This window comes from Sceloporus occidentalis, unplaced genomic scaffold (genome assembly GCF_023333645.1).
Source record: "Sceloporus occidentalis isolate IW3139 unplaced genomic scaffold, rSceOcc1.0.p SCAF_3, whole genome shotgun sequence".
NCBI lineage: Eukaryota > Metazoa > Chordata > Lepidosauria > Squamata > Phrynosomatidae > Sceloporus > Sceloporus occidentalis.
Genome location: NW_028316983.1, coordinates 13,338,470 through 14,151,652, shown reverse-complemented (window position 1 = coordinate 14,151,652; position 813,183 = coordinate 13,338,470). Strand labels below are relative to the sequence as shown.

Here is an 813,183-nt window from a genome sequence, read left to right as displayed (position 1 = left end):
CCAGCTGTGTGTGGCCCAAAAGCCTTCAGTACCTCTATACAGCTGAGGACTTTGTTCTGTCTTTTCCTCATAAGTGTGCATCTTTTATTGAAGTTGTCTAAAACATTAATCCAAGTGTCTGTGCCTTCCAACATTCATTGCTTAATGGGCAGAAAAAAGTCTTTTTTGTACACCCTCTTTGTAATATTATCTGAAGATAGCATTGTGTTGCCATGATATTACTGTATCAGGCAAATGTTTTTTTGTTTTTTGGCAGTGTGTTGGAAGCAGGAATGACTTTATTATTATTGTGATGATCATACTGTATGGTTACTGTGCTGTTGCTGTTAGTGCTGTGCTATAGGTTTTTTATTATTATCATCTTGTACAGTATGGCATTTTTATTGTTTCATGAGCTGCCCTGAGCATTGTCGGAAGGCAAATACATAAATTGAGCAACCGCCAAAAATAAATTTCTTAGGCTGGTGTAGGAGTCATGTAAAAAAAAAATATGTAACTCTTTAAAACAAATGGATACCGAATGTATTGCAATTGCTCAAATGCAGAAATGTTAATCGGCAAAGCAGCCATTGCTTGGTGTGTAATATAATTATCAATAAAAGGTGAATTGGTGGTTACCATAGCAACTGACTTCCTTCTGAGAAGTTTGACACTCAGGGGACAGCTCTCCCCAAAGGAATAAGGAATTTATTACTTTCATTGTTCCAGAACTCCATAAAAGTTAGAGGTCCCTGGAAACCAGCTAGGAGACAGCACCTAAGATTCTGGGGTGACTTACTAGAACATTAGCCTTGATTAACAAAATATTTGTGAAATGAGAAACAGATTGAGAATGGGTGTACTTATGTAATATTGCAATATTCTGTAATATTTTAGCCTATATAGCCCTATTCAGATGTTATGCGGTTCAAATAAACATGTGAGGAGGGGAGTAAAGTATGCCATAGGTATAGCTGTGGGAGGAAGGAAATGAGAGCATTGCACCCTGAAATAAAAATTCTGCCCTCTAATGAAGTTGTTCCCTCTGTCCTTAGATTTCTAGCACTGCAGTAACAACACTTCAGTTGAGCATTTAGAAATGCAGTTTAGGCATCAAAAGGAAAGGGACAGGGAACGTTATCAATTCAATGTGAACACAGCAAAGATACCAGTTTTAAGTATGAATGGTTTTCAGTTCCTTCAGTACAGTGTTCAATTTGGGGGGGCTAGGGTGCCTTCAAATATATCTCAACTTATGGTGACCCTAAGGTGAACCTAGCATGGGGTTTTCTTGGCAAGATTTGTTCAAAGGAGGTCTGCCATTGCCTTCCCCAGAAGCTGAGAGCATGTGACTTGCCCAAGGTGATCTGGCCAGTTTCGTGGCAGAGCAGGAATTGCACCCTAATCTCCAGAGTCATAGTTCAACACTCAAACTACTACACCATGCAAATTCCGTATGGGGGCAGAATTGCTATTTGGAGGGCAGTGCCCTCATATTGTCCCCAGTCCGTAACAACATCCTTACTTGCTACACTTCTTTTGCATATATGGATAGGAGCAGCTTGAAGGGAAGGGCACTTTGTGCAGAGGTTTTTCACACAAATGGGAACATTACATGAACAATCCCTTCTGTATAGTGGTACCTGACCTCTCCAGACCATCACACATGATGTCAGCAGAACCACAGCAGATGGATTCAGTGCTATCATGCCCCGTTCCTTTCCATGTGCACTGAAACTGTATAAGATAAAGCTTAGATATGGCTCCTCTGTCTGAGAAATGTCCCTGTGTGAGAACAACTGCAACAATAACAAAAAAACTTGTTATTGTTACTATTGTGAAAAGCAGTAACAGTGAAGCTTTGCTTTTGCATTTTTTGTTGGTTTTGTGATCAAACCTTCAAAATATTGGCAAAAAAAAGTTCTAAAATGTGGAGGGAAATGAAAAACAAGTACAAACATTTGTGTAATATCCCCTAGCCTTTCTGACTGACTGACTGTCCATCCATCCATCCATCCATTTATCAATCTTTGTTTTCATGTACAAAAATGAAATCGGGGATGATTTGCTTCCCTGCCCCAGACTCCATAGCTTACAAGCTAGTCAAAGTTGTGAATGTCCATGCTTTCAAACCCCATCCCCCTTTCCACAAACTATTCCCTGCTATTGTGGAATTACAGTTGTTCATGATAGAAACATTGTTCACCTTTAGTGTTCAGATTTTTAAACATTCTTGTGCATCAACACAGCTACCTTCCTTTTTGAATGCCTTTAGGTTCCTGCAGTTGCATGAGTTCCCAAGAGCTATTCAAGTGCCCTCCAGGTTCTCTTTATTATAACATCTACACTGCCAGTAGCTAAGTCAGCAACCTTAACAGCTTTGGCAGCACCCCATTAGTACCAGAATTAAGTGACTTCCAAATGATTGCATTGACATTTGGCTGCACAGTTAGAGTATTAAACAAACAAGCTATTCAGTTAAAAGCTTCTTTTTTTCCTTCCTTTCCTCCTTCCATGGCCCACAACGGTCCCCTAGTCTATTATGTCCCTGAATTTTCGTGAAGTGAGGTATATCAGTGGGGTCTGTCAAAGAAGAAAGGAAAAGTTAGCAGGAGAGAACATTTGACCCTTTCAAGTTGTTTGATACAGTAGTTCTTTAATGGTGAGTTATTCAGGTAGTTTCAAGGTGTAAAGATTTTAAAAGAAGAGTTGGGCTGCTGGACATGACTGTCAGTCTATATAGGAAGAGATAATCATGAAGCCTTTTGTGCCTTTTTGCACTCATGTATTTATGTGCAGAATAATTTCACAAAACATTGTGGCACATGTGAACACAGCATGAAAACTGCACAAAACTGGGACCTTTCTCTTACTCTTCCCAACCAGTTTTCCCAAGTGTTGGAAAACCTATTATTCAGCATAGAAATGAAGAATGGGGGCAGGGGAAATCCAATTCCAATAGAAGACATTTTAATTCTACAAAAAAGGCATATGTTGAATTCAGAAGACTGAATTAATATATATTAAAATTTGATATAAATTAAAATTTGAGAAATTAGATCTCTGCAAATGCTGGTGCAAATTGACTGGATCTGCTTTTATTTCGCATATAATTATCCACCAACTTTTGCACATCTAAAATGTTCTAACACAGTTCTTGGCTCAAGACACATATCAAAATACATTTAGAAATGTGAATTTAAAGTGAAAAGGTGTTATAAATCCATGTTTTCAAAGAAAACTGATTAAGAAATGAACATATTGATGCAGATTGCCAAGCAGACTTTTTAAAATGATTTAGATGTGACAAGAGGATAGAAAAGTTTTGGTGTGAACATATGAGAAAATTGACATGAACAAAAATAGATTTTTCTCATCTTTCATTTGTACAAATAAGTGGATATATGATTGACAGTATTGAAAAGTGACATTTTGGACAACATATAAAATTCTCCACATATATGCTGGCTGGGAGGGGAAGTACTGGAAATTGAAGTCCAAAAATTAACTTTTTTTCCTAATCCTATTATTTGTAGGGTTTTCAACAATGTTTTTATTGACAAATAATCCACTTCTTAGCTAACATGCTGAAAAACTGATTAAATATAAAAGTTCTTTTTTTAAAAAAAAATGATATATAATCTTTTAATGCATTTTAATATTTTTACGGTTTAATGTTTTCTAAATTGTTTAATTTTTTAAAGTCTTATATTTATACACTGGGTGCTTGGTGTCCAAAAGAGTGTGGTTCCTGGACCACCCGTGGATACTAAAATCAGTGGACGTTCAAGTCCCATTATAAACAGTGGCATAGTACAGTAAAATAATGTCCCTTGTATAAAATGGCAAAATCTTGGTTTGCTTTGGGGATTTATTTATTTATTTATTTGGAATATTTTCAAGCCTTGGATCTTGGAATCTATAGATGCAGAATCTGCAAGGACCGGGTGTACTTTTGTTAATGCTTTTGTATTGTTTTGAATTTGTAGTAGCAGTCTTGAGGCCCATTATCAGCAGAAATGAAGGATAAAATGAATAAAATTATAAATAAATAAATAAATAAATTTATTTGCTTATTGGCAAAACCTTATTGTTTGATTTTTTTAAAAAATGTATACATTTATTTGTTTATGGTAAAGCAGACCCCTATTTTAGAAGTCTCTTTTACCATAGCTATTCTGGTGGTATTAGCTCACATATGTTGGCTTGAAAAACAACTGCAGGTACATGAACTTAAGAACTCAGGTACATGAACTGGTGACCCCTGACTACACAAAAGGCACCTGATGTGTATATCCAGTTGATTAAAAAAAACAAACCCTGAAGGCATGAAGACATCAGAAAATGACTGTCACATTAGGGCTTTTATTAGCCATCCCAGGTTTTCAGGTGAAGGAGATTTATGCTTTGGGGTTCATTTAACCCCTCATTTTATTACCCTGAACATACATGGGTAATTAATGATGTGCACATATAATCCAAAATCAGTCCTGACCCCAAAATTCATGAACAGCATTCACCCTCCTAAACTGGATATTTCTCAAGTTTTCAATTTTAACATTTACAATTAAAGGCCTGGTTCCACTGGCTGGATCCAAATAGAACAAATCCATGGAATCATCTACCATAAGTGTTGACTTCCCATTTAGCAATTGATTCAGTGGGACTACTCTAGTTCCGACCAGTTATTGCTTCAAAGTGAGAATTTCAAGCTGAATACCAGTGACAGCTGAGAGCCTCCATGTCAATAGGACATGGAATACAGTGCAGTGCTTTGGGCACTGGACTATGGCTCTGGAGACCAAGGTTTGAATATCTGCTCAGCCACAGAAATCCACTGAGTGGCCATGGCCAAGTCACATTCTTTCACCTTCAGAGGAAGGTGAAGGCAAAGCTCCTCTCAACAAATCTTGCCAAGAATGATAACTTTGCCTTGAGATAAGTTCACCTTAAGCAGGAAACGACTTGAAGGCAAACAACAACAACCCTCCTGTCCCTAATGGATATCTCTTATAAATATCAGATTAAACCCTGGAGTTGATTCCCTGTTCCATTGATTAGTCACTGATAGTGAACACCATGGCAATTTCTTTTCTGTCAGGTGCCTATTGATGAGACATGATCTGGGCATGCTAACACAAGTGAACCACCTTTGAGTTGCTAAACCTCCTTTTCTAGTTAACAACAACTTGTCTTTGATGTGAGAGATGATTAGTTTAATTTCATCAGCCTTGCTTCCTCTTCCCTTTAATTTCACAGCACTAATATGTTACCCTTCTGACACTGAGCACAGCGGCATTTCTCATTCCATTTAATTTTAGCAATAGGAATAAATCCCGGAAATAGATAGCAGCACATGTGTGATTTGTTGGTGCTAACCCAAACAGTTTAGATATTTATTTTAAATAATTGCAAGCAGAATGATTTATTTATATCGTTGGTGTAAAACTGCCTTCAAATAAAACTGTCTTTAAAACTGGAACCTTCTGAAAGTCTTTTGATTACAAGTAAGCCTGAAAGTAAAAATGCCCCTTTTGAAATGTTTGCTTCATTTAGCTCATTTTACAAAGGTAGCTTCTTTTATTCTTCTTTCACCAGTTATACCACATTTATCTTTATTTTTTAAACTTCTCTTTCTACTAGTTGCTCCAATGCAGAGTTCAAGTTCTTATTAATTGTGAGACTCAATTGTTACCTCCCCCCCCCCAAAAAAAAAGCATCATAATTATACCACGGATATAATTTTCACAAAGGCCTTATCTGCATTGCAGATGTAATTCATTTTCACACTACTTTAACTGCCATAGTTCAGTGCTATGGAATTCTGGAATTTATAGTTCTGTGAGATATTTAGCCATCTCTGACAGAGAGTGCTGGTGCCACAGCAAACTACAAGTCCCAGGATTCCCATAGCATGAAACCATGACAATTAAAGCAGTGTCAAACTGCAATATTTCTGCAGTGTAGGTAAGACCTATGTTTCTTCATGAAGGAAGCTGCAAGAAATTCTAGCAACATTCTTCCCAGTGCAAGAAAGTCTTTGAAAACTGTATAGTTTTTCAATTATATTCACAAATCTAGACAAGTTCTGAGCAAAATTTGCATGTGGCTGTTTTGTACAGAAAACAGCATTTTCTGCAAAAGAAATATGTGCAGAATTTTGCAAAGAATAAGCCCCAAACTGCAGCATTTTCTCCACAGAAAACAACTTTTTCTCCACAGGAAGTGATATTCCTGTAGAGAAATATCACTTCCTATGCAGATAATGCTGTTTTCTTAAAAATAAAATGTTGTTTTCTGCACAAAACAACGTGTAAATTTTTTCTTACCAGTTTAGGATTCTTCACATTGGGATTTCTTGACACTCAGAAACATGCATTTTGACATCCCCCCCAAATATTTTTTGAATATTAAAATGCACATACTCATATAAATACAAAACACACACATACATGTTGGGTTTGGTTCAGACTAACTGGCACTGACACTAGACCAGGGGTCGGCAACCTCCGGCCCGCGGGCCGGATGCGGCCTGCAGAGGCCTGGTGACCGGCCCCTGGCTGCTGTTGCTGCCGCCACAGTGGCCGCCCGTCACGGCTTTTCGCTGCTCTGGGCACTGCCATTTTGGGCGGCAAAATGGCAGCGCCCATAGCCCCAGAGGCCGCTATGGGCGCCGCCATTTTGCCGCCCAAAATGGCGGTGCCCAGAGCGGCGAAAAGCCACGATGGGCGGCTGTGGCAGCAGCGGCGGTGGCGGCGGTGGGCCTCTAGGAGGCCCGCTGCCGTCTCCAGAGCACTCCAGGAGGGCAGGGCTCCGAGGGCAGCAGGGGGCCTCTGGGGACTCCGCTGTCGTCTCCGGGGCCCTCCAGGAGGGCTCCGAGGGTGGCAGGGGGCCTCTGGGAGGTCCGCTGCCGTCTCCAGGGCCCTCCAGGAGGGCTCCAAGGGTGGCAGGGGGCCTCTGGGGGGCCCGCTGCTGTCTCCGGGGCCCTCCAGGAGGGCTCCGAGGGTGGCAGGGGGCCTCTGGGGGGCCCTTTGCCGTCTCCGGGGCCCTCCAGGAGGGCTCCGAGGGTGGCAGGGGGCCTCTGGGGGGCCCTTTGCCGTCTCCGGGGCCCTCCAGGAGGGCTCCGAGGGTGGCAGGGGGCCTTTGGGGGGCCTGGTACCATCGCTGGGGCCCTCCAGGGGGCCCTCCAGCGCTGGCGCCCCTCCAGCTTTTTTGCCGGTCTCTGACGGGGCCTGGGGCCCCGTCAGGGGCCAGCAAAGATGGGGAGGCCTCGCCCCCAGAGGGTGGAAGCTCCGCCCCCGGCATGCGGCCCTGCCCCTGGAGGGTGGAAGCTCCACCCCCCGGCACATGGCCCCACCCCGGAGGGTGGAAGCTCCACCCCCGGCATGCGGCCCCGCCCCGGAGGGTGGAAGCTCCACCCCCGGCAGGTGGCCCCGCCCCAGAGGGTTGAACCTCCACCCCTGGCTTCGGCCCCCCAGTCGCCTGAGGGACAGCAACCCGGCCCCCGGCTCAAAAAGGTTGCCTACCCCTGCACTAGACCCATTTTAATCTGTAATGCATAATTATGACAAATATAATCATGTTAATAAATGTATGCAACATATGAGGAACTCTGACTCTAATTGAAGGAATGGATATATGGATGGATGGATGGAGAGAGAGAGAAAGAGAGAGAGAGATTTTACGATTTGTTTTCACTTGCTGATTGTATCTATGTGTGTATAGTATTGAAAAATGTATCCAAACACCATCATGATAAACTAATTATTCTGGAAGCATAGTATTTAAATAAGCATAGTATTTTAGTATAACCAAGCTTATGTATATGTACCAAGTTTATTTGCTTGTAGTTGTTTGTAGTTGTATGAATGTATGTATACATGTTTGCTTTTTGTATAGTTTTTTATTTCTAATAAAACGTTTAAATAAATAAATACTAACTGATCAACATTATAAACAGTAATATTTGACTATGGATGTAAATAGTCACTTATTTCATTCTTGAATCCAAAACCAAAGGATTTCAAAGGGTTTTTCCCCCCTCCTAGGCATGTTTTTGAGGTTCTATGCATTTTTTCAATAGGTTTTTAACTTCATTGGTGTAGAACTGTAAGCAGACATAGGAGCTTATTGCTCAGCATTTTAAATTGGATCCAGTCTCCCAGGCGGGAGCCAGGATGTGGGATGAAGGTGGGGATTATTGCACATTAAATCACTGCCAAACCGCCGGCTACCATCAGCTTGGGTCCAAGCCATGCTCCACTTCAAGTTTTCTAGCTTCTAAAAAGTGCTGGTGGAGTGCAGCTGGGACCTGGCTTGGACCCAGGCTGATGGTGGCCGGCAGTTTGGCGGTGATTTAGTGTGCAATTATCCCCACCTCCATCCTCACCTCAATCCTGTGTTCTGGCTCCAGCCTGGGAGGCTGGAAGTAGTTTTAAAAGCTAAGCTAAGCTTCATACAGCTTGGCACATAAAGGATATATTTTGTGCAAAAAATACCATTCTTTGTGGGAAATGGTTTTTCAACAGAAAACATTTTGTTAAAGGGAATAAATTGTGCCATCCAATTTAATCTTTATGAGAATGTAAGCAGATTTGTGCTCTTACAACCTTTGGGATTCACCTTTAGAGTTGTTAACGACCAAAGGTGACTTCTCCAAACCAACCTCTTAAACCACACAGTGCCCCATCTGAAACATTTCTAAGGCACTGAAGATTAGGGTGCTGAGATATGACCACTGGAGCACTGCCCTGCTTGCAAGGTGCATTAAGAGATTCAGTTGTGGCAGACCATGAGAGCTTTCTCTAGCTGCCCATCTCATTGACCCTGTGACTGAGTGACTGTTGCAGTCACCATTCTCCTTCTCCCTGGTCAGTGCCTTAGAAATCCTTCAGTTGTGGTGCATTGTCAAAAGTACCTATGATGAAGCTCTGTCTTCATAACTACCTCTGATGATGCAGGATGTAAGCAGATAGATAATCATTATTGTTATTCTTGTGTGCCTTCATGTTGTTTCCAACTTATGCCAACCCTATGGCAAGCCTTTCCCACAGCTATTTTTGGTTTTCTTGGTAAGATTTGTTCAGAGAGAGTTTTGCTAGTGCCTCCCTCTGAGGCTAAGAGAATGTGACTTGCCTAAGGTCACCCAGTGGGTTTTCATGTCTGAGCAGAGTTTCAAACCTTGGTTTCAGAGTCATAATCTAGTGCTCAAATCACTATACTACACTAGCTCTAAATCATGCAGTACATTTTTCTTGACAGGGTGTCTTAGTGTGTTGAGATACCCTTTTTCATCAGGAGTGAGGTGGGGAACCTGCAAGTATTCTTTACATCTTTACATTTACCTAACAGTACATTGTATTCAATTTTTAGATAGCTACAGCGAAATGAATCATTGGTTATCCTCAGAACACTGAATTTTTCTTGTCCAGATAGATATTTTTTATATTTTTGGAAATGAATGACAAACAATTTTTTTCCTGTAAAGGAAATTTGGAGAGTATTAATGAAGGATGACTGACTCCTTGTTCTTGAGAAACATATGTAGAATCAAGCTTTCAATCTTTGCAAGAACCATGTTGCAATTAAAGGGATAAAAGTCTCTGTGTTGGGTCCTAATGACATTAGAGAAGCATGCAAAGAAATTGGAAGAATTTACTGTGATTATGGCATTCTTGCTATGTCTTCTGCCTTCTTTTAAGTTGTTTCCAAAAACCTATGGCAATAAAGGTTTTTTCCCCTTTCCCACAGCTATTTTTATGGTATTCTTTGATGTCATAGATAAAAGCAAATAGCAGTGCTTTAAATTAAAATTTATGTAGATACCTAATGTGCACAGAATGCATCAGGTGTTGTATGTTAATGAAATGCAAATGCATTAACATTAAACAATAATTATTAAGCTTCTTTAATCAGTTTAATGACTTATGGAAAGGAAACTTACCTAATTATATGAATTTGCTCCGAACTGTAAGACAAAAGCTAGCTTTAGCACCTTGTGACTGATGTTAGCTCAGCGAATTCAAAGTTTGATGAATTTCTTCCGTTTGACAAATTCAACAAGGAAAGTGGAAGGGATGATTGTCTATCTAGTCCACTTTGGTTTTAGAGGCTGGAATACTTCTGGAGTGTTATGCCACTGTAATAATCCAGTATTCTAGCATCTTCACTTGCGCAGGGAAGGGAAGGAAGTTGGAGCTGGTGTTGCCTGATATTAGAGCCTATCCTCGAGTCTCTGGTTTTTATGGATCATCTAATGCTAGAAGACAAGAGCAGAAATGCTCCAGTTCTAAGGAGCTCAGCTCTAAGCAAGTGCTGAATGCAAGTACCCTAGCAATTTGCTACAGTTTGCAATTTGTTACTGAAACTTGCAAACACTCTCCAGGGGACCTGTGTATTTGCTTAGCTACCTTCCTCTGTCCCTCCCAGTTATTGCGGTGACATGGATCACCCTCCACTCTGCATCCATCATCTGCTGTAATCCAGAAGGCTGGATTAAATGTTCCTTATCCTGTCTGCCTAAAACAGTGGGGTACTATAATCTCTGCATTTTATCTTGATCTCGGAGCAGCCTCTGTAGCTAAGATTTCTGTCCTCATTTCCAAACAAGAATTTATGCTGTGTGGGTGTATTTAAATGACAACCTGTGAATAACTGTGGTTGGTACCTAACACATAATGCTTAATGATGTCATCAAGTCCACCCCTAGATATCAGGTTTTGCCCCAGAAATCTTATTTATTTCATTTCACTTCTATGCTGCCTTTCTACTAGTATGGGACCCAAGACAGCTCACAGATCAAATTGTTTTTAAAAAAATAAAAACAAAAATAAATACATTGCAATAAAAAAATAACAATTAAACTTGCCTAGTTAAAAACAGTATAAAACCTTAAGGCCTGGGATGATCCTGAACTGGCAACCCTAGTCCCTGTTTGCATGGGCCAAATAAAATGGCCTCCCCACATCCTCTCAGAAGGGAGACTGGATGGCACACAGCTCCCAAACCTCAGTTCTGGTGTGAACAGATGTCCCGAGGTAGCCCCCTCTTAACATGCATTAAAATACTTCCCTCCATTCTGGTGCCAGGTGCCTGTATGAAATGCATCCCGCTGATCTACCTGACACATCTGCTGCTGCTGCTGCTGCCAGTCACTAGTTCTGAGATACAAGCAAGGCACCCAGCCATGTGATCATTGACTCATTCTGAGAATGAAGTGGCCAGTGGTGATGGTAGATGCACTAGGTGACTCAGCAGGATGCATGGGTGAACAGCCACCCAGCATCACTATGGAGGGCCTTTGTAACTGGGGAGGGTTGGGGATGCTCTAGGACCAGGACACTCCAGGCTACCCAGGGGCATCCTGGGCAGTGCAAATATGACCCTAGTTATGGCAGTCATGGGAGGAAGCAGCTGCAAACTGTGAGCAGGTTGAGCAGTGGCTGGTTTCAGAGGAGTTCTTAGAGCCAAAGGTGGGCTGAGGAGAGTGGCTTAGAAAACATGTTCCATGCCATATGTGATCTTCTTGGTCACTTGTCCCAGAAACCTAACTCCAAGGAAGCCAGATGTTTGCAAACAGATCATTGAAAGCTCATAGATGTCTCATACTATGGCTGCTGCTGAATTTTTTTTTCTTCCATTACTTCAGTGCCCACAGGCTTTCCCATTGTGTCACCAACTTGTGTAGTTTTTCTGACAAAGGAACTAAATAATGGAAGAGCAACTGTTAGTGGAACCAAGCAAATGCCATATGTATTTGAACTGAATTGATGAAAGAGCCAGACAAAAATGTTTGGGATTCTTGAGGTAAAGGACAAGACACCATCACATTAGGTATTTAAATCTGTAGATGTTTCAGTCTTCTGTGCAAGAAAAATGCAATTCTTCCCATTAGCAAGATTGCAAGGGTTTTAATTCTTAAATCAACACATTTGAAATGTGGTGCTGGAGAAAAATTCTGTGGATACGGTGGACTGTTAAAAAGACAGATAAATAAGTCCAATAGGAAATCAAACCTCAACTCTCCTTAGAAGCCAAGATGACTAAACTGAGGCTGTTGAACTTTGGCCATATCATGAGAAGACATGACTCACTAGAAAAGACAATAATGCTTGGCAAGATAGAAGGCAGTAGGAAAATAGGAAGGCTATATTCCAGATGGATAGACTCAATCCAGAAATCCACAGCCCAGAGTCTGCAAGACCTGAGGGAAGCTCTTGATAGTAAGGTGACATGGAGGACTCTCATTCTTGGAGCCGCTATAAATTGAAGTTGACTTGATGGCAGTTAACAGCAACAACAAGAGCTGTAATGTATTTTTCACACACACACACACCCCACACACACATTTTGAGGTTTTTGGTGAAGAATTAGCAGAAGATGTTTTGTAGAGTTTTTTTGTTTGTTTTGTTTTTGACCTACATGTATTTTGAACAAAATACATTTTTTTGCACATTTTGTTGTTTCAGTTTTGGCTGTTGCTGCTGCAAAATAGTATTTGCCTATTGTGCCCCCTACAGACCACAACTACCCTTCAGTGTAAGAAAGATTTTTTTAAAAAAAACGTGGATGGTGGTAGGGGACTTTGCACAAATCTGAAATACAATATGACAACTCTATCCATGGGTCCAGTAACAATGGCTTACCTATGTCTGGGGGGAAAGGTCTTTCTAGGTATCTGGAAGTCCTCCAGTACATCTCTATGGTGAACCTCCAGCAGAAATGTAGGGTTTGCCATTATTCACAATTTTCACTAACCACGGCAAGTGTGGGAACGTATTCTGCAGTGATACGGGGGTCTTACTATAAATGCATTAAGGGATATATGGTGGAATGCTTAAAACCATCATGTAACATAATCCCAGTGTACTTCTTACAGTCTGCTGTGACTATGAAACATAGAATTTATGCAACAAATATATGAGGAAGCATGATTGTCTAATGGCCTGGATCATCCAAGACAGGAATCCATTGTGGTTTAAGTGCTTGCTTCAGATTCTTGAGAGACCAAGGCTTGAATCACCACTGGGTGACATTGAGGAAGTCACTCTCCATTAGCCTCAGAAGAACCCGGTATAAATCCTGCCATGAAAACCCAGTGATAGGATTGGCATAAGTCAGAGTTGCCTAGAAAGGGCATACCAAAGCCATCATCAAAGACAGTGAGTAGGTTCAGATGTTTTCTTTCCATCTCTCCCTCCCTCCTGTGATGTCCTCAGGTTCATACACCTAACATGGGTGAATTGCTGCTATTCACGGCTGTGGGCAAGAGCAGTCCTGCATTTGAGTACACAGTTCATGATAGCCATCACTAACAAGAGTCCCAAAGACCATCTGTGCTTACCACTATGCACAGAGGTGTGCTAACATGTACATTATTCACAATATATTTGCAGTATACCAGTTCTCCACCCACATATACTCCCTCGGCCATAATGTATTTTTTGTTCTCTGAGAATTGCTTCTAGTCCCTTACTTAATCTTGCCTCTTCCCACAATTGTTCCAACAGGAAGTCAGAGGAGAAAACAAATTTGTTTTTGTTGTTTTTTATAGTGAGATGGCTTGTTAAAGGGGTTGGAGAAGGAGAAACAAAGATATATACAGTGAAGAAAATTACACTTGTCACATGCTGGATCAATACTTTCATCAAGCTGTAATCAAGGGTACACACCACTACTTAGAAAGTATAATTAATTCAGCACCAACCAGCAGTTGAGTGTGTGCTATGCTTTAAACTGTTTGACTCCATTAACATTTAAATACCCTATTGTGTGCTCTGCTATTTCTTCCCTTTATTATAAAACTGAATTCTCCATCGTTTGCACTGATTAATTTATATTTTTTTAAAAACCCAGCATACAATAAAAAGATTTAACAATTCCTTGTGTTCAATAATTATGCAGTAGCCTAACTTATTATTTCATATAAGTGATTGGCTTTCATTTTATCCAATATTAGGTCAATCATTCATAATAACCATGAAATATGCAATAAAAGGTTTCCTGCTCTCTTTCACTTTTTCAGAATGTTGCGTAAAAGCCTCCACTGAAGAAGCATGTTTAAAATACACATTGCATGCCACTGTTAGTTTTAGGTTGAAGGGTACTGAAATAATGATAGTTGCAAAAATAATGCCTTAATGAGGATGTGGTATTCCTTGGCATTTCTTTACACATGAAAAGAGAGTTCTGTCCTAGTAACTTGTTTTAAACTCAACTGACACTTCCTTTGCTTTATGCCAGGCACAGTCAGCTACTTTGCTCACAGGCCAGATCAGGTTCAGTTTGATCTGTTTTGATCTGGCCCTGTTGACTGAGGAATTGAGATGTGGTGAATTGTTTGCTTCAAGCTTATTCTCTTAGTTGAGAACCATGCTAGTAGAGACCCTTCCATCTTCAGTTCTGTCTCTTCCTTCCTGTGGAGAGCAATGAATCAGAAAAGGAGAGTTTCAAATGTTGCATGGAATATCCCCAAGTAAGAACCCTAAAAAATCATGCTCCGCAAGCTCAGAGAAAACCTCCACATATAAGGGAAGCTAGTATACTGAGACTTGACTATTCTCATGTGAGGAGACCTACAAGAGATGGAAGGGTTAGATCAAGTGCAGTCGTCCCTCCGTTTTCATGGGGGATCTGTTCTGCCCCCCCCCCCCCATGAAAATTGAGACTCACCAATATTGAAACCCTGTAGGCTTGAACGGGGTGCATGCCCATGAGCACATGCCCCATTGAAATTAATGGAGGTCTTCCCTCTGTGAATATTCAAGACGCATATCTGAAGTCCGCAAGAATGGAGGGCCGACTATACACTCTCTTCTTTGTGTATTGAATGAACACACTCCTGAACAAATGGATAAGATTTTAGTCTCAGCTTAATTTTAAGGCCTCATTCCCACTACAAAATAAATCAAAATAAATCGATGACGCAGTTTAGCGCTGAATAGTCATTCACATATTTGAGCCTTTGATTTACCTACCCTTTTCAATTTAATCCACTTCGCGTTCACATTTAGCGATAGAGCAATTTAACATGGAGTTGCCTCATAGGGATGACCACTTCACGGGAACCAATTCCGACCCACAGTCTGTCCACACTAGCACTGAATCAATTTATCACAAAAGATGTGGGGAATTTAGCAGATCCGGAAGAAGTGCTTTAAATGGGTCTAGCACTGACTCCCCCTCGACAAACCATGCAGGGATTCGGGGCAAGTACGACCAAGGGTCCTTTAAACCACTTCAAACTGGTTTGCAAACTGATTTATTATGTAGTGGGAATGGGGCCTAAGAAATAACAATTTAACAATTTATTGTGGAACTTGAGTGTATGTGTTGGTATTTTCTTACAATGTTCATCATAACCAATCAATGATCAAAACGCCACCAGCTAGTCTAAACAGAAATGATTGGAGCATGGTGCTTGGTACCTGAAGGAGAAACAATATGGATTTCAGAAATAAGAAAATGAAAGGTAACTTTCTAAAATAACTCCTGGACATTCTTGGATTGTGCTAGGGCCCCATCTTAATCAGTATGTGACAAGCCATTATCTAGGCCTTTTTGCAAATAATAGGAGTGGATTGTAAAATCTGCTCCAGTTTTCGAGTTGCATGCCATAGGCCCGGTCCAGATGAGCGCGATAGGACGCCCTCGTCATGTGCGAGGGGCGGCGCTTCTAGATACCCCTCGCCCCTTGCACGTGACGAGGGCATCAAAATGGCAGCTCCCTGTACAGATGGGCACTGCCATCATTACATGACAGAAGCCTAGCATCCGCACGTCACGGTGCCATTATGATGTCGTGAGTGCGCCATTGGTACACTGCGGCATCATAATCGTGCCGCAAGAATAACCCGCTTTCTGCAGGTTCTTTTTGGTCTGCAGGGAAGTCTCGCAGTCTGGAAACTGCGCTTCCCCGTGGACCAAACTAGGCGCCGGGAGACTGTCCTTTTTGGATGGTCTGTCCCACACCATAGTTTTATTAAAATAGAATGAATCTATTCCCTTCTCCAGAAAAAACTTGCCAGTAAGAGACAAACTAGATTACCGCACTACACTCTTATAGGGCTGCTATTCCACTTAAACTGCCCTGGCTGCTTCTTGTTGCATTCTGGGATTTGCAGTTTAAGTGGGGGGGGGGGATTTACAATTCTCAGCCAAAGAGCTCTTAGGTCTCACTGAACTACAAACCCCAGAATGCAACAGGAGGCAGTCAGAGCAGTAAAAGTGGAATAGCAACACTATAAGAATGTAGTATAGTAATCTCCAAGAGTTGTTGAACGTGGGAGAGCGACAAGCACCTGACAACAAAGATTAAAAGGAGAAGGACATGTTGATACTGCAAAATATTGCATAACATGTGCTGGAACAAGAATACATTGTTTCTTATGACTTCCATTTTTCAGATTTTTTTTTTTTTAAAAAAAAACTCCGTCCAGCCTGGAGGGAGTGAGAGGGTGGGTCCAACACCATCGGGACTACCCTGAAGGGACAGAGCCCTCCCTCCACGGCCAACTGTCATCGTCCAGCCTGGAGGGAGTGAGAGGGCGGGTCCAACACCATCGGGACTACCCTGAAGGGACAGAGCCCTCCCTCCACGGCCAACTGTCATCGTCCAGCCTGGAGGGAGTGAGAGGGCGGGTCCAACACCATCGGGACTACCCTGAAGGGACAGAGCCCTCCCTCCACGGCCAACTGTCATCGTCCAGCCTGGAGGGAGTGAGAGGGCGGGTCCAACACCATCGGGACTGCCCTGAAGGGACAGAGCCCTCCCTCCACGGCCAACTGTCATCGTCCAGCCTGGAGGGAGTGAGAGGGCGGGTCCAACACCATCGGGACTGCCCTGAAGGGACAGAGCCCTCCCTCCACGGCCAACTGTCATCGTCCAGCCTGGAGGGAGTGAGAGGGCGGGTCCAACACCATCGGGACTGCCCTGAAGGGCCAGAGCCCTCCCTCCACGGCCAACTGTCATCGTCCAGCCTGGAGGGAGTGAGGGGGTGGGTAGGGGCTAATTTTGTACTGCAATTTTTATTGTACACCGCTATGATCATTGCGGAATAGCGGTCTATAAATAAAACATATTATATTATTAAAAAAGAAAACATCTTGGTCTCAGTTTTTAGTCTGTAGCAATAGCATTCTGGACTTAGATTTACCCCAATTTAATTGGTTGACTTGTATGTCAACTAAAAATTCATTTAATCTTAGCACCCTCTCCTTCTTCCTTGCTTCCTCTCTCTTTCTCTTGTGTGCAGTCTCCCCCCCCCCACCACCACCACCACCACTCTGTTATAAAGCAAAGTATGAGTTCGAGCCTCTTCACATGGCATGGAACATATACAGCAAGGTGAGTATACATTGTTTGTTTGTTTACAGACAAAGCTACCTATAACAATCAACATAACATTTTAAAAATTATTAATAAAAATAAGCATGAAACTACAATGTTAAGAGCTACAGAAAGGGAGGAAAGTTCTGAAAGCCAAAACTATTAAAAGGCATATGAAAATAAGGCCAAAAGGCCAACTCATCCACATCTATAGTCACCTGCAGAACCTAACATAGTGAGAGCACTTGAAGGCAGAATACAGGATCATAGAGTTAGAAGGGGTTGCAAGCTCCATTTAGATTTTAGACCAACTCCTTGGCATGCAGGAGTCTACTGCTAAAGCTCTCCAAGAGAATACCATCCAGCATCTGTTTAAAATCCAAAAGGAAGAAGACACTAATGTCTAATGTAGTCTATCACACTGTTGAGCTTTTCTTACTATCAAGGCATTCTTCCTAATGTCAGGCAGAATTTCTAGTCTCATAGTCTGAATGCATTGGCTTGTATCCTAGTCTCTAGGGGGTGCAGGGGGTATGACCCATACTAGGTGACACCCAAGAGTTAAAACTAGTGTGCCAGCTGCACCCTTTCCTTAAGAAGTTGGATCTGGCTATGCTGACACATGCTTTAGTTACATCCCATTTTGGACTATTATAATGTGCTCTACATGGGGCTGCCCTTGGAAACTGTTCCGAAACTGCAGCTGGTCCAAAATGCTGTGACCAGGCTGTTGACTGGGGCTGGCTACAGGGATCATGTCAGCCTCCTGCTGATACAGCAGCACTGGCTACTGTTCCATTTCTGGGCAGAATTCAAGGTGCTGGTTTTGACCTTTAAAGCCCTAAACGGCTTGGGTCCAGACTATCTGAAGGTCCATATCTCCCTATACAAGTCAGCCCAAGCACTAAGATCAGCAGGAGAGGGCTTTTTCTAAGTTCCACCACTTTTGCAAGCACAGTTGGTGAGGACTCAGGAGAGAGCCTTCTCTGTGGCTGCTCCCAGATTATGGAACTCCCTGCCATGGGAGGTCAGGTCAGCCCCCTCCCTGCTGTCTTTCCACCGGCAACTAAAGACATTTTTATTTAGGCAGGTGGGTGAATTTTCTTTTAATAATATGGTGTGCTGGTTTACTGTTTTAATGGTTTTGCTGTTTTAACTATGTTGTTTTTAACCTATGTTTTTAAGCTTGGTATTATTGAATTATTTTTTAACTTTGTAATCAATGTTTTAGTGTTGTCTTTTTTAAAATATTGTAACCTGCCTTCAATCCCATTGTAGAGAAAGGTGGGATATAAATCCTGGAAATAAACAAATAAAATAAATAAAGGGGGGTGTCACCCAGGGGGACTAGCACAGCTACTCGGGGAGTTAGAAAGGGTGTTTTTCTGCTCACCCAACAGCCACACTGGAACCTAAATGGGTCCTCTAGAGGCTGCAGTACCATCCCTGGAAGTAGCAGCTGCTACTGGGGAAGCGGTGCGTTCAGAGTCTGGTGTGGCTACTCTCGAAGCAGCTGAGGCGGATCCTGAAGGCCTTTCTGGGGGGGACAATCTGCCTTTAAGGCCCAGAGTGACCCTGAATGGGTGCTCTGGAGGCTACAGCACTGTCCCACTCAGTGGCAATCTGGGTTGGTGGCCGGCCAGGGGGAGAGCAAGCCAGTTCACCCCACCCCCATGCATCAGGTGACACCAATCTCCGAAGCAGAATAAAGCCATCTATCAGCAAAAAAGATTTTAAGATCTAGAATGAAAAAATATAGCAATAGCAAGTACATTTCTATACTACCTATCAGTGAACTAGCACTCCCTGAGTAGTTTACAGTGTGTAAGCCAATTGTTCCCAACAGGCTGGGTACTCATTGTATGAATCTACAAGAGGATGGAAGGCTGAGTGGACCTTGGAGCCCTCCTCTAGGATCGAACTTACAATGTTGTGGCTGCAGTACCGGCATTTAATCATTGCGCCACCAGGAGTCCTGTTGGAAGGGAGACTGGGTTGTGTCTGCCCCTAAGAAAGAAGCCTTGATATCTAAGGAGGGGAGAAAACTCTTGCTGCACAAAGGAGCCTTGGGGACATCTGGGGAACCATGATAAACTGCCTGCTGTCCTTCATAACACATTGGAAATATATCTCAACCCATTCTAGCTCCCTGCAGCTGGGCTTTGCTACCATCTACCATCGCTCTCTTAGCTAGCATCAGCTCCATTTAATTAAAGTTTGTAAAAGTGTAACAGACCACTAATATTTAGTTCTAAATAAAAGTCTCAAATATTGCAGCTAATGAAAAAATACTCCTCATAACAGTACTAGACTGGAGAATTATTTCTGCTTCTGCTGTAGAAGTCAGTATTGCATTGTCAAAATTACCACATTAGCATGTCACAATTAGTATTATTCTAGCAGATTTCCCAAAGAATTAATAATGTCTTACTGCTAATTCTAAACTCTCACCTCAGGTCCTTTGCATCTCAGGCATAAAAACAACAGCAGTGTCTATGACTATTGGGTCAAGAACTTTTTTTTTCTTTTCATTAAGACAATAGCGGCTGTATCAGTACTGGAAACCTTGTTCAACAAAGACCTGTTCTTGTACATGGGTGACAAAGCAAGGGAGACAACATTAATAATTACAGCAACTAGAAGTGATAGTACTAGGAGCACTGAGAAGGAGTCAGAAAATCTGTATATTGCCAGTGTATATGAAGTTACCCAAAGCCACCTAAGAACCCTGCTTTGTTTTTTTTTCAAAGAAGCCAAACCAGATTGTGCTTCATACTGGTGGTGGTGAACTTCCCCTGCTTCCAACTCTTTTGGACCATACCCTCCTATAATAGCATGCTCACAGGGAGTTGGAGTTGATATCCAAAACATCTGCTAGGATGTTTTCAGGATCCTAAAAACTTTTCAGTGGAGATATTCCTATACTCTGTGCCAACCAGCTTCCAAGGATGACCTTGATACTGAACATGGGGATACCACAGAAAATTCAATTTCTGTGCTGAAACCTTCCCTTCCATGATATAATCATAGGATCATAGGAGTTTATCGCACAGGCCCTGGAATGGGTCTGACGCGTTACAAAAGGGGGTGGAAGGGGAACAGAAGGTGGCATAAGATGAAGTTTGCCGCACAGGAGAACGCTGCTGCTGCCACCAGAAGTTCGAGATGCATGCCCCAGGAGGCAATTTTCAGGAACGCTTCTAAACAGTTCCTGAAAATCACCTCCTGGGGGACACATACGGAACGGAATGGGAACTTTTGGCAATGGCAGCAGCAGCATTCTCCTGTGTGGTAAACTGCATCCTATGCCACCTTCCGTTCCCATCCTGCCCCCTTTTGTAACGTGCCAGGCCCGTTCCAGGAGCCTGTGCAATAAACTATATAGAAACATCGAATCACAGAGTTGGAAACAACCACAAGGGCCATTCAGTCCAACCCTCTTCCATGCAGGAACTCTCAATCAAGGCATCCCTGACAGATGGCCATCCAGCCTCTGTTTAAAGACCTCAAAGGAAGGAGACTTCACTACACTCCGAGGGAGTGTGCTCCACTGTCGAACAGCCCTTCCTCTCAGGAAGTTTCTAATCTTCCTAATATGTAGGAATATCCACTCATAATGGTATTGTCATGCTTTGAGATTCCCTTTCTGTATTCCTGATCATATACTGCATAGAGGATCTAAATGTTGTTCCTGCACACTCTTAATTGTTATATCAGAGCATGAGCAGCCTGTTTTCCAAGCACAGGGGACACCGTATCCGACCACTGAAGGATAATATATCCTTCCCTAGTGTAGACCACAGGATACCAGTACATCAGGGATGTTCTGTATATACAGGGATTCTGTTTTTCAGTCTTCCATTTACCTTTGCACCTGCTGTATGCCCACCCACTCCTACTTCTTCTGCAGTTTCAGCTCACAGAGTACTTTCACAACAGATGAGAGTATTCAAAAAGTTCAGATGCCATCAAATATAATCTGTAGTATAGTTGCTTTCCACAAACACAGATTTGCATGAGTTAGGGGTACAGTTTCCTCCTGCTGCAAAACATAAAAACCTCAGATGTACACAAATATAAATGAATATTGGGAATGCTATTTAAAGAAAAACTGAGAGAACACTTCTCTAGGAATCTATATCATCCAGAGCAACTCTGTGATCAACCTCTGGCAGACATTGACAATAGGATCCAGCTGGAGGACCTAGAAATTCCTAATGAAGTGTTAGCTCCCTAGGAACCTCTAGGTCCTCCAGCACAACCCTGTTGTCTACTTCCAGTGTACGCTGACCATAGAATCACTCTAGAGGACTTAGAGATTCCTAGAGAGAACATATTAATAAAATCTGTGTATCATCAAATCTGTGAAAGGGAAACAAGCTGGGGCAGGGGAGGGACAAATGTAGATACTGCCTGAGAGCCTCCAAATTCCAGAGCCAGCACTGACTTCTTTCAACTGTGGTGCCAAGAAGTGGGAATATTTGCCTAAATATGACTTTACCAGTTCTTCCACAGTGATGGGCTGTGGGAACCACTCACTTGGCTCTGTTCCTACCACACAAGCTGTGTTCCTTTTACAGAATTGTCATAATCTGTCTTTTCTCAGAGCTGCCAATAGTTGCTATTGCTATCTTAGAACACACAGAGAAACACACCAAATCATAGAAATACAACACACAGCTCCCGAGATGTTCTTCTGATGAAAATACATATTAGGTGATAAAGGGCTGAAGAAACTAATTTGCCATTTCCTCTACTTTAAATATCTCAGAAAACTGCCATACCCATGAAGCTGCCATGGTAGTTAATCCAGTCTGGCAGGGGATTAACTTGCAGGGTATTTATATAAAAAGAGATTTTTTGAAGAAAGCTTCCCCCCTCCCCACCACCCAGCAGCTTCCTCCTGTCAGTTTTGGCCTTCCTTGAATTTGCAGGCAAGCTAAGGAGACTTGTTGACATCGAGTCTCTAGTTCCTTTACAGGTCTCTTCTTGAAACCATGGAACAAAGAATGAATAGGCTTCTGTGCCCTGGCCAAATTCCTTATGAATAGGTTACTCTGGTTGGAAGCCAGCATCCATGGATTTATGTTGTATGGGAAGGCTCAGGATTGTTTTACAATGAATACAGCTCCAAATCATTGTCTCTTGAATTGCAGGAGGTGACTGTACTACAGATATTAATCCTTAGTTTTAAGATTAGCTCTTGTCCTAAGGAAAAGCAGTTCTGTATTCTTAACAGATGGCAAATGTTTTCATCTCTTTTTTCTTCTCCTTCTTCAACACTGAGTAGATATTATCCCATAGACAAATAAAATAACTCCCCCACACACTGTAAACAAATTATTTATAAAGCTTCCACTATTTTCTCTGCTCTCCAATCAGTATTTTTTCTTTTTTTAAAAAAGTAATTTATTTGTCTGTCTTATTTATTCCCAATTGATGAAAGGGGGATGTCACGGGGATTGCATTATGTGTCCATCTGAATATTGCAGTAGCAGCTTAATGTTGAGAGCTTAAAGTATCTTTACAATCTATGGTTAGAAAGGGAAATCTTCTGTGGGTTATTCCTGTCAGTGGTGAGGAGGAAAGAGGGGGTAAGATGGTGTGCAGTGGTGGTCAAAACGTTTATCAGTAATGGTCCACCAAGGACCAAAGCTGTTATGGTTTACTTTGAGCCACAAAGAATAAAATGCAAATTTATAGTGCAGGAAACAGCTGGCGAGAAAATAAAGGGTGTGTATGAATATACAGGTGTAAACATATGTATGAAATCTTTCCCATTTAAAAAGAAGCAAACTGGTTGGGTAACATTTTATTGTAATTCAAACCTTTTTTGGCAGAAAAACATTCTGTCTAATAATGAATGATCAAACAGACTTCATTATTGGCTATGTGTAAAAACTGCAAGCTCAGAATATTCAATTAAGCTCTCCAAAGTGTAATATTTTATCTGGCTAGGACCAGGGTGAGGCAGCATTAATAATGTCTGTGTCTTGTTCCCTTTTCATTCAGGTGAATTGTAGTGTAAGTACAGTTTCTCCAGACTTCTCATACCTATTTAATAAGAAACAGAAACAGTTATGTGCCAGAGGCACAAATCCAAATGGGGTCCCTCCCTCCACCTGGTGGTAAAAAAAAAGATAGCACAGTATATAGCTTTTTCTATATCCTTCTGTCATGCTGGTTGTTGTTGTTGTTGTTGTTTTTGTCGTTATTGTTGTTGTTGTCTTTGTTGTTGTGTTCCTCCAAGTCATTTTTGACTTATGACAACCCTAAGGTAAACTATCAGAGAGTTTTCTTGGCAGGTTTCTTTAGTGGGGGTTTGTTGTACCATGTCCAATTTACATAGAAATCTATGTAAATAAAGGAACAGACCTTAGATGAGAGGTTTCAGCATGACGTTATAAATGCCTGGTGTCACTGTAACACGAGGCATCATTGTGCACCACTCCAATGAATGGTACCTCCCTTATAACAGAATAATTTTCATTTCAAATTCTAAGGGGCTCCCACCGGCATCCCCCCCCCCCCCAAGTGAAATTCAGTGTATAGGATTTATTTATTTAACTGAGAGCCAGCATGGTGTAGTGCTTTGAGTGTTGGACTATGACTCTGGAGACCAGAGTTTGATTCCTGTTCAGCTATGAAACTCACTTGGTGACCTTGAGAAAGTGCTCACAGCCTCAGGGGAAGCCAATGACAAACTTCATCTGAACAAATCTTGCCAAGAAAGCCCCATGAGAAGTTTGCCTCACGGCCACCATAAGTTGGGAGCAACTTGAAGGCACACAACAACAAACTATTCTACAGAAAGGTGTCATCCACCTTTGCTGCTTGTTAGTCTAGACCTCACTGACAGAGATTCTGCAGATTAATATATATATCCATATGCTCACTTTGCATATGATGAGAACTTTTTGCAGGATGAAAGCCTTTCTCTTCATGTACACCTTACTTGTAAATACAAATACCATACACAAGAAGGATTTTGTATGCACCTTGCCTGTCATACTCAGCATTTAACAAGCTAATGTCTTCAACCCGCAGCTGTCTTAAAAGTTCCTCGGAATGTATCAGCTTTCCCTCTGTTTCAACATGACTACTCTACTCTCAAGCCAAACACCATTGCATGGCCCACTGGTGGGAATGGAGCAAGGCCAGTGGGGGTTGATAGCTTCAATCTAAGTGAGGTGGTGAATCCACTCAGGGTAGTGAATGTTCTCTAGATTTGGGTTACCATTAAAGGATTGATCCAAGATGTTCAGCATATTTTTTCATGAGATTGATTCAACAGTGGAGCCTGAACTAAATCATGGAGTAGATTGACAGCCCACTGACACGGGAGCCATCAGCTGTCATGATCCTCTGATATTTTAAAGTGTAACTGAGATACAGTCCACCACTTTGGACTAAAATCTGGACAGTTTCACCACCCCATTGGCATGAAAGTCGTAAGGGACTAGTGAGCAAGGGCAAAATACTTTGGTATCCAGCTGGGATCAAATCCAGTCCTGTTTTATGGACACCTTCCCCACTTTCAGGCATAGATTTGTTCCTAGTCTGCCTTCCTGTGTTTGGAGAGGGTGTAATCATTGCTTTTTCAACATGTGGAGGTTCACAATGATAAAGTTTGTTTCTGCCCAGTCTGTTCAAAGAAATGCCTCTTCTCTAACTAAAAAGCTGCTGCAATATTTGCCATTGTCTGGGCCCAGTGAAAAAAGATGTCCCTTTTATAATGAGAACAGTCTTTTAAAAAAATTGTGACGATGCCATAGCAGGGCCAGAAGAGCATAGGGGCTTGAGTGTAGGACTACAACTCTGGAGACCAGGGTTCAGTGCCTGCTTGGCCATGAATCCTACTAGGTGACCTTGGGCCCATCACATTCTCTCAGCATCAGGGGGAGCCAATGGCAAACCTCTGAACATATCTTCTGCAAGAAAACAGCATGATAGGTCGGTCACCTTACGGTTGCCATTAGTTAGAGGCAACACAAGAACAACAACCTCATAGCAGCTCTGTTAGTGTGTGTGTGTGTGGGGGGGGGGGGGGGTCAGATGCACTTTACCAAATAATCTATACTATTTTTAAATGAAGATTACTGTAAGTCTCTGTGTTGAAAGGTGTTTAACATGCTATAGCAGTGACAGCTTCATTCTCTTCTGCCTTCCCTATAGCAATGGGCTGTAAAGACAGATTATACCTTTAAAGTATTATAAAAAGACAATGCAGATATTCAGAGGTCTAGTCTTGATCCCCTTCTTGTTCCCTTTCAATAAAAAACAAGCTTATAGCTGCTATTGTATTGAACTCTCCTGCCTCAAGCTTTATTAGTAATGATAATGGGGCTTAATCGTGCTACTTAACATCAGAACTAGTGGTTTTTTCCTTACTAAGTGTGGAATAAATTCACTGAAAACCCTGCCCAGTAGGTCAGTATCAATAGGTGGAACTTTTTGCTTTGTTTTTAATTGAGTTCCCTCTCCTCTCTTCCTCCACCTCTTCTTTGTCCTCCCTTTCCTTTTCCTCCTCTTCCTCTTCTTCTCTTTTGGGTAAGAACAGGTATTTGAAAGTATGAGGAATTTTGTTTTGCTTGTATGGACCTGAGCTAGAAAATATTAGCTATACCTGAATGAACATCCCCATTTATTTTATTTTATTTTATTTTATTTTATTTTATTTTATTTTATTTTATTTTATTTTGTGGGATCAGGGACATCACTTGATTTTCAGTGTGCATCTATGAGATGAGTTTGCAAAAGATCCCTTTTCAGGACTACTAGTCTCTTAATCCTCCAGCCACAATGGCCCAAACAGCCATTGAGCAGGAGCTGGCATGGATCCCAAAGAAGTTGCTTGGTGTCAAAGCTGTCTCAAATGTCCAAATCAGCATTCCAGATAGGACAAGAATGTGCAACTGTGTAAGGTGGATAGGAGAGACTTTCAGCATCTCTACCTTTAATGACCTGCATAGATGTATTTTTAGTCTATTTCAGGTTTAGGATTTGGTTTTGGTTTTGCTTTCAGAGTAGTTTTGCTCAGGAGGTTTGGGTGTTTAGAGTATCATGGGAGGAGCAGAACCACCACATTTGAGGCTAGTTTATGCCATTTCCAGAATTTTTCAGGGAATTCTCTCCCTTTTTTTAATTGGAACCCAAGAGCTGGTTGGGGGGGGGGGGACTGGGAGAGCTTTAGGCAATTGTAAAAATGGGTTGACCAGCCCTGACGTAGGTATTTTCCTACTTTGCTTCTTCTCCTCTGCTGGAATAATTAACAATAAAATTAGCCCTCTACATTTGTAGCTTTGACTTTTCCAGCTTTGATTGTTTGTGAAATTGATTAATATAATAATAATAATAATAATAATAATAATATAGTTTAAGCCCTCCCTTCAGCCACCATCTTGAGGGGAGAGAGGCAGGCTAGCTCCAACTGCCTGCCTGAACGAAGAAAAAGCCCTCCTTCTGACCACCATCTTGGGGGGAGAGAGGCAGGCTAGCTCCAACTGCCTGCCTGAAGAAGAAAAGCCCTCCCTTCAGCCACCATCTTGAGGGGAGAGAGGCAGGCGAGCTCCAACTGCCTGCCTGTAAGAAGAAAAGCCCTCCCTTCAGCCACCATATTGAGGGGAGAGAGGCAGGCTAGCTCCAACTGCCTGCCTGTAAGAAGAAAAGCCCTCCCTTCAGCCACCATCTTGGGGGGAGAGAGGCAGGCTAGCTCCAACTGCCTGCCTGTAAGAAGAAAAGCCCTCCCTTCAGCCACCATCTTGGGGGGAGAGAGGCAGGCTAGCTCCAACTGCCTGCCTGTAAGAAGAAAAGCCCTCCCTTCAGCCACCATCTTGGAGGGAGAGAGGCAGGCTAGCTCCAACTGCCTGCCAGTAAGAAGACAAGCCCTCCTTCAGCCACCATCTTGGAGGGAGAGAGGCAGGCTAGCTCCAACTGCCTGCCTGTAAGAAGAAAAGCCCTCCCTTCAGCCACCATCTTGGGGGGAGAGAGGCAGGCTAGCTCCAACTGCCTGCCTGTAAGAAGAAAAGCCCTCCCTTCAGCCACCATCTTGGGGGGAGAGAGGCAGGCTAGCTCCAACTGCCTGCCTGAAGAAGTGAAGCCCTCCCTTCAGCCACCATCTTGAGGGGAGAGAGGCAGGCTAGCTCCAACTGCCTGCCTGTAAGAAGAAAAGCCCTCCCTTCAGCCACCATCTTGAGGGGAGAGAGGCAGGCTAGCTCCAACTGCCTGCCTGTAAGAAGAAAAGCCCTCCCTTCAGCCACCATCTTGGGGGGAGAGAGGCAGGCTAGCTCCAACTGCCTGCCTGAAGAAGAAAAGCCCTCCCTTCAGCCACCATCTTGAGGGGAGAGAGGCAGGCTAGCTCCAACTGCCTGCCTGAAGAAGAAAAGCCCACCCTTCAGCCACCATCTTGGAGGGAGAGAGGCAGGCTAGCTCCAACTGCCTGCCTGTAAGAAGAAAAGCCCTCCTTTCAGCCACCATCTCGGGGGGAGAGAGGCAGGCTAGCTCCAACTGCCTGCCTGTAAGAAGAAAAGCCCTCCCTTCAGCCACCATCTTGGGGGGAGAGAGGCAGGCTAGCTCCAACTGCCTGCCTGAAGAAGAAAACCCCTCCCTTCAGCCACCATCTTGAGGGGAGAGAGGCAGGCAAGCTCCAACTGCCTGCCAGTAAGAAGACAAGCCCTCCTTCAGCCACCATCTTGGGGGGAGAGAGGCAGGCTAGCTCCAACTGCCTGCCTGTAAGAAGAAAAAGCCCTCCCTTCAGCCACCATCTTGGGGGGAGAGAGGCAGGCTAGCTCCAACTGCCTGCCTGTAAGAAGAAAAGTCCTCCCTTCAGCCACCATCTTGGGGGGAGAGAGGCAGGCTAGCTCCAACTGCCTGCCTGAAGAAGAAAAGCCCTCCCTTCAGCCACCATCTTGAGGGGAGAGAGGCAGGCAAGCTCCAACTGCCTGCCAGTAAGAAGACAAGCCCTCCTTCAGCCACCATCTTGAGGGGAGAGAGGCAGGCTAGCTCCAACTGCCTGCCTGAACGAAGAAAAAGCCCTCCTTCCGACCACCATCTTGAGGGGGAGAGAGGCCTTTTATGTTTTATTTTGACTTTGTATTGTACTTCCTGTTGTACACCGCTTTGATCTAATTTGGAAAAGCGGTATATAAATAAACATTATTATTATTATTATTATTATTATTATTATTTATACCTCCTGCCTCTCTCATGGATCGAGGCGGGATTACAACCTTAAAAGACACTTAGTACAATTTACAATCAATACAAGAATAAAATACTAACACTGAATTTACCAAGAATTCCTATTAGTTCTCTAAAAATTACAATTCGTCCATTAGCCAACAATCAGAGTCAAGGAAGAGCAATCATCTTAACCTTTTTATATGGAATTCAGTGGATAAGCCCGCCAGAAGAGATCTGTTTTGAATGCCTTCTTAAAGGCCTGTAAGGTAGTAATGAGGTGGATCTCTTCCGGTAGGTCATTCCATAATCTTGGGGCCGTGCCAGTGAATGACTTATGTGAAGTTGTCATTAACCTGGTAGTATAATATTCTAGTAAGAACTTCCCAGATGTTCTGAGAGTGCGGGGTGGATTATGTAGGGAGAAGCGCTCCTGCACGTAACTTGGGCTTGAGCCATGTAGGGCTTTAAAGGTAATAACCAACACCTTGTATTGCACCTGGAAGCTAATTGGCAGCCAGTGAAGAGATTTCAGTACTGATGTTATATGGTCAAACCTAGATGTTCTGGTGACCAATCTGGCTGCTACATTTTGAACCAATTGAAGCTTCCAAATTTGGTACAAGGGTAGCCCCAAGTAGAGCCCATTGCAGAAATCTAACCGAGAGATTACCAGTGCAAGTACTACTGCGTCAAGGTCCTTTCGGTCCAGGTAGGGACACAGTTGGCGTATCAGTTTAGATGGTACCAAGCACTCTTGGCCGTCACATCTATTTGGGATGTCATTTGTAAAGACGGATCCAGAAGTACTCCCAAACTGTGAACCTCGTCCTTTAGGGGAAGTGTGACCCCATCCAGGACTGAGTGACAAAACTCCATCCCTAGATTTGGGGTGCCTATCGTGAGTACCTCCATTTTCTCTGGGTTCAGTCTGAGTTTGTTTTCCCTCATCCAGCCTATTACCGATCCAAGACAGGCATCCAGAGGAGAGATGCCATCCCTAGTCACTGCAATAGTCAGGGACATAGAGAAATAAATTTGGGTGTCACCAGCATACTGATTACACCCGCCCCATGTCTCTGGGTGATCTCTCCCAGTGGCTTCATGTAAAGGTTGAAAAGCATTCGGGACAGAAAGGCGCCCTGAGGGACACCAGATGTCAGCTCTCTCTTGGAAGAGCAGCTGTCCCCCATCATCACCATCTGGAATCTGCCTGGAGGTAGGAATGAAACCACTGGAGCGCAGTGCCCCTAATACTTAACTCCCTCAGGTGTTCCAGAAGGATACCATGGTCTCTCTAGGAACCCGTAGGTCTTCCCGTGTACCTGGCAGAAGTTGACTATAGAGACACATTGGAGGATCTAAATATTTCTAGAGAAAACACTTCTCTAGGCATTTGTTGGTCCTCCAGTGAAATTCTGTGGTCAACCTCTCCCAGATGTTGGCTATAGAATTGCACTGGAGGACCTAGAGATTTCTAGAGAGGTATTCTTTCAGGTAAAAAAAAGTTTTTTTTTCTTAATTTGTGGTTTCCCCCCACTTTCATGGGGATACTATGCCCCTAACCCCAGTGAATGTGGAGGACACACTATAGTCACTCTTAAATGCCAAACTAACAAAATGGTTTGAACTATATTTGTCCCTCAGCAGTGTACCTATGAAGGACATGTATACTCTCTTTGATTTTCTTTCATAAATAATGTTTCTCAGTCATAAAATCATAGAATCATAGAGTTGGAAGAGTCCACAAGGGCCATCCAGTCCAAGGATGCTGAGAAACTGGAGTGTGTCCAAAGGAAGGCAACTAAAATGGTGAATGGTCTGGAAACCATGCCCTATGAGGAACGACTTAGGGAGCAGTGGATGTTTAGCCTGGAGAAGAGAAGGTTAAGAGGTGATATGATAGCCCTGTTTAAATATTTGAAGGGATGTCATATTGAGGAAGGAGCTAGCTTGTTTTTTGCTGCTCCAGAGACTAGGAGCTGGAGCAATGGATACACGCTACAGGAAAAGAGATTGTACCTTAACATTAGGAGGAACTTCCTGAGAGTAAAGGCTGTTCGACAGTGGAACACACTCCCTTGGAGTGTAGTGGTCTTTAAACAGAAGCTGGATGGCCAGCTGTCATGGATGCTTTGATTTCTAAAGGGTTGGAAGAACCAAAGTGTGTTTTTGCAAACCCATGTTTGTCTGCTTTAGGTTTAACACAGCACCATCATAAAAACTATAAAGTATCAGTTCCAGTAAGGAAGAAGACTGAAATCAGGACGTGCAGAGAAAGGCAATTTATTTGAAAACAGAATGTTGGAGGGAGAGGGGAAATTTTATTGTGTGTTTCAGGCTTGCAAGACTTTTCTGACATCTATACATACAATTTCTTTGCCTCTCCTCACCCCATCCTGCCTTTGCAATCTGTCCAGAATTCTCTCCTGGGTGATTCCATGCCAACAATGGCCTTGTAGTAGCAACTAGTGATTGTAGTCAGTGGAAGAACTGCAGGACTGTAAATTATAGATGAAGGAAGCCCTTAGCTGTGCCCCTTGAGAACCCAAGATGTGAACAGCAACACCGAAGCATGAGTCACCTGTCTATAACCAGACAACAAAGCACCCTCCCAGAAGTGGACAAACAACACACAGCTTTCAGATGAGTTTGCTTGGCAACAAGCTGACCTCAGCTTTCAACACTAATATCTGATCAGAAACCATCTGTTGGATAATACACTACTGATCACCTTTTTTTCCCTTGTTTGTGTTTGCTGGCTATTTTCCTTCTTGATGATTTGGGTTGCATCTGTACTGCAGAAATAGTTCAGTTTGATCCTGCTTTAACTGCCACGGTTCAAAGGTACTGAGAACTGTAGTTTACTTTGCCACCAAAGCTCTTTGACAAGCCTAAATGTCTCACAAAACTACCAATCCCAGAATTCCATAGCATTGAGCTGTGACAGTAAAAGTGGTTTCAAACTGGATTATTTCTGTAGTGCAGATACAGCCCATATCTTAATAGAATTTGAATGCAGCAAAATGCATTCCTTTCTGCACTCTTCCTTTAGGAGTACAAGAACTTGAGTTTATATCGGGATGGTTGAGATGAGGAGGAGGAGGAGGATTTTTCTTTGTTTCTGGTAAGGCTGTTAAATGCACAAGTGCCTCCATATTTGAGATTGAAAGAAGATTCAGCAGGGTGAAAACTGTATTTTTCATACTTGCCTGTCTTTTTACAAATATTAGTCATTCTTGTATTTTTCATTCTTTTCGAGTGAAATTAATGAAACATCCCATCCTTAATTTGAGGGACAGGAGATAAAATCCTAACTAAAGGATTGTTCTGTGGAAGTAATATGTATGAGCCTTGCCTGTTATCATCAGGCCATGGGGCACATATTCCAACATTCTTATGAGGAAGACAGTGTAGGAACTAATGCTTGAAGCAGCTTTGAGTGTGTTGAAAAAACATCACACCTATATGCCTTTGCTGTTTTCTTCCTTTCATTCATTCATTTTGCAAAATTATAACTAAAAGACTTTTCTACATAGGTAGTTTATAACCTCATGTATGTATCTTATCAAGAAAATGTGTATTACACCACTGTGATGAGTAAGGCACTGAGTTTATTGTGAAAAGAACCCTACCTTTATGCCTTTGGTGTTTTCCCTCCTGTTGTTCATTTATTCTGACTGCTTTAATGACTGGTAGAGTGTTTGCTACATCCAGCTTTTGAATTGCCAAAATGAGGCAATGACCTTTGTACTGCTGGGGAGGTGGGGTGGGAGTGAAAGAGAGACATGGTATAGTCGTTTTCAGGCATCACACACTATCTTAGTGGCATCACTTCAAAAACCTTGAAAAGCTAAATTAAAATATGGCTCTCCCTCCTCCCTACTCAACATCGATCGATGTACACAATTTCCCAAACATCTGTTCAGCTACTACACTATTAAATCTCACTTACCACCAATGTGGGTGCATTAAAAGATGGATATACATTTAAAATACTCTAATTGAGTTTAAGCATTGTTTCATTGCTCAGATCATAGGATGAACAACAAGAGGAGTAATTGTTTGTAGAAAACCCCAAGCCAAATTCCAAACAGATTGTTTATATTTTGTGTAAACTCCCATTGGCTCTCTTGTTGATGGAATATCATAAGCTGCTCAGGTACAGCAAAATGACAGGATTAGGATAATTGCAAGTGTTGGTGATTATCACTGATAATAAAGTACATTTTAATAATCTCAGGATGTGAGACTGCATTGGGAATAAGCCATAGTGCATTCTGTGGGGTTTACTGCTGAATAAACATTCATATTATCAGGTTGCATGTTGGAAATTATTTTTGTTTTGATTTGGAAATGCATGTGGAAATTCAGTCTGTTTTTTTTTTAGTATTATTAATAGGTTTTTGTAAATATGCCATTAGCCACAGAAAAGGCACAATAAATATTGCAATCATTGATGGTAGTAAGTCCACTGACACCTTTTGTAGTAGAAGCTAAAAATCGAAGCCATGTTTTCACTGCCTATACACCTCTGATTGGCACATGTGTGAAGCATGCTACATGGCACAAATATTTTTATCTTTTCCTGCTCATGAGCTCACAGTGCTATAGTGGGTGGACAGTTCTTCCAACTCAAGAACATTCTTAATCAAAAGTTCCTTAGCAGTCTAAGACAAATGCTCTGTTCAAGCAGTGGCTACCATGTTGTCCTCAATATCTAGAAGACTTTTTCATAATGCAGTCCTCTTCCTCAGTCTTACAAGTGAAGCTAATGGGATATTCCCTGTAAACACAGAGACTGGCATGCACATCAGAGTATCAGAGAATCTGAGACTTGGAAAGGAGCACAAGGACCATCTAATTCAACCTGATACCATACAGCAGTGTACAACCACAGGACTCCAGAAACATGCTCATCCAACTTCTGTTTAATGACCTTCAAAGGAGAATCCACTACTCTCCTAGGAAGTCTATTCTACTGCCAAAAAGCTCTTACAATACAGAAGTTCTACCTAATGTTTAATTAGGAACTCTTTTCTTGTAATTTGAATCCATCGGTTTTTGTTGCAGTCTCTAGAGCAGCAGAAAATAAGATGCCTCCATGTTCCATATGCCCTCCCCTCAGATTATTTAAAGATGTGATTTCTCAGTCTTCCCTTCTCTAAGCTAAACACACGCAACTCCCTATACCTTTCCTCATAAGGCTTGACCAGCCTTCTCTGAAAGTCTTCCAGCTTGATCATCTTGGTCAGCTTCTCTTGATTTGTCCATCTTAGAATCATAGACTTGGAAGATACCTCAAAGATCATCAAGTCCAACCTCCTGCCATACAGTAATACACAATCAAAGCTGATTAAAACAACTGGTCAGTTAAAAAAAATCACTCTCCATTTGTCCAAACATTTCAATGAGGTGTGTGTGCATGTAATAGCTTACTTAATATATTATATTTCATGTGCAGCCAGCACCATATCACAAATTTCAAAATCTGCATTTGCTTATGAAAATGGAACTGCAATGGAGTGACAATCTCTCTCAACAATACTCACTTCTTTTTTCTTTTCTTTTCTGATGAAATTTTCTTTTCTGAATACTGTGTGGCCCAAGTGTTGGTTTTGTTTGCAGATGTTCAGGTGTATGCTCTTTCTTAATCATCTGAACAGCATCCATCCAAACACCCAGTTCATGATGGAAAAAGAAAAGGAAGGAACATTGCCATTCTTGGATGTCCTGGTCATCCAAAGTGAATCAATGTTTGGACCACACAGTATACAGAAAATCTACATACACTGACAGATACCTATACAAGAACTCCAGCCATCACCTAGGACAAAAAAGAACCACAATAAAAACACTGGTAGAGCAGGCAAAAAGGATATGTGAACCCTACTTCCTGGAAGATGAATTGAATCACCTAGACTTGTCTCTACAGGCTAATGGTTACTCCAGTTCAGACATCAGAAGGGCTGCCAGACCCAGAAAAACCCAGAGGAGTGAAGACAAACAACCACTCAAAGGGATTTTTTTTTTTTTTTTTTACCATACATCAAAGGAGTCACAGACAGAATAGGGAAACCGATGAGGAAACACAAACATCAAGTGATCTACAGACTGACCATGAAAATCCAACAAATGCTGCGCTCAGCGAAGGACAGGAGAGACCCTCTCATGGCTGCAGGAGTCCACAGCATACCATGCAGCTGTGGACAGGTTTACATAGGGACCACTATACACAGTGTTCAAACACAAATCAAGGAACACAAGAGACACTGTAGAAAAATCAACAGTACCAGAACACATCATAAACCAACCTGGCCATAAAATGCTATTTGAAAAAAACTGAAATTCTGGATCATGCCAGCTACTACTAGGTCAGAATGCACAAGGAAGCCATTGAAATCCACAAACACCTGGACAACTTCAACAGGAAAGGAGAAACCCTGAAAGTAAACAAAATTTGGCTACCAGTCCTGAAAAACACCAAAATCAAGACTCAGCACATGCAAATGAACATTACCCGGGGTCATGGAGTTTCCCAGCGCACAATAGATCACTGATTAGACACAAATCCTCCTTGCATATTCTCCCACCCTGTAGGCCTTGCCATTCAACAACAGACCAACACGCAGATTAACATGCAAATCACTTCCTCTCAACCAACAATATATACCCCACTCACTTCCATGCCAGCATTTTCTGAAGATGCCAGTCACAGATGCTGGTGATGCATCAAGAACAAACGCTTCCAGAACATGGCCACATAGCCCAAAAAGCCCACAAAAAACTATGGATACCGGCCGTGAAAATCTTCGACCTCATATAAGTCCCAGTGTGTTTAGATGAGCCTAAGCAGTGTTACCTTGACCGTTTTCTAACTATTGCTACTCTTGCATGATTATATGAGGTTATTTTTTAAAATCCCAAAGTGCATATTAGAAGGAGAATGAGACTGCTATTAAAAATTGCAGCCCCAGATCAAGTTTATTGATTTTCTCAGCATTTACTTATATAGTTCCATCATTGGGAGAGAACTTAGAATGGCACCTTTAGGGACTATGTGTGTTCATTGTTGTTGGATTTTACCAGTTTAGTTTTTCTCCCATTCCAGTGAAATAATAATGAAAACTGGGAAGCTTTGAACTCTGCTTTTTAATGTGTATATTGACCTCAACTGTGTCTTACTTGGAAAGGCATGCAGCTTCTTATGAATATAGGTCTGTTTGTGTTCTCTCTAGTAACATTATTCAGCTGTCTATATAATAACAGGTATGTTTAGTTACAAAGTGGCTGTGACTTTTGTGAAGGCTAGACTGATATGTATATGTTTGTTTATTCGCCACATTTGATCGCTCTTAAAGAAGCTGTAAACTCTTTAGAAAGATCTCAAGTCCCTCAGAAGGATGTAGAAGAGAATTACAAAAATGGAAGGTGTAAAGCTACAAATGAAGGCATTATCCTCCGATAAACATTCTGCCCCTTCCTTGAAAGTTTCCTTCAGTCCCCAAATTTCTAGCATTATTGTAACTAGAAATATAGTTTAGACACTCAAAGAGAAGGATCAGACATGGTTACCAAGGGAATGTGAACACAACAGGTATTCATATTCTAGATGTGAGTAATTTTCCATGGCTCAGTGTCTGAAATGCTAGATATTTAGAGACTGCAAGAAAATTTCATTGTGGGCCCAGAATTCTTTGGTGCAATGCTTTCATTCAGCACTGTGAAAGAGCCACAACAAGCCTATAACTCACTTTACTATTCAACCCAACACAGGTGAATAACTTTATTTATATGCTGAATATACTAATATATGGTTGGTTTATTTAGCATATATACAGAGCCATTCACCTGTGTTGGGTTGTATAGCAATGATTTCATTGCCCACCTGACATCTGTAATTACACATTTGAAATGTGAGCCAATGTATATGAACAAACTGGAAAGATTAACATAAGACAAAGACATATCAAGGGGTAGTCATGTTGACCATATAGCAAAGTACAGTACCATCCAAAATCCACAAAAGAGTGATAACTTTATTGGGCCAACCAAAATGCATACTATACAAGTTGCAAGGTTTCAGAACACTACTGGCTTCTTCATCTGACAAAGGTGTTAAAATGATACAAGAGATAGAAAGAAAAAAAATGAATTGGACTGTAACAGTAAGACCATGGGTACATTTGCAAGGGCCAAATGGAATGAATTCACCTGGTTCTCACAGTGAGCAGTCCAAGCAGTGTACAAGATGACTGGAGCCAATACTAGGCCTTTTAATTGTCTTGGGGCTTTAATCTGGAGGGGGAGAGTGGAGATTTATCTCAGTTTTGAGCAGAAAATCCAAATTTTCATGTGTGTGTTTGGACTGCATGCCATAGCAACATCAGTATGTAGCTTGGGAGAGGAATTCAGAAATATCTACATCTGCATGCATGGATTGAGGAGAAAAACCCAGAGCACCAGAGCTGTGTGGCTTTACATACTGTGATTTATCATATCAGGATGAGTTTGAAAGAGAGAACTGTGTGTAGACAGTTGTCCTGGATGTACCTTAGTGTGTGTAGACAAGCTGTGGTCATTGTGGATCAGGATAACCCAATGGTAAGCTGGGTTTTCCTGTCTGTAGATGTGCCCTATGATACAACAAAAGTCAAACATTACATTTAGGATGAATAAATTGAGACAGATAGGTCATTAGAAAGGTGAGGTTGCAGTGAAATAGAGAAGCACTGAGATTATAATAAGACATAGAGGATGTGTGTGCTATGCCTGGAACAAGATTTTGGGGCAGTGTAGAAGTCTAACACCCATTGCCATGCAGAAAAAATAGCCTTGGCAAGCTATTCTGTCTCAGTTCCAGCAATCCTTCTATAAAATGGTGATATTTGTTATCATTCTTTATCATGTTCTTGTAAAGATGGCTTTGGTTAGTTTTCTGGAGTAATTTGAGCAAAGTAACAGTAACTGATGTGACTTTCACTGGTAGTAATAACATAGTGATCTCTAAGTTGTAGTAGAAAGAACATTCCATAGAAAATGATATGATTTTGAAATGGAAGAAAAAGTGGGTTTTTATCCATTCTTTAGAAGGGTATGGCCATATCATAAAAGTATAGAGTGGACCCTTGTTATCTGCTGGGGTTTGGTTCCAGGACTCCCCATGGATATCAAAATCTGTGGATGCCCAAGACTCGTTATATACACTGGTATAGTGAAATGATCCCTTATATAAAATGGCAAAATCAAGGTTTGCTTTTTTTTAAATTTTCTAAAAATATTTTAAACCTGTGGATGGTTGAATCCATGGACACGGAGGGTCAATTGTATAACCAACATGTGCTTTATTTATTTTCATATATTTTTCACCCTGTACTGACCAGCTCCCACACTGCTATGGTGGTAATTTTTCAAATAGTGATGAATCAAAAAAGGATTCTGCATGCATTTATTAAACAGTCCTCATAGGGATATTTAATATGAATCAAGGATGCTACAAACTATCTGGAAGTGAGGCACCCCAAAATACAAATGTTTTCTGACTGTAGCATGGTAAATGAAACCTGGGAACTTCATTGAAACAAGAAAGAGAAGGACCAGATCTGGCTAAACTAGAAACAGAGCCAGGAAATGTTGTTATATCGGATTACTTCTACAATTCTGGGAGTCATAGACCAAAAGGATCAGTTTTCTGAGTTCTGCCTGGAACCATGCAATTAATGTTGATTAGATATATACAAACAGGATTTACTCTGCCACTTTCTAGTCTGATCTCCCTGTCCTCAGTTTATGGGAGTTTTGAAACATTATGTATGGTGCAGTCTTGTTCTTATTAAATCAATGGCAAATCTCCCATTGATTTTAATGGAGTCAGATTTCCAGCCTTAGATGACTAAATGAGATGTATTGATTGTGGCGAGTCACATACTGTGAAGCCATGCACTTACTATGCTCTGAATAGTTCTAATAGTGGATGTATTGCACATATAATTGCAACTTGTAATGCCAATGAAGGAAGCTTTGGCTTAAACCGTGTCTGGCATGTTTCCATCATTTGGAAGTGGACAGAAGGAAGCTATGGACATGATCATACAATGTTTGATTTTATTCCACAGAACTTGCAGTGCTTCTGGTAGTGAAATAGGAACTCTAGCCTGGTAAAGATCTAAATTTTGTTTGCTGTACTCCTACCACTTTGTGATTCAGCAAGATATTTTATCCTCATCCTGCTGTGAAGCTGAAATGGTCAAGCTCCTACTCACACACACTGTATTAGCTCAGATAATAAGCTGTGCTATTTCTCGAACGCATGGAAATGACTCAGTCTGAGTCATATGATGACCCAGGGGGCATCCACACTGTAGAAATAATGCAGTTTGAACATCACTATAACTGTCATGGCTCCATTCTACAGAATCCCAGGATTTGTAGTTTCTGAGGCACCAGCATTCTTTGGCAGAGAAAGCTAAACGTCTTGTAAAACTACAAATCCCAGGATTCCATAGGATGGATCTACAAATCTTAAAGTAATGCAGTGGAGCTACAGCACTCTACAGTGTAGATGCAACCCCAGTCTGCCATCTGTAAATCACCCCATGCACATTTACCTGCCCCATCAGTCTCTCCCTGATCCATCAAGGAAACATCTGTTTTCTCTGTTGTCACAACTTCCCTGTTGTCAGCAGCTGTGGATTAGTCCTCCAGTTTGAAGAAGAGGGAAAACAGTAGATCTGATCTCTCCTTCTCCCATTCCTTCCCTTCTTTGGCATATGGATAATTATTGCCAAGAGGATAAGCCCTGGTGAACTCTGAGAAGTATATTCCTCCCAAGGAGTACTGGCATTGCATAGTCCTCTCACACACCAGAATGGACCTGGACTCGGTTGTACTATGTGTACAACAGATGTGGGCAAATTTCAAGCTGTGGGCCATATGTAGCAGCCAGGGCCATTTTTGTTAACTCCATGGAATCCCAGGGGTCATTTTTTTGGGGGGAAGGAGATGTTTATTTTATATTATAATACCTCCAAATGACCTCTAGAGAGTGTGTGGGGGGGATTTTATCACATTTCTGTCACCTGGACAAGTTTAGATCTAGGAAAGCCCTTTTACAGAAAACCAGGAAATGAAAGGAAATAACTTCTGGTCATTTTATATTGTTAAAAAGCACATCTCCAGGTCCTAAACTGGAAGGTCAAAACATTTCAGTAATGCCACTCATGTCCTCTTGAAGGTGTTTGGGGCATTTGGGGAGAAAATTTCTTAATGGGGGGGGGGGGGGGTCTGCCATGGAGGTTGCACCTTCCAAAGTCTACACAATAAAGGAAGGGAGCAAGATCTACAGTGAATGTTTGAAACAATTGCAGCATGTCTTGGCCTTGGTGGAGGTCTAGTGGTGGGCAGTCTGTGGATTGTTGAATTGCTCTGGGTTTTAATCCAAATTTTAAAGACACTATTCAAAGTGTTGACATAATACAGTCATAGCATACAGCCAAATTTTAGTACATATCAGAAGAAACTGAGATACTTGGGTGAACAGTAAGCCAATGCTGGCTGCGGGGTTATGGTTGCTGTAAACCAAAATAGTAATATTTCAACCTGTGGAAGCAGCACATGAGGGTTTGAAATAACAGGAAGAAATGCTGTGAGAGACAAGGAAAAAGAGGCAAATGGTGAAATCAACTTGTCCAATTTTGAACCAGTAAGGAAAAAAAAGATAGACTAAGGATCAGATTAAACAATTTAACAAGTTAAAAGAAGGCAGTTGAAAGCCAATTTAAACAGTTTAAAAGATTCAGAATGATCCACATGTGTAGATTACAATAAAATCAATTAGGCTACAGATGCTTAAGGAAAATGTCTTGTTTTTACTTGGTCCAGAATGGCAACAGCATTGCTGCCAATCAAGCCTCTATTAGGGAAAGGATTCCATATTTTTTATTGCTATTGTCTTCTGAAGAAAAATCTGCACCCTTTGATCCCTCAGGCCAAATGTTTATATAGGCTTTACAACTCTAGTTTACAGGTGGTATTGATTCATTCTCAGCTCGGCTATGAAACCCACTGGGTGACATTGGGTTAGTTACGTGCTCTCAGCTTCAGGGGAAGGCAATGGCAAACCTCCTGTGAACAAATCATGCCAAGAAAATCCCATGATAGATTCACCTTAGGGTCACCATAAGTCGGAAATGACCTGAAGGTACACAGTAACAACTGATTCATTATTCTGCCTCTTTTCCTCTGAAGGGTTTGGGTAACCATGGACATGCACCTAATTAGTCCTGCATATGAGAAAATCCTCTCTATACTCGATACTCCATACGTTCCATACCACTTTCCAGCTTCTGGCTGCCTGTTGTGTACATGAAAAGGTGACACCCAATGTGCTTTGACTTAATTGCCCTGTTGATCCAGGCCTTCAATCCAAGACCTGTTGTTGTTGTTGTTGTTGTTGTTGTTGTTGTTGTTGTTGTTAACTTCAAGTCATTTCTGACTTGTGGAGACCCTAAGGCAAATCTGTCACAGGGTTTTCGTGTTCAGAAGGAGCTTGCCTTTACCTTTCTCTGAGGCTTAAAGACTGTAACTTGCCCAGGGTCACACAGTGGGGTTCCATGACTGAGTAACAATTCAAACCCTGGTCTCCCAGAGTCCTAGTTCAACACTCATACCACTACGCTGCACTACATTGGCTCTACATAACAATTGTTCAGAAGGGCGGGGTGGCCTTTGCCTTTTTCTGAGGCTGAAAAAGTGTGACCTGCCCTAGGTCACCCAGTGAAGTCTCCATGGCTAAGTAGGGATTGAAACTGTGGACACCTGGAGTATTTCTGGTTGAATATTCAAACCACTGCTAGCTTGCACCAAGCTGGCTCAACACACCTTACTCAACCAATATTAGCATTTCCAAAGTCAAGCATTCAGAGCATACTTAAAATAGTAGCAAGAATATACTCTTCAGTAACAGGGGCATTTTTTAGATGTGGTTAAAAATATTTTCAAAACTACCTGGACTACCTTGCCAAGGTGTCCTTCAACTCTCTACCTAGTATTGAAGTATCTGTTATTCTATAAAAAGATGATCAAGTCCACCCCGCTCCTAGGAAACAAACAAACAGACAAACAAACAAACCCAATGAAATATTATGTAGTAAACATATTGGGAGGATTTGGGGCAGAATGCATGTTTCAGAACTGAGTCTTTACAAACTTCCTTCGATTTGACTTGACATTTACATGTATAGGCAGTCAAGTGAGTGTTGTCCCAGTTGGCACAAATGAGACATGGAGAGGCTTGCCCAGAGCTATGCAGTGCGTAGTCATCCATGGCCTAGCTAACCACAAAGGAGTTCCTTGGCTCAGACTTCCTTCCACACTCGACTGACCAATTAGTTTGACCATGCATGTGGTTTGCATAGGAACTTCCTCATCTAGAAAATCTCATCTATCCCTCTCCAAAGGGGAAATCAGAAACTCCCATCCTTTTGTCCATCAAATCCTCTAGTGTGTGTTGGATTTACTAATTTTGAATGTTCTTTCATCATTTATGTTCTGTTTTTATTTTCAGGATCAGCTAGTTGGTCACGCAGCTCAGTTGGTCATTCATGCGGCACCTGTAAAGCCCATTGGTATGGAACAGATCGTGGTCTTTGGATGTTATTTCAGAGACTCTTGTGCATTGTTCCATTAATATAAGACTAGGGTTGGCTTGGAGGCATCTGTTGATACACATAACTCCCCCTGCCAATAAATAGATGATTTAGATGGAGCAGGTGAGCATGTCCATATGTTTGATCAAGCAGGAAGAATCTCAGGATATTCTTCAAAGGCTGTTAATGCTAAAACAAAATGGGGACAGAAAGGGTTTAGCTTTTTATCAAAGCATCGAAAAACATCTCTTTTTGGGCAAGCTGACTGGGGACGCTAAGAGCTATGCAAAAATAACTTTTGCAAGCTCTGCTTTATATCAGTGAATGATCCTAACTTTCCTCAAGCATTAGGCTACCTGTATGTATTTTGTATCAGACCTCAAACTGGCCACATTTGTTTTCTGGAACAATTTGCTGGTATTTGGATTGGTATTGTTGGTACTGAAGTTCTATGAAGTCCTACTTTTGCTAGGACAGTCTCCTCCATTAGCATGCATGTATGTGCATCAATCGTCCTTAAATACAGTGGATTATTAATAGGTTTGCTTTTCTGTGGATCACGGTGTTTTCTCACATCATAGACACTTGTATAAAATTTTATCACCTTCTGTTCCAATATTAAACAGGAAAGCATAGCTGAGTAGAAATTGCTGAGCTTCTGAGCAGCTGGTCACACTGAGAAGTTAGAAATTGAAATATGTCACTTTTGCATATTCATTGCAGAAACACCAGAAAACAAAAGGAGTTCGAGTTCAGTGGTTCCTTACTATTTACTCAGGGAAAGAGCCTTTTCTACACTCCTCTATTATTATTTTTAATAATGGGCTCATGTACATCTGAAAGAACAGTGTATGTCACTGATGCTTCCCAACCACTGTTTGATCATTCCTGGACTGAGCAGTGCCTAACATGGTGATTTTAATTTGCTTTTATTAAGTTATTTTAATCCAGTCTCCCTTGATCTGGGTCTTTCCAGATGTATTGTTTTCCCCCCTTGATTCCCTCCAGATATATGGGGTTATAACTTCCACCAATCTGTCAATATGCTCCTAATAGAGAGTGAGCCTTACCCCTGAATGGCAGACTGAGGCATGTTCCTATTGAGAATATGAGTTACCATTGATTCTATGGTACATTGAAGAAGAGTGAGAAGTGGGCCAAAGTTGAAAATGTACATGTATATTTCACAGCAGTTGCATACAAAAACATTTGGAGGGACCCAGATTGAGATAAAATAGTGCACAATTTGTTCAGGGAAGCTGGCCTACAGTTAATTTGCATTTTTCTTGACCATTGTCCATACTGATGTGATTTTATAGAGGAAACATCAGGAGGGAGACTCATGGTTTGATTAATTACAAATCTGTTTCAAGGAGACATAAGTTGGGCAGATCCTGAAGTAACGACTGGACACTATTGGCTATAACAGTGAGGCTGTCTGAATCTCAAAGTAGTAGTAGTAATAATAATAATAATAATAATAATAATAATAATAATAATTTATTTATACCCGGTTCTTCAGCCAAGGCTATCAGAGCGGCTTACAATTTGTTAATCAGACATTTCTCTGCCCTCAGGCTTACAATCTAAAAAAGACAGACACAAAAGGAGAAGGGAATGGCAACAGGGAAGGGGAAAAGTCCAGCCTCGGAGGCCTGTTGGAGCTGGCTTGCCTCTCTCTCCCCAAGATGGTGGCTGAAGGACAAAGGACAGAGTTCCAAGTTTGAGTGCAGCTGCTAAAAAAAGTGCTTTCTCCCATCCCTACCAAACAGACTATGATTGTGGAGAGGACACAGAAAAATCTTGGGGGATGAATATGGTAGAGGAGGAGAGGATTCTCTGTAAACTTTTTATCCAACTACTTTTATTTGGTCACTGTATTTGAGTTTTCCAAATCCAGGAAGCTGTATATACATATTGTGCAAATTACTGAACCTACTTATGTACACAGAATTTTGCTGCCATTCTAACAACAACAAATTCTTGACTCACTTGCAGATGTAGCACAATTTTTCAAAATTCATACTTCTTTTCATGTGTATAATTTTATTTTGTATTTCTTAATATTTCTCATTTCTTGGTTAATGTGTAAAGGTAGCATTTTTATCTCTGGTATTATGATATTCCCTGTCTTTAAAAAAATCTCCCAAGCTTTATCCCAACACCTTCTATAATATAAATTATTGCTGTTCCATGAAGACTATGGATGGGGAACATTTGGCCACTCTCAGGATATTAGACTACCTAGCCAGCACACCAACAGTAACGAATAATGACAGTATCAGTCAAAGAATATCTGCAAACTGTGTGTTGCCAATCCATACTATAGGTTGGACTTTATGGTTGAGGATTAGGAATGTTGTGAGGGGAATTAAACTAGGATTAGGAGTGGGGAGGAGAGTGAGATTGAAAACAAAAAGAAGATGGAAAGTATGAAAATGTACTTTTGTCTGGAAAGCCAAAATGGCCAGTGACAGAAAAATAAAATAGAGAATGCCTGAGGGGTTCATGGGAATGCACAGACTGATTCTGTTCCTTGATGTTGGCACATGCACTGACCAAACTCACTGCCATGATGGGACTGTGATCAAGCAGGAAATGAGCCTCAACCCAAAATGGCAGACGGAGGCACACCCTTTATCAGTCACCATTGATGCCATATATACATTCAAGAAGAGTGGAGATGGTTCACAATTGGAAACGTACATGCATCTACATGCAATTCTTTGTCCTGTAGGCTCTTGGTAATCCAAGATGAATCAGATCTATTGAATCAAGGGGATTAGCATAAGTAGTAACTCAATAATGCACAATTGATTCAATTGATATACTTCATTTGGAACTACTAATAGATCTCAGGCTAAAGAGCCCCACTGAAATAAGTGAGGCACATAAAATACAGATTCTGGTTGGTTGATGTTATCATCTGAGCCAAGTCATTTTTATCACATGTCATAAATTTCTATCACATGTGTGTGTTCTCATTACTGTAAAATATACTGATTTTTCTTTCTAATGATAAAGTAAGTGACTCTTCAGTTGCCCGTTGTAGATCATGTAGAAGTCTTTAGTGACTAAGAAATGAAGATTCAGATGGAATAAAATAGTATATCAAAGCACCAGCAGAAACAAGCATTTCTTGACATTCAGTAAAGCTTAATTAAAGCATTTGTCCCCTTAATTTTCCAGACTTTGTTATTCTGTACTTTTAGCCTCCTGCTGCTCTCACAATATGAAATGTCAATACAAAGATGCACTGCTTACACATTTTCTAACTCAGCTGGAAAACAAAAATGCCAGTTAGGGGTGAGAAGGCCTTGACCAAAAAAACAAAAACAAAAACAAAAAAAACCCTCCTGACAACAAAGAAGCCACTTAAGTTGTAATTTTTGCACCCACTGACCGACTTTAGGAATGATTCTGATGGTTACATACTTGTGAAAACATAGGGCCCATGTGGGTCATCATGCAAGTTCCTGAAAGACACAGCTGCAAATTGGCTTTGCTTCCTGGATTGGCCATTTTCATCTTCAACTGATAGGATTGTCTTTGATCCAATTGTGCAGACAGCCCATCAAAATGAAATGTTGTCATTTACTGAAACTCTCTGTAAAACTATCCTGCAGATACAAAATGAATCTAACATTGGATGTGTCTCCCAGTACATTACCTTCAGCACTCAATAATTTTTGTTATCACTTGGAAGGTTGAACATGTGAAACTTTTACCAACTAAAACAAATGGCCATGGGGGACTTCTACATTTGTTTCCAAAATTTGATTGAAGTATAATTTAGTGAGAACTCAGTTGCCAGATTCCTGCTATGATCAAAACATATCTAGATTTACATTCATCTTTGCAAGCTGTTGACTATGTTTATGTGAATGCTAAACAGGAGATGGGTATTTTAAGAGGAAATTATGGGCCTCAACAGATTGGCACTAAGCACTGGCATTGGGGAGGAGTGGGGGTGTGGTGTCCATACAACACATGATCCGATTCCTCCCTGATGCCGGCATCATGCCCGTGCACCTGACTACATGGTAGCTGGCATCATGGCACTCCTTTGGCATGGCATCCAGATAATGCATGCCAAAAGGAGTGCCGGAAAGTGCCACCATGGTGACAAAGGTGCCTTTTTGTGGCATTCTTTTTAGGGCTGGAAAAATGTTGGATTGGGGCCATGACATGTAGTTGCCACAGCCCAGCTCCAGCAAGGAATGAGGTAGCAGTAGGCTGCTCCAAAGGGGCGGTCTGTTTAGCCTCTATCTCATTCTCATTAAATATTTCAATGAGGGATAGAGATACAAAATCAGATAGGATGGTAAAACACTTTATGAAGCTACCTTGTAAATAACCCAAACTGTTGGTCCATCTAGCCTGGATCCATCTACAATGAATTAAAGCACATCAGTTCAAGTGTTATTAAAATGCTATAGTTATTATGTGTGGATACACACAAAGACTTCCAAGATCTACCAGCCTCCCAAAAAAGGATGCTTTTTTTACTCATCAGTATAGAAACTTTTATGAGTAAACAGGATGCTTAATGTGTAGGAGACCAAAGGATTTATTTCTCCTTTCTTCTTTGCCAGTTTACAGAAAAATAATATTTCACAGAATCATAAAACCATAGAATTGGAAGTGACCATAAGGGCCATCCAGTCCAACCCCTGCCGTGCAGGAACACACTATCAAAGCTCTGACTATCAGGAAGTTCCTCCTAATGTTTAGGTGGAATCTCTTTTTTCTTGTAGCGTTCAAGGCATGACATCATTCAGGAGCAAGTCAGGACCTAAGCACCAAGAGTCTTTGGGATCAGAGAACAAAAGAGAGCACAGTGCATTAGAACAAGGTCAGAGATGCAAGACACAACAAGAACTAGGTATTGTTTGAGCAAAATTGTATGAGGCTGCAAGCCATCTCATACAACTTCCAGCATAACAGGATCTAGTAGTCTGCCTGTGTAGACTCATCCCAGATGGTAATGGTACAGTATGCTACTTTGAACAGTTCCTGAGAGCACTAGTTCAAGTCCATGACTTGATTTCCTGCAGTTGGAAATGCCAGTGAATGAATCTGGAACCTTCTCCATGCAAACTGTGTCCTTTGCTCTTAAGCTATGGGCTCTTCTCTTCCCTACCCTTTAAAACCAAGTGTAGGCACCCAGCCTATAAACCAGTTATGTTCTCAGTAAATATGACTTGGATTGGCCATAATCTGCATGCAAGCTATTATTTCCACAGGAAAAAAAATCATTCCACAACTAGACAATTCCAGCAGCTTTAACACATTTTACAGATGAAGGAGTCTCTCTGAGATTTATGTTTCTTAATTAAGGGCTGTAACGTTTTAATTAAAAAAATCATGTCTCTACATTATTCCTTAAAGATAAAAAAATGTGTGCTTTACTTACTTATTAAATACAAACTGGAACTGGCACAAAATAATAGTCTTGCTTGTTTGTCATGTTTGTATCATGTTTTGCCAAGATTTCTGGGTGGTATACATGAAATAATCCCTTTTTCATCCTTACAACAGCTCTGTCAAATACTTGTGAAAGATCACCATCTAGATAATTTATGTCTGGGTAGTTATGCTGAGGGAGAGCCAGCATGATGTAGTGGTTTGAGTGTTGGACTACGATACTCAGAGGCCAGGTCTTGGAAACCCACTGGGTGACCTTGGGCAAGTCTCACTCTGCCTCAGAGGAATACAGAGGGAAACCCCCTATGAACAAATTCTGCCAAGAAACCCCCATGGTTTTCTGCCACCATAAATCAGAAATGACTAAAAGACACATAACAAGAACATGGATCCATTTTACACTATACAATTAGAGCACTATTATTTCAGTTTAACTGTTTATTTCATTCTAACTGTCATGGACACATTCTATGACGTCCTGGGGTATGTGGTTTTGTAAGGCATTAGAGTGTGCTGGCTGAGAATGAAAAAAGTCCCTCTCTAAACTGCCTATTACTTGATTCTATATGATGGGAAGATGGCAGTTAAAGTAAGATAACAGCACTCTAATTGTGTGGTGTGAATCGGCCCTACATTTTACTAATCCAATCTATCAACTAGTTGAACATGGGCAGATGTTGGGTTGTGGGAAGGGCTGTGGCTAAGTTATAAGACACATCCGTTGCCTTGTTTAATCCCCAGCATCTCCAGTGAAGGCTGAAAACACCCTGTCTGAAACCCTAGAAAACAACTGCAATGCATTAGTTAGACCAGTGTTCTGACATTCTATAAGGCAGCTCCCTATATGTTTAATTGATATATCACTGAGTAATTACTGTTGCAATGTCTAGCACCTTCTGGTTGCTGAGAGTCTTGGAAATAACTTTTAAGTTTGCCATAGGTTGGAAACAATTTGAAGACACACATGATAGACAGACAGACACAGAGAGACAGAGACAGAAAGAGAGAGAGAGAGAGAGAGAGAGAGAGAGATTGAGAGAGAGAGAGAGTGGTTCCCTGTGTATTGCCTCTTTCCAATCCTCTGTCCACATTAGTATCCACCAACTGATTTACTCACCTCTTAGCAATGCTTGTCTGTTTTCTGGCACTCTAAAGTCAAGGAGGAACCAGGTGCTTCTGAGTGGTGGAGGATAATTTATTGCATTTCACTTCATTTGTGGAACCTGGGATCTTTGGGAATTTGAAATATTATTTTGATACTGAGGGTTCAGGTGTTACTATGTTATCAACTAGTAACCATTCAGATGTGCCTAGAGAATAAGCAAACATTGTTGTCCACAGATTTCTGTTTTATTTTCTTGATACTTTAATATCATCCCATGAATTCCCATTTATTGATTTATCGGAGCTGCTAGGTTATTGCTGCTTCTCTGAGATTCATGTTGCAGTTTTGTCTTCCTTATATGGATACCAGTCTGAGTTGCTTGTTAGGTGGTGTAGAATGAATTCCAGGCTTTGCATATGTTGAATTGCTTAGGTGGCACTTAGCAGTGTATGGTTCCCCATCTGCTACCACCATTTGGCACTTTGTGTGTGGATGATTTAACTCTAAAATGTTGATACTGATTTTCTGCATTTTGAGTGCCAGGTGGATTTAAGCCATTCCTCAAAATATGGGCATACACTATGGTAGAATCACTGAACAACCCAGAATAGGTTGAGATTTTTATTTTTAGGAACTTGGTATTCATCAGGCAGTTATGGAGAGATATTTATGCCTTGGAAAATTGTTCTTGGTCTTTATGAACGCTGTATGACTATGCTCCTGTCACTCTGATAAACAGAACACTTATGTTATACTTGATTTATATTATACTTTTTTTACATTTTTCTGACTGTACTATTTATCCCAAGGCTATCTGTCTCTGTTTCTGTAGGACACTACCTGCAGCCTTCCAGATGTTTTTAGACTACAAGCTTTAGCAGCCTTAGCCAGGATAATCAACACTGAGGAAGGTTGGGAGTTGCAGTCTAACAACATCTGGCAGCCTCTATATATCTCCCACTTATGCTGTAAATCAACCTTTAAGTTTCAGCATCCATTCATTTTCCCTTTTGTTCGGTATGCATTCTGTTCTCCCCATAAAGCTTAGAGCTGTCACCCACATTCAAATCTCTTATTTCATGAAATACTTGTAGTCATTGAGTTCCTCCTTGCTTCACTTAGGGGAAGTACTTTAAAACAAGTCAAACCCCCCCCCACCACCACCACCACCAGCCTGTCTAAAACATGGTGGATCTTCATCAACTATATGTGTATCAATATTTTTATTCTATATTTGTTTGAGATGCATTTAGCCCCAATGTTGTAGTAGATGTTTTTTTTTTCTATGCTAGGTTCTGTTCCAGAATTAAGGAGTTGGTGGCCCTCAGGATATTGTTGGACTGCAACTCCCATAAGTTATGGTCTGAGAATTGCAATGCAACATCATTTGAAATGGCATAGCCTCTCCATTGCTGCTTTATTTCTCCTATTTTTAAGCTGCTGAAACAGGGCAGTTTATTTGTATTGTTTGCACTGACACATTTATTGAGTATGGATTTATTGGCACTATGTTTTTTCTTCTATTGTTGTAACTGTTGCCTGCTCCTCATCCCTCACATGCTGAAAACTGATTTTGAAAAGTGACATACAAATCTTGTAGAAGAATGACATAAAGATAAACAGAGGAAAGGAATGAGAGGAGGAGCTCAATTCAATGATTATCAGATTGCTAAAGGGTGACACTAAGGCGGGATACACACCGCCATATAGTACGTATTGTATACGTACTAGGGTTAGGAAGGGGCGGTGCTTCCGCACCCCCCTAACCCTAGTACGTATACAATACGTACAAGATGGCGGCGCCCCTTCCACATGGGCGCCGCCATCTTTACGTACTGGACGCATAGCATCCAGACGTGTCGCGGCACCTATGACGTCGCGAATGCGCCAGCGGCGCTTCGCGACGTCATCAGTGCGCCGCAAGAAGAAGCTCCGAAATGGAGCTTCTTTTTTGCTCCGCGCGGGAGCCGCGCGGTTTGGCTGCTGCAGCTCCCGCGCGGAGCAAATGGCGCCGGCGGGGAAGCACTGCAAAGCGGCGGTTTGTATCCCGCCTAAGCTTCTACCTGGTCCTAGAAAGCTTCAGGCTGCACCTGCTTTCTCTGCATAAGCAGCTCATTGATTCAGCAAAGATCGCATTGCTGTCAGCCTCTAGAGAATAACATAACTTTAACAAATAGAACTGGAAACCACAGAAGTCCAGATCTTCAGGAATTCTGCAGCTCTTAATGTACCTGAACTTGGTTTTGGCATTATGCAGCCTGTTCCTCTTCCCCAAATCACAGAATTAGAATGACTTATGAAGATCAGACAAATTATGCATGCTTAGATCTCTCCCCCCCCCACACACACACACATACAATTTTATATACTATATCTATCATCTATTGACATAGATAGATAGATAGATAGATAGATAGATAGATAGATAGATAGATGCTGCAGGAATAACTTTCCTCCTCTGGTATAGAATTACATTGTTATTTTAGCATATTGCATTGACAGCCTTGAACTTACACTTATTTTAAATTAATCTACTGCATTCCCATGGATACTCTGTCATTCTGCACTGCCTTTGAAGTGTATCACTAAAAGTATTAGTTGTCAGTGTAGCAAAAACACTTCTGTTTCTTTCTTTCTTGATATGTTACCTGGATGATGTAGCTCAACCTAGGGACGGAAAGAATATTCAAAACTCTTTTTGAAATAGTGAAAAATATATTTTTCAACCCTAATAAGGAGACTCCTGGGTTGAAAAGAATCTTCACAGTTCATGACTTATTCTGCACAAAATTTGCATGTGACTGTTTTGCATAGAAAACAACATTTCTGTATAGGGAACAACATTTCATATGTGGAAAACAATACTTCAATGCAAATATAATAATTGCTGCACAGAAAAGGTTGTTTTATGCACAGAAAAAAAGCTGTAATTGGAGATTTGTTCTGTTTAAATTTTGCATATGATTGATATGTGTAAAAATAGCATTTTTCCACATAGAAAATAGCTTTTTCTGAGCAGGAATTAATATTTGTGTATTGAAATATTATTTTCCACACAGAAAATGCTGTTGAATGCAGAGAAAATGCTGCTTTCTGGGCAAAACATCCATATGTGATTTTCTTCAGAATAATTCCCCCTTTGCAAATAACCATCAAAAGTTATGTAGTTTTTGAAGACTCTCTTGCAGTGGGAAAAAAATGACTAAAATTGCTCATTGCTGCCATTGAGAAAAAAAATAGTGAAGAATTACATCCCTAGACAAACCTGGGATTTCCCCTATAAACTGTCTAATGCTTATGCACACTGCAGAAATAATCCAGTTTGAGACCACTTTAACTGGACTGGCTCAGTGGTATGGAATTCTGGAAATTGTGGGTTTTTGTGGCATCAAAGCACTTTGACAGAGAAGGCTAAATGTTTCACAAAACTACAGTTCCCAGAATTCCCTAGCACTGAGCCAGGATTATTTCTGCAATGTGTTTTGGACCTAAACCTCGCATGCTACATGGGCTTGTGGAAGAGACTTTAAATAGTGAAAAGGATTTAGATGGCAATCCAAGATCCAAAAAGACCACTGACAAGAGTGTAAAAATGGATAAAGGCTGTTCCTTTAACTGGTCCAAAACACACTGCAGAAATAATCCAGTTTGAGACCACTTTAACTGCCCTGGCTAAGTGAATCCTGGCTGAGTGAATCCCAGCTGAGTGAATCCTAGGGAATCCTGGAAATTGTAGTTTTGTGAGACATTTAGCTTTTTCTATCAGAGAGCTCTGATGCCACAATAAACTACAACTCCCAGGATTCCCTAGCACCAAGGCAGGGTAGTTAAGGAGTCTCAAACCAGATTATTTCTGGAGTGTGTTTTGGACATAAAACATCAACAGGGTTCTGGCCTATGACAGCTATAGTGGTCTAAATGCAATTGCAGTGCATTAAATACAGAGGTCCCAAGAAGAGTAGACCCAATGGATGAATGGCATTTGACTTGTCATTCTAAAGTTGATTTGATGGGTCTACTAGTTGGGACATAATAGACATAGACTAGTTGGGACATAGATAAAGTGCATCCCTCCAGAAGAGTTGAGCTGGAACCCCCAATATTGTTCACCATTGGCTATCTGTACCACCTCACATTTTGCTCCTCTCTTGTGACATGGAGAGTAGCTAGTGTGCCATTTAGAGACTCCCTTTTGGAATCTTTCTCAGGGCTGACTGCTCACTCAACCTTTGTCTATATATGGGTTGCCTTTAAATTCCAGCTTCTAATTTATTTTTTCCAGTCCTGGAAAAAGCGAAGTGTTGCTGGAAAAATAGTGAGCAAGCGGGAATGGCACAGTGAAGTTGCTGGTGTCTGCATATTCACCTTCCTTCCTTGCAATGTGCAAATAGTTGCCCTACTCTGAAGTCCCTTTTTAAGGTTGAATAACAATGCAGAAATGGATTTCTAAACATAAATAAAATACTTCCTCTTGAATGGAACAGGAGATTTAATAATCTATATTCAAACAAGTAATTATTTAATGATTTAAAATGTTAATATGTGCTCTTAGAAGTTCATGAGGGCTGATCCATAAAAGTGCCATATGAGCAAGGGGTTCTATGAACACCATGCCCACTTTTACTCCAGTTTCTGGTCAGATCCAGCTTTTGGACTGAATGTATATTGGCGACAAAGAGAAAGATAGAAGATGCCAAAACAAAATATACCAAAGCAGGTTTACAATGGCAGCTGTTACCTTGTGTCAGAAGGGAATTTGTTTTGGAAAGCAACACTACTGTCTGTTAGGGAGACAACATGACATTTTATTTGTTTTGGATGATGCTGGGATTGCTCATAGGCCTTGTTTCTGAAATTAAATATATTGTCTAAAGATAACCTTCTGCTGAGAATATACACAATCTCTGTTCTCACAGTGGACTCATCATGGTGAAACCATTAGTCCCTTCCAAATCCTCTTGTGGATGCTTTCAGTGACATTTAAAACCAGTAGGAAGAAGAGGAAGTGGAAGTGAACTTAGCTTGGAAACCATTAGTTGTTTGGACTACATCTCTCAGAATTCTCTACATAGTTTGGGAACTGAGAGATGCAGTCCAAACGGATTTTTTTCAAGCTCAGGAGAGGTTATGAATGATTGCAGGGGAAATGGCAAGAGAGCTAGTGGTTTCATACTCATAGTAATTTCAATAGTTTCATGCTCTTCCTTCACTCGGTTGAGATAATCTTATATCTACTTCCTTTCTTTGAATAAGCCAGTGATGTGTCTTAATTGCAACCTCCTTATGTATGAGAGATAGCTTGGGCTCATGATTGATTGGGTCTTCCACCAAGAGCCAAAATGAATGTAGGATTGTCAGCAGGCTTCAGCGCAGGCCAATTAGTTCCCACCACTATTTGCACTGGAAGGGGAAATCCATTTTTTATCAGCTAGACTGCAGCCTGCATCAGTAGGCCCCCATTTCCTATAAGCAGATCATTGACTTTAAAAATAAAACTTAAAAAAAAAACACCTCCTTCCCCACTCTCTTGGTAGCTTCGGAATCTTCTCTCCTTCCTTCCTTCTTCTAGTCTAGTGTGTTTACTAAATCCTGAAGGGCATATCACAAGCTGTCACAGTGCCAAAGCTAATATGTTCATTCATAACATTGTGCTAAGTGTCAGCAGAAACAGCGAGTGCATTTTTATTGGCATATTTCAGCATTGTGGGATTGCTCCTACGAATCTATTATTTTCCAGGCAGGTGTCTCTTTCTGCTTCAGATGAAGGCTCCATCTAGCCCAGTGCTGCCAGCCCTTAGCAAAAGAGGCATGCAGGGATCTCAGCAGCCTAGCCCCACAGACAGAGACCAGTTACAGATAGGCCACAGATGGAACCTGAACTTCCTTCATATGTATGAAGAAGTCTAGATTTAGAATGCATTTATACTATGCAGTCATAACCACTTTAATTGTCTTGGCTCCATCCAATATAATTCTGGACTGAACCATAACCAGTTTAAGGCAAGTAATAGTGCCATTCTGTTCTGCTTTGCTCAGACCTTACCTGGAGTACTTGGCCCAGTTCTGGATCTGGAAGCCATGCCCTATGAAGAGTGCCTTAGGGAGATGGGTATGTTTAGCCTGGAGAAGATAAGGTTAAGGGGTGACGTGGCAATCATGTTCAAATATTTGAAGGGTTGCCATATTGAGGATGGAACAAGCTGATTTTCTGCTGATCCACATATTAGGCCCTTGAGCAATGGATTCAAACTACAGGAAAAGAGATTCCACCTAAACTTTAGGAAGTATTTCTTGACCGTAGAGCTGTTTGACAGTGAAACACACTCCCTTGGAGTGTGGTAGAGTTTCCTTTGGAGGTTTTTAAACAGAGGCTGGATGGCCATTTGTCAAAAATGTTTTGATGGTGTGTTCTTGCATGGCAGGAGGTTGGACTGGATGACCGTTGTGGTCTCTTCCAACTGTGATTTTGATTCTACAGCATGATTCTATAATTCTACAAGAAGGATATTGACAAACTGGAATATGTTCAGATGAGAATGATCAAGATGGTAAAAGGTTTGAAAAGCATGCTCTGTAAGGAACTGGTAATGTTTGAAGAAAAGAAGATTGAGAGGTGTCATGATAGCCATCTTTAAGGATGCCATATAGGAAATGGACCAAGCTGTTAGTTTGAAGAAAAGAAGATTGAGAGATGTCATGATAGCCATCTTTAAGGATGTCATATAGGAGATGCAGCAAGTCTTCCCCCTGCCCCCACCCCCACTATTCTGGAGACTAGGACACAAACCAATTGATGCATATTGCAAGAAAAGATATTCTAGCTAAGCATTGGGATTAATAATAATAATAATAATAATAATAATTATTATTATTATTATTATTATTTGTATACCGCCCTCTGGCAAACCAATCCGGGCGGTTAACAACAGTAAAATATAAAATATGACAATTAAAAACCCTTTATCCCTCCCCCCCTTAAGACAGTATTAAATAGTATAACATATTAAAAACACAATATCAAGCATAAAAACAGCAATTAAAACTAAAAACCCTGATATCCCTCTGTTGATCCTCAACCATCACTAAGATGGGGCCACGGGAGGAATGAGGGAATCAGGGAACCTGGGAACCTGGGCCGGGATGGTTAATCTGGAAAGGCCTGCCGGAAGAGATCCGTCTTGACCGCTTTTTTAAAGCTGTCTAATGATGTTATCTGACAGATCTCATCCGGCAGGTCGTTCCAGAGTTTGGGGGCGACAGCAGAGGACGCCCTCTGGGAGGTCGCTGCAAGCCTAGATTTTAGAGGCTGCAGTAAGTTCCTCCCAGAGGACCGGAGAGCGCGGGGAGGATTGTACGGGAGGAGGCGGTCCCTAAGATAGCTTGGACCCAAGCCATTTAGGGCTTTAAAGGTGATAACCAACACCTTGTACTGGGCCCGGAAGCTGATAGGCAGCCAGTGGAGGGACCTCAAAACCGGAATAATGTGGTCCCTCCTAGATGTACCTGACAGTAAGAGCTGTTAGAAAAAGGAAAGGGCTGTCTGTGTGGGTGGTGAATGAACTCGTTTTCAGTGGAGGCTTTTAAACAAAAGTTGTGTGGCCATCTCTCAGGAGTGCCTCAGCTGCATGTTCCTGCATGACAGGGGAGCTGAACTAAATAGCCCTTTGGGGTGCCTTCCAACTCTCTGGTTCAATGGGATTCTGGAATTTGTATTTTGACAATCTAGAATTCTCTGCTATGGTACTGCTGTTCTACACCTGGGTTGTGTATGAGAGTCAACAATGGTATCAAACTGTTGTAAGTGATATTTAGAGGAGACCCACTGAAATCAACAGAACTTAATAAAAACACATACACCATTTGTTTTAATGGATCTCAATATAACCAAGTGTATCTGCACTCCATTTTAACAGTCATTCTGTGGTAGAAGTTTTTTTTAAAAAAAACTCTCTATAATAGGATCTTAAGGGTCTATAAGATGAAACCATTGCAATTAAAATGAAAACTACTGTGCCTATGCAGTGCAGAATGATACTTCTTAAATCTGGATCCATGTGTCCCCTAACAGAGCAAATCAGACAATACTCAATCGTAGGCTTCAATCAAAAGAGTTGCTTAACCTCAGAGGTTTATTTGTGTGTGTGGTTGGGATTGCTCCCAAAACCCTCTAGACAGCATGACCACTGATGGATTCTGAGGGCATGACAGGTTCTGGGAGATATAGTCCAAATAACTATTTCTTTCCCCCTAGTTCTTCTTAGGCTCATGGGAAAAGGCTTGTGATAGCTAAGTCAAAGGTTGCTCCTCCTTCCAAAGAGCTTCCCACTCTATGCCAAAACTCAAAAACCAATTTGCTAAGCAGCTACTGTAAGTAGAATGAATCTTTGATTCTTTCAACCCTGACCAATTGGGGACACATTTAATGATTTTGGCTGGATAAAAGTAAACTTATTTATTAAAACAGATTGTCCCTGTTCTTTGTGAAAGAATTTGAAAAACAGCCAATCCTCTCATTATATTTTTGTACTTGGCTGCTGACTCTTAAGCTAAGTGTAAAGCTAAGTGTTGAAGCTTTAGCACACATTCCTTTAATACAAGAAATATGTGGTCCACCTCCCCTCAGCCCCAATCAGCACAACTGATGGGAGGGGATTATGGGATCTGTAGTCATGATCCAACAGGAATATCTTATCTGTACATGTCTGCACACAATTTCATTGGATTTGCAAATTTAGTATGCTAAGAATCTAATATATACCAGGGCAATGGAGAAAGAAGTGAAAAGATAAAGAAGGAGAAAGAGTTTATAGTATTGGGAATAGGAGAAAAAAGAGGCTGAGAAATAACAGAGAAGGCATCTGTTACCAGGACTGGGGAGCAGGGACAAGAGAAAGCAAACAAATGATGTGGGGACTTGCGAAGGAAAGAGAAGATGTACAACTGGAAGATGTGTGGGAGGAGGGAGACAGAGTAAGGTCCGATCCACACTGCAAAAATAATGCAGTTTGACCCTAATCCTAGAATTTCATATCATTGAGCCATGACAGTTAAAGCAGTGTCAAACTGCATTAATTCTGTATTGCAGAAAGAGAGGCAAAAGTGAGAGTAGTTCTGGAGGAGGGAGAGAAAATGGAACAGAAGGTGAGAGAACTGAAATCAAGAATAGAAGAAAGAAGGAGACTAGTGGCTAAGTAGATCTGAAGATGAAATATGTTTTCACTGCACTTTATGCTAACAATGATACAACTCACATGTGTCTCAGAAAAAGAAAGTTTCACCAGCTTTATGCATTTATGGTAAAGAAGATGGAAAGAGGACTGGGGAAATTAACAGCCAGATAGGAAAAGCAGCAGAGTAGCAATACTGTACTAATGTATTCAGCAACTCCTGACATGGCAAATACAGAAGCAGACTAGTATTTCCCCACGCAGATCACGGCCCAGCATGATTTGTGAAGATACAAGAGGAGGAGGAGGAGGAGGAGGAGGAGGAAGAGGTAGACAGGAGAGTCTGTAGCATCTGCTGTGAAGTATTCTGCAGCAACCAGATGTCCTCCTTTTCCAGGACATGTCCTACACTTCAACATTTTGTCCAGGAGGAATTCGAAAATGTCATCCATTTTGAGCTTAACAAAGAAGCATGAATCTACAGGAGAGCCTTCCCTTATGTGTGGGATCCATTCTTGACCACCCCCTCGTGTAAGGGAAAAAACATGTATGCTCACACACCATTGAAAATAAAGGGGTGCGAGCCCATGCACCATTATTCCCCCCCCCCCCCCCAGGGCTTCCATGTTGGCTGGAAGCTGTGGATGACATGCCCATGTATGGCACAGGTGCACTGTATATTTATAATACTGGTTTTAGCTTTTATTTTGTAACATCCTATGTTTTTCTTGAATGTCCAATATTTTTCCATGCCTCCTTTGTGGTTATGACATCTATTCAGCCTGGAATATGTTCCCCTCCTTCATCCTTTCCTCATATGTTTTGTTTTCCATAGTCCTTACCATTCTTGTTGCCCTTCTCAGAACCTGCTCCAATTAGTCTATATCCTTCTTAAACTGACATACCCAGAACTAAACACAGTACTCTAGGGGTGGTCTGACTAGTGCAGAATACAGTGGGACTATTACTTCTCCTGTCTTGGAAATGATGGTTCTATTAATAAAGTCTAAACTATTACTTGTCTTCTTTGCAACAGCATCTCTTAGGGTCAGCTTGGGTACTTGTATGGGTATGGGTGTGTGCGGGTGTGTACACACACACACACACACACACACACACACACATTTAATTGTAAGTTTGAAAGTATTTGATGCACTATGCTCCTTCCTTAGTATCTCCTCTCTCCCAATGCCACCAACTCCCACCCTCACCCTCCGGCCGATACAACTCCAAATGCAGGAACCATGCATGATCTAATTGCTAGCACCAGTATGCTCATTTGTAAACTAAAACAGCTAATGAAATCAAATTAAGTTTCTAAATGTAAAAAGAAAAGGCAACTGTAAAATAAACAGCTGCACATTTAATGTTTATCCAGCCCCTTCTGTACACATTGGCTCTTTCTGTTTGAGCTAGAGCATTAGTTCACTTCTGTTTACCCTTTAGGGTTCCTGCATGATTTAGGAGTATACATTTTTGTTATGAGAAGGGGTCCAAAGGCCACCTGTTCCACCCCTATGCTGCATTATCTTCATTATTAAAATTATCTGAGCATTAACTGAACATTGACATCTCTCGCTATTTTGAGCACTAACAAAGAAAAAGGGGAGATGGAAAGAGAGATGTATAGAATATGTGAATGGCTCATCAAAGAATGTGTTATCAAATGGCAACATCAACATGGCAAGAAGCTAAGATCATATCTACTTGAGTCCAGAAATTCCCCATGTTTCTCCACATGAACACATGCACACTAACAAAGCAGGAGGTTCTGAACCCCTCTTAGAACAATGCTATCCACAACAGTGGATTACAGACAAGTGTTAGTCTTTACTGAACTATCAGGAAACTATGTGAATATGGTAACAATATGGTGTAAATCTGGTCCCAGTCACATAGGAGACTATCACACGGAGGAGGCAAGTGTCCTCCTCTCATGATTAAATCACCATTAAATCCTGTTAATAGCACAAATGGGGAGAAGATTATCATACATCTCCATGCTTCTCCCATTCTTGTCCTGTTTGTAAAGAGTTATGGAGGCATCATTTGGTATTAACGGGAGTTTCCATTAATACCAAATGACGCCTCCATTACTGTTTACAAACAGAACAAGTACAAGAGAAGTGCACAGGGGTGTGATAATCTTCCCCCCGATCACACTATTAACAGGATTTAACGGTGATTTAATCATGGGAGGAGGACGCTTGACTCCCATGTGATAAAGTCTGTTATTGAGGGAACATACTAGTCAACCACATCATATATTTGAGAAATACTGCTTTAAAAGACAATGGAAATAAATGGATCTTGCAGCACCTTTGAAACTAACTGTGTGAAAGAACTTATAGCATAAAGTTTCATAGACTTGATCTATTTCTTTAGGTCATCTTCAGTAGATCAAGTCAGCGAAAGCTCAGCTACAACTTCCTTTGCACAATTAGTCTCAAAGGTGATGCAAAATCCCTCTGCATACTGATATTCTGGACTTACACAGCTAAGTCTCTGAATTGAAACAAATAAAATATTATTTTCATTCAGTGATAACTGAATGTTCAGAAGGAAGTTTCAGGCAGGGAAGAGGAAAGTGCTTTTTCCCCCCATTACAAATTGTACCTTATTTCAGCTCCAAAGAACATCCACTTTGGAATATAGCTATGCATAGAAATGGGCAGATCTGGGGATGGTAGTGTTGTATGGAGAATTCCTGAACTTTTACTTTAGTATTGCAGTATAATGCCACATAATGTGTGCAAATAGCCCCAGGGAAGATTCTGCTTTGCTGGTTTCTTATTTGTCCTTTCTGGATTCTATAGAATCCTCACATTTCAGTAGCAAACATGGCAGTTAAAGTTTTTTGCAGCTATACTGATAAAACCTTCTTCTGTTATTAATTTATTCAAAGACATGTAGCATCCCTGTGTTGAAGACATTACATCTGGGAACTGTGGGGTCAGTATTCATGCATCCTTTCCAGTCCACTGTTAGAATACCATTACTGTTGGTCATTGATGTCTGTCCAGTCGGGCAACCAGAAATTGACTTTTATGCTGGCATGAATGCATTTGGTCATAAAAAGAAATATTTTTCTCCCTCTTCCATCAGAGTAATTGTCCTTTTCTTCTTATAATGGCTAGGTGGCCCCAGTGTCAAACTAGGTATTAAGGGAATAATAGATCAAACACACTGGACTTGTGTTGGGAGGAAAAAAAATCAAAAGAAGAGATAGATGCTGATTTTCCTGCCATTTCACACAGTGACAAGCTAGAATGAATGTATTTGTCACTGTGTTAGTCCTAATAAGAGTGTCTAGTTGAAGAGCTGAAAGTAGTTCACAAAAATGGGGATCGGCAGTGAAATTACCATAATTTTTTCAAGTTTTCATTACACAACATTGTGTGAGAAAGGAGTTTTAGAAGTGCCATGGGGGATCAAACTTTTTTTTTTTTTTTTTGGCTAAAATTGATAGTTCTTTTCTTACTTTTTTCAAAGGCAAGCTGTGATTTAATGGTTAGTCTTGCAAAGTGTTCTTGCATGCCAGAGCTAATGCATTCACTGGAAAAGAAAGACTTGGATTTAGATTAATGAAAATACCCAAGCCAACCCTAGAGTTTTACATTGTGTTTCCTTAGGAGAAACCTCTGATCATTAGCTGTATGTGCTTTGGAGAGCTTTGCAGAGGAAACAAATTTCCTAGTCTCTAAACTTGAAATTCGGAAGGTGTGTTTCCATTCATTTCCCAGCACAAGTAGATCTCTTATTGCTATATACAGATTTGAAATAGCAACTTCTAGAAATCTATCTGTGAATAAGATTAACCCTTGTCCCTGCAAAAAAACAAGAACAAAAACTTTCAGTGGAGTGAAAAGTTATGTGCCTGTTGTGAACTTTTCACAATATGTAGATTTCACAGACAAACTGAGCCTCTCAAAAATACATGGATTCTTTCTTTTATTATTTAGTAGTGAGATTTGTTGTTAACTGCTGTCTTTGATGTATGGAACCCTATGAATAATAGATCTCCAACTCACCCTGTCACCAACAGCCCTGCTCAAGTCTTGCAGACTCAGGGCTGTGGCTTTCTTGATTGACTTGAACCATCTGTAATGCAGTCTTCTTTGTTTCTTATTACCTTCTACCTTGTGAAGCATTATTGTCTTTTCTAATGAATCATGTCTTCTCATGATATGGCCAAAGTACAACAGTCTCAGTGTCACACTGCCAGGGGGGCAAGGGAGCTGCAGGGTGTGTGTCCAAAATGGTATGCTCAGCCCTCTCCTGTTCTGCTGCAGAGCCAGCATCCTCATGAGGAGACCAATGTTACCAAAGTGAAGGCAGGAAAGGAACACCTAACCCTCTCCTTTGCTGCTGTAGCTCCAACCTTCCCATAAGGAGACTGGCATCAGTGCAGCAATGGCAGGAGAGGGCCACTTTGCTCTCCTCACATTGCATCAGGAAGAGAGCCCAACTATTTCTCACTCTTGGGGTGTCACCAGGTGTGGACCATACCTCCTTTACTCCCCCAGTGACACCACTACAAATTTGGGCAACACTGCTGAATTATCCCAAACTGCTATTGATCTGTAAAGTTTAATTAATCTTCTATTAATCTGTAAATAAAACTGTCCAGTTTTTGAAATTTCTCATTACTTCTTTTTAGAATGAAACTCGTGGAGAATTGCACCTACAAAATAGGAACAATCAAACTCATCATATTTAGGGTTGCCTACAATCAGCCCTCAATTTTTGCAGGTTTGATTATTCATGAGTTTGTAGCTGCCTCCACCACTGGTCTCCATCTTTACCCTTCCCTGCCTCCTAAGATGATGGCACTGCTGCAAAAATCTCCTGCAGTGTTGCTGTCTTCCTCCTCCACCACCACTATATCTCCTTTCCTGCAAATAGCCCTGTCCATCCTGTGGTGTAAGCAGTATGTGACTGAGATGGCTTCTGCCCACTGCTCACCTGCCTGCTCCCTCGTCCCTCTGCTCACTTTCCCTCTCACTGGCTGGCTTGCTTTGTTTGCCTTGCTCAGTTCATGCAAAAAGAAAACAAGCTTCATTTATATACCGCTTCATACCGCCTAAGCAGTGTCTAAGCCAGTGATGGCAAACCCACTGCACGCGTGCTGGAAGTGGCACTTTGGGCCAATTTCTCGGGCACGGGGCAAGGGAGAAGCCGGAAGAGGCACGCGCGTGCCCGTTCCTCCCCCTCCCTGCCTTTTCCTGGCCTCCCTCTGTCTCTCGGAGACAGCTGGAAGCCAGAAAAGGGCGCTACAGAGAAGGAGCCAGAGGAGTGCACCTCTGGCTCCTCCTTGAAGCCTTCTCCCGGCTCCCAGCTGCCTCTTCAAGAGAGCTAGAGGCTGGGAAAAGGGCGGGGAGAGGAGGAGCGACCGGCGCGTGCCAGTGCCACCTCCTCAGGGAGCTTTGCCTGCCTAAAGCTGTCTGCAGAGACAGCTGGAAGCAGGGAAAGCTCCGTGGAGAGGGAGGCAGGGGCCCTCCCCATCTCCCTCCTCCCCCACTTACCTTTCTCTGCCCTCCAAGGGCCCCAAACGAGGCTCCTAGAGGGCAGGGAAAGGTCCATGGGGAGGAAGGAAGGGGCCCTCCCCATCTCCCCACTTACCTTTTCCTGCCTTCCAAGTGCCCCAAACGGGGCTCCTAGAGGGCAGGGAAAGGTCCGTGAGGAGGGAGGCAGGGGCCCTCCCCATCTCCCCACTTACGTTTCCCTGCCTTCCAAGGGCCCCAAATGGGGCTCCTAGAGGGCAGGGAAAGGTCCATGGGAAGGGAGGAAGGGGCCCTGCCATTCCTCTTCTTCCTCTTTTGCCTTTCCTCGCCCCCAAAGGGCTTTAGAGAGCCCTTTGGGGTGAAGAATGGTCCAGGAAGAGGAGGACTGGGGCCGTGCCCATGGCTCCGCCCCCTCACGGACCTTTGCTGACCCCCAGCTGTCTCTGAGAGACAGCTGGGGGCCGGAAAAAAGGCAGGGGAGAAGCCCCGCCCAGAGGGTGGAAGCTCCGCCCACAGAGGGTGGAAGCCACACCCCCTGGGCCAGAAGCCCCAACACGCAGCCCCATCCCAGGGGGCATAAGCCCCGCCCCCTGGCACGCGAACCTAAAAAGGTTCGCCATCACTGGTCTAAGCGGTTTATAACTGTAAGCTAATTTGCCCCCAACAATCTGGGTACTCATTTTGGCGACCTCGGAAAGATGCAAGCCTGAGTCGAGCTTGAACCCTTTTGCTGGTCTTGAACTCGCAAACCTTGTGGTTTTGAGTGAGTGGCTGCAGTACAGGCATTTAATCACTGCGCCACCAGGCTGCACCAGCAGATGCCACCATCACCACCACTTATGCCCTCTGAGGCCTGCAGTGGCAATGTTAAGCTGATGCCTGCTAGAGTGAGAGGGGCAGAGGAAAGCAGGGAAGACAGGGAAAGGTCTCTGGATGTTTCTGCTTCTGCAAATGACTTATTTGGGCAGGGAGGAACAGGGATTGAGGCCAAAGCATGGTGGATGTGCTACTTCTGCAATTAGCAATAGCAGTAGCACTTACATTTCTATAGCACTTTATAGTGCTAAGCACTCTCTAAGCAGTTTACAATGTGTTAGCCAGTTGCTAACTCATTTTACTCATTTTACTGACCTACAAAAAGGTGGAAGGCTAAGTCAATCTGGAGCCCTGCAGGTTCAAACTCACAATATTTTGGCTGCAGTACCAGCATTTAACCATTGCACCATCAGGGCTCCCTTAACTTAACTAAATGTCTTTCACTACTCCCTTGCTGCCACTCTCACTCTAGCTGAGAGGACAGAGGCAGCAGGGGGCAGGGGACAGATGCACCCAGCGACTGGCAGGGGATGGAAAGGTTGCCAAAGCAATGCACAGGATGGGTGAGACAAAAAGAGTGAGCCAGCAGAGGGAAACCTTACCCTCTTGCCGTTGGCCTTGCCCAGCCATTGCTGCTGTAAAAATCTCCTTTAGTGTCATGATCTTTCTCTTCTTTCTCCTCAAGAGACAGAGGATGACACTGAAAGAGATTTCTGCAATAGTATTGTTGATCTAAAAGGCAGAGGGAGGAAGATTTGGAGACTTGTGATGGAGATGACGGAGGCAGGACAGGTGCAGTGGGAGCAATGTAATGGGCTCTACATAGAACTGCCTTTGAAAAGTGTTCGGAAAATTCAACTGGTTCAAAGAGCTGCTGCCAGGCTGTTAACAGGCGCCGATTACAGAGCCCATACAACTCCCCTGTTGAAACAGCTTCATTGGCTGCCAGTTCGTTCCCGGGCACAATTCAAGGTACTGATTATATCCTACAAAGCCCTACATGGCTCAGGTCCACATTATTTGGCAGACCGTTTCTCCTGGTATGAACCTGCCCAGACTCTGAGATCCTCTGGAGAAGCCCTTCTCTCCATCCCAACACCTTCACAAATACGTTTGGTGGAGACGCGAGAGAGGGCCTTCTCGGTGGCTGCCCCTAGACTCTGGAACTCCCTGCCCAGGGAGATAAGAACGGCTCCCTCCTTGATGGCTTTCCGACGGCAGGTGAAGACCTACCTGTTCAAACAGGCATTTAAGGAATCACTATAAGAACAGGCAGGAATGTTGGACTAGTTTAATCATTCTGTTTAATGCATGCCATTTATCTATTTATTTTTAAAATGTTTTAATTGTACTTTTTGTTTGTTTGTTTGTTTTTTAATTGCTGTGAAGCCGCTCTGAGTCTCAGTCCTGGGAAAAGAGCAGGAAATAAATAAATAAATAAATAAATAAATAAATAAATAAATAAATAAAATAAGGCAGAGACTTGCAGCAGCAAAGTTTGTATCATGCCTTTTAGGGGTGGGAGCTTAAAATGTTCATAGCTTTTCCACTTTCATGCTGACCTGTGTCCCTACTCTTAGCCCCCACCCCCCACCCCCCACCCCCACACAAGACAGTTTAGGGCCAACTGTATAAGGATTTCTTAGTTAATATAGGAAAACTGTTTGGCATGTTCAGAACACAGAGCATTACTATTTGGGACTACAGCTCACAGCATCCCGCAGCCAGCTGTAGTTAAGAGATAAATGGATTGTTCTACATTTTTAAATCTCTAAGACAAAATAAATAAATAAAGAGTAAATCACATCTGGGACTTCATTGGCTAAACACACTGAAAGGATTGCTTCTTGTAAAACAATTGGGAAGAATAGTGACTTCAGCTTTTATCTCATTTCTAAATGTCTCTAAATTATAAAAGAAATTCAAGGAAGTTTATCACACCGGGGTTAAAACGTCCCCCAGTGTGTTCTAACGTGCCCGCGCGCAGGCGCGCACAGAACATGATGGGAATGCGATGGGGCCAAGAACCCCATTTTACTGCACACTGGAACACCGCCTTTGCCGCCTGGTGTTCCAATCGCGTTCCCGTTGAGTTCCAGAGGGCGCCATTTCTGAGAACACTTTAAAACAGTTCTTAGAAATGGTGCCCTCTGGAACTCAACAGGAACGCAATTGGAACGCCCGGTGGCAAAGGCGGTGTTCCAGTGTGCAGTAAAATGGGGTTCTTGGCCCCATCACGTTCCCATCACGTTCCGTTTGCGCCCGGGTGCGGGCATGTTAGAACGCTCTGGGGAACATTTTAACCCTGGTGCGATAAACCTCAAGGTGTGCCTAAATACCCCAAAGGATCCCATCTGTTCTTGGAAGTTAAGCAAGGTCTCAGCAATGAGACGGGCCAATAAATTTTAATGCACATATTTACTCAGAAGTTCAGTGTGACTTATTCCTATGTAAATGTGCACAGGACTGTAGCCTGAAAGCATTCTTAGAGTCCATTGGAATGCACATATTTCTTTATGAAAATCATGATGTTTCCAACTACAGTCACCCTCACACCCACATTAGCCTGCTAGATGACAGATATTATTATTATTATTATTATTATTATTATTATTATTATTATTATTATTTTACCAGAGAGGTATCTGTAGGTCCTCCAGTGCAGCTCCCTGGCCAATTTCTGACAGCAGTGGTTAACCATAGAATTGCACTGGAAGACTAATAGATGCATAGAAAAAACATATGTCTGAGGAAGTAGACTAAGGCTACAAAAGCTTATGCTACAACCTCTTTCACTTATTATCAAAGGGGCTACACAATCCCATTGTATCCTGAATATTTAAACACAGTGAAACAAAACCCCAACCAGAACAGGTACAGTGTTCACAAAATCCCAAGGCTTTTTGCCAGTCTGGATGAGCCCTGAATCTTGTTAAACTAAGTCCTTGTATAGCTCCTAGTTTTTCTTTTTCTTTTGTTTTTGTGATTAAAGTTGTATTCATTAAATACCTAACATATCCACCTTTGAATCATTTCAAACCTCATCATTATTATTTTTTTGTTTTGTTTTTACTGTCTAAAATGAGTTTCCCTAGAGCTTATAGATTTTAGAGTGATATAAAATAAAAAAGAAATAAAATAAAAAAGAAACAGCAACAGCACAATAAAAATAATTAAGAGAAGTAGGGAGTAGTACAGACATTAGAAAGAGGGTGGAGAATAACAGAGATAAAACTACTTAAAAATAGAGCAAAGCAGCAGAAATAGAGGGTCAGAAGGTGGATACATGTCAGGGCTACTGCAAAAGAAACTTGCTCCCAAGTAGATGAACTGGTATCATCCTCTCCCCTCCCCATTGTCCAGGTGAGCAGGGGCTGATGTGAACTAGAGTCCATCAAGTAATGTTTCCCACCTCTGCTCTAAATTGACCTCATATGCTGAGGAATGTCAGATGGCTACTCAGGAGAAGGCTTTTTCAGCAACATGGTGTTTTAGGAAACGTGGAGGCTGTGCAGACCGCCCCTAAGCAGCAGCCAGCAGCAACCTCCAGATGTGCTGGATCGGGCTGCAGCAACCACATGCCACAGTCCTGATCTAGCCTTTCCAGGGTGCGAAAACTAGCTGCAAAAAGCGGCTCCTTTTGTACCCTGGCAAGGGTGTAATAGCTACGGCGCCACAGCTTTAAGGTGCTCCTTTGGTGCTGTGTTGTGTAAATGCAGTGTCAGATGAGTGTTGCAATGCCGTGTGCCATGTGGAGTGGTGCGTGGCATCACACCGCCATGAGGGCGGAGTCAGGAATTGCCCCTATTAGGTCTTAATGGCCGGTCTGCACAGCACCTTCATTTCTAAATGAAATCTTGTCAAGGCTGTTTCGATGTTTGTAGACTGACATTCAAGGAGAAATGGGGGAGTTAGGGCTTAGGGGTTTATCACACAGGTGGGATCCCATGCAAAAACAGGATTTAAACTGGAAAAAAACCTGCAAAAGTGGGTTGATTTTTCAGACGATTTCTGACATTAAACTAGACAGAAAAAACTTGCAGGTTGTTAGACAACATAAGGGTTAAGACAACATCAGAAAATTCCAAAAGTAAAAAAATGGCATGTTTTGTCTACTTTCCGTCTGGATTAATATTGCGTTAGTGCTCATTAACCCTGATGTGTCTGAAAAACAACTCTCTTTTGTGGGTATTTTTTTCTGGATTTTAAATCCTGTCTCTTCATGGGATTTGGGCAGTTTGCCTCCATGTGATAAACTCCTTAGGTAAGTTTAAGTGTGGCCATCAGTATCTTCACAATTAGTGTTTAGGAAGTGACTAAGCTGCTGGGGCATCTTGAGTATTGTGGTTGAAAAAAGTAACTTTTCCAAGCTGTACTCCCAAAGGGCTGTCAACAGGGAGCCTTACTGGCAGATTGGAATGAAACAGCCGGGAACACATTCACAATTTAAAACAATTTCTCAGTTATTCTCACTCTCATGAAACCAACAGAGTACCCGATAACTCTTGTCTAATGCTTCCTCCCCCATACCACCAACACAATAAAATAATCTTGTCTGTCTGTATCCATTTGCTTTTTTCTTTTATCAGTTCTACTTGTGGAGAAAAGAGGGGGGGGGGGTCTTAAAGAATTTTAGTTCTCTTCCCTTGACAATTAAAACTAGTCATCAAAGCAGTGTTTCACCCTGGTTTCTCTTGACAATCCCTTATGATTAAAAGACTCAAATAAATACCTGCAGCTTATCACACATTTACAAAAGTAATGAAAACATGCAATTTTAGCAGTATGCCCAATTATTTCTATTTTCTACTTTATAGTGTGTATTTTGTTCTGACTTTGTGCAATTTCCTCCTCCTACTTCGCAGTAGTTTTTATATCATGATTTCTCCTGCCTGCAACACAAATTGCTTGTTTAGAGTGAGCACTGCTGATTGGCAGACATTCAGCCTTAATTACCTTATTTGTCTCATTGTTTCTTTGTGCTGCCCCCTGCCACTCTTGGCCACTAGTTTAGAAAGCCTTTAGGTGGCCAGATTCTCAGGTGATGAGAAAGATTTTCATGCAGAAGGATGGAAACGGGCACAAATCTTTCCTTGAGGAAAGATCCCATGTGAATGGAAAGCAATTTTATCTCTCCATCCCACATTTTTTAAAGTTTCTTTTTTTAGAATCACAGAACTACCTTATCCCATGTAACCACGGGAAGTGGTGGGGATACTAGAAGCCAAACTACAAAGAAGTAACTTTTCAAAGTTCTACCTTCATCCAAGTTGTAACTTCTGCAAAAATAATAACAATAATAACATTATGCCAAGGGATCTTGTCGTACCTTTGAGACTAACTGAAAGAAAGACGCTGATAGCATTAACTTTTGTAGACTTGAGTCTACTTCCTCAGATTCAGGCAGGCTCAAGACATAGGCTCAGGTGTACAAAATCAGCACTCTCTAAGTGGTTTACAATGTGTTTACAATTTCCCACAACAAGCTGGGTTTTAATTTTACTGACCTACAGCAGGATTGAAGGCTGAGTCAACATAATAATAATAATAATAATAATAATAATAATAATAATAATAATAGGTTTTATTTATATACCGCCCAATCACTGGGAATCCGAGAGGTTTACAATAGAGGGGATAATAGACAGTTCCCTACCCTTAGGCTTACAATCTAAAAGACACGACACAAAAGGAGAAGGGAATGGTGAGGGGGGAGAGGATCAGGTCCAGCATTCTTCTCTCCCTCTGAGGCCTGGACCAAGGCAGATAGACTGGAGGGAGGAGCCTCTTTCTTCAGGCTAGCCCCTGTTGGAACTGGGCCAGCCTACTCTCCCCCTCAGAGGCCAAAAGATGACAGTTATGGACAGAGGAGAGCCCTGGGATCGAACTCACAACCATCTAGCTGTAGTACTGGCATTTAACCACTGCACCACAAGGCCTCATTATTAACACAGTATGTCTTTGAATAATAGTACTAATTTATCACTATATATTAAGAATGGGGAGGGTGGCTATGGCACGTTACAGGCGCACGTAAAGTACGTGCTCGGCACGTACTAGGGTTAGGAAAGGGCGCTGCCATTGGTATGTCACGACCGTGCCGCCTCCAAACCGAGTGGTGCGGAAGTGATGTACTGGTGCTGTGCGAGGGCGCCTGGGGCGTCCTTTCCACAGTGCTGGAAGGAACTCCATTTTGGAGCTCCTTCCAGCTTTGCGTCGCTGGGCACAGCCTTTAGACGGCTGCGCCAGCAACGCAAAGGAGAAAGGGGCTGAGAGGCCCCTTTCTGTTTGTCCCCGCCGCCTTCGGGTGTCCTTGGGGCATGAAGCCTCAAGGAAACCCCTTTCCAGGCTGCGGGGAAGCAGCCTTTTGCCATTTCCCCACAGCCTGGAAAGTGGCAGATCGGGTGGTCTGTAACGCGCCTATGAAAGAACTAGAAAAGCTCCTAAAATGCAAAGATATACAACTGAGCACAAAGTTAGAATTATACAAGCCACTGTATTCCCTATTACCATGTATGGATGTGAAAGCTGGACCGTTAAGAAAGTAGACAAGAAGAAGATCCATTCATTTGAGATGTGGTGCTGAGGATCCCATGGACAGCCAATAGGACAAACAAATGGGTCCTGGAGCAGATCAAGTCGGAAACCTCCCTGGGAGCCAAGATGACCAAACTCAGGCTGTCCTACTTCGGACACATCATGAGAAGAAAGGACTCATTGGAAAAAACAATAATGCTGGGAAAGGTGGAAGGAAGTAGGAAGAGAGGAAGGCCACATGCTAGATGGATGGACTCTATTATGAAGGCCACAGGTATGGGGTTGCAGGAATTAAGCAGAGCAGTGAAGGACAGAGGTTCTTGGAGATGTCTTATCCATAGGATCACCATGAGTCGAGATCGACTCTAGGGCAGTTAACAACAATAAATAGATCAAGGCAGGAAACAATGAATTAGATGCACAACACCAATTGAAAGAGCATATAGAGTGAATAGGTATTTTAAAGACCCCATTGGCCCGTTACAAACAGGCACCCTAGCACGGACTCAGTCCATACTAGGGTTAGAAAGGGGCATCTCTTCCAGATGCCCCTAACCCTAGTATGGACTGAGTCCATACGAAATGGCGGCGGCCGTTCCACACGGCCGCTGCCATCTTGATGTAGCGGATGCACTGCGTCCGCATGTCGCACCCCGGAAATGACGCCGCGAGTGCATGCTTCGGCACTTGCAGCGTCTCTGCCGGGGAGCAGGAAGGAGCGCAATTTTCATGCCCCTTCTTTGCAGCGTCCAGGAACCACGCCATTTGGCTGCTGCGGTTCCCGGATGCTGCAACCGACAGCAGCAGCAGACTGCTGCTTTTCGGCGGTCTGTAACCTGCCATACTTTATTTAAAAACATCTGAGTAGGTCTGCCAGAAGAGACTGGTCTTTAGTGTTGTTTTAAATTCAGAGAGTATATCCAACTGTCAAATCTCTTACAGTAAGTCATTCCACACTCTGGGTGTGGCTGAAGAAAAAGTATTTTGGATGACAGATGTCAGCCTAATGCTTGCTGACTGAAGTATATACCTCCCAGAAGACATGAGTGTATGGAGTGTATGAAAAGGGAGAAGACAATCCCATAGGTAGCCTGCACCCAAAATGTGTAGGGCTTTAAAAGTAACAACCCTCACTTTGTACTTTATCTGGAATGTAATTGGCAGCCAGTGGTGTGATTTTAATGTTGGTGCAATGTGATTAGGTGTAGCACTAATTAATCTACCTTTTGAATTAATGTTCAAATTAATGTTTTCAATTAATTTTGGTTTCTGAACTTAGTACAGAGGTAGACCAGTGTACAGCACATTGCAGAAATCTAGCCTGGAGGATACCAACATGTGCACTAGCATCCTTGCGTCTTTTCCAGAGCTGGAAACAACTTCTGTCCATTTCCAGTTTTGGAGGGGGAAATCGTCATGGAATCATAGACTTGGAAAAGAGCACAAGGGTCATCTAGTTCATTTAGTCCCTGACATGCAGAAATGTGCAGGAATTAATATTTCTGCATTGAAATATTATTCTCCACACAAAAAAGTCTGTTTGCTATGCAGAAATTGTTAATTTCTGCACAAAACAACCACATGTTGTTGTTTTTCTCAGAATAAGCCCCAAATTGCAAAAAGCCTTAGAAACATGCATGGTTTTTGAAGATTTTCCTGTGATTGCTGTAATTACTCATTGTTGCTTTCAAGAAGGAACTCAACGAAGAAGTACATCCCTACTGCACTAACAAGTTAAATGATTTGTTGATTGATCACATTTGGTCACTCAAAGGTCTGGTTACACTATTCCATCTCCAACCTTGGATCCTGCACAGGGAGAAAGATGGGATTAAAATAGAGTAAAATAAAATAAATTCTCCCCTCATGAAGAAAAAGGGGTCATTCTACTCAGAAATAAATTTCTCTCTTTTTCCTTTCTTTCTTACATTCGAGTTGGAAGTAGGGATACAAATTTTCCCCAAATTTCATTCTTGCAGTTTTTCCATTTTTCTTACACTGAAACAGTCTTCAGAAACTCTAGGCTATTCTCAATCTGAAGATTATTCTGTGCAAAGGGGGGCATTTTTCATGCAAAGTAAGTCTCAAACTGTGAAGATGCCCAGTTTCTCAACACTGAAGATACTTGGTTTTTGTCATATATTTTCTCCATCCCTAGTTGGAACTAACTTCAGTTGTGTTTCTCTTGTACATTCATGTATGTGAAAGAGAGAGTTTAAAATCTCTTGTTTATGAACAGCTGAATGCCCTTAGAGTAGTTGAAGGCAACATTTTGTACAAGAAAAGACATTAACACCCCCATACATTGGCCAAATGGCAGCATGGGTAATTACATTTCGCTTTTCCTAAATTTCCCTTGTTGTTTCAGCAGGGGAACAACAGTGTTCTCTGATTTCTGCCCCTAAACTGTTGTTCAGCCATAGTAGCTGCTATCAAACAGCTGCTGCTTGGACATTTTTGAAGTACTTTGAGATCCTCTGGGATGAAAAGCAACATAAATATACAATTGTATTATTAGCATGTTGAAAATGAGATGTTTTGGCATTAATTGCCCATCATAATTAACGTGACAGAAACATGCATCCTTTACTTTTTGGAAAAAAAATGAAAAATAAACTACTACGCCTGCTGCATTTGCTGTGTTTGCTATACAATGGGAAGAGGAGATAGAGAATTGGTCTTTTTTGGTTATGTCCATTGGAAAAAGAAGAAATTAGGAAACGAAGCAGATGATGGAGTAGGGGTAATGCAGCACAAAATAAGTAAAGAGGTAGTACAGGAATACCTGGCTACTCTTAATGAATTCAAGTATCCAGGGCCAGATGAACTACATCCAAGGGCATTAAAAGAACTGGCAGTGGTAATCTTAGTACCTTTGGCAATAACCTTTGATATTTCCTGGAGTGCAGGAGAAATGTCAGCTGACTGGAGGAGGACAAATGTTGTCCTCATCTTTTAAAAAAGTGGGAGGAAGAAGACCCAAACAAGTCCCACCGTCTCAGCTTGACATCAATGCCATGAAAGATTCTAGAGCAGATCATTAAACAGAAGTCTGTATGCGCTTAGAAAAGAATGCCATAATCACTAAAAGTCAACATGAATTTTTCAAAAACAAGTCATGCCAGACTCCTCTTTTATGGAGTGTTACAGTCTTGGTAGATGATGGGAATGGTGTGGATGTAGCATATCTTGATTGGGGTATCAGGGAAGGAGAACTGCAGAACCAGTCAGGCCAGATTAAGTCCAATAGCTTGGGATTCTTCTCCCATCATGTTTTACATAGTACTTCTGCGATGTATGCAATAATTTAATGGGATACTAAAACTGCACAAATGGTGTCAGTGGTGGGTACAGATCCCATGCTGTGGCATATATCTTCATACAATCAATGCCTCTCTCTTTGATCTGGTTTGTGAATCTGCTGGAGACCATACACCCATCCATAAGTCATTGCATGTGTTTTTTGCTGTTATTTCAACCAGGAATAGGAAATTCCATGGTGATTATTTTTGGATGGATAGTAGTTGTGGAATATTATTTTTGCATTACGTTGATGTAGCTCTGATGCTCTCATTACATTAACTCAACTGCTTCTGTAAGCAGAGCTGGGAGAAGAGAATTCTTCACTTCTGCCATTTTTTCCTATGTGTTTTTACAATTCAGAGTATACTCTGGATGGCTGGAATTTCTATGTGGCACCAGAAACTTACAGTGTTAAGGGGTAGAGAGAGCATGCAACTCTGGATTTCTATGTATTTATTTCTATCCTACCCAAAGCAGCATTGCTCATACTGGTATTCTCCTGATACTTTGGGGTACAACCCTCATCATCCACATTCCTTGGCCATGCTGGCTCAAACTGATGGAATTTTTAGTCAAAATATATGGGAGACAAGAGGTTTTGTAAGGCTAGCCTAAAAAAGCCCATTCTTCGGTTGAAACCTTAGTTCCAATGGGGAAAAAATGAATGCTCTTTCTTTCTTCTTTGCCATCCACCTTTGTTTTTTCTTCATGAAGAATCAGGCCATAGCAATGTTAAATAAGAGATCAGGTCTAGGGTCTAATCTGTACTGCAGAACTAATGCATTTTGATAGCACTTTAACTGCCATGGCTCAGTTATATGAAATTATGGAATTTATAGCTTGTTGTGGCACCAAAGCTTTCTGACAGAGAAGGCTAAATAACTCATAAAGCTACAAATCCCAGAATTCCATAGCACTGAGCCATGACATTTAAAGCAGCATTATTTCTACAGTACAAATTAGACCTAGGAGATTCATAAAAATATGTGCAAGTGTGAATACCTGTATGCAGAACATTAATCTGTCATGCAGAACTGTCTTCTTCAGCTAGCCACAGAAGCTCAAAGTCTTGTGCAAGGATCTTTCCTACCCTTGGCATGTGACAGTCAACATATATGTTACAATAAATGAGAAGCATGTAGCTTTATGTGTGCTTTGCTTGATTTAAAACATAGCATGTGGTGGCCCACACTGATTCAGAGTCAAAGTTTGGAAAAGTTAACTGGCTGGGACTGGAATTGGAAGAGGGGATTCAACAATCCTCTGCCACAATCCTGGCAAATATTGTGTCAGTATCAGGATTGTGGGAGAAAATATTTGCTTTAGTACCAAAAGATGAGCTCTAAATTCCCCTTCTATATTTGATAGTAAATCAATCTACAAAAAGCAGAGTTGTCCTTGGACTTTGGGGAAATTTGTTCCATGCTTAATAGCAATCATCCCACTTTTTTGCAGAAATTAAACAAGGCACTCCATTTGTATGCAACTGCACACAGCTTCCAATGTCAGTGATAGAATCTCTCTGTACTCAAGAACAGCGCTCAACTTCAAGAGAGCCGAGAAATGCATTGTTTGCTTTCAAATTTGTTTGCTATTAAGACTGTATTGAGGCTGACAATTTCTGCTTCCAACTCTGAACCAAGAGCAAACGTTGCCAGCTATGAGGTTTAAAAATAGGAGTGGGCCAGTGCTGGAAAAATGCACTGTAGTAATGTGAATGCTAATGCCATAATCAAATTATAGTAAAGGAGCAATTCACTGAATGCTGATGCCATAATCAAATTATAGTAGAAGGGTAATTAAAAACATCTGACTCTTCTGAGAGTCCCATATAAGGAAATAACTGAAAAACTGGCTAAAAGTCTCCTTGCTTATACCCATGTGTGTGAGCTCCTGGAGAGATGCAGAGAGAGTGTCATCTGGTAGAAGGTTGAAGGAGTCTTTTGAGGTCATTGTGTCAGATCTCCAACATGGCAGAATCCCATGACTTAATGATGACCCAAGCTTATTTTGTTTAGTTTGCCACAAACAACGTGATCTAACACTAGATAAAAGATTATAAGGCTGATTGATTATTTGGCGTCTTATCCTGCTCCATCTTGACTGCATGGAGCAGATAAAAAGAGCTAATGCTCTTGGCAAAGGACCACTAATTCATCACAACCATTTGAAGGATCAAATATTGTATACTTAAGCAGAGTATATCAGCTTATTGCTATGCACAGAAAAGTAGTAGGAGGTTCAGAGATCTCTGTTGAAGACATGGAAAGGATATCAAGATTTTGGGTAAATTATTGTATAAGTTCCATAACTGTTCAGTTATAAAATTTGTGCTCACTTCACACTCAGGTACACAGCAGCTTTGCAGAAGCCATTTGCATATGGTCTCCAAGTGCAGATGAAATAATGGGAAATTTAGTGCTGCCAAAGGCTTCATGAAAGGACCGGAGAGGGTGAATGCCTGAACATGTGTGTGTCTAATGAGTATCTATTATATGCATACTCTTCAACTGCTCCAAATTGGCAAGGGCAGTTCCAATTAAATCTCTATTGTCCCACTTTTTCAACTACTTTTAAAATATGCCAGTGTCTCTCCCCTTCTCTCAATTTTCCCCCATAGTTCTCAGCTTACCATGATTTCTGCAAACTAAGCTCAAAATGGAAAAAAAAAATAGTTTGTATTCAATTAACTCAACAGGAATAGGTGAGGAGGGAGATGATTCTTGCCCCTTCCCAGTAGGCTCAGGCAAAAGAAAGAAAGAAAAGAACTGCTGCAGCCTTTTCTAACTTTTGATTCTTCCTCATTAATAACTTTTGTCATCTTCACCACACTCTGATTTTGCTTGGTCACACATCTCTCACTTTTCATCTGTGAAATGTTGGAGAGCATCCACGTACAGGGTACTATGTACAGATTTTCTGTGCAGTGGTCACCTTTAACTGACCAAAGATACAGAAAAGCTGTCAAAAATACAGATAAAAAGTTGTCCTTGGAATCTCTGATCCCATCTGGGAAAGGTCTCCAGGGGTTATCATGGAACTTCACGTATGTTTATCCTATGGAAAACCATCAGTTATTGACCCAGGCTCTAATTTACTTTCCATAAATAAACTTCATATCTAGATGAGGCCACAACCAGATGAGATATTGAAAGAGGAGAGACCCATTTCTGACCCTTGCGTCAAGTAAGAAGGTGCCTCACTTGGAGATAGTGACCAATTTTAGTAATTATAGGTAAGAATACAGATGTTGGAAAGTTTGCCTTCTTAGATTACAACTCCCAGAATGATGATCCATGCTAGAGTCTCCAAAATTATTCCATGAGCAAAAATAGCAGAGAGTCTAAAGTGAAAGTCGAACCTTAGGGAAGTCAGAACCAATATGCAACTCGTTGATGGTCCAGGGAAATCAAGTATACAGGGGCTGACAACAAAACTATTTCAATTAGTATTTCGGCTTTACTGATATAACTTCTCATTTGGGTCAGTTCCCAGTTTTATGAGATCTCAAAAGTGGACAGCTAATCTATTTTGTAAATCTTGCTGTCTGACTCACTGAACAGCTTCTTTGGTTTGCTGGTAAGCTGTACTGGGCCCAACCAAACTACAAAATTATAGTGCTGTTATTTCACTTTAACTGTCAGGATTTCATTGTGTGCAGTCTTGGGGTTTGTACTTTGGTGAGGTGCCATAGTGCTCTGGTGAGTGTTCTGAGTGCCCCTCACTAAATTGTCAATCCTAGGATTTCATAGGGAAGAACCATGGCAATTGAAGTGGAATAAGAGTGCTATATAAGAGTGAGCCAGCTTGGTGTAGTGGTCTGAACATTGGACTATGACTCTGGAGACCAGGGTTCAAATCCAGACTTGGCCATGGAAACCCACTGGGTGACTGTAGGCAAGTCACAGTCTCTCAGCTTCAGAGGATGGCAATGGCAAACCCCTTCTGAAGATACCGCCAAGAAAACCCCATGAAAGATTCGTCTTAGGGTCCCCATACGGCAGAAACTGCTTGAAGGCACACAATAAAAACAACAAATAGTGTTATGATTGTACATTATTTCTAAGAACATTGTTGCACAGGCAAAATCGGGTGAAATTGGGGGTTTAAATAGTAATTATCCAGCACATAGCATGATGTCACAATTAAGATTTTCACACAAAGTCGCTATTAAATAGGCAATAAACAGACAATAAACAGGCAAAAAAGGGGGACAATAAACAGCATAAAATCAGTTTTGGGATTCCCCCGGAAATTATCCAGCATAAAACATGATGTCACTATTTTCACACAATGTCACTATTAAAAAGGCAATAAAGAGGCAGCAAAAAAAAGGGCAATAAACAGCAACAAATCATTTCCAGAGGAATCCCAAAACTGATTTGTTGCTGTTTTTTGCCTGTTTAATAGCGATGTGTATGAAAATCTTAATTGTGAGATCATGTTTTACACTGGATAATCACTGTTTAAACCCCCAGTCCCCCCCCCCCCAATTTTCTCTGTGTGATAAGGTCCTAAGGTGGGGGAAAAACATAAATGGAATAAGGTGTCACCTATGACAGGATGCAGGGATGGTGTTCTTCCTTTGCATAAAGGAAGGAGTATCAGAAAGACAGTGTTACTGGCAAAAGAAAAAGGAAAAGTATTATGATTAAAAAAGAGTCAAATTTCAAGTACTTTATAATAGGAAAGTGTTTTAAAGGGGTCATGAAGTACATTTGTGTGTGTATGTGTGTGTAGGGGGGGAGAGAAAGTACAATTTATTTATAAGCCTTGAGCAGGTTGACAGGTTGTTCTGTAGTTGTGCGTTGGAAATACTGGCAATAAATTTACCAAGGAGCTTGAACTGAATGAAGGATTTCAAGGAGTTACTTTTCTTTTTAAAGTATGTGTATACTGTATAAAGTTATCACCAAAGCAAAAGCCTACAATAATTAAACTGTGACAGTTACTTGTCAAATTTCCTTCTGTTTATATATACAGGAGAAACTTGAACCCAACATCATGGTGTGGGAAGCTTTGAACAATTAATTCATTCAAAGCCTCTGTATTTGAAATCTTTAAAACGGCATGATGTGCAAACTTTGTTGCTCTGCAAAGAAAAGAAAACCCAAGCGCTCTCTGTGTTCAAATAGTGAGAGTATTTCCATGTTTTCTTATACTGTAAGAGAAGAGAGCTCCAAAAGGCTGGTGTTATATCTTTGAAATAAAAATGAGGAAGGAAACCTGGGAAATCTTTCTGGGGAAATTTACACTGAAAACTCTGTTTCATCCATAGTTCTCCCACATCCCACCCCCATTCCCTAACCCACACACATACACTTCAACATAACAAAATTAAAACATGCAAATATCCCAAACTGCAAAGATTTATTCTTAGACAAGAATAACTCTCACCAGAGTTTCCCAACACTTGAGAAATATTTTTCCCTACCATTTTTCCAAGTATTTTCACATATTCATTCCATCCCTACCAAGCAGCAGCTGCTCTAAATGGAGTGAAGAACTTCAGGCCCTAGAGCCCAATCCACAGCCCTCATGTGGTCCCAAACAGGGTCACTAGGGCGGGTTATAGACCGCCCATTTGGGGCAGGCTGCACCCGCCCCTTTCCCCGGTGTATCGGGGCCTCAGCTGCTAGAACGGCAGCCGCTGAGGCCCCGATCTGCCGCTTTTCAGGCTGCGGGGAAGCAGCAAAATGCCACTTCCCCGCAGCCTGAAAAGGGGTGTCCCTGGGGCTTCAAGCCCCAAGGACACCCTGCGGCAGCGGGGAGAAGGAGAAAGGGGCCGCTTGACCCCTTTCTCCATTGCTTTGCTGGGCGCAGCTGTCTGAAGGCTGTGCCCAGCGAAGCAAAGCGCCGTCGCAAACCAGGAAGGAGCTCCGAAACGTGTAGAGGCGGCGCGGTCGTGACGTCGTCATAGCGGCCCCCTTGTGGAAGGGGAGCCGCCATTTTGTACGGACTCAGTCCGTACTAGGGTTAGGGGGGTGCGGAAGCACCGCACCTTCCTAACCCTAGTACGGACTGAGTCCGAACTTTAATGGCGGTTTGTAACCCGCCTAGGTTTCTCCAGAAGGCCATGCCTTCCTCCCATTCCCAATGACAGTGGCATACCCAACTCTGAGTAGCTGAAGTGCCTCTAAGACCTAAGGGCTTAGTAAGTGGCACTAAGAACTTTCAATTAGGATATATTGGCATTTATGGTCACATACTTTTCCCTGTGTCTCTCCCCACCACTGGAATGTGACCCCCAAGGTTCTCTCTGAAAATGAATTCAACCCTCATAGTGAATGAGGGTCTTTTGCACCACATCAAACTGGATTATGTATGCCATGGCCATTTCAATTCATCTTCCTTTGCAGCTCTTTGAATCATCTTCATATCCCACGCCCACCTGTAGCTTTGCTAAGTGCTTGAACCTCAACAACACAGCTTGTCCCTGCTTTAATTATCACAGTGAGCTGGGAAAGGAATGTAGTTACAAACCACTGAATTTCTCTGGCCCCTGTGTCATGTCCATCCAAGCAGCTTCATTGATGTGCTCCAACACCTGTTTCAATTAACCTGCTTTTAAGTGCAGGAAACCTCATTCCTGAAATGAACAGGGAGAATTTGACACAGAAAGCTGATATATAATGCATGGTTTCATGAGCCCAGGTAACAAAAGTAATTGATTCACTCAGTCAATAAGCCATCTGCCTATTTTTCCTGGTTTTATAGCTAAGCCTTGACAAGACCAAATGTGATGTTCCTGAAGCACTCACAGGTTGAGATGGATACCTATTTTAGGGCTGTCAGCTGTTGGAAACACCTGCTGATCTAATTGGGACAGCCCTGAACTGCTTGTGCCCTATTGTGGGGAAAATGCAGCCTTCCAGCCATCTATTGTGATACTGCATGTGCCTGGAACCCCTGTTTTATTGTAGTTCAAGAAAAGAAGGAGCAACACTCTGCTGCCCATGAGATTCTTCAGGAACATACAGCTGGGACATTCAAAGTCATTTGAACAAACACAACATTGCCTCTGTTCACGTCCCATAAAATTTGCTAGTTTTTGACCAATCTACATGTTCAAAAGTCCCATCTGGAACTATAAAGTCTATAATAACTATACAGTTTGAGAGCCAGCACAGTATAGTGTTTCGAATGGTTAGTCCTCAGAATGTTAGACTAGGGGCTCATTCATACTACATAATTATAGAGCTATTATTCCTTTTTAACTATATGGTTTCATCCTATCAGATCCTTGGATTCACAGTTTGGGGAGGGATATTTAGAATTCTCAGCCAGTAAGCTCCAGTGCCTCACCAGACTACACAGTTTTTGAGGATACAGTTAAAGAGGAATAATAATTGTGTAGTGTGAATGGGCCCTAGGATTCAGCATATCTTGTTTCAAATCATTCATGAAGCAAACTTGAATGACCTTGGGCACTCACTGTCTTTCAGCCTAAACTACCTATCAGGGTCACTGTTAGTATAAACTGGGGGAGGACCCTTACCTTTAGCTGCCAAACAGTGGAAGTAACCAATTACCACTTGATCTGCCATTACATACAGTAAGTGTGGATTTACCATTCACCATTCAGTAGGTCTTCTTTAGTTGGGATTAGCAACTGGATGTAAGCAAATGCATGCCCCTTGAGTTCCTTGGAGGAAAGCAGTATATAAATGTTGATAACTAAGGTAAAATAAATAAATAACAAGGGTAGCTTGATGAGGTGCCGAATAAGAAGAGTTCTGACTGGGGAATCTAAGAGCCGCAGTTCAAAAAGTTGTTTCCTGAGCTCTAAATTCAGATGGATGTAAGGTCCATGCTTCAGAGGTGATGGGGCTGTACTGACTTTCTTTGGCTCCTGCCTCTAACATGATGATGATGATGATGATGATGATGATGATGATGATGATGATGATATATTTCCCGCCTCCCTGTGGATCGAGGTGGGATTACAACAAAAATCAACAAAACAAAATACAAGATACAATTTTATCTAAACATATAAGCGATAAAATGGACAGCAGTACTGCTACCAATCATTAAAATGACCAAATCGTCTTCTGTTTTCCATGTATGCTGGGGTAAGCTGACTGTACCCCTGATGTCCATCTGTTGAATCAGGATGTCTGCACTGAAGTGTATATGAGTTCGGTAGACATCCCTTTGCTAACATCCATGCACAATATGTGGGTGGTGGGTAATGGGAGACAGGACAGGCCAATGATGCTTTGCTTGTTTTTAAGCTTTTGGAATTTTATATGCTGCACTGTGCATGTGCTCACTCTGTATATACACATGTCCACATTTCTGAGAATTTATTATGTTCGTGTTAACTGCCATCACGTCAACTTCAACTTATGGTGACCCTGTAAATGAGAGACCTCCAAGACATCCTATCATCAACAGCCCTGCTCAAGTCTTTTGGCGTCCTCTATTTCAGTCTTCCTCTTTTCCTACTGCCTTCTACCTTACCAAGCTTTGTTGTCTTTTCTAGTGAGTCACATTTTCTCATGATATGTCCAAAGTACAACATTTTCAGTTTAGTCATCTTGTCTTCTAGGGAAAGTTCAAGCTTGATTTCCTCTAGGACCCATTTATTTTTAGCAGTCCTCAGTATTTGTAGAACTCTTCTCCTGCACCTCATTTCAAATGAGTGTATTTTCTTCCTACCGGTTTTCTTCACTGTCCAGCTTTCACAGCCATGCATAGAAATCAGAACTATGATGTCATATACCATCTTAACCTTACTATTAATAATATATCTTTACACCTCAGCATCTTGTTTAGTTCCTTTATAATTGTTCTTTAATTTCTATCCTTCTGATATCTTGACTACAACCTCTTTTCTCATTAATGACTCAGCCAAGGTATGGAAAATCTTCAACTATTTCAATGTCTTTGTCATCTACTTCAAAGTTATGTAAATCATCTGTGATCATTAATTTTGTTTTCTTAAGGTTCTGCTGTAAACCAGCATTTGCATTTTCTTTGTTTACTTTCTTCAGTAGTCCTTCCAAGTTTATGCTCTTTTCTGCAAGTAGTATGGTGTCATCTGCATATCTTAAATAATTGCTGCTCCTTCCTCCAGTTCTCACAACTCCTTCCTCTGAGTCTATTCCTGGTTTACATAAAATATGTTCAGCATACAAGTTAAAGAGATAGGGTGATAAAATGCAGCCATGCTTTTGAAGCTGCATGTGATAAAGTCCATATATATATATATATATATATATATATATGCCAGAAATGGGGAAAAGCTGCTTAACTTTGGTCATGGTGTTATTGTATGCCTTCAAGTCTATTCTCACTTACAGTGAACCTATTATAGGGTTTTCTTGCAAAGATTTATTCAGACTTAGTGCTGGTCTGTGGCCGAAAGTAGGGGTTTGAAGAGTGGAGCGTCTGCACTCTCCTGAACCCTACCGCATGCTGCAGGTACCATCATGGGACACTGTCATTTACACAGGGTGCACAATGATGACATCCACCATGTGCAGCACCCAAACACCATGGCACACAAGGGGCATCATAATGGCATGCAAGTGCGTTGCCCATTCTGCACCTGTTCTGCAGCGCAAAAAGAAGACCCTTTTGGGGGCTTCTTTTTCTGCTGTGCACGGGCTGCGTTGTGTGATTGCCGAGGCCTGCTTCCAGGACAGAAAGGGGCGGCATCTCACTGCCCCTTTCTGTCTGTCTGTCGAGAACCAAAGTTTCCTATAGCTTTTCTCTTACTGTAGCCGATAGCATCTGGTATTCCCTGCCTGTCTCTAGTCCAAGTACTAATCAGGCCTGTTCCTACTTAGCATCTGAGATCAGACAGGATCTGATGTCTTCAGATTATTTTGGTACTGCAACTAAGGTAAATCATCTAAATAGATCCATACATTAGGGGAAAATGTTTTTAAAAATAAAAATTTCAGTGTAGGGGAGAATACTAAATCTCCCAGCATGATAGGAAACACAGGCAGGAAGAAAATAAAGGAAGAATTTGGAGAAACTCAACAAAAAATAATAAAAATGAGAAATGTTCACATTTCTAGCGACAGTTTCATAGCATACCTTTCTCCCTTTTGTGTCCTATAAACAAGGACTATTTTATTTTGGGGAAGCCTTCATATATGTAATCACAGTCAACATCCAGCAAGTTGAACTCGATTGCTTTGGCAGGACCTATCAGCACCAAACCTATTCTGGCTCACATGTACTGGACTACTAATATCTGGAGCACCTGGCAGTGTTGCTCTGAGGTATTGTGGGAAATTGTCTGCTTGTAGCCACCATCTGCTGCTGGTAGATAAGCCTGGAGCTGGCAATGCATACCAAAGCAGGAAGGTCCCTCAAACCTTAAGCCAGCCTAGTGAAGTCCCTGCCTGAATTCTAAATATCATGAGTCTGGCCACTATCCAGGCCACAAGGCATGGTTGACAGGCTGGGTTTGGCATAGTGAGTTAGAAGTTATGAGTGTCTTCTTGTAAGAGATGCACATGATTCATTCTAATGTAGAAAGGGCTTGACAGTTTTGTTTCTCTTTACAGCAAGTTTGTAAATACCATTTTGCAAGTGGTTCCCTGATGCCCCGGGTCCCAAACTAGCCTGTGTGTATGAAATGAAATGTTTACAAAGTATATAAAGTGAAGACTTCAATCTCTCACCCTAGGACTTAAACCCATAGGTCTACTCCAGGTGGCAGTCCCAACTAGAGTTGAGCCAGTGGGATTTACGCTAGTGTTCAGCAATTGCTTCAATGAGTCTACTCAGAATGGGACTAGCATTTGGAATTAGGCCATCCTGTCCAATTATTCCTACCATTCCCACCTGGAAGAATATCTCATGCCACAACTGTCTGGCAATTACATATCATTTTCAAATTGTTGTTGTAGTTAGATCCAACACAGAATGACTCATCCTATAAGTATGCTCACATTGCACACAATCGGTGTGTCTATGTGCCCCCCTGGCTGCTGTGTTTGAGAGAGAGAGCAAGCCATTTTATGCATTCTGCTTAGATGCAAACCCGCTCAGTGTATCTCCATAAATGAGGTACACCTAGTCCAAGCGCTCTGATAAGTGTTACCTGCATTATATGTGTGCTTTAACACATTCAGGCTTTACTTTTTAATTGCACCATTTAGAAGCATTATCTTGTTGTGCCTGCCAGCAAATAGATGGATAGGATCCAAAGAACCAGATGTGCTTTTGTTCTGAGGTCCCTCTTTACTCATTTAATGTATTAATTTAAAAATGCCGATGAGGAAGAGAACAGGTTTCTGCTGCAAGCTGCATACAATCTCAGAGATGACATAAGGAAGGAAGCCAAAAGATGCAACAAGGGGGATAACGGAGGTAGATTAAACACAGGTTCAGAAAATATAATTATTACACTATTTTAGTTGTGGTCAGTCACAATATAAGGAATCGGTCAGAGATGAACTAGAAAAGAGTTTATGCAACACAACATATAAGACCAACATGAGATAATAAATAACCAAAAATTAACCAGACACCTTTTAAAAAAAAGTAGCCTGATGAATAACAATTGCTGAGAACCAGTTTGGTGCAGTGGTTTGGGCACTGGAGTGTGACTCTGGAGTTCAGGGTTTGAATCCCTGCTCAGCCATGTAAACTCAATGGGGGGGCTGTGTAGACTGGCAGAAAAGGCCAGTCTGGGGTCAGAGTGGGTGTGTGGCATCCATATGACTCACACCCCAACTCTGCCCACAGGCCAGTGTGACATGGCATCACGGCATTCCTGTGGGCTGTGTCTAGATGACACAGCACCAAAGGAACACTGTAAAGCCATGGCATTGGCAGCTACAGCACTCTTTCCAGGGCACAAAAAAGAGCTCCTTTTTGCACTGAGGAAAGGACAGATCGGGACCATGATGTGTGATTGCCACTGCCCCAATCTGGTAAAGATGGAGGCAGCTGTAGACTGCCCCTGGGGCAGGTCACATGCTTTCAGCCATAGACGAAGACAGTCACAATCCTTCTTTGAATAAATCTTGCCAAGAAAAAACTAGAATAGGGCTACCATAAATCAGAGGCTGCATCTACACTGTAGAATTAATGCAGTTGGACACCACTTTAATTGACATAGCTCAGTGCTATGGTATTCTGGGATTTTTAGCTTTGTGAGTCATATAGATTTGCAAGTGTGTCAAAGAGCTCGGCTGCCATAGCAAACCACAAATCCCAGAATTCCATAGGATGGATCCATCACCTTTGAGGCAGTGTCAAACTGCATTAATTCTGCAGTGTGGCAGCAGTCAGATTCAAATTGAAAGAGGAAGAGGACTATCCATATTTGAGAAGTTCAGAGCCTGTTGACTCTGAAAGTACTGTTGGATGACTGAGATTTTATATTCCCTCTTAGGATGACCAGTTGTCAGAGATGATAGTATTTAGGAGGCTACATGTTTGTTTTTTTCTTCTCATTATCTCTCTCTGTGTGTGTGTGTGTGTGTGTGTGTGTGTGTGTGTGTGTGTGTGTAGGTATTAACCTGCTTTCTGTGTTCAGTAGTGGAAGTTGTATAAGTCTACTTTGGGAAAGAGTTACAGATGCTGCATGCTACTGATGCGGATTCCCTGATCTTTTTGGTTACATCACCATAACTTACTGTCAGGGATGATGGGAGTTGTAGCTCTTCACCTCTGGCTCTAACTCACCACCTTGTTATGCAGCAGCGCTGACCAGCTTTGGCCAGTGGTTAATGCTTTGCTCCAAAGCAGCAGAATTTCAGAGAATAGGCTGAAGACCCTGACAAACTCTCCAAGCCTTCTCATTCTTCTTCAACAGAAGTCTTCACACTTCTCCAGGATCCTGCTGGCTCTTGTATCTTCACTCAAGACACCAGACAACTCAGTAGTCTTGTATAAAAGATCTACTTTATTCTACTATATACAAATGCTAATGCCCTCACAAATCACAATCTCTACAATCTCCAAACTACTCACAAAACTCCACAACTACCCAACAACTACCCACAAAATACATTGGCAATCATAGCAATTATTATAGCCATTGTAAAACACCACCCACTTAGTCAGTTTCCACCCAGTGGGCGTGTACATCCATTTTGATTGGTTCTCATAGTTCAACCCATAATTAATGATTTCATCATTTCACCTTGTCCACTTAATGATTCTCAGGTGTTTTCAATTATACACTCTACATTTCTGTCCTTGGCATTTAGGACTTCTAAATTACATTAGCTTTAACACCTGTGTGGCTTCTTAATTGCTTTTGCTTAGTCATAGTGACTCCCACATACATGTTTTATTTCTATCACTGTATAGCCCATGTTGCATTTTCCTTAACACTTACAGCAGTGGTTCTCTGATAGGACTTCATCTGCTTCAAGCTCCATCTAGCATGGTCACTTCCAAGGGATTCTACGAGTTGATGTTTACAAACACTCTCTGACAGAGTTTTGCAGGTAAATGAAGTATAACTTCTGAACTCTGAGAGCTGGTATGTATTCACACTGCACAGTATAATTTGATACCATTGTAATTGCCATGCCCCCATCCTGTGGAATCCTGGGAATCTCTAGGAGAGAACATTCTAAGTACTTCACTCTACAATTCCTAGGATTCCATAGGATGGTACTAAACTTTTATAATTGCAATATGGATACCAAATATCCAAAGGACACCACATTCCATATGATCATGGAAGCTAAGTAGGGTCAGTCCTGGTTAATACTTGGATGGGAGACTACTAATGAATGCCATGTGCTGTAGACAACCGTATATTTCAGAGGAAGGAACTGGCAAAACCATCTCTGAATATTCCTTGCCTTAAAACCCCTATGAAATTTATGGGCTGACAGGAGTGCGTGTGCGCATGCGTGCGCGCGCGCGCGCACACACACACACACAGAGCTATTTATATATGTACCTTCAAGTTGTCTGTTGACTTATGGTGACCTCATTAATTTAACAGGGGTTTCTTAGTCAAGGAACACTCAGAGGTGGTTTTACTAGTCACTTCTCTGAAATATAGCCTACAGCACCTGATATTCAAGTACTAACAGATATAGGATGGGTGATACCTGGCTGAACGAGACTACGTGTGAAAAGGATCTGGGAGTCCAAGTAGATCCAAATTGAACATGAGTCAACAGTGCAATGTGGCAGCTAACAAGGCCAACGCAATTTTAGGCTGCATCAATAGTAGTATAGTGTCTAGATCAAGGGAAGTAATAGTCCCACTCTATTCTGCTCTGGTCAGGCCCCACCTGGAATATTGTGTCCAGTTCTGGGCACCACAATTTAAAAAGGATGTTGAGAAACTGGAACATGTCCAAAGGAGGGTGACCAAAATGGTGAAGGGTCTGGTAACCATGTCCTATGAGGAACGACTTAGGGAGCTGGGGATGTTTAGCCTGGAGAAGAGAAGGTTAAGAGGTGATATGATAGCCCTGTTTAAATACTTGAAGGGATGTCATATTGAGGAGGGAGCTAGCTTGTTTTCTGCTGCTTCAGAGATCTGGACCCGGAACAATGGATGCAAGCTACAGGAAAAGAGATTCCACCTCAACATTAGGAGGAACGTCCAGACAGTAAGGGCTGTTCAACAGTGGAACACACTCTCTAAGAGTGTAGTGGAGTCTCCTTCCTTAGAGGCCTTCAAACAGAGGCTGGATGGCCATCTGTTGGGGATGCTTTCAGTGAGAGTTCCTGCATGGCAGGGGGTTGGGCTGGATGACCCTTGTGGTCTCTTCCAAGTCTGTGATTCTATGATTCTATGACCTGGCTTAGTTTTAAAGATCAGAACATTTTCTTGTCTAAATTGCCTGACTTCCCCAAACAACAAAAACAGGTTTACAGGTTTACAGTCTGAACCATCCTTTCTCAACACAGTGGTCTCCACATGTATTAGATTGCAACATCCACCAGCCTCCTGAAGAAAGTCAGATTTAAGGAATAATAACAGGTAATCTTTGGTGATGTAGGAATAGAAACCTCCTCACTTATCAAAACAGCCCCTGTGAAAAACCAGTCCTGGAGGTCCAATACACTTTAAGAACAGCTTCTTATGGAAGTTTGTAGGACAAAAGGAAACAAAATAGGAAAATTCCAGTGCAAACAGAGGCAGCTGCAGAAAGCTTAAGCATGTGCCATGAGCCTGTGGAACCCTTTTGGATTTTAGCCTAGGCATGTGAGAAAATTTCTGTACAATCCTTGTGAACTAATTCAGACCATTTTGATCCACAAAATGTCAACTCAGTCCCAAGGGGCTTCTACAATTTGGCTCTAAAATCAGCTGATTGGAGGGTAAATATTAGATGCTTTGTGATGCATAAGATTCATTGACCTTTTTTTTTTAAGACTCCTTTAAACTTTAACAATTATTCCTGGATCTATTAACACCCCAGGACATTAATAGCTTAAAGATTTTAAAAGATCTGCAAGGGTTTAAGACCATCCATTACACAGTACATCAGTTAACACCTTGTTTTGATGTTTTGAATTTTTTTAAGGAACATTTCCAATCCATGTGTGACAAGCTTCGGGCTATTCAAAGCCCTGGTCCTTGGAGGGAAAAAGTGGCAACATTAGGCTTAAATATTTTATTATGAAAGAAGCAAACTGTTTACAAGCAGTGCGGCAAAAGGCTGTGTGCCATTTTATCACAGCACCAGTTTTTCACCCAAGATTAAGTTCTTGTTTGTATACAACTGGAAGGCAAAATTATTCCTCCATAAAATCGCAAATGAATGGCATGCTGCACCCTTTCAGCAAAATAAAAGATATTTTTCTCCCATTGTCATGTCTTGTGTTTTTAAATTGCCAAATAAGCAGTAAAAAAAAAAAAAATCAAGTTGATTGGAAGTAGCAAATATTCTTAAAGAATGAGAGGACAGAAAGCATTCTGTTCTTAAAAAAATATGCAAAGTTTCATACCATACAGAAATTATTTTTTTAATTTCCTTTGATATTGCTATGCAAAATCTTAATTCCTGATGGTCAGTGTGAACAGACTAGTGCCTAAATGCTCTGAAGACATCAGATTCCCAAATGATCTTGAAAGCTAAGCAGGGTCAGCCCTGGCTAGTACTTTGATGGGGGACTGCCAAAGAATATCAGGTGCTGTAGGCTAAATCTCAGAGAAAAAGTATAGTAAATCATCTCTGAGTATTCCTTGGCGATGAAAACCCTGTGTAATTCATGGGGTCACCATAAGTTGACAGGTGATTTGAAGGCAGACACACATAGCTAAGGTGACAACCTTCTGTATCAGAGTATGGATAGTTAATGTTTGTCCATGCAAAAAGGTTGAAATAGGCTACGGATATGCAAAACCAGATGTCAAAGAAAATGTTTCCTCTGATGAGTTAGTTGTCATTGTGGAACAATTTGTACTTTTGTTGAAGAACATTCAGTTACATGAGCTGTAACCTAGGATATGTTAATATGGACTCAGAGAAACTAGCAAAACCACCTCTGACTATTCCTTGCCTAAGAAAACCCTATGAAATTCACAGGGGTCACCATAAGTCAACAGGCAACTTCAAGGCACACAGACAGAGACACAAAAGCTCTTGATAAAAATAATTCAGTGAGCTGAAAATATGCTGCTAGATTTCCAATCGTTTCCTTGTCAGTTAATGGACAATCACTGCCATTTAGCTTTGACCTAAATAAGCCAGTAGTCTGACTTTGAATAGGGTAGATTCTTGTATACCTGCTACTGCTTTTCACCCTAGTTCTCAAAGCTTTTCTTTGCCTCCACACACAGATGGGATAGGGATGGGATTGCTCCCCAGTCATCCTGTCCATGACAGCAGTTGTGCAAAAGCCTTTTGTAACATAGAGTTGATCCTGTTGTTATCCTGTCATTGAAGTGGCATTACCTTAACACAAATTCCCATTAATGCAAAATGCTAGGGAATGCATTTTCAGTGATGGGACAATGACAGGAGCAGAACAACATCATATGAAAGTTGATCACGTGATCATGTGATCACTGTCACTCATGCTTTCCAGATTGAATAATGTCCAGATAAGCACAATGTCATCTGAAAGTCCTTCCCACAATTGTGCGGGAAAGACAGGACATGGATGAGACAATAACATCTCGTCCCCCATGTGATAATCTCTTGAGAAGATTATCACATTGACAAATGCTGCTGCAATAGATTTGGGACTGTAAAGACAAAACTATGGCCTGTTACAGACAGCCAAAATAAAGCTGCTTCGAGTCACAGTGGAGGTATGGTATTTGAATGATGCATACGTCCTAAGAGTCCAGAAGCCCCACCAAAGCCACGCTCCAGTCCTTAGGGCTGGAGCGTGGCTTTGGTGCGACTTCTGGACTCTTAGGACGCATGCATCATTCAAATACCATACCTCCACTGTGACTCGAAGCAGCTTTATTTTGGCTGTCTGTAACAGGCCAATATTTTATTACACGCACGGGCAGCTGGGCAAGTGCAACCTGTGTGCATCCAGGACCTCAATCCTGCAGCTTTTCAATAACTGGAGTCTTCCATTTTTTAAAAAAGCCACAAGATAAGTGTGGCTGAGGTCTGTGATGCAGGCGGGTTGCACTCGCCCAGCCACTGGCATGTGCAATAAAACCCGGTTTTGTCTTTACAGTCCTGAGTCTATCACAGCAGCGTTTGTCAATGCGATAATCTCCTCAAGAGATTATCACATGGGGGGCGAGATGTTCTTCCTTCATTGGAAGGTTTTAAATAGAGGTGGTCACTTCTCATGCATGCTTTAGCTGTGGATTCCTCCACTGGCATGAGTTGAACTAGATGGTTCTTGGGTAGGCTTGCCATATCCCGCCTTGGGGCGGGACTTTCCCGGTTTGGGGTGGGTCTGCACAGTCCCTCCCCGGTTTGCCCCCGCCCCCGGGCTGAGGGGAGGATTCCCTCTCCACTTGGGCTCCGCCCCCGCCGCCATCGTGGGGAGGCCGGGGACCAGGCCAGGAGGGAAATCCTCCCTGAGGGGAGGATTCCCTTGCCGCTTGGGCTTTGCCTCCGCCACCATCGCGGTGAGGCCGGGGGCCCAGGCCAGGAGGGAAAGCCTCCCTGAGGGGAGGATTCCCTCCCCGCTTGGGCTCCGCCGCCGTCGCGGTGAGGCCGGGGGCCCAGGCCGGGAGGGAAAGCCTCCCTGAGGGGAGGATTCCCTCCCCACTTGGGCTCCGCCCCTGCCACCGTCGCGGCGAGGCCAGGGCCCAGGCCGGGAGGGAAACCCTCCCTGAGGGGAGGATTCCCTCCCCGCTTGGGCTCCGCCCCCGAGGCCGGGGGCCCAGGCAGGGAGGGAAAGCCTACCCTCAGCGTGGCTCCTATTCAAATGTAGGACACACAAAATTTGAAAATTTTGTCCTACATTTTTCCCGGTTTGGAGGTCCTGATGAATGGCAACCCTATTCTTGGGGCATCTTATGACTGTGTGGCTCCACTATTCTATTGTTTGATCTTTGCTTTCAAATATTTTTAGAATTCTGAATCTTGGAAAACCTAGATCATCCTCTTCTCCCCTTTAAAGATATGACCTGCAGGAACTACCATGGACAAAACTAGTTTTTCTGGTCATTATTAAAACTTCCTTTATGCCCATGTATCCCTCTACCACCAAGCAGATGGCTGTCATCTTGTTTGCATCATGATCAAACATTAACAGATGTTCACTGGCATAGAAAGGGTTATTCTTCTTATTACTGTATTTACTAGGCCCTGCTCAATAGTTTTGCTTTAGGTTGAAAGTTGAAGGGTCAGAACAGAACAGATCAGAAAAATGAACATTTCTTTTAGCCACTTACTTGTACTGTTCTCATAGATTTTGAGATAGGTCACACTTTCAGATTTCAGCTGGCATTGTTTACTTCTGTATTGGACAACCTTTTGGACTCCATCTTCCACAGGCCTCTTTGTCAGAGACACTGTGGTTCAGAGACTTCATTAGCCATCTACAGGGAACTGGGATGTCAACCATGAGATTCTCTGAGTAAAATTTGTTGGTTTGTTCTACCACTAGTTGCAAGGAGATCCTGGACCTGTCAGCTTAAGGACTGAAATGCTTTCACTGCTATAAACCGCCACCTGCATCATTAACCACCAATAATGTGTGTCTTACAACAGTAATGTCTTTTTTGGTACCAAAATCTTGGACAGGCTCAGAATTACAACCAACTCCTATTCAGAATAATAACCTATAGACAGTTTTGGCATCACATTAATTTTTTCCCTTTTGTTTTGATTTATTAAAAATAACACATATCCCATTATATTAACATCACCTTCACATCAAATGACAACACCTAATCACACAACATAAAAGAATACAACATATATTACACACTACAAAAAAGACTCACAACAAATACAAAATATACCCAAACAAAAATATGACTTCCTGAACTCCAAATAAGTCATTTTTGTGATTAAAGCTCATAATCATTCCAACCCCGTCTCTAATTTTTGGAATTTCTAAATTAGTATCTGCCTATATACAAAAAGCTTACATTCACCTAACCTTATTTCCATATCTGTGACTCATCTGACAATAACAATTTTTATTTCTTAATCTGATTAGCTTACAAAATATAACCAAGTTTCTTTGTCCTTGAGCATGACATTATTTTGGCATATCTGGCAGCAGATATTTAATATTGTTTTGAACCCATGTGTGTTGCACCTGCTATGGAAAAACTTGCATTTCACGATACAGTTTTGTCTTTATTGGATTTTTGTTGTGGGCTTCACAAAAATAATAGCAAAGTCCACATACACCACTAAAGTGTGCCAGATGCATAATTTAAATCTCTTCCCAGAAATGTCATTCTGATACATTTTTACAACTTTCACATCCATTTTTCATGCACTGTTTTCTGTTACATACCTTCAAATGTACCTACTGTATTTCCCAGAGAGCAAATTTTATTTTAAACACTGCTAGCACTTTCTCACACTGTTCTGTTTTCTGCCTAGGATATTATATTTTCTTTTTCTTTTTCCTTTTTCACCTAATGACTTGCTAGAATTCTCACACCGATTACTAGTATTTATAAGGAGCAAAATGGAAAGGTCTGGGTGTATAAACATGAGTGTACATGTTTACATGGGGAGTGCTATTCCTTGCCCTGGTCTGATTGTGACCACTGGAAATGGAAGCACATTACAGCACAATCCCATACCAATCTTCTCAGAAGTACAGCATTCAAAAGGGCACACTCTCACATTAGTGTGGACGATGATGAAAACTGCAACCACATTTTTTAACTTAAGGGTATCAGATGGCAATTTTGGTTTTATTTTGCCCTCTCCTGGCTGCTTTCTTTTTCACCCAGGAAAAATAATGGATGTTAAGCCCGATGGAGCTCTCTGTGAGAAACATTTCTCTGTGTCCCACTATGTTCTCAGGCTCATTTGGTGGAAACAAGGAAGAGGGCCTTCTTGGTGGCTCTTTCCAGACTATGGGCCTCCTTCTCTAGGTAAAATATGGTCGATTTCTTGCTCTTCTTTATACTAGCAAGAAAAACATTCCTATGCTTTCATACATTTAGAAAATGACTGGGATGAGTTTCTGTTTTGTTGTTGTTTTTTTTTAAAAAAAATGTATTTTAATGAATTTTAAACCATTTCAATTCTACAGATGATTTAACTGTCCTTTAAACGATGTTTGCATTTATATTTTATTGATGTTTTGTATAGTTATTAATCTCTGCTGCTTTTAGTAATTTATGAGCCATTATTTGGTAAAATATGGGAGAAAAATGAATCTCATTATTGAAGGAAAGGTAAGATATAAGTGAACAGAAGGAGGGGAGTATTAATACTTTTTGGTTGAAAAAGGGTCTCTCCTAGGCTTTAAAAAGCTGATAGGGGGCAAGAATGGTGAAAATCACCATTCCCTTCAGGAGGTCATTTCGCTGAAGGAAATCACCCCCATCTCCACAGAGTAAACAAAAGTGACAGGCTCTGGTAGAGGAATATGACCTTCCATGGATGGCCAATATTGCTCACTAGCCCCTGGCTTCACTAGCCTTAATGACAACATGGTATGTACCTTGTATGTACCTTGATATCTTTTAGGGTTTAGTTCCAGGACTCCCATGGATACCAAAACCTATGGATACTAATGTCCCATTAAACACAGTTAAGCAAAGTGAAATGGTGTTCCATATATTAAATGGCCAAAACAAGGTTTGCTTTTGGAATTTATAATATTTTTGAATATTTCCAAGCTGTAGATAGCTGAATCTGTGGCTCAAAATATCTGTGGATACAGAGGGCCGACGTTATGTTCATATGTTAAGAGTAGGTTTGTCAGATAAAACTGAGCTCCTGTACCTTTAATGATTATGTAGAATAAGGAATGACACTCTTGAAATTTCTTCTTCTACCAAACCATTAAAAGTACCAAATTGTGATAACAAATGAACTAGAATGGCATCTTCATCCACTCCTACTGTCATTTTAACACAGGCTCTTTCATCTATTTGGCCTTCAGTGTGACTAGAGTTGCCAACTTATATAAAGGGCAAGGCTCCTGTACATTTAATAGATATGTAAAGCAGAAATTTCAGCAGGTGTTTGTTATATGACAAGCAACACCTGCTGAAAGTCTCTCTTCTGCACAATCATCTGGAAACCCCAGTTAACAGCCTTATGGTCTGTGCATATTTACCAGTCCCACTGAATTCAACTCCTAGTTAATGCCTTTAGGATTGCACTCCTGTTTGAATAACCTATGTCCACTTGAAGGTATGCTCATTTTTTTCTCCTTGTCATGAGTAAGATCTTTACCAATGAACAGACTATCATTTGTAAGTAGCATCAGCTCATCATCAATGGAGCTAATTTGAATTGGAGCATCAGATGGATATTACCTAAGCCAGTGGTGGCTGGTGGCTTTCATGTCAATGAGTTAAAACTGTTCCAAATTTTATTTCAGACGTTATAGGAACTGACAGATAGGGTCATAGAATCCAAAGTAGATTCAATACCTGAAATAGCTCTGTTAAAATTGGAGGCAGAGGCCAGAATAAGTTCTCCCCTACATGTGACATGGAAGCCACCCTATAATGTCCTTCATGGCTGCCTTAGAAGTCCATCCCTCCTTCTGTAGCTGTAGTCCTCCAGGTATTCACATGTTTGCTTTCAGTGTTTCCCTAATATCTCACTGTTGTCAAGATCTATTTGGAATTCTCAAATATTTCCTCAAAGAACAGCTTGTCTCCTTTCTTGACATAGAACATGCCTGGAATGAAAGTTCATTAGTCTATTGAAATGTTTCAGTTAATTGCTGAGCTAGTACCGAAGACTGTCAGGTTCATATTTCCATCTGTGCCGGAGCCTAGTAATAAAGAATGGTTGCGGACAGGTTAATTTGCCTGAACACTGCATAGTCAATCAGAGCAACAATGTTGTTGAAGGGAGCATCTGTCAAACAGTGGCTTTCCTCAGAGCTCTCCCTTCTCTGCTAAGCTAACACCTCTGGCTTCCCTGAGATGGCAGTGGGGGAGTAAGGAAAATGGCTAACATTAACAGCAGCTGCACTCAGAATAATGTTATTCAGCCGCCAAGCCCCAAACAGCGGGAGGAAGGTTGGCTTGGACACAAAGTGTCAAACCAGAAGACCCTTCCTAAGCTAAAAATTTGCTCACCCAGGTACAGCACGGATCCCCCACTGCCCCAATTTAGGAGCTCCTCACATGACACTGTTAAATATAATTTCACTGCATGGGTGTTATCTTTGCCCAGAGCTTATCACATGATATTGTGGCTCTCCTGGTGCTATACTGCTGTTGGGTTGTTTGGAAATGTGTCTTTCCCCCCCTTAAATAATCCATTACACTGAGTCCTCTATATTCACTGGGATTAAGGGTGCAGGACCTCTGTAAAAGTGGGGAAACCAGGAAAATACTTCCTGAGGGCATACCTCTCTAGAAACCTCTAGGGCAGGGGTAGGTAATCTTTTTGAACCGGGAGCTGGGTTGGTGTCCCCCCGACAATGGGGCGGGGGGGAGCCAAAAAATAAATAATTAAATAATTAAATAATATAGGACAACATTTTCAAATGTAGGGCACATTTTTTAAAATGGAGGACATGCCAAAAATTCGAGGATTTTTAAAAAATGTTAATATAAATGCATGTTTCTTAGGCATGATCAAAATGGAGGACATTTGGCCATTATTCCTAGACAGATGGCAGAAATGTACTTCCCTTTCTGGCCAACCCCCTCCCCCATTCCAAACAGCACATTTGGGCAATGAACAGGGCTTTACTTAAGATGGCCTCATGCATATTTCAGAGGATTATTGCATAGCCAAACTCTTTGGGTTTCACACTGAACATGGGTTCACATGGCTATGCATATTGAACATGTCAAGGTGGTTTCACAGTTCTTGCACCAAGTGTACTTCTCAGAAGTGTGTACTTGGTCAAGGGACTTTGGTTTTTCTTCACTGCGCATGAGTTTGTAAAAATCACAGCAATTTACATTGACCATGCCTCAGAGGCTTTCTGATATCAATATCACCATTAAAGAACCGAAAACACACAGAAAAGGCACTTTGGAAAGTCACACTCTCTTGGCTTCAGAAACAGTGCCTGCATGCCTCTCAAGCTGACTCATATCATCATCATCATCATCATCATCATCATCATCATCATCATCATCACAATCATCACACTATCACTGTCAAAACAAGGGAGACTTGTTAGCATTAAAAGCACTCAAAATAAAATTTTAAAAAACTTTGAGGCCTCTGGCCACTCACCACCTCTTCCTTCCTCCTCTTCCTCCTCCTCCTTCTGCTCCCCCCTCCTCCTCTTCCTCCTCCTCCTTCTGCTCCCCCTCCTCCTCTTCCTCCTCCTCCTTCTGCTCCCCCTCCTCCTCTTCCTCCTCTTCCTCCTCCTCCTTCTGCTCCCCCTTCCTCCTCTTCCTCCTTTTCCTCCTCCTCCTTCTGCTCCCCCTCCTCCTCCTCCTGCTCCCCCTCCTCCTCTTCCTCCTCTTCCTCCTCCTGCTCCCCCTCCTCCTCTTCCTTCTGCTCCCCCTCCCCCTCCTCCTCTTCCTCCTCTTCTTTCTTCTTCTCCTCCCCCTCCTCCTCTTCCTCCTCGCCCCTCCTCCATGCGCCGCGCAGCCTGGGGGCGGGGCAGAGGAGGCAGAGGAGAAGGAGGTGGGCGGCGCGGGGAGGCAGGGAGGGCGGCGCAGGCCCGTGCGGGGAGGCGGGGAGGGCGGCGTGGGGGTTCCCCCTTTGCCTCCACTGCCCCAGGCCACGTGGCCCTCCTCTTCCTCCTCCGCATGGTGGAGGAGGAGGAGGGCAGCGCAGTCATGCGGCCCAGGTGGTGGAGGAGGAGGAGGCGGTGGCGGCGGCGGCAGGACCGGGCTGGGGCTGGTCCTGCCACCTCTGCGGGCTGCATGCAGCCCACGGGCCAGGGGTTGCCAACCTCTGCTCTAGGGCCTCCAGCACAACTCTGTGGCCGACATCTGGTAGATATTGGTTTGTCAAAATAAGTTTATCAGATATGGCAGATGATGAGCATAGAATTGCACTGGAGGACCTAGAGATTCCTAGAGAGAACTTGATCCCCTTCCCCACTGCCATTCCCTTCTCCTTTTGTGTCATGTCTTTTTAGATTGTTAACCTGAGGTCAGGGAACTGTCTAATTAATAATTTTTAAGCCACTCTGAGAGCCTTTTTGTCCAAAGATCAGGGTATAAATACTCCAAAATAATTGAATGAATGAATAAACATATTAATTAAATTTGTGAACCATCATATCCTTAAAACTCAAAGCCACAAATGGGAGGGGGCTACTGTAATGACCCCCTGTCCCAGTATAGTTTAGTAACCACTTTATTTATATTTGTTTTGTTGCTATGTTTGAGGCATAATGTGCACAATGTGGGTGTGGTTTCATTGCTCTTCTCTTCAGTGACATAGGCCTGATACACATGGGTGGAAAAATGCTGTCCCTCTTTGCTAGGCAGCTGTGCAGCAGCATTCAAATGTGGCTGCACAGATGCACATTAAAAAAGGAGCTCTAGGCGGCTCCTTTTTCGCGCCGTCATAAGGGCTGCAATGCAACCCTATGATGCTGCTTCTGCTGACAGACATCTGTATGCAGTACCACCTGTGACGTCACTAGGGCTGGGCACGTCTGGACGCCCAGTCCTATCGAGCTCTTATATCACTACAACATGCTCGTCTGCTAGCATATTTGATACCAAGTGCAAATCATTTTTTAACAACACACCACCCCTCCCAACAAAAGAGACTGCTGACCCCCAAAGAGATGGACTTTCAGGAGTGGATGCAGGTGCAGTTTACTCCATCTTTTTGTCGCTGGCACTGTTCATGGCTATTGCCCCTCTCTTTGTGTCCCCCTAAGAGATGAACTATCAGCAGTGGGTGGCAGTGTACTGTCTGTGTGTTCCTGCTGCCACCCTACTGCTACTGCCCATCTCTTTGGCACTTGAGAGATACCTTAGTAATCAAGATGGAAGAACACCAGGATTTTCAAGAGATACATTTGTTCTCCAGTAATATCCTAGTAAGGAGTAATGCTATTGAACTAGATCGTTCAGGAAAAGTTTATACAATAATAGGTAATAAGTAAGATGTAAATAGAGTTTGCCCTCCACATCCTTGGATTCTGCACAATAGTTTCAATCACCCACAGCTTGAACACATTCCCAAAATAATTTTCAAAAAGCCAACTTTGGTTTTGCCATTTTATATAGGGACACAAGTTTACTACACCACTGTGCATAATGTGACTTGAGCTTCCTTAGATTTTGGTATCCATGTGGGGTCCTATTACCAAACCCCAGGGCCCACTGTATAAAAAGTTTAAAGAGTAATATGCCAAAGCAAAACCAGGAAGGGGGTAGTTTGCATGGGAAAACACAATTAAAAAACAAATACAAAAACTCTTTAGGAAATAGCTTGGTATGTTTTTGTCAGGATCTGAGTCCCTCTGAGTTTCTGCCACGTCTGTTTGTCATTTATGCTGTGCCTACTTTGCCTTGTATGGTGATGGTATTGCTGGGCAAAAAAAGGTTGTTATCTGGAGGTTGGTAACATACAGATGTAAAAGGGAGGTACTGGAAACTGCCAAGTTCAGTTCTGTGGGAATGTTGGTTATGATGAGACTACCCAGGGCTGTCCCTGGAAGAAGAATGTTTTGGTTTAAGAAGAATGAGGTTTTGGCAGACAAAAAAGTTGGAATTGCTTTGTGCTTTTCATATACTATGTAAATGAAATTGCTTTAGTCCTAACTACATTGTCATGCTGTTAACTACTTTTGTTTCTGAATAAACCTTACAGTCTTTGCACTGAAGTTTAGATTTCTGAACTAATAATACATGGCAGTATTCATCTGGGTAGGGAGTAGGAGTGGTTCCATAATAGCTTGATTTAAAAAAATAAATAAATCATGGAACAAACAGGATGTTGTTAATAGTCTTGTTGTACTTAATGTGTGAGAAAGCAAACATAGGAATTAGCAGCACTGAAGTGCAATTGCAGTAATGGCACAATAGAGTGCATTGCCATTCTGCTTTCCAGTTGCTGGGAAGATTTAGGAAAATGACTGTTTCTGTGTCCTGTTTGCAGGTTTTCCTTCTGGTTGACCACTGTCATAAAAGAGTTACAGGATTGGACTTTTGGTCTGATCCATCAGGTCTACTCTTATGTTATTATATGCTCCTTTTAGAGTCTTGTTCATACAATTTTTTTAAAAAAAATCCTTTTAAAACAAGAAGCATTTTCTCTCAGAAATTAGAACTAGCGAAGGTGAAGTAAAAAGTGAAGGAATTGCTTACCTATGTGCAAGTAATATTTACAAAAGTAAAGGATGCTTTAATGAGCTGAAAGCAGTCCTTTCTGCACACAAAAGCCTGATTAAATTTGGTTAAGCGCCACTGGGGAATGTCGCATTTCAAAATTCTGACCTGTGATTTTCAAGTAATAAAACTCCCAGGCTAAGTGCTAATGGCTTTGCTTCGTAAGTCACAGTTCAGCATGCCCAGGTACCTATTCTTAGATCAGAGATGTCAACCACAGTAAAGATGATGACTCAGTATTGAAATGGGTTCAGAGATTAATTGAACATTGTAGTTCATAGACAGATTTATGGAGAATTGCGGTTTGAAGCCATGGACTCCAATGAATTCTCCTTTTTGCCCATGATGGAATAGTTTTATTGAATTTGTAATGAGATTACACATCCTTCTTCTCCAATGGCTTATGAGGTGACCTCAAAGATTAATCCCCAGGCAGCAGCAATATGTACTTTTTTTATTTCCCTGTTAATGATTTGAGTGCTACAGTTGAGAAAGGAAATTAGGAAACTGATGCATTGCTGTACTTATCCTCTTTATTTAAGGGCTGGAGTTGTTTGGGGTTTTTGTTTTGTTTTGTTTTAGTTTTCCTTGATTTCCATGAATTTATGCCAAGCTGAAAAGGATTTCAATTGAATTGGACTCCTTCTGCTGCACCCATTTCATAGAAGGTGCTTGGTGGCTTTGCAATCATCACCCAGAAATGACATCACTGTGGCATAAAGATCTGCTAAAAGAATAAACTAGCACTGATCTTCTTACAGTAAGGTAATCCTTCCAAACTAATTAAACAGGCCCAGCCATCTTTATACTAAGTCAGTTAGAAATGAACACAGTTGTCCCAGCTAATGAAATTTCCATCAGTTACCCTTAATGTGGCAAATCTTTCACCCTCTTTGATTTCAGACCTTTTACCAGGGCTGTGAATCATATGGACCTCCAGGTGTTGTTGGACTGCATTCTGTGTCATTGCCTGTGCTGAATAGGACTGCTGGGACTTAGAGTTCAACAAATCATTGAATTGAAATGGTCCATCATGGCCAACCCTTTGCTCAGTGCAGGATGTCCAGCTATAGCATCCCCAGGAGGTAGCTGATCAGCCTTTTTTTGAAGACATCCCGCAAAGGAGACCTGGTCACCTCTCTAGACAATTAGTTCCATTGCAGAAACAATCTCACTGTCAAGAGATTCCTTCTAATGTTCAATCAAAGTCAACCCTCCTGTAACTTGAAACCATTAGACCGAGTTTTGCCCTTTGAGGCAGCAGAGAACAATCCTTTCCCCTCTTCCGTGTGGCAATCCTTGATGTATTTAAAGAATTCAAACATGTCGTCGCACAGGCTCCAGGCACAGGATGAAAACGGGACAAAAGGGGCCTGGAAGGGAACGGAACAAGTGGAGGATGCATTTTACTGCACACAAGGAATTCTCTCACTCGTTCCATTCCCTGCCCTTCCATTCCCTGTCTGTCCCAGAGGAGGAGATTTTTGAGAACTGTTTTGAACACTTCTCAAAAATCTTCTCTGGGACGGATGGGGAATGGAACGGAACAAGTGAGGGACTTCTGCGTGCAGTAAAATGCATCCCCCACTCATTCCACACTCATTTCTGGCCCCTTCCATTCCATTCTCATCCCATGCCTCCCTCTGTGGTGCAATAAAGTCCCTTCTCTTCACCAAGCTTAACCTGCCCAGCTCCTTCAACATCTTCTCATATGTAAAGTCTAAGGCTTTCATGGCCGGCATCCATAGTTTTTTGTGGGTTTTTCGGGCTATGTGGCCATGTTCTAGCAGAGTGTCTTTCTGACATTTCACCAGCATCTGTGGCTGGCATCTTCAGAGAATGCTTTGCATGGAAAAAATTGAGTGTATATATACTGTGTGAGCCTGGGAATGCAGGAGTGATTTACATGTGTATTGTTCTGTGTTGATGGCTGGCCTCAGGCTGGGAGGCTAATGCAAAAGAGGATTAATGTCTGCTAATTGGTTTGAAAACACCGAAGTTCTGGATCATGCCAACCACTACCATGTCAGGATGCACAGGGAAGCCATTGAAATCCACAAACACCTGGACAATTTCAACCGGAAAGAAGAAACCCTTAAAGTGAACAAAATTTGGCTACCAGTCCTGAAGAATAGCAAAATAAGGACTCAGCAAATGCAAATGGGAAACCATTCAGAGTCAGGGGCTTTCCCAGCAGATAAAGATCACCAATTAGCAGACATTAATTCTCTTTTGCATTAGCCTCCCAGCCTGAGTTCTGCCATCAGCATAGAACAATACACCTACAAATCACTCCTGCATTCCCAGGCTCATACAGTGTGTGTGTGTGTGTGCGTGCGTGTGTGTGTGTGTATACACACACACACACACACACACACACACACATATCTCCAAACTTTTTCCAGGCAAAGCATTCTCTGAAGATGCCAGCCACAGATGCTGGCGAAACATCAGAAAGACAATCTGCTAGAACATGGCCATATTGCCTGAAAAACCCACAAAAAACTATCTTCTCATATGTTTTGTTCTCCATGCCTCTTATCATCCTCATTGCCTATCTATGGTCCAACCTGTCTATGGTCCAAAACACACTACAGAAGTAATCCAGTTTGAGACCACCTTAACAGTTCAGTGCTAGGGGATCTCAGGAACTGTAGTTTTGTGAGACATATAGGCACGTTACAGACGTGCCGAAGGAGCGTGCCAGCGTTAGGAAGGGGTGTGTTAGGACCGTACAAAATGGTGGCGCCCGTCCACATGGGGGCCGCCATTTTGACATCGCAGACGCTTAGCGTTTGGACATCATGTGGTAGAAGTGACACTGTGAGTGCGTGACTAGCGCCTCGCCGCGCCACTTCCGGGGCCCAGAAAGAAGCATGATTTTGGCGCTTCTTTCTGGCTGCACCCAGGAACCACGTGGTTTGGCCGCTGCGATTTCCGGATGCAGCAACCAGCGGCGGCCTTCTTGGTGAGAGAACTCTGGTGCCACAATTAACTACAATTCCCAAGATTCCCTTGCACTGAGTCAGGGCAGTTAAAGCAGCCTCAAACTGGGTTATTTCTGTAGTATGTCTTGGCCCTATATCTCTCTTAAAATGAGGCACCCATAACCGAAACCAATATTCCAGATGAGGCCTGACCAGTGTAGAATATAGGGGGACTATCACTTCTCTCTGCTTGGAAACTATGCTTCTATAAATGCAAGCTAAGGTAATGTTTGCCTTCTTTGCTGCAGCATCACACTGCTGGTTCATGTTCAACTTACATTCAACAATAATACCAAAGTCCTTTTCACAGGTAGTACTATTGAGTCAAATATCTCAAATTCTATACCTTTGCATTTGTTTTTCTGTTGTTGTTGTTGTTTTGTATAGCTTAAATGTAGAATTTTGCATTTGTCTCTGCTAAATTTCATTTTATTAATTTCAGCCTAGGTTTTTTGTTTAAAATTAATAAAATGAAATTCAACAAAGACAAAAGCAAAACTTTGCATTTAAGGTACAAAAAACAAATAAAACAGAAATAGGATGAGCGATATTTGTCTCAGTGGTACTACAGTGGGTCCTTGTTATGCGCTGGGGTTTGGTTCCAGGATCCCCCATGGATAACAAAATCTGTGGATGCTCAAGTACCATTAAATATAATGACACAACAAAATGATGTCCCTTATATAAAATGGAAAATTTAGGTTTGTTATCAGGAATGTATACTTTTTAAAAATATTTTCAAATGGTAGATACTTGAATCCATGGATAAAAAAAATCTGTGGATAAAGAGGGTTGACTGTACTTATTTTTTGCCCTACAAAGGTCTTCAATTGGGGGGGGGGGAGTACAGTCAACCCTCATCCATGGATTTTATATCCATCGATTCAAGCATCCACCATTTGAAAATATTTTCTGAGGAAGGGCCACTTTTCATTCATTCTCAAAATTATACTGATCAATAAATAATAATAATAATAATTTTATTTCTATACCGCCCTTCCGTTGATCAGGGCGGTGTACAACATATTACAAAACACATACAATAAGCACAAATACAATATTAAAATACAATATTAAAAACAAATTAAAAACCTAGTCAGCCAGCCATCTTGCCGGGAAAAAGAGGGAGGAAGCCATCAGGGGCTTTATTCGGGGAATGCCGCTCGAAATAAGAAGGTCTTCAAATCCCTTCTAAACTGAGCCAGAGAGGTGGCTGAGCGGAGCTCTGTGGGCAGCGTGTTCCAAAGGGCCGGGGCAGCGATGGAATACGTCCTCCTCGACTTAGAGGTAAGTCTAGCCCCTGGAACCCTAAGTAATTGCTGCCCAGAAGTTCTGAGGGTGCGGGGCGGAATGTATGGGGAGAGGTGGTCCTTCAGGTATCCTGGGCCCAAGCCATGTAGGGCTTTATAGGTCATCACCAACACCTTGTACTGTGCCCGGAAGCGAATTGGCAGCCAGTGCAAGTTTTTAAGCACAGGTGTAATATGGCTGGCCCTGGAAGTACCAGTGACCAGCCGGGCTGCCATATTCTGGACCAACTGTAGCTTCCGAGTATGGTATAAGGGTTGCCCCATGTAGAGCGCATTGCAGAAATCCAATCTAGAGGTTACCAGAGCGTGTACCACTGTTTCAAGATCCCTCTGGGCCAGGTATGGGCGCAGCTGGCGAATAAGCCGAAGCTGATAACAGGTGCTCTTGACCGTCGCATTCACCTGAGATGTAAGGTGAAGCGACGAATCAAGAAGCACCCGCAGACTGCGCACGGAGTCCTTCACAGGAAGCGTGATCCTGTTCAGGACAGGTGGAACCACCGCCATTCCTGGACCAGGGGAACCTATCACAAGTACCTCCGTTTTCTCTGGATTCAGACTGAGTCGGTTTTCCCTCATCCACCCATTACTGACTCCAGACAGGCCACGAGAGGAGAGACGCCATCCTCAGTCACTGCATCAGTCGGAGACATAGAGAAGACTATTTGGGTGTCATCAGCGTACTGATAACCCCGCGCCCCATGTCTCCGGATGATCTCTCCCAGCGGTTTCATGTAAATGTTAAATAGCATGGGAGACAGAATGGCTCCTTGAGGGACCCCAGTTGTGAGGGCCCTCCGATCGGAGCACACGTCTCCCAGCTGCACCATCTGGAACCTCCCAGAGAGGTAGGACCGGAACCACTGGAGCGCAGTGCCCCCGATTCCCACCTCTACCAGGCGCTCCAGAAGGATACCATGGTCTATGGTATCGAAAGCCGCTGAGATGTCCAAGAGCACCAACAGGGACACGCTTCCCCTGTCGATGCCCAGACGGAGTTCATCGACCAAGGCGACCATGGCCGTCTCAACCCCGTAACCCGCCCGAAAGCCGGTTTGAAATGGGTCCAGATAATCCGTTTCATCCAAGACCGACTGAAGCTGTGCTTCCTCCTTTCACCTCAGTCACTATATCCTTTTTGTGAAGTACTCACTTTCTAGTTTTTTTTTAAAAAAAGTATGGTGGTCATGGCTTGTTTAGAAAATGAGTTGGGGAAGGTAGACACTGCAGAAGCTACTTAAGTGTCTTTGTCTTTCTCTCTCTCTCTCTCTCTCGTTCTCTCTCTCTCTTGCTCTCTCTCTCAAAAAAAGCAAAATATAGCTGAAAGAATCCTTTAGCTGAAAGGATAAAGCATATTGCCTACACGTTGCTAGTCTACATACCTCCCTTCCAAAAATCTATCTCTACTTATTTTTTTTAATGCAAACCTTCTTTACTTTGTAGCAATATAGATAACATTATATGGGAGTGATAGCTTTATTTGCTTTTTATTGTCCAGTGTGGAAATAGTATGAGTTTAGCTGTAAATTAATCTTTATTGTGTTTAAAATTTCCTAAGATTGGTTGACAGAGTTTGCTATCTCGGACTTAGCTGTGTCGACTACAATCAATTTATTATTCATAAATTCTCTGTTTTGACAGCAGTAGGCTGAATTCAATTACTACCAAAAAGGCCCAGTTATACTAGGCTACATTGGTAGAAAATGAGTTGTTCAGTGATGCGGTCTGCCTTAGCATGCCATATGCTTTCTTTGATAATTATTTATACATACATACAGAGAGCAAAAACAAAAAAGTTTCTGGAGACACTTTTGTGCCCAGCAGCATTGTGAGAAGCAAAGAGGAAGTTAAACAGGAAATGGGAATGGGAGACTTGAATTGAAATGGTCTTCTTTTTATGGATGTTATCTTGTGGGGCATAAATTTAAGCCTATAGTTGTTAATCCTCCTTAATAGGGATGTTAATATGTGAGTATTTTGTCCTTGCACATGAGGAGAAATAATTTGAAAAGTTTCCCATTGTAGAGAAAACAAATATTTCTCTGCAGTTCATGCCCATTTTTTACACATTCTGAAGTGTTTTGGGAAATTATTCTGTACAAAAATACACATTTTTTTCTGCAGGAGAATTGTGTGGCTTTGAACATACAGGAAAAAATCACACACAGTTTCCAGAGAGCTATGTGTGTGAGGGCAGGGGACTGGGGCAACCAGTGCAAGATTGTAGTTTTACTGAAATCTTTAAAAACCCAAATCTTATTCAATGAAAATTTTACACACACAAATCTTACACAAGAATGTTGCACAAACAAAAGCAATCTTACACAGCAAAACCACGTGGCTGTACAAGATAGTCACGAGAAGTTGTACAGGATTTTTCTTGCAAAAAATTGCTGGCTTTTGTGCAAAAAAAAAACAAAACAAAACAGCAGTTTTGCAACAAATAAAATGCACATGAGTGCCTGGAAAGAGTGCATAACCCTCCACAATCATGCCAATCTGCTGAGTAATTACTTGAAACACTTTGGGATGTGCAAATACCAAAGAAAAGCTGCAAAAAATTCCCACTTTTGTGTTGTTATCATTCCTGACTGGCTTTCCTGAAAGTCAGGAAGTCAATGTTTTGATCAGGAAATACATAATAGTAAACATTATTTCCTTCTCTGCCCATGAATCTCTCTTCAAAAATCAGTTGTGAAAATTTAGCACAAGACCTTTTCCAAAAGGAAACTGAAGAGTAATCCCTAGATCAAAACGCATTTGTGGTGAGAAGGGCTTTAATGTTATGGAACCACACTTTTTATGCAAGATTTATCCTTGTCACATGTGATAAGTTGTCAAATGAGTCACAATCAGTCATGTGTATAAGCTGATGCCATATTTCCTGCTACATTTTTCAGAGGGGAAAAAAAAAGATTGATGTTGTGATGGACACACAGAGCAGATTTATGAAGAATTTTGCTTGGAAGCTGTGGACTTTGTTGAATTCTCTTCTTATCCCCTCCACCCCATGATGAGATTTAGTAATCCCAATTTTCCAACAAAACATTGATTATTTTATTGCATGTGCCTCAGCTTCTGTGCTCATAACAGAGGAGATACACCATGGCAGGTCCTCCTTGCTCCCCAGTGAGTCTTGTATATTTTAAGATCCAGACTTAGACAATAGCTTGGGTAGATTTTGTTGAACAGTTCAGAGAAACGTTAGATCTGGATTCTGACAGCCCGACAACAGTAACCAGAGCCCTTCAGGATACAGAGCCCTTGAACCTCAAACTCCTGAGGAAGTCTAGATTCTGAGCTGGACTTGAGCAAGAAATCATCAGTCCTTGTCTCAAAGGCTTTGCATGCCAAATCTGCTCACTACTGTGGGTAGCATGGATGGAGAGATCACATAGGACCTGTACAGACTGGCGCTTTGCGCCGGTCTGGGGCCAAAATTAGGGCTCGGTAGGGCTGGATGTTCACACACGCCCAGCCTTACTTTCAGTGCCCGTGCACCATATTGCTGCACCATTATGATGCCCCTAAAAAGAAGCTGCCTAGAGCGGTTCCCTTTTAGGGAGCGCATTGGTGTCATGCCATGCGGCTGGCACAGCACCAACAAGGGGCAAAAAATGGGCAGCATGTAGGTGCCTGTCTGTATCCCCTCATAGTTCCTATCTTTTTAAGGTTGAGGGGAACAGCTTATGACCTCCCTGATATTTTTGGATTGCAACTCTCACTGCTCACTACTCCTCTCATCCCTTACCACTAGTCATACTAGATAAAGTCCAGCAGTTTATAGGAGTTTGCAGGTTGCTCTCTTCTGCTTGGATGATTATGCTCCAACAAGGCTGCAGAGCCTGGGGTGAGGCTATCAGGCTCCAGGGTGGCACAAGAATTCAATCAGCAAACAGTCTTTTTTGGAATAAAATATCTTCACTGGGAGTTGACCAGGATACTGAACAACAAGTCTCTGATAAGAAGGCTTTTTTCCTGCTGGTCTTTTTACCTGGCTGTCTGTTCCAAAAATCTGATTGCCAAGTTTCCTCCAGATTCCATCATGTGGTTATCTGTGACAGAGCTAGATAACATCTCTTATGCAACCTTTTGTCCCTAATACGTTTAGCAAAAGCATTTTCATAATATTTTGTGCGTCATTTTCCTCTTATGTTTAAACAGCAGAGATTTAAAGAGCAATAGCTGGGGACTGGAACAGTGTCTAGAAGAGACATTCAGGGCATACATTTGTCACTTACATGTACCAGGCATGCCATTTTGGATACTGATCATGATCCTTGATGTAGTTCTTTCCTTTGATCAGCAATGTTCATGTAGATGATTTCCTCAATTTTTTAATATATGGTATACTTAAAGGTTCCCTTTTGAATATGGAACTCTATTGATAACCAAGAAATTCCTCAGAAATATTGATGGTGCTGTCTCCTCAGTTGAAATGAACAGAGAAATTTACATAGCCTGGAATTTCCTGTGTTCCTTGCAGTTCATGCAGTTATTTGGATCAGGTTGAAGGAGCTCTAGATTGTAACAGTCACTATTCTGTCCTAATTATTTCTGTTTATTCACAATAAATTATAAGGGACAATGTTTCACCTGCCTCTGCATGGTATAGATCAACAACTATTTTATTAAGAATTTATCAAGAACTATTTTAACACTAGGTCCAGTCAGGTCTGATTGGTTTAAATCAGATGACTATTTTAAAAAAAGCACCCCTGTTATTTTTTTTAATTGATTATTCAGATAAATGTAGAGATTGAGGTAGAGATACAGACAGACAGATAGATTGTCTGGCTATTGTTACTATTTTCCAGCTCTCTTACTGGCAGAACAATGTCTGTTTGAATTTTAAAATTTTAACTTTAAAAGTTTATTAGCAGTTGTTCATTGTTAGACCAGCATACAGTGCTGGCTGCTTCTTTTTAATCACTTTATTTTATAGTGCAAGGATTGCCATTCAGAAACAAATCCTTCAGTTAACAGAAGTTCAACCAAAAACCTTGCTTTAAAAAAAGCACTTTTTAAAGAACAATAATTATTTCAACTAGTGGCCATAAAATCTGAACTGCATTTTGCTACTTCATTTTCTGGATTCAGTCTTATATTGGCATGGTCTGCGTCATTCCTATATATAGGCTACCAACTTGTTAATAGAATTCCCAAAATTATGTTGCAAGATATAAATCATATCAAAGCCTAATAACCTTATATTCCTAATATTAAAAAGCATTAAAGCATGGTTGATCAAGTACAAATGCATGTTTCATAGTATTAATATAATATGCAGGATTCCTTTTTTTTAATTAAAACATTACTACAAAAAACTGGTTCAGACAAAAACTTGTTTAAACAAAAAAATACACAAGTAGCCAAGTAGATAGCTCACAACCACACTGAGGCCAAGCAGTTTAAACACCAGTTTAAATGTATCAATTATTCACCCCAAAAAGGGCTGCAAAGCTGGAAATGATCCCCATCACCTTCATGGGGTCTGTAAACATTTATAAGTTACTTTTCTTTATTAAAACAATATTAGAGTTTGGTAAAATGTGTCAAGATTTCAAAGAAATGGTGGATTAATTAATAGACATACTTATATCAGATCTGAAAACATCGCTGTTCATGATCGTAAGAAAGGTAAGTATACCCAACTTGGGACAGAGCCACTGATTTAGAGAACCCAGGGAATACCCAAGATCTACATAGAGAGTGGGTAAATTATACTAATCTGGGAGAATAGAGAAAGAAAATTGGTACAAATACAGAACGTGTTACAATAAAGCAGCTTTATACAGTGCACCCGCGTTATATGCAGGCGCATTTTATGTGGCTTCCAGCATAAACTGGAAGCCACACCGGAAAGAAGGGAGTCGTGCACTGGACGAAAACAATGGCGCGCACTCCCGTGGTGTGTGCCCAACATGCTGCCGCCGTGCCACTCCGGGCACAAGCGAATGAGGCTTGAGCATCCATGTTTTTTCCCTTATGAGGGGTGAGGGGTCCGAAATGGGTCCCCCGCATAAGGGAAGGGATGACTGTAAATCACAAAGCAATCTGGTGGCATTACTGGAATCAAACATCTTTTGAGAAGAAAAAAAAAAAACTGGACCTTATTGTATTTCAAATGTGTAATTGTTTGGAAATATGGAATCAGGGTGTTCTTTGTCAAGGACTATATTCATAACCCTTTTAGAAAAACCCTCTCCCGTCACTATTTCATGACACTCTGTTCAACAGTTGTATAGTCAATTTGTGATTTATTCCACCACCACCCCATCTTTCTGTCTCTCACTCACTCTCTAGGAATGAGAAAAATAAAGAATGAAATCAATGGGAAAGAAACAAGGTGGTATAAATGTAAAATATCACAAGCTTAGGAGTGAGTCTAGCAAACAGGTGTAAGGGCAGAAAGCCCCAAGAAACAGAAGGTTCATTGAAATGTTTTCAGCAGAAGATTGGAGGAGTTATTTATTCATATTCTAGGAACAGGTGCTAAACTGTATAAAGAGAATCACTGGGAACAATATATTTTTACAATTATCTGTGAGTTTTTCAATGATAAGTGTCTCCCAGGCTCTATCACCCCCGTTGCTATTGATTGAAGGCGAGTCTTCCTCCCTCCCCATTGTTTGATCAAGGAGCATTTCTCAGAAACTAACAGTGACACAATTTAATCTGCTGTTCTTAACCATATTACTGCATCTTGTTTTTCACTGGGTTGGATATTTCATTATTATGGAGCTTTTCCTTTATCTCCACTGAGTTCTTTTACTGCCTGGCCTTTTCATGAAATCTCATAGCTAGGATGCACCCTATCTGTAAAAAGGTCAATGTATAGGTCATGCAGTGCCAGTCCAAACCTGCAGATCTAAACCTAACAACCTATTAGGTAGTTATATAATCTTAAAATTACTTAAAATCACATAACGGTTCCATGATGCTCGTATTGTCAAGAGGGGAGTGAAGATGTAGCTAAGGACTTTATCAGACTGGTAAAAAAGATGGGAGCATAGCAGTATGCTCTTGTCAATATCATGCAATAACGCAAAGATTATCACATGACATTGCACGACGTCACAATTATCATGTTGTTATCCCATGAATAAAGAGGCATTCTAACACTGCTTTTTATTCATGGGGTTTTCCCGTAAATGAAAAGTGGTGCTAGAACGCCTCTTTATTCAAGGGTTTATTGCAGGATAATAGCAGTATCACACAATGTCATGTGATAATCTTTGTGTTATTGCACTATATTGACAGGAGCATACCACTATGCTCCCATCTTTTTTGCCAGTCTGATAAAGTCCTAGGTCTCTGGGATGATTGCAAAAATAGAGGTGGCAGCATAACCATTGCACTACATGTTCTGATGCACAACTTGTGCAATGGGAGCTTCCATTAGAGAAGGGGACATTTTGCTCTGTGTCCCACTGTGCACTGCTACAATTCACTAACATTGTTTTGCACCATGTCAACAACTTAGTTCTATCATTGTAAAATGCATCTTAGCTTCTGAGGCAGGATCCCACCCCTATTTTTTTTTTTAAAAAACAGATTTACAGACTTAACTGTGACTAATATTTCCTGTTTAAAAGAGTTGCCATCTATAACCGGTATAACCTAGCTCAAATAATATTTCAAATTGGTCATAACACTTATGCACAGCATTGAATATGTAATTCCTTCTTTGGGAAAAGAAACTCAGATGCAAGCATCATCCCAGATGCTCGTCTATTCATGGTATCTTTACTGCTGATTAAAATGACTGAAAAAGCTTCACTGGGCACTAAGCATTATATAAGAGGGAAACATTAAACCTATACCTGTATTGACTACAAAAACTCTGCATTGTGTCTAATGACTTCTCCCAGTGCTCTCTATTGGTAGTTGTTCCAAGCACTCCAAAGGGCTGCTTCACACATTGCATAATAAGTTTATGGAATTCACTTCCACAGGATATGATGATAACCGCTAGCTGGTGTGGATTTTCAGCAAGATTAGACAAATACAAGAGGCCTGGTTCTGTCAATAACTGTATGAGAGCCAGCGGGATGTAGTGGTTTGACTGTTGGATTATGCCTCTGAATCCTTGCTTGGCCATTGAAACCCACTGGGTGACCTTGGAAGAGTGACGCTCTCTGCAAGGACTATATTATTGAAAGCCTTCTCTAGTACTAATCCATTAACTAAGAAGCCGGTAGGTTTGAACAGCTGATCTCTCACATTTATTTCTGACTTAATTCACTATTTAATGTTTCCTCTGTTGCTCTCATTTCTGATTTTAGTGTTCTCATAATGCTTTAAATAAATATAAATAGGATGTTCCAACACTGTTGGGGGAGGGGTGTTATCTGAAGATAAAAAGGCATTTCAAATTTTCTGGGCATTTTTTTGGCCTTTCACTAAATTGGTTATCCATGAATTTCAGGTGATGAGTTCTTTAAGCAACACAATGAACTGCTGGAGATGCTACAATGGAGTATGATGTGGAATTAACATTGTGTTTAAAGAAACAAAGGGAGGGGTTGGGTAAGACATTGCCTCTACAAATTTCTTAATTTTTTAAAAAAGTATCCAGTGTGGAAGAACTGGAATAAAGAACTGTGCTTTTGACAGCAAAAATATTATGATGTGTTTGTTCTGAAGTTCCAAACAGGTGCAGAATATGGGTTTTAGAAATCTGTTTTCATTTTCAGAATACATTAGGAGCAATGAAGGCACATGAGCCAGTGTGTTATAGTGATTTGAGCCTATGACTGTGACTCTAGACAGCAGGATTCAAATCCCTGCTCAGCCATGAAAACCCACTGAGTGATCTTGGGCAAGTCACACACTCTCAGCCTCAAAGGATGCCAATAGCAAACCCCTCTGAAGAAACCTGCCAAGAAAATCCTATGATAGGTTCATGTTAGGGTTGTCATAAGTCAGAAATTATTTGAAGGCCAACAACACACATACACAAGGAAGACTATCATCCCTCCTTAGTGATAAGCACAGTTCTGTAGATTCACACCAAAGAAAGAAATTTGGGTTTATTCTCGCTGACTCCACAAAATGAGGCCCCCAAATATTCCTTGAGTGAAAGGGTTACAACTTCTTAAATAATACCAAGGAGCTGCAGTAAACAGCCACTTCCTAAGCTGTGGAAAGAGCTTTCAGGCAGTCTGAAAATCAAGCAGACAGTTGGAACATGCTGCCTGGGTCTTTGCTTGAACAAAACTACCTTTCCTAAAAGGTCATATGAAGCAGGATATTGTTCTGCCTTTCATAGGCTGTTCAACAAAGGCACGCCAAGTTTGCTCTTTTCTGCTGCATCTCATCTTGCCTGATCAGCTGTGGGTCAGCAAAAGACCCACAGACCCAATGTCTATGACATCATTAGCATTGCTTCCCTGAAAATCAGGGCAAAACTGAAAAGTGGGAAGAAGACTGTATTTTGTCTATGTAACTAGAAAGCTCATCTGGCCAGTGCTTAAGAGTGGATTAACATTTGCAAGTATGAAATATACCAACACAGTGCTTTTCCAAGTAGTTCCTGCCCTGTGTGTAAAAATTGGCAACTGTCCTTGGAGTTAATCAAAAGCAGTGAATTGAATATGCCTAGAATGACATTAAATTATAATACCACTTGCTGACCCCCCCACCCCCCCGTGCCAATGTGGCAATCAATAAAATTATAGTACAGTCTAGAAAATCTCTAGAATATATAACAAGCACCACATTGTATTCAGACACAAGCAGAAGCAATTACTCAACAGGCTATTGATGATAATAACCCTGGCTATATATACCAGTATAATTTAACATCTTATGTCTCATTGAATTAATTGATTTTTTTTTGTTCCAGCTGTTATTTTCTTTGTATCATGATGAGAAGTTTGCTTCCTTGTGCTTTTTCGTATACCTGGCTTTTTTTTTTAAAGCAACCCATTAGAGTAATGGACATATAAACTTATGGACAAAATCGGAATAACATTATGTTGTAGTTGGCTATAGTGCACTCTCTGAAGAGGTGGTGGTTAGAAATGTATTTTAATTCCTAAGTGAAGATTGTCTCTTCAGGCCTTACTTGGCTTAAAGCAGCATTATGACTTCCAGTGGAAATGTATGCCACTCCTCTGAGACTGGACCCAATGTCCATAAGCCAACAGAACTGGAAACAAAACAGGGCAACTGAGAAATAATAAGGAGGACAGCTCTGTAAATTACAGAAATATATAAAATATATTTTATATATTTGTTTTCTGTATGTTCTCTATGTTTTATATATAGGCCCATTCCGCACGGGCGTAAAGTACATCCCCAGGACGTACTAGGGTTAGGAATGGGCATGCTTTATGCACGCCCCTAACCCTAGTATGTCCTGGGGACATACAAAATGGAGGTGCCTGTTCTACACGGGTGCCGCCATCTTGACGTAGCGGGCGCTTAGCGTCTCCACATCACATGGCGCTAATGACGCTGTGTGTGCGCCATTGGCTCCTTGCAGCATCATTAGCGCACCGCAACAAGAAGCGCCATTTTGGCACTTCTTTTTTGCTGTGCTGGGGAGCCTGGCGGTTTGGCCACTGGGACTCCTCGGTGCCGCTAATGACAGTTGCGGCAGACTGCCGCTTTCAGCCGGTCTGTAATGCACCATAGATCCAGTGCTAGTTCCAGTTAGAGTGGAGCAGTTAAAATCAATAGGACTTTCATAAAGAGAGACTATAAAGGCCTATCCATTTCAACTATCTTGCTCTTGTTGGAATCAGCTTTGGATTTTAAAACAGCAATGACAACAGCAGCAACAACAGGACTTCTACCCCACCCCCACCCACAAAATATCAACAGTACAACATTATCATTGAACTTTAATAAATTATAGCATGGTGGCAATGGTGCTGGAGGTTTCTTGAAGTTATCGTCCAAAAACCAACTTTTTCAAAGTTCTGGACTTTGATTTAGGCTTAAATCCAATTGCTAGTCCAAACTAGACCAGCTGTGTTGAATCTATGACATTTCTGTATACATTGGTTTATCATTCAGAAGTTGTTTCAGTGAGACTATTCTAGTTTGAACTAGTGATTGGATTTAGTCTTTAATCCGTGAATTAGAATAGAGTTGTCACACTCAACTGGGATGACATTTACTATGAAGTCTTCTTCATTTCGTTTGCCATGCTCAAAATGTGACTAAATCTGGATCTAACACATTATATCAGTTGGGGGACAAAAGAAGAAAGTGGAGTGGATGGACTTGTTTGAACCTTAATATATTGCATAATCCTTGAGGAAAGCAAAGGGTGATAACTGTCATCCTGGGCCACTTTCACATTACACCACTTCAACTGGTGTCCTGAGATTTGCAGTTTAGGGAGGGGTATTTACAACTCTCCAGTAGAGAATTCAAATGCCTCACCAGAATATAAAACCCAGGATTCAATTGAATATTGCAATGGAAGTTAAACTGGAATCATAGAGTGAAAGGACCCATAGACAGACAAGCAAGAATATATTACAAGATATTATTCGGGGTCCTATTTGTATGTATAAAGTATGCTTGCAGATGTGTATCTTTGCATGTGAGCATTCACGAACATATCGATGTATTCATATGGTTATGTGTGTGTTGAATGATATGTAAATATATTACAGTAGTTACAAAAATCTGATGAATATTGAAATTTACTATTAAGTTTGTTATCAGGCTGAGCAGGAGTATATATGAAAATTCTGGCACATAACAGTAAATGTTCACCAAGTGGAAGCATTTTGTAACTATTCCAATGTTTGTTTTATTTTCATTGTGGCATTTATCATATCAGGGTGCTAAGTGTCAAAACTGCTACTGGCAAAAAGATTTCTGATATTTCACAATGGCAGTTGATTTTCTTAACTGACTGTTGTGTGCACACACATGCCTACATTTACACTTGTGTATTTATTTCATGGAACATCAGTGGCATGCAATGAGTGTTTAGGTAGTGCACTGAACATTTGTGAAAATAATGGATCTTTGTGATAAGAAGAGGTCCCTGAATGGTGGAAGGCACATTACTTTCCAATCAATGTATTCCCCAAAATCATTATTGCAATCAACTGACTGTAGTTGTTGAAATTAGTTGTTATAACCAACCAAATCCAATGTTGTTGTCCAAAGTAACTTTTTTTGCATTTAACAACTGATTTCTCAAATTAATATCACAAATCATCCATTAATTGAAAGAAAGAGGGAAAAGATTTGAATTATGCTTCATATAATCTCTTTCCTAGATATTCTACTCTACTGTTCACCTGTTCTTGAATTTTACAATTTATTTCATTGATTAATAATCCTTTCTTATTTGATTGATTAATATCCCAACCTTTCTCACAAAGTGGCTGTTAAGACACAGATCCAAATATTATGAACCTGTCCGTGGCAGATTTAACTGAAATAATAAACTGCATGAAAGCTAGAGGGTAGGAGAAGAGCACTCTTGTGAATGAAACACAAAGGCCCAAATCCAATTGCTAGTCCAGATGAAAGATTTGTTAAATCGGTTGCTGAAAGGTAAGACAACACTTTTGTAAATTCAGTTGAATCAGTTGTTCTGTTTGAGACTAGCAAATGAATTAGACCTAACTGTGCAATTGTATGCATGTAGGGTTGCCAAATAAAATAAGAGACAGGACACCTGTATCTTTTATCGTTGTGAAATAGAGGGGGTGCAGGTGTTGCTTTTTATGCAAGCAACACATGGTGAAATCCTTCTTTTGCACAACTATTAAATATACATTAGACCTTATTTCAACTATTTCTGCATATATAGGCCCCATCCCCCTGACCATTAACCAGAGGATTAAATCAGTGCCATGTCAGGATATGGATCCGAGTGGATCTGGCCTATTTCCAACCCCAAAAGCCCCCAATCCATTCTATAAAGACCAGCTGTTTGCAGCAGAGTTTCTCTGAAACTCCACCATGACAGACAGCAGACCTTACTAGTTGCCACTAGCACAACTTCTCTGTAAACCCAGCCATAACCTGTGATTTCTGAAGAGAGTGTTTGACCCCTTGCGTGTAGCCATGTGCCCCTTTCCATGTTTACAAGCCATGACAGGGGCCTTCAGGATGGATGTGGCAGTGGTAACAGGTAAGGGGCATGCATCAGTGGCATATCCATAGTGTTGTAGCGGGCAGGTGAACATCCATCACTGCACCAGCCCAAGAAATGACCCAAGTGGAAACTGCAGTCAGGATACCATGGGGCTGTGGTATCTTGCCCCGTCTCTTTAGGTCCATGGTCAGAAGTAAGTCCTACCCAGTTCATTACTTTCCAAGTGCATCTGTAAAGGACTGGAAGCAAAGAGGTGATTGTACAGAATCGTGTTCTAAAAGTAAAGCTTTTGACCAATACATTGATAATAACTTGGACACATTTTCATTGCTGCAGTGAAAGAGAGAATTCTGTCAGTGTTCAAAGAAGTGAAAAATGCTAGGAAGCCGCTTTAAATGTCAGAATCAGGTTCTGGTCAGAAGGGTCTGTATTAGTTGCTATCATGAAGATAACCTTTCTCTCACTTTAGCTGTTAGGTCAGTTGGTTCACCTCAGCCAAGTTAATTCTATTTTGAGGTAATTACCTTTCTAAAGGCACACACAAAGCTTTATCACATTGGATAGGGCACCAGGGAGAGGTGGTTGGGAAAAGGAGCTGTTAATCTCAGTTTCACAATAAAACCCAGTCTCGACTCTTTAAGACTTTTTACTAGTTGCTGACCATTGTTAATAGCTCTGTACCTTATCCATAACAATTAAGGAAAGAGACTGCCCAGTCTGGAGGCACACAGACTGTTGTGTTCAAAAGGCCAACGACTGAGCCTAGCCATCCATTAGCTGCTTAAAGCAGTTCAATCCTGCCACCCAGAGATCTCCTAAAGGGCACCTCACAATAAAAGATGCCCTGACACACATGTGTGTCTTTTAGCTAAGCATGCTAATTTGGATTGTCTCCAGTGTGGCACTGTTCCTTTCCATTGTTCTGCAAAAGCCCTGCTAGATCAAGCCAAAAGTTCATTCAGTCCTGTGTTCTATTATAAACAGTGAATAGTTCAGGGGAAAACACAACAACAACCCAGTGTGAAGCTGCCATGAAAAAGACAAATCTTACATTAGGGATTATTAGAAAATGAATAAACCACCAAAGTTGCAAAGCCCTGATCCAAATCTTTGGTGCAACCAGACTTGGACTACTGTAGTCAGAATCTGTGCCCTTTGAAAGAGATATTGTGGAGCTGGCAATGCTGAAGAAATGGGGAGAAAATGATTAAGAGGCTGGAGCAATTCTGTTATGAGGAAGAATTCGCCAACATTTAAGCTGTTGTAACTTAGGCTGCTGCTACACTGAAGAACCAATGCAGTTTGACAGCACTTTAGCTGTCATAGCTCCATCCTATGGAATACTGGGACTTGCCATTTGTTATGGCACCATATCTCTCTGACAGAGAAGGCTAAATATCTGACAAAATGACCAATCCCAGAATTCCATAGCATTCAGCTATGGCATTTAAAGTAGTGTTAAACTGCATTATTTCTGCAGTGCAGATGCAACCTCAGTCAAAAGGAAAATAGGATGCTGGATAGGGCTAATGGGATCTGCAATCCAACAGGACCTGGAGGGCTACAGGACTCCTACCCCAGCCTTAAAGAAATTCCTGCAGATTACACTGCCAATAGCTTCTAGTCATTTATTGTCTCCAGGATCATTGGCAGTATGTCATTCAGTACCAGTTGCTAGGAAACATGAGTAAGGAAGATGCATATTCCATGCATACTGCACTATAGGCTTTCTGTAAACATCTGTTTGGCCACTGTGGGAACATAATGCTGGTCTATATAGGCTTCAATCTGATCTAGTGTAGACATGCATGTAATGATGTGCTTCTGCCACCAGAGTAGATACTGCAAAAGGTCTAGATTCATCCTGTTCTCTGCAGCGTCCCAGATACCTCACAGATCTGAGATCCTCCAAAACAGATCTGGGGGGCATATAAGGAACTGCAGGGACAGGAACAAGGAAAAGGGAGATTGCATTGGATTTATCCTTTTGTTCTTATGTATACAAATTGGACTCAATGAAACTAAAACAAATGAAAGTAAACAGCTGACTGCTAAGCAATTAAACTTGGGTACATTTTATCCAGCCACATTTTATAGTGAGCTGCATAGCATAACTATATCTAGGATTATATCCAGGATTAGTAATTAAATATAATTTCTGCTGGCAAACCAGGACTATATGAGCACAAACCAAATATCTTTATGAAGTTGAACACTTTCATGGTCAGCATACATAGTTTTCTGGTGTTTTTTTTTTTGGGGGGGGGGCTAGGAGGCCATATTCTAGAAGAGTTTCTTGCTGACATTTTGCCAGCAGTTGTGGCTGGCATCTTCAGAGAATGCTGGCATGGAAGAGAATGATATATATATATATATATACACACACACACACACATACTCTGGTGGTTGAGAGGAAGTGATTTACATGTCAATCTGTGTATTGTTCTGTTGTTGAATGGTGAGTGGGGTTTCCCAGCAGACAATGGATCATTAATTAAATAGGCACCCTGAAGCCTTGCCATTCAAGTTAGATGCCCTAACTGAAGAAGTCAGAGATTTAACCTGGAACCTTTTGAGTACAATGCATGTGCTTGATCACTGAGTTACAGTCTTTGCTCAAGAGTAAGCTATAGGTTCAATTTCTGTATGCTATTAACTGAAGAACACAGTTACCACGAGCAGAAGAATTTTGTTGGGGACATATCCATATTTAAGTGTCCCTTACATATGCCAGTATTCTTTTTCAGGTGCTGTAGGGACTGATTCTCCCTTCCTTTCTCTACAATACCCAAAGCCCTTCTCCAATTTACTGTAAACCCCCACAGCCACCCCTCATGGTCATTTCATGCTTTGTGGCAAGCAGGAAGAATCAGAGAACCATCTGGCTGTCTCCAATAACAGAGTCAAACACTTTTCTGATGATGTTGTAAGCTGCCCTGATCTTTTTGGAGAGGAGGGATAGAAATAAATTATTATTATTATTATTATTATTATTATTATTATTATTATGTCTGATCACTGTGAAGCATGGAATGGGCATGCAGGGCAGCTTAAGTCAAGGGTAGGGTATATTGCCCAGTGTATATGCATATATTTATTCTATGCTGAAGGGATGTTGAATTGAGGCCAAGGCACTATAAGAACAGGCAAGTAACTGTCTCCCTGCTGCCATGTTCATAAGCAATAAGGTCCACAAACAGTAGCTTAAAAATAAAACCAGCCCAGAAGCAAGATTGCTTTTATGAGCTGAGGTCTCCAAATCCTATACACTCAGTCCCTAGCAGTTTAAGTGAAATAATCCCTTACAGTGTGTATGCCTTCCTAAAGTTGCTAGTTAACTGACTTCAAAATAATATAGATACACAGTTTCATCTCTAAAACAGAAAGCTAACAGAGGAGGAGAGAGCCAGAGGACAAATCCCTGGAAATATATGAGATAGATACTATTTCACTTCTGAAAGCTCAATTCTCACCCGATAGGCTTATGATGATCTATTAACTTTCCTAGTCTTAAGGAAAATGTGTTTCCTTGTCCCTTGAGAAATAATAGCTTAGTTGTTTGGGAAAGGTTGACAAAAACCTGCACTGCCCTCTCTAGATGTGTACAAACTAGTTGAGGATGATGAAACAAAAATAGGACCAGCTGAAAAAGTGAGGGGACAGAAGATAAATCAGGATTGCTCCTGCCATATCAGGACAGTTGAAGGGTATGCGCTTGTTCACTTAGTCTCCCAACCTTACTGTGATGAGGAGGGAGGTCTGAAAAGAGGTGGGCTTCTATTCTTGTTTGCTTGAAAACAAATACAAATCTCCTCATGACCTGGAATAAAATAATTTTTATTATTGATCCAACAGAAATTTCTACTTGCATTCATGCAAACAGCCTCCTTAAATCTTCTCAGTCTGCCCTAGAAGGTCAGGGACTGTAGGACAGGGACATTATGGGTAGAATTCCAGTGTCTTTTATGTCCCCTCCAATTTTTTAGTGGGTGGGCTGAATGTTTAAATTTGTGTTGTGTTCTCATGCTCTGTAGCATTTAGATGTTATTTAGATGTTCAGCTCGTGGCATCAAGTCTTTTGTTATCCCTAGAGGGATCATGCTAGATGCAGGGAATGTAATGTTCTTCCATATATCATTGTAATTAGACACAAGGAAGGAAATAGAGCCACAAACAAGCATTTTGCACATAGAAAAACAAGATTCCAGAGAAAGCTTTAGTTTTGTCTGCTAATATGCTAGTTTTGTTTAAGCAGTAGGGTTGTCAGTGTCAAGGCTGCAGAGAGCCTTGAACCTTTAATGATTGGCTAGAAGACCTGGTTGCTACCACAACCAGGCAACAAGCAACACTTGCTGAAAGACCCACTTCTACACAATCATTAAAGGTATTGGAGTGCTCTCCAGTTTTCACTGTGGCAACTCTAGTAAGCAGGAGATTGCCCTGTTCCCATTAATACACTTTAATTATATGGATCCACTAGTATTCCGTCTACAGTGGTGCAGTCAGGGAGAATTTTACCACCTCCAGCATTTTTTTTCCTGTGAAGAAGAAAAAATGTTCTAATTACAACCAAAGTGTATTTGTAACTCCTGTTTGCAATAAAGATGAGTGCATTTTACTTTCTAGAATGTTCAAAGTTTTTCATGCATAATTTTTCATTCCATCCTGATCAGTTTGTAATTTTTTTTAAAGTCCTCAGGGAAGTATGTTATACTCATTTTCATATCCCTGAGAATTTTGGGGGGTGGGTGGGTATGGATTTTCCACTAATATACACTGTTGTACTCAGCTTTTTTGTAATGTATACATTCTGTGTGCATTCTTTAAACAGAGATCTGAGTTACAAAATTTGGAAAAGTAAAAAACAAAAGAATACTTGCATTCTGATATTTCTGTGCTAGAATCAATTTATTTATGTTTGTTCAGAAAGTAAGAATTAAGCTGATCCTTATCAAAAGATGAATTAGATTTCTTGCCCAACCATTGTTCCCAACTAAATCTTGATATATGCTATATTTTTTCCATGGAATAACATCAATACTAGTAGCCTTTCCTCTTTGGCAGAAAGAGAAAAAGAAGAGAAACATAGAAATAATTCTGCAAGCTTCTGACCATTAAAAAAATAATCAGTTATTTCCCTCTGCTTAGTAGGGAATCATTAGAATGAATCCTACAATGAACAGAATTTTCATATTCTTCCTCCCCTCCCACAATTCAAAGAAATCCCACTTTCATCACCAAGTGAACTTGGTGCTAATTATTTATATATGAACTATTGATTAATGTATGAAGAGCTGTAAAGCTTTGGCTACAACATAGCTCTATTTTCAGAGACTTTCTTTTCTATATTTTTAACTAATCAGTCTTCAATATTTCATAGTTTGGCTGTAAATTAGAAGAAATAAACAAGCATTCTAGAAAGGATGAAAGGCACACTGCCACCAGTGGCAGTATTGCTGTGCTGTAAAATAAGAGAGCATCACCTTCAGTTTGGTTTCCAAGTAATTAATTTGGGTCTGTAGTGGATGTTAGGACATTTACAGTCAAAACAGATGCAGTTAAACAAAAACATATATTTTTGATGCATGGATTTCTTAATAACTTCACCACAGTTATTGTATTGTTTTTTAAGTATGTTTTTATGTTTTTAATTCTACACTGTTTAATTGTATTTTAAGGGGGGTGGGTTGAGGGTTTGGACTGTATATTTTAACTTCATAAGCTGCCCCGATTGCTTTTGTAGAGAGGTGGGATATAAATAAATTTTATTATTATTATTATTATTATTATTATTATTATTATTTCATGTCTCTTCAATGAATGTTCTTGCCTTGTAAATCCTCTTAATACCTTCCATTATGATTAGGAGGATCTTGTTTGTTTGGGTCCATTTGCTCTTGTTTCTGTTACTCGGATGAAATAATTTATTCATCCGTCCATTCATGAGTTTAGCAGGACTGTTAGTGGTTGTAGAGGTGGAGGCAGAGATGATGATGATATGATGCCTCAGTGCTTTCAGCAACCATGAGTTTGATCATTATTCAGTTTTGTCTCATTCACAAGTGGGACCTACAACAAAATGTTGCAGCGTGAAGGGTTCAGTGTTCCAACCTCTTCTTGAATTCTCTGTTTCCTTCCCCTAGATTTTCCTGCCCTCCCATTTGAACAGTCATTTGATTTGCATTTTAAAAGACAGAAAACAACCAAACAAGAACAAGTGTTTCGTATGTATCAGCGATTTAAAATTTTAAGATCAGAGAGCTTTTTCCTGTGCAACAGGTTGTACGTGACCAGCTCTACCAGATTGTATTAGCCACCCTAAACAAACAGAGAAACAGCTGCAGGTTCTAAAGGGCACCCAGAATGTATCTAATACACCAGTTTTTGTTTGTTTGTTTTCAACTGTGTTTTGTCAGTGCCCTTTAGCACACAAACATGACCATTTTACCAACAGGGCAGCATTGGACGCACATTATGCCGATGGACATTTGCAAAGCTTCAGTCTCAGTGTAGAATTTGGAATGCAAATTGTACAGGTCTGAGCTCTCTACCTCTTTGCAAGTATATCATTGTTTCTGGGGTTTTTTCATGGACACACTTTTTTTTCCTTTTTAACCTTGACCTTTAACAATTGCATGTAAATGCATCTAAGATGCAGAAATGAACTCATACCAATCCAAGCATTCTCTGTGTTTGTCATTCAGTGTGAGCAATGTCCATGGCTTTTTACACCCAAATTAACTTTCGTCAGTTTACCACATATGAGTATTCCATGTCCCCATCTTAAATGTCTTTCCTCATTCCTCATCTCTCATTTCTGCTCCCCCCTCTCCAAATCACACCTTTTCTTCTCATTTGGATTTTTTGCAGACTGACTGGCACTAGTCTAATGCTCAAGGAGTTGAGTTTGCATATTATTCTAAGATTTAAACCTGTGAAGGGTGTCTAGAATTCACTGTGCATATTGGACTTCTTCATTGTGTGAAAAAAAAATAATACCTACAAAACTTGGATTTGATTGATGATACAAAGGAATATTTCAAGTTATGAACTGATTCTCCTAGTGGGATGAACAGCTTCATTGTGACGGAGCACATGGATGGACCACTTTGTCTTCAACCACTATTCACTCTGAGTATATTTTTGGGACAGAATGGCCACCACCTGCTTTATACACAGGAAGCTATTTTTCTTCCCTGGCATGAATCTATCTTGTGAGAAGAACAGAAATACAAAACAATAATTTGAATAGTGATCCTGTCCCCTCCCCTTCATGTTTTCAAATGGGCTTGCCACTTATAAATATGCATTTTGTCCTGTAGTATTAGAGCCAGCATGGTGTAGTGGTTTGAGTGTTAAACTGTGACTCTGGAGACCAGGGTTGTAGCCAAACCCCACTCAGCCTAAGGATACTAAAAATTACTTAGGACTACTCTCACTATAGTGTACTGCACAAGCCTCTTATGTTGACAGCAGCACTACATGATGTTGAGTTTTGGACTATGACTCTGGAGATTGGGGTTTGGTTACCTGCTCTACCATGGAAATCCCACTGGGTAACTTTGGGCAAGGCACACACTTTCAGCCCCAGAAAACCTCACGATAGAGTCGTCTTAGGGTCACCAGAAATTGGAAGAGACTTGAAGGCACACAGCAAGAACTACAACTACCTTTACTTTGGCCTACAATTGTGCTGCTATCCCTTGGACTGGATAAACCTAGGGTCATGTATAATCTGCCTGCTCCCTCATTCTGCCCTTTTCACCTGTTGTGACATCTTGGCCAGAAGACCAGCTCTACCAGCAGATTGCTCTATTAGCAGATCTCTGCTATCAGCCAGCAGGAGGGGATTTCTGCAGACAGAAGGGGATTTCTGTCAACAGAAGAGGCTTGTGCATAATCTTAACCCCAACAGCTGGTGCATCTTTGAATACTGTTACTCTCCAAAACAAATAAATGTAACCAAAGGTGGTAGAGTGGACTGATGTTTAACTATCAAGTTCAAGTGCTGTGGTTTCAGTATTTTTAAATAAAGTCTCTCTGGTTCATGCTGAGAAAACATTAATGGAAATTCCAGTGGTTGAAAAGTTGTAAAAGCTTGTCAGGGCATAGAGTATAGATGTCACTGTAGGCAGTCCTGGTCAGCTGTTAGACTGTATGTGAACACTGGGTACATTTCAAGCATTGTGAGTTCTCTCTCGCTCGCTCTCTCTCTTTCTCTGTGTGTGTGTGTGTGTGTGTGTGTATATATGAATGTTCTATGTGCTTAGGATGTGTGTACACACACGCACACACTAGAGATATTTGAAGAATTCAGTCTTTATAAATACTGATCTGATTCCCCCCCCCCCCAGTTGACTAACATTGCAATGCAATTATCCTTCAACTTTCCCTCTTCCCGAGAGCTTTTTCACATTTCTCAATCCAAATGACACTTCCAGAGATATTTTATACAGGCACTGAATGAAACGGAATAACTTATGTGAAAATGACATGAAGGAGAAACAGACTGATTCCGCCTTTCCCTAGTGTGTGTATTTGACCTTGTGTGTGTCCAACTGACAGACTAGATGAAGACTATTACTGATATAGAGGAGGCATCACACAAACAAACACAGATATGGAGGTCATTGTGGTAGGATAGGGCAACACATAATGATGGCTATAGGAAACACTGGCATTAGTCCAGTTCGTATGTATGTGCAGATTTTAACCACAGTGTATGTGTGTCTGCTGTTGTTTAAGTATACTTTTGAACTGTATTCTTAGCCTTCAACCAGAAAGAACAAGCCAGTATTTATTTCACACAGTAATTTAAATGGATTTACCTTCCCATATCTGCCTATCAGCCTGTGTGGCTCTTCCGTCACATTTCTGACCCTTTTCCTACCACCTCTTGCATCTCTGCATCTTTTTGCTAGCTACTGCTGAGACTTCAGGGCAAAATGTTCTTCTAAGGACTCTCCAGTGTGTTCCATCCCAATGTAATTGCTCTCGCTAAATGTTTCCTTTTCATTTGCCTTCTTTCTGAGCTGCAGAAGGGCAACCTGTTTTCCTCTCGCCTTCTTGGCTGAGGTGACTCATGCTCCTGTATTGAAGTTGCTTAGGAACAGGAGTGCTTTATGGAAATTGAAGATGAGTCTGAACAGCGATGGGATATGCAGGTGTTCCTGAAATACAGAAAAGATCCTGTATAAGATCATTTTTCTCAAATGTGAAATGTTGCTCTGTTTTCACATTTATGTGTGTGTTTGTGGAGAGGCAGGGGGTAGGATTACAAGTCTCATCACAATAACATCCTGCATTGAAGGGACATTACTAGAACCTTCCTGTGTTCTCATCTTCAGGGGAAGAGTTTTTTCAAGGATGAACGTGCTACCATCAACTTTGTAAGGAGGATATTATTACATGTAAGGACCCTGGGACAAGGGAGGCAGAGGAGGCTAGAGCCCCCTAAGATTAGTTGGTGATTGAACCTCCTCCACCAAAACATTATTAATCAAAAATGGGTGCTTGCATCAATGCTGCCATGTGCACAAGAAATTATTGGATTGGGATATGGTAGTTTGTCCATTACAGTTCTTTCCCATGTTTCCTCCAAGTAAAAGAGGAATCAAAGTCTGTCCCAAAAATCTGTTAATTATTGGTTTTTTGAAAATGGATAACATCACGCTCTCTGTTTAACCCACTAACTTCAGGTGTACAGCAGAATTAAATCAGTTTCATACTACTGAGAGCTGTGGGTGCCCTCACCAGACTAGAAATCCCAGGATCCTGTAGCATAGAATCATGACAATTAAAGTGGTGTCAAGCTGCTTTAATTCTAGAGTGTGGCTACATTCTCCATCACCGATGTATGTCCCAAACACCCATTTTTTCATCAGCTCCTCATCCATTTATTTGGAAAAGATAAACATTTTTGCACATGCAGAGAACTGGAATTAATGGGGAAAACCCAGTCATATTGAAGTGTCACACATACATTAGATCATGGATTGTTACCAGAACTTGCAATTTACTGTTTGCATTTCATCCATGCAGGAAAAATAAGTAAGTTTTTTTTCTTCAATATCGGGTGCTTAGTGTGAACTGGTAATGTTTTGGGACACATGTCCTGCTTGTGGATTTTTTATAGGTACCTAGTTGGTCACAATAGGAACAGATTGATAGACTAACGGCCCAAACAGACAGGCCAAAATAAAGCTGCTGCGGGTCACTGCATGTGTCCTAAGAGTCCAAAAGCTGCACCAAAGCCACACTCCAGGGTTAAGGACTGGAGCACAGCTTTGATGCAGCTTCTGGCCTTTTAAGATGCACACGTCATTTAAACAGCATACCTCCAAAGTGACCTGAACCAGCTTTATTTTGGCCTGCCTGTTGGGGTCCTAGATACATTTTTGGACTGATCCACTAGTAATATTGTTCTTATTATTTTCTTTGTCCTGAAAAGATGGGTTGGGGAGAAGGTTGCCATACAGGTGAGTAACAGATGATAAAGCATATGCATTTAATTTTTTTATGGTTTAACAGTATGGTGAATAGTTTTGTTGGTGAATAGCTGCTTGTGTATTTTGAAAGACTTTCTACAAAGCTTCACTGTGATTGATGTTTACAATAAAAGATCTTCAGTCTTCAAATCAACTATCCCCCTTTTGCAGTGATATATGGTAAAGTGATGCCTTAATGTTGGAGTCTGTGTTGTATTTGGGGGTGTTCAAAAGAAAACCATTAGACATGATTTAAAGCGGGGAAGATCCCTTCTGCTAAAAAAAAAAAAGATGAGTAGGAAATAATTAGTAAAATAGGCACTTCCAGATTTTTATGAGCTAATTTAGGACTGAGAAGTTCATAAAATGATTATGGAGTTCATAAAACTGAAAATTCACCAAGTGGGTCGTCTGCAAATTATAGTCCTACAAAGGTATTCAGGTAGAACAAAAGGCAATTAAGGACTTGTTTGCAAAACCCAGCAATACCTACATTATTAATTTAGTGGATGTTATCCCATGTCAACATCCCTCTCTTGTAAAGAGCCAGCTAATAGAACAAGCCAATATACATTTACTTAGAACTATGTTCCTCTTTAGATTCAGTGCTGCTTCCTCTCTAATAAGTGTGAAGAGGAATGCAACCATGGTATTTCTGAGGCCACTCTCTGTGCTGAACACCTGGCTGTTGCCTATGGGATGAAATGATCTGTAAGGAGAAAATAAATGGGGAAGGATTGCTTAACCCTTCCCTGGACAGATGCTTTCACCCCTGCAAGCCCAATACACATCTACTTGATAACTGACTAATTTTAATGCATTTTTGATAGCCTGGGATTATTATTATTATTATTATTATTTATGGTATTTATACCCCACCTTTCAGCCCTAAAGACTAACAGAGTGGCTTACAATTATTATTTTTAATTAGACAGTTCCCTGCCCTCAGGCTTACAATCTAAAATACACAACACAAAAGGAGAAGGGAATGGTGGTGGGATGCTAATGTTAATGCTCCATAAAGGAAAACACTCAGCTACTAAGGTTTGAATTTGCATGCATCCCTGACTTTTAAAGCCATTACTCTGGGTCCCCTTTTTCTGATGGTACAAGGGTTGATGGAAGGCAGCGGGTGGCGCAGTGGTTAAATGCCTGAACTACAGCCACTCACTCACAAACCACAAGGTTATGAGTTCAATACCAGCCAGGGGCTCAGGGTTGACTCAGCCTGACATCCTTCTGAGGTCACTAAAATGAGTACTCAGCTTGTTGGATACACATTGTAAACTCCTTGGGGAGTGCTTAAGTGCACTGATAAGCGGTATAGAAATGTACTTGCTATTGCTATTGTTGTAATTTCCCATGATGTTGCAGGAAATGAGAAAAGGACGGAACATCCAACACTCATCAGAGGACTACACTTTGTAAAGTCGAAGGCTTTCATGGCCAGTATCCATAGTTTTTTGTGGGTTTTTTGGGCTATGTGGCCATGTTCCAGAAAAGTTTCTTCCTGATGTTTCTCTGTGGCTGGCATCTTCAGAGAATTGGCTAGTAAATAGTAGATCCTATGTATTTTAAAACCCTATACGCTGCAAGCTACTTTATTTTTCTCATGGTGGTAGTGAGGGAAATGAGAGAGTGAGTTTCTCTGACTTTTTGTTCTGCCTCCTAAGTGCCAAACTCAGTGTCTGTACTGAACTGCAACATCCAAAGAACCTTGTGATTCTTCAACTTGCCAATACTTCAAAATCAAAAATACAATGGCAACACAAAATGTGTCCAGCACTTTGCAGGTAACAGTCTTTTGTCCTGCCATCATGCAAAGTGTGCTAATGTGGGACGGCTGACCCAATGCTATGAGTGATAATTTTTTTTTTCTTTTGTTAGAGGGTTTCACTGTGTGCCGTGGTTTCAATTTTAATGGCATTCTAGTCTGTTTTCACTGTTGGATGCAAATGAAACTAATGCATAACACATATGGTGCTTTGCATAGGCAAAACATTGTGGGAATATTTACATTAATTCCTTCCACGTATTTATGGAGAATGTAAATACAGTGACTGGCAATTGGGATAAAGAGGAGGGTGGTGATTAGCCTCCTCTTGTGGTAGGGATGCTTGATTTTTAAGCAAACTGACCTTCACACATCTCAGACCAATACCATGATCAGAATACTGTTTTCCTGCTCAATTTTGCAGTACATTTCCTAGTTTGAAAATGTTCTGTAGTGTGTTCATTGGGGGGGGGGGGGGGTTTGAAATGCAAATTTCCATGCCTTAAAGTGCAGATTGATGTGGACATGGAATGGAATTGACTTCTAAATCAGCACTCAGAGAATGGACATGGCCAGGAAACAGACTGATGTCCCCATCCCTGCTTATAGCTAGAGCAAAGCAAACTGCAGAGAGCAGTCTCCTTCTGTGAGTCTCCATAGCAATTCCAGAACATACCCATCATGTCAATGTGGATCTTAAATTCTCAGTTTCACTTTTTGAGTGGTTAGTTGTCTGTCAGTTCATTTCCTATCAGACTGAGATCTTATATGACAGGGATATGGGGTGAGGAATGAGGAGTGAGTGGTCCATAGCCAACAAGAATATATCTCGAAACAGCAGGTTTTCCAACTACAAATAAACTGGACTCAAGGAGTATCATCTGCCCTGTTCTGGATAAAACCTGGATGGTGTCTTTTGCTTGTGTGGTTGATCTAGAGATTGGAGGGGGGGGGCAATACTACTAGATGTTGCATAGAAATTATAGTAATCAAACCAAACCAATGCTTGATTGATTGATTGATTGATTGATTGGATTTATACCATGCCTTTCTCCCAAAATGGAATTCAGGGCACCTTATGATAATATAAAAAGATAAAACTAAAACATTAATTACAAAGATTAAAACAATAATTACATAATACTAACATTAAAATGTAAGATAAAAACAGCATAGTTAAAACCATTTTAAAAATAAAAACCATCAAAACAGCTTTATGTTTTGAAATTACTTTTCCAAACTCTGGGTTAAGTCTTACATTTGCTCCTTTATCCAAAGCTCGGTACTGACACTATAATGTTTATCACACTATACTCTTAAAGTGCTAGTATTCCACTTTGACTCCTCTAGCTGCCTCCTGTTGCATTCTGGGATTGGCAGTTTTAAGGAGGGGTATTTAGAATTCTCAGGCAGAATTCTAAATACTCCTCCTTAAAACTGCCAATCCCAGAATGCAACAGGAGGCAACTAGAGGAGTCAAAGTGGAATAGTAGCACTTTAAGAATATAGTGTGATAAACATCACAGACTCGGTGCCCATCTTTTGGCTCTCAGAGCCCCCAATCTAGACCAGAGAGGACAGAAGTGAACAAGATGGTCCAGGCAGGACAGCAAGTGAGATTCAGGAGCAAGAAACCCAGGGCGTGAGTAGAGGGCAAAGACCTACCCAGAGAGACTGGTTCTTTCGTTTGAAGACAAAAACCAAGTACAACCAATATAAAATAATAAAAATAAAACTTTAATTTATATCCCGCTTTTTGTTTCCACAATCAAAGCGGCATACAACCTTTCAAAAATACAAGTCCTCAGGAGGTCGCCATCCATCTGGTCTTTGTGGACTGCAACAAATTCCTCCCAGAGGATCAGAGGGTGTGGGGCGGATTATACGGAAGGAGACGATCCCTTAAATAGGTTGGGCCCAAGCCATGGAGGGCTTTAAAGGTAATGACCAACACCTTGTATTGTGCCCGGAACCGAATAGGCAGCCAGTGGAGTGATTTCAATATAGGTGTAATATGGTCACTCGTAGTTGTTCCTGTAATCAATCTGGCTGCCATATAGCAAAAACAATATATAGTACAAAAGGGTTCTTTTAAAAAAACAACAAAAAGCATTAAACAACCAAACCTGTTGCTGAATTTGTTACTGAAATAATTTGTGAAAAGCCTGTCTTTTTATTTAAAAAACAGATCTCTTCATGTTTTATACATGCTATTTCATTCTCTTTCTTTTCTCAGCAATTTTAGGGAAATATTTTGCAGGAGCTCAAAATCAAATACAAATTTGTCGTGCAGCAAGCATAACAAGAGTCCTGTGTTTAATATTTTTGTACATTTTTCCTATCTTCTTATGTTGCAGTTCTCTCTGTCTGTCTGTCTGTCTGTCTGTCTGTCTGTCTGTCTGTCTGTCTCTGTCTCTCTCATACACACACACACAAACTGTTGGAAGAAGCCAAAAAGTGTATCGGAAGTTATTGCATAAATACGGACAGAAATAAAAGCAGATACTCGTCTGTTTTTCCTTTCAGATTTCAGCTCTTTCAGGAGGATTTCTCATTAAAGCCACAGTTGACATTCCAAATATGACAAGCATATTATGATGAGAACCCCATGTGTTATGTACCCAGTAAACATCAGCTATTGACAAAGGCTGCAATCCAGTTAACAGTTACACACACTTAAGCCCCATTTAAATAAGTGGGGCTTAAGCATGTTTAGCAGCAGGTTGGATTGCTGCCAAGGACTCTTTTGCAAGCAGGTCTAAAGATGCCCACTGATCCTCTGCTCATTGTATTCTGAATTAAATGTTGCTTTAATAATGAATTCCTTATGTAAATTGTGGCAGGGAGGTGGGAAGGCACTCATATAAAATTGCATAGGCCTGTCATGGTGAAAATATCAGATTTCACAGCTCGCTGTAGATTAATGACAGAGTTGGGTCTTAATGTTACTTAAATTGTTTGCAGCTTCTAAATAATTGAAGATTATGAAGTTCTAAGAGGTACAAAACAAAGAAAACCACCTCAGAACAGACCATTCTCTATGCATGGCATTTCTTCACTTCGTTTAATGACAAATGTTGAGAGATGGACCTGAGACCTTTTTACAATCCATAATTATTACAATATGATTCTGCTTTAACTGTCATGACTGTGTTCTATGAAATCTTGGGGTCTGTAGTTTGGTGAAACATTAGAGCTCTCTAGCCGAGAATTCTAAGTGCCCTTCTTTAAACTAGAAATCTGTAGTTCTATACAGCGAAAGCATAGCAGTTAAAGAGGAATCAAAGCACCACACAGTAATCATATAAAGTGAAAAGGCCTCAGAAAAAGGAATGGTGTTTAAAACAACAACAACAACCCAGTGTCTGTACTAGCTGGATTTCCAAAAATAAGTGGAAATTTGTTTTCTCTTTTCTCAAACTGATGGAGTTACTTTTAGTTACTTTACAAGTAACCACCACCACTGTAGTGATGTATTTTCTCCTCAGCCAAGTTATTATTGACTTAACAACAAGAGAGCTGAAAGCACAACATAATCAGGACTTCATGCCACATTCCTCCTGCACCATTTAGTCGGGCCACACCCTCTTTACTATAAGTAGTTAAACATTACACATTACACAACAAAAGGAGTAACATTACATAAGATCTGTAAGAAATCTTATGACTCTGCCATTGGTACTAGAAAAAAAAAAAAGAACGGATAGCAATTCATGGGCTATTTGTGGCTTTCAAGCTATTACCTAAATGCACCTTCACATAACCCACCTCCCCTTTTTTATAGTCATAATATTACAACTTAACCTCTATTATCTCCAGTGCCAAGTTTCTAGCATTGCAGTAACTAAAAACTTCAGTGGAACATTTAGAAATTAAGTTTAGGCATCCAAACCAAAGGGGCAGACAACATTGCCATGGAAATGTGAACATACAACAAACATGAAAGCTGTTGGCCTGAATGGTTTTCAGTGTCTCCCTCTCTTCAAGGGTAGATGTTTGAGCAATGCAGAAAAAAAAATCATTGAGGAACGATAATTCTTTATTGGGGAGCCAATGTCCTCATCCCCACCCCCAGAGATACACCCCTGGTGTGAAGGTGGATCTACTTATGGCTTCCAGACTGCTTTTGTCCTGCAATCTTACTCTCCTGACATGTTTCCAGACCTCCCCACCACCCCTTAAAGTCCCTGATGCCTTCTTGATCGAGGGGATGAATAATTTTTTGCCTATTTCCCCGTCAGGCTGTTTAAAGTCCAAGTGACTACAGTCACCCCTCCGTTTTCACAGACTTGAGATCTGCAGTTTTGATTATTCACAGCGGGGCGATCTCCATTAAAGTTAATGGTGCCCTTGGCTGTGACACATTCACATGCCGCACGTGGAAGCATGTGGCCATTCAAAGCTATGGGGCTTGAATATATTCAAATTTCCAAATTCACGGGGTGGTCTGGAATGCATCCCCCATGAATTCGGAGGGAGGACTATATTTTCCCCTACCAAACTATAAATGAGCAGAAGTCATGTCCAGCTCTGAAAAAGACCCAAGGACCTCTATGGTACATAAGCTTACATGTCTGTGTAGATGGTGTGGCGGGGGGGGGGGGGGGACTGTGAAAGGCTAGGCAGCTGCATTAGCCCTACAGTGGTTCCCAAACTTTGGTTTTCCAGATGTTTTGGACTTTCGGTCCCAGAATTCTTGACTTTTGACCAAGCTTGCTGGAGGTTCTGGGAGCTGAAGTCCCAAATACCTGGAGGACCAAAGTTTGGGAATCACTCCCTTGGAGTCTTCACATACCAGTGTACCTGACCACCCCCCACCCCAAAACTTTATGTGCCCTCAAATGCTCCCAAACACCCTTTAGCAGACACAGGCACATTCTCACCTTGTTTTGGAGCTTTCCTGGGCCTCTTGGTGGCAATTTGGTGTGAAATTTGGGGGAATTTGATGTGATTTTTTTTAGGCCTACAAATATGGTGCAAATGCCTTCCACACACTCTATAAGTCATTTAGGGGATATGTCATGGGGCCAAATGTGCCCCCTGGCTTACGTTTTCTGCACTCCTGGTAAAGATCACTTAATCCTTCAGTGCAGAGTGGCAACATATGTACCCTACTATTGATGGCAAGCTTCCTCTGATGTTTCATTTGGAAGGGATAGATAGAGAAGAAAAATAAGCACATTATAGCAGCTATTTATCTCTAGAATTCAGTCTAGAAGTCTTGATGTTTTTGTTTTTGTTTTGGCTTCCTCTCAGAAATGTAGAGGGATAATCTACAAAGAATTCAGCATGAGATCTGCAGCGCTTGCTGGGTGACACATGTACATTTGTTTCTGATGGTTGTTTGTTTGCTTGCTTGTTTGTTTGCTTGCTTTATGTTTCACATAATGTTGCTCATGGAAGGAAAATAAAGAGTTTCAAGCAAGAACACCGGTGACTTGTGCCAAGTGTTACAACACTGAAATGGGACTTGAATGACCTTAAACAACCCATTGTATTCTAGGCACTGTTGTTTCTCTCTTTCGGTTTCTGTATTGTTCCTTGAATGTAAAGTATACCTGTATAGATCATAAGTCCTTTGGGATATGTTCTGGAAGAACAGCTGTGTTGGTCTATAAAAGGAGAAAGAGCTGTGACAGTTGAAAGACCAAGGCTGCTCCAAATGTTTCTGTTTTTGGAACTGAGATTAATTTCTCTGTATACAGTCAGCTCTCCATATCCATGGGGTTTTTTATCCATAAATTCAAGTATCCATGTCTTGAATTTTTAAAAAAAAATACATTCTAAAAAGCAATTTTTCCCATTTTATATAAGGCACAGCATTTTATTATGCCATTGTATATAATAGGACTTCAACATCCATGGATTTTGGTAGCCATGGGGGGGCCTGGAACCAAACCCCAGGGTTAATAGTCTGTAACCCCACTTCGATCCACTGGGAGAGGCGGGGAAACACAAATAAATTTTATTATTATTTTTATTATATACCATGAGCCCACTATTTTTAGATGTGCCACCAGGACTTTGAACTTGACGTGGTGTGGGTGGGACAGATCACACATACTTGTTGTGCCATACATCAGTATTATTCTAGATTAATCTTAGACTAAGAATTTGCAGTATATATAAAGTCCCTGACAGCTAATTTTGAAGGATGATCAGGTATCTCCTGTTCCACTCTAATACTGACCCTTGAGTTTGCATTGTCCTACAGTCCAATCCTTATACTTATTGATTGAACATGGAGTATTTCAGAACTGATGCTTATTCAATTTGTAGCCCAAGTTAGTGTTTTGTTGTTTTTCTTACTGATTGCTGATGTATACCAACATAGTTGTACAATATATTCCCCAAATCAGAAAATGTGAATTCACAATTATACAATTGCATCAAGATTTTTTTTTTCCTGTGATGGCAGACCAGTTTCCATATGTGATAATTACCTATGAAAAAATGACAAGCAAATGGCATATAAATGCAGTCTGAACAAAGCCGAGATCTCTGATGCTTTATTACTACTCTATAAAATAAAAACAGGTGAATTAAGAATCCCATATTCATGGAAAATGTAGGAGTGAGAGGATTTGCTAGGAATCACTTCAAATGACTGCGTTGTATTCGCCTTAGCAAGATGTCCACTAAGTAATAAAAACATTTGTGAAAAAATGGCCATAAATTATGGTTCCAACTGACTAGTTCGGTCCTATCCTCCAACTGTATATACTGTGCGCCTGCGTTATACACGGACACACTATATGTGGACTTGAGCATACGCACTTAAGCCACGGGGAGCGCGTGGGGTGCAAAGGGCAGCACATCCCATTCAAATGAATGGGGTGTGCACCTGTGGTGCCCTGCATACTCCTGCGCCACCACACCGCTGCGCACACAAGCATACACGCAATTAGCTTTACGCGCGGGGGTCCACAATGGATCCCCGCATGAGGCAAGGGTCCACTGTATATCAACTATATATCAGGAAAGAGTTGTGTAAAACTATTTATTTTATTATTTAATTAATTAAAATATTTATATCCCACCTCTTATTCAAAGATCTCATAGTGGCTTACAATAAAATTTGGTTAGAAGAATAAATAATTACAATTTTATTTTTTAAAAAACCTAAAAATATACATTAAGTAGTTTGTCAGTTAAAAATGGACAATTTAAAACTGGTTGAAGCAATCTTGAATAATATAAACATAAATCATGTGCAGCCTGAATAAAATTAGTTTGACCCAAAGGCTTTAATTAAAATGCAAGTTTTAACTTGGTGCTGAAATACACCCAACCTCGGTGGCCTTTGGGCCTTCACGGGATGGCAGTTCCACAACTGGGGTGACAGCACAACACTAGTCAAATTGTAAAATTAAATAAACAAATTAGGGGAAAATATGCAAAAATGTTCCAGTTTCACTGTTGAGGGAAACACAAAAGTGTCATAACCTAAGGCAAAAAATATGTAAGGTGCTTCACGTGTAATTCTTAGAGTGTTTTTTTTTTTAAATCAAAACAAATATTTTCACATATCTATTCCTCCTGATATGCACCTGGCTGTTCAGAAAGGTCCCACCTTTCAGCTTTTCAAAGCAGATTCTGAAGGCATGTACAGGTGAGGCAGAGTTCTCTTCATCCAGAATCTGTAAGGAGCAGATGATGCATATATGTGCTGGACTACCCAGATCCCCCCCGGGGGTGGTGGACCTATTAGGATGGTCCACCCTCGAAGGCTGATGGAACCCAAAAGGTTCCAGGAAGCCTTAGAGGGGCACATGGTTGGAAGTGACGGCGATTCTGTTGATGCCCTGACTGGTATTTGGAATACCGGCCTCTCTAGGGCTATACACAGTATCGCTCCCAAGCGCCCTCTCAGGCCCGCTTCCAAACGTAAGCCTTGGTATATGGAAGATCTCCGGGCGAGGAAGCGGGTCCTGCGTCGGCTAGAGCACCGCTGGCGGAAACACCTACGCTTAGCCGACAAGGCTCTCCTAGACCGCCTTTTGGAGGACTACGGAGAGGCGATACGAGCAGCTAAGAATTCATTCTATGGTGCTCGTGTCGCGTCCGCGGAGTCGCGTCCAGCAGAGTTGTTCAGGGTGGTTAGGGAGCTAACTCAGCTCCCTCCCACCCTGAACCAGATCCTTGAACCTTCTAAGGCCTGCTGTGACCAATTTAACAACTTCTTCGCGGATAAAACCTCTTGGATAAGCGAAGGTCTTAACGCCGGCATTAGGGCAGAACCAAGGGTAGAGGCATCCAGAGCCTCTGTGGACTCCATTAAACTGGATCAGTTTGAGTCGGTCAGTACCGATGATGTGGACAAGATCCTTGGAAGCGTTCGGAAGACAACCTGCTCTCTCGATCCCTGTCCCTCATGGCTAGCGGCTCAGGGGGGACCGGTGGTAGCCTCGCTGTTACACCGGATTATTAACACATCTCTGAGGGATGGGCAATTTCCATCCAGCTTGAAATTGGCCACTATAAAACCGCTGTTAAAAAAGCCCTCCCTCGACCCCCTGATATATAGTAACTATCGGCCAGTCTCGCTGCTGCCATTTCTGGGGAAGGTGATCGAGAGGGCGGTTGCGATCCAGCTTCAATCGATCTTGGATGAAACGGATTATCTGGACCCATTTCAAACTGGCTTTTGGGCGGGTTACGGGGTTGAGACGGCCATGGTCGCCTTGGTCGATGATCTCCGTCTGGGCATCGACAGGGGAAGCGTGTCCCTGTTGGTGCTCTTGGACATCTCAGCGGCTTTCGATACCATAGACCATGGTATCCTTCTGGAGCGCCTGACAGAGGTGGGAATCGGGGGCACTGCGCTCCAGTGGTTCCGGTCCTACCTCTCCGGGAGGTTCCAGATGGTGCAGCTGGGAGACGTGTGCTCCGACAAGAGGGCCCTTACATCTGGGGTCCCTCAAGGAGCCATTCTGTCTCCCATGCTTTTTAACATTTACATGAAACCACTGGGAGAGATCATCCGGAGACATGGGGCGCGGGGTTATCAGTACGCTGATGACACCCAAATAGTCTTCTCTATGTCTCCGACTGATGCAGTGACTGAGGATGGAGTCTCTCCTCTCGTGACCTGTCTGGAGTCGGTAATGGGCTGGATGAGGGAAAACCGACTCAGTCTGAATCCAGAGAAAACGGAGGTACTCGTGATAGGTTCCCCTGGCCCGGGAATGACAGTGGTTCCACCTGTCCTGAATGGGATCACGCTTCCTGTGAAGGACTCTGTGCGCAGTCTGGGGGTGCTTCTTGACTCGTCGCTTCACCTTACAGCTCAGGTGAACGCGACGGTCAAGAACACCTGTTATCAGCTACGGCTTATTCGCCAGCTGCGCTCATACCTGGCCCAGAGGGACCTTGAAACGGTAGTACATGCTCTGGTAACCTCTCGATTGGATTTCTGCAATGCACTCTACATGGGGCAAGCCTTGTACCACACCCGGAAGCTACAGATGGTACAGAACATGGCAGCCAGACTGGTCACTGGCACTTCCAGGACCAGTCATATTACACCTGTACTCAAAGACCTGCACTGGCTGCCCATTCGCTTCCGGGCACAATACAAGGTGTTGGTTATAACCTATAAAGCCCTACATGGCTTGGGCCCAGGCTACCTTGAGGACCGTCTCTCCCCATATATTCCGCCCCGTACCCTCAGAACATCTGGGCAGCAACTACTGAGGGTCCCAGCGGCTAGACTAGTCTCCACAACAAGGAGATCATATTCCATCGTCGCCCCCACCCTCTGGAATACGCTGCCCATTGAGCTCCGCTCGGCCACCTCCCTGGCCCAGTTCAGGAGGGAGTTGAAAACCTTCCTGTTTCGATCAGCATTCCCCAATATAAGTTCCAGCTAGTCTCCCCCCTCTGACAGCAAGGCTGATGGGGTTTTTAATATTGATTTTAATAGTTTATTGTATTTGTATTGTTGTCTTCTGCTGATGTATGTACTGTATTGTTTCGATTTGTTGTTCACCGCCCTGATCGTGGGAAGGGCGGTATACAAATAAAAATTTTATTATTATTTATTATTATTATCTTCTCCCAAATAAACAACATTTAAATGAAGGATTGGTGTCATCCCAGTGTGGTAACCTCCATACTGTCTGGCAGATGCCACACACACGGGTCAGTAGATCAGACCATTGTGGAAGAGAAAGGCTCTGGTCTCCTTGCTGCCGATGGCTGGTGGACTGGTGCACCCAAAGGGACATCCATGTCCCAGGTTGTTTCCATCTACCCATCTTGTTTGCAACTCCCAAAGGAGTCCAGGCACTATTGAGAGAAGGGAGTGGCCTCCATATTTTTTCTGTGGTGTACTAACAGCATCCTAGCTGTCTTCCTTGCTGCCTGCAGGCAGGTAGACCAAGTCATCCCCAGGTTCTTCAGTCTCCAGAAGTCCTGGTATACCAATTGAGAGATGCAACATTACACACCTGAAGGCAGCCCTTTCCCACAAGTACCCAAGGATACAATGCCCTCCAAGGTGGATCAGTCTAGGATAAGTCAGAAATTCCTGTTAATTTCCTTTCTTACTGCTGCTGCTTTTACTTCCTTGCCCATTTTTGCCAATAATTATTTTTGCCCATTTATTGTGAATCTTTTTTTAAAGCCCTGACTTGGAACTTTGGTGTTCACTGAGTCCTTTGCTAATAAAATAGTTCAAATAATTCCTGTAAACTAAAGTCTGTGCTTCTGTATCCATGGCAGGTGGTAGTAGATGATGCTGTGTACAGTGAATTCTATAGCTGGTTATATAAAGCTCCCAAGAATTTGTTACTGGCTGAAATGCTGAACAGGATTGCTGTTGGGAGGAAGATTTTGAAGGAAAAAAGGTCTTTGGTTTTTGATTTGCTTTGTTTAAATAAGTGTTCAGAATGAAATCCTACTATAGAAGCTCTATAGAAGGACTTGTATTACTGATCTATCCAGGACTGGATAAATCACTCTGGCCAGGGTCCTGTTGGTATACTCTTCCAGTGTAAATTACAATGACATGAATGGTGGGAGCATTAAATGGCCATAAAGAAAGGCACTGAAGAAATTTACTCCTTAGAGTTGGGAGATCAGGGCTGCTGCCACACGGTGGAATTAATTCAGTTTGACACACTTTTAAATGCCATGGCTCCATCCTATGGAATCTAGGGATTTCCAGTTTGTTATGGAACCTGAGTTCTCTAACAGAGAAGGCTAAATATCTTGCAAAACTGTGAAATCCCAGAATTCCATAGCATTGAGCAATGGCAGTGTCAAGCTGCATTAAATCTACCTTGTAAATACAGCCTGGGTCTGCTTTTCCTTGTCATCACTGTGTAAAAGCAGAAGGATCTAGAAATATCCAATAAATCTATTATTTAAATAGACAGTTTTGGGAAATGTGAAAGAGGATATAGTTTCTCAAATTAGCCCAGTGCATTTCTACCTGGAACTATTTCTATGGCCTTCCATGACATTTAAAGCAGTGTAAAAGTGTGGAAGAAGCCCAAATTTCCCAGCTCTAAGGAGTGAATTTCTTCAGTATTAAAAGGAAGACAATGCAGATTCAGTTATTATAGGCAAGGCATAGTCTAAAGAATTACACAAACATAAATTTATGTGCACATATTTCTTGTTATTGGTCCTCAAGTCAATTTCAGCTTATGGTGACTCTATGGGTGCTCCAAAAATGGTCAAAAACCATGTTTTTCCAATGCCAAGAAACTCTCACAATAAGAATACTGATGAGAATCTTCACAATTTGGCACTCAATCTGAACAAAATTTGAACATGGTTGCTTGGCTCAGAAAATAGCATTTTTTCTGAACAAGAAATATCTGTTTCTGCACAGATAATGATATTTCTGCACAGAAGTATTAATTCTTGCACAGAAAATGCTGTTTCCAATGCAAAAAATGCTGTAATTGGGGACTTATTCTGTGCAAAACAACCATGTGCAAATTTTGTGCAAAATAGGTCTTGAGTTGTGAATAGGATTTAGAAACTTTTCACAGATTTTCTCATGCTGGGAATAAAACTGCTGAAATTACTCGTTTTGTACTCTAAGGAGAAACATGGTGAAGAATTACATCCCTATGAGAGATCTTGGTCATCAGCAGCCTTGCTCAGATTTTGTAAATTTGGGGACATGGTTTCAGTCCCATCTGTAATGTGGTTTTCCTCTTTTCCTACTGCCTCAAATTGTGTGTGTGTGTGTGTGTGTGTGTGTGTGTGTGATATCAAACTGCATATAAAATACATCACTTTGAGAACCATCAATTGCCAGAGATAAGCTGTGAAGACCACCTTCCATCAAATTCTTTCAGGTTGATTTTCAAATTGTTTTGAAATTTTTTTGTATGTATATGAATGAATGAATGAATGAATGAATGAATGAAACTTTATTTTTATACCGCCGTTCCTGCGATCACGGCGGTTTACAACATATGATAAAATACAAAATACATCGCATAAAATCCCCCATATTAAAAACAATACAAACATCATTAAAATCCATCATTCATTCCTAGTAATTAAAACCAATTAAAAAAATCAATAAAACAATCCAAAATACGATCACATAGTATACACACAGTATACAGGAGAGAATGGCAGTCAGGACATGTGGGGGAAGGCTTGGCGAAATAGGTGAGTCTTAAGATTTTTCTTGAAATATAATTCTATTTAATATACAGTTTCTTAATTTCATATTTCTCAGTATAAGCATAGTCTTATTTAAAATTGCATATAAGTAAGTACAACCATTAAGGACCCAGACTTTCATTCTATCTACCAACAAACTTCTGAATGCAGCGGATCAATGACAGAAGCTACGGGCCATGGAACATTCATGTCGAGTCTAATCACAGTATTGGTAATTAATAAGCCAGTTCATAATCATAACAGATGTTGGCAGTCAGATAGACTCGGTCCCGCTTGGCACTTCCCTCCCCAAGTTGAAGATGATTAATTTTATGTTTTTTCTTTCCTATAAACACACACAGAAGTGGGTAGGCACACACACTCACACACTCACATTGTTGTTATTTTAGGGTTTTGGAGCGAGAAATATATTCTAAAAATTGGAATAGTTTATCATTTATTTTCTTTAATTAAACCCACAATGTAATGGTTGTTTGACAGCTCTCAGGAGAAGCAGTAGCCTCATTGTAGGGTGTATATTTCTGTGGTTAGTTTTAACAACTATGAAGTTTAGAGAGGTCTTTTTTCTTTCACCCAACCCTAAACTTTCCTTTAAACAGAGTAAAGAATAAGTGAAGTTAAGTGGGCCTCTTTGTTGGCGTTCTTACGTTGGCAGGCAAATAACTTTTTATTCCGGCTGGCCTTTGGCCAGTAAGCTGACTGCTGTAGCAGGATTTTTAACTGAGTAGGTACATCTCTATCTTTTATTGATTCCTCTTGTGTTTTTCAATCTGTTTTACATTTTAATTGTGTAGGCTTTGTTTGATTTTAACATTGATAGGCATTTTGAGAGCCATTTTGGGGAAGAAGGGAGGTATTCAATCAATCCAGAATATATGCACATACATTATTATTACTACTACTACTACTACTATTATTATTATATTCATGTTTTGCTTTTCTCCAAAAATTGTGACCCAAAGGTGCTTACAATTTAAAAGCACAGTACAGTTAAAACATACATGTAAATAGGTTCTGTTCTATTCATTGTCTTGGTATAAAAGGCTGTAGCTATGGGGTGAAATTAGATAATTGGCCCTGTGAAATAAGAATGCGTCCCCCCATGAAAATTTCCTTTATTGTCCAAACTTCTAGCATTGCAAAAGGAGAGACATCAAAAATTATTCACACCTGTTATGGTGTGTATTCAAGTTATTTCTGACCTATGATGACCCTAAGGCAAAACTATCATGGGTTTTCTTGACAAGTTTCTTCAGAGGAGGTTTGCCATTGCAACAAAGAAGAGAAGAGAAACAATGATGGCTTGCTTACCATCACTGCTTCTATAACTGTATCAGTCCACAATTCAAAAAGGATGTTGAAAAGCTGGAGCGTGTCCAAAGGAGGGTGACTAAAATGGTGAAGGGTCTGGAAACCATGTCCTATGAAGAACAACTTAGGGAGCTGGGGATGTTTAGTCTGGAGAAGAGAAGGTTAAGAGGTGATATGATAGCCCTGTTTAAATATTTGAGAGGATGTCATATTGAGGAGGGAACAAACTTGTTTTCTGCTGCTCCAGAGAACATGACCCAGAGCAATGGATGCAAGCTACAGGAAAAGAGATTCCACCTCAACATTAGGAGGAACTTCCAGACAGTAAGAGCTGTTCAACAATGGAACACTCTTCCTCGGAGTGTAGTAGAGTCTCCTTCTTTAGAGGTCTTTAAACAGAGTCTGGATGGCCATCTGCCAGGTATGCTTTGATTGAGAGCTCCTGCATGGCAAGGGATTGAACTGGATGGTCCTTGCGGTCTCTTCCAACTCTATGATTCCTTGATTCTATGTAATTAATGGGTATGGATATAAATTACGTTTATTTGATTTTCCCATACAAGAACAAAGGATTTCAAAAGTTTTCTCCCTCCTTGTGTTAGATGGTGAAGATAGCTTTCATGCATGTTTGTTTTTCTTTTCATTTTGGGACTTTTTTTGGGGGGTTGCATTGAAAACAGTGTCTTTTGTGCATGTGCATGCACACACATGACTTCTTTTAAACTTCACACACACACATAAACAAATAAAAAAGTCCTGAAATGCAAACAAAACAAAATAAAATAAAGCAAAGAAGCTTTACAGCAATTTTATCAGTGTTGTTCATCGATGTGTCACAACCACCCTTTCTTGCTGAGAATAAGGGAATGTGTGTTCTTTTTTACATCCAGGGCCAAGGATTCTTCTCCAGTTTGGGTTGCAATCCAAGCAGGAGACATAGAATCATAGAATCATAGAATCGTAGAGTTGGAAGAGACCACTAGGGCCATCCAGTCCAACCCCCTGCCATGCAGGAAATCCAATTCAAAGCATCCCTGACAGATGGCCATCCAGCCATCCGAGGGAATGCATTCCACTGTCGAACAGCCCTTACAGTCAGGAAGTTCCTCCTAATGTTGAGGTGGAATCTCTTTTCCTGTAGCTTGCATCCATTGCTCCGGGTCCTGTTCTCTGGAGCAGCAGAAAACAAGCTTGCTCCCTCTTCAATATGACATCCTTTCAAATATTTAAACAGGGCTATCATATCACCTCTTAACCTTCTTTTCTCCAGGCTAAACATCCCCAGCTCCCTAAGTCGTTCCTCATAGGGCATGGTTTCCAGACCCTTCACCATTTTTGTCGCCCTCCTTTGGACATGCTCCAGTTTCTCATTGTCCTTTCTGAATTGTGGTGCCCAGAACTGCACACAATATTCCAGGTGGGCCCTGACCAGAGCAGAATACAGTGGCACTATTACTTCTCTTGATCTAGACACTATACTTCTATTGATGCAGCCTAAAATAGCATTGGCCTTTTTAGCTGCCGCATCACACTGTTGACTCATGTTCAACTTGTGGTCTACTTGGACTCCTAGATCCCTTTCACACGTAGTTTCATTCAGCCAGGTGTCACCCATCCTATATCTGTGCATTTTATTTTTCCGCCCTAAGTGCAATACCTTACATTTCTCTGTGTTGAATTTCATTTTGTTAGCTTTGGCCCAGCTTTCTAGTCTATTCAGGTCATTTTGAATCTTGATCCTGTCCTCTGGGGTATTAGCTATTCCCCCTTATTTGGTGTCATCCGCAAATTTGATAAGTATGCTCCCAATTCTGTCATCCAGGTCATTGATAAAGATGTTGAATAGCACTGGGCCCAGGACAGAGCCCTGTGGGACCCCACTGGTCACTTCTCTCCAGGATGAAAAGGAGCCATTGTTGAGCACCCTTTGGGTTCGGCCGGTCAACCAATTACAGATCCATTTAACAGTTTCTTTGTCTAGCCCACATTTTACAAGCTTGTTTGCAAGAATGTCATGGGAAACCTTGTCAAAGGCCTTACTGAAATCAAGATATACTATATCCACAGCATTCCCTTCATCTACCAAGCTGGTAATTTTATCAAAGAAAGAGATTAGGTTTGTCTGGCATGACTTGTTTCTCTGAAACCCATGTTGACTTTTTGTGATTATGGCATTGCCTTCTAGATGTTCACAGACTCTCTGTTTAATGATCTGCTCCAGAATCTTTCCTGGTATTGATGTCAGACTAACTGGACGATAATTGTTGGGATCCTCTTTTTTCCCCTTTTTGAAGATGGGGACAACGTTTGCCCTCCTCCAGTCGGCTGGGATCTCTCCTGTTCTCCAGGAGTTTTCAAAGATTATTGCCAATGGCTCCGATATTACATTTGCCAGTTCTTTTAATACCCTTGGATGGAGTTCATCTGGTCCCTGAGACTTAAATTCATTTAGCTTAATAAGGTGTTCCTCTACTATCTCTTTACTTATTCTGTGCTGAAATTCCCCTATTCTGTCCTCTGCTCCATTATCCTCAGGTTGAACACCCTTTGCCTTTTCTGAGAAGACTGAGGCAAAGAAGGTGTTGAGTAATTCTGCCTTTTCTCTGTCTTCTGTTAGTATTTTGCCATCTTCTCCACGCAGTGACCCTACTGTTTCCTTCTTCTTCCTTTTGCTGCGGACATATCCAAAAAAGCCCTTTTTATTGTTCTTAACCTCTCTAGCAAGCCTGAGTTCATTCTGCGCTTTAGCTTTTCTGACTTTACCCCTACACATGCCTGCTATTTCTTTGAATTCCTTTTTTGTGATTTCCCCCTTTTTCCATTTCTTATACATGTTCCGTTTCAAACTTAGCTCAGTTGAAAGTTCCTTAGTCATCCATCCTGGTTTCTTGAGACACCTCCCGTTTTTCTTTCTCACTGGAACTGTTTGAAATTGTGCCTAGAAATTGTTCAGGATCCATAGGTCTACTTTCCTCTACTTCCATCAAAATCAGTAATGCCACCCCACTCACTTCTGTAGCCTAAAGACCTTCAAATCCCTGCTCAGCCATGGAAACCCAGATACTCAAATCACTGTGCCACACTGCCTCTCATTTGATTATAGTAGGCCCCATAGAGCCCAGAAAGTGATACACAACTATGGAGTATTTACCAATATTGCTAGACCAAATTAGTATCATTCAGTGTCATATCTTTCTCTGATAATCTAACATCCCATCATCTACTGCCCAAACACTAATGAACAATATCTTTAGTACTTTCTAGTTGTTGTTATGACAGTAACTTGTGTGGCTTCCATTAATAAAGCAGAGTTTATTTCATTATATTCACTTTCAGCTGGAGAATGCTGATCAGTTTTCTCTCTATTTTTCTTGACCCTGTCTTTGCAATTTATACTGCAGAGTCCCCCCCCCCCCCCACATATGATAATCACTTTCCAATAGTAAAAGGAATTAGAAGACAAACAAAGAGCAGAAATATAATATTTTCTTCCATGGTAATACCAGGACTCAAATTAATGTGGGTAAACATAAATGCTTTCCCCCTCTCTGTATAGTGTGTTAGAAAAGATTATCACAAATACCTAGCTTGCTTTCAGTGGAGATGGAATGCTTTTGGATGTTTGAATTATATGTGCATTGTGCATTGGAGAGAGAAGATTCAAGGTAAATCAAAAGTTTGTATTGATTTCTGCAAAGGGAAGAGAGGAGAACTAAATATAGATATTTATTTATTTTTTTGAATCACTTCTGTTTTATGATCTTCACCAGTAGAAAATTACAGTGGATAATATCAAGTGTTCTACTGTGTGTGATAAATTTACTGGTTTATTTCTTTCTTTCACAGTGTTCTGTTTTATTGCTAAAAAAGAGAGAGAAAGAGAGGTGATATTCAGAAGACACTCAGTGTGTCATATGAATGCCTTTGATATGTCAGTTACATTATTTTTAAATAAATAAATAAATGTATGCCTTATTTCAAGCACTCTTGAATACCAGTTTGCGAAACCCAACAAATGCCTGTTGTTCCCCAGAGAAAATGACCTTGCACATAATACAGATGCAGCAGGGACATGCACATACCTGTAGTACAGATAAAGTTACTGAGATGTAACGTTCAGTGCCTAAAATGTTTTGCTTTAGTTCATTAACTGAAGGTGGAAAAATGTATCAGACAGAGTCTTATTTTATATGACAGAATCACATGCAAATGTGAATTGGAATGTTATAATGCAGCCATATTGCAGTCAGATGTACCATTAATATTGTATTGGGATGTAAAGAACATTCACAAATTTTCTCATCCTTAATAAGAAAAGAGTCTCTCAATGTTTTGAGACATCCTATGTCATTGGATAAAAGTGTAAAGATGTACAACTGAGCACCAAAGTTAGAATTGTCCAAGCTATTATATTCCCCATCACCATGCATGGATGCGAGTAATGGACAAATGAAGAAAGCCAACAGAAAGAAAGGCCCATTACAGACGGGCGTAAAGTATGTCCCCAGGATGTACTAGGGTTAGGAAAGGGCATGCTTTATGCACGCCCCTAACCCTAGTACGTACTGGGTACGTACAAAATGGTGGTGCCCGTTCCACACGGGCACCGCCATTTTGATGTAGCAAATGCATAGCATCTGCACATCACACAGCGGCAGTGACACCACGAGTGCGCCATTGGGCACTTGTGGCGCCACTTCCGGGGCTCAGAAAGAAGCGCCATTTTCGGGCTTTTTTTGCTCAGTGAGGGAGCCGCGCGGTACGGAAACTGTGGCTCCCTCGTGGAGCAACTGGTGGCGCCAAAATAAACTTATTTGAGATGTAGTCCTGGAGAAGAGTGCAGAGGATACCATGGATAACCAAAAAGACCCCCCCCCCAAAAAAAGTGGATCCTAGAATAGATTAAGCCTGAACTTTCCCTGGAAGCCAAGATGATGAGACTGAGGCTGTCATATTTTGACCACATCATGAGAAGGCATGACTCACTAGAAAAGACAATGTTAGGGAAGGTGGAAGGTAGTAGAAAAAGAGGAAGACCACACACCAGATGGCTAGACTCAATCAGGGAGATCACAGGCCTGAGTCTGCAGAATCTAAGCAGAGTAGTTGAGCATAGGGGGAATTGGAAATGTCTCATCCACAGGGGCACAAGGGATAGAGTTGGGGGCACGTAACAAGAATAACAATCCTATTGGACAGGCATATGCTGCTTACCTTGTTGTTGTCAATGAGAAGGCCATTCAAGGAAAAGGGATGGCTGGATGACGTTACTCCCCCTGAAATCTCAAGTTAGTAGCATATTGTTGCACTCAGCTCTGACCCTAGAAGCCCATGTTTGATGGTGGCCAGGAGTGTGTTTGCACAATTAAAACTAGTGTGGCAGCTATGCCCATTCCTTGAGATATCAGATCTGGCCATGATAGCACATACCATGATTACATCTTGTTTAGATTGCCTTCTATGTGGGGCTGCCTTTGGAAATTGTTAGTAAACTTCAGCAGTCTCTGCTGAATACTGCAACTAGGCTGCTGACTGGAATTTGTTATAGGGAGCTTATAACTCCTTTGCTGAATCAGCTTCAAAAGCTACCACTCTGTTTCCCTACGGAGTACATTTGTATACAACAGCAGTGAGGCTGGGAATGAAATGAATTTACTGGAACAGAAGAAATTGACCAGCAGTGAAGGAAGTTTCTTTTTCCTCCCTCTCTATCTGAGGCCAAGTGAATCCCAAGCAAAGAGAACTTTGCTGCTAGGAAAACTAGCTGGGGAAGGAAGGAAAAGGATAACCTTCTCTGTGCTGGAAATTACATTTGTTTGGCTTTTCTCTCCACACTTTCAGCCACCACTTTGCTGCTTGCTTTCTGGCCATCATACACAACATCCCTGTCCTTTCCTTCTGCTCTGGGAGGAGAGAATTCAACCATGCTATCAGTGTTTAACATGGACTTAGACAAATAAGGTTATGAAAGACAATGTATGATGTTATTCTGTTGTTTAATCAAATGCACATGTAAAACTGAAACCCAGGCTTCTGGCAAAGGTAGATGCAGCAGGTATCCACAGAAATGTCCAAATTTCATTTCATTTCTATGTTGTACGTCTATTAAACTTCAACATGAAGCTCTACCAACAAAAGGATCATTTGATTCCTTTGTCCAGCTGTTGGCTATTGTGTAGAATGCAGTTTTTTAAACAGAAGCAACCTTTGAATGGAGTAACTCCTGAAGAGCATTTGTTCTCCTTTCATCACAGCTAAGGGATGGTGGTATGGAGGGATCAATCCTCCCAGAATCTGATCCTGAAATGAAATAACTTTCAAATATTGTAGGTCAACAGAGAGAAACAGAAGGAGGAGGAAGGGGTAGCAGTAGTAGCAGCATAACTCCTCTTTCTGGGAAGGGTAGAGTTCATTGGAAGAGACTCATTGAAGAGCTCTTCCCGAAGGATCTATAAAAGCCTGATTTAAATGGCATTTTGAAGGTACTAGATAATTTGCTGATAATAGATCTATCAGAAACTATTTTCAGAGCTAGTTCAAGAGATTTTGCTATATACCAAATCAAGGTATGTAGGGCCAAAAAAATAATCAATAAGACAGACTACACCATACATGCTTCTCCCTAAACTTAAAAGTATTAATACAGTAACGTCAATACTATTGATACCTACAGGATCACCTTCTCCCATACAATCTGCCATGTATGCTCAGGGAAAATGTTTGCTCCAACCAGCCAGGATTAGTTGTCAGCTGTTTCACAAATGACTTTTTTTGTCTGCTGCCCCCAGACTGTGGAATACCCTGCCAGAAGAGATACGGCAGCTGAAAATGCCGACAGCATTTAAAACAACATTAAAAATATATCCCTTTCAGCAGGCCTATCCAGCCAATTTTAAATCATGATTTTTAAATCTGTATATGAACTCTTTTAAATGTATTTTAATGACTTTATAGTGTTGTATTTTAACTGTAGGTTTATGTGTTTTTAAGTGTGTTTTGTATTTTAACATGTTGTACTCCATCTTAAAGAGAAGTGGGAAAGAAATAAAAATTTATTATCATTATCATTGTCATTATCATCATTGGAGAGTGTTTTGGTACAAATAGAGCCAGCAGGGATCTTGTAACGTTGCTCTTCTAATGAAATCTCAGAACAGTGATATGGCCAGCAAATACAGAAAGAAATGTGGACCAATTGGTTGCACAAGCAGTAACATAATAGACAGAAAGAGTTACAGTGTCGCAGTGAAAGGTCTTTATTTTATGAGTGCCATTACACACACTAAAATAATGGACTGGTACTCTGACTTCATGCATCTTCATGCTGGTTTGTGAGGGACTCTGTCACTCTACCAGCTGACTGCCTTCATTAGCAAGTTGGAGTCTTACCTGCAAGAAGGTAGTGAGATTTAGTTATTTCTTTATTTATTTGGACTAGTGATTCTCAGTAGAGAAATAGGAAAACATGACAGGACTGAAGACGACAATCAAAAGCCCTATATTGTCCTTCCATAATTCTGAAGAATAACCTCGCCTGCCCTGGATGAGACAAGAAGAGTCCTAAAGAGAAGGAAATGTAGCGACAGCAGCAAAATTAAAATGAAAGAGAGAAAGAAACCCAAAGCCCTCCAGACATGTTGCTACAAAGACAAACTGTGAGAGGAGAAAGAGAAGAGGGGAGAAAGGGAGAGTGTGCACAGTGGTAGTAAGACACCAAAAGAAGAAACGGGGACTCAGCAACAGATGAGCTCTTCCCCACTGAGAGAGGAACCTGGAGAAATGTGACAGAATGTATAGCTAAATTCACACCGAAGGAAAGCATGACAAGAGAGTTTCAGAAGAAACTCACAAAATAATTGGTATGGTGGCAGAAAGCAGGAGTCTGTAGCAAAGGAACTCCAATTGTATGGGTGTTGGCATCATAAGTGTGTGTACGTATGTATGTGTGTGTATGTTGTAAGGAGCTTCTTCTAGGCCCAATGTATTCCACTGGTTTTTATTTAGTCTGTCTGAGGAGTTTGGGGAACTCACAGAGCTACAGAGGTGAGAAGAAAAAGGTCCATGCATTTAGTTAATTGGTAACAGGCTAAAATAATAATGATAATTCAATTGCATTTACCTCAGAAAGGAAGAAATTGATTACATTGATTCTCTGCTGCTCCAGAGAACAGGACCCGGAACAATGGATGCAAGCTACAGGAAAAGAGATTCCACCTCAACATTAGGAGGAACTTCCTGACAGTAAGGGCTGTTTGGCAGTGGAATGCACTTCCTCAGAAGGTGATAGAGTCTCCTTCCTTGGAGGTCTTTAAACAGAGGCTGGATGGCCATCTGTCAGGGATGCTTTGATTTGGATTTCCTGCATGGCAGGGGGTTGGACTGGATGGCCCTAGTGGTCTCTTCCAACTCTGCGATTCTATGATTCTATGATTCTATGATTCTACATTAATTTGCCTTTTAAATCTAATTTAAATCAGTGCAGAAAACACCTTATCAGAATGAAGCTTAAAAATGCATCTCTGATCTTATTCTTGTCCACCTCTCACCCCCTTGTCTTGGGTTTTTTGTTTTTTGTTTTTTTTTGTTTTGTTTTGTTTTGTTTTGTTTTTGGAAATAAAGAAATAGATGCATTAATTTTTGAAAATCCCATTTCTCATCCACCTAGCAGTACAAAACAAAAATCCAAAATCTTCTCCTTCCCTTAGAAATAGATTTATTTTACCCCTGTTTTATATGATTTAATGCATGGGTGTCATGCCTCCAGAGCATCTTTGATGCTCTTGAGACATATATTTAGTTGAGATTATATTAGACTTTCTATGTATTAGTTTAGGAAGGAAAATAGAGTTCTACAGCTTTAAGAAAGACAAGGATTGTGGGAAATCCCAGGGTCTTATACTGTCTCCCTCTAGCTAGTTTCAGTTGTGTAGTAAGATTTCAGCCAAGTCAGACCTGGAGAGAGTATTTTCCTTTGACAAAGATAAGTCCACAAAAGAAGAAAGATAGTCCTCAGAAGAAGAAAGATAGAATCCACCAAGAAGAGAGAGCAAAGTATTTAGGAAGGACTATTAAAAAAAAAAGGAGATCAGTTTCATGTTTTGTGTTTATGACCAGTAAAGTTTTTGAAACTTAAGAAATTTGTGGACAAGTCTTTTGTTCAGGCTGTGTTCCTAGGAGCCAGAGGCCTTACTACACCCAAAGTACATAGCATCGCTCTTGGGACAAAACAATGGGTCCCAACATTAACATAGATTGCAACAAAAATCTTAACAAAACAAAAGGTTAAAAGCTTCAAAATTCAGTTTCCTGATGTTTTTATGTTCCCCAAGACCAGTTAAAGTCAGAAAATTGCCCCAAATGTCCTCAAGGGGAGCTCTCTAGGGGATGTAGGGGCAATTTCACCATATTGTTGGGCCTCACATACACAGGTCTGGCGAATAGATTTGTATTTTTGAGGGGCAAGGCTGGCATTAAGCATGAATCTCATTTTTGACAGTTGCATCATCACATTCTCAAACATTTTAAATAAATGTATTTTGCACTCTCACAGTTCAGACCCTATGGAATGGGTTTCCTTCAAGTGTTGCTTGTATACCAAGGATCATACAGAGAGGACTTTTATTTTTGTATTTTTTGTATTTTTTTGTAATGGTTGAAAATAAGTCTTTGTAAAGGAGAGCCTGAGAGATCTTTTACTATTCTGTTTTGTTTGCAAGAAATCAGCTATTTTGTTCTAGTGACTATTATGGTTATGATTAATGATGTCAGAAAATTAGGGCTGTATAATGCACAAACCACATACATACCTTGTTGTTGTTTCAGTTTTGTCTTGGGGCAGCAAGATAGGAGGGAAAGTTGTTAAGCAGTAACAAACAAGACAACAATGTAATGGCTGGTAAAAAGTATTCAATTTGAAATGTAACCAGTTACATAAAGGTGCATCTTTATGAGCCATTTTGAATTCATTTCCTTTCAGGATCAGTGCAAATGATCTAGGGAGAACAACCTCTGTGGAGTTGGAAGCCAATGTTTAGGTTAAGCAAGTGCTGAAGGACCACATAATTCAGGAGAAAGGGAAGAGTTTAGCAGACTTTAAAATACCATTTTATTTTTAATTTCATATTTAAATTCCATTACTAACAGTTTTTTCCCTCACAGTATGATCTGCAGAGATGATATTGTGAATGTGATGATATTGTGAATGTGATGATGATCTCATTGTCCATCAGAATATATGATACCTAGGGCTCGATCTTCACTGCAGAATTAATGCAGCTTGGCACTGCTTTAGCTGCCATGGCTCAATGCTATGGAATTCTAAGATTTGAAGTTTTGTGAGATACGTAGCCTTCTCTCTCAGAATGCTCTGAAGCCACAATAAACTATAAATTCCAGGGTTCCATAGCATTGAGCCATGGCAGTTAAAGCAGTGTCAAACTGCATTATTTCTGCAGTGAAGATACAGCCAGTTTCTATCATAAGGTGATATGGCTTCTGGCTCTCCATCACAACTTGGGATGTCAAGCTCTGTCCTTAGCCTCTATTTGGAGAGAGAGAGAGAAGGAAGTGATCCCTTTCAGAACTGTAGGACTGGACTGGTGTTTCAATGTCTGTCACAGTGTGGGAGAGACAAAACCTTTATCTTGATCCTCCACCAGAATGCAGATGAAGATACCCTTTGGGCTGAGCATCTGATCATGTCTCCCATGAAAAGCAGCCCAATACAGTTAGACATCATCCACGTTTGGTTGCTGTTGAAAATATGGATGTTATACATCTACACTGAATTACAGTTTGGTGAATATCTTCATCCACCTGCTGCTGAATATGAAGTCTGAGCTGATTCCTAATTAGAAAGAAGATGCATTAGATGATCCCATTGGGGAGCTGAGTCTACAACCTTCAAAGTCTTGACAGAGAAGGCCATGCTTCTTCCTGTTACCAGCTGAAGGTCTTTGTCAGTGAACGTTTAGAGACATCACTTCCCTTGAATCTTAACATAGTTGAAATACTAATTGTGAATGAGGTAGTTATGTAGCTATGTCTGATGGTATTCGATGAAGCCATCTAAACAGAGTGTTGCCAACTAAGATTGACAATTACATACCCTCCAACTGTCCCAGTTTAGCAGGGACAGTCCCAATTAACCTTCAGTCATTCCACTTTTTCAGTGGCTACCAATTCATTCTACAATACAGAATGAATTCAGTTTGATACTGCTTTAACTGCCATGGCTTGATACAATGGAATTCTTTCAGAGTTTTGTGAGATATTTAGCTTTCTCTCTCAGAAAGCTGTGGTGCCACAACAAACTACAAATCACAGGATTCAAACACATTGAGCCATGCCAGCTAAAATCAACGTGAAACTGCATTAATTTTGCAGTGTGGCCGCAGCCCTGGTTTGCCTTTCATCTTTCCACCCCCCACCCCCCGTCCCAATCTTACTTCAGTTGCTTTAAGTGCAGTTCACAATGCAAAAAATAGTTTGAACTGAACTCACTAAGGCAGAGAGGAGAAGAAGGGGGCAGAATTCTGCTCTTCCCACTAGACTAAGGCAAACTGCTGCAGCCTGTTCTAGCTTGTTTGTTGTTCATCATTACTCACTATTTCTTTCTTCATCACACACTAATGTGTTTGGCCATAGGATTCATCAGTGAAATGTTAAAAAGAATGTAAATGAATAGAATAAATAAATTGGGCAGGGCTTATGTCATGAACAGCAATTTGATCTGCAAACATCTTTGGTGGAAAATTAGACAATTTTTGTTTTCACTTGCATTCACTTTTCTTAGATGTCAAGTTCTGTTCTGCTAGGTTGGCAGAAGCTGAGACTATTGATGGGAGTTCACGCCATCATTTGGCGCCTGGGTTTCGAACTGCCAATCTGCTGACCTTGTGGTCATCAGAATCAGCATCTTAACTCTAAGCCACCTCATCTCCAAATTTTGGTACATCTATAAAAAAAATGAGCTGATAAGAAATTATAAGAAATCCCACATGCAATTTATTTTTCATCTCAAGTTCTTTCCATGAAGGTTTTTTTTAAAAAATTTGGTAAATCTTGGCATTTGTTTTAATTTGCAAATTGCCTTGAGTCCCAACATAAAGAAAACAAAAATTATGACCACAGAAGAGATACAGATATTCAGTCTAGAAATTGAAATAGTTAAAGAATCTCCATACCTAGTATTAAATATAGACAGGGATGGTGACTGCAGTCAAGAAATAAGAAGAAAACTGGGAATGAGAGGGAGAGCTATGACAGAACAAGAAAAATTATGGTAGAGTGAAGTCATACAACTGAGCACAAAAGTTAGAATTGTCCAAACCATTGTATTCCTTATTGCTATGTATGGATATGAGGGAGAACAGTAAAAGAAACAGACAGAATAAAAATCAATTCATTTCAGAAGTGGTGCTGGAGAAGAGTGCTTAGGATACCATGGACAGCCAAAAAGACAGATCAAGCCACAGATCTCCTTAGAAGCCAAGATGATAAAATTGAGACTGATATTATATCAGGCATGGATCACTGGAAAAGACAATAATGCTGGGAAAGGTAGAGGACAGAATAAGGAGAGGAAGAATGCATACCAGATGGATTGAGTGATTGAAGATCAGTAATATAGTTAGCTGCTGTTGAAGATCTCTTTCACATTGCCAAATTACAACACTTTTCTACAACGTTCAACTACCATGTTTGTCTCCTGTGGAATCCTGGGGTTAGTAGTTTGGTCAAACACTAGAGCTGTATGGCAAAGAATTCTGCATACCTCACAAAACTACAAATCCCAGGATTCCAGAGAATGGAACCAGAGCAGTTAAAGTGGTACAGATTATTGTAGTTTTTTTGTGTAATATGCAAGAGACCAAATAGAGAGGAACAGGAACCAAAGTAAATTAGTCACTCCAGGGCCATGGTCTTTTCTGAGACAAATAATTCTCCTTAGTCCTCTATGGTAGCTGGTTTCCACTTCTCCACCCAGTTCTTGTTGAGATAGCTTTAAAGGGCTCTCACTCTGACATCAGCCATGATTTACCCTGCATGCCCAAATCACTGGAGCTATATCTGCTACTTCGCTTGGAGCTGCAGCTTCTCTCTTGGAGCAACATGCTGTTGATTTACTGTGGTTGTACCAAGTAATTCCCATCAGCAGGTGATTGAAAATGTCCAGGTTTTGCTTTTCAATTAATTATGAAACAATCTGTTGTCAACATTCCCTGCAGATAGGGAGACTTTGCCATTCAGAGCCAAAGTGATGAATGTAGACCTACAAAGACAGTGAGAAAGAAAGGCTGTAATGAAATGCAGACTGAACTGAACTGGAGAGAAAGGGCAGAGGGAAAAATGGGAGGGTGTGAAAGAATGAACACATTCAGATTGTGGATGAATAAAAGAGGCTTGATGAATCATTTAATTTAAGTCAGCAAGCTGGCTATTGAACTCCAAGGGATTTGGCACTGGAAGGGAATAATGTAGCATCCTAAAGTACTAACCTCCATAAATTAGTTGAATTGTGAATGATAGGAGGACATTGCTGGCTGAATACTAGAAGCTGTCTTTTAAATGTGTGCAAACATGAGTGTGTTGGTCTATGATATAAAATGTATTTGTACATGATAAAGCCAATTCTCTGGGTTCTGTTTGTTCATTTGTCTGTTTCTCCACTCTTTGTCTTTTTTGCTGTCGGTATGTTTAATACTTTTCATGGGAGAAGACAACAATCTTTCAACAATTTTATGGTTTAAAATTCAACATGGAAAATAACAGAGAAAAAGGTTTGACAGAGGCAGAAAAAGACAGGGAAACTCAGGTATTAAGGTTTTTGAGATCCAGTCATTTCAACCACATCTTTATATGATTTTTCATAAAAGTTTCTACATAGTTTCACTTTCTAAACTGTTTAATAAATCTTCAAGTCTGTTCTGAGGAATATTTCTATAGAGAGCCAGAATGGTGTAACGGTTTCAGCATTGGATTATGACTCTGGAGAAGAGGGTTCAAATCTTAGCTCAGACATGTAAACCCACTGGTTACTTTGGGCAAGACACACTCTCTCATCCTCAGAAGATGGCATGGCAAACCCCTTCTGAAGAAACTTGCCAAGAAAACTCCATGATAAGTTTGTTTTAGGGTCGCCATAAGTCAGAACTGACTGGAAGGCACACCAGCAACATACTTGTATTTGGGCTATGATACTTTAAAAAGCCAACATGACCAAATTACTGTCAGTCCAAAGACTTCCTGGATTACTGGATGATATGAACAGTGGGCCTGAACAGACAAGCCAAAATAAAGCTGTTTCAGATCACTTTGGAGGTATGCTGTTTAAATGCTGCATGCGTCCTAAGAGTCCAGAAGCTGCGCCAAAGCCACACTCCAGTCCTAAGAACTGGAGCACAGCTTTGGCGCAGCTTCTGGACTCTTAGGATGCATGCAGCATTTAAACAGCATACCTCCAAAGTGATCTGAAGCAGCTTTATTTTGGCCTGTCTGTTCAGTCCCAAAGTCATATAAATAAAGCTTAATAATAATAATAATAATAATAATAATAATAATAATAAAGCTTCTCTATCCCTCTTTTCTTGATTTGGGACTTTCTATTAAGGGAATTGTTTGCATGACCACAGTCATTCATGGGACTCTCTACCTCCATGGTGGTGCAATGTAGATTAAGGTGGCCGCCTTCGCGTAAGCAAGAAAGATTTGCATAATATCTGTATATGTTAATGAATATGGACAGATGCATATCGAGAAAATATTCCTATTGTTACCTTTATATGCCTTCAAGTTGACTCCAACTTTTGGTGACCTATCATTTGGTTTTCTTGTCTTCCTCTAAGGCTGCAAGACTTTCCCATGTTCACCCAGTGGCTTGTAGATCTTACCAGTGAGTAAGTCTCCTAAGAGGAACCTTTTTCCAAGCCTAGACACATATAAAAAGAAGGCCTATAGATTGTTGTTGTGTGTCTTCAAGTCAATTTGACTTAAACCAAACCCATCATGAGTTTTCTTGGCAAGGTTTGTTCAAAGTGGGTTGCCATTGCCTTTCTCTGAAAAAGAATGACTCACCCAACATCACCCAGCGGGTTTCCATAGCGGAGCAGGGATTGAAATCTAACCTCCCAGAGTTCTAATCCAATGCTTCAACTGCTACACCCCACTGGCACTTCAGTCTATGAATCAATTATTTGGCATGGATCCTTCCATTCTTGTGAAGTGAAATTGTATTGGGGAAGACTGTTCAGACATTGAAGGTAACTAGTTTTCTAATTATGAAGGCTTAAATATAATACCCTATGGTTGTAACTCTGTGTCTAGTGATCCAGCCAGCAAGTGTCTCAGGGATTAGGTGATTAGAATGCAAAAGGTGTTGAGTAGTTAGTTCAAATCAGGTCAGTCACAGGGTATCCAACAAGATGAAAGAAGAAGCAAGAGAGTGGCTATCAGTTAGTCAGTCCAGGAGTCATTCAGCAAGTCCAGATAAATAAAGCCAGCAAAATTTAAACCAGAGTCCTCAAAGTGTAGCCAGACCAAGGTCAAGAAAATATGGATGCCAAGAGTACTGTCAGTCATCCAGATCAGATGGTTCTGATAAACTGCTGGGAAATTTTTAGGCAGCTGATCCCAAAACACCAGGTGCCTAATTAGGTCAGTGTCTTTAACAAATGCTGGGAACAACACAATCTCTCCTTATCTCTTCATTGTTCCATGAATATTGTCATTGGGTCTTCAGTGTCTGCGATTTCCTACTGGTTAATAGGATCCTCAACCCCTGACTCAGAAAGACCCTCGTTATTAGCAGCTGCAAATTTGTGGTAATCTGTCTTCTCCTCTCCAGCTGAATCTTCCAACTCCAGAGGGTGAGTTATAGCACTCAGTAAGGAATAACATCACTTTTTCCACTTAGCAACTGTAACATTTCATTGCTTTTACATTTATAGGAATATGACCTCAGAGAATGTTGGAGGAAAAATATCACGTGGTTCAGTCTTGGCTTGTGATGTGCCTTTCACTGCCTTGTGTTCTCTTTGGGGTCATGAAGCAATGATGCAGTGGGTGGAAGAAGAATATACTTTCTATCACAGACCACTCAGATTCAAGAGACCATTGATTTCAAACATGCATATGCTTTAAATAACTAAACTTAACTTTTCTCTTGGAAAATTAAACAATAAGCATGGAGTCAAGCCCAATCTCCTGAGTCAGAGTCCTGCTTTCAAAGTAGAATACCAAACAGGTTCCTTATAATATCCATGTATTTGTCACCATCTACACTGTAGAAATAATGCAGTTTGACACCACTTTAACTGCCATGCCTCCATCCTACAGAATCCTGAGATTTGTAGTTTTGTAAGGCATTGAGCATGTTCTAGCAGAGAAGGCTAAAAACTTTGTAAAGCAACAAATACCAGGATTCCACAGGATGGAGCTACAACACTTAAAGTGGTGTCAAACTGCATTATTTCTACAGTGTAGACACACCCATTTGTGCATGCGTATGTGCCTTCAAGCTGCCTGTCAACACACAGAGGACTCATGAATTTCAAAGGAGGGTAGTAAGGCCCACTTCACCAGAGTGAGGATTAAAGACAATAACCAAGTAGCCTATGCAATGTTCAGTGGATATCTGTGCACTGTGTTGGTGGTCAAGTTCAAGGCTGACCCTTCTATATCTTTAAACTTGACTTTGTCCAAATGAGTGGTCACTGGTGGTTCCATGTCAATAGTGTGGTGATCCGTCAACAAATTTTAAATTGGTTTAAAAATGGGCTTAGCCTTCTGAAACCTGATAAGGGATGTGTTCAGTTCCCAGGGAGCTGCCTGCCCATGGTTAAGGCCAGTGCTTAAAATAGCCACATAAATGTAATACACATAAGATGACTGGGCATTTTAATTAACATTTATAAATGAAATAATGTTGGAACAAAAAAGATCTAATTGTGTAACAGAGGCATAATAATTACAATTAATTCGCTGAAGCTGCCAGCCTTCTTGCTGTGACTGTTTGCTCATGCATCAATATTACTGCTCACTGGAACCATTTATGATCCTGGACAAACAATCCTTTCATAATCAACAGCAATGAATATATATATATAGTGCAAAGCAACTCCCAAATTATAAATCTCTCCCACTCAGCACTCTTTAAAGAGAAAAAAAGAGAGGTATAATTTGTGTGCAGAGCAGGAAAAGATACAAGAGGGTTGGACAAACCTGACACTTCTTGGTCTGTGTCACTTTTCCTTTCAGTCTAGGGCATATACCTAAAGGAAATCATAGAATCATAGAGTTGGAAGAGACCGCAAGGGCCATCCAGTCCAACCCCCTGCCATGTAGGAACTCTCAGTCAAAGCATCCCCAACAGATGGCCATCCAGCCTCTGCTTAAAGACCTCCAAGGAAGGAGACTCCACTATACTCCAAGGGAGTTTGTTCCACTGTCGAATAGCCCTTACTGTCAGGAAGTTCTTCCTAATATTGAGGTGGAATCTCTTTTCCTGTAACTTGCATCCATTGTCCTGTGTCCTATTCTCTGGAGCAGCAGAGAATCCACAATAAATTACCCCTTCACCTCTTAACCATCTAGTCTCCAGGCTAAACATACCCAGCTCCCTAAGTTGCTCCTCATAGGGAGTGGTTTCCAGACCATTCACAATTTTGGTCTCCCTCCTTTGGACACTCCCCAGATTGTCACCTTTCTTTTTGAATTGAGGTGCCCAGAACTGGACACAGTATTCCAGGTGAGGCCTGACCAAACCAGAACAGAGTGGCAGTATTACTTCTCTTGATCTAGATACCATATTTCTGTTGATGCAACCTAGAATCACATTGGCTTTTTTAGCTTCTGCATCACACTTTTGACTCATGTTCAACTCATTTTGAAATGTCACCTAAAATATCTCTTCCCTTTGACAAATTCTCTCTCCTCCCCTCTCATCCTGGATATGAGACCCACCTATCCACGGGGCCTACCTTTGTCAAGGATGTCATCTAGCCCACTACTATGTTTGGCAGCAGCCTATCCTGACTCAGCCTCTCCTGATGACAAGGAGAAATAAATGTTTTACAGCATAGATTGAAGTATATCTATTGTCAGAGAGTGTAGCATTGATAGCTTCTCTTTTCATGTGTTTGAAAGGACCCAAAATACTTCACTAGAAACAGTGAAAGCATAGCCATTGCAATAAAAACATAATATTACAATACACCAATGCATACCTTAACAGTTCCCCAAACTCTCATTCACTCTGCCTGTACCTGGCAAGAACAGAGGAGACCTAGCAATTTTCACCATAGAAGAGAAGTCAGATCTAATAGTCCACATGAATGTCTGCATCTTGGTTAAAATCTCCTTATAAGGAAAACATGTGGACAAACTCCAAGGCGATTCTATTTTTAATACTTGTCTATCAGTTTCTATCCCAACCCACTTTCTATGGACTCAAGGAAGAGTCAGAGAGAGTCTGAAAGGACAGGGCAGTTACTTCATTACTTTGATTCAATATGTCTCTTGTTGTCAGTGCTTTCAAAGAGACATTGTGAAATAAATTCACAATGTGTTATGAAGATGCCCACCGAGAAAATAACATGAGGAGGAGATTACCCCAATGTAGAGGGAGAAATCAAAATCATATATCAGCTTTTCACACGCACACACACACACACACACACAGAAAGAGAGAGAGAGAGAGAGAGAGAGAGCCCTTAGCAACAAGGAATGAGAGAGGGAGCAGTAAACCCTGCCACTTATAAATTTTGCCTTGAAACCAGCAGGATCTTCTTAAAATTATACTTATTAAAAGATTACATATGCAAAGAAACAAGTTTACTGGGCTAAACATGTTAGAGATGAAATTGAGACCTTGGAAGTGTTGGGTATTCTTTTTTAAGGAAAAGATGAATCTTCTTGAGGAATAAATATATACATACATCTTACCTGCTGTTTTTTAATTAACTTTTAAACTCTCCCAGACACCAGATTGGTGAACTTGTGAATATGCTAAACTGTACGAATGCTGCAGTTATCATCCGCTTCACAGATGGAGTGCTTTAAGCCATATTAAACCTCAGGATATACCAGTGTGTGTCCAATGCCACGTCGGGTACATGTGCCGGGACTGTAAAATGCTTAAGGGCTTTTGGGCAGGAGACTGAATGTGGTTCTCCAAACATGTGCATGTTGGGAATCTAAGTTTCTAAGGATCTTGTCCTATAATGGTCTAGGAATTAATGCTTGTGTGACAAAATTAGATATGGAGAGTGAGAGTTACAGCCAGATATCTATATGTTTGCTTGTCAATTGAGGACTGCATTATTAAGTGGTATGTGAATTGAGTCTTCATGAATTTAATGCCCCCAAATGTCATCTTGATGTCATGTCAATGTCATTACTTTTCAGTGGAACTGAGTTAACACATTCCATGCTCTAAGTATATAGTAGTGGTGGTGATGGTAGCGGTGTTTGTAGCACATTCTTCAGTGTTAATCTCTTTTCTTATTAATGAAAAATTTGTTACTTATGAAGACCATTTATACTCCCTTTAATAAAAAAAAATCTGAATGCCATGTGCTGAGGCCCCAAAATCAGAAAGGGCTTTCATTCCCATGACCTGTTCATGGGATTCTCAGAAGCTGGCAACTGAGAGAACAAGAGTAGAATGGAATCCTTATTGCTAAAAGCTATAAGCTGTCAAAATTCAAAATCATTAAAATAAATAAAATACCAACAACTTGCAGAACTAAACAAATCTTCTGTCTGATCCAGCAGAGATTATCTTTTTTTTTAAATGGGAGAGAGATTGGACAACCACAGCTAGATCTAATAAATCTAGGAAAATATATTAATAACAACAACAAAAAGGATATGCCTGTCAGTATCTACTAATAAAGCACCATCAGTTGCAGAAGGAAAACAGCAAGAATAGGCACATGTATAAAATTCACATCAACTGAAAACTTCCTTTCCCATCTGTATGTTAAGGATGTAAAGAGTATTCACACGTTTTCTCATCCTCAGCGAGAAAGTATCTTGATGCATCAAGCCATCCCATTCAGAAAATGACCAAGCTTTGTACTTTGGTGATGCACATGCAGGTATCTACTAGAGAGGTTTTGTATTCTCCTTGAATGATCACAGAGAATTCTAAGTTACTCAGCAAGCAGCTATCTTAGCTATCCATCCTCCCATCAGATTTATTTTCTTATTGTTTCCCTTTACCTTCCCCCCCCCCCCCCCCCGGAGAAAAACAAGAAGAAACTGTTGTTCTTGCTGCCATACTTTGTATTTTACCATCCATTGCAAGGTAGGAGATATAATTTAATACAAATTACTTTCAAATTGTATACAGTCTGGCTAAGTTTCTCTTCAGAATATTTAATACAACTTCTCCTCTTTCCCCTCCCCCCTTCAGTCAAAACCATAATGTGAAATCTCATTGAAAGGCTGAGATGAAGTGTGATTTCTAAAAATAAGGTAAATTGCTGTGCAGGTGACAAAGAAGGGTTAGGCAATTGCTGATTTTCCACAAATGTTACTCTCGTACACCATCCCTTTCTGTCTCCCACCCCCTTTGTATAAAGTGAATTATTTACTTCAAAAGATACTGTCCCTGAGGGATAGGGAGGGTAACAGGTAACAAATATGCTATCTTGCAAATCCATAAATGCCTCTTGTACACGAAAACACTTTATATATTTCACTTTCTGGCCAGTAATATCTGAGTGTAGTCATTATTTTTAAAAGGTATGTCTTACCCTCTGATATTTACAGCAGCACATTACCTGAGCTATTATACCTCTTCATGAATACATAGTAGCCATCGTCAAAAAGCTACTCCTTATCCTAATGCTCCGCAGGAACAACCAAATCCATTAAAATTGCGAAAATGATTACATTAGACAATGTAGGCCATTCTTTATGTTAACATTCTGGAGAGGCGGGGTAGTGGAGATGGAAACAGGAAGGGGGTTTACTAGAAACAAAATATCTTCATGTTATCCCGAAGTGAGTACCAGGTTTCCAGTCCTTGTTCAGCTGCCTATAATTTGAACCTATTTCTTTAAGCCCTACATTCCAGCGCTGGCAAAACCGAGGCCCGTTACAGACAGGCACCCTAGGACGGACTCAGTCCATGCTACGGTTAGAAAGGGGCGTTTCTTCCAGACGCCCCTAACTCTAGCACGGACTGAGTCCGTACAAAATGGCGGCGGCCGTTCCACACGGCCGCTGCCATTATGACGTCACGACTGCACCACCTCCAAACGTGGCATGGACGTGACGTCTTTGCGCTGCGCGAGGGCGCCTAGAGCACCCTTTCTGTGGCGTAAGAAGGAGCTCCGAAATGGAACTCCTTCTGGGGTTTGCGTCGCTGGGCGCAGCCTTTACATGGCTGAGCCCAGCGCCTCCCCGCCATCGCCGGGTGTCCTTGGGGCTTGAAGCCCCAAAGACACCCCTTTCCAGGCCGCAGGGAAGCAGCCTTTTGCCGCTTCCCCACGGCCTGAGAAGCGGTGGATCGGGGCCTTGGAGGCTGCCGGTCTGGCAGCTGAGGCCCCGATACAGCGGGGAAAGGGGCGGGTGCAGGCCACCCCAAATGGGCGGTCTGTAACCTGCCCAAGCATGCTGTATCATCTTGCACCACTGACTTTTAAGGTGTCTGATGTTGGGGGCTGGCAAGGGTTTTCCACCAAGGTGCCAAGATCTGGCACTATATTCATGCCCATTGGCTACAACTGTTTCCACAGACTGCCATTTGGATAGCACCGATCTACATGAAACCCCTTTAGCAAAACCAGCAGCAAAAACACTTCTTATCCATGGACTTATTTTGTGTTTGATGATATGTTGCTTCAAGTTGACTCCAATGTACCACAATACTACATTAGGATTTTCTTGGCAAGATTTGCCATTACCTTCTTCTAAGACTGAGAGGGTGTGACTTGCCCAAATTTAGCCACTGGGTTTCCAAGGCTGAGTGAGAATTTGAACCTTGGTCTTTAGGAGTCCTAGTCCAGTACTCAAACCATTATACCATACCTGCTGTCTATTTTAAAATAAATAAATAACACATGTATGGACCATACTAGAAATGAGATCCCATCTTGTTCTTGTTTTCCCACATACCAATTGCCAAACAAGAAATATACCAGCAAAACAGGGTATTAATAGATATAAAAATTATATATGATAATTATGTGATTTAGAAATAACTGTCATTATAATTGAAAAACACAATATCTTAGCAGTATTGGGAATGCAAGACTTGGTCAGGTGAGCTGTGCTTCTGCTAGAAATGATAATCTTCACTTATTTTATTCTTGCACACATGAATAAATTATTTTGGATGTTTTCTCCACTCTGGGCAAGGCTGGAACAGTTTCTGCACATTTTTATTGATGTTTGCACATCTTGGGACTTTGTCTCAAAAACTGTTGGCACAAAAGCCATGGGCTAGTGTTCTATATCAGCTGCTTAGTTAGGTATACTTAACATAAATAATCTTTTCTGGCCTGATCTCCCCCCCCCCCCCAAAAAAAAAAACACCCCTAATGGTAATATCAATCATGGTAGAACAGATTTCCTTCTCCCCCTGGAGCTGTAAAGTAGTTTGGGGAAAGTTAAGACTGTGACAATTGTGTCAATAGTGTCACAAGCTTGACCTAAATTGCAATCGTGAAGCGGGGATAGTTACCTGGATTTATGCACCTGTAACTGTTGCCTATCCACTTGATGCTTAGTCACAATTGTGATACTCTTGTATCAATTGTAATTCCTCCCTACCCCCCCCCCCAGTTGTTGTTATGTGCCTTCACGTCATTTCCAGCTTATAGAGACCCTAAGGAGAACCTACCACAGGGGTTTCTTGGCAAGATTTGTTCAGGGGTGGTTTGCCTTTGCCTTCTTCTAAGGCTGTGACTTGCCCAAAGACACCCAGTGAGTTTCCATGGCTGAGCAGAGATTCAAACTCTGTTCTTCAGAGCTGTAGTCCAATGCTCAAACCACTGCACCATGTTGGCTCCCTTTTACTTTGTGCTAAACTAGCTAAAATAGCTATTCCCAGCTTAGACTCTTGCATGGCTTGGTAGTGTTTTGAAGAGTAATTCAATATCATTACTCTTTGCAGTATTTTAAAAAACAAAACATTGTTGTTTACATCATCATCATCATCTTCATCATCATCATCTTACTTTAAAGGGAGAAGAGAAGATTAATATTGGAATGGCATGAAACTTGATAAATGATGTAAAAATTGTCTCTAAATGACTCTAAAAATCCCTACAGTTGTTCTTAAAAAGTTAACTTTTTAAAGTAACTGGAAAACACTATTCCACTGGAGTAATGTTGTTTGCATTCATTATATTACTTCTGAAATGTTGTGGGGGGTTTCTATCATTGTCATCACACACACATACACCCCAAAGTGATAGTACAAGAAGTGGTGGCTGGTCTGTCCATGGTTAGTGGGGTAATGCATCCCCCCCCCCCCCCCAAATTTACATACAAACTTTGAAGGAACTTTCCAAAGTGATGAACTTCTTTTTGGGAGTAAAATTCAGGACCTTGGACAGAATATGTCTGAAGTAAAACCTTAAGCAGATTCATCAACCCATTGAGACTGAAGGCATCAGCTTCCATCAATTGCAGATAATAGTTTTTGTGGGGTTTTGGGCTACATGGCCATGTTCTAGAAGAGTTTCTTCCTGACGTTTCTTTCAGATGTTCTTCGTCAAGAAGAAACACTTCTAGAACATGGCTGCATAGCCCAAAACCCCCACAAAAATCTATGGATGCTGGCCATGAAAGCTTTTGACTCCAAATTCCAGATAACTTTGTTATTTGTAACTCGTTGCTTCTAATCTCTGTGCAGTAGACTAGAGGCATTCCTGGCCTACTCTGGCTGTAAAGCGTTCAAAAATGGATTGCATGTGGTTGCCCTGTGGGCATCTCTCTTGGCAGATTCAAGAACAAGACTGCTTAGTTTTCCCAGTGAAATTCCAGCAAGAGTCTGCATGCCAGTCTATAACCACTTTGTTTTGTTTTTAAAGTAAATTGTTTCTAACCACTTATGATGGAAGGAATCCTAATCAAATTTGATGGGAAAATTCTGAATTGTTGTTCACAACCTGAGAGATTCATGCTTACCACATAGTTTTAAAACCTTTTTTTTAAACCATGATTTTCATTTGGGTCACTTTGTCTTCCTGGGTTTCCATTTTAAGCCCAGAACAACAATCAACATATATCAATCAATACCTGATGATCTTAAGTTTAAACTGTTGAAATGTTCATGTTCATGTAATGAAATGATGAAATAAACAGTACTTGGAGAAACTTCATGTGGATTCTGTGTATTTGTTTTAAATGTGCTAGAGTAGGATGCCAGAGATTGGAAAATACAGCTAGTATTAATTGATCCAAATGAGTATCTGAACTTTTCTTCCATTGTCTGTAAGTTGAGTAGACATTGGAAGAATTCCTATGTTTGAAAACATCTCAAAATCCCTAAGCCAGCCAATGGCTAGGCTAGGTGGAAGAGTTTGTGAATTACAGTCTAAGACAGGAACTTTTCCAACTGTTTAAAATAGAATGGGCAATCCCTATTCACAAGTTTTGCTGTGAGACTGAGTGGAATGACAAAATGCTGTTAGAAATACCAAACCCTTATGTTATGCAAAGGGCAGGCCTGTGTACCTCCAATATGTCTACTCAGAATCAAATCCCATTAAGTCCAATGAGGCATAGATCTAAGTACAACTATTTGAGAGTAAACTTCAGTGAAGTCAGCCTGACTTTCCCATGAAATAAATAGGCATTCAGTTGTACTGTGAATCCATTAAACCCAAAGCTGATGGGTTCTAAAATAATAGTAAGATGGAACATACACACATCAAAAACCTTTTGAAATCATAAAAGAAATTGTCACATAAGAAAGCACTGTCAGTTGCTGTTTGACTCTCCATTCTCTTCATCATTCTGTTTAACTATCGTTCCCTCTGTATATGTTTTTGCACCATGTGTATTTTAATTTTTCAGTGGCTATCATTTAGGAGATGCTTTCTTTTAATCCTGTACTCTGACTGTCAGTTGTGACTGAGTGCTGATAAATACACAAAGGGATTTTTGTAAGTTTCAATGTCTTCCTTAAGGAATTTTCAAAATATTTCTTTCTCCCCAAGAATATGATTGAGGTGAAATGCTGTTAACTGCACTGAGCCTTAAGGACAGGGTGGGCTATGCATAAATATTTCATGAATGTGTAACTGGATTTAGTGAGCATAATCGCTAAAGGGTAGAAATATATTTGCTGTGATTTGTGATTGTGTACCTCCTTCGTATCTGAAGCCAGAATCCTCTGAAAACAATCACTGAAACATGGCCAAAAAAGAGAGGTTCACTGCTAAATAAGAGGATAAAAGAAGGCACAATTTATACATAATATAAATTGCATATGCTCCTTAATATTTATAGATAAGCCAGCATGGCATAGTGGTTTGACTCTGGACTATGACTCTGGAGACCAGGGTTGAATTCACTGCTCAACCATGAAATCCACTGGAAGACTGTGGGCAAACCACACTTTCTCAGCTTCAGAGAGAGGTACTGGCAAACCTCTTCTGAAAAACGCCATGATAGTTGGAAGCATCTTGAAGGCACACAACAACAACAAACACAAGCGGAAATAACACTGTAACATAGTGATACTACTGTAAAAAAGTATATAATTTAAATTTAAAAATCAGCATGAGAGCTTCAGTTAATTCAGGGGTAGGGAATTATGTCACTTGACTGTAACGCCTAGCATTTCTTGCCATTGGGGCTGCTGCGACATGCAATTCAAAGAGTCTGGAAGACTGCTGCAAATTAATTAGTTGCAAATAAAGTTACATGGAATGAATTCCTTTTTCAAAATAGTATAGGTACATTATTAATTAACCAGGAATAACATATATATTTTCATGGTATAACTAACATTTTTGTTACCTTTACATTTCTTATTTAACCAATAGGCTCAATTGACTTCAGTAGGATTTATTTCCCATCTCTGAAACGGTTCTAACTTGCCTAGATCCTTTCTTAAATGAGGCACCCAGAACTGAACTCGGTGCTCCAAAGTACCAAAAAAGTATCCTTTTCTTTCTGAATTCTCATGACACTGCACTGTGTTCTAAGTGATGACAATGAACCAGGGTTATAAAGGTGTGTAGGGGGGTGTTTAGAGGATACATGTCACTTTTGGGTTAACTTCCCCTGAAACAGACAGAATTGGGACAGATTAATAAAATATTCCTTAAACAAAGGAAGACAGAATCATAGAGCTGGAGGAGACCTCAATGGTAATCAAATCCCTGCCTTGCAGGAATACACAATGAAAGTACTCCCAACAGATGACCATCCAGGCTCTGAAAAGAAGACTTAAGGTCTTCCTAATGTCTAGGTGGAATCTCTTTTCCTGTAGTTTGAATCTATTGCTCCGGGTCCTATTCTCTGGAGCTGCAGAAAACAAACTTGTTTTATCTTCAGTATGATGTTCTTTCAAATATTTAAACAGGGCTATCATAGCACCTCTTAACCTTCTCTTCTCCAGGCTAAACATACCCAGCTCCCTTATAGGGCATGGTTTCCAGACCTTTCACCATTTTAGTTGCCCTCTTCTGACATGCTTCAGCTTACCGACATCCTTTTAGTTTTCATAGAGATAATTCTGTCTGCTCAGTTGGTGTCTGTGTTGTTACAGAAATGAATCCTAGCCAGAGCTGTACCTGCTTCTCATTTGAGAGCCCGCTCCTGTTTGAAACTCACCAATATGTTTTCTTTTTCCCCATCCTACCCCCTCTTTGTTGAAAGGTTCCTCTGCTAAGCCTGAGTTCTGACTGATTACACATCTCTCAATGGCTTGCCAGAAGGGATTTACGTCGAGATGACTCCCCCATCTCAATCTCTCTCTCTTTCACACTCTCTCTTTGTTTGAAGCCATATGAAACTTGTCAGTTATGGCTGAGCTCTGTGTTTTGCTTTTGGACTTGTCCCAAAACGGTGAGGCTGTAAAGCGCCATGAAGCAATCTCCTCCCTTGGCAAAACTGATGAAACTCAGCAGTGAACAAAATTTCCATGTTCACTATGCTGTGTGCATTCTGCCAGTCCTTCAGGCACTGCACACTTCACCCCTCCCAGACCCTCCTCCTGCCCTTCTTCACTAAATTTTTTACAGTACATCACACCTTCCTGCTAGGTTATGCTGCACTGCCACTCTGCAGTCCCTGTCTAATTGCATGTGATATTAGCAATGATGCTGCGGAAGATAAAGAGCAATTAGGTTTGCTGAGAAATTTCACACATTTCCAGTCTTCCGAAGGCAGGAACAGGTGCCTTGTCTAGGGACTGAAGACTAGGTTGGTCAACCGGGAACTCACCCATCAGAGAGCAGAAATGCCCTACTTCTCTTCATTGCTTAACCATCTTGCCATTCTGACAGGTACAATCTTTCCTTCTTTTGTCTCTCCACTCCCACCTCTTTGGGAGTTCAGACAGAAAGCTGGAGCAGCCGTGCTAAGGTGAATTCTTCAAATGGTTCTACACATGAAGCAGCTGTTGCACCAGGCCATATGTGGCTCCAAGAATGTATTTGGGTCCCCTAGATCCTGCCAGTGCTTTTAGGAAATGGGGGTTATGGAGCAGTATGGCTGCAGCCCTCATAATCTCCAATGGATCAGTCTGCCTCCTTACCTTCAGCAGTTGTCCAAGCACATTACAGCAAGATTGAACCATTTCCAATATATTCTGATATTCTGACATAATATCAGAATCCCCCCTCTCTCACACAAACATACATATGCACACATACACCTCTTTGTCTTGGCCTTCCCTTTCTCCATAATTAAATCAGCTGGCCCTTGTGATGTTAAATTGTTATTTCCATGGGTTTTCAGAAGTTTGTGCCATCTTCAATCAGAAAGTTATTGTTTATTTAAAGTGCAAAATCAACATGCATAGAACCTTAGAGACTAATTATCAAAAGGGGAACAAAACAACAGAAACCCCAAAGACATGTTAGTTTAACATTTTGGCAGAGGAATGCATGACCTAAAAGGAGAGGCAAAACAGTGGGGAACAGGTATGAATAAATGTAATTATATACACATGGTTTAAAATTCCATTGCAGGAAGTAATTGCAGATAGTACAAGCCTACATTAGTTTGAAGGATGGTTTTCAGTACTGGCTTAAAGTGAGGGATGGAGGGGAAATTTGTTTCATTTCATTTTAATATGAACCAACCTAATTTGTACTTCTCCAACTAATTTGTGAACCAGAATGTAATTAACCTTTAGTTTTCCTTATTATCAAAAAATTAAGATGTGGTGCCTTGGTTGCGGGGGGATGTGCACAAGACTGCACACATTTCAGGAAAAATGAATGTGCATGGACATTTATACACATTTCAGTACGAACTTAACAAAAATCAAATAGTGAGGCAGAATGGGACGGAAGAAAGTTATGCTTGGGGGGGGGGTGTAATACAAAGTGAAACAGATTGCCACATCCCTACTTAAAGCATGCTCTTTCTGGTAAGAAAGAGGTTGTGTATGTTGGTGTTTTGGCAGATCAGGAATTAAGAAAATATTTTACTTTGTGTGTATAGTGGAAGGTGTACTCTTGAATTCAAAGCTGTCACTTAGCAGTCCAAGTAGTCCCAGGTTGAGAGGCATAACTTTGACTAGTTTGCTAGCTTCCAAGTTTCTTGAACTGAGATAGTATGCTCTCATCCACTTATTCGCAAATGATATCCCAAATAGACTACTACAATGTAATCTATATGGGGATAGCCTTTAAGATACTCAAAATGTTGCAGCTAGTGCAGAATTCTGTAGTCTGGGTGTTGGGGGAGCTGCAAGCCCAGAAAATATTAAGCCTGACTTGTGTGTGTGTGTGTTTGTATTACAAGTGGGCTCTTGGTATCCACTGGGCTTTGGTTTCAGGACACAAACACACAGCCCATGGATACCAAAGTCTGTGGATGCTCGAATCCCTTTAAACACTATGGTGTAATCAGATTGCATCCCATGTGTAAAATGGTAAAATCAAGGTTTACTTTTTGGAATTTATATATTTCTAAAACATTTTCTTGCTGTGGAATCCATGGATATGGAGGGCCATCTGTATTGTGATTTTGAAGGTGTTTGTATGGTTTTACTTTACATAAATTACTTTATGATTGTTTCAGTGTTTTGTGTTCTTTTAGCTTACCTCTGTTCCAGCATAGGAGAATGAGATGCAAGACCTTTTGAATCAATGAGCTTTACAGACATACTGACTCACCATTCTGTAATTGATTCTACTGTACTCTGCTCTACTCTATTCTACTCTAGTACCACTATGAATCAGGCTACAGACTCACAGCATCTCTCTCTCTTTCTGTGGACCACGTAACTTAGACCTTTCCACTTAAGCCTGTCTGCAGCTCTTCTAATACACCAGTTAAAAAAATATCCTTTCTATAAAAGTTATTTCTTCACTTCGTCTGACAAAGGAGAGCACCTCTGTTTCCCCCAGTGCCCTGCTCCCCATATATTAGTATTTTTATGGAAAGGGGATATTTTCTTTTCATTACAGTGTAACTTAAAGATATGTCTGTATTGTAAGGGCTGAGTAATGCCTACATGACTGGCATGAGACCAACATCAGTAGGATTGGGGAACTTCTCTTCTATTGAGGACTGAATTCTCTCAACAACAGTGGGTGAGACTACAATTATTGTCAGAGTCAGAAACAAAAGTAGATAGGGATGTCCCTTTCCTTTTTGCCACTCCCCCCCCCCAACACTACCAGACAATAGATCACTTTTACCAAAGTACTGATCCAATTGCTTGCTGGAAAATTGTGACGTTAGGCCAAGGACTGCAGATTGCCCACCCCAGGGTTATGGTTTCCAGTTAATGGCAGATGGTGTCATCAGTTTTAGTGGAGATTTTATAGGGGCTATCCAAGGTACTAAACAGTACCTTCCAAATAGGTTCATAAACTCGAATAATTCTTTTAAAGTTAATACTAAATCCAATGATAGATTTACTGTTTTTCTGACATTGGAGCCACTAGCCACCATTGCTTCCACTGAAAAATTTCTCCCCACTGCTATTTTTGCTCTCAGATTCATGTGTCTGGCTAGGAGCTGAAGCAAAAGCATTTGCTAGGATCTTTGGTTGTTGTCATCAAGTCACCTTTGATTTATGGCAGATCTATAAATGAAGGACCTCCCAAGAGTTCCAGCCATCAACTGACCAGTCTGAGTCTTGCAAAGTTAGGGTCATTGCTTCCTTGACAGAGTCTGTTCACCTGCAATGTGGTCTTTTTCTTACTGCCTTCCACCTTACCAAGGATTTTTTTTCAGTGAGTCATGTCATCTCATGTTATGTCCAACATCTCATGTTATGTCCAAAGTATGGCAGCCTCAGTATAGTCAATTTGACTTCTAGGGAGAGTTCAGTCCTGATTTACTTTAGGACCCTTTATTTGCATTTTTAGCGGTCCTTGGTCTCTGTAGAAATCTCCTCCAGATCTACATAGTCAATTATCTTCCTGTCACCTTTCTTCAGTGTCAAGTTTTCACACCAGTACATAGAAATCAGAAATGTGATGACATGGATGATCCTGACTTTGCTATATAATGATAGATCTTTACTATTGAGGATCTTATCTAATGTTTTTATAGCTGCTCTTCTCCTAGTCACCTTATAATTTCTGGAGTGTCCATTTTGTGTGCACATACAATGTCCATTTTGATGACCGAGTCAAGATATGGAAAACCTTTAACCATGTTGACATCTTTATTGCTCACTTGGAAGATACGTAAATCATCTGTGGTCATTCTTGTTTTCTCGATATTGAACTGTAACTCTGCTTTTGCATTTTTCTTCTTTCACTTTCCTCAATAGTTTCATCAATAGAAACTTTGGTACCATTGTTCTTTCCTTCTACCCATCCTAAAATCCTCAATAGGATGTGGATATATAGCAAGAGTGAAGCTAAAGAGACTGTTTCCAGAGTTAAAAGAAAGGATACTGAAGTTCTGGCAAAAATGTGTACACCTATCCCTAATGGATGTCAGAAGCAGTGGGAGGGAAAGGGGGGGAAATAGCAGTGTTGTCATCCATAACTTTCTGCTCTCAGCATAGAAAAGAAAACAGTACAGAATGCTTTAAAAATATATAGGCAGAAAAAAGCAAAGTCAAAGATCCCTTTTAGCAACATTATTCATGCAAGAGCTAAGAAAATTACTACAAACAGAAAAAGTAAATGCAAAAAAGCAACTTACGGATATGCATTTTTACAGAGGCAGAAATTCAAGGATAGTTTCATTATTATGCCTTTAAAAAAAAGAAAGAAAAGTAAATCCATACTGATGAGACCAAAGCAAGGTCATTTCACACCAGGATAGGTGTTCAATATATGTTTTGAAGAGAGTCCTGATGAACTTTCCTATTTCTCATTTATATCAGAGGTGGAATATGGGAAAAATCCCTGTCCACCCAGGATTTCTTGGGATTTAAAGGGCCTTTGCCTATCTTTAACACATATGTTGACCCATTAATGAAGAAAAGATGGGAAGACCCACATTACACATGCCCCTGTTGCTGCTGCTGCTGTTGTTGTTGTTGTTAAAAACTTGGAAAACCAAGCACGGTCCATGGACTGCAGGTGACCTCAAGTTCATTTTTCTCCCTCTGAAAGTACTCCTACCATTTTATTCATCAATAATGAAATCAATATTTCCAAATAATAATTATTCAGGTTCAAGGTGGGAATTATGTTTCTTAATAAAGACTGGAGGGAAATGAAACAATGAAATTGAAATATTTATTCTGGATGCATACATATGTGCACATGCATGTAGGGGGAACATAGTCTATTAATGTCACCTAAATTGAATTGAATTGAATATTATTTTATTTTCATTTAACACAAGTATGTTCCTTGGAAGTGCAGCCTTCATGCGTTCTGCTAATCTGAAAACTGATCCACTAAATTTGCCCACCTCCTGCTATGAACAAATGTGCATTTATAATGCATTGCTACTGTGTGTGTGTGTGGGGGGGGGAATAAAACAGTAAATATAAAATTGGTGTTATTCCATTATTATTATTATTATTATTATTATTATTATTAAATCCCTTGAAGACTTTTCTCTCCCAATTTCCATTTCATTAATTGCTGCCTTAAGGAATTTCAGAAGTGGTCTTTTGAGAGGTATTTTCCGATGCTCTCAAAATTGGGATTTTATGGTATACTGTGATATTGCATTATTTATATTGCTGTGTTCCATTTATTGTTTATACACCCCCTTGGAAGGACTTTGTGTCTTGAAATGTAGATTGGAAATAAATCAACCGATGAATAAACCTTCCCTCAAATATATTAAAGAAAATGTATACACAGAAATATGGAATGAGCACCAAATCCTTTGTTGATGTAATTTCCAAATGTTATTTTTCCTAACAAGACAGGAATGGGCAATTGGAAATATGGGACAGGCTCTGAGGTGAATTCCTGATCACTAGTCATCTCTGTGGGGGGCTGTAGCCCCTGTTACTCATCATTCATATGAAAGGGCCATCATGAGTAATGGTTTGGCATGTAAACATTCTCTCTCACTGTTTCTTCAAAAAAATGTTGAGAAACTGGAGCATGTCCAGAGGAAAGCAACCAAAATGGGGAAGGGTCTGGAAACCATGCCGTATGGTGTAGGGAGCTGGGTATGTTTAGCCTGGAGAAGAGAAGGTTAAGAGGTGATATAATATCCCTGTTTAAATATTTGAAGAGGTGTCATATTGAGAATGGAGCAAGCTGATTTGCTGCAGAGAAGAATATAGTTTCACAACTCAGTGTGAAGTAAATACCATAAGAAAATGAAGGTGACATTTGTAGGTACTTGTCAGAATTGAAACTGAGGGATTTCTGCATCCCTATCCTCCACAGCAAGGGTTCCCAACCTGGGGTGCCTGCACCCACAGGGGGTGTGAGATAGAATCTCAGGGGATTCAGTTCTCTTTTGTCAGTCAAGACAAAATCTAAAAAGCTCTGGGACAGCTATGCAACACATTAACCTCAAATAACAGTGACATGTCTTAAATATTCCAGTTACTGAAAACAGAATCAGATTTAATGTTTCCATATCATGTCAAAAATCTATATGGGACTGAAGCAATAACCAGAATACTTTCTTTAGTATGTGTTCATGCAGTTATAGATTCATCTGTTCTGAAAATATCTGAAAAAAAATTAAAATATCCCCATTTTAAAAGAAATATTTTTCTTAAAAAAATCATGAAATTGATTAAGTAGAAGTCCTCTTCCTGACCCTCATAGAGTTTGCTATAGAAGTCCAAGAAGTCAAGAGATAATAATTAGATAGTACTAACTCAGTGAACCAGAACTTTTGTAAAGAGGTGAGCATAGGACAAAATGTACAGGGATCTCAATTCATTCAGCTTTAGGTAACACCATAGCTTATTTCAAAAGTCAGCTCTCGTCTTCCAAGGCATCATCCCATCCAAGTGAAATCATAATAACTTTATGACGGGAGATCCCAAGGGTACTCTTGCCTTTCCCCATCAGTAGCTAGCCATATCACTACAGGTGAGATGAGGTCAACTGCTTGCAAAGTGTTATCCCAAGTCTGGCTGATTATGGGGCCTTTTAGCCCTGCGTTGTTACCGCAACCACCAAATGGCACAGCTACAATGCGCTCCCTCCCATGAGCAAAAAGAAGCTGCCCAAAGCAGCTTCATGATTGGCGCATGTGCACACCCCAATCATGTCACTTCCTGCCAGCACCGTTTGGGCGCTATGTGACACTCGTGCCATCATGGTGCCGCATGTGTGGAGGGTGGCAAGCCATGATGGTAGAATCCTCATGGACTAAGACTGCTGGGCATCTAAATGCCCAGCCTCATCTAGCCCTTGTTCTCTGTGAGGACGCCTCAAACTTCCCGTCTGTACTGGGCCTATATCTCTGCTAAAATTCAGATAATTCAATCTAAATGTACATCTATACATATATTTTATCATGTGCAAATTGAATCTGTACTTTCTTTTTCCCTCCTTTTTGTGCTTCATATGTTTCTTCATTGTTGTTGGTTTGAAATTGATAAATGTACACCCTAGCATAGTCACAGCAACTAAAAAGTAAAAACATCATCTTTGTGATCAGATTCCTGAGAAAGGGGTTAACTTTTGGCAGGGTTAAAGACAGGGATAGAATACCTGTTAAGAATTATATCTGGACAGCAGTCTTGAAACCCTTTTGATTTTATTTACCATTTTATAATTTATGAATACAGACTTTCAGACTCCACAGAGGACTTTCCCCCTCCCCACTGCTTCTCCCAAGTGGAAATAGACTGCTGTGGCCTGAGTCTGCAACTTCACACTTTTTTCCCCAGCCAAAAACCAGACAGGCTTGCCAACTTGTTCTCAAAGAATACACTTCCTCCCCTCTTTCTTCTTTTTTTTTTGCCTCAGCTTCAAAATTTCTGTAGATCTACAAACTGTTCATAAATTTATTGACAGTTGGCAGGCCTGCTGTGAAAGCTCTAGTGTTATATAGCATCCTTCTTCACATCTGTTTTGTTCAGCAGTGAGGCATCTAGTGAAAGTAGCTTAAGGTTTCAATAAGGCTTACATGTGTCTGTAAATAAAAATAAAAGGAGAGGGGGAACAAAGAAACCCTCCCCACCTGTCTCTATCTTTCCTTCCCCCTCTCTCTTTACTCTTCCTTGAAATATTTCTGCATACATTTTAATCAGATCCTTAAGTTCTTGATGGATAAATACAAAGATGAGGTATATATTCCAAAGAAATCTAGAATGGGCAGATAAAATATAAATCCCTGGATTTCTGCTATCAGAGTAAACTGCAAGCATTTAACTGAAATGAATATAGCAGATTAACCCAATCAGCATAAAGCTAGTTACCTTGTACAAGGTCAACTTGTTATAACCAAACACAATTCTCACAAAGAAAAATTTGATTAACATACAAATACGTCTGCACATGTTTCTAAATCACAGAGAGGCTTATTGGCCTGCATGCTCACATATCAGTGTGAGTAATTTCTGGTCTTTTGATTTGGTAGATTGCCATGACCCAAAATTGAGCTGAGGTCATGTCAGTGGCACCTCAACTGTATTTCAGAGAACAAGGAAGAACCGGGGGGGGGGGGGGGGACTGACTAGGAATGAAGAAGATAGGTTAGTGAGGTTGCCAAAACTCTTAATGACTTGGTTCAAAGTATGAATTTGTCTCATAATGATTTGGAGGCAATGCAGTTTCAATTTCTTTCAAAGTTTCTGCTCCCCTTCAGAATATAAAATGCAAAAGCTGGTTCCTAATTTTTAGTGTTAATAATTGGTTTGCGTCCTGGACCTTGGTCAGTGCTTAAACAAAGGTAGGCTAACATCCTTAAGTCAAAGATCCTAGTTGACCCTGGAAGAATGTAAAGGTCTTTCTACCTACTTATACTGCAACTCTGGGAGAGTGAAGGTTGTTCCTTTTCCCCCAGATGTGCAACAGCAGTGGACTTGAATCCCAATACTCCATCATCGTTAATAGAAATCAGTTATGTACCTGGATTTTGTCTGGATACCACTACTCAGTTGAAGAAAAAGAATTGTGCAAGAAGGTACTTGTGCAATGTCTGAGAATGTAACCAGGCTGGCACAACCACATTGTCATCCCCCAAGAACTGTGCATTGTATGAGGATCAAGACTTACCTTGCCAGCAGGACAGGGAAGAGACCAAGATGACACCTGCTCAGACAGCTAAAGACCACAACCCAATCCCCTCTTTGTTAGGGAAGCTAATTTGGGGTCTGAATGGGAAGAGAAACTGCCAACTAGCTCCTGAGAAAGGCATAATCAGAAGCAGCTAGGCCAAATTCTCTTGCTTATATGCAGAATCTGGCTATTGTCAAGGTCTTCTTGGGAGGAGCTCAACTGAGAATGCCATAACAAAAGCTGGGGAGGGCTGATTTACATAGTAGCCATACCATAGCTCTGACCAAGTGGTGCAAACCCATCCTGGTGACTCTCTGTTTCAATGCTTCTATCGTTGTTTGGAACTCTTTTGTTTTACAAATCTCAGACTGTTTCATGGGTCTTTCTACAACTGAATCATTGCATCTTGATGTTGTTTGACAACCAGGCTCTCAACCTTGAACAGTTATTGGCTCATGGTTCCCTCTTTTTTTCCTAACAGCCTTTCCAGCCTCCCAGGAATTGACATGGCTTTCCTTGATCATGGCTGACACACCCCCAGACTCCAACCAGCTGGTCCCCCAATATACTGGGAAACTGCTTAAAATCAGAACAGAACACAAAGGCTATGCTAGTATAAGTCACCAAGAGGATTCCAGCCTACATCTTTAAGGTTTTGTAGAAAGTCCCAATTATGCTCCAGAATATTAAGAAGAAATAAAGAAAATTTTAAAAATAATAAAAATAAAATAAAATCTGCACTTCCGTTGGCATCTGTTGTTGTTGTTGTTAGCTGACTTCAACTCATGACAACCCTATGAATGAGACATCTCCAAGTCTCCCTGTCCTCCACTGCTCTGCTCATTTTCTGCAGACTATGCCTGTGTCCTCTCTAATTGAGTCTAGCCATCTTGTTTGTGGTCTGTGTCTCCTACCCTCAACCTTTCCCAACATAATTGTCTTTTCCAATGACTCATACCTTCACATGATATGGCCAAAGCATGACAGCCTCAATTTAATCATCTTGGCCTCCAGGGGTATTTCTGGCCAGATTCACTCAAGGATCCATTTGTTTGTCTGTCCACAGTATCATCAGCACTCTTCTCCAACACCACATCTCAAATTAGTTGATTTTTTTATCTGCTTTTTTCACAGTCCAGCTCTCACATCCATACATAATGGCTTGGAATACTATGGCCTGGATAATTCTAAGTTTGGTGATCAGTTGTATATACATCATCAAAACTAGAAGTGAGTCCCTTGTTGCAGCTTGGGGGCTGTAATTGTTGCCATAGCCCTCTTCTGCTTAAGCTGGACATATTGTACTGCCTCCTATCTTCTCCTCCTATCCACACTCACTACTTCACTACTCCTACAAAGTCAACATTAAATTTTAAAACTGATGTACAGCTCTGTAGTGCACAACTTGATTTAAAACAGTTTCAGCACCTAGGACAGCTCATTTGATGGATGGACTTCTAAGCAATGAGACTCATGGGATGACACCATCAGGCCAAGAGCCTTCTCATCCCATTGCAAGCAGAAGGCAAAGAAGCCATGCAGAAGTGGAAGAGCCTGGTGACATCATGCCATTAAATTATTATTATTTTTTTAAATCTAAACACATTCTGCATCATAGGTAGTTTGGTTCTCAGACAGCATCAAGAAAAAGGAAAGGTTTCCTGTATGATGTTTGACTCACTTTGATCATTGTTGGCGGCATGAAAAATGACAGAATTAGCAAGATGTTTTTAATTTGGGCAAATGGAGCCCTCAGTCAGATTTCTGCTTCCTGTAGCCAGTGGATAAATAATGTGCCAGGAAGTTGCTGATGCAGGTGATAGTTTTAAAACCCATTTTAATTTTACAAAATGAGTCTAAGAAGTATTTTTAGGGGGAAGCTTTAAAGTACAAAGGAGAACTTTGTTTAAAAATAGAGTTGACAACGTAAAATAGGTTAGCGCTTCCCTTTGAGGCAAACAAACAACCCACTTAAGAATTAAAAATTTCCAAGCAAATGATTTAGAAACCCTCCCTCCTCAAACCACCCCCTTCAAGTGCGATCAAAGGGAAAACTTTGACAGGTAGCATTTATCACAGATAGTACCTTCTCAGTGATACAAAAGTGAGGGGTGATAATAAGGCACAGTTCACAACTCTGTTGCTAACTACTGACTTTAGAGAAGAAAGCGGTATCTCTGAGAGGGGAGTCTTAAGACTTGGGTTGCAATCCTATATGGCTCAGCATAGCTTTGCAGACCTCATGTTGGACCTATGCCACAGTACCACTCAAACTTATTGAACAGCCTCAGAAGCTCCCCACATGGCTATTCCATGCTTCATGGGAAGCAGGCAGGACTCCAGAACATATGGCTATTTTCCTGTAGGCAGATGCAAACTAATTAAAACAGTGGTAACACTCTGGAGGATCCAGACAGATACCAGTGCTAATGTCATCATTTCACATCAAGCTATGAGGACATAGCCAGAAGCTTTTGTAATCTTGCCTGCTCCACACAAAGCAAGAAATGGTTGTGTGGATGGGTTCAGAGGCTGTTCAGTAAGTCAGTGATGGGCTTTGGGTGCTGCAGAGGGAGGAAGGGAATACCAAAAAGAAAAAGGAAAAAGGATATGTAGGGGAACACATTTGATTTGATAGAAAAACTCAGTATAGGATTTTCTTTTTGTTTTAGGCAGTGGTGGACAACTGGTAGGGCTTAGAGGGCCAAGCTAGCCCACCAAGAAACTTTGGGAGACTCACCTCCACTGCACTCCATAAAAAATAGGATCACACTGATGTCTCTTAGTGTCCCCTATTGGGCACAGAAGAAATTTCACCACTTTTGAGGCCACTTTTGTCCCAGGAGAGGGTTCCCCCCCCCAGCAGCAAATGATTCAGAAGATGACATGCAACCCCTAAGCTCCACTTTACCCACATTTAATTTAAAGGAAGGCTAATGGAACATTTGTATTCAAAATATAATTTTGTATTTTGAAATACAGTCATGTTAGCTAACACATATTTTCATATGTCAGAGGTTTTTCTTAAAATCTGTAATATCAGTGTGTGTGTGTGTGTGTGTGTGTGTGTGTGTGTCCGTCCGTCCGTTTGTGTGTGTATGTATTTAGTATAGCTCTAAGACTGTGAAACCTAGACACCTGTATCATGCCATAAATATTAAGGGCACCCTGGGGGTGTGCAGCTTGGGGTTATTATTATTATTATTATTATTATTTAGAAAATAATTTAAATCATTCTGTTGCCTACAGTGTCAGTCAAACAGACCCTAGCCACAACACAGCTATTATTCAGGCTCCTATTAAACAAAGTGATTCATCTGAGACTATAGCTCAGCAAAAAGAGCAGGAATATCTGATTCTGAGTTGCTGGGGGTCCAGGGCAGAAACATGCAAGACAGGATGCAGAGTAGCAATGTCACATGAAACCACCACTGGAGGAGAAAAGAAAACTTTGCATTGCCCAACAACTATTTTCTATTTTTGTTCCGATCATTTATTACACTTGGCTCAATGTCAGTTTCTTATACCCACCATCATACAATTAGATGGGAAATAGAAGTTCCATGGAGGGATTGCTGCAATGGCAAGATCCATCTCCTCTGGAGAATACATTGCAGCATGAATAAGGGAAAGTGAATTTTAATTTATTAACATAACTGATTAATACGTTAAATATTGCACTGCAAGCTGAAAAAGACCTCTATGGTGGCAATGCAAACATTGCATTTTAAAGAATAGTGAACCAGAGCTATCTAGAAGATGAGTTACAAATTCTTCCATACCTAAAAAATACCTATCTGATCATGGAAATTAAGCATGGTCAGCTCTACTTAGTATTCAGATGGAAGGTTGCCAATAAATACTAGGTCCTATGGACTATATTTCAGAGGAAAGAATTGGCAAACTACCTCTGAGTATTCCTTGCCCAAGAAAATCCTATGAAAGTCAAGGGGGGTTGATGACACATACGTGCACAAAAATGTGATGTTTAGACTGGCACAGTGTGGGTAATTTGGGAGTCATGGCACAGTGTTCAATTATGCAATTAAATTTATAGCAAATGTACCTGACATTAGAGTAGCCGTTATATGTAATCTAATATATGATATGTAAAAGACCACAAACAATGTTCAGGTTGCTTCCAACTTAGGGCAATCCTAGACAAACCTATCATGGGGCTATCTTGGCAAGATTCATTCAGAGAGGTTTTGACTGTGCCTTCCTCTGAGCTGCTGACCACCCAGCAGGGATTTGAACCCTGGTTGCCAGAGTCAGAGTTCCAGCCACTACACCATATTGGCTCTCCAGACAGCTTTACAGATCTATCAAAGCTGGACATATTTTGTGTCCCTGGCCATGGATTTTGAGACCCAGAGACACAGCTTTTGCTTTCTTGTCACCTTCATGCCTCCCGGTGATATTTTTGGAGTGGTCTAAAATGATGTTATGTCATTTCTGGATTTGGTTTTGGGATAAAAATGGCTGCTTTCTTATACTTTTTTTTTTTTTTTTAGAATTGGGGACATTGTGGAAGGAAACGGGGGGTGGGTATGATCAAAAGTGCATAATTTGTGGCAGTAACAGTGATTTTCAGTCATTTGGAAACAAATATTGCCTGGGTTTCTATTGTAAAAGGGGAGTCTTTGTGGATGTCCTGGAAGGCTTGGAGACTGGAATAAGTGGTTTGGGCCATATTGCCTCTTCCAAAACCTTGTAAAATTTCTTCCATATTTTTTCTATTTAATCCCTCATGCCTGGGAGAGGCTTTGAATGCAAAGTCACCATATTGTTGCCATGTTTGGGCCATTTTAGGTAGGTGCAGAAAATTTTAAAAAAGTCTTTTTCTAAGCAGGAACTCAACTGAAAGTTGATGCATATTTTACTTACTGGTCAAAAAAAGACCAGTTGAGCTTAAGGTTGCCAATCTGCAGAATTAATGCAGTTTCACACTGCCAGGGCTCCATTCCATGGAATCCTGGGATTTATAGTTTGCTGTGGCACCAGAAACGTACAGTGTTGAGGAACAGAGAGGACATGGAACACTGGATTTAACCTATTGCAATAATCTGAAACACTGTGGGCTGTTATTTCTATACTACCCCAAACAGTGTTGTTCCACTTGGTATTCTGCAGATACTTTGGGGCACAACTCTTATCATCCACAATCCTTGGCCATACTGGCTGGGAATGAGAGAATTTATACTTAAAATAGTTGGAAGGCAAGAGGTTTTGTAAGGCTGATCTATAAAAGCCCATTCTCCTGCTGAAACCCTATTTCGAATGGGGAAAATGAATTCCTTCTTCTTTGCCATTCACCTTTGTTGTGTTTTATTCATGGAGAATCAGATTAAAATGCCCCTTCAGGCCAAATTGGTGGTAAATAAAAGGTCAGGTCTGGGGTCTAATATGCACTGCAGAACTAATGCATTTTGACACCACTTTAACTGCCATGGCTCATTTCTACAGGATTCTGGAATTTATAGTTTGTTATGGCACCAGAGCTCTCTGACAGAGGAGGGTAAATATCTTGCAAAACTACAAAACCCAAAATTCCATAGGATGGGCCATGGCAGTTAGAGCAGTGTCAAACTGCATTACTTCTGCAGTTCAGATGCAGTCTAGAATGGCTGGGGGCATGTGGTGATGGCTAGGGGATGTGGTCCTGGGACCAACAAAAGTAGTCATGCCTCCCCAGGCCTGCAAACAGGTAAACACATTCTAATGGTCATAATGCAAAAAAAACAAAAAAGGTTTCAAAGATCTCTGTGTATACTTCAAAAGCTCACTTTGTATTGAAAATGCATTGATGCCAAACATCAGCAAAAATTAATGTCACTGTTATATCATGAAATCCTTCCTTTGCTGGATTCTTTAAATCAAGATTTTTTAAAATGCAAAACAAATTATTATTCCCATTTCCATGTGGTCAGTTGGCAACCTTATTCCAGAATGTAGATTCTAGGTCTTTGAGGTGGCGTTATTAAGGCTGTCTACCTTAATCTTCTCTCTCCCCTTTGGCACATTCTTTTTTAACCCTCCTTTTAGACATGTCACCATGCTTTTGAAGGAAGGTGCATTTTCCATGAATTGCATCTCTTTTCTAACACAGCCAAGCTGTGCTGTAACTCATGCTTAGGGGCACTTCAAGATTAAGAAATGTTAGCAATCTGTAGTTATTGCAGTGGGTCATAAAATATAGACACAGTGTAGAGAAGGAATCAAAAAGACATTCCTGCTGTTCAGATATACCAATAGAGACTAATGGTTGTTTCTCTCCATGCATGAAGGACAAGGTCTGATTATTATGGTCTTTCTCTTTCTTCCTGGCTGAGAAGAGATATCCCTCTGCATTTCAGGAAGCCCAGTGGAGTTTTAACGTCTGTTCTCAATTTACTCTGGAGTAGTCCCAATAAAGATTATTTTTAAAGCATATGGCTCATAAAATTGGAAATAAGAGTATTGCAAGAAATTGTAATTTTGAGTTGAGGCAGGATGTACATTCATCTGGCAGCAATATCACATGTGTAAGCCAACTATCATTGATCCAATATCACAATTAGCAATGGCCTAAATCTAATTGCTAATCCCAAATAGAGTAGACCCATTGAATCAATGGGATTTACACAAGCAGTTGTTTCAGCGTGACTATTTTAGGGTGCAGCTACACTGTAGAAATTATGCAATTTGACACCACAGCCATAGCTAGAGTCCTAGTTTGTGAGGCACCAACACTTTTTGCAGGAAAGGCTAAAAGCCCTTATAAAGCTACAAATCCCAGGATTCCACTTCCAGGATGGTGTTACAGCACATCAAGAGATGTCAAACTGCATAATTTTATAGTGCAGATGTGCCCTTTATTCAGACTAGCAATGGAGTTTAGCCCAGGGATGGGCAACTAGAGATTCTTCAGATGCCATGGTCGCTTTAACTGATGACCTTTGTCTAGCCATTGACAGAGGGAGTGTGACCCTGTTGGTGTTGCTGGACCTCTCAGCGGCATTTGATACAGTAGATCACAATATCCTTCTGGAATACCTGAGAGAGTTGGGAATTGGAGGCACTGCATTGCAGTGGTTCTGCTCCTTCTTCTCGGGCAGGTTCCAGAGGGTGATGCTCGGGGACAATCGCTCTTCAAAAACAGAGCTTAATTGTGGTGTCCCTCAAGGCGCCATCCTGTCCCCGATGCTATTTAACATCTATATGAAGCCGCTGGGAGAAATCATCCATGGATATGGGGCCGGGTGTTATCAATATGCTGATGACACCCAAATATATTTCCCCATTTCAGCGACAACGACAGATGGCATCTCTCCCCTCAACCAGTGTCTTCAGGCAGTAATGGATTGGATGAGGGAAAACAAGCTCAAGTTGAATCCAGACAAAACGGAGGTACTTATGGAAGGGGCCCCCAAACCAGGGATTGGGCTGCAACCTCCAGTCCTAGAGGGGCTCACGCTCCCCTCAAAGGACTGTGTTCGCAGTCTGGGGGTGCTTCTTGACCCGTTGCTTCAGATGAGGAATCAGGTGAATGCGACGGTCAAGAGCGCCTGCTATCAGCTTCAGCTGATACGCCAGCTGCGCCCTTTCCTGGAAGAGGGTGACTTCGAAACTGTAATACATGCACTGGTAACCTCAAGACTTGATTTTTGCAATGCGCTCTACATGGGGCTACCCTTGTGCCTAGTCCGGAAACTCCAGTTGGTACAGAATATGGCAGCCAGGTTGGTCACAGGAACAGCAAGGAGTGACCATATAACACTAATATTGAAGTTACTCCACTGGCTGCCTATCAGTTTCCGGGCACAGTACAAGGTGTTGGTTATCACCTTTAAAGCCCTACATGGCTTGGGCCCAACCTATCTAAGGGATCTCCTGCTTCCATATAATCCGCCCCGTACACTCAGGTCCTCTGGGAGGAATTTACTACAGCCCTTAAAGACCAGGTTGACGGCAACCTCCCGGAGGAGATTTTCTGCAGCCGCTCCCAATTTATGGAATGGCCTGCCAGACGAGATCCATCAAATTACCAATCTAGAGAACTTTAAAAAGGCCATTAAGACGGATCTCTTCCGGCAAGCCTTCCCAGAATAAAATGCTCAGCCACAAATAAGACTTCCCATCCAGTGAACTCTGCCCATGATGATTTTTATTTAGCTTAGTCGGTTTTAATATGTAGTTTTTAATCTTATATTGTTTAATCTTGTTTTAAGGGGGGGGGGTATTATGTGTATATGGATGTATTTTAACCTGTTGTACGCCGCTTTGATTGCCTGGCAAAAAGCGGGATAGAAATATTATTATTATTATTATTATTATTATTATTATTATTTTATTTATTATTATTCAGATGCTTTTTGTTGCCAGTCTCATAATCAATCACTATTGACTATGCCTGCAAAAACTGATCAGAGTTGAAATCCAGCAACATTGGCACAGCCAAATTTTGCCCAGTTTTGATTTAAGCCAGTCCATTTCAAGAGACTCCATTCATACATTAACTGCCATCTATCCATACATGTATCATCCAGTTGCCATCCATCAAGTATATGATATGTATCAAAATAGGAAAAGTGATCACAGCTAGTGATGTGATAAAGTCAGGTGATAATTTTGTGATCACAGATAGAGATCTGATGAAGTGGGAGAAAAATTTGTTAGTCACATGTTTTAAAATATTATTTCTTAATTATTGAATTTAAATGTATGGTAATGTGAAGCATAAGAGAACATTTCATTTTTTGTACCTCTTCAGTCGTTGCTTCACGTTTTATTATTAATGCTTGTGCATTCTCCTCCTTTTTCTTTTAAGTTCTCCTACAGAAAACCATGCAAATATTTTATTACCAAATTGGATGGCGTTCATTTGTAAAATGCAACCATATATATATATATATGGAGCCTTCATCTCTGTTTCACATCAGATTTTATTGAATGTTTTAGTTCCTTCTGCTTTTGTGGAATTAGGGTTGTCACTTATTGTTTTTCTTCGCAGGCTCCTTTAAGAGTGTCATGGCAGGTACACACAGCATATGCTACACCATGCTGTGAATAGTTGTACCCATTGAATATGGCCAGTTTGGGTTCTTAAGAGAGAGGGGTGTATGGGTATGAGTGTGTGTGTTCAGTTAATTTTTTTAAAGTGAGAAAATTTCCATCTTTCCCCCACAATATAATGGAATGAAATGGAGATATTGATGATATTGTTAATGAAAGCAAAACTAACAGATTTGTCCAACTTTTTTTCTATATGGGAGTCCAACTCCTCACATCACTTCAAAGTAATGTTTTTCAGAATGACTCATTTCACATTTATTTTTAAAAAGAAGCTTTTTAAAAATATTGAACTTATATCCCACCTTGCTCCCAGTGTCGGACACGTTCAGCTGCCTACCCACCAGTGAAGGGTTGTTTTGATCTCCTTAACCTGTTCATAATTGGTCGATTAGATTAAATTAGATTTTAATGTATTTAAATGATTTCCATTGTTTTCAACAGTTTTAAAGTTGTTTTAAACCTTTTAACAGTTTCAATCTGCTGGTATTGATTTTATGTGTACGCCACCCTGTGACCTTGTGACGTAGGGCAGGATATAAATATTGACTATAAGTACAAATATAAATATAAAATGTATTATTTGTATAAAGTTACTATATGTCTTCCGCTGAAAAGGGGTATGATGAAGTTAGATAAATTATTAATAAGATATTCCATATTACGGATACTGGGTACTAATTCACTTGGTTATAGCCATCGGAAGGGGAGGAGGGTGGGGAGAGGGGGTGAAAATATAGGATGTAAGAATGATAATGTGTGCCTCTGAGCTTCTAGAAGCTGTGTAAGGGGAAAAGTTAAGGCAAAATTGTTACTATTTAAATACATTGAAGGTTAGGAATTCTTCTCATAGCAAATATCACCGTTTCTATAATAGGAATATTTTAAAGTGAGAGTCATACCAATCAGTGGTTTGAAGTGATCAGTTGGCAAATGTGTCCTCTTCTTCACTTTCCAAAATATGTGTAACCCTAAGTTATGTTGAAATATATTCATATTTGGGATTTATATTTATTATTTTTATATAAATACATTTTTACTTATCCTTAAATTTTATATTTATATGAAAAACTTATATCCTGCCATAGATCACAAGATCTCTTAGTATAGTGTGTGTGTATGTGTGTGTGTGTGTGCATGCGTGTGTGTGTGCGCGCCTTCCAGTTGCCTTTTGACTTGTGGAGATCCCATGAATTTTATAGGGTTTTCTTAGGCAAGGAATTCTCAGAGGTCATTTTGCCTCTGGAATATAGCCTAGCACCTGGTATTTGTTGGGAGTTTCTAGTCCAAGAACTAGCCAGAGCTAGACTTGCTTAGATTCCACGATCTGATGGCATCTGATGACTTCAAGGTATTTAGGCCATCAGGATGTCATAGAAGTAAATAAATATATAAATCAATAAGCAAAGTGGTGTGCACATATCTGAGTCATTAGTATGGTCATGTCATCAACTTGAAACATCAATATGGATATTTATTTAATTAATACCAGCACCTCCCTTAATACTTTTAAGAAGGATCTGAAGACCTTCTTATTCCGCCCGGCTTTTCCCTCGTGAGCCTTGTTTGTTATTCTTCTCCCCTTGGCGATGTTTACGATGTATTCCACTCTACACAGCCATTTGCTTGGGGTGCTGTTGGATTTTTATTGTTGTTGACTGCTAATTGTTCTTAACTGTTGTAATTCTGCTGGGGGGCGGGTTGGGGCTCGTGTTGTTTTAACTGTTTTATCTTTTATTGTTCACCGCTGTGATCCTTGGAATAGCGGTATATAAATATTTTTTTTAATATTTATTATATAATAAATAAATAATTGACATGCACTAGTCATCTTCTCCTATGGCCAAGCATGATTAAGTGCATGAGTGAATTTCTTGCCTTTTTTAAAAGGACCAACTCTAAATGAGCAAAATAGTATTTCCCCCCTCTCCATAAACTCTCATTCTTGTCACTAGAAAACGCTCTGTCAGTTGCCGATATTATTAGGAAACAAATCTCTGAAGATGGCAAATGGCAGCCGTCTTCCTTATCTTTGTGGAGATGGATCAAAGTCATACGGGATGAGTGTAACCCCTGGAGTTATGTACCTGATGGGCATTTTGCCTTCTCAAGCAACTGCCATCTTATTTAGTGGCTTGAATAAATCCACAATAGACTTTATCAGGAACACACAAAACAACCTCATTTCTTTGACAAAAATCTGCAGCAAGTGCCCGTCATTCTAGGAATATAGGATTCCCAGATTTATACTTATACTATCTGGCACTTCATCTCCAACCTATTATGAGCTGGTGCTCATTTTATGATGTGATTACATTCCTTCATGGTCCATGATAAAGAAGGATTTAGCTGTTTGCACCAGTGCTTTAAAAAATAGTAATAAAGACCTAGGGAAAAATACACACCCTGGCTCTTAACTCCTTTCAATCTCCTGCTTTTGTGGAGGAGAATCTTTTTACCAAACAAGACAATCTACTACATCCATCCTTCAGTAGCCTTTGTCCATCCCTTGTTTGGAGAAATAAATTGTGAATTTAGAGAAAGAAATATATTGGCCAACTATACATAAGCATTTATCTATCTATCTATTGGATGTATATCCTGCCTTTCTCCCAAAAAGGGATTCAAGATGGCATTAAAATAAGTTTTTAAAACCACCCTTCATTCTTATAGATACCAGGGCAGTCGATTGATCCATTAAACCAGTAAAATATAACATGCACAGTTAAAACTCTGAAATGTGTCATCAAATCAAAGAAGAGCATCACAGGAATTTAAAAGAGGGATTCAGCTGATTAAAATACTTTTCTAGGGGGCTCGACAAACCGCTCCCAAAAAATGGTCTCGAGCCATCTGTTTTAGCTCCCAAGGGAGCCCGCAGCAGCCAAACCGAAAAAACTGGGTTATTTTTGGCGTGTGCGGGTGCTGCCATCATTACACCATTAGCACACTGTGGCACGTCAATGACGCAAACACAGTGCCCTGAGGTATGGACACGGCACCACACTTGCGTCATCAGGGAGGCCCCCATGTGGACAGGAGGCTGCTATAATAGCGGCATCTGTACGGACTATGGTTTGGGAGCATGTGGTTGGTGCGTACTCCCAATCCCTAGAATCAGCTCCGCCATGCCACTTCCTGCCCATCTGTCTCGGGCCTAGGAAAAGCATTTTGAGCCACAACCCACTGCTGGTGTCACCAGGAGTGTCTAGTATCTTCTCAGTCACTTGGGTAGTGAAGCCAATTCAGGCTTTAGCTGAATGCTAAAACCTGACGCATTATGGAAGAAGGCTTCAAGGGGGTCTCTGGAAGATTCAAAATGTTTTGGTTTACTTATGCAAATCTTACCTGACGTGGTTGTCTGTTTTCACCTGTACATGTTGTTGGTTTGCTGAAATATGTTGACCTACTCTTCTTTTATGTGTTGTAGGAATATTTCCCTATTCTTTCCATGTTATTTCTGCCTGTGGTACCAAATTTTCTGTTAAAGAAATTTGTCATACCCAGGGGCACATCTGCTTCACTAGCTGCATTCTCTGCCAGAGAACTCTAGGGCTGTAGTTCAAGGGATTGTACTACAGGGATGACACTTAAGTCCCTCCCCAAACTACAAATCCCAAGATTCCATAGAGTGCAGCCATGACAGTTAATGTGGTATCAAATTACTATCATTGAACAGTATGAACAAAGCCATTGTGTACTCAAGTAGTTGGAGAACATCTGATGATCTCAAGTCATGAGTAAACTGATATCTCTTCCAGATAACTCAAGCTGTTTAAAAAGGGTGAGCAAGATATATGTCCTACTTTTTACTGGCTCCCATCATTGCCAGATTTGATGGTGTGGTAGTAGCTGTTTAAATGAAAATGTCTTTTTAAACCATCAGTATGGTGGGTGTGTTTTAAATGTGAGGGTTTTGTATTTTGTTTTGTTTTTACATACACCACTGATTAGGAAGGGGGGACTGCACCTTTGAGAAGTGTCTGAAGGCTGAAATTAGTTTGTAGACACACCAAAGTTTGTTTGACTGTTTTATAGACCACCTTGCTCCCAAAATAGGACCCAAGGAGGATATATATATATATATATATATATATATATATATATTGTTCACCCCTTTAATTGTGTTAGTGTTTAACAATAGGTCACAGCACAAATTTGGCTCAATTTATTTTTGCAGGGGGAATGCAAACACTGAAGGAGAGGAATGGAATGAGTATCTATAAAAAGGGGGGGGGGGGGGCTTTGTTGAATGGTTGCAAAACTGACCACACACAGTATGTATGTATGTATGTATGTATGTATTTATTTATTTATTTTTGCAATCAAAAGCTACCTAGGCTGGAAGAACTTAGGAAATTGTCTTCTTGGACCACAGTTCCCCAAATCCCATGGTCAGACTTGTGTAACTGGTTCTCATGTTAAAAGAACAACAGACCAAAAGGAGTCTTAAAATCTCATCAGAGAAAAAAGAGTAAAGGAGCTAAAAGCTCCTTCCACAGCAGCAAGTGAGTTTCTAAAAAACCAGCAGGAATAAAGTGGCCTTCCCCTTCTAGCAGGAGGACATTAGGGAGGAACGGAGGACAGGCTACCCTTGCTTCACCTATTTGAGAGTCATTTACAGAGCCTTGAACTAGGCACCATGATGGAGATGGCTGAGGGTGCTGGGTGCTATAATCTTAAAAAGCAATTATTTTTAGCTCTGAATAGTATCTTAGCTTTGGGTCATCATAATATCTTGTGCGACCAAATTCTGTATATTAATTATGCACCCTGAAACTAATGGTTTGGAGACTCTTTTTTCTTTCTTTCTGTTATTGCTTACCAAGAAGAGAAGATCCATGTCTTATCAATAAATAACACCAAGCGTGTTGTCAGCTCATACCAGTTTGATGGGGCTTAATTGGCCAAGTTTGCACAGGCATACATAGTTGCTCATTAGATGTTTCTATCTCGCATGTATCAAACTCACAAAGCTTCCTGCAATTAACACAGTATGAAAGATGAAGATAATGAAGCCATGCTAGGTTTTTTTTTTTCCAGTTAGAGACCCCCTCTTGACATTTTCGGCACCAGAGAGTACCTGGTGGATCTCATTTCAGCTTCATATTAAGAGCTCACAAACACAGGTTTAGAGCAAAGCCCTTTTGGTCATGTCTGCTTGTTTGTGGCTGTTCAGGTTGTTGGAATTATTCATACCAGAGGTTAATTACTGTAATAGAATGATCCTAATTGATTCCACTGCATATGTGGGCCTTTGACCACAGCGGGTTTTGTTTAAAACTATCATAGACACATCCATAATATTGTATTTTTTTTAAAAAAAAAATCAAGACTCTCGGACCAACAGGGCCTGAAGGAAATGTATAACAGATGAAAATATTTCACACATTAAATATACAGATTAAAACATTGGGGGGGGGTGGGGGGGGCAGGCTATGCAGAGGGCAGAAAACTTTTTAAAAATAGTTTTAGAACCACAGATAGTTAAAGCATACAGTGCAGCCATCCTGGGTTTTAAGGACTGAAGGCTGAGCAAAATAATACACTCTTAGCTGGTCACTGGAAGTTCAAACTAGAATGGAGGTAGCCTACTTTTCCTTCAGAGGAGGTTCTATAGCAGGGGTAGGCAACCTTTTTGAGCCGGGGGCCGGGTTGCTGTCCCTCAGACAACTGGGGGGGGGGGCGAAGCCGGGGGGGGGGTGGAGCTTCCACCCTCTGGGGTGGAGCCGCATGCCAGGGCGGAGCTTCCACTATCCAGGGGCGGAGCCATATGTCAGGGGCGGAGTTTCCACCCTCCAGGGGCGGAGCCACATAATAATAACAATATTTACAAGAAGCTACTAGGCAATGCCATAACACAGGAAAAATGCATGGACACTGTCTCAACCCAGAAAAGAGCAAGCAAGTCCATGTAGGGGGGATTTTGCAAAGAGAATACCAAAGGATAACAACAATAATAATAGCAATATTTGCAAGAATGGAAGCGACTAGGCAAGGCCACAAAACAGCAAAAAAATGCATGCCACTGTCTCAACCCAGAAAAGAGCAAGCAAGTCCATGTGGGGGGGATTTTGCAAAGAGAATACCAAATGATAACAACAATAATAATAGCAATATTTGTAAGAATGGAAGCTACTAGGCAAGGCCACAAAACAACAAAAAAACGCATGCCACTGTCTCAAACCACTTTCTTTCTCTCCCTTCCTCCCTCCCTCCCTCTCACCCCCACCCTCCCACCCTCTCTCTCTCTCTCTCTCTCTTCTCCCCTCCCTCCCTCCCTCTCTCTCCTCTCCCTCCCACCCTTTCTCTCTCTCTCTCTCCTCTCCCTCCCACCCTCCCACCCTTTCTCTCTCTCTCTCTCTCTCTCTCTCTCTCCTCCCCTCCCCTCCCTCTCTTTTCTCTCCCTCCCACCCTCCCACCCTTTTTCTCTCTCTCTCTCTCCCCTCCCTCCCTCTCTTTCCTCTCTCTCCCACCCTCTCACCCTTTTTCTCTCTCTCTCTCCTCCCCTCCCTCCCTCCCTCTCTCTCCTCTCCCTCCCACCCTCCACCCTTTCTCTCTCTCTCTCTCTCTCTCCCCTCCCCCCCTCCCTCTCTTTCCTCTCCCTCCCACCCTTTCTCTCTCTCTCTCTCTCTGTCCTCCCCTCCCTCCCTCTCTCTCCTCTCCCTCCCACCCTCTCTCTCTCTCCTCCCCCCTCCCTCCCTCTCTCTCTCTCTCTGCCTCCTCCTCCTTCTCCCCCGCCCCTCCATTTATAGGAGGGAGGAGGGAGGGTGGAGCCAGGAGGGAGGTGGGAGGTGGGCGGCACCCATTGGAAGGCCCGGTGCGGCTGCTGGAGGCCCGTTTCAGGGCTGCGGCTGCTGCATCGGGCCTCCCAGAGGCCCGGTGCGGCTCCTGGAGCCCGATTCAGGGCTGCGGCTGCCGGATCGGGGCCCTCCCAGAGGCCCGGTGCGGCTCCTGGAGCCCCGATTCAGGGCTCCGGAGGGCCGCAGTGGGGCCTCCTAATGGGCGCCGCCATTTTGCCCTTCAAAATGGCGGCGAAGTCTCGCGCAACCTTTATGGTTGTGCGAGACTTTGCCGCCATTTTGAAGGGCAAAATGGCGACCGGAGCGGCCAAAATCGGCGGCGATTTCAGTGGCAGGAGGGACCGGGGGCCGGTGGAAAGGCGCCCATGGGCCGGAGGTTGCTGACCCCTGTTCTATAGTATCATTGCCACAACAGATAAAGCCCTGTGTTGTGTATATAACTTGGGCGGTTTACAGACCCACCTCTTTGGGGCAGCTTGTTCCCAACCCTTTCCCCACCAGATCGGGGCCTCAGCTGCCACAGCGGCAGCCTCTGAGGCCTCGATCCACCGCTTTCCAGGCCGTGGGGAAGCCACAAAAGGCCAATTCCCCGCCGCCTGGAAAGGGGTGTCCTTGGGGCTTCATGTCCCAAGGACACCCAACGGCGGCAGGGACAAAAAAGAAAGGGGCCGCTTGGCCCCTTTCTGCTTTGCGTCGCTGGCACAGCCATCTAAAGGCTGCGCTCAGCGATGCAAAGCTTGGAAGAGGTTCCATTTCAGAGCTCCTTCCAGCGCCACAGAAAAGGGCACCCCAGACGCCCTCGCGCAGCGCCAGCATGTCACTTCTGCGTCGCTCTATTTGGAGGCGGCACGGTCATAATGGCCCAATGGCGGCACCCATGTAGAATGGGCGCCGCCATTTTGTACATACTAGGTACATACTAGGGTTAGGGCGTCCGGAAAAGACGCCCTTTACTAACCCTAGTACGTACTTTGCGAGTGTCTGAAACGCGCCATAGCTTCATGGACTGATGGGGGCACACAGCAGAGCTCCATTGAGGATTTCAGATTTGGAGCACATTTGTATAGAGTAATGATGAGAACAGAGAACAAGGCCATAGAACTAGTGAATGGAATCAAGTTATAGTAACTGATTTATTTTTGAGGAAAGAGGGAGATGGTGTCATCATGTATCCCAGAACATGGTACTTCCAGTATGGCAGCTCAGGGTCACAATTTTGCTTTGGGTTTTAAAAAAAGAGTAGGAAGGCACAGGGCTGTGGAGTCCTGTTAACACTGAGAAGACTAGCAGATGTATTTTAGCACGAGCTTTGGTATATTACCATCCACTTCTTAAAATGTAAAGCATGTTCAGATTTATTGATGGTGTACAATATTCAAGCCTCAGATACATCTTCACAGTTACATAATTGTTCAGAAGGGTTCAGAATGAAATAGGAGAAAGAAAAAGACACCTGTGAGAAAACTGATCATAAAGCTTCAAAGAGCTGGTTTAGCATACATAGACATTCTGGCCTTCAGTCATATCCAAATAGACCATAGAATTGGAAGGGGAACAACAAAGTGGTCCTACCATTTATGCCACACACAAACCCCCAAAAGCAGGACCTACCTTTTACATTGCTTTGGTTATATGGGACTCACTATGGATACATTATAGAATCATAGATTTGGAAGGGGTTTAATGGGGCATCAAGTCCATCACCCTGCTCAATGCAGTATTTCCATATAAAGAGGCCTGTCACCGTGACAGACCAGAATCCAAAAGAATGGGAACCTTGAGTCCTTATATACTAATTTGATTATGTATTCATGCATGGCAGCGGGTTGGTTTGGATGGCCCTTGAGGTCTATGATTCTAATATAGTATGCCGAGGTTACCAAGTCACCATTATTATTATTATTATTATTATTATTATTATTATTATTATTATTTTACATAGTGCTGTAGATTTGCACAGCACTGTACATAAAAACAATAAATATATAAGAGTAAACCTGCCTATGGCGTACAATCTAAGAAATATTGCAGAGTGTATGCACTGGGAAAATTCTATGAAGCTAACAAACATGATAAAAGTCATAACTAGGTTTCTAGGCATCTGTTGGTCATACATAGCATTCTTTAAGAAAAACAAAATATGCTATGTAACCTTGATGGTGTCAGCTTGTTCTATCACCAGGATACACAAATAACAGAGATAAAGCACTTTGGGGATTAGTGCATGGAAAGCTATGTTTGTTCCCCCTTCATTTTTGTTACTTCTCCTGTTTCGGTCTCTCCTGAAGAAGCGGCATTGAAGGGGAAATACTGTTTGCCTCTCCATGTGCCTTGTGCGAGGTGATGCTGTTGACATGTGTCCTCGGTTGCTGTTCCCATTTCAGAGGGACTGGAACATAGGTTGAAAAATAACATCATTGTGTCTCTGTTTCATGGCACTTTAAAGAGAGGAGCCTTGGAATGGTTGGCAGCATAAGCAGCTTTCCCCTAAGCATGTTGGTTCTGCTTCACTGACGGTGGCTTAGGCAGAGATAAAGCAAAGCTTCATAGTCTGACGTGACAGATTAGGAACCTGTTTGTTTTGTGTTGTGCAGCCAAATTGTCCATGGCCAATTTAGATACATCCCAGTTGATTCCTTCCCTGGTTTTTTTTTTAATTCTAATGATATTTTGTTTTGTCTTTAAAAAAAAAAAATCAAAATAAAGCAGGGCTTTTCTCTTAATTGCTGTGCTCTCCATGCCACAGGGTTTTATTTTGAACTTTACAAGGCTGCAGTAACATGAGAGGAGCTCCTTTCAATGTCCACTCAGCACCCTGTGACATCCACCTATATACCTCCTTAAATTGCTTTTATAGATATCTCCCACATAAGCTGGCATTAGATCAAGGGAGTGAAATGGTTTGGTACTACAAGCTGTCTTACTTCTCTACTCAGGTACAATCTGGATGCCACCACTGGAAAGCAGATCCTACTTCAAGTCCCTTTTTTGATACTATCTAGCATAATGGTTCCTAAACTTTGGTCAACCAGGTGTTTGGGATTGTAACTCACCGAAGACCCAAGCAGCTTGGCCAACAGTTAGGAATTCTGGCAGCCAAAGTTTAAAATTTACTTATATTCTGCCTTTTCTGGTGGCTTACAAAGAACAAAAATGACAATAACACTTACAGTAAAACCACATAGGTCAGTAATACCTTCATGACAATTCATACAACAAATTAATTTTAGAATAAAAAGGGGCCAGCCCATGGAGGGCTTTAAACATCGACAGCAGGAGCTTATACTGAATACAGAAAGGGAGGGGGAGCCAGTGAAGGGATGCCAACAAAGGAGAGATATGGTCAAAGCAGTGGGCGGGTGTGATAATGCGTGCAGCTGAATGCTGGACAGAAATTAAAGGACGGAGGTGAGAAAGAGGAAGCCCGGCCAGGAGGATGTTACAGTAATCAAGTCGTGATACCACTAGGGCATGGACCAGGATCTTGGCAGTAGAGGCAGAGAGATATGAATGATTATGTTTGTATAATTGTATTACTTGTTTTTATCAATTTTTATGAAATGTTTGTAATAGTTTGTAATAGTCTGTAAACCGTTTTGATCTAGGGAAAAACGGTATACAAATAACATTTATTATTATTATTATTATTATTATTATTAGGTTGGATTTTGGCAATGTTATATAAGAAGAATCTACAAGCCTTGGCTGTGGTCTAGATCTGAGGGATACACAACAGAGAAGAATCAAAGATAAAACCAAGACTGCAGGCTTGCTGGACTGGTTGAATAGAAATGTTGTCCACAGAGACAGAAAAGGAGTGTTGAAGGGTGGACTTAGGAGGAAAGACAACAAGCGCCGTCTTGGACATGTTGAGCTTCAGACACCGATGGTGCATCCACTGCGAGACAGCTGCGAGACAAGATGAAACTTGTTGTTCAAGTCTTGGAGAAAGGTTCGGGGTGGAAAGATACAACTGGGTGCCATCGGCATACAGATGGTAGGAAATAAAATAAACAATAAAATAACATAATTAAAGACCAGGAAGGAATAAAAAGATGATGGATGCAATACAAGAGACAACAACATGAAGGATACATGGAACGAAGAGCCATATGAAGATGAACCCCAAATTCTAAAAGCTGAGGTGGAAGCTGCAATAAAGGAAATGACAAAAAACAAGACTCCAGGAACAGATGATATTCCAATAGAACTGTTGAAGTCCACATTGACAGAGTCAATTCTAGTGCTAACCAGCATATGTCAACAGATATGGAAAACAAAACGATGGCGAACAGATTGGAAGCAATCAATATGCATCTCCATCCACAAAAAAGGAGACACGGGAGACTATAGCAGCTATAGAACTTAGCACTAATTTCCCATGCAAGCAAAATCATGCTCAAAATTTTGCAACATAGGTTCCAACCATACATGGAGCGATAAATCCCAGAGTTCCAAGCAGGGTTCAGGAAAGGAAGAGGCACCAGGGATCACATCATAAATATACAATAGCTAATGGAACATAGCAGGGAATTCCAAAAGAAAATCGGCGTATAATTTATAGGCTATAGCAAAGCTTTTGACTGCATAGATCATGAGAAGCTATGGAACGTCCTTAAAGACATGGAGTGCCAACACATCTGATAGCCCTGATGAGGAATCTGTACTCTGGACAAGAGGCTACTCTCAGAACAGTACACAGAGAAATAGAATGGTTCCCAATTGGCAAATGAGTCAGACAAGGCTGCATCTTATCACCCTATCTATTCAATTTATATGCAGAATATATTGTAAGGAAAGCAGGCTTGGACATGGAAGAGGGAGGAGGAAGAAATATCAACAATCTGAGATATACTGATGACACTATAATACTGGACAGAAAACCTTACAGACCTGGAACAACTGCTAAGGAAGATCAAAGAAGAAAGTACAAAGTGCAAAGGCAGGCTTACTGTTGAACATAAAGAAAACAAAAATAATGACTACGGAGAACTTACACACATTCAAACCAGACAATGAGGAAATAGAAACAGTAAAAGAGTTCTCATATCTGGGATAAAGCATTAATTGGAATGGGGAGTGCAGCTAGGAAATCAGAAGAAGATTAAAAATGGGGAGAGCGGCTATTAAAGAACTAGAAAAGATCCTAAAATGCAAAGACATACAACTCAGCACAAAAGACAGAATCATACAAGCCATCGTATTCCCTATTACCATGTATGGATGTGAGAGCTGGACAGTCAAGAAAGAAGATAGGAGGAAAATCAACTAATTTGATATGTGGTATTGGAAAAGAGTGCTGAGGATTCCATGGACAGCCAAAAGGACAAACAAATGGGTCCTAGAGCAGATCAAGCCAGAAATATCCCCAGAAGCCAAGATGACAAGACTTAGACTTTCATACTTTGGACACATGATGAGAAGATATAAGTTGTTGGAAAAGACAATAATGTTAGGAAAGGGAGAAAGAGAGGAAGGCCATATGTGAGATGGATGGACTTTATTAAAGAGACCATGAATATGAGTGTGCCAGAGCTGGGCAGATCAGTAGAGGACAGGGAGACCTGGAGATATCTCATACATGGGGTCGCCATGGGTCAAGATGGATGCGAAGGCAGTTAACAACAACAAAGTCTTCCAGAAGCCACTTCTGAATGTGTCTGGAATGTTTTACTTGAGAGAATGGTACAAAGGATTGTGGTGCCATGCTGGTATTGATCTTATGAAAGCCAGGTTTCATAAGGCTGTAGTATGCAGAACAAAGTGTTATGTCATGCTGGCAGTGCATATGCTGAACTGTGGTATGGCTTCAAGCAGGTCAGCAAAATGTGTGAGAAAAACAAGGCACCACAAAGCAATAGTAGGACTTCATGGGTCATCACAGATGCTCCATCACCTTAAACTGCAAAAACATTTGTAGGAAGCCTATCCGGTAGCTGTTTGCATGCCAACACCTAAGGGCTTCAGATACAGCTTCTCAGGGAAAGATAAAACCCTTAGGAACAACAGAAAAATGGGGGATCCTCGGAAAAAGCAGGTGTCTCTGTTCCAGGCCAAGATGTTTTTCTACAGCAGCCCTAATCCCAGGCAGAGAAGCCTAGCCAAGGAGGGAGTTGGGATGATTGGAATGACAGCAGCCAGGACAAAGTCAGGAATGGCCCACCTTCTTGCTGCAACTGAGAAAAGTCAGTTCTGCCACACCTCCTCCAATCTGGGCCTCAGGTCTTTCAACCACTGATCAGTCTTGGCGGGGGGGGGGGGGCACTAATCCAGGAAACCCAAGGCAACTGCACCACCAACATGACTATGGCCCTGCAACTTGCTGCATTTAGAAGCTGGACCTGAGAACTGCAGATGGAAAGCACAGAGGGCTCCAGAGTCAGCTCCAGTCCAAGGGCCAGATCCCGAACAACTTTACCTTCTCTTGGTGCCCAATCCTGCTGACAGCAAACTTCAGCTCCAGCAGCATCTCAGTTGGTAAGGGTGTGGAACTTCATCTGGAAGGGGTGTAGCTCTGGCTAAACAGATGGAAGTCAAGGATGCTTCAGGGAGGCAAACCTGGATACTTATATAAAGTATAATGAAGAAGTTGGCAGCCACATGATAGTCAGACTGGTTCATGCTGAGGCTAAATTACAGTGGACACATCTTTGAGGAGATATGGTCTTGTTGATAACAGCTCTCTCGGTATTTGTTGGGCACCATTTCCTATCAACCCTAGCCAGTCTGACCAACAGTGTGAGATTATGAGATTTTTAATTCTGCACAATCTGAAGAGCTGAATGTTCTCAACCTCTGGCTTAAAGTCTACAAAGCAGAGACTTAACAAAACACCTTGTTCTCATGTTCTTCCTTTTTAAGAACACTATTGTGCTCCAGTGGCTCAGTGCACAGGCCTGGAGCTTAAATATAAGTCAAAGGAATATTTTCTAGCTTTGGCTAAAAAGTTCAGCCTTTCTCCTCCAAAGCAAAAGATTAATGAACATTTTATCCAGTGCATATGAGCTGCCGATCAAGAATATTTTCAGCAGTACACCCGTGATATGCAGCAGATAGTGCTGACAGAAGCTAAAGTGAAATGTCATACTTTTCAGATCTGATGCTCTGTGGAGTTGGAATCGGGCCTGCAATGCCTTCAGAGGCTGACAGCTAAATCCTTCACTTGCTTGGCTTCCAACATATGGCACGAGGCAGGGTGTGAAAGATAAATTTCTTTGGATAGGTGCAGAAAATATGGTCAGGGTTTTTTTTTATTGCTTGGCTTCACAGAAAGATCAAAAATGGGCCCATGTTGTCTAGGAGCAAAATAAGAATTCATTGAAATCCTAGCAGCAGATTGTCAAAGTTAATGATATGCGGCTGAGACTGGCTTGGAGTGATTAGCAGTCTAGGATGCAAGCATAACTGTAGCTGCCTAGGATAAAAGAGGGTTAGGTCATTCTGGCTTGTTTTAAAGGCTGGTTCTTCTCACATTCAAAAGGGACATTGGGAAGCATTTCAAGTGGCAATGGCTGAAATCCTGTTGATGTATTGTTGTTGTGTGCCTTCAAGTTATTTCCAGCTTATAGTGACCCTAAGCCGAACCTATTATGGGGTTTTCGTGGCAAGATTTAATCAGAGAGGGTTTGCCATTGCTTTCCTCTAAGCCTGAATGTCACTTGCCCCAAGTCACACAGTGAGTTTCTATGGCTGAGTGGGGATTTGAATCCTGATCTTTCAGACCTCTCATCCAGCACTCAAAAGCCACTTCACTATGCATTATATTAGTGTGCATGCATGTGTCTTCATGTTGCCTGTCAATTTATGGCAATCCCATTAATTCCAAAGGGGTTTCTTAGGCAAGGAATACCATGAGATGGTTTTGACTGTTTCTTTCCCTGCAACATAGCCTATAGCACCTGGTATTTGTTGGTGGTCTCCCATCCTTGTACTATTAAATTTATTTATTATATTAAAATATTTATACCCTACTCTATAGAGAGAGATCTCAGTGGACTTCATAAATAGCATTAAAACCGGTTAAAAATAGGAAAATAATTTAAATAAGCTAAAACATTTTTAAAATATGAGTTAAAAACAGACTTAAGCAGCTAAAACTTTTTAAAACTATATACAGGATGATTAAAAAGAATGTTAAAGCTGTTAATTGCAAACACATTTTTCATACAACTAGAGAAAAGGTTATACACAGACATCACCAGATGGCCAACACACACACACACACACACACAAATAGATTAAATAGTTGGAGATAAAAACGGCAAAACTGCATACTGGTGGACAAGACTAGACTAAGTCCTGATTGTGGCACGATCATGAACTACTCATATCAAAATAAAAGTAAAACTCAAGAACACCCCTCCCCCCCAAAAAAAAAAATCTGGACTTACTGGGTAGCAGCTATGGGGAGAAAACTGTTCTCCTGTTGATCAGGACATGGCTGACTGACGTTTCCATCTCCTTCTGCAAGTGATCTCCAATGCAAGAGGGAATTATGACAGAGGTCCTCCTTCTGATTCTTGCACCAAAGGTTACCAGCAGGAGGTGAATGGAAACATCAGTCAGCTGTATCCCACACAACAGGAGAACAGATAATTGTTGCTCAAAGCAGCTATTGCCCATTAAGCCCACATGGGAGGGTGTCTGGCTGGCAGACATAACTTAGCTATGTAGCAAAGTAGCTGATCTAGAATTGTGGCTGTAAGTTTGGGGGGGGGGGGGAGAGACAACAATGTAGTCTACAGAAAAAAATAGATCCAAACAATTTACATGCTTTATTTTGCCTAAAAATAACCCTTCGCCCACCATTCTCTTCCTTCACCCACATTCCCATTACTTCAGTGGTACTACTAAAATGTTTCTTTCATTAGTGCCAACCCTGGGTTGAATTTTCCCTCCAGTTTCACAAAACACATTTGAATTTAAATGCAGCATGTGCTATCATCAGATTGTAGCATTTCCCTGTAACCCCCTCCTCATTGTATTATGCACCACAGATACATGTGTAAAGTTTTTAACAGGTGCTGTATTTCTTTTAAACTGTACTGCTTTAAAACAGCTTTCTTCTTATTTTTAATATATATTGTAAATTGTGTTTAATGATATTGATTGTTTAATTACATGTTCATTATTTTAGTCCCTCTTCTCTCTCTCTCTCTCTCTCTCTCTCTCTCTCTCTCTCACACACACACACACACACACACACAGAATGTTAGCTATATTGTATCTATTTTAATTTGTAAGATGCCTTGACTCCTGGTCCCACAGGAAGAAGGACAGGATATAAATCAAATGAAAAGGAATGGTGTCAACTGTGGTGTTAACTTTATTGCATGTTATGGGAGAGAGGAGAGTGAATGCCACAAGGATAACTGCTGTAGGGAATAGCTTGGTTTTGTTTGCAGTGAATATGATGAATGGAAGGAATGGAACTGTCCATGGTACCTAGGAAGGCTTTTGTCTGGCTCTTGTTAATGACTTATACAGCATAACTAAATTATTCCTGCAAATGTCTTATGCTTTTGTTTTTTGTTTTGTTTCTTAAATGATTGCAGAGGTCAGACTTTTCTTTTGCTGTCAGACACATGACTAAAACTTCCCCCAAAAGCTTCCTTTTGCATGCTATGCACCTGTAGTGCTACCAGACAGATGGGTTTTGGGATTCTTTATATCATTGCTCCAAGCTATCTAGCATCATGGCTAAAAGCTATCCAGTGATGTGAAAGAGTTAACTTTTACTACTGACCTTATTGGATACTTTTTTGGCAGTTTATGTGCCATTTGTGGCTGGGAAAAGGTATGAAGGCCAGGAATGGACTGTGGGTATGTTTTTGTTTTTCTCTGTTGCTAAGCTGCTTGGACAGTTTTCATAGCTGGCAGAGGATGTAATTGGGTCATACTTGTGCATTTTCTTTGCTTCTGCAATAGATAACTTATGGGAGTCCATTTTCCATTGGTCTCATCTTGGAGGGTGCACCTCAACCCAAGGACTCCCCATATTTCCAGCAATGTAGACTGAATTTGATCATTGGCTGAGAGTTAATCTAGGTAAAATTTGTTTGGGGGCAGTTTGACTATTGTTCTTGAAGGACTGCTGAACTTTGTCAGCAAAAGGGCTGTAATGATTCTCAGCTGTGTACCATCTACTGCATTGTCTACCACCAATAAAGTTTATGCTATAGCAGTAACATGGTGCTGGAAGAATCCTTGGAGAGGCCCAGAACTGCACCCATTTATGGAACAAGACCCCCCCCCCCTCATATAGTTATTTAAAGGTCAGTGGAAAGAAAAGGGTATGGTAACATAAAAATGCACAGCTATGTGTCTGTATCCGGATGCACAACAATGAGGCATTGTCTGAAACCTCTCAGGGTTACCTGATGGTCCTGGAGTAACATATTGCTCTGCACCCAGCTAGAGGCACATAGCTGAACTTTTGTCCACCAGTACCTTCCTCCCATCTCTCTGCTGACCAGTAAATGGCATGTTTGGGGGCTCATCGTGTACAAATTAGGTTTGGGGGGTTGAGAAAGGACTTGGGTTGTAGTTCCACTTTGGCAGAAGTCTAATCACTATCTCCTGATGCAGGATCTAGCCCCCCACCCCCTATTTTTTCTATTTTTTTAAATATCTATCAGAACAGAATTTCTGGAATATTTAGACCTTGCCAAAAGAGTAAGGAAAAGACTATGCATGCCTCTTCAAATATTTAACACTGTTTTACATCTAAAAGGATTGTTCTAACTGATTGGATCATCTGATTACTTATCAGATTGGCTGTTTGGATTTTCCCCAGCTGTTTGAATAACAGGAGTTATGTTCTTTAGCCAAAGTAATATAGATAATTAAAAGACTTCTCATGAGCTCTTTCCATCTCCCTGTCTCTTGGCTTTCTTGGTGCATGCAAATGAGCTGTTTGCCCTACTGTTGTGGAATGCAACTCTGATGATATTGGTTGGGGCAGTTTTGACAAGAAACAGTTCTGTTCATTTAAAATGAAGTTTCAAAATAAATAGATAAATAAGCAGGACTTGCTGTTGTAATGTATAAAGACTGTACAGCTGCTCCTTTTGTCCTTTGGAAACAGTCAGTATGATGGTCAAAGAAATTAGCCCTGCTCAGAAATGACCATTATGGAAAACAAGGGATTCACCCTGTGCTGGATGGGGTTACACTTCCCCTGAAATCTCCATTCTGCAGCTTGAGCGTGCTTTTGGACTCAGATCTAAGCCTGACTGTTCAGGTCTCAGCAATGGCCAGGTGTACATTTGCACAGTTAGAATTAGTCCACCACCAGCACTTAGATAATTCAGATCTGGCTGTGGTGTCACATGCCTTGATTGCATCCCAACTGAACTACTGTAATGCACTCTACCTGGGGCTATCTTTGGAAACTGGAAATTCCAGCAGCCAGGCTGTTGACCAGGTCTGGGTACAAGGACTGTGTGACCCTCTTATTGAAACAGCAGCATTGGCTACTCGTCTATTTCCGGGCAGAATTCAAAATACTGTTTTTGATCTTTAAAGCCCTGCATGACTTGGGTCCAGATTATCTAAAAGACTGTATCTCCTTATAAAAGCCAGGAGTTCTTGTAGCACCTTTGAGACTAACTAAAGAAAGTAGTTGGCAGCCTGAGCTTTCATATATTTATGAAAGCTCATGCTACCAACTTCTTTCTTTAGTGCTACAAGATCTCTCTACATACTGATTCTACAGGCTAACATGTCTATATCTTGAATTCTATAAAAGCCAGGGTGTGCATTAGGTGTGCAGGGGAGGGCTTTCTCACAGTCCCACCACCATTGCAGGCACAGTTGTTGAGGATTTGTAAGAGAACCATCTCTGTGGCTGTTCACAGACTGTGGAATGCAGGAAGCAGCTCCTTTTTGCTCCAGGGAATGGGCGCCCTTTCACCGTCACTGTGGCTCTTCTCCACTGTCACAGCATGCAGCATTTGGTCGCTGCACTGCAGGAAAATTCCAGTGCTGCCCTACATCTGGGTGGGTGGCACGAGACCAGATTGGGGGCACAGTCGGGGCATAAGGCATGCAGTTGCCATGTCCCCATGCCACCCCCAAGCAAGCTCTTATTGCTGGTCTGTTTTGCCCCGATATTGTATACTTGTTTTAAGTGTTTCGACTTTTTTAATCATGCTTTTAATAATGGCATTTCTGACTTACACTGACCCTATGGTGAACGTATCACGGGGTTTTCTTGGCAAGATTTGTTCAGCTGAGAGAGTGTGACTTGCCCAAGGTTTCCCCAGTGCGTTTCATGGCTGAGCTGGGAATTGAACCCTGGTCTCCAGAGTCATTGTCTAACAATAATACTGATGTTTCATTCTCTTTTAATTTTATAATCAATGTTTTAAATGTGCTTGAGTTTTTTTAAAACTATTGTAAGCTGCCTTCGATGCCACTTTGGGAGAAAGGCACAATATAACTGCAATAAATAAATAATAAACTATGGAGACAACTTTGTTAGAAGCAATCTTGGAGTTGATGTCCCAGAATCCCTTTGCTTTCCTTCGTCTTGGAACATGGTAATTCTGGAGGAGGTGGATGAAAATGAGACATAAAAGAATTCCCGGTAAGACATGATGAACTCTACAAAAATTTAAAGTTAGAAGGCAGGTTGGATCAGAGGTGTAACTATGGAGTTTGGAGAGAGAGAGGAAAGCATTTCCTCAAAATAAGAATTCTATCTTCCCAATGAAATTTTCCTTCAGTCCCCACATTTCTAATTTTGCAGCAATTCAAAAATTCAATCAGATATTTAGAAATACAGTTTAGACATCCAAAGATATAGGGCAGGCAAAGTTCCCAAACGACTGTGAATTCAGCAAAGGTAAGAGTTTTAGCTGTGGATTATTTTTAGTGCCTAACTCTCTGCAATGCTAGAGATTTGGAGACTGAAGGACTGGGGGGGGGGGATTGTTCTTTGGAAAGGCAATGCTATCCTTCCCCCCACCCCCACCCCCACATAACTACACCCTTGTGTTGGGCTCTGGTCATTCCAAATGAGAATGGTTGTTTCTGAAACTCTCCTTCCATTACTGATGAGAACCAGTGGCTCCTACAGCCACCAGAGATGTCTGATTCCTTGTGAGTTTGCTGCATAAGCATAGCCTCTGACTTGAGTTGAAAAGGGCAAAAAAGTATAAACATCTCAAAGGAAAACTGAAAGCAACATATGTACGATTGTCAAACATGCTAGCTTAAAAACTGAAAGGAAAAAAATACAGTGGACCCTTGTTACACGCTGGGGTTTGGTTTCAAGATCCCCCGTGGATAACAAAATCCGTGTATGCTCAAGTCCCATTAAATATAATGACATAGCAAAAAAGTGTTCCTTATAAAAAATGGAAAATCAAGGTTTGATATTTGAAATTATATATATATATATATATATATATATATATATACACACACACATACACACACACACACACACACACACACACATTTTCAAACCATAGATGCTTGAATCCATGTATAAAAAATCCATGTATAAGAAGGGCCAACTGTACTTTGGGAGCAATGATGGTAAAGAGATTTTTGGAGTTGTAGTGAAGAAAAGTAACTTGTCCATCCTCTGTTCTGAACATTCACCTTCACATAATTGCTTTCTGAACTGGAAGTCCATATGTGCTCTTCAGAGATCCATTTTTTTCTTTAAGCATCCACTATCATTTTTCATTAAAATATTAACTTGTCAGCCCTGCCAGTTCACAAATCATATGCCCATAAAATACGCTTCTGTTTCCTGTTCTGTGCTACCCAAAGAGGAACTTGCCAAAGGGGGTAAGACATCAACATATAAAATGGAAACCAACAGCCACAGAAAGCAACTGCTAAGGGAAAGCAGTTTATGTAGGAGGTTTTTTAATGTAAAGTGTGAAACCCCATGCCTTCTGAGTGTGCAATTGTTTGTCACAGACATATATTTTTAGTGCTTCCAATTTGAGATCACCATATGGAGGAACCATAAAAGCTGTTAAGGTTGCCAGGGCATAATCCACCAATAATGCTGCAATGTACAGATGTCCTGGGAGTAAGTCCTATTCAATGCAGTAGGATTTACTTCTGAGTCAGTATGTATAGGACTGCACTGCAAATTATTCTACATAATCTCTTTTGAGAGGAATAGGTTTATATAATCCCTCTTTATTTCTATGACATTAATCCAGGAAAAAGATTTTGTATATCAAGCCCACGTGCCAGTTTATGGACATTTGGGAGCTTAGTGGTGGTGATCCAGCAGATTGGGACTAAATGGGGCACATGGGGCTTCCCTGTTGTCTGGTATAGACAGAAAAGGAGTCACTTGTATTCATAAAGAGAAAAGAACCAATGGGAAAATGGGTCATGGTCAAATATGTATGTTTATTTTAAACATACTGAACCATCAATATTCATAACAATTTACATACTTGTATTTATTTATTTAATTTATATGCCACTCTTCAGCCACAAAGATTCTTAGAGCAGTTTACAGATTGCTAATTTTACACTTCCCTATCCTCAGGTTTACAATCTAAAAAGACATGACACAAAAGGAGAAGGAAATGGCAGTGGGGAAGGGGATCAAGTCCAGTGAATACTGCTGGTTCTTCTCTCCCTCCAAGGCCAGGATAGTGGCAGATGGAATAGAGGAAGGGCCTTTCATCTGCCTCTGGGACTAGGCATGGTGGAGCTATGCCTGCTTCTTCTTTTCCCCCTCTCCATACTTCTAAAGGCCAAACAAGAGAAGTCCCTTTCCTTTATGGTCCTTTATGTCTAAACAAATAATATTCAAGATCTGCTTTCATACATCCCTTTCTGTTTTGAAATGATACAGGCACATGGAACACTGACCTTTTCTCAGGTCAGAGTATTTGTCCATTTAGCCCAGAGGTGACAATCATATGGTCATTCAGATGTTGCTAAACTGTAATCCTAGCCAATATAATCAATGATGAAGAATATTGGGAGTTACAATCCAATAACATCCTGAGGGACACATGATTCCCAACGGTAATCTGGTTGATCATTTACTGTGGGTTTGCTTAAAACCTGAGAGTAGGATTTTACTTCGCACTTGATCCTTTTAGCTAAAGATGCTGATGGTCCAATCTGGGACCTCCTTAATGCCAAATGTGTCCTCTTCCACTGAATTCTGGTTACTCCTCCAGCAAATGCACTTCCATATCTGGTTATTTTAGCCAAGACATCCCTGCACATAGTGAGAAGAAACTGAGACATGCAGTAGGAGACATTCTCAGCTTACATTCCACTTTAGCTGGGCTCTGTAAGTATTTATTAATAATGTACAAAAAGCATGGAGGGCAGCTGTGTGACTGAGGATCAATAAAATAACTTCCAAGAGAATCCACAACTCTAAGGAACTGGAGGTAGCTGAGCAGCAGGCTGTTTGACATTAAAATGAGCTGTCACCCCCTTTCTGCATTGAAACCATCAAGGTGGAGATCTACATGTTTGACTGGCTTTCAAAAGGGGCCCAGTTCCTCCTGTAAATTTCTTCCTTACCCATTTAACTCACACTTCCTACTGTCTCTTCCCTATCAATTCCAGAGGAAGATAGAGGTGGTGGTGGTGATTGCCATCTTCTTTTGCCTAACTGGCTGGCTGGTAAACTTCAGCTTCAGCATGGCCAATGTACATCCTGCCATATATTGTTGAACGACAATTCCCACAATCCCTCACCACTGGTTGCAGTGGCTAAGGATAATGCAGGCTGCAGTTCAACAATGCCTAGGATTCATCTGCCCCATGCCACTGTTTTAGATTTTGCTTTGTGAAAGCAGCTTGCATGTTAGCAGTACTAGGCTAACAGACTGACCTAAACAGCGTACTTTGCTTTGGTTTCCTTTCATTAAGTTTGCTTAGAACTGATGAAATACAAAACTTAAAAGATGAAAGTCTGCATTCCAGAAAAAGAGTGCCATTTACTTATTAATTATATTGGTATCTTTTCTTCCAATTAGTTCAGTTGGTTCTCTCCCTCCACAATTTATTCTTACAAACAATCCTGTGAGATGAGGTCAGGCCCAGAGAGAATGAGCAGCCAAAGTTCACCCAATGAGTTTTATGACTCAGTAAGGACTGGATCCTGGATCTTCCAAGTCTTAATCCAGTTCTCTAACCACTCCCCTTCTTCCAGTCATGAGAGAGAGAGGTTCTATTTACTTTTCATGCTCTTTTGTTTCTTCTCAGTACTGTATATGCTCGGGTATATGGATGGTCTACAGTGTGAGTGTGAAATGCTGCACAAGAGCCTCTTCCCCAGCTTTGTCAGTCATCTGTATTTTAATGGACTAACCAATAGATTTCATTCATAAAACAAGTTACATTGCCTATAAACAGAAATAAACAGCCTTCATCCCAAGCTAGGGATGCCATATCCCGGCAGCTCCAGGGACAGTCCCGTTTTTGGAGGAACCGGGCCCGTCCCAGCCCGGTTCCCCCCAAATCCTGGCTTTGGGCCTGGCCTCTGGGCCGGGCCCACTCATGCGGCCATTGCCACAGCCGCTAATGCGGCTGGCCGGCCACCCACCTCCTCCTCCTCCTCGGCAACCGTCTGATTCCACCTCTATACTCCATGATAACAGGGATAGAGTAGTTGGATCCTCCTCTCCTTTTTCTAAGCAGGTCTCATTCATTTCTGCTTCCAATTTGTTCCTTCCACTACTTCCATGTATCGGTAATGTTAGGAGTGATGAAAGGTCATTTCATCTTTGTTGTCTACTTATATAGTTATGCATGTACAAGACCAATAGTTTATCCATTCAAGTAATGTTTCACAGCAACTTTGTGGGGGTCAAGCAAATATTTCCCAGCTGTGCTAACAGAAAATATTTAATTAGAGAAGTTGTGGGTTGTTGCTTTTCTACTTATGGTGACCCCATGAATTTCTTAGGGCTTTCTTGGGCAAGGAATACTCAGAGGTGGTTTTGTCAGTTTCTTCCTCTGAAAAACAGCCCACACCACCTGGTATTCATTGGCAATCTCCCATCCAAGTACTAACCAGAGCTGCCCCTGCTTAGCTTCCAGGATCAGATAGGATCTGGTTTCCTTAGGGTATTTAGGCCCTCCTAATCTATGACGCAGGACAGATCGTCCAAAACGGACGATCTCCCGGCACCTAGTTTTCATCCGCGGGGAAGCCACAGCCTCCAAACCGCAGGACTTTCCAGCGGATCAAAAAGAACCCACAAAAAGCGGGTTCTTCTTGCAACACCATTATGACGTCGCAGTGCACCAATGGCGCACTCGCGATGTGCGGATGCTATGCATCTGGCACGTAACAATGGTGGTGCCCATCTGTACAGGGTGCTGGCATTTTGACGCCCTCGTCACATGTGAGGGGCGAGGGGCGTCTAGATGCGCCACCCCTCGCACGTGACGAGGGCGCCCTATCCCGTCCATCTGGACCAGGCCCTATATTAATCAGAAGCACCCATTTTTGAAAATTTGGAACCACTAATTAAATACTATTTTTGTGGGTCATCACAATTTAGAGTACTCTGAAAGCTATTGAGACATGTCTGCTCTAAAATCTGATGACTGTGTTTTAATATGACCTTTTAATGACACTTGGGCCCATTACAGATGGGCACCCTAGGACGGACTCAGTCCGTGATAGGGTTAGAAAGTGGCATCTCTTCCAGACGCCCCTAACCCTAGCACGGACTGAGTCCGTATGAAATGGCGGCGGCCGTTCCACATGGCCGCCGCCAGCTTGACGTAGCGGACGCTTTGCATCCACACATTGTGCGCCAAATATGATGCTGCGAGTGTGTGACTAGCGCCTTGCGGCGTCACATCCGGGGCCCAGGAAGGAGCGCGATTTTCGTGCTTCTTCTTTGCAGCGTCCAGGAACCGTGCCGTTTGGCTGCTGCGGTTCCCGGATGTTGCAACTGGCGGCGGCAGCAGACCGCTGCTTTTCGGCGGTCTATAATCCACCATAGAATCTGAATTGCTTTGATGCCTTTTGTTTATGGCTCTAGGTGAAATCATAGGTGTTATGATGTTAATTTGAAAAAAATAGGAATAATTATTCTTTTCTTAAAGGATGCAGTTATGTGTAATATGATGTAACTATTAATTTTTTGAATGTTTCTTTTACAGTGTTTCAGCTGTTTTTAATGTTACAGTCTTTAAATACATTGATAGTTATCCACTAAAAACTGTTTGCTAAGTCCATTGCCATCTTAAGCAAAACCAGAACAAGAAATGGCTTTTTGCAGCTGTGTCTTGTGCAACTGAATTGCAAATGGATTAGGAATGTATGTTGTTGCCATTGTTAAAAATGATCAATCTCTTCAGTGTCAGGAGAGACGTAGTAGCTCCTATCTCATAGAGGTGACTATTTTGCAGCCTTAAGAATAGGCCAGGAAGGGACTTTTGCATGCACATAACAAAACAGGGTTTTAATAATTCATCTCTGAATGCTAGCAGAATACATTTCACTGATCATCTTCCTGAGATTGCATAGGCAAGCTCTCTTAGCAAGATGATTTCTTCATTTGCTGAGAAATTTGAGGAAAGCCAGAACAATATGTTTATGCCAAAGGTCAGGTGCCTCAAGTTCATGAGAACATTTAACATTTCTCTATTGCTCTTACTAAAGGAAATGACAAATATAAGAGACATGTGAATTTAGCTGCAGTCAGACTAATGGTCAAAACCCAATGCAGGGTCCTTCATCAAAAAAATTAACTCCCAAGCTGGATTCATGAATGGAGTACTCAAATATGCAGCAGAATTTTGTTGGGTAATAGAAGGATTCTCTTCCTTTCTTGTAAGTCCTGAGTTCATTCAGCTTATTGTGATTTAATTCTGGCTTGGGCAAATGAAGAGGGTCTATAAACCACAGTTCCTATTTTCCAGCTCTCAGATTTTTTGCAGGCCACACCCACACATTTTCCTGAAATGGGTAGACCCAAACAAGAGCCGTCTCTCAAAAACAGTCTTTAAAAATGAGGTTGTTTCATGAAAGCTTCTGGGGTGTGATTCTCCATTTGATAAGGAAGATCTTTCCTCCAATAACGGGGTCTTCAAGTGTGCATTGTGGGCATTGGTGAGCTGCATGATATCCATGGGCCATACATTTCTCACCTGTAACATCCTTGTCAATGATTGTCTCATTGTTTTGGTTCAAATGGGTTTGCCCAAAATAAGCTAATTTGGCCAATTCAGATTTCCTTATTTTCTTATTGCTTTAAAAAGCCCAATGATTAAGTTATATGACTATCTGGAGACTGATATGTTAACCTATCTGATAAAGAAGAAGTGCTTGGATGACTTTTAAAAAGAATGGGAACCATTGATAACATCAAGAAGAACAGCAAGAATGGCAACCAAGGATTGTGATAGGTTTGGAATAGATGAACTTCTAAATATATAAAAGAGGTATGGATACAGTTTTGAAAAACAATGTGATTCAATGATATAAACAAAACAGTGATAGGTATATAAATATAATGGGAATCTAAAAATATGTGTTTCTGAAATAAGAAATAATATAATAAAGAATAACAAGGAAGTCTTGTTTGTTTTGTTTGTTTTGGTAATTGTTGGTGCATGGGAGGCGGTGTTATGTATGACTGTGTGTTTTTATGTGTCTGTTAATAGTTTTAATAAATACAATTTTTTTTAAAAAAAAAGCCCAACGTCTCTCATTAATAATTAAGCAATAATTGAATAATTGAAATTGAAGGCTTTCATGGCCAGCATCCATAGTTTTCATGTGTTTTTCAAGCTATGTGGCCATCTTCTAGAAGAGTTTATTCTTGACATTTCTCCAGCATCTTCAGAGATGCCAGCCACAGATACTGGTGAAACATCAGGAATAAACTCTTCTAGAACATGGCACATAGCTCAAAAAACCCACAAAAAACTAATAATGACAAAGCTTGGAGGCCTCCCCAGTCCCATCCCTCTTCTGATACCACATTAGTTTACTCTCAAAGGGAACAGAGATGGGGAAGCACATATGCACACATGACACCTAATTATGGATTTTTCTGAGTCTTTAATAGATGCTTCTTCTTTTTCATCTTTCACTAGCATGTGCTTCTAGTTGGATAGAGGTGCTTTTAAAAGGCCCACTTGCCCTAGCAAATTGCAATTCCTAAGGTATCTCTGTGTTGGGAATGTCCTGTTGGTCAGGTTTTAAGCTTAACATAAATATCTTCTTCTTTGGGCCCTCCCAAATCTAGCCAGAAGTTGCTGTAAAAGTTTTAATGAAAGGGAAATACATGCTGCAAGGGTTAAGAATCTTACATGAATGGCAATGGGATACTATCTTCTAACACAGTGCTACTCAAAGTGATGGCACATGGACAACTGCCAATCCATGACCAGTCAGCTGCCAGTCTACAACAGGTTTCCAGAAAAGTCAGTGAATATTATAATAATATGGGGAAAACATGATAATGGTGCCTTGTGCATGGGGTGTGTGTGCCATTTTGCTACATCTGAATTGTTCTACTGCACACCTGAGGTAACAGGTTATGCTGCAGAGACACGAACAAGATATGTACATATGTAACATTGTCCTCCCATAGTTGGAACAGTTTAGTAGTTCTTCGATGGAACAATTCAGTTCATATATTGCCTGAAATGGTCACCAATCTGGTTGTTGGAGATGAGAGCATGGGTAGCGAAGGGTTTGCACCTATCAGTTGCTCCTCCACAGAGGTGTGGGGGGGGAGGGATAGGTCTCAACATTTTGTGCATTGTTGAAACAACACCAAAACCAAGATTAAACTTCAATAACATTTAAAGGTTAGAACTCCCAAAATAAGGCCAATCTGTTTATCCTCTTGCAGACACTGAAAGACCACAGTAAATCCTGCCCTCCCAGGAATGACCATTTGGCGAGGTCTTGCTTCAAAACAGTCTAAATTTAGAATTAAATGCAGAAGTACAACATCCCACCTCATTTCCTATTTCCTTTTGTCATGCAGAGCTGTGTTCGAAACATAATCATTTCTTCTGGTGGAGCTTTAATTATATGATTTACAGTTCTAAAATTAAATATGCATATGCCAGTAATAATAAGAGGAAAAAAGGAAGGGGGAAAACTTGTTTAGCTAATTCTAAATTAATCCAGCTATCATGATGATTGGTGTAGGGGGCAGTTGTGGAGGGGGGTTGCAAGCGACACATAAAGGCAGTTTAAGACAATACAAACAAAAGATTGCTAACTGTAATTTTCCTCTTTAGAAAATCAGTTTTGTGTGTGTGTGTGTGTGTGTGTGTGTGTAGACAGCTTTTTTGGTTAATACACAGTAACTTGTAATCCCATAATTGTGCTTTTACTGACTAATACAAACATATTTACTAAAGCATATTATTTCCAACTTGAAATTGACATAGAAAATGGGGGAAAATAGCAGCATTTCTCTTACTTACTAGAGAATGCACCATTCTGTGTAAGGTCTGTAAAGATGGAAGGACATCTCAAAGGACTGGAGTCTGAACTCTTCTCAGCAGATACAGAACAGGGTGCAGAGCTTGGAAAAATTTGTTGGATCCCCAGAATCCCCAAACCAGCATTGCCATGAAATATACTGTCTTGGGGATTTTGGGAACTGTACTCTTAAAAAAAAAGTAGGTGTTCCATGCTCTGATGGGGTATGAATCCCAGATGGAATGTCTGTTCAAGTATAGTTTGTAACTATTTAAAAATATCAGGACTGGTTGGATTACTTTGTAGGAAAGAAAGAAGTTGCCTTGTGCTAGCTTTGACCATAGGTCTGTGTAACATCAGAATGCCTGCTCTTACTGACAGTGGCTCTCCATTCATACATGTGGTCCCTTCAAACTAGAGGTTCTAGGGACCGAATGTGGGATAATGTGGATTTCAAACATGCGCACTATCTGTGAGGTCCACCCTGCCTCTTCCCTTACTTCACAATATTTTCAGGAAAAGTAATAGGCAAAACACATTTCTGCACTCAGACAGATGTCTAATTATCATTTAATACAAATACCTCATTACTTCTGCTACAAGTACACTTGTATTCAACCTTTCTAAGTGGCTCAGAGTAGCATATATAACCCCAACCCAATTTATTTTCTCAGCTTATTCTAGTGGTGGTGTTGTGTGCCTTCAAGTCATTCCTAGCTTATCTGGACCCTAAGATGGCATAGGGTTTTCTTAGCAAGATGTGTTCAGAGGGGATTTGTCTTGGCCTGATGCTTAAAGAGTGTGACTTGCCCAAGTCACCCAGTGGGTTTCCATGGCTGAGCAGAGATTCAAACTCTTGTCTCCAGCCTCATAGTCCAGTGCTCAAACCACTACTCCACACTGGCTCTTTCTCACCACCCCTCTCCCGGTGAATTCAGAACAAGGGCTACAAGATTACCATCCCTGGCCAGGGAGTTGCATTTGAACTCCCCATGAAAGTTTGTGACTCACAATCCGAGCATCCAGTGTCTACATTCTCCCTTTCCTATCTCCAAAGCTCTAACTCTTTGGCATCTAATTTTTCATGTACCTCAGCCTTAACACTGGGAAAATGAATAAAAAAATAATTAAATGCTTTCTATTGATCATACAAAATGAATGTTTTGATGTGTGATAACACCCAGAAGAAGAGATCTGGCACAGAACGGAATACAAAATATGAGAAATGGGCAAAAACAGAGTCAGGATCCAGATGTTTTCATCATTCACTCCCGTCAGATCAGAGGTCCCAGCAAAGCAAGTTATTATTAAGGCATTACAGTCACATTCAGCAATGTATATGGAGGTTTCTTTGTGTTGCTTGACCCTATTGGCAGCCTGATTTTACAGTAATTGTTCTCCTTTACACAGAAGACTGTCACTATCTTGATTTAGCTCTGTAGGAATTAAACGTGGGCAGAGAAAACAACTGTTTATAATTATACACATTTCGCATATCTGTGCTTGCATCTATCAATGCTTGCATCTATCTGTGCTTGCATCTTATTACACACAAAGGCAGTTTTGTTGTTTTGAGTCCTCTGACTGGAGTGCATTCAGCAAATCTAATTATAGTGATGTAAATTTGTGAGAGGCCCAGCATCTTTGCATATACTTTGCATTTCCAACTCCTCCTCCCACCTATCTCGCCACTCCCTGCCTCCCCCCACCCCTCTAGAAAGTGCTTTGAAAGACTTTGCAATTAATCTTCAGTTTTACTTGATTGGAATTTATAATTCTTGGCCAACATCTGTCATTGGCACTATAAAGCAAGTGAAATCTACAACATTTAGTACGTCTTTTGAGGATTCGCTTACATCCCCACCCGCCCCTTTCCTATGCAAACACATACGCATACACAGATTCTGGTAGTAAAGATAGTTGGCAATTTACATTTAAATCATACCGAATCAAAGAAAACCAGCTTCCTTACTCCATTTTTTTTAAAAAAGCATAGTGAGACAGTAATTGTTGATGTGTTTAAGATAAATAGGAAACAAAACAATCCAATTAAACTATCATCCCCCCCCCCCCGGTCTTTCTGTAAAAATGGATCATCTTATCAAGCACGTCTGTTAATTCTCTAGTGCATGATGATGGCCTTTAATTTATGGGGAACATGCCCAAGTTGTAACATTTTGTGCATGTTAAATCTGCTCTCTGGCAAATATCTGACAATTGTATGTGTGTGTTTTTGTGTGCCTTCAAGATGTTTCTGACTTATGGTGACCCTATCACAGGATTTTCTTGGCAACATTTGTTCAGAGGCTGTTTGTCATTGCCTTCCTCTGAGACGGATATGGACATTTATTTATTTATTTTTTGAACTGGGGAGCTATGTTGTCATCTCCTACAACCAAAGAATCATGGAATCAGAGTTGAACGAGACCAAAAGGTCCATCCAGTCCAACCCCATTCAATGCAGGAAGACACAATCAGAGCAGTCTGTACAGATGGCCATCCAGCCTCTGTTTAAACACCTCCAAAGGACACCCCACCACTTTCTGAGACAGCATATTGCTCTGTCAGATAGCTCTTACTATTAGGAAGTACAGCCATTAGGAATTGGATTCTTTTTTCCTGTAGTTGGAATCCATTGCTCTGGGTACTGTTCTCTGTCACTGCAGAAAGTAAACTTGCTCCATCTTCAGCATTATGTCCTTTCAAATATTTAAATATGGCTATCATGTCACCTCTTAATCTTCTCTTCACCAGGCTAAACATATCCAGCTCCCTAAACGTCTCCTCATAGAATATACTTTCCCATCAGATGTCACACCCACGCAGCATGTTTTGTTTAAGTAAATGAATAAAAACACTGTTGCTTTAAAACAATGCAAATGGATGGCATCCCTTGTTCTTCTGCTGAATCACACACCCAGATGCCTGGAGAAACCTGATTTGGCTTTGGAATAAGGTAGGTGTTCCCACATACTTAACAGAGTGGACATGATAAGTTTAAAGGGAAACCGATCCCCCCCCCTCTCTTTTTCTTTCTCTGCTCCTGGTATTGCAGAAAATTCAGAAAAAGCAGGGATGGGGACCCTTGGGTGCTGCAAAGATGGCCACAACACCATGTGTAGCTCAAGGCCACCAAGGCTCACTTCTGATCTAAACATCCATATATGTCTGCTGGGGTGGGTGGGGTGTAACAGAGTTTCCTTTAGCTCTCCTATTAAGATAGTGAACAGAATTGTCTTTTTTAATTCCAACCATTATAAACGCATTGAATCAGTTGTTGAGTGATCCTTGTGTAGATAAATTCCTTTAAGACTAAGATTAAGGTTCAGGTAAACATCTTGCTATAATTGTAGTAGGAAAAACACTTTGTAGTGTTCCTTTACAAAATGGCATTATTTGAAGGTTTTGTTCACACTTTCCTCTTGTATAAGGTTCTCCTAAATATCATAAAGGCACCAGATCCTGCCTGATCTTGGAAACTCAGCAGGGTCAGCTCTAGTTAGTACTTGGATGGGAGACTCCCCGTGAACACCATATACTTGATCCTATATTTCAGAGGAAGGCCAATATTACCTCTGAGTATTCCTTGCCTAAGAAAACACTATAAAATTGATAAGAGTCACCATAAATCAACAAGGGACTTGAAGGCACAGGTGCGTAATGTGTGTCTGTGTTTTTTATATCTGAGGAGATCAAGTCCAAGAAAGCTTATGCTACAATTTCTTTTGCATAGTTAGTCTCAAAGGCACCACAAGACCTCTTAACATACTGATATTCCAGACTAACACAGCTATGTCTCTAACAGCTTGATTTGACTACAATGAATGGACTTTGCTTTGCTTCATCTGACTTTATCAGCCATTACTCATTTCCTCGGTGACCTAAGAATGGAACAGTTCTCACTAATCAGGGTAGACCAGGGTTAGGCAGAAGGTTGATCTAGATTTTCTGGTCAATATCTGGGTAATGTGTTGTGGATCAGCAAGGATTTCTGATTTCCAGGGTGTTTTGTTTTTTGTTTGTTTTGTTTTGTTTTTAAATGTTGGCAACAACAAAATAACTTTCCTTTCCCACAGCAGCAAAAATATACTTTTTGAAATATAGACACCTTACATTAACCAAGACTGTATTTGTGTGTGGAAAGGAACAGTAAAGAATGGTAATAACAACAACAACAACAACAACAACTTTATTTATATACCGCCTTTCCAAAGTGATCAAAGCGGTTCACAGCATCAAATATTCATTACAATACAAAGTAAAATACAGTACCAAGTAAAATAACATCTTAAAAACATCATATCTAATCATGATCCAGCATCTTGAAGTAACTTTTATGAGGAGGTAGTTTTCTCAGGAAGAGTCAGGAGGGTATGCTAAATGGAAGAGATGTGTTTTCAAAGATTTTTTGAAAACGTCCAGGGTGGAACTAAGGCGAATCTCTTCCGGACGTTTGTTCCAGTAATTTGGAGCAACCGCTGTAAGAGTTGAAGGAGGAATATCATATGGTTCAAATGCTGGCTTGTTCTCTGTGTTGTGCTACTACTTAATATCCTAAGACATAGCCATGTTATTCTGGAAATCAAAAGGACCTTGTGGCACCTTTGAGACTTAGAGGCGAAACAGACCATCCCAAAGGAGCAGCTTCTGGCTGCCCCTTTGAGTGCTGGATTGGGGCCACAGCAACTACATGCCATGGCCCCGATCCAGCATTTTCCCAATGCAAAAAGAAGAAGCAGAAAGCCACTCCTTTTTGTGCCAGGAAAAAAGAGCAGGTGCTGCTGTGGCAGCATTTTCCCTGTTTTGACAGTGTGCGGCATCTAATATCACACTACTGAAACGCTTCCTTGCTACCGCCATGTGATTGCTCAGGGCGATTTCACAGCATATCCCCAGTGTCTTGGGGGGAAGGGTGCGTCATGCATACACCATGCCCCTAATTCGCCAAAGAGCCAGCTTTTTGCCAGCCTGTTACAGCAGTAACTGAATGAAAGAAGCTGGTAGTATAAGCAGTTAGTCAACTTCCACACATCTGAGGAAGTAGACAAGTAAGTCTATGAAAGCTCATGCTACTAGCTTCTTTCTTTCAGTTAATCTCAAAGGTGCTGCATGGTCCCTTTGCATACTGCTTAACATTCTGTTGTTGATGAGATAATAAGATAGATGGGAGGGGTATGTATATTTTTTTTAAAAAATAATCATAGGCCATAATTTTGTAACACTGGGATATTTTAAAGTAATAAGTACAAACTAGTTACTTCTGACATCTGAGATCTGAACCATGTTGGTCTGTATTGTTTATACAAAGGGATCTCTTTTGAGACTAAGAGAAAGAAGTTTGCCACATAAATTTTCATGGATTCACTCTATACATTTGATGAATTAGACTGGAACTACAAAAACCTATGTGACAAACCTCTTTCTCTCAGTCACTTTTAAAGGTGTGACAAGATCCCTTTGTAGATTGATTCCAAATGTCTGTATTTATTCATTTTATTTAGTTCATTTTCTTGTGTGTGAGAACTGTGCAATGCCCAGGCTGACCTTTTCTGTTTGAATATGTTGTGAGGCAATGCTTGTGAAAGGGTTAGGAGACAATCCACTGCCCTATCATTACAAATCTTACCAATACATGACAGACAGCACTTAGCTGAAGGAAACAGCAGGCAGCTGAGTGGCCTTAGAGACTCTTTAAAAGGGACACTTTGACATGCCATCAATCAGCAGTGGAAATCTCTAGAGGGCAGCTTTTGTAACATGTTAGGAAGAGGTGGGGAGTTGGTAGAACAAACTGGGAATAAGGGGATTCTTCTGTACTGTTGTTCCTTGATCACAGATTTTCAGGAACATGCAGTCCTGTCAAAGGGTAATTTAGGTTAATGGCTGCTGATATAACTTAAAGATGTAGTTGACTAAAACCAAAAACTAAACCCAAACTTGCTTAGTAGAAAAACATTTGGGATTTGAATGCCACATTTAGAACCACATGCTATGGAATGTTAATTAAAATCAATGGAGATTTCTTGTTCCTCAGCAATTCTAATCATTAAGAGAGGTGAGTAAGGCTCCCCCCCCCCCACACACACACACACATTTGGATGGAAAACACTCCACTTTAATGTCTCATTCAAAGAGTTATAATGTTTCTGGGTGAGTGAGTTTCAGTTGTCTAGATAAAGACCTGTTTCACATTATGCATATGTAAACATGTGTTGTGTACCCTCTCTATGTAACCAACACAGCACAGCTGGAAGTACTGGATCTCTGACTGCATGAGTTTGTTACCATACATTTTTAGAGGTACACTCAGATCTTAGGTGTACACTTCAACATGTAAGTTATGGAATGGCTTTAACAAGGCTGGGTATACTGAAGCCATGGGCCATCTGCACCCTTCCTACAGCGTCTTTCTTCTGTTCACCAGGCCCACCATTTGCCATTAAGTCAGTTTCAAATTATGGTGACTTTATGAATGAGGGGCACACACAAGTTCTCAATAGATCATCAACAGCCCTGCTCAGATTTTGCAAATTCAGAGTCATGGCTTCCTTGATCAAATCAACCCATCTGTAACATGGTTCTCTTTTTCCCCCCCAACTGCCTTCAACCTTACCGAGCATTATTGTATTTTCCAGTGAGTCATGCCACCTTATGTCCTGTCCACACAACAATCTATGATTCTATGAAATTCAGTTTAGTTATTTTAGCTTCTAGTGAAAGTTCAGACTTAACTTGCTTCATTTGTCTTTTTTGTAGCCCATGGTATGTGGGGGCCATTATGGTGTAGTGGTTTAAGTGTTGGAGTACAGCTTTGGAGACCAATGTTAAAATCCCCACTTGGGCATAAAAATCCACTGGGTGACCTAGGGCAAGTCACATACTCTCAGCCACAGAGAATGGCAATGGCAAACCACCTTTGATAAAACTTGGAAAGAAAATCCTATGATAGTGTCACCTTACAGCCAGCATAGGTCAACAATGACTTGGAGGCACACATCAACAACAACAAGGTATATGTTGAACCTCCAGCCCTTCTCCCCATTTCTGCTTTCACATGTAATACCATGGCATGGATTACGCTGACTCTGGTATTTAATGATATACCATTACACTTGAAGATCATCTGTAGCTCCTTCATACCTGCCCTTCTAAGTATTAGTCAACTGATGATGATGATTTTTTTATTTACAGTCTCCATTTGGATTTGTGACTGGGACAAGACATAGAAAATATTTATTTTGATGCCTTCAGCGTCCACTTTTAAGTTATATAACTCTTTGGTCATTATTTTTATTTTCTTAATCTTCAACTTTAAGTCTGTGTTCATGCTTTTGGTTTCAGTGCCACGGTCCAACAAATTCAGGTAATTCTTAATGTTGCAGGACAAATGGAGAAAACAAGTTAGACAGAATCACTTAAAAATACATTGGGCTAACACAAAGGTTGTTGGAGACTAAGATGGAAAATCAGATTTTAAAAAATGTGAAGCAATTAAAGGAACTACTAAATGGTGACTACTAGGTGCTTTTACAAAATCAAAAATTGCTTCTTCAGCCTGTTAGAAATGAACAACCAGACAACTCATGTCTCCTGAATAACATATGAATTGCTTTTGTCTTGCTGGCATTTAAAACAGCATGGAAGCTAAGATCTTTTAATGTAGAATCCTTGTTCAAAAATGGTTCTGCAAAATGGTTTTATATGGAAACATCCCCCAGGTGAAATACTTAATGGCTGGTACAGTTTAAAGACTAACATTGGTTTCCCATAAGAAGAAAATGTTTCCACTTGATAAAATGATGTGTTATTAAAACCAGACACTTAGATCCTGAGTGGAAAAAAATCTTTCAGCAATTCTAAGATACTTGATGTCTTAGAATCCATATTATCTTGTTTGCACTATTGTATGATTAGATCCCATGCTGCGTTAGGAAGGTCTAGCAGTCCTTGGGTAAGTATGCAGCATCCCTGGCTATTTGCTAGAGCCCCAACACAGTCATAGTGCATGTTGTTTTCACTTGTGTTGGGAACCTGTTTAACTGTTGTCCCCATTTGGGGCAAATCTTCTACAATACCCTTGATATTTCCATTGGCATTGTGAATAATTTAAATGGCATACTGATGTGGGAAAGGCCTCCCAGGAAAACCATGGGTGGCCTTCTTACTGCTAGATTTGGCACAGATATTTGAAAGAGGCCAATGTATAGAAGTAGAAGCTAGCATAGTATTGGAGTCAAAAATAGAGCCATGTGTAGATGTACCTGATAGATGAAGATTTGTGAGCTAAGCATCTGCTGAAGTAGGAGTCACATTTGGGGCAGGGGAAATGTCTGTGGTTGAATTTAGGACTGTCTATCATGTAAAGTAATACATCATCATCTTTACATTGGTGGGGTGTCTATAGAGAGTTATATTGGGGTTATGTGGATCTGTACTTAACAAAATATTGAACTTTGGCCAAGATGGCTGATTGTTAGCAGATCGATCTGAGTTTTGCTTCAGCTCTGTGGACTATCATTATCTTTTAGTGTATAAAGATATGGCAGAATCCCACAAGGGCAGAATTGCAGCCTCCTGGACAGCCACCTGATTTGGCAAAGAACCATGGGCTGTCAAATGGAGGCCCATGCTTAGGGATTTATAACATTTTACACAGTGATGCTGAAAGGCATTTAAAAAGACCCATAAGGCTGGAGAGATTCAAGCTTCTCCAAGCAAGAGTTTTTGACATGATTAATTGGATCTCTGATGATCCATGCCGAACAAGGAATATATGATATGTGATGTGTGTGTGTGTGTAAGCATTCATTAAAACAATCAAGCAAATAAAGAACTTAGTTGCTGGCCCTTCTATTTGTAAATACAGAAGAAAAACATGTACAGACAAATTGCCTGCTGGTTTGTCCAGGAAGAATTAGAACCTGTTTCTCCCCCCTCCCCCCATGTTCTATCCAGTAAGCAGAAAAGAGCTAGGCCAGTTGGCTGTTATCCTGTGTTTTGCTGTGTGGATGGGCATCTTCACAGTCCCTGCAGAAATGGTGGAGGAGCCAGGTGTTAAGCTTGCATTTGATAATCCATCCTTAACTCTCTGCCTTTGACTCACATTTTAAAAAATGCAAGTCTCAGTTCTCAAAGCAGACTCTCCAAAATTCACCTTATTTTGATGTAGAAAAGAAATGCAGCTAATATCTGTAATATAAATACAGTAATACTATACTATTATAGCAATATAATATCAGTATAGCACAGCAGTTAAGGAGGTAAAGAATATTTGATCATGTTGCTAGTGGTGATGGTGATGATGATGATGATGATGATGATGATGATGATGATTTTATTTCTTTATCTTCCACTTTTTCCCCAGCCGTGAGGCTCAAAGCAGTATAAGGGAAGATATAACCCAGTAAGAATCATAAATGGAGTCTAATGGAAGATTGAACATAGCGGTTTATTTAGATCAGGGATGGTCAGCATGCAGTCTGTGCACCACACATGGCCTGCAGAACTTCAGGAGTTCCCAGAGTTTCATCACACAAAACAATCAGGGTTTTTTTTTTTGGGGGGGGGAGGTGATTTTGAGCCTTTTTTAAAAAAAAAATCCCAGACAAGGGACAAAATCTGGCAAGACCACAATGATTTCCTTCCTCTAACATGCCAAGGCCCCCAAACCTCCCTAACACACCATTTAACAAAACCCTGAAAATCAGTCCAAATGGCAGAGAGAAGTGGCATTGTATCACTAATGCACAGCTGAAGTCCACTGGGTGGGATGAAGGGAGCAAAAATGGCAGCTATAACCTGTGCCCTGATTTTACACATGCAGATCAACCATCCCTGAATTTGACAGATGCATAGTGGCAGCAGTTTTAGCAGCAAAAGGCTATGACAGTCACCAATAAAGAGCAAGCACTAATTCCAAAGTAGACTTATCATTTGTTCTTTGTATCTCATACTGGTGTTTGAGCTGGTATCTCTATCAGAAGAATATGTCAAAATGTTTAATGTCATTATATATGTTTGATGTAACTTGCAATCTTGAGGAGCTTACAACACTTAGCAGACTTTTTGTTCAGTATGGCTGTATCTTACATACCTCTTACTAATTTCTAATCTTTCCTCATCTGTTTTACCAAGTGTTACCTTACATAGCTCTTACCCTTTCTAATCTTTCCTCATCAACAATTGTATGAAATTAAAATAGAGGCAGATAAATGTCCCCAGTTTTGGGGGGAGGAGATGGGGGTCCCTGTGTGCCTACAAAAAATACCTATCACTGAAAGATTTTTCTCATTTCAAAATTTTATTATTATTATATTATTTTAAAATTCATGAAGGATTTTGTGTGTGCATGGGTGCACACAGTCACACAGACAAAAAAACACACCATACATTTTGTTCAAAACCAATGTTTTCATGCCAATTATTTTTTTCACATAAAAAATTCTCATAAAATGGTTTACAAATAAGTTCCCAAATGCAATTTTTTTAAAAAAAGTGGGAAAAATCTTGCAATCTTACCTAGAGTTGATTTGTTTTTCATTCTCACCTGTGAAAACAAAATAAGCAAGGATTTAAATCTCTTACTGAGGTCCTTCTTACCTGCAAAGAAGCTAACTAAATGTTTGTCCCAAAGGCCCGTTAATGAACTTGGCAATCTAACAGCCTCCCAAAGTCTTGCCATGATATTTTCTTGGTCCAAAGGGCATCTCCCAGTCATCAGTGACATCCATGACCTGGCTGCTTAGGTATGTGGCTTACTTGTAGGGAATTGGGTTAAAAACTGGCAGTTCAGCCAAGTCACCTCCAAAGTGCTTTGCAAACTGTAGAATTAATCAGCGGATTGTCGGAGAGCTGCAGACTTATTACTTTTTAATGGCATTTTTTATTACTTGCTAATTATAAGGTGGAAAAGGTGTGAGGCACAGCAAGTATCCTAGTTCCTTAAGTAAATCAGAGCAGAAGGTCGCCATAAATTGAAAAGTTATTAACTGCATACTTTGCTGAAGATATAATGCTTACTATTAGAAAACCCTGAAATAAAGAGACTCTCCTTTTCCTTCTTTCCCCTCCTTTTTTTTAATGTCCACAGATGGCACAAGCTAATTATTCTCATTTGTATCGCACCTTACACCTCACTTGATATTCTTTTTTCCTGGAATGTTGAAAAACAGATGATCACGTCAGTTTTTGTAGCTGTGTGAGAGATTTTTTTCATTAACAGGATCAGGCAGGACCATCTGTGAGTTCCAGTGAAAAGTTTACCACCAACAGTGAATTCCAAACTTTCAAACAATGGATGAATGCATAATTTATCCCAGGGAAGATAACAATGCTTTGGCAAATTTGACTCAGGGTTCATTTAGCTCAAGAGGCATATTGTTCAATCTGTCTTGGAAAGGCATTTGGCAGAAAAGAAGAATAAGGGTCTAAATCAGTTGTGGTGGGCAATGAAGTGGTTTTCCAGACTACTAAAGGCAGGATACATTATGTGTGCTGCCGTTGTTATTGTTGTTATTTATTACAATCACCACCACCACCAAAACGTTTTTGGAAAGCTAGCCCTTTTATATGCTCACCATTCTCCTGCTCCTTCCATCTCCATAATACTCCAGATAGGATTGATGTTTTCCATTATTGTTGTTGCTAACTTCAACATACATAAGACATCCCGGTGAATGAAGACCTCCAAGTTGCCCTGTTATTAACAGCCCTGCTCAGGTCTTGCAAGCTCAGAACCGTGGCTTCTTTGACTGATTCTATCCACCTGTGATGTGGTCTTCCTCTTTTCTTGCTTGTAACCATGTGTATATTTGGGATTATTGAAATATCTTCTGTAGTCTTTGCACACCTTGGATTGTAAGCATGAGATACAAATCACATAAATTCCAGTGGGTTATTAGGCATCTTCCCTTCTTTTTAGTCTTGAAAAGGACACAGAGCAAGAGCATTATACCATGCTCTTGGGCTGCTTCTGTTTATTTTACAGTAGTGATGGGTGAGAATGTTGTTTCAGTTAATTTTTAATAAGATTTTAACAACATCTGAAAAATTCTTCATATTCATAATGAAATGAATTCTTTTTTTAACGGAGAACAATCGAAAGTGCACAGATTTATCTGTTCAGACCCAGGACTTTGAGTGTGAGGTCCTTAAAAGCTTGGATTCAGCCCTTTGCATATTTAGCTGTCTTAGTACTGGGTAAAATGTGATGTGATGTGGCAGGTAAAACCCCCAAATTTATTCTAGCCTGCTTCAACGGGAGTATAGTGTCTAGATCAAGGCAAGTAAAAGTACCACTCTGTTCTGCTGTGATCATCCCCACCTGGAATACTATGTCCAATTCTGGGCACCACAGTTCAAGAAGGATGTTGAGGGTGACCAAAATGGTGAAAGGAAACCATACCCAATGAGGAGTAGCTTGGGGAGCTGGGTATGTTTAATCTGGAGAAGAGAAAGTTGAGAGGTGGCATATATTTAAATATTTGAAATAATGTCATATTGAAGATGGAGCAAGCTGGCTGGCTGGCTGGCTGCTAATCCAGAGACTAGGGCATGAAGTGATGGATTCAAACTACAGGAAAAGCATTAGGAAGAACTTTCAGATGGTAAGAGTGGGATATGCTGCCTTGGAATGTGGTGGAGTCTCCTCCTTTGGAAGTTCTTGAACAGAGGCTGGATGGTCATCTGTCAGGAGTGTTTTCATTGTACATCCCTGCATGGCAGGTGGTGGACTGGATGGCCCTTGGAGTCTCTTCCAACTCTCTGGTTTTGTGATTCTAAGGGTATGACTTACCACTTTTTTTCTGTGAGGCTCTTCAACTTTGAGATATACAAATGGGGAGGAAATTTATTTGAATCCATTACCAAAATTTACTAAACTCTTCATATCCAGAGTATAAAGACCATAAGGCTTTAAAATTTGGAAGATTTCCCCATCAATATGTCTAGACCAGGAAAAGGTGGTGTGAGGATTCCCTCCAAATTAGAGTATGAACTAAAGTGCTTGGAGAGGGAAATTACAGGGCATGAAGCAATAGCAATAGGAAGTACATTTCTATACCGCCTATCATTGCACTTCAGCCTTTTCTAAGTGCTTTACAATGTGTAAGCCAATTACCCCCAACCAACTGGGTACTCATTTTAGTGACCTTGGAAGGATGCCAGGCTGAGTTGACCCTGAGCCCCTGGCTGGGATTGAACTCACATTTGTGAGTGAGTGGCTGCAGTACAGGCATTTAGCCACTGCACCACCAGGGCCCATGAAGCGGCTAAAGCTGAACACTTGGAAGGCTCATTGGTTTAAGACAGAGAAATTTAAGCATCAGCTTTACCATCCAGTTAAAATTGAAAAAGTGTAGGCTTCACATTGGCTGAATAGACACCAGATGGACACCATTTTCTGGGAAAATGTATTAAAAAAGGAAATTTCTGAAGGTTGGTTGCTTTTTGACCTCTTCTTTTTGTGATATTGTCAAGATTTTGTACACAGCCCAGAGCACTGAATGGGTGTTTTATAAATAATAGACAGTCTGTCATGTCTCCATCATTTAGCTGTCATTTTCCCAATTATTATTTCTGGTTAGGTTTCTCAAGAGACAGAATTGGCCAGAAGGTAGAGTTCTCAAGGTGATCTGATATGTAGTGGTTGCTCTCACTCGCTCCATTGAGCATATTTCCCATGATGCTATTCTACTATTTTAAAAAATAATCATCATAATAAGAACAATCCTGCAGCCTGTTTATATAGTCCCTATCTTGTCCTTTCAAGTGAATTGTTGGGCCAAAAATGTAAAACAGCTTACAATTATACCAAGTTATCACAGCTGGGAGTGTGGAAGAGGAGACACTTCTCCACATAGCGTCCTTTGCATTCTCTGCAAAATAATTACATTGCAAACTCATTAATCTGATTGGCCACAGGGACAAGGAAAGCATCTGGATAATCAGAAAATTGGTATGCTGTTTACAAAAGGTTAGTCCACGGGTGGGCATTTTGTTCATCAAGGAGGTCCAGAAACAGGAATATCTATATCATGAGCAGGAGGGCCACCACTAATTTCTGGCTGTTGGTAGCCTGGAGCTAACACAATATGTATCCTTATAATTTGCATACCAAACAAAAACATGCACTTGAATGTGGATTTATGTGTGAAGTCTGTTCCTTCCTGGGGTCTTAGAAAAGGATATCAAAACCCTATTATGCTTGAGGTTTGGTAATTTGAAGGGGTGTCTTTGCTCTTACCTCTCTCTAATGTTTGACAGTCATTGGAGGGAACTCTGTGGAGGTTACTGCCTCCATTTAAGAACCTTCTCACTGTCAACACTATATTTCCACATGGAACTCCATTGCCAGAGAATCTTGCCTTGTCAACTCGCTCTTGGCGTTTAGAAAGCAGAGCTGACTGTCCTCTTCAGGAGGGCTTTTAACCTCCCTGAGCAATTGACCTGGTGCTGCATTTGGAATTTTAAGTAATTTTGATTCCCCCCTCCTCTGCTCATTATCAGCAATTGATTATACACCCTTAAATTTAGGTCATTTTAGGAAGTTTTGATGTCTGTTGTTCTTTGTGGTTGCATTCATAAGCTGCTCTGGGAATATATTGCTGGGGAGTAGGATAGAGAGATAAGCACATAAGAATTTCTTTATATGATCAAGATAAAAATTCCAAAGTACAGTAACCTTTTCCCACTTCTACCTCACCAGCATTCATGCAACATGACACCCTGTTGTTGTAGTATATGATATAATGTAGCAATCTGCTGCTCAGCTGAGAGATGGAAATTAAACTTGGTTTGTTCAAGCCTTTGACATTTTAGGCTGGCAGCAATATTACAGGTCCTAATAATGTTATCCACATCACCTGGGGTGCTTTCAGGTTCTCATCTTCTAGTGTGATATATGCCATCCTTTGTCAGAAATTTGTCTCCATGCAATAACATAAATTTAATTTATGGAAATATAAATTATTATTATTATTAATTGACATAAATCTGACATTAAGAGTGGCAACACCCAAAAGGAGTGTCAGAACATTTCAATTTTCCTAGACATACAATCTCAGGCCTTCAGGTGGTTATTCTAGAACATATATATATATAAAATCAAATGGCTAGTAAATGTCTTATGAGAAAGCATCATCATTCAGTTGTCTTCACTTCTCCTGAGCCCATTCCTGCCTATTTGCATCCACACGTAAATGGCTCCTGCACATTGTTTTTTGGAGCTGCCCATCAAAGGACGTGGACAAATTCACTTCTGCTTCTGTTGTCACCTATTCCCACTTCTGCTGTCCTCACACACCCCTGTTTTTGACTAGTAAAGAAGCTGTGGAGTGCTGCATGGCCATCATTACAAGCCCACGTTCACAATTTGAAATAAGGTTTTGATCAAAAATCTAGTGTTTGTCTTTTCTCTCAGAAGAATAAAACATACAAAGCCTTTATCGGTTTTTAGATAAACAACCTGTGAACTACCCCCCCCCCCCACCAGTTACCATTGTACTTTTCTCCAATCACCTACTGTTTGGATCCCTTTGGTTATTGTATGCTGCAAAGTTTCATAAAACCAGGGCTGGAGACTGCACTGGAGAAAGCACATGGTGGGAGTCATTAAACTCCCACCATGTGCTTTCTCCAGTGCAGTCTCCAGCCCTTGCTCTTATATGTCACTGGATCTTAATCTACCCCCCACCCCCCATCCCAGTTTGAAGTTTGCATGTAAATGTTTGTATATATGCATTCTCTGCAATTTCAGAAATGACAAATTATGCACATCATCCCCACCACACACACACACCCCTATTCCAATAATTATTGGGACAAGTTTTCCATACTTTGAAGTTTCTTGTCAGAACCTTATAGCTAGGAACATTTAACGTTTAAATGCCCATTGCTTTTGGTAGTGGGGCAAACAAAGTACTTAAATGTAGAAACTGAATACCAGTTTCAAACAGCCAGTTTCAATCTCAAAAAAATTAATTAAAAATCCTGTAAAATACCAAAGAGAATAAGCAAACCCTATAGGCATTTACCTAACCAAAAAGAAAAAAAATTCTGTTAGTGCTAATCTGCCTGCCCTCCAACAAAGTGCACTGCCATGAAAAGGTATATGAATTGGCTGGTCACACATCCAGTAATGTGCACCCTTGTGGATACTCCAGTAAAAACAACAAATTCATTTTCTTCAGGGTTTGAGAATTCCCCCCAGCCCAAAGCCTTGTAAATTGTGTGTGGTGGAATTACATTCTGTTCACGTAAAAAGTGGATGATTGTCATCATGTAGACTGGCCCAAAGATTGATAGAGAAACAGCAGAATTTTTTTTCCAAATTCCAATTGGTTAGCAGAACAAAGATAGTAATACATTTAGTTGCATATACAACCAAAAAGTTTTCATCAAAAAAGACTCTTAACTTCCATGGAAATTAACTTTTGAGGTAAAGAGAATGCATTACTATAACCTCAAAACTAAAAGACCAGCTACATGACAGACCTATATTATTTTACACAGCTCTCTGAAGGTTTCAGGCCAGTGTCACAATTGGCATCTTTCTGTATCTCATAATGTTCTGATACCATCACCATAACAATCTGTGTCTAAATATTTGTGACTTCATGATTGAGAGTGTATTCCAACAATGAATTTGAAGAAGTGGGTTAAAGTCCATGGAAACGCAGTGTAACACAAATAAGCTAGTCTTAAAGATGTCGCTAGATTCCCCCCTTTTTGTTACAACCAAAGCTGAGATTCTTGTGGAATGGATAGATAGATAAACATCATGTATTTTGGGGTAAGAGAAAGAATGGGGTTTGACCTTCAAAATTTTATGCTAACATACATAATTATCTGTACACTCGCCCCTCCACATTTGCTGGGGTTAGGGGCACAGGATCCCCATGAACATGGAAAAACTGCAAATAACAAAAACACTATGTCTTTGCCTGAGAGAACACCTCTCTATGAATCTGTAGCTCCTCCAGTTCAACACTGTGGTCAACATCTGCCAGACATTGAACATAAAATTACCCTGGAGGAGCTACAAATGCCTAGTGGAGTGTTCTCTCTAGGAATCTCTGGGTCCTTCAGTGAGACATTTGGTTAAATTTGGCCATAGAGTCACACTGGAGGACCTAAATATTCCTAGACAGAACATATTAATAATCAAAAGTGAAAGCCGCAAATGTGGAGGGACAAGCGTATACTCATTACTGGTTTTGGCTAACCAATGTTAAACACTTCTAACAATAGCTGGGTCATCACATCCCATTTTGGCATTATTCTCACTTGAAAATGAGCCCTTATGACACAGGCAAACACAAAGGCATTGACAGCTGAGTGAAAAGTTGGAACTGTTCACAATAGGATGAGTGTTGCAGGAAAAAAATGGGAATGTGTCCTAAATACTGTGAATTTTCCCCACTGAAATCTAGTGTGTGCTTATTTTCTCACTTTGCCCATCTTCTTCACCTTTTAAAAATGTATAAATGATTTTGGTAATTTGGGAGATGAAACAGGCCTTGCAAAGGTGAGGTGCTCTTTGATTTGCACCATGTACTAAAAGATAAGGAAAGGGTCATTTCGGTGAGGGTGTTGAAGCCACATTTATTCTCCTTCCCTCCCATCTGCCAGCACATACTTCATTGCTGTGCCTTCTTGGTTGATCAGCTGAGAGGGGATCCATTTTCCCAGTCCAATGCTGAGTGAGGCTTTCTTTCTCACCACTGAGCAGGGAGAAAGGTTTATCTTGGATCTGCTGTTGATTGAGATAAACCCTTTCTCGCCTTGAGCAATGAGAGATGGAAAAGTCCTTCGTTCCAAACTGCTGCAGTACAGAGATAAGGTATTTTACCCCAACCAAGCAGTGAGAGCAAAATCTCTTTCAACTAAGGGGCAGAGGAAAGGGCTTACCTCTCTGATCTCTAGTATACACACAGAGAGCAGCTAAGCAGGCTAGAAGAGGAAGGAGGACTATGAAAGAATCCTAGCAGACCAAGGCTGCATCTACACTGTGGAAGTAATGCAGTTTGGCATGCTGTGAAATTCTTGGATTTGTTTTGTGAGATATTAAGCCTCCACTGTCAGAGAACTCTGGTGCCGCTTGTTGCTGTTGTTGTGTGCCTTCAAGTTGTTTCTAACTTATAGCGATCCTAAGGTGAACCTATCATGGTATTTTCTTGACAATATTTGTTCAGAAGAGATTTGCCATTGCCTTCCCCTGAGGCTGAGAGCATGAGATTTCCCCAAGGCCACCCAGTGAATTTCATGGGAACTGAACCGTGGTTTCCAGAGTTGTAGTACACAAACTCAGTCCAGTACACTCAATTCAAACACTAAATCCAGTACACAAACTACACATCCCAGAATTCCATAGGAGGGAGCCATGACAATTAAAATGGTGTCAAACTGAATTAATGGGTGTGTGGCAGTAGTCAAGGTAGGATGTTTCTGTGGGCTGTATCTCGTTGGTGAGATTCAGGATCCTTGTGCATTCCCTAAGCATCATCTCCAAAGAAGCCCAGCAGTCAGACATGTTGACCTACAACAGCTTCATATGGAAATATACTTTCCACACTCCTTACCTTCTCTAGGACCCAAACCTATGTCATTTTATCATGTTATATGTGTGAATGAATATTAAGACATTCTCAACAATAAGGGCTGCTGGGAGGATTGGAAGAGTAGGCTAGATTAGAATTGTTAGGCATTAAGGAGTAGTTTAATTCTTTGTTCTTTCTTCATGATGCTGTACTAAAAACTCCAACCTCCTGGAGCTACCTGCAGCTTTAGGAAAATTCTTGACCTAACTGTGGCTTAGGAGGTATTTTGCAGCTACTACTGTTGAAGGGGGAAAGCCCAATTCATTCACTGCATTAAATATAAAGGCTAGAACATTTACCTTTTTGATAACTTCTGTCTAAGGGTTTTGGGAGCTGTAGTGTTTTAAAGTAGAGACAGCTGGTGACTTTCACGATAGTGAGGTTGTAAATCTGTTTTGAATGCCAGCCTTAACTTTAAATGAACTTTCTAAGGTTTTTATCCTCAAATAGATTCAATACTAACAATCATTCTTTTCATGTTCAGACTAAAACCCAAAGCAGGTTTGCTTTCCACTGACATGGAAGCCATCTGCTTCCACTGTCTTAAACATGGTATCTTTGTTGGTCCTGCTCTTGAGGAAGCTGTGCATCCCATTACCTGTCCCTTAGCCAAAGTATCTGCAACATTTCTAGAGCTGACTTAGCTCGCAGTACTCCTAGCGTGCTTGGCATACTTATGTCAGACTTGGAACTTAATGAATGCAAGCCAAGCAAATCCAAAGGCAGCAACAAACAACAAAAATAAAATCTCTGAATTGCTGAAACTAGCAGGCAAACTTGACTGAGAAACCTTTATAGCCATCAGGCAGTATTATTTTTAGCAATGTGGTAGTGACGGTAGAGACGGAGTGAGCTCATGTGGCCAAAACCTTTGTGGTTTCTGTCTCAAGCCAGAAAAGAATGGTGTTACACCAACTGCATTCCTTCTGTAGCATTCCTGACGTTGCAACATCTGAATGGTATGGACATCAATTTTGACCTCTTCTTGAATTCTGTAATATCCTCCTCCCGAATTCTATAATTTCATTATACATTGTTAAACTGGAGATAAAAGTCTTCCCCTTTTTTTCTGCTTGAAAACATCCTTACCCAATGGTTGTCCCATGATCACATTAGCAATTTTAGCTGCAGCAATGAATTGAGGCTTTACGATCGTGCAGTTATCTGTGATGACTATTTATGACCTTTTTTTCCTCCAAGTCACTGATTTCTAAAGCAGATGCATGGCGGCATTTAATAAATGTCCACAAACCGTTATGAAATCCTTAGATGTAGATAAAATGGAATGTTAATTATTTTTATTCCTGCATTTTTATAGCAAAGCAATCAGTGTATGAGCTTCCTGATTGCTTGGTTTAGCAGCATTTTTTAAAAAAATCCAGTTCATGTAGGCTTAATTAATTCTAATTTTTACAATTCAAATTCAGATTTCCAATGGTATCTGAAGAAGGGAAGATAGAGTTATAGAATCGAAGAGTTGGAAGAGACCACAAGGGCCATCCAGGCCAACCCCCTGCCATGCAGGAACTCTCCTCCTTGCTAGAAGTGCAAAGCGATGGCTTTGGGGTATTTTAGCAAAGTTTTCATATTATTCCCCATGTGGTTTTTTTTTTAAATTTACATTATCTCATTCATATTTTTAATGCACTATATCCCATGTTTGGAAAACAACAGTCTAAGCAAACATGCATGGAGCTTCAGGTATCATCCATCCCTGCTGTGTTCTTCTCACTGGATTCTTCAGGTGTGAAAGATCATAGCACCATGTTAGAGCACCTGGGCCCTTTCACACTAGATAATTATAGCACTATGATTCCCTTTTAAATGTTGTCTTCATCCTATGGTACCCTTTTGTTTGCACTTTAGGGAGGGATATTGAAATTCTCAACCACAGAGATATAGTACCAAACTACAATCCCCAAAATTCCATAGGATTCAGCCATGGTAGTCTGAGAAGAATCATAGTGCTATAAATGCAGGAATAAATTTAATTGGATAGTGTGGAAGAGTCCCAGGTTTGCATGAAGAAGGTTCCAAGTTCAGTGTTTGGTGTTACAGTTAGAGCTTGAGAAACTCCATCTTGAAATCCTAGAGAGATGCTCTTAAACTGGGTTCTCTATGTGTGTGTGTTGTGTGTCTTCAAGGCATTCCTGACTTATGGTGGCCCTGGGGGGAACCTATCATGGAGTTCTCTTGGCAAGATTTGTTCAGAGGAGGTTTGCCATTGCCTTCCTCTGATGCTGAGAGCATGTGACTTGCCCAGAATCACCACATTGGTTGCATGGCTGAGCAGGAATCAAACCCTGGTCTCCAGAGTCAAAGTCCAGCACTCAAACCACTGCAGTATGCTGGCTCTCACTAAACTGAACTTGGAGGCCTGATTCAATAAAAAGCAGTTTGATATATTCCTGTCAATTTATCAATCAATATTTTATTTTATTTATTCCTGTCAATTTATCAATCAATATTTTATATTTTATCCCAGATAATCAAATACATACACCTGGACTGAATTTTGTGCCCATTCAGACAACTTTATGCCCATTCCTACAGTCTGCAAAAGAATGCTGAAAATGAAGAGTACATTTCACAGGGGTGAAAATATTTCTTTAAAAAATAGCTCCCTCCATGCTAGCTATTGAAACTCTTTGGGCAAAGAAGGTTGAAGAGGGAGACAATAGCAAAGGCACAGTCTGATCTAGGAAGGGAACAATTATTTCACTTCTATGCTGCCATCCCCCAAAAAAGGGACCCAAACAATTCAGTAATGTCAGTGAGCCCCAGGTCTGCACTGCTGGTGACCAATGAAACTGCCCAAAGGTGGTACAATGGTTAAATGCCTGTACTGCAGCCACCATAAGGTTTTGAGTTCAATACTAGCCAAGGGCTCAGGATCGACTCAGGCCTGCATCCTTCCAAGGTCACTAAAATGAGTACCCAGATTGTTGGGAGCAATTAGCTAACAGTTGTAAACCGCTTAGATACTGCTTAGTTCAGTATGACACATTATATAAATAAAGCTGCTATTGCTATTGCTAACCATATATACTAGCCCGCAGAGATTCTTGGTTAACCTACTATTTTTGCTTTCTGTGCAAGACTGCAAAAATGGGGGTTGTGGACTCCAAATAGGGATGACAGTCCTCTATCTTAAGTATTTTCTATTTGGCCAATTGTCCAGTCTGAGTCTGGTTTAAATACTACATAATGGAGAAAGTAAGAGCTTTGAGGTTGCCCATCAGCTGCTAGCATGTCGACAGCAAAGTAAGGAGGCACAGACATCTCCTGGTCCACTCCTCTCCACTATGGTGAGATGTGTCATATTTTTGTTTTGATTATAGCAAGTAAATTATAAACATTTTATCTCAAAATGTGTTTTGCCACATTTTATACAAACCTTTTATCTTCTTTTGGAGCAAGGTAGGGGTGGCCATTCTAGATGTCAAGGAGCCTTTAACATGAAATAGTTGAACTGCATTTGACATAGTATATAATCTGTTGTACTGGCCTAGCCTTTTACACTACACAGTTATAGCACTTTGGTCACACTTTAACTGCCCTGACAACATCTTATGAGATCCTTGGATTTGCAGTTTGATGAATCCCTTCAACAAAGTTTCACACCCTTTTGTGTTTTAAACTTGAACTACTAGAAACCCACACTGTGGGCCATGCTAGCTAGTGTTTCTGGAAACTGAAATCCAAGGTAGTTGGAGGACTGAAGATTGAGAACCACTAGATATCCCACTGTAAACTGCTGAGGATGTCATAGAAAGGAAACTATGGCCCCATACAGACAGGCCAAAATAAAGCTTCTTCAGGTCACTTTGGAGGTATGCGGTTTGATGCATGTGTACTAAGAGTCCAGAAGCCATGCCAAAGCCACGATCCAGTCCTAAGGACTGGAATGCAGCTTTGGTGCAGCTTCTGGACTCTTAGTATGCATGCATCATTTAAACAGCATACCTCCAAAGTGACTCAAAGCAGGTTTATTTTGGCCTGTCTGTATGGGGTCTGTGTATGGTTGCCATTCATCAGGACCTCCAAACTGGGACAAATGTAGGACAAAATTTTCAACTGTAGGACACATTTTTTGTGTCCTACATTTGAATAGGAGCCTTGCTGAGGGGAGGCTTTCCCTCCCGGCCTGGGCCCCGGCCTTGCCACAACGGCGGCAGAGCCCAAGTGGGGAAGGAATCCTCCCTTCAGGGAGGCTTTCCCTCCTGGCCTGGGCCCCGGCCTCGCCGCGACGGCGGCGACGGCAGAGCCCAAGCGGGGAGGGAATACTCCCCTCAGCCCAGGGGCGGGGGAAATCCCGAGGGCGGGGTCAAACCGGGGCGGGACCGTGCGGACCCGCCCAAAACCGGGAAAGTCTCACCCACAGGCGGGATATGGCAACCCTAGGTCTATGGCACTTAAAGTGGAATCATCACACTATAATTTGCAAGATGGAAGAACCCCTGGTCTAGATTTAACTTTGGCCCCAAATCCTGTTGGTGCATTATGTCAGTAGTAGACGTTCACTGTGGTTGTACAATAGTGGTGAGGAAAAGCAAAGAAAATCTGCCAGCCTATTTCACTGATACATTACTTCCTTCATGGCTGCAGCACGAGAGCCCCTTCCCTCTTGTCACACAATGGTGTAGCTACAGTTGTCTGACATAGTGCACACAAACAAGCTTCATTTATATACCACTTCATACCGCCTAAGCAGTGTCTGAACTGTAAGCTAATTTGCCCCCAACAATCTGGGTACTCATTTTAACGACCTCAGAAGGATGCAAGCCTGAGTTGAGCTTGAGCCCTTTTTCTGGTCTTGAACTCACAACCTTATGGTTTTGAGTGAGTAACTGCTGTACAGGCATTTAACCTCTGTGCCACCAGGGCTCATAACTGAATAAAAGCAGAAAGAACTGGAAATGTGGGATAAACCTGATATAAAAGAGAGTTCAAGTCTCAGGAAGTATAGAAAAGATTTCATCCCACAAATTAGATCAAATGAAATAAGCCTGATATATATATATATATATATATATATATATATATATATATATATATATATATCCTGAGACTCTCAGTATTTTTCACATCTGGCCTGGTATGCCAGCAAGATTCCAGTCTTAGAGAGCATGCCCCCAACTTAAATCCCAGAACAACCCAGTCTCGGCTACTCGAGACAGTGCTGATAAAGGCTGTCTGAGAATGCACCCTAAACCACCGTATTTGCAGAAAATGATATCTGTTGCGACTGCTGAGGATGCTGATGCCTACTGTATTGATTCTGGTGTCAAGATGTTCTTTATGGCTCGCAGACTGAACTCCTTTCTTTTGCCTTTGGGATTGTTCTTAATGATAGGCATGTTTCCAAGAAATGGCCATCTCTTGGCTTTCTCATTAAAATACAGGCTGGGAGAAAAAAGCACTGTTTTCTCACCATAAGCTGTGACAGTGGGTGGAAGGGGGAGAAAAAAGCTGTCTCGATTTCCACATTCAAGACTTGAAATAATTTATTGGCCATTAGACCCTGCCTCTATTCTCATTCTGTTCTACCCACCACCCTCCCTTCTATCTCACTACATAGCCGAAAACATTTTTGCCAAGGAGCCTGCCTTAAATCTTTAACTAGGAAAGCCAAACTTTTCATCTACATTTGTTTACACACAAAGGTAAGGAAGAGAATCATGAGTTACTTTGCAGCAAAACTTCCCAGCCTTAATAGTTGTGTTGTAGGGAGATCAATAGCTGGGTAATGAGCTATCCATTTTCTTCCTTCTGCCTTAACGGAGGAATCTGGGTGTGCTTATTTTAACTTGGCATTGTAAGATGATAAACTGCCTTTTAATAGAACATTAACATTAATCTAAACAAGATTAGCAGTGCAGAGCATTGTACGAATAAGCTTGCTCAATTAAAACAGATGGCCGCCCGTTCTGAATTATATTATGTTAATGTAACCCTTTCCCTTTCTCACACACACATACACAGGCTCAATCTTAGAGCACTTAGTTTTAGCATCTTTTATTCTACAATCACTTCTGCATAACGTGTTTATCATATTATATCTGAATAACAAATGAGAGAGCTGTATGGTTCCTACTAATTATACAGGGGCTGCTAATCATTCTGATTTTGTTTTTGTTCATATGGATGCACACATGTGCAATCTATATCTACGGACAAATGCAGACACACAGGCATGTTGAGAGTCATCAGCAATTAGTATCAGCTTGCAGTGTGGCAAAGAGAGAAGGGTGAGTAGGAAGAGCACAGAAAGCATCCTACAAGCATTTAATAGGCAGTAGGATCCAAAAGTAAAGCTCAACACCCTAGACCTTAGCATCTGAATGCAGTCTGAGCCATAACTATGTTACATCTGCAAGCTTTGCCAACTAAATCACCACTTTTGTTGTTGTTGTTGTTGTTGTTGTTGTTTTCCTTCAAGGCAGCCGGGAGCTGTTCATTTGGTAGCTTCAAATATGCTTAACATATGTTTTTGGTGGCACTATGACTTACTGTGTAATAGCGCAACATCGACACACATGGCACTTCGGAGAGTGACAAGCCTAAGAATGACAAGTCATTCCCCAAATAAGTTAGCAAGTCAAATATTGCCCGGGGGGGAGTAAAAGAAGTGGGACAGAGTAAGGGAAGAGGCCAGCTTGGTATGGAGAAAGTGCTTGGAGATCCCAGCTCAGAAAAGTTAAATTATTTGTACTGCAAACCCCATTGACTGGGAAATTCTGGGATTTGCAATCCAAAAATGTAATTTTCCCAAGAGCTTCTACTGTAAATAGACTATGTGTAAAACCAACAATATGTTTAAAATAAATGAGGAAACACTACTTCTTTTACTGTATGAAGGATCATTTTAAATTATTTTCCCCCACTAGCACATTTCTCATTTGAAAACCCAGAGAGAGCATCTGTCCCTGGTGTAGCTCCTGTGTTAGTTTTAGAGGTTCTAGTGGGACAGCTTTGCATTTGGTTGGAAACAGATGCAATTTAGTTTCCCAACCCTGGAGAGGAACTGGAATGTGTGTGGGCCATTTGTTGCAATTCAAGAGGGATTGTGCTAGACTTCTCAGTTCCCTGCCTTGAAATTATCCTGAAATCATTCCCACTAGTTCCTAATCTGTGTACTCCTCATTTTGACTCCTCCTCCTGCTTCTTGCCTCTTTTGTCCTAAATTTGCGTGAATGAAGCAGCTGTTGGCTCTTGAAACTTGAGACTGATAAGGCTGCAGCTTTCTTTCTCTCTTCCCCCCACCACATAATATAGTTCTCCACTGAATGAGATTCTGTAGATGGATTGGTCCTTTAGAGCCTGCTGTGGAAACAGATATAAATCCTACTGGTGACACATTATAAGCAGGTGTAATCCTCTGCAAAACCATACGTTGAATAGAGTGTCACAGAACTGTCTACTCTTTTCTGAATGTTATCCTCCTCCATTGCCAGGCGGTGAGCCCCAAGGAGAATAAGCAAACGCTGGAGTGATCTGATTTTCGGCAGGAGCCATCCAGCAGTGGAGAGCAGAATGCGGCAAACAGATGTAGATTCTGGCTTCCAGATTGTTGGGTTTGGTTCTTTTGGCCCCGGGAGAGCTCCCAAGAAAGGCAGGTGCTGCTTGAGCCAAATCCAAAGCTCAGTGAAGCTTTGTCTATCATATTGGAAGCAAAAATGCCTCTGTATATTGCTGGGGAGCATGAGATTGAGGGTGCAGTTGGACATACGTCCTGATGGCAAGCTTCCCATAGACTACCAACTAGCTACTGTGTAAACAGCACGTTGGAGCAGATAGGCATCTGGTGTGAGCCAAGGTGGTGTTCTTATATTCAAACAGTCCCTCTGTAGAATGCCTCTGTTTCTTTGGCTGCTATGTTACACTGCAGTTACAATATGCTGTGGATCTAGGCCTTTGAACTAGAATGCTAATGAATAGTTTTCAAATCTTTTCATAGAACTGTACAATCACAGCTCTGTAGTGTTGAAAGGATACTGCAATGTTCACCTAATTCAACCACCACTAAGGCAATCTAATCCGCTCCCTTGAACCCTAGCTTTCTGACAAATAATCCTAAATACTTCATTAAATTACAGGTGTCAAGATTTCATAGGATGAAGCCATGGTAGCTAAACAATTATCAAAGTGCTATAATTGTGTAGAGCAGATACACTCCCTGCTCATTCTCACCACTGACTTTCAAGGACAATATGTGTACCTGAGGGTAGGAGTAAGGAACTGTCAGGAGTGTGTATGTGTAACTGAGTAATGTCTCCTCCCTGCCTTAACATTCAGCAGATGGATTAGGGTCGAAGGAGGTCTCTTTAGCTATGGGGTCTTATAGTAAGGCTGTGTAGTCTTACTGAATACAGAGCAGTTGCACATCTATAACTCTACATTATTAATCCATAATGGCAATACAGAATGCCAGATATGTATTGTTGTTTTCCTGGGAGCCACATGTGGCCCACAAGCCAAACTTTCCCCATCTGTGCCCTAGGTCATGTTGAATCATATTTTAGCAATGGTGATGAAACAGCATCCTCTATTTGACTTGAGTTCAACAGTCCAGTGTAGGGTACAATATGTGGCATGTGCAATACCTCTAGCAGAAGGGAACTTCCAGGAGACTGCTGTAGTCACTGTAGCCTCCACGACTGCACAGTATCTGCTTCTTGTCGCTCTGCCTAATGGTAGGGCTGGCCCCAGAGGCAGCCAAAAAATTGAACATCTGTAAAGTATATAATCAAAATGGAGGGAAGAAAGCTTTAGAAAAATATCATTGAAAAGAGCAGATAGAAACAAGTAGTTAAAAACAACTGCCAAGTACACTTTTCTGGGAGCTAAGATTATTTGCAGCTCCCTGTTAACTCACTATATATACAGTTGATGGCAAACTTGCATTTTCCTCTGCATCATATACAAGATGGCCCCACACTAGAGTGGAAGGAATGTAGAAATGCCAGTGTTTCTGCAACAAAAGGAAACATTAGCTTGACAGAATCTGGTAGCAATATGTGTACACTTGTGATTTCGGTGGAAATAATGGGTTTTGGTAAAACACTCCTTTTTGTCAAAGAGTGAATGTACATGCTTTCATAAAGACTAAGATATGCAAAACAGCATGCTATGAATGTTTCATGCAGACATTTTGCATGTCATTAATCCTCCCTTCACTTTACTCGCTCCAAAATAAACATAAAAGTATGCAACAAATGAATAATAATTGATAGCCGCTGGCTTCAAACATTAGTAGCATCCTATAACTTGGGGGTGCAGGAAATAAAAATTAATACTTGATAAAATATTTAGATGAAAAGTTTAGAGAATTGCCATGGCCCAACAGAAGCTATATACCAGTATAATCTAAAACAAATGCCTGTTCATTCTTTCAGACTACATGTCATTCTCTGAAGTTGCCAGCCACAGATGCTGGCGAAACGTCAGAAAGAAACTCTGCTAGAACATGGCCACATAGCCTGAAAAACCCACAAAAAACTATGGACGCCGGCCATGAAAGCCTTTGACTTTAGATGTTTTTTGTCTGTACGTTAAACAATACTCCAGACTATTCCCTGATTCTGCGTCAAGAAAACTAGGATTTTGTATTTTATGTACCCATATAAGTAATTTCATGTAGGTTCCAGTTTGCATAATTTATTTTGCATTTGCTAGTAATAGAGGGAAAAGAAACTATGCAGGGCATTGAGACTTCATCCCAAGAAAAATCATTTCCCTCATAGCCAACCCACACAGTTTCCAGCCTATAGCTTTCCTTTTAAAAGGTAGAAAATAGTTTTTGCAATTCAGGTAACCACCATTCATTCAGGGCTGCTGATTTTTCCATCCATATGATGGGAAGAAAGTTAATGATACCTGTTTTTCAAGGCTGGTAAGACCTTGCTGATGGTACCTAGGAATATGTCATTAGTGGTTGGTGGTTCCCATGTCCGGAATCCTTCAGTTATTACTCTGAACTTTAATGCAGATAATCAAGGTGCCGAATCAATACCCACAAAGAGATTCAGAGCCTTGGATAGGTTCAGACTGAAAGCTGAAACATATTCTCATCCCATTGTATTGGGAGACACCCATTGTCACTTGGTTAGGCTTGTCCTTTCTTCAGCTGTATGGACCAAGTGTTTGCTGGTTTTATCAATAAGTAAGTGGGGGCACAGTTTAAAAGGGGTCCTTGTTGAAATGCCAATGGACTTTAAATTTCCTGGACTTTGAAAATCTTCCTACTGCCATATGGCCAAAAAAGGAGAAGCCTGCCTGCCTGCAAATATAGCTTCCCCTTTATAACATCTTTACTAAGGATTGAAACAACATGCAAGCATCTGACTAACATCTCCAATTGTTTTTTCTCCTGTTTGGTTTGCAACATCTTGCCTGAAGAAGAAGCCCATGGATTTTCAAAAGCTTGCAACAAGTATATTGTGAACGTCAGTTAGCCATTAAAGGTATTACTGATGGGTTTTTGTTTGTGCTTGTTCAATGGTTACTGAAATAGCTCCCTATGCATGGCATGAAGTGGCCCAATTATGCCCCACTTACGTATTGATAGAATTTAAAATCATGATACCTGTATATTCTTAAGCAGAGAAAAAGCTGTTGTGAAACCAAATTCACTCAGCTTTGCTCTCTTCCCTTGTCATGTCCATAGGGAAAGAGAAGGGGAAAGTATAGCCTTTCCTCTCTTGATTCCCACAGATTATATGAAAAACTGTATCTCTCAGTATGAGCCTGCCCGAGTTTTAAGATTTTCAGAGGAGTGCTCTATGTCAGTCCCAGTACCATTACAGGAATGTTTGGTGAGAAATGTTTGGCCAGAAGGCTGGCCCAGTACCATCAAGGGCTAGCCTGAAGAAAGAGGCTCCTCCCTCCCTAACTGTCATCTTTCGGCCTCTGAGGGAGAGAGAAGGCTGGCCCAGTACCATCGGTTTAGCCTGAAGAAAGAGGCTCCTCCCTCCCTAACTGTCATCTTTCGGCCTCTGAGGGAGAGAGAAGGCTGGCCCAGTACCATCGGTTTAGCCTGAAGAAAGAGGCTCCTCCCTCCCTAACTGTCATCTTTCGGCCTCTGGGGGAGAGAGAAGGCTGGCCCAGTACCATCAGGGGCTAGCCTGAAGAAAGAGGCTCCTCCCTCCCTAACTGTCATCTTTCGGCCTCTGGGGGAGAGAGAAGGCTGGCCCAGTACCATCAGGGGCTAGCCTGAAGAAAGAGGCTCCTCCCTCCCTAACTGTCATCTTTCGGCCTCTGGGGGAGAGAGTAGGCTGGCCCAGTTCCATCAGGGGCTAGCCTGAAGAAGAAGAGCCCTCCCTCCGGTCCATCTGCCTTGGTCCAGGCCTCAGAGGGAGAGAAGAATGCTGGACCTGATCCCCCCCCTCACCATTCCCTTCTCCTTTTGTGTCGTGTCTTTTAGATTGTAAGCCTGTGGGCAGGGAACTGTCTGTTATCCCCTCTATTGTAAACCGCTCGGATTCCCAGTGATTGGGCAGTATATAAATAAAACCTATTATTATTATTATTATTATTATATATATATATATATATATATATATATATATTATTTCCCTTCCATGGATATGATCAGGGCGGCTTACAAAATTTATAAAAACATTTCAATACAGGATAAAAATTCAGTATAACAGTTAAAAACATTACTACAAAAAACAAAAACAAAAAGCAGGAACAGGAAGACAATAAAATACACATGTCAAGGGCAAGGAAAAAGAGAAAAAAGTTTACATCAGTCCGGAGTCGAAAGGGGAAAATAGGGGGCAGGAAAATAAACAGACAATCTAAGGTGGGAAGGCCAGCCGAATATGGGGAAGAGACCTCTTGGTGGCTGTTCTCACAGTGTAGAATTCCCTCCCGTGGGAAGGTAGGTTAGCCTGCTCACTGTTCTGTTTCTGCCAGCATGCAAAATTTGTGTTTACTCAGGCCTTTGAGTGTTAACTGTCTGCTCCAGAATGTGTTGTACCTGGAATATGTTGGGTTGTATTTTTATCCCTGTTGTTAATCCATCCTCTTCTGCCCACTCAGCATATCAGGTTAGGTTTGTGAATACTTCAGTCATACAAACATATAGTATAGATGCAAAAAATAATCACTTATTGATTGTTGGCCCAAAAATGGGTTTCCTGCCACTCAGGAAAGTGGATAGAGAAAATAATTCAAAATGATGAATAATTAGTATTCAATAATAATTAGGGTTTTAGTTATGTTTTAATTTTTTGTATGTTTTCAATGTTAATTTTATATTGTTTTAATTAGATGATTTTAACTGTTTGTCAATTTTTGCTGTAAGTTTTTAAAAATGTTTTTGTTTTGTTAGCTACCATGGGCCCCTTTTTGAGGAGAAAGGCAGCATAAATATGAAATTAATTGATTAATTAATTAATTATAAATAATGCACAGATTTTGCTTGGTATTTACACATCACAAGTCATTCTGTATAGAATCCCCTCTATTTCCTGATACCCATTTGGTTCAAAATTGGTGCAATACTTTTTTTAACACATACACACACATGGACACACACTTTCCAGAAACCTTACTCCCTGGTGAAATTCATTTTGTTAGTTTTGGCCCACCTTTCTAAGCTATTAGGGTCATTTTGAATTTGATCCTGTCCTCTAGGGTATTAGATACCCCTTCCAACCTGGTCTTATCTACAGATTTGGTAAGCATGCATTTTGTTGTATCATCCAAGTCATTGATAAAGATGTTGAATAGCACTGGATAGAACCCTATGGTACCCCACTGATCACTTTTTCTCCAGGATGAAGAGGCACCATTGGTGAGCACCCTTGGGCGTCAGTTGGTCAGCCAATTACAAATCCAGTTGTATTGTCTAATTCACATTTCACTAGCTTATTTGCAAGAATATCGTAGGGGACTTTGTCAAAGACTTTACTGAAATCAAGATACACTACACTACTGCGTAAAGAAATTATTTGCCTTCACATGCAAAGATGAAATAATTGACTGTTTTCCTTCTGGGTATATAGCCCAGAATATGGGCAGTGCTAAATGTCTGGAATGAATTAATGAGACAGGTGCCCATACAAAAACCAACCAACCAACCAAAGTAATTGATGCTTAGTACAAAATCCAGTCATGTATAAGTCCTAGGGCACAAAAGTGTTTGTCAACTTAGGGTGCATCTGCAGTGCAGAAATAGTGCATTTTGACACCACTTTAACTGCCATGGCTCCACCCTATGTAATTCTGGGATTTGTAGTTTGCAGTGGCACTAGAGATTAATAGATTACAAAACTACAAATCCCAGAATTCCATAGGGTGGAGCCATGGCAGTTAAAGTGGTGTCAAGGTGTATTATTTCTGTACTGCAGATGCAGCCAAAATGATCCAAAATACTGAAGCCAAATAGTTGAGCAGGTACCCATACAAACACTGAACAGTAGCTAGTCAACAAACTAGTCATCTGGAGGACTGCAGTAATAGCCAAAATGTTTATCAACCAACATGCATTTGATTTGCTTCTGTACACTTTAAAGTTTTGATCTTTTCTGATTTCCACTGGTGATTAACCTTTTTGTTTGCCAATGTGTGTGAGCCCTCTCCTTCTCATATTGTGTCTTCTTTACCTAATAGTTCACTGTCTTAACAGATCTCCATTAGTACTCCTCTGTGCCCTTATCTCATTAAAGTACAGCAGTTCAGGGTGAATCCATAAGATGGATATTCAGAGGACAAGAGAAGCAGTGCTAGAAATGAGGCAGGTTCCAAAACAGAGGCAGGAAGTTCTCTTCATCAATAGGTGTTGCAACCATGCTGGGGGTGTTCCCACTTGCGATTTGAAACGATTTAAAAAACAGCGGTTTGTTTTAAAGAGATTCTAAATACAGCGATTGTTATCCCACTTTTCAATTCGCTATATTTGTATCGTTCTCATTTATGTAACGTGTTATTTTGATTCGCTGTAATTGTCCTGGTTTAGTTCCTATTCGTGGGTGAATCGGCGTATATTTAAATTGGTTTTGTTGATTTTTCGTTCACATTCACTATGTTTGGCTGTCAATCAAAGCGACATCATCATGACGTCACAATAATTCGGAGTAACATGGACTGATGTGTTCCCACTACCTGACCGTTTTTAATTTGTTTTAAATTTCACGGTTTTTTTTAAAAAGAGCCAATGAGGAGGCGCTTATTCATCCTCTTCTGTGTCTCCCCAACTTAACTGCCATAATTCAGTGCTAGGGAATCCTGGGAATGGTAGTTTATTATGGCACTCTCTGGCAGAAGAGGATAAATGCCTCACAAACACAACAGTTCCCATAATTCCCAATATATATATATATATATATATATATATATATATGCATGTGTGTGAGAGCATTCATATATAAACACATGTGTATATAAATACACACACACACACACACACACACACACAAACACACCTACCTACCTATCTATCTATATAGTGTGTGTGCCTGTGTTTTCACCAAATCAGATCAAGGAGGAGAAGGCAGAGGGCTCCATTGGGGAAAGAATCCCATAGTTCCTCTGGAAAGAGCTTCGGCTCCCCAAATCCGCTTTGCCTGCAGCCTCCCCCATTGATCTCTGGGCTGTCTGGAGGGCTCCCTGGCTGTCTGTAGAGCCATGAAGCAGGGATATGTCCTGCAAAACCCATCCCATAGTTCCTCTGGAAAGAGCCTCGGTTCCCCAAATTTGCTTTGCTTGTCCCATGGAAAGAGAATCTTTGGGGAAGAGTGCTCCCTCCCTGGGCTGTCTTTTAAGCCATGAAGCGGGGATATGTCCTGCAAAATCCATCCCGTAGTTCCTCTAGAAAGAGCCTTGGTTCCCCAAATTCACTTTGCCTGACCCATTGATCTCTGGGCTGTCCTCCAAAGCCCATCTGGTGCTCTGGCAGAGGTGAAAAAGAAAAAAAGAATAGTTAAAAATGGTGTTCAATGGCTCTCCTCACACATCAGTCTGAATGAGGAGCAGAGGGGACGTTGCAATCCACCAGAGGAAAGGCTATTATGCGAATGGAAGAAAATGGCGCCGGCAATGCAGAAAGAAACCAAAGAGGGTGACACCCCCAGGCCAGCCCCTTGGGCACTGCTCCTCCCATCCTGTGGAACCCGAATCAGACGCCGAAACGTTCCCATTTAAATAAAGCGATTCCTATCTCGGATCAAGGGATAATACAAGGGTAGACTCTAGTATTTTTTTGCGCCAGGTTATAGGCTTAAAATCCAGGTTAAATGTTGTGATTCGATTCAGATTCGAATCGTAGTGGAAACGATTGTGGGTTAATCTAGAACTGTTCTAGAGTAAATTCAGGATTGAGTGGGAACGCTACACCTTGGATTCGATTTGTAATTCGGTGTATAAGCCAGTGGGAACAACCCCGCTGTCTGTTCCAACAGGTTGCTGATACAGTACAACAACTGAAAGCATAACATCATAAAATTGCTTACTGTTAAATCTCAATACCAGAGCAGATGGGAAATTGTTGTGCAAAGGAAGATACTCTTGGGAGTATCCTAACATCTCAGGTAGCTGCATCAGCACTTGGAAGCAATTAGTTACAGACACCTAGTTGCTTATAATTACAGTCAGCCCTCTGTAGCCATAGGTTTTGCATCCATTGATTCAACAATCTATACCTTGAAAATTTTCTATAATAATAATAATTCCAAAAAGCAAACCTTGATTTTGCCATTTTATATAAGGGACAACATTTTACTACACCATTATATATAGAAAGAGTTGAGCATCCATGGATTTGAGTAATCATAAGGTATCCTGGAACCTAGATAACTGAGGCATAACCATTTTTTAGTTCAGTTGTAGTTTAATGAAATATAGCTTTACTTGTTGTGACATGACTGTAACCTTTTAGGCACATTTACAGTTATGGTGTGTGGCCTTATTAAATGGTGGTGGAAGACAAATATTGCATGGTTCAATTGGTGACTCATGGTGTTAATTTGAACTTAGCCATGGCTGTTGAGGCGACAACAATATAGATGGGAGGTGAGTGTATTTTCGTTCACAAGTCAGTGACTTGTAGCATTCAGATGCATGTGTATGTTTTATTTATTTATTTTACTAGACAAGAATACAGTCCTAACTGGCCAAGTTGAACTTAGTCAGCTAAACGTTAGCCCCCTCCTAGTCTGGGAATTTTGGATATTACTTAGAACTATTCTTATCCTAGCCTAACCTTGTGCTGGCATTGTAGTTGCATCCCGGGGCTGCAAAATAATTGGATCTAGCATAACTTGGTTCTCCCTGCCCTCTATTCAGCTCTTCTGTCAATAGAGCTGTCCAGCATAGTAGTTCTACCAGCAGATTGCTCAGTTTGCAGATCTTTGGGCTTACCCAGTATAAGAGTGTTGGCACTGATCCCCAAATCCCACAGCTGGTAGATCTTTCTTCTATGACTGTATTGTCAAAAGGAACTATTTATGTCACTTCTGAAAAATCAGAAAACGGAGTGTTACTTTTTTTTTTTTTTTTTTACAAAGCAAAACAATAATGATAACTAAGTAATTAACAACTTTTGGGCAAAGCTTGGACATTTTTTTTTTAAAAAAGATAATTTGTCCCTGTTACTTGCTACTTACTACAATGTTTGAAGAAGAACCCATTTCTAGTTGTTAGTGTTGAGAAAGTAACTCATAATGTTCCATTTCACACTGCTCATTTTTTTCCATTATTTTTTCTTGCTTTTTGAGACTTAGCACTCATGAGAGGATGGCACAGAACACATAAAATTCCAGTCAAAACAGCCTGTCATTACATACTCACTACATCAAAAGTAATGACTTATAGGCAGCGGCATTATTTGTAACATGTCATTTTTAAGCTATACCTTGGAGCTCCTCATAGATCTTGTGTTCCTCCACATCATTTCTTAGTTATAGTGACCCTAAGGCCTATCATGGGGGTTTCTTGGCAAGATTTGTTCAGAGGAAGTTTGTCATTGCCTTCCCCTAAGGCTGAGAGCATTTGACTTGCCCAAGATCACCCAGTGGGTTTCATGACTAAGCTAGAAATCGAACCCTGGTCTCCCAGGTCACAGTCCAATATTCAAACCACTACACCATACTGGCTTTCACCTTGGAGCTATATCTTTAACTAATTACTTATCAGAAACAATTTAGAAGATTCTGAATATATGTGAGAAAAACCAGGAAGAAATACTATCAGCTAGAGAAGACTAAGTACAGGTGGAACTGTGGTCTTGTTCCATTAAGGCAAATCTTTAGAAAAGTCTTGAACTGATATCAGCAAAATATGAGATAATATGATTCTTGGAGAATATGTGTACATCCACTGAAGTTGTGCTGTGATTGACAACTCTATGGAAATACCCCTTGTAGTTGATAGCAGTATCTGATGGCAAAGACTCAATGTGAAAGAAATGATGGGCAGTGCTGCAGGACAAAGAGCATCATCTGATAATTGTAGCTCAACAGTGTACCCCAGAGGGATAGAGGCCCCCTGACCTTGCACTGCTCTCTAAAGGCATAGCACAGATGTGAAGGGGTTGTCCAAGTGATCACATACCCAGCAGGGTATGCTGATAACCTGCAATATCCTCTGTGGTGTGGGTGTAGCGTACAGCGGAGGCACTCTGGAAAAAAGACAGCTTTAACGCTCAGCAACAATTTGAAGGATGAAAATATGTAGTTTCTTGCTCAGGCTACAATTTCTAGGGAGGTTATTTCTAAAGATGGTGAAATTGTTATATTCTTTTACAAAACACATACAGAGTGAAGAGAAATAAGCAGGAATCTAGAGGAAAGGAAAACAAAACAGATTATTGTCTTATTGTTATTTTCACAAGACCAGCAATGTGTAAAATAAGGTTACTGTGAAATATCCTCCCTCCACAGCATAGACAGTACCAGACATATTCTTTTGACATTTTATTGATGGGCTGTGAGACAAGGTGATCTGGGCTAGTTTCATAGTGAAAAGGTATCACTGTTTTGTAGATGTTATTGTACTTTGTTACATGGTTAACCCTGGATTTATTTTCTGAATGTAAGATACCACATTTTAACTGCAGCAGGGGAAACCTACAGAAGGGCCAATGGACTGGGATTTGACCATTAGAAGTTTCAAATTCCAACAAGGATAAAAGATTTTTCAGGGGGGGGGGGCAGATGGAGTACATCTGGCATGTTTTATCAAAACGGGACCTAAAAATGTTTCCTAATTTTAAAATATGAACAGCTTCTTTAGCATTTCCATGTTCTCTATCTAACAAAGCAGCCTAGGGTGCTAGTTGTCTATCCCTGATATAAAGAAATATGATAAAACTAATCTTAAGTATTATAATGGGAGAAAAAATGAGTTACTTCTTTTAAAAGATAAAAAAATAGAGAAAACCTTAAGAAGTAGATGAGCCACTTTCAAAAATAGCATTGTGACTCAATGGAGAAGGTGTTTTGTTTGGATAAATCTGCCTTTGATAATGTGAGAGTAGTGACTTTTTAGAGATCTGTAAACTCATGAGACTAGGTTAGCAATTTGTTGCTGAAGTCACTTTCTACACAGGTCAAGGAAGGTGAAATCCAATAGTAGTCACTCTGCAGAATAATGCTTAAAAGGTCTCACTGAATGATTATTTGTACCACCCATGAGCTTCCATTGCCTATGGATGTATTAAACTTCTATCAGAGTGATACTAAGTGACCATGTAGCAGAAGGAGCTCCAGTGTTAGGCAATGAATTTCACCCCAGCATTCAAATTTATCTGGGGAAGTGCACCTACCTCTGTGCTCATTCTGCTCCAAAAATATTGTAACCAACATCTCCCACCTTAGAACTTCAAGTTGAGCACCATATTTGTCCATCTAATCAATCTAGGGCAGTTGTGGACAGAGTGTTTTATTCATCCCCTGTAAAATGCCCCCAAAAGCAATCTGGAGTGTGTGGAGGGCCTTTGCATCATGTTTGGAGGCACCCTGTGCTCCCAGTAATCAAAAAGTTACATTTTTAATATATCTCTATCTCCATCTCTATCCCTACCTATCTATTTGCCCTAACATGCCATCTAGGAGTGTGTGTGTGTGGGGGGGGGGGGGATTTTTCCTCTATGCTTTACCCCTCTGGACCAATATAGACGCCAGAGAAGCTTTTTTGAAGCATGAAGTAAACAAGAAGTATCTTCTGTTCACTTTGTGTTGTTTGAAAAAGTCTCTCCTGGGCCTAAAATGAGCCAAAAACATGATGAAAGTGCCATCCATGCTCCCTCCCCAGAAGATGCTGAGGAGGGAAACTGCCCCACATTTTTGCAGGGGGTATACAATGGGAAGGTGGCACCCTTCAAAGTTTCCTGGGGAACCAGTTTGGCCCCTCTGATGTAGGAAAACAGATATGGAAATGATGTTCCAAACATCCAGATTATTTTGCAATTATATGATATCCACACAAAAGGATGGTGCTTGCAGTCATCTTGGGAATCTTTAGAAAAAGAAAAGGAGACAGATGGACTGATAGATGGGAGCATAACACATTAGTTTAATAATAGTTCTGTATCACTGACATTTTTAAGAACAGAACTAATGGCAGCTTCAACTAAATTTGTGGATTCCCAGTCCCCCACTTCATCTTTGGTCTTATCTAGTATTCCACTTGCCAGATAAGGCAGAAGTGTTCAGCTCCACTGAGACTGAAAAAAACCAAGATTTTGCCAAAGCAGTAAAACTTTGATAAACCTTTCCAACTTTTATTTGCTTTTGGCACAACCCAACATATTGTATCATTATGTACATACACACATACATATACACATATTGTTTTTATGACAAATGAAGATGAACCAATGAATGGGAGTGAAGTGGGTGCTATGATTAGTCCAAATGACTGTTCTGTATATGATTCAGAATTAGACACTACAGTTCTGAGATAGTAAAGCAATCTGTAGTGCACCAGGGGATGGGTGAGACAATCACATTTTGAATGTCCCTCTGTTTATATCCATGCAAATAGAAAACTGTCACAAGAGTGGGCTGAGTAAGAATCATTCCTCCTTTGTTCTAGTTTCTTTACATGTAGATAGGTGTTCTGTTTTGGGGTGGGTGGGTTGCACTGAGCAGCATTGAAATGGCATTTCTCATTGGGTTGAGTACAGCCCCTGATGTTTTTTACACATCATTGTTTCTGCACAGAGTACTTGAAGTGAATTATCAGGTCATACGAAGTCAACAGAAACCAAGAGGTTCAGTTAGAATTATCAGTTGACTATAAGCAGCCTGAAATTGTTAATGTACAGCCAACAAGACCCTGAGTTGTCCTCAGGAAGTTCAGTACCACCCTTCCATGGGGTGGTCATGTGCATGTGTGCATTCCAGTGCATATGAAGTTCCAGTATAAATGGAGATCCACTCATTCAATTGACTCAGATTGATTTAGAGCTAGTCTACTTTGACTTGGAGCCAGGTATCACCTGTATTCTCCTAGTTCCTTGTGGATTATGACTTTGAAGGTGGCTTAGAGGACACCCAAGAATAACAAAACTGCAGTGTTTGGGAAGGATACATACAATTTATGAGGAAACAGAGTCCTCAGATCTTTGGGTTGCAGAGGTATGACTTCATCTTGCCTCTTCCCATGGGTTTCTGGGCAATACATATCATGCAAGTATACCCAAATTGCATTTTCATGATAAATGCAGGTCCTACAAAGTTATGATGCTAGGAAACCTATTATTATTATTATTATTATTATTATTATTAAATGGCAAATTATGGTGCAGTCAATGGAATGGCTATCTTATGGTCCTGTCCTTGACACATTCCAAAGCACAGCAGTTTCAGACTCTTTTCTAAAACATACCCCAGAATTAGTAGATGTATCGGTCAGGCATTCAATCTCCTTCCTCCAACTAGGATTTATCACAGAAACAAAAAATGTCCTCCTCTCCTCAGACTGTCCACTGAAGCCTGAACAAAGCTTTGATTAGACTGGGTTTTGGTTCTGTTAGTTTTAAAGCAGGGGTGGAAATGTTGTAGCCCTCCAAATGTTATTGGACTGAATGTCCCATCAGCACTAGCCAGTATAGCAGATGGTGAGGAATATTGGAAGCTGCAGTCCAAAATATGGAGTGCCACATGATTCCCACCCTTGCTTTAAAAAGAATTATATTTCATCTTGGGAAGCACTAGAATAAGTCCAAATTGCCCAGTTGGTTTGGGATTTAAAATTGCTCCAAATCTCATCTGCCTCTTTAGTAGGTTTCTGCTTCTCAGTTTTTGTTCCATGTCCATCACTCACAGCTTTGATGTACCAGGTGCATCCATGTTCAACCACTTAATACCCAGGTGTCCTCTTGGGTGGAGAAACTGCAGTGTGTGGCTTGCATGTGCCCCAGTGGCATTTTTGCATCACCCTGGACCACTGCTGGATCTTCTTATGACCCCCAGACTCTCCCCAGTAAAATTTGAATGAATTAAAGCAGTGCCCCCAATGGTTGGGGGGGGGGGGACAGTCCTGGAATGGTGCACCAAGAATGGTGAAATGCACAGAAACTCCTGAAACCATGGAAACCGCCAAAGTGGCCAAATACAGAAATTGAAAGTAAATGCTGTTTTTATTTTCAGCTGTGCTGTGTGACCAATAACCCACTTTGCTATAGCTTCCAGACTCCACCTCTGTATGGGCTCAAGATGCATTCTTGGGTAAAGCTGAACTCTGAATCTGCAGAATTGTACATTTTTATTTGTTTCCATCAAGAAAAGCAAAAAGTAGGATTTATAATGTCTAGGCCTCTGAGACACCAGGATTCAAATCTCCTCTTGGCTATGGAAACCATCTCATAGACCTTGGGTGAGTCACACTGTCTCATCCCCCAAAGAAAGCAATGAATAACACTCTCAGAAGAAATCTTGCCTAGGAAACTCTGAGATTGGGTTGTCATAAAACGGAGTCAACTTTAAGGAACATAACAATGTCAGTGCAACCAGACCAGTTTGTACTACTTGACAAAATGTCCAATGATGAAGTTGTTGTTTGGTGGTTGTTGTTTTTTAATTATGAAAAAGACTGTGTGTGTAGATTTGTTGTTCCCCCCCTTCCTGATTTTAGGAGGTGGGGGAAATCTGTCTTTTGTGTCCTTTTGAAGAGTGTTTGGCAGGCATAGGGAATCTGTTTACAAAAATGAGTGGAGCTAGTAAAGTTCAGGTTCGTGTTTGGATTCAGCCCCAGCAAACTGAAGCTGATGGTGTGCCAGACATCTCAAGCTGCCAGACAACAGTTCATACCAAACTGGAAATTAAAGGAGGGGCAAGGGAAGAAATGCTTCAAGGGAATTCTGGGTGCATCTCTGGTTGTTTAATTTGCTTAATTCCACCACCACGACCCATGAAATAATTTGAGAACCTCCAGTCTGTGGATGTTTGCATTTTTCTATAACTTAATGTTAGGAGGGAAGCCAATATAGAGTTGGTACAGTTGGATCTGAAAGGGTTGAACTCGGCAGTCAGGGAACAGATATCCAGGTTGGACAGAATAAAGGCAGAAGCAGGACAAAATCAAACAAAGAGAAACAAAAGACTCAGCAAGCAAGGCACATCCAGAATACTCCATTGATCCAGCTGCCAACAGAGGAAGATGACAGCAGTGGCAAGAGCTGACTTAAAATTGTGGTCTCTGCCAGGTGATCAGTCCTGCCTGCCCACTCCTTGAATCTAGGACAAATTGTTGGGACACATGCAGGAAACACTGGAGTTTTTAGGAAATTCTGCAGCAACCTGTGTGTTTTAAAAATCCACATTAAGGCATTTTACTCTGAGTTTGCTGATGATTAGGCCATGTGTCATGTGTCCTGATCATGCCAGATCTGGGAGAAGTGCCATGCATTGTGTGTCCTGATCAGTATGAATTTGAGGGAAATTTATTTCTCCCGCTTGTGTAGGGGCAGTTACAGGGTATGCTGTTAAAAGTGCATGTGCATTCATGAAGGGGCACCAACATTGAAAGAGAGCTATAAAAGCTGCTCTTTTAAAAGAGTGATCCTTCTTTGGCCAGCAATGGAGGAGGCATTCCTTCTTACTCTTCATCTAAGCTACATTGTCAGTTATTAAATGTCTGCCAAACATTGCTTGCCAAACACTGTCAAATATTAAATGTCCAATGCAAATAATGAAATCAAACACCATCAATTGTCAAATCCAGCTAGCAAGCTTGTGGTGAATATTATGAACTTCTCAGATATTTGGAGAATATTTTTACAACAGATTTTGTACTAAGACATCATTGAGGAGAATGTTTGGATGACAATTTCTTTCAATGTTTTATTTGCTCAAGCATTTACTCAGATATTGTGAGTGGGAAGAGCTATAACAAGTTCCCTGTGTCTGCGAACATGCATTTTATATTTTGCCTAACTTTCTTCCCTTCTGAAGTGTGAATATTGCTAGCCACTTACAAAGTTTACATCTGCAACATTTTCCAAATTTATACCCTCCAGAGCACATATTGATATTTGAAACATTTCTCTTTTTATGGATATGTAAGCAAACATGTTGGTGTTACGGAAAGAAAAGAAAATCGTTAGTGTGACCATGGCAAACCTTAAGACTTTTACTGACAAATTGAATGTGGTGAGGTTTATTTACATCATGCTACAGTAATAATTAAAACACACTTCCACTGCAGGTAGCTCCCACAACTTGAACTTTGCTCTTTGAGTGAAGCAATTCATTGATTAATCCATGGGGTCGTTCAGGCCAATGTATGCAGAGTTAATCATTATAAGGCCCCTGCAACAAGGCCAGGAGCTGTGCGGGATCATTTATTGATATGTAGGAGGACAGACCAGGCCAGCCAGAGTGAAGTCAAGAACTTCCCTGCTAGCTAAGCCTTTAATTGCAAATCATCTCATTAGTTCAACAGTAAACCTGGTGACTCTGAGGAGGAGGTGGTGTGATTCAACGTGTTATGCTCCGAGAACGTAGATGGGTTATATCACCTACTGGGGTGTAAATTGTGTGCCCTGGGAACCTGCAGTGCTCCTTATCTATGTGACAAGCTTGCTTCAAATGAAAGAGACTGCAATTGCTTATAGGGAAGGTGAACCCCTGATAACCATTTTACACAATCCTACCTTTGCATATTAATGTCTGTAATGATGTGATAAATCTGGTCAGGAATAAGGGAGTTAGAAAAAGGGTTTCAGCATAGGATAGGAATGGCCAGAGCTTGAACAAGTTACTTTTTGAGCTACCAGAATCTCCAGCAAGCATGACCACTGGCCATGGAGGAGGGGAATGCAGTAGAATATCCTTCAAATGGAATATCCTTCTCATAAGGAGATCCAGCAAGATGTTGTTACAGGTTCCATTTTTCAGATTCCTTGACCCAGTCCAAAGGCTGGAAGTGTTATTTTTGAGGGCTACAATTCATGATGTCCATGCTGGTCAGGCAACTGTGGAACTTGTAATCAAGGAAGTAACTTTTCCAAGCCTGATCAGGACTTTATTGTGCCACCAGATAAATGGCCAATGAAAGGAACCAGTTACTAACCCACATAGAACCTGCTTTTAAAGATTGTCCTTTTGGAGGACCACAGGACTATCATCTGTGTTTTGTTTTGGTTTGGTTTTTTGGTGTTGGTCTCATCAGGTCTCCTGCCTGAAGTACTCAGAAGTATTGAGGGTACTTCAGTACTTCTTTGCTTTCAGTCTCCAGGGATCTGAGAAGAAAACACACACACACACCCCATCAAGACCTTTTTCACTCAAGTAGCTGGGTGAGGAGATCAGTAGGGAAAACAGCATGAAACACAAATGGGCATGGAGGGATATCAGCTTTAGGGAACAGCAGAACTCCTTTTTTGGATTTGACCTTTGTAGTAGAGATGCAGATTTTTGCTGATTTAGTTCTTCCACATGACAACAACATAAGGTCAAAGATTCTCATTCTGCTGGGTGAGATTATGAGATTGGCACACTACTCAGTGGTTTTCACATTTCCAAAATTGTGAAGAACAATTGTAATTTTTGCAAGTATTTTTTTACACACAAGAAAGTATTGTGGTATTTGCATGTATTTGCATAAAGACATTGCTTTTAGTGCAAAATGCGTTTTGCACAAGCCATCGAAGTCCTGTTATGCAAAGAATTAAAATAATGAGATTAAAATGTGCAAAATCTTCAATAATGTATCGAGACACCCTTTCTTGCCAAGGACCAGAAAACCTCTTCTAACTAGACCAAGATGTTTAGCTTGTCTACTTAATCCAGCATTTTTACTTCCAACGGTAGTCACTCAGGCTTATTTTTACTCATGTAATTTTTTTCAAGCATTTTCAGCCCAGTCTTCAGATGAAAAGGTTCCCAGAGGGGCGTACATGAGATCAATAACAGACAAGACAGTTCTTGTTTGCAGGCTAAAAGACAATCTAAAAGAGACAACACAAAAAAGAAAAAAGGATGTTGAAGAAAGTAGGGAGGGGGAGCCTACTTAGACACCAGTTTTTACTGCTACAAACTTCTTAAAATGACAAGTGTGGGTGGAAACAGCTGAGGATGAGAGGGGCCAAGATTCTGCATCAGGCGCAGTTAAATTAAATCTTCACCTGTAGAGCTATGAATTAATTACATAATCCTTGTGTTGAATTCAATGTTCCTCAGCAGAATCAAGATGCATAATATGCAATGAAATGCACAGACAAATGGCATATCAATATGCCATGTACATTGCAAGTAATGTGCATTTTGCATCCATGTACAATACACTTCCATGTACAATGGTACCATCTGCACAACTGCACTTCTGCATCCTTGAACTGAAGTTCCACATTGAACAAAAAGTCCACCTACTTCTACAAGGAAGTGCTTTGTGCTGGCCTGGGGCTGAAATTAGGGTTTGGTATGGCTGGGCATCCGCATGCGTCCAGCCCTACTATCGGCATGTGGGCACTATGATAGCACGGGCCTGTCCATACAGGGCGTGCAACGATGATGTCTGAATGGTGCAACACCCAAACAGTGATGTGCAGTGTGGACATCATCATTGCGCATGAGGGCACCAATGGTGCTCTCTGCTTGACCTGAAAAGAACCCACTGGGAGCCGATTCTTTTTAGGCCTCACGGAGGCCACAGCATTTGTCTGCTGTGGCCTCCGTCCAGGACAGAAAGGGGCGGCACCTTGCCATCCCTTTCTGCCCATCTGTATCCCCCCCTAAGTTACACATATTTAAGACACTAATAGGATTGTAGCCAAGATGTCTAATAGAGTCAATCCAAGCAGAGTCTACGGAATAGATTCTCCTTCCTATCTATCCCTCTTCTTTCCACACAAGGAATGGCTACAGCTGGGTGACAGCTGAGGGAAGTGAGAAGCCAAATGGTGCTGGTGTCTCAGCAGACCTAAGAGAGAGGTGGAGAGCTCTTCCAGAGCGCTCTCCATTTTCTGCAGAGAAAATGGGAGTGGAACTGAGAGCTTAAAGAGAGAGGAATTCAGAGCCATTCAACCCATGCACTCCTCATGCATTCCCTGTCTGCATGGGCCAAATAAAAGGTCCTCTTGGCAATGAGTCCTGATAACATAGGGCCCAATCCCTGGGTCTGGTGTACAGATGACATCCAGCCTGTTCAGCACCAAACAGCTGCCCTGTGTTGGTATGTATTTTCTTCACTGTTGTAACATGCACAGATTCTTTGTGATTGGGTGGGCCATAAATAAATTATTATTATTATTATTATTATTATTATTATTATTATTATTGAGTGCCCAAGGTAGTGGGGAGATGTAGGGGTGGCTTTGGGGCCAGAATTCTCTGGGCTGCTCTTGGAATATTTTGGTCTGTATGAACCTTCTGATAATTGAGTTTGGAATGGGAACTGACCCATTCAAACCATAAAGAAGAACTTCTTCATGTGTTGGGCCAACTGGTCAAACTATCTATTGTCAACATAAATTAGCGATAGATTTCTAGTGTTCCAGGAAGTTTTTCCAGCCATACTTGGAGATGTTAAAAACTAAATTGAAGATGTGAAGCTGAAGGTTTCTGCAATGAAGATCTTCTACAATGAAATGTATCTACCTTACCATTAGAGAGGATACCCAGCTACCACCTATCTATTCACTTAGCTTCTTAACAGAGGCCTTTTTTTAAATGTACATACATTTGAGATACCTGAAGGTAAAACCTCAAAAAACTAAGTTTGCATCACTGCAATAGGATGAGCTTTTTAGAATCCAGGGCAGAGTTTGGAAACATTACCTTTCTGGATTACAATTTCTACAGGCCCCCAGACAATATGGCAAATGATAAGTTCTGGTACAAGGCAAAAATAGCTGAGAGGGAGAGAGCAGTGTCATCATGGCATTGTTATGATGATTTGGAATACAAGTCTAAATTAGCTGATTCTAGTCTGCTCCTTTAAAATATGTCCAAATTCTTTACAGGCCACACTGGACTTATTGTTCACAGCCTTATTGCTGATGGAATTCTTTAATCAAAGCATGCTTTATGACCCTAGTCATACTTTGTCACACTGGTAATAGCCCATGCAGTGGTTTTCACTTCATTTAAAATTAAATGAACATCCAAAGCTAAATCAGGATCCTGTTCTGTCACATATCAGGGAAATATTGTTTAATAACTCCAGAAAATATTGGTAAGCTGAAGAAAGATCTGTTCTTGCATACAGCATAATGTCCACCACTGATGTTTCCAAAGAGAGAAATTGACTTGAGGCAAAGATGATGTGTAAACTGCCTTGTTTTGCTCTAAGTAGTTTCTGTTTGCATGTAAGGCTAATAGTATTCATTAGAAAGCTTCTGGCATGCAGTGTACTAAACAGATATTGACATAAGGGGAAAATTCATTGACTCAAGAATGAGAGAACTTAACCAGGGAGGTATAATTGCTTACGTTTCTTCCAAATTTTCAATATTGTCTTGAATAGAAAAGGGTAAACCATGATAAGTGCCCACATTTCCTAAGCAAATGTGTTTTAATGACATAGAGGTGGCTTATTACATTCTCTTTTATATTTCTGTCAAAAATGATTCTCTGTACCTTTAAGCAACAAAGGATTTATTTTCCTGAGCTTCATGTACAGGTTGCAAGCCATCGTTTCAGATTTCTTTGTAGTGTGATGGGAACAATTTACCGGTGACAGTTGATGGCTTCTACCATGTCTGCACAGGCCAAATACCATGTCCTCCCCAATCCTCCTGGTGAGTAGTCCAGACAACATCCCTGTTTCTGGTGTGAACTGGCCAGATGTTATCTGCCCAGTGCACCACTGAACTCACTGTAAAAAAAAAAAAAAAAAAAGCAGCCCTTAAGTAGTGGCATCACTAATTGGGGAGGGGTATTCACTAGTGCAAACCTCACCGGGTGACACATCCCAGAAGATGGATGACACCCAGCAGAGCACAGACACCCCACAAGGGGGCCCAGCACACCCCACCTCCCTGCCCACCACTGTTTTACTCATGAGTAAAGCACTGTCAGGCAGGGAAGGTGAGGGTGAGACCTCCCCCACCCCCGAGTCCTCCCAAAGCCTCTAGCACATCGAGTGACACCCGTACTGGAACACCACTGCCCATGAGTCAAATTTTAAATACTCACCTATTGCTTCAGATCTTCCCAGAAGGTCTGGAGCCCTCTAGAGTGATGCTGGACAGCTGTTTGCATGGGCATCCCACTGTGCCAATCACTGTTGCTGCAGCCATGAGTCTCTCCCTCTGAGGCCAGAAAAGAGGGCCACTGCCACTGACCCAAGGAATCATTATACTTTCAAAAATTGGCTCATGGAGAAGAGAGATCTAGACCACAGAGGTATTCAGAAGGTGACATTTGAGCATATGCAGAAGTGCAAAAGTTTTGCCATGCAGCCCTGCACACTGTAAAGACACAGAAAATATAAATTAATTGATAATCAATCTCTGAATTGCTGAACTATTTCAATTCAGTGGATGAAATTAGGAATCATTATTCTTTCAAAAATATTGAAGGCACTAGATTCAGTTTACAGACTAACAAATTAAACTCAACTTTATTACTAAGCATAGCTAGGTGACTTAAGACCTGCTGTGGGTTGAAAAAATGTCCTGCCTGTCCAAACCAAAATAATAGACAAAATAACCAAATAAAAGTATTAGTTTCAATGCAGCTGTTTTATACCAGAGTCTGTTTCTGAAATCCTTTTTCATGGGAGTGGGAACATTCAGGCCAGCAGGGAGGTTGAAATGCTCATCTCTTGGTTTTTGAGCATTGTTATTTCTAATGTCAGATCTGTGTCCATACATTCTTTTGGGACAAGACTAATCTCCTTTCACTTTGAAAATAACACAATGACATGACAGGCAGGGGTTAACATAGATCACTGGAAGAAAAGGAGCTGAATGAACTGCTGATGTTATGGCAATGGTTTTTAGGTCCTGTGCTAATTTTGTTACGGTGGATATGGGAACAGAGTTGCCATCTCTGTTTGTTCCAGAGTCAGGAGGTCTTGTGTTTGTATCTTTGTGCTTGTTTGTGATATGGAGCATTCTTGAGACAGGAAGAGGCATAACATCCAAGATCTATGAGATGTACGTATCATAGAAAGGTTGTATTTCAGAGATGATGTGCTGGAGAGTTTTTTTCACTTAGAGGTATAATGACAACCAATGTTCACCACTTTACTTTCTGGGTCTGTCCTATAATAGGTACTTCCTAGATATCAGCCTGAAGTGGTTGCTGATCTGTCCTTACTTTTTGTTTTCACTTCATTGGGTAGGCATTGTAGTTTAAGGAAAGTTTGATAGAAATCTTTCAGGTGTGAGATGTGTCCAGTCACCTGGAATAAATATGGCAGTGCAGCTACAGTCCTTGGAGGGTGGTTCTTTGTTTTAGTTTTGAGTCTAAACATCCATATTTGTGTTAATGCTCACTGTCTTTCTGATGTAAGGATAGATGTCCATCACAGGTTGGCACAGGAGAAATCATAGAATCATAGAGTTGGAAGAGACCACAAGGGCCATCCAGTCCAACCCCCTGCCATGCAGGAACTCTCAATCAAAGCATCCTCAACAGATGGCCATCCAGTTTCTGCTTAAAGACCTCCAAGGAGGGAGATCCCACTACACTCTGAGAGAGTGTGTTCCACTGTCGAACAGCCCTTACTGTCAGGAAGTTCTTCCTAATGTTGAGGTGGAATCTCTTTTCCTGCAGCTTTCATCCATTGCTCCAGGTCCTAGTCTCTGGAGCAGCAGAAAACAAGCTTGTTCCCTCCTCAATATGACATCCTTTCAAATATTTAAACAGGGCTATCATATCACCTCTTAACCTTCTCTTTTCCAGGCTAAACATCTCCAGTTCCCTAAGTCGTTCCTCATAGGGCATGGTTTCCAGACCCTTCACCATTTTAGTCGTCCTCCTTTGGATACGCGCCAGTTTCTCAATATCCTTTTTTAATTGTGATGCCCAGAACTGGACACAATATTCCAGGTGGGGCCTGACCAGAGCAGAATAGAGTGGCACTATTAGTTCCTTGATCTAGACACTATACTTCTATTGATGCAGCCTAAAATCACAACCGAAAAACTCATGTTAAACTTGTGGTCTACTTGGACTCCTAGATCCCTTTCACACGTAGTCTCATTCAGCCAGGTGTCCCCATCCTATATCTGTGCATTTCATTTTTCTGCCCTAAGTGCAGTACTTTACATTTCTCTGTGTTGAATTTCATCTTGTTAGCTTTGGCCCAGCTTTCTAATCTATTCAGGTCGTTTTGAATTTTGATCCTGTCCTCTGGAGTATTAGCTATTCCTCCTAATTTGGTGTCATCTGTTAGGATCCAGAAAGCAAACCAATCCATGGACTGTTATAGGCTCAAGTTGAAGTTAAGGTTAAAGATGCTGAGGTCCTGGTAGAATTTCTCAAAGGCCTCCTGCTCATAATTCCAAATGAAGAAAGTGGGATCAATATCAAGTGTTTGGGTATAGAGGTTGAAGTAACATTCATTCAGGTCAAGTCAAACATAAATATATGGCTCTTCTGTGAAACCGCTCCAGTACTAATAACGGTGTAATTGTCAGGAAGATACAAGTCCATTTCAAATACAGAATGAAGTAATGGAAGGTGATGACAAAGTGAGGACATTATGGCAAAGTTTAGTGCCCAGTGGGATTAACTTCCTGTGGGTTTGTAATACAGTTTTATGAGAAAGGTTGATGTATAGAAGCCCAACATGTATTTGATTTCCTGCATGTTCTAGGGAGAGCTGTTGAAAGTAGTTTTCACAGCAGGTCACTGCTATTCCACAGATAAGTACAAGTATTGTCAGGAAGAGAAGGGAAAATTTGTCCATTTCCCTTTCTTATACTTTTGGATTTCTTGGAAATGCTCAACAACATCAAACAGAACAAAATTCTAATCCAGACCAATTAGGGATGGAAAATCAGTTAGTTTTGCTTTTTACTCACATTCTAATTTTCTGAATTGTGATTAATAATGATTAGTAATAAATCATTCTTTCGTTTCAGTCATTACTGTTTTTCTCTCAAAAGAGACTCAAAGCAGCATGCCATTTAAAACAAGTACAATATTGCTAAACCATACAAAGCTCGATATTAAAACAGAATGAAACTATTTGCTGTATTTAAACAATTCAAACCTTACACTTACAAAGGATAAAAATTGGAGGGGGGGGGTAAAACAGTTCAATAAAAACAACATAGTAACCCCTAAAGAATGTTGTTTAAAAACTTTCAGTTCTAAACAGATGTTGCAGAGCCTAGGGCAAACATAGAGCAGGCCCTATCTGTGATCCCAGCTACCCCTGGCACTGAAGGTGGTAGAACACAAAGAAGAGCCTCTCTTTAGGATTTCAGGGCCGAGCAGACTAATGCAAACTGTGCCCCTTCCTAGAACTGGAGGACCTAAAGATGGTAGTGCATATCCTGGTAACCTCAGGGCTAGGCTTCTGTAATGCACTCTACATTGAGCTTCCTTTGTACCAAGTCTGGAAACTCCAACAAGTTCTGAATATGGCAGCCAGACTGATTACAGGTATATCCAGGAGTGGTCACACTACACTAATCTTACAAGCATTCCACTGGCTGCCAATTAGTGTTACTTATTACCTTTAAAGCTGTACATAGTTTGGATCCAAGTTACCTACAGGATCATCTTCTCCCATACAACCCACACTGTACACTCAGGTCCTCTGGGGAATCTTTGCTCCAACCAGTCATGACTAGACTGCCAACAGTTTCCCACAGACTGTGGAATGACCTGCCAGAGGAGATGCAACAGCTGAAAATGCTGACTGCATTTAAAACAGCACTAAAGCCCTGTCTCTTCTGGCAGGCCTAACCAGTCAATATGAAATCACGACTTTTTAATCTGTATATAAACTCTTATTTTATAGTATTGTATTTTATCTGTAGGTTTTTGTATTTTTAATTGTGTTTTGTACTTTAACTTGCTGTACCCTTCCTTGAGCCTTGAAAAGAGGTGGAAAAGAATTCAAATTTATTGTTATTACGATTAATTATTATTATATGGGGAGATATGGGCTATCAGATCACATGGACCTGAGCCATATAAGGCTTTATAAGTCATTTGAATTGGGCCCAAAAATGAAACCAGTAACCAGTGTAGCTATTGTAGCAGGAGAGTTGTATGGTCCTGCCAGCTCACTCCAGTTAATACTCTAGCTACAACTCTTTGTACCAGTTGAAGTTTCTGAACTCTCTTTATAGGTATCCCTATGTAGAGTACAAACACAATGTTGCAGACAAACATTGTGTAAATGCAACAAAGCCATGTACTACCATGGCCAGATCAGTCATCTTCAGTAATTGATGTAGTTGGGGCACTAGCTTTAAATTTGCAAAAAACACTCTTGACCACCATAGAAAATTGTGCCTCCAGTCCAGGAATAAGGTTAAATCCAGGAATACACTCAGACTGGAAATCTGCATCTCCAGGGAGAATGTAATCCCATCCAACACAGGCCAAATCCCTAAATGAAATGAAGTGAAATAAAATGGTCACCCATTCCTACAAGCCTGAAGATGTGCCCTTTTTATTATAAATTTCTGGTATGTTTTAATGGTTTTTGAGGCAAGACCAAAAGTCACAAATTTTAGTTTGAGGTTTGCTGTGATCTTTCTTTCTGTTTCACTTGAATGCTGCCCCTGTATCTTTGGCATTCCTTTTCATTTTTGCAAGATACGTTTATGAGTGGATGGTTTTTTCCTCTAGTATATGATGGGATATCTCCTGTGTTATGAACAAAGGAAATGTTTTGAACATTTTGAAGTTCTGTGATTTCACTGTTAGAAATAATCCCTCCACCAATACAGATTACAGTTATTCTGTGCAAAATCGCTATGGCCAATTCATCAATGAGAGACCATGCTATGGTGACAAGTTTCTCTCTATATGGTCCTTGAGTGGCAAACACAGAATCCACCTCCAGCGCTGCATGGTTGCTATAGTTTTGAAGAACCCAGATTCACCTCCATCTCCACAGTGGAATGGTAGAATAGGACAGTGTGGAGAAATTAAGGAAATGCCTTCCTCAAATTCCTTTGAGCAGTAAGCTTCCAAATATAATTATTGCTGACTCTTGCTTACTTGGTGTATTAAAAAAAAAGCAACACAAGCAAATGATTGCCAACATGTTTCCCAAGTGCAATAATAAAACAAGAACACTTCCACCTGCAACAAAGGGTGCGTTTAGAGGTGATAAAAATTTCATGGAGCTAAATGTGTTCTCCCAGGCAAATGCGGAGCTAAATCTCCTCCTTTGAGTTTTGTGTCTTCCGTTAAACTCTACCATCATTAGCTCTTTGTAATCTTTGCAATTCAATCCCGAGAGAGGCAGGAAGCTAAATGTCTTGTGTTTACTTACAAATAAAAGCCTTCTGCTTGTATAGAGCTAAACATCACCTAGTGCAGATATCAGATTGCACAGCAGGCTGAATGCATGACAAGATATAGGAGCAAATACACAATCTAGAATCCTGTTGGAGCAAGGTATATGCATGTAGATGTACGTACATCTCTGTATGTGTATGTATTTATGTGTATGTTTGTATGTGTGTGATTAGAAAGCAAACCAATAGCACTTCTCCCAATTTGTTCTGTATGCAGTTAATCACTGGAGATATGTGTGGGCATGTGCGCACTATTGATATTTTTATTTTAAAATTATTTAAAATCATTTATTTAAAATATTTTAATATTGTTAGCATGCAGTTTCCAGACAGGATTGGTTTAGTTCCAGATTACCTAAGGGATTGTCGGTAACGTGGAAAAAAATGAGGGATAGCAAAAAGTGTGTTCATCAATTTAGGCTGCATCTGCACTGCAGTGTAGTTTGATACCACAGTGTAGTTTGATACCACTTAGACTGCCATGGCTCCATCCTATGGAATTCTGTAAGTTGTAGTTTGGTGGGGCACCTGAGCTCTCTGACAGAGAAGGCAAAATATCTCACAAAACTACAGATCCCTAAATTCCATAGTATTAAGCCATGGTAGTTAAAGTGGCGTCAAACTGCACCATTTATGCGGTGCACCAATAAATATTTTTAAAAAGCCAAAGTATACAAATTATCACTCAGTTCAAATGTAACTTTCTCTGTTTGATAAACCATGGCTTATTAGAATAGAAATGAGTAATTAACTTAAGTGTTTCTTCTTCCTTTTCCCTTTCTCTTCTCACCTACTCAGATTTGATTGGGGAGATGGTTCTGCTTTGTCCAACTGCCTTGTCATATGGCCCAAACAAGGAAATGATTAGTTCAGTCTCCCTTATCCAAAGTGCTTGCGACCAGGTGTTTTAGATTTCAAAATTTATTTATTTATTTTTAGATTTCCAAAAAACCTGCATTTGCATATAGGTACAAAATGAGATAACTTGGAGATGGGAATCAAGTCTAAACACAAAATGCATTTATGTTTGATATACACCTGACACACATAGCCTGGAAATAATTTTATACCTTAATTTAAATAATTTTGCACATGAAACAGGGGATGTGTATATTCAACCACTAGAAAGCAAAGGTGTCACTATTTCAGTCACTCATGAAAAATGTTTTGGGTTTTGAAGTATTTTGGATAAGGGAGACTCAACCTGCACCTGGCTTGCAAACTAGCACCAGACCATGCTTTGCAATCCTGTTTTCTAGTAAGTGCCTAAACTACAATTTCCAAGTCAGATGTTATGAGAACTGTAGTTTAATAACAATGAGCATGCAAGAGGAGGGGCAAGAAGAGAATTCAATGCTCATTTCTGACCTTAAAGGAAATGTTTTAAGTGATCTTGGATAGCATTTATTTATTTATTTATTTATTTATTTACTTTTTCATTTATTTGATTTATAACCTGCCTTTCTCCCAAAGCATAAATAAATGTTGTTGTGTTCCTTCAAGTCATTTCTGACTTACAGTGACCCTAAGGCAAATCTATCACAGGAGTTTCATGTCAAGTTTCTTCAGAGGGGGTTTGTCATTGCCATCCTCTGAGACTGAGAGAATGTGACTTGCCCAAGGTCAGCCAGTGGGTTTACATGGTCAAGCCAGGATTCAAACCTGGTCTCCAGAGCCATAGTCAAACACTCAAAACACTACATCACAATGGCTCTTACAAATAAATGCACAATATATTATGCTATAAAGAATAAAACAAAACTCGTAATTTAAAGGTCCGATGAACAACATCAATGCATTCAACACATCTTGGAAAGCCATGGTCATAGTAGGCAAGCAGTCACCAAAGACTCATCTGGGGTCAAAATTCTTGGCCAATATATAGTGAGCCTTTACTATCTGCTACAGTTCGATTTCAGGATGCTTATGTCTGTCCCATTATATACAGTGGGGAAGTAAAATGGTGTCCCTTACATAAAATGGCAAAACCAAGGTTTCCCTTTTAGATTTTTTTAATAAAAAATATTTTCAAGCTTTGGATGGTTGAATCCATGCATAAAGAATCCAGGGTTATGGAGAGCACACTGGAAAATCCTGGCACTCTCTCTCTCTCTCTCTCTCTCTCTCTCTCTCTCTCTCTCTCTCTCTCTGGTAAACAATTCAACCATTTCTATTAGACAAATCTATGCTGTGAGGATTCTGGAGACCACAGTTCAAATCCCTGATCAGTCATGGAGACCCACTGGGTAACCTTGGGTAAGTCCCACTCGCTCATCCTTCTCAGAGGGAAGCAATGGCAAACATGCTCTGAACAAATTGTGCCAAGAAAACCTTGTGATAGGTTCCCCTTAGGGTCGCGATAAATCATAAACAACTTGTAGGCACACAACAGCAATACAATGGAGGCTTAAGAAAGACTAATTCAGAAGTGTGCAGGCTTTTCTTTTAGGGTTTATTGGTGTCAGGTTTGAAGGAATGCATGCTTTTGCAGTCTGCTTAAATGCAATATGATGTGGTGTGTGCAAGCTAACTCAGCTACATTTTCATTCACGACTCAGGTTGCCTTCCCTCATTCCACATCCTGGCTCCTTTCATGGAGGAAGCAATTAAAAATGATGAGGGTAAAGGGTTAAACGGAAGACGCCTGCTAATGAAGGTGGTGGGCCCAGTTTCTCTCTCTCTTTCTCTCTCTTTCTCTTTGCCTTCCTCCCCCTGGGCGTTTGATGCGCCTTCCAGCATAAGCTTCCGATAAGCATCACTGAACATTTCCACAGTGGATATGCACATATATTTTTAAACACATTTCCCCTTGCCACTACCCCAACCAAACTGCTTTTAAAAAAAGGAAGATAAATGGAAAGCTCTGCTGTTTATCTGGAACCTAATTGCAAATGCTGCAGTCTTTGAATCTTAAAATGGGTACGGTGGTTCCAGAGACTTCAGGCTGGTCAAAGGAAAGATAGATCTGAGTCTACAGAGATCTGAGCTTTAAGTAAACACAGCTATATTTTCTGAATCTCTTGTGCACACTCTCTCTTTTTCTTTCTTTCTTTCTTTCTTTCTTTCTTTCTTTCTTTCTTTCTTTCTCTTTCTCTTTCTCTTTCTTCTTTTTTTTTCAGAATCCAAAGTTCCTTCAGTGGCAAACTACACACATCTTCTACTCTTTATAGGAAGAGAAAAATAATTTTATCAGCATCTTGAATTTACCAAAAAAAAAAAGTTTACATCAGTTCAAAGAGAAAGACTTCACAAGCGTAATAGCTAGTTTAATAATAATAATAATAATAATAATAATAATAATAATAGTTTTTATTTATATATATCCCGCCTCTCCCTGCGGAATGAGGTGGGAGTACAGCAACAAATTTAAATTTACAGTTAGTTAAAATATATTCTCATATCATAAAATCTTAAAAACACATCAATAACCCTATACAGGTACAATATCAACATCTAATTTCCCATAGATGCTCTGAATGAAGTGTCATCTTAAAGCTATTATAGCAGGTCAGGGGGATAGGCTCGCCAGAAGAGATCTGTCTTGAGTGCCTTCTTATAAATAAATAAATAATAAACTGTTTATTTGTATCCCGCTTTTCCTTTGCAGATAAAAGCGGGTTACAGCAAGTACAAGAGTGTACAAATTTTACAACAGTATTCATATATAAAAGCGCAAACAATGCAGTAAAACAAGTTAAAAACAGGATAAAAAATTACAAAATTAATTCTTCTTGAAGGCATCTAAGGTGGTAATAAGACAGATCTCCTCCAGCAAGCCATTCCACAGTTTGGGAGCCATAGCAGTGAATGCCCTATGGGAAGTAGACCTTAGTCTGGTCTTTGGATTATCCAATAGATGCTTCCTAGTTGTTCTGAGAGTGCAGGGCAGATTGTGTAGGGAGAGGCATTCCTTCAAATAACTCGGGCCCAAGCCAAGTAGGGCTTTAAAGGTAATAACCAACACTTTGTATTGCGCCCGGAAACTAATTGGCAGCCAGTGAAGGGATTTTAGAACCGGTGTTATGTGGTCTGACCTAGGTGTTCCAGGGACCAATCTGGCTGCCACATTTTGCACCAGTTGAAATTTCAGAACATGATACAAAGGTAGCCCCATGTAGAGCACATTACAGAAATTAAGACGAGAGATTATCAGTGCAAGTACCACTGCTTCAAGGTCATTATGGCGCAGGTAGGGACGCAGTTGGTATATTAACCGAAGTTGGTACCAGACGCTTCTGGCCATCGCATCTACTTGAGATGATAACTGTAGAGATGGATCCTGAAGAAGCAAGTGATTGAATTTCTTATACAACATGGTCCCACTCTGCTACTTTGCCTTGGGGATGGAAAGAATATTCTCTATTGGTCATTTCCTGTTTGAAAAATGGGGAAGAACAGAGTTTTATACAGTTTTCTCCCATTATGCAGACATTCAAAAATATTTCAAATTATTTTTCTGGATAGAAAAACACTTTGGTCTGGGTATTGCTTATGCAGAAAATATGTTTCCTGTGACGAAAGCCGTGTTTTCTTTACAAAAAAATGTTTTCTTATTTTGTGGTTTTCTGTGCCTAAAATACCACATGTTTTTCTGCGCAGAAAAATCCTCTAGAACATTTTTGAGGCACTAAAGTACAGGGAGAATAATCTACAAAATATCTGGGTTTTTTTCCTGTAGTACACTGAGAATTTTCATCTTTCCTTCCTTAACTCATAAGGATCAGCTGGGTATGTTTAGCCAGGGGAAAAGAAGGTTAAGCGGTGACATGACAGACATATTTAAATATCTGAGAGGCTGTCATATTGAAGATTGAGGAAGCTTGTTTTCTGCTGCTCCAGAGAATAGGGCATGGAGCAATGGATTCAAACTACAGGTAAAGAGATTCCACCTAAATGTCAGGAAAAACTATTTGATGGTAAGAGCTGTTTGACAGTGGAATATGCTGCTTCAGAGTGTGGTGGAGTGTTCTTCTTTGGAGGATTTTAAGCGGAGGCTCGGTGGACATATATTGACTGTGCTTTGATTCTGCATTCCTGCATGTTACAAGGTTGGTCCTTGTGGTCTCTCCCAGCTCTATGATTCTATGATAATACATCCCTGCTTCTTTTAATTCATAACAGAAGCATAACAAGCTTAACACAACTTGTAGCACACATCATCCTTTATCAACCTGGTTCTCTCCAAATGCATTGCCCCACTATTCTCATTGACCCTCAACTAGCATGAAGCAGCTGGGAATGATAGGAGTTGGGAGGTATTGTGGCCCAAAGCATCTGGGTGGGCTGCAGGCTGAGAAAAGGCTGGTCTAAATTTTCATTATGTGTTGGATAAGCTGAGCCAGGTCATGCAGCTCCACCCAAGATGCCTGCCTGTCTCTCTCTCTCCCTCCCCCCCCCCCTCTTATTTAATTAAAGGAATGGTTAAATTGTGACCCAGAGACATATGCAACACCCCTGCTTTTTGTGACACTTGTGTCTTTGTGGGCACCCTCACAAGCTCCCAGATCCCCCAGCTAAGTCCTAGGGATAACTGCTTCTGATATTAGAAGGGATAGCTCCTGGTGGAGTCATTACACTCCTGGTGGTGTCATTAAGCATCATCTACGGTTTCACAGAATATGCCAATCAAATAATAATAATAATAATAATAATAATAATAATAATAATATCAACTCTGTACATGAGGAAAATATATATACCTACACTTTTCAAAGTGCTTATTCAACCTGAGATTTTCCTCTACTGTCTTAAGGACTAGAGAAAGTGCTCCAGACCCTGAGACACAGGGCCGAACCTCGAGATCTGGTAAACCTTTAACAAAATTTAAGCAAAAGTGAAAAGGTAAGATTAGTCTGCTTGGCATCATTCTTCCTTGCAGATAGGGTATTCAGGGTAAGTTAACAAACCTGAAGCAATAAAACCAACAGTTGGTCACATATTAAGTTCTTGGATCACCCGATCTGACCCAACTACCATTTATAGCCACATCAGCATGGTTTTACATTGCAACAGTGATTAAGAAGGAAGCTGCCACTGCCAAAATCTGTCCCATTAGCATAAGGACTACAGTGCCTGGTCCCAGGAGCTCCCAAAATTCCTAGTTTGAGACCCTGGAGTTTTACAGAAGGATTAAAAAACAACCACAGCAAGTATGGTTAATATTTACATCTGTAACTTCATTTTGTCACAAGTATAGTGAAGAGCAAGAGCCTGAGCTGTGCCCTAGATCATAGAACCATCAAGTTGGAAGAGGTCTCATGGGCCATCTAACCCCATCCCTTGTTCAATGCAGGCTGTCCAGTTACAGCATCCCCAGGAGATAGCTGTCCAGCCTCTTTTTTGAAGACAGCCAAAGAAGGAGGCCGCACCAACTCTCTAGGCAGTTGCTTTTATTGCCTTCCTTTTAATGTTCAGTCAACCTGTGAATTTGTTTTTTGTGGCCTAAATGTAGATTTTTTCATTTGTCTCTGGTAGATTTTATTCTATTAATTTCTCTTGTTATCCCATCCTCCGAACCAGGGGTTGGCAACAGAAGTGGATCTCAGAGTCAGTTTTCTACCCCGGGATCCTGTTGTGTAATTGTGCTCCCAAACCCAGAAGTGGGCAGAGTCCATGAGTTTTGAAAAACTCAAATGCTTATATTAAACTGTGAAAAGGGCCCTACCACCCATTTAGAAAGCCCTGAAGATTTCTAGGAGAGAGAATTCACCTTCTTTTTTTTTAGCAAGAAAAAGGGTAGTCTGAGGAATCCAAGAAGCTGAGGCTACACAGAAAGCCCTGAGGAGCCACATACAATTCCTGTTGCGAAATTGTACTCCCAAATTCAGAACTGCTCTGAACATCTAAGACAACCTTCCCCAAACTGATGCAGTACAATTCCTATTATCCCCAGCTGGTTCAGATGGTGAGGAGAATTGAAGTCTAATATATCTAGAGGCTTCTAGTTTATAAAAGGTTAGTCTAGGGAGAGAGAAAAAGACCTCCACTTAATCTGAGAAATGAGGCTTAATTTCTCTCCTGGCTTCTGCTCTGTCTCTAGCCAGGCTCCTTCTAAACTAATAGAAATAATTATCAAATCACAGAGGGACTTTTGTCTATGAGGCAGTCATTTTCAGATAATGGAGCATAAAAGTCGACATGGTGACATAAGACATAAGAGGAGCATATTGGAGCAGCGTGCAGCAGTTTAAGCAGATGTTTAAGTATATGCAATATCGAATAAGTGATTGTATATACTAGTGGCAGAATTAGCGAATAAAGAAATCCTGTTAGCAGACATGAACACTCCAAATCATGGTCAGGAAAAGGAGTGATTGTGACAATAGACAAATTTATATCTAAAGAACTGTTATGGCTTCCAGCATCAGTGCAGCTTTTGATCTAGTCAAAGAGCAATCTAGCACAGTATCTCTTCATTCTTTGGCAAGGCCAGTCATTTGTGTTATCCCCAAAGACTAATGGATCATTGAATACAATGTTTCTGTTTTAGAGTAATTTCATGCCTGACAGATAAAATATTACATTTATTTTTTTTAAATTCTACATGACAGAGTACTTACTCATAGTTTGCCAATTTTTTTACATCTAACACGGAGTGCAATATTCCAACAGAGGGATGAAGAACTTTGAGCAAAGTGCTGGCGGTTAGAACTCTTCCAATACATTAAAAGCAGGCTCTGTCTGCACCTCAGTTGATGCACACCAGTCAGGGCTGCAGGTTCTGGCTGCAGTGCTAAAAAATAGTCCCCCTCCTCAGGTAGGTTTATTGGGTTTTTAAAACAACACATGACAGTCCTCTCAGTTGCTCAGCTAACCCAACACTAGTGAGTACACATGAGGCATGCCTATGTAAAGCTTGACTCAAGTCATGCAAGAGGTGGGTGGCTTGTGAGAGTTCCAGGTTCCCATGAAATTAGACATCTCATAAGAGCCCAGAACTCTCATGAGAAGCCTTTCTCTCCCAAGATTTAAGGTAAGCTGCCTCACTTGTTAGTCACCTCAGTTGCCTGAGACAGTAGAATAGGAAAAGTGAGCACCAACAATGCCCTGAACAGATGAGCCCCAGCATTTGGTATGTAATATGAGACCCAGTGCACAAGGCTGGATATGTTTGATTTCATGAGATCACAAAATACAGGATTTGAGGCTACACTGCTCCAAAGACAAACATTTATGCAATATAGGCCCTGTACAGATGGGCCGAAAAGCATGTACTCAGTACGTGCTAGGGTTGCCTGGGAGCATCCTTTTCAGATGCTCACTAATCCTAGTATACGTCAAAATGGTGGCGCCCTGTTTACATGGGCACCACCATTTTGATGTAACGGTCACGTCCAAACAGCGCGATGTGGCCGTTACGTACTGGCGCTGCTGAAGAGTGCTTGTGGCACCCTTTCAACGGCACCAAAAGGAGCTCCGTTTTGGAGCTCCGTCCGCCGCACGTATCGCTGGTGCACCTTTAAATGGCCACACCAGTGATACAGAGAGAAAGGGGCCGAGCGGCCTCTTTCTCTCTCTCCCCACTGCTGTTGGGGTGTCCTTGGGGCATGAAGCACCAAGGACACCCCTTTCCAGGCTGCAGGGAAGCAGCATTTTGCCACTTCCCCGAGGCCTGGAAAAGTGGTGGATCGGGGCCTCCAGGATTGCCGCTGTGGCAGCTCAGGCCCTGATCCGTCGAGGAAAGGGACGGGTGCAGGCCACCCCAAAAGGGTGGTCTATATTCCACCATAGTTGGATTCTAGACCATTTCAGGCTCCTCGTCCCTTGTTAGCTCTGACACAGATCATTTGAGGACCATAGAGGGACCAGCTTTCATCACTGTTGTGGTATAGTGAGTGGGAAAGTTAGAAACACATAGTCTGGCAAGCAGTTATGACCATGAAAATATTTCTTACATCTTATCTCCATGGAGCAGCCACTGCAGGAGGTGCTGAGAATTATTTGTACCTAAATATAGGTACAGGGTGTCTGAATGTGGATCTGCTCTACATACATTTGATCTGTCCTCACCTGCAGTGACCACGTGTTCCCCACACAGTATCATAATTCATTTGGGAACTGAAAAACCATGTAGCTGATTAGCAGTCCAGATGTTGACAGCTAGGGTATCAATCTGAAGCTGGGAACCAAAACTGATGGGTAGTTTGGATGCAAGAACAGGCCAGAATCCCTGAGTTGGATTGGGTATCTCTCACAGAGTGTGTAACTGACATTGCTTCCAGCAGCTGTAGAGGGTTTGCTGTCTGAATTACCTAGGGTGGCTTCCCTAGAATGACCCAAAGTGCCCTCTAGGGGGTGTGGGGACATTTTTTGCATGTTTTTGGACTCCTGGCCAATTTTAGGTCAAGTAGAAGACTTTTTTAACACACCCAAACTCTTCCTGTTTTTAAAAAGTCTTCTTTTGGGTCTAAAATAGCCCAGGAGGGACAAATATATGGCAAAATACCACTCACATTCCCCAGAAAGCATTTGGGGATAAACAAATATATATTTCAGGGGGAGGGATTTAAAAACCTTGAGTCCTGGGGTCTCTGTGACACCCCAAAATTGTGACAGAGCTTCATGTGGCCTATGGGCCTTGCTTTCCCGCCTCTGGCCCACAATGCCTCACCAACGCACTGTTCCCTTTTATATGCAGTCATTTTGGCTGATGGTGATGGTGGTGGTGGTGATTATATTTATTTATATCCTGCTCCCCCCCAAAAAATCTGGGACACAAAACTGCTTACAAATTTAAAAAGTACAATTAAAATTGTACAAAAATGCACATTAAAATAGCATTGAACTAGTACAATATTAAAACATCACTCATTAAAAGTATAACATGCAATCAAAAGATAAAACTTAAAAACAGTACATGTTAAAACAGTTAAAATATCAAAACACATTGAAACAATTTAAAAAATTATACATCTATCCTTAAAGTATCGAACACCAGCACCATGCAGCATTATGAGCCCAACCTCAACTGTTTGTGAAGGCCTGGTGGCACAAAAAAAATCATCACCTGAGGATTGTTTTTTTTTCCTTGCTTGCTTGTTTATTTATTTATTTAATTCATATCTTCCAGTATGGCAAGAAATTGTTCAAAGCAATTTTGATTTATTGATTTATTAATGGTGCTATGAGAGGTAATGACTTCTTACATTGCAAATATGACTCAGAAACTAAGACAGACATGAATTGGTGATTGAGGGTCTCTTCCTCCTATGGTTGATCTCCAAAGCTCTTGAAGCCAAATGAGAAACACAAGCTAGAATTTTCTTGGCACACTACAGTCATGATTGTGCATTTTCCAGGGCTGTGTGGTTTTGATGAGGGGAAGCAGTAAAAGTCTATTTTTTCTACTCTGAGAAGCCCATTTCGCCAATGCCATGGTTTGTTTTTGTTTTGCTTTGTATTGAGAATATGAAGATATGACAGAGGGTTGGATGGTAATGTATCAATTCCTCAGTTGGCAAGTTTATAGAGGGGTCCAAAGCTATCTATTTCTTTGAGCCATAGACACAAATCTTCCTTCTTCTTTTTCCCTACATTCTCAGACATATTGATTGAGAGGGGAAAATGTCAAGGTTGCATAACTGTGTTGTGTGTAGGGGACATCAATGTTATTTTTCCTTTGCCAAATGGCAATAAAAAGGTGAAAAGAGAGGCTGAGGTGGGTGGAATTCACTCTGTGAAATAAAACATTGAAGAACCTTTTTCCCTGGGTTTTGCAATAAACAGTAATTAAATCAAGGAAGCTATGACAGTGAAATAGCATAAAAACTAATCCTCCTGCTGTAATTGCATACATGCGGCCACCCATCTCTGCCCTCCCCCAACCATGAGAAAGAAACAAGGGCGGGATACAAACGGCCCTCAAGGGGCCGTTTTCCCGCCGCCGCCATTCGCTGCGTAGGGAAGCCCCAGCTGCCAGACCGCGAGGCTTCCCTGCGCAGCAAAAAAGGAGCGGCGAAATGCCGCTCCTTTTTGGAACGCGGAAGTGGCGCCGCGAGGGGTGGAGTGCGTCCTCGCGACGTCACTTCCGCCGCGACACGTCTGGACGCACAGCGTCCAGTACGTCAACATGGCGGCGCCCATGTGGATGGGCACCGCAAAAAAGTACGCGCTCCGCGCGTACTGGGAGGAAGGGCTGTCAGGAAGGTAAGAACCTTCCTAACCCTAATACGGCCCTTCCTAACCCTAGTACGCGCGGAGCGCGTACTTTATGGCGGTTTGTATCCCGCCAAGGAGACTAAAGGAGGGTGGGACGGAGATGAGAGCAGACTAAAGGAGGGAGCACACAACGAAAGGGAAAGAGGGAATTCAGGGAGGTATAAGGGGATGGATTGGAAAGCAAACAGGAATAATATAGGGAGACAAACAGCTACTGGGCAGCAGCAGTAGTTGTGGGTGTCACTAACAGGAGCAAATTGTGACACCATAGCTAACATTGGATGGCACTGTGCACAGGGAGGTGTAGGTGGTGTTCCTTGTGTAACCTCATCATCTAGTAAACCTTATGATGAGGCACCCCAAGTGAGGCACAGGCAGGAACAGAGCATTAAGAAAAAGGGAAGGAGGGATAAATAAAGGGATATCACATTTGCAAAATTAGCCAAGGGCACAAGAAAGATACCAAGACAAATAGCAGACACCCTTAGGAAGGAAAATTGCATCTAAAGAAGCATTACACATAATATAGGGACATGGAATGTGAGCACCATGAGCCAAGGAATGCTGGACATAATAAAAATGGAAATAGAACACATGAACATAGCAGTAATGGGAGTGAGTGAGTTAAAATGTACAAGAATGGGCCACTTTGAATCAGACAATCACACAGTGTTCTACTCAGGGAATGGAAAGACAAGAAGAAATGGGGTAGCTTTCATACTAAGGAAAAGAAGTGGCAAAAGCAGTCAGAGAATACAATGCAAAATCAGACCGAATCAATTTAGTAAGGCTCCATGGTAAACCTATGAATATCACCATAATTCAAGTATATGCACCAACCACAGAGGAAGAACAGGAAGACATTGATAGATTCTATGAAGGAGTAGAGGAAGGAATTGACAGCACACCAACACAGGATGCCAAGCTGTTCATTGGAGATTGGAACACAAAAGTTGGAAGCAAAAAAGTAAGTGAATTTGGATTAGGCAAAAGAAATGAAGCAAGTGAATATGTGATGGATTTTTGTGAAGCCAACAACTTATTCACTGCAAACACATTTTTCATACAACCAGAAAGAAGGCTACACACATGGACATCATCAGATGGTCAACACAAAAATCAAATAGAGTGTATAATTGGAAGTAAAAGATGGTGGAACTCTATACTAGTAGCCAAGACCAGATCAGGCGCCGACTGCAGCACAGATCACGAATTATTCATATCAAAAATAAGAGTAAGACTCAAGAAGAAAACAAACCAGTGATTATACCAAAATACAGTTGGCCCTTCTTATACACAGATTTTTTTATACATGGATTCAAGCATTCACGGTTTGAAAATGTTCAAAAAAGTATAAATTTCAAATATTAAACCTTGATTTTCCATTTTTTATAAGGACAAAATTTTTCTGTGTCATTATATTTAATGGGATTTGAGCATCCACAGATTTTCTTATCCATGGGGAATCTTGGAACCAAACCCCAGCGTATAACAAGGGTCCATTGTATGATTTAATACTATCTGAACAGAATTTACTGACAACATGAGAAACAGATTCGCTGGATGACAGAAATGACTATGGATGATAGAAAAAACTCTACAAGCAATAAAGAAAAGAAGAGAAGAAAAACAAAAGGGAGATAGGAACAAACTAAGAATTATGAATGCAACAGTATAATGGATTGCGCAAAAAGATCAGAAAAAGTCAACATAGGTTTCAGAGAAACAAGTCATGCCAAACAAATCTGATCTCTTTCTTTGATAACATTACCAGCTTGGTAGATGAAGGGAATGCTGTGGATATAGTATATCTTGATTTCAGTAAGGCCTTTGACAAGGTTTCCCATGACATTCTTGCAAACAAGCTTGTAAAATGTGGGCTAGACAAAGGAACTGTTAAATGGATCTGTAATTGGTTGACCGGCCGAACCCAAAGGGTGCTCAACAATGGCTCCTTTTCATCCTGGAGAGAAGTGACCAGTGGGGTCCCACAGGGCTCTGTCCTGGGCCCAGTGTTATTCAACATCTTTATCAATGACCTGGATGACAGAATTGGGAGCATACTTATCAAATTTGCAGATGACACCAAATTAGGAGGAATAGCTAATACTCCAGAGGACAGGACCAACATTCAAAATGATCTGAATAGACTAGAAAGCTGGGCCAAAGCTAACAAAATGAAATTCAACACAGAGAAATGTAAGGTACTGCACTTAGGGCAGAAAAATGAAATGCACAGATATAGGATGGGGGACACCTGGCTGAATGAAACTACATGTGAAAGGGATCTGGGAGTCCAAGTAGACCACAAGTTGAACATGAGTCAACAGTGCAATGCGGCAGCTAAAAAGGCCAATGCAATTTTAGGCTGCATCAATAAAAGTATAGTGTCTAGATCAAGAGAAGTAATAGTGTCACTGTATTCTGCTCTGGTCAGGCCCCACCTGGAATATTGTGTCCAGTTCTGGGCACCACAATTCAAAAAGGACATTGAGAAACTGGAGCGAGTCCAGAGGAGGGCGACTAAAATGGTGAAAGGTCTGGAAACCTTGCCCTATGAGGAACGACTCAGGGAGCTGGGGATGTTTAGCCTGGAGAAGAGAAGGTTAAGAAGTGATATGATAGCCCTGTTTAAATATTTGAAAGGATGTCATATTGAGGAGGGAGCAAGCTTGTTTTCTGCTGCTCCAGAGAACAGGACCCGGAACAATGGATGCAAGCAACAGGAAAAGAGATTCCACCTCAACATTAGGAAGAACTTCCTGACAGTAAGGGCTGTTCGACAGTGGAACACAAAATGGAGCTCCTTCCTGTGCTGCCGAAAGGGTGCCACAGGCGCCCTTCCGTGGCACCAGGACGTCACGTCTATGCTGCTCTGTTTTGAGGTGGCGCGGTTGTGACGTCCTAATGGCAGTGCCCATGTAGATTGGACGCCACCATTTTGTATGTACTGTGTACGTACTAGGGTTGGGGGCGTCTGAAAGAGATGCCCCCGGGCAACCCTAGTATGTACACAGTACGTACAAAATGGTGGCGTCCAATCTACATTGGACAGTACGTTTGGAAAGGGCCTATATGTACTAATCTGAGGCCCTGTGCAGACCAGCCATTAAACCTGGCCTGGGGGCGAGGTCAGAGTGTCGCGTCCACATGATGCATGTCCTGACTCCGCCCCCAGGGTGTCATGACACCACAGACCGGTCCACATGGTGTGTGGCATCATGGTGCTCTTCTGGTGCTGCATCCATACGATGCAGTGCCAAAGGAGCGCCTTTGAGCCAAGTCACCACAGCTATTGTGCCCTGGTAAGGCTGGATCAGGGCCACGGTGTGTGGCTGTTGCAGCCTCGATCCGGCGCACCTGAAGGTGACTGCAGGCCACCCATTAGGGGTGGTCTGCACAGCCCCTAAGTACATAAATAGAGAGCATTTAACACATTTGGAAAGAAATTGACTACCAACCAATGAATGCCAATGTCTTAGGATGCATCTGCACTGCAGAATAAATGCAGATTGACACTGTTTTTACTATTATGGCTCCATCCAATGGAATCCTGGGATTTGTAGTTTACAGTGGCACCATAGCTTTCTGGCAGACAAGGCTAACTATCTCTCAAAACTACAGTTCCAAAAATTCCATAACATGGAGCCATGACAGTTAAAGTGGTGTATTGAAATACAACCCCAAATCCTGGTACTGGATTGACCCAGAGGTGGAGCTTAGAATGGTTCTCGATGTGATGGTGAAATGTCTTACTAGAGCACCCAGAACTTTTTTCTCTCCATGATCTAAATTGGGTGTTATTAGAACTTTCATTTCCCCTGCCCCATGACATCTGGAATGCCACTGGAGATTTTTATAGATTTGAAAGTGGAACAAATGAAACGAATGTGCAGTTTAGGCACCCATGGGAAATTATTCTCCAACCACCACCAAGACCTTTAAGAACTATTTGCTGCCCCCATTTTTATTCTGAATGTTATCCCTTGTGAAAACCATTACAATGATCTGGTGAAGAGAGGCATTTTAAAAAATATATGCTTTACTTAGGGTGGCTTTTTGATATGATATACGTGCAGAAAGATTACAAAAGCTCCCTTTAAAAAGTGTCAGGAAACATATTCTCTTCCAACCTAAAGCTACCCACAACAAAGGCACTTCCTCATGCATACATGAGAATGGTGTAAAGGTAAGTTTTTTAAAAGTAAAACAGCAGATGAAAAAAATGAATTTTGACTTTGAACTCTATTACCTTTCATAGAATATTAAAGTTGGAAGATACCACAAGGACCACCTTGTCCAGCCCTCTTCCATGGTGTTTCAGGGAACTGAGTCCACTATATATGGGATGGGATTGTTCAATGAATAAAATATAGTCCTAAATCCTATTGTTAGCTCTGACTTGAATGGACCCATGGAACCAATGGAATTTACCTATGTGTTGACTCACCATTCAAAAACAAACAGCTTCATTTATATACCACTTCATACTGAACTAACAGTGTCTAAGTGGTTTGCAGCTGTAAGCCAATTACAGTTTGTTGAATGGGTCTGCTCTAGTTGAGACTAAACAACAGGATGCTAACCATAGTCCTTGATTTTAATTTTTTAAAAATATTCTCAATTACTTTTAAAAAATCTGCAGTATGAGAATCACATATGCTTAACCTACATTTCCTCCAGCTTGCATCATGTCACCAAGCTAAATAGTATGAGTCTTGACTGCATAGGTTGAATCCATGGGTAACTTATGGGGTGGATGGAAGGATCCTGATACATCCCCATTTTTTTTTATTCTGTGACATACTAGTACAGTCAGTCCTCCATATACACGGATTCCTTATCCACGGATTCAACCATCTACTGTTTGAATATATATATATATATATATATATATATATATATATATATATGAATTTCAAAAAGTGAACCTTGACTTTGCCATTTTATATAACGGGCAGCATTTTATTATGCCATTGTGTTTAATGGCACTTGAGCATCCATGGATTTTGGTATCCACAGGGGGTACAGAAACCAAACTACAGTGGAGGCCATGGGCCCACTGTACAGTCTATAGCCACAGATTCTTTATTCATGGATTCAACAATCCACATCTTGAAAATATTACAAAAACATATAAATTTCAAAAAGCAGACCTTGATTTTGCTATTTTATATAAGCGATACCATTTTACTATGTCACTGTATATAATGGGACTTGAGCATCCATGGATTTTGGTATCCATTGAGGGGGGGGGGGGGTTCCTGGAGAAAACCCCAGGAAATACCAGGGCCCACTGTACTAACACTATTCATACTTGGATAATGAAATGATTATGAGCCATTAAGCTTCCTTTTAAAGAATCACAAATATCCCATTGACTTGGTAGATAACTGTGAAGAACCAGAAGACCAACTGTGGGGCTAATCATCTTTCCTCATATTCAAAAGATAATGGAGACAGGAGAGAAATCAATTTGTAGCAATGGGGATCAGCTGCCTCCTCCAAGGAATTAAAGTTTAGAAAGTTTTTTTGAAACAGCCACTGGCAGTTTCCCTGGGAATGGCAGTAAAGTTCAAGTGCTCCTTTAAAAGGTCAAGAAAACAGTTGTATAATTTCCTTGATGTTTGTTTGAGACTTCCAGTGCAGTGCTAGAAAATTAAAGAATGGGCCTTGCATCCAGTCACTGCCCTTTTAGGGTGTTTGTTTCTCAGACGTTCCTTTCTGCCTCACTGCGTTTTCTTCTCTGCCTTTAGATATCCCCCCTCCAAAAAAAAAAAAAAAAAGTTATGAGAAGCTTATCTATAGCATAGCATAACATAACATCTTATGCATTAATTTAAAGGGGGAACTGCATTTCTCAAAAAATGCAAATGCACAGAAAAATGTGGATTAAATTTGCTTATGTTAATATTTGAGAGCAAGCATGGTGTATGAGCATTGGACTGGGAAGCTGAGAGACAAGGTCTACAACCCCATTCAGCCATGTAAACTCCTAGGTAACCTTAGGAAATCTCAGGCTCAGAGTAAAGCAATGGAAAAGCCTCTCTGACCTAAACTTGCCAAGAAACTCCTATGGTAGGCTCCTTTTATGACTGTCCTAAATTGGAAATTACTTGAAGACACACAACAACAGTGCTTTTTTATATATATATATATATATATATATATATATATATATATATATATTATAATATTGCATTTTACCAAATGTTTGCTTTGACTATATGAACCTATGTACATATAAACATATTTAGGCTGTGCAGATAATATTGTAATTTAAATGTATACCTTTAATTTTATTAGTTCTGTATGTCACAACTATTGCCATTACATTCAGTGATATACGGAAATTACAACGTATGGATAACGTTAGTCCTAAAAATATGGCTAAGGATTCTGTATGGTGTTGTATAGGAGGAGGTCAATGGGTGTGTGTGTGTGACACTATGAATTACTGCACCAGATGACACCAACCGTAGTGATGCCACTGGGTCCAATATTAAGTCTAAGTGCTATGCTTTTTGCAATTTGCCCTCAGAGGCCATATGTGGCAGTGGATGTGGCCTCAGACACAACTTCCACTTAATGGGTATTGCTAAAGATGGTACTGGACATGTCTCTTTCCAGCATCTCCCTTGCTCTCCCATTATTAAACACAAAGATAAAGCCCTTCCCTCACTTACTTTCTCTGGCTCTTGCTCTCTCTCTCGCACACCCTGTAACCATTCTTAGGCATTGCTCCATTCAGGTCCCAGGTTACCAAGACTGGAAGATTGGTCAAAAGGATGAAATCACAGTTGCACCAATCTCATAGCTTCTTGATAACATAAACATATTAAAAGGGACGTAGCAATAAAACTTAAAAGCAAAAGCAAAAAATAGATCTCATACTTTAAGCTAATTGAAGTTTTCCTTTGAAAATGGCCATTCACTAGGTCCATCAAATGAGTTAGACACAACCCCAAAGGACTGGATTTCTGCTCTGGATTGCAGAAAAATGCATCTGTGCAAGACCAGCCAGTCAACCTGTTTTTTTCCTGGTCTTTAAATTTCGTTTCTCTCTTCTTCTGAAAAGTGCTGACACTTTCACAGGCAATGGGTGAAGGATCACAGCATGCTAACAAAGGAACAGTTTCTCAGGCATTCTAGGACAGAAACATTGTTATCTATCTCTAAAGTGTGAGCTGATCTTGCACTAAAGAAACAACTACTGAAGAGCTGCTGTATTACAGTATTACTTTTTACCAAGATCCTATATCAGAAACATTGTTATGAATCTGTAACATATTGTTACCTGACCTGACTCCCCAAACCTGCCTGAACAGCCAGCAGCTGCATCAAGTCATAGAGGCCTGTTTTACTAGTGATTGGAGTGCAGCAGGATAACATTCTCAACTTCATCCTACCTGCAATCTTTGATAAAACTGGGAGTTGCAACAGGGGTCCTGCTTCTAATTCTTGCACCAGAAATCACTGGTAGGAGGGGAGTGGAAATGTCATCATGCACCACCCAGATCACCAGTAGGACTGAACTCCATCACTTGATGCTGCTGCTAGCTGTTAAGCTGGGTGAGGGTGGCATTTGTGATTGTGGCAATAATGCCATGATTGTGACTACAGAACATGGGTGAATACTTCACAGTTACTTCTCCATAACTCTATGTTATGAATCCATAAGAGCAATATAGGATGCCATCATTATCATCATCATCACTGCAACCACCACCATCAGTTATATGCTTCCTTGATTACTGTAGTTACTATGCTATAATCCCTTAACCATATACAAACTTGTTATAGCTTGAATGTGTGAACTCACTATCACACCTTGCAACTTCTAGAAATTCCAGGACCTATATTCAGATAGGTAGACAGACACCTCCCTTTACCTCCTCATCTTTGTTGATATATGGATGAAAAGAAAATGCAGTTGGAATTTGGAAAAGCTCAACAAAGGAAGGATGGAAGGGGGTTAATCTGCCAGTCCTACATGATAACTTCCTAACATAGCTGCCCCTATCCACTGCCCAGTTGATTGCCACTAAGGACAGCTGAGTTAGAACAGAGTTCAAGCTCAGTTAGCATATACTCTAACCATGGTTTCTTCTTTAGCCCACGTGTGATCTGACTACTGCATTGCACCAATCAATGACTTAATGCTCATTGCCAATGGCAACAAAGCCCAAAATGTTTGACCTTTTTCTGACTTTCCCATTACTTTGATTCTTGTCTTTTCTAATGGCAAAATTTAGAACATAAGGTCCTCTCAGCAGGTTTCCTTTTGACATTCTTAAATTCTTTGCACGATGATGGAAGAACAGCACCTACAAAGATAATTTCTTTTTGTCTCCCTCTCTAGTGAAATTTAGCGGCTGCTCGGAGAGCAAGAGAATTCGATATGAAACTGACAACTTGGACTTCAAGGTGAGGATCGATGGAACTATCTACACCACCAAACAGGTGCAAATCCCCTCGGAGCAGACAATGTTTATGGTGACAGCATGGGACCGCCAGTCCCTAGAAAGATGGGAAACAGTGGTCAGGTTACTGGTGGTAGAGAAAACACAACACAAGGGACGCAAGGTAAAAATAATGATCACAATAATTTAAAAAATAGACTAGACAATCAAACAATGATTGCATAAAATCCCCATAACAACTGTTCTCCATTGTTCTACTTCCTTAAACTAGGTGAAGGAAACTCCATTAACATAAGATGTAGATAAGCATACTATGTGATATTCTGTGGACTGTATTCTGATGTGGGGGTTGCTGGGCAATATACTATACCACTGTTGCAGTACTGCTGTTCTACCAATTCCTTATTATTTTCCAGACATTGGCCTGTTACAGACTGCCAAAATAAAGCTGCTTCGGGTCTCTTTGGAGGTATGCTGTTTAAATGATGCATGCACCCTTAGAATCCGGAAGCTGCACCAAAGCTGCACTCCAGTGCTTAGGAATGGAGTGTGGCTTTGGTGAGACCTCCGGACTCTTAGGACCCATGCATCATTTAAATAGCATACCTCCAAAGAGACCCGAAGCAGCTTTATTTTGGCAGTCTGTAACAGGCCATTGATTAAATTGTTAACGTTCTGGCCTGTGGTCACTAAAAATGTTCAAATATACAATATGTTGTAACCTTGCCTGGAATTAACTAGTTTAGACTTCACATTTTGCGGACCATATGTTTGAGAGGTTATCCACGCTGACAGTAAATACAATCTTGTCCACTAGCCATGTATTTGAAACTCTTCTCCTGAAGTGCCAGCCTTCCATGGTCTGAGATCCTCCCCACAAACCAGAAACATGCAAGCATGCTGTTCTTCCCACCTGTTCTCTGAAACAGTACAATCTAGAAAAGGTTTATAATATTTAGGTCAACCAAGAATACTTTCTTATGAATACATAAAAACACTAAGGCCTGTTACAGACAGCCAAAATAAAGCTGCTTCAAGTCACAGTGGAGGTATGGTGTTTCAATGATGCATGCATCCTAAGAGTCCAGAAGCCACACCAAAGCCAGTCCTTAGGGCTGGAGCGTGCCTTTGGTGCGACTTCTGGACTCTTAGGATGCATGCATCATTGAAACACCATACCTCCACTGTGACTCGAAGCAGCTTTATTTTGGCTGTCTGATCTCTTCAATGGCTCTTGCAGAATCATTGAATGCATATCTATTCAGGATATAGCAGAGTCCAAGCATGAGTATCTCTTGGAAGTATGATCAAACCTTTTAATTTGTGGTAGCTTCCAAGCTAGAATTGCCTAGCAATCACTTCTTATGAAAATGGAATAGGGAAAAGATTTTCAGGAAGAAAGCTAGAGATAGAAGGAAATTTTCTTGGATTCCAAATACTTGACAAAAGTAGAATTTTTCTACTTCCTGAGACGTGTTGTGAAAAAATGAGCAAATTGCCATAAGCGTTTGCATATTTGTGAAAGCTTATAGAGTGTTTCCGAAAAATAACTTATACACAAAACAATGGGTATGATTTCAAAAGGGAATGGCTAATTGAGAAGATGGGGTGGAAAACTTGTGCAGAAACACACTTTAATCAATGAAGAAACGTTGAGTAAATTGTTTCATAAATGAATGCACAATACAGGTGGAATGTGTAAACATAGGTTTCCATCTGTGTGGGAAGGAAATACAAATTCTTGCAACCCAATACAAAGTAATGATGAAATGCAGGTGGAATTTGGAAAAACTCAAATGAAAACTAGGGTTCAATCTACACTGCAAAAATAATACAGTTGGACACTGTTTTAACTACCATGACTCCATCATGTAGAATTCTGGGATTTGTGGCACCAGATCTCTCTAACAGTGAAGGCTAAATCTCTCACAAAACTACAGATCCCTAAATTCCATAGCATTAAGCCATGGCAGTTAAAGTGTTTTCAAATTGCATTGTTTCTGCAGTGCAGATTAGACCTAAAAGAGAGAAAGCATCAGGCAAATGAGGAGGTTCTTAACCTTCCCCATCTTTCAGCTTCCAGTAATGTTTCTCCACAAGACCTTTTCCCCTCTAGTCAGAAATCCATCTCTTATCAAGAAACAAGGTGCAGGGAAGTGACTGGGAAAGATTGTGGAAGGGAAGCAATGGATATACCCTTTCCTATCACCACCTCCTTCCTCTGCATTCAGAGTAAAGAGAAAGCATGGAACTACACAATATTTGTCACCCTGTATCAAACTCTTGCCATATAATTCAAATGCATAGCCATGTTAGTCTGGAAAATCTGTATGCAAAGAGTTGTAGCACCTTAGAGATGAACTGAAAGAGAGAAATTGGTAGCATGAGCTTTCATAGACTTGTATCTACTTCCTCAGGTGCATGGGGTAGAGTGGAAAGTCCAAGGAGAGGCCTATATAAGCAGGCTGTGTGTGAGAATGTACACAGAAATGCAGAATGTGTAGGTGTTGAGATGAGTGATCAGTTTAGTTTTCACTATGGTTATTGAAGACCCATAGTTTAATAATAATAATAATAATAATAATAATAATACAGGAGGAAGAATGTTGCCTAAAACCATGGTGAATAGATAACCAAAAGGATGAATATTGGAATGTAGTATGGGAACCAGAAAGAAGAGGTGATAACTGGCTAAGAGTGTGCTCATGAGGTTGGTGTGTTAACCAGTGCTATAACACGTGTCTTTGTTGAACCCACTGTTGATGGACTGCAGTTTGTAGATACATTCGAATTCTGCTATTTCTCTTTTCAATCCTCCTTCATAGTTTTTTGTTTGTTTGTTTGTTTTGTTTTTTGTTCAAGGACCGCTGTTCTGAGGTCCTTGCCTTTGAAGCCATGATAATCCAGGGTGGGTTGTCTTTGTGGTTTTCTGAGTTTTCAGGTAAAAAAACAGTGCTCTCATTTCACACAGGTAGACTTCAATGTGCTGTTGTTTACCCAGACTTCTGGAAATGGGTAGGCTAGAGACATGAATAATAAATAAATATAGGTATATCAGACAGACAAGTTTTTCCAAACAAGAGTTGGAACTCGCAGTAGTGAGACCTTGGTGAATAATTTTCCAGCCATTAATTCTATTCCTATGCACACCTTTCAACTTATTGTTGCTACAGGGGAGAACTGACTTTTGGGCTAGTTCTTCTTTATTCTTAAAAGGCCACTTGATCATCCCTTAGATTGAACTTTGATGAAATGGGGACAATTCTTCAATGAGCCTGCCTTCTCCCATCTTTTTGTGGAGATATATTGCCGCCTTTGGTTGAGACACAACCTTCAGACAGATGGGTAGAAAGGGATGCCGAACTCTTCTCTCCTTCTAGAACTCCAGCCAAGATCCTCTTCAAGATGTTTCAAACTACACTGACTCTGCCTCTGCTTCCACAGTTGGTACTTGACAATGAATGCAAGGCTCATTGGCTGAGACTTCCAGCACAAGATTTCTTCCTCATTGGTCCTATAGCTTTGTAGAAATGAAATTTGTTATCAAAGAATCCCTTCTTTGATAACAAATTGTAGTTCTGTAAAGCTAGTGTGAAAGACGAAGAAATATTGTGCTAGAAGTCTCTGCTAAAGAACCCTGTGTTCATTATACCCATACATAATAAAGTAAGGGAGACAATCACCAAAAATAGTGTTACTACCTATGCCCATGCCACTTATTTGCAGGTTGAGAGTCCTGAAAATACAATCTTATGTTTTCTTAAAGCTCCGGTTACAAAGGAGGTGGAGTATGCAGTAGTCATGTACAGCATCTTGCATTCCATAGCAAGGTGACCAAGTTGGTAATGGATCTGGATATGAAGCACAATGAGAAATGGATGTGAGACTGGAGTATGTTTTGCCTGGAAAAGATAAGACTGAAAGATGACATGATAGCCATCTTTCAATACCTGGAAGGTTATCATGTAGCAAACATGTTTTGTACTTTTCAGGTTGATAAGACCCAAAACAATGAATTCAAATTAGAAGATAGGAAGTTCCAAAGAAACATTAGAAAGAATTTCCTAATGACAAGCCTTGTTTGATAGTGAAATAGACTGCCTTAGATAGGGTTGGGCTGTCTTTCATTGGAGGTTTTTAATCAGAGGTTGCTTTGGATATAGATTCATGCACTTTTGTGGACTTAGGCTAAACAGAACTTCCAGGTCCCCTTAAATTATATGAGCCAATGATTTCCTAGATGAACCTTTGTTTTTCCCAGGTGTCACAACTTCACCCTGAAGCTTCACTTTGCTGTGGTCTCACTTCTACAGGAATTTGTAATAAGAAAGATGTTGCTATGGATTCACCACTCCACTGACATGGAAGCCACCAGCTGCCATTGGGTAGGACTGTACCTCATTGCAGAGTCCCAAGCAGCATCCCTGTGCTGGGAATGCTTCTTCTCTGGGTTCCCTGCACTGAGCAAGAGGATAAACTAGATTAGGGACACACTTAAAGCTCACAGGATCTGGTGTTTTTTGCTAGAATCCCAAGATTTCCTGATTGGATCAAAATGAAAAACAGTGGCTTATGGCCAGATATTAAGTGTGTGTAAGATAGTCATCATATTGAGAGTTAGGGGATTTTTTTTAATTAAAAAAATAGTTCAACACAGAGACCTTTCAAACTACACAGTTATAGCACTATAACTGCCATGGTTCCATCCTAGGGAATCATGAGATTTGCAGTTTAAGGAGGGATATTCAAAATTTTCAGCCAGAGAGGTCTACTGCTTCACCAAATCAAAAAAGAGGGAGATCATACCATTATATTTGTCTAGTGTGAAAAGCCCCCCAGGCTGCACCTCCCATGTAGAAATGGATGCAATCTGCTGCCAAAAGTCTGAATTAATGATTCACTGGACAACAGAAGAAGAAAAATTGCATTCAGCAACACACACACACATGAAAAAATGCAGAACACAATCCACAAACATTAGCATGTCTTTGAAGGCATTCATCTATTAATATGCCCATTTGAAAAATATACACAACATTGGCATAGATTTTTCTTTTCAAAAAAAAATTCACTGAACCAATACAGAATAGTCCTGAAGGTGTGCTGGCTGTGTGCCGTAATAAAAAAAAATGTTAATGAGTCCTGAAGGCAAGAAAGAGGAAATGTCTGGGAATGGACTTGGCAGATCTGTCCATCCCTACCAGAAATGCCTTAGAAATAAGGGACATAATTTCTGTGAGCATACATTCAGCCCTGAAATTCATTTCATGTGCAGAACTGAGCTCATACCTCACCTAAAAACTTTCTCCTAGGTCCCTTCCCCAAACACTCTTCATTTCAGTAGCATACTTTCAAACCCTCAAAAATTTCACAAATGAAAACAGGGACACACATGGCCAAGCAACATCAGAGTGTGATCAAATGGGCAAGAATTATGAATGATGGAGAACAAACAAGCTAGTAGAGGCTGCAACAGTTTGCTTTTCCCAGAGCCTCCAGGGAAGGACAAGATTGCGCTCTCTCCTCTCTTTGCCTTGCTGTTTAGTACAGTGCAAACTGCTTTTGCATTTTAAACTCAGTTGAAGTAAAATGGGGACAAACATGGAAAGTGGCAGGAAGAGAAATCAAATGAGAGATTTTAAAACTGAAAACCTGGGATGATGGAATATTAACTGGGACTGTCCATGCCAAATTGGGACAGTTGGAAGATGTGGTTTTGGAATGTATGAGCCTTTTTCATTAGCAGATTTTGGGAGTGGGGCACTCCCTACCAATCTACCCATATCCTACCAATCTTCTAGATGTGCAAGAGATCCTTCTGCTGACCTTTAAATCATATGGCCTACAAGGACTTCCACCAGTCTTGTGATTCTAAAAGAACCTGGAAGTAATGCATTACAAGTAACAGCATAACATTACTATTGTGGATAATCAAAGAACAACATTACATTTGCAACATAATGTAAAAAAGAAAGAAACAGAGAACACTGTTACTTTTCATGTCATACGTTACATTCACTTATTACTTTTTAACATTCATGGGGGGCAAAATACTTTGGAAGACATTTTATGGGAATTTATTTTTTTCCAAAAAGTGAGCCATTGTCTTAGATTTAAAAAGTGCCCCCCCCCCCAAAAAAAAGGAACTAAAATAATGGAGAAGGATCATAACAAGTAGTCCAATGAGTTACTGTTTTTGTTTGTTTGTTTGTTTGTTTGTTTTAAAAGAATGCAACTCATCATCTTTGGGAGTTTTGTGAAGAAATACACAACAAATTAATTCTTAAAATTACTTTTTAGCGATCTGAATTCTAACATATTTTATGTTGAATATTATGTTAGGTTGTGAGTGTTCCCAGACTATATGAGCTTACTTGGTGATAACAACATTCAAATCAAAGTGCAGAGTTATATTTTGTGTCACTACTGCTATGGTAAATGAAACCTCATTTCAGGATAATTTATTCCACTGATAACTTAATGCTATGGCTAGGATTTTTCATTCCTTGATACAGACTCTGGCTGCTGTCTTGTCATGCTCTCCCTGCTTTCCTTTGAAGTGAGATGGTGGAAGATTCCGGACTGATAAAAGGGTGGAATTACTTCTTTAAGCAGTTCATAGTTAAGCTATAGAAATTGCTTCTACAAGATGTAGTGATGGCCACCTACTCATGGGTTTTTGAAGAAAGATTGGACAAATTTGTGGAGGATAGGATTATCAATGGCTATTAGTCATGTTGGCTACAGATTGCCTCTAGAATCAGAAAGAGCATGTTCTTCAGTCTGAGTCTGGCAAGTTATTCTTGAGAATGAATATAATGACATGCTTAAAATATCCATAATTGAGCAGTGGTAGATCTCACTATTGCTACAGCAATAGCATTCACATCTCTATACCACTTCATAGTAAACTCAGCACTATCCAAGTGGTTTACAATCTGTAAGCCACTTGCCTCCAACAAACTGGGTACTCATTTTACTCATTTTAGTGCATAGATGGGATTTCCAATATTAAAAACATAAAACAACTACAAATATTGGAACTAAAATGGATTCATAGTTTGAAATCTGAATCCCCAGTGGGTTTAAATGAAAATGTGAATTGGTTAGTTTGAGTTTTTGTATGTCTTTCCATAACCTATGTTTCTCCCTAAGTTCTTCTGCTTTTGAGTTTTGGCAGAATGGTTCCCACTACCAGTTTGGCTAGCCATATAAGAGACTGAAAATAGGAGAATTCCATTGAAATTTGGGTGCATGGATGGGATATTTAACACTAAGAACACAAAAGAACCACAAAAATTGGAACCCAAATTGATTCATCATTGGAGATCTGAATCCCTGGTTTGCCCAAGTGGAAGTTGGTAATTTGAGCTTTTTATTGCTCTTTTACACCCAAGGTTTCCCCTGGGATCTTGTCCTGAGTCTTGGCAGGATTGTTCCAATTACCAGATTAGCTGTTTATATTAGGGTCTTAGTGAGCAATACAAGACCATTGTTGCTTTTGAATTGAGCACAGACACATTGTGGGAGTTGATGAGCAGAAATATTATATTTTAAATAGTTGCAGGCCACTGAGGAAGACTATGCTCGAAACGCGTCTGACCTTTAGTGTTTAATATCATTTTATGATTTTATTTTTTACATGTACATAACTCTTAGTGGGGTAATGTTACCCTTTTAGAAGCCATTACTGGCTTTCCTTTTCCAGGGTTTGTTTTATCTGACTGAGTTTGGACATTTAATATGTTTATTCTTTATTATTTATTCTTTGCTATTGCTCATTTTTCAGTGGGGTATTTACACCCTTTTAGAAATTTTACTGGCTTATCTACTTGAGGGTTTATTTAATCCCTTATTTCTTCACAGTAGTGTCTTTTGGTAATTGGAAGTGGGTTATATTTCAATTGGTTATATTTCACACACATAAATTTTCCTTGGCAGAACCCTTCAGTTTGGTTTTTTGTTCTTACATCTTGGGTTTTTTGTCGTTAAGGACTTTTGTTGGTTTACAATCTGTAAGCCACTTGCCTCCAACAAACTGGGTACTCATTTTACCAACCTATGAAAGGATGGAAGGCTGAGCCAATTTTGAAACCCTGGGATCAAACTCACAGTGTTGTGGCTGCAGCACAGGCATTTAACCACTGCACCATGAAATAAATTGCTCATTGATGGATGATTTACCAAGCTCTTTCCTCAGTAACAGTTGCTCAAGAGCAGGGATGGAAGGAGCTATTGCCCTCTCCATTTTGGGGTTGTGGGCTCCCCATAGAGATTGGTTGGCCAATGTGGAAAAAACAACACTGCACTTTGACCAGGATGTTATTCTGTTGGTTAGGACTTTAACCTAATCCAATATGACATTTCATTATATTACTTCCTGCATCTCAGATTCAGACTTAGGGGCTGACAACATGGACCAAAAGGTACATGTTCCCCTGCCTTGTGTTATCCTATTTAGATGATGCAGGCCAATAACCTCAGACTGGGATCAGGCAGACTGGATGCTGATCCAGCAGTCCCAGTCCAATTCCAGCACAAAGGGGCTTTAACATGGGTCAAAATGACCCACTATTTGCTGCAGAGTTACTTGAAAACTCTGCAGCAACCTTTGTCAGACCAGGTGGCCCAAAGAACACAAATGTGAAGGATCCAGGAAATGCTAGCTCACTATGGACTATAGGATGCCAGATGACTTGCTTTGACAAAAATGGTAATGCTACAGCATAGGGCTAAAGGTGCCTGTGAATGTATACTGTTATGTTTCAGAGCTAGCTAAGAAATCTTTCTCACTATGGAAATAGATGGCTATGGACATACAGTCACCCCTCCTTTTTCACAGGGGATTGGCTTGAATATAGGTGCGGGTACACAGCCTATTCATTTTCTCTCCATTTGTCCCTTGTGCGTAAGCAAGGGACGCAGAGCCAAAGACCACGAGAATGGAGGGAGCACTGTATATTGAGATGGTCTGCTATGTTGCAAACTAGAACAGATCCCTTGTTTCTGTGGCTGATGTGGACAGTGATAAAATTTGGCCTATATCTAGGTTAGACCAATGATTCCCAGACTTGGGCCATCCAGATGTTTTGGACTTCAGCTCCCCAAATTCCAGACTGTTGGCCAAGATGGAAGGAAAAGTGATTCCACTCCAACATTATGATGAACTGTCTGGCAGTGAGAGCTGTTCGACAGTGGAATATACAGAGATTGGATGCCCATTTGCTGGAAGTGCTTTGATTTTGTCTTGCTGCATGGCAAGATGTTGGACTTGATGGCCCTTGATATACAACTCTTATATCTATGACTGAGGCCCTTGGGAACTGAAGTCCAAGACACCTGAAGGACCAGAATTTGGAAATCACTGTTCTAGATTCTATTATCAAAAGACCAAGAGAGATCAAAAAGGACTGTGGTTAACTATGAGCAACTGTGCAAACTAGCACTGAAGGAAAATGTATTTTTTAATGTTTTGCAGCATTGAGACAGCATGGCATATATTCTGCGCATCTTGAGCCCATTTTATTTCAGCATTCCAGACTACACTCTCATCTCCAGCAAGCTACTTAATTTTTTTCCCCCAAGCCTGTGAAAGAAATACCAGCTGCGATGCATCTCAACTTTAGCAAAATATTTGACTGGAAATTCGTATAATATTAATATAAGCTGAACCCTGGTTCAAGATGGAAAGAACTGTGGCTTTTTAAAATTCATATCATTTTTCCTTAAAAGCCTTATTAGTGTGTAGTTGGAGGGGAAAAAAATAGAGGAAAACAAGACTAATGACAAGGTCACGGACTACATTATTGTGTGTCATCATAGTGGGAGTCTGAACTGCTTTATTTAAAGCTTCCTGCTTTTATGAGCAAAACAAGAGTTTGTTTGCAAAAGAAATGAAACAAGTTCACAGAATTATTTGAAGGATATCAAAGCAGCACTAAAACCCAACATTATCAAGTCAAAATTCCCAGTGCTTTTCAAACATTGACCCTAGCTTATCTCTGTGGGGAAACAGATCTGGTATATTGTTTTTTCAGCAGTCAGATTGAATTAAAACAAACACACATACCATCAGCAGTGACTGTATGATAGCCATTGATTTTTTTCCTAAAGTACTTAACATATATTTAATAGTCACTTTAAGTGCAACATTACTTTGTGCAATGTGCTCTTTTTTCGCCCTCATGTTTTCTTTTCATCTTTTAATTAATAGTTTATCGAAGGTGTGATGATGACATACAGGTATCTCCCTCCCTAGTCACCTGAGTCAGTTGGGGCTTTCCAAGTGCTGAACCAGTCCTTGGATTCAGTTTGGGCTGTACAAGAACTAATAAACTGAACAGACTTGATCTAGACAATGTGGTGGTATTGTGGATGGATGGTTCTTGTATTTGAAAAAGTAGCCTTCAACCTATTTGGGATGGGTTCTATTCTACTTGAGAGTTCTGATTCACAACTTTTCGATCTTCCAAGATCCAACTTTGTCACTAGAAGACCCTTTGGGGCAATGCTTTTCTTGTTACAAGCTGTGCTTGTTGTCTTGCTGGCCACAGTCATTCATGATCTGGCAACCATCTAGTCGGATTTACTATACCATATTAGTTAAAATGTTTGCTTGTCTGCCTGTCTTTCTGTTATTCTACACAATGGCAGCTCAGAGAGTCACCAAACTTTCTGTGTTATCTAAGGAACCAAACCAAAGACCATAGTAAGGTTTTAAACCGGATCCATCAGTATGGGTGCAAAGTCCCATTGAACAAACAAAAGAAAAGGAGAATAGGTTTATTTATAGAACTGTCTTTTAAGATGATCAAAGCCCTTGTTTCATGAGAACAGGGAGCACCCATGCTTTTAAATTTCCCACAATGCCTCTTTCAAGAGTTGTTGGAGTGTGGACAGCTGGCCCATGGAGCAAGACACTGAACTGCAGATGGCAGCAGTCTCAGACCCTGCCCCATCATCAGTCATCCAGACTCACCATTCAGTTGAAAACAGTATAAGAACATTTCCTCTTCCACTTGACTCTTCTTAGGAATAATAGCTTCTTTCTGATTGCTTACATGTTCCCATATTCTTGATGGTTCATTTATCCTGCCTTTGGCTTGTTCTTTGATCCTCCTTCCTTCTTGGCAGTGAAATCCATCTGGTTCACCTGAGACTCCTGTCCATGAACCATGACCTGTCAACCCCAGAAAGCTTGACATTAGTACTGCTCTAGGTACATAGGCAATCACAAGCCTAGTGTCTTCCCTGTCTTTAAATGGACTATAAATTACCAACATAGTAAATACCCTTATAAAATTAACTCTCCCTCAACCCCATGATAATCCAAATGGTGTTATAAAACTTTAAGAACTTCAGGACTGGGTTTTTATAGTGTGTGTGTGTGTGTGTGTGTGTGTGTGTGTGTGTATTTGGTTGTTCACTCTTGCAAGAAATCTGATAGCAATTCAATTAGAAAATGCAAATGAGGTCACAGATTTACCACCAGAGTGCTGAATTACCCCCGAGAAAATGGAGTGATATTCTAGAATAACAGTAAATACTTAAGATAAAAGTTTTCTCACACTGTTCTCATCTGACTGGCTATTTTTACAGTTGAATGTGTTGATGGTGCCTGTGGGTATATTCTGTAAGAAGAAGAAGGGAGCTGGGGAGGGGGAGGAAAGCCTTGTTTGTGAAATTAATAATTTGGACTTCTAGCTCATGTCAGCATTTATGAGTGTTACACTTGAATGAAATCATATTCCTGGGATAAAGGAAGCAAGGAAGCCTGGTGTGTGTGTGTGTGTGTTATTGGTGGTTGGTTTGCTGGATTTTGCTTATAACGAGTTTCCAGTTTGGTATTTTTTACATGAAAGAAAGTGTGCATTTTTTCTGTCTTAGTCCAAAGCAAAAAATTAACACTGTAATTACACATGCAGAATACTGAGTTATTCATTCATTCATTCATTCATTCATTCATTCATTCATTCATTTAACTATTTATATTCCACTCAATCTCAAAAGACCCTAGTACAGTAAAACAACTTAAAATTTAAAACAGTTGAAAATGTTAAACAATCTAAAAACATAAAACCATATAACAAGTTAAAATAGTTTAAAGCTATGTATATTTACAAAGTGGATAAAAATCATAAAGCTACAAAGGCTTTAATAAAAAGCCATGTGTTAACTTGGTACCACAATGCAGCTTGGTAACAACTGGGCTTCGATTTCACAATTGCCATGCCTCAGTAAAGAAAGCCCTCTCCCTGGTCCCCTTGCAGTGTCCCAGGTTCTTGAGTAACCTACAACCTTCTTTGTCTTTAAATCATAATACACCCCTATGTGAGTTAGTAGACTCATAGGCGGGATACAAACCGCCATAAAGTACGCGCTCCGCGCGTACTAGGGTTAGGAAGGGCCGTATTAGGGTTAGGAAGGTTCTTACCTTCCTGACAGCCCTTCCTCCCAGTACGCGCGGAGCGCGTACTTTTTTGCGGTGCCCATCCACATGGGCGCCGCCATGTTGACGTACTGGACGCTGTGCGTCCAGACGTGTCGCGGCGGAAGTGACGTCGCGAGGACGCACTCCACCCCTCGCAGCGCCACTTCCGCGTTCCAAAAAGGAGCGGCATTTCGCCGCTCCTTTTTTGCTGCGCAGGGAAGCCTCGCGGTCTGGCAGCTGGGGCTTCCCTACGCAGCGAATGGCGGCGGCGGGAAAACGGCCCCTTGAGGGCCGTTTGTATCCCGCCATAGTATCATAAAGTTGGGAGAGACCAATCCCCTGCCATGGAGGAACACACCATCAAAGCACCCCCAACAGGTAGCCATCCAGCCTCTGTTTAAAAGCCTCCAAAGGAGACTCCACCAATCTCTGACAGAGTATGTTCCACTATCAAACAGCTCTTATTGTCAAAAGGTTCCTCCTAATGTTGAGGTAGAATCTCTTTTCCTGTAGTTTAAATCCATTGCTCTGGGTCCTATTCTGCTCACCCTCCTCTGGACATGCTTCAGCTTGTCAACATGTTTGTTGAACTGTGGTGCCCAGAAAAGGACGCAGTATTCTAGGTGAGGCCTGATCAAAGCAGAATAGAGTGACACGATTACTTCCCTAATCAAGTTAAACTAATCAACCTAAACAAAGTACCAAATACCCTTCTCAGGTGGCAGAAGACACAGTGCCACCCTGCCCTCATAACTCAATAGGAGTCCAACCAGAGTCAATACTGCTTACTTCATGAACTTATGATTAACAATAAACAAATTCCATAAATTTATAAATCCTATGGCTGAGCAGGATCATGCAGTAGTGCCAGAAGACTAATGCTGCTCTGTGACCAAACTCCACCACAGCACAAATCGCAAGGCAAGAGTCAGAGGTAGCTAGTTCTAAAAATATCTTTAACTCTGCTTTGTTGCACTCTCCATCATGGCACATAGCACCACAGTGCAATTTAACTTGGCCTTTCCAGCAATGAAGGTGGATCCAAATCATTTGAGTCTTGCTTTCTGGTTCTCTGTTAAGATCTGTCAGACAGAGCCTTTTCAGTGCTAGCCCAACATCTGAGGAATGTTCTCCCTGGAGAGATTCATGTGCTCTCTCATCTTTATCCATCTTCAAACAGATTTTTAGACAAATTTCTGTTTTGCTCAACATTGGTATATATCTTCGCTGTTCACTGCTACTGTTTGTATCTGCTTATTTTGACTAAATATATTTGCATTTAACTGCCTGGGAGGCATGTTGAGTAGTTTTATTACCCCAAATAGCAGGAAATGTTTATTAAATTAATTGTGCATTCTGTGCCTTCCAATTTTTATCATATACAGCTCTCTCTCTCTCTCTCTAGAGAAGCTGCGAATGATAGTCAGCTTTTATACATGCATATGACTTATTGCTGACCCCATACACACATACTCCCTTGGCCAAGTGTACCAGAATCTGTTTTCTTGCTAGCTGGCTGGTAACAAAGGTCAGTAAGGTTCTAGCTGTCATTTTGTTTAGGCAAAGCAAAATCACAAATATATCAGTTTGAACATACAAAAAGTATTCTTTTTGACAGGGCTCTCCTTTGTATGAGATAAAGGGTATTGAAGAGGCAATATTCTAATCTACGCAAGGTCAAGAAATGAATTAAAATCTCACTCCAAGCTGATTTTTTTTTCTTTTGCAACTTGTCTTTCATAAAACTCAGATGGCCATATTCTAATAAATCACTTTCCTCAAACACAGGAAAACAAACACTGAGACCCATGTTACCTGCCCATGACGTATTCATTGTGCCCTGCCTGATCCAAGACCTTGACTTACAATCTCTTGTTCCTTTTCTTTGTTACTCTAGCGCAGGATGCCATACACAAAAGAACACCACCAGCATCACACAAAAAAAGCAACATCACTGTCATGGTGATTCTTCCTAGTATGAAAAGATACGATTCAATGCAAGCGGGTTGCTGGGGAGGAGGGAACAGGGGTATGTTTGAGAAGAGTTTTACTACAAAAGAACTCAATTCGTATTGTGAAGAGGAAAAAAAACCACATCATTTTGAAAGAATAACCAACAACCCATTTTTCATCTTTGTAGTGGTTTAAGACTATGATGCTGATGTTGGGTAGCACTGAAACAATGGCATGTTGGACTTTACAGAGACCCTTTGTTTCTGACCAGGATGTGTTGCAGCCCTAAGGCATCCTTCCATATTTATTTATTTATTGTTATGCCTCCCCAAACTAAAAACTGAAGCAATTCACAGCAAGATTAAAAAGAAGTCAGGATAGTAACAGAAATTAAAAGGCAATTTCAGAGTGTGCCAGTGAAAGAAATGTAACATCTGTAGCCAGGCTATAATTCAGTACTTTCCTATGAGACAGGAGTGGTGGCCTGCATATTACTCATTACTGAATGTTAGGTTGCCGGAGTGAATACTGGAGTGGGCTCTGGTATCTTTAATGGTTGTGTAGAAGAGATAATTTTGGCAAGTGTCACTTGTCTTGCAACTAAGTAAGGAGCAACACCTGCTGAAATTTTCTCTTCTACACAGACATTAAAGATATCAGAGTCTACTACATTTTTTTTTATTCTGGCAACCCTACTATATGGGTGTGCTGACTCAGTCTGAGCAATGGAAAGGGAATGAAGAAGGGTCACATGGATGGCTCCCATGTACTGCAGCCAGGGAGGGTTTCTTTGTTGTATCTTTTGAATTTTTCTCTGAATTGTAAAGGTGCAATATCTGAATTGAACACTTGGGGGAACCAGTGAGTTGTTGTTGTTGTTGCTGTTGTTGTTTTCGTCTTTCTTTCTTTGTCTTTCATTTCCCCAAACCTGGGATCCAAGGGTGCTAATAAAGTGAAGATAAGTACAAATAAAATGACACATGGAGACATACAAATTTAAAATATAGTTAAAATATAAGTAGAATTAAATGTATTTTTACCATCAGCTGTTAGTTTCAAAAGCCAATTGAAGCAAGCAAACAAACAAACAAACAAACAAATATTTGCTTACCTCCAGAAGGACTCCATGGAGAATTCTAGTCCAGCCTCTCTAAGGAAGCAGTTCCACAGCCTGCAAGCAGCAAACAAGAAAGCAATCTCTTATGTTCCCACCAGATCATGCAATCATAGAATTGGAACAGATCATAGGAGCCAAACAATCTAACCTCTTACCATGCGGGAATACATAATCAAAGCAGTCCCAACAGATGGACAACCAGTCCCTTTAAAAACCTTTAAAGAAGAGATTCCACTACACTCTGAGGGAGTATATCAGGCAGCCTTTACTGTCAGGAAGTACCTGTAAAGGTTGTGGGACAGACAGAAAGGCCTCCTTGACAGATGAGATCATATGAGAAAATATAGACTTTCAGATAATCTGGACCTATGCCATATAGGGCTTTATAGGTCACAATAGGACTAGGAACTTCTTATTAACAAGTAACCCAGTGAGTCATTTTTTACCCAGATGTCGGTAAAACAGAAGATACAACAGATGCTCAAAGGATGGTTGTTTTATTAGTAGAAAAACCTAACACATTTCAGCCTGTGTGTACTCTTAAGGCTTTTCGAAGAGGGTGATACAAAATCATAAACAGGCGACATGTGAATACGTAATATCATATTCCATAAAATCATTATTGTATTGCCTGTGGCCTGTACATGACTATTTAGAAACAAATTTCTGAACCAGTAAACTATTTACTGACCAAGTGAAAACATGCATATAGGCTGGAGGCTTCTTTTTTAAAAATACCTTGTAAGCAGATGATAGAAAAATATAGATAAGATTAATAAACACATCAATGTATCTGGGCTATAGAAAAAAAGACCATCAGAACCCAGGATGCTTCCAATTGGTACCTGGGCAAGGAAGGTTGTGTTTTCACACACACACACACACACACACACACACACACACACAGAAAGAGAGAAAGAGAGACAGAGATATGGTATAACTGAAACCTTGTTTTCAGAGGACGTTTTGCAATTAGATGGTAAGTCTGAAGGTTTCAAAATATCATCTCAGTAACCATTTTGACAGTGCATTTCATCATTGCCAACTCGGAACAAGTGACAGCGTTTGAAACAAAAGCAGCAAGTCCTAGATTTATTTTTAAAAGAACTTTTGACATTTGAAACTTTTTAATATTGTTCAGACCAACTCCCCCTTCAGTGTGTTCTTGATGGTTCGTATCACTCACTGTATGCCATGCTAACAGCAGTGTTTAAGGCCATATTGGAATTCTTCTTGCTATTATTATGAAATTCAAGAATGACAAATGTCAAAAGGAGGAGAAAACTATGTATAGATTATAAATAGTAAAATCTGTTGAAATATCAGCATTATTTTAATAGTTATGTTTGTTCATATGTGTAATAGTACCTATCATGAGTGTATATGTCTGACTGGCTGTGTGTGTATGCTTGTGTGAGGGAGCATGGATGTCCATCATTTCTATTCATCACTTCATTCATCATCGGAAGTGAGATTTTTCCTATGAAAGCTCTTGCCAACATTGATCTTCCAGTTTTTGAGGTGCCACAGATTCTTTGTATTTATTTTTCTGCAACAGACAAATGGAATAAATAAACTTTAAAATTGCACTTTGGGTTGTAATCTTCCACTTTCCTGGGTCTACAACATGAAAAAAAAGTCATTTTTCTTTCATGGCAGCTTCCATAATTCTGCAGTCAGCAAAAACTAATCCCATTAATTTATGTGAAAGAATAAATCATATATTCAAATCTATCTTATTGGATGCATTATGATTTACAGTACAGCTCTTATTTCTTACTTGGAAATACAGTTCACAACCCAAGCACAGCTTAGAAATATCTATCTATATATTTATGGACAACAATGCCCAGAATCCTACAGTCATTAACTACAAGCAAAGAGAGTCCACCTGAATATTAGGAAAAACTTCCTGTTTGATAAAAGAATATGATGCCTTGGAGTGTGGTGGAATCTCCTCCTTTGGAGGTTTTTAAACAGAGGTTGGATGGCCATCTGTCCTGAGTGCATGGATTTTATGTTCCTGCATGGCAAGGGGTTAATAATAATAATAATAATAATAATAATAATAATAATAGATTTATTTCTAGCCCGCCCAATCATGAAGAATCCGGGCAGGTTACAACAATAAAGTACAACAAATTACAATAGAGTTAAAAAATCAAACCCTAGACCTACCACCACCCCCCATTCCCAGTACTAAAACAGAATTAAACAGTAATAATATTAAAACATTAAAAACATTAAAAACATTGAACAACCAAAAAATAGGCAGAAACATTGGCGGGGGAAAATAGACAGATGAGGGGACAAATATCTCTATATCTGGGGAGGGTAACTAAGTTGGAAAGGCCTGCCGGAAGAGATCCGTCTTGAGTGCTTTCTTAAAAGCTACCAGAGTGGAAATGTGACGGATCTCCTCTGGCAGGTCGTTGCATAGTTTAGGGGCAGTAGTAGAAAAGGCCCTCTGGGAGACAGATGGTGGGTTACAGACGGGCAAAAAGGGGTGTATTCATGACGTTATGAAGGTAGAGCCTTCAGACGGCCCTTACCTGAATGCCGTCATGAACACGCCGCCCGCACGCCCAAGCGGGAAGAAGCGGCATTAAAAAGGTGCTGCTTTTCCCCGCTTCTTTTCTGTATGATGCGCAGCTGCGCAGCTCCGTATGTAAGCTGCTGCACCGGTACGCCAGAATTGTTACGCTGCTAATTTAAGTTGCCCATTTAAAAGCTCCGTGTCTGCTGCGTCGCATAATGAGTTGGGGTCCTGGAACATGCGCAGTTTGCAGTCAGGCTTTAATTGCAGCGTCAGCTGCCATGCAGGTGTGGAAGCTGCAGCACAGCTGCAGCACATTTTAAGACTTGTAACCCTAACCCTAACCCTAACCCTAACCCTAGAGCAACATGTACGCATGCGCTGCTAGAATTGGGGAAAGTTTGGAATGTAAAGTGAACCCCTACACACATTCCTGTGCCATTTTCACCTAACAATAAAAACCTCTTAAACTTTAAATACTTACATATGTACAAGGGAGGTGATGGGGGATGGCAGGGGGACAGCGGTGGCAGCGGCGACAGCTGTGTCTGTGCATTGCAGATTCAGCAAGAGCGCGGGGACCAAAGGAGAGGAGGCATCCATGATGCTGGTGACATTGGCAACGTGCAAGCGGACAAGGATGCCAACACCAGCTGATCACCAGCTGGCAGGAGACCACTATTGTTCTTGGGCAGGGCGAGGGAAAAAGTTTTAAAGGGGCTTGGGCGCTTTAAATGTGCACATAGGCTTTCTGCCGCCGCTGCTGAGCGTTGCAGCTGCGCATCCGCCAGCCGGCAAAAGAAAAAAAAAAGCCCCGTTTTTGGCCACCCGTGAGGAAGCTGCATCTCTCTTTGCAGCGTCCTCCGAGGCGGCGGTTTGGAAACTGTGGGTCAGAAACGGCCCCAGGTGAGGCGTCTTCACTGCCCCCCATGTGGAAGCCCCATACACCTGAGCCACGCCCCCGGGGCGGGCGGTCTGTAGGCTCCGTATTCAACAGAATACACCTCCAAGACGTCTTCCGCTGCCCGTCTGTATCCCGCCAGATGTTAGCCTAGATTTTTTTTGGCTGTAGTAGATTTCTTCCAAAGGACCTTAGTGTGCGGGACGGACAATAGGGAAGAAGGCATTCCCTCAAATACTCTGGGCCCAAGCCATGTAGGGCTTTAAAGGTAATCACCAACACCTTGTACTTTGCCCGGAAACTAATAGGCAGCCAGTGCAGGGACTTCAAGACCGGTGTTATATGGTCATTCCTAGAAGTTCCCGTGATCAATCTGGCTGCCATATTTTGTACCAGCTGAAGTTTCCGAACTTGGCACAAGGGTAGCTCCAAGTAGAGCGCATTACAGAAGTCCAATCGAGAGGTTACCAGTGCATGTACTACTGTTTCCAGGTCCCTCGGCTCCAGGAAGGGGCGCAGTTGGCATATCAGACAAAGGTGATAGCAGGCGCTCTTGACTGTCACATCCACCTGAGCTGTCAGTTGGAGCGACGAGTCAAGAAGCACCCCCAAGCTGCAAACAGAATCCTTCAGGGGAAGTGTGACCCCATCCAGAACTGGCTGACACAACTCCATTCCTGGATTCAGGGTTCCTATAGCAAGTACCTCCGTCTTACCTGGATTCAGCTCGGTTTTCCCTCATCCAGTCCATTACCGCCCCAAGACAGGCATTCAGAGGAGAGATGCCATCCTTAGTCACTGCTTCAGTCCGAGACATAGAGAAGTATATTTGGGTGTCATCAGCGTACTGATAACACCCCGCCCCATGTCTCCGGATGATCTCTCCCTGCGGCTTCATGTAAATGTTGAATAGCATTGGGGACAGAATCACACCTTGAGGGACCCCCGATTTGAGCTCCCTCTTGGCCAAACAGCTGTCCCCAAGCGACACCATCTGGAACCTGCCCGAGAGGTAGGATCGGAACCACTGCAATGCAGTGCCTCCAATACCCAACTCTCTCAGGCGTTCCAGAAGCATACCGTGGTCAATGGTATCGAAGGCCGCTGAGATGTCCAAGAGCACCAGCAGGGTCACACTTCCCCTGTCGATGCCCAGATGAAGATCATCGACTAAGGCGACCATGGCAGTCTCAACTCCGTATCCCGTCCTGAATCCGGTTTGAAATGGATCCAGAAAATCTGTTTCATCCAAGACTGCTTGTAGTTGATTGGCGACTGCTCTCTTGATCACCTTGCTCAAAAGTGGTAGTAATGAGACTGGTCTGTAGTTATTTCTATCCAGGGGGTCCAGGGAGGGCCTTGGGACAGGGAGGCAGGGAGCCCTCCCTGAGGGATGCATTAATTATGTTTTTCAGCATCTCCATGATTTTTTCTCCCCCCTGGACAGCCAGCCAGGTTGGGCAAGGGTCGAGAGGGCAAGTCGTCTTTTTCAAACTACAGAAAAGCTTGTCCACATCCTCAGTACTTACCGACTCAAATTGATCCAGTCTAACAGTAATGGCGGAGTTGTCTCTGTCCTCAAATTGGCATCCAAATCAGCTCTTATCCGAGAGATTTTATCTGCAAAATGATCATTAAAAGCGTCACAGCAGGCTTCAGAAGAATCTAATAATGGGTTCTGGATAGGAGGTAGTTGGGTTAAGTTCCTCACTACCCTGAACTGCTCGGCTGGACGAGATTTTGTAGACACGATAGATGCAGAATTGAAGGACTTCTTAGCTGCATCTATCGCCACTTGATAGGACCTAAGAAAGGTCGAATGAAGTGTCTTATAGGATATGAGTTGAGTTCTCTGCCACTCGCGCTCTAGTCGTTGTCCAGCCCGCTTCATTTGTCTAAGATCTTCTGTATACCATGGATTACGATTTTGAGCGGGTTGGAAAGGACGCTTGGGAGCGATCATGTCAATTGCTCTGGTAAAGTTGTTATTCCACACATTAACCAGAGTTTCGACAGAATCACCAGCACTGCCAACCATAATACCCTCTAGGGCTTCTTGGAACCTGACGAGTTCCATCAGCCTTTGAGGGCAGACCATTTTAATCGGTCCTCTACCCCCGGAGAGAGGGATAGTGGCGTTCAGTCCAACCTTAACCAGGAAATGATCCGTCCATGACAAAGCGGAGATACTAATTATCTCCGCCCACGGATATGCCTGTTCCATGCAGAAGACCACATCGAGGGCATGACCTGCACAGTGTGTAGGCTCGGAGACTATCTGGGAGAGGCCCATGTTTGTCATGGAAAGCATGAACTCCCGAGCTGCGCCAGTAAGGTTGGTCAACCCAGTCTCGAGGGGGATGTTGAGGTCACCCAGGACCAGCAGCCTAGGCGACTCCAACACCAGCTCCGAGACTAGCTGCGTCAGCTCGGCTAGGGAGTCTGTTAGGTTACGGGGTGGACAGTAAACCAACAGAATCCCCAGACTCTCCCTGGTCTTCAAGCTAAGGTAAATGCACTCAATGTGGTCTAGTGCATGGATTAAGGTAAGGTTGTTTCTGTGGACCATGGCCACACCCCCTCCCCGCCCGCTTCCCCTCACCTGCTCATTGATGGAGTACCCGTCCGGAAGGGCCTTAGCCCAGGTTACAGAGCTGTCTGCTCCAAGCCAGGTCTCCGTGATACAAGCCAGGTCAGCGTTGTGGTCTGTCAATAAGTCGTAGATGATTTGGGACTTATTCTTCACTGACCTGGCAATATATAAGAACAGAGAGAGGTTCGGCGGCTGGTTAGGCAGGCTCTCCAGATCTTTTGGGATAGCAGGGCGAGTGGAAGGTGGAATAGGTATCACACATCTATCACGCCTTCCTCTGTAACGACCTCTTGCCCTGCTAATGCCATATCTTCCATTGCCCCGCTACTTGAATAGCTGCTCCTTTAACATCAATATCAACCTCCTCCCCAGAGAGATCAGCCAATGGACAGATGTAGTGCATCATGTCAAATCCCTCCAATGACAAGTCTATATTCCCCAAAAAGCCTAAAACCAGCCTGCCTCACAGTCAGGCCAGGAGCAGCTAGTGGTGTTGAGATGCCGACGTTCGGGCTGCAGCAGGCGTCCCTTCAGGCTCCTTCAGGGTCAGCAGATGTTAGGAGGGGGTGGGGTGGGGGTGGAGACTTAAGTCCTCCCACAAAGCCACGCCCCCTGGCTTGCCTTGCCTTGCCTTGCCTCGGCTGGGAAGCCTCAGGTGGAGTGTTGGCTTCTGGCTGCAGCAGGCGTCCCTTCAGGCTCCATCAGGGTCAGCAGATGTTAGGGTTGGATTGGATGGCCCTTGTGACCTCTTCCAACTCTATTATTCTTTTATTCTATTAAACTTTTGGTTCATGTTCTAGTTTCTGGAGCAGAAGAAAACAAGTTTGGTCTATCTTCTACATGACACCTCTTCAGATATTTCATAGAATCAGAGAGTTGGAAGAGACCACAAGAGCCATCCAGTCCAACCCCCTGCCATGCAGGAAATTTCAATCAAAGCATCCCTGACAAATGGCCATCCAGTCTCTGTTTGAAGACCTCTAAGAAAGGAGACTCCACTACACTCCGAGGGAGTGTGTTCCACTGTTGAACAGCCCTTACTGTCAGGAAGTTCCTCCTAATGTTGAGGTGGAATCTCTTTTCTTGGAGCTTGCATCCATTGTTCCTGGTCATAGTCTCTGGAGCAGCAGAAAACAAGCTTGCTCCCTCCTCAATATGACATATCTTCAAGTATTTAAACAGTTCTGTCATATCACCTCTTAACCTTCTCTTCTCCAGACTAAACATCCCCAGCGCCCTAAGGCGTTCTGCATAGGGCACGGTTTTCAGACCCTTCACCATTTTGGTCGCCCTCCTTTGGATACGCTCCAGTTTCTCAACATCCTTTTTAAATTGTGGTGCCCAAAACTGGACACAGTATTCCAGGCGGGGCGTGACCAAAGCAGAATACAGTGGCACTATTACTTCGCTTGATCTAGACACTATAATTTCATTGATGCAGCCTAAAATCACATTGGCCTTTTTAGCTGCTGCATCGCACTGTTGACTCATGTTCAACTTGTGGTCTACTTGGACTCCTAGATCCCTTTCACACATATAAATCTCATTCAGTCAGGTGTCACCCATCCTATATCTGTGTTATTATTATTATTATTATTATTAAACTTTATTTCTAAAGCGCTGTAATTATACACAGCGCTGTACAAAGTCGATACACAGCGCTGTACAAAGTCGAAATCTGTGCATTTAATTTTTCCTCCCTAAGTTGCAGTACCTTATATTTATCCATTTTGAAATTAATTTTGTTAAATGACTATTATGTCACATCTCAGTCTTCTCCATGTTAAACAGGCTCTCTAAATCGTTTTTCCTAATGTTTGGCCCTTTCACACTACATAGTTATACCACAATGATTCTACATAAAATGCCATGGATATATCCAATGGAATCCTGGGCTTTGCAGTTTAATAATACTGTAATAATAATAATAATAATAATAATAATAATAATAATAGTTTTATTTATAATTTCCTGCTTCTCCCAGGTGGATCAAAGCGGGAGTACAACCTGATAAAAATATACAAAACTCATCAATACAATACAATACAATACAATACAATACAATACAAGGCAATAAGCTTCTTCATAGCTAATTAAACTAATTAAACTAGTTCTATCAGAGCGATGGTGGGGTAGAATTGTTCCAATCTTAGGTAGAGTGGAACTGTATATTTTAAATGAGGTCGGGTGGGTAGGCTCATCAGAAGAGTTCCATCTTGACTGCCGCCCCCCTGAAAACCTCCAAGGAGACAGTCAGAGAGATCTCCTCCGGGAGGCTGTTCCACAGTTTAGGAGCCATTGCGGAGAAAGCTCATTGGGAAGTTGAGACCAGCCTGGGTTTTTTTTTATTTCCAGCTGGTACTTCCCCGATATTCTGAGAGTGCAGAGCGGATTGTGTAGGGAGAGGCATTCCCGCAAGTAACTCGGCCCCAAGCCATATAGGGCTTTATAGGTAATAACCAACACCTTTTGGTGAGACTCTCCAGCTATCAATTTGAAGTACCCTTCCCTAAAGTTCATACCCCATGATTCCATACGCTGGAAATATGGTGGTTAAAGTGGAATCATATTACTATAATTCCCTAGTATGCACGGGCCCCTTGTCTACACAATGAAAAGCAGCTTCTGACTATATTGAAGCTGGCCATCTCTGACTGAGGATGGGCACCTGGATTTAGTAATTCAGATTTCCAGAGTGCAACTGCATCAAACATTTTGCCAGCTTCATATCACACTGTTTGTGTTTCTATGATTAAGAGCTGTCTGTGTTAGTCTTTCACTCAGCCTTTTACCCGTCTGTCAACTAACAAATCCTGTGCGTTTGCTAAAAGTGACAGTTTTTTCTTACTAATTGACTCTAATGTGAACTGTTGTATGCAGCCACATTTTTAACAAAACCCACAACTCTTCCCAGAAAATAATGAATTTCTTTCTTAACTAGATTACTTTTTATTAAAAAAATACAGAGACAGGAAAAGAAGAAGAAAGGGAAGGAAATCCATACTGCAATTGTATTCTGTTCTGTAAACGGGGAGGTAATTTTATCTAATGAGTTCCTAAGCAAGCATAACATTCTTGATTGTGTGCTGCCGGTTTTGATAAAGGTCACAAATGTTCAGATGCCTGTGTTTGCCTTTGGAAGTGTCAATGATCAAAAGGTTTGATCTGGCACTTCAAAAAGCTGTTAGGATCATTTCCTGTTTGCTTCCCAAATTAAGATACTTTTTGGGAGCAGAGGTATGTGTGAGTGAGAGAGTGTGTGACTCCTTCCCAGTGCTGTTCATTATCTTTAAAGTGGAACTCGGCTGCCCAATTCCCAGTTCTTTGTCAATTAGCAAATGCTTTTTATGCAAACACATTAATTTAATGCCCCTGCTGAAGTGATGTGCACGGAAGAACATCTTGCAGCTAAAATGCCAGTTTTTCAGACCACTTTGACACAAATCGCTCATGAATAGCAAATTGTGTTTTGATGCTAATGGGACGTGACAAGAAGCTGTCTTTGATTAAATTCACCATGGAGCTTACAACTATTTGTAAATATGGCTGATAGGTAGCCCTAATCACTTTCCAATGAGAGGACAGGAACATGGGGGTAGGAATGACACCCTAATGAAGATAGCAGCTTAGCATCAATAGGCTGAAATAAAACAAGGGCTGAAATAAAGGGGAACATTGGGATCCATTTTTTTCTTTCTTGTCACTCTTGCTGCGGGGAGAGGGGAGGTTTTCCTGATATAGTTTAGCAAATTAATCAATGACATAAATACAAAAGGTGGCTTAGTGGTTAAGATAACAATTCTGACAATCAGAATATTGGAAGCTTGGCAGTTCGAGGCCCAAGTGCTACATGATGGGGTGAGATCCTGTCACTAGTTCCAGCTTCTGCCAACCTAGCAGTTCGAAAGTCCACAAATGCAAGTACATAAATAGGTAACACTTCTGTGGAAAGGTAACAGTGTTCGGTGGAGTCATGCTGACCACATGACCACCAGAGCAGTCCTTGGACAATGCTGGCTTTTCAGTTTTGTAATGGAGATGAGCACTGCCCCCTATAGTTGGTTATGACTAGACTTTCATGTCAAGGGACTACATTTTCCTTTACCGTTAATAAAGACCTTCTATAGAAAGAACCCTGCCATTATTAATGGCCAGCCAAATATATTTGCAGGCCTTACTTTGTGCAAATGTTTATCATTTTAACTTTTCTTATTTCAGTAATTTACAATTAGTTCTTTTCCAAAATAATTTTCTATGGATGTTGGACAACCTTTGACTTAATTCCATACCCTCTAATATTTCAGACATGAAAGCTGAAACATGTGTGGCCAAGCAATGTCAGAACATCCTCAAGATGGCAAAAATTGATAGTGTGGAATAAGACACATGCTAAAAAGAGATGCAGCAGTTTGCTTTTGCCTGACCCTACAGGGAAAGGCAAGATTTTACTCTTTCCTCTTCTCTCCCCATTTCTGAGTTAACTGAGTGCAAACTGTTTTGAACTTTGAACTGTCTGAAACAATGGCAGTAAACTCACAAAGGGGGAAAGATGAAAGAGGAGAGATAAACCAGGACATTTTATCTCTTTTTCAAGGCATCTGAAAAAGTGGCATAGCAGAGAACTAGATAGAGGATTAATATCTAAGAACAACTTTATTTATTTATTTATTTATTTCAACGGGGTGTTCTCTGTACCCTTTTCTGCCACAAAGGATCTAAGGGTCAGCCAGGGTGTATAGAATAATTACAGGTCAGCAAGGTTCTTTGTCGATAGGCTACAATAAAGCACCTTGCCACATGGGTATTGTTGAACAATTCCAACAACCAAACATCCTCCTTCCTGTGCTTTTCCAGCTTATTTATTCTAAGGCAGGAATTGGCATAGGGTGGCCCACAAGGAGTCATTGGGTCCCACTTTTGCAACCCCTGATGTCCTGCACTAGTCTACCAAACTGGCCCCATACCACCTCATTAAAAAATCAGTGTCATTTTCAAACAAGCATGTGAAAATGTGCAAAAATGTTCCTGCACAAGCAATCCAGATCCCTGTACTACTACTACTAATAATAATATGATTTATTTGTATACCGCTTTTCCTACGATCAAAGCGGTTTACAGCATACATATGCATATACAAAACAAAGCAAGTAACAAAAAAAACCCTCTGCTTCTCTCCCCTCAAGATGGTGGTTGGGGGGAGGGCTCTTCAACTTGGCAGGCAGAGGCCTGTTGTTTCTTGCCTGCTTCTCTCCCCTCAAGATGGAGGTCGGGGGAGGGCTCTTCAACTTGGCAGGCAGAGGCCTGTTGTTTCTTGCCTGCTTCTCTCCCCTCAAGATGGAGGTCGGGGGAGGGCTAATCCCAAATGTCTCCATTTCCCTCTCCAGTCCCTCTCAAAATAGCAACAGATAGGGACGAAGCATCACCTTCTGTAACCATTTTGAGAGGATTTGCAGAAGAAAACAGAGATATTTGCTCTGGAGGGGGTACAGTCCATAGTGGATTTTCGGAGGCAAATTGTCCCCTGGCCGTCATGAAATTGCTTGCTCCTGCTCTGTGGTTATGTGAATCTACAAAACTTCAAACTATTTTTCTTACATCATGAGGAAATAGCAAATTCCTCCTAGAAAAAAGTATGGTATACAGGAGAGTATTTTTTTTCCCCACAAGTGTGTTTAGTTATGGTACCCGTGTTGAGATGGCTCTCAGCAGATAGTCTCACCTGTCATCTTCTTTGAAGGTTTCCTTACACAAAGCAAAGACTTTATTTGTATGAGAGCTTCTCATGGTTGGTTTTAGTCATAGCGCTGTAGCTTTATTCATTTTTTTATTAACTGATGATGTGAGGATTGTTCTGTGCTGGTTCTTAATCTGATCCTTTTGTTTTATGGTATTGTTTTATTCTTTTCATAGAGCACCACCATAGGAACCAAAACTGAAGGGAAGCTAGTAGATTTACTAAAGAAATAAATATATCAGACATGTAACAAGGCAATGAAAATACAAAGACTGGCAGATAAGGAAACAAAACCCATCAAGAATAACATTATTATTTTGCCTTTTTAAAAAAAAAAATGTTACAGCTTTCCTACCAGAGATATTATTTGTTCATGTAGCAAGATGAATATATTGCTATGCAGAATATGTTATGTTTTCTTTATTAAATATGTAGATATTAGCACCATAAAGAGCAGAGTAAGATAACTCCTCTCTCACACACTCAGAATAGTGGCTCATTTCCCCAAACATTCATGACATCCACAAAAGGCACAGTTAACCAGGTACATAAAAAAACCCTCTGATGTTATATTATGTAAATGGACTGGTGATATGCTTGAATGGATAACAACGTCCAGATGTCTCCATAGCCAGGGGCTGACTGATATCAACGGCAGGTTGGCTGGAAGGGCAAAAGTGCCAGCTGGCTGGACTGGTTACTGCTAACTCTAGCGTAAGGTGAAAGCTGGTATTCTTTCACACTCACTGGTTCCACTTGAAGCCAAATGAGAAGGCAGTGGCTGTGGAGTCCCTGCCATGCTATCAGGGTTGGTAGCAAGTGATAACTAGATTGCTATAGCATTTATTCTAATAAATATTAAATGCTGTTCTAGCCCGTTTCCATCAGCACCAAAGCCAAAATGCAGCATGCCATCAAGCTGTGGTTTTTCATTTGTGCTGTCAAGGCAGATGCTGTACGGAAAACAATTGAGAACAGGTGCATGGAGCCGGGACACCAGGATTTAAGAAGAACCTCATAATCCAGGAATTAAACAAGGGGATGTTTTCTCCTTAATAAGGAAGCAGCCAGAATGGCCAAAGAGTTTCCCAAAAGATCAGATATTTTCCTCAACATTTTAAGGTTAGAACTGTGCAGTTCCTCTATAGGGCTGTACTTCTGTTCTTTGGATGTGGTGCATCACTGAGTTTGTAGCCAAGGCCAAATTAAACTACTTGGGACCCTGAACCAGTTACTAAAATTGGGGCCCCATGGTATTGTGATTTGGGCATGGGAGTGTTGAGTAATTATTTCAGTTATTTTTAATAATGAGAAAGTAAAGACTTACAGAGCCAGCATGAAATAAGTCTATGTGGTGGACTCAGACTCTTGGAGACCAAAGCTTGAATCCTTGTTCAGCCATGGAAACCTGCTGGGTGATTTTGATCAATTGACAGTCTCTCACCGTAAGAGGAAAGGCAATGGCTAATGTCCTCTGAATGTATTTTGCCAAGAAAACTCTAGGAGAGAATTACCATTAGTCAAAGCTGACATGAAAGCCAACAGCAGCAACAGTAACAGAAACAACAGCAGCAGCAACAACATGATTCTAGGAGAAGTGGCATAGAAATTAAACAATGAACACTGTACAATCCACAATAACGGGGTCCTGGTGGTGCAATAGTTAAATACCAGTAGGGCGGTCATTCACAGCCCCAAGGTTGTGAGTTCGGTCCCAAGCAGGGCTCCAGAGTCCACTCAGCCTTGCATCCTTTCGAGTTCAATAAAATGAGTACCCAGCTTGTTGGGGGCAATTAGTTTTTACATTGTAAACCACTTAGGGAGTTCTTAAGTGGACAGAAAAGCACTATAGAAATGTAGTTGCTATTGCTATTGCTACAATAGTTAACAAAACAAAAACTGTCATGAATTATTCCCTTTTGAACACTGTAACTTTGGTGAGACCACCATTCTGATGCCACACTTTTTAAATCCTATTAACACAATCTTTGTGACCATTCCAACTTGGATCTCAGAACGGCAGTCCTTGAACAACAACTACTACTACCACAAACCAGATTGGAAAGAGAAACTGCAGAATTGGAATATATCCACAAACTCTAGTCCTCAACAGCGGGTTGAACAGAGACAATGGTTTCTTGGCACACTACATACATTATAATGCTAGCAAACACCCCAGTGTCATAAGCACTCTTTTGGCTAGTTCATCACATCTCCTTTCTGTTTCCTAGCCAGCATTACACTACATTCCAGTAACCCTCATCATCATTCATATGGTTATCTGCTCACCTAAGCTTTAGGCAATATATTTTCTTTTTCATTTGTCCCCCAAAACCCCAAGCTCCTTTCTTTCAGTTAGTCTCAAAGGTGCTACAATATCCCTTTGCATGCTGAACTAGCATAGAAAATGTAGTGTTTTTGTTATTTGTGCCCCTAGCCTCAGCAAATGTTGAGGTGTGTGTGTGTGTGTGTGTGTATTCATGGATGGTTGAATCTGTGGATAAGGAATCCATGAATACAGAGAACTGACTGTAAAAGCTATAGGGCAGTGGTGGTGAACCTATAGCACTTGTGACCTCTCTGATACTCAGAGCTCTCTCTGTGAGCATGCGTGCCTATTCCTACTCTTCCTCTGCCTTCCCATCCTTTCAGTTGTCTCGGAGGAGGCAGTTAAAGGTATGGGAGGGCAGGGAAAGAGGAAGAGCAAGTGCACGCTTGCTCCTCTTCTTCCCCCACCCTCCTGTGCCTTTAACTGGGTTCCTGAAGCCAGTTAAAGGCAGGGGAGGGCAGGTGAAGGAGCAGAGCAGGCATGCACCTGTTCCTCCCCCCCATGCCTTTAACTGGCACCTAGAGCTCAACCCTTGAGGCTCAGAGAGCATGACTTTTGTGTGTGGTGCCTTCAAGTCATTTCTAATTTATGGTGACCCTAAGATGAAACTATCATGGAGTTTTCCTGGCAAGTTTCATCAGAGGGGGTTTTTCTATTGCTAGCTTGAAGCTGAGAGATTGTGCCTTGGGTTCCCCCCCCCCGGAAGTCCCCCCCGGAAGTCCCACCCCCAGAAGGCAGAAGTCCCACCCCCAGACCTGAGTTTGAAGACTCAGTCTCTAAAAGGTTCATCATCACTGCTATAGGGGCTAAAACTAGGAACTCTCAACTTCGAATAGCTGCCTCATTTCCACAGAACTATTGATTCAAGCATCTTCCAAGGTGATGTATCTCTCATTTCTCAGAGTATTTTCAGTTAAATTTCTGAGAATATTGAAGAAGCTCACATTCCTTTCTGAGAAGTTTCAGCAAAATGCTTTTGCATCCCAATTTTAGAGTTGACAAATAGGTTTGAGAATAGGACTATCTACTGGGCCTCTAATTTGGTTCAGGGCCCAGTTCTGTGAATCAGACCTGGACCTGCTGTGAACTGGGTAATTCTGGATCCCAGACCGAAATAAAGATTCAGTAATCCAGAACCTCTTATTTCCAGTCTTTTCCCATTGGGTTGCATTCAAAACTTCTTTGTTTAAAAAAATTAACATGCACATAAAATTTGGAGACATCATCATCATTATCATCATCTGATTTTAATCTGTGTTGTTTTTAATATGTTGTTTGACTATAGCATTTTGTGATCTGGGCTAATATTGAACATTACTTTCTCATAGACCTATACTTTCCCTACTCCATCTCTTCCAGAATTCCTTGCCTAAGCCTCTTGTGTGGGATGGGGAGGGACAGACTGAGAACTGTTGCTGCCATGATGCTTTTTTTCCTGTTACACAGATCATGATCCTGCTGCCTGGCTGTCTGGTGCTGCCTCTAAATTTCTAGTTGTATATTGCTGGTGCTCTAGTGTTGTTTACTCTGGCTCATTTTCCTGTCACTAGTGAAAGTGAATAGCAATCTTGGGATCCTCTTCCACCTGAAAATGGTCCCAAACCGTGCCCAGCCATATAATGGGGACCCAAGACTGCCTGTTTTCCATTTAACGGCTGGAAAAAAAATGACAAAGAGGAACAATTGGGGTGAATGAGTTTTAAAACCTAAGCCTCGGAGGAGGCGTGTGGTCGTAGTGGGAGACTCCTTGCTGAGGGGTACAGAAGCAGTGATTTATAGGCCTGACAAGATGTCTCAAGAGGTGTGTTGTCTCCCCGGGGCAAAGATCCGTGATGTGACAGAGAGGCTGATAAGACTGGTCAAGCTTACTGACCAATACCCCTTCCTTTTCGTCCACGTGTGAACCAATGATACTGCAAGACACAGCCTTCAGAACATCAGAAGGGATTATGAGGCGCTTGGTAGGAAGCTGAAAGAAATGGATGCACAAGTTGTCACCTCGTCTCTTCTGCCAGTTGAAGGGCATGGTCCAGGAAGGGAGAGGAAGATAGAGGATGTGAACAACTGGCTTCGCAGATGGTGCCGCCGAGAACAATTTGGATTCTTCAATCATGGGCTGTGGTTCCATGAGGAGGGACTTCTTGCAATGGACGGGTTGCATCTCACGCCAGTTGGAAGAAATGTTTTTGCCAACAGTCTCAAGAACTTGATCAGGAGGGCTTTAAACTGAGTTCTGTGGGGGAGGGAGACAATATTAAGGAAGGCGAAAGGGATGGCGAAAATAGTCAAACTGACATAGAGGAAACAAGAAAAAAAGTGCAAGGACCCAACAGTGAGAGGCAAAAAAACTTGCACAGGCAGCAAGTAAAGGGGACCCATGGTCTGCTATGTCTCTACACTAATGCACAGAGCATGGGAAATAAACAAGATGAACTCGAACTCCTAGCACAGCAAAGCAAATATGATATAATAGGCATCACTGAAACCTGGTGGGATGAGTCTCATAATTGGAATGTGGAAATAGAGGGCTATAATCTTTTTAAGAGAAATAGGCCAAACAGGAAAGGAGGAGGAATAGCACTATATGTCAGAGATAGTTACACCTATGAAGAGATCCAGGACATAAATCCCTGATATCATATTGAGGAGGGAGCAAGCTTGTTTTCGGCTGCTCCAGAGACTAGGACCCAGAGCAATGGATGCAAGCTCCAGAAAAAGAAATTCCACCTCAACATTAGGAGGAACGTCCTGACAGTAAGGGCTGTTCGACAGTGGAACAAACTCCCTTGGAGTGTAGTGGAGTCTCCCTCCTTGGAGGTCTTCAATCGGAGGCTGGATGGCCATCTGTCGGGGATGCTTTGACTTGGATTTCCTGCATGGCGGGGAGTTGGACTGAATGGCCCTTGTGGTCTCTTCCAACTCTATGATTCTATGATTCTAATCATGGAAGCCAGGTGGAGAGCATCTGGATAAAAATTAAAGGGGAGGGAAACAACAAGGATGTTACGGTGGGAGTCTACTACAGATGCCCAAGTCAGATGGAGGAATTGGATGATGCCTTTTTAGAACAGATGACCACACACTCAGAAAGTAGATGTAGTAGTGATGGGCGACTTCAACTATCCTGATATTTGCTAGAAGTCAAACTCAGCAAAATCCTCAAGGTCTAGCAAATTCCTCACTTGCCTGGAAGACAATTTCATGGTCCAAAAGGTGGAAGAGGCAACAAGGGGGTCAACTATTTTGGATCTGATCCGAACCAACAAGGATGACTTGGTTAATGGGGTGCAAGTGGTGGGATCCTTAGGTGGAAGTGACTATGTTCTCCTGGAGTTTTTTATACCATGGAAAGGAGAAGCCAGGCATAGTCAGACACGCATTCTAGACTTTGGGAGAGCAGATTTCAGTAAACTTACAGAAGTATTGAGGGTTATCCCATGGTCAGAAATACTAAAAGATAAGGGAGTTCAGGACGGATGGGACTTTCTCAAAAGGGAGATACTGAAGGCACAATTTCAAACAGTTCCAGTGAGAAAGAAAGATGGGAGATGTCTCAAGAAACCAGGATGGATGACTAAGGAACTTTCAACTGAGCTAAGTTTTAAACAGAACATGTATAAGAAATGGAAAAGGGGGGAAATCACGAAAAAGGAATTCAAAGAAATAGCAGGCATGTGTAGGGGTAAAGTCAGAAAAGCTAAAGCGCAGAATGAACTCAGGCTTCCTAGAGAGGTTAAAAAGAATAAAAAGGGCTATTTTGGATATGTCCGCAGCAAAAGGAAGAAGAAGGAAATGGTAGGGCCACTGTGTGGAGAAGATGGCAAAATGCTAACAGGGTACAGAGAAAAGGCAGAATTACTCAACACTTTCTTTGCCTCAGTCTTCTCAGAAAAGGCAAAGGGAGCTCAAACTGAGGATAATGGAGCAGAGGACAGATTTGGGGAATTTCAGGACAGAATAAGTAAAAACATAGTAGAGGAATACCTGTTTAACCTAAATGAATATAAGTCTCCAGGACCAGATGAACTACATTCAAGGCTATTAAAAGAACTGGCAAATGTAATATTGGAGCCATTGGTAATAATCTTTGAAAACTCCTGGAGAACAGGAGAAGTCCCTGGTGGGCTAGACAGAGTAACTATTACATGGATTTGTAACTGGTTGACCGACCGAACCCAAAGGGTGCTCAACAATGGCTCCTTTTCATCCTGGAGGGAAGTGACCAGTGGGGTCCCACAGGGCTCTGTCCTGGGACCAGTGTTATTCAACATCTTTATCAATGACCTGGATGACAGAATTGGGAGCATACTTATCAAATTTGCAGATGACACTAAATTAGGAGGAATAGCTAATACCCCAGAGGACAGGATCAAGATTCAAAATGACCTGAATAGACTAGAAAGCTGGGCCAAAGCTAACAAAATGAAATTCAACATGGAGAAATGTAAGGTACTGCACTTAGGGCAGAAAAATAAAATGCACAGATATAGGATGGGGGACACCTGGCTGAATGAAACTACATGTGAAAGGGATCTAGGAGTCCAAGTAGACCACAAGTTGAACATGAGTGAACAATGTGATGCAGCAGCTAAAAAGGCCAATGGAATTTTAGGCTGCATCAATAAAAGTATAGTGTCTCGATCAAGGAACTAATAGTGCCAGTGTATTCTGCTTTGGTCAGGCCCCACCTGGAATCTTGTGTCCAGTTCTGGGCACCACAATTCAAAAAGGACATTGAGAAACTGGAGCGTGTCCAAAGGAGGGTCACTAAAATGGTGAAGTGTCTGGAAACCATGCCCTATAAGGGACAACTTTGGGAGCTGGGGATGTTTAGCCTGGAGAGAAAAAGATTAAGAGGTGATATGATAGCCCTGTTTAAATATTTGAAGGGGTGTCACATCGAGGAAGGAACAAGCTTGCTTTCTACTGCTCCAGAGAACAGGACCAGGAACAATGGATGCAAGCTGCAGGAAAAGAGATTCCACCTCAACATTAGGAGGAACTTCCTGACAGTAAGGGCTGTTCGACAGTGGAACAAACTTCCTCGGAGTGTAGTGGAGTCTCCTTCCTTGGAGGTCTTTAAGCAGAGTCTGGATGGCCATCGGGGATGCTTTGATTTGGATTTCCTGCATTGTAGAAAGGGGTTGGACTGGATGGCCCTTGTGGTCTCTTCCAACGCTACGATTCTATGATTCTATGACACATACAGATTCATTAAACAGACAAATTAAGAAAGACAAGGAGAACATAAAGCTAGGCTGTTCAACTTGACAAAAGAAAGTTAAAAGAAGACTTAGTGAGAGAAACAGCCACACACCCCTCACCATCAGAGGATATTGACTCTAACGGCAATAACAGGATATTGACTGTATAAGTTCAGACAGTTGAGGAATGCTGGTGAATTCATGCTTCAGAATGAACATTAGGGATATCACTGAACGCATCCCATCTCCTCTTCTCACTCTCTGCAGCACACCATCCTGTCACCTTCCTTGTCTAGTCATAGATAGGCTGGGCATCATACACTTGTGGAAGCAGACTAAGCTGGGTGTGGAAGTGAATGCACAAACAGATGCTATGTGTTTTGTTCAACAGTCTGATCCACCAATTGGGATTGTGAGCATGAAGCTCCAATTACATTCTCTGGTTAGCATATTAGGGACTCCGAGCTTGCTGTCAGTGTCTTCTCCTACTATTTTTTCCTCCTTGATGATAACTGCTCTGCAGTGTATCAAAACAGGATCATATTGACCAGGGGATTCTCAGAGTTCTAGTCCAAAAAAACTACCTCTTTCAAACTCTGAATGAAATTAAATCCATTGCCGGAATGCGAGTCTGCCTGAAATGTGTCTTTGTTATCCCAAGCCCTGCTATTTCTATGCCATATCAGGTTGCTGGGTGCTTTGAAGCAGTATTTTTTGTGTAGCAGCACTGTGCTGGTGAAATTCTCTTCATTGTTCTTAAGAAGGCTGTTGAAGATAACATTGTTTTGCCAAGTCTTTCATGTTTAACACTATGCTCTGATTTTCCTATTAATCCTTTGTTTTCCTGGCTGAAATCCTGAGAGTATCTTACTTGTATGTGTTCCCCTATAGAAGTGGTTGGACATTTTTCTCTGATGCAGAACAGCTGCACTCAGTTCCAGATTGCAAATGCCAAGTTGCATGTGCAATACCATTGCAGGTGCACATTGGTTTGTACATTGGGTTTTGCATGAGGATGCACGAAGCTGCCATCAGCACAAGCATTATATAATCAATGCAACATTGTGTTTAGATTTATGGAGACACATGGAGGATTATGCTGGAGAACCTGAACGCAGCATCCAAGCAACAGTAACTTAGTGTGTAGTTTTCTGAATTGTATGTTTGTTTTTATTTGTACACCTTCCCACAGGCTTATTGAAGGAGGAATCATTTAAAAGATGAAAAATAAATCTTTATCAGGGTATTATCATTATTATTATTATTATTATTATTATCTGATAATAGAGGTTACAAATGTGTGAGATAGACTTGCACATTCCTAACTGTCATTTCCAGCCCCTTCCCACTAGTGAGTGAGGGTACAAGGAGCAGAAACAAGATCAGAGTCACAATTCCTTGTCATATGGCAGATCAATGGTGAGAGAGGAATGGAAGAGTCAACCTGCTGTGCCCTGAGTGCCAGAAGAACAGACCTCCATTGTATGGTGTGATTGCTTCGTGTTAAAGTAGATTTGGGGCACTGGGTCAGGAGATGATAGATAGTTATACTTTTGTAACTACATCAGCAATTTAGGCTCCCAGCCTATTATTATCATTGTTTTTGGTGTTGTCAGTAAGTCCATGTTGGCTTTTGCTATCTCTCCTCTGGTGCTGTAAAATGGAAGTTTGAAGGAAGCCCTATATGGCTTGGGCCCAGGGTACTTGGAGAACCGCCTCTCCCCATACATTCTGCCCCGCACACTCAGATCTGTTGGGAAGCAATTGTTATGTGTCCCAGAAGCAAGATATTCTACCACCACTCAGAGGGCCTTTTCTATCTCAGGCCCCATTCTCTGGAACTCACTTCTGGACGAGCTCCGCTCGGCCACCTCCCTGGACCACTTCAAAAAGGGGCTTAAAACTTTTCTGTTCCAGCAGGCTTACCTCTAGCATTCCATGTTGCCCCCTTCTCTCTCCTCATTGTTTTGGCAATTTTGTGCTAGTTGGGAAACTTTTTAAGATTTTGTATTTTCTGTATTTTAATTTTGTTGTATATTGATTGTATTGTGTTTTTGGCTGTTGTGACCCGCCTTGATCCCAGGAAAGGCGAGCTAAAAATAAAGTTTTTATTATTATAATATATATATATATATATATATATATATATATATCCCCATTCAGATCTTGATGTTGCTTCTCTGTATGATGAAACCACTACCCTATGGTGTATGATAACCCCTGTTAAAATGGCCAATTGCCACTTTACCTGCAGTGTACACAATCACCTATAAATATCTATTCTAATGTCAGAAAACCTCATTAGGAGTGACAAAGAAGCATGTTCCACTCACTTGCCATCAAATATTTCCAAAAGAATGAAAAGACCGAGATGGTCTTGCTGAGCCAATACTAATTATTTCAGCATCCAGAGGGCTTTGGGATTCATGTTAATTCTCAAGTCTCTCTTTAGCTCAAATTCATTCCCCTGTGTAAACATGGCAGAGCACAAATTATTTGACCATCCCTTCGTAATTTGTCCCTCATTCTCGCATGCCAATTATCTCTGCTGACCCAAACCTCTGCTTTCTGAAGATTCCCCCAGTTGGGAATTTCAAGCTGACTTTGAAAAGGATTCTCTTTTGCACACCCAAGCGTAGCAAGTGTTTAGGTCTCTCGGATACATAAGTGCATTCCATGCTTCTGAGTGCTCTTTTACATTAATGGTACCTCTTGTTAATGAGGATCAGAAAAGCATATTCAACAAGCAGCATTAAGTATGGGTCCTAGAGAAAGCCTGAAATGGAAAGGAAAAAGAGCTAAGTAAACATGAGGCAGAATTAACAGTATATAGGAATCAGCATTATACCAAGGGAGACTATTTGTCCATCCAAGCCACAAATATTTGATCTATATTGACTGGTAGATACTCCACAAGCAGAAGTCTTTTGCATCAACTGCAAATTGACCCCTTTAACTCAGTTTGTCTGGGATTGGACCTGTATATACCCTCAGAATGAACAAGCTGTGGTACTGTCTCTAATAGAAGCTCTGTTCTGGTGCAGTTTTGGGATGGGATGGGAGCATGCTTTTTGGACTTCAGTTGCCAGAATCCATTAGATTGGAATTTCAATCCAAAAAAAGGTTAAATTTCCTCAGCTAGGGTCTAGTGAATGATGTTTTCAATTCACACCATTAAGATTTGGATTAGAAGCACAGCTATAATGCCCTGGGGTAATGTCTAACTCCCCCCCCCCTCTTGATTCATAATGTAGAAAATATATTCTTGTCCTTTCCCAGAACAATACTGGAAAATGGTTTCAAGGCCAGAGTTTTCTAGAGTTGTATTCTAGAACATGGCCACATAGCCCGAAAAACCCACAAAAAACTATGTTCTGGAGTTTGGTGATTTCTTAGCAAACTTTCCTAGCATCCTCTCTCATGATGAATGAGAATTTTTCTGTGAATATCCTTAGCATCTGTAAAGAGAGCTGTGTTGAGTCTCTTGCATGATGGCTTCTCTGGACAACCTTTGATCCTCCTACATGAATCCCATTCCTTAATAGCTACAGATAAGTCAACAGCACTTTTAACATTTCAGGCTAGCGAAGAGCTTAATGCTGCATAATGGACCCAGACCTACCACTGGTAACGCCGGGGGTGTTTGCGGCTTGTTTCATTTTGTTCCTGTGATTGATTATATTTATTAGAAATCTGCAGATTTTATCCTCCAAGGAACTGATAAAGCTTCCTGCCGTTGGTATAATGAAGACAATCCGTCGTAGAAGAAGGCTTGATTGTCTAATGACAGCTCTATACGTCTGTAAAAATGAAGTCGTGGCAAAGATGTCAATAAAAGTGCCGCATGCTTTTGTAATGCAGAGATGTTTGCCTCATTGTAATAACAATATTTTTTGCAGCTATTTCTCAGTCTGAATGAGCGTCAACAAACACAGCAACCAGCCCTGATGAGTTATTTTTCTTACATACATCAGATTGTTGTTCAGTCTTTTGTATTGTTTTATTTATTTTTTAAAAAAATAATGAAAACTAAGCAAAAACAAAATAATATTTTTCCCCTTTCCAAATCAGCAGAAAGGGAAGAACACGTCGGCAGATCTCTTGCAGCAGCCCAGCGATACTCTGCTACCGTGGCGCCATCACCAGAATTCACATGGGCTCAGGCGGCAGAAGCGAGACTGGGTTATCCCTCCAATCAATGTGCCTGAAAATTCAAGAGGACCCTTCCCTCAGCAACTGGTTAGGGTGAGTGTAATGGCTGAATAGTTTTATCTCCATGGTATCATCCGTGATGCGGGACCACCACATATGAAAAAAGATGGTTGAATTGTTTACCTTCCAAACCCTTATTGGTGGTGCGTCATCTCCCAAGAGAAAGCTTATTTCTTCAAAAAAAGTCAACAGAAGTATTACCTTTATTACCTTTTAATACATATCACAGTTTTATATATACACACACATTAAACATTAAAATTTGACTTCCTACCATTCAGCTGTTGGCTAAAATGGTTATATAGTATTCCTTCTATTGCTAAATTTTGTTTATCTAATCTATCATATCCATTAGCAATAATGTACCCCATTTTTTCTCTCACAGCTATCCCATACTGCAGAAATAAATCAGTTTGACACGACTTTAACAGTCATGACTCCATCCTTTGGAATCGAATTCTGGAGTTTGTATATTGGTGAGTTTAGTAAATTGGTCTGTAAATGAGGCCTGGTGTCTCACCAAACTAAAAATCCCAGCTTTCGGTAGCCTAGGGTCATGGCCTAACTGGTGTCAAACTGCTTTACTTGCAGTGTGGATACACACTCAGATATATTCAGCATCACCCAGTGTTTCTTGAAGTTCCAAAATGTGTTCTCTCTTAGTAGTCTTGTTTACTTGTCCATTTTGATGAAGTTGCATAGATTCAATGTCCGTTCTTCTTGCATTGGAGTTTTTGCTTCTTTCTAATATATATATATATATACTAATGTAGCCGCTGTTACCATAAACAATATTACTCTTTCTCTTTTTCTAAATTATCAACTAATATATTTAACAAACTTTGGATTGTTCTAGTTTCACTTCAAACTTTATTTTATATTTTTTTAAAAATTAATTTGGACCCAGTATTCATTTGCTTTTTTGCAGGACTACCACATATTTAAAAGATACAATATTAGCAGTACATTTCCAATATTTGTTGGGAGATCCTTTATCCATTTTTGATAATTTGTCAGGAGTCAAATACCATTGGTAAAACATTTTATAATAATTTTCTCTCAGATCAAAACTCAATATAAAATTTTATATTTTATATCATGTCTTCTCCCATTGATCCAACTGTATTATTTGTCCAATATTTTGTGCCCATTTGTTCCTAAAATCCTTAATTGACTCCTCTTCCATTTCTTTCTTAAGAGTATTTGGTATAATTTTCCAATTCAAAGCTTGCCTTCTGAACATAATAGTATCTCAAAATCTGTTGTTTTTTTAATCCTTGAATCCTTTATTTTTAAAAAATCCTTCTTGAATCATTCCTGCCTCCCAATATGTGTTGTCATTGTTGATACATTGTGGGGGGAAACACTCTTCACATGCTTGAAGTTACCTTTGTTTATATTAGTAATCTTAAAAAGAGGCAATTACTTGTTAACAGCCCCCTCGCTACCTTTTTCACCAACTGTACTTAGCCAGGTTGGTTTTACTTTTCTGTTCAGTTGAACAAGCCTCCCATTAGCCAGTTGTTAAATATTTGTGATTTTCTCTAACCTCCTTCAGCAAGTTAGTAATGTTTAAGATCATTTTGTGACATCACCTCACTAAGTGGCATGGTTGTATATTATAGTTTACAGGGAGACTTTTAGTCTTAGCCCCAAACACTTAGAAAATGTGCCAAAAGAAAGCCTGAGTGAGAAATAGTGTATATGGATATGTTTGCTGTCAACAACTGCAGCAAAACATAAGCCCACACCGTGTATTTTTCTATCCACCAAGCGTTTCATTTTGGAAGCAAAAACAAATATTGTATAAAACAAATAAAAGGAAGAAGTAAAAGCCACCAGCCGACGTTTTGTCAAGCTGTCCCCTGGAAGAAAATTGCAATGTAATTGCAAGAAATTTAAGAAAATAATTGGACAAAATGAGGGTGCGTCATTTGCATGCCTTGTCAGGAAACAAAGCTTCCTGAGTTCTTTCCAGGATTAAAATGAATGCTGTCATTACCTGCTCCATACTGATTAGCCATTGCCTTGCTAAGCACATGACACTCGGAAGAGAAAAGTGGTTTGTTCAATCCCTCCAAGGTGCAAGCAGTCTTGATAACATAAATTACATCTGAAAATTTACATTCTTAGCCCACTGTGTACACAGGATGATACATGAAATGTAAGGGGGATGTTTGAGTACTAGAAGCAAGCTCATATTGTCTCCTTTATATCCACTCTTTGTATAGTTGTGGCAACTGGTGAAGCAAGTAATGCTTCCCAAATTACAAGTTATAGAAAGGGAAAGAACCTCAGATGCACACAGATATTACTCTTATTGTACCTACATAAGGTACTGGAGAATCCTGCCTTAAATTGTGTAGTGTCCTGTTGTACAATCATCCAGGCAAATGATTGCTGCTTGTTGTGACAAACACTGTAAGGTAGGAGTAGGGAACCTGAGGGAGGATTACATTTCACATCAGCCCCAGCAAGCATGGGCAATTGTTGTGAATTATGGGAACTGTAGTCCTGAACATCCAAATGGCATCAGGTTGATGTCAGTGCTATAAACTATGCCTTGCACTAGATGACATCCAAAGTCCCTTCCAGTTCTGTGATTCTGTTATGCTTTGCTTTTGCTTTTCCTGAATATTTTTGTTCATTTTCACTGGATAACCCCAATATCTATAGATGTGTTTATGCAATGGTCTTCTTTAGTCATGAGGGACAGCATTTTCCACCTGGTTGACATAGGAGTTTAGCATGGCACCAAACTGGTATTTATCATGAGCAGATCGACATAAGTACTGTACATAGAATAATCATAGAATCATAGAATTGGAAGAGACCACAAGGGCCATCCAGTCCAACCTCCTGCCATGCATGAATTCATAACCAAAGCATCCCCGACAGATGGCCATCCAGCCTCTGTTTAGAGACCTCTAAGGAAGGAGACTCCACTACACTGCAAGGGAGTATGTTCCACTGTCGAACAGCCCTTACTGTCAGTAGGTTTCTCCTAATGTTGAGGTGGAATCTCTTTTCCTGGAGCTTGCATCCATTGTTCCGGGTCCTAGTGTCTGGAGCAGCAGAAAACAAGCTAGCTCCCTCCTCAATATCACATCCCTCCAAATATTTAAACAGGGCTATCATATCACCTCTTAACCTTCTCTTCTCCAGGCTAAACATCCCCAGCTCCCTGAGTCGTTCCTCATAGGGCATGGTTTCCAGACCTTTCACCATTTTAGTCGCACTCCTTTGGACACGCTCCAGTTTCTCAACATCCTTTTTAAATTGTGGTGCCCAGAACTGGACACAATATTCCAGGTGGGGCCTGACCAAAGCAGAATACAGTGACACTATTACTATACTTTTATTGATGCAACCTAAAATTGCATTGCCTTTTTTAGCTGCCGCATCACACTGTTGACTCATGTTCAACTTGTGGTCTACTTGGACTCCTAGATCCCTTTCACACATAGTTTCATTCAGCCAGGTGTCACCGATCCTATATCTGTGCATTTCATTTTTCCTCCCTAAGTGCAGTACCTTACATTTCTCCATGTTGAAATTCATTTTGTTAGCTTTGGACCAGCTTTCTAGTCTATTCAGGTCATTTTGAATTTTGATCCTGTCCTCTGGAGTATTAGCTATTCATCCTAATTTGGTGTCATCTGAAAATTTGATAAGTATGCCCCTAATTCTGTCATCCAAGCCACTGATAGATGTTGAATAGTACTGGGCCCAGGACAGAACCCTGTGAGACCCACTGGTCACTTCTCTCTAGGATGAAGAGCAGCCATTATTGAGCACCCTTTGGTGCACTTCTTCACTGATTTTCTTTTCAAAGGAAACAATGAAAAATTTAGAAACTCTCTTCTCACTTTGAGAAACATTTTGCAAACTGTGCAATTTATATTATTTTCTGCACAGAAAATGTTGCTTTCTGTCTACCCCCACCACTGTTTTCCGCACAAAATAACACATGTGAATTTTGCCCAGAATAAGACTTGAGCTACAAATTATCTGCTTAGGAAATAACATTTTCTACACAGAAATTAATGTTTCTGCAGAAAATAAAAATTTCTGCATGGAAATATTATTTTCTATGCAAAAGTCCTGCTGATATCTATGCAAAACAATGATATGTGACATTTGTGTAGAATATGTTCCTAATTGCAAAGATTTTAATCATCCAATCAGGATTTCTTAACACTCAAGAAACAGTTTTGTTTTGACCTTTTTTGAAATATTTCCCCTCTTCTTAACATGGGAGGCATTTTCCAAAACAGCAATGGGCATTTTCTGTCTCAGAATCCAGGACACTTACATTAATAAATTGTAGGCCAAACTGCAGGCTTAGGGCAACCAAACAATGACCCCACCCTCCAAAACTGTATCTCTACATTTTCACAATACCACCCAGAATGCCCTAAAATACAGGGGGGGAAAGCATATAAACAAATTAGTAACATACAAAGTACCTGTGATGGACACTTTAGTGCTGAGTGAAAAGCTGAACTTCAAAAAAGTTGTGGATCAACAGTAAAACAGCAAAACAAGTCCTAAAAATCAGGGCAAAAATTAAGGTGGAGACATTTTTGTGTAACACTAAGGAAGGGAGGCACTATTGTAAAACATTTTAGCTCACTTTTTCAAATTGGAGTTTGGTAACAGTAAGGGGGGGGGGGTTAATGCAGTTGAATGTGGAGAGTGACAAATCAAAGCTGAATTATCCCTAAAAGCCAAAATGACTAAACTGAGGCTATCATACTTTGGTCACATCATAGGACAACACGAACCTTTGGGAAGACAAGAATTTTGGGGAAAGTTGAATATAGAGAGCAAAGAGGAAACTCACGCTAAAGATAGATTTGATCAAGAAAAGTGCAACGCTGCCTTTTCCAGATTTGAGCACTGATGGCTGGGGCTCATGAAGGTTTACCATTCATAGGGTCACCAAGAGTTGAAGCAATTTGACAACAAAAAACAATAGCAAGAGTTCCTTGTCACTTCTCCCCCTCATTTCCCACTTGAAATCAGCACATGCAGAGCTTGTTTTCTCAACCAGAAAGGAAAAGACACAGAGGGTCTACATCACTGCTTTTCATTGTGGGAGTAGCCTCTGAGATACTGCCCCAAATTCATCATCATTAAGGGTATTTTGGCCTGTTCAGTCAACCATCCATATGCATGGTTTCTGCATCCACAGATTCAGTAATCCATGGCTTTAAAATATTCTATTTTTTCTTGATTTTGCAATTTTGTGTAAGGGATACCATATTGCTACACCATTATATTTATTGGAACTTGAGCATCTACAGGTTTTGGTATCCACAGGGGGCTTGGAGCCAAATCCCAATCTTAATCTCTTTAATGTGATAATTAAGACAAAATATCATGTTGGCAGAGACCTCCCTGCCTGACACAGATATTCTTCTTTTAAAAAATGTAGGTGACCACTTTTGTTCTGTTTTCAGATGTTCCTGATTGTAGATCCAGAAACATTCACACATCTATTTTCTATTCAGGACAGTGAAAATAACTGAAATCAGTAGGGAAACTGAGTGCATGGGAAACTGGCTAGCTGAGGGTGAAATGGAAATGCCCACCATGGTTATATGCTCAGTTGGATGGATCTTGTCCCAGAGTAGAAGAGATTTAAAAGAAGCACACACACGATACACAGCTCTAGTGCTGGCCACAGCTCAGGTTAAAGTTCAAGCTGGAGCCAGGGCTTCAAAGACAGGTCAGCTATTTGAAGGCAGGAAGATGGGAGAAGAGGGGACAGGAGACAGGTTGAAGGAAGTGCATAGAAAGAAGTGGTGAACACTGACAAACTCAAAGGAGGAGAGATAGGAATGGAGTACATTGGAAGAGAGTGGAGATAGTCAGGAGGTAAGGCAAGAGATAAAGTGAAGGAGGAGAAAGGAAAAGGAGGCCAAGAAGAGATTAACGGAGGGCAGTAAAAGGAGAACCATTGACAAGTAGACAGCGAAGAGGGACAAGGTGGGAAGCCTGGAAAGAAGCATCAGCTTACCAGGGAATGACAGAGGCCTAGGTAGAGTAGAAACAAGTGGGGAAATAGCTGGAAGTAGCAGAGAGACAGAGAAGGCAAAGCTAGAGAGGGAACTAGGCTTGTAGAAGAGGATAGCAGGGAAGAGAGATGCACAAATTGGAGGGCAATGAGAAATAGGAGGTCTGCAAAAGATGCAAGAAGAGTGGAAAGGCATTTCCTTTTCATTTTTGTTGTTCTTGTTAACTGAAATGCTTCCAGGAGTTATGGCCTCACTCCTGGAGGCAAAGGTTGCAACACAGTGTCTCCCCAAGATTTTGGTGAGATGGAGTAATTTTATTTATTAAGGTTCTAAAAAATACTTTTACCCCACTACATCTTCATTCCTGTCTCACTGACCTACCTTTTGACTCTAGAGAATCACTCTGAGCATTTGTTTTTCATGCATTAGGTGTGGAGCTGCTTTGGATCCCATCCCAGGAGAAAGACCGGGTATCCATTCAATAAATAAAATAATAAATAAATAAATTATGATCACCAGGATCTTTAGGCATCCAGTGTATAAAAATAACACACACACACACACATTTTAAAAGGAGTGTGACTATGTCCTTTTTGCAGCCGGCTGGATCCTGTTTCCATTTCTTTTATAGGTCAAACTCATTTAAAATTCATGGGCAAATCTTTTTTGGCTCTCAGCTCCTCATCCGGCTTTCTATTGTGCATAGAGAAAGTTCCATTTTATGGGAAGTTGATTAGCAGCTTGTCAGTATTTTTAGCAGGGCTGCGCGTGAATGAAGTTTCAATCCTTGCCAAGGTGAATAAAGCTGGATGTAACCCGCATGAGCTTGAAGTACAACCTCTTTCCCGTTCTGCTGGGATGAGCTATAATTCTCTGTTCATTAAAGCATTTCATTCTTGGGAAAATATGGTAAATGAAACAAGCAGTGCTATGTTATTCTTGCAAATGTATTCAGCCCTCTCTGTCAATTGCAATCGCTCTTCATTCCAGGAGTTTTGCTTGTAAGCTTCAACTAATATGTGGGCTTGATTAACCAGTATTCAAAGTATGCCATAGAGCAGAGACTAAAACCATTTTCAGACATTATCATCAGGCTAAATGATCTCACTTGGTAGATAGTAAGGCAGTTAGTCTAACTTATATGTATTTGTGACAAGACGAATATAATTCAGAATGCAGCAACCATACTCTGCCTTTCTCATTAGGGGAGGACTTGTTGCCACAATTCTATTCGCTCCCAACCCACCAAACTATATACATTTAGTATATAGATGCTACAACATCTTTTGCTTGGGCCGCATTTACACTGCAGAAATTATCCAGTTTGACACCACTTTAACTACCATGAATCAATACTTTGCAATTCTGGGATCTGTAGTTTGTTGTGGCACCAGAGCGCTCTGACAGAGAAAGCTATATGTCTCACAAAACTACAATTCCCAGAATTCCATAGCATTGAGCCATGACAGTTAAAATGGTGTCAAACTGTATATTTCTGCAGCCTCAGTTAGTTTCTAACATGCTACAAGATTCCTTCCCATACTGGTATTCCAGAATAGAATGGCTGTGTGCTGTTTCCTCTTTTGTCTCCAACAGCCTTGACATCTTTAACAGATACAAAGATAGGACATATAGGTTGCATCTGCACTGCAGAAATAATCCAGGTTGACACCACTTTAACAGCAGATGTGATATGATAGCCCTGTTTAAATATTTGAAGGGATGTCATATTGAGGAGGGAGCAAGCTTGTTTTCTGCTGCTCCAGAGAACAGGACACAAAACAATGGATGCAAGCTACAGCAAAAGAGATTCCACCTAAACATTAGGAAGAACTTCCTGACAGTAAAGGCTGTCCGACAGTGGAACACACTCCCTCGAAGTGTAGTGGAATCTCCCTCCTTGGAGGTCTTTAAACAGAGGCTGGATGGCCATCTGTTGGGGATGCTTTGATTTGGATTTCCTGCATGGCAGGGGGTTGGACTGGATGGCCCTTGTGGTCTCTTCCAACTCTATTATTCTATGATTCTATGAATTCTGGGAACTATAGTCTATTGTGCTGTCTGACAGTTAAGGCTAAATGTCTCACAAAACTGCAGTTCCCAGTATTTCATTCCATTGCACCATGGCAGTAAAAGTAGTGTCAAACTGAATTATATATGTCGTGCAAATGCTACGCAAATCTTTCTTGCCAGGAACAGCTGCCTTTGTTGAATTTGGCCAATGTGAAGAATTTTGTTCAGTTCATTTTTCATAAAGGCAAGTGAAAATTCTCTCATTCCTTCATAAATAGGATAGATGTAACTTGAAATGTTTAAAAAAAAAAAAAGAAACAAATGCAAAAGCAAGGAAAACATAGATTTTCCAGTCTTAGGAACCAAATACCTAATTTTAGTCATCTATCTGTTTATCTCTTTGTTTTTGTTTTTCTGTTTGTTGCCTTGTAATTTACTTTTGTCTTGGTTGGCTAATGTGCAGCCAAACAAGGAATGCCAAAAGAAACTGTGTCTCACTTTTGTTCTATTCAGAAATTTCAGCATCCTTTTAAACATCTTTGATATCAGCCCTTTGGAGAAGATGGAAATTATCCATCATAGCCTGGTGTTCCTGAAGTGTCTTGTTGTTTGGAACTTAACATTTCAGAAACCATTAACCTCTAACTTCATGAGGGGAAAAAAATAACAGATGGTATTTGCCGGCAGCCATGCAATGTTTGTTGAGGACAGACCCATGAAGTCATTCTTGAAAAGATAATAAAGATCTTCCTTTCTTCCTAAGGAGACCTTGGACAGTGGTCCAATGGGGCAAGGAAACTTATTTGAGTAGGAAGCCAAGTGCTCCCCTGGCATCTAGCTACATGAAAGAAAAAATAAATATCTTGTCCCCAAAATTTAAAAAAAGTCCTACAAATGAAATTTTCCTTCACTCCCTAAATTTCTGGCATTGCAAAGTGAGACAATGAAAATTGTTCACACACCTAGAACTCGTATATTTGCTGTGTTTGCATTCCCTTGGTATCCTTGCCTCTCCCTTTCTCTTAGATGCCCCACTGAAGCTTTAAATTACTGCAATGCTACAGATTTAGAGACTGAAGAAAAATGTTATGGGGGAAGGACAGAGTTCATATGGGGGCAATACCCTCCCCACCCCACTCTATCCCTTGGCCCTCTTGACCCCTTCTGTGGGCTGGATGACACCCACTTGGAAAGTTATGTGACATTTTGGGTTCATTGTTTAGTGAGGATTTAGGTCATTAACAATTGCCTGACCATGCTGATGCCACCACAAGACTTGCTCTATGCATGGAAAGCAGGATGGGGAATTTGAATATTATAGTCAAAGATACCAGTCACGTGGACACGTTTACATCCATGCTGTAAAGACCAGAGGATTTATTGCACAAACCCCATTCTCGCCAGAGTTGCACTTTCCAGTGAAGATGTCTGTTGGAATTCCCTGCATCACTACATGTTTTAGCAATTGCATAACTGCTGCCATCATGACTCCTTAATTTCAGTTCTTTGCCCTATGTCCTACCAAGCATACCTTCCAGGGTATGTATGTATGTATGTATGTATGTATTTATTTACATGTTTTTGCAGCATTCTGGAGCGCTGCTACTGTACTTTAATTCTTTTTTTAAGAGAACAAATAGAAACAAAAGTAATCAGGCTGCTTGGGAATAGCGAGAGAGAACTGAGACAGGAGGGGATACTGACTATATGTGAATGCCAATAAGGTGACTGCCCTAGCAGTGACAATTTGCCCCAGGAGACTTATGCTATTGAGAGATCATTGATGGGTTTTCCCCATCAGTGAAAAGGAACAACCTAATTCTTGTTGAGAGACACAGCAGCTGTGGGTTGGAGGCATTGTTGTGTGATAAGTATCATCAAAGCGACTTTCTCCCGGATCTAATCACAGTTTAAAAGCTCCATGTAGTAATTTCTAAGAACACATAGAAACTTGGCTTAGGGAGTAGCTGCCTAGAGATCAAAAGTGGAGCAAACATAGACTAATGGAGGCTGGTCTCATGTTACTTGAGCAGTGGTTGATTTTGGGCTTCAGCTCAAATTTGGAGGAACTATCCTGTAGCTTGTACTTGAAAGGAACTCTCCAGAGTGCTGAACTCTGTCTCCAAAATAGGTCCAGCACACTGGATAGCCCCTGTAACATTTGGACCCAAGCCCAAAATGGATTTTTGCTCTCTTGGTATCAGCTCCTCCAGTTACCACTGGCAGGAAAGGATCCCTTTCCTCCCTCCATCAGCCTAGATTTGAAAAAGAGAAGACTAAGCTCCTCACCTTCCTGGTCCTTGATAGAGTTCTTTCCAAGCCATATATCTTAGGATATCTGAATTACTGGAGCAAAGCGTTGCACAAAGGGCCCTGCATCCTATTGTTATACTTGACTAGAGTAGACTGGCTGAATCAGTGAAATTTCCCCTTCTGGTGGCTTGTCATTCAATCATTGATTTAATGGATCCATTCTGGTGGAGCCCTAGTGGTACAGTGATTAAATGCTGGTAGTGCAGCCTCAAGGTTGTGAGTTTGATCCCAGGCCTCCAAAGCTGACTCTGCTTTCCATCCTTTTGTAATCCAGTAAAATAAGTACTCAGCTTGTTGGGGGCAATTGGCTTACAGATTGTAAACCACTTACAGAGTCCTGAGTTCACTAAGTGGTATAGAAATGTAAATGCTATTGCTATTGCTACTCTAATTAGGACTAACCAACAGGATTATAGATACTGAGTTGTGTTGGCAAAGAAAGTAGCTTGCCTCTTATCTTGCCACTTCTTGTCCTTGGTCATATACCTACAAAAATATGAGGGAGCCATTGTGTTTCCCAAATAGGCAAGCTACTTACTTGATCAGCGATGAACAAGACTGTGTGCCTTTTGTGTTTCCACAGCTACAGGATGAGGAAGGTGTTGTTGGTATTAGAGACTTGACTTGTGGGAAATCTCAACTGTTGTGTTATTTTGAAAATAAGTGTCAAGTCCTCATGACTGTTAGCCCAAGAATGAGAGAAACTCTATGCCAAATAAATTGTTGTTGGGTATCTTCAAGTCATTTCCCATTTATTATGGTGCTACCTAGGGAGCCCTGGTAGTGCAGTGGTTAAATGTCGGTATTGCAGCCACAAGGTTGTAAGTTTTGTCCCAGGGACTAGGATACTGGGAGACCAGGTCTTGAATCCCCACTCAGCCAGTGGGGGAGCCTGAGCAAGTTTCACTCTTTCAGCCTCCAAGGACGGCAAGGACAAACTCCCTCTGAACAAGTCTGGCGAAGAAAACCCCTGATATGTCCACTTTACAGTCACCATATGTCAGAAATTACTTGAAGGCACGCCATCACAACAATTGAGCTTCCTATATTTGTTAAAAATAATTCTAACTTGAAATGTAGGAAACTGATATTTTATCCTATTACTGCTGCCAGATTAGAAGTAATCAAATGTTGGAAGTCAGGTGACCTCTCCATTCAGAACTGGTGGTCTAGAATTTGAGGTATGAGGTTGATGGAGAAACTGTCTGCTCTGACAAGGTTTTGCATTGGACGCAAAAAGACTGACACATTTCAAGAAGACTGCATGATCTTTATTGTCTATGTTAAACATCAGTCCCACCGCATCCAACCTCCTGCTTCACAGGTGGATCTTTGGATGGACACTCTACACCTTGACAAACCAGACTCTTTGGCTCTTGCTGACAACTATTTTTTTAAAAAAATTCTTCTGAAGAATAGCTGTTCATCAGATTCATATCCTTGGCCCTTGTAGTTAGTTGCTATTGTTGTTGTTGTTGTTGTTGTTGTTGTTGCTTTGGTCATTGTTCTACAAACATTATGTGTTTTATTGTAAAAATTCAATAAAAATTTAATTAGAAAGAAAGAAAGAAAGAAAGAAACTATCCTGGATGCATTTTGGAAAAAGCTTTCATGTGGTCTCTGGAAAGTTTTTAAATATATATATTTATACATGGTGTACCTAATCTGGTTAAGATTTCACATGTGGATATTGCTGATGTAGGATAAAAACATTTGCAGAAACAAGTTGAGCTGCTCTTCATTTGTAGTTTTGGAATCTAGCTCCATTTTTTCCTCTGCCTCTGGTATCAAATCTTGTGCTAAAGAAGTAATGCCTGGAAACACATTTACTTCAGTGTTATATACCTGTAATTTGTTATTAAGTAAACAACTGTGTATAGGGCATAGCTTTGGCTCTCTCCCAAGGTCTATTAGTTACTCATAACTGCCACAGAAAAGTCTATCAAGGTGTGTATCTTGAAACTCCCACAGCTAAAGCAGAGCTTAACTTTATCACTGAGCAAAATCAGGACTCTAACAAGGTGTTCTCCACATGGAAAATCTTACAAACCAGGCAGGATCACCTGATAATGTTCCAAAGCAAACTCTGTTCTCCAAAGTAATGTACCCTGTGTTGTCCTCTCAGGCTGAGATCAGTGAAACAGATGGGCATGTGGGAGTTATTTAGTAGATATTTAAGATTTTTTTTTTTTAAAAAAAAATCTCCTATGTACCTTGTGTACACAGGGTAGTATGTGCACTGTTGCTATGGCAGCTAGTAAAAGCTTTTTCTCAAACTAATGGCCAATTAAGAAAAAAATCAGCTGTCCAGAATACCTGTTTTATCATGTGCATGTCAGCACCGTGTGTGTGTTTTACCCCCCAAGCTAATGGACAATTAAGAGAAATAAATGTTCCAGTGTATACGGTTAGTGCTGAGGCAGAAAATTACTGATGTGCAAAAGCAAATTTCCAAATACACACAGAAAGAGAGCTATAGACACAGACGCATTTGCCTCATTTTAAATAAAGAAAAATGGGCTAGACAAATATTCCCTTGAAAGGCTGGCACAATTTCAGGTTCTCTTACAGACATTTGGAAGGAAGGCTTTGAAAACCACCTCCCCCATCATCACCATCATCATCATCGTTATCAGCTGGGATCCTGTATCAGCTACTTAGTTAAGTATACTCAGGCTGCATCCACACTGTAGAAATAATCCACTTTGACTCCATTTTACCTGTCATGGCTCAATGCTATGGAATTCTGGGGTTTGTAATTCATTGGGGCACCAGAAATCTCTGACAGAAAAGGCTAAATGTCTCATAAAAATAAGGTCACCCAGTGTCCTACATGCCCTAGCATCACCTTTTATCCTGGGTAGGGAGTTAAGCTTTCCCAAACAGCCACCTTTTTTACTCTCACCAGAAAGTATCACTTCTGAAACCTGATCCTCTCCTGCCAGACTCTTGGAGGATGGTTGGTTTACCAGCTGGGGATAATGCCCAGAAGATTCCTGTGTGTACAGGTGTATCTGGTGGTGTGCCCAGCCTTGTCATAAATTATTTTCTTCTAGGCTGCAGCATTATCAGGCAAGAGCACTACTACTGTTACAAGACTCTGAGTGTTGTCTGGTTGATTTGAGTAATAATTTAGATTATTATTTAGAGTTACAGCAATGGCAGGGTTTAACATCATTTACTCATTGGTATCATTTAATCTAATGTGCCTGGCTAGATAGTATTGTGCAGGCTTGGATCTTGGTTTTGAGATGCCTGCACGAAACATTTGCCCTCCCCTTCCAGTGTTTCCCCTAACTTTATTGTCTTGGATTAAAAACCACCCAGGATGAAAATTTGCTCTTCTGTTAAGAGAGGATGAGACAGTATACCTCGTGGGACACATTGTTGTCAACCATTATAATAATAGCAAACTACCAATTTGTTTAGTTTGTTATTTTTTTCATTGCTAAGGGGAACCATTTGTATTCTCTGCCTCAGGCACAAGAATGCTATTTATGACAATTTTCACTGACAAACTGTTTATGGAAATGGATGGAAATACATCGAATGTCAATGTCATTTCACATCCTTTGAGTAACAGAAGTACCTCTTCCTTCATCCTTTTCCTGCCCTAGTTCAGGTGACCCTTTGGAAGACAACCGAAGGACTGGTAAGCAAGACATAGGAAAAGTACAATATCAGAAGACAAAATCCAGGATCTCTTAGTGAACTTATCCAGTGTTACCATACCATACCATACTAGATGAGAAGTTCTAAGAAATGAAGCCCCCTAAAGTAACTTTTGCAGGCTCTGCTTTTGAGTACTTGCAAAGTAGGTTCTTTTTTCAGATAATGCCTGTTTCGTTGTTATTTGCCATCAATAAAACTTTGATTTGTGGCAACTCAATGAATGGGAGACCTCCAAGAGACCCTGTCATTAACTGCTCTGTTTAGGTCTTGCAGTTTCAGAGCTGTGGCTTTCTTCCATCTGTAGTGTGGTCTTCCTTTTTTCCTGCTTCCTTCCACTTTACCAAACATTGCTGACTTTTCCAGTGATATGTACAAATAACCATAGCCTCAGTTTGGGCCTCTTGGCTTCTAGTTGAGATGTTAGGTGTGATTTGCTCTACGACCCATTCACTAGCCTTTTAACAGTGCATGGTATCTGTGGAGGCATGATGCTTGAGAGTGTGCATGCTCCATCTTAGCTTACTTGCAGCATGCACAAAGGATTGAACCCTTTGGACCAAGCACAAGAATAACTGTTGAGCCCTATTTTCTTTTGGACAGAAAAGTTAACTGCAAATTTGGGTTGTTCTTTTGTTCTTCTATTAGCTGAGGGATCAAAGAGCTCATACAGACAGGCCAAAATAAAGCTGCTAAGGACTGGAGCATGGCTTTAGCTCAGCTTCTGGCCTCTTAAGATGCCTGTATAATTTAAACAGCATACCTCCAAATTGACTCGAAGCAGCTTTATTTTGGCCTGTCTGTATGGGCCCAAAGTTTTCACAACCACCTTTGCAGACTATGGCACACACACACACACACACACACACACACACGGTCCAGCATGATATATTGCAGACCATGCTGCAACACTTGAGTTCTGTGGGGATGCTGTCACTCAGTGGTTGCTTAACTCTTGCCAAAGAAGTTTTGTCAGGTCTCCAGGAATGATTCAAAAAATGTTATTAACAATATCCATTGTCTACTGCTGTGGCCTATGATTTGAGGATGGAACCTGGCCCCAAAACTGCAGTGATGAAGATTATGCTTGTTTTGTCACTCACAGGCAATTGAAGCTGTAATCTCAGTTGCTACAGCAAAGAATTGTACTAAGAACATTTTTCTTATCAACACAAAATGTGCAAAACCTCTGCATAAATTAATAGGGAGAGAAAGAGAGAAATGACTCATCTCCTCGCAGTGGTTTTGATAAATCCATGTGGATGTTCCTGGGAACAAATGAAGATAAACAGTAGAGTTGGAACAGGGAGTGTGGACATATATCTCTGAACATCATCCCCGGTAACCTGGTTCATTGTGCCTGAAGAATCTTTAAAATATAACAATTACATTTTGGTTAGAATCTTCTCAGTGAGAAATACTAGCATAACCTTTGGTAGCATTAGCGTGTGTATTTTTCAGGACATTGCAAAAGGAACTATCCTTTGTTCCCTTGTGCAACTTTCCTTGACTCTGGTTTGCAATAGCAGCTGGAGGATGTAAGAGCTTACAGTCTATTTTCACCATCTCCTCCTCCATTCATTGGCTGTGATTATGTGCCTGGTCAGTGGGACAACTTCACTCATGAGCCTCCCTGTTGCTGTTTGCATCCAGGCAGACATCAGAACATCCTCTGTCACCCCCGCTCCCCAGACAATGGCACTTAACAGTCCTCCAGCTTACTTTTAGAATTTTGGCCCTAAACTGAAATGGTTGTAAATGCATTGGAATACTGCATAGTAGAGGTTGTTGTAAAGCTGAAGGGATGAGTAAATATAGGGAACAAATCCATAGTTGTTGAAAGTGGTGTTATATCCAGCTGGGTTCTGGAAAAGATCTGTGATTAATCCCAAGTGGGACTGTCACCACAAACATTGATAGTGGCTATGAAAAACTTTTTTTAGTTACCGATTTCATATTCTTTATGTCTTCCAAAACATGGGCTCAAGTTGGCTCACAACAACATTAAATAGCAGACTTAGTGAAAGCCAGTCAAAGATGATAAATCCTGAAGCCCAAGAGACATCCAGACAAACACCGGTCTTGAAAAAAGGAATTTTAAATTATTTCATACCTGGTAAATAATATGGTTTGGCTTAAAGCCCTTGAAGCTTTGGTATCTTGCTCTTAAGAATGTTGAGATCCTGGATTGTCACAAATCTACCATGCCTCTTCTTCCACTCAGTAGCCAATCTGATGTTAAATATGCATCCCTTCTCATCTTGACAATAGTATATTTTGTTTTAAATCTTAAGTGTTTAAGTATAAATAATGATATCAATTGCCACATGCTATAGTGATAGCTGCCCACTTATCTACACTGGCCAGAATACTGTAGACTACTGTGGGGGTATTTGACCTCAAATTCCTCCCAATTTCTCTGCTTTCTGTAGCAATGCTGGGTGGCTGTCTACATATGTGTCCATTACATTATCAGTATATCCTAGATATCTATCAGGTCTATCACAACATCAACAGGTCTATCAGTGTCTCCTAGATGTGGTAGCTAAAACAGAGTCCCTGTGCAATATCTACCTAGAAAAACAACATAGATTTTTCATTGAAGCAAAACAAGGATTTTTTCCCCATTGGTGTCATTCTTTAGGGGGAAAAACATTACTACACTGGAATATGGGGAATATTTCTTTTAAATAAAAGCAGCAACAACATCCCACTGCTGCAGTTTTGGGGACATGAAACATACATATATGGCACTATGGATTAAATAATGCATCTACCGTAAGAAACTCAGCTTGAATTTCTCTTATAACAGGATCCTAGGGTATACTGTAATTATTGCTATTGTATTTTTCTTGTATGCAGACCTATGGGGAATTTATACTGTCCTTGCTTCAACCAGTGGGACTGAAAAGAAAACCGTCATTTAATGATTCAGCTGTCTCATACTCTATCATTTAATCAATCATCTGACAGAAATTTTTAGCCCCTTTTGTGTTTAGAATTCTCTTGTCTGAGCAGGAAAAAAATGTTTCTTTTTTTCCTGAATTGCTTTAATAGCTGTATTTATGTGGTTGAAAGTTCCCTGAGAACTGCAAGTAGACTCAAATTGCCAAGAATGCCTTGATAATTTATCGGAGAATATTCAATTAGAATATATTAATATTTTAGATTTCCATCATTAATTTAATCTTCAGAGATTTAATTTAGTTGTTCAATTGCTGCAGTGGTGTGTGTGGGCAGAGTGTGAGTGCATAAAACACCTGCTACAAATGAGTGACTCGTCACTTGCTTCTCACCAGCATGGAAAGGTTTGCTGCTAACTAATGCCAGTCTCACAGCTGAAGGAGTCTGAGCCATGTTTTCCTGTGCCTTTCCTAATGTCACCTGAATCAGGAAAGAAACAATCCTGGAGGAGGTGGCAGGGAAAAGAAAAGAAATGAAGTGTACACATGAGAACTAGACTCCAAGAATAGGGACAACAATTTCTCAGTGATAAAATCTTCTGCATGAAAATATCCAGTGCTTGGAACAGTGCTCTCCTTGGACTACATCTCCCAAAAGTGCCAAAAGCCCACCATCCAGGAGCATTATCAGAGATGCAAGGGTCTTCCATTGTCATTGTCATCATCATCATCATCATCATCATCATCATCATCATCATCAATTGTTATTTCATACTCAGCTCTACCTAAGACTTGAGACCAGGTACAACATACTGTAGATTAAGGTGCAAAATATAACTAAACACATGAAACCATCTAAACACCTAGGTTAAAACACATAAACATAAGATTAGGATGACCGTTATGCATTAAAATCAACCAGACATAAAATAAAATAAATCAGTTTTAAATGCATAGTATAAAATTGGCTAGGTAGGTTTTTTTGCTGGAAAGGATGGGTCTTCATTATCTTTTAAAATTTAGACAGCATTTTTAGCTGTCAGATCTCTCCTGTCAGGTCATTCCACTGTTTAGGGGTGGCCATATAACCAGAGGATGCAAGAACTCTCACAAGAGAGCGCCTTGAATATTACCAGTGTCTGCCTCTTGACACTGCTTTTGCATCCACTTGGAGCCTCTCCAGTCTCTGTAGAAGCAGGGAGGAGAGGAAGAGGATGGAATGTAATCAATTGGCAAATAATCAATGAGATATCATGACACTATAAGTTGTTTGGACAATCATTATTCTTATTATTTTATTTATTTATATCTCATCTTTCTCTCAGTAATGGGATCCAAGGGATCTAACAACATGATTTCATCATCCATCATCATTCAAATCTTTTCAGTGTCTTTGGCGGGTTACAGACCGCCGAAAAGCAGCGGTCTGCTGCCGCCGCCGGTTGCAGCATCCGGGAACCGCAGCAGCCAAACGGAGCAGTTCCCGGACGCTGCAAAGAAGGAGTGTGAAAATCACGCTCCTTCCTGCGCCCCGGAAGAGACGCTGCAAGTGCCGAAGCGTGCACTTGTGGCATCATTTCCGGGGTGTGACGTGCGGATGCAGTGCGTCTGCTACGTCAAGATGGCGGCGGCCGTATGGAACGGCCGCTGCCATTTCGTACAGATTCAGTCCATACTAGGGTTAGGGGCGTCTGGAAGAGACGCCCCTTTCTAACCCTAGTATGGACTGAGTCCGTGCTAGGGTGCCCGTTTGTAACCGGCCTTTGCTCCACTGTTTGTTGTTGCATGTCTTCATGTTGTTTCTGACTTATGGTGACCCTAAGGAGAACCTATCACACATGTTTCTTCAGATGGGGTTGCCATTGACATCCTCTGAGGCTAAGAGAGTGTGACTTGCCCAAGGTGACCTAGTGGGTTTACATGAGTGAGCTGAGATTCGAGCCCTGGTCTCCAGAATCATAGTCCAAAACTCAAATCACTACGCTCATGTTGGTTACACTATTGGCTGTGGATGTTGTGAGATCTGTATGGGAATGCCCCATCCCCCCTGTTTTTTGTGTGTGTTTTTTTTAAATAGAGAGGTTCTAAAAATGTTAGTATACTCTCAGAACCATTTTTTCTTCCTTCCCATCCAGTGAGGAAGAGAAGGAATGACTAACAAAACCAGTATGGATCACAAGTATTGAACCATAAAAATCTTTGAGGGTGGGGACCATCTTGCAATACATTCTGAATTTTAAAAAAGCCACCCTTTAGATCAGATTAAAATGTAGCTGCAGTGCTGAGAATAGTCAATGAATGGTCTCAGACAACAACAAAAATGGTATCGTTATTTTTCTTTATTTTTTTAAAAAATAGTTAAACCAACAATTGGTTCAGCCAACAGCAACATTTATTCTGTGTAAAGACCTCTGGGGCCTAAAAGAAATAAATCAGTGTTTCAGAGTTCTGCAAAGAATCCAGACTGAATCTATGGCGGAAAAGACTGTTCCTTGCTTGTGAGCAGTATAAACTAGTGGTTTTCAGACTTTCCTTTGACAGATGCTGGACTTCAGTTCCCAGATGCCTTTTTATTGTTGTTGTTGTTGTTGTTGCTGCTGCTGCTGCTGCTGCTGTTCTGGGTGTTCTGGTTGTTGTTATATGCCTTCAAGCCATTTCTGACTGATGATTATCATAAGGTGATCCTATCGTGAGGTTTTCTTGTCAAGATTCCTCCAGATTGGGTTTGCATTTTCCTTCCACTGAGGTTAAGAGTGGGTTTACATAGCCAAATGGGGATTCAAACCCTGGTCTTCAGAGACGTAGTCCAACACTCAAACCATTACACCATGCTGGCTTTCACTCCCAGGGTGCCTTACACATTACTAAAAACATAACACTCTTCATGTTCAGGCTTGCAATCTAAAAACTCAGTTAAGTAAAAAATTAATTGAATAAGGCAACAGACCATATCAGAAGCAGACAATAAAAATATCAAATACATGCAAAGTGTAGTAAATTTGAAAAAGAAGGAAAAACATATTATAGTGCTCCTTGCATCAAACATTTTTCCTTTTCTTTTTTTCTTTAAACTGGCTGCTTTGATGGCGAAATGCAACCTTCTACATTCGTAGCTGGTTAGAGACTTGAAGAAGAAAATCCAATGTGCCCATAACCTCTCAATTTCCCACACGCCACAAAAAGGAAATGAGTGTTGTCTTGGATTGGAGTACAACCAACGTTCCAGTGTGTAGTGGGCTAGATCTTCCATTTCATTTGCACCACATATCCAAAGTCTGTTTGATATTTGGATGCTCTGGAATTTTCCTTGTTGCATCATTGGGTTCATCTGCTCAATTCAAAGATGAATAAAGGCCATGCACTATTCATGTTTCTTTGGGAAGGGCAAATATTTATCTTCTTGAAATTTATTTTTTGCTTCTGCTATAAATCTTCTGTTTGACAAAGCTGATATGTCCATCTGTGCTGTAATATCTAATATTCTTCATTTTAAAACACTAAACTCTCAGGACCCAGATAAAACCAGATAGGGAGTGGAAGGGGATAGAGGAAAACTTTATTGTGTTGGGAAGAAAACCTGTTGCTAATAGTGTAGTGAGGGAAACAATTGGAACACATTGCAGTGCTTCTTAGACACAGTACAATTCAAAATATTGTTGAAGCATATAATAATAATAATAATAATAATAATAATAATAATAATAATAATATATTTATATTCTGCTTAATCTCAGGGAATCCAAGTGGATTACAGCAGTAAAATAACATACAGTTAAAAGAAAAATGTATTAAAAATTCCAAAATCCCCAACCCTCCCTCCAGCATCTGAGTCCTAGAAAGAGATTAAACCAAGCAAAGAAAAATTAAAAACATTAATGTACAAATACACTAAAATGAGATAAAAATTTGAGTGGGACGATAGAAAATCACTGGGGAAAAGAAAGCTTTTTTTCAGCATAACTAATAGAAAATTGGGGTCAAAGAATAATAATGGCGGATGAGGCATGGTTACATGAGTAGGGTAGGCTAATGGCTGGGGTGGGAGAACCAGAGTAAGAGGAGAACAAAATGATGCAAGGAAAAGGCTATAGTGGATCCTTGCAAGGATGAAATAGTAGAAAAGCCTCACAGTGTTTAGGGGTATGTCCTGATGCATAATCTCTACTCACAGCAAGAGGCTGCCATCAGAACTGAATATGGAGAAACAGAATGGTCCCCAATCAGCAAAGGGGTCAGACAAGGCCACATACTATCGCCCTGTTAATTCAATCTGTATGCAGAAAATTGTTCACACGTCAGGCTTAGATTTAGGAGGCTGTCTCACAGGGAAATCTGGCTGGGATAGATGCGGGATCTAAAATTCAAAGATGGATCCTATCACATTGCCCCGTGTCTGGGCAGTAGGCAGCCTGTATCCAACCTGGGCTTGTCCAGGCTTCTCATGGAGCTTTTCAGAAATGAGAAAATCCTGTTTTTGAAAAGCTATGGAAGAAGCCTGAAGAAGCCTGGGTTGCATGTGGGCTGCCTATTGCAGGGCCATGAAGCAGTGTGATAGGATCTGTCTTTGAGTTTTAGATCCTGCATCTATCCCGGCGGACATCCCTGTGCGACAATCTCCTCTGAGACAGGAGGAGTGAAGATTGCAGGAAGGAACGTCAACCATCTAAGATGTGCCAACAACACAATGCTATTAGAAGAAACCAACAATAACCTGGAACAATTACTGAAGGAGATTATGAAGGTAAGTGCCAAGGTAGGCTTAATGTTGAACATTAAGGGACTTGACAGACAGCTCCAAAGGAGCGGCATTCCACTGCCCCTTTCAGCACCAGACCAGGTCCACAGCAACCACATGCCATGGGCCCAAACCAGGACTTTTCCACTCTAAAGCTGCAAAAAGCCATTCTTACTGCAGTGGCAGCGGTTTTTCTGTGTTTCTTTGACACACTTGAATGTGGTGTTCAAGAAGAGTGCTGAAGATGCCATACATGGCCAAGAAGACTAACAAGTGGGCTGTAAAACAGATCAAGCCTGAACTCTACCCAGAAGCCAGGATTAATATATTGAGGCTGTCATACTTTGGCATGAGAAGGCATGAATCACTAGAAATGACAATGGTTTAACAAGCCATCTTGCAGTTCCAAGGAGATAAATTAGGATAAAACAGTTTAAAAAGTCATAATAAGTTTACAGATATAGGTATGCAGGAAGAGTTGATTTCACACACTGGTTTGCACAAACCTGAGAAATTTATTTATTCTAGTCAGTGGGCCTCTAGTTGTTTCTTTATATAGTGGCTGAGATTTCCAAAGTCAACAGTATCACTGTCTAACACTGTGACCATATTTGTTGTATCGCCACAGCCGTTGTTGTCCCTCCTGTTTCCTATGATTTGATCTGTATTCCCTCGCTTGGCATTTTGATTTTGATGAGAATTCCCCGGAGATCGCTGATCATATCTTTGATGACATTTGGTATTTGTTGCTAATTTGCTCCCATTGACAGCCACTTGTTATGAACATTTTTAACAGAATCTGAATAATTAGTCAATTGCTGATGACAATCTGGATAACAATTTGGGTGATTGTCTCAAGACAGTCCTTAAACGCATGCTGTTGTTTGCTCTAGAGTGGGTGTTTATCTCAGCAAAGCTGTCACTGCTGTTCCAGACACCTGAAGATGAACAGGCATGTCAAAAAAAGAAAAGAAAAGAAACAATCACCTATTGGAGCAGCAGTACCCACCCAATCATTTTTCAAACACCCCACTGCAATACATATAGGCTTGAACATGCACATTTTAATTTTCTTCTGCTAAAACCAGGGAAATCTTCCTTGCTGATACCTTTCACTTTGTGGAACTGCTTATTATTTTGCTAGTTCATTGTTCATTCCAGCAGTTAGGTGCACCACTATTGGTGTTTACTGAACATGTTTGGGGAGGTAGGCTCAGTTTCATATCTTTCCAATGGGACTGGCTGTTGCAATGGTGTGCAAATTATTTCCGGCAATCTTTCTGTCTCCCTTAGCATTGCATTGAATATTGAGAAAATTTCTCCACCATGCCAAAGCAAATCAAGGCTGCTCATCATATGCATGCCTGAGGGTTTGTTACCTTTATTGGACAAAATAGCTGTCATTCCATTGGGCAAGGGTTGCATATTACACAGGGTGACCAGACATCCTCCTTTTCCAAGAGGAATTTCTATCCAGGAATTCTTCTGCCCAGGAGGAATTTCAAAATGTCCTCCATTTTGAGCATGACTAAGAAGCAGAAATTTACATTTATATTAGTGTTTTTAGCATTTACTGTGTAATGTCCTACATTTTTCTTGAATGTCTTATATTTTGTGGTGCCTTTTCCTCCCTTACAGTTATGGCACCTGGTCACCCTGATATTGAAGCAATCCTTGGGAGACATATTGTGTTCTTCTGCAGGATCCCAATTACTGAATACTTAGGCACAGAGCATTAGGCACAGAAAGCAGTTTTGCTATTGTTATTGCTATATTTTTTTGTTTCATTTTATTTTTTGCAGAGGGACCCTTTTACACTGTGTGCTTGTCTACACAAGCAAATAAAATGGTCTCAACTCATGTTTACAGTAGGCTGTCAAGATAATTTGTGCTGAATCTAGGCCTTTCCAGTGCCTTGGGGCTTTAATGTGGAGGGGGGGAATATGTGGATATGTGTGGGTGCATGAACTACCATAGCAACATTGGCATGAGGTTGGGGGTGAGAAGTGCAGAAAAGGTTCAGTCTGGCAAGCCTGGTGTGTGCCGCCATGTTTTTCTACTTCAGTGCATGTCCAGCTTTGAGAGCAGTGGTGAGGGGTTTAATTAAGCCGTCTCCCTCTTTCTCCCATGCTCAAGTGTTGTTTTTGTTTTCACCATTTTTACTCCTGCCCCCACTCCGATTCTCCTCTCATACGATCAGCATTGCACATACATTCCTTCTCCCCCACTCCACTGATCCTCCTATTTTTTTTTTTTTTTACGTCACAGAAAATGGGAGGAATTTCCCCAAGAAGGTCTCCCTTGTTGGTGGCTAGCTGAGAGTCCAATTAAAATAGTGGCCAGTACTCCATCTATGAGAGAGGGAATTGTTGTTATTGCTGTGTGTCTTCAAGTCATGTCCAACATATAGAGACCCTATCATGAGTTTTTCTTGGTAAAATGTGTTCAGAGGAGGTTTGCCATTGCTTTTCTCTGAGGCTGAGAGCATGTAATTTGCCTAAGGTCACCCACTGGGTTTCATGGTCGAGGTGGGAATCAAACCCAGGTCACCAGCATCATAGTCCAATGCTCAAACCACTATGCCATGCTGGCACAAGAGAGAGAATAGTGTGTGGGTATTTCTGCATATTTTAAGGATTGAGAGACGGAGGATAGATTAGATTCATATCCATCGGGAATATTATGATTTAGAGGTAAGTGATGATACAATTTACTTACCAGTAATAGCATTCAGCAGCACCTAACAACAAAACCATTTAGGGGCCAAAAGCATCTGATACCATCAGAACATAAATCATTTTCCCGAGACTGTAATAATTATGTATGAATCTGACAGCAAAGGACTGAGGAGTAAGGCAGCAGTTTTTTGTTGCTGATGGGAAATAGTGATTGGTTGTGCCTCTTCTGGAGTGTGTGTGTTTGTGTGTGGGTACGTGTGGCACCCCATCCCCTGTCCCACCCCAGCATATAGATTCATCTTCATGATAGGAAAAAACACTACAGAGTAGCATTTGGTTTCAGAGGAAGCTGCCTATTTAAAAGGGAACTCAAAGATCGATGCGGAGCTTTAAACAACCACCTAGGTTCTACCCAATATTTTTGCATTGAACATTATGTTTATGGTGCAGTTTTCTGCCCATTAAATTTTTTAAAAAGGGTAATTCAAAATTTATGAAACAGCTGCTGAGGCCTTGTAAAGCATCTAGGGAATACGGTGACACTATTATGTATTTCTGAAGCCCATTAAAAGAATTTCTCTGCTGTTCTTTTTCAATTACATCTTATGGTTTACCTGCCGCTTTTGAGTATACATTTCTTCTTCCCTGTTTGATTAGACATGAATACACAATTTAAAGCTAGGCAATAGGTTTTGTGTTTCAAAATGTGCTGATTCTGATGCTACATTTTGGCTTCATTATTGCATACAGTTGTAAAAACACACCTCTTTAGCATTTTCCCCTCTACACCCTTGTTCTTGATGAGACTTCCTTCTTCTCCCCATGATCCATTACTTAAGCAGCCGTCACTTGTATTTAATCAGTAAATAGAGAAGGCGCTTACTGATTTTCAAGCCTCTTATACCCTACTTCCCTCCATTGAAATCCAAATCCTAAAATCTAAAAGCAGAGGAGGGTGTCAATATTGTTGCTACTTCAGGACATGTGATCATAACATTATCACAGCTGCAGTGGTAGATCTCTGTCGCATTCTGAGTTGGGTTGTGTCAAGTGTAGAATTCTGCCACAGCTTTTCATTTCATTTCCTACACATATGTCAAATATGTGTATATGTTTCGAAGAGCAAATGCTCAAAATGAGGTTAGAATACTGCAGAGCTTACAGAAACATTACTAGCATAGTATCTTGGTAAGAGCAAAAAACAGACAACTTTGTGCCTCATGAGCTCCAGCCAGCAGGGCCAATAGTTAGAGATTATAAGAGTTGTGGCCCAGAATATCTGGAAGATTCCCCTGATTCCCCCTGATTGAATGCCCCACAACTTACTTGGTGCATGATGGTTGATCTACCTCACAGGGTTGTTGTGGCAATAAAAATGGGTGGTAGAACTGCATATGTCAATCTGTGTTTACTGTTTTCAAAGTAGTTGTGTTAGGGATGGAACAGACCAGCAAGAAGGGACAGTTTGAAGTTGCTACCCCTAAAGATGAATTGGGGCCACAGTAAACACGTGCCATAGCCCCAATCCACCTTGAACCCAGCCCAAATACGAACAGAAAAGATCCACTCCTATTTGGGCCGGGAAACAGCCGGCTTTCCCATCCCCACCCCAACCCCAGGGCAGCTTCAAGACACTCTGGCGGCATGCAAAATGTAAACACCATGCTGCTGGAGCGACTTGAAGCTGCCCACATCTGGGCTGCCACTGGACTTCAGTACATCATCAGATCATGTGGCGTGTAAATGTCATGCTCCAGTGATGCCAGAAAGCGGGCTTTTTTCGGTCATCTATTTTGATCCTCAGTCTCTTGCAGCATAAAAGGGAGAAATGGAGGGGGAGAAAAAAGGAATGTGGCAGCCCTTTGAAGATTGTTTCATTTTTAAAACATCCAGGGGTAGCCATGTTGGCCATATAGCAAGTCCAATAACATCAAAAATCCACCAGTGGTACATTTATTGGCAAACCAAAATGCACAATACACATATTGCAAGCTTTTGAAGCTCCACTGGCTTCTTCATCAAGCAAGATGTTAAAAACCATACAGGAGAAAAAAGTTGAAGATGTTAGCCATAAGTTTGCATTTTGTGGTTTCTGTTCTCAGTTCAGATGGTATGGAGGGGTATTACTTGAAGGCTTGCACCTCCTCCTTCTGGCCATGTGGCTGCTGGCAGATTCTCAAAGTCCAGGAAATTTAATAATAATAATAATAATAATAATAATAATAATAATAAATATTTATTTATATCCTTCCTCTTCCGATTGAGGATCGAGGCGGGTAACAACAAAGTAAATACAATATATGACAATAAAAACAACAAGCCCCACAAAACCCCGACCCACCCCTCCCTCCCAACTATAAAATTAAACAGTAAAAAAAAACTTTAAAAAGTACATAACAATACATCAAAGTTAAAAACAAATCACAAATAAGAAAAATAATAAAAAGGGGATTCAATTGGTTCTGGTCATTATCAATCGGGGAAGGCCTGCCGGAAGAGAAAGGTTTTTGTCGCCTTTTTAAAAGCCTCGAGTGAGGATAATTGGCGAATCTCTTCCAGCAGGTCATTACAAGTTTTTGGAGCGGTGACAGAGAAGGACCTCCAGGAGGTCACCGCCAGTCTGGTCTTTCTAGATTGTAAGAGGTTTTTCCCGGAGGATCTGAGTGTACGGGAAGGATTGTATGGGAGGAAGCGTTCCTTCAAGTAGACTGGACCCAGGCCATGTAGGACTTTATAGGTGATAACCAACACCTTGTACTGTGCCCGGAAGCTAATAGGCAGCCAATGTAGTGATTTTAAAATAGGTGTAATATGGTCGAACTTGGATTTTCCGACAACCAATCTGGCTGCCATGTTTTGTATCAATTGGAGCTTCTGGACGTGGCACAAAGGTTGCCCCATGTAGAGCACATTGCAGAAATCAAGGCGAGAGGTTACCAGGGCATGTAGAACTGTTTCTAGGTCCCGCTGCTCCAGGTAGGGGCGCAACTGCCGCATCAACCGAAGCTGTTATCAGGCACTCCTGGCTGTCGCATCAATCTGAGAAGACTGTTGAAGCGACGAATCCAGGAGCACCCCCAAGCTGCAGACACAATCTTTCAGGGGAAGTGTAACCCCATCTAGAACTGGTGAACTTATCTCCATACCTGGATTGGGGTTACCTATCACGAGTACCTCTGTTTTATTTGGATTCAGCTTGAGTCTATTTTCCCTCATCCAATCCATTACCGACTTCAGGCAGTCATTCAGGGGGGAGATGCCCTCCTTGGTCATTGAAACAGCCCGAGGCATAGAGAAATAAATTTGGGTGTCATCAGCGTACTGATAACACCCCGCCCCATGTCTCCGGATGATCTCACCCAGCGGCTTCATGTAAATGTTAAACAGCACGGGAGACAGAATGGCACCCTGAGGGATGCCAGATGTCAGCTCTCTTGTAGAGGAGCAGCTGTCCCCCAGCATCACCATCTGGAATCTGCCCAAGAGGTAGGAACGTTGCCACTGCAAGGCAGAGCCAGCAATTCCCAACTCTCTCAGGCATTCCAGAAGGATACCATGGTCTATGGTATCGAAGGCCGCTAAGATGTCCAAGAGCACCAACAGGGCCACACTTCCCCTGTCAATGCACAGACGGAGATCATCGACCAAGGCGACCAGGGCAGTCTCCACTCTGTATCCCAACCTAAAGCCATTTGCAACACAAAAATATACTTCTTTGCAGTTTCATTTTTATTTTAGCATGAGCTTTCATGGATATAAATCCACCTCTTCAGATGCAATTGTTGTTGTGTCGCTTCCTAAATCACAGACAGGCTCATATGCAATAAACAGATTACAACTGAAATTAACAAATTAACAAGAAAATCAAACACAATTAGACTATCCCACTCAAATTAACAAAACAAATGACTGAGAAATGAAAAGACTCAAATACCAAGTGCAGACTCAAATACCAAGTGCAGATAACAGTTAGTAACCATGCAAACCCTCACCATAGAGTTTCAGTTACATTTAAATTCTCAACTCCTAATTTAGCAAATGAATGAAGAGTTGCATGGGGCAATTGACAATAAAATGCCAATGACCTGCCAAAATCCCTCTCTGTGAGCACTATGATTGGAGAGTTTGGTGAGAGTCTTGCCATAGATTCCATGTTAGAATTGGCAATGAGCAAAACCAGCACCCCTCTTCCTCTCAACATTGTATCACAATATTTTCCTTATGTTGTCATGTTGGAGACACATTTTCTGGCTATTGCCCATGTATCTTTCATGTCCATATCCCCAGATTGATCCAAATCACCTGGCCTATGCCTGTAAACTCCAGAACATTACAGAACTAATCTGGTCTGTATTAGGATCTTATCTGCATCCACTTGTTTCACCTCAGGGTATATTCAGGCCAATAGCACAACCTTAATAAATAACTAAAATGCAGTGCCAGGTATTATACACCATCCCTGGTCAGCCATAGCTGATTTTAAAATGTAGGATTGGAATAGGATTTAGAATAACCTCTGAAGGACAACTCTAGGGTTGCAAGAAAGAAAGAAAGCAAACCTTATTTCCAACCATTTCTATGTGATTGATCTTCATCTAATAGAATCATAATATAATAGAGTTGAAAGAGATCTCAAAGACCACAAATCCTTGCTAGTATATGTTGAACAACAAAAATAAGTAGCAGAGGCACTAAGAAACCTACTTACTGGATTGCAAGGATGTGCATTGGTGCTGTTCTGCATAAGTCTCATTTTGCTTTGAGCACCAAGGCACACTAGGCATTTTGGCAGCTCTGCTATATAATAACGTAACGGCAGCCCTCTACTGGATATGGATATTGCACAACTGTACAATTCTAATTCCTGTTGATAGTCCACTTATGAAGACACATGCCGTAAAAGGATTTTAGCCCTTTCAAACAAAAAATCTATCTTCCATTTCTTCTATAATAAAATCTTGGGTAAAATATTTATTAGTCACTTTGGGAGTTAAGTGGAATCTCAGATAATTTTCTGATCCAGGTTAATAAACATTTGCTTTTAAAAATTCATTTTCTTCATGGATGTGATCTGATATTGAAGGCTTTCCTGTGCTGGCAACATCAAAATACCATTGTGGAGACAACAAACTGTTCCCTTAAATGTGAAGCTGTGGGAACATGTTCATCAAAGGGAGGTGCTAATTATGCTGTACCTGATTCGTCTCTCTCTCTCTCACACACACACACACACAAGCACACACACACACAGAGGATAAATTCACCCTTTCTTCAACAAGGAATTTTGATCAAATTATTTAGAGTCATTAGTGAGAGATGAGGATTTTCTGGGTCTGCTGGCTGAAAAATGTAAGTCTCAAATTATATTTGTTTTAAAAAGCTGATAGCCAGGATTGTAGAGTGGTTCGACTGCTGGACTAGCTGGTATTCCACACTGCAGAAATAAAGCAGTTTAACTGCCATGGCTTGTTACCATACCTGATATATCCTACACTGTATAGGGAGCTTCCGTATTTTCATATCTGGAGCCAGGCATGTACTTAAGAGTTGGAACTCCAGGAGACTCCAGGAGACTCCATGGGAAGGACATATACACTTGAAGACATGTGAAAGACCCGAGTAATACCAAGATAAAGGCTAAATGGGCTTGCTGATGGCTCCATCCTCCCCCCAGACTCTCCACATATTCCCTCACACCAGAAACTAAGGCAAAAGCAAGTAAGCCAACACTTCCTACCTACCCCCTGTTGTGTTCCCAACCAACTTCTATTTTGGGATTGTCCTAAATCCAATCTTTTGTTTGTTCACTCTGAAGTTAAAACCATCAGTTGTTCTGGAATTCCACTGTCAGTTCCTGAGAAGATAAAAAGATCTTTGTAGCACTTAACACTCCTCGAGGCTAGGATCTTAGATATAAATATCAGTCCCCAAATCTAGCTTCTGAGAACACAGTGTGCACAGGAGGATAGTTCCACTGTGTTACCTTCAGATTCCATCTGAGCCACATCCCACTTTCTATGGTCTTCTCCCCAGGACAGGCAAATATTATCCTCTCTCCAACCCTAAAACTCCACTATCCACTTACCATACCTCTATTTTGATTAGTTCTAAATGGTGTGTCTGTTTGAATTACTATCATGTGTTTGATTGCACTACTGCACATTTCTCAATAAAAATATTCTTATTCACCCAAACATGAAGTCTTCCTCAGTTAGTACTGGTATAAATAAGTGGAAATGATCCTCAAGTTACCCAGCCTCTTATAAGCTTCCTTGCACTAATTAATTCCCTAAGTATTTAAAGAGAAGCTGACATAGTTGGTGAGGACCCACCAGTTTCCCCGCCTTCTTTTGGATAACAGGATCCATCCGGTGGAACCTGGGATTTGTAGTTTGGTGAATTATTAAGCCTGGTCTGCCAGAATGTTCTGGTGCCTCATCAAATTACAAACTCCAGATTTCTGTAAGATAGGCCTGGGACAAACTGCCCCAAAAAGGTGGCCTGCCAGTGGCCTATTTTCCTCCAGAGAAATGCCGTAGCTGCCAGATCACGCAGTGTAAATCTTCTTCATACATAGCAAAAGTAGCTGACGGCTTCCATGCCAGTGGAGCAGTGTATCCTTGACAAAAAGCATTCTTAACTTAAATGAAGCCATGCAGGGTGTTGAAACTGTGTGAAGATAGGATTCACCACCATGGATAGCTTTCTGAAAGTTCAAACCAAAATCCAGAGACAGTTTGCCACCCGACTGACATAGGACCACCTTGCTGTTACTACATTTTTTTCACTGCCAAGCTCATTCTGTTTCAAGTCTGTATGAGGATTCCCACACACACACACACACATCCAGATATCTGAGTATATTTTTGTATATATTTTTAATTGTGCCCATTTTTGTGCATATTTTCCCATGCACCCATTGACTGTAAACATGCACCCATTGACTGTAGTTCCCTTTGGTGTCACCTAGTTTGGGTACTTGGAAAGGGACGTAGGAAGGTGGAAGATATCCTGCCCTCCCTACCACTGTCTCATTTGCCTACTCTTCTCCAGCCGGCCTCCCACTGCCTGCCCATAGCAGCAGGGTGGTGGTGCTCTGGCCTATGGTGGGCCTGTTCAGGGCTTGGCATGGCTACCATGCCAGACTCCAGCTGGAATGCACTGTCCCCCTCCAGAGGGTCTATTCAGTGTCTGGTGAGGCTGCTGCTGAGGCAGGCAGCACTGTGGTAATGCCCTTTCTCACTTATCCAGCAGCTGCCATGGTCCCACTGAGTGTACCACCCCACTGAGTGTACATCCCCCCCCTCCGGGTGTCACCCAGGATGAACTGCATCCTCCTTTGACACCTCTGGCTGTAATATAATTGTGTTTATATTAGATGCCTATGCTATTGCTGCTAGATTTTTTTTCCAAATATGTACATATTATCAGATTTATTTATTTATTTATTTCATTTTCAGAGCACATTGCAAGCTCGGAAATGTACATATTCCCACATGCAAATTGTGCTCCATATTCAAGAGCTGTAGCTGTGAAATGGATAAATATGTTTTACCCAGTAAATCTGGGTGAACTGGGTAAATCTGTTTTTAAAGCATACACACATACACACAATTTTTTTACCCATGACTATGGTGTAAATTCTTTCACTTTCTTCTGAGGAAAAAAATAACATATGCAGAGAAATAATTAAAATGCTGAAATCATGAATTCTGTTGTAATGAAGTCAAAACTCCAATGCTGGCACTGCACAATCCTGGCCTCACTGATAAGATCCTATGGGTCAGGGATGTGGATGCATTTCTTTTTCCACACTTTCTTTTCCTTTCCTTTCCTTTCCTTTCCTTTCCTTTCCTGCCCCCCCCCCTTTTTTGTGTGTGTGTGAACTTCAATGTGCTCCTTACAGTTGCAAGCCCATGATACTGTGCCCCCTCTCCACAGTTACAAATGGATATGGTGGCAAGTATAACAGTGCTGAATCATAGATTTGCCCATATGAACAAGAAAAATAGAATGAGACAGCAAGATAAGGAATCTCTCACTCACTGTCTTCCTTCATGCATGTTTATATTTCTGAAAAGTAGATAAGTCCTTACCTCCTACTTGCACCATTTCCATGTGGGTGGGTGGGGAGAACCAAACAAAGATATTTTGCTACATTCTCAGTCACGAAACATTTACCAATGCATGCTGGGAACTGATACTTTTCCAGGAGGAAAGCAATTCAAAGAGAAAGTAATGATTCCAGAGGCAAGTTGAGACATTGCAAGGATGATGATACATATCAGTTCTCTCATTTTGGTAGGTCAGGGCCTATTGGACTGGCATCAAACATCCCCAATGGGTTAGCATTCAGTTTGGAACCAGATGTGCCATCACGCTAAATTTGGACTGGGATTTTTTGGCAATGCTGTAGCTGACATCCTCTTGGTGTTTTACACACATGGAAATTTTCTTACCCATGCATTTGTTGGGCATGGTGTAATACCCATGGCTTCTGAGGGAGAGAGGGGTGGGCCAATCCCATCAGGCCTCCCCAAAGGAACTGAGCCCTTCCCAGAAGGCATCTGGCTCCATCCTGGCTTCTGAGGGAGAGAGTCCCTTCCCCTTTTGTGTCATGTCTTCTTAGATTGTAAGCCTGAGGGCAGGGAACCATCTAATTAAAAGATTGTATGTACAGTGCTGTGTAAATTTACAGCGCTATATAAATAAAGCTTAATAATAATAATAATAATAATAATAATAATAATACCCATATTCAGTTCACAGTTGCATAAAAGGAGTTCCTAAAACATAACAGTTCTGCATCGTGTTGTACATTTTTGGATAGTGCATAACAGTTTGTCAGCACATTCCTTATATCCCTTGATTCACTAGGATTGTAGAAACATCAATCAAATTATGTAATTAATTGTCCAGTACTGGTATTCAGTAGAAAGATAGTGAGTATGAGTTTATAACACTGGTGACAGAGCAGCTTCTGCATCTAGGATCCTTCCACATGTTTTAGCCTTCACCTCCCATCAACCTTGCTAAAGATCTGGAATGCCAAGCATTGTAACTTAAAGCATTAGAAGGGCACCAGTAGGGTTGTTTGAGCCAGCGTGGCATAGTGGTCTGAGTGTTGAATTATTGCTCTGGAAACCAGGCTCAGCCAGAAACCCACTGGGTGACTTTGGGTAAGTCATGTGCTCTCAGCTTCAGGGGAAGGCAATGGCAAACCTCCTTTGAACAAATTTAGCCAAGAAAACCCCATGGTAAGGTTGTCAGACATCAGAAATGACTGGAAGGCACACAACAGCAGCAAAGTGGGATTGTTAGTCCAAGAGCCTATGGCAAAACCCATTTGGCAAAACTCCTGTTCTATATACAAAAGCTGACCGGAGTGGCAGATGCAATGTTCTTCAGATAAAATTGCATCTTTCCTGATCAGAGGTAGCAGGCTAATTTATGTTGTTCTGAAAAGACACCCAAGCTACCATCTCCCAGCTTTTGCTGCCTGAGGTGACTCATTGTAATGGTGTGACTAACCCTAGGCAGGAGAAAGCTGTGATACAGCACAGAAATACTATCTGAGAGCCTGTTTAGTGCTGACACAATATAAAGCTCCACCAGTGTATTTATGCAAAGGCTCAGGATGTCTATGGCTGGAGAATTAGATCCTTGGGAGAAAGGACTGGCCCATCCTTGGTGCAATGAAAACCTCTCAAAGGACTTGATGCTGAATTTAGTCTCTAAAAGCCTCCTTTGTTTTGGGGTCAAGCAGAAGACCCTTGTTGCTTGCAAATCACCTACCTCCTTTTCGCAGAGCAGTATCCTCAGAATTATTTTGAAGACATAGGCAAGCAAGTTTGTTCATTTCTAAGTATAATTTTAGGGGTGCTGATCAGTTGAAAAGGGGTGAAAGATTTGCAAATAGGATTGAGAAACAAGGGATGTTGAAAATATCAGTCCCATGGAATCAAGTGTGACATCCAGTGGGGAAGGTTCCTCTTCTTTCTTGCCTGCACTGCAGTTCTCAATTGCTAGGAGATCTAGATTGCAAGAAGGAGGAGCTGTTTTTGCTTTGGAAGAGGTTAAGCTTTAAAAGACTCACATAAGCCCTTTTTGCATTGGGACCACTTTCCCACAGAACAGAGAGGGCAAAAATATTGGCCCACTTAAGCTGAGTAAAGCTTAATGTGGGGTAAGATTGCTTATGGGGGTAATAAATAACAGATCTAAAGGACTGTGTGAGTTATAAATCAGGCAGATGCTTAGAAAACAATGTGCAGCTATCATTCTCTTGGCATCATGCTCCTGATTTTCCTCTCTTCAAAATGGTTTCTTCTTTTCAGTTTCCATGTGCTTATTTTTAAATCTCACCTGTATTGCTATGAACATATATGACAGGGATGTGATTAATTGCTTCCATCCTACCGATCGTTAATGAGCACGCATCACTGGCAATGTATCTGTTGCTTTCACTTCACTTCTTCCATCAAGAGAAGAAGGGGCTGATCCATTTAATGAATTTAATATTTTTTTATTTTAGGCAGTCTCCATATGTCTGGGTTACTTTCTAAGCTCTTTCCATCACCTCTGCAAAATCACATGTGGCTGAACATATTTACATCTTTCCCTTCTTTTGTATATGAAACACCTTCCCACCCCGCTTTGTATTATTTTCTTTCCTCAACCCAAAAATTAAAATGCTAAATGTTGGTTTTTCATATGACCAGAGAAAGAATGTCCATTGACCTCAGTGGAGTTGTTGTGAGCTGTGTTGTTTTTGTTCTTCCTGAAGAAGTATCAGAAATATACTTGTTTCTAATTATTGTGATATGAATGGACTCAGCCTGAGCACTCTATTCCAGCAAAGCCTGTAAACATTATTTTTGGGACTATTACCTGAACACCCCAGGAGGCATGCTAACTGGAGGATCCTGAAAAGCATAGTCCAGAAAATAACTTTCCCATAGAGGTGGAAAGAATATTCAAAAATATTTGGGGAAAATGGTCAAATGTGGGTTTTTTTCTTCTTCATATGTCAGATAAGTTTGTGGTGGAGAATTCTAGACTGAGGATTGTTGAAGTTCTGGACTTACACAAAAATTCTACACAAAATTCACACATGGCTTTTGTGTGTGTGCAAAAAAACACCATTTCTCTGCACAGAAAATAATATCTCTGCATAACAGTATTATGATTTTCTGTGCAGAAAATGCTATATTCTTCACAAAAGGACCATGTCTGAGTTTTCAACAGAGTAAGTCCCAAACTACAGCATTTTCTGAACAAGCAACAGCATTTTCTTAACAGAATAATGTATTTTTTCTATTTTCTGTGGAAGAAGACCATGTGCAAATTTCGGTAGGATAAGTCCTGTGGATAGTTTTTGAAATTTGTGCAGAGTGTGAAGAATTTTTGCCGTGCCGGGGGATTGTCCCTTGCTTCCTTCTAGAACAGAAGTGCTTTTCTGAGCTCTGAGCTCTACATGCACATCCCTCCTCTTTTTCCTCTTCTTCTTCCTCTGATGGATAGCATTCCATAGCTACTAAGCACACTTGGTTCTCAGAATCAGTTTTGAGTCAACATCCCAGTTAGTTGCATAACTTTTTTCCCTATAGAAATCATTTCTGTACTTGTTCAAATCTCAAGGTTTCCCCAAATTTATATTTATAGACACCTCCCACTTGTTACTCCATTTATGTTCTAACTCTCAACACTAAATTTGCTATTGGAGAAACTGATAAAGAGTTTTAATGCATTTATCTGTTGAGCTACCATCCTTTTCTTTAAAAAGCAGAAGTTTAACAGGGGGAATCCTCAACTGGATGATGAAGGATCAGATAGTTTCGAGAGAAGGAAAAAGTTTTTTGTTCATTTTCTATTCCCAGAGGGTTTGCTCTTCTGATGGCAAGTGCCAGGGAAATGGCATGTGAATCGAAAGGAAACGCAGGGAATTAGGAGAAGAAGAGGAGGGGAATGTGAAGTCTGCATTTTGAATGTGTTATGCTCAAGCTCTTCCACTTCACAGAGAAATTATTTAAGTTTCCTGCAGCTTTCCAAATTATGACAAGCTGAACAACTTGTTCTGGCTTGGTACTCAAGCACCATATGGTACTACTTCAGCAATTTGATGTGATATTATGAAGAAGGTGGGCAGGAGGAGGGAGATGATTTTATTACTCCATAACATGCTGGCCTTCTACAGAGCTATTGGGAGGGAGGGAAGAATTTCCATTTTGGAAGGAGGAAAGAAAGGAATGTCCAGAAATGGCAAGCCTGATGTTTTCAAAGGCAACAAGTACCTGCCTAGTGAAAGGTGCTGTTCTGAAGAAACAGTCCTGGTGTTTGTCATTTAATACACATTAGGCTGTGATTCTTCACAAATTTTAATCTTCAAAAATTATGTGAGTAATCTTCCTACTGTCAGAAAGTTTTAGAAAATCATACCATTCTCAAAGCCTATTCACAATTCAGGACTTATTCTGAGCAAAATTCACACATGGTTGTTGATATTGTTTTAATAGGAAATGGCATTTTCAGCACTTTCTGTTCAGAAATAATATTTCTGAGCAAAAATATTATTTTCTGTGCATAAAAAGCTATTTCTTGCATAGAAAATATAGCGCAAAACAACCATGTGTGAATTTTGCATAGAATAAGTGCTGAAGTGTAAAGATTGCTACCAAACCAGGCTTCTTTTCATCAAGGTTTCTCAACACTTGAAAAACCAATTTATAAATACTTGAATATGCTTCTCATCCCTAGTAGGTACTAGAGGTTTCAGTGTTGATTTCCAAAATACTTGAGTCAAGGGTGGTGGGGCAACATCAGAATATGTGGGACCCAGGTGAGGCCTAAAGTATCAAAAGCTGAGCCTAGAGTAATAGGATAGGTCAGAGGTGGAGGTAAGGGATAATTCTTTAAGGATGGAAATATGAATGAAGGAGCAAGGAAAGAGTTTTAATGGCTGAGAAGGTAGCCATGGAAGAATGTGATGTATTATATATGGAGCCTTCCAGGCTCTGGTACTTACTATATTAAAGAGAATTGCCTCAGAAGCTTGCTCAAAAAACCACAGGAGACCAAATTGGAAGAAAGGCCACAACTTTATTAAGCAAACCATTGGAAGGGTTGGCATAAAGCATAAGATCAGGATCTGAAAATATCAGACAACCCCATGTTTGTCTGATAGCAAAACCTGGTACCCACCAGGCATTGGGATGACCTAGGGGCTAATGAACACCGCTTGACCGCACCACTGCCGTGTGTTCACATATTCTCTAAGCCCCTGGTCACCGGGAGGCGTCCTTGCGTTATGGCCCCCGCAATGGCCATACGCTTGCCCAATTTGCCCCCGGGTCCCTACTGACTCCCAACCCAGAGCTCCGTAGCCCTGGTACCACACCGTGCAGATCCTGGCCTATGCTGCCGCCACAAAAGCCGTTACCACAACGGCTACCGCCAACCCTGCCAAGAGCGAATTCAGTGCTCGCTGCAAAAGTCCAAGTGCGGACGAACATAAATCGAATAAGCCTTAGACTTCCATCTCCCCATGCGCTTGATATCACGCACCTGCATACCCGCGCGAGAGGCAGCAGTGGCCGCACCAATGCGGAACGAATGTCCCCCAAAAGCATCAGCTGGGAGCCCCAAAGCATGTAAAGATTTCTTTAACACAGCAACGAATTGGTACCTAGTCAAAGGAGTACCATCCATGTGAACAAACAAAAACCTATCGACCGGAGGCCGAATTTTCCAATAATCCCGCAAGGCTTTTACAGCACAGACAGGAGAACCATGCAAACGACGCAACTCAACTGTCTGTCCAGCCCCCAGCTGGTCGCACTTGGACCTGCGCACCGTTAAACATATACCATGTCTCGAGAATGAAATGTCAGAGGCACAAAATGCCCTACCTGACATATCGCTCTTGGACCCAGCCACCAGCTCTCCCAATCTGAATGCCCCAAAAAATGCAACAGCATAAGCAGCAAAAAACAGTTTACATTCAAAATTGGAAGAACAAATAACAGGCAATTGCAAACAGAGCTTAGATAACAGTTGATAACAAATCGGCCTGCGAACATCTTTGGCCGTAGCATAAATCCGTTTCCAGCCCTCAACAGCCCTTTTGACCAAAAATGATGAGCAAGGATCGACAAATCCGCCCGCCTTTGAAAAGAAAGTGATCCCAGCAAGGTGAATCGACATAGTCTTGGGAGCAACGTTGGAATGTCTGAGCCAAACCAAGAAGCGTAAAACCACATCAGTATGCACCGGCCAAAGAGGCTGCATGCCCACTGCAGCATAAAATTCAAACAATTTCTTGATGGCATGCTTATATGTCTTAAGGGTGGACGGTGCAATAGAAGAAATCACTCCTTCCATCACTTCAGACATCCAACCTCCCACATGGCAACAGGAAAATGGGTGGGGCACAGGTCGGCCTCCGGAGCCAACTGTCGAAATCGCTGTTCCTGGAAACGAGAAATGGCGTCTGCAATGTTATTTTGTACTCCAGGAATATGGCGGGCTGTGAAGGAAATGTTATTGATGAGACAGCATAAAACAAATTTACGAACCAGGGCCATAACTCTCTCAGATTTAGAGGATTGTTTGTTTATGACAGCAACCACGGCCTGGTTATCACACCAGAAACAAACCCGCTTATCTTTAAACTCAGAGCACCAAATGTGAATGGCCACCACAATAGGAAAAAGTTCAAGGAACGTCATGTCCCGTAGAACACCAGTTCCATGCCAGGACTCAGGCCATCTCTGAGCGCACCAGTGGCCCTGGAAATAAATTCCAAATCCAATTCCCCCTGCTGCATCAGAAAAAACTTGTAACTTGTCACCGAGGCACCATGCCCTTTGCCAGATGGCGACACCATTAAAACTTTTTAGGAATTGGAGCCAGATTTGAAGATCCAACTTAATGGGTCTGGTAACCCTAACATGATGATGCAGCAGCTTAGGGCCAGCCAATGACCTGGCAAGCCTAGCACAAAATGCCCTGCCCGGCGTAACAACTTTGCAGGCAAAGTTGAGATGACCCAGCAAAGATTGAACCTGTTTAAGTCGGAGCTTAACAGAACTCAAAGCATGTTGAATTAACTCACACAGATTAGCAATTTTGTCCAAAGGCAAAGCAGATAAACCTTTTAGGGAGTCCAATTGAATGCCTAAAAAGGACATGGACGTGGATGGACCTTCGGTCTTATTAGCCGCCAAAGGCACCCCAATTTCTTGAGCCATCACTTTAAAAGTGTCCAACAGCTGAGCACACCTGGGAGAATTGGCAGGGCCAACAAAAAAGAAATTGTCCAGATAATGGGTCACCAAAGGCGAGGAGGCCCTTTTTTTTTAATTCCCACTCTAGGAAAGTGCTAAAAGACTCAAAGGCCGCACAGCTGATAGAACAGCCCATCGGCATGGCCTTGTCAAAATACCAGTTACCCTCAAACTGGAAACCCAATAGATGGAAATCTTCAGGATGAACTGGTAGCAACCTAAAGGCAGATTGAATGTCACACTTTGCCATGAGAGCACCTTTGCCACACGCCTTAACAAGCCTGACCGCATGATCAAAGGAGGCGTATTTAACCGAAGACAGCTCATCAGGAATGGCGTCATTGACAGAGGACCCAGGCGGATAGGAAAGGTGATGAATAATCCGAAATTCACCAGGCGCCTTCTTAGGGATGACACCCAGCGGAGAAATATGCAAGTTAGGCAACGGTAATTCAGAAAAGGGGCCAGCAACGCGTCCAGCCGCGATCTCTTTTTGGATTTTTGTCTTAAGAACCTCAGGCATGGACCTGGCAGATTGTAAATTTTTTGGAAAATTATGGGCCAGGGGAGCTGAAACCGGGATTCTAAAACCAACAGAAAAACCATTGGAAAGGTAAGCAGCAGCCTCCCGATTGGGATAGCTAGCCAGCAACTTAATAAGAGCCTCAGGCTTTATAGGTGAAAAGGCCCTAGAAAAAACAGATGATGAAGGAAAGGCAACTGAATCATTTATGGCCCCCTGCAATTCCGGCCTCTGAACCTCCTGATCCTTCCTTTCTGCCGGCAGTTGCTGAGGCAGGGCGCCCACCCCGAAAGGGCTGAGACACCTGATTAGGCCGGGCACAAGAGGACTTAGCATGGGGCCCTTTACAATTCATACAACAATGGTCATATTTACACTGAACACGCGTACAACGTCCAGCATTAAAGTCCCAGCATGGCAAAATACGAGAACTCTTTTTTGCATTGTCCTTTAGGGAGCCCTTAAATCTGGCTTGCGTGCCCACTTCTAGCAGCCAGATCTCGTTATGTAGCAAGTCCCATCGCTCACGTGAGTTTTGTGATGCATGCTGCCGGAATGCAGCGTCGTAAGCGATGGCCGCCGCATCGCCCGCAAAGGCTTTCGCCCGAAGAACATTCAAAAGATGACTGTCCAGGTGCCAAGCACGTTCCGGGAAGGCCATAGAAACAACGGCCTTAAAGACCGTGAAACCTTCTAACCAGTTAGCAAAGGTATGATCTGTAGGAGCAACCTTAGACTCGTGCTTGGACTTCTTGGTCGAGGTCACTGCAACTGCCTCTTGACCCTTCGGCTGGAGAAGGGAAAAGACATCAACATAACACCCCCGCAGGATATTCTTGCGGACCTTCCTAGGCAAGTGCGCCCCAGGTGGGCACTCACCCGGAGAGCAGATGGGGCAATCAGCTGCAGTAGAATCAACCCACACACCCTGAAGTCCAGGACACCAAGCCCTCTTCTTGATGGCCCAGCGAAGCAAACCCGGCACCAAAGCGTGCTCAACCCAAAAACCCTCCCTCCCGATTGGCACAGAAGGATGATCGCCACCTTCAGACGCCGGCAGCCGCGCCCTGTCACCATGGGATCTGCGCCTCCTTTTCTTGGCCTTGCGTTTCCTCTTCTTTTCCTTCCGCCGCGAAGACGCAGAAGATGGACCCCCATCATCGTCATCATCGGAAGACGAAGTAGACGAGCTTGACGAAGAAGAACTGGACGAGCTGGACACACAACCCACAACTGGTTGGGATGGTGACACGACGCTGGCAGCTTGACCCCGCGACAACTGTGACACAGGAACAGACGAGCTGGCCACATGGCGTCTACATGGCTGACCAGAGGGAGGGACAGGCGAAGCTTCAACAGTAGACCGATTAGACATAGTTGCTTGTTGAATCAGCTCTGCAATAGATCTGGACAGAGCATCCAACGCCTCAGGTGACAGGCCACCAGACACACTACGTTGAGAAGAAGCCTCGATGGTTATCGGCAAAGCAGAATATCTCTGGTCGTGAGATGAGCCCCCGCTGACACGAACTGACCGACCAGGACATGAAGACTCATCGCTGGCACTGGCAGCCGACCCCACAGGCTCAGGGGCAGGAGAAACCTTATCACCCCCAGTCTTCTTAGGCCTTTTGGAAGGCATGATGAAGCAAACAACAGTTTCTTGGCCCCCAGCAACTCAGTAGTCAAAGAGAGGCACAAAAGACAAAAATGTCCAATCAAAATTTTAGCAAATTGTAGCCACAGAATTCACTATAAGAATAAAAGCAACCAGCCCAGGGGAAAAGGTGGGGGCTGCTGAGAGAAAAATGAAAAGGAATAATAGGAGGCTGCCGATGAATGGCCAGCAGAGAAAATAAGGGGGGGGGGTGGCAAACACCCCACAAGATGGCGGTTCCCACCCAAACAAAATGGCAGTTCCCGCCTAAACAAAATGGCGGTTCCCGCCTAAACAAAATGGCGGCTCCCGCCTAAACAAGATGGCAGCTCCCGCCAAAACAAGATGGCGGCTCCCGCTAAAAACCAGGAACGGTTCCCGCCTAAACAAAATGGCGGGCGCACCCAGAAGGAGCAGCCACCTAGGCCGAGAAGGCCTAAAAGAAAGCCCCAAAATACAAACGGGGCCGTCGGCAAGGCCGCGGACCAGGGTAAAGATGGCCCTAGTGGGACGGGGATGGAGGGAAGAAAAAACCGCCCCCCCACCTGCTCCGCCCCACTCACCCCGGTCCTGCTCGGCCTGAAGAAAGGGAGAGAGGGCAGCGCAGAAGCACACAGCCATCTGCTCCCTTTAGCTTGGCTCCTTCCCCAGCTGGAGCCAAGCGCCGACTGAGGGCCGGAGCCGGCCGCGCGGCCTTATAAAGGCCCCAGCTCTGCCCCCAGATCACCCGATCTGGGAGACTCCTCCTCCAGGGCAGCTAGCCAATGAGCTGCCCTGGAGGACCGGAACTCCCGGACCATAGAGCCCGGCCCCCAGAGCGTCATGGGGCAGGAGCAGCATACTTCTGCCCCACACACCAATCAGGGGCCGGGGCAAGCCCCAGAGGCATCTGGGGCTTGTAGTTCGCGCCGCATCTAGCGGCAAAGCGGCCTGCCTGCCGAGCCAGGCGGCCGCTTTTAGTCTTGCTCTTATTTATGTGATCATTTCCCCGTGATTCAAAGACCTCTAATATTTCCAGGAGTACGTGATTCCCAGTTCACTCTCACATTTGGTTTACCCTCTGAATAAATAAACAGACACTTAAGGCTTAAGAGAATGCAAAAGCTGTTACCCATACCCAGAGTGTGGTGGTTTGTGGTTGTGAAGAATTCTTTTCCATTCCAGCTAGGTTCACATCTCAGGAGCAGAGCAATATCCCCCACACAACATTTTTTTTCTCTCCACACCTCTTCAAGGTAATCTCCTGCTTGGAGTCCCAATTTGTTTTTTTGTTTTGTTTTCTTTTGTTTTTGGGGGGGGAGTGGGAAATAACAACAACAAGATCAACAACATATTTCATTGCTTACAACTGTGGCAATATCCTAGTTAGCGTGGAGCCCCGGGTGGCGCAGTGGTTAAATGGCAGTAGTGTTGCCACTTGCTCACAAACTACAAGGTTGTGAGTTCAATCCCAGCCAGGGACTCAGGGTCGACTCATCCTTGCATCCTTCTGAGGTTGCTAAAATGAGTACCCAGCTTGTTGGGGGCAATTAGCTTAGAGTTGTAAACCACTTAGAGACTGCTTAGTGTGGTATGAAGCTGCATATAAATGAAGCTGCAATTGATATCGCTAGCATGGCCAAACACACAAGTGTGGTCGAAAAAAATAATATTTATTTACACAGCAACTTTCAATAAATGTGTAAGTTGACTTAAAGAGTAGATTCATAAAAGCTTGTGGGTTACTATTATCTTTTATTTTTCTTTAAATTTCATCAGTCTTCTCAGATATTTGGTTGCTATCTTTCTGCAGGTAGCTTAAGACTTCCATTTTGGTGGATCTTCAAAGATGGAATAGTTAAGGAGAGTGAGCAGGCCTTGCTGAATTCTGCTAGACTGCCTATGGTTTTTTTCCAGTTGTTTTTAAAAGTATTTTTTTATGGTTTTAATTTTACCAATTGTTTAATTATATATATATATATATATATATATATATATATATATATATGTTTGTTTGTTTGTTTGTTTTATTTTTAGATATATCTCTTAAATTTTGTAGGACACCTTGAGACCCAGACTGAGAAAAAGGTTAAGATGATGATGATGATGATGATGATGATGATGATGATGATGATGATGATGTCTAGCATGCATGACATGTGTGTAAACAGCTGTCTAACCTATGGTGTGATCTGGATTTTCCTCCAAAATCTGAAACAAAAGGAGAGGGTTTTTAAATCCAATTTAATAAGGATGAAGCAGATTCACTGAAGAACTGGCCTTCCTTCATGAAGACAGTTCACACTGAAAGCAGGAATTTGGCCCTGTGCTGTGTAGACAGGTCATGGTGGGGAGAAACTGGTGTAAACTGATGGACATGCCCATTAAAAGAATGTAAAATATCCATAAAAATTAAAACATATGAACAGCAGTTAAAAAGCAGTACAGTACATTATTTAAAGGCCTTTCTTTAGAAACAACCAATGCCTGAAAAGCTGCTGGAAAGTCTTTGCCTTCTGACAGAAGAAGACCAAGGTGAAAACAAGCCTTGGGCTCCTAGGAACCACAAACAAATGGACAAATGGTCTTCCAGCCCATCCCAAACTTTGCACATAGTCTCAAATTCTCCTTGGTTTTGTTGTTGTTGGTGGTGGTGGTGGTGTTCTGTGCATTCAAGTCACTTCTGACTTATGGTGACCCTAAGGCAAATCTATCATAGAGTTTTCTGGTGCTGAGAGTATATGATTTGTCCAAAGACTTCTAGTGGGTATCCATAGTTGAGTGGGAATCAAACCCTGTTCTCCAGAGTCATAGTACTTGAACCACTGTACCATGATGACTCTTTCTATTAGCATAAAATGCCCCCCTCTTACCAACCTTTCATTGACAAATCAATGGCAATCTAAAATTTAACAAGCAAAGAAAGGTGGGGGGGGGGGGCAAATGCAATATTTGATTTGGATTGAACCACAGATTCCATACTAGAGAGCAGGATTTGGAAAGAGTAATAATTTTGTTGCAGTGGGATTACAGCATCTGGAATCAACCAGGCAACAAAATGGGTATCCAGCACAGAAAACACTGGTGTTTTGTGTGTGTGTGCGCGCGCGTGCAAAAAGATGTGCTTTTCTTATAATAATTTGTTTGCAATACATCAGTTGGTTCAAATACGAGGAGAACACTATGGAAGAATATTAATGTACTAACTTAGATGAATGTTCATATATTGGGAAGACAAAACAGTCAAGGATTTACATCCCTACATTGCACGTTTCAGAGTGTTTTTTTAAAAAAATAGAAAGGTAAGTTGTAAACTTTCAGTTTTGTACAAGAATTAACATGTCAACGCAAATGGTTACATGTACAGTCTGGAAGAACCATAAGGTTTCATGGGCCTCAATACCCTGAAGGCACCAGATCCCTCTGATCTTGGGAGCTAAACAGGGTCAGCCCTGCTTGGTATGTGGATGGAAGACCACCAACAAAAACCAGGAGCTATAGGATATCTTTAAAAGGAAGGAATTGGCAAAGCCACCTCTGATGCCTTGCCTAAGAAAACCCTATGAAATTGATGGGGTTGTCATAAAGGGACAGGTGACTTGAAGGTACATACGCACAAAATTGGGCTTGCGGGCACTGGTGGTTCAACAGCCAAAGAAATGTTTTTTTCACATGGTCATAGACACTCCTGTTATCATGTTACATGATCTACAGCAGGGACAGAATCATATGGCCCTTTAGATGTTATTGGATTACAAATCCCAGCAACCCTTGCCATGTTATGCTGAATAAGGCTGACAAAAATTGCAGCCTAGCAACATTTGGAAGGCTGCATGATTCCCATCCCTGATCTACACCTATATCTTAAGACCAGGTTGAGTTTTTAGGTTTGCTGGGCCTGTACCTTACCCCTTTCCAGTTGAACCACTGGAAGATCTTAAGCAGATCATTCAGATAACTAGGCTGAATAAGGTTGCCAACTTCTTTCACGGCTTCCCATTCCTTTGACAATTGCATGGTTTATCAGAAAAGATGTAAGGGAAAACTTTCTACAGGCTGAAAATGCAATGACAAGGGAAGCTGGATTTATAAAAAGCACCTAAAGCCTGTCAGAACATAAAAGTTGGCAACCTTAATATTGAGTGGGAATCATTCATGACTGCTTTCCCTGAGAAAAGGGGAGAAAAAAAACTCTGGGGACTTGAATCTCTGCAGGTGACATTGACATAAAAGGAGGAAATTCTTTTTGATAGAGGGGACTGCCAGGTGGCAACCTGGAAATTTGCATTATATTTTTAAACTATGGAGCAGAATAGGAGATGAAAGAATACATAAGAGAACTGAGACACGAATGGCTAGGAGAAGCTGTAGATGCCACAATGCTTACAGCATCTGTGCCTTTAAAAAAAGCAGCACCATTATCTGTATCTCTGATATCCTTTGGGAAATCTGTCTCCTGGCCACAAATTGCCCCCAAATGTTTGTTCATTTTAAGGTCAGAGGTGCAGTTTGTTTACAACCACACTCTGCCTATAGTGCATACAATTGGGATTAAACAGATTAATCTGTAGATGGTTATTAAATGGTGCTGTGTACAGATCTGTGTGTGAGAGAGAGGGAGGGAGAGAAAGGGAGTTGACTGCTAAACCTGTTTAGGAGATGGAGTACAGCACCTTGTGTGGCTTCACTTGTCATTGTTATGTGCCTTCAAGGATTCTGAGTTATGGCAACTTTCTCATAAGGTTTAGTTGGCAAGATTTATTCACAGGTGGGTTGTCATTTCTTCTTTCTCATGTAGAGAAGGTGTGACTTTCCTGGGGACTTTTGGTTCCCAAGTCTCTATCATTCTGTGTTTTTATGTGCCTACCATATCTTGAAGTTGTATGATTTTATTGATGCAAGTGATCCCCTGCACTGAAGTTGTATACCTTGAAGTTGTATGATTTCATGATGCCAGTCACAAATATTCTAAACAGTCATTCTGTTCGCAGTTGTGTCTAATTCATTGACTGGTGGCCAACCTTGTTTGATAAGCAGTAGGTAGATGTGTAGCTTTACACATTGGTGGACATTGCCATGTGCTTATTTGGTATAGCTTTCCAGAACTCAGGGAGGTAGAGTAGCACTTTATAGAGGGTAGATATATGTATGGGTTCCAGCACTACTGAAGTGAATTTAGCATATGTGTAGTGAGTATCTGCAGAAATTATATTCTGTGTCACGAATCCCCATGATTTTTTGTTGAAGTTTATAAACTAAGTTATCCCATGTCCCCTTACATAATCAATTGGACTTTAATAATGTTTTACACTCTCATGACACCATTCATTCAGAAGCATAGGGTACGTTATGGAGATTAGTTCCTTTTCACTGTGCAATCTCAGAAATTTTTCAGGGTGTGTTTATTGAAGGTTGGGATGAGCTTTCTGCTTTTCCAGTTATTTATTATTAATGATATTTACTTATACTTGTATCATACTCACAATTTCATGGGATCCTTTGGAGTGTTATGAAGGATTATGACTCCTCTTCATTTTAAGATTGCAAATGAGACCTCAAGGGTTTTTAAATAAATTCTTGAAGCTATATAACTGGTTAAGTGGTTCAAAATTAGACTACAGCGATTCTCAAATTCAGCAGGGGGGGAGGGACTACACTCCCAATCTCAGTTTTAATCTCTGATAATTCTGTAACCTTCATTAACAATATGCAAAGGGATCTTGTAGCACATTTGAGACTAACTAAAAGAAAGAAGTTGGTAGCAAGGGTTTTTGTAGACTTGAGTCTACTTCCTCGGACGCATTCGTTTTCCAGACTATCATGGCTGTGTCTGTCAAGTCTTCATTGACAATGTTATAGTTCATTTGCATACTGTTGTGCATGCCTATCTATGACCAGTTCCCATAATCAATTCTATTTCTTGGCCTCTCCACATTTCCAGATAGTTTGGTTCATACCTTTGAACAAAGGGAGGATGTATCAGAGATTTGCTTTATGAAAACTTGCAGCTATGAAGGATCTCATTGTTTACTAGTAAGATTCATGGTGACCCTGTGGATGAGACATCTCCAAAACTCTTTACCCTCTACTGTTCTGCTCAGGTCCTGCAGATTCTGATTGAGTCTGTCCTTCTGATATGTGGTCTTCCTGTTTCTACTGCCCTCTGCCTTTCCTACCATGATTGTCTTTTCTAATGAGTCATGAATTCTCATGTAGCCAGAGTACAATAGCCTCAGTTTGGTCATCCTGGCTTCCAGGGAGATTTCTGGCTTGATCTGTTCAAGGACCCATTTGTTTGTCATTTTGGCTGTCCAAAGAACTCTTCTCCAGTATCACATCTGAAATGAATAGATTTTACTTTACCTGCTCCCTTCACTGGCCAGCTCTCACATCCATACAAGGTGGTAGGGAATACAGTAGCTTTGATTATTCTAACTTTAGTACTCATTTGTAGATCTTTACTCTTTAGGATCATTACTCTTTTTAGTTCTTTCATAGCAGCCCTTTCCATTCCTAATCTTCTCCTGATTTCTTAACTGCAATCTCCTTCCTGGTTGATTTTTGATCCAAGGTAAAGAAATTTGTTTACTATTTTGATTTCCTCATTGTCTAAAGTTGAATGTATTTATGTTCTCCATGGTCATTATTTTTGTGTTCTTTATATTTAATACTCAGCATTCTTTATGTTCGGCCTGAGAAAAGATAGAGAGCTCTCCAACATTTCACAGATGAAAAAAATGGCAAAAGTGTTGAATGAGGAAGATTGCTCAACTTAGGAGAAGCTTCAGCACTATGCTTTTACAAACTGAGCCTATTGGAAAGGGCAAGATTTCATTCTCTCCTCTCCCTCCTGCTGAATGGAGTGCAAACTACTTTTTTTACTTTAAAGTCAGTTTACAGCCATTTAAGTAAGAACAAAGGTGGAAAATGGGAGGAAGAGAAATAAAACTGGACTTTTAAAAGAAGTTGAAAAAGTGGGACAACAGAGAACAAATCAGGACTGTCTTTTCCAAATCAAGACAGTTGACAGTTATGTGCAACCAGTTTCAATGATGTAAGGTTGGCGTAACATACCCTAATCTCTGAGTTCCAAATAATCAATTTGTGACCACATTCTAAACCATTTGAAGATTCTGGGCTGTCTTCAGATGCAGTCCTATGTACAAAACACTGCAATTAATTTATGCATAGTCTGGCAACCATTAAGCCATGGATAAACAAGACCAGGAGTCCTTTCAATACACAGTTACAGTGCTATGAGTCCATTTTAACTGTCATGGCAGTGCCCCATGGAATCCTGAAGTTTGTAGTTTGAGGAGGTACTAGAACTCTCTACTTGAGAATTCTAAATACCCTCCCTAAACTGCAAATCCCTGGATTACATAGGATGCTGCCATGGGAGGTAGAGTGGGATCATATATAGTGTGAAAAGACCCCAGGTCTAAGTCCTCTGGGTAAGGCACAAAGTATAACCTGCAGACACAACCTCCTCCCCTTTTTTGTAAGCACTGACTAAACACTAATGCAATTTTTGCCCGGTCCTAAGGGATTATTGTAAATTTACACAGGGCAGTTTCTGAAAAATTAAAAATAATGTGCATATATTACTTAGTCCTAAATCTAATATAGATTTGATACTCTGGAAGCAATCTCTTTTCTGTCAAACTTTCATGTTGAAAGAAGTTTTCCTAGAGTAAATTATTGCTTCAGATGGACTAACATGTTGCCCATATAAATTTGTCTGATATTCCCACTCTAAAAGTTGACCTCGGCATGGCCAGTGATGGGCAGGTTTACAAATTTGCTTCCAACCCTTTTGTTTGGGGATTGGCAAACTGAAATTTGGAGCGGGTGAAGTACTGCCATGCTCTGGTTCCTTCAAACCGATTTCCGCTCACTGTTTTGCATCAGCTGTAGGCCACCAAGGACTGCCTTTCTGTTGTTGTTTCTCCTTCCTAATATATTCCCAGTTGGAATTTAGCCCTGTGCAAGATCTCTGTGTTGATGTGGCGTATTCTTAACAGTTGTCATCTCCTTTTATGCTGCACTCTTGCACAGCAAGAACATTTTAACCTTTTCTTAATGATTAACATTTCCATCCCTGCTGTTCATTAATCTATACCGGGCAAAGGGAGTGATGTGGTACCCTGGGAGTTGTGCTCTTTCTAGCTATTATGACTAGCTCTGTGGAATTCCTTGCCCACTGAGATTTTAGTAGGGCAGCTACCGTTTCCCTTTTGAAATCTGAACTTAAAACTGATTTATTTATTTTGTAATAGATAGGTTGGTTGGCTGTCCTAGTGAGTTATCTCCTTTTGTTAAGCCCTTTGAAGTACTGTAAGAGCTAAAACGTTCTATAAATCCCAGGCACAGTTACCGTTCTTGCTTTACAAATGGCACATGGCAATTTCATTGTGCACAGCGAACTGAAATACTGTTTTAGTCCTGCAAAACAAGCTGAAATACAGCTGTCAGAGTCTTGGGGGGGGGAGTGATTTTTATTTTAAAAAAGAGTGTGCTTTGATGAAGAGATGTAAATCCTTCTTACCCTTGCAAGGGGGAAAATCTTTTAATGTTTTTTATGTCTCCAGATGAGATGGTGAGAGGTTTGGTACATTTTTGCAAAGGATTTGTAATTTTGTTGTGCAAACTGCATCAGTGATTTTGCACTATTTACAGTTGGGCAGAAAACAAGTATGAGAATTGGGGGTGGGGTGATTTATGAATAAAACTGTCATTCTGTGTTTGCTGAGTGGGGGCTTTCCTAAACAAAGTTTTGTGCAGAGGCTTCTCCTGTATGTTTTGAGGAAGCTGACACAGACACACACCCTGAAAAGGCTTCCTCATTTTCCTAAAGCACAGAAGGTAAAATATTGCACAGCAGCTAGCAAATTATTTGGCAGAATGTCATCAAGACTGAGTAAGGTTGAAGTAGATTGTCAAGTTGAGCAGAAGCCTGATTTTGTACGTCGTGTCAAAGTTGTCAAAAATTAAGCCATTCTTGCCATGCCAGGCTTGCCTTATGTAGCTATAGAAAACTATGAGGAAATCATCTTAAAGGCTAGGAAATTATGCCCTCTGCAAAGCAAAGGGGGTTAATTACCAATGCCTATGCAGACAGATCTCAGTTTTAAAAGCCTCTGACAGTGAAGATCCTTTTTACAAAGTCTTTTTATGCCTGCCCAGCCTTCCTTTTCTTTCTCAACCTCTGTCCAGCTGGAGGTTTTAGCAGCATGGACATGGGGGGATAGTGAAGTGAGGGCTGGAGAAACACAGACTTTGAGCATCAGGATGCAGCAGTATGTCTGCAGTGAGCAATGCAAAAATGCTTGAGCTGGGAAAAGGTGGGATTTTGTTGTAGTCTATCATGCTGTGACCATGTATGCCTGCCTAAAACAAGCAAGGTAAACAGCAACTGCCTCCAGAATAAGGAGCTGACATTAACAGAAAAACAGAGAATCCAGGATCAGAAAGGTTTGCTTCACAAGCTACCCCCACAATTTTTTCTTAAAAATAGCTCTATATATTTGATATGTATGGCTTATATCAAATTGGAGCTGAATTGTTAAGATTAGGACAGCCTTGATACACACAGAGAAAAAATGGAAAGGTGAAATGATTCACCCTATACCTTGAGAACTATCAGTTACCAGCCATAGGCTTCGGAGAGACACTTTTTCTTCTGAAATCCCTCCAGGTTAATTTTCAGTGTTTAGTAAGTACTGGTTTGTATGTATAACATTTTACCTTAAGAGAAGGCTTCTTAATTGATGTTTTATATAACAATTTTATGCAAGGAATACATGCACACATATGATTCTATATATATTTTTAACCTACATCTTGTCTATAATTATTATTCCATATATATTGCCCCCGCTGAGTCTTTTAACAGTTCCTGATGCAGGGCTTAGAAATATTTCCAGACTGAAGCACATTGGGCTGATTTGAGAAATAAAATCTTTTTCTAGATCCTGAGAATTCTGCATCAAATTCAATGGATGTTTCCATTTTCTTCTACTTTTTGTTATAGCCTTTAGTCAGAGGAAAAGACCATATGGCTAATGGAGGTATACAAACTGGGAAGGAGGTTTAGAAAGTGGAGAGCTGTGAATTGCATACCCTCCAACTGTTGCAATTTGATAGGGACAGTCTCATTAGTCCTCTGTCATCCTACTTTTTGTCAGCTGCTTTAAAAATGTCTCCGTTTCGTTCTCGTCCTCACACCTTTTCCATTGTCCTTGGTGTATTTCAGTGGTGGCATAGTGAGTGCAAATTGCAAAAGTAGTTTGGACTCAATTTATTCAGGTGGGGCAGAGGGAGAGGACTAGTGGGAAGAATCCTGACCTTTCCAGTAGCTGCAAGCAAAAGCAAACCACTGCAGCATCTCATATTTTGTGTTCTTCCTCATTAATAATCTAATTCTTTAATAATGTAACATTATGAATGCTATTATTAATAATGTAATTCAGTGTAATTCATTAATAATCACACACAACTATACAAAATACACACAGACAGAACCCCTAAAACAAATGGGATATTCTCAACAAGCAATGGTTGTCAAGTCAATAAGTTTTATTAACTCTTTTCAAATCTTGTAACTAGACATGTCAAAATATCCCCAGCAAATTTAGGAGTTTCCAAAGTCCAGCATAGTGTGATGATAGTTGCAACTGTTGAGGTCCTTTGTACATTCAATAAACAGAAGCCTTTTGTTTTCCATCCAGGTGGCATGACTAATTTGTCCTCTAGAAGAAAAACAAACCTCTTTAGGATACAGATGGAATTTCCAACTTTTAATCAGGAAAATTATAAGCATAAAATGAATATGTCAATTTTGTAGTTTATTATTGGATAAGAGGTGCTAGAATAAAAACATTCATTGTCAGCCATCACATTTCAAAAAAGCATCATTTTATTATCTTTAGCCCAAGACTGACTGAGATTCTTCAAAAACTGCCTTGCAGTTTCCATGACATAAAAAAAAAATAGCCAAGGCCATAATGGAATAAAAGAGCCCCATTTAATTTCCTTCTGCGTTATCTGGAGAGAGATGCACATTAGAATAGCATTTCTCCTTTCACTTTTTTTTTTTTTTACAATCTTGAATATGTTGCCTTGCATGGATTGCAGAATGTTCTAAGGAGAAAGTGGTGCTGACATGCCTTTGTGAGGAAACACATTGCCTGACCTTTAACTCTTTGAATACATTACTAATGCAGACAGACAGAGGGAAGTCAATGCATATTCTGAAAGACCTGGGTTATCTATCAATAATATACTGTATATTGTTTTATGCTTTGTCTCCTTTTTTGCAAACAGTGAAGCAAAAGAGTCCAGAAAACCAGTCTGTATACATTTATACTTCTCTTCCAGCCCCTTCCCTAGGAAGCTATATCCAACCATCAATCCATCTTTCAAACTTTGACTCCACTTGACTGAGCATCCCTAAGGGTTGCCAACGCACAAGTGTCACAACCCCCTGAAAGCTGCAAACAAGACTGATCAGGATGTGCAGTGGAAAACAAAACACCCAAGCCTGGCTGAATTTAAAGTAGTAGAATTCATCACCATCCATTTTCCTCCCCTTTAAGTGACATGGTCTGAGTGGCACCTCAAAGTGCATCAGGCATAAACCCAGCTGGAATGTTGCCTCAGTGGGACATGAATTCCCACTGACTTCAAAATATGGTTTCGAAAAGGATTCAGAATCGGGAAATATTGGAGGATTCAGAATCGGGAAATATTGGAGGTGGAGGAAACAGTGCCTGACTCCATTTTATCTGATGCTTACATTATGACATCTAGAATGGCAATTCAAACATTAGACATGTGTTTTTAAACTTGCTGATGCAGTAGAAGAAGAAACAATGGGTCCTCTTTCCATGCATTCTCTTATCTTCATTCTTCTTCATTATTGTGGACTTTTACTAGTGCTACCCAAGAGGAAAGTTGCAGAACAGGTCCAAGAAGGGAACACAACTGCTATCTCTCCTTAACTGCGGAGAGATTTGTTTTTACAGGCTGCATCTCCCTTAATCTGAAATGTTTGGGACCAGAAGTATTTTGGATTTGGATCCCCCCCCCCCCCCGATTTTGGAATATTTGCATATACACAATGGGGTATCTTGGAGATGGGACCCAAGTCTAAAGATGAAATTCTTTTATATTTCGTATGTACCTTACGCATATAACCTAAGGGTAGTTTTATACATAATATTTTTTTAATGATTTTGTGCATGAAAAATGTATGAGTACACTGAGCCATCAGAAAGCAAAGGTGTCACTATCTTAGCCACTCATGGTACAATTTTGGATTTTGGAGTATACTCAACCTGTATTTCTGTATTTCATTATTACAATAATATAATACTATAAGCAACCTAATTTAAATATCATAAAAATATGATTATTTTTTAAAGGCTAAACACATTTGAAATGATTTGACAAGTTACAAAAAGATAAAATGGTTAAAACAATTTAAAACCATGTACATATGAGGGTTTGTGTGAAACCAATTAGGTCCTAAAGGTTTTAGTGAACAGCCACATTTTCACTTGGTGTCAACATAATGGCAATGTTGGTGCCAAACAGGCCTCCAAGGGGAGGGTATTCCATAACTGGGATGCCACAACAGAGAGGGCCCTCTCAGAAGAAGGCCTTCTTAGAATTTAATGCATGTGTGTGCATGAGAGAGATGGCATATGGCATCCCAGGTTAAGATGGGCTAGATGAGTTCAAACCAAAATGTAGTAAACTGGCCTTTTTTGTAATATGATTGAAGATCTTAGCATGCCAAGTTATGGAACTTACAAGCAATAGATAGTGGTAAAGCAATTGGCTTTCCCTACTTAATCCCCCCCCCCCCCGCCGCCGCCTTTCACTCTATCATTGAAGTTCTCAATTGACTAGTTGACTGCTCTGAATTTTTCCATATTTGTTGATGCGCAGAATAATCATTGGAAGTTAGGATGACAGATTCTATTTCTTTTCATCCACTCCATCTAAAGCAAGGAATGGTTAAGACGGTATCTTTGGAATGAGTATCAGCTCCATCTTTATTCTCCCTCCACACACACACACATACACACACACACACATTTTTGCACAACCAGGGGCATGTGTATCCCTCCTGAGAAATAACACAAGTCTTGTCAAATCTTTGTCCTTCCCTTGAAATTCTTTAGCTATTATCACCTGAGGAAAAACTTTCTGCTTTGCTTTTTATTTCTGTTCAGGTGAAACATCTAGGAATGTGCAGACCTATTTCTCCAGCATACCATGCAGGTTTGCTTCAAAATTCCTCATATGTTTGCCTGATGAAGAATCCCAAAATTCAATTCTTCCTGTCACTGTCGGCACAATTTCGGAGGGACCTATAGTGTAAACTCCGTTGTTGGATAGTTGGGATATTTGTCCCAGTTGTCATTTCTTCCCTTGCAGCCACATTTGCCTTCCCAGTACAGTACTATTGAAGAGCTGGCTAGAAAAAACATGGTTGTTGCTTAGCAGCTACCAAGATTAAATTCCTGTCTTCTCCTGGGTTGACTTCTCCTACAGTAACCTTATTCATATACTTATCTACCTTGAAAATTAATATAAGAATAAAGTTCAGAGACACAGCCATGTTAGTCTGGAATATCAAAATGCAAAAGGATCTTGTAGCACCTCTAGGACTAACTGAGCAAAAGCATAAACTTTCAGAGACAAAAAAAATCCGAGGAAGTAGACCAAGTCTATGAAGGCTTATGCTACAATGTCTTTTTCTCATTTAGTCTCAAAAGTACTACAAGATCCTTTTGCACACAAGAATAAAGGAGAGCAAAGATACCCCACTTGCTCTGGTCCTATATATATTGGAAGCAATTAGTAATTTTAGCTGTTGTTTTCCTGCAGCACGAAAGTCCTCAAAATTGTGCAGACTAGTAAGGCTACTTGTAGTTCAGGACTTATTCTGTGCAAAAATTCACATATGATATTTTGGCATAGAGACCAACAGTTTCTCCACAGGAAACAGCATTTGCTGCACAGAAAATAACATTGCTATGCAGAAATATCATTTTCTGTGCAAAAAATGCTTTAACTGCTATAGCCACATATGATGGAATTCTGGGATTTGTATTTTGGGGAAGCAGCTGTACTTTCTAAATACCCCTCCATATACTACTAATCTCAGATTTACATAGGATGTTGCCATATCAGTTAGGTGAAATGATAGCACTACAATTGTACCATGTCAAAGATTCCCAGAAGCAAGACTTTTGGTGATTTATTATTATTATTATTATTATTATTATTATTATTATTGACATTCTTTGCACTCTGTGCCACCTCTAGAGATTCCAAGGGGCAGAAAACTGGCCCCTAGACCAAGTGAAGTTGCTCACCTGTGTGCCACAAAGTCCTGCCCTGTCCCAGGATCACTCAGTTGTAATATCAGCTCTACTTTGAAAAACATAACTTAGTAGAATTCCTAAATATTCTTTCTTCACTTTCAACATTTCCTACCAGAAGCCTGTAAGAGATCCAGAGTCAGACATACAGAAATAGATAAATTCAGCAGTCACACATTATTTTTCACAACAGTACAGTGAAGTCAGAAGGCAGAGAATGTAGGAAGGAGAGAGATTTCAGAGGACAAGGTGTCCCCGGGGCATTTTCATGCTGTTGTACAGCAAATGTCTTCTGTTGCAGCAGCCTTTCCCCCTCTTCATACTGTAACAAAGAGCAGACTTTTCTGTTTATTCAGTTGAAGAAGGGAATGTAGAATGTCACCATGTTCTTTCACAGCATCTTCTATGGATGATGTGAATTCCTTCTCCGAATGCAGCCTGGTCAGAAAAGAATTTTTGTGATTCATCAAAGTTATCGGTAAGGAAGGAAGAAATTTCCTGCTGAGCAGCTTCTCTGCCAGGTCTGTTTTTCTGTCGCTGAAAAGTACAAAGACATTTATTTGATATATTTTTATTCTGCCTTTCCCTTTTTATTTCTTTTTATTTATTTACATGGATGGGCTCACAGAATAGCATAAAAAGATCTTAACATTGATTATATTGGCAAACTCTACACCAAAGGGGTGTGTGTGTGTGTGTGTGTGTGTGTGTGTGTGTGTGTGTAAAACAAAAGCAACCAGCTGTTGAGCAAATCTATAAGTTAAATCTAAATATTAGTCTCACCAAGAGTATACTAACTGAATCAATGGAACTTAGGTAAGTATTCACTTCAGGAGTACAGCTACAGGATAGCCAGAACGAGGGCATTTCAAATAAGAATGTTGCACCTTGATGAAACTTTCCTTTAGTACTCAAATTTATAGCATTGCAAAGAGTGAGACTCTGAAAATCATCCACACTTAGATCTCATATATTTGCTGTATTCCCATTCCCTTGGTAACTCTGCTTGCCCCTTTTCTTATGAACCTAAATGGTACAGTGAGCTATCCATATTGTCATGCCCTGCCTCCAGAACATGGGTACGAATTCTGACTCAGAGACTGAAGCAGTAGACCTGCTGGAACCTGCTGCTGAACTAGAGCAGGAGGAGGTTCCAGAGCCACACATCTCAGAGACAGACCAAAATGTGGTACCAGTTCTGGCAGACTCCTGCCTATTCAGATACAGAAGACAACTTACCCCTACCTACCTTTGTTAAGCAGAGACAACAACCGGGGGGGGGGGGGTGTCTTGAGGAAGTCTCAGAGGATTTATAGCAGTGGTTCCCATACTGTTGTCCTCCAGATGTTTTGGACTTTAGTTCCTAGAATTCATGACTGTTGGCCAAGTTGGCTGGAGCTTCTGGGAGCTGAGGTCCATAACACCTGAAAGACTACTCCTCCTAATTTGGTGTCATCTGCAAATTTGATAAGTATGCCCCCAATTTTGTCCTCCAAGTCATTGATAAAGATGTTGAATAGCACTGGGCCCAGGACAGAGCCCTGTGGGACCCCACTGGTCACTTCTCTCCAGGATGAAAAGGAGCCATTGTTGAGCACCCTTTGGGTTCAGCCGGTCAACCAATTACAAATCCATGTAACAGTTGCCTTGTCTAGCCCATATTCTACAAGCTTGTTTGCAAGAATATCATGGGGGACTTTGTCAAAGGCCTTACTGAAATCAGGATATCCTGATTGGGTATGTCTAGCCTGGAGAAGAGAAGATTAAGAGATGATATGATAGCCCTGTTTAAATATTTGAAGGGATGTCATGTTGAGGAGGGAGCAAGCTTGTTTTCTGCTGCTCCAGAGACTAGAATGCGGAACAATGGATGCAAAATACAGGAAAAGAGATTCCACCTCAATATTAGGAGGACCTTCCTGACAGTAAGGGCTGTTCAACAGTGGAACAAACTCCCTCAGAGTGTAGTGGAGTCTCCTTCCTTAGAGGTCTTCAAACAGAGGCTGGATGGCCATCTGTCAGGGATGCTTTGATTGTGATTTCCTGCATGGCAGAATGGGGTTGGACTGGATGGTCCTTGAGGTCTCTTCCAATTCTACGATTCTATGATTCTACAGTTTGGACATCACTGATTTATAGAAAGCAGCAATTAATTAAGGAGCAACTGCAATGAGCTGCTGATCTATAAATCCTCAGCCCTGCCTTCTTGGAGTTGTCAAAGATTATCTGATCTACGTGGCTCCCCATTGTATTCCTGAACTCTGTGCTTGACCTGGACTGTGTCTGTTGACTCTGGATACTGTGTACCTGACTTGGACATTGCTGATCTCTCTTGCCAGACCTGAAACTTGTGAATGAACTCTGCTTGGGACTTAAGGCTTGTGTTTACCAAGTAACATATGTGCTGAATATTTTATACTGCACACTACAATATAACTCTCCATTTATCTAGCTCTCTGTCCACCGATCCATTAATATATAAGAAAGATATAATTGATCACCTACTTGTGCATCCAATATTTTCTCATAAACATTACTGTGTCAATTAAAGCAGAATTGGGATTTGACTGCTCGGCCAAGCAATGTTCTCCATCCTTGTTTGCTTACAAAGTTCTTCCATTACTCTGAGGAAAAATTCTTCCATTAAAGTGCCCCTTTCAGTGGTATGATTCCATGAAATAACTGTCAAAGCTTGTGGGTGCTCATGTTCTTTGTGCCTAGGGTAGCAGTCCTCTGGTTGTAACCTGCAATAATTAGTTGAGATAATTAGAATGAGCCTAAGCTTGAACTTCGGGATGAAAGTTTTGCTTGCACTTTCCAAGGAATGAAATTTTTACAGTTGCCAGCTGTTCCTCATTTGCAAAAATATCTCCTCTTGCAGCAGGTCATCCAACCTGCTGAGACTGTGTTGGTTCAAAAGGACTGTCTGTTATTATTGCCGACAAACAGAATTCACTGTTGGCAAATGCTTCTGCCCAAGCTGAAGCACCTTATTAAAATATGCAAAACAACATCTTGCAAAATGTTTGATCAGCCATTGGGGTGAGCCAGGTGATTGAGTTGTAACTTCAGGAGAGCAGGCAAAGCAAACATGTGTTGCAGAAAAAGAACAGTATGCAAAGGGATCTTGTAGCACCTTTGAGACTAACTGAAAGAAAGAAGCTGGTAGCATGAGCTTTCATATACTCAAGCCTACTTCCTCAGATGCTTGAAGTGAGGCTTAAGGTTTTGGCTTGATCAACCAACACAGATATTGCATTAATTTTCCTTGAATCTCTACAACATTTTCCTAAATTTGCAATTATAAGGACTCTTTCTTGGAAGTAAGGGAATGGGATTTATATTTCAGCACACATTAATATAATCTAATTAAATCTCACCTGCCCCCCCCCCCCCCAGCGACTCAGATTCTAGTTATTCATTTATGAACAGAAAGGTCTATATGAATTATAATTAAACCCCAAACCCTTTCATAACACAGTGATAGGCTGCAAAGTTAAGATGGTGTTTTGGGATTCTTCAGGGGCATGGGAACAAAATGAAGTTTAGGAAGGCTGTTGTAAATGATCAAATTACCAGTAGGCAGCAGCAATGTCCAGTCTTAAGGGAGGGAGGCAAGCAGATATCTAAAAGCTCCTTTCCATTCCTTTCTTTAATAAGAAGAAAACACAGTGCATCCCCATTAAAAAACTTCTGCAATGGCCAGTTAACAATCAGTTGTATTGTGTGCCTTCAAGTCATTTCTGACTTAAGATGTCCCTATGGCAAGATTTGTTCAGAAGGGGTTTGCCATTACCTTTTTCTGGTGCTTAAAGAATGTAACTTGCCCAAAATCACCCAGTGGGGTTCCATGACTGAGTAGTGATTCATACCCTGGTCTCTTGTTCTAGGCTCAACAACAGTCTTGGAGTCCATCTACCCTGTAGAGATAATGCATTTCAATGACACTTTAACTGCCATGGCCTCATTCTATTGAAGCTTGGGACCTCTAATTCTGTGAGCCATCAACACTCTTGGGAAGGGAAGGCTGAAAACCTTGTAAAGTAGAAATCCCAGGATTTCATAGGATGGAGCTGTAACACTTAAAGTGGTGTCAAACTGCATTATTTCTACAGCGTAGATACAACTTCAGTTCAACACTGAAACCTACTATACTGTCCTGGCTCTCCTAGGCCTAAGCAAACAAATAGGCTTTTGTCTGATTAATTTTTGATCAGACTTTACCCTAAGGATGCAAAATTTAAAAACTAGCAGATCTGTGTGTCCTTAAATGATGGAATTCCTCCCTGGGACTGGAGTGAAATTCTGATGCTTAATATTTTCAGGAAGTCCTATGAATGTGCCTCTCACTCTCCTCTCTTTGCCTGGATGGGGGAAAAAGAGAGCACTTGCTGCTTAGCATGTGAATAAATATCTAGGTTGCTTGAGTAACCATAACAAGTCATCATGCCCTGCAAGCCATTCAAATATCATCCCAGGTTCTTTGCATAATGGTTTTAATAAATGTTATCTCCATTTTAATATCACATGTATTTCATTTTACAAGGCAATGATGATGCATTTGTGGGACATGCCGTGCATTTCATTTAGCAGTTACAAGCACTGAGGGATGCATTGAATTAAACAGATGATTACCCTGATTCTATATGATTTGATGGATATTGTATCTGGTACCACACGTGATAATTGAGCACCATCACCTGTTTCTCGGCAATGTGTATTTCCCCTTTCTGGAAATCTTGTGCTTCTTGTTTTGTTTTTAAAAAGTAGATAATTAGCACATTTAAAAAAAACAAGTCCAGGAATTATAGAGGATCAACCTCTTCATTAATATGATGCTTCTGGATGGCAGGATTCCATCTGTATGTTTCACACTTCACATTCAGAGCCTGGAAATTGTTACTTTTATGGACCATATCTCTCTTAGTCAGTGAGCCAGCACATACCTTCCTACAATTCACATATACAAGCTGAAGCATGTGTGGCCAAGTAATAAAAGAGTGTGATCAAGATATACTTTTATATGTTGTGTGATATTGTTAATTGCTGTGCTGGGGTGTGTGTGTGTGTGTGTGTGCCTTTTAATATATGTTTTCACCCAGTCTTTTTTATTTTCCTGGTCGTTTAATGGTTTTTTTAAACTTTTGTATTTTGTGGATTTTTAGCAATTTTTTTTAATCGTTGTAAGCTGCTTTGAGTCCCAGTCTGGGGAAAAGGCAGGATGAGGATGAGGATGATAATACTTTGGACTCAGTTATAGCAATTGAAGTTGCTGAGGACAAAGGGAGAAAGTAACAAGTGGTAGTGAAAGCAGTTGAAAAAGTGGGATGACAGAGAAGTAGCTGGGACTGTCCCTGGCCAATTGAGACTGTGGATGGGCATTTCAGCATGGTTATTGGCAATGATTTATTCATTATTTAAATAGGTATATCCCATCCTCTATCCAGAGATCACACGGCAAAGAAAAAGAAACCGAATCTGACAAATTTAAAACAGTGTAGATAATAAAAATTATTTTTAAAGGATAAAAACACAGCAGATAGTTTAACAAGTTAAAAAGACAGATTTAAATTGGCTAAAGTAGGTAAAAATGATTTAAAACCATGTACATGTGAAGGTTTGTGTGAAACCAGTTAGACCTTAAAAGTTTTACTGACCTATCATGTTTTCACTTGGTGCCAGAATGACAGCAGTGTTGGTGCCAATTGGTCCTGCAAGGGGAGTTCGTTCCATAACTGTAGTGCCACAGCAGAGGCCCTCTCACATGTTTGGGTGTTATAATCTATCTGAGTAATTTTTCCAGACTGTCCATACTTTTGTCCATATCTGTTGTAATGGAGTACATACCAGGACAGGGCAGAGTGAACCAATTACCTCAGGCAGGAGGTCTGGAGCAAAATAACTACTATGTGATGTAGAAAAAAAGAGAAAGTCTTAGGATACTTTTTAAAAAAGAGATTATTTTATTTTTAAAGTTGCCCAACAGGTTTTTCCCTAAAAATATTTGCATAGCTTTCTTCAGGACTGATAAAAAAAAAATCAGACAATACACAAACAGCAGTACTTATATTGAGACAAGATAAAAAATAAAAAAAATTATTATATGAGCATGCATCTTGCATCAAATTGCATATAAATTGTCTCAATTTTTAAAATGCATATTAAGCAAAGTAGGCTTGTACAGGTACATAATGATACCTACATTACAACTTTTAAATCAACCTGCAGGGATTCTAAAAAGTGTCTCCAAAGCTTATGCCTGGCAACTGATAGCTTATAGAGTAGGAGGCAGAGCATTATTCTGTTTCATTTTTTCTCTCAATGTGCATCAAGGACATCCTTGTTATAACAATTCTGCCACAGAGACCTAGGGGATGGGTGAAAATTCAGATTTTGAAGTAGATGGATGTACTCTAATTTAGCAGTTAAACCATGAGAACCTATAGTGTCAAGTCCCAAGATCCAGTCCATTTCTTTTCTAAGCAGGGTCCTCATTTTGGGAAATAAATTTCTAAGCATCCAGAAACACATGTCCCTGAAAGTGTGCTCATGTTCCAGAAAATGGACAGAAAATTGTATGGGTGCCATCTTGAATAGTTCTGGGCCCAGGATATTGCCATGTGGCATCCCACTGGTCACTTCTTTCCAGGAGGAAGAGGAGCTATTGGTGAGCACCCTTTGGGCTTGATTTGACACCCAATTATAAATCCATCTATTAGTAGCATTGGCTAGGTCACATTCTACTATCTTGTTTGCAAGAATATCATGGAAAATCTAGACAAAGGCCTTATTGAAATCAAGATACACTACAAACACAGTGTTCCCTTCATCTACAATGCATTTATATTTAAATCTGCACAATGGGTGACTGAGCCAATGGAGAAAGATAGCATGTATATGGTAGAGCAGGGGTAGGCAACCTGCGGCCCGCGGGCCGGATGCGGCCCGGCGAGGCCTTGGGACCGGCCCCAGCCCAGTCCTGCCGCCGATTGCCACCGGGGCCTTTGGGGGGCAATTGTCTATAGAAGCCTCAGAAACGTGCATTTATATTAACATTTTTTAAAAAATCAGCAAATTTTTTTGCGTGTCCTCCATTTTTTTAAAAAAAGTGTCTTCCATTTGAAAATTTTGTCCTACATTTGTCCTGGTTTATTTATATATTTATTTTTTAAAAAATTATTTAATTATTTATTTTTTGGCTTCGGCCCCCCAGTTGTCTGAGGGACAGCAACCCGGCCCCCAGCTCAAAAAGGTTGCCTACCCCTGTGGTAGAGGCATGCAGGAGACATTTACTATCTAAAGTACCATTGCTTTAATATTAAACAGGTAAAGGGGGTTAAAGAGAATGCTCAATTGAGAAGCATTTTCTCCCCACCCATGGCATCAGAATTTTTCATTATTAGCCTGGCCAAGGTTTGAGATCCTAGTGAGAAGGCTTCCTCTTGGTCCCACCAGCATCATAGGCACATTGTATGTAAGAAGGCCTTCTTAATGGCTCTCTCAGGCTGTGGAATTCATTTCCATAGGAGGTTTGATTGGCTCTCTCCCTGCTCTTGATCTTTCATGTAGATAGACCTTTAATCTTTACAAGTTGGTAAAGACATCACCATCATCATCTTTAATTTTGGGACTCAAGGTGGCTTACAACAGTGGAAAGAGAGATAGTTTTAAAACTGTTCTTTGTGCCATCAAGTCATTTCTGACTTATGGTGACCCTACGGCAACTGTATCACAGTGTTTTCTCAGCAAGACATGTACAGAGGGGGTTCGCTTTTGCCTTCTCCTGAGGCTGTGGGAGTGCAGCTTGCCCAAGGTCACCCAACAGATTTCCAGGACTGAAATCCAACCAGAATTATCCAGCACTTAAAATATTACACCACACTAGCTCTCATCCACTTTCCTCAATCTACCTTTAATGTTTCAAGCTGCAATACAATTTCAAAATGAAATACAATTCAAAAGGAAATGCACAGATATAGGATGGGGGACACCTAGCTGAACGATACTACATGTGAAAGGTATCTAAGAGTCTAAATAGACCACAAGTTAAACATGAATCAACAGTGTGATGTGGCAGCTAAAAAGGCCAAGGCAATTTTAGGCTGCATCAAGAGAAGTAATAGTGCCACTGTATTCTGCTTTGGTCAGGCCCCACCTGGAATATTGTGTCCAGTTCTGGGCACCACAATTTAAAAAGGATATTGAGAAACTGGAGCGTGTCCAAAGGAGGGTGACTAAAATGGTGAAGGGCCTGGAACAGGACTCAGAACAATGGATGCAAGCTCCAGGAAAAGAGATTCCACCTCAACATTAGGAGGAACTTCCTGACAGTAAAGGACGGCAGGTGGGCTCACTCGCCCAGCCGCGTTGCCGCAGGGAGGCTGCACCTTGCCGCTGCTGTGTGCGTGCCTTGGAGCGCCCCAGCATGCCTTGCTCGGCGTCTGAGGCCAGCTGAGCCGGTTGGGAGGGGAAGCAAGGAGCTTTGGTGGGGAGAGACCTCTCTACCCTGAGAGGGCCTCTCTATGATTGCACCTTCCTGTCCTCCAGGCTGCTGATTGGTGCAGCCTGGAGGGGGAGGAGTAACCTCTTCCTGGCCCCTCCCCTTTGCTAGGCCTTTATAGGCCGCATGGCCCGATGTTAGGGGCCATTTTGCTTGGCTCCCCACCCTCCCACCCTCGGATTGGTGTTGCTTGTCACAACTTTGAGTGGAGCATAGGCCATGATCTGGGGTGAGTGGTCTGCAGGGCTGCGGAGCACTGGAGCGGGAGTCCTTGCACACACGGGTACGCTGAGGGCATACGTTGTGGTCATTGCAGGGGCCATAATGTTTGGCGTTGCCCGGTGACTAGGGGCTATCGAGATATACATCCAGATGGCTGGTTATGGCATACCATGGCCCCTAGGTCATCCCGATGTTCGGCCAAGAGTGGCCGTTGCTGTCATCGAACAACCAGGGTGTTGTCTGATTGTCCAGATAATGACCTTATGCTATGGGCCAACCCTATACGATTGCTGTTGTTGTTAATGTTGCCATTTTAATAAAGTTGTGGCCTTTCCTCCAAGACAAGTTTCTGTGGTTTATTTTGGCGGTGCCCCTCCTAGGCAAGGGCTGTTCGACAGTGAAAGACCCTCCCTCAGAGTGTGGTGGAGCCTCCTTCCTTGGAGATCTTTAAACAGCGGCTGGATGGCCATCTATCAGGTATTCTTTGATTGAGAGTTCCTGCATGGCAGGGGATTGGACTGGATGACCTTGCGGTCCCTTCCAACTCTACGCTTCTATGATTCCATGATTCCTTTCATGGTTTGAAACACCGTACTCTTTAGCTGTATTTAAGCACTTGATGCCTACTTTTTAAATCTTGATTTCGCTTCTATCTCTTATTTTTTATCTTTCTCCTTCTTACCTTCCCTACTGCCATAACTCCTGCCTGTGACCATCTTCTCATTTTCTTTCTGGTCCCTTTGGCCCATTCCGGATGAGCATAAAGTACATGCTCCGCAGGTACTAGGGTTAGGAAGAGGAGTCACTTCCAGACGCCCCTAACCCTAGTACGCGTGGAGCACGCACAAAATGGCAGCGCCCGTTCCACACGGTGGAAGTGACGCCACGAGTGCGTGACTAGTGCTTCGCAGCGCCACTTCCAGGCCAGGGCACAAAAAGAAGTGCCATTTTGGCACTTCTTTTTGGCTACGCCCGGGAATCGCGCAGTTTGGCCACTGCAGTTCCAGGATGCAGCAACCGGCACCGCCGTCAGACTGCTGCTTTTAGGTGGTCTGTAATGCTCCCTTCTTTCCCTTTATCCTCATATTTCTCCCCACCCATGGCATCTAGCTAAAAGTCTTCTCCTCCCCACCTCGATCCCATCTTTCATAGAATCATAGAATCGTAGAGTTGGAAGAGACCGCAAGGGCCATCCAATCCAACCCCCTGCCATGCAGGAAATCCAAATCAAAGCATCCCTGACAGATGGCCATCCAGCCTCTGTTTAAAGACCTCCAAAGAAGGAGACTCTATCACCCTCCGAGGGAGTGCATTCCACTATCGAACAGCCCTTACTGTCAGGAAGTTCCTCCTAATGTTCCTGGAATCTCTTTTCCTGTAGCTTGCATCCATTGTTCCGGGTCCTGTTCTCTGGAGCAGCAGAAAACAAGCTTGCTCCTTCTTCAACATGACATCCTTTCAAATATTTAAACAGGGCTATCATATTACCTCTTAACCTTCTTTTCTCCAGGCTAAACATCCCCAGCTCCCTAAGTCGTTCCTCATAGGGCATGGTTTCCAGACCCTCTTTTCTCTTTCTGGTTCTCTGCTCCTCTGCTCACAAAACTTTCTTTCTTTCTTTCTTTCTTTCTTTCTTTCTTTCTTTCTTTCTTTCCATATTTCTCCCCCCCCCCCCCATATTTCCTAGTTTTACTTTTCTCTCTCTCCACACAATTTTTTCACCTTTTTCCTCCTTGCCACTCTTTAATATATTGTTCCTCCTTCTATCCCCTTTATTCTCCCTTCTCCCTCTTTCTCCTCTTCTCCTAGTTAGAATAATTTATTTTTCCTTCTCTCCCATTCTGTGGTCTCATCTGCACTGCAGAAATAATGCAATTTGATACCACTTTAATTGCCATGGCTTCATGATATGGAATCCTGGGATTTGTAGTTTATTGTGGCACGAGGGCTTTCTGACAGAGAAGGCTAAATTGGTCACGAAACTGTAAATCCCAGAATTCTATTGTATGGAGCCATGGCAGTTAAAGTAGTGTCAAACTGTATTAGTTATGCAATGCAGATAAGACCTATGTTTCCACTTCTTTTACCACCCACAGCAACCCTAAAACCATAGCTGAAATATATTATACTCAGCATTTGAAAGTAGCCAGTTGTGTTAAAGCCAGCCGAATTTGCTTCTGAATAAACATGCATAGATGATTGTCCTTTTTATTCTGTTATAGCGTTGTCATCTTTCTCCCCCACACAAAATATATTTGGTGATTATTAATAGCATTGTTATGATTATGATGAATTTTGTTATTTTAGGAGATGAAGGAAGATTCCACCATCTGACTGTAACCAAATAAAATGTGGCTGGTGAGAGGCAGTGATTAATTAGAATAATCCATTATAAACTTTCTTCTTTTTTCTTGGAAAAGTTTTTTTTTTTGATCACAACTCCCATGTGTTATTAAAACAGTACTTAAGAAAAGTGTTAAGAGTAAGGGAAAGGTTTTTTTTTTTTTTTTTTTTTTTTTGCTGGGGGGGGGGATCTGTTCAAGGCAGAGCTTGGAAACATTTTTTTATGGAAGTAAAATTCATGGGTATTCTCAAAAGCAGTGTTTGTAAATGGGGTTGAAATAGAGCTGGCAAGGGATATTTTTCCCCCTGTTCAAAGAAGACCTTGTAAAACTTTATTTGATTAAACTATTCCCATGAGCTGTTAAAAGTGATTTTTACAAAGGTGTTAAAAGCAGAACTGGGTTGTTTTTTATTGTTCAGTGTATATCCTGGAAAACTTAGTCTGGCATCCAGACAGTTACGGTGTCGTAAGCTAGGCTAACTATCTCCTAACCATTATGTATTTGCAATTGTAGCACTCTACAAATGCCCCCAAACCCACCTTAAAAACCAGGTACTCGTACCAAGGGACAGGTTCTGTGACACAGTTGCTAAAGGGTGCCAAAGGATTAAGAATTTAATTAAGAATTAATATTTTGTTTAAATATCAAAACTTTTTATTATTATTTTATTTTCTTTGAAAACTTCACATCTTACCAGATTTTCACTTTAACCACATGAAACTTTGTACATGTAAATGCAATTAGGCTGTGTGTATGATATTGTAATGTAAAGATATATTTTAAATTTTGCTTGATGTTTATGTGACAAATATTGCTATTGCATTCAGTCATATATGGGAAAAACAATTTATGAACAATATTAGTACCATCTTTTTTTACTAAGGGTTCTGTGTGGTGTGGTATGGGAGGAGATCAATGGGGGGGGGGGTGACACCATGAGTTACCACACTGGGTGACACCAACCCTAGTGATGCCACTGCTCATGACTTGGAAGCCTTATTTACTGCACAGCATGTAAGGTTTTTGAATGGATTGTATTCTTACAGGAGCCCTGGTGGCGCAGTGGTTAAATGCCTGTACTGCAGCCATTCACTCGAAACCACAAGGTTGAGAGTTCAAGACCAGCAAAAGGGCCCAAGCTCGACTCAGGCTTGCATCCTTCCAAGGTCGCTAAAATGAGTACCCAGACTGTTGGGGGCAAATTAGCTTACTTGCTAATTAGCTTACTTGCTGTTCACTGCTATGATCTTTGGAACAGTGGTATATAAATAAAACAAACAAATTAATTAATTATATAGCTGTTCATACCAGAAAAAGAAGCTACAGTGAACTCTTCACTGTAACACCTGGCATGCCAGGAGATACAGGACTAAGAGTACATGTTTATAGTGGGAAGTTTGCGTGTTTCCTCCTTCCCCCTCTCAGCCAACCCCTGAGAAACAGAGACGGGATCTTGCTCTTTCAACAGTCTTACAACTTCTAGTAAGAAGCAGCTATGCCTCTCTTTAACTGTTTGGACATACTCCATAAACCCATACTTTGCTGCCATGCCTTTGATTTCTCTGTAAGGCTGGGAAGTGAACATACACATCTAAGAATGCAGTGCTTTCCAAAGGCATATTGTCCTCAGTGGCAGACAGAACCATAGGCATTCTTTGCTTTCTTTGCACTGAAACCTCTGGTGCATCCATTGTTTTCCAATTAAAGAAACCTATGTTTGTGGTGCCAAAAGAAGAGCTCTTACATTCCTGTTTCTATGACCACAAATTTGCCAATGAATCTGTTGGCATTTTTTGCTCAAATTGTCTCCCCATAGCAAACTGGCCCATACATACATACACCTCTCAGAATGGGGGTGGTAAAAGAGTATTAGGAAAAACCTATAAATTAGACTTTTCCAGATACTCACCTTTTCTCCCTCTCTCTTTTTTTAAAAAACCCAATTTTAATTATTATTTTTTTTAAGAAATGCCTTCTTATATTAAGGGATGGGGCCAGTTATATCCCCCCAAGGAAATTGGACTGGAAATCCCTGTCTGTAATCCAGGGAGGCAATTGCAGTAAGGCTGGTAATAAGGTTTGGAAGAAAGTGGCACCACTTGCAGGAAAAACTTAAACAGAGCAAAGCCATTATTACTTCTCATGGTTTTAAGATTTTGAATGGAACACAGGAGAGAAAGAAATGTTTGTGGTGAAATGGGAGCAACAGTTGGTTAACAATCCAGCCTCCAGCCCTTAAATCTTCTCTGTGCCTTAAAGCTGCCCAACTCTGAATGCAATCTAGTCACCTCTTCTCAAATGGATATTGTAATTTCCCTTCCAAAAGCCTCTCTGTAACCATTTCTCAACATTCTATTATCAGGCTCACTGCAAGAGTAAGTTTAAAAAAATACACACAGAGAGAGAGAAAGAGAGAGAGAGCTCTTTGGAGGCCAGGCTTCTCGTGTTCCATCAAGCGGTGAACATTGTCTGCATAGTAGTGGATCAACTTAACCAAACGATACAATTTCATATCCTTTCAGTGCAGTCCCCATTGCTATGCAGATGCATCAAGTGTTTAAGCTGAGTGCACATAGACTTCTGAGCAAGTCACTCTTTTCTGAATAGCTATGTGCAGACAGAGGAACTTATATATTCTACACTGGATTAAAACAGGACCTGTGCCTCAAAAGTCACTTGCCTCTCAGTATAATGCTTCTCTTCTGTTTCCTTCTGATGGAAGGCCATCGCTGTACATTTTACAAAGTAACACATTAATAATAATAATGAAACCCAGGGGGTGACCTTGGGCAAGTCACATAGTCTCATACTTCAGGGGCAGGCAATGGTAAACCTCCTCTGAACAAATCTTGCCATGAAAACCCCATTATAGGTTCACTGGAGATTTGCCATAAGTCAGAAACTACTTGAAAGCTCACAACAAGAAGCACAACAATAAACATGGCTCCTGAAGAATGCTAACACCAGGTTTGAGTGGGTTCAGGACAAGGTGTCTTTCAGTCCCCCATCTCTAGCAAAGATTAGGGGCATAAGGTGCAATGGGGACAGGCAGCAGTGAGGATGGGCTGTGGGATGAGTAAGATCTAGTGTATGTTGGAGTCAAAGATCAAAATTATTAGAATTTAATGAAGATGACAGCAGCTGCCATGACTGGGCCACATACTTGTAAATAGACGGAGCGTAAATAGAGTAAAACAATTATTAAAAAGGCAGCCAGCTGCAATGAGCCCAAGTGTCTGCCCCAGGCTGCTTGGTTTCTGTATCAGAACTGCCCTTGGCTATATGGAAGGCAGGGATAGGATAAGAAATCATCAGGTTGATTTACCCCCTTTCATTACTGTTTTATTTGTTAACATTAGCTTTTCTCTATGATGGTATCAAGAAAGTATGGCTTGTGAGCCATAGGCTATCCCCACTTCATTTTAGTTACTCCTCAAGGTCTGCAGATTACCAAAATTCTTGCATGCAGAGAGAGAAAGAGAGAATTTTTCATCACTTTATGGGATGAAAAACTATTAGGAATAGTGATGCTGCTTCTGAAGTGGCAGATTTGTCCAAAGCACCTGCAGTTTCAAGAATTTCCCTCGACACTTTGACAAACTCAGATGTTTGAACCAAAAGTTCCACCTCAGATGCACAGGTGTAAAAATTTGCCCACCCATGCTTTATTCAGATGAAGCAAGTTGCATACCCTCCAGCATTTCATGGGTTAAAACCTGGACATGTGTGGCCAAGTGACATCAGAGTGTGGTCAAGATGGGAAAAGTCATTAATGAAGAAGAACACACAAGCTCGGAGATGTCAGGGATGATGGGAGTTGTTGCTCTTCACCTCAGGCTGTAACTCACCACCTTGTTAATGAAGCTGAGCTGACCAGCTTTGGTCAGTGGTTATTGCTTTCTCCCAAAGCAGCAGAGTTTTCTGAGAATAGGCTGAAGACCCTGACAAACTTCTCCAAGCCTTCTCACTCTTCTTCTTCAGATGTCTCCAAACATCATCAGGATTCTGCTGGTTCTTGTATCTTCACTCAAGACACCAACACAACTCAGTAGTCTTAGATAAAAGATCTACTTTATTCTACTATATACAGTTACTATCTCTATATGCCCAACAATCCACAATATCTTTACACTCTACCAATACTCCACAAGTTACATTAGCAAAACTTGGCAATTATTATAGCAAATGTTTGTTACCACCCACTAGACAATTACCACCCAGTGGGTGTGTATATTCACAATGATTGGTTGACTTTTGTTCATCCCATACTCAAGTCCAACCCATGAACATCATCTGATCACCTTGTACATGTAACAAGTTTCAGGTGTTACCAATGTACATTCCTTAATTTTGTCCTTGGCTCCCAAGACTTCTAAATTATATCATCCTTTACACCTGTGTGATTTCTTAATTGTTCAGGCTTAGTCATTCTGACTCTCACATACATATTTTATTTCTATAACTGCATGTCCCATGTTGCATTTCCTTGACAAGACTACTGAGTTCTGTTGGTGTCTTGAGTGAAGATACAGTTAGTCTTTGCCTAAGCCTTCTGGAAAAAGTGAGATTCTACCCCTTCCTCCCCAAATTAATTTGAGTGCAAATGTCTTTTGCATTTTGAACTTAGTTTGCAGCAATTGATGTAAGCTGCAAACAAAAGGTGAAGGTGAGAGGACAAGAGAGAAAATTGAGCATTTTAAAAGTGGCTGAAAAGTGGGTGGAGAGGCAGAGGCAGAGAATTAAGCAGGGCAATCCCTGCAAATTGGGAACAGTTGGAGATTATGAAGTTAAAGTAATTTATATATGTAACTTATTATCTAAAACTTCAGTGTGCAATATTAACTCAAACACCTAGGCCTAAAACCAATGTGAAGCTTGTATTAGAATCAGGATTTTTGCCCCTCTCCTCTACAGCCCCATCCATCCTCAAACTCTGCTCCAAAGAGTTTCCCAGCCCTCCAAAGCAGAACTGTAGGAGTTTTAGGTTGTGACATTGGCTCTGAATGACAATGACAGCATTAATCCTAATTTCAGAATAGATGCTAGTTTGCTGCAGCTATACATTTTCCTTTATACCAAGGCTTTTCAGTTATAGTATTTGCTATTTAATGAGAAGTAGGACATGGATGACTCTTTTTATTTACAATCTACCATTCCCCCAGAATCAGGACTCAAGGTAACTTGCATATTTAATGGAATCAATACAGGAAAAATAACAACAAAATATTGGGCCATACTCTTAGAGGACAAGTCAGGCTTCAGACATCAGCAGCACCCAGCTTCCTCAGGCCACACTACCTCACCTACAGTACAATCTTGGACTGGGAGCAGCAGGGACGTAGCCAGGATTTTAGGAAGGGGGGTCCAGACTAAGTGCCACCATTATAATGGGGCTTGGGCGCAGTGGTGCAGCAGCACGCACCATTCATTTTTCTAATGGAAGGGGGGTCTGGACCCCAAGAAACCCACCCCCCCTTGGCTACGTCCCTCTTATTGCTGCAGGTTGGCTTAATAAAGTTACTGCCAAAAGTATGGGTTTTGGAATTTGTCATGTAAGACCCACAAGGTAAAATCTGTTGTAGTGGTCTGAGTGTTGGACTATGACTCTGGAGTCTGGAGACCAGGGTTTGATTTCCAGCTCAGCCATGAAACCCAGTGGGTGACCTTGGGGAGAAGTCATACTGTCTCAGCTTCAGAGGAAGGCAATGGCACAGCTCTTCTGAACAATTCTTGCCAAGAAAACCCCAGGATAGGTTCATCTTAGGGTTGCCATAAGTTGGAAAGGGCTTGAAGGCACACACAACAACAACAATAACAACAACAGCAACAAGAACAACCCAGATCACAGTGCACTGTAATGGAACTATATTCTGTTTTAACTTTAGCAGTGGCAACACTGTAAGCAACTACACGATAGAAATAATGCAGTTTGACACCACTTTTAACTTCCAGGGCTACAAAAAAAACCAAACCCCTGGGATTTGTAGTTTTGTGAGGCACCAATACTCTTTTATAAAGAAAAAAAAATGCTTGTAAAAATACAAATCCCAGGATTCCACAGAACTGAGCTGCAACACTTAAAGTGGTGTCAAAGTGTATTATATCAACAGTGTAGATTCCCCCATGCTATAGAATTCTGGGCTTTGCAGTTTGGTGAGGGGCATTTGGAAAGCTCAGCCAGAGATAGAGAGATGGGGGAGGTCACTGAACTACAATGCCCATAATCCCACAGCACGTTGCCATGGCAATCACTCTATAACAGCCTAGTATGATGAACTACTCAAGTTGCAGTGAGTGGCTATTACTGAAGGAAAGGGGTGGCCTTTGCCAAGCACCACCTTTTCATTGGTGCTTTCCTTCCTCGCACTCACAGACAGGAGCGCGAGGGACTCAGACAGGCAGGGTAGGCATTTCCATAAGAAACGGACCGCTGTCACTCTCTTCTCATATCCAAACAGAGCCCCTGCCAGAGCCATCCTCTTTTAAAGTGCCTGTGATTCACACAACCGCCCACTCTCCCTCCCTCCCCCCCTCTCTCAGCCTTCCTGCTCCCTGCGACTTTTCCTCCTTTTCCCTCTAGTCTCCATCCGAGTCCGTGCTTTTGATGGAGGGGAGGAGGAGGGGGAGAAAGGAGCTTGAACATCCCCAGTCCTGATGAGGGGGTCCGGACCCCCCAACCCCCCCCCCCCCCTTGGCTACATCCATGCTGGGAGTTGTCTACCATTTTATATTTCTAACACTGATTTAGAGTTCCTTACTAGTAACATTGTATTAATATGTAGGGGGGGGCATAGTGAAAATTGGAGGAGACTCCTGTACTTTTCATCATTGTGCAGAACAGGGAATTTCAGCCAATGTTGCTTGTCATACAACTAGATAACAAGCAATACCTGCTAAACTTCCCTTTTGAAACCATTAAAAATACAGCAATCCTCTCCAGTTTTCAACTATATGCATGTGTTCCCCACTGACCTCACTTTAAAAAGGTAATATTCAAAATGTGGCTTAAGAACTTCTCAACAGTAATAGCTGTTTAACAGTGGAATATGATGCCTTGGAGAGTGGTGGAATCTCCTTCTTTGGATGTTTTTAAACAGAGCCTGGATGGCCATCTGTTGGGAATTTTGCAATTGAGTTTTCCTCTATAATAAATAAATAAATAAATAAATAAATAATAAAACTTTTATTTATATCCTGCTTTTCTGTGACATGACAATCAAAGTGGCTATAACATGTTAAAATCCACATTTACAAATTTATGTCCCAAATTTCCCCCCCTCTTAAAACAGGATTAAACAAATTACAATTAAAACATCTATTAAAAACACAATAAAAATACAGCGAGGACAGAGCGGTGGGCTGATACATGATGTGGGGGGCAGTCATTCTGTGGCTGGGCACTTTTATTCAGGAAAGGCCTGCTGGAAGAGATCCGTCTTGACAGCTTTTTTAAAGCTGTCTAACTAAGCTGGCAATTTGATGGATCTCATCTGGCAGACCGTTCCATAGTTTGGGAGCAATTGCAGAGAAGGCCCTCTGGGAGGTAGCAGTTAGTCTGGTTTTTAAAGGCTGCAGTAGATTCCTCCCAGAGGACCTGAGGGTGCGGGGCGGATTATATGGAAGCAGGCGATCCCTCAAATAGGTTGGACCCAAGCTATGTAGGGCTTTAAAGGTTATAACCAACACCTTGTACTGTGCCCGGAAACTAATAGGCAGCCAGTGAAGAGAGAACAATGGCAGGAAGTTGGACTGGATGGTCCTTGTGGTCTCTTCCAGTTCTATGATTCTGTGATTTTTGGCCATCCCATCACTGAATTGTGATGTTAACAGGACAGTGTGCAAGAGCAGACTTGTTTTCTGCTGCTCCAGAGAATAAGACCCAGAATAATGGATGCAAGCTACAGGAAAAAAGATTCCATCCAAACATTAGAAGGAACTTCCTGGCAATAAGAGCTGCTCGAAGTGGAATACACTCCCTCGGAGAGTGGTGGAGTCTCCTTCTTTGGAGATCTTTAAGCAGAAGCTTGATGGACATCTGTCAGGGATGCTTTGATTGTGAGTTCCTGCATGGCAGAGGGTTGGCCTGGATGGCTCTTGTGGTCTTTTCCAACTCAATGATTCTATGATCTGTCCATGGATCCCAAGAGCTGTGCTAAGAGGTGGACCCTTAAACACATAGATATTGCCCATCTTTGGATTAAATTAATGAACCCTCCATAGAAAATGTGGACTTTGAGGCGTATTTAAAGGCATACCCTTTGATATAAGTGTGTGTGTGTGTGTGCGTGCACGCGCGCACTCATGCACATATGTCAATGCATGCACAGACATACCTTCAAGTTGTCTGTCAACTTAAGGTGACCCTATGAATTTCATAGGGTGTTCATAGGCCAGGAAAATTCATAGGTGGTTTTGCCAGTATCTTTCTCGTATATATAGCCTACAACACCTGGTACTTATTTGTAGTCACCAGTCCAAGTACTAACCCAGAGGAATTGGACAGAGATATTCCACAGAATGGAAGACTACATTGACTTAGGGTGCATCTGCGTTGTAGAAATAATGCAGTTTGACCCCACTTTAACTACCATGGTTCCATTCTACAGAATCTTGGGATTTGCAGTTTTGAGGCACCAGCACTCATTGGCAGAGATGGCTAAAGACCCTACAAATCCCAGGATTCTATAGGACAGAGCTACAACATTTAATGTCCTGTCAAACTGCATTATTTCTACAGTGTAGACACACCCTCACCCAAGTAAAGCACCCCTTTTGGGGAAAAAAAACATTTTGAAATTGGTTATAATAAAGGTACAGTGGTGGTTGGTTTTGTCTATAGCTCTTTACAGTTCTGCTTTAACTAAATTTGCTTTGGGTGAGTGTTTTCCCTCCCTCAGTTGTGATTTTAGCATGATGAGATTGGCCATTTTATTTTTAATTGGACATTATTGTTACAGTGGTATTGATTTGTAAGCCCCCTCAAGCATAGGAGAATCAAAGTAAAAGTGAATTAGTGAAGTGAAAATAAGGAAGGAAACAGTTTTCTGTCTGCTTCTTCCCATATTGCCCAATTCTGCACACATTACCTTGAATGAATCTCATGATACTGTTTTTTAGAGGGGAGGTTCCATATACACCCTTCTGTCACCAGTAAAAGAACCTTTTGTCTGATCAAATAGTAAATCACTGTGTGGAATTAAAGGCAGTTCTAACAAAGTGAAGATGTTTCTGATTGTTTCTGCCTGGCAGAAACATACAAAAGGAAACTGATGTGATTGGGGCACTTCTGACACCCGCACCCTCTTAGAAGGCAATCAAAGGCATTATTTATCCACATCCTTCTCATCTGAGCAAAAACACCAGCTAGACTGACAGTTTTCCAGTAATCTACATTTCTCTCCCTTTTTTTCCTTAGGGGGGTGAGTGGTGGGTGGGATGCCAAACACCATCTTATGCAAATGGTAAATATGACAGCAAAGGCCTTGCACGTGATATGCATTCAGAGTCCAAGTGAAATTCCTGGAAAAAGCCATCGTTTGAAGCAGAAAGGGATTCTTTTGGATTACCAGAACACTTATAGGTTAATTTCTACAATTTGGCAACTTGAGATGTGGTTTTATCCTTCTGAGAAAGGGGGAAAGAGTTCACCATTATTCTGCAGAAGACTAACACAGAGCACGCGATTTCAAAGGTAACTTGTCATCTCTTGCCCCATATTCTGTCCTCAAGAGTACAAACACTACAAAATGAGATATTCAGAGCAGACCCTTCCATCTTTTTTTGCTGGACAGTTTACAACAGAACCAGGGATTTGACCCTGCGTCGTCTGACTCCTCACTAAGAAGATAAGTGGAGGACATTTTATTTGCCCCAAGCAGACAACCCCTGGGACAGTAAAGAAAGCTAGCACAAAGAGAACCAATCCATTTGAAATTTGGTGCTGGAGGAGAGTTCTGTAGTTACAACAGACAGCAAAATTGGGTTTTCTGGGCTATGTGGCTGCTTTCTGGAAGAATTTATTCCTGACATTTCATCTGCATCTGTGCCTGACATCTTCAGAGGTGGTGGCATAGAAGTGAGTGGGTATATACACTTGTGTGACCCTTGGTTGGCAGGAAGTGATTTACAGTATATGTTATCTCTGTGTTGATCTGTTGTTGAATGGCAAGGCTCAGAGTGGAAGGATATGTGGGAAGATATATGTGTCTATTTAATTAGGAATCTATTGTCTGTGGTGGTGTTCATTTGCATGTACTGAATCTTAATTTTGGTGCTGTTCAAGACTGGTAGCCAAACCTTCTTTACTTTCAGTGTTTCCTCTTTCCTATTGACGTTGTCTAGGTGCTTGTGGATTTCAGTGGCCACCCTGTGCATTCTGACCTGGCATGGTCCAGAATGTCAGTGTTTTCAAATAACATTCCAGCAAATGCTCCACACAGCAAAGGACAGGAGAGACCCTCTCACTGCTGGAGGAGTTTACCACATACTGTGCAGCGGTGGGCAGGTCTACATAGGCAGCGCTAAACACTGCATTCAAAAACAAATCAAAGGACATGAGAGACACTGCAGACTGAGTCAACCAGAAAAATTGGCAGTAGCAGAACACATTATAAACCAACCCAGGCATAGAATGCTACTTGAAAACATGTCACCACCCTCTGAAGATACCAGGCACAGATGCAGGTGAAACATCAGGAATAAATTCTTCCAGAACGCAGCCACATAGCCTGGGAAACAGAAAACTATGGACTCTGGCCTTGAAAGCCTTCAACTTCACAGCAAAATTGGGTCTTAGAGCTACCTGCCATGTCTCACACAGTACAGACACCCTCAAAGGGATATCTTGTACATATGTTAAAATGTGAAGAAGTTGCTTTTGTGGTGCATCTGGATTGAGATCAAATTTTAATTCATTTATTTAGTATTTGAATAAATTGATATTTTAAATGAGTTAGAGTATTTTTCTACCACATGTCAAGGCAAAATCTCCTCAAGGTGCTTCACAAACTCAAAAAGTTAATAAAATGTAAGATCCAGTTAATTAAGACAATATGAAACTTTTACAATCCACTAAGACAAGAATAATGACAGATTTGACTTCCCCATCCCAAGCTTACAATGGAAATGCATTCTTGTTCTTCAAAAATGGTAACATTGCTGTTTGCTTGGCAAAGGGATTGGGAATTCATTTTTAAAAAAGTGACATTTTGACATCAGATTTTTCACGCAGAGTAACAATGTAGAAATGAAATAACAAAGCTCTAAAAATGTGTTGATAATATCCTTTTAATAATAACATGAGACCACAATGAATAGATTTTTTTTTTCAAGAAAACAAAGAGAAAAGCCACTATTCGTCTTAACAGAGCAAGGGAATATTGTATTTGCTAAAGTTTCTAGTAGGAGGTCATAAGGAGCTACCAGGAAATCTGTACTTCAGACAAGTGAGGTCTGATTCCTAACCTTAAAAGATATCAATCTGTTTCTTTGAATTTGTTTCACATTTTATAAAAGCAGATGCATAAAATACCACTAAGCACTTCTACAGCGAGACATCTGCAAACATTATACCTTGTAGAAAAGTATACACTAGGATATTCAGGGGCACTCTGAGATGAAATTTCATCTGTTTCACATACATCTTTTGAGTGTAAGCTTGGATCCAGGCATCCCAATTTTAAAAGGATGTTGCCAAACTGGACCGTGTCCAGAGGAAGGTGACCAAAATGGTGAAGGGTCTGAAAACCATGCCCTTTGAGGAAAGACTTAAGGAGCTAGGTATGTTTAGCCTGGAGAAGAGAAGGTTAAGGTAGTCCTGTTTAAATATTTTAAGAAGGGTCATATTGAGGATGGAGCAAGCTTGTTTTCTGCTCCTCCAGAGAATAAGATCAGAGCAATGGACTAATCAATAGTGGAATGTGCTGCCTCAGAGTATAGGGGAGTCTCCTTCTTTGGTGGTTTTTAAAGAAAGGCTGGATGACCATCTAATGGTAGTGCTCAAATTATGGGCTCCAGAAGACAAGCTGAGCCCAAGCCTGTGCCTTCCTGGCTGTGGTACTCAACTAGTTTTGTCTATGGGTCAACATGGGAATGGGCAACTGTCCATATACCTATGCACAATCCAGTCCTGCTCTTTAATTTGCCACCATGCAAACCAGCTGAGAGGCCCCCCAATCTCCTCATCTGACCTGGAAAGGGGGTGCCTGGCTGCACCCATGTGGCCAGGTGCCCTGATTCTGCATCAGATGAAGTGACTGGGGGACCTCTTAGATGGCTATATATATAAATAATAATAATAATAATAATAATAATAATAATAATAATAATGGTTTGCAGTAGCTCAATTTTGGAACAGGTGCTTTCAATACAGACGATCCCAGATTCAATTCCTGACATTCCATATAGCACAGGAAAAGCTCCTGTTGGAAACCCTAAAGAATGCTGGAAGTCTCTGTTGACAATACAGGTTTAGACAAGTCATTGGTCTGATTCAGTATAAATCAGCTTTCTCTCTCTCTCTCTCTCTCTCTTTCCCTCCCTCCCTCTGTCTTTCTCTTTCCATTTATTTTATAAATCATGCACAGCAATGTAGAAGCAAAACTAGTGAACAATTTATATTTTACATCATAAAAAAGAGCTGGAACAAAATAACTGCAGTAAGATAAAACATCTTATTCTCAAATATTCAACTGCAATATATCTGGTCTCCCTCTATATTCTTCCTGTCAATGTGTTAGTGTGTCATCTCTTTTAGAGATTAACTGGTTTAATTATGACCTGTGTCTTTAATAAACCACTCGCTTGTAGTCAGTTCACTTTTCCCCTTCTATAGCCTCAGGTGTTATTTTTGTAACAACTGGTAGATTTAACAGCACCTTTCTTGATTTTTTTCTTTCTTTTTTTACATCATGAAATTTAAGAGACGTACCCTGAGCCCAGATATTAGTTCATATATTTACTGCTTCCTCAGTTCATTTAATCATCCCAAGTTTTTTGAGATTTTTTGAGATCTTTGTACTTCTTCCACTGCCAGAGGAAATGCATCAATCAATATTTACTATCTAGATCAATTGCTGCTTCCTAGGCTTTATTGCTAACTATCAAATGCTTAACTTTTCTTCTCTGCACATTCTGATCACAGGCTTCAAAAACATGTCTTACTTTAAAAAAATTAGAAATGATTTTAAAAGTTGGTTGTTTGCAGCTAAATGTTACATAGCACTTTCTAATCCCAGTTAGCTTCTAGTTCCTTTCAAATCCATGCAAGAAGAAAGAAAATGTTGAACGTGAATAAAAGGCTTTTTAAGTATCTGAAGAAAGCTGCAGGTCACAGCCATTAAAAAGAGAACTGGCTCCTCTGTCTTTATCTGCATAACCTTTTCCCTCTTGTGGATCTTCCCATCTGAAGTGTAATTTTTCCAATGGTTTCTTAATGACATATCTTCCAATTTAACCACAGTAAAAGAAATGTGATGTGCAGCACAAGCGGCAGAGGTCTGCAAGGGGTTTGCATGAACACAGGTCAACCACTTTTGAAGATCTAAGTGTTTCTGAAGGGACACAGGGGAATAGGGTAGGGAAGTCCATAAGTTGTACCATTTTGGCCTTACTCTGGCCAATTAGGCTTTGTAAATTCTAATTTTGCTTTTGGCTCCACACGTATGCAGCTAGTCATATATAATCAGTTGCCAATGACTTCCAAACAGAGTGAGGAATGATGCTGACAAAAGAAAGGAGGCTATCAAAGAGATGATAGCTTAGTGACTGAGCACATCCTCTGCATGCTGAAGGTCCAAAATTCAAAATCCAGTCTTTTCAGGGGCTAAGAATATTGGTAACTGGTGCTGAATGACTGTTCTCACATAGATACTGAATCTCAGGCTGCTGCCCCACTGCAAGATCAATGCAGTTTGACACTGCTTTATCTGTCATTGCTCCATCCTATGGAATCCTGAGATTTGTAGCTTGTTGTAGCAGCAGAGCTCTCTGACACAGAAGTGGCTAAATATCTCACAAAACTACAAATCACAGAATTCCATAGCTTTGAGTCATGGCAGTGAAAGTGGTGTCAAACTGTACTAATTCTGCAGTGTGGATGCAGCCTCAGAGTGGGCCAAGGATGGTGGATTTTTGGCCCTTCACAAGTTTTTTTCAGAAGCCCCAGTCAGCATTGGGAAACGGTAAAGGATTATGAGAGCTGTAGCCAAAACCTTCTTGAAGGCCAAACAGACCACACAATGCTGGACTTCACAGTTGTGTGTCTTCAAGGTGTTTCTGACTTATGACAAGCCTAAGGTGAACTTATCATAATGTTTTCTTGCCAAGATTTGGGCAGAGGATGTTTGCCATTGCCTTTCCCTGAGACTGTGAGAATTTGACTTGCCCAAGGTTACACAGTGCTCTTTATGGCAAAACCGGGAATCAAACCCTGTTCTCCAGAATCACAGTCCAACACTCCAACACCACTATGTCATGCTGGCTCTCAGGCTTCATAGACCTGCCTGAAATAAGTTTAAAATCTGCCTACCCTCTGTTTTTAGTGGTAAGTTAGCTGGTGGAAAGTGGATAATATCAAACTGAGATTTCCTAGATGCTCATGGGGAGTTGTAACTTTCAGAAATCATGAAGCAATGCAAGGATATTTGGTGTTTCTGAGCAAAACTGAGGCCTCCAGCCAGGTGTTTCTCTTCCACTCAGTTTCTCTGCCACCATCCCGAATTTTGGGTCTGTGAGTTTCTAAAGCACCAATAGGAATTCTGCAGGCTGAAGTAGCATCTGGACCCCACTTTTGTGGCCTTGCTACCCCCACCAGTCTTCCATGTTTCTCTTTTTTTAAAAAAAAATAGTATATTGTTTGTGAAATTTTTGCTCCAAAATCACAGAAACTGCCCCCTGTATGAAATCATGTGAAAATACAGTCCTTGTCCCAAATACTTCAGAACTCTGTACTACTTCCAAAATATGTCTGTTGTTCTTTGTAGTGCCTCTCAAAATAGTGACAAGAAGTGACACAACACACCTTGTGTTTGGGCTTGATCTAGAAGGTGTGGCCCATAAAGGTCTGGGGAGGTTATTGGTCCCTGGCTCCCAAACAGATGCCTGCTTTAAGGCCTTAGAAGAATGTTTGTTGCTTTTGTGGCAAAACAAACTAAGGCCACTTCTGAACAGGAGTAACCTGGGGTTTTCTGGTCCCAAAACTGTCCCAGTGTCCTCCCATTACCTGGACACTCCGAAGTGATACTACGTGGCTGTTCACACATGCCTCCCTCCATGTCACATGCTACCAGTGGTGCAGGTCGTTCCTTCTGAGGCCAAAAATGAGGCATCCAGTGTCAATTACATGGCTGGGTGCCTTATTCTGACCTTAGAGGAAGCAACTTATGTTAGTTAGGCCGCTTCTGAAAAATCCTTCCCTGGACCCCCTGTGAGAATGTGAATCCATCCCTGGATATGAATAACTATAGGCCAGTCTCGTTGCTACCATTCTTGAGCAAGGTAATCGAGAGGGCGGTTGCTCTTCAACTCCAAGCTGTCTTGGATGAAACCGATTATCTAGACCCATTTCAGGACAGGCTTTGGGGTTGAGACTGCCATGGTTGCCTTGACCGACAATCTGCGTCTGAGCATCAACAGGGGCAGTGTGACCCTGTTGGTGCTTTTAGACCTCTCAGCGGCTTTTGATATGATAGATCATGGCATCTTCTTGGATCGCCTGAGGGGGCTGGGAATTGGAGGCACTGCATTGCAGTGGTTCCGTTCCTTTCTCTCGGGTAGATCCCAGAGGGTGCTGCTCGGGGACAGTTGCTCCAGTAAAAGGGAGCTCACCTGTGGTGTCCCACAGGGTGCTATTCTGTCCCCGATGTTATTTAACATCTATATGAAGCCGCTGGGTGAGATCATTCGGAGTTAAGGAGCTGGGTGTTATCAGTACGCTGATGACACCCAAATCTATTTCTTCATGTCTCGTTCATCGGCCTTGAATTCTGATGGCGTCTCCTCTCTCAATGGAATGTCTTTGAGCAGTATTGGGCTGGATGAGGAAAAACAGATTGAGGCTGAATCCAGACAAAATGGAAGTGCTAACAGTAGCGGCCCCGAAACCAAGAATTGGGTTGCAACCTCCGGTCCTGGACAGAGTCACACTCTCCGTCAAGGACTACGTTCGCAGTCTGGGGGTGCTCTTTGACTCGTAGCTCCTGATGTCGAACCAGGTAAATGCGACAGTCAGGAGCGCCTGTTATCAGCTTCGGCTGATACGCCAGCTGCGCCCTTTTCTGGAAGTAAGGGATCTTGAGACTGTTGTGCATGCACTGGTAACCTCATGTCTAGACTTCTGTAATGCGCTCTACATGGGGCTACCCTCTCGATTGGTCCGGAAACTGCAACTAGTACAGAATATGGCAGCCAGAGTAATTTCTGGAACATCCAGGAGGGACCATATTACCCCAGTTCTAAAGTCCCTCCACTGGCTGTCCATTAGCTTCTGGACCCAGTACAAGGTGTTGGTTATCACCTTTAAAGCCCTAAATGGGTTGGGTCCAAGCTATCTCCGGGACCGCCTTCTTCCCTACAATCCTCCCCGCGCACTCCGCTCCTCTGGGAGAGGCCTACTTCAGCCACAAAAATCTAGGCTTTTGACTACCTCCCAGAGGGCATTTTCCATCATCGCCACCAGACTGTGGAATGGCCTGCTGGATGAGATCCGTCTGCTTACATCCTTAGACAGCTTTAAAAAGGCTGTTAAGACGGATCTCTTCCGGCAGGCCTTCCCAGGATAGAGAACCCGGCCTTAGAAAAACGTCTGGGAAAGATACTGCTGCTCCCACTGGTTACTTGTTGGTATGATGTTGTTGACCTTCTGGTCAGTTTTTAACTTGTATGTTTGTTTGTTTGTTGTTGTTTTTTGTTCTGTTTTTTAAATATTGCATTGAATTTAATACTTTTTTAAGGAGGGGAGGATGCCAGGGATTTTATATGTTTTGTATTTTTAACTTTGTTAGCCGACCCGATTGTTCTCAGAGGGGCAGCATACAAATAAATTTTTTTTTATTATTATTATTATTATTATTATTATTGGCAGAAGTGGTTCAGAGGGCCACATTGTAGCCAGCCATGCAGTATCACTCTGGAGGGCTCCAAATTTTCTTGAAAGATCTGAATGAAAAGATCACTGAGTTTTTAAAATGCATAAGTGTGGTGTAAGGCACATTTGGTGCTGATCTAGCCGTATGTCATACAAGCAGTTTGTACCCAAATTGGGGATTGGACCCTATGTGATCCAGACTGATCACCAATGAAAATGGGGGGATGTGTTAATTGGTTCATGTGGACATGGCCCAAGGTGACTATACATGTGAAGAAATATCAAGAAAGCTCCAATAGCATTGGAGACACACAGAGAGAGTCCAGGTTGCTCCCTGAATAGCACACCTATCCTCATTTCTTTAGCCAAATTTCTGTTTTGGGTCAGTGCCCCAGAGAGATGGGATAGAAGGGACTGGAGATAAAGTTTGGCAGGCCTTCCTGTTCTATACACCACTGACAACAGATAAGTAGCTTAATGTAAACATTAACTCTAGATTAAACTATTTAAGATGAAGCCATGTAAAGTTTTACTCACAGACATAAAAGTTCTCAGAAAGATGATTTCCTAACATTTGTTTCCCCTAAATGTTTATGTTCCACATAATTTTTCTGCTTTAGAGACTGCATGGTTTTGAAGGGATATTTTTCATATTCAGTTCTGCAACATTTCTTTCTCTGCATGAGCCAAATATCTTCATCTCCTACACTTTAGCTTAGTTTCATCTTTTTTTTTTTTGGGGGGGGGGGGGGGGTTGTAAAAATTGCTGAATCCCAACCCTGAAAATTACTTTGTTGTTTTTTTTTAAATTTTCTTTCCCAAACAATACTTACTCCTGATGATTTGAAGTGGGTTGCAAAAATATTCAGAACATTGCAGTAAAAAAAGCAGGAATAGGCAACCAAGCAAGGGAAAGTGGGAGTGAAGGATCAGCAGGATAACCCTGAAGAGCAGTAGGCACCATTACCAGGCGCTGCATGCCTAGCTGTCAGCTCCCCTTCAGCTCTGTGACTTGACCCGGCTGAATAAGCCAGAACCAGTAGGTGCCTCCATAGCTTCATATCTGATGCTCCACTATGCTTCCATCTCAGCAGAGGCTAAAAAAGAGCCAGGAAGAGATTTTGAACCACTGATAAAACAACAACAATACAGTATGTGTTTTTAAATTTAAAACAATTTGTTGTTTAAATGTTGCAATCTCAACACCAAGGTTAAGCAAATTACTGGCAAAGCCATTGTTATTGTTGTTGTTGTTGTTTGAGAGAAGCAAGCAAAAACAGATTGGCAGGCTTCTTTTCTTTTCTTCCATCATTCGGGAGCAACCACTAAGAAGGCAATGGGCCTTATTACATTACAAAAGAAAGACCAGAGGCAGCCAAATTGAAGTGGTTTTATGCTTACCTTCCTGCATGATGTCGTAGTACGTCTGTTCTCTTTCCAGAGGGACCAGGTCATAAAATACATGGCTTTTGCTGTACAGACTTTTCCAGCAGGACAAAAGGCATGCATTTAGGATCATTTCCCTCAGCAGTAGAGCAGAAGTGCTTCATGGGCATATGGGGTGGTGAGCATAAAGCTTCTTCTGCTTCACTGCCTCTCATCTTTCTTTTGTAATACAGTAAGGACCAATGTTTTTTTCCTAAAGCTAAACACTTCAGATGAGGGGAACATTTGACATGTAAAGGTGAAGGTAAAGTAAAGATTTCCCCTTTGACAAAGTTGCCAAGTCATGTCCAACTGTAGGGGGCAGTGCTTATCTCCGCTATTAAACCAAAGAGCCAGCATTGTCAAAGACAACTGTGATCATGTGGCCAGCATTACTGCACAGAACGCTATTACCTTCCCGCCAAAGTGGTACTAATGACAATCTTGCCATCATCAGTGTCTGCATCTCAACCACTGAGCTCTAGAGTCCCTTGATATGAATTACCCTCCAAATTAACTCTAGTTTGAGATTTTATGGGTGCTTTTACAACTCAGTGGTTTTCAACTGGATACTGAGAGTTGAAAAGTTGTTTTCAACTGGATACTGTGAATGGTTTATGGCCAGGGCTTGCTGGGTTTCTTATAGGAATGTAGTCCAAAAATAGCTTTTCCAAGCTCTGATTGTGACGGTAGATTGTGCTATAAATATGACCAGGATTTTGGTTTAGATATTTTTTCCTTAAATGGGGGAGAGAAGATAAGAAACAGAGGGGAAGGGGAAAGAAGAAAAGAACCAGTAAACTCTATGTTGTAATGTTGTGATTAAAGTGGACTCTGAAAGGTCTGAAGGCATCTGTGTTAAAAGATGGTAGGAGGCATCCATGATATTGAGAAAAACATCATTTAAAGCAACCTCATCAACATTTTGGAAAAGCTAAATTGAACAGGGAGTTGTGCATCTCCCTGCTCATATGCAACTGCTGTTTATTGCAAAAAAACAACAACAAAATGTTGTTCTTTTATCTATATGATGTTCTTAAAGGAGCCATGTAAAGTGTCGTCTTAATCTCTCCTCCTGGCTAATCACGTTTTCAAAATCTACCAAAACAAGGAGGCTTTTTAAAAATTACCAATGAGAGCAAAGGCAAAAAAATAAAATAAATAAAAATGCAACCCCACATCATTTGGATTATACCATCGAATCTCATTTAGAAATTATTCAAAGATTCCCTTCTCTAAATACATGTGTAATAGTGAAGCTGTTTATAATTACTACCTTTATGAAATGCTTCAGTATCTGAATAGCACTTGCAATTGAGTGATAAAGGATTTGATAAAGTAGTATTTAAATCAGTAGTACTCAAATGTTTTACCCTTGGGACCGCCTCCCCCTTTATATCTTCATGCGGATGTGGCACCCCCCCCCCTCCATTCAGCATAGTTTATGAATAAAAATATTTTGTTTATTTAATGTGCGCATATTCATTTTCATTTCATGTATATTCATATTTTAACATTTTATAAGGAAATAACATTGTTCAAATTAGAACACTTTTAGTTAATTATATTCAGTATCTAACTCAATGTATGTGTAAATTTTACATATTAAAAAGTTTAGGAAGAGGAGGAGGAGGAGGAGGAGGACAAAGGATCAGAGCCTCCAAGTCATGTGCCCTACCTTGAGCAACTCTTGCATACACATCCCGGGGGTCCTGCCCCACCATTTGGGAACCACTGATTTAAATGTTCTTTTTATCCTACTGATCTAGTGAGGACTATGGTTATATCTGGAGGTAGAATGATTTTCATGATAGGAGTATAACCAATTTATATGGCATGGGCTATTTTAAATCTGTGTGTATCATATGTTAATATATTTGACTGAAAGCTAAACCATGGGTTTTTATTTTAGAGCAATTCTCTTCTCCTGCAGTTATGTCTTTTCTCAGCTCTTCTCTGTTGTACTTCAGCACTTTGAATAACCCTGCTCAGTAGTACAGTAAGAACTGCAGTACATGGCAATAGGGAATAAGCTTAGCCTTGAATCTATTTGAAACACATTTCTTTACATAGAATCCCAGCTGCAATTTGAATCACAATGGATTCCTTCATGATCTGGAGCTTCACACCATGTTGGTCTCTTTCATGCTACACAGTCATAGCACTTTGATATCACCTTAACTGCCCTCCAGAATCTGGGACTTTTAGTTTTGTGAGACATTTAGAATCACCTTTCAGAGAGTTCTAGTCCTTCACCAAACTACAAATCCCATGATTCTGTGACAGAAAAATGGCACTAAAGGTGGTATCAAAGTATGATCTCTGAATAATGTGAAGTAGACAGGAATTTAGATCTCTGCAATAGCAGCTGGAAATGTGAGCCTGAAAAAGAGACAGAGGAGGATTTTATTGGCTTGAATTTTGGTAAAAGAGTATTACAGAGGGGTGATGATGTTGCCCTCCAGATATTGTTGGATGGCAACTCACACAATTCTTCACCACTGGCTAGGTCCAAACTATCTGAAGGATGTTTGTTGTTGTGTGTTTTCAGGTCGGACTTATGGTGCTCCTAAGGTGAACATACTAGACTTGGAAGAAGGAAGCATGCAACATAAACAATTTAAAATAGGCAAATAACACCATACTACTAGCAGAAAATAGCGAAGACTTGGAGTGATTACTAAAAACAAAGTAAAAGAAGAGATAGCGAAGGCAGTTTTACAATTGACCAAAAACAAAACAAAAATAATGACCACCAAGTCTTGCATAACTTTAAAAAGACAAAGAAGATGAAGGCTTTCATGGCCGGCATCCATGGTTTTTTGTGGGTTTTTCGGGCTATGTGGCCATGTTCTAGAAGAGTTTCTTCCTGATGGCCACATAGCCTGAAAAACCCACAAAGAAGTGCAGAGAAAGAAGACATTGAAATAGTTCAAAATTCATACCTTCAGTAATTCAGTCATCAGAATGCAGACTGCTGTCAAGAAATCAGAAGACTAGAACTTGGAAGGGCAGCTATAAAAGAATTGGACGAGATACTGTGCATTGTTAAATATTAAAGTTAGGACTGCACGTGCCATTACATTTAAATCAGTGTAGGGATAAAGTCAGAAAAGCTAAAGCGCAAAATGAACTCAGGCTTGCTAGAGAGGATAAAAACAATAAAAAGGGCTTTTTTGGATATGTCCGCAGCAAAAGGAAGAAGAAGAAAATGGTAGGGCCACTGCATGGAGAAGATGGCAAAATGCTAACAGGGGACAGAGAAAAGGCAGAATTACTCAACACCTTCTTTGCCTCAGTCTTCTCAGAAAAGGAAAAGGGTGCTCAACCTGAGGATAATGGAGCTGAGGACAGATTAGGGGAATTTCAGTACAGAATAAGTAAAGAGATAGTAGAGGAATATCTTATTAATCTAAATGAATTTAAGTCTCCAGGACCAGATGAACTACATCCAAGGGTATTAAAAGAACTGGCAAATGTAATATCGGAGCCATTGGTAATAATCTTTGAAAACTCCTGGAGAACAGGAGAAGTCCCAGCAGACTGGAGGAGGGCAAATGTTGTCCCCATCTTCAAAAAGGGAGAAAAAGAGGATCCCAACAATTATCGCCCAGTTAGTCTGACATCAATACCAGAAAAGATTCTGGAGCAGATCATTAAACAGAGAATCTGTGAACATCTAGAAAGCAATGCCATAATCACAAAAAGTCAACACAGGTTACAGAGAAACAAGTCATGCCAGACAAATCTAATCTTTTTCTTTGATAAAATTACCAGCTTGGTAGATGAAGGGAATGCTGTGGATATAATATATCTTGATTTCAGTAAGGCCTTTGACAAACTTTCCCATGACATTCTTGCAAACAAGCTTGTAAAAGGTGGGCTAGACAAGGTAACTGTTACATGGATTTGTAACTGGTGACCGGCCGAAGCCAAAGGGTGCTCAACGATGGCTCCTTTTCATCCTGGAAAGAAGTGACCAGTGGGGTCCCACAGGGCTCTGTCCTGGGCCCAGTGCTATTCAACATCTTTATCAATGACTTGGATGACAGGATTGGGAACATACTTATCAAATTTTCAGATGACACCAAATTAGGAGGAATAGCTAATACTCCAGAGGACAGGATCAAAATTCAAAATGACCTGAACAGACTAGAAAGCTGGGCCAAAGCTAACAAAATGAAATTCAACACGGAGAAATGTAAGGTACAGCACTTAGGGCAGAAAAATAAAATGCACAGATATAGGATGGGTGACACCTGGCTGAATGAGACTACGTGTGAAAGGGATCTAAGAGTCCAAATAGACCACAAGTTGAACATGAGTCAACAGTGCGATGTGGCAGCTAAAAAGGCCAATGCAATTTTAGGCTGCATCAATAAAAGTATAGTGTCTAGATCAAGAGAAGTAATAGTGCCACTGTATTCTGCTTCGGTCAGGCCCCACCTGGAATATTGTGTCCAGTTCTGGGCACCACAATTTAAAAAGGATGTTGAGAAACTGGAGCGTGTCCAAAGGAGGGCGACCAAAATGGTGAAAGGTCTGGAAACCATGTCCTATGAGAAATGACTCAGGGAGCTGGGGATGTTTAGCCTGGAGAAGAGAAGGTTAAGAGGTGATATGATAGCTCTGTTTAAATATTTGAAAGGAAGTCATATTGTGGAGGGAGCAAGCTTGTTTTCTGCTGCTCCAGAGAACAGGACCTTGAACAATGGATGCAAGCTACAGGAAAAGAGATTCCACCTCAACATTAGGAAGAACTTCCTGACGGAAAGGGCTGTTCAACAGTGGAACACACTCCCTCAGAGTGTAGTGGAGTCTCCTTCCTTGGAGGTCTTTAAGCAGAGGCTGGATGGCCATCTGTTGGGGATGCTTTGATTTGGATTTCCTGCATGGCAGGGGGTTGGACTGGATGGCCTGTGCGGTCTCTTCCAACTCTATGATTCTATGATTTCCCATTTGTTAGGATGAAAGTGAATACCAGACAGTGACGAAAGAAGATAGGAAGAGAATCAGCTCATTTGATATGTGTTGCAGGAACAGAGTTATGCAAATACTGTGCACTGCAAAAAACAAACAAACAAAAAAAAAACACCAGAAATGAAAAAAGAAATGGGAGCACAGGCTGAGCATCTTTTATCTGGATATCTGAAAAGCTCCAAAACCCCAAACATTTTGAATACTTACATGATGTTTCAAGGCTTTGATTTTGGATTTGAATCTTGGAACACAAGTAGCTGAATCTTTGAACACAAGTGGCTGTATTGAATTTTTGAGGCTGGAAGATATGTGAGGCTGCACAAATATGAGAGAAGTGAGGCTAGAGAGAGACATAGCTGGAGAGAAACGCGAGGATCTGTGAAATGGTAGGAGGCATGGATTCACACCATTTCACAGATCCTCACATTTTTCTCCAGTCATTACTCTCTCCAGCCTCACAAATACAGTACAGGTACATGCTACATTAGTTGTGTATTCCAAAAGCCAGTGAGGGGGGGGATCCCAGCTCCAAAACAAATTGTATTCCCAATTGTTTTGAATAAGGGATACTTAACCTGTGCTATATTATTTTGTGCTTTGTTTTTAAATCAGGGTTGAAAATCTTTTTAATTCTGTAGACCAGCTCTTCTCAAGCAATGTTTTGTGGGAGACGAGCAGACTCCCCCCCCCCCCAATTCAATTTGCCAGGGAGTATCATTGTATTTGTGTCTATCAGAGACAACTGTTTCTTGCTATTCTAGAAATTTGCTATGGCCCAACAGTCACTAGATCATGGACTAGCACTAGTCCACAGACCACCACTTTGAACAGCACTACTACAGGCAGTTTACTACTATTTTAAACTTACCTTTTTGTATGTTTTTAGCTATTTATATTTTTACTTGTAATTCTTTTCATTTTTGCCCGCCACCTAGTGGCTCTTCATCTTTGGGGAGAAGGGGGAGTATATAAAGAACAGAACACAACAGAACAGATCAGGCTATGTTTACAATGAGTTATGGGAGTTGTAGTTCAGCATCTGATTGTGATCCCTGGCTTAACAAATTTTTCTTTCCTGAATCAGGATTTTGACCAGAACACACTTATACATTCATACTTCTTAGATTTTTGCAGTTCTGTTTTGTGAATACAATACAAATACAAATGTATATTAACGACAAAATGCACCAAAAATGCCCATGGAGGATGAAGATATTACAAAACATCATCATATTAAATAAAACTACTTGCAAAATATATATATCAAGCAAACCTGGACACAAAAACTGCACATATTGGAAGAAGGAAATAAAAAGAACCAGTTTTAATGCTGATTTATTTATTTTTTTATCCGTGAAGACTGCTGGCTGTAATATCAGCGGAGTGGTAAATCTGCTCCAGGTTTTAGCCTAGATTTTAAAGGAGCTACCTAATGTGTTGGTTCTGATTCGAAAATATTCTCTGTCTTGTCAACAGCCCTTTAAAATTCACACTAAAATCCAGAGCTAATTCATTTGGTCATTTAAGTCAGAGCTACCGGCTGCCAATGTTTTTATATGTAAAAAGATAACAAATATAAAGTACCTTCTGTTCTTTTACATACTGATTGCCTGAGAATTCTTTAGGCATAATTAGTTTTAAAGGTTGTAATTCTGGTGTTTTGAGGTGGGAAAATCTGGATTTATAACTATAGGAGCAATGACAGCAACATAAACTCCCCAAGCTAGTGAGTACCTCTGGAGCTTCTATTAACAAACCTCTTTTCCCACAAAACCTTTGGGAGAGGGGTGAATAATGCCACAGAACTGTAACTCAACAATTAGAATTTTCCAGTTTTCCAAGCTAGTCTCCTTGCAAGGATATCAAATATAATTTTAGGGAAGTAAAATGGATGCTGGCTAGCTGAAATGTGGAGGTTCTTGGGAGTCTCCCCTGACCTCTAAAGTAGGCTTTGCTAAAATCTGCAGATGGTGTACTCTTTCACTCTACCAAACAATCAATATGTTACCAATGCTGTATTGATGCCCTGTCATGTGAAGAAGAGAGATAGCTTTCTTTCCGAAGATAGATAAGGATATTCTGAAATGACTAATGGGCAATTAGCTGCACTATGGGAGCTTCAATCTGTTTAGGTGGAACCAAGTCCCTCTCTTTTTCAGGAAATTGTTTCTTCTTTCTGCAATAAGATGAGCAGGTTGGACTGTCTTAATAGGTGGCTGTTAGCATTTAGAAGTAGCAGTGATTTTTGTTCCTGTTTTCTGAGAGCTGATTAAATTTGGAAGATCCTAGATGAACATTCTAGTGGAATTAGCACCACTTCTATTCTCATTTCTTCATGTTTATAAACACCTGCTCTACCTATATAGTCTTAGATGGAATGATAATTTCTCCATCAGAGGAAACAATCATGTTAAGGCAGGCCTAAAAGGTCTACCATGTGGCCTACATTTCACCTGGGTAACATCACTCATGCTGGGTAACCATCAGATGTTGTTGGATTAAGATTCCCATCATCCCAGTCATTGGCCATGTTGGTTGGGACTAGTGGGAGTTAGAATTGAGCAACATTTTGAAGTCTGCAGGTTCTCCAGCCCTAGGCTAAACAATGAGAGCAGAACATGCTCATGAAGAAACAGAACACTCTGGACCAAATCCAGCTACAGCAGGCCTGTGGAATCAAAGGGACGTATTTATATATTGACTCCTAATTCAACGATTGATTCAGTATGTTTACTGTAGTTAGGTATAACAGGATTTAGGCCTCTGTGTTACCATAGGATTCAGGGGACTGAAAAATGTCCATGTAGCCAAATAACTACTTTTGTGTTTCAGACAGCTATTTTGTCACCAGTTGTTGGGTACAAGATTGGGGAACTATCTATATGATGTTGGCTGCTTCCCAAAATGTACCCTCAGCCAGTGTAGAATGGGGGTGTTAATAAGCAGTGTGTATCTGTGGATTACTGCACAAGCAATGACCCTTCCCATGAGAAGTCATTTCTAACTTGTTTTCTCTGCCCACACCATTGGCTATAGATAGCACATCATAATTACATCATGGTCCATTACAATTTTTTGCTTGAACAAACCTCTAATTTCTCCTCATTTGCAAAAGATGTAGTTAGAAAATAACTATTTATCTGGGCTTATTTCAGGGAACACATTGAAAATAGAACACACTACCTAAGAGCACACTCCCTAAGAACAATGAGCAATTTGATTCTTTGGGTCAGATGTACACTTTTGCTATTTTTAAAAATGCTTCCTCACACCTAGACACCCACTTATGAATTTCAATTCATGTAACTATAACAAAGATTATATATTTCAAATATATTAACCCCCACACCGAGGTGAAGTCAAAGGCTTTCATGACTGCCATCCATAGTTTTTTGTGGGTTTTTTGGGCTATGAGGCTGTGTTCTGAAAGAGTTAGACATTTCACCAGCAGCTGTGGCTGGCATCTTTAGAGAATACTGGAATGGAAGAGAGTGGGGTATATGTACTGTTGGTTGAGAGGAGGTGATTTGCATGTTAATCTGTGTATTGTTCTGTTGTTGAATGGCAACGCCTACAGGGTTTCCATTTACTTAATGATCCACTGTCTGCTGGGAATCCCTCTCACCCTGGGTGGTTTTCATTTGCATTTGCTGGGTCCTGATTTTGGTGTTTTTCTGGACTGGTAGCCAAACTTTTTTTTACTTTCAGGGTTTTTTCTTTCCTGTTGAAGTTCTCCAGGTGTTTATGGATTTCAGTGACTACATAGGGATCACCAAACACAGTGTTCAAACAACAATCAAGGAAGACAAGAGACACTGTGTCAGGTAGAAAAATCAGCAGGCATGTTATAAACCATCCTGGGCATAAAATGCTATTTGAAAATACTGAAATTCTGGACCATAACAACAACTACCAGGTCAGAATGCACAGGGAAGCCATTGAAATCCATAAACCCCTGGACAACTTCAATTTAAAGAGTTAAAATGGCAAGTCCTCAGCTCTAAATACTAGAAAAGGCCAAACATGTTGTTGCTGTTAATTACCAGGTGACCTAGGTGACCCTGTGAATGAGGGACTTCCAAGTCATCGGCAGCCCTACTCAGGTCTTGTAAACACAGGACTATGACTACCTTGATTGAATCTATCCATGTATCAAGCAGTTTTCATCTTTTCCTACTGCCTTCTACCATACCAAGTATCATTGTCTTTTCTAGTGAGTTATGTCTTTTCACAATATCCAAATTACAATAATCTCAGATCAGTCATTTTGGCTTCTCGGGAAAGTTCAAGTTTGATTTGGTGTAGGTCCCATTTATTTGTCTTTTTGACAGTCCGTGGTATGCTGAAATCTTTCTTCCAGCACTTCATTTCATGTGAGTTGATATTCTTCACATCAGCTTTTTTCAATCTATACAGCACTCACAACCATACATAGAAATCAGAATATGATGGCCAAACGTATGCTAAGGGAAAATAACAAAGATTGTTTCCTGAACTCATATTTGGATGGGCAGCAGTTTGCAGAAGAAGATTTATGCATGTCTGTTAAGATGGAAAGGAAGGAGTTTCAATATCAATAGAGACTGAGACTGAATGGGATGAAGCTAATTTGTCTTTTATGCTACAAACCATCCTATATTCACTTTCCTAAGAATAAGCCTTATTGACCTAAATGATACTTACTTCTCAGTAGGCATGCACAGACTATTGAAAAAAGAATAACAATAATTTTAAAGTCATGTTCAGGGATAATTGTCCATTTTTGAAAACAAGGAGACAGTTCCTTTCTCAGAGGAAACACATTCTGGAGAAGCATGATTTAATTCTGTCTTAGCTGTTATTGCATATAGTATTTTTACTTGTTAAAAATAACTTTGATTTTGAAAGTGTTTTTAAGCATATAAAGCACTTGTCCTATATTTGCTTGGTTAATTGTTACAGCAGCCATAACTCTGAGTCATGCCAGTTTGATTATTCCTGTTTTACAGCTGGGATGCGGTCATGGGAGTGAACATAGATACACAAGTAGATTTAGAAATCGTATTTAATGTTTATGGGTGGCTCTATCATTGTTAGCATACAGCAGGAATGAGCTAAGTGCGGCCCAAGGACCATTTTGTAGTTCCCAAATCCCCCCAATTTCCCCTCCTAAACCCCCTATGGTATGCAAAGTTACTTCCTCTTGGAGGTGAAGGCACACAAGTCACTTTGTGCTGGGGAAAAATAGCATCTTCTAGGTCTAAAATTGCTCAGACATGGCCAAAAACATGGCAAAATTGTCTTAGATGGTATTGGTGAAAATTCTGAAACAAAAACTTCATTTTTTTTAAAGTGGTACAGCAGAGAAATGTGGTCCTCCAAGACACTGCACAGAGCAATGCAGCCTCCTATTCCCTAGTGGTTATCCACCTCAATGTATATTACTATTTCTGTTAGGTCCAAAACACACTGCAGAAATAATCCAGTTTGAAACTACTTTAACTGCCCTGGCTCAATGCTAGGAAATTCTGTGAACTGTAGTTTTGTGAAACACTTAGCCTTCTCTGACAGAGAGTTCATATACCACAATAAACTACAATTCCCAGGATTTCCTAGCACTGAGCCAGGGCAGTGTCAAGATGGATTGAAAAAATTGTAGAGAGAGAGAGAGAGGGAGGGAGGGAGACACTCTAGATTGAATTCAAAGATATAGCCATGTTAGTCTGTAGAATCAGTACATAGAGAGATCTTATAGCACCTTTGAGACTAACTGAAAGAAAGAAGTTGGCAGCATGCATCTGAGGAAGTAGACTGAAGTCTATGAAAGCTCATGCTGCCAATTTCTTTCTTTCAACTAGTCTCAAAGGTGCTACAAGATCTCTAGAATGAATTGATTCCATACTCTGTTTGTCCCTCAGGCATCCTGGAAATGTTCCCTACTCAGGAATGGGTAGGTGCAACAGGTTGTGTTTCTCAAACAGTCTGTGTGTGCCTTGGGCATACTGAAAGTCTCTTGGAGAAGCATTTCCAAGATCTGAAATGGGTGCTTGGAACTCATCTTTTTATTCAGTTGCTTGCACAAAGTTTATTGCAAACCTTTTTTCCCCAGTTATGGGAACTGGAAGGGGACTCTCGGGGCCATGTGCAACTGGGAAAAAATGGATTTTATTGCACAGCAAATCATCCTCAAAAGGGCCCTGTTCTATCTCCATTCAGTGCTGAAGGGCGCCATTTTCCTTGGTCAGAAGACTTCTGACCAGAACATTTAATGCTCCTCAGCACTGAATGTCCCTGGGGCACCAGGGGACGGAACGGGGCCCTTTTGAAGATGATTTGCTATGTGATAAAAATTTGTTTTTTCGCGGTCACCCATGGCCCCGAGAGTCCCCTTCCAGTTTCCATAACGAGGGAAAGAAGTGTGTAATAAACTTCTGCACATGTTATATGCCCCTTAGACATCCTACATGTGTAACTTTCCCTTGTCTGAAATGGGTGTGACTAAACTTGGGGAGGGGGTGACTTTTGTTGCAAATGTACTAAATGTTGATTTCAATGCTCCAAGCTAAATCCCAGACTTTGCAGAATACACATTACTGGAAAAACTATGCTTGTTAAATATTTCCATTTCCAGTACCTGTTACAGAAGATTTTCACACGACATCGCTATATCGTTCCTCTAACATCCCAAAGTATAGTGGAATCGTCTTAACAGATAGATGATTCCAAAAGATTTTCACATGAGGCTGTTAGTGTTCTTAAAACGTTGATATATCAGAATTCAGCAATAAATGATTACAAAACGATTTCAAAACAGTTACATAGAAGTTTTTCACACAACATCATTATATCGTTCCTTTATCGTCCCAAAGTGTACTGGAATTGTTATAACAGATAGACGATTCCAAAAGATTTTCACATGAGGCTGTTATTGTTCTTAATAGGTTGATATATCAGAATTCACCAATTCAACTGTTTTGAAATCATTTGAAATCATACAAAATGAATAAGTAGAATGTTGATTGCTTATTTGACTTCATAGCTCAAGTTCTACAAGGCAACAGAAAGACTGAATTGAAAAACATGCATGTAGTCAGCTGATGGTACACATAGGTACTGTATATGGGGCAGGTTTATGGGGACAGCTAAAATCTGATTAAAACCAGGGGCCAATTTCCACTACAATATGATAACACTATGGTCTAATTGGCAAACCCTGTTAATGAGGAAGAGCCCACAAACTAGGAAAGGCTGCAACACTTAACCTTTGCCTGAGCTTACCAGAAAGGACAAGACTTAGAAGAGCGTGAACTACTTTTGCATTTTGAACTCTGTCTGCAGCAATTGGAATACGGTAAGCTGAGGACAATAGGAAAATGTAGGAAGAGGATAGAGAAAATGAGACATTTTAAAAGCAGCTAAAAGAGTGTAGTGGCAAGACTGTCCCTGCCAAATTGGGAAAGTTGGAGGATATAGTATCCTGGTATTTCCATTTTATGGATTATCAGCCAGAAAGTTCCAGTGCTTCAACATATTACAAACCCCATGATTTCATAGGATGCAGACTTGACAGAATATGGGGCTACAAGTATGAAGTGGGAAAGGGCCTTAGAGAAAACAGTAACACTATGTTGACAGCTATACACCAATCTGAGTATTTTATACTTCTCTGTGGGTGGCATACCAGAGAGGGGGGGGGGACTCTTTTGTTCTGTTTATTTCTCCAGAGACATCTTTGAATAGTGTAGGAACTGAATGTTGGGTTTTTTTAACCTCATAGCACATTTTCTCCTTCCTAGCCTTAAGTTCTGACCTGCTGTAGTACATACTGTAATTTGGCAGGTCAATTTCCTCTCCATCCTTAATTATTTTTTGAGTGGTCCCATTTCCTTTCTAAACTTAAAGGCTCTCATCCAATTGAGTTGACAATTAGATAGAACAATGCTGTTTGTGAATGCAGAGGCATTTCGTCTATACATTTCCGCAAGTCTTAGAAAAACACTAATTTAAAGGCCATTAGAGCCGAAATGAAACAAATCTATGTCCTATGTGAAATAATACTTCCTTGTGTCATTTCTGGGCCTTAAATGCACACTGTATCTAAAATGACATAGATATGAATCCATTGGAAATTATCCACAATAAATAACAATAACAATAACAACAATAATAATAGATCATTTAATTCTTGGATTCAGTGATGGCTAGCATTAGCTTTGTCTTAAGTTGGCTTTGAGCTAATTCAAATGTTCTGAAAAAGGTACATGGAACTGTACCACTTACAAATGAAACTGGAGGGACAAACCCATGCCAAAGGCTCCATGGAAAGACCAGCTGGACTTGGTTCTTCCTTTTACTCCACTACTCCTTTTATACTGTTTGTCAGAAGAACTTTGTAAACTTCATGACTGGAGCCTGAATGTTTTTCCTCTTCTCTCTCCATGTTTTCTTTTTGTGTTGTGTCTTCTAGAATGTAAACATGTGGGAAAAGATATTCTGTTACTGATCTGAGAGCCCTGTCATTTAAAATTTGTGTGCAAGGGCTTTGTGAGATATTTAGCCTTCTCTGTCAGAGAGCTCTAGTGCCACAACAAAGTACAAATCCTAGAATCCCATAGCATTGAGCCATGACACTGCATTATTTCTGCAATGCTGACACAGCCTTAGTGTTACTGTGTGATGCCAAAAAAGTTGCACCAAGTAAAGCAATTCTTCCATAGCTCTAAAGAGTGAGATCAAAAAAATCCACTCTGGCTAGGAAGAGAGAACTGATTTTGTATATTATGTCTTTCTTCTCCATATGTTATATCAGCCACTGTCCGCCTCCTTTGTTTTTGTTGTTCTTGGTTTTTCAGACTCAAGATGGCGTATGTCTAATTGGTCAATATGCAAAAGAATAGTGGAGTGTCATGCAGATGGTATGCTATTCCATAGCTACACAGTCATCAAGACAGTGCCACATTTGAGTTAAGCTCACTTGTCAAGGTTTTTATAAACCTCGCCACACAAGCTGTGCAAAAAATAAATAGATAAAATAAAATTAAGAAAAATCTCACAACTAAAAATCTGGAAACACAAAACCATAAGGAAAAAAAGATATTTATTTGTTTTTGTATCTGTCTGTTTATTTCAGTGGTGGCCATTTGCTTCAAAGTAAGTGAGACACTGAAACCATGTCAGGTTTCAGTCCAAACCTCAGAGGAGCTATCCAGATTGTTGAACTGTATCTCCCAAATAGGTGTAGCCATGAGTGTGTGTGGGGGGGGGGGGGGATAAGAGCACTGCCCCTCTCAAATAATAATTCCCACCCCTTGTAAAATGTTCCTTCAGTCTCAATATTTTCAGCATTTCAGTTAATTAAAATTTTCAGATGAAGAGTGAGAACAGATTAGACATCCAAAGGAAAACTCAGGCAAAGTAACCAAGGGAATGTGAACAAGCAAATATCAGAGTTCTAGGCATGGTTTTCTATGCAATGCTAGACGAATAGGGAGTAAAGGGGGCATATTATTATATTTGGGGGCAGAATTATTATGTGGGGAAGGCAAATACCCATGTAAATATACCCTTACCTTGGATAGCTCCTTTAGGGTTCAGATTGCAACCCAGGACACATTCACACTGCTTGTGATTTCTTTAAAAATATTTCCATTTTACTTTCCTTTTTAAAAATCCTGAATCAGTATATTCTTAACAATCAGTTGCAGTAAAACCAATTAATGAAAAATTAGTCAATGATCAAACAAAAAGCATTTCATGAAAAAGCACAGTGCATTTTTTAAAAGGCAAGGGTACATGAAAACATTTCACAATCCAAGAAGTAATCAGGAAAAATATTTGAGCAGTTCTAACATAATAGCTAATTGGAGACCTGCAGTCCAAGATTGTCAGAATATGGTGAAATAGGGCACTCTCCTTCCAAGCTTGTGCTGTTCTTTCTAGCAGTGGCTTTAGCCAAGGCTTCCCAAGAAATTTTCTTCCATAGAGTAAAGACAGTTAAATCTGATTTCATCTCTGGCCACCAGACTGTATTTTGTTTCACTCTTGAAACCAGTCTTAGGGGGCATAGGTAGCAATTGCCCACACTTGGAATTACAAGTGGAATTATAGAATCATAGAGCTGGAAGAGACCACAAGGGTCATCCAGTCAGCCCCATGCCATGCAGTCAAATCATTGCCAGCAGATGGACATCAGCATCTCTTTATAAACCTCCAAAGAAGTTTCCACCACATTCTGAGGCAGCATATTCCTGAGGTCCTGGAAATGGAGGTAGGAACAGTATTAGGAGCCCTGGTGGCGCAATGGTTAAATGCCTGTACTGCAGCCACTCACTCAAAACCATAAGGTTGTGAGTTCAAGGCCAGAAAAAGAGCTCAAGCTTGACTCAGGCTTGCATCCTTCCAAGGTTGCTAAAATGAGTACCCAGATTGTTGGGGGCAAATTAGCTTACAGTTGTAAACCACTTAGACACTGCTTAGGTGGTATGAAGTGGTATATAAATGAAGCTTGTTTGTTTATTATATTGGAAGCCCAAGTACATACTGGCAAGTCTTTGCCATGGCCATGTGATGATGGTTCTCTTATCAGCTGCTGTCTCAGTATCCCCACTAGGGAGACTTAGGTCCTGCTAACCCCAGAATGTGCTCAGGATGTTTGGCTACAAACCCTTCTTTGTGTCTAGCATTATTTGTTGTTGTATGCCTTCAGGTAGTGTCTGACCTCTGACAATCCTAAATTAATTGGTCACAGCATTTTCTTGGCAAGATTTGTTGGATTTGCTTTTGCCTGAGACTGAGGCTGAGAAAGTGTAACTTGTCCCCATGTGGGTTTCCATGGCTGAGCAAGGATTTGAACCCTGGTCACCAGAGTCATAGTCCAGTGCTCAAATCACTACTCAATGCTGGATGCATTATACAGCCTGCTTAACCATTAACTGTTGTGGGCTGTCTGTGTGTCATTTGCCAAACAATCTACCAGATCCACTTACATATCTTCTGTCTCCCTGCACCAGGGTAAGTTCTCCCCCTAGGGTTAACAAAAAGATATGGGGGGGGGGGAATAAAAATTGGATTCTTTTATTTAAATCATATTTCAAAATTTCTTAGAACTATTAGTAAAAAAAAAAGAACTGTCTAGGTCTAATACTGTATATCAACATGAATATGAATTACTCAACTTGTAATTGTATTCAATGAATATATTAACGGCAGTTGATAGGAATGGGAAATAACCTGATCACTCATATTCTGTAAGTGATACATGAATTGCACACTCGCACTTTTTCCCGTACCCTCCCACTGCACCCTGACAGTGTTTAAGTGCAAAGATAGAGAAGGTCAATGAATACAGAAATTGAGTAGATCTGAACAAGGAGCAGGAGTCTGGAAATAAATGCATGGGATCCATTTTGTTTTATTAAAGGATAATTAAGCTGAAAACAAATCAGAATAATTGCTTAGTGTGTACTTGCCTTCTAATTAACCCTACATCTCTGAATGTGTATTAAACATACATTAAAACACAATGTACTTCTACTTAAAAATGACAATTAAACAGAACCTTCCCCACTAGTGATTTAAGCTGTAATTTAAATCAGTACTTAAATCAATTGGTTTAAATCAAATCAATCTAAGCTTGCTGTACACACAAACACCTAAAACAAGTTTCCACTTCACACATAGTAACAGTATTCAATGAAGGACTATTTCCCCTTCAGACATTAGTACATTTATGAACATTCTATGACATCTTTGGTTGTCAGAAGTACCTGAGATTGAGAAGACATAGATAAATAGTAGTCTGGCACTTGTGATAGCTTTGAGAGTTGTGGATACATTTGAGCAAGCTAGTCTTGCTCCATGCATTTCTTTGTATCCCACACATCACCATACATCCCCATTATTCTGGGATCATTTGGCTGAATGGAGCAGGATTGCATCACTGTTTTGTGGACTCTGGATTTTGTTTTATTTTGCTGAATGGCCAGAAAGACTATCCCTGAATATGCATAGTAAGATCTGTAGTTTTTACTATTGTTGTTGTGTACCTTCATTTCCAACTTATGGTGACCCTAAGGTAAACCTGTCACAGGGTTTTCTTGGCAGTATTTTCAGAAGGAGTTTGCCACTGCCCTCCCCTGAAGCTGAGAATGTGCAGCTTTGCCAGGGTCATCCAGTGGGTTTACATGACAGAGCCAGGATTTGAACCCTGCTCTTCAGAATCATAGTCCAATGCTCAAACCATACACTGGCTCACTACATTATTTTGCTACGTAACAGTAAATTTGTGGAAGGTAGAATTCAACAGTGTCATTCCAGTGTGTATGATGGGATTACTTTTGCCAGTGGAACTGGAAAGGGTGAAATTTCCTTGCCTCCTACAGCCTCCCCTCTCCACGCACCATTAAATTGCACTCTGGAAGGCTTAGAAATTCTCAGCTACAGGTTTTCAGGAGATGAAGGATGACTGTACAGCCAGGGAGTGGGGAGCAGAAGAAAATCTTGGATGTCTGTGATGTTATGGAAAATATGATGTGTTTATTAGAGAAACTGTGATAAAATGTGGTTTTGTATATAATGCATATATGGTAAGTGATCTGTCAGGAGGCAGTTAGAGAACAGAATCATAGAATCTGGAAGAGACCACAAGGGCCATCCAGTCCAACCCCCTGCCATGCAGGAAGAGAATTCTGCATAGAAGGTTGAAGTGTCTGATGATTTGAGTCTTTTTAAAAAGGTTAGTTGGAGCCCAGAGCTATTTAGGATATAGATTAGAGATAAGGATGAGTATCTGTATTAAGAATATAAGAGAGAGAGATCATAGAGTTGAAACAACCATTCAGCCCGACAATCTGACATGTAGGAATACGCAATCAAATCGCTCCTGACAGATCTGAGCTGGAGTTAGTTAGTTAGGGTCAGACAGGATTTAGATATACTAAATAAGTAATCTTTGATGTTATCTTGTACTTTGATGTTATATTGTTGTACCAAATGCATCTGAGGAAGTAGACTTTAGTCTATGAAAACAAATGCTGCCAACTTTTTTCTTTTGTTAGTCTCAAAGGTGCTACAAGATATTATTGCAAACATTTTGTACTTCTGTTTAATAAATTATTTTTGTATTATACAGGTATACAGTACCTCTGAGAATGCTCCGTAATGGTTATTAGAATGCTTGTGTTCAAACATATGGTGTCTGATGTGGCAGCTCTTATTCAAGCATGGTGGTGTCCAGTGAAGGATATTAAATGAATAAAGTCTCACACAGGAACCATAAGTGCATCTAGAAGGCCCCCACATTTGATACCATAGTGGTAGGACAAGAGGAGGTCCGCACATTGGTGCCAGAGGTGGGGATCAGAAAAAGACCTCACATTAGATGTCCAATAGTGAAAACAGATTTAAGCTCTACATTGGCAGCTGGTGGCTCAGTATCTGTAGGGCAGTTTTAGGACTCAAAGCTGGCAAGGTGCATTTACAACAGGATAGTAGTGTCTGTGACCATGTCTTATCACATGATGCCATGCCTGTCCTATAGCTGCTTCATCTTCCATCTATTCCTGGAGCACTCCAGGGCAAATTCCATCAATACTTCCCAATCACACTGCTTTTCCACTATTGATTCTCATATGATAGGTTCCTCCCATCTTAGCAGCTCATTGTGATTAAATCCTTAGTCTGAAATTGAAAGGAGCTATTCTAGGTGCTGAACTTCTTTGGAAAACAGTTCTACAGTTTCAGTAGCTCCTATTAAGTTAGTTTGGACTAAAACCCAAGGCACATAGGGACAGATTCTGCCCTAATGATTTTGGAGCCATCAGGTGCCACTGAAGTCAAACCCTACAGCTGTAGCATATTTAGGCTCTGTTGATTTATTTTGTTGAAGAAGACCTGCAAACATCCAATTAATTTATTTAGAGACAGTAGAGGTCTGAATTCCAGATGCCAAGGACAACTGACAGTGGAGGATTGTTGCTTTTACGCTCTGTTTGTAAGGTTCCCGTAGGCATGCAGCTGCCTCCTCTTGGAAGCAGAATGCTGAAATAGATGGATGTGTATGGTAATGGATGAAGCAGTAAAGCAGTTTAAAACAATGTTCATAGAACTGGAATGGGAAAATCTGCAAACTAGGAATTATGAAACACAAGCTGCAGACCGGCATTAAAGTGAAGTCATTTTATAATTTTTCTACACTTTCTATCTACCCCACATTTCCCAAGCTTTTTACATTCTGGACTAGGGCACTCTATGACTTTAAAAATAACACAATTCAGGGCCAGAAAGGGATTTAAAAAAGGATGCAATACACAGAAGAGCTATATAAAAGAGATGACAGAATTAAGGACACATGGGGAAAAAAAGCTATATGAAGATGAACCCCAAATTCTAAAATTGGGGTAGAAGCTGCAATAAGAGAAATGGCAGAGCCAACTATAGTGCTAACATATGTCAACAAATATGGAAAACAAAATGATGGCCGACAGACTGGAAACGATCAATATACATCCCCATCCACAAAAAAGGAGACACAAAAGATTGCAGCAACTATAGAACTAATATCCCATGCAAGCAAAATTATGCTCAAAATTCTACAACACAGACTCCAACCATATACGGAAAGAGAACTCACAGAGGTCCAAGCAGGGATCAGGAAAGGAAGAAGCACAAGGGACCACATTGCAAACTTACGATGGCTAATGGAATGCGCCATGCAATTTCAAAAGAAAATCAGCATGTACTTTATAGACTACAGCAAAGCCTTTGACTGCATAGATCATGAAAGGCTATGGAACACCCTTAAAGACATGGGAGTGCCAACACATCTGATAAGTCTTGGTGAGGAATCTGTACTCAGAACAAGGGGTTCCTGTCAGAAGAGAACATGGAGAAACAGAATGGTTCCCAGTTGGCAAAGGAGACAGAGAAGGCTTCATCTTATCGCCCTACTTGTTATACTTATATGCAGAACATATTGTAAGAAAACAGGCTTGGACACAGAAGGAGAAGGAGTGAAAATAGGATGAAGGAATATCAACAATTTGAAATATGCAGATGACACCACAATACTAACAGAAAACCTCAAAGACCTGGAACAACTACTAAAAAAGATCAAGGAAGAAAGTGCAAAGGCAGGCCTATTGTTGAACATGAGGAAAACAAAAATAATGACCACAGAGAACCTACACAAATTTGAATTAGACAACAAAGAAATAGAAATGGTAAAAGAATTCTCATACCTGGGATCAAAAATTGCCAGAAATGGAGATTGCAGCCAGGAAATCAAAAGAGCATTAAGAATGGGAAGGACAGCTATGAAAGAATTAGAGAAGATACTAAAATGCATGGATATACAACTGATCACAAAGGTTAGAATCATAAAAGCCACAGGTATGAATGTGAGAGCTGGACAGTTAAGAAGGATAGGAGGAAAATCAACTCATTCGAGTTGTGGTGCTTGAGAAGAGTGCTAAGGCTTCCATGGACAGACAAAAAAGCAAACAAATGGGTCCTGAAACAGATGAAGCCAGAAATCTCTCTAGAAGCCCAGATGACAAAACTCAGTTGTCGTACTTTGGACACATCATGAGAAGGCATGAATCATTGGAAAAAACAGTAATGCTAGGAAAGGTAGAGGGAAGTAGAAAGAGAGGAAGGCTACATGCAGGATGGATGAACTGTATTAAGGAGATCACAAGTATGAGTTTGCAGGAGTTGAGCAGAGCAGAGCAGTGGAGGATAGAGGGTCTTGGAGATGTCTCATCAGCAGGGTCGCCAGGGTCAAGATCAACTCGAGGGCAGTTAACAACTACAACAAACGCTGAACAACTGGAACTAGGAATGCTCAGCCTCTTGTCCTTACAAATCTGGCTCAAATATTTTTCTGAAAGTGTGCCTACTCTTGAGTTTTAGGAGTACAAGATAATAGATTTGGTACCATCGCTACTAAAGTGTCAGGGGGGATGTGTAAGCAACAACCAGATCAGTCTGCTAAATATTTATGTGTTTGATTGATACCCCTCCATTGTAAGAGTTTAGAGTGCCAAACAATCTGATGTAAAAACACATAATTAAAATCACAAATTACAAATAGCTAAAATTACTATTCTAAACCTTGTAAGAGGTAATACAAAGGTAGCAGAGAGCCAGCATGGTGTAGTGGTTTACATGTTGGACAAGGACATCAGGAGATGAGGGTGGGGTGGGCAAGAAAACTCCATGGAAAAAAACTTTGTGGTTTTTATCAGACTATCCATGGAAATCCCTAGAAATGATGCAAATAGATATGAAATTTTACAGAAAAGTGAGACAATTAACCATCAATGTGAATGTGTGAAAATCCATGCCAATTTGCATAATACACATATGTGTAAACTAGCCCCTAGTCCACATCACCAGTTCTGGGCATCACAATTCAAAAAGGATGTTGACAAACTGGAGCGTGTCCAAAGGAGGGCAACTAAAATGGTGAAGGGCCTGGAAACCATGCCTTACGACGAAAGACTTACAGAGCTGGGTATGTTTAGTCTGGAAAAGAGATAGTTAAGAAGTGATATGATAGCCCTGATTTAAGTATTTGAAGAGGTGTCACACTGAAGATGGAACAAGCTTGTTTTCTGCAACTCCAGAGCCATGGAACAATGGATGCAAGCTACCGGAAAAGAGATTCCACCTCATCATTAGGAGGAACATCCAGACAGTAAGAGCTGTTCAACAGTGGAACACATTCCCTCAGAATGTAGTGGAGTCTCCTTCTTTGGAGGTCTTTAAGCAGAGGCTGGATGGCCATCTGTTGGGGATGCTTTGATTGTAATTTCCTGCATGGCAGAATTGGGTTGGACTGGATGGCCCTTGTGGTCTCTTCCAACTAATCTCTCACAATGCAAAATCATCATCATCATCATCATCATCATCATCATCATCATCCTGATCCTAACATTGCTAACTAAACTATGTAGAAAAGCACGCAACCATTTTCTCTATACATGCCCATCTGGACACAATCAAATTTCTTGATAAGTTCTAATGCAGACATTTAATGCTGGAGTCTCTTAAAATTATTGAATGGAAGAATGTCAGCAGATCTAGCTTGGCATAACTCAGAAACCTAATCCACACCCCCAAGAGAGATGGAGCCACTATGGACCCAGTGGATTTGAAGTCAGGAGTGTTTTGATAGTGTCTTCCTGCATGGCAGGTTCTTGGACTGGGTGGCTCTTGTGGTCTCTTCCAGGTTCTTGGACTGGGTGGCTCTTGTGGTCTCTTCCAACTTTATGATTATGATTCTGTGATCAAGAAGTGGGGGCGAAACAGTTTTACTGCTTCATTGCAAAGCAGGAAATTGAAAGATGAACCCTGGTTTGAGAAGACTGAGGTGTTGGCCAGAAGCTTAACTTTTCCAAGCTGTAAAATCCTATGCATGCTTAACTCAAAACTAAATTCTTTTGTGCCCAGTGAAGTTTATCCCTTCATAAGAATGTTTTGGGTTGCATTCTGATTTCCAAAATGCTTCACATTCAACCCAACCATGCTGTCTTTGCTGGTAATTTTTATTTAATTCCTCCCTGTTCAGAATTTACTTAAAAAGTAAATTTAATTAATCCAGGAAAAGGGGGACACATTAAAATTCAAGCTGTTTGGGATGGGAGAGATATGTGGCACCCAATTCCCCTCTTCTGGACCGGAAAAAAACATTAAATCTTTTGTTTCCCTGCATGATTTAGCTAGAACAAAAACAAATGCATAAAAAGGAAAGTTGATGCTACAGTTCATTGGATTCATTTACAATGTGCCATTCATTTCTCTGAAGAATAATCTCCCAATGTATTCATATCCACAGTCCCCCTTTAACACAGCGATTTATCATGTCTTCTGAACATACATCATTAAGATGATCATGTGCATTTACAGATCTAGGAAGGTTGGTTCTGAAAATTCATTTCATGATGACATTTCAGTTCCTGTTTTCTAAGGCACTGTTTTGCCATGATTTAGTGCTGGCGTACATCACTTATAAGAAAGTGTCACGTTTGATGTCCTTATTTATTTCCCTTTCATTGCTGATTGGTATAATTTGTATGAATGCTTTAAGCCCCCTACTGTGCTTTGGCTACTTAAAATGCACATCTAATTACAAACCTTTCTTCCTTACTGTGTATATAGAAAGAAAAGACCTTTTTCTTTTGCCTGTTTCTTTCAAGGTTGCCAGGGGTATTTCATTTTTTTCTTTTCTTTTTTCATGATTCCCGCTCTTCTGTCTTGAACAAGAGCTTGATTTGTAGATATTAGCAGGCAATCATATTTACCTTCAAAGCAGGAAATTTTACCTGCTGATTTCTGCAGATCAGGTTCCGCTCAAAACCAATGGCAGTGGGTGGCTGTAATGTCAAGCTGGATGGTGAATTCATTCCAGGTTTTAGGCTTATGATTTAAAGCAACTATTCAAGCTGATCCTCAAAATAGGTTCAATTCATTGGACAACCCCTTTAAAGTTCAGAAAAAAAGACAGGGTGGTTATTCCATCCCAATGATGTTGGAGTCAACAGTGGCTTAAAGGAAGTTGAGCAATCCAATCCCTTTTTTTGATTAGTTGGTGATTAAACAGGAATACTGATTTACATCTCTCTCTAGAAATGAAGAGTTATGGCAAACATTACAGCTGTTCATTTTTTGTTATAAGGTTATTTCATTTCATTTCATTTTAGTGAAGTGCCAGAACCAGAGAGTCCAAAAAAAGGAGCAAGTTGCATACAGAATAAACCACTTCTGATTAGTAACCAAAGAAGACGGCTGTCCGAATCCCCTGGGCTGGCCGTGTTGCCGCCAGGGGCCAGGCACTGTTCTGGGCCTTGGTGCGCCCCAGTATGCCTTGTGGGGGCACGCTGGCTCCTGCTTGGCAGCTGGTGGGGAAAGGGGAGGGACTTCCGCCTCCCACGCGGTCCCTATGGGAGGCGGAGGTACCTCTCTATGGTCGCCCCGGTCCTCCAGGGCAGCCATTGGCTGGCTGCTCCTGGGGGCGGGGCGACTCCCCTCTCGGCCCCCACCGGCAGAAGCAGCCTATAAATAGGCCACATAGCATCCTGGGCAGCGCCATTTGCAGCTTGGCTCTGCTGCGGAGCAGAGCCAAGTATTCAGGGAAGCGAGCACAGGGGGCTTGACACCCCCTCCCTGCTTTAGGCTGAGGGTCTCTGGCCTATATTTGGAGTCCGGCATGTGGGCTTCCTGCCTTCCCCCTCCCCCTGCGGATTCAGAGCGGGGACTGCGGCGGCCATTTTGTGGCTGGGCTCTATTTGGGCTCCAGGCCCGGCATCAGGTACAGGAGCAGCCCCTTTTTCAAGCCTGTGTGGGCTTCCTCCCCCCCCCCCTGCTCCTTCTCTGCTGTTTTCTCCCCCCCCCCCCCTTTTTCTCCTCATAATTGCCACTTGGGCAATTTTGGGTTCTGCTTTTGCTCAATTTTGCCTCACTGAGAAAGGTGGTTTTCTTCTCCAGCACACTCTGCCAATTTTTTTTAATCAATTTAATTTTGTTTTTATTTTGGACATTTAGCCTGTTTCATTTTCATGACTATTTTAATGATAATGATAATGATAATAATAATAATAATAATAATAATAATAATAATAATATTTATTTCTATACCGCCCGATGGCAAAGCCAATCTGGGCGGTGAACAACATAAAAATTTACAGAATAAAATATACATAAATATTTATACTCCCTTCCCCCCCTTAAAAAATTATTAAACACTTAAATGTATTAAAATGGGACTATAACAATGTATAATTATACTATCCTAAACTAAACCCCAAAACCCTCAGTAATCCTCACCATCAGGGGATGGGGCCACGAGAGGAATAAGGGAAATCGGGGAGCCCGGGAGCCTGGGCTGGGAGAAAATTTAATCTGGAAAGGCCTGCCAGAAGAGATCCGTCTTGACAGCTTTTTTAAAGCTGTCTAAAGATGTTAACTTACGGATCTCATCCGGCAGGTCGTTCCAGAGCTTGGGGGCGACAACAGAGAATGCCTTCTGAGAGGTAGCCACAAGTCTAGATTTTGAAGGCTGCAACAAATTCCTCCCAGAGGAGCGGAGAGCGTGGGGAGGATTGTACGGGAGGAGGCGGTCTCTAAGGTAGCTTGGACCCAAGCCATTTAGGGCTTTAAAGGTGATAACCAACACCTTGTACTGGGCCCGGAAGCTGATAGGCAGCCAGTGGAGGGACCTGAAGACAGGAGTGGTGTGGTCCCTCCTAGATGTTCCTGAAACAAGCCTGTCTGCCATGTTTTGGTCACACTCTCTCAGCCACCTTTTCTTGAATAATTTTACAATATCTGGCAATTTAGCTAACTTTTGTTGCTTGTTACACCATGCCTAGCAAAGCGGTGCGCCCTAAGTCATCCTCAGCCACTACTTCCAGAGGCCATGATGAACAATTTAGGGGCCCCCACCTGGTGACAGCATTGGAATCCTCCTCCAGTGCCTCACAGGGAATCTCTACTGAACTGGGGCCCAGGAGAGTCGCTGCATCCAGTTCTTCTCGTGACAGGCCATCACCAGCTGTCCCTCTGCTATCCGGATCAGCGGTGACAGAGTTGTCTCAATCCATTGTCGAGTTGATTGCAAAGGCTACATCGCCTGGTCACCAGCATTATCAAGAACATTCTCCAGTTATAGCATCTGCTAGTTCAGCCTCAGCTACAGACTCCAACCAACCTCCTTTATCAGCCCATGACGAGACTCCGGCCATGGTTTGGCCTTCGTTAGTCGTGTCGTCTTACAGCTCCAGCGACTCGACTTCATCGTCAACCTCAAGCTTGGATGACAACGTGATCCTCAGCACAGGAGGGACCAGAAAGCGGAAGCGACGCAGAAAGGAGCGCAAGGCGAAGAAAAGACGTCGGCGGGCTCGTTCCGCCCTAACCGCTCAACATGCTCAAGATACGGCCGGCTTATCCTTACCCTTGGACAGAGATTGCTTTTGGATCGATCATGCTTTGGCCCCTGGCTTGTCGCGTTGGGCTATCAAGTGTCATACATGGTGACCTGGTCTTCAGGGGGTTTGGGTCAACCAGCAAGCGGAAAGATTGCCAGTTTGTGCACCTGGCGAGTGCCCTCCAGGATCTCATCTTCCTTGAAAAACTTGAAAGCTTATTCTCAGGGGCTGCTTTGTTGACGTTTTTGGTTTGGTCCCACCTTCGAGCTTTGAGTCTTTAGCGGTCTTTTCCTCCAAAAGGAATAGGAAAGGTCCCCTTGCTCCTCCGGTCGAATGTAATTTTGATAATTGGCTGGAGGGCTTCACCATTTTCAGGGCTGTCATCACTATGGCCTTCCCTGAGTAAGCCTGGCAACTTGATAGCCATTTGCTTCATGTCCTTAGGGCTAGAGAATTTGCTGGTGATTCGGCTGCTATTGCTTACGATACTGCTTTTCATCAGCATGCATCCCAAAACTCCAAGGAGCGCTGGGATCAACTTCACACAGAAATTTGGCTCCTTGAAGTTGGCACTCAGGCCGCCTTGCAAGCCTCTTCCCCTGGCTTTGCTTCCCCTGAGCATATGGGCCTTTTTTGCTGGGATTTCAATGTTGGAAGGTGTTCCCGCAACCAGTGCAGGTTTGACCATATTTGTGCGGCATGCAAGGGCCCTCATGCTAAGTTGTTTTGCCCTCTTCTCCTCCTCCAACTCGGGTCAAAACTCCTGCCAACCTTTCTGTGGGAGCTTGCCTTGCTCCTAAATAACCATGCCTGGGGGCCTTCTGCTAGGCTCTTGCCTTCTGTTTTCCAGGGCCTATTTGCCTTTGTTCAAGTTTCCATTTAGCATACCCCACATGGTGCTCCTTGTCTCTGGTTCGCTGCCTTTGCCAGCGGCCATGCCTTTTGGCCCCTTCCCCCTTGGATAGCGTGGACTTTTCTAGCTGTTATTGTTTGCAACATGTTCCAAGCTGCGATGCCGACCAACAAGAATTTAATGTTGTTATGTTGGTCAGTGTTAGTGTCTTTTGCATCCTTGCACTTTGCTTGCCCGGCCGGCCAGGCAGCTCCTGATTGTTCATTTGCTTGCTGCATTGCGTGCGTGGGTAAGGTTGGCGGTAGGCATTTCTGCGACACTGCCTTTTGTGGCAGCAGCAGAGGTTCTAGATCTGGTAGGTATGGTCTATAAGGTTGCGTAGCACTGTATCAGGAGTCCCTATGGGACACAGGAGCGAAGAGGGCATGTGTTCTGGCCATTGCGGGGGCCATAATGTCACACCACTTCCCGGTGACTAGGGGCTTGATTTAAAATGCAATCAGCTAGTTGCATGGTTCCGAGAGGGCGTTAGATTAGCCCCTAGCTCATCCCGATGCCTTGCAATATATGACATGCCATTATCTTGAGGTAAGGCTGGGGGACAGCTGCTCTCGGAAAAGAGAGCTTACATCGGGCGTTCCACAGGGCACCATTTTGTCCCCCATGCTATTTAATATTTACATGAAGCCACTGGGAGAGATCATCCGGAGCCATGGAGCCCGGTGTTATCAGTACACTGATGACACCCAGATCTATCTCTCCGTGTCTCCGACTGATACAGTGACTAAGGATGGCATCTCTCCTCTGGATGCCTGCCTGGGGGCAGTAATGGGCTGGATGAGGAAAAACAAACTCAGATTGAATCCAGAGAAAACAGAGGTACTCATGATAGGTTCCCCTAGCCCGGGCAGGGAAATTTCCCATCCAGTCCTCGACGGGATTAAACTCCCTTTGAAGGACAAAGTGCATAGTTTGGGAGTACTCCTGGATCCATCTCTACAGTTATCATCTCAAGTAGATGTGATGGCCAGGAGTGCCTGGTATCAGCTTCGGCTGATACGCCAACTACGTCCCTGTCTGGACCGGGGGGACCTAGAAAAAGTAGTACATGCACTGGTAACCTCTCGTTTGGATTTCTGCAATGCGCTCTACATGGGGCTACCTTTGTATCAGGTTCAGAAACTTCAATTGATTCAAAACGCAGCAGCCCGGCTAATTACGGGGACATCGAGGTCCGAACATATAACACCTATTTTAAAATCTCTACCTTGGCTGCCAATTCGTTTCCGGTCCCAGTACAAAGTGTTGGTTATCACCTTTAAAGCCCTAAATGGCTTGGGCCGGGGTTACTTGAGGGAACGCCTCTCCCTACATAATCCTCCCCACACACTCAGATCTACAGGAAAATCCTTACTTAGTTACCCTAAGGTGAGACTGGCGATCACACAACAAAGGGCATTCACAGCAGTAGCACCTTCTCTATGGAATGCCCTACCGGAAGAGATTCGCCTCAGTGGAACGGTGGAAGCCTTTAAGAAGGCTCTAAAGACTCATCTCTTCCTACAAGCCTACCCTCCCAATTCCGTCTGAGACCATCTCCCCTCCCCCCCATTGTCTTGATAAATAGTAATTCATGGTTTAATAATTTATTATGTGTTATAATATGTTTTTAATCTTGTTTCAATTTACTTCTTTTAATATGTATTTAGATGTGGATATTTAATTGTTCTTAATGTTTGTTTTTAACGATATTGTACACCGCTTTGATCGTAGGAAAAGCGGTTAACAAATAAACAATTTATTATTTTATTATTATTATTATCTTATAACGGCGGGTTGTACAATGATCCAGACCTCTTGCTTTGGGCCAACCCTACCTTTGGTTGCTGGTTTGCGTAAATAAAGTTGTGGCCTTTCCTCCACATGCGGCTACTGTTATTTTTGTGGCGCCGCCCTCACAGGCAACTGCTGTTAGTAATCCAGACTGAGCAACTTGCAGCTCAACAAGATGAATGCAATCCAGCAGCTATGCATTATGTGCCCCTAGATGTTTCTCTCTCTCTATGCTCCTTGTTCCATGCAATTAAAGCTCATATACACACTCATAAGAGTCAGCATTCAACCAAACTATAGATAATTTCTTTTGTCTATCTGCTTTTCAATTTTGGTTGGATTTCTTGCAACAATAAAGTAAGTTCGGTTTTTTAACCTTACCAGAGCATCTTGCATATTTCTATCTTGTTTTATATCAGAAGCTCATGTTGCACTGCAGCATGCTGCATTTTGCGTAATGTATTTCCTACCATGGCCTCAAATTATGTACCATATCTGTCTATTGTGAGTGTGGCTATATCTGCTTTTCTTTGTCTTTGCTCAGTGATAATGATGACGAGGAGTGTGCTCATACCACATAGAACTAGTATACAATTCCTGATATCATAATGGCCAGAGATTCATGAGATTCTATGGGTCTGTGGGTTGCTTGAGCTTTGAGAACTTATAGGGGTCTAGAGATCTCTGCATGCAAACCTGCAACCTATTTGAAGATGGTAAAAACCAGTGTGGTTAACCTAGGAAGTCCCAGCTGCAACTCTCAGCTTTGCACATTAGCTCACTAGGTAGCTTGTTATGTGATCCTGTGTCTTCAAGCCTCATTTTTAATATGTGCATAGTAAATACTTCCTATTCTAAGGATTCCTGAGCTAACAGACTTGCCAAACCTACATGTGCTGTTATGATGATGATTTATTTTATTAAGCACCATTCATTTCAGTTTCAGTGACAGGCACTAGTAACATATGCTGTGAGAAATAGCTCCTGCTGAGCCCAGACATTTTGTTTGATGAAGCTAGACTTTTGTGTTGGGCTGCAGGTCAGATGGACTATATTAAACCACTGTTCTGTCAGCTCGTTTGGCTACTTCTTGTTTCTAAGCTCAGTTGATCAGGCTGATACATATTGGCTTTCAAAGCCATTAGTAGCTTGAAACTAAATTATCTCAGGAATAGGCTTTGCTCATCAAAGTACGATAAGGATATTTCCAAGGATACAAGCCAAGAACTCCTTAGTTCAGTACATGGTCGGTCTCCCTTATCTGGAATTCCAAAATCCAAAATTACCCATATGGGACATGGTGATATCTTTGTTTTCTGATGATTCAACATAAATTTTGTTTCACATACAAAATTATTAATTGTATATAAAATTGTGTATAATTACCTCCATGCTATGTGTAAAAGGTATATATGAAACATAAACAAATGCCATGTCCAAAAACACTTCTAGTCCCAAGCATTTCAGATTAGGACAACTCAACCTGTATCTTCTTTACCATTGTGGCCAGCCAGATACTGAACAGAGAGCTCACAAAAGAGGACATGAACATGTGCAGCTATTATTAGGAAGTTATTCCTAATATTATTAGTATGTGTGACCCTGTAGAAAGTATGTAGTAGTGGGCTACATCATAGATAATAACCAGTAATAACTTTATTCTCTATGAAGATTTCTAAGCCTCCTTTAAAGCCATAGAATGCAATAAAGCTGGTGAACAGAAGGGCTTCACACCGCAACATTTTGTTGCATCTCTCCTTCTTTCTTCTTTACTAATTTATATTGAACAGAATACTTCTTACATGGTTACCAAGCCAGGAATGCTGGAGCAATACAAACCCCAAATAGTAACTTCATAGCAAATTGCCTAATACAAAAAGGAAAAGGATGCTCAGCTGTGTGCCCTGGATATACCAATAGGTTGATTATTTCCAAAGTCTAGGTCAGAAATTCAGTTTCCTAGGCAAGGTTTCCATGCTTAAATCAAACAGTCAAGGAACATTGTTCATGGCAAAGAGTTCTCCCTGGGAGAGGGTAAAAGTGTTTTCCTTTGCAATCATTGGCTTTCTGTCAGAGAACTCAGCAACATATGGACTCAGAGGAGTTGAGTTTAAAGTGGTATGTTAAAAATGCAGTAGATTGGTATGCAAGAGAGATCATTACCCTGTCCACAATATGCTCAGAAAGAGTTTCAGAGCTAAATAAAAGCATGATAGAATTAGCTTGCTTGATTCACCTTAAAATAATAATAATAATAACAATAATAATAATAGTAATAATAATAGCTTGTCTCCTAAGAACTCTACTTTGGTTTATAAACTATTGGAACTGGTACTATATCAAAGTTTCATCTTAGCATTTCAGTTTTTTTGTGCTTGCTGTGTTAATTCCCATTATTTCACTGTACCCATGTATTTGTTATTTGATGTTAAGAATGTTCATTATTATGTACTTGGTAACAGAAAACATTTTAAAAGCCTTTTTTAAAACAAAAAAGGTATAAAGAAAAATTTGCATGACTTAAATTGTCCTGTAATATTGTATTTGTCAATCATTTTTTTAATGTTCCATCTAATGAAAACAAAATGCTTTCATAGCAGAAGGAAAACAGCAAGAAAGATTTAAAACAAGGCCGTTTAATTTAGCCTCTCCTCTTGCGCTAGCAAAACAAAAAGACCAAGTCCATGCTCTCCAACTGACTTAGTTTGGCAAGGATAGTCCCAACTAAGGCGCCTTACAGATGGGCCTAAGCAGCGCCTCGTTGCGCCAGGAATACGCGCGAGGGGCGGCGCTTCCGGACGCACCTTGCCCCTCGCACGTATTCCGTACGGCAAGATGGCGGCGCCCTATACAGACGGGCGCAGCCATCTTGACGTAACGGACGCACAGCGTCCGGACGTCTAAACCAGGAAGAGACGTTGCGAGTGCGCGCTTTGGCACTTGCGACGTCTCTTCCGGGTTGCCGGAAGGAGCGCGATTTTCGCGCTCCTTTTTTACAGCGTGGGGGAGTCGCGTGGTTTGGCTGCAGCGGCTTCCCCGCGCTGCAACCGGCAGCAGCCCAAGACCACCCCTTTTGGGCGGTCTGTAACGGGCCTATTTCTCTATCATCCATGTTTTCAGCTGCTTTTAAATTTCCTCCTTCTTTGTTTTCAGCTTACTTCAGTTGCCGCAAACTGTGTTCAAGTATAAATGTAGTTTACCCTGAGTTAACCCAGCAGGGAAGAAAGTTTAAATTTTATCCCTCCCAGTAGATGTGGGCAAAAGCAAACTGTGACCACTTCTCCTAGCTTGTTTGTTCTTCCTCATTTTGACCACACTCTGATGTTAGTAGACCACATGTGTCCCTTTTTTTTTCTGGTATGTGACTCTACTCTTGAACACATCCTTCATGAATATATGCAAACCAAACCCTGTTGAAATACTGCTCATCCACAATTCTTTGGTAATCTTTGATCTTGGACATGGTAAATGTACAAGTAAATAGTTATATTTTTAAACCCACTAAATTAGTAACCATTACAGTTTCAGGGTTGTGGAAATTCTTAATTTTTTTATTTTACAGTTTCCCAACTAAAAGAGTTGCTGTTAGATCCTTAATAGCAAGCCAACATCTGAATGTTACAAGTTGCTGGCCTGTGGTATCAAACACACTCCTCTCTTATACGTATACCTATACAATATTGCCAAAATCCAACCATATCTCTCCGCCTCTACTGCCAAGATCCTGGTCCATGCCCTAGTGATCTCATGACTTGATTACTGTAACGTCCTCCTGGCTGGGCTTCCTCTTTCTCACCTCCGTCCTTTAATCTCTGTTCAGCATTCAGCTGCACGCATTATCACTTCCACCCACCGCGCTGACCACATCTCTCCTGTGTTGGCATCCCTTCACTGGCTCCCCCTCCCTTTCCGCATTCAGTAAGCTCCTGATGTCGACATTTAAAGCCCTCCATGGACTGGTCCCTCCTTACTTATCAGACCTTCTTTCTCCTCACCTTCCCACCAGGGCCCTCCGTTCTGATAGTCAAGGTCTGCTGTCCTAGCCCAGGATTTCCTCTGCCCCATCCCGGATTCGCCCCTTTTCACTTGCTGCCCCTCACTCCTGGAACCTTCTTCCCCCACAAGCAAGAGCCATCACTTCTTTAACCAGCTTAAAAACGGAGTTGAAAACCATCCTGTTCAGAGAAGCCTTCCCAGGAATTGCATAATTGTTGCTTACTATTTGATGTTCTTTTGGTGCCTGTTTATCAAACCATTTCCTATATTGCTATGTACTGTATATGCATTATCCTACTTGAGAGTATGTATTTTCCCTGGAAGATTAACCATCCATTATGAAGCCAAGCCCTCCCTCCAGTCCATCTGCCTTGGTCCAGGCCTCAGAGGTAGAGAGGAACTGCTGGACCTCTTACCCTTTCCCTTCACCACTCCCTTCTCCTTCTGTGTCATGTCTTTTTAGATTGTAAGCCCGAGGGCAGGGATCCATCTAGCTAAAAAGATTGCATGTACAGCGCTGTGTAAATTTACAGCGCTTCATAAATAAAGGTTAATAATAATAATAATACCTCAATGTCATCTCAACACTCATAAGAAAGCATGTGGTAGCAAAGCCAGCCCTTGAACCATGGGATATTCTTCCACCACTTGGAGCATATCTGCACAGGCCAAATGAACCAATTCACCCCAGCCCTCTCCATATCCTTTCTTCACAATCCAAGGCCACAGCCCCAATTCAACTGCAGACTGTCTTCACAAACTGGGGCCAATTCTTCATCAAATTAACTTTAAACCACACTTAAAAGACTTACCGTTTGCTCCAGATTTTCCAGGAAAATCCAGAGCACTTGGGAGCAATGGCAGGTAGCTGTTTCCAAAATGCCCTGTTGTGTCACCTGGCACCACTGTCACTGGTGTGAGTCACTCTATCTGAGGTCACAAGAAGACACCCAGCCATGGGATCAATGCTGGGGACCTCATTTTCAACCTAAGAGGTAGTGATTTGTGCTAGCAGTGGCCACAGTACTCACAGCAGGATGTGTGTATAGACAGCTGCTCAGTGTCACTGCAGAATCTAGAGGTAATGGGTGGAATTCAGAGCAGCTCAGCAGCCAAGATCAACACAGAATATTTTGGCCAGTATAGACCCACACCCTGTTGGACTACACCACTGTAGGACCTAGAAGGGAGTATTATTTAATGCACATTTAAACAGTGATGAATGTTCAAGGTTGAACACTCTGTCATTGTACTGTTGTTGTCATTGTATGCTTTCAAGTTTTTTATGACTTATAGCAATCCTAAAGTGAGGTTTTCTTGGCAAGATTTGTTCAAAGAGGTTTGCTGTTGCCTCCCCCTGAAGCTGAGAGCATGCGACTCATCCAAGGTTGCCCAGTGCGTTTCCATGACTGAGCAGGAAATCAAACCCCAGTTTCCAGAGTCACAGTCCAATGCTCAAACCACTATGCCACACTGACTCTTTATCGATCACTGTATATTCTTCATCTATTATCCAACCCAATTGCAGTTGTAATTTTGATGCTGCTTGAGCATGAAAGAAAAGGAAACAATGCCAACTGGTTTTCATTTTCCACAGCTATCATGTTCTAGGCAGTAACAGGAAGCCAAGGGGCAGCAAAACATCTGTATGGACTTGCAAGTCAGCACAATGATCCAAAATGGTCTGAAGTGTCACTGAAGGTTCACATAATATATATATATATATATATATATATATATATATATATATATATACACATACTCAACTCCTTTCCAGGCAAGCATTCTCTGAAGATGCCAGCCACAGATACTGGCAAAACATCAGGAATAAACACTTCTAGAACATGGCCACATAGCTCGAAAAAACCCACAAAAAACTATGGATGCCAGCCATGAAAGCCTTTGACTTCACATTGTCACTGAAGACTTCTGCAGGCCTTAAACCGCATTTAGAAGAGTTACCTTTTGCTCCATATTTTCCAGGAAAATCTAGAGCACTTCAGAGTGCTGACAGGTAGCTGTTTACACAGTGTAAATAAAACTAAACTACACACACCTACACCAAGTGGGATGCATGAGTTCATGCCAAGCATGCTGCCAATGGTGGTGCACAGTCTCCAGACATCAGTGTGGGAGCTACACTCAGTTATAGTCTAGGTTCATGGGTCTCAAAAACAGAGGTTTTAGGAGACTAAGCTCTTTCAGGCTCTGGGCTTTCAGACTCTCCAGTGGACCTGGTGTCTCACTTTGGTATCAACACTAGTTCTTCAGCCCTTCACTACTGGATTACTGGGTCATAGCAAGTTTTGCAAATGCTTTGTCTATACAAACCTCAGTGACATACACACTTCATTGTATAGCTTACACTTTCATTTTCATAACAATTGGCCCCAATATCATGGTAGAGTAAAGAGGGGAAGTAAATCACTGTTTTCCAACTACACCCATCTGCAAACTGTCGGTTTCAAAATGCTGCTTAGAGAATCAAACTGGCACATCCTGTCCTCATGGATCTCCATGCAAGTCAAACTTATCTTGAAAAGATAAGAAGCGTCATGCTGGATCAGACAAAAGGCCTATCTGGTTCAGCATGTTGTCTCCCACAGCAGACAGAAAGATACCTCTGGGAGACGTACAAGCAGAACATGAAGGCAAGAGCATCCTCCAACTTGTGTCCCCCAGCAACTGATATTCAAAGGATTATTGTTCATGCTAGGATTTAGAAACTTCTGAAGAGTAATTTCAAAGCAAAAAAAAAAAAAAAAAAAAAAAACCCCAAGGGACACAGCAGAGAGCATGCCTCGTCATCCTTGAAGAAAGCACCACATTTAATGGAGTTGTTGGCTACTTCACATAGGTATCTGACCCCTATTGAATCTTTAACAATAAACAACACAGAAATAAAGATGATTTTGCCTATTGATCAAGAACAAGTTCTGTACTTATTGGATTGTGATTGCTGCTGCATTGCTTCAAACCTTGGTTTTGGTTTTGCTGAATTTTAACTAAGGGGTGAAACAGATGCCCTGGAGAAAAGCTGGATTGGGGCCATGGCAACCACACACTGTGGCCCCTGTCTAGCCTTTTTGGGCCAGCAAAAAGGGTGCCTTTTCCACCCTTGCAGCTTTGCAGCTCTCCTGCGACATGCGGCATATGGACACTGTGCCACCAGAGCGCTGTAAAGCTTCCTGTCATCTGGGAGGGCAAGCAGCTTCATGGTGGCTTCCTGCTGGCCTGGGGGCAAGTGCTGTCTAAAAGACATGCCCCCAAACTTCCAAGAAGCCACCACAAAGGGCCATCTGTTTCACCCCTAAGTCTCTTTTGGAATATCATTTCAAAATTTATATCCCCTTCTTATATAAATTTTTGTAAATTTTGCTCTCACAGGCAAAGTTTCTACCATTTTTCTCCTTGATGCAAGACGTTTCTTGAAAACTGCACAGTTGTGAAATACTTTTTTGCAATTTCAGGACTTATTGAGGGAGGCGGGTGCACATTTAATGATCTATCCATCTATATCTGCCTCAATATTATCGATACCGCCCAAATAAACACAATTATTGTTTGGGTGATCTCCTTTTGACAATGGAGGGGAAGGTCTTTGTTGTTGATGTTGTTGATGTTGTTGCATTTCTCTTTTGAATAAGAATGATCTGATATGGAATCTCTCCCAATACAAATATTAAGAGCCAGTGTGGTGTAGTGGTCTGAGAGTTGGACCATGACTTTGGAGATCAAGGTTCGATTCCCTGCCTGGGCATGGAAACTCACTGGTTGACCTTGGGTGTCACACACTCTCAGCTGTAGGAAACCCTGTGATAGGTTTACCTTAGGGTTGCCATAAATCAGAAATGACTTGAAAGGACACAACAACAATAAAATATCAAGCCAATTGATTGACAGTTGCTGATTTCCCTCTTTTTTGAAGATGGGGACAAAAATTTGTTCCTTGCCAGATTGCAGTGTCTTTACCCATTCTTCTTCTCAAAAATTAGAGAAAAAGCAGACAGCTAGGAATCCCCTCTTCAAGACATATTAGTACTGTTAAGTTTAGATGAATAGGAATATAATTTTGTACACACTTACCTGTAAGTATGTCCCACTGACATGGCTGCGATCTTCAATAAACCTGTGCATGAAATAAGTGATTTTGAATATATTTGAATTAAATGTCACAACCCTAGAACAAATATTATTTACAATTTATTAGAATAATATAAAAGAGAATTAGGTCAATGGGACAGAAATATTTATGCCAATTGGAAGAAATGAGCAAACAGTTATTGCAAAACCACTGGGATGATATTCTAAAAAGGTATAGTGATTTTCAATTGTTAACATTGTTAATTGGTGAATGATACACAAATCCAAAGAGTTCTTTGTTTTCTTGACTCCTCCCTGCCCCACTTAGAGCTTCAAAATAAAAAGTAGATACAAATAAACCAAAGGTAACAATATTTGAAGTTAGGTTTTATGCTAAATGCTTTTGTGCTAAGTAGGCAACAAACCAAGTCATTTTGACTCCTGGTTTGTTTCTCCTGTTTAAAATTTTCTACTATCTTATCTATACCATAATCATAATCTGCACTGTTATCAAATTCCACATCAACCCATCACGATTCTCATGCTGCTGAAAGAGATGTTCAGATAGAGCAAACAAGGTTATCACTCATAGAGGTCTGTTGTAAATTCTATCTGGAATGTCCCACAAAATGCAAGGACTAGTTCGGTTTAATGTAGCATGCTGTCAACTTACTCTTTCAAATGTAGCAATAGCAAGTACATTTCTATACCACTTATCAGTGCACTTAAGCACTCCCTAAGCAGTTTACAATGTGTAAGCTAAATGCCCCCAACAAGCTGGATACTCATTTTAGCGACCTCAGAAGCATTCAAGCCTGAGTCGAGCTTGAACCCCTGGTTAGTATTGAACTCACAACCTTGTGGTTTGTGAGTGAGTGGCTGCAGTACAGGCACTTAACCACTGCACCACCAGGGCTCCCTGCAGATTTGAAATTTCATCTATTTTATGTGGGGTTTAAGTTAGTTAATTAGCTACTAGTTATGTGTTCATCCCACCTTTCTTCCACCCAGTTCCAGGGGATAAGCACGTTTCTTCCTCTCTCAACCTTAACATCATAACAATACCTGAGTAGGATAGGCTAATAGAGAGTGACTGGTCCATGGTCACCAAGGCAACAATTTAGAGCAACATGAAAGGGCAGCAAATATTTAGTTTAGTTGTTATTGTATTTTTCCTGGAAGGGTGATAAAGAAACACATATGGGATTTTGTACTGCAAATGCCACAATGACTTAGCAGGCTTTAATACCTAAAGTTTAAGTAATATAGACTTTGACTGTAATGATTGTGTGAGGGAGATATCTATATCACCTTGGGGCAACCCTGATGAAAAAGACCATGTTGTATTTGCTGCAATGTAGCAGTTAAAGATGAAGACTTGTTGTTTGCCATCAAGTCGGTTTTGACTTATGGCAACCCTATGAATGAGAGACCTCCAAGAGCCTCAACCATCAGCTGCCTTGCTCAGGTCTTGCAAATTCAAGACCATAGCTTCCTCGATAAAATCAATCCAGTTGTAGTATGGTCTCTCTGTTTTCCTGTTCCCTCCCACTTTACCAAACATTAAATCCCATCTTCTCATCATATGCCCAAATTATGACAGCATGGAGGATAAAGCTGCCCAGGAATAATGTGATAACAGTGACATATTGGTATCAGGGACGTAGCCGGGGGGGGGGGGGGGGCTTCTTGGGGTCTGGGCCCCCCTTCCATTAGAAAAATGAATGGTTCATGCTGCTGCACTGCTGCGCCCAAGCCCCATTATAATGGTGGCACTTAGTCTGGACCCCCCCTTCCTAAAATCCTGGCTACGTCCCTGTTGGTATTAAATACAAAAGAGTTTATACCGAGACTTTTAAGAATTAAGCACTCAAAGTCTTTTGGATGGAAGAATCTGGCCAGAATGTTGTTTTTGCCTATGCATACCAAAGGTCCATTACACAAGGGGTTGTATTTTTTTTGGTGGTTGTGCAAATGGCCCTATTCATTTCAATGCTGTATAAGCAGATTTCTGTAAGAGCAATCATTCCACATACAGTTGCACATTATCAGATGATGCCTATTGGTTTGTGCCTTCATTGTACCACTTGAATCACTGCGATTGTAGACAGATACTTCTCCGTTGCAATTAGGGGCAATAATCAGCACACTGGCAGGTATACAGTTGGTTGTGCAACGCTGGTACTCTTATGGAGTAGTGCAGCAGTTCACAAATTCTGGCCTGCCAGGTGTTCAGGTTCCAGAAGCCTCGCCCATCTTGGTCAATGGTCTGGGATTCTAAGAGCTAACATCCAAAACATCTGGAAGACCAGAGCTTGGGGATCACTGAATTAGTGCAACCACCACTTAATGATATGACTGAAAATGTACACTATGAAAATACAATGCAGGATCTCAGCCTCTGTCACTTTGTCATTTTCCCATATTATTTTTTAAAAAATGATAATTATAATTTGACTGAGTTTATAAAAAGATACCGTATGTAAATATTTTAAAGTTTATCAAACAGTAATCCCAATTAAATCTTCATGTATACCCCTTTTTTCTCCCATATTGCCATGCCAAATAAACATGAATGTCAATTATTTTTCAGGGCTATTCACCATCCTAGCTGTAGCACATGACTAGATTAGACCTACTGTTTTTATATTTCTTCATTTTTATACATACACAAACCCATAGGGACTGAAAACTGTCTTTTTAAAATGAACTGATAGAGGAAAGTCTCAGAATCTTGCTTTTTAATGTACAACAAGATATTTGGTATTTTGCTTTATGATTGGGGTCTGGGGAGTTTCCATGTCCAGCAGTTAAGAGATGCTGGCCACAGTAATTTCTCTTCAATTCATATATTTGCAGCAACAATCTCTTTCATAGTCTTGAACATTTTTCATTCCCTAAGACTGAGGGATTGTATTTCTTGAATGTATGTTTTTAATGCCACCATAGTATGCAAAACTAGAGCATCGTTCCCTAATGTTTTAGTGAATAATGTGCTTATTATTCTTGCCTTCAGTAGAAAGGGTGCCTCATTCCCTGAAACAGAGTCATTCACATCATAAAAGCCATTGTCATTCTATCATGTTAATAGAATAATGGTTCTGTATAATGTTGGGATATTACTCCACGATTCATACTGGAGACAATACCATAGGATGACTGGCATATTTATAGTATCAAATGAAGGCCGAGTTTAGCTGAAAATATTTATTGTGGATTTAAAATGAAAATAATAAGAATGCAGCTTTTAATATATTTTTTGCTGACTCACAGTGGGAATAAAGAGACCAAACACAAGAACTTGGATTGAATAAGGCCCAATTATATTGACCCATTAAACTAATTAAGTAATCTAAACTCAGCGATAAGCAACAGGGGGAACAACCTGGTGAGGAAGTAACTGACACCTGCCATTTCCCTAAAAACAGTGTAAGGGTGATGGGGGAGATAAACCTGTGGAAGGGGGGAATCCTACCCAGCCCAGAAGTAACCAGCAACCCTTACACTGTACAAAGAGGAGAGAGGGAGGTCAATTGCTAGATTCAAAGATGAAGTGGAGTGGGCGCTGTGAATGTTGTGTGTCTTCAAGTCATTTCTGACTTCTGATGACCCTAAGATGAATCTATCATTGGTTTTCTTGGCAAAATTTGTTCAGAGGAGATTTGCCATTGCCTTCCCCGGAGGCTGAGAAAATGTAACTTGCCCAAGGTCACACAGTGGATTTCATGGCCGAACAGGAATCAAATACTGATCTCCAAAGTTCTAGTCCAACTCTCAAACCATTACACCATGCAGAGCCTAATAAACCATGTGGTTCTGCCCCTTCACGCTTAACATTACATCAGCAGGCAAAACTCTTCTAGTTTCAGCAGTCTTCTAGTATATAACCTTGCCACTGATGCTTTTTTTAATTGCTGTTTGTGGTTTTTTTTTAATGTTGTATGTTTTAATATAGTTTTTAATTGTTTTAATTGTGACTATTTTAATTGCTCATAAAACTGCACTATAGATTTTAATTGATTTCTTTCTGGGAGCCACCTTGAGTCCCATTCTGGGAGAAAGGTAGCATAAGGAAAAAAGAAAGGGAGGGAGGAAGTTGCAGCTCTGTGCACCCTGACCCTTTACCAGGGCACCTCTCCCTTGGGCCCAGCAAAATCAGTTCCTCCAAGTAGCACTATGTTCCACAGATCCAAAACTGGCTTCTTCTTTTTTCTTTTTTAAAAAAAGGAAATTATAAAGCCCAGGCTGCATGCCAAGGAAAGGTTGGTTTCTGATGCCATGGCAATCCAGCTTTTGTGAGAAGCAGTCAGCCATGGAAGTCAAGCTCAGAGGTCAGGCATTTACTGTTCATTCCTTTCACTGCCCTTCTCAAGGCTATCAACCCATTCAGCTCCAGGCCATATCTTTTCTGCACTGCTATTGGTAGGAAAGGTGCATTGGAGAACAAGGCTGTGTACAACAGCAAGTGCATTCATCCATGCTTTGTTCCAGCTGGACTGTGCATCACTAAGTGAGGCCTGGAGGGAAATGAGCGTCAGTGAGCTTTATTTATCAGTGAAAGCAAATTCCAGGTAGCAGGTACAGCTAACAGGGTCATAATTAGCACCATGGAGAGTTCCTGAGGAGACCATTAGTTGTCCCAACAGTTCAGATATCAACTAAACTTTGACTGACCAACCAGGGCTTTGTCAACATTGACAGTTGGGAAGAGGTGAAACAAGGAAGGCAGAAGAACTGGGTGGACAGAAGAGATGGCAAGCTGATGAGCCATTACGTGGAGGAGCAAAGAAGACAGGAAGAGTCTGATGGCACCTAAATTTGATCTCAAGAGGAAGTCACTTTGTGGTCAGGATGGATCCAGATTATATGAAGTCAGGATGGTATAGTGGTTTGAGCATTGGACTATGACTCTGTAGACCAAGGTTCAGATTCCGGCTCAGCCACGTAAACCCACCAGGTGACCTTGAGCAAGTCACACTCTGTCATCCTCAGAGGATAGCAATGGCAAACCCCCTATGAAAAAGCTTGCCAAGAAAACCCCATGATAGGTTCACTTTAGGGTCACCATAAGTTGGAAATGACTTGAAGGCACACAACAGCAACATGATTATACTACAGGGATTCTTTCCATTACCTGACATTTCTGAGCTAGTAACTATAAGTACCACATGTTCACCATTTAACTGTGGCACTAAAAGGCAAGAGAGAGGAACAGCAACCAACTGTGGTAGAGAGAATTACGATGCCTGGGTATGGCCACTAATCCAGAAGGCATAAGGCTCCTGGCACTCTGTGGAAAACTAGAGTTAAATCTGCATGGAATTTAGATAAGTTCTTGTCTGAAGCTCGGTTCTCTGGCACTTTTGAATGACCTTGAATTTTTCCCTCTGTCTTCTCCAATGGAAATGTCAAAAATATGTCCTTAAAAATGTCTTAACAGACACAGTGTTTGGACCCCCCCCCCCCAAGTGTGTTCTTGAGGAAAACAACATAAAGAAATCTGTATTGATTTTCACAACCACAAAAATGTACATACCATGGCCATACATTCCTTTGCAAACTTTTAAGTGTTCACAAACTGATGTGGAAGTAGAACAGAATGAATTTGGGGGAAGGGGGGGTCCCCTAAAAGATGATTGCTTTGGAAAGTAAAACAAGCAGAATTATTTGTCCCAGATAAGTGGGGTAAATACCAAGCCTATGACCAATGTGAGGGCAAGACACTCCACTACAGATTGCATGTGTGTATGTATATAAGGAATTGTTTCCCACCCCTGGATTAAATAAAATAAGGAACCAATGGAGTCACACTTGCTCTTCAAACCTTCTGGGATTGTAGTTTTTTGAAATAATTAGTCTTCTCTCAAAGCAAGCTCTGATGCCACAACAAAGTACAAATCCAAGGATTCTGTAGGATGGAACCATGACTGTTAAAGTGGTTTCAAACTCCATTAATTCTGCAGTGTGGCAGCAGCCAAGGAGAAGCATTTTTAATAAATCCCCTAAGTTCCTATATTATTATTATTATTATTATTATTATTATTATTATTATTATTAAGCTATATTTATATAGCACTGTAAATTTACACAGTGCTGTACATACAATCTTTTTAATAAGACGGTTCCCTGCCCTCAGACTTACAAGCTAAAAAGACACGACATAAAGAAAGGAATGGTGGTGGGGAAGGAGATCAGACCAGCATTTCTTATCTCCCTCTGAGGCCTGGACCAAGACAGATGGACTGGAGAGAGGGCTCTGCTTCTTAATCGAGGCCAGGCCCTTTGGCGTTGGGCCTGCCTTTTCATTCCCTCCAGGCCGGATGGCTTGCTTTTCTCTTTTATCTGGGTGAAGTCTGAATTTCAGTCTCCAGGCTTAATAAACAATGGACTATCAATGTTTTGTGTGTTTTGACCCCTTGCTCTCTGTCTCAGGGACTGTACACACAGCCCCTGAGGGACAGTGTGATGCCGCCCCTTTCCTAGCTGGATCGAGGCCGTGGCAACCACATGCCGCAGCCATGATTCAGCCTTTCCAGAGTGCAAAAAGGAACCACAAAAAGTGGCTCCTTTTTGCGCCCTGGAAAGGGTGCAGTATCTGTGGCACTGCAGATATACAGCACTCCTTCAGTGCTGCATTGTGCAGACGCAGCGCCAGAGGAGTGCCGTGAGGCCACGCACCATGTGGAGTGGCATGTGGCATCACAGTGCTCTAGGGGGCAGAGTGGGTGACATGCATCATGTGGACGCGATGCCCCGACTCTGCCCTCAGTCCGGATTTAATGGCCAGTTTAAAGAGTCCCTCAGTCACCCAATTCTGAAAGTTTCAAACTTCCTTTAAAAGAGCACTAGTAAGTTGCTACTTTCTGCCCCCTATTGTTATCTGGTAAAGGATGGAGGGCAAAAATACAGAAACTGCAGAGTATGAGAGACTTTATGGAGGGGGTCATCCACCATGTGTCTCCTTATGTTCTGAATTTAGAACTGGTAGCACAATCACTGCAGTGTGGGAGCAAAACAGAGCTTTTGTATATCTGAACTAAGTGTTCCTGCTTGCAAGATCAGAGCATCAGTGGGACAGCTGGTATGTGGGTAATTGGCAAGTCTGAAAAAGAGAAAAGCAGTTCAGGATCCTTGTGGAGAGATGTGCAATAGATAGAAAAATGTTCTTACCTGCTGACTTTTGCTATGTGAACTGACACTGTTCAAAACCCACACAATATACTTAAAGTAGAAGGAAAGGGAAAAGCTCTTTAACTTGCCTGCAGTTAATTCCAGCAATACAACATTTCTGACACATAATTCCTTTTGTTCTAAATGATATTGCCAATACTGAACCAGTTTTGTGTTACAGTGGACACTGTGGAATCATGTGGTGCAGAATAATGTAAGCTGAATTCAGGGACATGTGGCTGCTCCCCAGTGGTGTGATTAGAGTTGCTGTCAACCAGTGTGGTAACTCGTGATAACTCATGATGTATCCCCCATAGACCTCTCCCCCCTACACACCTGCCATCAACACAGGGCAGCAGCTAGCACAGAATGCCGCACTGTAATCTTTCCATTCAACTGGATTATTGCACAAAGGCGCCAGGTATTATTATTATTATTATTATTATTATTATTAACCTTTATTTATAAAGCGCTGTAAATTTACACAGCGCTGTACATACAATCTTTTTAATTAGACGGTTCCCTGCCCTCAGGGTTACAATCTAAAAAGACATGACATAAAAGGAGAAGGGAAAGGTGGTGGGGCTAGTAGGCTAATACATATAAAGTACATAGCAATACAGGAAATGGTTCGATAAAACAGGCATCAAAAGAACATCAAATAGCAAGCGACAATTATGCAATGCCTGGAAACGCTTCTCTGAACAGGATGGTCTTCAACTCTGTTTTGAAGCTGGTTAAAGAAGTGATGGCCCTTGCTCGTATGAGTGGCATCACACTGGTCCCTTTTTCTTTTTTCATTCACAAAAGTGAAAGAGTCTTGAAGTCTGCTGAATAGGAGAAGATGGTATCAAGGCATGTGACCAAGCATTTGTTATCCAGTGAGTCGACTGTTCCAGGATGGTTTTATCCTGATGGCAGGGGGTTGGACTGGATGGCCTTCGTGGTCTCTTCCAATTCTACGATTCTATGATTCTAATTCAGTAGTAGTTGTAAATGCAGGGAGTCCTTAAACCCTGAAAATTTCATTTTTGTGAACAGTCATTTTGGTGTGACCCCCTCTGATGGTTTCCCCTGGTGCGATGCACACCTCCTGCACTCCTCTAGTGACACGGTGCTGCTCAGCAATGACGTTTCTATTTACACATGTTTTTGGTGATTATCTGGTTGTGGAGAAGGGTCTTTTAATGGAGAGGGTGCTCTAATTTCATACTCATTATTCTCTTTTTAAATATTTTTGCACTGTTTCAACTTAGATCTTTTAATGGGATAATTTCTTGCGTAAAAAATTAGCTATACTTTTTTGGATATTTGCTGTAAGCCATTTTGAACTTACCATGTTGGAAGACAGATAAGAGAGAAGGAAAAGGAAACTAACCTGGGTCAGACCAGAGGCCCTCTCAGCACAAGAATGCTTGAAGGTTTTCTCATCCTCAGTGAACAAAGAGTGTCTCAGCACAGCAAGACAGTGCTGAGGGAATGTGGAATGCCCATGAATGACTGCAATGTAGAACACTTTTCTAGAAAATTCATTTGCACTAAAAACATGGGGGCTTTGGACAGAAAATATTTTGGACAACCACCCCAACATCTTTAGTCAGGAAAAAGTGTATTTTGCATGGTACATGCAGAAATGTTGCTTTTGCATAAAAAATTACTAATTTTTTTTCCACAAAAATAATCACATACTCTGTGTAGAACCCGCCCTTTTTGGATGGTCCCCCCCAACAAAGAAAAGGCTCTAGAAGTACAAAAACTTGTAGAAAATTGATTCAGAAGCTCCTGAACTCTTGCACAGTGGGAGAAAAGTGTTGAAAGTGTTGAACAGTGTTGAATGTAAAGATATATCCTAAATAGTCTTGCATTTTATTTCTAATAACCACCAGTCAGATAACTCTGGGGGCTCATAAACAGAAGGTGCAATGCAAGCCTGACACCAAATTTGGCATGGCCTTCTGTGCCTCCCTTACATGGGCACCTAAGCATTATCCTCCTGTTCCTTAATGTTTAGTGATGACAAGCAGGTAAAGATGGACAAGCAATTCTCCCAGTTTAGCTTGGAATAGCAATAGAAATGGCATGTACATTTCTATACCACTTATCATTGAATTCAGAACTCTGTAATCAGTTTGCAGTCTGTAAGCTAATTGCCCCCAACCAGCTGGTACTGATTTTACCAAACTACGAAAGGATGGAAGGCTGAGTCAACCCTGAAGCCCTCTGGGACTGAACTCACAACCTTGGGGCTGCAGTACTGGTATTTAAGCATTGCACCACCAGAACTCCCTCCAGGTTGGAAGTGTTGCTGTTGAGGCCAACCATGTAATTTCCCCATAATGCACTTGTAGTAATGCATTGTCAAGGTTGCAGAGACAATGTGTAGGAATTGAACTGGTGGGCACCAGCCACCTGGCCTCCAGTACTGAGAAGAGTGTTGAACCTGGGTAGATCTATTTGTCCATTTCCATTTGAACCATAGTCAAGTGTGGGTGCTTCTGACAGTTGAGATGTTTGCAGATGGGAAATGACCACTAATAGTGAATTTAATACAATATTAACATAAAATAATACAATACAAGGGTTCGGGACCCCACTCCACCCCCATCATTTAATTGCAACATCAGGTCCTCAGAAATACATTACTTCAAAACATGAAGAAGATCCTGTCTGGTTATCATGGTTAATAGCTACTCATAGATCTGGGCTGCAAGAAATTGGGTTTAAAAAGCTTTTAAAAACTCTAAACTAGTGGTCTTTTTAATAGTTTTAGATAGTAAATTCCATAAGACCATTATGTGTTGTGTAGAGGAATACTTTCTTGACAGACTGATAGGCTGCATGTTCACTGCAGAAATAATGCAATTTGATACTACTTTAACTGCCGTGGCTCAAGGCTATGGAATTCTGGGGTTTGTAATTTTGTGAGATATTTAGACTTCCCTGTCAGAGAGCTCTGGTGCCACATGAGCCTACAAATCCCAGGATTCCATAGTGTGAAGCTGCATTATTGCTGCAGTGCAAATGCAGCCTTTCATATCAGTGGGGCAATGAACCTGGTCTGGATTTTTATCTGAATTTTAAAGGAGCTATCTAAGCTGCTGAGCCTTTTTGAGAGGATAGGGCTTAGACTGCTCCTTTGAAGAGATTCCCTCCACATATTTTAGTATTATGTATGTGGAATTTTTTTCCCCTTTTCCCACTAGTCATAATTTTCTAAATCTCTACTGCAGCCTTTACAGTCAGCCCTCCATGTCTGTGGATTTTTTTAACCCATGGATTCAAGCATCCACAGTTCGAAAATATTTTAAAAATATAGAAATTTTCAAAAGCAAATTTTGATTTTGCCATTTTATGCATTTACTGTGCCATTATATATAATGGGACTTGAGTATCCACAGAATTTGGTATCCATGGTTGGGGGAGCGGTCTTGGAACATATACCAGCAGATACCAAGAGCCCACTGTCATGGCACAACTTCATTCTGCTTTCATTATATCTCACCTGTTTGAATCACAAACTTTTAATGGATTAAACAATTAAACATTGGCACATTACACACCGCCATTTACTACGCACTCCACGTGTCCTAGGGTTAGGAAGGGTCTCACCTTCCTAACCGGCCCTGTTCCTAGGACGCGCAGAGCGCGTAGTAAATGGCGGCGCCCATCCACACGGGTGCCGCCATATTTACGTTTCGGACGCACAGCGTCCGGACGTGGCGCGGCGGAAGTGACACCGTGAGTGCACGCCTCGCACCTCGTGGCGCCACTTCCAGGGGCCAAAAAGGAGCCCCATTTTGGCACTCCTTTTTAGCTGCGCCGGGAAGCCTTGCGGTCTGGCCGCCGGGGCTTCTCGGCATAGCTAATGACGGTGGCAGCAGACCACCCGCTTTAGGGCGGTCTGTAATGCGCCTACGACGCCTTAATTGCAACATCGCATTAAACCCCTGGTGTTTCTGGCATGCAGTTTCAAAGAATGAGCAGGTACTCCCTCTATTTAAGAAACAGAAGGTTATTGATGTGCTTTTTTTCTTTCACACCAAAAAAGAAAAGGCTAGGAGAAAAGGAGGGAGGGAGGGAGAAAAAAATGAAAGAGAGAGAGAGAGACTACAGTAGGGGTCCTTTGTGATAGCTTAATTTGATAGCCTTGCATCCATCGCTTATGAATTGTGAGGAGCTCCAAAGTGCTGACCATTTTGCTTCTTTTTGCAGTTTTCCAAATAATCAGAAAGACAAACTAGGCCATAAAAAGGAGAATTAAACTCATATTAAAAACATCCATAACAAGACCCAAATGACATTTAAAATAACTACCTTTGGGAGAGAAGATCAACTGTTGGCTTCCTATGCAAGCTATCTCTTGGTTTGCCAAAATGTCTGGGCTTCTACAATACTTTTCTTCTTGGAAGATCCAAAAAGTGCTCCAAGGGCAAAACCCATCCTCCCAAGAAGAAAAATGAGATGCCCACCGAATGGTGTACCTAGCATGTCTGACACCTGAAGAAGGGAGAGAGAGAGAGACCAGAGGAAAAGAGTAGAGTGCTATCAGAGTTCATGCTTGCAAAACACATTCAGCTGAACATGCTTAGGATTCCCCTGCAGGCCTTCATACTGAATATACAAAGATTGAAGTGAATCCACTACATGCACACAGTCATGCAGGTCCTCCTCCTTTTTCATTGAGCCTACACAAATTTATCCAAATACATAAAAGGACTAGAGGAAGAGCTCATCTGAAGCTTTTAAAGCTGAGGTGTGAAAATTACAACCCATGGGTTTCATTCAGACTTTAGACCCCGCTTTTGTGGCTGCAAGAAATTTTTTTAGATTTTGGAGTATTAAGGATTTCAGAATTCCAGATAAGGGAGACTCAATTTTTATTTGAGTTTGTTGGGGAGCTGTAGCCCATGGGGCATTCTGGGGGGAAATTGACCTGTGGCTCTGATTCAGTTTTCCACTGTATTATAGTTTTATCTACCCTATACCATTTTAGTAGTTTGATACCACTGTCATAGCTCCATAAAATCCTAGAATTTGCAGTTTGGTGACTTAAAATTTTCTGCTAGAGAACTCTGATCCATCCCTCACCAAACTACAAACCCCAGAATTACCTAAGATGTAACAATGACTAACTATAGTATCAAGTACCAGCAAACTGATGTAATGGTAAGGAATTACTAGAGTGATGAATTACTTTTTGGTTTGCTGTGCCAAGCTTTTTTTTACTTTGGAGTGTGAACATCTGATATATGGACTTTGTTTGGCTGTTCCCCACAACCACAACCTGCTTCTTTCAAAGAGAAATATGGTTCTTTGACCACAATCTTGATTCACATGTTCACACATTATGACCACAGGTAAGGTTTCTGCAAAGTTAAAAATGCTGACAGTTTTTCATTCCATTTTTTTATTACATAGCACACTGCTGTTCCTGTCATGTCACTTGAATTCCTGCTGACCAAGATTATAGCTCTCTGGGAAAACTACTTGTTCCAAATTGTACCCTCGTATAAACATTTTGGTAACCTTTCACATTAAAGTGGAAAACCATTTTTGATTCCAAACAATTCTTTTAAAATGTTTTTGTCATTTAAAAAACACCAACACCTGGGTATGTTTTCCCTCTATTTTTCTCAGTGAGAATTCCTCTCTCTCAAGAACCATTATGACTTCCACAAAAGCCATTTTTCATCACTGTTTCTCCTTTGCATTTATTATGCATTTAGTGACAGATCTCAAATTCCTCTTGGTAACCACTGAATCAGACTGTCATAATGTACAGTGAGGTACAAGGGCTTAGAACTACAGAGTTGCCTCTCTTTTTTTCTGTGGCACCTTTTACCATGATAGGCCTCAGTTAGGTTGTTGCCACACTATGGAATTAATACAGTTTGACACTGCTTTAACAGTCAGGACTCCTATGGCATTCTGAGATTTGTAGTTTCTTGTGGCACCAGAGCTCTCTGACAGAGAAGTCTAAATATCTCACAAAACTACAAACCCTAGAATTCCACAGCATTGATCCATAGCAGTTACAGAGGTGCCAAACTGCATTAATTCTGCAGTGTAGATGCAGCCTTAAAGTACTTCCAGAAAAGGTGTTTAGCAGTAGATAAGGTGACCACTTAGCAGCATTTAATAGCAATGAACAGTGACTGCTATGGAAAGTAGGAGAGCACCAGACATCTACCAGGGAAACAGTACTCCAGAAGGACACTTAAAGGTCGATACCTGATTTTTGTTACCTTTTCTGCCCTCCAGCCATTTGCCATCATCGGTGCCAAAAGAACAGTCTCTCTCCCATCCCCCATATGCACAAACAAACACACTCCTTTTTCCTACCTCTTTTCTGCCTTTCCTTCCCCTCCAAAAAGGAAGAAGATAGTCTTGAGGGGGAGGGGGAAGCAGCAGGAGAGATCTACAGAACAAGAAGGTCTTCAGATGCAGGGAAGTCCTCCTCAACTACAGAGAGCTAAGCAGTTGCTGCTAATTTTCAGCAGCAACTGTTATGGCTCCAGTAATATCCACAGTGGCAAAGATCCTCTTTCATACCAAACTTTTCCAATCAGTACCAATACTGCAGAGGTTACCTTTTTTTTTTTTTTTTTTTGGTCCTCCAACCAGCATAGTTATCAAAGTTGTCTGGGGAATTCTGAGACTCATAATCAAAGAAGTAATTTTTCAGGCTCTGCAGCTTACCTGCCATAGAACTCTCTTCAGCTGATCAGGAATCCTTGTATATTTCAATGAGCACCAAAGCCTAGAATGGGTGCCACACTCATGAATGTAAAGTGTGGTGGGCCAATGTACACAATTTGCCTTCAGGATGCAAAGTTCTCCAAAGGCATTTTTGGAGGCAGTGTTATACAACATACAGTGTATTCTTTCTCTCCTTATGCCTTCAGTGTTGGCAGCTTGGGTACCATTTTGCTTCCCCCACAATGCCCTTGATATTACAAAATTCCAGGGTGTTGCAGAGCAGCCAGATTGTTAACTAGCACTGTTTACAAGGACCATAGAACTCACTTCTTGCAATAGGTCCATTGGCTGCCAGTCTGTTTCCAGGCACAATTCAAATTTCTGGTAATGACCTATAAAATCCTATATGGCTTAGATCCAGGCTATGCAACAGACTGTATCTTCATATATGAACTTGCTTGACCCTAAGATTCTCAGGAGATGCCTTGTCCTCTGTCCTAAAAGCTTACAGGTACAACTCTTCTAGAACATGGCCACATAGCCTGAAAAACGCACAAAAAAAGGATGGATGCTGGCCATGAAAGCCTTCATGTTCAGAAACCTTGATTTTGCCATTTTATATACAGGATACCATTATGCTACTTGGCTGTATTTAATGGGACTTTCGCATCCACAGATTTTGGTATCCATGACAGGGGGGCAGGTCCTGGAATCAAACTCCTGTGAATATCAAGAACCTACTGTACTTAGCTATGTAGCAGAGGCACTAGCAAACCCTTTTAGAGAATTGTGAAGATGTATAAGAGGACACTGGCAGAAGTGTCCTGTGCTCATCAAGCTCTACTGGGGTGCACTGGCACTTCCTAGCTGGTGTCCCGATGTACAACAGGACTGATATGTTGTGGCTCTGGTGCATCAGTCATTGTGCATCAGTCACTTTGCTGGCTCCCTGACTAAGGTCCAAAACACACTGCAGAAAAAATCCAGTTTGAGATCACTTTCACTGCCCTGGCTCAACACTAGGGGATTCCCTGAACTATAGGCCCAGTACATATGGTCCTTTTAGTTGCCCTCGTCATGTGCTAGGGGTTGGCTGAGGGCTGAGCGCCCACACGCTCCACAACCCTTGCACGTGCATTAGTGGCACACTTGTTACACCGCCCCCACAGCTTCAAAATAACTCGCTTTTTGCAGGTTCTTTTTCTACTGGCGGGAAGCCTCACGGTTTGGTGGCTGAGGCTTCCCTCTGATGGAAAAACAGGTGCTGGCAGGCCACCCTTTTTTGGTGGCCTGTACCGTGCCATAGTTTTGTGAGACATTCGTTTTGTGAGACATCTATCAGAGAGCTCTGGTGCCACAATAAACTGCAATTCCCAGGATTCCTCAGCACTGAACCAGGGCAGTTAAAATGGTCTCAAACTGAATTATTTCTGCAGTGTATTTTGGGCCATAGTTACCTAACAGCAGCCCCTTGCAGAATACAGTTGTTATGTTCAGTTCTAATTCCTGCAGATGTAACTCCATTTAGAAAGACGTAAATCCCCAATAGGATTCCAGCTAGTATAAATAAAGGTGTTACTGACTGGCATTTTGAACATTCAGAGTCTATCCAAGAATCTAGAAATCAATGAGGTGTCATTGGATTAGTAGTAGTAATAGTAGTAGTATTTTGTTATCCCTGCCACTGTTACTGTGAAGGGAAATGCTTAGTTGCCATTTTATGTGATGGCTACCATTATTTTTTCCCAATTCCTTAAAAAGATGCTATATCTAGAAATCAAAATATTGGCAGTGATGGGAGAAGAGATGTCACTGCTGTTAATGTTTGGCTCTCCACTGCAACTTTTACAGAATTACACACACACACACACACACACACACACAGAGCCACAGCCTTCTCAAATTTTCCACCCACAAATTGGGCAGCAAATTGCAGGGGGCATATTGCAATAGCCCTTATTGATTCCCCCCCCCCCCCCCCCGGCACTGAGTAAGCCTTGATAAGTTTACAAGAAACTCTGTTGTCTGGTACCCAGTTTTAAAGCTACTGAACAAATGCCTTAGAGGCATATTACAGATTCTGTTGTGTATCAGGATTCAATCTTTTGTCCTCATATCTGCTGTATTTGCCATGAAAGTTGCCATTCAGTGTAACTCTGGTTATCAGAATCTAACCTTGCTTGTGTTTGTGTCTGCAAAGGTCCCTTATGACATTCTGGTGTAGTGGGACCAAGAAAGCAAATACCTGTGTCGCCGATTAAAGAAAACACTTGAGCTTTCAGCTGGAATATACCTGTTTAACCTCACGAATGAATGAAACCTCAAGGGATATATTTCTGGAACTGGGAAGAACAAGGCCTTGTTTGTCCCCATGAGCTATTTAAACTGCTCTTTTGCTTCAATCCCTATAAGAAGAAATAAGGCTGATTTTCGATTTGTTGTTATTCTTGTGAAGGAGTTAATTATACCTAACTCTGTCTATCATTCAATATTGCCAAGAGTAGTGAAGTCAGAACCCTCATGCTTTGTGAATCTGACGTTTTGTTGTTGCTGTTTTCCTCTTCCCTGCATCAGATTTAAGAGCAGAAATCATCTTCATGGCTGAGTGGTTCTTAAGATTCCTTCTAATGGAATTGCCTGGCTCCCATACTAACCCAGGGCTTTAAATAAACACCAAACATTTTCATCAAACTGAAGTGTGTTTGGAAATGAGGTTGTTTGTGACAATTATACATTGCCCAAGAAACAGAATGGAATGGACAATTATGTTAACAAAGTTTCTGAGGAAGGGTCAAGTGAAACGGAGACCTCTATTGAGGCTGAAAGAGCTCAGAATGCCTTTGTAAGGAGAGTGCTACATAAATGATTATTTACAAGAAGTGATCATTATAAAAGATTGAAAACCTTTGACCACCTACTTGAGAATTAAATCTACTGTCCAACTTCTTAAGTTCAGTGATATTTGACTTGCTCCTGCCTTGGGATCTTCTCCCTATAACAGTTGTGTGGCAAAGAGAATTTCAACAGTTGTTGTTTGTGTGACACCTGTAGAAATTCCCTCTTCTACATAACTATTAAAGGGATAGGAGTCCTGCTCCTTATTTCACCTGGCAACATTACCTCTGGCTATATTTATTGTAGTTATTTCAGCATTTATTCCCAGCCGGGATGGGTATCACAGTGATTTCCAGACAATGGTACAAACATAGTGTAAAGCCATAAACCATTGCAAGTCTCAGGTTTTTCTCCTACAGTCATAGTGATGGAATCTGCATCCTTAGAGTCAACTATCCATAGTTTTAAAAATGTTACCCCTCACAATAAAACATCCAAAGAGCAAATCTTGATTTTGCCATTTTATAAAAGGGACACCATTTTATTATGCCACTGTATATAATGATACTTGAGCATCCACAGATTTTGGTATCCATGTGGATGTGTTTGTCCTGGAACCAAACCCAAGCAGATGCCAAGGGCCCATTGAATATGAATTGATTTTATTTTGGAGACTGGGGGAAATTTCTTTCATTCTCCCTAAGTCAGTTTAAATCAACCCAAAATTTTCTGAAATGAAAAGTATTGCTACTTGGGAGTTTGTGACACCCTAGAACTAGCTAAGATATCCACCACAAGTAAACACAGCTAATGTATCTAGGACACAGATTGAGCAGGGAACAAGCAAGGAAAAGAGGGGTGCTTGCATCAAAACAAAGTGATCCTAACAACTAGCTCTGTTTAGTGCAATCTTACTAAAGCACTTAAACATTATGGTTATAACTCCTGAACAATAATAAAGAAGCCTCAGTGGAAATTGGTGAACATTAATTTCTGAAATGTTACACAAGTTTAGGTGTGACATGTGATCAGTGGGAGGGGGAGGAACACAAGGGGGAATATTGCAAGAAAGCAACTGGATGCAGTCCTGGAAATATACAGGTAAGGTCAGAACAAAAAGAACTGGAAACTCTTGATACAGAGACATTTCCCTCCTCCCATTTTTCTGGATGAGCTCTGCAATAAATACCTACTTATGAGAGAAAACAGTAATTAAATCCCATCTTGAAATAGCATCACAATATCAGAAAATATCTGTTTTGATTTTCATGTATTTCCAGCAGGTAAGGAGGTATATGAGGTAGTGTGATATATATAGTGGTTTCAGAGCTGGACTATGACTCTAGAGGCCAAGGTTTAAATCCAAGCTTAACCATGTAAACCCACTGGGTATCCTTGGGCAAGTCACACTCTCTCATCCTCGGAAGATAGCAATGGCAACCCCCCTCTGAAGACACTTGCTAGGAAAACCCCATGATAGATTCACCTTAGGGTCACCATAAATCAGAAATGACATGAAGGCATACAGCAGCAGCAGCAGCAGCAGCATGGAGATGTAGCCCACAGTCATTGAACTTTGCTATCATAATAATAGTTCGTTGTGACCTGTCATTATTATACTATGAATATTTCTTTCAAATTTAGCCGAACACAGTAGGAATCTGCAATGTAGCCACATTTTCTAGGGTACAATCCACTTCATATTATGTTCTATGTGGGCAAAGCCCAAAGAAAGCTTTACTGTCCAGCACTGGTATGTTCTCCAGAGCTGGGAATTAAGGCCACAGAACAGACCAATGCTGAACAGTAAAGCTATCTTTGGGCTTTTGTCAACATGGAATATAATACTAAGCAATTCCATAATCACAAAAAGTCAACACGGGTTTCAGAGAAAGAAGTCATGCCAGACAAACCTGATCTCTTTTTTTGATAAAATTACCAACTTGTTAGATGAAAGGAATGCTGTGAATATATTATATCTTGATTTCAGTAAGGCCTTTGACAAAGTTCCCCATGACATTCTTGCCAACAAGCTTGTAAAATGTGGGCTAGAAAAGGCAACTGTCACATGGATTTGTAATTGGTTGACTGACTGAAGCCAAAGGGTGCTCAACGATGGCTCCTTTTCATCCTGGAGAGAAGTGACCAGTGGGGTCCCACAGGGCTCTGTCCTGGGCCCAGTGCTATTCAACATCTTTATCAATGACTTGGAGGACAAAATTGGGAGCATACTTATCAAATTTGCAGATGACACCAAATTAGGGGGAGTAGCTAATACCCCAGAGGACAGTATCAAGATTCAAAATGACCTGAACAGACTAGAAAACTGGGCCATAGCTAACAAAATGAAATTCAACACGGAGAAATGTAACGTACTGCACTTAGGGCGGAAAATCGAAAAGCACAGATATAGGATGGGGGACACCTGGCTGAATGAAACTACGTGTGAAAGGGATCTAGGAGTCCAAGTAGACCATAAGTTGAACATGAGTCAACAATGTGATGCAGCAGCAAACAAGGCCAATGCGATTTTAGGCTGCATCAATAGAAGTATAGTGTCTAGATCAAGGAAAGTCATAGTGCCACTATATTCTGCTCTGGTCAGGCCCCACCTAGAATATTGTGTTCAGTTCTGGGCACCACAATTCAAAAAGGACATTGAGAAACTGGAGCGTGTCCAGGGGAGGGCGACTAAAATGGTGAAAGGTCTGGAAACCTTGCCTTATGAGGAACGACTCAGGGAGCTGGGGATGTTTAGCCTGGAGAAGAGAAGGTTAAGAGGTGATATGATAGCCCTGTTTAAATATTTGAAGGGATGTCATATTGAGGAGGGAGCAAGCTTGTTTTCTGCTGCTCCAGAGACTAGGACCCGAAGCAATGGATGCAAGCTACAGGAAAAGAGATTCCACCTCAACATTAGGAGGAACTTCCTGACAGTAAGGGCTGTTCGACAGTGGAACAAACTCCCTCGGAATGTAGTGGAGTCTCCTTCCTTGGAGGTCTTCAAGCAGAGGCTGGATGGCCATCTGTCGGGGATGCTTTGATTGGGATTTCCTGCATGGCAGGGGGTTGGACTGGATGGCCCTTGTGGTCTCTTCCAACTCTATGATTCTATGATTCTACTAAGGAAAGGGTCCTGTGGGAGAACTGGCAACTGGGAAATCATGAATCACCTGAGCCTTTGTTTCTACTCCTACATTTGCCCTTCTTGAATTAGCCTTACAAAGAAAACAGAAGATCCCTGTGTATGCCTTGTAAATATGTAGTTCTGCCCCAAGCAATTTCCAAAAAGAGAGCAGAGCCCTATATCTTTGTGAACATTTATTACACTGCTGTAACATTTCCCCCTGACACAAATTTCTGCCTTTTCAGTGTATTGGTCTTTGCTCTAAAGCCGGGTAATGTTTTCCTCCTGAGAGCTCTCTCTGCAGCACATTAAAGGATGAGCTGTTATCTCTTCTATATTCAGTAATACAGAAATTATTGGATCGCTCGGGATACCATTGTTTATGCCTAAATCCTTCTTCCTGGCTCTCTAGGGATGCTGTCCGCTGCCTTCTCTTCTCTTGGGAGCCATTTGATTGAGCTAAGATCGTCCAAACTGTAAGCATCAAAAAGCTGAGCATTAAAAAAATAAAAAAATAAAGTGGTATTGTTCTTCAGGCTTAACATGTTCCTTGCTGTAGATGGCCTTGTCTCATGCATGTCTTATCTGCGCCATCAAAATAGAAATTGTAAGTGACACTGAGAAGGGTCAAAACCTGAATGAAGTAGTAGATATGGCTTTTCCTTTGAAGTCAACTACATACCACTCCATTTGGGCTTTTGATGTTGTTAAATGCTCTTAACATGACTTTGATTCATGGCGACCCTATGAATGAGAAACCCCAAAGTCCCCCTGTCCTCAACTGCTCTGTTCAATTCCCAAAGATTCAGGCCCATGACCTCCCTGGTTGAGTCTAACCATCAGATATGTGATCTTCCTCTCTTTCTAATGCCCTCTGCCTTTCCTAGCATTATAATCTTTTCTAATGAGTCATGATCTATCATGATGTGGCCAAAGTACAACAGCCTCAATTTAGTCATCTTTGTTTCCAGGGAGATTTCAGGCATGATTTGTGCTAGGATCCATTTGTTTGTGTTTTTGGTCATAGATGGAATTTTCACATGCATCAAAAGCTGCAGGATAAGCCTGGGTTGCATACGGGCTGCATATGCCTGGCCGTGGGACAATGCAGTAAGAGCAGTCTTTGACAGTTAAACACACATCTATCCCATCAAGAAAACGATGGGATAAGGCACATGCAATAATGGTCCCTAGTTTTTCTTCTGATTTCTTGATTGCAGCCTCTATTCTTATCAATGTTTGATCTAAGGTATGGGAAATCTTTAACTATTTCAATTTCCTCATTGTCTAGGCTGAATTTATGTAGATTTTCCGTGACCACTATTTTTGTTTTCTTTATGTTCAGTAACAAGCCTGCCTTTGCACTTTCTTCCTTGACCTTCCTTAGTAATTGTTACAAGACTATGATGTTTTCCGCTAGTGGTATGGTGTTGTCTGCATATCTTAGATTATTAACGTTCTTTCCTCTTACCTTCTCTCCTTCTTCTGGGTCTAAACCTGCTCTTCCTAAGATATCCTCTGCACACAGGTTGAACAGATAAGGTGATAGAATGCAGCCTTGCATGACCCCTTTGCCAATTGGGAACCATTCTGTTTCTCCATATTCTCTTCTAACAATTAGCCTCTTGTCCTCAGAATAGATTTCTCATCAGAACTATAGAATGTAATGGCAGTCCCATATCTTTAAGAGCATTCCATAGCTTTTCATGATCTATTCAAAGACTTCCCTATGATCTATAAAGCACGTGCTGATTTTCTTCTGGAATTTCTTGGTGCACTCCATCAAATTAGGGGGAATAGCTAATACCCCAGAGGACAGGATCAAGATTCAAAATGACCTGAATAGACTAGAAAGCTTGGCCAAAGCTAACAAAATGAAATCCAACACAGAGAAATGTAAGGTATTGCACTTAGGGCAGAAAAATAAAATGCACAGATATAGGATGGGTGACACCTGGCTGAATGAAACTACGTGTGAAAGGGATCTAGGAGTCCAAGTAGACCACAAGTTGAACATGAGTGAACAGTGTGATGCGGCAGCTAAAAAGGCCAATGCTATTTTAGGCTGCATCAATAGAAGTATAGTGTCTAGATCAAGAGAAGTAATAGTGCCACTGTATTCTGCTTTGGTCAGGCCCCACCTAGAATATTGTGTCCAGTTCTGGGCGCCAAAATTCAAAAAGGACATTGAGAAACTGGAGCGTGTCCAAAGGAGGGTGACAAAAATGGTGAAGGGTCTGGAGACCATGCCCTATGAGGAACGACTTAGGGAGCTGGGGATGTTTAGCCTGGAGAAAAGAAGGTTAAGAGGTGATATGATAGCCCTGTTTAAATATTTGAAAGGATTTCATATTGAGGAGGGAGCAAGCTTGTTTTCTGCTGCTCCAGAGAACAGGACCCGGAACAATGGATGCAAGCTACAGGAAAAGAGATTCCACCTGAACATTAGGAGGAACTTCCTGACATTAAGGGCTGTTCGACAGTGGAATGCACTCCCTCGGAAGGTGATAGAGTCTCTTTCCTTGGAGGTCTTTAAACAGAGGCTGGATGGCCATCTGTCAGGGATGCTTTGATTTGGATTTCCTGCATGGCAGGGGGTTGGACTGGATGGCCCTAGTGGTCTCTTCCAACTCTACGATTCTATGATTCTATGATCATCCATTGTATGTTTGCAATGTGCCTCCTCCTTTCCTGAACCCCACTTGCACCTGGGGTATTTCTTTCTCCATGTGTGATTGGAGTCTATGCTGCAGAATTTTGAGCATGATTTTGCTTGTGCCTATGTGGACTGTTGCAGTTCAATTGGAATATTATCTGATCCTGGTGATTTATCCTTCCCAATTTTCTGATTGTAGCTTCCACCTCAATTCACCCAACGCTAAATAATTAGGTAATCCACAATCACTGTCCTCTCTCCTCAAGTAGTAAAAATGCAACAGTAATTAAATAATTAACTAATAAATTAAATAACTAACCATTTGCACCATATTATGTCACTTGGTGTGGATGGTGGCTGTCTCACCATTTAATGGCAGGGCTAGTCTTGGTCCAGAGGCCCAAAGAGAAAGAGAAGGACAATATTTTTTTTCTTTGACACTCTGCAGTACATTGAGAATAGGGATGGATGTAACTGTCAGTTCCCCATTCTCTCAGAGAACCTACCCCTCCCCAGGTTCTTTTTATCCAATTTATGAAGAAAATTGTGAATTTTGAAAAGTTTTTTTTGTGGGTTTTTCGGGCTATGTGGCCATGTTTTAGAAGAATTTCTTTCTGACATTTTGCCAGCATCTGAGAAGATGGCAGCCACAAATGCTGGCGAAACCTCAGGAAGAAATTCTAGAACATGGCCACATAGCCCGAAAAGCCCACAAAAAAAACTATGGATGCTGGCCATGAAAGCCTTTGACTTCACATTTTTAAAGTTTGTTTTAAAAACTAACTGAACAAAATTCCCAACCATTTATATTTAACAAATTCTATAGGTATAGTTGTTGCCAGCATTTGTGGCTGGCATCATTTGCCCTCATTTGGATGGTGCAGGACATTATGAAAGGGACCATAATGTACCTGCTTTTCAGATAGCCATCAAAGATGAGGGAGGAGGAGGGAGGCAATCCTAGCATAGCTGCAAGGTAAAGGTCATCCTTTGAGAATACTGTCTAGTCATAATTGACTGTAGGGAGAGGTGCTCATCTCCATTACTAAGCTGAAGATCTAGCATTGTCCAAAGATGACTTCAGTGGTCATGTGGCTAGCATGACTGCACCGAATGCTGTTACCTTCCCACCAAAGTGGTACCTATTTATCTGCTTGCATTTTGCATGCTTTTGAACTGCTACATTGGCAGAGGCTGGGACTAGTGACAGGAGCTGACCCCATCATGCTGCACTTGGGCCTCAAACTGCTAGCCATCTGATCTTACAGTCATCAGAATCGGCATCTTAACCACTAAGCCATCAGATAGCTGCAGAAACATAGCTGAATGAACAGGGAATAGACAGATTTTTATGAATTAAGCTGTCAAAGCCTTCAGGCTGGATGGGCAAATCTCAGCTGTGCTTTCTCCCATATTTTTTTTAAACCCAAGTCCTTTTCTCCTTCAGACTTGTGAATTTGGAAGCATCCTTCTAGAAGCCTGTAAACCTAGCTAAAATCTTAGCCAGCTCTAACTGAAAGCCAGATGGCTGGTCAGTGAGTCCTTTCCCAGGAAATCCATAGACATGAAGAAGAGTAAGATATCCCACATTCTCTATGCTTCTTGCTTCATCTGAGTAAGATGAACAGATAAAAGGATCCTACCTGTAAATGGCCATAGTAAGGTTGAGATCACATTACTGAAGGACAGAACAACCAAGGAGCTATAAGTGTTCTCAGTCCTAAATATGTCTTGTCTTTTTTGCTTTTAGAAAGTATTGCTAGGAAGGAGCAGTTGTAGTTTTCCGAATCTACTATAATTCAACCTAAATAACATTTGGATACGTGTGTTTATTTGTGAGAAGCTTGCCCATCCAAGGATCAGAAAACTCCCTTTCCCTTCACTACAACAGGCGGGTAATTCAGACAGACAGTAATTTCCATAATGGCCAATATATTTGTCTTTAGAGAGCAGAGACTTAAAGTAGGAGTATTCTGCAGTGAAATAAATGCTTTTAACCTTGGTTTGTTATTGCTGTAGTCAGCATGGTTTGTTTGTTTGTTTCATAATGTCCTGCACCATCCAAATGAGGGCAGATTCTCTTATCTCATGTGCCAGACATGGATGGCCTGCCTTAAATCTCCCATTGAAATCAATGAAAAGTACTTAACTTTGCCTGTTCATGCCGTCTTAATAGATTTTGGAGCTGACATTCCCATCCCAGCAAGTGTGGCTGTAAGGGCTCTTTCTCTTGTAATTTGTTAATGACCTCTTGGGCTACTCAATAAAGGAAGGTTAAGCATTCATTCTTGAAAACCCTGGCATCTTTTTTGAGACTGTCCAGCATCATAATAACCAATGTGGATCCTCTACATAGCACTGGATTTGCTGCACTGCACCTGCTCTCCAAGAGAATTGGATCCAGACTGGAGAAAGCCTTGAGCAATTCCTGCATTGGATTTAGCAATGAAGATTACTAAAAATACAGTGTGCCGGCATCATATGCTGAAAGCTGCACACCGGAAGAGGCAATGGTGCATTTGCCTGTGGCACGTATGCTGCACCACACTGCGTTCACATTGTTTTCAGTGGGGCTCGAGCATATATGGTATTTCCCTTATGTGGGGGGGGGGGGGTCCAGAATGGCCTCATAAGGTAAGGGCCCACTGTATTCCTAATAGCACCAGCATGGCAAAGCCTAAATATCATTCCAGTTTGCCGCAATGCCTGCACCTTACTATAATTCCAGGAGACCAAGGGAGATTAAAATAGCAGCTAGACTCTGATGTTGCTTCAAGTGAGAGCCCAGAAAAAGTTTATTGGAAGATAAACAAGACAACTGTTGTAATAAAGCAGGTCAAAGATTGATTATTCTGCAGAAAATTTGGCAATTTCATCAAAAAGTTGAAACTGACAAATGTATCCCACAGCTGTACCAGATTTTGTACAAAATAGGCAACTTTTGACCTGCCAAGACTATAGGTGAACCTACATGTGTAGCAAAATTCATGTTAGGAAAAAATTGTACTGTAAAAAACTGTTGTAAAAGCAAGCAAAATACAATTGGAGAAATCAGAAATTTGACAAATCCTAGATTAATATATTGGCCCATTCCTTCTGTATCAGTAATAACCCATGCATTATATCTAGAATGAAAGGATTAATACTGAGCAATGAAATTCTCTTCAGTTGGGTTGATACAATAACTATTGTAGAACTAGGGAGCCAAACAGATTTGGCAGTGTGAAGATGTCAAGAAATGCTTCCTTGGGTGACATAGTGACATGTTCATAGCTTCTTTGCAGTCACCTAGTTATGCCTGTCAGCATCAGTACACATTCCACATTACAAGAGAATAGTTTTCCATTGTAAGGAGTTAATGGTCTAAAATGTAAGAAAGGAGAAAACACCTAAGAAAACTGGGCAGATGTGAACAGGGAATCAGCATATTATGCCGTCCCAGATTCGTCCCTTTTCACTTGCTGTCCCTCACTCCTGGAACCTCCTTCTCCCATGAACACGGCTCATCACTTCCCAGGCATTGCGTGACTATTATTTGCTATTTGACATTTTTAATTTGTTGCCTGTTTTATTGAACCCTTTCCTGTATTATTATGTATTATTTATATGTATTATGCTATTATTTCCTAGATTGTACGCCTTGGGCAAGTTTACTCTTATCTATTTTATTGTTTGTATGTACAGCGCTGTGCATACCTACAGCGCTATATAAATAAAGCATAATAATAATAATAATAATAATAATAATAATAATAATACACCATTACAAAAAAATACCCCTGATATACCTCTCCTGTTTTACAGTCAAATTAGATTTTACAGTTGGTTAGATTTGATTATGGGATGCAGTCAGATATTATCGCACAGAAAATTGTCGCCGATGCCACCATCTGACTGCATCCCGCCTAAACCACAGCTGCAAACCATGCTCAGCTGGCCGATTTGCAAAGTTGAGAGCTTTCTGGCTTTGTAAATCGGCCGGCTGAGCATGGCTTGCAGCTGTGTTTTAGGTGGGATGCAGTTGGGTGGCAGCATTAGTGGCATTTTGTATGCGATAATACCTGACTGCATCCCATAATCAAAACTAATCAAGGAGAGGTAAATCAGGTTTATCTGGGGTGCCATAAACTCCAATGTTGTTTTAGTTACATATGTTTAGGATACCTACAGAATGATTTACGGTTAGGCCTAGGAGCAAGGAGGCAGTGTGAAAGGAAGGATTTAAAAGAAGAAGGGTGGCACCACCCAGATGTCCAGATATATGGGACAGACACGTAATAATGGCACTGATATCAAGCAAAGCCAGATGAAAGAGATAGAGAGAGAGCTAAGAAAAGGAAAATGAATAAGATTTATTATTTTGTTTTGCAGATAGTGACAACAGAGCTATAATAATGGAAATGTGTTGACATTACACAGTCAAATAAAAAATGAGAACATATGACCCAGTCATAATTTTGATATAGGTATGGTTGGGGACTCCAGATCTAGAACCAAGGACATTATTATCTCCAGTGGCTATGTCTCCTGCTTTTGAGAGGACAATCCTGTTTTGAAATTACCTTCTACTTGAGCACCTCCTCCATCTAAAGGTTTAATAATAATTTTTTTTTTTTGGGGGGGGGGGGGGATGAAGAAGTGTAGGAGGCAGGAGTTAATAATGAAAAACCTCCAAGTCAGCCTGTTATCAACAGCCCTGCTCAGGTCTTGCAGGCTCAGGGCCATGGCTTCCTTTACTGAGTCTATCCATCAGTAATACAGTCTTCCTCTTTTCCTGCTGCCTTTTATCTTACCTAGAATTACTATCTTTTCTGGTGAGTCTTGCTTTCTCATGATATGGCCAATGTGCAACAGGCCCAATTTAGACTTTTCAGCAATAATATTTGGAAAATAAACTGGTTCCATATTCAGCAGTGGACCAAGTTGAAGTGGGAGGCTATGGCACTTTTTTCCTTTGTACAATTAAAGGGGAGGGGGGAGAGGGAATCATTTTGTCATGAATGAAGCAGAGTTGCTTTTAAATAGCCCATGGGATTGTGCCCATATTCCTGTGTCTTTGGAAGAGCTGATAAGTGATGTGTCCCTTGCTGGGTGCTTAGAGATGCAGAAAATCCAGGCAGTTCCTCCCATTTGTCTAATTAGAGGAGAAAAATTGTCCCACAGCAGTAATCTCAAAGCAAGAGGGATGATCAAAGAGGGAAAATGTCTTGAGCATTAAGAGGTGGGCAAAAGCTCAAATGGCTGGGAAAAAGGCCATTAAAATGAACGAATAAGATGCCCTTCCAAAGCTGTGCTTTCTTGATCATACTCAAGGAAGTAGCAGCCATTCTGCATACTATAGCAGTTTAAAAGTTCAAATGCATGCAGACATTGCCTACTAAACATAAGCTATGGGTTCCCTAAGGTCACCCAGTGGGTTTCATGGCCCAGTTGGGACTGAACCCTGGTCAAGTCACACTGTCTCAGCTTCAGGGGAAGGCAATGACAGACCTTCTCTGAACAATTTTTTGCCAAGAAAATCCCATGAAAAATTTGCCTTAGGGTTACCATAAGTTGGAAACAACTTGAAGGCACATGACACACACACAACATCATCTCCACCCCACTCCCCCCCCCCCCCTTTGGAATTGTCTTCATTCATGTTGGCACTGGGGAAACTCCTGCCACTCACCAAGCATTTTTGTGCAATTTAAAAAAGCTTTTGCTTTTTGTTTTCTTTCAAGTGAAAGAGAAGCACTATTTTTTATGGTCAAACTCTCAACATCATGTTCAGATTCTAAATAATCATTTGTCCATCCCCTATCCATAGCCCAATATATTTTGGCAGCTGAGGGCACTTTATATGTATGAAGAATTATCTGTAGAAGAAACACAACTCAATCATGTCTCCTCACTCATTGCTTCTTTGCAAATACAAAGTACTTCTGGCAAGTTAAAGAAGCAAAGCTAGATTTGGATTGTGCAGCAGTTAAGTGCATTGCTTTACAAGTCCTCCCAGCCGGGTATGCCATTAATGAGCAGGTAAGGGAAAGTGGGTGAGGAGGGGGAGTTGCCATCGTCCACAAAAACAACTTCACCTTGACCAGGATACCTATCCGTAAAACTGACCACATTGAGTGTATGTACCTTCACCTGAAGGCTAGGGATAGCCTGGGGATTCTGTTGGTTTACCGGCCACCCCGTAACTTAATAGACTCCTTAACCAAGCTGACACTACTGGTCTCAGAGCTGGTGTTGGAGACCCCCAGGCTTCTTGTCCTGGGGGACTTCAACATCCCCCTCGATACCAGCTCTTCAAATCCCACTGGTGCAGCTCAGGAGTTCATGTTTGCCATGACTAACATGGGCCTATCCCAGATAGTTTCTGGGCCGACCCACTGTGTAGGTCACACCCTCGATGCCGTCTTTTGCACGGATCAGGAATATCCGTGAGCAGAAATGATTTCTATTTCCGCTCTGTCATGGGTGGATCTTTCCTGGTCAAGATTGGACTGAAGGCAACTATCCCCAATCTCCTCGGAGTTCCAAGAAGCACTAGAGGGTTTAATGGATGGCAACATCGGCGACTCTGTCGAAACCTTGGTCACTACTTGGAATAAAGATCTTTCCAAAGCTATTGACACAATCACTCCCAAGCATCCTTTCCAGCCTGCTCCAAATCGTAATCCTTACTATACTGAAGATCTTAGAAGGATGAAGCGGGCTGGACAACGACTAGAGCATCACTGGTGGAAGACGCGATGTTTATCTGACAGGCACATCATAGGACTTTTCTTAAAGCCTATCGAGTGGCAATAGCTGCAGCGAAGATGTCTTTCTACTCTGCATCTATTGCGTCTGCAAAGTCTCGTCCAGAAGAGCTTTTCAAGGTGGTTAAGAAGTTGACTCAAACTCTTTCCACTTTGAATCCTCTTTTTCAGTCCACGAGAGCCTGCTGTGATGCTTTTAATGACCACTTTGCAGATCAAATCTCTCAGATAAGGGCCAACCTAGACACCGGCATTAGTACAGAGTCAACGATAGAGGTGTCTAGTGACTCCGTTAATGAGGTTATCTTGGATCATTTTCAGTCTATGAGTACTGATGACATAGACAAGCTGCTTGGTAAAAGGTAAAAAAAAGATCACCTGCCCTCTCGATCTCTGTCCATCTTGGCTGGCCATCCAGGGAGATGAGGCAACTGCCTCCTTCAGGGAGGGTTGTTTTCCATCTAGTCTAAAATTAGCAATGGTAAAACCCATTGTAAATAAACCTTCTCTAGATCCCCTGGACAAAAACAATTACTGACCAGTATCTGTACTCCCCTTTCTGGGTAAGGTGATCGAGAGGGCGGTTGCAAACCAGCTCCAAGCAGTCTTGGATGACACCGATTATCTTGATCCATTTCAAACTGGCTTCAGGTCAGGATACAGAGTTGAGACTGCCCTGGTCACATTGGTTGATGATCTCCGTCTGTGCATCGACAGGGGAGGTGTGGCCTGTTGGTGCTCTTGGACCTCTCAGTGGCTTTCAATACCATAGACCATGGTATCCTTCTGGAGTGCTTAAGGGAACTAGGACTTGGAAGCACTGCTTTGCAGTGGTTCCGGTCCTATCTCTCAGGCAGGTTCCAGATGGTGTCGCTTGGCAACAGTTGTTCGGCCAAAAGGGAGCTCAGTTCGGGTGTCCCTCAAGGCGCGATACTGTCACCAATGCTATTCATCATTTACATGAAGCTGCTGGGTGAGATCATCCGGGGACATGGGGCGGGGTGTTATCAGTACGCTGATGACATTCAAATCGATTTCTCTATGTCTTGGACGGTTTCAGTGACCAAGGAGGGCATCTCTCCTCTGAATGACTGCCTGAGGTCGGTAATGGACTGGACGAGGGAAAATAGACTAAAGTTGAATCCAAACAAAACGGAGGTACTTGTGATAGGTAACCCCAACCCGGGTTTGGAGATATGTTCGCCATCCTAGATGGGGTCACACTTCCCCTGAAGGACTGAATCCGCAGCTTGGGCATGCTTCTGGATTCGTCACTTCATCTGTCCTCTCAGATTGATGCGACAGCCAGGAGTGCCTGTTATCAGCTTCGGCTGATACACCAGTTGCACCCCTACCTGGAGCAGCGGGACCTAGAAATGGTTGTGCATGCCTTGGTAACCTCTCATCTTGATTTATGTAATGCGCTGTACATGGGGCAACCCTTGTGCCATGTCTGGAAGCTTCAACTGATATAAAACATGGCAGCCAGACTGGTCACCGGAAAATCTAGGTTTGACCGAATTACACTTATTCTAAAGTCATTACACTGGCTGCCTATTAGCTTCCGGGCTCAGTACAAGGTGTTGGTTATTACCTACAAATCCGTACATGGCCTGAGTTCAGTCTACTTGAAGGAACGCCTCCTCCCATATAATCCTTCCCATACACTCCGATCCTCCGAGGAAAAACTTTTACATCCAAAAAAGACCAGATTGGCAGTGACCTCCCGGAGGTCTTTTTCTGCTTCAGCTCCTAAAGCTTGGAATGACCTGCCGGAAGAGATTCGCCAATTATCCTCATTGGAGTATTTTTAAAAAGTGACAAAAACCTTTTCCTTCAAGCAGGCCTTCCCTGGGTGATAACTGCCCAGAAGCAATTCTATCCATCCTTCCTACTATATTTCCTCATCATTCGCAGATTGTAGAATAATCTTGTAATGTTGTATTGTATTGTTATATATTTTAATCATGTTTTATGTGACTTTTATAGTTTGGGAGGGAGGGTTGGGTCAGGGTTTTGTGAGTTTTATCGTTTTTATATTGTGTATCATAAACTCTATTGTTACCCGCCTCGATCCTCAAATGGAAGAGGCGGGATATAAATAAATATTTTATTAGTAGTAGTAGTAGTAGTAGTAGTCCAGGCTATCTAAAGGACCATAATAACAATAACAATAATAATATTTATTTGTATTCCACTTTTTCAGAATGGAATCAAAGCAGACTCCAACAGTATAATCAAAACATCAAGCAATTAAAAATTACAATTTTAAAACCCCAAAACCCCAACCCTCTCCCCAATCATAAAAACAGTGATCAACGCATAAAAAGAGATTAAACATCCAAATTTAAAACGGTCTAATAGGAATACACTAAAATTTTGGGCAGATTAGCGCAAGAAATTGGGGGGGATGGTATCAATCAATTTTGATATCAGAACAATAGAGGTATCATTAGAGGGAGGGAGGCAAGTCTAATGGATCTAACCTAGTCTGGAAAGGCCTGCTGGAAGAGATCCATCTTAATAGCCTTTTTAAAGGCTTCCAAGGTGATAATATGGAGGATCTTGTCCAGCAGGTTGTTCCAGAGCCTGGGAGCGGCTGATGAGAAGGTCTTCTGGGCCACCTTGGTGTTCTTAGGTTGTAGTAAATTCTTCCCAGAGGACCTGGTTATATTCCTATAGCTATATGCGGGGTGGATTGTATGGAAGTAGGCGCTCCCGCTAGTAGTCAGGACCCAAGCCATGTAGGGCTTTAAAGATTAGAAACAACACCTTGTACCTTGCCCGGAAACTGATAGGCAGCCCATGGAGACATTTTAGAACCGGTTGAATATGGGCAGTTCTGGATGTGCCTGTGACCAGCCTGGCTGCCATATTTTGTACCAATTGAAGTTTCCGAACTTGGCACGAATTTCCTGTAGTTTCCTATAGGTGGTTTTCCAAGCTCTAAGAAGTGTGTGAGTGAGAGGGGGGGTCTCTTGGCCCCAGGACCTTCAGAGACACACTGGGAGAGAGGCACATAACAGGGTCTTCTTAGATCCTAAACACATGGCAGAAGTCATCCAGTTCAAGATCATTTGAACAGCCCTGGCTCAGTGCTAGGGAATCCTGGGCATTGTAGTTTATTGTGGCACCAGAGCTCTCTGAGAGAGAAGGCAAAACGTCTCACAGACACTGCAGTTCCCAGGCTTCCCTAGCATTGAGCCAGGGCAGTTCAAGCAATCTCAAACTGGGTTATTTCTGCAGTGTGTTTGGGACCTTAGTGATTGCTCCCAGGCTTTGGAAATCCTAGCCCAAGAAGTGTAGGATGGCCCCTTTTCTGCTTTTCTTCCATCAGCAATTTTCTACTCCAACAGGCTTTTCACAATTGACAGCAAGGTATTTTAATAGTTTGCTGCTGTACTGATTTCATCTTTAATATTTGTAATGAGTTTGTTTGAAATGGTTTTAACCCTATATTTCCATTAATGCCATTGTAAAACTTTGTCTTCATATGTCTCTGTTTGTTTTAATTTTTATAAGTTGCCTTAGTGTCAGTTTTGGCGAGACGGAGACATATAAAACAAATATAGTAGTCCCTGTCTTGTTGCATGCACTTTCAAAAACCAGAAGCATGAGATGGCTTGGTTTTATCTTTTTAATCAATCAGCCAATCTTTCTGTACTTGCTGTGTATGCCTACTTCACTTCACAATACTTTGCACAATTTGCACTTTGTGCAACTTATGGAAACCTGAACAGGGGGGGGGGGGGGGGAACATGTTCCTTTTTGTCTCATTATTCTATTGTAGATGATAACTAAACATTCTCTTGTATAGAATGTTGCAAATATTGTTAACTTCCCTAATGTGAATATGAGATATTTGCAAATTTAGGAATGTTCAGTAAATCTGAAGGCAGTAAGAAAAAAAACTTGTTACAGGTGTGCTGCCCTAATCAAAGAAACCTCTGCCCTGCATTTGCAAGATCTGAGGAGTGATAGTAACCAGAGCCTTTGAGAGTTTCAAATTCCATTAGTTGAAGGTTAAGGATGTTCTGCATGGCAGACTGATGTCAGGATTCAGCATCTAGCTATAGGAATATAGCCAGATGCTTCTTGGATGTCCCCCATTCTCCTCCAGCCATAGCCATGAGACAGGGACTGCATCAGCTGAAGAGTGATTTGGAGACGGGGAGAGAGTTTTGTTGCTGTGCAACATTAGTAAAGCATTCTGCAATGATAAAAAAAAGAATTTACAATTTCATAAGTTCCAACTTATGCCATAAGAAGTCACTAATAGGATACCAGCCATTATCTCACCTGATCTCCAGCCCTGGGATTCAATGAAGCAACGAAGGATGCAAACCTGTGGTAAGGAATCTGGAGTGTGGTTCACATCCACAAGTTCATTATGAAACAAGATAATCTTCAGAGTCAAATATTCCATGACTCATATTTGACCCATGAAATCCACTGGGTGACCTTGGGCACGTCACATGCTCTCAGACTCAGGGGAAGGCAATGGCAAACCTCCTCTGAACAAATCTTGCCAAGAAAGTGCCCTGATAGGTTTTCCTTAGAGTCACCATAATTCAGAAATGACTTGAAGGCACACATCACTGCAGAGTCTTTTCTGAACTCGAGACATGAACAGTGCAGGGACCAAGAATGAGGGGCAACTCCCCACCACTACTGTTTTAGGACAAACCCAAACATACAATTGGTTTATCCTAACTGGGGAAGTTTGTTTCTCATTATGAACAATGCTGCAATTCATCAGTGCCCCTAATCAAAGCTGTATCTGACAATATAAGAAGAGATTTTGTGCAAATGTGGATGCCACCTTTGTGCCCCAGATCAACAACAACATCAAAAAAATCCCTGTTATAAATCTCCTGCAATATATGTTTAACAACTTACTAAATCCAGAGACTCAGAAGGGAGAAATGCATTAAAGTAGTGGATTATTACATAAAAGGTTATTTTCTTTCCCAATGCCACCTTTAAGTGCTAAATGAGAAAATAAACCTTGAAAACATTCTCTGCCCTCACTGGCTTGTCCCTCTACTTGCTTCCTACAGACTGCCTTTCATCTTTACCGCTTTAAAGCTTGTTTGCTTTCCATTTACTGAAGTTCCATTTCACCTATTCAGAAAATCAGGAACACTTGAGAATTTCAGAAAAGCTTTCCACAACTCTCTTCCATCCTTGCTTATTCTTAAGGGTCAAAGATGCTTTAAAAAAAAAAAATCCCAAAGGAGCCAACCTCTGGTGGAAAGGGCAGAGTGTGAACACACATCACATTGTAAATAAGGTCACTCACTGAGATGGTACAATTCTACATATTGCCTGTTAAAATTTTGCAGTGGAATGAGACTTTATGGAAAGAACAAGGTATAAGAAGTCATGGAGCAGAACTGAGGGGGGAGCATAAAATAGCAGATTTCTTTAAATGGGGGGGGGGGGGGAGAATAATGATGACTAAAAGAAGTAAAGAGGGGGGAAGGAGTGGAGAAAGGACGAATCTAGCATTGTTACACAAAAAGGTGGGGAAACTGTGGGGTCCCTACCACCAACTGTGTCAGTATCTTTAAAAGTTTGGGGAATTTGTTCAGCTCAATGACACTTTGCAAAAGGTTGAGTAATTTGAGGAGCATTTTCACCTATGTACACTGGTATTAATGTGAGAGATCGCCAGGTTTGGATTAAATAAAGATGGCTTTATTGTGAAATTAAACACACACACGTGATAGTAATTAAAATAGACACAGCATTCAGAGCTAACTGAAAAGGATGTTTGAAAACTGGATAGGGGAGATTGAGGGTTGCAGAGGGGTGATGTTTACCTGTCCTGGAGAGCTGACCATAGAAAGCAGGATGTGGCTCAGACATGTCTAAAAGAAACCCAGTGAGAAAGGAAGAGTCTCTGTGCACTCACAGGGCCAGATTTGGGACTGATCTTTCTACCTGATAACTAGCCTCTGGGCGTGCTTGATGATATCTTGCAGTGCAACAAAGACCTGATGGCTTCCCCAGAAATTGATAATAGGATTCTGGACTTATTGATGACTTTGATTTTACAGTTGTAAAAACAGTGATTGGTTTAAATCACCCCCAGGAGAAATGGATAGGGAAGTTGGCTGGGAACATGGCAGGGGTAGGAGGAAGCACTGGCTTACTGTTTCAGTATGCAGAGAGCCTGTGGGAGGCAGAAGTGATCAGTAACCCATTTAACTTTGACTGACACATTACCTGGGTCATACACATGTCCTTGGGTCTATGAGCATTTTTAATGAGAAATCCACTTGGTTTTCAAAAGGTCATTGTGACCTCTTCGGAACATGCTGGCTCCAGATCTGGAAATATGGAGACCCCAAATATAACACAGCGAATGCAGGGTGTACTAAGAGTAGTATCTTTAAGGCTAATAGAATGAGTTTTCATGGATTTCAATCTATGTTGAAATCCACATCCACTGAATTCCACAAAAGCTCATGCTAAAATAAACCAGTATTTCAGATGCTGATAGATTCCTCCTGCCTCTCACTCCCTTTCCCTTTGAGAGCAGGAAAGACAAACACAGCTAACTCTTCACAAAAAAATTATATACAGCTATTTCACATATGTATATTTAGCATTTGTCAAATGGCAGTTTACATCTGTGAGTGATCTATTGTAGCTACAACACCAAAATAAAGAAGAAAACATTGTGGACAGTGTGTCAAGTAAGATTTGTGAGTTTCAGTTTCCATAAATGTTTATCCCAATCTTTTCCTTAACTTGAGGGCATGAGACAAGACATCCTGGGCCTGTAATGTATTGATGATGTCTCTGTTTGGTTAAAATACCCATATTTCTGGCATATAAGATGACCCCCAACTTTTCCAGTTAAAATTCAGAGTTTGGGATATAATTGTCGTATAAGACTACCCCTCTTCCAATGCACACCAAATAAAAATTTAAAAAACATCAGATTTTATTTCAATATGGTAATGTTAATGCAAATGTATATGACATGCAGGTACTTAGCAGGAAAACTTGTTGTATACAAAGCCTGCTTGGATTGGTCAGCTCTCCCTGCCTGCCCAGCCCTCCCTGACTCCAAGACTATCAGTGGTAGCGCAAACACTGCTCTTTTTTCCATATCCTGGGTGTCCCGGATGCCTGCAGCTTGCTCTGCCCTTCACTTACACCTTCCCAGTGAGGCGCCCCCTCACTTCGTCATCAGGACCACGTTAAGTCACTTCTTTCCATGAAACCTGGTGAGGGGATTTTTTTCTACCGTACTTGTACAGCACCACCCTTGCTGCTTTCATATGGTCGCCACATATGGCAGGGATGTGGCCATGGCCATTTTTGAGCTCTCCCCACCATATGCAGCGACTGCAGATACTTCAGTCCAGCTCGGAAGTTTCAGCACCTGCCCTATAAGATGAAACCCGGTGTATAAGACAACCCCCGACTTTTGAGAGATTTTCCTGGGCTAAAAAGTAGTCTTATACACCAGAAAATACAGTATATGCTTTACATGTAGAAAGTCCTAAGTTCAGCTTCTGGCATCCTTGACTAGGATTTATTTTTATTCTGTCTTTTTGAAAGGGACTTCTACAAGTAGAGGTACTAAGAATCTTATTCAGTGGAGAGGGCATTTTATGTGCTTTAGGACTGGCAAGTTCACTGGTATTACCTGTCTGAACACCAGATACTGAGGGCTGCTAGGGTGGTATATTCTGAATGTGAATTTCCTAGAAGATGGCAGGTCTGGGTTGAAAACAGAACTCTAAACAAGATCGATCTCTCTTCCATTTCAGCAGGGCTCTTCATATGTTCTTAGTGTCAAAGGGTAGGTAAGTAGTTGTTTTTGTGGAGTCAAATATATCAAAGAGTCTTGTGATACCTTAAAGACCCCAAATGTTTAGTTGGTGTAAATTTTAGTAAGCTGTAAGGATGTAATTCTTTACTGACTGGTTCTCAAAAGAAGCAATAAGTTATTTTAGCAAGTTTCCAATAGACCTTTGTGCTTTCTTCCTCCACTAATGGCACATTTGATTTAGGCCAACAGATTTCCCACAACCTGTGTGCATCTAGCAGTAATGAAAACCAGTTCTGGATTGCTAGAGCTTGAGTAAAGTTTGAACAGGGGAGCTAAGGACATTAGCTTTGTACTTACTTTGTTCAAAGTTGCCAAGTTTTGTGTGCATGTGTGTGTGTTATATACAAAGCCAAGTGACTGTACAAAACAAGTCCTGCTTTCTGCTAACATGTGGGTGTGCAAGCAGTTCCACTCATGTGTGTGATCCCTTTGAATTTGAAGGAGCTGTTCACATGCCTAAATGATTTGCATGATCACTGCTTAAGAGACGGAATTAGTCCCTGCCATCTTTATGTACAATATTTTGCTAATCCAGCCTTTTAGACATCACAAATAGCCCCCTTCTCTATGCACCATTATTGATCATGAGAGAGAGAGATTTGGTTTGACAGAGGTTTGCGAAAAGCCTTTAAGTTGTCCAAAGAGTAGTCACATTATCAGCTCTTCAAAGTTTACATATGGTAATGTGCAGTTTAATGACTGCCCTGACATCCTGAAGAGGTGTCAAGCTACACTACCAGCTGATGCCTGAAAGTTTTATGAGCACAAAAATAAATATCCAAATGATTTTCTGGTGCCATTTCTGGATTCCATGAGCTCTTTTGCCATTTTGACTGCTTTTGTTACACTTAAACATTCTGTGGCAGAGATCGCAGGGAGGGCTCGGGATTCCACTTGGTCGCCCTCTTCATTCAACATAAATTAATCGGATTGTCTCACTGTTTTTTGTATAACCTCGTCTGGAAGTAATTTTAATTTCAGTGACAAGCTTTATAATATACATTTTTCTTTCAAGCGTGTTATCCCGTTGACTGTACATAATCATGTCTTAAAGCCTTAAGTATTCAGAAGCTTCCTGAGTTACACTTCCCTTGCTTCAAATTTATCTTTAAAGTGAGAGCTAAAGGACTATAATCTAACAGCTCTGAAATTAAATCTATTAATGCAGTAGTAATATACCTTGCTCCCCCCACACACACACCAAAAAAAAAAAAAAAAACCAGTCACAGATTATAAACTTTCTCTGTGGGATTTAATCTTACTAATTATCAAGCCCTTTGCTTTCCAGATGTAATGACAGTTGCAGAATTTTGGAACCAGTAGCTCTCTTCACAGGGAGAGGATGACATGGAAGTAAACCTCACTGAACCCAATAGGTAGTCATGTATCAGTTGGATGTTTAACAGTATTATCAAGAGCCCAAACAGCCAGATAGTCAAAAACCCTGGAACCAGGCTATACCTTTACATCTGAAAAGAACTCGGGTTAATGTTGAGTTCTCAATTGAATATAAAAGTAATAATTAAATTGTATCAGTTTAAGGAATCTGGAGTGTATTCACAATACATGATTATAGTCCAGTGTATTTCCTTTTAACTGCCATGGTTCCATCCTATGGAATCCTGGGCATTTAGAATCTGACTGAGTGCTCTAATGTCTCATCAAACTACAGAACCCAAGATTTCCATAGGATGGAAACCTAGCAGTTAAAGTGGAATAGTAATGCTATGGTTGTGTAAGACTAAATGGGTCCCATGCCACTGTGAAACAGTAAGGTTTTTACTTTATGGTCTGATTTTGCATGAATGCTCTTCCTACAGTCTCTTTGCAATAGATATCAACTATAGCACTGTCCAGTTATGGTCATTACTTGACCATACACTTACATGAGGAGTACTGTGGAGTTGGCTGTGCCCCTGCTGTCATGTTCCCTATCATTTCTCCCACCTGCCAGCCACACAGAAGATAGAAAGTTGGAAACCACTCTGATATATAGAATCATAGAATCGTAGAGTTGGAAGAGACCACAAGGGCCATCCAGTCCAACCCCATTCTGCCATGCAGGAAATCACAGTCAAAGCATCCCCGACAGATGCCCATCCAGCCTCTGTTTGAAGGCCTCTAAGGAAGGAGACTCCCCTACACTTCGAGGGAGTTTGTTCCACTGTCGAACAGCCCTTACTGTCAGGAAGTTCCTCCTAATGTTGAGGTGGAATCTCTTTTCCTGCAGCTTGCATCCATTGCTCCGGGTCCTAGTCTCTGGAGCAGCAGAAAACAAGCTTGCTCCCTCCTCAATATGACATCCCTTCAAATATTTAAACAGGGCTATCAATGCTGACATAACTCTATGTGATGAGCTCTAATGGAGACGCAAAAGAAAGGGCACAGTCAGCAAGCAGTACCACATTCCCCACTTCATGTGAAGGTATCTCCTTCAGCATCTATAGCCTTCCCTGTTTTTTCCTTCATTAAGAAATTGACAAAGGAAGAAACACTGCATAAATAAACCAGGATTAGAGAGGACATTTTTGGAACAGTTCTGAGAACTGGCAGGTGGCCAAAAAGATATGGCCACCATCAGTTATTTACTATACCTCAACACAATGGGAATCCAGGACAAGACTCCAAAGACAATCATAGGCCCAAACATGAAGGAGAAGTCCTTGGCTTAACCTGTCTGGATCCATTTTAGGCAACGTCAGAATCAGTAATCTGATTCAGAAACAGAAGTTATCTAGGAGGTAGTGAAGATTTGTAGGAGCATAGCAGTCTGATTGAATAGCCTGGCTCTTATTTAATACTCTTCACAATATTCTTAAGAACTCAACCAGTTTTCAGATAGTACTCTTGAGAACACTCCTCATAACTAACCTTTGTTATATTGTTAGTAACACAGAGATATAACTGAATGTTTTTGGTCATTGAAATGAGAAAAAAATCCCATCTTCCATTAAGCAATGACCAAAACTCATGCAGGACTCAATTTCCCTCTTGATGGAGGCTCCCGCCCATGGTCTTTTCATGGCTGGTAGAGAGCAGGGGGCATGAGAGAAGTAACTGGCTATGTCCCTATAGCCAGACACAGAATGGCAAAGGCATCCTCCTAGACTTCCTGGGAGGCCTCTGGAAATCCCACAGCATGATGCCATCCATCATTTAGCATTCAGTTACAGGCACACAGCCAGATGTTTTTCCAATGCTTGGCACTATTGATCAGTCAGTAATTGGTCATGAAAGGGATGGCAGGAAGAAATTCATTCTAGCAGGAGTGGAGGGGGAGACATATTTTAGTTCCACCATGCAAGAACAAACTAAATCAGGATTTAGATTCCTTACCCTGTTGTCAAAGTAAAAGCAGAGTAACTTGCCCCACTCATGCACAGATACATAGCTGCATACAGCAAGGCATGAGCTCATTTACAGCCTCTCCCACTAGCTAATGTTCACTTATTATTTTCCCAGATGGCCCTGGCTTGTTCACTCACTGTCTCACCAGCTAGTATCTTCCTGTTCACCTATTCTGGCCAGCTTCTTATTTGAGAATAGAGAATTTTGAAGGCTTCCCTAAATAAACATATAGACCTGAAAACTGCTGGTTAGTCCCAGCTAAAACCATTAAGTCAGTGGCATATTATAGGCTCCATCTGTCCAAATGTGGCAGTCCCAATTAACCGTCAGTCATCCCACTTTTCAGATGCTTTAAAAATGTCCCAGTTTCTTTTTTTCTCCAGCTTACTTCAATTTCCTCAGTAATGTCTCCAAAGCCCCCTTTTCTTTTCTTTAGAACTGAAGTTGCAGTGGTTTATCGTTTGGTATTATTTTGTTTAATTTATTGTTGTTCTAACTAGTTATTGTAGTTTTAATTTAGATATGCAGTTTAATAACTTTTTAAGGGGGGAGGGAAATATATTGTTTTTATGCTGTATGTTATTTTAATGTTGTAAACCGCCCGGATTGGTTCGCCACAGGGCGGTATATAAATAAAATGTTGTTGTTGTTGTTGTTGTTATTATTATTATTATTATTATTATTATTATTATTATTATTATTATTATTTTATTTCATTATTATATTATTATAAAGTGCAAAAGAGATATTCAGTTAGCTAAGCAGAGAAGAGGGGTGGAGTCTTGCCTTTCCCAGTAAGCTCAAGCAAAAGGAAACAACTGCAGCCTCTTCTAGCTTGTGTGTTCTTGTTCAGTAATAACTTTTGCCATCTTGACCATATGCTGATCTTGCTTTGCCACATGTGCTCTAATTTTCATCTGTGAAATGTTGGAAGGTATGCAACTGTTGAACTGTGAGTCAATGTACAGATAAATCCTATTGATTCAATGGTGAGAACTACTCCCAAACAATAGGATTTATGCCATATTTTTAATAGGTCCCACTTACTAATTGCATAAGTTGTTTGATTTTTCACATTTGAGTTTAGTCATTTTAAGTTGGCCACTAGATTTTGGGGCAGGAAGGCATGCAGAAATATGTACTGTACAGTACTAAAAATACTTCAGTAGATACTTGAAGAGGCAACATTTCAAATCTCTCATTTGACTAATCTACAAAAGTGATAGCAAAATTGTATTTGAGAATTTTATTTACATAAGTGATTACTTAAACATACAACAAGCCCTAAAAAAAAAAGCTTGAAACCTTACTTACAAATCTCAGCGAGCAATAAGATGTAGCCATATAAAAATATTTCCATGATGTTTAATGAGCCAAACTTGACATGCTTAAATAAATTCTTAAGTGTTCTCATTTAAAGGATTTGAATATGTTTGCATTGTTTGATTTCCATTAAACATGGAGTGTATGATAGCATACAAGACTTGGTTATTTTCATTTGAGCTGCTCTGATGCCCAAGAGCATTAAGAGCTTTGTAATAAAGGATATTTTATTGCACAATGATACTATTATGTACTGTGACTAATATTGATAGTATTTTTAAACAACTCAGGAACTGAAACTCTTGAAAGGTTATGGTGGGTTTAATATACTGGGTGTAGTTTCATTACAGCTAGGCCAGGCAGATTTGGGTTAATGTTTTGCTAGATGACCTCTGGCCTGAGCAGACGGAGAACCTGGAGATGAGCCACCATCATCCTCCCCCCCCCCCCCCCCAACACACACATATACCTTGAATATTGAGTATTGCTCTTCCACACTGCAAAAAATAAAGCAGTTTGACACTACTTGAACTGTCATGGTTCCATCCTGTGGAATCCTGGGATCTGTAGTTCGATGAGGTATTCAGCTTGATCTATCATAGAATTCCGGTGCCTCACCGAACTACAAATCCCATGATTCTGTAGGATAGAGTCATGGCATTAAAGTGGTGTTAAACTCTTTTATACACTTTTGGTAGTAGTTTCTATACCATTTGTCATATTCTATGTGGATTTTGTCCCCCTGCAAAGAAGAAGTGAGTAGATATATATATTTTTTGTGGTGAAGCTAAGACCCTGACTAGGAATGAGACACAGTCAGAAAAGAGAGTTAAGGTCAATTCCTAAAAACTGCTTAGGAAGATGGGCAGGTCATTAGACTGGCACAGGCCTTGTCTGCAATTTCCAGGATATTCCAGGGGTAACCTTGAGCATTCTGGCCCCATAGTTGCCTGGTTTCAACCCCTCATTGCCTTGGCCTCCATCCATACTCTGTAGCAGCTGTCTGCACAGGCATTCTGTTGCACCACACAGTGCATCTGCCACCACTGTGGATCTTCTATTCTGAGGACAGAATGAGGTGCTGAACATGTGACCGTCACTGGGCACCTCGTTCAGACTTCAGAGGTAAGCAACCCGTGATGGCAGTGGATGTGCTGTGCAGCCCAGTGGTACCCCTGTGCAGACAGCCACCATGGCATGGGAACAAAGAGCTTCAGATCTTCCCAGAAGATCTGGAACAACATGTATGTTTGTTTGTTTGTTTGTTTGTTTTACTTCGTTGTAATGTTGTTATGCCCCAGTTCTGATGTAGGATGTACTGAACTGTAAAGATTCACCTGTGTAAGTCATTGCAGGATGGGATTTCTGGCTGCTGGAGTCTTGCTGCCAAAGTCTTTGCAGGACCAGGCCTGAGCTGCCACAGTCCTGCAAGGATCAGGGCTAAGCCAACAGGCACAGCTGGCTCTGCTCATGTAGGGCAGCTGGATTTACAACCATTTAAGGGCTGCATTGGCTTCTCAACCCTTGCCACAGCAACACAGTCTGTGGTTGCATTTTGCCTTGTTAGCTTTGCCACACTTAGACTTGGTCTGTCTCAATGGCATCACTGGGAGGATGTGGACCACACTGGGTAACACTAGGTAACACCCCAGAAGGGGAGTGATGCTCATTTGTCTCCCCATCCCCACGAGTGCTGTTTTGGCCTGTGCAGGCACTGTTTTGGGCACTGCTTTGCTCCTCAGGCCTGCGTGGGTCCTCTCTGGGCCTGTATAGACACTGCTCATGACTGCAGGGGCACGGCTCCAGCCTGCAGGGGCAGGGCTGTGCCCTCCAGACATCCTTCTGGGCCTGGACTTCAGGAAACCCCACTGGAAATCCAACCTGGAAATCCCCACACACACACACACACACACACCAGGTGTTCCCTGGTGCAGGGATGCCGCTGGTCTGTCTCCTGATTCTGACTCTGGCCCCGTGGACTCCTGGAACTCTGCCTTGCTGTGTTTACCCTTTACTCTGCCTCTTGTCTTTGGCCCATCTGCCTTGCTGTGTTTATACATGGCTGTTTCCTGACTTACCTTCTGCCTCTGGTCCATTAGACTAAAGTTTGCCATCCACAGCCCTGACAGCCCACATTGGAACCCAGGCCATGTCTCAGACCTGACACAGACATGGTCAGGACTTCCAGCACTGAAAGCAGGGTTTGGGCCATGCATAATCCAAACAGGATGATGCCAGAACGGGGTGGGGTATGGACCTTATGGTGCATGTAGACAAGGCCACAGCTAAGGAACCAGCAAAAAGTCTGTGAGGCCTGTGCTGTGCTGTAATCACAAGGGCAAACCTGATTGGCTCAGTAACAATGTAACATCATTTCTAAAAGTTTCCACTCCTCTTCTTACTCAAGAAAATGCTACCCTCACTTTCAGTTATCCTCACACTAGTCCAGTCTTGTTAGTTTCATAATACAGTGGACCCTTTCCATACGTGGGGATCTGTTCCAGATCCCCCCGTGTATGGGGAAAAATGCGTAAACTCAAACCCCATTGGTTGCAATAGGGGAGTGCTTGCGTGTTCAGCGCAGCATGCGTGCCACAGGCACATGTGCCGTTCGTTCCCCCAGTGACTTAAACTTCCGCGTAAGGTTAAAGCCGCGTATGGTACAGGCGTGCTGTAACATAACGCCATCACTTTTGTTCCACGTTATTGTCCAAGTGACCCTCAATTTAGAAGTGTATGTATATCAATGGAAAGACAACCCAACAATATGAGGAGAAATGGAAAGAAGTATCAAAATTATGGAGAAAGGATAAGATGGATTAACGTAACTAAAATAAAATTTTAACTAAATATGTTTTTATATATAGTATACATACAACAACAACAACTTTAACTGAGTGAGTCCATCAACAGACTAATGGAAATCCCTGCTAGGCTTACTGTATACAGGTTTCAGTGCCTGGAATTTTGAGAGGAGAAAATGATGAATATTAGAACAGGTTCAACTGAAAGAATAGGTGGGTGGGACCTTCTGTGTTGCAATGAAACAATGGATGTTCTCTACCTATATTAGCATCTTTGCATCACTAATTTCTGATCATTCATTATTCTGTCTTGGTTCTTGGTCTCAAGCTTCACATGCTACGTTATGTTGCTTAGCCTATTGCCTTGTTAGCAAGGCTGTAAATAGACAGCTCTTAAGATTCTTCCCATCCAGTACAGTTTTAGCATCAAGGAATCCATTATTTGAAAATAGGATTCCCAGGACCAGATTCTGAGAATGTTGTTTTTACTTGTCCTTTTAAAATTTGAATAGAAAAGTTAATTGTGGCATTGTTATGACACTGTAATTCATAAAGCATCCCCATCATTTTATGGCCTTTTTAAATTGTATGTCAGCGTGGGTGTAGTATGGCCCTATAGTGTGTATGTCTGGCCCCATTCCCAACCTTCACAGGCAGATTTGGTGATCTGAAAATGAGTACCTGAACACGTACACCTGTTAATGTTCATGTGCCCCCTTTTCAGACCTCCTTCATGTCAACATGAAAAGCCAAGAGCCAAGCCCTTTAGAACACAGCAGTGTCAGAAGTAATGAAAAACTTCACTTATCCCTTCATGCACAGAGTGAACATCTAGAGACAAAGATGTGAAACTGATCTATTCTAATCTGGCCTGATTTGGGGACAGAATCAGCCTGGGCTAATCCAGTGGATGTTCTTTAATTGTAGCATGCCCATGTTTATGAATTTGCTTGTTATCTAACACTCCCTTCTGTATTTCAGAAGGGGAAAAAACTTCTTTTGAAGTTTGGGTAATCATCACAATCACTAAGTTCATTTAAATTAGACAATTTAATTTACCTTCCTATTAAACAATTGACTGCCCAACTGTCAAACTTGGCTGTTGCACCAAGAATTGTTTTCACAAAAATGAAGATGGTTCCTCAAGTTAAAAAAAAATCTGAATGCATGAAATGGTTAGCAGCCAGTTTTGTTTTGTTTGTTTTGTTGGGCAGCCTTTCAGAACAGAAGAGAAAGTGCACCAGAGATGAAAGGAAGAAAACCAGCACCCCTTCTTTGGTTGACCTCTTCTCTGAAGGACAAACATGCCCTCAGACTCCCCTTGTGAAGCTACATCTATTCAGCCAGAGAGCGGAACATGTTTGTTTGCTTGTTCATTTATTTATTTATTAACCCAGTCTTCTCTTTGTGTCTGGTGCATGCAAAGCACATCTTTATCCATCCATCCTGCTTTCCTCCACTCAGTGGCTGTCCTCTGATGGCAAAGTTTAAACTGTTCTTTGCTACAAGGCAGATTTCTATTGTCTCTTTATCTATCCCTATCTCATGCTACTTCTCCCTCTTTCTTTATAAACCTGCTAAATTAAAGAGAGCATTTCTTTGTCATCAAGATCCCCATCCATTTGCTGAATGGGGAGGGGTGGCAACTTATCCATTTCCACTTTGATGGATATATTGTATTATCCACCCCAATTCAGCAGTAAGTTTGATGTTGGAAGAGAGTCTTTAAGTAGCTGATCAGAAAATTAACTTAAGATAGTAAAGGGATAACTCAAGGTTTTTTAAACTTCTTAACTTGCCTGTTTGTTTTTCTCATATTTACTAGAAATCTGAATGAGATTCTGTGTGCGGATCTCTTTGTATGTTTGTGTTGTTTCCCTTTGGATAAATTGTGTTTGGGTGAGAAAGTGATTCTGAAACTCCATTAAAACAGAAGAAATAAAAACTCTCTCTAACTGATCTGCCCTGTCAAGGTTACATAACAGAAACCCTCCCATGATATAAACTGAACTAAGGGGCCATTCAGACTACAGAAGAAAACGGGTTTGAAAGCGATTCTTGCACGTGAAGTTCATATTGGATCCGAATCTGTCACAATCCATGTCGGGGCTTGCACAAGGTAATGCCCCATACACTGAGGTATCCAGATTTGGGCTAAAATCCGTCTTTTCCCAAAAGACTCAGGTTGTGTGAAATTTGAACTTGCCCTTGATCATGATCGGGGCAAATTAGGGAGGGATTAGGGTCAGGGGGCAGGCAGAGGTCAGAGCATTCCCTCCCATCATCAGAAGGGAGGGGGAGGAGGAGGAGGAGGAGGAAAGAGCTGAAAAAAGGGGAATCTGGATGCAAAGGGTGACAGGAGGAAAGGGGGAAATCAGGGGTGACTTTTGAGCTGCAGAGGACTGTCAGAGAGAGGTGGGGGTGGAGAAAGTGGAGGAGGAGGAGGAGGAGGAGGAGGAGGAGGAGGAGGAGGAGGAGGAGGAGAAAGGGGCCGTGGGAGGAAGGGAGCCATGGAGGGGATTCTAAAACGGAGCAGGAGGAGGAGGAGGAGGATGAAAGAGCTGGGGGAAAGGGTCAATGGGCATCCCCAAGGAAGGAGAGGGTCTGAAGGAAGGAGGAGGAGGATTTCCAGGGGGAATTGGGTTGCGGGGCTACGCTGGGGCATGTAGGGAAATCAGGCTGCTTGTTCTACTTTCACTTCCTCTTGCTCCTGGATTATTATTATTATTTGTGTTATATGAGGATGCTACAGGAATGCCTGCACTGCATTTCCATTTTATTCCCAATTGATTCCATGGGTCTACTTTCGTTGGAACTGACAGGTCACACTCTCTCAGCCTCAGTGGAAGGCAATGGCAAAGCTCCTCTAGCAGGAGGAAAAGGGTCAGGTCAGGTCAAAGGCAGGGCACGAACAGAGCTCACATCAGACACCCCCCCCCTTTTCATATTTTTTAAAAATTATTTTTGACCAAATATGCGCATGATTTTTTTTCTTGAGGCAGATAGAGCAGCACTAGCAGCTTGTGCACTTTCCCTTTCATCTGCTCGCTTCCAGCAAAGGGGAAATGTTACAAATGTTGCAAAGGGCTAGACTTACAATTGGAATGTTACATTTTTTGCTCTTGTCAATTAGACAAAATGATACATGCTTTTGCTACTGAATTCAGAGGCAGCCCTGAATTGCTTTTAAAAGCAAAAAAAAAAAAAAAAAGAATGCATGGCAATTGCATCCTTTTCTGGCATTTCTGAGGTGAGGAATTTATTATTATTATTATTATTATTATTATTATTATTATTTCATGTGTAAGAGGCATTCTGGGGGGCAAGGAGTGGGGGATGCATTAGCTTGCATGGGATTGAAAATGGGGACAGGGGCAGATCTGCAGGGAACCGTCTAATTAAAAAGATTGTATGTACAGCGCTGTGTAAATTTACAGCGCTTTATAAATAAAGGTTAATAATAATAATCTGACCCAAATGCCCACATATACACACAACACACAAAAAAGAGGTTTTAAAAAAATTGACACTTTGGGGCATTTTGTGCATGGCTCTTTAAAAAAAAGGAGGGGGAGGACACTTCCGATGCCCCTGCAAAAACGTCACCATGACGATCGCTTGATTGACAGCAGGCACCTTCACAGCAGGCACAGAATGCATTCGATTTAAAATGCCCCTCTTTTTTAGTGGGCACTTGCTAACAGAGAGATTCGGGGAGGGGCATCCGAATCAGCCCAGTTCCTTCCAGTTTTTTGATGCCAGTCTGAATGGGGCCTAAGACTCCAAATTTCAATGGGAGGCACAAATACTAGTAGGCCACAAGCTGAACATGAGTCAGCAGTGTGATGCAGCAACTAAAAAGGCCCATGCAGTTCTAGGCTGCATTAATAGAAGTATAGTGTCTAGATGAAGTGAAGTAATGGTGCCACTTTATTCTACTTTGGTCAGGCCTCACCTGGAATCCTGTATCCACTTCTGGGCACCACAATTCAAAAAGGATGTTGACAAGCTGGAGTGTGTCCAGAGGAGGGCAACCAAAATGGTGAAGGATCTGGAAACTATGCCTTATGAGGAGAAACTAAGGAAGGTGGGGATGTTTAGCCTGGAGAAGAGAAGGTTAAGAAGTGATATGACACCCTGTTTAAATATTTGGTGTCACATTGAGGATGGAGCAAGTTTTTTTCCTGCTGCTCCAGAGAATAGGACCTGAACAATGGATGCAAGCTACAGGAAAAGAGATTCCACCTCAACATTAGGAGGAACTTCCTGACAGTAAGAGCTGTTTGACATTGGAACACACTCCCTCAGAGTGTGGTAGAGTCTCCTTCTATGGAGTTTTTTAACCAGAAGCTTGATGGCCAGCTGTCAGGAGGGCTTTGATTGTGAGTTCCTGCATGGCATGGTGTTGGCCTGAATGGCCCTTGTGACCTCTTCCAACTCCATGATTCTAAATGCTCATGTACTCCAGAGTAATGTGCTCCATGATTAATGTCCATGCATATCTATGTACATTTTCTATCCATGCACAATGGTACTGCATGAACAAAAATGACATCACGTGAACAACAATGGCATCTCATGTACAACCTTGAACAGAATGGAGATTTTCTGTCTTGATAAAAAAAAAAGTTAGTACCAGGGAGATGACTTTTTCAGTAGTTAGTACCTTAGTACCTGAGACTCCAGAGAGGCCACCCAACTAATCCCTACCCTGATGCCATTTCAGCACTGGGCAAAGACCTTAATACTTTCCCAGGCCCTGTGTTCTTTCTCTATGCATTACTAAATTATCACTTGCATGTTTAATTTTATCTTTTAATAAACTACCCAGCTAACGCAATCATGGGGGGGATATATACATATTTCAAATCAGTAAAAAGTAGTTTCATTTGCATATAATGTTAAGTATGCCAGAACAGCAATTTTGTGATTGTGTAAGGAACACTGTATGTGAGTTATCTAAAAGCCGGTAACTCAATGTGTGGGCATGACAGGATCTGTGCCATACAGCCCAGCTTATATGTGCCATCTAGCTTCACTCCAAATATCTTGGCATATGGACATATAGCATGGACAATTGCACAGGGTAGACCTTTGGGCAGACAGCTGTACACATGGAAGCTTCTACACAATTCAGAATCTCAGTTGAACAAGATTATGAATCATGTGGAACCTGCCACACCTACTGCAGTATGTGTGAGGTTTTGCTCCCTGCAGACATCTGTGGACACCTATGGCAGAGCTAAATAGTACAGAAAAAATGGGAGCAGCCTTTGTAATGCATCCCTATCCCTGACTACATGATCATAGAATCAGAGAGCTGGAAGAGACCACAAGGGCCATCCAGTCTAACCCCCTGCCATGCAGGAATACACAGTCAGAATACCCCTGACAGGTGGCCATCCAAGTTCTGTTTAAAAAACCTCCAAAGAAGGAGACTCCACCATTCTCTGAGGGAGTGTGTTAGCAGCAATAGCAATAGCAGCTTCATTTATATACCGTTTCATAGTGAACTAAGCAGTCTCTAAGCAGTTTACAACTGTAAGCTAATTGCCTCCAACAAGCTGGGTACTCTTTTTAGCAACCTCAGAAGGATGCAAGCCTGAGTCGAGCTTGAGCCCTGGGTAGTATTGAACTCGCAACCTTATGGTTTTGAGTGAGTGGCTTCAATACAGGCTTTTAACCACTGCACCACCAGTGTTCCACTGCTGAACAGATCTTACTGTCAAGAAGTTATTCCTGGTGTTGAGGTGGAATGTCTTTTCTTGTAGTTTGAATTCATTGCTCCAGGTCCTATTTACGCTTGCTCTTCAAATTTTTAAACAGGGCTATCATATCAAGATAGTGCTTGTATAGTTGTTGACTTTTTTCCCATTTGTATCTTTTCAGGCCACTTGGCACCATCCAGAGCTATGAAAAGTTATGTTTATTGTAAAACAGGAAGGTTGTGAGTGGACATAACTGATGTTGGGCTTAGATGATAAAAGACAATATGCAAAAAGTTTCTTTCTCTATTCTATAATCTTACTATATGAGTTATGGTTATACTTATTTAATATATTAAAAATCTCAATTTAGTTTTGGAAGGATGAAATAGTGGGAAGAATTGGAAAGCGTTGATACTCCCCCCAATTTATAATCAAACACTCAAAATTATAAAAGGATAAGGATTTAGAATTTTCTTATTTTTTTTCTTTAGCAGAGATTATCATATTTGATTTAAGTATGCTTTATGCAATCAAGTGATTAACATAAAAATATAATAAACCAGCATAAAGTAAACAAAGACAGTAAAGCGTAGAGACTATGACATGACAAAATGTACAGAAAATTGGGATTATTTTATTAAAGAAAAAAGGATAGTAGTGAGACACTAGGAAGTCTACCATAACTATATAAGCTACACACAAAAGAAATATGTATAAATGTTTCTGTTCCATATCTGTTTCTTTTAAAATTTCTTTCGTTATTCTGTGTGTGTGTGTGTGTGTGTGTATTTAATAAAAAATTAAAAAAAGAAAAGTTAAGTTTTTGGACTACAGAGCTCAGAATTCTTTGGTTATTATGGCTATGGGGTATTCTTGGAGTTGTAGTGGAAAATAATTTTCTATGCTTTAGTATCTTATTATGTAAACTATTTGACCTTGTGGGTGAGAAGTTTGTGGATGTCCCATCAGTTTTTTAATATCTGGAGGTGAAAGGCATGAGTACATAGCTTATTCATTATGGCACACCTGAAATAATGTGAGTGCACGGGCCAGATTACATTATTCATGCAAATGTAAAGCCTGGGAAGATTCCTAAAGTCAGATTCTGATTATACTTTTTGTGAATGAGTTGCTGAGTTGTCTATTGTCTAAATCCAACACGTATGTAGAATTACTGTGGAATCAAGCTGTTCTTTTTTCTTTCATCTTGAAACTCTATAAGCTACTTTGGGTGTTATGTGTCACCGCATGCTCCTTTTTCTTTTCTCCTGCTCTACATTCCAAGCTGATTCATTGTTCTCTTTAATGTTTTATTCAGATTCGTTCAGATAAGGACAGTGATATCCATATAAGATACAGCATCACAGGAGTGGGAGCTGACCAACCACCCATGGAAGTCTTCAACATTGATCCTGTGTCAGGGAGAATGTACGTGACCCGGCCAATGGACAGAGAAGAAAGAGCATCTTACCATGTAAGCATGTTACCTCTCAACACTTCTTGTGATTTCAGTTTTCTTTTCTTTCCTTCATTGACAGTCTCAGACCGTGTCTCAATCTGAACTATATAAACAAAGTTTTAATAATCCAGAAGTGACAACCCAGATGCTTCCTGCATTGTTCCCCCTTTAAAATATACTGAAGTGTCATTTCATACCGATAATTCTAGTAAATTTGGGATTAAGCAATTGTAAAATTTGTTTTTTGTCCAAAAATAAAATTATTCTTGCTAACCTTCTGGCAGCATCTTCTCACCATCATCAGTTAGATAGGTCTCTGAAAGTTTAACTAAGATCAGATATGATGTTGGTAGTGAAATGACTGCTTACTTGAGAAGATGATGGCCTGTTACAGACTGCCAAAATAAAGCTGCTTCAGGTCTCTTTGGAGGTATGCTATTTAAATGATGCATGGGTCCAGAGGTTGCGCCAAAGCCACATTCCATTCCTAAGCACTGGAGTGCAGCTTTGGTGCAGCTTCCAGAGTCTTAGGATGCATGCATCATTTAAACAGCATACCTCCAAAGAGACCCGAAGCAGCTTTATTTTGGCAGTCTGTAACAGGCCGATGTTTTCATTTTATAGTACCAACGATTAAACTGATGACATTCAGTGGTACATATGGAAGTGGAAACGTGATTAGAGGATGCCTTACCAGAAGTCCAGTACACAAAACCCCTTTGACAAATCTCCCTGATCCTGCTTAAAGGCATTTGTGATCTTGGCTAATACTGGTGGAAATATTATTTCCTTGGTTCATAATCTAAACTCCTCATCTCTTTGGCCTGTTATAGACTGCCAAAATAAAGCTGCTTCGGGTCTCTTTGGAGGTATGCTATTTAAGTGATGCATGGGTCCTAAGAGTCCGGAGGTCGCGCCAAAGCCACACTCCATTCCTAAGCACTGGAGTGCAGCTTTGGTGCAGCTTCCGGATTCTTAGGATGCATGCATCATTTAAATAGCATACCTCCAAAGAGACCAAAGCAGCTTTATTTTGGCAGTCTGGAACAGGCCTTAGTGTTGCCTTCCTGACCCTTTTGGGATGGGAAGAAGGAGAGACAGAGGTGCATGCAGAGGATTCTACACTCTTCAGCAACAACAAAGGACAATGTAAGGGAAGGAATTTACACTACATAAAACACAGAGACTGATAAACAAGCAAATAAAGAACTAACAAGAAAAGCAAACAAATTTTTTTTAAAAAGCTTTTAAACAAGGTAAGATAAAAAATCTCAGAGAGACCAACTCAAAAGAACAAAAAGATTTCAGAAAACATAATTGACTGTGTAATTTCTATGATCTCAAGTAATCCCTCTCTATTAGAATTGATGGGAAAGTTCTGGTGAGATTCTTTCTCCAGAATGTGAAATTAAGTTATCAGCGAGCAAAGCATGGTTCTAATTTTTGGTGTAATATTGGTGGATTTTTTGCACAAAACCCTCTCAAAATTTTGGACAAACCCCCGTCTTTTGGGGGAAAGGATTTTATGTGTGAGAAACATTTTTTGTACTAAAGAACTCACATTTTTTTCAGGAAAAATGTGTTTTTTCAGCACAGAATAATTTCCCAAAGGGATGTGTGAGTAAAAGCTTCACAATAGCATTTTTTCTCCCTTATTGTGGGGATGAAATGTTTGAAGGTTTACATCCTTACTTTTAACTCCGGTGCTCTCTTCTGGAACTGAATTGGGCCAATCTGATTTGATCCAGAGCAGGTATAAATTTGTCCAGTTTGCTTTATGGAGAAGGGGGGATTTGATGAAATTGGTTGCATGGCCTTAGTCACAATTTCGTCAGCTATTGCAAGGGTAGGCAATTCTGGTGGATCCAGGGGGCCGTATTCTGACCCAGAAGTTCCAGAGGCCACATGAATGCACAAAAATGCCAAATTATAAAATTATAAAACACAGAGCTAATGATAAATCAAAACCTTACTTTGGGCTCTTGTACCTCTTCCACTTGATATTTGATACTTGTTGCTATTTTTACAGCTCAAACTTTTGTTTAGTTAGTTAGTTTATATGCCACCTTTCTCTAAGAAAGTCACACTCTCTCAGCCTCAAGAGGAAGGCAGAGGCAAAAAAAAGCCCTCTGAACAAAACTTACCAAGAAAACCTGTTGACAGGTTTGCTTTAGGATTGCCATAAACTGGAAACAATTTGGAAAGCACATAGCAACAGTGCAAATGCACACAGAACGCTGAAGTTAGAACATCAGTTGATTTGCACTTCCAGGCCAGGAGGTGAGTGGGGGTGGTATCCCATCATCCATGGGCTTGCTCACTATAGGGGCATCTTACTGACAATCAACAACACTATGAGAAATTTTTGCAATATTAAAGTTACATTTGGTTGACACTTTACAACAGGGTCTCATCCAAGCCATGGTATTCCTCATCACTATGTATGAATCTGAGAACTGGACAGTGAAAAAAAGCATATAAAAAGAAAATCAACTCATTAGAGATGCGGTGCTGGAGAAGAGTGCTAAGGATACTCTGGACAGCCAAAAAGACAAACAGATCAAGCCTGAAATACCCCTAGAAGCCAAGATGATCAAAACTGAGACCATCATATTTTGGCAACATCATGAGAAGGCATGACTAATTAGAAAAGTCAATAATGCTGGGAAAGAGTGAGGGTAGTAGAAAGAAATGGATAGGCTCAATCAGGGAGGTCATGGGCATGAAGCTCCAAGACTTAAGCAGAGCAGCAGAAGACAGTGGGTTTTGGAGATGTCTCATCCACAGGGTCACCATGAGTTGAGGTCGAGTTGAGGGCAGTTAACAGCAACAAAAAAAAAGTGAAAACCTCCTTCAGAATGTTAGAATAAAGGAAAACAACTAATATCAAGTGAGACCAGCGGCCCACCTAGTTGAGTATTTTCTTTACTAGCTGGCAGGAGTTTTCCAGGGTTTTGGTCCAGAGTCTTTCTGGCGCTACTAGAAAACCCCAGCAACTGAGCGTAGAATTTTCTACATGAAAGACTTAGTCTGTCACTGAGGTCCAGCCCTTCCCCAGTGTTCTATAAAGTGATTGTTTCATGTTTGTGTTTGAAAATACTCACTTGCTTCCTACAGAACAGATTACATTTTGTGCATCCCAGAAAGGCTATGAAGCTATTGAGTGCATACTTTGTGTGGCCTCAGAACACAATGACTTTCCAAATATCCATGTGAAGATGCTCTAAAGTGCCCATGAAACTGTATAGGTCAGTTTGACTGACTTCATCTTTTTAAAAGTGTTCCATGGCAGGCATTGATTCTCCCAAGTTATATTTGGTTTGGTACACATTTAACTATGTTGACATTGCTTGTGGACAGAGGTGGAAGGGATAAAGAAAGTATATTAGCTCCTTAGCTGCATGGAAGAAGAGATTTCCCTAAGGCTAAAGGGGAATCTTAAAAAAGTTATTTTATCCTCCTTGTGAACAAAAGCAATTATTTTCTCCATCGAACCTGGCAAAATCTGAAGAAAAAATTTAAAAAAGAGAGAGAAAAGGAATGTTTGAGACACAAGTTTTATTCTATGCTGCTGCCAGTGATGTTTCACCGGTGGTGCCAGGTCATTATAACATGAGATATAATTGGGATATAAGGTCTCAAAATAAAGCTTTTGACAGAGTCATTAAGACTGCAGTATTAGAAACTCACAATCAAAAGGAAATAACTTTGTCTGCCATAATGATGACTTTATGTGACCCTAAACTATTTAATAGCAAGTGATCCTTATTAAATATTGCAAGTTAAGACATCAACAGCCTACAGCCAATTCTGGGGAATAACACAACCCTTTCACAAGCCCTAGGAGGCAGGCCCTTATCAGCTTACAGACAATCTCCAAATCTTATACAACTACTCGCTTATAAGTAGTTACATAACATGTAAGGTTAATATAGCGACACAAACCAAGATACCAACTCTTCCCCTCATTCACTCTGGGAGCAATATTACAGGGGCCAATAATATCACCCACTATTTATTTACTTGCTGTTCCTCTAATGTGCTATATGCCAAACTATAGCCCTCCCTCCATGGCAACTGTCATCTTCTGGCCTGGGAGGGAGTGAAAAGGCTGGCCCATCTCCATCAGGGCTAGCCTCAAGAAGAAGAGTGAATTTTTGTATTTTTATTTTTATGTATTTTATATTTATGTATTTTTATTGCTGTAACCCGCCCAGATTCCTTGTGACTGGGTGGGCTATAAATAAATCTATTATTATTATTATTATTATTATTATTATTATTATTATTACGGCCTGAGAGGGAGTGATCAGGCAGGCCCAGCTCCACCAGGGATAGCCTGAAGAAAGAGGCTCCTCCCTCCTTAACTGTCATCTTCCAGCCACCTATTCCCCTCCAGCTATGCTCTGACTGTGTGGTGGAGAGGCTTACATACCCTAATGAAGTTGTGAGCTATGCTGGCGGTGGTATAATAGCCACCTGTAGGTCAGGTCACAACCGAAGGGTCTGACCAAGAGCGCCAAAGGGCAGGATGGGCTCTCTAGCCTTATGGCAACCATCCTAGGAGAAGGAATACTCTAATCCCAAACCCGGGCAGATGGTGTTTGTCTAACCCTGTAAGGTCAACCATCTAAGAAAAGGAAACTCTAATCAAACCTACAACCCGAGGACCTCGCTGCCACCGTCCATGCTTGTCAAGGCCTCAGCAGTCGAACCTCTGGTTTAAAGGGTGAGGCCAGTTCTGTGCATCCTGCGCTCCACCAGAAAAATCCATTGCACAGGCTCGAAGGATACATCCAACGTCATCAATGCGCTTGTACAAAGCATGGATGAATCCTTCCTGAATCTTCGTTCATGAAGTAAAGAGGAGGAGGAGGAGGAGGAGGAGGAGGAGGAGAACAAGAAGAAGAAGAAGAAGAAGAAGAAGAAGAAGAAGAAGAATTAACTATGTCAGCAATCCCGGTCAACAATCTACATTGGACAAATAAGACACAGAGCTGGCATTAGAAATAGTAAAATCCCAAATCTAGTTGCAAACATTTCAACCTTCCTAGACACACAGTAAAGAATTTACAGGTTGTGATCCTTGAACAAGGAAATTACAAAGAAAGACTAGAAAGAGAAACTGCTCAATTGAATTATATTCACAAATTCCAATCCATTAGCAGAGGTATGAATGAAGACAATGGCTTCATGGCATACTACATATTTTAATACAAGAGCCCTCACTACTGCACACATAACAAAATGATTTTTTTTTTCAGAGAGACTTTTGAACTTTGGGAAACTGACTTAAGATCTGAAAGATCCATGTCACATTTGGCAGCGCTTTGAAAATTTAGGGCAAGGGTAATGATTTACATCTTTCTGGATCCCTTTACATTCCATCCACTCCCACAACTGTGTAAATATGCTTCATTTCTGAGCACTTACCATCCCATTGTACTGCATCCACAGAAATGAGTTTTTCATACATCCATGAAAGCTCATGCAAAAATAAAAAACCAGTTAATCTTAAAAGTGTTTACACATTTCTTTTCCTTTTTTTCTTTTCTGTCTGTGTATTGTTCTGTTCTACTGTATTCTATTCTATTAATAGCTTTTGTTTGTTTGACTGGTTTAATGTTATTTTTAACAGTGGAATTATTTTTCACTCTCTTTCATTCAACTTTCATAAGTGTGGAATGAGAAAAAAGTGGGCTATAAACAAATGCAGGGTGGGATGGGGAGAGGAGACGGAGGAAGATGGCTGGAATCCTGTATGAGATGTGTGTATGTAAGCACCATACTTACACATTGAATCGCAGCCCGATTCCCTGATCTCAATTTACTGGGAAGCAGCTGCTGCTGTGGACGGGGGTCTCTTCCCTTGTCACTTGGGAAGCAGTTGGTTGCCATTCCCTAACTCTCTCATGGGCAATCTCTGGTGTGACAGGCAGAAATAGGTACCCTGTTGTAATTCCCCTTTGTGATAGAAATCGCTTGTTTGACAGAAGTAGAACCATCAGCCAACTGCTTCCTGATTGACAAAGGAACAGACTGGTGCCAGTAAGTGAATACTGGAGGACTTTCATGGTTTCTGCATAACCCCTGAATTGGGAACCATGACTACATAGAAGTCATGAGTATGCAATTCCAGGTTAAGCAGTTGTAATTGACATAGAGGATTCCTAATAATAACAATAACAACAACAACAACAATAATAATAGTGGTGGTGATGGTGGTAAGGCTGGAAAGGGTGCTGAATATATCCTAATAAGTTTTTTATTAAAAAATATATAGAGTCTGGGTTTAACAGGGTTCTCCATGAGGTTCATTGCAATCTAGTAGTGGTGGTGATTATTTAATTATTTCTTACCCACCTCTCCCTTTGGATCTAAATATGGAAGAACAGATTAAAATGCAACTACAGATTGGGCATGCAACACCAGTTAAAACACTCAATAATAGTACAGGCCTCAATGATGCTGGGATATGTTTTTGAGTTATGATTCTTGAACATTCTGGACATTCATTGGACTCATAGGAAAGAAATATGCCTTATGCCATTGATCTAGCTAGCCTACTATTGTCCACTCTGGCTGTTAGCAGCTGTCCAGAGGTTTCAAGCTGGATTCTTTCTTAGTCCTGTCTGGAGATCCCTGGTATTCCTTTGATGGTCTTCCATCTGACTAGTAAACAGATCCAGAATGGTTTAGCTCAGGGGTAGGCAATCTTTTTGAGCCGGGGGCCGGGTTGGTGTCCCCCAGACAACCGGGGGGGGGGGGGGGTGTGAGCCAAAAATAAATAATTAAATAATATAGGACAACATTTTCAAATGTAGGACACATTTTTTAAAAAAGGAGGACATGAGAAAAAAATGATGATTTTTAAAAAATGTTAATATAAATGCATGTTTCTTAGGCATGATGAAAATGGAGGACATTTGGGCATTATTCCTAGACAGATGGCAGAAATGGACTTCCCTTTCTGGCCAACCCCCCTTCCCCCCCATTCCATACAGCACATTTGGGCATTGAACATGGCTTTACTTAAGATGGCCTCTTGCATATTGGGCTTATTGCATAGCCAAACTCTTTGGGTTTCACACTGAAGATGGGTTCACATGGCTAGGCATATTGAACATGTCAAGGTGGTTTCACCGTTCTTGCACCAAGTGCACTTCTCAGAAGCGTGTACTTGGTCAAGGGACTTTGGTTTTTCTTCACTGCGCATGAGTTTGTAAAGATCACAGCAATTTACATTGGCCATGCCTCAGAGGCTTTCTGATATCAATATCACCATTAAAGAACCAAAAACACACAAAAAAGGCACTTTGGAAAGTCACACTCTCTTGGCTTCAGAAACAGTGCGTGCATGCCTCTCAAGCTGACTCATATCATCATCACACTATCACTGTCAAAACAAGGGAGACTTGTTAGCATTAAAAGCACCCAAAACACACTTTGGAAGGTGACACTCTCTCAGCTTAAGAAACAGTGCCTGCATATGCCTCTCAAGCTGACTCATATCATCATCATCATCATCATCATCATCATCATCATCACCACCACCACCACCACCACACTAGCATTGTTAAAGCAAGGGAGCACTTAAAGCACACAAAATAAAATTTAAAAAAACCTTGAGGCCTCTGGCCACTCACCACCTCCTCCTTCTGCTCCCCCTCCTCTTCCTCCTCCTCCTCCTTCTGCTCCCCCCTCTTCCTCTTCCTCCTCCTCCTCCTCCTTCTGCTCCCCCCTCTTCTTCTTCCTCCTCCTCCTCCTTCTTCTGCTCCCTCCTCTTCCTCCACCTCCTCCTCCTTCTGCTCCCTCCTCTTCCTCCTTTTCCTCCTCCTCCTCCTTCTGCTCCCCCTCCTCCTCTTCCTCTTCCTCCTCCTTCTTCTCCTCCCCCCTCCTCCTCTTCCTCCTCCTCCTCCTTCTGCTCCCCCTCCTCCTCTTCCTCCTCCTTCTTCTCCTCCCCCCTCCTCCTCTTCCTCCTCCTCCTCCTTCTGCTCCCCCCTCCTCCGCTTCCTCCTCCTCCTCCTTCTTCTCCTCCCCCCTCCTCCGCTTCCTCCTCCTCCTCCTTCTTCTCCTCCCCCCTCCTCCTCTTCCTTCTCCTCTTCCTCCTCTTCCTTCTTCTCCTCCCCCCTTCTCCATGCTCCACGCGGCCTGGGGGTGGGGCGGAGGAGGCAGAGGAGAAGGAGGTGGGCAGCGCGGGCCTGCGCGGGGAGGCTAGGAGGGCGACGCGGGGCTTCTCCCTTTGCCTCCTCTGCCCCAGGCCTCTCTCTATATATTTTTCATAAAAGAGATCACTCTGCAGTCAATGATGGTGGCTAAAGGAATCCCTTCTCCATTTATTTATTTATCCCACCTTTCTCCCCAGGGTGCAGTGCAAGTAGGGCTGCCATAACCCAGGACCTCCAAACCGGGACAAATGTAGGACAAATTTTTTAAATGTAGAACTTTTTTTTATAAGGGCAGAGGAGGCCACCAGCGATCCCCATGATCGTGGGCAGCCCCCACGCTCCTGCCCGGCTCCTTCAGAGGCTTGGGCCTCTGAAGGGACCAGGCAGGAGGGAGGAGGCTGCGGGGAGGCGGGGAGGATGGCACACACCTCCACCTTTGTTTCCTCCATGCGGCCGGGGGGCGGAGGAGGAGGAGGTGGGTTGCACAGCCCGTAGGAAGGCAGCACCTCCCCCTTCGCCTCCTCTGCCCCAGGCCTCGCTGCCCTCCTCTTCCTCCGCCTCCTCCATGCGGTGGAGGAGGAGGAGGACAGCGAGGCCCCGGGTTGCAGCGCAACCCAGCTGCAACCAGGGTTGTCCCGGTTTTTGGCAGCACCCGGGCCGGGAGCGGGCAGGTGCTGCCAAAACCGGGAAGATCCCGTTTGCAACCGGGTTATGGCAACCCTAAGTGCAAGACAATTTCCAGCATAACTAAAACTGGTTCCAGTAAAAACACAATAAATTATAATTTTTTTAATTAAATGAATTATCCTGTTACAACTCCAATTAAAACTATATAAACATGGGACTCATATTAAATTAGCAGTACATTGTTGTGTAAATTCCAGTATATTATTTTAAAACCTCTATTCATCACAGCTAGGCCCTGGCAGAATACATAGGGCTTTTGCCTACTGGTGGAAGGACAAAAGTAATGGACCTAACCTAACTTCCCTTGAAAAAGATTTTTCATAATCTGGGAGCAAGCATCAAGAAAGCCGTCCCTCATGCCTGTGCCAAACCTACCTCTCTATTGTAGTTCTCAAAGCCTAGGAAGATTTATATGGAAGAATGTAATGTTACAATCCAGTTAGCCTGGAACCCAGTTGCCCCAGGCTTTATATATCCATTCCGAGTTGAATGTAAGAAGAGCTCTGCCTACTCAGACAAAGCCCTATATAGACAAGCATCCTATTCATACTTTGACTAGTCAGGTGCCTATGGGAAGCCCACAAGTAAACACAAACAAAGAACAGCAAGCTTACACTAAAGTAATCCTACCGGAAAGGGAACAGCAATTATTGTGTGTAGATAATTCAATAATTATAACAGAGCCGTGTCTCATATATTAAACAATATACATTTATATTAACAGTACTAAATTGTCATACCAAACATTAGAACAATTGTATATCCATCTATGACATAGTACTGTGTCCTTGCAATCGTCTCAGAAGGTCCAAGACCATATAATGAAGCTGTAGCAACTCAGTCCCATCAGTCAAAATGTGCAGATATTCATGGGTACTTGCAGCAATGAGGTATGAGAATATGACATGTAGTCTTCCCTGGTAGCAAGGCAACAATTCAGTCCCATACGTCAAAATGCACAAATCCTCATAGGTACTTGCAGCAATAGGGTATAAAATTGGTACTTGCAGCAATAAGGCTTGAAAATAAGGCTTGAGGACGGCTACCTCCGGAGTGTTTTAGGGCCGTTTCGACCCTTAGATGGTCTTCCTCAGCAATTCGGAGTATTTTATGTCGGATTAGGACTGGACATTATGTCATATTTCTAAACATACAAGGTTGACAAAAATTAATGCAGCAGTTAACAGGGATAATAATATGCATAATGGAATACAATCTCAAGATAACATTATAATAGCTTACCCACGTCTCCAAACAGTATGGCTTGACTGATAAAGCAATTGCTCAGTGAAAATTTCCAGAGAGTGTATGTTGTAATATACTTTACCTCTATAATAGGCTACAGGTGATTATCTAGAGCATGTAATTCCTTAAAGGTATATCCTTTAGGATAAGTAATACTGCAGATCCCACAAAGTAAGCTTGAATATATGGCTGAATGTACTATGTCATGATATTATTCATAATCATCCAATTGCATTTGTAGTATATAACCTCCTGTTATAACATGTTATCCATGCATTTCCAATCAAAAAATAACAATAATAACAATGAACCTTAAGTTGCCATTCTGTCCTCCAAACCCATGGTAATGTGCTAACATGAACTAGATATTCTTAACCTTATGTGTAGTATTGTCTAATCATTAAATTTCAGAAGTCTCACAAAAAGGAACTTAAATCTAGACGTTCATTTAATCCCTTAGGTGTGTTGGATATTAACTTATGAATCCAAAAAGACTCCCTTTGTAAGAGCTTAGTTTGTCTATTTCCACTATAAAATAAACCAAATTTGACTTGCTCGATTACAAAGAATTTTAAAGAATCTGGAGAATGGTTTAATTGTGAAAAATGTGTCACCAGTGTGGTGTCCAAACTTTTGTTCCAAATAGTACTTTTATGTTCAGAAATTCTAATCCTTAATGGTCTGGAAGTTTGACCTACATACATTTTCTGACATGGGCATATGATCACATAGATAACATTTAGGGAGTTGCAGTTAGTGAATGATTTCAACTCAAAACATTCCTTTGTTATTGGATGGGTAAAAGATTTGATATTTAAAGATAGTTTACAACAACTACAATGACCACATTTGTAGTGTCCTCTAACCTGGGATGTCTCTTGAGTACGTACTTGAAAATCTGTGTGAACTAAAGAGTCTTTGAGATTTCTAGTTCTCCTAAAAGCTATGATGGGTGCCTGTAAGCAGCCTGGAATATTCTGTACTATGTGCCAATGTCTTCGTATGATATGTTTAATACGATGAGCGGCATGATTGAAAGTGAAAGAGCCTATAATCCTATTCTCTGTGTTCCTATTCGAGGAAAGAAATAATGTAGAACGGTCCTTTTGGGTAGCTCTATTTCTGGCATCTTGTACAATATAAGAGGGAAAAGCTCTATCCCGTAACTCTGATTGATATTGATCAGCTGCCATCTCATAATGGATGTTGGTGGAAGAATTCCTTTTTAATCTTAGGAATTGGGAATATGGTAAATTTTTCTTCAATTGGTAAGGGTGGCAACTAGTAAAATGTAGCATGGAATTGCGGTCCGTTATCTTGTGAAAATTACGGACTCCGATCTTATGATTATGAATGTAGACCTCTACGTCTAAGAAAGAAATGCATTGGATATCAAACTGACAAGAAAATTTGATGTGTTGACTCACAGAATTAATCCAAATGAAAAAAGACTCAACCTTTGATCTATCTGAAAAGACAATGAAAATATCATCAATATACCTTCCATAATATTGAAAATATTTATAAAAAGGATTACTCTCAGAATTAGTAATATGTGTCAATTCCAAATTAGCCATAAACAAATTGGCAATACTTGGAGCTGCTGGGCTACCCATCGCTACCCCTTTAATTTGAAGATAAAATTGTGTGTTGAACCTGAAATAGTTCTTTTCAAGGATGACATCCAAAATATCCAATAAAAAATGTATTGGAGGTTTATTCACCTTATTGGAGTGTAAAAATTGTTCTATTGTGTTTCTGGCCTCTGTATGGGGAATGGAAGTATATAAGGAGTTCACGTCCAAGGTAACCAGACACCCAAAAGGACTGACCTCTGTATTCTCTACATTTTGTATAAAGTGACGTGTATCTTTAATATATGAAGGTACTTTGACTACCATCGGAGCCAAAAAAGAGTCTAAGTATTGAGATAAAGGCTCCAAAAGGGAACCTGATCCAGAAATAATGGGTCTGCCTGGTGGAGGGAAACCTTCTTTGTGAATTTTGGGTAACACATAAAAAATTGGGATACGAGGATGCTCCTGTATTGGGAATGAGGCAATGGACGAATCTATATATCCCAATGTTTCTGCTTCCTGTGCCAGAATTTTGATCACAAACTTGATAGAATTAGTAGGGTCAGTATCTAAGGCTTGATAACTGGTGTGGTCAGAAAGTTGACGGAGCACCTCTTGCAAATAATCCTTTCTATCAAGGAGTACTATAGCTCCCCCTTTATCAGCTGGCTTAATTATGATCTCCTGTTTGGAAGCTAACCTCTGTAAGGTGCAATGTTCCTGATAGTTTAAGTTGTACCAAGGTTTCCTTAAAGAGGCCTCCAATTTCTCAACATCTCTTAACACTACTTCTTCAAAGGTAGCTATATTGTGATTAGTTCCAGGAGGAATGAACTTAGAAGGACGTCTAAAAGTGTGTTGGGAATGAAGGGGAGATTCACCAAAGAAAGATCGTAATTTAAGTTGTCTTACTAGTTTAAAGACACGTCTCTGTTATAATTATTGAATTATCTACACACAATAATTGCTGTTCCCTTTCCGGTAAGCCCACAATTAAGTCATGCAAAAGCATTCTCTCATGTTCTCCAGCAACTGCTACAGAAAGTCATGCAGTCTCTGATACTGGACAGAATATGCTGCCCCTAGTATTGATTCATAAACCTACCTTTCACTGATTTCTCTAATCTCCTTTTAATATCATTCATCTCAGCAGTCATAATTACAACTTGCAAAGCCAGTTCTATCTTTTTAACTATGCACTGTATAAAGAAGAGCTGTCTTTTTTCTCTCCTGAATCTCCCACAATTCAGCTTTCTTATCCTGGGATTCTAACATGCTACCCCACCAACTGAATTATGAAAATTCTGTTCTTTGTCTTGTCACCTCTGCTGGTTAATCGGTTTACTGAATGTTTGGCTTTAACATGTCATGACAGGATACTGAAGCTTGTCATGGCTACACCCTTAACAAATGCATTATCAGAGCTTGGAAAAGAATTTACGCTAGATAGATATAATATAGTGCTGTGGATGGTACCAGCTTCACCACTTCCTTGGAACTTGATGGCAGTAGCAAAATAATGGTCTCAAATTCCAAATCTGCCTGTTTACTGGAAGAGATGCCTGGACTCGGCTGAAGTCAACATACAAACTGAGGTTGCTATTCCATGTACCAAGTACCCTCTGACAACCAATACCATCCATGAAAAAGTATAAAGTTGGAATGCACTGGCAGTGGAGCAGATAATTCAACAACACAATTTGCTACTTTGGGTGGAAAAGTAAATAGTGCTCTCACAGCTGTTGGTCATGTTGCATAGTGCCCCAAACTAATTGAATTGTTTTGATATTTGACGCATAAGATCTTACAGGTCTTTCATAGCACCATAGAATCTTAGGGCTCAAAGAGATTGCAACAGCTATTCTGTCCAATCCCCTGCCATGTAGGAATCCCCGGCTAAAGCACTCCAACCTCTCCTTAATAATCTCTAAAAAAGCAGGGTCCACCACCCTCTGAGGCACCCTACCCTGCTACTGAACAGTTCTTACAGTAAAGAAGTTATCTTTAACTGTATGTTCTTCTTTCAGGGAGGAAGGGAGGAAGGAAGGAAGATCAACTGTCAGGGGAATCACTAACCAATTTCTCCCTCCTTGGGCAAAGATCTTACATTCTGTTTTAGTTAGTCTGTAAAGTGCACAGTACATTGATCGAGTTGTGGAAAAGATGGGGATAATGGGGATGATCATAAAATAAAAGAATCATAGAATCATAGAGTTGGAAGAGACCTGAAGGGTCCTCCAGTCCAATCCCTTTCTCCCATACAGGAATAACCAATCAAAGCAATCCCAACAGATGACCATACAGCTTCTGTTTAAAAACCAAAGAAAGATACTTCACCACACTCCAAGGCAATGCATTCCACTGTGGAACAGCTCTTACTGTCAGGAAGTTCTTCCTAATGTTGTGGTAGAATCCCTTTTCCTGTAGTTTGAACCCATTGCTCTGGGTCCTATTCTCTTGACACCCCCCCCCCCTTCCTTCAAATATTTAAACAGGGCTATCATTTCACCTCTTCACATTTTCTTTCCGAGCCTGTGATGGTTGTGTCACTATGGGGAGACAATAGGGAAAAGGTGAATGCCATTGCACCAGAGATGAGAACATTAATTGAAAAGGTTTAACCCTGTTCCAACACAAACAGAGCAAGCCTGTTTTTTTGTTGACCACCTTTATGCATGTCAGTCCCACTTTGTTCAATGAGATTTATTCTGACGTGTGTGAGATAAAAACTGGACTGTCCAATATATGAAACAGAGAAGTCTCAGTCCAGTCTTCTGTTCCCACAATTGCCAACCAGATCCCTATTTATTTTCATCAATTTACTAGATTTACATTCCCCCCACACCCAAAATGCAACTCAAGGAAGCTTTTTTTATGGAAAGTTCACAAGGAGGACATAAAAGCAATAGCAACCTTCCCCTGCCCCTTGGGTATCTATCTCAGCAACTGGTACTGAAAAACATGTTGCCTTTGCACTTGAAAATAAATCAAACTAAGCCCAGCTAGACTTATTCCTAAATATGTGTATACAGGCTGAAAGTCTTAGAGAAGTAACATCATGTGCAAAAACACATAAATGAAGAGCAGGAGGAAGAGGGAGAGAAACTAGTTACTGTCAAATTATAGCTATTTTTTTTTTGTTTAAAAAAAACACCAGTTGCTTTAGATAATTATTATGAACTATGATTAGAAACAGTATTGGAGGAATGAGCTACTGGAGCCAGGTTTGTTTCTAAATTTTTAGCATTAATTCAAAGTGTAGCAGGTAGCTAATGATGTTTCTGTCATTTCCTCCCTTTGGCTCAGGTTGTAGCATCTTAAGTTGAGGTCCTCAACAAGTAGAAATACCCATGGGGTCTGTGGAAACTTTTCTTTCTGTTATTTTTTGCTATAGGAATAAAATCCAGTGAGACACCGAAATGGCATGTTCACAGAAAATCTCTCTGCATATATACACAAAAGTGTGAGCCTTCCTGCTATTGCTTTTCTCAGTCCAATTTCCAAATCAATTAATTTCAGAATTAGTGAAGATATTAATCAGAGTTCCGTTTCGTTCCATCCCTTGCTTTCAACCCATGCTTCCCTTTTAACCTAATTGCATTGCTTCATGATCACAGTTATTTTATCATTGTTGTTTTTTTAATTGCCCATGTTCTTCTGCCATTATCCTCATTAACACTCTGTGTGTGTGTGTGTATGTGTGCACGCATGTGTGATGGATGAAGAAAGTGAGTGAGTATGTGTAGGTCTGTATCAAGGGGAAATGAAGTGATTTTTCCAATTAATTTGGTAGATCTGTAATAGAACAGTTCCATCAATAACTGTTTCATTAAACTGTTCTTTGAAATCATAGAACTATAGGAGATTATCACACAGAGACAGGACATCTTTATCCCACAATTAACCAATCTGTGACTGCAGTAGCGTGAAAGGATTTCAAATTGTAGCCCCAATCCACCATTAACCCATCATTAAAGCAGCATTGCAATAATGCAAACTTCCGTTAATGCCAAATGCAGGCCAATGTCACTTTAATGACAAGTTAATGACTGGATCTATGCATCGTCATCCGAAAGTCTTTTGCTTGTTAATGCACCCATGAGAGGTGGCTACCTCTGTGATACTGTGTTGTGTTGTTTTTGATGGAAGGTGAACCAATTCATATTAGTCCCTGAACCTATCAATTGCTTAAGCCTGTACTCTAGATCAGAGGTGGGAATTATACAGAGGTGTGGGCTTTTGGGATGTGCAGTTTGTTGAGGTAATACAGTCACTGGCTGGGAAGTCTAAGTACCTCACAATACTATAAATCCCAGGATTCCATACGTCCAGAACCATGACCGTTAGAATAGATATCAAAGTTCTATAACTGTATAATGTGATGCATCTGAGGAAGTAGACTCAAGTCTACGAATGCTCTTCCTACCAATCTCTCTTTTTCAGCTTTTCTCAAAGGTACTACAAGATCCCTCTCCATATTGTATAATGTAAAAGAGATGTAGGAGTCTTGTGGCTCCTGAAAGACTAACAAGTTTTATTTGGCATATGTTTTCATGGACTGCAGCCTACTTCCTCATATGCACAAAATCTTGTAGCAAATGATGTTTGTGAGTCTCTAAGATGTGACAAGGCTCTTTATTGTTGTCAAAGAGAAATATGATTCCTTTTTGCAATGATTTTCATTGTGTAAAATCCTGTCCCCTTTCTTGTTTATTCATGTCTGTTTCCTTATATTTTATTTTTTGCTCATTTTCACTTTCAAATTTTCTTTCTTTAATTCTTTTGCACACTCTTTTCTGCCTGCTGTCACAGAAGAGGTTCCTTCCCAATGGCTACCAATTTGTTCAACCAGAATATCCCAGATGTTCTGCTTTTATAAGTCATCTTGTTATTAAAAAGGCCCCCCCCCAAAAAAAAAAAAAAAGAGGCAGCCAACATTTGATTCCCAGAATTTCCCAGAGCAGTGCAGTGTCTTGGACAATGTGTGAAACAAAATGGTGGCCTCAGGCTACCAGCAAAATGTATGTAGCTGCTGCTGGGAGAAATGTAAGTCCCCTCATCCCCAAAATGTATGATGAATGGGTACAAGTAGGACAACAAAGTCAAAATCTATTTGTCTTATTGACTATTCTTGGCATTTATTAAAAATAGGTCCCCTTTGGTTCATTTTTTTCACTTGTTCTGAAATGAATGGATGATCCTATTACAGAGAGAGTTGGAAAACTAATGGCTACTGGCCATTGTGATGCTGCTGATCATATACAATCACCACCTAATAATTTCTGCTAGGTGCATTTCATCTGCTTCCTTAGGCAGGTACAACACACAAGACTCCTGCACTGATATCCTGGATCTTACTGGAAGAACATGAAGCTTTGTAGGTATAGCTAAAGGTCCTTCTCTCAGCTCCCCTGTTTACTGCTCACTCTCTACATTGATTTGATGACCAGGGAACAACAACAACCATCTATAGGAAGACAAAGGTATCTTCTCAGACCTCATGGGTGTATTCCAGAGGGAGGATCTTGCTGCCTCCTGTTTTTCCCTTGAGTAGCATCATTCACATTGTCAAAACTGAAGAAATGTAAATATATTGCCAAGACAAAGGACCAAAAATGTCTCCATAACATTTTCAGACGCTATTTTAGGGGAATGTAGGTATAGCTAAAGGAAGGAGATCCCACCACCCTCCAAAGGGGTGTGTTCCACTGTCAAACAGCTCTTACTGTCAGGAAGTTCCTCCTGATGTTGAGGTGGAATGTAGCTTGCATCCATTGTTCCAGGTCTTATTCTCTAGAGCAGCAGAAAACAAGATTGCTCCCTCCACAATATGACATCCCTTCAAATATTTAAACAAGCCCATCATATCACCTCTTAACCATCTCTTCTCCAGGCTAAACATACCCAGCTCGCTAAGCCTCTCCTCATAAGGCATGGTTTCTAGACCCTTCACCACTTTGGTCACCCTCCTTTGGACACACTAGAGTTTCTCAACATCCTTTTTGAATTGTGGTGCCCAGAACTGGACACAATATTCTAGGTGAGGCCCGACCAAGGCAGAATAGAATGGCACTATTACTTCCCTTGATCTAGACATTATAGTTCTGTTGATGCAGCCTAGAATTGCATTGGCCTTTTTAGCTGCCATGTCACACTGTTGATGCATGTTATACTTGTGGTCTTCTGGGACTCCTAGATTCCTTTCACATTCAGTCTCATTCAGCCAGATGTCCCTCATTCCTATATCTATGCATTTCAAATTTTTTGCCCTACATGCAGTATTTTACATTTCTCTATGTCAAAATTGATTTGATTATCTTTGTCTCACCTTTCTAATCTATTCAGGTCATTCTGAATTTTGATCCTGTCCTCTGGGGTATTAGCTATTCCTCCTAATTTGGTGTCATCTGCAAATTTGATAGGCATGCTTCCTATTCTTTCATCTAAAGCATTGATAAAGATGTTGAATAGCACTAGGCCCAGGACAGAACCCTCTGGCACCCTGTAACGGAGAACACTCCCAGCTGTCCAATCAGAAGGCAGCTGAGGGCCAGCCAATAGCCTGTAGGCTGGAACTTTTGAAGATTCCGAACTGACAGTTGGGGAGTCAGTTGGAACCCAGACAGTTTAGAACGGCAGTTAGGGTTTAGAATCTTGGGGAGAGAGGACTGGGGTCCAGCAGTTCCTGCGGGACTAAGGGTGATAGGGGCTGGAATCCTGAGAAGGAGGGTTCAAGGGCTCGAGAAGGACGGTTAGGGGTAGAGTCCGAGTGAGAAAAGGGCTCCCTACCGTTTCACTGCCAGACCTTTAGAAAAGGGAGAGGCTGGAGTGTGATATCCTGTGGGATATGATTAGCCTTGGTGGCTGAGTTAAGAGAAGGACTTGTCTAAATAGAGTCGGAAAAGTCCCTATGTAATTGAGAAATACTTGGGAAAAGTGAAGTGACTATAGCCAAGTCAATGAATATAAATGTAACTAAGTAACCTGTGCCTGAACTAGCTGTCCCATAATATCATTCAGTTCAAGAAAGAGATGTTCAACCGTTTTGTTTAATAAAGTTTATATTTTGGTTTACATAAAAGTTTGTCAGTCATACATCTCGGCTCCACACTACTATATAAAGAAAAGACCCTACCGCCAGCCATAAAAAAGAGGGTAACCGTCACATAATTGGTGGCAGCTGTGGGATAAGTAAAGCCCAAGCGCCTGCCATCTTTAAGAGGGGGTCCGTTACATAATTGGTGGCAGCAGTGGGATAAGTAAAGCCCAAGTGCCTGCCATCTTTAAGAGGGGGTCCGTTACACACCCAATTGGTCACTTCTCTCCAGGATGAAGAGGAACCATTTATGAGTACCCCTTCAATTTGGCTGGTTCTTGCTGCCGTGATCATATATTGTAATGTCTTTTCATTTGTTGCCATGTGCCTTCAAATCCATTTCTTCTCAATTTGATCAGTCATCATTCCAAGTAGAAATGTCTGGTTTGTATCATTTGTATCTTGATATTAAAAATGAATTTGAATCCAGTGTTTCTGTGCCTTATCACAGGATCACTTCATATGAAAAAAATACATTATATTTCCATAGGCCTGTTACAGACTGCCAAAAGAAAGCTGCTTCGGGTCTCTTTGGAGGTATGCTGTTTAAATGATGCATGGGTCCTAAGAGTCCGGAGGTTGCGCCAAAGCCACACTCCATTCCTAAGCACTGGAGTGTAGCTTTGGTGCAGCTTCCGTATTCTTAGGATGCATGCATCATTTAAACAGCATACTTCCAAAGAGACCCGAAGCAGCTTTATTTTGGCAGTCTGTAACAGGCCATAGTTTCCCGGAAAGCTCCCATGCATTAATGGCTCACAGACCAACCCGTGGCTCATAGATCAGTGCTGGTCCATGGACCACCACTTGGGGTAGCCCTGGCTAGCATAAGTTATGACTAATTTCTTCCACCTTTTGCTATTTGAACCCACGTTTGATATTGTAGGAGCCCTGATGGCGCAGTGGTTAAATGCCTGTACTGCAGCCACTCACACAAAACCATAAGGTTGCAAGTTCAATACCAGCGAAAGGACTCAAGCTTAACTCAGGCTTGCAACCTTCTGAGGTTGCTAAAATGAGTACCCAGATTGTTGGGGCAATTAGCTTACAGTTGTAAACCGCTTAGACACTGTTAGTTCAGTATGAAGCGGTATATAAATGAAGCTGTTTTGTTTGATTGTGGAGATAAGAGTTCTGTACTTAATTTTGCATCAACAACACACACACCCAAAAAAACACTTTTTACGCAACATGGGGACCCACCATGATTATTTCCATGAAGATTATTGCACTGGGGTTAAAACGTTCCCTGGTGCGTTCTAACGGGGGCGAGCACGGAACATGACGGGAACGTGATGGGGCCCAGAATGCTATTTTACCACACAGCGGAACTCCGCGGTCACCGCTGGGCGTTCCCATCGTGTTCCGATTGAGTTCCAGGGGATGCCATTTCTGGGAACTGTTTCAAAGCATCCCCAGAAATGGCGTCCCCTGGAACTCAATGGGAACACAATGGGAACGCCCGGCGGCAATGGCGGCATTCCGCTGTGCAGTAAAATAGCGTTCTGGGCCCCATCGCATTCCCGTCACGCTCCATGCTCACCCCTGTTAGAACGCACCGGGGAACGTTTTAACCCTGGTGCGATAATCTTCCATGTGTCAAGGTCTGAACTGTGGGTGGCCTGGATTCCAAGTTGGGCTGCTGAGGCTGAGACTATGATGTTTATCACACTATACTCTTATAGTGCTACTATTCCACTTTGACTGCTCTAGCTGCCTCCTGTTGCATTCTGGTATTGGCAGTTTTAAGGAGGGGTATTTAGAATTCTCAGGCAGAGAAGTTCTCTGCCTGAGAATTCTAAATACCCCTCCTTAAAACTGCAAATCCCAGAATGCAACAGGAGGCAGCTAGAACAGTCAAAGTGGAATAGTAGCATTATAAGAGTACAGTGTGATAAACATCAATGAATGATGAACTTAGAAAATCTAATGGGCCAGAGGTAAGGTCAGGAAGCGGACCAAGGTCTAAGAACAGCAAGGAAGATGTCCAGGAGCCCAATGGGTCATAGGGAAGAGGCAGAGTCAGGACACGGACAAAGGTCTAAACACAGCGAGACTAGCAAGGCAAGGAAAAATGCAACCAGAGCAGCTATAGCTAGCACAGAAGACTGCATTGCTGTGGAAAGGGTTGAGAAGACAATACAGCCCTTAAATGGCTGTACCTCCAGCTACTCTGCGTGAACAGAGCCAGCTGGGCCTGCTGGCTTAGCCCTAATGCTTTCAGGACCTGCAGCTTGGGTCTGGTCCTGCAAAGACTTTGGCAGCAGGACTCAAGCAGCAAGAAGTCCCATCCTGAAATTACTTACATGAGTGGACTCTTACACCATGTCATTGAGGAGCAAGAGGAGGAATTAGAAGAGATTTATCTGTTCTTGGACATACTGCAGGGACATCATCTGCAAAGACCTCAGAGCTTACCATCTGTCCTCCTCCATGATTAAGTCAAATTTAAAGCATCCAAATAGCACAATCAGGGGTCACACACCCACACTTTTCTCTCATCTTTTTCCCATCAATAAATCGCAATAGCCAGCCTCCTTATTAACCAGCGTACTTGTCCCATCAATAAAATGTCATGGAGCCATCATTTGGCAATAGCTGGACAAGTGCGCTGGTTACGATTTACTGATGGGAGAACGATGGAAGAAAAGCAGGGGGTAAACCCCAACAGCATTATTTGGACACTTTAAATTTGAATTAATTACGGGAGGAGGACAAAAACCTCCCATGTGATAAGCTCCCTTCTGAGAAACAGCACTGAAATAGCAGCTTTAATTAAGTCTGGTTTTGAGGGGCTAGCAATGGGAAACGGAACAACAAAGACATAGATACATGCCTAATGCACATTCCTCTATGCAGGATTTCTGTGTCAGATTGATACCTCTAGTTATGAAACTGTGGTGTGAACCTTCTGTCTATGAACCTCTGAATAAAGGATCCAGCATCAGAAGATGCCAAGATTTTTTTAAGTGTCCATGCCTTCCTGAGATACAAGTTGCATACCACAGAAAAATCATTGGAGTCTATGGATTTTAATTAATTCCATAGACAAACTGATAGTCTCTGGACTTAATTAAGTCCCAAGGCCAACAGCTTTTAATTAAGAGCAGCTTTACAGACTCAGTCCAATTGTCAATCTAGACAAATATCCTTTTTCCAACAGTGGCCAGTAGCTTTCATTCCAGATGAAATCCACCGCCTCATCACAGGACAATAACCAGGCACTGAATGCTTATCTCTGGAGACTAGGCTTCAAATACCTGCTTGGTCATGGAAACCCACTGGGTGACCTTGGATAAGTCACACTGTCTCTGCTTCAGAGGAAGGCAATGGCAACCCCCCTCCGAAAAAATCTCGCCAGAAAATCTCATGACAGGTTTGCCTTAGGGTCCTCATAAGTCAGAAACGATAACACATACTGCATATAATATACAGTCCGTCCTTGCCTTACGCAGGGATCCGTTCCGGATCCCGCCGCGTAAGGCAAATTCCACCTATACTTGAGCCCCATTGGAAACAATGGGGCTCGTGCGCGGCGGCGCGCGGGGCGCAACAGGCGCGCGCCCATTCAATTGAATGGGACGCTCCGCCCCGTGCACACCCTGTGGCTTGAGCGCGTATGCTCAAGGCCGCGTATGGCACAGGTGCGCTGTATAATATAATTAGTATTTTTAAATAATTCTTAAATCATCGAATACCATCCCTGTGTGTTTACTGATTTTGACTAGCATCTATGCTCAGTAGTTCCCCAATTATGTGAAAGGCATTTATTCACTAATGTCAAAGGGCATAGGTCATATTACCCTTGGGGGGGAAAGTAATTGGCAGCTAGAATTAAAGTTGTTATCTTCAAACTGAAATGGTGACAGATTCCTTCCTGCTCTATCTTCAGCTCATAAACCGCCTCCATTCTGAGATAAAGCAAAGGAGCAAAGCAGATATCTCATCCTTTCAGATCTGTCTCTGCTTCCCTCCCTCCCCTAGCCCAAAGTTTTAATTATATTTGATAGCTCTTGTTTGAAATCTCCAGGAGTTAAGTAATTTCTTCGCACTATAAGCCTATCGGCCTGTCACATACACCAAGTCCACATACATATGCATTTGCTCATGCTTTCCGCTCAAGCAAAAAGCAGTTCAGCAAACGAGCATCCTGTAATCTCACTTAAACCTGCTGCAGTGATACACTCAGACAAGCCCTGGGTGACACATCTGTTAAATGGCTAATTTGTGTCATGAGTTAGGCTGGCAAGGGGGAAGTCCCGCAAGCAAAGGGCTGAGGAAGGCCAGCTAGGAAGGCCTGAGGGATTCAATCTTGGTAAGTTTCAGTACAGAGCCAAGAGCCTACACCGAGGTTGCATAACATACACTATGACATATGGACTTAGGCATAGATTGTGCTTCACAGATTTGTGCATCTGAAAGCACTTACTGTCCTGTTTTTGCCCTTGGGAAGCAAACCAGACACCCAATAAAAAGGCTCAGCATCTCACAGAGATTTTGAAGTTTAAGTTCACCAATATGTCCGCTAAATAGAGGTAGTCCAGTCCCAGTCATTCACAGTTCAGTATTCAGACCAGGCAGGCAATCCAAATGTAATCCAGAAGACTCGGAAATCCAGGCACACAGTACAAGGTGAACAGGCAAACAATATAGCTTCATCCACAAGAAAGGTTGGTTTTCAGCCAGCCTTGTCCAGAGGAGGTGCTGGATGTTTTCAGCCCACCTGGGTCTCATAGGTGTTCCGAATTGCAGCGTGCTTCATATATAAATGCTATTGTGAGGGTATGCATCTTTCTCTGTCCTCATGTCTCTCCCCCAGGGTAGGTATTGTAAATCTGGTTCTTCCTCTAAGGACTGTGGTTTCTGGGAACTCTGCTCTTGTTACTGGAGCCTCTCCTCTTGTGGCTGCAGACCTCCTTGGACAAGCTGAAGATTCTCCATGTGTCCCTTACACAAGGAGGTATATAGGGATCCTGAATATAAAACAGTCACAAATGCATAACTCATAGGACCTTTTCACACAAGGCACCAACCACGTGGATATCATTGCCCAAACATTTCCCAAATGCTCCAGAAGCACGGAGGTGGGATCATTCATTGCTCTTCTGAAACATAATGGAGGCATTTCTTTGTTCTTCCGTCAACGAATCATTCACAGAGAAGACATTTTTGTAATAATGGAAGACCTTGTTATTACAAAAATGGCTTCTCCATGAATGATTCGTCAATGGAAGAACAGCAGAAGCGCTTCAGTGATGCTTCAGAAGCGCAACCGGCAATCCCACCTCTGCTCTTCTGGAGACTGTGGGCAATGTTTGGGCTACGATTACCATGCGGTAAGTGCCTTGTGTGAAAAGGGCCTTATGCCCAGTACACATGGGTGCTTTGTGGCATAATGGCTGCGATTGTAGGGTTTGGGAGCATGCAGCAACATACGGATGCTGGCATCATGGCAGCCTCCCATCCATATGGAGATGATGCCGCCGCCAGCATACAGGGACCAGACGTCACTGGCAGGAAGTGGTGTCATGGTGGCACCCCTTCCTGCTTGGGATACCACAAAAAAAGAGGCAGCTTCTTTTTTGCTGTGCAGCATTGCCTCACAGTTTGGTTGCTGCGACAATGCTGCATAGCATTTCGCCACCAGTGTGTACCAGCCCTATGTTACACATTCAGACCCAATCGTATTCCAGCTAGGCTGTTGTTGTTGTTATTATTTGAATGGCATACTCTGAGCAATAATGGCTGATGCTTAATGGTCATGCTTACTGGGGTCATTACTGTAACATCAGTGTTGCAACATCACCAGGTCCTTTAGCCTGTGAAATCACAAGTTCCTCATTCTCAGGTTTTGACTTTGAAATCTCAGGGCCTGGGATAATCCTGACCTAGCAACCCTAACATAATCTATGGAGTTAATATAGATTTCCATTGATCTGTTGGGTCTAATAAATGGATTTAGAGTGTTGTGACTTGATCTGTACCTGCTGGACTAATGTACAAAACAGAATTTAGTTAAATCACTTGTTTCCATATTTCTTGAGTGTTCCACTGCAGTACCCATAATCAAAATGCTTTTAAATGGAGAGAGTAAATGCATCTAAGAATATATATTTAACTGTTCACTTCCAGGATTTTTAAAAGATTAAAGTAGAAAGAGGGTTGAATAAGTGAATGTATGTGAAAGTAGTTTAAGTGGAAATTGACTCCTTCTTGGAGATTAGTATTTGTTCTTATCAATCTCTAATGGCGGCTGGTGGGGCTGGTTTGCCATGAAACAGGTGCACAGATCATGAGATATCTCTCTCTCTCTCTCTCTCTCTCTCTCTCATCATACACAAACACTTTGAGAGAGAGAGAGAGATGTAGCTGCAAATGAGTACCATATATACAGTACTTGCCTATAAGTCAGCCTCATGTATAAGTGGAGGGTAAGTTTTGGGGCCAAAATTATGAATAAATTGAAGGTAAAATTTAGGAGCATATAACAAGGATCTAAAGGATGAAGCAAAGCAAAACAAAGTCAAAGAAGTTACAAAATTTCAGCAGACATAACTCTTTGTGCTCAATCTTAAGGCTGGATGGATGAGAGAGTGGGGGGCTCAGTGCTTCCAGAATAGGATATACCCCTTTCACCAGGGAATGGTTACTTCTTTTAAATAAGAGTTAAGATACAATGTTTGACCTAATTTTTTAGATTTGTATGTGAGTATATACAGTAATTTGTTCCAATGAGGTCTAGAACTGAAGTGAAGTGTTTTATGCCTCCTTGGCCTGGTTGTTCCTTCTATCTATTCTTGGGGAGTGAAGATCCTTAAAGAAGCAGTTTACTGACACAGAGCCTAGAAAGCAGAATCCTTTTAGTGGTTTACATGTGCATATGTGTCTTAATAGGTGCATATGTCTCATTTTGGATGGGGCTCAGGGGGCTATTCTCAAACCTTCCCCTCAACAGCTTTCAATTCCTGGCAGGGGCTGTTGCTTCTTACTAGTGAGGAGGGAAAGGGAAGAGGAACTCAGAAGAGGAAAAAGTAACTGGTCTTCATTCTGAGGGGAAGGAAAAGGACAGTGCATTCCAATACTCTCCAGTTGTTTCAATTTGGCAGGAACAACTCCAATTAATCTTCTGTCATCTCATTTTTTCAGATGCTTTTAAAACGTCCTAGTTTCTCCCTCCTCCTATCCCTTCCTTCCTTTATCCTCAGTTTGCTTAAATCGGTACAAACTGAGTCCAAAATGCAAAAAGTAATTTGCACTTAGTTAACTCCACACGGGGGAGGGGAGAGGATCTTGCCCTTCCCAGTAGGCTTAGGCAAAAGCAAACTGCTGCAGCCCTTCCTAGCTTGTGTGTTCTTCCTGTCATCTAGACGACACATTGGTGTTGCTTGGCCATGCGTGTTCTAGTTTTCATCTCTGAAACATTGGAGGGAATGTATTGCATCTGGAAGAATACGTACCTTCATTTCTGTCCCCCTACAATCCCAGGCTCCTCTGAACGGCCTTGCTCTCCCTTTCCTTATTTTTATGGACCAGCAGCAATGACCTTCCTGGATAAGCAGCTAACAGGGTGGAAGAACACAGAACCGTAAGAACAAGAGAATTATGCTATACCAGACTATGGGATCTCAACCTAGAGCAATTCTTTTTCTCAGCCAGTTCTCTCCAAGCTTCTAGCCAACGATGGCATTGTAATGAGGTGATGCCAGTTTCTCAGAGGAGCCAAGCTTTGAGGGCATGTACTCCAGAGACTTAAACTCAAGAGTCTTTTGTACAGAGATCTTGTAGCACCTTTGAGACTAACTGAAATAAAGAAGTTGGCAGGCAGAATGGACTTCAGTCTACTTCCTCAGATGGATATAGTCTATTACTCAAGGTTCCTGGGTCTGAGAGGCAATGATTCAAACTGACCATGCTTTATCATCATGATTCTGGGATCTGTGTCAGACTCCAGTTTCTTTGTCTTCTGTGGTAATGGTCCAGTTGAATCAGAGCTATGTTTGGGGGTCTTGATATGAGGAGTGATGCAAAGGAATGAGAAAAGTAAGTAAGGCATTCAAAGGTGAGAGGGTTTGAAGCTTAACCAGACAACAATCAGGCAATCTAGCAAGATCTAAAAGTATGAGGAAAAGTCATACCATGATTTGAAAAACCCAGCCAGATCTTTTGAATTGAAATTTAAAGCAAGGCTGGACAAGCCAAAATGGAATTCAAAGAGTAAACTGCTAAAGGTATGATCTATGATGGTGATGCTGATACATTGTCAGGTATAACAATTGAGGACAGTAAGTAAGTTGGACATTAAATAGTAAGGTTTAAAGGAAAGAAGAAAAGGAAATTGCAGAGAAATCAAATGCAGTTTTGCATATCTTTTACATCAGGAAATGCAGAAGAAATAAACAGTACAACTGGTGGGTTGGTATTTCTTTCTTTCTGGGTAGTGCATCAGAAGAACCATGTCAAATACGAGTGACAAAGGATGACATTTTAAAATAAGAAATCATGGAGAATGTGGTGGCATTTGAGGATTATTAAAGAGTTCATATATGAAATTGCTGAACTATTAACTAAACATGCAACTTTTTTAAAAAAACAAAACTCTGTTTCCTTACCTGATGGCTGAGAGTTAGCCAATGTAACACCAATTTATAAAAGGACCCAGGTGGGATCCAAGAAATTACAGGCTTGTCAAACTAACTGTTTCTCTGGGAAATTGGTCAAAAAGCATTATTAGAACCAGAATTGTTAAGCCTTAGAAAAATAAGCCTTCCTGAGGAAAAAATCCCAGCATGGCTTCTGCAAAGGGAAGCTTTGCTCCACTAGCTTTTTACATTTAGTTGTATTTTTCAAAACATTCCTCATCAGAGAAACCTAGCAGCTTTGGGATAAGAGGTAATGAACTCTCATGGTGCTGGTAACTGCTTTTGAAAAAAGAAAAGCAGAGTGGAAGAAGCCATGGACAGGTTTTCATGATGGAGGAAAATAAAAATATTTTAAATGCCCATATTTCTGCTTAAGGATGCAATTGGCAGCATCTTCTCTGGAAACAGTAGCAAAGGCACTGAAGAATCTACTAAGAATGTTGTGGCAAAGTAAAAGCAACAGTGCTTTAAAATGAAATAATAAAATCTTTCCTTTTTGTTCAGACAAAATGGCAGGTAAAGAAGGGAAGACATTAGAGATGTACAAATTTATCTGTGAGGTGGACAAAATGCACAGGGAGATGTTTTCCTTCCTTGCTGACAAAACTAGAATGCAGGCTAATCCAGTAAAGATGCATGGTTGGAAATTCAGGACAGACAAAAGCATACCCTCCAAATATCCTGATTTGGCAGGGACAGTCCCATTTAATCTTATGTCCTCCCATTTTCTAGCTGCTTTTAAAATGTCCCAGTTTCTCTCTCCTCTTTCCATTTTCCCTTTTTGTCCTCAGCTCACTTTAGTTGCTGAAAACTGAGTTCAAAATGAAAAAGTCATTTGCATTCTGCTAATTCAGTAGGGATGAGCAATAAGGGTGCAGAATCTTGCCCTTCCCTGTAGACTCAGGCAAGAGCAAAATGCTGCAGCACCTCCTAGCTTCTCTGTTCTCCCTTATTGATAACTTCTGACATTTTTACCACACTCTGATGTTGCTTGGCTGCATGTGTCCTTGTATTAATCTGTGAAATGTTGAAGAGTATATTCAAAAGGGTATACAAAAGAGTATACATGGAGCCAGCAGGATGTAGTGGTTTCAGCAATGGACTCTGACTATGGAGACCAGGGTTTCAATCTCAGGTCGGCCATGTTAAACCCACTGGGTGAGCTTTGGCGAGTCACAATCTCTCAGCCTTAGAGGATGGCAATGGCAAACCTCCTCTGACCAAATCTTGCCAAGAAAAGACCATGATAGAGTCACTTTAGGGCTACCATAAGTTGGAAATGATTTGAAGGTACATGACAACAGCAGCAGCAACAACACAAAAAGTGAGCACAACATACATAAACACATACTGGTAGAATTCAAAGATATAGCCATGTTAGTCTATAGAATCAGTACGTAGAGAGATCTTGTAGCACCTTTGAGACTAAGTGAAAGAACTAAATTGGCATCATGAGCTTTTGTAGACTTCAGTCTACTTCCTCAAATACATTTGATGGAGTGGAAGCCAGGCACAGATATATATAAACAAATTATATTGCGCATGCATGCCATTGGTATGTGAGGATGTCAATTCAAATTATAAATCTTTTGTGTATGGAAATAAAGTTGCAGATCCAGTTTTAACAATGGTCGTTAGTGCACAAAGACATAGGAAACTGGTCTTGGTGCATGGAGATGAACTGGCAGATCTAGTTTTGCAATGGGACTAGCCTGTGGTGAGGGGAACAGATGAATGTAGGGCATCCCCATGCGGATGAGGTCAGATAGTGTTGAAGTGTGTGTAGTGTATCAGGAAACCATTTTCTTTGTTCAGTCCATTGCTGAGGGACTGTAGTTTGTGGATGAATTCCAGTTCTGCTGTTTCTCTTTCCAATCTACCTTAAGTAGTTCTTTTGTTTATGGATCACTGTTCTGAGGTCTGAGATGGAATGCCCAGGGAGACTGAAATGTTCTGCCACCGGTTTTTGTGTATTCCCATTCTTAATGTCTGATTTATGTCCATTCATCCTTTGGCTTGGGGACAGGCCTGTTTGCCCAATGTAGAGTACTGAAGGGCATTGCCAACACAGTGTGGCATAGATCACATTGGAGGATGAGCATGTGAAGGCCCCCCTAATATTGTGGGTGATACCTTTAGGTCTTGTGATGACATTTCCTGGATAAATGTATGGGCAGAGTTGGCATCTTGGTTTGTGCAAGGCTTAGTACAGTACCTGTGTCACCATCTGTGTCATGTGTCATCCTGTAGGTGAGTACCTGTTTGAGGTTTGGAAGGTATCTGCAGGTGAGTAAAGGTCTTCCACTAAGAGTAGCTTTATTGTCCAGAATGGGTTGTAGTTCATTGATGGCACGCCTGAGTGGTCCCATTTGGGAGCTTTATGAGACCACTAGTGGAGTTCTGTCATTTTCCCTCTTCAATTTGTTCTGTAATAGATCAGTCCTGGGTACATGCCTTACCTTGTTTATTTGTTTTTTCACTTCATGTGGTGGGTACTGTACTTTGAAGAATGCTTGTTGTAATTCCTTGAGTTTGGCATCCCTGTCTTGTGGGTCTGAACAGATGTGATTGTATTGGAAGGCTTGGCTGAAGACTATGGATCTAGTGGTGTGTTCAGGGTGGAAGCTGGAGGTATATAAGTATATGTGAATTTGAGATATAGTGTGGTGCTTATCTGTCCATTTTGTAGCTGTACTGTGGTGTCCAGAAAGTAAACTTATTCAGTAGATAGTTCCAGGCTGGGTGAAAGTTGTTGAAACTCTTGTAGAATGACTTGAGTGAGTCCTCTCCATTAGTCCAGATTATAAAGATATCATCAGTGTACCTCAGGTAGAGGAGCGGTTTCTGGGTGCAGTGTTAAGGAAGTGTTGTTCTAGGTCAACCATGAAGATATTGGTATATTGTGGTGCTGGTGCCATGCGTGTGTGCCCATGGCAGTGCCATTAGCTTGAAGATATATGTTGTTATCAAGGAAGAAGTAATTGTGTGTGAGAACAAACTGGCAGATCTTAGTGACTAGGTCGGAAAGGTTCCCATGTGGAATGATATTCCTGATGGCTTGTAGTCCAGTTTTGTGTTGGGTGGCTAAGATGGTGTTTTCTGGAAGCTTGTGGATGGATTGTATCTTCTGTAAGACGTCTGTGGTGTCCTTCACATTGCTGGGGGTGTTGGTGGCATACGGTTTAAGGATATTGTCCATATATTTGGAGGCATCAGTGCTGGAGATGAGGGTTGTCCAGGGTTGCCGTGTTTATGTATTTTGGGTAATACATAGAATGTGCCAGGTTGGGGCTCCTGGGGTGTGTTAATAAGCATTTAGTTTTGTGCTTCCATGGGAAGCTCCCTGGGCAGGCTGTGTAATTCCTTCTGGTCTTCCTCTGTGGGGTCATTAGATAGGATTCTGTAAAATGTGGTGTTAGACAGTTGCCTCTCAGGCTCCTGTATCTAGTCAGATCGGTCCATGATGATTACCACTACTCCTTTGTCAGCTGATTTGATGACAACATACTGTGACATTCATTACCATGAGGTGTAATGCTGTCCACCAGTCTAAAAATGAGGCATATCCTTAGGGTATTAGATTATTTTCCTTATATTTGAAGATGAAAGTGATGGGAGGGGAGAATTACTGAAACTGGATGAAAAGTTTATTGATTTGGGAATGGACATACCAAATACTGTGTTTGCATCATAAGTGGTGTGAATCAATGTGTAACTGCTCTCTCTTTTCCCCCTCATTTTTGTGATAATGGGAATGGTTACAAGGCTGCTCCTTCCTATCTGATAACGGTAACATTAGAAGGTTTAGCTCACTTTGGAGGACACAATTCCAATTCGTTCAGTTCTTCCTATGTCCAAGAGGTATAATGTTGACATGGGAAGGAGTTTTGGTGTGGAGATCCTCCCATGTGGCTCAGATATTCTGATGCTACCTTCATACTATGGAGAGGCATTGTTTATCATAAAGGTGATGAAAAAAGCCTCTTTAGATGTAGTACAATACACAACTTTATTTTATCTTATTTTTGCAACAGATTTGTAGTGTCCTCAATTGAAATAACTTGCTGTGTTCAATCTTAATAACTGTGTGAATAAAAACAAAATAGCAAATATGGAGAGGATTAAAAAGCTACCTACAAATAGTCAGAAAAACAAGCAATTTTCTGAGAAAATTGGAGAGACTCTCTTTAGGATGCAAAACAGATGGTGGCTCCAAAGAGGTGGTGTACACTCAACATTTGTATTGATAATGTCTTGGCAGAAGAGAAGGTTTCATAAGTTTTCCATTCCCTTGATTGATTGCTTTTACCTTTATTGTTACCAGATTTGGCTACAGTAAAAACATCTGTCTCTGCAAGACGTTTGCAGCTTTCCTAGATTTGGGCATTTGTTGATGTGGTGGCCTGTAAGAATGAGTAATCAATTGGTAATGCTGCCAAGTTATACATAATAAAATATTCTGGGATCCCACTGGGGCTTTAAAGTATGAAACTGCATCCCCCTCCCTGGGTTTTGAGAAATTCAAAACAGAAAATATGCACCAAAGTTGCTTTCCCACCCCATGAATAATGCAGTTCACAATTTTCAAAGAACTTCCAAAAGGCAATTTTAAAAAGGTCATTAAAATTGTACAAGTCATAAAGGTACACATATTTATATAAACTAAAATTGGTTGAATAGCTTCATTATAGAATAACCATCTCAACCTTCTACAATTGTGGGATTTATGAGTCCTAATGGTAGCAAATTTATTTATTGATTTGATTTGTATGTCCCCTTACCAAAGTCAGCTTCCAGAAATACACTTTAAAAATAGAACAATATTTTTTAAAACAAAACGAAAACATCACATCAAGCCATAGAAAATTATTTGAAAGATATACAAAGTTTGAAAAGAAAGGTAAAAATGTCCCAATAAGAAAGCTTCCCTGCATATACATTGAAAGCCTGCTTAAACGAAAAGGAGGGAGTTCCAAAGGGTGGATTTAAGGAAATTAAGAGTTTAAGTAATAAGATGCAACATGTTTTCTTTCAAAATGGTCACTTCTATCACTAACATAAAGTTCTTTTTTCTTCTTTTCTTATTTCTTAACAGCTTCGAGCACATGCAGTTGATATGAATGGAAATAAAGTGGAAAACCCCATTGACCTCTACATCTATGTCATTGACATGAATGACAACAGGCCAGAGTTCATAAATCAAGTTTATAACGGATCTGTTGATGAAGGATCTAAACCAGGTATAGTAAGAATTGCTCATAGGACTGTTGCAGATCCTTAATTAATGAAATGGTGTGTGATATCATGTTCTCTGCTCTTCCTTGGTTCTCAGGAGCTATTGCTTATTTCTGTTCTGAGCATATGTAACAGTTTTTGGAGCCCCTTGGGTAAGTCACACTCTCTCATCCTCAGAGGATTGCAATGGCAACCCCTCTCAGAAGAAACCTGTCAAGCAAACCCTATGCCATAAGTATAAATTACTTGGAGATGCACAACAGCAAGATAAAACCCTTCCAGACTCCCCAGGGTGATCCTTTTCTGATCTTTCTTGGACATTTCCAAGAAAGATGATTCCACTTTTAAACAGGTTTCAAGGGATCCTTGCCTCATGTAATAATGCACCTCATATAAATTCCACAATGCATCTGAGGAAATAGACCTAAGTCTACAGAAGCTTCTTTTTAAAAAATTCCTTTTAACTCATGCAATTCCCGTCCAACAATGTCAGTTTTTAAAAAAGTTTTTACCCCCCAAAATGGAAGAAAAATTGGTAAATGGGCTACTTGGGAATAATTGGGGGGGGGGGGCAGGGGGAGAGAAGGAGACACTGACACCATGGTACTGGAAATAATGGTACAACCCAAGCAGCAAGGTTTCACACCGGGGCATTTGTACTATTGATGGCTCATTGATCTGTTTCCCCCCTCATTGAAAAGGGACACCCTGATCATGGCTGGGGGATGCATCAGATGTGGGTCGGAGGCAGCATTATGTACTTTTTACTGACAATGCCACATTTTTCTAGGTGTAATCGCAGTTTTAAAGCTGCATGAAGTAATCTCCTTTGGCTCAAAAGGGCTACAAGTTCCCTTTGCATGCTAATATTTCAGACTCATATGGCTATATCTCTGAATAAAATACACCCATTTCTCAAAAACTGAACTTTTGACCACTTCTGCTTCTGTGTATTTCAAATTTTTGGCAATTTGACTATCCACCAGAGAATCCTGGGGCAGAAATGTGAACCCTAAAAACACTGCAGATGTCCACTCCTATGTTAGAACGATATTTGAAAAACAGGATGGAATGTGGAGTTCCAGAAATAGGACACATTCATGTCTCAAATATAAAAGTGGTTATTGCCATCATAGCTAAATGGAACCTCTGTGTTCAGAAGTAGCACTTCTATGAGTAATGGTGCTCGGGATAGACAAAAAAAAAAAAAAATGAGGTCCACAGTTATATCCCACTATGCTGTCTGGCAAGAGTGGAGAACTTTTAGTCCTCCAAATGTTTTAGCGCCCCATATCCCTTACAATTGACCATGGAAGCCAGGATGACTAAATCAAAGCTGTCATACTTTGGCCACATCATGACGAAATCATTAAGAAAGGCAATGATACTAGGAAAGGTGGAAAGTAGTAGAAAGAAAGGAAGAGCACATGCCAGATCAGGGAGGACACAGGCCTGGGCCTGCAGGACCTGGGAAGAGAGGTTCAGGACATGAGGGTCTTGCAGAAGTCTCATCCACAGGATCACCATGAGTCGAAATTGACTGAAGGGCTGTTGACAAAAACAACAACCTTTCACTGTGCCCTATTGTGCAGTAGGTGTCTCTGCTGTGCATCTTGTGTGGTACCCAATTGGGCATTATTTATCTAAGACTGCCATATGTTTTTGATTCACACTAGTGATTCCTAAAATACTTTTTTGAAATTTTATTTCTCCTGAAATAAAACCCATTGAATGCAGTGGAGTTTCTTAGTCACAAGTAACTTCAATACCACTGATTTCAGAGTGCCTGCTCTAGGTAAAACCAACTCTGGATTTAGCTCAGATTTTTCTAAAAGCAGCTTCGAAATCCAAAGAGTTGGCATGCAGATGTGTTTTTTTATTATTATTTTTAAAAAACTGGTAATGCCAACCCATGCTTCTCTTCATATTTGTGCATTTTATTTAATTTGACTCTTTTTACTTTGCTGTATCACCCTATTTACAAGATTTTGTCATTCCTCCATAATATTGGCTGTCATTGCTATTCAGTGTTGCTACAGTTGGAATATGTCAAAGAAGAAAATTCATCTTAGCCAAAGTATTTATTTTTAGGAGTGTGAGCCTCTCCATAAAGGGAGGCTTCAGTTTTGTTATCCATCTGATTCTTCTTCTGTTTCTTAATTTCCAATTTCTTACAATGCAATTGATTTCATTCTTCTACATAAATAGAAAATAATAACTTCCCAAATAAAGTGTTATCGTTTTTTATGGGTTTTTCAGGCTATGTGCCCATGTTCTAGAAGAGTTTCTTCCTGCTGTTTCGCCAGCATCTGTGGCTGGCATCTTCAGAGAATGCTTTGCCTGGAAAAACTGGGTGTATATATACTGTGTGAGCCTGGGAATGCAGGAGTGATTTGCATGTGTATTGTTCTGTGTTGATGGCTGGCCTCAGCCTGGGATGATAATGCAAACGAGGATTAGCAATTAGCACACATTAATCCTCGTTTGCATTATCCTCCCAGGCTGAGGCCAGCCATCAACACAGAACAATACACATGCAAATCACTCCTGCATTCCCAGGCTCACACAGTATATATACACCCAATTTTTCCAGGCAAAGCACTCTCTGAAGATGCCAGCCACAGATGCTGGCGAAACGGCAGGAAAAAACTCTTCTAGAACATGGCCACATAGCCCGAAAAAAACACAAAAAACTATGGATGCCGGCCATGAAAGCCTTCGACTTCACAAAGTGTTATAGTATTCTGATAATGAAAATCTGCCTTAATCTCATTAACCCTATTTTTTGTTGATATAGACCAAATTTCAGTAATTTGAAATAGATTACTGATTTTGAACCCTGCAATTCTGTGCTTATCTCTATTTATGATTTTTTTTTAAAAAAAATAAGGATTTCTTAATATATCTTCATTAACGTCTACCTCATGAAAATGCTTCAGTACCATTTCCACCTCTGTATTGAGGTCAACTGCCTAAGTGATCCTTTTTAACAATCTGTCTATGTTCTTTAGTTGAGAGAAACTGTTAACTTCATATCCTTCAAAATATGACCACCTGCACTGAAGTAAATCGATTACATGCACTAATTAGTCCCTTAAATTAATTTGCATGATCAGAATAAGAGAGCTAATTGACTGCAGACTTCAGCTGTTAACAGCCTTAATAATAATGAAGGTGGAGGAATTCTGGGTTTTTTAAAAAGAGAGCAGGAGGGAGAGAGAAATGTAGGTTATTTTCATGAACAGCAGGAAACTTGGTGTAAAATCTAAATCTCAGGGTAGCCTTAATGAGGTTCTTTTCCCTGGATAAATTTGTCTTCTGCCCTTGTTTACCTGGTGGACAGGTTAAATATCAATGACTTTGAGATTGTGTCAGCAAACATTTGTCATAATGTGTCCATTGCCTGAGGTAGTTACCATATATATATATATATATATATATATATATATATATATATATATATATATATGAAAGGACACTATTTTTAACAAGAGGAATTGCAATGGGGATTGATTGCATTTCCACCTAGTACAGTGATAAGCTATGCAAACACAGACAAAGAGTTTTGACTTGTGTCTTGAGTGAATGGGACTGCATCATTTGGTTTATTTTTCGGTGGGATTTATACCTGGCCAAAGCTTGGGAAGGGGGCTTTTCACACTGCAACTCCCAGAATCCCCTAGCCAGCCCAGCTCTCAAGAAACTTACCACGAAAAAAAATGTTAGGTTTACCCTAGGGTCACCATAAGTTAGAAATGACTTGAAGGCACACAACAGCAAGAAGCTCCACAAGCCGGCCTATAAATGTACCAGAGTAAGATGATAGAAAGGATTGTACTATTTCAGCTTCAAGCAGGAGAGGGTTCTTTTTCCCCCACAAGAGCACATCTTGATGGAACATGGGTGGAGAACTTCAGATTCCTCAAATGTGCCGAGATAAACCTTTAAAGATCAGGTGTGCATGAGATGAATTCTATAAAAAGTGTTAAACTTCCATCCAGGCCAGAGTCTAGGGTATCTGAAGGACCTTATTCTCATATTTTGAGAATTTCTGGGGAGGTCCTTCTCTCTGGTGTAGCATCTGGTGGCAGATTGGAAAGGTCCTTCTTGGTGGCTGCACCAAAGATCTGGAGCTCCATTATAAGATATGTCAAGAATGGCACTGTCCCTGTCATCCTTTCATAGACAGGTGACAACTTTTTTGGTTCAGAAAGTTCTGGGCAGTTTTTGTATGAAATCAGTTTTAAAACTGTTTAACCTTTGTAAGCCACTTTGAGTCCGGAACTGGGGAGAAAGCATGATATAAATTAACAAATAAATAAATAAGAACAACAACAGCTTCAATACTATTTGCATGAGAATAGGTTCTATTGAACACAGTGGAACTTAGTTTAAAGGAGACATGTATAGGATTGCACTTCCATCCTGCCACCTGTTAAATCAGAGATCCACCAGGCAAGCAACTATGGGCTCACATGTTGTGTGACATGAGCTGAGATCCTCTTGACAGTTCCACAGCAAATCAAACTTTCCATGTCTTCTTCTGAAACAAAGTGATGCGAAGGAGAGTAAGAGAGACCAAATGCTAAAACTCATCCTGCTCATTAAGACTGATAGATAGACTAAATTGCAGCCTCCTCTTGTTTGAAATCCAGATAAGCCTTTAAGCTATTAAATCAGAATTGGATACCTTTGACTACAAAATACTGGTTACAGCAATGGGCTTGTGGGGTTTTTCCTTTTTGTATTATGCATCCCCAACCCACAATATGGCTACAAAACCATCTCTCCTCTTCAGAAGCAATTACGTTCACCTTTGATGTATTCCCCTACCCTATCCTGCCTCCTCTCATTTAATCTGCAGTCTCTTAAAAGGTTTATATTGGTATTGAATTTCTCTTCCTTGCATTTGCTAAAATTCATGGGGGCAGCAGCATGAGAAGCCTTCGCTCTGCCTATACTGCAATAACAGCAATGCTGCATCTTTCAAACATAGACAAGGTCACAAAGTCATGTGATTCCTCCTGTGGGTGGCCTCATGGCTGCAAATGTGGGTACCACTTGGCTCAGCCTTGTTTTCTTGTTCTTTTAGCTCCAAGCAATTACAGGTGGCCCTCCATACCTATGGATTCTTTATCCATGGGTTCAAGCATCCATGGCTTGAAAATATTTTTAAAATATATAAATTCCAAAAATCAAACTTTATTCTTATATTTTATATAAGCAACGCCATTTTTCTATGCCACTGTATATAATGGAACTGGAGCATCCATGTATTTTGGTATCCATATGGGGTCCTGGAATCAAACCTCAGTGGATACTAGGGGCCCACTGTGATTTTCTTTCAGCCACTAATATGAAAAATACAATTAGGGTTATGGGAAAACCATTCTGTGGTTGGAAAACTTCAGAACTTGAAAAAATTACTTTTAGATTATAACTCCTAGACTCACCCATTGACCACGCTGGCTGGTGTAGTCTAGGAACTATCCCCCACAAATTGACTTTTCCAGGCTCTGGCCAATTTTCCATATTAGTTGTGAAAGCTGCTGTGAAAGACTGGGTGACTTGCCAGATGGGCTATTAATGCCACATTTGCGGGGGGGGGGGAGTGTTGGAAAATCTCTGTGTCCCACCACCCTCTTAGTCTTCTTTGATGGGAACAAAAGAGAGGTCTTTCTCAGTGTCTGCTCCCAGACATTGAACTCCCTTCCTACAGGCCAGGATGGCCTCATCCCTGCTCTTCTTTCAGTGGCAGGTAAAAACATTTTTGTGCCATCAGACTTTTTCAGACTGACAAGAGTTGGATGCTGTGATTGGTATGGAGTTGTTAATACGTTTTAACATTTGAAATGTTTAATGTTTTTAACTTTATAAATAGAATTGAAAGAGAAAGCCATGTTAGTTTGTAAAATCAGTATGTGGAGAGATCTTGTAGCACCTTTGAGACTAATTGAAAGAAATTCACTTCTTCACTGACATGGAAGCTGCAAGTGTTACTTGTATATGGATTTCCCAGTGAAGTATTACCTGTCACCATCCTTTCCTTCCTGGAGATGTTTAGATAGTGGCATGACTGGACTGCTGACCATGAAGCATATATAGGGTTGCCATAAGTCAGGACCTCCAAACCGGGACAAATGTAGGGCAAATGTAGGACAACCTTTTCAAATGTAGGGCACATTTTATAAAAATGGAGGACATGCAGAAAAAATTGATGCTTTTTAAAAATGTTAATATAAATGCATGTTTCTTAGGCATGATCAAAATGGAGGACATTTGGGCATTATTCCTAGTCAGATGGCAGAAATGGACTTCCTTTTCTGCCCAAACCACCCCCCTCCATTCCAAAACACACACAACAGCACATTTGGGCACTTCCCGTGGCTTTACTTAACATGGCCTCTTGCATAGTTCAGAGGCTTATTCCATAATCAAACCCCTTGAGTTTAACACTTAGCATGGTTTAACATGGCTATGCATATTGAACATGTTAAGGTGGTTTCACAAGAAGTGGATTTGCCGTTTCAGGTTTCTTGCACCAACTCTACTTCTCAGAAGTGTGTACTTAGTCAAGGGACTTTGATTTTTTTTCACTGCACATGAGTTTGTAAAAATCAGAGCAGCTAACATTGGCCATGCCTGAGAGGCTTGCTGATATCAATATCACCATCACCATCATCACCATCATTGTCACAACAAGGGAGACTTGTTAGCATTAAAAGCACAAAAAATACACCAAAACCACACTTTGGAAGGTGACACTCTCTCAACTTCAGAAGCTGACTCAAATCACATCATCACCACACTATCCTTGTCGAAGCAAGGGACAATTGTTAGCATTAAAAGCATCAAAAATACACAGAAAAGGCACTTTAAAATGCACTTTAAAAATACAGTTTAAAAAATACAGCTTAAAAATGCACTTTAAAAATACAGTTTAAAAAATACAGCTTAAAATGCACTTTAAAAATACAGCTTAAAATGCACTTTAAAAATACAGTTTAAAAATACAGCTTAAAAATGCACTTTAAAAATATAGTGAATAAGAAGGGCCGACTGTATTTAATGGGACTTGAGCATCCACGGTTTTTTTATCCACGGGGGATGTTGTAACCAAACCCCAGCATATAACAAGGATCCACTGTATATATCTTCAAACCGACCATTAAAAGACATATCTCAGGCATAATTTGACATTACACCAGCTGACCTCATCAAGTGGATTCCAACTTTTGTTTTAAGATCAAAATCTGACATTGAAATCAGATGCAAATATAATTGTTTAAAAGTCATGCCATTTCAAAAATCATCCCTCACTTTTGCAAAATTCTCTCCTCCTCAAAAAGGGGAAATATTTGGGATGCTTTTCGGATTATTTTTTAAAAATTATTTCTTCTTTTGTGTAGGGGAAAGTACTTAGTTTATAATGCCAACCGAAACATAATCCCACTGAATGTGAGAATCCTTCTGGAATACAACCACTAGCCCGTGTAAGCAAAGACCCATCAAGTAGACTGTATATTGTACCCTAGACTCCCATAAAAAGGAAAGCCCTTCCCTCTGCTTTAAAAATGCTGAAGAATAAATTCTCCCTAACTGCTTCTCATGTCATTAGCGTAAGGTTATGCAGATGAAGCCTTTAGTGTTACTCTCTCTTTTTTTTGAATTTGTTAAACATAGATCTTTGCTGAGCTTTCAGAACAAGTGGAGAACATGAATGGATGTGAACAATTTTTAAAACACACACACACTGGATCAACATCCCTCCTCTTTCTGAGCTGTTTTGATTTAATGTATTGCTGCCGATTGAAAGTGTATCTTAAAAGGCCATGTTTCACTTGCCTCAAATAATGTTCTGCTTCTTTGAACTTTGCCTCTCTATGAAGAACACAGCTAAGGTTTTAAATTTCTTTTAAAAAAAATGCAGCTGCAAAACCAGAGCTGAAAATTCCCACTGGTCTTTCCAGCAGTCTTAATCAGCAAAGTTCTCTACTTGCAACAGAAGTTTCCTTTCAAGAGTAGATAAAGGTCCCTGGATTCCACAGCCACTGGCCTTGTTGGCTGGGAAAGTCGTAGTCTAACAAAAGGAACTTTTTTTCAAGCTCTTCCCTTGTGAACTGAGATGAGCAAAAGACATCTGGGCAGAAGCAAAATCAAGAGGAAGTATTGGATTTGAGGTCATTACTGCATGAGCCCCATTTTCACTGCAATCATGTTTGTCAATGAAAATGGAATTGGTACCTGTTTGGATAATAGCTGTTATTACATGTCTTTGCAATCGTGCAACTCAGCTGCTGCTGCCATCCCTTTAACCCCACCTCCTTGCTATATGCCCAGTCCATCTTGCCTTTCAGGGTTTTTAATCTTGTGTGCATGTGTGTGTGTGTGTCTTTTTCATGCCATTCCAGAGTTCTATTACTGTGACTGACATTTTTTAAAAAGAAAGGAAAAAATGGGTAAATAAAGGCAACCAGCTTGCTTGGAAATAGCAAAGGGGTTGGGTGGGAGAAAGGAGACATTGACACCATGTGACTACCAACATCATAACTGCCTTGGCAGTGATGTTTTGCATCTGGGAACTTGCACAGTTGAGAGCTCATTGATGGGTTTCCCCTGTCAATGAAAAGGGACACCCTAACTGTGCTTGGGGAACCCAGAAGATATGGGTCAGAGCTGGCATCATGCAATATGTATTGCCAAAGCCATTTTTCTGTGTCTAATTGCAGATTCAAAGCCACATGTAGTAATCTCCTTAGAGTTGAGTAGGAATCAGTTCTCAAAAGTCTCAACTCTACTCATGGGCAGAGAAACTGGGAGTCTGTGAAATATGTTCTCCAAACATTGTTGATAATATATAGAGAAGGCATGTGTAGAGACAGTTAATACTGAACTATTTATCATGTACTGAAAGGAAAGTTAAGGCTAGATTTCAATTTTTATTATAGTAGCCAAACAAACAGGAAATGGATTCTGTGCAAAAATTTCCATCAAGGATGGCATCTCCTCTGTCAGATTTTTGCCTTGGTTGCAGTCAACAATAGAGAAGCCATGAGTTTTAATTTCTGCTATGTTCTTCTTTACATGTCTGACCCAACTGGCTTCAGTTCAAAGATACATGCGGTGTATGTGTGTAAAATTACCTTCCAGTGAATTAAACAAAATAGAAGAACACATTAACACAATCACTGTTGTAATATTCTTGAATAGCAAGAACACCATTCATTGAAACAAATAAAACTGTGAAGTCAATACATATTTATATAAAATTATTGATCTGTATTCTAGCAGAAAATTCAGTAATATGGGTGAAGATGATTTTTAAAAAAGGTAACTTAGAAGCCAGAGAGAATGTTGTGTATGAGGTATCATCCCAGCATAAATCGAATGAAAGTTTGGACATTCCCAATATAAAACTAACAGTGTAGATAATGTGTTTTGTGATATGCTTTTAGATTTGCCCTCAAAGGTTAAATACAACCCAAGGACAACATTACTTAGAGTATCCTCCATTTTTTTAAACTTTTCTGGTGAATGTAAGAAAAGATGGCCACTTTAATGTTTCTGACAATGCATTGATATCTCACTTCTTTAAGAACAGAAAAACCAGTTCATTCTAAATTAAATCTATACTAAATACAGGAATTGCTTCAATTGTATTCTTTTTGTTTGTTTGTTTTTTGTTTTGATAGCTGTCTTTAAACATCTGAAGCAATGTGGAAAATGGAATTAACTTCTTTTCTGCTGATTTTGAGACTAGAACATGAACCAGTTGATTCAAATTACAAGAAAGGATGTTCCAGTTTAGCATTAAGAAGAACTTTTTTTACTATTAGAGTGGTTCAGCAGTACAACAGATTGCATCTGTGGTGGACTCCCCATCTTTTGAGTTCTTTAAACAGAAGCTGGATCTCTCAAGAAATTATTTATGTTATTGTATGGCGGGGATTAGACTAGCTGACCCTTGTGGTCACATCCAATTCTAAGGTTCTATGTTTCTATGTTATTCACAATGGAATTTTGGTCACCCCAGAATTAGCATGTTTTGAAAAACTATTTTCACAATTGCTAGCTATAGGCCCATTGTTAATTATCATTGTCCCAGGATACAAATATCTGAAGTCAAGTATTCAATCTGTACAAGAATATAACCCCCTACTATGTTGGGCTATTTTGGGGTGTGGCATCAAACTCTAAATCAGAGGTGGAAAAATTGCGGGCTGTGGGACACATGTGGCCCCCCAAGCTGTTTTGTCACCATCAGGTCCTATAGAGTGTGTGGAGAGAATCTCCATCATGTTTAGAGGAACAAGGTGTCGTAGGGGTCACAAATTGGATTCCCCCCCAATTTTGTGCCTTGCAATGTCCTACAGGGGGTGTGAAAAGCATGAAATAGGACATTACTGGATGTTGTTTCTTTCTGAGCCAAAAATGGCCTTTTGAGCAAAAAAAAATTACTTTTTTCCATGGGTGTGGTAGGAGGTGCAAACCTCCAAGGTTTCAGGTAGGCTAATCCAGTCCCCCCTACTTTCCTCAGTTGCCCATCCTTGATCTAAATCCCTGCCCAGGCATTTGGGCTTAGCACCCACTCTATGGGACAGGATGGGGAAACTCTAATTGTCTCAACCTCCAGGCCTCTCTACATTGCCATTCCCTCACTTAAACCATCATTTGTAGGTTACTCAGCTTTTGTAAAGTTTTCCCCCATTCTCAAATTTAAAAATGCTTCTCTTAAAAATTTAGCTACTGACAGTAACGGCTTTAAGTAATATGCTGCCATCTTTATTCCTTCCCTTTTGTTTGTGAACTCCCATCACTAGAATGTGGTTCTTGAGAACTTCTCTGAAACTGCTTGGGTTGAAAGACGTTCTCCATCGTTGCTGTGAGATTCAGGATAAATAGATGAGTCACCAGTGAAGATTTTGGTACTTTCAGTGGGGAATCTGTTAGAAGCATGGAAGCCCATTTCCATTTGTGACTCAGCCACTGTGGGTTGGACCTAAAATTTTAAAAAAGTGTGGTCTACATTTTTAAAATACCTTGTATGCATCTTATTGTTCACCTGGTATACAACCATGATTAATTCAACTGATACAATTCTTTCTTGAGTAGATTTCTCATGGTGCTGCTCCTTTATCAAGTCAGTGACCAACTACTGGGAGAAAGGGAACATACAAAAAAAAAAAATACTAAAAATACACTGTCCCATATTTTCTTTTTGCTAAGTGTTCACACTTCCTTTATTCCATTCTACTGAGAAGCCATGTGTTTGTTTTGCTAGATGTATAGCCCACCTTCCTGTCCAAAAAAAAAGATGGTGTTGCTTTCTCTCAGCAAGCCACCATGGGTTTTTGTGAAGTTCAGTCTATAGTTTGCAGTGTAGTTAGCCAGAGCATAAAAATGAATTGTGAGGCCCAAAAGAGACAATGTAGATTTCCCACACCACCACTTTCTCAGGCTGTTTTGGAAAAACCAGCAAAGTGCAGAAGCCAGCTGGGCTTCAGCACTGGTGGTTGGATCTTCTACCACACCCGAGGGCATCATGCTATCTTAGGGTTCAGTAGTGAGATCCCATTGCCTGTACAGCTTCAACATCTTGCTGCAATCTCCCATGTCCCAGTATCTTCCACCTGAAATGGCTGCCTCGCTCTACTCTGTGCTATGCTATCAGACCAGACGTTTGGTCTTCTTGTGTCTTTCAAACCACCAATCACTTAGCACATGCCTGGGAATCAGTGTCATGAGCCCAAACACTCTGGAATATGCCAAAGTCTCTGTTGCTGTTCACATAGTGGAAGGGAGAGAAACAGCAAATCTTCGGGTCATGTTTCAGCTCACTCAGGGGTGACCAAGATGATCAAAGGCCAGGACACCAAGCCTTATATGTAACAACTTAGGGGGCTGGATGCATTTAACTTGAGAAAAGAAGATTGTGAGGTGATGTGGTAACTCCAGAGACCAAAGGATTCAAATTACAAGAAAAGAAATTAAATCTAAACATAAGGAAAACCTCTTTTTATTGTAAGAGCTGCTCAACGGTGGAATAGATTGCCTTGGAAGGTAGTGAACTCTCTTTCTTTGGGGGTCTTCAAGCAGATGTTGAGGAGTCATCTCTCAGGACTGCTTTAGGAGCGTATTTCTGCATGGCAGGAAGTTGGAGTGATAGATCTGGTCCCTTCTAACTCTAAGATTCTATGAATCTATGATTCCATCAAGTATTTTTCTTGTTCCTTTGCTCTGTGCAGAATAATTGCTGCTTGGGGGACTAGGGTCCTCCATTCCATCTTATTATTTCTGACTGTTGTTGACTCAAAGGCCAGAATTAATACTATAGTCCTTCTTTGGAAAGAAGGCATTGAGTGGGAGGGGGGAGGCTCCTAAGTACTGAGGGCAAACTTCCAAAGGAGCAGAGCATTGCTACTGTTATTGCTTAAGTGAAGAATGTTGTAATTAAAATCCTTTGCCTTCTCTAACTCGGTGCCACTGCATTAGCTCTTCCCTTTCTTAGCACTGTTCCTGTTATTGATGTCCCTTTTAAAAAATTAAATAGCTGGGAGTGAGATCTACATGTCGCAAATTAAATTGGAAAAAATCTCATAAAAATAAATATTCTACAGAATGCCAGGGATGTAATTTTTTGTTTTGTTCTTTTACCCCCAAAAAGTAGATTATTCTATTAGCTCTTGTCTTGTTTATTTATTTATTTTATTTCTCTGCCAGCAGAGATCCCCTTGAGAGATTAAAACTGTGGACTAATGCACAGATGGGGTGAGATACTTGAAAGTCATCTGGATATTAAGAATTTAAATCTTTTAGCCTCAGCGATTTGAACAGAAAGCCAATTATGGGCCTGAATTAGTTTTCAAATTAAACTGCAATTTAAAGGTTTGTGAAATTAATCCTTTAAGGCATAGCCTTGCATTTCTATATAAGCTCCTGCAAAGAAGTGAGATTCCAAATTTACTGCCAAGTCTTTGGGAGGGGAGGAGGTGTTCCCTTCTACCTGATAGTACATTTAGTGAAGAAATTGCTCAGCTTCCTGCCAGTTTTATTCCTGGTAAAAGGACATGGAAGAGTGTTGCAGAATGAGTTGTTAAAATTCTAGGAAGGAAGGAAATGAAAGTGACAAACACCTAAATTGCAGAGCAGTCAAATGTAAGAACCGGTCATTTTGAAGCCAAGACAGGAGATGGACTATAAGGGAGGGAGAGAGAACCCTTCTTTCCCTTACTAAAGTTCCATTAACTGCAAAAAAAAAGAAACACCAACACCCGCAAAAACCTCAGCATTAGGGGATGCTGGCATGAGTTGTCATATGGATTTCCCTACTGGTAGTTCTATGGGAAACATAACTTTTTTGGTTGTCTCCAAGGAAGATTTAAATAGATGGTTTGAAGAGTATGGGGTGGGTTTTTCTTAAAGGAAAGGGTGTGTACGTACAGCAGCTACCAATTCTGTTTAAGAAGTGAAGACACCAATGGCTAAAGAAATAAACTAGGCTTTATTAAAAGAACTTCATGGAAGACAGCAAAGCTGTCAAAGGGTTCTATGTTAACCCTGAAGTGAAAGGGAAGAAATGAGAGAATATGGGGCTGGGAAGGAAACTGGAGAAAATATCCTTAAGAATATCATTCTACATTTTGGAGAGGTTAGTATAGGTAGATAAAAGACGGGGGAAATTCTGGGTTACAGGAATCTAATTCACTCTATCACTGATGTTCTCTTAAGACATATTTAATGCTGAGAATTGTTACGTTTACAACATCTGTAAAGAGCACATGTGGTTGGTAGAGAAAATTCAGAGAAAATTGAAAGAGCCTGGAGCTCTTCAGTCTGGAAAGGGGGAGTTGGCAGGGAGAGACAGACAAATGATAGTAAAACTATCAAAATCATGGGGAAAGTGGATAAAGAGGATTTCCAGAAGGGTAATTATGTGAGTTTGTTGTAGCAAAAACAACTAAGTATTTTCTGACACCTTAAAATATAACAGATTTATTGCAACATAAACTTTTGTGAACTAGAGCCCACTCCATCAGGTGTGTAAAGCAGGCATAAATGCGTAAGGGTGCAAAAAGAAAGAAAGAAAATCTAAATATCATAGTTAAACGGCAACAAAATGCAAGAATTACCATCTGTGGCAATCCAATTAAAGCTTAAACATATACAAACGCACTGCAGTAATCGGTGATAATTGGTGATAACACAATCATGATTCAGAAAATTAACACCTGTAGTGGAGCAGGAAACCATTCTCTCAATTTAGGCCCAATGAAATTGAGAAACATAGTAAAAACTTCTGATTCAGCTGTATCAGGCCAAAATTTCCATTTTGGAGGACAGCAACTCTCTGAATTGTTGTCCATTTATTATTTTTTGTAGAAATGGATCCATTTGTCCTATGCAGAAACCAGAAGCTCATAGCAGGCAGGTGGTAGCATAGATCATTTTGAAGAATGTTCCAATACCTGTCAACAATGCATGGAGACACTAATGTGTCAGACCACCTGTTACAGTAGTACAACTACCTACTACTCCAGTCTTCTTTAGCTGGTCATGTTCAGGATGAAAGAATATTTCTATACAAGGATGCATTGAAAGGAGAGGACTTTTTTTTATTTTTATTTTTATTTTTATTTTATTTTTATTTATTTTTTGAGATAAAGAAGACTTGTAGTGGCAACTCCTGGCTGCCATTAATTCCCCTAACCATTTTTCACCTACTACTGTGGGTGAATCGGTGGATAAGGAATCTGTAGATAGAAAGGACTGACTGTAAATTAGAATTTGAAAATTTATACAATCATATCATTATAGAGTTGGAAGGGACCACAAGGGCTATCTAATCCAGCCCCCTGCCATAAATGAATACACAGTTAAAGCACTCCCCAAAGGTGGTCATTCAATATATATTTAATGATTTCGACTATGCTCCAGGGCAATCTATTCCACTGTTCCATTGTACCATTAAGACGTTCTTCTTAATTTTTAGGTGGAATTTCTTTTCATGTAGTTTGAATCCACTGGTTTATGTTTTAGTCTCTGGAGCAGCAGACATCAAACTTGCTCTATCTTCTGCATGAGTTCCCTTTAGATAGTTAAAAAGGGTTATCATATCACCTCTGACTCTTCTGTTCTCCAAAGTAAACACACCCAGATGCCTAAGCTGTTGATCAGATGATTTGGTTTCCAGATCATTTACATTTTACTTTTTAAAATCACATTAAAATATGTCTTGAAGGCTAAAAACAAACTGTGCTAGGAATCCTGTTGGTTTGTTTCAGCTAAAATTGATGCACTGAATCAATTGCTGATTTGTGAGTCAAAATTCAGTTGATTCCATGGGTCTACTCTAGTCAGGGATAACAATAGGATTTAGGTCTGCATTTTGAAGGAAATCAGTCATGCAGCTTAACCCTTTGAGTAAAGTATTGAGGGAGGGTCTTATGAAAAGACAAAAGTAGTAACAAAAAGATGGATCTAAATTAGGAGTATTTGCTATGTTCAGATGATCTCAATTTCTCCTTGGATCCAGTCGCCTAAATTTTATTCTTAACCACAGCTAGAGTAGACTCAGTGAATAAATTGCATTTACCTATCTGTTTATTTCTTATTTAAAAACTGATTTTCAATCCCTAGTCAGATCACTGTGTACAGCGGGCCCTTGGTATGTGCTAGGTTTGGTTCCAGGACCCGCCGTGGAAACCAAAATTTGTGGACGCTCATCTCCCATTATATTGAATAGAATAGTAAACTGGTGCCCCTTATATGAAATGGAAAAATCAAGATTTGGTTTTTAGAATTTACATTTTAAAAAACATTTTCAAGCCATGGATGCAGAATCCATGGACATGGAGGTCTAACTGTAGTTATTACAGATTCATTTATTTAATCTAAAACTGGATTCTTTCACCTGTGTGTTTCAGAATGCCCTGCATGAATCACAGGCTACTCCAGCTCAGGAGCAGGGCCTTGAACTTTTCTGATAACAGCAAAAAAGCCTAAGCCATCATTACTATTGTTCATGCTGGGTAGTGGATGCTGGGTGTTGTACTTCTTTTTTTAAAGTCATTTTCCAAAGCTTTGTATAGGACTTCTATTAAACTGGGAGGACAAATGGAATTATAGAAGGAAGAACAAAAGTCTTGCTGTGGTTATGGACAAGAAAAGAGTATGGGCCAAAATCCTAGATGAGTTACTTTGTTAAGTAGATTTAAATATACTTAGTTTATACTTCACTAAGTAGCATCTACTGACCCAACAACCGAATCCTACTTTATTGTGCATCAGTTGCTGTAAGTGATGCAAGTTTCCTATTGATCAGGATGCAACAGACTGGCATTTCCATGAGTGATCTCTGGTGTGACAATCAGAAACAGGATCTCTAGTTCCTTTTTGCATCAGACATCTGTGGTTGGAGTGGATGGAAACTTCAGTCTGCTGCTCCCCAACTGACAGGATAACAGCTGTGTTGCAGACTGTGGTGATGGCTGGCAAAATGAGATTGGGAGGCCTTTATGATTGTGGCAATTGTATCACAATTGTGAATGTGTAGGCTTTATAAATACAAATTACTTACCTAGGTTACAAATCTGTAACTGTAATACTGAATTCCAGCCACTGATATTAAATATGGCATCAGTCTTATTCTGTATTCAGATTCTTATATCAAAAGTCTTAAACCTTCTAACTAATACAGTCTCCTCCAGACATATTGGCTTTGTGTGGTAGAGAATACTTTGATTTCCTAGCATGAGTGAAACATTGTTCTGAAGATTTCTGCCTGGTTTGCCATGTTTCAGTGTTATGCAGTGGTTCTTTGCCTGCAGCTATAACCAGCTATGATTACTGATCTCCATAAATCACACTGAGCCCATGTTACCTCCCGCTCCACTCCCTCCCAATAAAATCAAACCTCCATGCAAAACAGTTTGTTCATTTTCTTAACCAAACGTTGTATTTTGTGAACATGAAAGGCAACATTACAGTCACTCACAACAGGAGCTCTTTTTGCTTTCCTTCCAAAATCTCTTCGGGCCAGTTTGTTCTTTTTTTTATCCTCATTAAGGTGTCTCCCTGTTCTTTTCACCAGGCTGAGGATCCGATGTCTGCAGCAATTAGGAAACAACTTCTTTTCTTAATTAGGTTAGCTGCATGAAAGGTCAAAATATGCCATTGATTACAACAAATAAGAGTGAACAAGAATGCCGCAAGCTTCCAGTTGGATCTTAATAGAATGTCATGTCAAAGGGCTTCTGCTGTTTTCTGTGTATAGCGGATCCTTGCTTGTAGGTTATGTTGCACAGTTTAGAATATGGGTTGTGGAGCAGTGGTTTGTACAGTCAGATGTTAGTTGTTTGTTCCAGGATAATGGAAGAGCTGGTCTTCTTTATTTAGACAGGAAAATGCCAGAGGAAGAATTTGACAAGGGAGTAGGGTGTGCAAGCCCAGGCTTTCACTCACCCAAATGGCCTTGTGCCATCTTTTATTGCTGCAGATGCTGCTCATCTACACTGTGTTTTTGCTGCAGGGGTTGGCAACTGGGAGACCAGATGTTATCACTCAGGGCATCCAATTTGGTCAAGCAAGTCATCAGTCTCTGTTCCCATCTCAGATTATTTCATTTTTGTATAACCTTGCTGCAAGCTCCAGCAATTGAAGTTCCAATGTTGTGCATTTCATCAGGATGTCTCATGAACTGATTGGCAATTACAAAGGGTACAAGAAGCTGCAAAAATTAAACATGGGGGGGGGGGGGACTTTGGTTGTTGCGGTGAAAATAATGTCATCTTCGGTAGTGACAAAAAACTCCAATATCATAATTAGGTGTACAATAGACTTACACCTCCATATCAGTGGCATCACTAGAGTTGGTGTCATCCAGTGCAGTAACTCATAGTACCACCCCCTTTGACCTCCTTCTATACCACACCATACAGAATCCTTAGTAATGTTTTTTTGTGTTAATGTTATTCATAAATCATAATTCCTATATGTCACTGAATGTAATGGTAATATTGTGACATTAACTAGCACAATTAAAATTATACTTTTAAATTACAATTGCATACACCCAGCCTAAATATATTTACATATACATACTTTCATGTGCTTCAAGTGAAAATTTGGTAAAATGTGATGTTTTTAAAGAAAAAAATTAAAAATTAAAAAATTAAAAATAATTTTTGAAATTTGAAATTTTAATTTAAAAACCCAGGGCCTCTTCTTTCTGCTCCCACTGAGCCTCCTACCATTCACACCATCCGTTCAGCATTTTAATGGGACATAGATGAATGTCACAGCCTGTTTCTGCCCCAAACATCTGCATATTTGAGCAGTAGTGGTGTCACCCTCCTCTTACGATGTCACCTGGGGCAGTATGAATCCCCTGTACCCACCCCCCAGTGATGCCACTTCTCCATATGTTACTAACATGATGCCAGCGAGTGAACCCAGGTCTACATAAAGCATGTCTACATGGGCCACTTACACTAGTTTTCCCCCACTCACACCACAACCTGTCTTCACAGAACAGTGCCAAAGCCTTGATTTGAATGCAAATGTCTTCACAAGGGAAGGCCAGTTCTGCACCAAATCTGTCCTTTCCCTGGCTCAAGAAATCACCTTTTCCTCTGGATTTTGCTAAAAAAAAACCTGGAACATTTGTAGTGACATCAGGTGATTGTTTACATACATGTCGTACTGTGCTTCCTGGCAGTGGTGTTACTGGTGTGAGTTGCTCCCTCTGAGATCACAAGAAGGTATCCAGCCATATGATTGACCCTGGGCACCTGACCTCAGAGGGAGCTATATATACCAGTAGTGCCACTGCCAGGTGGCAGCAGGATGCATATGTAGACAGCTACTAAGCATTGCTTCAGAGTGCGAAGGTAATGGAAAGAATCTGGGGTAGGTCTGGGGCCAGAATATTCCAAAAGCAACCCAGAGTATTCTGGCTGATGTAGATGAGTCCATAGTCTCCAGTCAACATAGAGAGTCAACAAATGTACAGTTGTCCAGTCTGCTTTCAGTCCTTTAGATTAATACATGAAGATTACAAAGGACACAAGAGATGCATAAGAAAGAGCCCTCTTGGCCTGGACTATCAGAATCTCCCCCCTGAAAACGACAGTTAATATGGCTGACACTATAACAATACAGTTTAAAAACATATTGAGAAAATTTCACTCAGAAAGAACTTACATATCATAAAGAACTTACTCTCAACTTTTGTCTTCTTCTGATCACAACTTGGTAATTTTGTGATGTGTGGGAAAGAAGGGACACTGACAGATGAGAGAAATAGCAGTGAGCCATTATGAGCAGAGTTAAAATTGGAAATGGGTTTGGACTGGGCTCATAATGGCTCAGAGATTTCTGAAAAAGAGATCATTCTTGAATCTATCCTTATTTCTGAAATACCTCCATCACTAAACTTTTGTCTTTTCCCTTCAAAACCTCCTATGCTTAGCATCCATTCTGAAAAACATCACATATTCTTGAGGAAAAAATGGCCAGAAGGGAAACTTTCCATCACTGGAAAGTCATTATTAACTTAGGTTAATGAAGATCTAATATAATGTGGCTGCTTCTAAAGTTCTGCCCATAATGGTTTGATTTTTTAAAAAATATAGTGGCAATAATTAAATTAACTAAAATGTAGTTGAGAAATTAAACCAAAAAAATTAGCCAACCTTAAATGATTTGACAATAGTAACAATTTATAAATAGAAACTGTAAGGGGCAATACTGTAAAAAAAAAACAATTATCATTGTTTTATATTTAGATCACAGCTCTAGACAAAGTGTTGCGGGGAAAGGTTGTACATTGCCTGAAGACATAAAGAGCAAAGTGGAAGGATTTTTAGAGAGAGGGTTGGCCTCTTGATAAATGCTCCATTACCTCCAGTTTGAGCATGCATTAAGTCTAACTAATGAACATCAATCTTGCTTTAACCTAGGTTGGTATAATGACAATTCTAAAGCAGCCATAAAAATAAAACATTTGGTAATAGCTATTCACGGAGTTTGTAATTTTAAAGGTAGTCATATCCTATCATGTACATGCTACTTCAAGTTTTGTTTCATTTTCAAAAGGATAATTCTCAAGAATCAATGTATTTGAGTGAAAATGACGAGACGCCTGTGAGTCAGGCACACTCCATGCCAGTGTGTTACAGACAGGTCAAGCCATTACACCATCACAACAGCCCCAAATTCTCCTGCTCCTAGAAATCAGGTGATTCACAAAATTGAATCCTATGCTACTGCCTAGATACAGTCCCCTACACACTTTTTTTCTCTGACAAACATATGGCACAATCTTTCTCTTTTTTGGATAACAAACATGTATCCTGGACTCTTCAGATGATGGAGGGCAGTGCCCCAAGCATGGTCCTATTTGTTAGTTTTTCTCCATATGTAATAATGGCCCGGTCCAGACGGGCATGATAGGGCGCCCTCGTCACATGCGAGGGGTGGGGCTTCTAGACACCCCTCTCCCCTCGCATGTGACGAGGGTGTCAAAATGGCAGCGCCCTGTACAGATGAGTGCTGCCATTGTTATGTGATGGATGTCTAGCGTCTGCACGTCACGGCGCCATTGTGACATTGCGAGTGCACCATTGGCGCACTGTGGCATCATATTGGTGCCACAAGAACCCACTTTTTGCAGATTCTTTTTGGTCCACGGGGAAGTCCTGCAGTCTGGAGGCTGCAACTTCCCCACGGACCAAAGCTGGGTGCTGGGAGACTGTCCTTTTTGGACAGTCTGTACCGCACCACTGTCCCCATCTCTTTGCATCCTCATAGCGCAGCTGCAGTATTCAGGCATCTATTGATTTCCAAATGTTTTTGGGCATCTGCTCTAAAAGTAAGAAACCAAAGAGATAAGGGAAGAGACTATACCTGCCCTGGTACTGCCTTCTTCAGCCCAGGGACTCCCACCTCATACTTTGAAAGCCAAAATCTAACACTCAGGGAGGTGCCACTCAAAACTTGCCTAGATACAGTCTTCCCAGATCTGTCTTTTCAGTGGTGGCGCCCAGGCGAGCAAATCTTCACATATTTCATTCTTGCATACAAGAACAATGAATTTCAAAAGCGGTTGCCTTGCTATGTGACATTTAGAAATGGCACTTGGGATAGCTAGCACTCAGGGATGCTGGTCAATAAAAACAAAAGAAGAAGACAAAAATTTGCACAGTTGTTATCTACTATCATGGAGCTTTGTGCAAAAAACAATATACATTTATCATGCAAACCACCACCACCCATAGTTTCTAGATAGGGGGATGTGCAAAATTGATTTTTCTTTTTAAAAACTCCCACATAGGGTTATGGATACATTAACTGTGTTTTTGCATTAAAATTGGGATTGGGCACAAATGCAACTTGCTAACCAGAACTTTTGAGCACCTGAAAAAATGAACCAGGACCTACCAGTTCTTAGAGTTGGACACAGATGAAACCTCATCAGAGGAGGAACCCCTAAATGAGCTAAAAACAGTGTAGAGAGGACACCCAGAGGAAGATCCTGAAATATTTTCCACATACTAACACTTGACATAGAGAACCTGTTAAAATTGGATGACCCAAGCCAGGTGCCTTATACAGGTCCTAGGTTGCATCAATAGACGTGTAGTGTCTAAATCAAGGAAAATATTAATACCACTATGTTCTGCTTTGGTAAGACCTCACCTCTAATACTGTGTCCAGTTCTGAGTATCACGATTCAAGATGGATATTGACAAGCTGGAGGCTGACCAGAGAAGGGCAACTAAAAATAGTGAAAGGTCTGGAAATTATGCCATATAGGAAGTGATGCTACAAACCTGCAAGAGTCATAAAATCTACATGGGAAGGCTTGTTCTTAGTCTTGCCACCATCAAAGACTTGCTTGGTGAGGACACTAGAGAAAGCCTTCTCAGTAGCTGCTCCCATTCTCTGGAATTCCCTCCCGCAGAAGGCTACCCTGGCACTCTCCATGTTTTTCTTTCCAAGCAAAGACTTTTTAAAAGCAGAATTTTAATGTATAATTGTTTCAGGGAGGCTTCTTATGGGTGTGTAAATTTTGTTTATATATTTTTAATTTTTATATGTTTTTAAAAATAATTTTACACTATTTTAATATAATTTTATATTTTTTCAATGTGATGATTTTAATTGTGTCAGGTTGTAATTGATTCTGTTAGCCACCTTGAGTGCCACTCTGCAAAAAAAGGTGGCATGTAAATAAAATTAATTAATTAAATATCCCACATTGCATTTGCACTTGTAGTGTAAAAGTGTACATGTGTAGTTAAGTGATCATTGCCCCATTCCACCCTTCTTCTTAATAGCAATATCTGTCAGTGCATTTGCTTATTGTTCCCTTTAGCAATAAGGAATGAGCAGTGACTCTCCCCACAATCCTCATGAATTAAGTGGTGCCTTGGAGACCTTAACCAATAGTTATTCACCATCTAAAAATGTGAAACTGTGTGTGGAACAGATGCACTTGCAGAACTCCACTTACACAGTTGTGAACAGAATTCAGCTATTGCACAATGGCCAAAAAAGTATAACTCCATGCCTCGGGGAACTCACATGTATGTCTGAATAGGGCCATTGTGTAATGGCCAAAAAAGTTCAATCTCATATGTAAGGGAACTTATACACATATATGGCACTGACAGGATTCTGGCCAAAGTTGAAAAATAACTCCTTTCAAGGAAATGTGTCTGCCATTACTAATCTTCCACCAAAGAAAAAGGTCCATTTGGTCCCCCACTGATTGTCAAACACATTTTTACAGCATCATTTTGCATTAAGGATTAGAAGAAAGTGGAGGTTGAATTTTTATGGCCCTTATTGGGCAAAACACAACCAACAGCACTGCACCAGCAGTGATCTAATTTGGAAAAGCGGTATATAAATAAACATTATTATTATTATTATTATTATTATTATATTCTAAGCAGAGTCTGTCCTAAGCAGCAGAAGACTAGAAAACCACACATACCCATCCTATAAGTCATCCCCCCACCCCACCAAGTAATGAGATCAATGTAGAGACAACAGAGAGAATCAGACACTTAAAGAGGCAATTGGAATACTTGGAAAAGTTCAAAACACCTGCTCAGTTTTGTTAATTGAATTTTGGGGCAGAGCAGCATGGTACTCTTCCATCTGTAGCTCCCCACAAACTACTTCAAAGGCCTCTTGGATATAATCTTTTTCACTGTGGGAATGTTCTTTAATTTTTCTCTTTCCAGAAGGCACTCCAACTGTTTCCCATGAAACTAAGGTCTAATCTGCACTGCAAAAATAATGCAGTTTAACATCATGGGTCAATGCTATGGAATTTTGGAATTTGAAGTTTTATGAGATATTTAGCTGTTCCTGTTAGCGAACTCTGTGCTCCAAGAAACTACACATCCCAGAATTCCATAGCATTGAGCCATGGCAGTTAAAGAGGTGTCAAGCTGCACTGATTCTAAAGTGCAGATTAGACTTAAACCAAAGGTATGGATGGATCGAACTGTATTTATGTCTCATAGAATATATAAGATGGCAACTGGAGTGTATGTGGTGACTGGCTCACAGTGGGGCTATCTCTACTTGCCATCATATACACATTCAGTCAGAGGTGAGGGAATTGGATGGCCATAGATGGACAATGCAGCAACTTTGTCATAGTTGTATCTCCCAGTTTAATCCTCTAACACTCTCCAAGGCAGTGGAGATCAGGATGCTGAACAACAATACATCCAGCTCCTTTCTACCAGTGATCAACTAAACCAAACACAATGTCCCACACAGAAAATAATTGTATATAAAAAATAAAAGAAGATAAAGAGGCACTTACTGATATGCGCCATGACCTAAATCCAGCTTCTAGTCCCAGCTGGAGTGCAATCATTGAATTAGCTTCTGAGTGCTAAGTCCGCACTTCGATAACGCTCATTGATTCAATGCATTTAATTTTCTTGAAACTAACAATTGGATCCAGGCCCAAGTTTATTTTGTTTGCTTGTTTGTTCCCCTTGCTGTTGTTAAAAACTACAGGAGCATTCTTTTCATGAGAAGCATTTGGAGCTATACTGAAAAAGCTGCCACACTTTGGCAGGTCACAAAAATGGCCAAAGAGAAAGGTTTTGTAATTTTCACAGACACACACCATGGATGGGCTAATTTTGATCAAAGGTGACAGGTGCTAGTGGTTTTGTATGAGTATTCTTCTTTTCTGTCAGTGAACTCTGGTGCCACAACAAACTACAAATCCCAGGATTCTATAGGATGGAGCCATGACAATTAAAGATGTGTCAAACTGCATTATTTCTGAAGTGCAGCTGCAGCTATGTTTGCACAAAACACGGTATGGTCAGTGGGAGAAACTAATCCAAGCAATTCATCCAATGAAAAATATGAGTGTTTGAGGGAAAATGAGTGAAGACGTGATGGATCCCATATTCTTCAAAAAGAAAAAAACAACAACAAAATCGGATGGAACTGTCCGTGCGGCAGAGATGGGGAAAATAGCACATCCATGGATATAGACCAAACTATATCCTAACTGAGATTCTACAATGGGAAATGTATCTCTAGGAGGTAACTATTATGTGTCTCCTGATACAACCCTCCTGGAACCCAGCTTTTCAGTGTAGAAGCCCCTACCAAAAACAAAACAAAACAAAAAAAAATGCGCGCGCACACACACACAGCCATTTCCATCTCAATGGAGAGCAGGGGAGAACAGGTATGAAGCCAGCTGTTTTCTATTTGTTGGATGCACTGCAACAGGTATCTTCATGGACCTCCCAAGGGTCTTTTGAACATTCCTTAGATCAGGGGTTCCCAACCTTTTTGACTCGTGAACCTCTTTTCAACTTGTCAAATTCAACTTGGCAGATTTCCATTCAGAATGTGATTTCTAGTTTTCTTACTTTGATTCTACCTATTGTTTCTTATTCTTTAATTTCATTCAATTTTTATTTCTTTCATTTTCCTGGGAAGTGTACGCAGAGCCCTAAGGGCTCCTTGGAGCACAGTTGAGAACTGCTGCCTTACATAGAATCATAGAATCATAGAGTCGTAGAGTTGGAAGAGACCACTAGGGCCATCCAGTCCAACCCCCCTGCCATGCAAGAAATCCAAATCAAAGCATCCCTGACAGATGGCCATCCAGCCTCTGTTTAAAGACCTCCAAGGAAGGAGACTCTATCACCCTCCGAGGGAGTGCATTCAGCCCTTAATGTCAGGAAGTTCCTCCTAATGTTGAGGTGGAATCTCTTTTCCTGTAGCTTGCATCCATTGTTCTGGGTTCTGTTCTCTGGAGCAGCAGAAAACAAGCTTGTTCCCTCCTCAATATGACATCCCTTCAAATATTTAAACAGGGCAATCATATCACCTCTTAACCTTCTTTTCTCCAGGCTAAACATCCCCAGCTCCCTAAGTCGTTCCTCATAGGGCATGGTTTCCAGACCCTTCACCATTTTTGTGCCCTCCTTTGGACACGCTCCAGTTTCTCAATGACCTTTCTGAATTGTGGCGCCCAGAACTGAACACAATATTTTAGGTGGGGCCTGACCAAAGCAGAATACAGTGGCACTATTACTTTTCTTGATCTAGACACTATACTTTTATTGATGCAGCCTAAAATTGCATTGGCCTTTTTAACTGCCGCATCACACTGTTCACTCATGTTCAACTTGTGGTCTACTTGGACTCCTAGATCCCTTTCACACATAGTTTCATTCAGCCAGGTGTCCCCAATCCTATATTTCTGCATTTTATTTTTCCGCCCTAAGTGCAGTGCCTGACATTTCTCCGTGTTGAAGTTCATTTTGTTAGCTTTGGCCCAGCTTTCTAGTCTATTCAGGTCATTTTGAATCTTGATCCTGTCCTCTGGAGTATTAGCTATTCCTCCTAATTTCGTGCCATCTGCAAATTTGATAAGTATGCTCCCAATTCTGTCATCCAGGTCATTGATAAAGATGTTGAATAACACTGGGCCCAGGATAGATGTTATTGTTATGTGTCCAGCTAAAAGAAAATAGCTGGACAGGCCATTGGTGTTCCTCTGACTTTCTACTGTGATGAAAATGGAAATGGCTGTTTTAGGGAGCAGCAAAAGGTGGGTTTGAAGGGAATTTGGATACTGCGTGTTAGGAACAGAATTCTAGAATCTGAAACAACCAAAAAAGTGAGTTACAATGACATAAATTGGACATACACCACCATAACTCACTACCAGTCATGATATTTCTTCCACAGCCCCCAACTTATTCTTCTGTTTTTCATGGGAGACAAATCAAGGCAAATGAGTAGTTTGTTTGTCCAGTAATATGTGGACAAGCTCTAAGAATACTGAGAAGATGCATCCACCTATTGTCTCAAATCATGGATATTCTAGGACACCCTTTCCCATTCACAGAGATTATTAAATTCTGTTATTTCTCCCTTTCTTCAAAGGAACCTATGTGATGACAGTGACAGCAAATGATGCCGATGACAGCACCACAGCCAATGGGATGGTGAGGTACCGGATTGTGACGCAAACCCCACAGAGCCCATCACAAAATATGTTTACCATTAACAGTGAGACGGGAGATATTGTGACAGTGGCTGCTGGACTTGACAGAGAGGTAAGAGAAAATAAAATAGAAAGGCAAATGGTTTGTGACCACTAACATATTTTGCCTCCTCCCCTTTTACCTTGTGGTAAATTCAGTGCCTGTTCTGGGGTACTGATGACTGATGGATTCAATGTCAGTGTGGTGATAAGTCTGTTCCTGGTTTTAGCTTGAACTTTAAAGATCATAAACCTTATCTAAAAAATAAGTTCTTTAAATTTAGGCCACAGATGCAAAAGATATTCAAAAATATTCAAAAATACTCAGTATTCAAAAATATTCAAGGAAAGGTAAAAGCTGTTACTCAAATGTTGAGAACTCCTGACAAAGAGAAATTTGAACTGACAATAATCTTTCCAGTACAGGATTTATTCTGTACAGAATTTGCCTTTGTTGTTTGTTTGTTTGTTTGTTTGCTTGTTTTGGGGTCTGAACAGGAAGCATCCTTTTTGCTCAAGAAACAGCATTTTCTGCAAAGAAAATAGTCTTCCTTGTGCAGAAAGTGCCTCTTTCTGGCAAAACATCACATGTAAATGTTGAGATCTTTGAGACTAAGGGGCTGGACAGATGGGGGGGGAAGGGGGCGGACAGAGGCTGCCCCTTTATCCCCCGCATTGTTGCCATGACAACTGCATGGCGCCAGCAACGCTGCGCTCCAAAAATGGAGCCGTGAAATGCAGCTCCTTTCCGCACTGCTGCCAAGGCACCATTAGCGCCCTGGAGTGGCTCAGTGACGTCTTTTGTGTGCCACGCCATTTAGAGGCAGTGCATGAGGCATGTCATCAGTGCACATGCTGTCTAAATGTATGCATGCCCAAAATGGCACCTGGAGAACGCAGAGCATGCAGACACTCCGCGCTCCCCAGCCCTAATTTTGGCCCCAGGCCGCTGCAAGTACCGGGCCTAAATCAACCTTTGAAACTAAGAAATTCTCTCCACATACTGATTCTACAGACTAACACAACTATATTGTTGAATTCTACCAAATGTAAATGTCACAGAAAATAGTATTTTTGCACAGAATATTAGGCAGATCCTAATCGTTTGCAACTCTGTGTGCATTTGAATTAGGGTTGTCTGCACGTGATGAGGGCGTCAAAATGGTGGCGCCCTTTACATACAGGTGCTGCCATTTTGACATAGCAGATGCATAGCGTCTGCACGTCCCAGCACCTTTGTGATGCCACAAGTTCACCATTGGCACCTTGCAGCATCATAACGGTGCCACAGAAAGAACCCACTTTTTGCAGGTTCTTTTTGCTGCGCGAAGGAGCCACGCGGTTTGTCTGCTGCGGCTCCCTTGCGCAGCAAACCAGGGCGGCGGCAGATCGTCCTTTTTGGGCAGTCTGTATCCCGCCTATGTATGTTTAGCTTGAGGATTAAGAAGTAACATCATAGCTATGTTTAAATATTTGAAAGGCTGTCATATTGAGGATGGAGCAAGCTTGTTTTCTGCTGCTCCAGAGAAAAGGACAGGGAGCAATGGATGCAAACTACAGGAAAGAAGATTCCACTTCAATATTAGGATGACCTTCCTAACAGTAAGAGCTGTTTGACTTCTTGGACCTCCCAAGGGTCCTTTGAACAGGCTGCCTGAGAGAGTGGTGGAGTCTCCTCTTTTGGATATTTTTAAACAGAGGCTGGATGGCCATCTGTCAGGAATACTTTGATTAACTATTTCTGAATGATAGGGGGTTGGACTGGATGGCCCTTGTGGTCTGTTCCATCTCTATGATTAAAGTATTGGCAAGTGAAAAGGGCAAGTCTTAATCACCTATGGCTTTGTGTATAAATTAATTCAAATTGTAGTTATCCACTGTGAGGGTCATCCACTTGTCCCATCGCTGCTACCAAATGTGAAGACCACTACTTGTCCCACCAGTAGAGTACCAACTATGGAGACCTACTAGATGCCATCATGGTTCCTGTGTGAGACACTCTGTCTCTCTCTCTCTCTCTCTCTCTCTCTATATATATATATATATATATATATATATATATTCCTATCAGTGGATACACTTGAACCACTGCTGCCACCACTGATACTGTTTGTCAGAACTCATCCATATTATTAGCACTGTTGTCATATTCTGGGAGGCAGAGATGCATAATAAAAATATTAATTTATAAAACAGAAGTACAACAAACAGATTACTTATTTAATGCATCTAAAACCTGACTGATCCAACTAACTCATTTCTCATTTCTCTCCCTCTCAGACTGTCAAAATCCCATCAGATGTTCAGCCAATTCCCAGTTACCCCATCATTCCTTACTCTCATCCCTCCCCACAGATCCTTACTTCATTACATACCACAAGCAACATCCATAAAGTACATTTACCTTAATTCCTCTAGTATACACACAACAACACTTTTGTTACAAAACCCTGTAACATCACATCTACCAGTAAAGATTTTTTAAAAAAATAAAATAAAATCACACACTAAGCCCAGCACTGATTATTCAGATGTTGTTACGGAATGGGAAAACCTGGTCACACATCTTGGCTGTGATGGAGTGGAGAGGTTTGCTGTGGAGAAATAGTGAATAGTTCTTAACTCTTCCCCTACACACTTTTTTTCTCTGACAAACATATGGCACAATCTTTCTCTTTTTTGGATAACAAACATGTATCCTGGACTCTTCAGATGATGGAGGGCAGTGCCCCAAGCATGGTCCTATTTGTTAGTTTTTCTCCATATGTAATAATGGCCCGGTCCAGACGGGCATGATAGGGCGCCCTCGTCACATGCGAGGGGTGGGGCTTCTAGACACCCCTCTCCCCTCGCATGTGACGAGGGTGTCAAAATGGCAGCGCCCTGTACAGATGGGTGCTGCCATTGTTATGTGATGGATGTCTAGCGTCTGCACGTCACGGCGCCATTGTGACATTGCGAGTGCACCATTGGCGCACCGTGGCATCATATTGGTGCCACAAGAACCCACTTTTTGCAGATTCTTTTTGGTCCACGGGGAAGTCCTGCAGTCTGGAGGCTGCAACTTCCCCACGGACCAAAGCTGGGTGCTGGGAGACTGTCCTTTTTGGACAGTCTGTACCGCACCACTGTCCCCATCTCTTTGCATCCTCATAGCGCAGCTGCAGTATTCAGGCATCTATTGATTTCCAAATGTTTTTGGGCATCTGCTCTAAAAGTAAGAAACCAAAGAGATAAGGGAAGAGACTATACCTGCCCTGGTACTGCCTTCTTCAGCCCAGGGACTCCCACCTCATACTTTGAAAGCCAAAATCTAACACTCAGGGAGGTGCCACTCAAAACTTTTCTCCCTTTCACTCTGGCCCTACAAGCTGCGTCAAAGCCTCACTGCTTCCAAGGAGAGACTCCAGCTGACCAAACAATTTCTCCCCCACCCTCCCTCCTTTCCCCCTTTTCTTCCCCCCACCCTTATCAGTGCTTCTGTCTGTTCCATTCAAACACCCCAGGCTGCTTCTTTTTTTTCTCCTTTTGCTTGGAGGCTGCATCAAGGCTTTAAGGATTCTGGGCTGCTTTTGACACATCCCAGCACTGCCTCAGAGCAGAAATCCTTGAACACTGCCTTGGAGCAGAAGGAAGGTGGCCACTGGTGAATTCAGACAACTTGAGGGAAACATTGACAGCAAGTCAGCAGCCGGCTGGTACAAGGCAATGGAGTGGGAGTGGAATTGATGGGCTGTCAAAAAGATTTGGAAGAGAAAATAGGAGGGGTACCAGGTGGAGTTGGCATGAAGCATTTGGGCTTGCCTGAAGCAGGCTTGTCAGCTCCACTTGACCCCGAGGCAGGAGAATCAGCTTGCCATGTCAGTCGGGTTGGTTGGGTAGGTGAGGAATGTTGGAGAGGCTGCATGTGTTAGAAAGGAAACAGAGCTTGAGAAAATAAAGAGGAGAACACCAGCGTTGGCTTCATCCCCAGTACAGCAGGCCAATTTAGCACAGACTGTGTTTTACAATGCTTGCTGAGTAGGATGCTTACTATCACCTGCCACTTGGCATGATGCCCAAGGAAAAGCTCTCGGGCAGTTGACTTCTTCATTTAGCCAGTCTCAGCAACAATGCTCGGTCTTCCCATTTCTCCACGGATGATTATCTCAGGTGGCAGTTGTGATAAATTGACTTTCAATGGGAAGATGTAGACATGAGTTGTAACTAACAGGGATGGGGACGATGAGGGCATTTCTCCCCCAGATAAAAAACCTGCTTTCCCTCAAGGAATTTTTCTCTTCATTTCTCCAATTTATAGCACTGCAATAATTTATATTTTCTGTTAAGAATTTAGAATGAAGAGTTCAGGGAATCAAAGAAAAGGAGCAGGCTGGATTACCAAGGAAATGTGAATGCAGCAAATGTAAGACTTCTAGGTGTGAAGGATTTTTGTGTCTCACTCTCTGAAATGTTCAGACATTTGGAACTGAAAGAAAACTTTATGGGGGGAGGACAAAACTCTTATTGGGTGACAAAGCCCTTGTTCTCCCTCTCTTTAGTTATATCCCTGATTGTAGATTCCCTTATATGCTTCCTAGTTCTCAAGCTGGTGAGAAATTCCAGGGAACAGTCAGGTCCAGATAAGATTTGTTTGGATAAGGGTATAGTGTAAAATCTGTGTAATATCTTTCCAGAGCTTGGTAAAAATTTCTTTTCTCAAATCCCCCTGCCAGCAAGGCCAATTGGAGTTAAAGTCCAAAAAAAGTAACTTTCTCAACCTCTGTATTTGATGCATTTACACATACAATACACAGGTAGGTAAGTAGGTAGGTGTGTATGCACCTATCACAGTATCCGTGGGACAAGCAGTCCCTACTATGTGGTGGAAACATAGAGAGAAATTTGCTCAAACATTCAAATCAGTTAACTGTTTCCAGAACTGTAACCATATTAGTCTCTTGCAGTAAAAACAAGAGTCTTGAGACACCATAAAGACCAACAGATTTTATTTGGCATAAGCTAGGATACAGGGGTCTAAATCTGAGTCAAAATAATGATGCAGCATCCAGTAAGCAATGCAATTTTAGCCTTCAGCTGCATCTACACTGCAGAAATAAAAGTTTGATACCACTTTAACTGACATGCTATGGAATTCTGGGATTTGTAGTTCTCTGCTATATTTAATAATAATAATAATAATTTTATTTATAGACCGCTTTTCCACATTGATCAAAGCGGTGTACATAACTCGAGAATACAACAGTAAAGTAACAATTAAACATTAAAACTGTGTAAATTGCAGGTACAGTTAAAACCAATTAACCAAGTTAAAACCGGTTAAGCCAATGGCCCAGTCCAAGATGCACATATATCTAGGGGGGGAATAACATAGTATCAGTGAGCATGGGGGAAAGCTTGATGAAAGAAGTAGGTCTTGAGTCTCTTTTTAAAGAGATCTGGTGATGGAGCGGAGCTCATCGGGAAGGGTGTTCCAAATTTTTGGAGCCGTTATAGAAAAGGCTCTCTGCAAGGTAGATACATATTTCGCAGTCGGAACTACCAACAGATTCTTTCCGGCTGACCTGAGTGTGTGGGGCGGATTGTATGGGGAGATGCGGTCCTTCAAGTAACCTGGGCCCAAGCCATCTAGGGCTTTATAGGTAATTACCAACACCTTGTATTGCACTCGGATGCGAATAGGCAGCCAGTGAAGATCTTGTAAAATAGGTGTTATATGATCAGCTCTGGAACAACCAGTAACCAATCTAGCAGCCATGTTTTGCACTAATTGAAGCTTCCGAGTTTGGTACAAGGGTTGCCCCACGTAGAGCACATTACAGAAATCCAATCGAGAGGTTACCAGAGCATGTACCACCGTTTCAAGGTCCCCCCAGCCCAGGCAGGGATGCAGCTGGCGTATCAGCCGCAGCTGATAGCAAACGTTTCTGATCGTCGCATCCACTTGAGATGTCAGTTGGAGCGACGAGTCCAGAAACACTCCCAAGCTGCATATTGAATCCTTCAGAGGGAGCTTGACCCCATTCAGGACAGGTGGAAAAATTTCACTGCCCAGGCCTGGGGAGCCTATCACTATTTCCGTTTTCTCTGGATTCAAACGAGTTTGTTTTCCCTCATCCAGCCCATTACCGACTCCAAGCAGGCATTTAGCGGAGAGATGCCATCCCTAGTCACTGCATCAGTCGGAGACACAGAGAAACATATCTGGGTGTCATCAGCATATTGATGACACCGCACCCTGTGTCTCCAGATGATCTCACCCAGCGGTTTCATGTAGATAGTAAATAGCATGGGGGACAAAATAGCTCCTTGAAGGACACCAGGTGTAATTTCCCTCTTATAGGAGCAGGAGTCCCCCAACTGCACCATCTGGAATCTACCCGAGAGGTAGGAATGGAACCACTGGAGCACAATGCCCTCGATACCCAACTCCCTCAGGCATTCCAGAAGGATACCATGGTCAATGGTATCGAAAGCCGCTGAGATGTCCAAAAGCACTAACAGGGACACGCTTCCCCTGTCCATGCCCAGACGGAGATCATTGACTAAAGCGACCATGGCAGTCTCAACTCCATAGCCCACCCTGAAGCCAGTTTGAAATGGATCCAGAAAATCAGTTTCATCCAAGATCACTTGGAGCTGGGAGGCAACCGCTCTCTTGATCACCTTCCCCAAAAAAGGCAGCAGCGAAACAGGTCGATAATTATTTCGTATCAGGGGGTCTAATGAGGGTTTTTTTTAGCAGAGGTCTAACTACTGCTAATTTCAGACTGGATGGAAATCACCCCTCACTAAAGGATGAATTGATTATGCGGCACAGCATGATGTTACCACAGTTCCCCCCTGAGCCGTCAGCCACGAAGGGCAGGGATCGAGAGAGCATGTCGTCTTCCTAACACTTCCAAGAATCTTGTTCACTTCATCGGTATTCACAAATTCAAAGTGATCCAGTTTAATAGAGTCCATGGAAGCTCTGGATGCCTCTTCTGTAGGTTCTGAAGAAATACTGGCGTTGAGATCAGCCCTTATGCGAGAGATTTTATCCGCGAAGAAGTTATTAAATTCATCACAGCAGGCTTTCGATGGTTCTAGAATAGGGTTCAGGGAGGGGGGCATTTGTGTTAGCTCCCTCACTACCCTGAACAGCTCTGCCAGACGCGACTCTGCGGACGCAATACGTGCAGCATAAAACGAATGTTTTGCTGCACTTTATTGCCACTCCGTAAGACTTCAAAAGAGTCTCAAGGAGTGTCTTGTCGGATAAGTGCTGGTGTCTTCGCCAGTTGCGCTCTAGTCGTTGCACGGCCCGCTTCATTTCCCTGAGATCTTCCGTATAACCATCTCTGTCAGAGAGCTCTGCTGCAACAACAAACTACAAACCCCAAGATTCCATAGCATTGAGCCATGGCAGTTAAAGCTGTGTCAAACTGTATTATTTCTGTAGTACAGATGCAGCCTTCATCAACAGATCTATAGTGTTCAAATGAAGGGAAATAATAGTGTCACTCTATTCTGCTTTGGTCAGATTTCAGTGCTTTCTAGAATCATCATTTAAGAAAGATATTGATAAACTGAGTGAGTTTAGCAAGATGCTAAAGCATCTGAAAATCAGACCCTATAATAGTCAATTGAGAGAGCTGGATGTATTTAGCCTGGATGTATTTAGCCTGGAGAAGAGAAGGCTGAGATGTGCTATGATAGCCAGCTTAGAAGCTTTCACATGGATGGTGAAGCATGTTTGTTTTCTGCTGCTCCAGAGAGTAGGATGTAAAGCAATGGATTCAAATTAAAAGAAACAAAAATCCAAGTAAACATTAAGAAGAATTTCCACCCAGTGTGAGCTGTTCAGCAGTGGCACCAGCTACCCGGAAAGGTAGAGGTTCTTCATTAGAGGTTGGCTGTCCCTCTACCAGGGATACTTTAGCTGTGGATTCTTGTAGTGGCAGGGAATTGGTAGAAATGATTCTTGGGGTTTCTTGCAACTCAGTGGCATGGCTTTTGTGAATAGCCAGCCCACATCTGATGTATCCAATGAAGTGGACTGGTATCACCAAAAGGTTATGAAAATAACACTTGTTGGTCTCCAGAGTGTCACAAAAGCCTTTGCTGCTTTGGTTCTACCTGAGAGTTTTTGTCTCTCTCTTTCTCCCTCTCTATTTTTTCTTTTTCACACATACCCCATCTCACACAGATACCACATTCCCCCTTTCCTCCACCAGAAGGGTCCCACCTTCTTCTACTCTGGTGTCCATTTCATTCAAATTCACAGAGAGGTTCTCAGCTATCAGAATGCCATCTCCTAATCATTATGATCCACTGATGAAACAACTAGCTGTTTGGACTATTAATCAGTCATCTACCCAACAACACAGAAGCAGGGGCAAGACTGACAACTGAGCCAGTATTCATCAATGGAGAGCTGTACTTAAGTGGAAGTGGAACCTGGCTCAGTGCATGGGAGTTGATGTCGTTGTGTGCCTTCAAGTCATTCTCAAATTAATGACCCTAAGGTGAAGCTATCATAGGGTTTTCTTGGCAAGATTTGTTCAGTGGGAATTTGGCTTGCCCAAGGTCACCCAGTGGGTTTCCCTGGCTGAGTTGGAATTTGAACCCTGGTCGCCAGAGCTGTAGTCCAACTATAAAGCTAATGCACCATACTTGGTCTATACCACTGCATGGGACATCCTTTAACAATGTGTATACATTTATCCTGTGTAATAACTAGCTACCAATATTGTGTTTTATTTTGGAAAGGAAAAGGAAAAAAGTCAAGACAAGACAAGATATAAGCTAGTAATGGTGTTAAAGCTACCTTACCTGGTTCGCATTAATTGGGATAGAAATGTGGTTACATAGCTCTGTGACCATTTGTTCACTGCAGCTGTGCTTAATTGAATGGATCCCCAAGGAAGATAACAATAATTGGACTGCACTTCATGCAAAAATATTAAAGGGAGCTAGTATTGTGACAGACTAGTTTTGGCTCCACATTCTCATAAGGGTGAAACAATGTTTAAAATGAGACAAAAAGTCATCTACTCCCTTAAGCTAATGGGAGGAAATTATAGCTTTACAGAGGGAGGAAGGGATAGACAGAGGGCAAGAAATGTTAAATATCCATAGATTTAGAGGTACACTGAAATAAAAAAATAAGGGGGACAGCTTTCTTGTTTGTTTCTTTGTTTTTTCAGGTTCAAATCAAATACTTGTACTAAAACTTGGGTGGGGCAATGAGGAAAACTTTGAAAAAGTGTGAAAGTGAAGCAGAAGGGGATATTAGAGAGCCACCGGAGCACACAATGTGTGGATTAGTAAGGAAATTTAATAGCCAAGATTAAGAGGGACAAATGTGAAAATGGAAGAGCAGGGTGGATGCTTTTACGTAATAAAGAATCAGGAGGATTTTTGAGACCTATTGAAAATATCAAAATATATGAATACTATATATAATTTAATATGAAAATATACTTATTGATTGTGAGTACAGTCAGCCCTCCATATCCATGGATTTTTTTATCCATGATTTAAGGATCCATGGCTTGAAAATATGGAAAATATAAATTCCGAAAAGCAAACCTTGATTTGCCATTCTATATAAGGAACACAATCTTACTATGCCATTTTATATAATGGGATTTGAGCATCCATGGAGCATCGGGGGATCCTGGAACCAAACCCCAGCAGAAAACAAGGGCCCACTGTATATTAAATTACAATACTTACAAGGGTACAATCAGTCAGTCCCCTTACCAGCACAGTGAAATCCCATTGGAGGTGGCAGCTGCTGGTTTCTATGTCAGTGGGGCTGATACTCTGGTCCAGGTTTTATTTTTAACTTTAAAAGAGCTATCCTAGTTGGAGAAAACATTTCAGCACCTTATCCGCCTCTTGTGGTGTTTGGATGTAGAGTGGAATCATCATCCCTCTGACATGGAAGCCACCTGCTGCCACCATTTTACATAGAAAAGTCACTGATATACCAGTGGTTGGTGCTTCCCTAATCTGGAATAAAACACACACACATACACACCCATCAATGTGGGTGGGGATCAATTGATGCCACACCATGAACAATAGATCCAGCAGCACAGAGCTATCTTGAAAGTAAAAGATCTGCCTGAATTTTTTAAAAAGGTCTTTAGCCTATTCTTAGTCCCAGTTAGAGTATATCAGTGAATAACTTGTTGAATCTGTGTCTGGGAAACAATAGCTTCCAAGTTGCCCAGGTGGTGCATTGGTTAAATGCCAGTACTGCAGCCACTCACTCACAATCACAAGGTTATTATTATTTATTATTTTATTTTCTTATATCCCACCTTTCTCCCAATATATGGACTCAAGGCGGTGAACAGCAGATTTAAAACCATACAATTTAAAAACAATACAACATTACAATGTATACATATAAAATTTTAAAAAATAATTAAACCATTTTAAAAGTTAAAACAGTTATGAGTTAAAATAGAATATGTTAAAAATAAAATAAATTTTATTTATTTAAAATAAAAATTAAAAAAGGTGATGAGTTCAACACCAGCCATGGGCTCCAGGGTCAACTGCTAACAAGGCCAATGTGATTTTAGGCTGCATCAATAGAAGTATAGTGTCTAGATCAAGGGAAGTAGTAGTGCCACTATATTCTGCTCTGGTCAGGCCCCACCTGGAATATTGTGTCCAGTTCTGAGCACCACAATTCAGAAAGGACATTGAGAAATTGGAGTGTGTCCAAAGGAGGGTGACTAAAATTGTGAAGGGTCTGGAAACCATGTCCTATGAGGAACGCCTTAAGGAGCTGGGTATGTTTAGCCTGGCGAAAAGAAGGTTAAGAGGTGATATGATAGCCCTGTTTAAATATTTGAAGGGATGTCATATTGAGGAGGGAGCAAGCTTGTTTTCTGCTGCTTCAGGGACTAAGACCCAGAGCAATGGATGCAAGCTGCAGGAAAAGAGATTCCACCTCAACATTAAGAGGAACTTCCTGACAGTAAAGGCTGTTCAACAGTGGAACACACTTCCTCTGAGTGTAGTGGAGTCTCCCTCCTTGGAGGTCTTCAAACGGAGGCTGGATGGCCATCTGTTGGGGATGCTTTGATCTGGATTTCCTGCATGGCAAGGGGTTGGACTGGATGGCCCAACTGGATGCGGTCTCTTCCAGCTCTATGATTCTATGATTCTATGATTCTAACTCAGCTTGGCATCCTTCCGAGGTTTTTAAAATGAGTACCCAGCTTGTTGGGGGCAATTAGCTTACATGTTGTAAACTGCTTAGAGACTGCTTAGTTCATTATGAAGCAATATAGAAATGTAGCTGCTATTGCTATTTACTGGTAGCATCCATCTTAGCTAGTTCTGGCATGATACAAACACCCAAGTACAGATACATACCGGATTAATTTAAACTGACCTGGGAAGAAGGAATGAAGTGTTCTTGGTAATACCAGGAGCTTGCAAGAAACATTTTGGGGTTAAAAAAAAGTTGTGTGGGATCTCCAAACTAAAATCAGTTTCTACAGGAACAAAACCTGAAACTTTTAGATTTTTTTTTACTCATCTGGAGGGGCTCTGTTGCCAGCTGAAAAGCAACAAAGAGAAAGTCAAACCAGCTTCCCTTAAAATGAAAATGCATGGTTTGGAAGCAGCCACTGAGAAGGATCTTCTAGTTGAAGTCAGTCTTTATATATTGGTAAAAGTAAAGATAAAGGTAGAGGTAGTCCCTTGACATAAATGTCTAGTCGTAACCGAATGCAGAGGGCGATGTTCATCTCCATTTCTAAGCCGAAGAGGACTGCTCTGGTGGTCATGTGGCTAGCATGACTGCATCGAACGCTGTTATCTTCCCACTGAGAAGTGGTACTTATCTATTTACTTGCATTTGCATGCTTTCAAACTGCTAGGTTGGCAGAAGCTGGGACCAGTGACAGGAGCTCACCCAATCACGCAGCACTCGGGCCTCAAACTGCCAACCTTCTGATCTTCGGATCATCAGAATTCATGTCTTAAACACTAAGCCACTGCATCCACTTTATATATTTTTACTCTTTCTAAATTCACTTAATACAAGACCAAAGGATAGGTATAAGTTTTCCAGATGCATGAATTCTAGGTATAAAGATGTGAACCTGTGGTTGTCAGGATGATCAGAATCACAAAGACCATAATCAGCACAGCACAGAGATGATAATGTTTTGGATTGTGTGTTAGTATGGACAGTCTCTTCAGTTCAAGTTGAATGAAACTTTCATCAGAAGTGAATGAACTTCTGGAATTTTTAATGTAAAATTACGGGAAGAATACCAGATGGATTTATTTTATTTTATTCTTTTTTGAGGGGAGAAAGAGCTATACTCGTTTATCAAATCTGAGAGTGTTTGGATTCACACAGGGCCACCACCCAAGATCTGAGACCAAGATGAGTCACTAAGACCTTGTAGCATCATTCCCTGTATTTGGATACAGCTGCAGTGCTCCCTCCGGCAGTTGGGTCTCTTTCTCAGCAGCCTTGTAAATCTTCATCCAGTCTACAGCAAAGGCAATCTAACCCTTTGGAGAGCTTGCAGTAAATATTTTATAAAAGAGGACTTTGAGCACATAAAAAGAGGAGGGGGGGAGAGAAAAGAGAAGGGAGGGGAAAAAAGACTGCCTTGCTTTGCATTCTGCTGGCAAGCCAATAAATGTAAGCACATCTCAAATGTCACTGGCACTTATTTGGGATAATAAGCATTTCAGCTCTGTGTCACTCATGGTGGAAATAGTAGCAACTGCCCCCAATCTTCTTTGAAAAAGTGGTTCATACGAACATGTTTGTTTCCTCTTAAAAACCTAAGAGTTTTTAAGTCTCATGAATTCCTTCATATGGATCCCGCCTTTTCTGTTATAATTCTTCCCAAAATTACTGGAGCTGTGTTGTACATACCACTTTAAAAATACATGAACCCCGACTCTGTGATTACCACAACTTGGTTCTCAGAAATTGCAGCATTCCTAGACTTGGTTTCTCCACCAAGAGAAAGATAAAAGTGAAAGCCTGCTGGCAGCAGAGTGAGTGGCTTATTTATTTATGAATGAAACAGTGGGTGGGGGGAGAGACTGGTGGGACGGGGAAAGGAATAGGGCTGCATCAAATCTCCTTCCCCTATATTCATTGGTATAGAGAATCAAATGTACTAAATCAAAGATTCTACAAATTCACATTTTATATTTTATTATAAAAGGTCAGGGAGGGGAATGCTGCCTCAATTTTTCTTTTAATTTTAATGAAACTTCAAAGAGCCAACAGAATGGGTAGAGACCTGCTTCTCTCCTTTTGGAGCTTTGTTTATTCATTTGTAAGGATAAATATCCTTCCTGGGAGCAGAAAATGGGTCCAGGAAGGTTCACATATCATAAAAATAACTAAAAGCAATTACTCAAAACGACAAGGGTGTGATAACAAAAACCAACAATAAATAAGCACTATTGCTGGGGAAAGAGACAGCATAGTTTGAGCCTTGGACTATTACCCTGGAGACCTGGGTTCAAATCCTTGCTCAGCCATGGAAACCAACTGGGAGTCCTTGGGCAGGTCACATACTCTCAGTCCCCCCCAAAAAAATGTAATAGGGTCATGGTAATCATGTTGGAAATGACTTGAAATCACACATCAGCAATAACAAATGGCTAGAACCTGTTCGGGACCTAAATCTTCAGAGGTGGACTTAAGTCTACAGAAATTAAAAATGGGCAGTTGTATAATATCCGTATCTAATAAAGGGCTGCTGTTGCATTACTATATAGGTGAACCACCAAAGTTACCAATGTACATTGCAACCAAAGCACAATGGGGCCGATGTGCAGTTGCCCCATTGTGCATGGAGACACCACATATGGAGTAGTGATGTGCATTGCAACAGCCTTGCTGATATCCTGTTAGGCATCTTTGCAATTCACTAAGATGGTTTCTTAGTGCCTCTGCTACATAGCTAAGTATACATAAAGTTATATAAAGTACATATGATAGAAAGCGTTGGCCAGGGTTTTTAAACCTCAATAACAATTAAAATGGCTTCTACAGTTTTAAAAGCTTGAAAAAAAGTTAAAAGGTCTTTTCCAAGAGCCAAAATGATATTAAAATGTGAAAAAATGACCTACTGGATCAGACCAAAGGTCTGTCCAATTCAGCACCCTTTTTCACTCTCAGTGGTTAATCAAGTGCCTATATGAAACAAAATCTACAAAAGAGTGCTACCTTTATTGGTCAGTCAAAATGTACAAAACACATTGTGCAAGTTTTAGAAGTGCCACTTCTTCTTCACCTGTCAAAATATGTTTTTGAAAAAGCATACAGGAAGGGGAAAGTGACGGTGCTGGAGTCACAGGCCTACATTTTGTATCAGAAGTTGTCTCTCCTTTAGTTTGGAAGAATTCAAATGCAGGCCAAGACCACACCTCTCTTTGCCATATGGAGACTAAGACTAAATTTGTGGATTTTGTTTTATTCTGCTGTACAGCCAACAGGGCTACCCCTGAAAATGTATCCAGATGCCTATATATAATACTTGGTTTATATCCATGGGTGTGGGGTTGCCAGATGTCTTATTTAGAAGGGATATAGTACCTTATTTGAGGATTAGAAAGTTTGTCCATTATAGAACTGCCAGGTATACCTTATTATAAGACATGCTGCTTATTCAAGAGTCACATAGATTATACTTTTAGGACTGGTAGGTGTCCCTATAATAGGATCACCATAAGTTGGGATCAATTTGAAGGTACATTACAACACCTTTGACTAATGCAGAGTGTTATTTAGGAGCCTGCATGGTGCAGTGGTGTGAGTGTTGGACTAGGGTTCTGGGAGACCAGATTTTGGATCCATGGCTTAACTATAGAAAGTCATACCCTGTCAGCTTTAGGGGAAGGCAGCAGTAAACTTCCTCTGCCAGTGGACTGGGGCATTCAACCAAGGTAAAACAAATTTTTTCTTCTTAAATTTGGACTGGATTGGCATGTTTTACCTCTACACCTACCAAATTACTCCTGATGCAAAAACATGAAGGCTTCTTGAAAAATCCATTGTCCTCTGCCTACAAGAGGTCTGTGGCCTCACAGGAATGGAGACAGATTGAATTGTAAGAGAAGAGTCCTGTTGATATGCAAATGGACTTTAAATTTCCTGGACTTTGTTAAACTTCCAATTCCCAAATGGCCAGGAGGAGGAGGAGCCACTCTACAAAATTTACCCTCCTCATACCACCTTAACTAAGGACAGAAACAACAAAATGCAGGCATCTTATTAACACCTCCAATTTTTTTCTCCTGTTCAGTTTATAACATCTTGCCTGTTGAAAAAAGTCATTGGAGCTTCAAAAAGCTTGCAACAAGTATATTGTACATTTCAGTTGGCCAATAAAGGTATCACTGTTTGGTGGATTTTGCTAAATGGCCAACACAGCTACCACTGCATATCTCCTCTGAATAAATTTTGCAAATAAAACCCTACAATGGGGTTACCAAAAGTCAGTTGACTTGAAGGTCTATACCATCAACAACTTGTATCTCCACACCATCAGTAATTTGCAAACCAGTGTGGAAATGGGACAGAGCAAGCTCACCAGTGAAAAAAGAAGTAAAACCTGTTTGCAATGAAGCTTGACAGATTTGGCCATTTCTACTAACTTCCAAGAGTATTTCTTGCTTGCCTACTCTGTCTCTTCTTGGAGATACGTAAAGTTTAGTTCTCTTTAAATGTAATGAACTGCAAATGTGTATGAGTGGCATTTATTGCTCTGTATTATTCCAGAGAGCTTTTAACTCCACAGGCCCATGCAATAAAATATAAATACAAAGGTTTTTATATCTTAATATGCCTGGGTATCATTACTAAAATAATCAAATTGTTGAAATTATTCTACTCGGAAATTATCCCCATTTCCGCAGCAACATTTCCTGTCAAAGGAAACAGCTGATTAGTGCTAAGCTGAATTTAGCCTAGCCATAGATTTAACTATTGGTTTGAAACTGACGTTACTGCAAGGTGTGTAGAAATAGGCTCTCCTTATTCCATTTTGATGCTATTATAATGCAGGCATGACCTTTAACAGCATGTTATTGCAACAAGTAATGTCACTCATTAGTAAGAAGTGTTTCTTTTATTAACCCAGGTTAATATGGTTAGAAATGCATTCTGCACCTTCTGGTGAATCCATTGTGATAATGTATGGATATAAAGAACTCCACTGTGTGTGGAAAGAAAAGAAGCAGCTAAAAAAAATGAGTCAAGTTTTGAAGGGCGGCATCTTGTTCTCTGCTGATCAAGAGACCTGAATTCAACGTAATATGTTTGAGTTAGAGTTGGCTTTGGCTGAACATTTAAAGAAATGGCTTGATGATTTCAACACTGTGGTCATGGAATCAATGGCTTAGAATGGTGGTTCTCAAACTTTGGTCCTCCCAGAAGCTCCAGTAAGGTGGGATTCTGGGAGCTGAAGCCCAATTCTAGAGGACCCAAAGTTTGAGAACCACTGTCTTAAGGATTGACTGGTAGTCTTCAAGCTGGAAAATATTTTGTTGGATAGTTTTCTACAGGGCTTAGAAAAGTTACTCAGAAGGATGGCGGGGGGATTGTAAGGCAGAAATAGTTTCATGGTAGTGTACTCCAATTCTGTTAACCAACAGCAGCTTCTAATTTTATTTTATTTTTTGTCTCTCCCCACTCGTAATAAATGACAGTAACTATTTCAGCCACATTAAAATATTCTTTAAAAACTCCTAAAAGTGTATAAAACAATCCTAGAGTCCAGTCCTAAAACAGTGATTTCAAACACTGAATGTCATGTGAAACTGCCCACTAGAAGTTTAAAAGAGATGGAGCCAGCCTAATGTCCTTGAACAAGGAGTCCAACAGTTGTTGTTGTTGTTGTTGTTGTTGTTGTTGTTGTTGTTGTATCCTGCTCTTTTCCCAGAACTGGGACTCGGAGCAGCTTCACAACATTTAAAAACAATATAGTTAAAAACATAGAAAAATGATACATTAAAACAGAATTAAATTGTTAGAATATTAAAAGCGATTATATTGAAAGAGTAAAAATACAGTTAAAACGATAAAAGTTGAGGCACAGTTACAGGGAAAGCTTGTTTACACATGCGACAGGGCCTCCTCTGAAGATCTAAAATTTCTGGCAAGTTCACATGAGAAGACATGGTCTTTCGGATATCTTGGCTCCAGGCTGTTTGGGGCTTTGTAGGTAAACACCTGCACCTTGAATTGAGCTCAGAAGAAAATTGGAAGCAGTGCAGTTATTGCAGGATCAGTATGATATGGTCTCTAAAATGCACCCCTGAAACCAGTGTGGGTGCTATATTTTGCACTAGCTGCAGCTTCTATACAATTTCCAGTGGTGACCCCATGCAGAATGCATTACAATAGTCTAATCATGAGTTACCTAAGGCATGAATCACTGTGACCAGATCTGCCTTCTTCAAGAAATGGTACGGCTGATGTGCCAGCAAATGCTAGGCATCAGTGCTTCTGGCAACCACAGCAACCAGGCATTAAAGTTTTTGTAGGCCCTAGGCAGCCTTGTATTCAACACCCCACCTTACTTCAGTGTACCACTAGGAATGCTTTTTAAAATGTTTTCTGGTTTTAAATGTTTCTATTTTTTAATTTTTATGGATGAAAATATGAAATAACCTTATTTTGAAATTTTGTTTTCCTTCTCAATTCCTGTTTTAAAAAACCCTAAAAGTTTTGTAAGCAGTGTGCGTAAAAGGCCTAATGGTTAAAGGGGCCCAGAATTTGGCTTCCCAAGAGCAGAGTTGGGTCTTCAAGCTACAAACTTGGTTTGTGCAACCCCATTCAGAACAGGATATGATCCCAATCCTAGGTTGATTTTCCTACTGACCCTCAGCACTTCTGTCTTGTATGGATTAAGCCTCAGTTTGTTCACCCACATTTAGTCCTTTCCTTCATTGAGACTGCACTGAGATTCAGTACTACCACAACTTCACTGGCATCAGTTGTGATGGAGAGAAAAAGTTGGATATCATGAGCATACTGGTGACACCAAACACCAAACCTCTGCATAACCTCTCTCAGATGTTAAAAATCACAGAGGACAGTACTGTGGAACCTCACAGACTAATGGCCAAAAGGCAGAACAACAGTCCCTCAGCACTACCCTCTGGAATTGTTCAAACAAGAAAGACCAGATTCACTGCAAGACAATGTCCCCCCAAGTCCCATATCTGCCATAGTAAACATCAAATAGCTGGAATTCTACTTTGACTAGCATATTCAGTCAGGAGGTCCAGAGGGCACTGGCTGTCAGTCACTGTCTACCAGCCCAAGTATGCAGATAAGTAAAAAATAATGTTGTATAAGGAGGTACTAGATCCCTTCTTCTGAAATTCACTCCAAAGAACTTATGCTGGTATAACCAGAGGTTATGCTAACATAAATCACCATTTAAGTGCCAACACAGGATCTTAAAAATGAATTGCCCAGTTTGCTTCATATCTAGACACTGGTGTTGCACTTTGTTTCAAATTTTCCACCAAGAAATAATAATAATCCCTCTACCTTGTCTACAGCTGGTTGATTTTTACATTATTCAATAAATAAAATCCCTAATGAATAAGGGGAAAATGTTAAGTATTCATCTGGAAAGCTCATAGGTTTTAGCATAATCTTGGCAGTTTAAATCTACTTTCCTCACTTCTTTCCCATATGAGCTTGTATCACGGTGGAAAATACTGAGCCCTTCCATTTCCAAGTTAGAGAAAAGCACCTGCTTGGCTCAAAATGATTTAAAAGTTTTCTTTTAGTAAATCCCATATTTTTCCAATAGCCCCATTCTCTCTGTAAAGGGATTATTGTATAAAGCTTCACCAGGTCAAGTGAAATAATTAAACACAAGCTGGCTCCACTAATTAACTTATCCACAGACCATTGTTAGGTATTAGCATTTTAAAGGCAGCATTAGTCGCTATGTTAACCCTTTGCAGTCTAGATATGGAAGGTTTCACATGAGCCAGGGATCCTTCACATTTGGAACCCCATTTTTAAAGAATTATAGAGTCAGAAGGGACCACAAAGACCTTTAATCAAACACCCTGCCATACAGGAATATACAACTAAAGCATTCCTGACATATGCCAACTCCAATGAAGGAGAGCCCACCATCTTCTGAGGCACTCCATTCCATTGTCAGATAACTCTACCATCAGGAAGTTTTTCCTAGTGTTTAAGGCTTGATAAACACTGATGTCCTGGTGGTGATAGTAGGGCTCAGGACCATGCACCAACCACATGGTCCCGAGCCCTATTACATGCCAGTGACACCACTATTCAGTGCCACCACTCACACAGGGGGCGTAGGGATGATGTGTGGGCGTCTGAGCGCCCACATGTCTCAGCAAGGAAGCGGCATCGTAAGACTGTGATGCAGCTCTTACGATGCCACAAAAAAGGAGCCGCTCTAGGTGGCTCCTTTTTTGCTGTGCAACGTTACTGCTCTGTTTGATTGCTGTGGTAATGCTGCACAGCAAAAAGGGGTGGCATTTAAATGATAGTCTGTACCGCCCCCCCACTCTCTTTTCTTGCAATTTGAATCCACTAGTTTCTTAGGTCTAGTCTGCACTGGAGAAGTAATGAGTTTGACACCACTTTAACTGCTATTGCTCAATGCTATGGAATTCTTGAATTTGTAGTTTTGAGAGATATTTAGCTTTCTCTATCAGAGAGCTCTGGTTCCTTTCCAAATTCCAAATCCTAGAATTCTATGGCTTTGAGCCATGGCAATTAAAGCAGTGTCAAACTGCATTATTTTTGTACTTCAGGCCTGTTACAGACTGCCAAAATAAAGCTGCTTCAGGTCTCTTTGGAGGTATGCTATTTAAATGATGCATGCATCCTAAGAATCCGGAAGCTGCACCAAAAGCTGCACTCCGGTGCTTAGGAATGGAGTGTGGCTTTGGTGCGACCTCCAGACTCTTAGGACCCATGCATCATTTAAATAGCATACCTCCAAAGAGACCCGAAGCAGCTTTATTTTGGCAGTCTGTAACAGGCCCTAGATGCAACCCTAGAGTCTCAAGCAATTGAAAACATCCATTTTGTTCAATCTTCTACATTAATGTTACTTGTGATGGTGTCCCATGGACCAATGCCAGCTTGCAGACTATTGGATGCCACTCTGTGGCAAGCTTCCAGGCAAGAAAGAAGTAGAAGCAGCTGGTGGGCACAAATATGGTGCTGGTTCCTGGCACACTACAATAAAATCCTGTCAATCTCCACATCAAATAGATTAGGAAGCACTGTTCTGCATGACATCCCATCAGATATGTATAGATGGCTAACATGCCACCTCTCAGTCTTCTCTTCGTCAAGCTAAATATACCCAGCTCCCTAAGCCATTCCTTATTAGGGTTTGTTTTCCAAATCTTTTACCATCTTGGCTGCCTTCTTCTGGACATGTTCCAATATGGCAATATCCTTCTTGAACTGGGGTTTACAGAAACATACACAGTCTTCCAGATCAGGTCCAATATGTAATATGAATAGTTTTCCATTCACTGGATAGCTTAGGGACAAGGACGCTTTCTGATTAATAGGCTTTTAAAAAACCCTCCTTTAACTAGTTGTTTTTATTTTGTTAAAAAAAGTTTAGAACCCTGAAACAGAACTTACTTCCATACTGTGACTGGGCCCACACCATTTTTCTGCCATAATTCCTTGCCTACTTCTCGAACGTCTATTTGCCCCCCAAATATGCTATTTGAATTCAGAAAGAAGGTATCAGGTTTCCCTGATCCAAATCTATGTCCTTAGCCCCTATGAATGAATTCATAAGATGCATTCAATGCAGCTCTCCTTGGATAGCACCACTTCCCAGTGCAAATAGATATTGGAATGTTTGCCTATGTTGGATTTTTTAAAAAGCATATTATTAGTTGTATAGTTCTCAATAACACATCATTACAGTGCACTGACCAAGGTTTACACCAGGTTGCATAATATAAATCCCTATTTGTCGTGGGTGGTAGTTAGATGTCTTCAAGTCAATGCCAACTTAGATTGACTTCATCATAGGATTTTCCTAGCAAGATTTATTCAGCTGACCTTTACCATTGTCTTCCTCAGAAGCTTAAAGAGAATGACTTGCCTAAGACCAGCCATTTGGTCTTCATGGACAAGCAGTGATTTGAACTCTGGTTTCCCAGAATCCTAGTCCAACTCTCAAGCCACTACATAACACTGGCTCACCACTCAGCCCTTCTGCTGAATGGCAAAAATTGCACACACCAAATGTGAAACCAAATGCACAGACAAATGCATCCATGGCCAATGGACATCCATGAACAGTGCACATCTTTGCACAATGATACCACATTTATAACTTCATTTCCAAAACATTGAAATGAACGTGTCCATCCCATATTGAACAAAAATACCCAATGGCTTCCATAGCAGAATTCATATGTACATAAGACAACAATAGGATTCTGGATATTACAGATGTCCAAAGACTGCTGCCACATTGCAGAGTTCATACAATTTGATACCACGTTAATTTGCTACAGCTCAGTGCTATGGAATTCTGGAGTCTGTAGATTTGTGAGATATTTAGCCTTCTCTGTCAGAGTGCTCTGGTGCAACAACAAACTACAAATCCCAGGATTCCATAAGACAGAGCAATGACAGTTAAAGCAGTGTCAAACTGTATTCATTCAGCAGTGTGGTAGCAGCCTATTTGTTTGTTTGCAGATTTTGAGTGAACGTGGCCCAATATTATGATGATTGTTGTTTTCCCTATTTTTTCTTGCTTTAATGGATTTATCTTATTGGCTTTCACTACTGCATGAGTGTTGTGCTCTTTAACGGGTGGTTTTCATTACATTTTTAGCCCTGTTGTGACATGTGAGTTGAAAGGAAGAGCCAAAAAAAATAGTAGCGGGATGTTCAGGCTGACTTTTTGCTTGCTTACTATTTTATTTTATGGGCAGTTCTGTGTTTTGAAAGCTTTCAGAATACAACCTTCTGTGTGAAGTCCAATTTTTAAAGATAACTGAACCCTAAGAAAAGAAAACAATGGCCTTGAAGGTGCCTTTCAACAGCATGGGCACACAAGTCACCTGGTCACAATCTTCTCAACTATGGTGTGTGTCTGCTGGATGATATTTCTGTATAAATTCTGCTAAGTAATAATGATGACTTGTATTCAGTATTACAGTTACAGATTTGTAACCTAAAGTTACAAATTTATAACTGAACTATATTCATAAGACTACACAATTTCTGTTGACCTGCAAAAATGTCACCCCAGCTCACCTTGGTAGCGAATATTGTGCTCAAAAGTCTCACATTTAGTGGGATACCATACCAACCTGTGTTTTGCCAATGAGTTAAAAAGGGGTATATGATAAGCAGGAAAATTGTGTAGCCCTTCAAATGATGTGTGATTGCAACTCCTATCAGTCCTAACCAGCATAGCTAATGGCAAGGAATACTCGGGGCTACAGTTCAACATGTGGAGAGGAATACAATTACAGCTGATCATGTAGTATTTCTGCAGCCGTCACATATTTTAGTGCACTGGTTTTCAGACTTTGGTCCTTCAGATGTTTTTGGATGTTAACTCACAGAATCCCTGGTAATTTGTCATACTGGCTGGAGCTTCTGGAAGTTGAAGTCCAAAAAATCTAGTGGACTGAAGTTTGAGAATCACTTTTAGTGGATGGAAAGATAGGGCAGTTGTTGGAGCTCTAAGGATGATGATGTTAATTGCCATCAGATCAATTTTGATTTATGGTAATCCTATGAATGAGAGACCTCAAAGACACCTTATATCAGTAGCCCTGCTCAGATCCTGCAAATATAGGGCTGTGTCTTTCTTGATCAAGTCTATCTGTAATACAGTCCTCCTGTTTGCTACTGCCTTCCAATTCACCAAACATTACTGTCTTTTCTAATGACTCATGTCATCTTGTGATATGGCCAATGTGGAATAAACTCAGTTTGATCATTTTGGACTCTGGATAGAGTTCATGCTAGAATCCATTTATTTTGGCAGTCCTTTGTATCCATAGAACCCTCACCTAGAATAATAATAATAATAATAATAATAATAATAATAATAATAAACTGTTTATTTATATACCGCTTTTCCTCGAGATCAAAGTGGTTCACATCTGATAAAACTATGACACGTGTCATAATACAATATAAAAACAATTAAAACATTCAGTTACAATACAACTATTCAATAAAATTATCTAAAAACAACAATTTAAATAATCAAAACTGTAAACTATCAAGTATCTTAATCAAATAGGGGTGTACTTTCTCTAAAGAGAGTCAGGTGGGTATGCTTGCTGGAAGAGATAGGTTTTCAATGCCTTTTTAAAGGCTTCCAATGTACCGCTAAGGCGGATCTCTTCTGGGAGTGCGTTCCAAAGAGTAGGCGCTATCACTGTGTAAGCTCTTTGATGGGTTGTTGCCAGTCTCACCTTAGGGTGTTCGAGTAGCAATTTCCCCGTTGTCCTAAGGGTGTGGGGCAGATTGTGCAGGGAGAGGCGTTCCCTCAAGTGACTCGGGCCCAAGCCATGTAGGGCTTTAAAGGTAATAACCAACACTTTATACTGAGACTGGAAGCGAACTGGCAGCCAGTGAAGGGATTTTAACACGGGTGTTATATGATCCGACCTAGATGTACCTGTGACCAATCTGGCTGCAGCATTTTGAATCAGCTGAAGCTTCCAAACCTGGTACAAAGGTAGCCCCATGTAGAGTGCATTACAGAAATCCAAATGAGAGGTTACCAGTGCATGTACTACAGTTTCTAGATCCTTTTGATCCAGACAGGGACACAGTTGGCGTATCAGCCGAAGCTGGTACCAAGCACTCCTGGCCATCGCATCTATTTTTTTTAATTTGAGATGATAACTGTAGAGATAGATCCAGGAGTACTCCCAAACTGCGAACTTTGTCCTTTAGGGGAAGTGTAACCCCGTCCAGGACAGGATAGCAAATTTCCCTATCTGGATTCGGAGCACCTATCACGAGTACCTCTGATTTCTCTGGATTCAGACCGAGTTTGTTTTTCCTCATCCAGCCCATTACTGACCCCAAGCAGGCATCCAGAGGAGAGGTGCCAACCTTAGTCACTATATCAGTCGGAGACATGGAGAGATAGATCTGGGTGTCATCAGCGTACTGATAACACCGAGCTCCATGGTTCTGGATGATCTCTCCCAGCGGCATCATGTAAATGTTAAATAGCATGGGGGACAGAATGATGCCCTGAGGGACGCCAGATGTCAGCTCTCTTTTACGAGAGCAGCTGTCTCCCAGCCTCACCATCTGGAATCTCCCCGAGAGATAGGACCGGAAGCACTGGAGCGCAGTGCCCCTGATACCCAATTCTCTCAGGCGTTCCAGAAGGATACCATGGTCGATGGTATCGAAGGCCGCTGAGATGTCCAAGAGCACCAACAAGGTTACACTTCCCCTGTCAGTGGCCAGATGGAGATCATCGACTAAGGCGACCATGACAGTCTCAACTCCGTAACCCGCCCTGAAGCCAGTTTGAAATGGATCCAGATAATCGGTTTCATCCAAGACAGCTTGGAGCTGAAAGGTGACTGCCCTCTCGATCACCTTGCCCAAGAATGGTAATAAGGAGACCAGTCTGTAATTGCGCATTGATAGGGGATCAAGGGAATGTTTCTTCAAAAGAGGCTTTACTATTGCTTGTTTCAAAGATGAAGGAACTATATCTTCCTGAAGAGATGCATTTATTATGAGATGAAGCGTGGTTTTTATGGCATCTCCTCCGTGAGCGGTCAACCAAGAAGAGCAAGGGTCGAGAGGGCATGTCGTCCTTTTCACGCAGCCAAGAAGCTTGTCTACGTCCTCGGTACTCACAAACTCAAAACGATCCAGAATAACCTTGCTGCCAGAGTCATTGGATGCCTCTACTATAGGTTCTGTCAGAAAACCGGCGTCGAGATCAGCCCTTATCTGAGAGACTTTATCAGCAAAAAAGTCATTAAAAGCATCACAGCAGGCTATCGTTGGTTCTAACAAAGGGTTCAGGGTGGCCAGAAGTTGAGTTAGTTCCCTAACCATCCTGAACAGCTCTGCTGAACGAGACTCTGCCGATGCAATCCATGCAGCACAGAACGAATTCTTAGTTGCATTGATTGCCACTCCGTAGGAACGTAACATGTTCTCATGGAGTGTTCTGTCAGATAAGTTCCGATGTTTCCGCCAGTAGTGCTCTAGTCTTTGCGTAGCCTGCTTCATCTGGCAAAGATCTTTAGTATACCAGGGTCTTTTTTTAGGAGCGGGCTGGTAAGGAAGCTCGGGAGCGATACTGTCTATTACCCTGGTGAGATTCGTGTTCCAGTTGTCAACCAGGGTTTCGACGGCATCGCCATCGTTCCCAAACATAACACCCTCTAGGGCTTCTTGGAACCTTTTGGGTTCCATCAGCCTTCGAGGGCGGACCATTGTAATGGGTCCTCCACCCCCGAGGGGTTTTTGGATTGTGGCTTTCAGTGCTATCTTGACCAGAAAATGGCCCGTTCATGACAAGGGGGAAATAGCATTTATTTCCACCCATGGACATTCTCAAACCATACGGAAGACTACATCAAATGTATTACCAGCACAATGTGTTGGACCCGAAAACAGTTGGGACAGGCCCATGGCTGTCATGGATTCCATGAACAACCGAGCCGCACCTGTTAGATCTGATGAGCCAGCCTCAAAGGTGATGTTGAGGTCCCCCACTTTCCTCCAGCTTTCACATCGATACATAGAGAAATACAGTTGGACCTCACTATCTGTGGGCTCGACATCCACAGACTTGAGCATCCGTGGGCGGCAAACCCTGTTGTCCCAAATGGCAGTGCCTGTATGCAGGCACATGCATGCACACAGCCAATATATATGTCACACAAGCATTATAAACAATAGAACCTGATGCAAGATTTTTTGCATCCAGAATGGTTCCCCCATGGATACGAATGTGAAACTGTACTATTGCACTGGGGATAACAGGCCATTTTGGAGCAATTCAGCATTGTTCTTACTAGCTCCATCTGTCCAGAAGAGAAGGCATGTGGATAGGCTGAAGATGAGCCAGTTCAGTGATAAGGATGAACTGTTTTGCCAAGTTTTGTTTTGTTTTTGTTTTGTTGTTTTTTGCTTGTGCCCATTGCCTTCCTGCTGTGAACATCTGGCTGTCATTTCCTCTTAACAAAGCTTGCTTCTGGCAGCTTAAGAGGAGAAAGTTTCACCCTCTGTGCTCCTGCCTTCAATATTCACAGGGTGAAGAATGTAATCTGAGCAAACAGTGAGGGAAAGTGTCCCACAATTGCTGAAAATGCAAGGTAGAGGCTGATGCAACAAATGAATGCATTCAAACAGTGGCAGCTCCAGTGTGTGTATGGAAGGAAAACATAGCAAAGGAAAACCAGCAGGGTTCAGTCCAGAGGAGGTGTGTAGTACAAAATGAAGATGCTTTCATGTTGCCTTGAAGTCTATTAAATACTCCATGGAGGTTGACAACAGCAACAATGTTTTGTCTAACTTTCAGGCCCAGAAGAATACCCAGCCATAGGCACCCAACTAATTCAGCATGTGCTTTTAACTTAAAGAAATGAAATGCAAAATTCTTGCAAAGATTCTTGCCTAGTAACTAGTTTTGTTGTGAAACCATTTGGGAAAGAAAAACTCCTTCCATCTGTACTGACTGTTCTGTTGGCAGGTGCGGCTACCCAGATATTATTCTAATGTGCAGCTGGACACATTTTGCGTGGAAATGAAATAAAATGTGCAGCAGGAGATAGGTTTTTGGGCAGCCAGCAGTATGAAACAAGACTCCTGAATCAGAAACAAGGCTAATTCTTTAAACAAATAGATGAGAAGAAAGATAAAGAAACATAAAATTAAAAAGACAGCAGCTGAGATCCTGCACCACATTCATAATGATGTAAATGAATGAACTAAGGGCCTTAAACTCAAAGGAGCTACTCCAAGTGATGAAAGTTGGCAGTATGGGCAAATGAGGCACTTCAGGACAATGTGTCCAGCCCCATCCCTCCCCTGAGCCATGTTGTGATGAAGCCTCATCACCCTGGATTAGGGTTGGGCTAGCTGTGTCATTCTGAATTGCCCACTCACCTTTACTGCTCAGAGGTCTTAAGTGGTTCCCTCAAGTGTAAGATGGATTCCTGAAAATATTTATGACCAGGGCAATAGTGCCCCAATTGTGAATACATACCATGATCATGAATATGGAGTAGTTACGGATCTATAACTCTCAGTATTTAAACTGTAACTGCAATAATAGAATCATAGAACCATAGAATCATAGAGTTGGAAGAGACCACAAGGGCCATCCAGTCCAACCCCCTGCCATGCAGGAAATCCCAATCAAAGCATCCCCAACAGATGGCCATCTAGCCTCTGCTTAAAGACCTCCAAGGAAGGAGACTCCACTACACTCCGGGGGAGTTTGTTCCACTGTCGAACAGCCCTTACTGTCAGGAAGTTCTTCCTAATGTTGAGGTGGAATCTCTTTTCCTGCAGCTTGCATCCATTGTTCCGGGTCCTGTTCTCTGGAGCAGCAGAAAACAATCTTGCTCCCTGCTCAATGTGACATCCTTTCAAATATTTAAACAGGGCTATCATATCACCTCTTAACCTTCTCTTCTCCAGGCTAAACATCCCCAGCTCCCTGAGTCGTTCCTCATAGGGCAAGGTTTCCAGACCTTTCACCATTTTAGTCGCCCTCCTCTGGACACGCTCCAGTTTCTCAATGTCCTTTTTGAATTGTGGTGCCCAGAACTGGACACAATATTCCAGGTGGGGCCTGACCAGAGCAGAATACAGTGGCACTATTACTTCTCTTGATCTAGACAGTATACTTTTATTGATGCAGCCTAGAATTGCATTGGCCTTTTTAGCTGCCGCATCACACTGTTGACTCATGTTCAACTTATGGTCTACTTGGACTCCTAGATCTCTTTCACATGTACTTTCATTCAGCAATGTGTCTCCCATCCTATATCTGTGTATTTCATTTTTCTACCCTAAGTGCAGTACCTTACATTTCTCTGTGTTGAATTTCGTTTTGTTAGCTTTGGCCCAGCTTTCTAGTCTATTCAGATCATTTTGAATGTTGGTCCTGTCCTCTGGAGTATTAACTATTCCTCCTAATTTGGTGTCATCTGCAAATTTGATAAGTGTGCTCCCAATTCTGTCATCCAGGTCATTGATAAAGATGTTGAATAACACTGGGCCCAGGACAGAGCCCTGTGGGACCCCACTGGTCACTTCCCTCCAGGAGGAAAAAGAGCCATTACTGAGCACCCTTTGGGTTCGGCCGGTCAACCAATTACAGATCCATTTAACAGTTACTTTGTCTAGCCCACATTTTACAAGCTTGTTTGCAAGAATATCATGGGAAACCTTGTCAAAGCCTTACTGAAATCAAGATATACTATATCCACAGCATTCCCTTCATCTACCAAACTGGTAATTTTATCAAAGAAAGAGATCAGATTTGTCTGGCATGACTTGTTTCTCTGAAACCCATGTTGACTTTTTGTGATTATGGCATTGCTTTCCAGATGTTCACAGACTCTCTGTTTAATGATCTGCTCTAGAATCTTTCCTGGTATTGATGTCAGACTGACTGAACGATAATTGTTGGGATCCTCTTTTTTCCCCTTTTTGAAGATGGGGACAACGTTTGCTCTCCTCCAGTCTGCTGGGATTTCTCCTGTTTTCCAGGAGTTCTCAAAGGTTATTGCCAATGGCTCCGATATTACATTTTTCAGTTCTTTTAATACTCTTGGATGTAGTTATCTGGTCCTGGAGACTTATATTCATTTAGATTAACAAGGTATTCCTCTACTATCTCTTTACTTATTCTGTGCTGAAATTCCCCTGTTCTGTCCTCTGCTCCATTATCTTCAGGTTGAGCACCCTTTGCCTTTTCTAAGAAGACTGAGGCAAAGATGGTGTTGAGTAATTATGCCTTTTCTGTTAGCATTTTGCCATCTTCTCCACGCAGTGGCCCTATCGTTTCCTTCTTCTTCCTTTGGCTGTGGACATATCCAAAAAAGCCCTTTTTGTTGTTCTTAACCTCTCTAGCAAGCCTGAGTTCATTCTGCGCTTTAGCTTTTCTGACTTTACATGCCTGCTATTTCTTTGAATTCCTTTTTTGTGATTTCCCCCCTTTTTCCATTTCTTGTACATGTTCCGTTTCAAACTCAGCTCAGTTGAAAGTTCCTTAGTCATCCATCCTGGTTTCTTGAGACACCTCCCATTTTTCTTTCTCACTGGAACTGTTTGAAATTGTGCCTTCAGTATCTCCCTTTTGAGAAAGTTCCATCCGTCCTGAACTACCTTCTCTTTTAGTATTTCTGACCATGGGATCACCCTCAATACTTCTCTAAGTTTACTGAAATCCGCTCTCCTAAAGTCTAGAATGCGTGTTTGACTATGCCTGGCTTCTCCTCTCCATTGTATAACAAACTCCAGGAGAACATGGTCACTTCCACCTAAGGATCCCACCACTTGCATCCCATTAACCAAGTCATCCTTGTTGGTTAGGATCAGATACAAAATAGCTGACCCCCTTGTTGCCTCTTCCACCTTTTGGACCATGAAATTGTCTTCCAGGCAAGTGAGGAATTTGCTAGACCTTGAGGATCTGGCTGAGTTTGACTTCCAACAAATATCAGGGTAGTTGAAGTCACTACTACATCTCTCTTTTCTGACTGTGTGGTCATCTGTTCTAGAAAGGCATCATCCAATTCCTCCGTCTGACTTGGGGGTCTGTAGTAGACTCCACCATAACATCCTTGTTGTTTCCCTCCCCTTTGATTCTTATCCAGATGCTCTCCACCTGGCTTCCATGATTGATGTCCTGGATCTCTTCACTGATGTAAATTTCTCTGACATACAGTGCTATTCCTCCTCTTTTCCTGTTTGGCCTATTTCTCTTAAAAAGGTTATACCCCTCTATTTCCACATTCCAATCATGAGACTCGTCCCACCAGGTTTCAGTGATGCCTATTATATCATATTTGCTTTGCTGTACTAGGAGTTCAAGTTCATCTTGCTTATTTCCCATGCTCTGTGCATTAGTGTAGTGGCATCGCAGACCACGGGTCCCATTTACTTTTTGCTTGTGCAAGTTTATTTGCCTCCCACTGTTGGATCCTTGCACTTTTTTTCTTGTTTCCTCTATGTCTGTTTGACTATTTTCTCCAGCCCTTTCTCCTTCCTTAATATTGTCTCCCTTCCCCACGGAACTCAGTTTAAAGCCCTCCTGATCAAGTTCTTGAGACTGTTGGAAAAAACATTTCTTCCAACTGGTGTGAGATGCAACCCGTCTGTTGCAAGAAGTCCCTCTTCATGGAACCGCAGCCCATGATCAAAGAATCCAAATCGTTCTCGGCGGCACCATCTGCAAAGCCAGTTGTTCACATCCGTTATTTTCCTCTCCCTTCCTGGACCATGCCCTTCAACTGGCAGAAGAGACGAGATGACAACCTGTACATCCATTCCTTTCAGCTTCCTACCAAGCGCCTCGTAATCCCTTTTGATGTTCTGCAGGCTGTGTCTTGCAGTATCATTGGTTCCCACGTGGACCAAGAGGAAGGGGTATTGGTCAGTAGGCTTGACCAGTCTTGTCAGCCTCTCTGTCACATCACGGATCTTTGCCCCTGGGAGACAACACACCTCTCGAGACATCTTGTCAGGCCTACAAATCACTGCTTCTGTACCCCTCAGCAAGGAGTCCCCCACTACGACCACACGCCTCCTACGAGATTTAGCAACAGGTGTTCCCTTGGGTGGCATGCTCAGGCTTGCCTGCTCTGTCCCTGTAGTCTGTCCATGCTGCTCTTCTTCATCCTCCTTGATAAGGGAAAGAGCTTTGAATCGATTCTCTAGCTGCAAGCTCCCCGAACAATCCCTTCTTGGCCTACTTCTCTGTGTGACATTCCTCCAGCTATCTTCCTCCTGTGTATGTGAAGTGACCTCCTCGGCTCTAGCATCTTCCTCTGCATGGTATTCGTCCAGGATTGTTAGTTCTGTTCTGTCCAGGAAATCCTCCTGCTCCCTAATATGCTGAAGTGTAGCTACTCTGGACTCCAACTGCTGCACTTTCTCCTCCAAGAGTGCTACCAACTTGCACTTGGGGCATGTGAAGTTCTCCACTTCTTTAGGCAAGAAGACAAACATCCCACAAGTGTTGCAGGTGACTGCTGTGGTTCCGTCAGTGTCCATACTGAAAAGTCTTAGGAAATTACTGGAACAGGACTGTGGGCTTCCTCCTGAAAAAAAGAATCCTCCAGAAAACACCAACGCTAAGCCCCTGATGCTTCAACAATTTGTGGCAGTGAGCTCGATCAATTCTGCCTTTGCTGTAGATTTCCTTGGATTAAAAAAAATGAAATAAAAATTGAAGAAATAAAGAGCTAGTCTGCTAGCTCCGCCCCTAGTGACTCACAGGTGTGACTCACTGAAGATGTGACTACAAGCACACTCTTCCTAGAGTTTAAAAAACAATTAAACAGTCACCTCTTAAAATGGCTGCCCAACTACCTCTCTCCTCCTCTTCTCTGTAGCAGGAACTCTGTGGCAGGAATGCACAATATCAGCCTACAGTTTCCTTTCAGTCTTTATAAAGGTATAGTAAAATACTGTATTATTAGGACCAACTACCTAACTGCTCTCTCAGCCTCAGAGGAAGGCAATGGCAAACCTCCTCTGAACAAATCTTGCCAAGAAAACCCCATGATAGGTTTGCCTTAGGGTCACCATAAGTCAGAAACAATTTGAAGGCACACAACAACAACAAACCTGACTGCTCTGTCAGTGACCGAAGATGATATATGCATGAAGACAAGTCTAACTGCTTTAAATCCAGTTGTGTTTCTGCAGATCTTACTTTGCACCATGATTTCAAGGCTCTTTGGCACCTAGAAAGTCCATATTTTCATCACCAGATTACCCCATGCCTTGCAACATTATATACATTTCATCAGTTTCAGTTCAGCCCACAATGCCATCACCCCTCATGGACAGTGTCAGTGTATTTTCAGTCAATGTCTTGGGAAATCATTTTTGTTAATGCACAGTTAGCCAGAATGGTGGTACCAAAGAGGTACTTCTGCCTGATATACCTGGTACCATATGTTCTTTTACATCTTTTATGATGCTCCACATTATCATACAAAGTAACATGTGATGCTGAACAGATTGGGGAAAGAACTGTCTAAACAATAAGCAGTTTACAATAAACAGCTTATTGTACAGTTTACAGCATCTGCTCCCCTCCACACCCCTCCTGAACTGACAGGGTAATTTAGGAGTGAATCCATATATCATCACTCATGGGAGTGGAATAGGCCCATGTGATTTGACTTGGAGATGTACTCTTCTATTATTCCATCCTATCAGGGCACAGAATTAAATTACTTTTGCCAATGGATGGTATTACATTCTAATTTATCATTTATTATAATAAATATATGGTGACATAAAAAAATTCAAGATGGCTTACAATAAGCCTTACAGAAGGCTTCTCCTGTTTCTCTGGATGAACTGTGTACGCTGCTGAACTCTTCCAAACCCACAACCTGTTCTCTTGATCCAATTCCTTCTCATCTCTTAATCTCCATAGCTCCTTCTTTTTTGCCCTCCCTCCTCTACATCTTTAACTTCTCTCTTTCTACAGGTTCCTTCCGCTCGGTCTTTAAACATGCTCTAGTTTCCCCGTTCTGAAAAACACTTCTCTCGACCCTTCTTCCTTGTCTAGCTATTGCCTGATTTCTCTTCTTCCTTTTCTTTCTAAAGTTCTGGAACGAGTCGTCTACTCTTGTTGTCTTGAGTTTCTCAAAACCAACTCCATTTTGGACCCTTTCCAATCTGGTTTCCACCCACGGCACTCCACAGAGACGGCCCTCACCAAGATCTCGAATGATCTCCTGCGGGCCAAGGCGAATGGCCTTTACACTATTCTTGTCCTCCTCGATCTGTCTGTGGCCTTCGACACCATGGGCCACTGTCTTTTAGTTGACTTACTTTCTGACCTTGGCTTCCTGGGCTCCGTTCTCGATTGGTTTAAATCTTGCCTGTCAAATAGATCTTTTGCAGTGGTCTCGGGTGGCCAGACTTCGTCCTCTGTTCCCCTATCTGTTGTAGTTCCTCAGGGTTCTGTTTTGGGTCCCCTCTTGTTCTCTCTCTACACACTGTCTCTTGGTAAACTTATCAGTTCTTTCGGTTTCTCTTATCATCTGTATGCCGATGATACCCAGCTGTATCTTTCCACCCTTGACCTTTCGCCAGGGCTTGAACAGCAAATTTCATCTTGTCTGACAGCTGTCTCCCACTGGATGTGCCATTGGCACTTGAAGTTCAACATGTCCAAGACGGAGCTTCTTGTTTTCTCTCCTAAGCCCACCCTTCAATATTCCTTTTCTATCTCTGTCAACAACATCTCTGTTCAGCCGGTTCAGGAAGCCCGCAGTCTTGGTTTCAATTTCGACTCTTCTCTCTCATTTATCCCTCAGAGCCAGGCCACAGCTAAGGTCTGTAGATTTTTTCTCTATAATATTTCCAAAATCCGTCCATATCTCTCTGCTTCTACTGCAAAGACTTTGGTCCATGCCCTAGTGGTCTCGCGACTTGACTATTGCAACCTTCTCTTGTCAGGGCTTCCTCTGTGTCACCTCCACCCATTGATTTCTGTTCAGCACTTAGCTGCTCGTATTATCTCACTCGCTCGCCGGTATGACCATGTCTCCCCCCCCCCCCCCAATTGTCATCCCTTCACTGGCTCCCCTTTCCCTTCCACATTCAGTACAAACTCCTCCTGCTCACTTTTAAAGCCCTGCATGGGCTGGCTCCTTCCTATTTCTCTGAACTTCTTTCTCCCTACATCCCCACTCGTTCCTTCCGTTCTGATAGCCAAGGTCTCCTGTCTCAGCCCAGGATTTCCATGGCCCCATCCCGGATTTGTCCCTTCTCGCTTGCTGCCCCTCACTCCTGGAACCTGCTCCCCTTACAAGCATGACTCAACACATCTCTAACCAGCTTTAAAACTGAGTTAAAGACCATATTGTTTAGGGAAGCATTCCCAGGGAGTCTGTGATTGTGACTTGGTTGTTTTGATGCTTGACTCAATATTGGATATTTGTTGTTTTAACTTGTTTTCTTATGATGTTTTTAATTTGTTGTTTTAACTTCTAGATTGTACGCCATAGGCAGACTTTTTATATATTCTTGATTTTACTTGGTTTTGTACAGCACTGTGTACATTTATGGCGCTTTATAAATAAAGCTAAATAATAATAATAATAATAATAATAATAATAATTTTAAATGCATGCTATCAATAAAAGAGTTGAAATCAGATTTTGTCATAGTTATAAACTAGACCCATTAAGTTATCCATTATTAACTGAGATCCAAATGACCTCAGTGGATCTGTTCTGAGGATGACTAAGACTGGATCCAACCACTGAGAATAACAACATAAAAACAAAATAGATGTCCAAATGATTCCTTGGCCAAATTCAAATCTGTCCAGAGCTTTTCTTGGAAAGATATAGTTTTGCTGTTTGTGAAAAAAGAAGACGTCAGCAATGAAACTGAAAGAAGTTCCTTGGAGAAGGTGTTCTATAATCAAGGTCAGTGATGGCAAGCCTTTTAGAGACTGTGTGCCCAAACTCAGTGGCTTTCCTGCACCAGGAGTCACCTGGTGCTGGGAGGGGGGCTTCCAGGGGTGGGACTTCCACCTTCTGGGGCAGGACTTCTGGGGGTCTCAGTCTCAGACTAGCAATAGCAAACACCCCTCTGATGAAACTTGCCAAGAAAGTTCCATGATAGTTTCACCTTAGGGTCGCCATAAGTCAGAAACGACTTGAAGGCACCACACACACCTCACGCTCTCTCAGCCTCAGAGGATGTCAGTGGAAATCCCCCTCTAGCAAAACTTGCCTCATGACAGTTTCACCTTAGATCACCAGGAACCAGGCACACAACAACAACAACAACAACAACAACAACAACAACAACAGCAACAACAAGCATAATAAAGCACAGAAGGCACTGCACAATAATAAGAACAAAGAGAGCCAGCAGTGTGAACGTGTGATTCTAAAGACCAGGGCTTGAATCCCAGTTCGGCCATGAAACTCACTGGGAGACCTTGGGCAAATCACAATCTCTCAACTTCAGAGGAAGACAACAGCAAAAATCTCCTCTAAAGAAATCTTGCCAAGAAAACCTCATGGATGGCCTCATTACACCTCACAAAACTACAGTTCTCATAATCCCATAGCATAGCAAGATGTGGGCATTCCAGCCAGAAGGACTAAACATTCCAGCTGGAAGGGCAGGACTTCCACCCAGAAGGGGCAGGACCTCTGTCCAGAAAGGGTGCAGACCACTCCTCCTTGTCGCAGCTCAGTTTTCCACAGGAAAACCAGGCCACAGCAAAGAGCCGTGCCGGCCATGCATGCCTCCCCACCCCTCCTTGAAGTGCCCCGGTTCTCCCAAGGCAAACCAAGCTGCAACAAGGAGCCAGGCCAAGCATGCACCCCCTGCCCACTACCTCTATTTGTTGTGGCCGCTGTGTGCCCTCAGAGATGGCTTCACATGCCAGAGAGGGTACACATTCCACAGGTTCCCTGGAAGGGAAGTTCCACCATACTTCCTAGTCCTAGGCTCAAGCTGTCAACACAATCAGCACACAACACAAGGCAGTCTCTGCTCACCTCCTTTCCCTTCCCACTTTCTGGGCCTGTTGGGGAAAGGAGAGAGGGAATGGAAGAATAAGTTGGCAATGCTATGCATATGCAGAAGCAACCAGAGATGGCATGGTGGGTTGAGGCTCCTGCCAGTGGCAGTCCTCTTCCAGGGTTTCCTATTTCATCACCACTGCTATATTTAACTTACCTATCCTCCTTTGATGAAGGAGAACACTGGGATTTCCTCCTTCAACTGGCCCAGTTTGGCCAGGACACTTCAATCCAGGATTCCTCAGGTTTAAGCTGGAGCATGTCCAGGGAAGGATAGCCAAAATGGTGAAGGGTCTGGAAACCATGCCCTATGAGGAGGGAGTTACATATGTTTAGCCCAGAGAAGAGAAGGTTAAGAGGTGATATGATAGCCGTGTTTAAATATTTGAAGGGATATTGTTTTCTGCTGCTCCAGAAAATAGGACCTGGAACAATGGATGCAAGCTATAGGAAAAGAGATTCTACCTAAACATTAGGAGGAATTTTCTAACAGTAAGAGCTGTTCAACAGCGGAATAGAGTGTGGTGGAGTCTCCTTCTTTGGAGACTCTTTGGAGGTCTTTAAACAGAGGATGCATAGCCATCTATTGGGATGCTTTGATTGTGATTTTCTGCATGGCAGGGGGTTGGACTGGATGGCCCTTGTGGTCTCTCCCAACTCTATGATCCTATGATTCTATGAAATGGTGACCCTATCTTGACCTGACCCCTCTCACCCTCTCTGGTGAATGGCTCTCTTAAGAGCCATTCACCTGATCAGGCAAAGAAGGTTCTGCCAGAGAGTGAAGCTGTAACAAGAACTTGCAACAGAGGTCCACCTTCTGATTGTTGCAACTTCTTTTGCTTGTGCAAGGGGATGGAAATGTCATCTTCCTTGTAATCCAGTTGGTAAATGCACCTCCTTCCCTCAATCCAAATGCTGGCTCTTAAGCTGAGCTGGAGTGACATTTATGCAGGCTAACAGAAATTATGTACCATATTTTCCGGCGTATAAGATGACATTTTGACCCAATAAAATTGGGTCAAAAGTCAGGGGTCGTCTTGTACGCCGGGTTGAGCCCCGCAGCCCCACGGTCAGGCGCGCACGCTTTCGGGGCCACCAGCCTCTCAGGCCTCTGGAGGCCTGGGAAGCTGGCGCGTGCTCTCTGGGGCCACCGGCTTCTCAGGTCCCTGGAGGCCCGGGAAGCTGGCAACCCCAAGAGTGCGTGCACCGGCTTCTAAGGGGCCTCTGGAGGCCCCTTGAAGCTGGCACGCGCATGCACAGCCAGCTGTCATGCTACTCAGGAGGAGGGTAGTCTTATACGGTGAGTATATGCCAAACTCTATATTTTCATTTTAAAAGTTAGGGGTCGTCTTATACACCCGGTCGTCTTATACGCCAAAAAATACAGTAGTCTTACTGAATATAGATCAGTTATTAATCTGTTAACTCTAGGTTACAGATTTGTAACTGTAATACTGAATTCCAGCCATCATTATTACTTAGCAGAATTTATACAAAAATATCATCCAACAGACACACACCATGGTGGAAAAGATTGTGACTAGGTGACCTGTATGCCCATGCTGTTGAAAAGCACCTTCAGGGTCACTGCTCTCTCTTTTTAGGGTTGAGTTATCTTTAATAATTGGACTGGGCAACCCTTCACAAAGAAGGTTATACTCTGAAAGCTTTCCAAACACAGAACTGCTTTTTCCATTCTGTTCCAAATAGTCTTGCTCAAGTCTCACAAACTCAGAGCTGTGGCTTCCATTATTGAGTCAATCTATCTATCGTGTTGTCTTCTTTTTTTTCCTAGTGCTTTCAGCTTTTCCCAATATTATTACTTTTTGCAACAAATAATATTTCTCATGGCATGGCTAGGAAACAATGGCCTCACTTTTGTTGTTTTGCTCTAATGAGAGTCCCAGCTTGATTTGCTCTAGGGCCTATTTATTTGACTTTTTGGCAGTCCACAAAATCCATAAAACTCTACTCTAAGACCACATTTCAAATGAGTTGATCGGCTTTCTTCACTGTTCAGCCTTCACACCCATTCCTAGAAATCAGAAATACTATGGCATGGATGATTCTGACTTTAGTATTTAATTACATGTCCTCTGCTGACTTCTTGACGGCAGTCTCCATTTTGATTAATGACTGAGCCAAGGTATTGAAAGTCTTTAACTAAGTTATGTAAATCATCTCTGGTCATTGTTTTTGTTTGTTTTGTTTTGTTTTGTTTTCTTAACTTTTAGCTGTAACTCTGCTTTTGCACTTTCTTCCTTTTTGGGTTATTCATGCTATCCATAAAACTCTCCTCCAGGACCACATTTTGAATGTGTTGATTTTGTTTTTTCTGTCTGCAAAAGAAAACAAAACTTTCTAAACTCTGAGAATAGGGTAAGTTGTATGACACCCCAGCCCACAGTCATGTCCTCTAACCAAGAGGGATGGCCAACAAGTTCAAGAGGAGCAAATCATGTTGCTGACCCACATCCCCAGACATTTTCTGCTTGGGGTGGTAAGTTCACTTTGCTTCATGGTAGGGCTAGCTGAACCATGGAGGATGAAACAAGATGGCAATGTGAGAAACGACTAGTTAAAGTGAATGCTTTTTCTTTAAAAGAATGTAATAGTCAAGACAAAAGACATGGCAGATAGAAATCAAAGGAATGCAAATGTGAGCAGAATAATCCCACAAAGCTGTGACATATCATTTAGTATTCCCCATTGCTGTCTCCCACCCTCCTTCACATACACCAAGACAGTGTCTGTACACACCCTGTTTTTATTGTACCACCTTTCTCCTGACAGTCATTCTAGCAGCCTTCTTGTGTGCCACCACTTATTCTGAAAGCTATGATCATTACTATTCAGGGGAAGTGCTATGTCACGATCTGAGGTGATATTATTGAAAGCCTACTACTAGTGCATTATCATCTAACAGGAGGCAATTACCTGATATATTGTGACATTTTCTGGAGCCAGGCACTGGTTATACTCCATTGGGAGCCCAGGACGCAAGCTGTACTTAAGCACCATTGAAATGTTCTCCAGTAGCTCTCCAAGTTATATAAATAAGAAAATAAACCGAGTGATGAGGTACAGAAAGATTCCCTCTGTCTCTGTCTCGACCTCTCCCCCCCCCCTCGATCCTCCCCCACCATTTCTTTTCCTTAACTTCTCTGTACTGGACTTCAAGACTGAAATGAAACATAAAGGAATAGCCCAGATTATCTCTTAGCAGTTGTTAAAAAAAACAATACAGTGGAAACTTAACACTTGTCACAAGGCACAGTGCCTTTATCACCACACCATGAACTCAATAAATCATATGGACCTTTTGTTGATAGGAAAGTTTCAAAAAAAGACATTGAGCTCATTTCCAGTACAATTTGCAGCAAATCACAGATTGAGGTATATGACCCTCGTTCCCACTTGAAATCAATTCGGATGCTTATTCAATCGATTTCAGTGATGATACAGTGGGGCAAACACACACACACACACCGAGGGTTTCTGATAATAGTTTCAAAGTGGTTCTTTTCAGAAGAATCGATTCTGAAGCATGTCCAGTAAGTGTGAACAACCGATCAGAATTGATTCATGCTGGAGAGGAGGGACGAATGGCAGACGAGCGTTTACCATCCCTCCCCAGTTTTTTGAAGATGTCACACACACCCCAATACTGCCTTTTAAGTTTGTGGTGTGACATAGGTGTTTTTTTTTAATAAAGGTAATCAATGAATTGATAGATTGATCTCGCAACTACTTGCAAAGGTAAATAGTTGCTAAGCCATTCTATTGATTTATCACTTAATTAAAAAAAAACTTGCCATGTTCCCTGTTCTCCTCCTCCTCTTGGGTACCTTCCTTTCTTCCTCCTCCTCCTCCCGGCCTATAGGAGTTGGTGCCAATGGCAGAGGGTCCGGCAGGGTAGGGGGCGGCGCGGTAGTGGTAATGGTGGTGGTGGGAGTGCAGGCAGGAGTGGGAGGCTGGGGCAGCAGAGTGGAGACAGTGGAGCGGGTAGTGGGCACCTGCCATGGCTGATGCTGCCAGAGAGTTCTGCTGCTGCTCGTTCAGCATCACTTTCTCTTTCTTTCCCCAGCAGCTGAGACATGGGCAAAGGCTTGCATCCGGGCAGACAGTAGTGTGCGCCCACACACACACACACACACACCTCCATGTAGGGTGGAAAGGATGAGACGAAACCACCTGAGGCAGGCGGACAGGCAGGCAGCCCCACAATGAAGGTGGAAGCCATGATGGCATTGGTAGCTATGGCTCCAGCAGCAACAGTGACAGGCTGGTTTCCAGGAGGGAAGCAGGGGAGGGGACTTTTCTGGATGACAGCTGGCCAAAGGAGCATCGCCTCACCCCGGGGTGCTCTGCACCTCTCTCTCCCCGAGGAGTCCCTTCCCAGGGAAAGAGAAGCAGCAAAAGGGAAGGGAGAGAAAGAAGTGGGCAGGAAGGAGGGAGCTCCAGAGACACACCTGGGCCTTTCTTCCTCTTGCTTCTTCCTCCTCCTCCATCCCCAACTTGGGGGCTTATCTCTCTCCTCCTCCTGCTATGATGATTGATATATTTATTTTGGAAGCGGCACAAATGGGGACAAGAATCATGCCCAAAAAACCCCACTTACACTGGGGTAAGGAAAAATCTTGTTTTGTAGCGAGAATGAGGGACCTTTGGAATCAATTTCTGACACGGAGCGAAGCCTAATCAGAAATCAAATTATACTCCCAGTGGGAATAAGCCATGATATAATCTACTAGGCAGTTTCTTCATTGGAAGGTTAATTGACCTTAATCAGGAGTGAGAATCATGCAACCCTCCAAATGTTTTTGGACTGAAAGTCCCAGCAGCCTTAGCCAACACTGCCAACGGTGATGGATGTTGGAAGTTGCACTCAAGAGGTCCATATGAACTCAACCCCTGGTCTAAATCCAGTTAGTATTCCCTCCTAAAGTTTGTTGTTGTTCTTAGCTGCCTTCAGATTGTTTTGCCTTATGGTAACCCTATGAATGAGAGACCTCCATGTCACCGTAGCCCTGCTCGGGTCTTGCAGACTCACAGTCATCACTTCCCTGATTGAGTCTATCCATCTGCAATACAGTCTACCTTTTCATACTGCCTTCTACCTTACCAAACATGATTGTCTTTTTGGTTGTATCTTCTCATGATACAACCAAAGTACTGCTACCTCATTTTAATCATCTTTGTTTCTAGGGAAAGTTCAGGCCTGATTTGTTCTAGGACCTATGTAGTTGTTTTTTAGCAGTCCACAGTATCCTCAGAACTCTTCTCCAGCACCACATTTCAAATGACTTGATTTTCTTCCTTTCTTCACTATCCTGCTTTCACAACCGTACATAGATATTGGAAATCTGATGCCATGGGTCATCCTAATGTTAATATTAACTGATATATCTTTACACTTCAGCATTTCTTGACCGCAGTCTCCATTCTGATTAGTGATTGAGCCAAAGTATGGGAAATCTTGAACTATTTCAATGTCATCATCATCATCTAATTTAAAGTTATGTAAATCATCTGTGACCTACTGAATCAATTCTGTTTACATAATTGTTGATTTAACGTTTAGCTGTTGATCTAATGGATCTACACCAGGGTCAAACAAATATGATTTAGGCCACTGAAATTAATATAAAAGAACATGATAGCATAATGTTAGGAAACTTATGTCCTTACAGATGATGTTGAACTCCAGTTTCCATCAGGCAGTGTGGTTGATGATGGTAGGAGAAGTTTGTCACCGTATCACACTGTCTACCTCTGGTCTAGTCGTTATTTTTATGCTGCTTCCATTAATTTTCCATTAGGACTGTATGGGATGTTTTTTTCTGATGGATCTATCCTATCCAATAGACTATTCTCCAGATCCCAATCAGCTCTGGCAGCCTTCTAATTGGAGATGCAGGGATTGAAATTTAGCATGCAATGGATCTTCCTCACCATCAGGCTTTAGAGATATTTTCTGTAGGCTGGGCATTGAACATATTAGCACATTTAATTTTAAATTATAGATGCCTTGAAAGTGTTACATATCACTTCACTCTTTGCCAGCAGCTCTGTCCTTGTCTGTTATCATCTTATCACAGACACATGAAACACGGGTACATAATTCCTTTGGTTAATGAAATGAAGGCCTACTGTTGCTGGAGAGAGGACTCTATGTGCATTTGTGTGGCGTGTGACAGAATTAATCCAATTCAGCTATGTAGTGATTTTGAATTATATCTGCTTGAAAAAGACAAGCTATCATAAAGGCTGTTAATATGGTGGAAAATTATATTAAAAGGAAACAAGAGTTGATTATATCCAGCCCTATATTACTTGGGCCAAGTATATTGATATGTTTTAAATGCATGGCTAAACTTGAGCTAAAGCTCAGTTTCAGTGCCTGATCTGAATTACAAATTTTAGGACTGGGACATAGAGTTCCTCTATGTGCATGAACAGTCAGCACCTGCTGTCCAATTTTTACTGTTGCCATCATGATTGTAATACTCACAGGATTTCTTGCTAAGCAAGCATAGTAAAGGTCTGTAAAATGGCAGCCAGAATTCTACCCTGCATAACTTTATGTATGCGTAGCTACATAGCAGATGTGCTAAGGAACTCTGCTAATGTATTGTGAGGATGTGTGACAAGACACTGGCAAGAGTGTCCTATGCACATCAGGCTCTGCCAATGTGTATCAGTACTCCCTAGCAAGTGTACTCATGTGCATTGGTCCCATTGTGCATTGACCTCATTTGTTATGTTTCGGTCCCATTGTGCAGTGATTGGTCTCATTATGCACTGGTCACTTCACTGGCTCCCTTATTAATTTTTTAATGTCAGTGCCTTGCTGAATATGGACATTATGAAACTGCTCAATTCTCTCTACCAGATGTAGGTCCTTTTATGAAGATGTAAGTCCCCAAGTGAATTTCAGCTCAAGTCTTTACTAGAAATTCTGCTAACACTGTCTCCGGATATGGTAGATTACAACTCCCATCACCTACAGGTGATGTGGCTTGGAAATGTGGGAGTTGCCATCAGACCCATTTATGTGAGGATCAAGTTAGGAACATTGGAAACTGAATGATATCAAGTCTGATCTTTGGTCTGTTTTACGCACTGTTGTCAACTCCAGTTAGCAGCAATGGTGTTCTAGACTTTCAGGTAATATTATTTGTATGAACTAGTTGAGAACCCTGGTATTCATCAGTGTATTCCCATCCATGTAATATGCAGACCCAAACAATAAGCAATGGGAAAATAATATCCGTTTCAGTTTGAACACAGCAAATTACTTCCTGAACACTGCAATGAGCAAAGACAACAAATTGCTTTTCAATCCCTATGATAAATATGGGGATGAAATACATACTTTCCAAGATATCAGTAAACATAGTGAAGCAGACTTCCACAATCTTCCATCCCCCCCCCCCCCAAACCCATAGCACCAAACATACTGGATCTTGTGTTATTTTGGAGAAAAGGGGAGGTTGTTGCTTTTTGTTACTTCTTTTTAAGGATAAGTTTGATTATATTAAAAAATTCTGCTCAGTATGGTTTAAAAAGTAACTTTTGAAAGTAACTGGAATATGGTACTCACTGCCCTAATAAAGTAACTTTGTTCTGAACAATTTCTTTACTTTTGAAACCTGGCTCCATTATGCTTTTGCTACCCAAACCAGTAGCTTCTTACAGGCTTCTTACAGGCAACCTTCCTTGTTGCTAGTTGCTTCCCAGTTCTGTGTTTCCCTTCCTAATAACTTTGCCAAGGGGATCCCCAATAATATTTCTAGTTTTTAGTTGGGGGCTAGGACTTGGAGCAGTAGTGTGTGATAGATAGCTTTCATTTCAATGGGCTGGTAAATTCCTACCAAGTTTTAGTCAAAATTTGAAAGGAGTGCTGAATAAGGTTGAGCATCTTGAACAGCTGCTTTAAAATTTCCAGTAGAACCTGGAGGAGACTCGCTGACATTGGTAACACAAGTAGCTGATATCAGAGCCATCAACTGCCACAACAGGGGGAGGGATTCTGCTCTCTCATTAAATAAAGGAGTAAGCTAGCATTCTCCAATCATGCTCCAGTAGTGGGGTGACTTTTAACAAACAAGCATCAGTGTAAATTTACAGTGCTTTATAAATAAAGGTTAATAATAATAATAATAATAACAATAATAATAATAGCCTAGTCAAACTGGAGAGGGACATGAGGGCCAAGATCTTGGACTGGCAGATGTATTGCACATATATAACCATGATACATCTCACAATGAAACCTCCTCAAATCCATCTTTTCTCTGCTGCACCTCTTCACAACATGGAAATTTCCTGGCTGGTGGAGAGTAGGAAGAGAATGGGAGAGAATCATCTAGTCATTTTCCTATTGCTGGACACACAGCTATGATATCATCCTCGGGGACCTCCAGAGGACCATCAAGAGTCACAGAACAGACCTGTCATTGTGCATCCAGGTACAGGAAAATGGCTGGATTGCTCCCTGCTTCATCACCAGTCAGAAAATGGCCATGCTGCAGGGGGTGGAGATGTTAATAGAGAAAAGGTGGGTAAGGGGTATTTGGGTTGGTGCATGGTTGGTACAGAATTCTGTTCACTGCAATGTCCAAAAATGGTTAATTACAACGTTGAAGGATGAAGTTATGCTAGAACTCTCTAACAGGATACCGGCTTGGATACCACATTTGAGGACCATGTCAATAAGGAAGGGTAGTGATTTGCAGTATCAGAGAGCAGACTGACCATCACCCTCCCCCCCAAAAAATTATTAATTAATTATATTATCCCAAATGCTGAAAGGGACAAAAGAGGGCATGTTTGACCAAAATAGGCATATGTGAATTTATTTGTTCAGGTGCACTCAAATTTAAGCAGTGATACAATGCCATTTACAATTTATGAGAAGCATCACAGATGCATAGAACAGTCTCCCAAAGTGTAAATTGGCTGCATGCATCAGTTCATGGTGGCAGTCAGGCCTGTACTCCTCAGTGTCCATTGTGCTAGTCTCTGATGCTTTCATGCATGCTGAAGATTATACCTGGAATTTGAGCAGAGTAATTTTTAAATTGGAACACCATGTTTCATGTCGGCGAAAGGTGCTGCAAAAATGTTTGTCCCCTAGTTGTCATTTCTGTTCTCAACTTTCTTCTTCCTATTTTGACATCCTTGGGCAGGGGGGATAATTACAACCATGTCTAATTAGGAATAGCTATGTAAATTTAGCATTTCGACATGATTATAAATGCCAGGAGAGCCACAGACAAGATAGGGAAGTTTGGAGTATCTCTTTTGTACCTAGTCTAAAATGTCTCAATTGCTAATCCTATTCATCTGGAGTTGTAGCCTAATTAGAATATTTATAGACTAATAAGTAGGTGAACAAGACACTCCAGTTCTATTCCAAAGGTGAGGAAAGGCATTCATTAGAAGCAGTGTTGTCAGTTTTGATTAATGTATAGTATAATTATCAATGCTCTGTTAGACAATCTTCTTAGATTTATTTCAGCTGCAAATATTTAAAGAAAGTTCTGCTGTGTTATATTCAGACAGAATGTTCTCCAGGGTGAAAGGAAGGGACGTTTACTAAATTCTCCTGCAGGGAAAACAGATAATCCTTAAATCCTCTAGACCTAGATTTTCATATGAGTAGTGTGTACCTAAAACTAGGATGCCTGTTCACCACTCAGATATTAGAATCATCAGAATTGCAGAGTTGAAAGATATCTTGCCTTGTAGACCACATATTCCAGAGCCATAGTGTCCATAGCAAGGGGCTCCCCCAGCCTCTCTTGGGAAATCTCTAGTTAGCGCTCACGTCTCAATATAAAATCATAGAATCATAGAGCTGGAAGATACCATAAGTGACATCCAGTCCCATACCGTGCCATATAAAAGTTCACTATATAAAAGTTCCATTGTCAAACTGATCTTACCAATAAATGTTTCTCCCAACATTTAACCAAAACATATCCTCCTATAGCTCAAGGCCATTGTATCTATCATCATCTGGTGCAAGAGAAAGCAAGCCTTTGCTTCTTCTAGGTGACAGTCTTTCTAGTACTATCATGTCCTCCTTGAGTAAGCTCAGTGGCCAATGAACTGTCTATTGTTTGACATTGTCTTGAAATATACATATAAAAAATGAAGCATAACTTTGCAGTGATGAAATTGTGTTGTGTGGTGGTTGTATATTACATTAGTGAATTGGACATTGTGTGGCCAAATGTTCATATTTATCCAAGTGCAATTGTACTAAAAATGTTGATTCCCTCTCCCTTTCATATCAGAACTTATGCATGCATAACACACTTAACAATATTCCAGCCCAGATATTGGCCTGAAGCCTATTGGTTAGTCTTGACTAGAGTAGACCTATTAAATCAACGTTTGAATGGTAAGTCATCAGATAGGTAAATCTCACTGATTTAATGGGCCCATCCTCATTGAGACTAACAGTAGTATTTAGACCATAGCAAAACATTCCATGAAAGCACTTATGCAAGTGTCATTGTATCTTTCAATAGTATGGAAAAGACAGCATTACACAACTGCTGGAGAATATTATGCAGGAATATAGGAAGCTGCTTAATTTTGGCTTGAACTGTTAATCCATCTAGCTCAGTTTTGTCAATTCTAACTGACAAAAGTCAGACCCTCATTCCAAATGTCATTAGTAGTGCCACCCAAAAATACAGCAGGAGGAATTTAGTCAGTGGATACAGACGTGTGACATTTACCCTGGCCAATACTGAAAACTTGCAGGACAGGATGAGGTGGGTGGGTGGGAATCACATATCGCACAGTTGGTTTTAAAAGTTTCATCTAATACTGGATGTTCACAAGAAAAATACTGGATAAGGAAAAATGTCATGCAGACCTCAGAAAAAAAATATAACAGTTATAACTCTCATCAAATGCCAAAGATTTTGGTCAGTCTGGAGTGGCACTGATCAACATGAAAACCAGCAATGATGAGCAGTATGACTCAGAATAGCAGATGCTAGAGAACATGAGTGGGAGGAAACTACTGTGTATATGTTCTGATAGTGCGTTTCCTATAGATGTGTGTTTGACCACTGAGGAAAAAGAATACTAAACTAGAAAAGACATTTTTCTGATCCCAAATGGTCCAGTGCTGGAACTCTTGGGGGCATTGGAGGCATTGTGGGTCCAAAAAATTAGATTGGAGAGCAGCCCTCCAGGTTCTTCATGGGTGGCTAATGTGGCATTCTAACCCCAATATTGGCTCACCCTGGTATAAATGTAACCATGAATGCTGACCAACTTATATAGTGCAAACAAAGAAATTTATCACACCGGGGTTAAAATGTTCCCCGGTGCGTTCTAACGAGGGCGCGCGGGGGCACACAGGGAGCGTGACAGGAACGCGATGGGTCCCAGAATGCCATTTTTCTGCACAGCAGAACGCTGCCTTTGCCTCTGGGCATTCCCATCGCGTTCCCTTTGAGTTCCAGGGGGCGCGATTTCTGGGAACTGTTTCAAAGCGTTCCCAGAAATTGCGTCCCCTGGAACTCAATGGGAACACCCAGCGGCAAAGGCGGTGTTCCACTGTGCAGAAAAATGGCATCCTGGGACCCATCGCGTTCCCGTCACGCTCCCTGCGTGCTCCCGCACACCCCCGTTAGAATGCACTGGGGAACGTTTTAACCCTGGTGCAATAAACTTCATTGAATATAATAATATATAGGAGAAACTGAATGCACATGCCAGCCCAGAGACACTTGAGACAATACCTGTGTTTTTAAAAATATGGCTGTTTTAAAAATCCCTTTAACAAAAGTAATAAAGTTCACATAGCTTAAGACCTTCACAATATGCAGAATTATATTTAGGCATCTGTTGAACAAAAGTAAAGATAAATATAGCCTCATTCCATTGCTGATGAATATCATTAAAAGCCATAAAAATGAAGAAGCACAAAGGAGTCATTGAATTGGAGGATGAGCTTTGTCTTCCAAAGGGACAGTGCATTCCACTACAACACTGTCATCTTAGATATGGTTTTGCTAAAGTGTGTCCCACTGGTTCCAGACATACTGTAAGAACGCTAAAGGATCTTGTAGCACCTTTGAGACTAGCTGAAAGAGAGAAGTGTACCATGAGCTTTCATAGATTTGGGTCAACTGTTGTTGTGTGCCTTCAAATCTTTTGTCATACAGCAACCCTGAGGTGAACTTATCACAGGGCTTTCCTGGCAAAGTTTCTTGGAGGGAGGTTTATATTGACTACCTATGAGGATGAGAGTGTGACTTGCTCAAGGTCATGCAGTGGGTTTCCATGTGTGAACGGGGATTTGAACCCTGGTTTCCCAGAGTCTTATCCAATATTGAAATGACTATACTACACTATCTCTCTGAAGATGCTTAAAGTCACTTGTGTCTGTTTCCAGTTTATGACTTTGTTATCTTTTTTCTATGGGAAGTGTATTATTATTATTAGTATTAGTATTAATGTTAGCGTGATTCTTGCCCTCCTGGCTCCACTACCAGCCTTGGTGACACTGTGGAAGTAGCAGGTCTACTATGTCCTGGACCACATTGAACAGTTAGTAGTGGCTCAGTAATAGTATAACTCAAGGGACTTCAGGCAAGAAACTGTGGTGGCTAATGTTAAATTAATACTTTAGTTTGTACTACCGATAGATGCATTTCCAAACTTAGAACAGGCTGACATTCACTGCTAAAAAAAAGACAGTTATTTTTTAAACCCACATAGAGTCACACTATAAATAGGAAATAAGGCCAAAATCACTGTTATTTGTGAGACTGACTGCCTGAGATGAGAATGCCTCTTTCACCTCTTGGATACAAATGTGACTGCAGTATATGATAAAATTAAACATATTTCAGGCTTTCACCTTTTTCCCTACAGGGCAACAAATCCACTATGAAAAACCCTGAACACATGTGTTTATCACCATCTGCAGCTTCTGCTTAGAAGAAACCCAGGACCACAATCTAAATCCCTTTGCATCCAACTAAAACGGAAAGCCCTCACTAGGTCAAAGGGATAGAGAGTGATGTAGGACTGTAACCAGGATACATCACTTCTCTTCATATTTGCATTGATGTTGCAGACATGTAGCACAAACCCTTAGGGGTTTCTTAAAATTTTCTAATGTGTCTGATAATCCTCTGGCATAATATAGTGGGAGAACAAATTTTTAAAAGTTCCCAGGTTCAAATGCCTGTTAACTGTTCAGGTAGCAGTTACTGAGGGAAACTGTCATGAGTTAAAAGCAGAATACAGATGTAATAATGTACAAGGTTATACACTGTGAATAAATCAGCTATATTTGACACAGAATTGGGTTTACATTAGCACAGGACTGTAGCTTTTTCTTCTAATACTGTACTGTATGTATACAACTCTGGCTTTGGTATGACTGAATCAATCCATTGGTTCATCTAGCTCTATGTTGTTTACATTGCAGTTCTCCAAGATATGGGGATACTTCCAGATAAGGCACTCATCCCACCTAATTCATAGAATTATATTAGGGAGGGAAGATTCGAGCACAATTGCATTCCATTTGTTACTCTTTTGTGTTTTCCCACTGTTTCTTTCATCTTTTTTGTCACCATAGAGGCTGGCATCCTGTTAGAGACATACATAGGCATAAGTCTTTCTTTTTTTTTTTTTTTTTTTTGTCAGTGTGGAGGTTGGTGTTCCCTTCTTCCCTCCATCCCCAAACTTATTGTAGAGTCCCTGAAGCTCCCTCCCGCCATGGCTATCCCATGCCTGGTGGAGTGCAGGATGGATTGAAGAAACATCTGACCATGTCCCTATAGTCAGATGTGAAATGATTACATCCTCCACTGATACGGTGAAAGGACCGTGGCAGACCTCATTAGATGGTGTAAATCATATCACATCTGGCTATGGGGATACAGTTAGGTGCTCCTTGCCCCCAGCTCTCCACCAAGCATTGAACTAGCTCTACAACTGAGTCCAAGGTATGGTGAATGGGCAGAGGTAGCCTAACTGCAGATGCAAAACTATCACCCATACAGGCCATTCAGGATTTCAGCTACCAAATGTAGAGATGGTCACATTGTTTTTGGATTGACAGTGTGAGAAGCCATCTTTTTGGAATAATTGTTTTCTAGGGGTCTTTCCCAGTCCTACTTCAATATATGACAGATTGACTCTCATTGGTACAGTTTGTGCTGTACCACTGAGTTATGGCCCTTCCCACAGATCTACCAAAAGATCCATGGTGCTTTGTACTATTCTTTCTCCAACTGGCCAGCTAAAAAAATTGCTGGCACTTTAGGGGACATTTTATTGCACCTCATTCCTGCAAAATGGTTATAGTTGGAAGTGACATATAGCAGGTGAGCAAATTTACCATTTTTTAAATGAAAAGTGTGATGTTTTGTCTTGTTGCAGCAGAGAGAGAGACAGAGACACACAGAGATAAATATTTTCAGACAATAATACAAGCTTTCATTGATTTGACATTTGGCTTCTTTAATGAATGAGCCAAGCCTGCTCTGCCTAGCATATTTGGCCAACCAGAAGCCAAAATTATAAGGAGAAAACAGTTGTAACAACTATACAGCTAAACACATGTTGGTTAGGATCATGCACTAATTTTGTAACTAATAAAGCCTAGATAAAATGGAGTCCGTTTAACTCCATTTTCATTTATTGCAAAATCAGTATATAAAATAACAAATGGGTAGACTAGAACTAGCGAGGACAGCTACAAAAGAATGAGACAAGATCCTGAAGTGCAAAGATATGCAACTAAACAGTAACACTAGGACTGTCCACATCAGCATATTTCCTATCATGGGGGGTGAGAGCTGGACAATGAAGATAGCTGATAAGAATGAAATCAACTCATTTGAGATATGGTACTGGAAGAGAATTCTCTGGATTCTGCAGACAGCTAAAAGTGAAACAAATGGGTCCTAGAACTGACCAAATCTGAACTTTCCCTGGAAGCCAAGATGGCCAAATTGAGGATGTCATATTTTGGCCACATCATGAAAAGGTATGACTCACTAAAAAAGACAAAGATGCTTGGAAAAGTGTAGAGGGTGGTAGGAAGAGAGGAAGATTGCATACTAGATGAATAGACACAATCGAGCAGCACTGAATCTGTAAGACAAGAGCAAACCTGTTGGGGAAAGGGAGTCATGGGGGTATCTCATTCATAGGGTCACCATGAGTCAGGGCCAACCTAAAGGCAGTTAACAACAAAAATTGGATTCATTTTCATTACCACATTCATCAAACATTTGGAGTTAGGGTGCTCCATTTCTCCAACAGCAATCAGTGTTAATTGCCATTTTATTTTCCCAGAATGCCATAGAATGATGCAATACCCAAGGTACACTCAGAGAATGTAAAATGAGAGTTGACAAAATTGTCTCCACTCTGCTACCACTAGTGGTACCTAGAACACAGCAACAAAAATAAGGATAGAAATTAGAATGAATGTAATGAAACCCATGCAAATTTAACAAGTGAATAATGAAGCAAATTTGATATTTAATAACTAAATCTAATGTAATTATGAAATCAAAAACACTTTTTCCCTTAATAGTAACATAATACTTAGTTTGAGGAAGAAAATCTACTCATTTGAAATGTGGTTCTGGAGATGGATTCTGTAGGTACCATAGAGCACCAAAAAGATAAATTAATGAGTGAGAGCACAAATTAAGCCTAAACTCTCAATAAAAGCCAAAATGACTAAATGGAGGGTATTATGCTTTGTAAATATCCTGAAACAACATGACACGTTAGAAAAGATTATAATGCTTGGTAAATTTGAAGACAGTGGGAAAAGAGGAAGACCTCTTTACAGAAGGATTGATGCAGTAAAGGAAGCTACAGCTCTGTGTCTGTAAGACCTGCACAGGGATGTTGATGACCTGGGTTCTTGGAGGTCGCCCATTTATAGGAAATTGCCATAAATTGAAGCTGATGGCAACTAACAATATTACTGAGTGCTTTCCTTTTTTATTGTACAAAAATCTTTATCAGGGATATTAGAAAGGGTCTTTTGAGGGGGAAGGTCAGATGCAACTATTTTTCACTGAAAGCACAAGGAACCTATTGATCAACATGAAGTCATTCAGAGTCATCACAGATTGAAGAATTTGCTTATTCAATACGTCTGCAGGTGCAGAGACTTGCATATGGCTTTGAACATGGAATCTCAAGGATTAGAGCTTTCAGGCTAAAAGAAAAAGGAAGTAATACCAGCCGTAAGCTCTTACAGCTCTAGATTTGGACTGAATATGTATCTTGATTGCAACCATTTGGGCTCCTTGAGTGGAGAATGAAAACAAAGTTGCCTCTGCTCCTCTTTTCTGATGTAGGCCAAATAAGGAGGAAAGCTGAGGTTTTCTTCCCACTCATCATCACTTTCCGGCAGCAGAACGAGAACCTTTTCCACTAGAGACCTCGACTCCATCTGTACAGCAGGATGTGACCTTGGGAAATTACTTTTAAAAACTGATTGATTATTTAACTCAGTACAAATCCCCTAAAAGTTATTTATTGCCAATAAAAAAACACCTTTTGGATAGTAACAGCTTATGTTACACATTGCTGCTTGTTATTTTTTTATTACTTTATTACTTTAAAAATAGAATTGGTAAGGCATGCAATGTTCATAAAACATGAAACATTCCATTTTAACTGCCTCTTTAAAAAAACTTTGAGTGCTTTAAAAAGTCATTAGAAAATGGTTGCCTCAGGCACACAGCATAAAAAGGACTAAATCCAGTTGTTAATTCCCAGCTAGTGTAGACACACTGAATCAAAGTTAATTTGGCAAGTCAACGGTTATGTTACGTTCCATTGATTTATGAATCTACTGCAACTGAAACCAACAGGTAGGTTTTTCTTTCCACTCATTACATTACTTTTGAAAATGTTATGTTCTTGTTGCCAAAAAGTAACTTATTACAGGGAACTAGGTTAGTTTTGATTTTTTTTTACTTCCAGGCTCTGAACAAAACATCACAGGCAGCTCAGGCCTCCCGTTCAATAACTTAACTCCTACTGGTGTCATTCTGTATGTGCAGTGTATGCTTTTGATATATATTTATAACAATAGTCTAAGTGCCCTAAACACACCAGATCCTGTCTGATCTTGAATGGGAGACCCCCCCCCCCCCAATTAATACCAGGTGCTGTGGGCTGTATTTCAGAGGAAGGAACTGGCAAAACCACCTCTGAGTACTCCTTGCCTAAGAAACCCCTATAAAATTCATGGGATCATCATAAGCCAACAAGTGACTTGAAAGCACATGCTTTCATGAATAAATGAAGATAGATTTATTCATGAAAAGCATGCGAAAAGGAAGCAAAGTTAAATCCTCTTTCTCTTTCTCCCACCCCATCATGTCCCTGTTACCCAACTTAACCACCCTGAATGGGACTAGTATATTAAAGAATCCATCTTTCTCCTACAGGTTGTTTTCTATGTGCAGGTTAATAAACCCGCACGGGTTTGCCACCTGCAATACAGGGAACAAACTGGATGGATCAGGTCCACTTTAAAATAGCTAGAAAAATATTAGGGCTCTGTATTCCTCTTTTAAAACCCATAGGATTAAATTAGGTCAACCTCTCACCCACCTATTCCTTGAGCATTTGTGTGCTTCCCAAATTTCAGACTTAAGGGGGGGGGGGGATACATATTTTTTTGTAGTCAAGCTATAAGCACACACCACCCCCACACAGATATTGCTGACATGCAAACTTAACAATAGACGCACAATTTAGAAAGCAGGCCCTTCTGTCAACTATGAAGAATGGGATGCATTTAAAAGACGCTATTTAGGTGTGAGCCAGTTCTTTGCGTTTTAACAGCATCGGTTTTTCATACTCACTTTTTCCCCCCACACCTTTTTCTTCTGCAATTCTGGCTTGGAAGTAATAGCATTCTCCTCAGCTAAACAAATCCAGTAACTAAGCATTCCGACTTCATCCCCTCCCATTGCACCACATAACCTAGAACTTGCAACAAGATGGGACATGCTTTATTTCTGTTAAACTTAGATATGATGAAGCACTGGGTATGTTTTCTCCCAGTAACCACGGCTTCTAAAGGTTGTGAAAAGGTTTATGTTGTCAACTTATATCCTGTCTTTTCCCAAAGCTGAGACTCAAAAGTAGCATACAAATTAAAATAAGTACAATATAGCAACAAAAACAACAAAAACATACCAAGATCAGTACTGAAACAGAATTAAACTATTAGTGAAATTAAAACAATTTAAAACTTACAACTAAGAATAATAAAAAGAAGTTTAAAAACAGTACAATTAAAACAATACAGCACCCTCTTAAAGCCCTTAAAAAAACTTCCACTGGCATCCTATTCAGAAGTTACAAGGTCATAAGCTGGCCTTACTATCTCGTAACTTCTGGCAATTCACATTTACAATAGCAAACAACCATATATCACTCCAAAAACCTACCTTTGTGGCTTGGCAATGTCCAAGATTTTCTGAGGCACAAGAGGTTGGGGTGTTGGGAAATTATATCTGCAACACTCTTCTGGCTGTGGGTCACCTCGAGAGAAAAAGTTGTGACAGGATCCTGTCTCCATCTTCCTGTTCTCAATATGCCTTGTGACTTAGAGAGAATTGTGAACCTCATTCCCAAGTACCCTGATCTTCAGAGCCTCAGAAATAGGTGCTGTTGGGTCAAAATCCTAGATTTTGCAGAGTGGCATTGTCACATGAAACTAAAATAACAGAGCTCTGTCATTATTGATGATTGACATTGACTATTGACATTGATGGTGTTGAGCTTGGACGTTCAGATCTAAAAACCTGTCAAAATAACAAAGTCTTTGCCTTCTAATAGAGGTTGGTTCCATTCTGTCGTCTATGGAAAGAGAATTAAAAAGCCTAAGGACAACCACCATGGGCCCTATTTCATGTTCCCACTAGCTATGCCAGTGACATGACTGAGAAAAGGGATTCTTCTGAAGATGTTAAGGCCTGGACAGATTCATAAGGGGAGATACAATCTATCAGAAATCAATCGATAACTTTATTATGGTCAAAGACCAGCAAATAATCTATCAGAGCCTGGACCTAAACCAAAAGGTTGATAGTAAGTTCTAAATACTGAAGATGATTTGTTATCATTCTTGCTCCTTGTCAGAGGAAAAAAATCTACACTGCATGAATAACAAAACAGTTGAACAGATAGTGGTAGGCTGAAATTTGGAGGATTCTAGTTTCCCACTGAGCAATGAAATTCACTGGATTACCTTGCACCAATCATTCTCTCTGTAAGCCCCATCTCTCACGTGGAATTATTATGCAGATAAAAGTGGAGAGCAGGAAAGCCCAGTACATCCCCTTGGGCTCATTGGTGGAAAGGTAGGAGTCAAATGTACTAATCTATAAATCTAAAAACTTATGCCCAAAAATTGACCCCCAAATCCCAGGTTGACTTATCTGTGGTCAGTATGGTAATGTGATAGCAGTTCTTTCAGATTTCCCCATGCAGTGGCCATTGCTGTCTGCGTTAAGGTTGAAGCCAAAGTTGAAACAAACACTGAAGCAAAAAGCCTCAACTAGAGTCTCATTTGCTGCATGCATACATACATACACTGAAGGAGCTTCCATGTTTTACTCTCGACTTATCTACGGGTCATGGAAGAATCTATAATTTGAGCCCCAAAACCTGCCCTTGATTTACACATGAAGTCAACTTATAGTCGGGTATATATGGCAGCTAACAAAATAATCCAGTGTCTGGCAAAGTTACTGTCCAATTGGTTACCTTGTGCAGCTTTTTAACAGAAGCTATATCATAAGAAAGTCACTCTTTCTGGATTTCCTTAAATGCATGAGGATATCTGGTGAACAGTTTAGAAATTCATCTTCTCATACCTACTGACCATCTTTTCTCAACACCATTTTCTGATATGGGGTACAACCACCCCCTTCCCATGTGCAGTTCTGTTTGGTGCTATGGGATAAAGTATTATCAAAAGGGACAAGATATAACATGCTATTTTTACAAATGCAGCAAAGAGAAAAATTAGATCCTTCAACATTTCATTGGTGAAAATAGAACTGATGGTATGAATGAGTAGGAAATGTAGCAGGTCATTATGGGGCTGGCATTCAACTACATCAAGGTGGGAATTATGTAGCCATCCATATGTTGTTACTCTACAGCTTTTGAAATTCTTTGCTCTACATCAGGGGTGAGGGCCAAGTGTTGCCTTCAGGAGACTTTGGTGGGCTATAGTGCTACATATATTTCAGATGTGATGTCAGTTGTGGTTTCACTTTTATCTCACTGTTTTTGGAGGGTTAGTATTGTAGGAAGCAAACCCAATATGCTTTAGGATATACAAAGGGATCCTATAGCGCTTTTGAGATGAACTGAGAACAAGTTTGTAACATAAGTTTTTACTGATTCTGTCTACTTGGTTGTTGTGTGCCTTAAAGCCATTTCCAACTCATGGCAAGCCTAAGGTGAACCTAGCATGGGGTTTTCTTGGCAGGTTTCTTCAGAGTGGGTTTGCCATTGCCATCCTGTGAGGCTGAGAGAGTGTGACTTACTCAGAGTCACCCAGTGGATTTCATGGCCAAGCTGGATTTTGAACAAAATCTACAAAATTATAGTGCTTCACTCAAACTATTATACCACGCTGGCTCTAGCCAGTTTCAAAAGTGCTACAAGATCCTTTTGTGTACTGATACAGACTAACACATCTGTGTCTCTGAATATGTCTTAGGGTAGTTTTCCACACAACCGCCCCCCCCCAAAAAAAAAACCCACACAAATAAATTGCTCCTAGAGGAAATCAAGTCTGAACTCTCTCTAGAAGCCCAAATGCCCAAACTGAGGCTGTAGTACTTTGCACATACTATGAGAAAATATAGCTCATTAGAAAAGATAATATTGCTTGGTAAGATAGAAGGTAGTAGTAAAAGAGAAGACAGAATTATAGACAGATGGATTCAATTAAGGAATCCATGGCCCTGAGTCTGCAAGACTTGGAGGTCTCTCACTTGCCATAAGTCAAACTTGACTTATTGGTAGTTTTCTATAGTTTTAGTTAACAATCAATTGAGCAGGGATAAAAAATTGAGAGGTCTGGAGATTTTGACTATGTCTTTAGGGAGGCTTGGAGACCACAAAAATAGAATTGGAACCATCTATGATCCACAGACTGCATTTTTCTTACCCCTCCTCTAGACACAGATTTGGGTACAACACTCACAGATGAGACCTGCCTTGAAAGCATGTGTGTTAGTTTCCTGCACCAGACTGAGGGATTGTAGATGTTTTGGACAGCAGCTCCTATAACAGTACAACTTCTGCCAAAATGTTTGGGACACTTGTAAAAGCTGATTGCTCTGAGTTGCTCTAAATCTTCATGCTTACAGCTGAAGGGGTTAAAATTAGCCCTCCAGATGTTCTGAACTGCTGCTATCATAATATTTTAACATTGGTCATATCATCTGAGTCTTCTGGAAGTTGAAGTACAAAATATCTTGAGGACCAAACATGTTCCCCCCTCTTCTATACAGAGTGTTTTGAAATGGCAGGAAAACTTGCTTTATTGCTACAAGTTCTCTAGAGTTTAACTATAATGACTATGAATTATCACCTGGGACTTCCACAGGCAAGGTTTGAAAATGCACATATACTGAAGGGAAGATATATGAATTGCTTCCTTGTGAACTCAAATGGATATTTACACATCACTGTTCATCAGCCCTCAATTTAAGAGCTAAATCCTTGACTACAGAAAGAAATTCAACACATTGCAAACAAAGCTTAAATCTATCTTTTAAACGACCACAGAATTGTGTTAAAAGATTATTCGGGAGTTAGACTTTACGGCATCCTGGGCAAGATAAGTACCTAAGATAGATCGAAATGTCATATATTCAACAGCTATCCTTTTGTAATCACAGCACAAGAAGCCATAAATCGTAAATCAGGTGGCTTATTTTATGTTGAATTCACATTCACCCTGATGTTTTGATGCCAATCCCTGGCATAGCTCATGCAGAGGGAGGAAAAGGGATAATCTTTGAAAATATATAAATGTGTTATATTATTTGTTCATTTTCTCCCTTTTGAGTCAACTGCAGTCACACCAATTAAAAAAGATAGGTACAATCCAACACCTAGGCATATTTACCTAAAATAAATAGTGAGATAGAAAATTGATGTTACGTTTCAGAAATGGAATGTGTGGAAGGTATGTACAAAATGTATTAATTGCTCTAAAGCAAGGTGATAAAATATCAGTGTTCAATCCTTCAAATTTTGCAATGAATATATGTAAAATTCCACACTGAATGGGAAACAGATGGCTTTCAAAAATGTAAAAGCTGTTGTAAAACACAGCAGGTTGTCCACAGAATTGACTTTTCATATGTGCAGGTGGAGAGCGATTTCTCTCATACAGAAGGCTGAAGAAACCTGACTTGGAAGCCAGGAATTGGGGAGGGGACTTCTCCCTTCACTCCCCATTGATTTGCAAAGAAAATCAAGTGTTGTTATGTCCTGAAAAATAAAAATATAAAAATCATGTTTCTCCCTTCCACCTTAACAAGATGACAAAGGCAATCAGTCATTAAAAAGACAACAGATAACAATGAAATTTAAAACAAAACACTTCTTGAGAATAAGGCCTAATCCTGGATTAGCATAACAATCTGGTTTATATAATGGACATCTAGTAGGGTTTTGTCCTCCTAAGAGCAGTTTTGTCCTCTTAAGAGCACCTAGTGAGACCTGGGACCTTAACACACACACTTTTACCCCTGATCTGGGCACGGGCAGGGGACGTGCATGGCTGAGTAAAAACACATGTTGTTGCATGTCATACTGTCCTCAAGGTGGCCCCATGCCATTGCCCAGCCTTAAACTGTCCCCGATCAGGCCTCAGCCACATGATTTTGCTCCGCCAGAAAGCTTCCGCCTTTCAAAATTCACTCTCCTGAGTCCTGATTGAGGACTGTTTAGCACTGAGCAATGATATGGGACCGCCTTGAGGACAGTATGGCATGCAATAAAATGCATTTTCACTCGACCACACATGTCCCCTGCCCATGCCCAGATTGGGGGCAAAAGTGCATGTGAAAAGGTCCCTGGTGGCAGAGGGGTAAGAGTTGTTAACAGCAGTGCTCTTACTGGGTTTACTGGTATGGGGGGAAGCTCCTCCAGGCACTAAACTCTCTGCAGGCTAATGTTTTAAAAACAGACAGTTAACTAGAATAGCTCCCCCACCCTCCCAAAAAGAAAAGAAAATCAGGCTGAGGACAAGCACAACAATTATTTCTTCTTTAAAAAGATAGCACTAGAAACTGACAGAACATTCTACATTCAGTGAAAGCTGTTGCTCAAAGTTAAGGGGGAAATGAAACAGATGCTAAAACCCTATTCCTAGACAATCTATGGGGGCTCCAGTGCTGTAGCTAAACAAGAGAATACAGAGTAAAACAGAGAAGGTTTTTGTTGAAACCTTCCAATGTGAAGAAGAATCTACGTAAGCTGAATGGCTGCAGATCTGCAGCAGCAGAATGATAAAGGTAGCCATGTGGAGGGTTCAAAAAGAAGGAGACCCACTGGAGATTCTCTCTCCCTTTGTCTGTGTTTCTGTGTGTGTGTGTGTGTGTGTGTGTGTGTGTGTGTGTGTGTCCATCTCTATCTCTGTGTCTCTCTGTGTCGCTTTGCCCCTTTGCTTATATTTAACCTTTTCTTAACTTGGAGGCTGTCACCTGGAGTGAAGGGGATGCCTCTCAGTAGGGTAAAACATGACTTCAGTGTTGTTCTATAGAGCATTCAAAAACAAAATCATGCACTTAAAGTGATAAGTGCAAAGCTTGTTCCCCATGTGTAAAAGGGTAGATATAAATGTGCTCTTTGGGCACTGATAATGACTCTTAGATGGGAAGTTGAGAACGGTGGAGTTGCATACATTGGACAAAGCCAATTAAGTATTGAAAATTACTCATTCAAATCCATAAAGGACTGCTCAACATCTCTAGAAATGACAAAATACCTTACAATGAGGTGGGGGGTGGGGTTGTTGTACCAATTTGAGCCAGTTTGGCAGGGTCTCTATTCAGTGGCGCTAAACAAGACAATTAAGCATAGATTGCTCTTCTGAACACATCAATGAAATTAATTCTTTGTCAACAGGAGTGGAGTGGAGTTGGAGGGAAATTCTAGTTTGTAATTTGAATTGCAGCTTGATTTGGACAGGGATCCAGGCTCTCCTGCCCTACCCTTTCAGCATGCCTTCTTATAATGCATGCAGACTTTGGGAGGAGACAGCTCCCTGCCTTATGAATCTAAGTCTAACAATTCATATTTATTGAGCATAACTTGTAACAGAGTCATGTTTCTCTATTGCAATTCTGTCCTCCTGGCTATTAGCCTTCTTGTCTGGAGTATATGCATTCTATATGCAATGACAGGTGCTTGGGGCAGCATAGGGTTTTTATTGATGTTCTATTCATCCTGCTCTCCAACAGTTTCTCTTCTAAACTAGCTGCAGTAATCTCAAGAAATGGTACTGTAGTGCCCCTAAATTATCATACAAAGGGCCTTCTACATGTACTCTGTAGTGAGGCTAGTCTATGAGGAGTGCCTCAAGGTGTCATGGCTTCCATGTACTTCAAATGCTTCCCCTCAAAAAATAAATTCAGCACCTTCTATTGCAATTGTAAAAATCAGATTACAGCTGAAATGCACTTATTGCCATGCTGTGTCAAGGAAGCTACCATGACATGGTAGAAACTGTAGATGTATGCCAGTGTTTTTCTATGCAGCAGGACACACCCTTCAGCTGGATAGGATGATACTGACCTGGGTGGGAGATAAATTTCTATAATTTCAATATCATGAACAGATCATTATCTGGTAGGATATAGGCTTCCTATGATTTTCTAGCTCTGTGGGGGTGAAGTTCAATTAAAATGGCTTGTCCCAAGAGCTTGGCAGATCTAAATGGTCTCCTAGCATTTGGATTCCTAGCACTGAGTTTTTCACCAGGTTATTCTACTGAAACTCTGTACGGCCTCAAGAATGGGAAAATGGTTCAGGCAATTAACACAATCACTCCCACTCTCACTCTCCATTTTAGTCGAGCCCAATGACCTCTTGGTTTCTAGGTAAGCTGGGGAAGATAAAATGAGAGATGAGGTCACTAGAGTAACAGTGGCACAAGATTTAGATGACTTTAATATTTTGAAACCTTTTTGAATGTCTACTCCAGGGCACTGAAAAAAACTTACACTTTCCAAACATTGCTGCATGTGTATAGAGTTATCCAGTATTAGGTGGTGGAGAGCCTGTTATGTCATGGTCCATGAAATGATAATGAAGACTAATCACAAGCCGATTGTGACCAATTTGGAAGACACTTTGCAGATAAAATTGCTGCTGAGCTATTGTCATATTGACTGCAACTTAGATGTTGGGGTTAGAAAAGGTCTACCTGATGTAACCTTGCTCCAGTTACAGACTGTACTTTCCTATTTGTATGGCCTAAGGATGTGGGCAGGATCTTTGGAACAATGGGAATTACCTTATGTTTCCTCAACCCGATCCCTCCCTGCCTTGTAAAAGCTGCCAGGAGGGGGACTGGTTGAATGAGGAATGGCAATAATGACCATTTTTCTATGAGCGTGTTTCTCAAAGGAGCAGTGGGAAGACCAATTTCTAAAGAAAAATTTTCCTGAATCCTACAATATCAGATAACTGCAGGCTAGTTTCCAGTATTCCATTGATGGAAAAAGTGCTTGGGTCTGTGGTAGATTCTTTGTTCCAAGTGTTCCTGGGAGAAGATCCATTTCAAATCTGATTTAAGACCTGAGTATGAGGTACAGACTGTGCCAGTTGCCTTGGAGAATGATGTGTCCCCTGATATGGGCAGAGGAGAAGTGGGCAGCAGAAGCAATAGAACCTCATGGTTATGGAGAGGTTTGCTGCAACTTTTGATGCCATTAAGCATAGCATCTTTTGAAACATCTTTGTGGGATAGGACACAGAGACAATGATTCTTCTTGGAAGGGTTATTATCTTTGTATATTTCTTTCTGACACATTGGCCTATCTTCCTATGGGTTTTATACAGAGCAGGTACCCTCACTCATATTTGTCAGAATTCTAGTTGCAGATCTGAAAATCCTGGTAAGTGGCAGGTGGCCAACAGAAATGGATGTTAATGGCTGCCTCTTACCCATACACTACACCACCTGAGCACTGAAAGGCAGTGGGAGAGACACCCAGCCAGAAACAGGAAAGTGGCTCAGGAAGGGAGTCTGGGGGTATATCCAGATTGCAGAAATAAAGCAGTTTGACACCACTGACTGGCATGATACTACCTTACAGAATCATGAGATTTGTCATTTGGTGAGACACCAGACCTCTCTAACAGACCAGGTTGAATACCTCACTAAAATACAAACCCCAGGATTTGGAGCCATTATAGTTAAAGTGGGGTCAAACTGCTTTATTTCTGCAGTGTGGCCAGTCTTATAGAAGATGGTGGTGATGAACACCTCCAATCATAACAACCCAAAAGTTAAACTCTTTCAGTTACTCCTGTATACGTTACTAACAGAATACTAGTCCAGGTTTGGACTGAGCTTACTAAACTATGTGCTATCATGTGTTGTGTGAAATATGTTCAAAACATGTTGCCTATAATACCCTTGACCTATGAAAGTGAGTTGTACTTGAGTGTTTTCAAAATATGGGTCTCATGTTTTGGTCTCAGTTGCATGCAGCTTTAAAAACAATATGCTGGGGGGGGGGGGGCTGTTTCCCAGAGAAATAGTATGACAAATTGTAAAGACACATTGAAATGCTAATTTCCTGAATAGCTCAATAAACTAAGCTTAATACACAAGCATGACCAAGTTAGTATTGGGAGGGGGTTTTAGCCCATATTTCTCACATATTGGGACATGCCTCAGTGGTGATTTAATTAGAGATAACTGGAAGGGCTTATCTAAAATTGCTATCCCTTATGAATCCAGGCTCTAGACACTCAAAATAAAATAACATTTGATGACTAATATATTACAGGTCCTCTTTTATTTATTTTTATCACTTTCCAAAATATTGGAGACTTCTCTACTTTTCACAGCTATGTCAAAAGTCTCAAAGGTGTTTTTGTTTCTCATGCCTTTGGTCTCATATGGGGGGAAGTTATTCTTACTTACTCTTTGGTCTAAAATGTCCCTAAACTATCAGCTTTAGTGGAATTTGATCACTGACCAATGGTTCAACTTCATCAGCCAGAAAGCTCAGTATTAAAATGGATGAGTCCTCCTAAACTAAGAGTCAGTAACAGACAGCCATTGGGCCGATACTAGCTCCTGGATGGTGCCTGTTGGCTCTTCAAAGGAAGGAGCAATAAATCTACATATTGGCTAGCATCTCATATCAGAGTTGCATAGTGCAAATATCCGCACATGGAGTTACACATGGATTGCATTATGCAACCCTTGTGCTGAATGGCCAACTTGCCCAACTGAATCTACACCTGAATGTACAACAAACGCACAACTGAATGCATATGCAGCTCTGCATGCACAATGGCCCTGCATATGCAACTCTGCTTCTGCAAGCTTGAACCTGCAAACTGATGCAGACATTTGTCATTGGACAAAAATTGTGCAGTTGTTTCCAGGGAGGAAGTTACACATTTATATGACACCAGAAGGATTCTGGTCACAATCTTCAGAGGAATGCAGTTAGAATTACAACAAAATAGTGGCTACAGTTCTCCTTTTCGAACTACTCTTTCCAGAATCTGGCAGGCAACATAGCCAGCAGCCATGCTGTCCAGGAGAGTCCAGAGGCTAGAATCCAAAAAAAAGTAATGTTTCCAAGGTCTGCCAGCATCACTGGTCTACCATGGATTGAAGAGCAAATGACTGCAAGGGAAACTTTCCTTTACTGTCTATATTAATCTCTTCTCTCTCTCTCTCTCTCTCTCTCTCTCTCTCTCTCTCTCTCTCTCTCTCTCTCTCCTTCTTTTGGGTGTGTTGATGCTTGGTTTTGTTGGGATACACAGGTGTCAGAGGCCCTGTCTGCACAGGCCAAATAAACCAGCTTTCCCCCATCCTCTCAACAGGGTGACCAGATTATGCATGGCCCAAACTCCAGTTCTTGTGCAAATCCATCCCATTCAGCACCAGAATTGGGGTATACTCCCCTTAATATATATTTAAATATCTCCCTGATTGCTCTGGATCTCAGAAGATCCAAAGCCTTCCAATCCAGTGGGGGAGCTGTTTGAAATGCATTCCACTGAGCCACTGAGTGCATCCACCACTGCCACCAGTGACTTGCTCTGAGGTCAGAACGATGTGCCCAGCTATGTGATTGAGGTTGGATGACCACACTTTGTTGTCTAATGGCCTGTTGGCTGAAATAAAGATTATATATATACATTATGACCTCAGAATGAAGTGACTAACATTGACAATAGATGCACCAGGCAGCGTCGGACCGGAGGTTGGGGCAGCTCCAGGGCCAGGATACTCCAGTCTGCTCCTGGCCAGAGCATACAGAATCTCAATCTTTTTAATGCTACACAAGTACCTAAATGGTAAAGTTCATAAAATAATATTTCATGAATAATGTGATTTATTAAAGTTGCAAGATAAGATGAAAAATGGCAAGACACTGAAGGGTTGTTGTTGTTGTTGAAGCCTTTACAATGAGACTTTGATTATTACTATATTTTCCTTGTTCTACTGCAAGTAGTTTTTTGCTCTTGAAAAGTTCTTTAAAAACAGTAAAAATTTAGAGATGGTTAGGTTGCAGAATGGAACATAAAGTGGTAATCTGCACAATTTATGCAGATTGCAGAGGTAATTCCCATTTAATTCCATGGGGCTTAATCGCAGGTAATTGGGTAGAGGATTGTAGCCTGTAACAGCAGTCCTCAAACAGCCTGCCCTAGCAAGGAATTCTAGAATGTTACACATCTTCACCAAAGTATATGTTTAGAGAGTTCAGTCTTTGCATCAGAAAGATTTTCATGCCCTAGCATGACCTTCTCATGCAGTTCAACTTCCAGGTTCAGATAAAAGTTTGCATAACGGCATCACGAGTTTCTGAATTACTTTTGACACAGAAACCACATTGCCTTTGCAGTGTGCTAGCTAGAGGCAAGACAACGAGACATGAGCAGAGAACGGCTCTGACAGTCCCAGGTTGTTCTAACTGATAAATCTGTAAGTGATGACCTCTGAGCCTACTGACTGCTTTGTAGGGGTCATGCAGCAAACAACATAGAACAGAAAACTTGCAAAGTTGAAATGGAAGAAAGGAGCTGCACAGGAAGACTGCTTGGTGCTTCAGTTCTTTGATATAAAAGAAGGAAGGTATATTTCCCTCCCTTCCTTTTATTAAAGACACTGAGCCCCAGAAATAGTTCTAACAAATTGAAATGGTTCTGCCACTGAATGCACAAAACCTGGCATTGCTCAACTCACACTAAAATCACAATAATGATTGGAAACACTTAGGCATTGTCTTAGTATGAGGGAATGACACAATATCCCAACCCATTTTTGTGGCCCCTAGGGCCCTATCCCTACTGCATTTGATGGTATGCCAATCAATTTCAAAATTATATTTTATTTCTGAACTAAAACAGCAGTACGGGAGAAGAAACAATGTTTGTGTCTACTATGCACCTATTTGGAACAGAAAGGCCACCTCAAGAAAGAAGGGGTGTTTTATGACTCATGTTCAGTTACCACCATGTCACTAAGTTTGTGAGCTGTGCAATAGAGTGCAGGCTGTGATGAGCATTGGGATGGGGGGCAGGCCTGTAAGTGATGCCTAGATGAACCAAAGATTCCCACATCTGCCTTAATGGATTCAAACATGGAAAAGATCTCCCTTTTGTTGTCCCTGTGGTGCATTTCCCTCTGGTTGTTCTTGTAGTTCAGATGTACATTGTCACTATATATCAGGTTGGGAAATAGAGTCAGGATAGAGAAGGCCAGATCCCGACCCCCTGCAGCCTTTACAGGCTGGGTGACATTAGAGCCATGACCACATCCCTGATGTCCTCAGGTCCCGAATCTCTCCACCCAATACTTCAACTGAGAATGAGACTTCATTCTTCTTTCCCTTCTTCATCTCTGCTGGTGTGTGCAATTGAGAAGTGGAGGGCAAGGAATTTTCATGTAATAGTTGTATAGCCAAAGGAATGCCAACTCCTGACTTTTGGACACCTAGTGGAGACAATAGGCTACATAGAATTTAATTAGTGAACCGAATTATTCCTACCCCTATTTTCATGCCTTCTTTAAATTACTGAAAACCAAAAATACAAATAATCCCAGTTGTGCGTGTTCTTTTTAAACTGATTTTTCAAAATGTTGGTAAGTATTTTAGGGTTTTGTTCTCTTTTTAATTCAGCTTTCTTCTGGTGATGAGCAGAATAATAAAAAAATTGCTGGGATATTGACTTGATTGACTTCCTCATTTTTTTAAAAGAAATACTTTCAATACAGTCTGTCAGGATTGTATGTAGTAGACAAGCTTCCACGCAGAAACCTTTTGAATGGGAGAATGGATCCCCTCATAACAATTTCTTTCAAAATGTATGTATATATGTTTGCATGTATGTCTTAGTTTTCTTTCATATGGGATCCAAAGAGACTTAGACTTTAAAACATTAAGATAACAAACTAAAACAGTCTGTAATATAAAAATTAAAACAGTATTAAACAACAATCCATTTTGAAATGTGAATTTAGATAATAAACATTAATTTAAAAATGCACTGGGTGAGGGACATCATGACTCTCCACTCATGATAACTAAACACACTGCAGGCCAGATGTTCCCTCTGATATACAGGTAGATTACACAAAACTTTAATAAATAATAGCGGCAATCAATGGTACTTAGTTATTATCCTCAAAGCAATATATGGAAGGCATTAGTGAGACACTGATGGCCTATAACCCACCAAGCCAACTGGCTATAATCCCCACTTTATCATTGGCTGTTAGCTGAAATGAAACCATAATAATGGCTGGATTCCTATATCACAGTACTGTATACATTACATAACTTTACATCTACCTAGCTATGTAACCAGGGCACTAAGAAATTCTATTGGTGAATTGTGAAGATACACAACAGGAAACTAGTAAGAGAGTCCTGATTCATAATGGGCTCTACTGATGTGCATCAGCTCTCCCTAGTCAGTGACTCAATGCACAATGGGATCAATGCACATAGGCTCTGGTGCACATTAGTCCCATTGTGTATTAGTACCATTGTGCATTGCTAAGAATATGTATTAGTCATTTTACTTGCTCCCCTATGGAGTAACATAACTGCAGCCCTTTACTGGATGCAGACGTTACAGAACTGTCCAATTCTAATTCCTGCACAGCAGGATTCCAGCCATTATGTTGTTGTTGTTTTCTTCACTCTGAAGAGTGTTGACAATGAAAAAAAAAGGTTTATCCTAGGAAAACATTTAAAATGGGGATATAGCTCAATGAGGTATTATTAAAGTTGCAGGTATGAAAAGAATACACAACATTTCATGTCTTTCTTGTCCTGTTTCTTTTTTTTTCCTCTCCAGAAAGTTCAGCAATATACAGTCATCGTTCAGGCCACAGATATGGAAGGAAATCTTAACTACGGTCTCTCAAACACAGCGACAGCGATCATTATGGTGACAGATGTGAATGACAACCCACCCGAATTCACCGCCAGCACCGTAAGTATCAATACATCAGCGCAATGATGTATGGACACACAATGTGTTTGTAATTCATGGACATTTGATATGGCTCGTCTCTGTTTGCTGGTTTGGCAGATAGAAAGAACTTGATAGATCACTGTGTAACAAAGACTTTCAGCAAATAAAAATGGTGCGGTGGGGGTTGTGAGAAATGATTCATGAAGAAGCACAGCTATCTGGCTACCAGTTTATTCTGGAGTACTGAGGAAATGAAATGATTGTGGCAAAAAAAAAGGGATGGGGAAGCTCTATCTCACAGAGCTGCTTTCCCTTCCCATGACGCTGTCTTAGTTCTGTGTTTTGATGTGGGAAGCATTGTTCATGTGTATGTTGTCTGTTGTGTGCCTTCAAGTCATTTCCAATTTATAGCAACCTTAAGGCAAAGCTATGATAGGATTTTCTTGGCAAGATTTGTTCAGAGTGGGTTTGCTTTTGCCTTCCTCTGAGGCTGAGAGTACCTGACTTGTCCAAGGTCACCCAATGAGTTTCCATGACCGAGCAGGAATTTGAACCCCGGTCTCCAGAGTCATACTCCAGTGCTCAAACCACTATACCACACTGGCTCTCATTCACCTTGTCTGAATCTTGTTAATTCAAGATCCCCCAAAATTAACTAGCATAGGTTGTAATTTGTGTGACCCAAAGGATGTAGTGTCATGTGTGAAAACAAGGAGTGAAAAGGACTAGTTGGTTCATGGAAATAATGTGACAGATCAGAAATGTATCTGTTGTTTTTTGAACTCTTCCCAATTTTCATAATGGGTTTGGAATGTAGAACATCTGAAAAATGCAATGATTTTTTAAATGGATAAGTACAGATGTTTTTCCAGAACCATAAGTTATATCAGTTGTGATTTAGTTTTTGTCCAATTTTTGGTCATTGTGGATAAGATGGGAGTCATGAAGGATAAGAGAAACAAACCCACCAGATTTGGGAGAAGTTTTTCCAAGTCTGGATCTTGCTGTTGTTGTTATGTGCCTCATGGCTGAGATAAAATCATTGCCCAAGACAGCTTACAAATATAAAATACAGTGCACCCTTCTTTTACGTGGGGGATCTGTTCTGGAAGCCCCCACCCCCATGTAAAAGAAATAATGTGTATGCTCAAGCCCCATTACAAGTAATGTGGCCCGTGCTCGCGGTGGTGCAGGGCGGCGGAGGCGCACACCACCATGGGCACACACGCCATTGTTTCTTCCAGTGCATGGCGCCGTTTCTTCCGGTGCTGCTTTCAGCATATGCAATAACTCTAATCATCAAACCCTACAAATGGGCTAAAAGCAGTAGCAAAAACACAATAAAACAAAAACAACATCCAATAAATAAATTTAAGCAACAGCAGGGTCAGAATCAGCAGAAAGTGTCTTAATTTGCTGATGTAAATCAAATTAAGATAATAATGACCAAACCTTTGGGGGCAGAGAGTTTTCAGCAACCAAGAACACCAGACCTGACCCTGAAGGCAATTACAGAGAGAAGCAGGGCTCAGCAACAGATGGACAAGTACAGATGGGAGAAGGTGGTCCTCTAAAGTACCCTAGTCAAAGCTGTTTAGTGTTTTAAAACAGTATGCAAAGTGGTTGCCCCTAGACTAGTGCTGGTCCCTGGCAGGTTTCCAGAAATGAAAAGAAAAATTGTACCCAGTGGACAGAAATTTAGTGGCAGTCTCTGGCACATTGGAAAGTAATACTCAGTGGTCCTGCACATCTGAGAAGCTCATAGCCACCACCTTGAATTGAATTCAGAATCAGCAGCCAGTGTAGCTGATATAATAATAGAATCATAGAGGTGGAAAAGACCACAAGGCCCAACCCCATTTTGCCATGCAATGATACGCATTCAAAGCACTTCCGACAGATGGCCATCCAGTCTCTGTTTCAAAATCTTTAAAGAAGAAGACTCTACCACTCTCAGAGGTAGCATGTTCCACTGCCAAACAGCTCTTACCATATAGAAATGAAAGCAAAAAATAGTAGTAAGAACAAATTCTCTGAAGGTGGAAAGTCCTTTTATATTTTGGTAAGTTAACTACAGTTTGCCCTTCCCTTATGCAGGGGATCTGTTCCGGACCCGCATAAGGAGAAAAACACGTATGCCTGTGCCCCATTGAAAACAATGGCATGGTGCAGTGCACGCACCATGGGCACATGTGCCATTCATTAAATTGTACCGCGGCTTCAGTGTGTGCTGAAGGGAAGCCCGCGTATGGCACAGGCTGGCTGTATGTGTCTAATGATTTTGTAATCTATATGTTAATTTTAATTTTGAAATCAATAAAAATAATTTTAAAACAGCTCTTACCTAATATTTAGATGGAATCTTTTCTCCATTGCTCAGTGTCCTATTCTCTAGAGTAGCAAATAACAATGTTGCTCCATTCTCAATATGGCATCCCTTCAAATATTTAAACAAGGCTATCATGTCACCACTTAACGTCTTTTCCAGTCTAAGCATCTGCAGTTCCCTAAACTGCTCCTCATTGGGGCATTCCCCATTTTGGTCACCCTCCTCTGGACATATTCCAGCTTGTCTGCATCCTTCTTGAACTGTGGTGCCCAGAACTGGATATAGTATTCCAGGTCCTATGGCCCAGACCTCTGTCCCAGTCAAAATTCTGGCAAAAGCATTCTTCACTAATTGGAAGGGTTTTCAGGGAAAGCCCTACATAAAGTAAGCTGTAGTAATCCTATCAAGATGTGCATGGTACCATGGCCATGTCTGATAGTACCAGGAATGAAATGGATAAGGCTAGGCTCAGGAGAACTACTAAGCTACAAAACTGACCATCTTACAAAAGTGCAATCCCATCCATGATTGGAAAGGCTACCAATTTTTTTGACTATGATTCAGAGGATTCAGTAACCAACATGGAAGAAACACCCTATGGCTGGATGGATAGACTTCCTTACCAACAGTACCTTTTTCATATTTAGATTTAACTTCAGTTTGTTCACCCACATCATCCATAGCTTATGAAGCAGAAGCTACTCCATCATTTAAGAAGAAAACCAAAGGGAAAAAATGCACCAAGCAGTGAATCTTCTTATCATTATCTCATAAACTTTCTTGTGAAAGTTGTAAATAGCTTATCACTGGGGGAAAAAGAACAAATAAATCTGAAAGTGCAGAGGGGGATGCCTTCACTAAAAAGTGTGAGAAACTGGATCAAAGGTAATTCTTTGGGAAGGCCTGCTGATGTTTAAACTCTCTCAAATGTTAGAACAGTGCCTTCTGTCACTTGCTAATGAAGCAACCATAAAAGTTTAGCTGAAGCAAATTATTTAAGAAGCTGTGTGTGTGTGTGTGTGTGTGTGTGTGTGTGTGTGTACCTTCAAGTTGCCTGTCAATATATGATGACCCACTTGAATTGATATCTGCTGGGGTTTAGTTCCAGGACCCCCAAGGATGCTAAAATCCATGGATGCTCAAATCCCCATTTTATATAATGACATAGTAAAATGGTGTTCCTTATATAAAATAGCAAAATCAAGGCTTGGTTTCTGGGGAGAAATTGGAGGGGGGATATTTTTTTCAAGCCATGGATGCTTGAATCTATGGATATGGAGGACTGACTCTCTCACACTACACAATTATAGCATTCCATTCCACTTTAATTGCCATGGCTGCATCTTATGGAATCACAGGATTTTTAGTTTTGTAACATATTTAATATTCTCTGCAAGAGAACTTTAGTGTGCCATCAGTGTACCAACCAAGGATGTACAGAATACAGACACGGCAATCAAATATCAACCTGCTATAACTGTGTAGTATGAAAGTGACTTATAGAAGCCTGTGTCAAATTGGGGTGGGGTGGGGTGGGTGTCCATGTGTGGGATGGATAATTTGTGGATTAAGAGCTATAACTGGGGAGTATTCTATTCATACTTTATTAATATTGTCACATTTGAGTCCCACAAATCTGGGCAGTCTCATTTGCATATTAAGTAAATAATTTTCTCATTATTCAAATCATGTGTTGAACAAGCACACCCCCTCCACCACTACTTTCCTGTTTGTTGTTATTGTTAGCTGCCCTCAAGTCAAGTCTGGCTCATGGCGACCCTGTGGATGAGATATCTCCAAGTATGCTCTGCTCAGGTCTTGTAAACCCAAACTCAACCCCCTCTGCTTGAGTCTCCCCCCCCCCTTCTACCTTCTAGCTTTCCTAGCATTACTGTTTTCTCCAGTGATCCATGCCTTCTCATTATATGACCAAAGTATGATAGCCTCAGCTTGATCATCTTGGCTTCTAATGAAAGCTCTGGTCTGATCTGTTCGGGACCCATTTGTTTGTCTTCTTGGCTGTCCATGGTATCCTAAATATTCTTCTCCAGCACGACATCCCAAATGAGTTGATTTTTTTTCTTTCTGCTTCCTTCATTGTCCAGCTCTCACATCCGTATATGGTAATGGGGAATACAGTGGCCTCAATGGTTCTGACTTTAGTGCTCTGTTGTACATCATTACTCTTCAGGATCTTTTCTAGTTCTTTCATAGATGCCCTTCCCATTCCTAGTCGTTGTCTTATTTCTTGACTCCAGTTACCATTCCAGTCAATGTTTGATCCTGGGTACAGGAATTCTTTAACTATTTAAATTTCCTCATTATCTAGACTGAATTTTTGTGTTTCTTCTGTGGTCATTATTTTTGTTTTCTTTATGTTCAGAATCAACCCTGTCCTTGCACTTTCCTCTTTAATTTTTCTTATTAGCTGTTCCACGTCTGTGCTGTTTTCCACCAATATTATGGTGTCATCTGCATATTTTAGGTTATTGATGTTTCTTCCTTCTATCTTCACTCCTCTTTCATCTAATTCTAACTCTGTTTTCCTTATCATATTTTCAGCTTATAAGTTGAACAAATGGGGTGATAGGATACCCCCTTGCCTGACCCCTTTGTCTATTTGGAACCACTCTGTTTCTCCAGTTCTGTTCTGACTTTCCTGTAGTCCTATCAAAATTGCATCATACAACAGTGTTTTTTCTTAGATGCTTTGTAAGGGATGGCCATTTTGTTGTCTCTGGTTCACCACCTACCCCAACTATTTTGGACCACTCCCCCACCCCCTAATTTTTTTTTTACCTTACCATCTTTTCTCCTTACAAGCATCTGCAGAAGCTGCAGATATTCAGTAAGTATAAACCTTTTGAAAATGAGGATTCTACAAAGCTTGGAACAAGCAGCGCACAAATGGAATGTGCAAGTAAACATTTCCACCAAGAGTGAAAAATTATTCTGAATTGAATGAATGTACAGAAGAGCAGCCCAGGCACACCTGAGGAGAGAGGATGAGTAGTTACCCTTCTCATTATTGCTGCCATTCCCATTCTACATTGCCTTCTTTCCCTGCCACTGCTGGGTTCCACCAGCTTCCCCCTCCAGTACCTGGACTGGCCTCCGTCTTCCCCTGGTTCTTGCTTTACAACAATGGCAAGGGCATCACCACTCCCTGTTGGCCAGCTTACCTATCTGCTTTTTAAAGCATTGAAAGCTTTTTGGAGGATCAGCAGGGAATGGCATTATGTGTTCAAGGCAGAGGGGGGAAAGGAAAGAAGGAAGGAAGGAATTGTGCACAAGAAACCTGGGATTGTTACACAAGGTGTAAGGGAGAGAATGAAGGGGCACAGGGTGATCAAAGAGCACAGGTGAGATGAGGCAAGAGAGATTAAAGTTGGTCAGGGAACAGCTGTGCAGGTCTTTCAAGACTTGTCACTCCTCTGCCTGAGATGGCCATCTCATTAGATGGATTGGCTACACATTAACAGTTGCAGAGCAGGCTTTCCTTCTATAACCACCGACTAGAGATTCTACAAATGGCAATGTGCACTTATGATCAGCTCAGATCTGACCACTATGTTATTACACAGTATTGGAGATCCTATGTTGGGGTTTGATCTTTGTTCTTCCCTCTCCCCAGCAGTTGTCAAACCCCAGCTCATCAGTAGGGAGGGGAGAGATGGGAAGCCAATTCAGATCATGAAGCATCAGTTGGACTCATTTTGGTAAGGGCAGGAATGAGGGTATATTCATGGATGACCATTGTTGCTGTTTGTCTCAAATGGGACTGCTCCAAGCCTCCCTGTCCTCAGCTGCTCTGCTCAGGTCCAGCAGACTCAGGATCATGGCCCCCTTGACTGAGTACATCTAGCTACTATGTGGCCTTCCTCTCATTCTGCTACCCTCCACTTTGCCCAATGTTATTGTCTTTTCTACTATCACACCTTCTCATTATGTGACTGAACTACAGCAGCCTCTCTTTCATCACCTTGGCTTCCAGGGAAATTTCAGGCTTGATCTGTTTTAGGACCCATTTGTTTGATTTTTTTTTTTTTTTTTTTTTGGCTCAGTTCTCACATCCATACATGATGATGGGGAATACAATATCTTGGATAACTAGTACATCCATATCTTCATGGCCTTAATTCTATCTCCCTCCCTCTTCTTCCCCCCAGTAAGAAGCCACAGCAACCTTTCCCAGGGCTTGGCAGCTGCCTGGGGGAGAGGTATGAAATGGAACATAAGGGTAAGAGAACAGCCCCCTGTGCCCATCCAAGAGGCACATGGAAGCTGCATTTAAGGTGCATGCATGTCACTAACAAGATGCCAGCATATGTCTCGCCTTACAGTTTTCCCTTTGCATTTCCCTTTATGACAGTAAATTGCATACTACACAAGCATTTTTGGCTCACAACATTCCATTTCTAGGGGAGGGAAAATCCTTAAAGCTGTAGGTTGGAGGGAAAGAAGCTGCCTTTTCCCCCTTCCATTGAGTGAAAACTGGTGACACCTAGCGGCCAAAGTTTTAAAACTCAAATTTGTAGCTCTCCAACATGAGCAAATACTTATTTTCTAAGTAAAGATGATTTTTAAAATGCTGTTTAAAACAACTACAAACAGCTGAGTGGCAGGAAGAGCGGCACTATGTGAGTGGATGCTGAAATGTACTAAAGGTTTTTACCAAAATCCCTGTTTCTTTTATATAATGTAAAAAGGCTTCATTCCAACCAGTAGTTTAATTGATTCATTTTAAACTAATTGATTTTTATTCTTGTGGCTATGTGCATGAATGCTGACTCTGACTCAGAATGACTCTTTCATAGGGTTTCTTGGCAAGATTTGTTCAGCAAAGGTTTGCTACTGTCTTCCTCATAGGCGGAAAGACTGTGACTTGCCCAGGTCACCTGGTGGATTCCCACATAAGGAATCCACAAGGTCTCCCTGATCCTTTGACCAGCACTCAGATCACTGCTCCTCATTGTATTGTTGTCAGCAAAAGTCTGTAGCAAAAAGCAAACTTTACCAAGAATCTACAAAATTAAATAACAAAGTCAACTCTTGTCAAATTTCCCAACACTTGAAGCTGTCCCCGACAGGGATGGGAACAATGTAGCTGACTATTTGTTGGACTACAACTCCCTGCATTCCTCACCAGTGACTGGGCTGGCTAGGACTTTGGGGAATTGCAGTCCAACAACATCAGGAGGGCACTTAATTCCTAGCACTGGTATGAAATAAGACCTTCTAATAGCTGGAAGAAAATTGCTAAAATTACTCATGGTTTCCTTTTAAGATGAAATTTACAAAGAACAGCACCTCTTAGCTAGGGGGAATTTTCTAGTTCTCAATTTAATGTGGTGAGACATTTTACATAGACAGTTTACTTGTCCCCAGAATGCTGTGGTTTAGCTGGAGGATGGAAGGAGATGCTTCACCCTTCCCTGGTGTAAAGTGTCTTTTGAAGCTTTCCAAACTGCTGTTATCACTACTACCATCCTACATACATCTGCTTTCTAGATCCATATATATTTTACTACTATTGTACCAGTCTGGAACCCTGTAGGGTAAAACATATGGAAGAAATTCTGGGTGAGGGGATGTTTGGTAGTGGAAGGGTTAAGCCCTCTTTCCACCTCCACCTCTTCTGTGCTGCAAAATATCCCCTCCCCACTTTTCTTGATGGTGGTTTGTAGGAAAGGTAGGATTCCTGAGGCTTGATTTCACCTAGCTGTTCTATAATGTATCATTTGCTCCTTAGAGAATAGTCCAAACCATTACAGCATCTTTGTGGTTTAGCCATTTTAGAAGGAGACACTGCATGCAAGCATCCCTTGAGCACTGAAAGTCCTCACATGTGCAGACCCAGAAGGCATTAAGTTCACCAAGACGTCCATCCCTAGAATCCAGCTAAACGGATCAGAAAACGTCAGTCTTCCCCTCCAGCAGGAATAAAAGACAACTCAACCATTTCTCTAAATCTGAGAGCTGAGCAGAAAGTTTTTGGAAGGGTGGGAACAGCTTTGCACTCTCCCCATTGCTCTTTTCCATAATTCAAACCTGAGGGTATTTTACAGTTATATAAACCACTGCTCTTTAACAAAAGTGACCTTTAAAATAAATCAGTTCTTCGGTTATAGTAAAAAAAAAAATCCATTTCAGGTGAACACAAAAATAAAGCTTTGTTCTCTCAGTTCTGTCCTATGTGCATTTATTCAGAAGTAGGTCCCACTGTTTTCCATGGGATGTTTTGCTTAATGTGTATGCCTGGGATTGGAGCCTAAGGCCTCTCCCTAGCAGATAGGAACCCAAGGAGTAAAGAAACAGATTTACCACCTCATCCCAGGCTGGAATATTGGGTTGTACTGGGCTCCTTGTTTGGAGGGCACCTTTGCCAGACTTCTCACCCTTGTGTATCATATCAATTTTCTTAACCCTTTCCATTGAAAGTACATAATAATAATAATAATAATAATAATAATAATAATAATGTAAAAAACCTGGTGTATCCATTGGTTGGAATTATTTTTCTCCAGCCTGCTTTCCTATCCTATTATAATCATTCAGATAACAAACATATTTGCTTTAAAATGATAAACTAACTGTTATTTTCTAAGTGACAATGTAACTGGTAAAGGTATAATCATTTTAAAGCAAATGAACAATCAGGCAGTCATTTAAAACATCAGTAGCTACATACACTCTTAGAGGCAGCAATCAAAAAGGCTTGCTGGTAAACAAAGGTCTTATCCTTTACTGCCTGCAGAAAAAGCAGACAGTTTGGACTTCCTTCTGCTTCCTTCTCAATTCCCCTGATATTTTGGGCTAAGCAGAAGCTGGAAATCTATAATTTTGCTTTGCAAAAATAAATAAATAATGGTGCTACCTCTATGTTGGAAAAGCAAATTGTGTACAGGTAGAGAATTCTAATAACTAGGGTTGTTGTAGTGCAATACATAGTGGCAGTTGGTAGCTTTTGTCTCAGTAGGGTGCTCAGAACACATCAGAAATTTATGGTGTTGAAGCTATTTGGGTGATAGAGTTTAGCACCTAAAGTTTGGACTGCAACTGAGACTACATACCAGTAATTATTTAGGCCTGGGACCAACTACACTTCCATGTAGTTGTCTTGGAAGGGCTAGCTGAAGACATTTTCCTGCCTGAGGTGAAAGACAAGATCTTCTCCCCTTCTTTATTCTATACGGCAATTGACTGGACTGGCAGTTCTTTCAGCAGGTATTACTTATCATAAGGTGCCTGATTGCATAATTTGTTATTCTAGGATTTGCTTATTCTAGAACTTAGGTCTTCTATTTCAATGATAGTTTATCCGGGCTGTAATCCTATCAGTGATATGTGCTTTCATAAAACCAGTTAAGAATAATAGAATCTTAGTGTTGGAAGGGACCATAAGGACCATCTAGCTGAACCCTGTGCCATGCAGTAATACACAACTAAAGTGCTCCTAATAGTTGACCATCCAACATGTTTAAAGACCTCCATTGATAGAGAGTCCACAAACCTCCATTGCAGTCTATTCCACTGTTGAACAGCTCTTACAGTGAAAACACTTATGGAATCTCATTTCTTGTAATTTGAATCCATTGGGTCATGGTCTGGTCTCTGGAGCAACAGAAAACAAGTTGGCTGCTTCTTCCACATGTCAGCCATTCAGATATTTGAAGATAGCTATCGCATCTCAGTCTTCTCTTCTATAGCTCTTTAAATCATTCTTCACAAGGTCAGATGTTTTATTATCTTGACCGCCTTTCTGTGGACACATTCCACCTTATCAGTATTCTTCTTGTTTATATTTGGTCTATGCCAGTAAATAAATACATGAATGAATATCTCTCTTAAATTGTGGTGCCCAGGCCTGGACACAATATTCCAAGTGAGATCTGACCAAAGCAGAATAGAGTGAGACTACTATTTCCCTTGAGCTGGAAACTATACTCCTGCTGATGCAGCCCAGAAATATATATATATGATTTTTCTTTGTAGGATGTAAGGAAAATATTCAGTACCTCCTTGCACAGGGTCCACTACCACAGGCAGCATCCAGGTACCCAGAGTGTACTGCCATGGCCATTTACTGCCTGGGGAAAGAGATGCTACAGCACTTTTCTACAGTGCAGATGCACCCACAGAGAGTTCATCCAGCAGACTAGGAAGTTCAAGCAGGTGTTTTATATGGAGACATACTCCACATATTTTGGTGCCAAGCCCCTCAGCACTTTAAAGGTCATTGTCATCACCTTGCATTCAGACCATGAACATATTGGCAATCAATGCAATTCCTGTAAAACTGATTTTATATTATTTTTAATGATCTTCTGATCAGTAGTCTGCTTGCTGCTTTTTGCACTAGCTGAAGTTTTTGAATTGTCTTCAAGAGTAGCCCCATGTACGATGCCTTGCGATGATCTGAGAAGTTACCAGTGCATGAACTTATTATGACTCACAGTAGATGAACTTCTGTACTGCAGTTCTGTTGCTGGAAAAAAGATTGTCTATATGGTCCAGATACCATCTCTTGCCACCCAGCCTCAGATATGCAGTTGGGTACTTAGAATCATAGAATTGTAGAGTTGGAAGAGACCACAAGGGCCATCCAGTCCAACCCCCTGCCATGCAGGAAATCTCAATCAAAGCATCCTCGACAGATGGCCATCCAGCCTCTGCTTAAAGGCCTCCAGAGAAGGAGACTCCACTACACTCAGAGGGAGTTTGTTCCACTGTCAAACAGCCCTTACTGTCAGGAAGTTCCTCCTAATGTTGAAGTGGAATCTCTTTTCCTGCAGCTTGCATCCATTGTTCTGAGTCCTGTTCTCTGGAGCAGCAGAAAACAAGCTTGCTCCCTCCTCAATATGACATCCCTTCAAATATTTAAATAGAGCTATCATATCACCTCTTAACCATCTCTTCTCCAGGCTAAACATCCCCAGCTCCCTACTTCTCTGTGTATATCCTACCATTCCTTCCTCCACTTCTCAACCATGGCAGTATGCTCAGGGGATGCCTCCTCTCATCCCTCCGCTCCTGGTTTTTCATGATGCAGATGCAACCCTCTCTTAAGTAAACAGCTCTTTCTAATCTCCAAAGTAGTCATCACAGCACACCCTGGGGCAGAATGGATACAACTTTGTGCAGCTAGAGCATCATACTGTACCTGCATGATCCAGAATCTCAACCATATAATGTTAAAAAAATATACAATGCTACTATGCTGGGAAGAGCTCTAGATCGATGTAGCATGCCTCCTTTATATGCAAAAGATCCCAGGTTGAATCTTTGGCATGTTCAAGTAGGACTACTGCCATGAAATCCTAAGAGATCAACTACCAGTCAATGCTGCTGAACACTTTTGAACTAAGTAGAACAAAGGTGTGATGTTGTATAAGACAGCTTCTTGGTTTTTTTTATCTCTAAGGAGGGAATGGAAACATAGGTCATTTGCGCTTCCTGTTTTTGCGGCATCCGAACACACACACACACACACACACACACACACATTCAAACATGCACCATATCTTTCTGGAGCAGAATTAGTTTCATTTGCCAAAGAACTCTACAGCTCTTTAAAACAATTGTACATTGAGTTACGATGAGGGAAAGAAATAGGTTGAATGATGGCAATAGAGCCTTGCCCTTGGAACAGTGCCAAAGGAAGAGAAATCAAGGACTATGTTGGGCATTAAAGCACACAAAAGCACACATCCATCCTGTTCTTAAATTACCTGTCAATCAAACTGGCTGGCTTGAGGCTTAATAGATTCGGGATATAAATGTAGCCCAAGAGAACATTGCAATATACTGCCACAACAGCTCACATGTTCTACAGCAGGAATTAATGTTGCTGTGTTAAAGTTAACGGCTGGAGCAGATTGGGAGAAATTGGCAGTACATCTGGTCAACAAAGAGGGCAATTGCCCTAGGGAACAAGGTGCACTATATCCTCATAAGACTGAGTTTTGTGCATGTGTACATCTTAAATGAGGCTTCAGAGATGAGGAATGGATGGATGAGTTCAACAATCACAAAATGAAGTTAGCACTAGGGATGGACAGATCTGACAAGTGTGTTTTTGTGGACTTTCCCCTTTTCCTCTTTCAGGGTCCATTCTCTGCGAGTTGTCCATGATATTGGGGGGAGGTTTTTTTTTCCAGGGAAGGGATATTTTTATGGGGTGGACATCCTTGTGAATTTTTGCCTAAAAGCATGTTTCTGTGCATTTTAGAAATGCATGAAGGGGTGCTTATGCATTTTTTGTAGACGGCCCTGTTGTCCAATACATTTTTTTTCTCAGTAGAATGTATCACAAACCAAGAAATGTATGGACTTCTGATTATGAATTGCATCTAGTTCCATGTTTAGTCTGGGAAGTAGAAATGAATGCACTTTTCAAAAACACAGCAGGGCAAATGTCTCATGCATCCCTTGGTTATCACATTTTACAAATGTTTTAGGGTCCATGAATGAACACCAGATGAATACGTCTGCTCTGCCAGCACAATTCCACTGGGCCACTCCTTCCACCCATGACCATAGAGTGGCTTGAGGAGGTTATGATGATATATGCTAGTGTAAACACTAAAGTTAGGATTGTCCATGCCATTATATTTCCTATTTCTATGTATAGTTGTGAGAGCTGGATAGTGAAGAAACCTGATGGGAAGATCTACACATTTGAAATATGGTGCTGGAGAAGAGTTCTGCAAATACAGTGGGCTGCTTAAAAAGACCAATGAATCAGAGCCAGACTCTCCCTAGAAGCAACCATGACTCATTAGTACTGTGGCCATATCAAGAGAAGATGTGACTCTCTAGAAAAGATAATAATGCTTGGCAATGTGGAAAACAATAGGAAGAGAGGAAAACTGCATACCAGATGGATAGATTCAGTCAGAGAACCCATGGCCATGAATCTGCAAGAGTTCTGTAGGGCACTTGAGAATAGGGTGACTTGGTTGGCATAGACTGAGGTAGACTAGAAGGCTGTTAATGCCAATAAAATGTGCAGATATATTTTTGTTATTAATTACCATCAAGTGAACTTCAGCCTACAGCGACACTATGAATGAGAGACCTCAACATCACCCTGTGATTTTATTTCTCAGGTCTTGCAAACTCAGGGCTGTGGTTTCCTTGACTGAGTTTATTCACCTGCAATACTGCCTTCCCTTTTCCCCTAGTGCCTTTGACCTTACCATCAGTGGGTTCACTGGGGGGGGAGTGCAGACTGCACTAGGTGATACCCCAGAAGATGGTGTGGTACATCCGATGGGACTGGCACGGCTGCTGGGTGAGTGAGAAAGGGTGTTGTGTCCCTTTCTCACTTGTCCAGCATCCACTCTTCTTATTCACTCCCTTCACTGTCCATGGTGAGATATGCCAGCATGTATAATTTTAGGGATATTGCAAAAGGAGGCACTGAGTATCTCCTCATGCTATACCCTCCCACATGCAAGGCAACTTCCCAGTGCCAAAGCATGCCCCCACAACACATTAGTGGCTGTAGGAGGCTGGGAGGCATTCCAGCAGCATCCTGCTTACTTTCTATGAAAGGAAAATAGAATGGACACAGATCTACACTGTGTCAGTTATCTTCTCCAAGCTGTGCAAGAACAACTGAATGCTGCCCAGGAACTCTTCCTCTTCAAGCCATTAATGGTTGGGAGATTGCTCCAGTTGCCTTGTGCAAGGAAGAGTTGTGCATAAGGAAAGATCTGAATACCTCCTTTTGCAACACCCTCACTGGCATAAACCCAGGCTACAGTAGCATACATCACCAACAGCACTCTATCCATTGTCATAAAAGCTCAGGGCTAAATTAGGACATAAGGAAACTCTGTGATATCATGCAGAATCTGTTGTATTAAATCTCTCAGCTGTTATAGCACCACTAGCAAATGAAGATTTTTCTAAAGAAATGATCAGTTGAGTTCAGTCATATACCCATAGCTGCTTGCCAAAGAAAGAAGTGCCTGTGCAAGAAAGATAAAGAACTAATTATCTTATTATGCAAATTTTGTACGTATTTATTCAATTCATTCCCTGATGCTCAAAGAAGCATACCAGCCTTGTTTTCCTCAGGTGCCCCTTTCCACTTCTCAGAAACATTAAATGGGCAGCACCTTAATTCATGTCATTTTAGTTAGAAATAATGGGAGTTTGGCTTTGCTTATCACAAAGAGCATCCTTTTCCACTGTAGAATTGTAATATCTTTCCAGTTCACAACACCCTGGATTTCTCATGACATCTGCATCATTACATTACTCCTCAGAGCATCTACATAAAGATTTGATTATTATTATAAAATAGAAAAGATCAGGGACAAGTTTTTGTTGAACATGATCCTCTTCTTGTCCTTTTTTAAAAAATTGTATTGCAGTTTATTCTTGCATATATCCAAAATGATGATGCACCGTGTTTGGAATGGTATTTTTGCAAAGTGATTTGTTATAGTTTCAACTGCACAGCCTACTCCAAGTAATTAGTTGTTAGTTATGGCTAGAATTTTTAGAAGTAACTTTCTGCTTTATAACATCCAAGCAATGATATCTTTATTGGGACAACCAAAATGCATGTTGAAAACTTTTGAAATCACACTGGCTTCTTCAGGCAAACAGGAGAAAGAAATTGAAGATGTTAGTCATAGGCCTGCAGTTTCTGTTTCTGTGCTTAGTTCAGATGGTAGGGAGGGCTATATGCAGGCTGACACCTCCCCCTTTGGCCATGTGGTCACTGGTAGATTTTCAAAGTCAAGGAAATTTAATGTCCATTTGCAATTCAAAGAAAATGTTTCTTTGGAATCCAGCATGCCTCCTTCCTACTAGAGCTTGCTATGGGGTCTGCAGGAAGGATTCTGGGGGTAAGAATTGGCTCCTGGTCCTCACACAGTTGCAAACCCCTACCGTAATGGGTGTGGGTCTGCTTGCTGGGGGATCCTCGTAGTTGTAATCCAAAAAGTAACATTTTCAATCTCTGCATGATTAAAAGAACATGGTTTTCTCGCGAAAAGTTCAGACTGGGTCACAACAACTCAGTTCTTAGGACTTCAAGTGAAAGACCTTTCCATAGTTCTGTCTATGACATAGTGTATAGCTGTCTGTGGACATCCACTCAAAAGAAGGCAAGGCTTAATCAGAGAGGAAAGGGAGATCCGCACCCCCATGCAACTCAAATAAAGTCTATTTTTATCATATTCAATCAGGAACAATCAAGCAAGCAAGTGGAGATGGAGACGCATTTGCATGATCAGACCTCTGTGTCTGAAATGTTAATTAAAAGTTAGTATAAATTTGCCTACTGTGCAGATATATATATATATATTTGCAGTGGTCCATGTAAGAGGAAATATTATGTAGCCAGGTTGAAGTGTTTGTGATTAGTGCAGCTTGGGATTCTAGGAAACAGAGGAGCAAGGAGCCTTTTGCAATCAAGCGCTTCTTTTTTTTAAAAAAAATGGTTGGTCTGTTCAAGTTCTGTAAGCCTTAGGAGGTCTTATTAAAAGCTATTTTAAATTGTGCCCTTTGGCATTGCTTTGAGATACTCCAGGTGAGTGCTGAATCCAAAAAGCCTGCTCTAAAACAATTGCCGCCCGTAGTTGCCACTCTGCCTAATCGCACCTTAGGCTCCCTTAGCTGAATCCACATGGAGAAAAACATATTGTCAAAAGGCCATGGGGAGAAGGAATTCATGTTGATAGGAAAGAGAGAGACATATACTCCCAAGGTACTCAGAATTTTCTGCTTGCAAGGTTGCTTTATTGTATGTATGTATGTATGTATGTATGTACTGGGTTTATATTCCACCTCTCTCCCAAAATGGGATTGAAAGTGGTTTACAATATTTAAAAAAATGATCCAGTTAAAACATTAGATTACAAAAATTAAAAAGAATTAAATATCAATATTGTTTTTAAACCAAAATGATTAAGACAGCCAAATTATTATTATTATTACTACTACTATTATTAGTAGTAGTAGTATCCTGCTTCCCCCCCCCCCACCCCACAAAATTGGGACTCAAATATAGTTACAATGAAAGGATTTTAAAATACAGCACACCGTTTACACACACACTACAGTTCTATAACTAAAATTCAAAAGCCTAAATAAAACCGTCTTCACCTGCTGGTGGAAAAAGAACAGAGAAGGGGTGAAGCAGACCTCCCATGGAAGAGAGTTCTACAACTGGGGAGCAGCCACAGAGAAGGCTCTCCCCTGAGTCATCACCAACCACAGCTAAATAGGTGATGGGTCTGAAACGAGGCCCTCCACTGCAGATCTTAAAGCAAATGATGGCTTATATAAGGAGATATGTTTTTTCAGATAGTATGGGCTCAAGCAACGTAGGCCTCTAAAGGTCAAAAGCAGCACTTTGGATTATGCCCAGAAACAAATTGGTAGCCAGTGCAGCTGTTTCAATAAGGGGATCCCATGATCCCTGTATCCAACCCTGATCAACAGCATTTTGGACCTACTGAAGTTTCTGAACAGTTTCCAAAGGCAGCCTCAAATAGAGTGCATTACAGTAGTCAAAAGGGCATGTAATCAAGGAATGTGTCACCACAGCCATATCTGATTTCTCAAGTTTTATTATTATTGTTATTATTATTATGCTTTATTTATATAGCGCTGTAGATTTGCACAGTGCTGTACATACAAACAATAAAATAGATAAGTAATAGGCACAGCTAGTGCAGCACTTTTAACTGTGCAAATGCACTCCTGGCCATCGGCATCCAGGCTCAGATCTGAGTCCAGGATCACACACAAAGAGATTTTAGGAGGTATGTAGCCCCATCTGGCACAGGCATAGGGTGTGAATCCACACTGCAGAATTAAAGCAGTTTAACACCACTTTAACTGTCATCCTGCTCCATTCTGTGGGATCCTGGGATTTGCAGTTTAGTGGAAATTTCAGCCTGGTTTGTCAGACAGTTCTGGTGCTTCACCAAACTGCAAATCCCAGGATTCTGCAGGATAGAGTCATGGTAGTTAAAGGGGTGTCAAACTACTTTAATTCTGCAATATGGACATACCCTTCATTCCTGTTCCATGATCTGCCTTCTCACTGACCAGGAGCATCTCTGTCCTATCTGGATTAAGCTTCAGTTTTTTCACTCTCATCCTATCCTTTATGGACAACAGGCACCGGTTTAATACAGAAACAACTTCTTTGGAATGGGAAGGAGAGATAGAATTTGGTGTTATCAGCATACTGATGACACTGAACCTCTAAATTCCAGATGACCTCTCCCAGTGGTTTCATGTAAATAAAGAAAAAGAAAGTAAAAATAGTTTTTTTTTTAAATGAAGGGCATTGTAGAGCATGGCCCTTGAGCCCCATCTCAGAGAGGCGACCCAAAAAGATGCCATGGTCAAGTGTACCAAAAGCTTCTGTTATTCTAGTCTCCACTCGTTTCATCACCACCAGCTCCCTAGTGATCTCGGGTGCCTGCTTGACTCCACTCCATGAGAGGCGTTGTTTGGAAGCGATTGTGCTCACTGCTTAGGGTCAATGGTGTCCACCGCCCTGGCTATTTCCCTGTTCCAGAGATCAGCCAAAGTTTTGGCAGGATCACCTGCCAAGGCAACAAGAAACTCCCCAAGAGCCATCAGGAATCTGTCCTGATCTATTAGCCTCTTGGGGTGGATCATCTTAATCGGCTCTCTACCCCTGCAGAGGCTCTGGGTTCCACTGAGTCTAAATCCCACCAGGTAGTGATCTATCCATGAAAGCTGAACTATAGAAAGTTCCTCCACACTCAACATTATCCCAGTCTGCATAGAAAACTAGGTCTAGATTGTGTCCTGCCACGTGGGTGGCATGAAATACTACTTGGGGCAGACCTATTGTTGTCATGGAGGACATAAAGTCCTGAGCTGCTCCTGACAGAGAGAAATCTGCATGAGTGTTGAAGTTCCCCAGCACAAGTAGCTGATCAGACTCCAATACCACTGCCAAGCGCAGCCAGCTCAGAAAGGAAGACTGTTGAGCAGCAAAGTGGGCAGTATATGAACAGAATCCCTATTCTGTCCCAATCACCCACATTTAAGTCCACACATTCAAACCCAGAAGACTGAGATGGGACATGTGATCAGTCTTGATAGACCACTGTAACTCCATCTCCCCACCCTGCAAGCCTTACTCCTCAGACAACCAAGAGGACAAAGCTGTGAAAACTTAATACACCCTCCCCTCATCTTCATCTAGTCAGGTCTCTGTGAAACAAGTCAGATCAGCATGTTAATCAAAGATCCTGGGTCAAAGGTGGCTTGTGCTTGACCAGCCTGGCATTAAGCCTATCCTGTAGTTGAGAAGAGTCACACAATATGTGTGTGTGTGTGTGTGTGTGTGTGTGTACCCACTCACTTCCATTCCACCACCCTCTGAAGATGCCAGCCACAGATGCAGTTGATACGTCAGGAATAAATTATTATTCTGGAACACAACCACATAGCCCGAAAAACCACAGAAAACTAGAGTCAACTACACTAGAACTCTCAGGAGATTATTCTAAGTACATCACCAAATTACAAATTGCAGTATTCCATTGGACAGAGCCATGGTATCAAATTTCTATATGTGTGTAGTGCAGATACACTTGCAAGCCAGAAGAAGCTGAAGAAGCCTGAAAGAATAAGAAGTTATTACAAGACAACCACAAAGCTGATACCAAAATAGTCATGCAATTACTCAAAAGATCTTGTCCTGGGTGGTTAACTGTCTTTCTTCAGAACAGGCATTTGGAAGAGGATCTTAATATTTAAGCAGGTACATAGGGGAGAAGAGAACATTCAGCATTTTAAAGTTTTCTTTGTTAAGCAGATCTTGAAATTGTACTGGGAACTAGAGTAATTGTCCAAGTGCAAGAATTATATAACCAAAATAATCAAAGCCAGCTAATAATATTGTATCCCTATTCTGGACCATCTGCAGTATTTGAAAGACAACTCCAACTCAGTTCTGGAAGAGTAGGCATTTTAGGATTTTAAAAACCTGTATTTTACAGTGTTTGTCTTCTGGGGGATAGTTGTGAATTGCCTTCAGCATCCATTTGAAACTTTCCAGGTAGTCATCTTTGCTCCCTGGCCTGAAAGCCCCAAGTGCCGAACATGCTATCCATGTAGGCTTGGAAAGCAGGAAGGATGGGTATAAAGACAGAAATACTAAAGTAAATAATATTGAAATGAAAATGCACACACTGGACAATGTGTGGAGAAAGCTGAATTAGTTGTATCTCAAAATAAAAAAAGACCATGATTTTTTAACCTTCCATTGTACTGAACAGAAATTCATGGGGAGCTCCATTAAACTATAGGGTTTTTGCAATAGCGTTTGTAATGAAATAAGAAAGGCTGTGATCTGGTCTGAGTGGAGACTGGCAGCAATTCCAGGCCTTCCCAAGACTTTGGTACCAAAAACTGACACATATCATTGCTATAAGCTTTATTGGTGGTAAATGATGCAACAATGCTGTACAATAAAGCAACCTTCCAGTCCTTTAGCTGATGGGTTCCAGCATCCCTTCATGGTAAGAGGTAGAATTGGATACCTAAGGAACGAATCCTACCCAGACTAAAGCAGCGCCAAAATCCCAGTTCCCATAGGGACCCTAGATGGAGGCACACTCTCCCCCTACCAGGAAAGGCTACTAGAAGATGGATTCCCAAGTTTTATATTGTACAAAAGCAAAAAGTAGAAGTGTGCAGACATGACCTATCTCCGATCTTAATAGCAATGAGAACAATTCAAACAAGTTGGTAACAGGACAGTTTATTCCTCTGATTCCTTCCTAGATCCAGATCTTTCCGCAGCCCTAAACTGTCAAGCTAAAGTGAATCTATCCAACAGGGCCTTCAGAATAAAAATGATCCCTTTCTGTACCACTGAATAGCTGTTAACATTTGGCCATGATGCAGGTAAGGAGTCTACAGGATTTTGATGGGAACGTACTTACTACATGATCCTGGGCAGATTTAGGGTGCATCTGCACTATAGAAATAATGCAGTTTGATACCACTTACTGCCATGGCTCCATTGTATAGAATCCTTGGTTTTGAAATTTTGTGAGGCACCAGTACTCTTTGACATTGAAGGCTAAAGGCCTTGTAAAACTAAACCCCAGTACTGTATTCTATGGAATGGAACTACAGCATTTAAAATGCTGTCAAACTGTATCATCTCTACAGTGGAGATGCAACCACAGAGGGTTCATCCAGCAGATTATGAACCTCAATCAGGTGTTTATATGGAGAAGCACTCTACTATTTTGGTCCCAAGCCCCTCAGTGTTCTAAATGTCATTGGCATCACCTTGCACTATTTCCACAGTAGAGATGCGCCCTTACACATTTCTTGCAAAAGGAAGTTTAGAATATGAAGTTGAAGGCTTTCATGGTCAGCATCCATAGTTTTTTGTGGGTTTTTCAGGCTATGTGGCCATGTTCTAGAAGAGTTTATTCCTGACATTTCGCCAGCATCTGTGGCTTGCATCTTTGGCCACAGATGCTGGTGAAACATCAGGAATAAAGATTTCTTGAACATGGCCACATAGCCCAAAAAACCCACAAAAAACTAGGAAATTGATGTTTTGAAAAAATAATAGGGAGGCATAAATGATAGTCATCTGGCTTACATGGGCTAGCATTATCTTCCTCTTGGTGGTTCAACATGAATCAAACACAGCTTTCCTTGGTTAATGCCAGGTACACATCCTTAATTTCCCAAGCATACCAGTTATGTGCAGAACAATAATAATAATAATAATAATAATTTGTTTTATTTATATACCGCTATTCCAAAGATCATAGCGGTGAACAGCAAGTAAGCTAATTAGCAAGTAAGCTAATTAGCCCCCAACAGTCTGGGTACTCATTTTAGCGACCTCGGAAGGATGCAAGCCTGAGTCGAGCTTGGGCCCTTTTGCTGGTCTTGAACTCGGAACCTTGTGGTTTCGAGTGAATGGCTGCAGTACAGGCATTTAACCACTGCGCCACCAGGGCTGATCCTGGAAACTGAAAATCAGTTTACTGGGATATTTGAATAAAGAATTCAGCACTTTTCAGTTGAAGTGGACTTTCTACTCTTAATTGCATTTCAGGACCCTATGAAACTTCTCTCATAAATAATTAAAGGGAGGAAAAATGTTAGTTCAGCAGCAGTGGGTGAATGAGCAGGGCAGGAAGGGAGAAAGAGGCTGGCCGTTGATGGCCAAGGCCAAGTCAAACAGAAAAATCCTGCTTTCTTATCCTTGCTTCCAGTACTGGGTGTCCCTGAATAATATTCATTGTAGGTCAAAAAACCCACATCCTCCAAAACATAAATCTAGTTTACACACATTCCGTATGTGCCTAAGTAAATAGCTGATATCTCTTGTTTTGGTTTTATGTAGTGGTATAATTGGAAAGTGAAGAAAGGTGATAGGAAGATAATCACCTCATGAAATATGTTGCTGGAGGAGAGTTGTACAGATACCATGGGCTTCAAAAATAAAAAAGGAAGGTGTATTAGAGCAAATCAATCCTGAACTCTTCCTAGGACTCAGGATGACTAAACTGTTGTACTTTGGACATATCATGAGAAAATCTGGCTCATTGGAAAGGACAGTACCACTTGTACTCCTCACCCCACTCCTGTTCTTCCCAATCCACCATCTTTCCAAAAGAGCCAGCCAGGTTTTAAACCCCTTTCCAGCCCATAGACCTCCTCATCTTACTGCTGTTCTTCCCAATCCACCACCGCTCAATCTCCCAACCTTTTGAAAGATTCAGCCAGGAGATCTATGGTCTGGAAAGGGAGATTGTGAGGTGGTGGATTGGGATGAACAGGAGTGGGATTGAGAGAGCTATGGGCTGGAAAGGGGTTTAAAATCTGGTTGAGGCATGCTGGTGGCAAGGTGGGAAACATCCGGCACTGTTGACAAGCGCCTGTAGCATGTTTGTTTGAAGGCCTAGAGACATTTTCAGTTTTTCCACTTTCACAGAGATCCTGCACCCATAATCCCAGCAAATATAAGTGTAAAAAGTGTAAAAGCCCTATGTTCCATCTCTGGCATCTCCAGTTGACAGGTTCAGGAAGTGTGTAATGGGAGAGACCTGGCGATCTGCTGGCAAGTTAGAAAACACTGGCTTTCAGGACCAGGAAATCAGGTCTAAATAATTTTCATCTTTGAGAAGAAAGTTGGGGAATAATTGCATCCCTAAAAAAAAAAAAATAAAGTTTCTGAACTGTGCCATTGCACCATCTATGCTGGTTTACTTGTATTAGATGTGGCGGTAAACACTATCCTAGCATCCTTGCTCAATTGACAAGGCTGTTTCTGCATGTAGAATCAAGGGTGCCATCTGTTCTTCACTTCAGACAACAAATTATCTTGGACATACCCATTCCTTAGTCCCTAAGGGAATGTAATATTGGTTCCCTAGCAGATGGGGAAGAAAAGCCTAACCATCTTGAGTAGGGTGATTTTAAGCGAAAGGTAAAGGGTTAAGCAACCTTGTCCTCTGCTTTCTGAGTTCTTAAGCTGCTTTTGGTTTCCTTTAAAAATGAAAAAAATAAAGCTTGGGGAAAATAGCCTTAGGGCGTACAATTGATGCAATTTGAGACCACTTTAACTGCCATGGCCCCAGCCTAAAAAATCCTGGGATTTATAGTTTTGTGGGGCATCAGCACCCTTTGGCAGAGAAGGCTGAAGACCTTGTAAAACTGAAAATCCCAGGCTTCCATAGCCTGTAGCTACAGCACTTCAAGAGGTATCAGACTGCATTATCTCCACAGTGTAGATGCACCCCTATATTACTTTTTCCTTTTCTTGTCCTCCTAACCAATGCAGCTGCATCTTTGAAAACTGCTTGGAAAAGTTACTCCTTTGGACTGAAACTCCTAAAAATCCCCCAGCCAGCATTTGTGAGGAATATTGGGAGTGGCAGTTCTTAAAAAGCAATTTTTCTAAGTTCTTGTAAAACAAACAAGCAAGCAAATGAAAAGAACACCCACACAGTTAATGGAACTCTATGTAAAATGTAGCTTGACCTTAAATGATTAAGGCTGTATCATCCGTGTATAGCAGAACAGGTGGCTAAACATTTGAAAGTGAGTGAGAGGAACTGGGGATCTTTCAGTCCCTCTACTCTGTCATTAACCTAGTGATTGAATAGAAAAGGTGCCAACAGGCATCCTCTTTTGACAGCTTTTGCAGTTATAAGAAAACTAGCCCTATTCATATGACGTAGCCAGGGATATTCACACATATAAGGAAGCAGTGGAATTGTGTCCACTGGCCTTCACACCCTGATCACCATGTATTCATCAATAAGTCTAAACACAGCTCTTTTGCTGAATGTTAAAAACATTATTTTTTTAAAACCTCTCCGTAAAATCTCTCACTTCGTTTCTCTCCTATGTAGCTGCCAGCATTTCAGAAAATTGTCAGTACATTCTATGCCACTAAATGTAGATTTTAAATGATTGATACTTAATGTGTCTGTGTGTCATACACATGCATATTACAACTTGGTATTGAGTTGGAACTCACAGGATATAATTATTCATTTGTTAAAACAATTTTCAGAATGTTTCCCCCCATTTTAAACAATCATTGGACAGAGGAGTTTACTTTTTCACCTCCCCCCCTCAATAGACCTGGTAATTAACAGCCTCATTTACAAACCAGTTAAATTGACATATTTGAATTTCAGCTAATTGTGTCCTATTGAGCTCTACAGCTTATTTCTGTTCTCTGTGTGCACCAGTCTCATTGGTTTGAATAGGACATATGCCCACATAACAGTTTGCAATGCTGTAGCTGCTTAGATTGCATTGGCTTGACTCCAAGGATGTTGACTTCATTCAGTAATGTATCGTGCCCATGGGAGATAGTATTTCTTAGTCAAAAAGTGCTACAGAAAATCTGTGGAATAATGGGGTTTGAGTCTTCCTGAGATATGCTTCCTGAGAGTGTAGCCACACTGCAGAATTAAAGCTGACACCATTTTCACTGCTATGACTTTATCCTAAAGATCCCTGGGATTTGTAGTTTGGTGGGTTTATTCAGCTTGGTCTGTCAGAGAGACCTCGTGCCTCACCAAGCTAAGGTTTCCTGGAGTCTGTTGGACAGAGTCATGGTAATTAAAACAGCATCAAAGAGCTTTAATTCTGTAGTTTGGATTCAACTTCGGAGTATAATCTTTCTAAGAGTACTTGAGCAGACTCTAGGCTATCTGAAGTTCTGCTGATTCCCCTCTCCACCCAGGCTAGAAGTTACTTAGGGCTACCCCTAGATTTGGGTACTCCTATATGAAGCCAGCATGGTGCAATGGTTTAAGCATTAGACTACAACTGTAGAGATCAGAATTCAATTCCCCTCTCAACCATGGAAACCACTGGATGACTTTGGGCAAGTCACATACTCTTGGCACCATGATAGGTTTGCCTTAGAATTGCCACAAGTTGAAAACTACTTAAAGATACACAACAACAACAGCAACAGCAACATATGGTATTAGGTGCTGTAGGATGTATATCAGAGAAGGGAATTGGCAAAAACACTTCTGAGTAGCCCTTGTCTAAGAAAACCCTGTGAAATGTATTGGATTGTCATAAGTCAACAAGCAACTTGAAGGCACACACAGACACACTTTCAGTTAATTAGATTTGGGAAAGGATGCTGCCAGAGATGCTGATGTGTTCTTTCCAGTCACAGTTGAAAATACTGGAGCAAACAAATTAATACATTTATTTTGTGGTTAGAACAATGTTTCCCATCTTCCTTCAAATGCTGGTAGGACTCACTGATAAACTGGCAGCTCACTGATCCCTTATACAATTTGAATCCTATAAGTGTATTACTAGTGTGTAAGTACACTTACAGAAGCAGTTGGACATTTTTATCTCATGTGGGACTTCTGTATTTAATTCATGGGTGTGCAAGAAAAGTTACACATGTGCTGCCATTCTGCATTTTCATGCATTATGCATGACTGTGCATCATTGCACATTGATTCTCACTGCACTGCTTCTGACTGTGCACTGATACACATGTGCATTGATGCACATTGGATGGTGCAACATCACAAATTACTGTCTAGCTAATGTTGCGTGACTACTCTCTAACACCATGTATGCAGTTGTTCTCCGTCTCCTTGATGAAGGATTTTAGCTACATGTGTCTATTTTGCCTCTAACAATGCAAGAAATCCACAGATAGGCATAACATTGTGGAGGGTGCACATCAAATCTAAAGGATGTAAGCTCAAGTCATTGGATAATTTTGCTCCATACATCCAGGAAGCCAATATGTACTGTATTATACCTAAGTTCACAAAAGCATGGATGTCCAAGGATAGGCACACTTAGTGATATGATGGAAAAGTTCAGTCATACTAGGAATGGAAAGAAAATTTGAAAATATTCCCAAAAAAGGGTAAAAACATGGTATTTTGTTTTCATTTGTTTTTTATTATCAAGAAACCCTGAAGAGAATATTCCTGGACTGACAAATTCACATGTGGTTGTTCTGCACAGAAAACAGCATTTGCTACTTCTAATGTTTCTGTTATCTTCTGCACAGAAAAGGCTGTTTCCTTTACAAAAAATTTTTGCTGAAATTGGGGCATTCCACATAAAATTCACACATGATTGATCCACACTGGAAAAGTGTTCTCTGTGCAGAAAGTGTAGAAATATTATTTTTGGCCCAGAAGATGTTGTTTCCCACACAAAAAATGCTGTTTTCTGTTCAAATGAATTGGGTGTAAAATTTGCTAAGAATAAGTCTCAAATTGTGAATACTTTTCGAAATCTGGGGAGCGGCAGGTGTTTTGGTTTGGGTTTTGGGTTGTTGGGGTTTTTTAGGAAGTCTTTCTTGCTATGGTAAGGAAATTGCTGAAATTACTTGTTTCTTCTTTTGAGAAAAAAATTAGTGATGAAATATATCCCTAAATCTCATTCACCTATCCTGTATAGGTACAAAGCATTGCATGAAAGCATTCTTCAAATGGCAATCTAAACTGGACCAGTCTAATGGTCTACTGGTTCTTGCAGATGTAGTTTGTCCATTCATTTTGATGGAAGGAGCAGATCCATCAGCAGAAGTGCAGTATATTCCTTTTTAAAAGATGGGGTAGCTATGGAGAATATGAAAACTCTATTTCAGTATCAGACACAAGCCTGCTCAAAAATTAAATGCTATTCTAAAAGATTATCAAATTCCTAAAGATTAAGCAAAAATTCAGTTATCAGGGATGGTTCAACCTCTGTTTTGGTCTGATTGTACCCTGTATTTAATTAGAATTCAATAAACCATCCCTTCAAAATAGGTCACTCACAAAGGAAGGGGGAACAAAACCTCCTTAAGATGTAATCCGGGAAGGGGGTGAAATGATAGTTTTGTATTTGTTCATTTACACCTTCTCCGTGGTTAAAAGAAGAATTAAAATGAGGCCATTAATGTTTCCCTGGAGACAAACGTCAGACCTCAGTGGTAATATGATTAATCAAATGTAAAAGTGAAGCTAGCTATCTTGAATGATTATAACTCATTTTTCTAAAAATATCTAATTACTGTAAAATAGTCTGTCGTGGAAAAAGGGAGGTGGAAAAATTAATTGCAATAACAATTGAAGAAGGTTCCCCCCCCCCCCCCAATTGAGGTTTACACAAGAAACTAAATGGAGGTGATTAAGTAATTTTGGCTTCATGAACACCCTTGATGGAAGTTAGTAATAATGAATTTTTCAGACCCTGGAGTCAGCAATTGCCAAAGACCAGTGCATTCATTTAAAAAATAAAGGAAATACCAGACTTCAATTTCCTGTTGTCAAAAAAAAAAAGACATGGTTTGTTTAAAAAAAAAGAAGAAGCTCTATTCGTCTTTCTTAAATTGGGATCAAAAATTACTTGCTTTAAAATCAAGACTGATGCAATTTAATCTTTCAACTTCTTATCACAGAGTTAGACCAGTTAAACCTGAAACAAGTACACTATCCACAAATACAGTACCTTGGCATTATCAGACATGAGAGTAATCAACATTACAGTCGGCAAAATCCAAAATCACAGCACTATCTCAGATTGAGGCCACAATCCTTAGTTGTCCCTTACTTACACAGATGTCAGTATGGAGAGAAAGAGAGAGAGAGAGCATGGTGCTGTAGTTTCCACTGGATTACAACTCTGGGGATCAGACTTCAAAGCCCCGCTTGACCATGGAAACCCACTGGGTGACCTTGGGCAAGTCACACTCTGGGTGCATCTACACTGTAAATATAATGCAGTTTGACACCACTTTAAGTGCTGTAGCTACATGCTATGGAGACCTGGGATTTGTAGTTTTACAAAGGTCTTTCCCCTTTTCTGCCAAAGAGTGCTGGTGACTCACAAAACCACAAATCCCAGATTCTGTAGGATGGAACCATGACAGTTAAAGTGGTATCAAACTGATTTCTACAGTGCTGATGCACCCTCTCTCAGTCTCAGAGGAAAGCAAAGGCAAACACTCTCTGAACAAATCTTGTCAAGAAAACCATATCATAGGTTCCCCTTAAGGGGGTAGAATATATAACAGGAACTCTCCTGATCATCTTAGATTTTAGGCATGTTCATATGGTAAGAGGCAGGTTTTCAGATATCCTGAACCCAAGCTATTTAGGTTAGCATTAATAGAAACAGAACAATACAAGAGTGCATGGTGTACAACAGAGGTTTATTGGTGTTGTCCCTGCCACTTTCACAAAGAGACTTTGAAGGTGGGACTCTTTGGAGGAAAAATGAGGCATTTCAATCTATTTTATGAATGGCATATTTAGGACACCCAGATTAAGGATGATTTGGGCAAAGTTGTTGGACTGAGAGAGAAGGTAGAAGAGGAAGCTTTGGGCAAAGTTCAGCCATGCTGCTTAGATGATTTGGAGAGTTGTAGTTCGAAAGGAGAACCAATGTAGTGTAGTGGTTTAAGTATTGGATTATGACTCTGGAAACCAGAGTCCAAATCCCCGTTTGGCCATGGAAACCCACTGGGTGACCTTGGGCAAGTCACATTCTCTCAGTCTCAGAGGAAAGCCAAGGCAAACCCCCTCTGAATAAATCCTGCTAAGAAGACCACATGATATTTTCACTATAAGTCAGAATGGTTTAAAGGCTCACAACAACAACAACAACGTAGAGTATGTAGTTTATGTAGAACATCAGTGAATGTTCCCAATTCTTACCTTATGGCTATCCTTCTTAGACCTCTGGGTAAGTATGCTGGTTAGGGTTGCCATACCTGAGGACCTCCAAACCAGGACAAATGTAGGACAAGGTTTGAAAATGTAGGACTTTTTTTTTTTAATTTCCTGGCCAGGAAATTTTTTTAAAAAGGTCCTACATTTTTAAACCTTGTCCTCCTCCTCCTCCTCCTCCCGGCTTGGGAGGAAGCCTCAGCCTGTTCCCAGGCCGGGAAAGGGCACAGGGGCCGCTTGGCATATTGCTGCAGTGCCAAGCGGCCTCCTCCTCCTCCCAGCCTGGGAGGAAGCCTAAGCCTGCTCCCAGGCCGGGAAAGGGCGCAGGGGCCGCTTGGCATCGTGGCAATCGCCATGGTGCCAAGCGGCCTCCTCCTCCTCCCAGCCTGGGAGAAAGCCTAGGCCTGCTCCCAGGCCGGGAAAGGGCGCGGGGGCCGCTTGGCATCGTGGCGATCGCTGCAGTGCCAAGCAGCCTCCTCCTCCTCCCAGGCCTCACAGAGCCGCCTCCAAGGCCTCGCTGTGGCCTGGGAGGGAGTGTCTCCGCAGCCAGAGCTCCAACCACGGAGAGCGCTCCCAGGCCTCAGCAAGGCCTTGGAGGACCCCGCGGCACACGCAGGGGCGGAGGTGGCCGCGGGTGGTGCCGTCCCAGTCTTGGCGCCAAACCAGACCGGAACCGGGACGGCACCGCCCAAAGCGGGATTGCCCCGCCTACAGGCGGGATATGGCATCCCTAATGCTGGTAGAACTTTCTGCTCCACTAGCATCTTTTAGGATCTGTGCATCTGTCCATGACAAGCCTGGCCCAAGACATTTTGCAGCCAAGGGTTTGCATCCCTATTCCATACCATGTACAAAATCACTGAACTGGCAACTGATCCTTTCCTCAGCACTAGCAATGGAAAAAAAAGGTCTCCGCCACACCTGAAAGCAGCTTATGTGATGCCCAACAAACATGAGGAACTTAGCTTTATCCTTCCAACACCTTGCCTTTTTCTCCTCATGCCTGCACCTGCTGCTTCACTCATAATGATGGGGAGGCTGGCTTAGATCTGTGGATAAATCTGGATGTGTGTGTTGAAAACTATTATTGGTATATAAATCTACAAATCTACAAATTTAAATGATATTTAAGGCCCCACACATTGTGTCCCACACAATGTTGCACAAGCATACATCCATTGCTATTACTGATCCTTCCCTCCCTCCCTCCTTCATCCCCAATCTCCCTGAGATGTGGCTCTGTTCACCCTCAGACCTGCTCACAAACCTTGCTCACAAACCTTGGGAGTAGATCCAGGGGATCACAAGGGGCTACAGTTGGAACAGAGCAAATATTCTCTTGTCAGATGCCACTCCATTTGTAAAGCAGACAGACGCTATTAACTGCAACCCAAATAGTTCAGCAACAATCATTATAGTATATGAATAATGATAATGCATTCTTTCAAGCCTACTGTATTCATAACCCATAGTCATGAAGCAATCTTTAATTTACTAAATAAAAATATTGCTATATTGTTGAATTCTGTGTGGTGCTGGCAATTTCTCTGAGTATTTGGTCACTGGAAATCCATTTCTCTGTTACCAGGGGCAGTAATCTAAAGTATAAAATTTGGAGAGGCTCATTTAACTTTCTTTCACTGCACCAAGCAACATGGCAGGGGTGGGCAAAGTAAAGCCAACAGGCCACATGTCACTCTTAGGTCTTCAGCTGCATACCCTAAAGCCTCACAAAGGCCCCTGATTCAAAAAAAAAAAAAATCAAAATATTTTCCTGGGCAATTTTTCACCATGACTATCCCCCACATGCATAAATGGCTCAAAATGTCACCCAAAAAGTAACATTGCTTACCTCCTGTTCTTCTTCATGGTCTCTGTAAATCACACAAATGGGTTATTCTGTGCCTGCGCAGTTAGCTTCAGAAACTTCTGGAATCGCTAGAGAAGACATTTTGGTAGTAGCTCTGCCCACCCCCTATATAAGCCCTGCGTCTTCCCACTCTTTCTCAGTTCCTTTCATCCGCCATGCTAGGCAGCTTAGAAGGAACTTCGCTCATTAGACTCATGCCTTTCCTTATTAATCCAGATTGACTTTATTTCGGATTGACCTCTGTTTCCAATTTTGACTACTCTTTGGATCTCAGACTGGGTACTAAATACAAATTGATCGACCCAGACTGACTGATTTCATTTTTGCTTCGCGGAGTGAGAGACCTTCTAAAGTTTTGAAATGGTGACTCACTCCACCACTTTCAAGTGGTGTGGGAAATGTGGGGGGAAGATCCCTGGGCAAGACCTGCAGAATACGTGCCTCTTGTGTCTTGGCAAGGGTCACATTGTCCAGTCTTGTTCCCCTTGTAAATCTATGACCCCACAGGCCTGAAAGAACCAGGACTTGAGGCTCAAAGCTATGAACAGGCCTTACGCCCTGCCTCAGCTCCTGCACTCAAGCCAATACTACCTCTCCTGTGTCAGACCCTGCTAAATCCAGGACAAAGAGACAGGAAGGAAGGCAGCGAAAGATAAGCCTTTGAAGAAGGATAAGTCTAAGAAGGGCAAAAAAATCTGATCAAGACCAGAGTTCCAAGGACTCCAAATCCAAGAAGGCCTCTAAGCAACACCATTCTGGGGGCAAGGATTCCTCTCCCAGAAGGGAGAAGTCATCAGGACGTTCCTCTGTGAAAAAGGTGCATTCTGACTCCTTGCACCATGCCAGAAAATTGCATTCCCATGGAAAGTCTAAGTCATCCAAGACCCCGTCTGCAGCTCTTGGAGTGGACTCCAGTCGAGCACAATCACATTTACCTTCAACTTTGCTTGAATGGGAGGATTCTCAGGACTCACTCCGGATAATACGTGTTGCTCTTGAATCCTAGTCAGAAAGGGAGATTATGGAGGCTGAACTCCCGATCCTGACTCCGAATCCGGACCACACCAGGGCCTCCATAACGCTCCCTAACCCATCAATCCTGGGTTCATATGGCTCTCAATACCGACATCATGGGGCTGCTTCAGGATGAACTGCCACTGCATATCCAGACCTGATTTATGATAGCAAGACTGAGTGCTATTTTGTGCCTGTCGATGTCAAATCCCTCCAACAACACATGAGATGCTGAACATCTCCCTTTCCAAAACATACTGCACCTTGAACCATCACCATTCAGATACAGGTCATTCACGCATCCACCCCAACATCTACCATCCTGAGGCATGAACCCAGAAAGGAAGGCTTTGCTAGAAACCCCACAAGGCTCTCCACGATCATCATGATCATCCTCAGCTAATCCAGTCCATCTCCCTTGGTCCAGGCATCGGAGGTAGAGAAGAACTGCTGGACCTGATCCCCTTCCCCACCACCACTCCCTTCTCCCTTTGTGTCGTGTCTTTTTAGATTGTAAGCCTGAGGGCAGGGAATCGTCTAATTAAAATGATTGTATGTACAGTACTGTGTAAATTTACAGCACTTTATAAATAATAATAATAATAATAATAATAATAATAATAATAATAATAATTTGGAAGTTGAAGCTCCTTGTTCTCCACAGTCATTGATCCTACATGATCCAGCCTCTCCCACTCATGATGTCAAATCCTTTGCAGAGTAGTTGGTGTGAATGGAAAACGCTTTGGAGATAGAAGTCACTCATACAAACGATGACGCGTTGGACTCCATTAAATGTAAAGTCCAAGGGAAGGTGCCAACACCCGACTCCATCGGATTTCTTCCATCTCTGGAAAGGATTGCCAGGCATTCCTGGAATATTCCTGTCACTACTGCATTGACCTCCAGGAAAACTGAGAACCTTACCTTCGTCCTCATTCTGGCTTTTCAAGCACCCCAAGCTGAATTTGACTATTGTAGAAGGCTTTTAGCTTGTTTTTACTCCCAAGACAGCCATGACTGACAAGGACAGTAAGAAGATTGACAGCTTGGTGAAGAGGTTTTATGCAGCCTCGGTACTGGACGGTCCTTGGTCTTCTTCCTCCTCTTCCTCTTCTCCTTCCATAACAGTGGCCCTAAAGGCTTTGAGGAAATGGTGGGATAGGGCACAAGGAACCAGAGAATAGTCCCTTGTACTCTCCACAAAACAAGAATATGCATGCATAAAGCTGCCATATATGCCACTAAGAATATTCTGGCCATTGTCTAGGCCCAGACTAGAGAGACATGAAGCCTAGAACATCCACCTGGAACAGCAATGGTGAACAAAGAGATTTGGTTCATGACTGGATGAGTCTTTTCTCCAAGAAACAATTGAGTCCTATGTCTGCTTTGCTCCTCCTGAGCTTTCCCCAATAGGGAACATGAGTGGTCTGAGACATGGCCTTGACGACCATTTCTTGAGACTGTGGCTAAATCCTGACACAAGTCTTTTCCCAGCTGCCCTTCCTCAGTGAGAAAAGCAAGTGGTGGATGAAACACCTTGACTGATTCTTGGGGGAACCACTCTTCCATATGCAGTCCTAGTTTCTCACACCATCTCATTCTAATTGGGACAATGAGGACCAAGCAAAGAAGTTGCTCCTCTGGGTTCTAGCCATGTCCTGAGCTGGCTTCACTGGGAAATGTGAAAGAGGAGTTAAGTGGATTTAGGAGCATTCTCATGGATTACTCCAAGTCTTGAACCTGATTTGCTCCTCCCAAGAGAAAAATGGAAAGGAGGACCAATGCCAGTTTGCTCTTATATACTCTCTCCCTTTAGGGGTTGGGGGCGGTGCCTTGCCCACAGTTTGGATGGAACAATAGAATGGTCCAAATATGGCCCTGAAGAGCAGATGATCTCATAGAATGATAGAGTCGGAAGAGACCAGAAGGGTCATCCAGCCCAACCCCCTACCATACAGGAACTCTCGATCAAAGCATACCCGACAGATGACCATCCAGCTTCTGTTTAAAGACTTCCAATCTCATTTCTTTTCTGTATCTTTGAAGCTCACAGCTTCAAGTAAATTTAAAATTTACAAAGTTATGGGTTTCTAGGTAACCTTTAACTTTGTAAGAGTGCCTTAAGTACATATAAATCATTTTCTTAGTTTTTGGTGGCTCCTTTTCATTTTCAAACTGTTAAGCACTCAACCATTTTAGACTTTTATCAGAGGGAAAAATAATGATAGCACAGAAAGCTATTGTGTATACCTGATCTTCAAACCAAGTAGTTTTGATGGGCCATGCATTCCATTTCATGGCATCTGTATATTCTCTAGGATAACTATGTGGCTTAGGTACCACACAGCACAACCCTTGCCAGGTATCCTGTCTGTCACCATGGCTTGAGCCCATTTGTCATGAACCATTTCATTTGTAACATCTGCCCATGTTACACATCTCCTGCTGCTGCAGCCTCTATGCAATTTTCCTCTTCCATTAATGTACGTCGAGCCAGGAGGAAGGAATACATTAACGAATACCCCCATAATATGTATTATATAATAATGAGGATAAAATGTCCAAAGTGAAAATGAAATGCCAATGCCAAAGCACAGCTCTCCTAGATGTGTGCAATGAGATGTAACATTGCCAGATGTTGCCGACAAAAATGTCCACAATTCAATTAAATAGTCTCCAACCTTCCCTGCTCTGACTTTTAGTCAGAAAGTAAATTGCAGGTACTAAGCTTTATTCAGTTAATATGTATTCACCCTGGATTCCTATAAACAGCAGTCTGGGGTGTATCTTTGCTATCATAAAGCAGTGTTTATTGGCAGACTAAAGCAAACAATTTCTCCTGGCTGGCAGACTCCAAAGTGAGAGTCTTCCAGTTCAAGAAATCACATGTTCTACACAACTCCAGCAACATTGCTATGAACAAAAATACCTACAGTGGGGTCTTCAGCACTTAATGAACATCTGGGTTTCATCTGCATATATAGTACTCCATGATGAGGAACCTGTGCCCCTCCAGATGTTGCTGGACTAGGCCTCCTATGGTCACCTGTCCACTGCCATTCTGGTTGAAACTGATGGGGTTGTATCACAACAACACCTGGAGGACCATAAATTTAATATTGATGCTGATCTTTGGATGTCATGAGATGCCATTATTTGAGGTCCTGCCAACCCCCTGAGTCAGATCACATATCTTCCAAATTTGGCAGGAACAGTCCCAATTAATCTTCTGTCATCCCACCTTTTCAACTGCTTTTAAAATGTTCCACTTTCTCTTTCCTCTTCCCACTTTCCCCCTTCATTCTAAACTTACCTCAAGGGCTGCTGAGTCCAAAGTGCAAAATTATTTTACTCTCAGATAACTCACTGGTGGGGAGAGGAGAGGAGAGGCAAAGAATTTAGCCTTCCCAGTAGTCTCAAGCAAAAACAAATTGTTGAAGCCTAGCTTGTGTGTTCTTCCTCACTAATAACTTTTTCCCATCTTGACCACATTCTGATGTTCCTTAGTCACACGTGACCCAGACTTCATTTGTGAAATGTTTGCAGCATGAGATCACTTGCTCATACAGGTCAGTCAGGTTCATTCTGTCTTGTAATAGCTTTCCAGAATCGCAAACCAAAACCTCTCCAAGCTATGAAAGTTGAAATCCTTTAACAAACATGATAATGATTGAACCTGGGAGGAAAATACATGCTTTGCTACTGAACTGGAGTTTAGACTTTTGTAAATGGATAACATATAAAGAACTATAAGACCTGGTCCATAGCTGGATCAGCCAAAGCCTCTGGGGAACATTTCAAATTATCATTTCCCCCCCACAACATTGTGGTTTTTCATTGTGGTTGATTGAAAAAGGTTTACAGTCAGTTCTGTCTTGAGAGGATTGATGTGCAGGCCATAATCCTATTGTGGCTTTGTTGTTGCTGCTGCTGCTGTGTGTCTTCAAGTAGTTTCCAACTTACAGCAGCCCTAAGGCAAACCTATCATGGGATTTTCCTGGCAAGAGTTGTCCAGAGGAGGTTTTCCATTGCCTTCGCCTAGGGCTGAGAGCATGTAATTTGCCCAGTGTCACTCAGTGAGTTTCATGGCCCAGCTGGAAATTGAACCGTGTTCTCCAGGGTTCAAACTACTGTTCAAACTACTATGCCATACTGGCTCTCACAATGGGTGTCCATGCTATTATGCTGGTGGTTGCACTTTCTCAGAATTTGTGCAAAAATGGTGTGCTAGGCCAGGTTGTGCAAATTCATTAAATTGCTTAGCTTGTTAAATTGTTTAAAAACACTTTTAATCTGTTAAATTATTCTGATTGTTTTATATTACTGAATTCATTTTACTTGCATGTTGTCCTGAAATCCCATTATGTATGGTGGGATGAAGATGATTATGATGGCCTTCTGTATTACAGTTACAGATCTATAACCTAGAGAACCATAACATCCATAACCAGAGGAGACAAAATAGGAGGGATCAGGCCCTCCAAATGTCGCTTCCCACCTGGGTCTCATACCTTGCCATTTGAGAGCCATTGCACTGCACCATGCTGGTGCTTACAGAGATCAAGACAGAGACAGAGACAGATAGCTATTAAAACGATTAGCAAACAGAACTTAAAAATACATTTCAAGAGCAAAATATTTCAGCTTCTGCTTTCTTCAGTTGCCAAAGATGAAACTGAGCTGCATCATACACACAGTTCAGTTTCATCTTTGCCAACTAAAAAAGGTGCAAGCTAAAACATTTTGCTCATGATATATATTTTTAAGTTCTGTTTGTAAAGCATATATATATATATATATATATATATATATATCTTCAGTGATTAACTGCATCTTTCTTGGATCCATGACAAACTTGAGAGAAACACTGTTGGTTTGAGATTATATATATATATATATATATATATATATATATATACACACACACACACACACACATATATATATACATACACACATATATACATACATACATAGTCACAGTTAACAGCCTGGGATTGCTATATCTGCAAGTAAGGACTAAAAACTTGATATTGAATCGAAATTAAAACCCAGGCGTATGGGACAACGGATGCATGCCACCACACATTCCCTTTCCCTGAGCAGATCTCCTATCCCACTCTTTCCTTACAAAGGTTCAGGAAAACTTGAATGGAGTGAGCTGCGGGCAGGGGGAAGATCACATGGAGTGTCCATGAAGAGATTCCTTCTGCTAGCAGGAGGCATGTCCTACATTCAGTCTAAGGCCTCTACTCTATGAAATCAGGTAGTACAAAAGTGACCCAGCACATATAATCACATTGCACCACACTGACAGTAGACCCACTCAGCCACCCACATACACACACATACAAGAAGAAGATAGAGCTGGGAATGGGCTTGAACAAGTGAAAATGGGTGTTATTGCACAGCAAAATTCCACCAATGCCACCAGGAGACTATAAGCCATCCCACAGCTGTGCTTAGGCTACCAATTTTGAAGTACAGAAAGCTTCTGTACTTCAAAATAGGCAGGCTAAGTGCAGCTGGGGGATGGCTTTTAGTCTCCCAATGGCATCGGTGGTATTTTGCTGTGCTGTTTACACCCATTCAAGCCTGTTCCCAGCCCATGACTGGATCGGGGGGGGAATGAAGTGCAATAATCTCTGAAATGTCATTACTGACCCCTACCCATGGGGGAAGAAGGTGAAGGGTGGGATGGAAGTAGCAGCATTCCCATTCCTCACTCACTGCCTGCCTGAGAATGTTGTAGTAGTAGCAGTGTCGTCCCTCCCCCGGTGTCATCCAGTGCAAAGGGAACTGCTGAGATGGTGGAAGTGGCCAAAGCGGCCAAAAAGCCAAAAGGAGGAAGGAAGCCGGGAGAAGCATGTTCACCTCTTATCACCCCCAGTGGGAGGCAGGCCTGATGGGTGTCACCCCTCTTCTGAGATGTCCCCCAGTGTGGGCCACATCCTCCACACCCCTTTAGTGAAACCACTAGTTAGTAGTGTCCACAATTCCCCAGCTGCCCAAAAGGGAGATTGCGTATTATGCCCCTAATACCAACATACAAAGGCGGAGGAGACACTGGAAGAGAACATGATGGTGGCTTACACTCCTAGGCTGGGTCAGCATTAATTCTTGGTTCCAGAATGCCCCAGAAGCAGCCCAGAGGCACCCAGCATTGATTCTATGCCTGGACTTCTCATTCTGACTTCAAAATAAGCAACTCATCCAAATTGCACTGGCAGCAAGCACAGAGGAATGCATTGTAAATAGCCACCAGCATTGCAGTAAAGGGCTTGGATCTTCCAGGAAGATCCCGAGCAAAATGTGATTTATTTTAAACCATTGTTAAGGGGGTATACCCTGCTCCAGACTGGGCCCAGCATCCTCCAGACTGCTTGCTTGGAGGAGAGGGGGATGTTGTTTTGTTTAGCCCATGTGGACAACCCTGCAAGGTTGATAAGTCAAGGCTATTCCAGGCCCTGGGATTAAAGAGTCAAATTTGGGGACAAAGCTATGCAATGTCATAGGAGATTGTCCTTGGTGACATTACAAGGTGCCACCCCTGGTTATGCCATTGAACATGAAACACTGAGCATCAACCACAACTGCACAGAGAATGGCATTCAAATTAAAAGTATCAAGTCTAACAAAAGAAGAAAATACTTCTACACACACTTTTCAAGACAACTCTCTTTCCCTGAGATTCCTCCCCAACACTGAGATCTGGAAACCTGATACATACCACCACAAGGGTGGAGAAAGTATGCTGTATCCAGTATTTTTAAACTGACTTTTTTCCCCCTTATTATTTGAATTTGGTTTTATTGAAATAGACACACATGTAAATTTAGGGCATTTCCTGAAAACATTAAATAACATATTTTTGTCATTTTAAATTTTTTAAAAAATAAATAAAATAAAGACATTAACTGTCACCAGCTAAATCAGTATTGAAAAATCTTAACCTGGCATATAATGAATACTCTTTAATATAATGCTTTATAAATCTCTCTTGAAGAATAATAATGTTCCAAAACTGAGCATTTTCTTTTTGTACAGGCACAATAATAAAAAAAAGTTAAGCCTTCAGATGTTTCCCATTAGTACCTGAAGATGAAATATAAATTACTAAGTGTCATTCCATTGACTGGTGTAGAAGACAGTTAGAATTACCTCTTGTACAATTTCCAACCAGCTATTTACAGTAGTCTCTTTAATTTAAATACATTCCTTTAAACGGTTTAGTTACCTGAGTGAGATATCTTATAAATTATCTCGGCTTTTTTGTAGACACTATTTTTGAATGAGACAATTAGCCTTAACTAATGAGCCCGTTTACAGGTGGAAAGTTGTCTCTGTTGTTCCTTTCTACCATGGAAGTCCCTTTGCAAATATCTAAGGGTGTGAAGGTTTGAGCAGTCAAACATGCTTGAAATGCTGTGGAACAGAACAAGAAGACGGTGTTCACAACAGAGACTAGAAATTTAATCAATACTTCAAAAACAAGAGAGCAAACCAGAATATTATTGCAGGCTTTTGTTCTTGTAGCCTAAATCCCCAGTTTAGTTACTGGAATAACACAGAAGCCAGTGAAATGACACCGGGGGGCAGGGGGGAGGGAAGGATTGGAGTTTCCATGAGAAAATAATGTTGTAATGATAGTAATCGAATCCTACCAACTCCTTCTGCATGCTAGATTAATCTTGGTTGTTGAAAGCCAACTTGCACAGTTCTTGGAAATAAATGCTTAGGAGCTTATCACACTCCATATCCTATGGTATCCTGCGATTTGAAGCTTAGAGAGGAGCATTTAGAATTCTCAGCTAGAGAGCCCTTGGGGCTCAGTTAACTACAAATCCCAGAATTCTACATGATGTTGCCATGCCCATTAGAGTGGATTATAGTACTTTAACAGCTTTTCTATATTATTTATAAAACTCACCCCCCCCCCCAGGTTTACTGCTTACTGTTTATATTCTCTGTGTTGTGTGCCTTCTAAGTCATTTCCAATTTATGGCAACCTTATCGCAGGGTTTTCTTGGCAAGATTTGCTCAGAGGAGGTTTTGCCATTGCCTTCCCCAGAGGCTGAGAGCATGTGACTTGTTCAAGGTCAAGCCGTGGGTTTTATGGCTGAGAGGAGAATCGTACCCTGGTCTCCAGAGTCATACGCTCAAAAGGTTAAGCCTGCAGATGTTTCCCATGAGTATCTGAAGATGAAATACAAATTACTAAGTGTCATCTTACCAATTTGTGTAGAAGGCAAGCTTCAGCACTCAAACCACTACGCCACACTGTCTCTTAACACAGACCCAGACCCAGAAATTGAGTCTGGGCTGTTTATACAATGCCGGGACCCAAATCAGAGTTTCCACCCCATGTCCTGCATTAAATACTTACCTTTTGCTCTGGGTTTTCCAGAACCATCCTATGGAATCCTGGGATATGCAGTTTATTGTAGCACCAGAGCTCCCAGATAGAGAAGGCTAGATATCTCACAAAACTTTAAATCCCAGAATTTCATAGCCTTGAGCCATTGCAGTTAAAGTGGCGTCAAGCTGCATAAATTCTACAGTTTTGCTTAGAATCAGAAAAACTGTTTCCATTGTGGTGGTGAGGAGACCATTTAAGTTTTGTGTTTTTTGCTGAGTTGTTTCATGCATTGAAATCATCTTCACTGAAACAGCTTTGCTGTTTTATGGAATCCTGAGATTTGTAGTTTATTGTGGCATCAGAGCTCCCAGACAGAGACACTCAGCGATCAAATATCCCCCAAGTAGAGTTAGAGTAACTCCTGTTTCATATTCTCCATTCCTGAGGCTCAAAAACAAAAGTCAGTTGGATGAGAAAGAGAGCTATTAAGATGGAAGCCCATGCTTTTTTAAAATCAGTTTGGAATGTGAACATGTCCTTCCTTCCATCTTGCATCTCTCTGCCACTCCGCAGCCCTCAACTGGATTGCAAGATAAAGATCTTCGATTGTTGAGCGGAAGGGTTGTTAAAGGTCATTGGCACAGGAGCTCCATCACTAAGACTGGGATGAGATCCCATTTTGGATAAATTCACAATTTTTCCTCCTAACAAGATGATAATATCGGGGGCTTGAACGTACAGGAGTGCTGGGTTACAGATGAAAGGCTATTGTGTTCTCAGAGGCAGATTCTGTGCGCTTCTGTGCAGCGTGCAAGGCCCCTGAAGTCAAGTTGCTTGATGAAAGTGCTTCTTTCTCTTTATAGGCTTCTAAATGCAGATAAAAGTCATTTTCTTGTGAGAAGCTAAGGCAGGCTTTGAGGGCTCTTCTCTTTCCTTTTGATAGGTGGCTGAATCAAACTGTGGAATGAGAAAGGTCTAACTTTAAAGATTGTTGCTTCTGACTTATGGCAAACCTAAGGAGACCCTCTCATGGGGTTTTCTTGGCAAGATTTGTTCAGAGGAGGTTTGCCATTGCCATCCCTAAGGCTGAGAGAGTATGATTTGCTCAAGGTCACGCAGAGACCAGGCAGAGAATCAAACCCTGATTTCCAGAGTAGTAGTCAAATGGTTAGCTACTATGCCACACTGGCTCTCATAACTTTAAAGATAGAGAGATTAGATAGATAGATAGATAGATAGATAGATAGATAGATAGATAGATAGACTTTATTTTCTGAATATTGACATTATTTATTCTTTATAATTATTGTTATTTATTATTTATTTGCCACCATCAGTATTCCTGGTTCTTTACAAAGGGCTCTGCCCTAAATAGCTTACAATCTCAAATTTGAGCACAGTATTGACAGCTGTGGAAAGGAATAGTAGAATATTCCATATCACATATTACTGTTTGTTCGTTTAAATGTTTTTATCCTGCTTTTTTAAAATAACAAGATCTCAGGGATGCAAACAGATAAAACAATTTTAAACCATTCTACTTTAAAATCAATAAATAATTTGAACAAGATATTAAACACTTCCAGCAAGTCAGAAAAGCTTTAAGGGCTATAAGAGTTTTAGAAACAATTTATAAATGTTTGTCTTTATTATTTATTGTGTCACTGCGTGTATCTGCACTGTAGAAATGATGCATTTTGATGCCACTTTAAGTGCTGTAGCTCCATCCTATGGGATCTGGGGGTTTGTAATTTTGTGAGGCATCAGTACTCTTTGGCAGAGAAACATAAAGACTTTGTAAAACTACAAATCCCAGGATTATGTAGGATGGAGCTACAGCACTGAAAGTGGTGTCAAAATGCATTATTTCTACAGTGCAGATGCACCCACTATCAACAAGCTGGGTGCTTTACAAAGTTCCCTGTCATAGGAGCTTACAATCTAACATTTCAACACAGGAGATAGAGCTATGAGAGAGAAAGGTCGAACATGTCATTACCCTAGATACAGCTATATAAGCTTTGGTTGCACTCCTTATAACAACAGGTCTCAGGGACTCAGGGCTTGTGCCAATGAAAAGATTGGATTTTAAGAGCATCTCCAGAGCTTGGCAAAGTTATTTTGGGATTTTAAGAGCATCTCCAGAGCTTGGCAAAGTTATTTTTGGACTACAGTTCCCAGAACACTCTAGTCAGTTTCTGCCTTTGGAAATGCTGGCTGGAGAATTCTGGGGAATTCCAACCTTTTCCAAGCTCTGGGGATCTCATGCTGGACCCTTGTTGGATAGTCCCAACTGTGGAGCTTATCGCACGGGCCCTGGGCAATGGGCCCAGCATGGAACAGAAGGAGGTGCGAAGGGAACAGAACAGGGATGTGTATTTTACCACACGGGAGAATGCCACAAGAACGCTGCCGATGCCACTAGAAGTCCCCATTCCATTCTCCATCCGTCCCACAGAGGCCAATTTTCAAGAACTGTTCAGAACAGTTCTTGAAAATCAGCTTCTGTGGGACGGATGGGAAACAGAACAGGAACTTCCGGAGGCATCAGTGGCATTCTCCCATGCAGTCAAATGGATTATATCCCTGCTCCGTTCCCTTCCCGCCCTCTTCCCTTCCATGCTGGGCCCATTCCCCAAGGCCTGTATGATAAGCTCCTGTATTGTGTTGCATGCCTCCCCTTCCCCACCACCATTCCCTTCTCCTTTTGTATCATGTCTTTTTAGATTGTAAGCCTGAGGGCAGGGAACCATCTGAATAACTATCTGTAAGCCGGTCTGAGACCCTTTAGGGCTGAATCCCCTTCCCATCATGTATAGTGGATCACTCCATTTTGATTACTATTTTGATTACCATGTTTATTATTTAATAGACTAATTTTAATTGTACTATGTTTAATTCTTTTTAGGTGGGGATATGGGGATATTGTATAGCAATAGGAATAGCAAGTACATTTCTATATCACTTATCAGTGCACTTACGCACTCCCTAAGCTAATTGCCCCCAATTACTCATTTTAGTGACCTCAGAAGGATGCAAGCCTGAGTCAAGCTTGAGCCTTTTGCTGGTACTGAACTCGCAATCTTATGGTTTGTGAGTGAGTGGCTGCAGTACAGGCATTTAACCAATGCACCACCAGGGCTCTATATACAATGTACTGTGTATTGGACTGATTTTTAGATGTAAGCCACTTTGATTGTTTGGCAACAGAAAAGCAAGATACTGTATAAATAAGCACATGATGATGATGATGATGATGATGATGATGATGATGATAAATAAATACCATAAGTAAAGTATTTACTGGTGAGTTATACTCCCCATGGGGGGGGAGCTTTTCCAACCATGAACTGAACGCATCCATAGCCCAAGAGCCCAAAAAGGACAACTGCAGGTGTAAGGGATTTTACACAGCTGCATGACATGAACAGGATTTTGGCCATGGTGGGGTTCATAGTATGAACAAGATTTTGGTGAACTGCCCCAGACAACAGACTTTGGTCATTGCACAAGAGCAATACATTGTTAGTTATTTAAGTTGCTAAGACTGTATTTTTACTAGAAAAGTAAAGAAGCTTTGGGGAGGCTTTCTGCCTCAGGTGCCAAAATAACTTGACCAGACAAGCATTCACTTTGCTTTTTGGAGGAATGGGCAGTGAAATGTCTCCTGCCGTCCCTTCCTGGAGAGGCATGTCATTATCTATTTCAGCATGGTTTCTGGCCATTCATGCACACTACATCGCCTTTCTTCAATCTAGTGCCCTCCAGATGCTTTGGACTATGACTATCCCCAGGCAGCATGGCCAGCACAGCTGGGGAAAGGGGATGTTAGAGATGCATTTAGAGGGTAGGAGGTTGAGGGAAGTTATACTACACAGGCAGCTCCTTTCTTGACCCAACAGAGGAGAGCTGAGTGGGAGGAAAGAGGGAGAGAAAAGGTGCTCCAAGCTGCAAGACAGGTGATGAAAACTAAAAGAAATAGAAATTATGGAAGTGAGCATTTGAAATCAGGCAAAACAGAGCAAGGAAGAAATGCTACAAAGTTAGAGAATCATCAGATCCTTTTCACTTTCCCTTGTTTAAACAGCCAGTTTACAAAATGGGCTCCTGCCCCATTTAAAATCCAACGCACTCTAAACTGATGCCAATAGTTTACTTCCCAACCTTCTCTGTATTCTTGAATTTATGTTCCCTGTTCTTCAGATAAATTACCGTTTACCATTTGCCCTCTATACCACTTTGGGTTCTTATGGCATTATATAAATGGTCATGTTGTATGGTAAGCATGGTAAGAGGAGTGTATGGAAAAGACCGAAACTGCATCCACGCTGGTTTGACACCACTTTAACTGTGATGGGTCAATGCTATGGCATTCTAGGAATGGTAGTTTGTTGTGACACCAAATATATGAAAGTGGAAATTTACCAAGATAAAAATGTCTTTGGCCAATATTTATTACACAACATTGTGTTTGTCTTGCTGCTCTCTTCCATCCCACTGGTGGTGCAGTGGTTAAATGCTGGTACTGCAGCCATTCACAGCCACAAGGTTGTAAGTTTGATCCCAGGCATGGCTCCAGGGTCCACTCAGCCTTGCATCAAACCACTTAGGGAGAGCTTAAGTGCACTGATAGGCGGTATAGAAATGTACTTGCAATTGCTATTGCTATTACTGTAGCGCACCTTTTCATTGATGGGCAAAACCCATCAATAAGCTTTCAGTCTTGCTGCTGTCCCTTACTACCTTCATGCGATAGGTCCCTTCTGCTGCAGTTCCACCTCTCAGACAGTCACATAGTGTGTGTAGTCATGATTCTGCTCCTCTTCTCATTATTGTTAGTCATTGCAATACTGGAAGAGAACATTTCATTATATTACTTGATGCTCTGTTTGTTGCTTTCCTTTAGTTATTGAAAAAGATAATCAATTTAGGACTGATTAGGAAATGGCATAAAACATTTTAAAATTTCTTTTGAAATGCCTATTAAAATGACTTATGATGCTCTTTAAGAAACGTTTTTTTAAAAATATATATAGAAAATTTTACTCTTTGGACTAATAGAGTGGTCTTGATCCTAATTGTTACCTTTGAAATGTGCTTTTGTCAAACCCTTGCTTCCCTAAAAAGTAACTAGTTAAAAAATCCCAGAATTCCATAGCATTGATCCATGGCAGTTAAAGTGGTTTCCAACTGCTTTATTTCTGCAGTGTGGCAGCAGTCTTAAATGCACTGCTAAATTTTTCCTTTCCTCTCTCTTTTCATTTTTAAGGTGAAAGTAAGTATATGACCCCAGAAACCGCTCTGTCATTCCTCACAAGCAATCTGTCTTTGGACAAAGAGGTTGGTGGGATCACCCTGATCATGCCTTAAAATAAAGAGATGCTTATGGCTAACATTTAAGCAGGAAATGAAGAGGCTGTTCTTCCACAGGGCCTGCTTTTCAATGGCAGTATTTAATCTGGAGGTAGTATGAAGCCAGTAAGATTAATAGCCATATCCTGCTAGTGAAGAATATGTGCTGGTCTATGTAAACCTTGAGGTCCACCCCTTGTCTCCAGTTTTCTGATTTTGTTGATATGGGTGAACTCTTCAGACGTGCTTCACATTACACTCACAAAGAGATGAAGGAGCAATCGAAACCATATTTCTTTGGTGAAAAGAAACCTTTTATGTGGAAATGAAACAGGACAAGGCTGACACAGGTCATTGCTAGGAGTAGCCAATTTTATTTCAGAGGTTAAGTTATGGGGAACAGTGCAACTGTGAACAGAGCTAAGAAGCTATGGAATAAATGCCCTTTACATAATCCATGGCACTCCCTTTGTTTTTCCTGAGAGTCAACAAAACCCCTATTGCATATGAGTAGGAGCAAGAAACAGAACCTGGGGATATTACTTTGGAGTCCTGGTGGCACAGTGGTTAAATGCCTGTACTGCAACCACTCACTCACAAACCACAAATTGTGAGTTCAATACCGGCCAGGGGCTCTGGGTCGACTCAGCCTGGCATCCTTCCATAGGTCACTAAAATGAGTACCCAGCTTGTTGGGGGGCAATTAGATTACACTTTGTAAACCACTTAGTACATCAGTAAGCAGTACAGAAATGTACTTGCTATATACTTTTCTCCCCAAATCCCCAGCTAACATAGTCAGTGGCCAACAACCCATGCCCAATGCATCTGAGGAAGTAGGCTCAAGTTTATGAAAGCTCATGCTACCAACTTTGATCTTTCAGTTAGTTCCAAAGGTGCTGCAAAATCCCTTTGAATACTGATTTTCCAGATTAACATGGCTATGTCTTTAAATTCTCATCCAAAAAGTAACATTTCTAAATTCTGGAAAGAGACACATGAAGCAATGGGAATTTTTGAACTAATGTTCTTAGCTACACTGGGGGAGGTGAAAGGGAGAGGCACAACTGGGGAGGGACATATTTAACTGTCCTATCTTAGGGCCCATACAGACAAGGCAAAATAAAGCTGCTTCGGATCACTTTGGTGTTATGCTGTTTAAATGATGCATGTGTTCTAAGAGTCTGGAAGCTGTGCCAAAGCCACGCTCCAGTCGTTAGGATTGGAGCATGGCTGTGGTGCGACTTCCAGACTCTTAGGGTACATGCATCATTTAAACAGCATACCTCCAAAGTGACCCGAAGCAGCTTTATTTTGACCTGTCTGAATGAGGCCTCACCTATGTCACTCTACTATATACTGGGTCACTCCAAATCATGCTCCTCTCCACATTGTACAATTAAATTACTTACAGATAATTGGAAAACAACACTCAGTGGCTGGAATTCTGTTGATGCCTTACAATCGTATGTTTCCCTGCAGAAGCTGATAGATATTTGATTCTGACATATTTCTGTTCAAGGTTGTCCATGCATAGTTGTCCATGCAGCACTTTGCTTGTGGTTGTGCATCATGAATACACATTTCATGTTTTTAGATAGTGTTTTAAAATCAGCTAAATAACTTGAAGTGTAAGCTGTAAAAATGTTCTTGCAGAACTTCATGTTTTGTGTACAAAAACATTTTGTTGGCATAGACGACTTCAACACATCTGAACAAAAAGGACACAACAACACTGGATTACTTTACAGGGCTTGAAAAACCCATGGTGCCTCATCCATTGCTCTGCTTCCTGTAATATAAATATAATAATGATGAATTTTAACTGCATAAATTGGTAGTGCAGTTTTTGGGGAAAAAATCATACAATTTTCATCTAGACTTTTAAATAAGGCAGAAAGAACATGAACTCCTTTCCCTGATGCTCCGATTTTAGGAGGACAGATGGTAGGCACATAATTGCCCAGTAAACTCTTGAATTTTGGATTTTTGGATTTGGAATTTTAGGGGTTAACTGAGAAAGACCAAACAAGTGACTTTAAAATGAACCCAAAAAATTCCTTCTCCAGAGAGGGGTTTCATCAGTCATGGATATTTGGTATTTAAGTTACTGTCTTAAAATCACTGGAACATTGTGTACAATCAATTTTTTTCTCCAGATGGGTTGGCCCTTCATTCTGTGAAGACAACATTTAAAGCCTGTTTTGTTTTCCATTTTCAGTATTCTGGTGAAGTCCCAGAAAACCGAGTGGAAGTAGTGGTTGCCAATTTGACGGTGATGGACCGAGACCAGCCTCATTCACCCAACTGGAATGCTGTTTACCGGATTATCAGTGGAGACCCTTCTGGTCATTTCACCATCAGAACTGATCCTGTTACTAATGAAGGCTTGGTAACTGTTGTGAGGGTATGTACTTCTACCAATGTTCATTTCATTTGGGCACTGTCAGAGGTGTCTTCTGGGGAGAGATGGGTCTGGAGGAATCTCATTCAAGATCTTGAGCTTAAGGCTACATCTACACTGCAGAAGTAAAGTAGTTTGGCACTACTTTAACTGCCATAGCTCAATAATATGGAATTATGGAATCTGTCATTTTGTGAGATATTTAGCCTTCTCTGTCAGAGAGCTCTGGTGCCACAACAAACTACAAATCCCTAGATTCTACAGCACTGAGCTATAGCAGTTAAAGTGGTGTTAAACTGCATTAGTTCTGCAGTTTGGTAGTAACCTAAGAGTGTTGTTTCTACACAACAAGACCATTGGGTGTAACATCACACCTGCATCAGTCATTTATCCTCCTTTTTTCTTCTCTCCCTCTCTCTCTTTTTCTTTCTCTCTCTCTTTGAAAACTGCACCTGTACAATGTGTGATATGGATGCTTCCACTTGAATGAGTGTCTCTCTCATTTTGTTTTAGAATAGGAACATTTCTGGGTTTCAAAATACTTGATCCAGACTCCACTCATCAGAGTCACACCATTTTACCATTTCACCTATTCTGACTCATCAATAAGGATGTAAATCTTATTTTATTTTATTTTCATTAACAAGAATGGTGGATTTCAAAGGTTTTGTCTCTGCTAAGGGAGATTACAAGAGGTTTCTTACAATTTACAATTATATTTTTCACATTTCAGGATGTTTTTTTCCCAAACAAAATCTGTTTGCACAAAAAAAAACCCACATTTTTGTATGTCGAAAGAGTGTCTTTTGTGCAGAAGACAGCTCTCTGAACAATTTTAGGACTTTCTGACACAAGTTTTTGCTACAAAGGATTTTCTGTCAGAAAATCCCAAAATGAAGAGGGGGGTGGGGAAATCACATAACCTTTTCCCTCAGTAGTGTGTCTTGATGTGTCTCAGAAGAATATTTGAAAATTGCAAAATGTGCAAGTACTGTTTCCATCTGCCTTACCAAGGATTTTAAATCATCACTTTCCGTATCATTATCCTACGGTATATTTTGACTTGAAAAGTCATCCTTTAGGATAGTAAGACTGAGGATGGCAATGTAATTCAAGAGTCACTGAAGTTGGTTTTATGTTTAACATCCACCTTTCTTATTACAATATAAGATGAGACAGAAGCATAGAATCATAGAATCCATTGCTGACTTAAGAAAATGATTCTTTATTTAAAGAAGGTGCTAATTAAAATGACACAAAACTTTAAATTATTAATAATTTTTATCTTTATCCATGGATTCCACCCTCCACACCTTGATTTTTTTTAAAAAAAAGTATAAATTCCAAAAAGCAAACCTTGATTTTGCTATTTAATACAAGTGACACCACTTTACTACACCACTGTATTTCATGGGACTTGAGCATCCATGGATTTGGGAATCCACAGGGACCAAGCCCCAGCAATACCATTGACTTTGGGAACGAATGTAGAAGTACAGGATGTTGATGAGGAAATTACTGATACCCCAGTCATTTCTTGGAAAACTCACTGTGAAATCAGGTAGCCTCCACTGGTGAAAAATGGTTGGCTTTGATCCATAGCCCAGATCTCCAGACAGGGGAGCAATTGTCCCTTGTCAGAGTCTTTCTGTCAACTGGGAATCACTCTGTTACATAAGGTTTTAGATGAGATAAAATTAACTGTCATTGATGTACAAGGGCTCAACCTTTTGAAGTCAGTTCAAGAGCAGATAGAACTCTTCTTAAGTCTTATTTCCATACTGTTCACAGCTGAACAAGAAGAGCCGTGCTGGATCCAAACCAAAGACCTGTGGGTGCATCTTTACTATAGAAATAAAGCAATAATAATAATATAGAAATAAAGAAATAATTGCCCAGTAAACTCTTGAATTTTGGATTATTATTATTTTATTTTAATAGTGGTAATCTCTAAGATTTCCACTATTCGCTCTGAGATAGTCCCTCCCGATTCTTCTTCTGCTCATAATCTTCTATTGCCCTCACCTAACAAATTTTCTGCATTTCTCCTGCTTCTTTGGATGAACTCTCTACACTTCTGAACTCTTGCAAACCTGCAACTTGTTCTCTTGACCCAATTCCTACTCGTCTTCTAATCTCTATAGCTCCTTCTTTTCTGCCCTCGCTTCTCCATATCTTCAATCTCTCTCTCTCTACAGGCTCCTTCCCATCGGACTTCAAACATGCTCTCATTTCCCCAATTCTGAAAAAACCTTCTCTTGACCCCTCCTCTCTGTCTAGCTATCGTCCGATTTCTCTTCTCCCCTTTCTTTCTAAGGTTTTGGAACGAGTTGTTTATTCGCGCTGTCTTGAGTTTCTTGAAGCCAACTCCATCCTCAATCCCTTTCAGACTGGTTTCCGCCCAAGGCATTCTATAGAAACAGCTCTCACTAAGATCTCCAATGACCTTTTACTGGCCAAGGCTAATGGCCTTTACTCTGTTCTCATCCTTCTTGATTTGTTTGCAGCCTTTGACACTGTTGATCACTTTCTCCTAATTGACATACTCTCTGACCTTGGGTTCTCAGACTCTGTTCTTGACTGGTTTAGATCTTACTTGTCTGGCAGATCTTTTGCAGTAGTTGCAGGGGGTCAGACTTCTTCTCCTGTTCCCTTATCTGTCGGAGTTCCCCAGGGCTCTGTTCTGGGTCCCCTTCTGTTTTCTCTCTACACACTGTCCTTAGGAAAACTCATCAGCTCTTTTGGTTTTTCCTACCACCTGTATGCCGATGACACCCAGTTGTATCTTTCCACCCCTGACCTTTCTCCAAGGCTTGAACAGCAAGTCTCGTCTTGCCTCACAGCTGTCTCGCAGTGGATGCGCCATTGGCATTTGAAGCTCAACATGTCCAAGACAGAGCTTCTTGTCTTTCCTCCTAAGCCCACCCTTCAACACTCCTTTTCTGTCTCTGTGGACAACATTTCTATTCAACCAGTCCAGCAAGCCCGCAGTCTGGGTTTTATCTTTGATTCTTCTCTGTCGTGTATCCCTCAGATCCAGACCACAGCCAAGGCTTGTAGATTCTTTTTGTACAATATTGCCAAAATCCGACCATATCTCTCCCCCTCTACTGCCAAGATCCTGGTCCATGCCCTAGTGATCTCATGACTTGATTACTGTAACGTCCTCCTGGCTGGGCTTCCTCTTTCTCACCTCCGTCCTTTAATCTCTGTTCAGCATTCAGCTGCACGCATTATCACTTCCACCCACTGCTGTGATCATATCTCTCCTGTGTTGGCATCCCTTCACTGGCTCCCCCTCCCTTTCCGTATTCAGTATAAGCTCCTGCTGTCGACGTTTAAAGCCCTCCATGGTCTGGCCCCTCCTTACTTATCAGACCTTCTTTCTCCTCACCTTCCCACCTGGGCCCTCTGTTCTGGTAGTCAAGGTCTGCTGTCCCAGCCCAGGATTTCCTTCGCCCCTTTTCACTTGCTGCCCCTCACTCCTGGAACCTTCTTCCCCCACAAGCAAGAGCCATCACTTCTTTAACCAGCTTCAAAACGGAGTTGAAAACCATCCTGTTCAGAGTAGCCTTCCCAGGCATTGCATAATTTTCGCTTGCTATTTGGTTTTCTTTTGTTGTCTGTTTATCAAACTATTTCCTGTATTGCTATGTACTGTATATGCATTATCCTACTTGAGAGTATGTATTTTCCCTGGAAAATGATTAACCATCCATTATGAAGCCAAACCCTCCCTCCAGTCCATCTGCCTTGGTCCAGGCCTTGGAGGTAGAGAAGAACTGCTGGACCTCTTACCCTTTCCCTCCACCGCTCCCTTCTCCTTCTGTGTCATGTCTTTTTAGATTGTAAGCCCGAGGGCAGGGAACCATCTAATTAAAAAGATTGTATCTACAGCACTGTGTAAATTTACAGCGCTTCATAAATAAAGGTTAATAATAATAAATAATAACAGTTTAACATTGCTTTGAGTCCATCTTACAGACTCTTGGAATCTGTAGTTTTGCGAGGTACCAGCACTCTTTGGCAGGGAAGGCTAAAGGCCCAGGATCCTATAGGTTGGAGTTACAGCACTTAAGGTAGTATCAAGCTGTGTTATTTCAACAGTGTAGATGCACGTTGTGAAATGCCCACAAATAAGACATTACAATAGCTCCCTCCTGCTCATGTTCTTTTGGAAGTGGCAGTTTCCTCTTGAAGGAAAAATGTGAGGAGCCACCTAATATAACCAGCAGAAAACAGGGGACATGTTCTCAATGAATGAATAATTTATTTATAAAAACCTCAATGAGTTTATTATTATTATTATTATTATTATTATTTGTAATATTAAAATGCTTCAATTCAAATGCTTGTGCTCATTTCCCTTTCATTTCCTCTTGCTCCTGGAATAGCACCTTAAGAGGCTTATTATTATTATCATTATTATTATTATTATTATTAGTGAATGCTACAATGTGAATGTTACAAATATTTACCTTTCAATTTGTCAAATTGATACAAGAGTGAATGCTTTTGCTACACACAATGCACACACACACACACACCTGGAGGTTTTTAAATTTGACAGAATATGAGCACTCTGCTGTTAGGATTTTTTTTTTAAAAAAAGGAGAGGGGAAAGCACCCATTCCATTGGCCAATTGCTGTAGGAAACGTCACCTTTGACTAAAGTGGAAGAGAATTTGATTGAGAGCAAAGGAGACTTCTTTTAAACTTGTACCGCAAATGTGAACTGTCCACAAAGAGCTGCAAGGGCATTCAGGGGTAAATAACCCTGATTAAGGTAAATGATAGTGGGCACTTGCTTCCGGACAGATTCGGGAGGGGGACCTGATTCTGCCCAGTTCCATCCAGCGCAAATAGGTGAATGTGAATGGGACCGATGTTCAACAAAGACCTTGGATCTCATTAATTCAGTCTAAAGACACATACAAAGATACGTGTGTGTGTGTGTGTGTGTGTGTATTTGTCCACTTTTAAATTTTTAAACTCTGTTTATATTGTATCATTCTTTAATATATTTGTAGCTTATTTAAATTACATTGACCTGTTTCATTGTTGTTTGTAAGGGCAAGATATAACTATTTTCAAGCCTGAACTCTCCATAGAAACCAAAATGACTAAACTGAAACTGTTATACTTTGACTACATCATGATAGAGCCCTGGTGGCACAGTGGCTAAATGTCAGTACTGCAGCCAAAATGTTGTGAGTGCAATCCTGCAGATCTCCAGGTTGACTCAGCCTTCCATCCTTCTGTTGGTTGGTAAAATGAGTACGCAGTTTGTTGGGGGCAATTGGCTAACACATTGTAAACTACTTAGAGAGTGCTTAGCCCTTTAAAGCAGTATAGAAATGTAAGTGTTATTGCTATGAAAAGGCATGACTCACTAGAAAAGACACCCTAGCATGTACTAGCGGTGGCATAATGGCAGCGCCCTGTGTACACGGGTGCCACCATTATGATGTAATGGATGCATAGCGTCCGCACGTCATGTTGCGCCATTTACGTCATGAGTGCAAACTTGGACATAACTGGCGTGGCAGAAAAAGAACCCGCTTTTTGCAGGTTCTTTTTCCTCCACAGAGAAGCCGCACAGTTTGGCGGCTGCAGCTTCCTTGCGGAGGAAAAAACGCCGACGCCGCCCCCACTCCACACCTTCAAGCAGGTATGTACCAGGCCATAGCCTGCAGCACCTGGTATTGGTTGATGTTCTTCTATCTATGTACTGACCAGGGCTGACAACTGCTTAACTTCCAAGATCAGATGACATGATGTCAGTGAACAACAATAATAGTATATAAATATAGATTATATAGGCACTGGATGAAAAAGTCTATCAAATTCTAATGTCTGCATGCACATAACAAGTTAAAAACTACAGTACCTTACCATTTTAAACAGAAATGATGAGTGAATGATTTTTAAAACAATAATATATATATACCTCCAGGATGAGGGTGGTGATGTTTTACTAACCTCAACAACAAAAGCATTTCACTTATTTTTCTGCATCAACAGCTGAAAAACACAGAAATTTCACCCTATCATAAACAATTCCCTTTCAAAGCCCAGCCATTTACTCGTCTTGCAAAACCTAAAGTGTCATGAGAGCAGTTTTAAGGCAACATCAAAGACAAGAAGGGGGGCACTGGGAAGGGAAAGGATTTACATGCTCATCCCTCTGACACAAGGACTTCTGGATAATGAGCCAGGACTCATTCAGTTTTTCTTCCAAAAAGCAAGGCAGATTTTTTTTCCTTCCGAGATGCAAACTCACACCCGGCTTGAGTTCCAAATGTTGGTTGACTTGTGGCAGTAACAGTATGAAGGAGCTGATGGAAAATCCAGTTGTGGCACTTTAAATTCAGAGCCTGAAATAAAATTGAATGAGTCCAAATATCTTTGCTTCATCTGTCTGCATGCCCCAGATTTCTCAATCTCTCATTGAGCCAGAAAAGTGAGCAATGTGGTTTTCACTGGGTGCAGCCTCCCTCCCTAGCCAGCATGGTCAATGGACATTCAACCTCCCTGGCTCTGGCTGAGGATTCCCGTTCCTACAAAAGCAACATGCACTTGGTTCAATGGGCAGTCTTGAGAATGTGATGATGTAGATCAAGGTATACCTCTTGGGGGGGGGGGGACAAAAAAGCTTCAGGAAAAAATGGGGATGGGGGTATCTAATTTTTCAAGGTTTTTTCCAGGCCTTCCAATCTCTAGATGGGAACCATGTTGGTTACCCTATATACTAAGGTATGGAAATTGTGTGGCCATCCAGAAGTTGCTGAGCTGCAGCAACTTTTCAAATTTTGTTATATATTATGTATTATTATTATATAAGTATATATTATTCTTTTTAAATATTCTTTTAAAATTAAAAATATCACATCTTGCCAAATTTTCAGTTTAACCACTTGAAACTATGTACATGTAAATTTAGGATGTGCCTATGATATTGTAATTTAAAGCTAACATTACTGAGGATGCTGTATGGTGTGGTACAAAAGGAAGGCAATGGGGGGGGGGGAGGTGAAACTATGAGTTACTGCACTCGGTGATGCCAACCCTAGTGATACTGCTGCCCCAAGGTCTTTCCTTCCCAGAGCCTTGTAGTCCCTCGTAATAAGTTGAAGGCTGTATCTTCCTATATCATTTGTTTCAACGAGGATCAGAAAGAAGGAATAATGGTCAGAGTGCTTGATGAGTCTTGTCAGCCTCTCTGTGACATTCTGGATCTTTTTCCCTGAGAGACAGCATACCTTACAAGATATCTTATCAGGCCTGCACACCACTGCTTCTATTTCTCGCAGCAGAGAATCACCTACCAACACCAAATGTCTCTTCTTCCTCTTGGAATGAAAAGTAGGCCTTCTGTCTGTAGAACACTCCAAGGTCACCTTCATAACTTCAGAGGTATGAGACTCTCGTCCCTGTTCCTCATAATCACCAAATGAGGGGGTTGCTTGGATTCATTTTTGTAGCCACAAGCTTCTTGATAGTTCTAATTTTGTGTGTCACATTCCTCCAACTATCTTCCTTCTTTGTTTTGGAACTGTTACCATCACAAGAAGGTATGGGGGGTGCGAACCACATCTGTTGACAACTCAAAGGGAGGTGGAGAGATTGCTTCAGAGACACCCCTGGGCACCCCTCTCTGCCAACCAGGTCCCTCTTTTGTTCATCCACTGAGGCTGCTGTTGAGAGTGGGGTGCTGCTGCCACCCAGCAGCTTCTTCTGGGTCAGTTGGGCTGCTTTCCAGGTCCAGTGGTTCTTTTGCATGGGTGGCAAAGTGAGTCTCCTCCCTTTCTCACTTGGCCAGCAACTTCACCAGACTTGGAAAAGTCTATTGAAGGGGGGGATTAAAAAATTGTCCACACCAGGTATTATTTTTTTAACAACAACATCTTAAATTTTACAACATCTTAAAGGAGCAATGTTCCCATCAGTCCCCTCCAAAATAATTTGTTATGGTGAAATTATACAAAAACAGAACATAAGCACTAGAAGTACTACACAAATGTACAATTTGACATTATTGTTCTTGGTGTTTACGTAAGTTAAATTCACTGCCTCTGCCATTCATTATGCAGGTCTGAGAATCCACAGGACCTTTACACTGTCTGCCATTGATTCCCGTTCTAGAGGCTCCAGCATTTCTTGCCTTGATAGCAGGCATTATTCTTGTTCTTTTCCATTGACATGTGGCTTCCTTGATACATGGCCTTTGCCCACATAGCATTAATGCCTTTAAAAAGGGTTGGGGGATGACCTAATTTATTATAATGTTCATTCAGAGTCTTTGTAGAAGACCAGGGTGAGAGTAGGGATGTGACGTCTCCCACATAATTCCTGAATGTGAACAGGGCATTACAAAGAATTTGACTCTGAGAACCCTTCAGTAGTTCTCTTGATTCCTCACTAAAACATGTTCTATTGTACTTTTAACCAGCTTTCAGCATAAGCATCTCTGCCAGCCGAACTTGTGTGCCGAAAGGCACGCATGATGTACAATTTCAATTTTGTCTTTCATCTCTACAAAAGCTATTTCCTTGGTGGCACAAGATGCTTATCTCTCTCGCATGCCTTGTAAACAGGACAAGGAGGGGAGGGGAATCTTGCTTCCTGTACAGTAAGTCGCAAGCAGAATCTCTGAACACAGCAAAAGATACCCTGTGGCAGCTGGCTCTCTAAAATGTTATTATGAACCCTGCATGGATTATAGAAATGAATCTGAAATAGAGACACTCTCCTTTGCTGTATGCCTGACTCCTAATGGAACAACAAGGGGATAGCTCGTTCCTTACAGTGAAAGATTGCCTTAGAACAAAAAGATATATTGTTCATTATTATTGTTATTATTTTTAAAAAGAAACCTGAAACAGGGCCTGATTTATCTGCATTACATGCTCCGTTTCAGAGGTTGTAGCAATCTTCTCAAAAATCCAGAGGCACTGAGAAGAATCTAAAATTCCACAATATGCACAATGAAATAATATTATTTTTTAAAAAACAAATGGGAAACACATCTGTACCAAAATAGGACAACATTTGTAATCAACTTGTAAGAAAAGAGCCAATGAGAAGTTTTAATTACTGAGAACTGTTCTACACATGAAGACAGAGTAGCATAGTAAAAGACTCAGCTAGTAAGACTCTGAATGATTATTGTTTCAAATTCTTCCCAATCAAATGCTCTCCACACAAAACCAAATGAATACGTAAGTACTTATTAATGACTAGCATAGCACCATGAAGTGCTATTTTGTGGCATACTAACAGTGACATATATCAGAGAGCTTTAATTAAAAAAAAAAAAAACCACACCCTTACCAATCCCATAACCAATTTCCTCTGTAATGCTTTCCACTTATGTTATAGTGGAGCTGAGGTTTACAGAAGCAGGAGAGAAATGGAAGGGATCTGGGGGCCAGTTTCCAGCCCGGGATCATCCATGGGGCCAACAGAGTGTCAAAAAATGGTAGGGAAAATTGAAATAGTCCCAAATCTGATTCTGGTTTTGAAAAACTGGTATTTTTGATGTAAAACAAAATGCAGGAGGGAGACAAACACCTATTTAGAAGGTGAATTGCCACCTCTGGTGGTTTCATGGCCCAGATAAAGGATATTCTGGGGATTCTGGAAATGGAGGGCTGCAAAAACACTGTTAGGGCCACAAATAGCTCCAGGGCTACATTTTTACTAACTCTGGTTCACAAGGCTGAACATTTTCATTATTGGGATTTATGGATTAGCAGAGATAATAAAATCATCTTTCTCTTTCACACACACACGGACAGAGTGCAGGGGTATAACTATGTGTGTGGAAGGTAAAATGAGGCCATCCCTCCCCATAGGAATTCTACCTCCCAATGAAATTTTCCTTCACTCTCCCAATTTCTAGCATTGCAGAGATTGAGATGCCAACATTTATTATTGTATTTGCTGTGCTTTTATTTCCTTGGTACCTTTGTCTGACCCTTTTCTTTGGATTTGTAAACTGTATTTCCAAATGTTTCACACCATCCAACTGTCCTGATTTGAAAGTTGCCCTCTATCATCCCACATTTCTGCTGCTTTTAAAACGTCCCAGTTTCTCTGTCCTCCTCCCACTTTCTCCCTTTGTTTACTTCAACTACTTCAAACTGGGTTCAAAGTACAAGCATATTTTTCTCTCAGTTAATTCAGCAGTGAGGAGAGGAGAGGAGTTTTGCCCTTCCCAGTAGACTCAAGCAAAAACAAATTACTGCAGCCTTTCAAGTTTGTGCATTCCTCCTATTTTATAACTTTGCCCTTTTGATCACACTCTGGTTGTTTGGCCATATGGGCCCCACATTTCGTCTGTAAAATGTTGGCCAGTATGGGGCTGGACAGACCGCCCCTAAGAAGCAGCTCTGTGTCACCCCTGGAAATGCTGGGTTGGGGACACAGCAACCACACACCACACCTCCAACCCAGCAGGTGTGCAGTGCAAAAAGAAGCTACAGAAAGTGGTGCCATAGCTGCCACCACCATGGCTTTACCATAGCACTTTGGTGCAGTGTGCCTACATACGGCACCAAAGAAATGATGTGACACTGTCCACCTTGTGGTTGGTCAGGTGGCGTGACTCCAGCATGACGCCAGCATGGGGTCGGGCAGCAGGGGGTCACCATGCCCCCACTCTGCCCTCATGCTGGCATATTTTGCTGGTCTGTTGAAGGCCTGAGATTCTCAACTTTTAATTTACTGCAGTGCTATAAAATTGGGGGATGAAGGAAAATTTCATGGAGGGGGAGAATTCCTATTTGAGTAGTTAATGACCTCATTTCCCCCCTCTGTCTCCACACCATTGTCACACCCAGACTGCTCTGTTTCTTTGAGTTTAGCTGCAGTTCTAACAGAGGTGTGGGTGACATGAATTTTCCCAGGAGCAGTGTATTGTTGTGAGCAAACCTTACAGCTCACCAAAGCATTTTGAAATTGCAATATGCAGAGGGAAAGAATGAGAGAGAGAGAGAGAGAGAGAGAGAGAGCATATAAAGACCTTATTCACGTTGTTGGTTCTATGTGTGATCCACAAGCAAGTAGTCCACATGTACTAGCCCCCCTGGCCCCATGTATGTCCAGTGGTCCCTTGGTATCAGCTGGGGTTTGGTTCCAGGACCCTCTTTGGATACCAACAAGGTGGATGCTCAAGTCCTGTTATATATAATGTTGTAGTAAAATGGTGCACTTTATTTTAACTTTTTTTAAAAAAAAAAAAGCAAAATCATGTTTGCTTTCTGGATTTATTTATTTATTTATTTATTTTTATTTTTATTTTATTTGCAGGGGGGCATATTTTCAAGCCATGGGTGGTTGAATTCATGGATGCAGAATCCATGGCTAAGGAGGGCTGACTTTACTCCACTTGTGCTAGCCCTCTGGCCTTGAAGTTTACTCTCTTGAGTAATAGCTAACTATAGGTCCAAAACACACTGCAGAAATAATCCAGTTGAAGACCACTTTAACTGCCTCGGCTCAATGCTAGGAAATTTGGAGAAGTGTAGTTTTGTGAGACATTTAGCCTTCTCTGTCAAAGAGCCCTGGTGCCACAATCAACTACAATTCCCAGGATTCCCTATCACTGAGTCAGGGTATTAAAGCAGTCTCAAACTGGATTATTTCTGCAGTGTGTTTTGGAACTATAGGAGATTATCAGATGGAGGGGGGCGAAAACTAGGAGTAAAAGGCATGCTCCCGGCAAAGTCTCACGATCGTGATGAAAATTTTAGACCATTGCGCTTATCCAGGGCTTAACCCACGAAGATCCAGGAATGTTCCAGCAACAAGCCATTCAAGGGGGAAAGTAGCATTCCTGGATCTTCATGGGTTAAGTCCTGGATAAGCATGATGTCATCTGAAAATCTTCAGCGCGATCGCACAACTTTGCCAGGAGTATGCCTTTTTCTTCCCCAGTTTTCCCCCATTTGATAATCTCCAGTGTTATAGTTAATGCTCTCTAGTGGGGAATTCTAAGAGCTATTTCACCAAACAAGAATTCTCAAGATTTGACAGGATAGAGCTATAGTTCCATAGATATACCCATGATTATTTTCTCCCATGGGGCTTTTCAGTTCTGCTTTGTTGAATCTGAACAAGATTTGTTGTTCTTCTTGCAACTCCTGTTGAAAAAATGATAATGAAGATGGAGGTAGGGGAGGGGGATGTCACAGCAGCAACAACAAAAAATTCCCACCATGTTTTTCAGCCATTCAACAGACAAGCATTGCTAGGAAGCCCCAAGGGAAGAAATCATGAATTAACATTCCCTGGGGCTTTTCAGGAAGCAAGGAAGTTTGCAAAACACATAAACAGCAAAACATGCAAACACACACATCTTGGAGCTTGCCTTCACTGGCCAGAATACAACCAACCACCCACCCCAGTTCACCCCCTATTTTCTCTCTTTTGCTTTCACGGTGAACGATGGGTGGCTGCCTTCCCATGTGATCCCTGTTCATCACCTGGCACCACTGCTGAAATCGCAGTGAAGTACCCAGCCATGTCATTCTGGACTCAGAGTGATAACTCACACCCAGTAATGCTAGGCTATTCACAGGGACTGTGTGGGAAGGCAGCCACCCATCATCGCTGTGGAGAGAGCCCGAAACCCACAACAAAAGGTGTGTTATTTAAATGTGGGTTAAGGAAGAAATGTGGGTTAAGGGACACTGATGACTGCAAGATCAGCAGGTTGGGAGTTTGAGACCCAAGTGCAGTATGATGGGGTGAACTCACGTCACCAGTACCATCTTCTGCCAACCTAGTAGTTTGAAAACATATTAAAGTGCAAGTAGATAAATAGGTACCACTTTGGTGGGAAGGTAACAGCGTCCATGCAGTCATGCTGGCCATATGACCATGGGATCACCTTTGACAATACTGGCTCCCTTGCCTTAGTAATGGAAATGAGCACCACCTCCTACAGTTGGAGACGACTAGACAACCTTGTCAAGGGAAAAACTTTACCTTTTTCCTTAAGGGAGAAAAGCCCAAATCAAGTGCAAATGATATGAAAATCGTCCACACCTGATTTGGCCATTTGGGTCTGCATTAGGTAAACAAGAAGCAATAATCCCAGGGGCAATTTGGAATGAATCACCTATGTGGACAAGGGCCTAGGTCACCTTGTTACAGTAAAGATGGAGATCCCATAACCTTATGCTCTGACAAATGTCTAAAAAAAAAAATCACCCCTTTCTGGAATGTCCAGATGCAGTTTCTGTTTGAGTTCAAATGCATATAAAATATTGGCACAGTGTTATTCTAAACCTTCTCCAGTACAGAAATACTTTTACTCTCCTAGGGTAAAAAGAGGCAGCATCTGTAAAATAAAAATAAAAGCATTTTTTCCAGATTCAGCTGTTCAGCCCTAACTGCTTGTCCCATACTAGGGTATAAAACATTTATACTCCTTTCAGTGTCCTTAGGCCAACTGTTTCATGGAGAAAGTTTTGGATAATTCCATTCAAAGTTGCTGGGTTGTTGTTTTTTTAAGGAAAAGAAATCCTATGATATTTTACTTGCAGTAAGCTATTCTTTTGTCATGCCTTTCAGACATGTTACATTTCTTGCCCCCAGCCCATGATACAGCTGTCCCATTTTGGTCTCCTGAGATATGAACCAATAAATATCAGAGAGAGCTTACTAATAAGTATCAGATAGAGCTTACTGGTCTGTTCAAATGTGGCACTACTAAGTTTTCATTGAGCCATATATTCATGGCAAATAACCTTTGTTCTCCACTAAGCATCTGGATATTGGAAAAGGAGAAAGGCAGAAAGACCAGTAAAAAGGTAGATAGAGCTCCTGACATTAAGCCCTTTGCACAGCATGGAATGTTCGTTTTAGATAAAATAAATTTGTTATAGTTAACTTTAGCAAATATTGTTACAATGTTGTTGTTATTTGTGGGATTTTCAGGCTATGTGGCCATGTCCTAGCAGAGTTTCTTCCTGATGTTTCGCCAGCATCTGTGGCTGGCATCTTCAGAGAATGCTTTGCCAGGAAAAAATTGGGTGTATATCTACTGTGTGAGCCTGGGAATGCAGGAGTGATTTACATGTGTGTTGTTCTGTGCTGATGGCTGGCCTCAGGCTAGGAGGCTAATACAAAAGAGGATTAATGTCTGCTAATTGGTGATCATGATCTGCTGGGAAAGCCCCTGACTCTGAATGGTTTCCCATTTGCATTTGCTGAGTCCTTATTTTGCTATGCCTCAGGACTGGTAGTCAAATTTTGTTCACTTTAAGCGTTTCTTCTTTCCGGTTGAAATTGTCCAGACTGGAGCCAGGATGTGGGATGGAGGGGGGGATTATCGCATGCTAAATCTCTACCTAATAGCCACCTGCCATCAGCCCGGGTCTAATCCAGGTCCCAACAATGCTCCGCCAGTCGGAAGCTTTACGGCTGACACCAATGCACCATGCTGGTTTATTCCAGTGGATATGGAACAATGTTAATCTCTTGCACAAAAAACAAGGAGACTTGTGAAACCTTAAAGACTATCAAATTTAATTTGACAGATATTTTCTTAGACTCATGGGATAGAGTATGCAAATACTTATATCAAATAATATTTGCAAGTCTAATTGTAATTGTTAGTCCTATCAAAAACAGACACATTGCTTTACAGTTGGCCCTCACATTTGTGGCTTTGACTTTACTAGCCCTCTGGATTCAGTGTGCCTTTGACAGGGAGCCACCTGAAACCACAGGCATTTCTCTGTCAGCTTCAAATAATGCATCCAGCAAGTTTGGGGGGAGTGAGCTGAGCATGATAAGGCAGGTATGGATTTACAACAGCAGCAATATTTTCACCAAATGTTCCAAAACTTTTTGCTTCCACATGGATTCTTGCTTGCTGGCAAGGGACAAATCTATGCATAGGATTGGCCAGTAGTATGGCAGGTCTCTTTGTCACTGACATTTACTGAAAACAATGATATAAAGGATATAATTGGTCCCATATAGGCAAATGCAAAAGAAAATCCAGTTCCCCAACTGCATAAATCAAGGAAATGTCGAAGAGAAAATACTGTGTCAAAAAATATGTGTCTCAATGAATCCCAAGAGGAAAGCTGAGAGAGAAGCACTTATTAATCAAGTGTGTCCATGAAGTGACAAAGTATTTAAATAAGAATGTAAAAGGCTAGAAATCGGTGAGTCAGTGGGTGTTTGGGGTTAAAGTCTCCATACGCTACTGTTATTTGTCAAATAACTTCCCTGGTGAGAAATTGGTTCATTACTCTGGATTTTCATTGAATGAGGAGTTCAATTCATTTTAGTGTTGTTTTTTTCATTTTGTTCTTCCCAACTCCAGAGGCAATATGTTCTTACTTCTGAATTCTGTAGAATTGCTCTGTGTGGTAAGAGACTTTTCAGAGCCAAACTGGTACAGGTAATGGACACTGAGGGAGAGGCTGGGATTAGGAGTTAAACAGAACAGAGGTTTTTAACCCATGATCTATAGACCCCAGTTGGGCTATCTTTAAGCTTCATCAGGGAGGAAGCATGAATTGGGGAAAATGAAGGAGAGTTTTATTCTTTCTTTTTCTTCCTGTTACTTTCAAACTTGTGCTAGGGAAATCTTTGTTTGTCAAATTATTTTATTAAGATGTTGACTGGAATCCTATTGCAAAGGGATTCTGAATGCATGTGAGGAAGTAGGCTCAAATCTACAAAAGCTCATGCTACCAACTTTGATCTTTCAGATCTTTCATAGCTACTTTCATCATTCTTTCATCATTTCATCTACCAACTTCTGTTTTTCATAAGTGCTGCAAGATCCCTTTGCATACTGATTTTCCAGACTAACACAGCTATCTCTTTGAATTCTACAGCCATGGAATCCTATTGGGGTTTTTTCTTTATTATGTGCTTTCAAATCAGTTTCATCTTATGACTATATCCTAGTGAGGATTTATTTAAGGCAAACCTATCATCAGTTTTCTTGGCAAGATTTGTTCTGGGGGGTGGGGGTGGCTTTGCTGTCCTGTGAGGCTGAGAGAGTGTAACTTGTCTGAGGTAACCTAGTGGCTTTCCATGGCTGGGTGTGGATTCAAACTCTATTTTCCCAGAGTCCTGGTCTAACACCCAAACCATTATACTGTGCTGGATCTATTGAGACCTTATGATGCATAAATCTCCCTACAGAAATGGTTGGACATTTTTATCCAATGTGAAATTTCCATATTCAGATCACAGCTGTGGAAGTGGAATTCTACATGGCCTGTCAATGTGCATCCAGTACATATGTGTCTATGATGAATATGCTTGCTGTTATTGTTGTATGCCTTCAAGTCATTTCTCACAGTGACCCGAAGACAAAATTATCATGGGGTTCTTAGCAACATTTGTTCAGAGGGAGGTTTGCCTTTGCCTCCCTCTGAGGTTGAGAGAGTATGACTTGACTAAGGTCACCCAGTAGGTTTCCATGGCTGAGGGAGGATTTGAACCCTGGCCTCCAAAGTCATGGTCCAATACTCCCTAATGTCCAATGCTCAAACCATTACTCCATGCTTGCACATGTGGCACATTTGGACATGCATTCAGTTGTGCAACATTCCCATTCAGCAAAAAATTGGTTCAGTCAGTCTTGATCTCCACACATGTTACACCACTCTGATGCAGAATCCTAACCATTGTTACATTCTAAGCAAGCATAAGGTGACACAGGATTACTACTCTACACAGTCAGGTACATTTGTAATAGCCATCATTGCCATTTCATGGCTCCATAGCTTTCTTCATATTCTGAAAGAGATCTGTGACCTTTTATTAGGATATCTGGCTCAGAGTTTGGTGACAGTTGTATCTCTCTGATAAAGAGCATGTTTTGCATGGAAAGTCCCAAGTTGTTGTTGCTGTTGCTATTTATTTATTTCATTTCTTTGCAACCTTTCTCCCATAAAGAGACCCAAGGCAGCTCACAAATACAACCATTTAAAAACTTTATAGTAAAAAATTAATAGACAATTAAAATCAAGCAGCTAAAAAAAAGTATCAAATTACAAAAACATTCAAAAGTTAAAACCATAACTAAAACACACACCATATAAAAGCCTTCCTGGCATGACTATACATTAAAAGCCTGCTTGAATAAAAATGTCTTTGGCTGCTGGAGAAAGGAAAGCAGGAAGGTTGAAGATACCAATATTTTTGCAATTTTCATATTACAGCCTCACAGGAACACTAAGGAGATCATAACGTCCAGGAATCCTAGCGGGAGAGAAGCAGGATCTAAAAGACGGAAATGGGTGTTATCACATTTACAGCCCATATCCATTCAGGCAGCCTATCTGCAACCTGGACTTCTCCCGCGGCTTATTCAAGAATGGGAAAATACCACATCCCTCCTGCCAGGATTCCTGGGTGTGATAATCTCCACAGCTTCATGTGGTAAGGTTCTTTCTGTAGGGATGCACTTTTCCTTCATTTCATTCATCAAGGAAATAATGAATAATTTTAGCAAACTATTTGCAGTTCTTCCCACTGAGAATTATTTTCAGTTTGAGATTCATTCTGTGAAGAAGAAAAAAACACAGAAACAAACAGAAAATGTTGTTTTCTGCACAGAAAATGTCATTGTTAAGGACTTTCTGTGCAAAATTTGTACATTTTTTGTGCAGACAGTTGTTTTCTGCACCAAAAGGACAACATTCATGTAAATTTTGAGCAGAATAAGTTCCAAAATGCATTTTTTCAGTCCATTGTTCTTCTTGTCTCTTTTCCCAACACTCCATAGGCACATTTTCCCGTATTTTTAAAAATATGTATTTTCAAATATTCTTTCCATCTTTTTTTTCTTCTGGTTACAAATGTCAATATTCTACATTGGCTACTTCGTTATGTCTGGGTAACTATGCAACATCTCCTAGCCCCCCCCCCCCCCCTTTCAAGCTCACCTTAAGAGCCAGCAGCTGGATTGGGCAAAGGAAACCTGTCCAGCTTCCAACTGGGGCACAAAAAAGATGACATTTCTACCCCTTCCTGCCTTTGGGCATGGTTGTGACAAGGACTTATTATAGAGGTCTTGGGTCTGAGTGTCTAATTGCCTGATCCGGCTGCTGGCTCTTAAGGTACACTGGGGCATCATTTATGTGTTTTTCCAATAAGACTGTGTAGTCTTACTGAATACAGAGCAGAATTCAATGATATAGCCAAGTTAGTCTGTAGAATTGATATGTTGAGAGATCATGTAGCACCTTTGAGACTAACTGAAAGAAAGAAGTTGGCAGCATGAGCTTTCGTTGACTTAAGTCTACTTTATGAAATGCATGTGGAAATCAGTGAACACAGAGCAGTTACAGATCCATAACTCTAGGCTATGAATCTGTTAACTGCAATAATGAATGCCAGCCAATCTCTTCTGGTTAGAATGTTCATTTCAGATAATGAATGTTATTAAAGAGACATATAGGAGGCCAGGCAGTTGTTTACAGCTAGCTATCTTCTATGTGGAACACAGTACAGTTAGTTTTGAGGAGGTATTGCAATGAGATACAATCCAGAGATCTCATCACAGCAACAACAGTTCTTTCATAATTTCTGTTTTAGACTTAGCCTAGTAAACATATTTAACATACAGTTGTATGAGTTGTTTCATGGTTTGTGCTTATTTGTTAACATTGTATCACCATTTTAATCAATAATTTTACACACTTTATTCATGCTGAATCTATTGACCTTGGCTGAATCAGTGTCAAACATCATTTTTCATTCAATCTTTGAAGAAAAAGCTGAGGCATGATAACATTCTAAATTACCAAATTACAACAAAGTATTTCCTAATTAGCAGAGTTGTGGTTCTGCATAACTCATGGCTGCCTGTCATATAAACAGAAGCTGCTCTCATCACCAAAGACACACTTTAGAAATGGAAGAGGAGGAGGAGTCTGTAGTTCATTCAATTATTCCAGAGTAAATTATGTAGGTGCATATTCTATCCTGTTTCAAAAGGCTCATGCATCAATCAGTAAATGTGTGTTAAAACCTGAAGCAGTTACATCTATGAAATATAATTCCCACAATCCCCCAGCCAGTTTGGGGATCCTGGATCTTGTACTTTAGGAAAATAACTCCTCTGTTCTTGGTAGTGATATAGGCTGATGCCTCCAACATCAGTGAGGTTCTGAATCTGCTCTGACTAGTCTGCACTTGAAAAGAGATATGTCAGGTACTGAACCTATTTCAGGGATAATATGTTGGCTATTATCAGAGTAAAACCCAAAATAGATTCTCCACTGCACTAACACTGGAGATATCAGCTTCTCCTGCTCTGTAGTGATATATCTATATGCTAAAGCCATTAATGTGCATATGCACTAAACCATATGTACTAGTTTAGGTGTTTTGTTCTGTTTTTGTTTTACCATTCACTCACCAGTAATCTTCAGTAAAGCTGAAGGCATTAAGAAAAAAGTAAACTGCATTATAGGTGGGATTATTTAATCCAGAAAGCCACAGCCCTGAGTTTGCAAGACCTGAGCAGGGATGTTAATAACAGTTTTTGTTGAGGGGGGGGGTCTTTTATTCATAGGATTATCATAGGCCAGACCTGACTTGATGGCTCATAACAGCAAACAACTTCCATACATTTGAAAAAATAGTAACTAGCATTTAAACACCAGTCATCTTTCCATACGCTCTTTCTGCCTTACAAAAGGTTCTTTTTGCTACTGTTCAAGTGACCAACATTGGTTGTTGTTAACTGCCCTAGAGTTGCCCCAACTCATGGAGACCTTGTGGATGAGATCTATCTAAGACCATCTGTCCTCCACTGCTCTGCTTAGGTCCTGCAAATTCAGGCCTATGACCTCCCTGATTGAGTCGATCCATCTGATGTGCAGTCTTCCTCACTTTCTATTACCTTCTACCTTTTCTAGCATTATTGTCATTTCTAATGTCTTAGAGCAGCTGCTAGGTCCTCAACTGGGCCCAGCATTGATGTCTACGATACCTTTCCATTTAAAAAGAAGCCTGGTGCCACTCAAATCAGTACCCAAATGAGTGGTGACTGTCCAGATATACAGATTTGCTTTCTCTTTTGTGCATCTGTTTGATTTTAGGAAGTTGACTATGAGATGAACAGAGCTTTCATGCTGACTGTAATGGTATCTAACCAAGCTCCTCTAGCCAGTGGGATCCAGATGTCTTTCCAGTCTACAGCTGGGGTCACCATTTCAGTCACAGATGTCAATGAGCCACCCTACTTCCCAACAAACCACAAGCTCATCAGGTTGGAGGAAGGAGTACCAACTGGGACAGCGTTAATGACCTTTTCAGCAGTGGATCCTGACCGCTTCATGCAGCAGGCTATAAGGTGAGATGAGAAGTAAAAAATGATGCTCTTATCTAAGTAAGACTAGAATCCTGTTGATGTCTTGTGCGTGTGTAAGCTCTCCTATGCAAGTGGTTGTACAATATCTGTATTTATTTTATACTGGTCAACGACCAGATAAATTTTACTACTACTACTACTGTATGGAAATTAAATGTTTGTACAGTGTTGTTACATATGTGGTGTGCTGGTGTGCCTGTAGATATACATTTTGTTCAGCTGCAATTTTGGGTGTATCCTCACTAGAAAAATTACAGCACTTTGATACTACTTTTATTGCCACAATGTCATCCTATGGAACCTTCTAATTTTGCAGTTTGTTAAGAAGTACTCAGAATTCTCTGCAATGGAGCATAGAACCATGACAGTTAAAGTGGTATCAAATCACTATATTTTTTTCAATGTGGATATACCCTTTGGCATTCAAAATAAGCCACATGGCACAATCGACACATAAATGCACAGTGCTATCTACCACAATCAGCACTACCAAACCCCAATGTTAGAATTTGATTCCTATCTCCTGAGGGAAGTGCTCCCTATTTAATATTTGCCCTTGCCTCTGTGGAAAATGAAGAACATGCCATGCATCATGTGGCAGTAGGTCTGGTTTTGTGACTCACAGTTTCATTAGTGGGGATTTAATGTAAAAGTGTTGTCTATACAGATGGCCAAGCCAGAAATATGTTACTACCTATTGAGGGCACATGTGGTGTACAGTAAAAGGTATAGCATAAAGGCTGATTGCTTGGACTCTAGAGTTGTATTGTTGTATATAGTTCTAAACAAGCATTTGTCTCATATATACACATTATGAATTAAATCAAGGTATTTGTTCCTCCCAGAGTGGAGCTATTTCAGCCAATTCAATGTAACAGCCAGATTTGTTAACTGATGCTGGTTACAGGAACCATATAATAATTTCCCCTCACTGCAAGAACTCCACTGGCTGCTTGTCTGTTTCCAGCTACAATTCAAAGTGCTGGTTATGATACACATTACTGCATTGCCCCATTACTTAGGCTTCTAAAATCTTCAGTAGAGGCCCTTCGGTCAATGCCACCACCTTCCCAGGCATGACTGGTAGGGATGCCCCTAGATTCTGCTTTAACCATGCTTTAACCATATAATGTTTATTTACTTGCTGCCTGGTTTAGGCAAGGAAGATGAGATATAAATAGAGGCAACAGCAGCATAAACTAGAACAACCAGAACATTACCAATACCTTGAACCACCAAGCTCCCGGAGTTGACTCTAGGACTAATATAGATATGCAACACATGAAGATTGAGGGGACATTTTTGCCCTCCCACTAAGACGTAGAGACCTAGACCTTAGTGGACCACACACGCCTCTGATCCCATAGTGGCCTCCACAGGGGGAAATTCACCTCTCTACTTCCAGATGTAACATGCAGTACTTCTAGGAAAAGAGCTGGACATATTCCTACTCATCACAACTCAAGTGTTGGGGAGCAGATTTGAGGGGACTTATGGTCACTGTATGCTCAGGAGAGACTTCTGAGCAATATGTAACGATGTAAAAATGAACTACAATGACATAAGTGAGGCTTATGCCATTGTAATTTATCAGCAGTATGCCAGCCTGTGTCTCCTCCAGAGATGGCATTCCACATGATCCTAAATTTGTGTGGCTGCTAAGCTTATATCCCATTCAATCCAAGCACAGATCATTCTTATTTTCATCTTAAGAGGGAATTTCTAACTATCCTCCCCCACCCATCTTCCTGGCCTCACTGGTTATCTGTCTGCTTCTTTATTGCAAATGTTAGATATATTTGGCATAGCAGGAGGGCACATAGTGGAACAAGAGCTGGGGCCAATTAAACTTACATCACTTGTGACATTTTATAATCATTAGAGGGTTGAGATATTTCACCTGGGATGGAGCTGTCTTGAGCCGAAAATGACGGTGGTTACTCACTGCCTCTGCTTGTTGGCTTTGGACAGGCAGTGAAACCTTTAAGGACAGAGGGAACATCTCAGCTAACAAGGCCATTTTTCTTAGTTGTTTCATTTTGAAACTTCCGAGTCTTTGAACTGCTTCTTTGCCTCATGCACTTGGAACAGCATTGAGGAGTGGAGGTGGAAAACAGGTTGCCAGTCAGATGCAGTCTGTTTGGAATGTAGGGTAGAAAGGAAGTCATTTAGCTTGATCTATTCAAGAGGAGAAGGACAGGGTGGTGTTCTCCTTCCAACAATTATTCTTTGATCTAGAAGCTTTTTTGCTAGAATCAGTGGTTGGGAGCTTGTATGTCAGTGGAGTGTTGAATCCACTCTGGGCTTTAGTCCAAAGTTTAAAGGAGCTATCTAAACTGCTGAACCTATTTGGGGACAAGATTCAGCATCTTGGCTAACTCCTGTAAAAAAAATTACACCCTAGAGCATATTCATTGCCCCACTGATATGGAAATGAATAGTTGCCTGTACATACAATTACCTTGTCCCTTCTGTCATAATAACCATGTGATGCCTCCTGTAGTACAACAGCAAGCACTGGATGGTCATTTTTGTGATTCCTACAGACCTTCTGCCAATTTCAGTATAGAGGGTGAGGGAATTATGCTGTTGGAGCCCTCTAGAAAGTATGGTTCTCTTCTAAAAACAGACTGCAAGCTCCCTGCAGACCTTGCTGGCAAGTGTAAATAGAGACACTAAGAAATGTCATTGATCCATGGCAGTGTGAAGGTGTGTGACCCTCAAATGACTCCCAGATCCATTAAAGTTGCCCACTCGTGCCCTGATTTACATCTGAATATAATGCAAATGTCTACTGTGTTGGGAGTATAGTGTATACAAGTAGAAAGTTGATTGAGCAGAACAGCACCACTTAACATGGTCAGTTTGCCCTGCTAGCATGTTGTTTCTACTCAGGCCAGTCCAAGAGATTTTGCCATCCCAGACAAAAGAAAAGAAGTTGCCCCCTTCCCCATTCAATACAGAGAAGCTGGCTGGACTGGCTGTCAAACCTTATTTCAACACTGATGATGGGACAGCATCCTCCACCATGCCTGAGAGCTGTAGACTAGAATCTCTTTTAAATTGCACAGTAGTAGTACTTTGGAACCATTTGGCTACAGCCTTTGGAGTCTTGGGACTTGTAGTGTCCTGAGAAAAGACAATAATGCTAGGAAAGATAGAAGGCAAATAGAAAGAGAAGAAGACCACAGGCCAGATGGATAGACCCAATTGAAGAGGTCATGGGGCTAAATCTGCAAGACCTAAGAAGGGCTATGGATGATAGGAGGACTTGGAGATGTCTCATACACAGGGTCACCATGAATTGAGGTCAATTCGAGGGCAGTTCACAACAACATACTTTAGAGTTCTCTGCCAGACAGCACTCATGCTCACCAAACTACATATACCAGGCATTTATAGCATGCAGCCATGGCAATTAAAATGGTATTAAACTACTCTAATTCTGTAGTATGAAAGATACACAGTCTAGAAGATCAGGACAAGACTGTGTGGTGCATCTAGTGCTGTTCTCAAGCAGAAGAGAATGGCTAGGAGGCTCAGGAATAAGATCATCTTCGTGCCAGCATAACTCAGTGCCATATGTTCACAATTTGTTGCCTACCAAGCTTAATGTAGCCCAACAGCCGTATGTTATGTCCTGCTACAAAATACTTGATCATACTGTTTCTTTGTATTCTAAGGGAAGAGTCAAAATGGAACAGGTTTACAGTACAGCATTAGCCAGTTGCAGTCAGCTAAAATGGGGAAAATGCAAGTCAGAAAAGTATTGGCCATGCTAGATGGCAGATTCTAGAAGATGTAGTCTAAAAAAAGTTATATATTTCCTAGTTGTGCATTCAGCTTGGTGACTCAAATGTTTGAAGAAGAGCCTTAGTTCAGTAGCAGAGCACTTACATTCAGTGCCTTCAGGTGTGGGTGAGAAAGACTCCTATCCGCAACCCTGGAGAACTGTTGCTGGTCATTAGAAAGCAGCACTTCATTTTTTTGCTCAGAGCTCAATGGGAGACTACTTCATTGACCTCCTGAGCAGTGTTCTAGCTGGAGGATGGCAAAATGAAGGCATTGCTTCCCCAAATAAGAATTCTGCCTCTCAATGAAATTTTCTTCCAGACTTCAAATTTCTATCATTGCAGAAAGTTAAACACTGAAAATCATTCACACCTGGAACTCTTGCATTTGCTGTAACCACATTCTTTCTGTAACCTTCAGTCCCATATCCCATCAGCAAGCTGCAATAGTTTTGATTTACCTTAATTTTCATCATTTCTAGTTTTGATTTAACTTTACTTCAGTGCTTTTTAGATATTGTAATTCTTCTCCATTTTCTTAGAAAAAAACTGTCACATTTCAGTGTGGTGGTGTGTGTGTGTGTGTGTGTGTGTGTGTGTGTGTGATTTTACAGTGATGTTTTTGTCCAAAAATAATTTGAGACATTCTGAAAGTTGGGGATGTCCTGATAAGCTGGGGGAGCTCAGAAAATGGATTGAAGCCACATGTTGCCAGTGGGGCATACTTTCTCTACCCCTAAAGGGCCAGGAGTCTGAAAATCAAGAATGCCAACATGCTAACCCAACCTTATTTTCAAGCCACATTAAGTATGTGTCATTGGAAGAGACTGCCATGTATTTATCCTTGCTGTCTGCAGATACTCTAAGCTGTCAGATCCTGCAAACTGGCTGAACATTAATGCCACAAATGGTCAGATCACCACTGCTGCCATCCTTGATCGTGAGTCAGCCTATATTAAGAACAATGTCTACGAGGCCACGTTCCTGGCAGCTGACAACGGTAGGACCAAGTTCCACATCGTTCATGCTTCAATAATACCGTAATGTGATGCATTAACAGGAATGATGCCCTGACAGAGTTGTCAGTATAAGTTAGGTTTTTTCCCAGGTTTACTAGTTTAAAAAAAAGAAAGAAAGAAAAACCTCCATGAAACTGCGGTGGGACGTTGCCAGAGTAAATTAAATGTGTGAAATATTCACAAGCTACGATGAAGGGGAAACTGGGGCAAGTGGGAAAGAGACTGGAAATGTGAAGAGTCTTGCCATATGTGGGTGAGTGGAGAATGGAAAATGCAGAAGGATGGGTCAGGAAAAAGAGGTGGTCTGCTATCTGTTTCTAAGTTTTATTGCAGCCCAGAAGCTACTACTAAGCATAGAAAGTGAGATGTTTCATCAGGAAACCAGAGAGAATCTGGAAGTGAAAGAGAAGGGATTACAACAAAACTGTCAACACAGAGAACAGAGGTATCAAGCAAACCTTTTTACTTCAGGAGTGGGCAGATCTTAGGTGTGTGAGTGATCTATTTTTCACCCCTGTAAAACTGCAAGGTCCACCAAATAGGCAAGTTCATAAGAGACTAAGAAAAGTTGACAGTTTTGATGGTGACAGTGATGATGATGCATTTACATTTTAGACATATTTTTCTAAAAGAAGATTCAGAGCACCTTATAATTAAAACAAGCAAAAGTGTGCATGTACACTAACATACACATAATGAAGGTGCCTGGGGCTAGGTTAGCCTCCACTTCTCGGAGGACGTTCTCCATAGCTGCCCCAGCCCTTTGGAATGCGCTGCCCACAGAGCTCCGCTCGTCTACTACCCTGGCCCAATTTAGGAAGGATCTTAAAACCTTCCTATTCCAACAGGCATTCCCCGAATAAATATCCTGTGGGCCTCCCTCCTCTTTCGTGGCCAAGAGGTTGGGCTATGGGGCTTTTTTACTGTTGGTTTATGTGTATTTTATTTAATGTGTATTTTAATTTGTTGCATTTTAAAGTGTTGTAAGCCGCCCTGATCGGAGGAAGGGCGGCATATAAATAAAAAGTTTATTATTTATTATTATAAAACACCCTATAGGAAAAATTATAGGAATTAACAATTTGCTTGGGGTCAATATGTTAAGATGGATTCAAAACAATTTACAAATTATTAAATCAGTACAGATTTAAAACTATATAAAAACATTGGGTGTGTGTGCACATGCACGTTACTTAAAAATAATAAAACAATGTATACGATTAAAACCATTTAAATTTTTAAGGACTTTTTAAAGGCATTGAAGATATTTAGCCTTCTTTGCCAAAGAGCTCTGGTGCCACAACAAACTACAAATCCCAGGATTCCATGGAATGGAGCCATGACAGTTATAGCAGTGTCAGACTGCATTAATTTTGCTGTGCAGATTAGACCTTTTTCACAGTAAGAACAAAATTGCTAAAATTACTCATTGCTTCCTTCAAGAAGATTCTTAATAAAGAATTACATCCCTATGAGACAGCCAGTTAAATGGTACAAAAAGAAGGTACTTTCTACCCTTTTACTAAGACGAAGATACAAATACAAATAAAAGGGGTAAAATTGTAAAGATTCTAGAAAACTATGGCGGGATACAAACCGCCATATAGTACGTCTTCTATACGTACTAGGGTTAGGAAGGGGCGGTGCTTCTGCACCCCCCTAACCCTAGTACGTATAGAAGACGTACAACATGGCAGCGCCCCTTCCACATGGGGGCCACCATGTTTACGTATTGGACGCATAGCATCCAGACGTGTCGCGGTGCCTATGACATTGCGAATGCGCCAGCAGCGCCTCGCGACATCATAAAGGCGCCGCAAAAAGAAGCTCCGAAATGGAGCTTCTTTTTTGCTCCGCGCGGGAGCCGCGCGGTTTGGCTGCTGCAGCTCCCGCGTGGAGCAAATGGCGCCGGCGGGAGACCACCGCAAAGCGGCAGTCTGTATCCCGCCTATGTTATTGATAGTCATGTGCAAACTAATTTTTACAGAAAATGTGCAATTTATATATGCATAAATTAAAACTGTTACTGGTTTAACAATATTCCTTAAATCCCAGGATTAGAAAGACATTGTGGTAAATAGAAAGATGGATATAGGATCCATTCCTCTTTAATGTGGTTTAGAGAAGCATGCAATGTAAGTCAGAGTGTGATGGTTTGTGAAGGATGGTATCTAGCCCAAAATGATCCTGGAGTTTATGACACTGGATAAGATTCCACATGTATTGTGACAATGTGCCTTAAAATATACGTGGGAACTTCTTCAGTAGATTTTGCATCCCCTAAAAGGATTAGATGTAGCATTACTCTAGTGAATTCATGTAATATAATATGTAAAGTTTCAGCCCTTGAAAGATGTAGAATCAAGTGTAAGGAAGCCTTTCCAACTTGCAGTATTGATCTTTAATTAAACTAGAAAGAATTGGAAGGCTTAATCACAAAAGGGAAACTAACTTCTGATGACATGATTTCATTGCAATCTAGGCTTCAACCTAGAACTAAGGTATGCTACAGTTACAGAAAGTGGCAAGCTTTCAGAACTAACCATGCAATACTGGTGGAATATTTTTACTGGATATTCATGATAAGCAGTTGCTCTTCTACAACTTGAATTACTCATAATAATTGGTTTATTTATTAAGATAGCATATGTATTTCAGTAGTTATGATGTAGATAACTACATAAGTAAACAGTTTCTTTGTCCAAACCTGTACGATTAGTGACATACTGTCAACCAAGAAGAACAATATGGGTGAATTTTGTATTCATTGATCAGAGAGGAAGACCTGGAGAAGTAATTTGGTTCAAGTCAATGTGACAGCTAGATCTGGTACAGACCCAAAAAGACTGCCAACTGAAGGAATGTCAGCCTTCTCCTGCTGCAAAATACCACTGAATTCTGTAATGATCAACCCACCGTGATAGATTAAAATGAATGACAGCAGTGTGGGAAAACAGCACTGCGAAGGCTCCTCATAACAGTCACTGTAAGATCTTGATATCATAACTGATTATAAGGAGGTTTAGATCAAAATTTAGGTATAGTTATAGTAGACCCATCAAAATTAGTGCATCTTCAATTAGGCTATTATCACAGTGCAGAATTTATGCAGTTTGACACTGCTTTAATTGTCATGTCTCCCTCTGATAAAATCCTGGGGTTTGTAGTTTGTTGTGGCACCAGAGCTCTATTACAGAGAAAGTTAAATATCTCACAAAACTACAAATCCCAGAATTCCATAGAATTGAGCCATGGCAGTTAAAGCATTGACAGACTACATTAATTCTGCAGTGTAGATGCAGCCTTTGTCATTATTAGCTTCAGTCACATTGATGTTAATGGACCTACTTTAAGTTATATCCATTTCTGAATCCAGAATTATGAGTAGGAAATATTTGTGAGTTGGAAATACGGGCCTAAATCCTGTTGTTAATCCCAACTAGAGTAGATATATTCAGTTGTGAGATTTACTTATATGCCAACTTGCCATTCAACAATTGATTGAATAGGTCTACCTTAGTTGGGATTAATCAACATGATGCCAGCCATGATATCTAACCAGATGCTAAAGGAGTCACAACAGGCTCATGCTGAGTGTTGTGTCATAATATTATTGGCTTGTAAGGTGTGGGGATGCTGAAATGTGTCAAAAACTATCTGTTAACAAAAAAAAAATCTGGCAAAGAAGCAACATGGGTTTCAGAGAAACAAGTCATGCCAGACAAATCTTATCTCTTTCTTTGATAAAGTTACCAGCTTTGTAGGTGAAGGAAATGCTGTGGATATAGTATATCTTGATTTCAGTAAGGCCTTTCACAAGGTTTCCCATGACATTCTTGCAAACAAGCTAGTGAAATGTGGGCTAGACATGGATTTGTAATTGGTTGACCAGCCAAACCCAAAGGGTGCTCAACAATGGCTCCTTTTCATCCTGGGGAGAAGTGACCAGTGGAGTCCCACAGGGCTCTGTCCTGGGCCCAGTGCTATTCAACATCTTTATCAATTACTTGGATGACAGAATTGGGGGGCATATTTATCAAATTTGCAGATGACACCACATTAGGAGGAATAGCTAATACTCCAGAGCACAGCATCAAAATTCAAAATGACCTGAATAGACTAGAAAGCTGGGCCAAAGCTAACAAAATGAAATTCAGCATGGAGAAATGTAAGGTACTGGACTTAAGGCGGAAAAATGCAGGGCACAGATATAGGATGGGGTACACCTGGCTGAACGAGACTACATGTGAAAGGGATCTTGGAGTCCAAGTAGACCACAAGTTGAATATGAGTCAACAGTGTGATGCGGCAGCTAAAAAGGCCAATGCAATTTTAGGCTGCATCAATAGAAGTATAGTGTCTGATAATAATAATAATAATAATAATAATAAATTTTATTTATATCTCCCGCTTCTCCCTTTGGATCGAAGTGGGATTACAGCAGTAAAAACATCATAAAATACATAGATAATACAAAATACATCAATCAGAAATAAAAAGAAAGAGTTGTTACAGTATTGCTCGCAGTTGTAAGAATCGAGCCATCATATTCAGACGTTCAAAATCAGATTAGAGGAGATCCGTTGGATAGGCCCACTGGAAGAGATCCGTCTTCAATGCCCTTTTGAAGGCTTCCAAAGAAGGTATAAGATGGATCTCTTCTGGTAAGTTGTTCCAAAGTCTAGGGGGCATCGCAGAAAACGTTTTACAAGAGGTGGTTTTCAACCGGGTTTTGGGTTGTTCTAATATTTTTGTGCCAGATAATAATAATAATAATAATAATAATAATAAGTTTTATTTATAAACCGCTATTCTGTGTTGATCATAGCGGTATACAGGTAAAAATTGCAATATCAAATACAAAATACAGGATAAAAATTGCAATACAGATGTCCTGAGAGTGCGGAGTGGATTATGTAGGGAGAGGCATTCCCTTAAGTAACTTGGGCCCAGGCCATGTAGGGCTTTATAGGTAATAACCGACACTTTGTATTGCACCCGAAAGCTAATCGGCAGCCAATGTAGAGATTTCACCACCGGTGTAATGTGCTGTGATCTCGGTGTACTAGAGATCAGTCTGGCTGCAGCATTCTGAATCAGTTGGAGCTTCCGAACTACAAAGGTAGCCCCATGTAGAGCGCATTACAGAAATCTAAACGAGAGGTTACCAGTGCATGTACTAGTTTCAAGGTCCCCCTGAGCCAGGTAGGGATGCAGTTGGCATATTATGTACTCCTGGCTATCCCCTCCACCTGAGATGACAACTGTAGAGATGAGTCCAGGAGCACTCCCAAACTGCTAACTTCATTCTTCAGGGGAAGTGTGACCCCATCAAGGATGGGTTGGGAAGTTTCCTTCCCCAGACCAGGGGCACCTATCATGAGCACCTCCGTTTTCTCTGGATTCAGCTTGAGTTTGTTTTCCCTCATCCAGCCCATTACTGACTCAAGGCAGGCATTCAGAGGAGAGATGTCATCCTTAGTCACTGCAGCAGTCGGAGACATAGAGAAGTGAATTTGGGTGTCATCGGCATATTGAAAACATCACGCCCCATGTCTTTGGATGGTCTCTCCCAGCAGCTTCGTGTAAATGTTAAAAAGCATGGGGGACAGAATGGCGCCCTGAGGGATGCCAGATGTCAGTTCTCTTTTACGAGAACAGCTGGCCCCCAGCATCACCATCTGGAATCTGCCTGAAAGATAGGAACGGAACCACTGGATCAAGAGAAGTAATATTCTGCTTTGGTCAGGCCCCACCTGGAATATTGTGTCCAGTTCTGGGCACCACAATTCAAAAAGGACATTGAGAAACTGGGGCTTTTCCAAAGAAGGGTGACTAAAATGGTGAAGGGTCTGGAAACCATGTCCTATGATGGAGCTGGGGATGTTTAGTCTGCAGAAGAGAAGGTTAAGAGGTGATATGATAGCCCTGTTTAAATACTTGAAGGGATGTCATATTCAGGAGGGAGCAAGCTTGTTTTCTGCTGCTCCAGAGACTAGGTCCTGGAGCAATGGATGCAAGCTACAGGAAAAGAGATTCCACCTCAACATTAGGAGGAACTTCCTGACAGTAAGGGCTGTTCGACAGTGGAACACATTCCCTCAGAGAGTGGTGGAGTCTCCTTCTTGGGAGGTGTTTAAACAGAGGCTGGGTGGCCATCTGTCAGGGATGCTTTGATTGAGATTTCCTGCATGGCAGGGGGTTGGACTGGATGGCCCTTGTGGTCTCTTCCAACTCTACAATTCTATGATTCTATGAAAATAAAACTCACTATTCTGGATATGCTTCCCCTGAGACAACAGGCGTGCTAGCTGAGGGATTCTGAGAGATATAGTCCAAAAATGTACTTTCCCACATACAACTACTGAGAGTGCTTGGTGACCGATGCAGTTAATCCTGTGGGCTTGGCTGTGCAGTGTAGCTAACACAATAGCTGATAAAGCAGAGAGACTAGAGGAACGTCTGTCCTCAGCCAGTAAGCTGAAACAAACATTTCTTCACTTTCAGACCTTGAGGTTGTGAGTGTTAACGTAACAATCATGAGAAAAGGATTGAGAAGGCTTGATCGGGGATTCTGAGACTCCTCAGTCAGCAAAAACAAACAAGGAATGCAAGGCAGAAAGCATTAAAAAAAAACAGTCAGGAAGAATCAGTGTAGGTTTTGTGGTCTTTCTCTCCATCTCCCTTTTTCTCTTTCTTTCCATTTCATACATTTAAAAGGAAAAACGCAACAAAGAATTGAGAATACAAGGTTTAAAAACCTACTCAAGCAGGACTGTTGAAGGAAACGGAAAGCGTAGAGACCTGGAACAAAACTATCTGCAGTTCACTGGGGAAGGAAGATAGAGGGAACTAAGAATATTGAACAATTTGAAAGAAAACTGGCACTCTCCCCCCCCCTCCCCACCCGTCTCCAGGTAGAGGGAAGTTACTGAAGCATGCAGGTCTGCAGAGTTGAAGCAACTAGATAGGATTCTGGCAAAAGATTACACAGGACAGTGATGGCTTTTAACCTTTATAAAAGTCAAGCTCAAAGCCAAGAGGCTGCTCTGACAACTTATTCGCAGCTGACCCTTACTCCAGAGGCTTAGCCATTGATCTCACAGGGCTCCCTGTTGTGAAGAAAGACCAATGATAGGGCTGTCGATGTGTCTGGTCTTGAAGGATGCTTTTGAACCTTGAATATTTACCTGCCAGGGAGCTGTTTGATGCCTCCCATAATTCCAGCACTGTGAAGGAGGGAAAGTTGTAGCTTGTTAGTTGTCACTGGAATTCCTCTATTACTCTCACCTGGGAATAAAAGAACTGTGCTGGTTGCATTAGACCAGTCCTACACCACTCCTGAAAGATGCCCATCCAACCTCTGTTTCAAGACCTGCAGAGAAAGAGAGTTCACCCCTCCCAGAGGTGGTCTATTCTTCTAGACTCTAGAATCACCCTAGAATCTTCTTTTGGCTTCTTAGGATAGTAATTTCCAGAAACGAGAAGCTGTGAAAGTATTTTATTCTATCTGATGTGAATTTACCAACAGTCTTCTGGTGGTATAGTCCAGAAAAGTAATTTCGCCAAGGTTAGGAGGATCCCAAAAACAATGTCTCTATAAATTGTTTTCACCATGTGGCTCATGGTTTTCACAAACTCTATAATTATCACCTCATGGTTCTATTTGCGCTAGGCTTTAAAGTGGGGGTGCAAAATGCTTTAGCCTTTTCTCATAAGGACCATGACCTCCAGGCTTCATCACTGTAGTTGACCTTCTCTTTATTCTTTATTGCTTAATGGACATTGGAAAGGGCATGGAAGGCTCCTCTGCCTATGATATCCAATGCCAGCCTTAATCATTACTCACAGAAATAATTCTCTCTCTCATCTAGGTATCCCTCCAGCCAGTGGCACTGGCACACTCCAGATCTATCTAATTGACATCAATGATAATGCTCCTGAACTTCAGCCAAAGGACGCACAGATCTGTGAAAAGCCAAACCTGAATGTCATCAACATCACAGCCGCCGATGCTGACATTGATCCAAACGTTGGGCCCTTTGTCTTTGAGCTGCCAAGTGTGCCATCTGCCATTAGGAAGAACTGGACCATTACACGGCTAAATGGTAAACTGGGCAGGCAACCTCTGGCAGTGTTTATAACTTGGAGTATTCACAAGCACCAGAGGGGATCAGCCTTCAAACTTCTGAACTCCTTTCTTTTTCCCACTCTTTGGTTTTCTTTTCCTTTTCTTTTTTTAACCCACATACTGCCTGACATTTATAGGCAAGATAGTTAATGAGGAATCGCATGGATTGGGCCTTGAGCAGAACTCTTCAGAGCTTTCACGGGTGCTCATCTTCCCCACCCTCTAGGTTTTCATGCGGTTCATAATTACACACAGTTATCGGGACTGAACTAGGGATAAATCATCTGTAATAGCCCAGGAGGAAAAGCTATTATCAGTCTTCCTTATGCTCCATTTTTATTGTCATGAGTTACAATCAGGATCAATGATCATTCCTCTGGCTTTAATTGCATAAAAGTCACCCGCCTTTTCCATTTTAACAGGGCAAGTTTAAGGTTGAGAAAGTTGAAAGATACCTGCTGGTTCATTGGAACAAGAGGGACAATTGAAATCTACCCCAGTTGATGATGTCTTACCAATGGAGCCACCTAGCCAGGAGGCTAACCCTCCAAGAAAATTTACAGAGCTTGGAAATAAAATTCAGAGGTATAGCCATGTTAGTTTGGAATATCAGTATGCAAAGAAATCTTGTAGCCTTTCAGACTAAGTGTGTAAAAGAAGTAGTAGCATAAACGTTCGTAGACTTGGTCTGCTTCCTTAAACTAACATGGCTATGTCTCTGAATTCTAACCCCATAGGAACAAATTATAGGGATTAACAATTGCCTTTGGGTCAATGTGTTAGGGTCAAGGAAATTAACAAATTATTAAACCAGTACAGTACAGATGATTAAACCAGTATAGATTAAAAACTGTACAAAAACATCAAGGTTGTGTTGCGTGACATTTAAAAACAATTAACTTAGAAATGTTACTGTTTGGGACTATACTAGCCAGACTATCTTGATACTTTGGTCAAGATCCCACATCATCATTGTAACTACAATTATGAAGCTTTGCCATCTAGTTACTACTGATGATGTCCCCCAACCTACCTTCACAGCCTGGCAGAGCTCCAGCCGAAGCATTTCTGGAGTGCTGGAGACTAGAGTGCTGGGAAATGACATCCACAGCATTCCTCCAGTCACAGAGTACCTTGAGAACAGGCAGCTCGAAAACTTTTTGGGATCTTGCTACAACTACTTGTTACAATGCAGTCCACAACCAAGAGTGTGCTGTGGATGTTATTTCTCAGCACTGCCAGACTGTGAAGGTACATTTTTGGGGTCGTCTTCAGTTATTCATGACCATAAATGTGAATCTTCAGCTGGTAGGATATCATAAATCCCACTTACAATACAGTAACTGCTGCATAGGATGCCAGCCAGTGTTTTTGTACTAAGAACATGGTTTTCGCACACACAACCCCACCCTCTCATGCTTTTTCATCCCAAAATACAGTTGCTCCCTCAGCAGGGAGAAAAAATGTGGAAATTATTCCTGCTCACATGCAAGGATGAAATAGTTGAATATTTACATCCTGCATCATTAACCCTGCTGACTTCTATCATTTGCATGTGTGAAAGAAAGACCCACAGACAAAGGTACAAACAGGACTGCAAACTGGATTCAGTAAACTGCAGGAAATGTGCAGATTAGTGTAAATTTTCATAAATTATTCTACTTCTTACCATTGTGGGGGAAGGACTATCTACCTACTTATCTATCCTATCATATACTGTATCTTTCTATTCTTCATTTTTAAGAAGCATCATTGTTAATCAAAACAGAAAATTGGACTTGAATGTTATTGTGTCTTTGACAGGTTAAGGTAAAGGCTCCATATTGGGGAAAAGGCAGCGTAATACCTACCTACATATCTACCTATATGCAGACAGTTCACATAGTTTCACCCCTCTTAGCTCTACACACAGGTTTGCCTGTGAGTACTATATAGTCTTGGGGCAGGGTTCTCCATACAAATATGTTTTTAGTATCTTCCTAAGTATCATCTCCATTTTGTTCTCCACAGGTGACTATGCCCAACTCAGTTTACGAATAACATACTTGGAAGCCGGTGTGTATGATGTTCCAATCATTGTGACAGATTCAGGAAACCCTCCTTTGTTTAACATGTCCATCATTAAGGTCAAGGTGTGTCCATGTGACGAGAACGGAGACTGTACCACCATAGGAGCTGTTGCTGCAGCCGGGCTGGGAACTGGAGCAATCATTGCCATCTTGATATGTATCATCATCTTACTATGTAAGTGTTATGTTACACTTAAGCAGAATCTGTGCAAATTTCCTAAACTAAAGTCATTCTATTTACACACAAAGAAGTACAATATTCAGTTACACACAATCATAATATTAATAACACAATGATGTATAGTACGTATCCTGTCAGAAACTTGTCTTTTCCACCATTTCTTGCAGGATTTCTGTGGCTCTGTCCTTCAGAATCCTGGATTTGTATTTTGGTAAAGTGTTTAAAATTTAGCCACATTACTGCCTTATTAAACTGCAAACCCCAGGGTTCCACAGAATACAACCATGGTAGATAAAGGAGTACAAAAATGGTATAATCATACATTGTGAAAGAGATCCAGGAGACAGGCAGGTGAAAGATGGTGTGAGAAGAGTAAGAAGAAAGAAATTAAGTTTGAGATATCTAGGCCAGTACTGGGTAACCTTTTGATGTGGGGAGGAGACACATGGTACAAGCTCCATACCTTGGGATCATCACTGCCCAAAATCAGCTTCCTAAGGTCCCCACAGCCCTAATTGCTTCCAACATTTGACAGCAACTGTAGGGGCCCTCTTATGGTACAGGTTCAATCTCTCTTATCCAAGGTTATGTATGCATAACTATGATTGTGCATTCCAACCCATGCCCTCCCCAATGTCCTCATATGGTATATTGCTCCTACTGGTGGGACACATGTAAGCGATTATGCACAGAGGAGTGCATCCACAATGTAATAACATCAGAAGACAAGTGGGAAAATATTACAACTTAATTTCCATTTGTTTGGTTTTTGCATCAATTTGCAGATAAAAAAATATCATTTGTGTCACAATTTTGGAAGAAAACCAGCGTATAGATAAAGATTTGTTGTCATCATTATCATCTTGCTATTAAAATGATGTGAATGCAGGAGAAAGAAAAATGGAATGAATGAAATATTTATTTATTTATATCCCACCTCTTCCGTTTTGAGGATCAAGGCAGGTAACAACATTATATAGTACATAAAAATCAAACATTAAAACCCACAAAAATTGATAGTTTCCTCCATTCAGTCATAGGAGTTTGAGTACCTTAAAAGTCCGGTTTTGAATACCTCTGTTTACAGCCATGTTGTGTTGATGCAGGTATATAGGTATATAGACATTCAACTTTCTATGAAGATGACAAAGGAGGGGAGCATAGAAAATGTCTCTTGGAGGCAAGTTCTTTCATATCTACCTAGCATCCTATAATATGGATCTGACAGAGAGACTGGATTCTGAAAGACTAAGGAGTTTCATGTGGGAGCATGTAATCTTCAGGCTATGCTGGTCCACATCCATCCAAAAATTAGCCCCAGCACATTAAAAAGTCAGCTGTAGCGTTTTAAATCAAGATGAAAGCAAGCAGCCAACCAATGCAGAAAACACAGGCTTGGAAAACTGTGCTCCAAGCCCTTGGCTTCCAACTACCAGCCACATTTTGTAATTTATTTTGCCAAGGTAGTCCCCAACAGAGCTCTAGGTAGGAAGTCTTACAGTAATTCCATCAGGAAAGAGCTGGATTTGAAAGCAGGAAGGGAGACGAACAGAAAGGCAAATCCCAGGATTTCATAGAGCAGAACCAAACAGTTAAACCATAGAGCCATAATTCTGTAATGTGAAATATTATTCTCTCCTAGAACTCTTATATTTATTGTCTTTGCATTCCTTGGGACACCTCGCCTTCCTCTTTTCTTTGAATTTCCAAACTGTATTTCTAAATGCTTGACTGAAGTTTGAATTTACTAGGTTGCTTGAAATTTGAGGTTTGAAGAAAGATTTCATCTGGGTTGCAGAATCACTATTTAGGGGCAATGCCAATACCTGGTTCTAGTGGGAGGAATAAAGAGCCTTCTCTTCATCCATACCAGTTCAGTAACCCTGATAAAATGTTGTACTTTTCACACTGGGTGGGGGAGTCTTCACTCCTATCCAGTGAGAAAAAGGGATTAAAGCGATGTTATGCATATATACCCTCAAACCCTGCCCCAGAATAACTTGTGGCTGTTGCAGCTCCAAAAATTGTGCACCTTTGCTATGCAGCATAAATGACAAAACCTCTCTCAGATTTCTTTCAGCTAAGAAAAGAAAGAGCCAGCACAGTGTAGTGGTTTGAGTGTTGGACTATGACTACATCTGCAGTGCAAAAATAATGCAGTTTGACACAACTTTAACTGTCATGGCTCAGTGGTATGGAATCCTGGGATATGCAGTTTGTTGTGGTTGCAATACTGACAGAGAAAGCTAAATATCTCACAAAGTGTAGGGTTCTGGATGATTAGGATTCAGATCTTCTTTGGTCATGGAAACCCACTAGGTGACCTTGGGAAAGTATCATCTCTTGGCTTCAGAGGAAAGCAATGGCAAATCACTTCTGAACAAATCTTGCCAAGTAAACCTCATGATACGTTTCTCTTAGGCTCAGCTCACCACAAATCAGAGGTGATTTCTAGGCACACAACAACAGAGAAAACAAAAAGATTTGTCTGCCTTCAGATTTCAGCATTGTGTCATCAAGCGCAGGACAGAAAACAGAGAGCATTTCTCTGGATATGTAGACTGCAATAAACTGTCCAAATAAAGGGGGGGGGGGGATCTGAGCTTGCTTACCTCTTACTTTTCTCTTTCCATGAGCTACTGCAGTTTTACTCAACAAAAAGTCACTCAAGTGAGGACAAGAGGGCAGGACATCTAATTATAGCCTCCCTGTGTCAATTGGCTGCCCTAGCAAAACAAAATTATTTTCAGATTGTACCATTTTTCTGTAACACTTTTTCCTCAGCTCTATTCTAGCATAAGTAACTCTTATCTCTGACCCCCAAAAAATGGAAATTTAAATCTTTTAAAATAGGTTTTAAAAGAAAAAAAGCTCTCATCTATTTATGTCGACTATTCAAGCCTTTTTCCTCCCTTGCCTCTCACAACAAGCAAACTGCCTGATGTGTGAAAACTATATTATAATAGCCCCCCTTTTAAAAAAAAAAATTGGTGTAGGGGGGGTTGGTCATGTTCATAGAAAAACTGTTCCATTAACGCTTTTACAGCTACTTTGTGTCAATAGCAGAAACAGCTCAAACTATTTTTTTATATATTCACATGAATAAAAAGCTTTATCGTTGCTTTAAGGTCTGTTTTCACTCTGCATGTATTTGGGAATGGAGGAATCTTTTGTTTTCTCCCATTACATGCCCTTCATTTTTCTGTTGCTTTTCTCTCAAGTGTGTTCAGAGCAGCTTGCTTTGTTTGTTTGTTTGTTTGTTTGTTTGTTTGTTTAGAGTTCAAGCAATGATAGCCCATGAACAAGTTTGATAGAGAGTATATACGTTTCCATCTTTTAGCTTGGAAGCAGTAGTGAAGATATACAGAAGGGATCAGGAACCTGCAGGTTGAATGCCTCTCATTTAGATTTTCTATTGAACCTGCAAGCTTCTTCTGTCCAGTGAATAATAAATAGACAATGCAAGAGACTATTTAGTGTTAGGCCTAGGAAGGTATTACAAGGAACTGAGCACTGGTTTCCAGCTAAGGAAACACTTGCATTAGAATTACTCCTGAGTAAACATGCATATAATTTATGCTTAGGTGGGGCACAGGGAACTATTCCCTAGCACTTTTTGCTCCATTCAAAATATTTCTCTGGCAGTTTACTGGTGAGGAATGGAATGAGAATTGTGTATTCTTGCATGGCATGATGGTGTATACTTGCATAACAGGGTGCTGGATTGGACGGCCCTTGTGGTATCTATTTTATGATTCTGTGAGGAAGGAGGCAATTCAGACAATGAAGATGGAGCTGCTCTGGACTTCTGGGGAAAGGAAAAGCAGAGTATTTCATCTTTGTTTCTCTCTGTCCCCACCCCAGCCAAGACCGGTTGTTTCTTCATCGTCTGAATTACCTATCTCCTCCCTTCCCTCCCCACTGGTAAGAGCAACGGAGGACCTTCTCACAGTTTCACAGCTGCTGGGATGGGGAGGGGGAGATCATGAAACTGTATGCTTGCTCAGTTTTGGATATTGGCTAAAATGTCCAAACTTCTAAGAATTACACCTCGTCATATCCTATGCTTTTTGGCTATTCCTTGACTAGCTTCAAATGCAGTTAATGACACAAAAGCACTCAAGAGCTTAAGGGAAAAACTGGACCCATTTGGGGATATTATTGTATGCAGCAACATGTACATAGCCTGTGGCAAATGTTGGAAACAGACATTGCTATCATGCTGTAGAGTTCAAGGAAATGTACATCCCTAGTCAAGCCCCTGTGCTGCCTTTTGTGGATTACAACTACAAATCTTGATGAAAATCCACATGTACAACCAGTTTCAGTCTAATCTAGACCTGCTAGTTTAGCAAGGCAATTTATACATAGAAGCAACCTTGGAGGAATGTTCATCTTCAGATCAAGACCATGGCAGTGTAGATTTCCCCCTGCTCACCATGGATTTTGGTCTTATACTAAGGTTTCTCAGCAAGATTTGTCACCTTCCTCTAAGGCTGATAGAGGGTGGCTTGCCCAAAGTCACCTATTGGGTTTACATGTCTGAGAGGATTAAAGTCCTGGTCCCCCAGAAAGTTAGTCCAACACTCAAACCAATACACTGCACTGCTCTTTTGGGATCTTCTGCATGCATAAATTCCTCTACAAAGATGGTTGTCTATGGATGAGTAGGAATTTGAACCCTGAGTCTCAGAGTCCTAGTTCTACACTCAGAGCACTATACCACACTGATCCTCTCCTTTTTGTTGTTGTTGTTCAGCTATTTAAAGTGTAAAAAGGCCACACCTGGACACTCTATGTTGCCCCCCATTAAACAAAATCTAAAAAGTGAGAATGGAAGTGAAAAAGATCTTCCTATCTCCAGTTCCATTTTTCACCACTGATGTGATCCTAGGATAACTGCAGAACATTAAAAAGACAATTAGAATGACAATGAATGTAAAAAAAATACGCGTTTGTAATAAAACCCATAATTTAGAACAGGATAATGGATTTGAAAATGGAAAAAGGATTCTCTTAAATCAAATGTCTTTCAGCTGTAGTTAATTTCAGTCAACAGAATTTTCTCAAGTGTTTAAATCATACTTTAGACGTTGATTTATAGGTTGAGCCCAAAAAAAGTAAAAAGCCATTTAGTGGTTTATTGCTTCAGTTACTTCCCATGCAAATTTTTACTACGTAAAAAAATGGCATTAGGGAACTATATTATGTGCAATCCTCATAGAAAGCAGATGTGTATTTATAGTCCATTATTGTTCCATCACTATAAAATTAACATGTTTATGTTAAAAATTGTACTGAAAATATAACTGCTTATTTTGTAAATGTACAGGCCGTTGTCTCTACTTCATAGGTCTTTTCTTTTTAATGCTTGAACATTTCGTCATTCTAGATGAAATTATATGTTCTCATAGGTATGGAGTCCAGTTGAAGTTGTGCTTTCTCTCAAGCAGGAGTACTAATCAGTGTCTAGAGATGGAGAAATCTATGTGTTTCACCTTCAGTTTTTTTAAACCCAATCCCCTTTCCATCATGAACATGAAGAAATGTGCAAAAGTTGATGAATTCTTTCAAAATGAATTCAGATCTGATTCCCCCCCCCCCCCCCCAATATTAACTGGCCAAATTCAACAGTTTCAGTTGAATAAAGAAGACAATATAGTCCCTGCTGGACATGTTAAAGACAAGAAGCCTGTGAGGAAACAATAGCAGCTGTCATAATTTGGCAGTCAGTGTGATGTAGTGGTTTCAGTAATGGACTGAAGTTTTGGAAAACCAGAGTTTCACAACTCAACCAAGGAAAACCTACTAGGTGACCATGGGCAACGCACATTCTCTCAGTCTCAGAGGAAGGCAATGGGACATCTCCTCTGAATAAATATTGCTGAAACAACCCTCAAATGAGGTTGCCAAAAGTCTACTTCAAGGCACATAATAACAACCCTAATTGTCTCTAACAGGATTGTATACACAGAGATTAAAACTCAGAATTTTAAGAGCAATGGCCCTGCAAGGATAAATATATCAGTTTTGTTTTCTCATACATTTGCATCTTATTTTATTTTATTTTGTATATTGTCATGTTCTTTCCATCCAAATTACAAAAGAATTCTGGGGATTTGGGAAATTTTTTGTCAGAAACAAATTGGAACAAAAGTCTCACCTATTTTCAGATGTGTTAAACATAGGTCCAAAACACACTGCAAAAATAATCCAGCTTGAGACCACTTTAACTGCCCAGATTCAGTGCTAGGGAATCTTGGGCACTGTAGTTTATTATGGCACCAGAGCTCTCTGACAGAAAAGGCTAAATGTATCGCAAAATTACATTTCCCAGAATCTTCTAGCATTGAGCCAGGGCAGTTAAAGTGGTCTCTAACTGGATTATATCTTCAGAGTAGCTTGGACCATGGAGAACATGATCCAGTTTACATAATCTATTTCTCTCACTCCCTTCTCTACAGACTGACTGTGCCAGTCTTTTGATTAGTCAACATACTTACATAAATCATGATTTGCCACCAACTTGATTGCAGTTCAAACCATTAAATTAAAGTCAATGAGAGGAACATGTATTGCATCCCCTCTTCCTGATGCATCACAGACTGTCCCATTGGGCCTCTGACTGAATGAGCAGACAGAGAGGTAGCCAGTCAAGATCAAAAACTCCAGTGGGCACCAAAACTAAGAATCACTTTGATAAATGGACAGAATCTCTGCAAAGCAGTGAATGAGAAACAGTTGTGAAGAGTTGGGGGGAATAGATCTCTGTATGCCTGCAGCATGCTCTGTCATCACGTGCCAAGATGTGGTGGTGGATATTTACTGTCCTCGTGACAATGCTGACATAACATTCAGTTCTCAGTCCTCCCAGTCAGATTCTATATGCTGATTGGATGGGCACTGTGTACAGGTAACAAAATATGTCAGTCCAACACTGGCCTTTAATGGAAACTGAACTTGGGACCTTTTGCAAGGAAACTGTGTCTTTTGCCACTGATGGTTTCTAGAATCACACCAACAAAGCCATTTCTGTTAGAAACAATTCCACTCCAAATGTAATCCTCTTGAGAGTGCACTTGGTGGCAAACCCAAGTTTCACACTGCATAATGTTTGAAATTTTAATAGAGAATTTTAATAGAGACTTTAAAATGAAATGTATTTCTCTCCTTCTCCTTGTCCCACCCTCTTTCCAAGCATCTCAAGATAATGCAAAACTCCTCTCTGAGACTACACTTCTTGCCAGCCCAACTTTCATACTGCATAATATTACAAATAGTGAATAGACAATAGATTTTAAAACAAATTGTATATTTCTTCCCCGCCCTCCCATTTTCAAGCATCTCAGCATAATGCATGTTTCACTTTGCTCTTCCCATGCTGTTGCTGTTGTTTTCATGTATATCCAACTTTATCTGCTATTATCTCAAGGCAGCACCTTTGGGCTTCATTCTCCACTATCTTTTAAACAGGATTGCAATTCAATTTGAACCGGTTCAAACAACCCTGGTTCCCATTTAAATCGATTTGCAGAAGCAATTTCGTGAGGGGGGGTCATGCATCAGACCCATTTAACCTGCGTCTTTTTGGCACTCATTTTTTTCCGCTTCTTTTTCACCAAATCAAGTCAACGCAAGTGTGAGCCACAAGGGATTGGAATTGATTTAAATTTGCCCTTCGGCCGGCTGGAACCGAATCATTTTGAATTGATTCATTCGTAAATGCAAACCACAATTGGGTTATTTTAGTGACAGAAAATGACAGAAAATGCAATCGGGGCAAATGTAGTGGGAACCACGCTCTGATGTCGAATCAATCCATCGATTCGGAACACACACCGATTTATCTGTAAGTGGGAATGAGGCCATAGTTGTCCTCCTCCTTGCTTTATCCTTATAACCACCTTCTGTGGTAGATAGCTGACAGACAGAGTGCCTTACAGAAGGTTGGTCAGTAAGTTTAATGGCTCATTGGGAACTAGAAACTGGACTTTCTATACTGTACATACCCTTCTCACAACACCCCTAAAATGTAAATTAGGTGTTTGTCCACAGTACATAACCTATAGCATTTTGATGCAACTTTAATTGCCTTAGCTCTATTCTGCAGAATCCTGGGGCTTGTAGTTCAGTGGGAGACTTAGAATTCTCTCCTACAAAGCTCTAGTGCACTCTCCTGAACGCCAACAAAGAATTCTAAGTACTTTAAGTACAAATCCCAGGATTCCATAGTATGAAATCATGGCAATTAAAGTGGGATCAAATTGTTATAATTATGTAGTGTGGATAAGCTCTAGCTTGAGAGACAGCAATTCAGCTTAATGGCTATGTGGACATTTGATCCAGGACTTCACAAGTCCTAGTCCAACACTATAACACTACACAGGCTCTGCCTATACAAATTTTCCCCAAGGGGCAGAAAATGATAGGGCAACTTGCAACAGTGAAAGGAAAATATCATCCATTTAATTTCACTAAACTGTTCTTCAGGCAAAATGAAGAGCAAAAGAAGTATTATCTCACGCTGGCAAACCAGATCTGCAGTTCTTCATTTTGCCTTTCCTCACGCGACGAAAACCCACCAGCCTGCTCAGTAAAGAGTTCAAAGATGCTAGATTTGCTTTCCAAGGAAAGCAGCTGAAAGAGTATCTCAGAGCATTTGTTAATGTGATTTTGGAAATATAGAAAGCCCATAAAAAAGGAGGAGAATAAGTCCAAATTGGATTATGTGAGCTAATGTTTTATCCAGCCTCTGTTACATTCCTTCTGAGAGAATTGCACATCATTAAAATGAAATTAGCCCAGCTGCAGCATCTTGCAGATTCAAAGGGATTTATTCTACTCAGTGAGTGGTGGGGGTACGGAGAGAAACACTGCTGAAATAGCTGGCCCCATGGCTGGTTTGAACACGTTGATGTCGCTCCTCAATGATTTTGGAGATTCAAAGCAATTATTTGGGGAAAATTGCTGCTGCTTTTCTTTGGGTGAAGTGTTGTGCTTATGGCAGCCTCATTCAGAAGGACAGAGTACAAATTCAGTGTACCACTTGGCATAAGAGACCAGGGTGCAGGTTCCAATTTTGTCAGGAACTCCCTCAGGACCATTTTACAGATTACAGTTTTCCAATACTGAGGCCATATCTTGGTAACATTGCACAAATGAATCATGACTGGACATGCATTGTTTATGCAAAGCAGAAGAGCTCTAAATTTGTGAGTGAAGCAGCTCAAATTAGAGCATTCCTAGAATAGAAGAGGGATAATTTCTCCCCTCAAAGGAGGTCTTTTCTCAAACTAAGGTCCAGACTCCAACAATGTTTTTCCCTGCCACTCCAGTTTCACAAAACTAGCACTTGAAAAGTGACCATGCTGGCTGGAAGATTCTGGGAGTTCTAGTTCTAAAAATAACTTTTTCAAGCTCTATCCTATATAAAAAAGACTTACCTATGGATTTGATAATGGATAACTTCCAACCAGTCTGTACCTCTCATTGATTTAATTAATAGCCATCTTTCTCGCAAGATGGGATCCAAGGGATCATTTGCTATTGCCAAAAGAATGATTACAGTCAGTCCTCCGTATTTATGGATTCTGCACCCATGTATTCAACTATCCACAGTTTGAAAATATATATCCAAAAAAGGCCAAAAAGCAAACCTTGATTTTGCCATTTTATATAAGGGAACACCATTTTACTATGCATAATGATACATAATGGGACTTGAGCATCCACAGATTATGGTATCCAAGAGAGTCCTGGAACCAAAATCCAGTAGATATCAAGGGCCAACTAAGAGAAAATTCTTTAGGGTTTCCTCCTTCATAACAAATGATACATGATGTTGATTCTTAATCGATATCTTCTTGGGGATTATAATTAATCACCCAGCAAGATGTGGTGGTTTGAGAGTTGGAGGTAGGTGTAGACCAAGGTTCAAATCCCCACTCAGCCATGGAAACCTATTGAGTGACCTTGGGCATGTCACATTCAGGCTCAGAAGAAGGCAATAGAATTCCCCCTCTGAACAAATCTGTCCACGGAAACCCCATGATAGGGTCACCATAAGTTGGAAATTACTTGAAGGCACACAACAGCAACAAAGGTAAGCAGCTAGCTTTTGCATGTCAAGTTGACAATAAAAGTAAGAAAGTCACTGTGAAATCTATTGCCTGCTCAGTCATGCACCCTCCCATTAATCTTTTTATTGTTTTTTTCCCCTGCAGAACTTGAAAAACTTAAATGTTTTGACTATACCTCCCAGAGTCCCCCAGCCAGCATGGTTATTGGCCATGCTAACTGTAGCATTCTAGGAGGCACAGTCTGAATAAGTGTCCCTTCAAAACACATACAGCAGAGTAGTTACAGCTTCACAAAAAGAAGTGAGCAAAATCTCAAGGAGCTGATGTAAGTGGCAGTTAACTATGTTCATTAAAAACAACCTTCAGTGGCTTATGACTGTGCCAGTCTGTGCATTTGATAATGATAAAATTACAAATTAATATGACTGAGTTCCTCCCCCCCCCCCCCCCAAGTCTTATAACTTGGAAGCTGATTTGGGATAATGCTGTTTATCACAGCATGTGAGAAGTAAAATTTTAATCCTTCCCCACTTACATGAAGTGGGATGAAGTGAATGGTCCAAACCCCACCCTGCTGAATGTTTCTCCTTGAATGGCAGCTTTGCTTAGAAAAGTCCTCCAACTGGTGCCAGTGAAAGGCTTTTCTCAAACCTAATTCTACCATTTAGCAAGGAAGAAAGATGAGGGACTATGGACAGAAAAGCCGAGGGAAATACAGGTTCTCCACCCACCCCCCAGTTTAATAATAATAATAATAATAATAATAATAGCAATATCATTTACATTTCTATACCACTTCACAGTGAACTCAGCACTCTCTTAGTAGTTTGCAATCTGTAAACCAATTGCCCCCAACAAACTGGGTAGTCATTTTACCAACCTACGAAAGGATGGAAGGCTGAGTCAACCTGAAGCCCTCTGGGACTGAATTCACAACATTGTGGCTGCAATACCAGCATTTAACTACTATGTCACATTAACAGCAATAAAGATAGGTAGATAGATAGATGATAGATAGATAGATAGATAGATAGATAGATAGATAGATAGATAGATAGATAGATATTACACTTGGCCATAGAGAGAGATCCCTTAGACCTCTATTTCGCCCCTTTCCCTACTTGGCTGTGTGCTCCCCTACCAACCGTTTGTATGGAGAAACAGGACTTTGGGACTACAACTCTGGTGATGAGGGTTCACCTAGGGGCTTCTGTGACATTACAATATATGGCCATCTGTTGTGCAATTGTTACCAGTGGAGTGACTGATGAACAATGGGCAGTGATGTGCATTGGGGCATTCCTTAATGCACATTTGGCTATTCAGCCATGGAAACTCATTGGGGGACCTTGAGTCACACACTCTCTGCCCTAGAAAACCCTGTCATAGGTTCACCTTAGGGCAGTGCTTCTCAATTATTTTCTGTCATGCCCCCCCCTAGAAAGAAGAAAACTTTTCGCGCCCCCCCGCGCAACTGTAAATAGTATCATTTGTCTATAAAATTGTTATAAGTACACCTCTGCATAACAGAGCCTCGCGCCCCCCTTTACGGAGCCTCGTGCCCCCTCTGGGGGGCCCGCCCCACTATTTGAGAAAGGCTGCCTTAGGGTCACTATAAGACAGAAATGACTTGAAGGCACACAACAACAAGAAGTCTCATGTGTGTACCTCTGAATGTGGACATCCTACCCTCATGAGGAAGAATCCTATCTAGTCCAGTTATTTAGCAGAATTAATATATAGTCCAAAATCATCATATTCTACATTCTGTAACTCTACAAATACATAGCTATGTTGCCAAGAAAGTCAGTACAATATAGTGGTTTGAGTGGTGGACTATGACTCTGGAGACAAGAATTCAAATTCTCCTCAGACATGGAAACCCATTTGGTGATCCTGTGCAAGTTAAATTCTCTTAGCCTCAGAGAAGAGCAAAGGCAAACCCCCTCTGAATAAATCCTGCCAAGAAAACCCTGTGATAGGTTTGCCTTAGGGTTGCCATAAGTCAGAAACAACTTGAACTCACATAACAGTAACAGCTATGATGAAAAAAAGCAATCAAACCTTGTTAGTGAATTGTGAAGATGTGCATCCAGGTACTGGCAAATGTGCTCCAATGCACATCCATCAGCTCTGCTCATTCTAATGCACATTAGGTATTTCTTTTTTCTTTTCTTTTCTCTTTTTTTAAAGTATTTCCAATGTGCGTCAGGCACTTGTGATAGACATTGGGAGTTCCTTTTGTGCTCCAGCACTTCGTAGCTGGCATCCAAATGTGCATTAAGGAGTGTCCCAATGCACATCACTGCCCGTTGTTCATTGGGCCATGGCGCATCAGTCACTCCACTGGTTACCATTGCACAATAGATGTCCATATGTTGTAATGTCACAGCAGCCCCTAGGTGAATATGGACATGGAGAGACTACTTAGTTCAATTTTATAGACATGTAAGGGCATTTACAAAAACATACGTCCAAAGCATAAGGCCAGACATAGTTAATTCATCCCCATAAAAATCTTATTAATCAAGCAGACAAGTAAGGCAGTCATCAAACTACAAAAAGCAACTGAACATCATTTTCTTTTATTTAACATCGCAGTTTAGTGCCACAGCAACTGCTTAGTGTTTACATTTCTTTTTTTAAAAAAAAAACAGCTTCTTTTCTTATTTTAAAAGAACCCAGGTTATCTCACATTGTCTGTCACAAAGCACTGTGCAACAGTGATAACAATGCCATCCATAAAACTGTCATAAAAACACATTTAAAAGCCCCACAGAAAGCAATCAAAACACCAAACAGCAGCTATTAATTTAAAACGAAGTCCTCTAAATCTATCAAATAGTAGTACCATTGCAGCATTCATGATGGTAGAGTTGCTTGTCATTGCCTTCTTTGAAAGAAAATTCAATGATCTTGCTACAAAATGAAGTCCACAAAGTGGGCAAGAGTACATTCTTGTGGAAAATGTACTAAAGTACACATTTTATCATCACTAAGGTCTACTTTCCACTTCAGTACATCAAACTAATGTGAGCAAAGCATTGAAGACAGCAACTAGACAGAGTGAAGCATAGCAATCGGTCATAAGAACATGGGAAGCTGCCTCATACAGACTAAGAGCATTTTCTTCCTATCAGCTTGCTTCAATGTTCAGGTTTCACAATCATACACAGATATCATAAATACTATGACATGGACAATCCTGATTTTTGTATTCAATGATATATCTTTATGCTTGAGCATGTTATAATACTAGTCTTCTTCTGATTTCTTGACTACGTTACCATTTTGATTAATGGCTGAACCAAGGTACATCTTGAACTAAGATACTTTTCAACAAATGATTAGGTTATAAATAGTGTTTCTGTTTTATGCTCCAGCTATTGGGATGAGTCCTTGTCATTTCCATGAATTTAGGTAGGCCATTAGCTAGGATCCTGTTGGTGTCATAGACATATATAAATTCCTTTACATACAGAGCTGGAGATCCTTCTCTGAGAAGACTCAATGGCCCATGAGGCCCTTTCCAACTCTGTGATTCTATGACTCTATGGTGTTGTACTTTTCTGGTCATTGTGCACTAGATGTACAGCACATCTGCCCCAACCGCTTGCCATCCACAGATTTGAACATCTGCAGACAGCAAGCTCCATTGACTTCAATGGTTGTGCATGCACTCAGTTCTAGAAGAGTGACTGCATGCCTGCGCGCTGCCATTAAATGCCATTGGGCATGAGGTCCCACAGTTTTTGCTATGTTTGGAGGTTCTGGAACTGAACCCCCATGGATAATAAGGGCCCACTGTATTCAGACGTATTCAGTACTGCATGTGTGAAGTTTCACAGCTGTGTCCATCTCACATGGGTACACATCATATTGTTAGCTGACTAGGGTAGAGTCATTAAATCAGCTGGTTTTACCTACATATTTATTCACCATATAACAGCTTATTCAATGGGTCTATTCTAGTTGGAACTAACTAACAAGATGTCATCCATGCTGTTGCATATTCCTAGATGCTGCAAAACTATTTGTTAGTGCCTTAAGTGTATCACTTTATTCACTGGGAGTGTGAAAACAGCCAATATGCATTCCCCATTGCACAATGGTACAATGAGCAGGCACACTGGCAAGTACACAGTGATTTGCACAGTGTCAATATTCAATAGAAGAATGGTGTAGTGTAGCCATTGTGTAACTGTGAGTGTATATTTAGTCTACTTAAGCACAATGTAGGCTCTTAAGCACAATGTGGCCTTGTTTTCCACTGGATTTCCCCAGCGTAGTACAATGTCAGTAAGTGTTGCCATCTTTTCACTGTGAAGGCTATACCAAATCTAGGGTAGGCAACCTAGTACTCTCCAAATGTTTTGGATTACAACTACTATAATTCAAGATCTTCCACCATGGTAGCTGTTGATGATGGGAGCTGTAGTTCAAAACACAGGTAGTAGCAAATTGCCTACTCCTACCATGATCAGTGAGTGCCTAATTTTACCTTTTTAAAACAGTACCAGCTAACATATCCTGTTCGTCTGGCACAAGAAAGTAATTATTCCCATTTCAGAATGTATTTTGTGATGCATTGAAAATTAGGCCATATTTAATTTATTCTTATTTTGTTCATTTGAAATATACATTGTGATGGAATTCAGGTTGGGGAACTATTTAAAGTTTCTGTAACCCTTGTTATAATGATTGTTAACAGCACAGAGGGTGATACTTGTTTCCTCCATTTGTTCTCATTTTTATGGCTCCAGTCTTAGCATCGCATTTTCAAATACAATCTATCATTTACAGAGAAAAAGATGGGACACTTTTAGTACCTCCTTTGAAATAAGGATGATAGTTCAATAGGAAACATAGGTCACCCCTTTCAACTGTGTCTTTCTCTTTGTTTGTCTTGCAGCCATGGTTTTACTTTTTGTAGTATGGATGAAGCGCAGGGAAAAGGAGAGGCACACAAAGCAGCTTCTCATTGATCCAGAGGATGATGTCCGGGATAATATTCTGAAGTACGATGAGGAAGGAGGTGGAGAAGAAGACCAGGTGAGGAGATCATCTTCATTGGGAAATCAACGCATGACCCAATGTGTTCACTTGCACTGTAGGCATTCCAAAAGCTCTACTGCCATACTTACTTGTGCATTGCACTTGAACATCAGTCACAATACTTGAACTGTGTGTAATGCAATCATTAGGCAGTCTGAGTCAGCAACCCTATGTGTCAGATGCAGGGGGAGGAGAGGGGAACATAGAGCACTGGCAGGGTATTAGGGGATTATGTTGTATGTTCTGTGCAGCCTTCCCATTATCCAATCACTTAACACTGCCCTGGAGTACAGTGAGGAATGCTATTTTGTCCCTAATGTTGAAATAATATTCAACTCCCAATCCAACCAGCCTCTATATATGTAGAATAAATGGCAAAAACTATCTTGTCCCTTGTGTCAGGTAATAAAATGTTTTCACATGTCTCTGGATCCAATTCTGAAACTTTTATAGGTAGGATATTGAGTTCTGTTTGGTGCTTGGAAATGGTTCTTTGCTAGATAATGAGAGTTTAGTGCTCAAGACCCTACCAAAGGTCACATCCAGACAAGAAAGACAAGACAGAGGCTAGGCTTGCCCAAGACTTTCCATACATCAAACATTGTTGTGGACTTCATGATACAAATAAGGACCAGCACAGAGGTAGGGAGGATAGCTGGGAGGACCTGTTTATGACCTGCAAAAAACTGATTATGGTCAATTGGGCATCATGGGAACTGTGATGTTACATTCTCATGCCAGAGCTGAGATGTTTCCAGATAGGCCTAGTAAAGCATGGCAATTCAGACTTGGCTTGGATTCTAGATTTATCATGAGTGTGGCTGTTCTGTCACAAATAAAATCTTTGGAGATTCACTTAATTCTGCAGTCCATAAGGTGGTCATGAAAGTGGGCATTATTTCTTTTATTAACCCACTCAGAGAGGCTTCCTATCCACACATAAAATGAATAATTTCAAACAATGCTGGCTTATTTCAGCTCTCAGATATGCCTGTGGTTCTTCTCAGCTCCCCCCCATCAAATGACCACTAGCATATGTGTCAGATATGTTTAAGCAGGTGCAGGCACAAATGCCTCATAGTGAGATGGTTCTGCTTCAGTTCCAGTTGAACTAGAGCCAATCGGATTATTTATTGCCCTGACAGCCTAGAGTCACTTCAAGATTTTCAGTGATAAGCTGTCTGAGCCTTATTCTCTGCTTCTCCATTTGTTACAGGATTATGATTTAAGCCAACTTCAGCAGCCAGAGAACATGGATCATGTTTTGAACAAAGCAAATGGAGTCCGTCGAGTAGATGAGCGACCTATTGGCGCTGAGCCCCAGTATCCTATAAGACCTGTAATCCCCCATCCTGGGGACATTGGGGACTTTATTAATGAGGTATGTTCTTGTGAGCTACCTTACATCTCTGCTGCAGGCTCAGTTAGCCAGAAGGGCCATTTTATAGCTATGAAACATTACTCTTTTGGAATATGGCTCCCAAAATCCCCAGCCAGGTCACTGACCATGTTGCCTGGAGGATTCTGGCAACTGTAGTCCAAAACATTAACTTTCCTGAGGTCTGTGTACCTGCTGCTGATAACATGGACAGTATAAAACAGATAAATATTAGGCAGGCATGCGACAGACAGACATGGACTGTCACTATTTGCCAAGGAAAAAAACATATTTTGATGTATTTTAACATTAGACTTGTACTTTGTTCATCTTCCAAAAACTTACTCCCTTAAGTAAATTAAGTAAATAAAAACTACAGAACTGCTTTAGTAATTCTGCACATCCAAATCAAATTGAGGTCTTTGTTGTTCATGTATTTGATGTCTCTATTGCATGATAAACTCCTCTTGAAATGGAGACAAATGTCAGAAATTGTTCTCAGTATGATAGAGAGGTCTGCATTTCCACAATGTGTTGTATTTCAGGAAATCTGATTAACAATACAGTGGACCTAACAATACAATGGACCAGTTCAGAACCTAGAACTTGTCCTAGGACAATCCCAGATCCATGATTGCATTGAGAGCCACATCAGGGAGCTGTATTCTAGTAGCCATAGTCCAACAAGTTAGTTCTCCAACCTTTAGCTGTGTTGCAGTGCTTTATTTGTTTATACTCTTATTTATTCACATCCACATCAAGTACTGGCTGCCTTTCCAACAGATAGCCCAAGGCAAACGAAGTATAACATTTACAAAGGAAACAACCAATACAATCACAATTTAGTAACAGCACATTTAAACCCTATAAGTAACTTAAGCAGCAGCCAGCAAAGAAAGCAATCAACTGCTTTGTGTAGTGGTGAGCCAGCTGTGAAAGTAGCCATGTGTGCAGAGTGCATGGCATGTTTCCAGGGGATCCTGTGGAAAAAAAACACTTGAGTACTTGTAGGCATGCACTTATCATAAATCCTTCAAGTGTTGCACTGTAATCCTTCATTCTGGGGATGCTGGATATTTTATTTGGAAAACTGGGAAATATTACTTTGTTGGGCTATAACCCCCAGAATACTCAACCAGAGTAACTACTGACCAGCTGGATATTGTAGTTCAAGGAAGTAACTTTTTCCAAGCTCTGGCTCATCATTATATTCAAATAGGCATTCAGAAGGGCCTGTTTCCATGACTTTCCAACTTTCATGAATTGTTCATGAATATTCCAATTAACATCACAGAGATATTCAACATCTCGTGGATTATGGGAGCAGATCTTAATTGATCCACCTTTGCTCTATGCAGAAGTTTGATGCATGCAAAGAAGAAGCCATGGGGAGAGACTTAGAAGCACATCTGCTTTCTTCCCCCTGCTATAGTTTCCATATATTCTTCTGTACAAGGGGCTTATACCCATCCACACATTCCCCAAGCTTATTCAGGACAAGTGAAAGAAAATGCTTTTTCACACAGTCTATATTAGGGGTGCATTATTGTAGTAGTTCTTCTTTTGTTTGATGGCTTCAAAGGGACACAAAGTGCTGAGTGATCCACCATCAGGTACTAGTCCTGATGAGTTTATGGTAATATCCATGTTCAGAGGCAATATACCAAGAACCTACCAGTTGCTGGGAAGCAGTAAGAGGAAAGGCCTATTGCCTGCATGTCCTTCTTGTGGGCTTCACACAGGTTTCTCCAATTTTAGTTTTATGAGAAACTGAAAACTAGATGTGATACAGTTTTGATCTAATACTAAAGAGTATTCTAGACTCTAAATTAGTGTCATACTAACTGGGAAGCAGAGCTTAGAAATATAAATGTACATACATTTTTGGACTACAACTCTCAGAATCCCAAAAGTAATAATAATAAAGCAACTGTTTTCAGGCTCTGCTGGGGAGCCACCAAATCATGCTGCTGCCGCTCTGTACAATTAATGCAGTTTGACACCTGTTTATATGGCATGGCTTCATCCTATGGAATTCTGGGATATGTAGTTTGTTGTGGCACAGACCACTGTGACAGAGAAGATTAATCTCTAACGATTGCAAATCTCAGAATTCCATAGCATTGAGCCATGGCAGTTAAAGCAGTATCAAAATGCATTAATTCTGCTTGTAGATGCAACCTTAGGGTGGGTCTACACCAACCAGAATACTCCAGGCTAGTCCTGGAATATTCTGGCCCTGGTGTTGCCCTAAATTCTCCCATATTACTTCTGCATCGTAACAAAGCTATGCATCTTTCTACACAAGTATCCCACTGTGCCATCCCACAGCACCATGTCTGGGGCAAGCTGCTCCCTCTGAGGTCGAAAATGAGGCACCCAGCAGATCACATGGCTGGGCACCTCATTATGACTTCAGAGGGAGTGACTCACACTAGTGGTGGCTGTGCCAGGTGACACAGCAGGACACGTGTCCCCTGGCATCACTCTGGAAGAAAAGATAAATCTTTTTTAATGCACTTTAAGACAGGGATGGTCCAGATTTGATGTGGAACTAACCTCACATTTTGAAGACAGTCTGCAGTCAAATGGAGGTTTTGGCCCTGTGTTTGGAGCAAGAATGGAGAGAAACCAGTTCATTTGGTCTGTGTAGACTTGTCCCCAGCATCAGAAACCCTGCAGAGCAGATTTGTGGACAGCATGGAAGGCTACAAAGGGGAAATAAGGTTACACTCCTCTGACTTCTGCTGACTGAAGCTATTTCATCAGTGTAACTACCAGTTTTGCAACTTGGTCCTTGCTTATGTTCTTAGGTAAACTCTGCACATGTGATGCCGTGGACATCATGCATGGACAAGTGGGATATAATTTAACAAACACAGGCACGTTACAGACCGCCGGATTGTGGCGGTCTGCTGCCGCCACCGCTTGCACCATCCAGGAGCCGCAGCCTTTAAACGGTGCGGCTCTCAGGCGCTGCCGAGAAGGAGCGTGGAAATCACGCTCCTTCTCAGGCCCCGGAAGAGGCGCTGCAAACCGCAAGGGGCGCATTTGTGGCGTCATTTCCGGGGCGACACGTGCGGATGCAACGTGTCCAGCACGTAAAGATGGCGGCGCCCGTGTGTATAGGGTGCCGCCATCTTTACGCCCCATCACGTGCTAGCGGTGAGGCCGGTATGGACGCTAGGTCCTCGGCCAACCCCTAGCACGTGATGGGGGCGTATTAAAGGCCCGTTTATAACACGCCACAGTTAGAAGTTATCCTTGCCACCTGTTATTCTGAAATGCAAATATATTTAGGGCTGATGCAGAGGCCCCTGTGCAGGTAGCATTATAACTGCATGAAGACAGACCAGCAAGCAAAACCCTAGCCTCACATCCCCTTCCTTTCAGTTAAAGTTCATATTCCTCCCATATAGGTGTACATATGTGAATATATATTTGAAGGGATCCTCATAGAGAAGGAAAGATAGAGCATAGGTGTAGAGCTTCCATTTCCTTTATTGGCTCATGATACTACCTGCATAGATGCCAAGAAGATGTGAAGAAGCGGGACTAGGTTGAAACCCAGGTGTACCAACATATGTGAGATTATATAGAAGGGTTAGGACAGCAGATGGGAACCAGAGTGAACACTGACTGAAAGAACACAGACAGTGATTCAACGCAATTACACAGAGATAGTCCAGGAAGGAGAGAGCTAAGAACTGTTAACTAACATATCTGATATCCTATTAGTGAGCTATGCAGGCATGAACTCCCAGTTATGTCTTTTCTTTTGATTATTGTAGAAGTCAGAAATCTCAACTTTCTTCATGCCATGACAACCACCAGCCATGAACTCTACCTTTTTATGTTACTTTCCCCGTGCCTCTCCATGGCTATTTAGGGGATGCCTACAGTAGGAATGAAAAGAATATTTCAATATATTCACAAATGACTGGGGGGGGGGGGAGTGTTGCTTAAGGGTTAGGAAACGCTGATGAGGAAAGTATTGAATTTAGGGGAAATCTTGCAATCTGGGACTTATTATGAGCAATATTTATACATGGTTTATTTGTTTGTCTGTTTGCTTTTGTGCCAAAAACAACATTTTCTTTTCCTGCAGAGAAAATGCTATTTTCTATTGCAGCCTAAGTTGGATCCCTTCAGGCACACTTACTTATGTAGCAGAGGCACTAAGGAACCCTATTTTTGAATTGCAAAGATGGAAACATAACACCAGCCAGAGTGTCCTGATGCACAGCCCTGGTGGCACAGTGGTTAAATGCCAGTACTGCAGCCACAGTATTCTGAATTCAAATGCACAGGGCTCCAGGTTAACTCAGCTTTCCATCCTTTCATATGTTGGTAAAATGAGTAGCCAACTTATTGGGGCAATTGGCTAGCACACTGCAAACTGCGTAGAGAGTGCTTGGTTCACTATGAAGCAGTATAGAAATATGAGGTGCTATTGCTATTGCTCTACTGATCATAGAATCATAGAATCATAGAATCGTAGAGTTGGAAGTGACCGCAAGGGCCATCCACTCCAACCCCCTGCCTTGCAGAAAATCTCAATCAAAGCATCCTTGACAGATGGCCACCCAGCCTCTGCTGAAAGACCTCCAGAGAAGGAGACTCCACCACACTCCGAGGGAGGAGTGTGTTCCACTGTTGAACAGCCCTTACTGTCAGGAAGTTCCTCCTAATGTTGAGGTGGAATCTCTTTTCCTGTAGCTTGCATCCATTGCTCCGGGTCCTAGTCTCTGGAGCAGAAGAAAACAAGTTTGCTCCCTCCTCAATATGACATCCCTTCAAATATTTAAACAGGGCTATCATATCACCTCTTAACCTTCTCTTCTCCAGGCTAAACATCCTAAGCTCACTAAGTCATTCCTCATAGGACATGGTTTCCAGACCCTTCACCATTTTAGTCGCCCTCCTTTGGACACGCTCCAGTTTCTCAATGTCCTTTTTGAATTGTGGTGCCCAGAACTGGACACAATATTCCAGGTGGGGCCTGACCAAAGCACAATATAGTGGCACCATTACTTCTCTTGATCTAGACATTATACTTTTATTGATGCAGCCTAAAAGTGCATTGGCCTTTTTAGCTACTGCATCACACTCTTGACTCATGTTCAACTTGTGGTCTACTTGGACTCCTAGATCCCTTACACACGTAGTTTCATTCAGCCAGGTGTCCCCCATCCTATATCTGTGCATTTTATTTTTTTGCCCTAAGTGCTGTACCTTACATTTCTGTGTGTTGAATTTCATTTTGTTAGCCTTGGCCCAGCTTTCTAGTCTATTCAGGTCATTTTGAATTTTGATCCTGTCCTCTGGAGTATTAGCTATTGCTCCTAATTCTGTGTTATCTGCAAATTTGATGAGTATGCACTCCCTAGTCTGTGTCCTAATATGTGTTTGTCTCATTGTGCATCAGTCCAATGCACAATGGTCATTTTGTGGGCTCCTCTACATAGTAACATAACAGTGGCCATAACTGCTAAATTCTATTTACCACAGACCTATGACCACTTCCAAAGACATACGTCCCCAATTGAATTCTGGCCTAGGTGTTTCAAAGACAATTTATTTTCATCAATATTACCTAATCAGCAGGCATCACAAAAAAGAGCATAAATAGCAGCCCAAGATTCACTAGGAATAGCTGGAGCTATGTTGCCATCATGGCTATGCAGATTCCTCTGCCTCCCTGTCTGTATCTCAACTATGCTGGCAAAGAATGAAGTCCCTGTGCAGTTCTCAAAACTGTGCATTTCATATTTTCCTTTAATTTGTCAACTTGATCCTTTTACTATTGAAAAGTGAGATGGTGTGTTTGCAAACCAATCGATGTGTTATTTCCTTGGAGGCAAAAATGTGATCCATTTCATAAGGCTAGTACCTAAATGTGGGAGCAATTTAATTTTGTTATTGTATCTACTTCCTTCACTTGAGACTCTCCCCCCACCCTCAATTTTTAATCAGTAAACATTCTTCCTTTCTGCCCTCTATAGTACATACAAATACAATTTGCAAACTTCTGGACCCAAGTTAAAATCCATCTGTTCTTTCTCACACTGCTCATTTTTCATTCTAGACAGGGAAATCTCACCACTACCCCATCCAAACAATGACTTCTGGTCCTCCTTTCATATGACAAGAACACTCAAAACAATTGTATGGCAGAGCAACAAAGCAATGGCAAATTGTGGCCTCTATATCAGCAAGGCAGTGATTCTGTACTGGAATTTAGTCTGAACATTAAACAGGCCATCCCCAGGTTCAACACACTGGATAATGTTAAAAATGAAACATGGAATGTATTCAGGGGCCCCATTGACATGGAAGCCACCAGCCACTGTTGGAAAAAAGGTTGCATTTGATGGCCAAACTCCCAGCTTCCACACATCAAAGACTATTACAGAGAGGATGAGGAAAGACTTTTCTATGCTGCCCCAGAGGATAGACTAGATCTGCTAATTTGAAGATACAGGAGAGCAGATTTCAATGGAACATTAGAAAGAACTTCTTGACAGTAAGAGCATTTCAGCATTGGAACCAATAGCCTACAGAGATGGTGGGGTTTCCTTCTCTAGACATCTTCAAAAAGAGGCTGGATCTGCTGAAGATGCTCTGGTTGGAAATCCTGCCCTGAGCAGGAGTTTCGACCTGATGGACCACTAGGACCCTTCCAACTCTATGAGTCTATGAAACAGAAAGATAGACTTGGACCTTAGAATGCGCATGAAGGACTGGGTCAGCTGAGAATTTTACTTTGGTTTGTCTATAGCAAGAACATACCCCAGTTTCTAAAGATCTTTATATATTTTTTATTTCTTTTTCCTCCTTATATTTGAAACCAGCATTTGAAATGTCACATTTACAGAATCTGTCTGTCTGTCTATTTCCTGTCATTGAGATAGTCCCAGGTCTCATGACAGTTTAGAAAAATTCAAATACTAACAGGTAAAAGCTCACATCAGTAAACACAGAGATAAAATATAATTAGACTGTCCATTATAGTTGCAGTTCTTATGCCATCCCAGTTGATTCTTACTATTACCATTCCATTTTTTTTTTAAAAAAAAATACAAAATATGTAGGTTGCTGTGTTGGTCCATAGCATTCCCGCATCTGTGGTTTTTGCTTACATTCTTAAAAAGTAACTTTTGGTTTTCCTATTTCTCAAAAGAAGTAGCATATTTCATTTTAGTTATTTCTTCAAAAAAAAACTATCTGAATGCAGCATCACAGGAATTAACCAGCACTTAATTCCTGTGACGCACCTCTTCCAGCAGTACAAGGGTCTCTAAAGACCAGTCCTCTATCAGTTCTTCAAAAAAAAATTCAAAGAAAACAAAACTGACAGATTTTTACATCTTTACCAGGTGTCATTGTAGTCTCCCCATACAATTTTGATCTTAAAAAGTGATGGGAGATAATGAATTAAAATAACCGAGCTACCTTTTCTAAACAAGGTCTTACAGTTTAGAAGTAATTAAAGGGAACAGCATTACCTATTTTAATTTAACAAGTAACATAAGTTCTTTCCTTTTAAAGTCAATTTTAGAAAAATTGTGACAGGATCTACTTTGTACAATCAGATGTCCTTATCCACTGATTCTTTATCCATGGATTCAGCCATTCACAGCTTGAAAATATATATATATATATATATATAAATTAAATTCAAAAAACAAATCTTGATTTTGGTGTTTTATAAAAGGGTCACCATTTTACTATGCTGATTTCAGAGCAGCCATTACAGTTAGCCTTCCCAATCCATGGATTCTGCATCTACAGATTCAAACAAAATATTTAAGAAATAATTCCAAGAAGTAAAATTTGATTTTTCTGTTTTATATAAAGGATGCCATTTTACTACACTGTTGTATTTAATGGGACTGGAGCTTCCCCGGATTTTAGTATCCGCAGAGGATACTGGAACCAAACCTCAACAGATACCAAGGGACCACTGTATTTCATGAGATTCTCCCTTAAAGAATCCATGATGTCTAAAGGCTGAGTGAACAGCACAGATTGTGCCAGAAACTGGCAGGGTCAGAAAGAAAAGAAGTGAGGCAGCAGATGAATGACAATATCTAATGGTACAGATTGTGAGATACTGTGGGCCCTTGGTATCGGCTAGAGTTTGGTCCCAGGATTTCCTGTGGATTGCAAAATCCATGGAGGATCAAGTCCATTATATACAATGGTTGAATGAAAATGGTGTCCTTTATATAAAAGGCAATATCAAGGTTTGTTTTTTTGGAATTTTAAAAAATATTTTCAAGCCATGGATGGTTGAATCTATGGATGCAGAATCTATGGATACAGAGGTGTGGCTGTACTATGCATTAAAAATAGTCCTTCCCAATCTGGCACCAGCTTTGTTGGAGTATCTTTCCCACCATTCACAGCTAAAACTCAGATTGCGGGATTCATATTTGTTATTTTACTTCAGCATATGGCAACGCAATGGATGGGAGACCACCAAGAGTCCTGGTCATTAGCAAGTCAACGCTATGGCTTCTTTGATTTAGACTAGTCATCTGTAAGATTATCTCCCTCTTTTCCTCTTCCTTCAATTTTACTGGGCATTATCATCTTTTCCCATGAATCATGTCATCTCATTATATGTCCAAAATACACTAGCCTCAGTCATCTTGGCTTTTCTGAGAGTTCAAACTCATTTGTTCTTGGGCCCATTTATCTATCTTTTTAACAGTCTATGATATCCATAGAGTTCTCCTTGGGCATGACATTTCAAATGAGTCGATTTTTTTAATGTCGATTTTCTTCGCTGTCTAAATTTCACACATACACTGTACACAGAAACTGGAAATACTGTAGCACAGATTTATCATTTTTTGAAGGAGCCAACAATAAAATGTACCACAGGTGAGCAACAGTGTCACAGACATAGTCAAAAGTTTTACATGCCATTTTTTCTATCAAGTGCTGTGACATTGTTTGTGATTAACAGATAACTTTCTTCGAGGTTAACATAAACAGATGAGCTTTTTGAGCTCATTAATGGTCAATGAAATGTGTTAGTTCTCTTCTACTACATTCCAGTTTCTGATTCTAAAGCAGATCTGTACTACAGCAGTTTTATACCACTTTAATGGTAATGGCTCCATCCTAAGGCATTCTGGGATTTATAATTTATTATAGTAAATGTAAGGGACCAAGATGCCTTAGGAAGAAAGGAATTGGGGATTAAACTGTGTAGTGTCAACAGATATTTAGTGCACTTTGGGAGTTGTAGTTAAAAGTAGAGGTCTAAAACTCCCTAGCAAAGAAATCTTTGTACCTTACCCAACTATAAATCACAGGATTTCATAAAATGGAACCATGGCAATTAAAGTGGTAGGAATCTGATATAAAGGTTTAGGGCAACTCTTCTTCCATATTTAAATTTTATTTAAAGTTTTTCAAATACATAGAAACAGAATAACAGTATCTAATCTACAAAGAGAAAATAGGAAAAAAAAACAAGGAAAAAGCAACGGTAAATACAAATATAGGAAAAGAAAAGAAAAAATTAGGAAAGATAAAAGTGAATTCTAATCTTCCCTTCAGCGGTTATTAAACTGTATTAAAAATAAGGTCTATCGATACCTTTCTCATATTAAAAAAAATTAACCTTCAACCTCTTCAGCCTCCTTTCTGCATGTTACAAATACGTATTAATCTTTCCAAATTAAAGATATATTCCAAATTAAAGATATAATCAACTATCAGATATAATCCCTAGCAGTTTTATCACTTCTTTGAAAGCCTTTTAAAAGGTGCTTAAAACAGATCTCCTTTAATCTGACTGATCTCTTTTAATCTGATTTTGAATAATATTTTACACCTGAAAATGATGACTCGATCCTTATGATTATGAGCAATACTGTAACAACTCTTCCTTTTTCTTACTTCTTTTCTTTGATTGATGTATTTCAAATTATATATGTATTTTTATGATGTTTTTATTTGCTGTAATCCCACTTCGATCTGAAGGGAGAAATGGGAAATATAAATAAATTATTATTATTATTATTATTATTATTATTATTATTATTTATTAAAGTCACATATAATGTTTATATTACTTTTACCTCTCAAATGCATATAGTTCTATTAATCTACTCAAATTATCCCCTTTCTCCTTTTACTACCATATCATCATCAGCTGTGCCTCCCAACCAATCTGAAAGAAAAAGAAAAAATACCTCTATTCCTTTATTATTAATATAAATCTCGCCTTTAAATTGTTATTTTCTGTTTTCTATGGCTTCTTTAATTGCCTTTTCGTTCATCTCTGCTTCAATTCCCGTGCCTTCTAGGCATTTAGACCTTCCAAACCCATATAGAGCAATATATAGCAATAGGTAACTTTTGTAAATAATTTCTTAAATCAACATACTTTGTTTTATGACCTGTATTTTTACATTGACCAAACCACAAATAATGAAATCCTTATTGACATTTTAAAACATCATATAACAAGAACCATATCAACAGCTAAATTGCAACAAAGTTGGCCTTTGTTTCTAGCTATTTTAACTGGATTTCACCCTTGGCATTTTATCAAATCTCCTCAGTTAAAAAGTGGGCACCTTTCATATGATTACAGAGTACCTGAGGGAAAAACATTTCTCCAAAGAAAACATTCTTATCATCCCTCTCAACTTCCCCCATGTTCCCCATCTTCTCTCTTCCTCGGTTCTGTGTTGTTTTGAATGTCACCTGCAGAATCACTTATGTGTCTTCAAAAATAAAACACTTACTCCAACCATATCTATGATTGTACTCTCACATTCCAAGCTGACTTCCTATTCATTCATCCTTCCTGAGCTCTTTGGTTCATCCATTTCCTCCTCTCAAACTTATATTTTCCCATCATCGGTCTCATCCTGCAACCCAAATTTCAGTCCAAATCAATTGTCTTAATATCACTGATCATCAGTTTAAGTTCCTGCTGAAGCTCTTGCCATATTGTTGAATCAGCATCCTCTTCCCAGGTTTGTATCTTTGCCCTCCTTCTTGTAAACCAGATTTTGGCACATGCAAAGTTAACCTTTCTCTCTACAACAGCTCCTCTGATACAATGTAGTAGTAACACACCTCTTATGTTACTCCAGCTGCTGTTAATTAGGAGCCTCTTCCAGTCAAGATAATCTGTTTTTCTCAAAACAAACCAGCTTCCCTCTTTCAATCTAATTTTACTTACAATGTATTTTTTTAAAAAAAAAAATAAACATTCCAAATTAAGGGGTTTATTTGATAATTCCTCATCACTATGTCCTTTAGCCACAAAAATTTATTTTCCTTTTACTCACACATTTATTAAACTTTCTGACTTCAGTCTTAAAATTTAAAGCAGTAATTTTCAAGATCTCATCCAGTAATATGAAAGGCAGAACACTTACCCAGCTATTGATGACAACCACTTGATCAAAAATTTCATTTCATCCCATAAATCCAATTATTGTTACAAGATATTTAAAGGAAGAAAGTACAGTTGCTGCTGGTTTACCACGTAAAGGCTTGTGTGCAACAGGATTATCTGATGGAATTTGCCTTGCATTCCCTCCCCCACTTCAGTCACAGTCAACTCTCACAGTCTCAGATGCTATGTGATGGTCCAAAAACATTTGTTGCTTAAAAAGCCCAATGTATTTCAGCCTTCTCACCAATTGGCCTTCTTCGGGGACAAATATCAGAAATTTCTGGAGCTGCAAATGCATTCTGAATGAAAGTGGACCTTCTGAGTATTAGTGGACCTTTTGAACTTCCTTTTAATATACAACAATTTAACCGAGAGTGCAGACTGCAGAAATTTCTGATATTTGCCCCTGAAGAAGGCCAATTCGTGATAAGGCTGAAACACATTGGGCTTTTTAAGAGAGAAGAGTCTTGGATCGTCACACAGCACATGAGACTTTCGAGTTTATTGTATGGGCTTCGGAGAATGCACCCAGAGCGGAACGGGAGTGAGCAGGAAGAGAACAGAACAGGGAAAGGACACATATTACCACATGGGAGAACGCTGCCGATGCCACTGGAAGTCCCCAGTCCGTTCCCCATCCATCCCACTGGAGCGGATTTTCAAGAATCATTCACATCAGTTCTTGAATATCGGCCACTTTCCCCATTTTGTTACCTTCCCACTCACTTCCGTTCTGCTCTGGGTGTGTTCTCCGAGGCCCGTGCGATAAACTCTCTTATCTACTTCCATTCTTCCACTGAAAATATGTGCTTTCCAGTTTTTTGTTCTGTTTCGACTCCCACAGTCTCCATGAGCTTGGCAAGGTTTTTGGACCTTTGTGGGTGATCTCCTTGACCCCCCCCCCCCCAATCCTGGGAGGTAACTCATCAGTTGTAGCCTGTCTCCAGAATGATGGAATGGTGGTAGCATTGCCGCTACTCTTTCTTTCACAGAAAGAGATGTCAGTTGGCCATTCCATACTCATGTTGGTCTGTGTAGGGCCACATGTGTGTCAACAAGGCTGATGACAGTTCATCTTATCTCTTGCTTTGTCCACTGCCATAGATAGGAATTCATAGGACCAAGTACAGCTTTAAATGGGGTCAACAGTCTTTATTTTCCCTCACCAGTTAGCCTTGGAAGCAGAGGCACTTGGAATCTCTCAGTGAAAGCTATAGGTACTGGATTCTTTCAGGGAATGCTTTAAAAAATAAAACTGTACAAAATAATATATACATCTGTAGGAAAGAGATATGCCTTCTGTGCTCTATACTGTGGCACAAAGCCAAACTAAGCAAACTCCTATGCAGATATGCCTCCAGTAGAAGATAACCTGTTTCTTCTTTAAACTTTCAGGGCTTGAGAGCAGCGGATAATGACCCAACAGCTCCTCCCTACGATTCGCTTCTTGTCTTTGACTATGAAGGAAGTGGTTCAACAGCAGGCTCTGTAAGCTCGCTCAACTCCTCGAGCTCCGGAGACCAAGATTACGACTACCTGAACGACTGGGGGCCAAGGTTCAAGAAACTGGCAGACATGTATGGGGGTGGCGAGGATGACTAAACTGACCTCACATTCTTGTTTTGCAAAAGAGGAAAGCTATAGCATTAGAAGAAGTTGATGATGGTGAAGAAGAAGAAAAGAACCCCAACAAGGAAGAAGAAAGAAGAAAGAAATGGAGAAGGAAGAAGATGGAGAAGAACCAAGAACTGTACAGAAGTGGCAGCTTTTTTAAATTAATATCCTCTGCTGACTGTATTCCTTTTAGTGGTGATTTAGAAAGTTTCTTTTTTTCTGTTGTTTTCTTTCTTTCTTTCTTTCTTTCTTTCTTTCTTTCTTTCTTTCCTGTTATCTTTCTCTCTTTTTTAAGAACTTCGAGCTGTCTAGCATGAACACTCGTCTCTGCTGCATTTGTGGGTTTTTAAAAATGTTTTTTTCCCAGTGTGTCAGCAGGGATACTGCTTGTTCTATCCACTTTATGACTATAAAGGGAGTGAAAGGCACTCTGTCTTAACTTGAATTTCTTAGAACAGAAGCACTGTTTTTAAAATATATATATAGATATATATATTTGAAAGTGCCTTTTGGTACATGTATCAGATTCCCTCAATCTCAGGAGTGTTCAAAAGAAACAAACAAAAATTTACGTTTCCACCATCTTTGGACACCACACTCTATGACCCTAAGCCAGTGCTAGCTGGGAACAAATTAACAGAAAACAGGGACTATGGAACGGTTTCTCTTATGGGCCTTTTTTTCTAATAAATAAATAAATAAATAAATAAATAAGTGGGAGAGGTATTTCTGGGTGGGGGGGAGTGAAGAAGCAAAATGCTTAGTGTACAACAATTGCTAAACTGCTATCTTTTGGCATATGCCAATGGTGAAATGAGTGCACCTGTTGTATATACAATTCATTGTTTATCTGATGCAAAATATTGACCTGGGCTTTCTCTTATGACCTGGTCAGATGTGATGTAGCTGCATAGAACTAGAGCATTGGTAAGCCTTTGGTGAGTACAACAACCAAGAAGACATTGCATAAGCCCTACAGTAAATGGCAAGACCAAAGGCCACTTGTGTGAAAGAGTCTTTCTTTCTTTCTTTCTTTCTTTCTTTCTTCCTAGTCCCCTCCACCTGCTGAGTTCTAGCTATCATGGTTAGGTTCTGTGTTTCTATGAAACATTCATTGTGATGAATTTTTAACATGAAATTCTGACAGAAGATTAGGAATGCAGCATTTGACCATCTGAACAAATGGTTTCAGCAAGTGTAGAGCTGTGTAAATTCTCTCACCAAATATTTGAAAGCAGTGGCACAAAACATAGGTTCTGCAGGCCACTTGTGGCTCACTGAGCCCTACTGTGTGGGACTTGCATTGTGCATCATGGTTTAGAGTTGCACTGCATAGAGCCCAGAGGACCTGTTTTGTAGCCTACATTAATGTAACCAGAGGTTCTACCCCTTCCTATTACTGTACCATGAAAAGGTGATGAAGCTAAGCACAAGCAAAAATGTACATACAATCCCTTTGTTGACTTGGGGTGGGGGGGAGGCTAATTAACTCAACCAAGAAGGTGCACATCTCCATTTAAAAAAGCTGCAAACTTAGAGGGAACTCCTATGAACCAGCTTTGAGTGCCATGATAACAGGTGTTTTGGGACCTCAAAATAGTTTTGATGCTATTTCATCCAATAGAAGCCAGTCCAGCAGAGGATATTGTCTTACCATGGTTATGTCTTATGTTCCCTGGTAATTTATAAGATGGGACCAGTTATGCCTCTAGTCTGGAATGATTTATCGTGCAGTTTCCTGTTTCAGTGCAAGCAGTCTGTTCTATGATTTTGTGATATTAGCCAGGAAAACCAATGAACCTGATTGAAAAGCACATGCAGACTGATACTGTATAATGAGTAATCAAATGACCCGATTTCTTTGATTGTGTATTAACATCTTACTTCATTGTCAAAAGAAAAGTAGCACTGAAACTCCTTGAGTTTTGTGTAGTTCATTGCTCCAAAAGTGAGATACACATCAAGGTTGGCCTGAGAAATATTACAGTCCCAATCAGTGGTATGGTGTGTGATCAAAGCGGTGCACCCCAAGATCCTCTACAAGGAGCTTTAGAAACACGTTTCAACTGTACATTGCTATTGGCTCTTCCTAAACAACCTCTTTGGTTGTCACATAGTCAAGCCAACCCTGGTCCAATTCTTGTATTACTATATTTTTAAAAGATGTGGTAAAACTTTATCAAATAGACTTTTCCCATACCATGAGATATCATTCTGGGTGCAATTCATGTGAAACCCACTGTAAGCTAATACTGTGTAGAATATGGGAAACACCAGATCTGCCTTGTGGAGATGAGACTTCAGAAAGTATGGTGCATGGTACAGATACAATGGTGGGAAGCTCACCTTGAAGTAACCATTGTATTGCTGTTGTGTGCCTTCAAGTCATTTCCAACTTATAATGGCCCTAAGGTGAACCTATCACTGGATTTTCTTGGCAAGATTTGTTCATATTAGGTTGCCTTTGCTTCCTGTGAGGCTGAGAGTGTAACTTGCCCATAGTCACCCATTAGCAAGGATTCAAATCCTGATCTCCAGGATCTTAATTCAACACCCAAACCACTGCACTGCATTTTTTTCAAAACTGTAATGCAATTTTTAAGGCAGATTGGTCCTTAGAAAAAGTAAATCTGAATCTCTTGGTAGCTTTCTTTGACCTTGGCCAGGGAAAAAACTGACCAAATAAAAGGAGGAAAGGGTAAATGCAGGATAAGGATCCCCAAGAAAAAAGAGAGAAAGAAGGAGAGATATAACCTCATTGATCCTCCACACTTTCAGTCAAAGTGAAAGATGAGCCACATAATGTTATGTTCTGGAGATTCTGTCAGTGGGCAGATATCCTTCCTGATGGTCCAGTTTTGGCTTTGAGGACTCTTAGCTCAGTGGTAAGCCCACTGGTTTTTTTTCTTTTTCCATAAGGTTGTAGGTTCATTCCTTGGCCTCTCCAGTTTAAAATGTCCTCAGGAAAATAAAAAAGCTGGGGAAAATACCTTTGTGGCAATTTGAAGAATTTGTGCCATTCAAAGTCAGCTGTACTGTACAGTCTGACTCACTGGAAGACAACTTCATAATTCATATGATATCCATTAACTGGAGTGGAAGAAGAGATTGCTTTTCCTCTGGAAACAATCTGTACCTCCTTAGAATTACCCACCCCACATCCTAAGAACTGTAGATCATAGTGTTGGGTGAAGGGTGCTAATGATACTGCCAAGAAAGTTATGGTTGGCATGGATCCATAGAAAAGAACCACTGCACACCTCTGTGTTGGGGTTGTGCTGGTATTTTCTTTTCCAGACAGTAATCAGGGGTGCTGTGTTTAAACTGTCTCACATTTATGGTGTCCTGGTGCATAATCCTGTTGGATACTTTCCTTAGAAAACCATATCAGAGATGAAGCATATCCATGGGACTTATCTTTCACCTTGTACAAATACGTTATCATTCCCTTCTGCATAAAAAGTGGGCAAACACACACCACGGTGGGGGAAAGAACTTTTGGGTGGTCCATAATCATCCTTTGGGTAATGTTAGCATCTTTTGACTATTGTTAGCCAGATTGAACCAACTGTACGTAAACCAAACTATGTGCAACCTGATCAATAGGCACCTGTATCTATCATCAGTACCTCCAGGGTAAGAAAAGACAGCCAGAGGTATCAATGACTACCATGTGATTAATGTGTGTAAATGTTGACAATTAAGCCAGAGTTATTTGCTGCACCCTGATTGAACCTCTCTATAATCAAGGGTAGCATACTACCTAGTTTGTATGTAGGGTCAGTATTTTTAAAAATAAAACCATCTAGATTCTGTACTTTTTCTGTCAAAAAAAATTGTTCTCCCCCCATCCCTTTTAATGATTTGGACTAGTGGGGTTTATGTCTAATGTTTGTACAATTATTTAGATTGCATGGATGTGTAATGTACAAAATCACATTTAATGGATTATGAGCCACTTAATTGTGCTTTGAAATCTTGGATTATCTATGATTTAAAAAGAAAAAAACACAAAAAGCTATTCTCCAGCAGATTTATGGGAAACAATATAGGTGTGCTTAGGTATTATTTTCTTTAAATCCAAGAGTCTGCACAGTTTTAAAGAAATGGTTTTTGATTATCAACAAGAAATGGGGTTGCTCTTACCTTATCCTCCTTTTTTGTTTGTCATTTCCTCCCCCCCCCCCCTTTTGCCTTTTTTTTTGTTTGTTTGTTTTTGGTCAATATACAAATTGATTCTCATTTTGAAGTTGAGAAAGGGAGGGGAAGGGGAATGAGCGTGGAGAAATGTACTTCAAATGGATGTTGTTAAGAGCATATTAGAATGCAAGCTCCTTTGTCTATAGACTTTGAAAATGCTCCTCGCGCATTTTATATTTCATTGTATCATATTTTCTATAAAACACAATTTCTGTAAATTAACGAGCATTTGAAATGTGTCGTCTCTGATAATGGAATGCGTTTTGGGTTTTTTAGGGGGGGGGGAGTATTCTGGAGGGAGCATTCTGCCTATCTATTGTGATTTTGCTCACAGAGGATGTGATTTCACTGTAGTTTGCACTGGCCACAATCCAGAGAATTTCTGAGGCGCAGCCAAGGATTTGCACATAACACCCAGCCACGCTTTTTAAAAAAAGAAACTGTTTCATTTTGGAAGAGCGGGACAGATCAAAAGCTGCTTTTAAAAGTGTTTGCAGTTCCAAAAGTGGTTAGTCATGCATCATGCAGAGTGGACTCCACAAGCTCCTACATACCTAAATCCAATTACTAATCCCCACTAGAGTCGATCCACTGAATCACTGCGATTTACATTAGTGTTGGCTGGCAATGCCACTGAGCAGTAGATTTCATGATTCTGTTTAGGACTAGCCATTGGATTTAAGCCTTGGACTTGGTTACGCTGTTCTCTGGACTGTGTCCTTAAACTTGAACATCTACATACAACTTAAACCAGTTTAGATTGGGGGTTTTTTTCCACTCCAGTCTCCACCTTCCAACGTTAATACATCCATGCCCTCCAATATTTCATAGATAAAAACCTGGATGTTGCCAAGTAACATCAGAGCACACAAATTCAGAAAGGCTGCAACAGTTGCCTTTTGTCTGATACTCCTGGGAAGCCAGTGTGTGTAGTGGTTTGAGCATTGGACAATGACTCTGGAGACCAAGATTTAAATCGCCGCTCAGCCATGGAAATCCACTGAGTGATGATGGGCAAGTCACACTCTCTCAGCCTCAAGAGGAAGGCAAAGGCAAAAAACCTGAATAAATCTTGCCAAGAAAATCCCATGAAATGTTCATCTTAGGGTCCCCATAAATTGGAAACGACCTGAAGGCGCACATCATCAACAACAACAACTGGGAAGGACATGATTCTGACCCCTCTGCTCATTTCCAGCTGCAATTGAGAGCAAACTATTTTTGCATTTTGAACTCAGTTTACACCAATTAAAGCAAGCTGGGATGAAGAGGGAAACATTGGAGGAGGAGGAGGAGAGAGAAACTAAGGCCACTGTCACACTGCAGAGTTAATGAAGTTTCACACCGCTTTAATTGTCATGGCTCCATCCTATGGAATCCTGGGATTTGTTGCAGCAGAGCTCTCTGACAGAGAAGCTAAATATCTCACAAAACTACAGATCCCAGAATTCCATAGCATTGAGCCATGTCAGTTAAAGCATTGTCAAATTGCATTAATTCTGCAGTAATTAAGTGTAGATGCAGCCTCAGACATTTTAAAAGCAGCTGCAAAAGTGGGGTAATAGAGGATTCATTGGGACTATACAAGGGGCAACTATACAAGGAAAGAAAGATGTGTGCACTTATCCAAGAAAGGGATCAGTGTAGGGGTTAGAATACACTGTAGTCACTTCCAGTCACATTGAACCAAAGTCCTTGTGATGTCACTTCCCAGGATCCCCCAGCTAGCAGGCCATTCTTTAAGGGACTGGGAATTGTGATCCAAAACAATAATTTGTCCAAGCTCATAATCCAAGAGTTTCCACCATTTTGATATTTTGAATCAAGTGAGTGATCTGGCATGAACTTAAATTCTGTTCCACTCTTCCAGCCTTTTTTTTCCTTCCCACTCCCCACCAAATCCACCAAATTTAGTAGCAGAACCTTCAGTGTCTTTACAACAGATGTGCAAACTTCAGTTGAAAGGATGAGGCGGTCTGGCAGGGGATACAAAGGTCCTCTGTGTGAGACATTACATACACACCAACAGTCAGAATGGACAATACCAGGCTAAACAGCTGCAGCTCTTTTCTGTTCCCACACAACCATGTGCTCATCCATGTGCTTATGTAAGTTGAATATGCATGCAAATGCCTTTACCATAGGAGCTGTATTCCTATGGGAAAGGTTTTCATGCAATACACAAACAATTTTTGCTCATGCCAATAGGCTCTCCTCCATAGAGAGAGAGTTAGTGTAAAAATAATAGACTTAAATCACAGGAGATTTTCCCATGGAGACAGAATAGGGATTGCTCCCCTCTGTCTTTGTCTCGTCCTTAACCCATCTGTGACTGTGAAAGCATGAAAGGGTTTCAAATCATAGTGCCAATACTACCATTAATCTGTCATTAAAGCAACATTGCTGTTAATGCAAAATGCTGGCCAGTGTCACTGTAATGACAGGTTAATGGCAGGATAATGATGAGATCTCTGCGACTTCATCTGAAATCCTTTTGCGTGATCCTTATCATTCACATTTCCTGGACGGGATAAGTGCAAATCCCATCTGAAAGTCCTTCCCATGATTGCACAGGAAGGATGGGAACATGATGAGACAATATCAAAAGTCTTCCAGTACCACTGTTGTGAGCAGGGTGCTAATGAGGTGTATATGGATTTACATGCATGATCCCCATTAACTGGTTTAAAAAATTGATCTCTGTCTCCAGTGAACATGGTGATTCTCTGAGGGGGCCTGTAGGTGTGCAGATATTTTCTCATCAAACCACAAGGATTATTGGGGTGGGGGGGCATGGCATAATTGGCACAAAGCCAACACATGTTTCGGGCTGTGATGAAGAAAATGCATCCTTTCCCAACTTGACACCCTCCATCAGATGACTTGGATTACAGCTCCAATCTCTGCCAAGTTAGAATACATCTGGAGAACATGGGATTGGAGAAGGTTTGGATATAAAATAAAACAGCTTGTTTAAGACAACAAATTGATTATGAGGGCATCATGGGGACAGAAATCTAAAGGCATGTATGAGGTTCTGAATCACATCCCCAAAATAGATTCACTGCCTTAAACAACGTCTTAAAGGTTCAGCCTACCCCCCCCCCCCCATGGATTTACTGCCCCACTGAAACTGGAGCTATCTGCTGCACTTTCTGGCATTTGCACATGATGAAAACCACCTTGACCATTCATGGTTCTCTTCTTCCCTTAACCTTCCATTCTAGGTAGTTTGTCAAAATAGCTTTGCTTGACCTGCTAAGGTGGAAACAAATATCTCTTCTGAATTACCTACTCCTTGCAAAAAGTTTCCTTCTTTTTTTCCAGGAAACATATTCAGGAGTAGCCATCTTGGGTCCCATTCCAGGAAAAAAGACAGCATATAAATAAAACAAAATAAAAGACAACAAAATTCAAAACCCACAAAAGAGCAATACTAAATTGGCCAACCAAAAATTTGGAAAATGCATCATGCATGCTTTCAAAGCTTTACTGGTTTCTTCACCTGCCTGCACTGAGACCCATAAATACCATCTTAACTTACACCAGAGTAGCATCTGAGAGATTCTTCACCCTTTTCTTTCTCCTGTATGAATTGTAGCATCTGTGTCTGAGGAAAAAGCTAGTGAACCTTCAAAAGCTTTTATGATGCATTTTCTTGCATTTTGGTTGGCCAATATACATATCACAATTTAGTGGTTTCTGGATTTTGCTGTATTACTTTTTTTTCCCCAACTTTTCTTTTCCTTTTGTTTTCCTTTTTTCTTTCTTCCTTTTTTTTTGTGGCATAGCCAGTGACCTTTCTTGATCTTGCATTGGTTTGGTTTTTAAAAAAAAGAAAAAAGAAAAATGTCAGCCTATGGAAATCATGAAGCTCTGAGTGGGTATGTCAAAGAAACTTTACCTGGTTCATGAAAAAATCAATTGATTTTTTAAAAAACAAAAAGATGCCTCTGTCTTTCTCAGTGACTAGAACATATTAATGCTTTTCTGACATCATCATAACCTTTTCATTGTCACAGCTGAGAAATCTTCTGTTCAATGTCTGTGAGGCAAGAAGTATGCACTCAGATGTTTAAGGTAACAGTTAATAAGCATGATGGCCATATGTTACTTCTAAAATCAGAGACAGCTTTTCTTCTCAGTACCAGGTGCTGAGGAACATGGATGACAGGGCACACTAATATCCTGCTTGTGGTTTTCCCCTAAGTATCCAATTGATCCCTGTTGAAGCAGAATGCTAGAATACATATGCCTGTGGTCTAAAACAACATGGCAGTTCCTATCCCTTGTGCTCTAAAATGTTTGTAATGATATGCTGACATCAGAACCCATTTGGGGAAGGCTTTATTCATCACTATAAGCAGACAGATTCTAGGGACCTACATTTATTTACCTCAAACCCAAAACATTCTAGACAATAATATTGGTACTGAGGAACCAAACACAATGATTAGGGCATCTCTTTCCAGAAAATATTACAATGCCTGAAGACCTTCAGAATCATGGGCCCGTTACAAACGGGCCTTTTAGTACAGAGTCAGTCCGTACTAGGGTTAGGAAGGTGCGGTGCTTCCGCACCTCCCTAACCCTAGTACGGACTGAGTCCGTACAAAATGGCGGCACCCCATCTACATGGAGACTGCCATGATGACATCACGACCGCGCCGCCTCTATACGGGGCGGTGCGGATGTGACGTCGTCGCTCCGTGCCAGGGCGCTTAGTGCACCCTTTGCACGGAGCAGGAAGGAGCTCCTTCCTGGTTTGCGCCGCTGGGCGCAGCCTTCACATGGCTGCGCCCAGCGACACAAAGGAGAAAGGGGCCAAGTGGCCCCTTTCTCCTCCTCCCCGCCGCCACGGGGTGTCCTTGGGGCTTGAAGCCCCAAGGATACCCCTTTCCGGGCTGCGGGGAAGTGGCCTTTTGCCACTTCCCCGCAGCCTGGAAAGCGGCAGATCGGGGCCTCAGCAGCTGCCGTTCTGGCCACTGAGGCCCCGATACCCCGGGGAAAGGGGCGGGTACAGGCCGCCGCTTTTCGGCAGTCTGTAACACACATTTGACTCCTGCTGCCTCTTCCAAGTGGAAAGGATCATTGCTGAGCACACAGAGAGTCCCATATTACAAGCCTTGACATCCAGCCAAATAGGGCTGGGATTGTTAGATACCTTGGGGAGCCAACCTCAGTCCATTCAGGTAATCTAATCCAAATGGACCAATTAAGGACAGTTTCGTGCAATGATTCACTCTAAAAACAGAAACAGAAAGTCTGTTATTTTATAGATTTAAAAAACTTGAAAAGCCCAGCACAGGGATAGCATTTAACCAATATGCAATGTCATTTCACCAGCAGTCCTAAGAACATCTTCACACAGTGACTGAAAATCCTCTGGTGTATATAGGTGGATGATAAAAGCAGCAGAGGGTTTCCATTTGGACTGGTGCAGAGTCACCTTTCATGTTCACTTAATGGTACCTTGCCTTGTAATCACTGCATACATTATAGACCAAATTTGGCTTCATGTTTGGCCTGCCACTAGTCACATGTGTGCACATGAACATATGTGCATATGTACATATGTTCACAAGTGTAATATGGAAGATAGTAGCCTTAGCCATGTTGAAGGCACACAACAGCAAATCTTTACTAATATAAAATTTAAGCCAAATATACTGGTGCTTTAAAATTAACCATTAATAACCTGGAGGCTTTAAGCCACAGGCAACATACTAAAAGTAGGCACAAATAGCTCCAACTGATCAAATCACTGTTATGTAAGTACATTTGGCTCTAGTTAGGCTCCATGACCTAGTAAGCCATGGGACTGGCCTGTAGGAGGCCTTTAATTTAGTTCTAGAGAACCTAATTTGAGGGGGAAAGTTTGCAAGTTCGCATACACACCAGCTGTTCCAATTTGGCAAGCACAGTCCTGATTAAACCTGCATTATCCCACTTTTCAGCTTCTGTTAAATTTGCCCAGTTCCTCTCCCATCCTTCCACTTTCCCCCTTTGTCCTCAACTTACATGAATTGCTGCAAATTGAGTTCAAAGTGTAAAAGCAGTTTGTATTTCATTAACTGTAAAGGAGTGAGAGCAAAAGAGGGGTTGTAATCTTGCCCTTCCCAAAAGGCTCAGGAAAAAGTAAACTGGTGTAGATTATGCTAGCTTCTTACTTATTCCTAATGTTGAGGTGGAATCTCTTTTCCTGTAGCTTGCATCCATTGTTCCATGTCCTGTTCTATGAAACAGCAGAAAACAAGCTTGCTCCATCCTCAATGTGACACCCTTCAAATACGTAAACAGGGTTATCATATCACCGCTTAACCATCTCTTCTCCAGACTAAACATACCCAGTGCCCTAAGTCTTTCCTCATAAGCAATGGTTTCCAGACCCTTCACCATTTTGGTGGCTCTCCTCAGGATATGCTCCAACTTGTCAACATCCTTTTTGAATTGTGGTGCCCAGAACTGGGCACAGTATTCCAGGTGGGGCCTGACCAAAGCAGAATAGAATTCTGTGCTTCCTATTTAAAAACCTTTGCCATCTTGACCACACTCTAATGTTAGTTGGCCACACATGTCTTAGTTTTCATATGTAAAATTTTGGAGGGTATGTTTCCCAATAGAATCACAGAGGTCCAAAACACACTGTAGAAATAATCCAGTTCAATACTGCTTTAACTGCCCTGGCTCAATGCTAGCAAATTCTGGGAAATTAAATTTTGTTAGACAGTTAGCCTTCTCTGTCAGAGGACTCTGGTGCTACAATAAACTACACTCCCCAGGATTCCTTAGCACTGAGCCAGGGATGTTAAAGCGTTCTCGAATGAAATTATTTCTGCAGTGTGTTTTGCACCACAGTTGGTTTCAGTTACCCAACTTCAGTTATCTTCTGTTAAAAGGAAACACAGGAGGGAAATATCTCTCATAAAGATCTTGGGGAATTGAGTGTAAGAAGAGCAATCTCAATTAATGTAACATAGATTTAAACCAAGATATCTCCATTTATGTTTCCAAAAGAAGGGAAGGGGGTAGGGAAAATCAACCTGGCACAATCCAGCCAAAGCTAATTTTAGGTCTCATTTTCCCCACAGCAATGGGGAAATGTACTTAGTACTCATAAATCAATGGTATGTTAACATGCTCAACCCTATCTATGACAAACCTGTGCATAATGATTCAGAAAATGGCTTTTTAAACATTAATGATTCAATGAACAGAATGGTACAAGTTGCTTTATATGTTGGCTAGTATTTTCATGAATGTTTGATATGAAATGAAAGGAAAGAGATTATATGAGTAACATCCATTTGCCTTTGCTTCTGGCATTTGTTCTTAATAAATATGATGTGTGAGATAGATCCTACCACAGAAATTGGTCCATTTAAAAAGCATTTTGTTTATTTCTTTTGCCCAGAGCTCAGAAAAGTTACTTTGTTGAACTATAGATATTCAACTAAAAGCGCCCATGCTGAATGGGGAATTTGTAGTACTTAAAAAGGTAACATATCCAAGTATAAATTATGCCCTCGGGACTCTAACTGAGACATTGCCTTTCAGCTCAGACAGGTGACTGAACCCATACTCCAGTTAGAAAAGCCAGCAAGTTGTCTGCTCAGAGCAGAAGTCAATAATCTTAATCTCCCAGGGACTACTGAGGATTCTCTCATTCAACCAGATTCTTCCTACCAATTTCCTCTCCTATCATATCAGGTACACCTCAGGCCAAGTTTCTCAATTTAGGCTGAGTTCTACAGAGACCCATGTTAGTCTACTACAGTGACAACAACAACAACAACACATATATTGTGGCATACACTTTTATAGAATAGAATCCATTTCATCACTTTGTTCAATAATAGGTTTAGAGCAATGAAGCCTGTCATTCCACTTTAGCACACCTGCATAGGTCCCACATACTATTGAACAAAGGCAACAGGTTTATTTATCAGCAAAAAATACCTATGCAAAGGAGGAAAACATTCATTTAAACCCTACTATTAATCTCTGCAAAGCCTTTAAATGCTCCTATGTCTGCTATGATGCCAGAATCATGCAATAGATCTAACACTGGTGTGTTACAGACCAGCGCTGCTGTTTGCTCCACGAGGGAGACGCAGAAGCCAAACTGCGCAACTCCCGCACGGAGTAAAAAAGAAGCTCCAAAATGGAGCTTCTTTCTGCGGCGCAGTTATGATGCCACGAGGTGCCAATGGCGCACTCGCGACATCATAAGTGCCACGTGACGTGTGGACGCACAGCGTCTGCTACGTCAATATGGTGGCAGCCGTGTGAAACGGTCGCCGCCATATTGTACATATTCACTACGTACTAGGGTTAGAGGGGTGCGGAAGCACCGCCCCTTCCTAACCCTAATACATAGTGAATACGTACAAAACGGCGGTTTGTAACCCGCCACTGATAAGAGTATGAACAGACTCCCCCTTTTATCCTCTGAAAAAAGCTATTAGTATATCCTGTTGAAACAGTCCTCATTCCTTCCATTTTTACTGATATTCCTCTGCACTAACAACTTAAATTGGGGGATTCGTGGTTCTTGGGTGGCCAGATTTGACACTGGGGCTGCTAGTTGCTGGCTGTGATTATGGGCATGCTGTTGAAGAAGCCCCATCAGAATGGCTTCCAAAGAACTGAAGAAACATTTGAGAAATAATTATCTTCTGAAAAGGTTCTTAGAGTTCTTCACTGTAACTATTTGTGAAAAGAGAGTATACATTTTTAAAGTGGCGTGTGTGTTTTCAAAGAAAAAGAGACGCTAGATACTGTAGTTTTCTCAGACTTTGAAAGTCAGCTTTGCTTGGCAGAGGTAGCAAATATTAAACCACCTCCAATTTGCTCACCATGATGTGTATATAATTTAGTTATTGCTTGCAGCTACCCACTGAGCTGGAGAACACAGAAACCATACTTATGTATATAACGAAGGATGCTTTCTTCATATTTCTCTTGCATGTTTTCTTCTCCAGTAGGGAAAAGCCCACAATTGTTGTGATTTTGCAGGAGGAGATGTTTGTTTTCTCATTATTCTTTTTCCGCTCAGAAAGACTATCGATGTATTTATGCATATGAAAGGGTGAAGACAGAAGAACCATGATGAAATAATGTATGCATGTAACCAAGCTCAAACCTCCATCAAAACTGCACAACTATTTTATACTGTGTTTGTACCATTGTTGCACCATATATATACAAATACATAGACAAAGAGAGAAACAAAGAAAGAGGAGGGAAACATATACACAAAATAGAAAGGGAGTTGATGGTTCCAATGTCATTTTAGTACCATTGCAACAGTAGTTCAGAAATGAGTAACCGTTCCGCTGATTTATTGTGAACCAAAGCACAATTGCTGCATTGCTACCAAGCTCAAATGTCATAAGTAAAGCCCCCTCCCCTTTACTTAATTCTACTTGGTCATTTCTTGCAACAGCCTTTATAAAAGCCAAACACAGATCTTTGACACTGGCCTGAAAAATATGTGGTGCACCCTGAATTAAGCCAGACTTAGATCTGTCTAGTCAAACATTCTGTTGCTCCTAGGGTCACCAAACAGATGCATCGAGAGCATGAGGATTACATTCCTTAGGTGATTGTCCATCCAGAGCCTGGAATGTTACTTTTTAAAGGGAAGTAGTGACTTTATTCCTTTTTCTGACCACCCAACATGTAATTACTTATCCCTGTTATTTCAGTCCAGAAAGATAGCTGAAGCTGGAAGTTGTTGCTAATTAGTTCCGATTGTGCCATTGGGAAATACAAGAAAATGGTCTGTTGTCCCCCACATGGTTAATTCAGTTTTTGCACCTTGGAAATTTAGAGGAAAGACATTGCAAAGCATGCCTTCCCAGCTGTAGGACAGGGTAGAACCCATATAACCCTTTCTTTTCCCCTTCCCATTACTTAGTGCATACACCCCATGATGATTACCAGGCAAACAATTCCTTTCCATTACTCTAAAAAGCACCACAACCCCATCACCATGTATAAGGGGGAGAGCTGGACAGTTTAAAAAGCTAATAGGAAGAAAATCAATTATTTTAAAATGTGGTGCTGGAGAATACCGCAGACTGCCTAGAAGACAAACAAATGGGTCCTAGAACAGATCACGTTCCAACTCTGGAAGCCAAGCAACTAAATTGAGGCCTTCATATTTTGGCCACATAATGAGGAAAAATGAATCATTAGAAAAGGTAATGATGCTAGGAAAGGTGGAAATCAGCAGGAAGAGAGGAAGACTGCATGCTGAGTGGATAGACTCAGTCAGGGAAGTCACGGGCCTGAGTCTGCAAGCTCTGAGCAGAAAGGCTGAGGACAAGTGTCTTGGAAATGTCTCATCCACAGGGTTGCCATGAGTTGAGGTGGACATGAGGACAGACAATAACAACAACAATCTCTAAAAAGCAAAGGACTGGAGGCATACTCATCACACATAGAAAACTAACTCTATTCACTTCATGCATCAGAGGAAGTACGCCAACTATATAAAAACTTATGCTACAACTCCTTTTGCAGTTAGTCTCAAAGATGCCACAAGATTCCTTTGCATACTGATATTCCACTATGTCACTAAATTCATTCCAGGTTGTTGCACTGGTTACCAAGCTGCCCTTTCCCCATTTGAAAATGCATCTCTGGTCACTCCTTTTAATTCAGATTAAAACCCCAACAAGATTTGCTGTCCCACTAGCACCATTGCTATCATCACACAAGCCTATTTGTAATTACTTAACTGCATATGCAGAATATCCAATTAATCCAAAGACTGAGTATGTGATTTCTGGACTACAGCTCCTAGAATGCCTAGCCAACATGGGCACTGATCATGTTGGCTGGAGGATTCTGAGAGTTATAGTCCAAAACCAGAAGCTTTTTTTTATTCTCTGGGTATGTCATTCTTTGGGTAAGGATTCTTAATTTTTTTAAAAATAGGATAATTGTGGAAAGAGCTGTAACCAAATATACTCATAATTCTCTACTTTATTATCTCCTGTTGAGTTAAATGATTACAAAGTAAACTGAGGACAAAAGGAGAATGTGATAGAAGGAGAAAGAAACTGGACCATTTGAAAAGCAGCTGAACAAGTGAAGTGACAGAGGATAATTGGGAATGTTCCCAACATATCAGGACAGTTGAAGAATATGGGAATTCAGGTCAACGAATAAGCCTCTACAGATTATACAGAGGGAAAAGAAATACACTAGTAAAGTTTTCTCTCAGACCAGCCACAGATATTTTGCTGCCTTAAGTGAATGACTAAATGGCACCCACTCTTTCATTCCATGGATGGAACTGACTGGGCTACTTTGTGAAATTGGCAAGGTAATAGCATCATGTACCACCCTGGAGGCCAGTGCTTCACTAGAAAAAGATGTAAATACTAAATACCTATGGGTTCCAAAGTTGTTCACAGACCATTGGTCTTTAGCTCTTTTACCCTTTTAGAAAAAATCCATTTCATATACATCCACCAGTTATCACCTCTTTCATTCATTAGCTACATTCCATTTACTGAAGGTCACGGAAGTTGTCATTGAGACTCCTGTTTAGAAGAGTTATGCCATTTATCTTATTTTTCCCCTTCTTATCACCTCTCTGTTTCTTTTGTTCTTGTACAGCACAGTTAAATGTCATGGATGAGACAAAGTTTAATGCAACTCCAAGCAGCTGTTGCTTGTAGGGTAATTAGCTGTGATCTGCATGCACATTTTATGACAGGAGAGCTTTCAAATCTTTGTTTCACACACTCTTTTAGCCAGAAGGAACTCTCCTGGTCTCAGCCCTTATCCCTCCAGGATACATGTTTCACCCAAAGCATTGTGTCTCCTACATTCCTGATCAGAATGGCTGCCTTGTGTCAGCTTTGTGGGCAGATAGCTTGAAATGTACAGGAATAAGTTCCCCCGCTCTGCCTTCCTCCTCAAATATGGTGCTCTACTGATATCAGAACCATACCTTGTGGTCTTTTGAGAGCCTGCCAGAATGTCTTGCCCATTCTTTTAAATAAATACTGCAGTAGCTTAGCGGTTCATAGTAGAAGAGAAAATATAGCCCATGGGTAAGGTACACATTATTATTATTATTATTAACCTTTATTTATAAAGCGCTGTAAATACAGGTTACATTTTTCTGCCTGAAGAAAAAAAAGAAGAGGGTGCATCTTTCATTCTGTGTACAGAAGCCATCTTGACTACTGGTGGGTCATTGTTTAGACCTGGCAAGAGGAAACCATCTTTTATCTTACCTGAAATCATAGACTGGCTTACAGTACAGGTGAGCAACCCTTGGCCAATGGCCACAAATTGTCACCATTGTCAATGTGTGTGCCCTCAAAGTATCTTGGGATGAAATGAGTGAGTAGTGTCCTCTTTATGAAGGGAAATGATAGACACTGTAAGGAAATCATGCTAGCATGGACCTTAATTACTTAGAAAGCAACTACCAAAAGTCCAAATGAAAAAAACAACCAAATTCTTTTACTGCCTTCCCATGCAAGAGTTAACACTTCTTAGTGAATGCAGTAAACCATTTGTGGATATTGGTGCTGCCTGTCTACTGATCAATTTGCTTTATCATATAGGACCACTCCCATGTCAGCACAGCAGTGAACCTACTGTGGCTTTTAAGAGAATTCAGGGGAGGGGGGGTTGCTTTTAAAGGTACTGTCCAAAGTGCTGGGCCTGTTTGAGGGACAGAGTTCAGCACCTCAGATAGCTTCTTGATTTGATTAATCTTGGAATAAGTTAACTATTCAACTGACCTGGGACCCACCAACCACTGTCCTGGGAACCCACACTCTTTTCAAAAGGAAAGGAAAAAGGAATGGGAGTGCTGGAGTTGTCATTGCTGCTGTTGCTACTACAGCACTGTTTCATAAGCAAACAGCAGTGACTTTAAGTAATGATGGGAATAGTCAAGCTTTTTGGTCCAATGTCTGCAGGGCACATGAAAGACACCTTCTGGTTTCCCTAGGCTGATACAGCTGGCTGACAACTACCCTAGACTCCCATTGGAGTTCAATAATGGAGTATATACACACACAGAGAGAGAGTTCCAGCATCAACTGATTTCCTCAAAATTACTCTTCCACATAACAGGACATCCTTTGTGCTTGGTTGCCTAGCTGCTTGCTTCCTTAGAACCAATAAACACAGGGATTCATACGTGGGGGGCCTTAAAAATTCTGGTTGCATCTGTGTCTATGGGATTTTATGCTTTTCCTAGGAACCCCTATGTGCAATAATGAGGGACAGATCCTTTATGCCAGTGTGTCTTGAAAGAGACAGTCGCAGTATGGACAGTGTTCACTTCATCAGGTTTGTCTTTCCTCACTCCTCCCTAATGTCTTTGTGTGTGTGTGCAGAAAATCAGCCATAATGAAGAGGATAAAAAGAGTCAGTTGGAGGAAGCAACTCATACAACCTGGGTAGGTAATAACCTAACCTGACTAATCCCTCACCCTGCTCAAATGGACATGTGCCAACTTTTGAAGTTCTCCCACCTTTTGGCTCTTAGCATAGCCTGCTGAAACATAGAAAGAGAGCCTCATTTCAAATAGCCCCATGTGTTTCCAAGTTAATTAGGCCATTTGACAAAGGAGATGCTGCATGTTCATGCCCATTTAATTGGAGATGAAAGATTCCAACTCTACCTGAACTGGTCTGTGCTTCTCAGCTAGATTCAAGTTCGGGGGCAGATCTGATAATGTTGTACTAGTAATGAAGTCCTACTGACCTCTTTTCCCTCGATGGCACAAAGAAGTTATGGGCAGAAATGGGATTTTTTTTTCCCCTGTCAAATAGGAAGTTTAACTGTTTTACTAGTAAGCAAACCCCACTGAATTCAGTGGTACTATTTTCTGAGTAAACATGCTTGCTCTATATCTGCTAGAAGTAATATAGAGATGGAAGTATTAAACCTATCGCATCCTGCCACTACATAGGCATCATCCGTTCAGTTCTGGGTACCTCATTTTTAGAAGTATATAGGCACGTTGGAGTGGGTTCAGACAAGGGCAACAAGGATGGTAAGTGGTATAAGTAACAAAATGTATGAGGAAAGGTTGAGGGATTTAGGCATGTTCAGTCTCATGAATAACAGACTGAGGGAGTGAAATGACTGGACTCTTAAAATATCTAAAGAGCTGTCATGGAAGAAGGCTGGAAGTTTGTTCTCTGCTACCCCAAAGAGTAGGACCAGGTCTAACGGTTTTAAGTTACAAGAGGGTAAATTTTGACTGAATGTTAGAAGGAACTTCTTGGTAATAAGAATGGAAGCGATTGCCTAGGTAGGAGGTGGAATCTCTTTCTCTGGGTGTCTTCAAAAAGTGATTGGACAGCTAGCTGGTAGGGATGTTCTAGCTGAATTTTCTGCATTAAGCAGTGTGTTGGACTCCATGGCTTGTGAGACTCCTTTCAGCTCTACAATTCACTCATTCTGTGCTCTTTGATGGCAGTTAATGCTGCTGAATGAAGTGTAATTAGTTCTGATGCACAAAAATGGGCCATAAGTCTATGGTCCTGTGCATACTTCATTGTAACAAAATTTCATTGAACTCAGTCAGAATGACATTGTGATTGTACTTACTTGGAAATAAATTCCATTGAAATCAGTCAGAATTACTTAGTGATCATTATTAAGATTTAGGCTGTTAAGTAGCTTACAGGTGAGCTTTGTGACCCAGCTCCTCATGGCTGCTCACCATGTGCAGACAGCTGACAGACATCCCTCCTTGTGTGGACAGTAGTAATGGAATAATAGAATTTTACTTTCCTAATTAGTCTTGGCTTCTTTTATAAAATATCTGTCTGTAATGATAATGACAGTAAGTTGACATATCATCTTATGTATAAATTCCAGATAGAGTTGCCAGGCCAACATTCAAAGTTTCCCTCATAACCTTTAATTATACTGCTGAATTGGGGGAGTGAGTTTCTATATTTCATCAGTCTAACTCTCTGTCTCCTCCAGTCTCTTTGTCCTCCAACTACATCCCAATCCTCTAACTACATCCCACTTGGGGCCCTTTCACACCATACACATATAATGCTATAATTCTACTTTAACTGGGATGTGTAGCTTAGGGAGAGATGTTTAGAATTCTCAGTCCTAATTCTTCCCCAAACTACAAACTCCAGGATTCATAGGATACAGCCATGGCCATTAAAGGGGAATCAGATTGATAATAATTGTGTAGTCTGAAGTGGCACATAGCTAAGAAATGTGAGTTACAACAAACTTGCCCACCCTGTCAGGAGACAAAAAGGGAACCCACAACACAATGTTGAAGTCTGTGGAGTGTTTCTGTTCAGGGTTCCAGACAACCAGCCATGCCCTTCTCCTGGGTCCTTTCATACAACTATAGCCATGGTTTATTGCCATGGCTGCATTCTTTGGAATTCTGGATTTTGTAATTTGGTGAGGTTCTAGAACTCTCTCTGGCCGAGAATTCTAAATATACCTCCCTAAATTGCAAATCCCAGGATTTCATAGAATGGAGCCATGACACTTGGGATCAGTTCCTTGGACTTCTGCTCACTGCAGCAATTGTGAGACAGAAATAGATTATAAATAGATCACCATGAGATGGGTTGGAGGCAGTCAGGGGAGCCTGTAAGTTGAGGCATTAGGTAATTTTCTACTTCAAGCCATATTTTCACTGTTACTTTGGATAACAGAACATTTAAAAACATGTATCCTCCTATATTCTACATTAAGTCATATAGTCCCTTCCTCCATTACCTCAGAACTCTACCATCTCATTCTAGTAGATCCAGCCTCTGTCGCATAAGGTCATCTTCCTGAACCAAAAGGTAACCTCCTAAGCCACCAGACAAAGCCTTTAGCATCCTGGTATGCCACTGGTATGGTAATGGGATAGTTGAGGCTAGGTGGAAAATCTTGTGTTCCCTCCTGATCTCAGCATGAGGTGATCTCATGGTGAGATAAATGTAGCCCTGTCAACCTACCTTCAATCAAATGTCTCTGGGCAAGAAACCCCAGTTCTGTCTCTGAGTCAAGTTTACCAAAGACAGCAGGATGCTTTCACATGAAACATGCTGGCAGGAGCTTCAAAAGGCCATGAGTTGTAGGCAATGAAAGAAAAAGAAGGCAGGTCAATGAGAAGGTTTAAACATTTCCTTCAAGTGATATTGGCAAGCAGTTTAGATAGCTACATGCTTCAGAGTTGCTCCCTCCTTGGGTAACATTCTCAATCTATCTCCCCCACCCCCCACAGATGGAAAGAAATGAGCATGATTGATGTTGTTTTACAAAGGCTGACACATAAGGTGCCGAGTGTCAATTCTTAGACAGAGAAAGTTATTTTACTCTGAAAGAAACATGTCAATAGAGCTCCAGGAGGTATCCATACTAGGGAGGTTAGAAAACCTCCTATCATTGAACAAATGTCCATTACTGACCAAATGTTTGTTGCTCGTTGTCACACATGTTCATTAGAGATCATTGCCTTTGAGGAATCACATGGTCAGCTAGTGATATTGTTACCCAAAATGCTGGAGCCCTGGGATGGCACCCACGAATTTATACCAGTTCCAAATCACATCGAACTCCAGAGGCAAATCCAAATAGGTTTTGTAGTTTTATTAAGAAAATCATGAATACACACACAAACAGTTAAAACATGACTTTTTACTAAACTCTTTGGGAGGCTTATTCTGTCTTTTCCAAAATGTTCATGGTTTTAACCTGTTTTAATTTTGTGAGCTGTACTTCTACAATGTGTTTTTAGTCTGATTGAACTATTTTAATATTTTTAGTGATGCTTTGTTTTAAGCTGTTCAGACTGGATTTACATGGATGCTGCCTATGAGATCCCATGCTATAGGGTGAGATATAAATATTTTACTCAATTAAAAATTTGCATTGGAGACAGAGGAGATTTCCTTTCCTTTTCCTCCCTATCTGAACAGTCACTTCCTTTAAAATGCCCTCAGGAACAGGAGCATAACCCAGTTAAAGTCTACAAAACTTTGGAGTGATTTGACCTTTCTGGAATGCTAATATTCTGCTATAAAATTGGCCCATGATCAATTTAATAGACTACTTTAAATTAATATGTCCCTTTTTATTCTCCAAAGCACCACACTGCTGGAAGGAGAGGGAAGAGAGCAGCAGAAGTTCAGTTCCACCTGCAGCTTGAGTAGGAAACCCATCTTTGTTTGCAGGCAAACCTTCAGGATGCCTGGCTCACCCTTAAGGCAAAGTGAGGCAATTGCCTCAGGTGTCAAAAAATTCTTCACAGTTGGAAGATAGAGATGTGACCTGTAGTGCATTCAGACAGTTAACACTGGTGTGCCAGGTGCACCCATTCCTAACATGAGAGGATGGGATGGGTATAGTATAGGGTTAATGAGTTTATGAATGTTGATTAATTCAGTCACCTGCATTGCTATTTCAGGTTCTTGTGAAATTAATTTTGCCATTCTTCCTGCTTGCTTTCTACCTTATCAGCCTGTGCATTAATGCATTTGGTTTCAGATGCCTTCTTCTCACCAGGGAGAAAAAGTTGGCTACCATTTGGCTAACATGAAATTATGTACATTTATATGTATGAGTATATCTGAATATATTTCAAATTTGACATTTATATGTACAGATATGTCTCAGTCTCTTTCAAATTAAAGACTGAAACATGTGGAATAAATATAGAGCGGTATTAAATATTTAGCTTCCAAGCACATCATCAAAGTAGCTTTTCCTGATATTACATTCTTGTGCCCTTGTACGTTACATGCAGTCAGGAAGAAATATCCATCACAGAACAACCAAATATTGTTTCAGAACAACAGTAACTTTGACCCAGGGGATTCAGGACAAGACTGACATGAAATGTACATTAGTTCCCACTGCTCTGTTCCCATTAATGCTTTTGCCATCCTGTTGCTGAACCCTTGGGTTGAGTGATATGTTCACAATCCTGTTGAGTCTGTATATACACTGCCATTAATGCAAATCTCTAAATTTTTTATGGCCATAGATATTTGGTCAAAAAAAAAGCAGAAGGAACTGGAAACATCCAATAAACTGTGTGCAGAAGTGAGAGACCGAGCCTCAGTTTATATTTTAAAGAAGGTATTATTCCACAGACAGCTAGCGTGGTGCAGTGGTTTATGGGATGGACCTTGACTCCAGAAGACTGGGTTTCAAATCGCCACCTGGACAAGGAAACCCATTAGGTGACCTTGGCTAAGTGACTCTATCTCTCTCAGGCTCACACACACACACTGAAAAAAGCTTGCCAAGAAATCCCCATGACAGGCCAGCCTTATGGTTGCCATAAGTCAGAAACAGCTTGAAGGCAACCACCACAATAAGAGATTATTCCACAAATTAGTCCAACACCTTCATGAAACATTAGCAGGACCATTTTTTGGATGGATAGAAGAAAACAACAAATATATTTCTTTGCCAGATAATATTGAGCTAATTTGTGGAATAAAATGTAAGTATGCATCCCAAGACTTGGTGTCTCTCTTTTACACACTTTGGCACCATAAAGCATGGACTCTGACCTACAGAGGATGCAAAGAATCTGAGATCTTATGGATTTTATTTAAAAAAAAACCCTCCTATCCCCAGCAATATCCAGAGAACTAAAGTCCTGTCTAACATTAACAATGCATTTATTAGCAAGGCACAGAATTATGTGGGCATCCTATGCATTTGCAAGTTCCACAATGGAAGCTATTGGATGTTTTTGTCTGATGTGGAACATCCATGTTCATTTCAAGGTTGTGGAAGCAGAGCTGTGTATACTGTAAAAAGGAGCACAATTACATCACATAATACTCTGATGCAGGTAACCAGATCCACAGGACACCATCACTGTGGCTGCTGTGGCTGCGGCAGATTCATTTCTAAGGTGATAGAAATCATAGACCAAATGAACCAAAAAGACATATTTTGCACCTCTTTAACACTTGAAATCATAGAATTTTCATGCTGGAAGGGACCACAAGGGCTATCTAGGTCAGCAGGAGTACACAATTACAACACTCCCCCAAAAATGCCCATCCAACCTCTTTTCAAAGACGCCAGAACCATATTGGCTCACAACAATTTTGTTATCTATGTTGTTCAGTACAAATGTCCAAAGGGTTATGTGGTGAAAACAACCAGGCCTCTTAAGAAATATACAAAGATATACCTTTGTACTATAAGGAACAACAAAACAGGTGTTCCATTTAGTGAGTAACTTTTTAGAGCAATACCATTCCGCAACAGCCTTTGGATTTGGGGGAATGGTGAAGATGACTAATACTGATAAGAGTGTTAGATGAGAGTGTTCTGCTAAAAAAGGAAGTGGATTTTAAAATTAAAATCTTTGGTCCCAATGGGCCTAAATGAACAAATTAACTCTCTTTCACTCCTATAAAAGCTTTCAGAGTTTTCAGAGTTGATTTTCCTCTAACCAAGATCCATCTATGTTCCCTGGAAGGTTATCTATATTTTTTCCACCATCCGTTCATCAGATATTTTTAAAATGCAGCCTTTTTTCACAGGTTTTCATTCTACTAGTAAATGGTTTTGAATTCCTAGCTAAGAAACATCTGCAGCTGAAATTCTACATAGGGCATAAGCAATATGAAATATTACAATGATTTTATGTAATATTTAAGTAATACTAGATTATGCATTTATGTGTTGTCCTTTATGCTTTTGCATATACCCCCTGAAGACCTAAAGAGTATCCATAAGCTGAAATGTGCTGGCTTTTCAGCTATTGAGAGATCATCTTTCCAGCAACTTGAGGTATATGCCTTGTTCACTTCTGGATTTTAGTTGTTGTTTTTCTCTGTGGTGCATATGCACAGTTTTCCCCCATATGGCCTTTATTTTCTATTGCACAAAGGATTCATTAGTTCATGGCTGCCTAAATGGAGTTCCACAAAGGTTCCATATTTCACATGTGATTGCACATTTTTGGATGGCACATAACTCTTCGCCAGTGTCTCTGGTGTACCCAGTGTGTTTTCTCTGTTTTACAATAAGCAAGCATAGTTGCAAATTCACAACCAGTGGCACAATGTTGGTTTTCAGCAGAAGGGTGATCATGCACAATCACCACATAATTACATGAATGTAGATTTTCACTACACAAACACAACATAATAATAATAATAATAATAATAATAATAATAATATTTATATCCCGCCTCTTCCGCTTTGAGAATCGAGGCGGGTAACAGCAAAGTGAATACAATATACAACAATAAAAACAACAAGCCTCACAAGACCCCGACCCAACCCTCCCTCCCAACTATAAAATTAAACAGTAAAAAAATGTTTAAAAGGTACATAAAAATACATCAAAGTTAAAAAAAACAAATCACAAATAAGAAAAATAATAAAAGGAGGGGGATTCAATTGGTTCTGGACATTATCAATCGGGGAAGGCCTGCCGGAAGGGAAAGTTTTTTGTCGCCTTTTTAAAAGCCTCGAGTGAGGATAATTGGCGAATCTCTTCCGGCAGGTCATTCCAAGTTTTTGGAGCGGTGACAGAAAAGGACCTCCAGGAGGTCACCACCAGTCTGGTCTTTCTAGATTGTAAGAGGTTTTTCCCAGAAGATCTGAGTGTACGGGAAGGATTGTATGGGAGGAGGCGTTCCTTCAAGTAGACTGGGCCCAGGCCATGTAAGGCTTTATAGGTGATAACCAACACCTTGTACTGTGCCCGGAAACTAATAGGCAGCCAATGTAGTGATTTTAAAATAGGTGTAATATGGTCGAACTTGGATTTTCTGGCGACCAGTCTGGCTGCCATATTTTGTATCAATTGGAGCTTCCAGACGTGGCACAAAAGTTGCCCCATGTAGAGCGCATTGCAGAAATCAAGGCAAGAGGTTACCAGAGCATGTAAGACTGTTTCTAGGTCCTGCTGCTCCAGGTAGGGGCGCAACTGGCGTTGGCACTCCTGGCTGTCGCATCAATCTGAGAAGACAGTTGAAGCGACAAATCCAGGAGCACTCTCAAGCTGCGGACGCAGTCTTTCAGGGGAAGTGTAACCCCATCTAGAATTGGCGAACTTATCTCCATACCCGGATTGGGGTTACCTATCACGAGTAGCTCTGTTTTATTTGGATTCAGCTAAAGTCTATTTTCCCTCATCCAATCTATTACCGACTTCAGGCAGTCATTCAGGGGGGAGATGCCCTCCTTGGTCACTGACACAGTCCGAGACATAGAGAAATAAATTTGGGTGTCATCAGTGTATTGATAACACCCCACCCCATGTCTCTGGATGACCTCATGTAAATGTTAAACAGCATGGGGGACAGAATGGCGCCCTGAAGGACGCCAGATGTCACCTCTCTCGTAGAGCAGCAGCTGTCCCCCAGCATCACCATCTGGAATCTGCCCAAGAGGTAGAAACGGAGCCACTGCAAGGCAGAGCCAGCGATTCCCAACTCTCGCAGGCGTTCCAGAAGGATACCATGGTCTATGGTATCGAAGGCCACTAAGATGTAGAAGAGCACCAACAGGGCCACACTTGCCCTGTCAATGCACAGACGGAGATCATTGACCAAGGCGACCAGGGCAGTCTCCACTCCGTATCCCAACCTGAAGCCAGTTTGAAATGGATCGAGATAATTGGTCTCATCCAAGACTGCTTGGAGCTGGTTTGCAACCGCACTCTAGATCACCTTACCCAAAAAGGGAAGAAGAGATACTGGCCGATAATTGTTTTTGTCCAGGAGATCAAGGGAAGGTTTCTTTAGAATGGGTTTCACCACTGCTAATTTCAGGCTCGATGGAAAACAACCTTCCCTGAGGAAGGCATTAATTATAGATTGTAGCAACTTCAAAGTTGCCTCACATCCCTGGATGGCCAGCCAAGATGGACAGGGATCGAGAGGGCAGGTGGTCTTTTTTACCTTACCAAGCAGCTTGTCGACGTCATCAGTACTCAAAGACTGAAATTGATCCAAGATAACCTCATTAACGGAGTCACTAGACGCCTCTCTTGTTGACTCTGTACTAATGCCGGCATCTAAATCGGCCCTTATCTGAGAGATTTTATCTGCAAAGTGGTCGTTAAAAGTGTCACAGCAGGCTCTCGTAGATTGAAAAAGAGGATTCAAGGTGGAAGGAGTTTGAGTCAACTTCTTAACCACCTTGAATAGCTCTGCTGGACGGGACTTTGCAGTTGCAATAGATGCAGAGTAGAAGGACTTCTTTGCTGCAACTATTGCCACTCGATAGGCTTTGAGAAAAGTCCTATGACGTGTCTTGTCAGATAAATGTCAAGTCTTCTGCCAGTGGCGCGCTAGTCGTTGTCCAGCCCACTTCATCCTTCTAAGATCTTCAGTGTACCAAGAATTTCAATTCGGAGTGGGTTGGAAAGGACGCTTGGGAGTGATTCTGTCAATAGCCTTGGAAAGATCATTATTCCAGGTGGTCACCAAGGTGTCGACAGAGTCGCCGATGTTGCTTTCCATTAAACCCTCTAGGGCTTCTTGGAACCGTTTGGGTTCCATCAGCCTTCGAGGGCGGACCATTCTAATAGGTCCACCACCCCCGAGGAGATTGGGGATAGTCGCCTTCAGTCCAACCTTGACCAGGAAATGATCCGTCCATGACAGAGTGGAGGTGGAAAGCATTTCCGACCATGAATATTCCTGATCCGTACAAAAGACCACATCGAGGGTATGACCATAGGTCATAAGTGATCTTGGCCAATATTCCATTTGTTCAGCATGCTCTGCTTGACTTCTGTTTGTCATAGCTTGGAAAAGTCACTGGCCATGGTTATTAGGGAGTTGTCCAAAAACAGTAACCCATTCTCTGAAGATGCCAGCCACAGATGCTGGTGAAATGTCAGGAATAAACTCTTCTAGAACACGGCCACGTAGCCCGAAAACCCCACAAAAAACTATAGTAACCCTGATGCTTATACAATATCCACAAAACAGTGATATCTTAATTGGAATAACCAAAATGCACAAAATATGTATGTTGCATGCGTTTGGAGCTCCACTGGCCTCTTCATTGGGCAAAGTTGTTAAAAATAATACAGGAGAAAGAAAAAATATGACAACGTTAGAGTCACAGGCATACATTTTGTCGAGATGATGTTTTTGTTGTTCTCAGTGAATATAGTATGGAGGGATATCAGTGCAGGCAGGCCACTTGTCTCTCCAGCCATGTAGGCTTTCATAGAATCATAGAATCATAGAGTTGTAAGAGACCGCAAGGGCCATCCAGTCCAACCCCTGCCATGCAGGAAATCACAATCAAAGCATCCCCGATAGATGGCCATCCAGCCTCTGTTTAAAGACCTCCGAGGAAGGAGACTCCACTACACTCCGAGGGAGTTTGTTCCACTGTCAAACAGCCCTTACTGTCAGGAAGTTCCTCCTAATGTTGAGGTGGAATCTCTTCTCCTGTACCTTGCATCCATTGCTCCGGGTCCTAGTCCTTTGGGAGACAAAGAGCCACAAAGTCCAGGAAATAACATTTAAATTCCATTAGCAACACAAAAAGATATTTCCTTTGAGATTCAGGTTGCTGCAACATGTATTTTGTGTATTTTGGTTGGTCAAATAACAGTATCACTGTTTTGTGGATTTTGGATGTTATTATACTTTGCTATATGGCAAAGTATACAAGGCTATCTCTGGATATGTTTCCTGGTGCTTATAGTATAGCAACGTTTAGTAGAATATAGCTTCTTTCCTATCTTCCTCACAATAGATTTGAACTTTACAGAAAGTGAGAAAAGAAGGAGGGAGGGAGGGAGGGAGGGAAAAATTCAAATGGATAGGAGAAAAGTGAGTATGCAAACAGGCCATGGAAAAACTGTATCATTCTATAACCCAGAATGGTCAACGCAGAGTAAAAACTCTGTATGACCCAAACTGCTGACTTCAGTGACGCCAACAAATCTCTGCTTACAACATCTAAGGACTTATTCTATGAATCTATGCTTCAGGAATATGAACTCCAAACAAGCTACAAAAAGGAACACGATTAAATCAGACATAGCAAAGGAAAATTATACAGGGCAAGAGACAGTGACATGATAATTTCCCTAATAGGGATTCAAATGCCTGGAAATGCAATACAGTTTATTATCATAACTGGGTTTTTGTTTTCTTGTTCTTGTCCTTGAATTTGTTTTCCTGTTCTTGTTCTCTGGGTTAATGGTGGGTCATAGGATGCACCATTTGAACAATGCAACAGATTGCAAGCACCAAACAACTCAGAATTCTCATTAACATCCCTAGTGTGATATCCCTAGAGTTACTTTCACGTCTTTTTGTGCCATTAGATCAAGAGCTGCAAGGTTTAATGTACCTAAGTGGTAAATTTTATCAACTCAATCATCAGTTGATCCATCATAGTGCAGCCATGTAATCAGTATTAACTGGTTTTAATTGAATGGGGTTGGGTTAAGGGTAATCTTGTTTATCTTTGTGAAGTTATCATTATTCTGGTGTGCTAGTTTGCCTTACCCTCCAAAAAGAATCTTTTATACAGAAGTGGACAACTGTCGACATCCAAATATATGGGTATATATATTTGCCTACATTTCCCATCTACCCTCATAAGACCAGCCAGTAGTGAACAATTATGGGAGCTTCCCAAACCAGCTGGAAACTATGGGACATGGTGGCTCCCATTTCAGTGGAATAATGAATCCATTTTACATTTTATTTAGAGTTTAAAGGAATTCTTTCAGCTGCTGAGCCATCTCCCCAAAATAGGTTCAGCACCTTAAATAATACTTTTAATACTTTGATGTAAACCGCTGTGATCGCTGGAATAGCGGTATAGAAATAAAATTTTATTATTATTATTATTATTTTGAATCTATCCAAAACCTGGAACAGATTCACCCCACCACTGGCATGGGGTCCACAAGCTACCACTTTCTGGTCACCCCCAACTGTTCATCCATCTCTTCAAGATAATGGCTGAGGTTCTCTACAAAGGTCTACATTTTTTAGCTTTGTGAATCCATACCTGTGTTCCATAAATGCAATGAAACTTTGGCGGGGTACAGACCGCCGCTTTGCAGCGGTCTGGCACCGCCGCCAGAAGGTCCGCGGGGGAGCCGGAGCCTTCAAACGGCCCGACTCCCGCGCGGACCGAAAAAAGAAGCTCCAAAATGGAGCTTCTTTTTGCGTCGCGTTTGCGACGTAGCGAGGCGCCAGGGGCGCGCTCGCTACGTCAGCAGCGGCGCGACGCGTCTGGACGCTGTGCGTCCGATGCGTAAAGATGGCGGCGCCCATGTAGAAGGGGCGCCGCCATCTTGTACGGACGGAGTCCGTACTAGACCATGGGGCGTCTAAAAGAGACGCCCCTTTTTTAAAATGGGACGTCCGGAGGACGTCCCAAAGGGCTGTTTAGAAAGCCCCTATGTTAGCAAATTGTGAAGATGAGCATCCCAACACTGACAAGAAGGTTCCAAAGTATGTCAGGAGTTCCTAATGAGCATCATGTACTTCTGATATGTATTGAGCATCTTCTATGCACATCGGACACTTCTGATGCACAATGGGCATTTGTAATGCACATTAGACATTTCTGAGACATTGAGCTGTTCTGGTGTACATCTGGTTCTCCTGTTGTGCTTCATAGTTAGTATCTGAATGTATATTGAGAGTACCCCAATGCATATCCATGCCCATTGCATGTCGCATCACCACTACACTGTACCTTTGCACAACAGATGGAATATGTTGTAACATTATGGCAGCCGCAGCTGAATAGGCTCAAGTCTGATGAATACGCTGATGAAGACTCAAGGCATGGATGAACTAAATAACTTTTATTAGGAAGTAATATGAAGGAACACACATATAAGATTGACTCACTCTCATACCCAACATACAGTGCTAACTAAAATGGAAAAGTGAGAGAGGATAATGGAGTTTGAAATCTCAGAAGTCCAAGCGGGTTTCAGGAAAGGAAGAAGCACTAGGGACCATATTGCAAATATACAATGGCTAATTGAGTATGTAAAGGAATTCCAGGGAAAAATCACCATGTGCTTTATAGACTACAGCAAAACATTTGACTGTATAGATCACAAAAGCAATGGGAGTACCACTATATCTGAAAATCCTGATGAGAAATCTGTACTCAGAACAAGAAGCTACTGTCAGAACAAAATTCAGAGAAACAGATTGGTTCCCAACTGGTAAAGGGAGTCAGGAAAGGATGCATTCTATCACTATACTTGTTCAAATTGTATGCACAAAACATCATAAGAACAGTAGACAGACTCAGAAGGAGGAGAAGTGAAGAGAGGAAGAAGGAGCATCAACAATCTGAGATATGCAGATGATACCATGTTACAAGCGGGAAATATCCCAGACCTGGAATAATTACTAAAGAAAGTCAAAGATAAAGTGCAGAGGTGAACTTAATGCTGAACATAAAAGAAAACAAAAATAATGACCATGGAAGAAATAAATTCAAGACAGACAATTAAGAAATTGAAATAGCTAAAGAGTTCCCATACCTAGGATCAAACATAGATCAGAATGGTGACTGTAGCCAAGAAATAAGAAGAAGACTAGGGATAGGAAGGGCATCTATGAGGGAACTAGATAAGATTCTAAAGATTAAAATACAATTGAGCACTTAAGTCAGAATCATCCAAGCCATAGTATTCCCCGTCACCATGTACAGATGTGAGAGATGGACCATGAAAAAAAATGGGCAGGGGGAAAAAATGCCAGGCCATAAGAACTAGTGGAGAGTTCCTTCTCTGTATACCAACTATGCTACAGATTTTGTGAACAACAATGAAAGAAAGGACACCTCTGTGGCTACACCATAATTGTTGAGGTGCTTGCCCTGGAGGCTCTGAAGTCACACTCTCTCTCTTATGCAGTTCAGCAGACCCTTTCTTGCACCGGAAAGGTGACATCTGGTGGCTCTAAGGTCAACATCGTGATAGGAACATTAATGGAGCTGTCCAAGGTGCTGATCCATAACTCAAAACTCCTCCAGACCTTTAAAATCCCAACACCCCAAGTGGATTCATTACCTCACTGATAATGGAGATGCCAGCTATCACAACCTTTTCCTTCTTTTATTTATGCATATCTCACCTTTCTCCCAGGATGGCCCTTCTCATTTAGACAGGCTGCTGTTTTATCAGACTGGCAAGTTTTCATTTGATGCTTCTGTTTTATCTGCTGCACTGTTTCTTCTCTATCGAGGAAGATGGAATTTTAGCACATTTTATGTTTTAATTGTCATCAGCAGCCCTGGAGTGGTGTGTAAGCCTCAGAAGGGCAGGGACCAAATGTTCATATTAAGAAATATAAATATATAAGAGTGCCCAAGGCTGAGGTGAGCTGACTTGAATCGAGAGCTGATAGAGATTTTTTTTTAATTTCCAAACACATTTCTCGTTTTCACTGCTTGAATTATTTGTCCCATAAAACCTGCTCATACCACTTACTCTTCTTGTACAGTTTGTGCTTCACTGCTGCTGGTTTTTCATTCGTTCCATGTTTATTGTAGGAACATCTCTTAGCAAACAGCAAACAGCATCAGTCAGTGAAGCATATCGCCAACTCCCCAAAAATGGTCTGAAGGGATCTAGCTCTGCTATCCTTTCTGTCTACATTAACCTTTTGGTTGCCATGGCCCTTTTCACTTAAAGCATCCCTCTTCTTCACAAGTGTTGACGGATGCTCTGGGCTGTTTCCTACTAGCTTCACTCTTGCTTTCAGAGCTGTCAGAAACATGCCTGAGTCCAAAAAAGGGAAAAAATGATGGGGAAGTGAATGTAAAGATGGAAAACCAGTGAACAACACCTGCAAGCATTTCAGGGGCCACTTTTCAGATAACATTTCCCATATCTAGAAATAATCACAAAGGGAGAATGAGAAAGGCAAAAAAATGTGTACTATCAGTTCAAGAGCTTTTATTGGGTGATGGTGTGCTATCTTCTCCATTCAACTACTGTGGCAAGTTAGTACTGATATGTGAATACATGCACCTCTGAGCTTGGGAAGTTACTTTTTTAAGCAATTAGTTATATTCCTTAGGCCTCCAAAAAGGAATTAGGTGTAAATCTTTCCCCTCTTGTTTTTCACAAGTAACAATGTGGTTACATTTTATTACTTTCTTTAAAAGGTCTGCTCTCAGGGACATAAGGTGCAAGATGACCCAGCACTTGAATCATGATATTCCTCCTCCATCATTTAACAAAGGGATTTATCATTGCTAATAATTTAACTTATGGTGATCCTATGAAAGAGAGGCCTTAAAGTCTCCCTGTTAGCAATTGCCCTGTTAAGGTCTTGTACACACAGAATTGTGATTTCTTTAGTCTTCCTCTTTTTCAACTGCCTTCTATTTTACTAAGCATAATTGTCTTTTCTAATGAGCCTGGTCTTCTCATGATACTTGCAAAGTATTATAGCCTCAGTTTACTCATTTTTGCTGCTAGGGAGAGTTGAGGCACAATTCGCTCTAAAGCCTATCTATTTGTCTTTTGGCAGTCCATGGTACCTGTAGAACTTTTCTGGCACCCCATTTCAAATGAGCTGATTCTCTTCCTATCAGCTTTCTTCATGGACCATTCTTCACAACCATACATAGAGCGTATGTACAGTCAGCCCTCCATATCCATGGCTTCTGCATCCATGGATTCAACCATCCACAGCTTGAAAATTCTGGTACTTATGGTCCAAAAATATAATTTCCCCAGGCTGTGAGGAATCTGTAAATGTATCCTGTGGTAACATTGGAAGTGAAATAAGCATGTGTTTTAATGCCATAAGACTATTAAAAGATTATCTCAAATAAGGAGACATTGGCCTGTTACAGACTGCCAAAATAAAGCTGCTTCGGGTCTCTTTGGAGGTATGCTGTTTAAATGATGCATGCATCCTAAGTATCCGGAAGCTGCACCAAAGCCACACTCCAGTGCTTAGGAATGGAGTGTGGCTTTGGCACAACCTCTGGACTCTTAGGACCCATGCATCATTTAAATAGCATACCTCCAAAGAGACCCGAAGCAGCTTTATTTTGGCAGTCTGTAACAGGCCACAGAAAGGCTCTGGGAACCTAGGGAAAGCTGATTCTTTGATAAAATCTATTGAGCATGAATAATTTTCAGTTCCTTCTTTCATGTTTATTTATTCATTTCTTACATTATCTTTCCTTTCCTATAGTGAACCTGCATGGCAGAGGGTTGCACTGGATGGCCCTTGTGGTCTCTTGCAACTCTATAACTGTGTGAGCCCTCTTCTTCCTCACCTTATGCTTACTGTAACCTGGGCAGATAGGCCAGACTGAGATAGAGTAATGGGCCACCAGTCACACAGTGATTTTTATAGCTCAATGAGGACTAGCATCCAGATTTCTCAAGTTCCAGTCCAGCAATCCAATCACTAGATGACACTACTGCATGGAAAGCTGTGGGATAATTGAGCTATTACAACAAAGGTAAGGAAAGCTACAGCAGTTTGCTTTTGCCTAAGTTTACAGGGAAAGGCAAGATCCTACTCCTCCTCTCATAGGAAACAGAGGAAACTGCAAAAGCATTTTGCACTCAATTAACTCAGCAGGGGAAGAGGGGAGGGGGTGGAATTTACCCTTTCCAGTCAACTCAGGCAAATTCAAACAACAGAAGTCCCTCCTAACTCATCTGTTCTTCCTTATTAATAATTTTTGCTGTCTTGACTACACTCTAATGTTGCTTGGTCCTATATGTCCCAATTTTCATCTGTGCAATGCTGGAGGAGGCCCGGTACTGCAGCGACAAGGTTGTGAGTTTGATCTCAAAGCTCCAAGATTGACTCAGCCTTCCATCCTTTCATAGGTCAGAAAAATGAGTGCCCAGCTTGTTGGGAGTAATTGGCTTACAGATTGTAAACCACTGAGAGAGTACTGAGTTCACTGATAAGCAGTATAGAAATGTAAATGCTAAATGCTGTTGGAGAGTATGATGTGACACAAATTGGGGTGTGGGAAACAGCAACCACCTTCCAGAGGTGATGACAGATAGGCAGACAGATAGTCACTGAATGTAGGTCAGGAACAAATGCAGACAAAACTTTTTAAGGCTACAAGTCTTAATTCTCTTGTAAAACTTTCAAGTTCTTTCCCACCTGATAAATTTAAGAAGCGTATGAATAGTTTAGTACCAGAGCAGGAAACCTGCAGTTCTCCACCTGATCTCCTGCAGTCCTCAGATAGGAATGGAAAAGAATTTTGTTGGATTTGACAGTCTGGATGAAATTAGCATTATCACACCTCATGAGAGTCATCATGCAAAGAAACATATCTTGTCCTGAGAAATCATGCAGGTGTGAGGTTTACAGGGCATTTCAGGGATATAAAGTTTGTGCAAAGTAAAGTAAAAATAAAATGCAGTCTTTAAAATTCAAGTGGTTAAAAAGCATACAATTTTTTCAAAAGAACAAAAAGCTTAAAAGTCAACAGGCAGAATCATGAGTTAAGTGCATGAATAAATTTTCACATAGGTGAAAATGTGTAAAAACTATTCACAAATGTTCATCTTTGAAAAGGAAAAACTCACAAATTCTTGCACCCCAACACAGAACAGGGGCAGGAAGATTATGCAGGTGGTATACAAAGAGCCAGTGTGCATTGGACTGCAACCCTGGAGACCAGGGTTCAATTCTCCACTCAACTGTGAAACTCACTGGGTGACTTTGGACAAGTCACACACTCTCAGACATAGGGAAAGGCCGGTAAACCTCAAAACAAATCTCGCCATGAAAACACCATGATAGGTTCGCCTTAGAGCCGGGATAAGTCAGAAATGACTTGAAGGTGTACAACAGTAAATGCAAAGAAAAGTAATGAAACTGAGAGATTTTTTCACATCTCTACTCTCAAACTAGTTTCAAAAACCATCACAAAACAATAAATTTAGACTGCTAGGAAGAGCAATACATCCTTTACCCAGAGGCTGGCTGTGGGGAAAGGAAGAAAGAGAAAGAGTAAAATCACCTTGTCTCTAAAACATCCACATTATGCTCCCTTTTTCTCCTTCCTTCTTGTGTGCAGACTGTATAGCTGATGTGGGGAAAGTATGGCTCATGAGCCGTGGGTCCCCCCAAACCCATCTCCAAAAGAATCCAATTTTTAAACATTTGGCACAAGTTGGGAGCAATCTTTATCCACAAGCCTCCAAAATACCCTCTCACAGATCTCCCCAAAAACAGAATTACCTCTGTTTTCAATCATAGCAAAGATCCAACATCACACTTCCATGGCGTAAATCTACACTGACATAGTTACACTGAGGTTGTGTACTGCACCCTCTTTCTTCTAAATTCTAATTTGTGCCATCAAGTGTGTATCTGAGTTTTTACTGTCCTGGTAAATCAAATGGTATACTGAAGGCACTAATAGTTATGTACTGTCCAAGAAAGTGAGACTGCATGTGCAACTGTTGCACTTTGGAAGCTCCTCTTATGCCACTGTGAACTGCATACCGGCATTATACCATGCCAAAAAATGTGCAACCAAGTGCATAAGGGAATCTTTGTGTGCATAAAATACCAGCAGGATATCAGCCCATATCTTGGCCAAAATGCTAGAAGTGGTACAAAATCATTTCTGCTCTTCATTTTGGGTCCCAGACAGGTGGGTGCAGCTCGATAAAAAATGGTCCCTATCCTCTGAGCAATTGCCCACCCCTGCTGCTTAGGATAACTCAGTTGAATCCTAAGTACATGCACTGCATTCACTGGTGTCTCTTCCATTCCCCTCCTGTTTCTTACTTTCATATTATTCTTGTAAGTGTTTCAATTTAGCTTGTAAGTTCCTTGGAGCAAGCTCTTGAATTTTTGCTGAAGTTACTGTCTAAGTCACTATAACCTAAGTCTGTGGCCTTACAAGGATGGAGACATATTGGATTGCAAAGGAAGTGTCTTTGTTGTGATGCAAATGGATGTTAAATTGCCTGGACATTGAGAATCTCCCAGGTGCCACATGGCCAAAAGGAGGAGGTGCCAGCCTGCAAGATATGCCCCTCCATGCCATCTTAACTAAGAAGAGAAACACTAAAATGCAGGCCAATGACTATCATCTTCAATTTTTTTCCTCCTGTTTGGTTTGTAACACCTTGCCTGATGAAGAAGCCAGCGAAAGCTTGCAACATGTATATTGTGTATTTTGGTTGGCCGATAAAGGTATCACTTTTTGGTGGATTTTTGGCTAAATCTGATTGTTTAGTCTCAACTTTAATTTTGTTGTTATTATATGCCTTCCAGTCATTTCCAAATTATGGCAACCCTAATGTCAGCCTAAGATCAGCCCCCTCTTCAGGGGTTTGGAACCAGAGTTCCATCACCACAGCTATATATGACAATGCCAAATCTCAGCAATTATTAATTAATTAACCCTGTTCATATGGGATTGTTTTGGAGTTTTGCTTTTTCCAAAAATAAAAAAATAAAATCATTGCTCCTGTAGGAAACCTTATTTCTGGAAAATGTCTTGGATACTGCATGCGACTCAGAGGCCCTGTTAGCAATGATTATGCCAAATGATTCTACTATCCAGTGGAAGAAAAGAAATGAGCTATTAATTTCAGCTATTTTAAAATATGGCACATGGAATAAGTGAAAAGCATATGCAAGATGAACCTGCTACAGCCCACAAAGTGTACAAGGCTGTAGCATGGTCTCCCTTTGAAGTCTACATCAAAGATTGGAGCTCAAAGGGTTTTCGAAGGAGTGTTCATAATATAGGAGCTCCATCAGACAAGACCAAGCACTTTTAGTGATTATAAATGGGGAATGAGGAAGGGCAACATTGGTAATTTATGGGACCATTCACACTCAACAGAATACTTCAGCTCTAGAAAATGGGACATCAGTCCACCAAAGAGCAGTCTCTTTTAATAAAAAAAATGCATTATCCATTATTAAAATTGTCTGGTACCATTTACGCATCAATGCACACATCTAGCAAGGGATTTTTTTTAAAAGCCACAGCAAAGCAAGACTAGGATAAAATAGAGAATAAGAATATTCTGAGGGGTAGCATGAAGAATTTTGCTCAACCTGAAATTCTTTCTCATTCTGAGGTGAGGGAAACAGATAAATAACTATTTGAAATGATTTATAATCAAATAATAACAATGGGAATGTTAAATTTTAAAAGCTATCTTGTTTAGGAGTGCAAATATTTTATAGATTTTATGGACAGACCCCCAGAAGTGGCTACAAAGCATCATGAGTGAACATAGATCACTGATTCCTGTTCCTTCATACTCTCAATTCTACCCTTTCTTCTCTCCCAGCATTATCTCTCCCAACATTGATCTTTAGTTTGTAAATCCCTTAGGCAGCCAGGCAGTGACCAGACACTTTAAAAATGTGGTTCAGTAAAATATTGTGGATGTGGATGGACCAATAATAAAGATACTTTTTTAGGACCTTGAAATATGAGCTTTCCTCTTTAGACAACATACTGAGCAGTCCCAATGATGCAGGATGCATAGCAGGGGGATGGACTGGATGGCCCTTGTGGTCTCTTCCAACTCTACGATTCTATGATTCTAGGATGAAGTCATGTACATTTCACCAAACTGGAAGTGAAGGAAGGTTTCATATAAGGAGAAATGTGTTTAATTAATTAGTTAAGTAGCAATTTTGTTTCTATTTTCTGTTTCTAGCTGAATTGTTAATTAGTAAAGTCTAATGTACAGATTATGAGCCAGTTTGGTGTAGTGGTTTGAATGTTGCACTTAGACTCTGGAAAGCAGGGTTCAAATCCCTGCTTGGCCATGAAAATCCAATGGGTGAAAATCCAATTGGGCAAGTCACACTGTCTCAGCTCAGAGGACAGCAATGGCAAACCCTTTCTGAAGAAACTTGCCAAGAAAACCTTGTGATAGGTTTGCCTTAGGGTGACCGTAGGTTAGGAACAACTTGAAGGCAAATAACACACACACAACAGTGTACAGACTAATGTAAGTTGTGAATCATGCAGCCTATGAGCTTTGAACTATGTGGCTCATAGGCTGAATGATTCACAGCTTTCTCTAATCTGTACACATGCAACACTAGAGAGGTCTCCTTGGGACTTTAATTGATTCCTCCAAGCCCGCCATACCCTCAGAATAAAAGTGAGCCCAAAAATATTCTACATTGTTTTAGTTAAAAGATCCTCTAGTCATACCAGCTTCTGCAACTTTTAAAAGGACATAATGTTACTCACATCCACTCATCCTAAATGGTGGCGATGCACACATGCTGTAACCTTCTAGAGTTCTAGACTAGCTGAAAATTTAGTAGTTCTGCACTCTGAGTTCTGTGGTCATCACTGAAATAGAGTTTGGAACCAAGATTTATGAGATCGAGGTTGTAGTCCTTGCCAAGTAAGACAGGGAAAGCCAAAGGGAGACACATAAAGTGGTATGTTGTGCATTAATAATGCCCATTTAAAGTAGCAACGGCTAACTTCTCTTGACTTGATAAATGGGACCACATTCCACAAAAAAATATAAGTACTATTATGTCTGTGTAGCTTAAACATTTGGAGGCCATAGTTACACATTGACTGTACTAGATGGGAATGCTGTGCAACCAAACACAACAAGTTTCTGGCTGTAGATTTCCTTATACAGTTGAACCTTGCTTTACGCGGGGGATCCGTTCCAGACACACACACACACACAAGGCGAATTCCACCTATGCTTGAGCCCCATTTAAGTGAATGGGGCATGTGCACGCGGCGGCGCATGCATGCCACAGATGCACGCCCCATTCATCCAAATGGGATGCGCTGCCCCGTGCACCCCCGTGCAGCTTGAGCACATATGCTCAAAGCCCCATATAGCACACCCACATATAACGCAGGTGCTTTTTTGGTCATGGTATAATGTCTGTATTCAGTTCCCAATTGCATAGCTATATAAGCACATTGTTGGATCTTAGCCCACATCTCCATGAAGTGGGTCTATGGACAATTGTTACCATTCCTTGACATGTATGAATATGATATACACATTCAGTGTAAATGCCATATATTCCTCTTCTGAAGAATCCTCCAGATTATGGATTATGATCTGAGAAGATTCTCTGGCAGTTTGATGTAGGATGGCTTGAATTAATTTAAGATACTATTTCCTATGGTCTATGCCAGAATTTGTAAATGTTGCTTCAAGAAACTCCAGCCAGGATGATTCATGCTAGCTAGGACATTTGGGGAGTTGCAGCCCAAAAAAGTAACTTTTCTGAGCATTGGTTTATATCCTGAACTTGGAGTCCTCAAGAAGTGTTGGGCTATAATTCCTTTTAAACTATGATGGTTGTTGTATTATGGGAATTCTAGTCCAACACTGCTGGAGAGTTGAGGAAGGCTGGGCTTCACATATACTAGTCCATGTTTGTAAAAATAATGAAAAAAATCAAAATAAAGACTCTGCACAAAACTGTTTCATCAGATACAAATTTGGGACAAGTATACACAAGGAATCATCTTGACTCAATCAAGGAAGCCACAGCCCTGAGTTTTCAAGACTTCAGCAAGGCCTTGCAAACATAGTGATTTGGAAGTCTCTCATTTCATAGGGCTTCTTATGTAGAGAGATCCTGTAGCACCTTTGAGACTAACTGAAAGAAAGATATTGGCAGCATGAACTTTCATAGACTAAAGACTACTTCCTCGGGTGCATTTGAGGAAGTAATCTTTAGTCTATGAAGATCATGCTGCCAATTTCTTTCTTTCAGTTAGTCTCAAAGGTGCTACAAGATCTCTCTCTACGTATTGATTCTACAGACTAACATGGCTATATATTTGAATTCTACCAGCATAGGGCTCCTATCAGTTAAAATCAACTTGATAGCAATAAACAACAATAAGGAATGTTCTCTTTTTTTAGACCTTCCTGTATATGGAAATGTATAGAAATAGAAATGAGGACAGATTAGGAGAATTTCAGTACAGAATAAGTAAAGAGATAGTACAGGAATATTTTGTTAATCTAAGTGAATTTAAGTCTCCAGGACCAGATGAACTACTTCCAAGGGTATTAAAAGAACTGGCAAATGTAATATCGGAGCCATTGGCAATAATCTTTGAAAACTTCTGGAGAACAGGAGAAGTCCCAGCAGACTGGAGGAGGGCAAATGTTGTCCCCATCTTCAAAAAGGGGAAACAAGAGGATCCCAACAATTATCATCCAATTAGTCTGACATCAATACCAGGAAAGATTCTGGAGCAGATCATTAAACAGAGGGTCTGTGAACATCTAGAAGGCAATGCCATAATCACAAAAAGTCAACATGGGTTTCAGAGAAACAAGTCATGCCAGACAAATCTAATCTCTTTGTTTGATAAAATTACCAGCTTGGTAGATGAAGGGAATGCTGTGGATATAGTATATCTTGATTTCAGTAAGGCCTTTGACAAGGTTTCCCATGACATTCTTGCAAACAAGCTTGTAAAATGTGGGCTAGACAAAGTAACTGTTACATGGATTTGTAATTGGTTGACCGGCCAAACCCAAAGGGTGCTCAACAATGGCTCCTTTTCATCCTGGAGAGAAGTGACCAGTGGAGTCCCACAGGGCTCTGTCCTGGGCCCAGTGCTATTCAACATCTTTATCAATGGCTTGGAAGACAAAATTGGAGGCATACTTATCAAATTTGCAGATGACACCAAATTAGGAGGAATAGCTAATACTCCAGAGGACAGGATCAAAATTCAAAATGACCTGAATAGACTAGAAAGCTGGGCCAAAGCTAACAAAATGAAATTCAGCACGGAGAAATGTAAGGTACTGCACTTAGGGCAGAAAAATGAAATGCACAGATATAGGATGGGGGACACCTGGCTGAATGAAACTACATGTGAAGGGGATCTAGGAATCTAAGAAGACCACAAGTTGAACATCAGTCAACAGTGCGATGCGGCAGCTAAAAAAGCCAATGCAATTTTAGGCTGCATCAATAAAAGTATAGTGTCTAGATCAAGAGAAGTAATAGTGCCACTGTATTCTGCCTTGGTCAGGCCCCACCTAGAATATTGTGTCCAGTTCTGGGCGCCACAATTCAGAAAGGACATTGAGAAACTGGAGCATGTCCAAAGGAGGGTGACTAAAATGGTGAAGGGTCTGGAAACCATGTCCTATGAGGAATGACTTAGGGAACTGGGGATGTTTAGCCAGGAGAAAAGAAGATTAAGAGGTGATATGATAGCCCTGTTTAAATATTTGAAGGGATGTCATATTGAGGAGGGAGCAAGCTTGTTTTCTGCTGCTCCAGAGACTAGGTCCTGGAGCAATGGATGCAAGCTACAGGAAAAGAGATTCCACCTCAACATTAGGAGGAACTTCCTGACAGTAAGGGCTGTTCAACAGTGGAACACACTCCTCCCTCGGTGTTAGTGGAGTCTCCGGGGATGCTTTGATTTTGATTTCCTGCATGGCAGGGGGTTGGACTGGATGGCCCTAGTGGTCTCTTCCAACTCTATGATTCTATGATTCTATGAAATATGGGGATGTACAGAAAGTATCTCCAACCTACAAAAACACTACTTCACACTGAGCTTTGAACAATTATATTTTCCAGATGTCCATTCCCAGCCAACCATGGGTGTTTTAGACCAGGAAAGCAAAGCTTCAGAGCTCTATTGTCACTCTCCTGGGTCAGAACTGCATTTCTCAGCATTCCATGGGAAAGGAAGATGATTTGAGCCTGTTATGTGACTATGCCTGGAAAGTCATGAGGCATTTATCTGTTGTCAGCCTCTGCCCATTAATAAGTGGTCTGGTTTTAATCAGAGTTGAAGCCTTTAATCAAATAATCATACTTATTAATTGATTACCATCCATCAGATCTGATTAGCACAAGCGGAATCTGAGGTGTCAGATATTTCTCTGTCAGTCTTGATATTCCAGTTGGTGAGAAATAAGCCAAATGGCTAGTCCATTTCATGTAAAATTCTGTCAAGACAGCTGAGGCTTCAACTTGTCATGTGAGTGGGGAAAAACCTAGCACTAGCAATTCTCTGAATGCATAAATAAAATATGCTTACTATTTGGCAAAATAAATACAACTGACTTCATTCCATTGCCACCTCTTAGCCCCTTTTTCTCTACACATCTTGAAGTAAAATTTTGTTGAGGCCTCTGCAGTTTCAGCTGTTAAATCTGAGTGGAAAGGAATGACAACTGAATGAAGCATGCAACAACAACAAAAATCGCAAACGTCTGCTGACATCGGAAGTTAAAAGGACAATTGCATTAACTATCCCTATGCCAATCTCCTAAAAACAAATCCAGGACAGTGGCAGTGTTGAACTTTTTAGATGATAAAGGGAAAGACCTAGAAAGATTTTTTTTTAAATCCATGGAAAAATTAATTAACTCCAAATATTCCACTAAGGTTAAAGGATCTGTGAGGAAGGGAAGTGGAAATATAAGTGAGAGAAGCAAAAGCAAGAAATGATATATAAAATATTTTTACAGAAATAACATGCAATATTAATATAATACATTAAATATAAGCAAGAATTAATATCAATGTATTCAAGCCATTATTGTATATAATGCATTATACAAAGTAGGTCTTTTTGTTTTATAAAATGCAATTTTCAATAAAGGATGAAATTTTCAATCCATTTCATTAGATCACTCTCGATATCTAATATTACAAGAGACAGAGAAAAGGCTGCTATTTCCCATTTCCACATCTTACTTCTGGCACTTAGTGATTTAGCCTTATCTTTTTTTACATCCTTTTATTATGGCATACCTCTCTCTAAAGACAAGAATAAGCAGTTCCTGTTATTCTTTTTAAAGAAAAAGTCAAGAATTTCAGCATTGGGCCAAGCATTTCATATGGTTATTAGACTTTCAGAATTGCTTCTCCTTGTGGAGCCTAAGACTAATGTCTCAAAAATTACAGTCAATCTTAAATCACCCCACTCTCTTTATCTGTTTTTATGGGCAGTCTTGAACTCAATGCTATGAAAGTCTGGGATTTGTAGTTCTGCAAGATATTTAGCCTTCTGTGTCTAAGAGCTCTGGTGCCACAACAAACTACAAATCCCAGAATTCAATAGCATTGAGCCATGGCAGCCAAAGTGGTGTCAAACTGCATTATTTCTGTAGTGCAGATGCAGCCTTGGTCACTCTTCTCTGGATACATTCCAGCTTGTTGATGTCCTTCTGAAATGTGGAGCTCACTGTGAAAATTCCTGACACATAAAAGAAAGCACTTCTGCACACAGAACATAATTAAATTTGTTACCACAAGATATCATAATGGCCACCAAGATGGACTGATATAAAAGGGGACTGAACAAATTCACAGAGGATAGACTTATCAGTGGCTAGTAGTATCAATGGATTCATCTCCTCCAGTATTAGAGGCACTCTAACTCTATATCAGTTGTAAAGTCGAAGGCTTTCATGCCCGGCATCCATAGTTTTTTGTGGGTTTTTCGGGCTATGTGGACATGTTCCAGAAAAGTTTCTTCCTGACGTTTTGCCAGCATCTGTGGCTGGCATCTTCAAAATTCTTTTTTAAACATTTTTAAAAGGATCTTTCTCTTAAGGAAAGAATCAGAAATTCCGGTCTTATGAAAGCATCCAATTTTTTTAAAATGTTCCAGAAACAAACATTTGCCATTGGTTGCATCAGAAATCCAGTCATTTGTAGCATTTCATTTCAAAAAATGAAGGGTTAATGATTTCACCTGAAGCTAGGCATAAAGGAAGGCAACTCAGCAAATTGGCCGGCTGAGCTCAGATTCTAGCTGGAAGTTGCCTGGGATTCACCCAGCCAGCAGCATCAGCAGCAAAATGTATGTGATAAAATCTGGATGTATCCTGAATTTGAACTGAAATTGACAGCAGTAAGTCATGTTTTTTTGGCTGTGCACTAAACTCCTAACTCTCTAGACAATTGTGCTGTGAGTCTATAATGCTATGTATGTATACCTTAGATTGTGTTTTAGTGAATTCAACTGAACTTTCTTTTGTGTAGATATAACTGAGTTATAATGTAGGGTGCAACAATCATATTCCCCACTCCCACAGACTTGAAAAGGTCCCAAACCTGGAAGGTTCTAGAAAGCCAGGTAAACAGTAATCACTGGATAGCCTTGGTGGATTCCACCACCAAGTGCTCTATTAAACCCGTTCCATTTGCAAGTGCTGCAAATGTAAGCATACAGAACTTGCCACCCTTCAGATGTTATGACTCTAACTCCCATAATCCTTGCCCTTTAACCATATGGAGCTCCTGGGAGTTGGAGTCCAACAACTACTGGAGTACTATCGTTTCCCATCCCTCATATCAGGACTATCCAGTCGTCAGGCCCTATGTTAGGCTTCTCTGAAGGATGTTGTTTGCAATGTGACAACTACAAAGGAGGAAACACTTGTACAATGTCATCAGAAGGGGTCAAGGACCCTTCCCCATGGAGACAAGGCTCCATCCTGACAATGAAAGTGAAGCCAAGGCAATACACAAAACCAGCCACTACTCATAACAGGAACACCCACTGAGTAATAGATAGCTTGCATTCTCCATGTTTGAAGAAAGACCAGACAAGACTGTATCTTCCAACCTAAGACTCTAATTAGATCTTCCCTGCTATGGAAGCAATTGCTTTCCAGTGAGGTCAAAGTGGATATCAAGTATTAATTATATTCAAAGTATGCCTTCATTTCTGTTCTTCAGGCATAGGATTCCCAGCCGTGCTAGCAGGAGGAGATTTTATAGCCTCTTGGTTCAGCAAAGATCACAGAACGTTTGAAGCCATTAAGAATTATGCAATGACACTGTAGGGTTCCTTTGTCCAGAAGATACACCAGCAAATTTGTTTGGGCCACAGACAAACAATGGAAGAGGCAGGCGGCCAGCCTAACACTCTGCTCAACTACTTTGTGGGTTTGATTAGTGTTCATGATTTCCAAGGCATCTCAAGGCCAAGTTCACCCATTCTTCTACTGTTGTGAAATTCAGCAATGTAACTTTATGATTTTTTTTTAAAGAATTGGACAGGGGTTTGTGTGACCTCAAGCCAGTAAATTTACCCTGGGCTCTTACACAAGCTAAATTGAGATGCTATAATCTGAATCATCCAGAAAACTTTTGGGTAAGATTACAAATCACGATTTCTTTTTAAATGCACTATTATTATTTTTAAACTCAAAATAAAATAAATAAAGGAAGCACATAATAACTCCAGAGTCCTATCATTCATCCCTACTAGAGTAGAGCCATTGAATCAATGGGACTTACTCGTGTATTGTCTCACCATACAGAAACTGATTTGGTGAGCCTACTGTTGTTGCTATTGCAATATGCCTTCAAGTCATTCCAAATTTATGGTGACCCTAAGGCAAACCTACCATGGAGTTTTCTTGGCACAATTTGTTCAGAGGAAGTTTGCCATTGCCTTCTTCTAATGCTGAAAGAATGTGACTGTCCAAGTCCCTCCAGTAGGCTTCCATAGGAATTCAGACCTTGGTTTCCCAGAATTCTGGTCCAACATTCAAACCACTATATCATACTGGCTCTTGGTCTACCATAATTGGAACTAATCCATAGAATCTGAGTCATTACCGTGATAAAGTACTATGGTTAACATTAAAATTAACTGGTTTTTATTTGGTTTGAGCTAGCAATAATTCACATAGGCTAGGGGATTCTGGGAGTTGTCATCCAAAAAAAGTAACATTTTCAAACTCTCCCTAAACAATATTAAAGCTCTAGGACATGTTCCATGCTATGCAATTAATTTCTTCTGTGTGCTAGGTCTTGACACGGACTGGTACATATCTTAGGTGTCATAGCTACCCCTCCTACTGACATATTTCTAGTTTACTCGGGCTTCAAATTCAATCACCTTGCATTGGACCAAATGGAGAGCTTCATGAAAGATTAAGAAGAATCATCATATATCCCAATCCAGGCAATGGTCCATGGGTGTTTCATGTACACATTGTGAGAGGGAGCTGGAAAGTGCTGGGAGAAAACTCTTAAGCCCTACAGTGATCCCTGTATGTCTGACCATGCTGGCCATATTAGTAAGTATCTTAATTTAGGCACGGAGGTCGGGGAGAGACAGATGAGCTTCAATAACTTAAACTCCCTAAATAATATTTTTGAAGGAGCCAAAACAAAGGCTTGACATCCTACTGGTAGTCTCAGCAAGAGTATATACACTGAATTAGTGGATGAATGTTCAGTCAACAGTTATGTAAATCCATTGATTCAGTTCATGTAAGAACATAGATTAAGAACTTTAACTGGGACTAAGAACAGGATATGGGCAAAAAAGTGTCACTTCTGGGCAACAGTGCAACCAATGGATTGTATGTCATTCTCCATCAATCACATGGTTTTTAACATTAACAATTAACATAATAGCAGCTAAATGTATTCAAAATTTTCCTTCTCCTATATCAACATGCAAACTGATTTTCTAACTAGGGAAACACGTGAAGTATTTGCTATGAAGTCCTACTTCTGTCAGATCCTCCCTTGTTAATAAGGACTCTTGGGAACAGAACAGCATTCAAAGAAGTAACCATGGTACTTGTGGCAGCAAAACCCACAAAGAATCCTATAGAATTTCAAAGACTGGGAACTTTATTATAAGATGACCTTTTGTGAAATTCTGAGTAACACTTCATGCATCTGGTGAAGTGGGCTAATGGTCCACAAAACCTCACTTTGTCATTAATGTGTTAGCCATTAAGGTTTCATTTCTGAGGATTGCAGTTTTACCCCATTCTTATGCTTCCTTAATAAATAAGTCTGGAGGAATTTCATTTAGCAAATAGTCTTCCTAGAGTTAGTTAGCAATACCAGATCTGAATGCTACAAAAAACGGAATTGCTTAAAACAGCCTTCATCTTAAATTTGGGAGCCATGGATTTTTAACCCTCACATTCAATTCAAGAGGAATTGTTAACACTCTACACTTCCTAGAACTCATGTTAGCAACCTAGGAGCAATTTACAAGCTGTCCCTGGTGTTAAATTCATCTGTTATTATCCTTCATGTCTTCCCCCAACACTCTCATCAAATATGTTCCCAGTAGCAGTAGCATGGGAGTGAAATTTCTGAGTCATTACATTTCTATCAGATAGAAATGATATCTAGAAATTAGTAGACCACAAGTTAAACAAGAGACAGCAATGTGATGCAGCAGCCAAAAAAGACAATGCAATTCTAGGTTGTATCAACATGAGTATAGTGTAAAAATCAAGGGAGGCAGCAATCCCACTATATTCTGTTTTATTCAGGCTTCACCTAGAATATTGTGTCCATAGCTCAAGAAGGATATTAATAAACTGAAATATATCCAGAGGAGGGTAATCAAGATGATCAAAGTTCTGGAAACCAAGTCCTAAGAGGAACAACATTAAGAAGCCAAGCCCTTCCTCCAGTCCATCTGTCTTGGTCCAGGCCTCGGAGGTGGAGAAGATCTGCTGGACCTGATCCTATTCCCCACCACCACTCCCTTCTCCTTTTGTGTCGTGTCTTTTTAGATTGTAAGCCTGAGGGCAGGGAACCGTCTGACTAAAAGATTGTATGTACAGCGCTGTGTAAATTTACAGCGCTTTATAAATAAAGGTTAATAATAATAATAATAATAATAATAATAACAACAACAACAACAACTTAGGGAGCTAAGTACAGATAACTTGTATGTTTAGCTTGCAGAAGACTGACTTGATAGTCATCTTTAAATGTCTGAAGTGATGTCATGTAAAAGATGGAGCAAGCTTGTTTTCTGTTGCTCCAGAGACTAGAACATGAACCAGTGGATTCAATTTTTAAGAAGAGAAATTCCACCTAAATGTTAGGAAGAACCTCTTTACTGTAAGAGTGATTCAACAGTGGAATAGATTGCCTTGGGAGAGGATTATCATTCCTTAGAGAGTCTTTAAGTAGAGCTTGGATGGGTATCTCTCAGGAATGTGTCTTCCTACATCCTGCAAAGTAAACTATTCTAAATTCTTTGCTGAGTTCATTCAGCCCATTAAGTTTGGGCAACATCATCCTTGTCCCGTGTGCATATCTCTACAAAGATCTGTAGTGTTGGATCTAGGCTTATCAAGTCAAACTCCACCCAGTTTGGGGATGTTGGGAATTACTTAGGTCTACCCTCACTCTGGCCTAATTTTATCCCTTGAGGTGGAAGAAGTTCAGATGTGAAATATAATTCAGCTTCCAACTCACCCTATCTCTTCTCCACCCTAACTGGGTTTTTCTAATGACAGATCATAGGGGCAAAGCAGGTCTGCCAGCAGAATACTCTATCAGCAGATCTCTGGGATCAACTAGGCATAGGGATTCTGCCAGGAGGAGGGAATTTGTGGCTAAAGAAAAAGGTTACCTAACCCTAACCTCCTATAGCCAGTGCATCTTTGTGTTAGGATTACACTGCCCATCTGGCACCAACCCATAATCTTTCATGTTCTTTGTTTTACATGAACTGATGCAGGAGGTGGACATGCCTGTGCATTATGCACTTTTCTACTTACCAGGGAAGACAGGGTAAGGGTTTTCTCCAACCCCCTTATGCATTCAAGAAGCCAGTCATTCAGCTCAACGTCTTGCCTTAAAATGAGCTCCTTTAGCATAACATCTGGCAAGTCAAATCTCTCCTTCTGGGAAATGAGCTCTGTGGGCTGCTGTGAAACTCGGGGAAGAGACAGAAACCACAATAATTGATGTCAAAAACCCTCCCATCTTTTTGGCACTGCTGGGCTGGATCTGACACTACAGATAGGAATCACAGCTAACACTTAAGAGTCAAGTTCTCACAGCGAACAGCAGCCTAAAACACCCCAGCATCCTTAAAGTGACTGGCAGGAACCATTTTTATTCAGGGAAGGCAGGGCTTTCTTGGGTTCCTCTTTGTCAGTCAGTATGTTATTAGGCAGGAGCACTTGAGGAAGTTACTTTTGTGGGTTTGCAACTCCTGGACTGTCCCCATCAGCATGGAATTTACTTTTTGGACTACAGCTCCCATTCAGCATGAGGGTTTCTTTTCCTTCCTTTTCCTTCTTTTGTTTCTGTCTCCAGTATGGGTCCTTCCTTTATGCTTGGCATGCTTTTTGCTTTTTCTTCTGCTCCTCCTTCCCGTCTCATTTTCACCCTGCCAGGATTAAAGCACCCCATCAAAAGCCATCTAGTTAATAATATAAAATCAGTTTGATTTTATGGAATTATATAAGCCAATCAAGCCACACCGTAAAGAGGACATCAGATCTCCATTAAAGAGAGCCTGCCTGTCATTACCCATCTCCAGTTCCGGAAGTGACAAGCGTATGCCAAACCAGACAGCCTCATCACAAACCCTTAGTGCTGAAAATGTTCCAGGGGGAGACAGCTGAGAAGCAGAGGAGAGAGAGAGAGAGGTTCCTAGGAATTATGCAGCAGGATCAGCCTAGAGAAATAAGCTACAGTCACCTGGGGTAGCCACAGTCAAGAGTTATTACTTTCACCCTGAGGGCAGGGGGAAGGCAGGACTCACTTTTATGGCCAGCACTGGAAATGTACTTTTTGAAAGAGTAATTCATTCCCCTTATTCATAATATTTATTTGTAGAAATTATTCATCACAATGTTGCAAAAAAAAAAACCCCAACTTGTTCCTTCATTCATAGTCTCCTCTAATGTAAAAACTAATTGGGTGCTTTTGGGGGTCTGAATGCAAAGAGAATGGAATAATATTTGAAAAATTCTTCTCTTAAGTGCCTTTAAAACTTCCCTTTGAAGTAACTTTTTCAACTAGGAAGCATTGCTCATTATGAGAAGTAGAAGGAATGCTTGTAATTATTCATTCTAGGGTTTTTTTAAAAAAATGATTTCTTGACAGTTGGGGAACCCCAATGAGAAGAATAATAGGAGAGTGAAAGTTTTATACAGTTTTCTTCTGCCATTTGACCGCCAAAGGTTTTGAAGGTGAAATTATTCTGGGAAGGAAAATATATGGGCTGGAATCTCATATTACAATTACTGATCTATAATTGCTCTGTATTGAGTTATACATGTTGTTGTTGTTGTTGTTGTTGTTGTTGTTGTTGTTGTGTGCCTTCAAATCATTTCCAACTTATGGCGGCCCTGAAGCAAACATATCATGGGTTTTTGGGGGGCCAAGGGTATGTCTCTTGCCCAAGGTCACCCAGTGGGTTTCCATGTTTGAGTGGGGAATCGAACCTTGATCTCCAGAGCCATAGTCTAACGCTCAAACCAGTACACCATGCTAGCTATATATACTACATATTCATAGTTGTGGCGATATTGCTGTAATCACAGGCGTCTCCCAAATCCCACCTTAAACTTCAGGAAGTTGCTCTGAACAATGGAGTTTGCTCTGCTGATGATCAGGGCACAGGATGGTGTCTTTTACAGCCCACTCTTACCAATGAGCAAGACTGTGACAATCAGAAGCAAAATCCCTTCACAATCCCTCCTTGCACTGCAATCTGCAGATCACTGGTGGGAGGGGATTGGAAACATTATGCCCCTCTCTAAACTGCAAATCCCATAATTCTTAGAACAGGACCATGACTATTAAATGGAATAACAAAGCTATAATTCTGTAATGTGCATGGACCTCAGGTGACAGAGAAGATTAGTGCTTGAGGTTCTGAAGAATTATTGCCAATCAGAAAAGATGAGAGCTTGGGAAAGTTACTTTTAAACTTCAGATTCCAGAATCCTCTGGCCAGCATGGTCAGCAGCCATGCTGCCTTGCAGATTCTTCATCCCAGAATATCAGTTGGCTTAGATATCTGACATGGGAGGAGCTTGGGAGTAGCTGCTCCCAAGCTGTGGTTTTATCACTCAAATTCTGTTGCCTTATCGCTCAGATTTAGAGCATTTGCTCAGCCTTGGGATCTGGAGAAGTGTGGTTATTCTACTACTTGGCTGTTAGTTTGTTCCATTTTAGAAGTCCTCTTTTCTTGCAGCCATTGCTAACATATTCTAGTTAGTGAATACTTTCTACAGAAGGTATGAAAACTGCACATATCACTTTAGAGCTTCAAGCTGTACTTTTACTTGGCACCAGCCAAATCTAATTTAAGAGATAATGTCCATGAAATAGGGCATTATCACAGGGTCATGATTTCTCCTGCTGTTATATAAATGCAGAGGCAAAGCCAAGTTTCTATTTCAAGAACAGGAGACATTGATCTTGTGACACTTTTCTCTTCCAAATGCAATAATTGTCCAGGGCCAAACCGTTGATCACAGCTCTCTGCCATAGAGTGGCTGGTTACACTGGAATGATACTGGCTTTGTTAGTGATTGCTGAATGATAGTTTGACTCAGGATAAAGGAACAATCTATTTTATCATATTAAGATATAACATCAATTCAGTTCTCAAGTTGTCACAAATTATGTACCCAAACAAAAGTTTCCCAGTTGTATTAGGGACACATATTGGAAGAAATGTGGAAATATATAAATATATAACCAATATCCTTTCAAATGGAGATGCCAGTCACTGAAGGTATATACATAGCATGGGCTCTGCCACTGAATATAGCTTCTTCCCCACATAAATCTTGGAGAAGTTACTTTTCACAGGACCATGGGATCATAAAATCTTAGAATTAGAAGGGATCACAAGAGTCATCTATTCCAATCCCCTATCGTGCAGGAATACACAATAAATGCACTGCCAACAGATGGCCATCCAACCTCTGTTTAAAAACTTCATCTATCACATTTTGAGACAATCTTTTCTGCTGTCAAACAGCTCTTACAATAAAGTACTTCTTAATGTTTAGATGGTGTCTTTCTTCCAATTTGAAGCCATTGGTTCATGTTCTAGTATCTGGAGCAGAAAAGATTAGTTTGCTCTACCTACTATTTTACATCCCTTCAGATACTTAGTGTGATATAGTGGTTTGAGCATTGGACTATGACTCTGGAGAGCAGGGTTCAAATCCCACTGGGTGACCTTGGGCAAGTCACATTCTCTCAGCCTTAGAAAACGGCAGTGGCAAGCCCCCTCTGAAGGAACTTACCAAGAAAATCCTGTGAGAGGTTTGCCTTAGGGCTGTCATAAGTTGGAAGTGACTTGAAGGCACACAACAACAAAAATAACAACAACATGTCACCACTTGGGCTTCATCTGCACTTTAGAAATAATGTGATTTGACACTGCTTTAACTGCCATGATTCAATACTATGGAATTCTGGGATTTTAGCTTTGTGAGATATTTAACCTTCACTGTCAGAGAGCTCTGGTACCACAACAAATTACAAATGTATTCCATAGCAATGTCTTCTCCTCCCCAGGCTAAAAATAACCAGCTCCTGAAGACAGTCCTCAGGACTTATTTTCCAGAACTTTGACCATCTTGGTCACCCCCCTCTGGACACATTCCAGCTTGTCAACATCCTCCTTGAACTATGATGCCCAGAAATGGACACATTAATGCAGGTGAGGTCTGACCAAGGCAGATAGAGTGGTACTAATAGTTCCCTTAGCCACAGTCCTGAGTTTGCAAGACCTGAGCTGGACTGTTGATGACAATGTGACTCAGGGGACTCTCACTCATATGGTCACCATAGGTTGAAGTTGGCCTGATGGCAGTAAACAGCAACAGCAACTAATACTTCCTTCAATCTGATATTCTACTACTCTGTTGGGGAATAGAAGTCCTACAATTTAGGAACTGCTATCTGGGCGGTGGGGGGGGGGGGACCAAAACTTTTCCAACCACTGCTTCTTCCCACCATCTCATTGAAAAGCATGCAGCCTCTGAAGGTGGATGCTCTATTAAGCTATCAGAAATACAGCAGCTGACAGACAGATCCATTGTGATTTTTTTTTTCAAAGATGCAATAATTACATTACTTTGGCAATGAGGAGGGAGGAGGATCCCTGCAGGGCTCAGCATGACAGGAGCATTGTGCTTCTCTGAACCTGGGAGAGCCTGACAGTTGGATACATAGCACTGGGAGTAGATGATGCCAATACATCACTTGATTCCAACTGTGAGCCAGTGCAGCATAGCAGTTACGTGTGTTGGACTGGGAGTTAAACGATCCCAGGTTCAAATCCCTGCTCAGCTATGAAACTCACTTGGGGTTTATATTCTGCATTTCCTCCAATGAGCTCAAGGAGGTACAGATAACTTTTCTCCTCTCCTTTTATTCCTTGCAGGAGCAGGGTAACCAAATAACCTCAAGGCAGGGCAAGGCACTGCAGAATGTAGGCCATTCAAGAAAAATATAGGACCTTCCCAAATAAAAACTAGAAATTCTAATAGAAATTCATCTCATATGGTTTATTTACACCTATATTGCCTATACTGTATTTATTATGGACTTAAACATATAGTTTCTGATGAATATATCTTCATTAAAATGCCTTGCTAGCTTGCAATATGCTTACAGAACTCTGAGCAAAACAAAAGCTTAACATTGTACTTTACTAGCAACAAACCTTCATCTGAATCTACCTTTAATTTTTTTTTCAATTTTCCACTGTGCAGAAATTCAGGGAGGAGGAAACCCTTTCAGTATTTGTATTTTGTCTTCAAGCAGCCCATTGCCTAACATGTTTGCTGTCCTTTTCCCTTCCAAGAAACAAACACACTCTGAGCTCTGGGAATAAGTCTCATCTGCTACTGCTACTTGGGAAAAGAAACTTTAGAAGGATCCATCTGATCTCCCTATTTGCAACAAGGGCAGGCTGCGAAGTAGGTGCATTTGTTGAAAAGGAACAGCAAATGGTGTTACTCAATGGGCTTCTTAGTCATGCTCAAAATGGAGTACATTTTGGAATTCCTCCTGGACCGAAGGTGAGAATGTAGGACATGTCCTGGGAAAAGAGGACATCTCGTCACCTGTACAAGATCTCCATGGTCAGACCACTCAGCACCTTCAGGCCCCAGCCATGTGATTTGGTGGGATTCTTCTACTTTCTCTTTTCATCGGTAGCACAGACAAGCCCATCCTCAGGAGAAGTGGTCCTGCAGGTACAGAACAGGAGGCCAATTTGGGCTCAATCCAGATGTTCACAAGCCACAAAACCACTCACTAGCCCCAGAATTTCAGAGAAACACCAGGGTTTCCCATAACTTTGACAACTCCGGGGCAAGGTCAGGTTAATGGGGAAGACCCACAGTATTCCACCAGAAGTCAGTGTCTTGTGCAAACAGGCAGCACCATCCTCAGAATGAACATGGGGTGTTTTGCCCATGCAGACAAGGCCCCTGTTAGGTAGGTCAGCCTGAGAGGAAGTGACTGCACTTTCCCACAGTTGACCTACTTCACAGGGTTGTTGCAAGAATCAAGGGGGATGGAGAACAAGTGTGGCTGAGCAAACTCAGCTAAAGATGAGATAGATGTGTGACTAATAAGTGTAACATATAAAATTTACTAAAAGAAATTGATATGTGAAATCCTGAAGCCTGAATCCTATTGGCTAGTCCCTAGGAGAGTAATCCCGCTGAGTCCAGTCTTAAATGGTGACTCAACACTTAGGTAAATTCCCATTGATTCAGTGGGACTAATAACAATATTTGGGCTTCTTATTTGCTGCCAGAGCCCCCCTTACTGTTTCTGAACTGTGTACTCTTGGGTCTAAATGGGTACTACATTAAACTCTTTTGAAACCACATGGAAAGTCAGCCCCAGTGGCCAGAATCTCTGAAATCAAAGGGATAGCAAGGGGTAAAAATGAAGGACTTCTTACAGTGTCTCAGTCTGCTGCCTCTCAAGTGTTCTTCTAGTCCTTCAACTCTGGTGGAGGGAAGATAATGTGAAGTGCAATCAGCATTTTGTTATGATCATGTTGAGTTTCTCTGACAAGCCTTCCATATAAGATTTTTGCCAGAGTGTGTGTCACTTTCAAAACACCAACAGAAAAATTGAAACAAAGGTGCAGAAGGAAAAAATGGAACGAAGTCTGGATAGAATTTGCTTGGGGACCCAATTCTCTCATTGATTGTGGGGAGACGCTGGACTCTATCAGCAAAGGGGCTAGAAAGCTTCTCTCCTTCTCTAACATCTGCCACATCATTAATCTTCAATAAACCTAGCAGTAACTTTACGTAGAAAGATCTTATAGCACCTTTGACACTAAATGAAAGGAAAGAGTTAGCGGCATGAGCTTTCATAGATTTAAGTCTACTGTCCAAAGGCAACTGAGGAAGTAGACTTAAGTCTACGAAAGCACATGCTACCAACTTCTTTCTTTCATTTAGTCTCAAATGTGCTATAAGATCTCTCTGTGTACTGATTCTACTAACTAACACAGCTATATCTTTGAATTCTAGCAGTAACATGTGTCAGTGTTTGGCTCCAGAAGAACCCTTGGAGAGGTCTAGAACTACACCCAGTTCATCATCCTGCAAATGCTCAGAGGGAAGAGGATAGGTCTAATTTTACAAAAAGTATGCTGTACATAATGTGAGGAGGGAGCTTGGAAAAATTGCTTTTGGGACAATTATATTTTATTTTATTATTTTATTATTTATAAAGTATTGGAACTGGTTTTAATCTCTCTTCTTTTTACTTGCTAAATTGTTCAGTGTGTTTTTAGCCTTGTAACATACTTTTTATTGCTTACATTGTTTTAAAGTGATCTTGCTGTACAGCATCCTAAGATCATCAGCTAGAAGGCAGGATATAAATAATGGATGGAATCCTGTTGGGGAATTACAAATATGTAATCTAGAGTTACACATTCATAAATGTTTTGCATGCATGATCCTTATGTATTTCCTAGTTTACAGGACACATAGGAACTGTGAAACACCCCCAATCCCCATTTACTGGGGAGTAGCTGTTGTGTTGGTTGAGGGTCCCTTACCATGTCACCTGGGAAGCAGCTCACCAATGTTCTCTCTGTCCCTCACACAAGCAATCTCTGGTGCATGGAAGGATTGTGACAGAGACCTCACTTCTGCCAGTTGCAATGGAGATTAATCCTGGGAGAGGGTGAGTATTCCAGTCAGCTACTCCCTGAGAGATGGGGAGCAGACCCCTGTCAATTGCATTAGCTGCTTCATGGAGATGGCAAGGATCAGGGCAGACACCACAGTGTAGCCACCTAACAATGGTAGTTACAATGTGGAGTCAAAGACTTTCATGGCCGGCATCCATAGAATTTTGTGGGGGTTTTGAGCTATGTGGCCATGTTCTAGAAGAGTTTCTTCCTGACATTTTGCCAACATCTGTGGCTGGCATCTTCAGAGAATGCTTGCCTGGAAAAGAGTTGGATATATATATATATATATATATATATATATATATATATATATATACATACACACACACACACACACACACACACATACATACACACACACACACACACACACACACACACACTGTGTCACCCTTGGAAAGGAGGAGTGATTTGCATGTATATTGTTTTGTTGCAAATGGCAGGCCTCAGGGTGGGAGGGTATGCAAAGGAGGATTAATGTCTGCTTGATTAGTGCTCATTGTCTGCTGGGAAGCCCCTGACCATTTGTTGAGTCTTCAGCTTGCTGTTTTTCAGGACTGGAAGCCAAATCTTGTTTACTTTCAGGGTTTCCTCTTTCCTGTTGAAATTGTCCAGGTGTCTGTGGATTTCAATGGCTTCCCTGTGCATCCTGACATGGTAGTTGTTGACATGGTGCTGAATTTTAGTGTTTTCAAACAACATTTTATGTCCAGGATGGTTTATAACATGTTCTGCTGATTTTTTCCGGCTGACCCAGTCTGCAGTGTCTCTCATGTTCCTTGATTCTTGTTTGCACACTGCGTTTGGTGGTCCCTGTGTTGGATGCTGGCAAAATGTCAGGAAGAAACTCTTCTAGAACATGGCCCCACAAAAAACAGTGGTAGTTATACATAACTCCCCAACATTATTTATAACTTCCCAAAATTATTCTAAACATTTTAACTAATAAATAAATACTCTTTGCTACTGATGTTATTCTTGATTTTATGCACTGCACTTTCTGTAGTCACTGTTTTATTAGTTGTAGCATACAGAGAGACAGACAGACAGACAACACACCACCCAGTAAACTCTATTAATAGCAATCAATGAATGAATCTATCAGTCAGAAGAGGGACTCAGCCTAGTCTCTGTCTCATGCTTCCCCCACCACCTTCGTACTTGCCAGCATTTGAACAAGGCAGTCCAAATGCATGACGGCTGGGTCCCTGCCCTTACATAACCTCCTGGAGGATTTGTTTCTTATTTCTTCTCAGTAAGTGTTGTGGCATGTTTTCCCTCTGAGAGCTCCTCATTTTTGGCCCTTCCCCTCCTCCCTGATCTCCACTCTCTGCACAACTAATGCATTTTTCATGCAGGGGAAGTTCACTGAAGGCATCGTACATAAGAAAATTAGCAAAGTGCTGACAGGCCCAAAACAAAAGTACTTCAGTTTTTTACGATATGATTAACTCATTCCTTGTTCTTAGTGACAGATTTATCACACTGCCATTTGCGTGGGTTTGGAATTTTGTTTTGAACTGGACTCGTGCCATCTGTACTGATTCTGTCATAGATTGGCACCCAAACACAGGAATAGGAGGAGGGAGAATCACCACCACCATCACCATCACTCTGGGAGGCTTGGAGAATTAAGGCTTGTGAAACCGCTTTCTCTGGACCATCCCTTTCACATGCCTTGCTCTAGACATCCACCACTGATAAAGTAGAAGCATCTCTGAAAGATCCTCCATGTCAGACAACCTTGGATCACAATACACAGGAAGTACATATGCATCTTTTCTCCAGCAAAGCCCTGATGCTGAATGGACTCCATAAGCATTTCCTTGCTGCCATTTACCTTTCCCTAATAACCCTATGGTAATGGTTACAATGTGTGTATTATGCCTTACCTGGAGGAGGCCTCCGTGTATGAAGGAGAAGAGTAGGGCTAAGAGGATGATTTCCAGCTGAAGCCAAAGAAGGCTGGCAACCATGTTGTGACAGAAATAGAGCCTGGTCCATCCTAGGCAGCAACTGCAGATTTAGCAATATAGCAAGTATATTTCTATATCACTTATCAGTGAACTAGCACTCCCTAAGCAGCTTACAATGTATAAGCCAGTTGCTCCCAACAAGCTGGATACTCATTTTATCAACCTACGAAAGAATGGAAGGCTGAGTGGATCTTGGAGCCCTGCTCTAGGATCAGACTTACAATCTGATTGCACTTAGAATCATAGAATCATAGAATCGTAGAGTTGGAAGAGACCACTAGGGCCATCCAGTCCAACCCCCTGCCATGCAGGAAATCCAAATCAAAGCATCCCTGACAGATGGCCATCCAGCCTCTGTTTAAAGACCTCCAAGGAAGGAGACTCTATCACCTTCCAAGGAAGTGCATTCCACTGTCGAACAGCCCTTACTGTCAGGAAGTTCCTCCTAATGTTCAGGTGGAATCTCTTTTCCTGTAGCTTGCATCCATTGTTCCGGGTCCTGTTCTCTGGAGCAGCAGAAAACAAGCTTGCTCCCTCCACAATATGACATCCTTTCAAATATTTAAACAGGGCTATCATATCACCTCTTAACCTTCTCTTCTCCAGGCTAAACATCCCCAGCTCCCTAAGTCGTTTCTCATAGGGCATGGTTTCCAGACCCTTCACCATTTTTGTCGCCCTCCTTTGGACACGCTCCAGTTTCTCAATGTCCTTTCTGAATTGTGGCGCCCAGAACTGGACACAATATTCTAGGTGGGGCCTGACCAAAGCAGAATACAGTGGCACTATTACTTCTCTTGATCTTGACACTATACTTCTATTGATGCAGCCTAAAATAGCATTGGCCTTTTTAGCTGCCGCATCACACTGTTCACTCATGTTCAACTTGTGGTCTACTTGGACTCCTAGATCCCTTTCACACGTAGTTTCATTCAGCCAGGTGTCACCCATCCTATATCTGTGCATTTTATTTTTCCGCCCTAAGTGCAGTACCTTACATTTCTCTGTGTTGAATTTCATTTTGTTAGCTTTGGCCCAGCTTTCTAGTCTATTCAGGTCATTTTGAATCTTGCTCCTGTCCTCTGGGGTATTAGCTATTCCCCCTAATTTGGTGTCATCTGCAAATTTGATAAGTATGCTCCCAATTCTGTCATCCAGGTCATTGATAAAGATGTTGAATAGCACTGGGCCCAGGACAGAGCCCTGTGGGACCCCACTGGTCACTTCTCTCCAGGATGAAAAGGAGCCATTGTTGAGCACCCTTTGGGTTCGGCCTGTCAACCAATTACAGATCCATTTAACAGTTACCTTGTCTAGCCCACATTTTACAAGCTTGTTTGCAAAAATGTCATGGGAAACCTTGTCAAAGGCCTTACTGAAATCAAGATATACTATATCCACAGCATTCCCTTCATCTACCAAGCTGGTAATTTTATCAAAGAAAGAGATTAGATTTTTCTGGCATGACTTGTTTCTCTGAAACCCATGTTGACTTTTTGTGATTATGGCATTGCCTTCTAGATGTTCACAGACTCTCTGTTTAATGATCTGCTCCAGAATCTTTCCTAGAACTGATGTCAGACTAACTGGACGATAATTGTTGGGATCCTCTTTTTTCCCCTTTTTGAAGATGGGGACAACGTTTGCCCTTCGCCAGTCTGCTGGGATCTCTCCTGTTCTCCAGGAGTTTTCAAATATGATTGCCAATGGCTCCGATATTACTTTTGCCAGTTCTTTTAATACCCTTGGATGTAGTTCATCTGGTCCCGGAGACTTAAATTCATTTAGATTAACAAGGTGTTCCTCTACTATCTCTTTACTTATTCTGTGCTGAAATTCCCCTATTCTGTCCTCTGCTCCATTATCCTCAGGTTGAGCACCCTTTGCCTTTTCTGAGAAGACTGAGGCAAAGAAGGTGTTGAGTAATTCTGCCTTTTCTCTATCTCCTGTTAGCATTTTGCCATCTTCTCCACGCAGTGGCCCTACCGTTTCCTTCTTCTTCCTCTTGCTGTGGACATATCCAAAAAAGCCCTTTTTATTGTTCTTAACCTCTCTAGTAAGCCTGAGTTCATTCTGCACTTTAGCTTTTCTGACTTTACCCCTACACATGCCTGCTATTTCTTTGAATTCCTTTTTCGTGATTTCCCCCTTTTTCCATTTCTTATACATGTTCCGTTTCAAACTTAGCTCAGTTGAAAGTTCCTTAGTCATCCATCCTGGTTTCTTGAGACACCTCCCGTTTTTCTTTCTCACTGGAACTGTTTGAAATTGTGCCTTCAGTATCTCCCTTTTGAGAAAGTCCCATCCGTCCTGAACTCCTTTATCTTTTAGTATTTCTGACCATGGAATTGCCCTCAATACTTCTCTAAGTTTACTGAAATCCGCTCTCCTAAAGTCTAGGATGCGTGTCTGACTCTGCCTGGCTTCTCCTTTCCACTGTATTACAAACTCCAGGAGAACATGGTCACTTCCACCTAATGATCCCACCACTTGCACCCCATTAACCAAGTCATCCTTGTTGGTTAGGATCAGATCTAAAATAGCTGACCCCCTTGTTGCCTCTTCCACCTTTTGGACCATGAAATTGTCTTCCAGGCAAGTGAGGAATTTGCTAGACCTTGAGGATTTTGCTGAGTTTGACTTCCAGCAAATATCAGGATAGCTGAAGTCGCCCATCACTACTACATCTCTCTTTTCTGACTGTGTGGTCATCTGTTCTAGAAAGACATCATCGAATTCCTCAGTCTGACTTGGGGGTCTGTAGTAGACTCCCACCGTAACACCCTTGTTGTTTCCCTCCCCTTTGATTCTTATCCAGATGCTCTCCACCTGGCTTCCATGATTGATGTCCAGGATCTCTTCACTGGTGTAAATATCTCTGACATATAGTGCTATTCCTCCTCCTTTCCTGTTTGGCCTATTTCTCTTAATAAGGTTATACCCCTCTATTTCCACATTCCAATCATGAGACACATCCCACCAGGTTTCAGTGATGCCTATTATATCATATTTGCTTTGTTGTACTAGGAGTTCGAGTTCATCTTGCTTATTTCCCATGCTCTGTGCATTAGGGCGGAAAAATAAAATGCACAGATATAGGATGGGTGACACCTGGCTGAATGAAACTACGTGTGAAAGGGATCTAGGAGTCCAAGTAGACCACAAGTTGAACATGAGTGAACAGTGTGATGCAGCAGCTAAAAAGGCCAATGCTACTTTAGGCTGCATCAATAGAAGTATAGTGTCTAGATCAAGAGAAGTAATAGTGCCACTGTATTCTGCTTTGGTCAGGCCCCACCTAGAATATTGTGTCCAGTTCTGGGCGCCACAATTCAGAAAGGACATTGAGAAACTGGAGCGTGTCCAAAGGAGGGCGACAAAAATGGTGAAGGGTCTGGAAACCATGCCCTATGAGAAACGACTTAGGGAGCTGGGGATGTTTAGCCTGGAGAAGAGAAGGTTAAGAGGTGATATGATAGCCCTGTTTAAATATTTGAAAGGATGTCATATTGAGGAGGGAGCAAGCTTGTTTTCTGCTGCTCCAGAGAACAGGACCCGGAACAATGGATGCAAGCTACAGGAAAAGAGATTCCACCTGAACATTAGGAGGAACTTCCTGACAGTAAGGGCTGTTCGACAGTGGAATGCACTTCCTTGGAAGGTGATAGAGTCTCCTTCCTTGGAGGTCTTTAAACAGAGGATGGATGGCCATCTGTCAGGGATGCTTTGATTTGGATTCCTGCATGGCAGGGGGTTGGACTGGATAGCCCTAGTGGTCTCTTCCAACTCTACGATTCTATGATTCTATCTCGTGGCTGAAATACCAGCATTTAACCACTGTGCCACCAGGGCTCCTTTGGATTGGGACAACAAACAGAGGTTCTGCACCCTGTCATATGTCAACACCAAGAACAGAAATGCCCTCTACTATTATTATTATTATTAAAGCACAACATAAATTACAACACAGGAAACCATTTAAACACATCACCTGAAGTAAACTCTGCCAAGTTAATGAAGACAACTGGGCTAATGCACTGTTGGTTATGACTTAACTAACTATACCAGTGGGTGAAACACCCCAGACTCTACCTCAAAACAAACTGACAAGAAAAAGAACTGAGCTAATGACTATGTAGTTAAATTCTATTGAAGTGTCAAACTAGACTCTGTGAAATACATCCAACATTAATAATAAAGTGTTGTAAACAACAATTATGTTCCTAAATATTCACGAGAAAATTGATACATTACAAAATACAGTCAAATAACAAAATACTTAGATTAGGAAAAATATCTAAATGAAAAATCCGATCTGAAAAAAATTATATTAAAAAGCTTCATTAAATCCATAAATAATGAAGATGCAGTGGATGTCTTCATCAGTATGTGTCAAATGGAAATCTTCATAAACCTGTGCAACTTCAATTGAATATTTGCATGGGAAAGTCCCAGATGCTGTCAACACAAATGATTATTTCCAAAAGAGGGCCTATAAAGAATGCCATGAAGGACTACATAGCTGTTAGCCCTGTTCTTTTTCTTATACATTCTCAGCCAAGTCCATTCTGGTGCTGGGCTTCATGTATCTCTGACCCTCAGGTTGCATTAAGACTAATATCTGTCAACTCCCTTCTTGGTTAGGGTTTTGGCTCAGGACTGTTTATTTTGTGTGACTTTGGACTGTTTGGATTATGCTTCTGCTTTTATGGACATGGGTATCGTCTGGAAACTAGCCTTGTTTTCCCCTGGTCAGCTTTTTTGGACTAGCGGTATGCACTCTTGGGTGCTTGCACACTTTAAAATGGGACGTGGTGGCCTATGGGCCAGTCCTAGCATACAGATAATCTGTCCATTACTTGCTTGACTCAGGTTAGGACTTTCTTCAACACCATCTCTCATAAATGTCTCCATTCTAGTGGCCTTGGATATTGCTGAATCCCTGACTGAGATTTTTTCTACTTTCTGGCAACCTGCTTTTATCATTCCACCATTTTTAAAGGCATCAGAGGAGATGGTGAGATGGATGGATTTTAAGAGACTTAACTAGTTTTGGGTGTACAGCAGCTGAAGACAACCTAAGGCAATTGTTCTCAAACTTTGATCCACCAAAGGTTTTTGACTTCAGTTCCCAAGTTCCTGACCAAAGGCCATTGCAGCTGGGGTTTAAGGGATTCCAAAATATTTGGAGAGCAAAATTGTGAGACCTACTGATATAGAAAGCTAGCTTCTTGCTGACAACTCCAATTGATATGATGGGGAAGGTGCCCAAATAGCTGGTTTGTATGCATGCCTGTTGTGCTGCATGTGTATCATTCAGACCTGAATCACAGTTCTGGAAGAGGGGAAGTGAAACTTTCCAAGGTAACATTATCTGAATGAAAATTACTTCCTGAATCTCCTATTTGTTTCATAAGGCAAAGCATGTGTGCTTTGCCCACAGAGCAATGATCAGGTTTATGGGGTAATGTTCTTAGGTATTGTTTCAGGTCTGGTCACATAAGCTAAGGAGTCACATACTAAGGTCTATTCTTTTGATCCTGCCTCTCTGGAGAGGAATCTTGATCAGATTTAAAAAGACAAACAAACCTTAGAATTCCAGAGTTAGAAGGGAGCACATAACTTTACAACTACAGTGGCATGCATCACTTAAGCTATGTCATCTCATTACAGAATTGCAACACTGCACATTACACTATGATGTACAGTCATGAACATCCATGACATCAAGGCACAATGCATGACAATGTGCAATGGCACCAAATATGTAACTGCTGTCATAACCTTCAATTGAATACACACATCACGGATAGGTCAAAAAAGTTCACCTGCCTAAGACAAAAACAGAATGCTAGCCATAGAGGTCTGATTCTGAGCTGAGTGCTTTGGTCAGGCTCTTGACATGCCCACTTATGCCTTTCAGAATGGTGGGTTGACAAAGAAGATTTGTCAGGCATTCCCCAGTATCTAAGACCACTGAAATGGACACTTTCAGAAGACCTGATGATGTTTTTGAGCAAGTATTGCATGATCACACAAACATGGCACAAATATTCAAGAGAGGAAACACTGTGGGCAAAATACTGCCCAGTTTAACTACTGGCATCTTTCATTAGAAAGGTGAAGTAGCAGATAATATGAAAGACCTCTCTTATAGACAATTGCTGCCAATCGGATGACACCGGGGGTGGAAATCATGTGTCCCTCCAAGTGTTTAGGACCCTGAGTTCCATCAACCCTAGCCAGAATAGCCAATGGTGAGGAATTCTGGGAGTTTCAATCCAATTACATTTGGAGAGCCACATGATTTCTACCCCTGGACTAGACAATATGTACCATGCAGAACAGATCAGCTACAAAGCAGCTTCCTATATTTCTTTTGATCTGTCCTTGGTCCTGAAATACTGGATTGAAATCTAGTTTAGCCAAGCTATAGAAAAGCCTCCAGCACTGCTCAAAGCCTGTGACTGTTTCCTCTTTCTTATTTGTTTAAATGTCATACTTATTCTATCCTGTGAGTAAGAAGCCACAGCAAGGCTGAATTCCTGTGACTAGTTACTTGGAAGTAAATGTCACTGAACTTAATGGATTTGACTGAACTTAATGGAGCTGGCATCTGAGACAGAATGGATCAGATTGGGCAGCACAGCAGCAATCCAATAAAGCCATAAATTAAATGTTTAACAAGACCTCAAATATTACATTGACTATATTGGACTGAAATGAAGCCCAGCTGGGTCAGATCAAAGTTCCAGCTAGTCTAGCTTTCTGTTGCAGACAGTAACCGGATAGATGCCTCTTGAAAGCCCACAAGCAGAGTTTGAAGCCAATAGCTCTTTGCCACTCTGGTTCCAACACTCAATATTCAGTGCCTTACTGCCTATATGGGGGGAGGGGGGGGGACTCCACTGTCACTTTTCTACAGCCTGTACTCAATATAGAAACTTCTGCAAATGTAAAGGGAAGAGAATCATGCATAGTAAAAAGATTAAAATGTTGAAAATGTCCCACGTCAAAGGAAGACAGGCTTGGATAGCATTTTAAGAAATCTGAAAGTGTAGTTAGGATGATAACAGATGCATGCAGAATCCACATCAGAAAGAAACTCAGCTACACTGTGGAATTCAGGTTGCTCATTGACAGTGCTGGTTATCCAAGCTTTTGCAGTAATAGTCCAAACCACTTACATACTTTAGCTTCTTCCTAAGCTGTTAAGAAACCCCAAAGGGAGAAAGGACACCGAATAACAAGAGCTATTAAAGAGAGAGAGAGAAACAGAGAATGCAGCCTTTATGGATAATTCATTGTTTCTGTTTCGGGATTTGAGGGGAGAGAGGTGACCTGTATCTTCATGGCTGAATTTCTATGGGTTGCTTTTCATGCTGCTTGTGCTCCATTGTACACATGCCCAAGAATAAAAAACCCTCATATTCGCATCAAATATGAATGTTGCATACATGTACAATTTGCAGCTTTCTTCCCATTCTGTTGGTATTTGAGGATAAGAGGAGACATTGGTTGCCTTCAATGAAGTCAAATCAGGGGAGGTGAAGTCTATATTTATTTATTTAAGTGATTTATATCCTGCCTTTCTCCCAAAATAAGATTCAAGGCAGCTTACAATAATTTAAAAATATATAACGAAAACACTGATTACAAAAGTTAAAAAAAAATAAACAATATTTTTAAAAGTTGAAAACAATATAGTTAAAGCCAGTAAAAACCATTGAAACATTAATACAGCACACCACACTACACAAGTAAAATTCATCCACAAAAGGCTTGGCTAAATAAAAATGTTTTCAACTGCTGGTGAAAAGACAGCAGGGAAGGGGTTGACCTGACCTCCCATGGAAGGGAGTCCCACAGTCTGGGAGCAGCCACAGAGAAGGCTCTCTCTCTCTCTATTCATAGGCCAAGGAAATAAAGTCCAGACAAATTTAGAAAAATCAAGACTTGATAGGCAAAGTATCAACAAGACAAATCAAGGTAAAAGCCTCCTATGGAGCAAGCAGATGTTAACACAGGTTGGACAGCTCTGAGAGTACTCTGTTGGCTGACGTTCTCTCCTAGTAGGGTGGCTGTAAGAAGATGCTGTCTCATTATAGAACTAAAATCTCATGGATGCTGACAAAACCTGTGGTGATCTAGAAAACCACATGTGGCTTATGTCCAGGCTATCTGACAGACTATCTGAAAATGAGCCTGCCCAACTGTGAAATTCTCAAGAGGGGCTCTTCTCTCAATCTCACCAGCATCACAGATATGATAAGTGGGGCACAAGATAGGGCCTTTTCAGTGGCTGCCCCTAGGTTTTGGAACTAATCCCTTGCCGATTGTACTCTATGAAAAATCTCCCACCAGTCCCCATCGTGGCTTACTGCTTACTGGTGGGGAGCAAAGAGAAAGTGGGGGAGGCAATTCAGATTCTGAAAGTGCAACTGTCCTGGGCTGCAAAGGGAAGGAAAAGGAGAGTGCATTTCATTTGTGAGCAGACCCTCATTTCTCTCCACCTCCAAGATGAGACCATTTTATCTACATTTTATCACCCTATCTGTTTAACTTGTATACTGAACATATAATACATAAAGCAGAGTAGACTCAGAAGGAAGAAATGTGAAAACTGGAGGGAAGAATATCAACCATTTAACATCTGCAGATGACACCATACTACTAGCAAACACTTGGAATGATTACCGAAGTAGGCCAAGGAAGAAAGTGGAAAGATAGGTTTCCAGCTGACTATTGAGAAAAGAAAAATAACACTCACAGATTATTTGTATAACTTCAAAGCAGAAAACGTACACATTGAAATAGTTCAGGATTTTCCATACCTTAGCTCAGTCATTCATCAAAATGAGGTTTGCAGTGAAGAAATCAGAAGGCTAGGATTTGGAAGAGCAAATATGAAGAAACTAGACAAGATCCTCAAGGGTAATGATATATCATTGAATACCAAAGTCAAGACTATGCTTGCCGTTGTACCTCCCATTTCTACATATGGTTGTGAAATCTGGACAATGATGAAAGTTGACAGGAAGAAAATCAACTAATTTGAAATGTGGTGCTGGAGAAGAGTGCTACATATACTATGGTCTATTAAAGAGACAAATGGGTCCTAGAGCAACTCAAGCCTGAACTCTCCCTAGAAGCCAAGATGACTAAACTGAGACTGTCATACTTTGGCCATATCATGAGAAAACATGACACACTAGAAAAGATAGTAATGCTTAGAAAGGTAGACGGCAGTAGGAAAAGAGGAAGACTGCATTCCAGATGAATAGAATCTGCAAGACCTGAGCATGGTTGATGATGACAGGGTGACTTGGAGATCTCTTATTCATGCCATAAATCAAAGTTGACTTGACAGCAGATAACAACAATAAATTCAAGTGCACAAACAGCAGTGGGCTGAATACACAGAACTGTATGCAAGATTTTGGAAGATGAACTGAGGGACTCAAAAGACAGAAGTTTAAGTAGAGGCCCAAGCTGGGGAGGGGGGAGTCTGAAAATAGCATCTCAAGGCTCTCTCACACACACTCACACACACACACAGAGACATTGGGAGGAAGGCATTAAAACCAGAAGAATGCAAAAACAGAGAAAGAGGTTGTTTAAAATGCCAACAATGAGAATATATTTCAACCCAACCAGTTTCGGATCAGTAGGAATGTTCTTCAGGGACAATCATTTACATTCTGAAAACAAACTAAACAGCTCCCAGAAACTGTGGCCATGCTTCTTGTGCCATTAGGGAAATGGCATGTGAAGGAAAAGTCTTCCTTATATAACTAACTGATCCTAGGCACATTGGATAGTAATACATAGCTGGCACTTTGGAGAATCAGTTTCTCTTTTTGCATTTTTAAGGTTGCATGAGCATCAACTGATTTCTTTTGAGGAGAGGGAAAAGCAAAGCATTTTACTTTTTTTTTTCTGTCCTTGTAGCAGTCATCTTCCCTGGTGATCTTTGGATGCTTATGCAGTCCACAGCTATAGATCAGAACATTTTTGATACCTCTGATGCTTCTCTGAGGCTACTCCAGAGGTACAGGTATTTGGGGGGGGGGGGGGAATAAGGCTATTGACCCTCCAAATTTTTGCCCTCCCAATAAAAATTCCTCTGGTCTCCAAATTTCTAGTATTACAGTGAGTCAAATTTTCAGTTGAGCATTTAGAAATACAGGTGGTTTATTTTCCAAAGAAAGGGACAGGCAACGTTACCAAGGGGACGTGAACACAACACATGTAAGAGTTCTAGATCTGAATTATTTTCAGTGTCTCACTTTCTACAAAGATAGAAAATTGGGGACTGAAGGAAAAATTCGTTGTCATTGTTAGCTGCTGTCAGATAGGACATATGGTGATCTTGTGAATGAGAAGCATACAAAACACCCTGTCATCAGCAGCTCCGCTCAGATCCTTCAGACTCAAGGCCATGGCTTCCTGGATTTAAATCCATCCAATTGTAAAGTGGTCTTTTTCTTTTCCTACAGCCTTCTACTTTACGGAGCATTATCTTCTAATGAGTGATTATGTCTCATGATGTGTCCAAAGTATCATAGCCTCAGTTTGATCATTTTGCCTTCTAGGGAGAGTTCAGAATTTATTTGTTCTTTTGTGTTTTTTTTGTGTGTGCCTTCAAATCATTTCCAATTTATGGCTATTCCAAAGTGAACTAATCACCTGACTTCCTTGGTAGAATTTATTCAGAGGGACTTTGACATAGCCTTCCTCTAAGGCTGAGAGAGTGTGACTTCCCTAAGGTCACTCAGTGGTTTTCATGGCTGAGCAGGGGTTTAAGACCTGGTCTCCAGAGTCCTATTTAGGCCCAATACACTCCTTTTGTTACCCCACTCCACCCTTAGCTTCTTCCTTTTTTCCCAGTAAACACCACAGCGGGGATTCTTCCAAGTAGATTGTAAGGAAGAGGTGCAGATTGTCACATGCAGCAAAAAATAAATAAATAAATAAAAATGGGGACCTTCCCTACCAAAAAGATTTACTGACAAATATGAAGATGAATAAATCTATGCCTAACCAACTCAGGGGGAACCATACAAGCTCATGTTCTGACTTCTTTCTTTCACTTAGTCTCAAATGTGCTACAAGATCTTTTTGCATACATACAAGATACTGTTAGGCATCCCTTTGCATACGTACAAGGTACTGTTAGGTACTCTTTTTGAGACCTTCCTGTGTTTCTTTTGTGACAAATCTGCCAGCTTGTCTTTTGAAGTTTTTGGAGAAGGAGGCAACATTATGAAAGAGAACACAGACACATGTAATAAAGTTTTCAGTTCCCCAACTCAAAAACCCACTATGGAAGTTTGACCAGAGATCTGGAATATGGTGTGGAGATGACCTAAAGAAAATGTTTGATTCAAAGATACCCTAAAGTTCCCCCACTCTTCTGCCTTGTTTCATATAATCTGTCTTCATGGTGGCTGCTCCTAGGGTATGGAACGCCTTCATAAGTATGGTTTGGATAAAACCCTCTCTGTTCTCTTTTCAACCTCAGGCAAAGACCTTTCTGCTCAAATAGGCTTTCAGTCTTTAATGGCTGGAGCAGATGGATGCACAGTGCACTGCTATTTTAAATGTGTGCTGAATGTGCTTTTAATTGACTTAAAATAATGTTTTAATTAGACTGGTTGTTTAATGCCTTTTGTACGAGATACTATTTTAGCTATTTTCTTTCAACTTAAATTATATGTCACTCTGGGTCCCATATTGTAGGAATGCTCCTTGAAATTGTGGGCAGTGCTTTATTGATTTATTCTTTGCTGAGCATTTGACTGGAGTCTTGGAAACTGAGCAGGATCAGCCCTGGTTAGTACTTGGAGAGGAGATCACCAACTAATGCCAAGTGCTGTAGGCTATATTTCAGAGGAAGAAACTGGCAAAACCACCTCTTAGTATTGCTTGCCTTTAAAAAATCCCTAAGAGCCAGAATGACACAGTGGTTTGAGTGTTGGGCTATGACTCTCGAGACCAGGGTTCGATTCCCAGCTCAGCCATGAAGTCCACTGGGCAAGTCACATGCTCTCAGCCTCAGGTAAGGGCAATGGCAAACCTCCTCTGAACAAGTCTTACAAAGAAAACCCCATGATAGAGTTGCCTTAGGGTTGCCATAAGTTGTAAACAACTTAAAGGCACACAACAACAGCAACAAGAAAACCCTATGAAACTCATGGGGTCTCCATAAGTCATGGGGTGACTTGAAGGCACACACACACACACATGCCCCTGCATAGAGTTCTTTCTTCCATTGAAACAAAAAATGAATAATCAGGATCTGAGAATCACTGTAGAATGGGTAATGGACTGGGATTTGTTTTAGTATTTCTTGGCCATACATTCCACTGGTTTATAAACACACTGAATTCTGCTAATTTAAAGGGATGATGCGTTTTGTGGCATTTAGGGTCTCTTGCACTACGATAAAAGTCAATTTATGTTTTGACTGTTTTCTGGGTCACAGAGCATCACTAGAGGGGGAGGATCAAATGAGGAGTATTTGGCAACTTACAAGGTTATTAGTTCTGCTGATTAAAGGGATGGGGGGAAGAGTCCTCTAAGTAGCATTTTGCTGATTGGTGACCTTAATTAGGTTGTCAAATGGCAAGTGCTAATAAGAGAAAGGATGGCATGCCCAGAGGTGATGAGTAAAGTATATTGATTCTGCAAGCCACAGATTGGAAGTTACTCTACACTCAAAAGCAGTCTGCAGATAAATATAGCACAGAGCTGCATTTCTCTTTGCCTCCCAGGAGGCTAACTTCAGGAAAAGGGCAGCCCACAGCTTGGGGACTACCAAGCTATAAAGAGCCCCCTGATCCAACCATGAGCTTTGGCTATCTCTGTAGAACGGGAAGGGGTATTTGAGACAATTTGCAAAGCCCCATCCTCAAATGGTTAACTTATAGTTTTCTTTCTTTTTTTAAAAAAATGTGGTGGAAT

At 41.1% G+C, this 813,183-nt stretch overlaps 1 protein-coding gene across 1 annotated transcript; it reads left to right on the top strand.

Annotated features, from left to right (window-relative positions):
* The first annotated feature begins 155,097 nt into the window (after positions 1-155,097).
* On the top strand, positions 155,098-742,333 carry CDH4 (cadherin 4). Its single transcript, XM_089513685.1, has 15 exons — positions 155,098-155,195; positions 289,449-289,672; positions 328,381-328,551; positions 502,507-502,662; positions 535,155-535,299; positions 561,746-561,918; positions 629,304-629,441; positions 676,797-676,982; positions 697,073-697,326; positions 701,993-702,135; positions 710,029-710,262; positions 712,296-712,529; positions 727,527-727,666; positions 728,886-729,050; positions 741,877-742,333. Exons 1-15 carry the CDS (start codon positions 155,105-155,107, stop codon positions 742,081-742,083), a joined length of 2,661 nt encoding a protein of 886 aa, XP_089369811.1. The 5' UTR covers positions 155,098-155,104; the 3' UTR covers positions 742,084-742,333.
* The last annotated feature ends 70,850 nt before the right edge of the window (positions 742,334-813,183 follow it).

Bases quoted from the DNA above. Each gene is read 5' to 3' on its own strand.
- CDH4 (XM_089513685.1), top strand. From the start codon at position 155,105: ATGAAAAGCAGCCCAATACAGTTAGACATCATCCACGTTTGGTTGCTG. The intron at 712,530-727,526 runs GTAAGTGTTATG...TTTGTCTTGCAG, and splicing joins ATGTATCATCATCTTACTAT to CCATGGTTTTACTTTTTGTA. The intron at 727,667-728,885 runs GTGAGGAGATCA...CATTTGTTACAG, and splicing joins GAGGTGGAGAAGAAGACCAG to GATTATGATTTAAGCCAACT.